The sequence below is a fragment of the Podarcis muralis genome, chromosome 16 (assembly GCF_964188315.1).
Source record: "Podarcis muralis chromosome 16, rPodMur119.hap1.1, whole genome shotgun sequence".
In the NCBI taxonomy this organism is placed as follows: domain Eukaryota; kingdom Metazoa; phylum Chordata; class Lepidosauria; order Squamata; family Lacertidae; genus Podarcis; species Podarcis muralis.
The window spans coordinates 31419277-32572709 of record NC_135670.1 but is presented as its reverse complement, the minus strand read 5'-3'; the positions used below and the strand labels follow the sequence as shown (position 1 = coordinate 32572709).

The window sequence follows — 1153433 nt, the reverse complement described above, 5'->3', positions numbered from 1 at the left end:
TTGGCCTCATTGAGGGGCAGTATTTCAATATGAGTAGGAAAATGAGAGTACCCTTAAACATTTTTTTTAGGGGGAAAAAGCACTGGGTAGATGAGTTTTTGTAATTTGGAGATATCCAAGAGGCACTGTCAAGCTGAGGCAGACATCCTGCCCTCTTCCATCTCTATTACAATATATTTATTTATTATTAGCAGTATACCTACCCTGTCCTTTTGCACAAAAATTATGTCAGAGCAGCCTTCAAAAATCAGTCATTACCATCAGGCACACAGTCTAAAGGGGTCATGGCACAAAAAGAAAAAGGGAACAGGAGGGAGGAGGGAAAAGCAAGCTCAAGCACACAACCTCTTCAAGTTACAGTCAGTGCCAACGATGGCTTTGGCTTTCTTGCCTTGGATAAAGAGCAGCCCCTCCCTGGAAGCTCTCTTCCTCTCCCAAATCAGATCCAGAAGAGGAGCAGGTGACAACATCCAGGCAAGAAAGATCAGGGCAGCTCCTGACACAAAGTTCTTCCTTCTGAATATTGCTAATTATGTAGTACATCAGGCACCATATAGCTCAGTGATACAGCACCATGCTATTCTCTCAACAACCCAGTGAGAAATAGGGATGGTTGGATTAGTCAATTTCCATATCTGTTCTGTTGTGTTGCATTTTGTGCAGGGCTTGGGGGGGGGGGAGGAATCAGAACTACACAAACACATAAATAATCTAATTTAAAGTATGTACACTTCTCCTAGAGTACACATTATATGCATCATTGTACACATAGCCCCTCAAATGCACATTTCGCTATGTGTTTTGGTACGGCATTGCCAAAATTGACAGAGTGGCAACCAAAGGTTCTGTGTTCCAATCCATTTTTCCCCTAAAAAAATGTTTAAGGGTACTCTCATTTTCCTACTCATATTGAAATACTGCCCCTCCATGAGGCCAAACCTAAATTCACAAAATATTTAGGGGTATGTGTACCCCTGCATCCTCCCAGAAAAAGCACTGCCTCTTTGAAAAGTCTGCGAGGTGCAAATTAGGTGAGAACCAAATGAAATTCTCCTCCTTCCCTGGGGAGGAAAGATAAGCTGAGAGCATAAAATAAGATGGGGCAAGGATTGTAGCTCCACGTCAAAACATCTGATTTGCATGCAAAATGCCCAAGGCTCTACCCATGGCATCTTCAGATAGGGCTGGGAGAGACTCTGACTGAAACCCTACACAGACTGCAAGTCAGTGTAGACAACACCGAGACAAATGGGCCAATAGCTCGACTCAGTATAAGACAGCTTCCCATGTCACTAGGGCATGTGTTATCCAAGGTAACCAAAGCGAGTCTCTATAGCCTAGCGAAAATTCAAACCCAAAAAACCTGCTCAAACTCCAACATCCTCACAATGTCCTTTCCTATGTGTTCAGCAAGGCTGGATCGACATTGATCTCCTAAACGTTTTTTGTTTTTGTTTTTGTCTTTTAAAAAAATATATTCTATACAGTGGTACCTCAGGTTACATATGCTTCAGGTTACATACGCTTCAGGTTACAGACTCCGCTAACCCATAAATAGTGCTTCAGGTTAAGAACTTTGCTTCAGGATGAGAACAGAAATCGTGCTCTGGCGGCGAAGCAGCAGCAGGAGGCCCCATTAGCTAAAGTGGTGCTTCAGGTTAAGAACAGTTTCAGGTTAAGAACGGACCTCCAGAACGAATTAAGTACTTAACCCGAGGTACCACTGTAATGCTTAATGGCAGTTTTCCGTTGCCAGTGGCTCACTGCTCTGCAGCGCTCCCCTGCTGTCGCATTTTAATAACGCATTTTTAACGTTATAAGTAACAAGTGTAGATCCACCCCAGCATGTGAAAACTAATGAATGGAAATGACTAAATTTTAATTATTTTGTATGCCACCCTTCATCTGAAGATCTGAGGGCAGTTCACAGCATAAAAACACAAAATAAAAAACAAAATACATAATATATAATACATAATAAAAACAAGAGCAAAACAAACCCATAACCCCCTCTTCCACAAACACATTATGTCCATTAAAAGCAGTGGGTGTGTTCCAAGTAGAACTTAGTTTGAGACTAAGTTGTTGCCCACGATGGCTCTGTTCTATGTCCACAGTATATTTCTGGGTACCAGTTTCTCAGAATCACAGGTGGTGAGAATTTAGTTGCACTACTTTTCTGCTTGCGGGCTTACCATAGGCATCTGTTGGGCTACTGTGTTAACAGGATGCTTGGCTAGATGGACCACTGGCCTAATCCAGGAGCTCATCTAAGGTTCTTATGAATACAATCCTTGGCTTTGTTTGTTTTTCAACTGCTGAAGAAGCAGGGCATCATCAGTGATTCCCTTTTTCACCCATCAGAGTGATGCAAGGTAGGTAACAAATCTAGGTCCCTTTATCAACCCCCTGATCGCGCCTCTCAGGAAAGCATTTGTTAATTACCACTTTCATTTGCTGCATGGCCTACAGCTCCTCTGGAGTGCCCTCAATTAATTCCTTGCACCACTGGTATTGCATTTGCCAACAACGAAGGACACACCAAGTGAATAGTTAAGCAGCATGTGATGGAAAGCAGGCAGCTCCGCAGCTGAGTGACTTCACCCAAGTACACCACAGTAGAGCAAATTAGTCTTTATAGGTGGACAGTGGACGCCAGAGATTGAATTAGAAAGGAAATATTTGATCAGGAAGGGACGGGTAGCGGCTTTTTCTAACGCACGCCAGAATGTTAGGGTAGGATGCTGACTTGGGTTTTATGTTTTCCCACCTTCCCCATTGCCAAATGGTGTTGTCTAGTTGCTACCAACTCTGGTGCTGCCTGGTAGTGAGGCAAAGGAGCTGTCCAGCAGACATGAAGAAAGATTCAGAGTTAGGTTGTTGAAACAGCAGCAGAAGCTGTGCACTCAAGTAGCATTTACTTACTTACTTACTTACTTACTTACTTTTACTTACTTACTTTTTTTTTTACCCACCATTCTTCCAAGTTAGTATTCAAGGTGGCTTACATAGTTTCAAAAACCTAAATTATAAAATACAAACAAATGAAAACAAACCAGTTAAACACAATAATTAAATTACATCAAACACGTTTAAAAGCAGCAATTAAAAGACAGTTTGCCCTGATCGTAGCCCAGTGATCAGCATTGTCTGCAACTCAGTTGTCAAAGACCTGCCTGAATAGGAAGGTCTCCGCCTGCCAGCAGTGGGACAGCAAAGAGAGTGCCAGTCTAACCTCTCTTGGGAGGCAATTCTACAATAAGGGAGCAGTCAATCTGAATCCATTGGTTTGGTTTCTACCCTCTGGAGCATCAGAAAACAGGCTTGCTCCATCTTCCATGTGACAGCCCTTCAGATCTTTGAAGATGGCTATCATAACATCTCTCGGTCGTCTCTTCCCCAGGCTAAACATACCCAACTCCTTCCACCATTTCTGGTTTGCAGCCCTTCTCCACACACATCCCAGCTTCTCATTTTCCTCCTTAAACTGCGGTGGTCTTCTTACAGGCGTAATGCAACATGCTTGTTGGTGAACCAGAGCACACCACAACGTATTGAAAACAGAACAAAGGTGCAAGAAAATTTCACAGCAAACTGTGAATCTGTTGATGGGGGAAGAGGAGAGAGAAGAAAACAAGTCAAAGAGCACAGGATGTTTGCAAAGATCATGCCTGATAGAGCAAGATTACAGTGTCCTTGAGGCCTATTGTGATTTTGGCTTGCAAAAGAAGATTACTGTGTACCTGATCCGCAAGAAGGATTAGCAGAGTTTGAAGCAGGAGGAACTGAAGTGTGATACATCCAAAGGTGAGAATGCAGGTGGAAGGTTACAGCCAATCTCTTACTAATGAGAGCTGAGATGTATGTCAACTAGATATCAGTTCCAGCCAAATGTTCCCGTTTAGAAAGAGCCTCTTTGCAATCTGTGCAAAGAGGCTTCCCATTCCATAAGTATCACACACCCCAAATCGATATCGGTTGTGCAAATGCACATTCCAATTTGGTAATTCAAGCATCTGAAATAATTAGCGGCAGGAGGCCCCATTAGCTAAAGTGGTACCTCAGGTTAAGAACAGTTTCAGGTTAAGAACGAATCTCCATAACAAATTAAGTTCTTAACCTGAGGTACCACTATACAGTGGTACCTCGGATTACATACGTTTCAGGTTACATATGCTTCAGGTTACAGACTCTGCTAACCCAGAAATAGTACCTCAGGTTAAGAACTTTGCTTCAGGATGAGAACAGAAATCCGGCACCGGCGGCACGACAGCAGCGGGAGGCCCCATTAGCTAAAGTGGTGCTTCAGGTTAAGAAGTTTCAGGTTAAGAATGCACCTCCAAAACAAATTAAGTACGTAACCAGAGGTACCACTGTATTTTGAAGAAGAAAAAAGAATGAATTTCTATGCCCCACAAATAACCCAGAGATGCATTTTAAATAAAAGGACACATTCTACTCATGTAAAAACACACTGATTCCTAGACTGTCTGCAGGCCAGATTTAGAAGGTGATTGGGCCAGATCCTGCCCCCTGGGCCTTAGTTTGCCAACCTATGTTATACATCAGTCTTCCCTAACATGGTGTCCTCCAGGTCTTGCTGGAATCCAGTTCCCAACAGCCCCAGTCAACATGATCAATGGACAGGGAGGATGGCAGTTGTAGTCCAAAAGATCTGAAAGGGACTAGGAAAGGGAAGTATGCCATAGGTACATGCATGTATGATGTTGTGATCAAATCCCCATCTCTTTTCCCATCAGTCTATGCTCCCAATTTCTAGTAAACAGCAGGGTAGTCATCCTGAAATGCGCCTGCGACCAGCCTTTGTTGGATTCCTCCCAGCTCTCCTGTAGATCTTGTGCTCCTCATTGTTGATACTCTAATATGCTTCTCATTATGCCTTGTTATAGGAAAATTGAGTTTCCGCTGAAATCTGCAGTACTGGCTTATTAGTGCAAGTAACCATGCTGCAGAAGCCATTGCCGCCGCCCCGCCATTCCACAAATCAGGAAGCACCAGATGGCATTTATCAGGATATTGACCATAAATCTTTGCAGTGGAAACTGAAGAAGAAAAGGGAAAAGGCATAATTGCTCATTAGTATCGTACAGGCCCTTGCTTTGTATTTAGAAATTAGCCCAGCACAGGCTGGCATTTATTTTCATTAACTGTTAATGCTAAAACAAAATAAAAACAAACAAAAAAAATCCCTGCTCATTGTTCTCTGCGGTGTCCTTGTTACTTACCATCCCAAAGCAAGTAAACAGTGGGAGATCACAGCCTCATTTACATTGGGGCAAGGGAAGAGGAGCTGAGGGAGTAATGTTAAAATACGCTATTCTATTTGGGACAGGAGTCACAAGACACTCCAATAGTCCTATTTAACAGGGGTAAGGTAAAGGTAAAGGTACCCCTGCCTGTACGGGCCAGTCTTGACAGACTCTAGGGTTGTGCGCTCATCTCACTCTATAGGCCGGGACCCAGCGCTGTCCGGAGACACTTCCAGGTCACATGGCCAGCGTGACAAGCTGCATCTGGCGAGCCAGAGCCCCACACGGAAACGCCGTTTACCTTCCCGCCAGTAAGCGGTCCCTATTTATCTACTTGCACCCGGGGGTGCTTTCAAACTGCTAGGTTGGCAGGCGCTGGGACCGAGCAGCGGGAGCGCACCCCGCTGCGGGGATTCGAACCGCCGACCTGACGATCGGCAAGTCCTAGGCGCTGAGGTTTTACCCACAGCGCCACCCGTGTCCCTTATTTAATAGGGGTAGTCATTTTTAAAAGCTATGTTCTGTCCCTGGTAAGTGACTGCCCTATTTGCCCCACTTTGTTGCTCCTCCTTTTTAGATCCCTTTCTAATATTTTGTGAAGTGTGACTTCCTAGGTTCTGATCCTAAGGTCCCGATCATAAAACCCATAACACATAAAAAGAACTTTGCTAAATCAGGCCATAGGCCCATCTAGTCCAGATTCCTGTTCTCACAGTGGCCAAACAGATATTTATGGGAAACCTGCAAGCAGAACCTGAATGCAATAGCGGTCTTCTCAATTGCAGTTCCCAGAAACTGGTATTCAGAGACACACTACCACCAACAGTGGGGGAAAGCTATAGCCACTGTGGCTAGTAGCCATTGATAACTTTATCCCCCGTGAATTTGCCCCATCCTCTAGGTTGGTGACCATCAATCCACTTCATCAGTGTGTCCTGAATTTTCCAATATTCACCTTAACTGAGTGTCCCTGAGTTTCAGTATTATGAGAGTATCACAAAAGGAGTTTTGCACAAGTACAGGCCTTGGGCTTAATGGATTTTCTGAATCACGTTAAGGGGCCACCAACATTGGGGTGGGAGGCAGTGTGCACTCATGGAATGTTGAGAAAAGTGCTGTGGTTGGAAGCAACAATATAGATGTTGTTGGTTGGATAGCATAACACTTTCTGCGTAGAAGAGGTTGAACCAATGCAAACATGATTTTACTGTAAAGAGCAGCCTCTTGAGTATTGTAGATTTTTGAAGGGATATTCACTGAGACCTCCTGTGGGCACAAAAGGAGGTACTAGAAGGTCCCCGGGGCACCACATTGTTTACGCTTGCTTAGCAGATGATCCCATCAAGTTCAATAGGGCCTAAAGAAGCATGGTGACCGTGATCTTCATCCACATGGGCTGCACACACAATGTCATGGACTGGTTGAAAGCAGAGGAATGGTGGGAGACACCAGCTGGGGAACCCCCCCCCCCAAGGGAAGAAGGCTCAGGACCTGGGGATTGATGATGGGACAATGATGAGAGATCACAGGGAGTAGTCTGGGAGGAGGTACCAGAAGCTGAAGAAGTAACAGGGTTTAGTGAGCAGGGAAGAGTCTATGGCAGAGAAAAGTCTAGAAGCAGAAGCGGAGGCAAAATCAGGAGACGAGGGAGGCCAAGAGGCAGAGGTGAGTCAGGCTGGTGAAGAAGCCAGGGTGTGACAAGTTCTCCTCTCTTCTGGTCTCCCAGAACCAGGAGAGGCATGAGGAGGGAGGAGCAAAGACAGGTTCATGGGATAGTCTCAAATTGCATGGGGAGGGCCCATGGACAGAGGAAAGGGAGGCTGTGGGAAGACCTTCAGTCTCCTCAACTCTCTCATAAGGGCAAGACCTACTGAGAAGAGTTGCTGTGCTCATTGGGCCTGGCACTCCTGAGCAGACCTTGTTTCTTCTAACAGAGAGTTAACTCCACTTACTCTGTATGATTTATTGCTGGCTCGCTCCTGACACACAAAAGCAATTTTCAGAAGGTGGTGGTCTCTCCTTCACCAGAGGCTTTTAAAGAGATGTTGGATGGCCATCTCTCAGGAATTCTTTAGATGTGATTTCTGCATTGCAAGGGATTGGACTAGATGACCCTTCAGTTCTCTTCCATCCCAATGATTCTATTATTCTACCTCCGAAATCAACCAACTGAACCCATTTAAATAAAATAGTTTTTACTTGGTATTGAAACGGCATCAAAGGAGAGGGCCAGGTGGATTTCCCAGGAAAGGTACTGCTAAAGTTTGGATGTCATTGCAGGAAGACCACTTCCCACCTAGCTACCAACCAGACTTCTGAGAGTGGTGGGACAAAAAGAAGATCTCATCTCCCCAATGACCTAAGAAATACCTCTTATGGAAATGTATCCTTTCCCACTTAGATGTTCCCGTGTTAGATACAGCTTCAGCATTCACTGTCAAACCTCCTTAGAAGCTGGGTGTAGACAGGATAGTGGTGCCTAGCACAGGACTTCTAGTCTGGATGCAGTTGCCAAGGAAACCACTTTCTTTGCCGTTGCATTTCCTGCATGTCAATGTCGCTTTGTGTCTGGCTTTTTCTCAGAAATGCAAAATAATCTGTCTCTCCGCAGAAGTGTTTTTAGAAAATACAACATGTTGGAGACATTTTTCTTTTACTATAAAAAAAATAGAGAAATGGAGGGAGGAGGAGAAAGAAAAGAAAAGAAAGAAAAATGGGTCAATGAATGGGATGATGGAACAGCAGGATTCCTTCTGCAGAAATCACAAGTGTCAAAGCCTTGCTTAAATTCTGTTGATTTAACACGGCAGATTTATGCTTGTTAAATCCAACTTGGAAAGTGAAGTATTAGTAACGTAGAAAGCTGTCTTATAACAGGGCAGAACATTGGTTCATTTAGTTCAGAATTGTCTACATTGACTAGTAGCAGCCCTCTAGCATTCCTAGGCTGGATCTACACTGACCTGTTTAACGTTATTAGAACAATATAAAATACATCGTTCCAAAATGTCACAGGGCATACTTGTAAACTAAAACATTCCTTACCTTTGTTTTTTTCATTAAAACAGTTATATCCCTGGTCGCTGGTGCCCCCTGGTGTCACATTTCAATAACACATTATGAATGTTAAAACTAGAACAAGATGTGTCCATATGGTTATTAAAACCATTCCTTAACCCTTCCTTAATGTTAAAAACCATGAGTGTAGATGCGTCCCTAGACTTCATTCCTAGCCATAACTGGAGATTCTGGGAGCTGAATCTGGGGTGTTATGCATACAAAACAGGTGCTCCACCACAGAGTTACAGCCCTTCCTCTTACCAGCCCAACACTGAGGAATTCGCGTACCAGGTGCTCAAGGCATCCAATGGATTGAACCTGTGACCTGCTGCATACAAAGCCAATTGCTCTAACACTGAGCCACAGCCCTTTCTCCTAATCAACCACAAGGGGCAGCATCCCTAATACTGGCAATCTACCAATCAAGTAGTATATTTATTATGAATTATTTTATCCTTCTCCCAAGAAACGTAAGGTAACATGTATCATTCTTCCCCTACTAAAAAGACAGTCAACCACAGTTTCATCCAGAGTTGGAGTGATCAGCTTCTGAGCATGAACCATCAACATCTGCCAGCTTTAAGTGTCTCATGCATTGAAAACAGTCCACGCAGGTGCAAAATCAGTACACAGTCTCATCACGGTCTCTGTTTCAAAATTCCAAGTCAAGGAAGCAAGCTCTCCTTGGAATCCATCTGGCCATTATGAGCTGGCAAATTGCACCCCAACCATATGTTCAGTATATTTAATCTTAGGAAATCAGAACTATAGCAATAGCTAGAGAGAGAGAGAGAGAGAGAGAGAGAGAGAGAGAGAGAGAGAGAGAGAGAGAACAGCACAAATACAACAGAAGGTGGAGAGAGAGAAAAGAATGTCCCCATGTGTTAACCATAAGACAATAAGAATGTTCCATCAATCCTAATATAAAGAGGTCCATCGATCCACATATAAAGAGGTCTGAATGCCCAAACTGATGTCCAAACAAGATTGATGACTGTAAGATACACATTCCAATGTAGAAAGGGCAGTAAGATCTTCAGACCATTGAGAAATGGATGTGTTTTTCCTTCCAGCCTTGAAGTTTAAGTTTCATTGCAGCCATAAGGGCTTGAAGGATCCACTACAATCCTGAATTTAGGAGGCTGAATTCACACACCCCATTTACCCCTCTAGCCATGTTCCATCTCTGTATTTGTTGTGTCCAATTTCTGATTGTAAAAGTGCTCTTGCATTTCGTAGAGCAGCAAGTGCATTGATAAAGGTTAATGTGAGGGATAGGCTGGTGATCTTCAAATATCTAAAGGAAGATCATGGTTAAAAGGAGAATTGCTTGTCCTACCCACAGAGAATACAGAGAGCAAAAAATAACTGCTGTTAAAGGAAGGGCAGATTTAGGAAATTCCTCCCATTTGTATTGCGATATTTCTATCCTACCTCTCCTCCAGAGAGCTCAAGGTGGCATCCATGGCTCTCCTCCTCTCTATATTATCTCACAACAGCCCTCTGAGATAGGTTAGTCTGAGTGCTGGTGACTGGCCCAAAGCCAGTGAGCATCTTGGCCAAATGGAGATTTGAACCCTGGTCTCCTGGGTCCTTGTCCAGCACTCGGTCTAAACACTGCACCGTGCTGGCAGAGCTCCATTGTGGAGCTACTAGTCAGCTAGAATCCAGACTCCAGCTTGGAGCTTCAAGCTGCTCCCTCCTGGAATGTTTCACAATGTCATTCCTTGCCAGAACGTCCTCCTGCCAAGAGCGCTCCTTTCAAGAAGAGGTGGGGTGGAGAAGCGAGCGAGTGCGATATAACGGATGGAGGAAACTCCTATTTTGCACACTGGAAGGGCGAACAGATTGGAACTCTGTGACAAGTGAGTCATTATCACACAAAGCAAATAGCTGGAGATGCTGAGGGTTTTGCCAACATCACCCACACAAGTTGTCTTCCTTCCCAGGGAGGAGAGACAGCACCAGCACATTTCCCAATGGGCTGTTTCTCATCTCTTCGAAAGCAAGGATGGAGAACATTTTCCAGTCTTGAGGACTGCGTTCTCTTCTGGGCAGCCTTCCAGGGGCCACAAGCCAGTGGTGGGTGGGGCCAGAAGCAAAGGTTGATAGAGAAACAGCTGCAGATGTTACCTTTGTACAGCACAATCGCAAACCCTTCTCTGTCATCCATCCCAGCAGTCAAGAGCTCAAGGACACATTCCAACCAGGCAAAAATACTCAAGGAGGGAGAAGGGTAAGGTTGGTGTAAGGTGCAGCATGGGGAAGTGGCCCCAATGGCCAGAAAGAGAATTTGGCTCCTGAGCCTAAGGTTCCCCATCCCTGCTATAAAACACCCACATTATTTAGGAGGAAAGACACATACAGGGACTGCAGTACTTGTATCCCAGTAGTGGGTGGGGGAAAGAGCTTTCAATGCATAATATGCAGCTGTGCCTCTGATCCTCTAGGGTATAATTACCTCCTCTGAGCCTCCCCACCCCCACCCCCACTTCTTCCCCCTAGAGCTGCCTTTGTAGCTATTATGAAATTTCCAGCTTTTCACATCTCTGTCAATTAATGGGGAGCTATTTATCCTTCAAAAAAAAAACCCCACCATTTGGTCCTTCAGCTCTGGAAAAAAATCACACAGAGTTGTTTGTGATGAGGTCAAAAATTAGTTTAGAAATAAAAAAGAGCATTTGAATGAAGGTGGGGAGTCAAGTCAGTAAGAGCGAATGGATTATGATGTATCATTTGCTTTGGTTTAAGATATTTATCATTCCTTCCTAACACACACACTTTTAAACCAGTTCGCTTGCTCAACCCAGACCTCATCCAATATAACATTGTGTTTTGGAGCTAATTATTACACTTCATCATAATCACCCCAGGAGTGTCTGGGTGTCCAAATGGAGTTTAGGGAATGGCTTATTCACATACTGTGCTCCAGACTTTTTGTGACATGCTGCATCAAATGGTTAATTCAAGAGCTAGGGAAGTCTATGGTTTCTGTGGACTGCAGGGGAGTAGCCATAGAGAGGGTCTTGCATGTGATGGGGCTGGTCCCATGGGACTATTCCATGCCTTTCATCTTTTAAAAACTATATTTACCTTCCCATCCATTTTATTTGCCCCCCATCCTATGCTCAGGTTGTATCTATGTCTAAATAAAACAAAAAAATCCTAGACACCACAATCTCTACTGACCTGAGAAACAAGACAAAGGAAGCAGTACTCCCTGACAGCTCTGAACATGGAGGTTTCATCTATGAACTCTGATCTTCACATCAAGCATCTTGGCTAATTCCAATGGCACCTGCAACTGAAATCGCAGTCTTGGTTGGTAGCAGTGATCATTCTCCATAGGTAAAAAGGTAAAAGGTAAAGGACCCCTGGAAGGTCCAGTCAAAGGCGACTATGGGGTGCGGCGCTCATCTCGCTTTCAGGCTGTTTGTCCACAGACAGCTTTCCGGGTCATGTTGCCAGCAGGACTAAACCTGTTTACCTTCCCACTGCAGCAGTACCTATTTATCTACTTGCACTGCCGTGCGTTCGAACTGCTAGGTTGGCAGGAGCTGGGACAGAGCAACGGGAGCTCACTCCGTCTAGGGGATTTGAACCACTGACCTTCCCAGGAGTATATCCCACTTAACACAACGGAGCTTGCTGCTAGTTAAATGTACACAGGCTTGCATGCCCATTCGTGTTCTATGCATGTGCTGTGGCGAGTATGTTCTGCAAACAGAAAATAGAAATCCTAAGTAGTTAGAAGCCCTGGAAGGATATTCCGAGAAACATATATAATTCATTTTCTGTGACACTTATAGCATTGCTAAATACACATTGTTGCCTTTGGATATGAACATGGCTTTGCATTCAGCAGACTAAAGGAAATCCTTTTCTTTCCCCCACCTCCTTCCCTTCCTCTCTCTCTCTCCCCTCTCTTTTTTAAAAAATTTGCCCGAGGGACACATTCTTTGTTCTAGTTTAACTGAACGCCCATTAATTTTATAATAAAGGGGGCAGAGAGGAACTGGGCGGGGTGTGTGGCAATATACAGAGGGAGGCTAATCTCTCAGCAACTTTATGACCTATGGAAGCACCCTGAAAAGAATTCCCCCCTCAATATAATCACACAGCCTACTGCAAACACAAGGGTAGCTATGGAAGTAATATTCACCAAGAGAATCTGGAATCTGTGTTTGATGAGGGGCTTGTGGGAGTGGATGATGACAAGTTACTTGATTCTAATGTCACTTGTGCCCCCCAATGCTGCAGAGGTGTGACTGGCCTCAACCAGATCATAGAGTTGGAAGGGACCCCAAGGACCATCTAGTCCAACCCCCTGCAATGCAAGGATCTCAGCTAAAGCATCCATGACAGATGGCCACCCAACCTCTCCTTAAAAACCTCCAAGGAAGGAGAGTCCACAACCTCCAGAGGGAGACCATACCACTGTCGAGCAGCCCTTACTGTTAGAACGTTTTTCCATATGTTTAGTCAGAATCACCTTTCTTATGACTTGAACCCATTGGTTCGAGTCCTACCCTCCAAAGCAGAAGAAAACAAGTTTGTTCCCTCTTCATTTTTTTTTATTGATAGAGCAAGAAAACAGAAAACACAAATACCAAATTACACACAGGAATAACAATAGATACTGAATTTTTTAAACAAACAATAAGACACAAATTGGTCTTAACACTAAAGACCCAACCTCCCGTCTATTCCATATTTTGATATCATATACAGTGGTGCCTCGCAAGACAAAATTAATTCATTCCACGAGTTTTGTCATCTTGCGATTTTTTTCGTCTTGTGAAGCACGGTGTCGGAAAAGTTTTGGAAAAGCTTCAAAAATCACCAAAGTCTTCAAAAACCTCATAAAAGGCTACCACACCGCGTGCTATGAGTTGCTCCTCAAAGTCAAGTCACAACTGTATTAAAGGTTTTAAGAAAAAGGAAACAAACTTGCAAGACGTTTCCATCTTGCGAAGCAAGCACTTAAGGAAAATCGTCTTGCGAAGCAGCTCAAAAAACAAAAAACCCTTTCGTCTTGCGAGTTTTCCATCTTGCGAGGCATTCGTCTTGCGAGGTACCACTGTAATTTATTGCCAGTACACACTTTATTATTAAACTTTTTCCTAATATATCTTAATTCTTATATCTGCCTTGCAACTATTGCTGAAGTTCCTCGAATGCTGCAACCGAATTTAAACTACTATATTTATATTTCAAATATTCTTTGAAAACCTCCCATTTTGAAACATATTTTTTTTAAAGTTTGTTCCCTCTTCCATGTGACAGACCTTAAGATATTTGGCTATCATATCTCCTCTCAGTCTCCTCTTTTCCAGGCTAAACAAACCCAGCTCCCATGGGGATTTAGTGCTCCCTTGCTGTGAAACACTCTTCCAGCAGAGATTCATCAGGCATCCTCACATTTGACTTTCAGGCATCTCTTGAATATCATTTTTATGCAGTCAGACATATGCAGCTATTTATATAACTATTTTTGAATAACCCAGTGGTTCCCAACCTTTTTTGGCCATGCGCCACCTAAGCATCTCTAAAACCCTGATCCCTCCCCCCATGTCATATAATTTTATTATTCAAAAAGTGAATTCCTATTCATGTGAAGGAAGCCTAAAAGGCCATTCACTGTTAATAACTCATTCTCAAATTGCCCCCTGTAAGGGGGGCTGCCCCACGTTTGGAACCATGGGAATAACCAGTCATTTCAATCATTCATTTGTCATAGTGTTTTGTGTTCTATAGTATACCTGTGAGGAGTGCCTGGGATTTTTTAGAAACCAAAAAATATTGTGCTTTTTAACATGGACAGTGCAATTTGTGAGTTTGGTCCCATTATGCCAGCAAGTCGGGTGAAGTCATGCTGAAGTTATTTTGGTCAGCCATCTTGAGCCAAAATGACCCTTAGCATTCAAATATCAACAAAGACCCCCACATTGGGAACCTCATGCTGAGGTGATATTCTGAGAGACAGCTGAACCTAGATCCCAAACTGGGTGCTAGACCACCCAATACTTCTCTTCCATCTCACACCTGAGAGGGGCCCAGTTCTATACCAAAACAGGCTTTCGCCTGGGGGTGGTGGGGGTGGTTATAAATCTGCTTCCATCTGCTCCCCCCCCCAACCATGAATTCATTACATCCATCTTCTAGTGGGGTGGAGTTGAGTCCATCCATTTTTATTTTATATATTTTGATTTAAATGATCGAGAAGATGTTTTGTACTTTGAATCTTTGTAAGTTGCTTTGAGTGGGACACGGGTGGCGCTGTGGGTTAAACCACAGAGCCTAGGACTTGCAGATCAGAAGGTTGGCAGTTCAAATCCCGCGACGGGGTGAGCTCCTGTTAATCGGTCCCTCCTCCTGCCAACCTAGCAGTTCAAAAGCACGTCAAAGTGCAAGTAGATAAATAGGTAGTGCTCCGGCGGGAAGGTAAACGGCGTTTCCGTGTGCTGCTTTGGTTCTCCAGAAGCGGCTTAGTCATGCTGGCCACATGACCCAGAAGCTGTACGTTGGCTCCCTCGGCCAATAAAGTGAGATGAGCGCCACAACCCCAGAGTCGTCCGCAACTGGACCTAATGGTCAGGGGTCCCTTTACCTTTAAGTTGCTTTGAAAGTTTTATTGTAAAAAGCTATGAATTAAATGCAATAAATGGTGTGGTGGTGATGATGATAAGGAGGGACCTTCTGTCCACTGACATGGAGGGCACGGGGCGGGGGGAACAGAGGGCCAAGGGCCATTTCATACCTTTGCATGTCTTTTGGAGATGCCACTGCTAATTGAACAGGTGACTATAAGCTGATCATGAAAGAAAGATGTGCAAGTGATGTACTTCTTAAAGGTAAAGGGACCCCTGACCATTAGGTCCAATCATGGCAGACTATGGGGTTACAGCGCTCATTTCGCTTTATTGGCCGAGGGAGCCAGCGTACAGCTTCTGGGTCATGTGGCCAGCATGACTAAGCCACTTCTGGCGAAACCAGAGCAGCGCACGGAAACGCCGTTTACCTTCCCGCCGGAGCGGTACCTATTTATCTACTTGCACTTTGACGTGCTTTCGAACTGCTAGGTTGGCAGGAGCAGGGACCGAACAATGGGAGCTCACCCCGTTGCGGGGATTCGAACTGCCGACCTTCTGATTGGCAAGTCCTAGGCTCTGAGGTTTAACTCACAGTGCCACCCGCGTCCCGATGTTCTTAATAACAACTAAAAAGGGGAGAGGAAATCTGTGCCGCACCAGATGCTATTAGCCTACCACCAACAGTCATCCCCAATCGTTGCCTTTGTTGGCTGGGGCTGATAGAAGTTGGACTCCAACAACATTTGGTGTTGCAATGTCCCACCACCAAAACAACAACAACACGCTCCTGGTTTAAATTTCCTTGCTCAAATAATCTGTGATGCCGAGGATGCGATGTTGTGAAATCCTATCCAAGATAAAGTATTGGATGAAGTGGCACATCAGCCTTGGAGACAGCTTTGGAGCAAGAGTCCAAATGAACAGAAGTTGAATTGTAACGACAGGACCACACTGCAAAGAGAGCCATTCGGAATGCCTTTCCTGACCAAAAAATTAAGGCCAAAACAACCAATGCAACCCATGCCAAATAAAACTCCCAGAACACTTTGCACATGCGAGTGTAACCTGAGATCTGGTTTCACGAGCTCGTTTTCTCTCCCTCTTTTCCTTCTTCTGGGATGACATCACCAGCTTCTGGATGAAGAACTCTCAAGAGGGTAAGCAGTATACGCACTGCAAGTTTTTACGATCTGTCTGCTTTCATTTGTGGAGGAGGGGGAGCCAGCCTCTCTACTCTCTGGAACAACAAGCTGAATTTCTCCTTTGGCGCTACTAAAGCTGAAGACAGAAACTGGAATCCATTTTTTTAAAGATTGCGGAAATAGTACTGGGTGCCACTTTAGTGAAGGTGCCACATGTCTGGTGTGGGCATGATAAACTTACCCTCCTGTGGTGTAGTGGGGCCAGTCTTGATTTCGCCATGCCCAGTCCTACTGAATTCCTACAGCAAAGCATCTATGCATTCAACCGTAAAACAGGCAGGAGTTTTGCATTCCCATCACTTCGGAGAGCTTAGAGGAAAAAGGCTGAAACAGGCACAATTCACAAGTTTTAACAACCTGAATATTGGATTCTTTATTCAAATTTCCATTAGCAACCCTTTGAGAACATTGCATCCAATTAGCTATCGTTTAATTTGCCTTAATTTGATTTGCCTTAATTTAGTGCGAGAACATGTACGGCTCTGCATTTAGGTCAGGTTGGCAGGTTATGCTAAATCCAATTCATTCTTGCTTAATTCAGTTTCTCTCCTTGATATTAAAATAGTGAAAGGGACAAAGAAGTCAAATCCAAGGACAGGCTGGCCCTAGTTAGAGTTGGGTGCACAGGTGCAGAGGTCTTAATATTGTTTGTTTGTTAAGCATTATGGATATTGATATTAACCAGCCACCCTTGGTGATCATTATTTGCTCTTCAGTGAATTAGAATTTACAGATAGAGATAACTATATTTCTGGCACGACATTTTACAGGGCAATTCTATGGATGTTTACTCAGAAATAAGAGCACATAGGACTGAAGCCTTAAGTGAATTACCACTAAAACATATTGACTATAAGAAGAAGAAGAGAAGAGTTTGGATTTTATATCCCGCTTTATCACTACCCTAAGGAGTCTCAAAGCGGCCAACAATCTCCTTTCACTTCTTCCCCCACAACAAACACTCTGTGAGGTGAGTGGGGCTAAGAGACTTCAAAGAAGTGTGACTAGCCCAAGGTCACCCAGCAGCTGCATGTGGAGGAGCAGGGAAGTGAACCCGGTTCACCAGATTACAAGTCCACCGCTCTTAACCACTACACCACACTGGCTCCCAGCATGGACAGAAGAGGAGCGCTGTTGGATCAGGCCAGCATCCTGCTCTCAGAATGGCCAGCCAGATGCCCCAATGAAAAAGCCCAGAAGCAGGAATAGAGACCATTTGTCATTCCTAGCAGCTGGTATTCAGAGGATTGTGATGTGGGTGCCGCTGTGGTCTAAACCCCTGAGCCTCTTGGGTTTGCTGATCAGAATGTTGGCAGTTCGAATCCCCACCGTGGGGTGAGCTCCCATTGCTCTGCCCCAGCTCCTGACAACCTAGCAGTTTGAAAGCACACTAGTGCAAGTAGATAAATAGGTACCGCTGTGGCAGGAAGGGAAACGGTGTTACCTTGCATTCTGGCTTCCATCACGGTGTCCCGTTGCACCAGAAGCAATTTAGTCGTGCTGGCCACATGACCCGGAAAGCTGTCTGTGGACAAACACCAGCTCCCTCGGCCTGAAAGCAAGTTGAGTGCCACAACCCCATAGTTGCCTTTGACTGGACTTAACTGCCCAGGGGTCCTTTACCTTTTACTTTTTTATTCAGAGGGATACCACCTTCCACAGTAGAGGGAGAACCTAGCCATCAGGAATTTATCCTCTCTTGAAGCCATTCAAATCAGTGGTCATCATTGCTTCTTTGTTGTTGTTGTTTAGTCGTTTAGTCGTGTCTGACTCTTTGTGACCCCATGGACCAGAGCACGCCAGGCACTTCTGTCTTCCACTGCCTCCCGCAGTTTGGTCAGACTCATGCTTGTAGCTTCGAGAACACTGTCCAACCATATCGTCCTCTGTCGTCCCCTTCTCCTTGTGCCCTCCATCTTTCCCAACATCAGGGTCTTTTCTAGGAAGTCTTCTCTTCTCATGAGGTGGCCAAAGTATTGGAACCTCAGCTTCACAATCTGTCCTTCCAGTGAGCGCTCAGGGCTGATTTCCTTAAGAATGGATAGGTTTGATCTTCTTGCAGTCCATGGGACTCTCCAGAGTCTCCTCCAGCACCATAATTCAAAAACATCAAATAATTCAAGCACCATAATTCAAAAGCATCATTGCTTCTAGTGGGAGCCAATTCCATTATTTAGCTATGTCATGTATCGATGCTATTATTAACAACGAAAACCACAAAAACTTTCGTTTCCTGCCCATCACCAGCAGGCCCTGGGGTGGGTTACAAAAAATAAATAAATTCAGAATTAGAAATAGTTAAAAGAAATTAAAGTCACGGGAACACATGCATCTCAGGTGTCAAAGGCTGGAGTAAAGGGGTGCATCCTCAGCATTTTCCCAAAGCAGTATAGTGAGAAAGCCAGACATACGCAGGGGCAGAAGGCATTCCACGACTTAGGGGCTGCCACAGGGCCGCCACCACCACCATCCTGAACTTCTGAGGGATGTGGAAGTTTGCTAGATAGGCATATGATAGGAGCAGCTGCTGCTGTAAGTTTGCTAGAGAGAACTCTGAGAGACACTCCCACTGTGTCCTGACAGGGGGAGGGCATTGCTACATACAGTGGTACCTCTGGATGCGAGCGGGATCCGTTCCGGAGCCCCGTTTGCATCCTGAGTAGAACATAACACGCGACTGTGTGTCTGCGCATGTGTAGGTCGCGTTTCGCTGCTTCCGCGCATGCGCGTGATGTCATTTTTGATCATCTGTTCATGCGCGAGCGGCGGAACCCGGAAGTAACACACTCCATTACTTCTGGGTCGCCGCGGAGAGCAACCTGAAAATAATTAACATGAAGCTACTTCAGCCCGAGGTATGACTGTAAAGTGCTTTTTAAAAAAAAGAAACGTTTAGGGGCACTGTCATTTTGACTTAAGAAAATCAGCATTTTATAGTTCAAATTGGGGAAAATAAATACAGTAAATGGACAAAATTACAAAGAACATGCGTTACCTCATATTACAAAGCTGACAGCTCACAGTAACTTCCACATTGGCCTGAGGTTGTATGCACTAACATCTTCCCAATTCCACACATCCACATTCTACACTGCTTCACACATTAAACACTCGCTTTCGTCTGAGACTCAGGAACCACCGGGAAAGGAAAGGAAGCCGCCATCGGAGGTGGTAACAACAAAACTGACCAATCACCTTGTTAGATTCCAACTCCTACTTCACACAGTAAACGCTTGCTTCCATCTGACACTCAGGAAACATCATGACAGAAAATGAGGCCGCCATTGGGGGTAGCAAATGGAACTGACGATTCACCGCGCTAGAGAAGGAACTAAAAATGTTAACATTTTTAGTTTCTTCTTCCGTTAGATTCACAAAATGTTTAGGGGTGTGCGTACCCCTGCATACCCCCAGAAAAGAAAGCACTAGCCATATAGATATTCTCCTTACCTGCCTGGGCACATCCTCTTTTGCCTCTTACCTGTTCATCTCCTCAACAAGCTAGAAATGTGAAAACGATCTGCTAAGTCTGAGCTCAGACTCCATCCTAAAGTAGACTTAAGCCTTTCTTTGTAACCGAATTACCATTTTAAGCCTGCCTGAACAAAGCTGCTGTTTCTGTTACTCTAAAACAGAACACTCTGCATGAGTAAATGTTATTTTTATCTTTTACAAGACTGTTTGCGTGATTCATGTTTTAAGGGGGGTAGAACCCAGTCTGCCTTAAAGCATCCTGGAATACTTAAACTAAATGGTTATAACAAGCCTATCTAAGCTTTCTTTTAGGCTGCAATGGGATGTACTCTGCTGAACTCACAAACGTGAGGAAGGCAGATAATATCTAAGAAATATCTCCTCTCTTAGCATCTATGCACATCCCTACGGAGGGGCCCCTCTCCTGATCATCATACCTGGGATGGTCTGTAGGGATGGAAACTGCCTTTCAGATATTTGGGGCCGAAGTCGGTCAGGGCTTTAAACACTAGTGTGTAGGTAAAGGTAAAGGGACTCCTGACCATTAGGTTCAGTCGTGACCCACTCTGGGGTTGTGGCGCTCATCTCGCTTTATTGGCCGAGGGAGACGGCGTACAGCTTCCAGGTCATGTGGCCAGCATGACTAAGCCGCTTCTGGCGAAACCAGAGCAGTGCACGGAAATGCCGTTTACCTTCCTGCCGGAGCGGTACCTATTTATCTATTTGCACTTTGACGTGCTTTCGAACTGCTAGGTTGGCAGGAGCAGAGACCAAGCAACAGTAGCTCACCCCGTCACAGGGATTCGAACCGCCGACCTTCTGATCAGCAAGTCCTAGGCTCTGTGGTTTAACCCACAGCGCCACCCGCGTCCAAAAACACTAGTGTGAGCACTTACTTTTCTCTGTCCTGAGTCTTCCAACCGTCAGCTTTGCTGGGTAGCCCAGAGTTTGTAGCATTATGAGAGAAGGAGTTCAGCTTAGATTGAGCAACGGACATTTATCACAGGCTTTCTTCAGTACACTCTCTGGTCCTCATGCTGATCCAAACCTCCCACAGCCAGCAGCAGGGTGAAATCAATGATGCTTGTGATTGAAGAACCAGGACACCATTCCCTTCAGCAAACAGGGAGTTAATTAAATTATGGCATCCTTGTCATCAGCTGAGAAATTTCTACCTGCAAATTGTGCCAGCTTTAAGGAACAGCAGACCTTGAGGCCTTGTTATTCATTTGGGGGGAAAGGGAGAAATTTAAGTCTGATTTATATGTGCCAAGGATCTCAATAGGGGACTCTTGGGTCTGGTGTACAGTCACTTTCCTTCAATTAACCTCCTTGGCGTAGAGGGAGAGGAGAATGAGACATCTGTTGAAAGCCCAACCCCAGCTCGAAAAAGACAGCATATTTCAGCTTGAAACCAGCTCTTGTCTCCGTTAACCCTTGGCCAGCAGGACCTGCCAAGTTCTCAGCATGAGATGCCTTGCGAATGACGGAGACAGGCTACAGAAGGAAACTTAATCACAGACAATATGGTGAGTCAAAGGAGCTTTTGTAGACTTCAATCATCGCCTTCATTCTGGGGGGAATTTTGCAGCCAGCTTGCCCAGTGGTTTCTCAAATTGGACATCCTCCCCTCCATCAGTATGCAACAAAACTGGAGGCACAGGAACTCCACCTCTAAGGTTGTTCTATGTGAGGGAGCAAATCTGGTAGCTGCAATGGCAAAATAATATGAATAATGATACAAGATAACTGATGGAGAAATGAATAGATGTTGGAAGTTGAAATAGAAAAGGGCTGTTGAGAAAGACAGGGACCTTCAGGTTCTCAGACTGTCTCTATATCTTTAACTTCTTGAGCTGACCTCTCCAACTCCTCATTGTTTAAACTGATAGGACTCGGCTATACAGCTGCAAATAAAACGTTTTAGGTGTGTTTTAAGTGCAATATACAATGTGACACTAGATGGCGATGGTGAGCCTTATGGAAAATTCAATGTATTTTTAAAAATGCTTTTTTTAAAAAAAAGCATTTTCAGCACGGTTTTTATATGTAACTCTGGATGTCCCTAACTTGTCTTAACCCATGTGAAAACCCTCTTCTGCAAGCTGAGTTGCACCTAAACCAGGCATAGGCAAACTCGGCCTTCCAGATGTTTTGGGACTACAACTCCCATTATCCCTGACCACTGGTCCTGTTAGCTAGGGGTGATGGGAGTTGTAGTCCCAAAACATCTGGAGGGCCGAGTTTGCCTATACCTGATCTAAACATTCCCCTAAGGCCTAGTGCATAAACATACAAATTTGCCTTATGTCAAGACATACCTTTAGTACATCTGCCTCAGCATTGTCTACTTTGACTGACAGTGGCTCTCCAGGATTTTAGACAGGGACATTCCCAGCACCACCCAGAGATGCTGGGGACTGATCCTGAGACCTTCTGCATGGTCTCCTGCTGAGCTACAGTCCTACCACAAATGAGAACAGCATATATGCCATTGTTTTAACAATACACACTATATTATCGACCCGAAAGCTATATTTAAGTTGAAGCAACCCCTCTTGAAAATTAAGACTGCAGATTTATCAAATGTGACCTATTAATTTTTACAATGTGTTAAAAGGATCTTTTATGAGGTCTGGCGAGAACGATCGAAGAGGAATCACCCACTTTGATGACTTTAAATGTCACCAAGGATTAGCAGGGCTGGGTAGGAAACTCTCCCTCAAAATCGCAAATGGGTGAAGAGGCAAGTTCATTTCAGTTACTAATTCTGTAAAGCAACAGCTATAAAACAGTAGTGTGAGGCGGACAGGAGACAGCGGAGGAACTGGCCTCAACATGTTACACAACATGAATGTTACCCATTGATGAAAGCGTTTGGAGAATTATGAAAGGATTTGTAAATGCCACTATCGGCAGGAGTTAATGCATAAAGTTGGTGCTTTTTTAGCATAGGGGAAATAGGGCAACAGACATGGGCATGATAAGTTTATAAGCAAAAAATCTCCCTCTTGCTGATTTATTAATGTTTACACAGGTTACCAAATCTGAGTGGGAGCTCCCACTAAGATTTGGTAAGGTAAAGGTAAAGGGGCCCCTGACCATTAGGTCCAGTCGTGGCCGACTCTGGGGTTCCTGCACTCATCTTGCTTTATTGGCCGAGGGAACCGGCGTACAGCTTCTGGGTCATGTGACCAGCATGACTAAGCCGCTTCTGGTGAACCAGAGCAGCGCACGGAAATGCCGTTTACCTTCCTGCTGGAGTGGTACCTCTTTATCTACTTGCACTTTGACGTGCTTTCGAACTGCTAAGTTGGAAGAAGCAGGGACCGAGCAATGGGAGCTCACGCCGCCGACCTTCTGATCGGCAAGTCCTAGGCTCTGTGGTTTAACCCACAGCGCCACCTGTGTCCCTCTTAAGATTTGGTAGCGATTCCCAAATCTCAGAACTTCCTTGATATTTTCCCATCTGCCTCTTGTTCCTTCTCTGTTTGTCTTTCCTCCCACAAAGCCTAAATACCCCACCCACAACACCCAAAAGATGATCACACAAAATACTTTGTGTTGTAGTGCTTGATCCTGTACTTCAACTAAGGACCTATAAACATATCTAAGGTATTACATAACAGCGTATAAATATTGTATTTTATATTTTAAAATATTATTATTTATCTTAGCTATATTCTGCCCTTCCTCGAAGGAGCTGGAGGTTGCATAGGACGTTCCTCTCCTCCATTTTATCTTCACAACAGCCCTGAGAGGTCGTCAGGCTGAGAAACAGTGACTGGCCCAAGGTCATCCCATGATCTTCATGGCTGAGTGGGGATTTGAACCCTGGTTGCCCAGGTCCTATTCTGACACTAACCACTAGCTATGCAACGTGCAACTTACCTATGTTCTATCCGTGATATATTCTATGCACCAGCCTAATGTCAATAGGGAGTTCCAGAAAATAGAAGCAGCTGCTCTAAAGCCTCGACTCCTCACAAATGCAGAATGGAGATTGTATAGCACTTTGCAAAAATGGAAGTTCTGCAGATTACCGTAAATATCTCTCTCTCTCTCTCTCTCTGTGTGTGTGTGTGTGTGTGTGTGTGTGTGTGTGTGTTCTCATTCATACATTCCAACATCAAACGAAGTGCAACAGAAACATCCTTGCTTCTGTTAAATTTTTTTTTAAAGAAAGAAAGAAAAGAAGAAAGAAAGCAGAACCTATTATCGACACTAATAAGACAGCAGTGAAACTAGCATGTTCTAATTACTCGGGTCAGCAGTGGAAAACTGGAGACAAGGAGGACGTTTTTACAGGGAGACCTTGGCGTTGGAGCGTGTAATCAGCCAGGCATAGCAACATATTTATGTCAAGATAAAAAGAGGAAAGACAGAGCAGACACCAGTCCTGGTACATGATGATAGTGACACAGGTTGTCAGCAGACAAGAGGAGAAAAGGTTCTGTTTGTTTGAAGCGGGACCCACCAGCCAAGATGACACAAAGGCTTTAATGTATTCTGCAGCTACCCCAACCTGCTTTGTCTAATTAAAACTGTGAGCCTTTGGGATATGCGTAGGAAACTGTGTTGCTCAAGCTCTGTTAAGCCTTCTGTTGATATTGAAAGATGCTGTAGTCAACACTGTAAAGTTGAGCTGTAGATAGAGTACAAATCTAAACCATGGAAGAAATACAATCCCCTCCCTTCCTTTGCTCATTCTAAGCCAATTCCATTAAATTCTCACAACATTCCATCATGCCATAGTGTGATGCATAAAGATAAACTAAAATGGGAGTACAGTATTCAGCCTTTCCCAACCTGGTGCCTCCCAGATGTTGTTCGACTCCAATTCTCATCAGCCCTATTCAAGAATGGTGGGAGTTGGTGTCATAGCTGTCAACTTACAGATTTGAAAATAAGGGACCAGCAGCCAAAATAAGGGACCTGCAGCCTCACCTGTTCCAGGCACTCCAGTCTTCCTGTCCTCCTGCAGTCTGGTCAAACTCATGCTGGTAGCTTCGAGAACACTGTCCAACCAACTTTGTAACCGGAGGTTCAACTGAATAGAATCTGAATCACATGCACCACAAGGCCTATGCAGCCTCAACTTAAGATGGCTCCCCGGCCTGGCTTTGCACTGCAAAGTTTGCAGCAGCACGTGCAACAAAATGGCGTCCAGCATTCAAAAGCCCCCTCAGCTTGCATTAACTAGCCACACACAAGGCATGCAAGCTCCACCCCCCAGTCGTTCTTAGACTTCTTATTGGGTGAGCAACACAGCCAAGCAACACAGTTGGAGCCTCCCTCCTCCCTGGCCGGCAGGGAGGGAGGGAGAGGAGCTGCTTCCTTTGAAATTTAAGGGACATCCTTTAAGGGACATCCATCAATAAGGGACAGCAGCGGGACATGGAATAAGAGACTGTCCCTTCAAATAAGGGACACTTGACAGCTATGGTTGGTGTCCAATGACATCTGTAAAAGCAAAGGCTAGCCAGACCCCTCACTGGCCTTGCATCATATCCTCTTTGGGTAGAATGTGTCCTTGAACTCTGATAATACCTCTTTGCTTGCCGGGATGGAAGATGAAAAGCATCCTGCTCACATACTGTGAGCATGTTGTTTTGGAAAGCGTGAATCGGGACCCCCTTTAAATGTTGGCTGAATCAAGTTTCTCCCCCATCCCTAGGAGAAACTAGCCTCCTATACAAAGGCAATATTTACATGAATTGCTCCGCCTACTTTTGCCTCTGGGCCCCACCAATGGAAGGTGGCCCTTCAGAGGTTGCTGGAAGGGAATGTCACCCTTAGTCTGAAAAAGTTTCCCTGTCTGTGTTACAGAGGATGACAACTGTTATGTACTGAAGTTCTCACCCTGGGCCAGCAGGGGGATACTGTAGATAGTTAAGCAAATAAGGGATCGAAAGTGATGTTCAGTGATTGGATAGTTTTAGAAAATTGTTACAGTTATGTTGTACTGGAGCTCTATATAAGCAGGCTGACTTCAGTTCAGTTCTGTTCTGGCCTGTGAATAAACAAGAGCTGTTTGAAGAATCGCTGTGTCGTCTGATATGTTCACCCACAACTTAACAACAGCCAGATTCAGAGAGCCAGTATTCCTGTGCCATAGATGCTCTCCTCTTTCTAAAGGCCATTTAGTTAGACAGCTGACTGACTGAACTCCCAGTAGGAATTGAAGCAGGAGATACTTCAAAAGACCAGTTATTCAGGACCACCTTCATCCCAGGTAACAGTTCAAACTTCATTTATACATGTGATTCATTTAAGCTCTTTATTGCATATAAAAATATAGTTAAAGAAATAATTGATCAGGGTGAATGCAAATGAATCAAAGAGTAGTCCACTGTAGTCCCTCTCTCTTTAACAAAGTTCTCACCTAGTCCATTTGAGTTTATCAGGCAAGCTCTTAGCACTTAGTATCCAAATCTAGCACCTCTCTTAAATTATTCCTCATTCTTCCTCACCACTACCCCACATGAGTCAGTTTGCCCCTGGTCCCTATAGCAACCCCGCTTATCAATCACGATGGAGGGCAGATCCTTGTTAACAGGTCCTCTGTTCCCAAAACAGCTGCTGTTCACAACTGATAAAGAAATAAAACAGATGTGGGGAACTGGAACAGAGGTGGCCCTGGAAACCGCTCTGTCTGGCCCTCAGAACTCTCCTGGCCACATGCCCTGTCCCCAGGCCACAGTCCTCACCAACCCTGTTTTGTACCCTGAGTGTTTTTGTCTGCCTGGAATGTGTCCTTAATATCTGGTAATGCCTTTTGCTTGTCTGCACAGAGGATAGAAAAGGTATTGAGGCTGACTTACAGGGTAAAATTTGCATTAATTTCTCCACCCAGGACAGGGGTGGAGAACCTCAGGCCTGGGGGCCAAATTGGCCCTGCCTGGTCCTTGTAACTCTCTCAAAGCCACATCCTGCTCCTTAAGCCACACCCCTCTTAAGCCACACTCCTCGCTGACCCTCTTTCAGACCTCCAAGTGTTTTCTGGCACGCTGATCATTCCTTTTGCTTGCCTGGATGGAGGATAGAGAGGGCTAGGCAGGTCAAAAGCAGCTGGTGTGTGGCTCCTGGAAAGCCAGCCATGTGGCCCTCAGACAACAAGGGTCTCCTCGCCTATGACACAGATGCAACTAAGTCCAGTGCCACCGAGTGACAAAATGACACGATACTATCCACACCACTGCAGTCAATAGAATAGTCCTCTGAGTAGATTAAAAAATAGGCATGTTTCCTCTCCCCCACAAACATGTATTACAAAAGAAGGGTCTTCACCTGGGTCTCTTTCTGGGACCCTGCTTTCCAAAATTATCTGGACACTATTCTTTGTTTACCCAACAAGGTTTTCGTTCTGTGGGTTTTTTTTTTTTTTGTGTGTGTGTATGTGTGTTTTAAAGAATCAATAGCTGTTTACTCTGTAGATTATCTGGATTGAGCCATTTCAGCTGAATGGATAAATGTAGCAATTTCACATTTTCTGATCCAGCAGGCAATTTTCTGTTGCATTTTACTCCTCCCTAACCCTGCAATCATCGCCAGTGTATTAAAGCTGGGATTGGAGCTGAATTGATCCAGTGTCCTTCAGCAATCAAGCAGCATCTCTGGCATGTGTGACTCTTCCATTAGTGCTCCTCATTACCCAAGCTTTCATGGGGGGAGGGGGGCTATTAAGGAATAAAATAATGCCAATCCCAGCTAACAAAATCTGTGCTTCCCACTTGCAGTGAAATATACCAGCAGGAAAGGATGGGCAGCAAACATTAGTCAGCATTTTCCATCCAACAGGGAAGCTTTGTAAGACTAGAGCTTGTGCCCATCCAATAAGTCCGAATGCAGGACAGACCAAAGGAAAGCTACAGAAGTGGGTTTTGCATGGGGTTAAGGCAGATAGAGTTAGAGACCTCCAGATTCCCAGACCATCCCTGTATCTTTAACCTCTTGATCTGACCTCTCAGCTCCTCGTTGCTTAGACTGAATCGTCTCTCTGGTTGATTCCTGCTTTACAACTTTCACCTCCTCCTCACTCTTCTCTCTCCGACCTCAAAATGAGAGGTCATCTTTTAACTATCCTTGAGAGAACCAGGAGCAAGCATGGCTGCTTTGTTCATCTTTATATTAGTTAGTTCAGTGCCGTAGCTTTGCAGGGGGGGGGGTGCTAACCTGTGGTCTTTTTGCCCTGGGTGATGCTTCCAGAGGAGCACCATTGATGCTCCCAGCCTGTATGTGTGTGCATGCAAATGCACATGGGTGAGGGGGTGGATCTACACTGGTCAGCAAAAACATTTTTAAAAAGGTAATATATGGGTTGAACCACAGAGCCTACGACTTGCCGATCAGATGGTCGGCGGTTCGAATCCCAGCCACGGGGTGAGCTCCTGTTCCTCGGTCCCTGCTCCTGCCCACCTAGCAGTTCGAAAGCATACAGTGCAAGTAGATAAATAGGTACAGCTCCAGCAGGAAGGTAAACGGTGTTTCCGTGTGCTGCTCTGGTTCGCCAGAAGCGGCTTAGTCATGCTGGCCACATGACCCAGAAGCTGTACGCCGGCTCCCTCGGCCAAGATGAGCGTTGCAACCCCAGAGTCGGTCACGACTGGACCTAATGGTCAGGGGTCCTTTTACTTTACCTTATAGCTATCAGTGCAATTGCCCATTGACAACATCACTGCTCTACAGCGCTCTCTGGTGTCACATTTTTATAACATATTTTTAACGTTTTAACTGATCAGTGTAGATTAGTGCTGGGTCTTTGACCTGTGTGAAATAAAGCCTTGTTTTGCCCCTGGTTAGTTAAACTAGAACCAGAAACTCTTCTATCCAAGTTATGCATCTCCTACAATAAACAGCTTTGTTATTTATCCTACAAGCATCTCAGTGTGCATGTGATCACAGCAAGCGAAGTCTGTTCTCTAACCAAGATTCACTAGCTTAACTGCTGATTGCTCTGCATACCAAATGGGATTCAATGGGTGATTGTGACCCCATTAAGGAAATATTTATTCACACAGCACCAACTTAAACTAGGTAACTTACTCCCACAGGGGGCAGTGATGGCCACCAACATGGAAGGCTTTAAAAAGAAAAAAGGATTTGACAAATTCATGAAGGACAATAAAGCTATCAGTGGCTCCTAGCCATGATGGCTATGGTCTGCCTTCTCTGTTGGAGGCAGTTTACTCCTGGGTACCAGTTGCTAGAAACCACAAAAGGGGAATTGCAGTTACACACAGATTCTGCTTGCTGGTTTCCCATAGGCATCTGCTTGGCCACTGGGAGAAAAAGATGCTGAATTCAATGGGACTTTGGCCTGAACTAGCATGGCTCTTCTTACGCTTCAGCAGAGATGCTACATATCACTCAGTGAAAAAAGAGGGGCACTACAGGCAGCAGACATTTCCATTTGTACTTGTTATAAGAAAAAGCTGCTCCTTTTCCCTTATGGGGTACCCAAGAGCCCATATAGAGTCCTTTTGTAGGTTCTCTATTAGTAGGAGAAAATAACAGAGGCCAAGCAGAGAATGTTGAGAAGCAAAGCAGCTAGTAAGCCTGATCTTTATTAACTGTTCCAACAGGGTGCTCACAGCCACAAACAGGAGGCAGGAGAGACCCTGAACAATGGTGTGCAATGCCTTATATAGACGTTTTAAATTGCCACCCTGCAGCCCAAGACCACCCCCCAATACATCATACATATACAACAAAAGAGGCGGTCTACAGCAGAAATATATCACAGAAGAGGCGGTCTACAGCAGAAAACCTGCCTGCCAGGGTACCTGATAATGATCACTGATTGCATTACTTGGGCAGTCCCATTCCTTTGTGACGGTAAATACTCAGTTCCTGAATCCAGGTCACAGGCTCACCCTATTCATAAACAGATACCCCTTAAGACAGGATTTGTCAACAAAGAGACAATGGGGATGCTTTTCCATTTCCTTCCTCCTTGCAGAGAAATATTTGAGGGGACTGAAAGAGTCAAAATGGCTTTAGGACTGTTTTCCTGTACTGTTTCCAGACAGTGTGTGTGTGTGTGTGTGTGTGTGTGTGTGTGTGTGTGTGTGTATACTGTATATATATTCCAGATATATATAGTTATATATGTGTTTGCCTTGTACAGTTATGAACATTTATTTTATATATAAGACCTTAAAATTGCTACAACACACTTAAAAAGATATGCTCAAGTACCACAAATGTTCGAAAGAGAACACACATACCATTTCTACAAGTAGTGCCTAAAATCATTTATTCAGGTATATATTAAAATCTTTTTCTCTCACCATTTCTGACCTGCAACTATTTATGATTTTAAATTATAAAATGCCTCCTCACAAAAAAGGTTTTAAAAACCACATAGTCATACATAAGGCTGTAGCCAACAAATGTTTTCTCACAATAGATGCACTGAAATTAAGAGACTGAAATATTTCCTATTCATTAATTTCAAAATTGATTAATTTTACTTTGAGTAGATCTAACATTGGATACAATCCTGAATCTTTCTTTCACTGAAGAATGACCCAGGAGGGTCTGGAACACATTGGATTATTAAGTATCCATTGCCTACTCTATTGCTTTTTCCAATATATATAAATAAGCCCAATGCTTTGTCAGTATGTGAGAGACAGTACTCACTGGTATGGAGTACCATCACCTCTTTATTTTGTTGCCCATGGCAGCCTACTTGGGTTGGCACCCATGGTACTTTTATCAACACGTGACTAAGAGGAATGCATATTTTACCACCACCACCTCGCCAGATCTGTATGCAGATCTGTGTCCTGTTAAGTCTTTTTGGTGATGCATCTTTTTTTCTCCAAGGAGCTCAATGTGACCTACATGGTTCCTTGCCCGCCTCCTTATTTAATCCCCACAAACAACCCGGTGTGGCAAGTTAGGCTGAGAGGCAGTGACTGGCCTAAGGTGAGCTTGATGACCCAGTGGGGATTTGAACCGTGGTCTGCCAGGTCCCTAGTCCAACACACTAACCACTATCCCACCACTGGCATTCCAGTGACTGGAGCCAATTGGAGGCTAGATGAGCCTGACTCTTGCAGAATGCAGCAGTTTCGCATGTTTCTGTGCCTGCTATTGGCAAAGCAGTCTCTGTGATGGATTCTACAGCATCAACACAGCAATAGCCTCGGGCGAAAGCATCTTCCTTTGACAGCACGGGAATGTTCTCCTCACATCCTGTCAACCCCCCCAACAGCAACAATCTGGCTAGGTAATAACTGCCAGAGTAAAACTGCATGGAACTATATGACCAATGCCTCCAAGGCAGTAGGCGGTTCCAAAGCAGTAGCTCTACAAAAGCAACTTGTAGTTCTTTTTAAAGAGCTGTGCATGTAAAAATTGCCTGGCAAACAGAGCATTGTTTTCCGAAAGAACAACAACAAAAGCCCGGTTAATAATTAACAGCCTGCCAGCTAATTAGCATTCCCTCAGGTAGTTGGCTACAAAATGCCTCTTTCCCCCACCCCTCCAAACTATATCCAAAAAGCAAATGAAGGATGGAATTTGGTTCAGTGTACATTTAACGGGGAATCTACTTATTTCCCACTCCCCGAGAAAATAAGCAAACTGAAACTTCAAAATCTGAGCATCTCTGAATTCTGCAGTGAAGTCCCCCAACCAAATCAAGGATACGAAAATGTGTATTATAGGGGAACTGTGTGCATATATAAATGCATATATTAGTGACAATAGCATACAAAAATGCATTAGGTAAAGGGACCCCTGACCATTAGGTCCAGTCATGGCCGACTCTGGGGTTGCGGCGTTCATCTCGCTTTATTGGCCGAGGGAGCCAGCGTACAGCTTCCGGGTCATGTGGCCAGCATGACTAAGCCGCTTCTGGCGAACCAGAGCAGCACACGGAAACGCCGTTTACCTTGCACTTTGATGTGCTTTCGAACTGCTAGGTTGGCAGGAGCTGGGACCGAACAACGGGAGCTCACCCCGTCGCAGGGATTCAAACCGACCTTCTGATCGACAAGTCCTAGGCTCTGTGGTTTAACCCACAGCGCCACCCGCGTCCCTACAAAAATGCATTATATTAAGGTAAATTGCTTGCATATTAGATTGAACGGCATGCAAACATTGAGAAATACTAAAATGGCTGTGCTTTGACAAAATAAATCACACAAAACAACGAGGAACACTGAACAGGAGAAATAAGAAGCTGAAAATGAGAATGAGAAGCTTAGACTGAGTATTTACATAGCAGCTAGAGGCTCCACCCTGGTTCTCAACAAGACCTTGATCTGGGTAGGTCAGGGATGGAGAACCAGATGTTCTTGGACTCCAACTCCCATCAGCCCCAGCCAGCATGGCCCAAGGTCAGGGATGATGGGAGTTGCATTCTGGCAACATCTGGAGTGGTTCACCATCACTGGAGCAGCTGATTAGATGCATTTCCCCTTACTCCTAAGTAAACTCACACACAGCTATCCAAACACATTGCCCAGGGCCCTGAAGCTGAGCATGGAATGTTGTTTGGTGCAGGGAAATGGAAAAGACTGGCAAGGGCATGGCTGGGAAAGAACCCTGAGCTCAGCAGGAGCAATCCATGCTGCAACATCTTGTTACAGGCCCCCCTTTGTGTGATCTAATAATAATAGTAGTAGTAGTAGTAGTAGTAGTAGTAGTAGTAGTAATTTTTTATTTCTACCCCACTCATCTGGCTGGGTTTCCCCAGCCACTTTGGGTGGCTCTTATACGGCCCCTTCTCAAGTACAAACATGGTTATGTATCTTTGCACCAAAGGGAAACTGTGCACTTGGAGGAAGGGGCTCTTTCGCCCCACCTCTCCTTCAGCCATCACTCATGACAGCAGGCTTTGTCCCTCTTATTGCATCTTCCATCTTTCCTGCTGAGGGCTGCTTATTTGATACTGTGTGCTGCCTTCTCAGGCTGGGGGGGGATCTGTCAGTACTTATTTGCCTCAGCATGGTCTTCTCCATTTCACGAGCGAGTGTAATTTGGTTAGGCTCTCAGGCAACTCTGTGTGTGTGTGAGAGAGAGAGAGAGAGAGAGAGAGAGAGAGAGCATGCATTTTTGGTTCCTATGCAGAGTTGTGGAATGCCCCCTCTGCTTCCTACTATAGGGAAATGCTCAGTGGTAGAGCATTTTTTGCATGAAGTAATTTCCAGCCCCTGTCAACTCCAGGTAGAGGGAAGAGAGACTCCTATTTGAAATCCTGGCGAACCATTGCCAGGAAGCATAGACACAGGTCTCCTACCCCTCTCGTGGTAGGAGATGCCAAGAAGCCAAGAATCCTACCCCTCTCGTGGTGAGATGCCAAGAAGCAGAAAAACGAGTTCTTTCTTGGTACAGTGGTACCTCGGGTTACATACACTTCAGGTAACATACGCTTCAGGTTACAGACTCCCACCCTGCACTCAGTCTCACCTGTGGCTCCTAGAAGCTGTCAACACAGAAGGTGATAGACTTTCCATCACTGGAGGTTTTTAAACAGAGGTTGGGCGGCCATCTGTCAGGGGTTCTTTAGCTGGGATTCCAGCATTTCCTGGGGGTTGGACTAGATGTCCCTTGGGGTCCCTTCCAACTCTGCAATTCTACCATTCTGTGAAGTGGGAGCCCTGGAATCCTCTCTGCTCAGCCAGCCACCTGCACTGCATACAGCCCTGGACAGCTCCAGATAAAGAAGGAAATCCCCTATAATCACAGCCACTTACCCTTGAAATTCAACTTGACTCTACACCTTTTATGTAATCATGTAAGTAGTTCTTCCCACAGAGGCAGCTCCTAGGAGCTTAAATATTTTACAATTGCATGCAAAAGTGCAAATCTGGGGCACACACTCTCCCTTTGAAGTGCACTTTATGCGCAGGTTTCGGCAGCATAATTTGCCGCGCAGTCCAACAGGTCAAAGGCAAGAGGGGGCCGTTTCTCCTCCAGCACAACCATCCCCCCCCCCCCCCACTTTCAAATTATTTACACAGCCGCTCCCAGGTATTACTTTCTAAATTGCACCCCTAACAGCCCATGTTGTGTCCATGGGTACTGTATGTGCTAGTTATGTCCGCCTTTTATGAAAACATAAGAGGGAAATTGCCTTTTAAATGCAGAGACAAAGAAGAAGGTTTTGGTTTTTTGAAAATTTGCCTGGCCAGGAGACCCTAAAATGCAGCTTGAAAAGATTAAACTTATATATCAAAAGCACTTTTTAAATATACAGAAAGCATTTACAGTGATACCTCGGGTTAAGAAATTAATTCGTTCTGGAGGTCCATTCTTAACCTGAAACTGTTCTTAACCTGAAGCACCACTTTAGCTAATGGGGCCTCCCGCTGCTGCCGCGCCACCGGAGCACAATTTCTGTTCTCATCCTGAAGCAAAGTTCTTAACCCGAGGTACTATTTCAGGGTTAGAGGAGTCTGTAACCTGAAGCGTCTGTAACCCGAGGTACCACTGTATTTCAGACCCAAGGTGCTCTAGTGCTTAGTAGGGCTGTGTCCTGTATCTGTCTGAATCCCAGAACCCAAACCAAGGTGGGACAATTCTGGTCACAGAATCACAGAATCGTAGAATTGGAAGGGGCACAAGGGTCATCTAGTCCAACCCCCTGCAATGCAGGAATCAACACTGTACTTGGCTGGATTTGACCAAATCCAGTCTTTTAAATTTTAATTCCAGCAGGCTTTTAATAATTGTTGCTTGCGTTTATGTCTTTAAGTGATTTTTAAAAATTATTATTTGTATTTTATCTTTGTAAACCACTTAGAGGCTGTGGTAATTAAGCATGTTTTTCTTTTTTACATCTTGTATCTTTATGTTGTGAACCACCCTGAGATCTATGGATGAAGGGCAGTATACTAATTTAATAAATAAAATGTTTTTTATTTCTCTCCCTCTTACTAACACAAGCACCCAACTTCTCTCCCCTCCTTTCATTCTCAAGATATCCATTCTCTTTCATTCACTTCCTCCCTCCATCCTGCTCTCTGTGGACTTGAGGGGGGGGCACTGAAGGAAGTGGGAGCCTGCAGGCCACTCCTGAGCCCAGGGCCATAGCTAGGGGGTGGTGAGGAAGGCCCCCGTCAGGGGCGCAGCCAAGGGAGGTGCAAAACCGAGTAAAAAATATGTCCCTAAAAATGTCTATAAATAAAAATATTGATTATTGCCTCATAAGAAAAGATTTTATCGAACTGAATGGGTGGAAGGGTAGGTTGAGGAGAAGAGGAAAGAAGAGCTAATTTGTCTATGGCTAGGGGCCGCAATCTGGGCGGTTCTGCCAGGGGCACAAGATCACCTAGCTACAGCTCTGCCTGTGCCCACCTGTGGCTAAAAGACCCTGAGACCCTACCTACCGGCGGACTGTCTTGCCAGAGTGGTGCATGCTCTAGTTATCTCCCACTTGGACTACTGCAATGGGGCTACCTTTGAAGGTGACCCGGAAACTGCAATTAATCCAGAATGTGGCAGCTAGACTGGTGACTGGGAGTGGCTGCCGGGACCACATAACACTGGTCCTGAGAGATCTGCATTGGCTCCCAGTACGTTTCCCAGCACAATTCAAAGTGTTGGTGCTGACCTTTAAAGCCCTAAACGGCCTCGGTCCTGTATACCTGAAGGAGTGTCTCCACCCTATCGTTTAGCCCAGACACTGAGATCCAGCACCCAGGGCCTTCTGGCAGTTCCCTCATTGTGAGAAGTGAGGTTAAAGGGAACCAGACAGAGGGCCTTCTCGGTAGTGGCACCCACCCTGTGGAACGCCCTCCCTTCAGATGTGAAGGAAATAAGCAGCTATCTTATCTTTAAAAGACATCTGAAGGCAGCCCTGTTTAGCTGGCATCTACATTTCTTCTCCCAGCTGCTACCCACAAGCCAGCCATGTCGCTCCAGAAAACACGTGCATTCCAGGAACATAAACCATCTCGCCCAGAGAGATTAATGTGTCCTCTCCATTTCCAAGAAGGAAGGGAAGAGAGGCGGGGAACTCTCTTCAGGTGCAATGTTCTCAACAGCAGCTCAGACATAAAGCCTTGTAAATTACATGTTTGGAGTTCCTCAGGGGATGCTTCTGCTTTTCAGCGCACCAGGATTTCAAGATTATTCCTAAGATCTCTGTAATCATTTCCAGCTTCTCTTTGCAGCCTCTGACTAGATGAGGAGGGTGGGAAGGGTGCAACGCTCAAAGGCATCACCCTTGGCTCTTGGGATCCAGGCCTTCATTTGTGTGCCTCCCCATTTGTATCATTCCCAGAGCCTGCATCATGGCAACTTCTTGGCTTTCTCTCTGGGAAGCTCAGGTGTAAGCCAGCACCTCAAGATTTGATGGGAAGAACAGTGTATGAAATTAACATATGCAAGTCGAGTGACCACTGAGACCATATAACAGCGGTCCTGAAAGACCTACATTGGCTCCCAGTACATTTCCAAGCACAATTCAAAGTGTTGGTGCTGACCTTTAAAGCCCTGAACAGCCTCAGCCCAGTAGACCTGAAGGAGCATCTCCACCCCCATCGTTCAGCCCGGACACTCAGGTCCAGCTTTGAGGGCCTTCTGGCAGTTCCCTCACAGAAGTAAGGGAACAAGGCAGAGATAGTGGTGCCCGCCCTGTGAAACGCCCTCCCATCTGATGTCAAGGAAAGAAACAAGTACAGTGGTACCTCTGGTTACGATCTTAATTCGTTCCGGAGGTCCATTCTTAACCTGAAACCGTTCTTAACCTGAGGCGCCACTTTAGCTAATGGGGCCTCCCGCTGCCGCCGTGCCGCCGCCACACGATTTCTGTTCTCATCCTGAGGTAAAGTTCTTAACCCGAGGTACTACTTCCGAGTTAGCGGAGTCTGTAACCAGAAGTGTTTGTAACCCGAGGTGTTTGTAACTCGAGGTACCACTGTATCTGACTTTTAGAAGACATCTGAAGGCAACCCTGTTTAGGGAAGTTTTTAATGTTTGGAGGTTTGATTGTGTTTTTAATATTCTGTTGGAAGCTGCCCAGAGTGGCTGGGGAAACCCAGTCAGATGGGCGGGGTATAAATTATTATTATTATTATTATTATTATTATTATTATTATTATTATTAGTCTGTACACACATGTGCAACATGCATATGTCTTGCAGGGCCCCTAGCTCAGTGGGGGAGCTGGGACTGGGCAGGTCTCGGTTTCCATATTCTGCCCGTCCCTTGCAGCAGTCAAGTTAGATTCCATTCCATTTCCGTAATGAGGATTAATACAAACACTCCATAGAGAGCAGGGTGGGGAACCTCAAGCCCAGAGGGGCATAAACAGTCTTCCAGACCTCTTTATCTGGCCCTTGTACTTTCCCCAGGCCATAGCCTGTCTCGCTAGGACATACCTCTCACTAGCACTGCTTTGCATGTTCCTTGGGTGTTTTTGCCTGGCTGGAATGTGTCGGGGAACTCTGATAATGCTTCTTGCTTGCCAGAACAGAGTGAGAGGTGAGCCTAGCCAACTGCACAAAGCTAAGACTGTGAACCACCCCATGATCCTCAAATGTAGGGTGGTATAGAAATTCAATAAATAAAATTTAAAAATAAAGTAAGTAAGATGTACATTAATTGCTGTGCCTGCTTTAGCCCTGCCCACCACTAGAAGCATCCAGGGTAAAGGTGGTTGGATGCCCAAATGGGCAAATTTGAATGGAAATTCAGTTTGGGGACACTTCATTGCGCTCAATGGCATTGAAATGTATGCACCAAGTGTCCATCTCAGTGTTCAGAGGAGGGGTGCCTCTGTGATATTACATATGGCACATATTTTTCTGGGGCCAGCAGGTAGGGTAAGGCAAGTCCAGAAATTCAGCCTAAATAGTGGTCACCAGTCCAGGTAGCACAGGACCTTGGAGAGCTCCCTATGGACAAGCCTGGCATGAACTCTCTCAAAGTGACCCATTACCTCTGCAGCAGCCAGCAGTCTTCTGAAGACTGGCTGGCTTTTTGCTCCTCAGAGGAGGTGGAGCTACTAGAAGGTAGCTGTTATTTAAAGGGCCATTGTCCTGTCACAGGCTCCTACAGAGTGGAGGTAGTGAGGGATGTAGAGGAAGGGGTGTCTTTTGAGGTGGAAGAGTTGGACAAGGCTGTATCCTCTGGCCTGGATGAACCAAGAGTTAAGGATTATGGCTGCCCAGATACTGCTTCCTCTTCTTCTAAGTCTGCCTCTGAGCTGGGTTGGGAATCACGGCCTGGGAACCTGACACAATGTTAGGTTCCACCCTCTGCACCATCCTATACCTATCACTTACAGTCTTTGTCTGAGGCTCAGTGTGGAATCTGACCCAGATACGATGTCCAAAGGAAGCACAAGCCATATAAGAAGTTGCCACATAGAACAACTGTTTCCTTTCTATTTTCTCTTTGTGAGGACTAGAAAGTTGGCAGACAGGCAGGTAGGCAGGAAGATGTCCTCTAAGCAATGCCATCCAAGATTATACAGAATACAGATTCAGTTTGAGTAACTCTATCTTCCTTTGCTTTGGAGCCAGGGTCACATACGCACTTGTTAATTCTTACTGTTTGTCTCTTCTGTTAGACTATTCTTCTGCCACAAGGAACTTGTCTAAACATCTGAGATAGCAGACATAATTTATTACCAACAGATTTTCATGAATTATATATGCCTTACTGGGGGCACTGATGATAGTATACACTATTGGGGGGGGGGGGACAACTATTTGCTCTCCAAACACTTTCATAGTTCCAAGGGAAGTGGAAATTAATGAAGGGCTATCTTATTCCCTCCCCTTTTCAGCTGCAAAGTGTATTTATTTAAGAGAAGGAGGGTCTTAATGCTTTTCAAGCTGTTTAATTGCCACAAGCAAGTCATCTAAAACTTACTTGTGGTTCAAATGATTTGTAATCAATCGGGATTAAGAAGAAACGAGGTGGGATTTTCTTTTATTTTTATGCATGCCACTGCTAAAGGATGGAACCTGGGGAAATGGAAGTGACCGAGTTTCACTTTGGCAGGCCATCCTGCTGGGTGGAAGGCCAATCTAACCCCAAATCTTATTCCCCAGAGTTGGTGTCAGAGGACTGTATCATTGGGCACCCGCTGTAGCCCACTACCCAATCAGGGGACTGTGGCCAATACCTGAAGGAGGATGGACCTGATGGAAAGGGAGACCCTAGCAGCCTTTGTGTCTTCACACAACTGCTGAGACAATACAGTACCTGCCGTAACTCAGCCAACAGGGAGCTGTCCAGGGTCCTGGATGACCTTGTCTCAAGTGGAAGAGGTTCTGGTGATTGTCACCACTTCCCCCATGAGCTCCAAGGCCCAGCAGATCAGGATAAAAATCCAAGGGTGGGAGAACTGTGGAGTAATACAGCATTGGTGTCACCTTGGAAACAAGCTCAGGTAGTTTAGAAGTCTGAACTCCAAGAAAGAAATTCAGAGCAGATGAAATGCTGAAGCAACCCTGTTGCAGATGACAATGCAGGCCAGTGACAATCACATTAAAGTCAAACTCAATGCTTCTTCCATATTCAGTAAGGGACAGCTGAATCAGGGGCATGGAGAGTTGCCATGTGAGCAGGCCCTGAGACAGAAGGCATGTGCTGAGCCATTGCACTTGTAAAGGTTTCTGCCTGAAGAAAGTGCCGTCACTGTTGGCATGTATTGGGGGCTTGCGATGCCATCAACAATTCATTATTGTCTTCCTCTCCTCTGTTCTGATTGTCTTTGTCTCTCCTGGATAACTGCAGGGGCTGAAGTGAGTCATCCAGCCAGGGAAGACAGCCCAGTGTGCTGTAGCCAAGTGACAGTTCAAACCTATGGGAGATCTAGTAGTGCATGGCGGCAAGGGATGCATTTTCCATGACAAATTTCCCGGATGCGCATGCCACTCCAAGCCCATCTCTGCCATCTCTGGCAAAACATTATTGCGTTGACTGGCGGAGCAAAATGTTTTATGTCACTCTGAAAGGAACTGACACGGCTGGAGATTTAATCGCTTTGGATTCATCTTGGCATGACGCCACTTGTGCGTATAAATGGAGCATTTAATGTTTAATGTGATGCTGTGACTGCGCAGTGACCTTCTCGCTGCATTTGCATGTCGGGGATTTCTGATGCTCTGTCACTACAAGCAGCATTGAGAGATACAATATGTAGTGCGGATATCACCAAGACCCTTGCAACTCGGCGCGAGAAGGGGAAGGACTAGCCACTTGGAACTTCCTAATAATGCCCCCCCACACACACACACACACTTTATACCTGGGGGCCATATAAAGACACTCTGTGTGCTCTGCATTTTTAAATGCTCTATGAGCATGAGGAATAGCATAAGGAAACAATGGAACCCTTTAAAGCCCTACATTTTTTGAATGTTTTTCAAGTCCAAATGATGGCTCCATTTTCTGATGGTTTTTCCCACCACCACTCCTCATTAAGAGGTTCATAAGCCTTGCCTGGAACTGCTTTCAGTGACATCATCATGTAGAGAAATCAGATTGGCTATGTGCCGTGTTGGCATTCTCTTCTCCCCCGCACATCTGTTTAGAAGGGATCACCCATGCGACTAATTCAGGAATGAGGAGCAGCAACCAGAGAAATCAATAGCGCTGAGCAGAATCCAAAATACTGGCAAACAACCACACAACTGAAGGGTCAAGCTAGGCATAATGGGGTTGTCATTCATGTGTTGACCCCATTCACATATAAAACAGGCGGTCTTACCATTAAACAAGCACATAGAAGAGGAGGGTTTCTCCCCTACTGCACCTGATGTCCTCTAATTGGTTGCTTTAGCTATTTTTTTCCTCAGTTAGTTCTCTGTTTTGATAGCAGAAGTTAGCCAGTGTCTGGAACATCTGATTTGGGGGCATTAAGGCCCAGGAAGATGAGGGCTTAGCACCCATCTCCCAAATTATGAGGAGTGTTTGTTAGTTGTTGAGTTCACTCACTTTTATATCATCCCAAATGGAATACAGGAAGCTGCCTTAAACTGAGAAGTTGAGAGGAACCAAAATAGATATTCCTAGCTGTCTGGCTTGTGGGTGTGATTCCTAGAAATGGGACAATGGGAGGAGATTTTCTCATGACTGACTTACTCCTATTCTGGCATTCTTGTGTAAAAAAACGTGAATGTTGTTGTTGTTTAGTCGTTTAGTCGTGTCCGACTCTTCGTGACCCCATGGACCAGAGCACGCCAGTCTTCCACTGCCTCCCGCAGTTTGGTCAGACTCATGTTTGTAGCTTTGAGAACACTGTCCAACCATCTTGTCTTCTGTCGTCCCCTTCTCCTTGTGCCCTCCATCTTTCCCAGCATCAGGGTCTTTTCCAGGGAGTCTTCTCTTCTCATGAGGTGGCCAAAGTATTGGAGCCTCAGCTTCACAATCTGTCCTTCCAGTGAGCATTCAGGCCTGATTTCCTTAAGAATGGATACGTTTGATCTTCTTGCAGTCCATGAATACTCGACCTGTAAAGAGAGATGAAATTGTAGGGCTAGACAAGACCTTGAGAAGATCAGATGAGAATGATCAGAAGATCATTGCTAGATCAGGCCAATGACCCATCTAATTCAACATCCTGTTCTCACAGTGACCACCCAGATTTCTCTGGGAGGCACAACAGCACTGTGTCTCCACGCAATTCCCAGAAAATGGCATTCAGAGGCATAATATTTCAGGTTTATTGTTGGTTGTAGAGGATGGATTTAAGTTAACTGCTGGAGGCTCCAGAGGATGTTCCAGAGTTTGCTACTGGAGTGCAAAACAGTTCCTAAATATAATGCATTTTGAGTATGATACTTTCACTAATACAGGGACACTTTACCCCCAATATATGCATTTATGTACAGATTACTTGGCTGGAAAATCTCCATTGCAAAATGTCGGAAATGTGGAAATTGAATTTCAAAGGATAGCTGTATTCCAGTTCTCCTATAGCTTCAGAAAGTGTGAATTAGTAGGTTCACCTTTAAATGCAAACAGAATCAAATTTCTCCCCCCCCCCCACCATCCCCACTGGCAGCACCTCTTTAGTGTGTGACTCATGTTTGCACCTTTTCTGCATGGAAGTCTTGTTAAACACCGGCCTGTGATGAATATTTAAAGTGACAGTAGGACCAACAGAAGTGTTCCTGCAAATAGGAAGGCAGGAGGGAAGATATTTTAACCCTGGGAGTTTTCTGCTGTTCGTGTTAAGCTTGACTAGAAAGATCTCTGTTCAGGGCACGTTCTGTTATGAAGCCTTTGAACTGTGGCACACACGACTTCGGTAAAATCTGTTGCAAGATTTTTCTTTCTGATCAAAGCCCTACATGCTCATATAGTTCTTTGCCTCCAAACGATGCCTACAGGACCTCTGGAGAATAGCTTTGTCCGCTTCTAGTTCAAAACAGGGGCTTATTGATGTGAAAACACATCTTCTGCACATGAAACAGCAACTCCAAGATGTAAGGTGGTACATTTCATAAACCTGCAGGTCCCTAATATTTATCAAGATCTTTCAGGCTGAACTAAGCAAACTTTGGAAGCATGTAAGAGGCAAGTATTTTGCCTAATAATAATTGTATCCTGTGGTTGTTGAGCACTGCATTTGAGCATATGCCTCTCAAGTAGCATGCATGAAACTCACAAAACTAATTCTATTTTGCAACCTGTTTTTCTACCACCTGAGCAAGAGGATCACTGTTCAAAGATCCATGTGCCCTTTTGACATTCAGCCATTTCTGATTCCCCCACTGTACTTGGAATATTGTCAATTGCATCCTTCAGTTAGAGGCACCAAATATAGATAGATGATAGATAGAGATGATAGATAGATAGCTAGATAGATGATAGATAGATAGATAGATAGATAGATAGATAGATAGATATAGATGATAGATGATAGATGATGATAGATAGATAGATAGATAGATAGATGATAGATGATAGATAGATGATAGATTAGATAGATAGATAGATAGATAGATAGATAGATAGATAGATGATAGATAGATAGATAGATAGATAGATAGATAGATGATATAGATAGAGATAGATAGATGATAGATAGATGAGAGAGAGAGAGAGAGGGAGGGAGGGAGGGAGGGAGGGAGGGAGAGAGAGAGAGAGAGAGAGAGAGATGATAGATAGATGATAGATATAGATAGATAGATAGATAGATAGATGATAGATAGATAGATAGATAGATAGATAGATAGATAGATGATAGATAGATAGATAGATAGATGATAGATAGATAGATAGATAGATAGATATAGATAGATAGATATAGATAGATATAGATAGATATAGATAGATAGATAGATAGATAGATGATATAGATGATAGATAGATAGATGATAGATAGATAGATGATAGATAGATAGATAGATGATAGATAGATAGATAGATAGATAGATAGATAGATAGATAGATAGATGATAGATAGATAGATAGATAGATATAGATAGATAGATATAGATAGATATAGATAGATATAGATAGATAGATAGATAGATGATATAGATGATAGATAGATAGATGATAGATAGATAGATGATAGATAGATAGATGATAGATAGATAGATAGATAGATAGATAGATAGATAGATAGATAATCTTTATGCTGCATCATGGGTTTTGTAGTTTCAGGAACACACATGCCCTGGAAGTTATTCCCATTCATGCCTGTTGACAGGAATTGGTTTGATTGTGAACAAGTACAAATGTTGTAAAAACAGAATATGAGAAAACAGAATAATATTTATCCTGTTATTTCATGAAAGATTGGGCATGTTACTGACTCCCCGTTATTCTTGGCAAGTCCTGGGTGATCTCAGCCCTCAGTCAAAACCCTCAATCCCATGTGTAGTTTTGAATCCTAACCAAACTGACAACTTCCCCTTCCCTCACAGAAAGTTAAGCCACTAACTGTTTATTTCCTTAAACAACCAAATATTTGACTCATCGCATCAGCTCAGCCAGTATCAAAAGCAGTATAGATATATTCTGTTTTCATCATGATCACAGGGGCAAAGAATCCAGTATGTCTACAACATTTGGAGAAAGGAAGAGAAGGAGAGTTCATTTTTAACGTGGAAAACTGTAACACTCTGGGATGAGACTGACAGCAATAAAGACTTTATTGGAGCTGAACCACTTGTAAATGTTCGCGTCTGTTCCTCGTGGCAGATGTGCCAGCTTTTAAAGCTGTCTGGCATCTTCACTCACTTCCTCCTAAATGTTTTTCTTCCTCCTTGGCAGCGCTTTCAGGTCGGAGCAGGTGAGTTTTCCTTGCCAGCTGCTCAGATTTTAATACAAGCAGGATGAAGGGAAACAGGTCAATAAAAGCATTTGGCTCAACTTGTAGCATGAAAGTTGGCACTGAATTACACTACAATCTTTCTAGAATAAAGTGATGCCCTGCACAGCTTTCAGGTTCTGTTCCTTGCAGAACACATGTGATTTTTCTAACAGCAGTAATAATACCACCAACACCGCCATCACCATAAATCTCCCCAAACAAAATGGGATAGTTCTGCCCCTAGGATCATACAATCAAATTTTTGACAGCGAAAGTCACATCAGTCAGAACATTTTCCAGTAGGGTAACTATGTTGCAGCAAGACCAACAAAGGGAAGTAAAAAAGAATAATTTCCTACTTGCTGTGGCTGAATTTATGTTATTCCACACCATTCATTTCAATGGTGACACGGGGGATGTCATAAATAACATACTGAAAAAAATGAGGACTGAAAAAATGACAACAGCCCATCCTCTACCAATTACCAATTTTTCTACTGCCATCCCTGCCCCCTGTGATTCCTATTGTTGAAACCTCAATATAAGTAAAATCCATCCTTGTGAGAGAACCACTGAATTCTGAATTCTGGCAGAACTCATCCACTCAGGAGGAGTGGCCATGACTGCAAATTTCCTTCCAGTTCTGGGCAGAAAATGAAAAGGTGATAGATTTTCCCTTTGTTTTAAATATTCCAGCTCATCTGAGTGCTTCGTTTGCTGCCCAGTTGGGAACGTGAATAAACTGAAAGTGTGGAGTGTAAATTAGGGAAATAAATATATTTCTCAAGTGATTTTAGCTCTCTGGGATATACATACCGAGAAGAGAGGGGCAAAACAGGTTGAATTGCCAAGAGGAAAAGGCGCTCTCTGAAGCAAACCACAAGCCAGGCTCCACCTTCAGGCAAATAGACAAAATAATTCTGAAGCAAGCCTCATCTGCCAGCTCCACTGTGGTTTCCATTTATACATCTCATTCCCTCCCACCTCTTCACCTCAAACACGTCCCTTCATTTCTCCCCTCTCTTCCTGATTTCTAGATATATAGAAATCCATATTGCCAAGCCACCCCACATCCCCCCTCTCAGTAATTTAGTTTCTCCGATAAAGAAATTCAGCTGTGATACTTATCCAAACACTCAGAACCTCATCCTGCCTGGCAGGCAGATATAGAAGCCCAGCTGCTCAAAAGGTAGTTCTTAATTCAACAGCTTTGAGTCCCAGCTGTGCTTTATCCAAATAGATAAGAGAGATTGTGGCCACTTCACAATCGCTGCTGCTGAAATACGGGATTGATGGACTCTCTCTGATCTCCCATCCTTCACTGGAAGCTGCCTTATACGGAATCTGCAGTCTGCCCTGACCGGTAGTGGCTCTCCAGGACTTCAGTAGCAGAAGATACTCCCAACCCTACCTGGAGATGCTAAGGAAGATTGAACCTGGCGCCTTCTGCATGCAAAGAAGATGTTCCACCACTGAGCTATAGTCTTCCCCGGCTTTCAAGGTCCGACTGACTGCATGGTTCGGTCCATGTCAGGGGCCGGCTAGACACTGTGGAGTGGTGGCTGGGTGCTGAGGAGTGGGCACTGGAAGAAGGGGGGTTGGAGGCTGACTTGAAAGAAGGGATCAGTCCAGGACCAGATTTAGGTTTGATGAGGCCCTAAGCTACTGAAGGTAATGGGGCCCTTTATATGTCCAGCTGTCCTTTGTCACCAACAAATTGTCGCTGTTTTTTGTGTTGAATACATGTTATATGGTAATTTGTGGACCTAATAGGTATCTAGGGATGCGGGTGGCGCTGTGGGTTAAACCACAGAGCCTAGGGCTTGCCAATCAGAAGGGCGGTGGTTTGAATCCCTGCGACGGGCTGAGCTCCCGTTGCTCGGTCCCAGCTCCTGCCAACCTAGCAGTTCGAAAGCATGAAGTGCAAGTAGATAAATAGGTACTGCTCCGGCAGGAAGGTAAACGGTGTTTCCATGTGCTGCTCTGGTTCTCCAGAAGCGGTTTAGTCATGCTGGCCACATGACCAGCTGTACAGCCAATAAAGCGAGATGAGCACCGCAACCCCAGAGTCGTCCGTGACTGGACCTAACGGTCAGGGGTCCCTTTACCTTTAATAGGTATCTAAAGCCATTTGCACATAACAAATAGGAGCCTACACAACACAAAACACTGTTGCTGTATGTAGGTTTTATTGTATTTGTTTTTTCTCTTATATTTTGGAAATGTACATCCAGGGGTTTTTTCTTTAATTTTTTGGGGGGCCCCCAAGAGAGTGGGGCCCTAAGCTATAGCTTGTTTAGCTTATATGTAAATCTGGTACTGGATCACTGATCTGGATGAGCCTGTAACAGCTGGGAGATGAGAGTCAGAGACAGGAGATGCTCCAGGATGGGAGAGTGAAGAACAGGTACAGAAGGAGTCAGAGGTAGCTCATGCTGGCACAGAGCCGAGGGCTTCCACACCTCCTCCTGGCTCCACCTCTCCTGCCCCACTGTCTCCCAGAACCAGGAGTGAAGTAGGAGGAGCAGAAGCAGGTTACATGAAAGCGGGGTCTGCGCCTGCTTGTACACAGCTAAAATGGGGGAGATAAATAAGCCAAGGTCAGGGGCAATGCCTCTCTGATGACTTAACTGCCTCATCAGGTGCACACCTAGAAGTAGCAGAGAAATATACTGTAGGACTGATGGACATGCCTTTCCCTAACTTGAAAGTGTATTTTGACAATAAATAGTTAATTCCTCACTCTGGACGTTCTTGCCTTACAGTGCTATGACAGTCCACCATCCAGGTGCTTCGAGAAATATTTGGGTTTCATGTCCCTGATACTTCAGACAGGAATTCTGAAGCACGGGAAATGTGTGCCTCAGTTGGACTCTGCCTTAGGGATCCCACAGACCTCAAGCCATCCTGGCATTTAGTCTGAGAAAGAGCAGTCTGCAGAATCCACTGCATAATTTTATCCCAAACCCCAAAGCACAGGAATGGCATAGTGGAGGTAGAAAAGTAGGGAAGCCCAGCTCCAATACATTTTTCATAGCAGGAGCACTATATATTTTTCAACAAAATATGTAAGTAAGATTCATGCTAAGGATCAGTGCTCACTAGCGTTCTGTTGAAAAATATTGGCTGATGAAGACTATTACGAAACAGTAGTATCATTCCAGAGACACTGTCTTTTTGAGGCTTTTGAGATGTCTTCCATTGAAACTTTTGAAAGACTATTGTGAGACTGTCCTTAGACATCTGTTTTGAACACACAGCTTGACGGCCCTCACTACCACTCTGTTATATTGTACATATGAACTTTGATTGGCTTAGTCCTATATTTTGAATGATGTCATTATTCTATTATATATTTTCTACTAACTATTAGCCTACATGTTGTGTTTGTATTGTTGTGATTGGTTCTTATTGCAACACAGAGGTTTGTTTTTGGATTATGGGCTGGGGCTCCATTTTAGAAGTCACATAACCCCTGCTTGGTTGACAGCTGACAGCAGCAATAGTTGACTGTTTCTGGGCTGAGTCAAGGTGCCCACATCAGTGTTTAAGGTCCTGAACATCTGAAGGACCATCTTCTTTCCAACAGACCCTCTCAGATGTCACAATCAACGGAGGTCAGACCCTCTTGGTAGTTCCACCAACCTCAGAACCTCTGAGGCAGTGGCTTGGGGGACAGCATTTTCTGCAGCCCCTAAGCTGCGGAATTCCCTCCCCATACCTTCATAATGTAGTTTCCATCATATGCTGATGGTGGACTTTCATCTTTCGAATTTCAGCAGCACCCTGTGCAAGGCCAAAATTTGGCACCTCCAAACTTCCATTCTCCATGTGCACTACAACATAGTTGTGATGCCTTATGGCGCCCCCCTAGAATTGGTGCCCAGTACAAGGGAACTGGTCAGGTTGTCCTAAATCTCCCTCTGCCTCCTCCTCCTGTTTCTCCTCCTCCTCCTCCTCTCATTGAAGCTGCAACCACTTTGGCATTTCTCTATTGCAAATGAAAATCTATATGGAAATCCTTTAGATAAACACACCTACCCAGTTCTGTTAGCAAAGTGGATCAATTGTGCTTAGAGCAAACCCTATGGGTTCTATACCCATTGTGGTGCTAAGTTAAGAGTCACTTAGTGGTATAATTGTTTTGATAGCAAAATGCTTTGTGGCAGTGAAGCGTTGTGGTGCAAGAGATTGCAGAAGCAGGCTGCTGGTAACCTTTCCACACAAGAGAGTGCTCAATCCGTTGCCCCATGGCTTTCCCCTGGTGCAATTGTTGCACTGGATTCCTCTGTTGCACAACATTCCATCATGCCTTGCACTAACAGAGAATGTGGGATGTAACCCTTTGAAATCAACTACTATCTAAAATCCCCGTGGGTCTCCTCTATGCATGATTAAGACTGGATCCATCCTAGCGAGCCTATGGCAACCCAGGCACAATCTGATTCCTCTCTTTCTTTCTTTTAGTCTGGGCTATCCAGCTTGCAAAATGGAACAAAGAAAAGAGAAGCATCATCTAACAGGAGGCCTGCGGGAGAGAAATGTCTTTCTTACCACATTTGCAAAAGATTTCCATGAACACTTGGCCGCAAGAACAAGTAGGTAAGTTTGGGTGGCTGATGTTGTTTCTTGTAAGTGAGCGAGGAGATATGCACCTTGGCATGAGAGAGAAAAAGAGTGTATGTGCTGGAAGACCAGAGGGGGGTTTACATAACCCTGGGAAGGTGTTTAATCTGACTTGTTGACGTTCAGATCTGGGGAAACAGCTAATGCTTATGACACTCGGGCAGAATAATACCTGGAGTAAGCATAGCAGAAGCTAAAGGGAGGTGACATCATGGGTCTAATTGTATTGGGGAAATGCTAGAAGAAGAATCTCTGCACATATAAAATATTTCAAGTTCATCCCCCTTCCTGGAGTGCCAGGGAATGTATGGTCATCTTTGCAAACACAGTGTCCTTCGGAGAAGAGACTGTCAGAGACTTCCCTGTACAAATTTCTTTATTTACCAGTAGGGATGAATAAAGCATAGAATTACAGAATTGCAGAGTTGGACTTGACCCAGGGGTCATCTCTTCCAACCCCCTGCAACCATCACAGCTAAATAATATCTGGCAGGTGACCATCCAACCTCTGTTTAAAAACCTCCAAGGCAGGCTAATCCATCACTTTCCAAGGTAGCCCGTTTCACTGTTCTAACGTGAGTGTGTGTAGAAACTAGACTGTTCTATATAGGTGAAATTTACATCCGTCCCTCCTCCCACTCTTGCCTCTGTCCCTGACGACACTGGCACTTGAGCCCTGCCAGGTTGTCTAGAAGGAAATCAAAACAACTGGGAAGCTATCCTCCTCAAGCTCCACTGACCAAGAACCTGACCCTTCTAAGAAGAAAAACCTTGAAATGATGTCAGGTTTATTTTTACTTCCTAAGCAGTCAGTGGCTCACTTGCACGGAGTGCTAAGAGGCAGACATTCCCAACTGATGGCTGTGAAATTCTTTCTGTCTGCCCTTCCTGTAACCTCACACAGGGGGTCCCTTTCATTCCCTGCCTGACCTTTAGCCTGCAGGAGCCAGAAGAAGGCTCACAAAACATGCTGAACAACAGCAGCTCGTATTTTGGCAAAAAAAAAAAAAAAAACAACACAACAGAGTACAGAGAATGATGCAGATCCCACCAAAGAAATGGAGCTGTTGTTCTGGGTAGAGAAGGGAAGAAAGCGGTGAGAGATTCTGAAGTTGTAAAGCGGAGCATGAAGAACATAAAGAACTTGTGTGCCCTTTGTCTGAGAAGTGAAGCAAAAACAATGTGCCAGAGATCTGGTAAGACCAGAGTTTAGGAACCTTTTCTAGCCTGAGGGCTGTATTAGGAGTGGTCAGATGCAAAAGCAGGCGGAATGTAAATTTTTATTGTGTGTAGTAGGCTGGTTTCTACACATATCCCCATCCTCCTCTTTTTTATAGACCCATTGGCTGGATAGCTCAGTTGGTTAGAGCGTAGTGCTGACAGTGCCAAGGTTGCAGGTTCAATCCCTGAATGGGACAACTGCATATTCCTGCATTGCAGGGGCTTAGACTAGATGATGTGATTCTATGAGATATCCTCAATCTGGGCAAGCATGAGGCATTATCAGAGTTCAAGGACACATTTCAGCCAGGGAGAAACACTCAAGGAAAACAAGAATCAGGACCAGGAAGGGGTAGAGAAAGCATGTGACCTGACGTGTCCCAAGGGCCAGAGGGAGAGGCCTGGGGGGCTGCTATTGGCCCCTGAGCCTGTTTCCCATTCCCGCGTTAGGCCTCAACTGCAAAACTGCAATACCATTCTGGTTTAGAGGGGAAGGCAGGGAATCCTCCTTTCATCTCCACGCTCTTCCTGTGCAGCTTTCAAGGCTGTTAGAATGGATATACCAGTAAATAGACATGAGCTCATTCCTAATTAGGACACGCTCCCCAGTTCCACACACTTGAACAAGCAGCAGCAGTGAACAAGCAGCAGCAGTGATATTTTGCATCAATCATTTCTTTCAAACCAAGCACCTAGTAAGATGAGGAGGACTCTCCTTTTGGGTAACTGGAAGGAGCGTCTCCACCCCCATCATTCTACCCGGACACTGAGGTCCAGCACTGAGGGCCTTCTGGTGGTTCCCTCACTGCGAGAAGCCAAGTTACAGGGAACCAGGCAGAGGGCCTTCTCGGTAGTGGTGCCTGCCCTGTGGAACACCCTCGCACCAGATGTCAAAGAGAACAACAACTACCAGGCTTTTAGAAGACATCTGAAGGCAGCCCTGTTTCGGGAAGCTTTTAATGTTTGATGTATTACAGTATTTTAATATTCTTTTGGAAGCCGCCCAGAGTGGCTGGGGAAGCCCAGCCAGATGGGTGGGGTATAAATAATAAATTATTATTATTATTATTATTATTATTATTATTATTATTATTATTATTATTATTATCATGGAAGCAGATCAGGAGCTGCTGTGGGGTGATGATGGTGATGATGCATTAGGCTACATCCAGGCCACCATGCATTTAAAGCACCGTGGTGCAACTTGAAACAATCCTGGCTTTCCCCATAGAATTCTGGGAGCTGTAGTTTGAGTGATGATTTTCAGAGTGGTTTTAATATAAGTGGTGAGAGCAATGTTGCACTCAGGTCCTCCTTGCAGACTTTCCTCAGGCATCTATCTGTAGTTGGTCACTGTGAGAAAACAGGATGTTGGACTAGATGAGCCATTGGCCTCATCCAGCAGGGCTTTCCTTATGTTCTTATCAATGCACAGAGGATAGCAGTGGGAAGACGGATTCTCCCACCAACCTTTCTTGATCACCTCTGCATGCCTTAATGATTTCCTGCATGCATCAGAGCATCAGAAGATGGCTCAGCCCAACCTGCCTCTCAGGGTTTCCTTTAGTTATTTACGTAAGGAAAACCTCTGAAGGTCCTCAGAGTAATGGTGGAATACCAAAGCTTATTATTGTTCTTGATGTTTATGTATTTCAGTAGTGAGGAACGTATGTGAGTCAAGTGTATTTGCCTTTAAATGCAAGCTGGATTGAATTTTTTTCCTCCACCCCTAAACTGGAATTGGAGTACGAATTCAAATGTATAGCAAGCATCCGTAAGCCCAGAAATATATTCACCATCAACATTCACAGAAGAGATGTTGTGATCATGTCTGTCAAATTCATCCTGGTCCCATAATCCACTCTTCGCGTGGGCCTTGCCCTCTCTGTTAGAAGTGGGTTCAGTAGGCAGAAAAATAATTCAGATCTATAACCCACCCACCCCCAAAAAAGGAGTCAATCTATCGATCACATCCACTTGGCTCTTTTCTGACACGCTGTTCTCAAGTCTGTTATTTACTTGGTTGAGGAGTTCCCATCATTTCAGCTGAGAGGGTTTTCCAAAAATAATAAAATAAAAAGTAGTTTTTAATGCTTTTTTCCCACAGCATCCTGCCGATTGACGGCTTTCCGTGGAACCGTTAACACCGCAATTGCCTGGTCCCCAGTTACAAGCCATCTCTGCACGTTTACTTTGTCACAAGTAAACTCCCACACATAGCAATAAAGCTTAAGGTAATGACTTGTTCGGTACAAAGCTAGCAATTTCCTGTCAGCTCAGTTTACAAACGGCTACCTCTCGGGTTAATTTTCAACTGTGGCTTTGGTAGGGAAGCTCTTCAGGCACTGCTGTCATTGACGCTTACCCCATGAAGCAAAATCTAAGCCCAAAGTTTCCTATGGGGGAGAACGAGGGTGTCCATGTAACCTACTATACATAGGGCAGCCTTCTATTGGAAGGACCTGTCAACAGGCAGTCCTCTATCCGTAGGCATCCTCTGCGTGCTGGGGCTGTCCATGCAAAGTCCAGCATAAAGATCGAGAACAATGTGAAATTGCACAGACCTGGGCAGCAGACTGAGCAGGCACATTATTAGAGAGTGTAGGAAGGCGTCCATTTCCATTGCAAACCATGTTAATTGCATGCAGTGCTGCTTCTGTTCCATTGCAGTTTGATTTCCAATAAAAACTACATTGTTCATTCAACTGTGGTGGAATTTTACGTAATGTAATTAATGACATTGCTCTGCACCATTCATATCAATGCAAAGGAAATGCACTGCAAATGGGTGCGGTCAATTACTTGCCATTTGCTGACTGAAAACAACAACAGCGAATACCGATTGCTTTCACTGAATTGATTTGTGTTCTGGACGTGGCACAAATATGCAAACGTTGCCAATATCCTCTCCAGCTTTGTCAGGATTCTCTACACCCAAGTTAACTGTTCACAGCCTTTGCCACTACAGTGAGATTTGTGGTGTTTCAATTTAATTGAGAGTAATTATTTCTAAACCTGCATCTACATAAATCAACACAGGCAAATGTTATGCAAATCGGTGTCCTCTTTTTTCTTTAGGCAGATGTGGCCACCCTGGGTCTGAACTGCCTTTAAAGGAATCTAGATGGGCATCGTATGGCAGCTAAGGCCATAGTTTAACCAGTGGAGGCTGGTCCATTATGGCAAAGCTGGTACTGCCCCACCAATTCTCCTTCACTCACCACCCTTGCCCCTGCCCACTCTCAACCAATCAGCTTCCTTCTCCTGAGTCTCAGGGTTGCCCTTGTAGAACTCAACAGGGAGGAGGATGGGAACCAAACGAGAATGTGTTGGCTCTGCTTTGCCTTTGGCTCTGATGTCTGACCCCATCTCCTCTTCGCCTCTTTTTTTTTTTTCATAATTTTTATTGATTTGCATATTAAAAAGATATAAAACATAAAGGTTACATTCTCATTTTCACAGATTGTTTGGTACGACTTCCTTCAACCTTTCCACAAATCATCCATAATATCCTTATAAGAATCCGCATTTCTTAGTTTGTATTGTCATTATCCATCCTGATTCTTCTCTTTCTCTTTGACAGTACCCTTTTTTTTTACAGAGCTCCTTTAAAACCCACTAGTGTTATCTGTCCTTCACTCAAGTTTTCCAGATAATTCGTAAAGTTTTCCCACTCCTTAATGAACCTCTGGTCTTTGGAATATCTAATTTTCCCTGTCATCTTATCCATCTCCACGTAATCTAACAGTTTTGCTCTCCATTCTTTGATTGTCGGCAAATTCTCAGATTTCCAATTTTGAGCTAATAAGATCCTTGCAGCCGATGTTGCATACTGGAAGAACTTATAATCTTTCTTTTTTATCTCCCTTCCTACCAATCCCAACAAAAAAGCCTCAGGTTTTTTAACAAAGGTATATCTTAAAATCTTTTTCATTTCGTTATACACCTCCTCCCAGAACCCTTTAACTTTTTGACACTCCCACCACATGTGAAAAAAGGACCCCTCCCTTTCTCTACACTTCCAACATTTGTTACAGGTCCCGTACATTTTGGCTAATTTTACAGGAGTTAAATACCAACGGTAAAACATTTTCATTAGATTCTCCTTTAGTGTCACACAAGCTGTAAACTTAAGGTGTGTTTTCCAGAGTTTCTCCCACTCTTCGGCATATATATTATGGCCGATGTCTCTCGCCCAATGTATCGCTACCGATTTTACTTCTTCATCTATTAAATTCCAGTCTAGTAGCTGGTTATACATTTTAGACAAAATTCTATAGTTGTTGTTCAATATTTCAGTCTGGAATCTGGAGTCTTTCTCTTCGCCTCTTGGCTTTCTGCCCCACTGGCCCCGAATGAACACCAGAAACCACAGTCTTTAGCTGTGTGCTGTTAGAAAAGGCCCTGTTTTTTTCTGTTCTGAGCTCTCTAACTCGCCCACTGCACATCTGAGGAGGAAGAGCCCTTTGATAGACATAGCAAAGATTTCATCTGTTCGCCTTGGAAATGTGGTGAATTAAAAAGCAGAAGTGAGGGAAGTCTGGCAGGTGTTAACCTTCCCCCGAAAGGATTGGTAGGCCTGCACCACCACCTTACGGAATCAGCGAGTGCCAAATCCTCCAAACAGACTTCCTGTTATTTTTAAGGATGTGTTAGAATTAAATCTTTGTAAAATGTCTGCCACCGCCAGGCAGGAGAGCCCATTAATCAAAAGACTGGGCCTCTCCCCAGTTGTCTAGGCCAGGGCAAGGCAGCAGTTGATAAATTACACCTGGAGGTAACTCATAAATCTGAGGAGTAATTTTCCTTTTATGAACAGGAGCCAGTGAGGAGAAGGGTTCTGGCTGCCGAATGCATTTGGCTTGGAGAAGCATGACTGGACCTGGCTTCCAAGCCAAGGGCGGCCTCCCCAAAGCTCTCCCGTACACATTTCCCAACTGAAGTGCCACGCATTCCAGCAGTGTCACCTGCAAGAAAGACATAATGCATAAATGTGATGAGTGTGTGTGGTGTCAGGCGGTCCATGTGTCCTACTTTAACAGATAAGAGCAGGGCATCCCTCTGCTTGAAGGGTTGTCTTGTCCCAAGTCCAATTAGATAAAGGAAACTAAGAGGAGAAAAGCAGGAAGAGCCTTGAAACTGCCCATTAGCATTTAGCACTGTGATAGGAATTTTATGGTCTTAGATATATGGTAATGTTCATAACTGCACATACATAGATCAACACAGGAAGACCAACCTGGAACCATTTTGATTCCTAAACTGACCAAATCCTTTCTCTGCAAGGTTAAACTGGAAAAGCCTCCCCATTGTCTCTTTCCTCACAAATCCTGTCTCAAGGATATGTCTGTTTGAATAAGGTGTGAGCTTGTGACCTGGCCCAGGAAATAAGTATTTTACCACTACAAAAGAATGGCCAGGCTCCCCAGGAAATCCAATCAAGTAACTTGCCAGACAGGAGATAAACTGTGACAGGAGAAAAACAACATTTAAATTTCTGTGATGTAGGTGGGATGTATCTGAGGGGTGGTCTTAGATTACACCCCTTCTGTGATGTATGCATAATGTTTCTGGGGGTGGTCTTGATCTAGAGAATGGGAATTTCAAAAGTCTTTATAAGGTCCTGCACACCATCTTTCTGGGTCCTCCTCCTCTCCTGCGTGTGAGGGGAGCACCCTGTTGCAACAGATCAATAAAGATCAAGCTTACTAGCTGCTTTGCTTCTCAATATTCTCTGGTTGGCCTCTGTTATTTTCTCCTACCAATAGGGAACCTATGTAAGGACTCTATATGGGCTCTTGGATACCCCATAAGGGAAAAGGGCATATATTTTTTATTTACAACAGCACCTGGGCAGCAGACTGAGCAGAGACGCAGATCAACTGGTACCCGTCTTAAATTAGGGCCGCAGGAACTCAGAGCTATAATTTACAGCACCCTTAATAAGCTACAGTTCTGAAAATTATTTGTGGGGAGCCACGGGCTTCAAAGATGCTTCAAATGTATTGTGTGGGTGTGACCTTCAACTTTTGACTGTGTTTAAAGCCTGCTGGTATCCTCTTTCCTGACTCATGTGTTTGTTCCTGAACCAGGCTGCCTATTAAAGAGAGACAAAGTGGTACTTCCTGGTGCATCTCGTCAAGCGAGGTCAAGCCTAATGAGGTTTTAATTGTCTTGTTATATCTATTAAATCTATATTATGCAAGCACAGGCTCTCTTCAGATTATCTGCATGTTATAATGTGCTTCATAAGAAATATCTCTTAAGAATTCATTAGCAGTGTTTCCGCTTGCAGAACATCTCTGGAAAGAGAGAGCTGCCCATAATCACGGTTAGCAAATCTAGGGGTTTGGATCTAGGATTATCATCTGGCTAGAAAGAAAAGAAAACAGGCACTAGTCTAATGCCTTTGAACATGCAGATCTGCCAAAATCAGTGAGTGAAGTTTTTCATAAGCACAGAGCTAACCAGGATCACTGGCTCATTGCTGCAGATCAAAATAAAAAATACAGTGGTACCTCGGGTTACAGATGCTTCAGGTTACAGACGCTTTAGGTTACAGACTCCGCTAACCCAGAAATAGTCTCTCGGGTTAAGAACTTTGCTTCAGGATGAGAACAGAAATTGCATGGTGGCAGCGCCACAGCAGCAGGAGGCGCCATTAGCTCAAGTGGTACCTCAGGTTAAGAACAGTTTCAGGTTAAGAACGGACTTCCAGAAAGAATTAAGTTCATAAACCAAGGTACCACTGTAGTAGTAAGTAGAAACAGAGATTCAGTAACAACAGGGCCCAACCAAATACAGTGGTACCTTGGGTTACAGACGCTTCAGGTTACAGATGCTTCAGGTTACAGACTCTGCTAACCCAGAAATATTACCTCAGGTTAAGAACTTTGCTTCAGGATGTTCTCAGGATGGGAACAGAAATCGTGCTCCAGCGGCGCGGCGGCAGCAGGAGGCCCCATTAGCTAAAGTGGTGCTTCAGGTTAAGAACAGTTTCAGGTTAAGAACAGACCTCCAGAACGAATTAAGTTCTTAACCCAAGATACCACTGTATAGACTTCCCAACCTATCCTTCACCAATATCCTATTTCCCTTTCTTTGGTTCTCTACATCTCCTTGGTTCTTCCATCCTTTTTCATCCCTTCAATTCACTTATCTTGTCTACTGCTGACCACAGGTTTATCCCCACTTGCAAATTTACCATAATGCTGTCTCTTTCTAAGCATTCTCCAAGACAATCCCACTCGCATCTTGTTTTCATTTCATCCCAGTTCCTTGTTTTGGCCATCATGCTCGCAAAGCTCCACAAATTCTATTAATTTATGCAACCACTGCTCCTTGGTTGGGGTAGCCTTTTCTTTCCAGTTCTTTGCATAAACTATTATTGCGGCCGCTGTTGCATTAACAAATTCTTAACTTTCTTTGCTATCTCCTCTCCTCATACAGAATAGTCTAAGAACATAAGAAGAGCCAGTGGCCCATCTGCAAGCAAAGGAGATGATCTACCGCTGAACTGCACCCCTTCTCCAAACCTGATTCTGACATCTGAACCCACCATTGAATTCCAGAGCCCACCAATACAGTCATACATCTGGTTACAGACGTGGGTATCCGTGTGGGATACACGTGCACAACCCGCAGCATTCGCACGCGTGGGTTGCAAACGTGTATCCCACACGGATCACGTTCGCAACCCAAGCGTCCACTGTATATGGGGGCAAATGGCCACTCTTCAAAGCAAAGGAAGAACAGGTCCCATCTCTTGCCAAGGGCATTTCTCTTTCTCCCTCGTATACAAGCTTCCATGCAATAACCTGTTTTCGACTCTCTCTGTCCTCCGCTTGCAGCCTGCAAAGTGCCATCGCACATCAGTGTGAACCAGCGAGGGAGAGGAGCCCTTTGGCAAGCCACTGTGAGATTTCATGCGGCTTTCAACTCTTGCTCCCGCTGCAGTAAGGAGCCACTCTGGCCTGCGAGCTGCCTCTTTATGCTTTAAAGAGCAGACTGGGGGGAGCTACAGACCTCCGCTGTGACTTCACACAGCGCAGGTAAAAGGAGCAGTCGAAGTGTGCTTTGCTACGAAAAAGCGAAGAACAGGAGAAACAGCCTCCTCTTTTCCCGGGAGTGCAATTAGCATTTTTTAGATTGGAATAGCTGGATAGCCAGTCTGCACCATTTGCTTCTGGTGTTCTGCAGAGTGATTAGCCTAAGCAAAAGGGCTTGGCTCTCAAGGAACTTGCCATTTAAGTTTGGACAGTGGGAGAAGTGGGAGTCAGACGATTGGTCTATCTAGATCAGTATCGTCTACACTGACTGGCAGCAACCCTTCAGCATTTCGGACAGGGAGTCTCTCTCTGAGCCCTGTCTGAAGATGCCATTGGGGGTTGAAAATGGGACCTTCTGCCTCACAGGAACCAAATCCAGAGAACCATGGGTTCTTGGACACCCACAGTAATATAAATGTGGGGGGCAGGCACCCACAAAGTCAATGAGAAAAGGAGAAAAGCCAGCAGGTGGCAGCAGTGCTGCCTCCAAGAGAGAAGCAGTTCAGCTCCACCCACCCCAGCCAGCCAGCAAGGCACCCCCTTTTCCAGGGGGTGGGACCCAGACACGGAGGCAAAGTCTCTCTGCCTCCAAGTCTGAGCTGCTCCCTGCAGAAAAGGGAGAGAAGGAGGAAGAGGGGCTGCTGCCACTGCAACACAGACATGTGATATCACACACACATGCCTGTATGTAGTATGTGTGATGTCACACACACCACGTGCTGTTGTGTGCACACGCCCGCATTGTGGTGGCGGGCACCCACAATCCTGAGGCCGAGATGGCACCCCTGTTCTGCATGCATGGTAGATGCTCTACCAAAGAGCTACGAGCCTTCCCCAAGGAGGAGAGGAAGCTAAGGAAGGGTTGTGCCAGGGTGTTGAGATGAAAGTGAGAAATTACACCTAGGCTTGCCGATCAGAAGGTCGGCAGTTCGAATTTCCACGATGGGCTGAGCTCCCGTTGCTCTGTCCCAGCTCCTGCCAATCTAGCAGTTCGAAAGCACGCCAAAAAGTGCAAGTAGATAAATAGGTACCACTCCGGCGGGAAGGTAAACAGTGTTGCCATGCGCTGCTCTAGTTTTGCCAGAAGCGGCTTAGTCATGCTGGCCACATGACCCAGAAAAACTGTCTGCGGACAAACGTCGGCTCCCTCGGCCAGTAAAGCAAGATGAGCGTCGCAACCCCAGAGTCATTCATGACTGGACTTAACGGTAAGGGGTCCTTTACCTTTTTTATGTTGGTGCTTGTGGGGAGAAGATTATGAAGGGAAGTTATAGCATTCTCCACTGTGGCGCCCATGGGCACCCATGTACCCACAGAGGTCTACCCTGGTGCCTGCAGGTTCCCTGGCCACAGGGCATGCTGTTTGGGGTTAAAGAGGGTTGGAGCTCCACCACATTTGGAGGACTACGAGTTCCCCATCCCTGCTACTAGTGGGTCTTCTGCCCCTTTGGCCTATATGTGGCAGTGTGCAATTTGTGAACAACCTGAACTACTGGTCTGACATGCGGCTCATCCTTTTCCTGTCTCTGTGGGTCTAAGCAGTCAATGTTCTAATTCTTTGTGACTTCTTCCAGAAGCCTTTCATCACACCCCTGCTGGCTCTTTGTTCAGTGCCCACAGAGACACCTACTGGCCATCAAACATGCTGCAAGCAACAACAACAACAAAACTCATTCCGAAACCAACGTATTGGTTGGGAAGCTGGATTCCCAAGATATCTTAGAACGGTTCAGAGCAAATGTTCTGGCTCACTGCAACACTGGTACTTTTAAAAGGGGTGGGGGTGAGAAGAAACCTGTGCCGACTTTGCAGATGCAACTTGGCAGGCCTAGAGATTAAAACAACACCCCAGCAGGGCCTTTTTATGCTACATCAATGCACTTCTGAAAAAGCTCCATAGCTGAAATCTATTACAGCATGAAGTGGATCCTTCATCTACCTGCTCCCTCCAGATGAAAAGACCTGGCAGTTTCTAGGTCCTTTGGAGAGAAGGAGAAAATAATACTGTATCTAAAAAAATAAAAAAATCCAAAACCAGATTAGCGCTATAGTCATGCTGTTAATTACGGGTCATTTAGTTCTGTTAATCAATAGGCAGGCTTCTTTAACCAGCTAATTATGCTGAAGTGCTTCCACGCCAAACAGAGTGCACGGCTGATTATTAACTGAGAAAGGATAACACTTCTCTGTGTAATATAAGCCAAAGTCCCACTGCTTATGCAAATGCTACAGCCCAGGATCAGGGCATCTAGAGATGAGATAATTGCCCACACAACCAACCAAATGGGCAGATTATGTCCTTACGAGCTGAAAGTTCCCAGCATTGCTCAAGAATTCGTAGAAATGGAAAGATGCTGGTATTTATACATGGATATTGCAATTTGATACTTTCTAGGGCTCTGCATGCCCCCCAGTCTTCCGGACAGAGACAAAAACCTCCTGCTCAATCTCAGGAGCCACTATGCCAAATTTGGTGGCAATATCTTCAGAGGTGTCCAAATTAGCACAGTTTGGAACACTTTGGTCCACCATCTTAATCTAAAAATGCATTAGACATTTTCCAAGCATAGGGCAAAACCAAATCCTCCATCTCGGCAGCCACCACTCTCCTTCCTTGGAGATTTTTAAGCAGAGGTTGGATGTCCATATGTCATGGATACTTTAGCTGAGATTCCTGCATTGCAGGGGGTTGGACTGCAGTAGATGACCCTCAAGATCCCTTCCAACTCTACAATTCTATTATTCTAAACTAGGCAACAATTAGGCATACTAATTGACACAGTTTGCAATGGTTTAATCCAGGCATAGGCAAACTCGGCCCTCCAGATGTTTTGGGACTACAACTCCCATCATCCCTAGTTAACAGGACCAGTGGTCAGGGATGGTGGGAGTTGTAGTCCCAGAACATCTGGAGGGCCGAGTTTGCCCATGCCTGGTTTAATCCACCATCTTGGTCCAAGATGGCAACCAACAGTATCTGAACATAGACAAAAACTGGCTCCTCCATCTCAGGCACTCTTGTGCCAAGTTTGCCAATGATATCTCAAGAGGTATTGAAATGCATGCCCATGAGTTTTTATACCACAAATGTAGATGTTTCAAAGTTTTCCATTGCTGGACTATTGAAATCCAAACTGAAGCAAGCAAGCTTTGAAGTTATCAGTCCTTATATTAAGTGATGACAGTTGTGGGGAAGCCTGTACAGGTGATTTAATTGTTTTAGATATTTCTTGATATACCTGTGGTTTGCTAATAAAGCTATCAAAGGTAGTTTGCTAATAAAGCTATCAACACATCCCCTGGCAGCAAATTCCATTCATTCATTAATTACTCACTGTGCACAAAACTAATTCATCTGGTCCAAGGTAAGTCAAGATGGCGTCTTCCGGATGTGGTTGCACTACAACTCTTATGTGCAGACATTATCAGATCTCAAGGACACATTTCAGCCAGGCAATAGCACCTGAGTAGGGTCAATGTGGGGTGTGGCTTCCAGAGTGCTCCAAGGGCCAGATAAAGAAGTGGGGGGGGCTGCACTGGGCCAGAGCTTCCCCACTCCTGCCAGACCCATTGTAGACTTAGACACAATTAGATACATTCCCACCTAAGGATCAGGCTCTGGGATGCTCGCACATCCCACAGATTTGGTACGTTCTACATTTCATCACCATCCTAACCTGTCATGATCACTTGCTTGCATCCCACTGTTAATCATCTAATCTTCTTTAAATGCCTCCAGTACCTGGAGTAAACAGGTGCTAGAAAAGATCCCCTCACAGCCCATTAACCAATTAACGCTAATTGTTGCCATTCCAGTTAAAGACTAATGAGGATGCAGCTTTCCTTTCTTTGTGGGGAGAGGAAGTCCCTGGCAAATGCACGCGCACACATGCACACCCTATGCCTTGCTAAAAAAAAGTCACTGCCTGCAGAGGAGGCTGGGCCATTAGAGCAAATGGGGCACTGCCCCACCAGCCCCCACCTGCCTGCCTGCTTACTTACAAGGAATTTAGGGGTTGGCACTGCCTGTCAGCTTCTTCCTCCTTCGTCTGAGCATTGTCTCTTGTAGGAGGATGAGCACAAGATGAGTTGGCTCAACCTGTGGCTCAGCCGTCCAGGACACAGAATCCCAGTGTTTTTGCCTGCCTGGAATATGTCCTTGAACTCTGATAATGCCTCTTGCTTGTCTGGAGGGAGGCAAATTACTGTGCAAAGGTAATGTTTACATGGATTGCTCCACCCTCTGGCCCTGCCCACCACTGACATGTGGCCCTTGGAAGACTTGCCAGAAAGGAATGTGGCCCTCAGGGTGAAAAATGTTCCCCACCACTGTGACCCAGGAAAATCTGCTGCTACAGCATTCTTGTTGTAAAATGGGAAGAAGCAGGAAAGTGACACTTAAAAAAAAAAATGAATGAGAAAACAATATCCCAATCTACTCTTGATCACTTTTTCAGCTATTCTTAAACTGCTTGCTATGCAACCCAACACCCGGTGGGGAGGCAGTGGGATTTCATTTCACCCAGGGCAGCAAAACAAACAAACAAGCAACCTCAGACTGGCCTGGATAATCACACTTCTGTCAGTTATGATCTGCTTTCCATCATGTTCATCCAGTTCATGTGGCAGGCCTGTACAAATTTAGCTGCGAGCTACTAGCTTCTGTTACTTGTGCATCGAGGCCCTCCATGCTGAACATATTGCTTTTCCACAACAGGAGCAGAGAGATGCACTCAGGGAAATGGAGACGGCGGTTGCCATTTGCACAGACATTCCATCTGAGGATGCAATGAAAAAAGCACTTTCGTGTTTTATTTTGTTTGGGGAATCGATAACGTCAGATGCCCACCCAGGCTGGTTTGATTTCAGCTCTCTTTTTTTCTGCAGAACCCAAAAGGCCTAAGACGGCATGTAGTGAAAATTTCTGCAGTAATATCCTTGCCACGGTTTTCTAACACCATGAAGAGGATAAATCTCTCGTGCCTGTTGAAAGCAATTGACAGCACCTTTTATTACCTTGCCCTGCATCCAAACAACAGCTCTGTTTACATTCTGCCCTCCAGCAATGCTACTCATAGCTCAGGGGCTGTGGTTGTTGTGGGTTCTGTTATGTACTGAAGTTCTCACCCTGGGCCAGCAGGGGGATACTGTAGATAGTTATGCAAATGAAGGATCCAAAGTGACGTTCAGTGATTGGATAGTTTGTATGCAAATGAAGGATCGAAAGTGACGTTCAGTGATTGGCTAGTTACAGAAAATGGTTACTGTTGCATTTGAGTGGAGCTCTATATAAGCAGGCTGACTGAGCTCCTCAGTTCAGTTCTGTTCCAGCTTACAAATAAAGAGCTGCTTTGGAAGAATCGCTGTGTCGTCTGATATATTCGCCCACAACTTAACAGGTTCATTCCTCCCCCTCCATTTTTTAAAATTTTATTTGAAGGAGAGGGGAAGGCAGAACCGATGGCATGGATCTAAGCAGTACTTGACTTTATGAAGCTTTATTTGCACTGCTGTGAACATGCACCATAATTCAACCAATGGTAAATGATGTTTTCCTCTCCAGTGACCACTCCTCCCAAGAGAAACAAAACAGGTTATACTTACATGGATTTTTGCTAATGTTAAAGGTAAAGGTACCCCTGCCCGTACGGGCCAGTCTTGACAGACTCTAGGGTTGTGCGCCCATCTCACTCAAGAGGCCGGGGGCCAGCGCTGTCTGGAGACACTTCCGGGTCACGTGGCCAGCGTGACATCGCTGCTCTGGCGAGCCAGAGCTGCACACGGAAACGCCGTTTACCTTCCCGCCAGTAAGCGGTCCCTATTTATCTACTTGCACCCGGGGGTGCTTTTGAACTGCTAGGTTGGCAGGCACTGGGACCGAGCAGCGGGAGCGCACCCCGCTGCGGGGATTCGAACCGCCGACCTTTCGATCGGCAAGCCCTAGGCGCTGAGGCTTTTACCCACAGCGCCACCCGCGTCCCTTGCTAATGTTAGTCCAGAGGTAAATTCACACCAACAACATGTGTGATTACTTTGCAGCAGGAAGAATGGCTATCAGCTAAAGTGAGTTGGGTTCTAGCTCCCATCAGTCCCAGCCAGCATGACCAATGGCTGGGGATGATTGTAGTCCAACAACATCTGGAGTGCTCCCCATGAGCGACCCCTGGTCTCTAGAGTCTGGTAGGTTGGCCTTTTGGTTCTCTAAGCAGGGAAGCAGAATCTGTTTCCTAGAGATAATTGGTACACTGGTCCATTTCCTCAACCGTGTTGGACACTTGGGTGCAACTCAGCTTGCAGAAGAGGGGTTTCACAGGGAAAACAGGGATTTCCAGGTTTCTTAAACTATCCTGTATCCTTACTGCCTACCAGCGTGCATCATGGCTGCCTTGTTCTACTAGAGACCAGTTAATTAGACAAGAACAAGGAAATTGTCTGCCCAAGCATAGATTTCCTTCAATAAACTGCTTGTGTCATTTTCTTACCTACAAGTATCTGTGGGTGTTATTGGAAAAGCTAAAAGTCTGCCCTCTAACCAATATTCACTCCCTTAATACAGCCATACCCTGCATACCAAAGGAGTTTCAGTAAGTAATTGGAACAAAATAACACAACAAGACTACAATATCCTCTGCCTTCTGCCACAAGCGAAGAAGAAGCATGAGTCACATTTTCCAGCCCTCTCTTAACCCTGAGCCACCAGAAATCTCCAGAAATCTCCCAACCAATAGATGTCAGCACCCATGGCCACCAGTTATTAAGGAGCTTTCAGCAGCCCTTCTGACCCTGTTTAATCTCCTGTCCAGACTCACAAATGCATACCCTTCAACCTTTCTCCAGTGAAAATAGGGACATCCTATTCCATGATGATTATGGTGATTTTATGTATACCCCACCTATCTGACTGGGTTGCCCCAGCCACTCTAGGTGGCTTCCAACATATACAAAAACATAATAAAACACTAAACATTGAAAAACTTCCATAGACAGGACTGCTTTCAGATGTCTTCTAAAGGTTGTCTAGTTACTTATCTCCTTGGCTCGGGGGTGGCATAGCTCCACACCCTCCAACATTTCTTCAATGAAAATAGGGACGTCTGAAGGAAAAGCGGGACATTCTGGGATCAAATCAGAAACTGGGCAGCTTCTGTAAATCCAGGGCTGTCTCTGGAAAATAGGGACACTTGGAGGGTCTGCAAATGTGCATCAGAAGCTGCTCAACATGCTACACAGAATTGTGTCCATACAATTCTGTTTGGTTCACCTTGAAAAGGATATTAAAGGTAAAGGACCCCTGGTGGTTAAGTCCAGTCACAGACGACTCTGGGGTTGCAGTGCTCATCTCGCTCTATAGGCCGAGGGAGCCGACGTTTGTCCACAGACAGTTTTTTTGGGTCATGTAGCCAGCATGACTAAGCCGCTTCTGGCAAAACCAGAGCAGCACAGGGAAACACTGTTTACCTTTCCGCCGGAGTGGTACCTATTTATCTACTTGCACTTTTTGGCATGCTTTTGAACTGCTGGGTTGGCAGGAGCTGGGTCTGAGCAATGGGAGCTCACCCTGTTGCGGGGATTCGAACCGCAGGCCTTCTGACTGGCAAGCCCAAGAGGCTCAGTGGTTTAGACCACAGCACCACCCGCGTCCCCTGAAAAGGGTATTAGAGAGCTGGAAAACATTCAGAAAAGGGCAACCAAAATGATTAAGAGGTTGGAGCAACTTTCTAGTTGAGAAATCTAAAAACATTCAAGGCTTTTTAGTTTAGGGTCATTGGGCTAATCTAGCAGGGTCCTTGTGACGTTGTTATGACGGAGAGTGAGAGAGCAGGATGTCACAGTGACGCTCGCAGCCTGAATGGCAAAAAAAAGAAAAAGGAAGGGAAGATGGTGCTTAGCAGTGTTTACCTGCTCCAATAGTTCTCCATCCCAGGACAGAACGCTGCAAATAAACTCCAGCCTTCATTAGACAGGGATGGAATTACGTGGGTTAACAAAGTAATGCTCCCAGTTTCCTTTTGCATTTTAAAAGTGGCTGGAGACCTATAAAATCCCTCTGAATCTTATTAAAAAGTCTCCTGCAATCATTTTTCATTCTGCAGGCCCAGTTGAGCTGAACTAATAAATTAACATGTTATCTGCATGGGTATCCATTATAGCTTCAAAAGGAATGTTATTAGAGGCAAGAAACTGGCAGTGCAAGTCTCGAGGGCCACGAGAGCAAACACAAGGCAGAGATTGCGGGTTTGGGAAGCTCAGCCTTGACAGGTTAATTTGGATGTGCTTCCATTAGTATGGGAAGTACTTAGGGCTAAGGTCTTCAGCATGATGCTTGTGGGAACCACAGCACACTCAAATGCACCCTTTGGGACCTGATGAGGGCCCTCTGACCTTCCCAATTTGTCATTATTATTTTTTAAAGCTTTTTTTAAAAAGGGGTTGTTTAATGGGGTGCCTGTTTTGAGGAGAGTTTCCTGCTTTTTCCTCATTGTTTCGGGGTGTGTGTGTAAGTGTTTTGCCTGTTTTGAGGGGGTTTCTGAGCATCACAAGTTTTTCTTCCATGAAATGCATATTTTGTGGCACCCACAAAAGTTTCTCAGCTTTCCTTTAAAATATATATACATATGAGAAAATGTGTATTTAAATCTACGTTTTCAAGATAGCTTACAAAAGAGAACCATAAAACAAATATAAAACAGATCAAAAACATCAGAATTAAAAGCAATTATCATAGCTACAATAAAAAAATGCGAAAAGCAATAGATATAAAATCAATTAAAATCCTGGGAGATTTTTTTTTATTAAAAAAATGTCTAAAAAGTGGCTCTCTGGGCAATTCAGGTGGCAGCATATAAATAATAATAATTATTATTATTATTATTATTATTATTATTATTATTACTAAGAAAGCCTACAGAGTGGTAGGGATAATTAGAAAAGGACCTCTGGTGCCAGACTTTTCCAAATGTGCTCCCCTGAAGCACCAAAACACCCAGATGGCATTGACTCATGACAGGGCCTGGTCAGTGGTGGTTCCCCACTTGTAGAATGCCCTCTTTGGTGAGGCATATATGACTTCCTCATTGTTGACTTTCAGGAAAAATTTAAAAACATTCCTGTTTACCCAGGCATTTTAATGTCTGATGGATACTGCCCGCGACAATTGTGATATCAATAAGCATGAGGGTATGCTATTGCCTTTAAATGCTTTTAGATGTTCTAAATATTTCTGCACCCTTTTAAATGGTCTTAAATGGTTTTTTGACATGTTTAAATGAATATGTATTATATAGCCTTCCTTTAAATTGTACTGTTTAAACATTTTTAAATTTTGTTTTTATTAGTTTTCACATTATTATGGAGCCACAAAGACAAGTAAACAATAACAAAAATTCAGCAGTATATCCAGTTAAAGTCAGGGCATACAATATCTAAACATTAAAAACATGTAAAATTGGGACAGCCGTATTTCTCTAGATGGGATGGGGGAAGATACCTGTAAATCTGAAACTAAACCATATGAAATAAAATTCCACCTTACTTTGTAGAAATGATCAGGATCTTCCTGTCCCTTAGACATTTGTAACTCAATTCTTTTTTCCTGCAATTGCAGATATCTTTATAAGGGCATACTCAGATTTTTAAAAATGATGTCCACTGATATGCTATAGAGATCCTGGCAGCTGCCAATGTCTATGTTTTAACATTTTGATGTTTGCCAAACTGGACTCCTTGGGGAGGAAGGGTGGAATACAAACAGGCATTTTGTGGCATCCACAAGTGTTTCTTTATAAAATAGTTTTTAATAAGGTTTGGAACCCCTGACTTAGCAAGCTACATACCGTATTTTTCGCTCCATAAGACGTACTTTTTTCCTCCTAAAAAGTAAGGGGAGATGTGAGTGTGTCTTATGGAGCAATGGCACTGCGCAGAGAGGGAGAGCTGTGCAGCACCCCTTCACCGAAGCAGGAGGAGGAACGGAGCCCCTTCTGTTCCTCCTCCCGCTTCGCAGGAGAGGCGCTGCGCAGAGACAGTGGCCAGCACTGTGACCACACAGTGGCCAGCTTGATGCCTGTGGGAAGCCCACAAGCAGTACATGAGCATCATAGCACCTCTAAGAACTAGGTGCGTCTTATGGTCGAGTGCGTCTTATAGAGCGAAAAATATGGTATATAAACAAGCACTTGCCTAATTTGTCGTTGTGGTTGTGACAGCAGATGAAGCTTGGAGCTCTTGCAGACTAGGTTATTGGGCACCTTCTTTGGGAAATCAAGAACGGAATTGTCAATAGTTCGATGGGGAACCCTAGTCCAACTCAGAGCACTTTCCGTTTCAAAGTTCAAAGGGGCCTGATTTGACATTTTCTGAGTTTCAAAACTGATGTCCTCTTATTCCAACCCACTTCCACTGGGGGAGCAGCAGCTACAGCTGCAAACAGGTCTGTAGGTTCATGGGAGTTTGGGAAAGAATAGAGCTAACACTCAATGGTGGAGGGAGCATTCTTTGCCTCTCATAATTGCTGGCCCTTTTCTGAAGCCTGATGTTATTTGCCCATTGCTAGAAATGTCATGTGCATTTTGCAATTTGGAGTGTTCTTCTCCCCCTCTCCTTCGCAGTGGGAGAGAAGCCCAGTTCTGAGTCTTGGAAGTGTGCCTGGAAAGCCTATGGCATGACCTTGGCAAAGGCAGGAAACAGATAGTCTGGCAGCCTCCTCTAGTGCTGCCTCTGGATAAGCAAGGATGTGTTCTGCCTTCCCCTTCTGTTCATCCATTCATGCATGCCTGCATGCATTCATGCTAAAATGTGTGCCCTGCCTCCTGGCTGTCCTATAGGCTTGGTGCAGAAACATTGACAGGGGTCATACAGTGCCAAACCTCGTGATCTTCCATTGAGCGCATGACAATGAACTGCCAGCCCAGGACACAACAAGAATGGCCAAAGGTTGCCATTCCCAGTCAAACCAACAGACCATCTCATCAGCACTCTCAGCCAACTTTGCCCTGCCAAGATCATTTGAGCAGACAACTTGTGCAGGAGATCAGCTTGTGTTTGCAAGCTCACATCAACAAGAAAGGCAGAAAGTCTGAAGTTAACTTCAGGATTCATTTTGTAAGATAATCTGGAGAAGACAGAAGCATTGTTTTTCTGAGACAAGTACCTCTGCAGGCTCATTCCTACACTACCCACAAAGGTATAGTCTTTGCTGGCTCCACGCTCATGAGCTCCATCCATGCATTGTGTGGAACATCTGCAGGAGGAAGTCTGATCAGGTATCAGCTCTTCCCTTCTGCTGAACGCATGCAGGGTGGCGCAAGCATTCATAGAAAGCTGCCTTATCCCAAGTCAGACCACTGTCCATCCAACTCAGTATTGTCTACTGTATAGTGACTGGCTGTAGCTCTGCAGGTTTTCAGAAAGGGGACATTCCCAGTCCTACCTGGACATGCCAGGGATTGAATCTGGGACCTTCTGTGCGCAAGGCAGATTTTACTACTGAGCCATGTCTCTTCATGCATTTGTGAGTGTATACAGGGAGACTTCTGAATCGAACTAGAGCAGGGGTGTAGCGTGTACTGTGGTGTGTACAGTGGTACCTCTGGTTGCGAACGGGATCCATTCCGGAGGCCCGTTCGCAAAATGAAAAGAACGCAACCCACAGCGACGCATCTGCACACGCACGGGTTGCAATTTGCCGCTTCTGCGCATGCATGTGATGTCATTTTGCGCATCTGCGCATGTGCGCGCAGCGAAACCCGGAAGTAACTCTTTCCAGTACTTCCGGGTCACCGCGGGACGTAACCTGAAAGGACGTAACATGAAGCGGACGTAACATGAGGCAGCGTGCCTATGACACTTCCTCTTGTTTTCAAATGTACCCTTAAGCCTGAAAAAGGTTGGTGACCTGTGAGCTGGAGTGTTTTCTCTCGGAGATCAGGGAAAGAGAGTCTCTTCAAATCTAGATGGGGATAAGTTATTAGTGTGTGTTGGTGGTGTTCCTTTTAAGATCAAACTGCTTTCTAATAGTAATATATAGATATTTGTTGTTTCTTTCTATCATTTGTATCATTTCTGTTAATCACATTTGCTGTGCACTTTGCTTGTCTGTATCGACATGTTTTATCAATAAAGTCATTCTGCTTCATTTCATTATATTGCTATATATTTGACAGTGCCCCGATAAAAAAAATTAATTAAAAACCATTGGGTAGAGTAAAGCATCTATTTGTAGGCCTACAGCTGCAGTGGGGAAGCTGTGGCCCACCAGATGTTGCCAGACTCCAACTCCCATCACAGCTCTGGTGTTATGAAGTGGTTAGAGTGACAGACTAGGACCTGGAAGACCAGAGTTCAAATCCCCATTGAACCACAAAGCTCACTAGGTGACTTTAGGCCACTCAAACTCTCTTAGCCTGGGTGTCAGGCATAGACCAGCACACAAAAAATAAGTCACTAGAGGCCAGGGAAATTAACTCTTTATTCAAGGAAACAATCTGCAGCTCCTGCCTAGTGATCTCAGCAACTCTTTCTAGGTGGTCCTGCCCCGATGAAGCAGCTACAAAAACTGAACTTGCCTAGATTTCCTGTGCCCACTAGTCCTCCTCCCCTCCAGGGTCTTTCCCACACAGTCTCAGGCTGCATCTGCACCCCACCCCACTCTGGGGTTTCATTTCTCTGTGTGTTCTAGGAGGCCAGAGGGAAGGGGAGCTGGTCACATCAGGAGGGTTGGAGACCCTGCTTTCTTCAGCAGCCTGCCTCTCTGTCTTATTTACACTGTTGAATTTATTTTAACGCTGCCATCATTTTAAAGTGTACACAATTCCCCCCCCCCATATATTCAATAAACATTTTCCAATCTTCTCTAAACGTATGTTCTTCTTGTTCTCTTATTCTATATGTTACGTCCGCAATCCGCACATATTCCATCGGCTTAAGTTGCCATTCTTCTTTAGTTGGGACCTCGCTCGTTTTCCATTTAGGGGCTAACAAAACACGAGCCGCAGTAGTGGCATACATAAATAACCTTTTTTGACACCTGGGATTTTCCATCTGAATTATCCCCAACAAAAAGGACTATTGGGGGGAGGGTTTGGAAAAGTACATTTAAACATTATTTTCAATTCATTATGGATTATTTCCCAATATTCTTTTACACTTTTACACGTCCACCACATATGAAAGAACGTTCCCTCAAACTCTTTGCATCTCCAAGGTGTCAAACCTTTAGCGTGGCAGCACCTGTGCTGGCATCAGAACTCCCTGCTTATTGACGCTGGGCTGGCACCTTCACTATCCTGTTTTAGACACCTCCCAGTGAGGAGCCCCCTCCTTCAGGGGAGGCAACTGGAAATAAACTGGGTGCTAAGCCAGCACCAACACTGCCTCTACCTCCAAGGGCACAAAGACACCAATGCCAAAGTGAGTGAGCTTCACAGAGCCAACCCACTCAGGGCAGTGTCTGTTTGCTTGCCCACTCAAAGACTGGCAGCTAGCCATGCTAAGAGCTGTGCCTGCCCCACTCTTTGAAAGGAAGGGGCAGGGGCACATTGTCAGATCAATATCTTAGCTCACGTCTATTCTGCTTATGGGACATGGGTGGCGCTGTGGGTTAAACCACAGAGACTAGGACTTGCCGATCAGAAGGTCGGCCGTTCGAATCCCTGCGGCAGGGTGAGCTCCCATTGCTCAGTCCCTGCTCCTGCCAACCTAGCAGTTCTAAAGCACGTCAAAGTGCAAGTAGATAAATAGGTATCGCTCTGGCGGGAAGGTAAACATGCGCTGCTCTGGCTTGCCAGAAGCGGCTTAGTCATGCTGGCCACAAGACCCAGAAGCTGTACGCCGGCTCCCTCGGCCAATAAAGCGAGATGAGCGCCGCAACCCCAGAGTCGGCCACAACTGGACCTGATGGTCAGGGGTCCCTTTACCTTTATTCTGCTTATGTACCTGCTGCTCTTTAAAACCTCTGCCTTGCCTACGTGCCAATCTGATACACACGTTAAATCCTTGGGCATGAACAGAGGGGTGTTCCTCTGGCAGCAAGGGCCAGGACAAAACCTGCCACTGTGTAATCTATAATAAAAGGCCCAGTTGTGTGGGGAGGGTACCTGTTCTTCTTCCTCAATTCCAGTTCATTTCAATACAGCCTGCGGAGGAGACATTCTCCACGGATGCTGCGCTAAGAGGCCAAATGTGGGCTTATTTGGTAAAAATTGATTAAATTTGTCAGGTGAATAAAACCCTTTATTGAATTTACCTCGTTGAGTACTGGCCTCGTGTGTTCCTGGGTTTTTTCATTAGGGCACCACTGCATTTGTCGGAAGTCATTAAGCATATCATAAGTGAAACATCAGGAACAATTCGGCCAAACCGCAGTGGAGACCCTCCCCTGAGAGCAAGCAAGCGTTGCCTGTGAAGCCAGGGCCAGCTCAGCCTACTTTGGCTGGCTTGGATGAAGATTAATTTGGCCTCTCCCTCTCCTGTTGTGCTGAATGCAAGGGGAGGGTAATTATGTCGCCCGAGGGCAAGTCCTCTTTTGCATTTGCAGCTTTGCAACCCGCTCTCTCTTTTGCTGCACCTGCCTCTGAAAGGGATAGGAGAGGCATTTGATTGAGTTTGCCTTTAAAAACAAACCTACCCAATTCAAGCTATCCAAAAAAAGTACATGCACCAAAATGTAACCAACCTTTCAAAAATTGCACTTCTCTGAATTTTGCGATGCAGCTCTCTAGCCAAATTGATATGGACATAATCATGCATGTTGTTGCATGCCACCCCGATCTCTGAGTGGTGCAAGATTCCAGGAGTCCCAGGCACCAATCCAGGGTTTGTGTTTCATTGGGGAGTGAGGGAAAGCAGAGAATGTAATTTCTTTAGGATACCGTATTTTTTGCACCATAACACTCACTTTTTTCCTCCTAGAAAGTAAGGGGAAATGTCTGTGCGTGTTATGGAGGGAATGCCTACGGGTGGCGGGGGTGGGGAATCTACTGCAGTCGTGAACAGAGGATCCATGGTTCCCCTTCCTTCCCTCCTCCGTGGCTCGCTTTGAAACAGCAAAGCGGGAGAAGAGCTGCTGAGTGGGGAGGAGAGAGGGACAGAGAGCCTGCTTGCTTTAAAGGAGCAAAGCGGGAGAGGAGAGGAGCCTTCTCCCCTTATACCCCTCTTCTTCATTATTAGCAGCACCCTTCTCCACCCACCCCACGCATGCTTTTTCTCCCCTTATACCCCTCTTCTGCATTATTAGCAGCATCCTTCTCCTTGTCCCTTGAGTGCTTTTCCTTCCCTCCCCACTTAAAACGTGGTTACAAAGCACGGATCCACATGGATCCTCAGGATTTTTGCATTGGGCTACTCCAAACTCACTGTCAGATCACAGGTCTGTGGCCACAGCATGAACCACAAAAATCATACATCCACTGTTTCGTTCAGAATTTTTTTTTTCTTGTTTTCCTCCTCTAAAAACTACGTGCGTGTTATGGTCGGGTGTGTGTTATAGAACGAAAAATACGGTATATGGTTTATTTACACATGTATACAACCTGAGCCTACGATGGAGGGGTTCTCAGCATTAACGCACCAGGAGAGTCTTGTTTCTCCTGTAGCCGCAGCCTTGGATTTAAACCAAAATCAACCTCCCTCACTCCCCAGCTTTCTGCTCTGATTCTAACCCACATCGCTGCAACTCTAAACTCAGGCTTGGTCCTTCCAACTATCTATGAGTTGGGAGAAGGACTCTTCCCATTTGCCATCTCACACTTCATTTACTTGCTTACTTACTTACTTACTTACTTACTTACTTGATTACTTATTTATTATACTGCCCTGAAACCGCAGGTCTCAGGGTGGTTCACAGAACCCCTTTCCTTTGTTCTCCTAATGGCCCATCACTCAGGGATTCACCTCATCCGGAAACTAGCCTGGCTTATATTTTAACACTTGCTGGATCCAGGAGTTAGAAGGGTCTAGTCCATGGGTAGGCAAACTAAGGCCCAGGGGCCGGAACCAGCCCAATCGCCTTCTAAATCAGGCCCGCAGACAGTCCAGGAATCAGCATGTTTTTACATGAGTAGAATGTGTCCTTTAATTTAAAATGCATCTCTGGGTTATTTGTGGGGCATAGGAATTCGTTCTTTTTCCCCAAAAAAATATAGTCTGGCCCCCCACAAGATCTGAGGGACAGTGGACCGGCCCCGTGCTGAAAAGGTTTGCTGACACCTGGTCTAGTAATACAGCCTGCTCCCCCAAACTCATAACAATATCTCCATGAAAGCAACATACAAAAATTCATTATTTTAAAGTAAATTGCTTTGCAAAAAGGTGTACCATCAGGCAAAAGTGCATATAGACATGCATATGAGAAATTTGCATTAAAATGTAGATGAACTTTTAGGAGGACTTAAAAAAAAAAACCCAACTACTAACAGATATGAATTTAAGACTGTAAAAAAGAGAAACTGTGAGAAACTGATCTTGACAGATATGCCCATTCCTCACCCAGGTCCACCCACTCTGAAGAGACAGCCATACTCAGATTTTAGTTTGACGTTTAAGAAAGGATCCTCAGCCCTGGTTCCCAAGATTCAGGACAGATAAAATAAAGTGCTTCTTCATGCATCACATAGTTACGGAACTCACTCCCACAAGAGGCGTTGGAGTCACCAGCCAAGATGGCTTTAAAAGAGGATTAGACAAATTCATGAGGAGAGGCCTATGGAAGGTACCATGCTCTGCCTTGGCCTGATCCAGCAAGCCCTTCTTCTATTTCTTCTATTTCTTTTTTTTCTTCTTTTTAATATTTATACCCCACCCATCTGGCTGGGTTTCCACAGCTGGGTGGCTTCCAACAGAACACTAAAATACAATAAAATATTAAACATTAAAAGCTTCCCTAAACAGGGCTACCTTCAAATGTCTTCTAAAAGTTTGGTAGTTGTTGTTCTCTTTGACATCTGGTGGGAGGGCGTCCCACAGGGCAGGTGCCACTACCAAGAAGGCCCTCTGCCTGGTTCCCGGTAGCTTTGCTTCTCGCAGCGAGGGAACCGCCAGAAGGCCCTCAGCGCTGGACCTCAGTGTCCAGGCTGGACAATGGGGGTGGAGATGCTCCTTCAGGTATACTGGACCGAGGCCATTTAGGGCTTTAAAGGTCAGCACCAACACTTTGAATTGTGCTCGGAAACATACTGGGAGCCAATGTAGGTCTTTCAAGACCGGTGTTATATGGTCTTGGCGGCCGCTCCCAGTCACCAGTCTAGCTGCCGCATTCTGGATTAGTTGTAGTTTCCAGGTCCCCTTCAAAGGTAGCCCCACGTAGAGCGCATTGCAGTAGTCCAAGCGAGAGATAACCAGAGCATGCACCACTCTGGCGAGACAGTCTGCAGGCAGGTAGGGTCTCAGCCTGCGTACCAGATGGACTGGTAAACAGCTGCCCTGGACACAGAATTGACCTGCGCCTACATGGACAGCTGGGAGTCCAGAATGACTCCCAAGCTGCGCACCTGGTCCTTTGGGAGCACAGTTACCCCATTCAGGACCAGGGAGTCCTCCACACCCGCCCACCTCCAGTCCCCCAAAAACAGTACGTCTTGTCAGGATTCAATCTCAATCTATTAGCCGCCATCCATCCTCCAACTGCCTCTATCATTTGCCCCAGTATCTTGGACTCTATTGTCCTAAAGTTGCCTGGCCCTGGTGGCTGGGATGCTATCCTTCTCTAGAGGAACTCTCAACTAGCCGAAAGCCCCCAAAATTCTGCTGCTCTAGACAGCCACCTTTGTGGCTCTTTGGCTGGGCTGTTCATGTTCATGCACCTATCTGATTGAAGCGTCTTGAGACAGGAAAGGGAGGAGGAGAGAGAGAGAGAGTCCAAAGAGAAACTGGGCTGCAAAATAATAAGGAATGCAATAAAATAAAAATAAGGAGAAGGGCTGTGAGGGCGGACAACAGCATCAATATTTCAAGCGCAGTCGCGAAGTTGAGCAGCAAATATTTGCATCCGCAACATTTCTCATCATTGCATTCAAAGCAGCTCCCTCTCTAGATATATATTCAGATATAATTTCGCTCTTTTCTTCCATTCCCCTTCTCAGGGCTGAATGCAGCTGACATTTGGTGCTCGGGGAATTCATTTCAGCCGCCCCAGTCTGATTTCTAATTATGATGCAGGAGGCACAATTATGTCGCTCCTATGGGATGCTCATTATATAGCACATATGAATGTACCGCAATCAGGCACGTTTGTTGCTTGGGGCGGGGGCCAGAGCAAGCATGCACAGCCTTATTTGTGACATTTCCCGTGGACTCCCAACACCAGCTTCTTCCATGCATCAGCAAACCGAAGGCAGGGTGGGATTTCAATTGGCACGCAGTAGAATATAGGAGGATGCGGGTGGCGCTGTGGGTTAAACCACAGAGCCTAGGACTTGCCAATCAGAAGGTCGGCGGTTTGAATCCCCGCAACGGGGTGAGCTCCCATTGCTCGGTCGCTGCTCCTGCCAACCTAGCAGTTCCAAAGAACGTCAAAGTGCAAGTAGATAAATAGGTACCACTCTGGCGAAGGTAAACGGCGTTTCTGTGCGCTGCTCTGGTTCACCAGAAGCGGCTTAGTCCTGCTGGCCACATGACCCGGAAGCTGTATGCCGGCTCCCTTGGCCAATAAAGCGAGATGAGCACCGTAACCCCAGAGTCTGCCACAACTGGATCTAACAGTCAGGGGTCCCTTTACCTTTAGAATATAGGAAGCTATCTCAGAGCACTGATCCATCTAGCCCATTTTTGTCTACACTGACCGGCAGGGGCTCTCCAGGCAAGAGTTTTCCCCAGCCCTAGCTGGAGATGTTGTGGATTGACCCTGTGGCCTTCTGCATGCAATGCAGGTGCTCTATGACTGAGCTACAGTCCCTTCCCCACAGAGGGGGGAGAAAGGAGACAAAGAAAAAAGGAGCTTTGTGGATCTTTTGGGTCATAGTGAAAACCAGTTTCCAGAGAAGGAGAAGGACAGAGGCTGAGCAATTGCCTTCCCACTGAGGCCAAATGTGATGCAGACCCTCTCCCACCACCTTCCTCACAATGTACCACTACATCTGCTTGCATCCATCCTTTGTTGCCTTGGCCGCTTTTCCTTATCTACATTTAGGGTCAAGTGTGAACATTATCAGAGGTGCACAACTGCCATGGTCAGGAGCATCGTGTCCTGCTGGAATTCATGTGATCTCGCGAGGAGTGTTTCTGACACCTGAACAGGGAGGACAGGACATATTTATTTATTTTAAAGTATTTACTCATTTAGATGGACGCGGGTGGCGCTGTGGGTTAAACCACAGAGGTTCGAATCCCCGCAACAGGGTGACCTCCCGTTGCTCAGTCCAGCTCCTGCCAACCTAGCAGTTCGAAAGCACCTCAAAGTGCAAGTAGATAAATAGGTATCGCTCTGGCGGGAAGGTAAACGGCGTTTCCGTGTGCTGCTCTGGTTCGCCAGAAGCGGGTTAGTCATGCTGGCCACATGACCCAGAAGCTGTACGCCGGCTCCCTCGGCCAATAAAGTGAGATGAGCGCCGCAACCCCAGAGTCGTCCGCGACTGGACCTAATGGTCAGGGGTCACTTTACCTTTACTATTTACTCATTTAAACAAATCTACTGCTTAACTTCAAAAGCCACTCAGCAGTTTACCAAGATAAAATACAAAAAAAAACCAACTATAACAGGCTTCCTCAAACTCGGCCCTCCAGATGTTTTTGGCCTACAACTCCCATGATCCCTAGCTAGCAGGACCAGTAATCAGGGATAATAGGAATTGTAGTCTCAAAACATCTGGAGGGACGAGTTTGAGGAAGCCTGAACTAAAACATCAAACTTTGGTTTGAATGTCTGCTGGAATTATTATTATTATTATTTAAATCTACTGTAGGTACTGGAAGTTCAGTAAGGAAGGAGGGGGCCTGTCCAACCTCAGCTAGAAGAAATTCCATAAAATTGGTCCTGCAATGCTCCTGGTGTATATAAGGCAAGCCTTGGGGGGCCAAAGACAGTGTCTCCCCTGAAGGTCTCAATGACCAGGCAGGGGAATGAGAAATCAGATGGTTCTTGGGGTATCCTAGACCCAAACTGTTAAGGTGATTTGGGGCTCCCCTTTTAGAAAGGATGCCCAAAGCCGTAAGCCTTGAAGAACACAGGAGAACCCCAAATATTTTCTGAGTGTCAAATGCAAAGCGCTTTTGCATACATGTTCTTGTGCCTGCTGCTGACTACAGGACTTGGCCCAGTGACAGCTGTGTTTGCTGTACCTTTCAGGAGCTTTGAGTCACTCAGGCCCATTGGTTCTTATCTCCGCACTGAAAACTCTGAAGGCAGACATAAATCTGAGTCCTCCTTGGGATGGTTGAGATGCTTTTAAATTGGTTTTGAATTCTGAATTCGTTGTGACTGACAACAGCAGTGTTACGGGAAAGAGATGGAGGGCTGCCTAGACTGGAGTTCAGCTTTCCACAGAGTTTTATGGGGCCTTAAAGATAGGCAGACTGATCGTGGCCTGAGTCAATTTCAACAGATACAGGAGAGGAAGATGAGTGATAACTTGTGGGTGAGCAACTGTGCCTGGGGTTCATGTCTGCTCTGTGCCTTGACTCACCCAAGTGCATGTACATCTTGTCTGACAGGAAGCAGGTAGCTGTTGTTACCTTGGGACAGGATTTTCCATCTTCAGGAGATGAGTCAGATGGGGAACTGCATCTGGGGCCACCCCCCAGAAACATGGGGGAGAGCCGTGGATCAGTAGCATGGCATCTCTTACTTAAAACAATCTCATGCCTTCCGTTTAGCAGTGTGTTGAACAAACTGATCTGGGAAGCCATGGAAGATGTCTTGGAAAAGACTTTGCATGCTTGCTGTGGTCCCAACCCAAGCAAGACATAAGGCAAGGATGGGGAAGTTTTCTGGCCCAGTGGGTCAGATCTTTCGCCTCCCCACCCCCACCCCATAGGCCAACTTTGACACCCCATAGGCCACTCACCTGCCAGTCACCTGGTGTCACTATTAGCTTGTAGGCTGGAGGTTCCCTACTCCTGTCACAAGGGGGCAGCAAGAGTGAATGGAAGTGATCCAAGCATGAGGGGGTAGCAAGGGAGAGTGGGTGGAGTCCTTCAAAAAAGAGCAGAAGAGCGTTGAGCATATCTGGGCAATAGTTCATATTTCAGTTATAAAGTCATTAACCTTTTTCCTCATCTCATGGGTACCTTGTCAATCCTGTGTAAGCCTGCTGCTATTTTCTGGTTATTTCAACATAGTCTACATGCAAATGAATGCAAAAATCTGGTTCACTTATTCTAGAGAGTAGTGAAGAAATGCTAGCGAAAAGCGGGGGGGGGGGGCGTATTAAAAATGAGAGCAACAATCTCCTTTTGTGTCAATTGCAACTTCTTGGCTTCGCTGCTATGGTTACCACTTTGTTAATTTTATCTCTATTTAAAAGAAAACAATAACAAAACACCTTTTGAAATGTTTGAAGTGCTGAAATGTCATCTCGCCTGAATATGAAAAGATGCCTGTCTTTCTCTGAAAATAAAGGACCCATCTAGGAAACCTGCAGCAGAACGGGAGGCGGGGGTATCTCTTTTCTGATGTGCTATTCTTCCCCTCTCTCCCGCCGCCCCAATCACTGCTCTCTACCATGAGATGATCCACAAAACAGGCACAATGTCAAAAACCGGGATGTGAAATCAAATGAGATGCCAATCAATAATGCCACCCTCCCCGCTCTCCAAGGATATATATGTATGTTTTTCTCATTGGATTTTATGTTGTCTTTGCAGCTATTTATGTTGTCTTTGCTATTCTTCCTTAACATTGGTGGTATATAGTTTGCTGCAAATAAAATAAAGAAAGGCAGGGGAGAATCTGGGTTGCATCCAACTAAGTACAGTGGTCCCTCTGGATGTGAACGGGATCTGTTCCGGAGCCAGTAAATTAGACAAATTCATGGAGGATCTGCTCTACCTTCACTGTTGGAGGCAGTATGGTTCTGAATACCAGTCGCTGAGAATCACAAGTTGGGAGAGTACTGTTACACTTAGCTCCTCCTTGTGAACTTTCCATCAGGATCTGTTTGGCCACTGTCAGAACATGATGCTGGACTAGATGGCCCGTTAGCCTGATCCAGTAGGGCCCTTCTTATGTACTTATTCCAACCAGGCACAGAACACTCAAGCAAGACTAGTAATGAGCGTGTTCTGGAAAGATGAGGTGCAGTTGAGGAGGGGGTTGCCCTGGGCCAAATCCCAAGAGCCAGATAGTCTAGAGGGCCTTACTTGCTTCTCAAACTTCAGATTCCATGCTCCTGGCTTTCACAATTGTGTGCCACACACACGCTCACCAACAGCTCACTCCCTAGGGAGCATGATCTGGTTAATTTTGTAATCACATGGTTGCAAATCCTCAGAAAAGCCTAGGGGCTCTCTATGAGTGACGAATTGAAGGTCTCAGAACTCTCCAGGACCTTTGAGCTGCCACTGAGGGTGAGCAATTGGGATCCTGTCAGGATGAATGGGAGTTGTTTCTATACAGGACCATAACCTCCAACATTTCTCTAATGAAAATAGAGACGTCCTATTCAATAATAATAATAATAATAATAATAATAATAATAATAATAATAATAATAATATCCCACCCATCTGATTGGGTTGCCCCAGCCACTGGGGTGGCTTCCAACATATATAAAAACATAATAAAACATTATACTTTAAAAAATAAACTTCCCTATGCAGGGCTGCCTTCAGATGTCTTCTAAAGGATGTATAGACACTTTATCTCCTTGACTCGGTGGGTCACATAGCTCCACACCCTCCAATATTTCTCTGATGAAAATAGGGACATCCTAGGGAAAAGCAGGATATCCCAGGATCAAGTCAGAAACCAGGACGGCTTCTGTATATCTGGGGCTGTCCCTGGAAAATAGGGACCCTTGGAGGGTCTACAGGACTGGGTTTTGAACCAAAAGGCAGGAAGAATTTAGTCCACACAACGATGACCAAGGAGGGGGTCAGGATGGGAGAGCCATTTGCTCACAATTGTTATTCAAGGACACCATCGGCCTCCTCCTCCTCCTCTGTCTACTTTGCATGGAACAGGAGCCACACGTTAGGTCAGAGGCCTAGCAAGAGCCTGGGGCTAAACTAATTATTGTGATTTGCTCGTCTTCCGTAATTAATCGAGGGAAAGCTTAAGGCTGTTAGCAGCTTTAAAGAAAGTAAATCTGAAGGGCCAATTAATTAAAAGCAGCAGTGTTTAATGAGGACCTTTTGCTTCCCTCGTGTTGATTGTTATATTTGTCAAGAAAGTTACCACTTCCCACTGTCTGTCAAGATCTCATCTGAGCTTGTAAAACAGATCTTCTTAATGCCTGGGCGCTTTAACCACTTGACACAGGGAACAAAAGCTTTCGATTACAAAGCAGTTTACAGAGATTATAATGGAATGAACTACGACCACACTCCTTTCCCCCTACCACATAGGCACACGGCACACTTTTTCAACAATCAATTGAAGGTAACAGCTGAGTTCAAATGGGAAGTGTTAAGATCAGAATGTCAGTCCTGCTGGCAGAGATAATGTCCTGCAGCAAATGACCCTGGAGATGGAGTTGCCAGAACTTCAGCATGCAGCTAAAATGACAGAAATGATTTCTTGGAAATAGGAGGCAATTTCCCTTCCTTCCCAAGTCTTACATGCCATGAACACTCGATACAGGGAAAGAGATACACCCTGGAGTCATTTTGGCCCGGTGCATCTCAATCTTTTTAAACAACAGCCATGGCCTTTTGGCAGAACCTAGTACAGTGGTACCTCTGGTTACAAACTTAATTTGTTCCATTCTTAACCTGAAACTGTTCTTAACCTGAGGTACCACTTTAGCTAATGGGGCCTCATGCTGCTGCCACCAGCGCACGATTTCTGTTCTCATCCTGAGGTAAAGTTCTTAACCTGAGGTACTACTTCCAGGTTAGCAGAGTCTGTAACCCAAAGTGTTTGTAACCTAAGGTGTTTGTAACCCGAGGTACCACTGTACCTGCTGGGACCTGCTGTTGAAGGATAGGTAATAAATGTAATAATATTAGCACCATTGATGGAAGCAAGAAGAGTTACCGTTGATTGAAGAATGGAGGATGAAGTTAATGGACTATGCAGAATTAGATAAACTAACAGGAAGGATTCAAAACCGGCGAGACCAGAAATTCACGGAAGATGGACTATTTCAAAAGTAATTGTGAAGAGCAGATGACGTTTGTAGGGTTGCAAGAAGTTTTGTGAGGAGTATTATTAGAAGTATTGTAAAAATAGACAAGGGGGAGGATGATTTGTTAAGAGATGTAAAGGCAATATAAAGTTAAGAAATGCATAAGAAGTGGTTAAAAGGGTGGATCATCAGAGGTGCTGATGGAAGTCCAAAAAGATTGTATAAGTTTTGTAGTACATTTTATAATTTATATGTTAAAATTAATTTTAAAATATTATAAAAAATAATAATATTGGCACCCTTGAGGTACCTGTCACTGCCTCATAGACGACACTGCAGAGGCCCTTGGACCAGCTCCTCCTCTTTGCTGTCACTTTCTGTTTACTTTCTTGGGTGGCTACTTACACATCACCAAAAAGGGAGGGAATGCATCACTGTAAGACAGGGACACAAATTTATGGAGAAAATGCTTGTGCTAATGTGTGTTTGCATGTAAATTAAGAAATAACAGGCTGTATCCAGGCAGAGGGCCTTCTCGGTTGTGGCGCCCGCCCTATGGAACGCCCTCCCATCAGATGTCAAAGAAATACATAGCTATCTGACTTTAGGGAAGTTTTTAATGTTTGATGTTTTATTGTGTTTTTAATATTCTTTTGGGAGCCACCCAGTGTGGCTGGGGAAACCTATCCAGATGGGTGGGGTAAATTATTATTATTATTATTATTATTATTATTATTATTATTATTCCAATATTCTCGGTCTGCTCGCATTAAAGCTCGTCTGTCTGCTAGCACAAAGACTTTTATGCCAGCAGACAGGTGAGCTTTAATGTTGAATGCGCAGCAGAGGAATCCAACACAACTGTTGTGTTATCGCAGGGGTCAGCAAATTTTTTCAGCAGGGTCCCGGTCCACCAACCCTCAGACCTTGTGGGGGGGTTGGACTATAAGCCATCCCCCCCCCCACGACTCTCCCCTACCTTCTCCACAGCACCGGATGAGCCCCGGTGGCTGTTTACCTGTGTCTTGCAAGTGACAGGGGCTGGTGGTGGCAGTGGTGGAGGGACGATGAGAGGCACACGAAAGGACTCCATAGAGGGGCTGCTTAAAATGGCAGCCGCTCAAGCACTGCTGCTGCTGGCACCAACAAAGCCCAGCCCCCTTTCTCCTCTAGGCAGGGCAGGGAGAAGCCAGGAGGAGGGAGGAGGAGGAGGCGGTGCCGTGTGAGTGAGAGGGGGGGGAGGGAAAGAATACGCACGCTGGCGATCCACACGGCGATTCCCGGACAGTCCACGGGCCGGATCCAGAAGGCAATTGGGCCTGATCCAGCCCACGGTCCTTAGTTTGCTGACCCATGTGCTAGTGGAATCTCACTGGTGCTGTTGATTGTGCAACGAAGTTACCAGCATTACTATGCATTCTCTTGCACGACAACCTCTGCTTAGCACAAAACATTTCACCAGCAGAGCAACTATACCACTGAGTGGCTTTGAATATATGCTATACAGTGGTACCTTGGGTTAAGTACTTAATTCGTTCTGGAGGTCCGTACTTAAAAGGATGGAAGAACCAAGGAGATGTAGAGAACCAAAGAAAGGGAAATAGGATATTGGTGAAGGATAGGTTGGGAAGTCTATACAGTGGTACCTTGGGTTAAGAACTTAATTCGTTCCGGAGGTCTGTTCTTAACCTGAAACTGTTCTTAACCTGAAGCACCACTTTAGCTAATGGGACCTCCTGCTGCTGCCACGCCACCGGAGCACGATTTCTGTTCTCATCCTGAAGCAAAGTTCTTAACCTGAAGCACTATTTCTGGGTTAGCAGAGTCTGTAACCTGAAGCGTATGTAACCCGAGGTACCACTGTATTGGATACAACCCAATGATTGTGACTTAAGTCCATTGATTGTAATGGGTATACTCTGCATATGACATAGCTGGAGACAACCCAACAATTTCAACACATAAGCAATGCATCTCACTACAGTGGGGAAGACTGTGGCCAGGTATACCTGCTCAATGTGATGTCCAGGTGCTCACTGTTGCTGGACAAGCTCCCTTCTGCTCTTTATCCTTAAACCAAATTTTGACTGGGCAGCCCTGGGAAGGACTTCTTCCAATAGTGTGCTCTGCCAAGAAGGGTTCTTGCTAAAGAAATATAGTAACATGTCAAACAGCTTCCAAAGGCTGTGTTCCGAGGGAACTTTCCCCACATCATTTCCTGAGCTGTTATTTTGTGTGATCTTTCACACAATATAAAAGACATTTCTGAAAACGTGGAAGTTAAGTGCGCATTTCTGGGTTAACTGTTCCCAGAAAAAAATCAATTTGCAACATTATTAACTCAGGAATTCATAGGTGTTTCATGCTGTAACATCATGTCACAAAATTGGAGGCATTTTTCCAGTATAAAGTTCTTTTCCACAGCTTCAAATTTAGTGTGACTAGGTGGTCTATTGATCAAAACACCCATAACACAACAGGTACTGCAGCGTCAAAGCACTGTTAGAAAGCAGGAAGGAAGCACTGGCATTACAACCAGTAAAACTAACACAATAAACCCCACATCTAAATGAAGCCCAAGTTTTAACAAAGTACCCATTAAGAACAAAGAAATAGAGACTGCCCCTTGTAAACAGGAATACGTTTCAGCTCTCCCTCCCAAACACTGGAATCTCAACAGCCTTGCAGCACAGATCATTTTGTGACATGACATAATCGGCCAGGAATTGACAGGTTAAGGTAAAGGTAAAGATGACCCCTGACCATTAGGTCCAGTCGTGGCCGACTCTGGGGTTGCGGCGCTCTTCTCGCTTTATTGGCCGAGGGAGTCGGCGTACAGCTTCCGGGTCATGTGGCCAGCATTGCTAAGTCGCTTCTGGTGAACCAGAGCAGCACACGGAAAAGCTGTTTACCTTCCCGCCGGAGCGGTACCTGTTTATCTATTTGCACTTTGACGTGCTTTCGAACTGCTAGGTTGGCAGGAGCAGGGACCGAGCAACGGGAGCTCACCCCGTTGCAGGGATTCGAACCGCCGACCTTCTGATCTGCAAGTCCTAGGCTCTGTGGTTTAACCCACAGCACCACCCGCGTCCTGCGTTGACAGGTTAGTTGACCTTATTTTAGCCTTTTGATACTCCAAATTGCTTTAGAGTGCATTTTAATTATGGTGTGTTTTTAATTATGGTATATTTTAATAACAGCATGCAAGTGATTTTTCAAAATGTTTTGTAAACTGCTTAGATGCTTATTTTTGCATTAAGCAGCATATAAATTAATAAATGAAAGCAACAGCAATAACAACTCTGGAAAATGGCAACAACTGAAAAGTTGGCACATCAAAGAAAATGAGTGACCTGACAATCACTTGACATTGCCCAGCAATGATGATGATGATAGTAATAATAGCAACTTGCAGTTTAGCAGTGTAAAAATGAAACATAGCAGTGATACCCTGGCTGTTAATTAAGTTCAGGGATCATCTGTACTATCGTACTAATCAAAATAGGAAGATGCAACCAGGGAGAAGAGTCGGTGGAAGAAGATTGGAAGAAATTTAAAGACTATTTACAGAAATATTGTAAAATTAATGAATGTTAGAATGATGTTGGAATGAAGTTAAGTGGTTTTAGCAGCAATGTTATTAAGGTTTATATAAAAATGGATTGTTAATAGATGGGAATTTGAAGTAATAATATACTAAGATTAAGGATTAAGATAAGAACAAAAAGGGAAAGGATTTGCTGAATTAATTAACTGATTTGGGATGCAAAAAAGGGAGGTGTGAGGAGGTCCGGGAAACAAGTGAATGAAAGACAAGATATGGAAATACTGATTTGTTTTTAATTGTAATTCTATTTTTTCTGTTTTTTGTATTTTATTTTCTCTTTTTTATTTTTGTTTTTTTGTATTATTGTAATTTTGTTTGAAATTTTAATAAATATTATTTTTAAAAAAGAAAATAGGAAGATGCATTATGCTGAGTCAGACTGTTGGTCCATCTAACTTAATATTGCTGACACCAACTAGGACATATTTTCTTATATATATTTAGCAGGGTTTTGAAAATCTTGGAAGCTGGAGCTACCTCACCCACACCCATCATCTGTCTCATTCTAGCACTAGCGTTTTAATTTGTTTTTTAAAGGTAAAACACGTACGAGTCCCAAAGAAAAAAATGTTCCTTACTTACAGTTACTTCATATTCACAAGGTTGGCTTTGGGTTCTGATTCTACATCGTGGGAAGAGGTTTCATGGCTGCTTCATGCAAGAGGGGAGAGGGAGAGCAGAAGGAACAGGCAGAACTTAGTGGGCAACCACAAAGTGTCTTTTCCATGACTAACTGTCTGTCTGAGCCCTGCCCTCTACTAACTAGAAGCATGCAAGGTTGCTTATACCCAACAGATGCTGGAGAATGAACCTAGGCCCATCTGTTTACAAAGCAGATGTTCTACCACTGAGCTACAGCCCTTCCCCCCAAATATTCCTTCTAACATTCAAAATGTATGTGGACCTTAGAAGATGGAGCAGCTGCAACCATGGCATGGCAGTTTTCCTTCTTCTCCAAGCCCCCTCGTAATATGCAGCCCATGTACTCTGTGACCAGCTTGCCCCTCATCTCTGAGCATCTCTTAATGGTCCCAGCATGTTCTCTTTCCATCCACCTGCACTTTGCTGCTTTAACATGAGGCAATCGACATGTAAATCATAACCCTCCATCTGTTCCTAACTTGATCACATGTGGTGGGGGAATTATAATAAAATGGTGCCCCAGGGAGTTCAAGTGCCTGGCCCATGCTCTCTGGCGGAGAGTGGATCTTAATTGCATATCCAAATCCACTGTTTTCTTTGCCAAGGTCCTGTGGTTCAGAAGGGATCAATCCAGCCGTCAGAGTCCAGCAGCAGCTTTCTAATCCAGATTATCTAAGGCCTGGCTGTCTGCTCCTCTCCAGTTTGGAAGCACAATCAATGATGCAATGTTATTCCTTCCTTCCAGGCAGCAACATAAAAAAAACCACCCTCTGATGGATGCAGAACAGATAAACAGAGCTTTCAACCATCATTTTTAAATAATAAAGCAGGCAGACTAAGACTAAACTGTAAAGCAGACTGAATCTCTATACAGCAGAGCAAACCTGAAATGTTGGCCTTGATTTTAACTTTAGTTTCAATATGTGATGGGTGGAGAAAATGTTTTTATTTTATTTTCCAGTGTGTTTAATCCATTATTCAAATACAAACTCGCTCCAGTTGAGAGATGGGGAGAAGTTCAGGGCCTTCCTGAAACATTGAGCAAACCAAAATTGCATATACAATATGTCTGTTAAGAGAAATGTGTGCTCAACTGCTCAAATTTTGCAGAGACTGATTGGTTATTTAAGGGGTGAGGTGATCGTCCAGGTATCCTTGTCCCAAGCTGTTTGGGCTTTAGACACCAGAACCAGCACCTTGAATTTACCCTGGTAGTTAATTGGCACCCAATGCAATTAGGTACAAATATATGAGTTTTGACTCCTGTTTAACTATTAAGGCAACAACTGCTGTCAACAGATCTCTTCTTCTCTATGAATTTGTCTAAGCTGCTATTCAGCCATCTAAGCTAGTGACTATCACTGCATCTTGTGGCAGAGAATTCCATAAATTACCATATTTTCTGCTCTGTAAGACTCACTTTTTCCCTCCTAAAAAGTAAGGGGAAATGTGTGTGCGTCTTATGGAGCGAATGCAGGCTGCACAGCTATCCCAGAAGCCAGAACAGCAAGAGGGATTGCTGCTTTCACTGTGCAGCGATCCCTCTTGCTGTTCTGGCTTCTGAGATTCAGAATATTTTTTTTCTTGTTTTCCTCCTCCAAAAATTAGGTGCGTCTTGTGGTCTGGTGCGTCTTATAGAGCGAAAAATACGGTAACTACTTCTGGGGAAAGCATGGAAGTCATGCTTTCAAATATCAGGTGTATCAGGGCAGGATGTGAATCCTAGGTTCAAGTGTGGGTTGGTTTTCAGAAAGAAAGAAAGAAAGAAAGAAAGGAAGGAAGGAAGGAAGGAAGGAAGGAAGGAAGGAAGGAAGGAAGGAAGGAAGGAAGGAAATGTCTCTGTTAGTGGTCCCCCATGGCTCAACACGGGCCTTATAAGTACTAGAAGGTGTGCATTCAATGCTGTGCTTTCAAGACTCCAGAACTCCCTCTCAAATGAGAATAGATACATGACCTTCCAGGTACATGACTTAATACTTTCTAGTCCCAGCAGACCTGTTAAGATAGGTACTCTTTTGCGTGAAGGAACAGAGAGAATCAAGAGTCATGATTAAATGACAAGACATATTCCAGCCAGGCAAACAGGACAGTGAGTGGGATGTCTAGCATAAGGTTGTGGCCCAGGGAGAATATCAAGGACCAGAAAGAGAGGTTTGCAGGGCCACATGTGGCGCCTCGGGCTTGAGGTTCTCCACCTCACTATAGGTCAAATGGCGTAGGGCACATCCCATTCTTGAGAAGAAGAAACCATGCAACAAGTTAATACCTTTGTGAGTTTTATGAATTGCTTATCAAGAGTGAATGCATTGCATGCATGGAGAATTAGAGGCAAGCATCTCCGTCTCCCCTGCCATAAGGAGATGCTCAGCAGCACGTTTGCAACTGTGTCGACACCGAATTCTTCATTGCTCTGCACGTGAAGATAAGTGCCAGACTCAGGCATCATGTACTCTTTGCTGTACAATAGAGAATACTTTGAGAAGTGCTCCCTGGGGCACTTCAGTCATCACCGTGCAATGAAGCACAATGAGACATGTGAAAAGCCTTGGCAGTTGTTTTATGTCTGATTGGTGCTTTCATGAATAGTGGCATCAGTAATTCTTCCTTTATGTTGATGGCTGAGAAAACTCCAGCGACTCTTAATATGCTCAAGAGGTTAACCCTTAATCTGCTCAGACATCTGGCAGTCTGCTCCAAGTCCCTGAAGAAATTAGGATAGAAGCTGGGCTGAATCCCACACCCCACAGATTTCTGCAAGGCTCTCTCCCACAGGACCCTCCATCTGCTAAAAGATGGGCTTTGCCTCTGCTCGTGAGTTTGCCCTCGTGGTATTTTTAAGTGGGGCAAATCTTTGCAAATCCCCAGGAGTGGGAATTCTGAGAAGGGAAGGGGAAAGGGGGGGGGAGAGATAAAAGGGAAAATAAAGGGAGAAAGATGCGGAAAAGGAGAGTGGGGAGGGAAGGAATGTGGGAAATACACATAATGCACAAAGGCCCCACTATCCGAACACAATACATTCTCAGGAAATGGTTTGTTAGGAAAGTGTTCACATAATAAGCTGGCGATTTCCATTTGTTCCTATGGGAAAATTTCTAATACGTTCCCAACCCAGTGGAATTTTGACCACAAAATGATGAAAAGGTTGTGGAAAACCCAGGAAAACCCTCTGAAACCTTGCAAAAGGCAAACTAGGAGGGGGGAGAGACATATTATTTCTGACCTCTCCCCCGTCTTCCATTCCTCTCTCCCACCATGGTTTCTGGCGAAACGGCTGCCACAGACCAGCAAAGCACAAATAAGTAAAGCTTATTTATGGCTGCTTATTTGTTTACAGTACTACACACAGGGCTAGCTGTTCGGATCTCTGACTCTGTGGTTTGTATTGCAAGGTTTGGGGTACTAATGTTTGGATAAGTGAATTTTCATATAATGAGCATTTGGATAGCGGCACCTGTGTGAACAAGAACTCAGGGACATTCAATAAAACTAAATCTTCAAGAACACTGTCCAACATCTCGTCCTCTGTCGTCCCCTTCTCCTTGTGCCCTCCATCTTTCCCAACATCAGGGTCTTTTCCAAGGAGTCTTCTCTTCTCATGAGGTGGCCAAAGTATTGGAGCCTCAGCTTCAGGATTTGTCCTTCCAGTGAGCACTCAGGGCTGATTTCCTTCAGAATGGATAGGTTTGATCTTCTTGCAGTCCATGGGGCTCTCAAGAGTCTCCTCCAGCACCAATTCTTTGGCGATCAGCCTTCTTTATGGTCCAGCTCTCACTTCCATACATCACTACTGGGAAAACCATAGCTTTTACTATATGGACCTTTGTTGGCAAGGTGATGTCTCTGCTTTTTATGATGCTATCTAGGTTTGTCATCGCTTTTCTCCCAAGAAGCAGGCGTCTTTTAATTTCGTGACTGCTGTCACCATCTGCAGTGATCATGGTGCCCAAGAAAGTAAAATCTTTCACTGCCTCCATTTCTTCCCCTTCTATTTGCCAGGAGGTGATGGGACCAGTGGCCATGATCTTCGATTTTTTGATGTTGAGCTTCAGACCATATTTTGCACTCTCCTCTTTGACCCTCTACAATTCTATTATTCTCCAAGGCTCTTCCTAACAGGCTCTGTTGCAAACCTTTCATCCATGAGTGTGTGTGTGTGTGTGTGTGTGTGTGTGTGTGTGTGTGTGTGTGTTTTAAATCCAGGCCAGAACATTTTGAAATTATTACAGTCCACTTGCTCTGTAATTATAAAAACCTGAAATTACTTTGAAGCTTCAGCTATGCAAGAGGAATGCTGCAATTACTCCACCAAGCCATTTGCAACCTAATTATCTGCGGGTGTCATATGCTTATATTTGCGCATAAATGGGAGCCGTTTAAGGGCGAGCCATGACCAAAAGTATACCTCCAGGCTCCTCCGTTAATATGCTTGGCCTCTTGAAACGATCTCCAATAAACTAAGAAAACAATAATCATACGTTACACACTGCTTTAATGGTTGGCTCTGCGGCAGGGGTGCTTCCAGTTGAAGGAAACCCAAAGAGGGGGAGGAAAGGAGGTTAGTGAGTTATAGCTCAGCAACACTGAAGTTATTAGCACTTGCATTCTGGTTCAGAGAGAGAGTAATATTCTGGCAAGTAGAACAGGCTCAGTGCTCTTGTATCTCCTGAGAGTTAACCTCTAATTATGACTAAGGGCATGTACTTGCAGAAAATTCACATCCAAAGGCAGGTCTTGGATGTGCTTATTTATGCCATCATATCCCTGACAACCCCAAAGGCCCCATGGAAAGATTACATGGATTCTTTGCCTAACCACAGAGCAGGTGTAAGTAACTAGCCATGCCAGAGGAGGGTTTTTGTTGGCATATAATACCCACAGAAACATTGGTTCACCTGTATGGGAAAGTCGCACCCAACCAATTCTAAATGGGGCTACATGCCCCTTAAAACAGAGGTGAGAAACCAGGGCTGGATCTACACTGATCTGTAAAAACACTATTAAAGGCTATATTAAAAAGTTATATAGCTCTCAGAGTAATTTCCCATTGCTGACAGATCGCTGCTCTGCAGCGCCCACTGGCATCACATTTTTATAACACATTTTTAACGTTATAACCAAGCAGTGTAGATTCACTTCAAATCTCTCTACCTAGCTCTCAGAACTTCTTTCAGGCCACACCCTTCAGTCACCCTGCTTTGCACCCCAAAGGCTTTTCCCTGGCCTGATCATGTGTCTTGCTTGCCTGGACGGAGGTCAGAATGTGTGTGTAGAAACTAGCCTTACCATACAAAGGCAAAATTTACATGGATTGCCCCACCTCTGGCCCTGCCCACCACTGACATGCAGCCTTTGGAAGGTTGCCTTGCAGGAAATGTTGTCTTCAAGATGAAAAATGGTTCCTTATCCCTATCTTTAAAGGATTGGGTTCATAGTTTGGGGATGCACATTGCTCCAGCTTTGTCCATTGAGGGACAGATGGCCTCTGAGGCAGAGTGTCTTCCACTAGTTGAGGCCAGTGCACCAGCTGCAACCTTTCCTGAACAGAGATAGTCAAAGTTAAATGAGTCGAATGCATTTAGAACCAGGCACCATCCTCAACACCACACCACCCCTTCCTCAGCATTAAATCTAGGAGAAAGTGCAGACTTTCAAAAAGAAAATCCTATCCATAGTTTTTATATTCTTATACATAGGACTGGTATTTTATGAGACAGCGGTGTACAAATACTTTTGTAAAGTAAATAAGCAAATAACATTTCTTCAAACTTCTTGTGCCATCCTTGAATCATATAACACTAACACCTCAAGGGCAACACGTTGGCTACTCCTGAGACAGGGCAAAAGCAGAGTCATTCGCTACAAAGCAGCATATTGGATGCCCACATAAGATCCCCAGAGAGAATCTCTGCACCCTCAAGGTGCCTCCAATCAATTCTTATCTGCCCATTCATAACAAGGGTTGTCAGTCACCTTTCCCAACTTTGACAGGCATCTCGAAAGACAGAGAGGTCCCCACATATTTCCTAACCATTCAGTCCCATCAGCTGATTTTTCCTACTGGCTGATCATCAACAGGCAGGTTGCTGTTCTATCACCTAGCAATGTGATCAAAGAAAGGAAGGAGATATAGGAATTACTTGTCATTGTGGACACACTCACACGTACACACCTCCTATACTATGTATACAACTTGGAACCAGGAGACCTGAAAGATCATCTTTCTCGTATGTACCAAACTGATCACCTAAGCTCTGCAGGTACCATTTTATCAGAAGGCCTGTTCTGCACAAAGCAGGAATTGGGAACCTACCCTTTGGAATTCTCCCTGGTTAAATATTAGATTGGCACCTTGTTTGTGGTCCTTTTGGCACTGACTGAATACTTTCCTTTCCCAATAAACCTTTCAAGTAGAGCTCTTTCCTAGTCTTCATCAGTATTGACATTTGTTTTTAGATGTGTTACTTGTTTTATCATTTGTATGTCTGCTGCCCTTTGGAACATAGAGTGGAATTTCTATTATTATTATTATTATTATTATTATTATTATTATTATTATTATTATTATTTGACCCCCTTATGAAAGCTGATGGTAAACAGTCTTTGGCAATGCTGTTTTTCTATTACACTTGAACGCTTTGGTTTTCCCAAGGGACAGGAAATGGGTGTGCTGTATTTCTTTAACAATATATGCCACATGAGAAAGAATAAAAGTTAGTAATTGTTCCCACGGTGATACTCCTCTTTTAAAACTTAATTAAAACCCTTTAGTCGGCTTGCCCACCCCTGCCTCCTTCGTCTCTCTCCTCCCATCTCTACTCTGCTCGCCGTAAGAACATGTTCCTTTCAGAGTGGGAAGATTAAATACACTTTCATGTTATCCAGAACAAATTAAAAATTAAACAAAGTCATTTAGCTGCTTTTGAAATACGCCTTTTGTGTTTCCACACTTTCTGTTGCCTGTCATTTGAATTGGAAAGCAAACAGATGTCCCGGCGTGCTTGAAGGCACAATCGGGCGGAGATACTGTTAAAAATAGCTTCAAATAAATCCTCAAATCTAAACAATAATGTTACAGGTAGCAACAAGGAAGGGAAGAACAATCTGGCATCCGGCTTCCCTATCCCAACCCTGTGTGATATTGTTGTGCAAAACTGGAGATGAGAAAGAGGTTTGCACATCAGTTTATCTCAAGTTCATTTCAAAATCCTGTCATTTTGCCTGTTGATGCAACTTTGAACCAGAGAAAGAGGGGGAGATAAAGATAAGAATATCACAACTGACATAAACAGAACTGGGGAGGGTTTGGAGGAGTCTTTGGATAACGTGGCTGTGAAAGACAATGCAAACATGATAGCGTTACTCTTGTTACCTGGTAGAAATTCTCCCAGATTTGCCGGCTCTTTCAGTGGCTGGCAGCACAACCCTATCTATGTGTGTTTACTCAGAAATCGTTTCCAATCAAGTGGAACGCCATACCAATTCAACATAAAGTTCCATATAATAAAAATGTAAGACCGTCATCACGCAGCCCACACTGGAGCATTTGCAGTGGGTTTTTTCTGGGGGGTACTCAAGGGTACCCAATACTAGCACGTCCACACACACACACACACACACACACACACACACACCAATGTTAAGTTATTACTGTAACAACTTCATGGTGACTACCAGCACCTTTTTCTTTTCTTTTTTGTAATACCACATCACAATCCTGGATTTGCATGAGGTCTAGGCGGGATAGGGGACCAAAGTGAAGACACATTCCACAAGAGCAGTGGGCATGGCATGGGATCAAGAAGGGAAGGACACTGAGAGGGGGAAAGTGGCTGATAAAAACAATGACAGAAGTTTGAGCAAAGTACCTTCGTTATTTACCGCACAAAGTGTGGTTAGGATTGCATTTGCAGAGTGGAGAAGCTGCCACAGGCACAACTCAGAGAAACTGCAACCAAGTATGCACTGGATGCAGTGGAAAGCTTTTGTCAAGCCTGCTTTCAGCAGAGGAGAGCCCAGGGAGGAGACCCTCTGGGCACCAGGGAAAGTTTCTATGGGTGCATGTGTGACCGTGGTCAGCACACTGGCAACCCCTGTTTCAGGGTCTGGGTCCAGATAAAAAAGGTAAAGGTAAAGGTAAAGGTACCCCTGCCCGTACGGGCCAGTCTTGACAGACTCTAGGGTTGTGCGCCCATCTCACTCAAGAGGCCGGGGGCCAGGGCTGTCCGCAGACACTTCCGGGTCACGTGGCCAGCGTGACGAAGCTGCTCTGGGGAGCCAGCGCAGCACACGGAACGCCGTTTACCTTCCCACCAGTAAGCGGTCCCTATTTATCTACTTGCACCTGGGGGTGCTTTCGAACTGCTAGGTTGGCAGGCGCTGGGACCGAGCAGCGGGAGCGCACCCCACCGCGGGGATTCGAACCGCCGACCTTTCGATCGGCAAGCCCTAGGTGCTGAGGCTTTTACCCACAGCGCCACCCGTGTCCTCTGGGTCCAGATAGTTTGCTTCAATCCAGACTCTACCTTTCACCAGTCATGTAATAGAAGCAGAAACCATGGTACTCATTATTGGCCTGGCGAGAGAAGATCCAGTGTCAAGTCCAGGATTTTGGGAGAAGGGCCTTGGGCAAGGCACCAGAAACCAGAAGGAGCCAATGTAGTGCCTATCAAATATTGTTTGATACCAACTCCCATCAGCTCTAGTCAGTTTGGCCAACAGTTGGGTTTATAGGAGGTTGAGTCTAAGGTGTCATGCCTAGCCCTGGTTGAGTCCTGACATTGAGTCCTTGGAGGATGAACCAGACACGACACAGGTCATGAAACCTGAGGAGCAGGCATTGGTGTCCTGGAACCAATGGCGAGGATCCCCTTGAGGGGCCTTCCCACTGTGTGGAGGGAGAGTTTTGCTAAAGAACCCTTGGAGCTATCTGAGGAAGGGGTGGAGCCATAACACACATCTATGGACCTAGAATCATTGCACAGCTAATATGTATGGGGTCTTCTTGTGAATAAACAATATCTAGAACTTCTTTGCTCTCCACCTCCTCTCACTTGGCAGAAATACTGGCTCAGGGCCTTCAAAGCATATCTGAAGGTTCCAGGAGGCGTATACAGGCATTCATCCAGGTAACCGACTTCCAAGGCATTCAGCCCTGCCTCAAACTGAGCTTACACATGCGATGAGAAAAATGAAGCAGAGAAGGAGGGGGAATTAAATTAATCTCCTGGGTTTCTCCACCCTCCCTCTCAGCAGTTTCTCCTCATCCCGTCAGGGCCCCCCACACACCCCCGCCCTCCAGCATGCTCACCAGGAGCCCAAAATCCCAGCAGGAGAAATGGAGTCATTGGGCATTAGCTAGCAGCTCTAAACTCATCAAGGGTGGGCGGTAAATAGATTTGATTAATATTTATCATTTGTGTGTTATAAATAAATGATGCTGGTAATGTGAAGCACAGTTCACTCCCTTAAGGCTTGGATGCTCAGAGATTCAGTATGTTTAGAGGAGCTGAGGAAGAGAAAAAGAAAGAGAGAATTTTTTTTGTTAATTCTCTGGCGCCTTATTTGGCCGCTGCTCTGTTAGGTTGTTCATTATGCTGTTGGATTGTTGATTGTGTTGTTGTGTATTTCACCACCAACACCCTGCCTGACCCCCTGACTTCTGCTAAGTAGCCACTTCAGTCGTCTGATGAAGTTCCCAGGGAAAAAAAGACAAAATCATGTTCTGCTTCCAAGCTGTATTCATAGAAAGAAAGATGCATGCCAGCAGGAATGTCCAGCCAGGGACATTATGGGTTTTTCAGGCAAGCGCAGGCACTCAGGAAGGCTGCAGAGTGCAAGCTATGGGTTGTATCTAAGTGATTCATTTAGCAGTGCATTTTTTGCATTGGTGGAAGACGTTTGCTCAGTGGGAACCACCACAAGTACATTACCAAAGATGGTGTGGAATAACCAGCCTCATATAACCAAGATGCTTCAGTCCAACTAATGCATGAAGGGGTTAAGACCATTGAGTAAACTGCCCTGCCAGGTTCACCTCGCCTTGGGAGGAATTGGGTAATCAGGCCTATTATTCCCTCCCAGTCTAACTGAGAAGCTCAGTGTGTGAGGAGGTCTGAACTGGCTGCTTCAAGCCCAGACCGCATGGCTATAACAAGCCACTCTTGAGTTCCTATACCAATTATTTAGGAGCTTTCAGCCAAGTTTTACCGCCTGTGCAAACTTTATGACTGATGTATGGGAAAGCACATAAACCATTGAATAGTTTGTAAGTAAACCATTTTTAACTTACCAAACATGTCGTTTTCCCCATATACTCTGTAGGAGGGAATATATTTTAAAGGTCTAACAGCCTATATTTCCATGTTTTACTTGGCATCCAGGAATTCTCCTTTATACAGCTCTTTTTTCCTTGCCGCCAACAGATGGAAGTGCAATGGATTGCATATCAGCTGTTGCAACTGGAAGCCACTGGAGCCCAAGCCAGGGAGCAGACATACCACCAGCAGCTCCTGACAAAACCACTGATGGTCTGAGATAACTGTTGAGGCAACTTCTCCCCTACCTTCCCTGGGGCTGCTGGAGACCTGCATGCCTTTTGTTTCTCCAAACATCACTCTACAGTGTTGTGTAAATTTATCAGTCAAATCCAAGTACCCTGTCATACCACTTGTGGGTAGTGCATCCTTCTGCATCTTTCCAATGTAACCCCAGCTCCATGTGTGCTGCCTCAAGGAGGTGGTTTATCAGATTCTTGCAAGGGAGATCCTTGCTGTGCCTTCTAAATGAGGAGAGCAGAGCACTTTTGTCACGTGGAGTAGAGAAGCATCAGTAACTATTAAAAAAAAATGTGAAAATGCCATAGCTCACCATCGCCATCTAGTGCCACATTTGTATAATGCACTTTACAACATTCTTAAAATATTTTATTTGCAGCTGTATAGCTGAGTCCCAGGGATCCACTTTAAACTTGGTTCAGTTTCTGGGTTTTATCTGTTGACGAGACCAACAGCCAAACTGTTGTCTACGGGTCTTTAGCTAGCTAAATTTGCTTATCTTCTCTTTGCTGAAGTGCATGATATATTTGACTTTTTTTCCCCCCACTGCTGCCCTCTTCTTCTTATGAAGCCAAGATAATAGCATATTCCCACTGATTAAACTGACATGGATGTCAGGTATGAAAGAGTTGGTTCATCAGATAGCAGCCAGACAGGTGTTTCAAGGATTTCCTATATAAATAATTCAATAGAAGGATTAGTATAAATCCATAATAAGAACATCGCTTGGTGAACCGTAGTTATGGGGATGAGTGTATGAAAGAGAGAAAGGGGGAGAACTCTCCTTTTCACTGATATAACTTTGGTTTCTAGTGACAATAAAAAGCGGCCCCTGGGTGGGTGCATTTGGGGCGCTCCATGGCTCAGTGGTGAGACATCTGCCTTGCATGCAGAAGGTCCCAGGTTCAATCACAGCTCAAGTGGGGCTGGGAGAAAGCCCTGTCCAAAACCCCGGAAATCTGCGACCAGTCAGTGTAGACAATACTGAGCTACTTGAACTAGCAGGTTGCCTTGGTGTAAAGCAGCTTCACTGAAGTGTAGAGTTGGAAGGGACACCAAGGTCATCTAGTCCAACCCCCTGCAATACAGGAATCTCAACTGAAGCATCCATGACAGATGGCCACCCAACGTTTGCATAGAAACCTGAAATGAGACCACAACCTCCTGAGGGAGGTTCCTGTGCTCCATCTTAGTACAGATACGCCATGCATCTTAATCCCTTCTTACACTACTCCGTCAAGGGCCGATGGATTCATATGGCTCAGATCCTCCACCAACAGTAGGTGGAGCCAGAGCCAATAGAAGACATAGCCAGCCCCTGACTGGTTGCGCGGTTGGCTGAGGACAGACTGAGGTTGGTGGGCCATTTCCCCAAACAGACCAGCCTTCACTGTATCTCCCCATGATAACGCTTTGCTTAACTGCTGGTTGTAGTCTGGTATACCACAATGGCAGCAGTGGGGAGAGGGAGAGATGGGGAGGAAGGAAGGAAGGACGGGCGACTTGCAGATATTTGTCTCCCAACCCAATCGTTACTGCATATTGCCATAAACCTTGGCATAATTTATTTTTATTTGACCCATGAAAAGCTTTGGAGAATGCTTTCCTCATAAATGGCTCGTAAAGTCTGACAGGAACTAGGCCTCCCACGGCTTTTTGTGACCAATATATAAACATGAAACCAACTCATTCAAGCCTCCTTCCCCAACTCCTTTAATGCACGCTTTATGAAAGGAGGAAATGCCTGTGCCTCCCTGAGGAAGGAAGGCAGTTTCTGGGCCTAGCCCTGTGTGGACCTGTGTGTGTGTGTTGCTTTCTGATGAAAGCTTTCTCAATAAACCTCTGCTTTCATGGCAAATCCCTTTCAAGTAGCCTGGATTTGTCTCCTGGATTTGCCGCATCCACAACATACATTTAAAACACTATGATACCACTTTAAACAGTTGTGGCTTACCTCAAAGGATCCTGGGAACTGTAGTTTGTTGATGGTGCTGAGAGTTGTTAAAAAGGTAAAGGATCCCTGACAGTTAAGTCCAGTCGCAAACGACTCTGGGATTGCGGCGCTCATCTCACTTTACTGGCCAATGGAGCCGACGTTTGTCCGCAGACAGTTTTTCCAGGTCATGTGACCAGCATGACTAAGCCGCTTCTGGTGAAACCAGAGCAGCACACGGAAACGCCATTTACCGCCCCACCAGAGTGGTACCTATTTATCTACTTGCACTTTTGACATGCTTTTGAACTGCTAGGTTGGCAGGAGCAGGGACCGAACAACGGGAGCTCACCCTGTCACGGGGATTCGAAACACCGACCTTCCAATCGGCAAGCCCTAGGCTCAGTAGTTTAAACCACAGCGCCACCCACGTCCCTGAGAGTTGTTAGGAGACCCCTATTCCCCTCAAAAATTGACAATTACCAGAGTGGCTTAACAGTCAATCCCTCTTCACAGGGAACTCACAGAACTGTAGTTCTCTGCAAAGAATAGGGGTCTCCTAACAACTCTCAGCACCCCTAACAAGCTACAGCTTGCAGGATTCGGGGGGCTGCTAGTTTAAAGTGGTATGGTACTACCTTGAATGTATAGTATAGTTTGGGCCCTAACAACAGGGGTGTAGCATGGGTTGCCAGTGCCCGGGGCTGCACAGAGGGGATGGGTGAGAGAAAGGGAAACATACGGAGTATACATGTGCATTCAACAGCCTAAGGTGCCTGTGTCACCCAGGAGATCGCAACTGCAGAGATAAGAAAAGAAGAGTTGTTCGGTTGTCTGGAGAGGCCACTTCCTCGTTCGCATGGAGAAGCCATTGAGCATGTACCTGTATTCAGGCAGCACGGGGTGTTGACATTTTGTGTCTGTAACAAATTTTGCTTCGGGGCAACTTCCCCTGTGCTCCCCTCCATGATACGCCACTTCCTAATACGCTGTTTCTTTATAATTCCACCTTGCTCAAAAAATGTGCTTCTCATGAAACAGACAGTTACTTTGACATCCTTGAACAAAGGCAGAGTACGGAGTATGGAGAAGAAGAACTTTTGCATTCTCATATGCAAACAGGCAAGCATGGTTATTTTATCCAAGGGACAGCTCAGTTGGTAGAGCATGAGACAATCTCAGGGTCTTGGGTTTGAGCCCTACATTAGGCAAATGATTCCTGCATTGCAAGGGTTGGACTTGTGGTCCCTTCTGACTTTACTAAGTTTCTAAGGATTGCTCATTGTCACATTGAGCGTCAATAGCTGCTGGAGCTGTCATCAGCTGCCCAGTGTGGTCAGCCACTGAACTACAAGTGACTACTGCCCATATCTAAGCCCTGGCACTTGTCTCCTGCCTATATCCAAGCACAGGAGAAGCTTCTAGTATGGTCAGCAAGTCTCAAACAACAGTATTAAGTTGGAGAACATGCTGGAGATTGGTGGCTCTGCTCAGCTGTCTCCCAAGCACAAGGAATCCTTCAGACTATAGTTCTGAGGGTGCCTGGCATACATTCTAAGGATTTGGGCACCCTGGGAAAATCATGTTTCCCATGGTCCCCGATACAAAGAATGCTGCCATTACCAGAGAGGGAGGGAGGTACAGTTTTCTGGAGAAATGCTGTTGCTTCATAATGCAGCCCAAGCATTATAAGTAGGGGAAATGGTTTTTATTCCAGGCCCAATATTCTGAGAATTTCAGTGGTGTTACTAAACAGGTTTTGTGGAACATAGGGGTCTCACTGTTGCAGAGTCGTACTTCCGATATTGCAACAGAAGTGAAGATAAAATAAAATGAAGAAAACAAATAAAACAGTGGTGGTGGTGGTGGTGAAGAAGAAAGAAGAAGCCGGTAGGGACAGTAAAGGTAAAGGGACCCCTGACTATTAGGTCCAGTCGTGACCAACTCTGGGGTTGCGGCGCTCATCTCGCTTTATTGGCAGAGGGAGCCGGCATTTGTCCACAGACAGCTTCCGGGTTATGTGGCCAGCATGACTAAGCCGCTTCTGGCAAACCAGAGCAGTGCACGGAAACGCCATTTACCTTCCCGCCGGAGTGGTACCTGTTTAGCTACTTGCACTTTGATGTGCTTTCAACTGCTGGGCCATAGACAAATATGGGTACAGTGAATGTAAATTTGTGGCAGTAGGCAACTTCCTGTTCATACTCACACACCCCTCTCTGCTCTCCATCCACAAAAGTAAGAGGCATGATCAGAATCCAGGGACAGATTCCAGCCAGGCAGAATCACTCAAGGAGGGCAAGAGGTAGGGCTGGATTATGGCCTGAGCAATGAGGATGTGACAGAGGATGGGGTGGCCTGGGAAGAGTCTAAGGGCCCACAGAGACAGCCCTGGGGTCCACCTTTGACCCACAGGCCCGAGGTTCCTCACCTCTCATTTAAAGCATAGACGGCGTGTGAGTTAACAGCACAGTTTTGACGGCGAACGATTCTTGTTAGCAATGAGTAGTGCTGGTTTCTTTTTCTTTTTTAAAATGATGCTAGCAGGAGTGCCACTAGTTTTTAAATTTTCCAGCGCCCTTGGTTTTGGACAATGTGAGAATATGAGAGAGACGCAGATTTCTCCATCTGTCCCTTAAAAAATATATCCTGTAGAAAAATCCCATCTGAATTTGTTTTCCATTGTAGTGACATATCTCCCCACTATTCACCTGGAAAATGGCCAAGAAAAATTGGTGGGTTTATTTTTAGCTTTACTTTAATCTTGCCCAAGCACAGTGGCAGATTGCAACCCTTCTTCGTTTCCCCCAAACCCGGCTGTGAGTTACGCTACTAAGAAAAACATACATATATATAAGTCAATGGCTTTGGATTGATTGCCACCCCAGAATGATATGGAGATGCTCTTAACAGCTAAGCCATTTCAGCTATAGGAAATTTGATCATATGCATTTCATTCTGGGTGTCGCGTGTAAATGGGAGATACATTTGTCACCGGGTAATACATTCAGAATTAACAATAAGTACTTGTCAAGTTTTGGCTGCAACCGCGAACGCAAAAAGCCTACAGCAAAATAAACTGTCAGATCAGAGTGTTGTTAAAAGGGATTAAACCTATTCGCGAAGGCGGAGCAGCAGCAAAGCTTTTAAGCTTTTTCCTTATACCTGAAAGATTTTAAAGGCAGATCCAGACAAAGGCTGACACCGCAAAACTTTTCTTTTTAAGCCGAGTGTTCCTACCTTGCTCATGGGATGGGTGAGCAACAGATCTGACAAAAATTAATAATAGCCTGGTTTCTTGAAATGCCGCAAGCTGAAAAACCTGTTTGCAATCCCAGGTTAAGAGTTTGGGCATCCAGCCAAGTTAACACACACTGGAGATGGGGGAGAAATACAAACTGAGTTTGCATTTAAAGCAAACCAACCTAATTTGTGCTTTTCGAAACAGTATGCAATCCGAAACATAGCCATCTTTCAACATTCACACTTCTCTGAAATCTGCGAGGGAATTCTCTCCAGCAAAGCAATGTGTACAAAAATGAATGTATTAGGGTAAAGTGTGCATTAAAATGCATTACGTTAGGGGAAATTTACATACAAAAATGTGTTAGATTAGTGGAAAGCGCTTTATGAAAATGTGTTGTTGTTGTTGTTTGGTCATTTAGTCGTGTCCAACTCTTCGTGACCCCATGGACCAGAGCACGCCAGGCACTCCTGTCTTCCAATGCCTCCCGCAGTTTGGTCAAATTAATGTTAGCAGCTTCGATAACCCTGTCCCACCATCTCGTCCTCTGTCGCCCCCTTCTCCTTGTGCCCTCCATCTTTCCCAGCATCAGTGTCTTCTCCAGGGAGTCTTCTCTTCTCATGAGGTGGCCAAATTATTGGAGCCTCAGCTTCACGATCTGTCCTTCCAGTGAGCACTCAGGGCTGATTTCCTTAAGAATGGATAGGTTTGATCTTTAGGCAAAATCGTATGGCGGAAAATGTGTTTAGTAGGAAAAATTCACACCCCAATGCTGATGAATTTTTGTGATGAATTTTTAAAAATAATAATAATCACAAACCAGTGTGGGAATGTAGATAACTGAACTTAAGATCAGAAAAATGAGAAACTGAGTGAAGCCACAATGGACAGATATACTCATTCCTCCAACTGTACAACAAAGTCAACAAATCAGAGTTATGGATTCGAGCACTTGTTGTTGTTTAGTCGTTTAGTCGTGTCCGACTCTTCGTGACCCCATGGACCAGAGCACGCCAGGCACTCCTGCATTACAGGGGATCAGACTAGATGATCCTTGTGGTCCCTTCCAACTCTAAAATTCTATGATTCTTAGTGGTTAATTTGGCTGTTTTATAAAACCTGCAAAGCCAGTTCACTCCTGATTGGGCAAACTTCTCAGATTTAAAAATGGTTCCGCATCCCCCACCTCAAAAAAAAGTAGACAATCTTGATATGTTTCAACATGCATAGTTTCTTCCCATTGACATCAATGTAGAGATGGAGGAAAAATTTAGCTACAACCAGATTTTAAAGTGAGTCGACCTAAAATGCACTTTCCTAAAAAATATATGCAAACTGATGTACAGCTGCCTTTGAAAGTGCACTTCTCTGGATTTTGTGATATAGTTCTGCAACCAAATAATGATTTTATTAGGGAAAAGCAGGTACAGAAATGGATATATTAGAGGGAGGGACATTAAATGCAACATATGAGGGGTAATAGATTGCAAAAAATGTGCACATGGGCCACAACTGCACACAAAGAGAGATGTATATAATAAGCACTAAAACGCTGACAAATTTCCATGGGGACTCGTCTCACAAACTGATGCAGAAATTCAGAGAACAGAACTTAAGAATGGGGGGTTGGAAATGGAGAGAAGCCAAAATTGAGAGGATTTGTCCATCCCTAAATAAATGGAACTTCAGTGTTACTGTATAACGTTGCATTCCTATGTTAAAATAACCAAAAAACATAAAGAGCCTTTTGGATATCTTCCTAGTAAAGGTAAAGGGACCCCTGACCATTAGGTCCAGTCGTAGCCGACTCTGGGGTTGCGGTGCTCATCTCGCTTTATTGGCCGAGGGAGCCGGCATACAGCTTCTGGGTCATGTAGCCAGCATGACTAAGCCGCTTCTGGTGAACCAGAGCAGCGCACAGAAACACCGTTTACCTTCCTGTTTTTAAATTTTCTTTTTATTAGTTTTCACAATTATTATGGAGCCACAAAGACAAGTAAGCAACAATTATTATGGAGCCACAAAGACAAGTAAACGGAAACACCATTTACCTTCCCACCAGAGCGGTACCTATTTATCTACTTGCACTTTGATGTGCTTTCCAACTGCTAGGTTGGCAGGAGCTGGGACCGAGCAACGGGAGCTCACCCCGTTGCGGGGATTCAAACCGCCAACCTTCTGATTGGCAAGTCCTAGGCTCTGTGGTTTAACCGCGTCCCTCGATAGCTTCCTAGAGGGGTCTAATAAATCAATTACTAAGCAGGTGACAGTATATCTGAAATCTCTTAGACCTGCTATGATTGTTTGCTCCTAACTTTTCACTTACGGTTTTTTATCAAATGCTAGTCCTACTCAGAGTAGACCCACTGAAGTTAATAGACATGGCCAGTGCTTTTTTTTCTATAAAAAAATGTTTAGGGGTACTCTCATTTTGACTCAAGAAAATCACCATTTTATAGTTCAAATCGGGAAAAATAAATACAGTAAATGGACAAAAGTACAAAGACTCACAAAATGTTTCGGGGTATGCGTAGCCCTGCATCCCTCCAGAAAAAAAGAACTGGACATGGCTAACTCAGCTCCAACTGATATAACTCTTTGATCTACTGAAGCTGCAGTTGTGTGTGTTTATGTTTGTGTGTGTGCACGCACGCACACATATACGGTAACTTTATTTACTGGGCGGTTGATTAAATTTGGATAGCTAGTCACACTGCTGTCCTTAAAGACCCATTTTTGGTGGGTGGCAAAAAATAAAAAATGAAAAAATGAAACAGGTGGGAGGGAGCTGCATCACTGTGTTTGTGAAAAATAGAATATGAAGCGAGCCCAGCGCCATCCTCGACTTTCACAATGATCCCGAGTTATATCAACAATGGCACAAGAACAAAGGGAGCCACTTCCCCCAGTTCCTGCTCCAATTAGGGATTTGAAGAAATGGAGATTGCACCTCTTTATCTCGTTCTTGTAACATAATCATTGTATTTTACATCTCACGAAAGAAAGGGGAGGGGGGAGAGAGAGAAAGAGGCCTGCCAAAGGACATTATCTGGCTCTGGGGCATACATCAGAGGTGATAACATCGTTATTCATGTCAAGAGGGATGATCAAGGCCTGCCTGTTTTATCAGCGATTAGCCAGGGAAGAAAAGCTGTAGCCAGGCTGCCGTTGGCAAGTGGCCAGGCCTTCTAGAAGTATTACCATCACAATCAAAAGGGGAAAGGCAGCGAATATTTCCTCAGCCGGGTTAGAGAGCTTCACAGGTGCGCCCGAGGGACTCTTGCCTTTTGTTTTACCCAAGATCTGAAGATGGAAGACGGGAGCCCTTTTTTTACCTGAGGAACACAATCCCTTTGGGAGAGCTGCTGGAGGATTGGGGGGGGCAAGCTCATAGAAGGTGGGGCCAGAGACAAAAGTGGACAGAGCAACACGAATCACTTTTTATCTTTGTACAGTAGGCTACTTTATGCTCACACTCATGTCACCCACTCATGGAAAGAAAGAGGCATTCTCAGAGTTCAAGGACACATTCCAGTCAGGCAAAAACACTCAAGGGCTGGTGCAAAGCAGGGCCCGTTAGATGGTGGCCTGGGAATAATTATTATTATTATTATTATTATTATTATTATTATTATTATTATTATTATTACTATTACTATTTAGGTTGGCAGGAGCTGGGACCGAACAACACAGCTGCCTCGTGAGCCTATTGGAGGGAACAATGTTAAGTGTTATTGGTTTTTTTAAGTGGCACAGACAGGAAATATACCGTATTTTTTGCTCTATAAGACTCACTTTTTCCCTCCTAAAAAGTAAGGGGAAATGTGTGTGCGTCTTATGGAGCGAATGCAGGCTGCGCAGCTATCCCAGAAGCCAGAACAGCAAGAGGGATTGCTGCTTTCACTGCGCAGCGATCCCTCTTGCTGTTCTGGCTTCTGAGATCCAGAATATTTTTTTCTTGTTTTCCTCCTCCAAAAACTAGGTGCGTCTTGTGGTCTGGTGCATCTTATAGAGCGAAAAATACGGTACCTGATTCACAAAAAGTAAGTAGATTTTGTCTTGACTTCTATGGGTTGTTTGAATCACAAGATGGGAAACAGCTTCATAGGGTTAAACTTTAGAGAAATCTGGTCCAATTTGCACTTCAAAGCAAACTTACCTATTTTGTACTTACTGAAACAATATGTAAACTGGAGAAAAACAGCCATTCTTCAAAATTCAATTCTGAATTTCCAGTCAGGTAATGTGTACAAAGACTCATGTACTAGGATAACATGGGTAAAATGCATGTATTTCTGAGAGCAATATACAAAAGTGTTATATTAGAGGAAATTGCTTTTCGACAATGTATTTATTAGGCAACATTGCATATAAAGATGAGCATATTAAGGGAAATGCATGGCAAAGTGCTTATGAATTTCCATGAGGAGAGTTTGCAAGCTGATGTGGAAATGTAGAGAACTGAAGATAAGAGGAGAAAAACTAAAAGCTGAGAGGAACCAAAATTGACAGACTCTCCCATCCCTAGTTCTGGGTACAAAAAGGTTTTGCTCCCATGAGAAAAGCAATGCGCTACATGACTCAGCAAGCAGAGTCAGGGAACTCAGCTCCCATCACTGCATTAGTAATTGAGACTACGGTGACAATCTGTGCGAAGGAGCTGAAGTGCACAGCATCATTACCCTTTGGAAGCCAGGAGCCTGTGAATCATCTGAAGGAGGTAGAATCAGAGAAGGAAGCTTCAGGCGGATCATCGTCATTGACCAAAGATCTTTCTTTCTTTTCAAATGGCTACTTCAAAAGAGTGTGTTTCTGTTCTGATGCATCAACCAGGGCAATGGTGACTCACCAAGTAGCCTCCTACAGGAATGAACACTTGCATCTAGTTTTGGTCAAAATCCAACCATTTCATTGGGGTGGATCAGAGGCCACCAACCTGTTGTGGACAGTGGACACATCTGGGATTTTGAGAAGGAGCCATGTTGCGTGTAGGGGTCACATAACACAAAATGGCTGCCATGGAGTCAGTGCAAACAAGAACTAAGCAGGAAGATCAAACACTCTCTCGTTCATCATTGATTTTTGAGGGGGTGTCTAATGAGAACTTTCACAGGTGCTATAGGAGCTACTGGTGGGTGCCACATTGCCGACCCCTGGGCTACATAATGTTCCCCCCTCCTTCAAAATACACATACATAAAATACAAGGATTCATCTGGTTGGATATTGCTTCAATGACACTGATTTTCTTTTCGTGGGCTTCTTCCTTCCATGACAAGTCCCACTAATGATCACATATGCACAACACACACTCGGGAAATGAGAACAATCTCCTACATCTCTCTTTCAGTAATTTTTGGCACTCCTGATTAATGTGTTTGCTTAGTTGTTTAAATGGTAACAATCTGACGCGTCTTTGTTCTCTCTTGCCCTCATTTGCCCTCAGTGATGCCACAAAACCAAATTGGATCAAGGCACATATCATTTCTACAGAATCTTGAAAAACCATTTGAAGAAACTTGGAAGCACATTTTGTGGGTGACAAGAATGGTGGTGTGACTGAAACACAGTAGAAAGGAGATGGATTCCATCCATAGAAAATTTTTGTCCTCAAGTTCTCACGGAGTCAGTCTCTTGTTACGGAAACTGCATCTCCCCTTTCCAGGGCTACACACCTTTAATCATGAGCCTGCTAAGCTAACAAGCAGAAGGAGGAACATGGAGGGCTTCACTCCTCACAGTCCCGTCAAGGCATCTAAAATTGGGCAGTGTCCAACAGTAAGCAGTAGGGTGGACTGAGACTTTCTCAGCCTGGCTTAAGGGTGGGTTGAGGCCCAATTCAAATGAGCCCTCGTTAACTCATTTATGGAGGGGCTAATTTGAATTCGGCCTCATTGCCGCTGCATTGCCTCCCCAGCACCAGCCCACATCGTCAGCCCCGCCACACCTTCCCAGGCTTACCTGCAAGGTAGGACTATAGCAAGGTGAGTGATAAAACAGCAACCCTCAGCCTATGGTTTATGGCAGTGGTGGGGGAACATTATCTGCCCTTCTTAGCAACCTTCCAGAGACCATGTGCTAGTGGTGAATGTAGCCAGAGGAAAAAGTGCACAGAACAATGAATGTCACCTCTGAGGGTCTTCTGGCGGTTCCCTCACTGCAAGAAGTGAAGTTACAGGGAACAAGGCAGAGGGCCTTCTTGGCAGTGGCACCCTCCCTGTGGAACGCCCTCCCATCAGATGCCAAGGAGATACAACTTTTAGAAGACATCTGAAGGCAGCCCTGTATAGGGAAGTTTATAATTTTTGACTTTTTAATGTTTTTATATCCCACAACTTCTCTCAGCTCTTAAAAATTTCAGGCAGGACAGCAGCCCTACCTGCAAAGTGGATGCTCTACCATCGAGCTATTATTCCTTTTATTAATCATTTCATAACACTTATACACTGCTTGATTGTGGGGGGACGGGACGCTCAAAGCAGTTTACAGAAAGGCAAAACAAGAAAATAGAGAGGGGAAATTGCAGCAATACCTTAAAATATGCAAAAGCTAAACTATGAAAACAGATTAAGATTATCTCAGCTTTCTGAACACCTGGATAGGCTTGTCTAAATGAGAATGCATTTTGCAGGCACTGAAAAGAGTACAGCGAAGGCGCCTGCTTGATATCAATAGGCAGGGAGTTCCAAAGTGTAGCTGCTGTCACACTAAAAGACTTACCAATGCAGAACAGGTATTATGTGGCACATGCAACAGTCCCAGTTCCACAGATTGAAGCAGTCGAGGGAGTATATATGGGAGAAGGCGATCTTGTGGGAAAACTTGTCCCAAATTGTTATGGGCCAAATATGCTACCTTGAACTTGGCCCAGTAGCAAATTGGCAGCCCATGCAGATCTCTGAGCCCAGGTGTTGTTTATTATGCCCTCTCCCTGCCCCCTCTCCCTGAAACCCAAATTTACCTTAGCAAGCAAGCCAGCAGGACACCATGCTAGCAGCCAGCATGGTATCAGCAAGCATAACACTCAAGAGTCCACAGAACAAACCCCAGGCAGCTATTATGCTGCAATGAGCCAGGCATAATAACTCTATGGCCCTTTATTTAAAAAGCATACCTAGCTGCCTAGATTAATAAAGACATCCTCCCCTCTTCTCAGTTAATATTATTGATTAGATCTGTGTAATGAGAACGGATAGGATTTCAATTTTGGCATGTTAACCTGATTGCTGGAATAATTCAATGCGGATAAGAAAACATCACCCAGAGTCAATTATGTTATGGCTTGTTAAGAAATGTTGACTTTGAAAATGCTTGAAGGGAATACGGAGCTTTGCATCAAGATGATTTCAAAGACATCCCTGACTTGCCATCAAATGAGGGTTTTTGTGTTTCTTTGTGTGTGTTTCTAATTTAAGCCGACTGGTTGATGCTGTGAAAATAAAATTAACCTCCAGCTTTGCTAATATAAAGACTAGCATAATTCCCTTTACTTCTGCTCCCTGCTGAACAAGGCCCCCGGGTATTCCGATCTGAGCCGGGGTCAGATCTGAATAACTGCTAGATACTCCATTTTCAAAATGTGGGGAACGGGTGTTATTATTTATTGTCGCTCCAGCCTTTGGTACATCCTGAAGCCATACAGAAATATCCTGAAAGGATATTGACAAGCTGGAAGGTATGCAGAGGAGGGCAACCTAGTTGATGAAGGGTCTGGAAACCAAGTCTTTTGAGAAATGGTTGAGGGAGCTGTGTCTGTTTAGTCTGGAGAAGAGAAGACTGCTCCCTGCCTTGCAGGCCTTTATCCACCTGGCCTGGGAGGGCAGGGCCTTGAATGAGTCATGACAAAAGCTGAGGCTGTTGAGGAGGCCAAAGACCATCTTGGCTGTGAGTCCTGGAAGACCTGCTCTCTGCCTTGCAGGCTTTTTCCTACCTGGCCTGGGAGGGCAGGGCCCAGACTGACTCCAGCTACAAAAGCTGAGTCTGCTGAACAGACTCTAGGGTTGGCGTCCTGCTTTGCAGTTCTGGGTGGGGGGTATTGCCTTATCAATATTGATTTTTGTAGCTTTACTATTTCTGCGGAAATTGTTCTATTTGGTTGCTCACTTTTTAATGTTTTATTTACTGCTTAGGACAACATTTGTTGTGCGTTGAATTGTGCAACTTTTCTTTCCCCATGTTGGAAGCTGCCTTGAGTCTGGTTTTAACTGTGGAAAGACAGCATACAAATAAAATGATGCATGCATGTATGTATGCATGTATGTATGTATGTATGCATGCCATTTTCAACTACCTTAACAGCGGCCACAAGGAAGATGGAGCAAGCTTGTTTTCTGCTGCTCCAGAAGGGAGGACCCTAATCAATGGATTCAAACTACAAGAAAGGAAATTCTAGCTAAACATTAGGAAGAACTTCCTGTGTTTTGGTTGGCATATTGTTCCAGAAACTGCATCTCAGATAGCTTCACCTTTAAATGCAAACTGATCAAATTTATTCCCCTAACCCTAAGCTGCATAGCTGGCTTATCACAGTGTGAAGTGATGAATTTCAACATCTCAAGAGTAGGGGCTGCCTCTAAGAACATTAAGGCCAGAATTTAAAATGGCACTGTAACTACACTACTGGTTCCACTTAACACTAGCTAATAATAATAATAACATTAAAGCATTTGGTGAACTCAGAATATTCCTCTCTGTTATGTGGTGTTTTAGCTGGTTGTGATGTTGGTCTTCCAGTATAAGAGAAGCCTTGGGGCGGGGAGGGCTTTGTCAGGGGTCCCCTCAAACACAGAGGTGACTCTTTCTTATCCAGAACTTCGCCATTTCCTCCTTTCTCCTTTTGCTAAAAGGACTGCCGGGAAACAAGAGAGCCTCTCACTTCCAAGAGAATTTGGCAAAAGATGGAGACATAATTTCTTTTTAATAACCGTAGCAAACTTTAGCCAAAAAAGAAAAAAGAAACCGAGTGTGAACAGTCCTATTATGTCAGCAGTGAAGAATGAGGCCTCGTTTCAGTATGTTATTAAATTATTATTGTAGCTGAATCTTTTTACAAATGCCATAAAACCATTTATTCCAAGACCAGAATTGCTGTCTTATTGGGACTGGGCAATGTAGCGAATTCAATTATATATCTCAATGAGGGATTGAACAGACTTGCCTTTTGAAACTATACAGATTAGAAAGTCTTTAAGCCAAATCTATGAAGGAAGAATGCAAAAGCTATAGCGGGAACTGACATTTACTAGGTATCACTATAGTGCTCCTAAATTAAATTAGCTGCATTAAAAATTATGAATTTCTCAAAATGATGGACATTGCTTTCCGTCTTGCCTTACCTCTTTGTTCATCCTTCTTCATATATATGTCCTTCTTTATCCTGACCCTTTTCCAGGAGTCCTCTGTAAAGTAAGATGCTTGAACACGGTACCAATTCACGTATGTGAAAGCAAGTTCTTTGAAGCGGAAGAACTTCCTTGAGGTTTTTTACCTGGCTGGAATGCACCCTAGTGCTCAGGTTCCAGCAGGGCCATCTTAAGCATAGGCGATGCCAGGGTGCAAAGATCCACCCAGTGCCCCCCTCTGGTTGCCCAGAGTTGTCAAGCTTTTTTTAGAGGGGAACCCCAAAGCTGTTGACCTTTTTTTAGGGTGGGTTGGCAAGGCGCGCACAGCAGAGGTGGCCTGGCCAGCCGCTAAAACAGAGGAGCCCATGGAGGAGGTGGCAACAGAACAGGGCCGGTGCAGGGGGCCTGGGGGGGGGGCAAGCAGAGCCCAGCAACAACACTCGAGCCCAAGGTGGTGGCTATGGCAACTGAGCAAAGCTGGGCGCCTCGTGTAAACAGCGTGTATTGGGCGGGCCTCTCGATGGCCCACCAATCCCAGGTGGGCAGGAGGGCGGAGCCAGCCAGCTGCCTCAGCGCATCCCTCACCACATCAGAAGAGCTGTGGTGCTCCAACGGGCTCTGCTCCGCTCGGCAGTGGCTGTCAGCTCTTCCCAATCCCCAGACTCCAAATCTCAGCCCCGGACTCTCGGCCTCGTGCCCCTGAGAGCTCAGCACCCGGGTGCCCCACATCCCTAGCGCCTATGTGTAAGATGGCCCTGGGTTCCAGTTTGAATTAGTAGGATTCATCCAAATCTTTTGGACCAGCAGCACCAGAGGAAAAGGTGCTGGAAACCAATCAGGGTCCGGCATCATGACTAGGCCTGAACCAGAGCCTGAGTACATTAGTTGGACAAGGGCAGTCCCTCAGTGCTAGACCATCTGCTTTGCATGCAGAAGGTCCTGGGTTCAGTTCCTAGCATCTTCAGGTATGCCTGAGATAGCTTTCTATCTAAAATCCTGGAGATCCAGTCAGTGAAGGAAATCCTTTCGGGCTAAGGCAGCTTCCTATATGCCTAAATTAGTGTTTCTCAGTCCAGGGATGCCTGAAGTGCAACCTTACGGAGGAACTTACGGTCTTCAAACAAAAACACCTTGAAGGTCCCAGGCCACAGAGAGGTTAGGCTGGCCTCAACTAGAGCCAGGGCCTTTTCGGCTGCGGCTCCAACCTGGTGGAATGCTCTGTCACAAGAGACAAGGGCCCTGCAGGACTTGACATCTTTCCGTAGGGCCTGCAAGACAGAGCTGTTCCGCCAGGCCTTTGGTTAGGGCGCAGCCTGACTCCCTCCTTTGGCAACCTTTACAAAACTTTATGGCTGCCATCAATCTTGATTTTAATTAATTTTATAATGTTTTTAATGTCGCACTATTTTGGTGTTGTTAGCCGCCCTGAGCCCGGCTTCGGCTGGGGAGGGCGGGATATAAATAAAATTTATTATTATTATTATTATTAACCTTTGGAGTCCATAACCTCAGAGCCTGTGCACCCCGAGGAACCAATCTTTTAATGCCAGGAATCCACACCCCTATATTGGTCCATCAGCATTGGCAATGCTGCTGCAGGGTACCCACAGAGAGGAGCGCTAGGCTCCAGGCCAGAGTTCTGTTCCTTTCAAGTCTTCTACTTCTCAAGGAAGGGATGTGTTCTGAGAGGAGGAGCCAGACTGTGAAGGCTTCGGCCAAGTCTCATTTGGAGCTCCCCTTGGTGCTGAAACTCCTGGCCTTCCTCACCATGGCCTTATTTCCCTAGGGCTCCATGTCAAGAACAGGACAAGACACTTACAGTTTGTAACGGATAGTCTCAATACTTGCAGAGTAAATGGATACAGCAGAACAGTGGCTAGAGACCAAACATGTGTGGTGGTTAGAGCATCAGACTAAGATTGGAGGGACTTGTGTTCAAACCCCACACAGCTATGAACCTCAATTGGTAGCCTCGGGCCACATTTTCTCTCTTATCCTAAACCAGAGGTGGGGAACTTATTTCAGCCCGAGGCCAACATTCCCTCTGGGTAGCTTTCCAAGGGCCACGTGCCGGGGGTGGGAAGGGCCAGCGGCAAAAGCTAACAGAACAATGGATGTAAGTTTTACCTTTGTACTGTAGTCTACCCACTCACATACCTCTCTGTATCCTCCATCAAGGAAGAAAGAGGCATGATGGGAGTTCAAGAGTGCATTCTAGCCAGGCAAAACCACTCACAGAGGGTGTAAAGCAGGGCTAGTGCTGGGTGCAGACTGTCAGCTATGGAGACCTAGATGGCTGTGGCTCCCAGGCTAGAGGTAGCCTAAACTACTTTGCAGTGTTGTTGTGAGAATGCAGTACAGACCTAAAAGCATGCTTACTGCTGCACTGGGCTCATTGGAGGTAGAAATGTAATAAATACATAAATGGTAGTCAAGGAAGGCCTCAGGTACAGCTCCTAGGCATGAGACTAGGGATGTAGCAAATGCACCTTTGTTTTCATCTGTGAAGCTATGGAGAGTAGGGAGGTATATCAAGTTATGTGATAACAACAGAGAAGATCTGACCCATCTTGTTTGCTGAATCCCCTTGAACAAAACATGCTGGCTTTGTATGATTGAAACACCTTTTTAATATTCTACCCCACCACAAACGGAGAGAAAAAGACGTTCTATATACTTTGTGAAATTCCTCCAAAAGTCACTGTTGTTGCCGTTGCTTGAGATTTAAATATATGACCTGTAAGGAGAAGGAAATTTATTTGAAAAAAAGCATATGGCAGATCTGACAAGGTGTTTGTGATAGAGGGGACTATGATAAATGAGGTGCATTTTGCAGCGTGAAAAATTTCTTTAGCAATGTATTGTGAAAGTGGATCTTTAAATGCTACGTGGCTTAGAAACTTCACATTGGTTTTATTCAAGACTCCTTCAACACTGCTCATAGAGCTGGCTTAAGAGCCATTGAGATCTCATGGCACATCAGAACATGAGCTGATGCCTTGTACCAACAGAACATTTCTCCATCTAGCTCATGGGTAGGCAAACTAAGGCCTGGGGGCCGGCCCAATCGCCTTCTAAATCCGGCCCGCGGATGGTCCGGGAATCAGCGTGTTTTTACATGAGTAGAATGTGTCCTTTTATTTAAAATACATCTCTGGGTTATTTGTGGGGCATAGGAATTCATTCAATTATTTATTTTCCAAAATATAGTCCAGCCCCCCACAAAGTCCGAGGGACAGTGGATCGGCCCGCTGCTGAAAAAGTTTGCTGACCCCTGGACTAGCTCAACAACTTTACCCTATGCCTCTCTGCAAGCTCTGTGGCTGCCCTCAGGTTTGGTGGAGAAGACATTCACACGGGTGGGTGTGTCCATCAGTTCTAGTTTCTAATTATTCCAAAGTAAAGTCCTCCACGTCAGTTTTAAAAATAATATTATTATAGAGTCCTCATGAAAACCCAACAGTATTTCAATGTGCATTTCTCCTAATACACATCTTTTTGTATGGGATTTTGCCTAACAGACATGCTTTTGCAAGCATCTTCCTGTACGCCATGCATTTGGGTATGTTGTAAGAACATAGGAAAGTAACAAGAACCTTCTGAATCAGGTTAGCGTCCCATCTAGTCAAACATCACGTTAAAACAGTGGCTAACCAGAGAAGGGATGACCATGGGGAGGAACACAGAGCAGAGAAATAGCATGGAGCATCTGCAGCAGCACAAGCGGACGTCTTCATGTGCCCCAACAAAGCATGGCTCTCCTGTAACCTTCCAACAGTTTGACTTCACCTCTGAAGGTGCACTCCTCCATTGTTTCCCAAGGCAGAGGGATGCCAACCAACCAGATCCCAGTGGGATGCCTTCAAGCACAACAGCACTTTTGCTTCTGGCGGTTTCCCTATGCTTCTCATCCCTGTCTTTGGCATCTCCTGCACATGCTAAACTGAACATAACAAAAAGCCAGGTGTTGTGGGGAGTGGGGTTAAGAGAAAGGGAAACTGAGGATTGCTCATTGGCTACAGAATGCTGACTGACAGTTGAGGGATGAGAGTGGAAAACCTGGTGGGGATGGAACGAAATGGAATGGGTGGAATTCTGAAAAGAAGTCGGCTGCACTGCAACTTGTAAATAACAATCCTGTTTCCCCCAAGAAATAGTTTATGAATACTTCCCACCAATGTGCTGTAAACCGAAGCCTATCCATCATGCTGTGAAGTCTTAAGAGAAAAGGGACAGAAAAAAATGTTTGTACATCTAAGCCAAGCTACCAACAGCACCCAGTCCCACCAGCACCATCAAATCATCAGCATTTTAGATTCGTCATGCTTTCCTAAATGCCAGCATTTTCCTGGATCCATTCCCATTATCATGCAGGGACACGCAACCAAAATCGGTGTAATCTCCAACACAGCATATTGTCTCCCAAACATCCTTCCTTTGCCATGCAAAGGCGTTGCAATGAAGGTTTTTTTTAAAAAAAAAAAAAGTGTCAAGATGCCAAAACGAAGAGGAGGAGACTGAGTGAGCATCTGTAGCTTTTTGAGCTCTGAATACATAGATGCATTCGTGCTTACAGCTGTCTTCAAGTCGTGTTCGGGCAGAGGTTGGCAGATATTTCTTTAAAAACTCTTAAGAATGGTTTAAATAGATCCCTGCAGAAGCAAGTGATAAATCTTTGCTCAGAATGTACTGCTTAAGGCTGCCTAGAGTGCTGTTAGGGACGCGGGTGGCGCTGTGGGTAAAAGCCTCAGCGCCTAGGGCTTGCCGATCGAAAGGTCGGTGGCTCGAATCCCCGCGGCGGGGTGCGCTCCCGTTGTTCTGTCCCAGCGCCTGCCAACCTAGCAGTTTGAAAGCACTCCCGGATGCAAGTAGATAAATAGGGACCGCATACTAGCGGGAAGGTAAACAGCGTTTCTGTGTGCGGCTCTGGCTCGCCAGAGCAGCGATGTCACGCTGGCCACGTGACCCGGAAGTGTCTCCGGACAGCGCTGGCCCCCGGCCTCTTGAGTGAGATGGGCGCACAACCCTAGAGTCTGTCAAGACTGGCCCGTATGGGCAGGGGTACCTTTACCTTTAGAGTGCTGCCAGGGGGAGGGGGGCTGAATGTCTAAATCCAGCATCTAGACATGAGCAGTTCCAGAGGAGAGGACTTTCCTCACCTGCCCACTCCCATTGGTGGACTCCTGCAGACTTGAAGGAAAAAGCACTTTTCACCACTGAGTTTTAGCTGAACCATAAACTACAAATTTATGTAGGGACGTGGGGGGTGCTGTGATCTAAACCACTGAGCCTAGGGCTTGCCAATCGGAAGGTCAGAGGTTCAAATCTCCGCTACGGGGTGAGCTCCCGTTGCTCGGTCCCACCTCCTGCCAACCTAGCAGTTTGAAAGCATGTCAAAGTGCAAGTAGATAAATAGGTACCGCTCTGGCGGGAAAGTAAACGGCATTTCCGTGCGCTGCTCTGGTTCGTCAGAAGTGGCTTAGTCATGCTGGCCACATGACCTGGAAGCTGTACACCGGTTCCCTTGGCCAATAAAGCGAGATGGGGGGGGGGTGAGAGAGGTGCCCACTGAAGTCACCTTGCCCATCCCTGAAGCCACCAGCCCCTGCCTGGCCTAGTGACAAGGCTGTGCTTTTGTCAACTTAAAAAGATCTCAGGAAGGAAAAGATAAACTTGAATGTGCTGGGCCTCCCCATCAGCCTTCCACGATATAAATGCAGATTTGGGAAAAAGAAAGAAAAAAGCAGGACAGAGAAATTTTCTACATCAGAATATTGAAGTGACAGGCTCTCTGTCCCCCCCCCCCAAAAAAAATCCTCCAGTGCAGAGGGCTGCCAGCCACCCCCGCTGGTCAGCTCCAAGGACTTGCTTGGCTTTGCTCACTGCATCAGCTGTCACAGCAAATTTTTCACAGCGAACTTGTTCTTTGGGCAGTCCATTAATTTTGTTTTCTCGCTCTCTTTTTCCAGCTCGGACAAATGCGACGCAACACATCATTTCCCCGAACTCCCAAGCACAGATTTCTCCGTCCCCGCTTGAAATGTATCTCACATGCACCTCCCTCAAGGACCAGCCTATCGGACTACTAAATCTTGTAGAACAGCTTCACTCTCTCTCTCCACCCCCCCCCCTTTCCTTGCTGCAATATTGTTGTTGCAGATCTATGCTCCGAGAGCTGCCACCGCACTCTCCCTAGTGGGCAGCAATGAATAATGTATTCATTACTATTCAATACAAACTCAAAGCAACAGAGGAAGCAAGAGGGAGACCCCACGGGTCACGAAGAAATCATTTGCTTCACTGCCGCTAACCCTCAGGCCCTTTATTACATTTGAAAGCACAGTATTTCCCCCCTCTGAGTGTTAATTCCCTTTGCTCCTGCACAGCTTGCTTGCTTGCTTGGGTTGGTGCGTGTGTTTTTTTAACATTAAAATTGCCTGCACAATAGGCTAGGGAGCCAGTGTGAATGGGGACAAGTCTTGTAATAGTGAGGGCGGGGGAGGGCATTGAATGGCGGAGGGTGAAAGGGAAATGCTGAAATGTAATTCATGGCAGCTGAGGATTTCAAGAAGGAAGGAGCTTCTGGTTTGAAGCAGGGTGTCCACTTAGGCACGAAGAAGAAGAAGATCTGCATAGCATATGCATATGTTAATTTATGTGCATAGGTGGGGAACCTCTGGCCCGTGGGCCAAATGTGGCCAACCATGCCTCTGTATCCATCTCTCAGATTTATAGCTCTGACAATGCCTCTTGCTTGCATAGGAACACAGGAAGTTGCCTCATACTGAGTCAGACTATTGATCCATCTAGCTCAGTATTCACCAGCAGCAGCTCTGCAGGGCTGCAGACAGGGTTTCCTCTCCCAGTCCCACCTGGAGATGCTAGGGGTTGAATTTGGGACCTTCTGCATGCAGAGCAGATGCTCAGCCATGGAGCTATAGCCCTTCCCACAACTCTGTTGCCTAGATAGTGCTGGAGAGCCTCTGCCTTCTGTGTGGCTGGAATATTGTCTACTGTGCAAATATGAGAGTCACAGACATTGTCCCACCCACTTTTCCTTCTTGGGTCTGCAGATCAGAAGGTCGGTGGTTCAAATCCCCACGACGGGGTGAGCTCCCGTTGCTCTGTCCCTGTTTCTGCCAACCTAGCAATTCGAAAACACACCAGTACAAGTAGATAAATAGGTGCTGCTGCAGCAGGAAGGTAAATGGTGTTCCCATGCGCTCTGATTTCCGTCGCGGTGTTCCACTGCATCAGAAGTGGTTTAGTCATGCTGGCCACATGACCTGGAAACTGTTTGTGAACAAACACCAGCTCCCTCAGCCTGAAAGCAAGATGAGCGTAGCAACCCCATAGTCACCTTTGACTGGACTTAACTGTCTGGGGGTCCTTTACCTTTACCTACAGCCTGAGACTGTTAATCTCAGGGCTGTGGGTTTGAGCCCCATATTGGGCAAAAGATTCCTGCATTGCTGGGGGTTGGACTAGATGACGCTGATGATCCCTTCCAACTCAACAATTCTATGATTCTGTGGTTCTATGCTGTCCAGGTAGGTCTGAAAAAGACCCTTGCCTGAAACACTCATTGTAGACAACAGCTTCCTGTGTTTCTATGTGTTTTCATGAAAAGGACCCAAGTTCTAGAATACAAGTGTGGGAGAAAAATGCCTCCCTATCCGCATTCTCCACACGAGTTCCAGAGAACAAGGTCCAACGCCAGCAAACTTTCTGAGCTTAGTAACGTTGGATTTGTGAACTCAGCTCCTCCAAGGTTTCCCTGTAAAAATCAAAAATGCTTTGTCAGGACTAGAGTGCCAAATGTCACACAACCAAGGAAGTCAGAAACCAGTGGTGGGTGGAGAGTGAAGGGGGAAATAAACTATTAAAAAATCCTGGAATCGTTGGTATCATGTAACTCTTCCCGTAGATTTAAATCACCCCAGCAGGGACCGCTTATGCTTTCTCCTTAATGAAATAGCTGCCATCTATTATGCCAAGGAACGAATTTGTCAATGCAACTTACCAAATTACAAGCCCATAATTCTAGAAACATTAAGCACCTAACAGAAGATGCAATAATTTAGCAGGGAAACTCTGGCTCAGAAGAAGTCAGTCGGAGCTTTGCCAGGAATTTCAATGGAGCAGTCCCTCTCTCTCTCTCTCTCTCTCTCTCTCTCTCTCTCTCTCTCTCTCTTGCTCTCGCTCTCTTTTAACTGTCTTGATTGCTCAAGCTCCCATTGCCAAGTGCAGGCGTGCCAGCTCTTTAAATTTAGCACAATTCTCATCTTTGTCAAGGCGTTCCTTAAAGCCCGAGCTCCTGAAATCATAAAAGTTCATGTGGCCTAACTGCCCTGTTCAAGGCTGAATACATCAGCGCTCAGGGTTGGTTGGAGTCACCAGAAAAGAAAAACAAAATTAGAGATAAGAAGTGGAAACTGCAGCAAACTATTGCAGAATGGAGTGCTCCTGTTCAGGATACTCCATTCCATTACACACACACACACACACACACACACACACACACACACACACCAGCATTCCGTGAATGCTGAGCCTGAACCATCTTCATCAGCCTGTTTTGAGGGAGGTTAAAGGTACCCCTGTCCGTACGGGCCAGTCGTGTCCGACTCTAGGGTTGCGCGCTCATCTCGCTCAAGAGGCCAGGAGCCGGCGCCGTCCGAAGACACTTCCGGGTCACGTGGCCAGCGTGACGAAGCTGCAACTGGCGAGCCAGCACCAGCGCAGCACACGGAAACGCCGTTTACCTTCCCGCTATAAAGCGGTACCTATTTATCTACTTGCACTTAAGGGTGCTTTCGAACTGCTAGGTGGGCAGGAGCTGGGACCGAACGATGGGAGCTCACCCCGTCGCGGAGATTCGAACCGCCGACCTTACGATCAGCAAGTCCTAGGCACTGAGGTTTTACCCACAGCGCCACCCGCATCCCTTGAGGGAGGTTAGTACAGATTTATTTTGTACTTCTGCAAACCTTGAGGTTTCCCCAGGTCTGCCAGTATGTCTTTCTTGGGCATGGCTGGTGCAGTCTTGGCTACATCAGCAACAGCACTCACTCCCAGAACATCGGGTCAAAGTTCCACTGAAGCATAAACTTTGTTACAGACTGGCAAAAGATCCCTGGATGCGTTCCAATCTTACCGCTGTAGAGCTTCGTTTCCCCCTACTGCAAGGTGAACTGGACTGGATGTAAATTAGAAGGGAGGCAAGTGAGGGGTGGCTGAGGGCAGACAGGGGCTGGTGGGGCAGTTGCCCATTTGCCCTAACAGACCAGCCACCTCTGCCACATCCTGAATACACAGGTAGATTAAACTAAGGAGCTGAATCATTCGTGCTGGCACAAAGAAAAAGTGACATGCCTAATTCTTTCAGCCAGTGTGGTGTAGTGGTTAAGAGCGGTAGACTCGTAATCTGGTGAACCAGGTTCGCGTCTCCGCTCCTCCACACGCAGCTGCTGGGTGACCTTGGGCTGGTCACACTTCTCTGAAGTCTCTCAGCCCCACTCACCTCACAGAGTGTTTGTTTTGGGGGAGGAAGGGAAAGGAGAATGTTAGCCGCTTTGAGACTCCTTCAGGTAGTGATAAAGTGGGATATCAAATCCAAACTCTCTTCTTCTTCTTCTTCTTCTTCTTCTTCTTCTTCTTCTTCTTCTTCTTTTTCTTCTTCTTCTTTAATGTCAAACACAGTTTTAAATGCACATGAGTAGATTTGGAGGGCAGAGAGAGAAAGAGGAAACCATATATTATATTATTATATTATATTATATTATATTATATTATATTATTATATTATATTATATTATATTATATTATATTATATTATATTATATTATTTTGTGTGTGTGTGTTTGTTGGATTGTGTGACCCAGTGGATACAATCCAATTATATGAGATGGAGATAGACAGAAGAAGAGAAAGATGGAGATGCCAATAGGGCACAGCCTTATTATAGATCTCCCTGTCCCTACATTGGAGTCCAAGCCACGGTCCTTCGGTCAAACACATCGCCTCTTTCGAAGATGGCAGGAAGCTATTAAAGTTTAAAATGCAATCAAGTGCATAGCGGAGAGGTCATTTTTCCCTTCCCCAACTATGCGGGTGCTCGAAGGCAGGGGGGAAGAAACTATTCCGCAGACTGGGGCAAGATGACAAGAGGAGAAAATATCCAGCTAACCAAAGGAAAGGTAAGCAAGAAGCAGTTGGGTTTGGTGGTTAGAGGTAGATTTGCTCCAAATGTCCCTATTTCTCCAGGAAGCAGTCAATTCACCAGTCTCTGGATTGATTAAGTCGCTTTTTAAAACCATTTTTGCCTTTTGGGAATGCCTTGTTAAACTGTTGCTAGCTGGAACAGGAATCTCCAGCCTTTCAGGGTCTTAAATATACCACTAACAGGGTTAAAGAAATAAAGGTAAAGGACCCCTGACAGTTAAGTCCAGTCGCAGACGACTCTGGGGTTGTGGTGCTCAACTCGGTTTGCAGGCCAAGGGAGCCAACGTTTGTCCGCAGACAGTTTTTCTGGGTCATGTGGCCAGCATAAGCCGCTTCTTGCGAAACCAGAGCAGCGCACGGAAATGCCGTTTACCTTCCCACTGGAGCGGTACCTATTTATCCTCTTGCACTTTGACGTGTTTTTGAACTGCTAGGTTGGCAGGAGCTGGGACAGAGCAACAGGAGCTCACCCCATCGCAAGGATTTGAACCGCAGACCTTCTGATCAGCAAGCCCAAGAGGCTCAGTGGTTTAGTTAGTGGTATCACTAACGGGATACCTGGATTTAAATAGCTATGAAGCTCATAGAGGGTACTTGAGCAGGTGACATCCTCTCCCCCCCCCTTTGTCCCCTAACTCCTTCACATGGCTGTTGTGGGACTAAAATGAATAGTGGAGAATAACCATGTACATCCCCTGCCCCCAAGTTCCAGGAAGGACAGGCTGGGTATTTTGTAATTGATATATAGATATATCAATCAGTTAGAGTTGGGATAAAAATGAATGAATAAAAAGAGGAATGGGGGGGGAGAGATACTGCAAGAAAGAAAATGTTGTTCAGTGTGAGTTATGACCTTCTTTCAGCCACTGATTGAATCACTGCAAACTTGGGCACCGATCTTATTTTTCCTGAACTGCAGCCCGTCCGGCTCAGAAGTAAGGTAAACGCAGGATATTGTCGAAAGTTAAAGCTGTTTGTAGGAACAGTGTTTGTCTTGGCACCTTTGAGCCATGCTAGATCAAGTTTGTCTGGCTGCAAGAAAGAAGTCTGGGAGAGAGAGAGAGGGGGGGGTACAATTTGACATAAAGAGTCTCTTTACTGGAATTGCATTTGTCCTGTTCAAAAACTCTGGCAAACTGCCTTCCTTGAAAAGATGTCTCATAAACTAAAAGTATTTAAAGGGCAGAGCTCAAATGACTGTGTGGCTTGATTTTATTTCTTATACCTGTGGTTTTCAACCTTTTTGAGTCCACAGCGCCCTTGACCAACCACATTTTTTCCACAGCTCCCCTGTGGAAGCCACTTACACTGGGGTTCCTATTACAGGCACTGGCGGACAAAGGTGGGGGTGGGGTGGTCCTCCCCTGGTGCCATCCGGGGGTGACATCGTGGCCGCCCCCACCCTCCATGACGCTCGGCACTCGCCACACATCCTTGGGACGCTTGGCGCTTACCACACATCCCTGGGACGCTCGCCACTCGCCGTGCACAGCCCGGGACGTGTGCCGCTTGCCGCGCACCCCCTGATGCACACCATGTTCCCTGGGACGTGCGCCATACCCCTGGATGTACACCACTCCCAGTGCCGGAGCTGGTAGCTTCGATGCTGATTACAGCATCCGTTTAAGTGTGGATTTGCCCCTGCCCCATTCTGCCCCACCTGTATCTGGTGCCAATTTTGTCATGTGTGTAAGTTAGGGTTACCAGACATCCCCAGTTCCCAGGGACAGTCCCCGGATTTGCAAATCTGTCCCCGGTCAAATTCCGTCCCCGGAATGTCCCCCGATTTGCAAATCTGTGCCTGGGAAACATGGCGGTGGCAGCCTCAACCTCAGGAGGGACCAGCCTGGTAGCGCAGTTGGCTCTGGCTGGCTTCAGGAGCTGCTCACTGCCATGGCGCCCACAATTTTTCCTGCGCCACGGCAGCGAGCAGCTCCTGAAGCCAGCCAGAGCCAACTGCACTACCAGGCTGGCCCCTCCTGGGCAACAGCCACCCACCCGTGACTCCCGAGCCTCCCCTGATCTGTCAAAACAAAGGGGGAAGGGGGAAGGAGATCAGGGAAGGCTTGGGAGTCACGGGTGGGTGGCACGCCGTTGCCCAGTTTTTTAAAAAAAAACTCTGTACATTTATGTTTCACAGAATGCAAAAGAAGGGCTTTGCACCTTTATACAATATGCATGTGTGCTTGGGCCCAGGGTCTTTTGCCTCACCATCCCCTCTACTGACTCCCTGTTGCTACTGAGCTTCAAAAAAAAAAAAGTGTCCCCGATTTCATTGAAAAAAATCTGGTAACCATAGAAGTGGGAACGCATGTGTCGATGGGAACCCAATCAACACCACTGCTCTGCAGGGCTGAGCTGATGCACTCCACATGGCAATCCCAGCCTGCCTTTCCCAAAATGAGTGTGCAGAGTTGGTTTGCCAACAGGCCTAGTGCCTGAAGCCAGCTCCCTGTAGAGCCCGTCCTTGGGGATCCTGCCATCTTCCATTCTGTGGACATGACCAAGCCAGCATAAAAGTCGCTGTAAATTCTGTACTTCCAGAGATGCATTTGTGTGAATGAACAGGCTAGCAGCTGCTCTCTGGGGCTTTCCCAGCTCTGCTTGGGATTGAACCTGAGACCTTTGGTGTGTAACAGAGATACTCTACCACTACGTACACCTTGCATGTCCTAGCAGACACCTGGAGGGGGCTATTCAGGCTTTGCCTTCCTTAGCAACTGCAAACGCTTTGAGTCAGAGAAGCAAGCTTCACCAGGGGCCAAGCTGGCGACCAGTTCAAACCCCGGCTCCTGCTTGATATTGAACAGATCTTTCTTTTTAAGGAGCCGGGCTGCCAAGCCAAGCTTAGCCAAGCCTTCTGCTTCCTTGCACAAAGCAGGAGCAGAGGCGAAATGAAGCAGAGTCGTTGAGCGCGCCGGTGTTCCACGCACCAAAGTGGGTCAATGCAAGTGGCACCTCGCCCTTTGAGGAGTATTAAGCCAATAAATTTCTGTAAGCAAGAGCACTTGTAGATAAAATGCTCATCCACCTTCCCTCTCTTGTGCAATAGAAAGCTTATTAGAACTGGGTCACCTTCCAAGTGTAGAAGGGAGCAGATTGCAAATTGGCAGGTAGTGGAATTCTTTCTAAAGGGCAGCTTCCGTGACCAGGCACCTTCTTTCAGAGAAATCCTTTCTCTCCCAGCCTTTCATATGCATACCCCTGCTGTCCGTCTGGCTCAAGGGCAGGGAGCCTTTTTCAGCCAGAGAGCTGCATTCGCTGGAGGGTGATTTCCTGGGGGCCACATACCAGTGGTTGGTAGAGCCAGGGGCAAAAGTGTCTGGGGCAGGCGCAAGGATACAGTTTGCTTTTGTAGAGCAGGCTGGTTTCTAGACACACTCATCCTCAATCTTCCACCTGGGTAAGCATGAAGCAATATCAGAGGTCAAGGACAAATTCCACCATGGCAAAAACATTCAAAGAGGATGCAATGTAGACTAGTGAGATGTGTTGCCTGGGGGGGGGGTCCGAGAGAGAGTTTCACGCCCTCCCATCAGATGTCAAGGAAACAAACAACTATCTGACTTTAGAAAACATCTGAAGGCAGCCCTGTTCAGGGAAGTTTTTAATGTTTGATGTTTTATCGTGTTTTTAATACTCTGTTGAGAGCCGCCCAGAGTGGCTGGGGAAACCCAGCCAGATGGGTGGGGTATAAACAATGAATTATTACTATAAATGATTGTTTCAAGGGCCAGGTAAAGAGCGATAGAGGGCTGCTTTGGGGCCCTGAGACCTTTGAATTCCCACTGCACAGACGTATGCTTGGCACCTTCATTGTAGAGCTTTCATCAAACCCAGAAGACACACTGTTTTATACTGGCTTTTGACACCTGAAATATATATGTCTTTAGGGTCCACCTGTTTCTTTTGATTCTAAGTTGTTTAAACCAATTTAAATGTTTTATTTTTACATTGTTGTAACCTGCTCTGGTACGTTGCAATGAAGGGCGCATAAGGAACATCATCATTATCATCACGAACTTTTAAAGGCATTTATAAACCACTTAATATTTTTACAGTATTGTTATATTTTTGAAAGTAACAGCCAGCCACTCCCCTAAGTGCAAATTCACCGGAATATGCACACATCTCCCCAACATTGCAGATCTGTGTTATTTTAGGAACGACCCAGAAATGACAGAGAACTGTATCAAACACTGTGTTATTGGACTCCTGCAGTACCAGCCACATGGCAATTGGTTATGGGAGAACCGACCACTGTGAAAACAGGATGCTGAGCTAGCTGGTTCACTGGCCTGATCCAGCAGGCTCTCATTCTGTTCTTATGAGTTGTAGCCCAACACCATCCGAAAGACACCACATTTGGCTTCCCTTGCTATATACTAATAGCAAACACATTCCCTGAGTGCACATTCGTTTGCAGCTAAGATGGCACCATCCATGTACAAAAGGAAGATATCAACAGGCTTCCGAAGGTTTGCAGAAGTACAGCAAAAATCCTAAGAAGTGAAACAACCCCGAAACAGCCCTATAAAGACTGAACAAGCTCAGGATGGGGTTGGGGGCAAATGAAAGAGAAGAAATGGAATGGAGTATTTTGGAAAGGGGGCTGTCTGGCTAGCGGGAGCCCTGAAGAGGAGCACTCCGCTCCACAGCATTTTGTTGCAGCTCCCCCTTGTTCTCCCACATTAATTGACAACCTTCCAGTGAACCTGTGGCAGTGTTTAGATTTTGTTTTATTTTTTGCCTTGGGGAGAGGACCTCTGACTTTCTAAAAAAGCAATGTTGGTGCCCAGCAGGGGTCCTGAAATACATTCTCTCTCCCTTATGCATACACACACAGCCTTTCTTGAATGGGAGAAGGGAAAGCAAAAGGGAGAATGTGTGCTGGGTGGGTGAAAGGCTTGCTCCATAAACTGCTAACAGACTGGAACTGGCAGCTGGCAACGGGACACAGCGGGGAGCCCCACTGTCTAACGACATCAGAGGCAAGGTTGCCTGGCGGAGGCAGACAGAAGCCAGATTAGCTATGCAGCTCGGACAGCTAGCTCTCATTGTCTATGCAAGGGAAGCAAAGGAAGGCCGAGGGAAATGGCAGTTCAAAGGTGAAAGGCTTGGCGGTGAGTGGCAGGCCCAGAATAGCAACCTGGCAGGGGAGAAGGAGGGGTGGCGTTGCAAGGCTTTGCAATAAAGACAAGGCCCTCCACAGTTACAGGGGGTGCAAATTCAGCAGGTGGTGACACTTTTAGCTCTAATGCAGACTTGGCAAAGGGATAAGCAGAACCAGTTGAACCTGCCTCCCTCCGAGGGCTGCCAGTGGGGAAAACATTTGATTCAGTTCGCATTTAAAGGCGAGCCTACTTGATTCAGGAAACACAGCAATCCTCTGAATTTTGCAGTGCAGGTACCCAGCCAGGTAATATCTACAAGGAAAAAAGCACCTTCCAGGGTGAAGTGTGCATTAAAATATGCATCAGTTTATGAAAAGAACATACCGAAAGGTGTGCTGCATTAAGGAAAATTGCTTTGCCATCTTTGTTAGGGAAAGTTGCATATTAGACGAAATTTGCACCGAAATGGTGATGAATTTTTCAGGATGGCCTTCGGCAACGTTGTCTCAAGCAATTCTTCTCTCGCATTATCCCGTGTCTTTTCCCTTTGCTTTCCTTATGACACCAAGTCCCTGTGGGGAGAGGATTTGTTGTGCAAGAGCACCAAATCCACTTCCATTGCACAACTTGAATCCTGGGGGAAAGGGGTCCCCAAGCAATTATCAGCATTCTTAGCAAACTACAGTTCTCTGGGAAAATCTGCATCAATGATGCAGATGAGTTTTCAAAAAGACTTTAAGAAAAAAAGATTGCTGCAGAAAAGTGAAGAACTGAATTTAAGACTGAGAAAATAAGAAACAGAGAGAACCAAAACTGACAGATTTATCCGTCTGTAGTCCCATGGCGTTTTGGGCTTTAAAATCAGCATCTGCACTTCAATTTAAGCCTGGAAATACCCTAGCCTGTCCATCTATGAACCCCACACCAAAAATTCACCCCTGCTACAATTAGATATTTTTTAATAAAAAAAAAAAATGATAAAGAAGAACATAGTAAACTCTTCGTGAATTGTTGCTGAACAACTAGAAAGCCTTGCAATCCCTGCAGTCCTGACACTGCCTTCCCAAAGCCAGGTAAGGGGGCACTGGGTTTTGGGAAGGAGGCATGAGGGCTCTAGGCCCCTGCCAGAGCCTTGCACCTCCTTCCCAAAGCCTGGCACCTCACTTAGCCAGCTTTGGGAAGGCAGCGCAAGAGCTGGGGTGTGTGTATCAAATTTGGGGCTCACTCACGCACACACTCAAGTGCATGCATGCACAACAAGCCAGTATGCAGCCTGCGGGTTCCGTGTCAAAGTACTGCTGCAGCCCACTTGGTATGAAATGTTGGACAGCCTTGGGTTAGATGATAACCAGTCTTTATTGAGCATTTGTTCTGAATCATTTTCACGATGGCTATATGACAACATGCATTCAGCTTGATTTGCTTGCATGGGGGCATAGGCCTTCCCATTAACCATTTGTCCACTGCACACTTTTCAATGCATTTCCCCATCACTTTCCTAACTGCAAAAAGTCTGTTTTGTGCCTGTGTGTGTATCTCCGGTACCTGGAAGACAGAGCACTTTAGTCCACTTCAGTTGCACAAACCTAAATTCACATTATATGCTTGAATCCCTCCTGCAAAATAGTGACAGTGTGGGGGGATCCTCCGTCAGAAGTCAGTCTTCCAGTTTAATGCACTTGGAAAAAGCAAGTTAAACCGGCGAATGTGGGAGGTTATGACACCTATTTACTTAGCAGTGGCTTGTTAAGAAATAGGGAGATAGTGGGAGTACCATGCTGTTGTTGAGATCTGAAAAAGCATTACTGAGCCTTTAATACAATCATGCTGGAGGTGGAAAGGGAGAGGCAAATCCCCATGCTTTTTGGCACTGAACACCACTGTGTCCCGCCAAACACTCTGTTAAAACTAAGTAAACGTCTTATGAAAACACCTGCCATTTGCATTATGTGTTAAAGAAGCTGCAGTAAAAGAACAAACACAATTACCAAAAATGCAGCACTCCCTCTCCTTCCCCTGGTCTCCCAAAAAAAGAGGGGGAATAGAAAAAATCCCTTCTTCTGTCAATCATCTCTTCCAGAGTCACACATGCAACATAATTCACAAAATTCACAAGCTGGACCTAAGTACACTGAAATTTCTGTGCTAAGCCGGAGTTGGGGTTGGATTGCCTGAGGATGGGTCGGTTTTATGAACTTGAGAACAGCTTTGGGAGGCATGGAGGGATGGAGGAGAAACTTTCGCTCACATTTACCAAATTCACACTTCCCAAAGCGCAGCCCTCCTTTGAAATTTGCACACCTCTGAATTTTGCATTGCAGTTCTCCAGCCAAGTGATATTTACAACAAAGCCTACACTAGTGTGCATTGAAATGCATATATCTATTATGTTAGGGGGAAATGCTTTGCAAATATATGTGTGCTAGGCGAAACTGCATACATCAATGTGAATATTAGGAGAAATTTGCACCCAAATGCTGATGAATTTTCATGTGGACTTTAAAAAGAAGAAAACCTACAAAGTGATGTGGAAATGTGGAGAAGTGAATTTAAGATTGGAAAAATGAGAAACCCAAATCAACAGATTTGCTCATCCTAACAGCAGGTACAGTGGTAAGAACTTACCACTGTAGAACTTAAGAACTTAATTTGTTCTGGAGGTCTTTTCTTAACCTGAAACTGTTCTTAACCTGAAGGACTACTTTAGCTAATGGGGCCTCCCACTGCTGCTGCGCCGCCGGAGCACGATTTCTGTTCTCATCCTGAAGCAAAGTTCTTAACCCGAGGTAATATTTCTGGGTTAGCGGAATCTGTAACCTGAAGCTTATGTAACCTGAAGCATATGTAACCCGAGGTACCACTGTACATGCATAGCAATGGGGTCACTGAGTTTACTCTTGAGTCCCAACCAACATATTTCCTTTAACAGCCTCTCCTTGCCTTCCTTCATTATCCCCTCTAGCTTCAATGTTCAGACAGTGAGTGCCAATACTAATTTACGCAAAATGGCACCAAACAGACACACAAACATGGAGGAGTCAGGTGGCTTGGGAGACCTGAAGATCTGCAAAGTACCCCCCCAAAAAAAATCTTTAAGGGGGATTAAGGAGGGGGTAACCCAACCAGTCCAATTTGGGGTGTGCTCAGTAGCCACAGCATGCTTAATGACTGACTGGTGGAGGTGAGGCATGAAAAACCAGGTAGGAGGGGATGGGAGTGGCTGGAAGGTTCCACACTACAAAATTTTGTTGCAGATCCCAACAGGCCATGGCCCTGATCCAGCAGGACACCTCTTGTGCTCTTAGATTGGAAGCCAATATATCCCACCCCTCTGTCTCCTGAACACCACACAGATCCTATAGGCTGTGGTTATTTTGACCATCTACTTGACAACACTGATGCATATCAGTATACTTAGCACGAAGATGCCATCTTCTCCAAGGCACAAGGTGTTTTCAGCAACCTATACTGACGTGGGGACGGTGGCAGGAGGAAGGCCGATTGTGTGAATTGGCAAGCGGCCAAGAAGATTTATGTCAAAAGGATCTAACCACAAGTGAATTGATAATCCTGCCTGCGGTTGGAATTGTCATCCTCTTTATCAAGGTGAGGGGGAGAGCTAATACTGTTCTACTCATCCTCTCCCACTCGCCCCCCATTCATCTTTTAATTTCCAGCTTGGCAACTGTAGCTGCTAGATTGAACATAGCCAAAGGAATGGTTTCTCCATCTGAGGCCAGCCTGAAAGCGAGCTATTAAAGGCTTTGCCTGTGTCCATAGCACAGAAGCTCATTGCCCCATTCTCCTTGTGGAAAACCATGCAAGCGTGAGTGAGCACTGCTGCTCTTTGCTATGCAAATGTTGGTGTTAATTGCACCAAAATGAGAAGCATATTACTTAAATCAGGGCACTCTCCTGAAGGGTATTGGTGTGTGTGTGTGTGTGTGTGTGTGTGTGTGTGTGTGTGAGAGAGAGAGATATTTTGCCAGATGTTGCTTTATGACTGTGGTTTAATACCTAGCCATCTGTTTGCTTCCTTATTCCATCTCAGCCTTTGAATTTTCACTGCATCTTATCCACCTCCTCTTCTTCTTTTTAAAATAATAATAATAATAATAATAATAATAATAATAATAATAATGCACAGTCTTTTATCTCTTTTAGGCCTAAAGGGAAATAAAACTTCCAGGAAGCAGAGAGTACTATTGTATTTTAATATTCTGTTGGAAGCCGCCCAGATTGGCTGGGGAAACCCAGACAGATGGGCGGGGTATAAATAATAAATTATTATTAGGTAAAAGTAAAGGGACCCCTGACCATTAGGTCCAGTCATGGCCGACTCTGGGGTTGCGCCGCTCATCTTGCTTTACTGGCCGAGGGAGCCGGCGTACAGCTTCCGGGTCATGTGGCCAGCATGACTAAGCCGCTTCTGGCGAACCAGAGCAGCGCACAGAAATGCCGTTTACCTTCCCGTCAGAGCGGTACCTATTTATCTACTTGCACTTTGATGTGCTTTCGAACTGCTAGGTGGGCAGGAGCTGGGACCAAGCAACAGGAGCTCACCCCATTGCGGGGTTCGAACTGCCGACCTTCTGATCAGCAAGTCCTAGGCTCTGTGCTTTAACCCACAGCGCCACCAGCGTCCCTTTAAATTATTATTATTATTATTATTATTATTATTATTATTATTATTATTATTTGCCGTGAGACAAAAAATGAAAACAGGAAAGAAAGAAAGAAAGAAAGAAAGAAAGAAAGAAAGAAAGAAAGAAAGAAAGAAAGAAAGAAATTCATTTTCTCCCCCACCCCACCCCTCTTTCCCACCCAGAGATGTAGGAGAATTCTGAGAGAAAGAGAAATGGGAGCAGAAATTGCCATTGCCTGGTTATTTGTCCCATGCCCTGAACAGAAATCACCCAGGGCAAGACCCTCCAGGCAAGACCTGAAGTAGATCTCTTGGGCCCAACACCCTGTTTCCCTCTATCAATCCCCCTCTGCTTCCCTGTGAGCATTAGAGCTGTCGGAAGAAGAGCATCTGCTTCAGCTTAGTGTTAATTCACTTAGTTTGCTTGTTTAACTAAGTTGAACTGCTCCTTTGATTAGTTCCATTTTAAGCAAAGTTTAATCAAACATCTGAAAGTAAACAAAATCAAATTGAACTAATTGAAGTAAATGGGAGTCAAATTATGGCCTCGTTAAGCAAGTTAAAGCAAAAGTACGCAAAGCTGGATTTTCCGCAAATGTCGAGCCGCGGCGCAGATTTAAAATTTGGGAACTAAAGAAACCAAAGCTAGAAGCCAAAGCTCAAAGAGAGATGGGTGCATTCATCCCAACCTCTGACTGGCATATAGCACATAGCTGGAAATATCAGCCAAACTGAGCATGGAAGCTTTGGGAAAGAATGGGTTGCTTCTAACTCATTTTTGCTCTGAGTAGACCCACTGAAATTAATGGACCTAAGTAATGTCTGTTGTTTCAATGAATCTAACACTGGAAACAATCCTTTGCATGTAGGGTGATCATATGTACTATTTTACAGAGGGCCATCCTCTGTCTGAAAGGATTCCAGAAGACTACCCTTTATTTGAAAGCATCATATTTAAAGGGCTGTCCAGTCCAAAACCAGCTTAAAATAAAGAAACCTACTCCTGCAATTGCCGGTCAACAGTTAACACCAGACCGAACAGCCATGGAGGTGACTTGACCACAGTCTTCACCAATACAGTGAAATGTATAGTATTACAGTAATTATTTCTAAATCAGGCATCCCCAAACTTGGCCCGCCAGATGTTTTGGGACTCCAACTCCCACCATCCCTAGCTAACAGGACCAGTGGTCAGGGATGATGGGAATTGTAGTCCCAAAACATCTGGCGGGCCGAGTTTGGAGATGCCTAGTCTAAATGGTCAATGGCCCTCCAGGTGCTGCTGGACTCCAACTCCCATCAACCCCAGCAATCATCATCAAGGTTGATGGGGGTTGGAGTCTACCAACATCTGGAGGGTCACAGTTTCCTCATCCTTGCAAATCCTCTTTGGTCTTCTTTGTCTTGGTGATTCACAGGCAGCCACATTGCAACAGGCCCTATAAGATACAATCCCTGGGAAATCAATGCCCTTAATTTGGGGACACCCACTGCCTTGCGAGAAATCTTCAGGAGAAGAAAAGGCTAAGGAGTAAACCCTATACAAATCTGGAGTGGAGTCCCAAATACAGTTGAGTGATGCCTTTTATGCCTCCTTCCAGCAACTCCTTCAACCAAACTGGTGCCAAACGTATTGCTCTGCTTCCTTTGGACCACACCAGCAAGGTTCTCCAGCAGTTTGACTTCACCCCTGGAGGTGCACTCCATTGTCTCTCGAGATGGACGTATGCCAACAACAATTTGGGGGAAGTGGGAGAGATTTGTTAAAAGGTTGCAAGTTTTTGTCGTGCCTCTAGTGCACATCGATCTGTTTCCATGCACATGAAAATTAAGGATGGTGCGTTGAATCCGTGGCCCTCCAAAAGGAAGGAAACACGCAGCCCCCAGTCTCCGATTTTGCACTGTTGCACCTGCAGAGAGATGCTCTGAACTACTGATAGCCTATCATACGACAACTATTATTTAGGAAATCACTTTAACCAAAAGACCCAGCACCCTTTTGGATTTTGAATAACTGAATGATCAGGTTTTTGTAGAGTGGCTGAATGCAGCAGAAACCAGGCTCTAAGGGGTCTGCAACAATTGCTCTATTCAGTTATACAGCATTCGTGAATACGGAGAGTGCGTCGTTCAAAGATTGCAAGCTCAGACACCAATCTGTGTGCATTTGAACTCCTGAATGGAGGGAATGGAGTTCATTGCTTCTGCCTGTTGTTGGTCTCCTGCTTTAAACCCACCAGTTCCAATGGAAACCAGTCACAGCCCCTTCCTACCTGTAGGCAGAGCGAAGGCTAAGCTAAGCATTCTCCTGTGATAAGTTTTGGCTTGCAAATCAAAGGCAATGATTAGGGTCGGGTGAATCTGTCAATTTTAATTTATATCCATTTCTTACTTTTCCAGCCTTACCTTAAGTCTGCCCAATTCTGCATCAGTTTGTGGAGTGAGAGTTTTTGTTTCATTTTTTAAGGTGAAAATTCATTTGCATTACCCTATGCATTTCTCCATGGGACACGGGTGGCGCTATAGGTTAATGGTCTGGACCTAATGGTCAGGGGTCCCTTTACCTTTACCTTTTATGCATTTCTCCTATAATATATTGAAAGCAATCTTCCCTGATATTTGGGTATATTTTCACCCCTCCGTATATATACTTTCTTTTGGGGTACACTTTCCTCTGGTGTGCATAAAGATTTGTATTGCAAAATTTGGAGAAGTGTGGATTTCAAGGGGTTGTTTTGGTTCACGCGTTGGTGTGGGAAGTGCAAGTCAGGTATTAGGCATTAAAATGTCAGCAGGAAAAAAATGATCTCCCCTCCCTTGTGAGGAGTGGATTGGACATCTTCTCCTGCACCTGAAGGCACTAGGCTAGCTTAGGAAGTTCAGAGCTGGTTAGTTTAAGGGGGATCAGGGGAAATGGTGGTGGAACACAGGAAGTTGCCTTATGTGCTGAGTCAAACCAATGGTCCCTCTTAACTCAGTACTGTCTACACTGGCTGGAAGTGGCTTTCCATGATTTCTGGCAGGGATCTCTCTCAAATCAACTTGGAGATGCTGGGGGTTGAATTAGGGACCTTCTGCATGCAAAGCAGATGCTCTACTGAGCCATGGCCCTTCCCAAAGGAGAAGCTGGCTTCTACAGAGTCAACCTGTTGGTCCATCTAACTCAGTATTGTCTCCACTGGCTGGCAGCAGCACTCTTGGATTTCAGGCAGGGGACTCCCCCATCCCTACCTGGAGATTTCAGAGCTAGAACCTCGTACCTTCTACATGCACCTTCTGCCACTTAGTGGCTCGTATTGCCATCGCTTGATCCAGCTGCCTCACTCTGTTTTGTGGGTGAGCTGCTCCTGAGCAAACCCCTCTGCATAGGCAGCGGACGAGCATTTCCAGGTTGCGAAGTGTGTGGGATTCCTAGTTAGAAGAAATAAATTAACCTTCCATTGATTAGGAACCGAAGGCCTGTCAAGGAATCTGCCCCAGCCGCCCCACAGAACGGACACTCAAATTCAATAGCAACAGCTCTCTGCAACCTTTTAAGTGCTGACAACAGCTTTTAACCCTGGCTCACCTATTCATTCCGTGTGTTAATTAAGGGCTCCGCAGCCGGGGAGGAGAGAGAAGTCAATTAATTAATTGCATCCACACTCACTGAAAGGCACACGGCAGAAAGCGAAAGGAACTGGTACCGTAAGAGGTGTGGTGGTGAAGTCTCGCCTAGATGACTTTCAGAGATATCACTATCAGTGGCTGTCTTTCACAGCATCCAGATCTTCTGAGGCAACTGGTCTCCTTTCACCAAATGCTGGGGGAGGAAAGAGGGTGGCTCTCTCTCAATTTGCTTCAGAGGTGCCCAGAACCATACTGCTGGGCAATATGGGAAGCAGAGTTACGGACCAGAATCTTAGCGCGGGAAGGGAGCTTGAATGGCTGCCCAATGTCTGCATTAATACCTTGTGCTAGGTGGCCCAATGAGCTAGGTAGACCTTGAGCTAAGTGGACTAATGGTCCAATCTGGTATAAGGCAGTTTCCTAAATCCCTCTCTGCTTCTCATGGCAGAGTAGCCTATAGTACAAGACACAAGCCCAAAGTCCTATAACACTTGTCCACAGTCAAGGAAAGGGAGAAGCAATCTGTAAAGGCATTACAGAGAACGGAGCCATCCTTTTGCTGTTTTATGTTAATTTTTTGTCCTCACCCCCTTTTTTCCCCCTCCTTTGGTGGTTTCACTTTATTTCTTTATTTATTTTCTCCAGGAAGCTTAAGTAACCTGCTGAAGTGCATTAAAACGCTCTTGCCAAGCCCTCGTTTATTGTAAATATAACAGCAAATCCATTGTAAACAGCAGCAAGAGGCTTGTGGGAACACATTCATCAAAATAAAACAGCTCTTGGAAAGGAGAGAGAGAGAGAGAGAGAGAGAGAGAGAGAGAGAGAGAGAGAGAGAGAAGTCCTCTGCTCTGCTTGTTTAACTAGCATTGCAGCTCCTCACCACGTAGCCGATTTCCAAATACACAATTTATTGCCATGCCCAGATTTGCTTAGGAGCTAGGATGACACTCCTCTGGGGCTACTTTGAACATCCAGTTAATCAAAGCACAATGCCAACCCCGATCATATTGACAATCTGGCAGGCAATTAGTCGATAATAAATAAATAAAAGCGGGGATCAGCGGGGTGAAGACAAATGGCATTGTTGTGCCTGTATCAATGGGCTTATAGATTCCAAAAAGATGTGTCAGTAAGCGCTGCAGAGAATAAATATTTATCAATGGGAAGTGTCATTCATATAATATGAGAAAGTATCTTTAGCCATGGCAGAAAGAAAAATTTTAAAAAACAAACCAACCCAACAGCACACTAGATTAACCACCTAATCATTCCCAGAGATGGGTGGAGTTTGGAGGCAATTTCGTTAGCCCTGCCAAGCTACCGCAGGAACTGAAGGTGAAATAGGTCTCTGCAGTGGTAGGTACAGGAAATCGATAATAAAATGTTTCAGCAGCCCAAAATAAAGGCATGTGGTATAATCTGGATCCACTCAAAACGGACAGGATTTTTTGTCATAAGCTTCAGCGGGTGCAAAGTCACACCCCAGGATCTCCATGGACCCATGGCCATTGTGAGAACAGGATGCGGGACAAGATGGGCTAAGAGTCCTAGGATTGGAAGTGGGACAGTGGTGAATGGTAAGAGGGAGAAGATGGGGAGGGGGAGATGTCAGAAGCAGAAGAGGTAACAGGGCTTAGTGAGCAGGGAGAGTCTGTGACAGAGAGAAGTCCAGAAGCAGAAGCAGAAGCTAAATCAGGAAAGGATGAAGGCCAATAGGCAGAGATGAGTCTAGCTGGTGAAGAGACACGGGTGTCTTCCTCTTCTGCTGCAACAAGCTCCCCTCCCCCTGATCTCCCTAAACCAAGCGAAGCATGAAAAGGACAGAGGAGACATTAGTTTCACACAGGAGCAGTCTCAAATTGCTTGGGGAAAACCCTGGAGAAAAAGGGACTTGGGCAGCTATGGGGAGGTAGGGACCTTCAGTCTCAGCAACTACTTCTTGGGGGTGAGAACTACCTACTAGAGATGTGTTGCTGGGCTCATTTGGCCTGACACTCCTGTGCAGATCCTGTTTTTGCTAATAAAGGGTCAACACCAACTTGCACAGGGTGATTTACTGCTGTCTCACTCCTGTCGGGACCTCTTGATGAGATAGCATCTGCTGGATGCAATGTGCAGTGATCCATCAGTTATATAAGGAATGGGTGATCTTTTAGATAAGGTAAAGGTAAAGGGACCCCTGACCATTAGGTCCAGTCGTGGCCGACTCTGGGGTTGCGGCGCTCATCTCGCTTTATTGGCCGAGGGAGCCAGCGTACAGCTTCCGGGTCATGTGGCAAGCATGACTAAGCCGCTTCTGGTGAACCAGAGCAGCACACGGAAACACCGTTTACCTTCCCACCGGACCGGTACCTATTTATCTACTTGCACTTTGACGTGCTTTCGAACTGCTAGGTTTGCAGGAGCAGGGACCGAGCAATGGGAGCTCACCCCGTCGCAGGGATTCGGACCGCCAACCTTCTGATCAGCAAGTCCTAGGCTCTGTGGTTTAACCCACAGCACCACCCGTATCCTGGTCCTAATCTGTATAGGACTTTGCACATCTGTGCTAGCAACTTAAAGCTTACCCTGGAAGCTACCTGGGAGCCAGTGCAATTCTTTCAGAAGCTGCATAACATGGTGGCAATAGTGTGAGCAGGGTTTTTATTATTATTTACATTTGTATTCCACCTTTCCTGCAAGCTGAAGGTAGCATACATGGCTCTCCTCCTCCCTATGTTATCCTCACAACAACCCTATGAGGTAGGTTAGGCTGAGAGTGAGTGACTAACACAGAGTCACGAAGTGGGGTCCATGGCTGAGTAGGGATCTGAACCCTGGTCTCTCGGGTCCTAGTCTAACAGCCCAGGCACTGCACCACACAAACGCTCTGCGGCTGAATATTTTGCACTAGCTGAAGCATTCAGGCCCACCTCGAGTCTTTAAATGCAAAGCAGATGCTCTACCACCGAACATCTTATAACAGCTCCAAAGCCCACGGTTACACCACGGGGTGGGGGAAGACCCTGGCACTAGGTGAAGGAGGCAGGCAGATGTTCTCATGTTTACAGCGGCAGTCAGACACAGCTCCTCATTGGGCGGGAGCTTTCCTTCCCTCGGGACCTGTGAGTGGGAAGATAGACAAGGAGTCTCCGAAAAGGGATCCTTCCGATGCTTGCACATCGCTACCCTGCTAGTGAGACCTGATGAAAATTTAAATGCTCCCTTGGTGTAGAAACCCGCCACTGTCCTCCCACTTGTTGTTACATGGGCGTTTGGCAACATCCGATGCATCAGCATGCAAATGTGTCGAAGTACCTGGGAGCAGACACTCCCAGCTGCCTTTCAAATTAAACCTCTGCAGGAAAGGCTGTGCCAATTCTTTGCAGTAGCTACGCAGCCAAGGCGTTTGAGAGGAGAGAGAGAGAGAGAGAGAGAGAGAGAGAGAGAGCGCATCTGAGCAGCAAACAGGAAGTCCTCAAATTTCGGTTTCCAGCACTTATTCCCATCACTGGAGCCACCAGGGCAGGACTTTTGGGCACAAGTCCAATGGATTGTGCAACATTGTGCCTTGCATGCAGATGGTCCCTGGTTCATCCCAGGAAGGGCCAGGAGAGATTCCTGTCTGAAACCTTGGAGAGCTGCTGCCAGTCAGTGTAGACAATACTGAGCCAGATGGACCAATGATCTCGCTATTTGTTTTAATCTCATTTTGAGGGGTGCCTCATTTTATTTTATTTTATTTGCACCACATTGCTGCATGCCTGGCGATAGCATCTATAAATATATAGATGGTGAAATAATAATACACATTGCCATCTTAAAAAAAAAAAGCACTCTTTCCTGGCAAATCATTAAAACATTTGAAAGCATTCCTGTTTACCCAGACATTTGGTAGAATGTTTTTAACTGCAACGGTTTTAGTTGTTATTGCTTTTAAAATATTTTAATCAGCTTCAGAACGTTCTTGCTTTGTTTCTAAATTGAGTGCCTGTTTGTCACCCTGGGCTCCTTGGGTAGGAAGTGTGAGATTTAAATAAAATAAACAAATAAATAAGAAGCCCAGCATCTAAATTACCAAGGGACGCGGGTGGCGCTGTGGGTTAAACCACAGAGCCTAGGACTTGCCAATCAGAAGGTCGGCGGTTCGAATCCCCGCGATGGGGTGAGCTCCCGTTGCTCGGTCCCTGCTCCTGCCAACCTAGCAGTTCGAAAGCACGTCAAAGTGCAAATAGATAAATAGGAACCGCTCCGGCAGGAAGGTAAACGGCGTTTCCGTGCGCTGCTCTGGTTCGCCAGAAGCGGCTTAGTCATGCTGGCCACATGACCTGCAAGCTGTAAGCCGGCTCCCTCAGCCAATAAAGCAAGATGAGCACTGCAACTCCAGAGTCGGTCACAACTGGGCCTAATGGTCAGGGGTCCCTTTTTCTTTACCTTACCTAAATTACCTAAATGGCAACACCGATTTCCCCCTTCCACAGACCTGGAGCTGTATCTTGATAACTGGCTGGGCATTGCAAGTGCAGACACCTGCAGGCTTCATCCTGGCTCATCTGGAAAGTTAACCAGGGCCAGGATTGGCTGGTATCTAGACCACAGACCACCCAAAAGGCACAAGTGTTGCTGGTGGCAATTGCAAGTGATCACAGCAAACCAAGCCATGCAAGAATTACAATAGCAACCAGGGATGGAGAGAGAAATCTGGTTCATTTAAAAGTGAACAGACCTACTTCACACTTTCTGAAACAAAAGCCATCCTTCAATATTTGTACTTCTCCAGCCAGATGCAGTTCTCCTGCCATGGAACTTATACAAAAACGTATATGCTAGTGTGCGTTGAAATGCAGATATATAAAACTGAAAATAACATACAAAAAGGGGGAAATCACTTTGCAGAAACGTGTGTATTAAGCATAAATGCATACAAAAATGTGTAAATTCAGAGAAATTCATGCTAAGCAAACAGGAATGTCCTGCACTCTCTTTTAACTTGTAAGTTCAAACAGCAGTGGCACAAGACATTCAACTGGCACCAGTGCAGGTGAATCAGAAAAATAAATGCATCCATTTGAACATGCCCTTCAAAGTACATACGGAGGAGATTTTTAAAAAGCAGAAGAGATAACCTCTGCTGAGGGTGGCAGACAGAAGGCACATCAGCAAACAACTCCAGAGCACTCTGAAGCAGCCAGCCAGACACCTGCCTATCTAGTGTAAATATCAATGGCATATTGTGGTGCATAACCCAGCTGTAAAAAGTCCCCATGTGGCCTGGGAAATCCTGACAAGGTGCAGGTAGAAGTCTCCTTTTGTGAAGTGGCTTTAAGAAACCACAACAAAATAAGAGTGTGCCAAGTATTCCCTGGCTTTAGATGCTAGAAATCTAAGCAGGAAAAACAGATGTCTAACTCCCCCACAAAAAAAGTAAAATTTTGCAAATACCCACTCCTTTGAAAATCCCACTAAGCATCATTTTTACTCTGGTTGTTGCTACTCCCTCGCGCCTGCCCCGCCCCCCAAGCTGTTGCTGCTGCTTCCTTCTTGGATTAGTAACATAAGCCAATCCAACCCAATCAAGGATCACAGAGTGAATGGGGTAACCGTACGATGCTCCATATTAGGGATGGAGGAAAAAATTGGTTTAGTTCACCTTTTAAAGAAAATCCGCCCAAAGCTCACTTCTTGGAACAGTACACAGCTATCCTTTCGATAGTCACACTTCCCCAAATTTTGTGATACAGTTCCCCAACCCCAAAAGCCACAGTTCCTGCTCACCCCCTCCCAACAGGTGGGCGGAGTTTGTGAACCCATGCAGGGGTTACCTGGCTGGGTGCCACCCACCTGGTAACCAGGTGTCAATGGGCTGCAGGCGGGGTTGTGGCCTGGGACAGGTACAGGGGCTGATCCTTCAGCCAATGCTCATTCTTCACCCACCGGACACCCACTAAATAATGAATTTGGCTTTCTTGTCACCTTTTCCTTCTTTTGCAGCCTAACCTTTGCGTTCCAGGTTAGCGGGTGCTGCTATGGTCCTAAGATTGTTGCTGTACTCAGAACTGGGAAGGAATTTTCCCTGCATTGGCAGGTTTTGCCTTCCCCGTAGCAATTCATCACAACTTTGGTGGTTTTTGGGCCTTGTTAGGTATCCTTTAGTCTATCGTTGAGTTTGGGGGGAGCATCTCCTTCACCCCAATGCAGCGGTGTTCGCAGGGCCCATTAAAGGGTGATTGCGGGAGTCACTGGCCCTAGAGCGGCGGCAGGTACATCAAACGCCCAACTTAGGTGCAGTGCATGGGCACGCTGTGTAAGTTCACGCTTTACAGTTCCCTCACAGGCACCTGTCTGACCCTGCACATCCTCAGCCCCAGTGGGTTGAGAGGGATACCTTCCAAGGCCAAGGCCAAGTTTCCTACATCTGAGAGTCAATAAAGTTGTGGCCTAATTTGGACCCATACCTTGGTGTCTAGTCTCTTTCTTGTGGGGGGGGGGAGGCTCCAAGGACAGGGTTTAGCGCGTGACCTGGCAGATTGTGTATTAGAGGAAAGTGTGCATAAAAATGTCTATATTAGCGAAGACACCTTCACCTGCTCTAGCTGCAACAAAACATGTCTCTCCTGTCTCAGTCTCTACGGCCACAGCAGGCGCTGCAACCTTCCAACAGTTTGACTTCACCCCCAAAGGCACACTCCTCCTTTGTCTCCCAAGACAGGTGGATGTGTCACCCAGGAGAATGCAGCTGCGTTGATAAGGAAAGGAGAGCCATCCCGTTGTCTGGAGAGGTCATTTCCTGATTCACATGAAGAAGCTGTTTTCAATGAAGCCCAACGACAGAAGTGCACAGCTGTGTTGAGGAAGCACCGGGTACTGAAATTTTGCACCTCCTAACAATTTTGTGCCCGGGGCAACCGCTCCTATGCCCCCCCCCCCATTCTACGCCACTGCATGGTGCACACTGTCCTGCCACCAGCTCCTTGCTGCTGCTACTTGCCTGGCCCCCCACTCCACAAGCACACACATCAGCTGCCTCTCTGCCTGGTGGTGGAGCTTGCCCTAGGCAGCACTGAGAAAACACAATGTAGCTTAAATTCAGAGGACTCTAAGTAGCCCGGCTCAAGCCTGAGTGCAACTAGACAGAAACACACACACACACAGAGAGAGAGAGAGAGAGAGAGAGAGAGAGAGAGAGAGAGAATCATACACAGTTGAAAAGCAAATGCTCTTATTGAGAAAGGTTATTAGGGTGTTCGGGAAACAGCTGCAGGCCCAGATGTAGAAATGATTACTCAGTTAAAGATTTCTCAGCAGAAGATGGCTGTTGAATAAACCAGTGCGGAGCTTCAGAAGGGCATTTGAAGGAGCTGGATTCCTTAAGGCAGAACACTGCACAGCCAACGTTTCATTTCTAGTAGCGGAACAAAATTGCAAACAGCTGGTGGAAGATTTTTTAACATTTCTTTCAGATGGGATGATATTGCTTTTTATTTTTATTTTTTAACAAACAAACAAAAACCAGGCAGTCATACAAAAGGCATTCTTTTTTTCTCCCCCACCCCTATAAATAGCTAGCACTGATAAACTCACATCCATTATGTGAAAACAACAGTGATCTAGATGCAGTAGTTCTTATTCATTTCTTAAAACTGTACTCTCTCCATGTTCCACAGTCTGCTCTAGGGCAGTGGTTCTCAACCTGTGGGTCCCCAGATGTTGTTGGACTACAACTCCCATCATCCCTGAGCCCTGGACTTGCTAGCTAGGGGTGATGGGAGTTGTAGTTCAACATCTGGGGACCCACAGGTTGAGAAAGGCTGCTCTAGGGCTTAAGAACCTGTTGCCCACCAAATGTTCTTGGATTCCAACTCCCAACAGCCCCAGCCAGCATGGTCAATGGTCAGGGGATGCCAGGAGTTGCAGGCCAACAATATACCGTATTTCACCGCGTAATGGTCACATTTGTAATGCTGGTTTTTCTTTTCAGAAAGCTGAGGCACAACCATTATGCGAGGAAACAATTTTTATTAACAAACATAGTTATGTTTATGTTGCTTATGGCAGCTTTGCCCACCCACCCGCTCCCCTTGCACCTTTGACTGGTACAGAGAGTGCACACTGCGAATGCCCTGAGACTATTGTGTGGTAAATGTTTTGGGACTGATGTTAGGGACCCCAAAAAGGGGGGGGGGGAGCAACTATTATGCTAGTATTGAGGGCTGCAAGTTCTGTGCCCCTGATCTAAATCCATGCAGCTCTCTGGGATTTCAGGCAGGGGTTTCTCCCAGCCCCACGTAGAGATGCCAGGGATAGTTCAAGGCATGCCTGCCCTCCTTAGCAGCTTGCAGAGGCTTCTCTGTTGATTTTACAGTGGGGATGGGACATAGCTCACTGGTAGGACACCTGCTTTACATGCAGAAAGTCCCAGGTTCAATCCCTGGCATCTCTGAAATCCTGGAGTGATGCCTACAGTTGATGTAAGCAGTACTGTATTAGATGGACCAATAGTCTGTCTCTGTATAAAGCAGGTTCCTATGTTCCTTTGGCAAACAGGGATAGGGTCAATGTCTACTCCAGGCTGAGGAGGATCCCAAGTCAAGATACTCTCCATGTCCCTCCTTCCTTCAGTGAGTCATTGCAACAGGTCCAGGATATTCTTGTAAAAGGACCCTTTTTAAGGGGTGGGGTGGCTCCTCAGCAGATGCCTGACATGTCAACTCTTGACCCTGGTCCTGGATGTGGTGGTCTAAGGATCTGGATCCAAATAAATGCTTTCCATTTATTCCATTTCCATGGGAGAGTATACTTTCAGGAAAGGCCTTCCTAGACATTTCCACATAATTTAAAACAACAACAACAACAAAACGATCACAACTGCATTCTCCATTCATGGGTATTCCCTTCCACAGAAGGGAAGCTTCATCGTCCGATTAATTATTCATTGCAAATTAGGCACTCGGCTGTAGCAGTTTAAAATTTTTTGCAACAGACATTTGTTTTACCGACTCGTAGCCTGGATGCAAAATCATTCTACACAGTGGTTGTGTTTGGATGCATAAACACTTGGTAAAGATGAGCGAAAGTGGAACTCTGTCGGCATCTTGCAGACCAGCGGGGGGGTGGGGAATCAATGAGTTGGTCTTTAAAAGCACCATTTGCAACCCGCTCCAATTATAACAACCTACATTCTTCATATCACAAAGATGTAAACCAATGAAGTGTTTAACCAGGCATGTCCAAAGTCCGTTTCGGGGGCCTAATCCAGCCCACCGGCTGATTAAATTTCAATCCGGCCCCTGTGGCAGTATATTTCCTGGGGTAAAATCCAAAAAAAACCCTCTTTAATCCTAAAACTTCAATCCTAAAGAAAAGCTCAACAACTTTGGTCGGCCCTCTTTGAAAAAAGTTTGGGCACCCCTGGTTTATACTATTGTTGTAATATGTTCTTCTATAATAATTTTCTTTGGAATCCTCACCCCGCCCATCCTCTGCTTCATTTCTGCAGAATATCTATTTGTTTTCAGATGGGGGTCATAAAGACCCCCTACAAGTCTATAAATAAGGCAGGAACACATTCCAGATGCATTTCTCCATAGCTCTAGAGATCAATGTGCACATTTATCCCATCTATCAACTGGCGGTGGGGGGGTAGCAGTGCCCCACCAACCCCCACCTGCCTTCTTGCTTGCAGCCATTCAGGGGGTGGCTCTGCCTATCATTGGCTCTGGCTCCTTGTCTTCTGCCCCACGAGTCCCACTGAGCACCAGCCACCACTAAACCTGAACACCAATTCAAAGGCTGCAGAGTCACCAGCTAGGAATCCAGACTGGCTTCCTGACTCTGGGCCTGATGCTGGTGACTATGGGTCCACTAGACCTGAGGCTAGTGGTGGACAGAAGCCCCCTGAACCAGAGCCCATGGTTCCAAGGACCACCAAGTCAGAGCTGGGATACTTGTTGTCACCTTCCCCTAGGCCCAAATGGCTCTCAAACTGCCCCATTACTCCAAAAACACAGGGAGTCTCAAGGTCAAGAGACCATGGAGCACAGGAGAAGTGTCCTTCTTCAGGGCAGAGCATTGGCCTTTTAAGAACTGCAATTTTTTAAAAGAAGTTGGTGCCTAGGAGAGGTTGACTGAAGGCAGGAGCTCAAAAGACCTCAGTTTACTTTTAACCTTTGTGGCAACTATAGGGAACCTCAGGCCCAGGGGCAAAATGAAGCCCTCTATACCACTCTGTCTGGTCCTTTGGATTCTCCCTCTCTCTGGCCTTCCTTCATGAATGTTTCTGCCAGGCTGGAATGCATCCTTGAACTCAGATTATTTCTCTTGCTTGCCTGGAAGAAGGACAGAGAGGGGGAGGTGAGTGTGTGTAGAAACTAGTAGCTTGCTGTACAAAAGTAAAATTTACATTAGTTCCTCCACCCACTTTTGCTTCTGGACTTGCCCATCACTGGCTTGTGGTCCTTGGAAGGTTGCTCAGAAAGGAATGTGGCCCTCGGGGTGGAAAAGGTTCCCCATCCCTGCCCCATAAGAGCAAGTTGCTCATTTGGAGCTCTCCGTGGTGCTGTAGCATCTTACCTGCCTTTGCTCTGTGGGTTCCTCCATGGAACCTCAATAATATTTTTTTTAAAAAAAAAAACACAACACCTTGTATTAAAATCATTCTTTTAAAAAACAGCCTGGTGCACAATGGACTGGATAACTTTTTTAATCTATGAAATGGTGGTTTAATTGACAAATGCAACCCAGGAGTAGACAATGCGATGCCCTGCAGATCTTGCCAGACCTCAACTCCCACCTGCCCCAATGTTCAGCTAAAGAATCCCCAACAGATGACCAACCAACCAACCAACCAACCAACCTTTGTTTAAAAACTTCCAAAGAAGGAAAGTACACCAACCGTCCAAGGTAGTCTGTTCCACTATCAAGCAGCTCTTTCCCCCGGAAAGTTTCTCCTAACATTTCATCGGAATCTCCTTTCTTGTGGTTTGAATCCATTGGTTTGAGTCCTACCTTCTGGAGCAGCAGAAAACAAGTTTGCTCCGTCTTCCATGAAACAGCCCTTAAGAACTCTTGTTAGAAAGGCGAGGATTTACTGCAATGTATTGTTGTGCTTCTTGCCTGTATTTCCTAGAATGCTTGAAAGGAAGGGAGCCTTCGCTTCACCAGCAGCAATTGCATGCTGGAAGCCAAGCAAGACTGCCTTTTTAGAGGGACACTTCAGGCAGAAATGGAAACATATCATATGCTCTGATTGGACATGGTTTGCAGCTGTAATGCAGAAGTAGAGAGAAGCAAATATACCATTTCCTATCTCTCCCACCATTCGCTCCCACCTCAAGCCCCCGCCCTGGGCAAACACACAGGCTTTTCTTGATCTTATCTTTACCTTTCACAAAGCCTTTAAAAGCCATCTGTAGGGATTTGTAAAGGCTGTTTCTTGTTTCAAATAAACTGCAAAAGTGATCTGTATGGAACAGATGGAAACAAATAAAAAAAAAAGCTTATCAGGATGCCAGGGAGGGGAGGGCGTGTGTGTGTGGAGGTAACACTTTCTACATTTGGAAAATATCAGATATGAGTTAGCAGAAATGTTGCCTATGAGATGCACCAAGTTGGAGCTTGGCCAGCAATTTCCTCTCCTTTATAATAAGTCAGAGTGCTCCACAGCCACTTGAGATGGATAAACCCATCAATTTTGGTTTCTCTCTTTCTCATTTCTGCACTCTTCATTTTTCTGCATCATTCGCCATTTCTTTTTAACATCCTCATTAAAACACATCTGCATTCCAGTGCAAACTTTCTCCCAATATATACATCTTTGCAAAGCACTTTCCCATAATACAGTGGTACCTCGGGTTACAGACGCTTCAGGTTACAGACTCTGCCAACTCAGAAGTAGTACCTCGGGTTAAGAACTTTGCTTCAGGATGAGAACAGAAATCGTGCGGTGGTGGAGCAACGGCAGTGGGAGGCCCCATTAGCTAAAGTGGTGCTTCAGGTTAAGAACAGTTTCAAGTTAAGAACGGACCTCCGGAACGAATTAAGTTCTTTTTTTTTTAAAGATATTTATTAAAGTTTCAACATTTTACAAAAATAAGAAAAAAAAACAAAAAAAGAAAATACAAAGTAAAGACAGTTAAAAACAAATCATTTTATCCAAATCTTATCTTTCATTTGCTTGTTTCCCTGACCTCCTCACACCTCCCTTTTTTGTATTCCAGTTCAATTAATTAGTTCAGCAAATCCTTTCCCTCTTTGATTTTATCTTAATCTTTTATCTTAATATATTATAGCTTTATATTATCACCTGTTAACAAACCATTTTATATATTCCTTTATAACATTGCTACTAAAAACCGCTTAACTTCAATCCATGGAACGAATTAAGTTCTTCACCAGAGGTACCACTGTATACTGCACATTGCATATTATTTTTCACTAATATATGTATTTTTATGGTGGCTTCGCCCTACTGTAAGCATTTTTGTACACACTGTTTGCTTGGAGGATTGCCTCTAATAATTGGGAGAAGTGCACATTTCCAAATATAACTTTTTTTAATTTGCAAATAGTTTCAGAGACTGCAAATTAGGTAGGTCATGATTATTGGAAGAGTGTGCCCACTGACCTAATGTATCCAAAGTGTGCAGTGTAATCTGGATACAGAGCAGACTTTACCTCTTGCAATCAGACTCAGAGAGATGCTTGTAGAGTGAGTGAAATAACAAAGTCGTTTATTGTATGAAGCACTTAACTTGGAGGGAAAAGTTTCCATTTCTAACCTAATCTAGAAAAGAACAAGGTAGCCATTGCTTGCTCCTTTGTTCTCAGAGGATAGCTCCAGCTTGACCTGTCATCTTGAGATCCAAGAGAGGAGGAGGAGGAGGTTGTAAACAGGATGCAACCTAACAGGTATCAGTCTAAACAACAAAGAGATAGAGAGGTCAGCTCAAGAGCTTAAAGGTATATCCATAACCAAAATAACTTTCTTGGCTTTTAAATTAGTTTCCAAAAACCAGAGCTGATGGGAATTGCAGCCTCCAACATCAGGCAGGCAACAGATTCCCCATACATATTGGAAGATGCCTTATACAGTGGTACCTCGGGTTACATACGCTTCAGGTTACATACGCTTCAGGTTACAGACTCTGCTAACCCAGAAATAGTACCTTGGATTAAGAACTTTGCTTCAGGATGAGAACAGAAATCGTGCTCCGGCAGTGCAGCGACAGCGGGAGGCCCCATTAGCTAAAGTGGTGCTTGAGGTTAAGAACAGTTTCAGGTTAAGAACGGACCTCCGGAACGAATTAAGTACTTAACCCGAGGTACCACTGTACTGAGTCAGACAATTTGGGCTCCAACTAGTTCTGTATTGCCTGCACTGACTGGCAGCAGCTTTCTGGGGGTTTCAGGCAGTGGAGATGTCCAGGATTGATCCTGGGATCTTCACGCAAAGCAGATGCTTGGCTGCTGAGCGGCATCCCTTCCCACAAGGCAAAGGTGGTGATGACCCATTAGCAAAAGTATACTCCCTAAAAATTAAGCTGAGCCATTTACCAGACTACTTTGGATTGCCTTCGAGAAGTTATTAGGGAGCTAATTAAAACAAAGAGACGTCTTTGGTATTCAGAACTCATAGTGCATTTATTCAGCAACACTCAAGGCAAAAGCTGGAGAAAAGGCCATGGATGACAAAGCACCATTCTTCCTGGGATGGAGGAGGGATGTCCACTCTGCTCCTTGTTACACAAAGGATTCTCCTCTGATCTAAATATACTGGTAAAGATGAAAAGGGTTTGTTCTCTTTCCTTGCCTTATAATGAATGGGAAAGAGAGGGAGGGGACTTGGGAACTGCTCATAAACCAAGACAGCGGGGTGATGGGAGTGTCCTGGGAAATGATAATATAAACTATGAAATCAAAAGAAGCACCCCCCACAAAACACAAAATCTCTTAGGATTTACAGAGCACAAAAGGAAAAGCACACATCCAGCAGAGTTTCAGGGGCTACGTGGGAGCAGGAAAATGTTCTGCCTTTTTTTTTATTTTGTTTAACTAGCCTGAGGCTGCACAAGCACTTTACATTTAAATCACACACACCGAGGATCCTGGGAACTGTAGTTTACCGCTCAAAGTGGTGCAAATCCCACTTTTCGTGATTCTTTGAAAAGGAATATGCTTTGAATGTGTATGCAGCCATAGCCTGAGTGTGTTGGGGAGTGTTATATACTGACTGTGCATCACACCATCAGTCTACTGAATATTTCTTAATTACACCTATACATATTAACTGCATGCAGCTGAATGAAGCGGCAGAGCCAATGTGGTGTAGTGGTTAGAGTGCTGGGATAGGATAGAAAGACCCAGATTCAGTTCCTCTTTCACCCATGAAGCTCACTAGGTGACTTTGGGCTAGACAAAACCGTCAGTCTAACCTACCCCACATGGTTATTGTGAGGATAAACTGAAGGGGGGATGAGAGAGAAGCATGTATGCCACACCTTCAGCTCTTTGGATGAAAGGTTTGTTGTTTAGTCGTGTCCAACTCTTTGTGACTCCATGGACCAGAGCACGCCAGGCACTCCTGTCTTCCACTGCCTCCCGCAGTTTGTCAAACTCATGTTAGTAGCTTCGAGAGCACTGTCCAACCATCTTGTCCTCTGTCGTCCCCTTCTCCTTGTGCCCTCAATCTTTCCCAACATCAGGGTCTTTTCCAGGGAGTCTTCTCTTCTCATGAGGTGGCCAAAGTATAGGAGCCTCAGTTTCAGGATCTGTCCTTCCAGTGAGCACTCAGGGCTGATTTCCTTCAGAATGGAGAGGTTGGATCTTCTTGCAGTCCATGGGACTCTCAAGAGTCTCCTCCAGCATCATAATTCAAAAGCATCAATTCTTTGGCCATCAGCCTTCTTTATGGTCCAGCTCTCATTTCTATACATCACTACTGGGAAAATCATAGCTTTAACTATACAGACCTTTGTAGGCAAGGTGATGTCTCTGCTTTTTAAGATGCTGTGTAGGTTTGCAATTACTTTTCTCCCAAGAAGCAGGCGTCTTTTAATTTCGTGACTGTGTCACCATCTGCAGTGATCATGGAGCCCAAGAAAATAGATATAAATAAATGTTGGCCATCTCTCTCCTAACTTATTCAGAAATATGCAAGACTCCCTCATTCTTTCTCATCTCAATTTCTCTTTATCCCCCAGACAAAACTCACCACCACCCAGTAGGCCAAGCAAATTTGGCCCAGAAGTATATCTGCTCTACAGGTACATGAAAAATGGGCTTAGTTATGGAAATGAGGATCGCAGTGTCCAGGTCCATTCATATGAGGAAAGGCGTTCTTTGAGGTATTCTGGCCTTGAGACATTTAAGGCTTTCTAGGTCAAAGCCTGGCTCTTTGAATTGGGCCTGCAAACTAATTAGCAGTTGTGCCAGGATTGACATTATACTCTTGCTGTCTTGTCCCTGTGAGCAACCTGGCCGCTGAATTCTGCACCAGCTGAAGTTTCCAAACCATCTTCAGAGGCAGCCCTACATTTAACATGTTGCAGTAATCTAGAGCAGGCTTCCTCAACCTCGGCCCTCCAGATGTTTTTGGCCTACAACTCCCATGATCCCTAGCTAGCAGGACCAGAGGTCAGGGATGATGGGAATTGTAGTCTCAAAACATCTGGTTGAGGAAGAGTTTACTAGAGCATAGATGGGCCTTAGTCTGATCCAGCAGGGCTCTTGGGTTTTTAAAAAAATGTTCTTATGGACCTTATTTAAGGTCAGGGCTGTAGCTCAATGATAGAGCAACTGCTTTGCATGCAGAAGGACCCATGTTGAACCCCCAATGGCATCTTCAGGTGGGCTGGGAAACAAGCCCTCTTTGAAGCCTTGAAGAGCTGCTACCAGTCAGTGTTGACTATGTTGGGCTAGATCAGCCAATGGTCTAGAGAAGCTTCCTATGTCCCCACATTTTATGCAGCCCCTAGAGCCCCCCCTGGTGCCCCTGAACTCTCCTGCATCTTTGCTCTGGGCATGATAGAAAGGTCACAAATAAGGATGTAGCAGCAGGCACATCCGTTACGTCCCAATCTTGTTTCTCCCGGAGGCCATCTCAGCCCCCAGCCCATTACTCCAGAGCAACCACCATCGCCCCAACGGCCTTCTTCTTGCCTCTCTACAGCGCACCGTTATGCTTGCATCCCTCAAGGTCATCCGAGTTTGTTTGCAAAAGGCTTCTGCATCGTAAAGTGGCATTTTAAGTACACATGCGGCCGCCTTGCAATCTCGCCAGCACCCAAGGTCACCGTGCGGAGCCTGTCAAGGGGTGAAGAGGGCAAAGTGCCTGATTCCTCTCTGAAATTGAAAACGCTGCCCTTCCCGTTCGTTCCTTGAGGGCTGTCACGAGACATACAATTCAGCTGTTAACTGAGAGGGAGGAAGAGGAGTGTGTCTCGCATATGCACCAGCGGGTGGGTGGATGTCTGGTGGAGGGAGGGAGGTTGTTTAAATAGCTGTGAAAAGCACGGGGTGTGTGTTTTACCCAGAGATGTATTACACTTGATTAGGCGATGCGCTGGAGCGCAAATGGTACAACGGGAGACGGACGTGCTTAACTAGCAGTTCCAGCCCGCTCTCCGGTATCAGGAGGTCAAGGGAAAGATTAACTGTATCTGACTGCCATGTCAAAACGCTCAATTGGAGTGTTTATAAAAATATTAAAAAGCAGCAAACTAGTTGCCATGGACAAGAAGGGTAGATTGATATCCCACGATGCAGCTCCCTCCCCACCGAAAGCAGCAACAAATCCGTGGCGATTAGCAAGGCCTTGATTGCAAGATGCTGCAGCCAAAAGGTCAGAGGGAACCCAGCTTCCCATCAGGATTCTGCAGCAAATGGAACGGAGAGGGAGAAAAGCGATCTCCACTTTCGGTCTCTAACCTGGACGTGGTAGGAAAGAGGCAGGATACCTGCGGCCCTCCAGAGGGTAGGATTCAAATTGCCAATTACAGTGGTACCTCAGGTTGCAGACACTTCAGGTTACAGACTCCACTAACCCAGAAATAGTGCTTCAGGTTAAGAACTTTACTTCTGGATAAGAACAGAAATCGTGCTCCGGCGGCGCGGCGGCAGCAGGAGGCCCCATTAGCTAAAGTGGTGCTTCAGGTTAAGAACAGTTTCAGGTTAAGAACAGACCTCCAGAAAGAATTAAGATCTTAACCTGAGGTACCACTGTACGATTATTTGTTTTGTTGCTGTTGCTTATCTTTGCTAGTGACTTTATACAAAAGTAAAGTCTCAAAGTAACTTTACAATACAGTGGTACCTCGGGTTAAGAACTTAATTTGTTCTGGAGGTCCGTTCTCAACCTGAAACTGTTCTTAACCAGAAGCACCACTTTAGCTAATGGGGCCTCCCACTGTCGCTGCACCGCCGGAGCACGATTTCTGTTCTCATCCTGAAGCAAAGTTCTTAATCCGAGGTACTATTTCTGGGTTAGTGGAGTCTGTAACCTGAAGCATATGTAACCTGAAGAGTATGTAACCCGAGGTACCACTGTACTGGGCCAAAGCCATTTAGGGCTTTAAAGGTCAGCACCAACACTTTGAATTGTGCTCAGAAACGTACTGGGAGCCAATGTAGGTCTTTCAAGAACGGTGTTGTGTGGTCTCGGTGGCCACTCCCAGTCACCAGTCTAGCTGCTGCATTCTGGATTAGTTGTCGTTTCCGGGTCACCTTCATAGGTAGCCCCATGTAGAGCGCATTGCTGGACTACAGCTCCTACCTGCCACAGTCCCCATGGCCAATAGCCAGAGGTTGTGGCAATTGTTGTTCAACAAGATATAGAGGACCACATTCCTGCCATAGTGGCCAGGAGATTGACAGCACAATCCCATACACATTGATTCAGAAGTAAGCCCCACTGAGTTCAGTGGTGCATACTCCCAGGTATGCCACCATATGCTATAGACCGGATCCCTTGCCATTGGAGATGCTGGCTGCGAATTATTGGAGTTGGGGCCCAACAACATCTGGCAGGTCCCACAATGGGAATCCCTGGTTTAGGACTGTGATGCAATAGCACAGAGAGAGAGAGACCAGGATCCCAATTACAGAGTCCTCGGCCTCTGGAGCTAAGACAACCAGCTTTAGAAACAGCATACACATTAACTAGTTTTAGGGAGTTTTACCCAATACACAAGCATTGTTCCAATCACACAAAAATTGGAGAAATTAATTCCCCGCTCCCCCCCCCCCAAGAAAAAGCAAAGAATGTACAAAGAGAGACAGACTATAATTCTGGAATCGACAAGGCCTGACTCACCAGTATTAACTGGCCTATATAATTATGTCATGAGAGTGCTTTAGGGAACAGACAGTCTTAACACAGGAACCAGATTCTTTGAGTAGAACAATAAAAAGAAGGGGGGGAAACCTTGAGGGAGGTGACTTTCATTTTCTTTTTTTAAAAGAGAAAGAGAGAGAGAGGAAAGAAAAGAAGCCAGATTTAGTACTGTTCTAACTTGCAGGCTTCCCTTTCAAAAAGGTAATTGCAATGCATTAGTGTGCCAGAGAATGTTCCAAAGCATTTCGGTGAAATCTCTTTTGCTTTCACGGCCCCGGGACGCAGATGCCAAAACAACAAACAGCTGAAATCCAATTACAGTGGAATATTCCGAAGCCCATTTCCATCTGTAATTTGTTAGTCTGCTTAAACATGCAAAGTGATTTCGCTCTCATGCGTGGGGTGCCCGGCTTCATGCGTGCCGGAGCTCACACGGCAGACCACTTTAAATTTTTAATCTGGTGCCCGCCACAGATCAGGGTGATCCTCTGCGGTTCCTTTAATCAACTGTGATCTGTGTGCTCCAGTTTCAAGCATATGTCCTGAGCGATAAAGCCAAAGGCCCATCATAGTCCAACATCCTGGTCTCTTGGCAGCCAACCAGGTACCTATAGGAAGCCCACAAACAAGACCTGAGCACAACAGCAAATTTTCCCACTTGCAGTTTGCAGCAAGTGGTATTCAGAGAAATATTGCCTCCGACAGAGGAGGGAGAACATATCCATCCCAGCTCCTGAGAACCTTATCCTTCACAAACTTTTCTAATCCTCTATTAAGGCCACCCAAGCTGGTGGCTATCACTACATCAGAGAGCAAACCAAGAGGCAGGACAGTCACGACATAAAGCCAAAAGCAGAATTACACCAGATCTCAGGTAGTAGATGAAGGCAAGCCCAGGAAGGCTGGGGGCATTGCATGAGAACGCGAGAAGACTCCTGCTGGGTCAGGGCAAAGGCCTATCTAGTCCAACATCCTCTTCTCACGGTGGTCAGCCAGATACTGACAGGAAGCTCACCAGCAGGATCCAGGCACAACAACACTCTCCCCATCAGGATCCCCAGGGCATTCAGAGGATTCACACTGTTTATGACTGTCATGGTCGAACATAGTCATCACATACCATCCTGTCCCATTCTGTCCTTTTTGTAGTAGACATTGATAACCTTGTTGTTGTTGTTTAGTCATTTAGTCGTGTCCAACTCTTCGTGACCCCATGGACCAGAGCACACCAGGCATTCCTGTTTTCCACTGTCTCCCGCAGTTTGGTCAAACTCATGCTGGTAGCTTCGAGAACTCTGTCCAACCATCTCGTGCTCTGTCGTCCCCTTCTCCTTGTGCCCTCCATCTTTCCCAACATCAGGGTCTTTTCCAGGGAGTCTTCTCTTCTCATGAGGTGGCCAAAGTACTGGAGCCTCAGCTTCAGGATCTGTCCTTCCAGTGAGCACTCAGGGCTGATTTCCTTCAGAATGGATAGGTTGGATCTTCTTGCAGTCCATGGGACTCTCAAGAGTCTCCTCCAGCACCATAATTCAAAAGCATCAATTCTTCAGCAATCAGCCTTCAGCTCTCACTTCCATACATCACTACTGGGAAAACCATAGCTTTAACTATACGGACCTTTGTCAGCAAGGTGATGTCTCTGCTTTTTAAGATGCTGTCTAGGTTTGTCATTGCTTTTCTCCCAAGAAGCAGGAGTCAATTTGCCCAACCCCCTTAAGAACATAAGAAGAGCTGGCTGGATCATCAGCCCAAAGGCCTATCATAGTCCAGCATCCTGCTTCAAAGTGGACAACCAGATGTCCATGGGAGCCCATCATCAAGAACAGAGTACAAGAGCTTTCTCCCCGCTTCTGATCCCCAGAAGAGCAATCCTCAAAGAAATCCCAAACCCTAAAAGGTGTTTGTTTGTTTTTTGGTCTCCAACTGCACAGTTAATTTCAGCAAACAAGAATCAATCAATTGGGAAATTCCTTAGATGCCACTCAAGGTTGTTGGTTTTTTAAAAAATTATTAGAGTTTATAAATAAAAATGCAAATACTATTGTCAAATACCTTTTTTTTTTAAGACTAAAACATTAATCCAGAGGCAGAAAAAGAGAAAGAATATTTACAAGGAAGGAAGGAAGGAAGGAAGGAAGGAAGGAAGGAAGGAAGGAAGGAAGGAAGGAGAAGCAATCCACTCAAGGTTTTCATTATGGGCCAAGCTGCCACTCGACATCAGCCACAAAGACATCAGAAGCCTAAAAGTGTTCTCTCTCGCTCTCGCTCTCTATTTCAAAATCCTGGTTTATTGATTGAACAGAAACATAACAGAGATGTGTGCCTGCTTCCAGAGACAGGCAGCAATGTAATTCCTTCAGCTCCCTGTCATTCAAAATTGGTCAGACTGAAGGTCACAAGAGTGAGAGGAGCAAATCCTGTTCTTGTCAAGTGCTTTGTTGAAAGGCAAAGTGCTGATGCAGACGCAAAGGAATGATGGGAGGCACCAAAGGGATAAAGGCTCAGAGCTTGGGAATGGTGGTCAACAATGCATGGTCAGAGGAAGATGGGGAAGAGCAGGTGTCAGAATTTGAAGAGGAAGCAGGGCTTGGTAAGAAGGGAGCATCTGTGGCAGAAGGAAGTGCTGAAGCAGAAGCAGGAGAGGAGGGAAGCCAAGAGGCAGAGATGAATCAGGCTGGTGAAGAAGCCAAGGTATCTCTCCCTCCTGCTGCAACAAGCTCCCCTTCCCACTGGTCTCCCAGGACCAGGAGAGATATGAAGTGGGAGGAGCAAAGACAGACAAACTGGTGTAGTCTCAGATTGCTTGAGAAGTACCCAGAAGAGGAGAAGACTTAGGCAGCTATGGGAAGGTGGGAACCTTGCCTCATAGGAGCAAGACCTACCTAGAAGAGTTGCTGTGCTCATTGTGCCTGGTGCTCCTGTTCAGACATTGTTTCTTCCCATAAAGAGTTAACTTTGCATGCTCTGTGTTAGTAGCCCTAACCCTCTGCTGCCCTCAACACACCCTTAAATGCTGCTCTGGTCTGAGGACATGGCTCTCCCATCATCCTCAGAGTCTGAGGAGGAATCTCTCACAGCCTATCCTGCTTCCCAACCATGCAGCTTCATGAGACTTGTTGTTGTTTAGTCGTTTAGTCGTGTCCGACTCTTCGTGACCCCATGGACCAGAGCACGCCAGGCACCTCTGTCCTCCACTACCTCCCGCAGTTTGGTCAAACTCATGCTGGTAACCTCGAAAACACTATCCAACCATCTCGTCCTCTGTCGCCCCCTTCTCCTTGTGCCCTCCATCTTTCCCAGCATCAGTGTCTTCTCCAGGGAGTCTTCTCTTCTCATGAGGTGGCCAAAGTACTGGAGCCTCAGCTTCACGATCTGTCCTCCCAGTGAGCACTCAGGGCTGATTTCCTTAAGAATGGATGCGTTTGATCTTCTTGCAGTCCATGGGACTCTCAAGAGTCTCCTCCAGCACCATAATTCAAAAGAATCAATTCTTCGGCGATCAGCCTTCTTTATGGTCCAGCTCTCACTTCCATACATCACTACTGGGAAAACCATGGCTTTAACTATACGGACCTTTGTTGAGACTACATGAGACTACATCACTTTAAAGATCACAAATTTAACAGCAGGGCAAGAATTCTTCACATACAAGTCTGTGTGTCTCAAAGAGACACTGCTGGAGTTTTTCAGCTTTACTGCATTCAGAGTTCAACTATATGTGAGATATGGAGGCTAATGATGGCTACCAGGCATTATTTATTTATTGCATCTGTTCCCCACCTTTATTCCAAAGAGCTCAAGTTGGAATACATAGTTTTCCTCCTTCCCATTTTATCCTCACAGTAACCCTGGGATGTGGGTTAGGCTGAGAGGTAGTGACTTGCCTAAGGAATTCATGGCCCAGTGGGGATTTTAACCCCTGGTCTCCCAAGCCCTATTCTGACACACAACCGCTACACCACACTGGCTCTGTTCTGCTTCCACTGTTGGATGGAGGGTGTTTCTGAATACCAGTTCCTGGAAATCACAAGCAAGCCGTTGCACTCCGGTCCTGCTTTCAGGATCTGGTCTGCCACTGTGAGAACAGGATGCTGAACTACATTGGTTGTTGGCTTAATCCCGCAGGTCTCTTCTTATGTTTTGATATCCCTGGAGCTGGGGTGTGTGTGTGTGTGTGTGTGTGTGTGTGTGTGTGTGAGAGAGAGAGAGAGAGAGAGAGAGAGAGAATATGCTCACCTTCTTCTCCTCTCCCCGCCCCCTATCAGTCAGCAGGTAAACATTATCCATTTTATAACAAGGCAATTGGGTGCTGCAAGGGAAAGGAAAGACACCAGCATAGACTTCTCTCCAATAAAACCGACAGGGAGGGAGGGAGGGAGGGAAATTGCCATGGTTCACTTCCCAATGTAATCACTCAAGTTCAAACACACAGCTGCGATGAATGGCAAGCATCCAAACCTTAATGCAGCAGAAAGCGGAACCAGTGTTTGAAGAGGCTGTCCCCCGGAGGAAGAGGGTAACAGAGTGCGCGAGGGAGCGTAAACCATGAAGTCAGCAGTCTGAAGGCCCTGACTGGAATGGCTGCTAACTGGCAAGAAGAGAAAAAGAAAGAGAGAGGTCTGGGCAATAAAGATGCACAACTGTGACCACCACATCTTTGGGTGGGGGGAGCTTCCTGTCTCCCCACCAGGCTTGCAATTAAAGGAAGGAGCTCTCTAGCATATGTGCCAAATATTTCACAAGTTCTCCTGCAAGCAAGCAAGGAGCATCTTCTGTGCCCCTCTTCCATGTGTTCAACTTCTTGGAAGATATACTTGTCTCTTCAACTCTTTGTCCGTATGGTTTATCCCTGGCATACAAGACAATGCATCTGCATGTATGGCTCTGATCACAACCATTCATATGTTCACTTTTTGCACTGATGATGGAGATTTTCCTACAGTTTTCTTGAGCAAACAAACAGACATTCATACAAGAGGGGCTGCACTGTGTTGTGTTGTGTTGTGTTGTGTTGTGTTGCCAGCTTTACAAGTGAAGATGGTCTGTTTGTACTAGTTGGTTCAGCTACTGACTCAATAGTTGAGTAGATAATTCATGGCAGGTAAACCTTGAACCCAAGGACTTCCACCCCTAGAACCATCAGGTTGAGTTTGCTGAAGGTATTTTGATAGATAGCCACAAGCCTATGCCCCCAAAATGGGCAAATTCACATGGAAGTGATGTTTCAGTTCACCATCTTGATTCAAAACAGCACCTGGTGTCCAAACAGCAACAAAGTCCTCTACCGCCAACTCCTCAGGCCAAATTGGTGATGATATCTTGAGAGGTGTCTGTCCACATAGCATACAAACAGGCAAACGGGCAAACTATTTCCCAAAATATATAGTACAGTAGATTGCAAACTGCTTCAAGATCTCCGATGATAAGCAGCCTGTAAGTGGAAATCATAATATAAATAATAAGATTTGTTGCAACAGAGCATTTTCAGCCACTTTAATTGGGCAAACCTCAATTTCTGGTGTGTGGTTGGATCATTCCTACATAATACTGACAGCGTGAAAGTCACCTTCCGCAGTTAACCTACCATGTCCAAATACAACATGACTCTGGTACCCTTGTGTGTTCATAAGACCCTCTTCCCACTTTTCCATGGAAGGAGCAAAGACCAAGTTATGACCAGAACAGAAGGAAGGATTCCACTGTCACTGTCCCCAGCCACCCTGCATTGACCTCATGGAGGACTCATGAAGACTGCTTAATCTTAAAACAGCATGAAAACAGCTGAACATAACCAGCAGTTATGGTTCGAAGTCAGTCACACTGAGTCCAGCAGAACTTACCGTACTCCCAAGTATGCATGCCTAAGGGATCACAGCCTTCAGCACCAGTTGTTCACAACATGGATCAGGAACCTAACATTTTTGACTGCTTAAAAAAGTCTCCGTGCACATAAAATGTTTAGAGACTTCAGTATGTAGCTGCCGTTTTTTCTGATAGCCTTATAAAAACTAACTCCCTCCAGGCAAATCTTAGTTTTGACAGACAGGGGCGGGGGGGGGGGGGTTACGGTACTCTCTTCTGTGCTGTTTGTGTTGCAGCAATATGTTGCTGTTTGGGTTTTTTGTTTTTTTTATCTGGAGCTATCAGCTGGAGACAAGCCCCTTTTGTGTTGAAAAGGGAGCAAACGTCAGCCCCAAACGCACAGAGATAAAAGGCAGGGGCTTCATACAATCAAAGACGCTTTGCAAAATCTGGCAGGCAGAAACCTGGCCAAGAGCCCTGGAAAGTCAGTCATGAACTGCTGACAGCCAGACCTAGATTAACTTCGATGCTGAGTGTCAGTGGAGACTGGTCCATTAGGACACATGGGGCACTGCCCCACCAACCTTGGTCTGCCCTCCGCCTGCCAACACCGGCCTGCCTTCCTACTTGCATCCAGTCCTGGGGGAGAGAGTGATTTGAGGTAACTTCCAGGTCCATAGCTCACTTGGCACACAGACAGTTTCAGGTTTGGCTGCTGGCCTCTCCAGTTAGCAGGCAGTGAACAAGCTGAGTTTGAGAGCCTGGAGGGCTGGTGGCAGTTCTAGTAGACAACCCTGGGGTTAGATGCAGTGCTCCATTATGGCAGACAGGGTGTTGCCCTCTCTAATTTCAGCCTGCCTCTTGGAGGGTATCTGGGACGCGGGTGGCGCTGTGGGTTAAACCACAGAGCCTAGGACTTGCCGATCAGAAGGTCAGTGGTTCAAATCCCCGTTATGGGGTGAGCTCCTGTTGCTCGGTCCCTGCTCCTGCCAGCCTAGCAGTTCGAAAGCACGTCAAAGTGCAAGTAGATAAATAGGTACCGCTCGGGTGGGAAGGTAAATGGTGTTTCCGTGCGCTGCTCTGGTTCGCCAGAAGCAGCTTAGTCATGCTGGCCACATGACCCGGAAGCTGTACACCGGCTCCCTCGGCCAATAAAGCGAGATGAGCACAGCAACTCCAGAGTCGGCCACGACTGGACCTAATGGTCAGGGGTCCCTTTACCCTTTACCTTTTACCTTGGAGGGTATAGACAGCAGCGGAGCAAGCCAATCGGGTGCCTGGGGTGGCGTGCATGTCCTGTGCCCAGGGGCAGGGCCAGCCACCCGTGGGGCAGGGCAGGACGCTCCACGGGGCCTCTGAGGAGTCTGCCTGCCTCCTCCCACTCAGCCGCCCTACAGCTGAGGAGGAGAGAGTGGGCAGACCGTTTGGGGCAGCCCGGAGCCTGCGGGCGCCCAAGCCACTGAGTCACTCGCAGGAGAGACGCATGGCTTGGGTGTGCTGCAGGCCCCGTGGTGAGTACCACCCGGCATTTTGTCACCCCCCTCAGTGGTGACACTCGGGGTGACCCACCCCACCACACACACACACCCTTCTTCCGCCCCTGGGTATAGAGTTACCCCACCCCTGAGCCCCCTGAAGGCAGCTCTGTATAGGGAAGCTGTGGTTCCCAGCAACTGGTTAAAAAAAGAGAGATGCATTATTCAAGGGTGGATTCCAGCCAGGCCAGTCGAGGCCAAAGGTGTGTGTGAACTGAGGAGAGTTCTGAGGGCCAGACAGAGAGATTTGGAGAGCCACATGCTGCATGAGGCCTGAGGTTCCCCACTCATGAGTTAGCAGAACATCTAACATCACATTCATCAGATTCAGATCTCTCAAATTCTCACATTCTGAAACAATATGTGCATCGAAACACAATCATCTGAAAATGGAACAGATCACCCCTCAGTTGATGACTTTAGATCCCAAAATGGCACTACTTTCAATATTTGCAGATAAAGCACAAGAACTTAGGGACGGAGACTCAATTATGCATCTTTTAACTGCAACACATCTTGCCGTTCCCAGGCACTGGAGGACATCAAATGCTTAATTAAGTTTGGGACTTAATATTGGTGAGAAAAGGTGGCAGAAAAGTCATGATAAAGAAGACAACATCAGAATCTACAAAACTTTTACAAAACATGATCCACTTTTATTTCATTTGCAACAAAGAAAGAACATGCCAGTCGGTAAATCGTGAGACTCTTAATCTCCAGGCTGTGGGTTTGAGCCCCACGTTAGACAAAAGACTCCTGCATTGCAGGGGGTTGGACTAGATCAGGGGTCTGCAACCCGCGGCTCCGGAGCCGCATGTGGCTCTTTTACGCCTTTGCCGCGGCTCCGGGGCAGATACTAGCGAGGGGAGGAGACGCATTGTGCGCCCCGACACTCCCTGCTGTGGCGGGCGCTGTACTGGCTGTGACGTTGCATGGGGGCAGTGCGTGCATTAGTCACGCACCGTCCCAACGTCACCTTCCCGCCCGCCCGCATGTACACTGGTCACTGCATTGAAAGGGGGCATGTACGCTGGTCACTGTTTTGAAGGGGAGTGAAGAACACACACACAAAAAGGTAACTTGTTAATTTAACGTTTATTTCTATGAGGAGGAGTAATTCTGAGGGGTCAAACAAAGAAATAATAAAAAAGTGACAAAAAAAGTTATTTTTATAATGACGAGTTTTGCAGCTCCCAGTTTTTTTTTTCCTTTGGAAACGGGTCCAAGTGGCTCTTTTTGTCTTAAAGGTTGCAGACCCCTGGACTAGATTATCCTTGCGGTCCTTTACAAATCTACAATCTATGATTCTGTGCCTAATAACAACCAAAGACGCATGGGGACCTGTGGAACAACACTTTTAAAATCAGCAGCAATTGAATGAATGTTTTGATTTATTATTACTAATGCAACTAGACCTAGTTCAGATTGTTATGGGAGGGAAAGGACAAAGAAGAACTATAATTGGTTGTAGGCTTGTTCCTGTATTCAAAATTAATTTTAAAAAAATTAAAAAAGGAAGAAACACAGACATCCTTCAAAATTTGCACTAATCAGAATTTGCAGCACAGTTTTCCAGCTAATATGTATATGATGAGAAAGCATGAATCAAAACAAATATAAAACCAAAACCACCAGAATGCCTGCATCACGCAAATCCAATTGAAAAAAACACATAAATGTAATAGGCCGTATAGTAACAATTGCAAAGTTATTTACTAGAAACTACTTCTCAGAAATTAGATACAGCTTCTTCTAATGTCAAAAATCAACTTTGTGACATAATATATTAAAAAGTAGCTTTTCAGTTGATCACCAGGTCCAGTATGTAGAAAAGAATGTACTACAGCACTGACAAAATAGGATTTGTATTTTGTACATACTGGACTTGGTGATCAACTGAAAAGCTACTTTAATATATTATGTCACGAAGCTGATTTCGGCATTATAAGAAGCTGTATCTAATTTTTGAGACGTAAATAACTTTGCAGTTGTTACTATACGGCCTATTACATTTATGTGTTTTTGAAAAATGAATATACTCATGAAAATAGCTCACAAAGTGCATTATATTAGGAGGAATGTACGTTAGTCAAAATTGCATACCCAAAAAAGTGTTCGTTAGGAGTAATTTGCATTAAAATGCTTAATAAGTTTCCTGAGATCTTTTTTTATGATTATTTAAAAGAAATTGCAAATTGCAGCAAAATTTGGTAGAGAACCAAATTCAAGATGGTCAAAATAAGAAGCTGAGAGCACTGAAATGGACAGATCCTTCCATCCCAATTGACGGATGGGTTGCGCAACTGAGGCATCTTGCAGAGTTTGTCCGCAGATCCCTACGGAGACTGTACTCCATAGCAACCGTGGATTTGCTGCCATGCAATCTGCAGAATCACCCTGAGGGTTCTAAGGTATAAATTTAGGAACAAAAGCTATCCATGCGTAAGTGCAGCTGAAACCAGATCTGTCCTGTAGAAGTTAGCCTGTTGGCATAGCTTACACTTGATATACCCGGGGTAGGTTACAGAGGATATGGACTTGAATTTCCCCAGCTCTGCTCCAGGATGCTGGGGCTGGGGGGGGGGGAGTTTCTAAGCCACCCAGGAAGGGTATTAAATTTCATCCAGCCCAGCCTCATTGTAAAAGCCCATTAAGAACAATTGATCAGCTGCTCTGCGCAACAGGCCCAGTGACAATAGAGAAACAGGGCCGCATTGTTAGGCTAATGGAATAAATAGGTTGGCGCTTCTCCCCTGCTCAGAGAGAGAGAGGGGCCGGGCGTGCACAAGGGAATAGATATAAAACTCCGAGCAGCATAGATCCATAATTGATGTTCGCTGCTATAATAAATACAATTTAATGGCTAAGCTTCAGATGGTTTTAGAATAACAGCGTGCTAAGCTAAATCCTGTCGAGAGGGCAAGGAGGAAGCACTTGATCTCAGTACCGTAGGAGAGAAAGGAAATGCATTCTCTTGTCATTAAGGGCTGGAAATATCTGATTAAAAGGGTTAGAGGGGAAACTCCCACTGGCACTGGCATACCCAGAACAGCGCCCTGAAGTCACCCAGCTGCTTACCAAAAGGAATTTCATTGACAGAATGGACTCTTTCATCAACTACACACCATTATTATTATTATTATTATTATTATTATTATTATTATTATTATTTTATTATTATTTGTACCCCGCCCATCTGGCAGGGTTTCCCCAGCCACTCTGGGTGGCTTCCATAGAAACCAAAAAACACTAAAATATCATACATTAAAAACTTCCCTGAACAAGGCTGCCTTCTGAATGTCTGGTAGTTGTTTATCGTTCTGACATCTGATGGGAGGGCGTTCCACAGGGCGGGCGCCACTACCAAGAAGGCCCTCTGCCTGGTTCCCTGTAGCTTTGCTTCTCGCAATGAGGGAACCGCCAGAAGTTATTATTATTGCTATTATTGCTATTATTGCTATTATTGCTATTATTGCTATTATTGCTATTATTGCTATTATTGCTATTATTGCTATTATTTGGGGGTTTTTAACCTTAAGGTCCCATGGTGGGTTGGAGCAATTTAAAAACAGTAAAATAATTTTAAATACAGGTAAAAGAATATGATGGGATATATACTTGTGTGTGTTACATAAAAGGTAAAGAGACCCCTGACCATTAGGTCCAGTCGTGGCCGACTCTGAGGTTGCAGCGCTCATCTTGCTTTACTGGCTGAGGGAGACAGGGTACAGCTTCCGGGTCATGTGGCCAGCATGACTAAGCCGCTTCTGGCGAACCAGAGCAACACACGGAAACACTGTTTACCTTCCCGCCAGAGCGGTCCCTATTTATCTACTTGCACTTTTATGTGCTTTCGAACTGCTATGTTGGCAGGAGCTGGGACTGAGCAGCGGGAGCTCATCCCGTCACAGGGATTCGAACCACCAACCTTCTGATCGGCAAGTCCTAGGCTCTGTGGTTTAACCCACAGTGCCACTCGCGCCCCGTGTGTGTTTCATATGTGTGTGCATATTTGTGTGTGTGTTTATCAGGTATCAAAGGCAGGGCTGGATTTAGGTTTGGTGAGGCCCTAAGCTGCTAAAGTTAATGGGGCCCTTTATATGTTCAGCTGTCCTTTGTCAACAACAAATTGTCACTGTTTTTACCTATATACAGGTATCACTGTATATAGAAATGAGCAAACCAGTGATATTTTAGTAATGGGCAGGAGGGGCCCATTACTTACATCATAGGAGCCTACACAACACAAAACACTGTTGCTGTATGTAGGTTTTATTTTATTTGTTTTTTATGTTATATTTTGGAAATGTACATCCAGTTTGTTTTTTTCTTTTAAATTTTTTGGGGCCCCCAAGAGAGTGGGGCCCTAAGCTATAGTTTGTTTAGCTTATATGTAAATCCGGCACTTATCAATGGCCACAGTAAAGAGGTACAGTGATACCTTGGGTTAAGAACTTAATTCGTTCTGGAGGTCCATTCTTAACCTGGAACTGTTCTTAACCTGAGGTACCACTTTAGCTAATGGGGCCTCCCACTGCCGCCGTGCCGCTGCAGCACGATTTCTGTTCTCATCCTGAAGCAAAGTTCTTAACCCAAGGTACTATTTCTGGGTTAGCGGAGTCTGTAACCTGAAGTGTCTGTAACCTGAAGCGTCTGTAACCTGAGGTACCACTGTACATCTTCAGCATACAGTGGAAACTACATAATGAACTCGCCAGGTGCACCTTTGTAGGGAGGGAATTACACAACAAAGCAGGCAGTGTGGGCACAACCCAGTACATATCAGTACATAATGTTACATACGAGTAGCAGCCAAAGGGACAGAGTGGGTTGGGGCTGCTTTGCACCCCTGGCTTCTCAGTGTGGAGATCACTGCCAGTAACTGAAGCAGTTTACAATAAAATAGTATAATCTTACACACACACACACACACACACACACACACACTGCATTAACAACCGTATCAAATCATTTACATAAAAAACAAAAAAGCAAATGCACACACAATATCCATCTCCATAAAAACAATACAAAGTCAGAAAGCATTACTAAGTGGCGTGATGCAAAATCCCAACTGACATAAATGCCCTTTTCACCCACCCGCTCACCCAGTCTCACTGTCGCCATCCGTCCCACCCAACCGCTATGATGATAATAATTAATAATTTTATTATTTGTACCCCGCCCATCTGGCTGGGTTGCCCCAACCATTCTGGGCAGCTTCCAACACATAGAAAAACACATAGAAAAGCATCAAGCATTAAAAACCTCCCTATACAGGCATCTTCTAAAAGTCATATATGGCCATTCACTGCTTCCTCCACTCTCTCCCTACCAACCAAGCACTCCTGCAGGAAGCACTCGCACTGAACAATATTGCAACCTGCACACACAGGATGGCTGCCAAGCATGCCTACATAATGTCCTCTCTCCATCTCTGACGCACTAATGGGCTCCTGCCCTGCCCAAATGCTTCTCTCCCATTCCTCACTAAGGAAGGGCCCAGATCTATACCAGAGAAGGCTCTTGCCTTGGCAGAGAGGGAATATAAAAATACTTCTGCCCATGCACTCCCAGCGGGGTGCAATATTTGGAGTGTTGGACTATGAGCTGAGAGACCATGGCCATAAAGCTGACTGGAGTCTCAGCTACCTTTGCAAAGATAAAGCGCTTTATATTTGTTATAACACTGTGACACCAGGTGGCGCTGTGGAGTCCCGTTTTTTGACCAACGGGATTTCCCTGTATGAAGTTTACAATGCGTTTAACTGAATCGTTTCTCTGATGTGTCTCGATCCAGCCTGGGCCAGTGACTGTCTCTCAGCCTAAACTTACCTCACAGGGTTGTTGTGAGGCGGGGAGAAGCATGTGCATTGCCTTGATCTCCTTAGAGGAAGAGGTGGTCTAAAATAAATTAATAAATACAGTGGTACCTCGGGTTACAAACGCTTCAGGTTACAGACTCCGCTAACCCGGAAGTAGTACCTTGGGTTAGGAACTTTACCTCAGGATGAGAACAGAAATCATGCAGCGGCGGCACGGCGGCACCAGCAGGCCCCATTAGCTAAAGTGGTGTCTCAGGTTAAGAACAGTTTCAGGTTAAGAATGGACCTCCAGAACGAATTAAGTTCTTAACCAGAGGTGCCACTGTACCACATAATTGTGAGGTGCACGATAAGATGATGAGTGGGTGACATACCACTTTGTCCTCTAAGCAAATTATTTCATTCATATATATATATATATATATATATATATATATATATATGCTTTCGTAGATTTTCACGGGTACAGGAATGCAGGTTTTGGTGTCCTCGGGTATCTTCCCGTGTAAAAGTTGGGGTGTCTAGGCGACGTTTCGACGAGGTCTCACTCGTCATCTTCAGGCTGGTGCTTTCGGCTTCTTGTTACTGGAACAGAGCAGGATCTCAGTGTTTGAGTTCCTATAAATACTGTTGAGGAGGTGTGGCCTCCTATGTTCTGGGCAGAGAGGAAGTTCCCAGGCTAGTGTGCCTTTTCTTCTTTTGTTCCTTAATTGCTTGAGGGATATCTTGAGTGATTTCTTGAGTGATATCCTGAGTACCACTTAGGTGGGTCATTAGGTGTGGATTAGTTGCTAAAGCCTTTGTGTCTTGACCTCTTGAACTTTGTGAAGAGTTTTTCTGAGAAGATGGGTGTACTACATTTAGTTGTGCTCTGGCTTGGCTTCGTGTATAGGGGCGAGCTGTGGTTTTGTGGCCTGTGCCAGCCAGATCTGTGTAGGGATTGCAGGGGGGTGCAGCATCCGGAGGTGCCACCATGGTTTGGCTACTGGGTGGTGTCTGTAATTTATCTGTGGAGAGGGTCTGGGTTTGGGTCTGGTGTGGTTGATTGGTGATGGCGTTCTGTGTGCCTCTGGATCTGGTGTCAGTTTTTGTGGGGAGGGCTAATTTCCAGATGTCTGGCAAGCGGGATGTGTCGTCACGCTTGTTCATGTTGTGAGGGTGTTTCTCTATCTCGATGGCTTCCATGATTATTCTCTTGTGGTGATGTTCCATGTTAGAGAGCAATTTGGAATCTGCAAAATTAATTTCGTGTCCTGTTTCTTTCATGTGTTGGAAGAGAGAGGAAGTTTTTTCTTCTTTTTTGACGGCATTCTTGTGTTCTGCGATACGTGCATTTATTCGTCTGTTTGTTTGTCCAATGTACGTGGCTGGGCAGACTTTGCAGGGTATTTCATAGACCCCTTGGTTTTCCAACTGGATTTTATCCTTGGGGTTTCTGAGGATATTGGCTATTTTTTGGTTGGCGCAAAAGGCTGTTTTGATATTGTGTTTATGGAGGATTTTGCTAATTTTATCTGTAGTGCCCTTGATATAAGGAAGGAGGGCCATGCCATTGTTTTCTTCTGTGTCTTGGTTTTTGGGGGGTGTTTCTTTTTGGATTAGCTTCGTAACCCTGTTTTGCTGGTATCCATTGGCAATTAACACATTTGAGAGATTCTGTAACTCAGTTGTCAAGTGGTCTTTGTCAGCCAGGCGTTTGGTTCTGGAGATGAGAGTCTTGGCTACGGAGTTTATTTGTGCAGGGTGGTGGTGTGATTGTGCATGTAAGTAGCGGTTGGTGTGTGTTTTTTTCCGGTAGATAGTGTGTCCTAGGGAGCCATCAGGTTTTTTGTAGATTAGGACGTCAAGAAAGGGAAGTTGGTTGTTGGCTTCTATTTCCATAGTGAATTGTATTTTGGGGTGTAGGCTGTTGAGATGTGTGAGGAAGCTGTCCAGTTTTTCCTTCCCGTGTGGCCAAATTACAAAGGTGTCGTCAACATATCTGAGCCAAAGTTTGGGTTTGTGTTCTGACTTGTCTAAAGCATTGGTTTCAAAGTGTTCCATGTACAGGTTTGCGATGACCGGTGAGAGGGGTGATCCCATAGGTGCTCCTTCTATCTGTTTGTATCTTTGTCCATTGTGGATGAAGTACGTGTTGGTTAGGCAGTGGTTGGTCAGGTCCAAGATGTATTCGGGGGGATTGTATTTGTTTTGAATGGCTGTCAAGGCTTCATTAATGGGCACTTGTGTGAAGAGAGATACAACATCGAAGCTCACAAGTAGGTCATTGGGATGTAGGTTTTGCTTCTTTATTGTTTCTATGAACTGGAAGGAGTTTGGAACATGTGAAGAGATGGATTCTGCATAGGGCTGGAGTTGCTTGGCGAGAAATTTAGCGAGATTTTGTAGAGGTGAGCCTATGGAGCTGACTATTGGTCTGAGTGGTGTTCCTTCTTTGTGTATCTTGGGGAGGCCGTAGAGTTTGGGGCATCTGGATGATTTTTCTCTGGGGATGATTCTTAGCTGGATTTCTTCACTGATAGGAGAGGCTTTTATTTTGGATTTGGTGGTTTTTTCCAGGTAGGTGGTGGGATCTGTTTTTATAGGTTGGTAGGTAGGGTCTTGGAGTAGATTTGATAGTTTTGCTTGGTAGTCCGATGTGTTCATCACAACAGTGGCATTACCTTTGTCTGCTGGGAGAATGATTATGTTGTTGTCTTTCCTCAGGTTGGTGAGTGCTTTCTGTTCTTCTTTGTGTAAATTGCTTCTGGGTGGTTTGCTGGAGCAGAGGATGTTGGTGACTTCAAGTCTGATTTTATTGGCTTCATCTGGGTTGATTTTGGTTAGGCTAGCTTCGACTCCGCATATGATGTTTTCCGTGGGGATGCGTCTCGGGGCGACTGCAAAGTTGAAACCTTTGGAGAGTACTTTGGTTTCAGTTGAGGTGAGGATCCTGTCTGATATGTTATGTACTGTTTGTTTCATGGGTTGTTGTGGAGGGTGGCTGGGCTTCTGGCGTTTCTCTAGTTTGTGGAGTTTGTTGGTATGTGTGTCTGTCTTATGTGAGGTCTCCGTTTCAGCTCTCCAGACGGCTAGTTGTTTGCATTTGTCCCAGAGTGCAGGGTGGATTTTGTTACAGAGTTTGAGGTGAAGAGTGAGCAGATCTTTGTTGGTTTGGTTTAGTAGGTATCTTTTCTTGTGTAGTTCGTTTCTGATTAGGGATAGTTCAGTTCGTTTCAGGATCCTTTCGGTAGCTGGGGTTTTAGAGTGGAATTTAAGTTGGAAGCTTGTGGGAATTAAGTTGTTGTCTCGGCAGTTGCGTAGGAACAAGAGATCACATAAGATGGTGGCTCTTCGGATTTCTAGTTTCTCGTAGGTTCTTGTCAGCTGGAAGGTTTCCTCCCCGTAGAGGTGAGATATTTGCTTTCGTAGATTTTCACGGGTACAGGAATGCAGGTTTTGGTGTCCTCGGGTATCTTCCCGTGTAAAAGTTGGGGTGTCTAGGCGACGTTTCGACGAGGTCTCACTCGTCATCTTCAGGCTGGTGCTTTCGGCTTCTTGTTACTGGAACAGAGCAGGATCTCAGTGTTTGAGTTCCTATAAATACTGTTGAGGAGGTGTGGCCTCCTATGTTCTGGGCAGAGAGGAAGTTCCCAGGCTAGTGTGCCTTTTCTTCTTTTGTTCCTTAATTGCTTGAGGGATATCTTGAGTGATTTCTTGAGTGATATCCTGAGTACCACTTAGGTGGGTCATTAGGTGTGGATTAGTTGCTAAAGCCTTTGTGTCTTGACCTCTTGAACTTTGTGAAGAGTTTTTCTGAGAAGATGGGTGTACTACATTTAGTTGTGCTCTGGCTTGGCTTCGTGTATAGGGGCGAGCTGTGGTTTTGTGGCCTGTGCCAGCCAGATCTGTGTAGGGATTGCAGGGGGGTGCAGCATCCGGAGGTGCCACCATGGTTTGGCTACTGGGTGGTGTCTGTAATTTATCTGTGGAGAGGGTCTGGGTTTGGGTCTGGTGTGGTTGATTGGTGATGGCGTTCTGTGTGCCTCTGGATCTGGTGTCAGTTTTTGTGGGGAGGGCTAATTTCCAGATGTCTGGCAAGCGGGATGTGTCGTCACGCTTGTTCATGTTGTGAGGGTGTTTCTCTATCTCGATGGCTTCCATGATTATTCTCTTGTGGTGATGTTCCATGTTAGAGAGCAATTTGGAATCTGCAAAATTAATTTCGTGTCCTGTTTCTTTCATGTGTTGGAAGAGAGAGGAAGTTTTTTCTTCTTTTTTGACGGCATTCTTGTGTTCTGCGATACGTGCATTTATTCGTCTGTTTGTTTGTCCAACAAACATGCTGCACCCCCCTGCAATCCCTACACAGATCTGGCTGGCACAGGCCACAAAACCACAGCTCGCCCCTATACACGAAGCCAAGCCAGAGCACAACTAAATGTAGTACACCCATCTTCTCAGAAAAACTCTTCACAAAGTTCAAGAGGTCAAGACACAAAGGCTTTAGCAACTAATCCACACCTAATGACCCACCTAAGTGGTACTCAGGATATCACTCAAGAAATCACTCAAGATATCCCTCAAGCAATTAAGGAACAAAAGAAGAAAAGGCACACTAGCCTGGGAACTTCCTCTCTGCCCAGAACATAGGAGGCCACACCTCCTCAACAGTATTTATAGGAACTCAAACACTGAGATCCTGCTCTGTTCCAGTAACAAGAAGCCGAAAGCACCAGCCTGAAGATGACGAGTGAGACCTCGTCGAAACGTCGCCTAGACACCCCAACTTTTACACGGGAAGATACCCGAGGACACCAAAACCTGCATATATATATATATATATATATATATATATATATATATATATATAATACAGGGGGACACACAAGATCATGGGCCTTGCAAAAGACCCCTGGGACACCCCTGGGACACTCCCTTACAACCTCCTGCCCTAGGGGGAAAAAATGGCTTTTTGTCTGTTCCACTTCCTGTGTGTGAACCAGCCTGACTTCCTTATTCTGGGCAGTTAGTTATTCTATAAATCTCCCTCTCATTCATGTTGACGTTGCGTTGAAATCCAGGATTGGAAATTGTGGGATCGGGGAGTATTTCCATGCACACTGTGTCATTGTGGCTCTGTTGCATTTTGACACACTTTGCTAGTATAGCATGGGTGTGTGAGTTTGTATGTGAGAGAGACGGTGTGGGGAGGAACAGGAGGAGGACGAAGCGCTGATTGCATCATGCAGAATTACATCATAGCCTTATAGATTGTCTTCTGAGACAGGCTGTAAATCCCATCACAAAAGGGAGAGGACAAGAAAAAGAGAGAGGGTCTCTTCAGCACATGAAATAAAGGCTTTCATGTTCAATGAAAGTACAACCTTGTGGGTTTTCTCCAGCTGCGTTCACCAACAGCAAAGCCAATCAGGGAGCACACAAAAAGCTCATTGTTTGAATCAAGATGAAAAGACGGGTGGCCCTCTGAGCCCGCTGAGGATTTGCAGGACTTAACTTATTTTTTCATGTTTTATAAATAAAAAGCACTTGAGGATTGGCTCAGCATCCTTTTTTTCCTCCCCTCCCTCCCCCAGAAATAAAATAAGCATACGGTGCTGCCGTACACTGAGTCACATCATTGGTCCATCTTACATTGGTCCAAGTTACAGGGAACCAGGCAGAGGGCCTTCTCGGTAGTGGCATCAGTGGCGGAGCTTCATGCTCCGGCACCGGGGGTGGAGCGCAGGCAGAGGCTGGGCTGGCGCGCATCCTGGGGGCAGAGGGCACCATCAGGAGGGGCGTGCTGTGTGTCCTAGGGGCGTGGCAAGCCACCTGCAGGGGTGGGGCACCCAGCGTGGGTGAGGGGGCCACCGCGATGGTACCCTGGGGGTCGTGCTGCCGGGGACGGTGTGCTTCCCCCGCACTCCTCTTCCTCCACCAGTGAGGGGCACCTTCCTTGTGGAACGCCCTCCCACCAGATGTCAAAGAGAAAAACAACTATAGTGGTACCTCAGGTTACATACACTTCAGGTTACATACGCTTCAGGTTACAGACTCTGCTAACCCAGAAATAGTGCTTCAGGTTAAGAACTTTGCTTCAGGATGAGAACAGAAATCGTGCTCTGGCGGAGCGGCGGCAGCAGGAGGCCCCATTAGCTAAAGTGGTGCTTCAGGTTAAGAACAGTTTCAGGTTAAGAACGGACCTCCGGAACGAATTAAGTACTTAACCCGAGGTACCACTGCACCAGACTTTTAGAAGACGTCTGAAGGCAGCCCTGTTTAGGGAAGCTTTTAATATTTGATGGACTATTGTATTATAATATTTTGTTGGAAGCCGCCCAGAGTGGCTGGGGAAACCCAGCCAGATGGGTGGAGTATAAATAAATTATTATTATTATTATTATTATTATTATTATTATTATTATTATTATTCAAGATAGTCCACAAGAAATAAGCAAAATAACTAAACAGGTATTAGAACTGGCCCTATTGAACATTTTCCAAGATAACAATGACCACTCACATTATAAAGAGCTTATAACCCATCTGCTCTCAGCAGCCAGAACCATCATAGCCAGACACTGGAGAGACCTGTCAGGAGTGAACATGGACCTCTGGTACCAAATTGTACAGGAAACAGCCTTATCAGAAAAGCTAACCAATAGACTAAGACTGACACGGGGACAAATAAAATAGGATGCCTTCATCCCAGTATGGTTCCCCTTTATTACATACACACCCCAACAAGATAACAACAAGAACCCACTGACAACATACGAATCAATATGGCTAACCTGACCCAACAATCTCCCCAAAAACACAAACAAATCTCACTGCAGCCAACTAAAGACAACCAACCACACCCTGCCCCCCAAAAAACCTCTCTCACTACCAAAGAAATATAATAAATGCAGTGCTTTTTTCTTTAAAAAATGTTTAGGGGTACTCTCATTTTCCTAAAGGTAAAGGTAAAGGGACCCCTGACCATTAGGTCCAGTCGTGACCGAGTCTGGGGTTACGGCGCTCATCTTGCTTTACTGGCTGAGGGAGCCGGCATTCAGCTTCCGAGCCATGTGGCCAGCATGACTAAGCTGCTTCTGGAGAACCAGAGCAGCGCACGGAAACGCCGTTTACCTTCCTGCCGGAGCAGTACCTATTTATCTACTTGCACTTTGACGTTTTTTCGAACTGCTAGGTTGGCAGGAGCAGGCACCGAGCAACGGGAGCTCACCCCGTCGCAGGGATTCGAACCGCAATCCTTCTGATCAGCAAGTCCTAGGCTCTGCGGTTTAACCCCTTCCATTTTCCTACTCATATTGAAATACTGCCCATCAATGAGGCCAAACTTAGATTCACAAAATGTTTAGGGGTATGCATACCCCTGTGTCCCCCCCAGAAAAAAACACTGAATAAATGAATATAAAGAGAACCTACCCTAGTGATGCTGACATAAAAACCCCACTAAGTATTACCACCCCTCCTCTCCCCCCTCTCCTTCCTCCTTCTTTCCCAGCCTTATTCTGTATACAACACTTATGTCTCACATCAAATGTAAAAAAAACTCTACAACCTGAAAATGGAGCAATGCACATACTTTTGTAAACCAAGAAAATACTTAATAAAAATTATTTTTTAAAAAAAAAGACTGACAGCAGCTCTCTAGAGTTTCAGACAGGATTTCAAGCTCCTGGAGATGCCAAGGATTGAACCGGCGACTTTCTGCATGCAAAGAAGATGCTCTACCCTTCCCTATAAGAGAAGTAGCCAGTGAATTGTCTGTTTATGTCAGCTCAATACGGGAATGGCAGTTGCCCTCATCTTGTTCAGAAGAGCAGTCCTACAGGATCAGGCCAGAGGGCCATTTAGTCCCGGATCCTGTTTCCCACAGTACCTAACCAGATAACTATGGGAAGCCCACAAGCAGGACACAGGGGTAATAGCCCTCTCTCTACAAGTCGATGGCTCCCTTAAGAACTTCTTTGGAGGACCTGCTCCAGGTACCCTCACCAAATGAAGCGAAGCAGGCAACCACCAGGGAGAGGGCCTTTTCAGGGATGGCCCCCCACTTATGGAAAAGCCTTTCCAAAGAGTCTCCCCCGGCACCCTTTGTGTGTGTGTGTTTTCCAGCACCAGGTGAAGACATTTATCTTCACCTCAGGCTTGGAGGCTGAAGGTGACCCACTCCAGGAATACCTAATATGGCTCTCCATGACTCTCTCCAGGCCACAACTTTTCCCTAAGTCATACCCCACACCAGTCATGATTGCTGAATGTTTTTGTTTGGCTAGAACATGTCTTTAAAGTGCATGGATACCTCCTGTTTGCTTGGACATGTGGATGTTGGGAGGGTAGAAACCCCTGACTCTGGCCTAGCTGAAATGCAGCCCACTGTACAGAGGTAGGAGTCACACCCATTGCCCCGCCCACTTTTGCCTCTGGCCCTGCCCACCGCTCTCATGTGACTATGGGAAGGTGCCCACCATGCCTTGTGGTCCTTGGTCTGCAAAAGGTTTCCCAACCCTGCTATAATATATAGGATTCTAGCAAACAATTGCCAAGAAAGAAGAGGGAGGGGAGAGGCCAGTTCTGTGGTCTCGCTGAACCTCGGGAAGTGTTTTATTAGCAGACAAAAATGGACGCATTCCCAAGGAAGACTTCTGCGCCACTTGGAGCCAGAACGCACTGAAGTCTCTGGGCTCGAGCATCTTGTCATCAGCTCTAATGAGCTAGCTGAGAGGCAATATCCCCCCCCCCGAACCGAAAATGCACTGTGACAAATTCTGGATCAAGGACACTGACCATGTGACAGCGATTATCATCAGCCTGCAGAGTTGATTAGGCATGAAAGCCAGCATGCTTTGTGCATGGAAACATCAGGCTACGTCTACACCACAGAAAAAGAAGGGGAGGGGGGCCCATTAGCAGGGCTGATTTCCGTATCACGAGGTGGAGAGGTTCTCCGCACTCCATCATGAATGGGCCAGGGGGAGCGGGGCGGATGGGGGGGTGTATTCTGGATGACCCAGTAATTACAAAGCAGAGTATCAAAGCTATTCACTGAGAAAGACTGAAGAGTCATTCACAAGATCATAGCCTTTTTATCTAAGATTAATTCATCTGCTTTTTCAGCTCACCAGCACAGAAGAGGATCTTGCCACTCCAACTCTTAAAGGGGCATTCTCAAGTTCACTTACAAAAGGCTGAATTCACATGAATAAAGACGGTTTCAGGTACTTCCAGTTATTCAGAAGGTATTGCCTATAGCTACAGAAGAGCACAGCTACAAGTAGAGATGAGGGAGGTATTGGACTCTCTTCATGTTCTGAAACAATGTGTGAAGCAATAGGCAGCCATCCTTCAAAATCCACAATTCTCTGAATGTTGTTGTTGTTGTTGTTGTTGTTGTTATGTGACAGCAGCCATGAAATTAAAAGACGCCTGCTTCTTGGGAGAAAAGCTATGACAAACCTAGACAGCATCTTAAAAAGCAAAGACATCACCTTGCTAACAAAGTTCCGTATAGTTAAAGCTGTGGTTTTCCCAGTAGTGATGTATGGAAGTGAGAGCTGGACCATAAAGAAGGCTGATCGCCGAAGAATTGATGCTTTTGAATTATGGTGCTGGAGGAGACTCTTGAGAGTCCCGTGGAGTGCAAGAAGATCAAACCTCTCCATTCTTAAGGAAATCAGCCCTGAGTGCTCACTGGAAGGACAGATCGTGAAGCTGAGGCTCCAAGACTTTGGCCACCTCATGAGAAGAGAAGACTCCCTGGAAAAGACCCTGATGTTGGGAAAGATGGAGGGCATAAGGAGAAGGGGACCACAGAGGACAAGATGGTTGGATAGTGTTCTCGAAGCTACCAGCATGAGTTTGACCAAACTGCGGGAGGCAGTGGAAGACAGGAGTGCCAGGAATCCTCTGGTCCATCGGGTCACGAAGAGTCGGACACGACTAAACGACTAAACAACAACAAATTATTATTATTATTATTATTATTATTATTATTATTATTATTAACCACCCTTCACAGAGGAGGTTAAATGAGAGTCTGCGCCCACCTGCTGAGAATCCTTGGTAAGATGGTAGATGGTTCAGGGATGCAGACTCAACTCAAAACAAAGAGCGCCCTCTTCACTGTTCTAACTTGCCCGGAGTTGTGAAATACCTTCAAGGCATCCCTGCCTTGTCTGGTGTGGAATGCATCACTCACTAGGAAGTCTTGAGATGCTCAATTATCAGAACCACACCTTGTGCCATCATCTGACAGACAGACATTCATCCTTCCTTCAGCACCTAATTTAATTTAGTCAAGGTGAATCCTGGTCTGCTGCTGAACTCTCTCCTGGGCTAATCTATTAACAATGTGTTACAGTCTGTGCAAATCTGTCTGGCATGTCTCTCAGCACACTTTTTCCTCCTTTTATTCCTTCCCTTCCGTTACCTCCTAATCACCCCTGGAAGGCAAACCAGCTCTCCAGCTATCCCCATAATAAATACCTATTAGGAGGATGTCAGCTCCAACCCACCCACCACCAGCGTCCCCTGGGAGTTCTCTTGCCTTTTGACATGGCAGAAATATAGCAAGTGGAGAGACTGGAGAGATAGAAAACGTGATGCCCTCCAGCTCCAGACATTGCTAGACTCCAACAAACTTACAGGTGTGTGGACTGCAAAGTGCATGCCCAAGATCAGCCTTCCCAAATACGGGGGCCCCCAGGTGTTGTTGGGGGGGATTCCCTTTTGGGTTTAAGTATGGAGGCTCAAATTCCCAGTCGGTCAGATTTTATTCAATAATACATTACAGGACAGAGCCCAGAGAGTCTGCAAATTAGGACACATGTCCTAATTAGGACACATGCTATATTGGTAAAATATGCATCATCTTGGTTGTTTCTTGCTCTCTCCAGTCACCTCCTGCCATCCCCACCATCTCTCACCCAACCACATTCCTTGGAAACACTCAACTCAATTTTTTAAAATTTTATTTATTTATACATTTCAAATTTATACATTTCACTAATTTTATACATTTCACTGATTTTACAATCATTTTGACATTTCAAAACTTGACTTCCTTCCCCCTCTTTCTGCGGTTCCTTAAATTAATTTTTTATATCTTCTGCATATCCAAATTAACTTAATTTTCTCATTTATTCATCTTCTTTAAATATATACTCTTATAAAACTGCAGGTTATTACAATAATCCTGGCAATGTTTTTATCTGTTTATAATATATCTGTAAATATTCAATAAACCATTTCCATTCCTTTATTCAAAATTGTTTTCTTGATTTCTTTTTCTTCCAGTAAGTTTTGCCATTTCTGCATATTCCGTAAGTTTTTGTATCCATTCTTCCTTTGCTGGGACTTCTGCTTCTTTCCATTTTGGGGCAACTCAACTCAGTTATTTTTACTGTACGTGCAAAGCCCTCCTTGTACCTTATCTGGAGCTGGTTTTTCACTATAACATTCAGCTGTTTGGTCACCCCTTAACTGATTCCTACCAGTTTTGTAGTCAATTCATATTCTTTCTTATGTGACGCTGGCCTCACCGATAATAGAAAATCCACCACAGTTTTGCTGGACTAGATCTCCCATCAGCCCCGGTCAACACAGCTAATGGTTAGGGATGATGAAAGCTGTAGTCTAGCAACGTCTGGGGAGATACAGGTTCCACATATCTGCCCTAAAGAATTTTTGAAAAGAGCCAGGTGAGTTTCCTTTTGGATGAAAGGTCTCAGGGTGCAAGTGCACAGAAACTCCCCTCTCTGGTCTACCCATCTAACTCAGTCAGCAAGGACACCCAGAGAAGGACTTCTAAAGAAAGTTTCACTCACTAGCTGGGTTCCTTCAACAGCAAGCACATGATATCTGTGCCTTTACAAAAGCAACTTGGTCCCGGGAAATAGGGAGCGTTGCTAAACTGTGTTTAAAGGAAGAGTTGAAGCTTGGCTTGATATTTACAGTCCAGCATTTCTGGTGAAACAATTAAAAGTGGTGTGCAATAAAATACTTCAGAACAAAAATAAAGCAAGCAAGAAGTCATGAAATGAACAGCAATAAAACAGCAGCTGTTGAAATATTTGGCAGATCAGACTGGCGGTGAGCTGTTCAATCATGGAAGAGGCTTGTGGACTCTCCCTCCTTGGAGGTTTTTAAGCAGAGATTGGGTGGCCATCTGTCAGGGATTCTTTAGCTCTGATTCCTGCATTGCAGGGCGTTGGACTAGATGACCCCTTTGGTCCCCTCCAACTCTCCAGTTCTGTATGATTCTGTCTTCTTAGGCAGCATGCTGTGCTTTTGTCCACACACACATACCAGCCGCTGCTGCTGCCTCAGATCAGCTGATCACAAATACAGCTTCTACATTACCAAAAGAATTCCACTGAGCTCTGGAACTAGCCCTTTGAACCAGACATTGAAATCCCCCACTAAGGCTACTGGGATACATACAGCCGGGTCTTAATTCTACTGGATCTGCAGCAAAGCGCCACAAGCTAAGCTTTCCTTGGAAAACTGAAAGAAATAAGTGCAGGTGGGGAGAAGAAAAGCCCAGGCTTGTGATTTCAAAAGGCAGGAGTTGAAAACACACGCCATCCCGCCAATCCTACCTTTTATCCTTGCTTGATACAAGTTAAACATACTTAAGCCTTCTCCACTTTCCTGCAGTCAAGCTCCCAGCGCAAAGTTCAATTACTCCAGCAGCATAGACCAGCCGGCAGCTAGAGGAAGAGAGGAACAGGAAAGGAGAGAGAGAGAGAGAGAGAGAGAGAGAGCACTAAGCCCAATTGCTCTCAAATAAGCATTTCACCCTTTGCCGACATCCTGCTTCCCCACAGTGCCGAATTAAAATGTAGAAAGCATCCATAAATTGCAAATGTAATTCACCCCTGTCAGAGACGCGGGTTTCCATTCACTCATCTGAGCTATCTTCCGCCAGAAAAAAAATTAATGCAGTTAACTTTTGCTGGATATTTCAGTTCATATAAAATGAGGTCAAAGCAACAGGCCCCACCCTGGCTCAACCCAGCTCTGACAGCAAGCTTGGCACAAAATAACCCTTTGCTGGGGTCCAGGCAGTGTTTCAGGGCTCATCCAGACTTCCCCTTGTCCCACTGCTTCCCCCCTACCTTGGGGAAACCGGTCTTTAGCACTCAATTGGAGCAAACAGCAATTAGTATTTTCTCCAGATTGACGTTTGCTCTGATTTAGCACTAAAGAGTGGGTTTTGCCTGGGAAAGGAGCAGGGCAAAGGGGAAACTGTTTCAGACCCATGTTTTCTAGGCACACGACAAACTGGTGGATGAGGCAGTGTTGTGCAGTCAGTAGACTAAGGCTGGTTCCCGGTAAATTAAAGTATTAAAGCCTGGTGCCTCCTTCCCAAAGCCTGGAAAACATCTGCTTAGGAAGGGCGGTGCAATGCTTTGAAAGGGTCCAAATGCCCTTCTGCCACCTTCTCAAAACCCACCCAGCTTCGGGTATCAGAAGTCCAGGGAGGGGGCTAAATGCTGCTGGGATTTTTCCTCCCAGCTGCTGCTTCTTTTCATTTATTCTGTTATTTAGCTGTATTCTTTTGTCTGTTGTAATGGTCATTAGCCATATTGGATATCGCTGAACTGAAAGGTATGGGGTGAAAATATTACTAATGGCAGCCCTGTTTCCCTCATATTACAACTGTGGGAGTTTGGTGGAGAGGTGAGAGATAGACCAGGATTGCATCCAACTAAGTTTTACTCAGAGAAAACCCACTAATGGGCCCAAGTTAGTTGTGTTTTTTTTAGTTTCAGTGGGCCTACTCTGACTCACACCTGGATACGACCCTTACATGCAGAGCCAACCCAAGGCATTTCTCTGCCAGAGGTGAAAAACAAGATGGCATCTCCTTCTATTCCATGTACAGAACCTGACTAGACTGACAGGGAAAACTTTGACACCTCACTGAACCTGAGAGCAACATGGGTTGCCAGTTAACTACCTAAAATACTGCCTTCCACAATATCAACCATCTTGGGTCCTGCAATTAGGAGGGGAGGCTGGTTTGTAGTGCTATAGCTAGTTGGGTGCTGTCCAGTGGCGCTGATTCACGACAGGGCCTTATTGGGGGTGGGACCCCGCTTGTGGAATGCCCTTCCCAGCGAAGTGCACCTGTCTCCCTCCTTATTTAACATCCAGGAGAATTTCGAAACATTACTGTTCACCCAGACATTTGATGGCTCAATGATACTGTTCCTAGCTCCAGTGAAATATTTGCTGTGAGGGTATTGTTTTCTTCAACTGGATTGCTTTGCTGCTCTATAGTGTGCTGCCAAGGGCTCCCTTGGGAGGAAAGGCAGGCTGAAAATATATATTATTACAGTGGTACCTCTGGTTAAGTACTTAATTCGTTCCGGAGGTCTGTTCTTAACCTGAAACTGTTCTTAACCTGAGGTACCATTTTAGCTAATGGGGCCTCCTGCTGCTGCAGCGCCACCGGAGCACGATTTCTGTTCTCATCTTGAAGCAAAGTTCTTAACCTGAGGTAATATTTCTGGGTTAGCGGAATCTGTAACCTGAAGCGTATGTAACCTGAAGCGTCTGTAACCCGAGGTGCCACTGTATTATTATTATTATTAAAAATAATAATACAGATTATTAAAAATAATAATACAGGGGTCAGCAAACTTTTTCAGCAGGGGGCCTGTCCACTGTCCCTCAGACCTTGGGGGGCAGACTATATTTAGGGGGGGGTGAATTCCTATGCCCCACAAATAACCCAGAGATGCATTTTAAATAAAAGGACACCTTCTACTCATGTAAAAACACACTGATTCCCGGACCATCCATGGGCCAGATTTAGAAGGCAATTGAGCCACATCCGGCCCCTGGGCCATAGCTGTCAACTTTTCCCTTTTCTTGCGAGGAATCCTATTCGGAATAAGGAATTTCCCTTTAAAAAAGGGAAACGTTGACAGCTATGCCCTGGGCCTTAGTTTGCCTACCTATGGATAAGGGGGTGCAGAACAGGCTCTGTGGCACACATTTATGCCTCCCATCATCCTTGCTGCTGTTTCTCACCACCAGCAGCATCTGCTGCCAGAGGCAACCACCTCACTCTGCCTAATGGCAGGATCAGTCCTACTTAAGAAGAGAACCAGTGAACACAAGGGGATTCCCCCCCTCCCCCGGTGGTTTTAAACCCAAATCCCACCTCCAAAATGGGAAATGAGCCCCCATTTGGGGAGAAAACATGTTCCATTCGTAGTGGAGAACTGATGGGTGCAGAAAGGATCATAGGTGCCAACTCCCTGAGACCCTGGGTACCCAAGCACCCACAAAATTCCCCATGAAAGGGCCGTGCACCCACAAATTTCAGGGCCGTGAATGCTGCACGGCACCCATGGCTCTGGGCACCCATGGTGGCGGGGCCAAGTTGGCACTCCTGGAAAGGGTTAAACATCCCATCTTGCCCAACCTTCGCTGCCCCACATGTTCCCATTTTATGGTCCCATTTACAGGATAGGGACCTGTATTCATGGTCCCATTTACAGGATAGGGACCGTGATTTTGCTGGTTGTGAGGTCTAAACCTACTCTCAGGCAGCCGTAGGTTCAAGTCTGGTGTTTTGTGTTTTACAAAGAGAAAAGAAAAAGAAAGAAATTTAAACTACCACCTTTTGGGGAATGGAGGGGAAAGATAGGATTTATTACTTTTTAACAAGTGCTGTAGAAAATCCATTTCGTGAATTTATAAGGGAGGTGGGGAAGGGGAGAGGTGGCGGTGGAAGGGGGGGGTGGAGTTGTCAGTTCAATAAATTCTCCCCGACTGCTCCTTTGAAGCGAGTGGATTTGGGCCTCTGGATGTCATCGCACAGGCTTTTATCCAAACGAGCTATGTGTTTTCAATGGAATGACTTAAAAACACCTCAAGGCAAAAGAAGGGGGGGAGGGAGAGAGAGAGATGGATGGGAGAAGCAGAGCCTGACAAAAAGACAGGCGATCACGTTGACACGTTTTTTTTTAACTCCTCAGCTAAAAGGGTTTAAAATAAATAATTATTTTTTCCATTTTTAAAAATTACATTCCCTCGAAAGCAGGCCCACAATTTTAGTATGCAGCATTTGCTAATTATGACTACACTGATGGCAGACCTAATTATATATGTGGCTAATGTGTCACTTCATCTTGGTCCCTCATAGGGATGGATGGATGGATCTCCATATTCCCATCCTATAATGGTTTCATTTTTATTACTGTTAGTTATTCATTCATTCATTCATTCATTCATTCATTAGCCGCTTACTACAAAAAGTCTCAGAGTGACTTACAGTTTTAAAAGCATGCATGATATAAGTTTTAAAATACATTGTTGTTGTTGTTGTTGTTGTTGTTGTTGTTGTTGTTACACTTACATGCCAAAATGGCTTCTTTAGCCAAAAAAGGCTCTCAAAGTGGCTGACAAAAATGAGTTCTAATGCGACCCCTATTCCCAGGCTCACAATCTAAGAAGCCATGGCACTCGAGGAAAAAACAATAGGTGGGAAGAAGGGAAAGCAAGTTCAAGCACATGTTCTTAAATCTATAGTTCTACAAGTCACAGCCTGTGTCAGTGGTGGTTCTAGCCATCTTGCTTTTGATAAAGAGAAGTCCCTTCCGTAAAGCCCTCTTCCTCCTCCAGATAGATTCAAGAGAAGAGTTGCGGACAGCGTCCAGGCAAGAAGAAGAAGAAGAAGAAGAAGAAGAAGAAGAAGAAGAAGAAGAGGAGGAGGAGTTTGGATTTGATATCCCGCCTTTCACTTCCCTTCAGGAGTCTCAAAGCGGCTAACATTCTCCTTTCCCTTCCTCCCCCACAACAAACACTCTGTGAGGTGAGTGAGGCTGAGAGACTTCAAAGAAGTGTGACTGACCCAAGGTCACCCAGCAGCTGCATGTGGAGGAGCGGAGACGCGAACCCGGTTCCCCAGATTACGAGACTACTGCTCTTCACCACTACACCACACTGGCTAGGAAAAACCAAGGAAGTTCCTGCCATACATTACTTCCCTCAGGCAGCGAACAGCAGGGACAGCCCTGCTTAAAGTGGAGTCTGGCCCCTGAGACACACTGCCCAATGGTAGGGCCAGCACTAATTGCAAAAGATGCAGTAGACACCCAAGCAAGCGCCACCATCTTTTTTCTTTTCTCTTTTTTGCTGCACGGACCATAAGTATCAACTAAACAAAACAGGCATCCATGACAATACCTGATGAAATTACACCGATCTTGCCTTTCTCTCTTTCCCAACTTCTTTTCCTATTTTGTCAGGAGAACAGCCTCCAAAAGCATCCCTCTCAATCACAACACAAATTTCGGAGCAATCAAAATATCAATCAATCACACACTGCATCTTTATCGCAGCTGTTAACGCGAACAATTGGAGAGCAGACTTGAGCAGACAGACTCCTGGAGGAAAAGATTGGAAAAGCAGCGCCTGTTATGTATTCAGTGGTCTGTGTTTGCCTGAGTTTGAGTCTAGATTAAAGATTCTGACCCCTCGTGTTCTGATTCAATACATGATATCCAACCAGAGAACATTTCAGAGTTTGGGCCACTGCCATTGGCCCTTAATCTCTGAGTCATGATTCGCAGCTTGGAAGTTTAGGCAGCCAATCACGTTGGGAGTGGGAGTGGCCCAGGCCTTCAGAAATATACAGTGGTACCTTGGTTTGCATACGTCTTGGTTTGCATACTTTTAGATTACAAACATGTCAAACCCAGAAGTGTGTGTCCCGGTTTACAACCCTTTTTTGGATTACAACCCATTTTTTTGGATTACGAAAAAAAATGGGGGGAGGCCCCATTGGCGAAAGCGCACCTTGGGTTACAACCTGTTTTGGTTTACAAATGGACCTCTGGAACAGATTATGGTTGTAAACCAAGATAAAAGGTAAAGGTAAAGGGACCCCTGACCGTTAAGTCGAGTCGTGGCCGACTCTGGGGTTGCGGCGCTCATCTCGCTTTACTGGCCAAGGGAGCTGGCATTCAGCTTCCAGGTCATGTGGCCAGCATGACTAAGCCACTTCTGGCAAACCAGAGCAGTGCATGGAAACGCCATTTACCTTCCTGCCAGAGCGGTACCTATTTATCTACTTGCACTTTGACGTGCTTTCAAACTGCTAGGTTGGCAGGAGCAGGGACCGAGCAACGGGAGCTCACCCCGTTGTGGGGATTCGAACCGCCGACCTTCTGATCGGCAAGCCCTAGGCTCTGTGGTTTAACCCACAGCGCCACCCGCGTTCCTCGTAAACCAAGGTACCACTGTATATAAGCAGTTGCTTTGCCCCTGCTGTCCAGTTCTGTTAGTTCAATAAAGGTTCTTGCTGTTATCTGTGTCTTGCCTCCTGGGACCCTCCCACACTTCAGCACCCATCTCTGAGATTGTATCTTCCATCTAGTTCAGTATCCTGTGCTCACAGTGGCCGGCCAGATGACTATGGGAAGCCTGCCAAAATAACCTTGCAACACACTTGTGGTTCCTAGCAACTGGTATTCGGAGACATACTGCCTCCAAGAGTGGAGGAAGAACATAACCACCACGACTAGGAGCAACTGGTAGCCAATGTCTGGATATAGCCTGCAGGCTTTCACTACTGCTGGATCATTTTCACAGGAGTAAACCAGGGACCTTCTGCAGGGTATGCATATGCCCTGCAATTGAACTATGACTCCTTCCCAAGCAAACAGCTGAATCCCAAGGCTTGCTGGGGCTCCATGCCAGAGGAGCAGATTTAGCCCTTCCCTGTCCTTGCCAAACAGCTGATTGGAACAACTGCTGGTTGTGTGACAGGGTGACATAGATGCACGTTTGGATTGGGGCCAGCAGCTATAGCAAGTGGCAGATGGGGCTGAGTCTCCCATGTGCATTTACATCACTTGCAGATGGATTCTCTGCATGGTTACTTGGAAGTAGGGATGGACAGGTCAATGTTGGTCCTCTCAGTTCATTATTATTATTTATTGAATTTATATACCGCCCTATGCCCGGGGGTCTCAGGGCGGTTCACAGAATAAAATCAAGACATAAAGCCACAAAATACATAATGAAAATAAATACTACAACCCACTACCCACACACACACAAACCACACATCTTAAAAGGGCATAGGATGTAAATCAGATCAACCCAAGGCCTGGTTAAAAAGGAATGTTTTTGCCTGGCGTCTAAAGGTATATAATGAAGGCGCCACAAAAGAAAGTTTCTTTCTTTCTTTCTCCAGTCTTAAATTCAGTTCTCCACATTTCTGCAGCAAATTGCTAATACAGTGGTACCTCGGGTTAAGTACTTAATTCATTCTGGAGGTCCATTCTTAACCTGAAACTGTTCTTAACCTGAAGCACCACTTTAGCTAATGGGGCGGCCTCCTGCTGCTGCCGCACCACTGGAGCACGATTTCTGTTCACATCCTGAAGCAAAGTTCTTAACCTGAAGCACTATTTCTGGATGAGTCTGTAACCTGAAGCGTATGTAACCTGAAGCGTCTGTAGCCCGAGGTACCACTGTATGTTTATTTTTAAAATCCTCACGAAAATTCGTCCCAAGCCTTATGAGGAACAATTGGAGAGCATGCTTAGCCTAAGAGAAGACTGGAATGTGTTACGATAGTCACCTTCAAAGACCTGGAGGTCTGGCACAGGGAAGATGGGGCAAGCTTGTTTTCTGCTGTTCTAGAGGGCAGGACCCAAGCCAATGGCATCAGACGACAAGAAAGGAGATGCCAACTAAACATTGGACAGAACTTTCTGACAGTAAGAGCTTGTTTGACAGTGAAATAAACGACCACAGAAAGCAGTGGCCCCTCCTTCATCGGAGGCTATAAACAGGGCTGGATGGCCATCTGTCAGAAATTCTTTAGCTGTGATTCCTTCATTGGGGTCCCTTCCAACTCTACAGTTCTTACAGAAATGGGGAATATTTTTGGTCAGAGGGCAACATGCCCTTCTGAGCAACTTTTTGGAGACCATATGCCAGTAGTGGGTTGGGCCAAAGGCAACAGCAGGTGGATCAATAGATATAAATTTTACATTTGTACCCGTAGGCTTGTTTCCACACACACTCTTTCTGTCCCCCACCAAAGCACGAAAAAGGGCAGAGCCAGTGAAGGAGCATGGCCTGTGGAGAGTCCCAAGGTTCAGAGAGAGAAGTCTAGAGGGCCAAATTTGGCTTCTGCTTCTCCACCCCTGACCTTGATGGACAAACAGTTGAACTGGCTTAAAGGCAGTTTTCCAATGTCCTTGCATGCCCAGTTCCATTTTTTTCTACATGCACATTTTGCCTGAGCTGGATTGAGGAGGAGGAGGAGGAGGAGGAGGAGGAGGAGGAGGAGTTTGGATTTGATATCCCGCTTTATCACTACCCTAAGGAGTCTCAAAGCGGCTAACAATCTCTTTTCCCTTCCTTCCTCACAACAAACACTCTGTGAGGTGAGCGAGGCTGAGAGACTTCAGAGAAGTGTGACTAGCCCGAGGTCACCCAGCAGCTGCATGTGGAGGAGCGGGGATGCAAACCAGGTTCACCAGATTACGAGCCCACCGCTCTTAACCACTACACCACACTGGCGAAGAGGTCCCTGAACGAGTTGGCCCTTTGCAGATCTGCTCCTGCCTTTTCAGGCTATTAAAGCTGAAGTTTTCCCCAACTTCCCACCCTCTGCTGAGAAACTCATCTTTGCAAATCCAACTTTCGTCTGCAGAACCAGTTCCGTCAATGGAAATGTGGCTATTTTGTTTTGTTTTGCTTTCACAAAGTAAGCCTACTGCCTGCTACTACCCAGCTTCCTCCCCCCCCCCCTGCACTCCGCCATCCCTCCACCTCCCCACCTCTATTTCCAAGTTTTAACTATCAGGTTGTTTCCATAATTAAATATTTATCTTGGCTTTTGCTGCAGTGTCATGGAAACATTGGCTAACAATCAGCAGGAAAGGCAGAACACCCTAGATTTAACCCTCCCCCTTTCCCTTTTTCTCCTCCTTCTTTTTGTTTTGCTTTAAAAGACTTCTCGGGCACGAGGAGGAAGAGGGTCTCACCGACATGGAACTCGCAGCCTTTCCTGGATTTATGGGGCTCTCTTTGGTATTTAATAAAGGTTTGTGTTTTCTGACAATAAAGAGAAGCAGCTGTCACGCTGTTCACACTTGGCGAGGTGGCAAGACAACTTATCTTTGTTTCCTCCAACGGCTTTCATCCGCTCCCGTCTCTCAGCCTCTACCCTTCAGCCAGGGAACGGAGAAACCAGCACTATGCAACTGGGGGAGGAAAGAAAGCAGAACTCCACAGCCTGTTTCGATTAGTGCAAATTAAGCTGGTTTTGAAACACGCTCCAATGCTTATGGGGATTTTTGTAAGCCCTAGTGAGCCTGGTCCCAGGTGGGCATAGGATTGCAGCATTATTTAAAGGCAACGGCATTAATATTTGTGTTTGATCCACCACACACACATCATATTGGTAATTACTGTGGAATTGTCTCTTCCAATTATGTAGACGTATTTGTTAAACCTCAGCAATATTCTCCTGCAATCACCTTCCATGTCTCTGTTGCTTCCCTTCTGGTATTCTTCTCCCTCTCCTCTCTTTCTTGTTTGCCTTCTGTAGAGAGAAAAAATCATTTTCTTCTAATTTTAAAACTTCTGTAAAAAAGTATATGAAAAAATAAGGATTGCAACATTAGATTTTCTTGCTTCCTCGGAAATGTGAGTGAAAAGCCTTGAACCAAAGGCATTCCACCTGACTTCTGTATCACAGAAAGAGAAAGATTTTCACTATACATTTAAGGCACTCATATCACTTTAACAGTCAACACTACCCTCAAAGAATCTTAGGAACTGTCATTTTTAAAAAAGGTCCCTCCCAGACTTGGGACAATGCAGGTAATTTGACTAGATTTGACCTCTCAGAGTCTATAAAATCCATTCTAAGGCAGGAGGTGTGACAGATTTGGAAGACGGGGTTTTGCAGGGCACCTGTGCGATGCAGGATTGTGTTCTTTGACTTGCCAGAAGAGCAGTTTTGGACCTGTGCTGTTTTCTTCCACAGTCAGCTGGCGGAGCTGGCTTGTTGCTCTCCAGCTGGCACTCGGGACACTTGCCCAGCCACATTCCTGACAGCGCTGCAAATCATAATGCAAATAGAATTTAAGTGCACGAGAAGAGCCGTACGGGATCATATTCAAGCATCCCATTGCCCTCCAGTGGCCCCTTGGATTCCCCCAGAGATGCCCATAAGCAGGGTATGAGGGCTATAGTCCTCACGGGAACATAGAAAGGGCACAACCAAGTCAGACTGCAGGTCCATCTAGCTCAGCTGGCAGCATCTCTCCAGGGTCTCTCTTCAGTGATATATTCGCCCGGCGCATGGAGGTTCCACAGAGCCTCTCGCCAGCTTGTGCTGCATCAACGACGCCAAGCCAAGACTGCTTCCTCGAGGGGAGAAATGAGCAACATGCACTTGTTGTGCTATGAAGCGATCCTGCAAGAAAGCCACAGGAGTCTCAGGGGTCTCCCAAGGGATCTGGAACATTTATACAACCTGCTGCCTAGTAACATCCTCACCTTAGGGGACACACATCACCTTGCCAACCACCAAGCACCAATATCAGTCGGCCTAGTTAGAACATAGAGCACCTCTCGCTCCTGTTTGCACCTCTGTATTACTCTCTCTCTCACACACACACACACCCAAATCCCCAGTGATAGTCTGTAGGCGCATTGCTGAAGTTCAAGTGCGTCTGGGTTTTAATCACTACCTGGATGCAGGGATTTGCCTAGGAATCCCATGTATACCTACTTAAGCTCTGCAGAAGAAAGGTGAGGTATAGGGGGAATAAATACATAAACCACTATTTTGTTTGTGGGTGGGAAAACCTCTTTTTTACAATCAAGGGCTGCATTCCCTCTGGGGTAATCTGCCAGAAGGCATAAATGCAATGGGCTGAAGGCAATGATAGGCAGGGCCTCCCCTTTTCCCTCTCTGCTACCCCCCCTCTCTCTCACACACACATAAGTTCCTTTTGGAAATGCTATCTCTCCCCTTCCTTCCAGTGGGCTCTTGGTAAAAGGTAAAGGGACCCCTGACCATTAGGTCCAGTCGTGTCCGACTCTGAGGTTGCAGCGCTCATCTCGCTTTATTGGAAGAGGGAGCCGGCGTACAACTTCCGGGTCATGTGGCCAGCATGACTAATCCGCTTCTGGCGAAGCAGAGCAGCGCACGGAAACGCCGTTTACCTTCCCACTGGAGGTAAACTTGCACTTATCTACTTGCACTTTGACGTGCTTTCGAACTGCTAGGTTGGCAGGAGCAGGGACTGAGCAACGGGAGCTCACCCGTCGCGGGGATTCAAACCGCCGACCTTCTGATCAGCAAGTCCTAGGCTCTGTGGTTTAACCCACAGTGCCACCCGCGTCCCTTTTCCCAGTGGGCTGTTGGAGGAGGGACAAATTGCTCTTGTCTGAGGTCTGAACTAAATGATTGCAGAGGATCCACCCACTATTCTCCTCCTCCTCCTCCTTCCATTGTCAAGTCCATTGCAGCTTCCCCACCCCATCCGTCCCCCACCCCACCCCTATCTTCTCTCCTTTCAGGTTTGAAAGCTGCAGGTTGCCAACCCAGGCTTTAGAGAATCCTACAAGGCAGCCCCGTAAAAGCCGCAGATTTCCATCCATGGCAATGGCAATCATTCCCGTGTGATCAGGCCAAAGTCAGCAATCAATCTTATAGCTAGACTCTGCAAAACTGGCTTATTAAGCAAATACAAGGGGAGCTGTTGGAGCAAATAATTGAAGGATAATATGATAAAAACCCTCAGTATTAGTGATCAGAGGCTCTACAAATTGGCCCTGTGTAAGAGATTTGGTCGGTGCATGAATCACCTGCTCCATTCTCACATGGCTTTGGAAAGATTTTGGTGATCATCTGTATCATGGGCGGGCAGACTTCAGACATCTCAGATCATTTTTTAGTAGACTTCTTCCCCCACGCCAAGAGGACAACAGGGGCAAGGCAACTGCTTATAGACATTTCTGAAGGCCTGAGCCACTGCCACTCCCAACGTGATTGGCTGTCTAAACTTCCAAGCTGCGAATCATAACTCAGAGTTTAAGGGCCAATGGCAGAGGCCCAAACTCTGAAATGTCCTGTGATTGGATATCATGTATCGAATCAGAACACAGGGGCTCAGAATCCTTAGTCTAGACTCAAGCTCAGGCAAACACGGATCACTGAATATATAACAGAGACAACCCCCTCTCTAAAATCCCAGAGGGCTGGTCAGTAGGCAGTATTGAGCAAGAAGGACCAATTCATTCTTCTCTCTTCTGGGAGACCAGGGAGGAGGGGAGTGACTCATAGCAGGAGGGGGAGATTCCCTGGCTCCTTCAGCAGCCCCTCTGAGTCTGGACTGCTCTCTGTCACAGCCTCTCCCTGCTCACTAAACCCTGTGGCCTCTTCTGCTTCTGACACCTCCTCCTCCCAGTCCGCTCCCTCTTCTCCCTCTGACCACTCCTTGTCATCCCACCACCAATCCCCAGGCTCTGAGCCTTCATCCCAGGGGGTTCCCTTGGGGGGTTCCCCAGCTGGTGCCTCCCACCACTCCTCAGCACCCAGCCAGTCCATGACACCCACCACCTAATGTTGTTAATATGGTTAAAGTGGAAAGACCTCACTCGTGTAGTAAGCATGGTATAACCCAGGCATAGGCAAACTCGGCCCTCCAGATGTTCTGAGACTACAATTCCCATCACCCCTGACCACTGGTCCTGTTAGCTAGGGATGATGGGAGTTGTAGTCCCAAAACATCTGGAGGGCCGAGTTTGCCTATGCCTGGCATAACCTATCCCACGGGATCGTTGTGAGGCTTAAGATAAAGGGGGTCTGCAGGTGCCACCCTGAGCTAATAAGACTGCAGTCCTATATAAGCTTACCTGGGAGCAAGCCCCATTGAATTTCATGGTGCTGTGTACTGAGCAGTCTGAGCTTCAGATTGCACTCTAAAGGAATACATAGGATACGTTCAGCCGGACCTCTCCCTGCTCAGAAACACACGGCCAGAGTTATTGTTAATTCTGACATCTGGCTTTTCAGAAAGATGCATCTCTCGCTGAGCAAACGCATGCTGACAAACCAAGGTTCCTCTGTGTATTTTGGTAAATTGCAATCCATTATGAAATATATATCCTCCAATAATGAAATGCTACTCTCTATCCCCCCCCTCCACCCTCTTTTTTATTATTATTAAGAGTCATGACAGATGCTGTCCAAGCGTCAAGGGAAATGTTTTCCAACTGCATTATTTTTCTGTAGATTACACAGCTACCTTGTTTATGCATTCCTAATGCTATCCTCTGAAGAATGAACACTTTATGAATGTAGACCTAACTGGTATTACTGTGTGCACTCAGTCGTATGGATAACTAAAATAAAATAAACATAGCTGAATAAACCAGGCTGCATGACCCCTGCAGGCAAAAAAAGCTGAATACTTAAACCTGCATAATATATTTTATTATTTTTATTATTACTGCAATTATTATTATTTTCCATTTCCCCGCCCCCACTGCAGCCTTGTAAATAACTACCCACTATGATCAGTAGATAGGGACGCGGGTGGCGCTGTGGGTTAAACCACAGAGCCTAGGACTTGCCGATCAGAAGGTCGGCGGTTCAAATACCTGCGACAGGGTGAGCTCCCGTTGCTTGGTCCCTGCTCCTGCCAACCTAGCAGTTCAAAAGCACATCAAAGTGCAATAGGTACCGCTCCGGCAGGAAGGTAAACAGTGTTTCCGTGCACTGCTCTGGTTCGCCAGAAGCAGCTTAGTCATGCTGGCCACATGACCCAGAAGCTGTACGCCGGCTCCCTCGGCCAATAAAGCGAGATGAGCACCACAACCCCAGAGTCGGCCACGACTGGACCTAACGGTCAGGGGTCCCTTTACCTTTACCTTTATGATCAGTAGATTTCCAAACCTCTGGAGAGGAGCTGGGGGGGGGTGACTGCCAAGGGAGGGGGATATTACGAGGGAGATTTTTTGAGGCTGAGAATTTGTTCATAAAGCAAATCATAAAATAGGCCCTGCTAGGTCAGGTCAAAGGCCCATCTAGTCTGGCATCCTGTTCTCACAGTGGCCAACCTGATGCCTATAGGACGCTCACAAGCAGGACCACTATGGTGGTGATAGTCAGCGACTGATATTCATACTGTCTCCGAGGGAGAACATAGCGATTGTGGCAAGAGCCACTTGATAGCCTTATTCTGCCCCATGAATTTGCCTAATCCTCTTTTGAAGCCATCCATGCTGGTAGCCACCACTCCCTCAAGTGGAATTGAGTTCCATAGTTTAACTATGTGCTGTGTGGAGGAACCCTTCCTTTTGTCTGTCCCGAATCCGTCCAACATGCAGCTTCACACGATGTCTGTGTGTTCCCGGTAAAGGGACCCCTGACCGTTAGGTCCAGTCGTGGCCGACTCTGGGGTTGTGGCGCTCATCTCGCTTTACTGGCCGAGGAAGCCGGCGTACAGCTTCCAGGTCATGTGGCCAGCATGACTAAGCCGCTTCTGGCGAACCAGAGCAGCGCACGGAAATTACCGTCCCACCGCAGCGGTACCTATTTATCTACTTGCACTTTGATGTGCTTTCGAACTGCTAGGTTGGCAGGAGCTGGACTGAGCAACGGGAGCTCACCCCGTCAAGGGGATTCGAACCACCGACCTTCTGATCGGCAAGTCCTTGGCTCTGTGGTTTAACCCACAGCGCCACCCGTGTCCCTTGTGTGTTCCAGAGAGAGGGATAAAAACTTCTAACAGGAATGTACATCCATATTCTCTTATATATTCTGCACGTATTATTACATTAAACATCAGTGCTGCATTTTTATTATTATCATTCCATCTTTTCCCAATAAAAGAGTGGGGAACCAGGAGAAACCAGGAGAAATATCATTTATAGTGCCTGAGAATGTTCAGCATCTATTGCATATATCATCTCAGTAATTATATAGCTGCAAGAATAATTATACAATTTAAGCGCATTAAAATACATTTGCTTATTCTGCATAATGAATGGCAATTCTCCAAGTCAAGAAGAGGGGCAAAGGGTGGGGCAGGGTGTCAGCGCCCTTGCTCTTCTTTCCTAGCTCACTTAGATCCTATGTCATCAGCGGCCAGCATGGCAGAGCATCTGCCGGTGTCCATGTACCAACAGGGGGCCATGCACTGAGGCCCCGCAGACCAACTGTTGGTGCAGGGCTAGCCAGGCCGAGGCAGCAAAGGGCAGCACTCCAGCAATGCAAATCTTGTGCCTGCAGGCTGCCCGCAGTCTCTTCGAGGCAACCTGCTGGGTGCCACAAGCTGGTGGTGGGCAGAGCGGAGGACACACGTGGGCAGAGCAGTACATCTCAGTTTTCCACAGTAGGCTAGTTTCCACACAGATTCAAACACACACACACACACACACACACACACACACACACACACACAGCCTGTCCTCCACCCAGACAAACACAAGGCCTTGTCCAGAGCTCAAGCACACATTCCAGCCAGGCAAAAACACCTAAGAGTATAAAGCAGGGCTGGGGAAGAGTGTGGCTTGGGGAAAGTCTTGAGGGCCAGGGAGAGGGCCACATTTGGCTCCCAGGCCTGAGGTTCTGCACCCCTGCTGTAGCCGGGCACATGAGGGATGGAATGGCATTGCTTTGGAGCCTCCTCTGGGCTCCGTCCTTCACAACAGGCCCTCGGGGGCAGCGGGGGGCAACCACACATTGTGTGGGCTCGGGCTCAATTCCTGGCATCTCCAGGCAAAAAGGGGGGCACACGGGTAAGAGGTACACCAGAGGACCTATGCTGGTAGCTTGCGAGAGTGAATGATGCAGGACTCAATAGACCATGGGTAGGCAAACTAAGGCCCAGGGGGGTGTATCTGGCCCAATCACCTTCTAAATCCGGCCCACGGACAGTCTGGGAATCAGCATGTTTTTACATGAGTAAAAAAAGGTAAAGGGACCCCTGACCATTAGGTCCAGTTGTGACCGACTCTGGGGTTGCGGCACTCATCTCGCTTTATTGGCCGAGGGTGCCGGTGTTCAGCTTCCGGGTCATGTGGCCAGCATGACTGAGCCACTTCTGGCGAACCAGAGCAGCGCACGGAAACGCCATTTACGTTCCCGCTGGAGTGGTACCTATTTATCTACTTGCACTTTGACGTGCTTTTGAACTGCTAGGTCGGCAGGAGCTGGGACCAAACAATGGGAGCTCACCCCGTCGCGGGGATTCGAACCACCGACCTTCTGATCGGCAAATCCTAGGCTCTGTGGTTTAACCCACAGCGAATGTGTCTTTTTATTTAAAATGCATCTCTGGGTTATTTGTGGGGCCTGCCTGGTGTTTTTACACGAGTAGAATGTGTGCTTTTATTTAAAATGCATCTCTGGGTTATTTGTGGGGAATAGGAACTCATTCTTTCTTTCTTTTCTAAATATAATCGGGCTCCTCACAAGGTCTGAGGGACAGTGGACCCCTGCTGAAAAAGTTTGCTGACCCCTGCAATAGACAAATAGTCTGACTCAGTACAAGAAAGTGGTCTGTGTGCCTCCTTGCAGCTGGGCAGCTAATGGCAGAAGTGGCAAGGAAAAGGCATAGGAGATTTGGAAGCTGCCTCACACGGGGTCAAACTGGACATCCATCTAGCCCAGTGGCTCTCAAACTCTTTTCCTCTTGGCCACACTTTCAGAACAAAATTTGCTTGCACCTCACCCAAAAAATGTATAGACAGGAAAAATAAGAGGAAACAAAAAGAAGCATCTCCTAGCAGTGCTTGATTTATAACATAGAAGACTACTACTTTATAATATGATCATCCTGAGAGTATAAGCCAATGCAGCTGCGTAAGAACATAAATCATTCCCAAAATGTAATGATCAATGAGCCTCTTTCATATGTACCTTAAGTATATATAGAAACTCAGTGATAGGTAGGAGATTGCAGTATCCCTTGATGCTCATGCTCTCATTTTGAAAAACTATCCAAATTCTGCAAATAATAATAAAAAGGTGATACTATACGATACTACACTGAAATGTTTAAATGTTTATTTGATTGTCCCTTGCTTTACCTTTGTGCACTGTGCTAGTTTCCATATAGCTCACACACCCTTCTCCAGCCTTCATGCCAGCTAGCAAAAGGCCTTAAAAAGGTAAAGGGACCCCTGACCATTAGGTCCAGTCGTGACCGACTCTGGGGTTGCGGCGCTCATCTCGCTTTACTGGCCGAGGGAGCCGGCGTACAGCTTCCGGGTCATGTGGCCCGCATGACTAAGCCGCTTCTGGCGAACCAGAGCAGTGCATGGAAATACCGTTTACCTTCCCACTGGAGCAGTACCTATTTATCTACTTGCACTTTGATGGGCTTTCAAACTGCTAGCGTCGCAGGGATTCGAACCACCAACCTTCTGATCAGCAAGCCCTAGGCTGTGTGGTTTAACCCACAGCGCCACCCACGTCCCTTGCAAAAGGCTTTATCAGAGTCCAATAATTCATTCCAACCTGCACAGGAAGGAGGGGGTGGGAATACTCAATGAAGGTGTGAAGCCAGGACTGTGAGGGGTGGGGCCTGAGGAGAGTGTCAAGGGCTGAACAGAGAGGCTCAGAGGCCTCAGGTTCCCCAACACACACCCCAAACCCAGCCCATTAGAGCCTGCATTGAGCAGCAGCCCACCTCTGTAACTTTGAGGACTAGCCACTTGCTCACATTTTTTAAAAGTAGAAAGATAAAATGCTCAGAATGCAACGCTCTACCCCCAAGAACAGACTTTTCCCTGACTTTTCCTGACCAAATGGTATGGGTTAGTAAAGTGGGGGGGTCCAGCACCCTTCTCCCTTTATAGTTAAAGACACCATGCACACACACAGCTTAATATATGACCTGGACGGGTAGGGAAAACCTAGCCAACAGCATCGTATCTGGTTGGGCCTCTAGATGACAACTGCTGTTCAGGCTGCAACGTGATAGCAATCTGCCCTCTTGAGAGACTCTTAAGGAGAGGACAGTCCTTGAGGAAGCAAGAGTCCTTGAGTTCCTTCTCCGCTCTCGCCATGCTCACCTTTCAACAGCATCTCTTTCCAGTGAAGCATGCCACTCCTGCATGCTTCAGTTTCCTTTCCCATGTCCCGCTGGCCTAGCTGAAGAGCTGTTGATGGCAACAGATTAGCAGGGAATTCTGCAAGGGGGATCTGGTGTCAGGCAGGTCAGGGCTCAGTCCACTCCTGCGGAAAATGCTGCTCAACCGCTCTGCCCAACAACGGCATCCAAGTGCAATGGTCCTTTACTGAAGCTGGCTGGCTGGATAGGGCCACAAGATGGAAGAGGACAGGTAAGCAGAAAAGGGCACCCCGACTCCTCCCTGTGGCTGGCATGCATGGGAATCCACTTACGTAATGCAAGCCTACAAGGACACCCATTGGAAGCTGCTTCGCACTGAGTCATCTAGCTCAGTATTGCCTACACTGACTGGCAGCAGCTCACCAGGGTTTCAGAGATGGGTCTTCCCCAGCCCTATCTGGAGATGTCCAGGGCTGAACCTTCTACATGCAAAGCAAATGTACTACCTCTGAGCTAAAGCTCTTCCCTGATTTAAGAGGGACACAGAAACCTGTTTTAAACTGAGTCAGGACTTTGGTCCATCAGTGTTGTCTACACTGGTTGGCAGCTTCTCCAGGATTTCTCCAGAGAGCCAGTGTGGTGTAGTGGTTAAGAGTGGTGGACTCGTAATCTGGTGAACCAGGTTCGCGTCTCCGCTCCTCCACATGCAGCTGCTGGGTGACCTTGGGCCAATCACACTTCTCTGAAGTCTCTCAGCCCCACTCACCTCACAGAGTGTTTGTTGTGGGGGAGGAAGGGAAAGGAGAATGTGAGCCGCTTTGAGACTCCTTCGGGTAGTGATAAAGTGGGATATCAAATCCAAACTCCTCCTCCTCCTCCTCTTCTTCTTCTTCTTCTTCTTCTTCTTCTTCTTCTTCAGGCTAGGGATCAAATATGGCACCTTCTGCATGCAAAGCAAATACTCTACCACTGACTTGTTCCCCATTTGAGTCAGCCTTGGAGTAGTGCAAGGAAGAAGTGTGAGGTTGTTGATATCATCCTCACTATTTTTATTGGTACCGCACAGTACCTGGGGATGGAAAAGAAATGTGCTCAACTCACATTTTAATGTGAACCTACCTAAGTCACATTCCCTGAACCAACGAAACTCACGCCTTGAATTTTGTGATACAGTTTTCCAACCAGAAAGCATACACATGCAAAATGCGTATCTTGTTGACAAAAACCGCATTAAGGTAAATTGCTTGCAAAAAAGAAAAAGAAAAGGTGTACATGTGGCAAGATTGCGCACCAAAAATGCATACAGCAGGAGGAACATACCCCCTGCCGAAAAGGCACATGCATTTGCATGCAGACTTTTTAAAAGAAAAGCATTTGCAAAGCGATGCAGGAATGAGGCATCTATAGAACTTTAGGGTGGAAAAACGAGAAACTGAAACGGACAGATTTCCCATTCCCTGACTGTACCCACCGAGAACCGTTAGAGGCTGCCAAGTGTTTCCACCTCCCTCCGCAGGAAATAGACAGAACATTCTCCTACGCACAGGCTCTCACATTGAAAGGCATGGCTTGCCCCTGCCCTGGAACCAGCATGAACGGAGGAGGAGGAGGAGGAGGAGCACATGACTGAACAGCCCACATGCCTTTCCTGCCCATGGCAAACTGTTCTGAGGCCTACTGCGTAACTCTGCCGAAGCACAAAGGAAATGGTTGGATGGATGCATAGGCGCCGACTCCATGGGGCTTGAGGGGGCCCGAGCCCCCTCAAAAATTCGTTTGGGGGGGCTCCGCCCCCCCAATAATCTCCGGCGCCCCTCCAGCAGAGCGCCATCGCCGCCCCTCCCCCAGCCCAAAATGCACAGGGAGGGGCGGGCTGCATGCCTCCTGCCCTCCCTCCCGAGCAAAAGCTCCACCCAATTTCCTTTGGAGCTGATTAATAGGCGCAGCACGCTCTCCCCTATTCGCTCACGAGGAGGCGGCGCCACTTTATTTGCATATTCATGAGCTTATTTATTATTCATGAGCTTTCCCGGGCCCCCCCAATATTTTTTATAAGTCCGCGTCCCTGGATGGATGTGAGGGTATCTGACAAACTTCTTCGGAGAGGGTTAGGCAGACTCATACATTCGTGAAAGTGCAAGTGGGAACTGCAAAAGAATTTCACAATGTTGAGTTGTTGTTTAGAATTCCAGCCAGCCAGCCAGCCTTGCCTTACCTGTCAGAGGCAACTTCCCTATGAAGAATGGTTGCAGCTTTTGGAGCCTTTTAGTTTAGAGGGAAAGCAGGTAGGAGGTGGCATGGTTGAAGTCTCTAAAACTATGCATGGCATAGAGAAAGTGGCTAGAGAAAAACGTTGTTCCTGCTCTCATGATGCTAAAACTCAGGGACATGCAGTGAAAATTCAGGACAGGCAAAAGAACGTACTTCTTCATGCAGTACACTGTTTAACTATGGAACTCACTTCCACAAGAGGCAGTGATTGCTGCCAACCTGGGTGGCTTTCAAAGAGGATTTGACAAATTCGTGGAGGAGAGGGCTGTCAATGGCTGCTGACCCTGATGGCTAAGTTCTACCTCCACAGTCAGAGACAGTATTGTTACAAAAGTTGGGTGCTGCCCCCCACTCTCTGCAAGATCCCAGGGGATTCCAGGCACTCACACAGGGTCTGTGTCCTTTGGAGAATTGAGAAACATAGAGGAGACTGTTGTAGTTTTAAGAAATACAGTTTATTCATCTATTTGCACCTTCAGTCTGCGTGGAGGGGGCTTCAGATCTTACAGCAGTGTCATTTCAAGAGGAGCTTGTACCCCACAGCAGTGCAGCCATGGAGACGAAGACATCTCTCCCAGCCAGCCTTCAGCCAACCTGCCCAAGATGGACCCCAGTCTTTCTTCCTCCTTCTTCTTCCCAGAACACCCTGCTAAAAAAATTCCTTTCCTATCACCTCACACCCAGTTATCCTGGCAACCTTTCAAACCCCCAGTCGCTGTTCACAGGGCAAGGGCAGAGGGCAGTTCTCTTGCATTGCCAATGCGTCTCAATGGCCCTGTATTGATGGCCCAGGATTTTAATTGATTTTATATCTACTGCTTTTTGAGTTTTTACTGTTGCTACTATAATTGCTTTTATTTCTAATGTTTTTGATCTGTTTTATAGTTGTTTTATGGTTCCCTTTTGTAAGCTATCTTGAAAATCTAGATTTAAATACACATTTTCGTGTGTGTGTGTGTGTGTGTGTGTGTGTGTGTGAATGAATGAAATGTCTCAACAACAGTTGTTTTAAATTACGTTCCTTTGCCCCAAGTGCTCAGAAAGAAATCTGTCAAAATCTTCAGTCATTTGAAGACTAGCATTAGCTCCCTGGGATTTCAGACAGGGGTCTCTGCCCAATGCCTCATGATATCAAGAATTTAACCTAAAATCATCCGCATGCAGATTGTGAACTTCCATAAAATGGCCAACAACAAAAGAATTAAGAGGAGAACTTGCTTTTGACAAAATGCATCCCCCAGCTGCCAGGGTCTGCGGCAAAACCCATGGCCTTTGAATGATCCTTGGACAATTTATTTCAAGCAGAAAACCCATTGCCTGTTTTGTTTTTTTGTTCTTGAGAGGTGCGGGGGGAGCTTGAAATCACTTTCAAAACCAAGCTTTTGTAACTTCAAGTGCCTTCTTGTGTATTCTTCAGCGTTTAATGGGAAAGCTCAGGAAAGGAAGCTCTGTTTCCATTCCCACAAGAGTATGAATTATATTTTTCTCCTGTCCTCACTCCAAGGAGCTCAGAGCTGTGTAAATGGAGACTCTCTGACCACCCACCTTTTTATTGTCAAAGCAACCCTCGCTGGGGGCTTAGGCTGAGAGGCAGTGGCTGGCCTTGGGAGGGACGACTCGGTCAATTTCAGCTTCACTCTATTTCTCCTTTTCCCCTGACTTCATTTTGCTTTTCCACATTTCTGCACCAGTTTGTGTTGCTATTGTTTTCCAATTAAAAAAAAACACACACACATGAAAACTCATCAGCATCATAGGACATGTTTCTCATAATAAATGCATTTCTGTATGCAGTTTTGCCTAATATGCACATTTTTGCAAGCAATTTCTTATCACCTAATGCATGTTTAAATATTATCCCTAATAATACGTGCATTGTATTATGCTTTCCATTATCATGTAAATTTTACCTTCCACACAGTAGGCTTGTTTCACCAGCTGGGGGACCCCCAAAGGAAGAAGTCTGAGACCCAGGGCATTGGTGGTGGTGGGACAATGATGAGTGGCCAGAAGGAGAAGAAGGAGCAGACTGGGAGGAGGAGGTGTCAGAAGCTGAAGAAGTAACAGGGCTTAGTGAGCAGGGAGAGTCTGTGGCAGAGAGAAGTGCAGAAGCAGAGGCAGAAGCTGAAGTGGAGAGGATGGAAACTGAGAGGCAATGAGAAGTACAGCTGGTGAAGAAGCACAGGTTTCTCCCCCTCCTGCTGTGACCAACTCTCCTCCCTGTTGGTCTCCCAGAACCAGAAGAGGTATGAAGTGGGTAGGGCAAAGACAGACAAGATGAAGGAGCCTCAGATTGCTGAAGAAGAAGAAGAAGAAGAAGAAGAAGAAGAAGAAGAAGAAGAAGAAGAAGAAGAGTAGTAGTAGTAGTTTGGATTTGATATCCCGCTTTATCACTACCCTAAGGAGTCTCAAAGCGGCTAACATTCTCCTTTCCCTTCCTCCCCCACAACAAACACTCTGTGAGGTGAGTGAGGCTGAGAGACTTCAGAGAAGTGTGACTAGCCCAAGGTCACCCAGCAGCTGCATGTGGAGGAGCAGAGATGCGAACCCAGTTCACCAGATTACGAGTCCACCGCTCTTAACCACTACACCACACTGGCTCCTCAGCAGGGGAGGAGGAGACTTAGAGGGCTGTGGGAAGAAGGGCACCTCCAGTCCTCGCAACTGCATCATTGGGACAAGAACTACTGAGAAGAGTTGCGGTGCTCACTAGGCCTGAGCTGTTTTGTTTCTTTGAATAAAGAGTTAACTTCACTGATGCCTTGTTGGGAATTGCTGAAGGTGCCTGGGTGGGGTGTGGCTGACCATGAGTGGTGCAATCTTGGAGAGAAGACCCAGACCCGGAAAGCTACATTTTAATTTTCCACCGCTGCTGGAGAACCACCCAGCTCTGTGGCACTAACCCTAAACTCATTCCACTTAGATACGTCTGTTCCTGCGCATGCCACTAGATACAAGGATGCAAGACTTTCATTTGTTCACAAGAGGAGATGGCTTTGCCAAGACTTGTGTTCAATATTTGAAATATGTGCTCGAGAGAGAGAAATAATCTGTGTAAATGAAAAGTAACTCTATCAGTGATTCACGTGCTCAACATCTATGCAAGTCCCAAATCTATTTATGACTACTCTGGGGAAACGTTCTCTTTCTTTCTGGGTGGCTTTTCGTCCTGATCAGCCCCTGTGGCACCCTCAGTCCAGATTAGTTTCTCGTTCCGCCTTCCAGCGTGTCTTCTTATCGTGCTGCCTGTAAATATCCCGGCCACCCAGTCTGCAATAATTTCCCTGCTACCAAGAAAACATTTGCCACAGACGGATGTTTATATAATGTTTTGAAATACTGGTGATGGTTCAACGTTAAGATTCACAGTAGCAAGCCCTGGCCTTTTTCAGATCTACAAAGACAGTGTGGTATTTTCTGGAGGGGGAAACTGGGGGGGGGGGTGGAACGGGGGCGGGGAGGAGCATCAATGGGGATATAAATAGCCACAGAGGAGTCTTTAAATCGCTGGGAGGGCAGTGTAGATTTTTAAAAGATAAAAGAATCGAAAGCTCTGAACCATCTTTGCTGCCTCAAGACTTAAAATCCATTCATTTGCTGCGGTCTAATTGCAGCACTTCTTCCCCATATTTTAGTGTGTCAGCTGACCCAGGCTGGCCTAAGATACTCTGCACACCAGGGTAAAGGAGAGGGACACAAACACACGCCCCGTCCATATACAGAAGCCAACCAGATTAGCAGCTGAATCTTCAACATTATTTTCAGTTATTTATTTACAGCATTTATACCCCAGTCATGAGCCAAAAAAAGGCTGTCAGAGCAGCTTGCAAAACAAACAAAAACAAACAAACAAACAAACAAACAAACATGCCAGTATTAAGCCCTTCAGGCTTGTGTTTTTAAAAGACATGGCAGGCAAGGAAAAAGGAATAGGAGGGAAGAGGGACGAAGTGAGCTCAAGTTCTTAAGTAGTAGATCTTATAGCATAGGTAAGAGTAGCAGCTTCTTGCTAGTGGCAGTGGCAGTTCTGATGCTTTCCTCTTAATGAAGAGCACTGTCTGTCCCACCCCAGATCAGAACCCGGAGCACAGGAGACAATAGTGTCCAGGGCTAGGAAGGCAAGGCAGTTCCTACTGCACAGTCTGAGCCTTGAAGGGGGGCCTGGTAGAGTGCTGCCTCTTCCCTTGCCAATGTCAGTGGTGAGTCTCACTGTTTTATTCTCTGCAGATGCACTTTTCAGATCCAGTGGCAGAGGCGGTGACAACACCCAGGTCAGGAGGACCAGGCAGCTTCAACCACATGGGGAGGGATAATGGAGGCTGGTGACCTTTGGGACCAGTGGGGTGGAAGGCAAGGAGCTCACCAGTAGGTGAAGCCCGAGCCAATGACAGGCAGAGCTAACTCATTCTAGTTTTATCCCTATCCTCCTTTCCTGTTGACTTCTACAAGCGCCATGCTGAAACCGGGAAGGTGACCAGGTGGTGTCACCCCTTGGACAGCTTGTAAGTAAGGTGACAGCAGACCCAAATTGGTAGGGCAGTGCCAGTGTTAGAAACTTAAGTATATCAGCTAGGTGCCAAATGGCACCTTAAATCTAAACGGAATGTCACCAGGGGGGCTGGAATAGATGTCATCAGGGGGCTCTTCCAATGCTACAATTCTGTGATCCTATGATCTCAGCTACATGGCTTGACTGCAGCTTGCTCTTACAGCAATCCACTTGTCCCAGTATGCAAGGAGGAGAAGCACACACAGTGGAAATGGAAATGGTATTAACTATGGATGAAGGCGGGACGCGGGTGGCGCTGTGGGTAAAAGCCTCAGCGCCTAGGGCTTGCCGATCGAAAGGTCGGCGGTTCGAATCCCCGCGGCGGGGTGCGCTCCCGTCGCTCGGTCCCAGCGCCTGCCAACCTAGCAGTTCGAAAGCACCTTCAGGTGCAAGTAGATAAATAGGGACCGCTTACTGGCGGGAAGGTAAACGGCGTTCCGTGTGCTGCGCTGGCTCGCCAGATGCAGCTTTGTCACGCTGGCCACGTGACCCGGAAGTGTCTCCGGACAGCGCTGGCCCTCGGCCTCTTAAGTGAGATGGGCGCACAACCCTAGAGTCTGTCAAGACTGGCCCGTACGGGCAGGGGTACCTTTACCTTTACCTTTATGGATGAAGGCAGAGGCTTTTAATCTGTGGTCTGTGAGTTCCATTTGGGTGGCCTGTGGATTGGCTGCAGCACAGTCAAATACCTCTGTCATCAGCCCTGCACTTACTTTACTTGATGTGATGATGGAGGACTAAGTTGCCCAGCAAGGGGTCCATGATTGGCGCAGCAGCACATGACACATGTCTTTTTGCTGTGCACGAGTCAGCTGACCCGACAAAGATGTCAAGCGCCAACCTGATGCCCAGAAATCTCGACGTAGTCGCAATTGGACCCGCACCTAACCCTCTGCATTTCTTGGCAAGCTGGCACACTTACACGGGTAGCGATGTCACCTTGGGCTGCTGGAGGAAAAGGACTAAGGATGATGGAAGCTGCTTCTTTTTAAAATAAAAAAATCAAAAAAATCTTAAGGTCAGTATCATCCATCCACTTTGCAAACAGGCGATCTGACCTTTCAAATTGGTAATGTTTGTCAGTGTCCCCATTGAGAGTTTGACCCAGGTGGTTGTTTAAATGTCACTTATGGCAAAAACTAGGGGGCTGGAAGCTGTATAATTTATAATTCTGTGGGGGGGGGGGACCCGCACTTTTTATTTGACAGGATGATGCACCATTCAGAACTGCTAATGAGACTTTTGGACGCCTTGTTAGAAATGTAAAAACATATCGTATCCGGTCCCCTCATATCGCAGCCCCAGTAGATAATTGTGCAGCAGGAGTCTTTGCGGTATTTAATTCATTTATTTATAAGAAATAACAGGAAGACCATGTTGGTCTCCTAGGCTAAAGGGAAATGTGTCTCGCGGCACCCTGTGGTGAACCTTTAATAAGCTGTTTATTACAAAGTAGTGTGAGAGATTGTGGGCGACAACCTACCGTATTTTTCACTCTATAAGATGCACCTGACCATAAGACGCACCTAGTTTTTAGGGGAGGAAAACAAGAAATAACAAGCCTCCTGAGTGAAGAGGGAGTGCTCCTCCCTCTTCCCTCAGGAGGCTTTGCGGGGCTATCCCTGAAGCCAGGAGAGCAAGCCTCCTGGCTTTCCCCCGACCTCCCGCAAGAGCCACGTGCTCTTTAAAGGGAGCACGGCTCTTGGGGGCTTTTCTGGGAGGTTGGGGAAGGGACAGAGCCACGTGCTCTATCCCTTCCCCCACCTCCCGCAAAAGCCAGGGCTAGCTGAGCGAAGCCTCTGCAGGACAGCGGGATCAAGGCTCCCCGCTGCCCTGCGGAGGCTTCGCGCGGCTAAGCCAGAAGCTAGAACAGCGAGAGGGAGCGCTGTGCAGTGCTTCCTCTTGCTGTTCTAGCTTCTGGCTTAGCCGCGCGAAGCCTGCATTCGCTCCATAAGCCGCACACACATTTCCCCTTTCTATTTAGGAGGGGGAAGTGCGTCTTATAGAGTGAAAAATACGGTACTTCTTTAAATGCTGAGTTGGCATCGAAGAAACCAAGATGGAAAAGCTGATCAAGAGGAAATATCCCTTTCCCCCGTTTTCCTTCTCTGTTTTGCCCCCACCCCTTGCTTCACCGCAGTGAATAAATGCAGTCAGACCTGCACCAGCGGCTGCTACTTGCAGGAGGCTGGGGAAAAGACTAACCACCATTTCCCCCTCAACATTTGCCTTCTGCTGCTGCCAGCCTCCTGTGGAGCAAGAATATGGGAGCCAGCTGTATGTCATCTAGCCTGGAAAGAGGACTCCTTCTCTTTGAACTGCATTTAAGCCAGGCTCCTTGAAGTACAGGAAGACCTATATTGGAAACTTTATTGTCAGCTAACTCTCATTGTACTTAAACCTAGATTTTCTTCCTTTTTTGTAATATCAGATTTATATTGTGTTTGTTAAATTGTTGGTTTTTGTCCTTTTGGAAATTACTGACATGCTCTGCAACTTGCATATTTATATTTGGGTGTTTTGGATGCTTGCTGTATGATGCTCTGGGTACAGCTCATTGTGGAGCCAGTGTGGTGTACTGGTTAAGAGCAGTGGACTCGTAATCTGGTGAACTGGATTCGCTTCCACTCTCTTCCACATGCAGCTGCCGAGTGACCTTGGGCCAGTCACACTTCTCTGAAGTCTCTCAGCCGCACTCACCTCACAGAGGGTTTGTTGTGGGGGAGGAAGGGAAAGGAGAATGTTAGCCACTTTGAGACTCCTTAGGGTAGTGATAAAGCGGGATATCAAATCCAAACTCTTCTCCTTCTCCTCCTCCTCCTCCTCCTCCTCCTCCTTCTTCTTCTTCTTCTTCTTCTTCTTCTTCTTCTTCTTCTTCTTCTTCTTCTATAGAAGTCACCTCAATTGGTCACAGCATTTCTCCTCCCCAATTCTTCATTTCTTCACCTCTGTCGAACCACTAACCCACAGAGTCACACTCAAGTACATCAGGGAGAAGGAGATTCCAGCGAAACACCAAGAAGAACTTTCTGGCCGTAAGAGCTGTTCGACAGCGAAACAGTCTCCCTCAGGAAGTTGTGGACTCTCCTTCCTTGGAAGGTTTTAAGCAGAGGTTGGATCGCCATCTGTCATGGATACTTTAGTTGAGGTTCCTGCATTGTGGGAAGTTGGACTAGATGACCTTCCTAGGACTTGCTGATCAGAAGGTCAGCGGTTCAAATCCCCGCAATGGGGTGAGCTCCCGTTGCTCGGTCCCTGCTCCTGCCAACCTAGCAGTTCGAAAGCACGAAGTGCAAGTAGATAAATAGGTACCGCTCTGGCGGGAAGGTAAACGGCGTTTCTGTGCGCTGCTCTGGTTTGCCAGAAACGGCTTAGTCATGCTGGCCACATGACCCGGAAGCTGTACGCCGGCTCCCTCGGCCAGTAAAGCGAGATGAGCGCCGCAACCCCAGAGTCGGTCCCTTTACCTTTTTATGATACCATGTTGCATGTACAGCTGCCTTGAGACAGGCAGGCTCCCATCTTTGCAAGAGAGCAATGTGAGTCTCCAGGCAGTAAGCCGTGGTGTAAAGGCAACAGAGCGATCAGCTGGCAGAGTGGAAAGAGAGGAAGAGAGGGCAAGATGAGCACTCTGCTGCCGCCACCACAGCACCTTCTCTCCATCCAAAGATACATTTCAGTCAGTTAAAAAAACCTCAAAGGGGTGCAAAGAGAGGAGGGTGGCCTGAGTCCCAACAGAGGGACTCGGAGAGCTGCATTTGGTGCCTGAGCCTGTCTGTGCTCTTCTCTATCTGTGCTCTAACCCAGCACCCTTAACAAAGAACAATTCCCAGGGGATGCATCCCCCCCCCCCCCCGGTCTGCCTCGGGCAGCAAAATGTATTGGGCTGGCCCCAGCATCAAGCTTCCAGGCTCCACAGAAATCTTCAAGCACAGTTCATCCTTCCTTGCAAGTGATGTTGCAGTCACTTTAAGTAGTCTGCATGCTGGAATGAAATGAGAGAAGGCTGGGGGGGGAGGAGGGAGGGAAGAGTAACCAATCTCCCCAAAGAATGAATGCTAAAAGCAAGAAAGCCATATACGCTGGGACGGGAGAATTATGGAGCCTCTTTGCCGCCTCCTCAGAGGATCCAGAGAGCTCAGTTTCAAGCCCAATGTAGCAATCAAGGAGAGGAGAGGGAGCCATTATCGTAATGCACAATAGTATTTGAGAGAGCTTTTGAAGTTTTCGACTGAGATGCTATAATTAAGGGGAAACAATCAAGGCTCGCCAGTTGCCATCTGAAGCAGAGAAAGGAAGACATCACTAGCTAAGCTTTCCTGGGAGATAATGAAGAGAGAGAGAGAGAGAGAGAGAGAGAGAGAGAGAGAGAGAGAGAGAGAGAGATATGCAGACAAAGCACAAGAACCTGGCTACAACATTCTTTATTTTTTTCCTTCCTTGCAAAAAAGTAAAAGAGAATGCCCAGGATCCACAGAAGAAACCTCTGCTTCGTATCCACAGGAGTTTTTCGCATTTGCATTTCCATGCTCTCAAGGCAAATATTTTTAAAATGTAGTATAAGCACTGATAACTGGGAAACACTGGCCTGCAAGGGCATCAGTTGGAGAACAGCCTTTACCAAAGGTGTCATGGACTTTGAAGACACTTGAACTCAGGAGGAAAGGGAGAAACAACCTAAGAGGAAGGCATGCTTGGCAAATCACCACCATGATCAACTCCTGCCCGGAAACCTATGTCCCTACTGTGGAAGGACGTGTTGATCCAGAATTGGCCTCCACAGTCACTTACGGACTCACTGTTAAGACCATGTTCTTGGAAAACAATATTACTCAGCTATGGGTGATTGCCAAAAAAGAAGAAGAATGCCACGCAAGAAACACAGCACTGTATTCTCTATTCACTAACACAGAAGATCTTGCATGAGGCAATGGGTGGGTTTTAATGTTGGGCAACAGTGGAATTCAATGCAACAGTTGCACTGACTAGGGGAAAGCTTGTCGCACCACAAACTTATGAGCAACCTGCTTGTGCATTCTCTTGTGCAACAATGTCCCCCTGGCTCAAAACATTTCACCAGTGGAATGAGTATACCATAGGCTTGTAAAATTCCCAACATGTCCTGGTTTTCAGGTATAAAAATGGTGTCAGTGGGGGGATTTTCCTGAATCAGAAAAATTAAGGGGAAAACCTGGATGTATGGCAATGTGATGGGAAAAGCAGCAGAAATAGCTGCAAAAGCTTAAAATCACTATTTTGGGCTTCCCCCGAAAAAGCTCAACAATCTGTGTTTGTTCTCAAACAAACAATTTTGGTGGTTTCCTAAAAAGGAGCTCAACAATTTTGGGATCTTCCTAAAAACTTTGCAGGTGTCAGGAAATATGGCAAGGCTAGTATACCACTATATTATTCATACACACACTGCAAAGTGACTTTAACTCAGTGCCACATTGGATAGAACCCGTATTTTTGAATTATGCTGTTGTTTTTGGTCATTTGACCAAAAAAAGTGGGTCTGCTGTTCAAATCTGGGAGAGCCAGTGAATTGCATGGAGAAGACAGCAATGTCTGGTACCCATAGCTCTACCCCCCCCCCAAAAAAGGGGAAAAAAACCTCAGCCCTACCTCTCTGCCCCATGGTAAGTCTGGCCCTGTAAATAGATGCCTCTGCAAAGAAGAGTTCCTTGCATTCATGGACGGGACAGAGAGCCCAGTGAGGATCCTACCAGATTCTAGAGGCATTATTTATAACCCCCTCCCTTCTCCCTGTGCTGGAATGGTCTCCTGCTTACACTCTTGGAGAACTTCAAAAACTGTTCATTTCTTTGTGCACAACCAGTGCTCAGCTCTTGCAAAGAGATTTTCCCTAGCACCTCTCCTCTTGAAAAGCTGCTCCCAGTTCTCTCAACAGCCAATAATCCTGCTCAGGTGACCTCTGTAAAAGCAAGACACATTGATAGCTGTTGAAATTAAGCTGTTTTCTCTGCAGGCACATCGCTAACACACTGCTGTATGTTTTATGCTGACAGTCACTGCCTCTGCACCGAGGGATTCTGGGACAGCATGACATTCCCAACAGGCCGACAGAAGTATCACCCCCACAAACACTTTGTGTGCTTATTTTAAAACACTCAAAGGCTATAGCTCCCCGCTGCAGGGAGAAGCCTTGCCCTGAGTCCTTTGTATTGAACTTTTGACCCTAGGCTAAATAAATCTTCATTACAAAGAAACATGCATCACTTTGCTTCCCTCTAGCTAGGAAATTCCTTGATGCTACTGTTTGGTCAACACAGAAACCACAGGGCAAGAGGGCAGGTACACATCTCTTCATTTATTTAATTTACTGCCATATATATATATGAGTTGCCCTACATCCAGAATTTCCCAGACATGACTGGGAATTTAATGGCAAAATTAGTATCTGGGGGAATTTCGAAAAATCAGAATTTGGGGGCGATTTCCCCCCAAAAAACTCAACAACTTTTGTGTCCGGATTTTTACTTCTTGAAATATGGCAACCTTATAGCGCTAGCTCAATGCCCTACCTGGAATATTGTGTCCAGTTCTGGGCTCCACTGTTTGAGAGGAACATTGACTGGCTGGAATGTGTGCAGATGAGGGCAACCGAGATGAGCAAGGGTCTGGGGACGAAGCCTTATGAGGAACAGTTGATGGGGCTGGGTATGTTCAACCTGCAGAAGAGACGACTGAGAGGTGATCTGATAGCTGTCTTCAAAGGGCTGTCACATGGAAGATGGAGCAAGCTTCTTTTCTGCTGCTCCAGAGGGTAGGGCCCAATCCAATGGCTTCAGACGACAAGAAATGAGATTCCAGCCAAACATTGGTAAGAACATAGAACATAGAATCACAGTGTTGGAAGGATCATCTAGTCCAAGCCCCTGCAACGCTGAAATATGCAGTTGTCCCTTACAGGAATCAAACCTATTGTGCTGGGCCCAGGGATAACCCATGAAACGTGGTCCAGGACCAGTCCAGAATCCAAAGGTTCCACTGGGAGTCAGTCCAACAGGGCCAAGGCAGGACACGAAACAGGCAACCAGGCAAGGCAAGGACAGGTACAGGATCTCAGGCAGGATCTAACATACAGCAATGTTACTCCCACAACCTGGGGCAGGGTCCGACAGCCTGTTATCAGCGACTCACCTCCCTGTTTTGCCCGAAGGCGAGCACTCCTCCTGCGAGTACTCAGATCTCTCCTTCTGTCAGACCTTAGTCTCTGCAGCTCGGGAGACGTCGGTGGGTTACTAGACCCAGAGACCGCCTCAGCTTCCCCTGACCAAACCGGTAGTGGAGCAGCTGTAAGTGATGGCCCAGCTGAAGGCAATGAGGTAATCCCCACATCTGGAGCCAGGGCAGGCTCAGGCCCTTGACTTGGCCCAGCTGGTGTTTGTTGCAGGGGAACCTGTGCAGACTGGAACTCTTCAGGATCAGGCCCCAGACTTGGTTCAGATGATGCCTGAGGCAAAGGATCCAGTGCAGACTGAGTCTCCTCTGGTTGCGAATCCAAGCCCAAGTCCCAGGCCATCACACCTGTAACCTTGGCATCATCAGCACCATGCTGTAACCAACAGAGCTATCCAAACAGCAAGAGCTGTTTGACAGTGGAGTGGATTTCCTCGGAAAGTGGTGGACTCTCCTTCACTGGAGGTTTTTAAACAGAGGGTGGGTGCTCATCTGTCAGAGGTTGTTAACTGCAGTGCCTGCATTGCAGGGGGGGGGGTTGGACTTGGGATCCCTTTCAACTCTACAAATCTACAATTCTTTTATCATCAGAATGACTAACTAATCAAGTAAATTTAAGTAGCAAAGGATGCCTGCTGAATCTCTCCTGGTAGATTGATATTCCACAGCATGGGGGAGCCAGTGACACTAAATGCCCAACTTTAGGCTGAAGCCTCTAGAAAAGCCGTGTGGTCATGCTGCAACTGAAGCAACAGATAATTAACCCAGAAGTCTGGCAGCAAGCTGTGGCAAACCACAAGTCACTGGCATCACTTACATCAGCACAAATTGTTGACAGGCAGGCATGGATTGTGAGAAACAGCTGTGTGGGCCGTTAGGAATGACCAGGAGGCGGAACTAATTCAGCCCATAGGTGAGAGTTCCCCCCAATGCTTTATTCAGCTCTTATGGCAAAATGGATCAAACACTGATCTTGAACAGAGATCCTCCCTCCTGTTGGACATTGGCTGCCTCTGCACAGCTGCATTTCAGGAGAGAAAACTGGGTAAGGTGCGACTTCTTCCTGGGCACTATTGGGGCAGGGTCCCATTCAGCAGAATGTTGCAGAGATGGTTTCACCATGTTGGCCAACATAGTTTGTTGTTTAACCAAAGTAATGTGGTGCCTGTCAGATGGTGTCAGACTACAAATCCCCCCAACCCTAGACAGCACGGCCAACAGACAGGGATGGATGGGAGTTGTAGTCCAACAACATGTGGCAGGCACCACATTCCTTTGGTTAAGTAACAAACTACGGGTGGATTAGATCAGTGTTTCCCAACCGGTGTTCCGCGGCACACTAGTGTGCCGCGAGGCGTTGCCTGGTGTGCCGTGGGAGGGAGTCGGGCGGCGAGAGGCGGGGCGGCGGCGGCGAGGATCCGCGTCGAGCCGGGGGCGGCTCCGCGGTGGTGGTGCCGAGGTTTCTCTCTCCATTCTCCCCTCACACACACACACAGGAAATAGCACAGGATCAGCTGACAGGACCCGGCCAATGGGGCGGCGGCGGGGCAGCGCGCGCAAAAGGGAGGAGCGCGAGACAGCGGACGAGGAGGAGGCCGGCATGTCCGGGCAGCAGCAGCAACAACAGCAGCAGCAACTCCCGGCGACGGCTCCTCAAGCCCCGGGCAACCCTACTCCCTCACCGGCCTCGGCCGCCCTCCTGCTCCACCCGCCGCCGCCTCCCCCGCCGGCCACCTCGGCCCCGCCGCCGCCCCCTCCTCCGCCCGCTATCGCCGCCACCACCACAACAGCCGCCGCCGCCTCAGCTGGGCCCATGCCTGCCGGGAGCGGCGGCGGCAGCAGCAGCAGCAGCGCCCCGGCGCCCTTCCCTCCCGGCGTGACGCTGCGCGCTGACGTCACGGGGCTGTAATGGTGGTGTGCCTCAAGATTTTTTTCATCAAACAAGTGTGCCTTTGCCCAAAAAAGGTTGGGAAACACTGGATTAGATGATCCTCAGGGTTTCTTCCAACTCTATGATTCTATGAATTTAAGATTCGGGAAATGACAAACCAAGAAGCACGGATGCAGACGGATTTGCACATCCTTAGAAGTGTTAACTTCAACATCTGTTGCCTGTCCGGTCCTCTTATCTATGTGGGATGCAAGGAGTGGCGCCACCTTGCCCTTTACCTCAGGTAGTAAAATGACTTTGGCTGCCCGGAATAGGCTCCCAGGTTCTGCTGGGATTTTAACACTTCACGAGGGTCACGTGCAGCACACTTCATCCCAGCTCTTTCAGTTTCAGAGGAAACAGTCAACGCCTTCTGCGGGTCAGAGGGATAACATCAATTATATCCTCGCGAAACCGAGTTGTCTGTCTGTGTGAAGCAATCTGACAGTTACCACCATTAACACAAAGCACACTTTCCCCGTAATGCCAGACACCTTGTAACTGACAAAAGACATCATTTTCAGTTTAAGTGCAACAGAGAGTGGGAGAGGGAGAGGGAAACGGAATTAGACCTGTGCAGCTAGCACAGAAGAGAGATTTAGACCACGTATAACAGATCACACACTTTAGCGGCTAGTAACTAGTGAAGGGATGTGGCCCTCCATGCCTGTGTGCCTGGCCCTGGGGACCCTTCCTGGACCAGATCTTTTCCCAGAGGCCTCACCCTACAGTACCTCTGCTTTGGACCTTCCAAAGTCCCATCGAGTCCAACACTCTCTTTCCACAGCAGCCAGTCAGAAGCCCATGGGAATCCTTGCAAGCGGAAATCGTTCGCCCTGAATTCATTCTCTTGTGGGGTGTTTTATACATCTTCTTGATACACTTTCAGTCACATCACATTTTGGAATGCATTTCCCCCATCACTTTTCTGACCTGGAAAAATAGAGTCGATTTATTATTGTTATTATCTTAAGCGGATTTGTTGCACTAGGGCAACAGAGCACTTCAATCCAGTTTAAATTTGAGTACGTTGTTGTCAGCAATCTGCTGATGACACACAGCTCCACTTCTTTGTATCTGCAGGTGTGCTGGACCATCGTCTTGCCTCAGTAATGGACTGGATGAGAGCCAATAAATGGGGGCTCTTCAGCCCTGTAGAGCCTTCAATGTGGGGTTCCTCAGGGTTCAGTTTTACCCCCTTTGCTCTTTAACATCTACAGTTCTACTTCACTTTTTCTTGTCTCTGTAGTGGGCTGGATGAGAGCCAACACACTGAAGCGCAATCCAGATAAGACTGTGAACTGTTAGTGGGAGGCTCCCTAGACCGGATAGATGGGAGGTTGCCTGCGCTTGATGTCACCCTAGACAGGTCAAAGGGAAGGAGCTAGACAAAGAATGATCCAAGAAGTCCTCAACAGCAGAACAAGCAGATGATAACAAGCAGTATGTTACAACGGCCGTGAAGGCGGATGAAGGCTGCAGCAGATAGGGATCTACTAGTTTGTTGTGACTACTTCATGCCATTGGAACAGATCCCTACTTCAAAGACTGTGTGTTGGTAAGCATGCACTGATCTACGCACATAAAACAAATTCATGCACAGGCGTCTTTCAAAAACCCAACCCAAACCCCAAAAGTCCCACGGCAATCGGCAAATGGTAACAGGGGCAGGATCATGAAATCTGGAAGCCCCTAGTCATGGGTGGTGGATACAGATTCAGTCATTCTGACTCAAGGAATGAGGCAGTTGAGCAGCTGTATCCATGACTGAGCAGCCCTTTTTAGGATCCACTCTGCTCACCTCAAAAAGGGGGAAAGGCTAGAAAAGGTGCCCTAACCATAGTCTGCCTCCCTTTTCCCCTGACTGGATTACCACGCCCAGTGGGGTCACCACCTAGCGGTCGTAAAAGACAATTGAACTTTGGAACATGGAATGTACAGACTTCGTCAGATAACACAGACAGTGAACGTCCTGAATGCAGACACTGGCCTGTGAGCGCTCCAGTTGGAGAATAGCCTTTACCAAAGGTGTCATGGGCTTTGAAGACACTCGAACTCAGGATGCAAGGGGAAAATGTGCTAAGAGGAAGGCACGCTTGGCAAACCCTCACCGTGATCAACCCCAGCCCGGAAACCAATGTCCCCACTGTGGAAGGAAGTGTGGATCCAGAATTGGCCTCCACAGTCACTTACGGACTCATTGTTAAAACCGTGTTTATGGAAGACAATCTTACTCAGCTATGAGTGATCACCAAAGAAGAAGAACACCCCTTCTGAAGAAGTGGATACACAGCTTGGGGTCACTTGAGCCGCAGGTGGCTTCAGTGGTGCAGAGTGCCTTTTATCAGCTTTGAGCATATAACACCAATCCAGAAGGTAGCAAGGTGAGAACTAGCCTTTACAGTGGTGGCTCCCTGTTTATGGAATTCTCTCCCCAGGGAGGCTCGCCTGGCACCTTTGTTACATATCTTTAGGTGCCAGGCAAAAAAATCATCGTCTCCCAGGCTTTCCGCTAATGAAGCAATTTGTGGCCTTTTAAAACTGGGAGGGTATTGTTTTTGTTTGTTACTATGTTGTGTATTTTTGTTACAGGTAGGTAGCCGTGTTGGTGTGCCGTAGTCGAAACAAAATTAAAAAATTCCTTCCAGTAGCACCTTAGAGACCAACTAAGTTTGTTATTGGTATGAGCTTTTGTGTGCATGCACACTTCTTCAGATACACTGAAACAGAAGTCACCAGAGCCTTATATACAGTGAGAGGGTGGGGAGGGGTATTACTCAGAAGGGTGGTGGGAATGGGTGATTGGCTGATAGGTGTGGTAAACCTGTAGAAGACTGTTAACGACTGCAATTGGTCTTACAGGAAAAAGCAAGGGGTGAGATAGCTAACTTTATCGTGTATAATGAGATAAGAATCCAATGTCTCTGTTCAGACCAGGTCTCTCCATGGTTTTAGGTTTGGTAGTAAGTTGCAATTCAGTATATTTTTGTGTTTTTATACTGAAATCCCTGTGATCCTCGGATGAAAGGGTGCTGTATTATTATCTTTTTAATAATAATAGTGCAACCTTCTATTTATTGTACCCACTTGATTCCCTCCAACAAAACAGCGACAGTCTGGAGACAACTTGAAAAAATGGGGTGAATGAATGAATAAATAACAGGAAGGTGAATAAGCCCCCTGCAAACAAATTGGGATGAATGCTCAATAAACGGGCCACTTAGAGAAGCCCACCATCCCTGGACAACACATTCACACACCATGGAGGCATGCCCAGTGTTTAAGCCTCGGGATCCTACGACGTTTTAGCTTTATCCACAATGGTTTTAGAGCTGCCTTGGATTTTATCCCAGATTTGTGAACTACAAAAAGCAGTGCCTTGCGGCAAAAGCTGTACTGGTCTCTACACAGTACAACGGTTTTGTTTTGACTGGCAGCTGCGGAGGATGACATCACACTATCATTCTGAACTCTGGCTAGCTGGGGAGCAGAGAGAGGGAGGGAAGGAAGGAAAAAACAGGTTTGTTAAATTGCCCAGGGAAAAGTGGAATGAGGAGGGGGAGGACTGCTATGTTCAGCAGCTAAAAATCAATGCTAACTACAGTTGATTCTCTTTCAAGTATTCCTCAATAGCTTATTTATTCAATGGAGAGAGCTTTTTACAATAAAAAAAAATCGCTTAACAACATGGTCTGAACTATGTCTACTCAGAAGAATGTCCTACTGAATTCAGTTGGAGCTTACTCTTAGGTAAGTGTGATTAGGACTGCAGCCTAACTAAAAAGAAATTAATGCTCTTTGCAGTAGGACTCCCTCCTGCATTGGCAAGGCGTTAGACTAGGTGGCATTTGAGTCAACCTGTGCGGGTGGCGCTGTGGTTTAAACCACTGCGCCACTTGGACTTGCCAATCGGAAGCTTGGTGGTTCGAATCCCCACGACGGGGTGAGTTCCTGTTGCTCTGTACCAGCTCCTGCCAACCTAGCAGTTCGAAAGCATGCAGTGCAAGTAGATAAATAGGTACCACTCCAGCGGGAAGGTGTTTCTGTGCGCTGCTCTGGTTTCACCAGAAGCGGCTTAGTCATGCGGGCCACATGACCTGGAAAAACTGTCTGTGGAAGGGGACAAACGCCAACTCCCTCAGCGTGTAAAGCGAGATAAGCGCCGCAACCCCAGAGTCATTCGTGACTGGACTTAACTGTCAGGGGTACCTTTACCTTTACAACCTTTTATGATTCAAAATGACTTTGCTGGGGTCTCTGGCTGGCCACCACTGAACTAAGCAGAGCCATGGTCTCATACAGCCTAAGCAGTCCTTAACCACGATTCCCCTGTCTATTAATCCTGTTATGTCCCAGCAAGTTGACAGTTATGCCACAGAGTAAGCTGCAGTTATCTAGTCAAATGATCATTTAATGGTCTTTATTTCACAATTTCTTTTTCTGCCTAAAGAAAATTGATTCCTTGGTTTTCATGTTCAGGGTATTTCGTCGGGCTGTGATTATGAAGCAAACGGGATGCCGTTGCATTGATTCACTAGGCTGCACGGTTTATAATCTTTCCAGCGTATAAGAAGCCCTAAAAAAATATCTTGGTGCCAAAGAAGAAGAGGAGGAGGAGGAGGAGGAGGAGGAGAAAAGATGTATGCTTATTTGTTTTCTAAAGCACATTCCACAACACGATCTCTTGCTTGCACAAACTTAGCCTGCATCCAATCAGCTTCGTTATGACTTGAGGAGGTGGTTCAGCGTGTAGAAAATGATCTTCTCCAGCCCATTAAACTTTAGTATTTGCAGATATTCAATGTTTTAATCCGAGGAAAGCTCTTCAAACCTGGTTTTGTGGAAATGATGTTCCTGTCTCAGTCCTGTCTGAACATTTCCAGCTCGTTAAACCCAGGGATTTGAATCCCAAATGCTCAGCATTTTGGTAACTCCTTGTGCCAGTTCGGGGGTGGGGGTTGGGGAACCCTTGGAAAATGTCCTCTCAGTGGGGAGGGCCCACCTTTCTTACCCGTCCCCGTTAGTTTCCTCGTCTCTTTGGACTCAGTCAGTATTATACCACCTTCAACAGAGAGACAGGAGGATGTTATCAGGCATGGACCTGAGCAGGGCCGACCCGCCCATGAGGCTGAGTGAAGCAGTAACCTCAGGTGGCAAACTGGGAGGGGCAGCAGATTCAAAAGGTCCAGGAGCACACTGCCCACTGTCTCCTGCACTTGCTGCCCACCAAAGCTCCTCTCCAGCCTCCTTTTTCTCCCCCGCTGCCTTCAGCATGCCAGGGCTCCCCCAGGCCAACTCCAGCATACCTGCCAAGTGCCCTTGGAAAAAAGCGCATTTTTAAAATACATTTTTACTGCTGCACAAGATCTTGAAAAGTACAGGTGGGGTGAGAGGGAGGTTTTGGAGCACATCCCTGACTACGCCAAGCCCTGAATTTAAGACTGAAAAAATGAGGAATTGAAAGAAACCGAATGAACAGATTTTCCCCTGTCTACATTATGCTACTGAATTTCTTGGTGAAAGGACTACTATTTTTGCAATTTGAATATTTATATATTTTTGTCATTCAGTGGCATGTGGGATGCTAAGCATCTGTGTGCTTGACCAAAGTTTTGCTGATTCAAATTGAGGTATTCACTGTGCATCCTACACAGGTTTACTCAGAAGCAAGCCTGGTGCTTACTCCCAGGGATGGGTGTGGTGAGGCCTTGGCGGCAACAGGCCCATGATCCAAATGTGCGTAGTATTTTCCTATGCTATTTTATATGTATAGAGGGCAAAGTAAGATGCTGAGTGGCTGTGGTCTTACCAGTACAGAGCAAAGTCAGGTCAATAGCTCAGTGACAGAGCACCTGCTTTTCATGCAGAAGGTCCAGGTTCCATCTTTAGCATCTCCAAGCAGGGGTGTCACCAGGGGAGGGGGGTGCAGAGGGTGTGGTCCTCCCCAGGTGTCATGCCTAGGTTGGTGACAAAATCCCCCCGGGCAGATTGGCATGGCGGCACTCGCACCCCCGGCAGGTGGATTTTCACAATTGGCACGATCGTGGTTGTCAAAATCCGCCCACTGATCACGCAAATACACACGGCGATCAGTGTGCAGCGCTCGCATCCCCAGTGGGCGGTTTTATGCGATCGTCAGTCAGATTTTTGCGATCGTCGGGCAGCGCTGGCACCCCTGATGGGCAGTGCGATCAGCAGGCGGATTTTCAAAATGACGCGATCAGTGGGTGGGTTTTCATGGCAATTGCAGCAATTGCAAAATTCTACCGTCCGGGCAAGCGCCACCTGCTAGGGGGTGCAAAAAAGCTCAACAACCCTGGGCAGCCTTCCCAAAAAACAACAGCTCAACAATTTTGGGCAACGTTCTCAAAAATTGCAATGGGGGGGGGGTTTGACCAAAAAAATTACGCACCTGGTACCACCTGACCTTGCTATGGCTCTGTCTCCAAGGAGGACCGAGAGATGCTCCTGTCTGAAATTCTGGAGAGCCACTGCCACTCAATATAGACAGTACTGAGCTAGGTGGACCAATGGTCTGACAAGGTACCTTCTTATTAAGGGAAGCAATCTATGCTCCTAATAATTTTGAAAAGGGGAAGAGAAAAAAAGAAGTGGAGAGCTAAGGCTCATCACAAAAGACCTGGGAGTCCCCACAAATGTCCCTGCACCCAGAAAATTGCACAGAAAGGATTGCAACCTTATCGTCTGTTTGGGAGCTAAAAAGAATCATATTTCTTCCACCAATGATGTCTTATATTTGCTTACTTGTGTGATTTTTTTCTATTTTCATTTTACAAAACGGTACTATTTTTATATCAGTCAGCCGGTCTTATTGCAATGCAAAAAAAACCACAAACCCAGCCAGTACACACCAAATCACAAACAATTGGAAAGTGACAGCCAGCGCTGCTCCTTATGTTTTGTACAAAGTGTTGCAAATAAAATAAGTGGCTCTGCCTTTCCATGCTGATCGCATCAGGAAGCCATGGGGCACCACCAGGATCAACACATTTATCAAGGCCCATAAACATTTGTGGACCAGAGTTCGTGTCGTGAGATGCATGAAATGTTATCCTCAGTTGCAGGTGTGCACCTGAGGGGTGGCAGCGGTGGGACTGTAATCAGAGGGATACAGAATGCGAAAAGGTACCGGCAGTAGCAATTCAATTAGAGCTACACTGTATGCAAGATTAGCACAGTGACCCTTTGCAACAGCAATGATAGGTGATAAAACAATCAGCTTGGTAATGCCGAGTTAATTAACATCTGTCAGAGGCTAGGAATACATTTCCAAGTTGATGCGTCTGCTGACGAAACCCTGCATGTCACAAAGGCTTCTGGGTAGTGGTTGCTTTCCAAAACATTATTGTAATTTATATAGTAGTTTCTCTTCAAATTAAGTATAACAAAAGGAGATAGGAAGTCAAACCTCCCCCCCCCCCTTATTTTTAAAGTTAAACAGTGAATATGTAATCATGCACCTCTTACATTTTGGAAAGTCGTGAAACATGATCCAGCAATTAGTATCAAACCTTTCTGTCGTTTACCTCAATAGAAATAGTAGAATACACAAAGCCCAGGAAAGATTTCCAGTGTGATATCTCAGCCCCATGTTGTTGACAACAATATTGCTTTTTTGTCTCAGATCTGATTTTCTTCTTGTTAACATGTGTGTGTGTGTGTGGGTGTGTGGGTGGGTGTGTGCGCGCGCGCATCTGTGTTCATGACAGTAGTCTGTATGTTCCTTAGATTTCATTATTTTTCTTGTCAAGCTTTGGATGACGAAAAGGTATGTTTTATGGGTTGGATAAATAGACACAGGCAAGTGTCTTGCTGCGCTATGTCTTTGCATCTGGGAATAGAACTTGTTGCATCAGACTTACTTTCTTGTCTGTGCTGTGGGAGAATATTAGCTGGGGCTGTGTGCACCCTTGGCTTAAAAATCTGAACTCAGGACACGAGGGTAACCTGAATTCTCTGACCTGCACAGTTTTGCAAATTAAGTAAATATATATTTGTTTTGCATCGTTTATTATTCTGCAGCTTGTCATCAGGGGAGGCACAAAGATCTCTGCAGATTCTCCTTCTGAGACTTCCCTGGGCATTGCTTACTCTCCAGGCAATCTTCACTCCCTAGAAACGTGGTTTTTTCCCCGTCTTCTTTCTTCACTGTAGATACAGTTACTAGTGGATGCTGAAAGGGACCAAACATGCAATAAAATTAAAAAGAGGGAACTGAAAAGCATTGGGTGTAATCCATGTTAAGGTGGTCACAAGAACAAATCGGGGCCAAATCTTCACCAGAGAAGGAAGCATTATGTCAGGGGTAGGCAACCTAAGGCCCGGGGACCGGATGCGGCCCAATCACCTTCTCAATCCAGCCCGCAGACGGTCCAGGAATCAGCGTGTTTTTACATGAGTAGAATGTGTGCTTTTATTTAAAATGCATCTCTGGGTTATTTGTGGGGCATAGGAATTCATTCATTCCCCCCCCCCCCAAAAAAAAATATAGTCCAGCCCACCACATGATCTGAGGGACGGTGGACCGGCCCACGGCTGAAAAAGGTTGCTGACCCCTGCATTATGTGCTTCTTATAAACTTAATTCTCCCTCTCATGTCTACAACAATGTTTTACAGTGCCATCCTGTACATGTTTACTTGTTCTTAATGGTTGCTTTTTTATATGTGCTTAGTTGTTTCTGTTTTCGTTGTAAGTCATCCAAGAAAAAGGCAGGAAACAACTTCTATCACAGAGGGATTGTTTCCAACTTTGCGGGTGGTGGGTTAGATTGACCTGCTTCTGTCATGCCTGGTCCCAAGATTTTACCCCAGCCCAAGTTTAAATGTTGGTGCAAAATTGCTTGAAGATATTCAGTGGGAAGTGATCTACAAATAAACAGCAGTAATAGCACTAGTAATGGCAAGATATAGGTGTGGATATGGTTACATCATTTTCTTATGTGCAATTGTTTTTGCACATAATAGGGACGCGGGTGGCGCTGTGGGTAAAACCTCAGCGCCTAGGACTTGGCGATCGCATGGTTGGCGGTTCGAATCCCCGCAGCGGGGTGTGCTCCCGTTGTTCGGTCCCAGCGCCTGCCAACCTAGCAGTTCAAAAGCACCCCCGGGTGCAAGTAGATAAATAGGGACCGCTTACCAGCGGGAAGGTAAACAGCGTTCCGTGTGCTGCGCTGGTGCAGGCTCGCCAGAGCAGCGATGTCACGCTGGCCACGTGACCCGGAAGTGTCTGCGGACGGCGCCAGCTCCCGGCCTATAGAGTGAGATGAGTGCACAACCCTAGAGTCTGTCAAGACTGGCCCGTATGGGCAGGGGTACCTTTACCTTTTTAATAGCACTAGTAATGACAAGATATAGGTGTGGATATGGTTACATCATTTTCATATGTGCATTTGTTTTTGACTGTTTTATGTACAGATTTTTATTGTATAGTTTTTATCTATTGTACAGTGTTTAATGCTGGTGCTTTTTCTATGAAGTCACTCCGATATATTTGAAGGGAAGCAATTCATGAATCAGATAAACAATTAGCACTAGTAAATGTAATAATGACCAATCAATGATTGCAATTGTAATAACCATAACTGTAGTTGTTATGAGCAGCATTTGAAATAATAATATATAGTCAACTGTAATTATACTAGATACGGATATTACAAAAAAATAGCAGTCAGCCATTGTGCTGCCATAAACAGGTTCCATCCCCAAGATTTGCACATGGGAGAGAAGATCACTGTTCACCCACCTCTACCCCAACAAAGGACACCCCTTTCCCTTGCGACAGCAGGTTGGGAACAGGTGGCAGAAAATCTCCTGCTTTGCCCAGGCACTGTGCTTCCTTTTCCTCCCATCTCTCATCCCTTCTGTGTGTCAAAGCAAGCACTCCTGCCAAACCTGCTGGCAGCCAAGGAATCTTCTGGAGGCTCTCTCCTGCAGCCAATCGAGTGCCAGGAAACTCTCTGGAACCTATTGCCAGGGGACTGGTTCACGGCTGACCTCAGCTTGAGTATTCGCAAAGCACACTCTTGCTCCATTTAGAGATGATGAAGTGCAATTTCACCTTGATTAACATGTACATAATGTAGTGAGAAATGCGATAACAGAGCACATTTCTCTTAAAAAAAAACCTGGATTGGTTGTTAGGGCTCCAGTGCTTCAAACTACAAAAGCAGAGATCTAAATCGACCTGGCAGATTCTGCTACTCAACAGGCTTGGTGGGAAGACATAAGAGGAAGCTGCCGCACTGAATCAGGCCATTCCTCTGTCTACTCAGTACTGTCTGCACTGACTGGCAGCAGTTCTGCAGGACTTCAGGCAGAGAGTGTTCCTACCAAGAGATGCCAAGCAGTAAACTACTGTGGTACTTCGGGTTACATACGCTTCAGGTTACAGGCGCTTCATGTTACAGACCCTGCTAACCCAGAAATAGTACCTTGGGTTAAGAACTTTGCTTCAGGATGCGAACAGAAATCGTGCAGCGGTGGCGCGGTGGCAGCAGGAGGCCCCATTAGCTAAAGTGGTGCTTCAGGTTAAGAACACTTTCAGGTTAAGAACAGACCTCCAGAACGAATTAAGTTCTTAACCCGAGGTACCACTGTAGTGGCCTTTTGCATGCTTTACCACTGAGTTATGAATAGGGCTGGATGAGTCTGGCAATTTTAGCTGCAAGGAAACTCTGAACAGAGAGAACTAGCACAGAGTGGCAGGACACATCTCAGGGGTTTTAAGAGTGTGCTAAGTTCAATTTCAGATTAAATTGAGTTTTACCATATTGCATCAAAGGTTTTATATAATCATTGTATTTCATGCATTCATTATTCATTTCTACTTTACTGCCAATATATCTGGAATTTTTTGGGGGGGAGTGTATTTGAAAGTTGTCAAGGCTAGTACAATAAATTTGCTGGTGTTTATAATGACTAACAGACACCTTTCCCCCAAGTAATTTCCCCTAATGTAGTACATTTCATACGTTGCTTTCACTAATACGTATTTTGATGTAGATGTTTTCCTATTGCTTGCATTTTGTCCACATTGGTTGAAGAACTGCACCACAGAAATTGGAAGAATGCAAACTTCAAAGGATAGTTATGTTTTGATTCATGTATTGGTTTTGAAAAGTGCAAATTAGGTAGTCTCTCACTAAAAGGCAGTCATAGAGTAGAATTCAACATATGCATGCAGGGAACCAGGTCCTCATCAAAATTCATCAGCTTATTAGCATAAATTTCTCCTAATACACACATTTTAGCATGTAATTTTACCTAATATCCAGTGTTTTGCAGAGCAATTTCCCCTCAATATAATGCACTTAGGTTATTTACACTTTAATGCACACTTATATATGCATTTCTGTAGACATCAATTGGCCGGAGAACTGCATTGCAAAATTCAGAAAAGTGCAAATTCTGGCTGCACAATATTTTGGGAATTGTGAACTGGGTATGTCCGCCTTTAAATGTGAACTGAAACAAGTTGCAAATGCAATCCTTCAGTCTAGAAACTGTTAGAAGTTTGGGTGCAACACAGCTTGCTAAAATGGGTTTGCACGGGTCATGGGAGACGAAGCAGCAGATTCCCAAACTCTTCCTGTAACTTCATCTCTATGCTGACATCTCTCTATCTCTTGGATGTTTAGACTGATGAATCTTGGGTTACGTCCAGTTTGACAACTTTCTGCTTCCAGTTAAGAGTCTTTCTCTAGACCTCACGGCCAAGCATGTCATCTTTGTTTCTCCAAATAGTACTAGATAGTTAGCTACGACTATAGAACTCTTTCCTATCAAGAATATACCTCCTTTAATAAGCATACGCTTTCTTATCTTATACCTAGTCTCGGTCTAATTAACTTTCAACTAAAGGTGTGCTCTGAGTAAGGATTAATTTAATTCAAGTTTACCTCTACTGCTGCAAATAGACTCTGTATCAGGCTTCCTCGAACATGACCCTCCAGATGTTTTGAGACTACAATTCCCATCATCCCTGACCACTGGTCCTGCTAGCTGGGGGTCATGGGAGTTTTAGGCCAAAAACATCTGGATGGCCAAGTTTGAGGAAGCCTGCTCTATATGCTAGCACAGACCACCAGTGGCAAGCTAAGATTGTTGCTCATGAAGTCCAGTTTTACACATGGCGGTGGTTGTTTTTTTCATCTGCCAGCTGCCAGAGTGAGGAGAGGGGTCCTCATTCAGTAATTGAGAACATCTAGCAACCACAGTAGTTCAAAGAAATAAAAATTGTGGTGAATACAGTACAAATGCCTTAGCACCTTTTATCATAAGAAGCTTGACCACTTATGAAATTATTTTCACACTCCATGGTCAAGTTCTCTGGAAATCTGTCTGGGGGGGAAAATGCCTGCTACTAGAATTGCCTACTCTAAATTAATTTTCTTTTTTATTAGCTCTCCTCTTTTTCTCTTTTAAAGCAACATCCACTAATAGAGTGGAAAAAGTTAATGTACAGCAAATACATCATTTTACAGTATATGCTTTCTAGGTCTCTAGAGTCTTGGGTTCTTTTTAAACACACAAGTACTACATACACACACTATTTCAAGCATCCAAGTTTAGCGGAGGAAAGAATATCAAGGTACTTATTTATAGGAGCAAGAATTTTGGGAAAGATTATGGTTGATCATTCAGCGCTTAAGGTGAGCTCCTGCTCCCATGCTGAGTGGGTTTGCTCTTTTTAACTTTCTCGTGCATTGAAGTGACGCAGTGTTGCCATTAATGATATCTCCGAACCCTTCTCTGGATGAAGGGTTTTGCAAGCAGAAATTCACAGCTGGATACAACCCAATTATTATTAATCACAAGATCAAAACTTTATAGTTATAAGGCTGTCCTTCCTCAGAGATGTCTGTAATGTCGACAGTTATGCTTGGGCTTACATTGATTGGGTGCAATATTGGGTTCAAATCCCCATTCAGCCATGAAGCTCACTGGATAACCCTTGGAACAGTTTCTCTCTCTCAGCATTACCTACTTTGAAGGGTTGATGTGGGGACAAAATGGAGGAAGAACCATGCACACCACCCTCAGCTCCTGGGAAGGAGCGTGGGTTATAAAACAGAATAAATACATACTGTACACAATCAAGCCTGGATAGGTCAGTATGGGACAGCTGCAAATTCCTCCATTGAAGGAGGTGGCTGGTGTGGTCCAAAGGGAAGCAGAGCAATATGTTTGGAGCAAGCTTGGCTGCAGGAGTTGCTGGAAGGAGGCATAAAAGGCGCCATCCAAAAGCCTTAGGGACTCTCTCTAGATTTGTGCAGGGTTTACTCCTTAGCCGTTTCTTCTCCTGAAGATACCCTGCAAGGCAGCAGAGGTTTCGGAACAGAGTTTTCCTTCTCCTGGATGAGGTTCGAGCCCCATCTGCTCCCCACTTCTCTCTATGGTGTCACGGTCTGGTTCACGGGCGATCAAAGTCCCGGCAGGGGACATCAGGACCAGGGGCAAGATGGTGGGGTGGGAGCAGGAACGAGGGTCCAGAAGCCAAGAAGCCAAGAGTCTGAGGGTCAGAGAGCCGGGAGTCAAGAAGCCAAGGGTCTGAGGGGCAGGGAACAAGGAGTCACGAAGTCAGGGGTCCGAGGATCAAGAAGCAAGGAGTCAAGAAGCCAAGGGTCCAAGGATCAAGAAGCAGGGAGCCAAGAAGCTGAGGTTCAAGGATCAGGAAGCAAGAAGCCAAAGGCTGGAAGCGTGTTGCTGGGGCAAAGAGCCGAAGGGAAATGCTGACCTTATATCCCTTCCCAGCTCTTGCCACCAGGTGCTTTCAGTTACCAATCAGCCTCACCTGTTAGGCCGCGCCTTGCCTCTTCAGAACAAACTTAGGAAGGCCCCAGTCCTGCAGAGTCACAGGTGAGTATTGGTCACAGGGCCTGGCTCCTGCACGCACACCTGACATATGGCATGTGCAGAAACTGCCTTTTTGACTGCTGGTCTTGTCTGTTCAATCTGCCAGAGCCTGTCTTTGCATGCAGGGGAAATCCCTAACTCCCCAAGGGTTTGAGACCTATCGGCTACCCTCCCCTTGTTTAGCTGGCCAGTTGAAGCCATTCCCAGGGGGTGGCTATTGTTGGATGCCGACAGCTTCTAGGAGCCACAGGTGAGAGCTGAGTGCAGAGTGGGGATCAAAGGTGGACAAACTACCCCAGAAGGAGCACAATATGTCCTCCACCAGAGGTACTACCCCTCCACCTCCCCTACTCTCCATGAAGAGTACTCTCCCACACCTTAATATCTCCTGTATACTGAAAGGTGCTTTATCATCCTTAATACCCTTGAATGGTGTTCAGCTATGCAGGACTGCTCTGCGTTTCCTTGCTTCCTTTTCCTCCTTACTCAGGTTTGCTTTCCTCATTATCTTAATGGTAAGTTTTTTGACAGGGAATTAAACTTTGCTTAAGCTGCTTGTCGGATACCTTGCAAACATTAGCCTTGGCAATAATGTAACAGTAACAAATGAATTGCGCTTTGTTACTATTGTTTAAAGTGGGACGCAGGTGGCGCTGTGGTCTAAACCAGTGCTCTTCAACCTTGGGTCCCCAGATGTTGTTGGACTCCAATACCCATAATCCCCAGTCAGCTTAGCCAATGGTCAGGGAGGATGGGAGTTGTAGTCCACCAACATCTGGGGACCCAAGGTTGAAGAACGCTGGTCTAAACCACTGAGCCTCTTGGGCTTGCTGATCAGAAGGTCGGCGGTTCGAATCCCCGCGACGGGGTGAGCTCCCGTTGCTCGGTCCCTGCTCCTGCCAACCTAGCAGTTTGAAAGCACACCCAAAAGTGCAAGTAGATAAATAGGTATCGCTCCTGCGGGAAGGTAAATGGTGTTTCCGTGCGCTGCTCTGGTTTCGGTCTTCTGTTGCACCAGAAGCGGCTTAGTCATGCTGGCCACATGACCCAGAAAAACTGTCTGCAGACAAACGCCAGCTCCCTCGGCCTGTAAAGCGAGATGAGCGCCGCAACCCCAGAGTCGTCTGTGATTGGACTTAACTGTCAGGGGACCTTTACCTTTACCTTTTTACTGTTGTTTAAATATTAAGCATTAAGGACTAACCAAAAACAATAACACCCCACACCGTTAATTAGTAGCAGGTTCTCCTCCAATCCAATCAATTTTTACTCATTTGGTAGAAGACAAGGATTCTCTCTCCACGAAGCCTTTGTCCATCCATCAAATTGAGTTTTACACAGTGATATCCATCATATTGTAATTCCAGGTGAATGGAAATAGATCAGAGGGAGTGGAAATGGACAAGGGTTTAAAACAGACAATCGCTACCACAAACCTGGACACTCTTGGCTACTGCGAAGGCTGGTCATTCAGTTTCATAATGGCTACATACATTTTGGTAAAAATATAAATATATACATCTGAATTTCACAAAATAAGGAAGCTTTTTAGCCTACAGCTTTTCAAAACCTAGCAGCAGTCTTCTTGAGCAGTGACAATGAATGGGAAGTCTCTCTTTTTTGAGACTGAAAAAGGCTGAAAGATGAGGAGTTCAGCGATGCAAGATAGATAATAATTGCAACTGCAATTTGGCTGGGTCAAAGTCTCCAGGCCTTGTTTGCGCCGTGGAGATTTGCAGTCTTTCCTGTCAGTCTCTAGCACATCTCACTTTCCGTCCAAAGAAAATGTGCAGATTTCTTACTGCAAATGGCCTGGAATATATCCAGGCACGGGTGTGAAGCTGTGGGATTTGGGTCAGGTTGATTCTTTTTGCCATCTGCTTCCGTGGGCCTTGGCACCTACCCTAAATGAGGAGCTTGGTTTAGGGTCAACAGCTAAACTGTGCCCCCAGAATGGAAGGCCAGGGGCAGAGGAGGAGAAGAGACTGACCCCTGGGGGACTTCAGCCATTCAAAACTTGAGTTCATCCAGTGAAGCTGAATGATGGAAGATTATGCACAGACAAAAGAAAGGACTTCACGCAGTGCATAGATTAACTATGGAATTTGCTCCCACAAGAGCTAGTGATCGCTACCAACTTGGATGTCTTTAAAAGAGGATTAGAAAAATTCATGGAGGACAAGGCTGTGAATGACTACTAACCCTGATGACTATGTTCTCCCTCCACTGTGGGATTCAGAAGTGGGGAGTGCCCTCTTGCACTCAGGGACAGCTTATGGACTTCCCATTGGGGCAGCAGTCTTCTTGAGCAGTGCCAGATTTACATATAAGCTAAACAAGCTATAGCTTAGGGCCCCACTCTCTCGAGGGCCCCCCAAAAAATTAATGGGGGAAGAACTGGATGTACATTTCCAAAATATAAGATGAAAAACAAATAAAATATTTTTTTTGTTATTGCCAAATGCCAATGTGTTTGCATTATTATGTTTGTTATGAAAAAATAATTTTAAGTTAGAGCTTAATAATTATTTCACTATTAATATACTACTTCTTAATTGTATTTCACTTTTTTGTTATGCGCAAACGGCTTTAGATACCTATTAGGTCCATAAATTACCATATAGCATATGTTCAAGACAAAAAACAGTGGACATATAAAGGGCCCCATTACCTTCAGTAGCTGAGGGCCTCATCAAACCTAAATCCGGCCCTGGCTGAGAATAGGATGCCGGACTTGATGGGCCTTTGGCCGGATACACATACAGTATTCTGAAGCATTTTGTCTCACTTGGGCTACGTGCTCACCCTACATTTAAAGCACACTACTTCCTGTAAAGAATCCAGGAAACTGTAGTTTGTTACGAGTGCTGGGAATTATAGCACGGTAAATGACCGTTCCCAGAGACCTGGAGAGCCACATTCCTGGGCCTGAGGTTTCCAACCCATTTTAACTGGTGCTTACATCTGGAACCTTCTGCATGCCAAGACCCTGTAATAACCATCTGAGGCCCTTCTTCGTGTGTCCCTTCCATGAGAGGCCCAGAGGGTGGCAACACAAGAATGGGCCTTTTCTGCAGAGGATCTCCATTTGTGGAATTCTCTCCCAAGGAAGACTCACCTGGCACCTTCACTACAAATATTTACGCACCAGACAAAAACTTTCCTCTATAACCAGGCCTGTGGCCTTTAACGAACTATGGACCTTTAGAAGCAGGTGGGATGTTTTTAATATATTCTAATGTTTTTAATGTATTTCTTCCCTTGGTTTTAATGTATCGCAGGGCGGGGGGGTGTTGTTTTGTCACCATGGGTTGCCTTCGGCAAGATAAAGTGGCTAACAGATTTAATTCATAATAATGATTTAATTCATAATAGTGATAATAATTGGCGGGACGCGGGTGGCGCTGTGGGTAAAAGCCTCAGCGCCTAGGGCTTGCCGATCGAAAGGTTGGCGGTTCGAATCCCCGCGGCGGGGTGCGCTCCTGTTGTTCGGTCCCAGCGCCTGCCAACCTAGCAGTTTGAAAGCACCCCCGGGTGCAAGTAGATAAATAGGGACCGCTTACTAGCGGGAAGGTAAACGGCGTTCCGTGTGCTGCGCTGGCTCGCCAGATGCAGCTTGTCACGCTGGCCACGTGACCCGGAAGTGTCTCCGGACAGCGCTGGCCCCCGGCCTCTTGAGTGAGATGGGCGCACAACCCTAGAGTCTGTCAAGACTGGCCCGTACGGGCAGGGGTACCTTTACCTTTTAGTGATAATAATTAAAAGGCCCCAGACTGCTCCATCAGCCTTCCGCTACAACACAAATTAAACAACTCTGTAAATCTGTGATTTATCTCCCTGTATTTCTTGGGCATGGCATTCTACTACAACACAACAGGAGAGACTCTGATCTCACTGTGATGGAGCGCCTCAAATCAGAGGATGGCAATGCTGCCCCTCAAGATCTGCACATTGTGGGGTGTGCATGGCATTGTCTAAACAGCTGATACTCTGCTACCATGGAGACACTGCTTAATTTCTGAACAAGGAAGCAAAACCAGGCCATTAGACATGCCGGAGGATCTGGAACAGGGACCAAATGCGGTCCCCTCTATCTGGCCCTTGCAGCTCTCCCCCAGGCCACACCCCCTCCTAAACCACACCCCTCACCAGCTCTGCTTTGCAGCCTCCTCAAATGTCTTTGCCTGGCTGGAATCTGTCCTTGACACTGGCTGCATTCACTTGGCGGTTTGTTCCATTTTCACGATGCTAGTCACTCATTTCCACATTGCATTTGAGCTTTCACGCAAAGTAAAAGCCACTTCTGGAACCGTAAGTGGAATATGGCACATGTTCCGCTCTCATTTCCGTTTTATTTGCTGACTGATGGGAGCTGGAAGTCCAGCAGCAACCGAGGGCCACAAGTTCCCTGCCTGTGCTTGCAAATGTGCCTTGCGCTGCTAACACATTAAATGCAACACATTTTAAGTGTGTGTCTAAAAATGGGATGTGTGACATGATCCTCATTGGCAAAGGAGAGGTGGAGTGTGTGCCCAGGCTCTTTGCTCTTATTATTTCTCACACCCTCAGGTCTTTGGATGTCAAACAAAATGCACAGCAGCTGGCAATGTGGGAACCAAGGTGAACTGCCAAAATTACTGCAGCAGGAGAGCAGAGCACAGTTTGCGAGGAGAAAGAGGCAGGGGAGAGATGCTTCACCCTTCCCGATTGGTTCTCCCCTGCCAACTGTACCCTGGTCACTGCTGATGTCCCTAGACATTATTTGCAAGGGAGAAACAGTACTTAACTCTCCCTTTCTTAGTAGAAATCACTCTGGTGGAGGGTGTACAGTGGTGCCTCGCAAGGCGAAAAGAATCCGTTTCGCGATTCTCTTCGTCTAGCGGTTTTTTCGTCTTGCGAAGCAACCCTATTAGCGGCTTAGCGGCTTAGCGCTATTAGCGGTTTAGCGGCTATTAAAGGCTTAGCGGCTTAGCTGCTAAAAGGCTATTAGTGGCTTAGCGGCTTAGAAAAAGGGGGGGAGCGGGGGGGAAAATCGCAAGACTTGCAAGAAGTTTTCGTTTTGCGAAGCAAGCCCATAGGGAAAATCGTCTTGCGAAGCAACTCAAAAACGGAAAACCCTTTCGTCTAGTGGGTTTTCCGTCTTGCAGGAGGCATTCGTCTTGCAGGGCACCACTGTAATTTGCAGAGGGGAAAGGTGGCAGCAGGAGGTGAGGGTTTAATCCCATTTCTCAGTTCCAAACTGCATCCTCCTCAATGTTTTGAAATTCAGACAACCTGTTTATTCGGCACTCACCCCAGTAATAATGATAATAATTTTATTATTTATACCCTGCCCATCTGACCGGGTTACCCCAGACACACTTCCAGCACATAATAAAACATCAAACATTAAACGATACAGGGCTACCATCAGATGTCTTCTAAAGTTGAGTAGTTCTTTACCTCCTTGACATTTGATGGGAGGGCATTCCACAGGGAGGGCATCACTACCGAAAAGGTCCTCTGCCTGGTTCCCTGTAACTTCACTTCTTACAGTGAGGGAACTGCCAGAAGGTCCTCAGAGTAGGACCTCGGTGTTCAGGCTGAATAATGGGTGTAGAGGCGCTCTTTCAGGTATACTGGGCCAAGTCCGTTTAGGGTTTTAAAGGTCAGCACCAACACTTTGACTTGTGCTCAGAAAAGTACTGGGAGCCAGCGTCGATCCTTTAGGGCTGGTGTTATATGGTCTTGGCGGCCACTTCCAGTCACCAGTCTAGCTGCCACATTCTGCAGTAGTTGTAGTTTATGCGTCACCTTCAAAGGTAGCCCCACGTAGAGCACATTGCCGTAGTCCAAGTGGGAGATAACCAGAGCATGTGCCACTCTGGCGAGACAGTGTGCAGGCAGATAGGGTCTCAGCTGGTGTACCAGATGGAGCTGGTAGACAGCTGTCCTGGACACAGAATTGACCTGTGCTTCTCAAATGACTCCCAGGCTGCACACCTGGTCCTTCGGAACCAGAGAGTCTCCCACACCCCTGTCCCCCCAAAACAGTACTTCTGTCTTGTCAGGATTTAATCTCAATCCACTAACTGCCATCCATCCTCCAACTGCCTCCGGACGCTCACACAAAATTTGCTTGCACAAAATTCACATGCTGGTTAGAATATGTCTTCATTGAACATTTGTTATGATTGGTTTGCCGTCCTGATTTACCTGCAGGTTGTTTACATGTCTTCCTGTTAATCATTTCTTCATTCTACACTTTGTGCAGTGCTGGAGAAATGCATTGGAAAATGAATCTGGAAGAAATCCCTCTTTTAACAACGACAGCAAAAGTGGATTTGTTGTGACGGAACAACAGAGCACCTTAATCCACTTTGAAGCTGGAAACCTAACTTTCTTGTGTTGCTCTCCTGCAAAATACTGAGTCAGGGGGCACCCTTATACAAACTGTGTTATGCTCTGGCAGTAATGAATGAAGCTTATTTTATGTCTTAAGTGCATGTAAAGATTCCCTACACTTTGGCTTCAAGGTCTAGTTCCTTCACCCTTTTGATGAACCTTCGTAGCCTTTGCAGGTCAAGCATTGCAAACCTCACAGACTTTTCCTTTAAAAAAAAAAAAGCCTTCTGAGCCAAAACACTTCAAAGACACAGGCAGAAATGGTGACTGTGGGGGGGGAGGGGGAGGAGGAAATCCCATCTCATCTGAGAGTCCAGCCAAGCCCATGAGCAGATAAATGGCCAGTTCCTGCTAGCCTGCAATTACCAAAGGAAGTGGTTAGAGAGTCAGTTGTCTTTCTTGCTTAATTGGGCCCGAAATGATTATAGGATTTGTTGCAGGACAGATGACATTGGAGGGCATGTGTGATTTTTGGCTAAGCTGCACACAAAATGCCGATTTGCCCCCTAACAGACTGAGGAGCACAGCTTCTGCCTCCACTTTCAAATTAAAACACTCAACGACACGAGCTTGTCAAGTGGCAAATACAACGAGCCAGGATGGTGCGTTTCTCTAAGAAGGGCCTAGCGTTCAACACTTCAGAATTCCCAGCTTTTAAAAATAATAATAATAAATCTTGAAGCATAGGGGTGAGGAAACCTTAAGGGAAGGGAGGGGGCAATACAGCCTGTCAAGCCTTTCTATGTAGCCCCTGGGGCTGCCGCCAAACCAGCTCCCCAGGCTACATCCTCTACTAGCTCTGCTTGTAACTGGACAATTTAGTCTGGGGAAAATTATTTCCCAGCAGTCTCACATATGTGGTCAGAAGCAGCACAGAGAAGTGAGATTTCCCCCCAGGCGCTGGTTTGGAAAGCAAAACAGCAGTAATATTCTGAGCTTGCAAGTTTTGGTAATTCCAAGTGTATTTGGCCAGCGTAGCATAATTACTACAGCACCAATCAGTGAGTCAGTTGCTCCCAACTTCAGAAATGTACCTCTGCTTTTTTCTTTTTTGTCTCACCAAGTGGAGGGTGCCTTAAAGCAAACTACTGACCCATAGCACACCAACTGCAGTGGGGTGTGGGGTAACAACACACTGTCCTACCTTGCAAAGCTGTTTGGATTCCGAGACATCGCAAGACACTTTGAACACCCTAACATGCTGCACAAAGCTAATTGCTACTATTTTAAAATATCAATCAATCAATCAATCAATTAAAGAGGGTTACTAATTGCCTAAGGCACCGTTGGCAGAAGTGAAATCTGTAAAGGTTTTTGAAACAAAACAAAACAGGAGCTCTTTTGTGTTTTTGAATAAAAATAGTTAAGAGCCTTGCATTCAAGTGGAGAGGGCAAAGGGAACCAACAAGAGATATTAATCGCTATCCCTTGGGTATGTTTTTCCAGATATCATCTTCCCCTGTTCCATTTCTTTTCTATAGATCTGGTTCTAGACATCCTCACCAAATATTATCTAGATTACAGGAGTTACTACAACAACATGGAAAGTCTCAAACCAAAACAGGGGCTATGTGACTGCTCCGGACGACAAATACTGGTGATGGCAGAGCTCTCCAAACATTTCCTGGGGTTAAGATGTACCAAATGCTTACACTCCAAGTGAGTTAATGCAAAATAATTACAGCCCCGGGCATAAATTAGAATTCTAATAAACATGTACTAACATGTACCAACCAGGTATTGGGGGGGCGGGAATATTCACCCTTATTTTAGCTACTTTTGTTATTTGCATGCTGTTTACAAGCAACTTGCCTAACAAGGACTTGAGAACAGCAGCAAAAACCAGCCTACGAACCTTGTGTCTTGAGTAAGGAAAGCCATTTTTAGTTCAAACACAACCATTGATCAAGTTCTCAAAGAGCAAGACTTTGACCTCTAAATAAACAGAAGCCACACACCTCAACTCAATCCAATTATAAGGAGAAATAGTCACCTGTTGGACAGCTTGTCTTTATGCTTCAAGCCCAGCCCTTTTTACCCAGCATTCCTTATGGCTGCCACCCCACCCCTTTAAGCTATATAAAGGAAGAAGAAGAGTGCTTACATCTATAGCCAATGATTTGTTCCTTGCTTATTGGTTTGGAAGGGGAGGATTACTATAGGATGCTACCAAGTCAAAATGGCGAGGTCCATTTAGATCAGCCTTTTCTATACCGACTAGTAGCAGGGAACAGGATTTCAGGTGGATTCTCTCCCAATCCTGGCTGGAGATCCCACAGACTGAACCCGAGACCAACTGTATGCAAAGCAGTTTCTAGGCAATAGAGCCGCATTCCATCCTTGGACTGGTAAGTCGTTACAACTGTATAGGACTCTGAAGTTGATCACAATCTACGGATGGAGCGTTTTTGCAAGCGAGCTATCTGCTATGCAGAAAGCTGCTTCTCTTCCATAATAGCCCCAAGCTTACTTTTTTAAGTCCCTGGGGTTTCAGCGGGGTTTATTTTCAAGGAAATGTGTATGACTCCCATCCACACCAAACATTTAAAGCACTATGATGCCCACTTTTAAGCAGTCATGGCTTCCCCCAAGAATCCTAAAAAGTGTAGTTTAAGAGTGCTGAGAGTTCTTAGGAGGCCCCTATTTTCCTTCCAGAGCTGCGGTTCCCAGTTTCCCCTTGGGACAGCTCTTGGAACTGTAGCTCTGTAAAGACAGCAGGGGTTTCCAAACCACTATCAGCACCGTTAACAAACTACAGCTCCCATTATGTTTTGGGGAAAACCCACGACTGCTTAAAGTGGTACCCTAATGCTTTCAATGCAAAGTGTGGATGTGGTCTTGGGCTTTTATGGGTGCTGGGTACAGGGGGGAGTGGCATTTGCTTCTCCCTAGAAGACGCAGGTGGCGCTGTGGGTTAAACCACAGAGCCTAGGACTTGCTGATCAGAAGGTCGGCAGTTCGAATCCCCATGTCGGGGTGAGCTCCCGTTGCTCGGTCCCTGCTCCTGCCAACCTAGCAGCTTGAAAGCACGTCAAAGTGCAAGTAGATAAATAGGTACCACTCCGGTGGGAAGGTAAACGGCGTTTCCGTGCACTGCTCTGGTTCGCCAGAAGCGGCTTAGTTGTGTTGGCCACATGACCCAGAAGCTGTACGCTGGCTCCCTCGACCAATAAAGTGAGATGAGCGCTGCAACCCCAGAGTCGGCCACGACTGGACCTAATGGTCAGGGGTCCCTTTACCTTTACTAGAAGACGGGCTACAGGACCCAAGGGACAAGGGCTCCACTCCACAGAAGGGTCTTACAAAGGAGAAGTTCTGTCTGAGTACCGTACATGAAGTCCCCCAAAGTGTGAAGGTGTCCTAAGGATAGAAGCAACCATACAAGGCCCCCAGACCCTTAACTCAAACTGCAAAGACAAGTCTCTTCAGCGGTGCCTGGTGCCCATTAGGACTGGTAGAGTGGACAACAGGGAGCCCAACAAGTGTAGCCAATGACAGGCAGAGCCAACTAGTTGTATCCCCATTTTCTCTGCTGAATTCCATAAGGGCAGCACTATTTTAGACTGGGGTGGAAGCTTTTATGTAAACAAAATGAAACAAAACTACCACTCATTGAAGGATCGAGCAAATTGCAAGGTAGTGGTTACCTCCCCATTTGAATACTGACCTTAAATCCTCCTGTTCTTCCCCATGGAGTATTATTAATGACTACAGATGAGCATTAGGTATTTTTTTTACCCCTCACCTGACTGGAGACATCTCCCTTACAAGAAAAATTGCGGAGTCTCCTATGCCCCCTTCCTTGTTGAGGTGGCTGTCAATGGCATATAACAAAGATTTGCAGTGTGTCAGGGTTTGTGTGGTATTATCTGTCCTCCCCAAATGCTTGCTTGCTTTTATTGTAGTTTGTTTTCCCCACCCCACTCCCCCATTTAGTTAGCTCCAGTATCTGCAATGGTTAGCTTGCCGTCTTCTGAAACAAATGTGCCACTCAATACAGTTGGCAAGGCGAGGGGGTTGGTACTTCTCTTCCCCCCACCTCAACATTTTAAATGTCTCATTTATTGCAGAGGAGGGTGGGTGTAATCTTGACCACTCTCCCCATGAGGAAGGGAAGGAAAAGGGTAGCATTTCTCTCCCAGTTTCAGACACCTCTGTTATAGCAAAAATTGCAATGGGTAGCTTGGTGTGGGTATCATCACCTCCATAGGATTTATTTTTTTTGCAAAGAATTAATTCTTCTAAATACCTAGTTATCACCAATATTGTGGGCTGGGGGGTGTTTTGCTTTTACTCTTCTCCCCCTGCTCCCTTTTGTATTTTCCTCAAATTGCATCTAAATAAAAGAGGCAGGCTTCTTCTCATTCTGCAATTCTGTAAGATCTACTTGGCTCCCGCAGCAATAAAACTGGTAGCACATTTGCAAAGCTAAGCAGTGTTGGGTATGGCTTCAAATTGGATGGGGAACGAGTTGAGATTCCTGCATTGCAGGGGGTTGGACTTGATGACCCCTGGGAACCCTTCCAGCTCCACAATTCTGATTCCACTGACAGTGGTGTCCTCAGGGCGAGACATGGTGGGGCAGAAATCCAAGCCCCCTTCCAGGATAGTAAGTAGGAGGGCCTCTCAATGGCCACACACCTATTGAAGCCAGTGAAAAAAGTCCAGGGTCCGCCTCCCCTGTAAAGACCCTCACAAGTGCAAAAGTCTAAAAGGACTTAACTGTCCCTCTGTCCTCTGAGTTCAGTGGGATTAAGTCTCTCCGGTTAAGCGATGGCAGCCTGGGATCCTTCCAGGAATTGCAAGGTGAAGGAAATGATTGCCATGAGGAAGCTACAGAGATTGCAAAGGGGGTTCAAAGTGTGTGCGCGTGTGTAGCTTGACACTTTCCTTAATTCTTTCCCCTTTCCTAACGTGTGTTTTTTTTTGGGGGGGGGGGGTTCAATTTCCAGGAATTGCACGATTTTGCTTCCCCTCATCTTTCGGATACAGAAACGACTGCAACCAGGGAGGCTGCAGAAATGCTAAAGGCAAGAGGGGTGTGTGTGTGTGTGTTTGTGCGTGCGTGTGCTTGCCCTCCCCTCTTTTCATCCTCTTCCCCCAACCTGGGGGGGGGGGGCGACACACACCAATTACCATTTCTCTCTTTTACCTCCCCCCCCCCGGCTTTTGACGCGGGTTCCTCTTAACCTTTCCTCCCCTCCCCTCCTTGGGGAGTTGGTAAGGTCAGCGAGAGAGCGAGAACCCGGGAGATTTGTTGAAGGGGAGTTGGATTGGGGGGGGCGGCGGGTTGGAGAGAGTGCGTGCGTGCGAGTGGGAAGCGAGCGCGCGCGTGAGAGAGAGAGACACAGAGCGAGCGAGGAGAGAGAAGCCGCCGGCTCGGGGCCTGCGCCGGGGAATGACGCGCAGCTGGCAGCCCTGCTCATGCGCGGCCGGCCGGGCGGTGCTTAAAGCCTGAGCCTGCTCGGGAGGTGGGGTGGGGTGGGTGGGGGGAGAAGAAGAGGAGGAGAAAAAAAAAGAGAGGAGCGAGAGGGAGAATGGGGCGGAATGCGAGCAGGAGAAGCTTGAGGGAGAGCAGCAGCAGCAGCCGGCGCCGCGGCGCAGCAGCCTGAGAGAGAAAGAGAAGCGCGAGGGAAGGAGGAGGAGGCGGAGAGGCAGGCGCAGCTTCTCCGGGTGACAAGGCAGGCAGGCAGGCGGGCAGGGCTGCTGCTGCTGCTGGTGGCGGCGGCGGCGGAGGGAGAGGGAGGAGGAGGGTGGCCGGCTTAGGGAGGCGGGCAGGGCGGAGAGGCTCGCCGGCCGCGGGTGGGAAAGTTGGGGAAGGAGGGGAGCAGCCGGGCCCGGCTGCAGGAGGAGGAGGGGGCGGCGAGCTGAAGGGGGGCGGCGGCGGCGGCGGCAGGAGGATCAGCAGCAGCAGCCGCCGAAGAGGAGGAGGAGGAGGCGGAGGCTGCGCCAGGGAATTTCTCTTCGCCTTCCTCGCAACAAAGTTGCGGCGCGCGCGCGGGATCCGGAACCCTCTTGTTGCCATTTTCGTCTCTCGGCAGGATTCGAACCCGGGGCGGGGCGCTGCTTGCCCCGGGGCGGGAGGGAGTTAAAAAAAAAAGAGAGGGGGGAGGAGAAGGGGGGAGGGTTCGTCGCGGAGGAGCAGCCGCCGCCACTACCACCACCACCACCGCTGCTTCTGTTTCTTCACATCGGCTCTGCTGGTGTCCTGGATTTATTATTTTCCTTTTCCCAAGCCTGGATTCGACCTCCTGGATTTGTCTCTTGTGTTTCAGTTTTTTGGGGGGTGATTTTTGTTTTTAAATAATTTTTTTTTGGACGGGGTGTGTGTGAGTGTGGGGGTAAGCTTGGCTCTTTCTCTCTCCCACCAGATCCGAACTGGAGATCAATTGCACTGTTTGGCTGCGTGGCTTGCCTCTCTTTAATTTTTAATTTTATTTTTGCAAGGGAGGGGGAAAAGATTTGTCAAGGTCACTTCGTCTGGATTTACATTTTTCTTTTCTTCTGGATCTCTTTTAATTCCCCCCCACCCACCCCCTTCTTCCTTCTCTGCCCTCCATCGGATCACCCTTTCCTTTCCACAGAGGTCTGCTGGATTACATTTCTCTCTTCTATCCCCCCCCCGCCCCACCTCCCGCCCCCTTCCTTTGGATTTTATAAGCCTGAAGGAGAGAAGAGAAAAAGAGAGAGAGAGAGAGAGAGAGGCTGGATTATATTAGGGTGGTATTTTAGAGAGAAAAGACCCACCGCACTTCGCTCTGAAATACATTTTTGAGGTGGTTTTTTGTGTGTTTGTTTTTGCTTCTTTGAAATGGATGGGAAAATCAGACAGAGCAGGAAATCTCGGTCCCAAAGGGACCGCGTGAGGCGAAGGGATCCAAATGGCAGGGACCGCCCGAACCAGAGCCCTTCCTCGGCATCCGAGAGAGAACACAGCCCGGGCAAGGAGAATACGAGCCAAAATTGCCCGAATCCTAAGAGCCAGGCTTCTGCAGCCAGGAACGCCAGACCTCCGAGGCGGAGGAGGCGAGAATCCAGCTCTCAGGAAGAGGATTTAATTGATGGATTTGCGATCGCCAGCTTCAGCACGATGGAAGCCTTGGAGGTAAGGATCAGAACGGGTTGCTCTCTTTTCATGGGCTTATAGGGATTTGGGGTGGGGGGGGGGAGAACGAGGGAAGAGCTTGGGGTGTATCTGTTGGGTTTGGCTGGATCCAGCCATCCACCCCCTCCCCTTTTTGCTTCCTTGTCAATATCAATTAACTTCTGGCACATGAGCCATGAGTATTCAAGCCTGGAGGAATAAAAGGCAAGAGGCGTTGTTGGGTGTGGAAGCCTGTGCCTTGTTTGGGGTGTGCAGATGTGGTCCTAAGGTGCAGAGCCTCTGGCTGCATCCTCGGTGTACTTGTTGGGGCCGCTTCTCCTGAGTTGATGTGTAGGCCAAGGAATGTGGTCTTGTGCTTTACTTTCCATTTGAGCTGATAAACCAACTTGAGTTTGCTCAGCGCTGGTTTTCAATGTTTGTTTGGAATTCTAATTGGCTGGCGAGTCTGTGGGGAGAAGTACAAAAAGTTCTCGGTTTGTTTGGGTGGTCTTCTCCCTTTTGCATGTTGGAGGCAGGGTGTCACCAGGCGTGTTTCGAATTGCTTTAAATGTGTGTGCACTGCTGCCCAAGTAATTTTCTTTTTTGGAAATTGAAATCTCCCATCTTTTTGGTTTGCTGTTGTCATTTCCCCCAGATGTGTCTCTGGAGAATGTAAGAACCAAATGGTTAATGTTTTTCATTTTGTGTGGATGGGGAACAGTGGTGGAAGGGGAGATGTTCTACGAGACAATATAAATTGGTTTCTGATTTAAAAAAAAAATGTTTTAAAGACTTGCAGATATCAAATAGATTTCTAATCGCTGGTGAACTATATTTTCTTGGTGTTAATCAGTTGGCAAAAAAAGTAATTGCATGTCTGACTTATTGTGAAAAACGTTTGCTGTGCCAGTACTGCTTGTTTTGTCTGAGTGAAGTTAAAGAGAGCAGAGAAAATTTTAATGTGTTCAACGAGACTGTGACAAGCTAGGGGATTTTGGGTGTCTCTTGGTGTTTTGTGTGTGTCCTCTTGATGTGATGGGAAAGTCTGAAGTGATAAGAGGCTTTCTGGTAAGTGTGTTGTTACCCTGTTAAAGTTAGTCATTTTGTCCACTCTTAATATGCTTTTCTAAAAAATTAAAAGTTGGCTGGTATGTTTACTCACGTTGGGTACCTGACTAATTCACAGGAGTGAAGAGTTGGTTTGGATGTCGGCAGGTTTACTGTTCATCAGTGAATATAACATGTTGGCTCCAAACTTTTTCAGCGATGCACTGTGAATATGTGTGGGAGTCCATGGGTTGCATCTTCCATCAGAGTCTTCTGGCTACTGTCTCTCGTTCTCTGGAACACAAGTTTCATTTATTGTAGCAAGTTTTACTTACTTGTGAGGTGTCTCAAAGAAAATGCATATCCTATGGCTTCAGACTCATTTAAGTGTTTCATTTTTTTGTTTTTAAATCCTTGGTTTTGTTTGTTTGTTTGAAATCTGAAATTATTGGAGATTTAATGAATGCAGGAAAAGGCTATACTGTATTGTGAAGTTGATGCATGAGATTATCTGGTAAAAGATTGTTCTTTGAAGAAGCAAGTTTCATTGTACATCATGTGGTCAAGACCTGGAGCCAATACTTTTTTTTGGAGAGCGATTCAGTTGCCTTTCCTTCTTAGTGGTGGCCCCAGGACTCATACCTACCTCTGTCACATTTGCTTCCTTTTGCAATACCTGTTTTCTGCTAAAGTCTCTCACTTTTTCCTGGGCATTGACATGAAACTTGTCAGGCGCTGAAGTTCAAAGCCAATGAGCCTTCAGAATTGTCATTGACGAATAGACAAATATGTTACCTCTTCGGGGGATGAAGTATGTCTTGATGGTTGCTTCATTAAAACCTTTTTTTCTTTACTATGTTACAGTGATGGTAAATATGCCTTTGCTTGCTCCAGAGGAGAAACATACAAATGCAGAAGGAAGCCATGGAAAATAGTTTCCATCTGTCAGTCATGAATAGCTGGAATACTGGTGGCCTTGCTTGTGGGGGTGGGGGACCCAAAACAGGGGGAAAGATTCCCTCTAATGATTCTCTGTGAAGTACAAGGAGAAAAGCCATAAAACAGGCTTCCAAAACTGCTTCGCCATATGGTCATCTGTAGATGCTAGGTAGCTCTTCCAGGTGACTGGATATGGAAGCTCTGGTGGTGGTTGAAAACTGAGAGAGTTGGTTTTTTCTTTCAAAATGGCTAATGCGTATAGATGAACTAGTACCATTTAGGCCTTTCTAGCAAGACTGTCATAAGGTAGTGACCTAGATACAACACCCCACTGTAAAGACAAGCAGCTACAGATTCCTTTTTAGCTAGTGTGATGGAGGGGCTTTGGATTGGGGAGGACAAATTTTGGTGTCTGCACAAGCCACCTTGTCTCTTGGGTGTTCAATCCTTGAATCCTTTCAGTCCACCCCTGTTCTCTCTGCTCCTTCATCAGCCTTCCTTTAACTTGGAGCAAGAGTGAACATCTTCATTTTTGTTGAAGTCTTATTTCATTTTAGACATTCCTTCCCTGGTGGACTGTATTGAGGGCTACTAATTGGTGTCTCATCTGGACCAGATCTGTTCAGTTTAAAGCAAGGCTGTTACAATGCATGTATGCTTTCAGACTTGTCCTGGGACCAAAGTAATGTGTGGGGAAGTTCTGTAGCACCACACAAAGTACGTTAACTATTCATCCTGCGACTTTTGACTAAAGAGTGATGCTCTTGCAATTGGCAAGTAAAATAAAGTTCCTACCCACACAGAATCATTTTGCCCAAAGACATAATCCCTTGGTGGCAGTTTCTCTGTCAGGGGTCAGCAACCTTTTTCAGCTGTGGGCCGGTTCACTGTCCCTCCGACCATGTGGTGGGCTGGACTATAGTAGTTTAGGGAAAGAATGAACGAATTCCTATGCCCCGCAAATAACCCAGAGATGCAGTTTAAATAAAAGGACACATTCTACTCATGTAAAAACTCGCTGATTCCTGGTCCGTCCACAGGCCAGATTGAGAAGGCGATTGGGCCGCATCCGGCCCACGGGCCTTAGGTTGCCTACCCCTGCTCTATGTAGATGCTGCTTCTGGGTAGTGTTTCAACGTTAGGATGGTGGTTATCCCCATTTTAAAGATGAGAGCACTGACTCTTACAGAACAGTTTGCGTAAAGATATCCAGCTGAGTTCAAAGGCCGAAGTTGTGCTAGTGATTCATCTAATGTTATCGTGTGCTAGCACACATAGTCTGCTTCACTTACATGCAGACACACACCTCTGGTGTGGTTATGGGTTCCAACTGGGGCTGGGTGGATGTAGGTTCCAATCTCCCCATGGCCATTTGTTTATGTATTTAACTCACTCACTTCCTGCCATGGAATTCAAGTTGATATGTCAGTGTTCCCAGATAGGTGTCCTTCCAAGCGCAGCCCAGACCTAGACCTCATTCTGTTCCCTGGAGCCACAGGATGACCTTGGACCCAGTCACTTTTTCTCAGCCTGCCCTACCTTGCACGGTTGTGAAGATAAAATGGGACATGGCCTTGTGTGGTTCCCTGACATCTTTGGCAGAACAGTGGGCTAAAAATGCAAGCAGTATAACCTCTTTGCCTTAAAGTCTGCCTCACAATGTATGAACCAACCCAGGCACCTCCTTTGTGTATTCTCTCCAAAAGGAGCTATGGAGGGTGTCAGTTGGGCAGGATACAAATAATAAAGTTGTTGTTGTTGTTGTTGCTGTTGTTAACACGAGAGTGGGTTTCTTCAGTGGTGGCTCCCCATTTGCAATCTCCATCTCTGGTTAGGGATCAGGCAGGAACATTCCCATTTACCTTGGCTCATTGGTTTTTAATTGGGAGGGTTTCTTGATATGTCGGCAGCCCTTAATTGTGCTCAACCTTTGGGTTGTATGGGCTCTTGTCCCTTTTAGTTTTTTAATTTTTGTTTGTTGCTTTAAAAAAAATAAATCTGATTTTAATGCCTTGGTTTCGTTTTTACTGTGCAAGTAGTCTTAGGCACGCTTGAATGCAAAAACGTGACTGATGGATATCATTAATAATAATAAATAAGCAATGTTTGCTAGGTATGATAAGCATGGACACATTTCCCTGCACCGTGGCAGAGTGGGTCATAGGTTGTGCAGGAAGTGGGAAATTTGTGTGGGCAAGTAGCCTGGTGAGTAAATTGACCCTCTGAATCCACACGACAGTGGCTTTGTGAGCACTGTGTGCCTGCAGCTCACCTCTATCAACATTCAAGAGAGCACCTTCACTTGCAGCATCTTGGGTTTTTAATTGGCTCATCAGAATAAATAGGATAAGCAGAATTCGCTTGTTTCCTTTCATGTGTTGAGCGGGGGAAGAGTGGCTGCCGTACTCAAGGTGCTTTCAGAAGCCAAAGTGGCAATCTGTGTTTGTGTAAGATGTGCGTAGGTTTTCTTCTTCTTTTTAAATTCCAGTAACAAAGCAAAGCAAAAATCACCAGGGACACACCAGTGGGTTTTTCCTTACCAAGGAGCGATTGGTGCTTCTGAGTGTGGGACTTGCCAGCCAGGCTTCTGATGTTAACATTTGTAAAGGGGATTACCAAGACCAAAACCTCTTAAGCTAACATATGCCCAATTTACGTCATAGTCCACAATTTTGTTTCTTAAAAAAAGAGAGACTTGGTGGGGCTCATATTGACAATGTAGAGATGCTATCCTGCTATCCCTCTTAGGAAAAAAAAAAGTTAGCCACGTTTTTCTGTTGCAGCAATAAGCAAACCTTGTTCCACCTTTAGAGGCTAGCAAATTTATTGCATTCGCATTATGGGCCATCAGTCCATTTTATATAGGATGCATGATTTATTTTGATGTACAGATCAAAAGCAAATACGTACGTACACAAAAGTTTAGATTCCAAAGAAAGTTGAGAAATGGACCAATGTGTTTGTGTGTGGGGAGGTCCCCGTTTCAATTCTTGGCATCTCCAGCTAAAGTGTCTCCAATCTGCTGGTGATTGAAAAGGCCTCTCACTCCATGCCTGGGACCCATGGAGAGCTGCTGCTGGCCAGAGTAGACAACACTAGCCTAAGTGGATAAAGACCCTCCCTTGGTATAATAAGGCAACTTCCTAAACTCTTGATAATGAATACTTGTAGACAGAGCAGAAAAGCTGAAGTCTCCAGCGCTCCTTTTTAAGTGGGTCTTCCCCAAGTTCGTGAGTTTGTGTCATAATTTTCTTTGGCAGCTGAGCCTTAATGGCTGTGCACATGATAGTCTTTCATGCTGTGTTCTAATCTTGTTGCTGTGCACCACTTTTTTAAAGTTTGCTTATAAGAACCAGCGATTAGGAAAACAGAGGAGCTGTATGGCTTGGGTTTCCCCTCTGTAAGTTCTAAATTGCTCTGCATGCGTGTGTTGAGATGGATATTTGTGGTGGTGTAAGGATGGAAGGTACGTTCTATTTTATCTCCAGTACAGTATTGGGAATTCCCCTTGTCTCTGCAAAGTTACCACAGTAACCTTTAATGTTCTTGAAAGTACAGTGTTGTGTGCATTCCTTTTCACACAGCTATTCACCCTAGCAGATTTGAGAAATCCAGAGTCTTATAATTTTCTTAGGCTTCCTTGGGTGTAGGCTTCCTTGGGAGTTTACAGTATTTATCCTTCCCTCCCGGTGCTTTCAACCAACAGAGGTGACTGGACAATTAGGAACCAGAATCAAAGTGTAATCTCAAGTCTTTGGTTCACTACATTGCGACACAGTTCATCCCACTCAAAACCTTTAATTTGTGTAAGGTCCTGGCAGTTTGGCTGTGCATGTGTGAATGCTTAGACAACTGCTCAGCATACAAGTAATTGGGGAGAGGGGGCCATTCTAGAGACATGGGCATGCATATCACATACATACCTGCAAAGAAGGAGCTTTGAGTGAATGGAGTTTCACGCAGCTAACTTTAACTGGCTTCTGCACACCTGTGTGTGCCTACCTGACATTCATCAGTGATCATCTCTTATAAGAGATGGGAATGGCAAGACCTGAACTTGTTCATTCTAAATATATGTTCCTCACACCATGAAAGTAATTATCCTCCCAAATAACAGCGATCATGTCAGAGCTGGTTGGACAAAATGCAGTTTTATAGTGTTTGGTGCCTTGGGAAAAAGCTATCCTCTGGGATTTCCACTTTGCAGGGAAGATTCTAGGCACTGGGACTAAGAAACTTGTCAAAAACCGAGAGAGAGAGAGAGCTTGCTTGCAGAGTCTGTGGGAAAGGAATTAAATTATAGAGGGGAAACTTGCAGAAAAGAACAGTTAACGGCAGTGGGAGGAGTGAACACTAAGGATTTGCTCCAGGGACTTGCTTTTAAATGAAAAAGTAGCCTCCTGGCTTATGTGTAAACTGAAGTAGCCATTTTGGATTGCTGCATTTGAATGACTAGCAATAGGGTTCTGTGCACCTTAACTAGATCATATGCCAGTTTGCCTTGGGGGCAACATCTTCAACATCTGTATCAGAGATTACCAGGTGAGTGTTGGTATGTAAAATTTAAGAGCTAAAAAAAAACTATTCAGGCAGTACATTTTTGGTACTGCTTTGGGTGATAAGACTTCCTCTAGCTTTACAGCAGAATCCATCAGACTACATGGCCTACGCTTAGCAGGAATACAAAGTTTTCCGCCACACCAACATGACAGACCTCTTTCTGAATTATTGCAACCGGCCTCACAACCATTCTCATAACTTAGGCTAGGTGTAATCGTGGTGGTTCTGCCTCTCCCCTCCAAAAGTGTAAAAATAGCACTAAAAAAAGGAAGCTTGTCAGAATAATTAATTGGATGTTGGAAGGGAAAGCGGTAAGAGAGCTGTGGAACTGGTATAGCTTTGTGTGGTGGTCTCTTGCAGTCAACTCAGCACATTTTAACAAAGCTCTGGATTGTTTTTGTTACAATTAAGTCGGGGAGAGGGTGTGCGTGCGCCTTGTGATTTGACCACAAGCCCTTGTGCAAACAGCTTTCTCCTTCTGACCGAATGTTTCCCGTCTCCTCTGCTTTGTGTGATCGGGTTGTCTGTGGGATCCGCGCAGTGGTGTCTTCGTACAGCCAGGGTGTTTGGCAGAAATGACCACCACATAAATTAAAAATAAAAATGGAACAGGTCACCAGGGTGCCTGCAATGCTGTGGCCTATGATTTGAGGCAGGGGCGGCCATCTGTCTCAAGCAGCAGTGGTTTCCAGTGAAATATCACATGAGTCCTGGGAGATGTTGCCAGCGCTGCGTTGCAGGCATCACCATGCAACCCAGGTAAGGAAGACTTTGGTAGCAGGGCAGGGTGGCCATTTCTCATTTAGTCTCAGGTGGCAAAACAAGACCCACCGCCCCTGAAGCTGTGTGTCGGAGTGGAGGAGAGCCCCAAGAGTCAGAAATGCTGTACTTTTCTCTCCTAGCTTGTAGGTAAGGTTCCAAGATACAGACCTGGGAAATAGAATAGGAAAGAAAAATAACCATGGAAGACGCATTCTCCATTGGAGATAGGTCTAGAATGGTGGTGCCCCCCATTCCCAGTTTTATCCTCACAAAAAACCTGCAAAATTTAGCAGAGAGAAGGAGCAAGCATCATGAAGGTTATATGATCATGGAGCTTTTCAGTCCTCATTCAGCGCTTTAATCCAGGGTTGGCTAACCCACGAGCCATATCTCCTTGCAAGAAATTTAGTTTGGGCCACAAGACACCCTAATATTTGTGTTTGTGTGTGTGTGTGACACTGAACAGTCACCCCCAGGAGTTGAACTTGAGTCAATGCAGCCCTCAGTCCAGAAGAGATTAGCTATCTCGGCTCTGATGCTACTCGCTGCTACTGAATTTGATTTGGAGGGAAGTCTTAAAATCATCATGAACATTTTCTTTTAATTTTTTTATTCATTTTTCATTACCAGACGATGACAGGGGAAAAACAAACAAACAAATAAACAAACAAACAACATAAAAAGAAAGAATGAGGTAACAGTCACATATCAAAAACAAACAAGACCATCAACCAAATCCCAACCAACACACAAACATTACAAACAATTAACAATTGACTTCCCTCCATCTCGGTTTTGGGTTATATGTATATTAAATTCAATCTGCAGTTTTTCATTATAAAATATCTACGCGTCGCAAGAGTTATATTACACCTACTGTGATTTTTATATCTCTAGAATTTGTTTCTATATATGTTATAAATCTAGACCATTCATCAATAAACTTTCTCATCATGAACATTTTCAGTGTGAATTTGCTGCTCCTTCAGTAGCACATGCTGCTGCTGGCTAAACAGGTGTTTGTTGAGCCTCAGTAAAGTGCCTAAATTATAAACGGAATGCCTATTTTATTTTTCTAACCTCTGTGAGTCACTGGGCAGGCATACTCCCTGACTGGAAGATGCACGGAATGAACATTAACTCACTCAGAGATGCAGTGGGTGTGCTCCTCGCTGTATGGGGATGCTGGTTTCAGTATGGCATTTATTCATGGCTTGTGGCCTGCTAGCAGTCGTCTCATGGTACACAACTTGGTTGCTATGACTAGCAGCTTTATCCGCATTGTGGCTTCCCCCAGAGATTTATGGGAGTTGTAGTTTGTTAAGGGTGCTCAGAGTTGTTGGAAGACCCCTATTCCTCCCAGAAAACTTTCTAAGTTCTAAGGTATTCAGAGTGCTTTGATAGACATCTGGGAGTCTTAGCTGTTTGTGAAGGGAACTGGTGTCTTCTGACAGCTGAGCCCCTTCAGCAGACTACAGTTCCCATAATTTTGCGGAGAAGGCCACATTTGCTTAAAGTGGTACAATATTGCTGTGAATGCAGAGCGCAGATGGGGCCTGAGGGTGCTTGGGATGCGATTCAGCGCTAGTGCTAAGTATCTAGAGCTTTTCCTCTTTTTTTATGGCAGCTGGGAAAGATTGAGGACAGCGAAACATGCAGTGGACCTGCATGAGCCCAATTCTAAGGCCCTTTTGTTTATTTCTTCAACTTAGAGTTCGATTATCTTGTGCTTCACTTCCCAAAGAAGAGAAGCTTGTTGGGAAGAAAAAATAATAGAAACATGCTCTTGAAGAGCAGAATTTAACCCAGTTTTAATGGCAAACCCATTGGGTAGGGCAGCATAGGCCTGTAGGTTTTTAAAAACATGTATCCTTCACTCAAGGTGACCTCCAAAGCAGCATGTGCTTTCTTTGTTCTCTTGGAATGTTTGCAGAACCCGTGATCTGTTGAAGCTGCCTCATACCAAGTCCATCTAGCTCAGTATTGACTAAATTTGACTGGCAGTGGCTGCAGTAATCCAGCATCATCTGGAGGGCAGTTGGTTGGCCAGTCCTGCCATCTGTGCCCTTCCCAGCGCTCTCTGCTGATGCCAGGAATTGCCCCTGGTATCTTCTGCATGCAAAACACATGTTCTAGTCCTTGGGGCCACTGGTAACATGGCAACCTGGGAAGCTTTGTGTCACTGGGTTTCAGTTTTCACGGAAATATTTCTGTGCACGTTTCATGCATTCTTCTGTGGCTCTGCTCCTATCCGCTAAGCCAGCTGATCTAGTATTGCCACCCACAATACACTCACCACTCCAGCGCTGCAGCCATTGAGTTAACTCTGTCCCTCATGATTGCTGCTGTTTGCCGTCTCCTGTCAGCCCCGGTGGGCATAAGAAGTTGGAGCAGAGCCTGACCGCAGACCTTTGCAGCAAGCAGCTTCTAAAGGTGGCACAGTGTTCTAAATTAGCCAGGTGCCAGGTGCATTTTGCACCTGGCTATCCACTACTTGCGACCAAGTGAAGATGCCTGGGCGCCAGGAAGGTGCCTGACATCTCCACCATCTGGAGGTGCATGCCTCGAAATCACTGGATCTGGACTGTTTTTGCACGCGAACAACCCATCCTGTAGAATTCTATCGGTTGTATTTTATCTGCACAATCAGAATGAATGTCAGGAACCAAAATGCTTTTTCTGTGCAGCAGGAGCAGTGAACAACCTTATAGTTAATTGTTGTAGCTTGCCTTCATTTACCCTGCCTCACTGCCCTGTTCACAGTTGTGAAGAATATTCTTGCATTATGGGCGGTCCATGTCACCATTAAGAAAAAGAGGTCGGAATAGGCCAATATAAATGTGGACTGTCCCTGGATCAAGTGACTTTTCTACTTTAAGTTCTCAAAGCTCTTAACCTAGCTCAAGGTTGTCATCTGAGCTAGCCAGATGTTTAACTGAGAATCAATCACAGCCAATCCATCCATTTGAAAACTCAGACCTTAGAGCAGTCTTGCCCCAAAATGGCAACTACATATTCTGTTTTGGTGACTGTAAGCTTGATTTAAGGAGGCATTTGGCACACCAAAGGTGGGCAACCCCTTGCTAATGCAAGGCTTCAGCTTAGTGGTAGAACATCTGGTTCACATGCTTGACAGTGCAAGATTCAATCCTTGCCTTCTCCAGCTAGGGCTGGGGAAAAGACTGCATTGCCTGAAACCCTAGAGTCTCTTGTCAGTCAGGGTAGGTGGACCCCATGACTTTGTCGAAGACAACTTCCTGAGGTGACTATGTCAGGACTAGCTGCTGGACCACTGTAAGTCCCAGTGGTGGAAAATGGGCTTAGTGCAAATCTAATTATGCAGGGAGTTAGTAATGAGTAAGGATCAAGGCCGGCTGCCCGTATTGGGAATCTATATCTCATCAGCAAGACCTCCTCTTATGGCCTGAACACAGCAAATATCAATGGACATTGTTACATGAGAGTGAGCCATTGAACAGGAGTCATTTTTTTTTAACGTTGTAATGAAGTGTAACTCTTCCATAGCGAAGAGCCTCTGCGTTACATAGATAGTGCTAGTTGCAGGGCACTGTCAAGATGTATGTTAATTGCTACTTACCCTATAGCTAGAAGGGGAGGTTGCCCAGTGATGTGAGCACTGCCTTTATTCCATTCCTTGAAACATGCGCATCACCCTGGAAAACTCCTGATGCTATCACACATTCCTTTCTAGCTTCCCATCGTGGCAAGCAAGAAGCATTGTGGAGTCCAGTGACACATTCCAGTCATGCAAAGACAGTTGTGGGTGGTGTTGCAAAGAAAGTCCAGTAAGAGTCCACAGAGCTAAAAAGGTCTAGAAGGACACATTTGGCCCCTGGGATTGATGTTCCCTATCCCATCACTAGAAAGGATGCTTTCTCCCATCTTTGAGTGCCTTCAGGATTTTAAAAATTTAACCACCTGAAGCAATTGTGTGTGAAAGATAGGTCGGTTTAGTGATGCTTATTGGAAGATACCACACTGAAGTCTCTGTCTAAAGAGAGTCAGCTTCCAGTACCCTGTCACACTCATAACATGATCAAGGAATGGAGTCCATGCTGGGGCTATGCAGGTGACAAGGGCAAGGCTTTTTAAATGGGGAGCCGTGAGGTCCTAGTGAGGTTTACATGTGCACCTCTTCCCTTCATGCCTTGATGTGGGAGATTAAGAACTTGAACACAGCCTTGTGGGCACTGTTGAAAGTGCAGGTGAACGTTGCCCCATCTTAGCAGTGACACTCCGTGGCTTGGTCCTTACTGACAGGTAATCCGTAGGTGCTATGTGTGCAAAGAAAGGGTGCAAGAGCCCTGGTGGATCTGATGGAAGACTTCTCCAGTCGAGCATCCTGTCTCCCATGGTGGCCAATCAGGTGCCTATGGGAAGTCTGTAGGCAGGGCACAATAGCAATAAGTCTTGTGTTGTTCCCTAGCAACTACTTTTCAGAAGTCTCTGATACTGGAGGTAGGGTACAGTCGTCATGACCTGCAGTGACTGATAGCTTTGTCATTCCCCATGAATTCCTCTAATCTCCTCTGTAAGGACAACTAGGATGATGACCCTCACATCTTGTGGCTCCAGATTCCATAGTTTGGTAACGGTGTGCTTTGTCTGCAAGAATACATAAATGTGCGCACCCTGTTCTTCAAAATGACGGGCTTTTTTGCTAGTTAATTTTTATAAGCCCTCCTTGTTTGTTCTACTGACTGGCTGCTGAAAACTTGATGAGTCTTCCTGGTGTACTACTAAAGAGATATAATTGCGATAATGGCCCCTGCTGAATACTGCAGTATATTGTGGCTTGTTCAGAGAAGCCTACGGAAAAAAAAGGATAAAGTTGGCTCAGTTTTAAATTCAGTCACTTTAACTATTCATAATTAGGATGGTGAAGAATCTGCTTCTGAGTTTCGCTTAGTATTCTTGGCTGTGCTTGCCCAGTTGTGTGCACACTTGAGAGAGAGACAATTCCGTTGGCAACTGGACTGGAAGCAAGTAACAATTGCTTCCTAGTGAGAGGCTTGCCAAGTCTTCTTTGGAGGTTGCACCGATATGTAGATTCATGGGGTAGTGTGGAGAACATAGCATAGGAACATAGCAAGCTGACATTGGTCTATCTAGCTCAGTATTGTCCACCTTGACTGGCAGTGTGGTTCTCCTGTTCTCTTTTTTGAATGTACCAGTGTTTAGGCCAGTGTTTGGTTCTCCAGCTATTTTTGAACCACAATTCCCACCATCCATGACCACTGGTCCTGCTAGCTAGGGGAGTTGTAGTCCAGAAGCAGCTGGAGACCCAAGTTTGGGGAACACTGGTTTAGGCTGTCTGGGACTGCTTCATGACTTTATAAGAGATAAAAATGCAGCGTTCAGGACTTTCTGCTTTAGGCAAAAGGAGAGTAAGAGGTGATGTGAGACAGGTTCCTAAAATTATACATGGCATGGAGAAAGGTGTATGGAAGTTTTTCTCACTCCCAACATGAGAACTTGGCAGACATCCAATGAATCTGCAGGTTGGAAGATTTGGGGCAGATAAAAGAAAGGACTTCTTTGCACAGTGCATAGTTAAAACTATGGAACTTGCTTGCACAGAAAGCAGCAGTGGCCACCAACTTGGATGGCTCCAAAAGAGGATGAAACCATTTCATGGAGGAGAATGCTGTCTGTGGCTGTGAGCCAATGGTTCCTGCAAGGATCTGGTTGTCTGGCGCTGCACTGCATAGGCCATTTGCCTGATCCAACATGCTGCTCTTAATGTTCTTAGATCTTACGCATTTTATGTATTGTCCTATGCACTACATTTAAGTGACAAGTCACAGCATCCTGTAAGCGGCGTTCAAAATTCACCAGGTGCCAGACACATTTTGCACATGGGTATCAGCCAATTGCAACCAAGTGAAAATGCCCAGGTGCCAGGATGGTGCCTGATGTCACTACCATCTGGAGGTGCATGCTTAGGGATCCTAGGATCTTGACTGTTTTCACACACTAACAACACATCCTGTAGAATTCTGTCCGTTATATTTTATCTGCACAATCAAAATGAATTTCAGGAACCAAAAAGTCGTATTGAAAAATAAGAGCTGTGTGGTTCCCAAATGGCAACCAGGTATTCTGCTTTGGCAATTGTAACCCTGGTTTAAGGAGCCATTTGGCACCTAGCTTATCTGAGTTTCTAACATTGCCTGTAAGTGTATGTTGGTTCAGTATTGTATGGTTCTGGGTTTTTTAAGCGCTAAAGTAGCAGGTGCTGGGAAAAGATTTTGGACCACTTTTGTAATGCCCCTATACTACTATCAGTTGCTAACAATTCACTCTAATCTCCTGTGTTCCTTCATTAACAAACCTGTCCAAGGCAGCCTTCCCTTCTGTCATTCCCTGAAGGGAACCTGTTTTGAGTACTGGCCCTCAGCTGCAAGCAAGCATGATTGCATGCGTCCACCCTGTTCCCATTTTGTACTGTGCCCCAATTGTAATAGTGCCAGACTTGGGCACAAATCTTAAGTCACTATAAATTACATTTGAATGCCAATGGCAAAAAAACCCCATTGCTTGTTTCTCAGTTGTCGATTATTCTTTACCATGATCTTTAAGCAGCGTGCTTCCCTCTTTAATCTTCCAAAGGGTCCTGTTCATGATTTGCTACATTGCTTGTGCTGTATAAATGTGTTGGCATATGTTTGTATATTGCTGGTGAGCAATGAAGTCTTACTTAAAAATTCCTTAACACGATAGGCACAGCCCATGCCTCAGTGTTCTGTGGTCAGTAATACCTGTTCCCCCTTGTAATTGCATGTTAATGTTCCTAGTTTATCATAGTCTAATGTATAAATGAGTTTTTTTATCTAGGTGAAATGGTTCTTGTAGTGGAACTGTTTTCTTTCTTTTTCTTTTTCTTTTAGTAGCAGAACATGAGAACATTTTAGCAGTGCCTCTTTGCACAGAATGAGCCAGAACATTGGTTGACTGGGAACAGTCTATCTCTTGGGAGAACACCAGATCATTGTCTTAAACACAAACAAAAAAAATATTCAGTGAGCAGACTTGCAATCCACACTTACAGTTCATTTTTTTTCTCTCTCTCTCTGGCAAAGTTATTCTGTTGTTGTTGTTTAGTCGTTTAGTCGTGTCCGACTCTTCGTGACCCCATGGACCAGAGCACGCCAGGCACCTCTGTCCTCCACTACCTCCCGCAGTTTGGTCAAACTCATGCTGGTAACCTCGAAAACACTATCCAACCATCTCGTCCTCTGTCGCCCCCTTCTCCTTGTGCCCTCCATCTTTCCCAGCATCAGTGTCTTCTCCAGGGAGTCTTCTCTTCTCATGAGGTGGCCAAAGTACTGGAGCCTCAGCTTCATAATCTGTCCTTCCAGTGAGCACTCAGGGCTGATTTCTTTAAGAATGGATGTGTTTGATCTTCTTTCAGTCCATGGGACTCTCAAGAGTCTTCTCCAGCACCATAATTCAAAAGCATCAATTCTTCGGCGATCAGCCTTCTTTATGGTCCAGCTCTCACTTCCATACATCACTACTGGGAAAACCATGGCTTTAACTATACATGAAGCCCCTTCATGGATAACTGCCTTGCCGTGGCGAAGGGGCTTGAAGAACTCAGAGAAGCTATGAACTACGCCAAGCAGGGCACACAAGATGAACAGGTCATAGTGGAGAGTTTTGACCAAACGTGATCCACCTGGAGGAGGAACTGGCAAGCCACTCCAGTATCCTTGCCAAGAAAACTCCATGGACAAAGACAACAGGCATATAAAGTTATTCTAGGCTATTGTTAAAATCAGACTTCTCTCCTGGATGTTTATAAAAGATCTAGATGCTATTTTTGCAACTGTGACCCAGCTTGCATGTAATGCTAAGCCATGGTTTCTCAAGCAAGTGTTTGGAGAGGAGGTCATGGCCATTGTACTTGTTCCCTTGTCCTGCTGCTGCCCACTCTGCCCAGGGCTAAACTGTGGTTTGGCTTGTGTTGCTTCAAACTCTGACTCATGGTTTGCCTTGTTCCAGACAAACTGTGACCTGTGAATCAAAGTGTGTTTTTGGCTCACCAGTCTCTATTTATAGCAGGGATGAGAAACCTGTGGCTTTGCCAGTTTTGTTGGACTCCAGTTCCTATCAACTATAACCAGCATGGCCACTGAGCAGGGATGATTGGAATAGGACAACACTACATTTTAAAGCTTCAAAACGCAAGCTCAGCATCACTGCTTTTTTGGGGGGAGGGCGTGTTTTGAGGAGAGGAAGGAAACATGCAAATTGCAGTGCACTTAAGCAGAGCTTTTTGAACAGTGTGGTTTACCAGGACTTGGTTTGAGACAATCAAATGGAAACGAGCTTGGCTAGAGTAAAAGTTGCATTAGTGAGGTTGCAGCTTTAGAACAGGGGTCAGCAAACTTTTTCAGCAGGGGGCCGGTCCACTGTCCCTCAGATCTTGTGGGAGGGCTGGACTATATTTTGAAAAAAATATATGAACGAATTCCTATGCCCCACACACAACCCAGAAATGCATTTTAAATAAAAGCACACATTCTACTCATGTAAAAACACGCTGATTCCCCGACTGTTCACAGGCCAGATTTAGAAGGCAATTGGGCTGGATCCGGCCCCCGGGCCTTAGTTTGCCTTCCCATGTGTTATGGTGGGGATCGCAATTATTTCCAGAAATGCTGGCTGCGAAACAAAAAATTACGCCACCGTAAAATGCAGCTCGGGGATCTGCTTTACATGCAAAATGTCTCAGTTCAATTTCCAGCATCCGAAGGTGGAGCTAGGAAAGATTCCCTGCCTGAAATCCTGGAGAGCTCTGGCAAGATGAGCTAAATGGACCAATGTGACTCTGTGTAAGCCAGCTTGTTATATTCCTACATGGAATGGTTGGGAGTTCCAAAGGGTAGCTACCATCACACTAACGGTCCACTTCTGACATTGTGCACAATGGTCTTTATTGGAAGTTGGCTCCTGCATGTTTCCCTCTCCTGCAGAACAGTGATTGGCTGGGTATATAAAGGATGAAACTATTTTTTTCAGGAATATTCCCACTTTGCACTGTGTGTGTGTGTGTGTGTGTGTGTGTGTGTGTGTGTGTGTGTATCTATGTATGTATGTATGCATGCATGGGAACAGAGTATTGCAGCCCTGCTTGCACAATAACTGTGCATTTGAGTTGTGAACATTGATCCCATTGGGCTCATGCCCAGTGTTCTGTCCCAAAGCTGGAAGTCTCAAGAGCTTTACTTTACTTAAAAAAAAAATGTAGACAGCCCAGTTCTATCCTTATGCCTATAATCTAATGTTGGCTCCTGAAAATGGAATTGTTATGGCCACTTCTACTGGGCCCTTTCTGATATGGAGACACGGTGGTCTCCTTTCTCCTGATTTGTTAGAGGGCATAGAAGTTCCATTCTCACCCAGCTATTTGTTAAAGCTTGAGTAGTTCTATCTTTGCCCTCCCCCCCCCCTCTTATAAAAATGATGAGCTAAAATAAGACCCTTTACTTTCTTCAGCTGTTGGTGCCTTTGAAGGCAGACAGCTAAGCCTTGGCTAATGTGGTGTCTTTGACTTGGGAATCGACTGTGGCTTTAGTCTGAATGCCTAATAGGGGAAGGCAAACGCCCTTTAAATAGCCACCCCCTCCCCAGCCTTGTCCAAAGCACATGCCCACCACCACGGTAATTGAAGGGGAAGATTGAAAGATGCTACAGAGTCAAAGAGATGGCTTATGGAATCAGTCAGACTTGGTATGAAATAATTATGGTGTTTTGACAGCCTGTTAATAACTCACAGCCATTGGAAGAAATATAATTGCAGCGTTGTGAGTTTCCTGGCGTTTTCTGTCAGATTTGTAAAATTAAATAAAGGCTGTTGAAATCCATTAAAAATAGTTGGGACATTGTGTCTTAGAGATGATGGGCCACTTAATTTCCCCCCCTTTTAACCTTCACATTCCGATTCAGGTTCACGGCATTTCATTCTGGGGCTGTTTTGAACATTTGTTAAAAGCCGTTGGGTCTTTCAGTTCAATCTTTGGAAATCTGTAGCTTCCAGGGGGGGTTGCCTGGAGGTGGCCGAGAAGCTTGTCTAAGGGAATGCAGTGGACGTTAATCCTCTCGCACGTAATGTAAGAGAAGAACCTTGTCACCTGTAATGATTAAAATCCCCTGAAGTGTTGCCAGCATGTACTTTAGGAATTGTATAATTATATGATTATTGAAAGAGACATAAAAGGAAATCATGGCGCAAAGAGGGAGGGGGGACCCAAAGGGGGGGAAAGTTCAAATGTATAAAGAGGAGCTCAGGATTTTGCCTGCGCTTTCCAATTACTTTGTGCAGTGTCTAATAACAAAGAGGAATAAAAGGAGGTTAGTCCAATAATTGCTTTGTATCAACATCCATTTAATAAAAATTGTGGAGGCGGCGGGGGGGGGGGGGGGGGAGGAGGAAATGGTGAGCTGATAACACAAGAGTTCCAGTGGTGACGACTTCTCATCGAACCGAGTGCAGGGTGATGCCTTTCTGGGGCAAAAGTGAGTGGAGGAAAGAATATGAATTTTGCATAGTAGGCTAGTTTCTACACATGCTCAAACATTCTCTTCTCTGTCCTTGGTGCGGGGGCAGGCAGGAGACATTATCAGAGTTTAAGGACCCATTTGAGCCAGAAGGAAACACTTGAGGTGCAAAGCAGGGATACTGGATGTATGTGGCTTGGGGAGACTGCCAAAGGCCTTTGGACCTGCCTCACAGAAGCAAACTTCCTATTAATGCAAATAGCAGGCAATTGAGACAAGTCACAGTGGTGGCAGAGAAATAGTTGCAAATGGAGTAGTATGGTTTCTGATTCTTTTTGAAACCCTCAGGATGCCAGCTGTCAGTGTAGAAAGGTGTTTTAATAACTACTTGGCCATCCTTCTGATGCTCATATTTTGGCTAATGGTTGGTGCCAGGGTGGTGCTCCTTTGTTTTGTGGTTAGTGGCAGAGCATCCTTCCACTCCCTTGGGCAGTGTTGGGGCAAGATGTACGTGAATGGGATAGCAAAAACTTGAGCTGTAGCTTTTTCCGGTCCAAATTGCCCACATCTGCCTTGAGAAAAGGAGAACAGAAAGTTAATTAACACTTTTCTCTTTTGATTCTCTTGTCTGCCTTTCTGCCGTAACCTTGAGCAAGGATTTTTAATTTGCTGTTTGCTTTTATCTAGCTGTGAATAGCATGCCACGATGCATACATACGTGACAGAATGAGAGCATTGCTCCCCACCTCTTTACGGAGCAAAAAATTTGGTTAGTTGTGAGCAGAAACTGACTTCCTGTTCAGCCACATGTGTGTGGTGTTGATTAGAGCACATGGCCACTGGTTTTTTTGTGGTTAGTTCTTCCCAGTTACGATTTAAACATTCAGGGTGCACTTGGACATTAGGAATAGCATTTCAGTTTTCCTGATTTTAACGCTAGCTCTTCTGTCCTGTTTTCTAATGTTCCTTTCACTCTGCAGCAGCTGTTACATTGTGGAACTGTGGCTTTTTGTCTAATGTGCCAGCATGTCACGCTATATTTCATTCACACCAGTGGCTGTGGTGTGACACAGCAGTGAACATCATTGGGCAAGGTTTCTTTCCCCCCACCATTTCTACACATGTGTGTTTCTGTCTCCCATGAAAACTGCAGGAAGAAATTCCACCCAAATTTCATCACTTTACCCCTGCAATTTCCTGGTTGTAAGGGGGCTGCAAGCATTTTTTTTTCCTGGAATCAAGTAACATGGACATGAACCATATTCCACCTGTTTTCCAGAAGTGGCTTCTACATCAGGTGAAAGATAAAATGCAATGCGGGTTTTAATTGACAGGGAAATGGAATGAACTGTGATGTGAATGCAGCCTGGATGGGTCCAGCAAACGGCAACTGGAAGTGGCTCATTGGGTAGGCAGTGTTTGTAATTAGCCAGGCGTGTTTTGTGACTGACGTAGGTCCAGATGTGGCCACGTGGAGATCCTCCCACTTTTGCCTCTGGTGCCACCCAACATTGGAATGTGGACCACAGGAGGTTGCCCAGAATGGAGTGTGAAAAAGGCTCCCTACCTCTGCTCTACACTGACTGGCAGCTTTCCAAGTTTTCAGACATTCTCCCTTCCCAACACTATGTGGCAGCGCATGGAGTGCAAAGCAAACGTGCTCCGCTACTGAGCTTATGGCATCTATGACTTCCCCAAAATGGGAAGTCTGGAAACGGCCAGGAGAAGCTGGCTGCATGTTCTGTTTGTCATTGTGTCCTCGGCTAATGTAATTAGGCACCTGCAATTGGATTATTGGGCTTGTTTAATGGCTTGCGCAGGTATCCCTCAACGGTGCGCGCTCATCGTCTGCTCTTTACCTTGATGTACCCACTGGTGTGTTTACTGTTGCCAATTAGCATAGTTATTTTTAGAGAGTGTTGAGGCAGCTTTTGCAACTGGTATCAGCTAGGGACTGAACGCAACAGTTTTTGTTTTTTTCTTATAATTATTTAGGAGTGCAGAGAAGAGTTTGGTGTTGTTGTTTTTAAAATCGCATGATTGCTGTTGAAGCCTTGAACTTGGAGAAGAGTAATTTTGGTTTGAAGAACTTCCACTTGTCAGCAGTAGGACATACAAGTAAGTCTTTCTAGTTTGTGTTCTTTGGGAGGTCTTGTCCATCTCCTTCCTGACTTCCCTTGTTATAACACTGGTGGTATATTGTGAGGTTATACCATGACTCTGGTGAACTGGGTGGGGAAGAGAGACTTCAGCACATCCTGCTACCGTTTGAGGTGCACCAGCCCCAGGGCACAAGTGGTTTTTCTCCATTGCTGCACCAAGCCTGTAGAACTTGCTGGCGCAGCAGATCTGTTCGGCCACATCTCCACTGCCTCTCAGATATTTGGGTCTCAAGCTGTTTGGGGCTTTAAAGCTCTCATGAGCATCTTGAATTGGGCCAGGATACGAACTGCGCTCTAGGCAGCTGCCTAGTTGTCCCAGTGATAGCACTGGCCCTCATCCCACCCCCAGAATAGCAACAGTTTGGAAGCACACTGAATGAACTTGTATTTGCAGTAGAAGACAACTCCCCCCTCCATTTAACTAGAACTGATCTTGAAGGACCTTTATCTCTTGGAGAAGAGACTGAAATCAGAGAGATTTCTTTTTATGTAAAAATCATATGGGGCTAGGGGGGTTTTTTTGGGTTGTGGTGGTGGGGAGAAACACTGCTAAGGACAAGTAAAACTACCTATCTAGTTGCAGAACCACACACATCCCTTGCCTGTACTTGTACAGCCTCAATTTAGCATGCTCAAGACTCTCGTGACCCACCCAGATCTGTAAATAGTCCTTAATAAATTTAGTTTGAGCCCCAAGTACAGTGTTTTATGATAGGCATCCGGCTGCCAAGAAAAAGATTTGGCCGAGTATTATTAACAACGAAGGTATTTAAACCATCGACAATTCTGATCCTGATGCTCATTACAAATACAAATTGCAAAAATTTCAAATGGAAACTGGCTGTGGTAGGTATTAACCTTGATGCAGACACCAAGGCTGATGCTGAAAATTATTTGGGATTGGCATCTGGGAGCTGTAGCCCTGGCGACTTTCAGTGGCAGTCCTGCCGCTGTTGCAAGTTTCTCCTGAGAAAGATATTTGAGCCAACAGCTTCAGGAGTGAGGAGCCTGGAGGATATGAAATTGTGCTGTGAGATTTCATTCGTGCTGCTGTCGCAACAGGCTCACAGCAACCTGGCTGGAAGCTTTTAAGACTGTGGAGCAGAATTTTAACTGCTCTGAAAGCTATCTGCGCATCTCCAGTGTGTTTTTCAGAGTTCTTGTCTGGCGGGCTTGCAGCATCTTGATGCCTCGTGTTCTCCAGTTCTCTTGTGTTCAGCCACTGAGACGAGCTGGGAAGCCTCAACAGCAGAAGGAAGGAGGAGTGCACTAGTGTCTGCTAGTGCTTAAAAACCGTGTGATCTGTCACCATTGCTGGGTAATTCCCAAAGTTCTCATGAACAGAGGTGTGTTGACAGTCAGGAGCAAGCTGCTTTTAATACAAGAGTAGGTATATATGTGGATCCTTTACTGCTCATGCTGGGGGTGTCTGTCTCTGGTAGAAGGTCCTGTCTTGGGGGACGCTCCACAGGGGCAGGCTTTGCACCCCGAGTGAGGACAAAATTTAGTGTCCTCAAAATGAGTAAGGTAAAGGTAAAGGGACCCCTGACCGTTAGGTCCAGTCATGGCCGACTCTGGGGTTGCAGCGCTCATCTCGCTTTATTGGCTGAGGGAGCCGGTGTACAGCTTCCGGGTCATGTGGCCAGCATGACTAAGCTGCTTCTGGCGAACCAGAGCAGCACACGGAAACACCGTTTACCTTTCTGCCGGAGTGGTACCTGTTTATCTACTTGCACTTTGACGTGCTTTTGAACTGCTAGGTTGGCAGGAGCAGGGACCGAGCAACGGGAGCTCACCCCGTCACGGGGATTTGAACCGCTGACCTTCTGATCGGCAAGTCCTAGGCTCTGTGGTTTAACCCACAGTGCCACCCGCGTCCCTCAAAATGAGTAGGTACCCACATAAATATAGGATTATTGCTATTTTGTGCTCCCTCGGCTTGGTGTCCTGTGCACCACCCTTCAAATCTGGTGTTCCGTTGTGTGTTTTTGACAGCATAACTTGTGCATTTGTGGTGGATTTATTCTGCTTTCTCAGTTGTCCTGCGCCATTTCCCAGTTCTGCCAAATTATTTCTCAGGAAGTGGAAGGGAAAACAACACCCACACCAGAATATTGGTGGTATGAAAAGTTACAGGAAGGATGTGAATTGGTCAGAAATGAAGCTGAGTGACCTTCCCAAAATGCCTGCATGGCCCAAACAGTATTGGGAGCAGTAGGGGGTGGCCCAAGGTGTTTTGGCACTTGAGCCCGGACCCCAAGGAAAAAGGAGTGTGGGAAGAGCTACATCAGGGGGAACGGGGGCAAAGGAAGATTGGGATCTGCTGCCCCAGTGGATCCTGCCGCCTGAGGCAATCGCCTCACCTGGCCTGGAAACCAAGATTGCATATGACTGGCCCAATAGTATCAGGAGTACGAGTAATAAATACACAAAAAAGGATGTATGGAAGAGCCCTTGATGTGCCAAGAAGAGCAGAATTCACCTCCTGCAATTCTTCACGAGAGTTGTAGTAAATTTCTTGGAAAGAGCAAAGTAAAGGACGATTGCAACAGGGAAGGAGACCATTAAAGCAACGGATCTTGAAAGTGGTGATGGTGGTTTTATTACAGCTTTGAGGGAAGGAGATTTCTTGGCCACCTTTGAGCCTAAGACCCACCCCCCCTCCATTTTAACAAGCTTGCTGATGGAATCACTGCAAATTAAAAACAGTGATGTTGGTTTTTCCCTGTACACTTGGCTGCCTGTGGTTGCTTTGAGATTTTTCCAGCCTCCATTTGACAGTATTAGTTGTTTTTGCTCTTGCAGATCACTTGAAGGGGAAGAGTTTCTCCCCCTCCCTCACGCCACATATTCAGTGTGGAATTTCTGCAAGATTTGGGGTGCAGGTTTGCTGCTTTTGTACTCCATGAGATTCAGGGTCCATTTCTGTACAATGAAACAGTTAGGTGAGCTCAAGACAAGTTGACTGTCCAGTTTACCAGGGTGTGTTGGGACCTCCAAGCGGAACACATCCTGAACTGAGATGGGTTGCACTGGTAGAATCCCCAGTGCTTTGAGAGCTAGGGTGTAGGCAGCGGTGTCCAAACTTTTTTCAAAGAGGGCCAGATTTGATGAAATGAAGGGCTGTGAGGGCCGCCCAAAGGGATTGGGCGATTCAAGGATTGAAGTTTGAAGTTCTCAAGGTTTTTTGAAGTGTGTTATTTTTTTTTAAGGATTTTACCCCAGGAAATAAATGGCCGCAGGGGCCGGATTAAACCCACCAGCAGTCTGGATTAGGCCCCTGAAACGGACTTTGGACATGCCTGGTGTAGTGGATAGGAGGTGGGATCAGGACTAGGGAGATCTAGGTTTAAATTCCTCCTCAGGCATGAGACTAGGGGACTTTGGCTCAGTCACAGTCTCTTAGCCTAACCCAGAAGTTTTCAACGTTTTTGAGCCCACGGCTCCCTTGACCAACTACATTCTTTCTGCAGCACCCCTGTGGGGCTCAGGAGCCCAGTTACGTCACCCCTTGCCTGCAGAGCCAGCAGCCCCTCACCCCTTTTCGAACACCCTCGTGGAGTGTTCCCTCAGCCTCCTCTCCTCTCCCCTCTCCTTGGGAGCCCTCTGGGCAGTCACAGCCGCCGCCCCTGGTCTCTGAGCTGCCTTTCCTGCCCCAGAGAGAGGTTCCTCGTCACAACTGCCCCACAGGGGCCTGGGAAGCACCAATTGGCCAGCTACAAAGACACCATTCACCAGGAGAGCTTGTAGCCAGGGCTGCTGCAACAAACAGCTATGCAAGGTTTTGGGAGGCAGAGACGTGAGAGGGCATCAGAGGAGGGAGGGAATGGCCATCAGTCAAGGAACCCCAGGTGCCACGGCACACTGGTTGAAAACAAATGACTTAACCTATGTCACAGGGTTGCTGTGAGGATTGTTGTTGTTGTTGTTTAGTCGTTTAGTCGTGTCCGACTCTTCGTGACCCCATGGACCAGAGCACTGTCCTCCACTACTTCCTGCAGTTTGGTCAAACTCATGCTGGTAACCTCGAAAACACTATCCAACCATCTCGTCCTCTGTCGCCCCCTTCTCCTTGTGCCCTCCATCTTTCCCAGCATCAGTGTCTTCTCCAGGAAGTCTTCTCTTCTCATGAGGTGGCCAAAGTACTGGAGCCTCAGCTTCACGATCTGTCCTTCCAGTGAGTACTCAGGGCTGATTTCCTTCAGAATGGATCGGTTTGATCTTCTTGCAGTCCATGGGACTCTCAAGAGTCTTCTCCAGCACCATAATTCAAAAGCATCAATTCTTCGGCGATCAGCCTTCTTTATGGTCCAGCTCTCATAAAAAAGTCACCAAACCTCTATTATGCCCTTCCCTCTTTTGCCTAACCTAAACAGACCCAAAGTTGTAACCTCCTCCCACTTTTCTTTCTTAAGAACTTGGGTTTTTTTCCCCTATTTCTCCGTTAGGTTTTTAATGAGGAAAGCATGCAGACCTCCAAACAACTGTAATTAAATGCATGCTTGAGATCACTGTTGCAAGCTTTTGTTCCCAATACCTGCCTTGCTCTGCTCTTCACACGCAGGGCGAGAGTGTGAATTGGTACCGCCCACAGACACCTCGGATGCTGACCTTGTCAGCATTTGCTTCTGGGTGTTGTGTGTGCAGTAAAGAGGGCTGCCACAAGAGATTACCACATCTGGGCAGAATGCATTTTTAATCCAAGCGTGTCTGTGCCAAATCCCAGCTCTGGCAACGCAGCTGCATTCATCGAGTGACACAGAAAGGGAAACAGAACAGCTGGAGGCTCGCCAAGGTCTCCGGGAGGGGGGGAAACAAGTAGGAGGCTTGAGCTTTGATGATGCGAGGCAGGGTTTAACCCCAGAGCCTGCTGACTTATTTCCGAGCAAGCTCACTGAAGGTTTACGGTACTCTCCCCAATGCAAGGCCCACTCCAGATTCAGAGATTCAACAGCGCTGGCAGTCTTTGCAGTCCCGGTGCTCAGACTTTGCTAGATGTCAGATGCAGTAGTGCTCTTGAATGTGCGCACCGTGTTTTCCCTGAGCTGTGTTAGCCAGACCTTAATAGGTGGTTGAGCATGGATAACCAGGCATTTCCCCGTAATTGAGGCCTCTGAGAACTTGTACAAAACAGCTTATCATGGGCACAGGGAACCCCAGGAGTCCTAATTCCTAGAAGCTGTTTCTGGAGGATTCCCCCTCCGAGTGGCTGCTGGAGAAAAAGGGAAGCTCTTCCTTTTCGCCTCATTTAAAACCCTTTTTTGAACCTGCATTTTGTATGTTCTTATTTTACGCACCTACAGACTCTTGCTGCCTCGTCTATGCTAATACACTCATGGTAGGGGGAATTAAGGATCTTGGGAAGCTGCCTTTGTACCAAACCATAGCTGTCAACTTACAGATTTGAAAATAAGGGACCAGCAGCCAAAATAAGGGATTTTCGGAGCACAGGTATGTTCAGCTTCTGAGCCCCTCCGAGCCAAAGGCAGAAAGCCCTGCCAGTAGCCAAATGAAGCCTCAAGCGGTGGTTCCCACAGCACAGCAACCCGGCAAAGGGGATGCAGCAAGGGAAACCACCGTCACCTCTCTGCTAGGAAGCGCTGAGCAAAGGCGAGTCCCCAGGCAACACGGCCGATTTGATCGGCACAAGGCATGCAGGCTCCACCCCCCAGTCGTTCTTAGACTCCTTATTGGGTGAGCAACGCAGCCAAGCAACACAGTTGGATCCTCCCTCCTCCCTGGCCAGCAGGGAGGGAGGGAGAGGAGTTCCTTCCTTTGAAACCCGGGAAATTTAAGAGACATCCTCAATAAGGGACAGCAGTGGGACACTGCGCTGGGATAAGGGACTTTCCCGCCAAATAAGGGACGGTTGACAGCTATGTACCAAACCAGACCATTGGTCCATCTAGCTCAGCATTGCCTGCTCTGACTGGCAGAAGCTCTTCAGCAATCAACGGGGTCTCTCCCAGAGCTACCTGGATATGCCAGGGATTGGGCTTGCAGGTAAAGAAGATGCTCTACCACTGAGCTACAGCCCCTTCCCCTTAATAGGGATTCTTGCTATTCAGAGACTAGCAGAATCCCTCTGCATCTTTTCCAGAAGCAGAGCAAAACTAAGGGGGCCTTCCCTTTCTCAGTGGAGCAGTGATGGAGGACATGTGCCCCTCCAGATGCTGTTGGACTGCAGCTCCCCTTAGCCCCAGCCAGCATGGCCAATGGCAGGGGATGATGGGAGGTGTAGTTTGACTGCCTCTGGAGGGCTGCAGGTTCCTTGCCGTAGATGGACAAGACAGTGAGTGCAAGATCTCATCTGGTCTGCCAGAGGCAGGTTCCAGTGTGTGTGTGTCTGTGACAGTGTTAGAAACTCAGATATCTATGCTTAATCGTCAAATGGCACCTTAAACCTAGGTTGTGGTCGTCTCAATGGAATGTCTAGGTGCCATTGATCATTGTTTTTGAGGTTTATTATGATTATGATTACTATTATGATTTATGATTTATTCATTTCTATACCGCTTTATATTTTAAAGAATAAACATGTCAGAGCAGTTTATAATGCGTTAATACATCAAATAAAACAATCCAGAATATAACAAAATCAAGCTTCAAGGGAAACGTTTCAGATCCTCCTCTAAGTGACATTTTGTTTCCCCCCTATTTATTTACCTACTTAGTTTATATAGCTGCCCCATAGCAGACGTAATCTAGGAAGCCATTGTGGTGTTGTGGTTAGAGTGACAGACTAGGACCTGGGAGATCAGGGTTCAAATCCCCACTCAGTCATGAAGCTCATTGGGTGACCTTGGGCCAGTCACAGCCTCTTAACTGACCTCACGGGGTCATTGTAGGAATTAATTGGGGGTGTGTGAAAATGCTGGAAAATGCTGAAAAAGGGGAGGGGGTGAACCATGTACTCCTTGCAGGAAAAGGTGAGCGATAAATGCAGGAAACAAGCCCTTCTGCTAACCTGCTTAAGAAAGCTGGAGGGGCCCGGCAGATGGAGATGTCAGTTGTCAACCTGGCATCCAGAGATCTCCACATGGTCACAGTTGGACCCGCGCCAGTTGCAAAACGTGCATGGGGCCTTGGGAATTTTGAACTCTATATTTAAATTTCTCAACACCAAGTGAGATCTAGTGGTTACAGTGCATGCTATGTAAGCTTTTCAGTGGGGCCACAGTGTGTTCTTCTGTAAGAACAGAGCTGGTCACATTGATCTGGTTTCGTTTTAGGGTTGCCCAGGAGTCTAAGATTTCTTTTCTTGGTTGGCGTTAGCTGTCATAATGAGCTAATTCATTAGTGAACATGGTTAATGAATTAATTGGTTAAACTGTTAAGTTGAATTTTGATCCCAAAACTACTGTGGCTTAGATAAATCAGTGGTAGTTAATGAATTTTACTGGAGTTGTGTATATGGGCTGAGATATGGCTGGCTTTGATTTGTAAGAAATTGTGGTTCAGATGGTCTTAATGAATATTGGGGGTTAGCTGGTATAATCTTCATAATTTAAACAAGTTGAAAATGCAATAAAATATAATATTGTGTTTTATTGGAACCCATGGCCATGAGTGCCAGAAGTATAAAGAGCTAGAAACTAAATATAGCTGAGAGAAGGAATAACACTAAGCTAAAGGAAGTTCAGAATGTTATGGTAACTAAGCTAAACTAATGTAAGAGATGATTAAATCTGTAGTGAGGTAACAGGGAAAACTGCTTAAATGTCCAGCCACTCCAGAGGAGAATGTAGATGTTATGGACAAAGGCTGTTAAAAGTTAATATTAAATTAAAAGCTAGTAGGTTGGTTTCAGTAAAGATGGGCAAATTAAACAAGGAGTTTACTATCAGATTTTGAGTGTGAAGAAGTATAAGTGGTGCCTTGGTTCCCAAATGGCTTAGTTGTCAAACAAATCAGTTCCCGAACAAACCCGGAAGTAAGTGTTGCGGCTTGCAAACGTTTTTCGGAAGCCAAACGTCCAATGCGGCTTCCGATTGCAGGAAGTTCCTGCAGCCAATCAGAAGCTGTGCCTTGGTTTTCGAACGGTTCTGGGAGTTGAATGGATTCCCAGAACAGATTAAGTTCGAGAACCAAGGTACCACTGTAGTTGAGAAAAATCAGTGACAGTTTAGGAGACACATACAATATGAGTAGGAAATACAACACCCACACCAAATTGCAGCCAACTGTGTCATTGTCAAAAGCCTTTTTGGCAATGGCTAGCAAAATTGAGAATGGTGAGTATTTGATGTTCAAATCCAAAGTAAACAGGACACGTTTTTGATGCCCACGAGAGCAGCTATTCTGAGATCCTATTGTTCCTTCCAGAGACTGAACTTACCTTTGGTTTAATTCTTCTTTGCTCCATTGCCATTGCCTGTGATTAATGAATGTTTGAGTGACGGTGTCATAATCAAGCTGTATAGATACGCCATCATAAATGGTCCTTTGTTTGACTTACTCCACCAAACGTAATCTTTAAAAGTTTCCCTTGAGTGGCACTAAGTTCTGTGCACTATTGGCAGGATGAATGTGGAATAGGAATGGGTTGGTGGAGCAATTTGAAGTTGGAATAATGTTTTCTTTTTACTCATGAAGGAAGCTATAGTTGGACGAATTTTCTGAAGGGTTCTGTTTTTCAATAGTGTTAAGTATATGCTGGGAAACATTTTAAGACCTGCATATGGTACGTATTGATATGTCACAAAAAGAGTAACAGATGCTCTTAAAAGAAATGTAAAGCTTAGAAAAACAGGATAAGCAAACAAGATAGAAATAAGGAGGGGGACACAGAGCCCTAGTATGGATAAGCTGAAGATTAGCAGATGCTATGAAAACACATTTTATTGAAATGAAGCTGGGTAGTGGATTGGCAGAAGCAAAATATACCCCAGTACCCCCAAATTAAGGGAGAATATGTCATCACTCCAGATGATGAGAGATCAGAATTTTGTAATTGTACTAGACTTGATGAGAAATCAATTTCAAGTAGACAAAACAAGATGCAGACTAGATGTTCCTGTCCTTTCAGAAGGATTTAAGAAAGTTGTGTTCTAGTCAATGAAGTTTGTAGAAAAAGCAAGGCATCAAATCCAGATAAAAGTATATATATTTTTTAAATAAAGAATTTAAAGATTGGTCTTTTTATTGTTTAAATAGCAAAAAATGGGAAGTGTTGAATAGAGGTTGATAACAATAATAATATTGCTCATCCACCCGTCACCCTAAGGTGGGTTACGGCAAATTAAAAATACAAAACGTATCAAGGATGCATCCTGTCCTCCCTTTGAACCTTGAACATTGCAATAAATGTAATAGATATAGCAAATCATGTGAAGTATTAGGTGATCTGTGACATAGTTTACTAACATCCCTCTTTACCCCAGGCCTTTGTCTGATAAATAATCTATAGCCTGTTAAAAGCAGGAGGGAAGGGGGAATTGTTATTATGATTATTTTTTGGTATGCTATCTATTATTATGCTTTTATTATTATGGTCCTTAATAGGCTTGCCATATGTCAGGGAAATTCCTTACATGTCCTGGGTATGGAGGAATTTTGCTGAATTGGCAAAATGTCATGGGAAACCCGGATGTATGGCAGTGGAAAAGGCAGTGGAAACAGCTCAGAAAGCTTAACAACTTTGCGGGTGTCAGGAATTTAACTCTAGACTCCGTAACATGTGTTCTAAATGTACATCACCCTGGAATCTTCTGATATAGGGTGCTATATAAATCATCATAATAAGATAATAGTAAAGGTAAAGGGACCTCTGACTGTTAGGTCCAGTCGCGGATGACTCTGGGGTTGCGGCGCTCATCTCGCTTTACTGGCCAAGGGAGCCGGCGTACAGCTTCTGGGTCATGTGGCCAGCATGACTAAGCCGCTTCTGGCAAAACCAGAGCAGCGCACGGAAACACTGTTTACCTTCCCGCCGGAGTGGTACCTATTTATCTACTTGCACTTTGATGTGCTTTCGAACTGCTAGGTTGGCAGGAGCAGGCACTGAACAACGGGAGCTCTCCCGTTGCGGGGATTCGAACTGCCCACCTTCTGATCAGCAAGCCGTAGGCTCTGTGGTTTAACCCACAGCGCCACCTGCATCCCTATATTAAGATAATAAATAATTGCAAAAAAAAATCTGTATATGTTTGCATTACTCTGTGGAAGACTAGAAACTGTTAAATTCAGGCATACATATTTTAGCAGAAAGCAGCTAGAAGGGACTTCAAAGATTGTATGGTTATGAAAAATAATACCATTGGATGGAGAATAAAGCTCCCCCCCCCCCCTTCTAAGACATATCCAAGAAAGCTAACAGCAACATTAATGGAATTTGATTTTGTATCCAGCAATTACCCCAGTCAATTCAAATCAGATTATAGGTTTGGGTATAGTTGAGAAAATGAAAGATGTAATTAAGAGGATATTTGTGGCACTGTAGAAGGACAAGGATATAAGACACCTCGGGGTAGAATTATTAAATGATGCTGGTGGGTTTATTAAAGGCAGCATGGATCATTTAGTGGAACAAGGCAGAAATGGATGGTCAATACTGAATTCCTCAAGTTTGGAAAGAATTTTCATGGCAAAAATTGAAGAGACGACGGCACCACCACCAAACCCCTCGGGTATTAGTGTTAAGAAAAGAACCGGGGGAGGGGGGCAGTCTATTCTTCCTTAAACCATTTCATGTGGAATAATAAGGCACCAATAATCAATTCGAAGGTATGTTAGCTGCTCTCGATTATTGGGACTCCCACCAGAACATTGTGGTTTGTCTTCGCTTCCTAACAGGAGTGCTTCAGTTTGGGGTGCCAGACAGCAATGGTCCCCCTGCTCCAGGACACTCCATTACATATCTCTTGCTCCTGCACAGCAGATTTACTTTCTTTTCCTTTCCCCAATGGCGCTTGCCATTTCTTAGAGCAAAAATTTCTATACTGCTGGATTGTAACCTCTAAGTGGTTTACAAAAAAACAAACATTAAAACTTATCATTTAAAAATGATGTTAAAAATAAATATATATATATTTTAAAAAAACCCAGAGTATATTTAAAACCAACGGTTAAGCTTTTAAAAAACAACAACACATGCCAACTTTTACACGGCTTGTCTGAACAAGAATTTTAGCAGGTGCCTAAAACCGCCTGATGTCAATAGGCAGGGATTTCCAAAGTGGGGGTCCTGCCATGCTAAAAGTTTAAATTTTGTACAATTGTGAAATGAATATTTTGTGGCATCTGTAACAGTTTCACAGATCGCAATGGCCGAGTATGCAAATATATGCTGCCATCACTGGTGCTGATTAGGGTACAGTGGTACCTTGGGTTAAATACACTTCAGGTTACATACGCTTCAGGTTACAGACTCCGCTAACCCAGAAATAGTGCTTCAGGTTAAGAACTTTGCTTCAGGATGAGAACAGAAATCATGCTCTGGCGGCGTGGCGGCAGCAGGAGGCCCCATTAGCTAAAGTGGTGCTTCAGGTTAAGAATGGACCTCCGGAACGAATTAAGTACTTAACCCGAGGTACCACTGTATTTTGCCCCAAACATGTGCAAACTTCAGGGGTTCCCCTTGGTACTAAAGCACATCTAGAGCACTGTAGTACCACTTCAGCAATTCCCCTCCCTGAGCTAAAATTCCCCGATTTTGCTGGGGAAAAGGTTTGGTTGTTAAACCACTCTGGAATTTTAGATGTGGAATATAGAGCAGGATATTCCTCAAATAATTTGATTCAGGACCATGAAGGTTTGTAAATCCTCCAATTTAAGAATGCGGGATATAAATGCAAAAGCGATCTGGCAGCAGCACAGCTTCTGGCTTCTTTAATATACTACATAGATTTCTCTCTCTCTTTTTTAGTTGCCAGAGAGAGGTAAGTAATTTACCGACAGGGAAAAAGGCCAATTTAACAAGTTATTGATTTACATATTGTGAGCAGATTTATGACACATTCTGATGTGAGGAACAAAAGGCAATGCTTGTATCCTTTCTTCCTTCAATACTAGCAGACGAGAAATGTGATGCCCACAGGGATTGTGACACACTGAGAGCGGATGGAGTTTGAAGTCCGGTTTGCTAAACTTTTAAATCTTGCAGAGGTCTCTATTTAAAGAGAGAGACAGAAGATTGACTGGTGCTCTGAAATGATAAATACAAGTAAGATGAGAGATTGCAAAAGTATTGTGTTGGTTGATTTATGGAAATACATGTGTAGGAGAGGTACCAGCTGTGTGGAAATAAAACTTTAATAAAATAGTTAAAGGTAAAGGTAAAGGTACCCCTGCCCGTACGGGCCAGTCTTGACAGACTCAAGGGTTGTGCGCTCATCTCACTCTAGAGGCTGGGAGCCAGCGCTGTCCGCAGACACTTCCGGGTCACGTGGCCAGCGTGACAAAGCTGCTCTGGCAAACCGGCACCAGAGCAGCACACGGAAACGCCGTTTATCTACCCGCTATAAAGCGGTACCTATTTATCTACTTGCACTTAAGGGTGCTTTCGAACTGCTAGGTAGGCAGGAGCTGGGACCGAACGACGGGAGCTCACCCCGCCGCGGGGATTCAAACCGCCGACCATGAGATCGGCAAGTCCTAGGCGCTGAGGTTTTACCCACAGCACCACCCGCGTCCCTTAATAAAATAGTATTCAAAGGCAAAAAGGGAAAAAAAGAAAAAAGTAATGCCAGAAGGGCTTATTGGAGATACCAAACAAAAGATACGGATTTTAACACTTGCTGGCGTTGTCAAAACTATAAGAGGTGTTGGATGGAGATATTAAAAGATATATGGGAATAGGATGGGGCAGGGCAGTAGTCTAGTACTTAACCCACAGCTAAGGGGATTGTTGTTGATGATTTATTATCCACCCTTCACAACAGTTTAAAATGCCACATTATATAGGGGAAATATCATGTGTTATGTTCAGTGTATTGCTAAAGTTAAAGGCACATAGCATAGCAGTATACTCGTCTGCTGACAAGATGTTTTGCTCAAATACAGCCGCAACACATGGCTAATAAATATGGTAAATGTATTATTATTAGTAGTTAGAATATAATCCAAAATTTACAAATCATAAACATCATTATATAATGTATAAGTCCATAAACAAGAAAGTCAATGTAATGAATTGCTGTCAGGGAACACCACGACGCAGGCAGAATGCCTTTTAGTAGATAATGTCCCACAGCATTGTATTTGTATTGCAACACAGGGGTTTTGTTTTTGTCACACGATAAGATGTTTTGCAGCAGCAGATCATGGTTGCACAAGAAAATGCACAAGCCGATTGTTGGTGACTCCACTGCATGAGTTTCTGCTAGTGCGGCTGCTAGACTGGATTCCTCTGAACAGATTCCTATGAATCTTTAAAATAAACAATTAAAAATAAAAGTAAGAAATGTGGTTATTGGGGGGGGACACACACGTTAGCAGTAGTCAAAATGGTTAAACGAAACAGGAAAGAAGCAACCCGTAGAATATGTTCAAACTTTTGTTTTGCCTTGTTCATGCATTAGATGGTTGAAGGACCAGATCCTTGAACTTGTTTGAAAGGAAGCTGGTAGCCATTTATTTCCTGTGGAAAAGGAAATAATTCCAAGGAGGAAATATGGGCTCAGTTGTTATGAACAATGCTTCATACCAGGGGTAGGAGTTTCTCTGGTGATCAGACCATCAATCATGCTGGTTGGGGCTGATGGGAGCCTGGAGTAAACTTCCACCTGGAATGCTACAGTTTCCTTGTCCCTAGATGGGTAGATCGTCATGAATTCACACACTTGACGTCTTTGAAAGGGTGGATGGGAAGAAGCAATTGCTTACTTGCATCAGCTGAAAACCACCTTTCTTGCGAAGTAATGTACAGTATATGTAGTTGTTGGAGAGCCTGGAGTAAATCTGACCCATTGAATCTGGCCAGGATCTAACATCTATAAGAGATGCAATGAAGCTTGACTCTGTAGACAGTGGACCAGTGTTCTAAAAGAGCCAGGAATCAGGTGTGTCTTGTGACTGGCATGGGTCTTGTTGTCACTACATGGAGATGCCAGGTGGATGACTGGGGGAAACAATGTCACATAGGATGGGATCTGAAATATTTTCATTGAAGCTTGAATTTGTTGTATTCTGTGTTTTATATGATGTTTTAATGTGTTGTAAACTGCTTTGAAATTTGTTCTTTAAAATATAAAGCAAAATGGAAACAACAACAACAGTAATAATAATAATAATAATAATAATAATAATAATAATAATAATAATATCCCATCCAGGGGGGCCAGGACTGCACATAAAAACTCCATTGTGGTGACTGCAGCCTAGGTTTAAGGTGCCATTTGGTGATTAGATTATATATCTATGAGTTTCTAACACTCTTGTGAACCCAGTGGATTAGCACTTTTCTCTGGTAAAAGTCAAAATCTGCACATAAGGACGTTGATGGTGATGATGATGGTTTATGTTTGTTTATTACTCTCTCTTTGCTCTAAGGTCCCAGGACGAGTTACATCAGTAAAACACAATATAAGAAACAGTTTAGGACAAATTAACAATCATAAAAAATAAGGGTAGTGGTTGTTAAAAACATACACCTCATGTGTCAAAACCCGGAGTAAAGAGGGCAAATCTTCAGCCTTTCTTTGGAAGCTGTACAGTGAAGATGCTGGGTGCACCTCTCTGGGGAGTTCTGCAACTTAGGGGCTGCCACAGAGAAGGCCATGCCCCTTGGGTGGAGGAACTGCCAAGGAAACCTTTGCTGATCTTAGCACTTGAAAAGGTCTGTAGGGAAGGAGGCCAGCTTTCAGATGTTGGGGGCCTGGGTTATTTAGAGCTTTAAACGCCTAACGTGAGCACCTAGAATTGGGGCAGATGTTTTGAAACAGTAGCTATATGAGACCTAAACGGATTCGAAGCCAGGAATCTGGTTGCTGCTTTTTGGACTGACTGAATTTTGCAGCCCCACATAAAGCGCATTGCAGTAATCCAATATGGGAGTTAACAGAGCACGGAGTATGTGGCCGAGTTGTCTCTGTCCAGTTATTGTACCCATAGGTTAGAAGCTCTCAGGCTGAAGCGCTCTCTTTCTCCTCCTTTCTGTGTGGCCTTTTTATTGAAATATATGCAGCCTATACAAATAAATGCCAGCTCTCTAAGCTTTGTCCTGAGCGTTCTCCGGAAGCTAATTTGCTGCCCTTCAGCCAGTTCTTGGCTGTGCCTCTCTCTGGCTCCTAGCTGCCAGCTCCAAGTACTGCAGTGGGCAGACAGACAAGCCACCTCATTGACACAGTGAGGCCACTTGTGTACGTAGTACTATACAGATCTGGAAGTGGATCTGGTGGGAAGATATGGGGCTGCAACTGCAGTCTAGCTTGTTGATGGACTTGGGGTCACAGGGAGCTTACTGCCGCACCTGCACTGGCCATTGGGGACAATTCATGCTGTTTGGTTTTGCTCCAAAAACTCCTGGAAAAAGGATGGGGAGCCCATGGACAGAGAAGATGGGAACTTTAGTCCGTGAACTTCAGGAGGGGCTGCAATTTCCCCTTCTCTAAAAGGTAGTGTTGCAACATAAGATGATAAAAATCCCTGCAGGATCAGACCCCAAAGGTCCATCTAAACTAGAATCCTGCTTTCCAGGGCAAACTTGAATCAAATTTTCCATGACCAGCCTTTAACAAAACCTTTGGGGAGCAGCAGATTGGCCGAGGCTGGTCTTTAATTATCCCCCTTTTAAAGTGTGGCGTCGAGAACAAGATGGAAGTCAATCTTCTATGGCCCACCTGAAAGAGCCTAATATAATCCTGCCATTTTCCTGTGATCTGTGCCTTAGCAGGTAAAATGTAAAGCATTTTTCACGCTCTTAGTAGAGTCCTCATTTTCACCTGGGCATATCCCTCTTATCATGCTGCGAATCTTCACAGCAGTCTGAGATGCTAACTTTCCAAGGGGGGGGGGGGGCTGAGGCTTAAAATATTCCATGCTAGCGGCTGGTCTGCCTTTTTAACTTTACACATTCCGTTGGCTGCCCCCCCCCCCCCCCCGGTTAATTGGAAGCCACATAAATGTATTTCATGGCAATAAAGCAACTATGCAAAGAGATTCTTCACATATGGTGTTGGTTTGAGTAGCTCTGATGGTAGCCTGTCTCTGGCATGGAAAAAGAGCTGAGTGACTTCCTTTATAACATTGCATCAAATGAATATATCAGCAACCAGCAATTTCCTTTTGTTGTAGTGCTCAGTTTAAGCAATACAGTGGTACCTCGGGTTAAGTACTTAATTCGTTCCGGAGGTCCGTACTTAACCTGAAACTGTTCTTAACCTGAAGCACCACTTTAGCTAATGGGACCTCCTGCTGCTGCCACGCCGCCGGAGCACGATTTCTGTTCGCATCCTGAAGCAAAGTTCTTAACCTGAAGCACTATTTCTGGGTTAGCGGAGTCTGTAACCTGAAGCGTATGTAACCTGAAGTGTATGTAACCCGAGGTACCACTGTAGATACTGCAGTTCACTCATACAAAAGGTTCAGAAGTGCATTGTTATTATTTTTAAAAAGCTTGGGTGGCCCTGAATTCCTTTTAGTAAGAATATTCTGACTTTCCTCATTAAGAGCTTCTCCAGGTAGGAACCAGCAACAGAGCAGATAGATGGCTAAATTGCTGCTTACTGCAAATGGTAATCTTTGACTCAAAGACAGGGGGTAGGGAACTTGTGGCTCTCCCAGATGTCATTTGACTCCAACACTCATTGGCCTGGGAGTTGTAGTCCAGTAACACCTGGAGGAGCACACTTTATCCATCACTGCTCATGGAGAAGAAGCATATAAGTACAGTGGTACCTCGGTTTACGAACTTAATCTGTTCCTGAAGTCCATTCTTAAACCAAATCCATTCTTAAACCGAGGCGTGCTTTCCCTAATAAGGCCTCCCGCCACCGGTGGCCTTCCACCGCTCAGCTTCCGTTTGTAGACTGTAGTAAAGTTTGCAAACTGGAACACTACTTCTGGTTTTGCGGAGTTCGTAAACCGAGTAGTTCCTGAACAGGACTGTTCTGAAACTGAGGTACCACTGTAGTTGAATATGGTAGCTAGATGGCTCCAGTGTGCTATGCAGCCAGTGTGGCATAGTGGTTAGAGTGCCAGACCAGGACCTGGGAGACTACAGTTCAAATCCCCACTTAGCCATGAAGCTCACCTTGGGCCGGGCATTCTCATACACTGACCTACCAGTGAGGATTAAATAGGAAGTAGAGTTGTATAAACCTTGAGCTCTTTGGAATAATAGGTAAAGGTAAAGGCACCCCTGACCGTTAGGTCCAGTCGCAAATGACTCTGGCGTTGCGGCGCTCATCTCGCTCTATAGGCCGAGGGAGCCAGCGTTTGTCCGCAGACAGTTTCCGGGTCATGTGGCCAGCATGACTAAGCCGCTTCTGGTGAACCAGAGCAGCTCACGGAAACGCCGTTTACCTTCCCGCCAGAGCGGTACCTATTTATCTACTTGCACCTTTTTGGCGTGCTTTCGAACTGCTAGGTTGGCAGGAGCAGGAACCGAGCAATGGGAGCTCACCCCGTTGTGGGGATTCGAACCGCTGACCTTCTGATTGGCAAGCCCTAGGCTCTGTGGTTTAGACCACAGCGCCACCCGTGCCTACCCCTTTGGAATTAATGGTGGGATATAAATGTAATAAATAACTAGGTAGTGTATTGTTTTGCATATCCTGCTCCTGGAAAAGCAGCAACACACTAGAGCAGCCAGCAACACCCAGAAATACAGCAATAGGAGCAAGACTGAAACCATAATCTAATTTTTTAAAAATTGAGTTCGGAAGATGGGAAAAGGTAGCACAAACAGTGACCAGTACACATGGGGCAGTATAAATGCCAGACATATAGGATTGATTACCATGGCAGACTTGCAGAGTTAGCAACAACCTTCTTTAAACCTTGGAGAGAGATACCTCGGTGAGGAAAGTCTGTAATATTGAGATAACATACCTGTCAGGGCAGGTGTCAGGAGCCGATCGGCACTAACTCGCACAGTGCCCAGTGAAGTTAGCTCTCTTTATTCAGAGAAACAAAAAGGCTCAGGAGGCCAGGCCTAGTGAGCAGAGCAACTCTTCCTGGTAGATCTTTGCTCCAGTGAGGCCGCCGTGAGGACTGAATGTTGCGTTAGTCTGTTTGAATAATAAAATTACTATTATTTATTAAAAGCGCAACTTTTCAAGCCCTATCGTACCAGTTTTGCATAGCTAACAATCACTATAAACGAGAGCTAGATATAAAAACTTATCATGAAATCCATATGGAAGTATAAACCTTAAGGCTGGGCCTTCCACTTTGCTCTGGCAAAGTTAATAAAAGTTCCACTACTCTCTAGCAAAAGTGTCCTTGTGTTCTGTCCATCTTGCCGGCTAACAACTTGCGTGTTAGCTTTACAGTGAGGACTATATGCCACGCTCTTCCATGCAAATATTTTTTCAAATAGTATTTTTATTAGTCCGTCCCCCAAATTACATTAAAGAAAAAGAAACATAAAACGAAACATTTATAACAACTGTATACGCAATCAATATTAAATCCACATTGTGGGATTACTTCCCTCTACTCCTTCCCTTGGTTCCTTTGTATTATCTTCATTCGTGCATGTCAATAAAATCCATGCAAAGACTTTAAAGTTGAGCCTTTTAAGTCCTTTCCAGAAGTTAGCAATGGCCCGAAGTGTTGGGGGAAGAGTGGCAAATCGACTTTAGTTGCACAACCTGAACTGGCTGCTGTGCGTTTGCATCCCATCCGAATATGATGGCACCCTGGAAGCCCTTCTGCTGTGGAGGGCTGGATAAGTTATGCGTGCAGCACATTCACAGGATAAGCAAGTTTCCATTTGCGTAAACAAAAGAGGATGCAAATGCCACCCAAGGAAAGTGGCTGGTGAGTCACCAGCACTTCCTGCAAGCTACCCCTTTCATTTGTGTTTCATGTTAATGAGGTAATTCATTACCTTTATATATAAAGGTTTGTGGCTACAATTGCTGCTTAAGTAGCTCTTCTCTCCAGGTGTTCAGTTGCAAGTGCCAAAGAGGCTCTGCTGATCAACGCTCTCTTGTTTTCCTCCCGAAGCCTCTCTTTCCGTGCCTTCTGTGATCTACTGTCATGCACCAGAATGATTAAAAAACAACAGCAACCCTTCCCTCATTAATTCATCAAGAGGAAAGTGGAGACAGCGGCAGAACAAAGCCAGTGTTTTGCCTTTGACGGGGGCTTGATGTTCTTGTGACAACTTTCTCCCCTTTTGTGTGTATGAAAGCACTTCATATCACATTCCTTCTCCCTGCAAGGAAACTTCCACTCGCTTGTGCATTCAGAATTCGGAAGAGAAGTCGGAGACTTGCACATCGCGCAGCTTACTACCCAAAGCGGTGATTTCTCTTCCTCCTCCCTGGGTTCTGAATCGTGAAGAAGCACCACAATGATGCGCCTTTTCATAGCTTGGGATTTATAGGCCTTTTGCCTTTTAAATCTATGACCTTTTAAACGGGGGTGGGGGTGGTATTGTTTTTGTTTTTTTACCGTGCTATGTGGGTTAAACCACAGAACTAGGACTTGCTGATCAGAAGGTCAGCAGTTCGAATCCCTGCGACGGGGTGAGCTCCCGTTGCTCAGTCCCAGCTCCTGCCAACCTAGCAGTTTGAAAGCACGTCAAAGTGCAAGTAGATAAATAGGTACCACTCTGGCGGGAAGGTAAAAGGCGTTTCCGTGCGCTGCTCTGGTTCGCCAGAAGCGGCTTAGTCATGCTGGCCACATGACCCAGAAGCTGTACGCCAGCTCCCTCGGCCAATAAAGCGAGATGAGCGCCGCAACCCCAGAGTCGGTCACGACTCGACCTAATGGTCAGGGGTCCCTTTACCTTTACCTTTTCTGTATTTTTGTGCTTTTCTATACCAACCTTCATCCAAAGATCACAGGGTGGTTTACAATATAAATTAGTTAATTAAATAAAATACGCATAAAGCTTTTTTCAAAATATTCCCAAGCAAAGAGGGGGGAGATGGGAAGCAGGGCCATTTCATCAGTTCTCTGGAAAGACTAGCATCCTCTGTCACTAAATTGTTTCCATTCCAGCTGGTCTAGCTACTATTGAATTTTAAGGATTGATACCAGAACTTGTTTCCTCCCTCCTCTACCCTCCTCATCCATTCTTCCTTTCGTGCCATGTCTTCTAGATTGTAATCTTGTTGCCAAGAATTTGCCTTGGTTTTTATTTACCATGTGTTGGGAACATTGTGCACTTCTGTAATACTAGGCAGATCTCTGTCTTGGTTTCCTCAGCTTTAACTCATATAGGTGTCTTGACTAAATAACCTGTTGCACTGAACTATGTTTTAAAGGCCTGACCCTGATTTAGAGGAATGCTTATTTATGATTTGATGAGTTCCACCTGAGAAGAGAATTTGCACTGTGATTCAAGATGATGCCATGCATGTGTTTAGAAGGCACGCTTTGCAAAATGCTGCGTATTTTCTGTCTTTGCTGTTGTGGAGAAGTAGTTAAGTGGAACACTTTCCTTATCTGTTAGGCTGCCGATTTGTCAAATGGAGAAGTTACATTCTGGAGATTGTTAACAAAAAGTAGGCGCTATTCCACCTCACAACTCTAAATAGGCGATGTTAGTTTATTTATTTCATTTGAAAAAAAGTCTATGCTACCATTATTCAGGAAAAATAAACTTATATGGTGTTAACAGCATAAAATCAACCATAAATTTAGATCTATAAAACCAAGTTGTAAGGCATTCCCGGAGGTAACCTAAAAGATCATCTCATTCCTTAAATACCCAGTGGATCAGTACACTTTGCAGGAGAGGGCATAATTCAGGTACCATCCTATAAGGAGGTCTGTTCCATATTATGTCAGAACTGAGTCTTTAGTGTACAAAATCCCTTTGGAATTCCCTGCTGTTGCATATCAAGCACCCATTGTGGTTGTGTTTTTGGTGCTTGTTGGAAAGTTTCCACTACCCTAGTTGGTTATCAGCATTGTATTAGTTTGTTTCTGTGTGTAATTTTTAAAACTGTTTTATGCATGCAAGTGTTTTATATGCATGCCTATTGTATTGAGCAATTGCCTCGAGAAACATCGTAGGAAAGGATTCATACATGCTATAAATAACAACCACCTGGTTCCCAAGCTGTTCAGGGCTTTGTATGTAATACCTAATAGCAAATACCTTAAACTTGGCTTGGTAGCAAACCTAGAGTTGCTTCATTTTCAATGACGTTGACAAGAGTTTCAAGCTGAAGCTGTGGAGCGCCACGTAATTGATTTTAATGTATAAAAGGTTTGATAGAGTTTCTGCATTTCCCGGTGTATTTTGGATGCGGTGTTACGGCTTGAAGCAACAATAGCTCTGCAAAACAAGCTAAGGTGTAAGAGATGAAGCGTAAAACATTCAAGTGACACGTCATGGGCATCTTGTGCGATGCTTCCTGTGTGCCACTCTGCTGTTGAGTTGATTTGCGGAAAGAATCTTGTTTCAGAATCCCAATGAGCAATATGGATTAGCTGGTTAGTTACACTCAGCTGAAGCTGAACGTTGGAAGATTTGGGGACAGCCAAAAGAGACTTCGCGCAGCACAGAGTGGAACTTGGAGGTTCACTCCCACAAGATGTAGCCATGGCCATCAACTTCGATGGCTTTAGACAAATGGCTCAAGGATAAGTCTATTAACAGCTACTTGACGCAATGGCTATGTTCCTTCTCCACCATTGGAGACTCTTTGTCTCAGAATACCATTTGCTGGGAATCACAGATGTTGTGCTCAGGTCGTGCTTTCGGGCTTCCTCCAAACATCTGGGTGGCCACTGTGAGAACAGGATGCTGGACTAGATTAATTTGGCTAATTAAAACATCTATGGCCTTATTTTTGTTTGTTACTATTTTATGGGCTTTTAAAAAATTGTAAACCCCTCCGTGATCCTCAGATGAAGGGTGGTATAGAAATTAAATGAATGAATGAATGAATGGGACCTTGGCTTCATCCAGCAGGGCTCTTATGTTCCTAGTTCCACCAGGGCTATGCAACAGTAGAACAGATCGGAGCATCCCAGTAAGAGGATCAGCCACTTCTAAAAGAAATAGCAAAACTAGTCAACCATCTCATGTTGTTCCTAAGTTTTATTCATTTACACATACATAATGCTGACATGCTTTGGGTTGTTTGTAATGTGTGTTAACTGCTTTGGGCCTCTTTATTTTTACATGGAACGGTGGGATAGAAATATTTGCAATAAATAAGTGCGATGCATTTTGAAAACACATATTTCGCCCCTTCAAGGCAAGTCTGAATAAATGCACTTCTTGCCTCAAGGGCATCCCTGAATCAAGCTGGAAAAAAGCACCGTGAAAGGGGTGGGGGTGGGCTTTCTAGGACAGGCACCATCTTAACACTTAATTGGTATACGTTGTGCGGGATGTCATGGCTCCTACCTTGTCTTGCCCCCTGATAATTCCCTCCTCCTTCCGCCTCCCGCCCCTTTCCTTCAAAAGTAATTCTCCATATCGCTCTGCTCATCACGCGGCGTCACAGCACAAGGGAAACTCACAAGCTGCCTTTTCTTGTCACATGAGATTTGAGCCGAAATGACAGCCAGATAGAAGCAGTTCTGACAGCGGGGAGGGGAAGGTGGTGGAATTCTCTTCCCGGCGCTGTAAGGCTTTTTGAGGCATCATGATAACACACAAGTACCTCCTAGTTGCGATCTATAGCAGCAGTGCTTTCAAAGTACAGATTTATCCCTCGCGTCAAGCAAGCTCTGGAAAGGGGGAGAATGAGGCAAGGCAAATTGCAAGCTGCTTTTTATCAGAGAGGGAAGGAGGAGGAATTGATTCTGGCTTTGTTTCTGCTACTGCTTGGGCAAGGAGGGCCAATGACCCCACATTTTCTATCCCCTCCCTTTAATTTCTTCGAAGTGGCATGTGGCCAGTCTCTCCCTACAAGCTGGCTTAATTTACCCAGTGCTGCCTCCTTATCAGCCATCTCCAGCCAGATGTTGCTAGACTGCAGCTGTGGGTTCTCCTGCTTACATGAACCCGGGGACGACTATTTTTTTTATAAAAAAAACCACCATGTTCTTGTACAGTAAGCCCGCAACTTGCACACATTTAACTTGAGTGCATTCAGCTTTACGTGTTTGGCAAATTTAAAAAAAGGGGGGGTGGGATTAAAAGTGGTCTGGATTCTGGGGGGAAATGACTGGCAATCACACCCACCGTGTGTTTTGACTATACATCATTTTGGCCTTATGTGCAGCCCCTGGAACGTAAACTCCACATAAGTTGAGGCTGACTGTGCTAAGGAAGGTAGAGAGTGGCCTGACTGGTTTTTAATTGTGCTGATTTTTGTAGGTGAGACAGTGAGTTATATAGTGATTAGAGTGTTAGTCCTTGGAAAAAGGTAAAGGTAAATGGACCCCTGAGCATTAGGTCCAGTCGTGGCAAACTCTGGGGTTGCAGCACTCATCTTGCTTTAGTGGCCGAGGGAGCCGGCGTACAGCTTCCGGGTCATGTGGCCAGCATGACTAAGCCGCTTCTGGCGAACCAGAGCAGCGCACAAAAACGCTGTTTACCTTCCCGCTGGAGCGGTACCTATTTATCTACTTGCACTTTGACGTGCTTTTGAACTGCTAGGTTGGCAGGAGCAGGGACCGAACAACGGGAGCTCACCCCGTCACGGGGATTCGAACCGCCGACCTTCTGATCAGCAAGCCCTAGGCTCTGTGGTTTAGACCACAGTGCCACCCGCATCCCACTTAGACCTTGGAAACCAGGGCTCAAATCCACACTGGGCCAGCCACTGTCTCTCAGCCCTCTTAGTGAGGATGAAACTCAGAGAGGTGGGTGGCAACCATATATATGCTGTCTTGAACCCCTTGGAGGAAAAGTGTGATATAAATAAATAAAAATGTGCCATAATGATCTCTGATAAAGACTCAAGAGGTGTTGGGAGCTTTGCAGCAAACTCATTTCAGTGCTTTGCTTCCTCTAAAGGGTGCATGAATAATAAAGCTCTGGCGTGCTGACCAAGTAGCGAGCTTTGCACTATCTGCTGCTCAAGCGGGGTAACACTATACCGGCCAAGACTTCTGCGCCAGCCGATCTCCCAACAGGACGTGCTCTGTGCTGAAGCTTACTTGGAACAAGCTGAGAGAATGGGGGGCATTGTTCTTCCAGCCACAAGACTTGCACAGTGTAATGTCAGGCGGAGCCTTTCTGCAAGAGGGTTTGCTCCGTACATAAACCCTCTTCCCACCCACTCCCCCCAAAGTGCCTGGAACAAAAACTGAAATAGCTATTCTCCACTAACGTACGGTATTTTCTTAGGTCTCTAGATGGAGAAGCTTGATAGCAGTGAACCTTCATAAATTTCATCTCTCTATTTTTATTTTTTAAAAACTTTTAAATTAAGTGGAAGTTGTTCAATCCAGGTTCAATCCCCAGCGTCTTCAGGTAGGGCTGGGAGATACCCCTGTCCAGAACCCTGGTGAGCACCTGACCCAATATAAAGCAGCTTCCAATGTTCCTGCCTTGAATAGCTAGATCCATGATTGACAAATGCTAAGCGTGGCTAGAGGCTCAGAAGAGATCGCTCAGGAAGGTGCCGTGAGCCTGAGTTCCACAAAATCTAGATGTCAGCTATAGATGACACCTAGGCAGCATAGAGGGACGCGGGTGGCACTGTGGGTTAAAGCCTCAGTGCCTAGGACTTGCCGATCAAAAGGTCGGCAGTTCGAATCCCCGCGGCGGGGTGCGCTCCCGTTGCTCGGTCCCAGCGCCTGCCAACCTAGCAGTTCGAAAGCACCCCCGGGTGCAAGTAGATAAATAGGGACCGCTTACTAGCGGGAGGGTAAACGGCGTTCCGTGTGCTGCGCTGGCTCGCCAGATGCAGCTTGTCACGCTGGCCACGTGACCTGGAAGTGTCTGCGGACAGCGCTGGCCCCCGGCCTATAGAGGGAGATGGGCGCACAACCCTAGAGTCTGGCAAGACTGGCCCGTACGGGCAGGGGTACCTTTACCTTACCTTTTAGGCAGCATAGAAACGAAAGGCAACCATGGGTGCAGCTGCTGGTTTAAATTAAGGTACTGAGAATTAAAGTTATTCTTCTCTATGCAAGTGGCTGGGAAACATGGGTTTGAAATGCCAGGTGCAGCCATCAAGACCTGTCTATTTAATCCTCAGAACTCTCGTTCACTGCCCTGCTTCACCCTTGGGATGTGTCTTGAACTCTACCAATGCTGCTTGCTCTACCAAGCGAGCCTGTTTTTTCCTGCTCCCGGAGGGTAGGACTCGAACCAGTGGCTTAAAGTTACAGGAGATTCCGACTAAACATCAGGAAGAACTTTCCAACAGTAAGAGCTGTTCGACAGTAAAAACCGTCTCCCTTGGGATTGTGGACTCTCTTCCCTTGGAGGATTTTAAGCAGAGGTTGGAGGGCCATCTGTCATGGATGCTATAGCTGAGATTCCTGCATTGCAAGGGGTTGTACTAGATGACCATCGGGTCCCTTCCGACTCTACTCTTCTATGATTCTTGGTCGCCTGCATGGAGGATAAAAAAGTAAAGAGACCCCTGACCATTAGGTCCAGTCGTGACCGACTCTGGAGTTGCGGTGCTCATCTCGCTTTATTGGCCGAGGGAGCTGGCATACAGCTTCCGGGTCACGTGGCCAGCATGACTAAGCCGCTTCTGGCAAACCAGGGCAGCGCACGGAAACGCCGTTTACCTTCCCGCCAGAGCGGTACCTATTTATCTACTTACACTTTGACGTGCTTTCAGACTGCTAGGTTGGCAGGAGCAGGGACCGAGCAACGGGAGCTCACCCCGTTGTGGGGATTCAAACCGCTGACCTTGGCAAATCCTATGCTCTGTGGTTTAACCCACAGCGCCACCCGCGTCCCATCGGTGTTTATGTGGAAACTAACCCTACTATAGTGAAATTTACATTCATTGCTTGGCACACCACTTCCATGCGGCCCCCTGGACATTTGCCGAGATGGGAAGGTGGCCCTCAGATTGAAAACGGTTCCTCAGCCCTGCTTTCTGAGACTTGTGGTTAGTCACGTTTTCCCCCCAGAATGTTCCAGCTTTTCTAGGAACGACTTGCAGAGTAGAAACCTAAAAAGATAAAAATACTGCCTGTTTTGCAAGCCCTCCTCTTACAGAACCTTCCGTGCTCATTTTTAGATTCCTGCTTTAGTACAGCAGATATCTAATCACTTAACCCGCAATGTCAACACCCTGTTATAAAAAGGGCAAGTTTTATCTCCAGTGAATGGTTATAACAGCTAATAAACTGGTCTACAGGGCTATAAGGAAGCGGAAAGGTTGTGTGTGTGGTAATGTTCATTCAAAGTTTCTTTAAGGTTTTGAAAATGCACATTCATGTGCCCACAAGGTTGGCATCCGTCTGTCTCAGGAGGCAATGGAGGAGTTCTGCTTTGCGAGTGAAGTTCAAACTGTTGGAAGGTTGCATCACCTGCTGTGTCTGTAGAGACCAATATGGGAGAGACACCTTTTGTTGCAGCTGGGGCAGACGAAGGCATCCAGTTGTGCCAATGCAGATGCACCATGGCGTTTTCCCCCTCTCTGTGCTCCTCCCAGCGGTCATTCCTCCTCTGGTCACTACTGTGGATACACGACCTGACGGATTGTCTCCCGGCGCTGTGGTCATCTGCAAGGGATACCCACGCGGTGGGGTTGACATAGCCAGCCATTATGTCATGTTTGCAGACATTTTTGTAGCACAGAGCTGGCCTGCCAACAGGCCCGGGGCCTGTAACTAGCTCCTCACATGCAAACAGATAAGAAAAATACCCCAACTCAAGGTTGCTCAAGGGTTACCCAGGATTGTGTCCTCTGGATATTGTTGAACAGTGACTCCCATCACTCCAGACTGTTGACCGTGACAGCTGGGGCTTATGGGAGCTGGAATCCAACCATGTTTGGAGGGCACCATTTGGCTACTCCTTCTTTAGGTTGATCCCTGGACCTGATGAATCTCACCCGCAGCATAGCCCCCTCTTGAGCATCCTAAGGGACAGATAAGAGAGGCCTTTGGGCCACAGATTCCTCCACTCATGCTCTAAGCCATCTTCAGCAGACTGTTGTTCATTCATTTGGTCATCTCAGATATAAGTTTAATCAATCATCTTGAATTACACACATGCTCAGAATCCCATCATCCTTGGCCACTGGTCCTGCTAGCTAGAGATTATGGGAGTTGTAGTCCAACAACAGCTGGAGATCCAAGTTTGAGAAACACTGCCTCAGATGCTCATCTGGCCTTTAGGTCAAGTCTCGGGAAAACAGGAGGATGTGCACGCTGACCAAGGGAATGAAGCGCTTGTCTGAATGAGTTGGCGGGGCCAATGCGTCTTGAACCTTCCTGCAGTGCAAAATGTGCCCAGCCTTCCACAAACTGAATAAGCAGATAAAGGGGGGGGGGTTAAGTTTTGATACCCAGCAGATGAAGATAATTTTTCTTGCAGAGCTTGGAAACGGGGCAGCAGGGCATTTTGTGCGACTGACCTAGTTGCTCAAAACAGGAGCGGCGGCTTTTGCCGCCTGTGAGTTAAAGAACACCCACAGAATCAGCCTGAACATCTGTCTCCGCTTTCATGGCGTAGTTTTTTTTTTTTTTTGCATTCCTTTCCTTTCCTTTCCTCTCCTCCGCTCTCAGCATCATAAGAAGCCTTAGTGCAAGGAGGGTAATTTAGAGCGCTGGAGGGGAGGAGGCATGGTGAAAAAGCCTATCTAACCACATGCCCCTACTGCCGGGTGTAGCAGGGTGGAAGAAGAATCCATTAGAGTCGTCGTTTCCTTGAGCTAGCTAGTCAGAGCCTCCGTTTCCTCCTTTTTATATGAAAAAAGAAGCAGCGAGTGCAGGTTCGGCTAATATTTATGTCATCTGGGAGGACGAGACAGAAAGCGCTATGAATCTGCAGAACGCTTAACTGTAATGCCTGGAGGGGCAGTAAGGAAACCCAAGCACTAAATCAAAATCCTGCTGCAGCCGTAACCCAATAATGAAAATTTCATAACCACTGTTATGCAGTCTCCCAACTAGGCCGGCTCTGGGGCCTCTCCTAGGCGGCCCGTGGTTTCGTTGTTGTTGTTGACGACAGTCTGTTATATTATATGCTAGTAGTCTGACGCTCACGTTAGCTTCCTGCCAGAAGTGTTTGCGTGTCGATTATTCTGTTAACTTGTAGAGCACCATCTGGGTACGTGGAGCATTGGCCGTGGGCCACAAGTGCCGTAGGAAGTGCGGCGAGGCTCCTAGCCTTTTGGCCAGAGCATGCCGTTATTGGGACTTGTTACCAAGGACAGCATCTTATGCCAGCACTGGTATTGTGCACATGTACATTATTGTTTTTAGCAGGAAGCCACAGCTTCACCCATGGGGAGGGGAAGCTTTTGCAGACCAAGGGTCACATGCCCATCTGGGCAAACATTCCAAGACTTGCATGCCAGCTCAAGGAGAAGACCCTGGCATCCTCAATTAAAAGGATTGGGTGATGAGACAGACCTGTGCCTGGTTCCCCAGAGAGTAGATAACTCTCTGGACAACAGGAGTAGGCGTACAAACAGTCTTACCAGGTACATAAGGCCGTTTCCTTTGGGTTGTCTCTACTCAGAGCAGACCCACTGAAATTAATGGGTCTATGTTGGTTGTTTCAATGGGTCTGCTCTGAGTAGGGCTAACACGGAGGCAGGGATGCGGTTGGCGCTGTGGTCTAAACCACTGAGCCTTTTGGGCTTGCCAATCAGAAGGTTATTGGTTTGAATCCCCACGACGGGGTGAGCTCCCATTGCTCTGTCCCAGCTCCTGCCAACCTAGCAGTTCGAAAGCACGCCGGTGCAAGTAGATAAATAGGTACCGCTGCTGCGGGAAGGTAAACGGCGTTTCCGTGCGCTCTGGTTTCCGTCACGGTGTTCCATTGCGCCAGAAGCAGTTTAGTCATGCTGGCCATGTGACCCTGTGGACAAACACCGGCTCCCTCGGCCTGAAAGCGAGATGAGTGCCACAGCCCCATAGTCTCCTTTGACTGGACTTAACTGTCCAAGGGTCCTTTTCCCTTTCCTTTACCTGACAAGGAGTACAACCCAAGAAGAGTACAATTTGCCATAGAACAGCTGTAAATCTGTGGCATGCTTAAACACACACGTACACGGCACCTCAAGCTGCACACCCTTGCACTTTCACGAGCAGACAGATTTATGTGCCTAGTAAAAGCTCAGTCGAGGGGTGCGATATAAAGCGACCCATTATGGGAGTGTTTTTCCTACGTGCACCCTGATGCGAACTCTTCCAAGAAGCCAACCTGTCCGTGCCAAACGATGCATCTAAACTGGCCCTTGGGGAGTGCTACAGTGGTGCAGAAGTTCCATCCCTTTTAAAATCTTTCTCCCCTCCCCACCCCTTTAGCCTTGAAAGAATTCCTGTTACGGATACCTGGTGCTCCATTGGCTGCCCCCAGTGAAAACTTCATATTGGGAATTTAATGGCTGTGAAACTAAGCTGTAGAGACCCTTGTATAAAGACCATTCCCCCCCCCCCGCCCCCAAGCTCAGGCCTCTTTTGCTTAGCTCTGCTTCATCTACTGACAATAATAATCTAGTCGAGGCTGATTTCTCTTCCTCAACTCAAACAGCAACCACTTTGCACAGGGTATATGATTACCCCTTCACCCACAGAATAAGATGGTGATGAATAGTGATAAGGAGGAGGAAAGAGAGTAAGCGCAAGAAAATAATTATCAGAAAATTAAAATAAAATATGAAATAGCAATTCTTGGCATTTGTATGGAGCTTAATCTTCGTGTTGCATGTATTATATGCGCCATCCTTACTGACTGATTTTATTTTATTTTGCTTGCTATTGTTCAAAGTGGCTTACAGCAGACACCCACCTGCTACCAAATACAAATAATTTTTTTAAAAAAAAATTAGCAGGGGTTGGGGAAGAGAAAGCAGTTTGCAAAAGACGTCGAGGAATTCCAAGAACAATTTTAGCATGTTAGCAAAGACAGAGTAACTTCAACATTGCAAAAGAAATGATATGGACTTGAATATGTAAGCACACGGCAGGAAGAAAGTTAATAGACAATAACGTTCTAGCTGTCTTACGGTAGAGGAGACCCAACAGTCAAGAAGGTAGTTTCTGCATCTGCCTAGGCAAGCGTGAGGGGCAGCTGGGGCTTATTAACCTGGGAAGGTAGCCCAACTAGGGGAAGGAAAACTCTGATCCTAAACCTCTGCTGCCTTGTGGGATATCTTCAGGAGAAGAAAAGGCTGAGGAGTAAACCCTACTCTGGAATGGAGTCCCTGAGACTACCGTCTTGTACGCCGCCTCCTGGCAACTCCTGAAGCGAAGCTGATGCCAAACATATTCCTCTGCCTTCCTTTGGACCGCATGAGCGAGGCTGAGCGGGAGGGTCTTGTCGTTTGGGCAGCTCAGGATCTCTATGACACTGACATGAGAGGCTCAGGGTCACTCCAGGCTAGTGTTTCATTACAAGTCTATTCTGCCACAATAACAGTGATGGAATAATACAAACTTTTAATTGTTCTGCTACCACATTATTACTGTCTGGAAGGACTATAGCACAAGAAAGTGGGGCAAAAAACCGAAACCAGAACTTTTGTTATACAGTATGGGGATTTATGTGGGACGCGGGTGGCGCTGTGGGTAAAACCTCAGCGCCTAGGGCTTGCCGATCGCATGGTCGGCGGTTCGAATCCCCGCGGCGGGGTGCGCTCCCGTCGTTCGGTCCCAGCGCCTGCCAACCTAGCAGTTCGAAAGCACCCTCGGGTGCAAGTAGATAAATAGGGACCGCTTACCAGCGGGAAGGTAAACGGCGTTCCGTGTGCTGCGCTGGCTCGCCAGATGCAGCTTGTCACACTGGCCACATGACCCGGAAGTGTCTGCGGACAGCGCTGGCTCCCGGCCTATAGAGTGAGATGAGCGCACAACCCTAGAGTCTGGCAAGACTGGCTCGTACGGGCAGGGGTACCTTTACCTTTACTTTATGGGGATTTATGAGTTGTCAACAGACTATGCACTGACTGGGATTGAAGTAGTAGTAGTAGTAGTAGTTGTTGGCAGCCATCTGTCTCGAGAGACAATGAAGTGTTCCTCTGGGGGTGAAGTCAGATGACTGCATTAGCAGTGACCTTCCCGGGGCACAAGCCTCGGCAATGTACAGGGAGATGGTTGGCATAGTTTAAAGTGAACCAAGGCTGAAATCTCTCCCCCTGCATCCCCTGCATTATTTAAAATGTGTATCCTCTTCCTTCCCTGTTCTACACCATCCACTGGGCATCTAAATGTCAGCATAAAGGTAAAGGACCCCTGACAGTTAAGTCCAGTCATAAACGACTCTGGGGTTGCAGCGCTCATCTCACTTTACTGGCCGAGGGAGCCAACGTTTGTCCTCAGACAGGTTTTCCGGGTCATGTGGCGAAACCAGAGCAGCTCACGGAAACACCGCTTACCTTCCCGCCAGAGCAGTACCTATTTATCTACCATTTATCGACATGTTTTCGAACTGCTAGGTTGGCAGGAGCTGGGACCAAACAATGGGAGCTCATGCCTGTTGCGCGCGGGGATTCGAACCGCCGACCTTCTGATTGGCAAGCTGAGGGCTCAGTGGTTTAGACCACAGCGCCACCCGCGTCCCAATGTCAGCGTAATACAGATTTAAAAAATAACTGCATTGACAAAATCAGTGAAGAAACAGAGCAAGAGAAATTGGTATTTGGCTGCCATTCCCAACAGCCTCTGAAAGAAGAAATGTTCTTGTCTCCTTATTGTGTGCTCCCCCTTTTCTTGGTCCCCAAACTGGCAGGCAAGCAAGCAAGCAAATAAATAAACAAACAAACAAACAGACAGACAGACAGACAGACAGACAGACAGACAGACAGACAGACAGACAAATAAATAAATAAATAAATAAATAAATAAATAAATAAGAGTTATTTGTCTTAAGAGACAAATAATTAATGGCTTAGAGGCATTAGGTAAAGGTAAAGGTACCCCTGCCCGTACGGGCCAGTCTTGACAGACTCTAGGGTTGTGCGCCCATCTCACTCAAGAGGCCAAGGGCCAGCACTGTCCGGAGACACTTCCGGGTCACGTGGCCAGCGTGACAAAGCTGCATCTGGCGAGCCAGCGCAGCACACGGAAACGCCGTTTACCTTCCCGCCAGTAAGCGGTCCCTATTTATCTACTTGCACCTGGGGGTGCTTTCGAACTGGTAGGTTGGCAGGTGCTGGGACCGAGCAACGGGAGCGCACCCCGCCGCGGGGATTCGAACTGCCGACCTTTCGATCGGCAAGCCCTAGGCGCTGAGGCTTTTACCCACAGCGCCACCCGCGTCCCTTAGAGGCATTAACTCTTAATAAATAGGAGTTAATGCCTCTAAGCCATTAATAGGGGGCAGTCAAGAGTCTTGTGGTAGGGGGCGCCAAAATTTTGGGTGCAACTACCACAAAAGGCCCTGTTGCATGTAGCATATCAGATGGGAGGGAGGAACTCTTTGGCTCACATGGGAGAAAGGGGTGCTTCAGAGATCCTGCTGGCAGGACATTTAAAGCAACCTAAAGTCCTCCAAGTGGTGTTGGGCTGACAGCGTCCATTAGCCCCAACTAGCATGGCTACTGATCAGGGATTATGGGAGTTGCAGTCCAATAAACATCTACAGGAATTCCCTGTCCCTGGGCTAGCAGCTCCCCAGTTTTAAAACCCTCTATGGATATAATAAGTGGCTAACTCATTCAGTGCGTTTGTGCACAAAGTATCTGGACACGCAGAATGCCTCTAGTATATATATATTTTTTCCTGGCTGAATGTGCACAATTTGCTTTGTTCTTAATCCCCTAGGATTCTTGGTTACATTTTTTATTATTATTTGCATTCTTGTTTTAGAAGATTTCTTCCCCCTTTCTCTCCTCTCTCCTCCACTCCACTCCACCCCAACTTGATATGCTAGTTCTGATGCTACTTAACATGCACTGTTTATTTTTAGAGCGAACGGCGTCAGGCAGATTTGTACTCATTGTCTGCAAAGGCACGTTTTGGCTCCTCCAGCACAGTCAGGAAGAAGACAATATTGGGTGATTGTGCCTGTGCAAACCTAAAAATGATTTTAATTAAACCATCGCAGCAGCTTTTGCAATGCCAGAGTTGTGTCCTGAGTGGCATGCTCCATGCACAAGCATTGTATTTCGTGTGTGTGTGTGTGTGTTTTGAAGCAGCCCCCCCAATATTCAAATAACAGTCAATCAAGCCACACACACCCACCCCCTTTGGGGATTGCAGGTGTTCTGCAAGAAATCGAATCTGATGTTGTTTTGCCGCCTTTATTTATGGCCCCTGAAACGAATGAAAAAATGAGACTGAGAACAAAAGTCTTGCTACCTTCATTAAAGTGAAACGTTGTGTCTCCAGCTTCACTCTTTGCTCAGTCTCAATTTGTATGTCAGGATTCCTGTCTCTCCCTTCCTTCCGCCAGACCTCCTTCTCTTCCCTTGTTTGTTTAGGTTTTTGTGTTTTTTAATTTGTTCTGCTTGGTTAATCCGGTTTGTTTGTTGGTGGCACAAGGAGCTGCTTTTTAAAATTTATTTATCCCTGGGGGGGTCGAGGCTTCTGTTCACTCTGGAACACTTAGAAACAACTGGAATGCGGGTGGACGGATTTAACATGAATATTGCAGAGCCTCACTGGTGACAGCCAAATGGGGTATGCCTGTCGTTTTGCATGACTGGTGCAGGTGTATCAGTCTCCAGCTAGGGAAATCTTGTGAATTTAGTAGGTGGATTTTGGTGAAGCTGCCCTCTCACAGTCTTGACCACTGCTCTGGGTTGCATTCACTTGCCTGAGAAGGGTGGGGGTTAGGTTTCCAGAAAGACGATCAATATAAAGTGCTATACAAATGCAAAATGTGGGGTGCATGTGCAAATGCGTCATGCATTTGTTTCATTTATGAATCACTTCCCTTGAGGCCCCCCCCCCGAAGCGATTTACACTACAACAACATATGCAAAACACAGACATATGTAAGGCAGTCAAAACAATTGCATATACAAAAGTGATGGTTAAATAAAACCCCAAGTATATATACAGTATATATAAACGGGTTAGAACAGCAGCAGGATATACATAAAATCATTTCAAATCCAAGACAAATGCCAACTGGGAATAAAGATATTAGACAGCTTATTGACAGAGGAACACCTTGAGCAGGTGCTGAGAAAACCTGTCTGAGGTGCAGTGGCAGGGAGTTCCAAAGGCCCTAACCCAACATTGTGTGGAACAGTCCTTCTGATAGGATGGTATCTGCAGGATACTCTCCTGGCAGAAGGTAGTGATTGGTTGGCTACGGAGGGGATATGGCAATCGTTTGGGTGTCCTGGTCCCGAGCTGAATAGGGTTTCGTACACCAGTGATGACTTCAACCATGCAGCATAGAGGCTTTACACCCAGGGTGACTTATTGGGGGGGGGGGGCAAGGGCCACATTCACACTTGACTAACCTTCTGAGTTTTGCATGCCAGAAGTGCCTGTCACCCACCCACCCCACTCAGGACACACACGGTTCAGCTGATCTATCTTCTGCCGTTTGACATCTCCGTCACGATTTTCTCTAAACTGAAAAGTCCTAAACACAGCAACCTTTCCCCCATTAGGGATTCACTCCATCTTCTTGATCCTTTCAGTGTTGCCCTTTTCTGAACCTTAATATTAGAAGATTAAGGCTGCAATCCTACCTACGATTGCGTAGGCGCAAGCTCTGTTGAACTTAGTGGGATGTTTGAGCAAGCATGCCTACGACGGGGCACAGTCTCTTTGGGAACATAAAAAGCAGCCTTATGCCAGCTTCATATTCTTCGTCCTTCTAAGCGCAGTATCGTCTGTTCTTGGAGGCAGCAGTTCACCATGGTAAAAACTCATCCTGCCCACTAATTGCTTCCTGATCCCTCTAACCATTTATGGTGCCACTTACTGACTTATCCTAGGGCTTTTCCCATGCAAAACTCCACCACTGAGATACAACCCTTTCCCCATGATGGGGCACAATACATTGTTTGCATTTGCTGGTAGGACACGATCCAGTTTATTCTTCAATAATCTGTCTTCCCCTGCCTGCTCCCCCATTATTCCTTGATGGTTCAAAGTCCAGGCATGGCCAAACTTGGCCCTCCAGCTGTTTGGGGACTACAACTCCCATCATCCCTAGCTAACAGGACCAGGGGTCAGGGATGATGGGAATTGTAGTCCCGAAACGGCTGGAGGGCCACGTTTGGCCATGCCTGGTTCAAACGTTGGAGTCTCCTCCTTGCCCAGGTGGGGATTGTTCCATGCCTTAGGCAAGTAGTTGTCTATACTGCTCTCTCCCTTGTTTAAGTCAGAAATAGCGCTTGTAAGTAATGCATCTGACCTCAGGGACTTCTCTTTCCTCATCCACCCTGTTCGTTGCAATCATGTTTGAACGATGAAATATTAATAAGAATTCATTTTCCTCCCCCTCTTCACTTCCTTGGCCTTTCTCGAAATCTCTGGATAACTTAGCTAAAACCTTGACGCAGAGCCCTTGAGCTGCTGAGTTTGAAGGAGTTTCCGTTTGTGGCAAAAATGTGAATAGCAGAACAAGGGAGCCTGGCTGCTGAGGTTTCCCAGGTCTGGGCTTCTCCAAAGTTGAGAGATTTGCTGCAAGTCAAAGGGAGAAGTGCCTGCCTGCAGCTTTGACTTCTGAAATTCGGTACCTATTAATGTCCCTGTTACCTTCAACGAAAAATGCCCAGGTGTTGTTGTTTTTTAACTCAGGCATGCAAGTGCTGATTTGAGCACAAACATTGCAAGATGCTACCTTTAACCAGGTTGTTCATCTAGTCCAGGTTACTGAATCCCCCCCCCCATTCATATAACTCCCATTTAGTGTGGAAGACTATGTTTTGAATGTTTTCCTCTTGCCTCACACTGTGTATTCAGGATTGTCCCACACTAGTACAGTGGTACCTCAGGCTACATACACTTCAGGTTACAGACTCTGCTAACCCAGAAATAGCACCTCGGGTTAAGAACTTTGCTTCAGGATGAGAACAGAAATCGTGCTCCAGCGGCACGGCAGCAGCAGGAGGCCCCATTAGCTAAAGTGGTGCTTCAGGTTAAGAACAGTTTCAGGTTAAGACTGGACCTCCGGATGAATTAAGTACTTAACCCGAGGTACCACTGTACTCAGAACTGAACTCTTGGTGTCTTGGGGTGCCTTTTGTCTGTCTTCAACCCTGCCTGGGTCCAAATCTCTAGAACATTGCAGCCTGAGGACCACATTATGCAAATTTTACCTTTTTGCAGAAGGCTGGTTTCTATGCGCGCGCACACACACTCCTCCATAAAGACAAGAGTTTCAACCACACATTCCATCCGGGCAAAAACCCTTCTTGGGCTGTGAAACAGGACCAGTGAGGGGCATGGCCTGGGGAGACTTCTGAGGGCCACATAGAGAGGCCTAGAGGGCCGCATTCAAAACCCCAAGCCTGAGGATCCACACTCCTGTTCTGCACCTTATTTCCTGAACATTATTGCTTTGCTTCAGCCTTCCCCCAACCCTATGCATCAGTACTGAAGATGAGGGCTTAAGGTATAAAGAAGTGTTGCTGCTTTAAAAATATATATAAATCTGAAGATGCCCACTCTCTCCCCCTTCCCTTTTTCTGCTTTTCAGATATAACCTTTCAAGCCGACAGGGTGTTATTCAAATATAAGCCTCTCCTTTAAACTGTTTGCAAAACTCCACAGGGTCTGCAGGATATTTGTTTAGCAACAATACATGGGAAAGCATATTTCTTTCATTTCTTTTTTTTAAGCTGCTGGGTGAAATTCTCGGGTCATATTACAATAGCTGTTTTGATGTTTGTTTTCTGTCTTACCCTCTTTGCTAGCTAGGTAGAATGCCCTTAACTTGGGGGAATCTGACAGGGCTGTTTGGGCAATGCAGCTGTACCCTGAATTCCAGTAAGGAATGAATGAATGAATGAATGAATGAATGTGTTTGTTCCTTCTTAGGATGATGGACATTGGTGGACTCCAGTTCCCATCAGTCCCAGCTAGCCTGGCCAGTGGTCAGAGATAATTATCCAGCATCTGGAGCTCACCACATTGGCCAACCGTGCTTTAGCATACATTTGCCAATTCTGTGCACAGAAGATCAGAAGGCTTATGTTCAATGTCACAGTGTCAATTCCTGTTACCCAATCTGCATTGTCCTTGCTTTTGGGTCTTTCCCCCCTAAAAGAAAAGAGGCATGCAGGGAGACCAGACCATTTTTTTGAATAATGGCCAAGCATTGCTTGGCAACTGAAGTAAAGCTCTCTCTCTCTCTCTCTCTCTCTCTCTCTCTTTTAATCACATGGATTTCCTGCGATGAAACCAGTGAGATGGAGATAAGGGAGGAGATGTGTGGGGCTAAGGAGCTTGATGCAGGCAGTAACCAGCAGGCTTTAAAAGAAGCACAAGGGAAGGATACCCATTAGCATGGGGAGAGAGGAAGAGAGCCCAGCAAACCACCAGAGATGCAGGCCCTGTTTGTGTTTTGGCAGGAGGAGCTGAATGGAAGCTGTTCCGAGTTAATGTTCTCAACAGCAAGACGCAGCCGAGGTCATGTTACAGTTGAGTCAATCACTGGGTGTAAAGAGCAGCTTTTGCTCTGCCTCTTCTCCCGCCTGCCTCCCCCCACCCCCCCAGGCTTCTTCTTCTTCTGTGCTAGACCTTTGGCAGACTTCTGTTTTGCTCCGTGCCCAAACTTGGGAGGCAGACTCCAGAGATGTGATAGGATTACTAACCATTTTAAAAGGGACTTGGGAGATGCAAGATCTTCGTGTGCCGGTAATATTGCAAGACCTTGGTGAGTACCCACTAAGATTGGCCTGGGAGCTATCAAACTAACTAAACTGTAGTCTTTTTTTGTCAGCAGCATCCTACATCCTAACTCTTAAGCAATGCCGGACAATGTGCCACCATGAGATTGACATGCGCATTTGTCTTCCGTGTATCTGCAGAATCTTTTATCGAACTGGACATCTTGAAGGGTGGTGTACAAATTTAATTGATGAGGAGGGTGAGGATGATAATAATTTAAATATGCACAGTGGTACCTCGGGTTAAGTAATTCATTCATTCTGGAGGTCCGTTCTTAACCCGAAACTGTTCTTAATCTGAAGCACCACTTTAGCTAATGGGGCCTCCTGCTGCTGCTGCACTGCCGGAGCACAACTTCTGTTCTCATCCTGAAACAAAGTTCTTAACCTGAGGTAATATTTCTGGGTTAGTGGAGTCTGTAACCTGAAGCGTATGTAACCCGACGTACCACTGTATAAGACAGTGAGGAGCATGGATGTGACTCTTAACCTTGCATGCCAGCCATGCAAACACCAGCGGTTTCACACATCCAGGCGAAGCAAGATGCATCGCTGGACAGTTCTAAGATGCATTCCAGCTTGTAAAAGGGACCCAAGGAGGGAAGCGAGTGTGTTTGGTGCCAGGGGACGTGGCCTGGAAAAACGTAGTTGTCGCGTTGGGAGAGCTCAGAGGGCTCAAACTCGGAAGAGCCGGGCAGGGGGCTGCATTTGGCCCCTCTGGGCTTGACGCTCCCCATGGCTGAAAAAATGCAAACCAACGGACTGGGAGGCTGTGAGATTGCTCTGCAGGCAAGGATTGTGCTCTTAATAGCCGTGTCACAGCAGCTTGATCAATGTCTGCACTTAGTCTTCTGATCTAGTCTTCTGATTTTCTTCCAGTCTTCTGATCACATGGATCCTGCAACACTGATGGCAGCCTGACTATTGGGTGGGGCTAATTGCCAGGGGGAAGGGTGTAAACTGCTGGCTAGAGGGGAGGGGGATGTGGCTTCCTTCAGCAGGACCACGTGCCCGATCTTCATTTTTAATTGAATGGGGGATGCTCCTATCTGGGAGAGCTTTGGGGAAAGAATTCATTAGCCAACACTGATAAGAAAAGCCCAGACCAAAAGCTTACCTTCAGCCCAAGAGCCACAGTTGCTTTTGGGCAACCTAATGGGGGGGGGGCACACAACAGTGGATGCAGATTTTACCTTTGCACAGGAGGCTAGTTTCTACTCTCAAGCAGACCCTTCTCTATCATTCATGTAAGCGAGAAAGAGGCGTTGTCACAGCTACAAGACGCATGCATTCCTGCCAGGCAAAAACACTCAAGGTGGTGAGGTCAGCGCAGGGTCTGGTCCAGGAAGGAGGGCTTGGTCTGAGGAGATTCCCAAGGACCAGATAAGGTGTTTTGAAGAGCTGCTTTTGGGCCCTGAGCCCAAGGTGTCCTACACCATCTCCCCAGCTTTTACCCGATCTAGGATCTTGTTTCCGGTCAACCAGATAATGAGAAGCCAACAAGCAAGACATGAGTACAGTAGCTCAGTTGATTGGAGTGTGGTGCTGATAACACCAAGGCTGCAGATTCGATCTTCGTATGGGACAGTAGCATAGTCCTGCATTGCAAGGGGTTAGACTTGATGGTCCTCAGGGTCCCTTCCAACTGTACGGATCTACGATTTTATGAATAGCCTCCCACTGCGGTTGTGATTGGCATTCACAGGCATTTAGTTTCTGATCTTGGAAGTAGCACATGGGGATAACAGCTTATTAGCCACTGGCAGCCCCATGCTCTGTAAATTGTCAAATCTTGCTTTAAAGCCATCCAAACTGGTGCCCAGTGTCACATCTTGGGGCAGCAAATTCCATAGTTTAATAATATTGCCTGTTGATTTAGACAGGAAGGTAGTTGGGGATTGCGAGTTCCAATGGGTTGTCATATAATAGGGGTTGAGGAACCTGTTACTGAACTACAACTCCCACCATCCCTTGCAGGTGGCCACAGGCTCCTCACTCCTGATCTGGAAGGCCAAGTTTGGAGTGTGTGGGAGGGAATGGGTAGACATCATACACAGGTTGTCATAAGTCTGTGGGAGCCATTTTTCAAAAGCCACCCTCCAGCAGCAGCAATTTCCTGCCTCCATAAAATGGATGTTGAAGTGTAACTTTTCGCATGTTTTTATGATAGTGTATATTAACATACTTTAATATAGTAATGCCAATAATGGTCAAAATAAGCAGAAGTTAACAAGGAGCTGGGGTTGTGCAGCCCAAAATAATATTTGAAAAACCACTGAAAATATAGCCACAACCCCAGTTGACTGTCCCCTAAAAGGCAGCGTTGAATTGCATCTGGCCCAATGCTTTATTTGGGCACCGGACACGGTGTATGGTGGCTCCTCCGTGCCAGGACACACACAACAGCAAAGGCCAAGTTTTAAACTCAACAGACAAACTCTCTCTGTGTGTGTTTCTGCATGTGCTGATCTGGCCCTATGTCTGTTCTGAGTGCCAGTTCTCTCTCTCTGTCAACCTAGACTACAAAAACACACTCTGTTCCCATAGGAGATTTTGTAAGTGCAAACTGTGGAACAGGGGCAGACAACGTGTTTGGCACTAACTGCCATGTGGGAAATCAATCATGAGCTCGAGGACAGCAGTTAATTGCACCTGTAATTCATGTCACTGTAATTTGCATTTCATTCCCTTTAACCTAGGGAATGCCAAACTAAGGTGGATGAAGTTCTGCACTCTCTGCTTTTAAATAGTTGCCCCTTTTATGAATAGAACATTTAAAAAAGAAAATTGTCAGTGTCCTTGAAGATGGTCGGAGTTGGTGGTGGAGGGTGGAATATTATGGGTTATTGTTTGCACTCAAGTGGGGTGGGAGGGGTCCTTTAAGACTTTTCCGTTCATTGTTTACTTGCAGTTTTCTGGCCTCGTCCCATACTTACCCAATGCATTTAGGTTTAATAACATGAACATGCAATTCCCTGAAATATTATATACAGTGGGTTGCGAACGTGTATCCCGCATGCGCGGGTTGGAATTCGGTACTTCTGCGCATGCGCAAAGTGCAATTTAGCGCTTCTGCGCATGCGAGACCGCCAAAACCTGGAAGTAACCTGTTCCGGTACTTCTGGGTTTCCGCGGTCCGCAACCCAAAAAAATGCAACCTGAATCGGCTGTAACGCGAGGTAGGACTGTACATTGGTATATTAATGTATCTCAGTTAGCGTAGATGCAGCCATTAAATGTCGTTGCAGACAAGAAAGTCTTTAACTGCACTCTCACAAAATGTTCTGTTATCAGAAGTTGCTACTACATGTTTAATTTGGTGTTTACAATAAAAAATATTGGTGCCATCCTTTAGTTTTTAAAACACTCTTCTCTTTATTGTTAAACTCCTTAACATATTGTCAATCCTTAATGTATACTTCGAGGCTTCAAAGCACACACATTTCAGTAATCCTTGAGTGTCAGGCAGGCGCAAAGAAATGGCACTCAGACTTTTTGAGGTGCTCACAAAGAGAACCTTTAGACGCAAAATGTGCCTGGCGTCCTGCTAATTTCGAGCCATGCTAAAGGGTTGTCAGTGTGGAAGATGGAGCAAGCTTGCTTTCTCCTGCTCTAGAGACCAGGACCCAAGCCAATGGATCTGAGTTACGAGAATGGAGATTCCAGCTAAACGCCAGGAAGAACTTTCTGACAGTAAGACTCCCCTGGAAGGTTGTGGACTTTCCTTCGTTGGGAGTTTTAAAGCAGAGGTTGGGTGGCCATTTGTCATGGATTTTCCAGCTGAGATTGCTGCATTGCAGGGGATTGGACTAGATGATCCTCAAATACCCTTCCAATTCTATGACTCTGTAATTCTATGATTGGTAGTAGCTCTCCAGGGATTCAGATGGGCGATACTCCTAGCTCTTCATGTTCTGGGGATTGAACCTGGGACCTGCATGCAAAACAGATGCTCTTCCACTGTTCTTTCTCCCTGTTCACCTGGAAACACGTTTTAGTAGATATGTGGCTTTTGCAAATTGATGTCATCCACTACCAGAATGGGAGAAATGTGCAGGTTTTTCTCTGTTGTGTGTACATGCTACTTTTTAGGATATTTTTCTAAATCTTTTAGGATGACTTAAACCGAAGCCAAACTTCAAAAAACCAAAATTAAAAACATACAAGCCGTACATAGGCAAACAGTAATGACAGATAATTTAAAGAAGAGAAAACATTTACCAGCTTTTTAATTATTATTATTTTTAATAGCCCATTGTGTTGATATTGGGATTTTTTTTTCCTCCAGAGGGCAGATTAAGGACAAACAAGCCACCTATACCTGTGATGTCCTGTTAATTACTGCTTAATTACTTTTTATGCTGCTCATGCTCTCAAAGTCTTGTAAGGAGATTATTGGAATTGACGTCCTGTTGGTTGTGCATCCTTTGCCTGGTTAAAGGTTTCCATGGTGATTGGCATAGTGGTGCTTCCAAATGTTACAGAAACAGGCTTGATAATTTAGGCAGGAGCTGGGGGGTTGTTTGCACAGGGGAGAGGACAAGATTAAAAGCTCAATTAAGGAATCCGATTCCAATATTTTGTGCTGATTTTCTCTTTTGGGGGGGGTGCTTTTTGTTGTTGTTTTTAAAAAAGGAAGCTCACCTGAGCATGCATCCTATTAATAGACAATGGGGAGGGTTTCTTTGAAAGCAGGCCCACAAATGCATAAAAGTATAGGTTTGAACAGACCTGAGAGCATTTGGATGGAGTTTCTCCTGTGTTTGATCTTCATATCTGCGTTCAGGGTTGGAGTGACATGAAAGAAAACGTAACCACTGCCACCTCCTGCCAAATCCTTTCATTATGTGTCTCAGAGAGCAGGGTTTTTGGCTTGCACTGAGGTGCATTTGATTTTCAAAAGTTTTTAGTCAAAGGGGTCCAGGAGTTGGGTGAATGTGCAAGTTGTCGCTGTGTATAGAGCACATGGGTATTGCACTCATCCCTCCTTGTGGTACGAAGGTCCTCGATACACACACACACACCACACACCACACTTTCTGTCACAGTAATAGCTAACTTGCTATCATGCATCTATATGAGTGTGTGGTTTTTTTAATGTTGAAATGCAGGTGCAGAAATAGAATAAAAATTCAAGATGATTAAGTACATCATTGAGAGAGAGAGAAAGATGCAAGGTTGTACCTTATCTGGAAAAGTCCTGCTTCAGAACATTTTTTGCACGAAGTCGTCATTTGATTTGTGTAACTGCTCCTGGGGGGGAAAGAAAGATTTAGTTAATAACTTGGCATCCCAGGTGTTTCTGATCCATTTGAAGTTGATGGTACAGCAGATTTCTCCCAGTACTCAGTGGTGATGCACATTCTGTCGGCTGCTAATGACTTCAGTGCCAAGTCAAAAGTGTCCATCTGAATATCATCCTTTAGAAATTCCTATGATGTTTTTTGGAGGATCGTGCAAGATAGGATAAATGGTCTCCTCATAAAAATCTTGAATTGATATCTCTCCAAATGATTGAATCAAAGGGCACAACCAGATCATGTACAGTGGTACCTCGCAAGACGAATGCCTCGCAAGACAAAAAACTCGCTAGACGAAAGGGTTTTTTGTTTTTTGAGCTGCTTCGCAAGACGATTTTCCCTATGGGCTTGCTTCGCAAGACGGAAACGTCTTGCAAGTTTGTTTCCTTTTTCTTAACACCGTTAATACAGTTGCGACTTGACTTCGAGGAGCAACTCATAGAACGCAGTGTGGTAGCCTTTTTGAGGTTTTTAAAGACTTTGGTGATTTTTGAAGCTTTTCCAAAACTTTCCCAACACCATGCTTCGCAAGACGAAAAAAATCGCAAGACGACAAAACTCACGGAACGAATTAATTTAGTCTTGCGAGGCACCACTGTATTAGAAAGCTGCAATGTGTGATAGCTTACATGCATATATTGTATGAGTTTGATACAAGATAAAATGGTAATTCATGTGTTAGTTATGCTTGGCTCTGCGTGCAGGAGGTTCTAGGTTCAGTTGTCTCCAAGTATGGCTGAACAATATTCCTACGTGAAATGCTGGAGATGCTTGAATGTATGGCCGAAATATTGGGAACTAATAGAAAAAGTAGGTGACAATTGGAGGTTGCGGAGCTTTGAAAATTTAAAAGATAAGGTGCGAGATTGGTTTCATTATGCCCAAATTAACGAGGTGGTTAAGTTGGACAAAAAAACAGGATTCCAGGTGGAAAAATCGAAACTTGAGACAGAATTGTTAGAACCAAAGACCAAGGTTTTATCGAGAATGTATAACTTGCTGCTTAAGTGGAATACGCAGGATGAGACAGTTAAATCAGCCATGATAAAGTGGGCTCAGGACATTGGTTACAATATCATGTTTGAAGACTGGGAAAGGTTATGGACCACCGGTATGAAATTTACGGCATGTAATGCCTTGAAAGAAAACATTATGAAAATGGTATACAGGTGGTACATGACCCCAGTCAAGCTTGCTAAGATATACCATTTGTCTGATAACAAATGTTGGAAGTGCAAAGAGGCTGAAGGAACATTCTTTCACCTTTGGTGGACTTGCCCAAGAGTGAAGGCCTTCTGGGAAATGATCTACAACGAGTTAAAAAAGGTGTTTAAGTACACCTTCCCTAAAAAACCGGAGGCCTTCCTCTTGGGTATTGTCGGCCAAAAGGTTTTAAAGAAGGATAGAACGTTTTTTATGTATGCTACCACTGCAGCAAGAATTTTGATCGCCAAACACTGGAAGACTCAAGATTTACCCACGCTGGAAGAGTGGCAAACGCAACTGATTGACTACATGGAATTGGCCGAAATGACTGCCAGAATCCGAGACCTGGGAGAAGAAGCAATGGAGGAGGACTGGAAAAAATTCAAGAATTACTTGCAAAAATTTTATAAGTTATATGAACTATAAAATGATGCATAATTTGAAATGCTAGCCCCAGCAATGAGAATGCAACATTTACGGAATTGGATAACATTATTGAAAGAATCAATGTTTAAATGTTAAAAATGATAATATATTCTGTTTTTAGAGTAAATGGACAACAAGGGATTTAAACTTAAACTGCAATTGAAAGTATAAAAGAAACACACGAAACAAGGTTATAATTTGCTGATAAATTTATTGTTAAGAATGCATTGTGCGGGAGATGCGGGGAAGCTCGATAGAAATAAGTTGTTGAAAGGTCATGATTCTTTGTATCTGCTTTTTGTTTTTTTTCTTTCCTTTTTTTTTTCTTCTTTTTTTTCTGTCTATGTCTGAAAAAATGCAATAAAAATTATTTAAAAAAAAAAAAAGAGATGCTTGAATGTAAGCCATTGTAGAGACTACTGAGCTACATGAAAGATGGTTCTCACTCGGTGTAAGGCAGGGTCCGTGGGCTGGATTTACGAGCGTGGTGGGCCGCAGTTTGCTGACCTCTGCTCTAGCATCTCAAGGTAGGGCTGGGAAAGGCTATTTGAAATGCTGGAGAGTTGACTTGCATGGACCTGATCCTGTATGAGACAGGTTCCTTTGTAGTTCACTGTGCCCTCCTTGCCAACAAGCCACCCATTGCATCAAAAATCAGGCATGCAAACATTCAGAGCTCATATGAAGTTCTAGTACCAGGTAAGGACTCTCATATGAGATTGTCCAACTTTTTATATTATTTAATGGATTTTCTGTCCCGCTTTTTAGGGTATATATCAGCTGGGGTTTCTTTACTTCTCCCTCCCCTTCATTCCAACGCTGCTGCCGCTCCCGTCTTCCATAAGACCAAGAGCTCACTGCTTGAAAGTTGCAGGCAAAGTGAAGTTATTTGTATGGGTGCTTGTCAAGGAATGTCTGAGCATATTTCATTTTTCTTCTTTCCCCGCAATACAACTTGTTCTTTTTTTTATGATCCTCTTGCCGGAAGCTGCCTGAGAGCTGGAGTATGAAATATAACAACATTTGCATTGCTTCATGAAAGCACCAAATTGAGATGCATTGACGCTTTTGCCAGAAAGCCTGGTAACATTTTTCACATTCCTACTTAGTGAGAGGCAAAAGCGCAGGAGAGAGACAGAAACAGAGGAAATGAGAAAGCGAGAGAGACAGAGACAAAGACAGAAAGTGTAGATGTAGCCTGTTGTAACATCTCAAATATTCACTAAAAATACCAATGGCCTAATCCAAAGCAAATGACTGGAGACGAAAGAGGATTTTTTTAAAATACAAAGGTTGCCAATCTTGGTAAGAAATTACAATTTTGGTAGGGTATAGTGATGGAGAATTAATCCAGAAAACTATGGGGTGCCTGCCTGCTATAGGATTGGCATCTGCCAGAGTCTTGGGCCAAGGGACACGTTGTTGTATTAATGCAGAGATGTTATACTTCCAGCTTTTGGGGAAATTTAATATTTGACTGTGAAGATGGTAGTGTTGCTACTAAGATTTGCATGGCACTTGTGAATGTGTAAACTAGGTTGGCATCCTTCTGTCTCAGAAGATAATGGAGGAGGAACTGTTGGGAATGGATTAGTCTTCATCATATTATGAATGTTAGTAGCATGAGAAGGCAAGTATTTATTATTTGCAAGCTTCCTTGAGCTGGGGTTATTGTTATTATTATTAATCTGGGATCAACAATAGCACTTGACATTTGTGAGTTTACATTTCAACTTGATGAGTGCAGTGTTGAGATGTCCTCTACTTCTCCTGAGCCAGCAGAAGAGCAGGAACTCTCCGTATCAGTGTGTTGAGCCTTGAAGACCTTTGGAAAGTACCAATAATAATTTAATAATTTAATAATAATTTATTATTTATACCCCGCCCATCTGGCTGAGTTTCCCAAGAGCTCCTGCTGCTTCCTGAGCATCTCTGAGGTTTAGCACAGGAGGGGTGAGTCTTCACCTTTCCCAGCAGTCCCCCTCCCCACTCCTGTCTCCCTAGGCCTGGAGCACAGTATGACATTAAAGAAGTCCCTGACCTTCCTATGCAAGGGATGTGGAGGCTGGGTTGTGTTGAGCAAACATCTTGGCTGGTTACCAAGGCCAGCCAAAGTTTGTGGACCTCCTGTTCATTAATAATAATAATAATAGAACATGCACAGCTTGTCAAGACACTGCCAATGAAACTTCCTCCTCCCCCAATCTGAGGAGTGTATGGTGTAGTGAAAGGGGAAATCACATGTGTGTACAAGTCTGTCCCAATTTTTCAAACTCGTGTCCCTGCTTGCTACTGCAAATTCCCCATCCGCCTGCCAGCTCAAGGCTTGTTCAAAATCCCTATAGCTATAGTGTAACTTAACAGGATGTTGCTTTGTGGCTGGTGTTAAGAGGCAGAACACACCCCACAAAAATTCAAGGATGTGGGTACATGCATGAATGTCCCCTTTCCAGATCTCTCTCTCTCTCTCTCCCTCTCTCTTCCTCTCTCTCCATCTACCCACCCAGCCATGTTGGTCAACTTGTATGAGCCAATTTTCAGCTATAAAACCACACTGAAACTCACAACAACAACAACAACAACAACAACAACAACAACAACAACAAAGAGCACCAGCTATTATAGACATTGATTGTTACCTTAATCGCCTGCATAAGCCTGGCAGCAAAAGCATTCATTAGCTGGTATGCTAATACAGTTAGGCACAAAACATACTTTTACTCCCTGATTTACATCTTCAAAGGAAGATGCCTTCTTCCAAGTCAGACTGTTGGTCCATCTAGCCCACTATTGCGTAATTCAACTGGAAGCAGCTCTCCAGAGTTTCAGGCAAGGGTCGTTCCCTGCCTAGGTTGGAAGGGTCCAACCCCTTGCAATGCAGGAAACTTTCGCCCAACATGGGACTTTAACCCACAACCCTGAGATTAAGAGGCTCATGCTGCACTGACTGAGCTATGCTTGGGATTGAACCTCGGATCTTCTGCCTACAAGGCATGTTCTCTACTACTGAGCAATGGCCCTTCCTCTCCTGGCAGCAGTAGTAGTCAGCCGGATGCTGTTGGTTGTTCTACTCCAGTTCCCATCATTCCCATCCAGCATGACTAGTGGTCAGGGATGTTGGGAGTTGCAGTCCAACAACATCTAGAGGATGCCACCTTTGCTACCCATTGATCAGGATGGTGACATTTCTGGCCCAGGCAGCATGATTTTGGCTGGTCAGCAATCCTAGTGAGAGAATCCTCCAATTTATCTGCTCTGCTTTTCTAGAGAGGAAGTAAGTTGTCGACTTGGTAAGCGGAGACCTCCTGTGATTTGCTGGAACTGACCTTTTTCCTGGCAGTGTTAAAAGATCCTGGAGCATGCAGCTAAGATTCAAACCACCACACACACACACACACACACACACACACACACACACACAGTCCATCTCCTTTTATAAAAGTACCTCCTTTATTCTCTTTCACTTTTCTTGATAACGGGTATTAAATTGCATTGGAAGTTGTTAAGCTCCAATAATAACAAGCTCACATGAATGTGGTTTTAGGACACACTGTTCCTTAAAGAATCTCGACGGGTCTTGAGAGCTTATAATGTGTGTTAAACTTCTGCTTGGCCCACTGAAAGGAAGATCAGTTCGGCCTGTCCAGGCGAGATAATACATTCCGAAGTGTGCCTAAATTCCGAAAGTGGCATTTTTAATTGCTCCAAAGTGAGTTAGAGCTGGGAAGTGGTGTGCTGGTTCTTAAACTCTTTCCTGCTCACTGTTTTTTCTCCCCCAAGCTGCTGTTTCAGGTTTTCTGACAGTTTGAATCTACACAGCACCCCAGAAAAGAATGCTGAGAACTATAGCTTACACCTTGCAGAGCTACAGTTCCCGGTACCCTTAACAAATGACACTTCTCAGAATTCTTTGCTTGTGTGCGGGGGCTGGAGAGAAATCTGATTTAAATGTTTGGTCTCTGCTCTACATCTCTACTCTAAATCATAACCTGGAGAGAGTCCTGCTGGATGAGAGCACAGAAGCAACAGCCCATCCTCATCCCCTGGCTGTTCACCTGGTGTTCAGAGGTACATAGCTGTTTAGCCTTTTCCAGGCCCCATCCAATTTGTCCAATCCGCTTTTTACAGCTGCTTAAGCTGGTGCTCATCTCTATACTCTGTGACAGTGGAGCCCCTGCATAGAATCATAGAATTGTAGGGTTGGAGGGACCACGAGAGCCATCTAGTCCAACCCCCCGCAAGGCACGAATCTTTTGCCCAACATGGGGCTCAAACCTTCAACCCTGAGATTACTGACTGGGCTATCCCAGGTATGTTATGCATTATGTCAGGGAGTGGGGAACTTCAGCCCTAGGGGGCAAATGTGGCCCACAAAGCCCAACTTTCTGGCCCTTGGGGCTATTGCTACTCCACATTCCTCAGAGGCCCTGCTTTTCACCCTCCTTGAGTTTTTCTACCTGGGTGGAATGTGTCGCTGAACTCTGATACAGTGGTCACTCAGGTTGCAAACATGATCTGTGCGGGATGCACATTCGCAACCCGCAGCGGCGCGTCTGCGCACGCGCGGGTTGCAATTCGGCGCTTCTGTGCATGCGCAAAGTGCGATTTAGTGCTTCTGCGCATGTGCAACTGCTGAAACCCGGAAGTAACACATTCTGGTACTTCCAGGTTTCGGCGCATCCGTAACCTGAAAAAACGCAACCTGAAGCATATGTAACCTGAGGTATGACTGTAATGCCTTTTGCTTGCCCAGATGGGGGATGCAGAAAAAACTCACACTCTCTCTCTCTCTCTCTCTCTCTCTCTCTCTCTCCCTCTCTCTGCGTGTGTGTGTGTGTGTGTGTGTGTGTGTGTAGAAACTGTACAAAGGAGAAGATGTGCATTGCTGCTGTGTCGATGTTTGCCTTTGGCACCACCCACCACTGGAATTGTGGCCCCCAGAAGGGAATACGGCCCTTTCTTATAAACGCAGCTGTTGTTGACGTTTCAGTGTTTGTGTTAGTAGGAAACAGAGACAGCTTTGCAGGAGTCCTTCAAAAGCCAGCAGTGTCAGCTGCCTCCTTATTCACAAAAGTTCTGAAGTGATTCCTCGCTTCGCGTTCTTGTTAATCTGTCAGAGTGCGGCTCTTGCTTCGAGGCTGCTAATGTAAACCATGTTAATAAGACAAAACAAGGAGTTGTGCTGCGCCGTAGGCAGCGGGGAGGGCTGGTCCTTGCGTTTCCTAGCAACGCCTAGTGTGGAGATCTGTCGCTCCTCCTTTCGGGAGGGGGTGGGGACGGGACACACGCCATGCCTTGTCTAGGCCTCCCTCTCTCTTTTCTGTCGGGCAATTCCTGTGCAAATGGCGTTGGGAGAACTAGTAATTTGCATGGTGTGACCGCCACGAATCAAAAGCGTTTGCAATATGTTTCAGCAAAATCTAAATGCTGGCATGGTTATATTGTGTAAAATGCAAGTCTTTCAGCATGGTAGGGGACTCAGCAACTGGTATTTCAGAAGCATACTGTCTCTGTCTGCAGGTAGAACATACCTTTCTGGTTAGTAGCCATTAATAGCCTCATTTGCCATGCATTTTGCCTAATCCCCATTTAAAGACAACCCAATTGGTGGGCGTTGCTAGCCCTCAGGGAATGAATGAAGTTTCACAGTTGTCTGTCGTCAACCTTCCAACGTTCAGCTTCCTTGGAATCCCACAATTTCTAGTGGTTTGAGACAGGGTGAAAAATGCATGGTTTTTATCCATCGATTCTGCTTGCCTTCTCCTCTCCATCTCTGTTCACAATAGCCTTCTCGTACGCTAGGCCTAGAGAGGGTGACCTTATGGCGATTGATCCAAGGTCACCCAGTAAGCTTTGTGGCTGAGTAGGCATTTGAAACCCCGATCTTCTTCCATGACTACGCTGGACATTCTAATAATAATAATAATAATAATAATAATAATAATAATAATAATAATAATTTATACCCCGCCCATCTGACTGAGTTTCCCCAGCCTCTCTGGGCGGCTCCCAATTTCCTAGAGGATGTTGGACTCCCAACTCCCATCAGCCCCAAGAAGCATGGCCAGTGGTCTGGGATGATGGGAGTTGTAGTCCAGCAACATCATGGAAAAGTAAGCTGGGATGATGGGAATTGTGGTCTGCCAAGTTGGTTCAAAGACACATTCAAGCCAGGCAAAAGCACTCAAGTAAGGTGTGGAACCGGACAGCAGAGGGTCAAGGCTTGAGGAGAGGGAACATGGCATGTCAATTTCCCAAGGACCAAACAAAGAGGTCTCAAGTGATGCATTTGGCCCCTGGGTCTGAAATTCAGTACTTCTGAATTAGAGGGTGGATTCTTTTACAACACACACACACACACACACACACACACACACACACACACACTGTGTCTAGCATTTCTTATGTAGTGCTTTTGAGTGTCCAGCACACTTCCTTGATCCTTACAACAGCCCTGAAAGGCAGGCAGGGGATGGCTGAGGGCAGACTGAGGTTGGTGGGGCAATACCCAAGTTGCCCTAATGGACCAACTCCCAGTGCCAAGCCCAAGGCACACTGGTATTGTCATCATATTGCAGATATATCAGCTTGTCTAAGACTTCTTCTACAGAGTTGTGTGTTAGAGATGCAAATTGAACTGAGGACTTAACTGCCTTTACACTCTTGGTCACTACAGTACCCCAGCCAGCATATCCTGGATTGATATGTCCTTTGTGTTTTGCACCATATGTGTTCAGAAGAGTAGGAATATCTCAATTTGCACTAGGTTCTGTATCTTTGCTTCAACGGCAGATTCCTTTGTGCATGTTTCATTACGTCATAGCTCCACATCTCCCGTTTGGCCAGGTGAACCCCCTTCTTCTTCCAACAGAATTTCAAATACACTTGGAACCAAGGGTGTCCTAATGGGCTGAGCTCTCTTCCTTTTCCCATCCCACCAATCATCTTCAAATATTTCAGCAGCTGTGCTTGGAACTAAACAGTACCTTAGCTTCCCAAGGAATTCAAGATGGATCCCACAGGCTGAAATATTGCTTTGTCCAAGCACTCTGCTGTGTACTACTGGTTTGAAACAGAGTACAGGGAGCTATTTTTCAAATGCTGTGGTTAAAAAAGAGCTTTTATAGTAGCTCAGACCTGCCAATAATTTATCTTTCCCTACCAGCAGCTTCTCAGGAGTATAATCATTAGAGTTTGTATGTGGTACTATCTGGATCCATATATAATATTTCCAACTTCTGTTCCTACCCTGATAAACTCCATGCTTATGATGTGTACCCTCAGTATCAATCTGACGAGGCACCACTTGAGTTATAGCATGCATTGGAGGTTTTTCACCGTCTATGGCAGGCTTCCTCAACCTCATCCCTCCAGATGTTTTTGGCTTACAATTCCCATGATCCCTAGCTAGCAGGACCAGTGGTCAGGGATGATGGGAATTGTAGTCTCAAAACATCTGGAGGGCCAAGGTTGAGGAAGTCTGGTCTATGGCTAGAATGGGTTATTGTTTTTGGAAGTACAACAGTGGGGATCATTCAGTTTGTAAGTGAAAGGTTAATAGAGGAAGCTGACCTTCTGGTTGCTTGAGGACCAACCCTACCATTAGGCAGAGGGAGGGAGGGGACAGGCATGGTAGCTGAGTGATGGTGAATGTGTGCACGGTCTCTCCATAATCCCATAAACTAGCCTGTCCTCTGGTGCCATGAAGGACACTATCTTGTCACCAGTGTTGGAAGTAAGATTCGACTTTAGGTTGTGTAGCACCTTGCAATATTTTACATACAAATATGGTCTATGAATATGTTCATAAACCACCCGTTTCACTTGCTTCTTCTTATTTGCTTCAAGCAGCAAAATGTCTCAGGTTGGCCCTGTAAAACTTCCATCTCCTAAAAAACCCAAACCCATGCAGCAGGCATGGGTAAACCCTTTTCAGCCTAAGGGCCACATTCCCTTCATGGCATCCTTTTGGGGGCCACATGCTAGCAGTGGGCGGGCGCAGTGGCAAAAGTGGGCGGTGCAGCAATTTTTAATTCAACCTTCTTGCGCAATAGGTGAATTTCCACACCCAACCTTCCACACCCCTCACTGTCTTCTATTCAGGCAAGCTAGAAATGTTACCAGAGTTCAGGATCACATCCCAACAGGAAAGAAACACTCAAGGAATGTGCAAAGCACAGTCAGAAATGGGCATTGCCTGGGAAGAAGGGCGGTCTAATGGTAGGGTGCTGTAGCATTTTCTTATGTCAGTCTTGGGACCTTACTGCATGTTGTAAACTTAGCTTCTCAATAAGAGAGCTTTAGGGCCCAATTTGTTGAGAGCTTTGACCCTTTTTCTGCCTCATAACAGTGCCATTTTGAAAATCTGTAATAGTAGCAGTAGTAAAAAGGTAAAGGTACCCCTGCCCGTACGGGCCAGTCGTGTCCGACTCTAGGGTTGTGCACCCATCTCACTTAAGAGGCCGGGGGCCAGCGCTGTCCGGAGACACTTCCAGGTCACGTGGCCAGCGTGACGAAGCTGCTCTGGCGAGCCGGCACCAGCGCAGCACACGGAAACGCCGTTTACCTTCCCACTAGAAAGCGGTACTTATTTATCTACTTGCACTTAGGGGTGCTTTCGAACTGCTAGGTGGGCAGGAGCTGGGACTGAAAGACGGGAGCTCACCCCGCCGCGGGGATTCGAACAGCCGACCATGTGATCGGCAAGCCCTAGGCGCTGAGGTTTTACCCACAGCGCCATCCACTAATAGTAGTAGTAGTAATATAATTTCTTAAGAGCGGTGGCCTGGCCTATGAAACATGCATTGATGGCTGTGCTTTCAGAAATGGCGCACTTGCTTCTTGGTAAGGCTGTTTGAGCTCCAAGCGCTTTCAATTAAATCCCTGTTCTGAAGGTTCCTGAACTCATTCCAAAGCTCATTTCCTACTTCATCAGGAAAATTGTTTTGCTGCCTTATTGCCTGAGCTGCAAAATAATCCAGAGCTGGGGGAAAGGCTGGTGGAATCACTTCTCTGGGGTGTCCTGAGCACTGAAGGTGGGCCTGTAAGATTTGAAGAGATGCTTCTTCTTGTTGCGTAGATACCCCTGTTTCTTGTTTCCAGTGAAAGAGTGAATTATGGATTAGAAATACTGCTATCCAAAGCAGATTTAAGTGCCTGTAGATGCACTCCTTAGAAAGCTTCCTGAGATTAAGTGATCAAATAAAACCATTGAAGCAGGAGAAATGCAATACACATAAGATAAAATCTACTTCACCCCGCCCCCCCGGGCAACTCATGGCTGGTTGAATTCCATTTCAGAAGTCTTGAACAAAACATACAGTGCTTAAAGTTCTCCTAAGTCCAAGCACACTGCTGCTGCTGGATGAGTAGCAAATAGTTTTGCAAAGGAGTAAATTATTAAACCACAGAGCCTAGGACTTGCTGATCAGAAGGTTGGCGGTTCGAATCCCCGTGACGGGGTGAGCTCCCGTTGTTCAGTCCCTGCTCTTGCCAACCTAGCAGTTCGAAAGCACGTCAATGTGCAAGTAGATAAATAGGTACCGCTCCAGCGGGAAGGTAAACGGCGTTTCTGTGTGCTGCTCTGGTTCGCCAGAAGCGGCTTAGTCATGCTGGCTACATGACCCGGAAGCTGTCTGCGGACAAACACCGGCTCCCTCGGCCAATAAAGTGAGATGAGCACCGCAACCCCAGAATCGGTCACGACTGGACCTTATGGTCAGGGGTCCCTTTACCTTTACCTTAAATTATTCAGATTTTAAGTTCAATCACTGGGGAGCAGGGATGGGGGAGAAAGTCTCATTTAAATATGAACCTATGAAATTTGCATTTTATAAAAGAGTTCATGAACCAAAATCCAGCCACCCTTTGAAATTCAGACACCTCCGAATTTCCAATGCAGTGCAAAAATTCATAAACTATGGTATGGTGTGCATAGAAAAATACATATTTCTTAAAAAAAAAACAGAATACAAAAATGCATTATCTTCAGGGAAATTGCTGTGCAAAAATGTGTATGTTAGGTAAAAGTACATTCAAACATGTATTTTGGATAAATTAGCAGTAAAACACTGATTAATTTGCGTGAGGCCTATGTTTTGAAGCCTGAGTGGTGTACTTCCTGGGGTGGAATTACCTAGGAAGACTAGGCTCAAAGCCACATTCAGCCATGAAACTCTCTGATTGTCCTTAGGCCAGCTGCACACTCTTACCCTAGGATACCCCACAAGGCTGCTTCAATAATAAAATGAATGCAGTGGGGAGAAAACTTATGCTCTCTGGGGCCCCCCTTTCTTTGGAGAAAGGTGCAATAAATGACATAACTAGTTGTGCAGACTGAAGAAAATAGCAGTCAATCCCCACAGGTGCTAATAGGTGGAACTGGAAATTTACGGGAAAATAGTTGGAAAATTATTTATTAGTTGGAATTATTATTTACTTTCTGGGACTCTACATTTGGCTGGACTCTACATTTAAATTCTTCCCTGGTCTCCTTGCTGGCCCTAGTAGAACCAGCTTGGCCAGTTAGCCCTGGTGATCATTTGATGTCTACTGACTGGGGTTCCCTCCCCCCAATCACCCCTGAATTTTTGAATTTTATTGATATTGATGCTGCATTTTATGTTGTACTTTATGCTGTTTTAAAGTCGCATTTTAATCAATGCTTTATATTTGCTGTTAGCCAGCCTGAGCCCGGTTTTTAAACTGTGAAGGGCGGGGTATAAATAAATTATTATTATTATTATTATTATTATTATTATTATTATTATTATTTCTTACAAATGCCAAAATAGGCTTCTAAGCAGTTTACAAAATATGAAAAGGAGCTACAGAAACATTAAAATATGACCCTCCATAAATGGACAATAAACCAATGCTATTAAAACACAATCACTTGACTTTGCTGGTCTGAGGGGTTTACTCTACCTAACCTGAAATACCTGCAGCATCTCCCAGGGGTGCCCCAGGTATGGATCCCTCACCTTTACCTCTCGGTTTTAGCCTTCTAAGCACTTGACTTATTGACACATCCACAGCTGGGTGGCAAGTTTATGAATTGTCCGTTCCACGTCTGGAACTGGGGCCTAAGAATATGAGTGCTGCTGAATATTCAGAGGGGGTGTGGTTAGTGGTAGAGCATGTGCTTTGCATGCACAAAGTTCCATGTTCCATTTCCCAGTATATCCAAGTAGAGCTGGGAGAGATCCTTGCCTGAAATCCTGGGCGGCCACTGCTGGACATTACAGTATGCACAATACTAGATGAGTCAGTAGCCTGACTCAAAATTAGGCAGCTTCCCTATGTCCCTGAATTACTTACGCAAAAGTCTCATTCCAGCCGAGCACTTTGCTTTCCACAGTGGGCATCCACGAAGCTCGCAAATAGTGCACGAAGGCAATAAACCTCTCCTGTGGCTGTTCATTGGCTACCCCCTTGACAGGACTGAAGGGGGGGGCGGAAATGGGGAAGAAAGACACATATTTTGCAAGCCATCCTTTGCTAGCTATTGCGTATGCTGTAATTGGACTCTTTCGAGCCAGGCTGTCTAGGCTTGGCTGCATCCGCTGCGAGCAGACAAGTGTCAGCCCTTAATTCTATTCTGTCTGTGTCACTGAGCTACGACATCTCATCTCATCCTGTTATATGGAGACTTAAGAAAAGATAGAGGCATCAGAAAGCTGCCAGGAAGCCACAAGGGCCTGAAACCACTTTGCTACTGATAACCTTCATTTTGGCTTCTTTGAGCAGGATGTGGAGATTTTTCTCTTCTGCATCCAGTTAGAAGGAGGGTGTGTGTGTGTGTGTGTGTGTGTGTGTGTGTGTGTGTGTAAGTGTAAACTAGCCTACTGTGCAAATGTGAAATTTACATTCACTGCTCCACCCACTTTTGCTTCTAGCCCTGCCCCCTACTGGCCTGTGGCCCCCAGAAGGGAATGTGGCCCTTTGGCTGGAAAAAATTCCCCAACCCTGGTTTAAGAACAGAGGTCGTATTGGCCCATCCAGTTCAGTATTGTCTATATTACAGGCATAGGCAAACTCGGCCCTCCAGATGTTTTGGGGCTACAATTCCCATCATCCCTGACCACTGGTCCTGTTAGCTAGGGATCATGGGAGTTGTAGTCCCCAAACATCTGGAGGGCAGAGTAAGTGCAAAACACACAGTCAAGGGATGAGGACTGTTTTAGCCTGGTAGCCTAAGTTTAATCACAGAGCCTCATTCGGAATCTGTGCCCCTTCCAAAAAGTTCACTTAGACTTCAGAGGATGGGGAGGAGGGGATGGTTTTGGCAGCCTATCTAGGTGGTTTTTTCCTTCACTTATTTGTAGAGAAATTGCAGAGAAGACTCCTGGTTTTAAATATCTACTTTGTTTTTAAATCGAACCCTGAGACCCACCAAACAGGGCCAGACGTGAAGTGATGGCTCAGGAGATGGAGCCCCTAAGCTCCTGTACGTTTTGAGCCAAGTACTGAGATGACCTACTTAATCCAATACATTTGGCTTCTTCTTTTTAACAGATCAGAGATTCTAATATTCATACTAGAGTTGAGTTACTGCAGATCAGAGATTCCAGGTCTCTAATTCAGAAGGGAGATAGCCTTTTGTTGCTATTTTTAATACTCTTGCTGACCTACTGCAAATCATGCAGGGATCTTCCTTGAGATCCTAATCTATCTTTTCCCTACCCCCAGTCTGAAAAGATCAGGTGAGAGCTTTAAAGGGCAAAGGATTCATGACTAAAAATTGAAAGGGTGTGAACCCATAGTTTTGGCTTCCCTGTGGCTCGAAACAAGCCAGCAAGTCCCATTAGACTTCATTGGTGTTACATTTGAGTAGACCTGCCTAGCATTGTGCTACAAGAGTTTCCCCAAGTATTACCATGAAGGCGATAAACTCTGTTGTCCAGCAATTGTAAGAAAAGCCTCATGCTGATCTCTTAAAATACAAGCAGTACCTCCGTCTATCACGACCCCCATCCCTTTCCTACGAATGTTGGCATGCATTTTAAAGAATAACAACCAAATTATTGGAAGACCAGTGTGAAACCTGGTGGTTTTGTTTCCCTGCTTCCCACCAGCATTGATAAGTGGTGGGGAGCTCTGTCTAAACTTCATCTGAAGGCTTAGATCAATACTCCGTGGGCTTCTACAGGCATCGGCAGGAAGGAAAGGATACTTAACTTTAATCAGCCAACCAGGCATTTTGCTCTGGCTGATCCCAGTTTCAGTTTTCTCAAAGTAAACACCAGCTAAATTTCTGGGCAAGTAACCACAGAGGCTGGGAGCTCCTAGCAGTGGTCTAATCTAATCTATATTAGGCCCTCTCTGTTTTCATTGTGGTTGGAGTAACTCTTCACATTTGGCACAATGCGCTTCCTTGCTAACACTTGAAAAATTACCCTGTTCTTCCCCCCTGCAAACTCCATCACTTTACAAGAGACACGGTAACTGATCTGGAAGAATATTTGTTCTTTTCTTAAAAAAAAGAAAAGTGTTGAGTGAACCCCCACCCACCCAAAAAGAGAGCAAATACAGCTATGTAACTGAAATATTCCCTAAGCCATTTTTTATCCCTTAGCGTGTCACAAACAATTCATACAGGGAAGGCAGGCAACTTACATGCATGTCAACCTTCATTCACTTTTCTGCTGCGAAAAACCTCGTCTGTGTTTCATAAACATTTCACCGAAAAGGCTTTTGATTTTCTTATCCCAAAGGAACTGTCACTCCTCAAGTTGACTCCACTAGAGGTTGCCATCCAGTATACTGCCTGTAAGCGGTGGTATTTAATCAGAACTCCCCAGTGGTATCCTACACAATTTAAAATAAATACTCTGTTGGCCAACTCGTGCATTTAGCTTCTGCCTCTCCCTGAAGTCTTTCAGAGGGTAGAAATATTTAAGGATTCCAAAAGCATTTTAATTTATCAGAGTCAAATCCAAAAATTCATTTTGGATTTTGTGTAAGATGCCTTTTGTACTTTTATAGAAAGGTGGAGTCATAAATTCAATTGCCGTGCTACTAATAATGGTACTTAAAAATCCCAAACATTGTGCATAGTGATGCTCACCAGAAAGCACCAAGTAAAAAAGTCACACTTACTCGTGAGACACTTCTCCAGGGTTCAAAGTAGGGAACACAAGATGAAACGATAAGGCATTAGCAACAGAAATGAAGCAAAATCATCCAGATGTTTGCCACGAAAACCACTGTAGTTTCTTGTAAACGGCAGCGAGAGATTTTCAAGCTTTTTGTGTCTCTTGAGTGAGGCCATTGGCTCAGTGTTCTCTGCACAGTATTTCAGATGGTGTGCATTCCCAGGCTTACCTGGAGAATGCCAGGGATGGGACACAGGTGCTCTACTGCTGAGCTATGTCCTTTTAAACTGGTGGTTTCCTCTGCTGGGATCCTCAACGAAATTTCCCCCGCTTAGAAGTGGGCTTTTGTTCTTGGGAGCAGAACCTTGTGGCACCGTTGCTTCCTCCGATGTGGGAGGTTGTCCGTATGCCAAGTGGCGCTGCTGCTTTGCTTTATCATTTTTCCCCTTCCTTGGGAAAATGATCTGGTAGAGGGTCTGAGAAAAGCAACCAGGCAAAAAGCCACGGAGTGCAGCTGGTGTCAATTTGCAATAGCATTTTGGGGAGGGGGGCAGGAAGGGGAGAGCGAGGAAGTTAAGAAAGCACTTGGAGTGGTACGTAGATATATGTAGTCTGTGCTGCATGTATTTTTGCACCCAAAGAACACAAGACCGTCCTGTACCCAGCAAGAACTATGCGGTCTCACTTGTCATTCATTCCTTGGGGGAAGAAATATTTCCTAGCAACTGAGCTATTCTCTTTAACAAAGAAACACCAGCAACTAGGATCCGTGTTGCACAAGACTGTAATAATTTAGAAGGGAATCACTGATACAGGCCTTGCATTGATATAATACAGCCATACCTCTGGTTACAGATGCTTCAGGTTGCGTTTTTTCAGGTTACGGACGCTCCGAAACCTGGAAGTACCGGAACGGGTTACTTCTGGGTTTCGGAGGTCGCGCATGCGCAGACGCACCGCTGCGGGTTGTGAACGTGCATCCCGCACGGATCACGTTCGCAACCCGAGCATCCACTGTAATCTGAACAAACACAAACCCCTGTGTTGCAAAATGTAACAATCTACAAAGATGCAAATTCAACATGCTGGCTAATAACTGTTAGTGAATATATAATTGGTTGTAATGCCATTCAAAATATACGAATAAGCCACTTCAAAATGATGTATATATCATACAACACATCTCACAAAATATACTAGTAACTACAAGTAGTTATATATATCAGAGTCAAACAAAGAACCAAACAAATCAATGAATAGCGAGGAACGCCAAGCCGTCTCTCAAAGGAAGACATCTCTCAGAAGTCTCAAAAGGACTGTATATACTCTGCATATACTCTAATCTATATACAGCGGTACCTCGGGTTAAGAACTTAATTTGTTCTGGAGGTCCGTTCTTAACCTGAAACTGTTCTTAACCTGAGGTACCACTTTAGCTAAGGTGGCCTCCCGCTGCTGCCGCACCGCAGAGCACGATTTCTGTTCTCATCCTGAAGCAAAGTTCTTAACTCGAGGTACTATTTCTGGGTTAGCGGAGTCTGTAACCTGAAGCCTCTGTAACTTGAAGCATCTGTAACCCGAGGTACCACTGTAACTACTCTATATAACTACTTGTAGTTACTTGTATATTTTGTGAGATGTGTTGTATGATATATACATCATTATATATTCACTAACAGTTATTAGCCAGCATGTTGTATTTGCTTTTTTGTAGATTCTTGCATTGATATAGGCTAGGGATTGCCTACATGGTGCTCTCCAGAGCTTGCTATACTACAGCTCCCATCATCTCTGATCATTGTCCCTGCTGTTAATGGGCACCATGTTGGCTACCCTTGATAAAGGCAATCCGCTGCTTATTCAGGGTGCAGGCATCTCTCAAACCAGCTTTTTTTCATGTCGAGTAAGGCTGCTTGTCTTGAGCTCTGTGGTCTGTCCTTGTTTTAATTTATTTTATCTTGAATGGTTTTAAAGCCAGTTGGACCAACAGTTAATGATAATTGCCACATGCAAGCAAGGAACATATCTGTTTTTATCTGCATTACTTCTGCGTGGGCTTAACAAACCACATATTTTAAATGGAGGACAGGCGATAGGGGAGCAGCTGTTTTGGCTCAGCTGCTGATGAGAAATGTTTAGACGTCCATCTTGACTGAAGGGTACTCCACAGTTTTCACATGGTTATTACATAAGCACAGGCCTACGGTACTTCAGATAAAGCACCCAGAACTCCTTTGCCAGATTTAGTCTAGAAATTTGTGTTGGACTATTGAGACTTGGCAAGGAAGACGCAGGTATTGGCAAAGGAGTTGTGGGAAGATAAAGTTAATAATGTCTTACATGGACAGCTCTGGAGATGCCTTATCCCAAGTAAGAGGTTTTGCTACATACTCCTTTAATGAAAGCTTAGCTAACCGGTCAGTTGATCTGGACTTGCTAGGAAGAGATATATATGCTCCCAGGCAACCCCAGCTTAATCCATATAACAAAGTGTCATCCATGCACAATGAGTATCTTGACATAAAAGACTTGGCTACAGCAGAGACTGAAAGTTCCTCACTATGGGAACTTTTACATGACCAGTGTCTCCTGTTTAAACAAACAGCAGAGGGTATGTTTAGTAGAATTGACACATTAGAAAAGGAAGATTTGGCTTTGAATGCCATAATTGGTACACTGGTTTGGTTAGTGGAGACAGGAATTCTAACTGTAAGACCCTCCCAAGTAGAAACTGAGTTTATTGATGGTTTGAAGGTACATGAAAGTTGGAGATAGATCTGAGTTCACCAAGCCCCTATCAAATTCAGTAACCAAACAATTAAATTATGCCCATCAAGATTGGAACTTGAACTCAGAAACCTTCTTTTACGCCAGTTCAAGAAGGACACTGACAAACTGGAACGTGTCCAGAGGAGGGCAACCAAAATGGTCAAAGGCCTGGAAACGATGCCTTATGAGGAACGGCTAAGGGAGCTGGGCATGTTTAGCCTGGAGAAGAGGAGGTTAAGGGGTGATATGATAGCCACGTTCAAATATATAAAAGGATGTCATATAGAGGAGGGAGAAAGGTTGTTTTCTGCTGCTCCAGAGAAGCGGACACGGACCAATGGATCCAAACTACAAGAAAGAAGATTCCACCTAAACATTAGGAAGAACTTCCTGACAGTAAGAGCTGTTTGACAGTGGAATTTGCTGCCAAGGAGTGTGGTGGAGTCTCCTTCTTTGGAGGTCTTTAAGCAGAGGCTTGACAACCATATGTCAGGAGTGCTCTGATGGTGTTTCCTGCTTGGCAGGGGGTTGGACTCGATGGCCCTTGTGGTTTATTCCAACTCTATGATTCTATGATTCTATGAATCTTCATGAGACGGACTTGGAGGAGTCCTTTTCCATTCATCTCTTTACTCCTTCAGATACAAGGCTACTGATAGGGGATGAGTATGCTAATAATCCACTTGCTACATTCCAAGGAAATGATCTGGATCTGCCACCTAATCTAATTTGTACAAGCTGGCGTCTTTCAATGGAACCCTGAAGGCTTGGGGCAGCACTGCACATTTCCTGCCCTACAGCACAGATGGGAAGAAAAGGCAGCAAATGATGTCTTAATAAACATACTTTGAAAGCTTGTGAATGAGGGGGGTGGCCATTCATAACTGACCAGTGAAAAAACCCAGCAGAATAATTAAAACAGAATCTGAACTGCAAGCAGGAATTCAGTCCATTGTAGGGGTTTCCCTGGGTTTAGAAAATGGTTTACGTTGTAAATACCTGTCTTAATTTTGGCTACAGAACTAACCTTTCAGGATCCTGTTGTATGGGATAAATTTTGGTCTCTAATTCATATGTTCGCTGACAGAGAGCTGTTTTTCAGATTAAAAGGTGTTCCAAATAACCTGTACTTGCTAGAGAATGGGAATCACAGTCTGGAAAGGAGCAGAAAGTTCTTGAGCTATACGACTCCTGCCTTTGTCACCTATCCAAATAGTATCCAGATACATTCCAATAGACAAGAAAGGAATATCAATTATATTGGCCTGAATGCAGGTATTGGAAGAAACATCTCCAGGTTAAAGGCCTCAAACTCCTACCCTAGCAATCTACTTTCCAGAGATCAAAGGGATTATCTGTTAACAAATGCTCAAGATAAGCCCAGGGACTCTAGGTAATTATAGAAAAGCAAATTATGATACCTTCCGCTCCCCACTAAGGTACAGTAAATGACTAGAAAGCATCTAGAAAGGTCTTAACATTCTTTCTTGAAACCCGGCGGGTTGGGATAATAAGGAGGCAGATAAGAATTTTATTAGGAATCTTTCTTTTCTATGTGATCATCTCTCAAACCTTCCCTTTTGGGGTAAGGTCATCATCATTATTTAAATAGTGATTTAAAATACAACTTTAAAACCAGGTTAAAACAATCTACGATCGAAGTGGTAGATGAACCAGTCAGTGTCTCTTTCATGTGTGTGGTGTTATAGATATTCCCCCCCCCCTCTCTCATGAATCCATTCCATCGCTTGGATTTTTTTAAAAAAAAATATGTTATTTTTAAACCACACATGAAAATTAGCATACTTTAAGATTTCCATATACAGTGGTACCTCGGGTTAAGTACTTCATTCGTTCCGGAGGTCGGTTCTTAACCTGAAACTGTTCTTAACCTGAAGCACCACTTTAGCTAATGGGGCCTCCTGCTGCTGCTGTGCTGCTGGAGCACAATTTCTGTTCTCATCCTGAAGCAAAGTTCTTAACCCAAGGTACTGTTTCTGGGTTAGCGGAGTCTGTAACCTGAAGCGTATGTAACCTGAAGCATATGTAACCCGAGGTACCACTGTAGTATGAACATATAAACAGCAAAAAAGTACATCTATTAGCTACATAAATTAGATAGGATACTTATGTACAATTTTTGTTGCCCAACCTGCAAAGCTGTCTTAGGCCAGGATAACCAGTGCTGGGCGCTGAAAATCTTACAAAATCCCATTTCTGCCTACTTGTGAGCCAAACTGAGATACCTAAAATTAGGAAGTTTTGGTCACCGGGGTTTGGCAGAGAATGACGGGTGTGCCGTGTGTCATTAACAGAACTTCGTTTGGCTAATGATATATTTAACAGAATGATTCACATCAGGGTTGCTAGCATCTGTTTGCAGAAAGTAGAGGGCCCCCATTTCCTAACCGTTTTACAAAAAAATATATTTAAAAAATCCTGCTATTAATGCCTCAGTTTTTGATAACTTTTAAAAGCGTAACTATTAAAACTAATTGGCTGATCACCACTTTGGATGCTGCTGCTAATAGTTTTCTCTTTTTTTATTCTGCTGGAATGCCTGATGGCTGCTACGAAAGGAACGTGCAGAGCTTGTAAAAAGCCCAAGTTACATACGCTGCATTAAAACACACACACACACACACACACACACACACACACACACACACACACAAAAGGGGTAGCCATGTTGCTCTATTAAGAAAACAACCAGCAACAGCTCTAAATTTCACAGTTGGGCAATCTATTACAGTGGTACCTCGGGTTACAAACACCTCAGATTACCAACACTTTGGGTTACAGGCTCTGCTAACCCGGAAGTAGTACAGTGGTACCTTGGGTTAAGAACTTAATTTGTTCCGGAGGTCCGTTCTTAACCTGAAACTGTTCTTAACCTGAGGTACCACTTTAGCTAATGGGGCCTCCCACTGCTGCCACACCACCACCGTGCGATTTCTGTTCGCATCCTGAAGCAAAGTTCTTAACCCGAGGTACTATTTCTGGATTAGTGGAGTCTGTAACCTGAAGCGTCTGTAACCCGAGGTACCACTGTAAGCAAAGGAGAGAGGGGGAGAGACGGGGGCGGGGATTGAAAAAAAAAGGCACCAATTAGGCTGAATGTCGTAGCGATAGGGTCAGTTTTTAGACACTGTTCCAAGATGGTAGGTTGCAGGCTGAATCAGTCTCTGCCGCATGCTACAGGTTACACACCTAGGATTTGGGCATAAAGAAGCAACAACTTCCCTTTCCCCCATTTTTTTAAAACATAAAAATCCATCCTACTCCTTAAGCAAAACAGGGAGGTTCCTGGTTAGGGCAGAGAACAGAAATTAAGAGAAAACTGCAGTCATTGGCCTGGTCTGCACACAATACTGTATCACAGGGGTCAGCAAACGTTTTCTGTGGAGGGGGGGTTCATTGTCCCTCAGAACTTGTGGCAGGTAGGACTGCGCATGAGTGTGCATGTGCACATGCCTATGCCTTCCTTCCCTTGGAGACAGAGCGGCTGAGATACTTCCACTCACCGTGTTCAGATGGAGTGGACTGGGCTGAGCTGGGCTGGGGAGTGGGCGCCCCGCCAGCACTGGATCTCGGCTTGTGCAGAGAGGCTGCAGCCACCCCGCCAGGAAGGGCCCCTACCCCGGGGTGTCCATGACCGTGCTGCTAATGTGTCACCGCCAAGCAGCACAGAAGAGTCCTCCTCCTCCTCCTCCCTCTCCCTCCCTCCTCGTAGGCTCTCTGCTCCCGCTTCTTCCCGCCCCTTCGCTTCTCCTCTTCCCTACTCGGAGCTAGACGTCAACAAGGCGCCCTGCCCTGCGCCTCGCCCCGATTGGAGCAGTGAGTCTTGGGAAGGGTCGCCATTGGCCACCTGCTCGCATCAAACCAGCCAATGGAGAGGAGGCCTGAGGTTGCTAAGGCTTCAGATTGGCCAGCGTCACAGAAGTCTGAGCAACCTCGCAGCATGCTGGGAGATGTAGTCCGGGGGGGGGGGTCGCAAAAAAAGGGTGCCTGGAAAAAAATTGAAAAAGGCGATCTAAGCGGCAATTGCAGAACCGTTCGTGGGCTGGATCCAGAGGGCAATTGGGCCGAATCTGGCCCGCAGACCGTAGTTTGCCAACCCCTGCCTTAGCATGAACTTGCAGACTCTGGAACAGGAGATTGTGCTCCTCCCATGCCACGCTGCGCTGCGCTAAGCCATGTCATGCCTTGTTGTCCAAACCTGAGCTTGTGGTTTAGCTCTCTGTGGGCGGACTACAAACTGCAACCAGAGTTTCTCCTACAGGAGAGCTAAGACACAAGCTCAGTTTTGGATGATGTGCCAAGCACCATGACTTGGCCTAGTTTAGCAGAGCAGCAGAACAGCTGAGATGGAGCAAAGAGGCTAGAATCTCTTTTCCAGGAGCCCACATACATATAACACGCACCTGCTAAACCATGGTTTGGCTTAACGTGACCTGCAAACCAGGCCTACATATTAGCAGAGCCAGAGATTATTTGGGGTTGCGTACTAAATTACAAAGAGTTGATTCAGTATGATTTTTTGTGTGGCTGATGCAATTTTATTGGCTAGCCAACACCTGTCTAAGAAGGAAAGGGGAGCAAGCAGCAGGGAGCTTGTAGGACTGAGGCTCCTTTGACTGGAAAGTTTTATTTGCCCATAATTGTAAGAATACGATTCTGAGTTACTTGTGCAAATTTTCCAATTAGGTGTCTGTTTTAAGCAGATTAGACAAAACCTATGGTGGACAGGTGTATCAGTGACTATTAGCAAGTGGCCCAGCTGGGTCCTTTTAGACCCTAGACATAATGCTTATGCAGAAACACACTCTTTTGGAGTATGTATTACTTCAGCTGAGAAGCACACAGAACATTTCTCTTCCCCCTGCTATGCCATGCTCTAAAACTCTGTCTGCATCTCTCATGTTAAAGCGAAAACGGCAACAATAGTTTGCCAAGCCTGTTTTAAAAACAATAATTACTAGTAATAATAATAATGTGTGTGTGTGCATTCTCTGAAATCATAGAAGCATCATGAAAGCAAGAATAATGTTGGGTTTCCTCCTTCTACCCTGATAAGTACCATTTTGTTGTAGAGAATGATAATTGATTTGTTGCGTCTGTTACCATGTACATGCCTGATTAGGCACCCACTGCCTACAAAATGAATTCAAGAAAGAAAGGGTGACTTCGCTCCTCATGCCCATGCCTGATCAGATGCTTGATGAAGGGACTGTTAGCTGCAGCCCCATCACCTGCTCTTCTCTGGGTGGTGGGCTCTGGATTCCTGAACCAGAGTCCAGCCTACTCCACCTACTGTTAGTAATTGTGACTATGGAAGGGTCACACAACAGTGGTACTACATCTGTTTTGCATGCAGAAGGCCACAGGTTCAATCCCTGGCATCTAGGGAGAGACCCTAGCCCCCAATCTGAAAGCCTGGAGAACTTCTGAGCCAGATGGGCCCAAGAGTTTGACTTGTTGCAAGGCAGCTTCTTATGTTTCCATGATGTCTCCATGTATTTTAACAACATAGCTGTCAGACTGATGTAGAGATGGTGCACAACTGCATTCCTACCTGCTAAAAGTCCAACTTCAGCACCCCCCCCATACATTGCCTTTGCATTCCACACACCACCTTCAAATACAAATTAAAGGGAGTCCCTCTTTCCTTTTCTTCATTCACGTTCGTTCGTTTGATCGCTAGATTTGGGAGAGATGAGCAGAAATCTCAAAGCTATTTAAAAGGATTAGAGCTGGCCTGTGGGGGTTTTAGCAGAAGAATTAGCCAGCGGAAATCATCTTTTAGTGCATGGGTCGAAAAGCAAATGGCTGGTATTTTAGCCTACATTTTGTGGGAAGCCCAAGACGCTGTTTCCTTTGTCAGCGAGTCTGATTTGATGAGGCTCTGCCGCTCTTGAGTTCTGACCTGCTCTTGGGTATGATTGCTGCCAGCTTAGCAGCCTGTGTGTTTGGTGGAAAATGGAGAGAGACACAATATTCTTGGGAGGAGGGTAGATGGAGACTAGGAGGCATAACAAGGTGTTACCGGAAAAATCCGAGGGCTCCCTTGGACAAAACAAAGACACCAACCAGGATAACTTGGAGCAAAACAGCAGCCTGTAGGCTTGGCCTTTATTGAACTGTTGCAACAGGGTGTTCCCCTCACTTGCAGGAGAGAGGAAAGACCCAGAAAGATGGTGTGCAAGACCTTATAAAAACTTTTGAAATTCCCATCCTCTAGGTCAAGCCCACCCCCAGAAACATCATGCATACATTACAGAAAGGAGGGGTTGAGGGAGGAGTTGGTGGTAACCTGAGTGTCCTGTCACCTGGCTGGTTCCTCCTTTCCCCCTCCCCATGAGTCACTTCCAGGAGACAAAGGGGAGTTGGCAGTTTCTTGCCCCCAGAGGGAAGATCTGATAATTGTCCTTTGTTTCAGTCCATGCTGAATCTACTCCCATATGCAAGTTCTTTGTGATCTTGATGCTCTTCTGTCTAGGACCATCAGGGTTGGCATAGCAACTGGGCAGGGCTCCTGTGGATGTGCTGGGATGGCGAAGGGATTATGGCTGGCCTGTATCAAACCTTCCCCATTTTGTAGTCCTTCCTTCATGGAGTCAAATAAAAGTGGAACAGTGCAAATCCGATGTATGGTTGATTTTTTATGAATTTATAACAGAAGTGTAGCGTATGTAGTGTGTGAGTGTGAGTGTGTGTGAAGTTTGTACAAACTGAATGATGGGGGGGGGGTGTTTCCTGCTACAAAGGAAAGGGGACATTGTGCTCAGACTCCCTGTGGTGGGAAGCTCACTGCCTGGAGGATGGTTTTAACATGCCCCAACCCAAGATGGGACAGTCATCCCTGGGACAACAGCAGTTCACAAACCAGTGTGTGTTGAATGAAAGCACCCATATGAAAAACTACACACCTTGTGCTGCAAAGGGTCTTTACACACACACACACACCCCGGGGAGCATATTCTGAATGGGCATCTGTTCGTTGTGTAGACGGCAACAACTGAAGCATGGCCTTAATGTAATGGCATTTCCGTGCAACTTTTGGAGTGCATGTGTGTGTTTGTCCAAAGGTAAAGGTAAAGGGACCCCTGCCCATACGGGCCAGTCTTGACAGACTCTAGGGTTGTGCGCTCATCTCACTCTATAGGCCGGGGGCCAGCGCTGTCCGAAGACACTTCCGGGTCACGTGGCCAGCGTGACAAGCTGCATCTGGCGAGCCAGCACAGCACACGGAACGCCGTTTACCTTCCCGCTAGTAAGCGGTCCCTATTTATCTACTTGCACCCGGGGGTGCTTTCGAACTGCTAGGTTGGCAGGCGCTGGGACTGAGCGACGGGAGCGCACCCCGCCACGGGGATTCGAACCGCCGACCTTTCGATCGGCAAGTCCTAGGCGCTGAGGCTTTTACCCACAGCGCCACCCGCGTCCCGCTGTGTGTTTGTCCAACCCTCCTGCAATTATTTTTTGGTCTGCAGCCAATCTCATATGCTGGCCTCAGACAAGGCAAGGGGGGAACACAAAAGCCCTGCCCATCCCCTGCTCAGAAACTTGGGTGGGGTGGGAGGGGGTGTCACCCATGCACATCTCAGCAGTTGCAGGTATAGCAAGGAACTTGGTTTAGAAGAAAGAAAGCAAAATGAACAACAGGATACCTGGACATGAGACCATGTACTCTGTGGTGTGTGTGTGTGTGTGTGTGTGTGTGTGTGTGTGTGTGTGTGAGAGAGAGAGAGAGAGAGAGAGAGAGAGAATGAGAATACCCACATCCCTGCTTTTGTCTTTCATGACATTAAGTTCATGGGCAGAAGTTGTGCCATATGGAGCTAAATCATTCATCATTCATCAGGACTGGGAGCATTAGTATTCTTAACACAAAGGACCACATCCTCTGCCAAGAGACTGTCCTTTCTGTGTATGTATATTATATACTGTTGTGGTGGAATGCAGGCAGTTCCAGGAGGGGAAGAGCCTGTTTGCATCTGGTCCCAGCCGGGTCCCTGGAAGAGTCCTCACCTTTCGCTCTTGGGAAGTGAGGTAGCTTTTAGCAGCCCATGCCAGGGATTCCATTGCAGTAGCAAACAGCTGAAGAGTGAGAGAGAGATCACCCTTTTGGCCACAGAAATACGATACTGAGAATGTCCCGCAGAGTTTGTTGCTACATGGGAAACTGCACAAAACATCTTGTTTGTTAGATTTATAAACCGCTTGATCGAAAAGCTCTCTGAGCGATGTACAAATAACATTGGATGCAAGACACTGCTAAAATGCACTGTCCAGTTAAAAACAAACGAACTTAAACCATGCATAAAAGCAAATACATGTAGAACCATTGTGACAATATTTAAAAAGAGAAAATCATTAGTACAGCCAAGGTAGCAGGGTGCTGTCCATGAAAGCTAATCCCACAAAGCATTTATTAGCCTTGAGGTGTGCTTTACTTTGGGCATGGCAGGTAAAGACTCACCTGTTCTCTACCTGCAAAGCTGGTTTTAGTTACCCTTCTGACATGGAAACTGCAGTCCCATTATATGACAGTGTACCTGGTGTTTTCCTCCCACCTCTTAATTTCTTTTTCTTTTTCTTTTTTAGAAACCTGACATGTATAACCATCATGTCAGGACTTCACAGCCCAGTAAATGCTTTTTCACATTGCCTAGGAACTTCCTGTGTTTGACTATGCAGTTCACGTTGCGGCTGCAATGGGATCGCCTTACTGTGATGCAGCGGTGTCTGCTGAAGCGGACAAAAGGAGCACGTTGCCTTTCTAAAAATAAAACGCTTTTCCCTGACTACTTCAATTTGGGGGGAGAGAGAGTGAGAAAGAAAGAGAGAGAGAGGAGAGGGGGAAAACTGGCACACTGGCATATTAAGAGACTGCTTTTTACCAGAATCAGAAACTCTTGCCTTAAAAAAAGAAAAAGAAAAAAAGCCAAGGTTTTATTCTCACCTTCTGCCTTGCAAACTATGACTACTTTTTGGTATAACAGCAGTTGCATTTCTTGTTTCTTGTCAAGCTGTAACTTCCACTTGCCTGCTCCCAGCTGCCTCTTGTCTCCAGGTACTTAAGCTGAGAAGTGCTGAGCAATCTGTGGTGATGGAGGCAAAAGAAAACCCCCTGAGAAGCGGAGGAGACAAAGCCTTGAAATAAGCAGTTGTTGGGAAAGGCATTTAAGCCTCACACCAGCCAGTTCTGTTTTATTCTAGGTAGGATTGGCACCTGCCACTCATCTGTCTGGCTGCTCCTTTTTTTTCCAGCTTGCAAATATATCTCAGGGAGCCATCACAGTAAGAGTCATATCTAATGTTTGATGGGGCTGTAGCTCAGTGGTGTAGAACCCCTGCCTTTGCATTGCAGAAGGCTTCAGGTTCAGTCCCTCGCTCTAGGGGCAATCTATCTGGAAGACAATCGTAGTTCAAGGAGTTTAGTGATCTGACATGGTCATTTCTTCCTGCCAGGGATGCGTTTGGCACTGTGGTTCTAAACCACTGAGCCTCTTGGGCTTGCTGACTGGAAGGTTGGTGGTTCGAATCCCCGTGACGGAATGAGCTCCCATTGCTCTGTCCCAGCTCCTGCCAACCTAGCAGTTTGAAGGCATGCCAGCGCAAGTAGATAAATAGGTACCACTGTGGTGGGATGGTAAACAGCGTTTCTGTGCGCTCTGGTTTCCATCACGGTGTCCCGTTGCTCCAGAAGCGGTTTAGTCCTTCTGGCCACATGACATGGAAAGCTGTCTGTGAACAAGCACCGGCTCCCTCGGCCTGAAATCTGAGCTCCACAACCCCATAATTGCCTTTGACTGGACTTAACCGTCCTGGGGTCCTTTACCGTTACCTCTTCCTGCCTCTGTTTACTTCCCCTCTCTCTCTTGTTCTGCTCTTTGATGGCTGAAAGCAGCCTTTAATGTATAATCTGGTGGAAGGAATAAGTGATAATTGCAGGGTACCTTCTGACCTTCTTATGTGTTAGACATTGTTTGGAGGAACGTGGGGTATTGGAAGAGGGGGCTAGCTAATTAATAATCTGCACTAGCTAGTGGCGCTGTGGGTTAAACCACAGAGCCTAAGACTCGCCGATCAGAAGGTCGGCGGTTCGAATCCCCACAACGGGGTGAGCTCTTGTTGCTCGGTCTCTGCTCCTGCCAACCTAGCAGTTCGAAAGCACGTCAAAGTGCAAGTAGATAAATAGGTAGCGCTCTGGCGGGAAGATAAATATTAAAATAAGTTAAAATAAGTATTATTATTTTAAGAAAATCAAAACAAATTAAAATCATCAGATAGCTAAAAACAGAAATTACTTGCAGTGCACTGCAGTTTGTGAAGACTCCGGTTCTCTCTCCCCCCCGCCGCCACACTAGATGCTGAATAGCATTATCTCTTGTTTTTGTATGACATGTTTTCCCTGTGAAAACGACACTTTAACACAAGGAGAGTGTGCCAAGTGCATTACTTTGAACCTCTCATTAAACTTGAACTTGGGGCCATCCAACGAAACCGAATGTTGGAAGTTGCAGGTTCTGTCATACACCTGGGCACCCAAAACCAGCTCTGCTTCTTCTTCCCCTTGTCAAAGAGGTGACTTTCAGCCAGAGAGGTAACATATATGATAATTTGCATTCTCTTCCTGCTCGCTTCCTGCCTCATCTGGCTAATGGAAATTGTATGGAAGGGAAGAACAGAAAGGGTGTTTTAAAAAGGGGAGGCTTAAAGCTGCGAAGGTAACATGCATTAGCTTGAAAGCACAGGTCACTGCCCAGGCTCCTGCAAAAGCAGTAAAACGTTGCAGAGAAATGAAAGTTGACTTAGTGGGGTTAGAACATTTTTAACGCAGCAGTGTTAATTTCCATGTTTAAACCTAAGGGAGCCCTTTTGATCTGAGCAGCCTTTTGACAAGCCCTCTGCCCCTCCTTCCACAATCATATCATATTGCTGTAAATGGATGGATGTGTAATTATCGGAGGTGGCATTTCCTAGTTACTGCAATAAAGTGTTTGCCCTCTCGTGTTAAAACACCTGCATTTTTGCTCCCTGTTCTCAGAATAGCATAGTTTGGCACAGGGCCCTGATTTGAGACTCTCGGGTGACGAGGCGACGGCTTTGTGGTGTCTTTGTTTTATTGTACTCTTAGCTGAGGGATTAAAAGGGGGGAAAAATCTCACACTGGCCTGTTTCACACATTACTGTAAGCCATGGTTAGGAGTATGAGCAGAGCCTGGGGGCTTAGCTGTAGTTCACCCCAAAGCTGAAGAGCTGCAAAAAAAAATGCAAACCACTCTCGAAGCTCATCTGTTCTTCCTGGAGCTTTTAACTATTTGGTAAATTAATAAACCAAAGTTTAAGCAGTTCTCTGCCAGACATTTCAGTGTTAACTATGGTTTGTGTTAACCATGGTTAAGCACTGCGTATGAATGGGATGCGGGTGGCGCTGTGGGTAAAAGCCTCAGCGCCTAGGGCTTGCCGATCGAAAGGTCGGCGGTTCGAATCCCTGCGGCGGGGTGCGCTCCCGTCGTTCGGTCCCAGCGCCTGCCAACCTAGCAGTTTGAAAGCACCCCCGGGTGCAAGTAGATAAATAGGGACCGCTTACAAGTGGGAAGGTAAACGGCATTTCCGTGTGCAGCTCTGGCTCGCCAGAGCAGCGATGTCACACTGGCCACGTGACCTGGAAGTGTCTCCGGACAGCGCTGGCTCCCGGCCTCTTGAGTGAGATGGGCGCACAACCCCAAAGTCTGTCAAGACTGGCCCGTACGGGCAGGGGTACCTTTACCTTTATGAACCACACCACTATCTCCAACCTGACCCCTGAGCCTTTCCCCCTTAGGGGCCTAAGATGAAGAGGAAGTTTGTTTTATATTCTTAAGAATATAAAAGAACTCTCCCTTGGCACTTCTCAGTGTGCAAAGAGAGAAAGGAACATGATATTGGTAAAGGGAAGCATTATTTCACTTCTTGGTCTTAAGGGAGGGGGTGTCCCTTTTTCACATCAAATGAACATTTTAACGATTAATAGCCAAGTCTTCTTTGGAGCTCTTGACCTGAGGCCAGAGAAAATGAGAGGCTAGAATCTAATCTCTCTCTCTCCTTTCCCACTCATCCACTCACCCCATCTGCTTCAAAAGAGGCGAAACTCAAAGCATTAAGGATTTGCTTCAACACCTGTTTGACTACTCAAGAAAAAAACACACCACAGAGCCTTTTCTCCTCCTCCTCTTCCTCCACCTCCACTCCTCCCGATGATTAAGAAGAAACATATGGCAATCCCAGGGAATGGAAACCGATGCCCATTTTGCCTGTCTAATCAATCAGACTTGTTAACAATCAGTGCCGTTGCCTGTGTGCTTGATAAATAATAGTGCCCATCGAATTTGTGTGTGTGCGTGTTTAATGTAATAAGGTGCTCTTGCTTAATTAATGTGTGCGCATTGGCTAGGGTTGACTTTGAGAGCCGGGTGGTGTCGCGGTTAGAGTGTCCAGCCAGGGTGTGACAGACCAGGGTTCAAAAACCCCACCAGGCCATGAAGCTTACTGGGTCACCTTGATATCTCTCAGGCTCTCCGACCGGACACGGTTGCTGTGGGGCATGATAGCGAGCTACATTTGAACCCCTGAGGTAGGTTTTAACACTCCACTGTTGCTCAAAGCTATCCCAGCCTAACACATCTGAAAAGGACTGGTGTCAGGACAAAATTTGGGAAAGGAGCGGTCTGGACCTTTTGCCTGCCAGAAAGCAGTACCAATGTGGGGAATCTGAAGTATGTTCTCTACTTTACTAGTTGTCTGCTGTTAAGAGAAGGGTGAAAAAACCACACGTATCTTAACTCTGAATTCAGTGTTCGTACCCTGCCAACACAACACTGCTTATCAGCTTAAACATATGTTAAGCTTGGCACTAGGTGTATTACCTGGCCGCTCATTTAATTAAAAGTGTTGTCCCTTTGAGGGAGGTGCTGGTGACCTGCTGTATATACATGCAGGTGTGGATGCATAGGCAACACAGAACTTCAGTTTGAATAAAACAGCTTTGTGGAGCGAATGAGGCGGCTCAGAAGCCCATGTTGCCATCATTCTTGGAACTGTGGGCACAGCTGCAAACTGGATAAACTCTCGTTGTCACAACCTGCGCTGCAGCTAAATACACCCTGCAAGCTGTTCTACTGGCTACAATAAAATTCTTCTTCCGAGCCTAATTTCAGAAAGGGGAGAAGGTCTTGTAGGTGCTCCAAGAAGGCCTCTGCAGTCCCACGTGCAGCTGTGCAATCTAAAGGGAAGGGGAGAATGCTGGGCAACTGAAATGGAAAGCAAAGATGAAGCTGCTTCTGTGTCTCGTGGAATTCTCTCAAGTTTGGGCGGGGGTACAAGGAGAAGGAAGGAGGGGGATGCTGTGATAGTGGGTTTTCTGCAGTGGCAAAGGATTGGGCTAGATTGTGAGATACCTTGAAACTCTTAATTGCATGAATGGAGACATGGTCAGACATGGGACAAATGCAAGATCAGAGACCCATCTGTAGGGAGCCTTCTTATACTGAGTTCAGACCGTTGGTTTCTCTAGCTCAGTATTATCTACAAGGGCATGAAGCAGTTCTCCAAGATTTCAGACAGAGTCTCTCCCAGCCCTAGCTGGAGATGTCAGGGATTGAACCTGGGACCTTCAGCATGCAAAGCAGATGCTCTTCCACTGAGCTACTGCCCTTCCCTAATCCATAGTGTACAGGCATCCTGGATGAGGTCCAGCTGCACAATTCTCTGTCGATACTGCTTTTTGCTCCAGTTACAAATGCCTGCTCCCTATTTATTGCCTTTATATTCCCCATACCCAACAGGGCTTAGAACTAAGAACTCAGTCTAGCTCAGGTATGGCCAAACTCAGCTCTTCAGCTGTTTTGGGACTACAACTCCCATCATCGCTGACCACTGGTCCTGTTAGCTAGGGATGATGGGAGTTGTAGTCTCAAAACAGCTGGAGGGCCAAGTCTGGCCATGCCTGGCTCTGTCTGGTTGACTCATTTAAAAAACGCAGCCCAGTTTTGAGCACTGCCTGTGAAGTCCTGTAGTTGAAAACTCCCAGGGCTCAGTCCCTCTTGTCCCCACAAAAAAGATAGCTGAGAAGGATTTCAGTTTGAAGATGCCTCATGTTTGGACTCATGTACCAAGTAGGCACCCCAGTCACAGAGAAAGCTCCCATTATATGGAGGCCATGCCCACATGAAAAACAGCTCCCTTCAAAGCTCTGTTCTTAGGGCACATGACATATTGCTGCAATTTCAGAGTTTCTCTTAGCGGTAGGCATCTCTCATTGATGTGGCCACTTCTTCGCAAGCTTTTCCATAAGTAGCTGGTCAAGTGATTTGACCAAAGCTTGAGGAACAGCCTTGTAGGCTTGTGGAGATTAATTCTCCTCCTTGAAACTAGATTGTCAGGCTATCCCAACAGCACTCAAGCCACTCGTGATTCCCAGCAACTGATAATTAAAAAGCCCAGTGCTTTTTTCAGGGGGTACTCAACAGTGCGCAGTACCAGCACCTCATTTTACTGTTGTTAAAAAGTATGGCACTTACTGTAACAACTTAATGGTGAGTACTGACACCTCTTTTTCTAGAAAAAAAAGCAATGCTATTGCCTGTGACAGCATAAGTAGAAAATAGCCATTGTGCCCAGGATGCACATCTAATCTTTGCTTAAGTGACTTTTAATGAAACCGATTTTTCTTTACAAAAGTGACCTTTCTAAAGGTTCTGCCATAGCCCTTGCTGAAAAGGCAAGCCTTCATTTTGTACTGTAAATCGGCTTGCTTCTTAAGCAGTACTAGCAACTGCGCCAAAAATACCAAGAAACCTCTTGTTCTTCCCCCATGCATTTAAGTTGGTTGCTCAAGGCTATTGCAGCCATGTGTTTCCAGGATAGCAAGAGATTAGTCAAATGCAAAAGTCTGGATAGACAAGGAAGGACCCGGTCAGTGGTAATGCCAAACTGGTATTAATGGAGGGGCCATATTTACAAGCCACGTAGATGAAAGGATAGTCAATACAGAATGGATGGTGATAATTTGGTGCTCCCTATGGGTGCTCCCAGGGACGCGGGTGGCATTGTGGGTAAAACCACAGCGCCTCGGACTTGCCGATCGCATGGTCGGCGGTTCGAATCCCCGCGGCGGGGTGAGCTCCCGTCGTTCGGTCCCAGCTCCTGCCCACCTAGCAGTTCGAAAGCACCCTTAAGTGCAAGTAGATAAATATGTACCGCTTTATAGCGGGAAGGTAGACGCCGTTTCTGTGTGCTGCTCTGGTGCCTGTTCACCGGAGCAGCTTCGTCACGCTGGCCACGTGACCCGGAAGTGTCTGCGGACAGCGCTGGCTCCCGGCCTCTAGAGTGAGATGAGCGCACAACCCTAGAGTCTGTCAAGACTGGCCCGTATGGGCAGGGGTACCTTTACCTTTACCTTTATGGGTGGTGTGAGAACTAGTTGAGCTTTAGCAATGGCACCCTCATTTAGCAACCCCAGTTAAAGAGGATTCCTGTTTGCCAAGTTATAATTACTTTTATCTCTCCATCCTCTGTTTACTGCAGCACAATTAGTCATTTTATTGGTACCGCATAGTGACAATGTTTAGTGAGGAGTATAAAAATTCTGCAATGCTAGGCGCCTTTCTTTATTCACAACATTCTGAAGAGCTGGGGGGTGGTATGCTAGGAAAACGTTTAGATTGAGATGCATTGAAGTGTTTTGGCTGGGTTCTTTAAAATGCATCTTTCTAGGCAGGCTGTATTAGGAGCAAAGTATCCTCCACCCTCCCCTCCCTTGCCATCACTCACTTGCATGCAGCTAAGGATTTGCAGGGAGCAAATGCTGGTATATCGGCAGCCGTGCGTTGACAGTTGCAGAAGCCTCTTCATTTCTCTGAAGAGGAGATTAGTATTAGGCTACACTGGAATAATCCCAGGTACCAACAATTTCAGTGCTGGTACCTAACACAGGCCTGTGGCCCTTCCGGGTGTTACTGGATCACAACTGACATCACCCCTAAATATTGGCTGATGACAGCTGTAGTCAAACAACATCTGGGTCAACGAAAGCTTTAGACAGTTGAGTTTCAGACAATGGCGGATACTACGGCGAAGCAGCATTAGGAACCTGCTGGATCAAGCTGGATCAAGCCCATCTAGTCCAATGTCCTATTTTCACGGTGGCCAACCAGATGCCTATGGGAAGCCCACAAAAAGGAACCGATTACAAGAGTACTCTTCTCCCACTTGTGATTCCCATTGAGTGACATTCAGAGGCGTGCTGCTTCCAACAGAAGATGTAGAACAGAACTATTGTGGCTGTTAGCCCTTGATGGCTTTTTCCTCCTCCGCGAATTTCTCTGATCCTCTTTCAAAGCCTTCCAAGTTGGTTGTCATCTCTACATCTGGTGGGAGCCAACTCCACAGTTTAGCTCTTTGCCGTGTGAAGAAGTACAGTCATACCTTGGAAGTTGAACGGATTCCATTCCAGAAGCCCGTTTGACTTCTAAAATGTTTGGAAACCAGGGCACGGCTTCCGATTGGCTGCAGGAAGCTCCTGCAGCCAATCGGAAGCTGCAGAACCTGCGTCAGATGTTCGGGTTCCAAAGAACGTTCACAAACTTCTGGGGTTGTGGCGTTTGGGAGCCAAAAGTTTCGAGTCGCAAGGCGTTTGACTTCCGAGGTACGACTGTACTTTTAATCCAGAAAGTTCCAGGATGAGGAGGCTTCACTGAGTTTTAGCAATATGAGAGAGGGAGAAAAAAGCATTGTTTCAGCTGCAGCCCCTGCTTTATGCAGTGAGAGTCTGTTTCCACTGGTGGCTGGGTGTTGACCAGGCTTGGGCATTGATATTAAATGACACCGCTGCTAATTTGTCCCTCTCTCTCTCTGCTCCCCCCCCTCCCCAAACCACAAAGCAAAACAACGAAAAAGTGCAACTCCTTCATCTGGCTGATAAATGTTTATGCAACAGGAACAGGCTTCCTGCCAGCGGGGGGAGTTGACAGGCAGGAGAGGCAGACAAATTGGAACAAGTCATTAAAAACATGCCACTCCAAAGCTGTTTAAATCATCATCATGCGAACTGTGAATTTATTACAATGCACGCCTCCTCAGGGGACAGAGATCTGAAAGGGCTGTTTGTAAACATGTAAAACAATAAGCGTTTTTTCTCCTTCAGTGCTGGTGATGGAGATCTTGCATGTCTAAACAAGACAGAGATGTGCACACAGGCTTGCCTCTCACCTGAGGCCAAATGTCTCTCTCGGTGGGTCAGAGAACAGAACATTTAGCAAAGCAAGCTCTTCTTCCTTTGTTCTTCCCCAGCCAGAAAACAACATAAACAACAAACTTGTGCGTCTCGGAAATAGCAAGGTGGATTTTCTTCCTTTCCAGAAGACCTGCCCCTGCCTCTTGTGTGCACACGATAATTGTGCCAACTGGTGGTCTACAGACCACAGGTGGTCCATGAAACCCAGGGCGGTCCGTGACACTATTCACATAACAAAAACTACAATAGTGTAGTGTATGTAACCTTGGGTTACATACTTCAGGCTTCAGGTTACAGACTCCGCTAACCCAGAAATACTACCTCAGGTTAAGAACTTTGCTTCAGGATGAGAACAGAAATCGTGCTCCGGTGGTGTTGCAGCAGCAGGAGGCCCCATTAGCTAAAGTGGTGCTTCAGGTTAAGAACAGTTTCAGGTTAAGAACGGACGTCCGGAACGAATTAAGTACTTAACCCGAGGTATCACTGTACCAAGATTTTCAAAAGCTTAATTGAGAACCACTGGTGTAAGGGAAAACTGGAAAAATCAGGACAATTGCCATTTTGGAACTGGGCAAACCTGGTGCAGTAAGACCTAGTGGTTGGCAACTGAGCCTCTCAGTCTCCGAGAGGAATTGTAATTGCCATACATTATTAAAACGCAACCCCAATGGTTGCCTCGCCCATTAAGGATGCTTTGGAGAAGTATGTGGTTGCAGCTGCCCATTCACTTGCCTTTCCCTCTTGGTCCAATCCACACCATCTCCAGAGGGAGGTAGGAAAACATGCAACAGTTGACACTCCTTCTCAGGTAAGGGCTATCTCAGGTGAATGGGTACCAGCAGCAATATCAAAAGGGAGCATCTTTCCCTTGCTGCTGGTGGGGAACCTCCAGAGCTCTGTGTCCGCCCCTCACAGTCTTCTTGGTCATGCCCTTGGTAGTCTTGCTTTGCACCCCATGTGCTTTCGCCTGGCTGGCATGTGCCCTTGAACTCTGATCATGCCTCTTGCTTGCCTGGATGGAGGACAGAGAGGTATGTGGGTGAAAACTAGCCCTACAACACAAGGTTAACATTTGCATTACCTGTTCCACCAACTTTTACCTCTAGCCCCTCCCACCATGAGCATGTTGCAGTGCTTAGAAGGGAATGTGGCCTTCGGTCTGCAAAAGGTTCCTCACCCCCTGAGCCTTTCCATAAGGTGCTGGGTCAAGCCCAGAAGCCCTCGCAAGCTTTCAGAGTTCATGCGTTCCAAGTAAATTCTTGTTGACGCTTCTGCTGCTGAACAGAACGTCGGGCGAAGGAGCTGGTGACCTACAGATGAGCGGCTTTCATTCCCATTACCCTTCCCTTTTCATGCCTTGCGTGAAATATGAGTGGGGCAGGGCGACGCTTCATGAAACCAGCTGGTCAGCACTCCCTCCATTTTTTCTAGGCCAGGGCGAGGTCACACTTGGCAACAACTTGAGATAAGCATGCTGGAGAAGTCTCTGAAACATACTGCATTAATTGGAAGGGAGGGGAATGATTTATATGAAATGGGAAGTCAAAACAATAGTTCTGTGTGTGCTGATGGCTTGTCCTAAAAAGCCTTCTCATTTAAAACCGCCAGTAATTATTTTTTTTAAAAGGTATGTAATTTTGATAATAAACTTAAAATAATAATCTGTACATGCCTGCAGTTTTTGCTTACAGAAGTAACAGGTAAAGAGCAATGCATTCCATACCAGAACAGCAGCAACAATAATTTATCTTGTGAGCAAATCCAACCAAAAACACATCTGAGAGCCCTGGGGGCCATGGTGCACTGCCACTGCAGTCAAGAACATATGCAGTAACAGGAAACTGTATTTCAGAAGATTTATCCTTTCGCCTGCAGTAATTAATTAATGGGTATCAGAATTTTAAGCATGCAGGAGTTTGGGAAGCTTTGAGAAATACTTCACAGCTCCCTGAGACACAATGAAAGATTTCACTAAGTTTCACATCACCCTTCAATGGATTAGTACAATATCTATACTTTAACCCTGCAGGCATCTCTCTCGACTCCTTTTTCTATACTAGGGAGGAAACTCTGTCTTAGTGGATAGCACCTGCTTTGCATGCAGAAGATCCCAAGTTCAGTTCCTGGTTGTTGTTGGCATCTTGTCTATCTCCAGCTAAACTGATGACATCACTAGTGATAGGAAAGACCTGCCTCTACCTGAAAACATGGAGAGGTACTTCTTGAGTAGACATACTAGCCTACCTGGACAAAGTGTGTGTGTGTGTGTGTGTGTGTGTGTGTGTGTGTGTAGAATCTTCTCTGAGTGCTCTGTCATTCCAAAGTTTGGAAGGTGATTGCCAGGGAATGGTTGGATGCAGAGGAATCGTGGGAGAAACCAGCTGGAGAACCACCAAAGGAAGAAGGTTCAGAGCCCAGAGATTGGCCAAATCTCTTTTCCAATTATTAAAACATTTTTCTCCTCCTGGTATTGGGATACTTTGAAATAAAAACATCATCTTTGGTAATATGTTCATCTTTATTACCAGTATTTTCCCTAATAAGGATCAGAGCCCAGAGATTGGTGGTGGGATGATGATGAGTGGTCAGAAGGAGAGGACTGGGAAGAGGAGAAGTCGGAAGCTGAAGAGGTAACAGGGTTTAGTGAGCAGGGAGAGTCTGTGGCAGAGAGGAGTCCAGAATCAGGGGCAGAAGCTGAAGCAGGGGAGGACGGAGGCCAAGAGGCAGAGAGGAGTCTGGCTGGTGAAGAGTCACAGGTGTCTCCCCCACCTGCTGGAACAATCCCCTCTCCCCCCTGGTCTCCCAGAACCAGAAGAGGCATGAGAAGGGCAGATGAGAGGTTGGTTTCACTCAGGCACAGTCTCCGGTTGCTTTGGGAAAACTCTGAAGAGGGCCTTAAAAGGCTGTGGGGAGGCAGGGACTCTGAGTCTATGGGGTAAGACCGGGGATGAGATGCTGTGCTCAATGGGCCTGACACTCCACCAAGTCTGTGCAGATTGTATTCCTGTTAATAAAGCGTTAACTTCACCTTGAACGGTGTGATTTACTGCTGGCTCGCTCCTGTCAGTGACCATAACAGAGAGGGGCCTTTCAGTGGTGTCCCCTCAAGCAATGAATTGCTCTCTCTATGGGAGCTTCCTGGCAACCATGTTGTCCTTTTGGCATGAAGTGCCTTAAAAAACAAACAAAAAACTGGCAGGCATCTTGAGAGTCTTTTTTTTCAGTTTCTGTGGTGTGGCTGGTGGCTTTAGCTTTCATATTTGCTGCTGGGTTGTTAGCTTCTGCAATTTGGATAGTGCTGTATTTGATCGTGTAGGTCAGAGGTGGGGAAACCCCTTTCAGCCCTGGGGCCACGTTGCCTTCTGGGCAGCATGCCAGTGTGTACGTGTTTGTAGATCATACTAAATATAGCAGAGCACGAAGAGCCCTGCTCCCCCTTGCTTGTGCATAAGGGGAGGGGGCTGCCAAAAGCCCCTCTAGCCTAGCACTGTGTTCTCTAAGGTGGGCAACCAGATACTTCTGGAAAGTTTGCAAGCAGGGCCTTCCTGAGTGCAAGAGCGCTCTCCCCATTTGTGGTTCCCAGTAAATGACATTCAGAGGCATACAGCTGCAGCAGTGGAGATAGAACATAGCCTTTGTGCAAAGCAAGTGTATTGATGGGTCATCACGGACCATTATAAAAATTACATTCATGTTGCTCTTGTCTTGAACCAATTTCCTGGTCGTCACCATTGGCAGCCAGGAATTCCATGCAAGCCAAGTGTGTGAATTTCCCTCCGGGTGAGGGATTGTGCTGTCAAAACAAACACAGAGCGCTGAGCAACTTCCCTGAAGCTGCCATCTGAGTCAGCCCTACCTGAGTCTGCCATATATCTATATCTATATCTATATCATCTATATCTATATCTATATCCCAGAGTACTTCTGGGCCCAAAAGGACTTTGGCAGCACTTTTCTAAAGGGGAGTGCTCTTGTAAATGTTTTAAAGGGAGGCGATGTTTGTTTCAGCTGGAGGGTGCGAGAGAAGAATTAAGTCAGGGGTCAGCAAACTTTTTCAGCAGGGACCGGTCCACTATCCCTCAGACCTTGTGGGGGGACAGACTATTTTTTTGGGGGGGGGATGAACAAATTTCTATGCCCCACAAATATCCCAGAGATGCATTTTAAATAAAAGCACACATTCTACTCATGTAAAAACACACTGATTCCTGGACCGTCCGCAGGCTGGATTTAGAAGGCGATTGGGCCGGATCCAGCCCCTGGGCCTTAGTTTGCCTACACATGAATTAAGTTATTAGGGCAATGAGAGAGGAGTGGAAGCAAGGAACACAGCAGAGCTTATAGCCCGCATATTGTTTTACTCATCTGCTTGATTTTCCTCACCTACTTTGTGTTAAGTGGGTTCTGTCTTATGAATGAAAAAAGTGTGTGAGTAAAAACAAACAAACAGGCTAGCAACTCATGGAGCTTCGTAACAAGGCTGTGTTGATTTCATGCTGATTTGGGGTTGGGGACAGGGACATCCCACTTGGTGCTATCAGTTGACAATGAAGCAAATAAAGAAACAGTCCAGTAGAGTCCATCTTCTTAACCAGTAGAAGAGCATGCCATTTCTCTGTTGAATGTCGGGGTGACCTGGAGCCATCTTGGCCTGACAGTGATGGATAAGCATAATTCCAGCAAGTAAAATATAATTATGGATACAGAAGAACAAAATGCTGTGAGAAAGATATAAAACGATACTGTATGGCCATAAAATGTGTTATCTGCACAAAGGCCTGCCAGGATTTATAGGATAGGTAATAATTCTATCCTGTATGATTTTTTTGCCTAAGTTTTCTGCCCGTGTGTTTAGAAGTGTGTTAACTGGCTTGTCAGCTACAGTTGTACCTTGGAAGTTGAACGGAATCTGTTTCGGAAGTCTGTTCGACTTCCAAAACGTTCGGAAACCAAGGCGCAGCTTCCGATTGGCAGCAGGAAGCTCCTGCAGCCAATCGGAAGCCGCAAAAGCCATGTCGGACATTCAGGTTCCAGAGAACGTTTGCAAACTGGAACAATCACTTCTAGGTTTGCAAAGTTCGGGAGCCAAAACGTTTGAATTGCAAGGTGTTCGTCAACCAAGGTAAGACTGTAATAGGCTGATTAGCAAAATGAAGTTTCTGCCTGAGTCGTTTGGATTCCAGAACGTCCACGGTCTATAATGGTGCAATAGGTATTGCAACAGAAGCAGACAAATATTTTTGCCCAACCCCTAAGCATCACCAATAGCTCTTTGGTGGAGCAGCTGCTTGGCATGCAGAAGGCTGCAGGTTCAGTCCGCAGCATCTCTAGGTAGGGATAAACCCCTGCCTGGTACTGTGGAGAGCCACTGTCAGTCAGTGTGGACTGTGCTGAGCTAGATGTGCCAAGGGTCTGCCTGGGTTATAAGGCAGCTTCCTGTGTTTATAAATACTTAAAATATAAAGTCAAGGTTTAAAAAGTAAAGCCAAAATATTTTTATACCGCAAAGATACAAAAATTAATGCACGTGATAACTTTTTTTGGAATCAATGTACAAATAAAAAGAATGTGTGCCCTAAGGCATTAAAATCAAATATTTCAGTGCACAGAGGGTGTCTAACCTGTAGCCTTCTAGAACTAGTTTGACTTCAGTTCCCATCATCTGTGACCACTGGTCATGTTCTGTGTGGCTGATGAGAGTAGTAGAACATCTGGTTGGTCACAGGTTGGCCGCTCCTGCTTAAAAGTGAGTACAGTGGTACCTCGGGTTACAAACACTTCAGGTTACAGACTTCGCTAACCCAGAAATAGTACCTTGGGTTAAGAACTTTGCTTCAGGATGAGAACAGAAATCATGCTCCAGCAGCGCGGCAGCAGCAAGGAGGCCCCATTAGCTAAAGTGGTGCTTCAGGTTAAGAACAGTTTCAGGTTAAGAATGGACCTCTGGAACGAATTAAGTACTTAACCTGAGGTACCACTGTATTTTACTAAGCTTTGATGGCAGGCCTAAGAATTTAAGAAAAGCCCTGAATCAGAAAAAATCTCTCTCTGATCCAACATCCTGCTCCCACAGTGGCCAACCAGATGCCTATGGGAATCCTGTGGGAAGACTCAAGCGCCCACATTCATGGGCAGACTTGCCTTCAGTGGTGGAAGGAGAACATAGCCATCATGATCAGTAGTCGTTGACAGGCTTACGATCCTCCGTGATGTTGTCTGATCTCCCTTTAAAGCCACCCAACTTGGTGCCCATAAGCTAAACTGCTTCTCCCAAACAAAACACAGGTGGGAAGCCAACAACCAACCTTGGCTTCCAGATATGACTGGAGATGCCAGAGACAGAAGCTGGCTTGAAAAACCTGTGCCCAGCCACTAAACCAGGAAGCTGGCTTCCTCCAGATGATGTTGGACTCCAGTTCCCATTGGCCCCAGCTAGCATAGTCAAGGATAATGGGATGGGAGCAACAGCTGAAGGCCACCATGTTGGCCAATCCAGCCCAAAGCTATAGTCCTCCTCCGTCTGTTCGCTGAGCTATGGTTCCATTTGCTGGATGTGTTTTTTGAACCCTTGGGTCCTCTTCAGTGGTTTAGAAGTGATGGTTGTTAATTTTCCAGGAATGAAGTAAGTTGAACCAGACTCTTTCTATAAATGCATTCATCCACTCTGAGGCTCCGTGAAAGGAAGTCACCACTTTGAAAATGAATAAAGCTTCTTTTATCATATCTGAAGAACATGTGGGAAAAGAAGATCCTATTTCAGTTCTTATGTCAAGAGAGAAAAAGAAAGAAAAAGTGTGCTCTTATCAGTAGCTGGAGCCTAACATCTTAAATCACACTTTCTCTTGTGTTTCTCCTTGTTCTGTTTTGTCAGTCCAGCCCAAGTCTATTTGTCTTGGCTGTGAGCCATTACAAATGTCAGAGTCTACAAAATGCATTAAGCACAAGAAAGGCAACATTTACTGAAATAGAAATTCACTCAAGGAACGACCCAACAATGAAGCAGTTTTCTCAAAAACTCAATTAGCAGAACGCTAAGTGTTGACCTCAGGTGGCAAGTTTTCCATTCCCGTGTGTGGATGTGTAGAGTGTTTTGGTGAGATTTAAACAGCTGCCAAAGCAAAATAGGATAGCAAAATAGCCTCTTTTGTTACTGATTGTCAGGAAACGCTCCAGTTTTGGTGCAATAATCTCATTATGTGTTCCTCTCCCACAGTTTTAGAAATTCAAATATATAATCTAATTGCCAAATGGCACCTGAAACCTAGGCTGCAGTCACCACAATGGCATGTCTAGGTGCCTCCTCCCGATGGGATTTTGTTAGTTGTTGTTGTTGTTGCTGCTGCTATATTTATTTCCTTTTTATACACTGCTTTATATTGTAAAGGACAAACCTCAGAGCGGTTTACAGCATATTAAAACATCAAATGAAACAATCTGGAATTAAACTAACTCAACAGAGAAGGCTCTGAAATATTCCAAGAATTCAGTGATGGCCACCAACTCAGATGGCTTTAAAAGAGGATTAGACAATTGCTCTATCTCCACGTTGGAGGCAGCGATGCTTGTAAATACCAGTTGCTGGAAACCATGGAGGGGAGAGGGCTATGGACTAGGTGGGCCATTTGCCTGATCCAGCTGTCTATTCTTATGTTATTATACTCTGCCACTGAGCTGGAGAACAATCAATTGTGATGCAGTCCCAAAGGCTGGTGAAGCAGAAAGGTCTCTCTCCTGCTCTTCCAAGAGCCAGAAGGTAAAGGTTATGGTAAAGGGACCCCTGACTATTAGGTCCAGTCGTGACCGACTCTGGGGTTGCAGTGCTCATCTCCCTTTATTGGCAGAGGGAGCCGGCGTACAGCTTCCGGGTCATGTGGCCAGAATGACTAAGCCGCTTCTGGCGAACCAGAGCAGCGCACGGAAACGCCGTTTACCTTCCCACCAGAGAGGTACCTATTTATCTGCTTGCACTTTGACATGTTTTCGAACTTCTAGGTTGGCAGGAGCAGGGACCGAGCAATGGGAGCTCACCCCGTCGTGGGGATTCAAACCGCCAACCTTCTGATCGGCAAGTCCTAGGCTCTGTGGTTTAACTCACAGCGCCACCAGCGTCCCAAAGAGCCAGAAGAGAGGGAACCAAATCTCCCATCTGTCCAGGGTGTGGGCCCATCCCAGCCCCCATTCCTGAACTGTGCTGCTGCGCCGCTGAGGGGCATTTTAAGTCACTTGTTGGCGCCAGAGCAAACATGTTCTATGGTTTTGTCTCCTTCCTCTCTCTCCCCCCCCCCCCATTCTCAGCAGCCATAGGATATTACCGCAAGCTGGTTTCCATCTCCTGCTTTAGTCAGCCCGCAGTGCGATTCATTTCTGCACTTGGATTTCAGTTTCTAAAGCACTTCAGGCCGATAAGCGTTCCATTTAATGTGAGAAAGAGATGTTGCTGTGCTGCTAGCCAGCTGTGAAAATACTAAAGAAATGACAGTGTGGCTTTCCAAAAGCGAGGGAATCGGTAGGCAGAAGATGAGAGATTGGGGTTTCTCCCCCAGGGTTTCCAGTGAGAGAGGGAACCAGTTTAAGGCTTTCTAACCCCCAGCCCCATTCCCTTTTGAACACGGGGACAAAAAAGGCCAAGACTCAAAGGGTTAAGCGGAAGGGATTCCTCCTTGAAGGTTGTGACTGCTTATGGTCAGCAGGCCTTCTCTGAGCCAGAGATAGGCGCCTAAGAGGCAGGGTAACCAGCGTAAAGTGCAAGCCGTAAATTATGGAGGCACCGCAATAAATTGGAGAGATTGCAGGTGTGCTTTGGTGCTGAAGTCTATTAAATCCGTATGGCTGAGCATTTTTCCTGTGCCTTCTCCTCTTTCCTCTTCCCTTTCCTTTTGAAACACACACAGAGAGCGAGAAACACAAAGCCTTTTGGCTTGGCTTTCACCTCCCCGAATTCTTCGGAGTCTACATCACAGTGTTTTTAAACAATGTGAGATGTGGCAAGAGGCTGATGGTATTAACAGAGTGCTGGGATTTATTGGCAGATTGACAATCTGATACCTTCTCTCTTCTCCTTTTATTCTTTCTGCCTCCCCAACCCTTTTTTGCCACAATCTGACTCCCCTCCTCCTGTCTTTTTTTTTTTTAATTCATTCATAATAAGGGATAGGGAAAGAAACTCCCAAAGTAACAATAAACCATTCTCAGGAATTTCTTTTGTGTGGAGCACATTATCCGCTGCTAAATATGTTTTTACAGCTGCCATGTTCCACCTCTCCCTCTCTTTAAGTAATAGACTGTGTGTGAACTTCTAATTTTTAAAAAAATACGCAAATGGCTGTGGTAACTAGGTGTAGAAAATGCAGCTGCTTGGGACCCCTGGATCTGTATGTTTACAGTAAGGTAAATGTGCATTATCAAAGACAGTGGGTGCATGTAGACATGGGGTATATTGTGTTAGTATTCCTGTCCTGCTTTCTAACATGCCTTTCACACTGCAATTCCTATCATGCTCTGGAACTGTGACTTTTTGAACAATTTAGCCTGTGGTGCTGAATTTCATTCACACCAGTGAGCGAGGTGTGACACAGCAACCAACATCATTGGACAACATCACTATTCTCCCACCCTTTTGCGCACATGTGTGCACTTCTATTCTCCCATGATTCCCATATGGAAACAGCAGGAAAGAATTGTATGTTGCCGCTTTACATCCATTATTTTCTGGGTTAAGGCGGCTGCAAACCAATTTTATCTGGAGTCAAATAGCACAGAAATAAGTACCAAACACGTACCACTTCCCATTCATTTTCTGGAAGTGGCCTTCCTGTCATGTGAAAGCTCAAATATAATGTGGAAATTAACAGGGAAACATCGAGCAAATGGAATAAACCATCCCGTGAATGCAGCTGTTGACTCCAAAACCATGTGTTTCTGTGTGCCTCTCATAAAACCTTGTGGGAGTCAGAGTCTCCCCAGTGTGGTGTTTCTCAAACTTGGGTCTCCAGCTGTTGTTGGACTACAACTCCCATCGTCCCTAGCTAGCAGGACTTGTAGAGTTACAATCCATCTGGACAGGCAGCATCTCCAAGCAGGTGCGAGAAGGACTCCTGTATGAGATACTGGAGAACTTCTTCCCATCAGTCTGAATACTGAACTAAATGGACAATGGTCCTACTGTTGCATTCATCTTCCAGAATGCTAGCTAGCACTGCTGTCCCAGTTCCTTTAACACTGCATCTACCTGTGGGTTTTTTATGGAGATCCCACCATGCCATGTGAAATATTCACTCAGTGGACATTGTTGGAGATGCTTCCACTCTTCATGCCCATGCATGATTCTGCTCCTCCGTGATTCGCCCATGAAAATGGCAGGAAAGAACTGTATGCCTGGGATACCACTGCAGGTATACTCGGTCCAGTATACCTGAAGGAGCGTCTCTACCCCCATCGTTCTGCCCAGACACTGAGGTCCAGCGCCGAGGGCTTTCTCTCTCGCTATGAGAAGCCAAGTTACAGGGAACCAGGCAGAGGGCCTTCCCGGTAGTGGCACCCGCCCTGTAGAACGCCCTCCCATCAGATGTCAAAGAGAAAAATAACTACCAAACTTTTAGAAGACATCTGAAGGCAGCCCTGTTTAGGGAAGCTTTTAATGTTTAATAGGTTATTGTATTTTAGTGTTCTGTTGGAAGCCGCCCAGAGTGGCTGGGTATAAATAATAAATTATTATTATTATTATTATTACTAATACTACTACTGCCACTACTACTATTACTATTTGTCGCATGGTGTGATCCATGAAAACAGTGGGGAAATTGCAGTGCAAAGCTCTTTGGCATTTTCCAGGTTAGCAGGATTGCAGGAGGATCATCTCTGGAAATAACCAAAACACGGAAATGAGCACCTGAACTTCTGCTTGATTTCCAGAAGCAGCTTTTGCATTGTGTGAAAGATTTGCGTAAAATAAGCAAAGGAGTGTTGGGGAGACAGAATAAAGTGCTGTGTGACTGCACCCTTGGTGGGAGGCAGCTTCCTCCATGAAAGTGTCCCCTGACCCCCACCCCAACCTTAAAAAGGACCTATTGTTTGATTATTGCTGCTCCCTGTCTCCTGAATGTCACGATTCTGCCTGCCCTTGCTCCCTGACTCCTCAGTAGAACGGCTTGTGCCAAGTGATCAGCCCATTAATATTCTTCCCATCACCCCTCCACCCGCTCCAGTTCGTGCAGATTAAATGGTTGTAAGCAAGCTTGCTGCGATGACTGACTCTGCACTCATTCAGATCCCCCCCCCCGACCCCCACGATGAAGTGTGGCACCATCTGGCAAATGGACAAGTTGGGAAAGATTGATTGGTTCATAGAGAGCCCCATTCATTTTCTCCCTCCCGGTTTTGGACAGGAAGCAAATGTTTTTAATCAAATCTATATGTTGCTAAAGCATATTGGATGCTGAAGGCATGCCAACAATTACGATTCTTCGCCGCTGCCGCCACCCCCCCCCCCGCATTTTCTCTGCTTCCTGTGAAATAGAGTTATCTTCTGCCAAAGTCCCATTAGGTGGGCTTCTGGGAAAAACAGTATTGTGGTGGCCATTTCAAACACATGCTTAGATTGGGAATAAGGATCTGTGGGTTATGGGGATGTGTTTGCATGGAAAAGGATGCATGGTTGGGCGTAAGGGGAAGCATCTATTTGCAGGACCAGAATAGCTCTACTTTAGAACATTTGCATCCCCTGCCAAGACACACTCTGAATATTCTGAAGTGATGGTATTTATATAACCTCAGTGTGTGTGTTATTTTGCAAGCACTTGGGGTGGTTTATAGAATCATAGAAATGTTGAGTTGGAAGGGGCCCCTTGTAATACAGGAATCTCAGCTATAGCATCTATAACAGATGACCACCCAAACTCTGTTTAAAAACCTCCAATGAAGGAGAGTCTGCAACTTCCTGATGCAGACCGTTCCAACTGTTGTTTATACTAGGGGTTCTCCAAAGTGTGGTCTGTGGACCACCAGTGGTCCATGAGCTTCATTCAGGTGATCCATGGAAGTTACCAGGAGAGGAACAGGAACATAGGAAGCTGCCTTATACCAAGTCAGACCATCTAGCTCAGTGTTGTCTACACTGACTGGCAGCAGCTGTCCAGAGTTTCAGGCAGGAGTTTCCCCCCACACCTATCTGGAGATGCCTGGGATTTACCCTTAAAGCCTGTTGCATGCAAAGCAGATGCTCTACCATAGAGCTATCTTCTTTGGTGATCACTCGTAGCCAAGTAAGATTGTCTTCCATAAACACAGTTTTAACAATGAGTCCGTAAGTGACTATGGAGGCCAATTCTGGATCCACACGTCCTTCCACAGTGGGGACATTGGTTTCCGGGCAGGAGTTGATCACGGCATGGATTTGCCAGGCGTGCCTTCCTCTTAGCACGTTTCTCCCTTGCATCCTGAGTTCGAGTGTCTTCAAAGCCCATGACACCTTTGGTAAAGGCTGTTCTCCAACTGGAGCGCTCACAGTCCAGTGTTTCTCAGTTGTCAGTGTTTATACTACATTTTTAAAGATTTGCCTTGAGGCAGTCTTTAAACCTCTTTCGTTGACCACCAGCATTACGGTTTCCATTTTTAAGTTCGGAATAGAGTAGTTGCTTTGGAAGACGATCAGGCATCCACACAACATGACCGGTCCAACGAAGTTGATGAGAGCTATAGCACTGAGGGGGCTCTGTTTCAGAGTACTAAAGCCATAGCTGGTGGCAAGACAGGGGGAAGGAGTTGAGGGTGGGGGGAAGAGGCTGACCAGCTGCTGCAACAGCAGCATCATTTTATTTGATTGCTGGCTTCCCATAGCTAAAGCCATGCTCCAAGCAGCTTACAACATGAACCAACTTGTAAAAGTAGCCAGAAACAATAAGCAAAACACGTCAAGAAGTACATTATTTCCACATAGACTCTAATAGGAGCTAAAAAATAAAGATACAAACAACAACAGCAGCAACAACAACAACAACCCACCCAAATGGGGCAATACTCTGTTTCAGCGTACGTCAGCTCCCTGTGGTCTCCCTCCCTCTCCATTCATCTTTCTGCATGCTGACCACTTTAAACTTCAGAAAGCTCTCAGGTATTATCGCCACTTGGTGGATCCATTTCAAACTTGCTGCCTGCCTCTCCCCACCCCATCCCCCAACTTTGTGTTTCAAGCACACTCAACAGCCCTGAGTAGTGCTGTTTCTGCTTCTTGAGTGTCCGATCAGATACTTGTGGTAAGCCACAGAACTTTAGTTGTGTTGTGGGGGTGGGGAGCAGGCTGGGAATGCCTAACAGGGGTTCAAGTGTGAGAGCTGAACATGTTCAAGTATTTGAAGCCGCAAAGAGAGAGGCGGGGGGGGGGGGGGAGGCTCCTCGTACCTTTGCCTTTGAGAGAGAAAAAACAAACACTTCCATACTTGAAGGTCGTCTAGGCTGCGTGGAGAGCTCAAGATGTTAAGTGGTGGCACTGCAACGCTCTTCTCTCCTGCGGTTCTTCTTTTAATCGAAAGAGGTCTCATTGCAAACAGAAATCATCTGGAAAAAAAGCAGAGATGGAAGCTATGATACGATTAATTCAGCGGCTGTTGATTCCCCCCCCCCCCCCGCTGCCTCTCCCGTTCGCTCCTTTTGCATTCTTTCCTTTGACTTTTTTTCCCCACCCAAAAGAGAGTCTGTGCTCTGTGTCACTAGCTTATGTGATTAGAAGCAGCCTGAATCATTTTGAAAAGCCGATAATTAGGCTTATTTTGAATGGGAGACCTGGCCTTGAGGCAGCCTTGGCACGTTGGGCATGAATTTTGAGGCTGTTAAACTTGATAATCCAGAGGGGAAACAGAAGCAAGGTCTTCAGAGGACACACCTGCCTGAACCAAACCTTTTATCAGCCCTGTTTTGCACCCTCCTTCAGCTTAACTAGAATGTGCCTTTGAACTTGGAAAATGCATCTTGCTTGCCTGACTGGAAGGTGAAAATGGGTGTGGAAGCCTGTGTAGAAAGCAGCCACCTTCTTGGCTGCTTCCGGCACCATAAAAGCACAGGGAAAACACCAGACGTTTAAAACTTCCCGATACAGGGCTACCTTCAAATGTTTCCGAAAAGTCATATAATTGTTTATCTCGTTGACATCTGATGGGAGGGCAATCCACAGGGTAGGCACCACTACCGAGAAGGCCCTCAACCAGGTTCCCTGTAACTTCACTTCTTGCAATGAGGGAACCGCCAGAAGGCCCTCGGATCTGGACCTCAGTGTCCAAGCTGGATGATGGGGCTGGAGACGCTCCTCCAGAGGAGGAGCCAGAACCACCACTTTGAATTGTGCTTGCAAACTGGGAGCCAGCGTCAATCAGATTTTATTGGTCAACCAAATGCAGATTATAGCCAAGAACAAAGAAACAAAAGCATAATACAGCACATAGAATTAAAACATTATAAAGCATTTCACAGAAACTGCGGAAAACTCCAGGCACAAGGCAGGACTCTAGGCCTTTCCAGAACCGAGAGGCTTTTAGTGCAAACTTTGCTGTGTTAAACAGAACTGGTTTGTTTGAGCTAGACAGCCAATGTGGATCTTTTAGGGCTGATGTTATCTGGTCCCAGCAGCCCCTCCCAGTCACCAGTCCAGCAGCCGCATTCTGGATTAGTTGTAGTTCCGAGTTTTCCCATCCCTGCAACACACCTTTAACATACCTACACCTTTATTCAGGGTTGCAGAGTTTTGTTAACTGGGGGTGGCAAACTCCGCATTTCCCACCCCATCTCTGAGACTCTGAGCAAAATAAACCAGCCTTGCTTATAATGGTGATGCAGCCACAGACCTCTAGGAACCTTTCTCAGCCGTTAACGTTTTAAGATAAAGGTTTTGGAGGAGAGGACAGGAACTGCTGAAGTTGCTGCTCGCCTGCAGGTAGGCATATTGCCGTTGCAGGGTTCCTCGCTGTTCTTTCTCTGTAATTTGACATGAGCGACGCAGCGTGGAATAGGTTTCAGAATGGTCCCAATGTTGCTTCATCCTGATGGCCCATTAAGTGCTTAGACCTCGGACTAGCTGTTGGAGGAGAGGTCATCTTCCCCCGCCACCCCCTTCCCCAGGGAAACATTCAATGCTTATCTCAAAAGGAACAAAATAAACCAATAAAGATGAGCCAGTGAGGCTCTGTGACAGAGTAGAAGTGGGTTCGAATCCCTGTTCATTCAGCAGATGTGTATTAGGTGACTGAGCCAGCCATTCTCATTCTCTCTCTTTCCTAAGCCTACCTCAAAGGGTTGTTCTGAGGGTAAAAATGGTGGTGGTGGGGAGTTTCTACACCCAGTATTGCCCAGATTGACTCTGGGATCTTCTGTATGCAAACATTCCCTCCACCCCCGTCAACAAGCAACGTTATACTGAGTCAGACCGTTGGTTCGCCCAGCTCAGTACTGTCCACACTGACCGGCAGCGACTCTCCGGGATTTCAGACAAGGTGTTTTCTCCCAGCCTTGCCTTGAGATGCCAGGGAATGAGCCTTGGACCTTCTACATGAACAGAGGGGGTTCTACCACCGAGCTCTACATGCCTTCCTCAAGGGAGAAGGAGAAGTATTTTACAAGTGGGTTGTTTGCAAAGTGGGACTAAAGCAGCCTTGTCTTTAAGCCAGTGTTTATCCAGCTCAGGTCCCCGGCTGCTGCTGGACTACAACTCCCATTATCCCTAGCTAGCAACAGTCAGGGATGATGGGTGTTGTAGTCCAACAACAGCTGGGAACCCAGCTTTGAGAAACACTGATTTAAGCACTAACCTGGTAGCCATGGAAGCTTATAGGCCAGTAGTCAGGTCGGTGGGAGAAGCAAAAAGGACTTTGCCCTCTTTTTTATTCCCAAGTGAGCTTCTCGTAGTGGTGGATGCCCTTCTCCAGGCCCAGCACTGAAATTTAGGGAGATGTTGGTGAAGGGACAGAACTCTCCATCCCACTTCCTCTACCAGCCCTCTTTAAAGTACAGGTACCCCTGACGGTTAGGTCCAGTCGTGGACGACTCTGGGGTTGCACTCTCATCTCGCTCTGTAGGCCGAGGGAGCTGGTGTTTGTCCGCAGACAGCTTCCGGGTCATGTGGCCAGCATGGCTAAGCCGCTTCTGGCGAACCAGAGCAGCGCACAGAAACGCCGTTCACCTTCCCGCCGGAGCAGTAGCTATTTATCTACTTGCACTTTGTCATGCTTTCGAACTGCTAGGTGGGCAGGAGCTGGGACTGAACAACAGGAGTTCACCCTGTCACAGGGATTCAAACTGCTGATCTTCTGATCAGCAAGTTCTAGGCTCAGTGGTTTAGACCACTGCGCCACCCGTGTCCCACCAGCCCTCTTGCAAGGCAGTAATATAACTGTCTACTTGTCTACCGTTGCAGGCTAATAACTTTCATGTGCTTATTTACAAGGCTAGACTAAAGATGGGTCTAGGGATCAAGAGGAAGTTGAAGACCACTATTTAGATGAGTGTCGTATTAGCATGCAATTTATTACCCCTTCCTAGTTTTTACCTTTTTCCTTTTGGGCTGCCTCCACTATTCCAGCCCTACAGAGCCGCATCATTTGAAAGAATGGTTTCCTGATCTTTATTGCTCTCCCATTCTTCACCTGTCTTCCAAGGCAGGCTAGAAAATGAGGATATTCTTTTTTATCCCTCGGCAGAAAGCTGTTATTAAGGTAACTATACCCTTGCCTTGCTCAGAGCCTCTGTGGAATCCCTAATTAGCTCCCACTTCATAATAGGCTCCTGGTGGTGCTGATGACTCACAGGCATAATCTTCCTTGGCTTTGAATGTCTTCCTGAGCCCAGAAGGGAAGCTGCAAAAACGCGAATGTCGCAGGCTTTGGACTGAGCCGCAGCGAGCTGAGTGACAGCCTCCTCTTTCCAATTTCCTCCTAATGTAGTTCCATTGCGCATCCATCATGACATTATTCGCCTCCTTCGGGAGCAGAGTGGCCAACTGCTCACAGGCTCTTTTGTGGTGGTGTTGTTTTTCTTCCTATAGACTTCAGGTGGAATTTCAGAACCAAACCTCACTGTTTCTGTGGAAGGGCCCTAGGTCAGTGGTAGAGCTTTGAAGGCTCAATCCCTGCTATCTCCAGATACGGCTGGGAGCCAGTGTGGTGTAGTGGTTAAGAGCGATAGACTCGTAATCTGGGGAACCGGGTTCACGTCTCCGCTCCTCCACATGCAGCTGCTGGGTGACCTTGGGCCAGTCACACTTCTCTGAAGTCTCTCAGCCTCACTCACCTCACAGAGTGTTTGTTGTGGGGGAGGAAGGAAAAGGAGAATGTTAGCCGCTTTGAGACTCCTTCAGGTAGTGATAAAGCGGGATATCAAATCCAAACTCTTCTTCTTCTTCTTTATTAAATGCTATAAAGTGCTGCTGCCAGTCAGTGCTGACAATATGGAGGAAATGGAACAATGGACTGACGATATATGGGAGCTTCCCATGCCTCCATTTCAGGTTCTGCTGCATGCGTGCCCAGTTCATATTTCATGCATGGCTTGTCTGGCTGTCTACCTTTTTTGAAAAAGCGCTGAATCCTGCTGCTGTTTTTTTGTATAGCTGATTTGAGCATACTGTGCATTCAGAGCTGAAAAAATGAGTGAGTGACTAGCATTGACCCGTCACCGTTCCTCTAGTTCACTGGAAAACTGGATTGGCTTCCTTGACAGCTCATTGACAGGACAGTACATCAGCAGAGAGGCCCTTGTTTTCACGCTCTCGCTATTTTTAGTGCCTCTGCTGAGCTCATTCACAGAAGGGTTGCCTGCTTACATGCACATACCACCTGTGAATGATTTCTCCCTTTACATTCTGTAAAAAAAAAAAGATGATTATAAAATGACACCATTGGGAGGGAGGAGCCATAGAACCGTAGTTGGAAGGGACCCCCAGGGTCACCTATTCCAACCCCTTGCAGTGCAGGGATCATTTTGCCCAATGTGGGGCTTGAACCCACAGCGCTGATATTAAGAACGGCATGCTCTACCAACCAAGCCAATGTGGAACCATTGCTGGACTCCAGCTCCCATCAGCCCTAGGCAACATGGTCGCCACCTGGGGATGATGGGAGCTGCAGTTCAGCATCATCTTTAGGGCCACCGGTCCCTAATCCCTGTGTTACCTTTCTTCTTTGTGGTGTACCTTGAATTGTGTTGTAATGAGCGGCTAGAATGCCCAGGAAATGGACATGAAAAAGGGAGTCCCCCGATTGAGGGCTCATCTAAAGGGAGTTCTGAACAGCCTTAGTTACGATTACAACCTTCACACTTGTTAAGAATCGGCACGTCGCAAAAGAGAATTGATAAGTTGCTGCTGTGCACCGTAAATGGGAATCTTAATTGTTACCTGTAGGAATGGGCAACTTTCGCAGAATGTTCCCAATAGTGACATGCTCTTGTTACGGTGCGTTGATTTGAGTGGAAGCTCTTTAAAGCAGAGGAAACCAGTTGGTGCCTTCCAGATGTTGATATGGAATACAATTCCCATCATCTCTGATGATTGGCTGTGCTGGCCAAGGATGATGGGAGTTGAAGCTCTAAGGATGTGCAGTACCACACTGAGTACCCCTGCTTTAGGGTAATTCTCATTTACACATGTTTGTACAGAAAAACTTGAAGAAACCTAAAGGCTAGTAACCATGGTTTACTTATCGGCACAGATTTCATACTCCTCTGCCCTACTTCTTTCGTGTTTTAATTCTTCCCTTCCCTTTATAACATGCCTCTGGGAATGTCTCATATAAGCATCAAGCCCAGCCTGAAATATGGCACTGCCACTCACCTTAAGAGCTTAAGGGAAGTTCTGCATAGCCTTAACCATGGTTATTGTTCATTCTGGCAAACTGGTAAACCGTGGTTGAGACACTTTTTCCTATAGATTGGGTAGGGGGCATAGGAAAGGATCCCCAACTTGGCTTTTCAATAACCACAGTTAGTAGAGGACCAACACTACAGCTTTACCAGCTGATCAATGACAGGTGGATTTATTTATTTTTTGCAAGAGTTCAAATAGGGACATTGCTAACAACTGGGGATTCTTGAGTTCCCGCAGGGTGGAAAAATGTACACTAATTCAAGACCAGGGAATGCACAAGAGAACTCTGCTATTGCAAAGGAACGAAGTCAGCTTTTTTGATATGTGTTTGTTCCCTTGGCATCCATTTAGCATTGAGCTTGTTAAATAAATCCCTGGAGATCTGAGGGATCCTCTCAGCAGCAACAACAGGAAGAATATGCTATATAAGGATTCTTCCCCTTTTGCTCTCAGTGAGGTTATAATACTGGACTGAAACGGATAGGGAGGAAAGCAAAAACCATTCAGTGGGGTGCAAAGATATACAAATCAAAGTACACAACCAATACAAATATTGTTTAAAACATTCATTTTACCATGGAACTGTTGTCAAGTCAACATCTGACTTGGCTCGTTTGTCAAAGTTCTCGTTCTGTAATACTTTGCTTTTGAACAACTCCTGCTGTTTGCATAAATAGCTTTTCATCTGGGCAAGCAAGGAATTATAGAATCTTAGAAGTGTAGAGTTGGTTGGGACCCCAAGGGTCATTTAGTCCAACCCCCTGAAATGCAGGAATCTCAACTAACGCAAACATGACAGATGGCCATCCAAGCTCTGCTTAAAAACCTCCCAGGCAAGGAGAGTCCATCACCTCCCCAGATAAACTGTTCCACTGCCGAACAGCTCTTACGGTCAGAAAGTCCATCTTGATGTTTAGTTGGGAATGTCTCGTTAACTAGACTGTACTCTTCTGCCTCAGTGGTGCAGATTTGCTACATAATTTTCACACATTTGCCAAAATGCATCCTAATAGCAAAAAAGGGAGTCATTATCTTGCAAAAGGGATGGGGTGGAGAGGCTGTTTCAGCTCAGGTGAACACCAGAGCATTTTTACAGGCTCACTGTGGGATGTGCAGGAACTCTTCAAAGATGTTGTGTTCCTTGTTTTGTTAGCTTGCCATCCCACTCCTTGACTATAATTGAGCAGATGTCTGTTAATCTTTGTGAGACGTTACCTTGCCGGTTTTATCAAGTGCAACGCAGAGGACAGATGTTTGGTTTCTTTGGTTTCCCTCCCCCTTCCCCACTTTTCCTGTCTTGCTCTCACAATCGCTTGTGGTGCTTGTTTCAAGATTTGCATATGCTTAACACAGACAGGTGGCTTCAGACTGAAAATAAACTTGCTGTTTTAACTTTGCTGCTTCGCTCGCATGCGGAAAAGCGAAAGGCGGGCATGAAGGCATCAGGACACAATTTCTTTGCAAATCGGTTTGGCATGCATCTCAGACAAAGTGGGATCCATTAGCATAGCATTTTTTAAAGAGAGCTGGATATGTTTGAATACAGTTTGTACCAGAAATCCCTTCCGTGCTTTTTGAAGCAGATGGTTTTGTGGAAAGGACCAAGGATTTCGGCAATCAAGACAGCAAACACAGCATTGCCTTGGACTTTGAACTGTTGGGCTGGGACCCCCAACTGGGCTGCTAGCTAATTTGCTGGGATGGGGGAGGCACAATTCAGAGGTAAAGGCAAACCATGATTTCATAGAATCATAGAAATGAAAGGGACCCTGACAGTCATCTAGTTATTGTGTTTTTAATATTTTGTTGGGAGCCACCCAGAGTGGCTGGGGCAACCCAGTCAGATAGGCAGATGATGATGGTGGTGGTGGTGGTGATCCAACCCCTGGGAATGCAAGGATCTCAACCAAAGCATCCATGACAGATGGGCATCCAACCTCTGCTTAAAAACCTCCACCGCCTTCCTAGGGAGACTGTTCCACTGTTGAACAGTTCTTAACATCAGAAAGTTCTTCCTGACGTCTAGTCAGAACCACTTTTCTTCTCATTTGGATCCACTGGTCCTACCCTCCAGAACAGGAGAAAACATGTGTGTTCCATCTTCCATGTGTCAGCCCTTTAGATAACTGAAGATGGCTATCACATCTCCTCTTTTCCAGGCTAAACATACCCAGCTCTCTCAACCATTCCTCATAAGGCTTGGTTTCCAGTCAATGTGGGTAATACTAAGGTAGATTGAGCAGTACTGGAGACAAGTTGCCTCTGAATACTAGTTGCTGGGGAGGAAAAGTGGACGAAGCCTATTGCTTTCATGCCCTGTTTGTGGGCTTCCCAGAGACAGTTGAGATGCACATGTTTCTCCTTGTCGCTGGAGTTGGGCTAGGCTGTGCAGGTCTGGGACTGGTGTTTGGATGTAGCAGTGGACTGGACGAGAGCCAATAAACTGAGATTGAATCCCAACACGATAGGAGGAGGGGGTCACAGCTGCAGTTGCAGACTGCAACTTCCATCAGCTCCAACCAAGATGGTGAGCAGTCATGGATGATGATGGGAGTTGGAGTCCAATAGCATATGGAGGTCTGTAGATGGATCTCTGGATATAGCAGCTGTGGTTTGGGCTCATTCGAACCTTCTGAGCATTCTTCAAAGTAGCCCCAAGTACAGTGGTGTTGCTTCGTTACTGGGGCCAGGATATATTTGTCAAGGAGAGGTTACCCTTAAGTGGTGAAAAGGCATTTTGTGCCATTTATGCTGCATATGAGGTAGTAGGGTGGGTGGATGTCCCTGTCTGTTCGGTCATTCCAGATCCTATGATCCTATTTTCCTCTTATTGGGAAATATTTTATGCACTGCAGTGCACTTCAACCAAGCGAGTGGAGTGTGGGGGGGTACCACTTCTAATTGATGCTTAATAAGGATTAATACTTGTAAAGTAATTAAAATGAGCTCTGGAAGCACTTCTGTCCCTTTGGTGCTGCCAGCTTAATGGGCCATTGTTTTCGGTCTGTTAGCTGTGCCCTTCAGCTCTTCTGCAAAGTGTGCTAAAGCCCTTTTTTATTTTTTTGGAATTCTGCTCCGAGATTAGTATTATTAAATACGCACGGATTTAATTTTCTTTAAAGTTTAGTTTTAGACATTATTTTCTCTTTTTCCTCCTCCTCCTCCTCTTCCTCCTGCTTCAGTGTTAACCATTAGACTAGAGGATGTCGGCAGGAATTATTACGGCAAAGGAGTCAGCCTCACAGTTTCCTTTCTTCCTTGATAAGTAGAAAATTACAATGTCTAACTTTTTTTCCTGCCTGGAGATTAAGTGTCCTTTAGGCGAATTAGCCCACATGGGATTTCTCTCACTGCCATGGGAGGGACAAAGACCACTTACTGGCTGGGAGCATCCGTTCAGCTAGTGCAGGGATGGGGAAACTTAGGCTGAATGTGGCCCTCTAGACCTGTTTATCTGGTCCAAGTGGGACTCTCTGAATGCCACACCCTCTGCCAGAGACACACTCCTCATTGGTCCTCCTTTTATGTTTTGGCCTGGCTGAAATATGTCCTTGAACTCTATGAATGCCTCTTATTTACCTGCACGGAGGATAGAGAGATAGGTTTTCAAGTGTGTGTAGAAACTAGCCCAGGGGTGGGCAAGCTTTTTGGGGGGTGGGCTGGTTCACCGCACTATAAACCTGCTGGTGGGCCAGAGTGTGTGTGCACGTATGTGCACATGGCAGAGGGGGCTTCTCTCTCCCCCCCAGCCCCTCCTGCCCCCCTGCCTCCTCGTTCCTCCTCCTCCACTGATGACAGCGGCAGAAGCGGCGGAGGAGGAATGAGCAGTCCTCCGCTGACAAAGGCAGCCTCTGTCGCTCGCAAGGGCAGGCACAGGAGCTGTGCTGGGCAGAGCGGCAGTGGCACGAGCGGCGGGGGCAAACAGCTTGCTCCGGCGAGGGGCTGCTGGAAATGTGCTCGGCCAGCTCAGCCCTGCCCCCTTCCTCCTCTCAGCCACACGCAGCAGCCGCTCACCCATTGACCAGGGCCTCAAACCTTAGCAGGCGATTGGCCGGCGATTTGCTACACCAGGAGCAGGGAGGGAGGAGGTTCCAAAGTGGTGTGTGTGGGGAATGTTGGTGGCAGGGAAATGGCACCCGCGCTGTGAAAAAACCCAACAGATTCCCCTCGCTGATCCACGGATCCAGCCCATGGGCCTTAGGTTGCCGACCCCTGAACTGGCCTATGTGTTTCTCTGTCCTCTTTTGTCTCTGGCCCTGCCCACCACTGGCATTTGACCCCCCCCCCGAAGGGTTTGTGAACTTCAGGCTCTAGTGAGCGGAACCAGTCCTAGACCAAAAGGCACTCCATGCTCCCTCCATATGTCCACATCTTTACATTTTGAGCATCTCGTTGTTTTATTGCATTTTTAGTCTGGGTGTATCGACTGGAAGGGTATTACCTCTGGTGGGGGACATGCTGTGCCCCTTTGGGGTGTAGTTGGCCAACCTTTGCTTCCCACCTTGCACTCAGCTCTCACCTGTTGCTTCCAGACGCGGTCTGTGTGCAGCAGTAGCCACATCACGGGAACAGCTAGCAAGTGGCCGGCTAAACCAGGTGAGGATGGCTGGTGGGTCTCAAACCCTCAGTGAGTTAGGGGCTTGCCCTGCATGTGAAGACAGAGTCCGGCAGATTGAGTTGATGAGACCAATAGTGGGTCCAACCGTCAAGAAGGTGTTTTCTGCACATGCTGTAGAAGGAAGGTGAGGTTTGTCAACCTGGGAAGGTAGCCCGTCTAGCAAAAGGAGAACTGATCCTAAACTTCCTCTGCCTTCTTCTCTTTGAGAGAAGAAAGGGCCAAGGAGTAAACCTTACACAGATCTGGAGCGGAATTCCTAAGACGGTTGAATGGCACCTTCTGGCAACTCCTGCAGCCAAGCTGGTGCCAAATATATTTCTGGGTTTTCCTTTGGACCACATCAGTGAGGTTGAGAGGGGGGTCTTGTCGTCTGAGCAACACAGGACCTCCACACATACTGCCCAGGCTTGTGCCCCAGGAAGGTAACTTCAGTGCTGCTAACACAATAATTTGACTGCACCCCAGGAGGCACCCTTCATTGTCTCTCAAGACAGATGGGTGCCAACAACAACAGTCTGGTTCACAAATCTGATGCACAGTCTGCATGCATGATTTATCCCTGTTCTTATGAAAATGTTGTACATTTTTTCTGAGAAGAACAATGGGCGGGGGGAGAACATAAACACAGCACTGCTTAGGGAGTTGCTGGTACTGCCAGCTTTAAAAATGAAGAGGAGCAGCTTGTGCTGTTTCAACTCTGGAGCAGATAGTTGAGCCGACTGCAAGATTGTTAACCGGAACTGGACATTTTAAGGATCAAGCTGCAGAATAAGGAGCTCATTTGATCTAAATTGAGGAATCTTGGCAAGCTGTGGTTAAGGATGTGTGAACCATGGTTTGGCACAGGTCACATTTTACAAACCGTGGTCTAAGAAGCCAGAAGAGAAAGCATGATTTGAAGTGGGTCTGCACCCCTGGTTTGTTTTAACTTATCATTTCATATGATACCTGAAAGGGTAAATATGGGTTATAGCAGTAACACAGTCTGCAGAGACTATAGCATCATAGGAATTAGAGTGCTGAGCATATGATAAATAATAGCAAACAAATTTAAATCATGCTAAAGAGAGTTCTCAGTCCATGGTGAGTTCTAAACTGTAGTGAATAGAAAACCATGGTTTGATGTTTGTCTGAATTGAGCCTTAGGGTTGTATTCAGCTATGTCATAATCAGAGTGGACCCATTGAAATGAATGGATCCAATTTAGTCATGTGCATTAATTTCGGTGGGTCTGCTTCTATGGGTCACCAGCGAACTGGTGTTGGATACACCCTTAGTGGTGTTTTGTTAGCTCTGTCAACACATCCTTTTTCTGAGCACAGTCTAGGAAAGGCAATAAGAATAAATAAATGTTCTTATTTGTGAATAAAGCTCCATTGCTTGCAATCTGTGCATTTCCTGCTCTTGAAATCCAAAACTCCTGCTGAGTGACATCATTGGGTCAAGGAAGGACAAGGGAGAATTAAAATGTCTCATGCCGAAGAAAACAGTTGATGGAATGGCTGTTTTTGCTTCTGGAAGTAGCTTCTGTGTCCACCTGGGAATGCATATTCTGCTAATGGGAAATCTGCCCCTAGTAGTTAAATGATGAGCAGTAGAGAGGAATCAAGAGTTGCTGTTTCTATCCTATTGCAAATAGAGTTGACTTACAACTTATGCACATTTAATTTGTGCGAATTCAGCTCTATGCATTTGGCTAAAAAACATAAAAATATAAAAATACGGAGCGGGCATCTGGGAGTGGGGGAAAGTCTGCAATCCCACCCACCATTGCACTTGCCTTGGGAGAACATTCAGAGGTGCAGGGAGAATGTGTTCTGACTGTACACGAGCTTGGCTTTATCTGCTATTCCCGGAACATAACTCCAGCCTAAGTTGGGAGTCAGCTGAACACATTTGAAATACACTTGCGTGCACAAAATTGAAACTGGGCTATCAATAAGAAGCTGTTTACCTGGGCACTGGCATAGATCAGAAGAAAAGAAAGGAAGATATAATGGCCAGACACAGAGGTGCCAACTTACAAGGGTGATGTGGGTGAGGGATGTCATGTGTGACGTCAGGACGTTGGGAGGAGCCTGGGGCAGAGCCAAACACAGTGGCCCTGCAACTTTGATGGACAGCATCTCCTCCTCTGCCTCCTCTTGGCCCAGCCACCAGCGAGAGGCTGCTTCCACCCTCCTTCCCCTCCATGGCAGGAAGAGGAGGAGCCAGTCACTGGAACCATGCCATGCTTGGGTCCATGCTCAGCCTCCACCGCCCCATCAACATTGGGGGGGCAGCCCTTCCCGAAATATTTTTGGGGTTCCAAAACAGCCCAGCCCCCAGGATTTGGTGCCCCTGACCAGACAGATCCAAGAGTAACCCTCCCCCTTTTTGCAACGATCCCACCTCTTGCCCTTGTATTAACAAATTTGGGAAAATAGGAAGCTATCTTGCACCAAGTCAGTATTGTCTGCACTAACTAGTAGCAGCCTTCCAGGATTTCAGGAAGGGATCTCTCCCAGCCCTACTTAGGGATGCCAGGGATTGAACCCAAGACCTTCTGCATGCAAAGCAGTTGCTCTACCACTGAGCTGCGGCCCTTGCCTTTCATTAACACAAGGGGTCTTGTAGTGCACTCCTTTAGGAGGGAAGGAGATTTGTGAAGGCTCTCCTTTCTTGGCAGAGTCATCCCAGGCCAGTTTTCCTGGGATCACTGTGGGAGTGCAACAGACATCAGTGCTTGCAAGGAGTTGTATAAGGATAAGGTGAACCAAAGGGGCTTAGCGAACGTGGATGATGGATATCTAAGTTTGACTCACAGCTCAGCTTGCATTTTTGTTTATTTCATCTGTCCGTAGTTGGGTCTTGTGAGGTAAGGAAAGCCGCAAGGTTGACTAGTGGCTAAAGGTAAAGGTAAAGGGACCCCTGACCATTAGGTCCAGTCATGACAACTCTGGGGTTGCAGCGCTCATCTCGCTTTATTGGCAGAGGGAGCCGGCATACAGCTTCCAGGTCATGTGGCCAGCATGACTAAGCCGCTTCTGGTGAACCAGAGCAGCGCACGGAAATGCTGTTTACCTTCCCGCCAGAGTGGTACCTATTTATCTACTTGCACTTTGAAGTGCTTTCGAATTACTAGGTTGGCAGGTGCTGGGACCGAGCAACGAGTGCTCACCCCATCCCGGGGATTCGAACCGCCGACCTTCTGATCGGCAAGTGGCTACAGAACTGCAAACTGCTCCTAGTGAGCATCTTCCTATGGAAAAGCCTGGAGATGAACAGAGGCCTTACTGAGCCTCTGCCTTTGGACCACCCCTCCTATGCTCTGCAAGACTGGAGAGTCTTAAGAGGCCAACTCCCTGGCCTGAAGATGGGCGCTTGACCAGTGATGTGGGGGTAACTTCTGAATTGCAGGTTCTCGTCATGAGACCCTTGCCCATATAACCCCCCCCCCCAAGCTGTGCCTCTTCTAAGACTTCAGTCTCTCATCCCACCTTTCAGGGTTGTTGTGAAGATAAAATGGAGGAAAGGTGTGATATAAGCATATTCATACTAGTAACAAGCACTTGATCACTTTGTTGTGACATTTCGGTTTGGGGATAATAAAAGTGATTCCTGATTGTGCATTTTTGATACACCCTCTCCCCCACCCTAAACACACCCACCCACCCCCCAACCAAACTAGCATTCTAGCCCTCCAGTGTCCATGCTAATGTAATCTCTCCAACTGAGATGGTAATGGGAATCCTATGAAGGACATTTTCGTTTACTTAATTAATACTTGCTTGCACTTTCCACACAAATTGCAATGGCTGGTGGCTGGTGCAAATAAATTATCTACCTTAATTAATAAATAAATAATTAAGGAACAGCAACAGTATTGCAGGTGGAAGTGGTGGGGGGTGGGACCTCAACTTAGCAAGCAACGCAAGGTCGGCTGGATGTTAGGCAGGTGCGGGGAGGTGTTTGTAGGTACACATTCTGTTTCTCTGGTCCTGGCTGTTGTCACAGCGGCTGCCTTGGGTAAGCTTTTTGGAATCCACATTCCAAAAAGCTTTTTAGGTGTGGGGGAAGTGGTGAATAATGGGTTAATGGGTTTCCTGAGGGATTCCTGTGCATGGAAGTTGATCTTATCAGGAGCTGGCCCAATGCATTTTCTGGTCAGGGTCACAGACCACTTGACTCCCCACCCCTGCCAAAAAAAGAAACAGCCCTGTGAAGTATTTCCATAGGGACTAATTTAGAACATCTCCTCCCCCCCCCCCCCACACTCTATCTCTCCCTCGCTCCATCTTCCCCTTTGTTTGGCTTGTTGGATAAGTTTCTCTCTGAGAGAGGCTTATTTATTTGGCATGCACAGGCGTGGGCAAATAGCACTCCAGGAGATGATGTCACCACCCCTGCTGTGAAAAAATGTGTTGGAAAAAATGTTGATGCTTGCTGCTTCCCTCCCTCCCTCCCTCCCTCCCTCCCTGACTGCCTGCCTGCTCTACACCACTGCAAGGAAGTCTCTCCTGGAAGAAGAGACTTCTCTGCACGAAGCTCTCCTGCAAGTCCTGCCTCTGGCTCTCTGTGGGTTCAGGTTCTGCAATCCCTTATTCATCAGCGTTGGCGGGCTGCTGACCAACAACCTCTGGCTTAGGACCAGGAACCCAGTCCAGTTCCCCCCCCAGCCAGTTGCACAGCAGCCCTGGACTTGGCCAGCTCATCCTAGCTTGAGGCTGGGGCGATGACATAATGTGTGTTTTCCAACCCAGTACTGAAAATGCAAAAGTAATTTTAAACGGAAGCTAATTGGGGCAAATTTGCACACTCCGTTTTCGGCTCAGCAGAAGGCACTGTGTAACTGTGTCAATGGAACGGGATAATGCTGATAGTCTGGTAAATAAGATTACCTCCCGTCATTAATATGCTATGCTTGGAGAGCAGGGGTTTTTTTTGGTTTTTTAAAAAGCCACATGGCTGTTTCTCCAGCCCGTTGAGAAAATTCATGTGCTGCCTTGAATTTAAGAGCAGAGCTGCATTTGGATCTCGGGGAATACAAAACTAGTTGAGATATCGGTTCAGGATATAAATCTTATCTGGCCCATGAAATGCGAAGGGATTAGTATCGTTCCGTATGAAGGATGACTTGCTGTGTCGGGGAATTACTTTAAAGCGTTAATTCAAGACTGGAAAATCTCAGTGAGATTTTGAGCTGTGCCAGGCAGACAAGCTAAATCAGCCTCTCCCCCCCCCCCCCTTTGTGCTTCTTTGATTTAATTTAAACAGAAGCAGCCTTGGGCAGGGGCTATGATCCGTCTAAGCTGGTGGTTTCCAACATGGAATACTTGCTACCATTTGGGGGTACTCAAGTCCTCATCAGGGAGTAATTGAGAAGAATAATTGCACGGTGGCCTCCAGCATCACCACAAATAACTCCAGTGTGGCGAGTCTTCTAGCACCGGGTGGAGGACTGCAGGGTGTAAGTTGGAACAGGTGATGAGGAAAACGCAAGTGGAAATAGGTGCCAAAGTACAGGGAAGCTGAGAATGCACTGATCAGGGTAAGGAAGTCCTATGCTTATTTGAGATTGCCCTGACTTATAGCATGTGCTTAGGTTTCCCAGCTAAACAGAAGGGGGAGTCTGAGAATCAATTAAGTCCCAAGGAACCTTGGAAGAAGTAGAGCAAACCTGAAGGTGCAGGTACATAATTTTGGGGTGCTTTTGAACCATCATTGTCACTTAGGAGTGCCTTTTGAAAGCTTCAGTTGTGGCCATTCCTGGGTAGGGAAAACCTGAGCGCTGCAGTTAATGCTAAAAGACTGAATTACTGTAGTGTGTTTTATGCAGGGTTGCCCTTGGGTCTGGTCTGGGAGTTAAAGCTAGCGGAGAATGCTTCACCTAGACTGGTGATGGGACGAGACTACCATCAACATAAGACACTGGTTTTTTAAGACCTGCACTGTCTTGTAAGGTAAAGGTAATGGGACCCCTGACCACTAGGTTCAGTCGTGGCCGACTCTGGGGTTGCAGCGCTCATCTCGCTTTATTGGCCAAGGGAGCTTCCGGGTCATGTGGCCAGCATGACTAAGCCGCTTCTGGCAAACCAGAGCAGCACACGGAAACGCTGTTTACCTGCCCGCCAGAGCGGTACCTATTTATCTACTTGCACTTTGACATGCTTTCGAACTGCTAGGTGGGCGGGAACTGGGATCGAGCAACGGGAGCTCACCCCATCACGGGGATTCGAACCGCCGACCTTCTGATCTGCAAGTCCTAGGCTCTGTGATATAACCCACACCTAGTGTATAAATCCCTGGATTAAAAAGCCTAGAATACCTTAAGGACCGCCTTAACCTGTATGCCCAAAGTGGGGAGCACTTATTAGTGGGGCTCTTAAGGGCAATAAATTAGACAGACACCATCCCTACGGAGTTTCAGGTGCCTATTCAAACCTTGTTTATTTCAGGGGACCTTGGCACCCTTGATGCTTCTCAGATGTTTCACTTTCTTTCTTTTAGATGTGGTATTCTTTAGGTTTTAAGTTTTGCAGGTTTTAGAGTATTGTTGTATGCCACTTAGAGTCCTCCATGGTAAAAAGCAGGGTATAAATTTGTATTTAGTCCAGCATCCTGCTTTCCGTAGTAGCCAATCAGATGCCTGCAGGAAGCCTAAAAGCCGGACACTAGAGCAATAGGCCTTGCAACTGGCATTCGCAGGCATGGGTAGCGATTGACTGGCTTATCCTCCTTGAATTTGGCTAATCCTTGTTTAAAGCTACCTGCACTGGTGCCCATAAACCACATCTCGCAGTAGAGAGATTAATCGTTTAACTATTAACTGCCCCTTTCTATAAAGATTTCCAGGCACCTCCTGTAGATTTATTTATTACTCCTCTTAAAAATATTCTACCTTTCGGTGAGGTGGAGAGGTCAGTATTGTTTGTAGATTTTTATCTACTCCTTTGTATCTCTCTTTGAAGTTCATTTTCCATTGTCTTCTCCTTGTTTTTCACAACCCTCACTTAAAAAGGTAAAGGACCCCTGACAGTTAAGTCCAGTCGTGAAAGACTCTGGGGTTGCAGCGCTCATCTCGCTTTACTGGCCGAGGGAGCCGGTGTTTGTCCGCAGACAGTTTTTCCGGGTCATGTGGCCAGCATGAGTAAGCCGCTTCTGGCAAACCAGAGCAGTGCATGGAAACACCATTTACCTTCCTGCCGGAGCGGTACCTATTTATCTACTTGCACTTTGATGTGCTTTCGAACTGCTAGGTTGGCAGGAGCTGGGACAGAGCAACAGGAGTTCACCCCGTCGTGGGGATTCGAACCGCCGACCTTCTGTTTGGCAAGCCCTAGGCTCAGTGGTTTAGACCACCCTTTTTATAAGCCTCACTTACTAACCCATAATTTACCAGCTGATACCTGAAGGTGATGGTGGTCTTGGTGTGTGTTCTTCTGTAGAGGAGGGGTTTATAAAAAGTGGAGCAGGTGATGGAATCTCCACCTATTTTAATTTTTGTGACTGGCACCAAAGATTGCAAGCCATTGGCTTCTTAATGCAGGTATTTTTCGCTTCACTCTCCCTGCCTCTGCCTCTGCCTCCCCTCACAAATGCTGTAATAGCTGCGGATCAGAGCACCGTCTAGTCCCCTCCGGCAGTTTGATGTAGGAGACGAGGAATAGCTTTCCTGCACTTGAAAGAGAAACGCATGAATCACTCTTAAGAACTATTCTCACTGAATTGTCATTTGAAGACTTTAAATCTTGTTTAATAACGTGGGACTGAAGGGAGAATTTATATGCATACGGAATCTAAACCCTCATCCCGTGGTCTTCTAGAGAATACCCTGATGGATGAACCCATAATTTCAGATGGCTGGGACCGAAGCGGTGTGGGATTATTCCTGCACCAGGTGTCAAGTTGCTTAGAGTATTGCTCATCAGTTGCTCACCTGGGGATTGGCTGTGGACCTCATTTTGGCATTGATTTAGAGGTGAAAGAGCTGTGGACATGTGGCAAACCCTCCTCACAGCTTTTGTCATATGCTGAAGGTGCACCTCTTTACTCCAGTATTTTGACATCAACTGAAGGCTACCATCCTGTTCTGTAAGTGGAACTTAATGCAAAGGGAGCAGCTAATCCATGGGTAGGTAAACTAAGACTCAGGGACTGGATCCGACCCAGTCACCTTCTATATCCGGCCCGCAGACGGTCCGGGAATCAGCTTGTTTTTACACGAGTAGAACGTGTGCTTTTATTTAAAACGCATCTCTGGGTTATTTGTGGGGCATAGGAATTGGTTCTCCCCCCCAAAAAAATATAGTCTGGCCCCCCACAAGGTCTGAGGGACGGTGGACTGGCCCCCTGCTGAAAAAGTTTGCTGACCCCTGATCTAATCAGAACTCGCTTGTCACATTCTACAGAATTTAAAATAATTCCTAAGTTCTGTCCCACTTAGAATGGTTTTACTTGCTTTATCACACTAACGGTTTTGTCTGTTCTTTTGTAATTGTATATTGTATTGTTTTGACCCACCCTGGGACCTTAAGGTGAAGGGCAGGTAGGAAATATTGCAAATAAGTAAATGTGGGCTTGCTATCTGGGGGTAACAAAACAGCAGGCAAGGCAAAATACAAGCTAAAAGCCGAGAAAGTGGGGGGCTGCACCTGTTGAACTGGCTGACCTGACCCAGGAAATTTATATTTTGGGTTCCCAGGCAGTCAGAAAGGGGAAGCTAGTCTAAGTTAAACTTGTATAATACCCCCATCTAATTTGTGGTGGTAATGGAATGTTTTGCACACGTTATTTTTGGGTTCTTTGAAAGCAGAGTACAGTGGCACCTCAGGTTACATATGCTTCAGGTTACATACGCTTCAGGTTACAGACTCCGCTAACCCAGAAATAGTACCTCGGGTTAAGAACCTTGCTTCAGGATGAGAACAGAAATCATGCTCCGGCGGCGCGACGGCCCCATTAGCTAAAGTGGTGCTTCAGGTTAAGAACAGTTTCAGGTTAAGAACGGACCTCCAGAATGAATTAAGTACTTAACCCAAGGTACCACTATATTGCCATATAAATGCAAACATGTTTTGTGAATATATGATTCAGCCTACCTGCCTCAGCACTGTCCAATATTTTGATCAAACATTACTTGACAGTAGATTGTTGGGAGTTTCTTCGACAGCCTCTCAAAAGGTTACTCCTTATGAGCAGCATATGATGTCTCATTACAGCAGGCATAGCCAACATGGTGCCCACAAGATGCTGTCAGAATATAGCGCCCATCAGCCCCGGCCAACATGGCCAAGGGTCAGGAATAATGGGAGCTGTAGTCCAGCAATATCTGGAGAGCATTGTATTGGTTCCCCCTGCATTACAGGAGTAAAAATACTCAAAATCTTTCTTGGCATACAGCTTGCTTTCCCCCTTCAGCAGCCCACAGGCTTTTCCTCTCAAAATGAATTTCATGGTTGCCCCTGGCAACCTTTGAGGCCTAAATTTTCCGCACCATCCTTGGGCGCTAGCGCTGAGTTAGGCTATTGGGCTTTCCCAATCCATTCTTAGTTCATGCCCTCTTATCCTTGCCCGTTTTTCTTTTCTCTTCTGACTGAATCATGAAGTCTTTTTCCTTGGCACGAAACCCGCAATTGATGTCTCTGCAGAATACGAGCTCAGACCAGCCGAGAGACTCCTGTTGTCGGTTCCAATTTGGAGAGAGGAGGTTTTTTTAATTTATTTATTTAGCTTGGTTACTGCAGCAAGGCAAAGGAATAGCTCGCCAGCCTACTGCATACTTGCTGTGTTGTGTTTAGAGTTGTCAAAGCCTGCTTTAATATTAACACAGCATATGTGTTTTGTTTAACCTTTGGTTTCTGAGAATGATCATAAACTGACTGCATTATTGGTGCATTGCCAGATAACCTTGGGAAACGGTCAGAGCCCGTAATTACCTCCCCATTTAACACAAGGCCCTTTCTCTCTCCAGACTTAGGGTGGTTTAGGATGTTTATAGGGAATTTAAACTCTGGTTTGGAAGGGAATTCTTTCTGAATGCAGCCAGTAATTTCATAATTAGCTCTTAAAATTACAGAGTAATAAAAGTCTGAGCATCATTAAAGATCAGAAGCAGCAGAGCATCTGTCTTGCATTCCTTCTTTACTGCTCCGAGTCTTGTTCCTTCTTGCTTCCATCAAAAAGAAAATTATTGGGAAAGCAAAAGAATGTTTTGAATTTATGAAAGGAGCATGCTATTGTTCAGAAATATACTTTAATATTAAGATGGTTGCTAATCCAACCGCAAGAGACTCTTCAGGGCAGTGGTCTTCAACCGGTCCACACCCAAGACCCACTTTTGAATGTCACTTTCGATTTATACTTGATAGTGCTAATAATGTGGATTATTAATGCTAAAATGGAAGCTCTCATAGCAATATACATAGTGTTACCTCAGCATTAATGAATACAGTGGTACCTCGGGTTACAGATGCTTCCGGTTACAGACTCCGCTAACCCGGAAATATGACCTCGGGTTAAGAACTTTGCTTCAGGATGAGAACAGAAATCGCACGGTGGCGGCGTGGCAGCAGCGAAAGGCTCCATTAGCTAAAGTGGTACCTCAGGTTAAGAACAGTTTCAGGTTAAGAACGGACCTCCAGAACGAATTAAGTTCTTAACCCGAGGTACCACTGTACTAGTCTTTCAATGTGGCAGGAGAAAGGCATGAGCAAGCAGTTAATCCACAAATAGTTATTTTATTCAAAAATAAAATAAAAATGGCTTGTGCCTTTTTCCTGCCACATTGCAGACCTCGTGGAAATGGATAAAATGGGATTTGTGCTCATGATCACATGTGATCCTGCTCTCAAATACTGTTTGTGCCTACAAAACCTTTGGTGTGGTCCCACCGCTTCTGATCAATACATACCCCATAACTTCCTGTTGGAATTTACAAACTGTTTATACCCCAAGAGTTCTAGGTTTATTTTTGTCCCGCTTTTGATGTCCCGCTTTGGCCTTTCCAATCAGCAGCACTAATGCACTATAACTGTGTCAGGAACATGTTGCAAAATGCACCAGCAACGAAACACCAGTCTGGATGGGCCCCTAAACAAGCATAGGGACTTTAATTTTGCTGGCAAGGGCAGCCCCTTGTCTTGTGCATTTCGTTTTTCCTCCCCACCCCTGCCCCCATGCCTGGAAAAGAGTTGTGATGTGTTGAGATGAGGTTTGTACTGGGAACGCACCACCCTGCAATTGGAGCTATCATGTTACAAACAAACAGCCCAATTAAATACCGAGAAGCCAAATTAAGTGGAAGCCCCTGCCTTTCTTGGCCAATGGATCATTTACAATGATGATTGATGTATTGTCGGGCTTGGAAATACACAACCGCTTTGTCTGGCTTTCATTTTAAGTGTCACCCGATGATCTTCTGCAAATTTTCTTAAGTACACGTAGTCTAATTCAGATTCACCTATGTGTTTTTATGACAACGTAATGGGAATGTGAGTGGGATGCAGGTGGCACTGTGGGTTAAACCACAGAGCCTAGGGCTTGCCGATCAGAAGGTCGGCGGTTCAAATCCCCACGACGGGGTGAGCTCCCGTTGCTCTGTCCCTGCTCCTGCCAACCTAGCAGTTCGAAAGCACACCAGCGCAAGTAGATAAATAGGTACCACTCCGGCGGGAAGGTAAACAGCATTTCCGTGCGCTGCTCTGGTTCTCCGGAAGCGGCTTAGTCATGCTGGCCACATGACCCGGAAGCTGTACACCGGCTCCCTCTGCCTATAGAGCAAGATGAGCGCTGCAACCCCAGAGTCGACCACGACTGGACCTATCAGTCATGGGTACCTTTACCTAATGGGAATGTGAGATTTGGAGAACGATTCCTGGGCCATAGAATCTGGAGGGTTGTTCACTGCCAAATCTGCAATACAGGATGAGACTCCAGTAACCTTGACAGATGGCTGTCAAGCCTCTGCTAAAATGCTTTCAGAGCCTACCACCTCCTGAGACATGCTGCTCTATTGTCATGAAGCTCTTATCATCAGGCAGTTTCTCCTAGGTGCGGGAGTCCTGTTTGTTGTTTCTCCCCACATAAAAAAACTTCCTGCAACCAGAAAAGTAACAGAGCAGGAGGAAAAGCTTTGTCACAGCCCTTAGCCTACTGTGGTTATTTTTCTAGCCACAAGAGAGTTTTCACGCCAGCAGCCATTAAAAAATGTTATTTTCCGTTCTCCCTCCCATGCCGCCTGAAATGGGCAGTCCAACCTGCCAACCCCGTTCTTCTGCATGTGTGCATCGGGTTTACATTTGGAACTGCAGAGCCAACCCTTTTTGGCAGCAACCTGCCCTTTCCAGGCCAGTATGCCTGAAAGATCCACCCCAACCCTCTGCTCCTGTGCGGTTTCCATTCATTTCAATGGAGCTTGCACACACAGCTGGACTGCATACACTGTAAGCCTCCTGTTTTTGAGGAAGGTGTAAGACAGGGGTGGGGAACTGTGTCTCTCCAGCGGGCTGGATCCTCCTACCCCTCGCCAGCCAAATTTTCCAGGTGGGCAGGGCCTTCCGCCCACCTGTCAATCAGTTAATCTCCAAGTGATGCCAGCTGATGATTGCCAGGATTTCAAAGCACCCATTCTTCCAAAGAGCCCTTCAGGCAATGACTTTGAGCCTGCTTTTTCTGGCTGTGCAATCAAGTTCCCGGTGGGGAACTGGGGTAAGATGGTCATGGGGCTGATCCAGGCGTCTTAAGGTCACTGCCCATCATGTGATTGGGCCAAGTCTTGTGCATGGTCCAGAGTTCGCCCACCCCTGCTGTAGGGAGAGGGTCACAGCTCAATGGTAGCACACATGCTTTTCCTTCAAAAGGTCCTGAGTTCAGTTCGCACCATTCCTAGTCAAAATAGATCAGGTAGCAGAGATCAGTTCTAGTGCTTTATTACAGAAAGGGGTAGACTCACAGCAAATCAGCCTGCCAGGTCTCCCAGCCTTTTCAGACGCAGGGCAGTCACCGCAGCAAGGAGATGGCTTGTCTGCACACAAGTGAGCGTTTATACCTTCTTTGTACACAAACCAGCAAATGTCACTTCACCTGACCAGATGAGGGCATAGGTGGCAAATGCCCAAATCTTGCAGGTAGCTCCCCTTTCTGGGCTCAGAGCCCAGCACCCCAAGCCCCCAGATAAGGATAGCATCAAAGCAAGCCAATTAAACCCACATCAAAGCAAGTGAATACCAACATATATGAGCTCATGGCTACGACAGCTACCAATTATTTGTGGGGTTATCTTGACTACCAAGATGGTGTTTGCTTCTGGAACAGCTCACCTTCGTTTCAACACAGGCGTTGAGAAGGATCTTTCCCAAAGATGCTGCCAGCCAGTGCAATCTGTACTGACCTAGATGTACTGACCTGGAATAAGGCAGTTTCTTAGCTGGTTGATCCATGGATTAAAGTGATTAAAGCTTGCAGCCCTAATACCGCCATAGCTGGATGGTTTTCTTTAGTTCATTTGATCCTGGTTTCACTGAAAATTCACATAAGATGTGCAGTAGCCCAGAAAATTACATCGGGTGACTGTGATTTCACATAATCAGGTCTTCCATGTCTCTCAAAAGCTGTCCCAGTGACATGTTTTTCTGGGGGAAGGGCTGTAGCTCAGTGGAAGAGTACCGTATTTTTCGCCCTATAGGACGCACTTTTTCCCCTCAAAAAATGAAGGGGAAATGTGTGTGCGTCCTATGGGGCGAATGCAGGCTTTCGCTGAAGCCTGGAGAGCGAGAGGCTTCGGTGCGCACCGAACCCTCTCACTCTCCAGGCTTCAGGAAGCTATCCGAAAGCCTTGCAAGCCCGGCCGGAGTTCCCGCGGGCTCGCAAGCCTTGCGGGCAGCAGCCTGCAGCCCAAAGCACGGGGCGCCCTCCGGAGGACGCCCCGTGCTTCGTGCAGGTGTCCACAAGTCTTGCGCGCTCGGGGGGAGTTCCACTGGCTTGCAAGGCTTGCGGGCAGCAGCCTGCAGCCCAAAGCACGGGGCGCCCTCCGGAGGACGCCCCGTGCTTCGCGCAGGTGTCCGCAAGCCTTGCGCGCCCGGGGGGAGTTCCGCTGGCTCGCAAGGCTTGCGGGCAGCAGCCTGTTCTGGGGGCTGGGGTCGGGGGAAGCTCGGGCTTCCCCAGCCCTGTGGCTGGGGGGGGATAGATTTTTTTAATTCATTCCCCCCCCCCCAAAAAAACGAGGTGCGTCCTATGGGCCAGTGCGTCTTATAGGGCGAAAAATACAGTAATTGCTTTGCATGCAGAAGGTCCCTGGTTCGGTCCCTGGCATAGGGCTGGGAGCGACATCTCTCCCAGAAATCCTGCAGAGCTGCTGCCAATCAGTGCAGTGCTGAGCAAGAAGGACCAATGGCCTGACTCAATGTGAGGCAGCTTCCTGTGTCTGCCACTTAGAGCAGGAGTAGACTTGCTATGCCCTGGCTGCTGACATTGTAAAACTTGGCAGGCCCTTGACCTCCTCCCCAAATGAGAAGTGCTCTCCTGGACTTCCTCTCCAAGCAGCAAAAAGAAAGCAGCGACACAGCAGATGTTCTCCATCTTACACTGTGCGGTCTGAGCAGGCCCTGAAAGCCGAGCGGAAACATATATTAGTGTTAATTATTAATGATTATAATCTCACCACGGTTATTAGTGGTATTTATTATTTACTTACAGCTGCTCTGCCTTTCTCTGTCTCTCTCTCTCCCAAGCTCGCCTGGTTCGCCTTGCGGTGCTCTGCAGAGCTTATGCTATAGTAAGCATTATGAATGAAAGGGGCTCTCAAATATAAACAAATGGACAAGCTTCTTTGCAAGGCGAGGAGGAGGAGAGGGAATTTGTGTGTTGGGTAGATAATTCGAGAAACAGGCCGAGACTTGTTCTCGGTCGCCTCTGTTCTCAGCCAACCAATTCTGCTTGCTGGAAGAATGATTTAAAAGCTGGGAGACCAATAATCAGTCTTTTGGCACCTCAAAGTCTTAGAAGTCTTTTGGCTGCCTAGAGTGGCTGGCTGGGGTATGAATAATAAAATTATTATTACTATTATTAAAGACTAACCTATTTTGGGGGGGGGTGTTAGTAAAACATCTGGATGGTAGCAAAGTTAGAAAGGCTGGCATCAGGCATGGTAAAGATTGAATTAAGTTTCCTGAGAGGCTTAACATTCCAGTCTTTGTCTTTATTGGAACTACTGTATTCTAAACTGTGTGTTGTTGTTTTTTAATGGAATTGTTTTTATATATTTGCATTGTTTCGTTGTTATATATAATAATTAACATTGTACTGACACCTCTGGATATTCATTGCTTTTGCTGCACATTCCTGTGTGCTGAGCTGATTCATAAACTATTAAGACAGATTCACTTGTCAGATAATGCAGCATAACTCATTCTTGGCTTTGTTTATTTGGTGGGGCTCCTGTGTGTGTGCTTTCGCAATGTGCATACACTTTCGGATTTTTATAAGCCAGCAATTTGTTAGCTGATCTCTTTGGAGACTCTTAATAATGCTGGTGGGGGTGGAACCTTCAACTTTTTATCAGCCTCATGGCTGGTAGAACTTCATGGTTTATTATAGTTGCGGAGGTTGTGAGAAACTGGAGCTCCTCCCAGTTTCTGTAAGAGCTTAAGCACTGAGAATTCATCAAGAAGAGGAATACTCCTAGGTACATTTTGGTTTGTGATTAAGAGCTACATCAGATGCTTATCATACCTCCAGGTGCAATTTTCTCTAGGCATGTGGAGGCAGATTTCAGGGTTTCACCTGCATTTCCAGAGTGCCAGCCTCTTCTCCAGGATTTTCAGGTTAGAACCCAAATTGAGTGACCAAATCAAGAGAGCAGTCTGCTATTCTTCAGTATTTGTAGCGCGAACTCTGAGATGTCCATCTCTCTTCCTTGACCTACAGAGACTTCTTCTGCTCTGTGCTACTGGGCACTGCTCTAAGGATGGCTGCTGCTTGATAACTGTTGAAAGGGAGGGTATAAATATCTTAAAATAAATTAGAAGAGCTTGCCCCCGTAGCAAATATTACACAGTTGTGGCTCTTTTTGCTCTGTTAATCCTGGATATGCTTTTTAAAAATCGGCTGTGCTTTCTCTTCTTTGCTCTTTGAGGGTCATAGAGCTAGCAGCACACATGGAGGTGTTTTATCTGTGCAAGGTGCCCACCTCAAAGGACAAATGAGGGCATATTTGCATAAATACTGCACATCACATGCTAATGTATAGGTCTAGATGCAAATATAGAAGCCGTTTCCGTAATTTAAATTGCAATACAGTAGTGGGGGAAACTGTGACCAGGTGAGTTGTGTGTACCTGCTCGATCTGCTGTCCAGGTGATGGGCAACTTCAAAGCATCCCCCCTCCCACCGTAGGGTTCTTCATCTTTGAACTGGCCTTGAACTGGCCTTTCAAGCAGAACAGAAGTGGGGAACCTGGTTCCTCCCCTCCCCCCCCCATGTCACTGAAATACAGTTCCCATCAAGAGCTGCAGTAAAACCACTAACACATTTTTGCAAAAGCTAAGCAGGGTCTGGTGTGGTTTCAAATTGGAATGGGGGTTGTGTGTTGAGATTTCTAGATTGCCGGGGTTGGACTAGATGACCCTTGGGAGTCCCTTCCAGCTCTACAATTCTAAAATTCTATGGTCCCTTATCACTGGCCATTTTGACTGGGGCTGGTGTGTCTTGCGAGTCCAGAAACAACTGGAGATTCCCTACCCCTGAAATAAAGAACTGTCCTCTGTTGTTTATGTATGGTATGGCCTCTCACAAAAGCTGCCAAGATGATCAATGGAACAAGGCAGGTTTTCCCAAACTTGAGTCTCCAGCCATTTTTTGGACAACAATTCCTTTCATCCATGACTTCTGGTCCTGCTGGCTAGAGACAATGGGAGTTGTAGTCAAAAAACAGCTGGAGACCAAAGTTTGGGGAACCCCGGAACAAGGGAAGCAGGCAAAGTCTGCCTTACGGGATGTTATTTTTGAGAATCGGGGAATTTTGTTCTTGTTGCTCTGTTTTTGTGTGTGAAACCACTGCACCAACCTCTATTCTCCTTTTTCCCTTCTGCCACGTGGTCCAAATTGTTAAGGGGTTTCACATACCCGAAAGCCTGGCTAGTAGCTAGTTCAGTCCCAGCCAAAGAGATGGAGCAAAGGCTGGCTTGTAGAGGAGTAATGGAATACAGACCTTGTGGCTTATTTCTCTGCTTTCTTCCTGCTCTCTGTTGCCTCATTCCCCTCATTCCCGCAGGCTTCAGCTCCTTTCCCTGGCCTGCTGTGCTGTCTAGACATTAGGAGTTCAAAGTCTCCAGTGCTCCCCTCCTTCAGAGCCGGCTATTAACACGTCCCCTACAGCCTTGCTTTGGGAGGAAACAGTTACGTGTAGTTGCATCTAAGTAGGAGAGAAGTTCTTGGGTTCTACTTCTTCGGTTGTGTTAGACTTGGAACTTCAGAAACGCCTCATTTCTAGTCAATATATGTGCACCGCTTTTTATCACACGTGTCTCTTGTTATGCCTCCTTCATCTCTTTGATTGTGAGAATTGGTCTGCTAGGATTGATTTTAAAAAATTGGGTATTCACAGTCTGAGTTTAAGGGCTGCAATGAAAGTTACAATGGAGTAGAACTTTTATTTTTCGGTGGTGGAGAAATGTACAGTATCTTAAAAGGTGTCCACCCGGAGGAATATTTTATTTTAATTTATCTTAACCCACTAGAATGGCACGAGCATTGCTTTAAGGGCTTCCAGATGAAAGAAAAACCCCTCCCCTGCCGCCCTTCTGAATTGTTCTCCACCATCTGTGAATGGGAGACTCCATTAAATATAAACAAGCTCAGATGGAGTTATCTAAAATAAAATTGCAATTTGATTGATTGCAAATTCTTCCAAAATAACGATGCCTCTAGCATTTGACTTGATAGCCTTTGATTATTCCGTTTCCCATAAATACTTTATATTGTTGCTAGTTGCAACTTTTGCATTTAACATGAATTGACATATCTTTTGATAGAAGGCTCTTCACTCATTCTGTCAGCTATCTATGTTTGTTTCATTTTCCAGTTGAGAGACAGACCCTCACAGCTATCCCACAGCCCGGTTTTGAGTGCCAGGGTACAAAAAGTGAGTCTCGTGCTATTGGCTTCGGCTTATGTTCTGTAAATCAAGACATTTTCCTGACAGAAATAAGACGGGAAAGGAACGGTATGCTTTTCTTTATCAAGTAATCTGCTACACTTAAAAATCTTTTTTACTGAGCACCAGGCCTTGCATCATATGGAGAGCGGTTTCCCAGATGTGGCTCTTGAAATAAGTGTGCAGATATATATACACAGCCTCTAATTAAATATACATCATATAAGTTACTGACAGTTAATTATAATTCTCTGTAGGCCATTTGTCATTTATTTTACCCTCGAGGATACTGTTATTGCTCCAGGGTTTTGGAGACCCAGGAAAGGGAGCATTAGGATACTGTCTGGAGGAGAATTAATTTCCCACCCTGGAACTTTCCTTAAATGACCTGCAGCCATTAGTTGCAAAATTATTGTTTCAAAGAGGTGTGGGAAGAGAATTTTTGAGTTGTAAAATAACCATTTCAAAGAAGTTGCAATCCATGTTAGTTGGTGTGTGTACAAAATGTGGTGATCACTCCTCTTTCATATGTGACTCCTCATATATTTGCATATTCAGATTCAAGAAAACATGGAAAGGCCAATTCTGAACCCTTCTAGTTTAACCACTGGGGAGATACCACACACAAAAAGGGGGTGAGATGCAAACAAATGTTAAAGGTAAAGGGACCCCTGACCATTAGGTCCAGTCGTGACCGACTCTGGGGTTGCGGCGCTCATATCGCTCTATGGGCCGAGGGAGCCGGCGTTCGTCCGCAGACAGCTTCCGGGTCATGTGGCCAGCATGACTAAGCCGCTTCTGGTGAACCAGAGCAGCGCACGGAAACGCCGTTTACCTTCCCGCCGGAGCGGTTCCTATTTATCTACTTGCACTTTGACATGCTTTCGAACTGCTAGGTTGGCAGGAGCAGGGACTGAGCAACGGGACTCACCCCGTCACAGGGATTCGAACCGCCGACCTTCTGATCGGCAAGTCCTAGGCGGTGTGGTTTAACCCACAGCGCCACCTGCGTCCTCACAAACAAATGTTGCACATGCTAATTTATATATTTAGAAATTGCTGTTATTTAAAGAGATAGACCATAAGGTAGCATGCTAGCTGCTAACTGTTGATAGACAGCGTTAATATTTTTGCTATCGCTTTTTATGGTTCTTTATCTTTAAATTGGATTTGAACTGGACAGTCTATCCACTGGATGGCGGAGCCACTTCCTGGCAAGTTGGTCACTGTTGCTTACCAGGAGGAAGAGGGGCAAGCCAGCGGGGAAGTTGGTGTGGTGCAAACACAATCTGAAGCCCCCGCGAGTGTGTCTACACTGTTCCAAACTCCTCGCTGCCTTGCCTCTCCCCTCTCTCTCCCAGTAAGCAACAACGACTCACTTTATGGAAGGTGTTTGCCATGCCATCCAGCAAACCACTTCTCAGCGGGTGTCTCCAAATAATGGCCATGAGCCTAATGGTTAGAACAAAATAATTAAAAAGAAATCTAAAGAGAGTTAAAAAGAAGAGAAAAGGAAGCAGATTGTTATGGTTGATATTAGACCCGTGTAGAGGATGAAGGAAGTTATCAAAGAAAATGGATTTGAAACTTGGTTAAAATATATTGTCCATTAGAGTATTTCTGAGGTATGTTTTTATTTTTGCTGTTCGTTTTGTTAATATTGTTACTTCTTTTCTGTTCTTTTTTATTATTTTCTTTTTCTTTTTTATTTGTTATATAATCTATATCTGTGTGTTATGTTTGTCTGTCAGCACATAAAATAAAATCATTAAAAAAACAAAAATAATGGCCATGAGCTTGAAGACAGGGTAGAGGGGGAGAGAAAGTGCTTCTCTCTCTTTCTCAAAATATTTTATTCTTTTTCCATATTGAAAATTACATTTTTACTCTACAGTTGTATCCCAGTTCAACAAAAATAGTGACTTCGAGCTCGATGTTCATAACCCAAATTGCATGCAATTGGGTTCCGTCTTACCCAACTGCATCCTCTTTAACACGTTTCTTAATATATTCTGCCATTTTCTTACACTTCAAACTTCGCTGAGCTCTTCGCATATGGGGAATACAATTTTAAACAAGCCACAAAGGGTTTCCAATCTTCTTTAAATGATTCTTAATTTGTGTCTCTTATCAGTACCGTCTTATCAGTTTTGCCATATTTGCCTGCTCCAAGATTTTTATCAACTGTTCTTCCTTTGAGGGTGTCCTCCCTCCCTTCCACTTCTGTGCATAGAGAATCCTTGCTGCTGTAGTCACATTCATAAATATGTGAGGGATATAATGAAAATAATAATATTATTATTATATCGACTTTTTCCCAAGAGGCCAGAATTCTTCCTGCTGGGGCTACTAGACAGAGAAATCCCAAATAAACTTTCTCAGTCTCTCTCTCTCTGTTGATTTTTAGTATTCCGTAATCTTTATTTGTGAGCACAACAAGGTGATTAAAGAGTGTTACAGAGCAAATAATCTCTGCTAAGTGATCTTGAGTTGCGGTTTGTTTGAAGGGGACTTGGAACTGGAGGCACACACACACACACACACACACACACACACACACACACACCTATTGAAGCAATGCCCAATGTTGAGAGAAAGGCTCCCCAAAGAAGAAACGTGCAGAAGACGAATGGGGGAAACTTCCCAAACCTGCCCTAGTTAGGAAGAACCAGGAGGGGAAAGGAACTTCCCTTCTGCAGTTGTCTGAAGGCTACAAGCTCTGCATTGTGGCCCAAGTTTTCACCCATCATTGACTCTCCCCCGACAGCTGTCATAATGTTATTCTCCTCAACAGCCTCCTTTGTTTTGTTAGGAAATTATTTCAAACATTTCAGCTCTGATCCTTTGAGGAGGAATTAAAGTTTCGGCAGCTGGGCCGCGTTTCTCCTCTCCTCCTGCCATCGCCTCCCTCTCACCACCCCCCTCCTTTCTCAAATCCTCCACATTAGCTAGGACTTAATTACTTTCTACGTCCTGAGGCCCAGCCAGCCCCGGAGAGGAGCAGGCCAGAGGCTTCCCTTTTCTCTGGCTGCCTGCTGAGTGATGTGCTAAGTAAGTGGAAATGATAATGCCGTGGGACAAAGCAGCTGTAATAGACTTTCTGTGGTGTGAGCGAAGGAGCCTTTAATTAGAACTGAAGGTCATGCTTGCGGAGGGATATGGTTCAAGAGCCCATGCAGTTTGTCTTGAAGGCCTTGGGGGGTGTGTGTGTGTGTGTGTGTGTGTGTGTGCATTTTGTGTGTGTGTGAGTGAGAGAGTGAAAGAAAGAAAGAAAAGCAGTTGGCAACGATACAGAGGAATAATTGCTAATGAGGCGGCGTGGCGGACTGGCCGGGAACAGGATTTTGGCTTGTGGCAATTTGGGGAGGGAGCTTCTATGGGGCGATTCTTCCTGTCCTTTTATTTTTATGAATCGCACGAGCCCTTTGCGGAGGCTCTCCTCTTAGAATTGTAGAGGATCGTCTAGTACAACCGCCTGCAACTCAGAAATCTTTTGCCCGACCCAGAATTCGAACCCAGAACCCTGAGATGAAAAGACCCTTGCTCTGCCAGCTGAGCTATTGCTCAGCTTGTTGTCCTGCTCTCGGGACATTCAGTGAGTGGGGGGTGGTGCACAGTTGCTGCAAAGGATTGCTAGGAACTTAGAAAGCTGCCTTACCCCGAGCGTAAACATTGCCCTATCTCACTCAGTATTGTTTGCACGGACCAGCAATGTTTCTCCAGGGTTTCAGAAAGAGTTCTCTCCCAGTTCCTACCTGGGGATTGAACCAGGCACCTTCCGCATGCAAAGCAGGTACTCTACCCACTTGAGATATGGCCACAACTTTATGTGCATCCGTGAAGAGCTGCTCATAATCTTAAAACACACACACACCGCTTTCCACCAGTGTTTCTTGCTCAAGACCTTTTCCCACTTTCAGTTTTGCTACTGTTGACTCTTCATTGCACCAACCTAAAATTAATTTCCAGCTTTGTGTCCATGTAAGGACTTCCAAACTTTTGTTTTCACTTCAGCTGTCTGGCTTACAAGGGTAATTCTGGTTATTCTGCTAAGCACTGGAGAAGGAGGTACAGTGGTACCTTGGATTAAGAACTTCTTAACCTGAAACTGTTCTTAACCTGAAACTGTTCTTAACCTGAGGTACCACTTTAGCTAATGAGGCCTCCTGCTGCTGCTGCCGCCGTGCTGCTGCTGCGCAATTTCTGTTCTCATCCTGAAGCAAAGTTCTAAACCCGAGGTACTATTTCTGGGTTAGTGGAGTCTGTAACCTGAAGCGTCTGTAACCCGAGGTACCACTGTATACAAAACCACCAGATTTATATTTTCTAAAACATTGAAACTGGGACCCGCTGCTGGGACTGGGATCCACTGCTGAGACATAGCCTGACTTGAGAAGGTTGCAACAGTAATATGACCACCACCGTACAAATAGTGTAAAACTAAAAACTGGATCTTCCAGGTCATGTTTGGGTGTTGGTCTGAAAAGCTTAAGGACTATTATTCTAAAGCACAGTGGTTATAAGGCTCTTTACCCCAGTAGTTCTGGATGTAGCCTAAAATCTGTTTTGCACTCAGCACAATCTAACCTTAATGTTGGGATTCTGTCTGATCCAGACCCCGGTGAGGCCTCTGGGGAGGAAGAGGTTCAGGGCCCTACGGAGAACCCCACTCCAAATGAAGACCTCCTCAGTAGTCCACAGGCAGCTTGAAGAGCCTTATCTCAGGGATGCCCCACCTCCCCAATAACACCTCCAACTACATCCTGGCTCTTGCATCGATCCTGCAGCACCCACCCACCCATGACCTCAGGAGCGAAGGTGGCAGTGGACCCGATGGGAAGCCCAAAGTTTCTGGAGAAGTAATGTTTGGTTGCTAGAAAGCTCTATCACCAGGGTTCTATTGGGGTGGAGGGAGAAGAGCCATCAAGCAATGACTCAGCAGAGGACCAGACAGACTAGATGTTTATTATTGTGCTCAGTCTAGACCAGTGTTTCCCAACCTTGCGCCTCCAGCTGTTTTTGAACTACAATTCCCATCATCCCTGACCACTGGTCTTGCTAGCTAGGGATGATGGGAGTTGTAGTCCAAAAACAGCTGGAGGCCCAAGGTTGGGAAACACTGGTCTAGACACACCACTGCTGCTACAGAACTTCCCAAATTCCGCTCCAGATCTTCCTCGCCTTGGGCTCTACTTTAACCCCCATGCCAGCTGCTGGTCATAGATACTTCTTCACTTCCTGCAGAATCTCGAGTTTTCCCCATCAAGTCAGGTTTTTTGTTGTTGTTCCTCCTCTTTCTTTCTTTCTTTCTTTCTTTCTTTCTTCTTCCTCTTTGCTTAATATCTGGCCTTGATATGTGGCACTCAAAAGCTTGCTCACTACTTTATGCCATTTTTGTTTATCTATTAAAGATATTAATCTTTTAACTCACTCTTACTTGTGCCTCATGTCTGATCTGTGCCTCGTGTCAATTGACCTTTGCGTGCTGGAAACAATTTCAGACCTCTCCATTGTCTAACACAGACCGTGTGTGTACAGAGCCTATCTCGTGGGATAATATTCTGTAAAGGGAGGCTTACTCTGTATAGAACTGTAGTCATTAACGCGTTGTTGAGTTTTCTGTTTGATCTGGAATGGAAGGATGAGGAAAACAGTTAATTTTATATTCATAAACCATGATACGTGTGCGTGCGCATGTGCGTGCATGTTTGTATTGTGCTTCTGCGCACATTTCTTATTTCTGTGTTGAAAAAATAGCAATAAAATGATTTTTTAAATAAATAATAGCAATAAACCCTAGTAGTAAGAACTGAGTAAGCAAATGCAGTATTTCTACATTCACAAATGCGAATAATTACTCTCTAGTGAATTACACCACTGATAGCCCATTGGTTACAGTTACATGTGTTTGTTATGGATCTACATAATCACAGCTGGTACTGTTAACCAAATCCATTCATATTGAGCACTATCCTGCAGCTGCAACTGTTTATTTTAACCCTCTTTTAAGAACCATTGAGGCATATCCTCCAACTGTACTGATTTAATTTAACAGGTGCAGCACCTATTTTCTAAGTTTTCAATTAACACCCCCTCCAAAACAACAACAACAACATTTCAGTTTAAGATATTGTGTTCAAGACTTCACTCAGGGTCCAAAATGCTGGGATATCACAACCGTTAGGGCTAAATCCTTAAGAGACACTTTATTTAAGCAACAGATATAAGGCATCATATTCTATTCTTTACTTCTAGCTTAGCCCAACACCTTGGAGCTGGCTGTGGCAGAATAATGAACTTTAAGTCCCTGATTCGTCTGTTCACTGGAATAGACATGATTAGCATCTTCAGAAGCATCTTCAGAAAAACAAGAAAAACAGCCCAAACAGAGTTTTTAAAACCTATGTTTTTTGTTTTTAAAAAAACCAAAACACACACCCATGGCGGGAGCAGAAGTTATCACTCCATGTTGCAGATATCCTGTTTGCATGTTCTCCAATGTCCAGGTGATCCAAACTGGAACACTCGTTTTTGTGTGTGCTAAGCTCTCATGGGAGCCAGCTGACTCGCGCCAGAACACAAGACCAAAAAACGCATGCTTCTTGACTTGTGCTAGAGTGCCAGATCCCTCCCCCCAAAAGGAACATTCCAGGATCTAATCAGAAGCAGGGCATGGCTTCTGTAAGTTAAGGTAAAGGCTCCCTGGATGGTTAAGTCCAGCCAAAGGTGACTATGGGGTGCAGCGCTCATCTCCACTTTCAGGCCGAGGGAGCTGGCATTTGTCCACAGACAGCTTTTTAGGTCATGTCACCAGCATGACTAAACTGCTTCTGGCACAACGGGACACCGTGATGGAAACCAGAGTGCACGGAAACGCCATTTACCTTTTCGCCACAGCGGTACCTATTTATCTACTTGCACTGGTGTGCTTTCGAACTGCTAGGTTGGCAGAAGCTAGGACAGAGCAGCGGGAGCTCACCCCGTTGCAGGGATTAGAACTCATCAGCCTTCTCATCGGCAAGCCCAAGAGGCTCAGTGGTTTAGACCACAGCGCCATCCGCATCTTGGCTTCTGTAATTCCAGGATGCTCCGCTTAACTCGGGATGTGTGAGCAGTATGCAACTGATAACTAATACCATCTATTCAGAATAACAGAATGCATTTTTCCTGGACGCCCCACTTGTAAAATCTCATTTTAAAACTTAAAGTCCATTCTTTAGCTTGTGTACCCAAAACTGGTTGAAAGGCTGCCTTCAGTGAACACTGCCTCAGCCTCTGTTACGTCTGTGGCAGCCCCTGACCCTTGTGTCTTTAGGTCCACAAAACTGAAAGCCTCCACAGAAAGTTAAGAAACTCCTTCGGCTGTTCTCGCCAGCCCTAATTACGCCACCAACCTCAGAAACCCTTAACATTCAGAGTAATGTGAGAAATCCTGGCAGCTTGACAAAGTAATAAAACTATTAATCCTTGCTTGGAGCTATAGAGGCACCTAACTTTTTTTTTTCTTTTAACGTCATCACTGGTGTTATTAACTTGTGGCACTAAAAGACTGCAAAACGCTCTTCAACATCTGACAGTATTTAAGTTAAGGCAAGGCTCAGTGTTAGAATATATGAAATAATAAAGATGAGTGCGACTTTACAGAGCTGCATGGTATCCTCCCTTCATCACATAAATCGTTATAGGGAGAAAGTTTCTCAATTAAAGGTCAAGGCACTCCGAAAACTGGAAGTCAGATACCCCACATTTTATAAATTAAGTAGTGCTTGCAAAGTATGATGCTTTGAGTTGCTGTTTTCTGGAATGCACATCCCTGGTCAATGGCTACCCTTATTTGGAATCTATTTTTGTTTTATTTTTGCAGGGGTGTGTGTGGGGGGGTGCCTTTTGTTAGTGTGAACTACAAAACTTTCTTTTTTTTCATGCAGCACATTTTGTCTCTAGTGCACATCAGTGAGTGTGCAGGAGCAATAAGGCACCACATAGTGCACAGCCTACCATTCCACCAGTGTTAGAAACTGAGATATGAAAGCTAGGAGCTAAATGGCATCTTAAATCTAGGTTATGGGCGCAACACTGGAATGCCTAGGCATGCTTTTTTTATAACGAGAGTGCAAAGCTGAAAATGAATGAAGGGCAGCTAAAATATTATGTTCATTTTCTACATGATCTAGGCCTTTCCCCTCCCCACCCCCCACCCCTAATACCTTCTCCAGTCTTCAGAGAGTAGCTGGAAGTGGGGAGGCAGAAAAAGGTCCTCCTTTCCGTCCACTCTGCATTTTTAATCTGAAATCTTAGGCGGAGTACTGCGCCCAGAGCTCAGAAACTGCTCGCTTCTTGGCTTTGAAAATGCAGCAGGCCAGGCCACGGCAGAACAAATGAGTGCATGGTGGAGCCGAGCCTTGCACAATGTGCCATCTGTTTATTTCTTTCACAGTGGCTTGCAACAGCGCTCTCTCTCGTGCGCTCTCTCTCTCTGTCTCTCTCATAATAATTAATTGGGGGCACTCATACGTGGAATGTTATTTATTTTTGTTCCTTCAAGGACCTCAGGATGGCATACTTGGTTCTCTCCCCACCCCCATCTGCAATTTTACCCTCACAACAACCCTGTGAGGTAGGCTATGCTGAGAGACAACATACAGTGGTACCTTGGGTTACAGGCGCTTCAGGTTACAGACAGTTGAGGTTACAGACTCTGCTAACCCAGAAATAGTACCTCGGGTTAAGAACTTTGCTTCAGGATGAGAAGAGAAATCTTGCGGCAGCTAAAATGGTACCTCAGGTTAAGAGCAGTTTCAGGTTAAGAACGGACCTCCAGAACGAATTAAGTTTTTAACCTGAGGTACCACTGTATTTTCATCTCCAAAGGCTTGTCTACAGTGCAATTATTGCCAGTTTACTCGGTTGGTAACCAGATTGCCTAAATTTATACTTCATATTGGCTTCTTGACGTCTTCTTCATAGCTTGCTGCATCTCAAGCCTGGGGTTTTGGTGCTTTATCCCACCTCCATGTCTTGATGGTCTACATGTTGCAAAGGAAAATGTCCCTATGGGACAGCTGTCTATTCCTGCATTGCAGGGGGGTTGGACTAGATGACCCGCAGGTTCCCACCCAACTCCATTGTTCTCTGCTGCATGCCCGTTGGATGTCCTCAGCCTTGTGTGCTTTGTGAATAGATGTTTCCATGTGGAGTCGTGATGCTGTGCCTGCTTGCCCCCCCCCCCAACTTAAGATAGAAAGAGACAAAAGTTGGAGGCAGCAGTTATGTGAAGCATTGGTGGTGTGTTTTTTACATAAACCATGCCCAATCCCCTCCTTGGTCAATGTAGTAAAAGGCACAGGGCAGGAATGTTTGAACTGGAACTCCCAAAAGAAAAAAGAAAAAAATGCAGTCATAAGTGATGAAGGCTGGTCTGTTAGGGCAAATGGGGCACTGCCCCACCAATGCCAGTCTGCCCTCAGACAATGCCCATCTTCTTACTTGCATCTGGTCCAAGGCATGGAACTTCCTCCTCCTTCGTCGCCCTGGCAGAACTCAGCTGGGAAGAGGATGGGAACAAGATGAGAATTAGTTGGCTGTGCTTGTTGCTGGCTCTTACTCCTCCTCCTGTTCTTTCTGCCCTCCAGTCCCAACAGGCACCACTGTTCCTATAGTGCCTACATCCCCAGCGGATCTGGGTGGTGCTGTGGTCTAAACCACTGAGCCTCTTGGGCTTGCCGATCAGAAGGTCGGCGGTTCGAATTCCCATGACGGGGTGAGCTCCCGTTGCTCTGCCCCAGCTCCTGCCAACCTACAGTTCGAAAGCACGCCAGTGCAAGTAGATAAATAGGTACTGCACTGGCGGGAAGGTCAATGGCGTTTCCGTGCGCTCTGGTTTCCGTCACGGTGTTCCATTGTGCCAGAAGCAGTTTAGTCCTGCTGGCCACATGACCCAGAAAGCTGTCTGTGGACAAACACCCTCGACCTGAAAGCAAGATGAGTGCCACAACCCCATAGCCGCCTTTGACTAGACTTAACCATCCGGGGTCCTTTACCTTTTTACTTACATCCCCAGCATAAAGTTCATTGACAGGCAGAAAACAGAAGTATTGGAAGCAAGTAGTCCTATGATTGGCAAAGCTGGAGTTTTTGAAGATTCTCTTAAGCAAACCAGCGACCTCCCGGTTGCCATTTTGAACTAGGCCACCTGTGTAATTCATAACCTCATTATTTCTTAGGCTGACATGTGTGTATGTGTGTGTTTGTCAAAGACGAGTTTTCATCTAGCGATATCTTCCTGCAATTCTGCTTTTGATACAGATATCTCCCTCTTTCTTTCTGTCCCTCTCCCTGTCTCTCTCTCTCTCTCCCTTTGTTTCAAATTAGCACCGTAATTAAAGCCTGAGATCCTGCTGACTGCTAACCAGTAATTACTGTACAGTGAAAGGGAGAAACATCTGTCAAAGCTAGGATGAGATAACAGCTGTAATTGATTGCCACCTCACGGAGCCTGACCACCAACAGATGGCCGGGGCCAGTTTTTAATAAGCAAATGCAGCGGCAACTGTTGGGCCCACCGAGTCTCCTCGGAGGTGGCCGTGTGCGAATTACACCTGCTTGGAGGTTTGCTGCGTTAGGACCAGGCGCCTGCTTCCTCTTGCTTTCATTGCATCTTTTCCAAAGCGCTTTCCCTGGACTCCAGCGGTGTGTGTTGTGTTCACTTCGCAGGGAATGAGACAAGAAGGGGAGGTGCGAAGAATAGGACCTCAAGTGGTTTTTCAGTGGGAATGGACTTCGCATCACTGATGGTTGAGCAGGGAAGAGGCCCCTGATAAGGATCTGCTTGGCTTCAGGTCCACAGCAGAGGGAAGAAATTGTCACCAGAAAGGAAAACCCCTTCCTAAGAGGGTGTGCCACACCCCTGTGGCCTCCGTAGCAGAACCTTGTTCCGTGCATTCGTAGAATTGTCCCTGGGACTGAATTTCCTGCTGCATTTGAGAAATTTCTGTTAGGTTGTGGGCGAACATATCAGATGACACAGCGATTCTTCCAAAGCAGCTCTTTATTTGTAAGCTGGAACAGAGCTAACTGAGGAGCTCAGTCAGCCTGCTTATATAGAGCTCCAGAACAATTGTAACTGTTGCAACTTTCTAAAACTATCCAATCACAGAACGTCACTTTTCGATCCTTCATTTGCATACAAACTATCCAATCACTGAACGTTACTTTCGATCCTTCATTTGCATAACTATCTACAGTATCCCCCTGCTGGCCCAGGGTGAGAACATCACTACATAACACTTTCAGTGCTGCGACTCAGTGGCAGAGAACCCATATGTGGCCCTGCAAGAGCCCCAAGGGCCAGATAGAGAGAGGCTGCTTTTGGCCTCCTGAGGCCTGAGATTTCCCATCCCTGCTGTTAGAAACTCCCCGTGTTTCTGCATGGAACGCTTGAACGGTACACTGGTGTGTGTGGGGGGGAGCGGTCAGGTGTTTCTTCATTGTCTCTGGTTTATTGGTTCACCGTACACAGCAACCCCTGTGCCCTGGCCCTGTTGGGAAGAGCTCTCTGCGATGCCACGTAAAACAGCAGCCTGCATTTAAGCTGCGCAATCCGTCATTAATGTGGCTAATAAATCACAGCGTAAGAACAAGAGTCTTGGAAGATTAACATCTACAATCAATTGGGAATTACAACATTGGCTCTCATAGCGCAAGCTGATCGTTAAGTCCTGGGAAATTTATTGCCTTACAAATCTGCTTCTTAAAAAAAAAACCCACAAGAAACGAATTTGATTGTTTTGAAGTCTCTGTAGATCATCTATGTAGCTGTTGCTTTTTTTGGTTTGGGGCAAAGGGTCAAATAATAACAGTTCTCATCCCTGAGACTCTCTCTGCTGCAAGGTACGACATGAGTTTCTGTTGTTTTTGCTGTTGAATCCTACTTAAAGAGATACAGATTTCCTCTGATTCCTTCCTTCCTTCTGACTTTCAAAATCCTTTTAGCCTGTCAAAGGATATGTTAAACTTGTCAGGCGGTTTTACAGGAGGCGGGAGAATCATATCCCTACAGATGGAATAAATTGCCTTTCAGTAGGTTTCGGCAGATAGGTTGTGTCATGGAGTCTCAGGGGTTATTTACTGTCCTCCTTGTGATGCTGTAAGTCAAGGATCTCCAAAAATTCTGCCAGTAGATGCCCAGAGGCTAAGCTTTCTCCCTGTTCCATCCAACTACGGAAAGGAATGGTACCACAACTGTCACGGGGGTAAGCCTGTCATGTTAGAGGGGGCAGGCCTTTTGTTAGTGGGGCAGAACCTCTGCTTGCCATGTATTTGTATTGATTTGGGGTGGGGCAGGTGCCCCTCCTTGCCCCCTCCCCGGTAACGCCCATGACTACTGTGCACTGTCAATCATTTCAGGCAGAGATTCCTGCATTGCAGGGGGTTAGACTAGATGACTCCTGGTGTCCCTCCCAACACTACAGTTCTTTGATTCTGTGATCCTATACTGCTACGGATCCAAACATACCGTCCCCTCTACACGTACTGACACCCCCTGGGTGGCAATGCAAGGCAGTGGGGTGACTTCCCTCGGAGGGGGCAGGATTTGGCCCAGAAAGTGGCAATCACTGACTTGTGTCCAACCTTATAATTGCTGTAAAAATAATATTTCTGCCCCTCATATATAAATGAGACAGAATCAGGGAGGAAGGTCCACCAGGCAGATTGGAAGACTGGGATTTTTTTTTTCTCCTGATGATGCTTTCAGCTTCCCAGAAGGGAAACAAGAAAGCTTATTAAAACCAGGAGGTTTCTCCACCAATCCCCAGTACTGGCAGCTAACATGCAGAGCAGGGGTGGAGAGCCTTTTTTTCTGCCCGAGAGTCACATTTCTTTCTGGGCAACGTTCCAAGGGAATGTTGTGAATGATGGGTGGAGCATTGCCTGTACATTTTACATTTAGCACAAAACCTCTTTGCACAAAACTAGACACGTGTCAGGCTCATTTCTGCACACACTCCTCTCTGTCCTCTGTCTAGGAACCATAATGCGTTGGTCAGAGTCCAAGGACACATTTCTGCCAGGCAAAAAACGCTCAGGGATTTGAAGCAGAGCCAGCGAGGGCAGGGTTTTGAGGACCAGATAGAGGGGGCTGCATTCAGCCACTAGTCTTGAGGATCCTCGCCCCGACACAGAGTGAGTCCAATGCCTTACTGAATTGCAGAAACTGTCTTTCAGCCTTGCATTGCCATTCAGCCTCTCAGCTCTCCTGAGACTAAGCACCTTCCCAGATGATCTGTTGGAATTGCCAGGCAACATGGCCAGCAGCAAGAAATGATGGTCGTTGCAGTTCAGCAGCCCCTGGAATGCCACAGATCCCTTCCATGTTGTAGACCGAGCTGAACGGACTCTGCATAATCATTTTTACCCATTTATTTATTAAACTTGTAGGCCACCCTTGTACAGCACGAAATTTCAGTATTAAAAAACGCAAAATAAAATATAACAACAACAACAACAACAACAACAAGCAAGCCAATAATTCCACCCTCTTCCCACAACACATTTAAAAGGGCATCAGATGTCAATCAAATCAAAGGCCTGGTTGAAGAGGAACTTTTTCATCTGGCACCTAAAGGCATATAATGAAGGTGCCAGCCATAACTCCCTGAGGAGCGCATTCCACAAACGGGGAGCCACCACAGAAAAGGCCCGTTCTCATGTTGCCAACCTCCGGACATCTCTTGGAGGAGGCATACAAAGAAGAGCCTCAGATGATTATCTCAGGGTCTGGGTAGGTTCATATGGAGAGAGGTGCTTCTTGGGATATTGCAGTCCTGAGCTGTTTAAGGCTTTCTAGGACAAAGCCAACACTTTGAATTTAGCCCGGAAACTGATTGGCAGTGCAGTGCAGTTGGGCCAGGATCAGTGTAATATGCCCAAACTGTCTTGCCCTGCCAAATTCTGCACCAGTTGCAGTTTCTGAAACGTCTTCAGAGGCAGCCCTACGTAGAACGCGTTGCAGTAATCTAACCTAGAGGTTACCAGAGCGTAGACGACAGTAGTTAATCCTTCCCTGTCCAGATCGTGCATTAGGCAGATTCCTACGAGAAACACTCACAGTGCTGCACGCCGGGCTGCAGATCTTCCAAGCGAGCAACACCACCTCGGGGTTAATGTTCTGCTCCTTTTGGCATTTATATGCATGCCACAGTGGTGGCGGCAGCAACCGGCAGCACGGTTGACATGGAGAGGGCCCTTTGTGCTCCCAACTCCCGCGTGAGCAGTAGGTCAGTGAGTGAGTGAGGCTTGAATAAGCAGCTCTTGTCGTCTTCTGTCTCTCTGATCCCTAGAACAAAACCGGCATGCGAAAGGCAGCGGGGCAAGGCGAAGGCCTTCTTAAATGTCACAGTAATGTCAGCAGCGGAGGGAGCCAAGCGGCTTCCAACTAGCAGGAAGCCTTTGTAATATTTATAGAAACAGAATTGGTTTAAAAATACATTTGCCTGTTAGGAGGTTTTTTGGGGCCTCTACAGAGCCTCCTCTGCTGTTGCGAGTTGTTGGTTTTTAAAAAAATATTTCTTCCCCTTTTCCAAGTGTGGAAGGAAGGAAGGAAGGAAGGGCAATTTATGAATGCCATGCAACTGTGGTGCATTGATGCAATTGGTGCTGCCCATCTTGACGTAAATTACGGAAAGCGACCTCCCCAAAGTTCTCAACCAGTAGCTTAGCTCGGTTGAATCCTCAGCATCTCCAATTAAAAGAAAGAACGTTAGGAGATGATGAGAAAGGCCCTTTCTGTCTACGTTCCCAGAGAGCTGCTGCCCGTCAGGGTAGACATGATTGGGTCTGGTCAGAGGTAGAGAACCTGATACACCTCAGCTGGAAAAGATCTCTAATGGAAGGTCTGCGAGAGGCAAATCAAAACTCATGAAGCGTTATGCAATTTGGCATCTGTTTATTTTATGTGTGCAGTGAAAAAATTGACACATGATGGCGTTCACAAGATAATCCGGTTCACCTGGCTTTTCTTTTTCCTTTATGTTCGACGTGCTCTTTAATTAGTTGGAGCACCTTCTCATTGCAGCTTTTTAACCTGTAATGGTGATCAAAAAGGGCAGAATCTGTTATGAAACCTGATCTCAATTCTATTGCTTTGTTCCGTTTTTTTGATTGGCTTTTCTTTCAGTACTTCCTGTTGTATATTACCTTTTGCTGTGGCATAGTAATCTGATGATAACCTTTTTTGTTGTTGTTGTTGTTGTTGTTGTTATGGAAAAACCAAACACATTACTAGTTTCAAAAAGGGAGAGAAAGAGACAGGGAACCTGGGGAGCTCCAGATGTTGGGCACTATTGCCCAGCCGGCATGGGCAGTAGTCAGGGGTGATGTGAGCTGAAGTCCAACAACATCTGGAAGCTGGCCTGGCCCAGGACATTTTGTCACTTCGTGCAAAACAGGAAATGACAGGTGCACACATTGCCTCCTCCGTTGCCCCCTCCTCCCACTACCTCTGTGCAGGAGGCAGTGTGCAGTGTGGTCCTCAGAGGGCCAGATCTGCTGCCCCTTCCATCTGCCCCCTGCCTGCTGCCTGAGGCAAATGCCTCACCAAGCCTTATGAGTGGGCCAGCCCTGTCTAGAGGCATCCCTGACTTAGATGGACTCATCGTCTGACCTGGAGTAGAGCATCTGCCTGCACGTCTTCTTCCACCATTTTTTACGCTGCGACCTTAGAGGCCGCTTCCAGTGAGGGGCAGCTTCCCTTGTGACATTTATTTGCCTTAATTTCAGTATTTACGCCCATTTATTCTACAAAATATTCATGATCAGAACCAAGGGTGTTGCGCTAATAACTTGCCCTTTGCATCTGTGTCGTCTGTTTTTAAATTTGTGTTTCCGTCACAGTTTAATTAAGAACTTTGTGATTATAGAAAATAAAGTAAGACAGAGCAGAACAGAGGGTGGTATCCAAAGTAAGTTTAAAAAAGGTAAAGGTACCCCTGCCCGTACGGGCCAGTCTTGACAGACTCTAGGGTTGTGCGCCCATCTCACTTAAGAGGCCGGGGGCCAGCGCTGTCCGAAGACACTTCCGGGTCACGTGGCCAGCGTGACAAGCTGCATCTGGCGAGCCAGAGCCGCACACGGAAACGCCGTTTACCTTCCCGCCAGTAAGCGGTTCCTATTTATCTACTTGCCCCCGGGGGTGCTTTCGAACTGCTAGGTTGGCAGGCGCTGGGACCGAGCAATGGGAGCGCACCCCACCGCGGGGATTCGAACCGCCGACCTTTCGATCGGCAAGCCCTAGGCGCTGAGGCTTTTACCCACAGCGTCACCCACGTCCCGAAAAGTAAGTTTAGTCTGAAATAAATGAACCCAAGCTAGTCAACTGCATTAATTTAGATGTGTTTCCTCTAAGTAGGGGTAACACTGTATGCAACCCCCAAACAATATTTATTTACAGTGGTACCTCTGGTTATGTACTTAATTCGTTCCGGAGGTCCGTTATTAACCTGAAACTGTTCTTAACCTGAGGTACCACTTTAGCTAATGGGGCCTCCTCCTGCTGCTGCTGCCGCCGTGCGATTTCTGTTCTCATCCTGAGGTAAAGTTCTTAACCCGAGGTACTACTTCCAGGTTAGTGGAGTCTGTAAACCAAAGTGTTTGTAACCCGAGGTACCACTGTATTACATTTATATCCTACATTTTCCCCAAGGAGCTCAGTGTGGAGTAGAATTTTTTCCTCTTCCTCATTTTCCCCCTCACAATAACTCTGTGAGGTAAGTTAGGCTGAGATGATGTGACTGGCCCAAGGTCACCCTGTTCACTGAGTTCCTAGTAACAGGGCTCTAATTACCATGCCGCTCTGGCAATCATAAAAAATCAAGTTATCAATAAAACTAACTGCAATCTTAAAAATGTGAAATTCTTTATTTTTTAAAAAAGCAATAGGATCATACATTCATAAGGGATCCCAAATGTCATCTGTTCCAACCGCCTGCGATGCAAAATTACAGCTAAGCAATCCCTTGCAGATGGCCATTGAGTATTTGTTTGTAAACCTCCAAGGAAGGAGAGTCCACCATTTCCCAAGGGAGTCCGTTCCACTGTCAAACAGCTCTCACTATCAGAAAGTTCTTCCTGGTGTTTAGTCAGAATCTCCTTTCTTATCACTTAAATCCATTGGTTTTGGTCCTACCCGCTGGAGCAGCAGATATCAAGCTTGCTGCATTTTCCATGTGACAGCCCTTCAGATTTTTGAAGATGGCTATCATATCACCTCTCAGTCTTCTCAAGACTCCCTCAACTGTTCCTCTTAAGGCTTGTTTTTCAGGCTCTTGGTCTTCTTGGCTGCCTTCCTCTGCACACATTCCAGCTGTCAATATCCTTCTTAAACTGTGGAGCCCAGAACTGGACACAGTACTGGACACAGGTGGTGCCCTGACCAAGGTAGAACAGAGAAGTGCAGTTACTTCCTTTGAATGTTAAAGGAGCATTAAACAATTTGAAAATCATAGCCTACAAAAGATCTCTGAAGTAGAAATAATGTGCAGGTTACCCAAATGCTCACCGTCGCCAACATGTGAAAAGGCTTTCTAGCGGTTTTGCACGCAAGTGTGCTGAGAATCCTGGAATAGCTTAGTGTGTCCAGAGCCAAGCTGCACACTGACATGCAAATACCTTCCTATGTTAACTGTATTTTTTCCAGGTTATTCATCCTGGGGCATGAGGTGCCAACCACTTCAGCTGGCGTAACTTCAACCAGCATTGCTTTCCCTCTGCCAGAAGTTTCCGAGGGTGTCCATCAAGCCCTGGCATCCATCAAATCAGGGGAAAGGCAGAATGGTGCTACATTCTGCTCTGTAATCCCAGCTCATTCTACCTCCTGCACCACATAGTGCCAACTGGCTCCTCTGCCTGCTTGGAGTGCCATAGTTTTCACCCATCAACGGGTGGCTAAAGCCATTAGCCTGAGCAGGCAGGCATAGGAAGCTTAGATACTTAGAATCCTAGAGTGCCTTACACTGGTGAAATGGCACATGGCTATGACTCTTCCCCCCGAAATATAGCTTTAAGGACATAGGAAGCTGCTTTCTACCAATGGTCCATATAATTCAGTGTTGTCTACACTGCCAGTCGGTGTCTCTCCAGGGTTTCAGAGGGGGAACGTTCTCAGCCTTACCTAGAGATGCCGAGGATCAAAGCAGGGATCTTTTGCCACTAAGCTAAGCCCTTGCCGCATTAGCAGGCACTGGGCAAGATTCATACTGCAGTGTCATCACTGAAGTCAGCATGGAATGGCACTTTCCATTTCTGTGTAAGTGAGGGATGTGCATTCATCTCAGCACAAGAAGGGGATTCTTCTAGGAGTTAACCCTCATGGCCCCTTTTGCTCTTTGTTTTTCTGTGTACCCACACTGCTACACCCAGCACTTACAGGTGCATCCAGATGTACAGTATTTCACTGGCAAACCCATGACAGGAGTGCACAGTTGTATTTGGGCTGCGTGTTCCATTTCCTCACCCAGACTGGGAAGGAGGAGACTTTCTTCTGAGAAGAAACCATTGGCTGCCTTGTTGGGTCAATCATGGCACTGTGTTCCCTCCTCCCCTCTCTTCTCCCCTTGCACCTTGTTAATAGGCTGCGCTTGGTGCCAGTCACAAAGCCCCTTCTTGGAACCGATTTGAAAGTATGCAAGTGTCTACATGTGAGATAGAGACAGCAAGAGAGGAAGAGGCTGTATATTTTTGTTGGTGGCAAGGGGTGCCTATCTCCAGCTTCAGCTGGATTGTCAATAATGTCCCTTCCTAATTAAATTGGATCTTCATGTGGTCATTCATGTCTGTCTGACCTCTGGATTAGATTATGGCAGGGGTAGGCAACCTAAGGCCCGCGGGCTGGATGCAGCCCAATCACCTTCTAAATCCGGCCCATGGACGGTCCAGGAATCAGAGTGTTTTTACATGAGTAGAATGTGTGCTTTTATTAAAAATGCATCTCTGGGTTATTTGTGGGGCATAGAGATTCGTTCATCCCCCCCCCAAAAAAAAATATAGTCCGGCCCACCACATGGTCTGAGGGACAGTGGACTGACCCATGGCTGAAAAATGTTGCTGACCCCTAGATTACGGCAACAGGTTCTGCATGGGGTTGCCCTTGAAAAGTGGGTGAAAATTGCAACTCAGCACAAAATACTGTCACTAGAGGCTGCTGTGTGTTCAGCCTTGTGAGGGCCCCTCTGGACATTCTTTTCATTGTACATTCATTATTATTCGTGTACAGGATGCTATTGGGGTGGTCATACAACATCATTGATTTCAGTACTGTTTCCATCCGCAATAGTTTTGGGGCAATCATAGTGCTTTATTCCTAATCCAGGAGCGTCCAATAGCTTCCTGCTAACATCACATTTCCCCCTTTTTTCATTTTGCCAGTGTGTGTGTTTGCAAGGGGGGGGAGGTTTCCCTGCTTTTTGTGCGCTGTAGCCCCTCTGGATAGCAATAATGTGGAAGCACTGGGGAAGCATAGCAGAACGACTAATACTGCAGGTTAATATTATTATATTGTTGTTGTTGCCAAATACACTCACAGTAAAATGCCAGCCAGAGGGTGGGGACTGAATCTCATCAGTCTGGTGCGATCTGCAGTGCCTCCTGGTTTGTTTCATGGGCTAAATCCAGGATACTGGTTTCAACCTTTAAAATGTTTTGTGTGTATGCGTGTGTGTGTGTGTGTGTGTGTGTGCGCGGCTTCAATACCTTGCCACTGCAGGAATCACTCAGGTTTTTGTCAGCCTAGGAGGAGGCGAGACCCCTTTCAAAAGCTGCAGCAGCTGCTGCCAAGGCCTGGACGCTGCGGCTACTAAATCATTTGGAGACGCGCTGCAGCCGAGGGGGTGTCCAGATCAGCCTTTTGTTGCCATCGCTCAGCAGGCTCTGGACGGAAGCCAGGGCTGCAGGCGGCCATTGTGTGAACAGAGACACACATCTGCAATGGAAGGAGAACGCTGCTCTCAGCTGCCTGAATGGAACTTTTGTAGAGGGTGTTTGTTCCGGGTTGGTGTTTTTTTAAAAATAAAATATAAATAAATAAAAAGGGCCGACCAGAAGGGGGTGGGAGGAGTAGAAGGATGGTGAGCTATATTTATGATGCAAACGGGCTATTTAGGTTTCTGTCCGTGTTCTGTGCCTTGGCTTCTCCTGTGTTTAACTCGCCTACAAGCTTGGAAACCTCCAGCACTACCTACCCCCGATTTTAAGGCGGCGAGGGAAGCTTGAGTGGAACCCTTTAAAAAATTTTTTAACAGTCTACATCATGGGTAGGCAAACTAAGGCCCGGGGGCTGGATCCGGCCCGCAGATGGTCTGGGAATCAGCGTGTTTTTACATAAGTAGAATGTGTCCTTTTATTTAAAATGCATCTCTGGGTTATTGGTGGGGCATAGGAATTCGTTCACCCCCCCCCCCCAAAAAATATAGTCTGGCCCCCCACAAGGTCTGAGGGAGAGTGGACCGGCCCTCTGCTGAAAAAGTTTGCTGGCCCCTGGTCTACATAGATGCAGTCCATTTACAGGTCCAATGCAGCGGGTTAGAGCAGAGCCTGGGAGCCACATTCCATTCTGGCCATGACCTGGGGGGCCAGGTGGGTGGGACCTGAGGCAAAAGTGGGCAGAGCAACAGCTATTACCTTTGTACCTTAGGCTTGTTTCTGCACCAGCTCCTGCCTTCTGTGCAGGGAAGCAAGAGGCATAATTCAGCCAGGCACAAACACTTGGGAGTCAGGTTGTGCTTGCAGACTTTCCCAAAGGCCACTTTGAGAACAGGCTCTTTTTATGTTCTTCAGGGAATTGGACAAATTCATAGGGCTTTCATTAGCTTTGTTTAGTCGTTTAGTCGTGTCTGACTCTTTGTGACCCCATGGACCAGAGCATGCCAGGCACTCCTGTCTTCCACTGCCTCCTGCAGTTTGGTCAAACTCATGTTGGTCGCTTTGAGAACACTGTCCAACTATCTCATCCTCTGTCATCCCCTTCTCCTTGTGCCCTCCATCTTTTCCAACATCAGGGTCTTTTCCAGGGAGTCTTCTCTTCTCATGAGGTGGCCAAAGTATTGGAGCCTCAGCTTCACGATCTGTCCTTCCAGTGAGCACTCAGGGCTGATTCCCTTCAGAATGGAGAGGTCTGATCTTGCAGTCCATGGGGCTCTCAAGAGTCTCCTCCAGCACCATAATTCAAAAGCATCAATTCTTTGGCGATCAGCCTTCTATATTGTCCAGCTCTCACTTCCATACATCACTACTGGGAAAACCATAGCTTTAACTATACTAGCTACAATTCTTCCTCCGCTGTTGCAGGCGGTTTGTCTCTGAATCCCCAGAGTTGCCCGGTATCACAGGTGAGGAGAGCAGGTGGTGCTTGTGGGTTTCCCAGAAACATCTGGTTGGCCACGGCAAGAATGGGCTGCTAGTCTTTGGCCTGATCCAATCGCTAGGCTTGCTGGGATAGCTCCATTGGTAGAGCATGAGGCTCTTATTCTCAGGTTTGTGGGTTGAGCCCCACGTTGGGCAAAATATTACTGCATTGCAGGGGGCTAGAGATGGCCCTTGTGGTCCCTTCCAACTTTGCCATTCTACGATTCCGTGATTCTTCTTATGTTACTTAGCCACGTGGCTTTTGGGACCTGCTCCAGGTTGACACTTTTATGTCAACAACTCGTATCTCCCAGGATATCCTCCTTAGGGGTTTTCCCCTTCTGGCCACAATTTGATTCATTCCTACAATTCAGTTTATTTGACTCGGGAGTTCGTCAAAACTGTTTCAGCCTCTCTCTCTCTTCCCCACCCCACCCCGCCTACCAATCATGTTTCTTTTCCTGAGGCCGTTTTGTGGACTTCCAGTGAAGAAGGATGAGACGTTTATGAGTTCTGTGTTATTTTATCAAATGTCTACTTGTTCTAGCCATGGGCTGCTAACAATGATTTTGTCAGAAACAAAGATATATATAAAAAATAGGACTGGGGCCATATACTGTATTAAAAAGTAGCCAGTTCACCAATAAAACAAACAAACAGAAACTACAGTGGTACCTCGGGTTACATACGCTTCAGGTTACAGACTCCGCTTACTCAGAAATAGTACCTCGAGTTAAGAACTTTGCTTCAGGATGAGAACAGAAATCGTGCTCCGGTGGCAGCGGGAGGCCCCATTAGCTGAAGTGGTGCTTCAGGTTAAGAACAGTTTCAGGTTAAGAACGGACCTCCGGAACAAATTAAGTACGTAACCAGAGGTACCGCTGTACATATCTTTAAGCAGCACATGCCACTGGATCACAATAAAGGAAAGGATTACAATAAAGAGTGCAAAAGGATGTGTTTGTGTCTCACTTTGAATCCAAAAACTTACAGGTCACACCAGCCAGAAGGCTAGACAGACTCTTCTAATAAACCCTGTTGCCTTCCAGACATTTCTGGACTCCGGCTCCCATCCCTTCCAGCAGCATGGGACAGTGGGAATTGTAGGATACGTTCAGACACGTTTGACCGATATGCCAGCATGCCATTCTAAATGTCATTCATGCCAGTGGGCGTGGTGTGACGCAACAAAGGTCACTGGACAGCAGTGCTACTCTGGGTCTAGGGATAGCTCAGACAGAAGAACATGAAACTCTTAATTTCAGGGCTGTGGGTTTGAGCCCCATGTTGGGCAAAAGATTCTTGTATTGCGGGGGGTTGGACTAGGAGGCCCTAAAAGTCCCTTCCAACTCCACAGTTCTATGGTAATTATCTCCTTTTCCACACATGCGTGCATCTGTTCTCCTGTGAAAATAGCAGGAAAGAACTGTATGCCAGTATACTGCCCCAAAGTTTGTTGCTTTGCTCCTACAGTCTTCCAGGTTAAGGTAGCTGCAAATGGTTTGTTCCCATCCCACCCCCGGGATGAGGTTGCACAGAAATGAATGCTAACTCATGCACTCCATTCCATTAGTAACCTGAGAGTGGCTTTTACGTCACACGAAAGCTCAAACGTAATGCAGAAATTAAACAGGGAAATGGCTGGGAAGTGGAATAAACTGCTGTGTGGATGCAGCCATTTTCCAGCAGCGTCTGGAGGGCAGTTTGGGGAAGCCTGTTGCAATGGAGCACAAGGTAAAACCATAGACCTTGGCAGTATCACAGGCAAGATGCGTCTGTGTCAGCTTTATAGTATGCCTGTGCACTGAGCTGGTTCTGGGTTTGGAGGGAGGGCAGGTGTTGGGGAAATAGGCCTCCAGTTCTGCCCTGATCTGGCAGGCTTGCAGCAATAGTTGTTGGCCACAGGGTCTAACCACTCTAGATTGGAGTGGGCGGGCATTGTGGATTGTTGAAATGGCGGGTGGGCTCAAACTGAGAAAAACAAAACAAAACTGAACAACCCCCCTCCCCCCGAACAACAATAAAATTATGTTTTTTAAGGGAATGGCAGTGGTATCAATGTCTGTTTACATGTTTTCAAAGAAAGCCGAAGGGACGCGGGTGGCGCTGTGGGTAAAAGCCTCAGCGCCTAGGGCTTGCCGATCGAAAGGTCAGCGGTTTGAATCCCCGTGGTGGGGTGCGCTCCCGTTGCTCGGTCCCAGCGCCTGCCAACCTAGCAGTTCGAAAGCACCCCCGGGTGCAAGTAGATAAATAGGGACCGCTTACTGGCGGGAGGGTAAATGGCGTTTCCGTGTGCTGCGCTGGCTTGCCAGATGCAGCTTTGTCACGCTGGCCACATGACCCGGAAGTGTCTCCAGACAGCGCTGGCCCCTGGCCTCTTGAGTGAGATGGGCGCACAACCCTAGAGTCTGTCAAGACTGGCCCGTACGGGCAGGGGTACCTTTACCTTTAAAGAAAGCCGAAGATCCTATCTCTGTTCAGTGTACTGGTCTAAGTCCATTTCCCCCCAGCCTGGAGGATAAAACTATCAGTTGCCATGTTCCACCTCCTTCCTTTTTCTGAGGCGTTACGCTTCTGAATACCAGTTGGTTGGAAATCGCAAGAGGTTGATTGCTGTCGTGTTCAGGTCCTGCTTCCAGGCTTCCCATGATCTTGTCCCATGGACAAGATGCTGATCTAGATCCCTCAGGCTCTTCTGATGTTATGGTCTATAAAGCCCTCCATGTGTCCTGGACTACATTTCCCATCAGCCCCAGCCAGCACAGGTTTGGGAAGGTTGGTCTAAGTTGACCCCTTCGTCTGCAGACCGTAAATTGGATCGATTATCTAATTTAATCTCCTTGACTAATGGCTCCGCAGGCAGATTCCACTGGCATAAGGCAGCCTGGTTTCCCCCATATTAACTCCGAAAAAACACTCCTGGTTCGCTGCCTTCAATTACCTTTTATCCAGCACACCCTTCCTAATGCTTTTTATTCTCCAGCTTGTCTAGCCCTGCAGTTTTTAAATCATACTTTCATGACCCATACAATATTTCACATAAAATCTATTGCCTGTAACTCAGTTCCTTGGTTTTTATTGGATTCCACCACTACCTGAACCAGAAACGTTTAAGCTTTCATATACCCATTCACGACTTTCTTTTCTTTTTTAAAATGTGTGAAGTTCCTGAGATCAGGTTTCACTAGAGGAGCCCGCTTATTGTTCGTTCACTTGAAGGATTTGGATAATAGCAACCAGGATATGCAGGCGATTCAATTAAGTGTGTAGCACTGCTGTTTTTTTGAGCCTTTGTGAAGACACTTCAACCTGAGACTGAAAGGTGATAGAGCAGTATATCATGGATAGGGAGGGGGGCCATTAAATTCATGATCACCCCTCCCACCACCTGCTCCTTTTAATAAAGGTTGAGTAGTCATGTAGACATGCACTCTAGGACAGGGGTGTCCAAACTTTTTTCAAAGAGGGCCAGATTTGATGAAGTGAGGGCCGACAATTTTGCCTGACGTTCTTTGAACCATTAAAATTAAATCCAAATTAAATGCAAATCAAATTAAATGCAAATTAACTATTTTATGCAAAGTTTATTGCAAACGGCATACTTTTAATTTCGTCACATGGATGACAAATCTAAACAGGTGTTAAATCACTCTGCCTTTCATATCTGAAGGCCAGATTTTTTGGGGGGAGGGGAATCAAGGAAGCTGGAATATATGTCAGGAACATCGTAAAGTACATTACATATTATTAGTAATAAAAGTTGTCTGTCACTTTTAAGTTCAAAAAATACAAACAGGAACATAACACCAAGTTGGCACAAACCTCTTGATGAGGGTAGTAAACAAACCAGCAAAATATTGTTAAAGGAAGTGTGTGTGTGTGTGTGTGTGTGTGTGTGTGTGTTTGTCTCCCCCCTTTTCTTCCCTCTCTCCTAGGAGGTGGGAGAAGGCTGTTCAGCATCCCTAAGAGATGCAATTCCTATGTGATTTAGCTGTGATTCCTGCATTCTAGGGGGTTGGACTACATGACCCTTTTCAAGAATGTTATTTATAATTTTTTAACAAGGAAGCAATTGAACGATGTTTCCAATTTGGCCATCAGTCATTCCAACTACGACTTCCTCTCCCTCCCTTCATGGTCCCCCCCCCTTCCTATTATAGTTACACTTATACCTTCTCCTTATTTCACAACAAAAACAAAAACCCAAAAAGTTCACCTGCACTGCTGTTCGCACTCAAATCCTATTTGCATTCTAACATTTTTACACGGAGTCTTCAAGTATTCCGCAAACATTCTCCGATCTTCTTTAAAAACCAGTCTCTTTCTGTTCTCTTAATTTTTAAACGTCAAACCTGCCAATTCTACCAATTTCAGCTGCCATCCTTCTTTGGTTGGTTCCACCTCATCACACCCTTTTAGTGGGTATAATATTTGTTCTGCCACGTGGGTTAGATGACTTTTGAGGTCCCTTCCAACTCTAAAGTTCTATGATTCTATGAGAAGGGAGAGCATATGGCAAAACTGAGGTTGGAGGAGCCCCTTCTCATTTTCTCCTCTTCACGCAACTGTTCAGGGTAAATCCTGAAGGTTTTATATTTATGTTTTCTGTAGACCTTTGCACGTGTTCTCTGTAAAAGGGCAAAGAACAGCGCTGGAACAAGGAGGGCCTGGGCTGAGCTGAGAGGTGAAACATGAAACCTGTTATCTATTAGTCTAGCTTATCCTAGTGCTTCCCAGTGGTCTAATCCTAGTCTATTAGCCGCTTCCCCTCTGCAGTGTACTGAGTGTACCTTCCCCCTTAGAAGTTGGACTATCTTTGAGCATTCCACGGTTTCACTGCATTTCAGACAAGTGTAGCTCTTGGGACAGGAATAGATTGCTTATGCTAGGGGACACATTGGGTGGCCAGGGAGCTGCCGTACTGAAATAAACACAGTATATTCAAATAAGCAGAGTTTATAGCTTTCTGTCTGCGACGACAGAAGCAGCTTTCGTGTGGCTGAACCTGGAATCCATCTCAAAATGTCTTAACTTGTCTCATTGCCTGAACCAACCTTCCCATTGTCTGATGTCCTCAGGATAGACTCCAGCTCCCACCAGCCCCAATCAGCATGACCAATGGTCGTGGAAGTTGGAATCCGACAATGTCTGGAGGACATTGTGGAAGGTTGGGCTTGAATCACAGTAGGAGCCCCGCCCCCAATCCCACCCTCTGTGCTAGACAATGCACACAAGGATCTAGACAACCTTTTTCTAGATTTCTACACTGAACTGGATGGTTTGCCTTGTTGTGATGTATAGTTAAATCACTGTGAGGGAGAGGGCAGGGTGAGCAGTGGGACCCCCGTCCCCCAAAGGGGTTACTCACACCCTGGCCCTTTACCTCTGTAGCTCCTTGTCCTCTTCCAAACCCAAGAGCTTCCACCGACCTCTCATTTCCACTGCCTTTCCGGCCACATCCGCTTCCTGCCTCACTTGCATTGCGCTTGTAGTGATGTATGGTAGTGATGTACGGAAGTGAGAGCTGGAGCATAAAAAAGGCTGATCGCCGAAGAATTGATGCTTTTGAATTATGGTGCTGGAGGAGACTCTTGAGAGTCCCATGGACTGCAAGAAGAACAAACCAATCCATTCTGAAGGAAATCAGCCCTGAGTGCTCACTGGAAGGACAGATCCTGAAGCTGAGGCTCCAATACTTTGGCCACCTCATGAGAAGAGAAGACTCCCTGGAAAAGATTGGGAAAGATTGAGGGCACAAGGAAAGATTGAGGGCACAAGGAGAAGGGGACGGCAGAAGACGAGATGGTTGGACAGTGTTCTTGAAGCTACTAACATGAGTTTGACCAAACCGCGGGAGGCAGTGGAAGACAGAAGTGCCTGGCGTGCTCTGGTCCATGGGGTCACGAAGAGTCAGACATGACTAAACGACTAAACAACAACAACATAGAACACTGGAAGCTGCCTTCAATGCAGTCAATAGAATAACGGAATCATAGTATTGAAAGGGACTATAAAGGGTCATTCAGTCCAGGAATCTTTTGCTCTATGCGGGGATCGAACCCACAACCCTGAGATTGAGTCTCATGCTCGACTGACTGTGCTATCCCTTCATCTAGCTCAGCTTTGTCCACAGTGACTGGCTGTGACTTTCCAAGATTCCGGGAAGCCCTACCTGGAGATGGTGGGGATTGAAGCTGGGTCCTTCTTCACTGCAAGGCAGATGCCTCTTCGCTGAGGTATGATAGTGCTTCATCCCATATGGCCTGTGGCTTATAAGGAGGCCTCATCCCCGACTTAGACTTCCACCTTCTTCTTCCAGCAGAAGAACATAAGAAGGGCCTGCTGGATGTGGCCAGTGGCCTGTCTAGTCCAGCATCTTGTTCTCACAGTGACTATTCAGGTTCCTGTGGGAAATCTGCAAGCGGGACCTGAATTCAACAGCACTCTGCCCTCCTGCAGCTTCCAGCGACTGGCATTCAGGAGCATAACTGCCTCGGACTGTGGAGTTGAAGCATAGTCCATGGGGTTCATAGCGCCAGAATCCTGTGTCACTGCGGGGCTGTTGCCCCCAGTATCTCCAAATATATCTTTTTCTAAAATGCCCCGTGGCGGAGTGAACTGTTGAAAACATCTTTTACATTTTGACCCCCTTAGTTACAGCTTTACGAGGTGACGGGAGTTGCTGTTTTTTAATAGCGAGTAGCATTGTTCCGTTGCTCCCAAATTGCTAAAGCAATTTAGTGACTGCAAATGGAATAAAACTGCCTGTGTATATATATAAAATGTTTAAAGATCACCCTGACCTTGTAAATCCTGTTGGTTTCCAACCTTCCTTTGCCTCACTGCAAATGTGGAACAATGCAAACAGTGGTATTGGGGGTTTTTTTGGGGGGGGGGTGGCGGTGAGAGATAAATAGCTCTAATTAGCAGCTAGCAGCTATAAGACATGGGGGGAAGTGTTTGCTGCCGATGCCGAATTTGATTTAGCCTCTGTTGGGCATGGTACAGACATTTAGCTGTCTTATCTCGCCGCGTTATGAAGATGACATTAAGTAAAATATCTAAATGTCACGAGGGATCTCTGTGCGAACAGCCGCCGCCATTTGGTTTAAAGTACACGATGCACATTAGGAAGGCAAGCCGCATTTTGGGGGATTATTGCCGGTTGGAGGTTGAATGAATCTTCACATCAGAGGTATTGAATGTCAGAGTTCAGCATGTTGTAACAAGGAGCTCCTGATAAGTTCCTTAAAACTCATGTCAGCTTAAATGACGACAAGAGGAAGGGTAGTTTGACACAGGGCTGGATTTTATTTTTTGTTATTTCTGTACAAAGCCCAAGGAAGGTGGGCATGATGATAATGATTCAAAAGGCCAAAAGGTGTCAGTGGAAAAGCGCTGTTCCTTTCTTGTGCATAATCTAGTAATTAATGTTATTTCTTTCTTGATTTTTTAAAATATTTCTTAATTGCCAATCATCTAAAGATTCCAGGGTGGTGCAGAGAAGTGTGAATTACATTAATTCTAACGGTGTTGCAGGGAGTTAGATGACTCTTGGAGTCCCATCCAACTCCACAATTTCATGTTTCTATAGTTTTACAACTTCAAACCCAGGAATAAACATGCTGGAATGCAACAAGACCCCGATACTGAATAAATGCCCAGGATAGTTAGGAATAGAACATAATTGCAAACATCTAAAATCTCTTAATTTCTGATTGCTAGCTTTAGGTTATTCATGGTATTGCATTATTATTATTTTTGTTCTTTATTATGTATTTTTGTTTTACGTTTTGAAGCAACAGCAGCTGCCCTTTGGGCAGACAGAGTTCCATGAAAAATGTGCCGCAATAACTTTGTGAGTCTTTTAAATGAGAGTAAAGCAACAATGCTTGCAACAAGATACCTGTACAATGGTGCCTCTGGTTACGAACACTACTGGTTATGAACGCTTCAGGTTATGAACTCCGCTAACCCGGAGGTAGCTGCTTCTGGTTGCAAACTTTGCCCCAGGATGCGAACGAAAATCACGTGCCAGAGGCCCCATTAGCGAAAGCGCGCCTCAGGATAAGAACGGTTTCAGCTTAAGAATGGACCTCCGGAACGAATTAAGTTCGTAAGCCAAGGTACCACTGTACAGGGATGGATAGAGAGAAAGATGCAACCAGTTCTTCCCTCACTGATTCCTTCTTGTGTTGATTGTTGATTACACTTTACTTCCTTCCGGCTGCGTCTCTAGCTCAGTTAGACCTTTTCTTAACCTCATGACGCCATTATACCACATGTAAGCTTGTATATGGGGACGCAGGTGGCACTGTGGTCTAAACCACTGAGCCTCTTGGCCTTACTGATCAAAAGGTCAGCGGTTCGAATCCCCGTGACAGGGTGATCTCCCGTTGCTCTGTCCCAGCTCCTGCCCACCTAGCAGTTCGAAAGCACGCCAAAAGTGCAAGTAGATAAATAGGTACTGCTCCGGCGGGAAGGTAAACAGCGTTTCTGTGCGCTGCTCTGGTTTTGCCAGAAATGGCTTAATTGTGCTGGCCACATGACCCGGAAAAACTGTCTGCAGACAAACGCCTGCTCCCTCGGCCTGTAAAGCGAGATGAGCACCGCAACCTCAGAGTCGTCTGTGACTGGACTTAACCGTCACGGATCCTTTACCTTTAACTTTAAGCTTGTATACAGAATGGCTTTGTTTGCTAGGAGTAATAAACCTTATGTTTCTGTATTCTCAAAACCAACAGTTAATCAGACTATTTATTTTTTGCAACCCCCTGCTCCCTCCCTCCCTCTCTCTATCTCCACACACACACACACACACACACACACACACACCAATCCCCAACATTTTAAAGGTGCTGTTAGACTTGTGCCCGGGGGGGGGGGGGTGTCACTTAGGTGCTGCTGATGTAGCGATTTGACTTCACCTCCAGAGGCACACTCCATTGTCTCTCGAGACAAATGGGTGCCAACAACGCATCTTGAAGCAGTGGGAAATTTCAGTAGCACCAGCGCATGGTTTGGTTTCTTTGGTATGAAGGTTACCAGAGACTGTGATGCCTTTGTGATTGACGGCTTTATGTACACATATACACAGGCTGAGCATAAGATGGAGGGGCTCTGAGCAGCAACAGTCCAACAGATCTTGCTCCCCCCATTAATTTTTGTTTTAGCACAGACAGCAAGTCAGGCATTTGCGGTCATTTCCAGATGAGCTGTTTAATGAGCGTTCAGCCTCATTTGTTTGTGGGTAGATTAAGTGACTTTGCATCACAGCCAGTTTTATCCCACACTTCCCTTATTGCAAGAAGGAGGTGGAGGAGGAAGAGGAAGAGGAAGAGGTGGAGGTATGTTGTTCAGGAGCTCCAAATAAGTTTTAATTGTGTAGTCTGAATTTGCTGGGAGGTGATTAAATCCCACCCCAAAATTGTGACAGGTCTGGAAGCACTCAGAGCATCTTCCCAGCTCCAGGTGAGACTAGCTCCTGGCCTGTTTCTCTCCGTACATCAGTGGTTCTTAAAGGGTGTGGCAGGAGAGAAAGGCAAGTGTGGTAGGAAGGTTCAATGAAACATTTAAACATTTCAGTGTAGTATAGTGTGTGTGTGTGTGTGTGTGTGTGTGTGTGTGTAATTTTGTTTGGAAAATATCGATAGATAATATTTTCAAAATGAGAGCATGAGCCTCAAGGGATGCTTGCAAGCTCACACCTCTTATTGAGTTTGTATACATACTCAAGGTACCTATGTAAGAGACTTGTTTAAACAGTGGTACCTCGGGTTGAGAACTTAATTCGTTCTGGAGGTCCGTTCTTAACCTGAAACTGTTCTTAACCTGAGGTACCATTTTAGCTAATGGGGGCCTCCCACTGCTGCCATGCCACCGGAGCACGATTTCTGTTCTCATCCTGAAGCAAAGTTCTTAACCCGAGGTACTATTTCTGGGTTAGCGGAGTCAGTAACCTGAAGTGTCTGTAACCCGAGTTACCACCGTAATTATATTTTGAGAATGATTCAGATTCTTCTGCAGCTGCATTGTTTTATACTTTCTGAATGTCTCGTGATTATGTTATAAAGTGGTTGTGCTTCATGTTATAAATCAAGGTGCTATTTCTTTTCTGTTTCCTGTTGTATTTTTTATCAATGAAAAATCCTGTGTGGTGCGAGCAAATGTTTATTCTGAAAGTGTGGCCCACCATCCTTATCCTATAAGTACAGTGGTACCTCAGGTTACATATGCTTCAGGTTACATACACTTTAGGTTACATACTCCGCTAACCCAGAAATAGTGCTTCAGGTTAAGAACTTTGCTTTAGGTTGAGAACAGAAATCGTGCTCTGCCGGCGCGGCAGCAGCAGGAGGCCCCATTAGCTAAAGTGGTGCTTCAGGTTATGAACAGTTTCAGGTTAAGTACAGATCTCAGGAACGAATTAAGTACTTAACCTGAGGTACCACTGTAGTGCCAAGTTGCTACAACACCAAATGTAACACAGCTACTTCTCTGGAAACAGTTCCTATTGGTAGAAGGCTGGAGTGCCAATAGCAGATAAATGCATTTTATCATTGTAATACACCATCTTGGGCATTGATGACTGTGGAAAGGTGATCAGAAAACTCTACAAAACACAGAGCTCTTGGCCGGCTGTCAGGGTAAAAAGAGAGAGAGATAACAGCAATAACCGGAACTGCTGGCTGGCAGACAGGAAGGCGGGCAACACCGCTAAGGGTTGCTCAGACAAAAGGTTTGCAATTAGTCCTGATAAAAGCGCCACATACGCATTAGCAAGTCGCTTGGCTCTCTCTTGGCTGAGGCATGATTCTATAATCTTTCCCGAGCATCTCAGAAGAACGCCACATCTTTTGTTTTGGTTCCCAGGGTGACTTGTAAATTCCATCTTGCTGAGACCCAAGCAGGCAGCTAAGCGCCCGTGGCTGCAGATTTCATTGCCTGCCCGCCCCCCCCGCCCGGAATTAATTATTTCTGTGGCTTTATTGTGCTTAAGGAAGGGGGGGGAAATCATTATATCTGAGTGGAAACTGTCTATTTTGTGTTCATTGGCGAGAAGAGCTTTTGTGATGCAAGCTGGTGTCTCTCTTTACCCTAGAGAGGAAGCCACCACACCGTGTTTCAGTCCAGCAGGATTGGGACCCTCTTGAGTTTCTGCTTCTACCCTGCTCCCTTAAAATTTATCATAGATTGCTATCCTTATCCTGATGTAGAAAAGCCCTTGTACGTTATGAGAAGTGGTCCGTTAAAAAATAGCATTATTACTCATTCATTGCAGAGGGAAGCGGGGAGGAATCAATTAAGGAATTAGGCAAACCATACAGGAAACTAGGTGGCAATATTTTATTTTTTAAAAAGGTTCTCCCAACTTAATTGGTAATAATTAGGCTTTTGTTCACAAGTAACTAAGGTGTAAGAAATATTAGCATCCTCATTCTTTGAAGCAGAATGGTTTTGCTATTGAGAGCCTCCTATCTTTTTCTCTTTTTTAAGCACGTGTTTCTGGCTCGGATCAGAGGGACAATTATGAGATGCTCCTACCATATTTATTAGGTTTTTAAAGGGCTGTTCAGTGCAACACATTAATCAGATGGGAGCTGGCTGAAAAATACAATGACTTTGGGCACGAGGCTGAGCCAACTGGCTGGGGAATAAACAGAATCTGAGTTGCAGTTTCCACTGCACTGCTTCTCTCCGAATGTGTCAGGGTTGCAGACCCACGAAAAGCCCCGGGCAGTGACCTCCTGGGATGTTAGGAGTCCAGCAATGTGGTCTCTGGGCAAGGCCAGCTCCAGATAAGACAGCATCCCAGGCGAGGAGCGTCCTGTTGTTCACCTTTTTTCATGTCTTTGATGTGCCCTTTCAATGCAGAGTTTATCTCTTCCGTCTAAGACAGGGGTAAGCAAACTTTTTCAGCTGGGGGCCAGTCCACTGTCTCTCAGACCTTGTGGGGGGCCGGACTATATTTTGAAGGGGGGGAAATGAACGAATTCCTATGCCCCACAAATAACCCAGAGATACATTTCAAATAAAAGAACACATTCTACTCATGCGGAAACACACTGATTCCCAGACTGCCCATGGGCCGGATTTAGAAGGCGATTGGGCTGGATCTGGCCCCCGGGACTTAGTTTGCCTACCCATGGTCTAAGAGAACAAATGTGCATGCTAGGATCTGTAGATCTGTATTTATTCACCCCACACGAACTCTTGCTGTTTCTTTCAGCTGTTGAGTGGGTAAATTGAGTAAATACAGCGGGTCTGTCAAGGCAGGACTTTGGGACAGAGGAGAAGGAGGGTCTCCCAAGTTCTGCAGGCATGACTGACCACGTTTTGAACTGGTTCAAGCCTATACACATTGTCAGCTAGAAAGTTGGGAGGTGCGTAAGATGGAAGAATGGGGAAATGATAACTCAGGAGGGGGTTTTCTCCCTTGGAGCACCTCGGTTTGGACACTCTCTTCCCTCGCAGTGCTGCGATTAAACATGAGGAAGAACTTTCTGATTGTAGGAGCTGTTCAACAGTGGAATGGACTACCTTAGAAGGTGGTAAATTCTCCTTTGTTGGAGGTGTTTAAACAGAGGGTAGATGGCCTGTCAGGGATCTGTGATTTCTGTGTTGTAGGGGCTTTCTCTTGATGACCTGTTCAACTCTACAGTCCTATGATTCTGTGATTCAGTGTCAGGGGTCAGCAAACTTTTTCAGCAGGGGGCTAGTTCACTGTCCCTCAGACCTTGTGGGGGGACCGGACTATATTGGGGGGGGGGGTGTGAACAAATTCCTATGCCCCACAAATAACCCAGAGATGCATTTTAAATAAAAGGACACATTCTTCTTATGTAAAAACACCAGGCAGGCCCCACAAATAACCCAGAGATGCATTTTAAATAAAAGGACACATTCTACTCATGTAAAAACACGCTGATTCCCGGACCGTCCGCGGGCCGGATTTAGATGGCGACTGGGCCGGATCCGGTCCCCGGGCCTTAGTTTGCGTACCCATGTTCTATGTCCCCCTACCCCACCCTGAAACCTCTTCCAGTAAGCGGCTTGGCGAATGCAAGGCCTTTAGCCTTTGACTCGATAGCCCCCTTCCACAACATAGCATGTCTGTGACATTCCCCGATGTGCGAAAGGTCAGCCTCTCCTGGCTCCCAGGACAAATCCGCCCCCCCCCCATTACGTTTCAACTTTTGTATGGCTGAACCAGTTCCCTCCTGGATTCCAGCGCTAAGCTAGCAAATTGCTTCTTCTCTTCTCTCTCCTTTTTTGTTTTTCTTTCCCTCATCTCTGGATTAGAAAGAGTATCATGTATTGCTGGCTGAAGTAAGGAATCGGATTACTGACATTTTAACCCCCCTTCCCTCCACCCCAATGTGAGCTCCAGATTGGCTCCAGAGTAAAGCACCTGTTGCAATAAGAATTAGAGAGGATTAAGTGAAAGGAACTTGAGGTTACAGCGGTTCGTTTTCCTTGAAGCCACATCATTCCTTCGCTTTCTGTTCTTTCGGTTCACTACCCAGTGGGTCTTTAACTGCTGTCTTGGCCAGTCTCCTTATCTGCAACTGGGGAGGGGGGGGGGAGTCTGGCTGTTTGATCTGTGCATCATGTGGTTGGCCGCTGTGAGAAACGAATTCTGGACTTAGACAGGTCGGGAATGGGCCTGGGGTGAGCAGATCCAGAGGGGAAAGGAGGGGGTAATGGATGTGATTCATTCCAGCCACACACAAAGCAAAGAGGTTCAATGACACTGCTAGCCTGGCGAAATCTCTGGAGGAAGATGCAAATCTGAGCTGCTAAGGAGTGTGGCCTGGAGGGCAACATTTGGCCCCTGGGCCTGAGGTTCCCCACCCCGACACCTCACAGAGCTACAATTCCCAGAGCTCACTGGGAAGAGGGATTTATTGTTCAGCCGCTCCGAGAATTGCAACCCAGTGAGGGGAATGGGGGGGGGGGGGAGAGACTCTCAGCACCATTAAGAAACCACAGTTCTCAGGATACTTTGGGGGAAAGCCATGCCTGTTACCAACAAGTGATATAATAGTGCAGGTGTAAACCTAAATCTGGACGCAGGTGGCGCTGTGGGTTAAACCACAGAGTCTAGGACTTGCCAATCAGAAGGTCGGTGGTTCAAATCCCCAAGACGGGGTGAGCTCCTGTTGCTCGGTCCCTGATCCTTTCAACCTAGCAGTTCGAAAGCGCGTCAAAGTGCAAGTAGATAAATAGGTACCATTCCAGCGGGAAGGTAAATGGCGTTTCCATGCACTGCTCTGGTTCACCAGAAGCGGCTTAGTCATGCGGGCCACATGACCCGGAAGCTGTACGCCGGCTCCCTGGGCCAGTAAAACGAGATGAGCGCCGCAACCCCAGAGTCGGCCACGACTGGACCTAATGGACAGGGGTCCCTTTACCGTTTTAAACCTAAATCTAAAAGCTGCTCCCCATTTTGCTGCAAGGCCGGCCAGTTGATTTTGCATGTGTCACACCTCTGAACAGGCCTTACAAAAGGGAATTACAAAAGGAAGAACCACGGCTAACATCTCAGCAAGAAGCACTGTCCCGAAATGAGTTACGGCGTTATTGGAACCGTCTTTATCTTCATTCGCTCCCCCCCCCCCCGGCTGCCCTCTGCATATCAGCCAAGCCAACTGTGTGCCATATAATAATTACAACATTGATAATGTTGTCAGGAGCAGCTGTGCCCGTTTTGCCATAGTTTCTAACCCTACATTATTTACTGCTGGGACTTGACACTATACTATGATGCCAAAAAGCGGGGGGGGGGGGGGGGGAGAGTGTGTGAAGAGAAGAAAGTTTTATCACAGCAGCAGAGTGAACATGCAACACACCAGCTGTGTGTTATCAAGACGGTCTCCGAAGTGTGAGTGGAATTCTGAAGGGAAGGCCTTTCATTTGATGGTCTTTATCTCCTGCTCCAGATTTCTGTTTTTCTTGCCTTTTTTTTTAAAAAAAAGCCTCCAGTGCAGAAAAAACAATCATTCTCAGTAATTTAGCACCTTCGGTATCTCACATTGTTTGCTGCCTGATTACAGAAAACTCTCGGTGTGTGAGGTGTAGTTCTTTGGAAGGTCCATCTGCCTTTCTCATTGTTGCGACCAATTTGGTTTTCAGAACATCAGTGCGGAAATAATATATGAAGACTAAGCCAACATACACCTCTCACTCTGAGCATGGCTAGTCAGTTTGTAGGGCATGGCTGTGGAATCTCAGGTCCAGACATAGCTGTCAACGTTTCCCTTTTTTTTAAGGGAAATTCCCTTATTCTGAATAGGATTCCTCACAAGAAAAGGAAAAAGTTGACAGCTATGGGTCCAGGGGCCAAATACGGCCCGCCACATTTTTCTGTTTGGCCCTCACTCTTATCTCTCCAGAGGCTATGCCACTCACCAGGCCTGCTTTGAACCTTCTTCCTGTTTTTGCCAGAAACGAATCTTTGGACTCTGATAATGCTTCTTGCCAGGATAGAGATTTGTGTGAAAACTGTTAAGTTGTGGGTGAACATATCAGACGACACAGCGATTCTTCGAACAGCTCTTGTTTATTCACAGGCCAGAACAGAACTGAACTGAAGGGTTCAGTCAGCCTGCTTATATAGAGCTCCAGTACAACGTTACTGTAGCAACTTTCTAAAACTATCCAATCACTGAACGTCACTTTCGATCCTTCATTTGCATAACTATCTACAGTATCCCCCTGCTGGCCCAGGGTGAGAACTTCAGTACATAACAAAAACTATCCCACTGTATAAAGTTAAAATTCAGATTAATTGCTCCTGGCCCCACACACCACCAGCAGGCAGCCGTTGGAAGTCTTGCAGGGTAAGATGTTTGCGGGCAGACAGATATTGGTGGTGAACAGGGGCCAATTGTCCTACCGGCACCAACCATACTCCCAACTGCTGTTGGCACATTCCCTCTCTCATTCCCAGCAAGGCTTCAGAGCGAGTGGAGGGGGGGAAATATACTTGTTCACAATGCTTTGTTATGAGCCCACTTAATGCTCTCTCTGTGTGTTTTAACCACCATTTTGGGGGGCATATGCTGTGGAGAATTCCGAGGGCCCCCTGGCATGAGGTTCTCTGCCCAAAAAGAAACCATCCCAGAATGACTGTCTGTTCCTAGCTTTTCTGGGCCTCTCGGGGTGAAAACTCACATTTTGTTCAAAGCCAGCTTTCTTCTACAGATTAAACAATATTTAATTTTAATGAAGAGAATGAACTACAGAACCATCTATTGTTTAAAGAGGGAAGGGGGGGGGGAACCCCGACGCTCTGGTTTTTTTGGCTGTTGCAATGTTAATAACTTGCTATTATGGACTGGTCCAGCCAAGCCATTGTTGGGACTTGTTCCAAGCCTTTTAATTTGATCCTGCATTTACTGACAAATCAAAGTGAATTGGCTGTGTGCTTAACGCACTGTTGCCGCCATACAAATGATGATAGGAATCCCAACGATTTTTAATCAGGAAATACTGTTCCTGAATATGTTATTAGAATCTTCAAAACAAAGCCTCCCTAACGTCAATGGACAGGGCATGCAAGTAAGTGGTCAGAATCGCAATCCTAAAACACAGCTACCCATTGAACTGAGTGGAACTGGCTTCTGAGTAGGATCGCACTGCAGACCCCCGTTTCTGACAAAAGGCTCTGTTACCTTTTCATCCAGCTGGCATGGACATAAGGATTTATTTATACTAGCATTTAAACCCCAGTTTTCCCGTACGAAAAAGGAGCCGCTCAAAGCTGCCAACAAAATAGAGAAATAAGCATTAAAAATTATAATCCACCATTAAAACACAACTATATAAGTGTGTCAGTTCGAAAGCACGTCAAAGTGCAAGTAGATCAATAGGTACAGCTCCTGCAGGAAGGTAAACGGCGTTTCCGTGCGCTGCTCTGGTTCGCCAGAAGCGGCTTCGTCATGCTGGCCACATGACCCGGAAGCTGCACGCTGGCTCCCTCGGCCGATAAAGCGAGATGAGCGCCGCAACCCCAGAGTCGGTCACGACTGGACCTAATGGTCAGGGGTCCCTTGAATATGTTCAATACAAGGGGTCCCTTGTATATGTTGAATATATTGGGTGTTGTTTACTCAGAGTAGACCCATTGTAGACCCAGAGTAGACCCATTGAAATTAATACTCGTTGGTGTTGTGTTTCTCTAATGGACAGGCCTAAATATAGAAGGCTTTTAAAAGATATGTGGCCTTGTGGTTTGTAGGCTGCTTAAAATTGAACCCACCCACCCCCGAAAAGCTCATGTTATTTAAGCTAAAAAACAACCACCACCCACAAATTTGGTTAAATGAACCAATGAGTGACTGATAATGGCATCTCTAAATTCCTGTTTAATGGACCTTGATGCATTGGAGTGGAGTGAGTGGGGAATCTCACTCATGGACCAAGGAGGAGCTGCATATTCTTTATTAAGAACATCATAGTGCGCTCTCTCTCTCTCTCTCTCTCTCTCTCTCGCTCTCTCGCTCTCTCTGTGTGTTTTCTCCTTCTGCAAATCATTTCCCAGAAAATTAAGAGAGCTCAAATTGCTGCTAATTTAACCAAGTCAAGATTGCAAATGAACAATCCTTTTTTTGAAAAAAATATTATTATTATTTGACAAAGTGAATGGCTCACGAGTATTGTGCTGTTCAGTTCCCCCTCCGCTCCCCAGCCTTTTTTGCACTGCATTATTATCCCAGTTGACAATAGCTTGTGCACTTCCAGAACAACAAAGGAGGAGAAAATGAAATAGATTTACATAACCAAGTTTACACTTAATCAAAGGCATGCAAAACCCCTTTTGCGCCTAACTTGTTCTCATCATGCAAATTGTTTTTTTTTTATTCCTTCACATTCTTAAGCTGGAAATCAAGCGCCAACATTTTACTAGGCAAATCTAAAATGTATTTTCTTCTGTTTTTGGCCTGTTGGTAGCTGACACACACTCCTGTCCTTGGCCTTCACAATACCCCTGAGATGCAGAGAGTTACTGACTCAAGGTTACCTGGTGACTAAGTCAAGATTTGAACCTGAGTCCAGCACCTTAATCACTGCATAACACTGACTCTAAAAGAACACTTGTTGTTGCAGTGGTGAGGAACCTCCAGACTAACCATGAGCTGTAACCAAGGTTTATCCCATGGTTTTTGACTTGTGGTTTATCCAGAGGGCTAAACTGCAAGCCCAGGTTTGGGTGATGAGCCAAGGCAAACCCTGGCTTAGTTTAATGCAGTGGAGCAACAGAATGGGTGGCGGAGCAGAAAGGTGGCCTCAATCTCCTCTCTGAGAGCCAGCACACTTGTGCTAACACATGTTTTGGCTTTGCATGCAGAGGTTCCCGGATTCAATTCCTGGCATCCCCAGGCAGGGCTGGGAGAGACCCCTGTCTGAAATCCTGGAGAGTCGCTGCCTGCCAGGGCCAGCAGTATTGGTCTAAATGGGCCAGTGATGTGTCTCAGAACACAAGCAAGTGTGTCGTACTAAGAGAAAGCAGCTTGTGTGTGCCGGGGATCCACTTTCAGGCAATATTCTGGTATAACGTTTTTGTACGCGACTGCTGTTTCTAAGTTTTGGAAGCCATCCAACCATCCAAGACACACTCTCTCTCTTAAATCAGCTTTAAGCCTTCTTCCTTACAAATAGGCTTCTTAGTTTTGCTTTTCCTCTGAAGCAAGGGGAGTGCAGAGGCAACACCTTTCCAAAGCCCCTCTTCTCCAAATAGCATGGAGAAAGATTAACAGGCTAATTGCTGCAGGGACATAATGAGCACAGCTCTAAGCCCCCTGCCAACGCTAACCTCCAAGGAGGGGTGGTTGGTTGGTTTTTTTGGTGCCAGGGAATATTCTGGGAATCAAACAGACCAAAATCCCCAATTGCAACTGCTGTATGTATGCACAGTTAACTTGACAATGCAAGTCTGCAGCAGAGCCATTAGCCATTGGCCATAGGAATTAACAGTTGCCTGGAAGTGATGAATCACAGAAACACAGAATTATAGAGTTGGAAGGAACCACAAAGGTCCTGTTGGGATCATTGCTGGAGGGTGTCTTCCCTGGTGAAATACGAGAGGCCCCCCCATCTGTATTGGCATTCCACCGGCTCTTGAAGACACACCTGTTTAGGCAAAACCCTCCCCCCAAACTGAACTCCTTGATCCAACTGTTTTAATTGTCTTTATTGTACAGTATATTTTAATATGAGCATTCTTGAAGTTTTGTTGAAGTTGATAATATTATTTTAATTAAGTAAGGGTTTTACGATTGATTTTATGCTTGTGAAACACTTGGAAACCATTCTAGCGTGTGGGCAGTATATTAATTAATTAATGTCTACAAGGGAATGTGTGAATTGAAGACAAGAGTCTTTTTGAGGGTGCCGCAGAAGTCTATTTCCTTCTCTTGAGTTCACTAAGGGCTTCTTTGTGGCAAAATTCCTTTCTCTTAAGAAATCCACCCAGACCTCTTTGTCAAGAAATCCCATTCCTTAACCATCCATTCATATCCCCCAAATAATCCCTTCAAAAGGGAGTTATTACAAGCCATTCTTTTTCTGCCATCTTGTGTTAATGACTCTCCCTCTCTTGCAAACCATCATCTTAGTTCAAAGTACCTCTTGGAGGGCTTTTGATGAGCTGAACTCAATTTGCTCAGGGTTGGTAATGTTAAATTGGTATTTGGTTTCCATTAACCTGCGCTGTAATATCTTGTCGTTAGCAGGGGCCTTGTATGGGGGGGGGTGTCTCACAATCGTTAATTCATGAAAAGACTGTTTATCCTCTCTTTCCCCAGCTTGCTCTGTCCCCACCCCCCACCCCAACCCGCAAAGGTGGTTTTCTTTCCTGCTTCCCGCATTTTTGCAGTAAGCAACCCAGAGCCCTTGTTCTGTGAGTAATGGGAGGTTTGCTGTCAGCCTGGTAGTACTGAATGGTGAATGCATTTAGCAAGAGTGTCTGTTCTGCTCTGCCTTTAATTAGAGTTAGCTCATTGGCAAGGTGTTTTCATCACTGTAATTGCTTGAGAGAGCAAGGCTCGATAATAGAAGCATAGCTGCAAAGTGGCATTTGAATGCAAACACTGAAATGTAGCAGCAATCAACTTTGCAGTGTGTGGGAAAGTGGGGGCATGGGCTGGAGAACAATACCAATTTCACAGGCTCCCAGCTTAGCCAGGGACCATTTCCTATATTCCAGTACCTGCCCCATATAAATCTCGGCTCCTAGTTAACATTTGTAGTAGAAGGGCTCTCCCAGAAGTCCTGTCTATTGAGCATTCATCCTAATTTGCTTGCACAAAGGTTATACTACACCTAGTCTTTACTGACTATTCGTTCTGATATGTGTGCAGGACGATTACGTGACAGTGAGCATTCATCCTGGTTTGCTGGTGGGGAGTTCCTACGTCTTCCTATTAGTCATTCATTCAGCCCACACTTTTCAGAGCAGTTCCTCGCCGTGTTCCGAACTGCAAAAGGTCTTGTAGGGTTTTTCTAAGTGGATTTGTTGCTCTAAGGTAGCCTTTATCAAACTTGGGTCTCCAGATGGACTACAACTCCCATCACCCCCTAGCTAACAAGGCCAACACTCAGGGATGATGGGAGTTGTAGTCTACAACAGCATCTGGGGACCCAGAGTTGAGATGGGCTGCTCTAGGGTGACAAGAGTGTTTCAATCCACTTTAATTGTGCTATCCTAAATTTTTGGTGTGTGCTTGAATCCCTCCCTGAAACTCATGACAGTCCAGAGGCACCCCATGAGTAGACTTGTTCTTCTGCTCCTTCCCCAAAGAACATAGGAAGCCAGCTTACACAAAGTCAAGCCATCGGTCCATCTAGCTCAGGGCTGCCACTGAGCTACGAGCCTTCCCCATCTTATCTGTTGTGCGCATGCAAATGAATGGATGCGCATGATCATTAAGGCGCCAATATAGGGCCCAGCCTGCCATTTCACATGTGGCAATTATGCCCTCTCCCCCTGATCTGATCTCTTAACTGAAAGGTCACAAACACCTGAGGAAGGTACAAAGCAGGGCTGCTGAGAGGTGTGGCCCGGAAAGGTTTTATGACCCGAGGAATGTTGCAAGGGCCAAATGGTGTTTTTACCTGTGCCTTTTGAGATAGACTTGGTGGCAATTTGTGAGAGACATGAAACTCCCTCAAGTAAGCCCAAGAGTTTCTCTTCCTCTCTGTTTGTGTTCTGCTAGCAGCTGAACACATTTCTCTTTTAAACAAGCCTTTAATTCTCTCACTGCTTAATTTAATTTATTGATTGTTAGTCTTGGCTCCTTGTGGTCTTGCTCTTCGATGGTACTTTTAGTCTGGCAAAAGCTGTGTTTTAATATGTATACACCGACTTGTTATATTCGTGCGAGAGTGAATGTCAGGGACAAAAACAAATTTGTTGAGAGATGGCTGCTTTTTACTTCTTTTTGGAACCAAAAATTTGCGGAAGATGCAATACCATTTTCATTACTGTCTTTCGTTTAACTCTGAAGCATATTTGTTATCTCCCTCCTTTTTCATATGGCAGTGTAAGAATCTTTTTATCCTCAGTTAATTTTCTCTACATATCTAAAGGTTGGTATACAACTACGGTAGGTTTTACTCAGCATAGACCCAATTCATTTCAGTGTGAATCTTGTTGGGAAAAAGATTAGCCTAGAGCAGGCATAGGAAAACTCGGCCCTCTAGATGTTTTGGGACTGCAACGCCCATGATCCCTAGCTAATGGGACCAGTGGTCAGGGATGATGGGAGTTGTAGTCCCAAAAACATCTGGAGGGCCGAGTTTGCCTATGCCTGGCCAAGAGAGGGGGCATCAGCTTTCACTTCAGAAACAAAATTTATTCAGTTGATAAAACGTGAATTAGCCTTCCGTTGAAATATTCCAGGACAATTTACAGTAGGTCATGAATAGTGTTTGAAATTCCCCAGTCACTAGGTGCATTTTTCGACTGGCGCGGGTTCAATTGCAACCACATGGAGATCTCTGGCCCCTCCAACAGGTAAGCCAATGTGCTTATTTGCCGTATTTAAATCCCACCTTTTTCTCCAAGGAAAACATGGTTCACCCCCACTCCTCATCTAACCCCTACAACAACCCTGTGAGGTGGGTTACGAGGCTCTGAATGGCCCAAGTTCACCCAGTGAGTTTCATGGCTGAGTGGGGATTTGAACCCTGGTCTCCCAGGTCCTAGTCTGACACACTAACCACTACACCAGACTGGCTCATTGTTTCACACCCACCCAAACCACCCCTACCCCCAGTCCCCTTCTCAATTTCAGTGGCTTGGGTGGATGTGGCGTGCTCAGACTTCGGGTTAGCTTCTTGCTTAGTGTTCCAACTCGCCACTGCTCTGTCCTCTCAACAATTCAGCTCCTATTTTTTGCTCTGTGGTGGAAACCATGTAAATAACATTCGGAGCCAAGTCGCTGACTCTGTTTCCAGATGACACCCTCCTGAGGGCTTGGTTACGTAAGGCACTTGGCTGTGAAACCGCTTGCCCGTCTCTCTGAAGGAACAGGCATTTGATGACAGCCGAGCTACATTCTTCGTAGCAAATTGTTATTTTCTACACACCAGGTGCTGTGGAAGAGCCATCTATCTATCTGTGCACTTGACTTTTGAACAAGGAGCCTTAAAAAAAATAAAAAATGGGTCCAGAGATTCCTTGCAGAGAAAAACCGGGGGGGGGGGGGGCGACCTGTTCTCAATTTCTGCCTCTTATCAGTTTGTTCCAGTGGACATACAGAGAGTGACTGGAAATGTACCAACAAGGAAGTCAATTGAAAGTTTATTAAAATAAGAGTCAAATAGTGGGAAATGTGTAAATCCTCATTAAGAACCGCAAAGGCACGATGTAATATAAACAGTGAATTATATATATTAAAGGAATTAGTACGCCATAAATTAGGGGGTTGTTAATGCAGCACACACAGGTGCCCACAAAAGGTTTGAGTAAATATCCTCTCAAAATTGCACAGTGCATGAGAGACAGCCAGCTGAGTTCCTGGTTCCATGGGCTCAGTCTCTCCTACATTGAACGTTTTGCATGAAATGCCCACATTTCATTGGAGGTCAGGACCCTTCCTTCCATTCTGAACTGAGGCCAGGTGCAGAAAGTTTATCTCTGAGAGCAAGCACACACATACCCCATACACCCACAGTCAATGGGATGTGCGCCTGCACCATTTTGTTGCCCCATCTCTTTCTGCTCTTTTCGATGTGGCAGCCATTTTGTGGAATGCCATGGGCTTCACAGCAGCCATGTTGTGACTGGCGCTCACGGCACTTTCTCGCAGTTCCAAATGTGTCCACTGGCCTAAAGTGGGTGGGCAAACCCTGCTAAGTTCCCTGTTTGTGTCTCTGGTCTGTGCTTTCCTCTTTTTTTTGCCCTTTGTAGTAGCAGTTTTTCAGGGCGGGGGGACAACAAACATTACTTCTGCACACCTTGAGGTTCACCCTGAGCACGCTGGTATCTCCTTATTTCAGTGTCTCTGCTTTGGATCTAGTCCTTTCAGTGATCAAAACTTGAATTTCCTATTGCAAGGAATGATAAATAAAGGGCCACAGAAGTCAAGGGAGAGAGACTGTGGCCAACCAGAGGTTGCTGAACTCCAACTTACATCACCCCTGCCTATCGGCCATATTGATTGGAGCTGTGGTCCAAAATATCTGGAGATTAGCAGGTTGGGGATGTTTTCTATTCAGGTTCTCTGCCTCGGTGAGGTCCAGAGGCCTGAGGCCAGCACACACTTTTGAATGTGTGTAGTCCAAACAGATGGGAGCCTTTCTCTCAGTGCTATGTGTTAAGTCGTGGGTTGACATAGCAGCCGGCACAGCGATTTCTTCAAGTAGCTCTTTATTCTGGTAAGCTGGAATAGAACTGACTGTGAACAGCTCAGCCGGCCTGTATTTATAGGCAGCCGGCTGTCACATTGTAACCGCAACAGCCCAGAGTTCCCGCCTAAAATAACTGCCGCGGACCTGAGTGAAAACTATCTACAGACCTGAGTGAAAACTATATACAGTATCCCCCTGTTGGCCCAGGGTGAAACTACACTACATAACACCCCTCCCCACCGAGATAAGGCGTTAGTTACAATCGTAATGGTTTCCTTATATACAGCACTACGCGTAATGGTTCAATTAGGCACAAAAGCATATCGGTTACATTTCCCATACTTAGACCAACAGTGATACCTGTCCAACAACATAGTCCTTTAAATGAGTTGGGCGCTTGGAAACTCTGCCAGACCGCCGGGGACTGGTAGCCAAGTCCGGAGGGCCACACAGTTCTCGCTGAGGCTGTGGTGCGACCCTAGGTGGCGTTGGAACCAACTCCCCTGGATCCGCTGCTGTGAGTGGAGCCTCCGCAAGTGGAGTGGTCTGAGTCTGTTCTGAGACGGCTTGGTTCGGCTCCACGCTGGCAGTTTGCGAGGGAGGTGTAGGTGGAGCCTCGCCATCTGTACGTGTCTCTTCTGGAGCCGCAAGCGCAGTTGGGGGCACCTCGGTAGTGTCCAAGTCCCCAACCCTGCGCCTAAGTTGGTCTATGTGCCGTCGCCACAAGCGCCCGTCTTCGAGTGCCACCTGGTACGAGCGAGGTCCAGTGACTCCCACTACTGTGGCTGGCACCCAAGGGATGTCCCCCACATAGTTCCGGGCAAAGACCTGGTTTCCTGGGACAAATGACCGTGGTGCGTTGGCACAGCCTGGGGGTTCAGCCACGGCAAAGTCTGGGTGTAGCCGGTCGAGCGGTGACCTGAGGCGGCGGCCCATAAGCAGTTCCGCAGGACTCCTCCCTGTGGCAGCATGAGGGGTGATGTGTTGCGCGAACAAGTATTCGGCGACCCGCTCATGCCAGTCTCCCCGGTCCAGGCGCGCCAGTGCCTCTTTTGTCGAGCGCACCATTCTTTCCGCTTGCCCGTTGCTGGATGGATGAAAGGGTGCCGTTAGGGCATGGCGGATGCCCAGTCCCAAAAGATACCGCTCAAACGTGCCTGATGTGAACTGCGGTCCGTTGTCAGAGACAAGGACATCAGGACACCCATGCGTTGCAAACAGGCCTCGCAGCACCCGGATGACAGCTTCGGTAGTGGTGGAGGGCATCAGGGCGACCTCCAGCCATTTGGAATAGGCGTCCACCACTACCATAAAGGTCCGGCCGTGAAAGGGGCCAGCCAGATCGATGTGCACCCTCGACCAGGGTGTCTTTGGCGTCTCCCACGTGTATCCCTTAGCTGCCGGTGGTGCAGGCCTCGACTCCTGGCACGCTTGACAGGCGGACACCCAGGCCGTGATGGCATCGTCCATATTAGGCCACCAGACGTAACACCGAGCCAACGCCTTCATTTTGACAATTCCCGGGTGGCCAACGTGCAGAGCCTCCAGGACGCGCTGACGGAGTCCCTGGGGAATCACGACGCGGTCTCCCCACAGCAGACAGCCGCGATGAGCTGAGAGTTCATGTTGTCTGGTTGCGAAGGGCTGGAACTCCGATGCAAAGGGCCCTTGTGGCCACCCCCTCCACACCCAGTTGAGCACCCGGCTGATGGTGCGATCCTGGGCAGATGCGGAGGCCACAGCGGCAGCCGATACAGGCGCTGCCGGAAGATCCTCAATCAGAAGGAGCGATGAAGCTGGAGCCGGGTCTTCCACAAATGCTGGAAGAGGGCAACGGCTGAGGGCGTCGGCATGGCCCATCGATTTCCCCGGGCGATGGATGAGCCGGTAGTGGTAGGCAGCCAGGAAAACAGTCCATCGCAGCATGCGTGGTGAGAGGACCGGTGGAGTTGGACGATCACCGGCGAGGAGGCCCAGGAGTGGCTTGTGGTCAGTGATGAGGTCAAAAGTCCTGCCATAGAGGTATTCATGGAACCTCTTCACTCCAGCCACAAGTGCCAATGCCTCCTTGTCGAGCTGGCTGTAATTCCGTTCCGTCGGAGATAGTGTCCTGGAAAAGTAGGCGAGCGGTGCTTCTCTTCCATCTGGAAAACGGTGACTAAGGACAGCCCCGATGCCAAAAGGTGAGGCGTCGCAGGCAAGGACCAGCGGCCTGGATTCACTGTACTGTACCAGCACACTGTCCGAAGAAAGGAGAGCCTTGACCGCGTTGAAGGCCGCCGTCTCCCGATGACCCCAGGCCCAAGGCGTCTTAGTGCTAAGGAGTCGGTGAAGAGGCTCAGCCACTGTGGCTTTGTGGGGCAGGAACATGTTATAAAAGTTCAGCAGCCCCAGGAACGCCTGCAACTCCGTTTTGTTCTTTGGAGTGGGGGCCTGCTGGATAGCGCGGATCTTGGATGTGGTTGGATGAAGACCGGAGGCATCGATAAGATAGCCCAGGAACTCTACCTGTGGAACGGCGATCTGGCACTTCTCCCTTTTTACCTTGAGCCCGGCCTCCTGGAACCTGGTCAGCACGGCACGGAGGCGCTCGAACAGCTGCTGGTGTGAGTCTGCAGACACCAAGACGTCATCAAAATATGGTACCACGCCCGGAAGCCCTTGCAGGAGACGCTCCATAAGGCCTTGGAAGATGCCAGGAGCCACACTCACCCCGAACTGCAACCGGCGGCAACGGAATGCCCCCCGGTGGGTGACGATCGTCTGGGCTTCAGCAGTGGCATCATCGACTGGCAGTTGTTGATAGGCTTGGGCAAGGTCCAGCTTAGCGAAGACCTTACCCTCACCCAGGGAATGCAGCAGGTGTTGGACAACAGGAACCGGATAAGCGTGCTGCTGAAGTGCCTTGTTGATCGTGCACTTGTAGTCAGCGCAGATTCTCACCGACCCATCTGGCTTGACAGGCGTGACGATGGGGGTTTCCCACTTTGCGTGGTCAACCGGCTCCAAAACTCCTTGGGCGATCAGTTTGTCCAGTTGTTCGTCCACCTTAGCCTTGAGAGCAAAGGGAACCCGGCGTGGCTTTAGCTTGATGGGGGCGACTTGTGGATCCAGGCTAAAGGAGATGGGCGTACCTGTATATTGGCCCAAGGTGCCGTCAAAAACCTCGGCAAAGTCTTTGACCAGACCCTCAGTCTCTGCGTTAGAGATGCAGTTGATGCCGGTGACTTCCAGGCCGAGGGCATCAAACCAGTCTAGCCCTAGGAGGCTTGGCCGCTGACCTTCGACCACCACCAACCGGAGCAGGCCCGAAAAATCCTTGAAGGCGATCCGGAACCGGCCAACGCCTACCACGGGAACGTCGTTTCCCTGGTAGTCTCTCAGGTGTACGCGGTGAGAGTCGAGTTGCCTTTTGGACACTCTGGGTACCAGTCTTTTGATGGTGCTCCATGACACGATGGACAGGGCAGACCCGGTGTCGATCTCCATGTCACATGGAGCTCCTTCAATGAGCACCGTGACGTTCAGCTTGCGTCTCGTAGGCGAGTCGGTTTGGCCAATCGTGGTTCCAGACGGGCAGCGGCAGTTGGTGAGAGCGAAACAACTTTCCTTGGCAGACTGGAGTGAAGACTTGGACTTGCGAGTCGATGAAGGGGGGGTGTCAGACGGAGCCGATCGGCAGACCTTAGCGATGTGGCCCCTTCTGGAACACCTCCTACAGATGGCGTCTCTGAATCGACACTTGGCACGGGAATGGTTGCCTCCGCAGCCAGCACATTCCGGTTGGCCCTTGGACTTCTGTTGGAACTTCCTGCGCTCCCGCTTTGTCTGGTGCACATCATCGTCTTCACTGGAGGATGCCTCCTCACTGCTGGCCTCTTCATGATGCACCGGAACGGGCTCCCTAGCAAGACGCAGGCTGCTGGACTTGCGGATCTCCTGAGCGGAGCGTTCAGCAGCTTCTGAGGCCACAGCCTCCTCAATGGCTTTCTGTAGCGTGAGGTCTGGCTTGGCTAGGAGACGCCGTTGCAGATGGATGTCCCGGACCCCGCAGACGATTCGATCCATCAGGGCATCGTCTAAGTCTCGGAACTCACAGTGCATTGCAGCCTGTCGCAGGGCGGTGGTGTAGTTGTTGATTGACTCCCCCTCTGCCTGGTTCCTGTGGTAGAACGCATGGCGGGCAGCAATCTTGGACGGCTTTGGTGCGTAGTGGTTGCGGAGCTTCTCTTGGATCGTGTCCCATGGTGATGCCTGGACTGCTTCAGGCGCAACCAACGCTCGGGCCGTCTCAAACACCTCAGGCCCACAGAGGCTGAGGAATAGGCCCCGCTTCCGATCCTTTGATGCTGCTGTCAGCTCGTTGGCTTGGAGGTAGCAGTCGAACCGAGCGAGGTAGGAGTCCCATGATTCAGAGGCTGGCGCAAAAGGCGGTAGAGGCACAAGTGAAGCCATGATTCCGATGCCGGCGTGAAGGGCGATGGATGGAACACAGTGCTCTAGCCAGAACAGTCAGCTCTGAATTGGTTCTGCCCAGTGATTTCGCTCAGTGATTTCGCTCTGTGATTCAGCTCAGTGATTCAGCTCAGTTCAGAGGCTGGCCGCATCTGGCTGTGCTCTGATGTCCATCTATCCCACCTTCGTCGCCAGTGTTAAGTCGTGGGTTGACATAGCAGCCGGCACAGCGATTTCTTCAAGTAGCTCTTTATTCTGGTAAGCTGGAATAGAACTGACTGTGAACAGCTCAGCCGGCCTGTATTTATAGGCAGCCGGCTGTCACATTGTAACCGCAACAGCCCAGAGTTCCCGCCTAAAATAACTGCCGCGGACCTGAGTGAAAACTATCTACAGACCTGAGTGAAAACTATATACAGTATCCCCCTGTTGGCCCAGGGTGAAACTACACTACATAACACTATGGATTGATGAACGTGTTGTTGTTGGACTAAAGCTGCCATAACCTCTGGCCGCTCGACATGCTAGCCAGGAGTACTTTTCTGGGAAAGTATTTCCATTTGCTAGCTGCTGGAAGCAATGCTGGAATTAAGACGTTAGCAGCCAGGACCGAATCTTAAGGCACCTGCCCTGCATGACCATGAAAAAAGAACCTTTAGGTACACACGCCAAAACATCCCCCGCCGTTTATTGTCATTTTTGCAAGAACCGTTGAAAGGAAAATAAAAGCAGCACAAGGCTGCAGATCGATACAAAACGCAAGAGGCGACGTTAGCGAAACACAAAAGAACCAATAACAATAATTTTATGAAATTAAAAATTAACCGCTGGGTCATAATTTGCCAACCAAATCAATCCAGTAACAAGCTAATCATGAGCACCTTTGCACAGGCGATAATTGAAAGATAGGTCATTTGTCTAATAACAGCAACAATTGGTTTAAAATTGTCTGTGATCAATAAACACTTTTCAAAGGATCTTCTGGTGGCTTTGTATGGGTGAATCGGACTAATTGCCCGACTTACAAAGCAGGAAAAGATTGCATGAATGCCTACGGCTTAATGATTACTTAATTTAGCAAATCGTTGAAGGGTTAATTTTTATATATATATAAAAAATATGTCTCCAAAACATTAGTTAACCTGCTGTTTTCCAGCTTCCTCTACCCAAAACCTCTCCCCTCCTGCTAAATCCGCCTGTCAATCCTTCTATTAACCTCAGTTCACTGAGTGCTGCTCCATCGTTTACCATCCACACAACACGAGGGAGGTATGAGTCACCTTATGGAGCAGAACCTGTAGAGGAGTGTTTGAGACTGTTAGAAGAGAGGGTAAATGGACATGGAGTATTCCAGAGGAGGTCTTGGCTTCCAGCTAATCAATACTGCATCATCCTGTGGCAGGTACAATTTTGCATTTCATGTTGCACATGCTATTTAGCAGCCATTGGACAGGAAGCGTGCTAAGGCTTTGCGTTCCTTCTCTCTCTCTGTTCTTTCACCTCCCTGAAACAGAGTTCTCACACTATTTATATTTTGTATATGTGTGCTAATTTCCTTTATTCTTTTAATGATGACAGAAGAGCCTTTCACGGCAGTCCAGAGAGTTTGTTCTAAATGATGTATTATTTATCCAGTGGATAATGAGCCCTCTGTCAATATGTCTTCTTTTTAAAGTGTGTGTGTGTGTGTGTGTGTGTGTGTGTGTTTCTAGCTACCATTTAAATTCACACTCCAGGACTGCTTAGAATGTGCAATACAGTGTACATATGTATTTAGGGACTTGTGTGTGTTTTCCTTAATAGGCAATCCATCTTTTTTCTGTGTATTTAGGGACACTTAAATCTGCTGTTGAGTATTCACATTATGTCTGTGGTCTGAGAGCAATATACAATTTTTATTGTGTTTTGGAGGGAATGTGTGATCAGCAAGCTGCTTGTTATAGTGGTAAATCTGAATGATCTTTGTGATGCTGCCAAATACAGCCCCACTGTTTAGAATTCAGCCTGGCCAGGACATCAGTTTATAGCTTGGGAATGGACCAGAGGGAAGGGGGGGGGTCACTCTCCAGTCTGTTTCAAAGCAGCTATGTGACTTCCGGTCAGGGCTTGGGCTGCAGCATAGTGGGATGGGTATCCCCAAACAGGCCATTCCAGAAACAATCTTGTCTTCCCAGCACATACCTCCTCCCATGTGACTGGGCATGGCTGGTCAGTGGTGAACCATCTACAGAGGTACCTCAGGTTAAGAACTTAATTCGTTCTGGAGGTCCGTTCTTAACCTGAAACTGTTCTTAACCTGAGGTACCACTTTAGCTAATGGGGCCTCCCGCTGCCACCGCGCGATTTCTGTTCTCATCCTGAAGCAAAGTTCTTAACCTGAGGTACTATTATTGGGTTAGCGGAGTCTGCAACCTGAAGCGTCTGTAACCCGAGGTACCACTGTATTTTTGCTGCAGGCTAATACAGTTCTGCTGTTTTGGAATTATAGGGGTTCCTGCATATAGTGGTTAGAATGGGGGACCAGGATTCAAATCCTCACGCAGTTATGAAAATCACTGGGTAGTTGTGAAGGTAAGATGGGTGGAAGGAGAGTTATGTAAGCTCTCGGAAGGGAAGGCTGTAGATCAGTGCAATGCAATGCAATGCAATGCAATGCAATGCAATGCAATGCAATGCAATGCATACAGCAAGAACAACAACCACCCAAACCTTGGGATTATGGGTTGTTGTAGTGTGCATATGCAGCTTTTCATTTCATTGTCTTCATAGCTGGGGTGGGTGGAAAACAGTTCTAATATCCACCTCTGGAAAGCAACTGGGCAGCATAATACAGTGGTAGCTTGGTTCTCAAACGCCTTGATACTCAAACAAATTGGAACCCAAATGCTGCAAACCCGGAAGTAAGTGTTCCGGTTTGTGAACGTTTTTTGGAAGCTGAACATGCTCCATTTTGAGTGTTACGCTTCTGATTTGAGTGCCACTCTTCCACCTGAGTGTTACACTGAGGTCTGTCTGCTTTTTCTATTTAATTTGCGTTTTTGCTTTTGCGGCTCTTTTTTCTTTTGTTTTTGCAACTGTGTGGAACCCAGTTCAGCTATTGATTGATTGATTGATTGATTGATTGTGTGACTGCAGTACATTGTTTATTGCTTTCATGGATCAATGGTCTCGTTAGATAGTAAAATTTGTGTTAAACTGCTGTTTTAGGGATTGTTTTTAAAAGTCTGGGATGGATTGATCCATTTTGCATTACTTTCTATGGGAAAGCACGCCTTGGTTTTGGAAAGCTTTGGTTTTGGAACGGACTTCTGGAACGGATCAAGTTTGAGAACCAAGGTACCACTGTCGTGTTCTGGTGTCAGCGCAGCTCTGTTGGAAGATGGCAGGACCAAGATATGTCACTCCATTAAGACTTAATTTTCAGCCTTCTGTCCTGTCACCCTTAGCTTAGAAGAACCACAGTGTCATGTGCTTGGTCTGAATGTGCTTTGGCTTCTATTCTTATTTTTCTGATCTCAAGAACGAAGGCATGTGTTGCTCTTCCTCTCCACTTTAGGAAGGATTGGCTTGCAGAGATTGGCATGCGTTATTTTTCGGCATGTGGAGTGTGTGTGTGTGTGTGTTGTTTTATCCCCAAGGTTACTTAAATGAAAACAAAGCCTCCTCTCTTCTTCTGGGGTTCATGTGTTCTTTACCCTTGCCTGACATGCAGATAACCATCGACTTGCTGCTGCTGAGCAAATTAGAGGCCGCCGTCGAAGGCTTTGGGCTCAGATTCAATCTCGTGTCCTGGGTCATTCTCCTTTCTGCAAACGGGATGTGCATTGTTAAGAAAAGTATAATTGAAATTACTTCTGGGAGGAACGTCAGAAGCCGCCTTTGTCACCCAGGCTTGCACTAGCTGGTTGTTGCTTGCAAAGCACAGTGCTGCAGGGCTTTGCAAGCACCAATAATCAGTGGGCTGGCAGGGCTTGCTAAGTGCTGTGCAGAAGGGCTTTGCAGGCCCCCTTTGGCCCAACCGTGTTTTTACCTGCTAACAGCTGGGCATATATCACATCGGGTGCAGAACAGGTAGACATGGATTGGTTAAAGTGGGCAGAGGGGTTGTGGTTCTTAGCAGCTGGTATTCAGAGATGTTCTGCATCCCAACAGTAGATGTGGAGCAAAAAAAAGGGGGGGGAGAGGAGACTCAGGGAAAGCATCACTGTGGGTTCTGATGGGGCCCTGGCATTCGACCAAGGTTCCCTAGTGCTTATTCTGGCCCTCCTATCTATTAAAACATCTTTCCCCCTTTGCAAGTTGTCATGCTTGATCTTGCTATTTCAAAGAAAGAGAAAAGAAAATAGTGTGCTCCTCCCCTCTGATGTTCTTGCTCCCGTCCCGAGTGCAAGAACCGTACACAAACTGGTTATGGGAGTCTGTCTTTTTATTTATTTGCTTGCTTACAGCATTCATAACTTCCCTTTAGCCAACAAGGTTCTCAGAGCAGCTTACACAAAGAACCACTAAGGTGGTCCCTGCCCCCAGGCTCACAACCTAAAAGGACACGGCATAAGAGGAAGAGGGAAGGGGCGGGAGGAGGAAAAAGCAATCTCAAGCACTAGTTCTTGACAGCTGATGTCATTGGTGGTTCTAGCTATCTTTCCATTGAATAAAGAGCAGTCCTCCCCTTGAAGAGCTCTGCCTACTTCAGATTTAGGTCTAGGATCAGAGCAGGCGATACCCTCCAGACAAGGAGGATCAGGGCAGTTCTTCCAACAGAGTTTCCCCTCATGGATTGCTGCAGCCTAAAATAATGTAAGGGAAGTGACGCGGGTGGCGCTGCGGGTTAAACCACAGAGCCTAGGACTTGCCGATCAGAAGGTCGGCAGTTCGAATCCCCGCGACGGGGTGAGCTCCCGCTAATCGGTCCCTGCTCCTGCCAACCTAGCAGTTCGAAAGCACCTCAAAGTGCAAGTAGAGAAATAGGTACCGCTCTGGCGGGAAGGTAAAGGGCGTTTCTGTGTGATGCTCTGCTTCGCCAGAAGCGGCTTAGTCATGCTGGGCACATGACCTGGAAGCTCCCTCGGCCAGTAAAGCGAGATGAGCGCCGCAACCCCAGAGTCGGCCACGACTGGACCTAATGGTCAGGGGTCCCTTTACCTTTACTTTACTAAAATAATGTAAAAGCCATTTGCCTAGGGGTAGATGTCACAGGGGACAAATATCACACACACTGAGGTTGTCTGAACTGCGAACTGTGCAGTGCCTGCTTTCGACATAACTTAGGGCCGACGGCGACTGCTCTGGGACGCTTTCTAAACAGACAGTTGGCCTGCTCAGAAAGAACTGGATTGCTGCAGAGATTCCAGCCAGCAACAATGCGTGCCAAGTTTTTTTATTTTGCAAAGGAAAGGGAAAGTTGGGAGGTATTGTAGCAGGGGAAACAATAGGCTGCTCCTTGGCTACTCCAATTTGGGTTGAGCTCACAACCTGCATTTAAAAGCAAGGCTTCTTCTGCTGGAGGCCTGAGATAGAAAGTGTTGGCAGTTCTGCAGGGCTGGCCCAAGACATTTTGGCACCTGAGGCAAGCCACAAAATGCCAGGAACAACGGTGGGAACAGACCAGCAGTGCCTCTGATTAGCCAAGAGGCTGCTGTAGAGGTGGCATTGGGTGGTGGGCTGCCAAAGAGATCTGGCCTCCAAGGAGCGCCACAGATGTTGTTGCCACGGTGGCAGCGGGCGATGCATTTCTTGAAGGCTGGATCTGCTGCCCCTATGGATCCTGCCGCCTGAGGCGGTTGCCTAACCTGCCTCATAGTTCGGCCGGTCCTGCAGTTACACCTATTCGCTCAGTTCTGGCAGCAAAGGTTCTTAAGACCAAATGGCTGGGCTGGTGTGGATGGTATGGTATTGCTCACAAACACTCCAGCTGTGCTGCTGACATGCAAGGAGAGTTTGCAGACTTGTGAGCAAGAGAGGGCAGGGCTCCTCCAACCCAGGGCCGTAGCAGGGCTGCCGTGGTTTTTCAGAACAGCAGACATGGTAAATCCTACCAGGTGTGGCTTCCCTGGCAGGGGCATCAAGCCCTAAGCAGTAACGAGCAGGTGAGGGAGCTGAATTGTGACTGTACTGATCTGAGCTAACCAGCCAGTTCTTTGGCCTCAGGCTTCTAGTATATCTTGACTGCTCCACTGGGTACTCAATGGGTTGGGGTGTTTATGCAGAGAGCATGCTGGAGTTCGGAGCAAAGGAAAGTCCAAAAGCTTTTTGCCTGGAGCCGGCAGCTATAAAATGGGAGTTTAATGTTTTCATTTATCACCCCTACTGCTTCACCCAGTGCTTCCTAAATCCCTAGTGCAAGAGTGGAGAACATTTTTTTTGCCGCATTCCACCCTGGGTGGCAGCGGGTGGAGGGCACATACTGGTACTAATGGTGGGTGGGGCTTTCATTCATAGAATCATAGAATCATAGAGTTGGAAGAGACCACAAGGGCCATCGAGTCCAACCCCCTGCCAAGCAGGAAACACCATCAGAGCACTCCTGACATATGGTTGTCAAGCCTCTGCTTAAAGACCTCCAAAGAAGGAGACTCCACCACACTCCTTGGCAGCAAATTCCACTGTCGAACAGCTCTTACTGTCAGGAAGTTCTTCCTAATGTTTAGGTGGAATCTTCCTTCTTGTAGTTTGGATCCATTGCTCCGTGTCCGCTTCTCTGGAGCAGCAGAAAACAACCTTTCTCCCTCCTCTATGTGACTTCCTTTTATATATTTGAACATGGCTATCATATCACCCCTTAACCTCCTCTTCTCCAGGCTAAACATGCCCAGCTCCCTTAGCCGTTCCTCATAAGGCATCGTTTCCAGGCCTTTGACCATTTTGGTTGCCCTCCTCTGGACACGTTCCAGTTTGTCAGTGTCCTTCTTGAACTGTGGTGCCCAGAACTGGACACAGTACTCCAGGTGAGGTCTGACCAGAGCAGAATACAGTGGCACTATTACTTCCCTTGATCTAGATGCTATACTCCTATTGATGCAGCCCAGAATTGCATTGGCTTTTTTAGCTGCCGTGTCACACTGTTGGCTCATGTCATTTTTGCCTGCGCTGCTGCTTATCTGGTTGCCCAGACCTAGGACCGCTGGTTGACTGTCCTGTAGCACTCATCCGGCCTTGTCCTTGCCCAAAACAGGACAACAGATTCCGCATCGCTGCAATACTCAGACCGCTTCCACCACTGAAATCCATTTGTGATGCACAACATGCAACTAAACCTGCTCCGTTACAAATGGCGATAAGAGTAGGGTGGTTTTTTTAAAGGAATGCCAAATAATGCTACCTCTCAGGCTGCAAAGTTCTGCTCCCACAGATGACTAAACACACAGATGAAAAGGGAAACGTAGAAGAAATCATTTGTCCGTCGGTTCATTCCCTCATGGGTTACAGAAAGCCAAGACATGTTAGCTTGCGCTGATATTGGGGGGGGGGGGGGAGTGGAGACTGGTTACCTTACTGATGGCTGAGCGTGTTCTCTTTATTTTTATCCTGACAAGCCTTTTTGTGCTCCAGGGCATGTGTAAGAAGAATTAAATGCAACCCGTCAGAGTCCTCTGCAGGTTAAGAGACAAGAAAGATAGTGCAAAGGGATTAAGGATTAAAAGGTGGCAGGGAAGCAAGCTACAAGCAAGGGTAGAATTGGTCTCTTCCGCCAGCTAAATATTTATGAGGGGCTGCCTTGGATGATTGCAAAGACTTCCTGAGGTTTGTGTGTGGGAAAACATCAGAGGTCTGATTTGCTGGCTTCCAGGGAGTTTGCCCAAAGGTACAGAAGAAGTGATCTCTGCCCAACCCACCACATTTGCAAATAGGCAGTAATAATCTAGGGGAACTTGGGGCCCTAGGAGCCAGATTAACTCCTCCAAGTCTCTCTGTCTGTCCTGCAGGACTTTTCCCCAGGCCACACTCCCTACACACCTGACTGGCCCTGCTTCACACATAACTTGAGTGGTTTTTCCCACTTGGAATGCATCCTTGAACTCCGATAATGCCTCTTCCTTACCTGGATGGAGCCTAGAGGGGTGTGTGTGTGTGTGTGTGTGTGTGTGTGTGTGTGTGTGTAAACTAGCCTACTGTGCAAATGTGAAATTTACATTCATTGCTCTACCCACTTTTGCTTCTAGCCCTGCCCCCTACTGGCATGTGGCCCCCAGAAGGGAATGTGGCCCTTTGGCTGGAAAAAGATTCCCCAGCCCTGATTTAGGAACAGAGGTCATATTGGCCCGTCCAGTTCAGTATTGTCTATATTACAGGCATAGGCAAATTCGGCCCTCCAGATGTTTTGGGGCTACAATTCCCATCATCCCTGACCACTAGTCCTGTTAGCTAGGGATCATGGGACTTGTAGTCCCCAAACATCTGGAGGGCAGAGTTTGCCTATGCCTGGTCTATAACAGAGTTCCCCATTCCTGCCGAATGGTATTCTTTATTAACATAAAATTTTTAAAATGCAGTAGTAGTAATCGAAGTTAGAAAACATAGGAGCAATGCACAGGCTGTGTTTTCCAAACGGAGAGCATATAGTGTAGAAGAAGAAGAAAACAACAAAGCTTATTGTGAATGCACCATTTGTGAATTATTTCCTTCTGCAGTAGTCAGAGACCACGTATTCTTGTACCAGAATGAGCAGTTTTAAGTCCTGTAGTGTCTTCCATTTCTGGGCCAGCATCCACATACAAATTCCCTTAGACCAGAAGCTTACTGTTTGATCACCTCACAAGTTCAAAAGGACAAGTTGTGGGGAAACTTGAAACAGGCATTTCGTTTTTCATTTTCACTTCTGCAAAAAAAGTAATATAAAATAACTTTAAAATAAACAACATATCAAATAAAGTAATATTCAATAATCCATTGGAATATAATAACCCACAATAAAATTCTTAAAATATTTGTTGTTGTTGTTGTTTAGTCGTTTAGTCGTGTCCGACTCTTCGTGACCCCATGGACCAGAGCACGCCAGGCACCTCTGTCCTCCACTACTTCCCGCAGTTTGGTCAGACTCATGCTGGTAACCTCGAAAACACTATCCAACCGTCTCGTCCTCTGTCGCCCCCTTCTCCTTGTGCCCTCCATCTTTCCCAGCATCAGTGTCTTCTCCAGGGAGTCTTCTCTTCTCATGAGGTGGCCAAAGTACTGGAGCCTCAGCTTCACGATCTGTCCTTCCAGTGAGCACTCAGGGCTGATTTCCTTAAGAATGGATACGTTTGATCTTCTTGCAGTCCATGGGACTCTCAAGAGTCTTCTCCAGCACCATAATTCAAAAGCATCAATTCTTCGGCGATCAGCCTTCTTTATGGTCCAGCTCTCACTTCCATACATCACTACTTAAAATATTAGCATATAATAATTAATTTGAAATTCACTCTTTGCAATTGCAATACTATCAATCTATTTATCTATCTATCTTCAGAACCATCAGTCCAAAATGCATATTTAATTGCACAAGTGAAGAACTGGTAGCAGGAGGCAGACTGTAAAACTGTTCCCTTCAGCCCCGGACAAGGCTAACGGCCAAGGATATTGGGAATTGCAGCTCAGCAACATCTGGAGGGTCAAACGTTCTCCCACATCCGATTTACACTGCATAGGGGCCTGGCAAGAGGCTCTTCTGCTCCCAACACACTCCTGTGGGAGCCCTGGAAGTGAATCAGCCCTTGCGAGTAAAGGAGGGGTGGCCGTGCACTTTATATGAAAAGAGCACTTCTCTTTTTAATGCGTTCTTATTTGTTCTGCCACTTAATTTAGCGAGGAAAGCTAGTCCCACCACGCATGGCTTGGCAGGCAGGGTTAGACAGAAGGCTCCCTAACCAAGCAGGATCAATAGAGACAAAGGCTGATTAAGACTATGCAAGTAATGGGGCATGCCTTGCGCGTTCCTTTAAACACTCCTGCCGTTCCCATTTGGCGGACATTGTTCCCTTTGCACTTAGATTATCTTTAATGTTAAAGGAATCCAATTCCGTCATGTTAAGTTTGCCCTGCGGAGCGGAGTGCGAATGCAAGATGCCGACTGCTTCAAAGGCACAGGCACGCTTCAACCTCCTTGTGGCTTTTTTTGTTTTGTTTTGCTTCCAGTGGAGGTTTATTAGAAGGGCTGTTTGGTTTGCAGAGGGTCGAGAACTCCCGAATTAATTTGCAGGAGGATGCTGTTTGCCAGAAACGGAGAGAAGGAATAGGGTGGTGGTAGAGCACATGCCCTGGTTCGACGACCCCTGGAATATTCGGCTAAAAGATCTGCTGCTGGGAAAGGCCTCTGACCCTGCAGAGCCACTGTGTCATGAGCCCCATGGAGGAGCCATGGAAGGGATGGCCCAATCCTGAGGATGGGTGGGAGGAGCTCAGAGAGTTGGGGGTGGGCAACCCGGGAGGAAGATCCTAGTGGGTTGGGGAAGCCAAAGCAAAACCCCAAGAAATGTCTGGGCCTGAGGAGGGGACTGGTGAGGCAGGGTGTAAGGAGCTGGATCCAGAGGGTTGGTAGTGAAGTGTTCTGCTCCTTAGATATTGGATTCCTCTAGCCAGGCATCTGTCCTGGACTGGCTGGATGCCGAGGAGTGGTGGGAGGCACAGGCTGGGGAACCCCCAAGGGAACCCCCGGGGGAAGAAGGCTCAGAGCCAGGGGAGTTGTGAAGGGACGGCGATGATTGGTCAGAGGGAGAAGAGGGAGCAGACTGGGAAGAGGATGTGTTGGAAGGAGAAGAGGTAACAGGGTTTTGTGAGCAGGGAGAGGCTGTGGCAGAGAGCGGTCCAGACTTAGAAGCAGGAGAGGAGGTGGACCAGGAGACAGAGGTGAGGCAGGCTGCTGTGACCAGCTCCCCTCCCTGCAGAGGAATGATGTGGGTGGAGCAAAGAGAGACAAGATGAAAGAGCCTCAGGTTGCTGGGGAAGAAACCAGGGGAGGAGCCTTAGGGAGCAGTGGGAAGGAGGGACCTTCAGTCCTCGCAACTGCCTCATTGGAGCAAAACCTACTGGGAAGAGTTGCTGCTTTGGTTTCTTTGAGTAAAGTGTTAACTTCACCAACCCCGGGTGTTTTATTGCTGATCTGCAGTGGACTCCAGACCTCCTGTCAGTGAAGGGCCTTGCCCTTATTGGAGAGGTCAGTCGGGTACCAGTCAACTCTGACTACACCACTGTCAAACAGGAAATGGTAAGACCAGCATAAACAAACTCCACAGGTTCAACCCACTCGGAGGAATGCCTGTTCACTTGCCCAGTCCCAAGACTCCAGCCAACTCCAAAAGAAGGGCATGTCACTGTGGGATCAGCATCTTTCTTGTGCTCAGCCAGTGCCGTTCACCTGCTGGGCCTTGCAACGCTTGTCTACATATCCATCTGGTTTAACCATTAAAGATTTCGTCAGAAACAGGACTGCAAAATCATGCTGTTTATCTGGCAGTGAGTGCTAGGATGCCCTGCTTAGCAAGAGCAGGTGATATTGGGCTAGTCATGGGGTGCAGAACCTCTGGCCTGTGGGCCAATCTTGAAACATTTCCCAAAGCTTCCAGGCAATAGGGATGCACTGTTAAACCACTCTGAGAATTGTAGTTCTGTGTAGGCAGTGGGGGCCTCCTATCAACTTTCTGGTGCCCTTAATAAACTGCAGTTCCCAGGATGCTTTGTGGGAAGCCATGGCTGTTTAAAGCAGGATAATACTTCTTTAAATGTAAAGCTCAGATGGGGCCACACCACCTGGTTTTCAAATTTTGTATGTTGCATGTTATATATATTTTCCTTTGTAAGCCTCTTTGAGACACCTGTGAAAAGTGAGTATACATTTTTAAATAAATAAAAAGTAGAAGGCAATGTTGTTAGAGGACTGGATGCATCCATAGCAATCGACTTAGCATCCCTTGCAGGCTAACCCTGGGTACTGCTCATCTAGTAGGCCTGCCTTTTATTAATTTCCTTGGAGGGGCTGCTGATTGGCAGTAGACAGGTTGGATTTCCAGTTTACCAGGCAGTTTTGTTGATGCTGGAGCAAGGCCTTCAGCTGGTTATTTTTAGCGCTTTGAGGCTGACTGCCAAGAGGTCATTGCTGCTGCTGCTGCTGCTTAAAATGATTTGGAGTTATTATTATTACTATTATTAATGATTTTATTTTGCAAATTCCATTGCTGGCTGTGGAATTTCAAGTGCCAGCTGTCTGTCTTTGGGCTGGTGGATTGTCTTGACACATACTCCCTGTGATTTGTCACCACCAGCTCCAGCTTTGCCTTGGCTGTGACAGACATGCTTATCAGCATCTGACAGGGAGGGAGCGAGCGAGTGAGCAAAGTGACAGGGAAAGCCTCATTACTGGCAGCCTGGGAAACACTAAATTCACATTGAGATTGCTGGCTTCCTCCTCCCTCAGACCTCCACTCTCCGGTATAGCATATTTCCCCAGTGGCTGCGTCGGCTCTCAACTTCTTCCATCCTTCCTGTTAAAACTCTGACACAACATCCATGGGCACAGTTGTGCCTGCTGCTGCCTCCCATGGTGCTCACAGGAAGGTATCAATAAATATCCCCTCAATAAGTGCATGAGAGACTGTTGGCTCTTCCTGCTTAGCTCCTGTTTGCATTATCTCGGCCTCTCCTGCATGAAATGTAACCCCTTAATCATGCCCACATTTCATTGGGTGCAAGGATTAGACACCCACGCTTCCTCCTGAACAAAAGACAGTTCAAAGAGCTTCACTCTGTGAGCAGACACAGCGGTGGCTGATGTAGGAGCCTTTTCCCTGGGGGGGGGGGCACGACTTTACCCCATTTTGTGGTCCCATCTCTTTTTCTGTTCCTGTAGATGCGGCAGCCATGTTGTGTTGTGCTATGCCCGGCTAGCAGCCATTCTGTGTACTAGGCCCACAGCAATAAAAAAATCTAAATGTGTTCGCTGGTTTTAAAAAGATTGGCAGCTCCTGCTGTCTAGCATTTTTTATCCTTGCCGTCTCTTAAGCCTTGGTGAAAGTTATATGGTTTGGCTGTGCCCATGCAACGCATACCTGCAGTAAAAAGGTATAGGGACCCCTGACCATTAGGTCCAGTCGTGACCGACTCTGGGGTTGCGGCGCTCATCTCGCTTTATTGGCCAAGTACAGCTTCCGGGTCATGTGGCCAGCATGACTAAGCCACTTCTGGCAAACCAGAGCAGCGCACGGAAACGCCGTTTACCTTCCTGCCGGAGCGGTACCTATTTATCTACTTGCACTTTGACGTGCTTTCGAACTGCTAGGTTGGCAGGAGCAGGGACCGAGCAACGGGAGCTCACCCCATCGTGGGGATTCAAACCACCGACCTTCTGATCAGCAAGTCCTAGGCTCTGTGGTTTAACCCACAGTGCCACCTGCGTCCCATACCTGCAGTAGCTTTCCACTAATAAAGGGTCCCTTTATTCCAGATGGAATCTCCCTTGTATAAGTACATAAGCTGGCATGAACCTTGCATGATGCAACCCATGATGTGACAAGTGCACATGCAACTCTCTCCCGCATGCATGCAAAAAATACACCACGGAAATCACCAAGCACCTGTGAGATTCACCCAATTTTCCTACCCTGACGCAGCCTAGTCATTTCCCCAGTGAGTGTCATTTCCAAAAAAATTGGGGGGTGGGGGAACATGGGCAAGGTACTTCCAGTGAGACTCTCCCCCTGAGCGCACCCATTTTCTCCTTGCCACTATCCTTTTGCTTGGCTTTTTCTCTAGGCCCAGGGCAGCTCTAGATATTCCCGTTCATTCAGCATTCTTCCTGGTTTCTTACATAAAGCTTACGGGGAAGTTAGACTTATGTTTGGCATTTGCTGAGGTCTGATTTCTTTCTGAGGTGGTTATGAGCATGGTGTTTACATTCCTTACCGTGAAGCGAAGGGATGATGGCCACCAGTTTAGACAGCTTTAAAAGATTAAATGCATTTGTGGAGGTTGTGTGTGTCAATTGCAAATAATCGTGATGGTTACGTACTCCTGCAAGATTGAAAGCAGCATGCCTCTATGAGTTGCTGGAGAACAACAGCAGGAAAGGGAATATGATTAGCTTGCAGGGCTGGGCTAGAGAGGCCTTTGGTCTGATCTAGCAGGGATTCCTGCAGGCAACCTGTTGGTTGAGCATTCATCCAGATTTGCTTGTACACAAGTTGGACTACATCTGGTTTTTACTGAGCGTTTGTTTGCGGGGTGGTTACCCAACAATGGACCTTCATCCTGATTTGCTTGTGGGGACGTTTACATGTTTTCCTGTTAATCATTCGTTCAGCCCACGCAGTTTCATTATATTTCCCCCCACTTTTCGATTGGATTTGTTCCACGAGGGCAACAAAGTGCTTTTAATCCACTTTCACTGCGCAAACCTAAAATGCTGGTATGCGATTGAATCCCTCCTGCGAAATAATGACAGTCTGGAGGCACCCTGGGTTGGCGCTGCCTCCCAGAGAGCAAGACAGAAAGAAAAGGAGGGGGAGGACAAGGGGTGTGGCGATTGCTGCTCCTACTGATGGGTGAATATATCAATTTCAGCTTCTCATTTTTCCGTTCTTAAGTTCAGTTTCCCACATTTTCACATCAGTGCATCGTTATTATTATTTTAAGACGTCCTCATGAAAATTCATCAGCATTTTAATGTACATTTATATTTTTCTGCATGCACTTTTGCCTCAAATAATACACTTTACATGCTGTTTTCATGAATGCACATTTTTTTTAAAATGCACACTGATATATGCATTTTTGAACAGTGTGATGCAGCAGCAAAAAAAAGGTTACATCAACAGAAGTATGGTGTGCTAAGTGCCAGTACCACTCTGTTCTCCCTTGGTCAGACCCCAGCTGGAGTTCTGGGTCCTGTTCTAGGCTCCACAGTTCAAGAATGATATTACAAGTTGGAATGTGTGCAGAAGTGGACAACCAAGATGGTTATGGGTCTGGAAGCCAAGAATTATGAGGAACGGTTGAGTGAGCTAGGTATGTTTAGCCTGGAAAATAGGAGTCTCAAAGTGGCATGATAGCCATCTTCAAAGATCTGAGGAGATTTCACCCCTCCCATACCCAAGAATCTCCTGATGATCTCCTGATGGTCTCTGCTGACTCTCCAGAGAGGAGGAGGCGTGTCCTGCTGTCTACTTATTCTGCCCAGCACCACATCAATGTGTGTGAGTGAGAGAGTCAGTCAGTCAGTGTATTGGAGAGAGAGAGTGTGTTAGAGATCCTAGAGATAAGGTTGCTGCTAAGTGCAGCTGCAGACTCTCAGTGTAGCATTGATTTATGCTTAGAATATTCAGCTCTGTATATAGTTTTGTATCATAGTTGTAGTTACAGAATAAAAGGAAGATATTCTACAGAGCTGCTCTCGGAGTGGTTTATACTCTGCAAAACTCTGCTGCGCAACGACTGTATTATTGAGACAGTGAATCCGGTGCTCTCAGCTCTAAGCTGTGAGTCCACAGCACTGTGACCTGTTCCTGTGAGAAAGGAGGTCTCTGGTGGTGCTACCCAGCTCGCCTAGCCCAGTCGGGGTTGAGGTGCATGAGTCCAGTTGGTGCACTGGCTCAAGGGCGATGCTGACAATTATCACATGGAATATGGAGTTGGAATCCATCCAAACTGGTGGATTCAAATTGCAAAAAAGGTTGTTGTCGGTGGTGTTTATATTTATTTATACGCCACCTTTTCCCCTGACGGGACGGCTACTTACAGATATAAGAATTGCTAAAAACATAGATTCTGACTAAATATTAGGAAGAACTTTTTGAGGGAAAGAGCTGTTGGGCAGTGGAACAGAACACCTCAAAAGGTGACGGACTCTCCTTCATTGGAGGTTTTTAAACAGAGGTTGGGTGACCATCTGCCAGGGAATAATTTAGCCATGACTCTGGCATTGCAGGGAGTTGGACTAGGTGACGCTTGCAATCTCTTCCAGCTCAAAGGCTCTGTGGTTCTAAGTGCAAATTTGTCAGGACGGCTGGGTTTCAGTTCCTGCACTGTTTTGAAAAGTGCAAACCAATTCAGCTTTCTATCCCCACTCCTAGCTCCTCTTCTCCTTACACTCTTCCACTTGGGTGGGCTTTGGCAGGTGCCTGGTGATGCCTGCTCCCTGCAACCCCACTTCTTATGCAAGGACTTGCTTGTTCAGCGCCCCCCCCCCCCAATGTGAAAAATCATGCCCTGCGACATGTCAAGCTATTTCCCTACTGCTTTTCTTGTAACGTTCAAAGAAGTAAACAATATAACAACGCATCACCATTGAAATACAAATCAGCCCAGAAGACTTCAGAGAGAAGGCAGTCCATGTTCCCAGTGTGTCTCTTTGAATGCACAAATTCGCTCTTAGCCTTGGAAAATAAAATACTTCCCCCACCCCACAATGATAGGTGCTTTATTGTAGCAGTAAACAAACCTATGAAGTCTTACATGGGTTTCTAACACTTTAGTTTGAGGTTGCATGTTGCTTCTGCGATGAATGTTCACAACTGTGCTCTTAATATTGTTATTATTATTATTATTAGTTTAAGTTTTCAATTGAATTGTCACGGGCTGCACTTTTTTTGCGTTTCATTGTCTTTTTAACCCACTGCTGACATTCTCTCTCTCTCTGTATGTATGCACAGACATCTCTCTCTATATATATGCACACACATACACTCTTGCCAGCTGAGGATAATATTTATTACATCTGATGTTTGTTTGTTTGTTTGTATACCGCTTTATTTTTTTAATAAAAATCTCAAAGTGGTTTACAGCATATCAATCAATCAATCAATCAATCAATAAACAATAGCCGGGCGATGTTCCTCCGGCCTCATGAGGAGCCTCTTTTGTAGGGCTGGTGAGTGTGGGCCTCACCCCTAGGCCAGGGGGAAAGGGCCTTGCAGGGAGCGGCCTTCACGCCTTGCAGCCAGGCGATATTCCTCCCGGATTATTATTATTATTATTATTATACCCCACCCGTCTGGCTAGGTTTCCCCAGCCACTCTGGGCGGCTTGCAGCACATAAAAAATTGTAAAACATCAGGCATAAAAAAAATTCCTGATACACTTCAGATGAAGTGAATTCTAGTCAATGAAAGCTTATGCTATAGTAAAGTTGTTGGTCTTTAGGGTGCCACAATGTCCTTTGTTATGTTTGCTGTAACATCCTATTCCCACGGCGACCCCCTCAACAACTTAGTCATGGCATACCATATATGGAAGGCAAGATACATCTGTGTCTGTTATACAGTAGAACCTCTACTGACAACTGCCTCCACTCGTGGACGTTCCAAGTTGCGACCACGGCAAACCTGGAAGTAACTGGCAGGTTTGCTGCCATTCGCGCATGTGCAGAAGCAGGCAATCGCCGCCTGTGCACAGCAGCGCCTCTCCCAGCGACCCATTTCGCCATAAGGACGGGCCTTCGGAACGGATTGTGGTCGTGAGTAGAGGTTCCACTGTATATAGCCCCATACCCGTTGAACCTCTAGGTGCAACCCCATAGCCTTTTCCCCATGTTCATCTGTTGCGGCAAAATGAACAGAGGGGCTTGAAATACCTTGAAAGCTGCAAGATGCTTTGTTGGTTTTCTTGTACGGTTACAGGGATCTGCTTTTTTACCTGCCAAGCTTTACTGCCTGGGACAGCTGCTGTATTGGCCCAAAGGAGCCATTTATCTCTTTCCAAATCAAACCGAAGTTTGCTGTTGCTGAAGATGAGGTTGAACATTTTTCAGCAGGGCATTTAGAAGATGTGCCAGTCGCTGGGAATCACGGGAGAGTGCTGTTGTGCTTGTGTGCTTGTGAAAACAGGGTGCTTCAGTAGATGATGGGCCATTGGATTGATCCAGGAGGGGTCTTTCTAGGTTCTTCCCAAATTGATCCCATTTCACTGGGCAGTGGAAGAATTCTGGCAGGCTGGTAATGCTCAGCTTTAAAAAAAAACCCCAACAACCCACAAACCTTTGTTTTAAAAAAGAAAATCCACACCCAATTCTCAGGGGTTCTCTGCTGTCCCCTAGTATGGAACTGCAACCTGCGCATCCTTATTCTCCACAATTGCCACATGCTTTCCCACTCCTTTCTATCAAACCATCTCTGGCTCTCATGCATTGGAACAGGACCCATGTGTGGTGGGTTTCCTCCTTCCTTTCTGCCAGTAGCAAGCGCTGATGCTAATCTTTTCTCTGCGTGCTGAAGGGGGGTGGGGTGGAAAATAAATAAATAAATAACCGTGCTTTGCATGGCAGGGGGATTTGATTTCAAAAGACAGGCACTGCTCCCTTTCCCTCTCGTTGGGAAAAGTCCAGATTGCTTCATCTTGTGCGGCGTTAATACGAGAGTGCAGCTAATAGGCTTTCCCTTGGGGTGTATGTTACAGGCTGCACAAACGTTCCCTTCAGAGGCTGGCTTAAGAGAAATTCGGTAGCTGCTTCTTGTTAAGTGCATTCCAGCTTCCTTATTTGACTACGCCACAATAGCAGGAGTTTGGATATCAGAGCGACCCTGCCAGAAAGTATTGGCGCCAAGGCTTGCATATGCAACTAAACAACCACAGTGAATAGTTTTATTATGCTCCAGGTGTTAAAGAGACCTGCTCCTCCGTTTCTTCCTCAGCTTTCCCCACCACCATCACCTAACATCTTCTCCCCCTTTTTGCAAAAGGCGGCAGTCCTCAGACCCATTAAGTTACCTCATACAGACGCAGACTCTTTATCTCCTGAGCACAGTACTGCCTGCTCTAACTGGCAGTGACCCCCTTTGGCTGTTCCTCCCCTGAGCATGGAGGGTGGCAATAAAAGGGACAGGGATTGCATATGGCGCTGGTGTTCCCTTGAAGGAATGATCTCCCTGAAGAGTTTGACCTGCCTGGCACCTGCTTGTATACCAGACTCTCCAAGTGTCCCTATTTTCCAGGCACATTCCCAGATTTAAAGAAACCATCCCAGTTTCTGATTTGATCCTGGAATGTCTTGTTTTTTCCTTAGGATGTTCCTATTTTCATCAGAGAAATGTTAGAGGGTATGGAATTATGTGATCCCCCAGGGCAAAGAAATAAGACAACCTTTAGAAGACATCTGAAGGCAGCCCTGTATAGGGAAGCTTTTAATGTTTAATGTTTGGTCATGTTTTTATATATGTTGAAAGCTGTGTGGAGTGACTGGGGCAACCCAGTCAGATGGATGGGGTGTTGTTGTTGTTGTTGTTGTTGTTGTTGTTGTTGTTGTTATTAGAATAGGGTGTCCCTATTTTCATTAGAGAAATGTTGGAGGGTATTGTATACTCCCTACATCTACACGTTTAATGTTATTTTAACATCTCTAATTTTAAACTGTCCGAGACTGATCAGTTTTAGCTTGCATTTAGACTTTTGAGGGGGCTAGCTTTTATATGATAGTGCCGGTGTTGATTCTTATTTGTGTCTTTTGAATTTGCGTGTGTGTGTGTGTGTGTGTGTGTGTGTGTGTGTGTATCATATATATTACATAAATATATATCTATATTGGCACTGGGTGGCGTACCTGGGGTGAAATCACAGTAGCACCTTCTGCAGCTCTGTTATCACCATCCCTGTGTTTGATACCACTTTTCCTCCAAGCATGGTTGGTTGCATTGTCCCACCCCCCCCTTAACAATAATCCTGTGGTGTAAGTTAGGCTGAGAAACACTGACTGGCCCAAGGTCATCCAGTGAGCCCCATGGCTGGGTGGGGATTTGAACCCTGGTCTCCCAAATCCTAACCTAACACACTAACCACTACACCACATGCTCACAAGCTGTGCATCATAGTCGGCCGGCCGACAACAAAACCATAGCTTGGGGTGGGGGGCAGAGGAACCCAAAACCTGGCAGGCCAATGTTGAGAGTTCTGATGGGCAGAACCATGACAGACTACAACAGCAAAAGCCTTTCAAAATCTGGATTTTACTAACTCCCCCCCCCCACCATATTATTTACCCAAAAACCATATTGTTAACCTGAAACCATACTGTTTTCCTAAAACAGACTACATCTCACACACATAGTAAACTTGTTCATTATATGAGCAAAACAATTTACTGGAATCTATTTTACAACGGTCCTTGTCATAATTTGAATACCAGCTGTGACCATGTACTGAGTCCTGGGCTCCGATTCTAGCCACAACATTGTTAATAGCAAGCTTAAATATGTTGGCTGCCTCAACGCTAATGGAGAAATTTGTCCAGAATGCGCCTTCCCTTTCCTGTCACTTATTTTTGGAGTTGCTTTGCGTTTGTGGTGTTTTTTGAGCTTGGATTTGCCCTATGTGTGGCTATCAGTAGAAGGAGTTTGCACCCTCCCGAATCTTGGATAAGGAGAACACTTTGTCCTTTGTTTGCATACTATCCTCCTGAGAACAAGCCAGTTCTGTGTTTTGGCATGCCTTTGTGCTTTAGTATTCATTGCTGCTGTTCCATGCATCAACAGAGAACAGAAACAGAAATTCCCTTTTTCCAGAACACTCGCCTTACAATCCGGAGGAGACATTAACGGGACATAGGAACACAGGAAGCTGCCTTATACCGAGTCAAAACATCGGCTCACATTGCTCTGCATTATTTACGCTGACTGACAGTGACTGTCCAGGATTTCGGACAGTGATCTCTCTCAGCCCTACCTGGAGATGCCGGGGATTGAACCTGGAATCTTCCACACGCAAAAGCTGCAGCCTTTCCCCCAAACATTGAGAGGAAGAAAGTTGCAGTGTTTCCCCCCCTCTTTGTAACTCCTCAGATAGGGGACAAAGAGGGAAATAACCTTCCTCTATGTTAATCAGACAGCAAAACAACAATGTTCTGGGATTGTGGAACTTTTGATCATGTTCCCATTAAGGCAGAAAGCTTGAGTCTGGGCTGCACCAATTTAGACTGCATGTGTCATCTCACATAATGGAATACCCTTCCATAGAAATAATAATCAAAGCACTCACTGTATAGGGAATTATATGTGCATAGGTAACAGTATGGTTTGGAAACAAAATATAAAAAATCCTTCCCGTAGCCCCTTAGAGACCAACTAAGTTTGTTATTGGTATGAACTTTCGTGTGCATGCACACTTCTTCTGAAAAAATCAGATCAGGGGTGCCCAAACTTTTTCCAAAGAGGGCCAAATTTGATGAAGTGAACATGCGTGAGGGCCGACCAATGTTGCTGAGCTTTTTTTAGGATTTAAATTACAATTTTACCCAAAGTTGTTGTTAAGCTTTTTTTAGGATTGAAGTTGTTTAGCTTTATTTTTAAGATTTAACCCCAAAGTTGCTGAACTTTTTAAAGGATTTTACCCCAGGACACGGGGGCCGGAATAAATCGACCCGACTGGCAGGCCGAATTAGGCCCCCGAAACAGACTTTGGACATGCCTGCCTTAAGCCCTAAGTTACTTTCTCATGGTACAGTTCTATATGTCTCTACTCAGAAGCTGAGTTCAATGGGACTTTCTTCCAGGTATACTATTCCACTGTAGCCTAATTTTCCTGAAGTTCACCAGCATAGCTCCCTATCATTGGAGTGCATTTCTTCCGCTCCTTCTGCTGGTGCATCTGATAAAAAAAAGACTTGCCTCTTCACTCTTCCATTTAACTGAGTTCACCTTTGCAGCATACCACTTTCAACTTGCAGATCTGCAAGTCCCAGAGCAGTTTAATATAACCATCAATCCCTCTTCCCGGGGAATGCTGTGAACTGTAACTCTGCGAGAGGTGTCTTCTACCGACTCTGAGCACCCTTAACAAACTACATATCCCAGGATTCTTTGGGTGAAGCCATGACTGTTTACAGTGGCATGACACTGCTTTAAATGTATAGTGCAGTTATAACCTGATTTCCTCTCTCCTCACCTTCCTTTTTGGGCCACAGAGTTTGGTGAGACTTGTTTCTGAACACATATGCATAGGGTTGAGCTGCTCTTTAGCCTGTAAACCTGAGGACAGGGCATGTGCCCCATTTTCCCTTTAGATATACCACCTAGTTCTTTGCAGGCACTCCAATGGGGCTTTCTCAAGATTACCCACTGTATTGCCTGTATCTTAGACTACAGTTCCCTTCCACCCTAGTCATCATGGCCAGGGGCCAAGGATTATGGGAGTTGTAGTCCAATAACCACCTGGAAGGCAACACGTTGGCTGTCTCTGGTCTACCCTGTTGCGTCCCTTCCTAATCTTGCAGTTTCCTTCCTTTGGTCCTCTAACAAGAAGAAGAAGAAGAAGCAGCAGCGATAAAAGCCCACAAACCTCCTCCCCTGTTAAGCAACAGATTAAAGTCTAGTTTGAGGTTCTGTTGGGAAAGGGGAGGGGATGAGAGGAAGGAAATGCCTTTTGATTCATGTATTTATCATGCTGCCTCCAGCCTCTCTCTCCTCTCTGCTTACAAAGAGCAGGCTGGCTTTAAAAAGAAAAGTTGGCCTTGGTGTGTGTGTTTAAGCCTTTAAGAGCATAGTCTCTGGCTGCTGATAAAGCAGAGACGCTCCTTTGAACTTCACAGTGCATGGTGGTATTTGTACTCACAAGCCTTCGTGTTTACATGGCCCCTGGCCAATCGTTCATAGATACCCTCTGATTCTATCCCTGATGCCCCCTATCTCCATTTAAAGCAGCTCTATAAACTTCCCTTGTTCAAAGGGATCCTTTAATCTCTCCATATTTGACCCTGACACAGGCCCGACCCCCCCCCCCTGCTTTTGCAGGGTTTATTTTTTATTGTTTGGAACCGCCGGGCTCCTCTCTCCCCAGCCTTCTCTCTCCTCCCAGTTGTAATCATTGCGCCCCAGTCTCCACTAGGAAGTTGGTGGCTCCTTGTACGTCAAGTGATTAAGATTCACAGAAATTAGAAGCGTTGTCCTGGGGGGAGGGGGGGGAGGAACCTGCACTTGGAAATACTCAAGCCAGCTCTCCTAGCCTGTTAGCAAAGGGAGGGATGCATTTGCCAGATAAGGCCCACTTAGTTGCTTAGCAACAGGCTCAGCCGAGATGGAGATTGGAGAAGGAAGGCCTGCTGGGCCCACTTACGGAGATTCTCCTTGGACTGTCAATCTGGAGAGGCAAACTTGGGCAAGTTTATTATTACTATTATTATTTCCCAATTTCATTTGCCCTCCTTGAGGTGATTTTAAATAATAATAATAATAATAATAATAATAATAATAATAATAATACCTCATCAGGACCAGGCAGGCAGAGAGAGAGAGAGAGAGAGAGCAAGAGAAAAAGCTCGTTATTCACATTTTTAAAAAGGTGTTTAAGAGGGCTAATGCTCTCCGAAGGCAGTTGGTGTGCTGGTGGTTGCGATGTGGGTCCTCCTGAGCACCTGCATTCTGCCCCCCAAGAATGTCAGAATGGGGCAATGAAAAAGCCCTCCGCGGTTTTGTGGTAAGTGGTGTTCCTTGTGTGAAGGGGTTTGGAGGTTTGAGGGGTTTTTTTGGTGTGTGTATGTGGACCTGAGCCACGGACTCCATCCCCCAAATTGTGATGCTTCCCCATCCCTGTTGTTGTTGTTGTTGTTGTTGTTGTTGTTGTTGTTGTTGTTGTTGTTTATATTTAATTATATCCCACCCTTTTCCCTTAGTGGGACTCAAGACAGCTTGCAGATAAAAATAAGAACTACTGAAAAACAACTGGTAGAGTTAGAACTGTGTGTGTGTATCAGCATCCGACTGTCTCGGGAGACAATGCAGAAGTGTGCCTTTGGGGGTGAAGTCAAGCTGTAGGAAGGTTGCAGCGCTGGCTGTAGAGACGGAGACATGTATTGTTGCAGCTAGGGCAGATGAAGTTATGCTGCTGCAGATGCACCATGGCGTTTCTTCTCTCTGCGCTCCTCCCAGCGGCCATTTATTCTCTGGTCCAGTTCTGGGCGCCACAGTTTAAAAAGGATATTGACAAGCTGGAACACGTGCAGAGGAAGAGAACCAAGATGATCAAGGGTCTGGAAACCAAGCCTTACGAGGAACAGATGAGGGAATTGGGTATGTTTAGCCTGGAAAAGAGGAGGCTGAGAATTCATAGGATATTAACCATCTCCAAATATCTAAAGGGCTGTCACATGGAGGATGGGGCAAGCTTGTTTTCTCCTGCTCTGGAGGGTTGGACCTGAACCAATAGATTCAAGTTACATGAAAGGAGATTCTAATTAAACATCGGGCGGGGCGGGGGGGACGACTTTCTGATAATAAGAGCTGTTTGACAATGGAACGAACTCCCTCAGAAGGTGGCCGATTCTCCTTCCTTGGAGGTTTGTAAGCAGAGGTTGGGTGGCCATCTGTCATGGATGCTTTAGCTGAGATTCCTGCATTGCAGGGGGTTGGACTAGATGACCCTTGGGGTACCTTCCAATTCCAATTCTACGGGGTTATGATTCTGTGACAGTGCTCTCCCTACCTGTGATTCCCAGCAAGTGATATTCAGAGGCATACTGCCTGTGAGAAGCTCAGCTTCACTTACCACAGGAATGAGGGACCTCTGGTCCTCTGACTTTTATGGGACTAAAACTCCAATCATCCCTGAACATTGGCCTTGCTGGCTGAGGCTGATGGCGGTTGAAGTTGAACAATACTTTGAGGAAACAAAGTTCCCCATCCCTTCCTAAGTGTTGTTTTTTAAAGGATTTTTTAAAGGATTACATAATTGAGTGATATAATTAACCCCACATTTGCCACCCTGAAGGTAGGGCAGGACACAAATGGGATAGAGAATCAAAAGGAAAGCTGTCGATGATTCTTCTTCTTCTTCTTCTTCATGTATACTGTAAATCATCCTTATATCACATGAGTCTCGAGGCGATTTCCAAATATACCATAAAATAACTAAACATAGTTTCTAAAGCAGTGCAAAAAGACCTAATGGCAGATTTTTAAAGCAATAAAAAATTAACAGCTGAGGCCTTTTCGTCCAGCTGCAAGAGGTTGCCCAAACGAAAATGTCTTCAACTGTTTCCAGAAAGAACAAATAGCAGGTTCCTGCCATTCCGCAAAGGTTTCACCAAACAGGTAGAGCAGCCACACTGAAATCCCTGCTCAGACTCGTTGTGAAATTGTCTTCTGATATTTAGGGACTTCAAGCAGAACCTTGCATGAAGTATGCACTGGTGTTGTCAAAGGCCAGTTTCTCAGTGGTTGCATATTTTGATTATTTAGTACACTTGTATCTTACACTTCCTCAAACAAGTCCGGGAGAGGGTAGGTGGTTTTCTATCTCCTCCTACCCACCCTGCTTTTAGTGGTTGGCTTCCTCAACTTGTTTGAGATGTTTTTGGCCTACAACTCCCATGATCCCTAGGTAGCAGGACCAGTGGTCAAGGATGATGGGAATTGTAGTCTCAAAACATCTGGAGGGCCGAGGTTGAGGAAGTCTGGCCCAGAGTCATCAGGTAACGCATTCTCTGCTCAGTGCATCAGCCCATAATACTGTGCTTTTACATTGGGATTCTAGTGAACTTGACATACAAAGACGTCCTCCTGCTGCCATGGAAAATGTAGCCCGTTGCTAGTGGTTATACCATTTTTCAGGGGCCTTCTGTTGCTACTTCTCAGTGCAATCCTATATCTGGATCTGGTCCATCTTGCATGGCCCTGGGAGTTTGTGTAACACAAGACATTCTCAGGTGGAGAATGGAGTCTTTATACGCAAATGCAAACACACACACACACACACACACAATTTCGTTGGAGATGTCTGGCCAAAATCACAATCTTTAATTCCCTAATTAAAGATTGTGATTTTGGCCAGACATCGCCAACGAAATGTTATGCATCTATGAAACACTTAGGCAAAATTGGGACTGAAAGCTATACATGGCACCAGCTGGCGTGGTGTTAATGAGACACAGTTGTTCTTCTTGAGAGAGACGCTCTTGTAAATCAGTGATTCGAGATGAAGCCTGGCTTGGGGTGGGGCGAGGGAGGGGGGAGAGAGAAGAGAGAGAAACAGCAACTGCATGGCAGCTTTGCCACTTTGAAAAGAATAACCTCCGCTTGCTTTCTCTAAAATTGTCGGTCTCCTTTGGCAAAGAAGATTTTCCCTTAATCCTCCCTGGTGTGCTAATAAACAGTTTTTAGAAGCAGTGTAAGTGTAAATAGAATTTAATAGATGGTTTGGGTTACTGGATGCAGCATGCAAGGCTTTTTAAATGACAGCGGAGTCCTAAAGGAGAGAGCGAGAGCAAGCAGAACCTTGCCCTGTGCCCATCTTTGGATGTCAAGATAACAGCTGGGCGCCTGTGGACACTTACATATCAGTTCTAAAATCACATAGCTTGAAATGGATGTCTGGTAAACAACTGGTAATCTGCTAATGACCCTCAGTGCTTTCCTATTGAATGTGTGCTGTCTTATTAAAAGGCAGTGTGCTAACAACTCTGTAAGAGAATAGCACCTGCAACGGGTAGGCAGGAACTGATATAGCTGCGAAACATTACGTTTCCTTTTCTCTGTCGGAGGTTCTGAGCCAGGGAAGTTCTCAGATGATGCTATCTGCCATCACACCCTGCTTCCAAGTCATAACCTGCTCACACAGCCACTGTGACATCATAATAGGAACTGGATTTGTCCTGTCCATTTAACTTGGTATGGTCTACCCTGGCTGGCAGTGGCTCTTTGAGGTTCAGACAAGGAGTCTCTCCCAGTCCTACTTGGTGATGTCACAGATTGAACCTGGGGCATTCTGTTGGCAAAGCAGATGTTTTACCACTGAGCCATTCCCCTAGTGGCTCTCTGGGGTTTCAGACAGGACCTGTCTCTGTGCTACCTGGATTGAACCTGCTAGGGACTGAACCTGGGGCTTTTTGCATGCAAAGTGTGTGCTCTGCCACTGACCACTTGACACCTAGACAAAATGTAAAATGGGGGAAATTGTCCTGTATGGTATCAGAATTCTCTTGAACCCCTCCACTCCACCCTCTAACCTGAGTTAGTACTGTTAACCTTACTGCTCTTTGCCTACCTTTGGGCCAATAAGAGGGTAGAGAGCTGGAACAGTGCAGAATACACATTAATGGGATTTACAGCAACTTTGTGAAGCCAAGCCAAGGCCAGATCCATTCAAGGGATCCAAAGTCCCTCATCCTCATAAACAATAATAAATATTATTATTAAATTTCTATGCCACCCCTCATCTGAGAATCACAGGGCAGATTGCAATATCAATTTACAAAAAATATATACCATAGTAACAAACAAAAACAATACCCCACACACAGTTTAAAATGCCATAGATTGTTTAATTAGCCCAAGGCCTGGGAGAAGAGGAATGTTTTTGCCTGGCACCTAAAGATCTGTAATGAAGGTGCCAGGTGTGCCTCCCTAGAGAGATCATTCCACAAACAGGGAGTCACCACAGAAAAGGCCTGTATTTGTTTTGCTACCCTCCAGAAATCTCACAGATGAGACACACACAAAAAAGGGGCCTCAGATGAGGAACTCAGGGTCTGGGTCAATTAATATGGGGTCCTTGAGGCATCGCTGTCTACCCTGACTTGCAGTGGCTCTTCAGAGTTTCAGGCAGGAGTCTCTCCTAGCCATACTGCCGTTTAAGGCTTTATAGGTCAAACAAGCACTTTGAATTGGGCCCAGGAACTAATTGGCAGCCAGTGCAGCCAGGCCAGAATTGGCATTATATGCTCAAACCGTCTTGCCCTGGTGAGCAACCTGGATGCTGAATTTTGCACCAGCCGAAGTTTCCAAACTTTGGTCCAGCACATCCACTGCAACAGCTGCAGATGTAAAGGAGAAGTAGAGCTGTGTGTCATCAGCATATTGCCAACGAAGTGAGTTCTCTGGGGGAGGAGAAAAATTGTACTGGATTTTTTTCCTATGCAGATCAGGCTAGTTTGCATATTGGGCAGAAGGGGGGGGGAGAATCAGTTTGCAGCAGAAAATGTTCTGATGTCCTAGAGAGTGATTAAATTTAGCATGTTTGTTTTACTTGTATTTAGTAAACAAAGCTAAAAACTTTGAAACTGCCAAGCATGCCTAATAATTGCCTCTGCAGTTGGCATCCATCCCCTGTTGCTAATGAACTTAGGAAACAGAGCATTTTCCATGGAAAAATAAAGCACTGGAAAATGTTGCATTTTGGAAAATTTTCAAGCCCACATTTCATGTAGGAAGCACATAGAAAAATTTCTAGCTCTAACCTTACTAATCTCGAGAAGACAAGGGCAGTCCTTTGTTCCTTTGTTCTCAGAGGATAGCTCCAGTGTAATCTCTCATCTTGAGGTCCAAGAGAGGAGAAGGAGTTGTAAGCAGGATGCCACCTAAGGTGTATCAGTCTAAACCAGGGGTATGCAAACTAAGGTCTGTGGGCCAGATGCGGCCCAATCGCCTTCTCAATCCGGCCTGCAGATGGTCCGGGAATCAGCGTGTTTTTACATGAGTAGAATGTGTCCTTTTATTTAAAATGCATCTCTGGGTGATTTGTGGGGCCTGCCTGGTGTTTTTACATGAGTAGAATGTGTGCTTTTATTTAAAATGCATCTCTGGATTATTTGTGGGGCATAGGAATTTGTTCATTCTCCCCCCCCAAAAAAAAATATAGTCCAGCCCCCCACAAGGTCTGGGGCACAGTGGACCGGCCCTCTGCTGAAAAAGGTTGCTGACCCCTGGTCTAAACAACAAAATGATAGAGAAGTCCGCATAAAGATGAAGGTACGGGGATGGTTCCTAGCTCTATCTGTCTTAACTTTATGCAGAATTCTCTTCTGCAAGCTGAGTTGTGCCCAAACTTCCAGCTGTAGGTTTGCCTTTAAAAGGGAACTGAATCAAATTTCTCCCGCATCCCTGGCTCTCTACCTGCCTTTTATTCTTTTGCTCCCATCTCATCTCCCAGCTCTTTGTCTTGGCGTGTTCTCTTTGTTTTGCTTTTCCTGCCTCCCCACATAGTTCCATGTAGATAAATGAGCTGCAGCATTACATGAGTGTGTCTGTATGCGTGTTTTATATAATATAATTTGCCGCCCCTTACATCAAGGTGTATGGTCTCTTGTTACAGTCCAGGGAACTGTTGGAGCAATAAAGCAGCCTTCATTGTGAGAGGTTTGACTTTGTGCCCGTATGTGATGCATTCTTCGGGGAATTATTGTATTTCATGGCTGCATTTTAAAAAGGGAAAACTCTAAAAATAAATGGAAGGCAGCAGCCCTCCTGACTGTTTAATGTGGCGAGATAATAAATTGTCGTGCCATTTGTACCTTTTAGTTGAATGACGCAGAGTTGTTTAAAGAGGCACGCAGAGGGACATAATCATAAGTTTCTGAATTCATACTGAATGTAACTTTATGTAATATGTACTTAGCGCTAAAAGTGCTTCAGGAGACGGGTGCGGGAAAGTGTTGCCAAGGCAGGACTCGCTCAGCATACCTCTCCAGGCTCTTCTGTCACAGCTACTGGGCAAAGTTCCAGCTGTGGTGTTTGTGTATAAAACTCCATGCAGCTTGGGACCAGGATACCTAAAAGATAGTCTGACCCCATATATACTCAACCCATCACTGCTCTGTACAGCTGATAACTTCCTGCAGATACCATCTTAACAGGAGGCCCATTCTGTGCAATGTAGGAGTCAGACCTTTAGTGTTGCGGCACTTATCCATTGAAATGCCCCCATTGCATGTCTTTTATCTTTCTGGCACCAACTTTTCTGCTGCTCCAGAGGGCCTAGGACCTGAACCAGTGAATTCAAATCACAAAGAGAAGAGATTCTGACTAAACATTAGAAATAACCTCCTGACAGAGATGTTTTTGACAGTGGAACTGAGAGTCTTGGAAGGGTTTGCCTTCATTGGAAGTTTTTCTACAGAGGTTGGGTGGCCAATTTGTCTGGGATTCTTTAGCTGCAACTCCTGCATTGCAGGGGGCGGGGAACTAGGTAACTCTAGGTAACCAAAACTCCCATCATCCCTAGCAACTGGCTATTCTGGCTGGGGATGATGGGAATTAGAGTCACGAGAACATCTAGAGCTCCACAGCTTTCCCATCTCTACTCTTGAAAACAGAACAGAGGGCTCCATTATTTAGTGAAGCTGGCACCTCCCTTGTGGGACCTCTATTGTTTGGACCAACCTTCTCCTGTACAAATCTGCCCACTTCTTGAGATGTTCAGCAAAAAGCTTACTTTTGCCATAGGTGATAATCCTTTGGTAGTGGAACCTAGGTTCTAGAACTTCTTCTCCCTGGGATCCATCCAGCCCTCATGCTTACAGGCCTTGAGGCACTCTGCAAACTCTTTCATTTTTGTTGGACCTTCAGGTCTTGAATTACATCTTGCTTGCCTGGGTTTACTGCTTCATTTTTTAAGGTAGCTTCATTATATATTCAGATTTTGGGTTTTCTGTTCATCTTAGTTGTGTTGAAGGACTCTTGCGTGGGACAGCACCCTAAAAATGTAATTGCAAATAAATAAATGAAAACATTGAACAAGTGAAGCTCCTTCTGTAATGAGTCCGACCAGATCTTTCTGTCCTAGTAGTGCCTAGTCTGCCTAGCTCTTCTTAAAAGCACCAGGCAAAGATTTTTCCAAGCCTGCTGTATGAGATCCTTTTTAACTGGAGAGGAATAAGGATTGTTCCCAGGACCTTCTCACGTGCAAATCCACGGTGGTGTAGTGATTAGCAGGTTGCAGAGACCTGAATTCAAATTCCCACTTGAACAAGTTATTACCTCTCAGCCTAAGCTACTTCACAGAGTTATTGTGAAGATAAAAAATGACTGGGAAGAACCATGCAATGCCGCCTTGGGCTCGTTGAAAGAAAAACAGGATAGAAATGAAAATAAATAAAACTTGGGCTGCACCATGAGGTTATATGTTCTCATTTCTTGCAAGTAAAGGAGTAAGTGGATGGTATTACAGATTGGAAGCAAGGCTCCTGCTGCTCCTGGATTTATAGATGCATAGAATTGTCGAGTTGGAAGGAACCATGAGGGTCATCTAGTCCAGCCCCCTGCAATGCAGGAATCTTTTGCCCAATGTGTGACTTGAACCCACAACCCTGAGATTAAGAGCCTCATGCTGTACCAACTGAGCTGCCCCAGAGAGAAGCCCCTGCATAAGTGATGCTCTTCACCTCTTCATCTGTTCATTACCAACAAGCTGATGCTGGCTATAGGCCCAAATTTACAGTGGATGAACTCCAGAATTGGGGCGGATGCTGTTTAGCACCATTGTTGACCGTCTCAGAAGAGAGGTCAAGAAGCGACTGAGAGCCTTTTGTTAGCGCCCTTGGAAGTGCACGATGGTGTTAGCATAATTGTAGAGGCAGCAGACAGTGGAGCTTGCTGTTTTGGTGCTGGGGCCCTTCTATCTGGGAGCGCTATGGCATCTATAAGCTGTAGAGCAAGAGTGGAGAACCGTCATCTGTGTTCATTGGCCACGTTGGTCTGGGGTTAATGTGTGCTCAGCCGCATCTCCATCCCTGCTGTAGAAGAACCCTGTGGTGCACACACCTAGGACTCCCAGTTCAGATCTCACCTACTACTAGGTAGCTTTGGACAATGCCGCTGTCTTTCAGCCTCAGTCTGTCCATCCCTCTCTGCCTGTCCACTTGGTCACAAGAGTTAGAAGGCTGGGCATCCACCCATGGATTCTGCGTGTGGGTGCTGGGCCTGGAGGCTGTGGCTGGCTAAGATAAGACCTGTTAGCAAGCCACAGGTTCCCATTCTCTTTTCCCTTCTGCTTCAGGCTGTAGGGAGGTATCAAGCGGAATATAGGAAGCTGCCTTATAGGTCCATCTGCTTCAGTGCTGACTGGCAGCAGCTCTCTAGGGGGGTTCCAGGCAGGGAACATCCCTGAGCCCTACATGGTGATGCCTGGAATTGAATCTGGGACCTTTGGCATGCAAAGCAGATGCTTTGCAGCCCTTCCCAGTTGAACCCAGTGCCAAGCAGCAGCACCGTTGTGAATAACTGCACTGGTTTCTCTTTATACACTCTGCAGAACGGGTCCAGCTGATCTCTGAGCCCCTGCTTTAAAAAGAGCTCCAACCCAAAGCATCCTTTTTTAAAAAAGTGAACATGCTATCAAAAGATAGGCAGGCTTGGCCTTCTGGTGTCTAGTTGAATGAAGATCTCTCTGTCTCTCAGCTTCCGCGCAGACAGCCAAAGCCAGGCAGGTTGGGTCTGGCAATATGCTTCATTTCATCTACCTGCAAAAGGCGCCCTGGCTCGCCTTCAATCATTTAAGCTCCCTTGCTCCCTGACACGCTTTTCCGCTGTCAGTAATTCTGCGAGCGCTCGCCGGGCATTTACTGCCATCACCAGAGGAAATACTGATGGCTTAAAGTGGGATCATTTCCTTTCTGACGGACAGCCGGCACCTGTGGGAGTTTTAATAGCCGTGTGGAGCGCCTGTCAGGAGGCAGTGCAGAAGATGTGAGCAATCGCCCTGCAGTGAGGTGCTTGCAAGCTGTGAGAGCCTATTGGGAGACCTGGGAATGGAAAATGAGCAAGAGAAAAGAGGAAAAAAAGGAGGAGGAGTATATGCAGCTGCTGCAGCAGCAGCAGCAGCGGATTTATAAGAAATCTCTCTCTGGAGAGATCTGGGGAATGTAGCTGGGGAAATGTACCCCCCCTTCTCTTTTAGGCTTCCCCAGAATATATATCTTTTCTTATACACTCATTCAGCATCCCTCCTTAGCTCCTCTCACTTGCCTGTAATTAGTGGAACGAACAAGAAATCCCAATATTCTTATAGATCAGAGATGCCATATGAGCCTTTAGGGCAGCGATGAGGAACCTGCGACCTTCCAGGTGTCTTTGGACTTCAATTCCCATCAGTCCCAGCCAGCATGGCAAAGGGACAGGGATGAGGGAAGTTCCAACAACACAAGGAGAGCCACACGCTCCCCATCTCTGATTTAGTGGTTCTCATTGCAGCCTTGGGTAGTTGTTGGCATCCCCATCAAAGAAATAGCTTGCATGGGATGACAAAATATGGGGAGGGACATTAGGTCATACTCACTATTCCTAGCATTGAAAGCGCAATGACTTAGCTGAATTGTGCAAGGATTGCACTGAGTCGGTTTCCTACAGCTTGAGCTGCAATAGGGGGATTTGGTAGTTATGTGGACCTCCATTTCCAATGGCACTCACCACTTGAGTTTGCTATTGAAAGGAATGATACTCAAGGTGAATTGGAATCAAATGAATAGTTGAACTGCTTTATAGGTTTTTAATGTGAAAGTTTCCATAGCCAGAATTATTATAGCAAAAGCTTACTTGGCAGGGACACTTCCCTTTTAATTATATGTTTATTGAACAAGTTCCCTGAGACTTTAGCAGTGCAGGTGAGGTTTCTACGGGTACATAAGTATATTTTGTGCCGCACAACGGCCCTTTGGGAAATCATATTATTTTGGGGTGAACCTTTTGAGCCAAATGAAAATAGATATGTACCAAGGTACCAAGTTAAAATAGATGTAGCATGAATCTTGTTTTCAGGAGCCTGTGGTGCAATGGGTCAGTGTGTCTGGCTGTTAACCAGAAGGTTGGTGGTTCAAGCCCACCCAGTGACACTTGTGGGCACGATTCATGCATTGCAGGGGGTTGGGCTAGATGACCCTTGGGGTAAAGGTAAAGGGACCCCTGACCATTAGGTCCAGTCATGGCCGACTCTGGGGTTGCGGCACTCATCTTGCTTTATTGGCCGAGGGAACGGGAAGCAGGCGGAGAAGAAAAATACCTGTTCATGGTGCCAGTTCTCAGTTTTTTGCAGCAAAGAGGCCTGGAATTGGGCCCACTGCTGTTGCATGCTGCCAGCAGGGCTGACCCCCCCCCCCCAAGCCCCTGTCCCATTTGGGGGTTTTCTGCTGGCTGCTGCAGAATCCCCAGTGGGGATTCCAATAGCTCCTGCCTGCTGTTTGGGTAGATGTATTGGGTTTTCCCCTGCTGACTTCCCATAATGATGGAGGCTGGTGGACCCAGAGAAGGCTGCTGGAAAACACCTCACCCTCGTCCAAACCACCTCCGGTATTGCTCTGGCCAATACTGGAAGATTTTTCCTGTTAAACATGTAATAATATTATAGCATTACTTTGCTAAGCTGCCTTTTCTTAATAAACTAAACTAAACTAGCAGCAGAACAGTCATGGAGCATCATTTAAACACCAGAGCAGCCAATTAAAAAGCCTTGAGGTCTGTTTGTTTTTTAAGGTTTTAACTTGTCACCAAAAGGTCAGCAGAGAAAGTGCCCCCTGAATCTGTTTGGGGAGGTCATTGCAAAGATGGCTCATCATCAGTGAAAAGGCCTGCTCCTCTCTGACAGCCACCTGCCTTGCCTCACAAGCCTGGGGAGAAGAGCCTCAGAAGATTACTACAAAGGTCAGGCAGGCTTCCACGAGAGGAGACTGTCCTTTACGTAGCTTGCCCTAAGCTTGCTTAGGGCTTTCAAGCAGCTTTGTATTTAAGGACTCACCTGGTCGCCATGGGCGACAAGGAATTCCATGCAGGCGAGTACATGTACATTCCATGCTGGCAAGCTTAATGGGCTGGCGGAGGAGGACCTGAGCACCCATGGCCCACCTCTGGGCCCAGGTAAGAGGTGTCAGAGGAGGGAAGTCCCCTTCCTTCGTGATCAGTGTAGAAATGCAACAGCAGCTGTTGGAGGATATAAAGGGCTCCCAGTTCCCTCCCTTCCCTGATAGGCTTCTGAGAGGCTAGTACATTTTTTGCAAAGTAGTAACACTTTGGGGCTTTTCTCGCAAGGTTGCTTTAAAGGTTCAAACCAGCACTTTGAATTGAACCTAAAACAAACTGGTATAACCAGTGTGCCCTTAGAAAAATTACTGGTGAGGTATGTTCAAACCAGCATGCCTGTGTTAATCTTGCAGTCATGTATTCAACCAGCAGAAAATCCAAACTGTCTTTAAGGGCAGCCCCACAATGAACATGTTACAGTAGGTGAGTGTAGCTGCTACCAGAGCACAGATAGTGGCAGCCAGGATATATATACACACACAAGGGAATCTCTTCTGTTTTTCTTGTTTGTGGGGATTTTTGACTAGTATTTCCTGCTATATATAAATATAATGAGATTAAGAGAGTGGTTTCCATGTGCATAGTTTGTGCTTCTGTTAGTGACTCTGTGTGCTGCTTAACTGTTGCTTTGGGGGGGGGGGTGCGCACGCGATTTCTTAAGGCATTCTCCCCACCCCCTTATGACAGCTGTGTAAAACACAAGCAGATTTTTTTTGATTTAAAGCAAACATGGAGTCGTATCCAAGCAAGTTAGAGTTGACCTCTTCCAAATTAATGGTCCTAAATTGAAATGTGTTAAGCCCAGGGATGAGGAAAAGGTGGCCCTCTGGATGTCACTGGACTCTGACTCCCATCAGCTGCAGCCAGCATGACCAATGGTCAGGGATGATGGGAGTTGTAGTCCAACAACATCTGGATGGCCAGAGCTTCCCCACTGGTGATTTGTACACAACAGTAAATTACTTCATGCCATGGCTCTGTCAGGAACAACTCTGCGTAGAAGAGTTTCTTTGAATCTCTTTTTGTATTTTAGTATTGCACACCTGCAAGCCTGCTTGCGGCTTCAAACATCTTAACCTTCCCAAAGCTGTCAGTTTATCAAGCAGGGCATCTGATTTTGACAGGGTCAGAGAGCAAAAGTCGCACTGTTTTTAAAAGCAAGACATAGGCTGATCTGGAATATGTCAGCTGCTGTTGTGGAAATGTTAAGGCTGGGGTTAAGGAAATGTTGTGGTGTTGCAGGATGGGGAGAGGAGAGACGTGATTTCTTCCAGTGGAACTGTATGGCTAAGATTTAAAAGACCAAAGGTGTGATTTTCCCCATTTAGCTAGTCTCTCTATTTTCACAAACAGATATTCTCTCTCTCTCTCTCTCTCTCTCTCTCTCTCTCTCTCTCTCTCTCAGCTTCTTTCAGTATAATCAACTTTTAAAATTGAGTTTGCCCACCTGAAATTGTGGTTTTGGATAATCACTCCTTAACACTTTAATGACTATATTATACATTGAAGAAATACGTACATCTCTTCTAATTTAAACTTGTTCAGATTCAGACTTTATTGTTCCTTGCCTAACATTGATGGGCACTAGATATGGCTGGACTTCAGCATCCCTGACCATTGGACATACTGGCTGGAGCAAGCTGGAGTCTTAAGAGCGTCTAGAGGTTTCTCACCCCGATTTATAGGGCAGGCTGTAAACCAGCAACTGTTAGCTGCCACTCTGGAATTCCATTTCTCCAATTAACCGTTCTGGAAATGAATATGTGGCTATTCCCACTACAGCATTTGGTCAAATACATGTGGCCTTAATGCTGTGAGCTTCCTCATGTGATGACTGAAGCAGAAAGCGCTGGTCTGCGCACTGTAGTTAGACAGTGAAATCATGATTCTCCCAGCCATGAACTGTGCATTGGGACTGCTAAAGTAGATATAGTCATGGCACACGCTTCTGCAAAGCCCCAAGGATATTACTCCTCCTTCACGCTCTGGAATCTCAATAAGCTGTGTAAACAGAGGAGATTAGGGAAGGGTTTAAACCTGGGCTGAGCAAACAGTGAGATTTCTGACCTGTGAGAAGCTGTTGGTGGGTGGGAGGGTGGTTGTCTCAAAGCCAGGGCCTCCAATTAAAAAAGAACAAAATGATTTCTTACTGATAGATTGCAATAAGCTGCGGTCTTGAGTTATGTCCCTTTACATCTCCCTTTACATCTCATGGAGCCACAGTTTATATATCTGTATAAATGTCGTATTCCTGGAAAGCATAGGACTGCATCCAATGGGAAGCTGCCCAGTTCATTGTATGAGTATCAACAGCCAGAGCTCCCAGGTGAGCATGTAATACATTTTTTTGGTATCATATTTTGTCCTTGCAACAACCCAGCTAGTGTGCATTTGCATAGGTTCTTCTCTGATAGCAGGGCATTCTCATGCACCTCCTATTTGATCCATTCACCTGGGCATTTTCAGCACACTTTGGTCAGTCATGGCAGCGGAGGCTGGTCCTTTAGGGAGAATGAGGCATTGCCTACCAACTTCAGTCAGTCCTGTCTTCTTACATTCATTGGGGGGGGGGGGCAGTGAGTGGCCCTTGCTGTCAGCTTCCTCCTCCTTAGTCTCAGGTTTACCCTTGTAGAACGCATCAGGGAGGAGAAGGGGAACCAAATGCAATTAGTTGCCTGAGCCTGCATTGGCAGAGGGATGGGGTGCCCTGCTCAAGACCCTTGCAATATAGTATCCCAGAGGAGATGTCTCTCTGGAACTATAAACACTTCTTTTAGGAGGAGAGGATATTGCCAGCTGCTGGTTGAGTCTGTTTTCAGTGTTTTTAACATTTTATTGTGTTCTGGTTGCCGTGACATTAATAGAGCTGTTGTTCTAAAATGCCATTAGCTGACGCAAGAGTGTTAAACTGAGAAGCAGGTTGAAAATATTTAAGTAAGCAAATAAATACAGTGGTGCCCCGCAAGACAAATGCCTTGCAAGACGAAAAACTCGCTAGACAAAAGGGTTTTCTGTTTTTCGAGCTGCTTCGCAAGACGAATTTCCCTATGGGCTTGCTTCGCAAGACGAAAAAAATTCTGGGTTTGAATTTCTGTGTGGTGGGTGGCTGGGGGAACAGTTGGGGAGGAGTTTGCAAGAATCTGGAAGCTTGTGTGGTTTTTTTCTGCATTTTTATGATTTTCTGTGACCATCGGGCCACTCTGCTGTTTTTTAAAAAAATTTCTGGGTTTGAATTTTGAAATGCTCTTTACAGTATGTGTGACTTTAAAGAGCACTTAATAAACTCTTGTTGTACCAAATTTGGCTTTGTTTGGACTTTTTTTGACCATAGGAACGCATTAATTGATTTTCAATGCATTCCTATGGGAAACCGTGCTTCGCAAGACGAAAAATTCGCTAGACAAAAAAACTCGCGGAACGAATTAATTTCGTCTTGCGAGGCACCACTGTACATTGATCTTTAACCAGGAAAGCTGCCTGATAGACTCTGTGATCACAGGCTTGCTTTATCTGTCTAAATGCCACTTGACATCTGCCAACCGGAGGCAGCAGGGGCATTGCTGCTGTTGTTGTTTCATTTATTTTATCTCTTTTACATTGTATTCTCACAACAACTCTGTGAGGTCGGTTAGAATGAGCGATAGGTGACCAAGTGGGGATTTGAACATGAGTCCATAGCTGGATGCTCTAAACAGAGCAAACTACAACATACATACATACATACATACATACATACATACATATACATACACACACACACACACACACACACACACACACACACACACACACTAAGCAGCACTGCACTGAGACAGAGCCATAGCCCCTGTTTGCTCTTTTAAGACTAACCAGTGTCTTCTCCAGCCCTCCTGACTCCAGCAGTGGGTTGGAGGAACCCTTTTGCTCCAAATAAGCAGGCGGGGAGTGGGACTTTATCTCCAGCTTGGTGTTGTGGTGCTTAGAGCTGAGATTGGAGATAAGCCCCCTGACTGCTCTTTAAGAGTGAAAGGCAGCATTTCTTCCCACACCACCACTGTGAGGGCTGGTGGGTCACTTCCTACAGCTTGGTGGCCAGATGTGGCTTGCGATCTATAGGTCAGATACAGGGCCGTCTTAAGCATATGCGGTGCCGAGGTGCAAAGATCCACCCGGTGCGCCCCCCCCCAGGTTGCCCAGTCCCAGGCACGTAGGAGGGCGGAGCCGGCCAGCCACCTCAGCATCTTGCTGGCTCAGTCGTCCCCCAACTCGTGGCACAGAGCTGCCCGCAGCAGAAGAGCCCACCGCGGCGCTCTGACCGACGGGTGGGCTCTTCCCCGGACTCAACTTTCAGGCCTCGGACTCTTGGCCTGGCACCCCTGAGAGCCCGGTGCCCGGGTGCCCCGCACCCCTAGCGCCTATGGGTAAGACGGCACTGGTCAGCCACTCATTCTCTAACCACAACACAACACTGACTGGTAGGACCAATGCAACTCATACTGAGAGAGAATTTCTCGCCTAGAGCCATCAAGGGAGCTTCACAGCTCACCCAGGTTTTCGATCTGATGTTCCCCACCATCAATTCAATAAGGAGTAGCTGCAACTGACCAGTTGTCATTTGGTTCTGTTTGCAAAGTTGTCATGCTGCACACAAATACATGGGCAGTCTAAATGATCTATATAGCTTATAGCCATGTTGCACAACAGTTCTTGCCATGCCTTCTATATCTGTGCTTTGCTTGCAGAGGAATGGGGTTTCCCTCGCCAAAAAAATCACTTTGCTATATGACCAGATGCTGCATAAACGAATTAGCTGCTTGCAGCAAAATAAAATGTCATTGTAGGTGATAATGAACCGCTCTAAAATGTCAGTGTGTATATAGCTTTGCTGTGCCTGCCTAAATAAATAAATAAGCCTTCTTTTTTCCTCTTTTTTTTTTTTTTTTTTTGGTGCTGAACCTATGTGGCCCCTTATGCGTGCAACGATCTGTTAATTAAAAACTGGGGGGGGGGGGGGAGAAAATAGCATAGTGCAGCCAGCAGGGCATTTCATCTTAGTTCCCAGTTCTTTGCTTTCAGGTTTCCATGGACTTAAAGAGTGCAAAAGCGAGCACGAAATGAACAAATGAGTTTCTGTTGCAGCCTCCAGTTTGTACAGAGGCTGAATAGAGATGTCGCTGTTGTGTCTGAGACAAAAAGACAATTGCAGAACATTTAATGTACTTTAAAAAATAAAAATAAAAATGTTTGCAACCTTTGGCAGTTCACTATCCTCTCATTGTTCCTGGATAAGGTTGTGGATAATAGCATTACTTCTGTTCCATAGATGAGATATTAAATAGCTTCTTGCGTTTCTGATGATATTTTATTTTATTATGTTTGAAGAGAGCTCATACAATGTGGTGTTGAGTGTTGAGATTGGCTTAGGAAGACTTATGGTGGGGAACCTCAGGCTGAATGTGGCCCTCTAGGGCAGTGTTTCCCAACCTTGGGCCTCCAGCTGTTTTTGAACTACAATTCCCATCATCCCTGACCACTGGTCTTGCTAGCTAGGGATGATGGGAGTTGTAGTCCAAAAACAGCTGGAGGCCCAAGGTTGGGAAACACTGCTCTAGGGTGCTTTGTCTGGCCCTTGGATATTCCCCAGGCCACACCCCTCAATGGGCCTCTTTTTTACCCTCCTCGAGTGCTTTTGCCTCATTAGAATGATCTCTGACCATTCTTCTGGATTGCCCAGGAGGGAGGGAGAGATTTGAGTACAAAGGTAAAATGAACATGGGTTGCTCCCTATATGTTTGCTTCTGGCCCACCACTGGTACTTGGCCCTCTTAAGGTTGCCTAGAAGTGAATGATGCTCTCCAGTTGAAAAGGGTTCCCTACTCCTTCCATATGGTTTTCTGGCTCTGCTCCTGGTTTATCATGGCTTTTTCTTTGTTTGCTGCATGTTGTACAGACAACCAAGGTACTTCACCTTGCAGTGAATAAGGGAATATGGAGGAGGTCCAGGGTGCCATTTTGATTTTCAGTCACATATAGGCATCACTCTGGTCTCTGTCTTTGCTCCTTCCTCTTCTCCAGTGTCTTTCTCAATGCTTCTTCAATGGCAGCAATATTTTATGGCTGAAATTTTGTAGAGTTGGAGTAGTTTTGTAGGCTAAGCAGACTAGCTTTCTACTCCATGCAGGAGACCCAGAACAAGAGCATCCCCAACAGTTGTCCACCGAACAAATTCCATATGAGAAATCATTAGGAAAGGAATTGAAAGTAAAGTTGCCAATATCGTAACACCGTTATGCAAATCTTTGGTACCAACACATTTGGAATACTGTGTTCATTTCTGGTTGCCACAGCTTGAGGCGAATAGTGCAGAGCAAGATATTTAAATGTAAATACATGCTTTAAATGTAATAGGGGGCCAAGTGGTCCAGCTTAAAACAGTGAGAAAGCAAAGTAGCCAGTAGTGTTTTATGAAATACCTTTTTTTCACTTCCTCTTTCTGATTTACTCCTTTTTTTACAGAAGGACATGTCATTGAAGCCACAAGAGAGAAAGGAAAAATGGGAGAGACATCCAGGAAAGAAACCCAGAGAATCTGAACACTGTGTGTCAGCTGAGCCAAGCGAAAATGGCCACAATAACGATGCCATGAGTTCGGGGAGAGAGACGGATCGAGGGAAGGAGAGGGTGAAGAAGAAAATCCCCTTGAAAATCCACACGCAGGTAGGACAAAGGTTATCTCCCACCTTTGGTGAAGGTGGTTACTTGGGGGGAGGCAAGTGTTAATGTTGTTGTTATTTGCTTTGGACTTACTGCTGTTAATATTATTTGGATGTAATATTATTTGCATTGGACTTAAGATTCATACAGATGTTTGTGGGTGTGTCACACTCTGGGAAATTGCGGAGCTTTGGCTTGTTTCGTTTGAGTTGCGTTCCCCAGGTTGGGGTCCCCAGATATTGCTGAACTAGAACTCCCATTATCCCTGACCATTATCCATGCTTACTAGGGCTGATGGGAGTTGAGAGTCCACATCATCTGGAGTGCCATAAGTCCCCCAACCCTGCTTTAGAAAAGTGTTTATTTCAAGAATTAAGTGGGATGGGGTTGGGGTGGGGCAATTTTGGTATTTGCCATTTTGTCTCTCTGCTGGCTTAGTTTCACTGGTGTACCTGAACATATCTGACGCAAATTATCTCAGTTGTTTCTTGTGGCTTACCTTTTAACAAAATTGGTGGTGTTTGTGGCCTGGCTATGGCTTTCAATGTTCCAAATGTGAAATCCACCAAATATTTCTTACTGCCTGTGGAGAACCAGACTGTAGGTAGTTGCCAATGCAATAAAGTGGAGTCAGATTCTAGGAAGGAAACTGAAGCATCTGCACTGTCTCCTGGTTCATTTCAGGACCAATTCAGGCAGCTGGTGCGTATCTTTGTAGCTCTTCACAGTTTGGGACTAGGATATTTGATAGTTTAGCCTGCCTTTGAGTTGAGATTTTTGTCAGTGGCCCTCCTTATGGTAAAGGGCCTTCTTGGTGGTGGTGTTCCAGAGGCTTGCCTTTTATCTTCTCCCATGTCATTTTCTGAGTTATTTTAATTGTCAGTCTCCTGTGTCTAGTTACAAGTTGCCCACACATCTAGTGGTTTTACTGGGGGTTTTTTCTTATGCCTTGATTATGATTGCTTATGGTTGCTCTTTTTTATATTATTACCCCTCTTGAAATTATGGTTTTTTTATTGTTGTAAGCACTCCTGGGAAAATGTTGCTTTTGTTGTGGGGGAAGGAAGAATGGAAGGGCAGGGTATGAATATTTTGTAATACAATAGGTTTGTATCCTACTCAGAACAGTCCTGTTGCAGTTAATAAACATAGCTGACTTACGTTCCTCAATTTCAACAGGTCTACTCTGATCAGAACTTTATTGTTTTTATTTGTTAAATTTATTGGTCACTTTTTTTACCACTGCAACTCAAAGCGACAGGGTATTTTAAGCAAAAAACTAACACATGGACATAAACACACACACATAATGTATATGTACATCTGTGTGTAATGTATGTATATGTACATTTTTCCGGTGCTGTGAAGAAAAATTATTCATCTAAAGTGTAAGTAGAATTCCTAATTCTTTCTGCATTCTGCTTCTTTGGCTGTCCCTCAAATTTTAGAAACATAGGGAACCAGGTCATGGTTAGATTAAGTTTTAAAGATTGTCCTCAGGGCCACCTTAGATGCTTTGAGGGAAATGGCTTGCCTTCTCCCTTGTGGGCATCATCACAAGAAGGGCATCTCCCAATTTTGGAGGGTTCTTTGACAAGATGCCCTCCTCCGTGGGTTCAACTGCATGTTGGATATAACCTGTGGGAACTTGCTGGTAGGGATGTGGGACAAATATGATTCACTTGACATTTAAAGGCAAGCCTAGCTAATCCATACCTTCCAAAACCATACACAAATCAAAACACAGCCACCCCTCAAAATTTGTGTTTCTCTAAATCTTGGAATGCAGTTCTCTAGCCATGCAATGTGTACAAAATGTCTACATTAGTGAAACTAATGTTTAAAAATGCATTTTACAGAGGGGAACCTCTTTGCAAATATGTGATTAGGCAAAATTGCATACAATTATTATCAGGAAAAGTTTGCAGTAAAATGCTGCTGGATTTTCACGTCTTTGTTTTAATTTAAAGAATTCGAATCGGTGTGGAAATGTGGGGAATCCAAACTTAAGAATGGAAAAATAAGAAACAGAGAAACCAAACCTGACTGGTTTGCCCATCCCTACTTAGAAGCGGTTGAGTCCAACAACCTGCTCAAAGCAGTATCTGCACTGCTGGGTGCAACTGCAACGCCCCGACAGATGTGAGCGTGTGTGTGGTGTGGTTTACAAACACAATTTTCGTATGCTTTCTGTGATTTGGCTTTCTCCTGTGTGGTGCCTGGCAGCGAATTTAGAGCTGTAAAGAGAGAGAGAGAGAGGCAAGGAGTGCTGGAGAATGTGAGAGGCATACCGATTTGGGCTGTTCCCCCTCTCCCCTCCCTGCTGGAGGCCTCCAGCCGTTTCCCCCATGCATTCAAAATTTGACAATGCATTTAACAAACTCCTGAGATGGCAGTAGTCTAGCCTGCCAGTCATACACAATGGGGGCTGCCCCAGCAGCCTTTGCTTGAACTAACATGTTTGTTCAAAGCTAAGGAGGTGAAGAGAGAAAAGCACCAGGGGGGTGGCAGGCCATTTATCACTTACAGCTGCTCATCTGGGATGTTTGCAGGGGGAACTTGGTGCTCAGTCATCAGCTTGATAGTTCCATGGCTGCTGCAGCAGCAGCATTTGTATTGCTAACAGCAAAGGTTTCCTCGCTTGCTGTCCCTGATAAGAGAGAAAAGCTGGGCTAAAATAGCCTCCAGAAATTCTCCACCTTATCTGTCCGTATAGAAACTGGTGAGTGGGGGTGGGGGAGATATTTTTACTTTTTTATTTTTAATTAGTATATTTTAAAAAACAATTAATAGGAAGAGGTGGGGAAAGGAGCAAAGGAAGGAAAGAGGTACAGACCTGGACTGCAAATGCCTTTTGTCTCACAGAAATATTTTTACACACATAGCCTGCGGGGGCCACATTCCCTTCTGGGCAACTTTCCAGGGGCCACAAGCTGGTGGTAGGCAGATCTCCCTTTGTTTCAGCATTGCCCTTCTTGAACTCATTGGGGAAGAGGATGGAGACCAAACTAAAATTAATTGGCTCTGCCAACACCACACCATACATTTAAAGTACAGTTAACACACCATTAAAGCACATAGCTTCCTCCAAAGAATCATGGGAACTGTAGTTTACTGCCTCACGGAGCTCCAATTCTCACCATCCCCAACGAACTACAGTTGCCAAGATTCTTTGAGAAAAGCAATGTGGTTTAAATGCCTTTTACATGCACAATTTTACAATTGTGACCTTGTTCTCTTTCCCTTCGGCCCTACCAGTCTCAATGGGAACCAGCCAGCCCTAAACCTAGGCCTCATTCTGGGGCATTGGGCATGTGGAAAATGGTGGTTACAACCGCTGATAAAGAAAGCTGAAGATAAACTGCTCTCTATTTTTACATAAACAGTACTTGACACTGCAACATTTTGTTGCAGATCCCACTTGCTTTATATATACAGCAGAACTTCATCAGGCTTGCCGATGGGGTTTTTCTTACATGTTTTTAAAGCGGGTTTTCCACCTGGTTGGTTTTCACCCAGAAGCACCCTTTAAAAACAGCAAGCAAGCCGGCGGAGGCAAATCTCAGACTAGCTTTCTCCCTCTCAGTTCAGAGATCTGCCTGATTTGAGAAACATGCAGCTGCTGCTGGCACCCTCTCTGCCCTTTTCGCTTCTCCTTGACTGCTCCTCCTGCAGTTAAGCATCCCATATAGAACTGTAAATGCAGCCCGGCAGGAAAGAAAGTCCTGGCTAAGCTAGCGAAGTTCAGCTTAAATGTAAAGGCAAGCGGAATGGAGGAAAGAGGAAGTGGGAAATAGTGTTGTTCCAACTTCCTCCTTCAGCCCTATGTACTTTTCAGTGGAGAAAAAGACAACTTCTGTAAGCACCTCCTGACCAAGGGGGCAGAGACAGGACCTCGGGGACTTTGTGTACTCCAGGGGAAGACTTCCAGGGCCCCATTGCTCCCATAGGCACTCCGTTGGTGACCCCCTGCTTTAAAGACTAGCAAATTGCATCTGATGAAGTGGGGCGAGTAGCCCACAAAAGGTTATGCCATAGCAAATTTGTTAGTCCTGTGAGTTTCATTCAAGAAAATGTATAGTCCTATTTGGTTGCAGTGGTGTCCAAACTTTTTTCAAAGAGGGACAGATTTGATGAAGTGAAGGGCCGTGAGGGCCGAGTAAAGGGCCAACCAAAGTTTTTTTTAGGCTTGAAGTTGTTGAGCTTTTTTATGATTTTACCCCAAAGTTGTTGAGGGTTTTTTTTTAGGATTGAAGTTGTTGTTGAGGGATTTTTAAAAAGGATTTTACCCAGGAAATAAACTCCCACGGGGGCCGGATTAAACCGACTGGCAGGCTGGATTAGGCTCCTAAAACGGACTTTGGACATGTGAGTTCAGAGCTTTCAAAATGGCACCCAGCAATGTGCCTGTTTCAGAGGGGTCGAGGAGGGTGGTGTTCTCCATTGTTAAGTTCTTAGCTCAGCCTGAAAGCCGCTGCCACATGCTCTGAAGTCACAGATGGCTCTCTCCTGTTCGTTCCTAGTAATCTGCAAGGCACAGAGAATTCGCAGCTGCCTAAGAAACCACTGGGGAGCCGCAGCACAAAGTGTTGAAATGGGCAATACAGTATTTAGTCATTAGGGCCGCTCATCTAAAGAACTAAAATAAGGCTCATTTCAATCAATAGCAATCTGTTTGCACTGTCAGGAACTAATTTAAAAATCTGCTTTAAGTCCCGGTTAGGCATTTTGATGCCGAAAGCAGAATACAAAGTGCAGGGGAACTGTTGGGCACGGCGCGGCGGTGGCAGCAGGGAGGGAGTTAGAAAACAACCGAGTAAGGGGGAAACCCTGTCATTTTAACAGAGCTTATCCTGGTGTGTTAAAGCTTCTTACTGCCAGCCCTGAGCACACAGCTCTGCGGCACGTCTATGCGAAAAAAAGAAGCAAGCGATTCCCGGCTTGCTAAATACATGGTTCTTCCTCATTTAAGCATTTGTTTGAAGGGGTGGGACAGCAACATTGGGAGGAATAGCAGCAGGTACAGGTTTTCTAGGGAGAAAGGGGCTGTTTGCATTGGTGTCCATTATGGGGGTGGCTTTCTTTCTTTCTTTTTTAAAAAGAATATTTTCTAGAACTTGAGCTATGAGGCAAAATGTACAGGCTCTATTATTTTCAATTTTTTTCTGAGAAACTATCCTGCCACCTCCCCCCACTTTCATTGTTTTAATTTGTCGTCACCCCCTCTATCTATCTCTGTGAAAACCCATAGCTGTTTGCTTCTGGAGATGGCATTTCAGGGGCTAAGAGTTCTCCCTGCTACACATCTGGGCCTACCACATCCATTTCCCCCATGCTAGAGAGTAGCATGGTTGCTAAGCAACCCCTTCTGGGCCTAGCGCCTCCTGTCAGGTTAGAAGAGGGAGTTGGGAAATTTGAAAGGTAGGGCCCCATCTGTCAGGCATCCTTTCTCATACCTGAGTTCTAGTTCTAGACAGGCCTGAATAATTGCTAGCTTTAAAAAAAATAATCAGAAGGGAGAGCAGCTGTGTTGACTTTACCCCAATAACCTTTGGTGCAATATCAGGTCTCTTTTGTACCCGCCACTGTATAATCCAGTGAACAGCACAATCTTACATATGTTTACTGAGAAGTCCATTTGTGTCCTGTGCTCCCTTATAATGGAGGACCCACAGCCACAGCCCAGACCAGCCCAATACATTTTTCTGCCTGAGGTAAAACAGAAAATGTCCACACAGATTACCCCGCCATGCAACCTGACAAGGACATTGATAGCTGCCACCTCCAATAATCTGAGGCGCACCCTCTTCATCCTTTTTTAATGTATTTGCTCTTTGTTGTTGAACACATGCTGAGCAGCGAATGGGACTGTCTGTTCCAACCCTAAAATGCTTTGATTCCAATTGGAATGAAAGCCCCAGAACTTTGCAAATTAACTACAGTTTGAGGACCTTGCAAATGAGCATTTTTACTTGGGTGAAAAAGGACCTATGATTCAGAGGAGCTTACCCCCAGGAAAGTGTGCATAGGATTTGGTTGTTTGTTTCTGGGGGTTTAAAAGAAAACCTCGACCCGCCCAGTGCCCAAACCCAGACACATGACTTTCTCCAAAGCATCCTTGGGAACTGTAGTTTGTTAAGAGTGCTGAGAATTGTAGCTACAGTTCCCAAAATTCTTTGGGTAAAGTCATGTGCTTTAAATGAATGGTGTGTACACAGCCTGGGACTTCCAAGGCTGCCCAGTGAACTTTGTAGCCACGTGCACACGCTATATACCTTCAGTGCACACTTTTGAAGCACATTGACACTCAAAAAATGTCTGTGCACATTATTTTTTCCCTCAGAGAGTTAAAATTCCCAGCAAACCTTAACAAACTACAATGCCCATAATTCTTTGTGGGTGGTAAATATGCTTCAGATATGCTTTAAAGGTATAGGGTGTGTACAGCCATAGTCCAGTAGTGTTTATGCCAAGGTCTTGGGCAGATACAGGTCTTTCTCATCACCTGTTACCTGACGCTTTTACATGGAGTGGTCAGAGATTGACACTGGGGTGTTATTCATGCAAACCACATGCTGTGCTACTGAGATATGGCCCTTCCAGATTCAATTCAAAATTGTGAGCCATCAATTTTGTGAATAGGAGGAGAGAAGAGTTGTTGAACCTCTGTTACACTGCACAAAAATAAAATAAAATAAAAGCTTCCTTTTGACGAAACCTCTTTTGCAAAACACCTTTAACACCCGTGCCTGCTCATTAGCTGATCAGTAGCAAACTCCAAACAGGCCATGGTTCATCAAATACGGTCCCAGCCCTAGAGCAGTGTCTTGAAGAACAAAGTGCTCTCTCTCCCTCTCATCCTCGGAGCAGCTCTCTGTGTAGACATAAAATGGATCTCATTACAATGACTGCTTTGAAATGAGGAGACAGAAAATTTTGTTGCTAACAACTTTTATGACATCAGGCTCCATAAAAAGGTTGTTGTTGGTCATTGCTTACATTATTATAAAAGAAGAGCTAAATGGTTTGTAATTTAGGGAAGCAGATTTAATTACATGAAGTAATTTACAGAAAGCCGTAATTGTATCTCAGACTCTCTCCTTCCCTTGGATTTAATTGGCAAACTCAGTACACCAGCCTTGCAGTTTCCCCCCACCCTCTTTGTTGTATGCAAAATCTTTTCTTTATTTGGGAGGAAAAGGCAGGCACCTTCTGTTATGTCACGTTGGCCTCAGATAATAAGAAAACACAAAATAAACAAGAAGTTATCATTGAATAGGTCTGGCTTGTTTTGCAGGAAGATGCTGCACCATGATGTTCAGCTGTTCAGTAGTTGACATGGAAGAAATTAGCTTGCTTATAAATGTAGAGGCCCTTTGTGTTCTCTCTAGTAATTACAGTAGTTCTGAGTTAACTGGAAAAGCTTGTACGAAACACACTCAGTCCTTTAAACTTGGCAACAACTGAAGCCTAACAGAATTTTCCTGCTAGGAATGCATCTACTTGATCATTTTTTAAATATCTCCCATCCTGGTCCCCTCCATAAAGTTTGGACCACAACTCCCATCATCCCTGACCACTACTTACACAGATGGGGGATGATGAGAGTTGTAGTTGAAAACATCTGTCAGGCATCAAATTGGACAATTCTTACAGCCTTAAAAACAACAACGAGTTTTACAGTTAGGTACCGTATTTTTTGCTCTATAAGACTCACTTTTCCCCTCCTAAAAAGTAAGGGGAAATGTGTTTGCGTCTTATGGAGCGAATGCAGGCTGCGCAGCTATCCCAGAAGCCAGAACAGCAAGAGGGGTTGCTGCTTTCACTGCGCAGCGATCCCTCTTGCTGTTCTGGCTTCTGAGATTCAGAATATGTTTTTCTTGTTTTCCTCCTCCAAAAACTAGGTGCATCTTGTGGTCTGGTGCGTCTTACAGAGCGAAAAATACGGTATATAGTTCCATATAAGCAGCTGCCTTAGACAAGGTTGGACTATTTGACCATCTAGCCCAGTATGGCCTACTACTCTTGCAGCAGTTCTCTGGGCAGAATGTGTTTTCCATTAATCCCATTCCAACAACAAAACACGGAACCTTCTTCATGAAAGCCATGTGCTGTACCACTGAGTTATGGCTTCTCCCATTAAGGGCATGATCAGTGCCAGTTGACTGTATATGTTATAGAATCATAGCCTTGGAAGGGATCTTGGAGGCCATCTGATTTAACCTGAATTCTCAATGCAGGATTCAGTTGCACTGACCCTAACAGATGGCAGTCCACTTCTGCTTAAATACTTCCAGCAAAGGAGAACCCACCACTTCCTGAGACTATAGTAAGAGACTATTAGGGAGCTTCTCCTAATGCTACAACAAAATCTGCTTCTCTACATTTTTCATCCGTTAGTTCTTTGTCTTGCTTTTTGGAGCGACACAGAACAAGCCTACTCCATCTTCTGCATGACTGCAAGGGGTTGACCCATAGTGATATCACAGTGCATCTGTGCAAACGCCCAGAATTCGTATTGTTAGCAAAGTTCTTCAAATATAATGCAGATGGAACAATAACAGTGTATAATTTGAGAAAGGAACAGCGGCATTCAACTGAAACACTCAGAAAAAAACTCCCTTAAAAGTACGCAGCCAGTCAAAACAGGTACTCCCTCAGTGAAGCTCATGCCACTCTTCTTCGTTGCTAAGCAACACCCCACTTCTTGGAGCATAGATGCAATAAGCGATTAAATAATAAATAGGGTTGTTCTGTGTTCTCTGCTTCCTGGTGAACCTTAAGATACTACGCCAAAAAAAATTAAAATCTAGCTGTGGAGCTGCGATACTGCAGCTGAAAGTGCTCTCTTGAGGACAGGAAGCTATTGGGAACCGTCCAGGACTGTGTGCTGTGGCAGTATTATTAACCTCAAGCATTCAAAAGATCTGTGTCAACTGCAACCACAAATTATAGGATGGGATTAAAAATAATGATAGTGTTTAGGGTGGGGGGGGAGGGAGAATAATAGTCTGAGGTTTCTTTTCTCTGCCTCCCTCTCTCCCTCTCCTCCTGCCTTCTGAACCTTTTCACTTACATTCAGCTGTGCAGCGGCTATAAGCAAAGTGCTGGCAGCAGCATTCTTTAGCCCATTGAACTGTGGTGCATCCATTTGTGGAAACCTTTAAGAAAAGAGAGGCTGCGTTACAATCTACTCTGGTTCACAGTGGATTAAAATGTGCTCTTGAAGGAAGTGGGGGTGGGGGGGCATATGGCCTACAGGTTTCTGAAGTGCCACCTTCCATCCACTCCGATGCCTTGAGTTGCCCTGATGTGTCTTGACCACAGTTGTTAAGAAAGGATTCTTTCTCTAATGATGGAACAGATTCTCAAGTGAGGCTTGACTGGTCGTTCCTTCCCTGCCTTTTATGTTGGCGTTAATCCAACTGATTTTTGTTTTTTATTTTGTTTTTTAATTTAGCCAGTTAGATTTTTAAAGTCATGTTTTTAGTCTGCTGTTAAGGACAGAATTAACACCACCCAGTTAACAATTCTGTGGTGGTGGGGGGTTGCTTACTAATCTTTCTATCTTAGAATCCCAATCACGATATATTTATTTTAAATATTTTTGTTTTATATGCTTGGAATGCCAACTTTGCAATGATTAGTATTTGCTTATGTAAATCTGGTTTTTTATATGCCCTGTTTTCGGGGGGGGTGGGCTATGTTATTATTGCTGAATCAATATTTTTCCTTGAAGAATCGGGGCAACACACAGCATTCAAATATAATGCAGCAAAAGTATAAAGCCTCACTAAAGATTCAATTATTTATTTATTATTATTACATTTGTATTCCACCTTTCCTCCAAGGAACTCAAAGTGGCATGCTCTCTCTCTCTCTCTCTCTTCCATTTTGTCCTCATAACAACCTTGTGAGGTAGGTCAGGTTGAGAGAGATGGTGCTTCTGAATGCAATCCACCCATTTCCTGGAAGTATCAGACAATGTTGCAACAAACACGTTGCAGTGCATTTCCCCACCAATTTCCTTATTGCAAGTAAGTGAGGGCTTGAGACAAATTCATGGAGGATGACACTGACCCGGATGGATCTGTTCCACTCCACAGTTGGAGGTGGTATGCTTTGGAATGGCAATGCTGGAAGCTGCAGGAGGGTGTTGTTGAGCTCAGGCTCCACTTGTGAGCGTCCCGTGAACATATGTGAGATGCTGAACTGGATGGGCCACTGGCCTGTTCTAGCAGTCGTTTCTTAAGTTAAGGAGAGGAGGCAATTTCTGGTCTGACAGAGTAGCCCTACATCCCTTCTCTCCCTCCTCTGTTGCAGCCTGATGCTATAATGACCGCTGGCAGGTGGCAATTGCGGGAGGGAGAAGAACAGCTTTTTAGCAGAGCTAACATTGACCCTGTGTCTCTCTTCCTTCCTTCCTCTTATGCAGCTTGATGCAGTGGCTGCTATTAGCCACCCCTGATCTAAGGCAGGAGCCCTCAACCTTGTCACTCCAGATGTACCTTTAGCCCAAATGTTGTTGTTGTTAAATTTCTATATTGCACTTCATCTGAAGATCCCAGGGCAGTTTACAATATAAAACATGTATTTAAAGAACCGCTTTTAAAGCTTACACTATATATTTTTATGGTGTTCCACATTGTTGATCTTAACCATCTTTTTAATTTTTTCTGTAATATGCCAGACAATTATGAACTATTTTAATAAAATAAACAAGGTTGAGCCATGTAACTAGATATCTATACATACACAAATGAACAAATACTCTCTGTATTTATATGTAATCTTAACCATCTTTTGAATGTTTGTAAATACCTGTTTTTTTAATCGAGAATTTCTAAGTTTTACGGTAATTTATCTTGTTGGGAAATGCTTAGAGGTTTTCTTAAAATTAAACAGCATATACATTATGTTAAGGGACACAGAGCCTAGGAATTGCCGATCAGAAGGTCGGCGGATCGAATCCCCGCGACGGGGTGAGCTCCCGTTGCACGGTCCCTGCTCCTGCCAACCTAGCAGTTCAAAAGCACATCAAAGTGCAAGTAGATAAATAGGTACCACTCTGGCGGGAAGATAAACGGTGTTTCCGTGCACTGCTCTGGTTCGCCAGAAGTGGCTTAGTCATGCTGGCCACATGACCTGGAAGCTGTACGCCAGCTCATTCGGCGGCCAATAAAGCGAGATGAGCGCCGCAACCCCAGAGTCGGTCATGACTGGACCTAATGATCAGGGGTTCCTTTACCTTTACCTTACATTATGTTAAAATAAAACAAACAAATGTGGTGGCAGTGCTGCTGCTGTGACCCACTTTAGGTCATGCCAGGAATCACCAGCAAGATCACCAGTGTGATGGCCTGGGATTCCGATTCTGAGAGTGAACCGGAGGAATCCCAGCCGGCACAGGAGTCCCCGCTTCCAGGGCCGGCTGAACTGGGGCAAGGCCTAGATTCTGAGGAGCCTGCACCTGTGCCAGATCCTCAGGAGCAGGCACCAGGTGAAACCATTCTGGCCCCAGAGGTGCTTGAGGACTCAGTGTCTACAGGTGAACCTTCCCTGGGGCCCAGTAACCCTTCGGCCTCTCCTGAACTGCAGAGGCTTAGGGCAGAGAGGCGAAGGGAACTGGTTTCTCCCAGGAGGAGTGCTCGCCTTAAGGCCAGGAAAGGCGGGGCTCCTGGGGGCCAGGACCGCCCCTGGCCTTAGAGAAGATAAAGGTCAGTCAGCCCGGTCCCAGGTTGCGGGAGCAACGTCGTTGTGGAGTACCTGCTCTTACCCGGACCTAGACCTGCACTTCCAGTCTTCCTGTTCCCGCCCGGCTCCCTGTTTCGGACCTTCCAGTGTTCCTGTTTCCTGCCCGGCTTCCTGCTTCTGATCTTTGAGTGTTCCTGACCCCGCCCGGCTCCCTGTTTCGGACCTCGCGTCTCATCTTGTGAACTTCTACCAGGCTAGTGACTCAGGACTGAACGTTGGCTACGGTAATAGTACCTTCCCCCCCGGGACCAGCACAATCAGAGGCCCTCCAGATGTTGGGCTCCAACTCCCATCAGGCTCGATGGGAGTTGCAGCCCAGCCCTGCAATATCTGGAGGGCCACAGGTTCCCAGCCACTGTGGCAGCGAGTGACCCTCCCATCCTTCCTGCGTAAAGTTATATTTGGGGGAAAGGATATTACCACCATGGTGAGAGTGCCCCTGAGAGAGAATAAATCTCCTTTCTCACTGTGTAAAGAGAACAAACAGTACATCTGTTCCTGACCAGTGATCCCTTTTTCCCCGCGTGTGTGTGCGCGCGCACACACACACACAGTCCTGTGAGGAAAAGCAGTGGTTCCGTACGTCTGAACTGGCACATCATGAGCTAGAGAGGAAGAGAGAGATGGTCCTAGCCAGCTCTTGTTTAAAGCCTTTTAATGATGTGGGTCTGACTCTGCTGGGTTTTCTCACAGAAGCGTACAAAAGAGAGGCTTGTTTTCCAGCGCTCAGTGGTGCTTGCGTTGCAAAATGCAGCTTGAGGCAATACTACTGTATTCCCACTTCCCTCACACCCCACACCCCTCCTCTTTCTCCTCCTCCTCCATGCATTTCCATTTCCAGAACTGTGATTCTTCAGGGAGCCAATTTTCATACTGCTAACTGATGGATGGTTTACATGAACTGTTGAGAATACACACAGCTTGACTAAGCACATCTCTTGATTCCAGGACATCTTTTAGGTTAAAAAAACAACAACCCGCACCCTCTGTTTTTCATGTGCAAGGTTTTCTAGCAAGGTTACTTGTCACCACAAGGGCAGTGGGGAGATGATGCCTCTGGGCTATTTGTTAAGCAAAGTCAGCTCTCCAAACCCTCTTCTGTGTGAAGGAGGAAGGCCTGGAAACCAGCTGAAACCATTGGAGAGAGGGGGAGTCACAACACTCCCCTCCAAGACTCTCAGAACAAGAAGGATTCATGAGGGTGAAGATGCTTGCTTGTTGAGCAAATGTTTAGCTTCGAGTTAGAAACATTCGTGTCAGAACAACAATCTTGTGGCATCAGCAACAAATTTATTATAGTACAGTATAAAGCTTTTAAGGACTAGAGTCTGTTTCATCAGATGCTTGATAAACGTTGAATATTGACATGAGCTTTAATCTAGGGTTCGCGTTATCACTGATTTTGATTACTTTTTGAATATCTTAAATGGTTGTTTTTCTGTTTCATTTTTACTGATAATTTTATTGTTTTATTCGTTTTGTAAACCGCTTTGATCTAGCCTGGTTTTATTACAATCCATTTTGGGAAATAAATAAGTGTTATCTGTCTAAGTTGGCAGGTATATATATATGCACAGGAGGGGGGGGGGAGAGTGGAATAAACTGCAAAAATTACAGACTGTAACAACTGTATTAGAGCATAAATGTATGTAAAACAATTACAGCGACCAATCCCATATCAGTGACTGTGGTAGCACATACATTCTAGTGTTGGTAAGCTATTTAACAACAGTAGTGGGCTAAAAACCCATTACAGTGGTACCTCGGGTTAAGTACTTAATTCGTTCTCATCCTGAAGCAGAGTTCTTAACCCGAGGTCCTATTTCTGGGTTAGCGGAATCTGTAACCTGAAGCGTATGTAACCTGAGGTACCACTGTATCTCAATTCAGGCTGCAAGTAATAGATTAGAACTTGCTGTTCCCAGAGGGGTAGCTATCTTAGGGTGCAAGCTCATTGATATCTCGGTTTATTGCACCAAGCTTTAGGGTTGTGGGAGTTTGGATATGGTGGTCTCCTTTCATCCCACCTAGAAGAGCTCTGCCAGGCTAAAGTCACTCCGCTGGCCCTGAGCTCCCCATTCCGCCTGCTGATAGTAAAAGTGGTAGCAGCCTGCAGAAAATCCAGAAATGGAACATTCTGAGCAGTGTTCGAAATTCCCCAGCTGCCAGGCGCGTTTCTTGTGGGTCCAATTGCGATCATGTGGAGATCTCTGGATGTCAGCTTGGCGACTGACATCTCCATCTGTCTGGCCCCTCCAGCTTTCTTAAGTTGGTAAGCAGAAGAGCTTGTTTCCTGCATTTATATCCCACCTTTTCCTCCAAGTAATACATGGTTCACACACTCCCCCTCAGTTAATCCCTACGATGACCCTGTGAGGTTGGTTAAGAGGTTGTGACTGGCCCAAGGTCACCCAGTGAGCTTCATGACTGAGTGGGGATTTGAACCCTGATCTCCCAGGTCCTAGTCCTGTTACTCTGCAAAAGGGGTTTTAGTTCACCCCAGGTCTCCAGGCCAAATGAAGACATACAGCGCATGGAAGGAACTCATTTTTATTCATGAATCTGCATGAGCGGCCCAGAGGATCGCTCCAAAAAGCTGGGCTGAGAATACAAAATTCAAGACGCTTTTGTAACTTCTGACTAACTCGTGAACGATCTCTTTCAAGCAGTGTAACTGGGTAACAAAACGTGTGGACAGCTCATGCATACATTTTCATTGGTTTGCAGAAACATGTTCTTATCTGCATGTGCAACACCATGGCAACAGGCAGTTTTAAGCAAAGTTTCATTTTCTACTGCCAGTCTTTGAGTTACTCTTTTTCTTCCTTTGAAGTTCTCCTGGTCTTCTTCTGAAGGCACTGCTGTTCTGTGCCAACAGATAAGGAAAGCGAGGAGGACCCTAGACGGCTTCTTTGCTAGCAAAACATCGAATTGCAGCTTCTATTCACAGATGGGGGTGCAGAGAGAGGAAAGCTTAAACTTTCAGGTTTAAAAGCATGAAGTGTTCTCAATCCTTGTTTTACTTAAATGGCAGAAATGATCTGATTGACGCTGAGCATCTCTGGCTTTGGAATTTAACGGGCATAGCATTGTATTAATTCTAGAAAACAAGTGCATTACATTACCTTAGCTAGCCAACACCAGAATTTAGACACTTTAAGGCTATTTGACCACTGCTTGCAGCTCACAGGTCACATGACACTCACAGCCACACGTCGGCCCACAGATTTCTTACCTGGCAACCACAGTGCCTCACACCTGCTTAAATTGGACATGGAATAAGCCTTTTGTAGCCCATAGAAAGCTTTTCTAAAACCTAATTGCAGTGCAGGTGCAATTTCAGGGAGGTTATAATGGAGGGAGGGTAATTGTGGCACTCATGTGGTGCCCATAACCATTCATCTGCTTTGTGCATGTGTCCACAGTCTCCCAAAGGTTGGCAACCCCTGGCTCTAGTTGCTCTCCCAGTGCTTAAAAGGCTGGAAGCAAAGTTTGGTGCCATCTGGGGTGGAAATAAATCAGGTTTTAGGTGTTTAGAGTAAGAAACAAAAGGGAAATCTGAGTTAAGATCGCTAGACTACAGTTTACCTACTCATGTCTGTGGCCTTTCAAGTCAGCAAGACAGAAGGTTAATTAATGCAGACACCATGTTAATTAGATTACACATAGGCCTTGCTGGTGCGGGTTCCAGTTACAAAATGTTCCTCAAGGGACAAAGCAATAAATTAAATCGGTTATCTTTGGAAGTATAAACACTAGGAGTGAAGACATGCCCATATCTCCAGTGCCTTCTGGATAACAGGCATCGTTCTTTTTCACTATAGTTTTTAAAGGGCATAGCAGTGTTTTTAAAAAGAACTTCAAAATGCTGAATGTGAGGTTTGACCCAGCAAACAAGTCACAATAAAAAGCTGGTTTGTGTAACATTGCCAGTCACCTTGAGCTTAAAAGCATAAGAATCAGAAGACTGTGATGTCCTACAAAGGTAAAGAACTATATCTATATTGCAATAATTATTTCTAATTGTTGGGATATTTTGCCCGTGTGCAACTTCCTTTGCAAAATGACACACACACCCCTCCAAAGAATAAAATAAGTTTTTACTCATTTATATGTGTGGAGTATTGGCAGAAGATTAGGAGATAGGAGACCATTATCAACTATGGTGTGGGTTATTTCTTGCATTGATGCTTCAGCCAATTTTCATATGAAAATTGCTGACAGCACAGCAGGCATTAGAAAGGCTAGTGCCTGAGTGCCTTGAATTGTATTGTGTGCTTTTGCATTAATCCTTTGGAGTAAGAGATTTGTTAACTAATTTTGCAGATTGAACTGCAATCCCTTGCAACATATATGTAGATCATACAGCCCAAAGAGTTGGAAAAGAATCAGAATGCCATCTCAACCCCACAATGAAGTGAGCCTCCAAAAATAAACATAGTATTGTAAAGTACACAGATGTTTCCAAGGTATCTCCCATCCAGATATACTGAGGGCATCTGCTGGAACCTAAGATCTGTCAAAGCTGTCAAAGCTGGGTAAAGGTCATAGTCTCAAAATATTGGGGCACAGAATAATTAATTTTGATTTGGGGGTACCAAATAGAAAAAAGAGCATTAACAATGGATGTTCCATGTTGATTAGCATTGTGATAAAAAAAAATCCCAGTTCCTAAAAGTATGTGGACTAATAGGCAGACGTTTTCCTGTTCAAAGATTATAAATCCTTAGTGCATCTTGAAATGTAGGTGCTCAACTTCCAAGCTTCAATTGCTCCAACCTACAAAGCTGAGTAAGATTGTGGTCCTCCAGATCATTAAATCTGTGCCAGTACTAAAGTATACTGAATCAATTCTGGCTGCAAACAGTAGAAGCCTCAGTTCAGCCCTGAGATGGGTAGATGCAGTCCCTGGGGAACGCCCCAGTGTTTGCCTCCTAAAGTTGGGTGACTGGGTATAGTTACTCTCCCCATATACACACAGTTTGACCTAGTGTGTATGTGTGAGTGAGAGTGAGTGTGTGATTGATAACCGGTTTGAGTTTTATTTGATTTATTGCATTTATATTCAGCTTTTCATTCAAACAAATCCCAAAGTGGCTTACAAGCAATAAATAACTATTACATACTAAAACAAAATATAACATCACAAATACACATATAAAACAATTAACAAATCCAACAATTAACCAGACAATTACAATCTATAAAACACTACTAATAAAGCAACAACTAAAAAATGATCTAAGCATCACAATTACCTGCCCTGGCGTCCTTGATAAGGAACTCACCCATATCACTCTCGGTAATCAGGAGGTGCATTCCAAGAAAGTCCAAGACGAGCTTGTCCCTCTGGAACGGCGAGTCACGGCTAAACTCGGTGCGGAAGCCAACCAGGAGGTCCAGCAGCACTTTCACACTCAAGAAATGCTCACTGTGCCATGGCCCATCCACCAACAGCTGCTCCATCTTCTTCAGCTGCCCCTTGGCTAACATGGTGGTGGAGGAAGAGGATGGTGGAAGGAAGCAGTTCTTCACACAACATAGGCAGCTGGAATCCACCACTAGCATAGGCAGGTGAAGAAGAGGACAGGGAGCCTGCCCCTTTCATATAGTTGTGTAAAGGTAAAGGGACCCCTGACCATTAGGTCCAGTCGTGACTGACTCTGGGGTTGCGGCGCTCATCTCGCTTTATTGGCCGAGGGAGCTGGCGTACAGCTTCTGGGTCATGTGGCCAGCATGACTAAGCCGCTTCTGGCGAACCAGAGCAGCGCACAGAAATGCCGTTTACCTTCCCGCTGGAGCGGCACCTATTTATCTACTTGCACTTTGACGTGCTTTCGAACTGCTAGGTTGGCAGGAGCTGGGACCGAGCAACGGGAGCTCACCCCGTCACGGAGATTTGAACCGCCGACCTTCTGATCGGCAAGTCCTAGGCTCTGTGGTTTAACTCACAGCGCCACCAGAGGGTGTTTCAGCAGGTGTTCAGCTATTAAAGGTGCAGGAGCCCTGCTCCCTTTTGTATCTGGCCAACATAGGTGCAAACTCGAGATATGGTGGTGGCTACGAGGTTAGATGGCTTTAACAGAGGACTAGACAAATTCATGGAAGAGGGAGGGGATCTTTCAGCAGCTCTTAGTCACAGTGTCTAAACAGAATCTATAGAAAGACTCCCATACTTTGTGATCTTTTGAGGAGGCCTTTCTCTTGGTCCCATCAGCTTCACAGACACATTTGGTGATAACACCAGACAGGGCCTTCTCTATGACTGCTTCCAGATTGTGGAACTCAGTGGAAAAGCTTGCCTGTCCTCCTCTCTTTTTTCTTTCTTTTTTACATCTTTTTTATTAAAGATTTCTTTGTTTACAAAAGTATGCGCAATGTCTCTTTTTTCAAGTTACGTTTTCTACAGATCAGTTTCATTTGTTGAGACATTAGTGTTACATTAGGAAGAAAAGGGGGAAAGAGGGGGCATGGTGAGTGGGGTGAGGTGGGAATGTTTCTATTCTACTTAATGTATGTGTGGGGTTTTGTGTCAGCATCGTTTATGCGGGTTCTCTTCACTATTCACTTGTGTTCCTTTGGTGGTGAGAGAGGCTGGGGTTGGCCTAGGTTGTGGTTGTTTGTTTGTGACTGGCTGTGGTGAACTTTGTTTTCATGTGTGAGTGGGGTGTGTGTGTGTGTGTTTGAATCAGGTTAGCCATATTGATTCATATGCTGTTGGCGGATTCTTGTCATTGTCATGTTGGGCTGTGTATGTGATAAAGGGGAGCCATACCAGGGTGAAGGCGTCGTCTTCTATTTATCCCTGTGTCAGTTTCAGTTTATTGGTTAGTTTTTCTAATAAGGCTGTTTCCCATAATATTTGATACCATTGGTCCATGCTGACTCCTGACAGGTCTCTCCAGTGTCTGGCTATGATTTTTCTCTCTCTTTTTCCTTTTTGCCAGCAGTCAAATATTTCTTTTTTCATGCCAACCTTTGGCCTCTTACTGCCTGTTGTGGCAGAGTCTACTGAGGGCTGATGTTGTACATTCTCTCTCTGCCTCTCTCTTGCTTTTTAAATATCAATCCCTCATCCCAGGGAATTCTGGGAATTGTAGCTCTGTGAGGGGAGTAGGGGGTCTCCTAAGAACTCTCAGCAACCTTAAAAAACTTCAGCTTCCAGAATACTTTGGGGGAAATCGTGGCAGTTTAAAGTTGCATCAAAGTGCTTTAAATGTAAGCATTTCATTTTCCCAACCATACACCCTTAGTTACTTTGCAAATTGTTTGCGTGTGTGTGCGTGCGTGTGTGAATTCATAATTTCACTTCAAGCAGAGCACCAGTTTCCTCTTTCCCTAAATTGTTCAAAATGCACACAAGAGTAAGGGGTAGGAGTGGGAGACAGAGAACAACAACAACCACCTTAGCAAATGTGCTCCGGCAGCCTATTGTTCAAGCCAAATGGAGAGAATAAAAGATAGTGTTCAGACATAGCCTATCCGCAGCAGCAACCAGGGACCTCTGATAAATTGATCAAGGGACTCATTTGACCCGAGGCTTGCCTGTTAGAGAACATTGTTATAGGCACGTTGTAATCACAAATGTAATAAAGAGTCTGCATTGTCCTAAGGAAAAGAAAAGGAACATGTTGTGTAGTTTGATTTTATTGTGGGAACTCAAATTACTGTCTGCTGACCTGGGGTCATCTGAAATAAGTTTTTAACCCCGAGGCAAAGCCCCAAAGTCAAGGAGCTTTCAGATGGTTCTTACCTGAACCTCTTGACAAAATTACTAGCTCTGATTGTTCGCTGAAAGAAGAGGTCGTGAAAATATGAGGCCATTTTGGCAAATTATTTCAGCTGCAAAAGGGTAAAACCTTTTCCGTTGAGCCTAGGGTTATTGAGTTGTCTTGATGTGGGAGAGAGAAGGGTGGCGATAGGAACATAGGAAGCTATTGAGTCAGAGGACTGGTCCATTCATTGCCGACACTGGTTTGCAGTAGCTTTCCAGGATTTGAGACTGGTGGCATTTACACCTGGAGGTGTCAGGGGTTGAATAGGGCCTTCAGCATGTGAAATAAGTGCTCTACTACTAAAACTAAAATAGGATTCCATTCCTGGTGGTTTGTAATAAAGGACTGCTTTACGGACATAGGAATCTAATTTATACTGACAAAGACCAGAACGCCCACCTCCAGCCAACTGGAAGCCCCGAAAGCCTTGTCGCACGTTCAGGTTTCAAAGAACGTTCGCAAATCAGAATGCTCACTTCCGGGTTTGCGGTGTTCGGGAGCCAGAACGTACGAGTGCCAAGGCATTCAAGAACCAAGGTACAACTGTATAGTCCTTCCCCCAGCTTGTAGATCTTGGGACTTCCAATTCAGCAGGGTTTTTTTTGTCTCCCCCCCCCCCCCCTAAAAAGACAGTTAAGAGACACAGAACACCCACATTAATGGGAATTTACAGTATCTGGGCCTGGGGAAATGGAAGGAGGCTGAGCTCCTTGGAATTGGTGTTCCAGTAAATAAAATTCTCTCGGAGGGTCTAATAATGCTTTTCTTTGCATATAGATTATTTGTTTTTATCCCCTGAAAGTAATTTGCTGTTAAAATAGAGTAGCAAAGATATGGAAATCAGCAACAGACAAAAACTTGAATGCTTATCCAACTATATCTTTTTAAAAGAATAAGTCCTACCTACCCCACTTGAAGAATGAGTAAAACAAAGGCCTCGGACATAATCTATCTATCCTCCCAATTAACAACCACAAGCCTTGGTTACATAAGGATATGTTTGCCTGGCAGCTAAAAAGAGACATCGGTAGCACCAGATGTGCTTTCCTGGAGAAAATATTATACAAGCAAAGGGCCACCACTGAAAAGGTCAACAAACCTCTGCACCTTCTTTGAAGGGGGCACATGAAGAAGGGCCTCAGATGATGAATGCAGCAGTATCCATAATTTAAAAAAAATATTGAAAGAAACTATTGTCGTTTATGTCAAGACCAGAGGCTTCCAGATGGGGAAATGGTTTGGCTGGAAAGACACTTGAGCATATAATTTGTGGTGTTCCTTCTTTAGTAACCTGTTCTCAGGAGGTTGCAGGGAAATGCCAATTCTAACCAGTTGAAGGAAAGCTCAGTTGCCACACAACCTTGAAACTGCTCCACCTGGCCACGCAGCCCTGAATCGTAAAACGGGCCTTAAGCTGATTTGCAGTTTAGGAAGGAGGCTGTCCAAGGGCTGCCTTGCCAAGGGATAACATTTTCAGCAGCTCAGTGGAGAATTAATGCCATCTTCCAGCCCAGCTGTGTTTGGCTCGGTGCTGCCTTTTTAAGTGGGTGCTTCTCTAGCAATAGCTTCCTGAAGAAGATACAGAAAATTGCCAAAGGGGGAAAGGAGCTTCTCTGTGACTAGGGATGGAGGAGAAATTTGATCCCGTTCACGTTTAAAGAAGAAGCTGCCAAATTTCCACTTTCTGAAACATTACATGAACCAAACACAGAACCATCCTTTGAGATTCACACTTCTCTGAATTTTTGTGGTGCAGTTCTCTGCCCACATAACGTGCACAGAAGTGCTTATACTAGGGTAGAGTGTACATAAAAATGCATGAATCTAACATATATGTCAGGAAATTACTTTGCAAAGATGTGTGTATCAGGAAAAAATAGCTGATGTGTTTTTATGAGAACTTTTTAAAAAAATAAATAAATAAATTGCAAACTACTGTGCAAATGAAGGGCTGGATTTAAGATTGGAAAAATAAGAAACTGAGAGAAACCAAGCTGACAGATTCAGCCTTCCATTTCTGTGACCCTTCGCTATAAGTGTGTTAAAAATTTGATCTGCCTCAGCTTCACATCTCAGGACAATAGGGTATCTTTTATTGATGAAGTCATCTTTCATTGGCTGTACCTGAGCTTGAGCTGTCCCACCTGAATGCTTTTCGAGATGATGTTATGGTCACTTTGATTTGGCTAGCTGCCTGTTCTGTGAAATATTTCAGCCTTGCTTTCACAGGAGTTAGTTTTTAAACATCACATCTTTGTTTCCTGACCCAGCTAAGAGCTTGAAAGCAAATTCTAGTCAGTCGTAAAAGAACAAAGATGAAGGTTTTAAAATAAGCTTTAGCGGTCAAAGGATGTTGCTAATACATTTTATATTAAAACGTTTTGTGGTTTATATTTCTGATGCAAGGCTTAAGTAACACCATGTGCTTGGATGTGTGTTGGCTGCAGTAGAGTTTTTCTTTTTAACCCCTTCCATATCGCATTCTCAGTCTGAGTTCAGGGACAGCCAAAGTGACTACTGATTAATGGGGCATTATAGCTTAAGCAGGGTTTTCCAGACTTGGTTCTCCAACTGTTTTTGGACTACAATTCCCATCTTTGACCACTGGTTCTGCTAGCCAGTGATGATGGGAGTTGTAGTCTATCAGCAGCTGGGGACCCAAGTTTCGGAAACCCTTGTCTTTAATATTATGAATGGTTGTAGTAGTAGTAGTAGTAGTAGTAGTAGTAGTAAGCCCTTGTAGCCTTTTGGCAGATGTTAGCTATATTTAAGAATATGGTTAGACAAAATGCCCTTGCCTAGGGATTCCATTGCTTTTGTTGATAGCACCATTTATCTTCTCCATGATGCCAGCATAATCTTACCTGGAGTTTTGATCCCTAGCTGGTTGCGGTCAGCCCTAGCCTTGAGTGTTGGCCACCCCTATTCTGTATGTAAGAGAGCTCCCAAGATACCTCAAGGAAGGGAATAAAGTTTCTGGAAAAGATTCTGCACTATTTCTGACGTTTTGATGGAATTAGAATCTGCTCCCCATATTCCCACACCGCAAAGCATTTGGGTAATCACCTCACTACCAAAAACCTTTAAGGCTACCTAAGACTAATGGCACAAGGAGAAGGGGACGACAGAGGATGAGATGGTTGGATAGTGTTCTCAAAGCTACCAGCATGAGTTTGACCAAACTGCGGGAGGCAGGGGAAGACAGGAGGGCCTGGTGTGCTCTGGTCCATGGGGTCACGAAGAGTCGGACACGACTAAACAACAACAAAGACTAATGGTGCTATAACCTTGATCAAGGTTTTGATGGCAACCTGGTGGTAAAGTTTCCCTTTTCCCTTTTGCCATCCTTTACTCTGTCCAATTCTGTGTGAACCAAGGGTGCAAGTGCTGGGGTTTTTCTTTCTCTCTTTCCAGACAGCTCTCTGCAAATGTTTGACCTTCTAGTTCCTGCATTCATTTTTATCCCGAGACCCTTTGATCAGTTCAGCGAAGCACTACAGACAAAGCTCCCTGAGCTTCCTCTCTTGCAACAACTACATTCAGTCATTTAGATTTGCTTTGTGTTCTTCCTGGCAGTACTCTGTGTTCTACAACTGTGCTGCCTTATCTGCCAATACCGAAACACATATCAATATGCAGACTTATACCTGGCAAAGGAACAAAACCGTTGTGGCTCCATTTGTGTATGCTCTGCTGCTGCCGCCGCCTTGCAAAGTGTTCAGGGTTCTCCATACTGGCTTAAGTGACTATTTGTAGCACGAAATGCAAGCAAGAAGAGGCATTTGAGCTATGACTGGAAGAGTAGGGAAATCAAAACGTTGCTTTGAGAGCTCTAAAATGGAATCGTGTGGGTGCTGTTTGCTGGGTGGGGGTGGGGGTGGGGTGTATGACAATAACATAAGGAATCGCACTGAAAGCAAAACTCTGCCAAGATGCCCCAAGGGGGGGGGGACATCCACTCTATATAAAGAATAATTCCTATGGGACAGAGACCAAAGGAAGAACATGTTCCTTTGGGGAAAGCATTCTGTTAAAGCATCTAAAGAGAAAATGAAAATCACAATTCTCCCTCTCCCTCTCGGCAGTAACAATTCATTGTGGCAAGGTTCAACCAATAAATAAATGCACCCATTCTGGGTGCGTGATAATTCAGGAAGGATGCCAATGTACGCAGAGAGACCTGAGCTAGTGGAGGCTGGTCCATTAGGGCAAATGAGGCACTGCCCCACCAGCCTTACAACCAGTCCAGGGGGTGGCATTGCCTGTCTACTCCCTCTTGCTTAGTCTCAGAGTTGCCTCTTGTAGAGCTCAACAGGGAGGAGGATGGGGACAAAAATGAGAATCAGATGACCCTGCTTGTCATTCGCTCTGTCGCCACCTTACGGTTGGGCTCCTCACATTCCAGCCCGCCACTGACCATAACTCAATGGCAAACGTCCACAGGTTCTGGTGTTATGGGGGATAGAGAAAAGCTTTTCTCTAGCCTCTTTCTCCATGCCATGCATAATTGTGATACACTTCTTCCAGCATGTCATTCCTTGCCCACCTAAGCTGAAAAACCCCCGATATTGTAACTTCTCCTCATAGGGAAGTTTCTCCACACTCTTATTCCCATTGGTTGCCCTTTGCTGAACCTTTTCCAGTTCTACAATATCTTTTTGGAGGTAAGGTGGACCAGAACTGTACATAGTACAGTGGTACCTCAGGTTAAGAACTTAATTCGTTCCGGAGGTCGGTCCTTAACCAGAAACTGTTCTTAACCTGAAGCACCACTTTAGCTAATGGGGCCTCCCGCTGCACGATTTCTGTTCTTATCCTGAAGCAAAGTTCTTAACCTGAGGTACTGTTTCTGGGTTAGCAGAATCTGTAACCTGAAGCGTCTGTAACCCGAGGTACCACTGTATCCCCAAATGCGGTTGTAGTATTCCATAAGAGCATCAGAAGCACCTACTAGATCATGCTAATGTCCCATCTAGTCCAGCATCCTGTTCTCACAGTGGCCAACTAGATCTGCCTGTGGGGGATCTGAGAGCAGGACCCCCAAGCACAAGAACACTCTCTCCTCCTGCAGTTTCCAGCAACAGACGTTCAGAGGCATTGCTGCCTCCAACTGTGGAGGCAGAGAACAACAGCCTTCATGGCTAATAGCCATTGATAGCCTTATCCTCCCAGAATTTGCTTAATCCTCTTTCAAAGGTACCTAAAGACGGGCTATAGAAGTAAGGTGGATGTGTTTTTATCCTAGCACACTGGGTTCTCTGGTTTCTGTTTGCTCCTCTGCCAAAAGCTTTCTGGGTTGTTTTTTAAATGGGTTCTTATTTTTAATTAAAGGAGATTAAATTCTCATTTGGCTGGTTCATTTAGATTGTTTTATTCTAGTTTTATATCCACCTTATTCCAGCATGAGTTACACTAAACCACACTAAACCTCTTTTAATCCATTGGGTTTAACAAATTGGGTTAAAAAGGGTTGTTGTTGTTTTTTAAAACAGTGCCGCTTAATTGTTCTGCTTTTTTTTTGCCTCCTGGAGTCCTCTGTGTTGCATCCATTGTTAGTGCTACTCAGAGTAGGCCCAATGAAAATAATGGGAATGATTAATTTCAGAGTTTGTATTCTAACATTGCTGGATACGGCTTTGTCTTCTTAGAAAACCTTTGTGGACTATAATTTATCAGATGCATGAAGTGTTATTCTAGGGGGGGGGGGTAGGCAGAGATGGATAGATGTATGGATAGATAGATGAGAGGGAGTTGTAAACAGTGAGGTTAAAAGAAACCTCACTGATTAACAGTGGCCATTCATGAAAAAAGTTGTTGGTAATGCATACATCTTCGTATTGGTAAGCCAGTCAACACATGGAGGGCAATAAAACTCAGTTGTCCTAATTCAGTCCACAAGCGATAGCACTGAACCTCTTGATGTGCTGTAATTGAGCAGTTTCACATTGCAGTTTCCCTTTGCAAAGGCCACCTTAAAGTCAGTTCCAGAGAGTCCCAGAAGGTTGAAATGTCCACACACACACACACACACACCATTTTTATTGTTGTTGTTGCCATTTCTGATATCAAATTTTTGTCCTTTTATTATTTTGCACAGAGACTCACCTGCCGGGCCTTATATAGAGTGCAGCGCAGAAAGACATTGCTGGTGGATAATGGCATAAATTAGGCTGAGCAAGTGAATGAATCCCTGGTATTGTGGATGCTGCTGCTAGGTCCTATACTAATGTTGTCAAAGTACAAACAAGGACAGAGATGGTGTCAGTTTCCATTGCTCTCTGTATCTCTGTTATATGGCCATAGCTCAGTAGTAGAACGTCTGCCTTCTATGCAGTAGGTCCCAGGTTTAGTCAGGTAAGACCAGAAGGGATTCCATGTGTGGAATCCTGGACAGCTGCTACCAGTCAGTGTAGACTGTACTGAGCTAGATGGACCGACGGTCTGACTCAGTTTAAGGCAGCTCCCTATTATATTCCTGTGGTCTGTTGATGGTGGCAAGTAGCATTAGGATGGGGAAACTCTCTGTAATCAATTACAGGGCTGCCACCCAAGGCCTCTGAGAGGGAAGAGTCGTTGTCCAAGATCGGTTGTAGGCTATTGATTATTGTTTTAAATGGGATGAATAGCAATTATTAATCCCGGCTAATAATAGGAATGAATTATTGTTTTGAATTTCAGTGCTAATATTAATTCTGATGATGATGATGATGATAATAATATTAATATGGTGCCTATAAGTGTTGCTGTATAGAGTACAAGGGAACAAGATCTCTGCCTCAATGAGCTTACAATATTACAATATAAAATTTGGCATGGTGGGTGAGGAGAGAAATGGGGCACCCCACTCACGCTTGTAGGGATTAACTGTGTGGTTCCTTTCTTTACCAATGTTTATCTTTAAAATTATTACATTTTTAATTACATTTATATTCCACCACCTTGCCCTATATATGCCCACTCAACCACTTTGGTCTGCAGAATATGTTGCTCTTTTCTTGCAAATCTTAATGGAGTGACCTGGGAGCGTCTCCCATGCTCCCTTAGTAATGCATCACAATTTACCACCATTAAGAAGAGGTCCATTGCTGGGAACTTAAAGTGGTAAATACCACAAAAGACATATACTTTTTTAATAGCCAGATGGTTTTCTTCTTAGGGACTCATGCCTGCTTCTCTTGAGGCAGGATCAATTGTTCCTTTCCCCCTCTTTTCTTTCCCTGCCTTTGTGCTCCATTCTACTCATTGCCGTGTTCCTGGAGAAGGGAGGGGGGAATTGGTTAACTGTAATAAAAGCAAGAAACACTTGATTCGCTATGTGCAATAAATTATCCACTCCTTACCCATTGAAACCTCTTTCTGGGGAAACTTGAATCTTCTTGCTGCAGATATATAGATGTTATTTGACTGGATGGGGTTTGGAAAGGAATCCTGGCTATTAAGCAACGTATTGAAAATGATTCCACCTTGCCTATTGTGGAATTGAAGGAAAGGTTCAGACTCAAAAGCTAAGAGGCAATTAGCTCAAGTTCATGAGCTCACAATTTTCTGGCCTTTTATCTAAACTGCCTCCACTTAAAGCCACTGGCAGCACGGGAAGGACGATAGATGGGCCCAGGCAATATAGTGATGCTAGCCCAGAAAGTGTTATAAATTGTAAGGTGCAGATGTGGCAAATTTAACAGTTTCCTATCATGATCATGGGTCCGTGGTGGTGCATGGTGTGTGTTTATTCCTCTCTCAAGTGTACTTTAAGAAGAAGTGGACAGTTTATAGAGACGGTGTGTCCCAGTGCTTATAAGCACAGAGCTATCAGCTGGAGGTCGTCTCTTCCTGCTATCTTATAGCTGTCGCCTTTAATGGAACATCCAAGCAGATTAAAAGCAGCAGCAACCGCCAATCAGAATCCAGCTGAGACAGACAAGGAGGCAGTCTCAAGGAGGGGAAAAGCCAGTGCAGGCTAGCTCTTAAAGGCAAATGGAAAACTGCCCCACCAACCACAGTCTGCCCTCAACCATCCCCATTGGCCTCACTTCTTACTTACAACCATCACTAGCTTCCTTCTCCTCAGTAGAACTCAGCAAGCAGGATGATGGGGGCAAAACCAGAATGCACTGGTTCTGCCTGTCATTAGGTCTGGGCCCACCTATTCTTTGGGCTCCTAGTATTCCGCCCCACTGGTCACAGTGGGCCTCAGCCACCCCTAGGAAGAGCTGGTGGGACATGTGTCTTCCTAAGATTTTGATGGTGGGACATGTGTCTTCCTAAGATCTGCCAGGAGATGGTGAGGAGCCTGGAGACCAAGTCCATTAAGGAAGGCTTGAGGAAATTGGATATGTGACTTGAGAGGCAATAGGAGAGACATCTTCAGATATTTGGAAGGCTGTCACATATATGATGATGTGTTTTCTGTTGCCCCATACAGGAACATAGGAAAGTGCCTTATACTGTGTCAGAACATTGGCCATCTAGCTCAGTATTGTCCACACTGACTGGCAGCAGCTCTCCCGGGTTAAGACAGGGGACATCCCAGTCCTGCATAGAGATGTCAGTGATGAGACCTTCTGCATGCAAAGCAGATGCTGTACCACTCAGCTATGCCCCATTTGGAGAGTGAGATTTGAATGAACGAGTTCACATTAAAAGAGAGTGGAACTTTGATTAAACTTTAGGAAGAACCTCTCCTTTATGAAAGCTTTTAAAAGGAAGGCCATGGCTGAGAGATGCTGTTTCAGTGGACTTGCTCCATTGCCAGGAGTCAGAAGTAGGTGACTGTGTTTCTGTGCTTTATGATTAAGTGTGGGCATCTTCCACAGCTGTTCGGAAAGGGGGACAGTGGTGCTCTCCCTTCTGGCCCAGTGAAGGCCTACATCAAGAAGGAGCTCACATCACCAAAAAGAAGGTCTTCTCTGGCCTTTGAAAATGCCAGTCATATACAGGACACTTCCATTTGACCTTTCTATTGAGCATTCTTTAGATGACTTGGCTACATAAAGGATAGTTGTTCCAGTTTGTTTGCAGGGAAGTTAGATGATGTTGCAGAAAAGGAAGTAACTTTGCTTATTGCAAAAAATCTTGGGGAAGCAGGTTTATTTCATCAGAACTCTCAATCAGCTATAATTTCACAACTTGAATTTGCTGGTATGTGATTGAATCTTACCTGGAAATAATGACAGTCTGGAAGCTCCCCCAGTTTCAGAAAGTATCATTAAATAAATAAAGCTTTCAGTCAGGGTGCTTCTCCTTGGGTGCTTCAGAATTGCCAGATTTGGACCTTCCTACTAAAACTGCGCTAAATGCAAATAGATAGGTATGGATATAGATATAGATATAGATGTGGATAATATTGCATTTATATCCCCCAAGGAAACTCAGATTGGCAATCCTGTGATGTAGGTTAAACTGGCCCAAGGTCACTCAGTCAACTTCATTTGTGGTCCTATAACCTGCGAGGCACTTTCCCCTGCAGGAGAGTTTATGGAGCAGGAGAAAGCTGATCATGGGAGGGCGTGGTGATGACATCGGATAACACCTTACCTATCAGAGCAGGTGCTGCTTTGTTTTTGCATCCTGCATATTGAAGTGATAGCCTCTCCTTTGCTTCTGAAGTGGGCATGTTTGGACTTGCCCACACTGCTAGCAGCCAAATCAGCAGGGGGCTATCCCTGTTCCATCAAGTTAAATATGGAAGGGGTGGGTGGGTGTGTATACCAGAACCCTTACTTAAAATATGTGCAGCCAGGCTTAATGGGCCAGCTCTTTGCCTGCAGGCAACATGTTCAACCCCTCAGTTAACCACCACTTAGCATTCCCAACATGAGCAAGGTTCGTAATCCTTGACTTGTGCTGAAATTCTTGGTACATCATCCACAGCCTTGAGGGCCCCACAGTGTCACCTTTGTACACTTCCACGTTTCTCCTTTGAGCAAAAAAAGCTTTGCAGACTTGTGACAGCAGCAACATGGGAAGTTGCTTTCTGCAGTCAGACCATTAGTTCATCCAGCACAATATTGCCATGGCTGTCCAGGATTTTTCATTCAGGAGTCTCCCCAAGCTGCAGGTTCTGGGAATCGAACCTGTCGGTTCTTTCATTTTCAATTGCAGGGGTTGGGGAGGGGGAATCCAGCCATTCTCACAGAGGACGATGGATGAATTTAATATGCAGGTGGGCTGCGTCTCATGCCCTTTCGTAGGGAGAGGAGACTTAGCGATCTAATAGGAGTTTGTTCTCTCTTAAGCTCTTGCCGCCCTGCTTCCTGCCAGAATAGATTTCTCTCTTTTGATGTTAGTCAAATGTTAACAAATCATTGAAGTCAGAAATAAGGAGGGAGAAGCAGAAGGCAAGGAAGATACCACTGCCGGCCTTAACACTATGCTTTGTGGATATATATATATATATATATATATATATATAAATAAATGCACGTATCGCAGAACACAAGAATGCCGTCAAAAAAGAAGAAAAAACTTCCTCTCTCTTCCAACACATGAAAGAAACAGGACACGAAATTAATTTTGCAGATTCCAAATTGCTCTCTAACATGGAACATCACCACAAGAGAATAATCATGGAAGCCATCGAGATAGAGAAACACCCTCACAACATGAACAAGCGTGACGACACATCCCGCTTGCCAGACATCTGGAAATTAGCCCTCCCCACAAAAACTGACACCAGATCCAGAGGCACACAGAACGCCATCACCAATCAACCACACCAGACCCAAACCCAGACCCTCTCCACAGATAAATTACAGACACCACCCAGTAGCCAAACCATGGTGGCACCTCCGGATGCTGCACCCCCCTGCAATCCCTACACAGATCTGGCTGGCACAGGCCACAAAACCACAGCTCGCCCCTATACACGAAGCCAAGCCAGAGCACAACTAAATGTAGTACACCCATCTTCTCAGAAAAACTCTTCACAAAGTTCAAGAGGTCAAGACACAAAGGCTTTAGCAACTAATCCACACCTAATGACCCACCTAAGTGGTACTCAGGATATCACTCAAGAAATCACTCAAGATATCCCTCAAGCAATTAAGGAACAAAAGAAGAAAAGGCACACTAGCCTGGGAACTTCCTCTCTGCCCAGAACATAGGAGGCCACACCTCCTCAACAGTATTTATAGGAACTCAAACACTGAGATCCTGCTCTGTTCCAGTAACAAGAAGCCGAAAGCACCAGCCTGAAGATGACGAGTGAGACCTCGTCGAAACGTCGCCTAGACACCCCAACTTTTACACGGGAAGATACCCGAGGACACCAAAACCTGCATATATATATATATATATATATATATATATATATATATATATATGACATCAACCCTCCTGCAGGCATGAATTAAAGATGAGAACTTAATAAAACTTGAACAGGGAAAAAGAGGGAGGAGAACCAAAATCTATAACATCTTCATTTCTGAGCAGACAGCACCACCTTTGTTTCAGCACAGTTTCCCTCTCTGTGCTTAAAAAAATCCTCGTGTGGTCTGCGAATCAAAAGTGCCCTCTGCTGGGTAATTCCGGGATGAAGGAATATTTCCAGAAAACATTTTCATTGTTGGCATCTGGAGCTGCCGAGGCTTTTCCCCCCCTGCCCCTCAGTGGAGAGTAGCTGGACTCTGTGCAGAATCCTCTCGTTGGTTTTGCCATTACGTGCCCAGTCGGCGGGTTAATACATAACCTATAAACCAGCATTGCTGTCGTTAGTGAATAAAAACAAAATCCTGGATCAAGCTTGAACACGGAGGCAGTTGCGAAGCAGGGGAGGCTGGAACGAGAGGGCGAATGGAGCAGGTGTCGTAACAAACTGCACCAGCCCCACTTGCCTGCCTTTTACTTTACAGACGGTCCAGGGGGTGTCACTGGCTGTCAAATTCCTCCTCCTTAGTCTCAATGTTGCCTTTGCAAAACTCAGCAGGGAAGGAGAGCGGAGCTGAATCTAGGATCAGTTGCCTCCATCTGCCCTAGGTTCTGACTCCACCTGCCACTGATGATGATGATGATGATGATTTATTACATTTCTATACAGTGGTACCTCAGGTTAAGTACTTAATTTGTTCCGGAAATCTGTACTTAACCTGAAACTGTTCTTAACCTGAAGCACCACTTTAGCTAATGGGGCCTTCTGCTGTTGCCGCGCAGCCGGAGCACGATTTCTGTTCTCATCCTGAAGCAAAGTTCTTAACCTGAAGCACTATTTCTGGGTTAGCGGAGTCTGTAACCTGAAGCGTATGTAACCTGAAGCGTATGTAACCCGAGGTACCACTGTACTGCCCTTCATTCGACGATCACAGGGCGGTTTAAAATATAAAAAGACAAAAATACATACCATGGTAACAAATAATACCCCCCCAAAACACAGTTTAAAAGGCCGTATATTATTTAATTAGCCAAAGGCCTGGGAGACAAGGAATGTTTTTGCCTAGCACCTAAAGATGTGTAATGAAGGTGCCAGGTGCAACTTCCTGGGGAGAGCATTCCACAAGTGGGGAGCTACCGCAGAAAATGCCCATTCTCACGTCACTGCCCTCTAAACCTCTTCTGAAAGAGGCACACAAAGAAAGGCCTGCAAGGATGATCGCAGGGTGCCCCTACTGTTGGTCTCCCTGCCTTCACCAACCACCGCTGCTGAAAAGTGTTCTGAAGAGGAGGTCACACAGAGGTTGCATAATGAAAACGACCTTAATGCAAAACTGTTTGTGGAAGGAAAAACTATGGGGCTAAGCTGCTGCCTTGAACACAGAACAGAAACTATAAAAGCTTGGTGCCTGAGCACTGACTCAGACAGTTCCTGGTTTGGAAAAAACAGGAGGGCTTATACACTACAGTAGCCAAGATTGCAAAGGACTGAACTTTTGCAGAATGGTAGAAATCTTAGGATGATTGAGAGGACCTGTTCATTTTGTAATAGCTAATTACGTATCTCACCAATAATATAAGAACTCTTGAGCCCTGCTTGGGTCTTCTCCATCACCATTTCCTGGTCTGCTGCATCCCTGCTGCCTTTCATGAATTGGATCACAATCAGGAATCTAAAGCAGCCTGCACAGAACATACCTCCCTTTTCAAACCATCAGTGCCTCCAGATCTGGAACTATCTTCCCTTTGATATTAGGAAAGAAACTACCTTTTTTTCTTTTTTCTTTTGGACACTGCCTAAGTTGGTAGTTCTTGGTAGTTCTTGGTCGTTCACTTGATAGTTCTTAAATGGTTTAGTTGCAGCTCTTAGTTCATTCTGCAATTGGGCTAAGTATGATTTTCTTATTGCCATTTTTTATTTTTTAAAAAACATGTTTTAATACGCCTTTGTCGCTCCCTGCCCTGTAACCTGAAGATAAGGAAGAGCTTATAAATACTTTGAAATAAATTATGAAAGACTCCCTAAAGGAAGTATTAGTGAGGCCCCAATATACCGCATGCTCCTTCCTCGGAAGAAGGGGAGGAACGTGTGAACAAGAAGTTTGTGAGCTCCCCATAAGCATCTGGCTGGCCACTGTGAGAGCAGTGGCTGAAATAGCTCAGCTGGCAGAGCATTTGATGGATGATCTAAAGGTCCTTGTTTCGATCTTGGCTTTCAGCAAATCCTTTAAGGGGAGATGTGTAGCTCAGTGGTAGAGCACTTGCTTTGCATGTAGGGAGGTCTCTGCTTCAATCCTTGGCATCTCCAGATAACTCTAGGACTGTCCCCTTGTCTGAAACCCTGGAGAGTCCCCGCCGGTCAGTGTACACAACACTGAACTGGATGGTCTGACTAGGTGTAAGGCAGCTTCCTGCAGTGGCAGACTTTGGACCCTCAAATTTCAGTGGTGCCCTGTGTGATGCTAAAATTCGGCACACTCCCCTCTCTCTCACTCCATTCTACGGCATTGTTGTGGTGCCCTCTGCAGTGCGGCCAAACCAGTTGCACTACCCTAAAACCACCTTTTCTTCCCGTGGTCCTAATGGGAGACTGGGCTCGATGGGCCTCTGACCAGCAGCAATGCTCTTCTTAGGATCCTAAGATGTCTGCATTCTGAGCATGTCCTGAGTATGTGTTCAGTTCAGACAGACAGAATACTGTCTGCCTCCGACACAGAGAGTTCTCTGCTTGGTTCCTCCCTAAGCCTGGAAGCAGTGCAGTCCAGATACGGCTTATTTCCTACCAAACTTTAATCCGTTTAGACCTTCTCCTCCTTTCCAGTGTCTGAATGCCACATTCCTAATGGGTTTTGTACTCTTAGGAACAGGCCTAATCGATTTCAAGTCAAGCTAATATAATTCCACCTCCGTTCCAGGTCTAACAGCAGAGAAGAAGTGCAATCTTGGGGGTTTTTTTGTTTTTTAAAAAAGAGGAAACACCCAAGCCTCTGGTCAGATTGTAAAGGGGGGGGGGGCTTTTTTGAAAAGGCACTTTTCGATGCATTAGCAAGCAAGCATCATCCAGTGGCGGTGGCATTGTTTTCAATGGGATTGGGTTTTAGCTATGAGCTAGGCTAGAATAACAGACTAATATTGTACACAAGGTTTGGTGACTGGGAGTGGCCGCCGAGACCATATAACACCGGTCCTGAAAGACCTACACTGGCTCCCAGTACATTTCCGAGCACAATTCAAAGTGTTGGTGCTGACCTTTAAAGCCCTAAACGGCCTCGGCCCAGTATACCTGAAGGAGCATCTCCACCCCCATCGTTCTGCCTGGATGCTGAGGTCCAACTCCAAGGGTCTTCTGGCGGTTCCCTCGCTGCAAGAAGTGAGGTTACAGGGAACCAGGCACAGGGCCTTCTCAGTAGTGGCACCCGCCCTATGGAACGCCCTCCCATTAGATGTCAAGGCAATAAGCAACTATCTGACTTTCAGAAGACATCTCTGTTTAGGGAAGTTTTTAATGTTTGAGGTTTTATTGTGCTTTTAATATCCTGTTGGAAGCCACCCAGAGTCGCTGAGGATGCCCGGCCAGATGTGTGGGGTATAAGTAATAAATTGTTGTTGTTGTTGTTTGCACCTGCAGCATGTAGAGCTGGGGGTGGGATGCAGCTAGCTAATGACAAGGTTCCAGAGCAAACTTCATCCGCAGTTAAAGCTTTCATCTGCATCCAATATAGGGTGTTAGTTAAAGTCACTTAGAGGTATATGTGTCCTGTTGGCGAAACACTTTGCAGTAACTTTCTACTAGCACAGAATTCCTGTGTTGAATTCCTCTGTCGCGCAGCATTTAGCCATGAGTCTTGCATTGCAGGGGGGTTGGACTGAGTCCCTTCCAACTTCCAAGTCTACAATTCTATGAACATTCAAACTTAGCCATCTAGCACATGAGTGGACGGAGAACATTGGATATAGCACATTGTTTTTCATTATGTTCGCCCCCTCAAAAAGGCAGTTTTCCTTCTCGGTTGAACAAAAATATCAGCAGCACATGAAGTGCTGGAGTGAGGCCACAACTCAGAGGCAGAAGGCCTCAGATTCAGGGCCCAGGCGGGTAGGTGGTAGCAGATCTTATCTGACTTTCTGTCATGGGCATCGTTGTGGCATACTGGGAGGGGGAGCAGGAGGGATGAGGGAGTAACGAGGTCATTGCAGTGTAAACACACTGGGGGAGCCAATCAGATGGCCTGTATGGTTCTCCCCCTCTCCATTTTATCCTTCCAACAGCCCTGCGAGGTAAGTTAGGCAGGGAGACGGTGACTGACCACCTAGCAAGCCTCATGCTGAATGGGGATTTGAACCCTGATGTCCCACATCCTCTTCCAACAATTTCACCTCTACACCATACTGGCTACATGGAAGCAGCAGCTATGATGGAGAAGCTTGGTGGGGCTTTTCCTGCAGTGTGGAAGAGGAGAGTTGGGGGCAGGAGCAGAGAATGGGTGTGATGGTGAGAAGGGGAAAGCAACTGCAGGTGACCGTGCACAGTTATAGACTCTTTTTTTATGCAAAAAGGAAAAGAAATAGAAATAAATATTTTTGGACACACCAAATGATGAAGGATGTGAATATTTGTAGTCGGTTTTGATAGTAACTGCAGCTTTGGCTTTCATGGGCAATGGATTGCTTTCGTATCAAGGCAACACAGCCTGACCTGGGTGGCTCTGTGGGTACCGCAGAGGTGCTGTGGGTTTGGAGCAAAGGTCAAACAAATTACCACTTCCTCTTTTCTTCACTTTCCCAGCAGATGTGTGTGTGTGCATGTGTGCTTGTGCTTCAGCCAGAATTAGTCCAGTGGGAGCAATGGCAACTAGAGACATTTCAGTAGACTGAATAAGACGGAGAAATTTTGAGTAGACAGCAGCTTGTTCACTTACAGCATCTTCCTCTTTTTTGTCACAGCAGTTGCCTTGTTTTAGTCTGCAAATTGTCCTCATATTCCTCAGTGAGGTAATGTTTCATTTTTAGTTAACAGAATGCATTTTTGAAAACTACTTGTTTTTGTTTAGAGAAGTAGAACACAGCCACATACTTTTCATCCATCCCCTCCCTCTTTGGTTTTCAGAAAAGTTCGATTCGTTTTATTCCTCTGTAAGAAGATTCCAGATATAAACAGGAATGTGTGTTCATTTACTAGCATGTTTTACTCAAGGAGGAAAGCATATTGGCTTTCCCCCTCTGTTCTGTTCTTGCCAACAAAGAATACTTGGTCTTTCTGAATGAATTAAACTCTGTGGGACTTAATTAAATTTATCTAAGATTCCTAAAGGAGCTGCATAAACCACTCACTAGGTTCCCATGACCCATTGGCTTATCTTATCCACCATTTCAGCATGGCTATTCCATTGATTGAGGGGTGGTTGTACATTACTACTCCTATGTACTAACATTTTCTTTAATTTGCTTTTTCAGACCTGTATGAAATTCTTTAAATGTATAGTGTCTGCTGACAGGCTTACAGTCTAATAGGCATGATATAAAAGGAAGAAGGGAGGGGGAAAGAAGGGGAGAGGAAAAACAATAACTTTTTTCATAGTGACATCAGTTTTTCTTTGCCCCTGGCAGTAGGTACCTGCCAATCCTAGTGAATTCAGCCATGCAAGACATAGGAGCTCAGCACAGAGCTGCCTTGTATTGAGCTAGACCATTGCTCCATCTAGATCAGTATTTATTGTCTGTACCAATGGTTCTCCAAGCATGTCCTCCTGGAGCAGAAATAGCGTGGAACCCCTGAAGGATGCTCACAGACCACAATTTGGGAATTCATGATCTTTACTGACTGGAAGCTCCTCTTCAGCGTTTCAGACAGAAGTCTTTCCCCAGCCCTACTTAGACATCCCAGGGATTAAACCTTGGGTGTTTTGCATGTAAAGCAGCTGACATACCAGCGAGCTACGATTTCTCTGCTACAGGCAAGTGGAATAGCTGCTAATAGATTACATTAATGGTATTGTTTATCATGGAGGTAGAGAAACTCTGGCCTCTTATATATTGTGGGATTCCATCTCCCATCAGGCCCAGTCAACATGGCTGATGGTCAGAGATGATGAGAGTTGTTGTCCAGCAATAGCTGGAAGACCAGAGGTTCCCACTACTGCCATAAGGAAGATGAAGATCAAATAATATAAGAGAAGATAATGTGGTGTAGTGGACTAAGTTGACCCATGTTCAAATCCATGCAGCTCCCTGGTTTTCCATTCAGCTGTTTTATGTATGCCATCTGGCATTCCATTGACGGAAGGTGAGATGTGATTGGGTGAAGGGGTAGTCCAAAAGATGCCTGAAGTGGTTCAATTCCAGAAACTAAGCAAGTCCAGATCTGGTCAGTATCTGGATGGCAGGTTGACGAGGAAGCTCAGACTGCGAACTCACTCCTGATGTCAGCAGGGCTGCTTTTTAAAAGGAACAACAAATTCTGGGACATTGTTGGAAACAAAAATGGCGATGGGGAGCACCTTCCCCATCTATTATCAAAGTAGGCCCAAGGCCTTGCATTAACCATAACAGGTGGGGCACCAGGTGGCTCTTTGCCAAAGTGCCCTTCATCCTAGGGATGTTCATGTTTGAATTCCTTCAAGATGGGCTTGGAGTCAACTAGGAGAGGTCCCATCAATATTGCCATTCTGCCGTCTCTTGAAGGCATACCTGTTTAGTCAAGCATTCTCCTGATCTTCTGACTTGAACCTCCATCTTTAATTGCTGTTTTAACATTTGTTATGTTTGTGTCGTATTAATCAGCTTTATTGTACATTTTAATTGTGAATGCTTTTTAATGTTTTGTTAAAATTGTTTTATAGAGTCTAGTATAATTGATCACAATTGACAGTACACACACACAAGCATACACACATGTGCAATTGACACAAATATTCCAAATTCTGCCCTCTCCCCCCATGAATTTTGTGCAGCTGGAGTGTCCTTGCCTTAATTTTGAAATACCAGTAGGAACTGATATAATCAAGGATCTAATCTCCTACAGATTGAGCTCCTTGCAGGTTTGAAGATTAGCAGCTTTTGGATTTGCAAAGCGCTGTGCTTCATAAGTGGCAAGCTCTTTTTCCCTGAGACCTGCAGCCTGTTAGTGGAGTGTGTTAAGCACATCTTCAGAGGCAGGATTCTCCTTGTCAAGACTACTTAACGGGCAGTTAAAACAAGTCACTTAAACCCTTCTGTGGCTGCTGTTTATTGAAAAGTGCTTGGCTCTCCAGCAAGCAAAGCTATTAATATGCTAAACCAGACCTGTGACTTAATTCTGATGCAAATAACTTATTTTAAAATCAGCATTGGATGAGACATTCTTCTCCTTCCCCCACCTCGATGAAGATTTTTCTGCTGCTAGAATAGCTTCGTTTCAGATGCCTCTTGTGGCCTCTCTTTTTTCTTGGAAGGCTGCCTCCGCCTCCACAGACACTCTCTTGGTGGTTCGCGCTCTCCTGTTAATAGGTCTGCTGCTCCTTGAAATTGCATCAGGAGGTCGAGCTGCCAAGTGGACACCCACTTATAGTTTAATATGAGGTTAAATACAGGTGGTGGTGCTTGAGAATCCCGGCTGGCAATTCTGCCCAGATGTGATTGTTATAAAGTCATTGCTAGGTGAGTATAGTTTTCGTCCTGCTGTTCTTTTAAAAAGTTAGGAGGACCTGGGCCCCGTTTTCCTTAGGCACTGGGAAGACAGGCAAACTAATGCCAGTATATTGGAAGAAGCAACGATCACTAGTGTGAAAGCATTAATTCTTCAACATCAACTTCGTTGGACTGGTAATGTTGTTCGGATTCCTGATTATTGTCTTCAAAAGCAACTATTCTATTCCGAACTTGAAAATGGAAGGCGTAATCCTGGTCATCAACAAGAGAGGTTTTAAGACTCTTTCAAGGCAAATCTATTTTTTAAAAAATAGTATATGTACCGACAATTGGGAAACACTGGCCTGTGAGCGCTCCAATTGGAGAACAGCCTTTACCAAAGGTGTCATGGACTTTGAAGACGCTCAAACTCAGGACAAAAGGGAGAAATGAGCTAAGAGGAAGGCTCATTTGGCAAACTGTCACCGTGATCAACTCCCACCCAGAAACCTATGTCCCTATTGTGGAAGGACCTGTGGATCCAGAATTGGCCTCCACAGTCACTTATAGATTCACTATTAAGATTGTGTTCATGGAAGACAATCTTACTCAGCTATGAGTGATTGCCAAAGAAGAAAGAAAAAGCCATTTCTGTGTTCCCTTTGCAGTCTCTGTGATCAATGCTTGCAGGGATCAGAATGGAGGCCTAATTCATGAATTAGGAGCTATGGGAAGAGCGAGTGTGGTGCAGTGATTAGAGCAGGGAGAGGAAACCTGTAGCCCTCAGGTTTTGGAATTGTTGGAAGTCTTGTTTTCTTGTTATATTTATGTTGCTTTTGGTTTTATGGTTTTGTTTTGTGTTTACATTGTTTTATCATGTATTTTTGTAAACTATCCATAAGACTTTAGATTAATGGGACAGCATACAAATGATGTTAATAAATTAAATGAAATATATGACAAATATCATACAAAACATTTGTCATTATATGACGTGGCAAATCACAATACTGTAGACTGTGTGCAATGAAATTAAAGGGCATTATTCTGCCTTGGTCAGACTACACCTAGAATACTCTGTCCAGATAAGAATGTTGCCAAGCTGGATCATGTATAGAGAGGTGTAGCCAAGATGATAAAGAGTCTGGATACCAAGCCTTACTTATGAGGAACAATTGAGGGAGTTGAGTATGTTTAGCCTGGGGAAGTCATGTCATGTCATGTCATGACAGCCATCTTCAAAGACCTGAAAGGCTGACGCATGGAAGATGGAGCAAGGTTGATTTCTGCTGCTCCAGAGGGTAGGACTTCAACCAATGGATTCAAATTACAAGAAAGAAGGTTCTGACTAAACATTAGGAAGAACTTCCTGACGGTAAGAGCTGTTCACAGAACAAACTCCTTTGGAAGGTAGTGGACTCCCTTTCCTTGGAGGTTTTTAAACAGAAGTTGGATGGTCATCTGTCAGGGATTCTTTGGCTGTGGTTCCTGCATTGGAGGGAGATGAACTAGATGAACCTAGGGGTACCTTCCTATTCTACAATGTTATGGCTAACTTAGATCTATCAATTTCAATGGGTGTCCTCTGAGTAGAACTTAACTGGATGCAACTCTATGCTTTTAAATGCATTATGAGATATTTGGACCCATGGAAGCCACCAGGTTATTATTGGAAGAGTTGGGAAGTCATAGTGGTGCCCGGGCCAAGGATGCCCTCTTAATCCGTGAAGCATCTTTTGGGCCTAGATTCACACAGGTAGCAGAAGGAGATGGTAGGAGTCCTGACATGCTATCAGGAATGGAACTGGAATCACTGAAGATTGCGGGTGGAAGATCACATTTGTTTAATGGGCCCCCTGTGTTTAAAATCAAACAACCCGCTTTGCATACATAAAATTGATCCTGCAGGGATTGGGACTGGCACTGGAATCTTTATTATGGATATTTTAGTTGTTTACTTGCAGGGAGATGGTGGGGTGTGTCCAAAGGCTCAAACAATTTCTGGGGCTTGGTTCCATAGGTACCTGCTAGTATTCCTACAAGTATTCAAAGCATGGTCTATCCTACTGTGCCTATCTTTCTTATCAATTACTTCCTGCATCCATGTAATTAAAAATTGCACTAGGGTCCGCCCCCCCCCCCCGCTTTGTTTTAAAAAATCTGTACCACTCTCTTCTTTTGTTATAAAACAGGGGGGGAATTGGCCATTAGCAGCTGAGTTTGTTCATTCAGCTGTTGAAGAGTAGCCCATCTATCTATTAATAAAAGGGGTGGGAGGGCAGAGAGAGGGAGAGAGACAAGCACATTTAGACCATCTGTCTCATTTATTGTCTTTTACCAAAAGCTACTTACAAGCCATTATAATAGCTAACTTAAGGGAACATTTTCTCTCCCCCACCACCATTTATGAAAGTCTCCCCCCTTTTTCTAAGTAAGCTTTTAATTTTAATTTTAAAATGGTTTCACGATTGGCTCCAATTATGCATGCTGTTGTTTTTTGTTGTTTTTAAACAGACAGATACAATTACTTGCGTCAAGCTCTTGGTTTGGGGGTTTAGTATCTACTGGATCATTTCCCCTTCCCTGGGTTTCTGAATTTTCAAACGCATTGTGAACTTGCAGTAAAATTGTTCTGGAAATGGATTTCATGTGGAATGATTAATAAATGAGGAACGTATTCGTCCATGGCCATTTAGAGAAATCAGGCCGGCAGCACACATTTAAATGAAAGGTGGTGGTTGGGTCTGACTCTTTTTCTTGAAAGGTACTTGCAGGGAAGGGTCACAGCTCAGCACTAGAGCATGGACCTTTCATGTAGAAGGTCCCAGGTTCAATCCCTGGTATCTCTTGGGAGGGCTTGAGAAATACCTGCTCAGAAGTAAGTCCAGTTCAGTTCATTGGGGCTTACTCCTGGTAAATGGGGTTAGGATTTCAGCTGAAATCCCTGGAGAGCTGTTTCTAGTCAGTGTAGACCAGTGGTTCCCAAACATTTTTGTGCCACCGCGCCCTTGGTTCCACAAACTCATCCCCAGTGCCCCTACCCTATAAAAACTATAAAAATAGTGGTTTTCTCAGCCTACCAAGGAATATAATTGCACAACAAAATTCAAAACAATAACATTTAATGGCACATTTCTTCAAAGTTCATTTAAAACCATTTAATTATTTCAACAAAACTGATGGGTCCTCTATTCGCTCCTCCCTCCTCATCATGCATTCCATTTGTATATATCATTCACTTAGAGCAGTGTTTCCCAACCTTTTTTGGGCAAAGGCACACTTGTTTCATGAAAAAAATCTCGAGGCACACCACCATGCCAGATGGGGAAAGGTGACTTTTTACTTATGTAAAAAAAAAAAAAAAATAGTAACAGCATAGAAGGTAATGGTAGATGACTGTTAGGGTCTCCCCCCAAATGCAGAATTCTATTAATATCTTCCTTAGCAAGCCGCGTTAACCCCTGTAATGCTTTCTATAGAGTAAGCATAGGGGACACTGGGGGATGTGGAACCAAGGGGGCAGTGGGCCAAAAGAGTTCGGGATCTACTGCTTTAAACAGAAATAAGAGCCAGTGGGTTCTTCCTTTTTTAAAGTATCGTTTCAGCGGGGACAGCAGTCCGGATTTCCAAAAAGCGGCGCTTTTTTGCGTCTGAGCAAAGAAGAGAGAGAGGGGGAAAAAGAGAGAGAGATTGATTTGTGGCTGCGCAAAGGGGGGAGGAGCCCAGGAGTAAAAGTAGGAAGGACGAAGGGAGGGGAAAGGAAAGTTAATAGAAGGAAAGGCGGGTGGGAGAGAAAGAGAAAGAAAGAGGGAAGGAAGGGGGGAAGAAAAGTGGAAAGGAGGGAGACCGAGGCGGGGGAGAAGCGTCTGGAGAGTTGCTCCGAAGTTTGGGGGGCCGCGGGGGTGGGCGCGCGTCCCAGCAGGCGGAGGCCAGCCCGGGCTGGGAGCCGCGCCGTGGCCCGGGGGCGGTAGGCGGACCGCGGCTCCTAGGATGTGGAAAGGGGACGGCGGCGCAGGGGGAGGAGACCCGCATGGCTAGGGCAGCGTGCAGGGGGAGGGGAGCGGGCCGGAGGCGGGCGAGGGGGGCTGCGATCCCGCGCGCTGCGAACATGGCCTCCTTCCCCGCGGGCCCCGCCGAGCCCCCCGGCCGGGGAGGGCGGCGCGCCCCCGCCGCCAGAGGAGAGCAGAGGCAGGAGGAGGAGGACGAAGGCGCTGCCGAGGAGGCGCGCCAACTTCTGCCAACTTCGGCGCCCGCCCCGTCGCCGCAGGCTCCTCCCGGCCGAGAGCCAGAGGACAGCGGCGGAGCAGGAGCAGGAGGATCGGGTTTGGCGACGGCTGCTGCGTCCTCTCCAAGCGCGGGGCTGGCCTCCGCCGCGCCCGATCCTCCGCGCTCGCCGCGCTTCTCGGCGGAGCAGGTCTCGTGCGGGTGCGAGGCGCTGCTGCAGGCGGGCGACCCCGGCCGGCTGGGCCGGTTCCTGGGCTCGCTGCCGCCCGACGCCGAGGCACCGTGCCTGGAGGCGCAGGCAGGCGAGAGCCTGGCCAAGGCGCGTGCGCTGCTGGCCTTCCAGCGCGGCGACTTCGCCGAGCTCTACCGCCTGGTGCAGAGCCGGCGATGGGATGTGGGAGGGAGCTCGCTCGCCGCCCCGCGTGTGCCTATGTGGGGCACGTTACAGCCCCGTGACGTCAGCGCCACGCAGGCAGCCAGGCAGGCAGACGGGGAGAGCCCCGCGCTGGGCGGCCTCTCCTCGCCGCCGCCGCCCCGCCTCTCGCCGCCCGACTCGCCCGCCTCCCTCCCACGGCACACCAGGCAACGTCTCGCGGCACACTAGTGTGCCGCGGAACACCGGTTGGGAAACACTGACTTAGAGGTAAGTTATTTAAGAAACCACGTGCAAACACTGAGTTCAGTTTTAGGCATTAGGTGCATTAGACATGTGCATTGTCTTAGCAGATTACTCTAGAGCAGCGGTTCTCAACCTGTGGGTCACCAGATGTTGTTGGACTACAACTCCCATCACCCCTGAGCTCTGGCCTTGCTAGCTAGGGGTGATGGGAGTTGTAGTTCAATAACATCTGGGGACCCACAGGTTGAGAAAGGCTGCTCTAGAGATTGCCATGAGTCAACAGCGATGACCTTGCCCTGTTGGTGTATCTTTTAACGCCTTAAGTTTTTCCACATGTGCCATATTCCAGGTCTTCTTGTATCGTGGCCCAGGTGTTAAATCAGCCGCCGCCTTCCAGGTTAGAGAATACTGAGCTAGATGCAGGAGTAGTCGGTGGGCCTCATCACAGCGTTATCACTGCCACTTACCAGGACAGGGCAGATGCAGGGCAGGACAGGGGCGAGGTGGGTACACTGGTGGAGTCACTCTGGCACTCCTGCCAGTGTGCCTGCACCACCTCAACCTCGGGACCACCCTGTCCTGCATATGCACCAGGAATACCTCTGTTGGGATGCTGGCTCCACAGTGCCACACTGCCAACTGTTCCTGGATAGATCTACGCTGGCTTGCTCACATCCACAGAATGGGAGATGGTAGCTTCCCTGAGGACATGCTCTACAGGGAGCTGGTTTCAGGCACTAGGCCTGTTGGCAAACCAGCTCTGTGTTACAGAGATGTCTGCAGACATGACATATAGGCTGTATGGGATGATCTCAGTGCCTAGAGACAGTGAGGTCTTGTATCTGCAGCAGCGACCAGAGGCGGAAGGACTGCTGGGAGGAGCACACAGAGAAGAAATGCTGTGGTGCACTTGTGGCAGCCTTCATCTACCCCACCTGCAATAAAACATGTCTCACCTCTTGTATCGGTCTCTGCAGCCACAGCAGGCACTGTAATTCTCCAATGGTTTACCCCCGAAAACACCCTTTCTCACTGTCTCCAAGACAGAGGGCTGCCAACAGTCTGCCTCCCCACCCAAAAACATTCTTTCCGGTGAATGCCTAAGCACATTCCTTTTCCAAAAGCTTCTCTACAGGTGCAATGAGCCTCTTTAATGTTGTAGGAGAGTCTTGGGCATGGGTCGGGGAAATTAAGTTCAAGTCCTGACCCTGCTAGGAAGCTAGCTGTGTGATCTTTGACTGGCCCTTTCTTTCATAGCTTCAGAGAGTTGTTGTGAGAATAAAGAGTCTCCATGGATGTCACCTTGGGCTCACCGGAGGACGGAAAACATGCAAACGCAGTGCATAAATAGATTTAACATAAAATTCAGGATAGGATTTCTCCTTGCTTATTTGAGCACTTTAGGAAATATTTGTTTCTGTACTTTGCTTTCCCCCCTTTCTTATTATTTCTATCTGGTTTTTAACTGATTTTTGCTGTGTTTGTGTTTTATGATGTTGTAAGTTTCTGTGATACCTTTCTTTTTAGCAACAAATAAAGCAACAAGTAAAGAATAATATGATAGTAATATAGTTTTCTGCCCAAAGGGGATAGCCAAGGTTAGAATAGTGAGTCAAGTAAGCTCTGAAGACAGTTATTTTTCTCCCAAAGTGCAGAATTTGTTTATTTATTGAGGCAAGTGTTTCATGCTTAAGGAATTAAAAATTAAGGGAAAGCCTCTTGAATGCCAGGTTTAAATTGCCAGAGACACCGCAAAGATTTTCAATTGGCAGTTCTGTGTGAAACATTCTTGGAAGGATACATGGCATTTTTTGTGTGTGTGTTTACCCGTTTCACCCATTCATCTTAATCATGTGGTTTTGGACTCAGCCACTGGAAAAAAAAATGTCCTGTATGAATCAATTCCACATTGATTCTTAAACCATAATCCCAGAACCTTCTGTCAAAATTCAGACTGTGTTTTATTGTGCCCTGATGGTTCCAATCCTGCCTTCATGTGTAAAGAGAACAGGAAGCCACTGCCTTAAACCACACTCTGCCTAGCATACATTCAGTTCATTTACCCATTAAATAGCATGTCCCCCTGCCACAGCTCTTTAGCTGCTTCCAGACACTCATTTTTTTATAATATCCTGAGCATTCATTCAGATTTGTTTGCAGGGGAGATTACCAAGTACAAGACAGCTTCCTGTGTTCCTAAATATACTTGACTGCCTACGTGTCATAAGCAGCCAAGTAGACAAGTCGTATAAATTACCGTTATTCATTCTTCTTGATCTGCTGCCCTAGCCTTGATCAGGGAAGTTTGTGATTGCATCGCTTCTCTGCCCCTACTCATCCCAGTCACATGTGAACTTGGTTATTGCAATGTAAAATCTTTCTTCACCACCATTTTTTTCCTGGGAATTCTCTCTTTCCAAGTTCAGTTGGTCTAGGTTGACTTAAGTCTTGAGATCTAACACAATCAGAAGCTAAAGTGTGTAGCAGCAGGCTTTGATAGCAGGATTTTTTCCAAGTACAATGAGCCTGCAATTTAACACACATTTAACTTGTGCTCATTCAGTTTTATGCGCTTGGCGGGGGGGAAAGGAATTGAGGGGATGCTCATCAAATTTGCAGATGACACCAAACTGGTGGGGTAGCTATTGCCACAGAAAACAGATCCAGAATTCAGAATGACCTTAGCAGTTTGAATAACTGGGCCCTAGGTAACAAAATGAATTTCAATAGGGACAAATATATGGTTCTGCACTTAGGCAGGAAGAACCAGATGCACAAATATAAGGTGGGGGGGGGGGGACTCCTGGCTTACTAGCAGTACATGTGAAAAGGATCTAGGGGTCTTGGTGGACCACATGCTTAGCATGAGTCAACAGTGTGATGCAGCAGCAAAAAAACTAATGGTGTTCTAGGCTGCATCAACAGAAATATAGTGTCCAGATCAAGGGAAGTAATAGTACCACACTATTCTTTCTTAGTCAGACCACACTTAGAATACTGTGTCCAATTCTGGGCACCACAATTTAAGAAGAATGTTGATAAGCTGGAACGTGTGCAGAGGAGGGCAACCAAGATGATCAAGGGTCTGGAAACCAAGCCTTATGGGGAATGGTTGAGGGAACTAGGTGTGTTTAGCCCAGAAAAGAGGAGATTGAGAAGAGTTATGACAGCCTTCTTCAAATATCTCAAGAGCTGTCACATGGAAAAGGCAACAATCTTGTTTTTTTCTTGCTCTGGATGGTAGGACTTGAACCAATGGCTTCAAGTTACAAGAAAGGAGATTCCGACTAAACATTAGAAGGAACTTTCTGACAGTAAGAGCTGTTTGGCAGTGGAACAGTCTCCCTCAGGAGATTGTGGACTCCTTCTTGGGAGGTTTTTAAGTAGAGGTTGGGTGGTCATCTGTCATGGATGCCTTCGTTGTGATTCCTGCATTGCAGGGGATTGAACTAGATGACCCTTGGGGTCTCTTCCAGCTCTACAATTTGACGATTCCTTCCCATGTCCTAATCCTGATCGTTCCCCATTTATTTAGCAGAGGGGAAAAGCACTAAATATTTTAAATACAGTTGTACATTCAGTGGCATGTCTAGTTTGACCTGTAGTAAATTCTTAAAGAGAAGAAGCATGCTTAGTCTGGAGCTGCAATGCACTCCAAATGTAGACATTCGCATGCATTTGATTGTGTCCATAATTTGGGAGGGTATCATTTAAATGCAAAAGATAGAACCTCCACCCAAGATCAGGTGCCTATTTAGAAACGAATAGGAAAACCAACCCTGGTGGATAAACTCACCTTTTTTCGTTGACTCACCTCTCTCTTGAATTGGGATGGGGAATAATGGGATCTGAGGGCTATTATTTTTATTGCAGGAAACAGTCTACTTTGTTGGATGTCAGGCATGTGGTACAGTAAATGTCAGAAATGTGATGAATGTGCTCGTTTATGAGCTACTCCTGGGATTTTTTTAGGTCCAGCAAGAAACGCTAGGAGACATTTGTATTATCAGGGTTGTATTGATATTTACACCTGCAGCACAGTAAATGCCTTTATTGATTGAAATAAAGGGAGGGGAATTTTCTGAAGACAGCTAAGTTGGCTTTGCTGTTTTACAAGTGAAGGTCAGAATTTTCTAACACAAACTTCCATGGCTTTTAAAGTTCTGAATTCTTACCAGTGAGTGCCATTGCGTGCCATAGAAGTAAGCATCAGAAAATACATATTGTGTAATTTGAAAGCTTATATAATCCTCTCTTTTTTTAATCAACGTAAGTTCCAGTAAGAAAATACACTTTACTGTACTACTTTTATGTTTCTTTTCTGTGGGGTTATAATAGCCAAAACACTATACCAGGAATAGCCAGTGTGGCACCCTCCAGATGTTGCTGGACTCCAGATGTTGCCAGAGGGCTGATGAGAGTTAATCAGCCCCAGTCAGCAGAGGAGTGGCCAAGAATGGTGATGGTTTATTAACTTATATACTGCTTACTTGCCAAAATGGCTTCTAAGCAATTTACAAGGGTACAACCAATTATAAAAAATATATCCAGTTTACAGGGGTAAAACCAATTATAAAAAATATATCCACACATAATTAAAAATACACAATAAATCGCTTCCATCAAAACATTAAAACAGTGAAAACATTTTTAAAATATGGGAATTACAGTACATCAGCTTCTGATCTATAGCATGGATGGGGAACCTGTCGCCTTGCAGTGGACTACAAATGCCATCATACAAAACTATTGGTGATAATGGGAGTTGTAGACTATTATTTATTTGCTTATTGCATTTATATCCCACCTTTTTCTCCAAGCAGCTAAAGGCGGCGTACATGGTACCCTCCTCCTCATTTAATCTCCACAACAGCCCTGTGAGGTAGGCTAGGCTGAAAAGCAGTAGCTGGCCCAAGGTGACCCAGTGAGCTTTGTGGCCAAGTAGGGATTTAAACCCGGGTCTTCCAAGTCATAGTCCGACACTCACACCGTGACACCAGTATCTAGAGGGTCACAGCTTCCTCATCTCTAATACTTAAACCCAAGTTAAGCTGAACATTTTCTATGGCCTGCTAGAATGGTGCTTGATCAAAAAGAGAAAGAAAATACTGTGCTATTTAACAGATAAAATTGAACAAAGTCCTGAACATTCGACGTTCCTTAATTGTTCTAGTCCATGGCAAAATCAGGGCTTGCTGGCATCTTATAGGCCTGACTTGTTAATATTCCACCAGAAGTGATAAGATAAGGCAGTGGAAATGACCCTGAATTTGTACCTTTTTAAAAAAAATCAATAAGATTTTCAAATTGAATAAACTGTCATGTCATTAAATTATTATTATTCTTTTTGATGTTTGATATTATGAGTTCAGACTTGATAATTTTCAGCTTTTCACTCACAAAAAGGCAATTGTTGTTTTTTGTGGGTAGATGATCTTATTGCTATCTTTTTTTAAAAAAAAATACTATGCTAGCACTTCTCTTTTAGAAATAAAACAAGAGCTTACAATTCCCAATTTAGGGAAGCACAGATGACGTATAAGATGCTAAAATTATGCATCCTGCCTATTGTAAAGTCTGTCATATTTCAACAAAACCCCAATAAGCTACTTTTGTGTTCTCTGAAACTTTTGATTAAACTTCCATGAGGTTTGGGAGGCGGTTGGGTGTGGGTGCTGAGCTGTGGTTTGTTTTAACCATAGTTTGCTGTACAAGCTACAATCAGTTTTGCAGAACATGGGAAGCTGCCTTAACACCAAGTGAGACTATTGGTCCATCTAGCTCACTATTGTCTACACCAGAGGTTTTCAACCGTTTTGGTTCCACGGCTGCCGTGACCAACTACATTCTTTCTGAAGCACCCCTGTGGGACTCGGGAGCCCAGTTATGTCACCCCTTGCCTGCAGAGCTAGCAGCCCCTCACCCCTTTTTGAACACCCTCCCTCGTGGAGTGTTCCCTCAGCCTCCTCTCTTCTCCCCTCTCCTTGGGCGTCTCTGGGCAGCTTCAGCTGCTTCCCCTGGTCTCTGAGCTCCCCCCCCCCCCCGGCCCCAAAGAGAGATGCCTCCTCACACTGCCCCACAGGGGCCTGGGAAGCACCAACTGGCCAGCTCCAGAGGCATTCGCCAGGGGAGCTTGTAGTCAGGGCTGCTGCAACAAACAGCCATGCAAGTCTTTGGGAGGCAAGGGGGCATCAGAAGAGGGAGGGAAAGAAAGAGGGACAGAGGCCGGTATTGCCCGCAGCACCCCTGACCATCATTCAAGGCACCCCAAGGTGCCACAGCACACTGGTTGAAAACCACTGGTTTACACTGACAATCACTGACGTTCTCTGGGATTATGGCAGGGTGGGAGGCATCTTTCCCAGACTGTCTGGAGTTACTAGAGATTGAACCTGGGACCTTCTGCATGCAAAGCAGATGCTGTACAACTGAGCTACACTCCCAAAGTAACCATGACTTGTTTCACTTAACATTGGCTTGGTTTTCTCCTTGCTCTTCCTTTGTTTTAATTTGTTGGAAGCCTCCCAGGGTGGCTGGGGAAACCCAGCCAGATGTGGGTTACAGATAATATGTTGTTGTTGTTGTTGTTGTTGTTGTTGTTGTTATGTTCTTCTGGCCAGCTGAGAGTCTGGGTATTGAGAACCCCCCCAGGCTTGGGCATAGCATGAGAAACCATGGTTCATGCAAACAGAGATCCATAAGCCAACTTCAAACCATTTTTTTCATATTCTGGTTTGTTAACAACAAACTAACCATAGTTTGTAGACTGTAAAAGCAAACCATGGCTTAATGTTATCTGCAAATCTTGCCCGTGAGTTGATCCGGCTCAATCCTGTCTTCCACCTGGAAATAGCTCTCTAGGATCTTGAGTCTTTCCTAGCTCAGTTGTCAACTGAATATCTGTTAACTGAAGATGGCAAGATCTGAACTTGAGACCTTCTGCATGCTACTACTGAGCAAGGGTGTCCATTCTTAAATTCTGAGTGATTTTTCAAGCACCAGCCCATGGTTGCATTTTTTTTTAAAAAAATATATGTGTTGGCTGCACAGTTGCAGAATAATCATAACAGAATACCTGCTTCATGATGGGATAATTCAGAGCTAATCAGCCATGCGAACGTACCGTTAGTCTCTGTGGGCCTCGTTTCCATATCTGTAAAATGACAATTGTGACAATTGGAGCAATTCTGGTCTCCCAAGAGTGCTGTGACAGGGAACGTGTTAAAAGGCTGTCGCCTCAACTGTGTTTCAGTATCTCATTAACAGCGCAGTAAATCGGCAGTACCGAAATCATCGGATACGTTAGGTTGGCCACTGAATTGAAATGAACTAGTTAACATTCTGTTTCCCCGAGGAAAGATTTAAGCTCTCCACAATGCAGCCATCTCAGCCCTCCTGCAGGAATGAGATGTAAGTCATGGCTCCAGATCTTTTGCCCATTTGGGAATTGCATCCTTACTGACCAAGAAATACTGCCTGATGCAAAATATTAGAGGAAATATGGGTCACCCGTTGTGTGATAATTAGCTGTGGAAGGCTCTATCATTGTGAGACTTTTTAATAGGGCAAACTGTGCCATTTCCTCCTCCCCTTGGGTTCTCACTAGCATAGATGGAATTTATATTTTTCTCCCATAGGAAGCAGGTAGTACAATATGAAATCTGGAATTGAACAAAGGGAGCTCAGACATTGAAGCCAAGCAAGGAGGACTCCATATCTGAGCAATGAGAGAACAAGTGGCAAAGGCCATAGCTTAGTGGTAGAGCATCTGTTTACATGCAGGAGGTCCCAGGTTTGATCCCCAACATTTCCAGGAACAGCTGGGAACGTCCTCTACTAGAATGTCCTCTACCAGAAACCTTGAAGAAGCTGCTGCCAGTCTGCATTTGGTGGGGAGTCCTCCTGCTCATTATGCTGTGTGGAGCTCTGGACTACTTCCCCAAAGTCTTTTCCCCATAGTACCACTGATGAGGAGGAATGAGTGAGAGCCAAACTAGCCAGGACATTGCATGCATCTTTGCTTGGAGTGGCTGCTGTCCATTGGGACTAGTAGGGTGGCAGGCAGGCAGGCAGGGAGAAGTATGCCGATGACAACGTAGTGTGCACACACTCAAAGGATGACCTCCAAACCATCCTACCATAAATATCTTCGCAGAAGCTTACGGAAAGCTTGGCCTGTTGCTCAACATCCAAAAAACCAAAATGCTGCACCAACAAGCACAAAACAACCCCTCTGCAGCACCACAAATACAACTCAATGGTGTAATGTTGGAAAATGTCGACCACTTCTCCTACCTGGACAGTTATCTTTCCACAAGGACCGACATTGATGCCGAAATCCAGCATCGCCTGAGCTCTGCAAGTGCAGCTTTCTCCTGATTGAAGTGCAGAGTGTTTGAGGACTGGGATATTCACAGGTGAACCAAAATGCTTGTTTACAAAGCTATTGTACTACCAACCTTGGACTTAAAAACAGAAAGCGTAATGCTGGCGGACAAAAAAAATGGTTTAAAGACACTCTCGATGCAAATCTTAAAAAATGTAGTATAAACACCAACAACTGGGAAACGTTGGCCTGCGAGCACTCTTACAGACTCCGTGTTCATGGAAGACAATCTTACTCGGCTATGAGTGGAAGAAGAAGAAGAAGAAGAAGAAGAAGAAGAAGAAGAAGAAGAAGAAGAAGAAGAAGACGACCCCTGTTGAGTTATGCTTACTGGTCTGTTTGCAAATAAGGAGGCAGTTCTGCAAGGTGGGGAAGGTTGCTCTGGCTGAGGGCAGACTGAGGTTGGTGGTGCAGTGACCCATTCACTGTAATGGAGCAGCCTCCAACATCCTGAATTTAACTTGCAGGATGTTGTTGTTTTTAAAGAAATGTAAATAGCATCATCTCTTTAAAAAAAAAAAATGATGCTATTTACATTTCTTAAAAAAAACAAAACAACAACAACAACATCCTGCAAGTTAAATTCAGGATGTTGGAGGCTGCTCCATTACATTTTTTAAAGAAATGTAAATAGCATCATCCTCCTTCATGGATCACTGCCTTGCCGTGGCGAAGGGGCTTGAATAACTCAGACAAGCTATGAGCTATGCCGTGCAGGGCCACCCAAGATGGACAGGTCATAGTGGAGAGTTTTGACCAAACGTGATCCACCTGGAGCAGGAACTGGCAAGCCACTCCAGTATCCCTGCCAAGAAAACTCCATGGACAAAGACAACAGGCATATAAAAGTTATGACGCTGGAAGATGAGCCCCTCAGGTCGGAAGGTGTCCAACATGCTACTGGGGAAGAGCGGAGGACAAGTACAAGTAGATCCAGAGCTGATGAAGCGGCTGGGCCAAAGCCGAAAGGACGCTCAGTTGTGGATATGCATGGAAGCGAAAGGAAAGTCCAATGCTGTAAAGAAAAATATTGCATAGGAACCTGGAATGTAAGAACCATGAACCTGGGTAAGTTGGATGTGGTCAAAAATGAGATGGCAAGAATAAACATTGACATCTTGGGCATCAGTGAACTAAAATGGACGGGAATAGGCGAATTCAGTTCGGATGACTATCATATCTACTACTGTGGACAAGAAACCCGTAAAAGAAATGGAGTGGCCCTCATAGTCAACAAAAGAGTGGTGAAAGCTGTACTGGGATGCAATCTCAAAAATGATAGAATGATCTCGATATGAATCCAAGGCAGACCTTTTAACATCACAGTAATCCAAGTTTATGCACCAACTACTGGTGCTGAAGAAACTGAAATTGACCAATTCTATGAAGACTTACAAGACCTTATAGAAATGACACCAAAGAAGGATGTTCTGCTCATAATAGGGGATTGGAATGCTAAAGTAGGGAATCAAGAGATAAAAGGAACAACTGGCAAGTTTGGCCTTGGAGTTCAAAACGAAGCAGGGCAAAGGCTAATAGAGTTCTGTCAAGAGAACAAGCTGGTCATCACAAACACGCTTTTCCAACAACACAAGAGACGACTCTACACATGGACATCACCAGATGGGCAGCATCGAAATCAGATTGATTATATTCTCTGCAGCCAAAGATGGAGAAGCTCTATACAGTCAGCAAAAACAAGACCTGGAGCTGACTGTGGCTCAGATCATCAGCTTCTTATAGCAAAATTCAAGCTTAAACTGAAGAAAGTAGGAAAAACCACTGGGCCGGTAAGATACAATCTAAGTCAAATCCCTTATGAATACACAGTGGAAGTGAGGAACAGGTTTCAGGATTTAGATTTGGTGGACAGAGTGCCTGAAGAACTATGGATGGAGGCTCGTAACATTATACAAGAGGCAGCAACTAAAACCATCCCAATGAAAAGGAAATGCAAGAAAGCAAAGTGGCTGTCCAACGAGGCCTTACAAATAACGGGGGAGAGAAGGCAAGCAAAATGCGAGGGAGATAGTGAAAGATACAGGAAATTGAATGCAGATTTCCAAAAAATAGCAAGGAGAGACAAGAAGGCCTTCTTAAATGAGCAATGCAAAGTAATAGAGGAAAACAATAGAATGGGAAGAACCAGAGATCTGTTCAAGAAAATTGGAGATATGAAAGGAACATTTTGTACAAAGATTTCCATAATAAAAGACAAAAGTGGAAAGGACCTAACAGAAGCAGAAGACATCAAGAAGAGGTGGCAAGAATACACAGAGGAACTATACCAGAAAGAAATTGATGTCTCGTATACCCCAGGTAGTGTGGTTGCTGACCTTGAGCCAGACATCCTGGAAAGTGAAGTCAAATGGGCCTTAGAAAGCATTGCTAATAACAAGGCCAGTGGAAGTGATGATATTCCAGCTGAATTATTTAAAATTTTAAAAGATGATGCTGTTAAGGTGCTACACTCAATATGCCAGCAAATTTGGAAAACTCAGCAGTGGCCAGAAGATTGGAGAAGATCAGTCTACATCCCAATCCCAAAGAAGGGAAGTGCCAAAGAATGCTCCAACTACCGCACAATTGCACTTATTTCACACGCTAGCAAGGTTATGCTTAAAATTCTACAAGGCAGGCTTAAGCAGTATGTGGACCGAGAACTCCCAGAAGTGCAAGCTGGATTTAGAAGAGGCAGAGGAACCAGAGACCAAATTGCAAACATGCGCTGGATTATGGAGAAAGCTAGAGAGTTCCAGAAAGACATCTACTTCTGCTTCATTGACTATGCAAAAGCCTTTGACTGTGTGGACCACAGCAAACTATGGCAAGTTCTTAAAGAAATGGGAGTGCCTGATCACCTCATCTGTCTCCTGAGAAATCTCTATGTGGGACAAGAAGCTACAGTTAGAACTGGATATGGAACAACTGATTGGTTCAAAATTGGGAAAGGAGTACGACAAGGCTGTATATTGTCCCCCTGCTTATTTAACTTATATGCAGAATTCATCATGCGAAAGGCTGGGCTGGATGAATCCCAAGCCGGAATTAAGATCGCCGGAAGAAATAACAACAACCTCAGATATGCAGATGACACAACCTTGATGGCAGAAAGTGAGGAGGAATTAAAGAACCTTTTAATGAGGGTGAAAGAGGTGAGCGCAAAATATGGTCTGAAGCTCAACATCAAAAAAACGAAGATCATGGCCACTGGTCCCATCACCTCCTGGCAAATAGAAGGGGAAGAAATGGAGGCAGTGAGAGATTTTATTTTCTTGGGCTCCATGATCACTGCAGATGGTGACAGCAGTCACGAAATTAAAAGACGCCTGCTCCTTGGGAGAAAGGCGATGGCAAATCTAGACAACATCTTAAAAAGTAGAGACATCACCTTACCAACAAAGGTCCGTATAGTTAAAGCCATGGTTTTCCCAGTAGTGATGTATGGAAGTGAGAGCTGGACCATAAAGAAGGCTGATCGCCGAAGAATTGATGCTTTTGAATTATGGTGCTGGAGGAGACTCTTGAGAGTCCCATGGACTGCAAGAAGATCAAACGCATCCATTCTTAAGGAAATCAGACCTGAGTGCTCACTGGAAGGACAGATCGTGAAGTTGAGGCTCCAATACTTTGGCCACCTCATGAGAAGAGAAGACTCCCTGGAAAAGACCCTGATGTTGGGAAAGATGGAGGGCACAAGGAGAAGGGGACGACAGAGGATGAGATGGTTGGATAGTGTTCTCGAAGCTACAAACATGAGCCTGACCAAACTGCGGGAGGCGGTGGAAGACAGGAGTGCCTGGCGTGCTCTGGTCCATGGGGTCACGAAGAGTCGGACACGACTAAACGACTAAACAACAACAACAAATAGCATCATCAGGGTGTGTGTGGATTTATTGTGACTGCAGCAGGTGAGGGTAGGAGGTTTAATGCTTTGCTCCCCTAGTGCAGGCCTGGGAATGGGGGGAGCAACCTCCTTTAGTAAGAAGGAACTCCCCCTCCCCCTGGAGCTGCTTGAGAGGAGCCATTGCCATCAGGAGAACAGCAACAGAGGGAAATGTTGAACCTTGCCTCCCCACCTGCTGATAACCCTGATCCTTATTGCCCCTTTCCAGCAGATGGTATCTGGACTCATTCACCATTACCTTGTTTGGCCCAACGAAGGAAGGGAACCAGTAGCAGGAGAACAGAGTGCTTGTCTTCCTGGGCTTACAGAGAAATTTAATGTGTGAAGCTCTTCCCTACCAGGAAAACCTTCCCCTGCTAAATTGGCGGGCCAGGCTGCTTTTCTGGGCAGAGAAGAAGGGAAGGAGGGAAGAAATAAGAAAGAAAAAAAGTCAATTTGCTTCAGTTTATCAAAACTTAGAGCAATACACAACACACACACACACACAGAGTTTTTAGCATGCCGTGTTTCCTTTGTGTCAATAAAGGCCAGGTTTTTATTGCTTCATTTTCATGGGAGGTTTGTGTTTATGACTTCACAGCACTACAATTCCTTTTACTCAAGCTAAATTTAACCCTGCCCCGATAACAGCAGCAAACATCGTTAACCCGTGTGCATAAAGATGACACATGCAAAATGTTTGTGTTTAAAAGGAAAATGTGCTCTAAGCCATGTGCTGCAAGTTCCCCTCCTGGTTCTTAGTCTGGCAGAGGTGAAATCTTGAGCCAGAGTGAATCTGTGCCAGTTTGCCAAGAAAGCTTTATTTGGGATAGGCTTGGTGGTTGGGCATTATTATGCGACCCTGCAGTCAGTCAAGAGTAAGAGTGGCTATCAAGCCAGAAGGGGTATTCATTGCTTTGTAGGTTGTGGCTCACTGGTTTGATAGCAGAGGAATGTAGGAAGTCAGATCTTGGTCCACCTAGTTCAGAATTGTCTACACTGATTGGCAGCAGCTGCAGGTTTCAGAGAGGGAGTCTTTCCAAGCCCTACCTGGAGACTCCTGGGGTTGAACCTGAAATCTTCTGCATGCAAAGCAATTTTTTTACCATGAGCTACAGCCCCTTCCCCTATGATCCATCTGGATTGCTTTAAACACTTTCCTGCCATCAGCCATAAAATGCTGCATGCATTTGATCTGGCATCTCTAGATATACTATTTCCGCCCTCCCCCCGCCCTTCTGTGTGTGCACCTCCTCTTTCCTTCACAAGTCAGGAAACTCAGAGGAAGGGGCTTTAGCAGCTTTAAGTGTGCTCTGTGAGCAGCATTAAGCCCTTTGCCCTTGAAATCCCACTTCTGCTTAGGCACTACAGAGAAGGAAGCCACAGCAGTGTGGTGTTGTGCAATTGGTATCCATTACTTCACTTGCATGGGACGCGGGTGGCGCTGTGGGTTAAACCACAGAGCCTAGGACTTGCCGATCAGAAGGTCGGCAGTTTGAATCCCTGCGACGGGGTGAGCTCCCGTTGCTCGGTCCCAGCCCCTGCCAACCTAGCAGTTTGAAAGCACGTCAAAGTGCAAGTAGATAAATAGGTACCGCTCCAGCGGGAAGGTAAACGGCGTTTCCGTGCGCTGCTCTGGTTCGCCAGAAGCGGCTTAGTCATGCTGGCCACATGACCCAGAAAGCTGTCTGCAGACAAACGCCGTCTCCCTTGGCCTATAGAGCGAGATGAGCACGCAACCCCAGAGTCCGTCACGACTGGACCTAATGGTCAGGGGTCCCTTTACCTTTACCTTACTTCACTTACATACTTCCCAAAATCAGCAGCCTTCATAGTAACAGGCAAGCATCTGCTCAGCATTCCCTGCTGCTAATCAAAAAGGCTCCAAGATCCTCTTCCATCCTCCAGGACAGTGGTGGGGAACCTTAGGCCAAATGTTCTCCCCACTCCTGGTTTTTGAGACTCTCTGCAGGCTTGCTCCAACTCTTGAGTGTTTTTGCCTGGTTTGAATGTGTCCTTGAATGCTAAAAACGCCTCGTACTCTCCTCGATGGAAGATAGAGGGATTTGTAAGCATGTGTGGAACTAGTTTACTGTACCAAGGTAACATTTGCATTTGTTGCTCCTCCCACTTTTGCTTCTGGGCCTGGCCCACCACTACCCATGGCCCTTAGAAGGCTGCCCAGCAGGGATTGTGACCCTCAGGCTGAAAAATGTTCCTCATCCCTGATCCAGGAATGTCGGCATTATGTAGTTTGAGCTTCTTCCAGCCCCAACTGGAGATGCTCGCGATTTAACAGGGGGCCTTCTGCATTCAAAGGAGGTGTTCTCCCTGAAAGTCTGGGATTCAGACAGGCTTGTGATCCCCATGGCAGCCTCCTCCCAGAGTGTGCCTGAGCATCGCTCTCCTAGATGTCTAAAGACTGGAACATGACAATTTAGGGGCGAGCCAACTATCAGCACAGCTGGATGCCTTGGAAAAGCAAGGGTACCTCCTCCTGCATTGAGCTGAACAGAGAGAAAATAAAAAATCTGAATTCTTCTCATCCATCCCTCAGACATATTTCCGTAAATCATCCTATCACTTGGGGATCCCATCAGTCTTACTCAATGGTGGCTGGTGCTCATTGGAACTGGCAGAGAGTCTGACAATCGATGGTGCCAGAGTCTTCCCCATCATCTTCCCTGTTGATTTCTTCAAGAGACTAAGGAAAAGGAAGCAGGAAGGCAACACAACCCCCTGAACTGGTTGCATGTAGGCCAGTGAGGACTGACTGAGGGCAGACTGAAGTTGATGGCTCTAATAGACCAGGCTCCACTTACTTAGGTGTGTGTGTATCATTTGCAGCCCAGAATATCATTCACACCACTGCAGTAGGAATGTCCCAGAGTGAGATGAGTATTACATCCCCACTTGTCACAAGGACACAGCAGGTATGAAAACACCCAGACCCAGAAGAGCAGCTTCGAAAGCATTATAACATTCATTGGGGAGACATTTGAAGCAGCCTTCCCCAACCTGGTGCCCTCCACGTATTTTAGATTGCAACTCCCATCGGCCCCAGCCAGCACAGTTGGGCTGATGGGAGCTCCAGTTCAAAATACCTGGAGGGCACCAGGTTGGAGAAATCTGCTTTAAACTAATAATGGCATGATCATGATAATGGCATGACATGATCTTGGGGCTCCCTGAATCACCGCTTTTAATTGAAAGCAGGCAAACCGCAAGTGGTAACAAGACACTGGTAGCAAAAGGCATTATGTATGTTTTCCTAGGCTCCCTGCTAAGCTTTTGACACAATAAGTAGCATTGCTCCATAGGTTGGGCTACAGGGTGCAATTGCCCTGCAATAAATATGTGTTTATGGCCTACCATAAATGTTCACAGTGACAGTTTATGGCACGTAGATTGGGTGCTCTGAACAGCAATTGCCTATATTCTGGATTTTTCCTGTGTTCCTCTAGTGGTAGCCGAAGTACCGTAGACGTTTAAGAGCTCTTTTCCCTTGGTGTGCATTTTGCCAGTCTGAGGTGCTCTGGCACATAGGGGAAAGAGCCGGTGGCCAGGGCCCTTTCCAGACATTTTGAAAGTGAATCCTGCTCCGACTCACATTAACTCATTGGCACTCCCACTGAACATTCGGGGATACATCAGTAGAGTAGTGCCTCACAGGGTATATTATAACAGAATAGAGTACAGTGGTACCTCGCAAGACAAATGCCTCGCAAGACAAAAAACTCGCTAGACGAAAGGGTTTTTTTGTTTTTTGAGCTGCTTCGCAAGACGATTTTCCCTATGGGCTTGCTTTGCAAGACGGAAACGTCTTGCAAGTTTGTTTCCTTTTTCTTAACACCGTTAATACAGTTGCGACTTGACTTCGAGGAGCAACTCATAGAACGCGGTGTGGTAGCCTTTTTTGAGGTTTTTAAAGACTTTGGTGATTTTTGAAGCTTTTCCAAAACTTTCCCGACACCGTGCTTCGCAAGACGAAAAAATCGCAAGATGACAAAACTCGCGGAACGAATTAATTTCGTCTTGCGAGGCACCACTGTATTAGAACTGCACCAAACTGTGTTAGCAGTGGGTACCTTGCTTCCATTATAGGTAATTCCTACTGTTACATGTGTGTACTTCACTCACAGTCACGTTGTATCATAGATTTTTTTGTAGTTGTTTGGTTTTCGTTCATGTGGTTTTTCATCATTGCAGTGAATCGTGGAGCTTGTAGTTGTAAAGTTGCATAAATGGAGTTTTTGTTTTAATGAGTATTGACTCAAAAGAAACAAGAGAACCCATAATTATTAAAAAGAAGCAAAAGATGTGCCTCTGTATCCCATGAGGTGGTGAAATTCATAATATAACCTGTAATTCAAGATTGGTTGAAAGGTAAATTATACGCTTTGGGTTATAAGGAAAAATAGATTTGCTTAGTGGATGTTTATGGAACTTACTATGACGAGTGTTCAGCTGTAAAATCTGATACTTGAGCTGGGTAATCTTTCCTGAAATTCAAGATACATTTTTGTGATTAAAACCATGAAGACATCCTATTATTTTTTATAAGCACATTAACTCTTGTAATTTAAACAGATTAGTTTGCATTTCACATGCCAAGTGCATGCATCATGATTTATTAAGGGAAACAGTTTTCCACATCTGTTTCTGTTTCTTGATTCATTAAATTTTGATTGAAAAAAAAAGTTGTAGGAAAATCCCACAACACTCACCAGCCAGAGTGATTGCTTTTCTGCTGCTTTTGTCTGTTTGGGATTTATCTTTCTCTCCATCTCCCCCCTCCCATCCCCTAAATGAAATGAAACAAAACAAGATTCGGTTGATAGCCTATAAAATCTAGAATTCCATGGCTTCTAAATTTCAAAGTCAGGTTCACACTTGCTGTGTCTAGAGGCTGCTGAGTTATGGCCATTCAGCCTTGAGAAAGATGTGCCTGTTTTGTGTGTGTGTGTGTGTGTGTGTGTGTGTGTGTGTGTGTGTGTTTGGGTTTTTTGATGTGAAAGAATTTGAGGCCGTGCTTTCTTTTAGAATGCATGTCACTTCACGCACGTCACACATCTTTACTCGCAACAATGCAAGATTCTGTATTCTGTGTCTTCCTGTAAAGCATATACTGTCTAATTGTACCTGATTCCTCCAAACCTGCTTTAAGGTCTCAGGCAGAGGCTGGCAGACAGCGCACCAAATGCGCTTTCCCTGTTCCCCTTTGGTAAGGCTGTTGTGATTGTGGTGGTGTACTTAGAGCAGGGGTGGGCAAGGTTTACCTCGCCTGGGCCAGTTCACTCCCATGGAGATCGCTCTGTGGGCTGGATCATGTCTGCGCATGTGCAGACGTGATTTCTGGGGCCGTGGAAGCAAGTCCCCGCTCCGCGCTGTGCCGGTTTAGTGCTGCATGCGGGGACTCACCGAGTGGGTGGCTTGGTTTGGAGGCAGCTCGTGGGCTGTTTGACCCCTGTGGGCTGCTTGTGGCCCATGGGCTGCAGGTTGCAGACCCCTGACTTTGAGGAAGTGATTCACTTAGAGTAAGCATGGACCAGGGAGAGAAAAGTGCCTGTCTATCAGTGGTGGCGAACCGCTAGCTCATGGGCCAAATTTGACTTGTGAGGCCATTTGCTCCAAACCACACCCACCAGCCCCACACTTGCTTTTGTGCAGCATGGTTCTTTTTGACACACTCACCAACTCCTCTCTCTGTCCTCCATCCAGGAAACAAAGAACCAGCACCAGAGCCCATGAAACACTCTAGCTAGGCAACAATGCTCAAGGAAGGTGCAAAGCAGGACTGTGAGCAGGTGTGGCTGGTGATGGGTGTGTCGCTAGGCGTGAATCCCAAAGGCCACATTCAGGGCTTGAGGTTCCCCATCCCTGAAAAAGCTCAAAGGCCGCTCAAAGTGACTCTTGAGTATTGTCCTGCCTTCTTAGGTTATAGCACCTGGCTCTGGTGAAGCAAAAACCACAGTAGTGGACGGGTTGTGCCGACCAAGTGAGGAGGGAGATCACCTTTGAATAATGGCTGGGGATTCTCTTAAGAGCAAAAGAGTCCTAGCAGAGGAAAGAAATCAGCAGCTTGAGAAGAGGAGACTTCACAGGCTGAAAGTGGAAACAATGTGCACTTGGTCTCAGTTGTGGCCTGGTAGAGTTTTAATTGCTGAAATTACCTTGTCGGGAAGCCTTATCAGCTGCTGTTCTACTGATTGTTTGGTTTAGATAAGCGCTGAAAAAACGATAAAGCTCGTGATAAGGTTCTGCCGATTACAGCAACCAGTTGAAAAGTGTTTCCGCTTCCTGGGAGTGGAGTCATTTTGGATCTTGCCTGGATCTTTCTGTTTCTCTCTCTCTTGTGGAATACTTTTCGCTCATTCCCGTAAGTGAGTTTAAATCAACCTCTTCAAATGTATTTTTATAAATCCTCTGAATGCCCCCCTCCGTTTGCATGGTGTGTTTTTTAGGGGCGGGGGAAATTATCTTTGTTGAAACAGATGCTGATAGTGCGGGATTTAATACAAGGTTTATTCTGCTGCTTTTCTCAGTTGCTTACATGGTTTGACTTGCCAGTACAGCATATAGTAGTGACTATAAAGTATTAGAATAAGTTGTTAACTATAGCGATGCCATGGCTGCTTCAGGTCCATGTTTTGGCATCAGAAGTAGGTTGTTTGTGTGATCGACAAATAAATCTCCAGTGCTTGAATCCATATGTTCGAAGTCAGGGTTCCCTGCTTGGGAAAAATTCACTTGCAAGGTGGAGCGTGAGAGTGTTATGATTTGGTCACGATCCCTTGACATTTGCAATGAGGTAGGGAGTTGTTTGTTAGTGTTGCTGTTTGGTGTGTTTTTTTTTTGGGGGGGGGGGTCGGGTCTCTCTCAACTCTGGATCCTGAATCAGAAATGGAGGCAACAGCTGGACAAAGTTTGCTGCTCAGCTCGTACCATTCAGGTCAATACCTAGTTATGCTCTTTTGTCAGGCAAGGAAAAGAGAATAGAATAGGGGGAAAGGAGTATCATTCCTGGTTTTGTTTTTTGTTGTTTAAATAGCTTTGTAATATTCATTTGAGCCAATCTTTGGGCTGTGACAGTACAACAAACTCCCTCTTTACTACTGCTTAATTTTTTTGTTTTTATGAAACAGCTCTGGGACAGAGCCGTCAATAATGATGTTTTAAAATATGGAATTTATGCGTTGATCAAATGCTAGTCCTACCCAAAGCAGGCCAATTGAAATGAATGGACATAGCTAACATAACAAACTTGCATACAACCCTGTATTTTCTAGTTGATTTTCAATTGTAATAATGATTTTAAGAGGAAATTCATTTGTTTGGCTGTTTAACTGTATTTTGCATTGTGAAATTTTCCTTGTATTTTTCAAGCTGGTCTTTATATATAATTTTTATTTTATATTTTATTTTATTTTATTTTATTTATTAAAGCATTCATATACCGCCCTCACAAAATACAGCAACATAAAAAGACACACAGAGCCATTAAAAACAGTACAGAGCAATCATTAAAATGACTGAATTTTCAAGAAATTTTTTTAACAGTCATAGAATTTGGCTTTTTTTTGTCTTTGTGGTTCACTAAGGTAGGGATTTTATAGAGTTGAAATTGAGTCATTTAGAGGGGCAGTATTTGTTTTGTTTTCGTTTTTATTATGTATTTTGCATTTTTATGCTATGAACGGCCTTGAGATATACAAATTTAATAAAATTTAATAAAAACAAACAAAAAAACCAGAGAATTCATAGCTGGGAGCTGGATTTCAACTCCAGTCTTCTAGATCAGGGTGCAGTGTACTACCTCTGAAATGCACCATAGAAAAGTGAAGATAGGAACCATTGGTCCATCTAGATGAATATTGTCTGTGCTGACAGCAGTCATTCTGGGTTGAGGGTAGTCTCTCCTAGCCTTATCAGGAGGAGGTGGAAACTGGAGCTTTCACATGCAAGGGAGTTGCTCTACCCCTAAGCTATGGATGGTACTTCCTCACTGCCACGCTGTATGTCAGGGTTGCTAACATGCTACCCGCCCAGCTACAACCCCCACTATTGCCTAACCTTGCCCATGCGAGTTGGAATCCTATAATTTCCTCCCATTCTTACACAGGCCTGGGCAGCTGCAGCTAACTTCTAGAGCAATCCAATGGATATCTACTCAGAAGTAAGTCCCTTTGAAAACAGGAGACTTGCTTCCAGGTGAAGTGTTCATTGTGTTCAGCCCACCCAGTAGATATGACTGTTTCTTCCTGAATATTACTGTGCTAGTAGCATTTACATGATTCCGTTTGCATTTTTACTGTGGAAGAAGGCTTTGTGTAGAAACCCATTTGACTCATGCCTGCAAGAGGCTTTTTAATAGGTCTTTGGGTTTTGTTGAACCCTCCAGCCTTCTAAATAATCACAGCCATCAAAGGCCTTGCACTTAAATAGCACCTTAATGCAAGGATCGTCAAGGGCTTTGCAGATGTTAAGGAAGGAATGTTTGCCAAAGGCAAAAAGAAAACTCAACAAAATGATGGAGAATGTTTCTCAGACACACTTTTATTCCCTTCCCTGCTTGTCTGTAGAGAGCTACTATGCCTCACTCAGATGTTTCTAATCTTGATTAAAGTTTGACACGAACAGCGCAGCCCAACATTTGGCAGGATTCAGATCCAAGGCCAAATTGTCTTCTTGCAGTTGGGAGAAGAAAACACAGTTGTATAGTAATCTACCCTATGTTCTTGTTTCCATTGACTAAGAACCCTCAAATCTGGTTACCCACAAAACCAATGAAAAAGTTATGTGCTATTTTATGCTACAGAACCTGAGATTAGTGCCACCAGTGCCTACTGTAGCATTAAATTGTTTTGTAGTTAGTGGTCCAAAACCCAACATTGTCCATCTTCTTCAAACCTGTCCCACTGTTGTGTATGCTAGTTTTGTGCCGCAAGCCATGGGTTTGGTGTCGCCACTCACAAGTGTGCAAATGGGACTACCCAGTGGTGAGATTCTAGTGACTACCCTAAAAACAGCATGATCATATGTCCTACAAAATTTTGTTCTGCTCTGTACCTCAAATTTCTAACACCACTTGTGAGCATGCAACAAGCATATCATCCGGTGACCCCTAGTGAATACCCTACATCTTCTGTAAACCTGAGCTGAACCTTTGATTTTTGTTCCATTCGTCTCCAGTTTCTTATGCCCCCCAAGTGTTCCACAGACATACCCTTTAGTGATTGCTAGTGAGCACCCCTAATACAACATTTATGTATCTCTTTTGAACCCGTGCCAATGTTTTGTGGTGTTTTGTGCCACAAACCACGGTTTTATTCGAATGTACAACTAAACGCCTTGGCCTGGTTCACACATCATGCTAAGCTAAACCATGGTTTAGCAGGAGCTTGCGAGCATGCAGGTTCCAGGGGAGGAGATAGTGGTTCCTCCTCTGATTGTATTGCTGCTTTGCTTTACTGAGTTAAGCCATGGTATGTCCTCTTCAACAGTGTTAAATTCCTGCCCCCCCCTTTTTTGTTTCCAGTGAAACCACATAGGCTGGACCCTAAGCATCCCACAGATGAAGAAGCCTTGTATAATACCTCCCCCCCCCCCATCTGCACTCCAGCTTGGGTTTCTTGTGGTGTCGGCTCCATAACAAAGGCTTGGCTCTTAGCAATGTAAACTATGGCTAAAGCCATGTTGGTTTGTTTAGATATGCCAAGGAGTGCTGCTTCTCTCCCGCCTCCCTTTCCACAATGGGGACTAGGCTACCACACACAGCTGGTGTTTCTAATCAAGCACAGATGTGTATTGGGATCTCTCCCATCTCCTGGAACATTTAAATGGAGATGAATGGGGCTTAATCAGCTATAAATAACAGCATGCCTTGCCTGTGGATCACTAACCTTCTGCGGGACTCCCACAGGAGGAGGGTTAGGTTTAATTACTTCAGCTGACTGCAAACAACAAAATAATCAGGCTGTGGATCAAGTGCCAAAAGGAGGGAGAGGGATTAAGAGGTGAAGTAATAAAGAAAGATAAAGATCTAACAGGCTGCCTGGGGTTGTGGGTCCTGCCACCCAAGCAGGGGACCCCTTGGGGAATGGGAAAGCATCCTTCTAAGCACTAGAAGCACATGGAGAGGTTGGCAAAAATGTGTGCACAGCCCCTTACCCCAGTGCTCTCATGCAGTTGCCCATCCTGAACTCTGCTTCCAAGTAGAGTCTTGACTGGGGGAAATCCTGGATTCAGATAAACACATTAAGAATGCAGGAAGCTGCCTTAAGTCAAGTCAGCAAGTTGGTCAATCTAGCTCAGTATTATCTACAGTGAATGGGACACAGGTGGCACTGTGGTCTAAACCACTGAGCCTCTTGGGCTTGCCAATCAGAAGGTTGGTGGTTCGAATCCCCACAATGGGGTGAGCTCCCATTTCTCTGCCCCAGCTCCTGCTAACCCAGCAGTTCAAAAGCACGCCAGTGCAAGTAAATAAATAGGTACCGCTGTGGCGGGAAGGTAAACAGCATTTCCGTGCGCTCTGGCTTCCATCACGGTGTCCCGTTGCGCCAGAAGTGGTTTAGTCATGCTGGCCACCTGACCCAGAAAGCAGTCTGTGAACAAACACCGGTTCTCTTGGCCTAAAAGCGAGATGAGTGCCGCAACTGCATAGTCGCCTTTGACTGGACTTAACCGTCCAGGGGTCCTTTTCCTCTCTCTCTCTCTCTCTCTCTCTCTCTCTCTTAACCTATCTACACTGTTTGGAAGATGCCAGCTTTCAAGAAGCCGACAAATGCTGCAACCTTTCCTCACAGGGGAGTTGCTCCTCCTCCTCGATCATTTTGGTTGCTTGTTTCTGAATCTTTTCCAACTCTACAATGTCCTTTTGGAGGTGGAGTTCTCAGAACTCCAAGTGTAGTCAAACTCCAGATTTGTAGAATGGCATCATGTGATTGGAAGTTTTATTTTCACTTCCTTCCCTATTGAATCTGATGGAACCTGGAGCCCAGCGACCTCTGCAGGGCCACCGGTTCCCCATCCCTGAAGTAGACAGTACCTGCCCTTATGGATATGTGGTTGGATCATGTATTACAGGATATTTTCCATCCTCATAATCATTACTCCTCCTCCCAGCAAAATTCTAACTATAAAAAGTGCACCCCACATCTTTAAAATAAGTGGGTTCAAAGGAAAAGCTGCTGTTCCCGTGTGTGTGAGGGTGAGATATAATCAAAGGGTTGTTCTGGAATAACTTCCCTCCCTCTCGTTGGGCAGTGGCGCAAAATTGCATTAATCGCGTACATGTAAATATTCTTCAGCTCCTTCCATTGATAAGAAATTTCAGAATGGTGACTGGTTCCATCCAAGAGCTACTAGGGTGCTGGGTGAAAAATGGGTGAAAACCTCTTCAGTCTACAATTGCCAAAAAAGAAAGAAAGTATGGGACATAGTTGCTAATTCTGGCTGCTTTATCACTTGCTAAAGAACACAGCCTCTGTCAGAAAGCGTTTAACTTATGTTATGACTGTTCTCGTTCACTGACAGCCAGCGAGGCGCAAAAGAGGCAAAAGGAGACGGAATGCCCATCATGACTCTCCCCCCCCCCCTTACTCACTGTGGTTCGTGGTGCATTGGTGCCACTTAGTGGGGGGAGAACTGAACTGAAGTTTTCTTAAACTGGGTGAAGGCTTCCCCAGCAGGGGCTGAGGGAACACGGCATTCTTTGAGCTTTTTGTCATTCTTATCTAGAAGATCAGGTGACTCCAAAGCATATTCGAAGACATTTCAAGGTGAATGTCCGGTTATTCTTGATGAGATCCTATACTATTGCTGGCCCTCATATGAACATTGTTTTGCTGAAAATTTCTCCTTCTCTTTATCTTCGTAATAAACTTCATTAATAACACCCCCAAAATGCTTTTGGTCCTGTTGCTGTGAATACAAAAGCTTTGTGCACATTAGACCTTAAAGCACATTCAAAGCACCTTCTTTCCCTCAAATAATTCTGGGCACTGTAGTTTTACCCCTTACAGAGTTATAATTCCCAGCAAACCTTAACAAACTACAGTGCCCAGAGTTATTTGAGGGGGGAATGTGCTCTGAATGCACTTTAAATATGTACACAGCCTTGTGGACTGTTTTGTGTTGTTGTTCTTGTTATTATTCATACCTCAATAACAGAGCATCTGCTTTGCATGAAGAAAGTGCCAGATTTAACCCTCTGCATGTCCAGGCAGAGCTGGAATAGATCCCTGCCTGAAATCCTGGAGATCCATCGCCAATCAGTGCAGACAATATGGAGCTAAACGGACCCAATGGTCTGATTCGTATAAGGCAGCCCCATCTTGTTTGCTTTCTTCCTTGGCTGACCTTAATAAAAACCACTAAATCCTGTGTTTACTTTATAAATGGGGAACATATTTACAGATTCTGAACCTTCTGATGGGCAAGGCGATAGTAACAAAGCCCAAATCTTAATTAAGTAATAGGATCTGACAGCCTGTGTATTTCTAGATGTGCACTGCAGCCTCTGGGAGAAGGTCCAGAGGGCGAACACTCATAATAGTCTGAGATGTGTCTTAATTGCTCAGAAAGGAAGTGGATATTTGTCCAGTCACTTTTTCCAAGTAGAATATAGATATTCTAAGAAAGTTACATTCGACATTATTTTATTTTTGTTAAGGCAGCTGCACTGGGCTTAGAAAAAGATTCTCCAAATACAATTAAAGTTAGGTTGGCAAACTCTGTGTGATATCCACCTAAGGCTTCAACCCTAATCCCACTTAACTGGGAGTAAGCCCCACCCAATTTAATCTGATTTACTTTTGGGTGGACGTAAGTTACAGAGCTGTACAGTTGGAAGAGACCCCGAGGGTCATCTAGTCCAACCCCCTGCGATGCAGCGGGTTAGTCATATAACTAACATTGGATTTCCCTTGTTGTTTGCTTGTCTTCCATGTATAAATGGAAAATCAGAATCGCACAAGATTTCTTCCCACTCCACCGTTGCTTATACATACTAGAGCTGGTATAACATGTCAGAATTTGACCTTGGGTTAAGAACTTTGCTTCAGGATGAGAACAGAAATTGTGTGGTGGCAGTGGGAGGCCCCATAAGCTAAAGTGGTACCTCAGGTTAAGTACAGTTTCACGTTAAGAACAGACCTCCAGAACGAATTAAGTTCTTAACCCGAGGTACCACTGTAACAGTCTTGGTGAAGAGGATAATGTTAACCAGTGCCCCACTGAGGCTATTGCCAACATCTTTTAAAGGTTTTTTGTAAAATAGAAGAAGAAAATTCCAACTGTGCAAACTTCAGATCCCTTTTAATTCTCACATGTTAATCCAACCATTTGGGCAAACAAGAGACATTATCACAGTACATTGACACATTCTAGCCTGGCAAAAGCAATCAAAGAGGGTGCTGAGCAGGAATGTGACTCAGGAGAGTGTGTGGCTTGGAGAGGAGCATATAAGAGAGGCCTGTGGAGCTACATTTCTACACACATTAGGCTAGTTTCTCCACCCACCCACATCCACCACCTCTGTGCTAAATCCAGGCAAGCGAGAGAGATTATCAAGAGTTCAAGGGTACATTCTTGACGGACAAAAACACTCAAGCCAGGTAGAAAGGGCTCAATGCCCACATTTGAGTTCACAGGCCAGATATTTCATTCCTCTGCTCTTGGGAAATAAAGAGTTCCATAGATATGGGTCCACCAATGAGATCCCCCATCTCTCATATCCAACATTCTAACTGGCCCTAAACCAACATTAAGTTGAAATCAAACACACCTTATTGCTGGGAAGTCTTGTGGTGCTCTGTTTTAATTCCATGCACTTCTGTTTGCTTCCCAGGATCTGCAAGCGATTCAGTCCCTCGTGCATCTGCCTGCCACAGCTAATGCTTGCAGGTTTGATCAAAACATTTGGTCACCTGTAGACGGTGCAAAAGTCCTAGGGGCTAACTCAATCTTCCTTTTTATCTGTTCTCTTTCTGTGAATCCACTTAAGTTGACAATTGCCCTTGATAAAGACCTTTATTTCAGTGTGCCAAGCGCCCATTCCTTATAAAGGCCACAGAAGAGTTTTGGATGTTGTTGTTGTTTTTAAAGCACACATTTCTGTCTTGCACACACACCAGAGGGCACTGTATGGCATGTTGTAACATAATAAATAACCTCTTAACCTGCTTAGTGCTTTATGCTCAATAGCGTGTTTTACAGCATTACCTGGAGTCCTTGAATACTAGTTCCCATGGCAACCTGATATAGCGTTTTTATTCTTTATTACTATCACTGTTTTATTGCTGCCTTGTTCAAATGTGCTGTCATCTTTATTTTGCTTCAGTGCTATCCTTGTGTGTGCGCCTGAGATTGAGAGAGGGAGGAAGGGAGTGAAAGAGCACTGCAAATCTGTTTCTAGAAATTATTTTAGAAGTAAGAAGGTGATCTGTCATCTCTGTATTAAATCTCAGTTCAAGCGTTGACACAAATTGGGGGTAGGAGAACCCCCACATGTAGAAAGAGACTGACAACCTGAATATAGATTAAGGCAGGTGGTTAAATTATGGCATAAAGCTCCACAGAACCAGTGAAAAATGAATTGGGGGGGTGGGGAGGTGATAGCTATTCTTACAGATGGAAGAGGGGAGAGGATTCCATTTCATATTTGGAGCCTAAATGCTGTGATGTAGATGAGGATTTTTGTAAATTGTATATGGATCTGAATCTCCAAGGAACACGGGAAAAGGACCCTCTACCCAAATCATTTGTTATCAATTAGCAAGAAAGGGGGGAGAAGGAGGGACCCACTCTGATTCCCAGCTTTGCAGTGTGTGCTTCAGTATGGTCAGTTTGCATCCAACACACAATACCTTGTACACACAACTTCTAGGTAGCATCCATCCTGGATTTAAATAGTTTCACCCTGTGGGAGTTCAGGACAAGGGCTGTAGCATAGAGCACATTCCTCAAGTTCAGTACCTGGTATCTCCAGGTAAAGACTCCTGTCTGAAATTCTGGAGAGCTGCTGCTTGTGCGTGTAGACCAGCAGTAGGCAATCTGGTGCCCTCCAGATGTTCTGAACTGCAACTCGCATGATCACCTCCAGCCAATGTGTTCAGTAGTCAGAGATGATAGGAGCACCTGGAGGGCACAACTGGTTCCATTAAGCAGACAAAGTATTTGCCACTCAACCATTTCCATGAGGTCTAGTGTCATGGCACTCCAAAAGCTTTATGGAGGACTATGAATTCAATCATAGCACACATGTTTTACATATAAGCGTTCCAGTTCCAGTCTCTGGAATCTCTATATAGAGTCTGTCAGGTAGCTGGACCGTGAAAGACTTTGGCATGAAATTTGGAGAGCTGCTCTCAGTTAGCATTTAGAGAGGTCTACAGTTGGTGCTTTAAAAGTAAATCAACATTCTGGTGCCAAGGTAAACTTAAGTACTCCAGAAAAGCTGGATGTTGCAGTTAGTTTAAATTTTATGCAAATTTGCCTGATTTCTTTTCCTTTGCTGAATATATTATGCTGCTGTTAGTCATTTTTTATTTTATATTCTTTATTGAAAGATTCTGAAAAATTACAATTGCACACAGTAAGATAAGAAACAAAAACGAAAAGAAAAAGAAAATAAATAGTACCCATGTAGAAAATAAAACAGAACAATGAAAAGGACGTATATGAATGTTTTTCTTGCTCTATCTCCAAAGAGGCAAAGCTGTTAAACAGCACTATGGTATTATTATGATTAACAGATGGGAAACCTGTGACCCTCTGGATGCTGGGCAACACTTCTCATCATCTCTGACCATTGGGCATACTGGCTGGGGCTGATGGGAGTTGGAGTCCAACAGCATCCAGAGGTTCACCACACCTGCTATATGATAAGACCTATAATTATTACCCCAGCTATGCTCCTAATTCATATTAATATATTGTGAACTCATAACCTGTATTTGCACTAACTTCTTCCTCTTGCAATATTCAATGAAATATAGCATGCTTATCTTCTTCTTTTTTAAATTTCTTTCAGTTTTAAACTATACCCAAAAAGAGGAAAGGGGGAATTCCCTCCCCTTAATGAAAAAACACTAAATCCATCACATGCAAGGTTGCACATACAGTCTGAATTGCAAAAACTAATTTCAAAATCCATATCCGAAGAACAATGGAAAATGATTCATTTAAAAATGTATCCAGAAACAAACATACAATAAAACTAAGTATAAATATAAGACTGTGTTTTCAAATTAATATATTGGAAGATAAGGTAAAGGTAAAGGTACCCCTGCCCGTATGGGCCAGTCGTGTCCGACTCTAGGGTTGTGCGCCCATCTCACTTAAGAGGCCGGGGGCCAGCGCTGTCCGCAGACACTTCAGGGTCACGTGGCCAGCGTGACGAAGCTGCTCTGGCGAGCCAGCACTAGCGCAGCACACAGAAACGCCGTTTACCTTCCCGCTATAAAGTGGTACCTATTTATCTACTTGCACTTAAGGGTGCTTTTGAACTGCTAGGTGGGCAGGAGCTGGGACCGAACGGCGGGAGCTCACCCTGCCACGGGGATTCGAACCGCCGACCATGCGATCGGCAATTCCTAGTCGTTGAGGTTTTACCCACAGCGCCACCCGCGTCCCCATATTGCAAGATAATATGGATATTTTGATGTCTACTGGTACAACCAGGATGGGTAAGGTAAGTCAAGAGGGGCCACCATGTGACTTCAAATGAGTCGGACTTGATAAATCATCCACTAAGTCTGCTTTGTTGGACCAGCTTTTATTGTAATCCAAGAGCCCAACTTTACTCCTGTGAAAAACAGAGCCACAATTCCGTTGCTGGGCTATTTCCATTTTCGCCGCTGCCAAAAGGAACATAATCAAACCATTTAAACATGACCCCCACTTTAATAACTCATAAGAATTTGTTTCTGTTATCAATTCATGAAGTTACATTTGGTCCTGATCAGGGTGGATTTGATTTAAATCAACTTGATTTAAATCACGTTTTAAATCACTAGTCAGTAAGACTTGATTTAATTTAATTTAATTTATTTTCTTACAGAAAGACTCATTCTTGCTGGTATAATCTTAATGTTTACAACCAGATGAAGGTGTCATTTTTGGAATAATAAATTTTCAGAGTAGTTTTAACAGTTCTATCAAAAATTACTGATTTGGTTATATTACTAGAAATACATAGACAGATAATTATGAAATTATTGTGAAGTTTAATAAGTTAACTGTTTATATTTGGAAAACTTTTCTGCGATACTTTATTGGAAGGAGAACAATAACCATTTCTTTAATAACAATTTAAACAATTTATTTAACTAAAACAATAACATTATAGCATATGTATCCATGTTTGTTAACGGATATGGTTAAACAATTTTTTTTAAAAAAAACCCTTAGACTGAGTTTTAGCACACATGGAAAACTTAAAACAAATCCTTATTTCCTGATGAATAGCCTTTGGACTATAATGTAACTTCAATAGAAAACTATCTTTAGAAAGATTTTTCCTCCAAAAGCATTTTATTTTAAAAATGCAATTAATTTTTTTTTTTAAAAAATCCAATTTAAATTTTTTTAAATCTGATTTGGGTTTTTTTGTTCTTTTGTTTTAAAAACTCATTGATTTTTATCCACCTTGGGCCTGATGTCTTCAGTGGGCCCAGCTCCTTGACCCAGGGGTCAGCAACCTTTTTCAGCCGTGGGCCAGTCCACCATCCCTCAGACCATGTGGTGGGCCAGACTATTTTGAAGGGGGGGGAAATGAATGGATTCCTATGCCCCACAAATAACCCAGATAATCATTTTAAATAAAATGACACATTCTACTCATGTAAAAACACGCTGATTCCTGGACCGCCCACGGGCCGGATTGAGAAGGCAATTGGGCCGCATCCGGCCCATGGGCCTAAGGTTGCCTACCCCTTTCCTTGACACTTCTGTGCATTTGCTGGCCCTCCGGGTCCAATTCACACCGCTGCTTGAAAGGGGAAGGGGCAAGGCAGGGAGGGAGGGACTGCTGCTCCTTCTGCATGTTTTTGCCACTACTTCCGTGTTGGGGGCAGCAGCAAAGTCTGGGGACTCTGGAGTTCAGCAGTGGGGGCCCTCTTGGGATGTGGCCCTTGAACCCTGAAGCAGACCCTGCACCCATCAGTAATGGCAATAATGTGCAAAGCCCAAGATGCTGGTCAGGGTATTGGAAAGCGGGGCAGGTGACCCTTTGCAACTCAAGAGGGGGCCAGATTCCCCCATGGAGAACCTTCTAGGGGCCTTATGCCAGCGATGGGCGGGGTCAAGGGCAGCAGGGAGTGGCCTAACAGATGTGGCCTTTTGTATAGCATTCCAGCCATGTAAAAAATTGAAGGCTTTATCATGCATATTCACACACCTCTCTTTGCCGCAGTCAAGAGGCACTGCCACAGATGCATTGCTTGGGGGGAAAGCACTTGAGGAGGGTATGAAGGAGGACCCGTGAGGTCTGTAGCCCAAGGGCCATTTAAAAAGGTATGGAGGGCCACATTCCTCCCATGGGCCTGAGGTTGCCCCACGCCTGTTGTAAAGTCAGAAGCAGCACCTCAAATCTGCCTGCATTTAAAACAGATATCCTGAGAAGTGTGTCAGGGGATGCTAAACCTTCCTCCTGTGTGTGAATTCCACATTGCCAGATGGATGCGTATATCTGGGAGAGCTGGCAAGGCTAGATTTTGCTTTGCAGAAGAAAGCGTGGTAGGGAGGCGGGACGGGTGGAGGGAAAACATTAATCTGAAGTTACCCATGTCGAAAACGCTCGCTGTGAAGCCGGGCCTAGACAAGTGACCCCACTGGAAGGGCAGCATTGCCTGGTGTGTCATCCAGCGATAACCAGTTGTGTGTTTTCCTTGCGAAGGGATGTGACATGATTTCCGGAACGAATGCATTTAAAGGCAAGCACTGTGTTCCTGAGAATGATAGAGCCAGTGGAGTGTTAACCGTGGCACTCTGATCTTGGACTTGCAGGAGCTGGCTGGTGAGCCCCAGATAACACATATCTGCTGAGCCACATGTTAGGACTAATATGGATTTTGGTGTGTTTCTCTTGTAGCGAGAATCTGCCTCCCTCCCTCTCTTGCGCACACATTTCCCACACTTCTAGGTTTTCTGGCTGTCAAAATATTTATATTTTCTTGGCTAGTCCCTCCACAAATATATAAATACACATCTGATTGCTACTCTTCACCAAAATACAGTAATAAGTTATAAGTGCTCCTACGGCAGGGGGAGATCTAGGGTCAGGGCTGCCTCCTCCAGGGTGATCTCTCTCCTATTTCGGGGAATTGAGAGGCATCATTTGGAAAGGCATAAATCATTTTGAGAACAGTGGATAGATTTTTTTGGTGTTGTTTTTACGGCCCGCTTTTGAAATCCTTCATTACATCTTGTGCCCAGAGGCAAGGAAGATGCTACGAAAGCAGAGAATTCACTTGAGTGTCTTGAAGAACATTTGTGCCCTTGAAGCAGGATGTGGCAAGTGTTTATGCATCGCCTTCGGTAGGAACATGCCTGCCTTATATTGCACCAGATCATTGGTACATCTATCTCATTATCGTCTGTGCTGACTGGCAGCAGCTCTCCAGGGTTTCAGACAGGGATAATTTTCCAGACGTACCTGGAAATGATGGGGATTGAGCATTGAGCATGCAAAGCGGAAGCTCTGGCCCTGAGTTAGGGTAGGTGCTAATACAGGGGTCAGCAAACTTTTTCCAGCAGGGGGCTGGTCCACTGTCCCCCAGACCTTGTGGGGGGCCGGACTATATTTTGAAGGAAAAAGAATGAACAAATTCCTGTGACCCACAAAGAACCAAGAGATGCATTTTAAATAAAAGGACATACAGTGGTGCCTCGCAAGACGAAATTAATTCGTTCCACGAGTTTTGTCGTCTTGCGATTTTTTTCGTCTTGTGAAGCACGGTGTCGGGAAAGTTTTGGAAAAACTTCAAAAATCACCAAAGTCTTTAAAAACCTCAAAAAAGGCTACCACACCACGTTCTATGAGTTGCTCCTCGAAGTCAAGTCGCAACTGTATTAATGGTGTTAAGAAAAAGGAAACAAACTTGCAAGACGTTTCCGTCTTGCAAAGCAAGCCCATAGGGAAAATCGTCTTGCGAAGCAGCTCAAAAAACAAAAAACCCTTTCGTCTAGCGAGTTTTTTGTCTTGCGAGGCATTCATCTTGCGAGGTACCACTGTATTCTACACATTCATGTAAAAACACACTGATTCCCGGACCATCCGCGGGCCAGATTTAGAAGGCGATTGGGCCGGATCCGGCCCCCGGGCCTTAGTTTGCCTACCCATGTGCTAATTGTCACTGAGTGTTCTTCATAGAAAGGTAGGGATCTAGTTTTCCCCTTCCTGGAAATGTAGGTGGATAGAGGAGTGTTTAAGGTCAGATTTAGAAGCAGAGAATCCAGACAACTCCCCAAGGTGTTGAATGGAGGTGTGGTGGAATGGGGAGGAGTCTGTAGCAGGCCATCTACTCAAATGTCCGCTCAGCACCTGAAACCAAGGATAAAACCAGTTCACCTTTATTTGTAAAGCTGTCAGCACTGACCCACACAGCCAGAGCTTTGTTAGTGTTTGTGAGATGCTTGTGTGTTTTGATTCAGATAAACATGTATAGCACCCTTCTCCAAACTGGTGCCCACCATAAATCTTGGAATACAAGTCCCAACCCTCATTATCAGTGGTCAGTGATGACGGGGTTTCTAGTTCAACGCATTAGAAGGACTGCAGTTGGGGGAAGGTTGATTTATAACATCCGTGTTCCATTTGCCGATTGCTGCATATCTGAGTGATTGTGATGGGATGAATGCATGCAGATTTATCACCCTCCGCAACATGGGTAAACTATGCAGTGCAAACCATGCATCAGAGCCATGGAAAGAGCTTCAAATGCAACTGCTAGGAAGGTGCAGTGAATGGAAGCAGGCGTTGAAGGCCTTTCTCGCCTGGTGCACCATTTGATATAGGGTGCATAAGAGCCCCTCTCTGTAATCTGAAACAATACAATCCAGACAGAGGTTTACAACCAGGTGGGAATTAGACCATGAGTCCTTCATGGTTTGCTTGGAATGCAAAAGGTCTCAGGTTCATTCTGTGGTATCTTCAGATCAGGCTGGAAAGTTTACTTGTCTGAAACCATGGCAAGCCTCTGCCAGTGAGTGTAGACTAGTGGTTCCTAACTCCCTCACTCCCCCGCTTGGACCACTTTTAAATTGCCAATGGTTCTGGCAGACCATGATTTTACTCTTTGTTGTCGCAGTTGCAGTGCGCTGTGCTAAATGTTGTATGGTTTTTAATTGTGTTTGATTGTTCCCTTCCCTTCTTATATTGCATTTGGTTGTATTGCAGAAGAAATCAAGGAAGCAATAAAAATACAATTAAAAATAAAGTTTAATGGGGATGTGTTGTGAGCCACCTGAATGAAGCTCAAGGACCACAGTTTGACAATTCCTGGTGTAGATGATGCTGAACTGAAGTGGTCCAGTTCAGTATAAGGCAGCTTCTTACGTTCCTGCCTTTCCTTTAAGAAATACAGTGGTTTCAGTGGAGCTATTGCCATTCATAGACTTTACTACAGTACAGTCCTTCCACAGATACCATCTCTGGCTTAAACAGCATTGTCACACGTGAGTAGCTCTCAGTGAACTTGGTAATTGTGAAGGGCACGTTGTATGGCAAAGTCTTCAGCCCAGCAGTTGGAAGAAGCATTGATAATTAAGCAGCACCTAAAATAACATTTATCTGGCAGAAGCATCTGGACGGATTCAAATTTAATCTACAACAAAGATGATTCTCAGTCTGGAATGAAATGGAGCTCTTAGAAAAGGTGGTGCATTTGCAGAAAAGCCCCTGGCTTTGAAGGGGAGAATTACAGTGGTACCTCTGGTTAAGAACTTAATTTGTTCTGGAGGTCCATTCTTAACCTGAAACTGTTCTTAACCTGAGGTACCACTTTAGCTAATGGGGCCTCCCGCTGCCGCTGCCACCACGCGATTTCTGTTCTCATCCTGAAGCAAAGTTCTTAACCCGAAGTACTGTTTCTGGGTTAGCGGAGTCTGTAACCTGAAGCATCTGTAACCCGAGGTACCACTGTATATCCAATTTAGTGCTAAGTTAAAGCCACTTAGTGGTACACAGTACTTTCACCGGCAAAACATCATAGCGCAAGGGCATGCAGTCAGCAGATTGCTGGTAACTTTGTTGCGCAATAGATTGTGCAACAAGTTCCTGCTAGTGCAACCATCACATTTGGTTCCTCTGTTGTGCAACATTAAAAGTTGCCTGTCCTCTAAGACAAGAGCCCTTGTGCTAACAGGCAAATAATGCAGGATGCAACCCGCAGTTTATGAAAGAGCATTTGCTGCTACGGTGTTGTTTGAATAAACATAGGTCCCGCTATCCACCCACTTGTTACGGGAAAATGCACTTATCTGAACACAAAGAATTATAACCAAACCTTGCTACACACACGGCTGATTCAGATATGCAAACAGACAGGGTTTGCCCACTTCCTTACTTGTTTATATTTTGCTGGTTGACTGCAGCCATTTTGGGGCAGCAGCTACAGAGAAAGAGATCGGACAAATCAGAGAGCAGGAGAGACCAGACAAATCAGTTTTTCCTTTGTCTGTCTTTGGCTGGCTGGCTGGCTGGCTGCAGCCATTTTAAGAAGAAACCCTGGGGGGAGCAGGGGGCAGGGAAGAGATCACGAATTAGAAACGTTCCCATAGGAGAGTATGAAAATCATCAGCTCGTTATGGGAACGCTTTTCTAACAAACAATTTTCTGGTAACGTATTGGGACGTGCATGCACTCTACTACCAGTCAGCTTCTGGAAATGCAAAGCAACAAGATTAACATTTCTAGGAAGCTGCATTACACCAGATCAGACTATTAGTCTGTCCAGCCCAGTGTGGTCTGTTCTGACTGGCCGCAGCTCTCCAGGGGCAGAGAGACAGGTCTTTCCTTTCTCCTGCTACTCGAACTTTCTAACTGGAGATACCAGGGATTGAACCTGCAAGTGAAGCAGACTCTCTGCGTCTGGTCCCTCCTTGTGACTTTGAAGCCCTCACCCCCCTATTTGGCCCAGGGTGCAAGTAAAGCAAGCAAGCAAGCAAGCAAATGTATGTATGTATGTGTGTTGTGTTTAAAGGCAAAAGATTGAAACACTTAAGACTGGTATTCTTTCAAAGCCATACTGTAGATTTAAGACTATTGTTGTTCTCGTTGGTAAACCTGGGTCTATGCATTAAGGTTCTGCGAGACCACCTTGTAAAATTGCTATGTGTCAGCTCAGGTTTCGCAAAGTGCATCTTAACACGGGGCTCTGCTGTAGTGTTTGCACCCAATCCGAGACCTCCTCCCTTTCTGTAGTTTTATTTCACATTACTGTGCTCAAAGTGTGGGATGGATCTTATTAAGATCGAAAATGAGAATGTCTCCTGAGCTCAGATGTTGACTTTGGCTTGTTCTTTATGTAGCAGTCTGATGGAAACGTAGGTTCAGTGTGACATAAAATTCTGTTCTAGCATTTTGGAAAATGATTTATTTTGAGCAAACATGCTTAAATACCCCGCTCCAGTTTTTCACAAAATGGAGCACAGATGGGGTTAAAAAACAAAACGAAATAACCCCTTCTTTGTCACGCAAAAAGCTCTGGGTATTTAGTTGGAACCACTGCTTTCTAAAATGACTTCATAACTTTTTTAAAAATATCCAGTATAAAGGGAATGGGGTGGCTTAGTCCTGCCACTAAATCACTAAGGAGCTGGTGTTGCCTTGCATGAAAAATGCCTTGGATTGCCTTGGATTCCATAGGAATGCTGTTCTGCTTAGATCTTTGCTTGCTCTCATTTAGCTCTGAGGGCTCTTGAGGGAGCTATCAAAGGAGGCAATGGACAGACAATAAGAATCAAGTTCCTCAGAAGGGGAGAAGGGGAATTGCGAGTGGTGTCTGGGGTGACATCACGCTTTTGGACTCTTTCCTCCTCCAAATTCGGATCAGACTTAAGAAGACAAGAGATGAAATGCCGTCCAGGAGGCTTTCTGAACAGGAAGAGCCTTCAGACATCAGAAGAATCTTTTTTAATTACAGGCAGAGAGTGATTCATTCAGAGGTTTGCATCTGCGTTGCATTAAAATATGAAATCCTTCACATATTGAAGGTATCTCTGTTTTCCATCCTCGCTTGGCACCAGTACAGCTGTGTTTCATGTTGAAGCACTGCAAGGCCTACCTTTCAAGCGTTGTGGGCTGCTTGCTTAACCCCTGCACACGCACCCTGTGTCACTTTTATATCTCGCTCCCCCACCACAACCATTGTCTGAAGGAGTGTCTTGGCAGACGAAGGAGGGAGTAGCTCAGCTGGTAGTGTGTGGGACTCTTAAACTCAGGGGCAAGGATTTCAGCCTCATGTCAGGCAAAAGATTCCAGCATTGCTGGGGTTTGGACTAGATGACCCTCATGCTCCCTTCCAACTCTACAATTCTGTGATTCTTTCACTCTTCTCTGCTGTTTCTTTGCTGATGCCAGGGTGTTGCGGGATAAAGTAAAGGACCCCTGGACAGTTAAGTTCAGTCAAAGGCGGCTATGGGGTTGTGACGCTCATCTCGCTTTCAGGCCGAGGGAGCCGGCGTTTCTCCACAGACTGCTTTCCGGGTCATGCGGCCAGCAGGACTAAACCGCTGCTGGTGCAATGGAACACAGTGGCGGAAACCAGAGCACACAGAAACACCAATTACCTTCCCACCGGAGCGGTACCTATTTATCTACTTGCACTGGCATGCTTTCGAACTGCTAGGTTGGCAGGAGCTGGGACAGAGCAACGGGAGCTCACCCTGTTGTGGGGATTCGAACCGCCAACCTTCTGATTGGCAAGCCCAAGAGGCTCAGTGGTTTAGACCACAGCACCACCCATGTCCCATGTTGGGGGTTATCTAGCCCCCAAATGTATGGCACAAGCTTTCTATATATGTTTACTCGGAAACAAGTTCTACTGAATTGCATGGGGTTTAGTTCCAGGTCACTCTGCATGGGATTTCAGCTTAACAGAGCAATCCTAGCAAGTTGGAGTAGAGCAGCAGTCTTATCACAGCCCCACTGAGCTCAATGGGGCTTGAGACTGCAATCTGGGGAGTAAGTCCTATTGAACTCAGTAGGACTTATTTTTTAGTAGTCACGCATAGGACTGTGCTGCTGTTTCAGTTAGCCCTACCCAGCTAAGGGGGAGTCCAATGTAGCCTTAGTTTAGCAAGACCATCAGTTAGAAAAGCAAGGGCTTCACTGTGTTCCCTGCTAGCCGCCCACACACACATGCACACCACTACGGAAATTTTCTCTTTGGATTTACTTTTTAAAACCTAAGTAAAGCCAGTACAAGGTCATAATCATGAGGAACACTCTATTTGGTGCGTACGCTCGCTCTCTTTTTCTCCTTGTTATACCTTTTTAATTTCTTTTTTTTTAATATTATTTTTAGCAAGAGAGCAAGCCGAATGTTAACAACAAATTAGAGCCAATTAGGTGTTTTCAGTTTTCATACATCAGTTCTGATTAGCTCTGGGGCCTCTTCCTCTCATTGCCGCTTTCCAAGATGCATTAGGCCTGTCAGATGCAAATTGGGGGCATCAAAGAGCATTGGTGCAGGGTTAGTAGCCGGCCCAAAGTACAAATTGCTGTGCCTTTCCCCTCAATGCATTTGGTGCCAAGTGCAAATTATGTTTAAAAGGCTACATTTTATTTGGCCAGCCCATGTTGATCATCAGCTGTGAGGTTAACCTTCCAGCTTTGCCAGCTGGCTTTAAGGCTGGAAAAAGAAACACCAGCAAAGGAGGATTCCAAGCCCTGTAAAAACTTGGAGGTGGTGCACATGGGCAGAATGATGTGTGGGGAAGGAGGTCCTGATGCGTTTGCCAGAATGAAATCTGGAAGGAGCCAGCTATGATGCTGGCGTTGTGTGGAGCTTTTGGTATCGCGGAAATCTTGGGGTTTCTTTTAAAGACAAAACGCTCACGGTTATTTTTTTATTTTATCAAGTCCATATACCACTTTCTCCTCTAGGGAGCTCAAGGTGATACTCATGATTCTCCTGTCTCCACCCAGTAACACTCCGGCCTTTATATTCTAGCCCTTTGGGATGTGGAAATGTTTGGTGACATTTCAGAAGCCAGAGGGGCACCCACCTGGATTAATCAGTAGTGGTTTGTGTTCTGCAGCAACAACCTGGTTTCTTGTAGCACCAGAAGCAAGCAAGAAAGGACTTATGATAGGGGCACAGGAAAGGGGCATTTGGCGTGCTGTCTGCCAGCCTCTGCTTTAGACCTTAGAGTTGCTAGACTACACATCCCATCGTTCTTGACCACTGGCCATCACAACTGGGGCTGATGAGAGTTGGAGTCTGACATGTGAAGGACCACAGGTTGTAGGCCAAAGGCTATTCAAAAGACAAAAGGTATTTGTACTTGCAACAAGGTCTTTGTTGTTGTTGTCCACATTTCCTCCAAGCAGTTGAAAGTGGCATACATACTCCTGCTGCTGCTGTTTTATCCTTGCAACAATCCTGTGAGGTAGGTTAGGTGGGTTTCTCTGTTCCCTTGGAACATCTTATGCATTTCGTAAAACTGCCATAGAGGATAATGCCTGTTATATTACTCTGTACCCACTTTACAAAGTTCCTCGTAGAAAAATAACTACTGGAGTTACAGTGAGTTTGTATGATTTTTCACCATTTGATAATGAGAACGATGTTACTTTTCGTGTTTCTTTACTTGTGGTGGCAGCCAGGAAATTAAGAGCTAAATTTGTGGTTCAGCTGTGTGTGGCTTTTGTTTTCTGTTTGGTTGTGGCTTATAGCTGAACAAATAAATTATTATGTATGTATACCAATGTAGGGTTGTTGCTTTTCAATTCCCCTCTCAGAGCCAGCTCCAAGTTTGAAAAGAGCCTTGGCAATGTGCCCTCAACTGACCCCTACAGTGGGTTTACCTGGTGATGCCACAGGGGGAAGCAGTATCTCGTTCAGTGCTGGTTGGGTGCCGTTCTAATTTCTCACAGTCCCCTGAGTTATTTTAATTTACCTACCCTAACATGGTGATAGGATGGTAAATTTATCTTGTAACCTTGCCTTCAGCTCCTGGAGTAATGTGGAAAAATAAAATGTAACTAAATAATTACCATGTTTTGTTTTGTTTTGTTTTGTTTTGGATGTGTGTGTATGTTTGTAGCTAAAATCTACATGACCAACTAGCATGAGCTCTTAAATCAGATCCAAGTAAAAGGATTGTTTTAGCCAAAGAAAGCAAAAATCAATATCTCTCCCTGACCCACTTAAGCTGATTTGAGTGCCCGCAAAAGTGGTTGAGCTACTAATTGCACCAATTTAGAAAACGATTTAGCTAAGTTAGTTATTAAATCAATTTGTCTTCTGGGTTTAGACTAGAGGCTGTCGTCACTGGTACAACCTTCCGCTCTTAGCTACCCAGCCACTTTCCCTCTACCAACAAGTGTGCCATTCCTAGAGGGAGGTTTAAAGTCATCAGGAACACACCGTATCGCGGAAGTGAGTCTTCAGTCTGAGACAGAGAATGGGTCAGGGACTGTGACAAGACTGGGGAAGCCTCAGGTCTTCCTGGGCCTTTCATAGTGGAGCCCTCTGAGTCAGAGGATGGAATTGACACATCCTTGGGTTGGGGCGCCAGTGGCACCCACAGGTTCCTGTGGTAGCAGCACTACCTGGGACATGCTCTGCATCCATCCCCTCCAGGTGTGAAGTCCTGCCCTCCAGAACTTGGCATTTTATTTATTTACTACAGGTCTTTCTATACAGTTAGCTACCTCTTCCAAAGTGTGTTTAAAAGAAGAAGTCTAAAACACTCTCAGTGCTTCCTAGCAATAGTCTATTTGTTTTTAAATGGTTTTGGGGATAGCCAATCATGTTTTACTCAGAGCAGATCCATAGAAATTAATAGACTTAAGTTAGTCATTCTCCTTCAATTCAGTGGGTCAGCATTGAAATTGATAAATGTTGGGTACATCTTTTTCTTTTGGGGTCTGTTTTCGATTTGGAGGGCATGTATTTCTGCTTCCCCTCCAGCCGCCTCCTTACATCCTTGAGGTACTACTTCTAGATTTTGTTGTTAAGTCATTTAGTCGTGTCCAGTGTGTCCAATCAAAGCAATTTGCCAGTACTATCATTATAGGATTGGGGGTTGGTTTAGATGAGGGTCCCAACCCAGCCTTTGTTTTTGTATCTGCAAGACACTAGTCTGTAGTAGAGGGAACATGCCAGGCTGGTCAGACCAGTTTCTTTGTTAAGTTGATGGCCCTAGCTGGGCCTATAAGCACCATATCTACATGACTAAAGAGTGACCATGTTGCCATGGCGACAATAGGCTGATGAATCTTTTCCAGGATGGGGTAGGCTTCCTTTCTTTTTCTCTTTTTTTGAAGAACAACAGGATATTTTAATACAGGCCCAAACTTGTATTCAGGTGACAAAAATATAGTTCCTGTATTGTCAGTTTGGTATTTGGTAATACCTCCTACTCCTTGTTTGAATTATTTGGATGTTCACATCTCACTGGTATGTTCTCCTCTTCCTCGCTGGTTAATGGCTTGCAGGACACGACTGCAGCTCACTCCTCCAGCCCAAGCAGCATGCTTTGATTAAATACCTGTGGGGTGGGATACATCAGACAAACACTCGCTATCAGCCTCTCCCCCTAGTTCCCCCCAACTGTAAAACAGAAACCACGAAGCCCTTCCTCAGCAGAGTTGTTGTAAAGTGTGAATGCAACAAAGAATGTAAAGCACTTAGCAAATTAAGCATGCTGTGCAAATTATCAGCTGCAGCGTAAATGCATAGGGAGGGGGGAACCTTGAACCCTAAGAGCAGCTTTCCCTGCCCAAAGGCACTGCTTTATTATTAATTAACCAAGGATTAATCAGGCTGGTTAGTACTTAGTAGCTAGGTTTTCACAAATGTAAACATCTCCCCCCCTGCGCGCGCGCGCGCGCACACACACACACACACACACACACGCTCTAAAGAAAGAAACTTAAATACAAAGCTTTCTGTTATCTGTGGGTTTTTAACACCCCTCTGGAGGTTTAAGTGACCTCATTCCCAGGCTGTTTTGAAGACCGCACTTTTCTCTTATACTTTTCTCTTGCCTTTGACACCCGTGGAATTCTCCCGACCCAGCTCCAGCTAACTGCACTCCCCTAACTACAATTAAAATGTTGACACCTGGTTTAGCTTTGTAGATTAGGATTTGATTTTCTGTAATTATATGTTATCGCTCACATTCAGCAGCAATTTTGCCTTCTGTACAGTATGATAACACTTATTAATTCAATAAAAGAAATCAATTCGCAGGCAATTTAAAAAAAACAACCTTAAAAAACCCCCACTGTAGCACCTTGGTAACTTAGCAGCTACCCAATCGGATTAAGCATCTGACTCCGCGTCTTGTCATTTAATCAGTAATGGGTGATTACAAAAGAGGATACACGTCAGATGTTAATTAAGAGTTGCACAGTTTGGGACCAGGAGGTTAACAGTGCCTGTTTTGTTATGATGCCGCGCTGAGTATAGCTGATATTTGACTTTGCACTTAAGGATTATTTACTGTAAAATGGAACGATAAGGACATTTATTCTATCTCTTTGTTCCGACCAGATATACTGAATTCCTCCTTGATGTCATGCCATAGTACACTCTGGCTGATAATGGACCAAAAGCACAATGTTTGATTGTGACGTTGCGTGGAGGCGATGGTGTGTGTATGTGTGTGAATTTGGGAACACAGGGAAGTTTATCATTCAAAATGCCGCCTGGGATGAATTTCCCAGGGTTCCTCACTCCTTTGGCACTTCCCTTTACCACCTTCCTTTAGTGAATTCCTTTAGCACCTTCAATGGGCTTTTGAGAGCCATTGGGATTTAGTGAACTTCAGGCTCCTAGGTAGAAATACAGCTCTCCAGGCCTTGGAACTCTCCTAAGGCCAGGGGTGCCAACTTGAATAAAAAATGGGGGGGCAGGTAAGCCCCACCCCGCATAATCAATCACATGACGCAGTGCACACACACCATTTGAATGGCATATGCCCCCCTCAAATATTGTAGGGGGCACAAAACCCCTCAGACCCTGGGAGTTGGCTTCTATGCCTCAGACCACCTATCTCACCAGCCCTGTTTTGCACCCTCCTTGAATGTTTTTGCCTGGCTGGAACGTTCTTGCTTCTTGCTTGCCTAGACGGAAGACAGAGAGGAGAGTGTGCATGTGTGGGTGGAAACTAGCCTAGTGTACAAAAGTAAGATACACATTTATTACCGCACCCACTTATGCATCTGACCCTGCCCATCACTGGCATGTGGCCCCTGGAAGGTTATCCAGAATGGAATGTGGCCCTCAGGCTGAATATGGTTCCCTGTAGGCTTTTTTCAGACTTACCTAGAAACTCTACCCTTATATATATATATAGGTGTCCAGTGTCAGAGATTGCTGAATATTGACCCAGTGTCTAGCAGCTGTGGAAAAGGTGGCATTCATAGAGGATAAGGCTATCATCAGTTTTTATACCTGATGTTAGCTGCCCGGTCTTGGGCGGGGGTATAAATAAAATTAAAAAGAAGAGGAGGAGGAGGAGGAGTTTGCATGTTAAAACTGATAGAGGAAAATATATACATGCTCCCAGACTATCCCTATACAGTGGTACCTCGGGTTACATACGCTTCAGGTTACAGACTCCGCTAACCCAGAAATAGTACCTCGGATTAAGAACTTTGCTTCAGGATGAGAACAGAAATCGTGCGGTGGAAGCACGGTGGCAGCGGGAGGCCCCATTAGCTAAAGTGGTGCTTCAGGTTAAGAACAGACCTCCGGAATGAATTAAATACTTAACCTGAGGTACCACTGTACTTTTAACCTACTGGCTTACTTCTGTATCTCCTTGTTGCTTAGACTGATTCATCTTAGGCTGCATCCCACTTACAACTTCCTCCTCCTCACATTTCTTTTTCAGACCTCAAGGTAAGAAAGAGGTCATCTTTATTTATTAAAGAACAAGGGAGCAAGTATAGCTGCCTTGTTCTTCTCTGAACTAGTTCGTATGAGTGGAACTACAAACTTTTTAAACCATGCTATGCGTTTCCTGCAATAAGCAACTTTGCTATTTTCTTAATAACAAGCATCTCTGCCTGTGGATGTGATTGCAACAGGTAAAGTCTAATCTCTAACCTAGATCCGCTACCCAAACCCAGCTCACTATACACACTGTAAGTGTTTCAGTAGGTAACTGACCCAGTTATCCAAATGGAATCAATATATCTATCAATAGTTCCCGTCAAAGACGAGTTTCTCCAACTTGCTAAGTGTTGGAACTCCTAAGAAGTTGCGAACGCTTGCTGAGTGTGTTTTAACTGTCAACGAACTATGTATACCGCAGGTCTCAGGACAAACAAACAAAAAAGGAGTAGCAAAACATTAGCATTTGTCATTTGGGTATAAGGAACTGACCATAGCTCCACAGGATGCAGGCAGGGGGGCAGGTTTGACTAAGTGGCAGAGGACAGGCCATAGATAGCAGCAGAGCATCTTTCTTTTGATGCAGAAAGTCCCAGGTTGAAACTCCAAATATGGCAACACTGTTGACAACACTGAGCTGGATGGACCAGTATAAGGCAGCTTTTTATGTTCTGTTCCCAGTTTAGTAAGGGTTGGAAAGGGCGCTCTCTCTCCCTCTTTCCATATTTTTGCTTTGAGGGTGAATATTTAGAAAATTGGTTAAGTGCATTCTCTTCCCTTCCTCCCTCTGTCCCTCAAAACTCACTGGTTAAACGAGAGGAGAGGAGTCGTACCCCCCCTCGCCTCTGCCGCTTGCAGACATTTCACAGCGATAGCGTCATAAATTTGTTTCATTTTGTTGTGTTTTGCTCTCTTAGCAAACAGAACAAAGAGGGAAGTTTTAGCCCCGCTTAGAAATACATATCCATTTAAAGCAGACGATAAAAGAAAATGGTTTAACAAACAGAAATGATCTAAAATGCCGACATTGCCCCTCGTTTGAACAAATCCACTGGCTTTAAGAGACACACGCCTCACGTTCTGAAGCCATTTAATAAGATTTAATGAATATTCTCCCTGCTAAATGAATAGAGTATGCCCTAAAGCTTTCTTGGTTTAGATGTTCCTCTGATGAAAGATTATGAGCAGAGTGACCAATGAACATGCAGATCGGAGCCAGCGCTTCCTAGTTTACAGCTTCACTGGAACTGCTTTGCATCTGTCCTCTTCCCATTTTATTTTGTGCAATTCGGCAGATAGCAGCTTTTGTTCTGCATACTGGCAAACACCATTAGCTTTGTTCATTGCATCCATACGGTTGTTCAGTTGCCCCTCCCAGTCGTGTTTGCCATATAAAGTGTTTTACAATTCTCCACTTTTCCTCCCAACCCCCCCTGTGAGGTAGGTTAGAGCAAGAAAAAATAGAAAGGTTTTCAGTTATTACAATTCTTAGCTTGATTCCTGCATTGCAGGGGGTTGGACTAAATGACCCGTGGGATCCCTTCCAACCTTCCATTTCTATTGTTCTGTTCCATTTTCTCCTCGCAACAAGCCTTGAGGTAGGTTAGAGAGCGGTTACAGAAAGAGAGCCAGAGGGAGAATGTTCAGAGGTCACCCAGAAAAGTGGAACCTGGATCTTTCCAGCTCTAGTCCAATCCCCTCTCAAACAAAATTTCTGAATGAATTTTGCTGACACTCCTTGGAAGCATTTGGAGGATAGGTGAAAAAAGTAACAGGGCTTCTGCATTGTAAAGGGGAGCATGCTTCTAGTCCCTGGGATTTTCATTCTGCTGCACCCACAAAGGACTGTACATGATGGATGGAAAATAGGAAACCTCAGTCCTCTGAGGTTAGCTATATAATCAGGATGGTTTCTAATCCCAAAGTTTTGTGCCCAAGAAATACTAACTCTTTATCCAGGCCTCATGGTGTATACCAGTGAAATATGAATCTGTTTTAGTCTTTAGCCATAGCCCTCAGCCATAGAACAAACGTGAAGCACTGAGCACATCTATCGAAGACTTATTACTATCCCCTGAAGTCTCCATACAGTGCTGTTTTTAAGCCTGATAAACGTATAACCCACTTTTAAAGGAATAAATCTCCACCAACTGTTATATAAAGAACAACCAATACAAATGCAATTTTAAAACGTTAAAACCAACCACAGCTCATAATAATATATTTTTTTTAAAAGAAAAAAACCCATACACCCCAGACAGAAACAATCTGCCCAACATAAACTAAAACCTACTATTAACAATTCACCACGCTGTCTCGGCAGTGCTCTCAAACTTGCCACGACCGCAGAAAACAGAACCAACTCACAAGCGGCTGAGTAAAAAGAAATGGAAAATTGGGGTGAATGGGAGACAGGATGGAATGGTAGCCTGCTGAAGGGCATGGCCGACTGGCTGGCACCCTGAACAGGAGTAGTTGACTGTGCAGCATTGTCTTGCAGGTCCCACTTACAATGGACACCCCCAGCATCTCACTGAGAGGTGTGCATATATTTCATTTGTTTATTTTATTGCATTTCCATTCCACCATTCCCCCGAGGAGCTCAAGGCATTGTTATCCTCCTCCTCCCCATTTTATTCTTGCAACTACCCTGTGAAGTAGGTTTGGGTTAGAGCTCATGACTTGACCAGGGTTACCCAGTGCGCTTCATAACCATGGTTCACACCATGGTTTCTTAGGCCCTAGTCTGACTCTTAACTACTACTCCACACTGGCCCTATGTGTGTGAGAGCAGGGGGTTGGGGGATAAAGAGAGAGAGTTTTTGTGCATGTGCAGACACAAGGAGGTTGGTGTCCATTGTGTCAGCAGACTAGAGCCTGCCCACATTGTCACACCAGGTGTCCGCTGTAGCCGGACTGGCATCCCTCCAATAAAGCAATTCTCTCTGCCGTGTGTAACCCACAGATAACGGCTATCTCTCTGCAGAAATAAATGACACATGGCCATTGACAATAATTCAGACGGACAGACTGTCAAGTTTGCAGTTTGTTATATGGTGATTGGGCTTTTTATAAAAAAATTGTTTTTACTTGTAACAGGATCCTTTGTGTGTGTGTGTGAATGCTTGGTTTGGATGTGGGCAGCTGTTTCTTGAGCCGCAGTCTCTGCTCAAGTTAGCACGGAGCCTTCAGAAAAACAGTGAATAAATACCCATGGAATGCTCCTTGGATCTGGGGGGGATTATTCCTTTTATGCATTTATTCTTTTATCAGGTCTAGAACAGTTTCGTTGCCAAGCTATACACAGCTTTAGCTTGCTGCTATCAGAGAAATAATGCCTATTAGTAAATTCTGTATTCTTGTCGCCTTTATTTCCCGTGGGCCTTATCTGCAGGAGATGGATCTAAGCTCACAAAATACCTTTGTGTTGAGTGAACTGTTGGGGGAATTTGGACAACCAAGCTTAATTCTCTGGTTTCAGCGTAGCATATGGTTGAGTTGCCAAGTTAAGCTCCCAGGAAATGTTTGCCATTGCCTGATCAAGTCGGTGATGAGATAGTCAGAGCTACTCCAACCTGGAACAGAGTCAGACCATTGGTGCATCTTGCTCCATATTGTCAATAGTGACTGAGAGGAGCTCACCAGGGTTTCAGCCAGGGATCTTTCCAAGCCTCACTTGGGAATACCAGGGATTGAATTTGGGTTCTTCTGTGTGCAAAGCAGATACCACTGAGCTGGTTTCAACAGAGAGCAAAAACACTATACAGTGGTACCTCGGGTTACATACGCTTCAGGTTACGTATGCTTCAGGTTACAGACTCCGCTAACCCAGAAATAGGTTAAGAACTTTGCTTCAGGATGAGAACAGAAATTGTGCTCCGGCGGCGCAGCAGCAGCAGGAGGTCCCATTAGCTAAAGTGGTGCTTCAGGTTCAGAACAGTTTCAGGTTAAGTGCGGACCTCCGGAACGAATTAAGTACTTAACCCGAGGTACCACTGTATACCTGCATGTTGCCTTTTTATCACTCCACTCAATCTATTGAGGACTTCCAGAGAGCTCTAGAACTGTTTTCACTGTCAGGCCTCAGCTCTTGAAAGATCTGTATAGTCCTCCTGCCATTGGCTGAGATAGTGTGAGGTCACAGAAGCTCAGATACGCGGGGGCGGGGGCCGAGAAGCACAGGGATGCAGCAAGTGGAGATAGGAGAAAAAGCCGAAAGGAGGCCTAACCGTTTTTAGAGGTGAGGAGAAAAAGGAAAAGAAACAGCAAGGAATCCAGACAGACGTAGTGGAGGAGTTTCTCTGACCATGTGTAGAGTGCATAGGTAACCAGAGCTTGCCCACATACACATCTGGGATTTGGGCCTGCCATACACCAAACCACAACTTCCACAAAAACTCGGAGAGCATTAAGCAACTACAGAATTACATTTTTAAAATAAATATGTCACCCTACTTCCCCACCACCACCCAAAAAAAATAACCATTTTGCAGTAAATGGGGTTTGCTTTCCTGGCCTAGCATCAGAAAGTTTAAGTGACATTCATAATAAGTTCAAAGACATATACAGTTCTGACCTACCATAAGCTCCCCTCTCCTACAAATGACATTTCAAGACTTTCAGCGTTTCTCAAATAGATTTGGAAGGATACAATATAGATTTTAAAATGCACTGTTGATTTAGTTTAAGCTGTGATATTAAAGGTGGATAAAGCTAGAAATCAGCGCTCACCTTCCAAGGTCGTGATTTCTTAGTTCGAGGTCATTTTTATATTCATCAGCAAAGTGAAGAGTGCAGCATTCAGCCAGTGCCTGTCTCACAGGCTACTGGCATCTCTTTAGTTGTGGCTGTAGGTCAGGGCACCTCCAGTTGGACTAAGGCTTACACAAACCCAGTAGGGTTTGTGCCAATATTCCTAGCTTTCCCACCCCTACCCCCTGGTTTTTGTACCCCAGGGTAGCTTTGTTTAAAATGGGGGGGGGGGGAATCAACCATGCTGGGACAGCTTCTACTGTTTCAGGTATTTGCCATTACTCTAGGGTAGAATCATTCACCCTCCCAACCCACAAAAATACAGTGGTACCTTGTTACAGATAGGTAGCCGTGTTGGTCTGCCATAGTCAAAACAAAAAAAATCCTTCCAGTAGCACCTTAAAGACCAACTAAGTTAGTTCTTGGTATGAGCTTTCGTGTGCATGCACACGAAAGCTCATACCAAGAACTAACTTAGTGGTACCTTGGTTTGCATACGTCTGGGATTACAAACATGCCAAACTCGGAAGTGTGTGTCCCAGTTTGCAACCTTTTTTTGGATTACAACCCTTTTTTAAAATTACAATTTTTTTTTTGAGGCCCCATTGGCTAAAGTGCACCTTGGGTTACAACCTGTTTTGGTTTACAAATGTACCTCCGGAACGGATTATGGTTGTAAACCAAGGTAAAGGTAAAGGGGCCCCTGACTATTAGGTCCAGTCGTGGCCGACTCTGGGGTTGCAGTGCTCAAGGGAGCCGGCTTACAGCTTCCGGGTCATGTGGCCAGCATGACTAAGCCGCTTCTGGTGAACCAGAGCAGCGCACGGAAACACTGTTTACCTTCCCGCCAGTGCGGTACCTATTTATCTACTTACACTTTGACGTGCTTTCGAACAAGGTACCACTGTAAAATAAACCAGGTTCTCATTGCAGTGTTGTAGCTGTTTCCATAGACTTTTATCTCACAACACTCATCTGGGTGCTGAGAAGTGAATGATCCATTCCCTTGCCTGGCAGATTTTATTCTCTTACAGCCAGGTCTGTATATCTTTTCAACAATTTAAGGCAGGAGTAGGCGACGTGGTGCCCTCTTGATGCTCTTGGGCTGCTTGCTAGCTCCTGCAGGTGGGGGAACCTGTGTCTGGTTTGCCCCCTGTGAGTTTGAAGGTGTGCGCTGCTATGACGGAATATTATTCTATACACAAAATAAATAAATTGATGCTTGTGGCCACTGCTTGAGGAGAGCACAGCCATTGCTGTTGCCTCTGGCTCTTCTCCTGCCTCCTTTTTTCCTCCCCTGCTTCCTTCAGAGCACCTGTCCTTCTCTGGAATGCCTCCAGTTGCCTCAGACGGTCGTGGCGGCAGTGAGGAGGTGGAGGCAGCAATGATGGGGAACTCCATTTTCTGGTTTGTGACAAAATGTCATGGGCATGTCCTTGGTTTAGAGCAGGTTTCCCAAACTTGGGTCTGCAGCAGCTGTTGAACTACAACTCCCTTCATCCTCAGCTAGGAGGACCAGTGGTCAGGGATGGGATTTGTAGTCCCCAAAAAACCTGGAGACCGAAGTTTGTTAAACCCTGGTTTAGAGCTTGCCCACAACTTAGGTTTCACCCTTTGGGGATGGTCACCCACCCCCGAATCATGTAACTGTTGTATCATCATTGACTCCCATCAACCCTAACCAGATTTTCCCTGTTTTGCCCCAATCATGTTGACTACCCCTAGTGTGTGTGTGTGTGTGTGTGCGCGCACACACACACACACGTCTCTTTTCAATAGTGTGACTTATCTACACAAGTAATAAGTTAAAGCTGCTCCATGACACATTATAACTATGTGAATGCTCTGGTGTGTGTAACCAGAACCCAAAATGGCTCGAGGATATTTTGTCTATGTGCAGTGTAAGTAGATTAGATGGAGGATGCTTTGCTGTATATGGCATAGTATTGCCACAATATTTCAGATACAAACCCAGAATCCTAATACTAAAGGACACGACGGAGTTGTGCTGTCTTCTCTAGTTATATAGAAGTGTACAGTCCTTAAATAAAACATTTGCATACTGTTTTGTTGAGAGCCCATGCTGCCTCACCCGCAAAGTGTTGTGCTTGGGTGTTGAGAGACCCAGTTTCTCATAGCCAAACAACCGAACAGCAGAATCAATCAAGCACTGAAGTCCCTGGTGATTTTAATGTGCTTTGGCATCTAAGCGTGCTTCAGCTACCTGTCCTTCAGTGTTTAACCTGAGTCCATTCAGTCTGCTTCATAAGTCATGGTAGACAAGGGCTTGCTTTGTGTACATGCAGTGTGGGATCTCTTCCTCTGTACACCTCCAGGGCATGTACAAGACTTTTCACCATGTCTTCCTGTCTACATGAAAAAAATAATGCAGTGCAGCTGCCATTTAAATGTACTGAAAACCCAACATATGAAGCAGCCCTGATTTCATTGGCTATTAGCACTTCAGCATGATCCCTGTCACATTTACACAGAAGTAAATTACATTTTGCTCAGTGGTGCATATACCCTCCCACATTTCTCCGATGAAAATAAGGACGCCCCAGTCCATAATGATGATTTTACTATTTATACCCCACAAATCTTACTGTGTTGCCCCAACCACTGTGGGCAGCTTCCAACATGTATAAAAGCATTAAATAAATAAAACATTAAACATTTACAAACATTTACAAACATTTATTAAATAAATAAAACATTAAACATTTACAAAGACTTCCCTATACAAGATTGCCTTTAGAGAGCTTGGGAGTCAAATAGCTCCATGCCCTCCAACATTTCTCCAATGAAAATAGAGACATGCTAACATTGCTAACCCTCTAACATTTTTCCGATGAAAATAGGGACATCCTAAAGAAAAGAGGGGACGCGGGTGGCGCTGTGGGTAAAACCTCAGTGCCTAGGACTTGCCGATCGCATGGTCGGCGGTTCGAATCCCCGCAGCGGGGTGAGCTCCCGTCTTTCGGTCCCAGCTCCTGCCCACCTAGCAGTTCGAAAGCACCCCTAAGTGCAAGTAGATAAATAGGTACCGCTTTATAGCGGGAAGGTAAAAGGCGTTTCTGTGTGCTGCGCTGGTGCTGGCTCGCCAGAGCAGCTTCGTCACGCTGGCCACGTGACCCGGAAGTGTCTGCGGACAGCGCTGGTCCCCGGCCTCTTAAGTGAGATGGGCGCACAACCCTAGAGTCGGACACGACTGGCCCGTATGGGCAGGGGTACCTTTAAGGAAAAGAGGGACATTCCGGGATCAAATCAGAAACCGGGACGGATCAGGCATGTCCCTGCAAAATAGGGTCTGGTGGTGCTTTTCTCCCCAGTAGATCTGTTTTGCACTAACAGCTTTTTGCGGCCTTTCCCAAGCTCGTGGTGTTCCAGATATTTCATTTACTTTTGCCTTTGGCCCCACCCACCAATCGCATGTGGCCCCCAGAAGGCTGCCCAGGAGGGAAAGGTGGCCCTCAGGCTGAAAATGCTTTCTGACCTCACCCAGAAAATCTGCCCTTACATGCGTCTAGCACCAGAGGTTGCAAAAGTGTTCCATAAGCAATGGCCCTTGATCCATTCTAGGGAGGCTGAAAAAGATTGTACAGCATATCCTGTGTTTTCTGACATGACTGCAGCTGCTCTTTGCAAAAAAGAATCCTATTTCATGACAGATCAAGAGCAGAGAGGGATGGAGCTCAACGCTTATTTGAAAGGCAATCCCTAGTAAAACAAGAATTTGCAAATGTGGCGTGTTCCTCATATAAATATAATCGTGTGTTGCATATAACTACAAAAGAGCATAAAGTTTTAATTATGGCCTAAATCTACTTCTTTAGCCATGGGGCTCACATGATTAGCAGTAGGAGGGGGGGAAGAGAGCATCTGGTAAGGTTGCATGGAACAGTTTTCCCACATGTTAAATTTTATACGGAACAAATTATTAAAATGCCAAACCTCGGGAGAAAGATTGTAATGAAAAAATTAGCACTCCTTTATCAAGGCTGTTGGTGATTTGCCTTGTGACTCTGTCTAAAACTTTGGGGAGAGGAAAGCAGAAAGGAGACAATGGAGGTGGCTGAATACACATTATAGTCTGAAGTACATTTAAAGCACATGGTTTCCCCCTAAAGAATTGTGGGGACTGTAGCTTACTCCTCACAGGGCTACAATTCCCCCCTCCGTCAACAAACTACAGCACGATTGCTGGCAGGAGTGAGGCCTTGGCAGCATATAACACCTGTGATCAGAGATCTGCACTGGTTGCTGATCTGCCAAGAACCCTTACTATATTGTCATTTTATCCCACATGTGCCCGCTCAGCCGCTTTGATCAGTGGAATTGGCACTACTTCAGGGGCCACATAATACCCATTCCGCATGTGTAAGGACTTGATCGTTTAGGCAGTGCCTAAACCTTGGACCCTGATGTTGGGAAAGATGGAGGGCACAAGGAGAAGGGGACGGCAGAGGATGAGATGGTTGGATAGTGTTCTCGAATTTCCAACTTGAGCCTGACCAAACTGCGGGAGGCAGTGGAAGACAGGAGTGCCTGGCGTGCTCTGGTCCATGGGGTCACGAAGAGTCAGACACGACTAAACGACTAAACAACAACAAAACCTTGGAACTCCCTGCCACTTGATATCAAGCAGGCGCCTTCATTGTATTCTTTTCGGAGCCTGTTATAAATGTTCTTGCTTAGGCAAGCCTGCCCAGAGGTTTAGAAATGTTGGTGTGCATTTTAATCTGTTCAGTATTTTTGTATGTTTTAAAGTATTGTATTCCCGCCCCCACCCTTGATACAGATCCCTGCCTGGGAAAGAAAAATGCATGTGCCACCCATGACCACCTCGCAGCAATAAAATATGCTGTAGCCCCACACCCACAGAAATTGTAAATTGCCCTGAAAACGGGGTAGTGAAATTGGACCCTCTTCCAAAGGGGAACAAAACTTTCCAGAAATTGGAGACTCTGGTTCAGCACAACACTAACAACCCTATACAAAGTGCCCTAACCACACCAAACTATGAATTAAAGGAAGCTAATGAAAAGATTGGACGCGGGTGGCGCTGTGGGTTAAACCACAGAGCCTAGAACTTGCTGATCAGAAGGTCGGCGGTTCGAATCCCCATGACGGGGTGAGCTCCCGTTGCTCGGTCCCTGCTCCTGCCAACCTCGCAGTTTGAAAGCACGTCAAAGTGCAAGTAGATAAATAGGTATCGCTCTGGCGGGAAGGTAAACGGTGTTTCCGTGTGCTGCTCTGGTTCGCCAGAAGCGACTTAGTCATGCTGGCTACATGACCTGGAAGCTGTACACTGGCTCCCTCGGCGAATAAAGCGAGATGAGCGCCGCAACCCCAGAGTCGGTCATGACTGGACCTAATGGTCAGGGGTCCCTTTACATTTACCTAATGAAAAGATTATATATCTTGAAAAGCCTTCCTTTTCTTCTAGCTCACATCATTCAACTTTTTGCAGAGCCATAGCTGGGGGGGGCTAGCCGTTTTTTGTTTTTCTGTAACCAGGAAGCTAGTTTAGGTATTCCAGAGCCTCCAAGTGTCCCTATTTTCCAGGGACATCCCTGATTTGGAGAAGCTGCCCTGGTTTCTGATTTGATCCCGGAATGTCCCACTTTTCCTTAGGGTGTCCCTATTTTCATTGGAGAAATGTTGGAAAGTATGGAGTTATTTGACTACCAAGCTGTCTGAAGGCAATCCTGTATAGGGAAGTTTTTGTAAATGTTTAATGTTTTATTGTGTTTTTATATATGTTGGAAGCTGCCCAGAGTGTTGGGGCAACCCAATAGGATGTGTGGGGTATAAATAGTAAAATTATCATTATGGAATGGGATGTCCCTATTTTCATTGGAGAAATGTTGGGTATGCTATTCCAAGAACTAAAAAGGGGGGGGGGGGTAGACATTCACCCTAGCCCACCCAAAAGCCATAACAATGTCAAATTAATGTGAGCCTTCAATATGTTTTCTGAAAGCACAGAATGTCCGAATCAGTTGAGTCTCTCTTAGAAAGTAGCTGCACAGTCAGGGGTCAGCAAACTTTTTAAGCAGGGGGCCGGTCCACTGTCCCTCAGACCTTGTGGGGGGCCAGACTATATTTTGAAAAAAAGAAAGAAAAAAAGAATGAATTCCTATGCCCCACAAATAACCCAGAGATGCAGTTTAAATAAAAGGTCACATTCTACTCAGGTAAAAACACACTGATTCCCAGACCGTCCATGGGCTGGATTTGGAAGGTGATTGGGCCAGATCCGGCCCCCGAGCCTTAATTTGCCTACCCATGGTTTAGGGGCCAGTGGAGAAAAGGCCCTGCTTTGAGCCCTCATACATCTCAACCTTCCCCAGGTGGTAGAACAGACCTGCTCTTCTGATCTGTTCCTAATGCTAAGGGGGAAGATACCCTGGTATGCTGGGCACAGTCTGTTATCTGTTAAACATTAGCTTCTGGGTTTGTTTGCTTAAAATACTTGCATCACTTCCTTGGAAAGATTTCACCCACCCCCTCTCTTTCCCTCCCTTTCACAGGTGCTGATTTTAAAGTGTAACTCTGTAGATTTTCCTAGGGACAGATTAAATGGAAAGGTCAACTAAAGTAATACTTACAGGTAGCCCGATGCAAATTGAGGCACTCACAGCATGATTATGTGTGATTAACAGGAGCTGCATTGTGCAAAAGTGGTTATTATAACTAAATTCTTCATTTCCTGCAGAAACTTCTGAAACGGCAATTGTCATCATGGGAAAAGTAAACACTTCTGGTCTTTGCAAAAGAGTGTCAAAGGGCAGTTGCCCTGTATGTTTCTCCACCTGCCCCGCCCATCATTTCCTTCTTCGAGAGAAGAAATACCAGCAGCTCCCCTTGCCAGTTTAAAAACATCCATTTTTGCAATCATGCCTCGTTTTCTCCTGAGTCTACTCTCAAATCCAGATTTAACAGCTGATGACATGTAGCACCAGCAGTGTGCTCTCAGCACCGGCTGTGTGAGGTGCTGATTAATAATTTGAGCTGCAAATCTTCTTAGAAGCACCAGGTGGAACCTAAATTGTCCATCAGAGGCGCCCGCCTTCTTCCTAAGAAACTCCATCGTGATGATCTTTGTAGTGGCTCGTGTTTAATCCCCCACCAAAGAGATAAGTCTGCAAGAGGGGAGAAATCTGAAAGGAACAAGCAGGGCAGATGGTGGAATGTTAATATGTAAAAAGTGTAGAAATTGTGTGCTATGGACCTGCTGCAGAACTATGGAAATGTGCACATCCCCCCAAAAAAAGAATCCTTCTCACAGAACTACGATTCTCAGCACCCTTAACAAACTATAGTGTCCAGGATTCTTTGTGCTTTCAATGTATGGTGTGGATATGGTGTAAGTCAGACCATGGGCTGTTGTGCTCCATGTGTGGTACAACACATGCCAGGGGTTCCAGCTCCATGGAATGCTAATGCTAGAATCGTGACAGAGCTCAGGACATGGTAAAATGTGAAGCAGCTGCACTGAATGCTTCCCAGGTAAGCAATTTATTATTGTTATTATTCTAGCTTGCCTGGCATTGCATTCAAATTGGGCCTGTGAAGAAGCTGGCGAGAGGTGAAAATATATTACTCAATTGGAGGGATTCAGGAATTAGATGTGCTAGTTTGTGTGCAGTTCCCTCGAGTTCACAAATAAAATTAGATGGGCTTTCAAATTAAAACCTATAGGAAGGCAAGCCCGCATCTACTGCATCATTTATCGAAGCATTGCTGTAATATTTTAGGGAAGGGGATGGTGGAAGTGTTGTGTGTGTGTGTGTGTGTGTGTGTGTGTGTGTGTGTGTGTGTGTGTGTGTGTTATGTGTGTGTTATGTGTGTGTTATACCAAGTGCATTCCAAACTTCTGCAGAAGGCTTCAAGTAGTCGAAAGCTTTTAAATACAGATGGTGGAGGAATTCCCAATGGGGAACAGGCTTCTATTTCAAACTTAGGTTCGTTTTCTCTCCCCCACCCTCCCCCTCCTTTTCATGGCAGGCTTTGACAGATCAGAAGAAATTTTCACAGCTTGATGCAGCTGGATTCTTCTTTGGCATGAACGAAAACATCTGGCCCCCAAAACAGTGCCTTTTACCAAAGGGCCGAGAAAACATGCGCACACATCTGTTGTGCTAACATATTTCCCTGTAAACTCAGATGTTAATTGCTTTGTTTTGGGGAGGTAACACAGTTGGCTCTCTGAGGCAGGCTGTTTCCCATCGCCCTGTGCTAATGGTTTCCTTTAACACTGATATTGCTTTGATTTGCAGATTCACAGGTATAATGTGGGCGGTATTTAATCTAAAAAGCGCTAGCAGAAAAGTGCGCTAGGCAAGGCAGATGCATGCCTGCTGTGTGGCAGAGAGATATTCAGCTGAGGTCAAAATATGCAGGATGGAGGGATATCTCTGTATACAACACAGGGCACTGACAATTTGATATTAAGTGGGGAAGATTTCAGTTGCGGGAAGTACAGGTGAGAATGGCCTGAGCTGGGCCCTACCACCTAATATTTGATTGTACTGTAATAGGACAATCTGTTAGGAATTACAGATACGCCTGACTCAGAATCCAAGTCTGGACAGTATGCCCTATGATAAACAGCAATACTATATTTATGATTGTTATTCCCCTGCTGCCATTGAGCAAATATATCTACAGCAGTAAGGCTGTAGATCCCTTGCTACATGGAAGATGAAGGGAAAGATCTGACTTCTGTGGTAGAACATCTACTTCGTGTGCAAAACAGTCCTAAAACACAAGTGAGCTAGCCTGTTGAATTTATTTCAAGGTGAAAACTGGAATGTTCACTTTAAACCGTTGGTTGGATATTTAGCGGCCAGTTTGGTGACTGCCAGATTTTTGAAGGGATTAGAAGGAGCGCTTCCTATGGCATAGCACTAGTGCATTTAGGGTTTTTCTTTCTTTCCTGAAGGTACTCAAGGGTACGCAGTACCAGTATCTTTTTTCCTAGAAGAAAAGCACTCTATAGTACCAAAGGATTTGGCAGATGGCTTTGAATGAAAGCTAAAATGGCAAGGGGAAGAAAGGAAAAGGCCACAGACAAATTCACAGTGGAGTGGAACTGTTTGGTTACGCATATGAACAAGATGGACCACAAGGGATTTCCTACTACAGCATATGTAATCTTTTGGCTGGTTTGGTTCCTGATATTGGGCTATTTTTCTTTTATTGTGCAGAATAACTGGGACTCTTGCTTTCCTTTGCTGTGTAACAGTAACTTGGCTTTATTCTGTGTTGCATCATAGTTACTAAGGGTATCTTTTGCTGTATAAATGTTCTTAAATCTCTAAGAAGAAAAGCATTTTTATTTTTATTTTTTTAAGAAGGTCTCCGGTTTTATCCCTGGCATATCTTGGTAGACCCCTGTCCGAAATCCTGGAGATCTTCTGCCAGTCAGCTAATTGGGGGCCAGTGTTCTGACTCAGTATAAAACAGCTTCTTAATAGACAATCTCTGATCTTTTGTGGAATACACCTGCGAAAACAAAACAAAAAGCCACCAGTCTTGGCGGGCCCTGTGGCGTTAACTTGTTCAGATTTATTGACAACAATCTTGTCAGAAGTCACATCGAAAACCAGCCGAAGCAATGGGCAGTTGTGTACACTGTGGTCCTAAACGCATTTCTTTCTGTCTCTTTCCCCTTTCGATGCTGGCTTGCGGCCTCCGAAAGGTTGCCCCGAAGGGAATGTGGCCCTTGGACTGGAGAAGGTTTCCCAGTTCTGCCTTACGATGACAAAGCTAGCAATTAGTTTCAGACGGTGTGCTGTGCAGCAAGATTTAGTAGTCAGTCCTAGTGGCTGGAGGGCAAAGTCCGATCCCGGCCCCCCAGTTGCACAGTAGCAGGACATGAATGGTTGGTGTCGAATCACAGCATCCCCAGCATCCAGCTTTCCCAGCTTTTGTTTATTTCCTGGCTCTTTGGGCAATTCAGCTGATCCGTTTTCTATATTAAGTGATAAACAACAATTCCACAGGGCCCCCGTGCATGTCCTTATCGCAGGGGGGGGGCGGATGACAAGACGTGTTTCCTATTCCTCAGCCGTGAATGTTAATCACCAAGCAAAACACGACAATAATTAACAGAAACAATTGTCGCCCCCTTTTTAGCTATTCAGGGCAGAAAATTATCAAATGACTTCACCTGAAATACTGGGGCATAAATAATTCATGTGGTTCAGGGTGTCCCTCCCTCCCCAGCAGGGAAAAAACGGGGAAAAAACCAGGATGTGTCCCTGAGGTATTCTGGGGAATTTGTCTATGTGATTCCTAATGGAGCCAGCTTTGTTATGAGAGCCCAAACACCTCAATGGCAAGAGTGACGTACAAAGCATTGCTCCTTACTCCTGTCTCACAGAAAGTATCCACGGCAACTGTCTTTCATAGGGATGGGGAACCTCAGGCCTTGGGGCAGAGTGTGGCCCTCCAGCCCTCTTTGCGGCTCTCCTCCTCAACCACACACCCTCTCCCCAAGTGACACCCCTGACTGGTCCTGCCGGGCACTCTTTTTGAGGGTTATTTTGTTTTTGCCTGGCATGGTTGGACTGTCTTTGAACTCTGGTAACACCTCTTGCTCACCTGGATGGAGGATAGAGAGGTAGGGATGCATGCAATCGGTAGGATAAAATTTACATTTGCTGCCCCACCCAATGCTGGCATGTGGCCCTTGGGACCCTGCCCAAAACAGAACGTGGCCCTTAGTTAGAATACAGTCCTCCACCCCTGGTCTAACAAATCATAGGCCTGTTCCTCACTGAGGTGATAATCTCAGATTGTTAGGTGAGGGCAAGCATGATATAATAGTCCTCCATACAGTAAGAATCCTTCCACACGAGTACATGAAATAACAGTCGTGTGAGGGACAGTTTGAGCTTGTTGCCAAACCCTCCTCTCCCCACATTGGCATTGTCTTGTTTTTTAGCCCTCAGTGAGTCAGAAGACAACTTCATGAAGAAAAGGAAGCTCCTAGCTCCATATGTCTACCTCCCAGCTCGCTGAGAGCTGCAAAAGGAAGATAGTGGCATGCCGGAGAGGGTAGGGGCTTGCTAGCATGCTCCTGTCAGGGCTTGAGTCAGGCATAGGTCTGCAACAAAAAATAAACCACTCAAGGACAGTGAAGTTAAATATTTATTCAAGGAAACAGAACACAGCTGAGGCCTAGTGGTCTCAGCAACTCCTCCTCGGAAGTCTTACCTCCTCTCCCGGGTTTTCCCCATGCAGTCTCAAACAGCATCTGCACACAGCTAATCACTGTTCAGCTCTTTTTATTTATCTCAGGGGTTGGCAAACTTTGTGGCTTGGGCTGGCTCACGGTCCTGCAGACAGCGTGGTGGGCCGGAGTGCGTGCACATGCATGCGCAAACGCTATTTCCAGCTCTTCTTCCAGCACGGAGGAGGCGTGCACAGCTTTCCATTGGCTGCAGGAGTTTCCTGCAGCCAATGGGAAGCCGGCCAGTGTCGCGGAAGGCAGTCCCTCCTCTGCTCTGCGCCGGTTTAACGCGGCACACGGGAGCCAACCGGGCGGGCGGTGAGGGTCTATGGGCCGGTTAAATGACCCTCATGGGCTGCTTGTGGCCCATGGGCCTTAGGTTGCCAACCCCTAATTTATCTGGATTCTTCAGCAGCGTCTTTACCCCTCTCCAGCCTCTGCTTCAGCCTCAGAATCTGAACTGCACTCTGTCGCAGACTCTTCTTGCTCACTCTGTTGCCCCTCCAGCTTCCAACGCCTCCTACCGCCATTCACCGGGACCTGAGCTTTCATCCCCCGGGGGTTCCCTAGGGGGTTCCCCGGCTGGTGCCTCCCACCACTCTTCTGCATCCAAGCCAGTCTACGACAGCTCCTGCTCTTCCTAGCTTATTGTGCTTACAAACAGAATGTCTGCCTTATACCAGATGAGACCACTTGCCCATCTGGCTCAGGGTTGTCTATGCTTCCTGGCTGCAGCTCAGTCAGCATTCAAGCAGGAAACTTTCCCAGCCTTAGCTGGAGGTGCCGAGGATTGAACCTGTGACCCTTTCAATGCAAAGCAGGTATTCTAACCCTGAGGTGCAGATCCTCCCACTCTCCATGTACTACACTCCCTCTTGGTGTGAGTGAAATTATTTTTAAATAGAACAGAGAAAATTGCAGGGAAAATAAAATAAAATTTATTTTCATAGATTTATAGCCCACTTGTCTTCCACCAGGGAAACGAAGGAAGGTGGCAAAGTTTTGCTTCCCAGGAAGTCTCCACAGGGGCGGAGGAAGGGGTGGGTGCGGGCCACCCCAGGTGTCACCACTGAGGGGGCTGACAAAATGCCAGGCGCATTCACCTCGGTGCCTGCAGTGCACCCAAGCCATGCGTCTCTCCTGGGAGAGACATGGTGGCTTGGGCACGCACAGGCTCCGCGCTGCCCAAATGGTCCACCTGCTGCTTCCCCCCCAGTTGTAGGGCGGCCGAGTGGGAGGAGGCAGGCAGACTCTGGAGGCCCCGCGGTGCGCCCGGCCCCTATGGGAGGGTTGCCCCAGGCGCCCGAGTGGCTTCCTCTGCTGCTGAGTCTCCAAGCACTGACCAAACTCTGACCTGCTCAACTTCAGCAAAGTTGTGGTCTCTTGTTCTTTCAGAGCAGACCCAGCAGAACTAGAATCAACTGTGGTTATGAAATGACCCGAGAGAGGCTTGCCTGTGTTCTTCCCCCCCCCCCTTTTTTTTGGCATCAAATCCCTATTTGTCTCACAGAACTACACTACTCAAAATTCCCTGGGAAAAGGCATCAACTGTTAAACCTCTCAGTAGATTGTAGCTCTGTGGGGGGAGTTCCCAGATTTCTTTGTGGACAAGCTATAACTGTTCAAAGCGACACCACTGTGCTTTAAATATAAAGTGCAAATGGGGCCAAAGAGAGACAGCTAGAACTGGGTGAGCATGGCAGCAAAAGGATCGTTCTGTTCAAAATGTCAAGCATTTGTCTGGCATTTTTTTGCTGTATTCGTGATCGGAATATGTTGGACTTCTGTTTAAACAAGAACCCTTTTATATATTAGTCAGTCTGTATAGCAAATAATCCACACCCCACCTGTTTGCACATGCACATACAGACATATTCCACATGGAAGCTTTATAAGCGTGTCCATACATATGTGTGCGTTGGAACTAATAAAATCTTGATAGAATATCAGGAAGGAAACCTGCCATTTATTGCAACAATTTTTACTTCTGTAGACCAGAGCTTTCCAAACTTTTCATCTTGGTGACACGCTTTTTAGACATGCATCATTTCGCGACGCAGTAATTCAGTTTCACTAGCAAACTGGAGGTTAAACTAACCCCTTTCCAGCCCTGGGAGGAACACGGAGAGTGTTTGCACGACACACCTACACACTGCATGTCGTGACACACTTTGGAAAGCTCTGCTGTAGACTCTTGTCAGGGGAACAGCTTGTGTGTTCATAACAAGTTTAAGGTCCCAGAAGCTAACATAAAGCAACGTCAGTTTAGATTCTAGAAAGAATTTTTCTCAGAATATATGAGATTTATGAGTCAGTAACTTGGGTTGATTTCTGTTATTGGTCTCCTATGCCTCAGACATACGAGTATTTATGCACCAGGGGCCGCGTTTTCAGGATTTTCATAATTACAAGAAATATAACAAAAGTTAAGTAGTCATAAACAGTGCATGAAAACATCTCAGTAAATATATTGTTACAGGCTTGGGGGTTGGTCTGGATGATATCTGTGGGCCCCAACCAAGGCTGTGATTGTAGTAGAGGAAACCTGTTGATCTGGTCAACCCAGTTTCTTTGTAAGATAATGACTTAGCACCCTCAAGAGAGGACCCTGGTGGCTTAGAGACAAATGGCTAATGCCGTGAGCCCTTCCATCCTATGCTCAGGATATAAAACCATATATCTTAAAGACACTGCAGTCTCCATTGACGTTCATTCTAAGAAAAGCAAACCCCTGATAAGCGCTTGCGCTCATTGAGTCTCTTGCCACATTTGAGTATGTGCAACAATATATTAAGATTAGACAACAACAGAGATCTAACAACAAAGATACAAAAATACCAATGAGAACAAAAAATTGTCTCCAAAATTAAATATTGACTCCAACAAAATGTCATAAATAATACCTCCACCCTGATAGTCTCTCTCTAGGGATCCTCCTAAGCAGTACATCTTCCACAACTCACAGGTAAGAAGCTAACGCTGCAATCCTAAATGACTCACTCATTGAGAAGCTAAAACTGTGGTCCTAAATACACATAATGGAGAAAAAGTCCGTTGGATGCAGTGGAGCTTTTTTCTGGGTCCATTTGGGCTATAAATGTATAATGAGATGATGTTATAGCGAACCAGCTTGAGAGTAGGGAAAAAGTTTTTGGTATTTGCATATTCTTCTGGCTAGGATTGAATGGTCAGACCTGATGTTCAAGGCTTCTTTTTTTAAAGGCATCAGAGGCTCAGATGATCTAAATGTTGAGCTTATTAGCATTTCAGTATCACAAATACATAAATTATGTTTGAAAATGTTAAATGGTAGAATGATAGAAGTGGTGGATGTCCTTGGAAATACAATTTCCTTATGTTGAACAATTATATTCTACAGCTTTATGTAAATGGTTCCATAAGGCAGCAGCATATTGCCTCTCATTGACCTAGAAGTTTTGAGCTGGATACTTTCTCATTTATATTTCCAATGCTTTGTGACTTTTTTATTATTATTTCAGCATATATTTAAGTAAGCCCCCCCCCCCGATTTTAATGCGGTATCCCTTTTGCAGCCCATGTGCTGAGCTAATTGTATACATAGAAACTGTGGCATTAAGCTATATAGACACTACTGAAATAATAACTAAATAAATCCCTACTGGAGAAGGTGCATGAGCCCCTTCTCAGTGTTCTGCCTCCAGGGGAAATACAGGCCATAGCACAATGGTAGAACATCTGTTTTGCTTGCAGATGGCCCCAGGTTCAATCCACAGGATCTCCAGGTAGGGCTGGAAATTGTCACCCATCTCAAATCCTGAAGAGCCACTGCCAGTCAGTGAAGACATTACTGAGATAGATGGACCAACAGACTGACTTGGAATTAAGGCAGCTTCCTGTGTTCAGAGTTCTCAGCTACAAGCCTAGGAACCTACCAAAGACGTTGAAACTTTGCTTGTGATGTAGCGCTCTGTCAAGATGCAAGCTTCGCTGGAGGCGCATTATTGTTGTGATGGCTGTGAGATGTTTATCCTCTTCCTCCCAAAGGGGGATGGATCCCAGGGCAGCAAATAACAATTAAGAATATATAAATAATGGTTTATTTGTTTATTCCAAATTAAAAACAGTACAGGCAGACTCAGTTGACTTTAGATTTTGCTGGATCAACATCTAGCCTTCTCCAGAAGCTCTAAACTGGAATCTCTCCTTGGTTCTGCAGAGCCTGACTGCTCTGCCTTGGAACCTGCTACCAACTGATGTTGCTGTGTGATATCTGGTGGAGCCCAGGGCCACACCCACACTATATGTTTAAACTATAAATGTATGGTTTAATCATAAATTTTAATCTGGCACTGCTCTCAAAGTAAATCAGACTGAGGCCCCATCTGCACTATGCATTTAAAGCAGTATCATATCACTTAAAATACTAATGGCCCCCCAAATACTCCTGTGAACTGTAATTTGTTAAGGGTGCTGAGAGTTGTATAGAGACCCCATATTACTTTAAAGGAATGGTTTAACAATCAATCCCTCTTCCCAAGGAACTCTGGAAATTGCAGCTCTGTTAAGGGGAAAGGGAGGGGTTCTTCTAGAAATTCTCAGCACCCTTTGCAAACAACAATTTCCAGGATCTTTTGGGGAAAGCCATGACTGACATCATAGTGCTTTAAACTTTTGGTGCAGATGTGACCCAGGTCTGTCTTAGTGGAAAGGGCTTGTAGCCTGGCCAGAATACGGTAAGTCGCTGACTTCTTTGAAGTTCTGGACCTGAAAGAGGAAGGAACAAAATTCCGGCTATTGTGATCAAGAGATAGAAGCTGGATCACCGTCTCTAGTGGAGTTGCTTCCCAAATCCCCTCTTGTTTCAGCTCAGTCTCAATTACTCTTAAGCACGTATTTTATCCATTATGCATTTTGTAATAATCTCCCTGCCAGCTATCACTCCTCAAGTCAGTCTCACTGGACGTTGGCTAGGCTCTGTCTACCTAAATTACCTCCAGCTGTGCTCTGCTCCATTTGGCCCCTAGCCTCCCAGAAGCCCAGAAAAGGAAGCAGGAAGAGCCTGTTTGCCAACCCATCCATCCAAACACGGCTTGTTTCCCAATCTAAGCTCTTGTATGGACTGTGCCTGGGTTCTGCTGTGCAAAGCCCTCTGTGTCCTCTCAAACCTTGGGAGCTGCCCGTGACACTTCTTGATCCAAGTCCAGGATTCCAGATCTTCTTAGTATAGCTCTTTTCCAGATGTCCGTGTATGTTTGTGTGTACACACATGCTGGGTGTTTTTTTATTCACAGCTACTAGCATTTGATGAATGACTATTCATTTGCATCAAGGAAACACATCAGTAAATTGAAGGATAGTTTTTCTTCTTTGGTTCCGTAACATTATGAGACGTCGCATCCTGCATTTGGAAAATTTAATATGTATATTAAATTTACAGTTGCTTTGAAGATCCCAGCTGTTTGATATTAGCCATTAATAGATGGTATCTTTATGTGTAGATGACAGCAACATTAAAGCTGTCGGTTCTCATCGCTTCCCTGTGTGATGTTGGGGGAAAAACACTGTGTAAACCTAGTCTAACTTGCTCTCTGAGTCTCATACTAACACATCATCTTCCGCCTTGCTCAATTCAACCTCAGTCTATCAGTGGCTTGTGTTGTATTTGATAATACTTGCTTCCCAGTAACCAGACTTTTAAACATGGGTGGGCTCAGGCTGTTCAGAAACATGTGGAAGGCCACGGGTTCCCCATCCCTGATTTAAATACTAGCCTGGTATCCATAGGTGAAAAGAAAATCCATTTGGGCAAGTGAGTGGGTTGACAGAGGAGAGATGGAATGTTTTGTTCCACCTCAATGCCTAGCACAGGAGACAAGTGGACTGCCAGAGGAGGGGCGTCCCCTCCTCTGCGCCCAGCTTAGAAAAATGGTGGGATGTTGCAGGAGGGATAAAGCTTTCCTTCCTTCTCCTGTCGGTCCCCAGTAGGGATGTAAGAAGGCATCATTTTCCACTCCAACCTCTATGCATCACTGCTTCCATTCTGCTACAGTTCATCTTCCCTTGAAAACTGCACAAGTCATCTTGCAGTCCACTGTGGTGAAATCATGGAACTTACGTGATTTGCATAATTACGTTGTCATTACGTTACTCCACCCTATCCGTTTCAGTGAAAAGGAAACACAATGCAAATGGGGTGTCTGCAGTAAACGTAATCAACTGCATATTTGTGGACTGAAAGGAAGAACAACGGCAGATACCGATCATATTTGCTGGATTGATTTCTGAACATGGGACACATAAATGAAGTGAATACAGTGGTACTTCAGGTTAAGTACTTAATTTGTTCCGGAGGTCCGTTCTTAACCTGAAACTGTTCTTAACTTGAAGCACCACTTTAACTAATGGGGCCTCCTGCTGCTGCTGCGCCGCCGGAGCCCGATTTCTGTTCTCATCCTGAAGCAAAGTTCATAACCCAAGATACTATTTCTGGGTTAGCGGAGTCTGTAACCTGAAGCGTATGTAACCTGACGCATATGTAACCCGAGGTACCACTGTACAGGCAGTTTCCGTTCCTATTTCCCTAGGACTCTCCCTTAATGTTAAGGACTTGGCAGTTTGAAGACTTACCCTGGATTCACGTGATCCAGACAATTCCTTCGGCCTCAATTTTCAGTTCTAGCAGAGGGTCTTAGAAGCTACTCCAAAGCTTCTTTTTATAAATCTACTCTTCATTCTTGGTGCCTGTTGTTGGACCCAGAAACATTAACACTCAGCAACCAAGTAAAGATTTATACAGAATACCGTAGTAACTTTGGACTTATTTACAAGACCACACTCTTCTGCACAGGCTCCAATCCCTGAGGCAGTATTTGATACCTAGAGCCTTTTCCTATCCCTTTTGTGTTGTGTCTTTTAGATTGTAAGCCTAAGGGCAAAGACTGTCTTGTTGTTGTTTTATTGATCGTAAAGGCACACTGGGAGCCTTTTTAGCTGGAAACACATGGGATAAAGAGGCTTTTTAAAAGTGGTTTCCTGTGGGAAAGTTGGATTGTCTTGTATCATCTATCACAGAAGATCCCAATTCTTTTTGGTCCTAATTTTTCACCCACCTGGGAATTTTCTTAACAAAATGTTTGATGGGTGCATCTTGTGCCTCCGGACTTCCTTAAGCAGCTTAAATGCTGTGTGTTTCACAATATGTTTGACAGATCCGCAGCTATGGGGGTTGGGAGTGGGAGCTAGCCAGTTTTTTTGCTCCAGGTGAAGCCTCCAGAGGGGCACCATTGATGCTCCCACCGTGGGGGTGTGTGTGTGTGTGTGTGTGTGTGTGTGTGTGTGTATGTGTACACAAATGTGCATGGGAGATGCCAAACTAGGTCTTTGACCAGGGTGAAATAAAGGCTAGTTATGGGTTTGAAGCTGTTTAAGGCCTATTTTCAGACACATTTCATCCTGAGGCCCACATTCACTCAGGGGCAACCTTCTAGACTAGCAGTGGGCATGGCCAGAGGTAAAAATGGATGTGAATCTCTTTTTTTGCACAATAGTCTACATTCCATCCACTCAAGTCCATAGATTTCTACACACCTGCCCAAATACCTCTCAGTTTCCCATGCAGTAAAAGCACTCGAGAAGGTGCAGAGCAGGGGTGTATATATATATATATATATATATATATATATATATATATATATATATTTGCTTTCGTAGATTTTCACGGGTACAGGAATGCAGGTTTTGGTGTCCTCGGGTGTCTTCCCGTGTAAAAGATGGGGTGTCTAGGCGACGTTTCGACGAGGTCTCACTCGTCATCTTCAGGCTGGTGTTTTCGGCTTCTTGTTACTGGAACAGAGCAGGGTCTCAGTGTTTGAGTTCCTATAAATACTGTTGAGGTGTGGTGTATAGCCTCCAATGTTCTTGGGCAGAGAGGAAGTTCCCAGAACTTCCTCTCTGCCCAAGAACATTGGAGGCTATACACCACACCTCAACAGTATTTATAGGAACTCAAACACTGAGACCCTGCTCTGTTCCAGTAACAAGAAGCCGAAAACACCAGCCTGAAGATGACGAGTGAGACCTCGTCGAAACGTCGCCTAGACACCCCATCTTTTACACGGGAAGACACCCGAGGACACCAAAACCTGCATATATATATATATATATATATATATATTTGCTTTCGTAGATTTTCACGGGTACAGGAATGCAGGTTTTGGTGTCCTCGGGTGTCTTCCCGTGTAAAAGTTGGGGTGTCTAGGCGACGTTTCGACGAGGTCTCACTCGTCATCTTCAGGCTGGTGCTTTCGGCTTCTTGTTACTGGAACAGAGCAGGATCTCAGTGTTTGAGTTCCTATAAATACTGTTGAGGAGGTGTGGTGTACACCCGAGGACACCAAAACCTGCATATATATATATATATATATATATTCTATACTGCCCTTTATCCTAGGATCACAGGGCAGTTTACAATATAAAAACACAAACAATGCATAATATAGTAACATACATGATCCTAGTTTTTGACTCATGCTCCTAGGTAGTTTGTTTTATTTGTTTGTAAGTGAGCATGGTGTTGATACTTTTGTTTATTTAAAGAATTGGAATTCAAATTCATGGTTTAAATGTCTCTCTTTTTCCCTTTGGAGGTTTAAAAAGTGGTTTCAGTCACCTTGCTATAACTTCATCCAGCCGTGCATGGCATTCTATGGGAATTAAGCAATGTTTACATTGACTTCACACTCAGACAGTGTACTAGGGCTTTAGCTCCATGACCACCTTTTTTTGCAAATTTAACTGTCAGCTGCATTATCCATCAATTTAGAAAGATTAGTCTTGCGTTGCGTGATGCCTATGTCCAATGCAAGTGTTTTGCTACAGTAATTGGGTGTGAGATGTGCTTTGTATGCAAACATGCACAATGCACATCCCTGTTGACTGGTGAGATCAGAAGGCACACACATCTACAGACCTTACTTAGAATTGCAGGGTTTGCCTTTTCCTTGGATTTAAAACAAAACAAACGTCCACGCAAGCATGCGCACACCAGAGTCCTCTTTCAATCATAAAATCTTCAAACCGTAACGTTGCTTTTTCGTGCCACATATCCTTATTGAGAGGGAAAAAGATTGCGCCCTTAATTCAAAGGGAATGTTGCCCTGTGAGCCAGAACTCAATGAAATGTAAGGGGGAGAAATTGTGGAAAAGGGCAAGCAAAGAAAATCAAATTGCAGTGTGTGAAGCGATTTAAGGAGGGACCTGGGGAATACATAATCTCCAAACTGCCAAGTTAGAGCACGTATAAAATATACAAACAAGGCTGATATTTTTCCCAGTTGATCTCATTATGAGGTATGCTTGGGATAGATAAATTCTGTTAGAATGCATTAAGGCTGGATTTTCAAGGAAACAAGTCAGATGCAATATGATTCCATCTTGTTTTGATACATAGGTCCTTTCCCCCCCCTTTTTGTAAGAGTCAAAGAAATGCATTTATAAAGCCAAATGGTTTTGTTTGCTTCAAGCTTTAAAAATGAAGGCAGCTCACTGACTTTTACCACATTCTGGCAAGAACAGGCATTTATAATTCTGGCACCTTCTGTACATCGGCTGAGCATAGTCTGCCACTTAAAGCTCGCTTGCTCAAAATCTTCTGACTCAACTGTGGGTGCAATTCTAATGACTTCACCTGCACAATGGGCTTTCACCTGATTTCCTAGATATTTTAAAGTAGACTGGGCACTCGTAATGACAAGGTGTGTGTATTTAAATCTCCTAATGTTAGAAAAGCATGGAGGCTGCCAGGGCCATCTTACACATAGGCACTAGGGGTGCGGGGCACCCGGGCGCCGGGCTCTCAGAGGCACTAGGCCAAGAGTCGGCGGCCCGAGAGTTGAGTCTGGGGAAGAGCCCACCCTTCGGTTGGAGCGCTGTGGCGGGCTCTTCTGCTGCAGGCAGCTCTGCACCGTGAGTTTGGAGGCGACGGAGCCAGCGAGACGCTGAGGCAGCTGGCCGGCTCTGCCCTCCTGCGTGCCTGGGACTGGGCAACCTGGGGGGCGGGGGCGGGCAGATCTTTGCACCCCACATACGCTTAAGACAGCCCTGGGGGCTGCATTACCCCACAAAAAGGAAAAGTAGACAGGGGAATAATTCCATAATACTGGAATATGGGGTCATCCAATGGAGCTAAAGAGTGAGGGGTTTGGAGGAAGCAAAAGCAAGTGTTTCTTTACACAGTGCATAGTTCAACTATCGAATTTGCTACCACAATCTGCGTTGGTGGTCCCCAGCTCGGATGGCTATTAAACAGCATTTTCATGCGCTCTAGCTTCCATCACAGTGTTCCGTTGTGCCAGAAGCGGTTTAGTCCTGCTGGCCACATGACCCAGAAAGCTGTCTGTGGACAAACACTAGCTCCCTCGACCTGAAGCAAGATGAGCGCTGCACCTCATAGTCACCTTTGACTGGACTTAACCGTCCAGGGGTCTTTTACCCAGTGTTTTTTTTTTCTCCTAAAAAAATGTTTAGGGGTACTCTCACCATTTTATAGTTCAAACTGGGGAAAATAAATACAGTAAATGGACAAAAGTACAAAGATTCACAAAATGTTTAGGGGTATGCGTACCCCTGCGTCCCCCCCAGAAAAAGCACTGCTTTTACCTTTACCTTTTACAAGTCACAGTGGCTATGTTACCCCCAATATCAGAGGCAATATGCCTCTAAATACCAGTTGCCCGTCAGGAGACAACTATCTTGCTGGTTGGTCACTATGGGAGCTGATCAGGAACATTGGAAGCTGCTTATATGGAGTCAGACTGCTGCTCCACCTAGCTCAGTATTGTCTAGACCAGGCATGGGGAACCTATTGTCTGACTCCCAACTCCCATCAGCCCCAGACACCATGGCCAGTGGTCAAGGTTGATGGGAGTTGTAGTCAGGGGCAGCCTGTTCCGTTTCACCACCTGAGGCGAAACAGGAATTGCTGCCTCCTGCCCCCCGCCACCACACCTGCCCTTTTCTGCCGCCATGTTCCTGCTCTCGCTAAACTCAATGGGAGCCAGAACGCTCCTCTAAGTATTACTACTTGGCTTCTCTCCTAGGTGGTAGGAAGCCTGATCAGCAACATGGCTCACAAGAATGCCCCAGTTCTCACCCAACTTGGTGTGCGCTGGGGCTCTTCTCCAAGCATTGCCACTCAGCTTCTCCCCTGGAGGCAGGGAAGACGGGCGGCAACACCATGTGCTGGAACGCCGCCTCCTCACCAGCAGTGGAAGTAGTTGGCCAGGTGGAGCACCACCTCTTGCACTTCTGCTACCTGAGGCGGCTGCTTCACCTCACCTTATGGGAGGTCTGGTTCTGGCTGTAATACAGCAATATCTGGAGGGCCACAGGTTCTTCTTCCCTGGTTTGAACTCACGGGCAGTAGCTCTCTGTCAGGGAGGGGCCTCTCCCAGCCATACCTGGAGAGGCCAGGGACTAAGCTTGGGGCCTTCTGAGTGAAAAGCAAATGCTGTACCCTTCCTTGTTTTGTGTCTGGCATAGATAACATTCAGCAGGGCTCTTCCTATGTTTAGTCCCATTTGTGACTCTTGAGAAATGTTATGCCTATATACGCGAGTCAGCCCCTGCTAGCATGAGCAGTGATCTGAGATGTCAGGAGGTGTCGACTTCCAAACTGGATTACTGTAATGTGCTCTGGGTGGGGCTGCCCTTGGAGATGACTCAGACACTTCAATTGGTCCAAAGTGCAGCAGCCAGATTACTGGCTGGAGTTCCATTTCGATCTCATGAAACAGCTACTCTAGTTTCCAATTTGTTTCTGGGCTCAATTCAGGATGCTCACAGTAGTGATCAAAACCCTGAGAGAGCACCTCCTTCCCTACAGAGCCAGATTGGCAGAGTTCCTCTTGGTAGTCTCTTCTACCTTCACAAGCTTGTGGAGATGGGGCCCCAGGAGAGGGCCTTCTCTGCAGCAGCTCCTAAGTTGTGGAACTCACTCCCTACAGAGGTACCTCTAGCCACCTTCATTATGCAGCTTCTAGGTGAACATGCACCTTCTTTGCCTTGGTTTCTGGCTTGAGGTGTATTTTTTTCGGACCCAGCTTATTTCTGTAACTATTTTTATTTTTTATTTTTTTTACTTTTAAATACTGTGTTGTGTTGTGTAATGTTGAGTTTTAATGCTGCAACCCAACCTGGGATGTTAGGGTGAAGAGCAGGTAATAAATTAAATGATAATTAGTATGATGATAATAATCCAACAACGTTTGCCCCTACAACAATAGTTGGGAGAAAAATGCATCGCCTGGAAGCATCCGGTACACATTTTGTACTCGTCTCCTTTGTAAACTTTGTAAACAGTACAAAGATTCTGCATATGGATTATCTCATGGGGGCAGGCACACAGTTTCCCTCACCTGCTTCTTTTCTCTCTCCTTTCTGCTGCAAAACAAAAAGGAATCTTCCTGAAGTTTTAATTGTGATACTTTTAAAAAAAATAAAATTGTATGCTAAGAATCAAACTTTATAAAGTTCTTTAAAAACCAAGCAAAAACAGATGGATGTGGCTTTAAGAGAGAGATGGAGGGGGGTCAGGGAGGGAGAAATTGGGGTGGGGGAAGAAATCCCACAGCCTGTTGTAGCAGCTGTAGCTTCAGATCGTGTAGAAAATGAAGGCAGATGATTCAATTTGGCCTGTGCCCCAAGTACATTTCCAAATGCTTCTGTGTGTGCGCAAGATAATGAACAAATATATTGAGATGGCACAAGATCAGTTTGAGTTTGCCGCTGTGCAAGCTGCAGAGCTCCCAGTAGGAGTGAACTAGCTTTGGTAGGTTAATGGGGGTGAGGGTCGCTGAGCCCAGCACCTTTCAGAACAACTTAAGAAAAGAATTTGTCTCCTTTTGCCCCAGGGCTCCCCGTAGCACTCGAAAGGGAGCTTTTGATAAATTGAAGTGTATTTATTAATAATGAGCAAAGGGGGTGGGGGAGGGGGAGTGCTTGCAATTTGAAAATAGATGCAACCCTAAATAAAAATAATCTTTCTGATGACCTGGGACCTGGGAGGAGACTCTTGCTTTAACCGGAGAGTCGAGCTGTTTGGATGAAATGGAAGTCACAGGTGGTGGTGGATGCAGAGATACTCATACGTAGTGCTAAGGAAGGGGGACTGGGTTTTCGGGGTGAAAACACTTTCCCATTTCCTGTCCTTTCCTGTCCTTCCCAATCCACTCCAAATAAATAAAAAAAAATAAAAAAAAATTACTGTTCAGGGAAGAACAAAGAGCCATGGCAGGAAAGGGAAAGGAAAGCTAGAATATAACGAGCAGAAGTTATGGCTGGAATGAGTTATGATGTTTAATCACGGGACATGATATCCAGTGGCATGTGGCTCATGATTCTTGGCTGGCACGGTGGCTTGGGATTACTCACAAGCACCTGGAGCCTGTGAGCAGGTTGGAACGGTTCAAGCTTTGCTGGTTTCCCCCTCTGGTTCACATAGGATTTCCTGAATCAGAGATAATAGCGGATGATATTCATTTTATTAACCAGGAAAAATTCAGTCTAGCTACATCTGCTTATATTCACCTGCACGTGAATTCCTGGGCAATCTTTGGCCCTGCAGTTGTTGGACTCCAGTTTCCATCAGCCTCCAATGATCAGCCGTGATGGGAGTTGTGCTCCAGCAACATCTGGGGACATGGGTTCCCATCCATGTCAAAAAGGATTATTTGCTAAACATGGTGCCCTCCAAATATCTTAGACTGCAACCTACATCAGTAAAAAGGTAAAGGTACCCCTGCCCGTACGGGCCAGTCTTGACAGATTCTAGGGTTGTGCGCCCATCTCACTCAAGAGGCCGGGGGCCAGCGTTGTCCGAAGACACTTCCGGGTCACGTGGCCAGTGTGACATCGCTGCTCTGGCGAGCCAGAGCCGCACACGGAAACGCCGTTTACCTTCCCGCTAGTAAGCGGTCCCTATTGATCTACTTGCACCCGGGGGTGCTTTCGAACTGCTAGGTTGGCAGGTGCTGGGACCGAACAACGGGAGCGCACCCCGCCGCGGGGATTCGAACCGCCGACCTTTTGATCGGCAAGCCCTAGGCGCTGAGGCTTTTACCCACAGCGCCACCCGCGTCCCAACCTACATCAGTAGTTGTAGTCTAAAACATTTGGAGGGCACTAGGTTCACAAAGGTTGCATTAAAGCTTTATTTCTCTGATTGTTTTCTATTGGCTTTGTAAGGCGCTTTTGTCCACTGTTTGTTGCATGCATCTTCTTCAGTTTCTAAATCCCGATTCACTTCCCACCACCGTCTCAAATTTTGCTGTGGACAAAATTGAACCTCTAAAATGGTTTTATACAAATATTGTATTAGTCCTTTTGGCATTAAATTTTCTTCACTATTTTTTTCCCCATTTCTATCCTAGGACTTTGTTTAAAAGGACCTTAATTGTTTTTGAACATTTCCCAATTGAATTTGCATCTCATTAATAAAGGGGTTGTCCATCTTTGTGAAAATGTTTCAGGTAGTACAATGGGTTTCTCTTCCACATATTTATATTATAGGCTCTATATTTATTCTTGAAAACCAGGTGGAACCGAAATGGAATAGCAGTTGAGGGGCCTAGGACCAGAACCTATGCCCATTTGGTTCAAATCTTGAAAGACACTATGTAGGTGTTAAGAACATAACTGCCCTCCTGGATCCATCACACTCTAGTATCCTATTCTCACTGTGGTCAACCCAGTGCCTATGGGAGGTCCAAAAGAAGGACTTGCGCACAACAGCAGTCCTTGTGATTTCCAGCAACTGGCACTCAGGTGCATACTGCCTCCGATGGTGGAGGCAGAACACAAACATCAGGGTTAGTAGACACTGATGGCTTCATTCTCCATGAATTTGCTTAATACTATATTGAAGCTTTCCAAGTTGGTGGCCATCACTAAATATTGTGGCAGTGGATGTAAAGAAGTGCTATGTAAAAACATGAGGAGGGAGCTGAACCTGGGAGAATCTGCATGCAAAACAGGTTCTGCCATGGAGCAACTGGTGGAGGAGGGGGGGCGGGGGGAGCGCATCACCCCCAGCAGCGTGATCCCAGTGGGGTGCCATCACTGCTGCCCCCCCACGCTGGGCGCCACGCCCCTGCAGGTGGTGCACCATGCCCCCAGGACACACGCCCCTGCGGGTGGCGTGCCACGGCCCCAGGACGCGTGCCATGCCCCCCCCCCCAGGATGTATGCCAGCCACGCCCCCGCCTGCTCTCCGCCCCCCGGTGTTGGAGCATGAAGCTCTGCCACTGCATGGAGCTACAGCCCTTTCCCTAATAAGAAGCTGCCTTCTGCTGAGTCAGACAAGTGGTCCACCCAGCTAGGTATTTTCTGCACGGACAGGCAGCAGCTCTCCAGGGTTTCAGGCAGGGTTCTCTCGCAGCCCTACTTGGATATGTTGGAGATTGGACCTGGGACCTTCTCCAAATGACATGGAGATCTGTCAAATTTCAAGCGAGCCAGGATCAGCTTTGAAGAAACAGACTTCATTTACAACACCCAGCTGTGCCAAGGGGTACCCCCCGAAACCAGCACATCCCATTTAGCAGAACAAGTTGTCCTCCTAGTTCAGTCCTGCGTGTGTCTCATTAAGATAATTACCAATGAATTAAAGCAGGTTGGCTCAGTGCACTGGCGGCGGGGGTGTGGGCTCCCCTGCTGGCAGGCAGCAGGTGTAAATGAACAAGATCTGTCGAAAAGGCTGATGACCCTCTTAATTCACGGCAGCAAACAGGGGACATAGGTACCGAAGCAAGTTTTCATAATTGATATTTACTCTGAAAGGTTAATGGCAGCAGTGATGCTTCTAATTTGCTTGCCCACGCAAGACCTTGTTAGGTCAGATTCTCTCCATTTACTTCTGTGTGTGAATTGGAAATGCACAGTTGTTTTTCGTATGCAAACTTTGGAAAGAGGAGAGACAGCAAAGAGATGACTGCCCTGCCCCAAAGCACCTTCTCATGTCATCTGATTGAAATAAAACCATAAAAACAGCTGATGAGTTAATGAAGATGGAGGAGAATTCCATCAGGTCCACATTTTTAAAGTCAACTGACCTATAATTTCCCATTCCCAAACATACATAGAGGTAAATCATAATGCAGTTATCGATTGGATGGAGCACCTTTTTTTGTGACGATAGGTTTGCTTGTTTTTTAATGCATGCTTCACAAGGAGAATACATATACAGTGGTACCTTGGGTTAAGTACTTAATTCCTTCCGGAGGTCCGTTCTTAACCTGAAACTGTTCTTAACCTGAAGCACCACTTTAGCTAATGGGGCCTCCTGCTGCTGCCACACCGCCAGAGCACAATTTCTGTTCTCATCCTGAAGCAAAGTTCTTAACCCGAGGTACTATTTCTGGGTTAGCGGAGTCTGTAACCTGAAGCGTCTGTAACCTGAAGCGTATGTAACCCGAGGTACCACTGTATAAATGAATATTTTAGGGAGGATGCGTAGAAAAAATATCCAGAAATATGTAAGGAGGGACATGGGAAATAGAAAATGCTTTTTTTGGAGGAAAGTGCGTATATGATTTAAATGCACCTTTTGTATGACTTATGATTGAATGCATGCAAAACAGTTAGTTAGTTAGTTAGTTAGTTAGTTAGTTAGTTAGTGTGTGTGTGTGTGTGTGTGTGTGTGTGTGTGTGTGCATGGGCATGCATGCGTGTGTAAAGATGTATATAGATATGTATGTGGAGGGAAGGAGAGAGGGAGAGAGAGAGATTAATTAGGTATAGATGGATGAGCCTATTTCTGTCCCATGCCAGTTTTACATGCATAACTTTCTTCCTCTCTTCTGTGGATATATATACATAGGAAGCTGCCATAAACCAAGACAGAGGACAAGTCCATATGATGCTGTTGAGAAGGAAATGTGATATGGAGGCTTCTCAGTTGCAAGCAACTTTGCACTCAGCCATGTTTACCGATAGCTTTGAAGTAATTCAAAGTTCCGTCTTTGCAGAGGAGCTGGTGTGTGGGCGTGTGCATGCGTGGAGCTTGCAGTTTGTGCTCTGGAACCCCATTCATACCTTCAAAGTGTGTAGGCTCTGCGCATGGGATGGGCAGGGCTGAGGTCGCAAGCTGCACACATGACCTGCATGCATACATTTTGAATCTGTGTCTTGAAGCTTTCTTTCTTATATGCCATCTAACACAGCATTACTTATACTGCCTGACAGCAGTTCTCTAGGATTTGAGACAGGGTTGCCTGAGATGGAACCTGGGACCTTCTGCAGACAAAGCATATGCTCTGCCCCAGTTTTCCTATTTCAATTCACACCATGGTGATGAACTTAGTAGGCAAGCCACTGTATTTCAGGCATAGTTCAGTGATGGGGTCCCAGCTTTGCATACAGAAAAACCCAGGTTTGACCCCCAGTTTCTCCAGGTAGGTCTGGGAAAGACTCCCTGCCTGAGACCTTAGAGAGCTGCTGCCAGTTAGTGTAGACAGAACTGAGCCCGGTGGGACTAATGATCTAATTTGGTATAAGGCATCTTCCTTCTAATATTCTAACTCCCACCCCAGCATTTCAGTGCTGAAAATAGCTGTCACTTTTGTAGTGTTGCTGTTGTTCTTCCAGGGATTACTATGTGAGCCCTTCCACATAAATGAAGATTGAGCTTCTCTTTCAGTACCCTGCACTCACTTATTCTGCAACAGCCTGTCCTTCTACTGAATTAAAAGTTGGCAGTGTGTCTGCATCTGCATGTGTCTCAGTTAAAAATAGGCCAGGAATAGCATAATTGCCCTACAACCTGTTATCAGCAGTTGACTACGAGCCTCCCCAGTGTGCAAAGTGTCAGGCTGTGTATGACATGCTATCTTAATGTTCACGCACATGCAGGCGCATTAGAGCCAAAAATGCATCCACACCCACCCACCCCATTCTCAAATATTTAAATACTGGTGGGGGTGGAGCTGAGTTCTGGAGGATAGCAACTCTAGCAACTCACACTAAGAAGGCGTCTCCAAAAGGCAAAGACAGGGTTAAATTAGGGACAGCGATACACCAGGGACTAGAAAATTGGAGAAAGTGCTTAGCTCTGTGGTAGAGGATGCTGTTTGCCTGCAAAGGTCCTGGGTTCATTCTCTGGCCTCTCCCATTACAAGGATCTTAGTTAGCAGGGCATGCAAGAGACTGGCTGCTTGAAATCCACTGCCAGACAAATAGTCTGATTTGGTATAAGGCCGCAGCATCCTGTGTGATAAACAGGGTTTGAATATATGAAAAATGAGGTACTGCTGTTTTAAGTATTGTCTAATCTCAAAGGAGATGTTAGGGTGGTTAGGCTAGCATCACAATCCGTGGGCTAGGAGACCTGATAAAGCAGCAGAGAGCAGTTGGCTTTGTTAAATGAGTCTCCTCCACAAACTTACATGCAGTTGCAAAGCTCTGTAATGCCATGGTCATCAACATGATGCCTGCGAGCACAAGTGTTCCCACCAGTGCCCCCTATGACTCCCACAAAAGGTCTCAGCACATATCCCCTCAGAAATCCAGTGTTTGCTAGTGCTTCTGTTGAGGTCCTTATCCCACTGTGGAGCCAGGAGATGTGTAAGGCCATCAGTATGAGTATCGTCACTGATGCTGTGCTGTACGCAAACCTCCATGGTACTCCAGAGACCTGTGCATGATAAAGAAGGAAGGTCGATGGCAGGAGCACAGTTGGTGCGAATTCCAGTCTGAGTTTGACCCAGCACATTCTTGCACCTATTGATGGTGGTGTGGAAAGCTTACTTTTCTGCTACCATTGCATCCTCTAGTAGCCATCCAGCAATATTATTCTGTATGGCGAGTGAGCTTTCTTTATCTAGCCAGTACAGCAATGCTATTCCATCCTTGAAGACATACTGTAGTAATTCTGCCCACGCAGATCTGGGCAGAATTAGATGCCACAGAGTGAGTTTGGAGAAGGTATCCAGAGCATCATTGGGTCTGGCTGTACTGTATCAGTTTCCATTGTTACGGTGTGAGGATGTGAATACATTTCTTAGAGGGGTTCTGCCCATCTTGACTTACTAGATTTAGGCAAAGGAACTTGACTGAGTGGGTCATTCCAGGTGTGTGTTGGCTACGGTGTTCTCTTCCTGGAAGGAGGTAGAGATGTGTCCCTCATTTAGGGTCCTGGGCGCAGAAGTCCTAAACAACTATCTCCCAGTGGGAAATGGGTTATCTAGACCTGTTTCAATCTGGCTTCAGGCCTGGTTATGGCACCAAAAGTGTCTTGGTCACCCTGGTTGATCACTTTCATCAGGTGAAAGCTGGAGGAGTGATCCCCTGCTCATTCTCCCTCACCCCTCTGTAGATTTTGATACTGCTGCCCATGGCATGCTCCTGGAGGGAGTCTGTGAGGTGGGGACGAAGGATACACAACTGTTTTATGGTGGTTCAGCTTCTAATGGTTGCTTCTCCAGAATAGCAATAGGGGATATTACTTGGAGCCATGGGAACTACCTTGTAGCACTCCACAGGAATCCATCTTGTGTCACATGCCATTTAACACCAATATGAAGCTGTCATGAGATATCTTCAGGAGATTTGGAGTGAGGTGTCACCAACATGCAAATAGTATGCAACTCTCTCTGTAACATCTGAATTAGGAGAGGTGGTTCAGGTGCTAGATGGGTGCCTGGAGGTGGTGATAGGCTGGATTCGGCCAAAAAATTCAAACTGAATCTAGACAAGATGGAGGTGTTATAGGATTTGAGTTATCGGGTCCAGTAATTGAGGAGACAGCTTGCTCTAGATAGAGGACTGTGTCTCCTTGGAAGCAGCAGGTGCCTAGACTGGGGTTACTCCTGGATCCCGTACTGCTACTGAAGGCTTGGACAGCATCTGTGTCCAAGACTGCCTGTTTCCAGCTCTCGCTAGTTTGCCAGCTGTTGATGCTTTTTGGATTAAGATGACTTAGCCACTGGACTCCATCCTCGCATAACCTCCAGATTAGATTGTTGCAGTGGACTATGCTTTGGAAACTGGTTCAGCTAAAGTATCTCTGAAAGATGGCCATCCTACCTCTGTTTTGAAACCTCCAATGAAGCTGTGATTCGTGCACTGCAGGGGGTTTCAATAGATGACCCTTGCCATCCCTTCCAACTCTACAGTTCTGTGATTCTGTTAAGAACCCCAAACACAAATATAAATGCAAAAGACCAAACATATTCTGACCAAAAAATCTTGTTCAGTTTTCATTAATGTATGAATGTCAAAAAACATGTGTGTTTACACATTCATACAGCAATGACAACTGAAAAAAATCTGTTTAGTCTTTTACAGTTAAGTTTTATTTATGAATACATTTGTGTTACAAACCTACATTATTTTACCAGTATCGTTATATTTTTCTGATCCCAATTTATTTGTTCTCATTGTGTATGTTGGGAGACACTTCTTTCTTTTACCCTCCAAAGGGCCTTACAGCATATTAAAAATGAATGTAAGTAAATTACAATACCAAACTGACACAATCCTACAAAAACACATGCAAGTCATTAAAAATATACAGAATATAATATGTTTGCCCAGAGAGACATTTGGCCATGGGTCCCTTTCAGACTGCCCCCTTTTTTCTTCTACGATGGTTGAGAACAAGGATTAGAAAATCTGTGGCCTCGAGGGCAATATGTGTCCCGTGGCCTAATTTCATGCAGCCCTAGGCCTAACTGGGTGCAGGTAGTAAGGAGGAGAGAACTGTGGGGCAGCCAGGAAGAGGGAAAATGTGCTCTTTATGTGCGGGTGGCGCTGTGGGTAAAACCTCAGCGCCTAGGACTTGCCGATCGCATGGTCGGCGGTTTGAATCCCCGCGGCGGGGTGAGCTCCCGTCATTCGGTCCCAGCTCCTGCCCACCTAGCAGTTCGAAAGCACACTTAAGTGCAAGTAGATAAATAGGTACTGCTTAATAGCGGGAAGGTAAACGGCGTTTCCGTGTGCTGCTCTGGTGCCGGTTCGCCGGAGCAGCTTCGTCACGCTGGCCACGTGACCCGGAAGTGTCTGCGGACAGCACTGGCTCCCGGCCTCTAGAGTGAGATGAGCGCACAACCCTAGAGTCTGTCAAGACTGGCCCGTACGGGCAGGGGAACCTTTACCTTTATGCTTCTGGCACTGGTCCTACCCCCCCTTTTTTAGTTTTAGTTCCTCCTACCATTGGTTCCAGCTCATCCCACCATTGGCTCCAGCCACACCCGCTGCTGGCTTTCAGCCCCCAAGAAATTACCCCAAAGAGCATGGGTAGGCAAACTAAGGCCCGGGGGCTGGATCCGGCCCAATCACCTTCTAAATCCAGCCCACAGATGGTCCGGGAATCAGTGTGTTTTTACATGAGTAGAATGTGTCCTTTTATTTAAAATGCATCTCTGGGTTATTTGTGGGGCTGCCTGGTGTTTTTACATGAGTAGAATGTGTGCTTTTATTTAAAATGCATCTCTGGGTTATTTGTGGGGCATAGGAATTCGTTCATTTATTTTTTTCCAAAATATAGTCCGGCCCCCCACAAGGTCTGAGGGACAGTGGACTGGCTCCCTGCTGAAAAAGTTTGCTGACCCCTGCCAAAGAGCATGTAAGCCATTGAGAGAGAAAAAGTTACCCTGCCACTGCTTTAAGAACACGGTGGGGCTGTGCCTTGCGCCCCAGATGAGCTTCAGCGCTGACTGGTGGTGAATGAACTGAGAGGGATTTACTAAAATACCTGTTTCAATGGGATGATGTTTTTTGATCACTGCAGATGAAAGTCCCCATGAAGCGAAGTGGCAGGAACAGCGAGGACGACAGCATCCGGGAGGCCACCAGCTCCCAGCTCAGCAGCTCCAGGGACTGCCTCAGCGATGTGAGTACCACTGAGAAACGGGCAGCGCTGTGTTGTGGCAATTTCATAAATCTCGCTGAACAAACGTTGGCATCCAGAGGTCACTGTGTAATAACTTTCTCTCCCCCCGCCCCCCATGTCATGATTGAGTGTTATGGCATAAGTGGCTGAGCTCCCTTGCAAACACTATAATCATAGCGCAAATAGTATGATAAGTGAAAGATCAGAGGCAGGGAAAACAAAACGGAATTGTGCTTCCTGGGAGCAAAAGATGGCTCAAGATGATTACTTTGAGGGGGGGGGAGTTGGGGGGGCTGGGGTGTACCTGAAATTGTTTGTGTGGTTTTTTGTACTTGAAAAAACAACCAACTGTTGTTCCAATTATTCTGGGCTGCATGGGTGAGCTCACCTCTTTTGATGATTCCTCCTGCTCTGAATTGGGGGCAGGGGTAGATTGTGATTAGTGGGGCAGGGTTAGGGGGTGATTGGAAACGCTGCTTTTGAATGAAATGTTATGATAAACTCAATGCAAAACGACGTCTAAGTGTATAAACACACAAATGGGCTCTTTATTTTATTTTTACTTTTTTTTAAATCACCAAGAAATCAATGGAAGTGCTGGGATAATTTTATGTGAAGGCTTTTTTGTGTTAGCAATTAGCATTTTGCCTTCATTAAAACATGATTTTTTGCTAATTAGGACCTTCCCCCGTTAGGAGAGATTTAAATGACGAACAATAATCAAACACTGGCACGAGTCATGTCTGAAATATTAAATTTAACATTTCAATGGTGAGCCACGGTTACATCCCAGAGAGAGTGGGGTTTTCATGTTCCGTTCTATTAATGTGAAATATGCTTCATAACTAAAACCTGTCACAGGAAAAAGCAGCTCACACCAGCCAAATTCAATTGGACAGTTAATTTAGCTTTAAAATTGAAAACACTACCTCTGCTTCAGGATGCAAAAAAGGAAGGGGGAGGAAGCCTTTGATAAGCATAATGTATTTGCTATTAAGGCTTTCAGAGCTCATTCTCCTGAAGGAGGAGAAGAGGAAGGGAGAGAGGAGGGGGCAAAATGGCTCCCACAAATGTGTTTAAAAGCTGAAAGTATTTATTAAAAATGTCAGCAGAAAAGTGCTTTTGGCAGATTAAAGCGGGATTCAGCTTGACAGCTCTGACAGCAAAATGTGATGGTGTTGGTGTTGTAGGGTGTGCGTGTGGAATTCACTCTACATGTTTTGAGCAGGAATGGGGTGCTATAAACATCCTGTGTCGTGTGGGAAGAAATAAGAGGGGTGGGGTGGGGAAATCCCATCCCTGCACCTCTGATCTGATTCCAGGGAAAATAAAACGTGTGAATCGGAAAGGAAAGTGAGCAGGGGGAAGGGGGAGGTGGATTTGGCATCTTTGGGGTAAATGATTTTGTTTATCCAGCATTGGTTTGGGTTTGGGTAGTTGTTGATGCAGTTGTGTGTCCCCCACCCTTAAAACAACAATTGTTTCCTCTTCACCCACACTATGCATGTAGCAGCGACTGAATGGCTTCTCTCCCTCCCTCCTCCTCTGTCTCTCTCACCCACACCAAAAGGTGTATTTATTCCAACACCCTGTTTACTCTAGGAGGCCCACAGACAATAGCCCTATTCTACTTCTATTCCTCGGCGGCTGGTACTCTGGCATGTGCGAGATACAAATTTTAGAGGAAGTGTGGAGACCATACCACAAGGAACGAACTGCACAAAGAGCCAGGGTGGTGTAGTGGCTGGAGTGTCAGACTAGGACCTGGGAGACCAGGGGTTTAAATCCCCACTTGGCCACAAAGCTCATGGGGTGACCTTGGGCCAGTCATGGTCTCTCAGCCTAACCTACCTCACAGGGTTGTTTGGGGATTAAATGAGGAGGGGGAGAACCATGCATTCCACCCTGAGCTCCTTAGAGGAGAAAGGTGGGATAGAAATGCAATAAATAAATGAATAAACTATTGCATGCATTTGGAGTGAAAAAGCCCACCAGAAAGCTGTATCTTCAACTACCTCAGGGCCTGGTCTCTAGAGGTCCTGGGTTTGGTAGGGCTCCAGACTCTGGTGAACTGGAACACAGACTGGATTCCCCTTAATGTTCCAGCATGCTGCCTCTGATCTTGGATGTGCAGACGTTAATAATAATAATAATAATAATAATAATAATAATAATAATAATAGACTGGATTCCCCTTAATGTTCCAGCATGCTGCCTCTGATCTTGGATGTGCAGACGTGAATAATAATAATAATTATTATTCTGGGCAGCTTCCAACAAAAGATTAAAAATACATTAAAACATCAGTTATTAAAAACTTCCCTAAACAGGGCTTACTTCAGATGTCTTCTAAACATCAGATAGTTGTTTATTTCTTTGACATCTGATGGGAGGGTGTGCTTAATCCTATGTTAAAGCTACCTAAATGCACTCCCCCTCTCCACAAGTTGTTCTGTATGCACATACATGTGTGTGTACACACACACACACACACACACACACACACACACAGAGCTAGCAGATTTGCAAAGCTAAGCAGGGTCCAGTATGGTTCCAAATTGGACCGTGTGCTGAGATTACTCCATTGCAGGGGTTTGGACTGGGTGACCCTTGGGGTCCCTTCCAACCCCACAATTCTATGATTCTATGAGGTAGGGTGAAGCAGCCGCCTCAGGTGGCGGAAGCGCAGGAGGCAGGGACCCCCTGCCCCCCTGCTTCTGCCGCCACTGGAACATGCCCCTCTCAACAATTTCAGCGAGAGGGGGCATTCCAGTGGCAGCAGAAGTGGTGAATCATGGCAACACAGCAGTTTGGCTGTCCCTCTGTCTACTCATATACATATGCTTGTGAGCAGGTGTGCCATCTGCTGGAGGGCTGGGGGACTGAGGGCCCCCAAAAATTTTCAAGGAGGGGGCTGAACCCCCTCAAAATTCCCTGGTGGCTGTGCACACATGCTGCAGGACATGCTCGCGTTATACACAAAATTTCCCTGCTAACATGTTGGCACTGTACTGCACAACATCCATAGAAAAGGCAGATTTTCGCTGTCTGCTTCTCTCTGTGCGTCTCTTTCTCTCTAACAAACACACACACACACACACACTCCTGGGAATACCAATTTTACATTTTTAAGTAGCCTAGTCACCTTTAGTGTGCTCACCCTTCAAGGATTTTTTTTTTTAAATGTTGGCTTTTTTCTTGATTCAGGCCACAAACGCCTATTGATTTATCTTGTTTTATGTTACAGGATTTACATACCACTTAATCACCAAAACATCGACGTGGCTCACGTAAAACAATATAAAACACACATTAAAAAGTACAGTATCAAGAAAAACCAGATGTTCAAAGCAAGTTGGCCTAGAATAGGTAGAACTTGCCCTAAAACGTCCATTTCCGATCTCTTTCCTCCTTTTCAATAATTGGGTCCTCATTAATTTATTTTAGCACCATCTCTTAGGAAAAGCCCTGCTGGATCAGGCGAGAGGCCCATCTAGTCCTGAGTCCTTTTCTCACAGTGGTCAACTAGCTGCTTCTGCAAGGTGTAAAGTAGGACCCGAGTGTAACAGCACTTTCCCCACTTGTGATCCCAAGGATCTGTGGTTAGGGACCATAGACAGTTTTCTCCCCATGAATCTGTCTAATCATTTTTTGGATCCATCCAGTTTGGTGGCCATCACTCTATCTTGTGGTAGTGAGTTCCCCGTGCACTGTATGAATAAGTCCTTTCTTTTGTTTGCGCAGAAAGGAATGTGGCCCCCCAGACTGGAAAAGGTGCCTTGCTCCTCAGTTAAAGTCTTGGGTAACTGAGCCGACCAAAGATGGGGAACTGTTAATAATAATAATAATAAATTTTATTTATATCCCGCCCTCCCCAGCCGAAGCTGGGCTCAGGGCGGCTAACAACAATCAAAATAGTCTGACATTCTAAAAACATTCATTATAAAATTAATTAAATCAAATTGGGCTGTAGCTTCCACCACCTCTGACCATTGTCCATCAGAGCATAAGAAGAGCCTGGTGGATCAAGCCAAAGACCCGCCTAGTCCAACATCCTGTTCTCACAGTGACCAACCAGATTCTTAAGGAAGCTTGCAAGCAAGTTCTGAGTTCAACAGCACTCTGTTTCCAGCAACTGGTATTCAGAAGCCAGAGCCGTAACTACGGGGAGAGGGGCACTAGCCAGGTTTTTTGCCCCGGGTGAAGCCTCCAGAAGCATTGCTGCCTCCAACAGGAGAGGTAGAACAGGATGAGCCTTTGGTCTGATTTAGCACTGCTCTTTCTTCTTTTGCCCTTGTGTTCTTGTCAGCAACTTGCCAGCCCTATGCAAAAATCCCTTTTTAGTCCCTATGACACATGGTTAAAATATTATCCAATGTAACTATTGGTAGAACCACCAGCTACTTTTACGAAAACGTAAAACAACAACAAAAAATCCTCTCCCTCACAGTTAGGCACATGGTATTAAGAGAGAATTAAAAGACAGAATATTCCTGTGCTTTATTTTGATTGAAATTAAATAGAGGGCGGTTTGGGGTGGTCCCGGGAGGGAAAGAGGGTGTTCTGTTTTGCCTCCCACCCCTCCCTCCCTGCTCCTTGTTCCATAATTGTCCTAATCTTTCCTGATGTCCTGAACAGTGTAAAAAATCCACACAGAGCCGTACATAATGGCTTTTAAAAAAGGGTTTATCTTTTTCTTGACCCATCAGCTTAAGAACTGCCTGCGTTTTTTAATGGATTTTCTCCGTCACTAAATTGAATGGATCGTTCCTCATTATCATTTAAATAGGACCCTCATTCCCCACAAACACAGAACATTTGAATGTGGTGGTAGAGCTGCGTTAATTTGAAATGTATGGAAGATGGGGAAGGGGAGGGAAAGGAGGAGAAGGCAGCCGCTGAGTGTGGAATTGCTGGATGTAATTGTCATGGATTCTCAATTTTGTTGCCCCCAAGATGGGAAAATAGACTAATAATTGTCTCCCAGCCCTAGTAGAATAGTTGCCCTAGTTAGCTGAAGCTAACACTCTAATTGTCATGGGGGGCATCTAGATGAATGAGGATGTATGCAGGGCACAGCAAGGGCTAAATTGAGTGATATACTAAGGCAAAGAGCAAATTGGCAATTATGGACCCAGTCGAAAAGGTTGGCAGGTGTGCAGCGTTCTCATGAGCCCTGAGGGGGAAATTGGAAATATAAAATATCAACCATAAATACCAGCTGATTAGGAAATATGTTGCAAGAGGTGTTGGCCACTTTGGATGGATGGATGGAGACATAGATAAGAGTGCCGGGTGTTTATTTAACGTTTTAAAAATTAAAAAAATGTCAGAATTCACAGACTCCATTTTAGGCTCTTTTTCTTTCACTCATTCTAGCTCTCTTCCATCAGGTTGGATGAAGTGACTTTTAAAAATGTTATTGGGGGTAAGGAGAAATCTACCTGGCGGCGAAGGAGTGGAAACCAGAAATTATAAGAAATCATCCTCCACTTTTATGGCTCAGGTTTAAATTCTTATTTAACAATGATGCCTTGATATAGGACCTCTTAGGTTACAGGGGGTTTAGGAGGTGGAGAAGATAGAAGGCGAAATAATTGGGAAAGTGTGAATGGCTGGCTGGCTGTTTGTCTGTGAAAAAGAGAGAGCGATAGTGTGAGGGGCTCTGGACCCCCACCCCATATCTCACTTTACAGAGCAACAATTCCCAGAGTTCCTGAGGAAGAGGGACTGATTGTTAAATAACTATGAGAACTGCAGCTCTGTGAGGGTGTTAAAAAAAGGTCAACAATTATGGTGGTTTCCTAAAAGCTCAATTTTTCAAATATGGCAACCCTATGTGAGGGGAATAGGCACCCCTTATCATACTACAACTCCCAGAATTATTTAGGGGAAGTCATGACTGTTAAAGTGGCACAATAGTGCTTTAGGTGTATGGCATAGGTGTGGCCTGGGCTGGGTCTGAGCCTCAGAAGACTAGGCCTCACCCTACCTGAGCTTCTCCCTCCAGGGATCACTCACAACGCATTAGTAATTTTCTTCTCCCTGACCATCCCCTCCACCTCCTTCTGGTTTTTTGTCCTTCTTTTCTTTTCTTTTCTTTTTCATTTTTAAAAACCAGGAGTCATATACTTCCAAGCGCTTTAAATTCCCTTTCACTTTAGAGTGGCCGAGGAGAAAGGGTTGTATGTTTTGCCAGGGATAGCAACATTGCGTGGCTTCTTTTGTTTGTTCATGCACATGAACCGAAGTAGAGAAATGACATTTCAGAGTTTCCTAAGTGTGAAGACACTAACAGGGGCTGCCCCATCTCTTGTGGTTTCCAAGGTCAGGCCCTGAACTCTGAGCGCAGCTAAGTTTTTGATGCATTCCTGACGCTTGACATGTCAGCCGATATTCCTCTGGAAACATGGGAGAGCGACTGTGTCTGCATGGCCGTGGGGAAAATAAAAGCCCTTCTGTGTAGGGGATCTCATCCTCCTAGCCGCAGATCCTCAATTTAAAGCGGGCATGGTCTGGAGGGAAGACTTGCTGTGTATCTCCATTGCTTAGAAAGCTAAATTCCCAGAGCAGAGACATGACTTGGGCTGGGTAGGCTGACAGGAAGTTTGAACTCTGTCACATATCAGTGCAACAAGATCTTTAAAATGCATAAGCTACCTGCCACCCCTGGAGGGGAAAAAACATGGAATGAATTTTCCTAAATGGAATTTTGCAAAGGTAAGACTATGAAAAAAGCCTCTTCTCCATGGAGCTTGTAGCTTAAAGTTGGATGAGGGAAGAGAAGAGTAAAGAGGAAGAAGCTTAAAATGTATGATGTCCCCTCAACTATATTATTTCTGGCAGGGATAGCCAGCATGGTGCCGTTCAGCTGTTGTAGACTACAGCTCCCATCTGCTCAGTGGCCAGTGGTCACAGATGATGGGAGTTGTAGTCTACAGCAGTGTTTCCCAAACTTTTTTGGGCAACGGCACACCTGTTTACTGAAAAAAAATCTCGCGGCACACCACCATTAAAGCCCCGCCCCGTGACGTCAGCGCGCAGCGTCACGCCGGGAGGGACGCACGAAAGCTATCCTATGTAAATACGGATTTAGCCTCGGTTTGCTCTGGCTTTGAAGCTAAAGGTTAAAGGGGGGGGGCAGAGAGACGTGTAGACCCGTTTGCTTAGAAGTAGGTCCCCAGTGTTTCCCCATGGGGTCCCAAGGAAGAGCGGCGCCACCCGATTGGATTTCCTAAACTCCCGCCCTGAGCGCTGGAGTTCCGCGTAACCCAAATTAAACCCGGTTGCTTACACTCTGTCCAGGAGGACGCACAATCCCCGCTTGACGGATGGGTCTGTTCCAAGGCTGGCTCCGCTGGCAAAGCCGGCTTGCTGGACGCCTCTTGGCAGGGAGAGAAGCGGACGGACGAGTTTTAAGAGGCTCTCCGTCGCTCCAGAAGAAGGCAGGGCGAAGATTTCAAGGGGCATCGCTCCGGCTGCTCCCTCTCCCGGCGCGCAGGAGCGATGCCTCTCTCTGGCTCTCCCTCCGCGCAGGCTGAGGGAGGGAGGGAGGGGCGCGTGTGACCCGTCTCTGCTGGGAGACCAAACCCAGCGAGGCAGAGTCGCGCGGAGGCGCCCAGGCAGCGCTGCCGGCTGCGAGGAGGAGCGCCAGGCAGCAGCAGGAGGCGCGGCCTCTCCTCGCCGCCGCCGCCCCGCCTCTCGCCGCCGACTCGCCCGCCTCCCTCCAGGCATCTCGCGGCACACCCGCCGATGTCTCACGGCACACTCCTGTGCCGCGGAACACCGGTTGGGAAACACTGGTCTACAGCATCTGGAAGGCACTGCATTGACCACCCTTCTTAGGTGCTTTGTCCAACATTTGGTGGAAAGGTAGGATACATAGTTAACAAGAAAATATAAAAGTAAAATAAGGGCCACTTCATTTATTTATGTTCCTAGGCATATACCTAGCGGGTGGGATGTGGTTTGTCATGTAGGGCACTCCTCCGGGATTAGTGCAAATTGGCCATATTGCAAGAATTTTAGGAGGGTGCTTCAGATATAAACAGCCAGTTGTCAAGACTGGGGCAACTTTGTTGGATGCAACTCTCTGCTTCCTACGCAAGGTACTTGATTGAAAGCTGTGTCAACATTTTATTTGGGTATATTTCTTGTTACCTAAGCACAGACTTGAATTTAGTGGAGCTTGCCTTTGCACACTAAATCACATTCCCTTTTGTTTTGCTTTTTTGCTTTCTCCCAGACACACAGTGCAAAAATACCTACATTGCATCTTATTATAAATGAAATAACTTGCCATAGCTGCTTGTAAAACATCAGCTTTGAAACCCCCGCAGTTCAGCTCTGCCTTTACTAGCAAGTTCTTTTCTCTCCCCCCCCCCCCGCCCCCTCCAAATTGCAAGCAGAGAAAGTTGTTGGTTGTAGATTCCCCCCCCCTTTAAGAAATTGAGGGGAGATCTTGTGGGTTGTTGTTTTTTAAAAAAAGACCAAAATTACAGACTGAAGGGATGTCTCAAGAGCCTTGGTAATAGGATAATGAAGCCTTTTAACTCTTAAGTCCTCAGTGGGTCAAATTCAGCCCGGGTTGGTAAAATTACCAAAAGGCATCTAATGGCTCGTCTACATGAAAAGAACTGTTGGTTCCTTTATGGTGAGGTGTCTGCAGTTATGAAGGCGCCAGCACATTACACTTAATGGTAATTGGTACCTTCTCTACAGGAGGGAGGCCAGGAACCCTTTTGGTTAAAGAGGCTGAAGGAACATTTTGCACCTTAACTGCTGATTCTCTGAATCCTGGCAGATTGCAAGTCACTCCTAGGTTTTAGGTTTTATAGGCACTGGGATGAATGAGTGACATGGTTCCTTTCAAGACCAGGGAGAGGAAAATAGGCATTAGACAGAATATTATTCACCCGGGTTGTTTGGTTCCTCTCTAGAGTTGCTATGAGAGTGGTGTGGGGCCTGATCATGAGAAAATGATTCCCATATTGTTTTGGTAATGCATGAATTGCATGGGTAAATCTAAAGAATGAATCAGGTTCCCCTCCCCTAGTCTGTGGCCCCATCTGCACCATATACATTAAAAATACTATTATGCCACTTTAAACAGTAATGGCTTCCCCCAAAGAATTATGGGAACTTTAATTTGTTAAGAGTGCTGAGAGTTGTTAGGAGAACTGCCCCCCCCCATTCCCCTCACAGAGCTACAATTCCCAGAATGGTTTAACACCAGTTCTTCTTGCCAGGGAACTCTGGGAATTGTAGCTCTGTCTGGGGAATAGGGATGCTTTGAGGGAAGCCATGACTGTTTAAAGTGATATGATAGTGCTTTAAATGTATCATACTGTTGGGGCCTGTGTCACTTTCTCATGTGGTCACCAGAGGTCCGTTCTGTCTTGTATGCAACATTGATCTTCAGATCATTTATTTTTAAAAATGCTTTAAAATACATAGGTTGAGCTAACTAACTCAGAGTAGCTCATTGAAATCGATTATTTCTTTTTTTTCTTTTTTAAATAATTTTTATTGCATTTTTTCAGACATAGGCAGAAAAAAACAAAAGAAAAAAAAAAACAAAAAGCAAATACAAAGAATCATAACCTTTCAACAACTTATTTCTATCGAGCTTCCCCGCATCTCCCGCACAATGCATTCTTAACAATAAATTTATCAGCAAATTATAACCTTGTTTCGTGTGTTTCTTTTATACTTTCAATTGCAGTTTAAGTTTAAATCCCTTGTTGTCCATTTACTCTAAAAACAGAATATATTATCATTTTTAACATTTAAACATTGATTCTTTCAATAATGTTATCCAATTCCGTAAATGTTGCATTCTCATTGCTGGGGCTAGCATTTCAAATTATGCATCATTTTATAGTTCATATAACTTATAAAATTTTTGCAAGTAATTCTTAAATTTTTTCCAGTCCTCCTCCATTGCTTCTTCTCCCAGGTCTCGGATTCTGGCAGTCATTTCGGCCAATTCCATATAGTCAATCAGTTGCATTTGCCACTCTTCCAGCGTGGGTAAATCTTGAGTCTTCCAGTGTTTGGCGATCAAAATTCTTGCTGCAGTGGTAGCATACATAAAAAACGTTCTATCCTTCTTTAAAACCTTTTGGCCGACAATACCCAAGAGGAAGGCCTCCGGTTTTTTAGGGAAGGTGTACTTAAACACCTTTTTTAACTCGTTGTAGATCATTTCCCAGAAGGCCTTCACTCTTGGGCAAGTCCACCAAAGGTGAAAGAATGTTCCTTCAGCCTCTTTGCACTTCCAACATTTATTATCAGACAAATGGTATATCTTAGCAAGCTTGACTGGGGTCATGTACCACCTGTATACCATTTTCATAATGTTTTCTTTCAAGGCATTACATGCCGTAAATTTCATACCGGTGGTCCATAACCTTTCCCAGTCTTCAAACATGATATTGTAACCAATGTCCTGAGCCCACTTTATCATGGCTGATTTAACTGTCTCATCCTGGGTGTTCCACTTAAGCAGCAAGTTATACATTCTCGATAAAACCTTGGTCTTTGGTTCTAACAATTCTGTCTCAAGTTTCGATTTTTCCACCTGGAATCCTGTTTTTTTGTCCAACTTAACCACCTCGTTAATTTGGGCATAATGAAACCAATCTCGCACCTTATCTTTTAAATTTTCAAAGCTCCGCAACCTCCAATTGTCACCTACTTTTTCTATTAGTTCCCAATATTTCGGCCAGCCGGTCTCCATATTGGGTTTTTTCCACGCCTTAGCCTCCACTGGTGATAACCACCTCGGAGTCTTACTTTCAAGTAAGTCTTTGTATTTCTGCCAGACCATAAAAATTGCTTTCCTGACAATATGGTTTTTGAACATTCCATGTGTTTTTGCCTTGCCGTACCACAGATAAGCATGCCATCCTAACGAGTTGTTAAAACCTTCCAGGTCTAGGACATCTGTATTCTCTAATAGAATCCAATCTTTCAACCAGCAGAAGGCTGCCGCCTCATAGTATAACCTTAAGTCTGGCAGGGCAAACCCCCCTCTTTCTTTTGCATCAGTTAGTATTTTGAACTTTATTCGGGGCTTTTTGCCCTGCCAGACAAACTTTGAGATATCCCTCTGCCACTTTCCAAAACATTCCACTCTGTCCACGACCTGCAAGGTTTGAAATAAAAACAACATTTTTGGCAAAACATTCATCTTGACAGCAGCAATTCGGCCCAGCAAGGAAAGCTTCAGTCTCGACCAAGTTTCCAAATCTTTCTTAACTTCTGACCAGCATTTCTCATAATTGTCCTTAAACAAATTCAAATTTCTAGGCGTCAAGTTTATTTCGAAGTAAGTTGGATGCAATCCAATGTTTAAATGAATACTTTGTTGCAAATTATGCATTTTTTTAAAAAATGACCTATGCACTGTGTTGGAATATTTGGGGAACTTTAGTTCAGGAATTGTGGATCAGGTCAGTTTGTTCTGGAATACACACAGATTGAATTCCTCAAGCGTCCCTTGGTAGTACTAATGGAAATAATTTTCCAGATCGTTTCTACCCAGCACATGCTTTTTCCTTTTGGATTGGCTTCAGTGTGGACTGCACTTTTTCTTTTTCTTTTTTTTTAAAAAAAGAACTTTATGTAAAGCAAGCACACGTTTGTTTCAAAACTCGTCTGCGGCACTTGATGTGCAAGAAGAAGCATGTATGGGCTTTTCTGGAAGGAATGTTTGCTCTCAGTCAGTCCAACTGCTGGAAAAGGTTTTAAAGAGCTGGATCCACAAGAGTTCACCAGTTTTACTAGCTTTACACAGGCAATAACAAATCCTTTTCTAAAGGAAAGCATCCAGTGTTGAGTTCCAGGAAATGTTAATCTTAAACAGGGAAAATATATTCGTCTTCATAGGGAACTTTTACCTCTGAAAACTCCAAAGAAAAGTTGCATGTGTTGCAAAGTATTGTGCCAATTCTACCTTTTAAAGGGCTCTGCAGGCTGTGTTTAAAATCCCAGCAGGGAATTAGGAATGAAACAGCTGGATTTTGTCCTCCTCCGCTCCCCTCTTTTACTTAAACCTTGTAATTTCAGTCTTATGTGTATTTGCTCAGAAGTAATTTCAACTGATTTAAGAACCACAATAGCCAATGACCCATCTAGTTCAGCATCTGGTTCTTACAGTGGCCAATGGGAAGTCCCGTTCTGTCCCATCTCCACACTATAGCCTGAAAATCAGAGCCATAATTGCCAGTACAGTTAACAAACTACAGTTCCCAGATTCTTTGGGGGAAGCTAAGAGTCGGACACGACTAAACAACAACAACAACAATGTGCTTTAAATGTAGGGTGTGGATTAGGAATGGGCAATAACTGTTTTTCAATATCGCAACATATTACCAGCTAAACATCGCATTGTATCAATATATCACAGTATTCCTTTGTCCTCTCCCACAAAAGATAGTGATAGGCACCAACTTGTATCTCTTTAAAAGATAGTCCATGTAGAATAAAGCTGTGCTTATTAATACGGTATGTCTTTATGAGTATTAACTCTGAATACCACTTCCTGGAAGCCGCAGTGGGGAGAGTGCTTTTGTTCTGAGGTCCTTCTTTCAGGCTTCCCAGAGGCATCTGATTGACCACTGCTGGGCTTTGATGGGTCGCTGGCAGCAGGCTCTTCTTATGTTCTAGGGGTGTCTCATACATATTCAGTGTACATTTCAGTTTTGAGTGGCAGTCTAAAGAAGATTTAAGAACTTGGTTCAGCTTGCTGGCAACTTCATCTCCTTTTCTTAACCCCATCGACTAGTTGACTCCATCTGGTCATTCTTCTTCGCTGCATGACAGAAAAACCATGTCCATTTCGACAACATGAGTGAATATGACAAAATCAATAAAAACATTTTGGAACACTGCCATGTTGTAAAGTAGGTTTGGAAGGGAGGTGATGGGAATCTTGTGTTTTGACTAGACTTGTAAATAGCTGCATAATGGAACCTGTATTGGATATGCGTTAGCCTTGAGTGTTTGCTTTAATATCTTTTAAACAGGTCCAACCAGCAATAAACCAGGCTGACATGCTATTTCCTTTTACTCGCTCTCTGTCCTGTTAACCATTGATAGTTTTAAACTGAAGTGGCTGAAGTAAAGCGGAAATATTGCAAGGAATAAATCTTTAAAAGGGTTACAAATTCTGAATATTCAAAACTGTCAGCTTGGAAGACAAACCAAACCAGGTGTTGAACTCTTACCTAGGCTGTAGCACTTGGGACTGCAAGGGGGGGGGTGTGACCTCAAATATTCTACGTAAAATGGGAGGTTTCTAGCCTCACTTTCTCTTTGGCATGCTAGTTTATATGTTAAAGATTTCCCTCTTTCCCCAATGTGGCAGTATTCAACTATGCAATTATTCTAATTACACCTTAAAGTGGACCAGCCCAGACAATAGTAATCTCCAGGGATTTTCTTTTTCCTCCTGGTGTAGGAGCAGAGTACTCTCAGTATGAGCTTCAATAGCCCCACAATTGTGCCAGTGTTAGTCCAGTTCTTTAGCTGGGTCCCTAAATCTGGATGCTGGACTTGAAAATAGTTTCCTTGGTTCTGTGGTTTATTCAAAAGGTGGTTGTTCCTCACCTGGGTAACAAACAAGGTGGTGTAGAGGTGAATTCTTACCACAACCCCCCTCCCCTTTTCTTCTTAAAAAGATGGTGTTAGGTTAATATGAAATTTCATAGAATTGTAGAGTTGGAAGGCACCCTGATGATCATCTAGTCCAACCCCCTGAATTGCAGCTGTCCTATACAGGGATTGGACCTGCATCCTTGGCATCATCAGCACCACACCCAACTGAGCTATTCAGGCATGTTACTATCTACTTAAGAGCCCTAAAGCAATTTGCAAATAAAAGAAAATATAATACGGTCAAACCTCGGTTCTTGAACGGCTCCATTTTCAAACCTTTCGGCTCCCGAATGCCGAAAACCTGGGAGTAAATGCTCCGGTTTTCGAATGTTTTTTGGAACCCAAACTTCCGACGCAGCTTCCACTTGAGTGCAAGAAGCTCTTGCAACCAATTGGAAGCCGTGGCTCAGTTGTCAAACATTTCGGAAGTTGAACGGTCTTTCAGAACAGATTATGTTCGACAACCGAGATTTGACTGTAATAAGTTAACAGTAGAATAAAATATTGTTGGTATTGCATAAATGCCAAGAAAAATAAATGATTGTGTCCAGTGTTTGTCCTACTCAGAGTTTTTTGTTGTTGGCATCTGTCTGTCTCAAAAGGATTGTGCCTCCTGGGGCAAAGTCAAACTGCTGGAGAATTACAGTGTCCACTGTGACTACAGAGACCAGTAACTTGTAACTGCTGCTTCCCACATTGTTTTAGCTGTGTTACTAGCTCCAGAATGACCTCTCTGGGGCACAAGCCTGGGCAATGTGCATGGAGGACCTGGGCTGGCCATATGACAAGACCCCCCCCCCCCCTCTCAGCCTCGCTGATGTAGTCCAAAGGAAAGTAGAACAATGCATTTGACACCATCTTGGCTGCCGGAAAGAGACATACAAGAAGCCATCCAACTGTCTTAGGGACTCCACTTGAGATTTGTGTAGAGTTTACTCCTAAGCCTTTTCTTCTCCTGAAGATGTCCCACAAGGCAGTCCTAACTAACTTAGGTCTGTGAATTTTAATAGGGCTAGTGAGTAGGCCTTAATTGGATACAACTCATAAATGGGGTTGGTGCCAGATGGGTAGAAGCACCTTTAGCACAAGTTGTACAAGGATTGTAGTAACTGGAAACATGGAAAGGGTTACTATAGGGATTGGGCCTGAACTATAGAAGCGAGTAGGAAGTCCCAAATTAGATCTGTAGTCTATAGAATGCCCCCAATCCAGTATCTGGTTTCACAAATGGGAATGATCTTGGGAGAGCGAGAATGCACGGTACCTGGCTAGAATTAATTCAGTATAAGGCAACCCATTATATGCTAACCAGCTCCCCACAGTGATAGATTTTAAAGGAAGCAGGCTCCTATTGAGTCAGTCCATCACTGTTTTCTGTACCAGGGGTAGGGAACTGTGGCCTTCCAGATTTTGCTAGACTACAACTCCACACAACCTGGCCATTGGCCATGTTTACTGGGGCTGATGGGAGTTAAATGAAATTTTAAGGGGCCATAGATACCCTACTACCTCACCTGCACTCATTGGCAACAGCTCTCCATGGATTCAGATAGGGGTCTATCTCAGTTATCTACCTGGATATTGAACCTGGGACCATCTGAATGTAAAGCATATGCTCTACCACGGAGCCATGAACTTACATCTCCTATTGCCTAGGAAAGGCCTGTAGCTGAGGCTTCATTGCTGTGAACTGTAGAAGATGATCACTTGGCTAGATAAACCAATGACCTTACTATGTAGCTGTCTGCTTTATGAAGCTATGCATGTTCAAGGGCTATTGGGCCTGCTTCCTTGGCAGTCTTGGAGTCTGTCTTCAAATGAGACCTGCATGTAAATCTGCATCTTTTTACAAGTGTGGGGTGATTGGCAGCAGCATTCCTGGATCTTGATAAGAGTTACCTAGGAAATGGCACTTTGCAATTGCATGGAGAGGGAAACTTGCAATTTTTCGTGACATTACGCATAACTCCCTTTGTTACTTACACTGATGTACCTTTTCTTTCCACAGAGTTCTGCTCAATCACTTTCAGGAAAAGGTTATTCGGTAAGTCACCTTATAGCTAATTATTCGATTTCACTTCTATCGCTGTTTGATTGTGGAAGATTACATTACCTGTTACATGTTCATCTACGCTGTGGGAATACAGAGCATGCAAAAGAGGCTTTGAGAAAAGCGCAGCCACATTGCTAAACCGCCTCCCTCTGCATGAGAGAGTATTAAAACAGTTTGTTTTCTGAGCCTCTCCAGTTTTATTGTTCAGCTTTTCCATTCATGCAAACCATGTATCTACAAATCCAAAGATCACAGATTGCCTGCAGCATACCTTTGACTTTCTCAGTGTAAGGCCAAACCAGCCTTTTATTGTCCCATTTTGCCACGTTACATTTTATGTCCAGTTGAACATATGCACATACGTTTGACTGTAATGTTGGCTTCACCAGCTCATATGAATTCTCTCCAACTCCAAAAATGGAGAGGAAAGAATCAGTCAGGTGTGATGGAGTTCCCTTGAATTTGTTTTTGCCTGAAAGTGCTTGTACAAAGATGTTTTCTTTCCTGAAAGTAACAGCACTTACAGCCTACAACCTGGACTTGTTATTTCTGAAACAGGCTTTCTTCAAAACTATTGGCTTATTTCAGACATAATACTATTTGATATTTGATTTTTTAAAAATATATTTTTATGAAAGATTTCTTGGTTTACAAAAGTATGCGCAATGTCTCTTTTTTCAAGTTACATTTTCTACAGATCAGTTTCATTTGTTGAGACATTAGTGTTAAAGTAGGAAGAAAATGGGGAAAGATGTGGAGGGGGGCATGGTGAGTGGGGTGGGATCGGGTGGCAATTCTACCTAATGTCTGTGTGGGGTTTGTGTAAGCATCAATTGTGTGGGTCCTCTTTACTATTCGCTTGTATTCCTTTGGTAGTGAGAGAGGTTGGCGTTGGCCTAGGGTGTGGTTGTTTGTTTGTGATTGGCTGTGGTGAACTTTGTTTTCATGTGTGAGTGGGGTGGGTGTGTTTTTCTGGATCAGGTTAGCCAGATTGATTTACTAAACCATAGTTTGGTGTTAAGTGAACGAGTCTTGGGGTTGTGTACTCACCCCTCTTGCAATCTAGTGTTCTTTGATCCTGAGCTGTTTCAACAATCCACAGTTTCTCTAAATTGCGGGTGGGGAACCTGCGGCTTTCTAGAGATTTTTGTACAACAGCTCCCATCATTCCTGACCATTGGCCATTCTGGCTGAAGTTGATGGGAGCAGGAGTCCCTATTCCAGATTTAAACTAACCAGAGTCCACCCCTCAGTTTGTATGAAACAACAGACACTGGGTAGTTTCAAACAGGAAACAGATACTTCTGTTCTTCTCACAGCCACTGTAGAGCAGGAGGGGAAGTGTATGGGCCTGGGGCAAGCTACTACTCTCGTATGGTCCAGTGTTATGTGCAGAATGGGCCATAAAATCAATCTTTTATTAAGGGCAGAATAAAAATACATTTAGATAAACATTCTGACTTTCAGATTTTGACTTGCCAAATGTGCAATGCCATGTGATAAAACCAAGTTCAAAAATGTTTGCAACAACAACAACATTCATAAATATTTGGCCATCAACTTGATTCTTTTATTTCTTTTTTTTAAAAAAAAAAGTAAAAGAGCACTCTGTATCCAGGTAGATTGCTACTGAACACATACTTACTAAGTAAATAAATAGTGGTGTAAGAACAAGGTGGTATTCTGTAATTCCACCCATACAGCTGGAACTGTATTCGCTTCCACCTGTATTTTGTAAAATTGCTGTGGGTGGTTGCTCATTCAGAGGGAAGGGATGAGATGGTTTGAAATCATAATTGCCAGATAAAGCAAATATTGTCTGGGTTTTTACTTGTGCTTCTGAATCTTAATTTTGATCATAGTAGCTTTCTTAAAAAGAGAAGGAGAAGCGAATAGCACTGAGCGAAGTGAACCAAAGCTGACTGCCAAATAGCATCAGACAAGTCCTGTCTCCTTTTGACTGCTCTCACTGAAGCCTTAAATTAATTCCCTTGCCAGTGTGAAAGAGAAAGAGAGAAGGAAATCTTAATTCCTTTTAGCATCTCTAATTGTCAGTAGTAACTATGGTTGCAAAAGCTGTAACTGGAAAAGGTTTTTTACAATTCGGGGTACATATTTCAGATGGCCAGTGCTTGGAATGATGCCTGGATGGACTATCTTTGTATGGTGAATGGCAGCAGCAAAACCTCTCACAGCGTCACTCATCATTAAGTCTGGTTTTGAATGTTTTTAGAGAATTCATGAGTCTGGCGGGAATTTTGAAATCATTGTGTCTACCAGGGAAACATTCAAGCTTATCTCCTGATTTTTTTTATTTGGGTGGGGGATGGCTTTTTCCCTCAAGCACCAATTGCCAACAGTATGCAAAGCAGAATAATTGTGGTCAGGTTTTCAGTTTATGTTTGAGTGAATGAAGTAAACCTTTTGCCTTGGGCTGGAAGTGAGAAATGTGGGAGGAACAACTCCACTTGTAGAGTCTCTCTCTCTCTCTCTCTCTCTCTCTCTCTCTCTCTCTCTCTCTCTCTCTCTCTCGTGTGTGTGTGTGTGTGTGTGTGTGTGTGTGTGAAAGAGAGAGAGAGAGAGAGAGAGAGAGAGAGAGAGAGAGAGAGAGAGCTTAATGGAAAAAGGTCAGAGGCCTTGCCACCACCCTGTGTTAATAAATCATGGGCAAGCATTTTTATCTCCCTTCATGAGAAGTTCCTTTTGATCTGCTGAACAAACAGGCATGTAGAAGTATAGAGCTGTTTATCTGAAAGCCACTGGAGTTCTGATAAGTTTGTTTCTTGATTGCTGGGCTATAAAGAGATTGAGTAATAAGCACTGATACCTCAAACTGTGGTCTGTTGAGATTCCACACACACACCCCAACGTGGGCTGTGAGCGTTAGGGTCCACCCATCGCCTGAGCATAGTGTGTGTGTGTGTGTGTGTGTACTTCCTTGATGCAAAAAAAGGCATTTCATGGGCCTGAAAATGTTCTGCCAAACCATAAAACATTTCCTTTTTCATACTGGGTCTTTTTTTATTTGTCCTGATTTTTTTTTGATTTTTTTTTGTTTTGTTGCTTTTGTTTTCATTGGTTTTAAGCAGCTGTTTTGGTGATACTTCATTTCAATAAGAGTGTGATCCTTCTTGTTGATTATGCAGTTCAAATGGTCAAGAATCGCATAGCTTAGTATGGTGATGTCACAAAGCCAAGTCAAAGTGAGGGCCCTCACTTGGGAATAGGTGAATATTTTAATACAGTTTTGCAGTCCCTCTCTCCAAAATTTGCAAAAATTGATATTGTTTCCAAGGGGGTAAACAATTTCACATAACAATCCCCTCATCACCGCCACTTCCTTTCCCACAACTTCCATTCCTTGTGAAATTAGAATTCAGCATCAATAAGGAACCTGGTAAGTTTCTGCAAGGTAGGAAGAATTCAGTTTGTGTGTGAGTGTGAGGGAATTAAGATCATAGCTTGCTTCCCTCTCACCACCTGCCAAACACATTCTTTCTTTTATTTTCTACATGAACTAGTGTGTATAAATTTGTTGTTACTAATCTGAGCCATGGGGCTGTTTTGAATAGTGATGAAAAATAATAAAGGGAAATGTGCCCAGTTCATCTTCTGTGAAAAAGTACATCATTTGTCCCGCTGTCTGCTGTGGCAAAATTACATAACTTGCTGAATTTGCATAACTAATCACATAACATACATAAATTAGATTGTTATCACGTTATTCCATGTCATTCATTTCAATGTAAAGGGAATGCAATGCACTTGTGATCCAGAAGCTACTGTTATTGCATCATTATTACTGACAGGCGTGAGACACTTCAGCATGTAACACCTGTGCTCAGAGACTACACTGGTTGCTGATTTGCTACTGGGCCAAGTTCAAGGTGTTACTATTAGTATATAAAGCCCTTAACAACTTTGGACCCGTTCACTTGTGAGATTGCCTTATCTCATATCTGTCTACCCAACTGCTGCAGTCTTTGAACTGGCACTGTTACAGATGCCTCAGAATACATGATCCACGTTTCTCAGAAATCAATATTTTAGTGTGGCAGCACTCACCCTCCCTGCCTGTTTCGTAAAGAGGAGACTGAGAGCAGATGGCCATCTTCAGATATCTAAGGGGCTGTCACATAGAGGATGGAACAAGCTTGTTTCCTTCTGCTCCGGACGCTATATGACCCAAACCAGTGGGTTGAAGTTAGAAGAAAGGAGATTCCAACTAAACATCAGGAAAAACTTTCTGACAGTAAGAGCTGTTCGACACTTCCACGACAGGTGGTGGACTCTTCTTCCTTAGAGATTTTTAAGCAGAGGTTGGATGGCAATCTGTCATGTATGACATAGTTGAGATTCTAGCATTGCAAGGGATAGACTAGATGACCCTCAGAATCCCTTCTAACTCTACAATTATATGATGCCATGACATCTGGCAGGCCTCTTCCATGTGCCCTTTTCATTGCCTGCTATCCCACCTGGGATAGCTCAGTCAGTAGAGCATGAGACTCTTAATCTCAGGTTTGTGGGTTTGAGCTCCGTGTTGGGCAAAACGATATCTGTATTGCTGGGGGTTTGACTATATGAACCTCATGGTCCCTTCCAATTCTACAGTTCTATGATTCTATGAAAAACACATATGTTTAGGCAAGCCTACCCAGATATGTAGAATGTTGGCATGTGTTTTAATTTGATTTTAATTATTATTTGAAAATTTTAATGGTTGTATTGATAATTTTATTGTTTTGTTCTTTTTGTAAATTGCTTTGAGATTTTTATTTCTTTCTTGCAATCAAGCAGTATATATATATTATGCATTGGATAAATGTCCATTATCACAGTCAGCTGGAGGCTCCCAATTGCAGCATTCCTGGTTTAACACATTCAAAGCCAGTCCTATTTATTATATATTGTACCATTGCAATGTACATTGTAACTGTACACTGAAATGTGTAAAGCAATATTTGTTGCTGTTGAAATATGGAGTGGGATAAACAGGACCATTAAGTCCAGAGTCTAAAACTACCCACCTCCACCGTTAGGTCTGAGAGGTTGAGAAACTGCTGGTGTACACAATGTGTTGCTTCTCCATTAAACTACCTTCTGCCTGATCATGGGCCAGCTGTTGAGGAAGCTGTTTACTTCTGGAGTTTGGCACCATTTCTAAATGGATCTGTCATAAGGCAAGAATCCATTATTTCTCTGATGCCGCCAGGTCTAACTACCATTCAATTCCATAAGGAACTCTGAAGATAATACAGGGGGGTTCATTCTTCTGATATTTTGGAGTTAGGTTCATTTTTTTTGTTTTTGTTTGGGTTTTATTTTTATTTTTTTTGTCTCCTTAAGTACCAAGTCACTTTTTAAACAGTGGCATTCTCAAGGTCCCTAAAATATGCTGCTTCTTGCAAGAAACGTAGCATAAAATGTAGAACTTGAGGGTAATCCCAGTTACACATGCAACTTTTGCAGTTCTACATGATGTGGCCTGTCTGCATTTCGCACCGAGCCAGATGAAAAATATCATAATACAAATGTACTTATTTATTTTATATAACTAATTCATATATTGCTTCATAGTTCAACAAAAACCTCTAAGTGGTTTACAAATCACAAGAAAAAGGAATCAGTATAAGAAATTAAAAACAAAAACAAATTACACATTCAAAATCAAACAAATTACTAATAATCATAATTACACACTTTAGTTAACATAATAAATATAGCTAAACAATGTACAGAAAAAACCTTGTTGTTGTTTAGTTGTGTCCGACTCTTTGTGACCCCATGGGCCAAAGCACGCCAGGCACTCCTGTCTTCCACTGCCTCCTGCAGTTTGGTCAAACTCATGCTGGTAGCTTCGAGAACACCATCCAACCATCTCGTCCTCTGTCGTCCCCTTCTCCTTGTGCCCTCCATCTTTCCCAAAGATGGAGAAAAAGTTAAATAAAGCACGTTCGACAAATCTTTCTGGAGAGATCACTCCAGCTGCAGGTAGCCAGGAAGAAAAAGGCAACATGTCAAAATCTGAGCAGATTGTTGTTGTTTAGTCGTTTAGTCGTGTCCGACCCTTCATGACCCCATGGACCAGAGCACGCCAGGCACTTCTGTCCTCCACTGCCTCCCGCAGTTTGGTCAAACTCATGCTGGTAGCTTCGAGAACACCATCCAACCATCTCATCCTCTGTCGTCCCCTTTTCCTTGTGCTCTCCATCTTTCCCAACACCAGGGTCTTTTCCAGGGAGTCTTCTCTTCTCATGAGGTGGCCAAAGTATTGGAGCCTCAGCTTCAGGATCTGTCCTTTCAGTGAGCATTCAGGGCTGATTTCCTTAAGAATGGAGAGGTTTGATCTTCTTGCCGTCTATGGGACTCTCAAGAGTCTCCTCCAGCACCAGAATTCAAAAGCATCAATTCTTCGGCCATCAGCCACCTTTATGGTCCAGCTCTCACTTCCATACATCACTACTGGGAAAACCATAGCTTTAACTATATGGACCTTTGTTGGCAAGGTGATGTCTCTGCTTTTTAAGATGCTGTCTAGGTTTGTCATTGCTTTTCTCCCAAGAAGCAGGCGACTTTTAATTTCGTGACTGCTCCTTCATGGATCACTGCCTTGTCATGGCGAAGGGGCTTGAATAACTCAGAGAAGCTATGAGCTATGCTCTACAGGGCCACCCAAGACAGACAGGTCATAGCCGAGAGTTTAGACTAAATGTGATCCACCTGGAGAAGGAACTAACAAGCCACTCTAGTATCCATGCAAAGAAAACTCCATGGATAAAAACAACAGAAAAAACCTAGGAACCACAAAAACCATCAAAACATGCATCAAAAATTCAGCGTGATTACACTATCATAAAATACAGTATATCATCAAATACATAATTTTTTAAAAAAATATCTAATACAGTCACCAAAACCATTTAGCTTGCACATTCACACTATGCAAAGTACATTCACACGACACAAAACTAATCCAAACACACACAACCCCCACATTCACAAAAAGTTAGTCTCCTTGTACCCACCTCATCACTCCATCCCCTCAATTCTCACTTCAGTGAAACACCTCTTTACACACATTGCGAACTGATATACATAAAGGTGCTTTGTTGATTTCTCTTCCAACTCTGCTTTGTTGCTCCTTCCCAAAATGCAATCTCTGTGCATCCTCAGTGCCTATAGGGATTGCCTTTAGGGGAGCCAAGCAAACAAATGTTAATCCAGAAAAGACTAAAGTAATGTTTGTTTGTTTGTTTGTTTGTTTGTTTTAAATTGTATCACATCTTTCTTTTTAAAAAAAAAACAAAAAATAAACCCAGTTCCTCTAGCAAAAACAGAATCGATAAACAACAGAAACAAAAATAAATAAATAATATAATGCCGCCGCCGCCCCCCCCCCCGGCAATACAATGCCACTCAAATCATGCTTGTCTTAGAAAAGTAACTGCATAACTTAGAAGTATAACTTGATAAGGCCCAGGATGCTCTACCATTGAGCTATGGCCTTCCCCTAGGAAGCAAGGAGCCAGGAAACAAAAGCTATGGGGGAAGAGAACCCAGGTAGCAATATTGGGCATTGGCACTGTACTCCTTGCTCTCAATAGGACGGTCTGGAGTCGCTATACGCTATTAGATACTGCTTGTATAGCCTCTACAGGGGAACCATAAAGACTAGGAGAATTCAAAAATAAAAATAAAAATTAAGCAGAGGCTCTGAGGCTGCTGCTGTGTCCCAGGCCTAGTGCCAGGTGGAGTGTTCTCTGCATTATGCAAGTAGACATGTGGACCCTGCTATGTGTCTCATAAAGTATATTTTTGGTTTATTGGTTGCATTAATTCTCTTTCAAAATAACCTCCCTCTGTTTCCAATTAAACTGTGTTCTGCTTTTAATAATGATCAATTGTCCCATAAATTGTCACTCATCCCCAAAATCACACACACACACACACACACACAGAGAGAGAGAGAGAGAGAGAGAGAGAGAGACTTTCCCCTTCCCCTTCCCCAAAACTGGGTATCTACATCAGTCTCAGCATTTTGAGGCATTGCTAAAAGGCTGTTTTGCTGAGGCAGATGCTTCTGCCGGTAATAGATATACAACACACACACTCCTTTGTTTATTATGCCTGAGCATAATTGGATGATTTTGATTTACATAAACCTACAAGTTTTCATGCAAATGTAGCCTTTCTGACATGGCAATCTTCTTGAAACCCTTCAAGGCGTGGATGGTATGTGACTCCTTTTCTGATTTCTTTTTTTTTTAACCACATCATTTTAAAGGGAGGAAGTTGGGGCAGGGAGAGGGGAACCTCATCTGTAAGCTGTCTATAAAGAAAGCTGCTATGTTAAGACAAGCACATCTTCACAAAGGCTTCCAAAATTCATTGCTGAAGGTTTGCTGTGGAAATAAATAGCTCCATTCTAGACAATGATGGTTGTCTAGTCCAACTTCCAGCAATGTAGGCATATTTTGCCCAAAGTGGGGCTCGAACCCTATGACCCTGAGATTAAGACTCTCATAGCAGAGAATAAAAGCCAAGGCCTGGAAAGGACACCGATTTGCATGTACTAATTTGTATATATAGAGAGTGGTATTCAGCTAAGCTGTACTCAAAGCAGACCCATCAAAATTAATGAGCATGGCTAAGTTAAAGGTAAAGGTAAAGTGACCCCTGACCGCTAGGTCCAGTCGCGGACAACTCTGGGGTTGCGGTGCTCATCTCGCTTTACCAGCCGAGGGAGCCGGCGTACAGTCATGTGGCCAGCATGACTAAGCCACTTCTGGCAAACCAGAGCAGCGCATGGAAACGCCATTTACCTTCCCTATTTATCTGCTTGCACTGCATGCTTTTGAACTCCTAGGTTGGCAGGAGCAGGGACCGAGCAACGGGAGCTCACCCCATCACAGGGATTTGAACCGCCGACCTTCTGATTGGCAAGCCCTAGGCTCTGTGGTTTAACCCACAGCGCCACCTGTGTCCCATGGCTAAGTTAGGTCCATTAATTTCAATGTGTCTGCTCTGAGTAAAACTTAATTGAATACCAGCCATAGATGCAACTTTAGATATACTCACTGCTGTTTAAATAGAAATGCACTACATCTCAGTGATCTCACCAGAGTGGAGGTGACTGAGACCAAGTGAATTTGCATGCCTGCTCAGTCTGCTGATGGGCAGCTTCAAGGCCACCCTTCTTTTCCCTTCTTGTTGTTATTTATCTTAAAGCCAAACTTGGGCCAGACAGCCCTTCAAAATGAGGAATTCTTTAAATAGAGGGTTGTGCTCTGTAAATTAAAATGCATGGGGGTCGGCGCTTATCTGACCTCCTATCACAGGTATTGCCGCAGCTTACCAGGAGGGTAAGTGCAAATAAACTGGTGGGGCCAATCTGTTCCCAATGGTGTGTTTACACCCTGCTGAATGTGCCTCTGCCCATCTCCTCATAAGCTGCAGCAACAACGCTTATAATGGGAGGTTGGTTAAGTGCCACCACTTCGCCCTGCTGGTACTTACTGACGGCCACCTTACCTTTCCTTGACAGTAGGTGGAAAACTTACAAGGATCCTATTCCTCTAGAAGCTCTTACTGCACCTGCCCCCCCCCCCCAGAAAAACACAGAATGGAAAGCCTTGGCAAACATGGCTTTCTTCTTAGGCGGGCTGCATGAAGGGTGGTAGACCTTGAGGGATGTCCATATGAAGAGACAGGTGTTAAGCTTAAATTATTGTAGAAAGCACCCTGTTTTGGAAGGAAGGCCCTCTACATGGACCTAAAGTATGTGTTCATGGGAGTAACAGCAGTAGCCAGCACACTCCTGATTGGAGAGATGTTTATTCACTTCAGCTGTGTCCACTGTAATTTGTTAATCTTTTTTCATATTTGTATTTCATCCCCTATCCATTTGCTGTGCATCTTAGCTGCTCTTTAAGCGAGTGTAACCATAGTTTCTGGCCTTCATTCTCCTTCTTAAGTTTCCTCCTAGCTCAAAAGAAAATAGAAAAGTTGTGGTTAACACAATTTGCAGGAACAAACGTATTTCCACACCCAAACCTTTCCGCTAAGGTAGAAAGGGAAGCCAGCAAACTTGCCCCCATCAAACAGGTACGGTTGGGTCAGTGCTGTTTTTAACACCACTGCGTATATGCCAATTCCCATACACTGTTAGTTCAGGCAGTGCACGTTAATACCTGCCTCAAATCAATGCTGACCTTTGAACAAGTGCTGGTGCAGACACAGACTCTGAGAATGATGTGTCTTACTTGTGTGTGTTGCTTGCCCTCTCTCTTTCTCTCCTAAACAAAAGCATTACAGGAAGCAGAGGAAGCCCTCCTTTCTCAGCAAGCCAGCACTGCTATTTGATGTTGCCTCTAAAGCAGGCTCAGGTGGGGTTAGCTGAGGCTTTGTGTTTCCCCATTTATTTCCTGCTGTCCAAAGTCCATGTTGTCAACGTGAGCTATGACCACCCAGGCAAAGGTTCTTGGTACCTAGCTTCTTTTTCTGCTAATGACGCAAAGGCAGCCGTGGCCTTTTCGTTGTACACATGCTGTGACATACTCATAATAGAAAATTAACATGTGGGGGTGCCATGCTTTGCTAGTTTTTGTTCTGTATTTTGCTTGTCCCCACCACCACCACTTCAGTTTCTCTTCCTGTGTTCATTAAAGTTGGAACAACACTGGACAACAGCAGCTGAGGTTGAGCAGAAAAGGGGTAAATGGTGTGCAGTGTTGGCCTATTTAACTATGAAATGAAAAGGTTGCAAGAACAAGGGAAATACCAGAGGCAGAGGCTCTTAGGGAAGGGCCATAGCTTACTGGTAGAACATTCTCTGTGCACACGGAAGGTCCCAGTTTCCAATCCCTGGCAGAACCCTGTCAGCTTAATTACTGTTCAGTGTAGACAACACTAAGCTAGCTCAACCAACAGTCTGCTTTGTATACATTATCTAGTTGTAATTCTCACACCTGTAGGTGTTTAGCTCATTGGCAGAGCAACTGCTTTGCATGCAAAAGGTACAACGTTCAACCCATGACATCTCTAGGTAGAACTAGGAATGTCTGCTGCCTAAAACCCTGGAGAGCCATTGGAGTGTAGACAATACTAAACTAGATGGACCCATAAAGCAACTTCCTATGTTTCTGTGCACTGGATTTGTACCGCAAAGACCAAAAGGAACATCTAGACTGTTCAGTAAGTGCATGAGCAAAGGATGCCCATCATTTCCATGTGCTAAGATAGTTTCCCCAAATATGAGAATCAGAGTGGAATAATAATACAGTTTCCCTGGGGAAACTACAGGTGTCTTGCTATTCTAGATTACTGCAAGTACAAAAGAAATGATATGAATGAGAAAGGTAGTAGATTTATCACATATATGAAAAGAAGGTTCCTGAGATTTAGGCTGCATGAGCACCATACATTTAAAACACACCCCCCCCCCAAAAAAAAATATCCTGGAAAATGTAGTTTGTTAATAGTATCAGGAGAGCCAGTTACCTGTTGAATCTACGGAGAGCCTCACTAAGATTCGTTTTTACTGAGCTGCGTTTTCAAGCTATACATTGGAACCAGGAGACGATTCTCACCTTATCAAACATCCAGGAAAGATGTCTCTGCATGGCAGAGAAAGTCCCATGGTAAACGGTTCAGTGACTCATAAAGTCACCCTTTTTGCTTTGGCGGCCTAAAAGATCAGAAAGAAGGCATAACAGTGAACTGGACAGGAGACACAGAGATCTAAATAGAGACTTTAATTTGTGGTGCAGCATCCCTTTTGCTTCTATTTCTTTTGGTTTCAGATTTGGCATGGCCAATGGCTAGTACAATAAAGTTATTTGGATTGGATTGGTATCAGGAATTATAGTTTAGAGCAGTGTTTCCCAACCTTTTTTGGGCAAAGACACATGGAGGTAGGCTGGTGTGCCGTGGGAGGGAGGCGGGCGACTCGGGCAGCGAGAGGCGGGGCGGCGGCGGCGAGCACACGCGGGGCGGCGAGCGAGCTCCCTCCCACATCCCATCGCCGCTCGCTTCGGCCGGCCTACTGGGCTGTCGCAGGCGGAAGGCCTGCGCATGCGCGAGGTTTTCGCGCCTTCCTCCAGTAGGCCGGCCGAAGCGAGCGGCGATGGGATGTGGGAGGGAGCTCGCTCGCCGCCCCGCGTGTGCTCGCCGCCACCGCCCCGCCTCTCGCCGCCCGCCTCCCTCCCACGGAACACAAGGCAACGTTCCGCGGCACACTAGTGTGCCGCAGAACACCGGTTGGGAAACACTGGTTTAGAGAGCTGCATTTCCCAGGATTCTTGGGCAAGGGGGTTGCTTAAACGTATGGTGTCCCACATATGCATGATGTGGCTATATTAAATCATTGCGTCATCATCCACATCACATCTATTCAAAAGTGGCCCCCCATCTGTAGTTTGAAGGGCATTTATTCTATCCACCTCATTCCTCTTTATTTTTAGACTCAGACTGAGCTAAGATGGCTGGGTAGAATACACAGTTGAATTTCATGGCAGTAGTACCAAGACTTGGAAAGTCACTAATAGCAGGTTCAGTTAGTTAAACACTGCATATTTTATAATAAAAATGTATACTATTTATGTACACTTGTTTTACATATAAGAAAAAAACCTAATGGAAAAAAAATTCTTAAAGCAATCACAACAGAAGTGTGTATATGGGATATCATAGAATCAAAGAGTTGGAAGGGACCACAGTGGTCCTCTAGTCCAACCTCCAGCAATGCAGGAATATTTTGCCCAACATGGGGCTCAAACTCACGACCCTGAGATTAAGAGTCTCATAGCAGAGTAATTAAAAGCCAAGGCCTGCAAAGGACAAGAGTAAGCCACCAGCATTTTGAATTGTGCTCATAAATGGGTCAGGAACCAGTGGAGCGCTTTAAATTTTGGTGATACAGTAAGCTCGCGACTTACTTGCCTTTAACTTTACGTGTGTGGCAATAAAATAAAATAAAAGGGATAGAAAAGGGGTGGAGTTCCAGGACAAATGACTTTGGCAATCTCACCCACCATTGAACCTAATGTGTTTTGACAAAACATGATTTTGGCTTTAGGTGCAATCTCCAGAACATAACCCCTGCACAAGTTGTGGGCTGACTGTATGTGTTCCCTGTGCTTGATCCCAGTTAGTAGCTCGATAACTGTGCTTTGGACAAACTGCAGTTTCTGGCCAGTCTTCAAAGCAAGTCCAGTGTACAACGCATTGCAGCAGTCTTAAACTGGAGGTTGCCAGAACATGGAGGACTGTAACCAGGCCCTGTGTGTTCAGGGGGCCACACCTAGACACAAGCAGCTTTGGCTGATGAAAGGCAGTACTGTATATGTCACTAAGGCCACTTGACTACTAGCAACAGTGCATTCAGTGCATGGGGTTGAAAGTAGGGATGTGAAACACTATACCATGTTGGGAGTGCAACAGCAGGGCTCATTCAGCTGTAACTTAAGGGTTAATTCTCTTATCAGTCAGCTAACCATGGGTTTGGGTTGAGGTATTGCTTATAGCAACCAGGCAGAGTGGGAGGGTCTTTCTGTTAGGATTTTTATCCACCCAAGCTGCTCAGGCGTTCTTCCAACACTTTCATGGGGTAGCACGTGCTCTGATTGGCTGCGTAGTTCTGTGTTTTCCCTCTCTATGGTTGGTTGAATGTCTCCCTGCTATGTACAAGGCCTGAAGTAAAAAAGACAAAAACTTCTCTGTTTCTTTCTCCTCAAGTTAATACAGTTTCAGTTTGCTCAGTTTCCTCAGGATTTTCACTCAGGTATCCCGTCTGCATTATTTAAGTGACTTTGCTGACATGCCACAATTCATCCCCACTGCATCTTCACTTCCTGCTGCTAACCATCCTATGTTGAAATGGCTCAGATTATTATCAGCTGTGAGGCTCACAAGCATGGCAACCAGGAAGCCGAACAGCTGTTTGGTTACTGTGAACCCCATTGTTTGGAAGAACGAATCTTCTGGAGCTGCCAGGCTGAGTTCATGAGGCAGCTCTTATTGCCAGCTTCAAAAAGCTAGTCTAAGCTTTCCCAGCAACTGCTTGTAGCTGTTGTGCTCACAATTGTCCTCCAATTACAGCTGCTGCCTCATCTTTGCAGCCCATCCCTGGGCAACAGTTAAAAGAGACATTGCGGTTTCATAAAGCTATTTTTTCAACTGGGTTTTTTTTTTTAGCTCTTTGGTAAAAATGTTGTTCATTAACAGAATGGCTTCACAACCAGCCTGCTGGCGTGGAAAAAATCCCCCTGAGCAGTGAAGCCAGGCAAAATGCTGAATGAGACACTGCCCTACCAACCTCAGTCTGCCCTTAATCACTTGCCCACCTGCCTGCCTTCTTCCTTCGAACCAGCCCAGGATGTGGCACTACTTGTCAGCTTCCTCTTCTTTAGTCTTAGTGTTTTCCCCTTATATAAATAAGAGTGGATGATGGAGACAAAATTAGAATTAGTTAGATCTGCTTTCCATTGGCAGGTACCAACAACTGTTGGGCTTCAGTTCCTGCCTTCTTCCACCTTGCCAACCACAATGGGCACCAGCCACCACTGCCCCTGGGCTGCTTTCATTTGCACCCACAACATTTTAGTTTGTACACTTTCTTTTGATAGGAATGTACCTGTAAGGTGTGCCACAAGGGTGCTTGCAGCTCCAGGGTCTCTTTAAAACCCAAACTCATTCATTACCCTGAGAGAACCCCCCCCCCCCAAAAAAAAAAACCTTTAAAACCCAAACTCATTCATTACCCTGAGAGGAAAAAAAACCCCTTAAAACCCAAACTCATTCATTACCCTGAGAGAAAAAGTGGAGGATGGTGGGAGGAGTCCTTGCACATAGCTATATTATTAACCTCATTCTTTAGCATCAAAAACTTTTATCTAGGGAAAGATGCTGAGCTTTGTATTCCTGCTCTGCTTGCATCTCTCGCTCACCTTTCAAGCACATTAGTTTTGTAGGTCTGGAGGCCTTTCCAGAATTTAAATATATGTGTGAACAATTTTACTTAGAACAATCCAATTGTACAAGTCACATCTTTGTTTATTTCTTCCTGCAGCTTCTCCCAATAATTTTTGTGTCCGAGTTTCTGATTTTTTGAAATTGTTGTCTTCCACATTTTCTCTTGCATTTTCCAGCTGGGATTTATGGTGCAAAGGGAAGATGTAATAGTCAAGATGCTACTAAAAACAAGCTGGTCAGGCATGAACAGAAGTGAGGAGTAAGTCACAAGAGAGCTGTTTTGATACTACACATTTTCCTCCTTGTTAAATCACCAGCTTTCCTTCCCTCTAGGTTCTCACAAAGGGCTTGTTGTTCACCCTCAGGAGACATAGCCTACAGTAACAAGTCTGCTACTCAGGATGTATATTTAAGAGTCAAGTTGGATGTAACAATCTCAGTAAGAGTCACGACATGACTCTTCTCATGAAGTATGAATGCAACTTTGCTACTTGCCTTACATGCAAACTTGACCACTGGTGCAACTCTGAGCCTTGTCCCCCAATCGTGCTTCAGGCTGCCTGTTTGCTTTCTTATACCAGGTATGTTGCCTATTTAAGAAGATCCCTGTGGATCAGACCGAAATCTCATTTAGTCCAGCATCTTGTTCTATGGGAGGCTCAAAAGCAGGACCTGAGTGTCACAGCACACCCTGCCCTGCTTGTAGTTGATGTTGAGAAATACCCTTCCTCCAACAATGGAGGTAGAACTAGCCATTGGTAGACTTATCCTCTGTGAAATTGTCTAATCCTTCTTTAAAGCCATGCAAGTTGGTTGCTATTGGCTGAGAACAGTGGGGTTGCTGTTGTTTTCAATAATTGCACACCAAATGTATTTTTAAATAAATAAATAAATAAATAAATAAATAAATAAATAAATAGTTTGTTTAGGCATGGGGAGAGACTTTCCGGAGCAATGGTGTGTTTGGGAAATGAATGCAGAGTTGACAGTGCAATCCTATTTGTGACTACTCAGATGTAAGCCACTGTTGAGTCCAATGGGACTTATTCCCAAGTAAATGTGTGTTGAAAGCTAATTTCACCCAGGTCCTATGGTTCCATTAAAGAGGATAGTACACACACACACACACACCCGCAGCACATGCAGAATGCCACCTCCTCCCTTGTGTATAGTCTCAGCTGCCAGCGTTCACCAACCTGGTGCCCTCTAGATGTTTTGGACTACAACCCCCAGGCTTGCCCTGTTGGGACACTCCAGGCACTTTGAGTACTTGGGTCATGTAAACAATTGGGGGGGGGGCGCCAATACTATCTCCACTAAGATGCTAGTTTCCCCCCTCATCTTATTAGGGACAGTTTACACTGAACTACGTACTCGAAAATAATTAGCAGTGCAAAGTTTACTCACTTTGAATTTTCCCTGTGGATTTTGTTGAGTTAAACTAGATGGATGATTGATGATATATCCAGATTGCTCTGCTTTGAATACAGTTTGCAACATTTCCCAAAGTGTGGTGAACTGCAAGCATTCCAGAGACCACTTAGACCTATGGTCTTCAGCTTTTTAAAAAATTCAGACGTACTTTTAACTGCAACAGTCAACAATGAACCATTTCTTTCTTTCTTTCTTTCTTTCTTTCTTTCTTTCTTTCTTTCTTTCTTTCTTTCTTTCTTTCTTTCTTTCTCTCTCTCTCTCTCTCTCTCTCTCTCTCTCTCTCTCTCTTCCACTTCCTTTTGAAATTTCTGCCATTTCTCTCTTCATGCAGCCCAGTTATGATTTCAACAAAAACATTTGGTTGCATGTGCTTCAGCCTAATTCCAAACTGGACTGCAGCTAGGGATCGAGTCCAAGTGCAGGCTGGTGAGGATCAGAAGGGCAACAGACATGGTCAGAAATGGACTAGGGGTCACACACTGAATCAGGCAGATGAGGATCAAAAGGCCAGAGGCTAGTGTGGAATCGGAGCTAGGGAAAAATTCAAGTTCCAAGACAGCAATAAAAGGTAAAGGGTGGCCAGAGGCAGATGTTAGGTCAAAGCTAGGCAGGCTGGGTTTTACTTTTCACTGTAAGGACTAAATCTGCAACAAATTTTTAAAGGGTTGTTTTGGTGCAAAACAGGGAGTACCCCCCCCCCCAAAAAAAAGTTTATTGAAAGACACTCTGCACACATTTTTGCATTGTTTTGCTCTTGTTTGTTGCCCTTTTCATTTGTCAGTCAGTAGATTTTATTGTTTATAGCCAGTAGCCATCACAATAGCCCCTTTCAGTTGCTTTGACTTCCCCCGCTTTCCGTTATCTGTATGATCCCACTGATCAGAGAACATGTATCTAGCATGATGATGTCACAGCGCCTCCCAGTGGCGTAGGAACCCTGGTGACACCCGGGGGTGGGTACACACGCTATCAAAGCACACAACTCCATAGGGTGGAGCATCCTGGGGGCAGGGCGCACTTCTGGAGCTGCGTCCCTCCCTGGTCCCCTCCACTTGGAGGGCAGTCAGGGGGACATGACGTGCGTGCATGCTGCCTGCAAAAGCAGTGCGGGGCTGAGGTGTTGTGTCCCTCTCAGGCACCCTTCTTCTGGAGGGCAGCTGAGGGGGAGGTGGCATGTTAGGGGCTGGAGGGCCCTGCAACTTGGGGTTTGGTGTGCCACCCCAAGGTAAGTGCCACCCAGTGTTCCCTGCCCTTTTTGTCGCCCCCCCCCCTTTCTCTGCTACTGCTGCTACCTAGCTAATCATGTCCTGTGTATGTGATGAGACATCAGGCCTTGGCCTAACGCAGAGATGCACTGTGGCTGGAGTTCAGCTCAGATGCAAGAGGATCAGAAGAGCAACAGATGTCCAGAGTTCAGGCACCAGCTCAGGAAGATGAGTAGCAAGTGTAAAGTTGAAGCCAGGCAGAATGTCAAGTTTCAAGATCCAGAAGTAGATGTGGAGTGAAATGCAGGCAGGAATTAAAATGTGAGACAGTAGTAAGGAGCAGACAGCAGGAGAGTCTTCCTCAGGACTCTTGGTTGAACTTGGCTTGGCGGCAAGAACTTTTTAGGGCTTGGTGTGCCCTGATTGAGTTGGAGTGTCAGTTGACGCTATCAAGCTGGGAGGGCAGCTGACTCTCCCCAGTTTGAACTGCAGCCTATATTACACATTTCCCCTAAAACCTAATCTGCCTGGCCTCCTGAGGACCCAGAGCACAAGCTGGTACTTCAGAAGGTGAAGCACTGCAGACCACAGTTCAACACACACAAACACACACACACACACACACACACACACACACACACACACACACAGAAGCACCTTACAGTGTGCAAGTATTATTTTGGCATTTTTTCTCTTTCTTTGAACACTCAGTCTTTTCACCTGACAATCAGCAGCTGTGGAAACATGATTAAAAATAGTATAGTATGCATCTCTGGTGCAATTTCCCCACACTTGTATGTGTGTGTGTGTGTGTGTATATATATATATATCCCCACCTTGATTGGCTCTACTCAAATCAATTTGTGCATGTGTATTTCTGGACAGAGAGAGAGGTGTATCATGACACATTTTAAGAGTGTCATCTCTGTCTTGCGGTGAATGATCACTGCTAAAAAATGAACCACAGGGACATGTATCACACTAAGCAGTTGTCTGACCATCTGAAGGCGTTTCTCTTCCTGCTAGTGTTTCCTCTCTGAGGTTGCATGTGACCGTGAGAGCAGTGAAACAGGAAGTTGTAATTTCAAGCCTCTTTGCTATCAGCATGATATCTGCGGTCAGTCCCCTGACACAGCTTGCGGCTGGTTTCTGGTTAGCAGAGAGACACTTTTGTGCTGATCTGGCATCAGTTCCCACCTACTTAATCAGTTAAGCTGTGCAGTTGAGTAGCGTTTCTAGTTGCCTTGTGGATTCTAGTAATGGCAAGGAAGAGATATATTTGAGTGGTTCTGACAGGAATAGCTGGTCACTCCAGAGAGGCTGATAAAATTACATGAGCACTCTCATTTATGTATGGAAGACATTTGCTTTTAACCTCCCACATTGTTTTACAGTGTGGGGTTGGAGATAAAATACTTATCTTATTTCTGCAAGAGTTGCTTGGTTAGTCTGCTTCAGCAGTACTGACCAGAAGCCCTTCATTGGCTTGGCTTGTGTTAAGATGCAAAACTCTTAAACCAACTTCATGGACCAGGTGGATAACCAATGGAGTACCCTCCAAATGTTGCTCAGCTCCCAACTCCCAGCAGCCCCAGCCAGCATGGTCCAATGGTCAGGGATAATGGGAGTTGTAAGCCATCAACATCTGGAGGACACTGTGTTAGCTACCAGTGGTCTACAGCCTATAGTGGCATGGTTAACTTCTCAATTTACAACAAAGATCTGAGACATTGATCTTTTGCAAATAGCACAATTTGAGCCATAGTGCTCAGCACATAGACTTTGAGGATATAAAATTTTGTGACATCTCAGCTCAGTTGTGGATTTTCAGGCCATGAAACAGCTTTGCCAGCCAGTTTCCTTACACTCCTGGAATATTTAGCTTATCCCACTGCTACCTTGCTACCGGTGCAGATCCCAGCAGACTACTGTGAACAGATCTGGTTGCGACATATAAAAAAGGATATTGTAGAGATGGAAAAGTGTGCAGGAATGGACAACCAGATTGAGGGAGGAAGCCTTCTGGTTTATTGAGCCCAAGACAAAAATTTAGCACAGGTTTAGAGGCAGCATCCACCTTTTTGTTGGATGATGGAGTGTCATCTGTATTTGAAAGAAGAGAAATAAAGAGAAGGGACATTTTGTTCAGTAAAATGAAGAGAAGCCCAAGTGACTGGATGGAAAGGAGATTCTGAAAGAGGCCTCCTTTCTAGATTTTCCAGTGAATTTTTAGCACAAATGTCATCCCTGTATGAAACTACTCAACACAGAAATTATGAAATCAATATTCCTGGTTGCATTCAGTATCCTCTAGAGCAGGGGTAGTCAACCTTGTTATACCTACCGCCCACTAATGCATCTTTCTTGATGGTAAAATGTCCTTACTGCCCACCAGTGCTTGATGGAAGGAGGATTCAGCTTGTGCCATAGAACCCCCGACCGCCAACCTAGAATCCTGAAAAGCCCACCAGTGGGCAGTAGGGACCAGGTTGACAACCCCTGCTCTAGAGAGCACCTTCCATTAAACTTGAACTGAATTATTTCTTGCAACTGCTGAGTAAGGCTGCAATCCTATTCTCACCTACCCTACTGAACTCAATGGGGCTCGAGTAGACATAGGGTTGCATCCAAGTAAGTTTTACTCAGATTGAAGTTATCCAGTGCACTGCAGGTTTGCTGATCCCCTGTGATTTTTCCAGATATAGGAAACTTGACTGCATAATTTGTGACTGCCCCCTTTAAATTATATGCCCCATTCAAATTAATAGATGTAAGTTAGTCATGTCCCTAACTTTCAGTGGGTCTTCTCTAAATAAGACTAACAAACCATTTGTTTTGTATTGTATTGTATTGTATTGTATTGTATTGTATTGTATTGTATTGTATTGTATTGTATTGTATTGCAAGTCTGTTTGCTTTAGAGTAAAGCTGGAGGAGACTGAGCTCAATCAGAACATGGGTTTCATAATTCATTTTGAGTGGTTTCCCCTGGCGAGGACATTTGTTTTTGAAACACATTTAGGAAACTGTTTGTTAATGCATCTTTCTTGCAGACATTGGTTTTCCTTCTTAAAAAAAAATACCTGTCTTTCATAACCATACAAAACCACAACTCATTGCCCATTTACTTGTGACCTATTGGCTCTTGATAGCCTCAGCTTTGAACCTCTTATTTATATGCTTTTGCTACCTCTGCCCTGCCAGCTTTCCTAGTCAAATTGTTTACGGCTCAAAGCAATTTCCTTCTGTGGCACAGAGCACGTCTGGGATATACAACATGTGTTAATTTAACAAAGCAGCTCTTTGATGCTGCTTTAATTTTTTAACAACAGCTCAGAGGCAATGATGTACAGATTATATAGTGTCAGTTTCCCAATTAAAGTTTTACAGGAAAATACTCTGTGTTTGCTCTGAGGCGGTTTTGAACGCTTCCTTCCGGCACTCATGCAAATGAAAAGCATACGATTGCAAAGCATCCATTTGAAACCTTGAAATATTTATTGAGGCTTCTCTAGAATACTGAAGCAGGAATCTTCCTGTAGGCTTGTTGATGTCTTTCATTTGCATATATTTTGTAATTAAATGTCTGGAAGCTTCTAGTTTATTGTGTTTTTTTAAAAAAATAAAAACCCCAGTAATAAGGTATTTACCATGCTCATTGTAGAATTCCCTTGGAATTTGAACTTAGGAGGGAGGGGGGCACAAAGAGACTGTGTCTGAAGTGCCTCCTGGTAAATAGAAGGTTCCCATTAATTATGGTACAAAATTATGATGGGATGAATAATAGCCTGCCTGGTCTAATAATGTTGCTTAGATTTACAGACACAGAGGAGACAGTCAGTAAAGCAAGGCACATACCTTGAGGCACAAGGAATTTGGAAGTGAGAAGATGCCAACAAATTATTTATTATATGTTCAGCTTCCAATTCTCCTTGTCCTTGTGAGGGTGGGTCCACCACGCCAGTGTCCAACCATGTGAAGGTGTTCTTTCTATTGCTGGCTACAAGGATGAGGAACAGCTATTGTCTTGCTAGGTCCGTTCCCTTAATGAGCGCTATTCTAGACAGTTGCAGGTTCTCCCCTTCCCCTCTCCAGAGACTGATTTGTTCTTTGGGCCTATGCTCAACTAAGTTATACTTAAAGTAGAAGCATTGGCTTTAATAGACCCAACTCACACAGATCCATTAATTTCAATGGGTCTGCTCAAAGTACGACTAATGTTCAATACAACTCTTCATTTCCACCAGCTGACATCTTGAATGTGATGGAAAATCCACAAATATTTTCCAATGCCAGGGTGCCAAAAAGGCCATCTGCCTCCCCTTCCAGAATGACACACTGTTCCATCTCCTGGCCAACAATCCTTTCGATCGGTTTGAGCCTTACTAAATGTGCATCTTCTCTTTGGAGCCTCATTTCCGCATGTTCACGCAGCTCTGCTGACACCCTTGTGGCGTCTGCTTACTCTACTTGCACTCATTGAAATAGTGGCAACTGTTGTCAGCACATGTGTGTCTGTTTCTGTCAAATATTTCCCTTAAAATAGAAAGCCTTGCCAGACATGGCAAAGTGAGCCCTGCTTTCTCCAGAAATAACATAAACATAAACATAAAACTTCCCTGCTTGCCGAAAAAATGAAATGTGATATTTCAAGAAATTCTGTGTTGTAGAATGGAAGGCGAGAGGTGGGGAGTTCCAAATTTTGGCATCGCACAGGGCGCTGCTGAAATCTGGGACCCCAAGGTCTGCCACTGTTCAAGCAGTATGCACAAAAATAAGGAACCCACTGTATTGGTACATACACAAAAAGAAAGGAAAAAGAAGGGGTTCGGGCTAGCATACAAAGAATATATGGCAAGCAAAGTACAACAAATGTATTCGCCACAATGTACCCACTCTTATAAGGCATAAAGTACATGAAAGCGGTACTCCAGAATCATCAAAATAAGTACAATATTGCAATTGATATTTCCATTATCTTCAATGCAAGGGAATTCTTGGGAGCGGGGGAGCGGCTGTAGCAAACAGGACTGGAGCCCGGTGATCCCAGTTTTGAAGAGAAACTCATTCTTCAGTTGACATTATAAAAGAAAATGGTAGGAACCCAAACCAAACAATATAGTGTAAACTTTTCCAGACCATGAAATTTCCAAATCTCTCTCCTAAGTGTAAGTAAGACCTTTGGCCTCTTTGAGAGCCAGGGTGGCACACTGGGTAAGAGTGTTGGCTGGAGAGACTTAGTTTCAAATCATTCTCCCTCAAAATGACTTAGGTTCATTCTCCCTTGCTGCCCCTTATGTATGAAACTGTTTCCCAGAACACCTATGTGAATGTCACCTCTCATTTCCTTCCAAGCCTGCCTCTCAAAGACCCACCTTTCCCATCAACCGTTTGGCACAGCCTCCTAGTAGTTCCCATGCCCATTATCTCAGCAAGGAGGACGGACCTGTGGCCCTCATCCCAGACTGTTTGCTGTGGGGCTCTTGGGTGCTGCAGTCTAATATCTGGAGGATTGCAGATTCCCTACCATACAGTGTGAATCTATTAAGTTGGCCAAGATCAGTATCTTATAGCAGATAAGGGTGGAACTGGGCAAAGTGGCCTGAGGTTAAGAGAAAGGGGCTTGCAGAAGGCCGCATGCTGAAGTGAAATTAGAATTAGGTTCACAATTTAATTAGCTAACCAATTGGTCTCTTCACCACTGCAGTAGCTTGAAGTACAGCAGTATCTGAACAGACCCCAATATATCTGAAAGAAAGAGAGAGAGAGAGAGAGAGAGAGAGAGAGAGAGAGAGAGAACCCACCAGGAAGGAGATTCACAACACAATAAGGAAATGACTTCTAGGGATTTACAGAAAGGGTAAAGAAAGGAGTCTGCGCTACATATATTTATAAAACTCTCTTTGTGAGGAACTGGAGTGTTGTGATCACAGAAGAAGTTGTGAGAGCAGGAAAATGTGGCTTATGGTTTTCTAAACATTGTAAAAGTCAGGATTATTTTTGGCATTCTATTGATCCCCTTATTACCATTTGTTTTTATTAAACAGACATCTGTGAGCACCGCTGTACTGCAAGCGCTGTCAGTGACTCAATTATGCACCCATGTTTTATAGCTTGGTAGGGAAAAAATGTACTCTGGAGGGCAACTCAGCCTGAGAACAAACATTTTCATTAGCCATTTTGAGTGGGGAGAGGGACAGAATTAGTTCATTGTTTTACAGCATGTGCTTGATATTATTTTAGTCATTTACTGAAAACAAAAAAGTAACATCCTCTGCCTGCTAAAGCTGCAATCTTGGAAGGGTTATTGTTTCCTAATCCTGCATATCAACACAAATCAAAGGAAGGTTTGTGAATAAGATACTGTATTTGGTGTGGGCACTCAGCAGGTTTTCTTGGACTCAACACAATATTATGTACCCCCTGCATAATTGGGGGTTCTATATCACACCCCTTGTTTCCAAGTATTAAAACTGTTCTGCACATCAGGAAATAATGTCTGTTGGTGATGCATTGTTTTGAGCAGTCCTGGATGTCTAGCAACGTCCAGTGTAGAGTTCATTAGAAATTTCCTTCCATTAAGTAGCTGGATACTTTCAGTTTTTCACACTTGAATCCTCAGAACTTAAGTGTTCTTCCTGTTTAAAAATCTTCAGGACCAAAGTGTCCCTTCCTGTTTAAAAATACGTGTCTCAAAGAATCTGCCTCCTAACATTTTGCTCCTCGACATTTTGATCTTCAGCTTTAGTTTAATATTGTTTCCAGGTGTGGAATTAGTGAAGCAAAGAAAGTTAAGCAGGGAGATTGAGCTTTAATTTAGAAATTCTGTTCCTAATAAACTCCACTCTAGCTGGGTATTTTGGCCTATATAAGATTGCCTCCTCTGCCTGGAAAGGGGAGGGGGGGATGCTGAAAAACCTCTCATTGTGTTAAGGTGGATGGCCTTTAAATAAAAATAAAAATCCAAAAAGCGTTTCCCTCTCCTCCCTTGCTGCTTTTCTGCTTTTTCAGTTTCAGTTGGAGCCCTTGTTGCTAGTTCACAGTCATCTTTTGATGGCTTAAAATGATAATAGGCAGTGTCAAACGCCCTTGTAGATGGAGGGGGTTATGCCTCGTCCTTTCTTCCTTTTTTTGCTCTCCCCATAAAATCCTTCCCACAATGCATTTGAGCAGCTTGCAGGTGTTCCTGCCGCTCTGCCCTTGCACATACGCTGCAAATTAGTAACAGAAGCTAATGGCCCAGCATGGGGCCATCAAAGGACTGACAATTCCAGCTTTTCCAAAGGGCCCTTTATGTCAAACCCCCCCATGAGACCTGTCCAGCTGAAAAGACTATTTGTCTGTCCCTGTGTGCGGCCCTGCTGCTGCAGCGAGGCCTGCTGCTGCTGGCCTCATGCTGAGACCCTGACTGTTGCCGCTAGCAACAGATAGAAATCACTGTTAAACACAGCAGGGCCCACAACACATCAATCATGTAGTCTAAGATAAAGGCCTGAGGCCTTTGGCCCTCTAGTTTGGCTATTTCTAAATAATTTCCAGTGGCTGAACTTGCTATGGTGTAAGCTGGGTAATTCAGTCCAGAAAACTTAATTTCAGTAGAAGGGAGTGGGGGGGGGGATGCTTTGATTCTTAAAGAAAGAAAGGGGGGTGGGGAAGAAAGACTGTTTTTGTTCAAATGTTGCTTGTTTCAAAAGGAGGAATTTAACTGATGAAAGAGGCACTGTGAAAATTTCAGGGGAAGAATAATAAATAACTGCTCAGTGGTTAAATGCAAAATACGCCCAGCAGGCCACATTAATGGTCTGAGTTTAGTAAGTTGGTTTGTTGTTGTTTTTAAGGGTGGGGCACTAAATAAACTCCACCTTCCTTCTAGGAAATGTCAACCCTATCAAGTATTTAAATATATCTGGACTTCTATTAATTTAAATAAAAACCTATATCTCATACTTAATATATAAAAATAACATCATCCCGAACCTTGCATTATTAAAAAGATTTATAACCAGATAGTGAATTACAGTTTTTAACATTGGCTGGTTAATATATCTCCTCCCTTCCCCCTTCTTTGGTTCCATCACATCGTATTTGTAAATGAAAAACTAAATAACTTTGACAGTAGCAAATTTTCTCCTTGGCACAGCTAATTCCTCATCCTGTCTTAATGTTCTGCAGCATAGCCATGAGAAATTATGATGCTCAAAGTCTGGTGGTTGTGGATTTTGTTCTTCCAAGTCACTAATCCTTCAGAGGAGAGATGATTGAATGCAATTTAGCTGTATTGCAGATTTGAGTAACATGAAAATGATAAAATCTTTTGATCATTAATATTGACCAACTAGTACATATTCCTCCCAAGGGTAGTTATTTTCTCACTGTTCTAAATTTGGGGCCACTAAATGCATTTCTTAAATATATTCACATACAAAGATTCTGTATTTTATTATTTATTTTAATTCAATTTTACAGTGCTTCTCCACTACAAAAAAGCCTCAAGGTGACTTACAATAGACACTAAAAATAATAACAATAAAATATCCTAGACCTAGCAATAGTAAAATAAAGCTACAAGGCCAGATAATATAGCAATACACAATTAAAGCCACGAAAAATCATTACATGTTAATTAAAAGCTCAGGTAAATAGCACGGAAGTAATCTGGCACCAAAACTGTAATAATGAAGGCACCTCAGGAACAGGGAACTGCCTTATACCGAATCAGCCCATTGGTCCATCTAGCTTAGTATTGGCAGCAGCACTCCAGGGTTTCAGGCAGGGAGTTCCTCTCATGCTACATGAAGTTGTTGGGGATCGAACCTGGGACCTTCTGCATGAAAACCAGACACACTATCACTGACCTATGGGGAAGTTGGTAAAATGTGAGTTGGACAAGGCAACCGTTAGGTGGATTTGTAGCTGGTTAACTGACCTAACCCAAAGAGTACTCATTCATGGTTCCTCATCATCCTGGAAAAAGGTAGGGTGCTGCAGGGTTCTATCCTGGGCCCATTGTTGTTCAACATCTGTATAAATGACTTGGGTAAAGGAATTGAGGGGAGGCTCATCAAATTTGCAGATGCCACCAAACTGGGAGGAGTGGCTAGCACTGCAGAAGACAGACTTGGGATTGAAGATGACCTTAACAACTGGAGAACAGGACCCAAACTAACAATTTCAGTAGGAACAAATGTAAGGTTCTATACCAGTGGTGGCCAAACTTGGCCCTACAGCTGTTTTGGGGCTACAGTTCCCATCATCCCTGACCACTGGTCCTGTTAGCTAGGGATGATGGGAGTTGTAGTCCCAGAACAGCTGGAGGGTCAAGTTTGGCCATCACTGTTCTACACTTAGGCAGGAAGAGCAACTGCACAAATATAAGATGGGGGACACCAGGCTTACTAGTAAAGGGACCCCTGACCATTAGGTCCAGTCATGACCGACTCGGAATGGGGCGCTCATCTCGCTTTATTGGCCGAGCTGGTTTATTGGTACAGCTTCCGGGTCATGTGGCTAGCATGACTAAGCCGCTTCTGGTGAACCAGAGCAGCACACGGAAACGCTGTTTACCTTCCTGCCGGAGCGGTACCTAGTAGTACATGTGAAAAGGATCTAGGGGTCTTAGTAGACCACAAGTTTAGCGTGAGTCATGTGATGCAGCAACAACAAGCTAATGCTGCATCAACAGAAGTATAGTGTCTAGATGAAGAGAGGTAAACGTACCACTCTATTCTGTCTTGGTCAGACCACACCTGGAATACTTTTTCTAGTTCTCTGGAACACAATTTAAGAAGGATATTGACAAGCTGGAACATGTGCAGAGGAGGGCAACCAAGATGATCAAGGGTCTGGAAACCAAGCCTTATGAGGAACAGTTGAGGGAGCTAGGTAGGTTTAGCCCAGAAAAGAGGAGATTGAGAGAAGATATTATAGCCATCTTCAAATATCTAAAGGGCTAATACATGGAAGATGGAGCAAGTGAACCAATGGATTCAAGTTTCAAGAAAGAAGATTCTGACTAAACATCAGGAATAACTTTCTGACAGTAAGAGCTGTTTGACAGTGGAACAGACTCCCTTGAGCAGTTGTAGACTCTGCTTCGTCTGTCATGGATGTTTCAATGGAGATTTGTGCATTTCAGAGAGTTGGACTAGATTACCCCTGGGGACACTTCCAACTCTATAATTCTATGATTCTTAGAATCTCCCTGTACAGCTGAGCCTGCCATACCATTAGGCAATGTGAAGCAGCCGCCGTAGACAGCAAAATGTACTGCACTAGCCCTGCTGGAGAGAGAATTCCAAAGTCAGGTTGTCACCCCAGGAAGGTCTAAAATCATTAAAAAATAAAATTTGCATAAATTTTGTATATGCCAATTTATATGAATAGATATGCATCAGAAATATTCACTATAATTATACAGGTGTGCAATGCATCTCACCATAGTGGGGAAGAATATAACCAGCTGCCTGCTCTGTCTACTGTCCAGGTCCTAACTATTGATGGACAACTTCAAAGCCTGCTACATTTCCTTCTAATGTGTCTTTATTTTTAAACTGGATAACCCTCCACATAGAAAACTTCCTCAAATAGAGAACTGCAAAATAGGGCACAGGGCCACCCTAACTAGAAGCTACCCATCTGAAGGTGGTGTATCTGGAACAGGCCCTTAAAATATTGATTTTTTTTAAGAGCACCTGTGCTCTTCAGCCAAAAAGGCTGCCAGAATGGTATCCTAGAATTGTAGAGATGGATTTAGGGGCATTATTGATCAGCAACAGTACATTGAATTATTCCCATAAACAAATGGATAAGCAATGAGGTTAGTTCAGTACTGGAAAGATGCAATCACTTGTGAGCTCCACTTACCATCTAGCAACCCACATTTTGAACCAGTTGAACTTGCTTAACACTTTTCAGGGTCAACTTCATGTGTAAAAAATTGAGTAATCAACTGAGTAGAGTGTCACATGCATCCAAGGAGAACCTCAGGTGTTAAATATCTTATGACATTTGCAATCAAAGAGCAGTGTTTGCTTGTGCAGAAGTCCCAACCTAATTCTTAGATTGCAATCTGTACTTCATCCTCAATAGAAGCCCCATGAAACAATGAGCTGATTTTTGAATAAAAGTGCATAGGATTAAGCTTTAATTTTTTTTAGTTAGCTGCGTGTATCAAAATTGTTTTAGGTACATCATGATGTAGCAGTATTGAAGGGATAAAAGAAACCAGATACTTTCATGCCAGTTGGTGGCCATTTATTACACATGTTACTATGTCTGGAATGGAGAACACTGTGTAAGTGTACAGTACAGATCTGGACTTGATTGCATACCCTTTGTTAAAGCTATGTTCTTGGGTATCATAACTCCTTTGGGTGAAAAATAGATGGTAAACAAATAGGAGAAGAGATCATACAATAGAATTTGAATAAGAATACTCATACAGCTTCTGATAAGAGGAGGGAGGACATTTACATGTTTTTCTTTATGGATGTTATTGTGTCCATCTATTGTATATTATTGCAAAATCAATAGAATAGTTGGGGAGATGTTTTTGGAACTGGATAGCTTATTTTTGTCTGAAAGGACAGGAGTCCCTTAATTTACATTAGATTTCACAAAATCCCACCATAGGCACTTCACTTACTCTTCTCGCACCAATCGCTCTTCTTGTTGTTGTTTTCACAGCAAGGTCCCTGTGGTTTCTTTTCCTCCACATATTTTCTAAAGAATAATGTAGGGAATGACAGAAGAGGCTGAGTTAAACAACCCAGAGGGGTTCTCATCTTCCTTGGTGCTAACTTTATATCCACACTCATTATGTGAATAGGCTGGTGAAATGTTTCTCGTGATAAATTGGAGCTCTGCATAGGTTATACAGGCTGAGTTCAATTTTCGGTAATGGTATACAATCATCTAGATTGTTATGTTCAATGCATGGAGCAGTCCTTCATTTAGAGATATTTGAATGCATAAAGCTCTCTAAGAAACATTGCCATAACAAATTTTCTTATTTTAAGGCGGTGTCACAGTACACAAGATTATCCACCTTCCTTCCTTCCTTCCTTCCTTCCTTCCTTCCTTCCTTCCTTCCTTCCTTCCTTCCTTCTCTATTTTGTTAATAACATCACAAAACATACCTTTCATCCATGCAGTTGCTTGATGAGAGTTAAAACCACAGCACCAAGAAGGGTGCATACTGATAGGCAAGAGATAGATGGTCACGTTTGGTTTAGGCCATTATCATTCATTGTGAAACAAGGCTGTGTGCTCTTCAGTTGAGCTATGACATTCATATTTCAAGCAAAGTCAATTCTTGTTAATAAAGTGATGAGTAACAGCAGCCCAAGCTTCACGCCTGCTAACCAAATGCATTCCCGATACTTAATAAAGGATATTTTCTGGCATAATTAAAATATAATAATATGCTTTGGTATCGCAGGCTCTTCACCCTCTGAAAGAACATAATTTGATCAGTTTCTACATTACAGGCACAGCTCCCACACCACACTGTTCTAGTAAGGTTAGATCACTTTGACAGTCCCTGTGTAGTGTAATGGTTAAAAGCGGTAGACTCGTAATCTGGTGAACCGGGTTCGCGTCTCCGCTCCTCCACATGCAGCTCTGGGTGACCTTGGGCTAGTCACTCTTCTCTGAAGTCTCTAAGCCCCACTCACCTCACAGAGTGTTTGTTGTGGGGGAGGAAGGGATAGGAGAATGTTAGCCGCTTTGAGACTCCTTAGGGTAGAGATAAAGCGGGATATCAAATCCAAACAACTCTTCTTCTTCTTCCATATTCCTTTTTTTTAGAAGTTGTGACTCCAAATGTTATTGGACTACAATTTTCATCATCCATGACTATTGACCATGCTGGCTGAGGCTGATGGGAGCTGGAGTCCCAAAACATATGGAGGGCACAACCTTGGCTACTCCTGTCCTAAATGGCCTTGGACTTGGGTGCCCTCTTTATGAGTTGGACCACAGAGGAGACCACTTGCCACTCCTGTAATGTAAATAGTGTCTCTTGTCTTCTGCTGTTGGAACAAGCCAGCACAACCACTTCCCACTGATTTCCCATCCAGCCAGCTTGGTGTCAGCTCATATCCATGGCCCACTCCATCTATGTTCGCCAACTACTGTGCATTGGTGATCATTGTCATTTTTGCAGTTTTATAGTTTAGTTTATCTTTAAAGCCTCTCCCCACACTAGCCAAGCTGGACCTTGCATTTGTTATCTAAGCCTTTTCTCTGTGTGCCCCCTCCGAGAGGAGTATAGAGGGTGGAGCATGAGCCTTTTCAGTGGTGGCTGACCACTTGTGGAATCCTCTCCCCAGGAAGGCACACCTGGCACCATCATTATCTATATTTAGGCACGTTTCTTTACACCCAGGCTTTCGGCCTTTAATTTGAAGGGTATACTTGTGGCCTCTTTCTTGCCTATTTTAGTTGTGTGGGTTGTGTTAGTTCATCACACACTCGTGTTTCTAGGCTTTCATTCTGTTTCAGTGTTTACATATTGCTTTACTGTTTGACTTACATTTTTTTTGTTTCATGTGTGAACTGAGTCTGCTCGCGAATGTATGTGACAGAGGGTACACACACTCTTCGCTTTACACATTTGCTGTGCTCAGGTCATCTGAAAAAGGGTTGTGAAGTTAAAAATAAAAACCTGCGCAAGATGTGGGCAGGCAGACCAGGATTGTTAGCATTATCTGCTACAAGATATCCCTCTTCTCTACTGCAGTAGGGTTATGGCCCAAAGCACATCAGAATTCACTCTTTCATGAGGGAGAAAAATGGTGCAACTGATGGAATTTGTCATCTACTAGAGTGGGCTTAACTCCTGAGATCCTCAACTGTGCTTTGCAAAAAAGCTAGGTTTCTGAAACAGCCTGCCAGCCTGCTCTAGCTGGTTTATGAGACTACACTGTTGCAGATGCTTATCCTTCTGAGACTGTCACGTTAACCTTCAATTTAAAATGCAGCTTCTGTGACTGAAAACGGCTTTGAACTTCAGGTTGATCTTGCCATCCAGCATGTTAAAAATTCAGGCTAAATTGCAACGTTTGGAAGCCACAGACCATTGATTAAAGAGTTGCTTCTCATAAAACTGCTCATTAATGTTCTGTGCGCTATTCAGAGTTTGCCAAAAGTTTGTGGTCTTTCACCTCCTTCTCGCTCCCCTCCCCAAATCACCCAGTTCTTTACCACCAGCACTACCAGGATCCTCGCCTGCAAGGAGGAATGAGTGCAGCTCTCCTGTGGCAACCTCAAACTTACACAGCACAGGCTCATCCTTTGATCCCTCCTCACAACTTTATTTCATTATCCCTTAAGTATAAGGAGGAAAGTTAATGACATCATAAAACCCAGAACTCTATAAAAGATGTTTCTGCTGATTTACTGCCAATGTACTAGAAGCATGTCATATAACTGCCCATTAAAGATGGTGAGTTGCTCTCTTGCCTGCAGCTTTTCCTTATCACCAGCCCTTTTATTTATGACCAGATTATAGGGGGTGGGTGTGCACCATAAATCACAGAGCTTAGTTTTTATGGCACATATAATTAACCCTTTAATTATTGCATTAAGGCAGAACTGTGTGACTTTCATATATATATATATATATATATATATATATATATATATTCACAAGGATTAGCATGTTCAGGATACAAAGGTCCTGGATTTATTTTGCTTCAACTTTTTAAACATTAGATCAGTGCATCTAATCTATCTATGCATTGCTAGCAGTTACATGCAGGAAAAAAATGGTACAGTCCTCCACCCTGGAGCCAGGAACCCCATAGCTTTAAAGAAGTAAAAACAGACAAACAAATAGTAAGTGGCAGGACATTCCTACCTTGGGGCATTTTGCTCAGATGTGGAGGAGTAAGGTGAGGGTACCTTGCTGACGTTTGATATTCTAAGGCTAAGTACATACAGTACATTTATAGCACATTATTTCTCCCAAATAATCATAGGAACTGTAGTTTAGCCCCTACCTAGCAATAATTCTCAGCACTCTTAACAAAGTACAGTTCCCACAGTTCTTTGGGGAAAGTCACATGCTTTAAATGTATGGTATGTAAATAGCCTTACTTTAAGTAGAAATGAGCCGCTTCTCAGATGGGAATAGCCAAGCAGGCTAGTCCAGCCTTGATTTCCTGGAGACATTATCAGATTTAAACAGGGTGTAGTAAACTCACAGTTTCTCTTGTAAGGAATATGAAAATGGATTCAGCTCTATAACACAGGGCCCATACCTTACTGTGCATGTGGATTTTGGCTTAACTCTAAAAGTTCATACTTGCTTGTGATGCTGTTCATAATCTTTAAACATGAGGAAGTCATAGTACTATTCACATCAGCTGCAATTGTCCATACTGTATTATCTTTCTTTGCTCCTGGAAAGTCACAATTGTTTAGGATGATCATGTTTCCTGCTATAAACAAGACAGCCCTCTGCTTGAAGAGTCTGCTCTACCATGAGCCATGTTGACTCAGATGGCAGATTGGGAGGGTCTCAGATTTTGAACCCACCACCATCTCATCTGCTGACTTCAGGACCACCCATGAGGCACAACTGATGCTGCTTTCACCTGTGAGTCCTTCCTCAGAGCAAAGATTTGTGGGTGGGTTTGGCCAGAGAATATCTGTACTACCACTGCTTTGAAACAATGGTGGGAAATGACCACTTAAAGTTACCTTGAGGCAACGTGGTGGTGATGCAGACATTCTCTGGGCCTTTTCACCCACAATGCCTCATTCTCAACAAGGACCACTCAAGAGCAAAGCATAGAAGGCCAAGAGCAGGAGGATGAGATGTGGCAGAAGAGGTGGTAGTGGTGAAATGGTCCCCATATCAAGTGGCTCAATATTGTCTACCCTGACGTGCAGCAGTTCTTAATGATTTCAGGTGGGGGTTCTCTCCCAGCCGTACCTGGAGATGCTGGATATTGGACCTGGGACTTCCAGCATGCAAGCCAGGTGCTTTACCATTAAACTACAGTACGGCCATTTCCCCAACCAGGAAAGCAGACAGAGCAGTTCGAAGGCTGGGATTGCTTAGTTGGGAGAGCACGAAACTCTTAATTTCAGGCTTGTGGGTTCGAGCACTACAGGGGATTGGACTAGATGAGCCTTGTGGTCCCTTCTGAATCTACAGTTCTTTGATCTTTGAAACAGGCACATGGGTTACCTGATCACAGTGTTGTGGTGGTTATAGTAATTAATTCTAAATTTATGCCTATACAGTGGACCCTCTAGTTACGTACCGCTCTGGATACGTAACTTTCGGGTTACAAACGCGGCAAACCCGGAAGTGTATAATTCCAGGTTTCACCGCACGAGCATTCGCAGAAGCTCTCGATCACGCCGTGTGTGTGCGCAGAAGCATCGCCTCTGCCTGTGGACTTTTCGGGTTGCGGCCGGACCCCCAGAACAAATTTAATTCGTATCCAGAGAGTCCACTGTACATATAAATTAATGTATGTAAATGTTATGTAAACATCTACCTTGGGGGGGCAATAATACACTCCCTACTGTTTTTGTTTTGAGTGATATTTTTATGATGAATCACTAGGTGAAAATGAAAAGTTACGTTGTATATCTAACAGGTGCCAGTTACTTTTGTGAAGTTAAAATTCCACCTATCAATTACCCAATCTTGGTTTCCCAGATTCAAAATATGGTACTGGGGAAATTTCCTAGTACTGGGTAAAATATGATAGGTAAAGGTAAAGGGACCCCTGACCATTAGGTCCAGTCGTGGCCGACTCTGGGGTTGCGATGCTCATCTCACTTTATTGGCCAAGGGAGCCGGCGTACAGTTTCCAGGTCATGTGGCCAGCATGACTAAGCCGCTTCTGGCAAACCAGACCAGCGCACGGAAACGCCGTTTACCTTCCCGCAGGAGCGGTTCCTATTTATCTACAGTAGTACCTCGCAAGACGAATGCCTCGCAAGACGAAAAACTCGCAAGACGAAAGGGTTTTTGGTTTTTTGAGTTGCTTCGCAAGACGAATTTCCCTATGGGCTTGCTTCGCAAGACGAAAACGTCTTGCAAGTTTGTTTTCAATGCATTCCTATGGGAAACCGTGCTTCGCAAGACGAAAAATTCGCAAGACGAAAAAACTCGCAGAACGAATTAATTTCGTCTTGCGAGGCACCACTGTACTTGCATTTTGACGTGCTTTAGAACTGCTAGGTTGGCAGGAGCAGGGACCGAGCAACGGGAGCTCACCCTGTCGCAGGGTATTCGAACCGCCGACCTTCTGATCGGCAAGTCCTAGGCTCTGTGGTTTAACCCACAGCACCACCTGCATCCCAAAATATGATATCCCTGCAATAAAACTACATCCCCCCAAAAAGTTTGAACTGTGCCCTTCAAGAGGGCATTAATGGCTCTAAAACCTGCTCACTCAACAATTGTTGTGGACAACAGTTGCTCAGCAAAATTAAAAAGAAACCAAAGCCTTCTATTTTCGCCATGGCCAATTTAACTGCCCTGCACAGCATAGTTACCTCTGCATTGATTGCTTTCACTGAGAGTAAAGAGAAGCATTTCATAGCAAGTTCAGCGTTGTAATCCTCACCCATGAATTTAGAATTTCATCATGCAATATTGACAGCAAGCCACGGGAAAGCTTTATCGGAACAAAAGTTGTCATAAATTGATAACAGATCATCTTGCTTTAGTCCAGCCAGGAAAAAGTGGCTCATGGATTTTCAGTTTCTTTCTCTTTTATTTCTTTGGCACATGGACAAAAGGTTGATAGGGGGTGGGGAGGAAAAGCAGCCACATATATTGCCGCTTTTGAGCTCTGTTTTCCCTTTGTGTGTTATGAAACAAGAAAGAGTCCAAGCAGGGAAGTTATAAAGAAAAATAATCGAGGAAGGAAGCTAGGAACGAGCTCCCAGAACTTTGTCGTTGCTGTCATGATTTACGTAGCACACACCTCCCCTCTTGCCAACACTAGGAGAACAGGCTTTGAGAAGAATAGCATTTTTTTAAAAAAGGTAAGGTGGCTTTGCATGCAGACCAGATTGTGAATTACTGGATTCTTTAAACCAGACATAGGACATCTTCCTAAGGATGTCTTCAGAGAACTGTTCTTGGACAAATAGAGGGCTCTCCTATAAGGCAAGATCCATGGGCACCCAGACAGCCCTCCAAAGAGCCTAGGACGTGGCCTTGGTAGAGTTTGACAAAGGCCACCCTACTGCCATGGAGACCCACAGGTGTAGGAGAGGATCTTCCTAGTGGACATTTTGCTGATGGTCACCTGAAACCTGAGGATGGTCCTGGCACCTTTTCCCTGAAAACTAAGGCCCTGCAACCAGCTGAAGTAGTTTTCTCAAAAGCTATTCAGATCATAAAGGTTGTTGAAAGCTGAAGGAAAAAAATTCCTGTTTCCTAACCAAAACTCTCTAAGCCAGAGCTTTCCAAGCTTTTCATGTTGGTGACACACACTGAATTCGTGTCACAGTAATTCAGCTTTACTAGCAAACCAGAGGTTAAACTATAACCCCTTATAAGAGATATGGACACATATTGTGCGACACACCTACACACTGCAGCCGACACACTAACGGGTCACAACACACAGTTTGGAAAGCTCTGGTCTAAGCATTTAACAACGAAACTTCCTCACTGTGAGATGTTTACCTAGCATGAGAGCAAAAGAAAATAAGAAAGCAAAGTAAGAGTGCTGTTCAACAATAATAAAATGCTCTCTATTTGCAATGTAAGAATTCCTCAATTAATTCCATACCTCGAATAATACATACCCCCAAGCTAGCCATCTGCTCAAATTTAAGCTGGAAGATAATAGATTTGGAAGAGAGGACTGTAATTATTTGCTAGGTGATTCTGATTAATTTACGAAGTAAAGTGCTAATACTGATCACATAGTACCCCCTTTGGGCCAAGTGGAAATTGCATTATAGCAAAAGGGGGGAATGTAAATTATAGATGGCAAACCAAATCTTGCAAGCTCATTGGACAGTTTTAATTATGGATGGCACACAATTTTGCAAACTGATTGAACTCTTTCATCATGTTAAGGCACTAATGAATAGCTGAACCATGGTGTGCTTTGTACAACTGACACTAGTGGCCAAAATTGTGGCAAACATTTGGAAAAGATGTATTTCTGAGGTTTCATAGAATCATAGAATTGTAGAGTTGGAAGGGACCCAAGGGTCATCTAATCCAAATCCCCTGCAATGGTTCGTAACATCAGTCTTTTCTAGAATAATACCATAAAATTATATGTAATGAGAAATATAATTTAATGCAGAATTTAATGGAAGAAACTTTATTCTATCAAAGGTTATAGCCAAATAAAAGACCCTATACACAAAATAACCATGATAAGGAGTATTTCATAACTTCCCACCATTTCTTTTGGTACTTAGTGTGAAACCTTTTGCTGCAATTACAGCCCTACAAACATGTCCCATGGAGTAAACCAAGGATTTTAATTTGTCAGGTGTTATAGTGTGAAATGTTGATTGTAAGATTGCTTCTGCCAATTTGTGCTTTATTCCTTGGTTGCTTCTGACTAACAAGTTTTCTTTAATCGGCTCTACATATTTTCTATATATTTCTATATTTTCAATGTAAGGGCTATTGCATTGCTTTCTAGGTGACCAATCAACTCTTTCCTCTCTGTTTGTCATTGGTCAGTTTTGAGTTAAGGAAATCCCCTTCCTGTTATGTAAGGCAAGTTGTGCTTTCATTTTCTGATTATTTGGCTATAACATTTGATAGAATAAATAGAATTTAGCACAGGCTGTTGCATTACATTCTGCATTAAATTATCTTTTAAATTATATATAAGTTTTGAATTACTGCAGAAGTTTTGGACTGTAACTGGATTACAGTTTTTAGCTGTAACTGTTTTTAGAATGGTTTAATTGTTTTAGTATGCTTGTTGCTTTTAAAAAGAAAATCTGGGTGTGCTTTCTACCCTGGGCCCCTTTGGGAGGAAGGTGGGGATATAAATTCAAAAGATTACTAAATGAATTCACACTCAGCTAATGGGCAGGGCTGCTGACTGTGGTCTAAAACCTATGAAGGGCACCAGTTTGGAAAAGGCCAACATATTTTAAATCTGTTTATTTCACCAAGGGTACTTTTTGTCCAACAGTGGAATTCAACAAAAATACCAAATATTATATCATAGTGTGTGGTTGGTTGTTTTTTTTGTACTTGTTTGTTAATTATGGATTCAGAGCAAACCCATTGCAATCAATGAAAGGTTACAAGCTGATACTTGAACTGGTTAATCTCCTGTTAGAGAGAGACAAAGACTTTATGTCTAGCAGGTGGAGGGGAGTTTAATACAAACATCAACCAAATAATCTTGACATGTACCTTGATGTGGTCAATGAACCCTTGATCTTTGCCATCTTCTTCCTCTGAAATTTTGCAAGTACTAAGTTTGCATTAGTTTGCATCTGACCATTTTGCATGTGAATATAGGTTTGCAGAACATCAGTCACCTGATCATTTGTAAGCAGCTTCTAATCCCCTGCAAATTTCTCTTTTTGATGTAGAAATGAGACCTCTGAACCCACAGTAATTTAAATTGCAATTTACCCGATGTAGTTGGATGCATTAGATTTTGAAATTTCCCAAGTTAAAAGTCCTAATGGTTTTTTGCATTAGAAGATTATTACATTTAGATGCAACACCTTAGCAATCTACTTTTGGTAAATAACTGTCCTTGACGCAGCAATAGTGACTCTTTGCATATTCAGTAGGAATAAAATTACCGTGAGGAAGAGTTTACTGCTTTTAGGAATTATCTGCTTTTAAAGTTGTTTGCTAGAGATAAAAGCGAAATTTGTATGCTTTTGTCCTATACATTGTTATCATCCCCCAGTTTTTCAAGGTGATATTAAGGTTGACGGGGAGACCATGTTCACTCACAATTCAGGAATAAGTGGATAGAATTCTTCATACGGTAGGAGAATGCTCACTATAACAACCACATTTTACAATAGTAGACCTTTCTGTTCCCTCATTCAAAGTGCATTAGGGTTGATTCGGCTACATTAATTGTGGCTGCTTCTTTCACCTGTCAGTTCATACATTGCTTTCCAATGTAAAGTGTGTCCTGGGCACACAAATATCATGCCAGGTATATGCAGATATATACATGTGTGGGAGACACTAGACAATATCCAAGTATTTTCTACATTCAAATGGGATTCCTTAATAACAGATTACGTTCAGATTTGTCCCTTAAAGTTGCATTTTAAAAACCACAGCATTTCTGGCCGTGACCTCTGATCTCTGTCTTTGATTTGACCATCCCTTCCCGGTGATTTAGTTAGTTTTTATTCTTAATTTAACTTTTTATCTAGACTCATAAAATTGTAGAGTTGGAAGAAACAAGGGTCATCTAGTCCAACCCCCTACAATGCAGGAATCAAACCTTCCCTAATTGTCATAGCTGAGGGCAGCAAGCAGAGAGTAGATGAGGCTGTCATTTTCCTTTCTCTCAGTTTGTCTTTTCTTCCAATCTTAAATTTGGCTCACCCATTTCCACATACATTTCTCTGTGTGCTTTTCAAGCCAGCGTGGCAATTTGTATGTATGGTTAGAGAACTGCATCACAAAATTTGGAGAAGTGTGAATTTCAAAGGAGAGCTGTGCTCGTATGATAAAAGTGGAATTAGAGCAAATTAGAAGTGTTTGTACTAGCCTAAATGTTCATAAAAGCAATGCATTTATTCTGATATAATATTCTATAATATATTAATGTATTCATTCTCATGATTTGATAAGTCATACTAGTATTTTCCTTGCTATTTGTTTGTAGTTCCTATTCTTTCATGGGTGGGGGAGATGTTAAATAAAATAATAAAAAGCAGAGCTGCATTTGGGTTTGTGTATTGGTTCAAGAAGGGGACGCAGGTGGCGCTGTGGGTAAAAGCCTCAGCGCCTAGGGCTTGCCGATCGAAAGGTCGGCGGTTCGAATCCCCGCGGCGGGGTGCACTCCCGCTGCTCGGTCCCAGCGCCTGCCAACCTAGCAGTTCGAAAGCACCCCCGGGTGCAAGTAGATAAATAGGGACCGCTTACCAGCGGGAAGGTAAACGGCGTTCCGTGTGCTGCACTGGCTCGCCAGATGCAGCTTTGTCACGCTGGCCACATGACCCGGAAGTGTCTCCGGACAGCGCTGGCCCCCGGCCTCTTGAGTGAGATGGGCGCACAACCCCAGAGTCTGTCAAGACTGGCCCGTATGGGCAGGGGTACCTTTACCTTTACCTTTATTGGTTCAAGAAGTGCAAATTTGGTAAGTTCTCATTAAAATACGAACTTTCCCCTTAATATCTGATTTAATAAGACTCTGCATATTGCAGTTTCAGGGTGGGGGAGATTCATTCAATGCATGTTTCGTGAAGCACTGCTACGCCAATGGACTACGCCATAGGATGGGGAATGTTTTTGATGTATATTTTTAAAAAACAGACTCATAGCTGGTATGTTTCTACCAAATTTGATTTTATTTGGTACAGATTACATGTGAATATTCATTTCTATTAGTCCTCTTTGCTTCCGTGAAAATAATATTCCCATTTTCTTTTTTGATCTTGGATTAACGGATCTTGGACTTTCTATGTTGTAAAGTAATATCTAATTGTGCATCGCAGATCTATAATGGCGCCCTTAAGCTCTAGTAATGCCTCTTGCTTGTATGGATGGAGGACAGGGAGGGATGTGGGAGTGTGTGCAGAAACTAGCCTCAGAACTGGTCCACCCTTGTTCCTGATGCAGATCTTCACTCATTCCTTCTTCTCTGGCTGTGTGTGTGTGTGTGTGTGTGTGTGCGTGGGGTGGGGCATTTTGTAGTTTGCTACAGGTGCAAGGGACGCAGGTGGCGCTGTGGGTTTAACCACAGAGCCTAGGACTTGCCGATCAGAAGGTCGGCAGTTTGAATCCCCGCAATGGGGTGAGCTCCCGTTGCTCGGTCCCTGCTCCTGCCAACCTAGCAGTTCGAAAGCACATCAAAATGCAAGTAGATAAATAGGTACCGCTCCGGCGGGAAGGTAAACGGCATTTCTGTGCGCTGCTCTGGTTCACCAGAAGCAGCTTAGTCATGCTGGTCACATGACCCGGAAGCTGTACGCTGGCTCCCTCGGCCAATAAAGCAAGATGAGCGCTGCAACCCCAGAGTCGGCCACGACTGGACCTAATGGTCAGGGGTACCTTTACAAGTGCCAAAATGTATTGGGCCAGCTCTAACTAGCCTACTGTACAAAAATGAATATTGAATTTGTTGCTCTCCCCACCTTTGCCTCTTGCCCTGCCAACCACTACCATGTGGCCCTTGGAGGCTTCCCAGGATGGAATGCGGCCCTTGGGCTGAAAACGGTTTCCCATCTCCAGCCTCTTAAGCTTCCATTGAGCTTCCTCTTAAGTATTCAAGAGTCTAGGAAATCAGCCAGTGGATCCCAACTTCCTTTATCTGCAAAGATGGGCAGAAAGTGCCATGTGCCATCAGGTCGCACATTCATTGCTTGCTGAATGATTACATTGCTGTAAGAGGGCCCAGGCAAAGCACTAAACGTGTTTGGCGTTCAGACCAAAAACCAGCTTTAGCAATGGTTTGGTTAAAGAATTCCCCGGATTTAATTGTTTAGAGACAACTGTCTCCTCCACAGCAATGTTTATACAACTGTCTTCATAGCTAATTAGACATATGTTCTTTGTCATCACCACAGCTTTGCTGGTGACGTTACAGTCGTTTCCTTCCTTGATGCTTCCTATTATTTGTCAGAAGGCAGTTTGGAAAGATACAGTGCACAGACCTACTCACAAAATGGCTGTGTGCGATTCAAGCAGAGCGCTTACCGTGATCCTTGATTAAATGCAGCTAGTCGCTTATAATGTGATTTCTATAGCTTTCTGGAATAGCTTTTTTTTAAAGGGTAAAATATAATTCCCTTTTCAGTCTGTTTAGTTCTTCATTAAGATCACATAGCTCCTCTCAAAGTTTATGAGAAAAGGTGTTGCTTGATTTCGCTTTCATCAGCTAATTTTAATTATTCACACCATTGGCTTCATTAAGTCAAAGCATCCATAGCATTACTTGTGAAATGATGATCTACTGAAGAGGGGCAGGGGCCGGGCCTGGGGGGAGAGAACGGGGGCTTGTAGAGAGCAAAGCCCTGTCCATTTTCGAAGCAGGAATGTGGGAACCCCACTTCAAGTTTATGGTCAGATTTCCTTCGCTGATAGAAATTGGATCCCCCTGTTCATTTTGCTGATTGGCTCTATGCAGTGAGATTTAATACAGCATCTGCACAGCCAACCAGTCCAATCTAATAAATGGACCCGTATGTCTCATTTTGTAAAGGCTATGTAGTAAGGGCACTACTCCGGCACCTAGATTTCCAGGAGATATAAGGAAGTTTTTATTTTCTGTTACAGCGAAGCAGTTCTGACTTGTTATTATTTATTAATTTATCTTGCAGATGCCGTTTGCCTCTTTTAACAACAAAAAATACTGTCAACCCATTAAAAATTATTATTATTTCTTAAAACCCAAAAGTACAGCAGCAGGGATTGCATCACACCAATATTAAATCCTGAGCTAGCATGGATGTTGAATGTTGGGCATTCTCTCCATCACACACAGTCTTCTAGGAGTCACAATATTTCAGCTTTCTTTTTAGGGGCTTTGCATTAGCACATTCAGTGTAAGGAGAATGTGGTGTATGACCTGACACGCCCCTTGAGAAACTCTGCACTCTGCTAGGAATGACTCTACCAGCTCAGATAGGAAATGTAGCCTGCCAAGCTAATTGCGCATTTTGGTAGTTTTAAAAAAGATGTATGTAAACAGTATTGAAAGCCTGTCCAAATTATTCCCAAAGCTTGTGTGTTTTTGAACTTCTGAGTGTTTTACTCTCTCTGAGACTGACAGTTAAAATGTTGCTGTTAAAGCAATAAGCAGAATTTTCTGTTTGCTTGTCAAAACAAAGAGCATTTCTGTCGCAAAAGAGTGCAGAGAAGCACCTAACAATGGAAAACACCTTTCAGAGGAACGTCTTCATTATACAATCAGCTTCATACCTCGTCCAAGAACATGTGTGTTATTTCCCCATAATACTTTATTGCAAGCGGACATTAAATGAATGCTAAATGGCCTGGTATTGATGCCAAAAGTTTTCAATAGTATTTAAGGTGAGGCAGATGAAAGGTAGAGCAATGGGCAGAGGATAACCCATGGCTCGTGAGCTGCACATGACTCTGGAGCAGCTCGAGTGTGTTTTCTAGAGAGCTGGGGGGGGGGGGGGTTGGATCATTCCCTCTATTAGCAAACCCAGGTAGCCAGTGCTGGCAGAAATGAGTCACCGAGAAACAAGAAGGGAGATATGCTCAAGGAAGACTCAAGGTCTGTACTGTAGACATGAAAAAAAGTTTTTGAAACCTGAAGAAGACACCATGGGCATAGCCAGGATTTATGTTAGGGGGGCAGGCTTCAGTTAAGTACAGTGGTACCTCGGGTTAAGTACTTAATTTGTTCCAGAGGTCCATTCTTGACCTGAAACTGTTCTTAACCTGAAGCACCACTTTAGCTAATGGGGCCTCCCGCTGCCGCTGTACCGCCAGAGCACGATTTCTGTTCTCATCCTGAAGCAAAGTTCTTAACCCGAGGTAATATTTCTGGGTTAGCAGAGTCTGTAACCTGAAGCATATGTAACCTGAAGCGTATGTAACCCGAGGTACCATTGTATATTTAATTGATTTACTTGATGGGGGGCAGCTGCTCCCCCCCCCCCGGCTATGCCTATGGAAGACGCATGGCCTTGAGTATCCATCAAATGTGGGTGGGTAGGTAGATAAAGAGAGAGAGAAACAGCTTTAAAGTATCCTGCAGGAGGGCTTGACTGGCTGGCAAGTACCATATATTCTAAATAAGAGTATTCCAATTAGGGGTTGAGAATAGTCCCATTTATACATGTTGCCCCACGTGTAAAAGTTAATAAAGAAATCCCTTTTGCACATGTGAGCTCTAGTGGCTTCATGCCTTTGCCCGGGCGCTCCTGGAGCGTTTTGAATGTTTTGTTGAGGGGCTGTTTTTGTTTTGTTTTGTTGCTGTTTTTGTTTTGTGTATTTATTTTAAATTTTCTTGTGATTTATGTGGAAATTGTTCAGTTCAGTTATGTATTTTTTAAAATGTTTTGTTTATTGTGTTGGACTACCATTGTTATGTTGTTGTTACGTATTTTTTCATCTTGACAGCTGCCTTGAGCATGGTTTGAACTGTGGAAAGGTGGCATACATCTAAAATAATGCATGTATGTATGTATGTATGTATGAGCTCCCCCTGTTAGTTATATGAAGCCATCCTAGCCTTCATGATGTTAGAAATGGACACGTTTTCCTGAAGCCTCATTGTTTCATGATGTTAGAAATGGTCACGTTTTCCTGAAGCCTCATTGTTTCCTGCTTGGCAGGGGGTTGGACTCAATGGCCCTTGTGGTCTCTTCCAACTCTATGATTCTATGAGTCTTACCTAGAACTCCAAGTAGACAGTCCCACTTTGCACAGATGTACACAATTATCCATAAACTAGTGCTTCGTTCCAATTTATGGGAACACATTCAATCCCCCTTTTCTTTTCCTAAACACCTCTCATTTAGAGGACTGCTGCCCACTGTTACAAATTTTAGGCATTGAGAGTAAGGAGCTTGATAAAGGCGCTTTAAGCCTTTAGGTCAAAGATCACATTCCAGAGTCCCTCCACAGTTTTCTGTTACAACAAGGATGGGCAAGCTTCAACCCACAGGACAACCTTGGTCTGCCATGGGTTCCAGTTTGGCCCGTGAAGCCATCTTTTTGAAGCCACAGCCAGCTGTCAATCAAGTGGCATTACCTTGATGGGCAGGTAATATCAGTTGATCCTTGGAGGGACCTGGAAAAAGCAAGGCTGAATGATGTCATTGTGGCATCAGCTGATGGACACCTCAAGCATACCTGTCTGTGTTAGCCCATTGTGGTTGCAGGGGCAGGAAGATAAAAATTTGACCCACTAAGTCAAAAGGGTTTCCTGTCCCTGTGTTACAGGTTTATTTTTTTCTGACGCGAAGCCTTGCTGAGCAAGCGTTACTATCAGAAAAGGTGCAGAGTGTTGTTGTTTTTTTAAAAAAATAGTATGAAAATCTCAGAATCAGCAGTGTGAGTTTTCTATTTTCTCAGTAATAAATACAACACACAACAAAGGCATGAACTAGCAGTTGTTAATACGTATATTTTGAGCAGATGTATGCTGTTTAATCCCACAAAAGGACAGCCTGCATGCACCTGCTTTAGATGGTGTGTCTTTTGGAAAGAAATGTAAGTTCCTTCCTGCTGAGCTTTTCCTCCCTCCCTCCCTCCCTCCCTCGGGCTTAAATTGTAATATCTTCATTGGGCACTCAAACCCTTCAGTAGTATCTCCACTTCTTGCACTGCGCTCCACCCCACACTCCAAGCCTGAACTCGGAAAGATGCACAAGCGTGTGTGATGTGTACAAAGTCAGCCCTGATGTAGTTCCAAACTAAGCTCCAGCTTCGGAGGGAATTTGCCCATATGGTTTGCCATATTTGTTCTCCCACTTCTCTCTCATTGCGGTGTTTGTGCGCTAGATGCAGATTGTTCACAGATTGTGTAGCCATTTGTGCACAAATATTTCTTGGCTTGGCTTTAAATCCTACCACCCCCAACTTCCCTTCCTTTTACTGTTATGATTTTTGATCATTATTTTTTAAGTTCAGCAATGGGTGATAAAAAGGTTTGGGGGTTTTAAAAATGTATTATAGGCTTAAGCGTTCACTTGTCTTATGCCAGCCTAGCATTCTCTACTCCAGGGATTGAGGAGTGGTGTCCCTCCAGACGTGGTTTGCCTACAACTGCCATCATGCCATCATCCCATATAATTTTAAAATTAACTTTCAAATTTTACAATTTCTTTTAAACAACAATCAGAATACATCTCTCATATCCATTGACTTCCCACCCACCCTTCCATTGTGTTTTTTATGATCTTACAGAGCTGCTATCTTACTTATATTTTGCCCATTATATACATTAATTATAAAATTATTAAACTGCAATTCTCATCTGCTGCTATACTTCAAATCCTTGCATACATTTTAACATAACCACATTTTTTTTCAAATATCACACAAAACATTTCCATTATTTAAAAAAAAAACTTCATTCTGTTCTTTAATTCTCACAGTCAGTTTAGCCATCTCATCAAATTCTGTCATCTTCATAAGCCAATCTTCTTTCGTTGGGACTTCTTTCCATTTTTGCACATAAACTATTCTTGCCACCATCGTAGCATACATAAACAAATCAAACAATCCATTTGGAAGCTCTGGTCCAGTTACACCTAACAGAAAGACCTTACTGGCAGCAGTTCAACATTGCTTTGTTGTGTTTTTAAACTGGAGATGCCATCTGTATGCAAAACAGGTGCTCTACCACTGAACAAGTGATCCTCCGCAGCATACAAAGCTGCCTTATACTGAGTCGTTGCTCCATGCCGACCAGCATTGCTGTCTCTGACTGGCAGCAGTAGCAGCTGTCTGAGGTTTCAGATAGGAGACTTTCCCATCATCTTCTACTTGTCATGGTTAGATCCAACATTTCAGGGAATGGATGCAGTTGGCACACTAGCCTTTACCGTGCACTACCCTTTACTGTTCTACCTTACAGGGTTGTTGTAAGGATAAAATAATGGAAGAAGGGAAGCAAATGTGTGCTGCTCTGTGCTCCTTGGAGGAAAAGGAGATTGAAATAAATAATATGGCTGCTTTAGGGGAGCCTTGAGTGCCTTAATGACAGCAGCAGCCAATCCCCACTCATGTCTTAAATCTAGTGACCAAAGGGCAAATACCACCATGCTTAACAGACTTAGAATCAAATGATCAGGAATAAATATGAATTTTCATAGGTGAGCAGCAGCCAGGACTTGCCCAGCCACTCAGGTGCAGCCCATTTTTATAGCCACATTTCCATGCACCTTCATAAGAGTTCATGGAGAGTCTTCTCACAATACATACACATATTAAGCTTTTTCAAGGTTTGAGCTTGGAAGCAGCAGTGAATTTTGTTGGAGGTTTCTTTCTTCTTCACACGTAACCCTAGATGTTTTCAGATGTCTACCATTTGATTTCTTGACCTGTTCAAAACTATTGCACATATTTTAAATGCTGCTTTAATTTTGCCAAGATTTATTCATAGTCAATTTCCAATTATTACTTCTTTCTTTAACGGCTTCATCTGGAGAGCTTGAAGCTTTTCCCTAGCACATCATTTGGTATTCTCTAGCACTATAAAATTAGTTAGAAAGTAATTTTCTTAATTTGGTTTCTTGCAACAAAATAAATGAAAGATCCATCACCAGCCAAACCTAGGGGACTTGGGGTTTTTCCCTTTATTAAAGAGAAATGATAATCTATAAAGTTAGAATGTGGCTGGGGACGAATATTAACTAGAAAAAGGCTTATCTACCCTAACATCATTGAGATGGTTCAGCAAGAAGAATTCCCCCATTGGTAGCAGTTTATGTATTGTGCTTGCAACGGAAGGCACTGAAACACGTGTTTCTCCTTAGAAGGAGGAGATACTATGAGCAGGGAAAAGGCATAGCCAAGTGTGTCCCATTCAACACGAGGTGGGGCCACAGAACACTGGAAGTTTGTCTTTTCCAAGTTTCTAGGCCTCATGCTAATAGACAAAAGCTCAAGAATTGTGTTGGCAATTTAAGTGAAGTCCTCTTTTTGCATCACTTTTATTTTTTCTGTTTTCTTAAGATGCATTGCCGTACCAAACCTTTTCTGATAACACCATCTGCACAGCCAGTGCTTTACTTCCAGTATTTTCCTCTCTCTTCCTGGGCTACAACATTCAACAGGAAGCAGTGATGGGGGGAAAATAAGCCTATTGCGTGACAGTGAAAGCTGCAAATAGAGCCTTGTTTACTGCCTCCATTGCATCCTCAAGTACCTGTCCAGCAGAGTTTTTCTGAATGGTGGGTGGGTTTGACATCTTACTCAGCAGATGAAACTTTATCGCCCCCAGAATCCTGCTGCAACTTGTTTGCTAAGCACTTTGAGCATAAGATTGCTCACCTCCACAACAACTTAGGTGCCCTTGTTTTGACAGGTCCTAATGAAGTGTCCATTGCACTGTCTCGACAGATTTTGTAGAATTATTTTCAGCTCTCAAGGCCCAGGGATGAGGTGAAGGTTCCTGTTACTGTTCAGCCAGCCACTTACCCTCTCAGTTCTTGCCCATCATGGCAGAAGTGGGGTGTAAAGTTTATAGTGAATGCATCGTTAGGGTGGTGCCTGCCACCCTGAATGAAGTGGTAGAGCAGCTGCTCCCTAGAAAACCCCCCACAAACCCCAGGTATTTGAGAACTGCCACTTGGTTGCAAATAAACCCCCTTTTAAGGCAAGGTAATTGAGAGGATGGTGGCAACCCAGCGCCAGACACACCTGATGGAAATGGGCTATCTTGACCCATCACAATCTGTTGAGGAACCTCCTTTTGAGCTTCTGGAAAGCTCCAGAGTTGCCCAGAAGCCACTGGTATAGACTGATCAGAGGGCAAAGAGAGTTTTGGGTTGCTTAAATACACAAAGAAAGCCATTAGTTTACTTTATTGTTAAGAAAGTGAATGGCTAGCTAATCTTATACTAAAATTCGCTCTATCCTCTCCTCTCCTCTCCTCTCCTCTTCTCTCTCTCTCCCCCCACCCAATTTACAACCTGGGCGCCCAAGGCTGTTTCAGTCAGTAACTGGTTTTTGCAGGAGACTGGTAGCCTTTGGCACTCCCAAGATGGCAGCTGTTGCCCACCGGCCAAATACTTCTCCCACTTGAGCGATTGTGTGATTTGTAAATAGCTAATAGGTTGGCAGGGGCTAAATTAACTGCAAATTGACAATTGAATTGTAAATCATACAACAACAAAACAAAAAACAAAACAAAAAATCTGCCATAGTAATTAACAAGATATTTCCATAAAGACATAATTACCATTTTGCTGTATGCCGGCTTCACACTTGCCTTTATTCTATCTAGACAAAGCTCTCTACTTTCCCTTTCTCCTCTCCTCTTCTGGCAGAGCAAATATTCTAGTTTTTAATCCTTACATTTTTTTCAAGCTGCCCTTGTTATATATGGGTTTTGTGTGGAGGGGAAATAAATTAATAGATTCAGTTCCTTTTCCTCCATCCTTTATTTTCTGTCCCTCTCCCACAAGGGGTATGTGACCATTGCTTTTGGTTCTCCCCACCCCACAATTTTTTATCTTTTTTAACTGAAGAGATAGCATCTTACTGTTTTGTTCATGGAAGCTCAAGACCTACCTAGATTTTGTCACTTGCAGTCAGTGGCTGTGCTTTGTTCCCCTCCCTGCATCTCCCTAAGCTTTCTGATCTCAGCTCTCCCCCCTCCACAACTCTCTCTCTCTCCTCTCCTAGCCATGTGAAATAATATCACTGATTAGTTCTTATCTTTTTGTCACACTCCTGCCAGGTATGGGAGACCAATTGATTTATGTACGTGGCATCGTACTCTCGATAGTGTCATAATTTACCACTAAATATTGCTTTGACACAATAGTTTTGTAACAAATACCTAATACATATTGCTCTGCCTTCCCCCTCCGCCTCAAATCAGTTTTTGAATTAATGGAGTGAGACTCCCTCAATTCCGAAGGATCTCCGTGTCAGTCAGCCGTGTGGAGAGTTGCAGAATACCAATCTGCCACTGTCCCCCCCCCCCCCGCTTCTTTTCACAGTGTCACCTTGACACTAAGATGACTCCTTCCCTCCCCACTCCACCCCCCAACTCTCTGTTTCCCCCCACCCACAAACTCTCCACCCTACATCCTTTCACATGTCGTCAAATTAGGGAGTCCTTCACTCATTGACGAAGAACGTCACTTCTGCTCACAAAGGCCTGACTTGATTTATTAGATAAAGGAATATGTTGAAGGGAAAATGTTGAAGCATATACACCCTCTCTCTCACACACACATCCTTAAGCTGAGCCCCAGAGCTTCACAAGAGGAATTCAGTTGTTAATTTAAAGAAATAAATATATAAAGCTGAGTGGCAGCTAATGGGGATATTTTATATATATATATGGGCTTGGGGGATGAACAAAGAGTTCATCACCCTTGAGCCTTGCCTTTAACAAACTCATCCACAGAAACTGAATGCCATTGAAACTGGCTCTGCGCTTTTGCAAAACTCTTGTTTTATTCTGCTTAAGAATGGAGAAACAAAGCTACGGGCCAGGTTCATGGCTTCTGTGTTGATAATACAAATCCCTGAACAACTTGGGTCCAGAGTATTATAAGGACCTCCTGAGCACTTACATCACTGAGATCATCCAGAGGGGCTCTGTTAGTTCTCCCCATGTTATAGAGGCCAGATTGGCTTCAGTCCAAAGTCAGGCATTTAATGTTGTCCATCGCACACCATAGCAGGAACACTCTTCCAGCAGAGATTCAGCAAGCATCCTTGATTTTACGGTAACTTTCATGCCTCTCTTGAAGAATTTTTGATGTATCTAAAGGGGTGTGCCATGGCTTTCCCCAGTGGGAATTGAAGAATTCTTTATTACAGATCCACCTACCTGTCCCTCTCCTCTTCTACAGACCTACAGCTCATAGGGTTCCTTGGGAAGAAGGAATTACTGCTGAGCTATTATTTTAAGTAGTACAGATGTGCCCTTTGAGACTCACAGTTCATTTTGGCAGTCTGGCATTGACCTTTATTTGAAATGCTGCAGAGATATGATGAAATTAAGGAGTGTGCCTCCTATATATCAAACATATATTCTGTACATGTATTCCTTGAATGTAGAGCAGTTTATACATTCTGAAATAAACAAATGAATACTGAATGCATAAGGACTGCAAGACTGGGCTAGGCTGCGCTATGTGTGCATATCTAATCCCCCTCCTCACCAAGAAAGGTCATGTAGACAGAACATTGGTGTGATGAAATGGTTAGAGTGTCAAACCAGGACCTAGAAGACCAGCAGATCTATGGGGAAATAGCAAGGGGGAAAGGGATAGCATAAAGAAAAGAGAGGAGAAGGAGATGGAAGAGAGATAGAGAAGTGGCAGAAAGAGAGTGAAAAGGTGGTGGCCTTACCTGTCTTTCTGACCCTGTCCATTTTTTATTCTGTCTCACCACCACCAGTGGGATTGCAGCCCTCAACAGAAAAAGACTGCACACTCCTCTGCTATTTTAATATCACATGCATGAATCTTAGGTCCATGTGCTTTCCACTTCCTCCTCTGGTGTGGCCGCTATGGGCAGATTGGAAGCTTTTGCTACTTTCAATCAACTGTGGCTTATTGTTACATCCAACCTGGAACTAGGGTTAATATTGACTATGGTTTGGGGAAACAAGCCTGGATTGTAAACCATGATTTGAACCTGGCTTCCTCCCCTACTCCCATATTTAAGAACTAACTACAGTTCATCTGGGTTCAAACAAAACAGGTAACTGTGGTTAGTTTAAATCAGGAACAAATGTTTCTCTTCGCTACCTTGCAGCCAGAGGAAAAGAAAGAAGGTTGCAGCTTGAAGACCTGAGACTTGTCTTTCTAATGCTGAAACACAGTTTAGCATTGCATCTGAATGAGGATTTCACATTGCTTTACAAAATATTTATTGTCTATCTCCCTCCCTGTCCCTGTCCCCACCTCATACAGTACAGTACATACAGTACACCACACCCTGACTGCCTAACACTGCACTGTATCTCACACAGCTTACTAGCATTTTGTCATGTGTAGCCATTTACAATTATTGCAAGCAATTATTTGCATAAATGTCCTCCAGATACACTGTAGTTTGGCACATGGAAGAGAGCAGCACTTTGAACCAATGGGCATATTTTACCTGCCTCTTGCTGTACAAGATGAGGTTCATAACAGTCATAATGATTTAACTACTAGGCCAGCTGGAGTTTTGCATTTCCATATCAGAGTCTCATGGCAAGATGAATGAGTGTAACTGTAAGAAATTCCTTCCATTTTCCCCCCAGAGCTCAATTCACTCCAACACAGAGCTGCTGCCAAGTCCCAAACAGCACCTCTCATTCCTTTCTGTGATGTTATATCTCTATATAAAACATCTCCCCGTGTTCACAAATCCAGGCTAATCAGATCAAGAGACTGGTTTTAAGATATGCCTCAATTCTTTTTGGAAGATAAGTTTCACAAACCTCAGGCTATGTAAGTCTAAAGCAGATTCTCAGCTACTTATTGAAAGGGGTGTCTGGTAGCTCAGATAAAAGAGAGCAGGGTGAGCTGTTGGTCCATTATGGTTGGTGCCCATTTGCATGTGGAAGGTGGGAAGGCAGGGAGACCAACAGTAGGTGGTGCAAGAGCCAATGACAGGCAGAGCTAACTAATTCTAGTTTGATCCCCATCGTCCTCTGTGCTGGGTTCTACAAGGGCAACACTGAGACTGAGAAGGAGGAAGTTAACAAGCAGGGCCACCCCCTGGGTTGGTTGTTAATAAGAAGGCAGCTGGTTGAGGGCCATCTGAGGTTGATGGGTCAGTGCCCTGTTTGCTCCAATGGCCCAGCCTTCATTGCTTGGGGTGTTCCCTGTAGGCAAAGGGTAGCCAACATGATGCATTACAGTTGCTGGATCTGTAGGTAACAGATGAGGGCTAGCTAATGACCAGCTGAGATTGGCAGGTCTGGTGTTAGGGAAATGGTTTTGGTTCCTCTAATGTAGATTGATATAATTATTTTATTTCTCACTCTGGTTAGCAGATGTTCCTTTTATACCAGATTAATTCAGCATTTAACAGCCCCCCGCTAGCTCTGTAGTCACATCGTAAGGAAGAGAAACATATGTCCTGACAGATCAGACCACAAGATTCATCTACTCCAGAGCTTTCCAAACTTTTCATGTTGGTGACACACTTTTTAGACATGCGTCATTTCGCGACACAGTAATTCAGTTTCACTAGCAAACCAGAGGAGCACAGGGAGGAGTTCGTGTGACACGCCAACACACTCTAACGTGTCATGACACACAGTTTGGAAAGCTCTGATCTAGTCCATCAGCCTGCTTCCCACAGTGGCCAACAAAATTACTCAAGTGTAAACCATCAGGCAAAGAGGAATGGTGGAGAGGGGCACATTGTCAAGCACCAACTGATATGGCACATATATGCCCTCAGTTTGAGGACAAAGGACTGACGCAGGGGGGCTCTTCTATTTGTGGACGCTCCCCACATAATTTAGAACCTGATTGCATAGATACAGAAGGCTTCCCACTCCATACTTTTGACCTCAGACTGCGCTGTAAACAGGATGTAGGGGACACATCAGACTGGGGTGGGTCTTAGCGGTGCAATTGTCATGTTCTGTGGTGCAGCAAAGCCCAGACAGGGTGTAAGGCAAGGAAGGCAACACAAGATGGGACACGGTTAAGGTGAGATATGAGACAAGACAGGATTCAGGATGTCGTTTGAGGAACACAGAGCTCTGAAGTTGCTCCAGCAAGGAACACGCTGCAACTGAGCCTTTATACAGCAGGGGCAGCTTAATTGTTATCACTGCCTGCTCTGCAAGGTGCTGCTTAACTCAAAGGAGCCAAGCCTTCTCCCATAATCTCCAGCTGGGAGGGGAGGAAACCTCAGGTCTTCCTGGGTCTTCTACAGGGCAGTCCCTTGATGTAGGGGATGACAGTGCTACATCCTCTGGCCCCTGGAACTGACCTAATAAGCACTTCTTCCCCTTCTGCTTCAGAGTGCTTGTCGTCATCCCCTGAAGAATCTGACTCCACACTCCACTGGCGGAGGAAGCGGGGTGCGGTGGGGGCGACTCGCCCCGGGCATCATCCCTGAGGGGGGTGACAGCGCTGCACTGTCCCCCTGGAATGCTCGTCACAGGCAGCACCCCTCGGGACACTCGCTGGAGGCGGCACCCCCCCCCCCCGGGATGCTCGCCGTGGGCATGTGCGCCCCTCTGGGTGCTGGAGCAGCTAGCTCCACCTCTGCCACTGTCATAACAGTGCTGCCCTCGTTTGTTTACTTGTGAGTAATCTGAGCATCCAAATATGAGTAAGTTGCTAGCCTACTTATTTTGGAACCTGAGGCAGAGAACCCCATAAGCAGTTCTCCCACCCCTCAGCAGTAAAAATACAATAATAAATTAAGTGACTAAGCACTTGCTGCCCTTTCATGCCAACCAAAATCAGTTGCCTGAGACAGTCAACTCACTCTATGGCAGGACTGGCCCGACTGCCACCCACCAATGCTTTTTCTTGCTATCAGCACTCGAGATAGATGAGGCTTTATAACCTCAAATAAATGCAGACATCAAAACCTCCCACTCAAGAGTGTTTTTGCAACTTGTCTGGATTAAGTGGTTTGCGCCTTGCAGGTGAAGTCATCATCACATTATTCAGCCTAGTTTTTTAAAAAAATAATTTGGTCAGACCTGATCTATGCCCACATTGTGTAGCCATTTGGCGGGGGCGGGGGGGTTGCACATGCTATCTTTGCACATCTGATTTTTCTTCATTTTTCTCTTCTTGATGGGGAAGAGATGAGGTTGTCCTTGGCAATATCTTGCTAGGCCTGCTGATAACAGCTTAGGGCTGGACAGAAATAATAAAAGGAAGTGAAACTCGCAGAATGGAATCTGCCCAGAGTTTATGATGCTTCCTCTGTGCTCAAAGGATTGTATAGCTACATTGTGCTAGGACTTGGGTGTCAATCAAAAGGGGGGGGGGAGAAGGAGAGGGTGGTTTGTGTTTTTTTAAAAAAAACCTTTTTCTCCTACGGGGAAAGAGCCTCTGATTCAAACGTGAAGAAAGAGGGATGTATCTTCAAAATAACCAAAGGGCTATCAAAGAAGAGAACAGCATGCCAATCGTTAATAAATCGACGCCATTTCCAACTGCAAAGATCCTTTGTCAAATCTCCAAATGTTTGCAGATAGCGGGCAGAGGTGTTCCTTCCACGGGTCTAAATGAGAGATGAGTGGCCTCTGGGCTGGGAAGGGAAGAAAACACGAATCGTTAGAGCAACGGTGATGTTCCTCAACTGATAAGGGGGACTGAAATAAAGCATTTGCCTCAGGATGTGCTGCTTGCTTATACAGTTTGGTGGCTTAGACAGAAAGTAAAGGCTGTAGTGATTTATCTTTGGATTTGCTAAGGCTAAAAACAGTGGTATAGTGGAATGCAGGAAAGCGGAGCATTGAGACTTTTTTTTTTTAAGAGCAGGAACAATGGGGTCATCTGTTGGAGCACCGGAGTAATCATAAAATTGTAGAATTGGAAGGGACACCAAGGGTCATCTAGTCCAACCCCCGGCAGTGCAGGAATCTCAACTAAAGTACCCAAGACAGTCAGTGGATCTTTCTTTTGTTCTAGTGCGGTGAAAGGTGTTCCATTAGGACAAATGGGCCACTGCCCCACCAACCTCAGCCAGCTCTCACCTGCTTTCCTGATTTCCAGCAGGTTGGCACAGCCTCTCATTGGCTCTGAGCATTTTGCCCCAATGAGCACCAACCACCCGCTGCTCTGGTGCAGGGTTGAGGAACCCTTTTCAGCCCAAGGGCCACATTCCCTTATGGGTAGCCTTCTGAGAGCCATATGCCAGTGGTGGGTGAGGACAGAGCCAAAAGTGGGCGAAGCAACAAACGTGTGCTTTAACTTTGCACAGTAAGGTAGTGTCTACACATGGTCGCAAACACCCCCCCCCCTTTGTGCTCAACACAAGCAGGAGTCATTATTGGGGGTTAAAGGAAGCATTTCAGCCAGGCAAAAATCTGAGGTGCAAAGTGGTCTGGCCAGAGGGTGTGCTGCCTGGGGAGAGTTCCAAGGGCCAGGGAAAGAGGCCAGGGGGCTGCATTTGGACCCCTGAGGTTCCGCACACCTGATCTAGTGAATGAGGTTTCAAGGGTGCTTGTAACAGATGAGCAAGGAGGTATTTTGGAGAAGGGGAAAATAAGCAGATGCTGTATGCTTCTTTCCTTTTCATTGATGTGGTTCATACTTTACAAGATCAGTTGAAATAGTAAGATTGCAAGATGGTTTATGTTTCTAATTAGAAGCCAATGGTTGATTTCAATTGGCGGCAGATATTTTGCTGTAGCTTGCTGTGTTTCATAAGGGGAACCTAGGCAGTGAGTGAGAAGCAAGCACCACTTAGTTCAGTGGAGGTTATGCTATAGGGGCTGACATGAAGAACTCCTGCACTTCAAAATTCACCACTATACCACTGGGCTAGAAACCAAGCAATTGCATCTCATAAAACAGCACCAAGAAGCAGGGGTGTAGCTAGGATTTTTGTTGGGAGGGCAGGCCTTTTGTTGGGGGGGGGGCAGAAACTTGGTTAGCTATGTATTTTTATTGATTTAGGGGGGCAGTTGCCCCTCCCTGTCCCCCCTTGGCTACACCCATGCACAAGGAGTTTGCCACCACAACCCCAAGAGTAGGCAATCATTCTCTCAAAGTAAGTACTGAATGGGAAAACCAAACAGCTACCCTATGGACTTCCGGTGGTGCGCGTCTCCGGTGCGAGAAGGGATTCAGCCGGGTGCGCGAACCCAGTCCGGCAAACAGGGGGAAAAGGGGGTGCTATAGGGCGAGAGCACCCCAGAAACACGTCCGGAGGGTGTCCGGAGGTACAGGGAGCCAGCAGAGACCAGACGCAATCCGCTCCGTTGTCAGGTAACCTTTTTAAGGTGAGGAGAACAGCGGCGCGGGATAGCAGGTCCTGGGCAGCCATTTCCTCCCCTGAAAGCGGACAGCCCAACCCTCGTCGGAGATTAGCGCCCCGCTCCCAAAAATAAAACCCCGGGTACGAACTTAAAGGGAAGGATTAACAACTTCAAACTTTGAAAACTTTGAAAACCAAAAACCTGGGGAAAGAAAGAGTGAGCAATAAGGGGTTCTGCCGTTGCCAGGGATTGGTGAGCACGCAGAGAGACTGCAGGGCAGATTTGAGTGTACGGAGTTGCCGCCAGTGATTACTTCGTTTCCCTGAAGGATATCTATACTAAAATAACTGAACCTCGATAAAAAGAGGTGCCTAAACAGGGAACAGAACAAGAAGTTATTAAATTAAAACCATCTGTAAAGTGAAAGGGACGCCGGAATACGTCGCACACAGGGCGCCACGCCCAGTGGAGAACGGGAGAGAAACGCCAGCGACGCCATTAAGAGAACGGACTAAGATTAAATCGCAATTCCGGCAATACGGGTTAACCTGATCTGAGAGCTCAGCGGGTGCGTACCTGTCTGTTTCCAGGATTTATAGTGACGAGCAGGACGTCTCTGCCTCCTTTAATTTCTAAAGACTGTTAAGTGTTTGGGGAATAATTTGTCATTCTGCACCACCGGACTCTTTAACTTTGTGTGTGGTGAGGTTGTCTCCAGAACGAAACAGTGACTGAGAGAGCCACCTAGTGGACAGAGGGTCTACTGCGACTACTGTATTTGGAATTTTCCTATTACCAGTTTGATTTACTTCGCCTTCTTTTTCACACTTAAAGTTTGGTACCCTCGTGGACCCCCCTCTCCCTCCCTCCTTTGTCCTTTGCCCTCTGTCCCTCCCCTCAAGGCAGAGTGGAGTGGGGTCTTCCAGACGGTGAGACCCTGTATCCACTAATAGCGGAACAAACCCCCCCTGCTGCAACCTTCCTTACTTTCTTCTAAGAAATCATTGTGCTGACCCACGGCGTCGTAAGTGTGGGTATAAAACGCTCAAAACCTTCGACCTCTGATTTTGAGACTTCAGGATATTTACCTAAGACTGCTGGACGTTTATGGACACTCTCAAGGAAGTAACAAGGGGTTAAGAAATAAGTTGGCTCAGACATAACTCAGAGACCTCTAAAAGCAAGCCGGCCTTAGCGCAACTGAAAGACTGCAAAAGAACTTGAAGGCCGGGATAAAATAAGGCAAACAGGAATATACTGAAGTGCTGCAACTGTATCGGTGACCATATTGATTGTTGTATCAAGTATCGCAGACTGTTTAAAATTAAGAATGTCAAACACTGGGAAAAGACCCGAAGGGGGAACACCAGTGGAAAGAAAAGGGTCAAAGCAAGAAGGAGATTTTAGAGCTGAGATATTGAGGATGTTTGCGGAGATAAAAGAGAGTGAGAAAAATGTAGAACGTAAATTAGAACAATTAGACCATAGAATTGGGGAGGTAGATAAGAAGCTAGATGAAACAGTTAATGAATTGAAGATCCAAATGAAAGAGGTGTTTAGGAGGACACAGGCAGTAGAGGAAGGTTTGAAAAAGACAAGAGTAGAACTAAAGGATGTAAGACGTGAGGAAGAAAGAATCAAAGCTGATATTCTAGACTTGAGTAAGAGCCAAGAGGATATGAAAGACTGGATTGCCCTAAATGAACTAAGACAGAGGGAGGCTAACCTTAGATTAAGAGGCATACCTGAAGATCAGAGAGAAAACATAAAAGAAAAACTAATAACAGAATTAGCCCTCTGGCTGGAGATACCAACAGAGGAGGTAGATAAGGCAATACAATCGGCCTTTAGGCTAAAAGCCAAGCCTCCAAGGAACAAAAAACTTATAGAAGATTGTTTAATTATATTTAAAAACAGGGAAATAAGGAATAGGATTCTCTATAAGAATAGAGAGAAAAGATTTAACGTTGGAGGAAACAACATAATTATTTTCAAAGATATACCAGTCAGGTTGCTAAAACGTAGGGACTCCTACAAAGAATTGGTACAGATACTTAGAAGAAACAATATTGAATTCAAGTGGGAGTTTCCGGAAGGTATCTCCTTCACATACAGGTGCAAGAGACAAAAAGTGACAAATCCAGGTGAAATAGAAAAATTTCTTAGGAAATACAAAGAACTAAGACCGCAAAAAGAGAGGGGCAGGGGAGAGGAGGTGGAATCTGGGGAAGCTTCGGGGGGGATGGGGAGTGGGGGGGGGAGGAGGGGGAGGAGGGAGGGACCGAGGAGGAAGTTCCAAAAGTTTGAAAGGTGACAACAGGCGCTACTCATTTTTTGTTTTTCTTTTTTCTTCTTTTTCACTGAAGTAAATTATAATGATGTTAAAGGTGTACAGTTGGAATGTTAATGGGATGAATGATAAGGGAAAAAGGAACCGAATTGAGCATATTTTGAAGAAGGAAAGTCTGGACGTCATTTGCCTCCAAGAGACACACATAGCGAGGAAACATAAAAGGATTTTGATCAACCAAAGATTAGGGAATGAATTCACATCCTCAGATCGGAGTAAAAAAAGGGGGGTGGTCATTTATATAAATAAACAAATTGAAGCGAAACACCTTTTTAAGGATGAAGAAGGAAGGATTTCAGCAGTACAAATACAATGGCAGGGAGAAAAGATAATAATAGTGGGTATATATGCGCCCAATGAGAATAAGTCAGAATTCTATGGGAGGTTGGAAGCAAAACTATTGGAGTACGCTGACCAGAAAATTATACTATTAGGAGATATGAATGGAGTAGTGTCGTTAGAATCGGACAGATTGAGGGATTCAAAAGGTAAAGAAGGGAAGTTACCTAGAACCTTCTTCTCTCTGGTACAAAACTGTAGTCTAGTAGATATCTGGAGATTTAAACATCCCCTAGAAAAGCAATATACCTTCCATCCAGAACCTAATGATTCATCATCGAGACTAGATCAGATGTGGATTTCAAAAGAACTTGTCCCACGATCTGTACGGGTGGAGATCCAGGTTAGAACAATCTCAGATCATAATCCAATTAAAATGGAATTGAGAGGGCAGGAGAGTAGATTAAATAGATGGAGACTGAAGGAATACCTGCTGGATGACCAAGAAGTAGTAGAAAAAGCTCAAATTAGACTAAAAGAGTACTTCGAAGATAATTTAGGTAGCAATATAAAACCAAGGGTGGTATGGGACGCAGGCAAGGCGGTGATGCGGGGATTTTTCATCCAACAGAGCGTAATTAAAAATAAAAAAAGAGAAAAAGGGAAAAAAGAAATTATACAACAACTAGCAGAAAATGAACAGAAATTAACTCAAAATCCAAAAAACAAGAAAGTAAAAGAGAACATAAAAATTCTACAATCCCAATATACAATGCTGATAAACAGAGAGATAGAATGGAAAATCAAAAGATTGAGACAGAGAAATTTTGAATATGCTAACAAAACTGGGAAATTACTAGCTTGGCAACTGAAGAAAAGAAAGGAACAGAATATCATAAATAGGATAGTGGTGGAAGGAGAAGAGATAAATAAACCTAAAGAAATAAGAAGAGCCTTCTTGGATTTCTATGGAGACCTCTTTAGGAACACAGAAAAGAGTAAGACAAGAAAAATAGAGAGATATCTAACATCTAAGAATATCAATAAGATCCCCGCAGAGGATAAAGAAAAATTGAATGCCCCAATTAAGACGGAGGAAATAAAAGCAATCATATCAGACCTAAAAAATGGAAAAGCTCCAGGCCCAGATGGGTTCACCAGCAGATATTATAAAGAGATGGAATCGGTTTTGCTGAATCCACTACAGGAAGTAATGAACAAAATTCTAAAGGAAAGAGAAATACCGGAGTCGTGGAAGGAGGCACTGATCACATTAATCCCAAAGCAAGATTCAGATCTAGATCAAATTAAAAACTACAGGCCGATTTCCTTATTAAACGTAGACTACAAGATTTTTACGGGAGTCCTGGCAAGGAGACTCAAAGTCATTCTTGTAAAAAACATTCATAGAGACCAAGCTGGCTTCTTGCCGGACAGGCAGATTAAAGATAATATAAGGAATATTATAAACATCATAGAATATCTAACAGAAAGATGCGATAAACAAGGTATACTGTTATTTGTAGACGCTGAGAAAGCGTTTGATAACGTAAATTGGGAATTCCTGTTGAAGCACATGGACCACATGGAAGTAGGTACGGAATTTTTTAATGGGATAAAAGCTATTTATACGGAACAAAAAGCAAGACTGATAATAAATGGGGTGGAAACAGAAGAAATAACAGTTTCCAAAGGAACAAGACAGGGATGCCCACTGTCTCCACTGGTATTTATAATGATACTAGAGGTCCTGCTAAATTCTATCAGAGACAACAAAGAAATTAAAGGAATCAGGGTCGGCCAGCATGAACATAAAACTAAAGCTTTTGCAGACGATCTGGTTGTAACAATGGAAGACCCATTGGGCTCATTAAAAGAGGTACTCAGAGAATTTGAACAATTTGGGGAAGTTGCGGGCTTTAAGTTAAACAAAAGGAAAACAAAAATACTAGTTAAGAACATGCAGGTAGATAAGATCGAGGAATTACAGAAAGAAACAGGAATAGAAGTGACAAAGAAGGTGAAATATTTAGGGGTATGGGTAACGCCAAAAAACATAGATCTCTTCAAAAACAATTATGAACCAGTATGGAAAGGAGTTAAGAAAGATATAGAAGTGTGGGGCCGGCTCAAATTATCCTTTTGGGGAAGGATAGATACAATCAAAATGTCAGTGCTACCAAGAATCTTATTTCTCTTCCAAAACATCCCAATTATAAAAGGTACAAAGATATTTAGAACCTGGCATAGAGAGATCTCTAAATTTATCTGGCAGGGGAAGAAGCCGAGAGTTAAGTTTAAACTACTGACAGACACGAAAGAAAGGGGAGGCTTCGCCCTGCCCGACTTGAAACTCTACTATGAGGCATCGTGCCTATGCTGGGTCAGAACTTGGATAAAATTGGAAGACAGGGAAGTGTTAGACTTGGAGGGGCACGACAACCGCTTCGGATGGCATGCCTATCTATGGCATGGGCGAAAGAAGGGGCATAAGGGATTTGAAAATCATATATTTAGGGGTCCTCTGATGGAGGTATGGGAAAGATATAAGGATATGCTAGAACCTAAAACACCCCAATGGCTATCCCCATTAGAGGTTATGGCTGTCAAAAAGACTAATATGAGGGAGAAATGGGCAACTTATGAACATCTGTTAATGAAGGAGGAAGGGAAGTGGAAGATGAGGCCATATGATCAGGTCAAATCCCAAGTATATGATTGGCTACACTACCACCAGATAAACGACATGTTTAGAAAAGACGTCAAAGACAAAGGATATGCCGAAAAAAATTCCAGATTCCAAACTGAGATTCTGGGGGATAACATAAAAATCTTATCTAAAATGTACAAGCAATTACTGGATTGGAACTTAGTTGACGAGGAGGTCAAGGCGGTAATGACGCACTGGGCCAGAGATTTTGGCCGGAATATTTACTTTGAAGAGTGGGAAAAACTCTGGAAACGACATCTTAAATTTACAGCTTGTGTGTTACTTAAAGAGAATTTAATGAAAATGTTTTACCGTTGGTATTTGACCCCGGTCAAATTAGCTAAAATGTATGGATCCTGTAACAAATGTTGGAAATGCAAGGACAGGGAGGGGACTTTTTACCACATGTGGTGGGAATGCCAAAAGATCAAAGGGTTCTGGGAGAGTGTATATAATGAAATGAAGAAAATGCTAAGATACACTTTTGTTAAAAAACCCGAGGCGTTCCTACTAGGTCTGGTAGGAACAGAGATAAAGAAAAAGGATTACAAACTGTTTCAATACGCTACAACGGCAGCAAGGGTCCTGATAGCTAAAAATTGGAAACAAGAGAGTTTACCAACAATGGAGGAATGGAGATCCAAATTGTTAGAATATGTGGAGATGGACAGGATGACAGGCAAAATTAGATATATAAAAGATCAGAGGTTTATCAAAAGTTGGGAAAGTCTTACGAAATATCTGGAAAACTTAACGGATGAAGAGATAACACTGGTGGGTTATAAAGATGCTCTGTAAAAAGTAAGGGTAATGCCAAAGGAAAACAGATGAATGTGAACAACATGTGGCATTACAAAAAAGGAAATGCGGATGTATTATTTAATGTTACTCTGGAAAATTCGTGGAATGACAGAAGGAAGTCTTATCTTTTATTTTTTGTGAACAATATGAATATTGACTCATTTGATTTATGTTCTGTATTCTGAAATTCAATAAAAATTATGCAGAAAAAAAAAAAAAAACAAACAGCTACCCTATGAAGTATTGTCAGATCTTACATTTGAAGACAAAGAGATAATAGCAGATAACTTTCTTGTTTGCAGGTGACTGCTTTGGTCAGATCCAGCTTGTTCATCCAAAATCTGCAAGGTGACTGTAGTACATAGGGGTTACAACAATGTAAGAACACAGAATGACAGAGAACAAGACCGTTAGTGATCCTCGAGCGTCAGGTCCTCAAGGTCTGACAGGCGCTTGCAAGGAGTGGAGAGTCAGTACATGGGAACAAAGGGAACAGTGAGGAAGTGGGGAAGAAGCTAAGAGAAACTGTGTGCAAGAGAAAGGGAGTGGCTCAGAGTAGGAGTTGTCAGTTTATATTGATCCATACTAGTTTTTAATTTTTATTTTATTGCCTATTCTATTCTATTAAAATTGAAATTCCATATTATACAATAATAGTTCCTTTAGCACCCATCATGTCACATTGCTGAAGAAAAGGTAGAAAAATCATTAAGTGGTCTGCCAAGACCCTCAGAAATGTTCAAGTGGTCTTTGGCAGGGAGGAGTTTTTGAGAATCTTAACGATCTATTTATGCTGAGATTAAGCCCTTTCACAAAATGTTTTATTACTACAAATTCGGTTTTTGACTGCCTTTTTATATAGCTAATTTTGAGTTGGTTCCTAATTATATATACAATGTTCAACTGAAAACTGGAACAAAATGCTTCATTGCAGAGTGCTTTGTTCAGCATTTATGCCCGCCATGTCCTTTTCCACAAGAGCCAGTCAGCATGCCATGCCCACTGTCCATGCTCAGTCTTCTATGGGCTGTTTTTAGGGAGTTTCCCCAACTATTGTATGTGGGGATGCAAATCTCTGGGTTTTCCCCAAGCCTTCTTCTTGAGCAAGGATTGTGCCATTGTGGTTAGAGAACTGGGTTTGCTGTTAGTATACTTGGTGCTGCTTTTATTTTGGTTTTGTTTTCAACTAAAGCACAGATTATCACAAAGGGATGAAAAATTATAGTCTTAAACAGGAGCGGCTCCAGAAAGAAAGAAAGGAAAACTAATTTTGAAGAGCGAAGAGGATGGCAAAGACCATTGTTTTGGGAGCAAGGATTTCAATTCATGCTATATAGGACCTTAATATATACTATGATTTATAGCTGTGGAAGCAACCTGCTAAAACTATCTGTTGGATAGTTTTAAAAATTATTCTTGAAGGTCTGCTTACTTCACTCTGACTCCAAGAAGAACGTTGCACTGTTGCAAAGATTATATTTTGAGTGTTCGGTATCCACGTTGACAAGCCTCTGGATGTGGAAATCTAGCACTAGAGAGAAGAGCAGGCTAGATCTTTGTTGTGCTAGCTTTCCCTGTACAGGGAGTTTATTTAAAAAAGCAGGAGTACTCAAAACATGTGGCTTCTTTTCTTTTCTATGTGTTTTGATTGTCCCTCCCCCCCCCCACAAACACACACTTGTGAAATCATAGGATCGGTTGAGTATAAGCTTTGTCTAAGTAACATGCACTGTGCTGACTCCTGACATTGTTGCCTGCACTCTGAAATTGCTCACTAAAATTATAGCATTTAGACAGAAAAGAGAGAGAGAGGAAATAGCCCAAAGTTATCAGTATTATCTCTTCAATCTCAAGAATCCTAGTGTCTTATCACTCAGGGAGCTGTTGAGCAATTCTCCACTTTTTGTCTTTATACAAGGCGAAACAAAACAGCTGGGTGCCTATGTGAGGAGCCTTCATTATAATGCCAAAGTAATTAAGAGGTGCTCTTAAATGATAACTTTGCTGAGCTTTCAGATGTTCCCTAAGCAGAATGCTCGCTTAAGGAGGTAGCGTACTGTAAATGTTATTGTCAGCGTAGGCTAATTGCTACCCTACAAATCATAAAAGTTTAAGGCAGGGGAAAAGGACCACAGGGAAAATTCTGCAATCAATAAGATCAGATTAGTGCTGCAAGCTATCCAAATATTAAGAATGCTGACCGAGCTCTTAGCAGTTTCACCAAATGTTTGAACTGAGACTACTTTGTCGTTATACAATTGAACTTCAGTTTCAATTGTATATGAAGCTATCATGCACCAGACTTCCCATCCTTGCAAAACAACAGCTGGTGAAATGCTGCAGAAATTCTAAAAATGTAAAGGTAAAAGTACCCCTGACCATTAGGTCCAGTTGCGGACGACTCTGGGGTTGTGCGCTCATCTTGCTCTATAGGCCGAGGGAGCCGGCGTTTGTCCGCAGACAGTTTTTCTGGGTCATGTGGCCGGCATGACTAAGCTGCTTCTGGCGAACCAGAGCAGCGCACGGAAACGCCGTAAAACGTAGTAACATCAAATCATGCTTTGGGTGGATATTACTATACAGTACATTTCTAGATAATGCCAGGAGAAGGACCACAAATCAAGAGTAAGGTATCTACTTTGCATTCAGAAGGTCCAAGATTCAGTCCCCTGCATCTCAAGCTAAGCCTGGGAGAGACCCCTGCCAAAAATCCTGGAGATCTGCTGACAGTCCGTGTAGACCAGGGGTCAGCATCCTTTTTCAGCCGTGGACTGGTCCACTGTCCCTCAGACCATGTGGTGGGCCGGACTATATTTTTTTGGGAGAAACAAACGAATTCCTATAACCTAGAGATGCATTTTAAATAAAAGGACACATTCTACTCATGTAAAAACACGCTGATTCATGGACCGTCCGAAGGCTGGATTGAGAAGGCAATTAGCCTGCCTACCCCTGGTGTAGATAATCTGACTCAGTGTATGGCAATTTCCTTTGTTTCCAAAGGAATTGGGTTATGTTTATGCCTCCATCCTCTTAGAAAACTAACTGGTGGTGTAGTTGCACATTCTGAACGTTGGAGCTCACTTTAGGAGAGGGGAGCTAGTGACTTGCTTTTTTTAAAAAAATTGTTTTTTATTATGTATTTGTGCTTTTATGCTATATTTTTATATTGTGACCACTCCTGAAGGGTGGTATATGAGTCCCAAAATTAATGTAGTATTGTATGTACACATGACCAAAGAGCAACAGTACATAGTATAACACACCCATTGTAACAAGATCAGCATGACTGTAATCCTATGCACAGTTCTCTGGGAGGGTAAGCTCCATTGAACTTAGTGATGTGTACTTCTGACTGCATCAGTTCAATTTGTAAAACACATCGCACTTTAGCCAGATTAAATGCAACCTTTCGTTTTTAATTAGAAATGTAATCTTGCAAAGAAGTCTTGCCATTTAAATTGCTAGTGTGAATACCATCAACGTCAAAATAGAAAGAAAGAAGTATCCAGCCTTGTTTTAATTATTTTCCTCATTTTCTGACATTCTGTATGCTAATCTGTAACAAACAAACTTGAAAGCCTCATTATCTCCTCATTCACTTGCTAGAGCAAGGGAGGTATGTCAATTACCCAGGCTGCTTCTGCTCTGAATAAAGTGGCAGAACTGCTCTCTCCTGTCCCTCCTGCATTGCACTACCGAATGCTATATTAAGCTGTGGTTTGATAAAGTCTGGAAAATATGAGCCATTCAATATTTTCTGAATGGCTGAAAGTCTGAAATGTTAGATGTGTGCGATGAATTTGGTGTGGCTAACATTTATATTGAAAAGCAGGTTCACTTTATTTCCCACCTTTCCACTCACTCATATATTACTTTGAAACTCATCTAATATTGATTGATTGATTGATTGATTGATTGATTGAATGTGTTTGCAGCCTAACACCCTTCAACATTCCCAGGGCACAAAGATCTAAAAATCACAATAAAAGCAAATGAAACTGAAATAAAGAATAGAAATAAAGAAATAAAGACTGCCACATAAAAGCAGTCAGTAATAATAAGACAAAGACAGATCAGCCTAAAAAGTGATCAGCAGGTATAAATACATATAATTTATGATTAGAAAGCCTTGAAAAATTAAAAGGTCTTTGCCAGGCACCAAAAGTGTTATTATTTATTAAATTTATATCCTGCCTTTCCTGCTCAGGTTTGTTTTTTTTTTTTGTATCTTGGCTTTATACAGGAATCCCTGTTTCGATAGCATACATTGTTCATCAACAGGTTTTGTGTTCTTAATTGTGAATGAAACCTCTGTGTGGTACAACTTTATATTCTCTCCTATTCTGTTTGTCTGTATTAGAAGTTAATGGAGTAAGTCACAGAGTAATCCAAACCCCAGCTAGTCCAGCCCAGTGGTGGGGCATCTTAGTAGCCACCATCCGACCTACAGCCTCATCATGCATCCTGGCTGAAGCGGAAGGTGGAGGGGAGGCAAAAGCCTGATGTGGGCTGCACCAATGTGGAGTGGCAGTCACGGCCGGTCCTGATCCTGTCAAGTGATAGCAGTGGGGCCACCTTGGGATTCAGCAGATCCCGGATGGCCTGACCATCTCACCTCCCAAACATCTCAATCCAGGGCAGTTCTGGATTTACGTATAATCTAAATAAACTGTAGTTTAGGGCCCCACTCTCTTGGGGGCCCCCAAAAAAATTAAAGGGAAAAAAACTTGGATATACATTTCCAAAATACAGTCATACCTCAGGTTGAAGTAGCTTCAAGTTAAGTATTTTCGGGTTGCGCTCCGCGGCGACCCGGAAGTAACGGAGCGCGTTACTTCCGGGTTTTGCTGCATGTGCAGACGCTCAAAATGCGGTGAAACGCAACCCGTGCATGCGCAGACACGCAGTTGCGTCTTACGTTTACTTCAGGATACGAATGGGGCTCCGGAACTGATCCCGTTTGTATCCAGAGGTACCACTGTATAAGATAAAAAACAAATAAAACAAAACTTTGATACAGCAACAGTGTTTTGTGTTGTGTAGGCTCCTATGATGTAAGTAATGGGCCTCGCCTGCTAGCCTACTTCCTAAAATATCACTAGTTTGCTCATTTCTGTATATAAGGTGCCTACGTTCTGCACGGATTGGTTGCATGGCAACATGTGCAAATGGCTTTAGATACCTATTAGGTCCATAAATTACCATATAGCATATATTCAACACAAAAAAACAGTGACAATTTGTTGTTGACAAAGGACAGCTGGACATATAAAGGGCCCCATTACCTTCAGTAGCTTAGGGCCTCATCAAACCTAAATCCGGCTCTGGTCCAGGGTCTCCCTTTTGGCCTTTGGAAAGAGGAGCAATGTGCTGTCAGAGTGGTGCTGACATCACTCCATGGCTGGAGGTTGGCAGAGATATTCTGGGCTTGGTGGAGGGAGGCTGCCACCCCATCTAACTAACCCTTCTCAGTGTGCTGGACCAGAGGTCTGGACTGCGTCTTCAACCTTCACAACAAAGCGTTTTCCCTTTCTCTCACTCTGTCTGCGACACTAAACAAGTGATCATAAGTTGGCTCACATCAGGGATCCGTCACCACCTCCAGAGCTCAAACATGCGCACAAACAAAAACCTTAAAACATTTATGCCATGGATCTTGGGTACCTCAATATTTTCTTCCAGAGAAACTGACACTTCAAGTGTAATACAGCCAAGTGCACCATCTAATAAGGCTGTATAATTTTGATATAACAGCCCCGCTCTGTTGTACTATTAAAGCTTTAAAATATTAATGCTCGTTAATGGTGTCACTCAGCCATTTTATATGATTAGTTTTAAGCCTCTCTTGGGTAGGCAAGAAAGGGGAATTTTTAATGAAATGTTCCCTGCTCATCTGACCCGCTGTATTACCGCATGAATGCCATTTTTATGAGGCAGGTTTATGGCATTCATTACTCTGCTCCTTGAGCCACTTCATGGCTGCTGTAATTTTTAAAGAAGAGATAAAAATAAGTCAGTTCTTTCCTTGCAGTCAAGAAGGACTGCATTTCTAGCTTTGACCTTTAAGCTGTCATGCATGGATTAATCACATTTCTGCTGGAAATTGTTTTAGACTTAATACTAGCCAAGACCTGATTAGCTTACTTGCATTGCTGGCCATATCTTAACAAGGTTCGTCAGTCAGTGACTCTCCCAAGAATAGTCTCCTTTTCTACTTCCCAGGGATGGATAAATGTCAATTTTGGTTTCTCTTCGATTTCTCATTTGCACACTCTTCAAGTTCACATCAGTTTTCAACTTTAAAAAATCCTTACAAAAATTCATTAGCATTTTACTCTTAATTTTTCCCAGTATATGCATAAAGGTAAAGGTACCCCTGCCTGTACGGGCCAGTCTTGACAGACTCTAGGGTTGTGCGCTCATCTCACTCTAGAGGCCGGGAGCCAGCGCTGTCCGCAGACACTTCCGGGTCACATGGCCAGTGTGACAAAGCTGCTCTGGCGAGCCAGCGCAGCACACACGTAAACACTGTTTACCTTCCCGCTAGTAAGCTGTCCCTATTTATCTACTTGCACCCGGGGGTGCTTTCTAACTGCTAGGTTGGCAGGCGCTGAGACCAAGCAGCGGGAGCACACCCCGCCGCGGGGATTTGAACCGCCGACCATGCAATTGGCAAGTCCTAGGCGCTGAGGTTTTACCCACAGTATATGCATATTTGTGTGCAATTTTGACTTTATGTACACATCTTTGCAAAGCCATTTCCCCTTATGTAATGCATTTTTGTATGCTATTTTCACAAATATATGCATTTTTATGCACACTTCACCCTAGTACATGCATCAGTGTACAAATTACTCAGCCAGGGAACTGTGTTGCAAAATCCAGAGAAGTGCGGATTTTGAAGGACGTCTGCTTTTCGGTTCACGTTTTGTTTTGGAACGTGCAAATTAGGTCACTTCATCTATAAATGCAAACCGAATCTAATTTCTCCCCCATCCCTACTGCTTGTGTGTGAGTGATGCTCTGCCACTGTGCAATGGCCCTTCCCCTCAAGACCACCCTCTAGGCCACACCCAGAAGCTTAGTGGACTAACAGATGAATGTTACTTCAACAGTGCCTATGGAACAGCATGCTGCATTGCTTCTAAGGGCAGCAGCTTAGCTTAGCTTAGCTGGTGCAGGGCATATCTCTGTCCTCAGGCAGGTGGAAACGGCTGGTGTGTGTGTATGACTCAGGAGGAACAGTTGGCAATGCTGCTGAAGCTGAGTGCCCCCCCCCCCCAGCATCTGCTGCCTGAAACAGTTGCCTCCCTCTGCCTAATGGTAGGACCGGCCCTGCTGAAACAAAACCAGTTACAAAACTGGGCCTTTAGAAAAGCAGACACTGGAGCACATATGCAGCCTAATTGTTAACTTAATTCAGAGTTGGCAAGGGCTTTGGCTCCATAGTAGAGCACTTGTCTTGCATGCAGGAGGTCCCAGGTTCAGCCCTCAGTGCCCCCATGCAGTACTGGGAACACCCGGTGCCTATAACCTTGGAGAGCTGCTGCCAGTCAGTGTAGACAGTATTGACCTAGGTGGACCACAATCTGACTTGGTATAGGGCAGCTTCTTAGCTATGAAGTGTCGTTGTTACACGTTATATTTCAAGCACAAAAGGACCATACATGTTGATACTGCCTGCAGTGTCACAGTGAGCTGTTGCTCTTTGGATTTTGTGTGTCAGGCTTAAACCTCTGCATTCCAATGCCACCAACCTGGAGCATGTAAGCATATCCAAGGTATATCCCCCAAAGTAACAGACACTAACTGTGCTGTTCTCCTCTTCAGTCCATCTCATTAATATGATTACCTGGCCGTTTTGACAGCCCGCAATGTGAAGCACAGATTATATAAAGTCATTTTAATAATCAGATTGATAAATGAGTCACTATTTCTCTCCTTTGCCAGCTTTCCTTTGAACTGTGTGACATTTTAGAAGGCACTTTCCTAAAAGGCATTGGGGAGGGGGGAGAGTGTTAATTAGAAATGAGATTGATTTGCTTCTTTGATGGCCTGTTCCAGTGAGCCTCTGCAACTGGGGAACGAATACTTTAGGTTAGGAACAACAACAACAATTTACAGAATGGTATTTCCAACTGAGGCTGCATACACACAATGCATTTAAAGCACACAACATCTCTCAAAGAAGCCTGGGAACTGCAGTTTGTTAAGGGTGCTGGAAATTGTAGCTCTGTGAGTGGTAAACCACAGTTCCCAAGATTCTCTGGGGGAGGGAATGCCTTGTGCTATAAATGTTGGGTGTGCATAAAGCTACTCAGAGCAAACCCTGTGAAACTGATGGAGCCAAGTTAGTCATATACCTTAGTTTCAATGGGTCTACTCTGAGTAGGACTAGTATACAGTCTAGATTATTTAGAGCACTTTGCATATACCATCTCTGTAATCTTTACAACAGCTGAGTCTGTTTTGTTTTTCCTCATGTTGCAAATGTGTGTCTGTGGTGTTCATACATATGTATTCAGGCTGAGATACAGAGACTTGTGGTCCCTAACCACTAAGTGACACCAAGTGTAGAGATGTGCTGTTTTGCTGCTTTACAAGCTAACTAAAGATAATGTCCTGACAGAGTAGGTCAGGCTTTCTTTTTTGGCAATAACTACCATTTACTTAAAGGGACGTGGGTGGCGCTGTGGGTTAAACCACAGAGCCTAGGACTTGCCGATCAGAAGGTCGGCAGTTCAAATCCCCGCGACGGGGTGAGCTCCCATTGCTCGGTCCCTGCTCCTGCCAACCTAGCAGTTCGAAAGCACGTCAAAGTGCAAGTAGATAAATAGGTACCACTCCGGTGGGAAGGTAAACGGCGTTTCCGTGCGCTGCTCTGGTTCGCCAGAAGCGGCTTAGTTATGCTGGCCACATGACCCAGAAGCTGTACACCGGCTCCCTCGGCCAATAAAGCGAGATGAGCGCCGCAACCCCAGAGTTGGCCACGACGGGACCTAATGGTCAGGGGTCTCTTTACCTTTACCTTACCATTTACTTGCCCAGTCCTGAGACGCCATCCACTTGCTACACTAAGAGCTCTTACTACCTGCCAAGCTCTTCAAATGGAAGATGCATCAGGCATATCATTTTTTAGATCAGCATCTTCGCCAGCACTTAGCCAGTTAATTATACCTTTATAAACAATCTAACCAGTGCTTTGGCCTATGTACTATCTGATTTATGGATTGAACACTTCGGCAGAAATGGAACTGGGAGTCCTTTGTCTGGCACTTAAGTTTTTGATGGCCATATTGCAAGCTTAGCAGTTGCAGCATTTTTTAAGACTTGCCTCCTGGATACTGACTTTTCTTGCACTCAAAAATGTTCATGCAGTGACTTCCTTTTCAGTTCAACAGCTCCAGTTTTATCCTGACTCTACCTGCTGCCAAGGTAGCAGTAAAAAGGCTTGTCTGTCAAAAGGTCGCAGAAGCTTGATCTGATTAGTATGGCCTCTGAGCACCTTTCTTTCATGTACAGGGAGGAAGGAAAACCGAGGCAAAGCAAGTTCAACTCACAGAGCATGTCTCTCTATTCACCTGTTCATCTTCCAATCGTGATTTATGCCAAGAGTGCCCTTCTGCATTCTACATTGGACAGACAGGCCAGCCTCTACGCAAAACAATAAATGAACACAAATCTGACACCAGAAATGGCAGAAACCCCAAAACAGTGGGGGAATGTTTCGGCTTTCCAAGGCACTCTGTAACTGATCTTCAGGTGGTCCATTCAGAACAAATGAGATTAAAAGAAAGAACACAATTGAATTGCAATTCATCAAGAAGTTCAGTGTCATCACTTTTGGGTTAAATCAAGACAAAGGATTTTTTTAAATATTAACTTTCATTTGCAAGCCTTCCTCTTCTGTTTTTGAGATTCCATTTCTCAAGGGCCACTCTGAGCGAGGCAACGTATTTTGTGATTAGAAATATAAAATCTTCTGCAGCCTTTTTTGTTGTTCCTTTTCTCCCATCTCCCAATACCTGTTAGTGTAGTTGTCGTGGATCAGTGATGGCCAAACTTGGCCCTCCAGGTGTTTTGGGACTACAATTCCCATCATCCCTGACCACTGGTCCTGTTAGCTAGGGATGATGGGAGTTGTAGTCCCAAAACAGCTGGAGGGCCAAGTTTGACCATCACTGTCATAGATAGACATAACAGAGCAAGGACATGTAGTTTTGTGTGCTTAGTTAAGGATTCACTGGCACTGGTCTGCTGAGTATCCAGCTCAGCAGAGAGGCAGCAGCAGCAACTACGGTGGGTGGTCCTCAGTAGTTCAGGAGCAATTTTAACATCATCTGTAGCTGTCAGTTCACTGCCAACAGGCCAACCTAATGGATCAGCTGGTTGTTGTTGTTTCGTGCAAAGGGACAGTTAGTCTGTTATTGCTTGGAGTTGATTTCTCCCCCCGCCCGTGTATTTACAAGTGTTTGGTGTTAGGCCACATAGAGAAAAGGTGGTGGCAGAAGGTTGAGCCTCCCTTGGGTGAGAGATAGAGAAGAGCACATAGTATTTGCATCTGAGATGAGAATTGGGGTGTGATCCTAATTGATTGTGCCCACTGTATTTTTGTGTTAGCCTCATTAGTAAATGAAGAATGACACCATGTTTGGGGGGCATGGGGTGGAAGGGGTTCAATGCTCCAATGCTGGTGGTAAGAAGGAGGAATTGGGAAAGCAAGAGGTGAGGTACATCAACACCTTTGCTCCTGCTCCCATGCCTCCTCTGACCAGGATTTTGTGAAGCCTGTTAACCTTCCTCCAAACTAGTGGTAAATATCTTTTAATACCTGTCAACCTTTACTTGTCATAGCTTATTAAACCTAACCAAAGGAGATTGACTGGCTAGCTCAGAGAGTGATTAATGGGAGAGAGAGGTGCTGTGAGCCCTTAAAGAAATGAGCTATCTTCCTAACTCATGGTTTGGAGTTGACTCCCCCCCCCCCCCCAAAAAAAAAATTACAACCACAGTTTAGATCATCCTTTCCCAACCTGGTGGCCTCCAGATGTTTTGAACATTGTCCATGCTGGATGGACCTGATGGGCAGAACAGGTTGGAGAAGACTGGCTTAGATGAACCACAGTTCGTCCAACAAGCTGTTCTTAAGGAATCATGGGGACAAAAGCTTCTGTTCTCCTCTGCATGCCTGTGTTGAAGGAAAGACAGAAGGCAGAAGCGTAGGAGCGCAACTTGAGGGGGGGGGCAGGTGGTCTTCTTCCTGTAATGCTAAACTATGGTTTAACATGATATCTGAACCAGCCCTGTGACTTCAGGCAAATCACCGTTCTCCACCCCCACAAACCTCCCTCACTCCCTTGTTGTTAAGGAGAATGATTGTCCGCTGCCTCAAAATCCTTGCAGGAAGACCTAAGAAACAATGTGATAAACAAAACTGGGCGTGATAACCTAGAAATTTAATTGGAATGGCTTTCCTGTGCTTAGAGAATCATGGCACAGTCTCAAGGAAAAACTATAAATTTTGGCACTTTTACACGCCTTAGGTTTCCAAACTCTCTTTTATGTTTCATTGAAAATGACAACACTAAATTACACCGTCTGAACAGATCTCCTTCTCTCCATGTAGCTGTGACAAGAGCTTGCCCTTCATTTCCATGCCACGTGCTGTGCCTTGAGACATACTCATACCTCCACTTGCCTCTCCAATTACATTTTCCCCACACCACCCCAAAAAATCAAATGTGCTTATCAATGGCGAAGTGTTCCCATTGACATGCAGTTCACCATAATTCCTCCTACTTAATGCACATCACCTATTGGAGAGGGACATTTGGGGCAATGCACTCTTCTGTATTGATGTGTGAGTTATTGCTGCTCTTTAGCAATTTACAAACTATTATCACAAGCCCCTAGCAGCCCACTGCTTATACTATGCACTTGGAAGTAGAGGCCTTGGTTGCTTATTTTAAATCAGTATATGCATTCCTTTTATCAAACCTCTTTAAACCAATAGAACACATATCCCATATATACCCAGAGTCTCACAACATCCCAATGGTTTTTCAGGATTAGATGAGTGACCCTTCTCCTTCCTCAGTTAGAATGTCTGTGAATGTTCTTTGACATCACACCCAGCAGGGCAGCATGAACCAGCAGTCACCTCTCTGTAACATTTGTCCCTAATTGATTATTTCACCTGAATTCACACTAAGGCTGTTGAGAACAAGTTCTGAATTTCTCCATGTTAATAATACAGCAGTGAAGCTTCTGGCCCAACAGGGGCCAAGAATTTTTTCCTCCTGATATGACTGACTCTTTCTAGACAGAACTAAACTCTTCATACTTGAAGAGTGAAGATCAATATCAGACATAATTGGTACAATCATCGCTGCTAGACCCAGAAGGGTAATGAATGCGCACCATTAAAAGCCTGCTTTTGTCTAACTAAATGCAGCATCTCATCTGTGGGGCTCTTTGAAGACCTGATATTTCTGCAGTTTCCTTTTAAACCCTAGTTAGAAACTATACCTTGCTGATTGATATGCAGGGATCCATTTAGAGCACACAGAACTGCTTAAAAAACGAGTGCCTGATTTCCCAGTCACGTGACAATAGTGGAATTGAATTGGGACCAGCCAATCAGAAGCTACCCAGCTTCTGCCTTCCCCTTTATTTCCAGTACAACAAGCTTTAGGACTTCCTCCCAAAGCACTTGTTTAATTACAGCTTCAGGAACATAAAGCCTGTTATTATTTTAATGGAAGGAGCTGGGAGTGAAATAAAACCGAGCTGGGCCCACGTCTTTTCCTGGCAACTTGTAATTTGGCGGACGCGGGGGGAGGCGGAGAATGGAGGAGAGATTGGGAGGGGGAACACCTGTTCAGTGGGGGATCTTTATCTTTTCCTTTTTCTTTTTATCCCTCCATTAATTTATTTTACAGTCTTCAAACAGATATCCAGATGGGAAGTAGTGGCACTCAGGGCTTCTCTCTCCTCAGGAAGTAGAGTCAATATATAGGTCTTTTATGGCAGAGAAATGCAAATGTAGTTTCTCTACCCTCCTGGTAAACCATAAAGTGTGTCCATTCCAAACCCCAAACGTCAGCATCTGAAATGAGCCACATATGGCTGCTGGGGGAATATCTGGTCTGAGCATCCACGAAGAAACGTCTGCAATTCTCTCTCCTTCCAGAGCTCTTCTTATCCTCACTCAGCCCCCTAAAGCTATCTTCCAGATACAGCATTACTCTGTCTCCTAGGGAGAAGCCTCAGAGCCAACACTTCCCATCTGGATATCACTTTTTCTAATCATTTTGGCAGCGCTATTCCCTTCCTGTGCTCTGCATAGAATTCGGGACTGCCTATACCGCCTAGATTTTTCTTTATTTCCATGCAAGGACAAACAACCAAGCACCGTACGTCTGTCATTTATTTAGTACAGTTACTCCACCTTTCATTGAGGCCTCACGCCTCCTTGTTCCTACAGATACACAACCTGAGGCATCTTTCTAGGCTACATGACAGCAGCAGGACTGCCAATATTTTTTTTGCTGGATCCTGGTTTAAAGCTGCGAGTGAGACCATGGTGGATCTCGTTGCCTCTACACCAGCTCTGATTGTGTATAACAGATGTCAGATGCATCAGAAGTGGAGCCATTGACAGAAATGCAAAACCCAGGAAAGTTTAGCAGCACCCTGATGGGGTACAGAAAGTACACCAATCAATGCTGCAATCCTATTCCCTATGGCATAGATAGCCAGTGTGGTGCCCTCCATATGGTGCTGGACTCCAACTCCCATCATCCCTGATCATTGACTATGCTGGCAGGGGCTGATGGGGGTTGGAGTCCAAAAAATATCTGGAGGGTACCACGTTGGCTATCTGCACTAAGGAGTAAATATTCTTGATCACAACGGGGCTTACTGTATAGATGTTCTGGCTGGATATTTCCCTCTACCATTGATATAGCCATGCCATGAGTCGCTTCACCTGTTTAATTTCTGCAGGCCAGGCTGCTGTTAAAAGTACAGGAGTGGGGCCAGTTGAAAAAGTGAGGGGAAAGAGCACATCCATGCACCATACCTTTCAAACACTCTTATACTTACTCTAACATGGCTTTCCCTAAAGAATTCTGGGGAATTCATTTTGTTAAGGGTGCTGAGAGTTGTCAAGAGAGCTACGTTTCCCAGAGTTCCCTAGGAAGAGAGATTGTTGTCAGATTACTCTGGGAATTGTAGCTTTGAGGGGAGAATACAGTCGTACCTCCGCTTATGTATCCCTCTGCTTACGTAAACTTCGAGATACATAAGTGGCAAACCTGGAATTATATTTCTGGGTTTTGGCCTCGCACGCATGCGCAGAAGTGCTCTACCACCGCGTGCACAGAAGCTACTGTGTTTGTGTGTCCAAGATTGGTTAAACGTGGATTCTTTTTACTGGACCTCTCTCTTTGTTAAATCTGCAGATTTTGGTTCCAGATGTTTGAGCTATTTTTCATTTGGCTCACAAACAAGCCACCCAAAACATTCCACATAATGGCAGGGGAAACGGCTTTGCAGAGCGCCTCTGTGATGCAGAGAGACAGTCACTCATATTCCTTCAGGGAGGCTCTTTCAAGATGGATATTTGTCTTCCAAATTGTTCTGGGAGTCATGAAAGTGGTGACAAAAAATAATAGGTTTTTCTTCATTAGGCACCAAAGCATCTTCTTTTGACATGGTTTTATTGGTGTATTCATAAGCACTATGGATGCATTATTCTGGTTTGTTTCCGGCCCAGATCAAAATTATGGGTTTGTCTGTTCAAACCCAAGATAGCACTTTTCAAATCTGCTGGATTCATTTGGTTGGGTTGTGGAAGAGGGGCTTCTGAGTGAGTGCACAGTTTTGGCATTTCCTCTTTGGGAGATTCGCTTTGCCCCTTCCTTTGATGGCCATGTGAAAATATTTCTCTTCGAGAAGACGCTCGGCCTGCCTGTAGGGTGGCTGTGTGCCCTGCTTGGCAGCCCTTTGTTTGAAGGAGTTATCTGTTAAAAAGGCTGTCTGGTTTAAGTCTGGTTCAGAGATAAAGAACCTTAAGATGCTGAGTGACTGTGAGAATCTAACACAGGGGTAGGCAACCTAAGGCCCGGGGGCCGGATGCGGCCCATTCGCCTTCTCATTTTTTTTTTATTTTTAATATTTATTAAAGTTTTCCAAAAGAAAAAACAAAAATAAAAAGAAAAAGAAAAAACATACACAGAAAAAAAGAGCGAAAGTAAGAACATCCAAAACCAACCCTTACAACAATAATCATATCCTCTTTTAGACTTCCTTCAACGTTACTGACAATCGTTCATTATTATCCTTTTGATACGCATTTCTTCCTTCTTTCCATATTGCCTTTTATTCATCCCATCCTTACAGTCTCTACTAACAATATTTATTATTTATTTACAGAGCCTCTTTAAAGCATGCTAGCGTTATTTTCGCACCATAATTACTTTCCAGATAACACACAAATTTCTCCCAGTCTTTTATAAATTTTTGATCTTTGGAGTATCTAATTCTCCCTGTTAATCTATCCAATTCAGCGTATTCTGTAAGTTTCACTCTCCACTCTTCTACCATTGGAACCTCCTCTGACTTCCATTTCTGAGCTAGCGTAACTCTGGCAGCTGTTACAGCATACTGGAAAAGTTTATAATCTTTTCTTCTGACATCCTTCCCTATGATTCCTAAAAGAAATGCTTCTGGTCTTTTCACGAAGGTATACTTCAGCATCTTTTTCAGCTCGTTATAGATCTCCTCCCAAAAGCTTTTGACTTTTTTACACTCCCACCACTGATGGAAGAATGTCCCCACCTTATCTTTACACTTCCAGCACTTATCATCTACCTTATACATCCTTGCCAATTTAGAAGGTGACAGATACCATCTGTAAAGCATTTTCATCGTGTTTTCCCTCAATAACGTGCAGGCCGTAAATTTTATGTTCTCTTTCCACAACCTTTCCCAATCCTCCATTTGAACATTATAACCAAAATCCCTTTCCCATTGTACCATCACCGATTTCACCTCTTCGTCTTTTGTGTGCCACTCCAACAGTAGTTTGTACATTTTTGACAGGTTTTTATCTTCAGTATTTATTATCTCTTTTTGAAAAATAGATTCTTTTTCTTCATAGTTCCTTTCCTTCAACTCTTTTTTAAACATTTCATTTATCTGAAAGTAGTTTAGCCAGTCATATGTCAGTGCTTTAACTTGTTCATAGGGCTTTAATTTCCACTTCCCTCCCTCTTTGATAACCATTTCTCCATAGTTTCCCCACTTCCCTCTCATATTAGTTGTCTTAATACACCTCATTTCTAACGGGGATAACCAGTGCGGAATTTTCGGTTCTAATATATTTTTATATCTGTCCCATACCTCTATTAATGCACCTCTAAAAATGTGGTTAGTGAATCCCTTATGCACCCTCTTTTTGTCACTCCATAGGTACCCGTGCCACCCGAATCTGTTGTTAAACCCTTCCAAGTCTAATAATTCTTTATTCTCCAACTTTACCCATTCTTTTAACCAGCACAGGCATGCCGCCTCATAATAGAGTCTCATGTCTGGTAGGGAGAAGCCACCTCTTTCTTTTATATCTGTTAATAACTTAAATTTAATTCTGGGCTTCTTCCCTTCCCAGACATATCTCGAAATCGCCTTTTGCCATTCTTTAAAAATTTTTAAACCTCTTATTATGGGTATCGTTTGGAACAAAAATAACAGCTTAGGGAGCACCATCATCTTTACCATTGAAATTCTGCCCCAGAGTGACAATTTCATTCTAGCCCAAATCTCCAAGTCTTTTTTCACATCTCTCCAAACCGGGATATAATTATATTGATATAAATCTATATTTTTATCAGAAAGCCATATTCCTAAATATTTGATCTTCTTTACCGCCTCAATCTCTGTTCTTTGCTGTAGGAGCTCGATCTTATCTCTATCCAAGTTTTTAACTATCATTTTAGTCTTTTTCTTGTTCAATCTGAATCCTGCTAATTTGCCAAATTGTTCCATTTCATTTAATATCTCCCTTATACTTTCCGTGGGTTCTTCCACCGTCAGGACCACATCATCCGCATAAGCCTTAATTTTATATTCATTTACCCCTAATGTCACCCCTTTAATTTGTTTATTTTGTCTTATAGCATTTAGTAAAACTTCCAAGACCACTATGAACAGTAATGGCGAGAGTGGGCATCCCTGCCTTGTACCTTTACCTATTTTTATTTCTTCCGTGATAACACTATTTACTATTAACCTAGCCTTCTGATCTGTGTAAATTGCTTGGACACCGTTAAGGAAATCTTGTCCCACCTCCATAAACTCCAAATTTTTTAACATAAATTCCCAGATTACATTATCGAAGGCCTTTTCTGCATCCACAAATATTAGGCTTGCTGGTTTGTCATATCTGTCGGACAGAAATTCGATGACGTTAACTATGTTTCGTATATTATTTCTTATCTGTCTGCCCGGCAGAAAGCCCTCTTGGTCTCTATGTATAATCTTTGTCAGTGTCTTTTTTAGTCTCTTAGCTAAAATTCCTGCAAAGATCTTGTAATCTGTATTTAACAACGAGATGGGTCTATAGTTCTTAACCTGTGCAGGGTCCGAATCTTGTTTCAATATTATTGTAATAAAAGCCTCTTTCCACGTTCCTGGGATGTCCTTCTCTTTTAGAATGTTATTCATAACTTTGGTCAGCGGGTCTACCAATGTATCTTTCATTTCTTTATAATAGCTGGCGGTGAACCCATCCGGCCCCGGTGCCTTCCCTCTTTTTAGCTCTTTTATTGCTTCCTCTACCTCTTCTTTATCTATTGGGGTATTCAGCTGTTCTTTTTGATCTATTGGGATCTTCCTCACCATTTTTTCTTTCAAGTATCTTTCTATTTTCTTCTTATTATTTCTTTCTTTATTCTTATACAATAACTTATAAAAGTCCACAAAAGCTCTCCTGATTTCCTTCGGTTCTGTTGTTTCCTCTCCATTTACCTCTATTTTACTAATTGTATTATGTTCTTTTCTTTTCTTGGCCTGCCAAGCAAGCCACTTCCCTGATTTATTAGCAAACTCAAAGTTTTTTTGTCTTAGCCTTTTAATATTCCACTCCACTTCCCTATTCATCAACATCGCAAATTGAGTTTGGAGGGTCTTTATTTCCTGCTTTATCATCTCATTATTTGGTTTTTTAATTAGTTTTTGTTCGCAGTCCATGATCTGTCTAAGGATCTCTTTTGTCCATTTCTCTTTATTATTTCTTTTCCATACATTCTGTTGAATGAGGAGACCCCTCATCACAGCCTTGCTTGTATCCCACACCACACTCATCTTTGTCCCTTTATCCATGTTATTCATAAAGAATTCAGCTAAGTTTTTCCGGGATTTCTCCACAAACTTTTGGTCATCCCATAAGTTGTCGTTCAGTCTCCACCTAAAAGATCGTTCTTCTAAACCTTTTAACTCCATTTCTAATGGGTTGTGGTCTGAGATTACCTTCGCCTGTATTTCTATACTACGGATTCTAGGGGTAAGTTCGTTCGAGACCCATATTTGATCAATTCTTGAGAACGAATGATTTGGTTCAGAATAATATGTGAATTGCTTTCCTAGTGGGTGTTTTAACCTCCATATATCCACCAAATTATAATTCTTAACCATCGTGAAAAAAGTTTTAGGTAATTTCCCTTCTTTATTCCTTATTTGCCTTAATCTATCCATTTCTGTTGAGACCACACCATTTAAATCTCCCATTATTATAATTTTCTGATTCATATATTCAAACAATTTCTCTTCCAATAAACTAAAAAATTCTGTCTTATTCCCATTTGGTGCATATATCCCGACGATTATCATCTTTTCCCCCTGCCAATTAATTTGGACCGCTATGATTCTCCCTTCTTCATCTTTAAATAATTGATGAGATTCAATTTTATTTTTGATATATAAGACCACGCCCCTTTTTTTCTCTTTATCTGAGGATATAAATTCATTCCCTAATCTTTTATTGATCAAAATTTTCCTATGCTTTTTTGCTACGTGCGTTTCTTGTAGGCATATGATGTCTAATTTTTTCTTTTTTAACATCTGTTCAATTCTGTTCCGTTTTTTCTTATCGTTCATTCCATTGATGTTCCAGCTCCATAATTTTAATGACATTCTTTTTTTATTACTATTTGGGTTTTACTTTACTTTATAGTTTTTATAGTCTTTCTGTCCCTTCTCCTTCTTCTTCTTCTTCCTCCTCTTCTGATTCTGATTCTCTCCCGGTCTGTTCCTCTTCTCCTCCTATCTCAGAGTCTTCTCTCAATCTTAATCCTCCTTCTGCTCCTTTAATTTCTTCCTCTCCTTGTTGTAGTTCTTTATATCTTCTTGTGAATTTTCCTATTTCCTCAGGACTTGTCAATCTTCTCTTTACCCCTTTGTAAAAAAAAGAGATTCCTTCCGGAAATTCCCATCTGAAGTCGATCTTATTTTTCTTAAGTAACAGTACCAGTGGTTTATAAACTTCTCTTCGCTTCAATAACCTTATTGGGATGTCTTTAAATATGATTATGTAATTTCCGTCAATGTATAGTCTCTTCTCTCTGTTTCTAAGTAAGATCAAATTCCTCATTTCTCTGTCCTTGAATGTTACTAAACAGTCAGCTGGGAATTTCTTTAATTTATTTGTTTTGGTTTTCATTCTAAATGCATTTTGTATTGTCTTTGCAACTTCTACCTCTGACAATCCCATCCACTGCGCAAATTCCTTTATTAGCCTTGCTTTTATATTCTCATTTTGTATTTCTGGTACTTGTCTCAGTCTCAGATTTACTTCCCTTTGTTTTAATTCATTCATAGCAATAGAATCTTTTAATTCTTCCTGTGTTCTATTTAGATCTGCAATCTCATTTTTCATCTTTTCTTCTTCCCGCTTCATCTCTTTTATTTCCTGTTTTGACTTCTTCAGACCCTCATCCACTCTCCTTGAAACCTCTTTAATTTGTCCTTTTAGTTCGCTGACTGTTTCCTCAATCTTTTTGTCCATCTTCTCAATTTTATTATCTACCTGTTCTAGTTTTGTCTCCAAATTTTTCTCACTTTGTTTTATTTCTGCGAACATCTTTAGTATTTCTGCTTTAAATTCTGCTTCTTGCTTTGAAGCTCTCCTATCGGTCGGTGTCCCCCCCTCCGCCCCTTTTTTCTGAGTGTGCGACATTGCTAACTATCTATACAGTTATGGCCAGGACTATAATAATTGTAACTATAATTAACGTTGAGATAGTTGAAATTATTAAAATGACCACTAATCAGTAGAAAATACAAAAAAATCACCTATACAAAAACAACAGGACCAAGAAGAGACTTATCGCCTTTGGCCCTGCTCCCCAAAGTCTTATCGTTGGTTACTTTTCTGTCCTCCCTCCAGTTATTTGGGGAACCTCTCGGGCCACTTCTGTCTAAAGACCTCTGATTTCTTCTTGCCCCCAATTGGGCTAATCCATCTGGAGCATAAGTCAGGTAGGGACACCTAAATTTCCGGCTTGGGTTCTGCAAATAATAACAAGAGTGTCCAAATAATGGACAAAAATGTCCAAATAATAACGGAAGTGTCTAAATTAAATCCAGCAGGTACTAACAGACAGGTCCAAAGTAAGAACAGGCAGTCAGCTTAATTTCCAATATATCTCCAAATTTTCAGTCCGGAGCCTCAGTGTCCCGAGGTTTATAGTATATCCCAAAAGTTTATGACACTAAGCAATACTAAGCAAGTCCGGAGGTTTGGATCTTTAAAGGAGGGGGGCTCTCCAGCACATAATAGTCCAACAGTTTCCCAAAATTTAAGATAGCACCATTAAATTCAGTGCCTCCATTGCAATATTCCTTTCCTACCACCAGGGAGGAGTCCAACTCTATGTACCGTTAAGAGCAAATTCTTAAATTGCCTTATCTTTTACTCCCTCGGCTATCTTCTTTAATTGTTAATTTAGTGTTCTTATTCCAACAAAAAGACATAAAGGAGGGCAGTTTTCCGGACGAAGGGAGCTCTAATATTCTATATATTTTGTCTTCTCTATCTGAGTATATGTGAGATCCTCGAAATGGCGTCGGAGTCTGAGTCAGAAGTTCTTATAGCTCCATTCCACTTAATATGGCGTCGGAGCTTCCATTTCACAGAGTGTTTTACTGACGGTAGTTGTAACAGACAATAACAGGCAGTTCTTCCTATATTCTAGTCTCCAGAATGGTAACAAATGTAGCGCTCACTGGGGGTTCAGTTCTATTTCCGAACTACTCTGCTCCCCTTTCCTTTGTCTTTTCTATCGGAGCGCAACTTAGTTCCAAAAGTAGCTGGGGAGACGGAAACAGTAACCGCTAGCGTCAACTTACTTTCGTTTTGAAACTCTGCAAACAGTGCTGCGTCTTTCTTTTAAGATGCCGGACAATCGTTGAACTCGGATTCTGCACCTCTTGTTTCGGAGACTTCCTTGCTGTTCCTCACCAATCTCGACAGTTTGCTGTTATGAATCCGAATTCTTTTTTATTTCGAGAGCGGAGCGCTACTCCCTGCAGGCTCGGGGCTTCGCTGATTAGCTTCGCTGGTTAGCTGCTTAACTGCAGCGATGACTGCCCGATTGCCCGCTGCGCGTTCCGTCGCGCTCTTCACCCCCGAATTTCAGGGGCTACCTGGCGACCGGACGAACAGCTTCTGGCACCGCCGGGAGCCTCAAACCTCCAGACACCCTCCGGAAGGTCGTCGGGGGGTTTATCCGCCCTAAAACCCCCCTTTTCTTAGCTAATAAGCTAGGGCTTTCTCTCCCGAAAAAACCCTCGCCTGCGGCAGGTCCGCGCTCCACCGGAAGTCGTCGGCCCATTCGCCTTCTCAATCCGGCCTGCGGACGGTCTGGGAATCAGCATGTTTTTGAGTAGAATGTGCGCTTTTATTTAAATTGCATCTCTGGGTTATTTGTGGGGCCTGCCTGGTGTTTTTACATGAGTAGAATGTGTGCTTTTATTTAAAATGCATCTCTGGGTTATTTGTGGGGCATAGGAATTTGTTCATTATTTTTTTCAAAATATAATCCGGCCCCTCCACAAGGTCTGAGGGACGGTGGACCGGCTCACAGCTGAAAAAGGTTGCAGACCCCTGATCTAACATAAGGCAGCATGTCTCCTGTCTGGTGAGAGTGTGTGTTATCATAGAAACATAAGAAGAGTCCTGCTGAATCAGGCCAGTGGCCCATCTGGTCATAGAATCATAGAATCATAGAGTTGGAAGAGACCACAAGGGCCATTGAGTCCAACCCCCTGCCAAGCAGGAAACACCATCAGAGCACTCCTGACATATGGTTGTCAAGCCTCTGCTTAAAGACCTCCAAAGAAGGAGACTCCACCACACTCCTTGGCAGCAAATTCCACTGTCGAACAGCTCTTACTAAATTTGGTCCAGCATCTTGTTCTCACAGTGGCTGACCAGATGCCATTGAGAAGCCACCAAGCAGGACCTGAACACAACAGCCCTCTCCCCACTTGTGATTCCCAGGAACTGGCATTCAGAAGCATTTACCGGTACTGCTTTCTGTCTGGCCTTTGATACTCTCCCCAGGCCATTCCCTCCTGAGCCACACCCCTCACCAGCCTTCTTTGCACCCTTGAGCGTTCTTGCGTGGTTGGAATTTGTCATTGAACTCTGACACCTTGCTTTCCTGAATGGAGGATAGAGAAGGGTGCCTGAGTATACAGAAACTAGCCTACTATTCAAATATAAAATTCTCATCTCTTGCTCTGCCCACTTTTGCCTCTGGCCCCACCAAACACTGGCATGTCCCGTTGCCCACCCCCCCAAAAGGTTGGCTAGAAGCCCTCTGAGTTTAAAATGTTTTCTCTCCCACATCTATCCTTCATTACTTGAGGCCGCCGATAATTTAGTCTTGCTTTGCATGTCCTAAATTCCTTTCAGGGAGGATTGAATAAAAATGCAATCAATGAATGAATAAACTTAAACAAACTTTAAACAAATAAGGCTAAACACACAGGGACAGAAGAGTTCTTAGTCAGACTTTACTTAGCCTCAATCTATACTCTGTTACTTGAGACTGCTGGTAATTTTGTCTTGTTTTGCAATTTGTCATCCCATTAGACCAAATTAGAGTCAGACCTTTCCACCCTCTCCCCCAGCATCTGGCTTTGTGGTCATGTAAATCTCAAAGAGGGAAATTCCACTTGAAGGTAGTAGTATGAGACTCGGGCAGTATAAGTCATCAGTGATTCAGCCCGCTCAATCTGGTTTCTGAATAATTTTGGAGGCTTCAATGCAACAACAAAACCTGACACCCCTCCTTTTATAAGAAGACAAGGGAATTAACCCTCTGAGCCATGCTTCTTTGTGAATGCCCACTGCCACACAATCTAGAGGTTGCCTGAAAATCACACTCAGAAAACATCATTGCAATTTCACCTGTAAACGTGCACTTGGAAGAGAGATAAAGAAGAAGAGAAAGTGTGTTAAGGGGAAGCCAATCCATGGAAAATCATAATCTGAATCCCAAGTTATGCAGCCGGTTAAGCAGTTTATTGTACTGTACTGTGGAATAAAATTCTTCTATTATTTTCACTGCAATTGATTCACCAGCGGAAATTTTTCTCCATTTTAAATTTCCATCTTTTACTTTCATTGCTGGACCAGAAAATCATGGCTTCTTAAATCCAAACTTAACTTATTAAACCATAGGCCTCCTACGGGTGTATGGATCTTCTATTGGCTTGACCTCAGCTAAAATGATGGAGCCCTCTTAAGCTCTACCACATTGCTGTTCCAATCATGTGTTCTGGCATCCAACCCTATGTATATGCACATTATTATTTAAAGTATTAAAAAAAATATATTCCACTTTTCTGGCCAATGCGTGTCCAAAGTGGCATAGAATCAAAACAAAAGATAAAAATAATACAGTCTAAACGTAATGTAAATTACAGCAATGTAGCTAGAGAACCATCTTCTGCAAGTCGGGCAAAATACATCAAATTAGATTGCCTGGCCAATGAGATTGTTGCAAACCCTTTATTGTTGCTTGTCATAACTGTTAAGTGGGACATGCTGCAAAATATTGTAGTGGTGGGGTGCTCTGTTCAGGCTGCTAGCCAGCCAGCAATGGCATCTTTCAGGATACTCACCCTCATTTTCCATTCCCCGTGAATCCCCATAGAACTCACTCCCAAGTCAACAGGCAAGGCTGCAGATAGACTTAGAATGGTCTGCAGTCTCCCTGCAGATTCTGGTCCATACTGGGGCATCGAGCCCATGCAGCTGTGCTCCAGAGTTTTTGTATTTGTTGCTGTATTGCCATCTTGTTCTGGGACTCGATGTTGGACTTAGTAAATCAAAGTGAAATGTATGATGGTTCCTGTAAAGGTAAATCATGCTGGCTGGGTTGTTACCTAAGTGGCATAAAGCACAATGATTTGTATGCCGTTGTCAGCTGTGCTTTCGGATCCAGTGTTTATCTCTCTCAGCATGGAGTGTGCAGATAGATAAATAAATAAAGCTGACTGTAACACCAGCCAGAGAGCAGAGAGACATGTGCATGACCAAAATTTATACCAGTGGTTGTCAGAGCCAGCTCCTGTGTACTGGAGGGTGGATTGAGGTGAGTGAAGCAAAGGAAGTGATGATATGTAGCAGCAAGCAAGATTGAGCCAGGATTCAGTGTGGCCTATTAGGACGGAGAGGCTTCGTTGACTGTCTTGATTGGTCTCCTTGAAACTCCTTCCTCTGGCCAGATCTGGGTGGTGGCAATGTAGCTTAAATCCCTGCCTATCATCCTGCAGGTTCCTGGTTTGAGATCCACCTTGGGTGTTATTAACACTTTCACTGGATGATATCTAAAATGTTCAATATGCTTAGCCCTCTGAACTGTCCCTATGCCATCTTTCACTAGGCTTGCTTTGCACCCTCCTCAGGTGTTTCTACCTGGCTGGAATGTGTCTTTGAACTCTGATGGTGCCTCTTACTTGCCTGGATGGAAGGTAGAAATGGCTGTGCTGTATGAAGGGGAAAAAATATGTTCGTTGCTTTGCCCACCTTTGCCACCAGCCCCATCCACCACTAGCATGTGGCCCTCAGAAGGTTGCCCAGAGAAGAATGTGGCCCTCAGGCTGAATTTTTTTCCCCACCTTTGATCTGGGGGGGGGGGAGAGAGATTTCTAGTGTTGCTTTTCTTGGTGGAGGCAACATGTGCCTTGGGGAGGTATGTGAGCTCGGGTCACTATGCAGGGGGCACACACACACACCTCACATAAGGCCTTGGGTGTTTTATACACTTCTCAGGAAAAATGTGGAGGAGTCAAGAGGGAATTGTGTTGCTCCCACACTCTTCAAATCACCCTGCCTTTGTACATCTGTCATAAAACGCACCCCAAGGTGGTTGTTATGGAGTTCCCCAGCTGAGAACTGATTAATGCCAGACGAAGCCAGAGACCCTCAAAACACAGTCCCTTTGTTAGAGAAAACAAAGGCTTTTTGGTAATTGGATTCACATTGAGGAAGGCACTTAAAACAGCAAAGTAACATGAAAAATCTGCCAGGTTATGTCATAACTGCAAGAGTGGGTGTTTAGTCATTTTAAAAGAGAATGACTGGTCTCTCTCCCTTTCTTTTTACTAGCTTGCTTTGGTATATTGAAATGGGAATTTTTACTCCCCTCCCCTGTCAAATCCCCACTCATATGCATCAAACAGTGAGTGTTTCTAGGCACTGAAGACATTGGAATAGCAAGCAGGTCACTGGGTTTGTGAACAGTGACAAACTGAAGAGCTGTTTTTACCCATTTACAAAGTTCTGCAGTGCATGAGAAATGGAAGCTGCTTGCCTTAAGGCTTTATATTGGACAAAAGTCAATCTCTGCGTAGCAGTCAATGCTAAACCCTATTTATTGGGGTTGTACATAAAGCTCTCAACTTTTGAGCAGCCCAGCCAGGCATCTTTTATATAACAAGATCCCAAGCAAAGGAAATGGATGTATTTGGGAGAAAGGACCTAATAAATACTGACCTTAAGGAGAGACTTGGGCTAACTCCTAATCTCACTGAAATAGTGCTTTGCTCTGCCTTTGAGATCCCGTTAAAATTGCTCTGAACATTCATAAGCAGCACTTGGTAAGTAGAAAAATATCCAATGGCATATTGGATCATAAGAAATGAGACTGGGTTAAGGTGACCAATTACGCATTGCACCAAAAGAAGAAATGTGTCACTATAAAAGCAGATAAAAGAGGGCACTGGCTTGCATAAAATTTCCATATACGTAGTAATTTGTGTAGATGCAGCTGTAGAAATAGTTACCATATTTAAATGGAGCACAAAGCTTCTCACTATAGTATGGAAGACCAGGTGACCTTTGGGCCTGCATAGTCTCCTGTCAATATAGAACTGTTGATGGGCAACTTCAAGGCCCTTGATGTCCCTTCTTAGGGTATACAAGAGAACAAGAAAGAGGAAAGGCATAATGTAAGCAGGTAAGAAGAGCCCTGCTGGATCAGGCCAATGGCTCCACTACTTCAGCATCCTTTTCTCACAGTAGGCAACTAGATGCCTATGGGAATCTTTCACAGCAGGACCTGAGCGCAACAGTCTCGCTTCCTGTGGTTTCCAGCAACTGCTAAAACCGTAGCTTTGCACTTCAAAATCAGTTTGTGCTGGAGGTGCTGAGGGTAACGGGCAAGTGATGTTAGGGGCATAGGAATCTGACTTATACCAGGTCAGACCAAACTGATCCATCTAGCTCAGTATTGTTGACCCTGATTGGAAGTAGCTCTCCAGAGTTTCAGACAGTAGCCCACCCGGAGTTGCTGGGGATTGAACCTGGAACCTTCTGTTTGCACATCAGATATTCTACTATTGAGCTATGGCCATTCCTTTTAGTGGAAAAACTTGAATAGTCATAGAACTGTAGAATTGGAAGCGAACCCTAGGATCATCTAGTCCACTCTCTCTTATTTGAGTTAACACCAACTTGCATGGTGTGATTTACTGCTGGCTCGCTTCTGACACAAGGCCAGTGAGGAATGTGGCCTGGTGATTGTCTGAAGAGCCTTGGAGGCTCACATTTTGCCCCAATCCCTGTGGTTCCGCATACCTGGAACAGACAAAACTGGGCTAGACAGACAAATAGGCTGACATGGCCTAAGGCATGGGAATAAGGCCATAACATAGATTGGGGAAAGGAGTATAACTCTGTATCAGAGCATCTGCTTTGCATGCTAAAGGTTTCAGGTTCAGTTCCTGGCATCTCCAAGTAGGGCTGGGAGAGATCATTGTCTGAAATCCTAGAGAGCTGCTGTTGGGCAGTGTAGACGGTACTAAGCTCTATATAATATTTTTTATGGCTTTGGAGCCATAGATGGGGCTGTTTCTTGGTAGCACAAGGGGAAGTCTGAGAAAAGTTGCCTCTGTGTTCACTCGAGGATCACCACAGAGCTCCACAGTGAGCTTGCTGACAGCTTTCCATGTTTGACTGCCTCCCTGGCGTTGCATGGTGCCACCAGATGTGCAAAAGATAAGCCCCTCCTGCCCGCGCTGACGACAACAGCGCCTTGTGCTTTGATTGCTTGTCTAAAACTAAAATTCAATTATTCAGCGCAGGCAGGCTTTGCTGTGACACAGAGGGTTAGGAATTAATGTTAACACTGTTTCTGGTTAAGACTTTTTGTGTTGATAAATAATTCATAAGGCAGTTAGCTCCTCTCTTTTTTTCCCCGAGTCCGACAACACAAGAATATATTAATACAGTAGACTCAGCGAAAGGTCAGCCCTGAATGGTGAAGCATCTGAGCCATCTTTTATTCATTTTCTGACACAGACTCATTAATTATTACCACATTTGAAGGTCTGCAACGGGAAGAAGCGCTAATGAGAAAAAGGATATTGGGTTTGATATCTGACACCCGCTCTCTGAAATGACTTGGGGGGGGGGGGGAGAACGTGGACTTGCTCAGCTAGGTATGACGCTGAGCAGTGTGTCTTAACCAACAGGCTGGCTTTGCCGGAGAAGAACGAGGGATGATAGAAGCAAGCACGGATGTGCATTGGGTGTGCGTATGCAGAGGGGCCATAGCTCAGAAGTAGCGCACTTGCTTTGCATGCAGGTCCCAGGTGCAATCCCTGGCATCTCCAGGCAAAAGGATACTGAGCAGGGGAAATATCTTTACCCAAGACCCTGGAAATCTGATGCCCGTACTAGATTAGCTAGACAGACTGTTAGTCTGGCTTGGTGTAAGGCTTCTTCCTCTATTACCTGCAAGCAGCTTTGTACCCAGTGTTGATCAGTATTCTAAGAAACCAAAAGAATCAGTGCAGTTCTTAAAGGTTCAGTCCACCATCTTGATTCCAAATGGCATCAAAATGTATCTAAACATAGATGAAGAATCTGCTCCTAGATTTCAGGAAGCATCATGTGAAATAGGGTTATGATATCTTACGAGGTGTCCAAATGCATAGGAAACAGATGGACAAGATATGTAAAAAAATTAACTGGATTAGTCCAAAAATCTGAACTAGAACAGAAAGTAGTTACTGTTTTTGCTGGGTGAACTGGAATTAGAAATGTTAAGAATTTGAACTAGAACATATTATGCCGTACTGTATTACGAAAGATTACAAAAGTCCACCCCTAATTACCATCAGTCTTCTCCTCAAAGGATCTTTGAGGAGGATTCCCAAGGTTTGAAAGGCACTGGTGTGTAGACATTTACCTAAAGATAAGCTGTCTTCAGACAGATTCTTGACTTTCTAGAGAGACCAAACAATGGACAATGGTGGTAGTCATTCTCCCAGAAGGATGGGCAACCACTGACATACATTTGGATCCTGCCTGCACTCAGCCTAGGACTTTGATGCTGGTGGAAACCAGGAACAGATGGTCCAAATGAGAAATTCCAAGGATTAATGGCAATTTGCTGGTCTCCAGAGCATAAGAACCACTGCACAGCTTTTTTTTCTAAGGCAATGATGAATGATGCACAGCTGCATTAAAACAGCTGGATATTCTGACAGGCCATCCAATATGCCCTTTCTTACTTGTCCACCATCCCTCTTTTTGATGGTCACTTTGCTAAACAAAAACATGCATATTTCCTTTAATCAGACACTGGCTCCTTAAAACAGAAAATTGCCTTCTCTAAAACAGGCGCGACGTTGAAGGGGTGGGCTGGGCTGTGAAAAAAATATTAGCATGTAATGTAACATCTCCGGAAATGTAGTGTTTGCTACAGCTGTGTATAAATTTGTTTAATGGGTGTCTTAACTCACCATCAGACTCATAAAGGCAGCCACTGTAGAGGCTATTAGGCTGCAGTAACTTAATTGCTCGTTAATTGGGTAATTAGTGCTTTGTTTTGCTTTAAAGCCTAAACACTCATAAAAAGTGAATTAGCTGAGTAAACAAGAATGGAATTTTCATGATATGCTGTCCAGGTTATTGCACATAATTAATCAACCTTTTATTATAATTCTTTCTTTTCCTAGCAGTTGCATCAGGTAGGCAGATTGGAGAGGAGAGTTACAGAATAAAATAAAGCCTTAAGAGACCTCAGGAGAATGCACACATTTTTATAGATCTTCTATTTGAATATAAGTAAACATCTTTATATATGACTTGGTCCCATCGTATGGCCCCATATGTGCCAGAGGGTGGAGGAGGAAACTTTCAGGTTTGAGATTGTTGTGTCAGGATGCCAGGTGTTGCAAGGTAGTTTGGTGATACCACACAACAGACTGGGTTGCTACTAGTATGATATGCATGGAGATACAAGACAAAAACTGGAAGCCTCTCCTGATATATCACCACTGTTGGAGGCAGCATGATTCTGAATGTTGGTTTATGGGAATCGCAAGTGGGAAGAGCGCTGTTGCACTCAAACCCTGATTGGGTGCTTCCCAGAGGCATCAGTTTGATCACTGTGGGGAAAGGATTATGGACTAGATGGGGCTTTCGCCTGATCCAGCCAGCTTCTGCTTATGTTCTTAAGGGGATTAGACAAATTCATTGAGGATAAGGCTATCAATGGCTGCTAGCCATGATGGCTATGTTCAGTGCTGGAAGGAGTGTGCCTTTGAATAGCATTTGCTGGAAATCACAAGTGCAGAGAGGACTGGTGCTCAGGTCCTACTTGAGAGCTTCCTGGTGACATCTGTTAGGTCACTGTGAGAACAGAATGCTGAACTAGGTGGGTCTTTGGCCTTATCCAGCAGAGCTCTTATTAAGTTCTTATCTATTGCTATACTGGTCCAGAGCAAAATGCAATAGGGGGATCAAATCGCTGAATGTTTCCTCATTTATTTATTTATTCATTCATTCATTCTTTCCCCCCAACATCCCTGTACATTCTTAACTATGCCAGAGAAGCTTCATTGTGACATAACAGTTTTGGTCTTTCCCTTCACACATATACAGTAAGATGTGTTCGGCCTGGGCATGCATGCCCATGGGTGGAAACATTATTTGTTTGTGTAGGGCCCTTTCAGACTGGTGTCTTATTGCTGGTGTATTTTGCGACATGTTCTTGACACAGTAATAGTATGTTAGTGGTAGATTTATTCTGCTTTAGTTTGTTCTGTGATGTTCCCCTAATGTGACCACATTACTGCTGATTAGAAGGGCTAAAGGACAACGAAAGCAAAACAAAAATAAAGCAGAACATTTGTGGTATAAAAAGTGACATGATTCAGCAAGTAGTTATGGGATAAACACTAATTGGAAATGAGGCAGTGTGCCCACCCCAAACCTTTTACAGTCACAAACAGTATTGAAAGTGGGAATCAGATATGAGCAGCCCAATACCGTCATGGCCACAGATCATCATGAATGTGCAATAAAAGGGTGCCTGGAGGGCCCCTTTTAAAATTGCTTTGCTCCCCCCCCCCCCCCCCGTTTTACAATTGCTGCCTTTGAAATCCACTCATGTTAATTTTTAAAAGAGTGGTTTTTCTTTTACACACCATACATTTAAAACACATAGCTTCCCCTAAAGAATCATGGGAACTGTAGATTACCCATCGTAGGGCTACATTTCCCAAAGCCTGCTGCCCTTCAGCTCTGCAATCCATGGACAACTGTTCTGAATAATATTAAGTCCCTGAGTAAACATTGCATTAAAACGGTTTTGGCTGTAGCTTCTAAAGTGAGAAGAGACCACAGTAAGGTGAGATCTCGATGTATTTGTCTTTGGTATTTGTGGTTGCATGTCAGTGTATATGAAAAAGAAATTGTGATGACATCAGACCGCTGTCACTGGAGCACGCTTTGAGGTTTTACCCAGAATTATGCTTAACCACAGAGACTGTTCAGCTGCAAGCTAATAAGTGGAGTAGACAGTGAATTTTCACACATACAAGACTTGAGAGTTAGAACAATGTTTGTCATATCTTTCATATATTTCACACATACCCACCTCAGAGTCCTACCCATTACTAAGAGGAGTGCATAGGAAGTAGAAAGAACTTATGCTCATTCCCCAGATCAAAAAGATTCCTGGTTTGCAGAGCTAGGGAAAACCTGTAGTCCAGGAGAGCTATTGCCAGTTGGTCCCAGAACCTGTGATTGCTGGACTACAATGGCTCCAGCTATTATCAAGATAGTTGAATCTTCAGTTACATTACCCCCAAAGTACCAGATACTTGTGACAAATAGGAGGTGTCCACATTAGTGGACTTGGTGTGCAATTTCAGTACCCAAACACACATTGCTGCTGTAATGTCTGAAAGAACTGTGAACATTTTATTCCATTGCTCCTTCTCCATTCTGTAGCCTCCTGCCTGGTGTGCTCTCTCCACTGCAGGGCTGAGGTACTGTGGGAGGTATTTGGTTCTTCAGGTTCACAGCAATGTGCCTGTGCGGATTATGATCCTGTCCCTCCAAGCCCTAATTCAATAAGTGGCTGTTCTGGGGGCGCCTGCCTGTTTCACTCAAGACTCGGTGGTTTGCTGATCTCCAGCAGCAGAGCCCTGAACCTGGTCCACCTCCTTAGCTGAAGACTCCACAGCCTCCAGCTGAACCATAATTGCTTCTGGACTCTTGGGGTCATGACAGCGGTAGAGGAAACAGGGATGGGTGTGTCACTCTTTGCTGCCTCTACAAGATCAGGGTTCTAAAACTCAAGAGGAGCCCTATGTGAATAGAGCAATCTCCCTGCTTCAGAAAGCTCCTTCTACTTGTGAAGTGTCCATGCTTCTCCATGCTTCCTCTTCCACAAAATGTTCATTGCATGGTTCGGGTATGAGGACCCCTCTTCAGTCCTAGGGCTGCAGGCCTGTGGTGCATGGGGCCAGAGGCGAAAGTGGATGGAGCAACAACAACTGTGACATTCCCCCTTGTATGGTGGGCCAGACAAAAGTGAGAGGTTTCTTCCCACACTCCCACATCCCTCCCATCCATGCAAACATGCAAGCAAGCAAGAGACACTGCCAGAGTTCAGGGACAGATTCCAGCCAGGCAAAAGTACTTAAGGGAACAGAGCAGGGCCAATGAGGGGCATGACTTGGGGAGAGTCCCGTGGGGTAGATAAAGAGGGTCACATTTGGACCCTAGGCCTGAGGTTCCTCACCTCTGGCATGAATAAGGAAATACCTGAAAAGGAATACAGCTTCAGCATATTGGTAAACTTGCACAGTAGCAATAAAATGTGCATTTCTTGCCTAGGAAGTGGAGGAGGAGGAGGATCTCCAAATTGGCTTTCTTGGGGAATATTGGAAATAGAGAAAAGCTATGTCCTGTTCCTCTGCCAATCCCTGGGCCTTCTCAGTAAGAGACAGTCTGGCAGTCCGATGTTAGTTATGGCTCCAGTTCTCTGGCATACGTAACATAACTGCGATTTTATATGTCTAATAAGTGAAAATAAGTTTTCTGCTTCAGAAGCAGTGGAAATAATTACTTAAATAAATCTGCGATAGTCTCAAAGAGTAACTTGATAGAGCTGCTGCATTTGGGGCTGACCTGGTTTGACCTGTGGCCAGTGACCTTCTCTTGTCCTTCATCCAAACCAAAAAGTTTTTTTTTTTAAAAGAATCCGGCAGCAAACATCCTCAACTCTGTTTGAGTAGCTCTAATTTACATAACTTAGGTAGGCGTAAAAGATGAGGAATGACCTTTTCAACATGACTTCAGATATTAAAACGATCTTACAATCTTATTATCATGAGAACATTTCGCAGAGTATTAAGCTCAATAAATTACCTTTTCCCCAAGCTGATAACCCTCGATCCCTCAGGGGCAGCAGCAGCAATGATGTTGGTTCACGGCCTTCTTATTTTAGCTGAATTGCTTAATTGGTATGTGTTCTACATCCCAGATTGAGTATTTGGAGCGCAAATGAAGGTTAGAACCTTTGTGCTAGTTATCGACGGGAGGAAAATTGATTCATGCTCAGGAGTGTGGTTGGGAGACGGTTCACCATTCTCACTTGGAAGGCAATATCCTTCCAGAGGTAGCTTTTTCCTCTCCTCTAATTCTTTCTTCTTCTTTTTTTGCAAAAGGTTATTGCAGAAGGGAAGTACACTCTGCCAGAGATTAAAGGCCCCTGGGAGGCTGCTTCCCCTGCCTCCCAGGAATAACATCAACAACTCTCGGGAATATGAGAAGGGGTTGTTGCTGCTTGCATGCAGCAGGTCCCAGGTTCCATGCCTGTCATCTCCTGGTAGGGCTGGGATTGGTTGTGAGTCATAGAAGGCAGACAGTTGGCTGACCGCAGACTGAGGTTGGTGGGGCAATGCCCCATCACCCTAATGGAGCAACCTCCACTGTTGCAGTTGTCTTTGTGGCCTTTTGCATGCCTCTCCCAGAATGGGCTGATTCATACAGCCCTTTCATTTTATGATACATTGATGTCAACACCAGGCGACTTCTCTTGCTCTCTCTGCAGGTGATGAGCTGGCTGTGTTTTGACACATCTCCAAGTCACAGATCTGCACCCAACCTGCTTTGCAGGGGCATATTTCCTTGCGTGCTGGAGACATGTTGAAACAATCTCGTGACCATTTCTCCACCTGGGAAAAATGACTGAAGTTGACTTTGATTTCACAAAAATTAGCTCAAGATGGCTGTGTTAATTGGCCTTAAGTAAACGAAACCGAGACATTTTAGTCTCTCCTCCATTCTTGGCCTTCGTGAAGAGCTCTGCAGGTGAAAGGGAAATGGAAATCTACAACTGACACCCCAAAAAGACCACTCCAAGGAATGCCGCCAGCCAGGCCGCTGGGGGCGGCCTTATATTATGTAATCCTTCCACCCGGGGAGGGAAAAAATATTGGAAACAAAAAGAGCTCTGGGCAGGGGAAGAGAGAAATCTGTGAAACTGTGCCAAGTGTCAATGGGACATTAAGTGTTGATTCCAGGTCACAGGCCCATCTTAACTGGTGGTGCCTTATTATGTGCTCTTAAGTAGCTAGCAGTGGGAAGGGATCAGCTGCCTTGCAAAAATAAAATACAAAATAATATTGGCCAAAGCTAGTGTTAATTGGTAGCAATGATGCTTTGGGGGATTATGGTTCAGCATACTAGGCCAGGAAGGGGGGGGGAGTGAGAAGCAGAATCACATTAAATCCCTTTTAACACTAAAGCCAGACAGAAACACTAACGCTTGCGTGTAAAACACTTGTGTTCATTAGTTCTTTTCCATTGCTTTTAAATGTCAACATCTCACATTTTGGGTTGTTAATCTTCTAAACAGAAAACGGAAACCAACATTAAGGATGGGGGAAAGCCATGATGGAATATCCCCACAAGCTCTTAAAATATCTTTCTTTCTGTCTGTCTGTCTATCTGTCTGTCTTTCTTTCACTTGTAGTGAAAAATCTCTGAGCTGGATTGAGCCATAGGCCTTGTCTAGACTAGGAATTGACGTGATATTAGATCTTATTATCTTAGGATAAAGCAATTACAGTATGTATCAACATATGCTAACATTTTATCTATCATCTATCTATCTATCTATCTATCTATCATCTATCTATCTATCTATCTATCTATCTATCTATCTATCTAATCTATCTATCATCTATCTATCTATCTATCTATCTATCTATCTATCTATCATCTATCTATCTATCTATCTATCTATCATCTATCTATCTATCTATCTATCTATCTATCTATCTATCTATCATCTATCACAGATTCAGTGGTATCATTGGGTGTCCCCCCCACCCAGGCCTAGCTTACCACATTTTGAAGAAAGTCATTATTATTATTATTATTATTATTATTATTATTATTATTATTATTATTATTATACCACCTTCACCTGAAGTTCACAGGGCAATTTACTATATAAAAACACAAAATAGAAACACAAAATATTAATATAATAACAAAAAACAGTATACCTCCCCCCAGACACAAGTAAAAGGCCATAAAATGTTTAATAGGTTTATGGCCTGTTTGTGCTTGGTGCCTAAAAACATGGAACATACTTTTGCCTAACTCCTAAAAATAGAGAGCATTCATTCATTCATTTTAACTTGCTAGTCACTTGCCACCTAAAGGGTCTTAAAAACAGCTTACACTGAAAAATAATGATGATGCCAGGTGTGCCGCCCTGGGGCTAGCATTCCATAAATGTGGAGCCACCACTGAGAAGGCCCATCTTGTGGTAACAGCCTTGGCTCCTGCAGTTGGAGCAAATGTGTTCTCTTGCTCCAAAGACCGGGACTAGAACTACTGTACGGCAATTTCAAGGCTAGATGGCTGTTAAGGATGTTGCAGTTGCATCCCACATTTGATTAAGCAGGAGATTGGATTTGATGGGGCTTGCTTCTGAGTAGCCATATATAGGCTTGCACTGTGAACCTGACATTATAATAATATAGATTTACTAGCAGAGGGGGGATACCCAAAATCCACCGCTTCTTACTTCATGTTTCTGGCATAAACTTGGGTAGGAGTGTTCTCCTGCAAATGTCACCAGTCTTTAAGCTATCAGTTAATCAGAATAAAAACTGACATTTGTCAGAACACTTGTTTCCTTTAAAGATAGAACAATATTTTTAAAAGAAAAGGAAAAGCTTGGGAAAAGGCTTTTACTGTCAAAAAAACCCCACCCCATCAACCCTAGCTTGTACTAATCTTGGCAGCCTTCCATTTTGCCAAATCCACAAATAGCAGCTTTGTGAACTGGCCTTTTCATCACCCCCAAATCAAAATACAGAAAAGGAGCACAATATTGAAAGAAAGAATTGTGCTCCTTTTCTTTATTTTGATTTTGGGTTTATCAGTATCAAAAGAGCACCTTAGATATGTTTTTTTTTCGTGGGGAGGAAATGCAATTTAGCTTTCCCCTCTGAGTGAAATATAATATCCATGTAGTCAAAAATTATCCTGTAGCTCCCTTCAAAACCAATGGCCTTATCATAATGCAACTGAGCATGTAATTTGCCCTTTGGATATGAAAACTGACATAAAAGACAACTAAATGTGGTAAGAAAAGGTCAGTGACTGACAAGTTGTCTAGGAATCATGTCTTCATTCAAAAGCAAAATATGCATCTGCCCTTCACCCCCCTTTTCACAACTGGCCATTATCCAAGAGTGTGTGATTCTAGGCAAGACTTGGGAAGCAGGAAGAGGCTATGTTGCCCTTCGAGGGCAAGCTTATGCGGTTCCTTACTTTCATCTTGGGAGCCACAACCATGGGTCTTCGAGTGAGACTAATGGATAATGCAAGAAGGTGCCTTGTACAAAGTCAGGTAATTGGCCCATCTAGCAAATATTGTCTCCTCTGATAGACAGCAGCTTTCCAAGGCCTTTGTTCTCTCCCAGATTTGCCACTGAAGATTCAGTCTAGGACTGTGTGGATGGCAAAGCATGCATAGCTGTCAAGTGTCCCTTATTTGAAGGGACAGTCCCTTATTCCAGTCCCATGTCCTGCTGCTGTCCCTTATTGATGGATGTCCCTTAAATGTCCCTTAAATGATGTCCCTTAAATTTCAAAGGAAGCAGCTCCACTCCCTCCCTCCCTGCTGGCCAGGGAGGAGGGAGGCTCCAACTGTGTTGCTTGGCTGTGTTGCTCACCCAATAAGAAGTCTAAGAACGACTGGGGGGTGGAGCTTGCATGCCTTGTGTGTGGCTAGTTAATGCAAGCTGAGGGGTTTTTTGAATGCTGGACGCCATTTTGTTGCATGTGCTGCTGCAAACTTTGCAGTGCAAAGCCAGGCCAGGGAGCCATCTTAAGTTGAGGCTGCTTAGGCCTTGTGGTGCATGTGATTCAGATTCTATTCAGTTGAACCTCTGGTTACAAGGTTGGTTGGACAGTGTTCTCGAAGCTACCAGCATGAGTTTGACCGGACTGCAGGAGTACAGGAAAACTGGAGTGCCTGGAACAGGTGAGGCTGCAGGTCCCTTATTTTGGCTGCTGGTCCCTTATTTTCAAATTTGTAAGTTGACAGCTATGAAAGCATGTGCTCTACCACTGAGCAGCAGGTCTTCAACTGTGCTTGTAGAGCACCATAGTTGAACTTGGTGCTGTCAACCTACCTCTGGGCTGGCAAAGGAGCCTATGCATTTGACTGTAGGTGTGTGGAAATGACATCACTGGGACCAGCCTTTCCTCAGCCTTGTACCCTCCATGTGTTTTGGGCAACTCCCATCATCCCTGGCCATTGGTCATGCTGACTTGGGCTAATGAAAGGAGTCCCAAAATATCTCAAGGATATATTTAATCCAGTAGTACATCTAATATATTATCATCTCAACATTTGTCAGGAAGGACATTTTTATTCCCATTTCACATACCAGAGAACAGAGCAGTAGCGACTTAACCACCCTAGCAATCCAGGTCCAAACAGGGTTTTGAAACCTATTTGCTCTTCTTATGGATGGGCTCTCTGTAACTCATTGGTAGAGCATCTGCTTGAAATGCAGAAGGTTGCAGGTTCAGTCCCTGGAATCTCCAGGTAGGGCTATGAGAGACACCTGTCTGAAACCCTGGAGAGCTGTTTCCAGTCAGTGCAGGAAAAATACTAAGTTAGATGGACTGACTTGGTATAAGGCAGTTGAATATGTTGTTCCTAAGTCCACATCTACTGACCAAGGCACTGGGCTATGCAGACTCTCGAAAATAAATAAAGTAAACTGTACAACTGCCTTTTAAGCTGGAATGCTGGTCTTCCTTAAGAGCATTTGACATAATGTGTATATGCCCCAGACTTAATTCCTGACTCAAGCCTGTATATCAGTGTTTACATTAAAAGGCTTAAAGTTACTTAGAGGAAAAAATGGAAGCAGTTCACACTTTCAGGAAATAAACTTCAAGATTTATCAACAGCAGAACATTTTCCTCCTACCTTAAAGTTCAAGATGCCAAATCCTGAAAGCCACTCAAAAGCTTCAAAAGGCAGATGTGCTGTGCCACTATGGTATTATTTTCCTATGGATTAATAGGAATCAGATAGCATAAACAGAGGAAGTGGTCTGGTAAGGGAAGAATAGGGAACTGGAATTTGACATACTATAGGTCCAGTTTTGTTTGTACCATTATGACACTATTACAGCTGCTTAGTCTGCTCCCTGTGGCTCATTTTATCCCATCTGCAAAAAGTAAAATAAGAGGCAAAAGTTCATCATACATGCATTACCCTCACCTGATGTCTCAAAGCGGACCAGGACTTTAACTGTGTGAGGAGGAAAACCAATTTGTGGCCAAGGCTATTGGCATGGTCATATTTACTGTATGAGGAAGACTACTATTAAAATAGATTGTGGGTCCTTTTTTTATTTTAAAAGAACAGCTGTAACAACACAGGGAAGATCAGAACCATAGGTTTGTAGTGATGTCTTTAAAAGGGGATTAGATAAATTCACAGACAATAAGGGTGCTAGTCACATTCATGAATACCAGTTGATGGGTTAACATGGACAGGAGAGTGCTGTTGGGCTTGAGTCCTGCTCATGAGCTTCCCAGAAGCATCTGGTTGATCACGACCACCTCCAGTCCTCTCTGCATTTCCCTTGAGACTATCCCCAGGCCATAACCCCCTCCCTAGCTAGCCACTCTCTTGTCTCCCAAGGCTGTGCCACTCACTAACCACACACTTCTTGAGTGTTTTTGTCCACCTAGAATGTGCCCCTGAACAATGCCTCTTGCTTCCCTGGGTGGAGGACAGAGAGTGGTATACAGAAACTAAGCTGCTGTACAAAGATACCCTTGTTCTGCCCACTTTCGCCTTTGGCCCTGCCCACCACTGGTATTTGTCTCATGGAAGGTTGCTCAGAAGAAAAGGAGTCCCTTGGGCTGAGATCGGGTTCTCTGCCGCTGCCTACTCTTAGGGCATCTTCCCCAAAACTTGCTGCTTCCACTGAGCAGCAGTGATCTTTCCCCTGTGTGTCGAATGGAGTGTTATTGCCCTTATATATACCTCTGGAGAAATACATATATGAACTGTGAATGAAAATTACCACAGCTGATAATTACCGCTTTCTGTGGGTGGAATTCGGTTATTTATATGGGGCCTGGGAGAATAATTGAGATCTCTTCACTAACCTGTATGTTTTGCTTTTTATATATAAAAACACACACGCGTATTGGTTAATGGAGCATTTGCATATTATCAATGTGCTTAATCAACACTAAGGCACCTTCTGTAGTTCATGTATAATTTGAAGATATGTGTTTTAATTCTAAGCCCACCTTTGAAACCCTTTTTCTGGCTAATTCCAGCTCGTAATCCCTTTGCATCGATCATATGGAATTTTCCAGCCTAAAATCTGCTTTCCATTTACTTTTCACCTTCAAATTGCAGTTCCCCAAGGTCCTTTATGGAGAACTATAAATTGCAGATAGACCTTCTTTTGATTCTTTTTTTATTCACACTTAATATCTTGCACAGTTAGCGAGCCCTCAGGAATTGCCATGTGCCCCCTCCCCATTATAACCAGGGTGGTAATAAAGTGGGGGATTTACAGAAAACCCTATAAAAGTGTGTGCAAGGGTAAATTGTATTTAGGCTACTACTGGGGAGAGAGGCATGAATGTACAATTATGAGAAGGATGTCCCTAAAGAGAGATTTCAATCCATCGCTATAGTCTAAATCCTCTATCTTGTGCTGCAAGAGGTAATTGAGGCAGAGAGGAGATTTTTTTTCTCTCCTAAAGAGATTATATTACCCGTCTCCTCTGTTGATGGATTTTATTGCTCAGGTTCACTGAGAGTTTTATTATTGCATTACTTAATCTGTTTTTGAGGTTTCTGAAACATTTTAAATATAATAATGAGTTGAGCTGTGTGCCTTCTGCTGTGTCCTTCCTATCTTATGGAGATGGGATCTATGGTGCTTTTAAACCTGCTTGTTATGTAAAACATATATATATATCCTGGCTTTGAAAACCTCAAGGAAGCAAGGGTTAAAAATTCAGCTGCTGTGGTTCACTTCCCTTAAAGGAGCATGAATGGAGAATGAATTTAGTATATACCTTATTGTTCATGTTGGCTACTAACCTTCCTCTACCACTGTCAGTGAATAGCCCATTGTCTGAATTCCATATGGAACTGGCTTGTTCATCTGACACCTATCTTCATCTGTCCTCTTATGAATAATTTGTTCACTGCAAGATTAATCTCATTTTAAATGTCTCACTCCTGAATGAGAATTTATATTTCTAGGCTCCTGGTACAGTAGACTGGCAGCCACACAAAAGTTAGGTGTTCAACAAACACCTCTACCCATCCACCATCCAGGCAAGCAAGAGATTTTATCACAGATCAAGGACCTTTTCAGCCAACCAAAGGACACCTTAAAACCTAGGTTATGGGCACAACAATGGAATGTCTAGGCGCGCTTTTTTATAACAAGAATAAAAAAAGGTAAAGGTACCCCTGCCCGTACGGGCCAGTCTTGACAGACTCTGGGGTTGTGCGCCCATCTCACTCAAGAGGCCGGGGGCCAGCGCTGTCCGCAGACACTTCCGGGTCACGTGGCCAGCGTGACATCGCTGCTCTGGCGAGCCAGAGCCGCACACGGAAACGCCGTTTACCTTCCCGCTAGTAAGCGGTCCCTATTTATCTACTTGCACGTTGGGGGTGCTTTCGAACTGCTAGGTTGGCAGGCACTGGGACCGAACAATGGGAGCGCACCCCGCCGCGGGGATTCGAACCGCCGACCTTTCGATCGGCAAGCCCTAGGCGCTGAGGCTTTTACCCACAGCGCCACCTGCGTCCCTATAACAAGAATACAAATCTGAAAATGAATGAACTGCAGCTAAAATATTGTGTTCATTTTTCACTTGGTCTAGTCCTTCTCCTGCCCACCCCTCTAATATTCTTAAGAAGGTCTCTTCTCCAGTCTTCAGAGAGTAGCTGGGAGTGGGGAGGCAGAAAAAGGTCCTCTTTTCTCTCCACTCTGCAGTTTTAATCCGAAATCTTAGACGCAGTACTGCGCTCAGAACTCAGAAATTGCTCGTGCTAATGAAATTCCCTGTCGCAAAATGTGCCTAGAACAATGGGGGTTTCGAACGCTGGTTGAGATTTGCAAAGGTACTGCTGAAGGAAGGCACAACTAGAGACCTGTTGACTGGCTTTTCTAAAAGAAATTACTGATCAAGTACCGTATGTGAAAGCTGTAACAAAACAAGAGCAAAAGGAGGAAAATGTATAATTGCTAGAGCAGATTCTTTACACACCCACATGTACACACTCACACTTTTCCAGAAAGAGCCTGTGAGTGACCACCTCTTGGTTCCTGGATATTATAAATAGCAGGAGCCTATGACTAAATTTAGACACCATGACTTCTCCCAAGGAATCCTGGGAATTGCAGTGTGTTAATGGTGCTGGGAATTGTAGCAATGTGAGGGGTATTCTGCAATTTCCAGGATAGTTTGGAGGAAGGCATGTGCTTTAAATGTGTGTATGCAATCCATGCATTCAGAAAAGCTGCAGTGCACATTTATGTGGGAAGCAAGCACCAATGAATGAATAAACACAAATAAGGTCAGTACAACAGATGCCAAATCAGTTTGTGGTTTCCATGTAAAGGCAACCTTCTTTATTCTGGAGGCAGTTTGGAAAATGAGCAGCTAACCACAGCAGTCCTTGCTTTTTTAAAAAAAACAATAAAATCCAAATTGATCAAAGCAGGATTCCGAACAAAGCATCCAAATTTAGCAAGCTTATACTGGAAGCAAAGAGTAGTGTGTTGGACATGGAAAAAAACATGTGTTGCTATTTACCTCTGTGCAGTGGCGTAGCGTGGGGGGTGCAGGGGGGGCCGGCCGCACCGGGCGCAACATCTGGGGTTAGGGCAAATCCACAGGTTAGGGGGCGCAAATCCACGGGTTAGGGGGCGCAAATTACTTGCCTTGCCCCGGGTGCTGACAACCCACGCTACGCCACTGCCTCTGTGAAATGTTGCAATGTGATGTCATGGAAACTGGGCAATGGCCATGTTTTCCCCAGTAGATAGTAGCAAGACGATGCTTGGCAATTAGGGGTACGGGGACTGGAGGCTTGGCCACTGGACTGCCTTGTCAAATTTGCAGGTGCTCTGCCTCTTTCGTCTAAGAACAAACTGCCCAAGTTTCAGCATACAGCTGCAATCTGCTCTGCTTTCTCTGGAGCTCTTCCTGTTTGTGGCAAATGTGTGGGAGGCTGGATTTTGGTTCTCATGAAAGTGAGAGAGGGTGAAAGAGCCAGGGCCCATCACACATGCAGCTGCTGAATAAGCCTTCCCACTGTGGTATCATCCTGACACACAACCACAAGAACAGTGTTTTAAGTCTTGGTTTGCCAGCTTTACTCGGGGTGCCAAGTTGTGCAATTGTTTGTGAGTTTGTTGCTGTTTTTGCTTATGTGCACCCTCCAAGGTGCTGAATGGAAATCACAGAACCGTGTAGTCGTTTTTATTAAATCTGTGTACATTATTTGTGTGAGTATCTTAAGGCAGTTTGAACACATTTGTACTAAACTAGCAGTTCCATCACATAAAGTATATTCCTGACCTTTAAATAAATGTTCTTTCACCTCTCTTCAGCCATTTTCTCAAACTCCCAGCAACTTCACTGAACTTTTAACTAAATTGTTACAAGTTTGAATCTTTCATTGTAAGCTCATGGCTTCCCTTATGAAATGTTATTCCTATAAAAATATCATTGTTGTTTTGAATCTCCTTCACTAACAAAAGTAAGTCAGATAACACAGATTAGGCTACCTATTTTGAAATGAAATAAGCGGTAGAAACAAATTATCTATTTTGTGTGGGGTGGGAATCTTTAGTTTTATGTGTGTTTTTTAGAAAGCAGCTAAAAATCTGAAATATTAATTTTCAGTTTATTTATTTATTTGTTATTTAACATTTATATGTTGCTTGATTGTAAAACAAAAAGCCTCAAAGTTAGAGCAAGGGAAGCCAATGTGATTCCACCAAATGATGTTGGACTGCAATTCCCATCATCCCAGAGCGATGTTGGGTAAGGCTGGCGAGAGCTGTAGTTTAACAACATCAGGTTGGCTACCCTGAGCTAAATTTGTAAAGGCTGTTGCCTATCTACTATGCTCTGAAAATGTCAAAGGCAATGGCACGGTCAAAGAGAAGCTGTCTGTCAGATTGCAAAAAGGTTGTGTGGCTGTTCTGTGAGATGAACAACCAAACCTGGAGCAACCTGGACTACTATGTGGCCAATCAGGCACCTGTTAGTTCCTCAGGTCACCTGGTGCAGCTAGGCTGCCAAACAGCAGCACATTCTCTGTGTGTGCTGTCAGGGGATGGTGGGCACCAGATATCCCACCATCGGTTGCAGGTAGGCTTTCTAGCCCCCTGCTTTTCAAGCTGGCATTATAATCTTTTGCTGGCTGTCACGTAGTTTGGCTCTTTGCCCTATTGCTTCCTCCCCAAGTGTTTTCAGCCAGTTATCTCACTGGTTTGGATGCTGCTTGGGGAAGGACCAACATATCAACAGCCAGCCACACAGAGACACAAAAGCACTTTTACCTCCCCCCCCCCACACTTCAAGTGCAATCTGTTTATGAGGTTCTTCTTTTTGCAGCCAAGATAGATCAGCCTGTGGTTCATAAGGGTTGATGGAGAGGAAAGTGAGGATATGCATACATTTCAAATAGTGTGTGATTGCATAAATGCGGATGTCCAGGGAATGCTGCAGCAGTAAAGGACAAGTGGCCAGGAGTGATAGATTTGAGCTTGTTGAAGGCGCAAAGAGTGGAGAATGGTGGTTAAGAAGGCTGTGCTTCATCTCTTAAGTGGCTCAGTATTGCGATGTGAAAGCCTCAAGTGTGTGGTTAGCTGAGAACATTGCAGTGGTTACAGCTGCAGAGAATAGTTTGCTGTGTGTGCTGAAGAGGAACATGTTGAGGTTAAATGCACTTGCTTTTACCTTGTCATTAGCCCAAGATAAGGAGCTGGTGAAACCAGAAGGCCTGTTTACTAGTCTTTTAGTATTTCCACCCCACGGCATTTGAACATGCTTCTTCTACTTCTTCACCTAGGCAAGTATGTTTAAGAATCTAAGACTGTAGTGTAGTAATTACAGCTAACTTGGAAAGGGACGTGAGGAGCACTTGTGGTCTTTTTGACTTCTTTATAATGTGCATAAAAGCCCTTTTTAGCTATTAGGGAGAGAAATCTGCTACTTTTATTTTTTATTTAAAAAGCAACAACTTGAAAAATGGCAGGATTTCTCTCCTTGATTGCTTTGCTTTAATGTTACCACTTTCAGATCATACCTATCAAAGAAAGCAAATTTATTTGCCCCACACCCACAAAAACTGTATCCAGCCACGCTGAACAACCTGCTGCCATAGCCTTTTGGACTTCTTCCCACATGTCATGGCTTGCATTCCAAGATCCTCTTCCATGCCAAAACAACGGTCCCCAAATCCTGCCAACCTAAACAAGTTGTCATTTCCAAATCCTAATCTTGATAGAGGGGAGGAGAACTCCTGGCACACAAGCAGAAATCCTTGCACTGATGGGACTCGATTGTAGAATGCTGCCCTTTGAGCTGACATCTCTTCAGAGCAGCTAAAGGCCAAGTAACTCCTTGCAAGACTTAGGCTCAGGGTGCTTTTACATCAGGAAACTTAACTGTGGTTGAGATGCATTTAGCCAGTGAATAAGTGTTGGCGGTGGGTGTGGGTGGGTGTGATCCGTGTGGCCTTTGCTTCCTGACCCACCTGACAGCTGTCTTTAAGGCTCGGCTCTTACTCTGTTAAGTTCCTCTGGTCCTCTAGAGCTGAACTATTTGACAAGAAAGCCAAAGCATAGCACTAAGGTTTCCCCCTGCTCATCAATTTTTCATTTCTTTGTTTGAAAAATGCTTCTTAGGGGAAAAAAGGGGGGAACCCCCTCTTGTTATCTCTCCTGTAAAGCATAGTAATTAACATTCACTTTGTTGAGGGTGGGGAGAATCTTGTCTTGTTTTTGTTGAAGCTTAATTGCTTTGCTGATTTTTATCGTGTGTGTGTGTGTGTGTGTGTGTGTGTGTGTGAGAGAGAGAGAGAGAGAGAGAGAGAGAGAGAGAGAGAGAGAGAGTTCCCGAATTCATAAGAAGTTGCCTTACACTGAATCTCATCATTGGTCCAGCTAGTTCAGTATTGTCAACACTGACTCACTGACTTGAAGCAGCTCTTCAGGGTTTGGGTTTGGGTACCTTCTTATACCACTGAGCTATGGCCCTTCCCTTAGTTTGAAGCTGCCTTCTACCATTTAGTGCAATATTGTCTGCACTGACTTCCAATGGGTCTCCAGGATTTCAAACAGGATCCTTTCCTAACCGTACATGGAAATGCTGGGGATTGAACCTGAAACTTTCTGCCTGCAGAACAGTGTTCATTTGGATACTTTAGACTCCCTCCACCTACCGACTTCTTTTTCTTTTTCTTTTTAACTTCTGCAAACCTTGGGATTCTCCCAAGCCTGCTGGTACTTTTGTCTTGTGCATGGGTGTTGCCATTTGGGGCTAAATAAGGATCCACATTCAGATAACTCAATTTCATATCACCATATATACCAGGGGTAGTCGTCTTAAGAACATAAGAAGAGGCTGCTGGATCAGGACAATGGCCTGTCTGGTCCAGCATCCTGTTCTCACAGTGACCAATCAGATGCCTGTGGAAAGCCTTCATGCCAGACCCAAACACACAAGCACTATCCCCTTGTGTGGTCTCCAGCAACTAGTATTTGCAAGCATTACTTCTTCCAGCTGTGGAAGCAGAGCAGAACTATCATGGCCAGCAGCCACCGATAGTCTTCTACTCCATAAATTCAGCTTGGTGACCTCAATATGTGTTGGGCTACCATTCTCATCACCCATCACCATGTTGGTTTGGGTGAATGGGAGTTGGGCATCATCTTGGCTACCTGTGGTATGCATGATGCCCCTACAAAAAAACATCCAGGGGTGTCTGAGGTGGGGGAGGAATGTTCATGCTCCCCTCCATGTGTATGGGTTAGATCAGGAAGATGTATTGTTCTTTCTAGCCCGTAAAGTCAAGAGGCACTTTGGGCAAATCCAAACCATGCATTTAAAGCTCATTCAAAGAAGAAGAAGAGTTTGGATTTGATATCCCGCTTTATCACTAGCCGAAGGAGTCTCAAAGCGGCTAACATTCTCCTTTCCCTTCCTCCCGCACAACAAACACTCTGTGAAGTGAGTGGGGCTGAGAGACTTCAAAGAAGTCTGACTAGCCCAAGACTTCAAAGAAGTGTGACTAGCCCAAGCAGCTGCATGTGGAGGAGCGGGGTCACGAACCCAGTTCACCAGATTACAAGACTACTGCTCTTAACCACTACACCACACTGGCTTCAAAGTATGTGACTTCCCCCAATCAAACAATCCTGGGAACTGTCCTTTGTTAAGGGTGCTGGAAATTGTAGCTTTGTGAGGAGAAAACTACAGTTCCCTGGATTCTTTGGAGGGAGCCATGTGCTTTAAATCTGCATTGGGTGTGCTTTAAATGCATGCTGTGGAACTGCTGTAACAGATTTGTTGTGGCATCAGCTTGAAGCGATGAGAGCCAAGGTTCCCACTCCTAAAAGAACCCAGGTCCAAGTCTCCCTTCTGCCAGAGGTCCTGACAGCCTTATAATTATTGACGTGCTCATATAATGAACAATAATTGATCCCACAGCTGCTTTGGTGCCGCTCGGCCTCTTTCTTCCACTTGTCAAGTCGCTCCTCTTTTGGCTAGCAGAGCCTCTTCAGGGAAACCCTGAATTAGAGTCGCTGCAGGGAAACCCTGAATTCAACTGCCTTTTTCAAGCTGCGAGGAAAGGCTGCTGTCCAAACCTTTGCTCTGCCTCCCACTCCTTAGAAAAGTTGGTACTAATTCCATGCTCTGCAGCTGAGCAAGCTTCCACTCTTCCCATGAGGCATTATGCTGTATCTGCAGTAGGTCTCTCTCTCTCTCTCTCTCTCTCTCTCTCTCTCTCTCTCTCTCTCACACACACACACACACACACACACACACACACACACACAAATTTGTAGCCTCGGAATCAATAGTGCAAGTAGCAAAATTGTGATGCCACATCTAAGGAAAAAATACAAAAATACAATTTGGTAACCAGGCTGATGTCCACTGGTTTTGTCTTGGGAAGAAGCCTAATGGGGCCAAAGGATCTAACATAAGAGTAGCCTGCTGGATCACGCCAATGGCCTGTCTAGTTCAGCCTCCTGTTTTCTCACAGTGGCCAACCAGATGCCTGTGGGAAATCCGAAAGCAGGACCAAAACACAAGAGCGCACACACCTTCTGTTGTTTCCAGCAACTGGCACTCAGAAGCATGCTGCCTCCAACAGTAGATGAAGAACATAACCATTATGGTTGGCAGCTAGTTTCTGGGAATGCTAGTTTCTGGGGATCACAGATGGGGAGAACGCTGTTGTGCTTAGCTTTTGCTTGCACATTGGAGCATCTGGTTCTAAATGGGCCCTTGTCTTGATCCAGCAGGGTTCTTCTTATATTTTTATTGAATACTTAGGGAAGTGCAAAAAATAATAATGAAGGCTAACTCTGTTCTGATCTACATATTAGTTAGGGAAATGTATATCAGTTGGATGCTGCATGAGAACAGAAACTTGGTGGGTAACTATTTTCCTTTAAAAAATAATAACAACACCCCCCCACACACACATCTTAGTAACTTTTTTTTCTTTAGCTGCAATAATTAGTTGATTCATCAAAGAATATCAGAGCAGACGTCTTTAATAGCATGCCTTGAACCTAGTCCTTGGTGGAAATGAATATGCTGATTATCTTCATTGCACTAGTCTCTCTGGCAATCCACTAAGGAGGAAGACAATTGGAACTCTGACAAGTCGCTATTAATTTGCTTTAACCAAAAAGGAAAGGAAAAAAAACCCTCACCAAGCAAGCAAACAAACAAAAAAGAAAGGAAGAGATAAAATATACACTAATACTAACAATTAGTGTTAAAAGATTTTGAGGGGGAAATATTAATATATATAAGATATATTGTTTTAGTGGTTTTGAAATATGCTGACAACCATAAAGGGAAGGTACCAGTTCAGTCCTATTCTTTACAGAGCACTAATTTTATTTATTTTTCTTTACTGTTTTTAACTTTTTTAAAAAAAGCTATATATATCTTACCGTCAACATCCTCTTAATTAGTTACACACCTGGTTTGCAGCAAATTCATATGATCCCAGTTTTTGGCCATGGATCTGGGAGTTCTGAATTCAAATTCCTGCTAACCCAGAACCTGATTCCAAGTTCCTCCTACTTGTCCACAAACTCATCCACAAATTCCTGGGTAACCTTGGTCCCTCCTCCAATTCTCTCATTCTCTCTCTGTCCCTCTCTCCATCCACATTCTAGCTACTTATCTGTAGAATGACCTGTAATGACCTGCATCACAGGGTATTGAGAGGATCACTGAGACAAGCATGATAAATCACTTTGGGCCAATGTGAGGGCTATGGTGATGATAATGAATGAAAGTCTGCTGGAATATTTGACTACTAGTGGTTCATATCTGCAGCAGATCCAATCTTTAGTATCTACATTTCCTTGCACTTAGAGCAGGGATTGGGGACCTTTAGCCCTCCAGATGATGTTACGCTATTGTTTATTTATTTAAAGGATTTTATTTGCTGCTTTTCACTACAGTGTGATCCCAAACCTGTTTCCATCCCAAAGAAAACCGACATATCAGGGAAAGCAGAAGCAATGGTTAAAAGCTGCCATAATAATTCACTGCATCTACTCTAACTTAGTTGAATACAACCCATAGCCTTTAAGCACCAAAGTCAACCAAGTCTTCCAAAAAGCTGGGGAAAGAGGTGAATTTTCATTAGGTGATGGAAGTCCATCAAAAACGCAGCACTCGCGACTCCAAGGGGAGGGAGTTCCACCATCCGAGTAAAATTGCCATAAAGTCCCCGTCCCTTTTCTTCACACAGCAAGCAATACTTCCGGTAGGAAAAGAAGAAGGGCCCCCTCTGCCAATCGGAGGAACTCCAGTTTCCATCTATCCTGACTGTTGGCCACTGAGCTGATGGGAACTGGAGTCCAACTACTTTAGCATCTTGATATTCAGGTGGCTATTAAAGGCCTTTTTTGTTTCAGAAAGGCTTTCCCCAGTGTGACCCAGTTATTTTATGAAATACTGTAGAAGATTGGTTTATTGGGATGTGTTCAACTAAGTTTTACTCAGAGTAGACCGAGTGAAATTAATGGACCCAAGTTAGTTGTGTTCATTGATTTCAATGGGTCTACTCTGAGTAGGACTAACATTGGATACAATACATTTTTTCAGCATTTGTATCTTTTGTATTCTATCTCATTTTATTTTATTGGACACGGGTGGCGCTGTGGGTTAAACCACAGAGCCTAGGACTTGCTGATCAGAAGGTCAGCGGTTCGAATCCCCGCGACGGGGTGAGCGCCTGTTGCTCGGTCCCTGCTCCTGCCCACCTAGCAGTTCGAAAGCACGTCAAAGTGCAAGTAGATAAATAGGTACCGCTCCAGCGGGAAGGTAAACGGCGTTTTCGTGCGCTGCTCTGGTTTGCCAGAAGCGGCTTAGTCATGCTGGCCACATGACCCGGAAGCTGTATGCCAGCTCCCTCGGCCAATAAAGCAAGATGAGCACGCAACCCCAGAGTTGGCCACGACTGGACCCAGTGGTCAGGGGTCCCTTTACCTTTACCTTTATCTTTTGTATTCTATCTCATTTTATTTTATTGTGTACCACTTCAATAGTTTTTGGCTGTGAAGTGGTTTATCAATCTATAAAGCAAACAATTAGCTGGAAGGTTCCTCACCTCTGCTTTATAGCATGAGGTCCTTCAGGTGCCAGATTTTGTTCCCTTTGGGTCACTCAAGCAGTTCAGAGGTGAAGCATTGTCTTTATCCCATACGGACTAAAGTCCCATCCCCCCCTTGTGGTGGCATCAGGACCGCCAAAATGGTAGGCAGCATGCCTTGATTGACAGTGGCATCCTGAAGGTCGTTTTGCTCAAAGCATTTGAAGCAAGACAGATGTGTCTTTTCTCTCCCCTCCCCATCCTTACTCTGATTAATTGCCTCATTCAATTTCAACTCTATTGCAGTTAAACATTAATTCAGTAGGACTTAATAATGCATTCATTTATGATCTTGCTTGTGCATTAATGACAATGATTTGCTATTTTTTTAATTATAAGGATTCGTGCAGTGCGCATTTTACATCCACTTACTAGAGAGGGGGGAGGAATACTGTACACTAGGGTTCTTTTATGCCCAACAAAATAAATGCTCCAAGATGCTTTGCAAAATATTTGCAATTAAATAGTTGACATAAAACCCTGTATGCCTGCCAACTTGGAGTTTTAGCACAAAGCAATTGGAAGGAGATATGTCAAATCCTCTCTTCTTTCCACACTTACCTTTGTCCATGTGGGGAACCTAAGGGAGCACATGGCGTTGTTACTGCTGAGCTTAGGTCTGAGTGAGGTTACAGATAAACATCTGTGCACATGACTGCTGTGATTTGAACAACTGCAAAGGCTCACGAAAGAACCATCCTGTTCATCCCAGTGAAGGAGGTTGTGTGTGCAGCCCCCATATGGAGAGCCAGTGTGGCGTAGTGGTTAAGAGCGGTAGTCTCGTAATCTGGGGAACCAGGTTCGCGTCTCCGCTCCTCCACATGCAGCTGCTGGGTGACCTTGGGCTAGTCACACTTCTCTGAAGTCTCTCAGCCCCACTCACCTCACAGAGTGTTTGTTGTGGGGGAGGAAGGGAAAGGAGATTGTGAGCCGCTTTGAGACTCCTTAAAGGGAGTGAAAGGCGGGATATCAAATCCAAACTCTTCTTCTTTCCTTACAGACCCTCTCCGGTGTTAAGGAGTCAGAGGGGTGCCCTCTTCGTAGTTCCACCACCCTCAGGATTTTGGGGGGCAGCAGCCTAGATGAGAGTACTCTGTGGGACAGCCCCTAAGCTGTGGCACTCCCTCCCCACAGAGGTGTGTCTGGCACCTTCATTACATAGCACTCAACTATTTACCTGTTTACTATTTACTATTTACCTGGGCCTGTGGCCTGCCTTATTTGCTAAATTGTAATTTGTTTTAACTTTTTAATCATTGTATTTTTAAATTGTGTAACCCACCCTAGAACCGCAAGGTGAATGGTGGGTAAGATAACAACAACAATAGCAACTGCAACAACAATAATAAGATAAGTGGGTAAGATAACTAATAAACACTGAAGATGCTGACAGGAAATATCCGAAATATAATTATTAATCACAATAAATAAACAAATAATCCAGTTGCCCCAGCCAACCCTGTGGCTGCTTGTTTTCTCTTCAGCCCCTCTGAAAAAGAACTCATTCATTTCCAGTTCAATTCACAAATCTTTCACCTTGGCATGTCCCCCACCCAGGATTCAGAGAGTTACAAGCAGCTGTGCTGAAGCATAAAATATACTTTAGGAGATGATAAGAAAACATCAGAACACACACAGATGCACACACAGTATAATGTCAACAATTGCTTTATTTATTTTTTGCAACCATGATGATCTTTAAGCCTAAACAGCTTCATCACTTTTCAGAAAGGTAAAAATGACAAATGCAATTATCACAATCAAACACAGAGTTAAGTGTGATTAATTCTCTAATTATAGAGATAAATTATTGGATTCAGATTAAAATGGAATTGAGTTAAAAATCACCCAAACTCCCCCACAAAATAACTTAGTTCACCCAGAAATCATAGAAACAACCTTTAGATGTAATTCTGAGATGTTTGAATTAGTTCAGTGAATTAATTAATCTTCATTAGTTCAGTCCAAAAACTGCCTGTGTTGTGTCTGCCTTCTCCCGAAAGTCAGAATTGCCCAACCTTTCAGCACTTGGGCTCCTGTCCCTTATAGCATTGACAGGCGGGGCTTTTCAAAACTTGGTAGTACGGTGACATTGCATTACAAGTTGTGCTTCCTGAAATTTCCATTTCCACAGGGGCATGTACATGTCCATGTTGGGTGTACATGGAACTGGTGGTGTCCTCCTTGAGTGATGGGACAACAAAAATGGTGTCTTAAGTGCTGATTTGGGGGGATGTAACAGAAACTGCCTTATTGCTGCCTTTGCTAAGCAGAGCTACCGAGCAACAATGAGCCTTCACATTTGTGGCTGTCCTGTATTGCCATTAATACTGCTCACGGTTCCTGCTAGCATAATTACTTAGTGTAGCTTGAAAGGTCTGATCACCTACAGCTAAAATGACAGTTTAATGGGGATTACAGTTTTCCAGCTCAAGTGTTCGGCAGCTTTAATTAAGCAGGAAAAGGCCAGATTGGTGGCAGAGACAACATCTCTCTGTTGGATGGCATCCTGCTTCTGTCCTGAACTGTCTGTCTGACAAAAGTGACATGCTACATGCTTTCAGCTGCCTTCTTTCTGAAAACACTAGTTACCTTTATTTTCTTGGTCGTATTCGTGCCAGCTTCTCTCTCACCCCTGCACACATTTGTTGATACATTTCCCTGCTCTTTTAAGGTCTTTCCTCTTTAAATTAGACATGTCCTTCTGATTAAAGGAACCCGGGTCGATTAATTGTGCTAGATTTAATGGATAAGTTGATTGTATCTGCATACATTTGCTAGGGAATAATGCCATAACTTTGAATCAAAGCACATATTTTCTTTATGGGGCTTTTTACGATTTTGTATCAATGTGGTATAGCAGACCACAATATAAAAAGAGGCATTTCTCTACCAGGTGTAAGAGAAGGGGTATAATGCTTATTCTAAGATGGTATCATAATTGGAGGAGACTTTGGCTTAAGTAGTAGATTTCTGCATATTACTAGCCTTGGCTTCTCTGTCTTTCTTTGCTGCTTTCTGACTCCAGTTTCTCTCTTATTAATTTTTATTTATCCTCTTAAAAATTAAAGTGTTTCATAATGCCTCCTGGGTGCCCTAATCTATGGGCCAGCGTGTGTTTAAATCTTGGCACATTTTATTTACTGATTTGGATTGCATTGGGGGCATAAATCGAGCTAATCTAGAAATTCTAATTAGTACTTTACATCTTCAAAGCTCTGTACAAACATTAGCTAATCTTATATTAATCACCCTGAATTTTATACTGACTTGCATATTCTTTGTTGTGTGCTGTGCATTACAACCTTTCACACTGATGACCAGAGCTTTGGAAATACTATGATAGTCCTTAATCAAAGTATTCCTGTTTATTCTCTGTGGTGTTTTGGAATTATGGGGTGTTATTTTGCTTTCTCAGCTGCTAAGGCAAGTGTGGTTCCTAAACAGTCTCCTACTTCCCACTTTCTTCTGCTTCTGAGTAAATATCTTTTAAAGGGCTGTAGTTGGGAGAATGCCCAGGGACTGAGGCCCTTTTTTGAAAAACTTACTTTTTAAATTAAATTTCTTAAGAACTTTGTTTACAGGACAGTTGAGCATGCTGTCCACACACGTAATTTGCTCAGAGGCAATTTAAGCCATGCCAGCAAGAGCCAGAGTTTTCTACTCTGAAAGTCAGTCCAAATTTGTATCATTACACATATAAATTAACATATGCAGATTTATGCAGATTTGGAGTGTGTGCCCCGTTGTTGTTGTTGTTGTTGTTGTTTTCAGTACCTAGCAACATCCCTTCTTTTGCATATTAAAGGTAACAGAAGGGTCAAGGAGGGAACTTGAGCAACTGTCTGTGCCTCCTTATAGACCAACATGGTGCTCTCCAGATATTGTTGAACTACAACACCCATCAGCCCCATCAAACATGGCCAGTCATCAGGGATGATGGGTGTTGGAGTCCACCAATATCAGGAGGGCACCACGTTGTCTATCTCTGTTGTAGAGACATACACCACACATTGCAAACCATTTGTATAAAGGCAATACAGTGGAATCTCAGGTTACATACTGTCCTCCTTACGAACGCTTTAGGTAACAAGCTCCACTAACCCGGAAGTTGGTGTTCCGGGTAGCAAACTTTACCCCGGGATGTGAGCGGCAGTCGCGCGGCGGTAGCAGGAGGCCCCATTAGCGAAAGCGTGCCTCAGGTTAAGAACGGGCCTCCCAAACAAATTAAGTTCGTAAACAGAGGTACCACTGTACAACTAAGCCACAGTCCTGTAGTCCAGGGGTCGGCAAGGTTTACCTCGCCTGGGCCGGTTCACTCCAGCGGAGATCCCTCTGTGGGCTGGATCGCGCATGCACATGGATGTGAGCGGAAGTCGCGCGGCGGTAGCAGGAGGCCCCATTAGCGAAAGCGTGCCTCAGGTTAAGAATGGGCCTCCCAAACGAATTAAATTCATAAACAGAGGTACCACTGTACAACTAAGCCACAGTCCTGTAGTCCAGGGGTCGGCAAGGTTTACCTCGCCTGGGCCGGTTCACTCCAGCGGAGATCCCTCTGTGGGCTGGATCGCGCATGCGCATGAGTGCACACACCTGCGATTTCCAGTGTCTGCACAGACGCAATTTCCAGCGCCGCAGAAGCGAGTCACCACGCTGTGCTGGTTTAGCGCAGCACACAGAGACTCACTGAGCGGGCAGCTCGGTTTGAGGGCAGCTTGTGGGCCAGTTAAATGACCCCCATGGGCCGCTTGTGGCCCATGGGCCTTAGGTTGCCGACCCCTGCTATACTCTTTTACCTGGGATTAAACCCTATTGAACTCAGTGGGACTTACCTTTGAGTAGATATACAGTTGTGTTGCTGGCAGAGTGGCTAATTGATTACAACCATTTTGATCAGAAAGTTGCCCCCAATTAATTTGTTAACAGATGTCTGAGTGATTTTTAATATAACTACTCGTGACAACTGCAGATGGCAAGAGCCACCCTTTTATAATTCATATTGCACTGAAATGCCAGGGTGGCTACTAAGCAGTCTACAATGATAAAGCTATATAGATGGACACACAATTTTTAAAAAACAGAATAAAACAATTTCATCAAAACATTACAACAAACATCCACAATTAAAATATACAATAAAGCAGCACAATTAAAACAGGAGGTTCAAGTCAGGAGATCAGAGAAACATTGGTCTAAACAGGTATGCATGTGTCTTCAATAGCTGGTGGAATGCCAGCACTGATGGCACCTCTCCTATTTCACCAACGAAAACCCCTGCCTTGGTGATACCCAAGTGGATGACCATCAGGCTGTGACAAAACTATCTGAGTGCCATTTGGTGATCTTAATGCACTTACCAGGCAATGGAGGGGAAGGCAATTTGTCTTGTCGCTCCTCAGATGACTCCCTGGCACAACTCCTGATTCCCAGATCATGACCATGCCTATTTCCTGGTCGAGTGCATTAGGTGCAAATCCATAGCAAAGCATGGAAGGGGGAACTCCTTGAGTATTGCAATACAGATCTGAGCACCTCTTCTTCGTACTACCTCAAACTGCAGTCTAGACTTGCTTGGGTGCATCAATCAAAAATGTCCTTAAAGTTAAGAAAAAGTTAACACTGAAGAAATCACATGCAGCTGTACTGGTGCTTCAGAAGAATATTTATTTGCATTTTTTCACCTATGACTTGGAGATGTGTGACATGTATATCAGATTTAGTACACTTACCTAACTATAGTCATTGATTTATGTCCTGACTACAAGCTTTCCCCCAAAGAATCCCAAGAACTGTAGTTTGTTAAGGTTCCCGAGAGTTGTTAAAAAGGTAAAGGAACCCTGACAATTAAGTCCAGTCACAGACGACTCTGGGGCTGTGGTGCTCATCTCACTTTACAGGCCAAGGGAGCAGGCGCTTGTCCGCAGACAGTTTTTCCGGGTCATGTGGCCAGCATGACTAAGCCGCTTCTGGAGCGACGGAACACCGAAACCAGTGCAGTGCACGGAAACACCATTTACCTTTCCATTGGAGCGGTACCTATTTGTCTACTTGCACTTTTTGGCGTGCTTTTGAATCCCCCGTCATGGGGATTCGAACCGCCGACCTTCTGATCGGCAAGCCAAAGAGGCTCAGTGGTTTAGACCACAGCGCCACCCACGTCCCTACTGAGAGTTGTTAGGAGGTCACTAAACCCCTCACAGAGCTACAATTCCCAGATTTCCCTGGGAAGAGGGATTGTTCATTAAACCACTCTGGGAATTGTAACCCTGTGAGGGAGATGGGGGGGGGGGGCTTTACTAACAGTTCCCAGCACCCTTAACAAACTACAGCTCCCAGGATTATTTGGGGAACCCCTGACTGTTTCAAGTGGTATGATGCAGCTTTAAATAGGTACATTGAGGATGGATTATTATAACCCTTTCTACTTGGGGCTGCCTTTGAAGAGTGTCCAGGCATTTCAGTTAGTACATAACACAGCTGCACATCTTTTGACTAGAACCAATTACCAAACTCCTCTGTTACATCATCTGCCGGCTTGTTTCTGGGCCCAATTCAAAGTGCTGATTATAACCTTGTTTGTCCTATATGGCTTTGGACCAGAATACTTAAAGGACAGCATGCTTCCAGGCTAAGTTGCCTGTTCCCTGAAGTAATTGGGAAATACCTTGTTGCATGGCCCCTCAATGTTTGAGCTGCATTTGGCAGGAAAAGGGGAGTAAGCTCTTCTCTGTCACTTGATCCATGGTTTATATATAGAGAGAGAGGTCTCAGGGTGGCTCACAGAACAAAACCAGAACATGAAACCACAAAATATATAATCAAAATAAAAACAACAACCCAATAACACCCCCCCCTAAAAGAGCCACATTTTAAAAGATGTCAATCAAATCAACCAAAGACCTGGTTAAAAAGGAACATTTTTGCCTGGCACCTAAAGGTGCATAGTGAAGACGCTAGGTGAACCTCCCTGGAGAGAGCATTCCACAGACAGGGAGCCACTGCAGAAAAGGCCCATTCTCATGTTGCCACACTCCGGACCTCTCAAGGAGAAGGCACACAAAGAAGGGCCTCAGAAGATGATCTCAGGGTAGTTTCATATGGAAAGAGGTGGTCCTTGAGGTATTGCAGTCCTGAGCTGTTTAAGGCTTTATAGGTCAAAAACAGCACTTTGAGTTGGGCCAGTGCAGTCGAACCAGGATCGGTGTAATATGCTCAAACCATCTTGCTCCGGTGAGCAACCTGGTGGCTGAATTCTGCACTAGCTGAAGTTTCCTAACCGTCTTCAGAGGCAGTCCTATGTATAACACATTGCAGTAATCTAACCTTGAGATTACCAGATCATAGACAACAGTAGTTAGGCTATCCCTCTCCAGACAGAGCCCTAGCTGGGCCAGCACCCAAGGCTGATGGAAGGCATTTCGGGCCACTGAGGCCACCAAGCAATGAATCTGATCCTTCAGAGAAAGTGTAACCCCATCAAGAGCAGGCGATCTCCCATCCATCTGGTCTAGGGTATCACCCACTAACAGTATCTCAGTCTTATCTGGATTGAGTTTCAGTTTGCTGGGTCTCATCCAGTCCATTACCGAGGCAAGACACTGGTTCAGCACTTCCACTGCCTCACTTGCAGATGTAAAGGAGAAATAGAGCGGACTGTCATCAGCATACTGCTGACAATGTACTCCAAACCTCTGAATAACCCCACCCAGCGGTTTCATGTGGATGTTAAGCAACGTGGGGGATAGGATTGAGCCCTGCGGAATCCCACATTGAAGGTTCCACAGGGCTGAAAAGCATTCCCCAAGCAACACCCTCTGGGAACGACCATCCAAGTAGGACTGGAACCACTGCAAATTGATGACACCCACTCCTAGTTCGGAGAGTCGCTCCAGAAGGATACCATGGTTGATAGTATCGAAAGCCGCTGAGAAGTCAAGAAGAATTAACAGGGACATGTTTCCCTTGTCTCTCTCTTGACAGAGGTCATCACATAGGGTGACCAAAGCAGTCTCTGTGCCTAAACCCTGACTGAAATGGATCCAGAAAACCAGTTTATTCCAAAAGTGCCTGGATCTGGTCTGTGACTGCTCGCTTCAGGACCTTGCTCAGGAAAGGGAGATTAGCAACTGGCCAGTACAGTGGTGCCTCGCAAGACGAAATTAATTCGTTCCGCAAGTTTTTTCTTCTTGCGAGTTTTTCGTCTTGCGAAGCACAGTTTCCCATAGGAATGCATTGAAAATCAATCAATGTGTTCCTATGGAAACCGCCTTCAGACCAGGTCCGGGGACAGTCTGTCCCCCGACCTCTTCTGGGGGGGGGGGGACAAGGGCGATTTTAAAATGCTGGCGGGCGGCAGCGAAGCCTTTGTTGCCGCCCGCCAGCATTTTAAAAAACCCCGGGACAGCGGAGGACCTCTTCTGAAGGTCCAGGGCCTCTTCTGAAGGCCAGCGGGGGGCAAAAGTCTTTGCTCCCCCTCCCCCCCGCCTGCCTTCAAAAGCCGTCCGGAATAGCGGGAAGCGCTTCCCTGCTATCCCGGACCGCTTTTAAAATGCTGGCGGTGGGGAGCAAAGCCTTTCGGCCCCCGCCGGTCTTCCTGGACCTCTTCTGAAGGCCGGAGGGGGGGAAAGGCTTTGCTCCCCACCGCCAGCATTTAAAAGAGGTCCCCGGAGATTTCCCTATGGGCTTTCTTCTTGCGAAGCAAGCCCATAGGGAAATTCGTCTTGCGAAGCAACTCGCAAACGGAAAACCCTTTCGTCTTGCGGGTTTTCCGTCTTGCGAGGCATTCGTCTTGCGGGGCACCACTGTAGTTAGTTAGGTTTTCCAAATCCAGGGAAAGTTTCTTAAGGAGTGGTTTTACCACTGCCTTCTTCAAACAGGCAGGGACCACCCCCTCTTGTAAAGAGGCATTGACCACCTCCCTGGCCCAGCCCACTGTTATCTCCCTGCTGGTTTTTATCAGCCAAGAGGGGCAAGGGTCTTGAGCACAAGTGGTGGCTCTGGCTGATCCGGGCACCTTGGCCACATCCTTGAGCCTGACTCTTATAAGAGTGTAGGTGCTTATGAGCTGCCTAGAGTATGTCAGATTGAGGCAGAAAGATGAGCACCTTTAATAAATCAAAGCACCAATAGACTGGAGGTGTCTTTCATCCCCACCCCTCAGGCTCCTCTCTAAATTCAGGGGAAATCAAAACAAATTTGCAGGTTTAAGGAGAACTGCTGATAAGGAATGGCTGAAATTAATTGTGCTTGGCATAGCTCTGGTCAGCACCCCCTCTCAAATTATCTGTATGCACTATGCCTTTACTGCGAAAGTACAGAACCCTTTCTGTAATAGATTTTTTAGCAAATTATCCGGAATGCACAGGAATCAGATTTCACTTTCCCATACCACCTCAGGCATCAGCTACATGCATATATGGTCCCTTAATACAGAGTTCTCTGTCACTGCAGGGTTTTACTTGTGAATCTGCTGCAAACATGCTCTAAGATGTTTTATATGAATAAAACTTCTTGCAGCCCACGGTTTTTAGCAAGAGTTCAGCATAGGATATTCTCATAGTCCCTTAGGCAGCAATAACCACATTCATCTGGCTTATTATTATTATTATTCAGCCCCTGATATTTTGGATGGGTTTTCATTTCAGTTGACAAGGAAAGGAATATCTGTGCCCCTTCCCAGCTTCATAATGTAGGCTCCTCTTCTAATAACATCAAACAGTCTGATTCCACCGTTAAAGGCAAATTAAGTTCTCCTGTATATCAAATTAGCTCTCTGAGGGTGGCATCAGCTTAGTTTCTTTTATGTTTAAGTCCTAGTTCTCTAATCTGTTTCTAATTCATTCTGTTCAGCAATTTTGCATTTCTGTTTTAGTGGGAGCAATGCTGATTAATTCCTTTTCATGACATCTATAGCTGCATCCTAGATTAAACCTGCTCTGATACAGAGGCTATCATTAAGCGTTAAATATTCTTGCAAGGCTACTTTAATTTGATTTAACATCAGTGGATCATTTAATACAGAGTCATTAATTCTCCATCTTGCGGCAAGGCCACATTCTGGCGGTGCTTTTAATCACAAGATTATTGTGGTATGATTTGGGAGGGATATGTTTCATTCATATATATATATATATGAATATATACACACACACACACACAAACAGAAACATCTTTGAAAACATTATGAAAGGCCAAGTTGCCAAGGAAACAAGGCAGAAAAAACCCTATTAATTTCTGGCAATATTATGTATCACTTTACATATACTGTGGTTTTTTTATTTTTTTTGAGAAGATCCTGGTTTAATGAGGCTTATCAAAATAACCCTTAAAATGTTTTCAGAAACCACTTGCAACTTTATTTCATTCATTTCGTATGCACACAGTAGATCCCTTGTTCACCCTTTAATACTCATTTAGTGGAGTGAACACGTCCTTCAGAGATGAGTATATAATGGAAGCCTGTTTGGAAGCTGTCTTTTCTCCTCCTCCTCCTCTTCCTCCTGAGCTCCACTGCCCCCAGACATCAGTCGGCTGAATAAAGGTGCTAGTGAAAGATTAATGTTAATTGACAACTGACGGAATGTGTCAAGAACCACACAGCCGAGCTCCTAAGGATTTGAGGTTGTCCATAGCAACTTCATAGACATAGAGCCTTTCACCTGCCTGCCTGAGTCACATGGTACCAAAAAGGCACTAGGCCATTTCCCAGGCCTGTTTGGTGTAAGGTATGGATGGCTGAATGTACCCTGTCATCCCAAACAGGGCTGCTCCTACAGGAGAGCCAATGTGGTGTAGTAGTTGAGAGTGTCAGACTAGGACCTGTGGGACGAGGGTTCAAATCACTTGGCCATGATGTTCACTGGGTGACCTTGTCACTACTGCCTCTCAGCATGAACTACCTCTCATGGTTGTCGTGGGGATTAAATGAGGAAAGGGGAGAAATTTATGCCATGTTGAGCAGGTTGGAGGAAAAGGTGGGATATAAAGGCAAATAAATGGCTAACCAGATGATTCTGGGAAGCCCCAAAGTTAGAAACAACTCATTTTTGTTGAGGAGCTGATATTAAGAGACCTAACTATTTAAGAAAAGCCACCTAGAAGACGCTGATTTAAAAAAAACAACAACCCAAAAAACTATTTTTAAAAACTCACCAAACAATAAATTATTTACATGAGAACTGGCAGATTGGCTGAGAAGAATAAACTAGAAACACAACTCCCCTAAAATGAGCTCTATAAGTATTTGGGTTATATCCAAAGCTAGTCATTCTTGGAGTAGACCCATTGAAATTAGCAGGCATGGCTATCTTAGGCCCATTGGTTCACTCTTAGTAGGACTTTGTTGTATACATTTCTTTGTTTCTAAAATTACATTATGCGTTATTCTGAAGTAATTGTGTGCATGGGTGGTGGGGAGGATTGCATTGAATACAATAAAGCAGGAGTGGGGAACTGACGGAGCCTCCATATTATATCAAGTGATTCAACTTCAAAGAAAGAATAGGGAGCATACGCATAGGTGTGCTCAGGATTATTCCTTTGCATCTCCTTTGTGAGGGACACATTTGGCCCCCAGGCCTGAGGCTTCCTGCCCCTAGCCTAGGGAGCGCTGTCAACAGTCCTACCGAGAACCATGGGTTGCTGCAACTAGTCCTGAGAGCTCCTGGCCTTAGCAAGCATATTAGTAAAGGGAGTTGTCCATTTTTATGCAGGAGGGGACTCCTAATCCACTGTTCAGTGTGTAGCACATCATTTCATTCCCTAGAAAGTGAGATGCTGGGAACAAAGCAAAGGGTTAAACCCAATCTAGTGCTGAGTTATAGTCACTTAGTAGATTACTCACTGAGATCCACCTCTGAGAGTCTTCTGATGGTTCCCTTGCTGCAAGAAGTGAAGTTACAGGGAACCAGGCAGAGGGCCTTCTCGGCAGTGGCGCCCTCCCATCAGAGAGATCAAGAAGATCAAGAACAACACAACTTTTAAAAGACATTTGAAGACAGCCCTATATCCGGAAGTTCTTAATGTTTGGCATTTTAAATGTTTTTATATCTTGCCGGAAGCTGCCCAGAGTGGCTGGGCAGGGTGGTGGTGTTTCTGCTGGAAACTTTGCTGCACAAGAGATTGCGCAATCTGTTGTGCAACGGGTTTCTGTTGTGTTGGGCTCCTCTGTTGAGCAACATTAAAACTCGCCTTTGCACTAGTGGACAGAGAACATTGAATACACCCATTTGTTCCCAGCATCTCCTCACCTTCCAGGGTGGTGGGCCATATAATTTTGGCCCAGATTTTGATGGCCTCACGTCAGTAACCTTAGCACCTTGTCTTCATGTCCCATATAATGAATACAACCCTGCCAATCAAGACACTCTGTTTTATATCACTTATTACTAAATTGAAAATGGTGTTTTACTACAGTAATAAAGGCCTGGTACAGCGCGAGGTACATTTTTATACAACTCTATGAACTTTGTCATTGAAAACATTATAGCCTTGAATTTGAGAGCACAGTGGAAAGCTATATAATTTGATTACCTATATTAATCAACTAGAGTACAACATATAAAACCAGTAATGCATAAGTCTGACTGGAGCCAGATAACCCTCTTGTGCATCTTAGAAAGATTTATTTTCAGTAATATAATTCATTTGACATGAAAGTATCATAATTGCTGTTGCTAGGAAGAGTTCTTTTTTCTTTCTTTCTTCTTTTGGTTAGGGAAAAATAGTCATGGTATCAAGAGCAGCTTGTTCTTTTAAATCTCTGCATATGAAAAATGGTGTCAAGGAATGGGGAAACAGGCTTCTTGCTATAGTAATTGTGGCAGTTTTTCATTAAGCGGCTGAGCTAACAAAGTGATCCAGCCTGAATTATATTTCTACTGCATGAAAAAGAAAGCAGTGTGGACAGGGGAGAGTTTATAAAAAGTGTCAAAATTCAGTATCGTCTTTCGGTCCCAAGGGTTAGAACCAGACCCTTTAGGGCTGCATGCAGACATATCTGTGACTAGGAACAGTTGGAAAGTTTTTCTGCAGTGATGTGAGCTTGTAAAACTGTTCTGAGCAAGGGGAGGGAGTTTGCTTTTTAACTGACATGTGCAACAGCCATTCAGCACTGAAGCACAGCCCTTTGGGCTGCAAATAGGAAGAGCAGGTTTCCTCTGAGTGATGCATGATGCAAATAGCACACGGTCAGCACTATGGCTGGATTGTGGCCCGAATGTCTAGTTTTAATATATCTATTGATCATTTCCTATATCTCTATAAAATAAAATAAATGCAAGCATTTTTTAAAATGCATTTACCTGCCTTCCTCAAATATACTTTATTTTCAGGTTGTTTCGTCTTACAGGTTATAAGCAAATTATGCACTATATAAAGCTTCATGGACAGCACTGCATTGACGCACCTTGGGCCCTTGTGCTGAAGGGTGGGTAGAAAAACTAAATAAATAAATAAAATGAAGAGGGCTACTGTGTGTGTACATAACAGGCCTCACAGTAGCCATTCAAACAACCACCCAATTCACAGCAGCAGTTCCTTTAAGCTGAGTCTCGTTAAGCGCAGGCCAGGAATAAGTGTGAGATCTGTGTTCCTGTCAGCAGGTTAAAACTCATTAATGCTTAGAGGCAACATGGGTTTTGTTATATATAATGCTGCAGCTATTCATCCTAGAATACATTTAAACTTTTCTTGGCTCTCTCTCACTGCCTGTCATGCAGCTCTGTTTGGGACTTCATTAACATATTTATTCAGCAGAGAACATGCTTAGTTGTTTTTTTTCTCAGCACAAGGCTATTATGAGCTGGCAGGAAACTGCTGTAGGAAATTTCAGCAATACAAAAAAGTGCACTTGAAGCCATTAATATTATCCTTATTAAAAATGACCCTCCTTCCTTTAAGAAAATATGCTAAGTCAGTGGCTGTAGAACAGGCTGAGATACTGTGACTTAATCTTAGGAAAGTTTATTTTATATCATAGGACAAAGAGCTGTATATCCCCCTCTGTTATCATGTTATCAGCTTCTTGCAGGATGCTACTTTTCACTGCCCAGAGAGAGTCATTTTAAAATTATTGGTTTCCCATCTCATCTTCTTTAACCACATTAATTTCTTTTATCTCCATCTGACACATAGAAGGGCTATATAATTTCAATGTTCTCTATCACACCAGGAGTACTAAATAACAACACATCTCAGTAATCCTTACAATCTACTGTATATTTTGGAAAGTTGTTTGTTTGTCTGTTGGTTCCCTATAACAGCTGCTAGTTCCCTTTAATAGCAGGTTGTGCTGATTGCAAGCACACCAGCGGGGGAAGCAAGGCTCTGTTGAGCCCTACAGGAATGCATGTGCGGTCATTGTCACTGTGGGTGGGACCAGATTGTGCCACATTTATACAAATGTCAGCATGAACAAATACTTCCAACAAACTCAAACAAATCCTATTACTGTATGTGCCTAATACGTTGCATTCCAGAAGTACATAAAACAGCCTTCCCCAGCCTGGTGCCCTCCATATGTATTGGATTACTGCTCTCATCATTTGTGACTATTGGCAATGGTTGCTGGGGCTGCAGGACACCAAGTTGGGGAAGATTAGTATAAAAGCTGTATATCGTAAATTATTTTTTGCTTTGCCTATCCTTCACTAACTGCACTCCTTCATTTTGACACTGGTGCACATTCTCACGTTGTGACAAACCATTCAGTTGGGACTTCTAGTTGTTTTTAGTATTTTGCAGACAAGATTCTGTCTGATTTGACTGTAGCCTATGCTAATCTTTGGTGCTTCACTTCCATAGAACATTTTAGTAACTAAAGAAAAAGAGTTGATTTATGAAGCTATAGTACAGGAGAAGGTACCATGGTGCCCTCTAGATTTTGTTGGACTCCTATCAGCCCCAGCCAGCATGACCAATGAGTCTAGGATGATGGGAGTTGTCCAACAACCTCTGAGGAGCACCATGTTGACTGTCTCTAAATAGTTTACTCCATTAGTTTTGCTAAAACAAATTTATGAATGGGTAAGCGTTCATGAACTACAGTCCATGTCATCAGATGTATGAAGTGTTATCTATGCTTGGCAGATATGGAACCTGTGGCACTCCAGATGGTGTTGGTCTGTAACCCCATAATCCCAGGTCATTGGCCATGTTGGCTAGAGCCACTGAGAGTCCAGTAACGCCTGGAGGCCCAAATTCCCTGTCCCTGATGTAGAGGGAGAAGATATAATAGAGTGTAGAGAGAAAATTACTGGTATATTGTAAACTGCCCTATGATCCTTGGATGAAGGGCAATATTAAAATTTAATAATAATAACAAACATTTTTAACAGTGGGATCAGACAATAAAATACAAAATGTGCAGTTTATGACAATTCAACTGAAGTCAAAATCTGTGCAAAATAAACATGTTGACAATGCTATCCATAATAGCATCAGCTGGTGATAACGCAATTACCCAAATATCCTAGCTAAATATTGTTTTTGCTTGTAGGGGTGGGGAGGTGTATAGATGAGGGCAGGACTTGTCCGAATGGTGCAGCAAGAACTTTTAAAATGTTGAGCCCTGTGGTAAGATACCATTTGGACTTTGGTTCAGACCAGGGAAAGCATTTCATCTCTGCTTCAGGCAGCAAAATGTATTGGGCCTGCACTGTTGTCTAATCATTTTATCTCGGGTTAATATTTAATGAGTGAGACTATCCAGTTTCCCATCAATCTTTCCGACCGCACATTAGAATTTTTTCTACAATCTCTTAAACCCATTTAATCTTGCTACACTTCTGTTGTTCAAATTGACACATAATTCTCCCATCCTCTTTTTTTGTGGCCAGATCAGAATCCCTATCCTTAGTCTCAGAGTGTAGCTTGGAAAACGGAAACGGGGGGGGGGGTGTAGGGAGGAAGGCTTAGGTTTTCATTGTGCCTCAAGTGTACACTAAGGATTGCTTCGTTTCATCCTGCTTTTTATTCATTTCCCTAAATTTCCCAGGAGCCCTGTATGGCTCATGAACCACAGTTTGGCCACCTCTACCATATCTCTATTTCTCTATCTATATATCTCTGTTCATCCATCCATTTATTATCAAATCTGCAGACTTCCTAGCATTTTTTAAAGGACTGGCAAAACTGCCTGTCTTTAGTGTGGTTTATGCCATTGATTTTCAGTTGCTTCAGAACCTGATTCCTTATACCCTCTAAAATAATACTAGTAATATTATTTTATTAAAGCTCCCGCAGGTACAAGAGCATCCACCAACATTGCCCTATAGTAAATTAGAAGCTGCCGCTCATTGTCAGGGCTGGCATCGGACTTCAGAGGGCCCTTAGTACAGGGCCACAAATGGGCCCCCAACACACACAGACCCCACACAATGCAGCTGCTGCAGATGGCTCCCATCCAGAAGTGGCGCTCCTACCCACCCAATGCTAAAACAGCCACCTGGGAGCCTGGTGAACAGGGCAGTAAGGGTCTTTCTGAGCTGCTGTAGCCCTTTGCCAGTGGCACCAGCACCCAACCTGGCCTACCACTGGCACCAGGGGCACGCGCGTGCACACACACACACACACACGTAATAGAATCCCCGTATTATATAATTTTTTAAAGTATAAACGATCTGCTTGTTAAATCCCAACAATTACTTTCCAGTTCATTTTCTCTCTCACACACATGCTCGTCTTTTCTTTTCTTTTCTTTTTTGTTCAGCCTCCTAATATTTCTGCCTGAATTCTTTCACGACAGAAGCAAATGAAAATTACACCGTGGTTTTTAGGTCTCTGTTTCCTGATTTTTGCTTGTCATGTCATGAACTTCCTCAGAACAGTGAAATGGCAGCCCATCTCCCAGAGAGCTCCAGACTAGAATTTCGAAAGTTGTCTTGTTAACAGCTTGTCAGGAACCTACATTTCAGTCTCGCTGAGTTTATATCATGCACGCAAACAGACACACATTTGGGGGGGGGGGGAGTTGCTGGAAATTATGATTTTTACAGGTTCTGACATTTTTCTAAAGAACTGGAATGCTCAAGGCTGCTCCCCCCACCCCTGTCTGCCTCCCTTAACAGGCTATGCTGTTTGGGGTAATATTCTGCGTTTGCAGCAACTGAACATCAGAGCAACATTCAGTTTCTTCCCTTTAAACATGTTCTTTGAATTATTTAAGGTGTTTTGATGTAGGCTAGAATTTGTAACAAAGTCCTCCAGCTTTTATCCTAACAAAAAATCAAAAAGGTTGAAGGGTTTTTTTCCCCCTCCTCCCTCCGCTGCTTTTCTCCCCCTCTGCTTTTCCTCCCTTCTCTCTCTGCTTTTAATAGATCCTAGGTTGGAGCATCAGGGGACTTCCTTTTATGTTGTACAGCATGAAATGACTTAGTCAGGGCCTTCCTGATTAATTTATGAAGACTAAGGAAAAGAGAAGAGAAAAGGGGGCTTGGAGGGGGGTAGGGGAATACGGAGGCCCGTTGGGAATCGACCCCTAGCTGTAGCAGATCAACTCACTTTTGTGGAATGAAAAGAGACTTTTAAATAGTGTTTTTTAAACCGTTGGCTCCTTGACCCATGGAAGTAACACAAGGAGGCAGCTTTGGGGGTGCAGAGACAATAATAGAGTCCAAGGAACTGCTTCCTGTGCAAACACTGGGCCTTTCCTTTCTCTCTTTTTCTCTCCTTTTTATTTTTTTATTGTTTTGTGCTAAAACAGTGGTGGATTGGAAGATTAACGTGCTCTGAGGTAAAAGGGGAACGGTAGAAAATCCACCCTAATTTCCCTCATGTAAGACACACGGGTGGGGGGGCGGAGAGAGAGAGAGATTTCCCTTCTCTCAGCTTGCAGGTGACAGCTGTTGGTCACTTAACAAAATGGCCTCCACAGCAACACCCCCACACCCATTCACACACCTTTGGCTCAGCCTGCACCAGCCATGTTGATGCATCGTTGCCTCTCAAAATTAGTTATAGCGCTCAGGGCTATCCTCAGTTGCCAAATTGCCACCACTAAGATTGAAAGAGAGGGGGGGGGGTGAAAGAGAGCTCAGTTTATACATGTATAGTGCTTATGACCTCCCTCTCCCAGCCAAATGGTGAGAAAAGAAAGGGGGGGTAGTGGTGAAGGAAGGAAATTGCTGCCCTGAGGCTCAGTCTGTTTCTTACAGCTCTACCCCTACCCCCCACCTCCGCCCTGCTCCCCCTCAGCATTCGGAAGCCAGAGCTGGTCTAGCCATGGGGAGGCCCTGGACTCATTTCATCAAGCTGTCAAAGAGCTAGTGGAGCTAAGAGGACTCTCTCCTGCCTGGGGCAAGTTCAAGTCAACATTCAATTTCCTCCCCCTTCCTTTCTTCCTTTCTATCTTCTCTCTCCCTCCCCGAGCCCCCCACCCCGCAAAAGCTCTTGGCTAGCTTCTACGCTTCTCCCTGAGCCGCAACAGCTCACAGTTTCTTGCCAGTGGGGAAAGACTCGGGGGACCTTATAAAGGACACAGTGGCAAAATTGCTGCAATAAATCAGTAGCCCTTCGACACTTGGCGGAAGCTTAATGTTTTGGCAGTTTCTTCCTTCTTTTTTTGTTTTTTTGTTTCTGTGCGTAAAGCCTCAAGTCCCATTAGTGGGCTTTTCTGTCAGCTTGGCTCATGATAAAGCTCCTTCTTCCCATCTTCTTAACACCCTGCAGACTTTAATATGGTGCCAAACCTGAGTATGTGGCAGAGGGACCCAACACCCCCTCCCATCCCTTATACACACAGAAACACACACACACACACACACACACACACACACACACATACACACACACACCATGCCACCATTGCTACCACCAAATCATTGTGAGGTACAGAGAGCAGGGGGCTCCATCAGCTAGGCCTCAAAACCATATGAACCCCAGGACCTGTTCAGCTTTAGAAGATGCGAAATAGCAGCAGACTTTTATGAGGAAGTGCAGAATGCCTTTTCCATGCTGTTTTGTAAATGCAACCAGTGCTCACATACTTCTAGAGTTCCAAAAGGAACGGCCTGCAGCTCAAGCCTGCTTGAATTTTAGGGGGAAGACCCATAGCTCAGTGGTTGGAGAATGTGTTTTGCATGTTAAATCACCAACTCAATCCCCTTCATCCCAAGTTAAAAGGTTCAGGTTGCTAGGGATGGGGTAAAACTCTGCCCGAGACTCTGAAGAGTAGTAGCCATAGTTGCTCTGAATGGGCAGATAGGGCAGATAGGTTGAAATGATATAAGGCGGCTTCCTATGTCTTGCCACTAAAGGCTCATCACATAATCCCAGGTTTGGGGTAGCTGGGAGGGAGGAACTGCACTCCACACATGTTCAGAGACACTTGTGTTCATTTAATGGCTGCATTTTGGTACAAATCAAGGCCTATGCACTCACCTCTGGAAATAGCTTCATTGTAAGTTTGAGTCTGATGTTTCTTTTTTCGAAAATTAAGCACTGTGAAATGTTACAAGGGTAGACTGAGGCATGACTCATGAGTCACCTGTGTCCTCTGGGCAGTCCAACTGTCGGTCTTGAATAAAAGGATGTCTAGGTTTTTCTTTCTTTTCTTTCTTTTTTTATGTCTCTTTAGGGGGACGGTAACTACGTAGGACAGCACATGCTTTGTGTTCAAAATCCTGACATTTCCAGTAAAAAGGAGCAGGTAACAGGGCCTGCAAAAGGCCATCTTCATGAACCCTGGAAAGCAGCTTCCAGTCAGAGCAGACAGTATTGGTCTAGAATGATGAATATATAGCCTATCTAATGTAAGGCAGCTTCCTAGAACTTTCCAGTTTGCACATGCAGTGATTGGGTAGAAGTGGGAGCTATATGTAAGCAGATATTGTGTCAGGGAAAGTTGGAGAGTGCTTATGAAACTACGTAACACACTTGAACCTTGGATTCCACAGACTGAAACCTCAATTTAAACCTTGCCCAATGCCAATGCACATTTTGTCCTCTTTTGTCACTGCCATTGAAAGGGGTGGTGTCATGCCTCAGCTCTCAAACACCTTTAGTACTGGTGCAAAGGTAGAGGAGTTTGGCCCCATGTTCTCCAAATCAACCTAAGGGATGTCCTTGCTCTCTGAATTTGCTTCTAAGACTGATCAAACAAAGTGACTTTAACCTTCTTCCACACCAACCACCTAAGGGTGCTTAGCCCTCACGCAACTGCTGCTTCTGACTAGAGCATTGGCCTTCTACAGTTAGGCTACATGACACCTCAGGTGGATTGCGACAATGCCTCCATCACTGCTTCCTTATGCCCTTATAACTTGAAAACTGAGCCTGCATTTTGCTTCCTCTTATTGGCCTAGGCCGTAGGGAGTGCAATTGCACCACACACACAACCGGGGCATGCACTCATGGATTCCAGGTGGGTCCACAGATTAAGAGTCTCATGCTCTACTGACAGAGCTATCCTGGCTAGTTGAAAAACACTGCTCTGGAGGACATTAAGAGACATTGGGCTACAAGGATCCATACCAAATCTGCCTATCTATCTATCATCTATCTATCTATCTATCTATCATCTATCTATCTATCTATCTATCATCTATCTATCTATCATCTATCTATCTATCTATATCTATCTACCTACCTATATCTCCAGTTTGCATATAATCATTGGGCTGTCCTCGGGCTAGTCCAATACTCAAGGGTTTGTTTAATCTCTGATTTGGTGAAGCAGTGTCTGTGCTTTTTTAGGAACAATGCAAAGCCCTGTAGTCGTTTCCGCTGGCTCCTTAATGCCTGTTAGCTACTGCTTGCTGCTGCAGGCAATGCTCCTGGTATATTGCCCCAAAGCCTTGCTCAGTGCCCCCATGGGCCTCAAGCACTGCAGCTATAGCCACCTTTGCCTCCCCCCTCCAGCTGAGAATCCGTGGCACAGTTTGAATGTATCTGCATTAAGTGGCTGTGCAAGTACCTGCCTTCCAGGCAGCCCCAAACCATTTCTGGTTTTAAATATTTAACACTGATTCTAGTAATATATGCGTAAGTGAAGTATATGTCTGCTGTATATTTAAAGCAGCAAACTATATTGTTGTTTTTTACACAGTGATTCTTCCTACATTACTTTTACAATGCTTTTATTTTCTCCCTTGTACCATCTGAGAATCCTCTGTAATCTCAAACCCTGCTATATAAACGGTTTACTTTCATTGTGGTATTATAGGACTGAGGACTAAGGGAATAGATCTGGACCATGAAAGAAGATGAAAAAGAGGAAATGTGGCTTTTAACAAACAAGTCTTGTCCAGTAGGATCAATAGCTATGCAAACTGGCACCAATCCCTCTGTGTAGCTAACTGAAATATTGTAAAAACCCTGATAATGTTCCCCACTACCTGAGATACTTAAGAGGCAGAAGAGGAAATATGTAATTCATTTGGTTTAGATTCCATTCAAATATAGTATTGGAAAATGCCAAGGTCACTTAAATAATGCAAATGGAGTCCAGAAAACAAGGCCACCTGATAACACTTCAGTAATGAAAGTGAATGAAAACTATGTAATTTGAGAAGAAAGGAACAGAGAGGTTTTGTTTTGTTTTCTGGTTCAGGCCTTGTACGTAGCAGGGTGCTATTCAGCTAAACATACAAAGGAAAAACTCCCTTAGAACTACATAGCCAATCCAGACGCTTGCTACTTTTTGTGAATATCATACCACTCTGCTTAGTTGCTATAGACCACCTCAACCCACCCCCCTTCTTGGTTAGTTGACTTTAAGATTAACAGAATAAACACCTACAAACTGATTGATCCCTGCTGTTGTACTTCCAAGATCCATAGAGAGAGAAGATAGTACTGCTATTAATCTGAACAGTACAGAAATGCACCCATTCAGCATTAACCACGATTAAACAAAAAAGGCTGTTTAAAATAAGCACAGGAATGAGTTTATTTGACCATTGACCATAACAGAACATAAAACAGAATACTAAAACATAATGCCACCAGAAATCAGGCTGGAAACAAAGAATTTGTAACCTAGCTTAGATTAACAAGGTTATTTAAATGAACATGAAAATGTATTTAAGAATCATGGTAAAATATGTAAACTTCTGCAAAAGTTGCATATACTGTGCGTAATACAATATTGCTATATGTGTGCAAATATATCTGTATAGGGTTGTGGCCAATGTTAGTCCTACTCAGAAGGCACCCATTGAAAATAATAAGCATGACTAAAGTAGAGCCATTGATTTTAGTGGGTCATCTTTGAGTATAACTGTAGTTGATGGCAACCAATAGAGCCTCTTTCACAGTAGCAGGAGGGCTCACCTGACCACCTAACACTAAGTTATCTGCTCCTTACTCTGATGGTGGGTGGAGTGAAGCAGCAGGGAGTGTGGCATGGTCCAAATGCACCCAACAGGTGTGGCAGATAGGCTCAAGTGGTGCGCTTGCATTGTGGCGACCTTTTTGCCACATCATCCCTCTCCTTCCCAATAAGAAGCCGCGTCTCAGCTGTCCAGAGGTCAGGTGAGTGCTTGCCATGCCTTCAGAGGCTGCCCTTATGATTATCCAGTGACCTCCCAGTATGCCCTATATTATAACCCCCAACAAGAGGCCAGTCTAAGAGACTGTTTTGGATTACTACCATCTCCAGCTTTCTAAACATTTGCTACTAATTCTTGCATTGTTGTAGAACGTTGTTTGCTCCGCACAACTTTGGAAGATGTTTCAGCTATCATGTTTATTGCTCTCTACAGTAAGGAAAAGCTTTTGAGGTCATCTAGATTCAGGCAAAGTTACATTTTTGTCACTTGATAACTGCAGTATTCATATGGCTGCTGAGTATATTATTTTATAATTTCTGTTTTTAAAACTGCTGGTTTTCTTTATATTGGGGGGGGGGATTATGACAGTTCAAGCAGCTTGAAATTGGTTTACTTTTTCCTCTTAGGGAAACAGTACCTTCAGACAGTGTTTTTTTCTGGGGGTATGCATACCCCCAAACATTTTGTGAATCTTAAGTTTGGCCTCATTGAGGGGCAATATTTCAATATGTGTAGGAAAATGAGAGTACCCCTAAACATTATTTTTTAGAAAAAAGCAATGCCTTTAGACATTGTTGCTTATAAATCAAGAAGGTCAGTGAAACTTCTTGAAAATCAGAAACATTTAATAATTAAGGTTTAAATGAGGTCCAAATCAAGGCATTTCTTGATTTTCAAGGACACTTGGGAACTCTAATACGGGAGTCTCTCTTTCTCTGTGTCTCGCCCCTAGAAAGATCAGCCTTGCCTTCACTTCCAGTGCACACTTGGCAACAACCAGCTCGTTGATAGCAGATCAAGCAAACTCCAGAAAGTATTGTTTGTTTGGGATTTCATTTTTTAAAAGCTTACTTGCCACTAGCAAGATTCAGGCTTAAACCTGCCTCTGCCCCCAAACTGTTTTTACAAAAAAAAAGAAGAAGAAAAAAAGTGGGGCAATTAGGATCTCCTTTGCAAACATTCTTGGTGGAATTAAGAGGCAATTGGCACAACTCTGCCAGTAATCCCTTTACAAGCCTTTATGAACACAACACAATAGGCTGTTTACAGATTTACTTATAGACCTGGCGTGTTAACAGGCCTGTAGGAAAATTCAGGTAATTGAGGCTTTTGTCTTTAAATGAGCCCCCATAGCTGTCAGCAGTTGCCATTCCTCACATTTCTTTAACTGTGTGTTTTGACAAGGGCTTTTGTCCCATTGACAACAGCTGCGTGGGAGGTGAAGATGTGGAGAGCTTTCTCTTCTCCCTCCACCCTTTAAATTCCTTCATGGCTCACATTCTGTAAGAAAAGCTTGTTGCATGGCTTAAACCAGCAAACTTTCGCCTTGGTTTTTGTTTCCCCACTCTTCTGAATGTGCTGCTTCTCTGGTTCTCCAGATAATAGTTGCACAGCAGGATGACTCAGAACCAATTTATTTCTGGGGCTTGGGTTCTCATGAATTACACACACTCAGGAGGTATTGGGCACCAGCAATATATTAATATTGTTTATTATTATTATTTATTAAATTTGTATACTTCCCTGTAGCCGCAGGTCTCACCTAGTTTACCCCTTTAATGTGTGTTTTAAAATATTCTCTCCTATTCCACATTCAAAAATTCTTACCATTACTTCAAGGGTTTTTGATGATACAGTGGCAACTTCAGTAGACCCAGCAGATCTACCTGTAAGATACTTGTTTGCACACATCACAATAAGCTAAACTGTAGTTTATTAAAACTATGTCGATGTGCTGGTTCTTGGGGAGTAGTCTGTGCGCACTTTGCTCTTCCCAGTTTCTTCTAGCACAGTGTGGCCTGGCAGCTAAGCAAACACAGTATATATGTATATATATTCCATTCCCTTTCCCCCAGCTGCAAGATGTCTATGACAAAAGTGTCTCTCACCAAATGGAAACAAACTGTGGGAAAGACTATGAATTGAAAGCTGAGAAAATAGATGTACCTTTCCCTGTTTATCTGTTTGCTTTGTAACACAAAAACCTTAATAAAAACTAATTAAGTGTGTGTGTGTGTGTGTGTGTAGGGAGAGAGAGATAAAAAAAGATTAAAAGTTGTGTGTGTGTGTAAATTGAAAGTGCACAGGGTAAAATAAGACATGAAAAGGGGGGAGAAAACGAAAAATACATAATACCCATATGCAATATACACATAAATAATAATATTTATATGATAGAAAATGTTCCTGGGTATCAATAGTTTAGATACATCTTGTTTTAAATGTGTGTCAGAAGTTAAATGGTACATTTGCTGTTGTCCCCAGAATGCATCTAAACTGACACATCCATTTAGAGGGGACTGTTCAAGAAGAGGGAAGAAAAAGGTTCTATTTCCTTGGCAAGCAATGTATGTCCTTAAAAAAAACAACGCAAAAACCCACCTCTTCAAAGGATTATGGGATAGCTTCCCATAGTTCAGTGAGGCGGGAAAACAAATCAAAGGAAATCCAGGACTAATCACTCATGCCCAGAAAATTTAGTCTGCAAACAACACAGAAATTATCTACTTAATCCAGAAGCAGATCAAATCCCTGTTAGTCTTGCATTAAAAACTGTACATGAATGTACTTAGACAGTACCACATGTGTGAACCAGACCACAAATTTCCCTTTTACTCCTGCTGAGGAATGCTCTAGATCTTTTTTCGTTCTTTTTTTAAGGAATATCAATCATAAGAATGGTTAACAAAGAACATGTTAAAGTACTATAACATGTACATTGTTAACCATTCTTCTGATTTGTGTCAATTAAAAAAAGATCTGTAAGGTGAACCTACTTATGCTATTGTAAATATTGCTATTATTAATGTGTGTTCTGTGTTTGTTTGTTCTTCGTTGCATTAAAGAGTTGCAGCAATACGGCATTTTCTGATTATTATTTTTTCCCTTAATATTTTTAGTCTTCTAAATGTCTTACGTCAGGTATGGGGAAACCTTTTCATTCCAGGGGCCACATTTTCTTTTGGGCAACCTTTTGGGAGCCACCTGCAGGTCAATGTGAGGCAAATGTGAGCAGAACAATTAATGTCCATCTTACCTTTGTTTCTACACACACTCATGCGTCCTTCTCTGTCCTCCATCAAGGGAAGCAAGTATTATAGAATCATAGAATTGTAGAGTTGGAAGTGTCATCTAGTCCAGTGTCCTACAAGACAAAGCAAGACCCGTGAGGGGTGTGGCCTGGGGAAAGAGGATGTAGCCTAGAGAGGAAATGTGACCTGAAGAGACTTGAAAATTCACTTATCCAAATGAGAGGAATTAGTACCCAAAACTTGCTATACACATTGCAGATTCAGATATTTGAACAACAAGCAGTTTTTACTTCATTGTTTACTTTTTGCTGGTTGGCTGAGGAATTGAGGGGGAACAATAGGACCAGGGCTATCTTAAGCATAGGCGGCACCAGGGTGCAAAGATCCGCCCGGCGGCCCACCCCCAGATTGCCCAGTCCTAGGTGTGCAGGAGGGCGGAGCCAGCTGGCCACCTCAGGGTCTCGCTGGCTCAGTCACCCCCAAACTCACAGCACAGAGCCACCCACAGCAGAAGAGCCCACTGTGGTGCTCCGACCAATGGGCGGGCTCTTCCCCGGACTCAACTCTCAGGCCCCAGACTCTTGGCCTGGCACCCCTGAGATCCTGGCATCTGGGTGCCCCACACCCCTAGCACCTATGGGTAAGATGGCCCTGAATAGGACAAATCAGAGAGCAGTTTTCCTGGGTTTTCTGGGGGGCGTGATGAACTGGGGGGGGGGGGGTTCCAACATTTTGTGGTCAGGAATGCATTAGAAAATTCCCCATAGGAATCAGTAGAAATGTCCTTTCTGGATACTCAGAATTAGCTGCCTGAGGCAGCTGCCTCACATGCCTTCAGACAAACCGGGAAGTGGAAATGGCATGCAAATAACTGCTCCTAGGTTTTAGAGGTCTTTCTGTCCATTTTGATAGAAGCAGACGTCTAGTATCCCTCAGAGGGAGAACCAGTGTAAGATGCCAAAGATCAAATCTCTTTCCCACTGGTTGCTAGTGCTTTGACCGCAAAATCCAAAGTCAACTAATTCATATCCTCTGTCTAAAATAATGTAACTTGAGAAGCAGCCCTTGGTGGGCAACTGACAAAATGTGCCATAATATATTTTCCAGGGAAGATGAGATTCCCTGTTTTAATGTAGAAACCACCCCCCTGCTGCTTTTGAGGTCATTTTCTGCCCATAGAGAAGGCTGCAATAGCTTCATTTGTACTTTGCAATGGTAATGTTTTCTCATCTCCAGCCAGTGAGATCTATGCATCCCTAAACATTCCAAGGTGTCATTATCCTGCCATATGTACAGCTGAAAATAGAACTATTCCATTTTCAAAGCCAGCAAGTGTGTCCAATGTAAAACGACTGCCACCCCTTCTCCTTCTTGACTTTATGGGTTTTTTCCCATCTAGAAAATGTTTTAAGAACTTTAGTCTCCTAAGATTTTAAGCACAGGAGAGCAACTATACTACAAATTGATAAACTTGAGACCAGGTTACTTAAGGAACTGCATTGCCCCATATATCCTTGCCCAGGGGTGGAGGAAGGTGAGTGCGGTGGGTGCGGGCCGCCCCGGGTGTCACCACTGACACCTGAGCCACGTTTCTCTCCTGGGAGAGAGCACACCTGAGCCACGTTTCTCTCCTGGGAGTAACACGGTGGCTTGGGCGCTCACAGGCTCTGCGCTGCCCCAAATGGTCTGCCCACTGCCTCCCCCCAGCTGTAGGGTGGCTGAGTGGGAGGAGGCAGGCAGACTCTGGCCCTGGGCGTGCCACTTCCTCTGCTGCTGTCCTTGCCAGCAACTGTGCCTCCTTAGCTCTAGGGGACTGCTGAGAGTATTGCATGCCCCACAGTCTTAAGTCTTTTGTATTTTATATCACTTCAACAACTTTTGCCTGCGAAGCAATTTATAAATATGTCAAATAAATGAATGAATAAAGATAGCTCTTTCCCAGTAGAATCACATTGAAGTGGGCAACGCTTTCTTTCTGATGAGGGTTTCATTCCCTCAAAGGCTTTTGAGGGTCACATCCTGGCAATGGATAGAAATCATACAGCCAGCATTTTTAGTAAGCTTTCTACTATGATCCCAACAGAGGCGGATTTATGGAAGTGTGGCCAGTTCGGTCACACTGGGGGGGGGGAGCCTTGGGTGCGCTGCGGGGGGCGCGACAACCACAGTATGTTGTAGAATGGAAGGCAAGAGATGGCGCCATTTTAGCATCACATAGGATGTCATTGAACTTTGAGACCCCAAGGTCGTCCACTGATCCCAAACCTGAACAGTAACAGCCAAATTAGGTTCCCCATGTCCCCAAGTCAATATATATATATTTTGGATTCTGTGTCCCAATGTACCCGTCTAGACATTGAATCAATATAGTAAAGTCCCAAATGGACTGTGAGGAGGATCTGTAGAAGAATCTCTCCAAATTGGCTAACTAGTCAACAGAACAGCAGATAAGAGTCACTGTTTATGTCCCAATTTGCCCTTACAGACATTGAGACACTTCTGCCATTCTGTTGCCCAGGCAGCCAGTTTGGAAAAATTCTTTTTGAGATCCTCACAGTCAACTCAGGAGTTCACTGTCCTTAATAAATTGGGTCATCTGCACAGTTTGCTACTGCAAGCTATGGTATTCATCTCTAAATTCAAATAATTTATGAACAAATTAAATTGTCCTGATCTCAATACAGATTCTTAGGGATGAACCTCACTGGGTGTTAAAGCCTGCTCTCAGAACAGTTTCCAATACATAGGAGGAACATTTGCCTTCATATGCCATGACTGATATGCTAGGAACTTTTAGTGAAGGAATTCATCAAATGGCCTTTTACCCAGCACAAAATATCTCACTTTTCCAAATGCTCAGGGCAGTTAATGCCTATCTACTGGGATGTTTGTGTATTTATCCAATTTAAAATAGCATTATTTGGATATGTTATTTTAGTTCATGTTAACATGCTGAGATTATTTATTTCAATGTTAAAATAGGGAATACATTTTCAAAGGGAAATGATGTGATTTGCCAGGGAAATTCAAAATTCTGGCTCTATTGTCGTAATAAAAATGGAGGGAGTCTGTGACATTTTTTATTGATATTACCTTGTGTTTCTTTCATACAGATAAGTTTATTATTATTATTATTAATTTCATAAAATTTGCACACCTCATTATCTACATGCTTACCAATACTCTCAAAGAATTCTAAAATTCAAATAAATGTGATTATCGCAGTGCGTTCTAATTGTGCTACGTATCTTATGAGGCCCTTAGTGCTAAGAAGGCTTTGAGTTGTATACGTTGATGTGTATAATTTCTGCATCTTTTCATAACAGAGTCTTCTATTTCTTTCTTTTTAATCTACAGTGTGACAGTGAGAGTGACATTGACGATAAGGTAAGTCCAAATGTCCTTTCCTTTTTGTTTTGACTCTACTGCCTTCCTGAAGCTTGGAAACTCTTTTTCCAGGAAAGTAAGAGGAAACTACAAAAAAAAATTCCTATCTGCTTTTATGCCAGATTTTAGAAATAGTGATTGCTAAACCTGAAATACAAGATGTCTTTTCCTTTGGGCTTTACTATGTACATAAAATAGGGTTTGTTGTTGCTAACATGACGACCTTCTTTGATTAATGTGCTCTGATTGGAAGAGCACTCAAGACTGCAATAGCATTCCTATCATGTTATTTTGGAGGAAGACTTCCCTCAGTAACTGCTTGAAAGGCAATATTTTATTTATAATGACTTTTGAATATGTCAGTTTTCGTAATGGGTTTCGAAGATGGACAACCAGTAACCCGTCTTTGCAGATGATGTTGTAACTGTCAAGGTATATTTTGGCTTCATGCATACATATTTATCATGCAGCAAAGATTTTTTTACCCCTGACCCTTTTGCTTGATACTCGCATTAGTCATTGGGAGATTATAGTCAGATGTTTGGGATGGGGAGAGATGAATGTATGGGTTCTTGTTTAAACCCAGTGACCTCCACTGACCTAAAAATGTCCCACCTATAGAAGAGGCAAGTTTAATTAACATCACTAAACTTTGAAGCACTCCCACTGACTGCAGTGAGACCACTATGAGACTATGTTGAATTCCATTGTGAGCTTCAGACTGACATTGTGTTAAAAGAAAAATTTATTGCCTGTAAATAACCTTCAAGTTCATCAGATATTAGTCTCAGGCCATGCTGACATTTACAGCTGCCTTGGTTCTGTCTTTGAGTGGGCTGAAGTTTTTACTGCAATTTTTGAAGAATACAATTAAAGTAACATTCAGACAAAAAGGGAGTGTTAAAATATGGAAGTTGTTTTGGCCATATAAATTAGAAATACAAATATATTGAGCTGTCATAACTCTCAAGAAATGTTGATCAAATGTTTTCATATCTATCTTCTTTGCACTCACATCAATACATTTCCAGTTCAGATAAAGACAGGAACTACAAATTGTTTGTTAAATGCTTTTATTTAATTAAAACTTTTCTCTCCCACTCTTCACTGCAAAAATAATTCCAGGGTGGGTAACAATAACATATATACAAAACAGCATAAGTGACAGCATAATACAGGTTAAAACAAGGCAAATGAATTATAAATGAATCCAGGAAACACCAGATCTGACATAACCAAGTCTTTACCTCGCACCAGAAGTTGAATAGCAACGCCACCCTTTGTATCTTAGAAGGAAGGGAGTTCTAGAGCTGAGATGCTGACACTAAGAAGGTGTTGCACGGAAGGTAACATATTCCCCCTCCAGTGTTGAAGCACTGTACATTTGGCTGGGTGTCATGCATGTATATTTGGTAGTAAATTCTCAAAAAGCAGGAAGATTAACCCCAAGAGGGGCTTGCAGTTGGGCAGCTCCACACCATTTGGCTAAGGTACCCAGTTTCTGCCATGCATCACTAATGTCTTGGGATGGAGATAATTTGCTGTGGAACCCCTTTGGCATCCAAAAAAGTCCAGAACGATATAGTCGTTGAATGAGGCACAGTCTCAGGGTAGTGGAGGACGTTTTCATAAACAAGAGTGCTGTGAACCGCTGCTTGGGTAGAACGGGTCCTACCTTTTACAATAAAGTATCAGCCCCTCACTTGGTCATAGCACAGATACCAATATAATAGAGTGTCATTTGTCAAGTCCCTTCCATAGAAGCTTCAACATTCATCTCTCCAATACACAAAAACAGAGAAGATTCTTGTAGAACAGGGGTCGGCAACCTAAGGCCCATGGGCCGGGAGAGGCCCATGGAGGCCATTTAACCAGCCCACAAGACGCCCCTGAACCGAGCCGCCCATTCGGTGAGTCCCTGCGTGCTGTGCTAAACCGGCGCGGCTTGGCGATTCTTTTCTGCGGCTCGGGAAATCGCTTCTGTGCATACCCAGATGCCAGAAATCGCGTCTGCGCATGTCCGTGGTGCCAGAAATTGCTTCTGCACCTGCCCAGACGCCGAAAATTGCTTTTGAACAGGCGCAATTTTTGGCATCTGGGCATGCGCAGAAGCGATTTCCGGTGCCGCGTACATGCGCAGAAGCGATTTCCGGCGTTGCACTGCATCGGTCCAGCCCACAGATGATCTCTGCAGGAGTGATCCGGCCCATGCCCGGTAAGCCTTGCCGACCCCTGTTGTTGAAGCTTAAATGCTAACAAATTTCATGATCTAGGGCCCACTTTATCAGAGGCAAGAAGTATTATTTGAAAGAGGAGGCTCGAGTCCTCCAAAGTTTACACCACAATAAATATTTTGGTCTCTAATGCAAGATTTAAAGTATTTAAAAGACAGTGGAACCTTGGTTCTTGAACGGCTTAGTTGACAAACAAATCGAAACCCGAACGCTGCAAACCCGGAAATGAATGCGAACTTTTTTCAGAAGCTGAATGTCCAATGCAGCTGCCGGCTATTGTTTCCGGAGTGCCTGCACCAATCGGAAGCCATGGGTTTCTAAACATTTTGGAAATCTAACGGACTTCTGGAATGGATTAAGTTCAAGAACCAAGGTTCCATTGTAAATGAAAAATATTATTTGGAAAAACCCAGCTTTGGTGGTTGGTTTTCAGTTAAACTAGGAATGGGCAAACTGGGATCCATGATTCTGTAAGTCTCAACATCCTTTAGAATTCCACTTTCTCATCTTACAAAGACTGGGTGAATTCCAGAAAAAGTTGGGCTGACTTAAGTCACAGAAAGGTGCTTAAACTCATAGTTAAACCCTTTTGATTTCAAATTTCCTTTGACATGTTCCCCATCTCACTAGCTATCAGTGTTGCAGATATCATTTTGAATGGTGGGATAGTGGAAGCTTTGTGCAACCCTCACTGCTGAACAAGATATCCACCTCAAAATAAAATAATAATAATAAAGTTTTATTTTAAAAATCAAATTATAAAACTAACAGAGAGATGCAGAAAATTTGCACATTTCCAAATTTAGAATTGGGTTGTCATTTGGCTTACAGAGTTATAAAGTGTTTCTGTTTGACCTCTGCTAAAACCACAGGAGGTAAAAAATACCACAAATGCAGGAAGATACCTGGGAAGCCTACACTAATAAAGCAGATTTCCCCCATCTGTTCAAAATCAGGAAAATGTATTTTGCCTTTCATCCTTTCACTGCCTTCTTTTAAAAGTCTTGCTGCATGTTTAAAGTTGCCCCAGATGAAATCACAGATGTGTTTTGACACATAAGCCATAAGAGAGAGGGCTGGATTAAGCAACAACAGCTTGTATTATGGTGTGTGTTGATATTTTTTCGGTTGCCACAGTCAAGTAGCTGAGGCCAAAAGGGGAAGAGGGACTGATGGGGCTGAGTCTACCTGGTGCGAGTGCAACCATTTCACGCCGATGTGAAGAGCTGTAGTGGCCTGGGCTAGCATAAATCCATCACAGTATTGGCACGTCCAGTGTCTGCAATGGGCAGAAAGCACTGCCATCCCCTATTTATCTCCCAGCAGTGGTGCATGAACTCTTCCCTTATTTGGTTTGCATATATGGTATGTTAGCTTTTGTGTTAAAATTTCCTAATCTGTTGGCAGCTAAGCTCCACACAGCTTGGTGCCTGTTCTCACATCAACTGTAGCGGTCGGACGGTGGAATGATGGGTGCTTACCTGTAGTAGAAGTTGCTGCTGCTTACTGAGAAGGAGAGCAAGAGGGCAAGGTGGGGAGAGATCCACTCTGTGCAAATGCACAAGTAGAAGAAGCTCAGCATTGGTTGCCTCTACCATCTGAAGTGAAGTGGGTGTTGGGCAGAGAAAGGGTATCCACAGTGATGGCCCCTTGGGAGCAGAGCGCCTTCTTTCAAAGGGCTGCCCACTTTGTTATACTTCAGGTTTATTTTCCCAGGCTCTCAAATATTTGAGCTGTGGCCGCTTGATCTGCAGCTTTTTACCTGTTTGTTTTGGTGTTTGGATTGCTTGAGCGTTATTGCGTGGCTCTATGGAGTGAGCTGACTCTGGGAGCCTGTGGCTGAAGGAGAGTATAGAAATGTCTAAAATAAATACACAGAAAGTTTCTCATAATTTAATTAAGGAGACATCACGAAAGAACAAATGTACACAGCAGTATCAACAAGCGATGAAGTCTAAATAAACAGACGGATAAAAGCAGCAGCCAGCACCAATCACCCATTAAAAGCCTTGGAGAATGAAAGGATCTTAACCTGTCATCTAAATGATAAGTGTTGGTGCCTGCCAAAATTTGTAGCTGCTGCTTGGTAGAGATGGCCAGGAACTTGCTGTGCCACACAAGTAGCTGTTCTCTGCCAGAGCTAAGTTCTTCTGTGAAATGCATTCTCCCCCCCCCCCCCCCGCCGCCCCTTTTACGTCTCTCCATATTATTCTTTGCCGTGTATATTTTAGGTTTCTGTCTGCCCCGTCTAGATTCCTGATAACAGAGGGTAGTGTTACATGGCTGAACATGGTGAGACTCAATTCCCTCATATTATTTCCGACGCTGAATCACAGTATTTCTCGCATTTCCCCAATCAAAGAAGGCAAAAAAGCAATCATTTAGAAAAACTACTTGAAAGATCTGCCAGTCAATGCTCAGATGAAGTTGTAAGTGACATGTAGTTTTAGTATACAGCTATGCTATTAATGATTATCTAAATTACACTGGGTAGGCCTGGCTAGCAGCATTACATCTGAGACTGACGTTTGTTAGATTAGGTTTGACTTCACCTTGTAGTGAAGAAATTGAAATCTGAACAACATTGATTAGCTTTCAGAATGTGGGATCTGAGGTTACCTTCAGAGGAAGCTGCATTGCGTATGGCTTGTAACCTAACTGTCCTTCTCAGAAAAGGAAGAATATTATATCATTCTGTACAGATGATATTTGAGAGCAGGGTGGGGGGTGGAGATGGCCGTCACGCTTCATTTCAACTTATGGACTAACCAACGAGCCTTTGCACACACAAAAATGAAGAGAGAATGCCTCTGTGTCTTTTCTCTGTATTGCTTTCTTGATCTGTAAAGACAAAAAGCAAGGCATCGGTTTCTTTAACTAGGTCTCTGCCTCTAAACAGGACTATATTCCATGACAGAAAAGACAAATGCATGCATCACATCACTGTAAGTAGAGGTCTGAGCCTTTGCCTAAGTTCCTGGATGCAGCAATGTTTTGGCAGGTGATGCTGGATTGTTGCCTCATGTGCACCTGCCCTAGGCCACATACTGTGGGATGCAGGGGTGCCCATGTGCCCTGGAGACCTTAGAAAATAATGTTCTCTAAAGCCTGGTGTTTACAGAGGCTTGGAGACTGATGTCTCGGGTCCCATTCATGCCTACAGCCCAACCAAACCTTGGTCCTTTTTCCCCCCCTAGAGTGTCCTCTGTCTTTTTCTTAATCTGGTTTAATAAAGGATGGGATGAAAGAGTTCACAGGTACTCATACTACTGCAATACCAGCTGGGATCAGAGAATGGGCCCATAATTGCAGTATTAAAATTTTGTTCCAAATGACTGTCAGTGACAAATCTGCTCGACAGATCTTCTGTCTTGCATTCAGAGTGTGCCCACCTTTTTTTTTGTTTAAAACAAAGGAAAATGTCAGAGAACTGCCATCGGCTCAGAGGCGAGAAACAGAAGGGCAGTTGTGTTACAGGGAGCCTCCGAAAATCTTGTGAAGCAGTTCCTCTTCCGGGGAGGAGGAAAGCCCCACCTCCAGTGGGGAAGAGGTGCAAGGACCAGAGGATGCTGGTGGAATAATAATAATAATAATAAATAATAATAATAAATTTTATTTATATCCCGCCCTCCCCAGCCGAAGCCGGGCTCAGGGCGGCTAACAACACCAAATAGTGCGACATTATAAAAACATTATAAAAATTAATTAAAATCAAGATTGATGGCAGCCATAAAGTTTTGTAAAGGTTGCCAAAGGAGGGAGTCAGGCTGCGCCCTAACCAAATGCCTGGCGGAACAACTCTGTCTTGCAGGCCCTACGGAAAGATGTCAAGTCCTGCAGGGCCCTTGTCTCTTGTGACAGAGCATTCCACCAGGTTGGAGCCGCAGCCGAAAAGGTCCTGGCTCTAGTTGAGGCCAGCCTAACCTCTCTGGGGCCTGGGACCTTCAAGGTGTTTTTGTTTGAAGACCGTAAGTTCCTCTGTGGGGCATACCAGGAGAGGCGGTCCCGTAGGTACGAGGGCCCTAGGCCGTATAGGGCTTTGAAGGTTAAAACCAGCACCTTAAACCTGATCCTGTACTCCACCGGGAGCCAGTGCAACTGGTATAGCACCGGATGAATGTGATCTCTAAGCGAAGACCCCGTAAGGAGTCTCGCTGCGGCATTCTGCACCCGCTGGAGTTTTTGGGTCAGTCTCAAGGGCAGCCCCACGTAGCCTTAACACCGCTCCTGGGCAAGCCGAACAGGAGGGAAACACACCCTTGCCATCACCCATCCTGCGCAGTAGTAGAAGGTGCAAAGAGGGAAGGAGAAGGCTGGGGGTAACAAAACTCTTATGTTGGGGGAGGTCCAAAAGACGACCACTCCTGGATTCTGCTAGCGATTAAGCCAGACATGAGCTTTGGGGCTCTTCACTGTAAATAGTTTCCACCAAAATAAAGCCTGTAAAAGACAGCTTGGAGTCCTGCCTGGTTACTCTCGAGCAACCGCAACACCCATCTGACAGAAAAGAAAGGAGACCTTTATTGATTTTGAGAGAAGATGTTTAGCAGAATCTGGAGGTGCTTTTGTTTTGTTTCCTAGAGCAGAGGTTTTCAGCCTTTTGGAGTCCATGGCTTCCTTAACCAACTACATTATTTCTGCAGCACCCCTCTGAGGCTCAGGAGCCCAGTTTTGTCACCCTTTGCCTGCAGAGCTGGCAGCCTCTAACCCTTGTTTGAACACCCTCCCTTGCGGAGTGTTCCCTCAGCCTCTTCTCTTCTTCCCTCTCTTTGGGAGTCCTCCAGGCAGCTGCTATTGCCATCCCTGGTCTCTGAGCTGCCCCCGCTACACCCCAAAGAGAGGAGCGTCCCAGAGGCACCATTTGCCTACGGAGGTTATAGTCGGGGGTGCTGCAATAAACAGCTGTGCAAATCTTTGGGAGGTAGAGACGGAAGAGGACATCAGAGGAGGGAGGGAAGGAAAGAGGGACAGAGGCCAGTGTTGCCTGCGCCACCCCTAACCATCATTCAAGGCACCCCACGGCACACTGGTTGAAAACCACTATCCTTGAGCATCTAGGACAGCGTTGCATGGGGCTGTAGCTCAGTGGTAGAGCAGCTGCTTTGCATGCAGAAAGGCCAGGGAGTGTTCCCTGCCTGAAACCCTGGAAATCTGCTGCCTCTCAGCGTACACAGCACTGAGATAGATGAACAATAGGAAAGAGCCTCCTATGTCTTCACTCCATCCCTCCCTTGTTTTTGCTTTGCTTTTCATTTGCCTCAGAGGGGAAAAAGACAGGGACTCCCAGTTTGTCCGGAGATCTTCTGCAGCACGTAGCAGTGACGGTGGCATTGCTCTGACGGCCCATAAACATTGCTACTGAAAATATATACTTCCTTTACTAGCTACAACAGCATTAACAGACAGCAATTACCCTTCATTTTCAGGAACTATAAAGTCTCCATTAATTCAAGATTTATGTAGTTATAGCATTTAGCACAGGAATAACACCACAGAGAATTGGTTTATACACATGTAATGAGAGAGCTTATGGCATACTTTAGTGAACATTAACATAATAGAGTAATATAAACCATCAACAGTTCCTCTTATTGTCTCTTACCTGCTTTAGCGTTCAGATGAAAAGAGGCGAGCAGCTTGGTAATGTGCTCCCGCTAAATGGCATTCTGCGAAAAGCCAAAAGTCAAGTTGCGTAAAACAAGGGAATGACTAATTCTTTCTCATCATTATTCCAAAATGTTGCTGAGACTTTTGCTAATAACAATGTTTGGAGCAGTATTAAGTATAAAATGTGGGATGTGGGGCGGTGGGGGGGGGGAGGGAGAACCTATTACCTTCCCTCAAAGTAATTCAACATTCGTGCTCTTTCATTCTTGGGCTCCCAACTGCTGCGAGTGAAATTATGGGTTGTCAGTTTAATTGTATGGACCCAGAGCCTAAGCGAGCTCTACAAATCAAGGGTTAGATATCAGGCATTTCTTCATTTACTAAATAAGACACTGAGGAAGGAGGGGTAGGGGTGCAAATGGCATTGCACTTCTAAGTTAATTAAACGTTCGCTGCATATTTATGCTGTGGTTTGATTTTGTGTTACAATGGTGGCAGGAAAAAGCTTAAAACCTCAAGTAGCTAAGACCTGGAGCTGAAACGAAAAGGGGTGGGGTTCTGTGTGCACCTGCTTCCCACCAAAGGCAGCCCTTAGTTTTCAGTATTAAAGTTTTTATGACATGGCAGCCTCATATCATGGACTTTGGCGTCAGATAATTCAGTGTTTTCTTAGAAGATTCATTCACCCCTGTGTAAGAGAGGCTGAGGAACTGTATTATGTTTAAGGGAGCTCAAAATGGTTGCCCTGTGAGAGGGTAAACTACAGATTTTGGATAAAATACAAGTTGGAAATACAAGTTTCCAGCATAATTAATAGGATCAGAGGCCAGAGCAGGCATGGAGAGAGAATTTAACCCTTTCCTCCCCTGCTGTGGTCCTGAGGCAAATCCCTCTTCCCGTTTGCATTGGGAGGAAATTCCTCCCTGGGGTAATTGCTGAAATGCCTAAACACATGATGGTTTAATTGACATAATGCCTAAACACCATTATGTGGCAGCCTCTCTTCAGTGGCATCTGGTCAAAGTTTGGTACTGGTTGGCTTTCCTGAATAGTTGCCCCATGGTTAGGGACACAGGAAGCTGTTTATACCAGGTGAATTCACAGGTCCATTTGCTCAGCATTGTCTGTACTGACCAGCAGTGGATCCTCAAAGGTTCAGGCAGTGAGGCCTTTCCCAGCCCTCCCTAGCTATACTACTGAGCTACTACGGAGTCTTTAAAAGGTATAGGTCTTTCTTTCTTTCTCTTTCTTTCTTTCTTTCTTTCTTTCTTTCTCAGAATGATTGGGATTTAATGGATGAATCAGGTTAAACTCATATGATTAATTTATTAAGATTTTTCTAATAGGATAACCACCCTACTTTGAAACCATCCTCTGAGCCATGACCTACCTGTGCTCCTTTAGGGTGACATGGAATAATAATAATAATAATAATTTATTATTTATACCCCGCCCATCTGACTGAGTTTCCCCAGCCACTCTGGACGGCTCCCAATCAAGTGTTAAAAACAGTACAGCGTTACATATTAAAAACTTCCCTGAACAGGGCTGCCTTAAGATGTCTTCTGAATGTCAGGTAATTGTTTATCTCTTTGACATCTGATGGGAGGGCGTTCCACAGGGTGGGCTCCACTACCGAGAAGAACCTTTAGAAACATGATGTTTTCCCCAAATGGCACAGCCCTCTGTGCCGGATTCCAGACACAATCTTTCACCCATCAAAAGAAATTTCATGCACCTGTTCCTTTCAGAGCCTTACATTTCTTGTCCTTTTCTCTCTCCCTTTTAATAACTTCTGTTCTGCTGGTTTTGGTGTCCAAGCCTTAGGATACCAGTTTCTATCTGTGGGGAAAGTTTGTGGCTCTGTGGGATATGCTTTAACATGGGAAATGCTTTAAGGATGGAAAGGGTAGTCTGAAACACAGGATAGCTGCTGCCTCTCAGTGCAGGCAGTATGGAGCTAAATGGACCCAGTGGTCCGGTTTTATTTGATATAATGCAGCTCTTCGCGTTTCATGATCAGATGGTTCTCCAAAGACACTGGGCTGCCTCCAGTGTTCCCTGCCCATTAGTGCAAGGACTAGCACTTTTTAATGTGCAACAGAGGAATCCAACACAACAGTTGTGCTAGCAAAGCTCATTACGCAACAGATTGCACCATCTGTTGTGCACCAAAGTTACCAGCAACCTGCTTATTACTATTTCTCCCTCTCACCAGTGGAACAAGTATACCGCTAAGTGAATTTAACTGAGTGCTCATAACTGAGCATCATAAGTATTAGCCTTTTCCTCCTGCTCCCAAAGTGGCTTACAGATATCAGCGAGAAGACAGTCCACACCCTCAGGCTCAGAGCCTAAGAGACGTGAGACAAAAGGGAAAGGGACGGGGGGGGGTGTTCAGGCACTAATTTTTAATTACAGAGATATTTCAGCAAATATCAGGAATGGAAAAATTTGCAGACGGCCAGAAATTGTTGGTATTTCAGCTGAGCAAATGGAGAAGCCCTGCAGTCCCATCTCTCTCCCTCTCTCCCAGCCCAGTGGAGGTCCTTAAGGACAAACCAGTCCCTATCTGCCTGACTTTCTGCTTACAAGCAGTTCAGGGGCTGAATTACTTTTCTCCTCCTTACAGAGGCAGAGCTAGCTGCTCCGGGACCCAGAGCGGCACACATGCTGTGCACCTGGGGGGCGGGGCTAGCTGCACAGGGGGCGGGGCGGTGATGTCACCCCCCCAGGGATGACACCCGGGGCGGACCGCACCCACTGCACCCCTCTTCCTCCGCCAGTGTCTCCTTAGGGCTCATCCAGACTTCCTTTTGCACCACTCATTCTAGGTACAGGTCTGCGCTTTAAAGCTCAGATTGGCATTTGCTCTGATTCAGCAGTAAAACACGGGTTTCCCTGGGGAAAGTGCCGGGACAAAAAACACACATATTCTCGGACACAGAGCCTGTACCTACAGAGGCGGTACAAAAGGAAGTCTGGATGAGCCCTGAGTCAGTGTTAACCCTTGTTGACCTCAGCCGGGAGGGATGGGTTGGAAAAACTAGATTTAGCTGGCTCTGCCTGTCTTTGGCTCCATCTTCACCTACTGTTGGGCTTCCTGCCTTCTGCTTCAGTGGGCACCAGCCATCACTGTCACAGCCTGATGGAATATGTTACTGTTGCCAATAAAATTATTTATATACAAAACTAGGAACTGAAGGATTACCTGCTGAATGTGCTGTTGTGCTCTGAAAGTATACTTATCTACTGTATTTTGGAGGATTTCAGATCACAATTAGCGAACCCTTTTGTGGTTTCTTTGGCAACCCCTCCCTAAGAAGATTTACCAGGCCCCGACACTGTATTGCTATAGCCATCCGTTTGAAACATGACCATTTCAGAAAGCTTTTAGTGAGGTGGAGTAGATTTATATTTTGTTGTAAAGTGCTGCTACTCTCTGGGATTGATTTTTGTAAGTTATTCATATGTATTCCATTTGAAATTTAGATTGTATGTTCTTACATTATGTTATGTTGTTTTTTTATATAAGCCTCGATCATTATATTTATAAAGAAAGGTGAGGTATCAATTGCAGCAGCACATTTTTGCAGCTGACAAATTGTCTATCATTTGTCATACTTCTGTTGGAAGAACAAAGTGAGCACCTTCCTGACTCTGCTTATTCAAGGCACCTCAATGAGCATTTCCTGTTCTCTGATTCCTCTTAGCGCTGCAAGAATGTGTGTTTGGTTTTAGTGTCTTCATAGGCACACAAAAGGGGAAAAATCACACACAGTTAAGGTATGTGATCCTCCTGAATGGAGCAGACTTCCTGGCTCCTAAAGATTAAAAAGTTGAGAACCCAGAGATATTAGCTGAAGGACAAAACAATAAGAGTTAGAAAACTGACATCTGTTTAATGCCTGGATAAAGGTGGCTGGTTTAATAAAGGAGAGCCTTGGTTTCACAGATGCAGCAATGTCTCCATATTGAAAACAGCTGTTTTCTTTATTACATGGTCACAATATTATGTTTAGAGTAGCATTGTAGCCTTTTAGTGACATAATACTGTAAACAAGATGAACATAATAACTATAATCACTCGGGAAGGATTATTCTAATTCAATTTATTTGCAGTGCACTGACCACAAATAAACTTTTAAAAATTGCTGTATGTAAGAAGACCCCTGCTTAATCAGACCAGTGCCATCTAGTTCAGCTTCTTATTGTCATGGCAGCCAACCAGATACCTGTGGTAATCCAGAAAGCAGAACCTGAATGCAACAGCACTGTCTCCACTTGTGATTCCCAGCAACTGGTACAGTGGTACCTCGGGTTACAGATGCTTCAGGTTACAGACTCTGCTAACCCAGAAATAGTACCTCGGGTTAAGAACTTTGCTTCAAGATGAGAACAGAAATCTCACAGCAGTGGTGTAGCGGCAGCGGGAGGCCCAATTAGCTTCAGGTTAAGTGGTGCTTCAGGTTAAGAACGGACCTCCAGAACGAATTAAGTTCTTAACCCAAGGTACCACTGTATTCAGAAACTTACTCAGTATTTAGAAGCTTATCCAGGTCGGGAGGACCAGGAGCCCATTGCACTGAGCTTATACTCTAGTTCTATCCAACAGGTATAGTTGTATATGTGACATTCTCACCAGCTATCCTCACCCCTGCTGGCTTTCTACCAGCATACCAGTTGTTGTTGTTGTTGTTGTTGTTGTTGTTGTTGTTGTTGTTGTTGACTGAGATAATTTATTTGGGCGCTTGTGATTTGTTCAGTCACAAGGGCCTCGGGTGGGGTGAGGAGAGTAGCCTGCTCTGACCTCACCATGCTGTCAAAGTTCCTCAATTGCTCAATTTGCTTTTTACTTCATATATAAAAGTAACTAACTCAATATTAGTTAAAAAGTGAAAAGTTTATTTGCTATCTTGGAGTGGGTTCGGTTGATCTCTGTGACCAAGTGGTCAATTGCAAACTCAGCTATGATGGTCTTGTTGGAAGAGTGGCTGCCGTTCCGGGATATAGCATATGTTTGACATGGATGAGGTCCTGTATTCTATCCTTGGCACTTCTCCAGGTAGTAACTACCAGGATGTATACCTGGGGAAAATACAGAGTTGTGTGCAGACAATGAGCTGGCTCTCCACAAGGCAGCCATTTTTCTGACTGCACAGTGACTTGCATCAATGGAGTTCCTTCGTGAACCCAGGTTTGTCAACAGATTGGCTGCCCTTCTTTGGTCTAATTGTGAAGTGTTGCTGCTCATATGTCGTAATAGCAGCAAAGTGCATGCTTGGTTGCTGGAATGCCTCTGAATACCAGCTGCAAGAGATAAACAATGACAGGGAACTGTTGCCTTTATACCTTTCTTGATTCCCTGGGAGCATCTGCCTGGTCATTTTGAAAAGCCGGGTGCTGTGCAGTAGATGAACCTTTAGTTTGATCCAGTAGGGCTGCTCTTCATTCATAAGTTTGCCACTACAAAATAGTTGCAAAATGCCACTGGCGCTGTTGGTAATGGACATTGGAAGGATATCCAGAGTTAAATATGGGCAAGTGTCTAGTTGGCTTTAAAAGAAGTGGGCATTGGAATGAAGTACTGAAACAGCACAAATGTGAGCTGTTTGCATCAGAAGATTGGAGTCTGCAAGGTATTGGCATTAATGTTGTACTAAGTAGCATTTCTCTATGTTTGCCCACGTCGCTATTACTTTGCTGCTGAGAGAAGAGGAACCTTTGCATCAACTCCCCGATCAATAATCCACTGCTGTTGCTTTTTTAATGCCTCTAAATACATATACGCATGATGAAGAGGAGCTGTCTGCAGAATCAATAAAGCAGATTTAGAAAAAAGAGAGTGGAGGAGGGGAACCTGAAAGCTTATGTTTATGTGACAGGCCCATGTTGAGAAGGGAGGTAACAGTGCTGTTGTTGTTGGCATCCGTCTCTCTCAAGAGGTAATGGAGTGTGCCTCCAGCGGTTAAGTTAAACAGCTGTGTTAGCACTGAACTGACCTCCCCGGGGCGCAAGCCTGGGGAGTGTGCATGGAGGACTGCCCAGATGACAAGACCCCCTCTTGGCCTCACTGATGTGGTCCAAAGAAAAGCTGAGCAATACATTTGGCACCAGCTTGGCTGCAGGCGTCTTGTACAATATGATTTTGTACAGTGGTACCTCTGGATGCAAACAGGATCCGTTCTGGAGCCCTGTTCGCATCATGAGCAGAACGCAACCTGCGTCTTCACGTGTGCAGGTTGCGATTCGCCGTGTCTGTGCATGCGCGTGATGTCATTCTGAACTTCAGCACATGCATGAGAGGCGAAACCCGGAAGTAACCCATTCTGTTACTTTCGGGTCACCGCGGGACACAACCTGAAAAGATTTAACCCGAAGCGTCTTTAACCCGAGGTATGACTGTATAGGGTTTACTCCTATACAATCTGATTTTGTATAGCGTTTACTCCTTAGCCTTTTCTTCTCCCGAAGATATCTCTCAAGGCAGTGGAGGTTTAGGATTAGAGTTTTCCTTCTCCTAGATGTGCTGCCTTCCCAGGTTGATGAGCCCCATCTTCCCCTCACTTCCCTCTATGTCACATGCAGAAACTGCCTTCTTGACCAAGTGGTCTTGTCTTCACATGCAGGGGAAGTCCCTAACTCACCAAGGGTAACAGTTTAAGGCATGGAAAACAGGAGTAAGACAAACAAGCTCAATTTCAACAAGTAATCCCCATCATCCTTGACTAGTGGCCATGCTGGCTGGGGCAAATGAGAGTTGTAGGCCCAAAGATATGGAGGGCACAGGACTGGGGAAGGCTTCCTCAGATGCCTTCTATGTCTCCCACTAAATGAGGTGATGTGGGTGGTTTCTGTGAAGAGGGCCTTTTTGGTGGCAGTGTCCTAGTCATGGAATGCCCTTCCCAGAGAGGCTTGTCTGGCACCTACATTGTAGTATTTCTGGTGAAAGCTCACCCCCTGGCCAGCTTTTCAATTACATGTGCTCAGGGCTTTTTCCCCACAAGGGGAATTCACAGGAACTCTCTTCTGGCAACTCTCAGGTGGAGACCATTGCCATTCTAAGAGAATGAGGGAGGTGTTCATGGTGAGTTTCAGCACCTCTTTTTCTAGAAAAATAGCATTTTGTGTGCTATAGCATTTTGTGTGCTTTGAGCTGTTGGCACTAATTTACATGTAACTGACATTGTCACCTTATTCTGAAGAAACCTTTTGTCTGTGCACATAACCCCTTCTGTCTTTCCTCCATGACATGAGCATACATGTCAGGAAGTCTTCAGTTAATTATAGTTCCTGTTCAAACCAGGAATCCTCCAATTAACCATAGTTCCCCATTTCATCTGAACTTGGAAATGATAGCCACCAGTTTCGGAGCAAGGCAGGATAGAAATTCTAGCTTCTTCCAAAATTGCTAACCATAGTTTCCTGATTTCAGATGAAATAGGATTGGAAAACTATGGTTAGTCCCTACCTGGTTTAATCATAGCTCAAGAGGACAGGGCAGCATGCATGTGGGAAAGGGTTGGTCATATCTCAGGGTATTAATCCGAACCAGATCAGTCACACATCATTCCTTGGTTAACCCTGCCTCCACTTTCCTTCCTTCTGTTGCTGAGTTTTAGATCGCAAGTCCCTCCAGGCAAGAACCCTTGCAATCTTTAGTGGCATGTATACTAGGGTGGCTAGCTATAAGAGAGGTCAGGGCTCCTGCACCTTTTAATAGTTTTGTAGAAGAAAGATGTAGCTTGCCAGGTTTACACTATATTAACAATATAATTATTTCAGTATCAGTGCCCAATTTATAGAATTCCCTTCCCTCTCATGTATAGCTGCTGCCAACTCCCATGGTGTTTTCAGCTCATGTATTTGCCCTGGCAATTGAAGTAGTCTTCGTAGCAAACAGTGCAGTGGTACTACATCACTTACTTGGCCTCCTTCTGGTCAAGCTGTTGCTGTTGACTTTAACTCCTTTTGTATTAATTTTAGTGTCACTTGCCTTAAGATTGCCTTGGCAATGGAAGAGCGGATGCCTAACATTTAAAATAGCATATTTACTATTCAATATGTGTGTACCACTTCAAATTTCAACAGAAATCTCTAAGCAGTTTGTATATCACAACAAAAAAACAGAAAAGTAAAAAAGCATTTAAAAAAATAATACAGTGTAAATTCCACGTTCAGTACTATGCAATGCTACTAATTCCACATTTGAAGTGACCTAGTTAAAGGTAAAGGTAAAGGTACCCCTGCCCGTACGGGCCAGTCTTGACAGACTCTAGGGTTGTGCGCTCATCTCACTCTAGAGGCCAGGAGCCGGCGCCGTCCGCAGACACTTCTAGATCACGTGGCCAGCGTGACGAAGCTGCTCTGGCGAGCCAGCGCAACTCACACGGAAACGCCGTTTACCTTCCCGCTAGTAAGCGGTCCCTATTAATCTACTTGCACCCGGGGGTGCTTTCGAACTGCTAGGTTGGCAGGCGCTGGGACCGAGCAACGAGAGCGCACCCCGCCGCGGGGTTTCGAACCACCGACCATGTGATCGGCAAGTCCTAGGCGCTGAGGTTTAACCCACAGCGCCACCCACGTCCCTGACCCACCCGCGTCATAATAAAATATAATCAAACATCATTAATGCGCTTGGACTCAAATGTGAGCCGCGGACATTAAATAACACAGCTATGGTCAGCAGAAGATAGCCATGATCATTTCTGCCATTAGCAGGCTGTGAAACTAAACCTCAAGTCCCCCCAGCCCATTTTTCTGAAGGGTGCCTCTCCACATTTGCAGGCTGCTTTAAAGGTCTCTCTCCCAAGGCTTCCTGTATACCTGTGTCAAAACTAGTTGAAGGCCTTTTGCCTAAATCTTTGTCAGCAGCTGACTTAATTTGTGGCTTACTGCTCCTGACAGTTTATTGGGGAAGCAAAGCGTGCCTTCATCTCCAATAATAAACAGCCCACCCACAGATACTTTGACAGAGTTAATGGTTTTTATACAAAAATGGACAGACTTAATGTTTCGGCTGTAGCAATCATCAGTTCTGATCTCCTTAATGAAATTAGATTAAGTGCACCTGGGAAAATGCTGAGACGGCACATTGCCTTCATCACCTCCTTTAATTTAAAACCAATTTGTGGGGAAAATATTCTCTGAAGCTGAGGGATGCAGCAGGAGAAGGAGGGAGTGAGGGGCAAAAAAGGAGATTTTAAAATCTATCTGGATAGCTGCTGGCACTTTTAATTCCTTTCCCCAATGACAATGTGAATTATTAAGTCTTAAGAAAGGAGAGTTTAAAGACTCATTCGCTAACCCTTCTTCTGCCTTTCATAGTGAAGGGGGGAAAACACATTTAAAGTCACATCCAAGGACACAGCACTGCTCTATGTGTTTATTTTGTTTGCAAAAAGGGTAGCTGTAAGTTTGCCTGCCATGATCTCCCTCTGCCCAGTAGTGGAAATTGACCTCACTGGGGCCAAACATCACCACCATCTAACAGAAGCAGAGAGGGAAGTGAGGGGCAAGGAAAAACTTTCACTCACACACTTACCTTCCCTCTCTCTCCAGGGAAATAATTACATTTTCGCACGTCCACAGTAGCCCAGTTCACAAACCATAGTAAGCTATATTTAATAGAGGAAACAAATGCTCACAATGGATCCATGTTAACAAGTAGGTTGGTGATTCGAGCCTACCCAGGGATGACTGCAGGGGGTTGGGCTAGATGACCCTTAGCATCCCTTCCAGTTCTAAGGCAGTTCTGCCTTAGTGTTATATTCAAACCAGGGTTTGTGGTATGCTTACTTCCAGTTCAAGTTAGGAGGCGCTAAGGTGTGATTCACTTATGCACTTAAGCATGCTTTATGGCAGGGATCAGCAACCTTTTTCAGCCGTGGGCTGGTCCACCGTCCCTCAGACCATGTGGTGGGCTGGACTATATGGGGGGGGGGGGAGATGAACAAATTCCTATGCCCCACAAATAACCCAGAGCTGCATTTTAAATAAAAGGACACATTCTACTCATGTAAAAACATGCTGATTCCCGGACCGTACACAGGCCTGATTGAGAAGGTGATTGGGCCGCATCCGGCCCCCGGGCCTTAGTTTGCCTACCCCTGCTTTATGGTTTACGGAGACATGCAAATGTGGCAATTGTAATTTGAAATCAGGGAAAAATACATCCTCCCAAAGCAGAAGCACACTCTTGAAGTTCCCACTTTTGATCCCAACACACAAAAAAGCAAAATTTGCACACCTGATGCATTATAAATGGATTGTCTGCTAATATTATCTTATTCTGCTCTTTCATAAGCTTGCTAGAAACATCAGCAGGATGTTTTATGTTTGCTTGTTTGTTTTTGCTTTCAATGAACCACTTGCTAATCTTTATTGGTTCCAAAGTTCCATTCAGAAAGCCCAGCCTTAGCAACCTCTCAAACCTAGGACGAATGGATAGTTTATACATTTTATATTGACTGGGCACTCAGTGATGATGACATGTACGCTCATCCCTGCAGGCCACTTGACAGTGAAGGATTATAAGCATTGCCAATATTCTGTGAACTATAATTGTATCCCTGCTTGCCTTCACCTAGGTCCTTTAGAAAAAAGAGTATTTCCAAAGACAGTTGTACTTAGACTGTTAACATACCATCCTAAAAGGAATATAGCCCTTCGTCCAATCCCCCTACCAGTCACAAATATTTCACTGCAAGCTCATTGATGGTTTCAAGCCTTTGTACAGTTCCACCCTGGCCTGGCACACACACATTTCTCATGCAATGTTAATTAGTCTGCAGATATCAAACACACAGTGAAAGGGCTGCCCTGGCAGCTTTCCTTAACCTGATACCTTCTAGATAATTTGGACATGGATGGAAGCTGTAGTCCAAAACATCCAGTGGGCACTAGTTTGAGCAAGGCTGTCCTAAAGTTTCATTTACTGTCTGCCTATTTCCTTTTGAGTAGCAGTTGGTATCAATACTCCTTTATTTTATGGCCCAGAATAACAGCTCTGTAATTAGCAGAGTGTAATGCAAGTCATAGTGCAAGTAGAGAAAGTCAATGGGGTTTTATTGAAGCAGTAACTCTGTGGCGGACAGGGAGTGTTTGCTCTCCCAGCCAAAAACACTTCTGCTTATTATTTACAGGCCGTGAAGTAATTCAGGCATTACTTGTTCCTCCTCCTCCACATGTCATAAGGACATTTATTGCAATTATTTGCAGTAGCTTGACTGTGTGAACCTCAGCTCTGATAGGCCATTTCTTCTTATCACGCCAAAGAAGACAGTCTACAAGGTGTGAGGCCTCCTGTAGGGTGAGCAGGTTTGTCAGGTTTCCCTTTGGTTCAGGCGTTTCCTATGGGTGCGTTCATATTGCCCACTTAATAGGCAATTAAACTGGTGCTTTTTGGTGCTTTTCACAGCTCTTCCTCCACGCCATTCAGGTCAGCACAGCTTCATTTTGTTTGGGTTCACACCATGGGACAGGCATGGAAGGGGGCATGGCCATAGGAGCCAACTTGTAGGGTCCGAGGGGTCTTTAGCTCCCCTAAATAAAATATCATTCAGTTATTCAGGTTGCTCAGTTAAACCTCATAATGTATACCTATTTTATTTTCAGTGAAGTACATAGCATGTCAGACATGCTTTCACTGACAGCATTCTTAAATTCTTGCATTAGATCAGGGGTCAGCAACCTTTTTCAGCCGTCGGCCGGTCCATCGTCCCTCAGACCATGTGGTGGGCCAGACTACATTTTTTTTGTGGGGGGAGGAATGAATGAATTCCTATGCCCCACAAATAACCCAGAGATGCATTTTAAATAAAAGGACACATTTCTACTCATGTAAAAACACGCTGATTCCTGGACTGTCAGCAGGCTGGATTGAGAAGGCGATTGGGCCGCATCCGGCCCCCTGGCCTTAGGTTGCCTACCCCTGCATTAGATAGTCTTTAGCCCTTCTTGGAACTTGTGCAAAGCTTATGATTTGTCTTTTTGAAAGGGGTGGGGGGCAGCAGTCAGAAAAATAACAGCAGCAAAGAATCTTAATGTCAAAGCAGGTCAGCTCTGAGGCCTAATTAAATTGACAGTGTCATTTATAAAATGAAACCAAAAAGAGAGAGCAGGCATTTAATTTAAATTACCTTTTCAGCATGAAGTTATTCTAAAGTTCCTCTTTAAGAATAACAAGTTTGATTGCCTTTAGTGGGTTATAAAACATCCACAGTCCTGCGTGAGCCACGCTGCATCGCCCAGGTGTTGGAGGAGGCCAAGAAAAATGCTAGGCTAGGTTTGGAGTGAGTTTTGTTTGGAGTCTTGAAGCTTGACATGTTGTTCTACAAAAAGTCGCACACAGAGATCTGTATGTAACAGTTTTTCTACAGATTTTTTTAAACAACAAACTAGTCAGCCAGACTGCAGGGATCAGAAATAGTTGTCAGCCACATCCTGATTTATTTGACAGTCTCTGTAATAAAATAACTATTTGTCTAACTCTTCCTGATTAGTCTGAAGCATTCTGCCAAGACTAAGAGGATTGACTAGTCAGGAAACCATGACTGTTTTGGCTTTTTGAAGGCCTGTGATATTTGTGCGCATGCATATATATATATATATATATATATATATATATATATATATATAATATCATTAAGTTTGGCATTTCAAAAATAATTCACCGCTGTGATGTGGACATTTTCCACACCACCAACAAAGTCTATTAGGGACAGATTTAGCAATTTTTCCCTTTTTTTAAAAAAAAAAAGATCACTCCAGGAAAAAAAATTGCTTGCAGATGTATCCTGTAAAAATAATTGTTTTTCACTGGATTTTAATGTTTCTTCAACTTTGTAAACATAATGCCTAAGTGGTTTTATTCAATAAACGTGACCCGCGCTGTAATTGCTTGCATATTGTTGGCCCTTAAATAAGGAGCAGATTTTGATCAAATGACTGCATAGCGTTGAAGTCGCTTAGGTTACAGCCTTTGGGGTAAGCAGGAGATGGCAAGTAACCCAGCTAAGAAACCATGGCTTCAGAAATTAAGACAAATGAGCTATTTCACTTCAATTAGTAGATTTCCTCCTGTCCTCTCCCCTCTTAGATCTGAAGTTTCAAGAGATATTTTGGTTAGGTAAATTTAAGCGTCTTAATCAGCACTTTTAATCAGAACTAAATCACACTGTATTTGATGGTACTTATTTCCAGGTAAAGAAATAAATTTCCAGGTAAAGGGACGCGGGTGGCGCTGTGGGTAAAACCTCAGTGCCTAGGACTTGCCGATCGCATGGTCGGCAGTTCGAATCCCCGCGGCGGGGTGCGCTCCCGTCGTTCGGTCCCAGTGCCTGCCAACCTAGCAGTTCGAAAGCACCTCCGGGTGCAAGTAGATAAATAGGGACCGCTTACCAGCGGGAAGGTAAACGGCGTTCCGTGTGCTGCACTGGCTCGCCAGATGCAGCTTGTCACGCTGGCCACGTGACCCGGAAGTGTCTCTGGACAGCGCTGGCTCCCGGCCTATAGAGTGAGATGAGCGCACAACCCTAGAGTCTGGCAAGACTGGCCCGTACGGGCAGGGGTACCTTTACCTTTTACCTTTATTTCCAGGTAAATGGGCATGGGGTTGCAGTCTTACACAAGCTAACTTAGAAGCTGGTCCCATTGATGTTTACTCCCAAGTAAACACACAGAAGCTTGCAGCTAAAATGCCTTAGCTATTCTTGAAAAGGCATGTGCAGGAGACTTTCCTTTTCTTTTTGAAATGCCTTTCTGCTAAGCAAAACAAAGCCAGTACGTGCTCATGTTGGGCACAAAGGAATATATGTTTCTTTTACTTACGGTTGTTTTGTTTTTTAAAAACATATTTAAACACCTTAGTATTAGAAAGTACTCAAATGAGGCTAAAATGTAAACAAAACAAAAGCCCACCAAAACTTTTATGGTTCAGAGGAAAATGGGGACGGGAAGAAAGAGCATTAAGCTTAGGCAAAATGTCACATGAGAAAAACAAAAGCTTGAAAGAATAGCAACCTAACACTAATTAGATATTGCATGTCAAGTAAGAAGATGACTTGCAAAGCAAAGCAAAGCAAAAAAAAACAAACCAACAACCCACAACTTATAAAATGGAAGTTCAAAAACAAGCAAACAGAAACCACATGGACACTCTTTCCTGCACGAGATGCATTTGGTGCAGCTCTCAGTAGAAGGATTAAACCCAAACACATTACAGATTTCCTTGGCGGAGCTCTTGTGAGTGCCGTGGGAGGGATAAGTTGCCCACCATTTTCTTTATCCTCTTTGTTCATTGACTGTAAAACACTGAGAGCCATCATCTGTAGTTGGGGCTGGAGGCGTTCAGCATCCCTGCCCGCTAAGACCTTCAATCCCTGAAGGATGATCCTGTGTATGGAGAAAAGGGTCACTGCCAGCCCTTCTTTTCCCATCAAGCCAAAATCATACATGTATTTTTGAAGCACTTAGACCTTTACTTGGGGATCTGTCCCCCACCCCACCTGGTTTCAGTTAATGCACGAACCATCATTCAGAATGCATGTTTCTCTCATTTTAAATGCACCAATGTGACAGCACAAAAGGATGGGGTGAGTTCATTGTTATTTATTTTCTGATAAGACATTACAGAAATATCAGGATGGTATGCAACATTGAAACATAAAACACCATTTAAAAACAATGCAGGTAACCATTAAGAATATCTATCTTAAAATTTTTTTAAATTAAATAGCTGCAAAGGCCTGCTGGCAGGAAAAATTCTCCCAGAAATGTCTCAAAGTTAAAAGTGAGTGTGCCTGTTGAATCTCTGTTGGAAGCGTGTTCCTCAGCATAGGCCCATGACATTAAATGCCAGACTTTAGCTGAGGTATCGCATGCTGTTGGCTGTCTGCCCCCATCAGCAATGTAGTCACAGCATTCTGCACCAGCTGTAGCTGTTAGTTGCTTTATTAATTTACTAGTTAGGGAGCTGAAGTTGAGCAAGTAGTAAACAGCCCAGGACCGCAACAAAAAGTGTGCAGCTGAGTTGGTGTGTTAGACCCTAGTATTCAAGTCCAGTGCTATCTCTGTTGATTGCACCAAACATCAAATATTCATTCTGTCACAAATGTTGCCATCAGGCGTTTTAATACCAACAGCCTTCCGTCCCTGTTTTATAAGCCTCCTCCCACCCCAGAGATCAGTCCCTGTTCCAACATTACAGCTCAAGTGATCCCAACCAAGTAGTGCAGCTGCTTTTACACATCGTTTAAAACATCCACAGAAATACATGCCTTGTACCTTTATTACACATAAGGGGGCTGTCAAGCGCATTGAACTGATTGGATGATTGAGATTCCTGGTCTGATCAGTCGCCTTCCTTTTTATTTTTCCAAGGCTGCTTCAGGGCTTAATTTGAGCCAGGGCCATTCCCCAGAACCTGTTTTCACTGCCAGGATCAGCCATGGGACATGCACTCACAGGCATCTGCATTCTCTTTAGCAGAAGATTCCATCCTGAAGAAGAGATATTATCTCTCTGACCCTACAAGTTTATTCTCTCTCCTCACTCCCCCAACCCCCGCCTTGATGCTGCAAAGTCCTCTTCTGGAAGCATGTCCTAGGATATTACAATAGAAACATATCTTGAAGCATTGCAATAGATCCTAGTTTTCCTCCTGTCAGGCCTCACCAGGGAAACATAACAAATCTCTCAGCTAGATTTATGCAGACAGTTGTAAGGGCAGAATTACACACACTCTGCTTTTGCTTGGGAGTCTTGGGGCTGCTGATCCAAACATTCAGCTACTGAGAGTCTTTTTAATTGCAGAGCACTGGGGTAGAATGCAAGCTTTGCATGAGGACAGTCCTAGGTTTGGTTCCTGGCACCCTCCAGTTAAACAAAAGCAGGGACAGCTAAGATGGCCATGTGTCCAAAGAGATAGCCCTTCTGTCCAAGGACGCCCTGCTTTTTGAAGGGCTGTCTGCTCCATGTTTGGTTTAAAGACTAGGAACCTCTCTGATCCTGACCGCCTCAGAAAGAAACTTTGCAACTACCAAAGATACCCTGGGAATCCTATCCCCTATAAGGTACCTAACAAAATTGTGCAGGTCTTCCTGGAAGGTTTGCAATTACTGTAAAGGAATATTTGTTGTTGTTGTTGTCAGATCTGTTTGTATAGTATGCAGGGCAGTTGAATATGCTGTACAGATTCTACTTCCTGATTTGTACAGGGGCATAATCTAGCAGAGTAAGGAATATCTGCCTCAGAGCATTTTGGAAGGAAACACATTCAGTCTGGCCTTGGTAAAAAGTCTGTGGTAGTTGGCCACTGTCAAGTTCTTTAGATATTCAGCTATATGAAATGTTCTGGCATACTGTAAACTCACAGCTCTTGGTGAAAAGGATGAACAGGCCCACAGGTCACCCTAGGCAATGTCCCTCAGTCTTTGTTTTAGTTGTTAGTGCCCCACTGGTGTTTTCCCCCTCTATCACCTGCAGTGCTGCTGTTTGGGTAGCGCTTTGGGGATAGAAGTCTAGGACCCCACTCAACTGAATGAGCTGGAGGGCCTCCCGACACAGCAGCCCTGACTTATCACATTTGGAAGTAATGAAGCAATACACATTAACATCTAAAAATGGTAAGACCATTAAGTCCGGAGTCTAAAATTGCCTAACAGTGCCGCTGATCACCTGGGAGACCCACAGAGGTAGTATATTAATTCACTACCCAAGTCTGCAGTGAATTAATTCATTCCATCAGCTGTGTGGTGCCCCGACCACCATGAGAAGAGATTTTCAGTGACAAGTGCCCAGATATTTGAATTTGGCCTCTCTGTAAATACAGTTTGAGAATCTCAGTTTTATCACGCCACTGCCTTAGGGCATGAGGTGGATTAAGTCCCTTGTTCCAAATCTATGACCAGTGTTTTAAAAGCACTGCTCTAAAAGGAAAAGGAAAAGTCCAACATTTACATAAGTAGAGCTTTTGAACCTCAGAGAGAACTCTTGTCACAGCTGAGTTTCTGCCTTTGATCCTGAAACTGCCAATCCACAGCAGGAATCCCTGTTGAGCTACCTATCTCAGGTGCTTAGATGCTCTTTATTACCATAATACACGAGGACATCAGTATCATGGCTACATTTATCCTCACAGCATCCTTGTAAATGAGGAAGGAAAAAGCTGGTGACTCGCCTAAAGGCAATCTCAGTGTCAAAATTCCAAAGGCATCTGTCTTGGTGTTAATGTTCTCCAGCCAATACTATCTAAGCATACAGATTAATCCGGCAGAGCCTGACATGATTGGATAAAGCCAGTGAGGTCACTGTCAGTGCTGTTAACCAAGGCCTAAGAGGAATTGTTGTTGTCCGAAAGGTTGGCGGTTCGAATCCCCGCGGCGGGGTGCGCTCCCGTTGCTCGGTCCCAGCGCCTGCCAACCTAGCAGTTCGAAAGCACCTCCGAGTGCAAGTAGATAAATAGGGACCGCTTACTAGCGGGAAGGTAAACGGCGTTTCCGTGTGCGGCTCTGGCTTGCCAGAGCAGCGATGTCACGCTGGCCACGTGACCTGGAAGTGTCTCCGGACAGCGCTGGCCCCCGGCCTCTTGAGTGAGATGGGCGCACAACCCTAGAGTCTGTCAAGACTGGCCCGTACGGGCAGGGGTACCTTTACCTTTTTAGTAGTTTAGTTGTGTCCGACTCTTTGTGACCCCAAGGACCAGAGCATGCCAGGCACCCCTGTCTTCCACTGCCTCCCGCAGCTTGGTCAAACTCATGCTGGTAGCTTTGCAAACACTGTCCAACCATCTCGTCCTCTGTCGCCCCCTTCTCCTTGTGCCCCCCATCTTTCCCAACATCAGGGTCTTTTCCAGGGAGTCTTCTCTTCTCATGAGGTGGCCTAAGTATTGGAGCCTCAGCTTCAGGATCTCTAAGAGGAATATCTGTGGACAAATCCAATAGTGCAAGGAGCTAGCATATTAATTTATACAAAATTAGTTTGACTTGGTCACTCTTTTCCTTCATCTGGATCAAAAAATTGGGATGATTATATTTTGGCATAGAATAAACACTCTGCATAATTTTAGAGATTCTCTTTTTTATTACTTGGCACATTCTAGGACTCAGCATTCAGGTAAGGTTCTGGAACTGACTGTAGGCTAAAGTTTCTTTTACATAGGAGAGCCAATGTGGTTTAGTGGTTATAGCAGCCTTTCCCAATCTTTGGTCCCCAGCTGTTGTTGGACTACCACTCTAGCATCACCAACTGGGAACCCAAGGTTGGGAAAGGCTGGGTTAGAGTGCAAGACTGCGACCTGGGAGGCCAGGGTTCAAATCCTGGCTCAGCCATGGAGCTCACTGGATGACCTTGGACCAGTCACGGCCTCTCAGCTCAACCTACCTCACAGGGTTGTTGTGGGGTTTAAGTGAATGGGAGGGAAATATGTATACCACCTTGAGCTCCTTGGAGAAAAAGCTGGGCTATAAATGTAATAAATAAATATAAATGCATAAATAAATGAATTTCTTGGTGGCCATCACTTGGTAGCAGAACACCTGCATTGCATATAAGAGGCCCCAGGTTCAACCCCCAGCATCTACCATTAAAACAATGACATAGCAGCTGATCTTTCTGCCTGAAACTCTAGAGAGCTGCTACCAGGGTTTGATGCACTTGGTACATTTCTGAGCACAATTCAAAGTGTTGGTGCTGACCTTTAAAGCCCTAAACGGCCTCGGTCCAGTATACCTGAAGGAGTGTCTCCACCCCCATCGTTCAGCCCGGACACTGAGATCCAGCGCCAAGGGCCTTCTGGCGGTTCTCTTCGAGAAGCCAAATTACAGGGACCCAGCCTTCTCCGTAGTGGTGCCCTCCCTGTGGAACACCCTCCCACCAGATGTCAAAGAGAACAACCACTACCAAACTTTTAGAAGACATCTGAAGGCAGCCCTGTTTAGGGAAGCTTTTAATGTTTGATGTATTACTGTATTTTAATATTTGGTTGGAAGCTGCCCAGAGTGGCTGGGGAAGCCCAGCCAGATGGGCGGGGTATAAATAATAAATTATTATTATTATATTATTATTACAAGGCAGCTTTCTTTTTCCCTATGGTGTTAAATGGAATACTTGGTGCAAGGGTTTAAGGGAAAAAACATTTGAGCTGCTGGCTGTGGCATCCGGTGTAATGAAACTGCATAGCGTGCAAATTTGTGTGCCCAGCCCTGTTTAAAACAGCCCACCAAACAGTTGCTAAATGCTTCATGAAGAAGGCAGGAGAGGAAAATAATCATTTTTAGGCGGTAGCTGCAATCTCTGTACAATCTCTGTAAAAGTGCAGGGCTAGAGTTTACAGCAAGGAGTTCCTGTAGGAGAGATGCTTCGGTTGACAGGCTCTCCCTCCAGTTGGAGCAGAGACAGTTGCACAGAATAAGGTCATGCTGGAGTAATTGGATTATCTAATAAATAGCTGGACGGGGGCCTGTGACATGGAGTGAAGGCTTGCAAAGCACAGCGGCTGTTTTTTAATTGGTGCTTTAGCCTACTGCTGGAAAGCAGAGTGATGCTGAGAGAAGATATTTGCAACAGCAGGTTCAGTGGTAGTGCTGTTGTTCACACAGCACTGAAATTTGGGCGATACAAGTACCATTGCAGTGGGGATACAGCTATACCCTTGTGTACTGGGAGAAGTTTGGCTGTCCATAGGTTTATAGCATTTGTATGCCACCCCTAGACATAAAGTTATTTGCTTTGCTTACAATAAATAAGTTAAAGGGGGGGGGATACAATTAAGGCATTAAATAAAAAGCTACATAAATGGAAAAATAAAAACTTTCGCTGCACTCCCAAAGTTAAGAACATAACAACAGCCCTGCTGGATCAGGCCAGTGGCCCATCAAGTCCAGCATTCTGTTCTCACAGTGGCCCACCAGATGCTTTTGGGAAGCCCAGAAGCAAGACCCAAGTATGAGAGCACTCTTCCCTCCTACTGTTTCTAGCCACTGGTATTCAGAAGCATTATGGTCTCCAGCCTTGGAAGCAGAGCATAGTCATAATAGCTAGTAGCTCCTGATAGCCTTCTCCTCCGTGATTTTGTCCATCCCTCTTTTAAAGCCATCCAAGTTGGTGACCATCACTGCCTCTTGTGGGAGCGAATTCCATTGTTTAGCCATGAACTGTGGGGAGAAGTATTTTCTTTTGACTATCCTGAATCTTCCAACATCCAGGCTCATTGGATGTCCCCAAGTACCAGAATTAGCACACAGAGAGATGAACCTATCTCTATCTGCTTTCTCCATGCCTTGCATAGTTTTATATATTTTTGTCCCACCTCCTTTTACTTGCCTTTTCTCTAAAAGTCCCAAACACTGCAGCCTTTCCTCATTCTCTGTCCCCTTGATCATTTGGATTGCCCTTTTCTGAATCTTTTTCCAACTCCACAATATACTTTTTGATGAGTAAAAGGTAAAGGACCCCTGACAGTTAAGTCCAGTCATGACCGGCTCTGGGGTTGCAACACTCATCTCGCTTTACTGGCCGAGAGAGCCGACGTTTGTCCGCAGATAGTTTTTCCAGGTAATGTGGCCAGCATGACTAAGCCACTTCTGGCGAACCAGAGCAGTGCACGGAAACGCCATTTACCTTCCTGCCGGAGTGGTACCTATTTATCTACTTGCACTTTGACATGCTTTCAAACTGCTAGGTTGGCAGGAGCTGGGACCGAACAACGGGAGCTCACCCCATCGCGGGGATTCGAACCGCTAACCTTCCAATCGGCAAGCCCTAGGCTCAGTGGTTTAGACCACAGCGCCACCCATGTCCCTAAAAATTCTGCGCCCAACCGAACCCACGACCCTGAGATTAAGAGTCTCATGCTCTACCGACTGAGCTAGCTGGGCATTTTTTATGTAAGGCGACCAGAATTGTGCACAGTATTTCATGTACAACTGCGCTACAGATTTGTATAATGGCATTATGACCTTGACGTTTTTATTTTCAGTCCCTTTCCTAATGATCCCTAGCATGGCATTTGCCTTTTTCACAGCTGCTGCACACTGGGTCAACACTTTCATCAAGCTATCCATTATGACCCCAAGGTCTCGCCCCTGGTCAGTCACCTGCCCAACCAGTTTATAGCTATCCTTGTCTTTTACTGAGTTTAAGCCGAACTGAAAGCTGAAACCTTCAGCTGAGTCTTTTTTCCAACATACATAAAAAGCCTAACCTTTTTAACCTAGGAAAACTGAGGGTGTTTCTGAAAGGCTAAGGATACCCTTTTAAAATCTAAACTGACCCTTTGGCTAGCTATATCTATATTAGCTGGAGCTATATATATTATTTGAGCTTTCTTTTTCTTTTTACTTGGAGTTAGTGAAACTGAGAAGCCCCACCTGCCTAAGTGTTGTGTTGTTTTTTAAAAGCCTGGGTGAAAGGAAAGATTCTCACTTAGCAGCAAAAAGACCACAGTGATGGTACTAAGCAAGCCTCCCTGGGAAAGGCTGTTCCATAGCTGGGGTGCCACCAAGGAAAGAAGTCCCATCTCCTTGGTCGTGACCTGCTGCACTTCATTTCAGATTCCAAGGTCAGGGAAAACCTAGGCAAAAAAAGATACGATTTCAGAAGACATCTGAAGCAGCTGATGGTTGCTGCTTCACATATGGCAGAGGGAAGAGGATTCCACAGTACAGGGGCAACATCAGAAAATGCTTTCAGGTAACTGCCCTATGATACTCTGCAGGGTGCGGTACCATGAGTAGAATTTCCCCAGATGATCTGGGTGATCTTACAAGTCTATACAGGGGGTGGTCATTCAGGCCATGGATGGAACTCCATGATGGAATTCTATGCACATACATGAGAATCCCCAGTTGGTCTTTGGTCGAAGCACTGAGCAGACTCAGCCCTGATTAAATTCAGCGATCTTGTCTCAGGAAGGGGAGTGCAGTGGCAGACTTTGGGCTTTAAAATGTCAGTGGCGCCCTGTGCAATGCCAAAAAATTTTCCCCCTCCATTGTTCATCATTGTTGCAGCGCCTTCTGCAGCCCTCTCAGCTCAGCGTCCAGTGCAGGCAAACCAGCAGGGGCCAGGTAGATACTCAGCATGCCATCCATAACTCCTTGGAGAATTCAGTGTATCTGAAGAAGTGTGCATGCACACGAAAGCTCATACCAAGAACTAACTTAGTTGGTCTTTAAGGTGCTACTGGAAGGGATTTTTTGTTTTGTTTTTTCCTTGGAATAAGAGTGAGCTAAATGCAGAATCAGTAAATAGATAGCCAAAAGAGTCAAATGAGCTAAAAAGCCCCTGACACTATTATTTATTTATTCATTTATGCATCTTTCCTCCCAAAGGAGCCCAGAGCAGCAAACAACAAGTGATAAAACAATTTTGCAATAGGCACCCAAAAACAACAACAGTGATGTTGCCTGCCTAATATTCAAGGAAGAAGGAATTCCAAAGTTTAGTTGCCACAACACTGAAGGCCGCTCTATTGTGGAACGGACCTCCTGATAAAATGGTTTCTGCTGGAGGCCCTCACCTGCAGAGTGTAGCTGCACCTGCATGTTAGTGGCACTTGATCCACATCTGTTTTTAATCCCATAAAATAATATTGTAAACAGTGGCTGGGTTGATCTCTCTGGAGAATGGATTTCATAGTTCCATAGAGAGAGGTGGTGACCTGAAAATGACCCATGTTCATCCGCAAGAGAGCATTTATGGAAAACTCCTCCAAATGTATTGTTTGGTTAGGCAGCCTTCCCCAACATTATGCCCTTTGGATGTTGTTGGACTACAACCCCCACCAGCTCCAGTAAACATAGGTAATATTCAGGGATAGTGGGAATTGTAGTCCCAACTTTCTAGAGAAAGCTGAGGCAGAGCAACCTGCACAAGGGCAAAATCGATCTGTACATCTTTATATCACTTCACATGTGAACCAGTATTTGCCAATTAATATGATATTTTTTATTATTTCTTAGCCTCCTTGCAGAAAGCAACACTTTTGGCATATTAGCATCGGGAACAGTCTACCTATTAAAATACCTTGGCCTTTCATGCACTGCCCTCGAAGAGGAAATGCACCATAGGAAGAAAGAGGATGCACATTTAGAAAGAGTTACTATAATTTAAGAAGAAACTCAGTGCATCTCAGCATAGTGGAGAAGGCTGCAGCCAGTCAACTTCTGTGCATGCTCAGACTGCTGTCCAGGTGAAATGTAGGTGGCTAGCTTCAAAGCACCTGCTCCCTTCTTTGGGTTCCTCAGCTTTCAGCCACACTTGTACTCGCAACTCTTCAAATAAATAACTTATTCAAATAGAGGAGTCTCCTCTATATATTGGGGCACACGGCCACCCTGTTTTAAATTGCTTAGTTTGCTAGTCAACCCTATTGAAAGTGTTCTTGCCTCATGAATTTGGTCGTAAATTTGGGGTAGGAGGTTTTTTTCCTGCTGTGTAAAAATGGTTGTGGGTGGGGAACCACTTTAAAGGATAAATTAACAATAATCATTTTCAAAGAAGTGCTTTGGGGAAATAGAAGAAAAGCGGTCGTCTCCCTCCCCCCTGTCAAAACACACACACACACACACACACACACACACACACACACACACACACACGTTCTCTGACAAGTGTGGTGTAAATTATTCATATGACGCTTATAAACCATTTGAGGTTTGAGAATAAAACAAAACATTGAGGTGTTAGTAATATGTTCATGGCTCAGTTCATGGCTGTTATTAAATATGTGGCAAAAGGGGGAGGGGGCCTCATTTGCTTTTACTGGGGTGGAGTGGGGGGGAAGTTGGTTACAAGCCCCAAATAGTTCAACTGGTAGAACTGTGAATGTGTTCTGCTCTGTTTTTAAATGACATTCACTAGGTTTGAGATCTTACTATTAACCAAAGCGTTTTCACAAAAGGGCCCAAACACCTGTTGGGGAGAAATAGCAATAGCCTTCGTGAAACAAGACTGATTTCTTTGTACGCTTACAAAAGGCTTTGCTTAGATTTCCACATAGATGAAAACAAATGTTCCATCGTAAATAACACCCCCCCCCCTCTAAATTTGGCTGTTCTCCTTCAGGCCTGAAATGCACTGGAGACCCCATTCAAGTTCCTGGGACAAAGGGTCAGGGTCAGAAGGTCAGGTCACTCTGCTGCATTTGAAATTTGGCACCTAAATGCACATGGCATCCGCAAGACACAGAGGCTTAATTTGCCAAATCAGATGGATGGCCTCTGCTTATTCCACTCCATCATGCCCAGCCCTGCTGTCAGCTATTACAGTTATTGGGTTGGTACCAATCAAATATGCACAAAGGAAGGAGATCAGCAACAGTCTCTCTCTGTGTGTGTATAGTTGCATTCTTCCCACTTCTTTTGAGTAGTGGCAGGTTCCAGGAGCAGTGCTGCAGGCAGCCATATCGCTCCAATAGCATTTTGGGCTGCACACTCAATTTTAGCTAACTCCGACCAAAAGGTCTTAGCTCTCTTGTTTTGTCTGCTTCTGTTACTCTTCCTTTCAACTTCTAAGTGCTGATTCTCACCCACAATTTGCCAAATACTCCTAGGAATATAAAAGGAGCCTGCTGGATCAGGCCAGTGGTCCATCTAGTCCAGCATCCTATTCTCACAGTGCCCAACCAGATGTCTATAGAAAACCCACCAGCAGGAGCTGAGATGCCAAACTTCAATGAAGTCATCTATGTCTCTTGTTCAATATGTGTAGTCTGTTTGTTTGTTTGGATACAGCAATTGTCCATACTATCTGTTTCCAGTGAGATATATGCAGGTTTTCCAGCCCTTTCCAGTTCTGTCCCACCAGAAGAAAAATAGTCAATTCTTTGTAATGGAGATCAGGTTGTACTTCTCTGAAAATGGGGTATATTCCACATGTTGACCCGTACTAAAAATTATTTCCATTACTGCACTTTGCCACACTTTGGGTCTTGCTACTCTTCTTCAGACACAATTGGTTCAAATCAATTTAGAGGAGGATGAAGCAACGTAGACTTCTAGACTGTCTCAGAAGTATATATATGAAAAAATAGCTCTTCTTTGAATTTGATTAATCCTAGTTGTTCCCGGTTAGGAGGCACAAGCCTTTAGATGCCAAATAAAACATTTCTAGTGCACCTTTGGGATATTTTCTCTCACACATTTTCTCTCTTTTGTTGGAGGAGTAGCAGTGGACATGGAGAGCAGAGCCAGGAGGTGCAATCCTGACTCTCCCTCTTCTGCAGGTTAATTCTATACAGGTATGTTTTCTGGACAGATCTGCAGAATAGTTGGGATTAGGCTGACTGAAGGGGCCCAGGCAGCAATGGCCACAGACATATTAAGCCCCTCCTCTGTTGGATAGTTAATGAGTCTGCTGAAAGGTTGGACTGTCTTGCAGACTCAGGACCAGGAGGCACATAGTCTTCTCAGGAAGGCTTTTCAGGATTCATGTTCTTGCCTGTTGCATCCTCACAGCAGTGTCGTTTGTTATGTGTGGATTAATGTGTGGTTTAGACACTTTAAAGTCAGTCCTTGTGCAGTAATTTTTTAGTTCAGAGCAAAAGATTTACGATGAGGTTGTAAACCATTTAGAAAACCAATGAGGGGCTAAGGGTCCCTTGCAGTCCTATAATGTAACAGCACTTACTTTGGCCACTACTGTACCTGGATAATCCATAAAGGTAACACAGCAGTTACAAAGCCCAATGGTGCTAACTAATAAAAATAAACTTAGCTGAAACCCAGGAGCAACTCTGGGACCCTATAATGTGCAGCTTAGGGACCCTAATAGCCAGGTGTGTGTATTTGTACAGTACATTGTTTTGCTTGTGTATAGTTTGGGGTGCTGCAGAAACAGGCAGCTATTGTTTAAGGATGTGGTTGTTGTTTTTTGTCACTTTCTCTCAAACATTCCTTCTTCGTGGGGTTGTACCAGATTTGCCACATGGGGCAAATGTACTGGACGGGAAATGTGCTTCTTGGCCTAGCTCCAGTTATGAAACTCTTTCCTTTCTTAAAAAGCCCCCAAGTTGCAAAACCGGGGCCTTTGGAGTCTATAAAAGAAAGGGCTATTTTGCAGTATGCATGCACCACCACTGCCTAGCAAGCATGGGGCTGAAATAATTCTTAGAGAAAAAGAGAGATAAACGCAATGAATATTGGATCACGGTCAAGTTCACAGTAATCTCCGCACTTCCTTTGTTGGCTGAGCAGCCGCCAAAGGGGGTAGGATGAGAGCTCACAAACAAGTCGCGCAAACCCTATTGTGGGAAGGAACGCCTTCCGGCAACGTAATTGTGATTGGATGGAAACCATTTAAGAACAGACAGTTTTCTTTCCTCCCTTGTAGTAGTCTTACTCCCTAACCACATTAAGAAAGCGAAATGTTGTGGTTGGTAGAGAGCACGATAGAAAGGGGGAGGGTAGAAAGAACGTGCACTCTCAGGGGGTGAGGTTGTATATGGATATTCCGAAATAGCTGAAGGCAACACAGCTTGAAACTTAAGAATTCTGCCCCCACCCAGATTAGCTGCTTGGCCACAGAATCTGTTTCCACATCTCGGTAACATAGTGGGTCCCAGCACAGGAGGACAAAGACAGAGACAATCCTGGCTGATGGGTAGCTTTACTGCCCAGTTAGCCATCCTGCTGGGCCAAAAAGAAAAAGAAAAAACGTTGAGGAGCCAAACTTGATTGTTACCAGCTTTTGCAATGGGCCTATTAGCCGGTTTGTCCTGAGGTTATGGAATATTGTAAAACTGTTTATAGGAAAAGAGTGCAAAAGTCAAGAAGATTTTATATACATGCAGGAATTTTGTAACAGCAAGGGGAGGGGAAACCCTCACACATTTGTAGACTTGTTTTAACAGGCAGATTTGTGTGGCATATATCTGTTGTGCATATCCTTAATTTGCTTTTTCAGTAGGCAGTGCAGACACAGTAAATTATACCCAGTGCTTTTTTTCGGGGGGGGGGGGGACAGGACGCATACCCCTAAACATTTTATGAATCTAGGTTTGGCCTCATTGAGGAGCGGTATTTCAATATACGTAGGAAAATGAGAGTACCCCTAAGCATTTTTAAAGAAAAAAAAGCACTTATTACCCAAAGGCCACAACCTAGAACATGGGTAGGCAAATTAAAGCCTGGGGGCCGGATCCAGTCCATTTGCTTTCTCAATCCGGCCTGCTGACGGTCCGGGTATCAGCGTGTTTTTACATGAGTAGAATGTGTCCTTTTATTTAAAATGCATCTCTGGGTTATTTCTGGTGCATAGGAATTCGTTCTTTCCCTCCAAAAAAAATATAGTCCAGCCCCCCACAAGGTCTGAGGGACAGTGGACCGGCCCCTTGCTGAAAATGTTTGCTGATCCCTGACCTAGAATGACTGTATTGTATCAAAAGTTGGCCATATTCAGAGCAGACCTACTGAAATTGATGAACATGACTAACTTAGGTTGACTAAATTCAGTAGGTTTACTCTGAGGAAAACTTAGTGTGCTTCCGGACTGCCATTGTTTTCCGGTGGGATTCAGCCACATACTGTACTGGTGAATTCGGGGCACATATTTAAAGTAGGTTTGGCGTTCTTGCACAACAAACCCAAAGACCCAACCTCTTGCAATACCAAAAGTAGTGGGGAAACGCCCTGCAAAGTGTGGGATAACACTCACTGACACCACATCATCTAACTTCCTTGCAAGCAAATCAGAATGTTTGCTTGTTAAATAACTAATGTTGCCCAATCTCCTTGCAAACCAATCAGGATGAACACTCAATAAATAGGTCCTCTGGAAGTGCCCTTAGTTGACTACAATCCAATGGGAGTCATGCAACAGTTATTCCGGCTAAATATTCTGTGGCCCCACATAGCATTTTAATTGGCTATATAGAGGGTTTTTAAAGGTATGGCTGGGATTGGTTGTTTTAGATTCTTTCATTGTTACATTTTATATTCTTTATTACCATATGATGGCTTTGTGTTCAGCTTGTTATTGTGGGGGTTTTGCGTTTCAGGATTGAAGGGAAGCCATCTTGGGAGAGTAGGGAGAGGAGAGTTCTGTTGAGCTCAAGCCCATCTCGCAGGCTTCCCACGGGCATTTGGTTGGCCACTGTGAGAACAGGATGCAGGACAAAATGGGTCTTTGGCCTGATCCAGCAGGCCTCTTCTTATATTCTTATTAATCACACTATTTCATAGATGAAGAACTGTAGTGCACAGTGAGCACTCTATCCCTGTGTTGTCTTCTTTGTTGACTCAAACGAACATGGATCTTGAGTTTTACCACTATGAGTGGCCAGTCTTTAGTAGATTTGGAATTTTTTAAAAAGTCTATCATATAAGGAAATGACCTGACTACAACAGGGTTTATTTTTTCAGTGACTCCTACAATAACCAGCCTAGTCATGTTCAGTGCTAAAGGTGGGTGGGTGCATTTATCTTGGCTAAAGTCCTTCAGACATTGTTATCTAAAAGAATGGCAATGTCAAATTGGCAAAACACAGTGTACCATTTTAGCCAGCATTGATGCATGGTAATGACAGAGACCTAATGGATTTTAATATCATAATTTTCTGTTTGCTTCTGTATTTTATTTTTCAGTTTCCCTTGTGGTACCTGTATGCTGTATAAGAACTGTGTTAATACCATGGGGAGAAAGACATGGGTCTCTTTTTGCAGCCTTGTTAGAACTATATGGTGTTGGACATGTCATGTAGTATGAACCTTTCTATGCATGTTTACTCAGAAGTAAGTCCCATTATTGCATGGTGACATACTCCCAGGAAAGTGTGCATATGATGTACACACAAACATATTCATAATGAGAAATTAGAATAATCTTGAAATATGGAACTCATTGGGACACATGAGACTTAATTTGGCCATTTTATTTGAATGCCCCCTAATTTGGCAGTCCCACCTTCATTTCCCCCCCTTCTACACCTGGCAGCTTATTTTTTGGTAAGCAAAGACTAAAATGGCCACATGACCCGGGAAAACTGTCTGCAGACTAACGTCTGCTCCCTCGGCCAGTAAAGCAAGATGAGCACCACAACCCCAGAGTTGTCTGTGACTGGACTTAACTGTCAGGGGTCCTTTACCTTTACCTATGTGTTTTAAAGGTGTGTCAAATGTGATTTAATGCATGTTGCATATGTGACCAATGTCTGACCATTTGTCCATCTAGCTCAGGGTCTCCCTCCACAGGTTCTTTTTTAAAGTCTGTTGAAACCTGGACGTAGGAAAGGAAATGTCACTAAACAGATGAATACCTAAACCCAGAGTTCCCAAACTGAGCTTCACTCAGGTGCTTCTGAATGTCTGTGGATTTGTGGATAAGAGATGGCACATCCATCACATTTCCTATTCACATTGATTTTTAATTACATTTGTATTATTTCTTTTATATTGTATTGTATTATAATTTGAATTCTATGAACTAAAGCAAGTGTGTGTGTGTATCATCCCCCTGGAATGAAAAACTGTGGACCAGCCTTCTCTGAGTATGTTAGGACTGGTTTACATAGCCCCTTTAAATGCTAATTTTCCAAATTCACTTGGGCTTGCCCAAATGTTGCCAGTGGGCTCACATCCTTACAATTAGCTCACTTAAAGTGATGCCGCTGGTGTGCTAAAGACACTTAAAATTAGACCCAGAAGTTAGGCAGTTAATCTGTAAAGCTCAATAAAGTCCCTTGTTTCATCCAAGGGTTGTCAGAAAATTCGTTCCACATCTGTACAGAGAAAAGGAGGGGGGAAGAGAGAGAGAGAAAAGAAAGAAGCGAGGTGTAAACTGCCAAGAACCATTTTAATGATGGCTGGAGAAAAAAGGAGCCAGATGGCAGGCTCTGCTGTGGCTGCGGTTGGTATTTAACTGCTTTTTTATTGGAAAAATATGGGGTGAAAAATTGTGTGGGACTCATTAGGCAGCCTGCTGCGATTCTGATCAGCTTGCCAATCTGTTCTGCATGGCAAAGATCCAAACGTCCATAAATTTTGAGCAGCGGCTTATAATCTATGGCTTGGAGCTTGTTAAATCTTCTCTTGTTCCCCCCGCCTTTCCCCGTTTTGGTTCACTGCTTGAGCTTTCTTTCTTTCTTTCTTTCTTTCTTTCTTTCTTTCAAAGGAGCCTCAAGGCTCAAGCTGTGTTGCAGACACAAAAAAGCAGAGATAGATGGAAAGGACACAGAAGATTCTACTATCACGTTCCACTGCTGCTTCCGCAGATAAAACTTCTGTAACATCTTTTATAGTCCTAACGAATCCATTCTCCAAGCATGGGTCCTTATTCTGCTAGTGTGACACCAACCAGATATAGGAGAGAGGAGGTATCAGCAGGTTCAATGAGATCCGAAGTATTCAAACATATCTCTCCCCCCCCCCAAAAAAAAACCTTTAAGGAGGAAAACATCCTCAAGTGGGATAGTCCATAACAGCCCAATCAGGACTAGGGCATGCTTAATGGGTATGCAACACAGATTTACTATAGAGGGAGCAATGAAATGCAGGAAAAGGGGAAGGACTGCAGCTAAGACTAGTGCATCTGCTTGGCATGCAGAAGGCCCCAGATTCAGTCCCCAGCATCTCCAGGTAAGGCTGGGAGAAAATCCTACCTGAAATGTTGGCAAGCCACTACCAGTAGAACCTACTGAGCTAGATGGACCAGTGGTCTGACTTGGTATAACACAACTTCCTTATATGTCTCTGTCCTGGAAAAGGATATGGTTGGCTTGTTGGAAACCTGAACATGCCCCACTGCAACATTTTGTTGTAGGTCCCACTTGTAGGTGTGATATTTCTCAATGTCTGCATATTGAAAAGTCAGCTCCTACTTTAGGCTTTTGCTTTGCCAGGATGGTTTTTGGAAAGTTTCCCGTGCTTATGCACACATAAAACTCTCATTTGCTAGAATGGGTCATGGCCTCAATTTGTTAAAAGATGATCCTTCCGTGAGACGGAGGCTGGATTGCTATGATCCAGCTTGCAAGATGGTTTTGGAAGCAGCAGATTGAATGGATGACACATTCCCATTGAATGTGTTCACATGTCTGCTCCTGTGGGAATCCTTCCAGGAGCTGTCACAGAGATGCAAAATGTTACATCAGAAATGGCCTCAGAGTGGAATAAGTAGTATCTGAAAAGTGCCTCTTTTGCTCTGGCACATTGCAAACCCCACCTCCCCATCCTCACTTTTCATCTTCAGAAAGAGACAGAGCTCAGATTGTAAGACAAAATGGTTGTTTTGAAAGGGTTCTGACTCTGCTCTGTTTACCTTTTTTTTTTTACATGAAACAATCCCAAAGTGAAAGAGATGCAAATTTTAGAATATCATAGCTGGAAGCAAAGTGTTATGATCACAGAGTGACTGTTGCTCAGGGGAGCCAGCAAACTGCTAGCAGAGTTTTAATTTTCCATCCTAATCGTGTCTGGATTGTGAAGGATCCTAAGAGGAAACATAAAGCTTCCTTTCTCTTAATATTTGCATATTAAAGAAATCAGTTTCAGACAGGGGTACGGGGAGGGGGGCAGGGGGGTAAGAGGGATTTCAAGAAGCCATTGAGACATGTTTCCAAGTAACGCAGACAGAGAACTACTGAGCTGCAACTTCGCAGACACACTCCCCACATGTACTTTAAAAAGAGAGAGGGGGGAAATGGAAAATATGCTGTCCACATTTTTGTCCTGAATGGATACACATTGGTTTTGAAAACTTTATGGAAACCAGAGGCCAGCTCTTTAAAACAATGCAGTTACTCACATATGCACTGCCTGAAAATGCCTTGGCGTTTCTCTTCAATGATTAGAAATTGCAAACTGCCGAGAGTTCACTCTTTATAGCATTAGGTTTTACAGTCATGATTTACAATCTACATACTTGGAAGTAATACGTAGTATATTCTACTTACAGCTATTTCTGTTTTACAGATGACTTACCCACCTACCTCCTCCAAAAAAAATGTTCTGACCTACATAAACATTTGGCCAGCCCTGCCCAACTGCATGTAAAAAAACCCCAATGTTATTCACCTAAAAGGAATGGTTACCATCAGTGGGTAATTTGTTAACAGAACAGCTGAACTGTCCTAGGCATGCACACACACTAAACAAAGGCTGAGCCAAATTTAGCATGGGGAGGAACTTCTTTTCTTTTCTTTTATGCTAAAATTTTCATCCCATTTGAAACAAACCCACTCATTTTGGTGATATTTCATTGTAGGGACTGCAAAATGTGGCCAAAAAGTGTTCATTCAGGGTGAGGGTATAATTTATTGCTACTACTCTGATTTGTCCTTGTGATGTCATCAGATAGCTAACTCTTATTGGCTATGGAGTGCCACAGCATCATCACACTTGCCATGTGATCCCTGATTAGAGATACACAGAAGGACATAGTATTCTCAGAAGACTGTAAGTAAATTGCAAATATGCCTCAGAACTGGAATTTCTCTCTAATAAATAATGTTCATAGCTGCACAACCTAATCTAGGGCATCGTTGTTTAGATTAAAATAACCAACAGACAGCTAGCTTGGATGTTGAGAATGTTGTAAGGATGGCTCATTCATCCTCACACTGGCCTGGATTGTGGGACAGTGTCCAATACCCAGATCTGGGGTTCCTATGGTTAGTACTGCTACTGCCTCTGCTGTCTCCTTTTTATGTCCAAGTCGCTGCTGGTAGTCTGACTCGTTGCAAGATGCATAGAAGGAATCAAAAGGTGTCCCAGATTGTTTATGTGGATTGTTTCAGTGGAACAATAGCATACTGGGGAAAACTTCCAATGGGGAGGGTTTTATAAGCATTCCTAATATTAAGTGAAAGTTGGAGCAGCCACCATTGCTCCAAAAAGAACTAGTGTCAAAGGTTAGGAATCACAGACCAATGTGACTTCTTGATGGGCCCCAAGCAGCCTGTTCTTATTAAAGAAAGGCATCTTTATGTCTTGAGGGAAAGGCTAAATGAGCTGTGCCAGGGCTGCAAGAGCCAAAGATGGAGAGGTCTGTATTATTCCTTGAAGAGTCTGGGTATTTTCTGCGCTCTCCCAGTAGGAATTACTGTCTGAGGAATCATCTACCTTTACAAGGAAACTACCTATTTTCTTGTCAGAATAATAAATAATTTCATGTAGGAATACTGTGTAAATGCACACTGCCATCTCTGTTTTACCCTTCCCAGAAGGGTAAAATGTGGACACACACACCCCTACCTCTTTTTTTAAAAAGGATATAGGAATTTGAATCCTGAGCCACCTAGCCTTTTTATATATTTTTTTAAATCCTGCCTCTGTCTTTCCATCTTGGCCAGAGACAACCAATCCCTCCCCACTTTAATTGTGTGGACCTGGATTTTCTCCACTTGGTGTGTGCATGCGTGCACAGTTTTAATGGAACACACCACAGCCCAACCCCACTCCTGCCCTTTGGCACACTCTGCATTCTTTACAAGTAACAGTGGGACTGTAAACTTTCCCTCCCTCCCGCTTTCCTTTTATAACTCGCCTTTCGTGTGTATAGCCATGAAAACAGCCTTAGCACGGCCTGTCTAGGAATGAGTTCCATGAAAACTCTTGGCTGTTCACCAGGAAAGTGTTAGCATGGCACGCCTGTCACTCAAAAGCAAGCCTGAGCTGAGTAGTGTAGGACAGCCGCCAAGCCCAACTCGGGGGTTTTAAGAGAGGGAACGAAGAAGGCAGAAGCTGGGGTTGTTCTAACTTGTTGGACTTGCTATGCAGGTGGGAAAGTGGGGGTGGAGAGGCAGGGAAGCATTCCAGGTCTTCAAACTGACTTGGCCAGTAGCAAATTGGCTTCTATTTCGTGCACCAAGACTTCCCACACCACCACCTTTCTCCTTTTATATCTATATAGGGAGGCATTATCGTCCCATTTGCCCTAGCAGTGGGAAGTTCAAAAGCAGCCTGTCGAAGGCTAAAATGCACATCACAGTAGCACCCCATTTCTTTGAAAGTGGCTCACAGCTGAAGAGTTATAAAGCAGTAAGGTGGGGACAATTTCAGACCGAGTAGCACAGATGCAGACTCTCCAAGTGTCCCTGTTTTCCAGGGACATCCCTGATTTAGAGAAGCCATCCTGGTTTCTGATTTGATCCTTGAACATCCCACTTTTCCTTAAAGGTAAAGATAAAGGGACCCCTGACCATTAGGTCCAGTCGTGACCGACTCTGGGGTTGCGGCACTCATCTCGCTTTATTGGCTGAGGGAGCCGGCTTACAGCTTCCGGGTCACGTGGCCAGCATGACTAAGCCGGTTCTGGCGAACCAGAGCAGCACACAGAAACACTGTTTACCTTCCCGCTGGAGTGGTACCTATTTATCTACTTGCATTTTGACGTGCTTTCGAACTGCTAGGTTGGCAGGAGCAGGGACCAAGCAATGGGAGCTCACCCCGTCGTGGGGATTCGAACTGCTGACCTTCTGATCGGCAAGTCCTAGGCTCTGTGGTTTAACCCACAGAAATGTTGGAGGGTATGGAGTTATCCGACCCCTGAGCCGTTTGAAGGCAATCCTGTATAGGGAAGTTTATTTTTTAATGTTTAATGTTCAGTTATGTTTTTTATATATGTTGGAAGCTGCCCAGAGTGGCTGGGGCAACCTAGTAAGATGTATGGAGTATAAATAGTAAAATTATCATTATGGAATGGGACGTCCCTATTTTCATTGGAGAAATGTTGGAAGGTATGCAGACGGGTGGGATGCTAAATGCTTCTGCTGACTGCTGCTTTGTCTCTGCAGAGGCCCTCCCCAGGCTGGTTGTCATCATCTTCCTCATCCAGGCTCAATACATGTTTGCAAGTTTTCCACAGTATTCTGGTTGACCACTGTGAGAGCAGAACACTGAATTAGATTAATCTCTTCCTCCTCCTCCTCCTCCCCAGCACCAAGATTCAAATAACCAGAAGAAAAAGAATATGGGGGGGGGAAGGGTGTGGAGGAAGACAGCAGGCAGGGGAAAGTTCAGCGGATGTCTTTTACATCAAGCCCTGGATCTCTTACCTGCTCCACCATCAGAGAGAGAGCTTACACAGTAATTTTCCCTCTAAAACTCAGCTTCAGTTTGCATCTATACATATAAATCAGTACAGGGGTCACCAGCATGGTGCACACAGATGCCCAGGTGCACACAGAGGCAGAAGTGCCAACTTAGGCCTGTGACCGTGGGTGCCGGGTGCCATGCAGCGTGCATGGCCCTGACACCAAAATTTGTGGGTGCCTGGCCCCTTCATGGGGAGTTCTTTGGGTGCTTGGGCACCCAGGATGCCAGGGAATTGGCACCTATGCACAGAGACCTTCCCTTGCACCAGCAAGCTCCCCTCCCTCTGCTGGCATTAGGCCTGAAAGTAGCATTCTGTTGTAGCTCATGGGCCCCAAAAAGATTGTGTAGCCAAATTTGTGCTATGAACGTTTTCTTTTTCTTTTAAGACATAGCAGTGCCCCTTCCTCAGGAGCCAGCTCCCTCTCCAGGGTTTCTAAAAGTTAAGTATCTGATGGAGTGGGGGGAAACTTGTTTCTTCTGTACATACATATAAAATAAATGCACACCCATGAACACAAAGGCGCCGTGTGCCGCTTGCCATGTCACATATTGCAGATGTTGAGGTATATTTTGAATGGTGATAGCATATTATCAGGCCATTATGTTTATCTTTAGTCAGAATAACAAACAGTGCCTTGGCTTTTAAATCAGTGGAAGATGGGCTATAAATACAGCAAATACAAGAGACAGCATAGCCTTCAGTAATGCATAATAAGCAGGGGCTCTGACAATGATCTTTGGTAGGAGAATAGTGGTATTACAGATATGTCCCTATTTTCAACTGTGAAATGATGGAAGGTATGAAATGCTGCAAAATGCATAAATTATTCAAATTAAGCCAATTTCCATGCAATTTATTATTTTGCACAAATTACAATAAGACAATGTATATAATGCACTCCAGAGGATTGTTAATAGTAGTAGTAGCAGCAGTAGTATTTAATATGTCCCTCTCTTACACTCCCCGTTGTATTCTAAGGTGCTTTGTGTAAAAGAGAGCAAAGAAACCTGCTCTCGGCTGTGCATGTAAGGCAGATCTTTTCTGTGGCAAGCCTCTTTGGATCTTTGGGCCATCTCTTAAAACAAGAGGATCCAGCATTAAGCAACTTACTCTGCCGCAAACAATAATCTTCCAGAAGGGCTAGTGCTGGCAAAAGAACAGAGGATGGAGGGGGTGCAGTTTGATTTGTGAACTGAATAAAGAGGATATCTTTGGAAAACAGGAAGCTGTCACATACTGAGTCAGTAACAAAAAGGCAAAGTCACAGGAGTTAAGAATTATATTAATATAAACATGTAGACAGGCTGCTATGTGAGCAACATTGCACTTTCCCAAACAATACAGCATATGTAAACAATAACACAATTCTCCAAATGATCATAGAATCATAGAGTTGGAAGGGACCCCAAGGGTCATCTAGTCTAACCCCCTGCAATGCAGGAATCTCATCTAAAGCATCCATAACAGATGGCCTTCCAACCTCTGTTTAAAAACCTCCAAGGAAGGAGAGGCCACCACTTCTTGTGGGATTCTGTTCCACTGCTGGGCAGCTCTTACTGTCAGAAAGTTTTTCTGAATGTTTAGTCGGAATCTCCTTTCTTGCAACTTGAAGCCATTGGTTCGAGTCCTACCCTCCAGAGCAGGAGAAAACAAGCATGCTCCCTCCTCCATGTGACAGCCCTTAAGATATTTGAAGATAGCTATCACATCTCCTCTCAGACTCCTCTATTCCAGGCTAAACATACCGAGCTCCTTCAAGCGCTCCTCATAAGGCTTAGTTTGCAGACCCTTGATCATCTTGGTTGCTCTCCTCTGCACACGTTCCAGCTTGTCAACATCCTTCTTAAAATGTGGTGCCCAGAATTGGACACAGTATTCCAAGTGTGGTCTGACTAAGGCAGAATAGAATGGTACTATTACTTCCCTTGATCTGGACACTATACTTCTATTGATGCAGCCTAGAATAGCATTACCTTTTTTTTGCTGCTGCATCACACTGTTGACTCATGTTAAGTTTGTGGTCCACTAAAACCCCTAGAACCTTTTCACATGTACTTCTAGTAAGCCAGATGTCTCCCATCCTATATTTGTGCATCTGGTTCTTCCTGCCTGAGTGCAGAACCTTACATTTGTCCCTAATGAAATTCATTTTGTTTGTTTGCACCCAGTTCTCCAATCTGTTATGGTCATTTTGAAGTCCCCCATGATTACTATTTCTCTCCTTTTTGAATATTTGGTAATCTCCTCTTCTCTAGTAAGGCATCATCCAATCTTCAGTCTGGCTTGGTGGTCTATAGCAGACAGCCACAGTAAAGTCACTGTTGTTTCTCTCTCCTACAATTTTTACTCATATACTCTCAATCTGCTTTTCATGTTTCACGTTATGGATTTCTTTACAAGTGTACACATCCTTTATATATAATGCTACTCCTCCTCCCTTCCTGTTTCATCCATTCCTTTTGCACAGGTTATACCCCTCAATTCCTACATTCCAGTCATGAGCCTCTTCCTACCAGGTTTCTGTAATGCCTACCAGGTTGTATTTGCCATCCTGTATTAAAAGCTCCAGTTCATCTTTTTTGTTTCCCATACTCTGTGCATTTGTGTAGAGACAACTGAAACCATGATGCAAGATTGAAACTCACTCTATACTTCTTCAACAACTGGAGAATGTTACTGCCTCAAATTTTCTTAATGGATTTTTCTTTCTTTCAAAGGAATATCCTTGCTGAGAGCCCTGCTGAATTCTATTACATGCTTCTGTGCATCTCAGTGCAACCAAGAAGGTTGCAACGCCAAGCACTGTGGTCCAGAAATGAAGACTTTTCATTCATCAAGCAGGGGTTATAATATATAAAAAGCTGCTGAGTCAGACTTTGGATCCATCTAGCTCGGTATCGACTGGCAGCAGCTCTCCGGGGTTTCAAGCAGGGATCTCTCCCAGTTGGGGATTGATTGAGCTACAGCCTGATTGCAGAGAAATGCAGCTCTCTGCTGACATTTCTACTACTGCATAAGTAAAAATGTGATTCCAGCATCTTCCTCCTTCCTAAAATCAGTTTAAAGTGTTCTTGTCCCTCTTATATTTTTTCTGCCTATGTATTTTTTTTTGTCATTCTCCCACCTACCTACCTGCCCACCCACACATCACAATACCAACCCTTCCTTAAATTCATATTCGTCCTGGTAAACGAAATGGTATGTACTGAGACAGGTGCATGCATGTGCATGTGGCAGAGTAACAGGGATATGGGAGGCGGGGGTAGGAGAGAGAGAGAGAGAGAGAGAGAGAGAGAGAGAGAGAGAGAGAGAGAGAAGCGCAGCATGTTGTGTCATTAAAAAGTGCCGTGTATTACCCGGCAGCCACCCCATCTGCTTTCCATGGGCATCCCAGGAGAACTTGGCGATTATGAAGGAATTCTCGGAGGCCATTACTGGGAAGAGGAAAAAAGGCTTGCTGCAGACAGCTTAATGGACTAATTTGTAACTGCGAGAGCAGGAGAAATGAGTTGTTGGCCGCGTTTTAATTTGACAGCAAGTGGCAGAACGAATGCTAAATGTGATGAGTGAGCAGGCGCGTTTGTTTCCCCACTGCACTTTGCTCAGGCCTCTTGGCTCTCCCAAGGGGCCTGTCACTATTATTTTTCCCTTCTGCACTGACTTGAAGAGGACGGGGGAGGGCAAAGGAGGCAGAATGTGATCAAGCAGACAGGGCTCGGGGTATAATTTCCTACGGATGTTATACAACGAAGAGAGATTAAATGTCTAAGACTTTGATGCGTGGGCACATATTGTGTTTAGGGCGCTGGGCACCTGTACATCGCGTGCGCTGAGACCGGAATGCTCTCCCTAATTTGCAGGGGTTAGCGTGACATTGGCATGGGTTATAAATTGTGCGTGGTTGGGTCCTCACTTTGGGGCTGCTGGACTGTCCCAAAGAAAAGTGTCCTTGCCTTCTTGGAACAGAGGAAGCTGTTTTATACAGAGTAAGAGTCCATTGGTCCATCAAACTCAGTGTCATCTACGCTGATTGGCAGTGTCTCTCTGGGGTTTCAGGCAAGACTCTCTCCCAGCCCTATCCAGGCATTGAACACTCTGCCACTGTAGTCCTCTCCCTAAATCAGTGGTGTCCAAACTTTTTTCAAAGAGGGTCAGATTTGACGAAGTGAAGGGCCATGAGGGCCGAACAAAGGGCCAACCAAAGTTGTTAACCTTTTTTTAGTTGTTGAACTTTTTAAAGGATTTTACCCCAGCAAATAAACTGCTGCAGGGGCCGGATTAAACAGACTGGCGGGCTGGATTAGGCCCCCTGAAATGGACTTTGGACATGGCTGCCCTAAATGAAAGTAGGTTTTCCTATTGCAGCTTTTTTTTCTTTTTCTGATGTAGTGATGTGTGGGTGTATTTAGGAATATCAAAAGCTGCCTTCTACTGAGTCAGACCATTAATCCAGATCAGTATTTTCTACACTGAGTGGCCACAGGGGACATTCCCATCACTACCTGGAGATGCTTGGGATTGAATCTGAGACCTTCTGCATGTGAAGTAAATTGTCTACCAGCAAGCCCTTTTGCCAGGACAAACATTATTGTTGCAAGTGGGACCTACAACAAAAACTTGCCATGTAAAGTGTGGCTTCCCCCGCACAGATACTCCATTGCATTCCCCGTCCTGCCTAGGTTTCTACTTTTCTTCCACTAGTCGTTCATTTTGCGGCCACTGAGAATGTTCAGTCCTTGTTGAGCTGTTTTGAGCACAGCCAGCTTTCCCCTTAAATATACTTTGAACTGCTGCAAATTTTGGGACTGCCCCATGCCTGCTGACGCCTCCATCTTGTTGATTTGGCTATACAAATACTGGCACTCACCTCTGAACTTCAGAATTAGTGAGAGCAATTAGCACTGCCATTGGAGCGTCATATGAGTTTAATTTGATTAATCAGTTAAATTTGCATAAACTTGAATATTTTACTCATATGCAGGTAAATCAGTCATATCCAGTAACACCTGTTTTTAAAGTTGGTTTTATACGTTGTGTTTGTAATAAATATCTTACATTTAAACAAATCATTTTGAAGCAAAAAGAAGCACTTCGCACAAATGTTGCAACAGGTATAATTCTAGAGGAGGCATTCCCTCCTACTTGGGAAAGAAGGAGGAATGCCTCTTTTAGCAAGGTACTTCCCATCTGCAGTATTAATGAATACCTGTGTGGAAATGCTGCTGGATTAATTAGGATGCCTTGATTAATATAATCAATTAAACCTTGCAGCTCTATTATTTGCATTTATTTTTATTCACATAGACATAAAACTGCAAAAAAAAAACCATAGATCTCAACAGAGATGGTGCACTTAAAACACACACACACACACACACACACACACACACACACACCCCTAAGTCACATAAATTATACTTTTAACACACATTCATAATTTAAGGAGCAAGAAATGTTTCTATATTATCTGTACCACTAAAATAATTATTGCTCCATTTCGAATACATCTAACTGTTTTAATTAGAAGATACTCCTTGCTTTATCCAAATGAAATTAGTCAATTTCACCAATTTCCTCAACTAAAAGAGGGTTAACAAATATCCAGGCTTCTGCAATTCCTGTCATTGGTTTTGACAACATATTTATTCCCACCTTGTTGTTTATTGTATTCAGCACATTATCAGAAAAAGGCGGAGCAAAGATACCACTGAATAAAGGAGTGATTCATGCTGTGTCCTTCCATGCATGTATAGCAGGAGGATGTTGATAGTGGAGATCCTTTATTTGTTCCTTTTTCCAGGGGTTTTCATCAGAATCCCCTGCTAAAACTACAAATCCAGATTTGGGGGTGGGATTGGGCAAGGTGCTCTCAGTATGTCCCTCCAGGTGGCCTCATCTTCTTCCCCTCCTTGCTGTACTCCCACTGAACATTTGTTTGCCTCTCCCTCTGGCCCCAAACTATACCACCTCCCAGATGGAGGCTAAGGTGTGCTGCTTTCCTCCTTTCCTCGCTCCTCTTCTTGTTTGTTTGGGGAGGACAGATGAACAGGCAACAGAAGTGAGGAGGTGGAGGCTCCTAGAATTGGCAGGGGGGTCTCAGCAGGTGCCTGATAGTGCCAGTCCCCAACATTGGCCTTGTTGGAAACTTTAAGAAACAGCAACCATTGATCGGCTAGATAGACTCACCCTCCAATCCTGGGGAGATGCTTTGTGCCACAACTGACATGAAGCCAAAAATAGAATTGAAAACTAGATGGTCCAATGCTTATCTGAACAAGGCAAGTCCATCCATCCTCTGCCTTTTATGGCAAATCTCTCTCTCACACAAAAGATTATCACCAAGTATTGGATATTCAGAACTGGTCCAAAGTAGGTGGCTTTCTGGCCAGCATTTCTCCAGGATGCTATGTAGGCAGAATAACCCAAGTCTTACCCAACCCCAGCAAGCTTCCTAGTTCAGAGTTGATTTGCAATTCTTAAAAACTGTGGGTCTTGCCAGCTGTGTGTACAGCGATGTTAATTAGAGAGTAAATGTGTGCAACATTATGATTTTCAGGCAAGTAAAACAAGCAAGCTATTGCTTCCTCACTGTGCAAAAAAATAAATAAATCAGGGGTTTTCAAAGCATATTGACACCCCCTCCACCCCCCAAAAGAAAATCTTTTCCTGATTAAATTGTAAGTGGTTATAAAAAGTGGGGAAAGACTACCTCCTTTTTAGGATGTTGTATATTTTTGGACATCTGTGGAAAGGAAAACAGAAATACTGTTTGATCCTAACTCTCTTTATTGCATGTATCCTGTTCCTGGAACACCCTGATGTTATGAGACACGATTTGATAAGGACATATTTTTATGTTCCTTGTGTTAGCTGGTTGAAACGTATCCCGGAGTTCCTGCCTTTTACAGGGCAGCCACAAGTTATATGCACCATATCAAGCTAATGTTCAAGATAAGGCTATCAAGGAGACTTACAGCAGTTCAGGGAGGAAACAAAAACAAAGCACAAGGTACAACCATCTTGGGACTGTACAATTTCATAACACCCCAGCCCAGCTCTCCTCAAAATAAACTTGTGTTTTCTTAATGTTCTCAGGGGGGAAGGCTCACTGGTGTTTGGTTTGGTTTTCTCAAACTTTTCCCCAAGAAAACTCAGAGAAGCCAAATCCTCCTCACCAATTCCTGCTTCTTTCCAACGACTAAGTTTTGAATTGGGCCTTGAGGCATAAGAAACTACAAGTCTCACCCTGGCTGGAAATAATATTCAAGTTTTAAGGTGTCAGCAGTGCCCACCAACAGCCGTGGGAGGAGGGGATTGTCAGAAAGGGTTGACTGGAATATTTTATACTTCAGCACAGCAGTTTATGATATTCTATTATGTGGGGAGGAGAGGATTGCCGAGAATTATTTGGAGGAACTTGAATTTTGTTGCGAACCCAACTAGTTTGTTTCGTAAATGGACGAATGTGAACGGGAATTAGTTGTGGAATTTTGTGGCAATGTTGAAATTGAACTGGAACTAGGTAAAGGTAAAGGGACCCCTGACCATTAGGTCCAGTCGTGGCCGAGTGGGGTTGTGGTGCTCATCTCACTTTATTGGCCGAGGGAGTACAGCTTCCGGGTCATGTGGCCAGCAGGACTAAGCCGCTTCTGGCGAACCAGAGCAGCACACGGAAATGCCATTTACCTTCCCACCAGAGCGGTACCTATTTATCTACTTGCACTTTGACGTGCTTTTGAACTGCTAGGTTGGCAGGAGCAGGGACCGAACAATGGGAGCTCACCCCGTCGCGGGGATTCGAATCACCAACCTTCTGATCGGCCTAAAAGGGACTTTCCAAGCTCTGGTCATTTTTAAGATGAAAAAGGAGTCATGCCCTTCAAGAAGTAAGCTTAAAAGAAGGATGTACTTATTGGAGTGTTTTAAATGCAAATGAGAAGAAACTAAGAGGTGGTCACAAAATTGTAAAGGAACTTTGTAAATGCATAATAGGGTGGGGGGAGTGGACATGATGAAGGGAGCACTCTATATAAAGCTCTTATGGGAAGAAGAAGCACAGATTCCAGTGTTTCTGGGAGTTTACTGTGTTTCTGCCTCTCATCCAGAATGAAATGTTACTTGGAGGAGCTTCTACCCATAAGTTGACCAACTCTCGCTTACTGAATTTAAATGGTCGCAGCCGTTTATCTCCCCAGTCCTTTCTTTTACAATTGAGGGACTCGTATGAATTTTATGTTTCAGTTTTACTGACAAACTCCAACCCTAAAATTACAGAAAATATGGGTAGGTTCCTTTCCGTAGTCCTAGAACACAATTGTTAAAGGGAGGATCCAAGTAAAAATTGTCTGTATTTTTGATCCTGAATTTTGTTATACCCTTCTTTTAAAAGGCAAAATCTGCATGTTTATGGTCCATAGACCCAATAACCCAAACTGCTTACTCAATCAGAACAGCCACAGCCCTCTAGTAAAATTTTTCTTAAAAAAAAAATCCATTGTCATTTCAGCTTCTTTTTTTAAACACCCCCCCCCACACACACACTGTTTATCAGCTTGCACAGATGAAGCTTTAAAGATGGGTTGCTGGTGACTAAAGATGCTCACAGTTATGCCCTAGCAAGCTAGTTAGCCATGCCCTTGCTTCCCAGGTTGCCGTTGCCTTTAAATCCAGGGTAAGGCGGTGTCTGTTGCTCCCCACATTTCTGCTATTTAAAGCAGTTTCACTTGTCAAGACAGTAGGGCCCCTCCTGCTACTGCTACTGCCTCATTTCTTCCCCTCTCCTTCTCTCTCTCTCTCTCTCCCTCTCTCTCTCTTTACCTTCCAGCTCACTGCCTCTGTTCCTGGGGGCCTCGGGAGGCTTTAACAAGCTCTAGATTGTTAGTGACAGTCAGACACTTTAACACTTAAAGTAGAAGGTTTGATTTAATCGCAAGGCTGTCATTTATTATTTGTCTGCTGTGTTCCGCTGGGGCGCCCGCTGATCAACTGCCTGCTCCCAAGAGTGCTTTCTTTTCCTTTCCTCCCCCCCCCTTTTTTTTGTTATGTCTAAATCCTCAATACAAATTGCAGAGTTTCTGCATCTCCCAGTGGGACCCATTACCGCCTGTGGGGCATTAAGGATCATTAATAGTGCTGTCAGCAAGCTAGCCAGTTGGTTAGCTTCTCATAAATAGGAAATTAATCCATCTACTTCATTAATAATGCCGAGTGTAGCTATTTTGTTGCTCTCAGTGTAACGGAGGCCCCAGTTGCATGTATGTAATGTGATAAGACAGGACTCCAAATTAGCATAGAATTTCTGATTCAAGAGCATAGGCTCAATTACTTAGAGAAATGTTGTTTTAGGTTTTTTGGGTGTTTTTGTTTTTGTTTTTACAAAGAAATATTATTGCAAACAATTTTAGACATCCTTCCTCAACAAGGGGTGCTTCCAGGCGACCTATTTATTGAGCGTCATCCTGATTTGTTTGCAGGGAGATCAGACAATGTTGACTGTTTATTGAGCATTTGTTCCAGTTCGTTTGTGGGGAGGTTAGATGACACTGCATCAAAACAGGCTTTATCCCACACTTTCCAGTGCATTTTCTTGTCACTTTCCTTATCTCAAAAAGTCCAATCTTTTGGGGAAGCAGGTTTTTTAGGAACATAGGAATCTGCCTTATACCAAGTCAGACCATTGGTTCATCTATAGCATTGTCTACTACACTGACTGGCAGGCGCTTTCCAGGATTTCAGGTAGGGAATCTCTCCTAATCATACCTGGAGATGTAGGCTTTTGAACCTAAGACCTTCTGTAATGCAAGGCAAATATTCCCCAAAAGACTTCCCAATCAACTACAATTCTGCAATCTGAATTTGCCAGTATGCAATTGAATCCTACCTAAGCATTATGACTGTCCAAGTGACCAAGTTAAAATTGCCAAAAGGGGGGGGGGGGATAAGGGTCCCAGTTGACTTCATTGTTGTTTGATTAGACAACATGATTTGTTTTAGTGTGTTCTTTTAGTGTGTTGCTATGAAGAAGCAGAGGAGGAAAAGAAGGCTTCCAAAATATGAGGCAACCTTACCCAGGAAGAGTGACAATGCTTTGTAATTAGGCTGAGGCTCAACACATCATATTCCTCCAGCATTTCCTGCCCTGATTTTATAACTGTAGTCCTTGAAGGATAATTAAGACCTTGAAGGAGTTGCATGGAGCTCTTAGTTTTGAAGGAGGTTGGAACACAGATGAAAAGAAATAAATGGAGGGGGGAGCTTGGTCACCAACCCACCCCTGTGGTGCAACACATAGTGCTCAGTCAAACTGAATGTTCCTGACACTGTCAGGAAGCATGTCAGCAAAGGTCACAAGTGCAGTGCAGTTCTACAGAAAACATTTAAATTAGTCCATACTTGTTTACACAAAGACACAGAGCAGTCAGCCCATCCAAATGGCTACTCCCCTGGATTTTAATCAACCCATCCATTAATAAATAGGTTAAATTTAGATTCAGGTACAGATTGCTAACCTCAACGAGTGTGCAATATAAAACAACACAGGATGCCACAAAATGATGCAGTGTGAAATGTTCTTGTTCAGTGTTCCAGCCAGCTAGCCATGCCCTTTTCGGAGATACTCCATTCTACCCCACCCCACGCCAAATGCCCAGTGGCAAGAAAAGTAGGGGCAAGAGGGATGGCAGAAGATGTGGAGCATTTAACCACTGTACAGAGCAGTCTTGCACATGCCTACCCAGAAGTAACAGACCCATTGAATGCAGCAAGACTTATAACCCGGGTAAGCATGTGCAGGATGGCAGCCATAATTTCACAGGAGAGCACAAAAGCTGGTGCCTCTGTCAGAATTTGGACTCTCTCAGCTTTTGAATTGTTTAATTGTATGTTTGTAGCTCTTGTCATTATGTTTAGGTGACGTTTGTTTAAAAACTGTGATACCAGAGAAGAAAACAAGTTGTTCATGCTGCCTGCTAAGTATAGCGCAAGGAACAATGGTTTTCTGCTGTAAAATATGTAGATCAGGACTGGGGACTCCAGCCCCCATCAGCCCCAAGCATCATAGCCAGTGGTCAGGTTCGATGAGACTGGAGGGTCACAGGCTCCCTAGCCCCGATGTAGACATTGGTTATTAGGGGAAACTTTCCAGTTTAAAAAATAAAAAATGCAGCCTAGCAAATAGAATAAGCAGGCTGGGAAAGATCTGGAGCCTTCATTCTTGAAAGTTTTCCAGAAATAATAATAATAATAATAATAATAATAATTTATTATTTATACCCCGCCCATCTGGCTGGGTTTCCCCAGCCACTCTGGGCGGCTTCCAAAAGAATATTAAAATACTGTGATACATCAAACATTAAAAGCTTCCCTAAACAGGGCTGCCTTCAGATGTCTTCTAAAAGTCTGGTAGTTGTTGTTCTCTTTGACATCTGGTGGGAGGGCGTTCCACAGGGAGGGCGCCACTACCGAGAAGGCCCTCTGCCTGGTTCCCTGTAACTTGGCTTCTCGCAGTGAGGGAACCGCCAGAAGGCCCTCGGTGCTGGGCCTCAGTGTCCGGGTAGAACGATGGAGGTGGAGACGCTCCTTCAGGTATACTGGACCGAGGCCGTTTAGGGCTTTAAAGGTCAGCACCAACACTTTGAATTGTGCTCGGAAACGTACTGGGAGCCAATGTAGGTCTTTCAAGACCGGTGTTATATGGTCTCGGCGGCCGTTCCCAGTCACCAGTCTGGCTGCTGCATTCTGGATTAGTTGTAGTTTCCGGGTCACCTTCAAAGGTAGCCCCACGTAGAGCGCATTGCAGTAGTCCAAGCGGGAGATAACCAGAGCATGCACCACTCTGGCGAGGCAGTCCGCGGGCAGATAGGGTCTCAGCCTACGTACCAGATGGAGCTGGTACACAGCTGCCCTGGACACGGATTTAACCTGTGCCTCCATGGACAGCTGTGAGTCCAAAATGACTCCCAGGCTGCGCACCTGGTCCTTCAGGGGCACGGTTACCCCATTCAGAACCAGGGAATCCTCCACACCTGCCCGCCTCCTGTCCCCCAGAAACAGTACTTCTGTCTTGTCAGGATTCAATCTCAATCTGTTTGCCGCCATCCATCCTCCAACCGCCTCCAGACACTCACACAGGACCGTCACCGCCTTCACTGGTTCTGATTTGAAAGAAAGGTAGAGCTGGGTATCATCTGCATACTGATGAACACCCAGCCCAAACCCCCTGATGATCTCTCCCAGCGGCTGCATGTAGATGTTGAAAAGCATAGGGGAGAGGACAGAACCCTGAGGCACCCCACAAGTGAGAGCCCAGGGGTCTGAACACTCATCCCCCACCACCACTTTCTGAACACGGCCCAGGAGGAAGGAGCGGAACCACTGTATGACAGTACCCCCAGCTCCCAGCCCCTCAAGACGGTCCAGAAGGATGTTATGGTCGATGGTATCAAATGCCGCTGAGAGATCCAGCAGAACTAGGAAACAGCTCTCACCTTTGTCCCTAGCCCGCCGGAGATCATCAACCAGTGCGACCAAGGCAGTTTCAGTCCCGTGATGAGGCCTGAATCCCGATTGGAAGGGATCCAAATGGTCCGCTTCTTCCAGGCGTGCCTAGAGTTGTTCAGCAACCACTCGCTCAATCACCTTGCCCAGGAATGGAAGATTTGAGACTGGGCGATAGTTGGCCATCGTGGCCGCATCTAAAGATGGTTTTTTAAGAAGCGGTTTAATAACCGCCTCTTTCAACGGGTCTGGGAAGGTTCCCTCACGGAGGGAAGCATTCACCACCCCACGAAGCCCATCGCCCAGCCCTTCCCGGCTAGCTTTTATAAGCCAGGATGGGCAAGGATCCAGGAGACAGGTGGTTGGTTTCACTCGTCCAAGCAGCCTGTCCACATCCTCGGAGGTAACAGATTGGAATTGATCCCACGCAATTTGACTAGACAGGACTCTAGCACTCTCCCGCCCTGGCCCTGCTCCCACGGTGGCGTCTACCTCTTCCCGAATCTGAGCGACTTTATCTGCAAAAAACTTTGCAAAATCATTGCAGGAGATCATGTGGCCCGTACTGGGCCCCGATGTAGCAGGTGGTTCCGCTAAATTGCGGACCACCTGAAAAAGTCTCCTGCTGCTGTTTTCTGCAGATGCAATAGAGGCAGCGAAGAAGGCCTTCTTCGCCGTCGCTACCGCCACTTGGTAGGCTCGACACTGAGCTCTAACCTGTGTCCGGTCAGCTTCAGAATGGGTCATCCGCCACCGGCGCTCTAGCCGTCTCAACGATTGTTTCATTGCCCTCAGATCCGTGGAAAACCACGGGGCTGTCCGGGCTCCATGCAATCGGAGAGGGCGCTTCGGAGCCAAACAGTCAATAGCCCTGGTTAACTCCACATTCCAGCGGGCCACCAGGGAATCAGCTGAAAGGCCATCAACATGGGATAAAGCATCCCCTACCACTCTCTGGAAGCCATTTGGATCCATTAAGTGGCGGGGGCGGACCATCCGAATCGGTCCCACCTACCTGCAGAGGGGAAGGGTCGCGGAGAAGTCAAGTTGCACCAGGAAGTGGTCTGACCATGGCACTTCTTTTGTTTCGCTTTTATTTAGTGTCAGAACACCAACATCCATGGAGGTAAACACCAGGTCCAAGGCATGTCCGCGGCTATGGGTTGGGCCAAAGTTATTCAGGGACAGCCCCATGGAGGCCATGCTTTCCACGAAGTCCCGAGCGGCCCCTTGTAAGGTCGTGTCGGCATGGATATTAAAATCCCCTAGGACAACCAAACTAGGTGTCTCCAGGAGAACATCCGCCACGACCTGAAGCAGCTCGGGCAGGGAATCCTTGGTGCAGCGGGGAGGTCGGTACACCAAAAGGAATCCTGTACTGCCCCTATTGCCCAACTTCCAGAACATGCACTCAGAGAACTGGGTCTTCCTAACAGGACGCCTGGTGCAAACTAATGACTTCCTAAAAATCACTGCAACCCCCCCTCCCCGCCCACAAGGCCTGGGTTGCTGTGCGTAAGAGAAACCCGGTGGACAAGCAGCGGCAAGAACAGGCCCATCTGCTTCATCCAACCAAGTCTCTGTTACACAAGCCAGGTCAAATCCTCCATCCATGATCAAGTCATGGATGGCAGTGGTCTTATGAATCATTGACCTGGCATTGCACAGCAGCACCTTCAGGCTATGTGGGTATCCCTTGCTGATTCTAGTATCCGTCCGGACAGGACCAGACCCGGAGGCAGGGATAGTCCTCAGACAACGACTAAACCTGCCTCCTCTGTAATGACATGGTCTGGTCTTAGCGTAACTCCTCCTCCTACCCGTGATCACTGAGATCGGTTGTCCCAGCGCATCCCCCTCTGTGGAACATACCCCAGCCATTTTGTTGGCTGGGACCCACTCCCCGGCAGCCCTGACCCTTCCCCTTAAGAACAAAATAAGACCTTAAAACAATAAAAACAAAAACAAACAAACAAACAAACAAAATTCAGAAAACAAAAAGCAATACAAATGAAAAACTATAAAAATTACAAATCCATTAAAATCAAACAAATTCCCAACTAAACATCCATCCCATCCCCGTCCCCACATATACAAAAAAAAAAAAAGGAAAAGGAAAAGGAAAATTTTAAAACATTTTAAAAAGAACTCTGCGCCCCACCGGATCCCCCTGGGCCGCAGCAGCAGTGACAGCAACCGTCCCTGTGAGTCCTGTCAGGCCCTGCCCTGGGCCAGATGGTGAGTGGCAGGAAGGAGCAGGGCCCTCAGACACTCACACAGGAGAGTCCTCCTGGGCAGCAGAACGCAGCAGTCCCTGTGAGTCCTTCAGGCCCCGCCCTGGGCCAGATGGTGAGTGGCAGGAAGGAGCAGGGCCCTCAGACACTCACACAGGAGAGTCCTCCTGGGCAGCAGAACGCAGCAGTCCTTATGAGGCCTCAGGCCCCGCCCTGGGCCAGATGGTGAGTGGCATGCATTCATCAGGAATCCATTAGGGATAGTACACCTCACAATAGGGTAGGTGTGCATGTGTGTATAATACATACAAAAACTGACAATTTGAAGTCATTTAGAAGTCCTGTCCCAAATAATCCCACATTTTGCTGCTAGGAAAGTGGCAACTGTAAGAGAGTAGGCGCTTAAGCATTGCCAAAAAGAAAGAACAGAATGGCATAAAATGGCATAAAAATTTGTGTGTGCTAATTTATATTACATTTGTATATATTTATTACATTTGTGTATATATAAATTTGTATATATTTATTACATTTGTAAATTATATTACAGTTGTAAATTGAGAAACAGTAACTATAATTTAAGTAGAGATTTCATGCATCTTGCCATAAAGTGGAAGAATGTGTCCAGAGGACCTGTGACCTGCATATTGAGCATTCATCCTCATTTGTTTGCAGGGAGATGAGGTGACGTATTTAAATGTGCTGCTCAATAAATATAAATAAATATAATATAAAATATATAAAAATGTACATTCCATTCTTCTGGTGCCTACACACCACTCAGGGATGCTGACAACACTTAAAACCAACCATAAAATGCAATTCGAGTCCTGCCCAAAACCCATGGTGTAATAAAAACAGTACAGCAGATTTAAATAAAAGCACTCAATAATTAAAAAAACCCTGATCTATGGGACAAAGCAAATGCCTGCCTAAACAGAAAGGTTTTTGCCATATGGCAAAACACTGCAAGAGAGGGAACCGGTCGAATGTCCCTGGGCAAAGAGTTCCATAATATATTAATGCATGTACCTATAAAAACTGCAAAGGGCGAATACCAGAGTAAGAGGCATTTCCCTTTTCTCTTATACAGACATGGAATGTGTGCACCATCTGAAGCCAAAAGAAGCATTCTTTCTGCTTCAGAACCATATTTTTATAGTTGCATAAATTTAATCAACATCTTAAGCATATGTGTTTAAGCTCATTACATGACTAAGGTTTTTTTAAAAAAATAATAATAAATAAATAGAGTGACAGCTCTATAAATTACTCTTAGGCCCGTCATAGTAAGTCACAGTTTTCCTTAAACTGTTCTGTTGTGATCTCACTTGCCCCCTGCCATTCAGGTTCTTGCACAGCTTCCATTTCACTCTCCCCCAACCTCGGTGCAGTCGAAACAAGCCATAATATCTCTTGTCGTATCTTCCAAACCCAGACCGTGGTTCAGGGGTGCCAGGGGTGCCAACTTGAATGAAATATTGTGGGGGCCCAGGTAAGCCCCATCCCGCATAATCGATCACATGACATAGTGTACACACACCATCTGAATAGAAATGCCCATCAACTGGGGGGGGGCTCAAGTATTTTATTGTGGGGGCCAAAGCCCCCACGGCCCCTAGGAGATGGCTCTTATGCCATGGTTTGTTTGTAAACCAAGTCAAAAATAAACTTATACACGTTTGCTTGAAACAAATGAACAAATCATGGTCTGGTTTGGATGACACAACAAACCATCACATGGCTTGCTTCAGTCATGCACAGGGAGAATGATTCTTTCACAGGGGAGGGTCAGGAGAGAGGTACATTCACAATTAAACCAAGGTTTAAGACAGGCATCCCCAAACTCAGCCCTCCAGAAGTTTTGGGACTACAACTCCCATCATCCCTAGCTAACAGGTCCAGTGGTCAGGGATGATGGGAATTGTAGTCCCAAAACATCTGGAGGGCCAAGTTTGGGGGTGCCTGGTTTAAGATAATCTGTAGTTTATTGTGACGTGCAAACAAGGCCTTTGACTGAAATCCTCTACCCACTATACCCTGGGAGTTGGGCTGACTCCTGAGTAGGGATGTATGGGGCCATACTGTTACAGAGGTTTGTTTCTGAGCACAGAATACTAGGTTGTAAGACTACAAAGAAAAATTGCTACACTATTGGGACTTTAGCCGGAGATGGTAACCATTCTTATTATTTATTTCTGTCCTGGGATAGAGAGCTTAAGAACGATGAGGATGAAAAGGAAAACCTGGGTTGTGGTTCCCCCTGTAAGGAAATGAGAAACACAGGTTTGGAAAGGATGCCAGCTCTCAGATCGAAAGAGTATTTTTATTCTCAGCATGTCCAAATGGCTTGGGCATGTGATCCAAAGTTTGACTTGCTTTGTTTCATTTTTAAACGGACTAACAGCACAGCCCTGTGCATATGTACTCAGAAGTGAGCCCCACTAAGTTCAGTGGGGCTTACTCCCAAGTTAGTGAATATACGATTGCTGCCTAAGGCTGCAGCCCTATACCCACTTATGGGATTTAATCCTTGAATTCAATTAAACTTAACTTCTGAGTGCCTGTGTATATGATTTATTCATTTATTTATTTTAAAGCATTTATAAACTGCTTAATATATTTTTTTAAAAAATCTCTTAAGTGGCATTCATTGTAAAAGCAATAAATGAAATAATAAAAATTCCAACATGAAAGCAGTAAACCAGTGGTTATATAGAAGCTTACTAAAACCGGAATTCAAACAAATAAAAATACGGTCTGATCTTATCAGTCGGGGAAAGCCTGGGCAAAAAGTCTTTGCACAATGTTTGGAGCAACTGGTACTTAGTTGCGTCATGCGTGAGAAAGGGAAGGGCATTCCATAGCTAGGGGCAATAGTGCCTGTTTTCGGTATTCGTCCTATGGTATTCTCTAGGGTGTAGCACCAGAAGTAGAATATCCCCACCTTATCTAAATGATATGACTGGTCTGTGCAGCAGCAGGCAGCTCTTCGCATAAACTGATCCCAAGTTGCATACATCCTTCCAGAATGCTTCATCCAGCATCATGGCCAATGGTCAGGGATGATGGAAGTTAGCAGCACCAAGAGGGCAGAACATTGGCTACCCCCTGCTGTAAAATACAACAGGGAAGCAGTGCCTGCCTGTATCTTTTTAAAATATCCGTAGGAGTCATTTGCTAGGTGCAGCTTTCTGGTGAAAAGCATGTTTGGGGCCCCCTCAGAAGAATGCCTCTGGCCCTAAGAAAGAATCAAAGTACTGGGATGGGAACATTAAACAAAGCAGGTGATGAGATTTGCAGCGTCGTGACATGCGCAGCCCTTCATTTTATTATCACAACAACCACGACTGGATTAAGCATTAAGCAAAATAAGCATGTGCATAAGGTGTCAAGGGAAGGAGGGCACCACGAAAAATTCCCATTGCCGGATTTACCATATGGTGCAGCTGAGCAAAAAAAATAAACATTATTTATACAAATATACAGGCTTTGTTCCATTTCAAAAAACAAAATTTTATTTTACGGTTTATTATTGTTTGTATTTTGAATTATATCTATATGGGGGCACCAAAATCTTTAAAGTGCTTAAGGCCCCTAAAGGTCTTAATTCAGCCGTGATAATAAGCCTGGAAGAGAGACTAACAGACCCAAGTTCATCCAGTGGACTTATTGACTGAATGGGGATATTGAACTCAAGTCCTCAAGGTCCAACACTGGATTCACGACATTTCCCCCCCCCCTCCAGTATCTTTTTGCCTTTATGTCTTCTTCCCAGAAGCATCTGGCTGGCCACAGATGCTAGACTCAATGGACTTTGGTTCAGATCCAGCCGGATCTTCTTATTCCTACAGTTCACAGATGAGGAACCTGTGGACCTCCAGATGGTGTTTCAGTCCATCTCCCATCAGCCACAGCTGGCATGGCCAATGATCAGGGATGATGGGAATTGCAGTCCAGCAATATCCAGTTGGCACCAAGTTGGTTATCCCTGAGTTAGCCCATTTTTTGTGGCTGCCACCAACACCACCTCTCTTCTACTTAAGAGGCCTCTTTATTTTAGGTGGAGTTGTGCTCTTCTCTCATTTGCACCAGGGTGGGATGAGTAAGACTAAACAGGAGTCTCTTCCACCACTCATATGAGACTAATACGTTTTTCTTCTTTCTCCAAATCACACCCCAACTCAAGAGTTCAAGAATGGGAAGGGATCTGTAAATTATTGGGGAACTGGCCAGCCCGACAGTTGTTCTTGGATTCCTGCTAAGGGCAACTTCCAAATAATCCTTGGCTACCCTGGTTGGGTAACCTTGTCAAAGGGCTGACAAGTCTAGGTTGAGTAATATGCGACGATGAATTCTTTTGGGAGATGGGAATGTGTGTGCGCAAAGCCCGTGGTGAAACAAGCCTTTAGAACTTTCAGTTAAATTAACTTTAATTTAACCTTCTTCTCAATAATAAAATGCTTTGGGACTTTGGCCTTTAGAGACTTTGGCGGGGGGGAAACACATTTTAATTGCAAGCTGCAAGAAGGGACTTCTCCAAATGTGTTGAAATTGTTAGATTAAAGCTTTCCTCTCCTTCGACCTTTCTCCCTCCCCTCCCCACTCCATTAAAGACCAAGCCTGCTGTAAACAATTTATGGCATTCTTAAAGGAAGCCAGATAATCCTGACTGATTTGTAGCCCTTCCTTTATTGCCTTGCCAAACTTTGCTTTGTCATTTCAGGCTGGGGGAGCGAGGTGCTGGTGGTGGAGGGAACAGACATAAGCACATATGTTCAAGATTCTGATTCCTTTTTTTATTATTTGCACACAAGGTTGTGTGTGTTTAAGATATAAATGATGTTTAAAGGCCATTTCACAGAGTACAGTTTACCGACATGGGTTTACGCAGATTAGGTTCCTTTTTCTTAAGTGCACATCAGTGTGTGAAGCCTGTATGCCTGTATCAGTTTTGCCATGTGCCCATACATGCATTGCATTAAACATCCCAGTGCATGTGATGAGTGAAAACTGTTGGTGAACCCATTTCCCCTGCAGCCATATAGGGGAAAAACATTAGCAACCCTACAGTGTGTGTGCGCGCGCGTGTCTGTGGAGTGAGGGTGGGGGTTGGGAACCCAGAGTTGAATAATTTCTCCTTTGGTAAGAAGTGGCTTTTAAAAATGGGGTGTAAAACACACCATTAACGATTTTACAATCGCTCAACAAATCAGGCGACCAAACCTTGAGGAGAGCAACACTCCACATTAGTGTCAAAATTGATGTTTAGTCATGTGCAACCAGGGTGAAATTGGAAGAGGAAAGGAGCCAGGGAAAGGAAAGAAAGGAGGAGGAAGGGGGGGGGGAGAAAATTCTCCTCTTCTGTGTCTCTATCTCCCTCTCTTGTTTTACAAATGTTGTGCTCCCTCCCTAGGGATGATAAAAAGGCTCATTTCCACATCCATCTCCCGTACAGATTCTAGCGCTACACATGTAGCTTGGAAACATAATCCTCCTTGTCTGTGAGGTTGTTTGATGGCTTTCAGATGCAATCTGTGACAATAATGGGAATACTCTCTGCAACATCTTCTCTCACCCACACAGTTTAGCATGTTGGTGAAATCAAAGCAGATCTCACACTGCAGCCCTCGTGACCAAAGTCCCAAGTGACCTAGATAGCAACAGGTGTGATGTTTGCGTGTTGGGGGTTGCGCAAAAGACAGCAGTCCCTCAGGGCATCAGGTGAGTTATTGGAGATGGCTGTCAGTGACCCAGGCTGCATAATATGCCAGCCTGAGGAGCAATTGTGTTGCTTCCCAGTGATGCTGGTATGCAGTTGATGCCAAACAGGAGCCTGTTCTCGCGTGTGTGTGTGTGTGTGTGTGTGTGTGTGTGTAGAACTGCACAGTCTCCCTTCCCAAAGGCAAATGTGTCTGGCTATGGGCCAGCTTGGTGGGATCTCAAAGGTGTATTCATGGAAATTTATGAAAAGATCCTCCAGTACATCTACAATGGACATTTGGTGTTTATTTGCTATGGTTGGGGTAATGCTTCAAATTAAGAGTCAGTATAATATCGGGGCACTCTTAAGACTGGAACTTGGGGTTCACCCAATGATATTTTTTTTGGCAGCAAATCAGTGAATGGGGAACCTGTGACTCTCTGGTTGTGGCTGTAGTGCATCTCCCACCATCCCTGACCATTGGGAATGCTGGCTAGGCTAGTGGGAGTTGAAGTCTAGCAATATCTGGAGAGCTGCAGTTTCCCCACCCTTGTTCTGGAGAGGGATCACTTCTCACTGAAACAAGGGGTAGGGAGAAATTTCCAGGCCATTTTTACATTATTTTGTTGTCATGCTATTATTATTTTTTGCGGGGGTGGCGCGGAGTACATTTCAAGGGTTAGGAACGGAACTCAGTGCTGCCACATTCTCTCTGCTGCTTGCATCTACCATCCCTCCTCTCCCCCGCCCCCAGTTTCTGAAATGCCCCAGAAGAAGTCAACATAGTGTTGTAGTATCTTTCTCGGAAAGTTAGAATGAAACAAATGGCTAAAAGTAGCAAGGGAACCACAGGTGTTCCCCGAACTTGCCTGTTAGTATTACACCCCTGAAATACTGAAGAGGGTATGCAGTTACTCCCACTCACCCCTTTTCCACCTTAACCTCCACCCCAAATTAAAGCCACAGTTTCAGATTATTTTAAAAGATCAGCACATCATTCATTGTATCTGCAGCAAATCTCGCAGACTCTCTCTTCTTTGCTTCCTAAAGTTTGCACCTGCTTCCAGCTGAAAAAATAACAGGAGAGAGTGATGGTGGCACATTCTCCTGGCTCCTGTTTGTTAGCCTCCCCCATAGCATTCTGACCTTTCAGCTGCTCAAAATGCGCTTACAACACAGCAAGTCCCAATTCTTACTCCCCACTGTTCTCCAGCAGTCATCTTTGGTGAAAACCAGATTCAGTTTGCTTTCCTCTCTTGGTCACTGCAGGCCCCCTCTGACTGATTGATGACTTGGTGCTAACAGGTTCCAAAGGGAGGCCTGGTAGTCAGTTGTTCTCTTCCAGAAGATGGTGACTGTGACACAGATCCTCGAGGGCATAGGAAAAGCGAGTGATTAAAGCGCAGAAGCTATGGGAGCTGAAGATGGACAGCTCTATCACAGTGTTTCCCAAACTTTTTTGGGCAACGGCACACCTGTTTACTGAAAAAAAATCTCGCGGCACACCACCATTAAAGCCCCGCCCCGTGACGTCAGCGCGCAGCGTCACGCCGGGAGGGACGCACGAAAGCTATCCTATGTAAATACGGATTTAGCCTCGGTTTGCTCTGGCTTTGAAGCTAAAGGTTAAAGGGGGGGGGGGCAGAGAGACGTGTAGACCCGTTTGCTTAGAAGTAGGTCCCCAGTGTTTCCCCATGGGGTCCCAAGGAAGAGCGGCGCCACCCGATTGGATTTCCTAAACTCCCGCCCTGAGCGCTGGAGTTCCGCGTAACCCAAATTAAACCCGGTTGCTTACACTCTGTCCAGGAGGACGCACAATCCCCGCTTGACGGATGGGTCTGTTCCAAGGCTGGCTCCGCTGGCAAAGCCGGCTTGCTGGACGCCTCTTGGCAGGGAGAGAAGCGGACGGACGAGTTTTAAGAGGCTCTCCGTCGCTCCAGAAGAAGGCAGGGCGAAGATTTCAAGGGGCATCGCTCCGGCTGCTCCCTCTCCCGGCGCGCAGGAGCGATGCCTCTCTCTGGCTCTCCCTCCGCGCAGGCTGAGGGAGGGAGGGAGGGGCGCGTGTGACCCGTCTCTGCTGGGAGACCAAACCCAGCGAGGCAGAGTCGCGCGGAGGCGCCCAGGCAGCGCTGCCGGCTGCGAGGAGGAGCGCCAGGCAGCAGCAGGAGGCGCGGCCTCTCCTCGCCGCCGCCGCCCCGCCTCTCGCCGCCGACTCGCCCGCCTCCCTCCAGGCATCTCGCGGCACACCCGCCGATGTCTCACGGCACACTCCTGTGCCGCGGAACACCGGTTGGGAAACACTGCTCTATCAGCACCACACAGCATCCCTTGGGGCAGGGGGTGGGAGAGGAGGAAACAAATGAGGGAGAAATAAATAAAAGAGAAGTTCCCCAAGGAGCTGCTCTTCCCACTTATAAGCCCCCGGCCCCTACATTGTCAGCTCGGAAACCTACACAGGAATTGATTTGTGTGTCCTGGTTTCCCTCACCAGTGTTTAATGTCTCTCCAGTCGATTAATAATGATTGAACAATGAGATAAGAACTGTGGTCTCAAAAACCTCACTTTTTTCCTTAGCTTTTGTTTCTCGACTATGAATTCATGTTGGGGACGGAAGGGGGAGAACTTGGGTCTTTTTGTTTGAGGCTTGGAAAAGGCTTGAAAGAGTAAACAGAGTGTGTGGTCTGTTGCACTCCACCCCCGCCCCCCACCCTTCCTCCAAACCCAGCTTGGATATTGCTTTATCAATACCCTTCTATCAATAAGCAGTGAACAAACACAGGTCTTTCCAGATTTACTAACTAATCATAGAAAAGTGTTGACAGGGCTTAAAGGATTGAGTGGTCAGCCCCTAGTAACTCATTTTAAGCATCTTTACTTGGTGGATTGGATTTTCTTTGGGAAAACGAAGTTGCTTATGCTCTCCTCCACTCTACCCTCTGACATTTGCTTTTGCATCTACAGCTTTGCATGGTGATTTTTTGTGCCAGGGGATCCAGGATCCAGCCAGAAATCTCATGATCTGGAACCTGGTAAACCATGCAGAACTATATCCATTTACGTCTCAGGTGGACAAATGATCTGAACTTATATAAGCAGGGGTGTAACAGAGGGGAAATATGGGGCACCACAGCCCCAGTACTTTTTTTTTTAAGAGCAGGAGCAATGACTTCATCCAGTGAAGGGGCAGGGTATGTAGTGGGTTCTGCTTTCACTTGCGCATGAATGAGTTGGTGCAACCTTCAAATATGTTTGGGACAAGTTAGCAGAGAGGAAGACAGAGAGTGAGGAAAATAATCAAGCAGAGGATGGGTATTGCTTTCTTTTTCTTTGACAGGGTTCCTACTTCATACTAGCAGCTTAAATGACAATGCTTCCTTGCAAGATTGCTTGCATTTCTGAGTTAAAAATTAAAAGGTTGCATTTGAGCTGGTTGAAGGTATTTTGTTACAGCGCAGTGTGTTTTGCAAGTTGAACCTCTGCAACCATAAGTAGGAACTTTCACCTAGTAAACTATACAAGGCATTTCAGTCACAGTGATCCTAAAAATTGAACGTTATGCTTTTTACTGCTGCTCTTTTGGGGGAGGCATGCATGCATTAAAGTGGATCAATGCAGCTGCCTGCAGTTTGGGACTCTCCTGTGGGGCATGGCTGTAAGGACTGTCAAGATGAGCACCTGCACTTCAAGGTTTACCACAACACAACCAGCTATAAGGCAGCCACCTACGATTGCTCTGGAAGTCATATTCTGCTCCTCCTGTCACTTTCCAAAAAGTGTGAAACCGCAAAGGTTCTTTTCAAACGTGGCCTAGAGACAGGTAGCTTCTCCCTCCTCTCACATACATTAATGTCTCTTTATTGAAGTCAATACCAATTTACACCATCTGGGCCCGTTCTGTTTGTTTGACTGTTTGATGTCTGGTTTTGCCTTAACACTCAAGATAAAATGGATAGGTTTGAAAGGCTCCCCTCCCTGTCTCCCTGGCAATTTCTTGTCACGAAATTCCTCTATTTTCACTCGCTGCTCCCCTGCTGGCAGCTGCCATCTGTAGCAATATTTCTCCTGCCAGAAAGATTGGCAAGCAAGTCCCTCTTGTGCCCACATCAGCTCTCCCTCGCTGACAGGATGGGTGCTTGAAGAGTGGAGCTTTTCAACTCTCTCCCCCCCCCCTTCCCTCACTCCTTCCCTCATATGTTCACACTCTTGCAGACAATATGTTATCTTGGACAAGGCTGCTTGCTACTTGCTCAGAAAATATCAAAGACTGAACCTCTGCCCATCTAACACTCCCTCCCTATGGCCAGGAAGACTGGAGGAGAATTGAACGCCTTGTGTTACATCAGAAGCTGCCATATACTGAGTCAGGCCAATGGTCCATCTAGCTCAGTAGTGTTGGCACTGACTGCCAGCAACTCTCCAGGGTTTCAGACAGGGGTCTTTCTCATCCCTACCTGGAGATGCTGTGGACTTAACCTGGTACCATCTGCATGCAAAGCAAATGTTCTGCTGCTGAGCTACAGCCCTCTTCTGTAAGTGAGGAAAACCAAACAAAATGACACCTGTGGTATCCTTTTGCTTGACAATACTGTGTAGGCTGCAACAGGCTGAATTTCAGATTCAGAGTTCAAAGCCTTTGTAAGGCCCCCAAAGGCAATATCCACAGCCACCAGCTCACCCCCACCTCCCGCTTCCGGGTTGCCCACCTCAGCCCCTCTTTTTCCACCCTGACTCATAGTTTCTTACATATGGTGCAGCACTGTGATCAGTACCTTCTCTGTCCTCATAAAAATACCTAAGCCACAGATAATGTTTAGAAGTCACACCTCTTTACCCTGGCCCTTCTGATTGTAATCTGTTTTCACTGTTGTTAATTCTGAATTTTAAATTGTTGTAGCCTTCCCTGGGACATGCTGGTAAATTCTGGGTAATAATAATATTGTTGGCATCAGTCTGTCTTTAGAGACAATGGAAATCACCTCTGGAGGTAAAGTCAAACCACTGGAGAATCACAGCTCCTGCTGTGGTTGCAGAGACTGGTAACTCCTAACTGCTGCCTCCCAAATAATGCATCACTTCAGCCAAGGATGCATAGGAGGCGGCTTCCTCAATGTACTTTACACCTTTGCCAGAAACTTCTAATTAAAAGACAGAAAAATGGGAAGATCTGATTGCCAGTCACCCATGTCATATCTGCTTTGACCCTTAAATGCCAGTAGAATCGATTGTCCCTTTCCTTACTGCTATTTGAAGGATGATCTGTGAATATCAGCACATGTTTTTAATCCACAAAGAAGTGTTTTATGCTTATGCACATATGAGCAGATGATTGATATGTTTATGCTTAACAAAAAACAGTCATCTGCTCTTTCCTTTTAACTTGAAAGAATCCCATATGGAAAGCAAGCCATTTGGGGGTCTCCAGTAGGACATTGCAAATTTAGGCTTCAGCATAAGGAGTTGTCAGTCCCTTTGAATTTGGTGCTGGCTTACATCACTACTTACATGTTCGCAAGCATAGCCAAAGTTCAGCACTCCCCATACTCAGCAGTGCCTCTGCCCTGCTCCATCTTGAAATTCCTGATTTTGTGGCTAGCTTTGTTCTGTGGTCAGCCTCTTTCCATGCTTATCCTCTGCTGTGTTCTTAATAACAGCCTAAGGCAAGGATGGGGAACCCGTCACCTGCCAAATGTTGTTGGACTGCAACTCCCATCAGCCCCAACCAGCATATTTGATGGGATGATGGGAGTTGTAGTCCAGCAAAATGTGAAGGGTCACAGGTTTCCCCACTTTTGGCATATGGTTTTAAGGGCAGGCATATTATCAATTAAAAATGGGAAGCAGAAGAGAGCCCGTTTTAAAATCAACATACATAGTTGCTGTTGCTGTTGTTGTCATTTCTGTCCTACCTTTTCTCTGAGAAGTTCTGACTAACGTGAAGATTGCTCCCTGTTTTATCTTTAAAACAAACTTGTGAGGCAGGTGGTTGAGCTGCAAGATATCAGGTATTGGCTTAATATCTCCCCAGTCCAACCTAATCTCTAAATCCATTACATCACACAGGAACTACAATCATTTGCAAACATAGAAAGAAGTAAGTCCCATTGAAATTAGAGGGCCTTACATCTAAGTAAACATGGTTAGGATTGCACAGTAAGGCTGCCATCACATGCATATTAACAAGGGAACATGAATACCATTGAGCTCAGTGGAATTCAATTCTTAGTAAATATACTGTACATTGTTAGTCTCCTGCTCGAATTGGTCATTTGCAAGAGAAGGATTCAGATTTACTCCTGTTGCCATAGGTTTGATTCCTGCCACTTCCTGATTCCTTCCCACTGTAGAAGTGGGTGATTTCAGGGCCCGCTTTTCAGGTAACACGTTTGTTGGACAATGTTTATCCTGCCATTTTTCTAATTAAATTCAATATGGCTACTAACATATATGCATATATATATATATATATATATATATATATATATATATATATATAAGAGAATAGATAGAGCCTAAAAACATAGTAAAAAGCCAGTGCCCATTTAACAAACAAACAAAATTCTATATCCAGTGTTCTCTCCTTGGCTAGCACAAGGGTTCTTGCACTATCAAATGGGTGAGTTTTGATACTGTGCAGCAGAGCTATCCAACACAACAGCTGCTCTAGTGGAAACTGTTGTGCAACAGATTGCGCAATCTATTGTGCAACATTGTTACCAGCAACCTGCTTATGCATTCTGTTGTGCAACAACATTCCACTGGCACAAAACATTTCGCCAGAAGTATACCACTAAGTGACTTCAGCTCTACATTGGATATAACCCTATCAAATCAGCCTGTAATCCCAAGCAATAAAAGCTGTCTAGAAAGTCCATTGACATGAAAGGTATCTCAAGGATGCAGCTTTGCTGCAGACTCATCCTGCGTGTCATTCCACCTCCACTGGGAACATGGCTCCTGTGTCCTCTGGTTTTGCAGTAACGTACCACCAAAACCAAAGCTCAGAAAGTTCGTTTTCAAACCCACTTTAAAAGAAGTTGTTGAGCTCTGCTCACTGCAAGTGCCTGACCGAAATGAAGCGTCTCACATTTCACCCAGTACTTAAAGCTTCCTTGTATGAAGCTGCTTAAACGGCTTGACTTGGCCACAAACTCCATTGTTTTTCAGCAAGCGGCTGGTGGTGGGGTCTCTGTAGAGAGAGTCTAAGTCTCTCTCTCTCTCTTACTCCCAGCTGTCAAGGAAACTTGAGGAGGCATTCAAATGAGAGACACATGGATGTTTATAATTCACAGTTTTGCCATTGTTGTCACCAGAGATTTGTGCTTCCTGCTTGGTGACGGGAAAAAGGAAGGATAAAATTGGTACCATAACCCAGCCAGACATAACTCGTTTGAAAGATGGGCCTCCAATTATTTACTTAAGGAAATAGTGGGAGATTTATTAATAACCTCTGGCAACTTAAATAGCTCTAGTGATTTCCATGTGTGACCTGAGGCCTCCTTCTTCCTGGCTGATTAGACACAAAAACCCCGACTAAAAAGAGCTGACCTGGTTGGTTTTCAAGGGCTCTGCTAGTTAGCTCCCAGATCGTGAGGCCTAGGAAAAACAATGTCTGTCGAGGCCGTTATAAGGTTCTCCGCTACAACAGGTTTAATCTTACCCTCATTTCAGAGGAAACGGTTAAGTAGGAGGGCTGGGGGGGGGGGTTGGAATGGCAATGAAGTCAACATAAGAAACTAATAACACAACATACATTTTAAAGTGAGGGGGGGAAAGGGAGAGCATTTATTTTTTAGCCTATCACTGCTTTGCAGATATTAATTTGACACTGTTACCTCTTGGAAATAAATGAAAACATACTACCATTAGAAGTGTTGATCTACTTTTCTGCCACTTACATACTGTATTTACCATCCTCCGATATATTGTTTTGCATTGTTTAGCTACCCCATAGGTGCCCATCCCAGGGGAAAGGTGAGGTCAAAATGCAGCAAATAAACCTGGTCTGTGTGCACATAAAGTCCTTCCTTCCACTGAAATGGAAGATCCATGTGTGCATAAGCCTTAGCCTGCTTCTGTCATCACCATATTCCAATATGAAGTTGTTCCAATGTTTTCTGGTTTTGATAGATCTATAGAATGACATTTCAGTATACTTCGACTTGTTCAGAAATACCTGCTGTAGTTTTACTGGAATTACTTTCAGAAAAGCTTGCAGGGTGAGGATTTGTTGGCCTCTCCCCCTACATCCCACCACCCCAAATTTGGCAAGTTGAGCCTTTGACCGGCACTCTTCCTCCTTCCTCCTTCCCCCATCCCTTGCAAAGATGTGATTCCTTGGAAGGCTGCTGCCATCTTCACTTGCTCTTGACAAAGAGTATTCCTGTGTCTTCCTGTGATTCCCTTTCCGATACAAAATGGCTTTGCCAGATGTAGACTAAATCAGGAAGTTTGATGACCCTGATGCTTTCTTGAGGACCCTACAGCATAATCCTTCATTGCTTTGCATCTCAGTCAGTTTTTGCCTTGCCAACAGTACATGTTTTGGAAAGTCCTTCCATGTCTTTATCAAAGAAAATAAGTTGTATTTATGGAGATAGATTTGATTGCTGTATTATAGTACCAGAGCATGGTGGGGAGGCACTTGATTTCCAAGGCACAGTCGGATAGTATCATAAGCCACACCTGGGAATCAAGCACTGTACAATAGAGGACTCCGAGAAGGGTGAGGCTATGGCTCCATTGCTGGAAAAAGAACTGCCAGACCTTCTTCAGAACTTTTCCAGGTGGAGGACACAGGCCTTTCACTCTCCTCTGATTCAGAAGAGGAATCTCCCACACTACCCCTCCTTAACTCTCCAGCCCCGTGGTAGCTGGACTGCAATATAAGGCAAGGGCTCTTTAGCAACCAGCCAGCTCCTCTAGGGAGGTGGGGCTTAGTCCACGCAACATATATAAAGATTCATGATCCTATAGTAGATGGTTCAAAAGACAACAGTTTGCATGGCTAACTCAGCAGGATTCTGGGAGCTCTCCAAGGTCCTGCAGGTGCTTTCTTGGATTCTGGCTTTGAATTTCTGGCTCCACAAGATCTCGCAGAATAGGACAGAAAGTTCTTGATGCGTCAAGCATGTTGAAGCAAAGCAGGTCTGTACATTTATCACATATACCATATATGGCAGACTTAATAACACCGATCCACCAGACAGTTGTCTTATATTGAGTTCTTCCTTATCATGTACTACCCGGTGGAGACTGGTCCATTAGGACAAATGGGGTACCACTCCCACAACCTCAGCATGCCTAAACCTGCATACCTTCTTATTCAATTCAGAGGGTGGTATTGACTGTCAGCTTCCAACTCCTTACCCTCTGTGTTGCCCTTAGTAGGACTCGGCAGGGAGGAGAGGTGCGACCAGAGTGGAGTTGGTTGGCTCTGCCTGACCCTGGCTCTGACTCCATCCATGGTTGGGCTCCCTGCTTTCCACCCCAACCATTTCCCAAAAGGCACCAGCCACCAATGCCGCTGCCTCACCCTTTTAAACAGGAGATGCTGGGGACTGAATCTGGGAACTTTTGCAGGCAAAGCAGCATGCTCCCACTCTGCTTTGGTCTCTCCCCATAACACTAACACATATCGGCTCCTCTCAGCCCAAAGTGAATATGACAGCAAAGAACAGCAGGCCTCTAGAGTCTGCCTCTCCTCTCCCAGGTTCCCCGAGTGACAATGATGACAGTACTGTGTGCTTTCCATTTTACATTTGCTGGATCTGAATGCCAACTGTGACCTCCTTTCAGGTTGGCTACAGGAATTGGGGCCAAGCTCCTCCACTTAATATGAGTAGCTGCTTCCCCAAATTTTATAGTAGGGAGAAAACAAGAAAAGCCGAGCAGTAATTAATGGCAGAGGGAATAGATATCATTTACACTGTTGTCCTTGTCTTCTTGTTTCTTTTACGCCTACACAGCCATGAAATTTGCATGTTTATACAAAACATTAGATACAATCGTTGGCTGAGGAAGCCTTTCATGAAATATTGCTGAAGAAATGGTGGCATTGTGTCCCTTGGAATGAAATAAATGCCAGAAGTCTCATCTTTGCAAGTGGGGTTACTGGTTCTTAGAAGAGTTTTTTTAGCTTAGTGCGATAAGTGGGTTGTTACGTTTGCTTCTTGTTGCAGAGGCTTCAGTTGCTTAGGTTTTTCTTTGCTCCTTGGGTGGAGCCCAGGGCTCGGTAGTACTCTCAGCACAGGACTTTGGGGTGGAAATCCAGTGCCCCACTGAGCAGAATGAGCAGGAGCCCCCCCCCCCAACAACTAAAATGCAGCAGAACTGGCTTACCACAATTTGAAGAAAGTTAAGTAATAGGCACTACCATGTGAAGAAAGGCTTCCCACCTCATAAGACCACTAAGTCAACTGATAAATGCTATGGGGGAAATGAGTAGACTGTGTTTGTAGATAAAGCTGTCTGTGGCCATGAGCTGCGTTCTACCTCCATTGCCAAAGGCAGTATACCTCCAAATGCCATTTAACTGGGAGTCAGAAGTGCAGAGAGTACTTTTGCACTTGGACATCTGATTGACGACTCTGAGACCAGAATGCTGGACTAGATGAGCAATTGGCTTGATCCAGCAGGCACTTCTTATGTTCTTGGGTGCCCTATTATTAAAATCATTGTCCTGCAACAGAGCCTGGTTAGCCTGGCCCCAGCTAGTCTTTTCTCAGCCAAAATGGCTTTGGTCTCTATTGTGGGGGGGGGGGGACCACAGGCTTTCTGTAGACCACCTGAATGGATCTCACAGACCACAGTTTGAGAACCTCTCTTATTTGGATTTTTAATGAAGTACTGCTGGCTCCATTTAGATGAGCACTGCCCGTAGAAGTTGACAGAAAAGATTCAGTTGGCTTCTGCAAGATTCTGCAAATGAATGTTAGCTATGCAGAAATACACAGCTAATCAACAACAACAGCCTTATACAGAAAGCAAAAGATTCTCATTATGGATGGTTAAAAAAATCTAACTACATTCCTCTTCTTTCTCATTAATATGGCAGTGCTGGCATTATACATTTGTTGCCTTTTTAATGAATATAGGGTTCTCCCCTGGTGTTCCAATTAGCAGATGCCTTTAAATTAGATTTTCTTTTTCCTTTCCTTTTAAAATGAGAAAGAGGGGGTGGCTTTTCTTATTTGGTGTGTAGTTTCCTGCTTTTTCCTAAGCATCAAAGATTTTTTTTTTATAATAGCTTCAGAGACTATTTCAAGATAAGGGAATTCTTTTCTGCGTTGGTCATGTATAAGCTTCCAAAGGCGCAAGATCAGGGGGAGCTGTAACTATGCATGGCACATGAGTATGATTGGCAGGAGTGGCATTCACCAGTGATTATACGAATCCCTGTTTACGTGGAGTGTGAGTCCAATGGAAGGTGAACAGCATTACTAATACTAGCTTGTGCATATTTTAATTGATCGGTAAGATTTCTTATCTACCCTTCACCATAAGGTTCTGGGCCAGGATTGTGTGGTGCTATACTCGTTGCAACAGTAGTATAATAATCTCTTGTATATCTCAAAAGCTATGATGAGAGAGCTATATTGGTTGCCAATCTGCTATCAGACCAAGTTCAGGGTTCTTGTGTTAATTCACAAAGCTGTAAACAACTTGGGCCTAAAGTACTTTGAGGACTGCCCTTTTTGGTTTTTTTAATGCTACACCTCAGTGATTGAGGACTTCTCTTGGTGGTCCCACATAACTGCATACCACCAAACCAAGTCATCATCTATTGTGACCTAAAGGTCACCTCTCTCCTCTTCTCATGAAACCACAAGAACCAATACATAGCCATCCAACATTCACGCTTGTCTGGATTTTGCTATGAAGCTCTCCAACTAACTGATGTTTACAAAAATGCATATGGTAGGTACGAAATATGCCTAAAAATGAAAACATTTTAGAAAATAACATACAAAAAATTGTATTAGGAGAAATTGCTTGCCAAAAACATCGTCAAAACTGCATACAACATTGTGTTTATTAGGAGAAATTCGCACTTAAACCCTGAAGAATTTCCATGAGAGTTTTTAAAAAATAAAATAAAATTGCAAATCGCTGCAGTAATGGAAGACCAGAGTTAAAATTGTAAGAACGAGAAGTGGGGAGGACCAAAACTGGCAGATCCTTCCATCCCTAATGCCAAGGCCCTCAAGTCTGATATTTCCTATCCTTGACACACCCCCACACGCACACCCACACCCACACACATGAATTTTATTCAGTGTGTATCCTGCCCTTCCTCCAAAATAGGAGAAATTACATTCATATTATTAAATAATTAAATAATTAAATAAATAATAATAATAATACATTCTAAAAACTTAAGAATTTTCTCTTCACCTGAGATTTCAGGGTTGCCAAGAACAGTATCTTTCAGCCATTAAATGCCCCCTCCCAATAATGATAGAGACAGCTGCACTTCACCAGGGAGGACATTCCACAAAGCAGGGGACCACCACTGAAAAGGCCTTGCCATGGGTCAATGTCAACTGGGCAGCCTTCTTACATTCAGGTAGCAAGGCTGGTCAAGATACACCAATGGCCTGATTCCGTTTAAGGCAGCTTCATAGGATCAAGAAGTGGAGGGCTGGTTGGCGCATTGAATCCATGTGTGCAAATTGGCCCTGATTAGATATATATTTAAACATTTAGATGATGATGACGATGATAATAGTTACTTGGAATGGAAAATCTAACTCTGCTTACAACATTTCTCTGTCTCTCACTCTCTACCCCAATCCTCTCAAGGCCAACATGACAACCTTGAATAACTGCATTTTTTTTGTCCTGACAGCCTCTCCACTATAGGAATGCATTCCTGCTTTCAATGAGAAAGTCAATTAGTGCCAGACTTAAAGTTGCAGCCTCTGTGTGAAATGGACCAGTAAAGTGAAAGAGGGTGTGAAATTAATCAGGCAAGCCAGAGTCAGGCGAAATGGGTTGGCTAAGTAGCCCAATGACTGTAATTACTGATCGTTGCAATAAACCCCTGTCCCCCCCCCCACTCATTGTATTTTACTTACTTACCTACTGCATCTCATTTATTTATTTGTTTACTGAATTTGCATGCTGCCCAAATAATTCAGTCCTTTCTGGGTGATTTGCAACTTATTAGAAAATACAAAATACAATCAAAACTTCAATAAAACAATAAAACCAATTACAAACAATACAAAGCAGCAGAAGGGGGGAAACCATTTAAAAGCCAGTGTAAACACAAAATCCCTCCCCTCTTGGTTTAAAGCTATAGGTCACTAGGAGAAATGGGGCATTGCCCTCCAACCACAGCCTGCTCTCAGCCAATGTCCACCTTACTAGTTTCTTACAGCCAGTGCAGAGGGTGAATAAAAAGGAATTTGTCCAGCACCTAAAGAATAACAAGTTTGGCACCAGGTGAGCTTGGGGAGGGAAATCCATAGCTGGAGTGCCATAGCTAAAAAGGCCTTCTCTGTTGTCTATCTAGCTCAATATTGCCTACCCTGACTAGCAGTGGCAGTTTTCTTTTGCAGAGTTCTTTCTTAACATCTTCCACAGCCGCAGATCTCATCATTTCTGAACCATTGACCATGCCAGTTGGGGTGATGGGAATTGGGAATCCTAGGTGCACAACAAACTACTGTTCCCAGGATGCTTTGGGGGAAGTCATGGCTGTTTAACATGGCTTTAAATGCATAGTGCAGACAGGCCCTGTGTTGGGCAAGCTGCAGTTAATGGGGAAAAGGGGGAGGGCAACAGGATTTCCCCTGCAACAAGCTTCTTCCTCCTGCAACCCTGGGACTGTTTCCTTCCATTTGATTGACATATTACGGGGCAACATAAACGCTTGCACAAAGGGAGTACCCCCACAGTATCCTTAAAAAAAAGCAACTGTGCACACACAAATATATATGCTAAGGAAGTGATTATAAATGGCTTGATTTATAATCAAGTAGGGGATTTGTCATTGACTTCAGATGTGCTCTCCGTCCATGAATGTTACTGCTTCATCATGGATCTAAAAGAGTGGCAGACAGAAAGGCAGAGAGAGTTTCCCACCCCTAGAAGGATTCTAGAATACAAGTGTGGCGTGTTGTGGACGTGTCCTTCTGACAATATAGCATCTCTCCCCCTGTGTTGACCCTCATGTCTCTGACTTCCAACCCCCTGGCTTAACGATGACAAATGGAGTTATAATATTGGTTGTTGAACCATAAGCAGCAGACAAATGTGCTTCTGAGAACTACCATTAAGTCCCTAAATGGATTACATATATATATTTGGTTTAGAAACCTAATATTTAATATTAGTATATTCTCCAGTGGTTGGCTTTATTTCTCTTGATAATCTATTCCCACTTCATTTCCTTTTTAGTTTTCTAAACTCATTAAATTTTTTTCATATCACAAGTTATATTCTCTTCCAGACAAAATGAAAGATGCCCCTTCTTTTTCTCCCTGTCTTTTGGAATGTGTCTAATTTTTTTTTAAAAAAAAACACCCTCGTTTTTTAATTTTGCTCCCAGACTGCGGAGGGTTGACAGGAGGAAAGGGAAAAACAAGGAGATAAACATTCTTTTAAATGATGAATTTTAAGGTCGCTTTACGAGTCAGGCGGAATTGCTAACCATATTGAGGATTGTAAAAAGCCTGTGAAAGGCAGCATAATAAATGATGCTTGAAATGGCATTTGTTGTATGCAACATCGGATGCCTACAAGGTGTCTTTATGTACATGTTGTTTTGGTCAAAACTGTATGTAGCAGCAGGCCTCTGTTTACAACGAGATCTGCCCCAGTCATGTGCAAAGCATGGCAGGGGCTAGTTTTAAGAACAAAGGGGGTGCAGAGTGAGGAATAGCACAGCTCTCTGCAGTCCATCACTCAGATTCTACCTCCCTCCCCTCAAGCAGGGCTCTGATCATGGAAGTAACCATGGCAGGGAGAAAGGTATATGAGGGAGGGATCACTCTCCCCCTCCCTGCTCTGCTCCAGCAGTGGAGGTTGGTGTCCATGGGGACCAGTAGAGCAGAAGGCAGGGAGCCCAAACAGTAGGTGAAGCCGGGGCCAATGATAGGCAGAGTCAAAGCCAATGACAGGCAGAGCCAACCAATCCTAGTTTTGCCTCCATTCTCCTCCCAGCAACACTGGGACTAAGGAGGAGGAAGGTGACAGTCAGTGCTGCTCACCAGACTGGTTGCAAGTAAGAAGGCATGAAAGCAGAGAATGGCCGAGGGCAGCTCGTGGTTGGTGGGGCAGTGCCCCATTTCCCCTAATAGTCTAACAGGGCTCTAGGACCCTGCCAGAGCCTCACGCCTCCTTCCCAAAGCAAGGGAGGGCATTAAGTGTCCTCCCCTCCCCCGAAAAACCCACTCTTTAGCACTGGATCAGAGCAAACATCAATTTGGTTTTCTGTGAATTGACATTTGCGCCAATTTGGGACTAATGAGTGGGTTTTGCAGGGGAAAGCTGTGGGGCAAACAGAAAACCACTCAGACCTGTTCCTAGAAAGCATGGGACATATGGAAAGCTGCTTGGATCCATGGTTTCTACGCATGGGACAAGCAGAAGTGTGGATGAGGCCATACTCTAAAGGGTTGTTGTGAGTTTAAAATGGGTGAGGAAGAAAGGAATGCCACCTGGAGCTGCTCAGAGGAATGGCAAGATTAAAATGCATTTTTTTATTTATACTGTGCTATCAAAGGATATGATAGTTCACAAAATAGAAGAGGGATTCTCTGCCTCAGGGAGCTTGCAATCTAAAATTTGACACAGTGGAGTCAGAGGACTATGAGTTCATTTCAGCTCTGTGTGATTAATCTTCGTTTCAGTAGGCATGGCCTAGAGGCTAATGGGTTGAAGAAATGAATGAATGAATGAATGAATGAATGAATGAAAATGTAACCCAAGCACATCTACAGGTTTAGCATTTATATTGTACTATAGAGTTTCAAAAGCATCTCAGTCGACATCTAGTAATTCTTACCAGAACCCTATTCAGATAGGTCTGTATTCTTATCCCAAAATTACAGTGGTACCTCGGTTTAAGAACAGTCTGGTTTAAGAACGATTTGGTTTACAAACTGTGCAAAACTGGAAATAGTGTCTTGGTCTGAGAACTTTACCTCGATCTAAGAATGAAATCTGAATGGTGAAAGGGTACCAGCAGCAGGAGGCCTCATTAGGGAAAGCATGCCTTGGTTGAAGAACAGTTTTGGTTTAAGAACCGACTTCCAGAATGGATTAAGTTCGTAAACCGAGGTACCACTGTACAGACTTTGGGATGAAGGACTCAGCCACTTAATAAATCGGTGGCAGAGGTGAGATCTTTGGATACTCAAGCCAGGCTGCAAAGGAAGATCCCTGCCAAAAGCATGTATCAGGAGCACTATGGAGTCGTTCGTGGTTGTCCCCTTGCAAGCTAGGCCTGCTGTCAGTGCCAATCAGCTGATTGGCGCTTATAGCAAGTCCCACTTTGGGCAAGGAACAGCTGTACTACAGAATTCCTGATTGGGAACTCCATAGTGCAGTCAATCCCTGTGGGGCTTGCTGTCACTGCGAAGCAGCTGACTAATGGTGACAGCAAGTCTTGCTTGCTGTGAAACAATCAGGAGCTCACTTTAAGGCACCCAATTGTTCTTTTGCAGCTGTGCCTTTACCTGACCCACACCTGACATCACACGTGACATCAGGTGTGGGTCAGGTGGCCTTGCTGGACAAGTTAGGATTGCATCCATGTTTTCTTCTAGATATTCGTGGCTTCATTGATCTCAGCATTCAAGAAATGCAACTTAGGGACTCCAGTATCTTTTTTTTAAAAAAAAAGTTTTATTATAAGAAACAAGTAAGATTCCAAAATAGCATATACAGTTTAAATACATCTAAACAGTATAGCTGTATATAAAAATGCATAATAAGAGCAAATCCAAAGTGCAAATGTAATGTGATTTCCATATTACATTTTTGTGTTTCTCTCACATTTAGGTCATATTGGAGACCATTCTTAAAAGTAACATATCGCAGCTCTGAACTGCTGTTAAAAATTTGAATGAACAATTTGTGAGTCCCATATTCATGGGTACCAGGTTGAGACTGTGTCTCACCATCTTCCTGAGTAACAAAAACAAAGTCACTCCAAGTTGTTGAGAATCAGCCTTTGGGTTTCTTAATGACTGTGTTGGTTTCTCCATTATTGCCAAGTTCCAGAGTTTGGTGTGCCAGGTCTGAGTATTCAGTCCTAAAACATTTTTTCAGTGGTGTGCAATAATCACTCACATGCTGCCACAAGCATAAACATCATCAAGTCCTTCGAAGGCGCTTCTGCATCATCATCAGATAATATGGGCAACAAGCAAAGGCTTTAACTGTGGAAGAGCAGATAATGAGGATTAGTTCAGTAATGACATCATCCCCAAACACATCTACTGAAGGACATTGCCACCACGGATGAAAAATAGGAGCCTCCAAAGAAACATTCTTTCCAATACTCTGGTGATCCCCCTCCCTGGATGCAGCCCTGGGAGCCAATATCTTTTCACTTTTAATGGTCCACCTTCAGCTGTTTTGAAAGCTTTCATGCACCAACATTGCATGGGATTGTTCCTCAAGTATAAGAGTTCTTTGGAGTTCAAATGCAGTTCTAACAATGCTTGTTACCTTCCTGTTTGGTTGCCTCTCATTCACATATTCGGTGGATGGCTTTTCCATTTCCACTTTGCTTTGCAGCGTTCAACATCATTTTCTTTGATAGGGTACCATTGGTCAGCTTTCAGGACCTGTCATGTCTGTTTAGAAGGGGCCCAGTCTTTGCAGGCCTCCTTCCATTTTCTCCCACTATCCGTAATGTCGTTTTGATGAGGACAGAGTCCTTGAGTGCACTGTGCTGTAAAGAGGATTCATTATTGCAACAAGTCTATTTTAAGCCAATTTCCATCAGGTTTATTACATCCTGTGAATTCATTACACTTCTGTTCACCTGTGTTGGAGGCATGTGACAGAGTTATCACCCTTCCTCGCAGAGGGCAGGGATGGATGGCTGAGTGGCTCTGTTTTAAGACCTAATGGCCTCTTATTTAATACAGTTTTATCTTCATCCTCCCTTAGCAATCATCGCCTTAAAAAATATAATCTCCATTATATCCATTCTGTTCTCTGCTGCAGAACAAATCAATGCTCCTCTCTGGCGGTTTGAGATGGTTTAAGTGTGTTGGAAATCTGAAGGAATCAATTGCACCCAGGTGCATAGAGAGGCATGTAAGTGGAGGGTTCTTTCTCCCCCTAGAGAGAAATGGCTGGCAAGATTGGCTCCTGTTCTCATGACACAGCAGCTTTGTTTCAATTTCGTCCCCTTCAAAAATATAGCTGTGAGTGCTAAATCTTCCATGCCTGACTGCAGAGTGCAGAGACCAATATAAAGTTACATTTCACTTTGGACTGACAGGTGGAAAGCCATAATCATGTCCCTTTCTTCATGATGAATGATGAATTCTCAAGATATAAAGTGGGTCCGGGATGGCCACACTGTCAGTGAAGAGTACATGCTGGTGACTTCAGATAAGAAGCAAGCTTTTCGATAAATGCCCTCCTTTATACAAATCACCGTTGCTGAAGATTCTGGGACACTGTTAAAATAGGTTTATGCCACCAGGAGTGGGGGAAAGGACACAAATTTGTCCTCATTGCAGAATGCTAAATTTACCAGCTCTTTCATTTTTGCAGGATGTGTCCCATGACAGTCACTGATGCAGTTCCCAGCTTATCCAGGGCCTGATTATGGCTCCAGTTTTGTGTTTTGTTATGAATACAGTGGTACTTCTGGATACGCACACCTCTGCTTCCGTATCTTTCAGGATGCAAACGCGGCAAGCCTGGAAGTATTTTTCTGGGTTTCTCCCCGCGCACATGCGCAGAAGCACTAAATTGTGCTGCATGCACAAAAGTGCTAAATTGTGCCGTGTGCATGTGCAGAAGTGGCACCTCTGGTTGTGAATTCCTCGGGATCCGACTGGAGCTCCGTAATGGATCCCGTTCGCAACTGGAGGTACCACTGTATGTCAGTGTTATATGAAAGAGGGATAAATTTTCCAGCAATGTTCTACACAATGACTAGACACTGTCCTCTGAGTGCACCTTTGTGGCAAACTGAGATGCCTGCTGTCAAGTCTACTTGAGAATTTGCAACCCAGACTGCTGTTTCAAATGGCCGGTTCATGTGCCTATCAACAATTAAAAAGCTAGGTGTCCCAGCCTGCTAATTCAGGTAGGGGGTACAGCAACAATTCATGAGAAAATCTGTTTGTATGTAGATGCTACACCTGACATTTATAAAACAACGAGTAGAATCTGCAGCAAAATGTTGCAGTGCGGAATGCTCCTATTCAGTGCTTCATTCAGCCAGCCACGCACATACCCATTTCATTCTCTCTCCTGCCTGGTTTTTGATTAATTTTTTTCCTCCCCCCCCCCCCAAGCATTGTGTGGGTTGTTGTTTCTTGAACATTTGCAAATCTTGAGGTTCCCCCAAACCTGATAATGCCTCCTTCTTGTGCATGAATGGTGCTGTTTTGATTGCATTAGCATCAGCACTCAGCTTTGAAGTTTGGAAAAAGAAGAAAATGATGTTCCAACCCACAAAAATCCTGGTCTCCAACATCCTCTCCTTTACCAAGAAGCAAGTGATCAAAGATATCTGAGCACCATCTTCTCTCCTTAGGTGTGCATTTTTGCTTATTCAAGCTGCAGACTCTCAAAGCAAGACCTCAGAGACGGCATTGTAAGGGGATTGGTCTGTTTCCCTCTTAACCAGAGTTTCCGTCTTGCAAAGCAGCCAGCTCTCTCCTTTCTATGGAGAGGCAGCCAGCATCTAATCAGCTTTCACTCCTTTGTTGTAGCTATTGATCCTCAGCACTGTAAGATGCAAATAGCCAAGCCTGACAGGATTCAGGGTGTTTTATCATCAATGGAGAGTAATTATGCTTGGCTGCACCAATATTGGATTGTTAAGCCCCAGGATAATGCGCAAGGTAAAGACATTTAGAAGGCAGTCCACCTTGGGAATTTGTGTAAATGTGATGGATAGAGTGAGAGAAGGATAGCTGAATTACAGCCCTCAGGGACTGACAGATGCATGAGCAGAGAGGGAGGAGGGTGGATGTAGCCTTGATGATCTTGCAGGTGGGGCACAAGATAGCACTGCTGTTGATGCTCAGTCCCAACATGGACGCAAGGCTATAATTTTCCATTGCTACCTAATCTTAGCAATGTGCCATGCATTTGAGAGGGAAACATGCACTCCAGAAATTGCTGATGGAGTGGTTTGGAAAAGGCTGTGCAGATTGCTGTTTATAACGTGTTTTGTTGAAGTAGTATTTCTTTGGCCTGGGGAGGTGCAGGAGTGGGGTGGGCATTCTGGGGGCAAGAGGGGTTCGTGCCTTCATGGTGATTTAACCCAGCAGATGTGGTAGCACAAAGGAAAAAGGTGTAGAAGAAATGAGTAGTGGTTGAACAAAAATCTTTAGACCAATATTTAGATAAGAAGCAGGCCATAGGTTTTGGGCAACAGAAGGCATCAGGGACCTCTGTGTAGGAAAGGTTGCACGGGTGCATGTCTATGTGCTCAGGTGTGGACACTGTACCTCTGCACATTGTGTATGTCACAGGAATTCAGGAGCCCTTAAGTCCAGTGTCAAGGGATCTCTTGTCTAATCCTCTTTCTAACTCCATACCAAGTAGGAATACAGACTGAGAAACCTTAGTGATGTACAGTAATGTGTTCTTTTATCCATTTGGTGCAAGCAGAAAAACCCAGAACTCACCCTGGGCACTCACAGCACATTCTGAGGAATCTCTCCTGCTCTTGGTTTTGCACAGAAAAGGATGAAGGAACCTGTCACCCACTAGATGCTGATGGGCTGCAACTCCCCTTGTTCCTGACCATTGTTCAGGTTGACCTGCACTGATGGGAGGTACAGTCCAACAACCCCTGTAGGGCCACAGGATTCCCCATCCCCAATATAGAGGTTCCCTTTATATGTATATTAACCGTTTTTTGTCTCTTATACAATTGGAGCTTAATTGTACTCAGTAGGTTAGGCCTCATTCCGATGTCTTCCACCGTGGGAACATAGGAAACTGCCTTATACGAAGTCCTGCCATTAGTCCATCCAGTTCAGTATTGTTCACACTGGCAGGGGTTTTCCAGGGTTTCAGGCAGAGTGGTCTTTCCCAGCCTTACCTGATGGTGCTGAGGATTGAACAGGGGATGTTCTGCATGCAAAGCATATGTTCTGCCACTGCCCTTCCTAAGTGAACAAATCACATTGCTGATCTCGCTCAATGTTCCATTTTCATTTGGGACATACTGAGTCCTTTCGTCTGAGCCCTGTGATGTGTGTGTGAGAGAGAGACAGGTGGCCAGGGAACACCAAAGGACAGCCATGTAAACGTGTGACTAACAAACAGGAGCTTTAAAAAAAAAAAATCAATCTCAAGTGCTCAGCAACTTGCGGTAAAGACCTTCTAAATGGATAAATAGCAGAGTCTTGTATTGACATAAGAATCTGGCTAAACTTTGCAGAGTCTGGTGCATGAACTAGCTAAGCTGCCCTCACTGTGGGGGGAAAATGTATCTCTCTACAAAGATGCTGTGTTAGCTAGCTAATCCCCAGCTCTGATCATTGCAAACCTGTAAGTAGACAGGGAAAATCTTCTTTGCTGGTTGTTATTCATGCCGAGTGAATCTCATACCTGTAAAATAAAATAAAAACGTTGAGCCTTTTTTTTTTCCAGGTATCTATGAAATTTTCAAGATGGGTTGTAGGTAAAAGGGATTTTCTTGTGAGGCAACTGTGACAGGCAATTCCCAGAGAAGGCCCATCTTGACACGATACTTGCCTTCAAAAATGATAATTGTATTGCAAAGCTGTAACACATTGTTGTCAATCAGAAATTTTGATTTTTAGTAGGGACAGGACTCCAATACATCTCCTTGACTGTATTGCAACTTCCCGCAGCCTGGTACCCTTTGGACTAGAGTTCCCATCAACCCCAGGCAGCAGGCCCAATGATCAGGGATGATGTGAGATGTAGTCCAACACATCTGGAGGGAACCACGTTGAGAAAAGGCTTCTCTAATCACTGTGAAAAATATGATATGATTCTGGATCAAATTGAGCTGAATCCTCATATTTCTTTGTGGGCAAGGCTTGCAGCAGTAGCTGATCGGAACATCTTCTAATGGAGAATCACTGTTTGCTGCAAGATTGACAGGTGGTAGCCCCCACCTTTGGTGCTCTGGCTTTTCAGATGCCTAAGCTGCCTCTCCATTGCTTCATTCCGGTGACTACCTAAGTTGCCTTTAGAAATGGAAGAGAGTGAGTGAGTCTATAGTATGCACTCATGTGCTTCTCTCCCACAAATACCTGTCCTTTCATACTTTTTTGGTAGTACCAAAGCAAAGAGGGGAGGTACTTGCAGGAACTCACAAGTGGGGAGAGCTGCTGTTGCATGCAACTCCTGCTTGCAGGCTTCCCATAGGCCAGACCAGATGGGTCTTCAGATGAATAAGGATATAGTTATTTTATTGCTGTTTGTGCAATACAGTACTACATTTGGAAGTTGTGGCAGTTGCCAGTACAATAATGCCAACCTAAATGGTTGCGTCAGCATAGCATTTGCAAGTTGATTTGTAACTCTAGCACAGTGCCCAAAGTTATGACATTGTGCTGGTATATTGCACTCCATCCTGGGACCGCCTTATAAAAGGCATGTAAATGTCTCTAGCCTGATCTGGTGCATGGGGGAAGTGGTGTTTTTTAAAAAAAAAAATATGTAGAAGATACCCCTACGTATAAAGATTTTTTAAAAGTTATTTACCACTCTTGAATTGATGTCCTGAACTGCCCTGGTTAAGGAACATACTGTAGAAAGAATATATTGCAAGTTATAAGAACGTAAGAACGTAATCACGGCCTGCTGGATCAAGCAGTGGCCCACCTGGTTCTGCATCCTGCTCTCACAGTAGCCATCCAGCTATCTGAACCACAAGCAGGTGCCGAGTACATCTCTCCCTTCCTGCAGTTTCCAATGACTGGTATTCAGAAGCTCACTGCCTCCAACAGTGCAAGCAGAACATAGTCAGTAGAGCATAGCCATCAAGGGTTAGTAGCCATCGATAGCCTTATCGTCCGTGAATCTAATCCTCCTTTAAAGCCATCTAAGCTAGTAGGGATCGCTGCTTTTTGTGGGAGAGAATTCCATGTGCGCTGTGTGAAGAACAGTCCTGTAACAAATGCCCTTGGTTATGCCAGAATGTGGAGATGGAAAGATTAAAGCAAAGTCTGCGGAGCAAAATATTAGAATAATGGCAAAATGTTACAGCAGAATTATGTTGAAGAGAATGGCGAAAGTCCTTTATTTATTGGTGGGTTAATCTGAGGAGTTATTGTCCACTTTTGCAAAAGTAAAAAAAAAAAAAAAAGCTGGTGAAAATTAGGCCTAATGCCCTTCACCTTCTTTGATTCAAACCCTCCTGAAGCCGCCCCATTCTTCCATCACATCAGGGTTCCTTCTTTCCTGTTCAGTTTGTCCTCAGTTTTTCCTGGATTTTAAAATGCCCCCGCTTTCTGTGGAACTACAGAATAATTGGAAGGGCCGGGGTTTTGTTTTATTTTTTCTGGGTTGTATGGTTTGAGGGAAATAAAGTTTCTCCCCTCCTCCCAGGCTGTCTGAGAACAAATTGCTAGGCTTCTGACGTGTGAATGCATCGCACAATAAAGCCAGAACCTTAGGAAGATGCAAATCTGTCCAGCCATCTTAAACCCCACATTTTATGCATACAGCATGAGTGTACTGTATACGTGCATATCTATTAAATGTAAAACACATGTGTGTAATTGTATTTGCCATACCCTGCACCAAAGTAGTTATTTCTTTTTATTGGGAAAATTGTTAGATTTGATGGCAGTATGTAATTAGTAGCTTGCCAGCCCTAATTACAGGCCTGTGCTCCAGCAGAACTGATGTAGTGTTTCTGTGTGTATGGTGTACCACGAAATAGGAGTTTGGAAGGGTGCCACATTGCTGGATCATCATATATTTGCCATGGCGAAAGGCTGTTGCTACAATAGTTTATGTGGTGACGGGAGTGGGAAGCAAGCGCTGCGCGTATTGCAAACTAGAAGACTTCCTTTGTTAAACGAACCACAATTGCCAACCACAAATTACAGCTTCGCAAACTGTAGATTTTAAGCCTGGGCTCTTTGTGTAAACAGAAGTTTCTTTGTGTGAGTGAGTGAGTGAGCAGAACTTTGGGGTGGGGGTGGGGAAAGCCTCAGTCTGTTTGGTGCCATTAAACAGAGTTACAGTGTTTGTTTAAAGTGTCAGATCCAGAAGCTCAAGGCTCTAGAAATGACAATGTTTCAACAGAGCAGCTATATTGCAAGCTGCCATCTCAAAAAGCTTTCGCCCTCCAAGTGTTGGTCAGTGGATGTTCAGCAACATATGGGAGAACACCAGGTTGATCTACCCCTGCTTTAGTTTCTTGCGAACCGTTAACACTTAAAACCTTAATTTTTTAAACAAGTATTAACAGTATTAACCATTAACAAGTAACAAAAAGATACAAATAAAACACAAAATCAATAGCTTGGTATACAAAGTTACAAAGCACCAGAACAAATGAAGAGAGAGAAGCTAGTACCAAACTCTCCAGCTCTAAATTAGATGACAACGGCAAACCTGAACTGGCTCACCACCACTGAATCAGAGCAGACTGAGCAGGGATGGTGAGCATTTTAGTGCACTCATCCTGATTCATAAGCATTGGAGTGACCACCATGTTCTAATAAATATCTCAGATTCTATTAACCTTCTGCGGTCTTTGTTGTTGTGTTAATTTTTCCACTAGTGCTAAGTTCAACACCTTATTCCATCAGCCACCCATTGTAAACTGGGGTCTATGGGTGGTATCCAATATGCTTGTTATTTTAGCATAAGGGTTTACACAAGTGCAACAGAACTCTCTCCCCCCCCCCCCCCGGTTCATCCACATCCCCTAAATGTGTTCTGGGATTTCTTCCAGCCCTCTAGAGCAGATCTGGGGAGGGTACCGGGCATGTGTGGGAACAACTTATTTAGCATTAGTGTGATGTAGTGGTTAGAGTGTCAGACTAGGACCTCAGAGACCATGGTTCAAATCCCTGCTCATCCATGAAGATCACTGGGTGACCTTGGACCAGTCACTGCCTTTCAGCCTAGCCTACCTCACAGGCTTGTTGTGAAATGAGGAGGGGGAGAACCATGTACACCATCTTGAATTCATTGGAGAAAAGGGAGGGATATAAATGTAATAAATACATGAAATAAATAGCCTTACATTAGATGTAACCTTATGGTTACAATGATGGGCAAATGCCATTTTACGGAATGGTTTTGTGATAAAGCAAGATCCATTTTAGAACAGTAGTATGCATCCTGCAAGTGATGAAAAAGGCCTTTGCTTACCTTACGACATGAAGAGCTGCTGTCATTTAGAGTGGACACTAATGAGCTTGATGGACAAACAGTCTGACCTGGTATAAGCCAGCTTCCTGTGTTCTTCCTACGCTGGCTGAAGGAACAGAGAGAGGACAAAGCAGTCTCTTCCAGTGACAACAACTTGATCAATTGGAAGGAAGTCAGAGAGCATGCTTGCAGTGGCGTAGCGTGGGTTGTCAGCACCCGGGCCAAGGCAAGTAATTTGTGCCCCCTAACCCGTGGATTTGCGCCCCCTAACCTGTGGATTTGCCCTACCCCCAGATGTTGCGCCCGGTGCGGTCGGCCCCCCCTGCACCCCCCACGCTACGCCACTGCATGCTTGTCTTTAGCCACCCCTCCCCCAGTAGCAGCTGACTGGACCTTCCAGATCAGGAAGATCCAGGCCTGCCCTCAGGATTTCCAGGTCGAATAGCCTACGGTTCTATCCCTTAGCCAGTAGTCCCAGCAGTACAGGGAGCTAGTACCTGATCCACAGGGCTCCCTCTTTAAACCCTTCAGCTCCTGAGCTCATAATGTTGTGTCATCACTACTGATTGACAGAGAACCAAGCAAACAGAGCAGCAGTACCATTGGGCAGATCTGGAAGTGGCTCATATATATGTCGTTAGGAAGACCTTTTTGGCAATCCATAAATAGCTGGCACAAATCGACAACACCCAATATGTTTTGTTTGTTTATTTAACATTTATATACATAAGGTGGTCTCTAAGTGGTTTGCAAAATAGCAGATAGCATGTGTATGTATAACAATGAAACTGAAAGACTACAATGCAACACAATAATAAAATCCGCCCCAAACAAACAGCACATTTTGTAACATCACCTTTATAAGGTTTGGGGTCCCCTTTTCATCCTCCCTCATGCCAAGGCACACCCCGACCCACAAAATACAACACTTCGCCCTACCGGCACATATTAATCACACCCAAATCCTGCCTTACACAAATCATACAATAGCAGCCAGTCATTCAGTATCACTCATCACATTCTGCTCCCACACCTCATGCACATCCATCAGTACAGACAAGCACACCACCCACCTGGGCACTCCATTATCTCCCACTCAATCATCAACCACTGTCACCAGTCACTCCTTCCACTTAACAAAAATGTACCGCTGTAATGTAATGTAAAGTAAATGTAATGTTTTGGTAATTTCTTCTAATGGTCTTATAAGTGGCAGGAGAGTGCAGCAAGGCAGGTGTGCCAAACAGTAGGATACCTAGTAACCTCAGCGCAGCACTGTGGGAAGTGGTGGACTCTCTTTCATTGGAGCTTTTTCAACAGAGGTTGGATGGCCATCTGTCAGGGATTTGTTAGCTGTGATTCCTGCATTGCACTGGGTTGGACTCGATGACCCTTGGGGTCCACGGTCTTGTGAGAATTCACCGTGGCTTAGCATATGGCTGCTAGCCTCTATCTGAAATAAGCAACTGTTGTTGTTGTTGTTTTTAGTAAGCCCATAGGACATAAGTGAAGGGTATTGTGCACTGAAATTATTTCTGGAGAAAATGCAAGCTGGAGCCATAGGGTTCTGCAGAATGAAACATGTCGTTAAAAATCTCTTTATGGTGGGTAGAAGGAAATTGACTGCTTAACATGAGAGGTGCACTGTGGTTGCACCCAAGGACTTTTTCTCTGAGATTGCCTTCTATTACCTTGCAGATCATTAGCGTACCCAGCATGATTTTGAAATACATCATTTTGGCAGCGGCAGCAAGCTGAGGATGGGTTTCTGTTAATATCTTGCCTTTAGTAATACATATTTCCTCATGCAGAGTGCTAACGGGAAATGCAATTTTTATTACACTGGACTTAAAAACAAAGAGGCTTTGATGTTTCACTTTATGTGTGTCGCTCCTGCCTCTCACAGTCACCGTCATCCTATGTTTTAAGAAGCCGAAACGGCTTTGGGCCCAATTATGCAGGCCACTGTAAACACCCACAGGAGGTAGAGCCCTTTATATAGAGAGGTGGGGGGAGGAAAGAGAGAAAGAAAGAATGAAATTTGGATTGAAACAGAAGATGGAGAACCATTTGTGTGCTCTGGGAAGGAGCACTCGCACATATGATCACCAGGCAAAAAGAAATCGCTTACCCCCACGGTGGCTTTCTCCCTGCTGAATTCACCACCTCAACTGGTTGCTTCAGTTTGGATCTCCCATTCTGTTTGATCAATGCAGCTACAAACTCCCAAGCCAAATAAACACCACCAGCAGCCCCCACTCTCTATATGGCCCCCAAACAATTGAGCCTGACGTTTCTTGCACATTTTAAATAAACAAAGAATCTTCCATGCTTGACTTTTCAGCCACCGATAGCACATCCATTGCAATACAGTTTACACAGTCGGATAGGCCGGCGGGTAGCTGGAAGTGCATTAGGCAGGTGGCCAGCTGCTAGAGCCCAAATTAATACAGAGGAGATGGGCAATCTTGACTGGGCTGACTGACTCAGGTGACCACAAATAGCAGGTGGTCCTAAGTACTAGTTTCGCTGCACTAGATAAGGTATCCTGCTGAAATGTCAGCTCCAGCTTCTCCCTCCCTCTCCAGCATTCATCAAGAAGAGCAGGATGTGAACTCCCCCCCCCCCCGCCACCCCGCCGGCCCTAGCTGGCTTGTCAGCTCTATTGATGGAATCAAAACATGGTGAAAACAATATTTTAAAAGGCCGTCTAAGGGTCAATACACACACGGCTGCTGCTTGGAGGCCATTTTAAATCACTTCCCTTTGGTGGCTGCCTCAGCAAGGCGAGCCATTCATACAAAGCTGACTGCTGTGCTGTGAAGCCTCGTGCCACTTACTTCCACCACCACAGAAATGTGGGTCTGTGGTGGCAGTAGACTTCTTTGCATGGCAGGTTGTGCCAGAAAAACAGCTTGCATTGAGGGAGCAGCTGTTGTGGAGCACCGTGTTAGGAACATAGGAAGCTGCCTTATACTGGGTGAAACCAGTGGTCCATCGAGCTTGCTGTTACCTACGCTGACTAGCAGCAACCCTTCCAGCTTTCAAACAAGGGATCTTTCCCATCCCTACTGGGAGATGCCGGGGGATCGAATCTGGGACCTTCTGCATTCAAAGCCGTTTGTTTGTTTGTTTACAATATTTACTAGCTAGCTTTAAGGTAAATGGGACGCGGGTGGCGCTGTGGGTAAAACCTCAGCGCCTAGGACTTGCCGATCGTATGGTCGGCGGTTCGAATCCCCACAGCGGGGTGAGCTCCCGTCTTTCGATCCCAGTTCCTGCCCACCTAGCAGTTCGAAAGCACCCCTAAGTGCAAGTAGATAAATAGGTACCGCTTTATAGCGGGAAGGTAAACGGCGTTTCCGTGTGCTGTGCTGGTGCTGGCTTGCCAGAGCAGCTTCGTCACGCTGGCCACATGACCCGGAAGTGTCTCCGGACAGCGCTGCCCCCCGGCCTCTTAAGCGAGATGGGCGCACAACCCTAGAGTTGGACACGACTGGCCTGTACGGGCAGGGGTACCTTTACCTTTACCTTAAGGTAAATACACTCCCGCGGTGGCTTCCATATGATAACTGATCTAGAAAACAGCATCAAACTGATTTCAGAAGCCACCACACAGTGGTAACCTTTTAAAACACAAACACATGCATATTTATATGTTATAAGAATTGTCCTAACCGACCTGCATAATAAACCAGTTTAGAAGCAGTTAAACCAATTTAAAACTAGCGAAAGGTTTGCAACCAAAGTTTTAAAAAACCAAATTGAGCCACGGTACCATAATGCTACTTATTCTTATGCATCAGCCCCAATGAAGTAGAGTGTCTTTTCCGTGTCTCCCCTTCTTACCTCACTTTTCCACTTGACCTTCCATGGAGACAAGGGGATCTCCCGGAGGAGGATAAAAGGGGAAGCTTATTCTGGGACCGCTCTGCTACCTGGGGTCAATTTACTATATCTTATGGGTAGGGATAGATGGATCAGTCCATTTCATGTCTATGTGTTTCTAATTTTTCCAGTCATAATTTCAGTTCTCCACATTTCTGCAGCATTTCACAATATTTATTTATTTTAACTCATGAAATGTTATGTGCTTTTTAGTTAAAATTTCTACTAATATATACATTTTTATATGCAATTTTGCCCAACAAAACATTTTACAAAGCAATTTCCATGTGTGTTTCACTAATAATGCACGTTTTACCATACCATATGCCTTGTACATATTATTTGACTGGAGAACTGCACTGCAAAATTTGGAGATGGGCAAATTTTGAAGGTTTGCCTTTAAATATGAACTTAATCAAATTTCTCCTGCACCCCTATTTAGTGTGCATTCTGAATTAAGAGTTGCACCCTGGTCTCCCTAACTGCCTGAAGATGGGTCTTGAAGGGCTAAGTTTGGCCCCCTCCACTGGCTGCTCCCTTTCTCTTCAGCTTCCAAGCCAACCAGCACAGCCTGTGCATACAAAGATTGATCCAATGACTTTTTTGTTTTTTTGTGGTAAACAAAGAGAGGCACCTGGAAAGTGGGCTGTGTATTTTCAAGGTTCACAACAGATGCAGAAAAAGAACAAAACATGCAGCGATTGTAGATAGAAATTGCCACTGCAAGAAGAAACAGAAGCAGCTCTAAAGATCTGTAATAATTAGGAGACTATAATCACACCCTGTATATGTTACAATATACATCATTCCAGAGGCTTAAGAGGAAGATAATTTGGGTGGTCATTTGCAGATAGTCCAAAAAGAAGAAATGCTTCACCCCCAAAAATGGGTGAGGAGAGACTAAAACAGATGAATTTGTATAAAATTTGCATATGTATATACATACGTTTAGAAATAATTACATTATACATAAAATTGCAATATATCTTCCTATAGTGGAAAGACTGTGACCAGGGGAACTGTGTGCCTGCTCAGTCTGCTGACCAGGTACTCCCTGTTGATAGACAACTTCACAACCCCTCCTTTCCCTTCTTATTATGGTCCTTTCTTCAAACTGGACTTGGCCCAAATTGGCTTTCAAGTAGAAGAATATCTTCCGCAATGCATAGGGCTGTAAAGCATATGGCCACCCTAAGGCTAGTCCACTAAGTTATTTTAGATCACACAATGGAGTGCTCTTGAAGCTGCTCATCAGATACTTCCCAGCCATACAAAACCAGGGATGAGGAACCTGTAGCCCTCTAGATGTTGCTGAACTGCAGCTCAGCCCCAGCAAGCATGGACAATCACCAGGGATAATGGGAGCTGTAGTTCAGCAACCTCTGGAAGGCCAATGGACCCTCATATCCATTATAAGACATAGATGAGGAACTTGTAGCTCCACAGATGTTGCTGAACCACACAGTGGCACAGGGGTGGCACGTGCAACCTGTAGTCCAGCAATATATAGCGAGGGCAACAATTTCCCCCTTCTCATCTTTTACCTTCTTTTCTTTCCTCCCTTGTCTAAATATTACTTCAAAGCAGAAGGAATAAGCACAGCAGAGAAGAGGAACAGAAGGGAAAATAAAGGAACATGTTCCCACTTCAGCAAAGGGGCGGGGACATATAGAAGAGAAAGAACAACCCTAATGAACATTAAAACAATGAATAGCTAATGAAATCCTAATACATAAATAACAGAATAATAAATATATGTATTATAAATACTTGGTATAAGTCAATAAACAATGACAGAAGCGAAATTAAGCATCATCTGTGGTACGAAGGCTTCATAGCACAGCTGACGAGTGCTTCTGTCATTGTTTAACACATTTTGCCATATGTTCACTTCATTCGTGCTTTATTGAATTTTGCCAAGTATTCATATTACATATATTTATTTTTCCATTTCGTGTTTGTTAGGTTCCATTAGCTATTCATTTAATGCTTATCACGGGGTGCTCCTGTTTAGTTTTCTTCCCCCCAGTATGAATAAACAGCTATAACTATGGGGAGGAACCATCACTCTAGGGCAGAGCATCTGCTTTGCATACAGGAGGCACCAAGTTCATTTCCTTCTCTCTTAAAAGGATCAGGTAGCCTATGGCTGTCTCTGCCTAAGCAGAGAGCCACTGCCACTACAAGTAGGCAATAGATAGGGAACTGCCTTTTACAGAACCAGGCCATTGCTCCAGTGCTCTACTGCAGCATGGTCTACACTGACTGGCCACGGCTTTCCATGGTTTTATACAAGGGGCATTCCCAGCCCTAACTAGAGATGTCAGGGATTGAACCTGAAACCTTCTGCATGCAAAGCAGCTGCTCTAACACCGAGCTCTGGACCTTCACCTGAATCCTGGTCTAGATGCACCATTATTCTTGCCTGTTGTAGGGCAGGTTTCCTTGTTCCTCTTAATGCAGGCCTAGTCTAGTGTGCCACTAAAGGTCTAGTTCTCTAGGCCAAATGAGATATGATGCTATAAACACAGAACAAACTCAGTCACATAGAAATAGTGTTAAGGGCTCCATTTTAGCAATGAAGTGAACATGCAGGTGAGAGGAGCTGGTCCCAGGGCACAGTCTGACCTCAGAATGCAAGACACAACAAACCTCCTGGAATAAGTATTGAAATAATACTAAAGGATGTCCCTCCTTGTATTCTCAATTGCCATTTGAGGCCCTGATATAACCTTGTGAAGTGAGGCTGGCATCAGATGGGCTAAGGCCTTCTCTCATGTGCCTCATGTTCTGTGGAATGCCTTATGGAATGAAGCCAATCCGGTCCCATCACTGTTTCGCTTAAGGTGGCGGGTAAATACCTGGTTCTTTACAAACTCCTTTAGTTAATGAAGTGACCCGCCACTGGCTTAGATTTTTGTTTTATCTTCTGCTGCTGGAAGTGTTCAATCTGCCAAATATTGTTATATAATTATTTTAACCCTGTGATGAGATTTTGTGTGTGTGTGTGTGTGATTGTGCTTTGTTTTACCATTTGTCATTATTGATCTGTTAGCTGCATTAAGGTGGGATAGTAAATGTTAAAATGATGCCTTTGAAATTAAATAGCCAACAGTGCGCTTCTGTGAATGGAATGCAGTCACTTCAGACAGCTGCCTCCATAATGCCCAGTTTCCCACCACAGTAGCAACATTTTCAAAGGAGAAAGCTCTTCAAAGGGTCCTGAAAACAAATGGTTAATTGAGCAGAAGTGAATGGGTGTTTATTCATGAAGCTGAGCTGCCCTAGGCAAAAGCAATCAAGCCACCTCCATATTCTAACACTGCCACTAATGAGAGCCATAGCTTTAGCAGTCCTGAGACTTGAGAACATCTCAGAATGTTCCGAGAAAGATTTCTAGATCATTTGTCTTCCTGAACATTTCCCCACCTTACTCCACCATGTGAAACACAAAGACCCCAAATGACTGACATGAGGCAGTGGTTTTCCACCTTCATCTGCCTCCCTGGTTAAGCATTTTCTTGTTCTCATTTCAACACTCTTAGATATTTTGAAAGCATTCATTCCCCTCAAAATAAGGCTGTGCTGTGGGCCTCCTCCACCCACCTCTCCCCTTCCAAATACTCTTGTGTTCTGCCTTTAAAGGGATTGTTTCAGCTTGAGAAATTCATGCAAATGGGGAGGGTTGGATTGGGTGACCTTGAGCTCCTCATAGGGTTGTTGTTGTGAGGATTGCAGGGGGGATGAAATCTATGTACGCTTGCCATTGGCAGCCCTTTGCAGGAAAGATGCTATTCATGGCTTTGCTACAACCAAAGCTAGGTGTGTGTGTGTGTGTTTCATTGTCTGAATAAATCAGTGCATCAAATTATTTCTGCTTGAACTTAACATATGTTAATTTTAGTTATTTTGATGACTTCATGATTTCAAAATAATAATAATTAAAAATTGCAGTATGGAATATATACTGCTTGGGTTTCCTTTTATTAGGCTTTGGCCTTTCATGCTTATAATCCCGGCCTGGCCGTAGGGCAGTGCTAGAGACTCAATTACATCTTCCATTCCCCTTTTGAAAAAACATGCTGAGTCCTAGAAATGCCCAGGAGGAAGTATGAATAAGACCATCTGGAAGAACAAGCCATCTTCTGAAGAAATGGCACATTTGTCCCATTGCAGCATCCCTTCAAGGACTATTAGAGAACCAAGTGAGTGTCATCCTCCTAAGGAGGGAAGAAGTTTCAGAAGAAGAAACCTTGCAAGTAGGTGGAGGAAACTAAACTGCAGCCTCAAGTGCTTTGGTGTTTTGGATTGCATTTATGTCAGGACAGCTCAGACAGCTAGGGCTCACAATGATGGTCAGCTAATTAGAAAAAGGAGAAGGAAGCAGCCACAGCAATGGAGGTTATGAAGAAGAATGGAAAGTATTTTCATGGCTATATGAAGGCTTTGATATATGGCTTAGGCTGACGACTTCCATCCATCCTGTTCTAAACTACAGTGCTTTCTGCAGTGCCCAACCAGTTCAAGAGTAAAAATAAAAACCTGCTTATTTGATAGCCACTTCAGAGTTGCTCCTCCAGCCTGATGCCTGACCACCCAGTGTGAAGGTGAGAGGTTAAACAAATACCGCCCAATCTTACATCTAGATTTGTACATTCAAAGCTTGGAGAGACCTCTTAGGCTGCAACCTCTGTTGCACTGTTGATTCTTCAATCCCTCCTGTCATAGCTCAATAGCAGAGCATCAGCTTTGCATGCAGAGGGTCCTAGGTTCAATCCCTGGCATCTCTAGGTAGGACTGGGAGAGACTCCTGCCTGAAACCCTGGAAAGCCAGTCAATGTATGCAGACATTACTGAGCAAAATGGGCCAATGGTCTAAGTATAAAGATGGTCAGTGGTCTAACTATGATCCTATGCCTTTGCAGAAGATTGGGATGCTGCCCTTTGGTACCTTCCAATTTTTTGCCCTGACAGTAAATGCAAGAGGCAGGTTCTGTTTAGTTGTAGCCTCGATACATTGCTGTTTCTTCCCTATTGAGATTTCTGCAGCAGAAGTGAGGAACCTGCAGCCCCCCCCCCCAAAAAAAAGAAGCTTTTGGACTGTGGCTTCCATCCTCCCAAATCATTGGCTATGCTGATGTCATGCTGGCTGGGGCTGATGGGAGCTGGGCCACAGGTTCCCCATCGCTGTTCTACAGCAATAGGATTCTTCACAGAATAGAAATGCCTCCGCGTCAAACCAGGACACTCAATCTAACTTTCTCTTTGACCTAACCTTCCTTGAAATGTTTAGAACTACTATTGGGCTTCCCAGGGATAACCCAGCAACTAAATCTCCCAACTAGTTGAATGCAAAGTCAACAGAATCTTGTGGCACCAAACAAATTTTATTATGGCAAAAGCTTTCATGGACTGGAGTCCACCACCTGATGCATGAAGTGTAATGTTCAGTTGCAGAAAGATATTCAGTGATGGTAATGGGAGGGAGAAGTCATATGCAGTGAAGTCAGAGGAGAATGAAATGGAAAACACACAGACACACAGACAGTGACAATTCAATTAGAAGTAGAATGTATGTAAAAACAAAAGCATAGTGACCCTTTGCAACAGCAGTGGTAGGTGATAAAACATTCAACTTGGTAATGCTGAGTTAATTAGCATCTATATTGGGAAAGGAAACCATAGTCTTTATTCAGACCCAAATGAATAGAATTGAACCTCTTGATGATTTAGTGGTTTCCCTTTGAAATTAGTTTCTTCACTGGAGCATTTTCTTAATACTTACATGTAAATGGCTGCTGTGAGACATCTCTTTTAATTTTGTCTCTCATTTGTACTTTTCTTTATCTGTTTATCTGCTTTAGCTGTGTCTTGTGAGTTTCTTTGGTGTTGGGGATGCTGGTTAGGACTTCTGTGCACTCATTAGGAGGTTTAAAGGCTGGAATTATCTGAATATTTTATTTTTTTGTGTTTGTGGTCTTATTGAAAACAATAGAAGATATGTGCATATGTATAAGATAAATGAATTCATTTCTTAAAATCAGTGGCAGTAGCTGTACTTTCCAAGCGTATTAGCTCAGTATTATCTACACTTACTAGCAGTGGTTCCCTAGGGTTGCAGGCAAGTCTTTCTCAGCCCTACCCAAAGATGCCAAGGGTTAAGTCTAGGCCCTTTTGCATGCAAAGTACGGTATGTCTGCTACCATGCCTGAAAGAAATGGCAGACTCCAACTGCAGAACAATCTGGAACAGCTAGACGTGAAAGTAAGGTCCAAATTTAGTAGTAAACCAATCTAGCAAAAGAAATACATTTTAGGTGTTAATTTGCAGAAACTACAGGCCTACATGTGTGTTTGTGACCCTACACAACCTTGGCAATGGTAAGCTCTGAAGTCATCAAGGCTTAATGAACATGGAAGTCATTTTTCATGATCGCATTTCATTTCAAAGTCAGCAATTATACATGAAATAGCACAGCACACCGTGCTATAAATACTTCGTGTGTCTGTGAAACACCGGCTGCATTTACACGTAACACAAAGTTACAGAGTATGGTTTGTTTAACTGTGCTAGCCACAAACTGCATGCTGGTGCACACAGGCCAGCGCTTTCACTCTGCTCCTCTGTTAGTTAAACAGGGAAACAAACCATAGAATGCCTGGCGTAGCATTTTGCCAGAACCAGAGCTTGTGGCTTGTTTCTCTCCAACCAATTGCAACTGGTTGCAAGAACAAATCCAGGACAGCTACTTAGACTGGATTTAAATAAGAAGGCAGGCAGGTGGGACATGGCAGAGGGCAGACTGAGGCTGGTGGGGCAGTGGCTCATTTGCCTTGATAGACCAGTCAACCACTGAGTTGCCATATTGTAATCCAGAGGTGGGGAACCACAGGCCTGGGGGCTGAATGTGACCTTCCAGAGCTCCCTGTCTGGCCCTCAGGACCCTCTCCAGGCCATGCCTTTTCTCCCCAGGCCACTCATCAAATGTCCTGTTTTTTGCATGCACACACAGCTTGAATGTTTTTGCCTGGCTCAATATAACCCTTCTTGTAGCCCCTGGAAGGCTGCCCAGAAAGGAATCTGGCCCTCAAGCTGAAAAAGTTCCCCTACTCCTTTTCTAACCTGTGAGGCTCACAGGGGGATCTCATCATAACCTACCTCACAGGGTTGTTGCAAGGATTTGTGAAGCCTTTGGTCCACTAAAAAGCACTGTATGGTAAAAAGTATGACTAATACTCTTGGCTTATGTTGCTAAAAGCAAAGGTCTATTAATATTACTATTGTTGTTGTTATTATTCTTTCCAAAGCTACTCACCACTCTTTTTCATGAGGTCATTGCATAAGAAGGTGATGTGATCATAACTGTAGGCTTTTGCCTAAAGTCAGTAGGAATGTGTTTGGTACATAGGGGACAGCAAGATCTTCCTTCCTCCTCGAAAGATTTATATTAAAAAATTCCAAACTGAAAGACGTTTCCCCTCTATCCTCCCCAGACGGCGAAGCTTGAGCCTTTTGATGTTTGTATTTACAGTTTGCTCTCATCTGGATGTCATTTGTGACACCAGTTTTCTCCTTCCTGCAATCGCTAGGTCTTCCTGTAAAACTCATTTTGAATTTGTAGGCCCAGGCTGCTTTCTGTGCTATGGCAGGGCAATCTATTTAGCAGATCGCTAGTAGAGCCATAAAGAAGTACTCTAGAGGTCACACTGTGTGCTCTTGTAAATTTATCCCAAATTAACCCTGATTGGCATCCTGCTCTCCCACCGTAAAGAGACAGATGTGGACTCCTTCCAACATCTGCAGTTTCATGAGCAGCCCTGCCAATAAATTCAGGAACCTCAGTGACCTGGACTTGGGTAAAGGGTTTCAGACACTTTTACTGCCCAGCAGTGACTGGGAACCTTACAGTGATTATTAACTACATTGGAACCGTCTTGTTCAAGAAAACTAGATTTGACATCAATATTCCGGTCCAGGGTAATAATTGTGGCATGTGTTTTAATGCATTTGATTTCATCTTTGGTTCTACACGCATATGAACATGCCGTATCTCCTTTGTTTACATAGGCTATGTAGACAAAATATGAGTGGCACAGCAACAATTACTGGAAACCTCAATCTGCCAGGTGTCCATTCTTCATGACTACCTGGGCCAGCATTTCTGATGCAACAGCTACATCAAAACGCCTTTTCCATTGCTGGTTTAATTATTTTTGGGGTTTTTAAAAATTTAATTTCAAGGGTTCTGTGCCACTTTCCAGATAAGTATCAAAAGCAGTGTACAACAGTAAAATTGCTCCAAGATATTTTGTGGGAAGTGATTCATAAGTAAATACATAAATTTAACCATATACTGTACAGATTTCATAAATATGCAATAAAACTGTAAACATGGAATTATTAGACAAGAGGAATTATGGTCCCATAAAATGCTTTGTGTGGACAGAAATGGTGTTAATTGCTGCAAAAATACATCACTGAAGATGCTCACCAGATCAGCATGGTCTACAAAAACATAAACAAATGACCTCAAATAATAAAAATAATATATCAACAAATAAAGCAGGGGGGGAATCAAATTGCAGCAAGCAGCATAAAACAAACTTCAATCAAAAGTTTTTTTTTTTAAAAAAAATGTCACAATGCCAGAATGAACCAAGAATTGGTGCCAGGCAAGCATCTCTCCAGAAGGCATACTAAAGGCAGGGCAATGCTATTTGATGTAAGGGCATGTACAATGAGAGAAAGTGATCTTTCAGATATCTGGGATTCCGATCCTTTTGGGACTGTAAAGGTGAGCACCATCCCTTTGAGCTTGGAAACCAAAGCTTCGCCATTGCACTTGCGGAAGCATTTGCAATTATCCTAGTTAGCAGCCCGACAGCTGTAGTTTTGCAATTTGGGAGCAGCCTTCAAAGGCAGCCCCAGGTAGGATGTATCACCATAGCCTTTAACTGCACAGAGATCAAGGAAACCAGAAGGATACATTGGATGAAGGTTATGGAGACATGTTCCCAAGGGATTTCTTCTGCTCTTTGTCTTTCATCTGAGCCAGATTCTTTCATTTATGATTATCTTGGAAGGTGATGGGAAGCCAAAGATATGCAACCCTCCCTCCAGTTAGTTACAGGGGATCAGGGCCGGCCCACCCATGAGCCAAGGTGAGACATCCGCCTCAGATGGCAGGGTCTAGAGGCAGCAGATCTGGCCTCCAAGGAATGCATTGCCAGCTGCTGCTCCTTGGAGGCCAGACCTGCTGCCTCCCTGACAGCCCCCTCCTCCTTGCCACCTCTACAGCAGCCTCTCTTTCCTGGGGAGGGAGAGAGAGACCATTTTGTGGTTGGCTTCAGCAGCCAAAATGCTTGGGCTGGCTGCCCCCCTTTGACCAAGACCTTAAGGCTGGGCTGCAACGTTGTTGGGTTCATTTGTCCGAATGTTCCCTTCTGACATATCTCCCTTTATTGATTGAGCAGCAGTTCTCCCCCCCCCCCCCCCAGTTAAACTCTGACACAAGGCTGTGCTTGAGTTGCAACACGTCCTCCCCGCCCGCCCCCTTTCCAGCTATAACTGAGATAACAAATCTGGCTCTGCCTCCCAGCCCCCAGAGGGAAGGGGAGGACGCAGCTGGGGTGGGAGCGGGCGAAGGGCAGGGGGGGCCGGTTAGGCGACTGTAGACTAGCTGCTGCTTGCGCCTGCAACAGGGTCCACCCCAGCCTCTGGGCGAGGTGCGGGGACACACACAGAGCGAGGATCTGCTTCTCTTGGCTGGATTACTCTCGCCTGGCTCTCCTCTCTCGCTGCTACATTTTAGTCGCTCGCAATCGCCTGCGCGCAGAGCAGTCGCCGCTCGGAGCGGCTTTGCTTAAGAAGCGCTAGCTGGGAAAAGGGAACCGCGGCGGGAGGAAAGCGAAGGGGATCCTCGCTCGCTCGCTCGCCTGGGCGTGTTGCTCCTGCCGCCGCCGCCTCCTCCTCGGGAGGAGGGGAAGGGAAAAGACAGAAGCAGCTTTTGAGGTTTTCCAAACGTCTCCTCCTCCTTCTTCTTCTTTTTAATTCATTCCTCCGCCGCCTTTATTTTTCCATGGTTGGGAATAATGGCTACCAAGACTTGAACAAGAAGAAAGAGAGGAAGAAAGAGAGAAGAAAAAGCGAGACCTCTCCAAAGCCGGGGGGGGACTTGTCTCTGGCTGTGATGGTGCCTGGGGGGCAGCTGTGACTTGTTTTTGCTTTTTTATTGTTTTTGTTAGTGTTTTTTTTTTTAACACCCCCCCCCCCCAGCTCGTTGCTTTATTGATGCCGATCGGAGCCGCATTTCCTCCTCCTGTTCCTTCTCCGGCTATGATGACCCCGCAGTCTGGGATCGGAGGGGAGAAATGATTCCTGCGTTTGGCTTTTGAGCGGAAGGTTTTGTTACAGTTTTTCTCCGTTGCCTTCGATTGTGGTGGTTTGATCTTCTGGGTCGAGAGCGGGGTGAGAAGGAAGGAAGGAAAAGGAAAGAAAGAGGAAGCGAGACCAGCAAAGCAAGTGGAGAAGCAAAAAAAGGAGGGGAAAACTTTATTTTCTTTTAAAGGCACCTTTAATACCACCCCCCTCCCGCACATATATATATATTTCCCGTACTCTGAAGACCTGCGTTTCTCCCTCCGGCGTCCACCTAGAATCTGCCTGCATTCAAGCAGCGGGGGAGCGACTGGAAGAAAAGCGAGCAAAGATACACATACATGTGTGTATGTCCATATATATATCTCTCTCTTCCTTTTGCAAGAAAAAAAGGAGAGACGAGGGAGGTCTGTCTCCTCCTCCCGCCGCCGCTTGCCTCGGCAAAGGGGATTGTTTAGTCGGCTGGAAAAGAGAGCGAGCTGCCGGGCTCTTTCCGATCCTCTTTCGCTCTCCCGCCTCCGCCTGCAGGGTGCTGTAGTTGCCGTCCTTGTTGTGTGGATGGATGTTCCTTTGTGCCAAAGAAGCTGGCTTTCCCTTGATCGCCCGCCGAAGCCGATCAAACCCATCTCGCCTATGGATTAAAGACTTGATCCGCCAGCCCCCACCTCCCCACCCCCTCCGTCTCTCCCTCGATCCGCGCCTCGCGCGTGTGAGAGTGTGTTGTGTGCGCGCGCCTTTGGGGAGGCTTCCCTTGTTCCCTGCGCTCCTCTCCCCTCTCCGCCTTGTGGATTATCTCTCTTCCCTTCCTCCACCGCCAAGTTGCCAACTGTGCTTTTGATTGCATTTTAAAGACCCGCCTCGCTTGGACAGCAGCGTGGTCGGGGAGGGGGGTAAGTAAAACAATAGTAATATTAATGACGGCGCGAATGAACAAGGAAACAGCAAGCCGTTTGGGTTGCAAGGTGGGCCGGGGAGAGGGGGAGATCCACGTTTAATTCCCCCCTCCCCCGCCAACATCCTTAAAAAAAACAACCAAACAGCCGGGTCGGTGCCTTTTTAGATTTCCCCTCCTTTCTTTCTCTCTATCTCTCTGGTTCTTGGCGAGCGCAGCTGGGATTTGCTCTGGGCCCCAATTGCCAGCCGGACAGGCGCAAAAGGGGAACTGCCGTGTGTCTGTCTGCGCGCACACACACTCTCTGCCGGTGAATTGGTCTTTTTCTTCTCGCCTGCTTTCGGTGGAATTGACGAACTGGTTACATTAGCTACTCCCCACCGTTTGCCGTATTTTCCTCGGCCTTTGGCTTCCTTTCTCTTTCCCCCCACCCAGCCGTCCTTTATTATTAAAATTGCACTCTTTCCACCTCCTACACCCCCCTCCAAAAATGGTATTTGTTGCGTTAAGGCACCAGGACAAACTGAATAATAGCGAGATATTGCTACGGAGGATACTGCCTTCCCAATTGTTGTTTAAGTGAGCGGTAAATATGTGACAGTTCTCAATACAGAATCTTAGCAATTGGGTTAAAAATGTATTCAAAGCAGAGCTTTTAAAGCAGTGGAGGCGTTCTGAAATGATGGGAGGCTAGCCTGCTCTGGGAAAGTGAGCATGTCCTCCCCCCCCCCCCCCAAAAAAATACCCATTATAGATGTCTGCTTTCATTTTGTACACAGCACAGGAGGAAAGGGGAAATATTAAACTGTGAATGGTTGCCTTCATGGGTGGAGGGGAGGGCAGGGGAAATCCAGACTATATTTTCCAGAGCAGAAGACCAACAAAAATTGGATGAATCTGGAACTAACAAGGGGTCTGGTGTAACAACTTGAAACACCACAAAAGGAGGTGATTGGCCCACTCAGTGATGCTTGTCTCTGTTTAAACTAATAATAATAATAATACCAACTTTGAGGCAAGCCTGGAGGTCTTCCAGAACAACTTAATTCCCAAGTGAGTGTTCTTGGAAAAAGCCATTACTGCCATTTTAAACCTGCACACTTGCTAGGAAGGATGTCTGTCCCGCTGGGATCAGTGGGACTTAAATCTGAATAGTTTTGTGAGTGCGATATATGTGACTTCTCCAACCTGGCATGCACATACTTTAAAAACCAAAGCGTCTGGATTTAAGCTGTGTTTAGCCACATTGGAAGTCAATAGGATAAATTTGACTTGAAAAATAATTACCAGGATTTAAATCAGGTTTTGAATGGCGCATTAAGAGTGCTTAGAATTGGAGCAATTGAACTGGATCTTGTGCCAAAGTTATTGGGAGTTTAGCTGAAGGAGCTTTGCTTCTGAGTTAGATGCATATGGGATGAGGTTTCAGCCTTGCAGATGGAATGGAGAGTGTGAAAAGATCAGTCTCTTTGGGATGTCTGGTTTCCTTAGACTTCTGGTATTGGGGTGTATGGAGAATGTTTAGGATTCTGGCAGAGAAAGTTGTAAAACCGAAATGACTACAGCAAAAGGGAATGAGAAAAGAAACCACAGAAGCCGAGACAAATTTTCTCTCACATCCCATTAGCAGATTCTTTGCGTGCTCACACATGCACACAGCCCTGTAATTCACAAAGGTGTGCTTCACCTTCTCAAAGGGAAGATGATAACCTGAGGGCTGATAGTCTGGAGTCCTAAACTAATGAATTAAATTCTTGTTAAGATAAACTGAAGGAACTGACATACATGAGAGGCACTGGATGTGTGAAATGAGGCAGTGGATGTTTTAATATTCCATGCTCGTGAAACGCTTTTTCATTTTTCTGCCTTTTGTTTCTTACCCTTTTCCATGCGGGCGTACACACTTTGCAGTTTCTAAATCTAAGTTGCAGATCTCTTGGGCAATTTCTTTGGCAGATGTGGCATTGTACTGATACGTTTCATGTTTACTCATCCACACAGGTCGGTAACATAAAGCACAAAGGTGAAAGAGGCTTGATTTTGTAAAAGATTAGTATTAACTGAAACACAAAAGTTGAGAGTAAGATCTTTAAGTAAAACAAGATAGTAATTAATTACCACACCGTGTGCAGTTTTGTTTTTACTTTCCTTGTCCAAGGTGGGGGTTTCAGCGTAGGGGGGGGAAATCAGCTCACACCAGGTTAACAAGTTAAAAATGATCTCCAGAGACATTTCCAGTATAACATGGTGTCAGTGGGATCTCAAAAGCATTCCAAAGCTAGGTGAATCACATTAGCATATTAATACTGTACATAAATAATGCTGGTTTTATTAGAAATTCTGGATATCTGTAGTATTTGTGTGTATTTAATTGTTTTTTGCACTGACTTTATTCTGTCAGCTGCCTTTTATTTTATATGAAAGAAGGTCAACAAATGTAAAGTAATAAAATATGCATTCCAGGCTTGCAGGGAAAGCCATGGTTTCATCTCCTGCATTTGCATTTGAAACTATTAGACATTTAAAAGCAGCTCTTTTAAAAGTGCAAATTTTGTAGTGTGAAATGAGCTTTTCCCCATCACTGAGCAAACAGGGCTATAGCTCAGAAGCAGAGCATCTGTTCTGTATGCAGGTCCCATCCCCTGTATCTTCAGGTAGGGTTGGGAGATGCTTCTGCCTGAAATCCAATGGATCTGCTGCCAGTCTGTGTTGACAATATTAATCTAGATGGGCCAATGGTCCTATTCCGTATAAAGCAGCTTTCTATGTTCCTTTGGTTTTTGTGGCTGCAAGAAAAGCAAAAACCTTGGTAGGATTGGGAGGGGGGAAGGATTTTAAGTAAAAAGTAAAAATTGGCCACTTCGCAGGAATGAAACATTTAAAAGGAATGACCAAGTACTGCAGAAGCTGTATGTGTGTGCCTCCGAAATGTATATTTCATTCCTCTGTGCATAAATGGTGCCAAAATCCTATTTTACTTTTTTTGGGGGGGGGGTGATAAACAGTTTCAGTGGGGATGTTTGCAGAGAGATAAAGGGGAAAACATTTGTTGTTCCCATTGATTGCTGGAGGGGTCATGAAAGCTGCCTATTATACAAATCCTGAAGCACTGTTTTCTCTACAATGGGAGCAGGAATTATTTACTGTATTATCTACTCTTGGAAGAATGTCTATCTTAGCTGGAAAAGATTGTTAAGGTATTATATGCTAGCCGAACCTGCCGGCTCTCATTCCTAAGAAGTTAAACCTCTGGTCATCCCTGCTCAGAATTTTACTCCAGGGGTTTATGTTTATGCATTAAATCCGATTTTCTCCGCATACAGACTTAGGTGGCAGAAAAGCTTTGTTAGGACCTTGGTACATTAATGTCTTAAAAATGCTGTGCTCTCCACCACCATATCCGCTTGGCTTTCTAAACACAGCAAGATCAACCACCATAGGATCTCAAACCTGTTCTGTTCACCTTTCTTTGGGGAGAGGGGAAACTAGGCATTTTAATGTCACTGGATAAAAGTAAGTCTTTTATATGGATTTCTGTTTAGGCCTGACACAGATTTGATGGTAAAGGCAGTTTGTGTGCAGCAAGGAATACCAGAAACTTTTGGAGCTGTTTTTCTTAAAATTCACATCCATAAATGTAAACCTACCTTCCCTAAGTATATGCAATTCTATGGTCTGTATCTGGCCACTCTACATGAGAGCAATAAGTTATTTTGAATGAAGACTGCTGAATGTGAAATGAGAGAATAGACATATTTGGTTACCTTTGCAAACAAAACAACCTCAGAGCGGTATTATATTGATTTTTATCAGAATATTGTTGAAGGAGTTTTGCTGGAGAAGACATGAGAGCCTGGAGTTCCTTGTTCAAACCTTGCTTCTGCCGTGAAATAAATATTCTTGACTCTTAGCCATCCATGAATATTATGAACCTCTATAAAAGCCTTTGCAGTCCCCCCCTCTGTGTGTGTGTGTGTGTGTGTGTTAAACACTCCCCAAGCACATTTTTTTTCCTGCTGTAAATTGCATTTGCATCTGTTTTTTTAGCTGTCCGCTCATTGTTACCCTTTGAGACAGGTGTGTGAGAGCAGCACCTTACCTCATCCTTGCCATCACCATGTTTGCATTGCAAATGAGTTTTTCCTTTGTGGGTGTGATGGTAGTGGCGATTGGTCTTCATTAGCTTGTGGTGTCAAATTATTACACAAAAGTAGCCAGTCTTCCTTAACATAGATTTTTCTGTTTCAGCAAGAAACGCAAGTCTTCTTTTTTTAACCAGTACTTGGGAGCTATGTCTTTTTAAGCCACCCTGTGTTGTCTTCCATCATACCACTCACTGCATGCAAATGTTAACATAGATCACCTTTCTGCATACACAGAATTAAATGCACACAAGCTTTTTTTCATGAGCTTTCCAAGGAGAGTTATGTATATAATGCTCTTCATGGAGCATCTCCAGACAGCATAAAACAATGTGTGTGTATATATGTATGTGTGTGTGTATGTATGTGTGTATATACCGGTATATATTCAATGCAAATACAAAATGTAACAGACCTAAAATTTGGCATGTTGTGCGAATCAAGCCTATGGCTGCTTGATGCTGCATTGTGCCAGTGAATAAGCTGGGACCAAGTTGGGTACAAGTCACAATGGTTCTTAGCAGGCATTGCACCAAACCATTATTAAGGAAACTTAATCACTTATCCTCACAACAATCCTGTGAGGTAAGTTAGTCTGAGAGACAAAGGCTGGCCCAAGATGAGGTTTATAGCCAAACAGTGTTAAATCTTTTTTCCCCCCAGACCCTAGTCCAACAAGCACTTAAAGCCACAACCCCCATACTGGTTGTACTGGTCCAACACACACTGTTGCTCCATCTTGCTCAGTGGTGTCTACTTATGCTGGCAGCGGTCCCTCCAAAAGGGAGCTCGTCTGTAGCCCTGCTGTGCAGGGTCTGTACACCTAGTGATATCCAGAACTGAACCATTGTATCTGCCATCCACTTATTTTGCAGCTCCGTTATATGCTTTCTGCCTCACCTCCCAAGAAGTCAAGCGCAGAATCTGCTTGTGGCATCAGTATTCACATGGTGGCTTCCTACATGTCCTCATGTCTAGAAGGCAGCACAGTCTGCTTGCATGTCAAGGATGCAGCCTGCAGAAGCACCATTGTATGTGTTGTCCCCTTGATCACCTGTTTATAAAGATAGTGCAAAGCAGTGAAATTTGATGACTGGCTATAGAAATACAGACTGGCAGTGTACCAAGCGCACAAGGCTACGTTCATTGTGCATATCACATTGTTTATTTAAAACTGCCAATAGATCAAGGGACTCCCAAGGTGGACAGATCATTACTTCTTAAGAGTATTTCACTCTTTGGATGGGACCCTAAGATCAAGCAAATGGATCTATCCAGAAACCATTTCCTAGCTTGATGAGTCAGAGGATGTAATAAGCGATAGAGGAATTGTCCTTACCTAATACTGCTGTATACCTTACCTAATACCTCAGAATTTCTGTGTCATATAAGGAGAAGCATTGTCTTGAAATGTCTATGCACACAAATTTATATCAATAGTGTCCATATGCAGTGGGAGGCGAGGGGACTGGGGAGGGGATGCTGGAGATGGAGGTGTGGAGCCATTAGGGAGAGCTCTGTTAATGTGCAATGATGTGTGTTTTGTCAGAGGTTTGGTAATCATTTTATTTTGTGTATGCACACACATACACACAAATCTCCCAAGATGGCAGAATGACAAAAATCTTAATTCTGTGTGACAGGCTTAATGCTGAAGATACAAAACATTAAAGGCTTATGCTTCTGTCTCAGCTTTCATTTAGTTATTTCAGTTTATCTACTGCAGCTACTGTCAAATGGAAAGAAAATCCCTGTATTACCCGGCAGTAAAACTCGGCCAGTTGTGTCCTTACAGGGGCAAAACTTGCTTTTTTGCATTTATATTTATTGTATTTATAGTCTTTCCCCCCTTGTTAACTATATATTTAAGCCCCCAAGTACTGTTTATGTAACTTGTTGGGTTTAATGAATCATCTAATCTAAACGCTGCTGCCTTACACCTAATCTGCAGAGTCACCCAGTAAAGGGTGCATCAAATTTTGCACGGAAAACAATATAATATTTGATACTGTCTGCCTATTTTTGTAGATATTCAACAATGTTTGCATTAATCAGGCTTAAGTCTTCCACCCCTTATTTCCCCGGCCCACTGATGGCACTTCTGTGTTGCCCTCTAGCAGGGCCTCTTAACCTCTTTAATGGAAGCTGAAAATCCAGGCTATTAAAGTACAGCATTTGCTGTTAAAAGTGGATTTAAATATATTCAGACCAGCAGATGAATAGGAGCTGTAAAAAATTTTCAGGCAGATGAGAAAATACTTCCATCTGAATGCTAATTTAATACTCACAAATTCCTCTCATTCCAGGAGCATCGATAAAGCTTGTTGTCAAAAGAGGAGTAAATGGGTGTTTGTGTTTCTTCGTCCACCACCCTAGAAATAATTTTATTTAAAAATACCATCACCTTTCATTCCTTTTTAGGGGCACAAAAGTAACACAGTGACCTCTGGTGGTGGTTTTGGTCATGATGACCTCCATAGCTGTGCTCCTTTTGATATACAATACTTGCGGTTGACTTACTTAAATTTCCTCATCAAATCACATTTTTAAAAATATTTATTTTTGCAATAATTTGTATGCCATCTTGTGGTTACTTAAGTACATGACAGTATCACAAGTATATATGGTTTGCTGATTATCAGAAGCCAGGCATGTGATGTGAGTTTTTTCTTTTCATGAATTGCCTAGGTGACACAGAGTTCCTGATGCAATATTGAATCATTGTGTCTACAAGCTGGAATTGGTCAGGGTCATGGCTATATTGATTACCTCCACAGAATCGTAGAATTGTAGAGGTGGAAGGGACCCCAAGGATCATCTAGTCCAACCCTCTGCAATGCAGGAATTCTGCCCACATCCGTCCGCTCAAACCACCAAGTTTCTGGTTAACAGCAAGACATAAAGAGTTCCTGTTTAAGAGAAGCAGGCAGGTTTTTGTAGACTATAAACATTAATCCTATGCTGTCCAATTTGATGGCCTTTGAGACCCAGTTTTCCCAGCTCATCTTTTGAATACTCATGCTGTGCTCCTAGTTAGGCTCAATACATGAGAAATAAGAGCGGTGATAGAAGACCCAAAACTTCAGGCCAAATTTGTATCAGAAAAATCATGAAGGCATAGACTTTTCAAGTCCAAGACTGAGCAGTGGTGCCATAATGAACAGAGGAGTGCAGGTCCAAGACATTTTTTTCAGAGCAGGAGTGATGACATCATCTGCCAGACGGTCCAGGTGATTGTGGGAATTTCTTTGCTATGACAAATGAATAAAGTGATAATGAAACTTTCAGGTTTGTGAGCAATAGAGGTCAGAGAATGAGGAAAATAAGAGGATATTTCTTTGGCAGGATTCCTTCTTTGGGCTAGCAGTTCAAATGACAACACACCTGTGGAAGATTGTTTCCATTCTGAATTAAAAAGCTAAGAGTTACAGTTCAGCTTACAAGAACCTTTTGTTTAAAGTTAAGGCTGTTTTGCAAGCTTAAGCCTATATAGTCAGAAGTTGGAGCTTACTTGCAGGATACTATAGATAGGATTGCGGTCCCTGGGTATTATATGTTCTGCTGCTCTTTGATCTATGTATCTCTGCATATGTGTTGCGATAATGTATAATGGATCCACGCAGCTGCCTGCATATTTTGAAGTCTCATTGCAGCTACTGGGGCTCTCATGATGCAATATTCACCACTACAGCACAGTTCCAGACAGCACATTTTAAAAACAATCTGGCTTTCAGAGCAAGAACATTTATGTTCAGACCACTTTCCACAGCACTTTAGAATGTCTGTCTGTCTTCACCCTTAGTGAAGAGCAGAAAGAACCTGATAAAAACAGATCCGTCCTTAGGCAGAGTAATTGGAGCTGTGGTCGGACTATTTCATCACCCAGATCTTACGGCTAGTTTTCTTTGTGTGGTGTACATTGTGGTGTTCAACCAGTTTTATATTATTTTCCCTTCAAATTCTGTAAGTTTTTTTCTTTGAATTTAAGCCAGACTCCTTTTGCTTTCTGCCTTAAAACAGCAAAACAGTATTTCTATAGAAATGAATATTCTCCTGCAGCCTGCTGTAAACTCATTTAAGTCAATTTACTTGCATTTAAGATGCTGAACTAAGAGGATCCAGCTGGTTTAAATCCATGTTTTGTGGTTTAACAGGGTTGGTCATCTAGAAAAGGGACAGCAAACCTATGGCTCTTAGGACTGTAGCCAGCGCTTGCCCTACTCAGAGTAGAACTATTGAAATTAACAGACATGACTGACTTGGGTCCATTAATTCCATTGGGTCCACTCTGAGCAGGACTAACATTTGATACAACCCAATGTATTGTACAGGGACGCGGGTGGCGCTGTGGGTTAAAGCCTCAGCGCCTAGGACTTGCCGATCGAAAGGTCGGCGGTTCGAATCCCCGCGGCGGGGTGCGCTCCCGTCGCTTGGTCCCAGCGCCTGCCAACCTAGCAGTTCGAAAGCACCCCCGGGTGCAAGTAGATAAATAGGGACCGCTTACTAGCGGGAAGGTAAACGGCGTTCCGTGTGCTGCGCTGGCTCGCCAGATGCAGCTTTGTCACGCTGGCCACGTGACCCGGAAGTGTCTGCGGACAGCGCTGGCCCCCGGCCTATAGAGTGAGATGGGCGCACAACCCTAGAGTCTGTCAAGACTGGCCCGTATGGGCAGGGGTACCTTTATCTTTACCTTTTAATGTATTGTAGTTCAGGGTCCACAGCTCAGTTATAACCTTAAGCTTTTCATACAAAAGTTCCTGGGTTGAATCCTTGGTCTCATCTCAGGTTGAGGGTCTGAGAAGGACCTCCCTTGATCTGAGACCTTGGAGAGGTTAGGGTGAGTGACCAAACTATGGGAACTTTGCCATTGGAAAGGACCCAAAATATCATTTGGTCCAACCCCCTTCCAATGCAAGATGTCTGCTACGGCATCCAGCCTCAGCTTAAAAACTTGTCTTCATTCTGAGAGTTGTTGGGTGGGTTTCTTCTTCTTTGTCATTTCCATTAAGAGGAAACAGTCTGGTGTCCTCACAGGAAATGCAATACAGGAGTAGGTCCTGTGTGCATTGCAGAGATTGCAGCTGGCTCTCCTTCCGCAAACCTCCTGCATATTACAGTGGTGCCCCGCAAGACGAATGCCTCGCAAGACGAAAAACTCGCTAGATGAAAGGGTTTTCCGTTTTTTGAGTCGTTCCACAAGACGAATTTCCCTATGGGCTTGCTTCGCAAGTCTTGCGAGTTCTTGCGAGTTTGTTTCCTTTTTCTTAAAGCCGCTAAGCCGTTAATAGCCGCTAAGCCATTAATAGCCGCTAAGCCGCTAATAGCCGTGCTTCGCAAGACGAAAAAACCGCAAGACGAAGAGACTCGCGGAACGGATTAATTTCGTCTTGCGAGGCACCACTGTAATAGCGAACTCATTTTCCAATCTCACATACACACCATACATTTAAAGCACATTTTTAACACTTTAACAGTTCTGGTTTCCCCACAAAGAATCCCTAATTCCCAGCACCCTCCGCAAACTACAGTTCTCCAGATTCTTTCTTGGGTGGGGGAGCTGTCACCGTTAAATTGCTTTAAGAGTACTTCACATATCTAGTGTGGATGTGACCCAGGTGAGGCTCCTTATGTATCCAAAATGGCACCATCCATGCACAAGTGGGTGGTATCGGCCTTGCAGGGAAGCCCAAAGGTTTGCAGAAGTAGAAAAAAGACTTTGAAAAATTCTTTGGGCCGGTGTTGAGAACCCAAAATAGTCCAGTGAAGATTGAGCAGGGTCATTGTGATCAGAAGACGAAATGGAATATCCCAGGAAAAGAAAGTGGCTGGCTGGAATCCTGAACGGGAACATTCCATGCTGGGACATCTTTTTGCCAGTCTGATTTGTTTCTTTGAATTGTGCTCAGCTGGGAGTGGAAGGCTGGGCTAAGCAATAAATAACAGAATGCTAGTCTAACATTGTTTTGTGTGCGTGTGTGTGTGTGTGTGTTTTAAAAAAATCTGTCTGCAGGGAAAAATTAATTTCCTTCTGGTGCTGTTGGAGGCATGTTTTGAACACTTGACAAAACAAACGGCAAGCGAAAGCGGAAACATGTTGTGTGTTTAACCTGCTATTCTCCCTTGAGTTGTTGGCAGGAGAGTGAAAGATTGTTTCTTTTGTGCCACTAAGAGACCTCCAAGTGGCTCCTTAGTCCAGAGTGTGTTGGTCCTAAAGCAGTTGCGTGTGTGTGTGTATATGTGTGTGTGTCTTCAGATGATTAGAAATCCTCCATAAATACCTCTCCAACACATGCCTCCCTTAGAACCGTATGATTGGCTCCCGAAAAGCCTTCCACGAAGGCTGCACTGTAATCCTTTTATGTTACTTCTTCAGTGGAGATTACGCAGCAAGAAATAATTAGGAGATTAATTTTCACCTGTCACTGCCAATAATAGATAACCTTGATACAGTGACAGGGCTAGGATTGTGGGGGAATGGAAAATCATTTAACCCTGCTGTGCTGGTAGCAGAAGGCCAACAAAAAAACAAAAAAAAAAGGTTAGTGAGAGAAGACCATTTTCGCTTGACTCTGTCAAATGTTGTGGATACACTTTTGTAACATGATGGAACCAAGGAGTTCATAGAATCATAGAGTTGGAATTGACCACAAGGGCCATCGAGTCCAACCCCCTGCCAAGCAGGAAACACCATCAGAGCATTCCTGACATATGGTTGTCAAGCCTCTGCTTAAAGACCTCCAAAGAAGGAGACTCCACCACACTCCTTGGCAGCAAATTCCACTGTCGAACAGCTCTTACTGTCAGGAAGTTCTTCCTAATGTTTAGGTGGAATCTTTTTTCTTGTAGTTTGGATCCATTGCTCCGTGTCCGCTTCTCTGGTATGTATGGGAGTCAGCAAATGGTGTGTTACTCATCCCTACATGTATCCGGTAGTTTTAAGTGTCGAGAAAATACAAGACAGGTGTTGCTGAGTTTTACATTTCCATCCCCCTGTCTGGCCAGGGGCTTTTTTGGTCCATCCAACCAAAACAAGTCCTGTTGGTTTCAGTGGGGTTCATGCCCCAAACTCTGGTCCTAGGGTTGTATCCAATATAGTGCAAAGTAAGAGTAACTTTATGCTGTTCTACTAGTGAAATATTTTGCACCAACAGAACATGGCTGCACCGGGGAATACATAAGCAGGTTTCTGGAGCTTTGTTGCACAATAGATTGTGCAATCAGTTGCACAACAAGTTTCACCTAGCACAGCTGTTCTGTTGGATTCCTCTGTTGCACATCATTAAAACTCACCTGCCTTCTAGCACAACAGAATGTTGGATCCAGCCCCTAGGACAGAGATGGGAGATGGAGGAGGGTGTTGGCGGGGAAGACTTGGATATTGATTACCTTCTGCACCCTTTCTTACTGTGTCTGAGTATTTCTCTTTACACACTTTGCCCTCTGTCAGTGAATTAAATTACTATTAAATTTTAATCAGTTGCTGTCATCTCCCTGGGTCTGTTCAGTTCAGTGGAAGAGTTTAAGGATGTTTCCGGATAGTGACTGTGGTGCTTTTGTGGTTGGCAGCTATTGGCACAGCTGAACACCCAGCTGTCTTGTGTACTGATATTAGCAGGATCAGCATGGATGAGCAAGTGGGAAATAGTGATGGTTGATATGACTCAAAATCTAAATCCAGTGGTGGCTGGTGACCATTGGGTCTTTTAGAGTGGAAGGCCAGGAGGTCATCAGTAGCTGGAGCCAGAGACAATGATAAGCACAACCGCAGACCATGAATGTTAGACAGAGCCAGCTAGTTCCAATTTTGTCTCCTTCCTTGTTGAGCAAAGAGGAGCTAAAGATGAAGGAGCTGATAGGGTTGGTTGTAAGTTGAGTTCGTTTTGAGAGCCACTGGTAGTGTAATGGCTAGAGGATTGGACTATGGTCTGGGAGACAAGGGTTTGAATTCCTGCTCACCCATGAAGCTTGCTGGGTGACCTAAATGAGGAAGCATGTGTGCCACTGTGAGCTCTTTGGAGAAAAGGTGGGATATAAATGCAATGAGTAAAACTGTAAGTAGGAAAGCAGGCCGGTGGGGACAGGTTGAGATTGGTGGTGCAGTGCTGCGTGTGTCCTAACCAACCACCTTCCGCTGTCTAAACCTCCATGATAATAGACATTACTTCTCAGCTCCTGGATTATGTGTGCGTGTTATCATCACACTGTAGAGCTTTTCATACACTCCAGTGTACAGAAACATCTTAATATAATCCACAAGCAGGGAGGGATAAGTGTGAGTCATCCCAGGGTATAGCCTGAAGATATATGATGCAGCAAACTGAAGCTAAGCAGGTCTGGACCTGGCCAGTGCTTGAGTAGGACACTACCAGGGAACCTTCATGTACACTGCTTTGAGTTCCATCATGGGAGTGGTGCATTAGCAATTTAAAATAATAGGATTATGACAGAGGAAAACAAATATGGCAGCTGCTGTTAGAAACCACTGTTGTAAGCCAGAGCATGCTGACAACCCCACCACCACCACCACTTATTTACATCACAGCCCTGAGGATGTCATTTCTACTGCGGCAAAGAGTCATCTACCCCTTTAGAAGATATTATTTCTGTAGCAGTTTCCCGCATGGACTTCATTTGGTCTCAGTACAAAAGTAGTTATACAGCAAAGGACGTGCCCAAGTTGACTATACGAAGGTGCCTTACACTTGAGTCAAACCACTGATCCAACTAGCTCAATATTGTCTACACTGACTGGCAGCAGCTCTCTAGGGTTTCAGGCAGGGGACACTTCCAGCAGTGCCAGGTATTGAACCTAGGACTTTCTGCTTTGCAAAGCAGACACTCTGTCACTGAGTTAAAGGCCTTCTCCTTAGTTGTATATTGCAGGGCTAGGTTTGCCAGCTCTGGCTTCCTCATCCAAGTCCATCCATTTACCTGTTGTACCAGTAGGACTTTCTGATCTCTCACTGCAGATGTGGGGAACCTCAGACCATTCCAGACCTCTGGCCGTGGAAAAACTCACCAGGCCACACACCCTCAGGCCACACCCTCTTTTCCGAGGCCACACACCTCACTGGCCCTGCTTCACACAAACCTCCACAGTTTTTGCCTGGCAGGACTGTGTCCTTGAACTCTGACCAGATTAGAAACTAGCCTACTTCTTTGCAAAGGTAAAATTTCCATTAATTACCCCACTGACTTTTGGTCCGACCCCCGCTCGCATGAAACAGGTTACCCATCCCTTCCTTACTGTTGTCACCTTTTTTTTTGTGGCTCTCTCTACACTGCTAACGTACCACATCTAGCAAAATCTGATCAGGTGTGCATTGGTAGCAAGAGATGTATTATTCTGCATCCAGTCTTTGCTTCCTTTTCCATGAGTCCATTGTCCTCTTCTGATTCCAGGCTTGTACACAGCTAGGGGGTGGGGTGGGGTGGGGTGAAGGCTGTCTAATGAAGACAGCTTTATTAGGCCCTGTGTAGCCTTAAAGCCGCCCCCCCCCCCAACCGCCGAATGCAGCAACCCTCTAAAAGTCACAGAACAGCTAGTCCTGGGGATTTTCTGAGAAGCCGAACCTTGTCTTTCTTCTTGTCCCTTTCAAAATTAATTGCCTCCTCAGTTCAGGTAGGCTTAAAATACATCCAGGAATCTGAGGCTGTTGAGCAAAAGGAAGGTAATTTGGCGATGGGGCGGGGAGGAACCTTCTCTTTCTCCTCCTTGCCTCTTTTGTGCTGAAGTTTAAATCTACAATCTGTTGAGAATGTAATGGGAAACCAGCCTACAGAAAATGCCATTATTCATATCATTCGTAGCTCATTTATTTTATCTGCAATAGCAGTGATAAGGCAAGCTGCTTGGCAATGCTGATAAGCAGGGGAAATATCTTAGAGCTATTTGTAAAAGTTAAAGCAGATCTTGGTACAGAGAGATAGTGGGATGGGGGGGGAGGGGACGGGACGGGACTGACAAGCTTTTTGGCAATCCACTGTGCTGGAAGCTAATAAAGATTTTAATGGGGAGGCCTCATTAGGATTAGGCAGAAGATCTGTTATCTCAGATTTACACAACATAAATGGTGAAGCAACACAGAGTTCCATCCCCCACCCCAACCTCCTTTCTGTGCTCGCTAAATAGTGCAGTAGAATGGAAAATCTTTTAAAATTCAATTGGGCTTGCTTGCTGCCAGGAGCCATTGGCAGCTGTTTGCTGGGCGAAGGCAGAGGAAGAGCCTAGGAAGGCATTTGCAAGGAGAGGCTTAGGGGATGTGTGAACTCTTACAAGCTGACATAAACAGCTTGATACATTAATGAACATTACATAGGCTCAAATGGAAATTAAAAACGAAACAATGTGGACTAGTTTGTTTCAGAGCAGCAGCAGTGTATGCTGACGAAATATCAGCAGTATAGACAATTATAACTCAGGAAATATCAAGAGAACCCAAATGCCTTTTGGGTTCTTCTTCCTTGGTGATCTCTGTCCTATGTTTGTAACCACTGTTGAGCATAAAAACAAATTTGCATCTGCAAAATCAGAATTTTATATAAGCAAATCAAAACCAAAGCACCACTTGTAAGGATAGAACATTATTATTATTATTATTATTATCATTATTATTATTATTAGAAGTGTAAAATAAAAAACACGAATCTAAAAAATATTTTTAAAGTATGCCGTATTTTTCGCTCTATAGGACACACTTTTCCCCCTCCAAAAATTAAGGGGAAATGTGTGTGTGTCCTATGGAGCGAATGCAGCAGGAGGTCCCACTGCGCTCCGGAGGCTTCGGGTTCCTTTTGCTGAAGCCAGGAGAGCAATACTCTCCTGGCTTCAGCAGAGAGGGAGAGCTGTGCAGCGCCCCCTCAGCAAAGCGGGAGGAGAAATGGAAGGGGCTCCGTTTCTCCTGCCACTTCGCTGAAGGGGCGCTGAGCAGAGAGGGGAAATTTTTTTCTCTTGTTCTCCCCCTCTAAAACAAGGTGCATCCTACGGTCGGGTGCGTCCTATAGAGCGAAAAAACGGTAATTTAAAAAGAATAGACCAGCTGGGGCTTTAGCAATATTTATTTAATCAGAGATGTGTGACTACTGTATTGTTCAATCAAGTGGGCCCACTATGGCAGTGGTTTTAATTTGCTTTAAACTGTTTTTAATGCACTGTTTTATATTATTGTAACCTGCCCATGGAAGGGCGGGTAACAAACCTAATAATAATAATATGCTTTGCTTGTTAAAAGCCACAGGTACAATCCCCAGCCGTTTTAGGTAGGACTGGGAAATACACTGGTTTGAATTTGTGGAAAGCAGTTCACATAATAATACTGAGCTAAATGGACTCTGTATAAGGCATCTTCAAATGTTCTAACCTTATCCCACTATCTTTTATCAAAAGCTAAATAATCATTTTGCACCCTCTAAGGTACAATGTACCTGCTTCTGCAATAGGGAAATATATGCTTAGACATCTCATTTCACTTAAACACACCATTCCCCCCCCCAATCCCTCATCTTCTTTGATCTGATTCTGCAGCACCCAATAGCACCTCTTTTCAACCCTTTACCATTTCTAAAGCCATTGTAATATTGACTTATCAACCTAACAGTTTCTTGGGTTTCATTCAGAGTGCGCTGAGATAATGGAAAAATATTCACATCCATTGAGTTGCATTGTAATTTCTTTCTTTGTCATCTGTGATTCCTATTTTACTTAACTGGTGTACTGAATATTGTGTTGGGCCACTTTTATCACTGACATTGGATTCTAGTATGCCCTGTGTTAGAGCAGAGTCAAGTTAAGGCAAAGCTGTCAAACTTTTCATTAAAAGTCTTTATGCATAAAGAGGAACTTTTCTCCATGCCTATACTTTTAAAGCAAATACTTGCAGATTCACCTTGAAACGGTGACTCTTTTAAGGCTGTTTAAGCAGAGCCGATTCATTTGTTTTTATCTAGTTGTCAGACCATCACGAAACACATTTTAACAGTAGGAAGATAATGTCAACAGAAGTTACGGTAATTCAGACCCAGATAAACTACAACATAAACTTACAACAGCAAATTTCTATGGCAGATTGCAACATGCCCCCCCTTTTTTTAAAAAACCTCTTTCCCTTGCTTTAATTAATATTAAAATGAAATATTAAAATGAATGGAAAGGCAACTAGACAAACCACGCCTTTTGGTCCTTCCTGGTGACCGGGATGACTGCTGAAGGCCTGAGCAGGGGGCAATAGAAAATGTCCACTCTCTAGGCCAGTGTCCATCATCCCTGACCTTTGGCTAAGCTGGCTGGGGATGGTGGAAGTTGTAGTTCAACAGTATCTGGGGACTCAAGATTGAAGAACATTGCTGTAGGTAAAAGATACTGCTGTTGCTGTTGTGGATTCTCTCAAAATCCCCCCACCCCCATTCTAAGCTACCCATACAATGAGCAGTGGAGAATTTATAACAGCCTAATGCAGGGATTGCCAGAAGCCACTTCTCTGCGCAAAAAGTCAACTACCATGATGTATGGACAGTACAGAGCTAGATGAACCAATGATCTGTGTTCCTAAAGGAAACCTCACTGTGCCAGCAAATGGGACCAGGGCCCTACCACCAACCATGTCCATGGTCATTGGCTGTGCTGGCTGGGGCTGATGGGTGTCAGAGTCCAACAACAGCTGGGGGCACCACATTGGCCAGCCCTTTTCCTACTCAAGAGAATCAATAGACCATTGGTTAGTCCAGTCGACTTCCTTTGTGGTATCTTCACAGAAATCATTGCACTGACTTAATACATCTTGGAAGCCTTTTCAAACCCTGTGTTTGACCTTTCGTATTATTGAAGGCACAGCAACTGTGCTGAATCCAGCCGGTGTATGTCTGGTCGGTGCTTAAATAAGAGAACGCCTGGAAATCCTGTGTATACTTATTTGACCTCTGTGGAAGAAAGGCAGGATAGAAATGTAATAAATGTTAATGATAGGGACCACTCGCTAGCTAGCCAAATTTGCTGCCCATTTTGTTAGTTAGACCCCTACCTGAGGCGGACTCAGATCCATGAAATGACCCCACTTTTGCCTAGGTGAAAAAGAGATTTCTGTTAAAAGTGTTTGATTGTGAACAGAACTTTTTGTTTTGTCTGTAGAACTCAGCGGACCTGGAGCTGCCTCGTATCAGGAGTGGCTTGGTAGCAAGCAAGGTATGAGATCAAGTCTCTCCAAATGGGCATCTGGGGCTGGTTGTGTGTGTGTGTGTGTGTGTGTGTGTGTGTGTGTGTGTGTTTTGCTTTGGGATGCCTGAACTGAGTTGCAGTCTCTTCTTCTGCTTTTGTCTTTTGTTTTCTTTCTCTAGTGCAAAGTTGGGCAACCAAGGCCCACCAAGTGTCGTTCGACTGCAACTTCCATCAGCCCCAGCCAGCATGGAGAATTGTTAGGAATGATGGGAGTTGTAGTCCAACAAACCTAGCAGGCCACAGGTTCCCCCAACCCTGCTCTGGCGCTTCCTTTATTTCTGTTAATAGGCATGTGCTCTTTTGTATGTCCCCATCCCTGCAATTCTGCAGCTCCTCCTTCCCTCCCTTCCCCCAGCTATGCTGCTAAGCTTCCAAATTCCATTGTTTTGGATCCAAAAAGTGCACACGTGTTATAAAATTTCATTTTCCAACTTAATTGTACAATTAGAAGAAGAAAACAAATTAATATTGAATTGTGCTTTATAGACTTCCATGGCTAGGCTATGTGTGTGCATGTGGTTGGGGATCACTTTGTTGTTATTACTGACGGGCTTATTCAGGCCTATCCAAACCATACTATTTGCCTTGTGCTTTACATTTGTTCTGGTTTTGTGTTCTTATTTTCATTCTGTAGTTTTAGGCTGCCTTGAAAAAATGTTCTGGGTTTTTTTTATGAGACAAGGTATAAATATGAACCAAATTTAAATGGCAATTAGATTTTTTTTTAAAAAAAAGAAAACTAGAAGTGATTTGTTTATTTTAAATTTCATATCCCACCATACTTCCATCATGGAATTCAAGGCAGCATATAGAAGATTCACAAGAGGTCTTCCATTCAGGCAGTTACTATAGACTAAGAACTACTTAGTTTTAGCATGTTCATTGCTTTGTGTGCTTACAGACTGTAGCCCTGGCCTTGGTGGATGAGACCTGCAACAAAATGCTGCAGTGTGGAGTGTCCCTGTTCAGGAGTCACAGGAACATAGGAAGATAGCTGGCCATTCAGCTCCGTATTGCCTACACGGACTGGCAGCATCTCTTCAGGGTTTTAGGCAGGGAGTTTCTCCCAGCCCTACATGGAGGTGCTGGGGACTAAACCTGGGGATTTCTGCATGCAATATAGATCCTGTACCACAGAGCTGCTTTCCCTGTCCTTCCCAAAGTCCAGACACCCCATTCCATTCCTGTCGCTACTCAATTTCCCATATCTCCCCGCAACACTCAATCAACATTCTGTGATCACTGAGCATGCTCATTCTGATGTTTAGGGGTCCCCCCAAAAAAGATCTTTTATACTTCTGTAATCCTTGAAGACCCATCAAGCCTGCTGAAGACTCTCTCTTGTGCATGGATAGAGATGTTTTAGTTTCATATCCAGAAGCGGCTCGCTGGGTGGGGCAGAGCTGCTATGCCCATGTGGCAGGGGGGTTGGTGTGGTGCAAACACACTAGCTGAGCCAATGGGACCCCTCTGCCAGTATGTTTGCACCACAGCAACCTCTCTGCTGCCTGACCCGTCTCCCAGTAAGCAACAGTGACCCGCCTGCTGGGAAGTCTAGTGTAATGGCTCCTTCCCCACCTGGAGAGCCTCTGCTGTTCATAACCAACAGCACTCACCTCCAAACATTGGAAATCAAAGGAATAATGCAAACTGTAGATCTGATGTTTTTATTATTTATTTATTTATTTATTTAATTAATTTGTATACTTCTCATGGATCTCAGGTCGGTTCACAACGTAACCATGGAAGACTTGCTTCACACTTTGTGAAGCATGAGTTTAAGGAACTCTCCTCACCCCCATTTTAATTTAATCAAGATGCTGTCATTGAATATAATTTGTGCATTCCCATTTGCCGACGGAGACTGCCAAAACGAATGCTTAACAATGATTAGGTATTTGCTGTAGTCAGTAAAGGAGAGGGGATGTGAAAAGATGAGTGTAAAAGGAGCAAAAGAGGAGGCTAGTTTAGATGGAAGAAAAAAGCAACACACACACAAAAACACAATCTCAGCTGGAGAATTCACTTGCCTGTGTCTTTGATTCAAAGCTGGAGGTACATCTGTTATTGGAGAAGAAGGACCTCCTGATTGCCCAGCCGTTGCAAGAAAATTAAACCCAGCAAAAACAATAAAACAAAAGGATCTTTTGTTCTGCTTTTTTGACAATAATGTAGGAGGGTCACCGTTTCAGCTGACAGCAGCCCTCTCTCTTGTGTTACAGTCACATGTTCCGGGTCAGCAGCAGGGCAAAACCTTGACACTGTTACTGATGACTGGAACTACGTTAAGATAATTATTTCCCTTTATCTCTTTGCTGTAAGCTCATGATAAATGGAATTCTGGGCTGGAAGGAGCATATCCCCCCCCCCCCAGCTGCTTATTAATGCAGGCTTACCCATTCAGACTAGGGCAAGTCTCTCGCCGGCATCTGTGTTGGCTTCAAACCTCATTCTGGGCAAACAGGCATTGGGGCCTAAGGCAGAAGCACAACACTAAACTCTGCCCAGGTGGTGGAATTGTTGTACCCGGGTGATGTTGCTGAATCATGCCCAGGTGACTTGTGGCAAACGCCTGATTCGCGGTTCTGCCTAACAAACCTTCTACATCTCGTTCGTGGCAACCGACTGGATTTCCTTCAGGGAGGAGGAGCATGGGCACATTTAAAAAGCATGCACGCCATATGTGCATTGCATGTGGTCATCCTGCATAAATCCATTTTGCTGGGTTTACACATGGCATTAAGCTGTTCTAGGTTATGGCTTCCCAGTGCACATATGCTGCTTGCACATGCCGCAAAACAGGCACTTTGCACACATCTTCCTATGGAATCCATCATGTTGCAAGTGGCTCTGAACTAGTAGTTGCCAGCATGGTGCCTGTGAGTGCCATGGTGCCCTTAGTGTCTAACACTGATGCCCGCAAAACCCAAAGCACTCCCTCCCTCAACTACCCAGATGTGTGCCCATGGGCCTATGAAGGTTGATGTCCCCTGACCTGAGCAATTCCTTTGCAAGTTAGTTGCTGCACTTAGCCTTGCCTTTACACTGTATATACCCTCCCTTGACCTCTGTCTGTGCTTTCTTGCCCATAACAGGACCCCATAGAACGTGGAATACAGGCAGGTCAGAATATGGTCCTCTAGTCTCATCTTAGTCTAGTGCAGGGGTCGGCAACCCAAGGCCCATGGGCCACAAGCGGCTCATGGGGGTCGTTTAACCGGCCCATAAGCTGCCCCCAAACCGAGCCATCCCCTCGGCGAGTCCCCGCACGCTGCGCTAAACTAGCTTCCGTGACGCTGGAAATCGTGTCTGCGCAGACTCCAAAATCATGTCTGCGCAGATGCTGGAAATCGCGGGCGCGCAATCCAGCCCACGGAGGGATTTCCGCTGGAATGAACCAGCCCAGGCGAGGTAAACCTTGCCGACTCCTGGTCTAGTGGCTAGGAAGGTAAAGTGAAAAAGAATAATCAGGTAAAGGTATAGGCAACCTTTTCTCAGCCAAGGGCCAAATTCCCTTGAGAGTAATCTATGAGGAGGTCACATGGCAAGGAGGGGTGGGCAGGGCCAGAGTAAAAAGTGAGGTAGGGGCACCCTGTTTTCTCTCTCCATGACTCTCTTTTTGACACCCCTTCTCTTTTTCCTTCCCACCCATTGGGCTGGCAAGGGAGGGACAGGTTGCTGTCACCCGAGAGGCCAAACCAATTGCTTGCAGAGGGCTTTTTGATTGACGGGTGCATGGAATTAGACTGAGGTTGACAGGTGGCCAGCCTGCAATCTAGAGATGGTTTACTGGGAAAGATAAACCGAGGATCATTGAGGTCTGCCAGCCCATCTTCCAGCCCCTGCTCATCAAACATTACAACTTTTGGGCGTGTGTTTGTGTGCGTGCACGCATGCTGTACAACACCCCCCCCCCCCGAAATGTAATGTGTAAAAAGGCCCTGAGGTCCTCTCTGAGAATTCTATGTACAGTCAAGAAGGGTGGGGTTCATAGTTTTAGGACACTTTGTTCTTAGCATGAGCAGCTAGTACAGTTTTCATCTCCCTGCTCTCAAAGCATTGCATGTGGATGTTATCCTATATGTGAATCTTGCCTGTGGTAAGATTCTGAGATGAATTCTCGGAAACTACAGATGTGAGGGTGGATAAATTTGTGGGTTGAACTTCATTCTGTCGGTGAGTAAGCAGAAGCACATATGATTCTCATATCCAAAGATAAAAGGTTTCCTATAGAGCAGGGGTGGGAAACCTCAGCACTGGGGACCAAGGGCAGTCCTTGGTCATGCCTCTCTCCAATCCCGCTTTGTACCCCAGGTGTTTTTGCCTGGCTGGAACATGTCATTGAACTCTGGTACTGCCTCTGGCTTGCCTGCATGGATGATGGAGAGGGATGTATCTGAATGTATGTGAATGTAGCCTACTGTGCCAAGGCAAAATTCAGATTTGTTGCTCCAACCACCACTGGAGTGTGGCCCAGAAGGGGATGTGAAAAAGATCCCTGGCGCCTGCCATGGAGAGTTCTGGGCTTTTCCTTACACATTAATTGGGGCCCATTAACTCACAAATTTGGAATAGATTTCCCATAAAACAAAACATTGTACATTGATGAAGATGATTTGAGTGTTTTAGTTTTTTAATTGCATTCTTGCTTTGTTATCTTAAGGCCTTTTTTCAGTATGTGCCTTTACTTTCAATGGACACAGGCTAATAATAATAATAATAATAATAATAATAATAATAATTTATTTATACCCCGCCCATCTGGCTGGATTTCCCTAGCCAATCTGGGCAGCTCCCAATCGAATATTAAAAACGCAATATAGCATTAAACATTATAAACTTCCCTAAACAGGGCTGCCTTCAGATGTCTTTAAAAAGTAGGATAGTTGCTTATTTCCTTGACATCTGATAGGAGTCCTCCACACCAGCCCGCCCCCTGTCCCCCAAGAACAGTACGTCTGTCTTGTAAGGAATAAACCTCAATCCGTTAGCCGCCATCCATCCTCCAACCACCTCCAGGCATTCACATAAGACCTTCACTGCCCTCGCTGGTTCCGATTTAAAAGAGAGGTATAACTGGGTATCGTTATGATGATGATTATACCTTAGGGGTGGGTGTATACTCAACGGTCCCAAGAATTCTCAGTTTGACCATTCTAACTCTTGAGGCAGCCAAACTGGTACACTTTCAGGTATTGTGGGTTACAACTTTTCTGACCGTTGCCCATGCTGGCTGGGGCTGATGGGAGCTGATGGGGGGTTTAGTTCACAACATCTGGAGGTCACTGTTCGACTACTTCTATTCTAACCACTTGAAGTCTTCTTCTGCAATGTTTTTATTTTCGTCACCTGTTCTGTGACAGTCTTGTAAGAGCCTTTCTTTGCATAAATAGGATGCAGCCATTCGATTTCAGCAGTAAACAGGTTTTGCAGACCTGTCCTGCACCATACTGTGGCCTTTTCTTCATGTTTTTAGCTTCAAGCTCCAGCGAAATGTGACTGCCACAACTTCCTTTTATAACAGCTTGGTCATCTCCCAGAAATTATGCCATAATGAGCTTTGGTTTATATGTTTTACCTGTCTCCTCATTAAAGTGCTATCTTTTCAGAAGAGGCGCTTTGTGTGTTGAAATATTGCATGCTTAAAATGAAGGCAGGTTTATAAGAATTTAATGTACTTGGGAGCCAAGGTTTTGCAGCTTTATGGCGTAGATGTTGTAACAAAGGACTTTATGGGTAGGGTGTGCTATATTTTACCCAAGCAGTTGCTCAAGGAAGGGAAAAGAAAAAGAAAAAGAAACCTTAAGCAAAACCCTTCTGGTCACGCAGGACAAACTCTCTGCACTAAACAGCCACACCCATTTGGACTGAGCTGGTATTAAATCCATTGGTCTTAAACAGCTATATATCCTCCCTCATGTTTGAACCCCCTGCTATGGCAGCTTGCTTGTTTGAACATGAGGCTGAGGATGTAGTGAATAATTGAACCACAACCATTACTGGTTTGCTATTGTGAGACACAGCTGACGTGCTGTATATCAGCATTCAATAGGAACAGGGAAGCTGCCTTATATTAGATTGACTGTTCCTCGAGTTCAGTGTTGTCTGCTCTGATTAAGTTCCATTCTCCAGGGTCTTGCCTATCATCCGCTTTCCTGATCTTTTTCTCAAATGGAGATGTCAGGGACAGTAGTGGCCAGCATGGTGGGGTGGGTGGTGCTCCCCTGGCCTCAGTCTGTAGTGTTGCTGCTGCTTACCAGGAGGTGGATAGAGAGGGGACAGAGAAAGTAGGCATGGTGCACTCAACAGTGGGAGTGCTGGATTAGCTCAGTTGGTGCATTTGCAATGAGCCCACCTCGTCCATTCCTCTCCACCTCGCATTAAACAGTGATGCGGCCAACTGAAGGTCATGTTAGCTCTGCTGTCTCACCACACTTGCTGGTTGAAGATTGAACCTGGGACCTTATTCATTCAAGGCCATGTGCTCTACCAAACTACTGCTGAGTTATAGTTCCTCCTTTTAATGTTGCGTGTTAACCATATAACTCTTGAGAGTCCCATGGACTGCAAGAAGATCAAACCTATCCATTCTGAAGGAAATCATCCCTGAGTGCTCACTGGAAGGACAGATCCTGAAGCTGAGGCTCCAATACTTTGGCCACCTCATGAGAAGAGAAGACTCCCTGGAAAAGATCCCGATGTTGGGAAAGATTGAGGGCACAAGGAGAAGGGGACAACAGAGGAAGAGATGGTTGGACAGTGTTCTCAAAGCTACCAGCATGAGTTTGACCAAGCTGCGGGAGGCAGTAGAAGACAGGAGTGCCTGGCGTGCTCTGGTCCATGGGGTCAAAAAGAGTCGGACACGACTAAACGACTAAACAACAACAACCATAGAACACTAATGGAAGACCACTCTCCCGCTCGCCATGCAGGGTTTGTGATTGTTCTTTGTGTGTAAGAGACTCTGACATGTTGGCCTCCTGTCTGCAGTGGTAGATTCCAGACACAGCTTTGCCATCTCAGTGAGAACTAGGTCTAATTGGAAAAGAGAGTGGAAGGGAAACCTCCAGGGTTGATGTTGTCAAATTTTCGACAGAGGCTACAAATGGTAGTGGCAACTGCACAGTTCCTCTCTTAAGAGATATCAAAGGCTTCGCACACACTGTTATCTGACAGCTGTTTTAACACTGTTGACAAACCACCTGCCTTGTTTTAATTAACTCCAATAGGGAGAGTGCACATGACCTGCAGAAATCAGACGCACTTAGGTAGTGGGAAAGATGTTGCACTACTGGAGGAATGGGAGACACCCCTGGTGATTGATGTTCTGTAACAACTGACATTCATACTTGTAAGAGGGACAGTCTACAAATGGTACCATTACTAAGTTCAATGTGCTGAATTTGCTGTATATACAGTTTTGAATCAGAGTACCCTTGAAAGATCATTTTACCCCTCTCAATCAGTCACTGTGCTCTGCAACTGGTGGCCTCTTGCAGGAAGTGTTAGAAACTCAGATATATAAGCTAGGTGCCAAATGGTTCCTTAAACCAGGGTTATAGTCACCAAAAAGGAATGCCTGGTTTCCATTTGGGGGCCAGATAGCTTTAAAGTCATATTTTTCAGTAAGACTTTTTGGTTCCTGAAATTCGTTTTGATTGTGCAGATAAAATGTCACGGATTGAATTCTATAGGATGTATTGCTAGTGGGTGAAAACAGGTACAATCCAAGGATCCCTAGGCATGCATGCACCTCTGGATGGTGGAGACGTCAGGTGCCATCCTGGCACCCGGGCATCTTCACTTGGTCGCAAGTGGTCGATAGCCAGGTGCAAAATGTGCCTGGCAAATTTTGAGTGCTGCTTGTAGATACCATCCTATTATGTGGCCTGTTTCACATATTGTAGGAATTAGGCCTTCAGTGTGAAGGATCTACCCTTTGCAATTCCCTCCTGTTAACAGTTAGGCAAGTGACATCTCTGTTGTCATTTTGGTGCCGACTGAAGACTTCTTCCAAAAAGCCTCTTAATACAGTGGTGCCTCGCAAGACGAAATTAATTCGTTCCGCAAGTTTTTTCTTCTTGCGAGTTTTTCGTCTTGCGAAGCACGGTTTCCCATAGGAATGCATTGAAAATCAATCAATGCGTTCCTATGGAGACCGTCCGGGGACAGAGGGGAAGCGCCGCACGCCTTCCCCTCTGTCCCCGGACCTGTTTTAAAGGAAGGGAAGGGGCAGCGGGGAGAATCGCTTCTCCCCGTTGCCGCTCCTTGGTTCAAAAGGGGTCCGGGGACAGAGGGGAAGGTGCGCGCGCCTTCCCCTCTGTCCCCTCTTTTGAAGCAAGGGGCGGAGGGGAGAAGATCGCTTCTCCCCGTTGCCGCCCCTTGGTTCAAAAGGGGTCCGGGGACAGAGGGGAAGGCGCGCTGCGCTTCCCCGCTATCCTCGGAGCTTGCGGGGCAAGCTTCGTTATGCGAAGCAAGCCCATAGGGAAATGCATCTTGCGAAGCGGCTAAGAAAACGAAAAACTCCTTCGTCTAGCGAGTTTTTCGTCTACCAAGGCGTTCGTCTTGCGGGGTACCACTGTACCTTTCTCGGTCTGTCTCTGTATCGGGATTGTTTTTTTAGAAATTTTAATGGTTTCTCATTTGTGTCTTTGCCACCCTGGGCTCCATTGGGAGGAAGGGCAGGATATAAATTAAATTATATCATTACTCTTACTATTGTTATTGTTATTATCATTAACAACAATTTCTCACCGGTACTTCACTGGTGGAATTGACCATTTTTTATATTAAAAAAAAAGTCCCGCTTGCCATTTGTTGTAGATGCCAGTCTACACACTCTAGTGTAGTGGTTATCATGTTTGTCTCACATGAGAAAGGTGTCCAGTTCCTACTGCTCCATAGTTCTGTGGACTTCAGTGTGAATGGCGCTGCTGGTGGCTGGGGAGGTAGGGTGCATCTCTTGCCACACCCACACTATATATTGGGAACTGTAGTTTGTTAAGGGTGCTGAGAGTTATTAGAAGATTCGTATTCCCCTTACAGAGCTATAATTCCTAGAGCGGTTTAACAATCAATTCCTCTTCCCAGGGAACTTTGGGAATTGTAACTCTGGGAGGGTAATAGTGGTCTCCTAACAACTCTCAGCCACCTTCCCTAATGGACAAACTTTCAGGTGCCTGTAGTGGGTGATGCCAGAGACAAGACTGGGTGGAGCAGTGGCTGTAACTCTTTAACAGTAGGCTACATTTCAGATAACAAAATCCAGAGATTTTTACATCCCTCCTGCCAACATCTGTCTTCCATCCATACAAGCAAGAGGCACTATCACAGTTCAGGGATACATTCCAACCTCACAAAAGTTGAGTTTTGAGGGCAACAGGGAGAGGAGGCTTGGGAGACTGCATTCAGCCCACAAGCCAGAGGTTCTCTATCCTGGTTATACTGATTTAAGATGAGGCGTAAGTTTGGTTATTGAACTGCCCTTATGGAATATTCACACAACCCCTTTGCACAAGTGTATCTAGCAATGGATTGAGTTTCAGGGTTCATCTGATGTACAAACTCATGTGTGATCTGGTGCCAAGCTTCCCTTTCCTTGCACCATGCAAATAATGTTGCTGTTCCTAAAAGAGAGCTCTCTGTATTCATGTAACGCGGGGCATTGCCATTTATGACCCTGGGCCCTCTTTGAAACTCTTTGCCCCAGTCCTAACACTGGTGGATTTCTCCTTCCTTCTTTTTCTGGTCACTTTAATGCCTGAGAGATCTGTCATAAAGACCGCAAGATACCCTCTTTGTAATGTCCAAGGCTTCTGCATTGTTGTTGGTGCACCAGCAGATTCTCATTGTATTTCTCTGCAAAACAAAACACCAACCCTAGCTTCATTATAGGGAGGAAAGCATATGGGCCTCATTAATGAAGAATTACTGTGCTCCATCTCATTTTTGCAGCTCACATGAGGGAAAGGGGAAAAGGAAGGAAGAGGAGATATTTTCTGTTCTTTTGCTTATTCTTTCCCCTCAAAGAGAGGGAGAGAGAGAGAGATGCCTGCCAGCCTCTGGCTCTCTAAATTGGTAATGGTTTCTGGAAGGCATCCAGGCTGTTGTAAATATGAACTTTTGTCAATATTCCCCAAGCTTCCATGGACTCTGGGGTGGGCTTTATTAGCTGAAGGTCACTCCATTATGTTCCTCCCTCTCCTGAGACCTTTGATTCTTTTCTGAAAAGGACAGCCGCCATCCAAGGCCTCAGAAGCCAGCTTTCCCTTTAGCAGTGCTGGAGCTGATAAGCCTAAGGCGCATATTTCATCTATCCTCCACTGCTCTGCAAAGACAAATGGTATTTATAATCCTGGTTTCTTCTGGCTGAACAATGGCAGAGAGTGGTGGGTGGGAGGAGAGAGGGAGAGTATGTAAACACACTCCCCCCCCCCCCAGATACAGACACACTGAAATGACTATCTTTAAGCCCCTTCATCCATTCAGAGGGCCTCAAGGTCTTTGCTTGTGACACCTTTGCAGTCACAAGGGCTGCCCTATTAGGGCAAATGGGGCAGTTCCCCACCTGCTTGCCTTACAAGCAGTCCAGAGGGTGGTCCTCCTGGCTGTCAGCTTTCTCCCCCTTAGTCTCAATGTTGCCTTTGTAAATCTTAACAGAGAGGAGGATGGGGGGGGCTATAATTTATAGGCTCTGCCTGGCAGTGGCAATAGCTCTACCTAGTGCTGGCCTCCCTGCCTTCCACCCCACCAGTTTCAGTGGGAACCAGCCACCACTGATTTAAAGGAGCCAGCCCACCACCAGCGTATGTCCATTCAATGAAAAAGACCCACACAGTTGGGCCCCCACCCATATAGTTGAGTCCTTTAAACGGTGACCCAGCCAGGAGAAGCCACTGCCAGATAACTGGCCCCACCCAGCTAGGGCAATCTCATTAAAGGATTGCCATATTGGCAGAGACCGGGGCCAGATATTAATTTAATGCCAACGTGTGTTTAAAGCAGGGATGGCTCTGTTAGACGGCACCTCCCATCAGCCCTAGTTAGCAACACCAGTGGTCAGGGATGATGGGAGTTGTAGTGCAGTTTACATCTGGAAGGCCTCTCATCCCCGTTCTCTAAGCAAGTACAGGGTTTCCATTCTGTTCAGGGCGGAAAAGATGATTTAAGGGGAGGAGTAACTACTGCATGCAAACAAGTGAAAGTGAACAAGTCTTGGTAGGGTTAGAATTGGATCAGGTTACTGGAGAGGAGGCAGCAGGTGTGAGTGCGGGAAGCTGAGGTGGCAAGGGACTTTTTGCTGCTAAAGAAGGTAGATGTCTTCCTCTCTTTGTAGAATTTCCTAGCTTATCACTGTACACTGAAATTGGGAAATCAATCAGGCTTTGGTGGAGAGGAGGGAATTATATTAAACTTGAAGGAAGGGGGAAACACGGGTGGCCATCAGAGTTTGTGGGAGGCGGGGGGGGGGCAGTTCTTGCTTTTTTCTCTTCTGTAACATTGTGGGTTCTCTTTAGCATGGGATGAAATTCAAAACTTTTGTTTGCTCTGTTGGAAAACTTAAGAGCTGCTTTTCTCAAGCAGCAGAGTAATGGGGATGGGCTGGTGGGTGGGAGAACAGCCTGAAATTGGATGTGTACGTTCATGAAAAGGAGGGTTTTTATTTTTTTTAAACGCTAATACCCTCCATTGTTCTGGTGGCTGCACTCTTTGTATTGCTTTACTTAACACAAACAAAGAACTCATAACCACTGCGGTAAAAATATAATCCAAGCATTTTAAGTCGAAACTTGAAAATCCCACATAAAGGTGTGTCTTTTAAAGAGCAGTTTAAGATTTGCCTAAACAAGCTCAAACAGACTGTGCTAAAGAAAAGGAATACATGGTGGTGTTCTCTAGAGAGGTATTGGGGCATAGGGAAAGGGGTGTGTGTGTGTGTGTGTGTGTGTGTGTGTATGTGTGTGTGTGTGTGTGTGTATTTCATTTATAGCCCACCTTTTTCCAAGAAGCTAAAGGTGGTATACATGGTTCTCCCCCTCCTCATTTCATCCTTAAAACAACCCTGTGAGGTAAGTCAGGCTGAGAGGCTGTGATTGGTCCAGGGTCACCCAGTGAGCTTCATGACTGAGTGGGATTTGAACCCTGGTCTCCCAGGTCCTAGTCTGCCCCTCTAATCACTACAACACACTGGCTTTCTGTCATTCGGTGGCAGCATTTAGAAGCAACAAGGATGACTATTAAGGGGTTGTCGTTGAGGACACATCTGCACAATACATTTAAAGCACCATTACACTACTGTTGTTGTTGTTGTTGTTGTTGTTGTTGTTGTTGTTATTTAGGGAAGTTTTTAATGTGACATTTTAATGTATTTTTAATCTTTGTTGGAAGCCGCCCAGAGTAGCTGGGTAAACCCCGCCAGATGGGCGGGGTACTGTTGTTGTTGTTGTTGTTGTTGTTGTTGCTGTTGCTGCTGCTGCTGCTGCTGCTGCTGCTGCTGCTGTTATTATTCCACTTTAACAGTTATCCTGGGAACTGTAGCTTGTTATCTGTGCTGACAGTTGTTAGGAGACCCCTATTCCCCCCCCCCCCCACCAATAGTGTTACAATTTGCAGAGTTTTCTGGAAAGAAGGCTTGGTTGTTAAGCCAATCTGGAACTGTAGCTCTGGGAGGGGAATAGAGGTCTCCTATTTTTAAACATCAATTTAAACAATTGCATGAAACCAAAAGACAGTGCAGCTTTGAAATCAGTGGTTAAAATCTGCTATTTTGAAATGTTCAGTCCACCATCTTGATTTCAAATGGTATATTCAATTGTATCAAAACAGAGATGTAAACCTGCTCCTTGGTCTCAGGAACCATCATACAAAATTTGGTTAGGATATCTTAAGAGTTGTCAGGTGCCTAGCGAACAGACAAGCAACTTTCCAAAATACATATATTCCTTAGAGACTTTTTTTATTGGTTACAGACAGCCACAGTAAATTGTATATCTTTCTAAGCCAGTTTTACTTGCTATCCAGCATTTTCAGTATCTTGCAAAGCCTAATCTTAATTAACATATCTTGTAGTTGTATAGATTGAAGAAACCTTTAAAAGTAATAAAATTCAACGAAAATGTCACATTCTTTAAAATAATTAGGTCAGTGGGAAGACTTGGCTGTAATAGCCAATGAACAGAGAGCCATTCCTGAAATAAATGCTTCATAACCTAGCAACATTATTTACGTGCTTCTTAGAAGTGTTTGAGAAACCAACGGGTCACTTCTTTTGCCCAGAGTGCATGTTCCTTCTTGCACCTGAACAGGGAAACAGGAAAGCAGGGAGGAGAACTACGCTGAGTGCTTGTGAGTTCCTTTCAAGAGCTTTGCCCTGAGGGCATCCCTTAATGAGCCATCTCATTCTATCCAGCTCCAAAAAGAAGACAATAGTGGCAGGTGCTTTCCATTGTCCTTGGGCAACTTTAATCTTGATCCATTCTTAATCATCTCCAAGGATTAGGAAAACAAAAGGTCTTAGCATTAGTTCTCTTCCACTCCCAAACTTCAGGTAATTCCATTCGCATGTTGAATCTCTGAATCAATTGCTGTGCTTTCCCCTCCCTACACCCCCAGACATATAAACAGAAGGGGGTTAGGGTTATGTTGCACCACACAAGTGTTCCTTCACACTTGTGCTAGGAGTGGATGGAGCTATTGGAGGAAATTGGTCCTTCTCCTTGCGCTGACCCAGGCCTGTCTTGTTATTCAGCCCAGCTGTGTTTTGATCTTGGAGGGTTGTTTGAAGATTAAATTGAGACATCTTTTGTTAGTATTAAGTGCAGTAATTTTGAATCTGCTCAATGTTATTTAAGTGTGGGAAACGTTGACTGCCTGGCCCATCGGCGTCTGAAGTTGCCATTATGCAGCTGTGCTGCTTCCAACATTTGTGATAAATATGTAGGCAAATAAAGAGTGCAAAGGCATGCTCTAAAATCATTTCCATTTCCCCCTCCCAGATCTCCAACTGTGCCTCCTGCCCTCCCCTGTCATTTAACTTTTCATGTGAAAACTTTCTTCAAAATCAGTACAAAGAAAGTATTAGTGCATGGCCAAGCAAAGGGTAACAGCTGAGCTTGTTGGAGGCTCAGGAGTAGGGAGCATGTTCTGCAACATGAGTTGGGAAAGACTCCTCTGTCCGAAACTCTAGAGCTGGCACCACTTAGCTGAGTTAGATAGACCAGGCACGTCCAACTCCCAAGAGACTGCAATCTATTCACAGTATAAAAAGACCAGCTGTGGTCTACTCATTGTCATTGAGTGTTTTGGGGGGGGAGGGTTGGCCAAAATTGTTGAGCTTTTTTGTTTTCCTTTTCTTGGTTGTACTTCATGCCACAATTGACGTGGGACACCCCTACAACCGACTGGTCGATCGCAATCTGTTGGACCAGTCGTATAAGATACCTTCCTGTGCTCACTGCTGGTTGACTATGAGTGCCATTCAGTAGCTATTCCCCACAGACAATGGGAATGCTTTGGGGGCAAAATCACTTGGCTGGCTATTTCTGTGCAGCCCTTGTGGGACAGGCAAATCTCAGAAAAATTAACTTCATGCTATGTTAAGAGTGGGTGCCTCCAGACTGTCACTCATTTTGGTTGAGATTCAATCACATGCCAGCAAACTCAGATTGCACAATTAGAGTTGTCCTGTGCGACAAGCCCACTTCCCCCAAATACCTGACGTTTTGTGCTAAGGAAGGTGACTGGAAAATTCACTGAAAGTGTGGCAGAACATTTGCTTTGATGCAACGGCATCCAACCTCCCCGCAAACAAATAAAAATCTTCATTAAATAGCCAACATCGTCCCATCTTCCTGCAAACAAATCAAGATGTCTCTCTGTGTGTATATGAATTCTAGGTATTTGTATGAGAATGCAAATGTTTTATATGGGTTTTTAATGGTATGGTGTATTTATGATTTTGTTTTTAAATGTAGACCTCAGTTGGGTGTGATTTGGTGGGAGTGGTGGTGCAGGCCAGCTTGGGCCCCGTGGTGGCCTGAGGGCCAGAGGTTCCCTATTGTGTGCTAGGATAATCACGCTAAGAGTTTTCACTGCAGGAGACAAAGGTAGAAGAAGATAGAAGGGCGAGAAGCTGCCCTTTGGAGACATACGTTAAGTGGAGTACAGTGGTACCTTGGTTTACAACCATAATCCGTTCTGGAGGTCTGTTTGTAAACCAAAACAGGTTGTAACCCAAGGTGCTCTTTTGGGGCCTCCCCAAAAAATTTGTTCGTAATCCAAAAAAAATGGGTTGTAATCCAAAAAAAGGTTGCAAACCAGGACACACACTTCCGGGTTTGACGTGTTTGTAATCCAAAATGTATGCAAACCAAGACGTATGCAAACCAAGGTACTACTGTAGATCGGTCATGTAAGGTAGCTATACTGAGCCTGAGTTTTTTTTCCAGCACAGACCCTTCCAGGTCAGGTTTCAGAATGGGCTTCTTGAATCTCCCTCTTCCACCCCCAACGGGCATGCGTGCAAAGCTATGCTTTACCACCAGCTTGTGGTTTAGAAACAATATGAAGTTCAGCAACGCTACCCTTTTTATGTGGGCTAAGCATACAATATATTTGAAGACATAATAGTGCTGCCTGCCAAGAAGGAAGAACAGCCACAATAAATAATGCTCCACCTTAACTGAAAAGCTCCTTGGTTAGTGCGCCTTCTGCTTTGTTGTGTTCAGGCTTCCCATCGGCATTTTAACACTCTCACACTTAGAAGTCACTAGCTAGGCAGTTGGTGATGGTTGCAACACCTACAGTTGTTTTCATTACCATCCTTCCCCTGGAGAAGAAGTGGCACAGAAACCCCAGGTTGATGCTGTGTACGTGTCCCTATTGGGCATTTGTCATGTACACACACGTTCCAATCCACACCCCTTTATTTTTGCAACTCAGTAATTCTAGGCTACCCAACAATGCACCCTCCAGATATTGTGGGCTACAGTTCCCAGGGTTCTCGAACAACAGCCATGCTAGCTGGGGCTGATGGGAAAAGTAGTCCACAACATTTGGAGGGGGCACCATGTTCGAGTACTTGTGTGCTTTTGACTGCAGTTCTGCTAAGGACAGGAGCCACACAGGCAGATGGGTGGGGACAGAGCAAACCACAGCTCTGGCCATATCTGTGTTTTCTTTCTTCTGCCCCCCCCCCATTTAAAATGGTCTTGTGTTAACATGCAAGAGCCGTGCTGCCGATCAGACTAATGGCGCCTGCCACATTGCAAGTATGCAGTCATTAGTTGGTCCAATTCATGCGCACGGAGCTAGGCGGGCAATGTGTAAACGCATGGGGACGCAGGACAGAATAGGAGGCTGGGCTGGGGAAGGAGGGAGGGGGAGCCCAGTAATATAGTGACAATGCAACATAAGGTAGTTGCGCTGGAAAACTTTCTCCTTCATTAGCAGGGATCTGTTGAGTTTCTGCTCACATTAGGGTAATTAACACTAGTACAGATTGTTGAACATCTGTGCAGTTTAACTATATGGCTGGCTCCCAGGCTTTTAACAAGGTTGTATGGAGCCAAAAGCGGAGCAGAATGCAAAGCCCACACAGTATTCATTTTACCAAAATTAGTATTTCTGGATGAAAGCTGATGTTGCAGCATGACAAGGATAATTTTTTCCCCTCTGCTCTGGTCCGTTGCCAAATTGGCTAATGATCTGAGATTAGTGTTAATAAATGTATATTTTTAAAAGGTTTTTTTTGTTTTTTTGTTACTGTTCTGAAGTGGAAGCTTCTTTCCATTTTTAAACATGCTTTTTCTTTTAACCTATGTGGGTGTTTTCTGTTTTAATATGCTTTTAATGATCTACAAGGAAAACCCCTAGAAGAAATTGCTCTTGGAGCCTCTGCAAGGGGTGGTTTTTTACTTTGTTTTTTTGCTTGCTGGGATGTATCTGTTTTATGATCTTGACAGCAAAACTGCTGTTTTAATTTTTCTAGTCTTGTAAATGCCTGTACGACTGCATCTAGCCGTTGCTGTGTACACTGGGAATGGCTTGTTTAAGTAAAGAATATAAACGGCTCTGTGTTGCAGCTGAGTACCTTTGAATTCATATGCAAGATGGCTTAGAATTAACAGCTGAAAGAGATTGAGCAGTTTTGCATCCATGGAGGTCCTGTCAAGCCCCGTGAGGAACTTAAAATAAGCATTACAAGAAATAGAAGGTTGCAGCTGAAAACAGCGGCTCCATGTTGAACAACCACTTCCAGAGTACAGCATTTCCCATGACCTGACACCATTGCAGCAGCCAGTGATGCAAAGCAAGCCACACACACATCAGAAACATAGCATGGTAATGTCCAGCTGTGCAGTGTGTTGTACGAGACATTGCAGTGTGGTGGGAAGCTTGGCACAGGGCTCCCATTTTTTATTGTGGGCCAGCAAATCAGCATTTAGGTTTAAGACTGATATGCCTTGAGGTTTGATCTGAAGTCTCAAGGTTTTAGACTCCTCCTCTGGGTCTCTAGTGAAAGATGTAAAAACTTAGGTTAAGGAGTCAGGAAGAGTTTGTTCTTGACCCTGCACTCTTAAAACATCAGACTTCACCCTTGAGCCACCATTCACAGCCAGGCTTTGCCCCCTGATTCAACCCCCCATATGTTTAGAGATTACAAGGCTACAGTATGCCCCTTCAGCTCTGACTGCAAGGCTCAGCTTCCTGGATCTCCCAGGGATGAAGCTTCAGGAGATCCTACGTAGGAGGAGAGCTGGTCCTTCTGTGCAAACCCCATCAACGCTCCACATACTGCTGTTGTTATATTGGAAACAGGCAGTGTAGTGGAACGCCATTGCGCACAAATGGAAACAGCTGATTTGGGTCAGGGTTGGACACTGTCCTTGCAACACACAAAATGGTGTTTGACCACAGAGAGGTAGTTACTTCACATGTCTCTGAGTATCTGGACTACTATAGAAGATGCAATATAGTAGTAATAATTTAGAACAGGAGTGCAACAGATGGGCAACATAGCAGATCAGATCCATGCCGACGGCAGTCTGCATGCTTGCTGCTTATGAGGTGAATACAAAAAGCACTGCTGTTGTTGGTGTTAAGCTTATTTGGAGGAGAGAGAAGAAAAAATAGCTAGCTATCTCCCACTTCAAGCACATATGGAGCAAATTTGCTAGAAGGATGAAGTAGAAATGTAGATTTATATAGTCACATTTCCCATGAAACTAATTCCCTTAACAGCCTTGGATTTAACAGTGTACACAGAGAGGGTGTGTGTGTGTGTGTGTGTGTGTGTGTGTGTGTGTGTATGAAAGGACCCTGTGTGTCATCTGTTTATGCCATTCGGCTGTCATCATGCCAGAGAGGTGAAAAGCCACGTCTAGAGGGTTTGAGAAAGACAGTGAGGTCCACTCCATGCAATACACGAGTAACTGAGCAAATAAAACCTGACATTACAATTCGTGGACAACAACTATATCTGAACTTGACAGGAGTCAATATCCCTCTGTGAGCCTCCTGAGCTCCAAACCATTTGCGGTTATCTGACTGTTTTCAGAAAATTGTTTTAGCACTGCACTTGCCATATTGATGCCTAGAAATGCCAAAGGTTTTCCATTTTGAATAAAAGCATTCCTTCTGCACTGCATCCCCATGGAATGTAATACATTTTCCATGCGAGCTCAACAATGCGCTATCAACCAGGCATCAAGAGTTCAAACACTGGAATCTACTTTACACTGAGTGAGGCCATTGGTTCATCTAGCTTGGTGTGGTCTACACTGAGTGGCAGCGGCTCTCCAGGGTTTCAGGGGGAGATTTATCCCAGCCTTACCTGGAGATGCTGGGGATTGAAGCTGGGACCTTCTGCATGAAAATCAGATTATCTACTGGGCTATATGGCTTTTACCTTGCTCCATTTACTTTTGAAATGTTGAGCTGGGGATTTTGTTGGAACCTTAGGTTTTGATATTTGGAGCCACCTTTATAAATGAAGCAAATTATATAAGGGATTCCCCACCACCACCAAATATATTTATACACAAGGAAAGAGTTCTTCATTCTTGGGCCTCCAGGCACTGTTGGACTACAACTTTCATCATCCACTATCAGTTTAGCCAGTGGTCAGGGATGATGGGAATTGTAGTCCAACACTTTCATCTAGGGTCTTTCAATGAAACTGAATGTTGGGACATTCAGGCCAGACAAAAGGGAAGTAACAGGATGCATATAAAATTCACTACTGCAAAATGTAGCAATGGCCACCACCTCAGATGACTTTAAAAGAGGAGTAGACAAATTCATGAAGGATAGGGCTATCAATGGCTACTAGTCATAATGATTGTTTAGTATCTGCCTTTGGTTTCTGGGGAGCATAAGTGAGTATGTGGGAGTTGTGCTGTTGTGCACCTGTTCTGATTGTGGGCTTCCCATTGACATCAGGTTGGCCACTGTGAGAAGAGGAAGCTGGACTAGATGGACCCTGGGGATGTTCCAGCAGGGCTTTTCTTACAATGTGGACTGTCTGCTTAAGAAAAGCCTGCATGTAAACTGCTGTTGTGTAGGCTTCCCCTGTACAGTCATAACTCTAGTTGCATTAGGTTCAGGTTGCAGATTTTTGGGTTGCGAACATGGCAAACCCGGAAGTGTATACTTCCAGGTTTCGCCACACGCACAGAAGTGTTCTGCGTGCTTCACGCATGTGAAGGAGTGCTCTGCGCACTTCGTGCGTGCGCAGGAGCACTCTATTGCGTCATGCACAGAAACAGCGCTCTACGGACTTTTTGGGGTGCAAACAGCACCCCGGAACGGATCGCGTCCATAAGTAGAGGTACCACTGTACAGGCAGTCTATGCCCATGGCTTGTGTCCAAGAGTAAAGCCGCTGAAATTAATGAACATCAGTTAGTAATGCCCATTAACTTCAGTGAGTCTACTCTTGAGTAGGACTAGCATTGGATACTACCTGATGTACAGTGAGGACAAGGCCAGCAATGTGTCCATCTAATTTCATGGTGCTTTCCTTCATGTAATTCACTTTTGAAGGCACTCATGGTGTACTGAATACCCACAAAGACTGGAACCAAAAGGTTGCATCCAACTAAGTTCTAGAGTACTATTCAAATTAATGGATCTAAAGTTAGCCATGTCCATGAATTTGAATGGGTGTGCTCAGAGTAGAACTAGCATTAGATAGAACCCAAAGTACAGAAATGTCACAATGACAATACAGAAGTGTTCAGTCGTAGCACCAAGGATTTATGTAAGCAAGTCAAGCCACGAACCCCTTCTTATTCTAAATTAAGTTTAGTCCTTTAAACTCCCCCAGGATTCCTGAAACAAAAACATTAACCGAGTCCAGGGCCACAAATGCAGGTTTTCAGATGGGGAGATGAATCCGTAAGGTGTTTTTTTTAAGTCTCGTGGTTTGACTTCAGTTTTAAAAAACAAGTAAAAGGCAGATATGAAGGAGGGAGAGGTTATATTGTGGGGAGGATTAGGGCTCCGCTCTGTTTGTAGAGGAAGTGAAGAGAGAGTAGTATAGAGGGAGATGTATTGTGCACTTAGGCCGACAAAAGGAAGAAGCTGAGTTGTAAAATGAAACCCGCGGTATTAGCTGCGTCCATCAACTTTGCTTGCCAGAGAGTTCGGTTTACGTTCTCCTGTTGGGGAGTTGGAAGCTGTCATGGAACAGTTTATATTCCAGCCTGCTCTGGCCTTGAATTATGCATGCCCAATTTATCATGCCCCCAGCTGAAAAACTAATTATGTCCCTGGGATATATTTACTAGAAATTGTAGTCTGCTGTGGTGCGGTCCCCAGGGTGTCCAGAAAAGCAGATGAGTCGGAAGTTACTGCTTGGTCCTGCCGCCCACCCTCAAGCAACTTAGCTGTGGGCTTTCTGAATAGGCCTTGGGATTGTTGATAAGACACTTCTTGTTTTGTTTTGTTTTGAACGTTTCCTCACTAAGGACTTCTATCCCTCTCGTTTTCCCATCTCGTTTTCTTACGCTGCATCAGACATCAGCAGCAGGCATGCGGCTCTCAGCAGTTTGAAATATATTAAAACAAAAAATTGCAGGGATACGGCCATGAGAGATTTGCTAGAGGAAAATGGCATGCTGTGTTCTGAAATGTGGAACATTGCCTTCTCTAATGTCTTGTGCTTGGCTTTTGTTGTCATCTAAAATTCTGCCCTCCCTTGAAATTATGAGCCTCTCTTAATCGCCATCATTTGAATGATGAATGGGAGGCAGGATTTATTTCCCCATCGAAAAAGGAATGGTGCTTTGTTTTTTAAGTGCATCATCCCTGCAAGTGCAGTGACTGGCAAAAGGGCACAGAACGCCCCCAACCCCAGTTCTCAAGGAGAGGCTGTCATCAGTCAAAATCTGCCCTTAAACGTAGAACAGAACCCTGGAGATCACCAGGAAGGAGGGGGGATCATACTCTTGATTAACTTAATAATAATTTCAACTCTGATCAGGATGTTAGAAATATAGAAAGCTGCCTTATACTGAGTCAGACCATTGGTCCATCTAACTCAGCATTGTCCACACCGATTAGAGTGGCTCTTAGGAGTTTCAGACAGGATACAGCCTTACCTGGAGATTTCTCGGATTGAAAAGGGGACCTGCTGTGTGAAAAGCAGATGCTGTACCACTGATCTTCAGCCCTTTTTCAACAGCAGGAGGCTTTGGGGCAAGAGCAGGCAACCTGGTACCATCCAGATGCATGTTGTTGGGCTACAATTCACATAGCCCAAGCCAGCATAGCCATGCTGGCAGCAGTTGGTGGGAGTTGCAGTCCATCAACATCCAGAGTGGACCAGGTTGCGTACCCATTTTCTGGCGTTGACTTCAATGACAAAAGCAGTGAGAGCAGGTGGGGGACATTTTACCAAGGCCAATGGAACAACATGGTGGTTCCACAAGTCTCCATCCTATAATAAGCACACTTTCCCCTGATGGTAATAGGAAAGCTCCGTTTAAATGAAACCACAGGAGAGAAAAAAAACACTTCTTGTCAGTGTCAAAATCTCTTAAGACCATTAGTTGCCACTTTCCAAGATGGCAATTTGATCTCTAGATAGCCTGTGACCATCCAAAGAAGCATGTTAATGGAAGAGGACGATTACTCTGGGTTGTCTCCAATGTTGTGCTAAGTTAGTCATTTAGTGTTCTGCTGGATAAACCTTTTGCACCAGCAGAACGTTGTTGTGAAAGAAAATGTATACACAGATTGCTGCTAACTTAGTTGCACAACACATTTCCACTAGTGCAATTGATGTACTGGATTCCTCTGCTGCACAACAAACTCATCTATCCCTAATGCAGGAACCCTTATGCTGGCTGACAATATTTGTAATTTATCTGGTCTCATAAGCTCCTCTAAGCAGCTAAGGGGATGCAGCATCATAGCTGAGGTGAATTAGTGGTGCAATTATGTAATTTTAGACTCTGGACAGTGGTCTTATGGGCCAGTGCAATGTGTGGTAATGCATATTACTTCACTTATGGTAAGCTCACCCTGCTGTGTTTGGGGACCCTCTTGCTGAGTGTCGCCTTGGCTTCCTGCCCCAAACTCCTGCCCTGATGTCACTACCATGGTCAGGCCTTTTATGGAAATTCTTGGGAAACTATTCTAATGACTATATTTCTTTAATGCTGCGAATTATAGCCAGAATTCTATAGAGGGGGAAGGAAACAGAGATTGGAATGAGGGAGAATATGAGCTCTGCAGAGCTATTATGTAATAAAAATAATAATGAATTATTAAGTCTTTTTTTTACAAGTGACACACACTTAACTGAAGGAGAAGACAGCACGGGAGAAAGCTTCAACTTGCATCTTTATAAGTCTTCTGGGATGCTTCCCGGCTCCAATTCATCTGGAGAGGTTCACAAAGTTCCGTATTGTGGTTTTTAATTTGGCATTGCTTGTCTTTATCGATACAGAAGCAATGTTGAAAAGCGGGAGTGTGGGTAGAGAAAGGCTATCTGTCCAAGTAAATTGAAACCAGTGTGTGTGGGTTGGGGATCAATGAGTCTCCATAGAGCAGAACAAAGTTGGAGAACCTCAGGCCTAGAGGCCAAATGCGGCCCCCAAGTCATTTTTGTCTGGCCCTTGGGACTCTTCCACACCCCTCATAGGTCCTGCTCCACCTCCTCCTTGAGTGCTTGCCTGGCTGAAATGTGTCCTCACACTGTGATAATGCTTGCTTGGATGGTGAAAAGTTGTGTTTAGAAACTGTTGGATGCAGTCTACTGTAGCGGAAGTGAAGAGATGCACCTGTTGCGCCACACGTGTTTTTATTTCTGGTCATGCCCACTGCTGGCATGCAGCTCCCAGAAGGGAGCATATTTTATTCTACTCCTGGCCTATATTTCCCCATGGGATATCTTCCAGGAAAAAATGCCAGTGGTAGGCAGGTCCAGAGGCGGAAATGGACAACTCAACTAATGTGTCTCTTACCCTTTGGTACAGTAATGCAAAATTCTGCACAGGTCCATGTGTGTTTGCGCACGCAGACCCCTCCATCCAGGCAAATGGGAGTCATTGTTTTGCAGTTCAACCACACAGTCCAGCCAGGGAAAATCTGGCCTCTGTGCCAGAGTAAGCTGCTTCTATTGCAACTATCTTCAACTTTTTCAGACACAGGACCCACTTTTAACCCAAACGGGCATTGAGGACCCATTTCTTAATCTTTTACCATGTATTTGCTTGGTGGTAGTGCTCGTGTTGCGATGCACCAGTTGAAAACCAGTGGTCTAATGGATAAGATGTCTGCAGTGCATTTATTTATTTCCCCAGGTGAAAGCAACAGAGAAAACTATAAACAGTGTTAGGATCATGATTTTGTATGGAAGAGTTTTGTATGTTAATGATTATTTATTATTGACTCTGTTTTACCATATGCACCTCTCTGGGATCTTGTCTGATGAGGAATGGAATTGAATGAATAAATGCTCTCAAGGAGCATGTGCTAGAGAGGGATGCCGCCTGGGGAGAGGGGTGATATGACCTAGGGATAATCCCAAGGGCCAGATATAGAGTCCCAGGGGCCAGATAGAGTGATCCCTGCCATTGATTTGGAATTTCAAGGGTGCAGATGGGATGGCTCCCCTTTCATGTTGTCATGCATGCATATCCCTTTGCAAGATATGGCTTTAACCATTAGTTTAGAAGGCTCTAAAAGGAGATTAGGCAAACTCATGGAATATAGCTTGATCATGTGGTCAGCTTCAGCAGCCAGCAGGGGGCTGGTGGTCCTGCCTTCATGCTCTGTGGGCTTTGCAGAGGCATCTGGCTGAGCACTGTGGAAAACACAATGCTGGGCTAGATGAACCACTTGGTCTGATGTAGCCAGGCTCTTCTTTTATTCTTATGTGTTTGATTGCAGGAGTCAAGCTATGAATGCAAAATGTCAGCAAGAGAGAGAGAGAGAATATGTGCAATGAAGGCAGAATAAGAAATAGAGTTGAGAATAGCTCTCTTGTATTGTAGCCTTGTGGTAGTCAAGAGGAAAGAGGGAGGCTGGGGAGCAGACTCAAATTGCACTTTCCCCTGTGATAGCAATTTCAGTGGTAGCCAGATAGGCGTCTGTGGATACTTTTGCCCTTTCATTATTCAGGAATGAGACACATTAGCGAGTCTAAGTTAGCACTCCCTTGCTAGTGGCTCTATTAGCTTGCTTAATGATCTTCCTAGGCTTTAAATATCTACAAATGGGTATTCACAAGAGCTTGAATTTGGGAATTGGCCAGACACATTGCAGATGTCCCCGGCAAAGCCACCCAGGCTCTACCTTCAATTTCCTTTTCACATACCAAGGAAATAACCCAGCAATTTCATGCCAAGTGAGAAAAGCACACAACACTTCAGAATGGCAAGCTTTCCTCATGTTTCTGAGAGGCTGCTTTCACCCCCTGGAAAGACCCAGTCGTGCCTCTTGTGGCCCTTGCCATATTTCTTTCATTGTTTGTCCTTCGGGGTTTCCATTAGCTTTGCCTGCCGGCTTATACTCGTCGCTCTGTCTGAAATGAATCCTAAGTGAGCCAAAGACTTTTTCTTTTTTTAAAACATACTGGGCTGAAGGCCTTTGAGCAGCCTTAGATGGGTCCTTGGGCTGAGGATTTGGCTGCAGAATGAAAACATTATTCTATATACTAGTAGTGCCTTGGGTTAAGTACTTAATTTGTTCCAGAGGTCCGTTCTTAACCTGAAACTGTTCTTAACCTGAAGCACCACTTTAGCTAATGGGGCCTCCCGCTGCTGCCGTACCGCCGTCGCGCGATTTCTGTTCTCATCCTGAAGCAAAGTTCTTAACCAGAGGTAATATTTCTGGGTTAGCGGAGTCTGTAACCTGAAGCGTATGTAGCCCAAAGCGTATGTAACTTGAGGTACCACTGTAATTGAAGTTTTAGGAACCTGAGAAGAGCCTTGCTGGATCTGGCCAAAGAGTCCATTGCTAGAAAATCAGATATATAAGCTAACCGCCAAATGGCACCTTAAACCTAGGTCATGGTAGCCACAACAGAATGTTTAGGTGCCATTTTTTACAATTAAAGTTGTTGTTTTCGTTCATTTCATTTCAACACCACTTTGTATTTTGAAGAAAAAACAACTCAGAGCAGTTTACAATGTTTTAATACATCAAATAAAACAATCCAGAATAAAACAAATTCAAGCTTCAAAGAAAATATTTCAGATCCGTCTCTAAGTGACATTTTGCTTTCCCCACATTTATTTACCTACTTAATTTATATAACTGCCCCATAGCAGAAGTACTCAAGGCAGCCAGTGTGGTGCAGTGGTTAGAGTAGGACCTGGGAGATCAGGGTTCAAATCTCCACTCAGTCATGAAGCTCACTGGGTGACCTGTCACAGCCTCTTAACCTACCTCAGAGGGTTGTAGGGATTAACTGAGGGGTGTGTGTGAACCATGTACTACTTGAAGGAAAAGGTGGGATATAAATGCAGGAAATAAGCTCTTCTGCTTACCTGCCTAAAAAAGCTGGAGAGGCCAGCCAGGTGGAGATGTTAGTTGCCATCCAGAGATGGCATCCAGAGATCTCCATGTGGTTGCAGTTGGACCTGCGTCAGTTGCAAAACGCACCTGGCGCCTGGGAGATTTTGAACGCAGCCCAATACCTGTCATAGGTCAACATTCTGTTCTCACAGTGAATATCCCATCAACTGATACTCATGGCTAGTAGCCGTTGCCAGCCTTTAGCTCCATGAATGTGTCTAATCCTCTTTTAAAGCCATCCCTCTTGGTGCCCATCACTGCATCTTGTGGGAGTGAATGCCATAGTTTTAACTATGGACTGTGTGGAGAAACTTGGTTTCCCTTTGGTCTGTCCTGAATGCTAGCCTTCTTGTAGGCAAAGCAACACCATTAATACCCAAGATGGAGAGGTATCAGCAGACTCGGGGGGGGGGGGACAGGACACCAAGGCTTGTGATGGGCAGAGAGATAGAGAGGCGAAAAGCCCTTGGAATGTGGATGAGCAACATTGGAGCAGCACTATGAAGACTGAACACGCTCAGCAGATATGGAATCCTGACTGGTTTTAGGGCTGGGGCAGAAATGGAATGGAGTGTTGGGAATCATGAACAGGGAACATTCTACAGGAAGTATTTAGGAACATAGAAAGGCGCTTTCTACTGAGCATTGGCCCATCTAGTTCAGTGTTGTCTGCACTGGCTGGTAGGAGCTGTCCCGGGTTTCACAATGAGGACATTCCCAGCCAACCTGGAGGTGCTGGGGATTGAACTCAGGCCCTTGCGCACACCAGGCAGATACTGTACCTTTTAACTATGGACCTTCCCGTTTATCAGAGCTGCTTCCAGTGTTTGGCACCCCTACTTGCTTAGTAGAATCATGTGTAAGGAGTGAGCCAGGAAATTGTCTAAAACATGCATATTTGCAGCATCAGTGCAAGCCAACAAAATATCTCTTCTAGCTGGGCTCCCAGAATTTCCCTGAAGTTCATGGATTGGCAGGTTTTCCTCACTTGGTTTAAAAAAAAACATGGCTGAAAGCCTCAAAGCAGTTTCCCAGAGATTTTTTGGTTCTTAAATCTTTTGGTGAGCAAAAGAGAGTTTCTCTAGGCTTTGGCAGAAATGTGTGGATGCTTTCCTCATTCTCTAGGAATTAAGAGATGGATACGATATCTGGTTGGAACAGTGTGGAGGTAGGGGGATGATTTTTTTGCCCTGGCTAAAAAAGGGGGGGATTTGAAGAGTGGCATCCCCTTTTTTAACAGGCTGTGAAGGAATTTAGAACGGAAGGAAGCAAACGTGCGCGATCTTTGGTCCTCCAAAGAGCACCCCTTTAAAAAAATTGACATCCTCACTGCCAAGTATTTCTGAGGCTGCTGAAAGCTTTCCATTTGTGCTGGAGTCTCTTTGTTTCTCTCCATCACAGGCAGCCGAAATCCTAGTGCCCCCAAGCTTCAAACAAGGACTTCACGCTGTCGTCGCAATCTGCCTTTATGCAGCGGAGTGTGGAGGCTTCTAATTACGAGGCCGAGATGCTCTGCGGGTGGGGAGGCGTGCTGAGCCCCACAGCCGCGCACCTGATTATCCATTGCTGAGGTCCTTAGAAGGGTTACTCCTGAGTTTAAGCCTGCTCGGCAAGACCCCTAATTATACGTTTCCCTGCAAGTTGCATTAAAAAAGAGAGAGAGAGAGAAAGAGAAATTGTTGAAAAGACAAAGGACAGAATAACATTTCCTCCTGCGGTCTCTCCCTCTCTCCCCCACCCCACAAACCCATACAACACACACATATACACACTCACAGACGCACACCACCTCTTGCCTGCTGAGCACAGAGCTGCTTTTCACGCTCGACTTGGTGCAAGCTCTGATAAAGCCATTGAAAGATGCAGCAGGGGTACACAGCACTCCCTGGGATGGAGGGAAGCTGAAGGAAAATGACCCCTTCCCAGGTAGACAGAGCCTGGTACTGCTGGCTGGAGGAGCTGCCCCGCAGAGCAGAATTAGAGAAGAGATTAAGTGTTCTTTATTGTTTTGCTTCACCTCCTAGGGAGCAACATAATATAGTTCTGCCACAGCAACTCCCCCTCCCCTCCAAAACACCCTCTCCCCCCCCCCCAAAAAAGAGTTCCATCCACCTTCAGCCAAAGCTCCTGGAAGCCTGAACAACTACAGATAACACATTCAAAGAGCAATAGTCCTTCCCTCATGGCTGCCTGCCTTTCATTTTAATCTCCCCCAGTGTGAAAAAACAACAAATTAAAAATTTAAGCCTTGCAGTTGAATGGCACACAAGTTGTTCCTTGCACAATACAGTTTCCAAATACATCAACAATGTGTATGTTCTGTCTCATTCACATCCAGTTGTTTTTAACTTGCACACTTCTTCGATAATGGCGTGATTTGGGGCACAAGGTTGGAGAAGGTTTGTTTTGTTTTTAAGTTGCTGGATCTGGTCAACTTATTTGTATTGCTCTGTACAATATCCTGTGGAGTGCTATTTTCATGTGTATTTCCTTACTTAACGCTATGGTTATTTGTGATTGTTCCTATTACTTGTTTTGGATTTGTTATATTTATTGCATTTGATTTGTTGTGGCTTTTGGCACAATCTTGTGGGAAAGTGCCTTGCAAATAAATGAATGGTGATGATGAGCAGTGAAAGCTTGTAAAGAGGGGCCTTGTTCCCCAACTGTAGAACTTACTTCCTTTGGAAAGCTGTCAAAACCAGAGCCATGGGTGTTTTCCAGAGGAACATTTTCATTTAAGATGGCAGTTGGCAGTTGGATTGGGTCTAAGGTTATTTTAGTTGTCAGTTGGCTTGTGCTTGTATATTTTTAGACATTTTTAAATGTTTCTTGTGTTGCTGTCATCTGTTTCCATCCTAAGCAGAGGGTAGGGCTTCAGAAGCTGATGTGCCATAGAGGTTCCAAGTGGAGTGAATTTCATTGTTTTTCAATTTGGGTCACATCCATGCTGCACGTTTCAAGCACATTTGAAGTGCATAGCTTCTCTAAAAGAATCCTGGGAACTATAGTTCACCAAGGCTACAGGAATTGTTTCTCTGTCAGGTGTAAACAGGGGCATCTTACCCATAGAGGCTAGTGGCGTGGGGTGCCAGGGCGGCAAGTTCTGGAGGGCGCCAGGGAAGAGGCGGAGGCTGGACGCGGCGCCTCCCGGCATCAGCTCACCACCCTCGCCTACCTCCGCCATGCTGAAGCGGCGCCGCGTCCAGCCTCTTCCCCACCAGAGGATCCGCCCTCCAGCCGCTGCCCGCTTCCTCCAGCCCTGCCAGCAGCACCATCCTCCCTAAAAAAAACTCTGGGAAATTGGAGGGGGGCACCGGAGGGAGCTTTGCACTATGACACCGGATATGCTTGAGACGGCCCTGGGTATAAACTATAAGTTCCTGGCATTCTTTGATCTATAATATGGATGTCATCCAGACCACAGAAGTGGCTTTGGGAAGAAGAAGAAAAACTTTCATGCAGTATGTTTCTTTTTGACACATCTTGCCGCTTGTGCACTTGTCATTCAGAGCTGCATGGAATGGAAAGATGCCCGGATACACAAGGCTGTTTTAAAATACAATGGCAACCTAGCCCTGATCGTACAACCCATACTATAGGTTAATTAGACAAATTGGAGTGGGGTGGGAACAGGCTAGCTATCAGAAGTGGAAAGCAGAGACTCCATAATTGTGGAGGCTCCCTGCATGCTTTTAGACCTTGTCCCCAACCCAGCCTGTTCTCGTGGAGAAATCCCATGGGGTCTGCGAGTAATGATCCTCCAACCTCTGCTTCATTTATTTTCCCCGCTGCCCTCTTCTTCGTAGCGGCATTTCCAGGAGTGCCATGTTATCATGGAGAGGCTGTGCCTATCGGAAAGCATGGCAGTGCACTTGAGCAGATTGGACTTGTGCTTTACCAGCTTTCCTTGGTTGGTGCTTGGTGTACTTAGAAGCACCTGCCGGCAAGGCATTGGAGCATAGACGCTTTTCGTTTTGCTGTTTTGCTTCGTCTACAGCAGGGGTCGGCAACCTAAGGCCCATGGGCCACAAGCGGCCCACGGGGGTCATTTAACCGGCCCACAAGCCGCCCCCGAACCGAGCCGCCTGCTTGGCGAGTCCCCGCACGCTGCACTAAATTGGCACAGTGCGGCATGCACTCACTTCTGTGGTGCCGGAAATCGCTTCTGAGCAGACGCAGATGCTGGAAATCACGCATGCGCAGACACAGATGCCAGAAATCACGGGTGTGCGTGCTCATGCACGTGCACAATCCGGCCCACGGAGGGATCTCCGCTGGAGTGAACCAGCTCAGGCGAGGTAAACCTTGCCGACCCCTGGTCTACAGAGAGGCACATTGCACTTGGGGTTTTCTGGTCTTTCACATTGCACGGCAAATAGGGCTTATTGGTGGAAAGTGGAACATATGGCACTGCAGATAGTTGCTGTGCTTTCTGCCTCCTATTTGCTGATTGTTGTGAGTGCCTTATGAATTGTAGGCCACTTTGAGAAGAGCAACAGGAAAATACATACATACATACATACAACATACATACACACACACATACATAAAACCATTATTATTATTATTATTATTATTATTATTATTATTATTTTAAGGGAGTGGAGGTGCTTGTCTAATTTCTAATTTCCCATAATGTACTTGGACTTTATGTGTTGGATTTTTGAGAAGCTGGTTCTGGAATTTCACAAACGACTGTATTCCCCCCGCCTTTCCTTATCCACTACCTGTACCTGATGTGGACAGTACAATGAGGCAGCACGGCTGCTAGTTCTGGGGGATGACCATCGTGTTTCCCAGATTACGGACTGTGAGGTCGCAGAAGCAGTGGGAAGGGGTTGCAGAAAGTTAATAGAAATGCTGACCTGAGTCACAGTACTTTTTAAGAAGGCCGCAGTGCAGCTGCGTAATCAGCAAGGTCTGTTTTCATTTTGTTGGCCTTCGCTACAGAACCTCGCTGAGAGTGAGGTTGTGGGTAGGGGTTATCTCTGTTGGAGGCATTGCATTTGGGACCTCGACCTTCTTATCCACTTTATTTATTACACACATGCTTTGATCTTCATTTGAAGAGCTCAGAATAGTTAACATGGGGTTCTGCGGTAATCTTCTATGCAGGCAGTTTACAGGGCTTAACTGGTTGGATTGTGTCATGCTCCTTCTGAACATTCACTGAGCCACCAAGGGAGTAGACAGTGTGTAGGTCCAGTCTGTGGTTCTGAATATGTTAGTGATGGTCCTTCTTGCGCTGTTGGATGCCAACTCCCATCAGCCCCAGCCAACATGAGTAATGGACAGGGCTGATGGGAGTTGTAGTCCAACAGCAACTGGAAGACCTCAAGTTCCTTGTCCTCACTTTAGAAGGTAGTCTCCAGAACTAGGATTAACTTAGTATAGCAGAGGTGGCTAGCCTGTGGTTTTTAGGATGGCATTGGATTACTCCTCCTGTCTTCTCTGACCATTGGCCATGCTGGTTGGCAGCTGATGGGATTGAGATTATCTAGAGAGCCACTGGCAGTAGGACTTGGTCCAGCAGGGCAAATGGGGCACTGCCCCAGAAACTTCAATCTGCCCTCAACCAGCCCTCACTTGCCTGCCTTCTTCCTTACAAGCAGTCCGGGGGGGGGGGGGAGTTGTGTCTTGGCAGCTTCCTTCTCCTTAGTCTCACTGCTGCCCTTGTAGAACTCAGCTGGGAGGAGGATGGGGACAAACTAGAATTTGTTGACTCCGTCTGCTGTTGGCTCTGGCTCCATCTACTGCTTAACCTCTCTGCCTTCCTGCCCTGCCAGTCTTAATGGGCACCAGCCATCACTTTATCCACTCCTGCGGTATAGAGTTTATCTGTGGGTACAGAAGTGTTTTCTGATTACACACACACACATGTGCACAGTTAAGCTCTTGTTGGTGAACCACTAGGGAAATTGTCATGAGTCATCCTTCTAGCTCAGTAGACAAGGATATGCTTTGCCTGCAGAAGGTCTTAGATTTGGTCCCCAGCATCAAATCAAACTAAGGGATCAGTTAGCATGTAATAAGGAAGACCCTTCTTTGCTGGAGACCCTGGGGAGCTGCTGCCAGCCAGAGTACCAGAAGATAGTGTGATAGAAAGTCCAGTGGTATGTTTTAGTGAACTGCTACTTTTCAAGTCCATATCCCTGGTTCCTCCTGTTGTTTTCCAGCTCCACACATTTCTGAGGATCAGCTTGCTCCATTCTGTCATCCAATCTCAACTCACATGAAGCAGAGAACAATGTGCACGAACCACTGTTGCATTTTACTGCTTAAATGATCAACTAGTCATGGAGCATGATACCATCATGCCTCTTTAGACAGGCCACCAGGTGGGATTAAGTAGGACTCTCTCCTCAGAGATCATCTGCTGGGCATGGCTCCAAAAAAAGAGGCATTTTGGCCAGTTATAATATGGTGTTCTCCACACGTTGTTGGACTACAACTCCCATCCTCCATCCCCACTGGACATGCTGGCAGGGGCTGATGGGAGTTACATTCCAACAATATCTTGAAGGCAAGACATTGACTACCCCTGCTTTAGAGAATAAAACTATAAAGCAATTCTTTCCTTTCCTTCCAGCACTGATTGATTAGGCCAGATATATTCCCCCTCCACTTTTTTTAACACAAAGGAAGCACTTAATTGAGCTAAATATCTGGTTTAATTGCCTGCGTAACTAGGATTGTATAAAACTGATACCGCAAGATTTCCTTTTGTGTTCCATTGCCTTAGTGACATTCATTCAGATTAAGTAGCAAACACCAAATCAATATAACAGCATAGCTGGTGGGAGTGTAGTCTTTGTGGCCTTTCTAGTCTGTAGTGGGATTCTGCTTTTCTCTCCTTTTTGGCAAATAGGCTTGTTGAGCAGAGATGTAACCTCTAACTGTAAGGGTCGTGGCAGAGTCTTAAAATCCTTTCATTTTTTTGGAAAGAAAGCTTTGGTGGGTGAACTATTGAGAACAGTCTGTTGCCCCCTGCTTCTCTGAGGAATGTCTCTCCCCACCCCACATGCCCCAATACCTCATAGATTTTACTTTATACATGCATATATATGTAAGTAAATAAATATATACAGGAGAGAAAGCTGCACATATGTGTAATGTATGTGTTAATCACACAATCATCAATCATCTTTGTGGGAAGTGAAAGCAAGGAGCCTTATCTTTTATTATTATTTTAACCCAGCTTTCATTCACTTGAGGTCAGGACGGTGTATAGTGAAGGTGGCAATTCATTTTTTCTGTTGATGGATAAATTCCCTCTGATGTCAACTCCTCAGGGCCCCAGTGTGCTGAGAATGAGTGAGGTCAGAGCTGACAATGGGCAGAGCCAAAGACAAAAAAATCTTCTGGATTAACCAACCTGGAATAAATTCTGTCCTGCTTCACTTTCAGCCGTGGTTTAGGGTAAATTTCACAATCATTTGTGGGTCATGCAGAAGTTAGACTTTGTCGGTCTGATGGGGTTACTCTCAAATAAACTATACAAAGGATTGGGGTGGGGTGGGGGTTTTTTAGTACAACAGTCATTGACCCTCTAAAGCTCATTTAAAGCACATGGCATGCTCCAAAGAATCCTGGGAAATGTGGTTTACTCAGTCACAGATCTACAGTTCCCAGTGCTCTTAACAAACAAAAGTTCTTGGGATTCTTGGGGGGGGGGGGAGCAGTGGCAGGGCTGCTCAGTGAGTTTCACAACTGAGTAGGGGTTTGAATTGCACCTCATGCAACGTTCCAGACACTCTGCTGCACTAGTTGTCTGTGCGACTTTGCTTCAGTTTGAGTTTATTAAAGTGACACTGTGCTATCAAAGGAGACGCTAGGTTCCCTCGAGGGAATAAACATCAGCGTAAGGAACAAATAAATAACTTCAAAACATTCTACTTTCTGAAACAAAACCATCTGGCCTTCTGTTGGATTGACTGTGCAAAAAAGGGGGAGGGGGGAATTGCAACCCTCTTAATGTGTGGCGGCTGTTGCATATGGAATAATATATATAAATATTTATAGAGATAAAAGGGAATGTAAACCAACTAAAGGATGCCTGCTTGGTAAAAACCAAGCCATTTCATGCACTTAGCATAGTATGTGCATTGAACAGCGAAGTGAGCGCTGGTTTTCTTTGGTGAGAGAGGGGGCGAAGTGCCTGTTTTCCTCTGTTTCAGCCGCTGTGTGTTCTTGGTGTTGGACTTGGTCCTGACAGATACAGTCAAAATTCAAGCTTGAAATAAAATAGGACAGTGGAGAATCTTAAGGTCAGATGCAGGCTTCTACGACTGTTAACTGGGAATAATTAAAAAGGGCATGCCTTCTAGGATAGCTTTACCCATCCTGGTTTCCTTGAAATGTTTTGGATTGCAGCTCCCATCAGCTTCAGCCAGCAAAGCCAATGGTTAGGGATGATGGGAGTTGTAGTTTAGCAACATCTCAAGGGCACCAGGTTGAGGGAAGGTTGCTCCATGGCAGTGGTGGACAGAAAGGTAAATCATGATCTAAGCATTCAGTGGGTCATGAAGAATCTGAGTAAGCAAAAATGTGGGCCTCTCAAGACTGAAGTCTATCCATCCCTCTGCACTAGAGATTGCAGTAAAACGGGAGGCCAACCTTGTGTGCTCAGGACAGAGAACATAGAAAGTGGCCTTATACCAGGTCAGTCTATTTACATATCTTAAAGGTAAAGGTACCCCTGCCCGTACGGGCCAGTCTTGACAGACTCTAGGGTTGTGCGCTCATCTCACTCTAGAGGCCGGGAGCCAGCGCTGTCCGCAGACACTTCTGGGTCACATGGCCAGCGTGACAAAGCTGCTCTGGTGAGCCAGCACCAGCGCAGCGCACGGAAACGCCGTTTACCTTCCCGCTATAAAGTGGTACCTATTTATCTACTTGCACTTAAGAGTGCTTTCGAACTGCTAGGTGGGCAGGAGCTGGGACCGAACAACAGGAGCTCACCCCACTGCAGGGATTCGAACCGCCGACCATGAGATCGGCAAGTCCTAAGCGCTGATGTTTTACCCACAGCGCCACTCGTGTCTCTTATTTACATATCTTACCTACTATTATTTACTCTGATGAGCAGCAGGGTGGCTTTGATGTCACCTGCTACCTGATGCTTTTAACTGGATGTGCCAGAAAATGAACATGGGCCATTCTGCATGCAAAGCATGTGTTCTACCACTGAGAAAATGGTCCAGGGATGGAGTTCTTGTAGCCCTTCAGATGTTGCTGGTCTCCAACTCCCATCACCCTTGACTATTGGCCATGCTGGTTGCAGCTGATGGTAGTTGGAGTCCAGAAACATCTGGAGGGCCAGAGGTTGCCCATTCCATCTGTAGTGTGTCTCTCCAACGCACATGACTAACCCTGCTAGCTTGGCGATGGGCTTTCAAATATTGCTCATAGTAAAGTAACTCCAGTGCCACTGTTGTAATGTCTAAAAGCCACACTGAGTGCCATGGGTAGAATAGGGCGGAATATACACCAAAACAAATGAACAAACAAATGTTAAAGAGCACATCAATCTCATTTCCCATAATGCATTGCAGTAGTTTTCATGCCAATGGCCATGCTGGCTGGGGCTGCTGGGAATTGTAGTCCAAAATATCTGGAGGGCATCAGCTTGTGGGTGGCTGTGTTACAGAATTTTGCATGGGGGGGGGGGAAATTAATCAGAGGCACAATTTGGATGTAGTGCGTGGTCATTGCAGAAGACGAGTGCAAGTCAGGCACCTCTTTGAAAATAATATTTGTGAGCTTGAGTTTTCCTCCTTCTTACTCCTACATCCGTTTTCGCCCAAATGTGTGTTTTAAGATGCGTGGAAAATAGCTTTGACTTGAGTAGAAATCTGGCTTTGGCTCACTGGGTAGAAAATCGTTCCTGTTCCTACTTCAGCTGCTCTGAAGATGCTGAGATGAGCTTGTTGTAGCTGCTGGAGTGCTTAAGAAGCAATCAGTGAGGGAGGCAGAGGAGCAATGATAGTAACCTAGCAAGCTAGTGACTTTGGAGAAGAGAAATGATGAGCGTACAAGGCCAGTGTGAAAAGGAGAATCCTATTTTCCGCACTCTGCCCCAGCACCGTAGAACAGATGGGTTGACTACGGGGTGCCAGATCCATCAAGGTATAGCTGGCATTATTTTTAAAAGACCAGCGATCAATTTTGACTTTCAGTTGATGATGACTAGGATTCCAGGGGGAGCGTTGAGCGATGGAGGTCGTTAGCTTGGGAAACCAGCTTTCCTTTACTATATAGAGCCATTATTCGCCGTTTTGTATCCTTGTCTTTGCAATTGTTAACCGCAGAGATATTGTGATTGTGTTAGAGTCTCTGTAAATTGTGTCTCTTTGATTCAGTGTACGTAGAGGGAAAACAAAGTTAGACATAAGAGTACAAATACTCCTCCAGTATGTATTATTGAGACCCAGTACTGGCAGGTCTGATGTCAACATGCAGCATACTTAAACAGGGCCCTTGCTGACACTTTCTCTGGGACCCTATTTTATCTTTGCTCCAATCTGAGCAGCAGGTATCTTAAGTCCGGGGAAACTGCCTTTTCAGTTTTCTCACAGTGCCCCGGAGCATCGGGCACTCTGGGAAATTTAAAGGGCGTCTCTTTCAGAGTGCCATCACCAAGTCAGCCCCATGGCCTCAGGGTCCCCACTGATGTAGGAAGAGACTCACCAGGGCGCAGTTTGCAGAAGGCCCCGCCAAATATTGATTCAGTCCTGAGTCATAGGCTTGAAAGCTCTCAATCCAATTCTGAATTTAGCCACAGCCTCCCTGGATGACCTCATGACAGACCACAATGTTTCAGCACCTGTTTTATGACATTAAAATCAGAGCTGTAATGTCAGTGGTGAGGGTGGTTGAGAAATGCATTGTAAAACAGCTTGCATGTAAAATATGCAATAGAGATGGTTATTTATAATGAGAGTAGGTTTGTGCAACTGCTTCACATGTTTCATTTGATTCTTTTAGGGGCACCTTTAAAATGACAATGCTGTAGTTCAGTCAAGAAAATATGTATTTCAACAAATCATAATGGTTAATATTGGGAGTGCAAAAAGCAATGCATGTAAAACTCATATTTACATTCCTTTTACCCTTACCATTATTGAATTTTACCTTTATGCTGTAAAGCTTTGGTGTGGGATCACAGTTTCAGAATAAACTGGTGATGATGAGGAATCTCTGGCCCATTAACTTTGTCTAATGGACATTTTAGACATTAATATATTTTATGTGATAGCTGTTTTGTATGATGCTCACAGAGCAGCCTTGGAATTGAGATGCTTGACGTGTGTTAATAGGGTCACAGCATACATTCAGCTTGTCAGCAAGCTTCCCATCCCCTGACTGCAGGTAGAATGAGAAGGCTATATTCTTCTTGCACCATCAGGTCAGGATACAACTGGCAATACTCCCCCACTCCCCATCCTGTTTTAAGGTTTTATCAGAGCTTGGGGAGTTTATTTTTAAAAGAAACTGATTCCAGCTCACATTCATTGCATTTAAAAACAAACTAATTCCGTTCATGTTCAGTTCACAGTTCGTGTTCATCCAAATTATCATTGGCAAAAAAATGTCAGCATTCAGAATGTTACAAGCTTCTGTGCTGAAGGATAAAATATACTTAAGAAGACTAAGGGAACATCAGCACATACACAGTGAAATGTGAATGGTTAGATTTTGCTTTTCCAACCAACAACCAACAATTAAGCTTATGTAAAAGAATGACCAGGGGTTGTGAAATCTACTCCACCGTTGAAGTTTTTATCCATGTTTATCTGTAAACCCCAGTGCTTGGAATGAGCTTGTTTGATTTAACCCAAGTTCCCCAAATTAGTTAATAGATCTCTGAGTTGCAACTGGAAGAAGTTCCTATAATTTTTAGGTGAACTGAGTGGGAATTAAATTAGTTCTGGGGTAGAACTTTGAAAGATTTCTAGTTCATCTTCAAGGTCATTCTCCAACCTCTGTAGGTGTCCCTTGTTAAAAACAATTTACTTATTTCTTCCTGAATTACCTTCAAAGACACAGTTGCAAGTGGTATCACCCAATTTTTCCAGGAGCCATCAAATCTGGAGTGGAGTCCCTAAGATGGCACCTTGTACACCTCCTTCTGGCTGAGAAGGGTCATCTGGACAACCCAGGATCTCCTTACACACTGCCGAAGCTTGTGCCTTGGGTAGGTCACTTCAGTGCTGCTAACTCAGCGGTTTGACTTCACCCCCAGAGGCACACTCCATTGTCTCTCAGGATAGATGCCAACAGCAACAGCAATTCACTCGAATAGCAAATACATGTTGCTTCAGACTAATATTATTTTGATTCAAATCTGACCCAGCATTTGACAAAGCCACACTTCTCTGTGTACTCTGGACACAATTCAAGTAAGGCTGAAAACTGGAAAATTATTAGCTGCTGACTCACAAGAGCTTGCTGGACTCTGAGATGATGTCAGTATAAAAAGAGAGAAGTAAAGGGTCAAAAGCATGCAAACTACATTTAATAGGGTTCCTGGGCAAATATTGTATACATGTTTCTAGACACTTCACTGTTGGCAATTGGCATTTTTCCTCCGTCAGTGTTGCTATTGAAGTTAGTCATGTATTTATAGTTATATGCCTGCCACCTATCCACAAAATGTTGTCCCCAAGAGCGAAAGACCAGTAATGGAGAATTTAGACTTTCTGAAGCAATTGCTGCTACTAAGATACCTCTGAAATTACTGGGTCTCTCAGGCACCACCTGTGGCATTGTTTAGCACACAAACATCATTAATTTAGCCAGGGTGGGCTATTGGAATTGCATTTACAGTTGCGTTGAAGCTTTGCTTGATAGTACTGTCATGTCAATGCAGTAACAGTGGGAGTGAATCTTATCGGAGGGCATATTTTAACTGGCTTCTGTTGTATTTTCCAGTGCATCCTTTTCTAAGTGTACACAGACCAACTGTTGAATTATCTGTTCTAGAACCTTTTCTGGTATTGATGTCAAGCTGATGGGTTGATAGTACCTTGGTCTTCTCCTTGGGTCTTCTGTTTCCCCCTTTTTGAAGATGGAGACAAAAATTGGCCATTCTCCAAGAATTCTCAAATATTATAGACAGAGGCTCTGAGATTACATCTGCAGTGTCCCAGAGTACAGCTCATCAGGCCCTGGAGATCTGAATTTGTTTAAGGTAGCTAAGTGTTCTTTTCCTAGATTCAGGTAGGTAGCTGTGTTGGTCTGACGCAGTCAAAATAAATAAAATAAATAAATAATTGTCCAGTAGCACCTTAGAGAAGGGACGCGGGTGGTGCTGTGGGTTAAACAACAGAGCCTAGGGCTTGCCAATCAGAAGGTTGGCGGTTCAAATTCCCGTGACGGGGTGAGCTCCCATTGCTTGGTCCCTGCTCCTGCCAACCTAGCAGTTCGAAAGCACAAAGTGCAAGTAGATAAATAGGTACCGCTCCGGTGGGAAGGTAAACAGCGTTTCCGTGCGCTGCTCTGGTTCGCCAGTAAAGCGAGATGAGCGCCGCAACCCCAGAGTTGTCCACGACTAGACCTAATGGTCAGGGGTCCCTTTACCTTTACTTTTTAGCACCTTAGAGACCAACTAAGTTTGTTCTGGGTTTAAGCTTTCATGTGCATGCACACTTCTTCAGATCTGTGCATGCACACAAAAGCTTATACCCAGAACAAACTTAGTTGGTCTCTAAGGTGCTACTGGACAATTTTTTTATTTATTTCGACTTCTTTTCCCGTAATGGGCAGCAGCTCCCTCCTTGCATCATTTATTCTATTATCACCAGGCTGGACACTCCTTTCCTTTTTGGTGAAGACAGAGGCAAAGTAGGTGTTGAGTAGTTCCACCTTCTTTCTGTCCACCTTACTTGATAACTCTGCATCAAAGGGCGAAAATAGTAAAAGCTGTGATGCTGCACCATAAACATGCACACAGCTTTATTGTCTCCATAAGATGATATTCCTGCCCAGAGGGAGTTGCTAGCTGCGTGTGGTAGCATGGGGTGAGCCCTGGGAATATAAAAATAGCAGCTACAAATATAGTTGTATCTTGAGAGTGCTTTATAATAATTATGATTATTTATTATGGTTTCCATTGTTTTCCTTCTCTTGTCTTATAGGTGTTATGTTCACATGCCTGAAAAGGCAATGTTTGCCCATTTTAGGTATCATGACAGCTGCAAGGGAAATAGGATGAAATGAATGATGAAAGGGGAGATTGGATGAGAGATTGAGCCAGGGTTTGGGGGACTGTGAAGGAGACGAGGCTCACCTCTCTGTTCAGTTATTTTTCTAGTATGGTGTCAGCAGAGCATCTGGAGATGAGGATTTATTAAGGGGACCGTTAGTCTGGCTATATAGAGAAAAGTGATTAAAAAAAAAGAATAGGACCAACACCACCTTCCATCCACTGGCTATTTACATATGCAGATTTGTTTTGCTATTGGTGTATGTGTTTGCATCTGTCCGTTACAATAGATTTAATGTAATTAAATCAATTAAACATTGCTCATTTGCAAGCAATGAGGTTGAAAAACAAGCAAGGAAAGAGTAAACAGTGACGACAACAGTGCAAAACAAGCCTGGCAGAATTTTCTATAAAGAAAATGAAATAAGGTTGGCAGTATTATGTTTAAAGTAGTTCTTTGAAGATGGGGAATAAGGGGTTAATTTTTTGGAAATATAAAAATGGTAAGAGAGGACAAGAAGCCCTGTTGTTCTGGAGGCAGTTTTTCTGGATTCTTTTTGCCTGTGCTTTGATGGATGGGATTATACTGTCAGAAATTTCCCACAGGACAGCCATCATATGACTATAAGTCTTTTAGAATGCAGGTGGGGAAATCTCACAATTGAACATATTGAACACAATTGAACATATAGTCCTGCATATACTGTTTAATGTTATCACAAGAAGAAGATAATGACTCCGACCTAACCTCTCCTCACCATGTGTTATGGCTATTTTATATGTTGGCAAGGAGCATTCAAAGATCATCCACCCGCAGGCTTGAAGTTGTACATTTCTTGTACGGTTGTATCAATAATAATTTTTATTTTATTTTATTTATTTTAATTTATACCCTGCCCATTTGGCTGGGTTTCCCCAACCACTCTGGGCAGCTTACAGCATATATAAAACATACTAAAACATCAAACCACTTTAGCTAATGGGGCCTCCCGCTGCCACCGCACCACTGGAGCACGATTTCTGTTCTCATCCTGAAGCAAAGTTCTTAACCTGAAGCACTATTTCTGGGTTAGCGGAGTCTGTAACCTGAAGTGTATGTAACCCGAGGTACCACTGTAGTCAGTGACTAACCAGTGACAGTAAGGGAAAAGAAGGAAGGAGAAGGAGAAGAAGGGGGGAGAGAGAGAGTTGCATGGGTTCAAGAAAAGGCACTTCCAGGGGAAAGAAGGTGGCCAGAGAATAGGGGTGTTAAAAGGAAGGGAAGGAGGGGGGGGGGAGGAAGGAAGGTTCTATTATAAAAAATAATTTAATAAGGAGACTCACACTGCTTTGACTAATATACTAATATACTTTCTAATCCTTGGCTCTGCTCCAGCACCTCCAAAATTCTGCAACTGGATTGGTATGGGGAGCTGGTGTGAACCGCTGCATTGGAAAACCCTGCAGCTGGATTGGCCGGTGTTGTTGTTTAGGTCCACCCTGTCTTTACACCAAACTGCTGAAGGACTCCTAAATGTTAGCAATCAGGAAAAGGGAGGGGGGTGACTGAAGGAGTGGTGCCTCCAGACACCCTGTCTTAAGTTTTCTCAGTGAGGGAAGGAATTGTGGTTTTTGTGGGGCACCCCCCTGGATACAGGGTTGGGACGTAACAGCGCACATTGATTCCTTAGTGGATGTTTGCTTGCTCAGGCTTGCATCTGACTGGTCACCAGAGACTGAAAAGGGATTTCAAAGAGACTGATTTGATTAATGATTATGTGTGTGTCGGGGGGGGGGGGCAAAAGGAGTGTGGGCTCTGGCTGAGGGAATGGCAGGAACAGGGGTGCCCAAGGATGACGTGAAGAGAAATATCCTCTGAGGGGGGAAAAGCCGTGCTCCTATGAATGGCTGAAGCGATCTGTTAAAACTATTGACCATGGTGCACGGCAAGAGGTCCCAGGTTGTTTTTTTTATGAGGGCTTTAGGTTGGCTTCTCTCCTCACCCCGTTAATGCTTTAAACAGCATTATGTGTTTAGCAGCTATTTGTTTAAGCACTCTCCGCTGTATTTGAAAGCCCTGTGTGAAGGAAAATTGAGTGGAGAAGAGGCGAAGAGGCGGCCCCAAGCGTGGAAATGAGGAGAGTCAATATGAGAGCCATGTGGTGGTGTAGGATATTGTCTCTTGGCATGCAAATAAGGCTTGGTGTTATTCAATACACTGTGCTGTACAGGGGCCTGTGAGGACTCCCTCACACCTGGTATTAAATCAGCAGAAAGTCTTCCACCTTCTGTTGCTGGGAGTTATGCTCTTTAGAGCTGGGTTCGACGGTTGTTATTGCAATTTTGTTGTGCTCTTTTGATTTACAGCTGTTTTTACGACCATTGAGACAGCCACAAATCGAGAAAATCTCATAAAACAGAGAGTAAACGTCTCCTTCCAGAGCCCAGGCAGAGATTTTGGCATCCGCACTTATTCCATAGAGCAGGATGTGTAAACAATATTGTGTCCCCTGAGTGGCTGATATCAGTTCAGTTAAGTGGTAACAGCTTGAAAAATGCATTTCTCATATATTAGCGGTAAAACTCGAAATGGGCCCCCGGGCTAAAATAAATTGGTGACATTTTGTAGCAGAAGGGGGAACGCAGAGGGGGGGAGGAGAGGAAAGGGCAGGAATTGGAAATGCACGGAGTCCCAGCTTTGAAAGCAGCGGGACTGGAGCCAAAAGTCAGATTCATTTGCATTATTTCAGTATGAAAGTAAATGGATCCACCACACTTTTGTTGCTGAAGCGTCACTCGTAATTGGTTGACAGATTGCAGGACTGCTTTGGAAGGCAACAAAACAAAACATTTCTTTCAAAAGGATGTAAGTTGAGAGATGCCGTGTACGAGCAAGAGATCAGGAGTGGCCTCTTTATTTCTGTTTTTCTTCTTTTTCTTTTGTAGCTCAGCGACAGAGATTATTTTTGCAGAGCTGATACGCTATATTTTTGTTTTGCCCCTCTAGAGCATATGGCGAGCAGTTTATTTCTGCTCTCCTTTCTGCTGGATTGGGAGGAGCAGCAACCAGGGAGAAAGTTATTTATTTAAATATTTATAAATCACACTTTCATTTTAAAAAATGCATCAAGGTGGTGTACACCATACAAAACGACAATATAAACAGCAGTAGGTACTGATTGGTGAAAATTCACATTGTGAAAGCCTGCTTGAATAACACTGTCTTTAGGAGACATCTAAAAGAAAGTAACTGCCAAGCTTCCACTGGCAGGTAGTTCCACAGGGCACGGCCTGCCACACTAAAGGCTTGGCCCCTGGTGAAGGCCAACCAAACCTCAGGGACTTGATGAGCCACAATGACTGCAGCAAGGACATTGTTGGACTTCAGCTCAGTTGTAGTTTCATCTGAAGGGCGCCATGTTGGCAAGAGCATGTTGGGAGAACCACAACTGTATTTCTAGTGGTTGTCAAACTAGAGTCTTAATTGGCAGCATTTGGCATGGTCCTTTTCATTCTTTGCTGAATGACTATTTATTTCCTCAGGACCACCCAGGAGCAGGGAGCATCTTTGGTGACGATTTCTTGTTTTCTTAAGAGGTTTATAGGCCACCCTTCATCAGTACCCACACCTGTGCAGGCTACAGCATAAGATAAATTATATAAACAAGCAAATAAATAAAACAGTAAACAAATTTGTCAAATCATCAACCAAGAGAAGCAGCAAACAGCAGCAGAGTAGACCAAACCCAGCACCAACTGAAAGCCACTAAAATCCTTGGGTGAACAGTAGTAAACAGATGAGTCTCTTGGGTGGCAGTAGTCCTGAACTGGAAACCAAGACTAATGAACTATTGTGGACTGTGATCTCTCAGGTTACAGAACTCTCTTTGTGTTCAGAGAGAGTGTGGGGAAGGGCTGTAGCTCAGTGGTAGAGGCATCTGCTTTGCACACAGAAGATCCCAGGTTTGATCCCCAGCTTCTCCAGTTAGGGCTGGGAAAGAATTCCTGCCTTAAACTTTGAGTGACTGTTGCCAGTCAATGTAGACCAGGGGTAGCCACATCCCTGACCATTGGCCATACCTGGCTGGGGCTGCTGGGCGTTGTAGTCCAACAACAGCCTGAGGGCACCACATTGACTATCCCTGGTGCAGACACTACTGAGCTAGATGGACCAATGGTCTGACTCCATATATGGCAGCTTCCTATATTCTTATGCTTCAGAAGGAAATGAGGTCTGCATTACAACTTAAAGTAGTGGTTATGTGCCAGTGGTTTCTTGTTACGTGGGCTTCCAGCAAATACGGCCAGTGTTTTTCAGCTGCCATGCAGAATTGTAACCTGGGAAGAGTGCCGCAGCTTCTGGAGATAGTAGAATGGAAGAAAGTTGAAACCTAAATGGCAGGAAAATCTCTTATAATGACTTGAGCCCTGCAGATCCTCGTTCCAGCTACAGCCAAGAACCCAAAAGAGCCAAAAAGGAAACAGCCTGTACTTTCTCCCTGCCAACACCAGTGCACCTATCCAAAGATTTGTTCATTGTTTTGAGCCATGGGTATGAACTGTGTGCACTCTGTGGGACCCATGTGCTCCCAAAATGCATTGTTTATTATTTATTATTAACTGTTACATTTATATACTGCCCTATGTCCGCAGGTCTCAAGGCAGTTCACAGGATAAAATTACAATATAAAAACACAGACAACATAATCAAAATAAAAAACAGAAATAACCAAATAAACACCCCCCCCCCAAAAAAAATACAGAAAAATTGCCCTTCTCCCTTCATTCCAAATCAAACATTCAGAAATAGACCTAAAAGGCAAACACTGCACAGGAGAGAAAAGTTGTTAGTGAAGCTGTCAATATGAGCAGGAAGTTTGGGGATTGTTATTATTGTTATTATTTACTAAATTTCTACACCTTCCTTCATCCGAGGATCACAGGGTGGTTTACAATTAAAACACAAAAGTGCATAACATAATAACAAACAATAACACACGCACACACACACCCCCCCCACAGTTTAAAAGGTCAATGATTGCTTAATTAGCCAAAGGCCTGGGAGAACAGGAAGGTTTTTGCCTGGTGCCTAAAGATATGTAACATCTTTAAAACAGCACAATTAACAGGAGAATAAAATATTATCATAAGCACAGAACATATCTGATGTTGTTGCTAGCAATCCTGCCAATGATGGTTCATGGCGGATGACGACTGTGGAAGCGCAGGCTCGATGACCTGAGTCTGCCCTAAGAGACAGCCAAGATGATCGGTCTCTGGCCTCTTCAGCAGCCTCAGCTTTTGTGGCTGGAGTCAAATGAGAGCCCCACTCTCCCAGGCCAGGTGGGAAAAGGCTTGCAAGGCAGGAGCAGGTCTTCCCAGTCTCACATCCATGATAAGCCAACTGTATCATCACTTGGAACTGCACATTGTCCACAGAGAAGGGAGCCCTAATGTAGATTGTGGCCTAGTTTGTTTTGGAGGCTGCTCATGACAAGTTTTATTGACTCAGAAATATGTGGAAAGTGAGTTGGGGGCTGCTGAGACTTAGTCTGGATTTGGAGGTTTAGGGGTGTGTTACTATGGAAACTTATTTTGGGAAGCTTAGTATGTGGGGGAAATCCTCTCGGAATGCATCGCAACTACAAGAACCCAAACTTCCTTAAGAAATTGGATAGATGGGGGCCTTCCAGAAGCACACTGGCTTATGGGAAAGTGTTGGCAGCTTTGGAGTAGCAAGGAGAGAGTCTGAGCATTTTCTTAGAAACTGTGTCAATGGGTGACACCAATGAATACCTTTTAGAAACTGGAAGGGGTAGGAGCATTGAGCATCCTGTTGATTTCTCAGGTGGGAACTAAGAACACCATGTCTTACTGGTCCTGATCCCAGGCCTTGATTTTTGTAGTAGAAATTAAACAAGCACTGGCTTTTTAAACATGGAGCAGCCTCTAGATCAAACTTGATGGATTCACACTGCTTATCAATAACACTGTGGCATAACAGGTGGATGCAATATGAAAATGCAGGGCTTGTTGAAGGGCAAACTTGGCTGAACCAAAAGGATGTTTCTGCATATACATCTCAGCGTTATCCTCCTTTATATTAAATTGGGCCTCTTTTTAAGCCGCCATGAAAAGAAGTTATTTCACATAAGGGAAAATTGTTCTGTGTATCACAGCAATGTGTTCAACACATTAGAAATTGCCCTCTGGAGCAAGGCTGCTGCAGCCTTGCAGGGGAGACATCTAGAATCATGAGGTCTAGGTTGTTAATTATCTCTTTTTTTTACTGCCATGATGTTCTTGCATTGCCCTCTAGCCCACTGTCCCCTCCCTCTCCCTGTCCCTCAATCCATTAGCTCTGCCATCTACTATCTCTACAAAATCTGCTCCTTTTACTATTCTGCCTCTCTCGCTGTCTCTTTCATTTGTAAGGCATCTCCACCCTCCTGAGAGATTTGTTCCTTCTCTCCAGCAGCCGCTTGCCGTGATAAAGGCCCTCAGACTGCCTCTCTCTGATTAATCAGCCTTTGGGGAGCCTCGATAGGGTGTTAATTTGTAAACTCTGTGGACAGGCAGCCTGTGATAAGCCTCAACAGCTGCTGCACGTCTGCCATGGGGGATGGCACAGATAAGGCTCTAGCCTGGGAGACGGCCAAAAATATTTGGGAGCATTGAAGTAGAAAGGAGCAAATAACTGGTGGGTGGGTGGTGAGCTGACCTCCTCCCGCTGCAAAAAATAAAATCATTTTAGTGGGGCAAGCGGAGAACAAGCAAAAGTTCATTGCTTTGCTTTTTTTAATTCTGCGTCTGGATGAAGGAAGTAACATATACTCCTGGACACAGAGTGAGACTCCAGGGCACTTGCACAGCACTTCAAGAATTACTGGAGCCTTCCTTGAGATCCTCTCTGCTAAGAAGCTAGAGTGTATGGTCACATGATAGGGACTGCTGAGTTATAGAATGCCCCTTTAGTCAGTTTGGATGTTCCCAGCAGAAGGGCAAGCGATTACAGTTTCTGCTGTCATGTGCATTCCAGAGGTCAACCGGGGCTCTCAGATCTCACAGTGGGGGACATCCTCAAGGATTCTCTTTGCATGTTTGACTGGAAGTGAGAACAGTAGAATCAGCCATCCCTCATGCTCCCTCTCCAAGCTTCCCATGCTAGACACACTGCCTCTGAGTCATACTGAGCATTCTTGCTACCAATCTCCGGAGCGGTTTAACAGTCAATCCCTATTCCCTGGGAACTCTGGGAATTGTAACTCTGTGGGGGGAATAGGGTTTGTCTCACACCTCTCACCACTCTTAAACTATAGCTCCCAAGATTCTTTGGCGTAAACCATGGCTGTTTAAAGTGGCATGATACTGCTTTAAACGTGGAGCACAGGTAGGGCTCTGACTGCCAGCTTCTTGAGCTGTTCACACTTCATTTCATTATGCTCTTTATACAACAAAAATCAATTCCAATCATCATCATCAACAACAAACCCAAGCAAAACACATACATATACAAATAAAATGCAGGTTACCCAAAAGTCTGGGTAAAAAGGAAAGGTTTTGCCTGGAGCCTAAAATTAGACAAAGGGTGCTGGGTGCCAAGCTAACTTGATGGGAGATGGTCAAGGAAAACTCTGACCCGTGAGACAGGGAGTTAAGACAGCAGTGCCTTCAGGAGCAGGGAAGGGAGAAGAAGTTTGTGGAACTTGATGTCTGAGTAGGTTGCTACCAGGCCCAGCATTTGCCACCAGGTGAGAGTGGTGCCTTGTTGCTTGGGCTTGGCTTCTATCAGGTAAATTCCACCAGACTCATCCTGTTTGTGCTGCAGCTGCTGACTCACTCCTCTCCCCACCACCACCACCACAAGGAGGGAGAGGAGAGGGTAGGGTCTTTTATTAGGGATGAACCTGGCACTCCCCATCCCAACACCACTCCTGCTTTACCTTGAGATGTTGCCCGCTGCCCTCTCCTTTTAAATTGGCTGCAAGGCTCGCTGCCTCTTCTCTGTTGGTCGCAAGTGGCTCCCCCTCACTCTGCCTGAGTCACAAGGAAGCCTGGGAGTCGCAAACTGCCCTAACTGTGCTTGCTGCTGTACACTCACTTTGCAGTCCTGTACCCCTTACCTGGGACTCAGCTCCATTGACATAAGTGGGACTTGCTTCTGAGTGTATAGGATTATGCTGTTAGCATGCCTATTTTTCACTATCAGATGTTGGGTAATATATCAGGAGAGGAAAACAAAGAATGATCACTTCCATAGAAAAGAGAGGTAGTTAATGCAGGTATAGTACAGGTTTTTACTGATGTTTTTAAAGTACTTCATTGCAAGCTGGAGAACAGAAAACTCTAGTAGAATGGCTTAGAAACATAAAATTCAAAGGGTTAGCCCCTCCTTTTTTCATAATAAAGGTAAAAAGGTAAAGGGACCCCTGACCGTTAGGTCCAGTCGTGGCCGACCCTGGGGTTGCGGGGCTCATCTCGCTTTACTAGATGATGGAGCCGGCGTACAGCTTCCGGGTCATGTGGTCAGCATGACTGAGCCACTTCTGGCGAACCAGAGCAGCGCACGGAAACGCCATTTACCTTCCCGCTGGAGCGGTAACTATTTATCTACTTGCACTTTGATGTGCTTTCGAACTGCTAGGTTGGCAGGAGCAGGGACCGAGCAATGGGAGCTCACCCCGTCGCAGGGGTTCGAACTGCTGACCTTCTGATTGGCAAGCCCTAGGCTCTGTGGTTTAGACCACAGCGCCACTCGCGTCCCTTTCATAATAAAGAATAACTGCAATCCCCCCCCCCCCCAATGCTGGGCATCTAACCTAATGCTACTACTTGCAGATTAAAGGGGGGAGGTTGTTTTCTTTCAAATAAGCTGGCAACCTTTCTCCAGCTTGTACACGCAACCCTGGGAATAATATAGATGGCAAAATTGTCATGGGAATGGTACCGCACAGCTCCTGGAAGGCTCCCAGCAGTCATAGGTGGAATTAACTTAGCTGAACTTGCCAATGCTACTCTGGCATTGGCCATATGAAAAGGACACTGAAAGTGCATAGAACCTGCAAGTCATTGGGCAAGGGCTGAACATTTGGGTAGATGGCAATTGCACCTGCAATTGCACCATACTTAGGCTTAATAACAGGCTGAGTTGCTGTAGGCTTAGGGGATGAGAAGTAAGGAGTTGTGCCAAAGACTTAATGGAAAAGATGGGTTGTAAGGAAGGATTTGAGGGAAGTAAAAAAAACCAATGTTAATACCACCCTTGTTCTGGAAGACTACCCTTACCCAAACATAAGCCCCATTGAACACAGTGGGATTTACTTCTAAGTAAATATGCATAGAATCATGCTGTTAAGCCACTTAATGAGCTGGCTTAGGGGATAATGACGTATTACATGTAAATGTGTGTGACAAAGTGACAAGAACAGCTAGGGGAAAAACAGAGGAGCAGTCGTAGCCGAATTTAGAGTACCGGGTTCTCTGCCCACTTTTTCCCCTTTGCCCCCTTCAAGTGGAATTTTCCACCTGCAGGGTGCCTAATGTGTTTGTCTGGGGCATTGTTCAAAACACATTTGGAACCTTGTGGTGAGTGCAATTTGGAGAGAAAAAAAACACCAAAAAAACACAGACAGTGAAAAGGTTAAGTACCCTCTGTCTGTCACTTTCCCACTTAAAATCCCCCTCTCCGAAAGCCAGTTCATATAAATGGTAGCTGGACCCAGCTGCCTAGTACTAACCAGAGCACTGAGAAGAATTTAACACAGGGCTGAAGGAACCAACCCCTCTCGCATGGGCATTGCACCTGCACAGGCTAAGATTATGCGGAGTGTGTTTTCTGTATTTCAAGACATCAAACTATTCAGTATAAAGAACCCACTCTTAACGTGTCACTTAATTTTGAACTGATGTAGCATCTATTGCATAACAACACACACAACATTTTTGTACAGCAGACAAATAACACTGAGCATATTGAAACTGTAAATAATTTTTTTTGTCCCCTTTCTCTCTCCCTCTCCTACACACACACACACACACACACACACACACACTCCCTCTCTCTCCTTTAAAATACAAAAGAAATAAGATTTACCAGAAATTCAACCTAGGTTTGTCTAGCAGGAAATTTATTTCTTTTTCCAGTTGGCAGTACACATGGAAAATGAAAAATAGATCAGGAACGGCAAGGAGTAATGTTGTGTGAATATCTGTAATGTGCACGCATCTGAAAGCGGTATATATTTATGCAGATCAGTATCCCACATGTCTCTTTTCATGCAGCAAATACATATGAAACAAAACTATGCTTCAATTATATATATTGGCCAACGTTTCAAAACTGAACCATTTGAGCTATTCAAGAGTGAGTCAGGGTACCTGGTGCTCCGATTATTGGGGCTGAAATAGTTAATAAAATCTACAAAGCCACACTCCTCCTGTCCCTCCAATTTTAGCCACATAATCCCGCTGTAGTAGTACTTGCTTTTTTAGTAGGAAGGGAGATAAATGGGGGAGAACCCTCTTAATCTGAGCACTGATTTAGAGCCATTTCGATAGGTGGACTTGATGCTCTATATGCTATTCTTCCATCTGTATATGTTGCACTTGAAACCTTCTGGGATTGCAGAAACACTTTCAAGCCAAGGATGAGAAAGCCATTCAGACATTTTTCACAAGTATCTTGTCTTCCTGGTGCTTGGTGGTGCAGCACTTTCACTAGGGGAAATGATTCTGGACGAGCGGGATTTTGGTGCTCCTATAAATAAGCCGGAAAAGATGAAATGAAATGAAGGTTCCCCTGCAGGTACGGCGATAGCAGGAGGTGCCTAAAATGAATTGCTTGGCAGCATTGCCCTGGCTCTTTTCCTTTCCTCCTCCCCTCCCTCCTCCTCTTCATCTTTTGCCAAGTCCCGTCTGGCAGGCCATTACAATGATAAATGCAGGTACTTGGCAAGGACCACAGTTGGGAGTTTGTTGTAGCATGCCAAGCCCTGTTTGGCATTCTCTGTCAGTGCCAGCGTTTGCACTCTTACTCAGCTTGACAGAAACGAAGATACGAGGTGTGATTTTATGTCCACATCCATCCTGTGCAGAGGGGTTGGGGGGAGAGAGAGATAGAATGAAAGTCGTGATATGATGATATACAAGGTAGCTGTAGCATTCGAAAGACAACCGTCTGCCACCTTTCCTCCCCTCCAGCCCCTGCCCAGCAGTTACCTGCTCCCTTCCTTCCTTCTTTCTCCCTTCCTCAAAGCGTTTAGATTTCCAATACAGTTCATAAAGTTCTGTACTTTCTGTTCCTTCTGCTTTCCCAGCAAATATATAGCAGCCCAGCCAACTAGATAGTTCAGCTGAAGAGCTTCAGCATGAAAGGATAAATATTCAAAATGCTGCAATAATATTTTGCAGATCTTATTCATACAAATGTTGCCTCTGCGCAGAGGTGGGAGCAATGACATAGACTCCTCAGTAAAGAGGCCCTCCTAGTTCTGAATAATTTCTTCATGACAACTTCATTTTACTATATTTATATCCAATCTTTGCTTCAAAGAGCTCAAGAGGACATCCATAGTTCCCTCCTGTCTCTCCTTTTGACCTTGCAACAGCCCTGGGTCTTTCGTGTGGCACAAGTCAAGGATGTACATCTGTAGATCAAGGAGTGCAGCCAGTGTGGGGACAGAAGTAGAGACAGTGTGGGGGCAATTGTGAGAAACCTGTGGCAGCCCTCCAAATGCTGGACTGCAACTCACTCTCCCCCTAGTGATGTTCAAATGTGGTGCAGGTGGCCATGGCTTAGGAAAAACAGCCTCACAGACCCAGTTGCAACCCATGCTGGGTCCAGTTAGCCCTGTGGGCTGGAGGTTCCCCACCTCTGCCCTAGGCCCAGTCTGAGGAATTGCTCAGAGAGAGCCAACAGAGAATGAAGGATGCTGCGCCATCTTTTCACTCTGGTCAGAGTTACACTACGTGTTCAGAGAAGGCATCTGAAGAGGTGACAACATGAAGAAGAAGGAACTGCAAAGCCAAGAGGCTCAGGGGCGGGGCTGGATTTAGGTTTGATGAGGCCCTAAGCTACTGAAGGTAATGGGGCCCTTTATATGTCCAGCTGTCCTTTGTTAACCACAAATTGTCACTGTTTTTCGTGTTGAATATTCTTCTTCTTTGGCGATCGCTCATAGCCGAGTAAGATTGTCTTCCATAAACACGGTTTTTACAATGAGTCCGTAAGTGACTGTGGAGGCCAATTCTGGATCCACACGTCCTTCCACAGTGGGGAGATTAGTTTCCAGATGGGAGTTGATCATGGTGTGGATTTGCCAAGCCTGCCTTCCTCTTAGCATGTTTCTCCCTTGTGTCCTGAGTTCGAGTGTCTTCAAAGCCCATGACACCTTTGGTAAAGGCTGTTCTCCTGTTGCTGTATGTAGGTTTTATTTTATTTGTCTTTTATCTTATATATTGGAAATGTTGTTGTTGTTTAGTCGTGCATCCAGTTTTTTTCTTTAATTTTTTTTGCCCCCTCCCAAGAGAGTGGGGCCCTAAGCTGTAGCTTGTTTAGCTTATACGTAAATCTGGCACTGCTCAGGGGGGTCAGCAGTGCCCCCCCCAAGGATGTGTGGGCCTCAGCAGGTGCCTAATTATGGTGACACATACATACACCCCAATGTTGGCCGTGCCCCTGATTGACCCGCAGTCAGTTGTACACACATGACTGTTAAGGGACAGTGGCTATAACTTTCAGATAGTCTTGATCCAGCTGTCACAATTTAAACTCTTGACCCTGTTGCTTCTGTTCTTTTCCTCGGTGGCTCTGAAGTTCAGCTGTGTTCTTTGCATCTACCCGGCAGCCTCCCTCTCTCTCTCAACATATCCGAGAACTGCTGCTGCTGTGTCCTCCCTTGACTTGGATCCAGCCGAGTTGGGTCACAACCTGACACTCTCAGCAGGGTTATGTGGGAAGGATGTGTGCAGACTCTGGCAGGGGGGAAAGGCAAAATACCTAAAAGGGAAGGATGGTTGGGGAATAACGTGACCTGGCCCATTTATAGCGAGATGTCAATACAGTGTAGGCTAATATTTTAATGGGATAAAATTAACAGCGAAAATTGTACAGGTCTGCCACAGTTGCCAAAGTAAACCTTTATTGGGGCTCCCTCAGTAATTGTAGTCTTTGACATCAGCTTGGCATCCAGCTACAGAGATCTATCCACACAAGAAGAGATCCAAAACCCCGGCTTTCTTTGAAATATTCTCCTTTCAAAAATATTTACACACATGGTAATTGCCTGCTAGAAACAGAGCTGGGTAGGAGAGGGAAAGGAGCAAACCAATCTGTTACACCGCTAAGGCTGCAGGCTTTTCTTCTGATGATCTGTCATATTCTTTGTCAGGGAAAGAGGCAAAGCACAGCAAATGGCGGCCTGATAAATAAAATTAGTGCCAAGCAGAAGAGGGATGTAGCATATTGTGAGCCATTGTGATTCACTTGTACAGAATTTGGGGCATGTACTTGGTTGGTGCTGGTTCAGGGTGGGCTTCTGAAATGGATATAGTTCTTTGCTTCCCATAACATTGTAGGGATAACATTCTGGAAATCTGAATGCCTATGAAAAGTACAGAAACCTCAGCTTGCTCTTCACCCAATGGTAATATTATGGATAGTAGGTCATGTGGCCCTGCTGCTTCTTGCCCCACAGCCATGGTTAACCTAAATACAGCAAAATTGTCTTTGTGGTCCTTTTCTGGTGTATTTGGCTACCACAAATCAAATTTGTGCCGCCGTTTCTGAGGTAATCAAGTCCTCTCTGTAAATGTCCCTAGTCTCATGTGATTGAAGTGTACTTTTGCCATAGTTATCCTGCCTCAAACAGCATCTCTCTCTCTCTCTCTCTCTCTGTGTGTGTGTGTGTGAGAGAGAGAGAGAGAATATAATATTTACATTCTATTACTGTGTGCCTTTGCTCTGTCACATCTTTGCCAATTTCTACCTCTCTTTCACATCCCGTATTTATTTATTTAGTAACATCAATGTGTTCCCTGCCCTCAATGAATTTACAGTCTAAAAATGGTAACTGCTGGCTGAGGTGGGGATATTTAGCTCCATATATTATTGTTGCTGTTTAATTTATTCACCACTTAGTTGATAAAGCGGCAATTAAAATACACAATTAACAGTTCCATCAAAACATTAAAATGAGCATTCACTATTAAAACGTGCAACAAAACAAACCCATTAAAGCCAAACAATACTTAAAATAGTCAAAACATCAGGAAAATGGTTTAAAAGAATGAGAGCAGAGTCCCATGGTAAGAGGTCTTGAATGTTACAGCAGGGAGGAGGAGAAACCACCTCAGGGCAACCTGTCATAAAGGTAGCGCACAAGACGAAGGAAAAGCCAGGCTCTTCAGACTTTTGTTTTGCTGATAGCGATAACCTGGGCAGTTTTCCTGGGGGACAATTTCATGCAAACCTCTCATGTCTGCAAGCACTTGGAAAAGGATGCTGTGGTTATTAAGACCCAGCATGGGTTTTTCAAAAACGAGTCATGCCAGATGAATCTCATTCCTTTTTGTTAAAGTTACAAGCTTGGTGGATTGGGGAAATGCTGTGGACATGGTGTATCTTGATTTCAGTACGGCTTTTGACAAAGTTCTCCATGATATTCTTGCAGAGAAGCTGGTAAACTTTGGGCCAGACAATGTAGCTGTTAGGTGGATTTGTAGCTGGTTGACTGGCCCAACCCAAAGTCTGCTCACTAACGGTTCCTTATCATCTTGGAAAAAAGTGGGGCACTGCAGGGTTGTGTCCTGGGCCTGTTGTTTATAACATTTTTATGAACAACTTGCACGAAGGAATTGAGAGGATGCTCATAAAATTTGCAGGTGACACCAAACTGGGAGGGGTAGCTAATGTTTTAGGTGACAGAATCGGGATTCAAGATGATCTTAACAAATTGGAGAACTGGGCAAAAACTTAACAAAATGAATTTCAATAGGGACAACTATCGCGTTTTCCGCTTAGGCAGGAAGAATTAGCAGCACGGATATAAGATGGGAGACACAGTTTTCACCACTCGTGAAATGAGAGTAACAATGGCCTCTTTCAGAACTGTGTAAGTGGATGAGAAACGAATCACAACCAACTTTGCTTGTTAAAAGGGCCAATAAGGCCGTAAAGGTAGGCAGGAATTGGGGTGTGAAAATATGGTAACCCAAGTGTTTATGTAAGTTGTCGCTAATATAGTAGCTGCTGAGAAATTTCGGGCTGGTATTTTGATTTGAAATAAACAAGGATGCACAAAGTTGTGTTGTAAGGTCTTTTTGGCCGTGTTTAATAGACACAGCTGGGACCGTTCCTCCCTGGATGCTGTCAACAGGACCAAGCTGAAGGGGAGCATTCATAGCTGAAGAGGCCTCCGCTGCCTGTTTAAAAGAAGAAGAAAGAACACATTTTTAATTCACTTGCTGAAGAAGATGGAGGGGAAGGGGAGGAAATGGAAGCAACATCTTCCAAGAGGCCGCAAGCCTCTGAGCAGAAGCTGAATCGTGAAAGCAGGGCTAATGGAAGGAAAGGGTAAGCCAAGCCGTGGGCCTTGTAGGCAGCTCTCTAGGGAAGAGAACGAGAATGCAAAGGGCCTCTGTCGTGAGGCTATGATAACAGCCATGCTTGTAGGTCAGACATCCTGTTGTTCCCCAGGGCACCAGGTCAGGCAGACTGTTGCTTGCGGCTTAAGGGGAGGAGGGGATATCTGGGCGGCTGCCTTAGCTCCAGAATTGCAGGTACTGTTTATCCCAGCAGTGCTCTTGCACTGCATTCTGTAGAGTGGACTCTTTGAGGACGGGGTGAGGGGATTTATGTTGTCTATTTGCGGCACTTAAAATATAAATAGGAAACAAGTTGTTTTCATTGTGCTGAAGAGTGCTTTTAAAGTGTTTGTGGAGGGCTGTTTAACTGCTATATGAAAGCATGGCAAACATACCAGAATTGCTAAAAATTATAATAATAAGTATTCTTCAGTCATCTTTCTTCCTTAATCCCATTTTCTTGTCTTCTTCCCCCCTTTCTTTCCATTTTTATTGTTCCTCTCACATGCTTTTTCTCATTAGTTCTTACAGTCTTTCAAAGCGTTTAGGGTTTTGGGGGGGTATTTGCTATGTAGGGCAGTTTAATTTATTTCCTTTACATACTTGATGCAGCTTTTAAATATGCTGTTTTGGTTGTTCTTACTGTAGTTTTAAACAGGGTTGATAAAAGTTGTCATCATCAGGATGGTTAAATATTGCAGAAAAATGTGGATGTGTTCAAAACCAAGACAGTGTACATAATATACCTTTAAAACACATTTCCTTCCCTTAAATAATTATGTGCAGTGTAGTTTGTTAAGGGTTGCTGGCAATTGGATCTTGATGAGGGGTAAACTACAATGCCCAGAATTCTTTGAGCATAAGAATGTGTTTTGGTATGCTTTAAAGATATAGTGTGTACACCGCTTAAAATTTTATGGTAAGAGGAAATGCTAGGTGTGGGGAGCATCCAGTGTTTTTTCCCTGTACAACCAGAAGGAGCTTCTGCACAACTGTCGTTTTACCAGGGACGCTGAATGCTACTATCCATTGAGTCAAGTCTCTTCTTCCATTAACCTACAGACACAATTCAGATTTTATCCATGCTGTTAGCAGAGAGCAATAAACATGGCAAATGATTCCAGATGACTCAAGTGGGTGAGCCAAGCTGTGCTCCACAGGGAAGATAGGCTCCTAATTAGCCAGTCTGACCTGTGGGAAAACACTGTAAGTTGGCAAGTCCAATCTTGAGTTCGATGCAAAATGTACATGACCTATCTTTGACAGCCTTTGTTCATTCAGGAAAGGCCTGTTCAGGAGAGGACCATTTGCAGTGGGTAAAAGATGGGTGCAGCACTTCTAGCTTATTTCTTCCTTATTCCAAATCACCCTCTTCCAGAGCATCTTTTCTTCAGGGTGTGAGGGATGGAATAAGATAGTTCAGTTACTATTGTAGCCTTGGGAATTGTTCTGGGGTTTCCTGTCTGCCAGCCTCAACTACAGTAGCCTCCTGACTATTTAGCTGCCAACTCAGAGCCTTGAACTCGATCTGGCTCCTTAGCTGTTGCCTCTGCAGCTTCCAGCTCTCTTTCTGGATTGCTGCTGGATCCAGGGGTTGTAACAGGTGCAAAGCATTTGTATAGCAGTAACTCTGAGCAGGGCTTTTAGTGTGGCTGCCCCCGTTCTGTGGAGCAGCATTTGATAAACAAGCACCCACTATCTGCAATTTCCAGAAACAATTGAATATATTTTTGCACAAACTAGCCTTCCTAGCTGAATGATTAGGTCCCTTCCACGGGTGTCTACTTGGTATTGTTTTTTATTTGCTGTTTGTTGGTTTTTAAATCGTTTTATTGCATTTTGCATGTCATCTTGAGATGTATGTAAAGAAACAAACTAAATAATAGCGGCATATGACTGAAGGTCATTCTTATCTGTAGAATGCTTGTTGCTTAAGGAAAGAGGAAAAACATTGTCCTTCATTGCCTCTGGTAGTTGTTTTGGGAGTCTGTAATTGTTAATTTGTCACAAGACTACACTTTTCATCTGCCCGCTGTTAGATTTAATCAAGAGAAATGAGCTAGAAACTCTGGGCTGATTCACACATGGTTTATTCAACTATGGTTTATTCAACCATGGCTTGTTTCATCATCTGAACCCTGCCCAGCAGTTTGTCATCTGATAACAAACACTATCTGAAGCTATTTATGTTGTAACCTTGGTTTATTTGACTATGGCTTAGCCGTATGCTCTAACTCAGCCCCCTTCTATAAACATGATTTTTTGGCCACAACACTTACTAATCTACATAGGCACGAGGCAAGAGCTTTGGAGAAACAAACCATGGTTTGTCTTTGGGACAACATGTGGTTTGTTTAAAAACAAGCAAACATGACTTAGTGTTATGTGCAGACTAGGCTTCTATTATACCCCAGTGTACTTATCCTTATGAAAAAAAGGAGTGTGTTTCCTAGTTCATGGTTTTCTCTATGCTTTATTAAAGCAAACACTATTTCAACTGTGATACTATTTCAGCTGTTAGAGGCAGTTGAAAATCACATACCATAGAGGGTTCAGTTTGTTGTATTTACCTTGGGAAGAGTAGGGTCCCATGAGAGCTTTATATTTCCCAAGAAGGAAAAATGGATAGACACATGGATCTAATTCATAGCATTTCCAGTCCGTTTTGGAGCTGAGTCTTCTATGTAGGTGACTGCTTGCTATGTGGGAAGTAAGAATAGTCAGAAGATGAGGCCACAACATAAAAGCAGTGAATTGAAGTTGTTGGCCCTTCTGGGAAACAAACTTTAAAAAAGATTGGGAATAAGAATATGTGGCAAGCCTCCAAACCTTTTGAAAATAAGCTAGAATGTGGATTTTTGTGTGTGCCTTTTTAAAAGTTCTTCACTATTTGGTGCAGAGCTACCTTGAAGGCTGTCCTTCGTTGCCTTCAAGTGTGTCCCATTCCATCTTGTTTGTTCTTTCTACGAAAAAGAAAATTCAACCCTTTAAAAAAATCCAGGAAAGAAAAGTTTCCCCTCCTGCCCTTTTAACAAACATGACAGCTTTTGTGAAAAATACCTTCCTTTGGATCTGGTGTATAGAGCATGGGGGTGAAAGTAAGGAGCAGTCAAAGGGAAGAAGACAGGCATCAAATGCACCATCAAAATTAGAATTATCTTCCATCCCAAAGCTTTGGGCTGGACTTGTCTGCCTGCATCTACCAGTGGATGGCAGTGACGGTGGGAGCAGGGGGCAGGAATCTCATACAAGCAGCAAAACACTCAAGGGTACATGAAACCATTCCATGCCTTGTGCCCCATTTTATAAGACTGGTAATGGGGGGAGGGTAGGAGGAAAGGGGTCTACAGAGTGGAAGTCAATGAATTATTTAACCTTTCAGCCCAAAGCATCTTAGGATCTGTAGTTTGTTAAGGGCACTGAGAGTTGTTAGGAGATCCCTATCCCTGTCACAGAGCCACAGTTCCCAGAGTGGTTTAATAATTAAGTCCTCTTCCCAGAAGACAAAACCTGAGTAATTGTAGCTCTGTGAGGGGAATAGGGGTCTTCTAACAACTCTCAGCAACCATAACAAACTATTGCCATTATAAGAGAACAAGGGAGGTGTTCGTGGTGAGTTCCAGCACCTTTTTTTCTAGAAAAGTAACACTGGCCTTAGTCCAGTAGAGTGGCCAACACAGGCCTTTTGGTGCCTAAGGCTGAAGATGCCTCCCTTCCTGTGTTGTAAAAATAGGATAATACATTAAATAGCTGACAGATTGGTGCCCTTTGTGGACACCCAAACTACTGCTTGAGGTGCTTCCTTACTCTGTCTACAAGAAGGGCTCAAGTTCTCCAGTGTCTTTGGAATATAACTTCCCTCCTTTCTACAAACAAATGTAAACAGATTGCTTGGGGTAGCAGAAAAGACAGGAGGAGAATTGCTATGGGCTGCAATTTCTTTAAATGGATTTCTCTATTGGATAATAAACACACATTTGTTTCCTATTTTTCTGCATGGTCCACATGTGTATCCCTTCTGTGGAGATACCCCATTACAGGGCATTCCCCAAAGCCCGGTGTTTCAAACCTGGGAAAACACAACTCTTCCCCTAATGTCACATTTGTTGCTATTGTGGTTGTTGTGCAGAATGTGATTATGTGTAGTATGTTGTTTGTGAGGTGCAGTACAAGTCTTCCCTTCCTCATTTGCGCTACCATTTATGAAAAGTCTTTTTTCAGATTTAAAACAAAGGTAAAGGCAGTGGCTGTGTTCATCCATCTCACTAAGCCGTGGTTTAGTGCAACATGCACAGACTAGAACCAAAATAAGTGGGTTGGTGGGGGAGAGAAAAGCTATTGTGAGTGTGTGGCTTGTGTGCTCCTGCTCCCCATCCCCTCTCCTCCTTCTGCGTGGCCATGAGGGAAAATTTAGAAGCTTCTGCTCTTTGTTTTGGTTAACGGTAGTTTGTTATATTATCTGGCGGGATAAACTGTGATTAACTATGGTTAGTTTCAAGGCAGCCAACCACTAACAGTAGCTTATTGAAACTGACTATACTTAATATTAACAATGATTCCTGGTCCTGACAACATGCAAACAGTGGTTAATGTAAAGCAGAAGCAAATGAGGGGGCATGGGGAGTGCAGGCGCCCACGGTCTACTCCAGCTCATTTCTGCTTATTGCACTACCATGGTTTAGCATGATGTGTGAATTCAGCTTCCTGTTTAGGAGTTCGCATCTGGCTCAGTTTCCTTTTTTAAAAAAAGTACAATAGTAAAGCTATTGTCTGCCCCTTCTGCACATGTATTACACGACATAGGGTTTCAGTTTTGGTAAGCGAACAATATTTGGATTTATGTGTAATCATAATGTGATGCTTTCATGTAGGCCTGTTGAAGGCACCACAAAACATATTGCCTACATTAGCAATATCAAAGGCTTACCATGGACACTGTGTATTAAATGTGGTGAAATCAGTATTGTTCTGGGGACAGATTTTTCTGCAGGAGCTTAACTTCATTGTTAGTATATATGTGGGTGAAAATCCTTTGTATTGGACACTGCAGTTATTGACTGAGCCGAGCCTTTAGTTTTTGTATATTCTTCTTCTTTAAATATCCCTCCCCATCTCCCTTTTGGCCCTTTATCCAAGGTTCAGAGGGTAAGGTTTATTGATGTTGTTTCATTCTGCATTCAGCACTGAACAATTGAACAGTTTCAGTAGATGAGTCCATTGATAAATCACACACACACAATCAAGTAACACAATTGGAACTGAAGGCTACCAGTGTTGTGCACAATCATACAAGAACACTGATGCGCATGCACACGCACAGTTGAGTCAGATATGAAAATTCAGTGACACTATGGTATATTGATTATGCAGTTAACTCCATGTTGTTGTCCTTCCACAGAAGGAAGGCAGGACGCTGTGATACAGTGCAATAAAATAATTCATGGTTGCTGCAAATTTGCAAGAGTCCCTTGCATGCAGTGCAAATGGGGAAGGGAACTGGGACATCTGCAAGAACTGAGCTGTTGTGTGACTTGTGTAATGCAGTTCATTATCAAGTTAAGTGAATCTAGATTGCTACTAACAGAGGCAGTAGATCTTGTTGGTTTTTTTAACCGGAATCCTGAGATACACTAACTGGAGACAGGTACAAATATATGCATTTAGGATTAAATAATTCTGATCCCAGGAATTTGTTTTGAGTACCAGGGACGAACTGAGTGCACGTCCCTCCTAGTTGCACACATGCAAACACCACTTCCTTCATTTCAGCAATATAATTTGGGGGTGAAGTCATAATTTGGGGGTAGAACCCAGTCTTCTTTCTGCCCTACCCTGTTCTATCTCTTCTTGCTAGTATTCTGGATGCAGCTGTAAATAATAAGCATGTTCAAGTTTTAAAACAGTCTATACACACACAATGTAAAATTGATATTAAGCTTTTGACCTGGTACTGAATTAGCAGGAGAAGTTGGATTGTCTGTGGGGCAGGTACTGGGGTGATGATGGGTGAGGTTGGCACAGCAAAAAGAGTGTTTGTGATTTGATTGTATTTGGCCCCCTTTAGCCTGGGATTTAAATTCAGCACCAGTCAGTCTAGTGTCTGGAAGGTGTTTGCCTGTACCCCCAAAATAAGGGGCATCTAGAAGATCTAGTGAAAACTCATTGTTTTAAGGATTTAGATGCTGTAGGTTGCTACCGTTGTTAATCCTACTCAGAGTAGACCCATTTAAATTAATGCACATGACTAACTTGGGTCCATTAATTTCAGTGGGACTCAGCTGGACACAACACTAAATGTTTGCTCCTTAGTTTGTTGATAAAGAAATAGGTTGGTTGGGTAGACGGGGGCATTTGAGGTTTTGTTTTTTTACAGGGAATGGGAAAAGTGAATTGTCAGGAGCCTTTTTAATATGCTTGTCAGCATCACAGGGCTGGTCTGCAGTAAATAAATAACCAAAAGCTTGGCTAGGAATGGCGACTGACCTTTGTTTCACTTATGCTGCAAAAGATGATTTAAACATAATAACCCCAAAGCAGAATTGCATCCACAAGAGATGCTCCATCTCCCAAAGGATTTCATGGGTTATTTTGTTCAATGACCAGAGGCAACCTTTGGGGGAAATGTATGGCTAAACAGTTCTTTATCTTCTGGGTTCTGCCTCATCATCCACTGGTTGTTTTTCCTCCTCTCTCTCTCTCTCTCTCAAAGGCAGCTGCATTCAGTAAGATCCTGCCGCTTGTAAGCCCTTGTCACTCAGAAGTAACTCTTGATAGAGAGTATTCTTTTTTTACTGCCTGTAAAAGGCCCAGCCCAAAGGCCATTGAAGCAAGGAAAAATAAGCTCCCATTGATTCCGGTGATCCTTTTGGGTCAGGGCCCAGCGTTCTAGCAAGTCTGGTTATGTTTCTCTGGGTTTTTTAAAATTTTGCTTCCGAAATCGCTGGCTATGAAATATGCAGTGTTGCAGTACAATTCACGAGACACTTAATAATGCAAGCTTTCCAAGGAGTGGCAGAATAAAATCAATGATGTTGGAAAGAAAATCAACTTAGCTCAGCCATGAGCTGAATTTTTAAAAAAAACAGATCTCAACTCTTTCCGGTTAGACACACAGGCTGCAGTCTTTAACACATTAGCACTGCAATCTAAACCCTATCTGGGCCATCTTGGGGAGGAGGGTTTGGATTGCATGGACCTGCCCCTCTCTTCCCAGCCTCTGGCCACCGAGTGATGCCATTGTCACTCAGCCAGTTCAGCCTCATTCCACTTAGCGAACAGGTAGACCACGCATAGGCAACCTTCGGCCCTCCAGATGTTTTGGCCTACAACTCCCATGATGGGAATTGTAATCCAAAACATCTGGAGGGCCGAAGGTTGCCTATGCCTGAGGTAGACAGAAGTGCTGTTCCTGACAGCAGCCTATGGAAGGCCTCAAAACATGGGGCCTTCTGGGGAAAGGGATGAGCCAACCCCACCACTATCATATGACTGCACCAGGTCCAATCTGGCCCTGATTGCTATACCAGCTTCAAGCTGGTTCAGCAATTTGCCTGCCCCCTGACTTAGCAGGGCTGCAGGTATGGACGCTCCATTACTTTGCTAATCTTTTCCAGATGGCGACTTAAGTTTGAATTTCACTCTTACTCGGGAATAAGCCTTGCACATTCTTTTATATAATGGATCTAGTCCACTTGGAATAGTGAAAACTTTTGTCTTGTGAAGGAATTCCACTGCATTAACAACTACATTTGGTAAAAACAGAAGACCCACAGGCTACTCTGTTACCCTCTTTCAGGCTACCCTCAATTATCCTCTTTCAGCAGCACATTTCAGAAAAGTATTGTACAGTGCAATCCTTGAAAATAAGCAGGGCTGTCAAGCAGTTAGGGGTTTTTAAGTCAATTTTTTATATTAGTTTTGATCATCTAATCAACCAATAGGTCAAATTTGCTTTTGAGTGAAAAACTAACAGTTCTAAAGAAATACGCTTTCTTGGCTTTTAGATGGTGGCTTATCATCAAATGGTTTCCCTACTGCCACACGGAACAGGAATGCCTCTTTTAAGATGGCACTTGCCATCTGAAGTTGTTATAAGGGCAACTATTAAAAATAATTTAAATACACCGGCCAGTTAATCTGGGGTCGCTTTTTAGGAAATTAAAATTCAGTTAACTGAGTATGGGACGCGGGTGGCGCTGTGGGTAAAACCTCAGCGCCTAGGACTTGCCGATCGTCAGGTCGGCGGTTCGAATCCCCGTGGTGGGGTGCGCTCCCGTTGCTCGGTCCCAGCGCCTGCCAACCTAGCAGTTCGAAAGCACCCCCGGGTGCAAGTAGATAAATAGGGACCGCTTACTAGCGGGAAGGTAAACGGTGTTTCTGTGTGCTGCGCTGGCTCGCCAGATGCAGCTTGTCACGCTGGCCACGTGACCCGGAAGTGTCTTCGGACAGCGCTGGCCCCCGGCCTCTTAAGCGAGATGGGCGCGCAACCCCAGAGTCGGACACGACTGGCCCGTACAGGCAGGGGTACCTTTACCTTTACTAACTGAGTACAGTAATAGAATAAATATCAGAACCCCAAAATAATGACTATTTAGCCTTTATATTTGCCCCATGAGCTTTTCTTGTTTCATGGAGTGGAAAGAACCCTTGAAAGATTTTACTTAAGAAAACCTTTATGTACATGGATTTCCCCCCCCCCCTTTTTTTTTTTTTTTTTAAACAGTGCGTGTTGCTATTATCCTGGCTGAAACCCAGTGCCCCTGATTACCATGAAGCTGTTTACAAGGTTTAGGTTAATTGGATTTCTTAACTACTTCCCAGGGCAGAAGTTACAGCATGGCTGGAGTTCAAAAAGCAGAATACAGCCTGGATATAAATGGGAGAAAGCAGCTTTGTTAATAAATCTGCTAAGCAGAGTGGTGAGGGAAGAAATGAGAGGGCCTGTGTTTTGGTACAATATAGGCCTCTTTTTTTCTATATCTCTGCCACTCCCAGTTCTGTCCTTCCTTATTCAACAAGAGATAAGGATCCATCTCGATACCTTGTGCTTTCAGTGGGAAGAATAATTGAATATAGCTTATGTGTTGCATGGTTGCCTCAATGGATAGGAAAGATATGAGATCAGGGCCCAGTTTTCACATGCTTCCTCTCCTACCAGCTTCTCCATCCTTTGCTCTTTTTTTAATGGCACAACATTGCACCCTCCAGGTGTGACACATAACTGCAGTCTTCGACCTCAGACTGATTTGTTTTGTTATTGCTGTTGGGAAATCATAAACTCTCATTTAGTTAACCCTCTTTCTTTTGTTCTTTTCAGGCTTCTGAAGGCTCAGAGAAGCTGTTCTCCCCTGCAGCAACTAAAGGTAGGTAATTTTGAAGAAATACTTCCCTGATGTTTTGTTGAGCTGCTTGTTGTTCATCTGAAGACATATTTCCAGGGCATGAAAACTACAAGATGCATTATCCATCCAGGTATAACCAGCAATACTGGGCTTCAGAGGCAGGCTGAGCTTTGGATCGCTCAGCTTGCCCTGGAGAACTCTGCCCGTTGTAAGAAATCTCAAGAGGCAGCGCCCCATTGATTCCTTTTGCCCACTCTTTTCTCCAGGTCAGCCATGATTTTGTTGTTGTTGTTGTTGATGATTACTTCATTGGTGTAAAACTACCTGGTTCCGACCCTCAAGTGGATCATACTTTTCCGGCCTAGGGCCACACAAGTGGAGGCGGCACCCTTCCTTCCATCTTTCTAGGGTTTTCAAGGGAGAAAGAGAGAAGACAGACACATGCACAAGGAGTAGACAGGCATACCTTTTATTTTACTTTATATATATTTATGCAGACATATCTATAAAAAAATTAATGAGCTTTTGGAGGACTTTTCCGGGATCCTGAGTTATCACATATCTGTTGTTGTGTCAGCTTGCTGTGGATTTTGTTGTAAGTTTTTTTTCCTTACAAAGATGGTAGCATTTTATTTTATTATTTATTGCTGCCAATGTGAATCCTACTCTGAACAGACCTGTTGAAAATAGTAGGTCCATTAATTTCAATGGGTCTGCCCCGAATAGAACTTGGTTGGTTACAACCCTATGACTGCAGCCTTAATTCATGCTTAGCTCCGAGTGAACCTACACTGAACACAGCAGGCCTGTGCTCCAAATAAACATGAATAGGATTCAAGTGATTTTGTGGGTCCCAATACCTTTTCTGTTGAGTCTGAAAAGGTTGACAAAAGACTTGTACGTATTTATTATTTTGTATACAAAATGCCTATATTTGAAGGTGGGAAAACAAACTCAAAGCAACAGATAACCATAGGTTTCTAGTAGGCATATCCTGGGACGTGTTTTGTTTTCCAGTATGGCTTTAACTGTCCACAACCATGAAATGGGCTTGGTTCAAATGGCTTTCTGCCAGATTTGGTCCTCTTCCCATCCCCAGCCTTGCTCCCTGCCAGGAAACAATCATTAAACATAAAAGTATAGAGAGGTCCTCATCTGAGGGTGGTGAGCAGCGGCTGTTTCTTTGCTGTTTCTTGGCACGAGGCTGCAGACATTTCTTTCTGGTGCAAAGGGAGTGAACTGTTCACTGTTGAGGCCTTTACAATATATCCTCCCTGTGAATAAATCAATGGACAAATAAGAAAAGGCTGTTTGTTTTGGCACCCAGCTTTCACACACATTGGTCTCTAAGACAGTCTCTCTTTCATATTCTTTTCTCTCTTCTCTCTCTCTTTCCCCCCACCCCCCCTTCCAATTTTCTGTCTGAAAGACAAGCCATTTACTTCAGGCCACATAGGAAAGAAGGTTGCTTGAATTATAGACTCCAAAAGGTTAATAATTCAGGGTACTGAGGCTCTACAGCAGGTGTAGCCAATGTAGTGCCTTCTGAATGTTGTGGGACTGTAACTCCCATCAACCCAGCCAGTGTAACCAATGGCCATGGATGATGGGAGCTGCAGTCCAACAACAACTGGAGGGCGCCATGTTGGCTACCCCATTCTCTATGTGGTACAGCTCCCTCCTTTCCATCAGCACCCAGAACCTTAAGGAACCTTGCCTTCCAGCTACCTATCTCTTTATCTGCTGCTTTCTGTACTTGAAGCTCCAGAAGTATTTCTAAGAGAGGGGTGGGGAATACCATGCTGGAGTCCTGTGTGGACCTGCCACTGCTCCATCAAACCTGGCCCACTTGGTACCACTCCTCGTCTTTAGCCACAGGTGCTGCTTCTGTAAAGGATGTCCAGCAAGGCTTTCCACTTGTCACTGAGTAACTGTCCCAAAATACTTAGGATAAATTCCTTCTGGGCCCTAAGGTGTGATTCCCATGCAGGTCTGAGCCTTGGGGCCTCTCTGTTTAGAAGTTAAATGCTGTCCCCTTGACCGCATTCTGAGGACACCGTCCACAGACTTCTTAAGGGACTTCTCACATTCCACTGCTGAACATCATGATGGTATTGTGCTGTGTGGGGTTTCAGGGCTGAAATCACTCGGCTCTTTCATGTGGTGGTGTTTTGCGGCTGCCACGTGTGTTTGTGGCAGGTTCCTCTTAGCCACCCCATCCCAAATGTCCATTGCCATAATGCTGCATGACCATGAAGCCTTGCTCAGTAGGGTGTTGTGCCATCTAGGGCATTCTGAGCAAGGAATATTTCTTAGAGGGGCATTGAACTGCCAGTTATTTTCTGGACCCAATTCAGAGTACACATGCTTGTAATTAAAGCCCTAAGCAATTTAGGCCCCATATATCTGATAGACCACCTCCTTCCCTACAGACTCCCCTGGGTGTTAAGATCAGCTGAGGGCCCTCTTGGTTGTTCTGGCCTTGGTCAGAAGTTCAGGGTGCTGGCAGCCCAGAAGAGAGCATTCTCTCCAGCAACCCCCAAGTTTGGGAATTTCCTCCCCACAGAGGTGTGTCTGCTACTTTCTTTATATAGCTTTTCGTGAATACTGAAGGGGCACCTCTTTCCCCCAGCACCTGAGATGTGTGTTCGGGACCCACTCTATTCCTGTGACTATAATTTATTTTAACTGTTTTTGATTCTGATTTTAGGTTATTGTAACCTACTCTGGGACTTACTGGTGAAGGACAGATAATAATAATAAATGGGGGGAGGAGATGAGGGGTGCTGTCCCTTTCCCCCAAAGCCCTGTCCACACCGCTAGCATGAGAATTGTGCTATCCCACTGGTGTTAGATATTTGTTTGCATCATCCACTGGGCTTTGCAATTAGAGTAAAAAAAAAATCAAAGATATGTATATAAACAACTAAGCAGGTAAAATTACCAGACTAAATTAAAACATCAGTCATTGCAATTTGTGTGCTGATATAAACATAGAAACACCACTGTGCAGATGAAATTGCCAAACTCAATCAGAATTTAAAAATTACATAGTTTAAAACTCAGGGCACTGCAGTTTTTGCTGCCACCAGCTAGTCTTTATCTCCAAGGAGAAAAGCCATGTAATAAGCGCCTAGACTCCCAGGTTGAGACTCTTAAAAACAAAGTGATTAACTCTTTATGCAAATCTCCACACAAAGAGCCAAACAACAAAATATCAGCCACAGTTTTGACACTGCCATATCCACATGGACATATCCAGTTTTGTAATGGGATTCTCTTATAATGTGTACTGCTGAAGGCAGGCACATTCAGTTGTGCACTCAATAAAGTATATTCAGGTATGTTAGATCTTGTTGATACAATGCTACCGTATCAAGAGGACTAGCTGGGAAACAAGTCGTACAAAGGAGTCAATTTTCTCATTGCAGACAGATTATTTTCAAGCAAACATTGCCTCAGTATGTCCTTTGCTTTGTTCAAACCTAAATGTAATAACTCATGTGGTGATAGGCCAAAGACATAGCCACTGCTGGTGGCTCACCTGGTAAATTGCTGAAATGCCTTTCTTGTTTTTCCACCTGCAAATGGGACAGCAAAATAGGTGGGGGTAGATAACAGCTGGCAGATTTTGGCTCGACACTGTTTTTGTACCTAACTGACCTCACTTTCAGTGCTGAGGTCCAAGTGTTGAAAAATGTTCCTGTCTTGCACTCAAACCAGCCTTGTAGATTTGCATGCTGCAATAATGAATATGTTTGTTGTTGTTTGTTGTTATACTTGTTTAATATTTAAAAATCAATAAATATATATTTAAATGGCCTTGTAGATGAGATCCCCAAATTTACTACATGGAAATCATCATCATCATCCTCTGGACTGATAGAGGAGTGATGGAAAGCTATATTTCTAGGTAGGGTGAGAAGAGGGGGCTTCACTCATCTACTTGCCTGCCTGGTTTCTTAGATCAAGGATTCCACCTCTATCATTCCAGCCCACTCACTTGCATGCAGTTCCTGGCCATTAATGGCTAACAGACTTAAATATAAGGTTGCCTCAAAGTCTGGTGCCCTTCAAGTGAAAAAGCCCTACCAAAGGGCTTTGAGTCGAGTAGCCAGCTGATGCAGTAACTCTAACATCTTTGGTGTTCTACCGTAAAAAGGGCCAATAAATCTCTGAATTTAAAGAGAGCTGTGGCTACTTCTTGTTAACATTTTTTTACTCCTATTGTAGAGAGGATGGACTCTCTGAGCTTTAGACTATCTAAATACAGTTTCCAAATACTATGACTTTCAGAATTTCATGTTGGGAATCTTAGGTGACATACCCATGCAGCAGACATGTTGCCCCCAGTTCCAATCACCACACAGGCAAATTAAGGTCCAAATAGTTTACCGTTGCAAAAGATAAAAGGCTTCAGTAATACAGTTTTTGATATGTATACAGCTTGTAGGCTTTGCGGATACATATAAATACTAATAATTTCTGTTGGTCCAGCAATTTAAGACATAACACAGACTACGACTCCCTTCTCAAGACTCGCTAATGAGTTGACATGCTATAATCACTTGGCCGTTGCCATAGTAACTAGCTTGGCTGACCATGCACCTGTTGGTTTTATTTCATATATAGGGTGATTTATGCCCATGAAGCAAGTTGACTCCTTCCTCTGTGTCCAGTTCCTCAAACATTTCAAACTGGTTTAACTTTCATAAGTGTCCTCCAAGTAGCCCTGCCTAAGCACCATAGATTTGTGATGGAGCAGGGAATCTTTTGTCCCCTTGCAAAACTACGGCCCCTAGAGATCACTGGGGCAAACAGCTGAGTCGGGTTTTGAATTGGTATGTTAGTTTGGATATAAATGAAGCTCTGACTGCAAGTCACAGTAGTTGGTAGCCCTTGCTTCTAACTGCCAAAATTGCATATGGTAGAAGTAGTAGTAGTATTTGATTTTGACACCCCTCCAATGGTTTCCACACACACTTTCCATTCACTGCCTTCACTGGTATTAAAGTCTGATGTGCCATCACTTCTTGAAGACTGTGGACTACCCAACCCCAAAAGAAAAAACCTGTAAGGACTTCACCACCAACTCTTTTAGCATTGGCCACTGGATGTATTAAAAGGACCGTCGTTGTTGTTCCAGAGCATTTTAACTCCATAGAGCTTGATAGACACCCTTTACTAGGGAGAAACCCCAGCTTCTTAGAGCTACTTAAACCCTTCACAGTAATGGGCTTAAAAAAGAATCTGACCAGTCAGCACAGCCTTTGCTGAGCAGAAACCACATTTTCTCAGCAGGTAGCCTCTAATTGTCAATGTGGGATGATCTGCAACTGCCTGCCATGTGGGCTAACAGCTTGCAATCCTTTTGAAGTCTCTGCCTTTTATTTTATTGTCTTTTTTATTTTGTCTTCCTGGCCACAGAATAGTGCCTCAGGCCAGCAAGAGAGATTTCTTGTTAAGAGGACTCTGAGGTTTTGACTAGCATGTCTGATCCAGAAAAGAGACCGTGTTCTTTGGAGATCAGGGCTGCATAATTCTGTTGCCTTAAGGGGACGGAGTGTTTTCCTATGTTCCCCCCACTCCCCTTTCCTTCCCTGCTGTGCTAAACTGTCATAGTAAATCATTTTAAAAACTAGAAATGCAAAACCTCCAGAGATAGGGCATGCTGCTTCAGAATGGATACCTTATTATTTCAAGAAGGACTTGGGGGCGTGGGAGGGTTTGGAAATGGATGGTTACTTCACCTGGCTCCCGGCAGGCTTCCAGTGAAGTGGAAACTAACACAGGCGAAGCTGCTCTCAGCATATACAGTACTCTGCAGCCTTCTGTTTTTGTCTAGGGAAATGAGCTTGGCGGAAAGAGATCCAGGCTATGCCCCCGCTACTGCCTGTGGTCTGACCCTGGGCAAGTTCTTTTGCTTCTGCATTTCCTCTGTTCCTCCCCCACTTGTTTCTCTTGTCTTCCTTAGAGGCATGGAATTCGTCAGCGAGATGAAATATTTTATTGAGGCCAACCAGTAATGGAGATGGCTAATTAGATTTCCTTTTGGCCGGGAGTGGGTGGTTTTTGCTGGATCTCAGTTTACACAAATGAAAAGTAAAATGGAAAAAAAAATTCAAATGAAAATAGTCCATCATAATTAGCAGCTGTTCCAGCACTTCGTCTGAAATCTAAATGTGTGGGAGCCATCCCTTTCAGGCCTGCCTTTTAATGGTCCGAGTACTATATTGCCTGATTAAAGCTTGATAAATCTCTTAGGCAGCTGGCTGACCAAATGCAAGAAGTGGATGCACAGAATCAATGAGTCTCTTTATGTGGAAATTAAGGAGAGCTTGTGTGGTGTCATGAAACAGGACAACCCCGGTTCAGAACTTTGTTCAGGTATATGAAGTGCTTTGACCTTGGGACAGTTACTATTTCTCAGCCTAGCCAACTTTACAGGGTTGTTTTGGGGATAAAATTTGGACGAGGAAAAAATAATAATAAGCAGCCCATACTTTATCTGCCTTCTCCTGATTTTTAAAGTCCAGTTCCATTTCACAGAAATTGTAGGTACATTTCTTTAAATGCTATGTATATGTGTTTTTGCGTTGTATGGTAGCCATCCCCATCGTTTGTATCTGTACATGGTTTCATATTCCTATGGAAGACATTAGGGGACGCGGGTGGCGCTGTGGGTAAAACCTCAGTGCCTAGGACCTGCTGATCGTAAGGTCGGCGGTTCGAATCCCTGTGGCGGGTGAGCTCCCGTCGTTCGGTCCCAGCTCCCGCCCACCTAGCAGTTCAAAAGCACCCCTAAGTACAAGTAGATAAATAGGTACCGCTTTATAGCGGTAAGGTAAACGGCGTTTCCGTGTGCGGCGCTGGTGCTGGCTCGCCAGCTGCTGCTTCGTCACGCTGGCCACGTGACCCGGAAGTGTCTTCGGATGGCGCCGGCTCCCGGCCTCTTGAGCGAGATGAGCGCGCAACCCTAGAGTCGAACACGACTGGCCCGTACGGGCAGGGGTACCTTTACCTTTACCTTATGGAAGACATTAAGGCAAGACAGATAGAGAGGTATGTGTTTCTCATGTTGTAAGAAATGCTGCAGATACATTTGTGGCACAGGTGTTTGTCTGCTCATCTCTAGAAGATGTGAAGCATCCTAGGAATGTGGAATTTCCACTCGGGACATCATCTTATCAGAGTGCCTCCTTGCTGTGTCACACTCACTTGGGTTCCAGTTTGCAGCCAACTGGGTGAGAGACTATCAAGAAGCGAGGCACACCATTCTAAGTGTGTTTGGGACTGATATCTAGGAAAGGCTTATTCATACTGAAAGAATGGACAACCAAAATAGGCCATAAGCATTCATTGCTTTACATCACAATCCCGTGCATGTTTACTCACATACAAGTTCCACTGTGCTCAGTGAGGCTCACTCCCCAGTTGTACAGTTAAATAGCCTGGATTTTTTCATGTTGATCATAGGGCCCGGCTCCTAAAGCTGCAGCTCCATCACTGTTCACTGGTCCATTGTGGAAGCATAAGAAAAGTGCTGCTAGGGCAGACCATAGGTCCATCTAGTCAAGTGTTCTGCTTCCCAAAATGGCCAATAAGATGCCTCTGGGAAGCCCACAGGAAGGTTTTCAACCTCTCTTCCTAATAGTTGCTCACCATCAACTGGAATTCAGAGGCATAGAATCCCAAACATGGAAAGCTCCATGTTGAGAAACATCTCCTCTCTGGATTAGTGTGATCTCGTGGCAGTGAATTCCATAAATCAATTCTTCACCTTCTTCATGTTCTGTGACTGCACAGCCAGTCACATGAGGACCTAAAGCAGAGCAGGGGAACCTGCAGCCCTCCAGATATTGTTGTCCTACAACTCCCATCTTCCCTGACCAGCGGACTCAGTGGCTGTGGCTGATGGGGTCTAACAACATGTGGATGGCCATAGGTCCCCTGTCTCTCTTCTGATGACACTTAGATCTGCAGCTCAATCCTGTACATTAACACCAAGATTTCCTGCACCATTTATTCACCAACTCTCGCAACTCATACCACTCTTCTGTTAAGGCCCAGTGGAAAATTCACAGCCACACACTGAGGTCAGTTTTCAATCGGTGCCGTTTGTCTCATGTCAGGAAAGCTCAACTTACATGGGCAAAAAATGTCATCAGGACCAACAGCTGAGGGAGAGAAGCAATTTATGGTTTTAATATCAACACCAATCTAGTATTGTCTAAGACAAGACAGCAATATCGAGCCTCTCCGCAACTTAACCCAGCCGCCGCCAGCTGAGTATTTTCCACTGTTAAGCTGGTATACAGTGTTCCTTTGTAGTATCAGGGTGAAAAGTTGAGTTGTAAACATTTCTGCACTCTCTGGTGGGTGGCAGGTCTGTTATTTTAAGGTTATTGGGGTACGCTGCTACATTCCTGTCACTGGGGTGAGAATAAATAGAAGCAATACTGCGGGAGATAGAATGTACTTAATTATTTATTTGAGCATTACAGACTGAAATTGCTTTTTGATTTAAAGCGTCCAAGCCACGGCTGCGTTTTTGGAGTTGAGAGAGAAGCTACGTGCTCATCCCATTACCTAGGGTAGCATAAATGTCTCTGTGCAACTGCCATTCCTTGGTAGAATTGGTTCATTTCCTGAAAATATTTCACATTTTAAATGCAGCACAATTAAATATTCTGGAACGTTAACAGCGTGTGAGGGCTTAAAAGGGGGGAGGGAGGGAGGGAGGAAAAGCCCTTAAACAATAAACAATTTCTTCTCACTAGTATAAATGTTATAGAAAGAATGGTTTGTTTTCTTTAATTATAGAGTATATATTGGGAGGGTTCTGAGGGGGTCTTGTAACAAGGAGAGAAAAATAACCAACATGCACGGTTCTGCCTCAGCAGACAAGTTTTACATGTTCGGTTTGTGTGAAAGTCAATTAAAAGAGGCTATCGGGTTATGAGCAAAGGCATTTAATAAATAATTCCAACCTTTGACTAATAACAGTTTATATTACCTTGAGCTAAAAGAATTTTTAAAAAGAAAAACTGAATGGGCTCTTCATCTTTTCCCATGATTGTTTACCTTTCCCTCTCATTCGTTTCAATAAACATTTGCTTCTGGCTAGACTCCCTTTGTGCTCCCGAGTTTAGATTTACAGTTTAGTAAGGGCCGCAGCTCAGTGGCAGAACATCTGCTTTGCATGCAGAAGGCTCCAGGTTCAATACCTGGCATCTCCAAGTAAGGCTGGAAGAGAACCCTGTCTGAAAACCCTGGAGAGCTGCTGCCAGTCAGTGGGGACATAAATCATGTTATTTATGTAGCTCTAGTACTGACCTGCCCATGAATTACACCCAGAGTGTGCAGCCAGGACTCATCTGCAAACACCCCCACCCAGCAAAACTTCCATTTACACTCACTGCTGCTATTGAAAGGCAAATGCATTCTGATGCTTTGTGTATTTGTGACACTCTCTTTTTTTTAATGCCACTGGATTCTCTGTTCCCTGCTTATCTTTTACACTCTTACAGCCGCACACTTAACTTTTGAGAAACAGTTTGACAAGTTATCAATATTAATCTACCTTTAGTTGTATAATAGCCCATTAGGGATTCCTGCAGGCAGGCAGAGTAACCCTGTGCTTGGTGCAGGTCACTGGCGTAATAGAGGCCAGACCAGCAATTGACAAGTAATTTGACAAGTCAGCGGGGTGGGGGGAGCTTTGGGGGTGCCTGGATAAGAAGAAGGGGGTACTGGACTTGCCCCCCACCATCCAGTTCATCTTGTGTTTCCTTCTGCTCAATCAATGAAAGTGGTCAATGCCATCACAGCACACGCTTTAATTGCAGATGGGTCCAGTTTCCCTTTTGTGTGCAACCCTGATGCTGTCTAAAATTCTTGTGAATCAGTGATTTCCTTCTTGTGGAAGTGAGGTCAGCTGGAGCAGAGAGAATACTATTAACAAGCTGCCGTTTCAGCCCCCCTGCAGACTGATGCACAGTTCTTTCCCCTGAAACCTTCCCCCAATCTTGGAATCATGGGGCGTGCGGTTGATGAGCAGGAAGCACTCTCTCCCGATCAATCTGTGCGGCGAGCAGTAATAGTTCATTCTCCACAGCAATCCCAGGGTTGACATGTGGTATGTTTCAGTAATTGATTTTTATATTAGCTTCATTTTGAGATGTGTAAATCCCTATATTGCTCACAGCAGCCTGTCCTGTCCTATCCTGAGTGAATGAGGTTGGATCGTGGGGGCATCCTTCATGCCCTGACAACTCCTGCAATTTCATTTTTGCGTATAATTCATCCTAGAAATGCACACTCATGTGCGCGCACACACCACAGTATAAGCTTCAGCCTCTGTTTATCTGATTGCTCTTCTGCCTGAGATTTACCACACTGTTAAGTTGATGCTGTTAATTGCACACCTTTCTACTGTGAAAGGACAAGTTTTTCAAAATGGGAGACACGGGCAGTTTCGTTGCTGCTGAAAGATGCTCGTTCCTCGCTGCCGCCATGCAAGAGCATTGTTTGTGTGCTGATGCATGTCGTTCCTAACATGGTGTGGTTTCTACTGTACTTCCCTGCAACATCGCCTGAGTAGTATTTGGACAGCATGGATTAAACGGGTGGTTGTTGTAAAACAAATATATAGACCACTTCACAGCATAAAGCCTTCATAGCGGTGTACGTGGTAAAAACAGAATAAAACACAGTGAAACAAGCAACAGAAACAATAAAATAATTACAACAAACTCAAACAACAAAACTGTCCATACAGTCTCTGAAAACAATGAAACAATTTCATCAGATATAAAATTGATCATGTGGAACATTCCTACTGTCAGTGATACACCTTCCTAGATACCAAAGGTGCAGAAATGGAGCATGCAACCTGGATTTGTCCATGGTATGTAATTACGTTCTTGAATCATGATGGCAGGGCAGGCCTTGTTGTTGTTGTTGTTGTTGTTGTTGTTGTTGTTGCTGCTGCTGCTGCTGCTGCTGCTGCTATACTTATATTTATTTATATCCCACCTTTTCCCCTGACAAGAACTCAAAAGTGGCCTACAGCTAAAATAGAAACAGCTAAAAACAGGAAAAAAAAACAATCATTAAAATACAATTAGTCATTACTAGAATGTTCATGTGTGTGTATAAGATCTATTACAACATACAGATCATTACAGTAAAAACAAAAACCTAACAGCACCAGCCCTTTCCTTAAAAATAGTCAGTTCCCCAAAGCCTTTTGGAACAAGGAAGTTTCTACCTGCCAGCGGAGGGACAAGGAGGGAGCCACTCTTAATTTCTCTAGGAAGGGAAATTCTGGGAGCAGCCACTGAGAAGGCCCTCTCAAGAGATGAGGCAAGGTGAGATTTGGGGTGTCATAAAAGGGCTGCAAAGTATTATTTACTTTTGTAATTTTACTTGGAGTTGGAGACATTATTGTGAGATTTTATGCCCCAATTGCCAGAACAAGTTGACTGATCTTGACTTTGGTTGTGTGTGTGTGTGTGTGTGTGTGTGTGTGTGCTTGCTGCTTTGCCTCAAGCAGCAAACAGTCTTGGACAAGCCCTGCCAGCATGACATTGGATCCAAATCCACATTTGGGTGTCTGAGGTTAGAAAAACTGCCCCATCCCAGTAAAATCAATAATAGTAAATTAAATTAGTTCAGTATTTAAACACTGTGTTTTTATTGTTTAAAATTACCTTATGTGCACACAATAAAAGTCAAGCAGGTTTTAGACTTTTTAAATAAATTAAAAGGACAGGAGGTTTTGACTCCTCAGTAGAGTTAGTTCCAGCAGCAATTCTACAATAGTCGTGAACAGTTGTGTACATTGTGTCCTTCTCTTACCATATGTGATATGAGAGCAGCTTTGGCTGTGAAAATTCTGCCTGCCACTTTAGTTCTAACTATGGCTTATAGCCTTTGTGGTTTGTGGTCATATAACTACTAACGATAGTTGCACTGAATGCAGGTGGCATATCAGCCACGGTCCAAACTCTGTTATGTGTGGTGTAGGAATCTTACTGGGTTGGGTCTTGTAGCTTCATGTGCTCACAGGCAGGACTTCCATAGTCAGCTGGGGCAAGTGGAGCTCTGCAAGGGGGCTGGACTAGTAGACCCTTGGGGTTCCTTCCAACGCTATAATTCTGTGGAGTGCAGGAGACACTCGCCTGGTGTCACCAACAGTGGAAGAGCCCTGCTTGCTTGCACAGCTCTCAGTCATTGGGTCACAGACATTCTGTGCTTTTATAATAAGCAAAGCTGTCTTTCTAGTAGACCCATGGACAGATGTTTTCATCTTTTTAAAAAACCCCCACAAACAGACCACCTCTTTGGTTCCAAATGTGTGAATTCGAACGCATTCCTTCTTCAAGCATTTACTTAGCCAAGGAAATGTTCTCCTTTCCTCACCCTGTGGGCCTGTACTGTTAAAGATGCCACCCAGGTGTCTAGCATAGATCAGCAGCTTGCTGAGTCTACTTCTGTTGCTGCTGGCAAGGTTGCCTTTGTGCTTTCCTGCCAGGCTTCCTATGTGTAATTTTAAACAAACAGAGCAGGGTGTTGTCATTTTGGAGGGGTTTCCCATCAAGCGGTGTTAGATGGTATGTCGGCAGGCTGGCAGACTAGGTTGGGGGCTTTATTTTATTTATACCCAGATGCATATTCTGTCTCCCCCGCCTCCCTCTCTTTTGTGAACAAGACCAGTCAGATCTGATTTCTCCGAAGCTTTGACTGGCACCATTGCTGATTGCCCATGAAAATGCTTGAGCTGCCAACAAGGTTGCAGATTTCACCGTCCAGCCATGCCAGAGGAACTGCTGCTCAGAAAAATTCCTGACATCGTTTCATATTCTGGGCGCTGGGCAACAGTAAACATAGAAGCATGCATTCCCTTTGCATCTGAAAAGTGGGGCAGAGAGAAACCGACATTTCTCAAGTTTCCGTTTCAGAGAAATCCATGGTTGGGGCACACCCCCAGACCTCATGCAAGTCTCATTTGCTTTGCCTCGTACTGTGAACTCTGCGGCTACCTAATGGGAAACTGCTTCCCTCTGTCCAGTTTTGGAAACACTCACCTCTTACTATTTCATCCAAGAAGCACAAGATGCCTGCTGGGGACAGATACACTGCTAGACCAGTCTGCGTGTGCGAGAGAGAGAAACGCCTGCTTCCCTCCTCTCCTTCTCCTCCTAGATCACCGCTGAAAATGCACGAGCCAGCTATTAAATAATTAACGGGCCCAATGGGACGAGGGGAATCAAAAGCTGTTGTGTTCCAAAGTTTTCTCTGGCTCTGAAAAGCACAGTTCACTGTGTATTCTGGCACCTTGGAGCGGGATTTCATCCCCCCCCCCCTTCTGCTCCCCTGTTATTATCCCCTATGTGCGCTGGACCGGGAAGTGGCGTTCCCAGCCCAGTGGGGGACGTCTGTTATTTCAGACCAGGAATGGGGGGGGAGGGGCAGCCTGTTGCCTGATTGATGTTTGTTTTTCATGGACAGACACCAAACGTTCATTGGAGCAAGGGAAGGCTTGAGGGACGGAGGGGGAGCGAGCTCTCTTAAGGAGCTATTGTGCTCACATGCCCTCCTCTTTCTTGACTTCTGTGAATGTCTTGGCTGTTCTGCTTGGGCTCTGGTGACTTAAATAAAATATACACACCTTGGAGAGATTTCAGGAAGGGCTTTGTTGGGTAAGGGAGCGAAGGAAGAGGAAAAAGACAATCCAGTTTAATTTTACAGTAATTAATTTCGCATGTGCTCTCTTTCCCACTGGTGCCTTATTGGGTTTCAGAGAGGAACACTGGAGGCAAGCAATGATTTGTGTGGTGGAGCCACACAGTGTAATGTCTAGCCCGTTCTAACTCCTGTGGCTTTTTGAACGCATGGTACACTTCAGCTTTGGTTTAGGAAAAGGGAGTTGCCTGTGACACCAATGTAGAGTGGGAGAGAAGCAGTTTGAGGAAATGCCCCACTCATCAGGCCTGGAATCGGCAATGTGGGAAGAGCATATCAGATTTAACATTCTGCAAGGCCTGCGGATTCCAACTGCATCCTGCCTCTCCGTTGGGTCTGGTGCCTCTTGTGTCCTGTCTGGCAGTAGCCCTCTCAACTCAATTGCGGGTTTCCATAGTCACAGTCCTTGTACCATTGCTTGCATCAGAAGCCAAGCATGATACCATAAGCAGGCTGTTCAAAAATACTAGAGTGCCTAGGCCTTGCTTATTTGCCTCCACCTTAAAACAGGTTCCCTGAATGTGTGAGCCGAAACATCTCTAAGCATTTAGGCATCACTCAATAATGATGAGTTGTAAGAACTTCCTGTCACAGACCTGTAGATATTTTGCATAGTGTTTTAAAGCTATTTTAAGTGTGTCTGTTAAGCCCCCACCATAGATATTTGTTACCCATACCCTGGTGCATATTTCAAATTGTGGATTAATTACAATTTAAGTATCCTTTTCTATTGTCAGTTGAGGTTAAACGATGGCAAAAGGGGTTTCTCCTTCCATCCCTCCCTCTTTTAGTGTGTTTGTGGCAGTTTTAATGAGCATTAGTGATTGTGAATGTAGAACCAGATTGTGGTGAGTATATTGATTAAGTAAAGAAGATTTTTTTTAAAATGTATGCTGTCTTTGCATCCAGAGATGCAAGAGGCCTGTAACAAAGGCAACTGTTCACTTTCAAGTGTTCCTGTAGGACATAAATATTTTAACAGTGCTTGCATATTCAGTTCCCAGGGAAAAGGGGGCCTTGCTATTTATGAAGCTTGGGTATAGTGATGAAGGCTGGCTTTTATATCCTCCCAAAGAGATTGGTTGTAGCCCATGGTATTCAGGGACATTTAGAAAGGACACCTTTTAAATAGGAGTTTTGAACATTCTTTCCCATTCCAACTAAATTCAGGATTGATTGAGGATATTGCAGTTTTCTGTTTGCATTTAGTACTGTAATATTCAACCTGAAGCAAAGAGGAAGCGTCACATCAGAAGGGATTGTGCATACCTGGTTGTGCAAGTGACATGGTAGATGCTGATGTTTGATATTTGTCCTCTGCACTGCTGTGCAGATTAACAGAGGCATAGAAGAATCACTGTCGTATTGGCATCTCCAGAAATCCATTTCAGAACTAATGTACGGAAGTGCCATGCTGTAACTTGCTTTTCTAGAGGAGTAGTCATGTTCGCCTGTAACCAAAACAGTAAATATTCATGTGCCAACTTAAAGACATGTCAATGTATTGTGATATTCCATATGTATCCAGTGGCCTGGACAGTTGGTTGGTTGGTTGGTTGGTTGGTTGGTTGGTTGGTAGATATTTGCATCAACCACTAGCCTTTTCATATTTGGGCATCAAATACAAACAGATACAGATAAATTAAAAGACCAGCAATTGCAATTTGTGTACAAAATATAAACAAAAGATAAACTATTAAGTAGATGAAATTGCCAAGGTCAATTAGAATTTAAAAATTAGGCAATTTAATACTCCAGGGTTGGTAAATATATATTTATAACTTTACAAAAATTTATGTGTGGTCCAATCATTGGAGGTATGCCTCAGTTTCACTGGAACCTAAGATGTCCTTCATATCTACACACACCTAGCTCAGACAAAATTACTTGGCATAATTTATTCAAAATGCTATGGTCTAGCAGCAGCCCGTGGGCTTCCAAAGGCTCTGTACAGTCACTTTGGCTTCAGAGAGGAGAATGCAGGAGTTGTGGTCTTGCTCTGAGTCAGTGCTCTGAAGCACCATTGACATGACTATCTGGCATTTGAGGCTGCGGAGACAGAGGAGGTTGTGAGATGTCTATAGGGGCAAGGGCAGTGTTAGAAACTCAGATATATAAGCTAGGCACAAAATGGCACCTTAAACCTAGGTTGCGGTCGACACAACAGAATGTCTATTCGCCGGGGGGTTGAACTAGATGATCCTTGGGATCACTTCCAGCACTACAATTCTATGATTTCTATGATCTCAGCAACACTTCTTGACTGTAGCTTGACCTTTATCGTGAGAGGGACAAGGGGAAGTGTTAGCCTTCAGACAATCTTTCAGAATACCATTTTGACCAAGGTATCCTCCTGGACCAACTTAGCAAGATGGGTATTGGAGGCACTGTATTACAGTGGTGCCGTTTGTTTCTTTAAGGTCATGTTCATAGAGTAGCACTGGGTGTATGTTCCTCGTCATTTGTGCTATGGGGTTCCATATCGTACTGTTCTCTCCCCAGTGCTATTTAATATTTATATGAAGCTGTTGGGTATGGTCATTAGGAGTTTTGGAGCGAGGCGTCATCAGTATGCTGATGACACAACAGCTCTACTTCGGCATAACATCTGAATCAGGAGAGGCTGTGAAAGGTTTGGACCGGTGTCTGGATGCGATGGTAGACTGGATGAGGGCCAATAAATGGTGTTTGAATTCTGGGAAGACAGAAGCTGTTTGGCAGGTGGCTCCCACGTTCAGGAAATTGGCAAATTGCCTGTTCTGGATGGGGTTGTGCACCCTCTGAAGGTGCAAGTGCGTGGTTTGAAGGTATTCCTGGATACATCTTTGTCACCCAGGTGTACTCTGTGACTCAGAGTGCCTTTTACCAGCTTCATCTAGTCTAACAACTAATGCCATTCCTGGACAGGCATAGCCTTACCACTGTAGTTCATGCATTGGTAACCTCAAGGCTAGATTACTGTAATGCACTCTGTGTGGGGCCATTGGGTCTTGTTTGGAAGCTCCAGCTGGTGCAGAAAACTGCAACCAGATTGCTGATGGGAGCATCTGGTGGAGAACATGTGACACCATTGTCAAAACAGACTGCCCTTCTGCTACTGAGCCAGGTTCAAGGTTCTTCTATTGATTTACACAGCAATGAGCCCTAAGGCTTCACCTGAACCCTTATATTCCACCTAGATCTCTTATATCATCTGTGAGAGCATCCTTGGTCATTCCCAGTAGATGAAGCTCTTTTGACAACAACAATAAATTGGGCTATTAGTGTCATCAGCCCAGTCCTGTAGAACGAAAGAAAGACCATTGTGCCATGGCAACAATTTTTCAAGGCCAATGAGGGGGTAGCTCTTTCAACGCTTTAATGCTCGCCCCACCTTTCATTTCAAAACAACAGCAACAACGTCCAGTTGTTGAATGCTGACACAGTGTAGCTGGTTTGCTGCAGCTGTGCCCTACAGGTGCTGCTCCACAATCTTGATTATAATCACTGCAATTCTGAATACATAGCCTTACCCTTGCTGAGGTTGTTTCCCTCAGCCTGAAAAGTAGGGTGTGGGGTGCAGAAGGGAGATTGGCTTGATTTCTCCCCTCCATTTTCTTTCAGCAGTGAAAACAAACCACAATGAAAGGGTATTTGGAAGCCTCAGGGCTTCTGGTACCACAGGAGAAGCTGGGAACCCAAGTCCTACATTTACCCTTCAGGGAGCCAAGCAGTTAATAAAATTTGACTGTAAATGTGCAAGCAGAGACTTGTCTTTTTCCTTGATGATGCAGGAAAGGTAGCTGTCTTCCTCTTTTCTCAGATCTGCATCATCCAGATGCACTGTGTGGTGATATTCTGAACCCACACACCAAAACAGCAGATGTGCTCAGCATCTAGAGTTACATCTCTGCGTGCTTAAAAAGGCTGTGCAAACAAATAATTTTATTTTCAACATTTCCTTTAAAAATAAAATTATTCTACCTTTCTTAGCCACTTGATAATTTCTTCCTTTCCTTTTTTCTAATCCTATCTTGGTCCTTTCATTATTATTATTATTATTATTATTATTTAAAGGAAAGTAACAAAGGAGGATAGAGCAACAAGAATTCTTGTTTTGGAATTCATGAGGGATGAGCAAGGACAAGAAATACCCAAGGGGAGAGGAGTGTTAAAAGAAGTTGTTTTGTTTCTTTCCTTGTAGAGCATCAAAATGCCCGAGGCGTGAAGATACTCTTCAAATTACATTTTAACATTTGGATGTCTTGTTTCTAGTATTTTATTAAACATGCGGGAGTCAGTCCCAATAGTCAGAGAGGAAGAACATGATGTACAGTGGACTTCAAGCATCCTGATTTGGAAATCAGAGCATGGCTTGTTTCACAAGGAAAAGAGGAAGGGCTTGCTTCTTATCCTGGAAAGAAATAAGCATACAGTATTTTGACCAAAAGGATGAGCACATTCGGTAGAGCCCCCAGGTTCAGTCCTTGGTAAGGTAAAGGTAAAGGTACCCCTGCCCATACGGGCCAGTCTTGACAGACTCTAGGGTTGTGCGCCCATCTCACTTAAGAGGCCAGGAGCCAGTGCTGTCCGCAGACACTTCCGGGTCACGTGGCCAGCGTGACGAAGCTGCTCTGGCGAGCCAGAGCCGCACACAGAAACGCCGTTTACCTTCCCGCTAGTAAGCGGTCCCTATTTATCTACTTGCACCCAAGGGTGCTTTCGAACTGCTAGGTTGGCAGGCACTGGGACCGAGCAGAGGGAGCGCACCCCACCGCGGGGATTCGAACCACTGCCCATGCGATCGGCAAGTCCTAGGCGCTGAGGTTTTACCCACAGCGCCACCCACGTCCTTGGTATCTCCAATTAAAAGGATCAGATAGGAGGCAATGGGAAAGACCTCTGAAGATCTTGGCAAGTTGCTGCTAATCTGTGTTGCTATGTGAATAGCTAGTCCAACCTCATATGAGGCAGCAGGCTCCCTACATTTTCTATGCGAAAGCTGCAATGAGGCTGAGACGGTAATGCTTTGATTCTGTCCCTGCTTTGTCATCTTTGAAAGATAATCACTTGCGTTCTGACCGCTTGCCATCTGTGAAATGGAGGAGCCCTTTCCTTCTCAGTTCAGTTTTTAAAGCACAGGCTTTGGAAAAGCCATTCGTGTTACGAGATTTTGCAGTTCTTCAAATGCAAGGGGGAGAACAACTTTGTGGTGTTATTCACACGACCTGCTCACATGCTTGTTATTGGCACTTCATCATTCTTATTCATTTATTCATGCACAAGAATCCTGTAGCAGCTTAGGTTATGACAGGAGCAGGCAGCCTCCGAGGTGCCCATCTGCCATGTGGAGGGCATTGGGTTTCAGGAATGGTAGAATCACAGAATTGTAGAGTTGGATAGGAACTCTAGTCCAGCCCCCTGCAATGCAGGAATCCTGCCCACAGCCGTCCCTGGGTGGGCTTGAACCACACAGAGCCATTGTGCCACATTGTTATTAAGTGTTTGGGTTAAACTTCCGAATTTGCTTCCAGCTAACTATGGAAAGCACTGTAGGGCTGTAGCAGTGATTAATCTACCCACCCTAGGTGAGGCTAGTGTTTAAGCCTCTCCTAGTAAGGCTCATATTATGACTGCATGCTAAGGAAACATTGGTTTACATGTCAAGAGGACTGCATGTCAAGAAGGTGGTTTGCTTGTCAAGAAATTCTACAGTTTTCAGACCTTTAATGCTTGGGGAACCCTTTGCACATGAACTTACCTGCCAAGTATCAGGTACTTACTCAGCAATACCCAGCTGTTCAATCCCACAGCCTTGCCTCAGAGGGCTTCAGTAGGAGCTGCTTCCAGGGAACTACCAACAAGGGAAGACTGTTTACATTGTGGGCTTTGAAATATCCAGCTGCTACCATTGGCTTGTATGGCAGCAGGGAAGAACAAGATCAGGGGTCAGCAAACTTTTTCAGCAAGGGACCAGTCCACTATCCCTCAGACCTTGTGGGGAGCCGGGCTACATTGGGGGGGGGGGCAGGAAATGAACAAATTCCTATGCCCCACAAGAAACAAATTCCTATTAATTTATACACCACTTAATGCCAGGAAAGGCTTCCAAGTGGTTTACAAAGTATAGAAGCCAGATATATGAATATCAAAATATAAACACCCATCATTAAAATAGGCAGTGAAACAACATAGTATTGTAAATGAAATAAGTGGTTCTTCAAAAGCTGGCTGAATGCCAATGGTCACACCATGAACTTTCTGCTCCTGTGCTGGATTTGAGTGTGATTTTATACCGAGGATCTTTTTCAAGCTTCCTTTAGAGCTTTTGGGGACTTTACAGCAGTATATATGTATTCCAAATAAATACTCAATTCATGGTGCTGGTGATGCATGCTGGGACTTTGAACGGTGAATGTGCTCCAAACCTATCACAGAAGAAGCCTGGACTTGATGAGCAAATTGTCTTGTAGATTATGAATCCTAGGATTAAAAAGCTTTTCATACCCTGGAACGCTGCTTGAAAACCAGTGGGTGACAGGAAATGGAAAGAAGGAGAGCCATGCTATCTGACAGTAGATTTATATATTTCTGCCCACTCTGCCCATGTATGGACTTGCAAAGAGGCAAGGAGGGCAAAGCAATCAGAAAATGAGAGAGTTGTTGCATTCTTCTGCCCAAGAAGCATGATACTCAAGGAACTTGGTTCCCTCTACTGCATGTGATGAGACTGAATGCAGTCAAGGCACACACACAGAGCTGCTTACACTTTTTACCCAACCACCTTACAGGCCTCCCCAATGTAGTCCAAAGAAAGACTATGAAATCTGATTTGTCCAGCAGAGATCAGCTCCCATTGCTAGAAGCTTACTCTGATAAGATAAGAGAGACAGGTTGCATGGATTGTGTAAACTGGATTACCTATATATTTGTAGCGTTAGCAACACAAGGTTCCTCATTCCTGCTCTAGAGCAAGATAGGGTGGTTTCTCCAAGGCCGTTGAGGCCAAACCATAATGTGAAGCTTGGCCTCCCACATTCACCCAATACTCTTATCTGCTCTGCCATATCAGCTCCTTGCATGTTCGTGCAGATCTGTCTCAATAAGAAACACAAATTTAGACAACCATTTTCCCTATACCTGCAATGACCATGTGATAACTGAACCAGAGCATTGTTTGGGATCCCTTTTAGCCTGAGATGTCAAGGACTGAACCTAAGGCCATTCTTCATGCAAAACGTGTGTTCTATCACTGAACTGCTAAACGGCTTTGACTGTCTCAGGACTCCCTTGGAGGCTGTGGACTATTTTTCACTGGAGGTTTTTTAAGCAGAGGTTGGATGGCCGCCTGTCATAGATGCTTTAGTTGGGATTCCTGAATTGCAGGGTGTTGGACGAGATGACCCCCTTAGAGTCCCTTCCGACTCTTCAATTCTATGATTCTTTATTTGGGGCAGGGGGGTCCAAGAAAACCAGGAATCCAGTGCAAAAGAGTCTGCAGACATTGTGGTTCGCTCAGATTAGATTTATGTAGCTTATTCAAAGGACCACATAGTTTAATTCTAGCTGGAATCATTTAGACAACCAAGGTTTCTTGAAAAATCATCTCTCTCCCATAACCTGCAAGGAACATTTTGAGCTACAAATGAGAAATGGTCTTTTGGAAAGTATAGGAACACCCAACGGGCAGGGGCATAGCGGGGGGGGGGGCTGCCAGGGCATTGGCCCCAGGTACATTTTTTTAGGGGGCACTGCACATTTGGCTCCTCACACCATCCTGCCAGCCCTGCACTGCTTTACAAAGCCGGGATCTGATCTGAAGGATTAGCCAGGTGAATCATTCAGATCAGATCCCAGCCTCGCAAGGGAGCTCAGGACTGGCAGGGCAGCGTGTGAAGGACACAACACCTTCTATTCCAGCCTCACCTTTGCTTTTGAGGCTGGGGTCGAAGGGTACATGGCTGTTGCACCCTTCTCATGCCAGCCGTGAGCAACTTTGCAAGGCTGGAATGATCCAAGGGCCATGTCAGCTGGCTGGGCTTCCCACTGCACATGTGGTGCAGCCTAGCCCCACTTGGCTCTGGTGGGGGGAGGAGGTGCTTCGGCAGCAAAGGCTGGGCTGCTGTGGCAGGCTCTGTTCACCCTCCGGGCACTGGCAATCCATACTACGCAGTTGCCAATGGGTGTAGCACAACAGTCACATAGCCTTACATCAGACAACATAGCACAAGATGGGTTGAATTTGCTAATGATGAATGGTAGAAGAATTATCTCAGAACCTCAGGATGTAATGAAAACAAACAGTAGCCTGGGTAAGCAGCCTTTGAAGGGCTACATAATGAGTCCATTTACTCGCAGCTTCTGAGTTCAGCATACTGTTAATTATCTTACCATCCAAGCTTGTCATCCTGTTTTCTCAGAGCTGAATTTTAAAAACACTGGTATTTTCAAATGTTTCAACCAAAATATAATTTGTTAGCTCATGCGGCAAACAGCTGATCCTACTTACAACTTGAACTTAAGAGTGTACCATTCATATTGCACTGAAATTATCATCCTGAGACCACTCTGGGAGCCCAAAACAACTGGTTTTCCAGCATGTTCCTTTCATCCAAAATAAATAAATAGGCATCAATTTACTTGGAAGTGCATTCTGTGATTATACTTTAGCCAGAAACCTTTTATTTACCTTGCACGCTAATGTACTGTTATTTTTCTTGGTTTACCAGTTGGGAACGCAGTCAGCATGGCCAGAGTGCCCACCTACTTATACTTCAGACCCTGTCATTTGGGATGTGAAAGAGATTGTTTGTTGTTGCTGCTGGAACTGCTACTTGCGGATTTGGGGGAGTAGTTTGTGGGAAGCTGTGATCCAGCCCAGGAGCAATCTAGTGGGCTGTGTCAGAAAATAAGATAAAGATAAGCCAAACATACGACAGGCACTCGGCTGTAGAAGACTGGGCACCCAGAGTTAACTATAAGAAAAGGCCCATTTCTTCCAACATCCTCCTGCACACAGTAGCCAGTCTGATGCCTCTGGGAAGCCCACGAGCAACACTTGAAAGTAGTAGCCCCCCTCCTGCCGCTGTTTCCGGACATCTAGTGTTCAGGACATCCTACATCTGAACTTAGAGGTTCCATACAGCCATTGTGAGTGGCAGCCATTGATCGCTTTATGAATGCATCTAACCCTCTTTCAAACCCTCACAAAGAGCTATTTCGAGTTTTCTTGCTTGCAGTTCATGCAGAAGGCATGTGTGGTGAACCTTTAGCCTTTAGCCCTCTGTGTGTTGTGGGACCCTAAGTTACAGCAGCCCCAGCCAGTGGTCAGGGATGATAAGAGGTGGATGCCAATCAGGAGGGCCATAGGTTTTCTAAGTTTCCTATGTACCCTACAGAATAAACATGTCAAGGAGAAGGTTCTAGGCTAGCCTTTTCCTCATTGACATGCTAGTTTTGTTTTGTTTGTGTGTGTGTGTGTGTGTGTGTGCGCGCGCGCGCGCGCGCACGCGTGCACACACACACATTCAAACATTCAGCAGCACAATTGATTCTGAAATGTCAAGTGGCATTTCTGCTCAGGTGTTTGAGAGTTTGCATTACACTAGCATCTCCATCTTCCTGGGAAATGCATTTACAGGGAGAATGCGTTTCTCAGTAGTGAGTTGCCAAAGACATCCTGCATCCTCATTCTGCCATTTTTAAACAAATGTTTCCCAGTTTCCTCTGTTTGTTGATAGCTGCAAGTATATCCTGAACTTGCTAAGTTGAATTGAGGCATCACAGCAAGGAACATTTGTCATGATCTTTCCGGTGCATCCTTTTGGATCGAATATTTGGTTGCCATGGGAACTGACTGCAAGGGGCACATACAATTTGGTGCCTTGTTATGTGTGTAGTTAAGTTCCAGCTTTCCCTTTGAGTGTTTTAAGCATTGCTGTTTTTAAGAGGCTAGTGGATGGCCTTATCCAATCTGCAGGATTCTCAAATATATTAGGACTTAGCTACAGAGCACAAACAGTTAATAGGGAAGACATGAACGCTTCTTTGAACCTTTACACCCAGATTTGGTAGGTATTTTGTTTGGACTGAGAGGTCCTGAGTTGCATGTGTGTACAGTAATAGCTTGGCATACATGTGTTTCTGCAGATTGCAGCTGGAGTAGGACTGGGGCACCTTTGGTCGGCCAGTTGTTGCTGAACTTCATCCCCCATCAAACCCAGCAAGCATAGCCATTCATCAAAGCTGATGGGATTTGTAGTCCGCACCTCTGAGCTAGAGCATCTAAAACAGTGCCTTCCTCTTATTGGTATAGTTTTTGGATATTTCTGTACTCTTGACTAGGCCTCTGAAAGTACAGGGCAACATAATTTTGCTGCCATCCTATTCATGGTGCTGCACATCTGTTGGATCCAAGATCTAGAGGCGGAAATGTAAGTGATGATAGCACTGTGCCTGCATTTTATTGGATTACAAAACAAGCAGCAGAGTTAGGGCTTGATGATGGAAAGGTACTTTTTTAACATTGTAGAGTACAGAACACCTTCAGGTATTTGGCCAAAGAATGCATATTCCTCCTGCAACATGGTGGCCAGGCCTTTTAACAACACTGCCTCAGGCACTTCTTGCTGCTTATTTCAGATTCTTCCATCTTCTGCAGCATGTGGGGGGGGGGGGGAGAGAAAGGTCTATGTTTTGATACACACCAAATCAAGAAATAAACTGCCATGTGAAAGTTTAAAAGCTTGTTTCAATCTAGGCAAACCTCCTGTTTTTAGAAGTCCATGATAAATATGACCAGTGTGAAGAAACAGAAGCTGATAGTGATAGTTTAGAAAAAGAGAATGATTAAAATTCATGAGAGTGTACATTGAGTTTTGTTTCCCTTCCCCTCTTTTTTCCCAGCTGTTTTTTTAAGGAAATGAGTGCTTTATGTCTGCTTAACACTGCGGAGGACTAGAGGAGGCATAATTTTCAGAATAAATAATTATTAGCTCATAAACTGGCAGAGTTGCTGGCTCTATATGGCACCTTGCAGTTCCATTTGTAACAAAAACTTTAAAGAATAAAGTTTGTAGTCATGGTCCGAATAAACTACTTTTAATATACCAGGCATGATATATAAACAAAGCTACGCATAATGTATTTTATGTTCCTAAAGTAACAAAGTTACTCTCTACATATTGAAAGATATATAGTATTGCATTTTTTTCATTCTTTTTTCCAAAATTCCCATTTTCCCCAGGGGTGGTAATTTTTCTCCATGACTTCAAAACTTTTAGAAAATTTCCATCTCTATCTGGACTAGGGGGAAATGTATTCACCTGGCATTAAAAGGACCTCAGATTTGACATCAGGCAAGCCTTCCTAGAGAGGGCATTCCATATGTGAGATGCCGCAATTGAAACTCATAGGTTTCAGGGCTGGGTCGGACAGAGCTTTTGGACAGCTGCTACCAGTCAGAGTAAGATGGACCGAGGGCCAGCCCTACTATTAGGTAGGGTGAAGTGGTTGTCTCAAGTAGCAGGTGCTGATGGAGAGCAATAGCAGTCCTTTCTGAGCCCCCTGGCCACTATCCTCTATGGAAGAAAAAGCTGCATGTGCTCTGTGGCCTATCCTGAACTGCCTTAACTAGCCACTGGCCTCAAGTGGTTTATCTCATATTCAATGTGGAGGTTCATCCTCCAGCCCAGTTGGCTTGTGTACATGGAGTGTCATCTTGCCCTTTGCTTCCGGCAACAACATTTCTTGGACTGGCCCTGACCAGACTAAGGGAGTTCATATGTACCCAAGAGTCAGGATAGAAATTGAAGAAACTAGCACTAGAGAAAGAAAGAAAGAAAAAGAAAGAAAGAAAGAAAGAAAGAAAGAAAGAAAGAAAGAAAGAGAAAGAAAGAAAGAAAGAAAGAAAGAAAGAAAGAAAGAAAGAAAGAAAGAAAGAAAGAAAACATTTCTGCAGGTTGTTTAATAAAGGCCCAGTCTGGGTGCCTTTTTCTTTTTTAAAAATATTAACCATCAAAACTCTGGAGAATTTGAGGGAATAGCATGGTGAAGGGAAGGAGAGTATGATTACACAGAGGCAGCTTTCAGCTCTATATGATGTTACGCAGCTGAGTAAACATGCCTTTCCAATTTTCTCAAAGAAATGTTGAGATCCATAATGAGACCAGAGGTGGTTATTCATTTTCAAAAATTCAAATAAACATCCAACCTACGATGAAACTCAATTTGTCTAAGGTGGCAAGAGATTGTAAAGGGTGCGACCCTGTATTATTTATTTATACAATTCCCACTGCATCAGTGAAAGCTTCAGTAATGGCAATATTTTAAATTCAAGGTCCATTAAACTATCTTGCCTTTCTCCAGCAATTTTTTCCCCATCACTGCTTCCTGGCAGAACAGGTTTCTCTCCAACAAAATCCTTGGCATACCTGCCTGCAGTATCATTGCGCTATCATTAGAGCCTTGTGGTTTCTGACCTTGCCCCAACATAGCTGTTCCCAAGCACTTACTGGTCAGTATATCAGGTTATAGAAACTGGATGCAAATCACTCTAAGCTCTCTTCTTTCTAACATAGTTGGCAGAAGCTTTTTACTTCTCACCTTGCCCCAGGACATTCTTGCTCATCATTTTGCAGAGCTACTAAAACCAGCAAGAAGTCTAAATGCATATGAAGAGCTGCCTGGAAGCAGCTGTCCAGAGTAGCAGCCAGAGGTTTCCCACCACCAACTTACTTGATCCTTTTAATTGGGGGTGCTGGGGATTTCACTTGGCACTCTCCACATACAGAGCATGTGTTCTACCACTGAGCCAAGGCCCATCCCTCTGTAAATCAGAGAATAGTAGTTGAGAAAGCAGAGTCCTGTGGCACAAGACCAGCAGCGTAGGTCTAGTCCATTGACTGATAGATAAGTAGTAGTAGTAGTAGTAGTAGTTGTTGTTGTTGTTGTTACGATTATACCTTAGACTTATGTCTGTCAGAAGAGGGCAACTAAGATGATCAAGGGTCTAGAACCCAAACCTTTTGAGGAACAGTTGAAGGAGCTGGGTATGTTTAGCCTGGAAAAGAGGAGACTGAGAGGAGTTATGATAGCCATCTTCAAATATCTCAAGGGCTCTCACACGGAAGAGGGAACAAGCTTGTTTTATCCTGCCCCGGATGGTAGGACTCAAACCAATGGCTTCAAGTTACAAGAAAGGAGATTCCAACTAAACATCTGGAAAAACTTTCTGACAGTAAGAGCTGTTCGACAGTGGAACAGTCTCCCTCAGGAGGTTGTGGACCTTCCTTGTAGGTTTTTAAGCAGAGGTGGGGTGGCCATCTGTCATTGGTTGCTTTAGTTGAGTTTCCTGTATTGCAGGGGGTTGGACTAGATGACCCTTGGGGTCCCTTCCAACTCTACAATTCTATGATTCTATGGTATGTGTAAGTTAACCATATATCATAAAGGCACCACAGTCTCTGCTGTATCTCACTTCCAAAGGAAACACGAACCCTGGGTAAGTGCCTAGGCCCCGCCGCTCTGAGATTGGTGGTGGCAAGTAACAATATTATCTGCTCCTTGTTGTTTCATGATGAATCCTACCTGGTCCTGGTGGATTAGGGAAGAGATTACTCTCTGCAATCTGTTTGCAAAGACTGATGTTAATGCCTTAGCTTCAACATTTACAAGACATATTGGCCTGCAGGTGGAGCAGAGGATCTTTATGGGGTTTAAGGAGAATAGATACCTTTGCTTCTATTTGAGAGTGAGTGATGATTCCAGTGCCTCTGTATGTATCTCCCAAAGTCTGGGTGCTAGAATCTCAGAATACTGCATATACCATTCTACTAGAAATCCATCAGGCTTTTGTGATTTGGAACTGGACAAATATATAATTACCATTTGAATTTCTTCCAGCTGTAGGGGGTGGGGAAATCCCTTTGTATTTCTGAAATATGAGTTGGTGTGATGCCATCCAGGAAGTTTGCAGTATCAGTGTCACTTGGGTTAATCTCTTTGGGATATTATTTTGAATAAAACTGTAGGAATTGTGTATTTATGTCTGGCGGAGTGACATGAATTTTGTTCTGTGCATCCTTACTGGCTGGAGTAAAATGTCATCTCTTCAGAGGTTCCAGACAATGTGCCAGGAACTTCCTGGCACACTCACCCCTTTAACAGTATTGTTGTTTTATACATGCCAGCATGAATTCCACAGGGGAACAGCATAGTGTCTGTTTAAATCATATTTGGCTTGTGTAGGTCAGCAGTTTGATGTGAGGCATAGTGTGTCAACAGAATTATTACCTGTTTTTCCCTGTTCTTGTCATTGTTTGTTTTGCTATTTATTTTTATGTGGTTGCATATGCTATAATAGAGCCTCATATATATAATACATATATGCTTTACACCAGTCATGGCTAAACTTGTTTTGGAACTACAATTCCCATCATCCCTGACCACTGGTCCTGTTAGCTTGGGATGATGGGAGTTGTAGTCCCAAAACAGTTGGAGGGCCAAGTTTGGCCATGCCTGCTTTACACAATTCTCATGTTGTGGTCTTGGAGAATAGTGAGCCTTCATTTAAAGAAACCTTCAACCTCCCCCCCCAATCTCTTCTCCATTTTCTTTACAAACACCAGTTCACTGAGGAGGTACAGTACATCTTCGGTTTCCATCTGTCTTCAATTCTGGGAAAGTTATCCAATTGGAGATACGTGATCAGATATGGCGATGGTATCAATACAACTAGAAATGGTGAGGATTGGATGTTTGTTAAATCAGCAACTATCTTTTAAAGGAGTTGGATAATGCTTTCATCTGATTCTCCCTTGGAGGTTGAGGGCAGGGAGGCAGGTAACTGGATATTCCTCAGTAGCATTCTTTTTATCAACTTTGGGTGGCATGATAAAGTGATTATTCTCTCGCCAGGGAAACAAAAATAAAGACCAGCAGTTTACCACTTTAAAGGTATGGTAATCCTCTGTCTTTAGAGCTCACAGCAGGGGATATCAGGAGGATGAAGCAAGCAGCATGGAAAGCTGTGGATAGGCAGTCGCTCAGGACACCGGAAGATTCATTTCCCCATATTTCTAATTGGATGTGGATGAGTGACATGATTCACATCACCACTTGAGACAGCCACCTTTCCACCTGCACACCACTTAGCAAAGATTGGCATTGTTCACCCTCCAGGTTGTGATGGCAATGTTGGTCATGATTGATTGTGAATGCAGAATCCAGATACGGTGGTTATTCCAGACTTTTTAGTTTGGGATGAAAATATGTTAATTTGAAGTGAAATCAGGGGAGAGAAGCAGCGGAAGAAGAATGGAGGAAGTTTAAGGACTATTTAAAGAAATATTGTAAAATTAATGAAGTTTAAATTGATGTTGGATTAGTGAAATAAATGGTTGATGGCGGTAATGGTTAAGATAAGGAGAAAAACAAGAGCAAACTAAGTTAAAATATGAGAAGATTTGCTGAATAATCGATTAGAAATTGGATCCAGAAAGGGGTAGCATGAGGAAGTCGGGGAAGTAAGGCTTTAAGAAAATAAGCTTTGAAATTATACTTGTTATTATTTGTTTGTTATGCTTTAATGTATTGTTATGTTTTGTTTTTGTAACTATAAGAAAAAAACCCTTAATAAAAATTTTAATTAAAAAAAAATGAAGTGTTTTACACGAGTTGCACTGTTTTGAACTTTGGGGAGATCTCTCACTCCCCTGTACTAGGGAACTGGATGGAACAGAAAGGAAAGAAAGAGCTTTGAATGCTATGTTAGGAAGCAGACTAATAACCATGTAGTCATGTTGCAGTCAATCAATTAAGAGATAAGTGTTGTGCTGTTAAAGGCTTGAGAGAAATGCTGTCACGGGAGGTTATTATTAGATGTTTATCTGACCAACTCTTGTTAGTAACCAGATAAAAATTAAGCATCCTATGCCTTTTAAAACCTCTAATAAGAAAGGTGGGATATATAATCCTCTGGTTCTGGCCATAAATATATCATATTGTCATTCATGTCATTCAAAATTTGGCTAAGTTTTTTTTTTTTTTGTATGTGGTGGGAACAGGAAATCCAGTTCTGTTACACAATTTGTAACTAAAATCCTTTAAAACTAAACTGTTTGAATATAAGCTTCATGTCCCCAAAAACATAGCAGCATGAACATGGAATTTCATGAATCTTGTCATTTAATCTCCTTCCTCCTAGAGGAAAATAAATAAACCCAGAAGATAAAATTATGGAACAACAACTACAAAACAAACGCTACCAGTTTCACACATTGCCAATTTACACACTGTGGGTTAAAAAGGTAAAGGTACCCCTGCCCGTACGGGCCAGTCTTGACAGACTCTAGGGTTGTGCGCTCATCTCACTCTTGAGGCCGGGAGCCAGCGCTGTCCGGAGACACTTCCGGGTCACGTGGCCAGCGTGACAAAGCTACTCTGGTGAGGCAGAGCCGCACACGGAAACACCATTTACCTTCCCGCTAGTAAGCGGTCCCTATTTAACTACTTGCACCCGGGGGTGCTTTCGAACTGCTAGGTTGGCAGGCGCTGGGACCGAGCAGCGGGAGCGCACCCCACAGCGGGGATTCGAACTGCCAACCATGCGATCGGCAAGTCCTAGGCGCTGAGGTTTTACCCACAGCGCCACCCGCGTCCCATACACTGTGGGTTATATCCAACCAATTTTTATTCAGAGTAGTCTCACTAAAATTAATGGACCCAAGTTAGTCATATGTTTATTAATTTAAATGAGTCTACTCTGAGTAGGACTAGTATTGGATACAACTGTATGCTCTCACAGGATTTGTAACGCATGCTTCATACATTCCTTATTCTTGGGTTTTATTAACTTTTAGTTCACCTGGAATGATACAACACAGAAACTTCAAAATGGTGGGTTAGGATAGTACAGAAACCAGGACTGAGCTTCATACAGATAGCAGAAAGGCACCGCAGAGATAATGCAAAATTAATTAAAATGTCATTCTAATTTTTTTCTGTCTCTAAAACCTCTCCTCACCCTCCTTTATTCCTTCTCTGAAAATTCAGACCTCCTGCGTATTGTGGTAGACAAACCAAGCTCTTTATCCTATTACCTTCCTGTGGTCTGATTTTGTCATCAATGAAATTTGTTAGAATTCAGCAACTCCACTCTAGTTCTTTCCAAATCTGTCTTGACAGACCCAAGGAGAACCCACAAAGGGTAAGAAAAATCAATGTGACACTCCTCATTGCGGTGAGCCAGCCGCCTGCGGCCTGAACTCATCTTGATTAGCTTCATGGCTTACGTCCATCGCTACTTAATTGGCTGCCAATAGCTTTCCTAATGAAGGATGATAGATGGAACACAGAGTTTGCTGAGAAGGATGAACCAATCAGAAGCTGGCAGGAAGGAAAGCCTGCAGCAATGTGACCATCATGAAGATTCCTGGAGGTTAAGCAGCGTGGCAGCAGCTTACATCTTAGGGCAGCTTCACTTGCTATTGAAATTCCTACATGGAAGGCATTTCAATATAGTAAATATCATGCAACCTGTGCATATGTCTTAATGGGTGATAATAATGTATGTGCATTTATCAAGGAACTCCAGTTGGCCCCAACATTTAAGCAGATGATAGAGAGTAAAACAAAACCCACAAAAACACCCACATGTGCAAATGTCATATATTACTATCAGCATGTGGGTTGCATGTTACTAAAGCATTGTGCAGTCCTTGGGCTGCCTATACACGAGCAAGAGTCAAAGCACATGGGGAGGACTTTACACCTTTTGCCAGCCGCTTTCCAGGCCTCCGTGGTGTAAGCACCCCTGATGTAGTCAAAGGAAGGCCATAAAATCCAATTTGCCTAGCAGAGATTAGGTCTCACTGCCAGATGTTTACTCAGATGCACTGAAGAGTCAGGCTGCGTGAATAGGCCTGTCTAGATTACCTGGGGTGGATTTTGGGCGCAGCCAAAGGCACATACGTACAGTATACTCACCAGAATAATGGAAGGATCATCCACTATTATGCTGTGAATGCAGGAGGCCCCAAGTTAAATCCCTGGCATCTCCAATTACAAATAGCATGTGACGAGGAACACACTCAACCTGAGCCCCTGGAGAACTGTTGCCCATCAAAGATAACAATATGTGGCTAAATAGCTAAGTGCATTTGTCAAAAACATTAGAAAGTGGGGAGGGCATGAGGAGACGAACTCAACCCAAAGGATGTAGTGTCTTATTTTAAAGGTATGTCCATATGCTTCCGGAGGTAGCTGGTGCCCATTGGGATTGGTGGGGCAGAAGACAGGGAGCCCAAACAGTAGTTTAAGCCATAGCCAATGACAGGCAGAACCAACTACTTCTTTTTGTTTTGTCCCCATCCTCCACCCTACAAGAGTGACAGCGAGACCAAGGAGGAGGAAGCTGGTTATCAGTATGAAAGCAGGCAGGTGGGGGCTTGCTGAGGACAGATTGAGATTTGTTTAGGCAGTGTATGCGCCTCAAGATGACAAATACAAAAATTCCAATGAGGATGTCTTCTGGTAATGGGAATGCTGCTGTTCTCTGGAGCGCTGAACCTCCTATGTTCCTGATGCCATTAAAGGGGGAGGAAGGGTTGAGTAGGCATCATCAGTTGGAACAGAATTGCTGCTTTAGTCCACACTGGGTTTTAAGGCAGCCTGGCAGATCCGTTCAGTGTAGCAATAAGAAAAGGATTTAGCATTTAACCTCTCGAAATTAAACCAGGTGTTAACATCAGTAGCTCAGTCTTATCGGAGCTTTGCCGGAATAACAAATTGTGATAAATGTACAGTTGTGTCTCCTGATTGACCTTGGGAGACGGATGGTGGTTGTGTGGGGGTTTTCCTCCTCCCACATGCACGAAATTAGCTGAGCTTTGACAGATGCCTGTTTATTTTGAAAAGTGTTTATTTTTTATTCATTCACGTTCCAAACAAGGACAAGTTCACACATTACTTTTTTCAGATGTAAGAGTTACTTGTATTTCTCCTTATATTACCTTTGTGGCGGGGGGGGGGGTGAACCATAGACCCATGCACATCCTTGAACCAATATGAATTCTGTAATATACTGGTCTGACCTTGAAGAACTACCATCTGCTAAATCTGTGGTGGTGGGGGCAGTGAAGAGAGAGAGAGAGAGAGAGAGAACGAACAGCATGCCAATTGAGCAAGCTAACCACTGCCATGCCTCTGACCCTCTCAAAAACTCTTCCTTTACACTGATGTAGTTTTTAAGTGACATTCTGAAACAGCCTTTTCTTTCTCTTCTTTTGGCTCTAGTTACATTATGGGCCGCCACTTCTTCCCCGTTCAACTGTGTCTCTTATGTCTCACTTGGAACCCTCTTTCTGCAAAATAATTCTGAGAGCACTGCCATTTCCCACAATCCCCTTGAGCAGTGCAGCTACGGCATCATGGGAAAAACAGAATGGCAGATGCTGGAAGACTGCTACTCACAGAATATTTGCCCCTCCTTACTGTTAAAAAGATGGGATGCAGGTGGCACTGTGGGTTAAACCACAGAGCCTAGGACTTGCCAATCAGAAGGTCGGTGGTTCGAATCCCCACGACGGGGTGAGCTCCCGTTGCTCGGTCCCTGCTCCTGCCAACCTAGCAGTTCAAAAGCACGTCAAAGTGCAGGTAGATAAATAGGTACTGCTCCGGCGGGAAGATAAACAGTGTTTCCGTGCGCTGCTCTGGTTCTCCAGAAGCGGCTTAGTCATGCTGGCCACATGACCCGGAAGCTGTACGCCGGCTTCCTCGGCCAATAAAGCGAGATGAGTGCCACAACTCCAGAGTCAGCCACGACTGGACCTAATAGTCAGGGGTCCCTTACTGTTAAAAAGTGTGTGTGTTTGTGTGCATACTCCTCTGTTGTGTTACAAGGTCAGCTCACCCACTGAGGATGTTTTGTCAAAGGGCCCCTCAAAACGGCCCTGTCCTTCCATATCCCAACTCTGCAATGGGTTCTGCCAGGGGAAAGTTCGGGGTTAAGAACTGAGGTCACTCAGTGGCTCATTTCCAAGGGAGCATTGCCCCTGCACGCACACGTCTCAGTTTAGTAAAGGATATATCCCTCCCTCCCTGGGTGGTTGTGTGTGCATGCATCTACATCTGCTTAAGAGAACAGATGGCCTAGTTTGTTTGCTATGTGCGTAAAAAGTGGCTTGAGTTTCAGCTGAAGAATGGCTGCCTTCAGGTTTCCCAAAGAACAGTCTGTTCTATTACGATGAGCAGTAATTGCTCTTGGAGGTTTGTGCTATTGATCAAGTGCTGTGGGTTCAATTTTAGAGCAAAGAGTTGTGTTTGGGATTTAATTGGAGTGATTAATAACTCACAGCAGTGGGGCAGGAATCAATATGGATTTCAAACAGCAGAAAGTAGCATATTTTCCTGCTATAATGTGGCAACTGACAGTTTGTTATTTGCACTTACTTGACTAATTAAAAGCACGACATCATTTGATATATAGGAGCGCTGTGTCTTTTTAAAAGGTCCAGACATTGGCCTGAATACTTGAATAAGGTTGGATTTTAAAAATGCTTCAGTTACTTTAAGAGGATCTAAGAACCTCCTCCTCCTCCATGTATTGTTTTGCCTGCACAGCATAAGGCCCTCCTTAGTAAATACAAAAAAGCTTTTGTATCTTTTTGTGGTCAAGGCTATAGATTGCCTCTTACGTCATTGGTCAGGCTTAAGAGCAGGACTGAAGGGATTTAACTCTGCTGTGTTTGATCCAATGTTAGAGCCCAAGATTAAAAGCCTGAATGAAACTTCCAATCTCATTACAGAACCAGCAGCCACAGTAGGTGCCTTGGTTGAAAATCCTGTTTCGGTTTTGCCTTGGACCACTGCCAACAGCCGCCTTGCTATGCAAATGTACCATGACTTACTTTTCTGGGGATTTGAACAGCAATCCTTACCTTTATTTCTTGGCCCCAAACCTTCAGTTCAGGGCCCATTTCCATTCATCTTTTTGTAGCTTTGGCATGTCGTCATGCATGCTTACAGCTAACACTCCTAGATATAGCATGTCAGAATCCAGGAATCAAACCATCTTATTAAAGAACCACAAAAGCAACAAATCACCATCCCGTGGATTCGGTTTTAACACTGTCGGGGTCCTTTTCTGCAAAGAAATTCGCACTCTTTGTGCTGGACATTTTCCCAATCCAATCAAGCTTCTTCTTTTTTTAGGAATAAAGAACTCTGAAATGCTTCAGTTTTCTATAGTGACTTGCCCCAAAGCTGCTTGGTGATGGAGTTGCTGTCCATTTAGGTTTCAAACATATTTAATTGTTCGTTGTTTCAAAGGTAAAGCTTATAAAGAAGTGATAGATATTTGATCGTTGTGACACATAATCCCAGTGGGGTTTAAGATACTTTAGTCTGCTCAAGGCTGCTAATGCAGATGGCTCAGGCTGGGACTACCAAGCACCACCTGCAAAACCCATTGAATAGAACAAAGTTTCAAGGGGGCAGGCAGTAGGAATTTGAGGAAATGGTTTAATGGTGGGCTATTTGTTTGTATATTTATTGGCAATTATTTGTCTGCCCTTCACCATAAGGTCCCAGGGCAGGTGATGACAATGTAATATACAGCTATGAAGCAAATGAATAAATCTATGGCCATGATAAAACAAGTAAAACTGTTCCAAATACATAAATTCAGTACAAGAGGTGAGTCCTGCAAAACAAAATAAGTTGATTGTCTAAGGCCAGGTGCATCTTCACCATATGCCGTAAACTGCAGGGCAAAGATGGTAGTCCAGGAGTAGGCAACCTAAGGCCCAGGGGCTGGATACGGCCCAATCGCCTTCTCAGTCTGGCCCATGGGCAGTCCGGGAATCAGCATGTTTTTACATGAGTAGACTGTGTGCTTTTATTTCAAATGCATCTCTGGGTTATTTGTGGGGCATAGGAATTTGTTCATTCCCCCCCCCCCAAAAAAAAAAATATAGTCCGGCCCACCACATGGTCTGAGGGATGGTGGACCGGCCCACGGCTGAAAAAGGTTGCTGACCCTTGTGGTAGGTACACCTCTGTGACAAAGGAGTTTCAGAATTTAGGAGTTGCCACAGAGAAAACCCTCTCCTGGGCCACCGTTCCCCATGCATCATAAGGTGGCGTAATTCCCTCTGCTGATGTTAACGTCCAATTCCGTTGGCAGCCAAGCTGATGCCAAATGTATTGCTCTGCTTCCTTTCAACCGCAAGCAGTGTGACCGTCTTGTTTGGGTAGCCCAGTCCATACACACTGCCTTTTGCCCCAGATAGGTCACTTCAGTGCTGCTAACACAGCAAAAGCAACACAGGAGGCAGCAGTTATGAGTTACCGGTCTCTGCAGCCACAGCAGCTGCTGTGATTCTCCAGCAGTTTGACTTTGCCCCCAGGGCTGCACTCCATTGTCTTTCTAGACTGATGGATGCCAACAACTTGGAGCAGGACTGGATATAACTCAATAGCATTAATGTGAACACCTTGAACATCTTGAATTGGGCCCAGAAATAAATTGTGAAGCATTCTTTTTCTCTTTGAGTAGATTGTCCACAAGGGAAGCTCTCATTTAACATGAGGCTTTCATCCAGTTAATTAAATAAATGCATTTAATCATAATTTTTGTGACTAAGCCAATAGTTTTGAATAAAAAGCACTATTTGTTTCTAGATGGTGCATGTATATGATGCCATGTTAGAAGATGTTCCTGCCACCTGCAGATTTCATTTAAAAAAATTAAGAAAATAATAATTAAGTTTTTGTTTTTTTAAGGAGGAGGAATTGTCTGAATCAGGTATCCTTTTAGTAAACTTAAAAATTGGTTTAGTTTATCTAATACACCTAAACCTTAAAAGGGTTTTAATTGATTTAGCAATTATTAAAGTAAAGATTGTGGCCTTAATTTAAAATCTGGTGTGTTTCTCCAAAAACCACATGCTCCTACATAGTGTCATTTAAGTGAGTGGGGTAATTCTAAAATACAGTCTTTTGAAGCATGCAGACTCAGGGTCCTAATTCACTTAGGTGATTTTGAAAGCTGTTTTGAAAACCAGTATGGGGTACTGGCTAGAGTGTTGAAAAACTCAACTTTAAATTGTACTCAGCTATTAAGCTCCCTAGGTGGCCTTGGGCAAATCACACTCGCTCATTCTAACCCACCTGAGGTGGTTTTCAGGCTAAAATACTGCTCTGAGCTACTGGGAGGAAGGGGAAGGTGCAGACGTAATAGAGATAAACGGTAGCCACTTTCGCATCACAAAACACTGTGCAGAAGTCTTGAAATTATGTTTTTCAAAACCTGGGTGCCTCCGAAGTGAAAGAAAATGGGTGCACTTGGAAGCAGATTCCAAGGACCAAGCTGCCAGCCCTTTGCCACGGTTCCTTTCCCCAAGAAGCTTGAAGGCTTGTTACAGCCCCAGCGTACAGCAATCTAGCAGGTTAAATGACTTGGGCAACACAGTTTATTAAAACTGGCAAGTGCTCGCTCCAGTTCTTTTCCTGATAGTCAAGGCTGTCGGAGAGAATAATTGACAGTGGCAGCTGTTCTGAGGGTGTTTTAGATTGTTGCAAGACGATTTGACTTGACAGACAGCTCCGTACCAACGAACTGAAGTGAGAGAGGCTGGATCCAAGTCCTTGCGGAAGGAGCTTCCTGTTGAAAAAGAGAGCAAGCAAAAAACAAAACAAAAAATGCTAGGAAAGGCCTAAGTTTGGATCTGGTGACGCTAGGTGTTGCAGAGCGCCCTTTGCTCCAAATTGTGATTCAATGTTTATTTTGTTTTCAAGATGTAAGATGCTGAATGTTGTTTGATACCTAAATGGTTGTGGAGTACATGTAAGCATAGGGCTGTATCCAACTGAGTTCTACTTAGAGTAGACCCATTGAAATGAATGTCCCTAAATTAGTTGTGTGCATCAATTTCAGTGAGTTTACTCTGAGTAGGACTAGCATTGGCTACAGCTCCTATGATCCAACTGTCCATATTTTCTGACCCTTATTTTCCAGAAACAATCCTATTTTCTGGCACCTGTTCCTGGTAAACCACTGTCCATATTTTTGTCTTTGTGGACTGGCTTGCAAAAATGTTTAGTGTGAGTGCTTAATGTTTTCATTCTTCAGGGTTCATCTCCCCTCTGTCCCAGGCTCTCTAGAAGTTAATTTTACACACTGCAGCTTCCGAGGTATATTTTAAATTGCTGATAACATATTGAATGTCTTTCTCAAGTATAGCCAGAAAAAGCAAGCACTTTCTCTTCAGACTTTGATGAACAGTCTGTCGTAGAATGAACAAATACAGCAAACACCAACAAATAAGAGGTTTCAGGAATGTGCAATGGTCTGAGGAGGGGCTTGGGTAGTGTATTAGAATTGGGGTGTTGCAAGTGTTGGAGAATGAAACCACAATTACAGGGGCGAGTTTGACCTTCGTTGGGAGAAATAGGTGTCATTAGCAGAATATTGTACATTTGCCTTTACTGCTGTTCATGCATGCAAAGTTTATAGGACCATAGGAAGTTGCCATATACTGAGTCAGATCATAGGTCCATCAGACTCAGTATTGTTTACAGTGACTGGCAGGATTGCAGACAGGTGTATCTCCCAGCCCTATCTGAAGATGCCAGGGATTATACATGGGACCATCTGCTTCCAGAGCAGATGTTCTGCCATTGATTTACAGCCCTTCCCCTTGACCACCGGTTCTAATGCCTGCTATGAACCAGCCTCTCACATTCAAAATCAGTCTTCCAATCACTGTTTGGAAGATTTACATGAGTTATCCAAAAGCGTCTGATGAGCAGGTTTGCTTGCTTAGTTTGGCTTGGCTCACTTGCTTAATCGTTTTATTAAACTGACCCCTAATTCTTGGACTTAGATAAAGGAATTGAAGGGGTGCTTGTCAAATATGTAGATGACACTAAGCTGGGAGGGGTAGCCAATGTAGCAGAAAGATAGAATCGGGTTTCAAGATGATTTTAACAGATTGAAGAACTGGGCCCAAACGTAACAAAATGAATTTCAATAGGGACAAATGCCAGGTTCTACACTTAGACAGGATGAATCAGCAGCACAAATATAAGATGGGGGACATCTGGCTTTGCCAGTAGTACATGTGAAAAGGAGGTGTTAGTAGACCACAAGGTTAACCTGAGACAACAGCAGCAGCAGCAAAAAAAAAACCTGATGCTATTGTAGACTGCATCAACAGAAGTATAGCGTCCCAATCAAGCCAAGTAATTGTCCTACTCTATTCTGCCTTGGTGAGACTTACACCCGGAGTTCTTTGTCCAGTTCTGTGCACCACAATTTAAGAACGATATTGACAAACTGGAACATGTGCAGTGGAGGACAATCAAGAAGATCAAGGGTCTGGAAACCAAGCTTTATGTAGAATGGTTGCAAGAGCTGGGCATATTTAGCCTGGATTAGAGGAGACTGAGAGGAGATATGATAGCCATCTTCAAATATCTAAAGGACTGTCACATGGAAGAGGGAACAAGCTTGCTTTCTTCTGCTCTGGAGGGCAAGACTTGAACCAATGGCTTCAAATTACAAGCAAGGTGATTCTGACTAAACATACAAAAAAAACAACAACTTTCTGACACTAAGAGCTGTTCAACAGTGGAACAGTCTCCCTCAGGAGGTTGTGGACTCCTTCCTTGAAGGTTTTTAAGCAGAGGTAGGATGGCCATCTGTAATGGATGCTTTAGTTGAGATTCCTGCATTGCAGGAGGTTTGACTAGATAGCCCTCTTTGATTCTATGAAATAACAAAACCATTCAAGGGAAATTAGAACCTTCACATTAATAGTAGTTATTGTTCTGTCTATGACTGGAGTGATACCTAAATAGCGAGATAAAGAATGATTTTCAAAAATTAAGATACTTCTGCAATTCCAGTGTCAGCCTTAGACTTTTTGCACTGGAAGGGAAAAGCCAAAATTACACACACATTTGCCCTTTTCTGCTTTTGAGTGACATTGTTTTTAAAACACAATATAGAGATGGGGGTTGGAGTTAAGGAAAAAGTGGTACCCCCTCCAAAATCTCTCACAAAAGGCAGCTGCTCTCTTTTGCTTCCCAGAAAGATTAGTGTTGTACTTGTCATTTTGCCTAAATGCAAAAGGGTCATGGTACTCCAGATGTTGTATTATTTGGACTTTTCTCAAACATCTCCAATGATTAAAGGAAAGTTTTTTTAAAAAGTCAAGCAGCATAACTTGGGCAATAAAAAGTGACTGCCATGTTTGGTTAATTCCTCAATAAACATTATGAAAAATATGCTACTTTTGGCATTTTGTTATGGAAGAGTGGTCTTAAAGTAAATACATTCTAAAAAGAAAATAATGCAAAGTTTCAGCAAGTCATTAAATAACTAGCATATCCCTTACTCTGAGAGAATATAGGAAGCTGCCTTATACAGTGGTACCTCGGGTTAAGTACTTAATTCGTTCCGAAGGTCCGTTCTTAACCTGAAACTGTTCTTAACCTGAAGCACCACTTTAGCTAATGGGGCCTCCTGCTACCGCCGCGCCACCAGAGCCCGATTTCTGTTCTTATCCTGAAGCAAAGTTCTTAACCTGAAGCACTATTTCTGGGTTAGCGGAGTCTGTAACCTGAAGCGTATGTAACCTGAAGCATATGTAACCTGAGGTATCACTGTACTGTATTTTAGCTTCTCAGTTTATTTTTCTTACACTTGATTTTAGTGTTTGTTTTTACACTGTAAGTTGCTCTGAGTCACTTCTGTAGGGGGAAAGCAAATAAATATTGGCAGCTACAACAACAATCAGACCATTGATCCATCTAGTCCAATATTTGGTATTCTGACTTGCAATAGTTCTCCAAGGTCTCACTCTTTCCCATTTGTCCTACTTGAGATCCCTTTAAATAGGAGATGCTGAGAAGTATGCCTGAAGCATTCTGTGTGCGAGGCATAGCTCCAGTCTTGAGCTATGAGCCCTTCCCTAAAGTTGATCCAGTCTAGCATGTAGCATGGTGGCCCATCTCTGTGAAAAGAAAACCAAGCCAGGCAGATGTAGCTACAGTCTTCATTAACCATCATGCCACTGAGCTTTACTCCTGGCAGACACCATATCAGGGCCAAGACCAAGACGCATTGGGAATTAACCACTCAATTCTCTTCATAGCGCCAGGCTGAAGATACACTGTTTCATCACCATCCATCCTACATGTGCCCACTGCCATTCATCCACATCTGCCCTCTCTACCCTGATAAACTTTGGGAGGCGCCAAAGGGCACCTTGCCTATACCTTCTTCAAAACTGGGCCCATTCTTTGACCAACTGCTAGGGTCTTCCTTATGAGCTCCAGTATTTCTTTATAGTAAGGCACAGTGTGTCAGAAGCTATAAATTTCAAAGTCACCCAGGGCAAAGGGCAGGGAGTCTTCGTATAACATATGACAGTGGTCATGCCACAGCCTGCTTTCTTCTTTGGCTATCTAGTACTAACACCAGTGTAGTCCATTCTTAGATGTGTGCTGCAGCTACAGTAGTTTTAAGGAAGGGGCGAAGGCCACACACATTGCAGAGAGTAAAAGGTAGTGCAATGCAGGGGGATGCAGAGGCACAGCTTTTCCTTTTATCAAGAAACAAGGAAGAAAATATTTGATTCTTTCCAATCATGATTTTTTATGCATTTATAAAGAGATTGCAAAGAACATGCACCTCCCAAGTGAGTGAGAGGGAGAAAGGGCTGCAGGTCTGGAAGTGATTTTGCCCCAAGTGCTGTTTGCATAACTCAGCAACTGCTTATAGGAGTCCTCAAAGAGCAGCTTTTGTGGATTTTAATCTATTGCACTTGAGCAACACTTAATCAGCTTTGAAGCAAATTCCTCTAACAGAACAGGTTTAATTTGTGTCAGGCCCTTTTCTGGGAGGGGCACTGTACTCAGTCTACTGGTGTGTATGACATGTTGGCGCATGTCATTTAAGAGTGGCAGGAGGGGGTACCAGTGGCAGGGAAAGACTTGTGCTTCTCTCTCTCTCTCTCTCTCTCTCTCTCTCTCTCTCTCTCTCTCTCTCAAGTTTAGAGCCAGTTTTAAATACCCCAAGTTGATTTCCCATCAGCTGCACTCAGCAGTTTTCCTTTAGACTTAGCTAAGCCCTTGAAGAATTTGCTTTCTGCTGAGAAGTCAGCATAACAGGCTAGCTAGCGTCCATCCTCCGCTCACAAATCTGTGGAATCTTAAATCAGAGTTACTGAATGTCCTTGAAAGTAATAGCATAATCCGCTTTGTGCACTTCTAAGTTAGGATAATAGTTTTTGTTCATTATTTCTGTTCGGACAAGTCAAGCCAAGGATCTTGACTTCGGGGCATTTTGCAAAAGTGTAAGGCCTACAGTGAGCCAAATGAACCAATAATTTGACTTGATAGAAGACAGCTTCCAGTGTTCAGAGGCATTGCAAAAGGAGGCAGCATATTCTTCATTGCAGCACATATTTATGCACACCCTCTTGGGTTAAGCCATAGGTTGGCTGCAGACCTTATCAGTAGGGATAGTAGACATTTGCTTATTTTATTGTACCCCACTGTTCTTCTGAGGAGCTCAGAGTGGCACACGTGATTCCCATGCACTCTGCTACATAGGCAATTTACAGGACTGAAGCTCCTTAGCTTTGACCACAAAGCTGCATCCCATATGAGCCTCCCCAGCAGCTGAAATCTCTAGGTGCCATCACCTGTGAAAATTAGGTGACAACTAGGGATACAGTGGTACCTCCAGTTATGAACAGGATCCGTTCCGGAGGCCCGGCCGTATTCTGAAAATTCCGTAACTGGAGGACCGCTTCTGTACACGCACGCGCCGCCACAGAGTGCTTCTGTGCACGCGTGGCAAACCCACTTCCGGGTTTGAGGCGTTTGCAACCAGAAAGTTACGTTACCAAAAGGTAACGTAACCTGAGGGTCCACTGTATTACATTTTCTGTGGTGGCACTCTGTTATTGAAACTCCCTCTAGATTCCCTGGTAGGGATGGGAAAGGAATCTGTTTTGAATGACTATATATGGAATTCAGCAGTTACAACCCAGCTGAGCATTGCATATGTATTATACATAAAATTTATTGTATATTATTTACATGTATATACAAAAATTATATCCAAATAATGTTCCTATTTTTAGTGGAGCTGGTTAGAAAACAACCCTCTTCTCATCCAGATCAGGGAGTGAGACATGAATTGGAAAAAGAATTTGTGTGCATAAGCCCAACACTGAGATTTCTAGAAAATCCCATCCCTACCCTCTGGTGCCTTCTCTGTCTTACCTTTTTTGGACTAGGGGAAAATCTGCCCTGTTTACCTGGACTTTTAGTGGCATAATTTAAGTTCTGGCATTGGTTGCCTTTCCCCACCATCTTGTCTCCTCAGTTGCACTTAACGACGTCTTGCAACTGGTTTAAATGCTGCCTTTTTATGCATTATTGTGTTTATGCATTGGCATGCTTTTATCTTAACTGCTGCATTATTTTATTATTGTTCTGGGGGGCGGGGTTGTGAATAGGTGTAAAGCCACTGAGAAACTTACAGGTGTTTTCCCCCCCCTCTGTTGTTTCCTATTGGAACTGGATGCAGGCTCAAGTTCCACAATTTTGGCTTTGTCTTTCATGCGATGCATGGCTGTTACTCAGTGGGACCTGGTCTACAGGGCTATCTTCTTCACGATGGTCCTTCCACTCTTGGCTGTGTACGGCTTGGCTCCTGGTCTTCATATCGTCTCCATCTTTCATTTTCCATGCTGGTGCCCTTATCTAAGGAGTAAAGTACTTAGGAGGAGGAGTGCTGCTGCGGTTTCAGCCTTATTCAGAAAATACAGCAAAGCACGTCCAATAAATTATGATAGCTGGGCATCCGTCTCAAGGCTAGCACCCAGGACTTAGGCCCCATTCATGCAGCGGATGAGATGGCCTTGTATGCCATTGTTCTCCCATGTGTAGAATAAGAATTATAGCCCTTTTATGCCTTACAGGAGTGTCACAAGGACAAATGCATTAATGGTTTGGAAGTGTTCAGATATTGCAATAAAAAGAGGCAGGATCACGTAAGACTGTGTGATGGATACCTCGCGGGCTGTTGTACACAAATGTTTCTATAATGAGAGACTGTTATGCCCTTTGTTAAGGAACGTTTTGCATCCTGGGATTCTAGTTAGAAAACAAGCAAAGTCAGCATGCTAAAAAAAGTGGGAGGGGGACAATGTTGTGTCTGGTTGTGGGGGGAGTGGGAAAGGGCTAATGCGATCTAGCCTTCAGTGTGGCTCGGCAGATACACAAATCATTGTAAATGTCAGATACTCTGTGAAGGAAAGTGCTAAGCTGACGTGAGTTCAGCTTTAATTAAGGTTGAAATATTGGAGCTGACTGTTGAGTCTTAGGCAAATTGGCTCAGCCTGTTATCATGAGGCATGAAAATTAACTACTCTAGAACTTGGTAAAAATAAACACATTTCTATCATTGGAATGTTCCAGTATAGGGTGGTGAATATCATGGTTGTTTATATCAGGGGCCAAAGGTCAACATCTGACGCAGAGTTTGCTAAGTGGTCTGCTGAGGCCCTCAGCCATTTTCAAGGAAAATAGGAAGCTTGAGAACCGCTGGTGCAGCTGATACGAAGTTAGATGGACCAATTCTTTGACTCCGTATAAGGCAGCTTCCTATGCAACAGGATAAGCCTGTGCTTATCAAATCATGAAGGAACATGCCCAGAGGCCCTCTCTTCTTTATGGTAATTTTACTTGTTCTGGGACTCTTGTCACATCAGTGAAAAATAGCTCATCAGGTTTTTCCATGTGGAATGCTTATGCAGATTCATTTGTAGCAAATCTTTACTGATAGCTGCAGTGGTTGTGTGCCATGGCGTTAGCCACGTTGAATCATGCTCAACCTCCACCTTCAGTTCTCAAGTTGGAGCTGTTTGGTTATGAATAGAGAGTGCCAACGACAGGTGGTAACAGTAAGACGCCAGATAGGTGCCCACCAAGATACAGCAGCCTGATAGCTGTGGGTGTGGGTTGCATGATTGGCAAAGTTAAAATAAGCGGGGTGGGAATAAACACTTCCCAAGAGATTGTGTTACTGGTACTTTCAAGGGACCTTCTATTATAGCTGTTGGCATGTTTCTGGGTCCCCCAAAGTATTAAGAGATTATTAAAGCTACATTACTGTACATGGCTACTCTTCTTGTACAGCATCGTTCTCAAACCACCCAAATAGGCATCACTGAATTTTTAATGAATCATTTAAATCTGTTTTTTCCGTCATAGTCTTTGGTCTATTTGTTGCTGAGGTGGGAAAATGGTGTTTGAGCTTTCCCAGTTCAGACAGCAAGTAGGAGATCACATAACTATCTGAATGGTGATCCATACCAGATAAACAATTGCTGTAGGAAGACTGGCACTTACCTTGCCTTCTCCACAACTTGCTCATTTTCTAAGTGTTTTTTGTATGGAGGAAGAATGCTGTGCTTGAACAAAAACCTCACCTTTTAGGGAAGAACATTCTGTCATATTGCACCTATGGTCACCAGGACAGATGGATGGACGAATCTTTCAGATGTGGCTTCTCATTTTTCCAGTCTAAAATTCAGTTCTCTAATTTCCTTATCTGCACCCCCCTACGCAAAAAAATGTTTTAGGTCCATAAATGTTTATATTGTTGTAAACTGCTGATAGATTTTTATGATACAGCAGTATATAAACATTTTTATAAGCATAAATAAATAAATCATACACATTTCTTAGTGCATTTCCCCCTAATACATACTTTTTAAGTTGAAGAAGAACAACACAGGATTTGAGGTGTGGAAATTTCAAATGAGATTCCTGCATTGCAAGGGGTTGGACTAGATGACCCTCAAGGTCCCTTCCAATTTTACAATTCTATTATTTCAGTATGTGAATTGATTCAGGTGGTTAAATTAGGGGATCCCCCATACCCAGCAGGAATTAGGCATAATCTCATTTATCAACACCACAAATTTAAGGAGTGGGTCTTTAAATTCCCATTTTACAGGTTGGGAACCAAGACTGAGTATTCCAAAGCTCCCAACATGTCCTTGGCTAATGTGGGAGTTCAGGCAAGGTCCAATCTTTGGTTCACTGAATAAGTCTGGCTCATTGTGGCCATAGCTGAATGAGTATTTACATCAAGAAAATGTTTGCTGGGAAAATATATTTATGTAGCTGCTAGTTACCATGCCGCTGAAGTTTGATATATTACATACAGATTCTTTTTAAAAATTACAGCTTTTGAAAGGCCAGCCAAACAAAAAGTGTCCTTGGTGCCATTTATATTTATTATCAAGACCAGAACTGTACGTTTTAATAAAATGCACTTTATTGGTGGGTGCAAAAATCCAAGGTAAATGTGAGCATAACTGACACAGTACAATGTTAGCTGTCTAGAAGAGCAGTGGGAATTCCTGATGGAAAGGAGATGTGTGTGTCTTACATTTTGTAACATATACCTGCAAAGTTACCCACTTCCAAGCAGTTCTTGTCTAGTGTTGCTACTTATTTTTACCTAAAATGGAATTTGGTGGTAGACCTGGCGAGGCAGCGGTGTCGCAAGTGAAATCTAAAATAGGTTGTTAGTCTCACTGAAGAGATACTAAAAATCAGTTTTGGAAAATTCAAGCGTGCTGGTATGGGAAAGGGGAACTCTGCAGTTTTATAATGTCTGTAAAAAAAAATTTAAAAACAAACAAATGACAAAACATAGGAAGAGTAACAGAGCTGTTCAATTATTATTATTTATTTTAAAAAAGAATAGCCATCAAATGGGATTCAAAGAACTAGCAATCATCAGAATTCTCTCCTATAATCTGTTTAACATAATCAGCATTATATACCACATTGGGCAAATCTTGACTTACATTTTCAAATAGATTGGTTGTATTCCATTATCTAAGGAATGGTACCAGTTCTCCAGTGAATTTCTTCCTATAAAAGAATCTGGGACAGTTAATATAATGTCATTTTACTTCAATTTTCTGCCACCATTTTTTTCTGCCGTCCTCCTGTTGAAGGCAGAACTTGCTTCTTTCCAGTTGCTTAGAACCACGTGAGCCAGCCATAAGAGGTGCAGCAGGGAGAAGGGTCCCCGGCCCTAACGAGGGAAACTTGAACCAGTCTCTTGTTCTATACCTCAGTTTGAGGGGACAAGGGATGCTGCAATTGGAGAAAAAAATTCTGTGTCAATGGAAAAAACAGCCATGTAAATCCAGAATTCATGCCTGAGCCCTTGAGATGGTCTTGGCGGTAAATAACAACATGCTACTGCTAGACAATACGCTTAAAATCCTTTCCACCTTAGCATGCTGAAATCCAAATGCATCATCAGGATGTTTTACCACATAACTTTTGCCTTGTTCCTTGTTCTTGAAGGTCCAGCCTTGAATGACAAGGCCGAAGCGAAAGCAGGGAGCATCCCCAAGGTGTCCGGGCTGGAGCGCAGCCAGGAACTGAGCACTGACGTGCCCTTTGTGCTGCCAATCCACAGCCCCCCACCGATCACTGTCGTAGTGACTTCCACCTCCTCTGCACCCACGTCGAGTGCTCGGGCAAGCCCGCTGTTGAAGAAAGAGCCATTGATCTCAGCACCAGCACCACCAAGACTCACCCCTCAGCCGCAGCCTCGGCCTCAGTCGCAACCTCAACCTCGACCTCAGTCACAGCCTCAGCTGCTGCCTGAGCTCCGGACCCAACCTCCAAGCCACATCCCCCCTCCTCTCAGTTACCCAGGGCTTCACCAGGTGGCCCACAACGGACTCAATAATATCAGGTGGGTAGACCGTGCTCATTTAGAGCTCTGATCTCTATAATCTTCTAGTGCAGTGATGGGGAATCTCTTGACTCCAAGTCCCATCAACCCCAGCCAGTGTGTTCAGTCCAGCAATATCTGCAGGGCCACATATTGTTGTGATACGGGTCAATTCCCATTTTGTTCATGCTTGCAATTACTTATTTCAGAAGGAGACAGTGAGGAGTGGTTTGCAGTAGTCTTCAACAACAGGAGATTTAGGACATTGTGCCTGAAAAGTGTATTAGAAGACGCTGGGGTGGGCAGGGAATATCTCAAGACATGTTGAAGAGGGAGGAGAAGCCCAATAGCTTATGTGAAAATGAAACTGAATGTCATTCAGGGGTTGCTACCCTAGCTCAGATTGGGAACATCCCTTGGGATCTCTGCTGGATAGTAGATGGGTAAAAATATCTTTGATGGTGTTTTTGCTGGGACACTTTTACAAATGCTTTGGTTATTTTGCAGTTCTGCAGCCTTTCTAATGACACTTTCTCTCCCCACTCCCTTTTTTTTTATTTCCACAGCAGAAGCAGCAGCGCCAGCAGTGCAACAAGTATTAGCCTTCCAAAACACCTCCCCATCTCCCCCCAGATCCCTCCCCATCATTCCTCCGGCCCAGCGTTACCCCTCTCCATCTCTAACCTTGCTGCCTCGCATTTCCCTCTCAGATCGCAGTCCCAACACCAGCACCATCCGGCCATGTTTGCCACCCCTCCTACGCTGCCACCTCCTCCAGCGTTACCCACCAACAGCCTTGTGATCCCTGGTCACCCCGCAGGTAGGTCCTATCATCCCTCATCTGGGTTTTGCACTGAGATTGATTCCCCTTGCCATTGCTTGCAGGGTGTGGTTAAGGTGAGGCAAAATCAAAAGGAAACCACCTGCTCTGGTGGTCTTTTAAAAGCAGCAGGTACATGATTGTAACTGGTAACAGATACTAAACTAGACCCTCAAGACAAGTATTCACTCTGTATGTTGCCCGTGAACTGGAGAACATCTTCTGGAGAATGATAGGAATTCAAGCGGAAGCCATCCCCATAAATCAGGGGGTGCCCTCCCGTTGTTTTGGACTATGACTTCCCACAAGTCCTGACAGATGACCATGTCGTCTGGGGCTGATGGGAGTTGCATTCTACAACATGTGGAGGGCACCATGTTGGCTATCCCTGCTCTAAATGTTACAGAGGGGCAAAAAGAAATGAATGAAAGTAAGCCTTTTCAAATAGAAGTGTTTATCTTTCTGTTGATACTGTTTGTGTGTGTGTGTGTGTGTGTGTGTGTGTGTGTGTGTGTGTGATGGTTATATTAGAAGTGGCTCAAAAATATGGGAGGAAAAAATGAAATGCAGAGCATGCCATCTTGCACCAGGTCAGCCTGGTTGTCATCTAGCCTGGGATTGTCTCCTCCGCTCCCTGATTGTTTTAACTGGAGATGTCAGGTATTGAACCTGAGACCTTCTGCAGGCAAACATGGTCTCTAGCAGCAAGCTATGTCCCTTCCTGAACTGCACATGAATCAAATACTGAAGCCTCCTACACCACCAGGCAGGGCATTTCACAACTGGGAGGCCACCACTGAAAAAGCCCTGTCATGGGTCAGTGCACTGGGCAGCCACCAGCAACAACAAGAAGACCTTATCTTGTGGTTCCACTCTTGGTGTTGGGTGCACAACATTTCTTTGGAAACATCCCCACATTTCCCAAACATAATTCTTATTAATGTCTTTCTTCAAGAGTGTTCATCAGTAATTTTGCTCTTTGCATTCACTTGTTGCTTCACCATCACACAAAAGAGAGCTGCAGTGCTCTTTGCAATACGTTTTCAGTTGCAGAGCAGATTCTGGAAGAAGATCCAGTTAGGGAAAGGAGCAGAGGGTGCATTATCCTGTGAGACATTCCTTCCACTAAGTAGGGAAGAAGGAATTTGCATCTGGGAGAACCCTGAAGTATAGGCACAGCTGAGCAAGCAAAACTCTCCTATTAAAACCCAGGATAGCAGGCAATAATCCTACCAGCAAAAGACAAATAGATCCCATCTTCTATATGTGTGTAGTAATGTCCTGTGCAAATTTTTTCAGATAATCCCGCCCCCTCTACATATCAGGACACTTTCTGGAGGGGACGGGGAGCCTAGCAATCACAGATGGTTAATAACTTTTATTGTTTTCCTAGCTACATTTCAGAAGTTCCCTGTATATCCTTAAATATACATACATTTCTGCTTCAGCCTCTGAAACACACCATTTAGTTTTCTCATTTGCCCACAGCTGTCCTGTGGCAGCTGGAGATTTCTGTGGTGTTTTCACCCCTTTTGATCTGGCATTTGACTCTGTAACTAACCCAACAGGGATTAAAGTGGACACACATTTACACCAACACCCCCTTTCTGTTTCCTACAAAATCCAATTAACAAACAAGAAAGAGGGTAGGGGATTTCTAGCTGTTGAAAGCAGTGGTGCCTTCCATTTTGTCCTGTGTTTCTCTTTTGGAAAGTTCCAAACGTAAAACATGTGAAAAGGGAAAAGGAACTGGCCAAATATTGCTTTAGGCTAAACCATCTGATCAAGGAATTGGCTTCAAGCTGTTGTCCGAGATTCCAGAGATTGAGAAGCTGGAGTAACTTGATTGTATGTTAAAGGCAAAAAAGGCTTAGAAACTTAGTAGAAAAAACTACTAGAGAATGTTATAACTAGGATCACATCCACAGCATACATTTAGAGCAATGCTTCCCCCAAAGAAACCTGAAAACTAGTTTACCACTTACAGCTATTCTTTCAAGCACCCATAACAAACTACAGCCCCCAATGATGAATTGGGGGAAGCCATCTGTTTTAAATGTGATTTAAATGTATGGTGTGGGGCAAAAATGGTAGAAATATCTTCCGCTGTTCGAAGCGGGTTTGCAAGCCAATGTTTGTGCTAACTGAGGTTTGCTGTTATGTCTGAATTCCCAAACCTTTGACCCACCACAGTCAGGGCCGAGGCTCCACCTCTGGGGGCTGCTGCACATCATAGAGACAAAAATGAACTTGAGAAACTGAGCACTGAGCAGATGGCATATAAAAGCAGACAGGCAGCTGTGAACCACGGCTTAGCTGCTCAACACATAGTGTGGTTATAATTCATACCTTGGTTTGGCATGATTTCTGAACCGAGCCTTTATCATGCAGCTGGGCTGGGCCAAAGCCACAAGAGTCATGCTAATATCTATATGCAGGGGGTGAACCAATGTTTGGAGGCAGCAATGGGCTGGATGTGGGCCACTCAATTGAAACTGAATCCAGACAAGACAGAGATGCTCTGGGCTGGCAGTTTTTGGGTCTAGGAATTGGTGGGGCACCCTGTTCTAAATGGGGCTCATTCCTCCTGAAGGAACAGGAACCTTGAGGGTACTTGAATCATCCAGGTCACTTGAAGGCCAGGTAGCTTTTGTGGCTAGAAGTTCCTTTCCTCAGATACAGCTGGTCTGCCAGCTATCTCCATTCCTGGACAGAGATAGTCTAGCCACAGTTATCCATACTCTGCTAACTTCAGTGCTGGGCTACTACTGTAATGAGCTATTGTGAGAAGCATGGGCACAGGCAGGGAGGACAGCTACCCCACCCCCAAATCAAGTAAATCTATTTAAAAATACTTAAGTAACTGAGGTTATAACCCACCCACCCCAACATAAAACCTGCCCTCCCAGCATAAATCTTTGATAACTGTCCTGAAGTTGCAACTTGTTCAGCATATGGTGCCAGGGAGTGAGGGGGCATAACATCAATTCTTGGTTGCCTATTATTTTCCAAGCCTAGTTGAAGGTGCTTATGCTGGCATTTTCAATGCTAGGCCCAAATATCTCTTTCTATTCTGACCTGTTCAAGTTTTAAGATCTGTAAGGGAGATCCAGGCCTCCCCAGGGGACGTGGGGTGGGGGTGGAGTTTACTGGGAATTTGTATGTTTGGGATCAGTGCGGCAGTCCTTTCATTTTGGTTTTTTCATGCTATTTTTAGGACTTTTTTGTTAAGTTTGATTTCTGTGTCCTGGAACTTTCAGGTGAAGGACAGTTTACAACTACTTTTAATTCAATTTAAATAATGCTTTAAAGCTCACCTTTAAAGTGACTTTGAGGTACAAGCTGGATATGTTGTTGCCTGGAGTTCAGCAAGCAGAAGAAACTGCTTTACTGACCAAAATGTCAACAACACAAGTTTCTTCTAATATTTATAACCAGGCCTGACCAATCAAGAGGCTTCATACTGCTGGCCAATCACAGGGGTCAGTGTTGCAAACCCCCATTCCTTTTCTGTTGATGAAGGAGCCCCTGAAGCTCGTATATTTTACAGGGGCTCACTAGGCTTTGTTCCAACCCCAGACCTTGATGTCCCCAGTTCCAGCCCAGAGTCCTGACACCTGTTGTATAAATCAGGAAGTCTCTAGTCTGTAGTTGTGACCAAAAAGTCATGAATGCACTAGGTTTGCTTAGGTATGCCTCTCTCTCTAAACCTCAGACAGTATGTGCAATATGAAGATAGAGATACTAATGTGTTTTACAGAGCTGTTGCAAGGATACAGAAAGAGAATATGTTTAATTAGTGGCCCACTAAGGGTGAATGGGGCTTCCCCACCAACCTCCATTTGCTCTCAGGCAGCTTCCTCCTTCTCCTCAATCTCAGTGTTGCCTGTGTAGCACCTCCCTCACGGGGGAAGAGGTTGGGGATAAAGCTTGAATTGGATCTGGTTGTCATTGGCTCCACCTGCCCTCAGCCTCCCTGCTTTCCACCCTACCAGTCCCAATACTCAGCAACCACTGCTGCATTTAGGGAGAAGTAGAATGCATGCTTTCATTGCATATGGTTCAAGCACTGGCACCATTAGTTAAAAGGATACAGAGCATGTGCTCCAGCACAGACACTGGAAATCAGTTCAGCAGGTGAGGGTAACAGTCTCTGAAGAAGCCACTGTCAGCCGCTTTAGATAACAGATGGGCAGTGTGTGTTCCGCCTGCCATGTTGCATTCCTGTTACAATCCCTTGGTTTAACTGCTTTGCCACTGCAGTTGCTGCTATTTGTGCCCCCCCCCCACTCACTTTTTGTTCTCTTTGCTGATAAAGACGAAGCTGCTGTGTCACACTGAAGTCTGGAGTCAGCTGCAGATCCACCAGGCCAGCTCCAAGTCTTTTAAGGAAACTCGATACCCAGCTGCCCACTTTTAAATCCATTCCTCTCCGGCAATGCCCCACGGGGGGAAAACAAATTGGATTATCTTTAATCTAAACAGAAGTATCCGGTGTCTTAAAACAGGGCAGATCCCCCCCCCCCCCCAAACACACACACACACACACAATTTTATTATAAGTTAATAATCAATACATTGAGAGAAAAATAGAAAAAGTTTGCCCTAGTAACACATAAAAAGGTGGTGAGAGGACCTTAAAAATAAAAGGTTAGGTTATAAATAATACTGTAAGTAAACAGAGCAAAAGCAGAGTATGGGGGGAACTGAACACACTCACCAACTATAACTTATCTTCCCAGAGTGCAGAGAGTGTTCATTTGCCCTCAGCCACTTACCCCTGCTGTATACCGACTTGTGTTAACCCGAGTTAAAGTTAAACAGTCTCTTTGTTGTGACATTTCATTTGGCTCTTGTTTTTCCCTTGTAAACTAGGTTTTATCTATTTATAATGGGGGTTTTTACCCCGGATCTTGAGAATGAATGGTCTTTACCCTCACTATCATAATTTACAGTGATCACTGTTTATTATTAGCGCTAAATACTTCCTTTAGGGGAACACCACTTGTTTTGGGGGGCTCCTGTTCTTGAATTTTACACCTCAGACGCCTACTGAGTACTGTAAGCATTAAAACAGCCTGAGGCCTTCCAGATACTGTTGGACTCCCAACTCCCATCAGCCTCAGGGACAATGGAAGTTATAGTCCAGCAACATTTGCAGGGCCACAGGTTCACCAGCCCTGCTTTAAAGGAATAAATGGTGGCATTCATTTATTTATGATATTTATATCCCACCCTTCCTCCCAAAGGAGCCCAAGGGAAGCTTAAATCATAGGTGTAAATTGGTCTCCCTTACTAATTGAAAGGCTTGGCAGCAAAAGACTTGATATAACATTGACAAATTTAACCTGGAAGACAGGTTAAATATTTTTATGGGCTGCATCCAACTAAGTTCTACTCTGAGTAGACCCATTGAAATTAGTGAACCTATTTGAGTCATGCCAATTAATTTCAGTGGATCTGTTCTAACATTGGATACATCCCTATCAGTGTTAGAAACTGGGATAGAAAAGCTGGGAGCCAAATCGTTTCTGGGACCTGGGTTGTGGGCGCCAAAACAGAATGTCTACTCACCATTTGGGGGGGGGGGGTCGGTAATATTTTCTGTTTATTATTTTGATAAGCATTAACTAATACGCAATTCACATAAGAGACACATTGTTAATATCACATTTTTAGCATAAATTGTTAATACATGTTTAATTTGGTGTTTATAGTAAAAATATTGTCACCGTACTTCAGTTTTCAAAACACTCTACTCTTTATTTTTAAACTCCTTAACATATTGTCTATCCTTAATGTATACAGTGGTACCTCGGTTTACGAACTTAATCCGTTTCTGAAGTCCATTCTTAAACCAAATCTATTCTTAAACTGAGGCGCGCTTTCCCTAATGAGGTTACCCACCGCTGGTGCCCTTCCACCGTTCGGCTTCCGTTCGTAGACCGAGGTAAAATTCGCAAACCGGAACACTACTTCTGGTTTTGCGGAGTCCATAAACCAAATAGTTTGTAAAAAGGACTGTTTGTAAACCAAAGTACCACTGTACTTTGAGGCTTCAAAGCGCATACATTTAAGTACCGTAATCCTTGAGTGTCAGCCAGGTGCAAAAAAAATGGCACCCAGACTTTTTGAGGTGCTTGCAAATGGAGAATCTTTAGGCACAAAATGCACCTGGCGCCCTGCTAATTTCGAATTCTGATCCCTATGTGTTTTATTATATTAATTATAATTTTTAACTTTTTATAAGCTTCCCTGGGAACCTGTTCAATTGTGGGGGACAGGTTTGTGGGTGTTTATATTTTTTTTTTAAAAAAAAGGAGGGTCTACCTTTGAATTCATGTTTTTTTTTTTTTTTTATAAAAAATATTACCTTTCAGCAGTTCCTCCAACCCTTAAATCCACAGTACACAAACTACAGGTCCTTTGCTTCATAAGTGGCAGTGTGCTTGAGAGTTTTGCTATGTGGAGATTATATATGTGTATGGAAAATGTCAGTGTGAAATGCTTCTGAATGTAGAGATAGACATGTTGGTGGGGTGGAAAGGAAGATGGGGAAAGTTGATGACACCCCCACCCCTCACTTAGGGTCTAATAAATCCTATCATGAATGTTTTTTGGGCTGGGAGGAGGGCAGGGGAAGGGACACTTTGTTGATAACGCCCCAGTATGTTTTCTGCTGTGATGACTCATGGTGTTCTCTCTTGTCTTTAGATACCAGCCTGTTGATATCATTCAACCAACCAATCATGTATTGCCAGCCTCATTCGGGGATTCTGATTGGTACTTTGTCACAGGCATCTCTCTTACCTCCACCAATGAGTCCTCACGTAGAAAACCACCACAGCATGACCTGCAGAAACAGGGAATGCCAGGTGAATATCTTGACTCTTTTTCTTCTACGTCTTTTGTGAAACTCACAGGCCCTTGTGCCCTTGTGTCTTTTCCCCGTCCCCTCTCCCTCTCTCTCTCTCCCTCTTCTAGATCACGAGCTGCTCAGGCAAGAGCTGAATAATCGTTTTTTGGTTCAGAGTTCGGACAGGACCGGTGCCTCTCTTGGCCCGGTGCCACTGCTGAGGGCGGAGTTCCACCAGCACCAACACACCCACCAGCACCAACACACCCACCAGCACACATTCAGCCATTTCCCATCCAGCCTGCCCCAGATGCCGCCCACTGCACCTCCCCTGGTGCGTACCCCCTCCCAAAATGTGAGGATAAGTAGAGACACCTCTGGCCAAAACAACCTTGCCAGCACCAGCTCTTTGAGACGGACACTTTTCTGTGAAAAGTGCATCCTCGTAAGGATGCGTTTGTTTAAAGTTGCCGCCTTCAGTTGCACTGCTTTCAAACTAGTATTTAGTACAGTAAGTTTCCGTAGGTTGCAACCTGCTGCTTCTTCTCAATGGGCCCCACCACACGGCTACTTTTCTGCAAACCTTTTGCCAAGCTCTGTTTCTAGAGAAGGGGGTGCAACGTGTAATGTGGGATGGTCATGCAAGTTTTCTCCTCTTAGGCATTTCAGGCAGCTGACATAATAGCATCTGGGCATATGGGAGGGAACATACAGGCATGATTTCATATATCTCACACACTTATTGCAACATGGGCATTGCTATGCATACTCCTGTGTCCCCCCCAGGAAAAAAAGCACTGGATATTCTTATTCTTATATCCAGTGCTTTTTTCGGGGGGGGGGGCAGGAGTATGCATACCCCTAAACATTTTGTGAATCTACGTTTGGCCTCATTGAGGGGCAGTATTACAATATGAGTAGGAAAATGAGAATACCCCTAAACATTTTTTTAGAGAAAAAAACACTGCTTATATCATAAAAGTAAGATGGGAAGGGCACCCCACAGATAAGCATGTCTGACTGTGACAGAAAGGGCAGGGTATAAAAATTTCATCATCACTGTGTATTTGTATGCCAACTTTACATCGTTAAACCATGCTCAAAATGGCTTATGGCATGAAAAGATTTACATAATCAGAAGAACGCAGCAACATTTTCATAGTCACAAACAATAAATGGAAACAGCTCAGTAGGTATACAATAAAATCAAACAATCCCCACATGGTTCATAACAGCACTAATTTTAATATCCAAAATTAAGTATTGACTCCAACTAAAACTCTCAACAATACATACAATGGCATCCTGAGCAGCAGGTCCTGCAGGACTCACAGGTAGGATGGTCTCTGGCCCCTTAAGCAGAAGCAGCAGTTGTTGTAGCTGGTCAGTCATGCCCTACCCTTCCCAGGCCAAGTGGAAATAGGCCAGCAAAGCAAGGAGCATATATTGCAGGACTCGCACCAAAGCGAGAATCTTCTATGAAAGTAAGAGTTGAGAGGGCAGGAAATAGCTTTTATTGCAATAAGTTGATTGTTTTGTTAACACACGAGAGGTCAACATCATTGTGCAATAGACCTGTGGCCACACTGGTTGATCATTCTGACTCCTGCCTTGCCATAATAATTTGCCTGTGCTGCTTGGTTTCAATATTTTTGCACCATTGCCATCTATTGCTATACCACCCACTCACTAACTCAACATTTGACTGGGCAACTCAAGACACAATAAATACATGCCAATTTTTTAACATGGGCTGTGCTTGCTTATGGCAAGGGTGAGGGGCTTCTTCAGGCTTTAAGGTTGTTTTACAGTTTCTTCCCAGACAGGATATCTGGAACATTCAAGTTGCTTTTAAACAATACCATCCACCCATGGCTGAAAGCTCCACCCCTTTACCAACTTCTCAGAGCCTGTCATTGGCTGTTCCAGCAAGGGTTTGTTTGATGGGACAACAAAACTTTAGCAGGGTCCGAATCCTGCAGAAAAGCTAGAGCTTTTCCTGCCTCCTTGGCTCTCAGGTTTTACAGCGATGCCATTTGGTTTTGTTCCTTTTCCACTGCTGCTGTTCTCAGTTTTGTAAATTCTCCAAACAGCCTTTTTTCACACAAGGCAATGTTTATTTTTATTTTTTTGGTACACTGAATAAAGCAAGATTCAATATTTTCTCTCTTTTTGAAGGAACGCACTGCTTTCTTTTGTAGCGAAGCAACAAATGTTCCATTGTGGGGCAAGCTCATAGGAAATGACATTTCTTGCCTTTCTTTACCACACTGGCTGATGGTATGACGACATTGTTTGCTTCTAATCCGCTTAACTGCAGGACAATGAGAGCGATTTCTGCCTCCCCCAATGTCCATCCACAGGTGCAACGTGCAAATACCTCCCTACTCCCCTTCTTTCATAAAGCAATCTCAGAACTTTTCCTTGAAGGCCTGGCATGTTGTTTAAGAATCCTGATATCTGATCTTGCTGGAAAAAGAGTTCCCTTCCTGCCCACCCACGCCCTGTTGATGTCAAGCTGAAGAGTGAAAACAGCTTTGCCGCACCCTCTTTTGTTGTGCTTGAGCTCCCATCTTCTTATATTCCACTAAATGGGTTTATTAATCCTAATGCCAGAGCGGGTGGCGTTGAAACCGCCAGCTGCATGTGTTTTAGTAATTTATAGTATTTACACTGGAGGGTACATGACTCCGGTAATAACTGTAATTAACACAATTGCAAATCTGCTCTCCTGTATGGAGGAGAGCACACAACAGCTGGCTTGCTGAACGAGTGGCATTTCAAAGGGGTCATTGCTCACCATTCTGCGCCTTCCCCCAGCACACCTCCCTTTTGCTTAAGATTGGAATGTGCACATTCTTCACGGGGCATGGAAAGAATACTGATGGGGGCATAGGTCAGGTGCACAGTGCAAGGGGACAAAACGCCAGGACAAAAAACATGAGGGCAGATCCACAGTGGGTGGATCTATCTTGCAATCCTGTCTGATCTTTCTTACGGCTTTTTTCAAGGAGCTGGTTGAGCTAAGTAAGGGCTGTGTGATTTTAAAAAATGAGATGAGTGCTGGTAGATTATCTTAAGTTCTGCTCCAGCTCATACAGCTATATCATAAAATCTAACTTTTAGAAATGATTTAGGGTGTTGACTGGCTTCTTGAGGAAGTTTGTAGGCGATGGTAAAGATTTATGTGCTAGATGCCTGAACTTGCTGCTTCCCCATTGCAAAGGTGCAGGTTTAAGAGGCTGTGAAGTTTGGAAAATATACACGTGCCCTTAAAATAAACTCCCCACTGCTACCTCCCCCCAAAAAACACACCAGCTAAACTGGATCTTATACACCTGGGAGCATGCTTCATTGTGCTTAGATTGCAACCCAGTGCTGAAGAAATATATTCTCATTTGTTTTTGTCTTATTTCTCTTTTTCTTCCAGTTCGACAAGTACGCTCCCAAACTTGATAACCCTTATTTTCGACATTCCAACGTGAGTGCATTTGTGGGTTTGGGTTTTTATTTTTTTATTTGGTTTTGGTTTCTATGTTTGAACTTGCTGGTGGCTTTTCTTGCAGGTATTTGATGTAGCAAGCTTTAGCTCTTGTCTCTGTGTTGTTGTTTTTAAGTGAATTCCCTTCCCTTAAGTTTATTTTTACCTACTGCAATAACACCATAAAATTCCTTTAATTCAATCATTCATCAAATGTTCTTCCTCTAATTCAGTGTTGGTTGCTGCTTTCTGACACCTGTTTCTCAGGCTACAATCCTATACCTATTTGCTTGGGAGTATTGCCCATTGAAACTTGCTTCTGAGTAGGATTGCAAAAGAAATGCTAAGTCTGTACAATACCACTGCTGATTCTGAGCTGGAACTCACATGAACCTCTTCATCCAAAAGCATTCCCCACACATATAAAAACTAACATATCCAGAAGAAGACTATGCTAGAACCCTTCTCATTGACAACTAGTCTTTGATGTGAAGGAGTTCTGAACCATGTGAGCTATAGGCTGAAGTGTTACAGCCCACCACAATGAGAACTAAGCTAGTGTCTTCCAGTCTTCATACATCTTTCTTCAAATTTAGTGACTCAAGCATAACACAGTGGTTCAGTTGTAGACTAGCCAGGGGTTAGGGGCTCACTTTTGTCCTGTGGTTAGAAAGTGTTAGAAACCTAAACAGGCACACACTAGCTCACTGAACAAGCTCAGTACTGAACAAGGCCAGCAGAGTTAAAATTGGATATATTTTAACTCTGCTGGCCTTGTTCAGTACTGCTATTCCCCAGGAATAGATCTGTCACCATTATTCTCCATTTTATGCATTTTTCGTTACTTATTTACTGGACATAGCTCACCTAATTCCAATAACTTGTCTATAAGATTTTTTTGTCACTTTCGGCTCTTTTCTCTCTCCAAATTTAGTGTAGGTGTTCTGAATTATTGATGCTGTCATCCAGAGTGTATGCACCACCTCCTGGCTTTATATCCTCAGCACATTTGATAAAACTATATATGTAAATCTCTAATTATAAGATTGAACAAAAGTGGTCCATGGGCATAATAGACACTTGTGAAATTCCAGTTGATAGCTCTTTCTGAGATGACAGCCATGCATTGTAATTATTTCTTAAGCTGATTCTTTCAGACATTTGTGAATCCATTCCCATAGCCACTGCTGTCTAGTCCAGTTCTGTTCAGTTACCCTAACAGAATGCCACATGGAAATACGTTATCAGCTTTCCCGACATTGTGACAACTCATTATCAAAATCTTCTCTCAAGATGGGAACTAGCTTGTACACCAAAATATCCTGCCAGTCTTAAAAAAGAAAATTTCTCACCTGTAACTTCAAAAACACTCATTGATAAGAAGCCAAAAAATGATGCAAACAGCCACTGGCATTCTAGTGTCAGAGACTACTATGCAAAAGCAATAATGGCATGTCTGGTTGTTGTTTCTTTAATTGGGCCAGTTTTGTCACAGTAAGAATAAATGAGCTTTCACGCTGAACAGGATTCTTCAGCCAGCCATCCTGATATAAAGGACAGTGTCTGAATTCAAGCCTTTCAGCAACACTCTAGAATTGCTTGCCTGTTGGTACACTTACTGCCTGCCCTTGCTCTGGCGTTCCTTTTTATCAGTTGCTGCATCAGAAGCAGCGTTCTGGGACCGCATACTGTGGAAAATTAAAAGTGTGTGCTGATAATAGTGGACTTCATGGTTGGCAACTGTGGTAATTACCTTGTAACTGGGAGGCAGATAAAGATTAAAGATCCCAAGCAGGCTGCTTTCACACTTGCTAAAGTGGCATGTTTTGCAGGAGAGCTATAATAGCAGAATTAAGAATGGTAGCAGAGGCTAATTTTCCCCCTCTGGTAAAAATGGAAGCTTTCCATTCTTCTCAAAAGAGCATCCGTTGTCCCATGGACCTTTTGCTTCTTATAGACATCTATTGAAAATGTCTCCCCCCACCCCCACCCCCGAGGAAAGCATTTAACCCCACCTTAAATATGTATGTAGAAAAGAGGCTTGACAGCTGTTACTACTGTGACATCCTGCTCTGGCAAAAGCAGGACCGTTACAAAAAGTTTCAGGCTGTATAATCGGGTGCATAAGCAGAGCTGTGCAGTTCTGTGCAGTTGGACAGCAATCACAAACACAGGATTGCTCATTCTGAGAATCTCTGCTTTCGTTTGCTAAAAACAACAACCAATTTTCTAACACTTAGTGCTCTGAAGATAAAACTAAAAATATATATGGATAAACTACAGTAGCGGCACACAGCAGGCCTGCTCCCATTGTCTAAGGATGGGAGTGTAGTCTTTAGAACACTGCATCCTTCTCTTTAGGTCTCTCGAGCTGAATAAGGCAATACTCTTGTTCAACAACTAGCTTGCCTTGATGGTGTGATGTCTAGGGCATCGTATAATGCTAATGCAATATGTCCTTCATATCACCCACTGATTGTGGTAGCCCTTCCTGAACACCTCTTGCTGATGCCATGATTCCAATGAAGGATTTTGTAGGTGATCTGTAGCAGAGGTGGGAAACTCTTTTGAGCCCAAGAGCCGCATTTTGTCACAGGGAACCTTCCAGGGGCAATATAACATTGATGGGTGGGGAAAGAGGCAAAGTGGGCAGGTCAATCAATACATGTGACATAGTAGGCCGCATTAAAACTATGTAAAAGTGAGTGGTTTTCTACACACACACATATATACCTCTCCATCCAGGAAATGAAAGGCATTATTATAGTTCAAGGACACATTCCAGCAAGGCAGAAGCACTCAAGGAGGGTGCTTCTATCCATTGATAGGCCATGAGACTCTTAATCTCAGGGTCGTGAGTTTGAGCCCCACGTTGAGCAAAAGATTCCTGCACTGCAGAGGTTGGACTAGATGACCCTTGTGATCCCTTCCACCTCTTCAATTCTGTTATTCTAGGGTGCAGAGGGGTGTGACCTCGGGAGGGGGCAAGGCTTATAGAGATTCCCAACATCCAGCTAGAAAGGCAGATTTAGGCTCCTGATCCACAGTAAGGGTAACATTTGTGTTTCACTAGAAAGGGCGCATTCATTTTAGTGCTGGGAGCTGCTTAACACACTGGGTAAATTCACCCTCGATACAAACCAAGTCTCTCAGAAGAGGCCAAATGCAGAAGACTTGCGAGTTACTCAGAAGTACAAATCTCTTTAGAGATTGGATAGCAGGTCACCAAGCTCGCAAGCAAAATATTTGCAAATGTGATTTGAGTGAGTGCATGAAAATGGAATATTCCTTTAAAATAGTCTCCTCCTTAAACGATACAGCAAATTTAAAGTGGGTGAGTTGTTTGTTTGTTAAAAATGAGCTCTTGAAGGAATCATGAGTTAGGCAAGCTCCCCCAGCGTCTAACCAATAAAGGGCTTGAAATTGATTTGGTAATTTTTGTTGTGGAACAACAAGTTCCTACGATTTGCACCAAACTTGTCTCTCACATCTATTACTTATCTGTAATGTAACCACCTCTCTCCTTTTCTCTCTCTTCCCGCCCCCCTTTCCCCCTTCCTAGTTCTTTCCAAGCTATCCTCCAGCAATGCCTGGGATGCCACCTCTGCTTCCACATTCAGGTCCTTTTGGGTCACTTCAGGGAGCATTTCAGCCGAAGGTACAAATTTATTATGGTTTCATTTTTTCCACAGGCTCATTTTTGTTGTTGTTGCCCATACGAAAGAAAGCATGATTAAAATGTAGCTGCAATATAAACACACGTGTATTTCTTGATCAAATTATTATTTTCACTAGGCACATCTGTTTCCCTTGTGCAATTTGCTTGATAGTTAAAGAAAGTAGCTCCCTAAGGGTCTACCAATATATTTTCAGGGAGGGAGGTGGAACCTGTGCTGCTGCTGACCTAGGTCTCCCTAGTACACAGATAGCCATTGTGGTGCTCTCCAGATATTTTGGACTCCGTCTCTCTCAATGGCCCCAGTGTTTGAGGACTGTGGAAATGGTAGTGCAGCAGCATCTCAAGGGTACCACACTGCCTACTTCTGCCCTAGTCATATTCTTTAAAGCAGGAGCGGGGAACCTTTGGCCCTCCAGATGTTGTTGAACTGCATCTCCCATCACCACCAACAAGCATGGCCAATGCTAGGGGCGATGGGAGTTGTAGTTCAGCAAAATCTGGAGGGCCAAAGGTTCCCCACAACTGCCTTTAAAAAATAAAGGAACGTGTCATTTCACTCAGCCCACCTCTTGCAAGTGGCAAGAGAATTGGGGGTCATTTGGGAGAAGCATTGACTGTGATGACCTAACACAATTATTTTACTAGAAGCTGCATGGGTGATGTTAGTTGGCAGCAAGCAGGTCTCCCCAATCGCTTCTGGATTGGGCTCCACAGCTGCTTTGTGGTACCTTTTTTCTATAGGCAGGTATTTGGGGAATGGAGCTCTTTTTCTTCATGTGAATATTTTATTGTGTGTATACACTGTAAGAATTCTGGATGTGTGCACATGAGGCAAAAATAGCCAAGTGCATGGTGTGGTATATGGGTACACAATTGGGGTGTGCATGAGTTCTGTGTGAGGGTCAAATGATGAGGTGAATCAGGGGTCTCCCCCCCCCCCCCCCGAGTCAAAGTGTGATGTCAATAAACCCCTTTAAGTCTGATCAGAATCCCCACAAACTCTAGTGTTGTCTTAGTTTTCATATATCTCCATGTTTCCCAGGGTCCATGGGCTTTGCAAAAAGTGAGGCTGCCCATAATACTGCCTGTTGAGCACTGAAGAGCTCTGGGTTTGTTCGTTTATTTTGCTAAAGCACATCCATGGAGAATTTTTGTACAAATTAAAAGATTCCTTTCAGGGTTTTTTGTTTTGTTTTGTTTCAAATCCTATGTTGCTTTGCTCTATCCAAAAAACAAAGCAGAACTCTTCAGAACTCTGCAAACATTTCATCCACTTTTATTAAACAGGAAAGTGTCATAGCCATTTTTACATTCCCCATTATAGTGAATGGGGAATGCAAAGCTTCATTTTATACAAAGTGCCTTTGAGTTTGAATTACAGACTGAAATGGAGCCAGTACAGTTGACAGTTTTAAAACACAGAGATGCACATATAAGGCGAATCTTTGGGCCCATGCACACACCTACCATCCAACTCCCCCCCCCTTACACCTCTGCAGCAAAAGATTCTGTGCATACCAAATGGTTCTGAAACTGCAGCCACTCTCAAATCGGTCATCAGACAGCTGCAATGAAACTCACCAGCAGAAACTACACCATCTGTGAAACTGATCAGCTAAGCTGCAGCCTCTGTTTGCAATTAGCCTTTCCCTTACCACTGGGTAACTAGCATCATACAGGGAAGCCAAGTGAAAATAATGTAGGCAGCCCCAACTGTTTTGTAGAAATGTGGCTTGGAGGGGCTGGAGTAGATGCTGGCTGTTTATCAGAAGAGAGTGCTACGCTTCAAATAAGATTTTTTAGAACTTAAGCAAACGCAATATGTGCTTAGTCAGATTAGCCTGTGTGGCTTATCTGTTCCCATCCCTGTTGTCTCTTGCAGACACTCAAATCCTGAAGCAGTTTTGCAGACATGTCAACTGAAACTTAAAATTCTGGATATCATGTTTATATTAACACAAGAATACAGCTCATAATGGACAACTTCTGAAATGGCTGCGCAGAAGAAAAAGGCCACATTATTCTGCAGTAGGGCTCCTAGTGTGTAAAGTGTAAAGAGATAACTACCCTCCATGCTCTGGAGCTGGAAACTGGGCCAGGCCAAAGCAGTGGTATTGCTCCGCTGATACTGAAGAAACCCCTTAACAACCCAACAAACAAAACACAGAGATTTTTGATTTTTTTTTAGGGAGCTGAGATCACCAATAGCATAGTAGCTTTAGGCTTCTGAGGGTGACCCTGTATCCCTTAAACACTGGCAACCACCCCACCCGATGTTAGCAAACAAAGAAACTTGCATATAGCATGGAGGGTGGCCCTAATGGTGTTGTAGTAGTAGGCTCAGCTAGTTTTTACCGTCTCTCTTACTACGTTTGTTGCTTAAAAGCTCTCATGGTGCCAGGCTTGAGATTCCTTTCTTTCCATTTGTAAAGTCTTTATAGAAACATGGGCAATGTGATCCGAGCTGTAAAAAGTAAACCCCACTGAATTCAGTGGGACTTAATCCTGGGTAAGTGGGTATAGAATTGTAGTGTAGGATTGTAGATTTTTAGAAGGGCGAGGAAATGCAACCCCCCCAAAGCTCCAGCGGCTTCTGCAGACATATCTCCATGCAGAGATAAAAGGAAGAGCATTTGCCGAAGAGGCAGCCTTGCTATCTGCATTGCAAATATACATAAAATGTAGTCTGCAGTTCGAACGATAAGCTTAGGGTTCAGGTGGAGCCTTTTTGTGAACTTGCATACATTCTTTTGTGAACTTGCACAAAATTCTTTTGTGAACTTGCATACATGAGTGAGAATTACGACCTTTGTGGAAGACAGTAATATAAGGATCTGTATTTCCAGGCTCCCATCTCTCCTTTTCAAAAGCATTCCTGATCTTAACCTAACTTTCTGTGCATCTATTGCCCAAGGAGCTTGCGGGGCAGTTCCCCCCATAGCAGGCCTGTGAGGGTTGGTTAGACTGAAAGATGGTGAGTGGCTTAAGGTCAACTAATGAGCCTCATGATTAAACAGAGGTTTGTTCATAGGCTTTCCTGGTCCAAATCCAACGCTCTGTTTGCTGTGACACAGTGGGTCTGATTTTGAGCTGTCCCTCACTGGTTGTAACCCTGTTTACCCTCTGCTGGCATGCGGAGGATGCGTGCCCAAAGGGATGATCTTTGTACAGCCATTTCCCCACTCAGTTTTGGCGCAGGATGTGGGTTTGGAGGAAGAGGATGCCTCCAAACAACTGTGGTTGCCACTTCCTTGCAGAACCAACTGGATTGACTCAAATCAGGGGTCTTCATTTCTTGATGGAGTAATGCAGCAGCTTCAAAACCTTTAGGACAACAGCTAATGCACTAGACCGGGGTAGTCAACCTTTTTATACCTTCCGCCCACTAATGCATCTTTCTTGATGGTAAAATTTCCTTACCGTCCACCAGTGCTCGATGGAAGGAGGATTCAGCTTGTGCCATAGAACTCCCTACCGCCCACCTAGAATCCTGAAACACCCACTAGTGGGCGGTAGGGACCAGGTTGACAACCCCTGCACTAGACAATGGTCATCCTTTGGTTTCTGTCTTTATTACCAAGCTGTTTCATGGAAGGAGCTATCTTATGCTAAGTCAGACCAGTTGTTCAGCAAGCCTAGTGCAGTCGTTGGGACTTTGAATCTAGTTTTTTGCTATTTTAAATTTTCTTGTTTATATATTAATTTTGCAAATTTGTGGGCTGCTTCACAGACTGATTGCACGGTTCTTTGCTCCAGATTGCTGTTTTCTGCTTGATTTCATCATTAGATGCACACCAGCAATATAGAGTGGGCCTAGGGATTTCTTGCAATTTCATGTAAGCCACTACTTAGAAGGAAGGAATTTGACCAGAAAAACCACCCTCTTCACACCTCATAAAATTGGTCCAAGACAACCACTGTTTTCCATATTCTTCTGCAACGTGCTCCAGCCGTTGTGAGACTCCATTTTATGAGCACAGTCCAGATTAGATGAGTGGGTCCCCAATCCCCACCCCAGTATTATTGCCAGATTTGAAGGGCCCTGGTCAAGGTGCCGCCCGTGAGGCTACCTTCCCCCCTTGCCACCCTGTCCAGTTCATTTTCTCTTTCCACCCCCCATGCGCCCTTGCATGGATGTAGCCAGGATTTTTGTTGGGGGGCAAGCTTTATGTTTTTTGGGGGGCAGAATCTCAATTAGTTAAGTATTTCTATTCATGTACTTGATTTCGGGTTACGTCCATGCACCCTGGTCTTTCTGCTCCCCTCCCCCATGCCACCTTGGTCACTCCACTCCCCCACTACCTGGGCTGCCCTTATTGCTCTGCTCTTCTCTCATTTCTCTCCCGTGTGGTCAGTCCACCAGAGTGGCTTGTGTTTTCTTGTTTGCCTAAATGTGCATTAAGATGCCTTGGTTGGTTCTGAAATGCTGGGATACAGTGGTGCCTCGCAAGACGAAATTAATTCGTTCCGCGAGTCTCTTCGTCTTGCGGTTTTTTCATCTTGCGAAGCACGGCTATTAGCGGCTTAGCGGCTATTAACGGCTTAGCGGCTTTAAGAAAAAGGAAACAAACTCGCAAGAACTCGCAAGACGTTTCGTCTTGCGAAACAAGCCCATAGGGAAATTCGTCTTGCGGAACGACTCAAAAAACGGAAAACTCTTTCATCTTGCGCGTTTTTTGTCTTGCGATGCATTCGTCTTGCGAGGTACCACTGTACTGATGTTCTTAAATAGATGGAACTCTGACAGCCTTTTAGGGCTTTTATCTAGTCAGTTTGAGTTACCCCACCCCACCCCACTTCCCAACAACCAGGCTCTAATCAACATGAGGCAACTGGTTGTATGAATGTAGACAGTAGATAAATTATTTCTGAATGATTCTGTACCATAGGGATGGGGGATCTTTTATCGGTCTGAGGACCACATTCCCTCATGGGTACCCTTCGGAGTGGGGAGCAAGTATCAACTGTGGGTGGGGCCAGAGGCAAAAGTCAGACAAATAAGAAATGTAACACCAGCCTTTGGGTAGAAGGCTGCATTCTCGGTTCAAAGACATATCCCAACCAGGCAAAAGCACCCAAGGAGGACACAGAGCAGGGCAGTCAGTGACATGGCCTGGGGGAAGTCCCAAAGGCCAGATAGCAAGAGCTGTGTTTGGCCCCAAGGTTGTAGGATCCTCACCCCCTGCTGTACTGTGTGTATAGGAGATGCATAGCAACAAAACTGGCTAGTCTTCTCTAACAGCACATGAACCTTCCCCAAGGGGGAAAGCAGTCCCTCAGATTTACAACATTGTGTTGCTATATTTGACTGAATGGGGAGCATGTGGACGCACCTAAATTATCCACAACTTGCAGCGATAATGATTCATCTCCTTGGAGAAAAGATAAAGCTGAAATCCACACAAATCATCCTAACCTTTTTCTTCTCAAACTTTCCTCTTCCTCCCATGTGGCTGCCTTAAGCCCTAGATCATCATGACAGACGCATTCGGTGGCTGACCGTGGCATAATGAATTCTGTCCTCCTTGCCCTGTGAAGCAAGGAGTTTGTTTTTGTTTCCCTCCCCACTTCTCATGTCACTTCCCCGAGGCCTCATATGTAAATCCCCACCACATGAATCCAACCTGACTGCAAACTTCTTAGCTACTTTCCCAAAGGCCATTTCTCATGAGCTAAGAACTTGAAAAGGTCAAAAGTATTCAATTTACTTTGCCGAAGGAAGCATTTCCATCTGTCTTCAGGGGGACAGAAGGACCAAAGGGCACTCTATCACTCACACTATTAATGTGATGTGACCTTAAAATGCATCATAGCTGTTATTTTTGCCTCCCTACCCATCAGTTCACAAAAGGGGCCTGACAGCCCTTCCGCTCATGGGAGAATCTCCCCCACCCTCTCCTTTGCACACACAACTCAGGATTCTTTCGTTGCGTCCTTTTGTTCTTTTTCTTTCAACTTTTAAAACCATCCTTGACCTCTCATACTTAAGTTACAGAAGTATGTTTGCAGGTTGCTCCTTAAGCCTCCTTGTTTGAAATCTGACAGCAATTTGGCCCGTTTAATCGGTTAACTGCCTAGCTAGGGAATTAGCTAAACTTTCTGCACTCATCTTGAAGAACAACAGGTGCAGTGCCATGGGAAGGAAAAGACTGATTGCTGGCTCAGAGCCCCATTCCCTCCAACAAGCCAAGACAGGGCTCTCCTGGGACCGATCACGCCAGGTTGGAGGTATAACCTCAGGGCTTGGTTAACTACTGTGCAGAATCGCACCCCAGGCAAAAAATTAAAAAAACACCTTTTGGTGTTCTATCCAATCATACGCTATAAGTGTGATTTCTGCTTTTCCTACTTCCTCATAGATTTACAGGCCTTTTTTTAAAAAAAATCTAGTTTCAAAACAACAGCCTTTAAACATGCACAGTTGCATCCATAAACGGCTATTGCTCCTGCTAAAATAATAGAGGAAATTAGCAAGGTTCCAAGGCGAATGGATGTACAAGCTCAGTGGTGCAATTTCACATGTATAAAAGGCAAATGTGTCTTCAGTGAAGGAGGGGCAGCATTGTTGCTAGGAAGAGAAGAATGCACAGGAATATGTGCGCTCATCTCCCTTTAATGAGGCAAAATCTTTTTTGCACAAAGAAGCCAGAAAGTGTAGCACACACCATGACTAAGTTGTAGAATGGGCTCCACCACCCAAAGCTGACAGCTAAAATAAATCATTTAAAAAAACAAATTATATTTATGTCCAAAAGAGCAAAAAAAAGCAAAATGAATGTGGCTGCTTCTAAGGCAGTGTTTCCCAACCTTGGGCCTCCAGCTGTTTTTGAACTACAATTCCCATCATCCCTGACCACTGGTCTTGCTAGCTAGGGGTGATGGGAGTTGTAGTCCAAAAACAGCTGGAGGCCCAAGGTTGGGAAACACTGTTCTAAGGGTCTATAGCAGGGGTGGAGAACTTCTAGTCTGGGGCCAGATGCAGCCTTCCTAGGACTGCACCTCTGTGCAACCCTAGGCCACAAACCCCTCACCCAAACACTCAGGCGATTTTGCCTGGCTGGAGTGTGTCACTGAACAGTGGTAAAGCCTCCTGCCTACCTGGACGAGAGGTGGGGCGGGGCGTAGAAACCCCTAACTTTTGTATACAGTGGTACCTCAGGTTAAGTACTTAATTCATTCCGGAGGTTCATACTTAACCTGAAACTGTTCTTAACCTGAAGCACCACTTTAGCTAATGGGACCTCCCGCTGCTGCCGTGCTGCTCCGAGCACGATTTCTGTTCTCATCCTGAAGCAAAGTTCTTAACCCGAGGTACTATTTCTGGGTTAGCGGAGTCTGTAACCTGAAGCATCTGTAACCTGAAGCGTATGTAACCAGAGGTGCCACTGTAGCTGGAACTGTACAAAGCAAAGATTTGCATTGGTTGCTCAACCTGCTTTTTGCCTCTGCCCCCCCCCCCCCTTAGCATCTGACCCCCAGAAGGTGGCACACGAGGGGAATGTGGTCTGCAGACTAATAAAGGTTCCATATCCCTGGTTTCTAGCCAGTGGATATATGGTAACTGAGGGAAGAGCACTGAATGTTGCACAAATTACCGTGAGGCAACTGCTTGCGGGGTTATGAAAGGGCAGCAAATTGCTATTCACTTTTATTATTGTTCTTGTATTGATACCACCAGGGAGGGGGAAAGGAGCTTGCGAGATGTTCAGCCTCAGCTGCCTTAACTGACCTTGGTTACTGCACTCCTTGACTGTTCTGAGGGTGCTTTTTGCTGTTCCGCCTGAGGCAGCAAATTGCTTCCGTCCAATCCTGCTGAGTATGATGGGTCCCTATTCCGTGATGAACCTATTCAGAAGTCAACTTTCAGAACGTTTGGGACACAGACGCACAAAGCATTTACCATCATACGCTCTGTTTCCACTTTTCTACTACATTTCCAAGATTATCTCTACAGTTGTGAGCACTGAAAGCTTTTACAATTGGGATTCTCAGGATAAAGTCTATGCACCCAATTAAACATGCCAGGGGGTGAGAACGCCTCTCTCATCCCCACCTTGGTCAGAAAAGGATCTGTCCCTAGCTCTGCCACTTACTGAGCAAGTTATATCATTTTTTGTGAGCACCTCATTCCGCAACAAGGGACGCAGGTGGCGCTGTGGTCTAAACCACTGAGCCTCTTGGGCTTGGCCATCAGAAGGTCAGCAGTTCGAATCCCCGCAAGGGGGTGAGCTCCTGTTGCTCGGTCCCTGCTCCTGCCAACCTAGCAATTCAAAAGCACGCCAAAAAGTGCAAGCAGATAAATAGGTACTGCTCCGGCAGGAAGGTAAAAGGTGTTTCCGTGCGCTGCTCTGGTTCTGGTGTTCCGTTGTAACAGAAGCAGCTTAGTCATGCTGGCCACATGACCTGGAAAAACTGTCTGAGGACAAACACTTGGCCTGTAAAGCAAGATGAGCACCGCAACCCCAGAGTCATCTGCGACTGGACTTAACTGTTAGGGGTCCTTTACCTTTACCTTTTACATTCCGCAACTACACAGGGTGAACTTAAAGCAGCACTACATTCACCCAGTTCAGGAGCCACTCACTTATTTATGTAGTGACAGCAACTAGGCAGTCAAACTACAAGAAAGAAGATTCCACCTAAACATTAGGAAGAACTTCCTGACAGTAAGAGCTGTTCGACAGTGGAATTTGCTGCCAAGGAGTGTGGTGGAGTCTCCTTCTTTGGAGGTCTTTAAGCAGAGGCTTGACAACCATATGTCAGGAGTGCTCTGATGGTGTTTCCTGCTTGGCAGGGTTTGGACTCGATGGCCCTTGTGGTCTATTCCAACTCTATGATTCTATGAAAGGAGTTAGTACAACACATGTCCTATATCCCAACCCCATAAGAAGTCTGGCTTCAGAATTCAGAACCAGCTGAAGTTTCCACGTCTCTTCAGAGGCAGTCCCACAGGCTGTTAGCAATAATCTGAACAACAGTCAACTAAAGCGTGAATCACTGTGGCCAGGCTGGGAGGTTCCAGAAAAGGACATAGCCAGCGAACCCATCTTGGTTGTGCAAAGGTGCTCCTGGCTACAACAGAGGCCTAAAAATCCAGGCCTAAGGCACCAAATAGCAAGTATGAGTTATCAGAGAGGCGTTTCACTGAAACCCTTCCTACAAAAACATACTAAGCTACCATACTAAACTAAACTAACTCTGCATATTTACAAGCTTTCTGTTTTAACAGGGTCTCATTAAATCATGGCTGGAGCAGTGGAACTTTTATTTATTGTCTTCTCCTTTCATTGCAGACTTCAAATCCTATTGACGTAGCGAGTAGGCCTGGAGCAGTACACCATACTCTTCTGCAAAAGACGCCAGGGGTATGTAAAGCACGTGAAACTTCTGTCTTTGTCTGATTCCAACTAAAGGTTCAGCCTATAATGTATATTTTTCCTGCAGAAAAAGAGAGGGGAAATGGCACAACCTTTGGCTGTGCTATTGCTTCCCAGACTCAGGTTTTCCTGAGCAGATGACTTAAAAATGGGAAATGTTATTATTATGCAAACAAAAAACCCTTTGTTATATTATTGCTGGTTTGTTTTTTTAAAAAAGCAAGATGGAGAAAGAACTGGATCCTCAGATCCGGTTAGCAGACCCGAATTTTAAGTTAATGGGTAAATAGATGAACCAACTGGACCACATAAACAGATTTATGTTTTGAGTCTTGCTTGTTCTCAAACTGGATAGGGGGTTCACCAAATGTGTTGCACCTGCACTATTCCAGTGCACGCAGTAATGCAAACTGTTGTGCCAGTTTGGATGGCTTCAAGTAGTTGACTTTGAACTTGAAAGAATCCACATTCTTGCTAGCTGCTTTTATAAAGGCATGTTTCCATCAGTGCTAAGACCGCAGGGCACCCTTTGGCACATTCTAACGGTGCAAATTAGTGAAAGGAGGTTTTCCTCTGTGACAATTCTCCTCTGATATATTTTCTCTGTTTATTGTCATCTATTCTCTCGAATTAAATTCCTTTTCCTCTTTATGACTGAATTTCCAAGACTGATCTGTTTTTCCACCTTTTCCTTAGGTGTCTGACCCCTATCGGGCTCCAGTACGAGTAAGTAAGGTTTGTCAGGGATTTTTTTTAATCTACCTTTTCTTAAAATATAATTTGTGTAAATGTAAAAATGTACATGCATGTGACATAAATCTGTCTTAGCACTTCCTTTGAAGTTGATTAAATAATACTCTTGATTCGTACCTCGCATTCACTTTCTGCTTTAACTTTCCAAGTTAGCCCAAATTCTACAGTAGGAAAAGCTAGATTCTGCTACCTGCATAAATTATGTAAATGAAGCATTTGCAGTGCTAAACAAATTTTCATGATTTCAATCACACAGTTTCTTAGAGCCTGCAATCCAAAGGAGGCTTCTCCTTCATGAATTAAGGATGAAAAAATCAATGCATGTGCAATCCTCTGGATTGTGGGGAGAATAAAATATGGTTCTCCCGACTGGAGCTTCTTTATATGTTTGTTTTATATATTTATCAGGCCTATCCATGCTCTTTCCTTTTACTTAATAAAAGGATTTTCCATTGAGAGTGAAGAAGAGATGGTGATTAGTCATCATGGCTGTACCTCTGAACACAAGTTCCAGGGGGGACAACAGTGACAGACAGATTGCCTTCATGTCCTGCTCATGAAAATAAGATGGTGAACTAAATTAACTTTGGCCTGATCCAGGAGGGCACCATGGTTTTTATACTGCCCCCCCCCCTTTAAATTCAACAGATCAGCAACGGTGTGATTGTCCTTCATGAGCAGGAGCCTGTTTTTCAAAGGCCTGAGAATAACAAAATGCTTTACCTGTCTCCTAAGGGAGGCAAATATTGGGGGGGGGGGGTTGTAAATGAAGCCCATAGGGGCACCTAACCTAAAAAGTCCCTGTACCTTGAGGATGCTAATCTTGCATCCAAAACACACATGATATCCTGAGCAGGCTTCACTAACAGATCTTTGAACAGGGTGGGATTGCATCATATGATCTGATGCTCTCCAAGCTCCACAAAGGAGGAATTTGTTACAAGTAATCTTCCCTCACAGGAAAACAATACTGCATATTTCTAAATTATACAAACCAAATCAGTATCCAGCACTGTGAATGACTAGTCATTTTAATTATTATATTCTATTAAATTTCAAAAAAAACCACATATACACTCCAAAACATAATTTTTATTTGATTTTTTTTTTACGTTTTCCGTGGTGTTTTTAATTTCTCCCCCTTGATGCACTCAATCTTCTCTCTCTTATATCGTGACCACCGTACAATCTCATTCCTTCTGTTGCTCATAGTTCAAATCCTGCTCACAAATTTAGCATACTACAATATTTCTTTAAATACTCCAAAAAAAGGCTTCCATTCTTCCACAAAACAATCATGAATGACTAGTCTCTTTTCGCGAGCTGAGTATTGTCAAGGGGGAAAAATGGCTCCAGATTGCTGGTATTTTAAGTTAAACCTCCGTTTTTAAAATCCATTTGCTTGCAGAAGCCTGGCAAGTGGTGTGCTGTTCACGTACAGATTGCCTGGCAGATCTACCACCACCAGCAGAAGATAAAGGTAAATGAGCATATTTATTCAGAGATGATGAGTCTTTCAGCTTACATGATGTGTTCCCACTGCTACTCCCACCTTATAAATAAGTAGCTTCTCACAGTGTAGCTTTTGTTTGTAAGGTGTGAAATTAATTAAGCCTTTCTGTCTTTTAACACCTATCGTAGAGCTGTAATTGGTTGTGCTTGTCTGGTGGGGCAGGGCAGACTGGTAGCAAAACAAGTCAAAGGTATAAATATACCGAAAGGAGATCAGCTGGGAGGCTTGTGGGGACGGTGGGGGCGTTCGAAACACGCGTGTTTAATATCATTTCCCTTCTGCACTAGTACCTCCTGTGGAATATGGAGTGTTATCCTGTTCAGAGTGAAATGAGCGGTACGGTGAAGGACATTTTACAAAACATAGAGCAGGCGAGTAGAATGACAGTCATTGTGTCAGAGGTGCTTGGGGTTTTTTATTTTGCGGTATTGTGTGGAGGGGAGGGATGGGGGGAGACTGGAACTGGAGAGGTGAGAATGTTAGGGATAGATGGTTCACCTTTGCCCAAGCAATTCGTCTAAAGCCCTTAGAATCCGGCACTTGGAAGATTCCAGATGTCAGTTTTCAAGGCACTTAAGTCTTGAGTGATCTCAGTGATGCTAAAGCCACTTCTCACAGGGGTTTTTATTGAGTCAGACGGGAGTTAAATTCCACACGGAGACCCAAAGTGTGCTAGCTAGAACATCTTTTATAATATGCATCAATAAGCTCAATCAAAGCCATAGACATTTCATTACCATGTTGCAGAATTTTGGTGAAGCTCTTGGGAGGCAGTTATGAATATTTTGGGTGATATAGGGGAGGCAGAAGTAGTGTCCATGCAAATGGGGAAGTCCATTAGCAGGAGGATGTTCTTAGCTTCTAACAGAAGAAACTAAACAATAGATCGGCCACAACACTACCTGTGCTTCAAAATCTTGGTTTAGCAACAACCACGGATACAAATGCTTAACACTCTGTGGTGAGTTAATTTCTGCAGAAGTTTTACAAGGCACGTGTATTTGGGAGTTGCAGAACCACAGGATTCTAGATGCCTTGAATAGATGCTTTGATTTAAGAGCCAAATTACTTGTTTTTATGCCCCTCTCTTCATTATCATCACCACAACCACCTTGTGCTTTGCTCATTAATCCATCACAGGTATTTACTGCCGTAGCTAAGTAACTAGTGTCAGGGAAAAAGGCAGAAATGTGGCCAGTCCACAACGTGTTACAGAAGTGGCAAGTATCCCTTCATTTTAATAGAGCTGGACTGCACACGTTAATCCGGTTCAATGAGTATACCGTTATTTTAAGCAGAAACCATTTAAGAGCCACACACTTTGGCAGCAACTAATAAGCCTGGAAATGGCTCAATCTGCTTTTCTAACAACCTTCCATACTTCAATATTACCTGCTTTACAGTCTTGCTGGAGTGGTTAAGGTACACTAGCTTTTATATATTAAGGGAGTGTCGGAACCAATATGTTCAGCAGCCAGAGTCATAACTCAGTGCCCAACCATTTCCTTTGCATGGTTGAGGTGCCACAGCTTGACTTCCTGATAGCTTTAGCTACATGCTGTCAGGTGGCTGGGCTGAGCAAGACCTCCACCTGAGGCTCTTTAATAGTAGATACCTTACTATGCTGATTTTGTGTAAGATAGTTCTTAGTATCAAACATAGTTTTGCTTGACAGTCTGGGTGGAACTAGACATTACAGGCAATGTGCAGCAGATGTCAAAAACAGTGGCCCCGTGGCTCCTTCTCCCTGCCGCCTCCCCAATTAACGTATAATAAAAATTGTATGACAGGATAATCATCGTGCTGGGAGTTTCCCCACCCTTGTAAAGAACAGTCAGTGGAGTGAGGGGGAATCGAAGTGAAATGTCATCAGTTCATGTTTTTCGTTTTCCTACCCCAGGAGTAGCCAGTGTGGTGCCCTCCAGAAGCTGTGAACTGGAGCTCCCACTGTCTCTTTCCATTGGCTTTGCTGTCTGAGGCCGATGGGAGTTGGAGAACAGCAACATCAGGAGGGAACCATATTGATTACCCCTGCGAGAGGAAAAAGAGCGGTTGGACTGCTCCTTTTTGTAGCAGCCTTTCAGCTCCCGCAAAGTTTTGTTTATTATTCCATTACTTATGCTCTCTGCGGTCATGGAATATATGCCATCCTTTCATAGGTCATTTATAGCTGTTATCTCTTATGAGGAAAGTATGAAGCTTCTGCTTAACCTCCAAGGATACACCTGAGTGTCCTCCTAACAAATGGGCACTGTTTTTGCACACTTTGTCCTAGGCTAGTTTTTATCAGCATGCGAAAGAAAGCTCCGTCCTCAAAGCATATTGAAATAAACGGGGCTGTGTAGCACTCTGAATGCAGGGAGCAGATTCTTTCCTCATCCTCTTCCTTTTCCATGAGTCTTTCATGCTGCGCTTTCTTTGCCCCAGGAAAGGGATAGCCTCCACAAGCCTCTGTCTTTTTCCGTCTCTCTCTGTGAACTGAACTGAAGCAACCAAGCATGCGACTCTTGTCATCCAACTCTTGGAGGGTTAGTTCTGTCTGCAGCTTTCAGCCTGTGGAATATGTTTGTGCTGGGCTGAGGCTGCAGACTGATCCGAGGGGCGCACGACTCACTCAGCATATCACATTGCATTCTCCTGCTGAGTTAATGCCATGGGGCTAAGAGCTCATTTCAGAACTTATTCATGGAGGAGGAGGAGGCAGGCAGGCAGCTGAGAAGCTGTGGAGTGAAATGGCCTCATAGAGGCTACTGTCAGAGCATGACTCTCAGTATGAGACCACAGATGCTGCCATCACTCTGGCTAACTCTCCCTGGCGGTGCTAACGCAGGCGTGAAGTATGAGCCCTTTTACTGCTTTCATCCCCCCTCCCCTTTTCTCTGTAGTAAAGGAAAGAAAAATGTATAATGAGATTTTTTTTGTATTCTTTGACAGCAAATGCAACTGGATCCCCACAAGCTAGAGATAGGTGGGAAACTTGACCTGTTCAGCAGACCTCCTGCCCCTGGTGTGTTCCCAGGGTTCCATTATCCTCAAGATCTCGCCCGGCCACTCTTTTCCACCACAGGTGAGGAGGAATGAGTGTTGAATAAGTATGGACACATGTGTTTAATTGTTCTCTTCCCCTCCCTTTTATTCTGTGCAAAATTTAGTAATCATTAATACGTGTGCAGACATGGTCAGAAAGCTTTCGTCCTCTTAAAACCACTAGTTTTATAAACATTGAAGCCTTGGGGCTGAAACGCCCAATCACCCAAATGGCCTGTGCAGACTCAAGTTTGGCTGGATCCTTTCCTACTTCACAAATCAAAGTAATTCTCTCACACACATTGTACCTAAAATAAGAATAATTGGCATACAAACTTAAAACAGACACTGTCTCAATGAATTCTGAATATCGTATGGCATAGATTGTTAATTTCTTCCAGAAGCCTAAATTAGTAAACATATTTTCAGATGGTTATGAGAAGACAATATGGAGGATGCCCATTCATATCTCCAGGGAGAAGGGAGTTACACAATTTGGGGTGCTTTGACGGAGAAATAGATCTATTAAGGCTTCAGCTCTAAGCACACTTCTTAGGAAATAAGCTCCACTGAATACAGTGGGGCTTACATTTGAGTAAACATATATAGGGTTGCAGAGCATAGGCAACAGATTAAAGGAAGCCTTTATTTCAGTCCCAGATAAATGACCCAACCCACCTGTGAGTATATTAATCACAAGAGGGATTGGACTGTAAATCTCAATAAAGTTGGTTATCGGAGGAGAGCAAGATGAACAAACATTGTGACTCATAGAAAGATGAATAAATCTTTTACTTTACAGTATCTAAGGCTTTCTAGTCACTTTATGGAACAAGAGTATAGTTGAGGTGAATCATGGTTTCTGCTGTATTGTCTTGTTACTGCAAAAAGACTTAAGTTATCTTAGGCCCACCTGGCTTTGGGATGAATGTTCAGCTGCCTGGCAGACATTATATTTAATAACTCCCCGACAGCCCACAATATTGTCCCTGGCTTTCTCCAAAGGATTGATTTCTTTTTATTTTTTTTTTAATTCTTATTATTATCAGCCCCATGTAGTCAAGTTTGTAAGCTGTCTCCTTTGAAGAAATCTCCCATCCGTTATACACCTTCTGAAATCCTACAGGATTAGAGAGATGACAGCCTCCATCCGTCTCAAAGCAGTCGAGCAAGTTGCTATGTTTATAGATAACACCGCGTCCCGCTAGCCATGGCAGCTTTTCTCTCTGGAGTTTCCTTAACTCGTTTTCTGGTTGCTTAGAGCCAATTCACTCGATCACTTTTCAGTCATTTCATGGTGAGCCAGTGGTTTCCACATCATGTTCCTAGGAACCCAGAGATTCATCAGAATGCTTATCAAGGGCACATTCCTAACTATCTTCACCTGCAACACACAGCCACTGGAAAAGCTTGCGTGTAGGGCAGGCAGCTTAAATCTGTTTGTACCCAAAACTGGCTCCAATTTGAGGGAACTCTTGGCAACATGCCTTCTCCTTTGTCCAAACCTAGACCAACCTTCTCCTTTTCACTAATGAAACCCACTTGCTCCTGAGCAGACAGTAGAGTCTAGATATCCCAGAATGTCTCACGCCGCTAGAGACTGCCTCTCTAGAATATGAGCTTGGATGCTTGGCCAATAACGGACACCAGCCTTGGTGTGCATCCATTTCAGGCATTGTACTGAATGCACAAAAAATGATATTCACACCTCTGGTGTGCAGACACAGCTGTGCAGAATCTCCTGCAAGAATAACAAAAATGCAAGTTATCAAGTCTGGAGACTTCCTTGAGACAGAGACAGATAGAACAGAACATGTAATCCAATTTCTAAGCGGTAACCTGTAGTCCTGCTTCCACCTGAAAACAAACATGAAACAATCCAAGGTGATTAATCATGGAGTTCAACTTTATGTGTTCTATCTCCATTGATTACCATTGCTAAGCTGTGTTGGCTATCTCTGCCTTTTTAGCTATTGCTTTTCTTCTGCCTTTTAACTCCAAGCTTGGGGGCTGATTCACAGATGCATATACAACACTTGACCATTCAGTAGTGGATTACCCTAAATTAAAAATGTGGTCATAGGAAATTATCCTATACCAAGTTAGACTGTCTAGATCTCCAGGATTTCAGGCTAACATTCTGCATGCAAAGCAAGTGCTGTACTGCTGAACTACAGCTTTCACACATACATGTAATCGCTTGGTGGAGAATCACAAGAGGGGAAGAGTCCTGTTGCACTCAGATCCTGCTTTCGGACTTTCTGTGGGCATATGGTTGGCCACTCCGAGAACAGGATGCTTGGAGTACATTTGCAAGTGGCCCAATCCAGCAGGCTCCAGGCCTATTGTAGTTAAAAGAAACAAACGAAACTGAAATGGTCACCTGATCTTCCTTCCCTTTCCCACTCCAAAATTTAGAATGACAAGTTTCAGAGAAGTCCGTTTTAATCTCACGCCTACTTGAATTGCCCAAGACTACACCGCTTCCATCTTACTGAAATGGCTAGATACATGTTTATAACTAGGTCTGCTCTGCATGTCACCATTGTTTGTAAGAGTCAAAAGGGTTTCATCCAACAAAGTTGTCCCATTCACACAACTTATGCTTTGCACAGTGGAGTTTCCCCTCCTTCTCCTGCCTCCCCCTCAATTCTGTTCAGACCCTCCTGAGATGGGGATTTTTTTTTGGGGGGGGGTGTCCACTGCAGAAGATGAAGTGTCTGTGCAAAGAGACAACTTTGTGGGATGCTACTCCAGTTCTTGCTACTTGTTCACACTTACCTGAACTGCTGCCGACATTTGTTTTAGGAATCTCCAAGAAGAGAAAGAGAAATGGAAATGACCAGAATAAATGCAAAGTACAAGATGGTAGATAAACTTCAAAAAGTTGCAAGGAGGGAGGGGGAGAGAGAGAGCGAGCCAAAAGATTACTGAGCATGATGTACCATTTATCATCTATGCATCCATGCTTTTTAACTTGCATATCAGATTCTGCCTAATGCTGATAAAAGGGTGGTGGTTTGACACTCCTCCTGCTGAGTTGAAATCCTGCTTCACCTCACATAGCAAAGCGCAGTGTTAGAGGAGCCGCAGAAAGGCATGCCATATATATATATATATTCCACCTCCATTTCCCAACAGGAATAAGAGAAAAGTGCTTCCCTCTCCATTTTGAACAGCCTTCCCTTTTCCACTAATGCCTGTGCCCTGATCCTGTTCATTTGAAGTCTCACCATATGATAAATTAAGAATAATAAAACAAAACCCACATATGACCATTCCCAGTGTGAGAGCTGCCCAACTTCTCTTTTGGCCTCCTGTAAACTGCATTTTGCATGACTACACAGTATGTACTGTAGGAATATTGTGTTTGATCTTGGAAGGCATTTCCCCACATCTGCTAGATTTACACGATGGCCTTCTGGCAGCCAGGAGGGGTGTGGAAAGAGCTCCAGCACGCAGCTGACTGTGAATGGAGACAACACACTGCGTGTCGGAAAGCAGATTAATGAGTAAATGATAAGGCTAAATACATACATATACATGGGGTGTGGGTGGGTGTATGCGCGCGCACACACACACACACACACACACCCCATCTCCTTGATGAGGATAGATTGGAGAGAACCCAAAGTTTTTTCAGATTTGTTGGATGTTAGGTGTTGTGGGATTTTTCAAGCCCAGTAAAATTCTGCCTGGCAAACAGGAATTCTCAGCTAGTCGAGCAGGAGGAGGAAATATCACTCAACTGAGGGATGCTTAGTTGCTGGGCCCTCCAAGTCCATGTTTACCCATCCCACGCCAACAGAACCTGTGCTCAGAAATGCCTTACTCTCATGATTTTTGTAACTTCCACAAAATGCTTCTTCCCTGGCCCATGCTACATGAAGCATTAGCAGAAATATCATTTCTCCCAACTATTTCTCTGCAACCAAAATACCAAAAACGAAACCTGGAACCCTACGCCAGCCAGCAACTGGAGCTGATGATACTAGTAGAGTGGCTTAAAAATGGTGCTAGCAGGGAAGGAGTTTCTGCTGATTCAAAGTGGCCATAGGCAAGCCCTAGGGTTATATTCAACATAGCATTAAGGAGATTTCTGCTTGCCTGCTGGAATGATCTCCCTTCTCCTCTCAGCACACTGTTCTGGAGGTTCTCCTGATGCACTGGAACAGATTTGGGGAGCTGCACTGGCTTCCACTCACACAATGGGTTAGCTCAACATGGCCCCAAATCACCTTACCCCAATTTGTCACATGTGGATACTGGTCTACCATTGAATGCTACCGCAATGGTTGCTGTGAAAGCACTTTGAACACACGAAATCATGACATAAATGTGAAGTGTTGTCATGAAAGCTTCACTTCATGACATCGGCCTGGCCCCGTGTCTGTCTGTGTATGTTGCAATGGGTCTTGCGCACGCACACATACAGACACAGAAAGTGATCCAGCCTACCCAGCTAATATGCCAGTTCTTAACTTGATGCAGCCACAATGGTGCCACTCTGCTTTCCTTTGGACCGCATCAGTGAGGCCAAGGAGGAGGTCTTCTTGTCTGGGCAGCACAAGACCTCCATACCTACTGCCCAGGCTTGTGCCCTGAGGAGGTCGCCAACTTCACTCTCAGAGGCACACTCCATTGTCTCTCAAGACAGACGCATGGCAACAGCTGGCTTGGGGTTGTATCCCACGTTAGTAACACTCAAGAGTTGACCCATTAGGTACTTTTTTCTTTCTGTGGGTATTCTGCTGACATTTTTAAAATACAATGGTCCCTTCTTTCTTGCATCCGCAGGTTCTGCCCACCCAACCGCCACTCCTTTCGGCCCTTCGCCTCATCACAGCAGTTTCCTGCCTACTAACCACTTGGCAGGTAGGTGTAAGTAAACTCTTTCACCTTTTATCAATAATGCTGTATATGTGTCTTGGCTTTCTGCGCATTAGCCATGTTTTTTGTTTAAAAAATTGTATAGAAGCAGAGCAGGAGGTTTAACCTTGTAAGGGCAATGCCTAAGCAACATTCCCCACAAGAAATCGGACAGGAGGGGGTGCTGTTTATATAAGAGAATCGGAAGAGGCAGAAGTATCCTCTTAAGCTGCAATGATATTCAGGCTGCCTTCAGTATACATCTGAGAAAAGTTTCAGAAATAGCAGTTTTATGTCAAATCAGATTTATTTACCATTGGAAGATCCACCAGTGTTTCCAAGAAACCCAGAGAGGCAATTTCTGTCCTGCCAAAGCTGGAATACTTGGGTTGTGTGTCCTTTTCAACTGCAGAATCCTCCATAATAGTGTTACCAGTTATTATTTGCCAGGCAGTACAAGAGAGCCATGAGTTTTTTTCTTGGAAAAACTCGAATGTTTAAAGGACAGAAGAGAGAACAAGACGGGCATTGTATCTCCCAACAGGACATGCAGGACTGATAACAGGGATGAATCAGCTCAATTGTGCCATCTTCCAGTTTTTACAGGGTTGGCAAGGAAAAAATGAAAACATTTGAAATCACCAAAGACAAATATTAGCTGGTGCACAAATGGCTTTTTTTGTGCTCCCTAGATTGTCCCCCGGAGGTTTGCTGAAGATCAGGGTGGGCAATGCAGGGACTGTACACAAGCTCCCAGAGCGTGTTCTTCACTACACACCATGAACTAAAAACCAAAGAATTGCCTTGTCAGATTTGACCAAAAGGTCCTTTTAGCCTCTGGCCACTCAGGTATCTCTGAGAATCTCACAAGCAGGACATGACAGGGATAGCCATATATTATTGCTTTGTCTCCAGCATCAGGTTATCAGAGATATATTGCCTCTCAGTTTGGAGCTCCCTGTTTTTAACTCTCCTGGGCAGTAGCCATTGCTGCACCCAGTGCTATTTTTCTAGAAAAAGAGGTGCCGGAACTCACCCTGAACACCTCCCTTGTTCTCTTATAATGGAAGTGGTGCCCACCTGAGAGGTGCCACTGAAAAAAAGCCATGGCTGCACCCATCCTTGTATTAATTTGCCAAGTTAGAATTCTGATAATCTTCATCTTGATTTCTTTAAGACACTTTCTTGCCCTCATACTGGAAGAAGCAGATCTGAGCAAGTGATTTGAAGTTTGCTATAACGTTTTCAGTGCTGAGCAAGTCACCCATCTCTGTTATAGATAGAAACTCACACTTGTAGATGTGTTGACTCATTCTGATTTGAGCTAGTGGCCACTGGTAAAAACTGCTAGCCAACACATGAGCCTTTTCCAGTTGTTACCAGTATGGGGCAGGCAATGGAGTACAGTAATTAACCCACACTGCTAGACCAATTAAACTAATCTGAGTCATCCACAAATCTTCCCGGTCAGTCAGTCAGTGACCAGTCAGTCGGTTGCAGTCTCTCATGGAGTTTGCTGAGATGGTGTGAACTCAACTCCTATATAATCCTTTACACATTATTAGAGCTATCCATTTAGGGTTCTAGGGTTGACCAAGAGGTGCTACTATATTCATGCCCATAGTATGCCATTGTGGGGAGTGGGGGTGGTATTGGGTGTCTGTGACTCTCACTCTTGTCCATGAGTAGCGTTTTATAACTTAAAAGAGCACTTAATCAGGAGTCCAGGTCATGGTGCCATTTTAGCTAGTAACTCATTAAAAGAAGAGGATACAACTCACATATTCTGCCTATTTGTTCTGCTAGAGCAAATAGTATGTTTTTGCCCATGGTTTCCTCTGAGGTCAAGCAGCCCTTTGCAGAGTTTTTTAGCAGCTCTCAGAACATGTGGGTTCCATAGGCAAAGGACAAGGAAAGCAAATAAAATATACAGTTAGATGAAAATAGCTAACGTATTTCCAGGGAATGAGGTGTCAAATTAATGCAGTAACTCTTTGGTGTGGGAGTTCCTAGGTTATGTCAAATTTTAGCTTCATAGTTGGGCCTATATAGTGTAACGAAGGCTGTACTCCTAGACATGCTCACCTGGGAGCAAGTCCCAAGATTTGTTAGCCTACATAATCCAAAGCAGAGGGGTAAAGAGAGAGGATCAGTATATGTATCAAAAAGCCACTTTATGCGTGCCTGAGTTTCTTGCATTGGCATCTCCTCCTACCTGTCTGCCACCTCCCTGCTAAAAAAATAATCACAACCACGTCAGAAATCAGCTTTCAGCTTTTCATTTTGTTGTTGCTATTCCAGGTGGATCGGGTATCAGCTTGGTAGCTGCGCCCATCAATTTTGGCTCCTGGGCTGTTAACTTTCAGCTTCCCTCTCGCTTGGCACGCACAGAGCTTAACTCCAGCACCTGTTTTGCAGAGCAAGTTCTCAAATCCCTTCTCCATTTTTAACACGCTGGGAATTTTCTGTGCAAAGAACCTTGCAGTGAGAAGGATCAGCTTAAAGTCTGGCCTAATCCTACTTGGATTCAGACCATTAAAATATATATATAAAGAGGGGGAGGGGAGAAAGGGGTGCATTTCATTCTCCAACATTCTTGGCTAAATGCCGGCTAAAACCCTGTTTGCCTTTCCAGATCCATTTAGCAGGTCAAGCACCTTCAGCGGCCTTGGGAACTTAGGCAGCAATGCCTTTGGAGGATTAGGCAGTCATACTCTGAGTAAGTACTGGCTGGGTTCTGTAGACAAACCTCCTCTCCAGAAAAACCACATGCTCACATTGAAAGCAGCTGGTGGTAGTTTGTTTAAAATAGAGCAAAACCTTCATTTCCTAACCTCCATTCTCCTTTTGAGAACAAAACAAAACACTGCACCTAAGTGTTCCAGGTCTCTGTGGCAGGAGCTTTCCCATAATTTGTTCCCCCACCCAGTGGCAACCATACTTGGTTGCTTGCACTCTATTTCCAGAGAAAACAGGGGCCAGTAAAACCTTAATCCCTTTAATCTTCTTCGCGTGTCTCAGAGCCCCTTCTCTCACTGTTTGTTAAAGGCATGAAGTCGCCACAAAGAGCCCTGAAAATGCCATTTTGGAGAGAGGACATGCTAACTCTTTACCATACATGTGTCATCTTCTCTTTTTTTAAAGGGTTTATTCAAACACATCAAGCTCAGATCCAACAGGGAAAAAGAGCACAAAATGGGTGCTGTGACACATTTCTCGGAGCTGAACACTTACGAGGAGCACCTTGAATAACACTAGTCATTTTATTTGGAGGCAGAAAAGATAATAGACAGCTAAATTCTCCTCCTCCTCCCAGTAATCAAGGTAGCCAGATGGCTTCTGCACTGGACTTTTCAGTTCTTTGAATCATCCATGTGAAGCACTGATTTTGCATCTGTTTCCCTGTTTCAGATCACAGCTAATGATTGGTGCTCATGCAGTGACTTTTTGTACTGTTTATTTATTTCACAACATTTATATACCATTTGATTGTAATAAAACCTCAAAGTGGTTTTATTCACATGAATAAAAGTACAGGGGGAAAGTACATCAAGATGGGCTATTTATGTAGCTTTTTCAATATACTTCTATGGGAAGCAATCACAGGAACATGGGAATCTGCTTATTGAAGTCCATCTATCTTAGTATTGTCTACACTGACTGACAGCAGCTCTTCAGGATCTCAAGACAGGATTGTTTTTCCAGCCTGACACGGAGATGCCAAAGATTGAACCTGGGACCTTTCGTATGGGAAGCATGTGTCCTGCAACTGAGCTTAGGGCATTTCCATTGGCTAATCCAGTGCAATTTACTGCTTGATGCATTTATGTCCTGCACCAACAAGATAGTCCTTCAGGTGGATGTTTAGCAAAGCAGCAAGGAGAAAGCGAAATCTGCCTTCTTGTTGGCACTATGGGGTCTGCATTTAGTCACAGTCTTAAAATGGATTGTGGGAAATGACTTGTTTACGTACTATTAGGCACTGTGTAGGTTTCGAGGTGTACTTAGGACTGCTGAGACAAAGAAACAAGCAATGGTTGAGTCCCCCATTTTTTTTACACACTAAAACCTAGTGCTACTCAGATTCATCTCCATCCTTAGACAACACTTCTATGTTCCTTGGGAAATGGAACCTACAACTGCTAATTGCATTGAGAGCAACATACAAAGATGGGCAAGGATATTTTAATTTCAGTCTTACATATTTATGGCCTTCAAACTGTCTCTGTGCTCCAAAGAGCAAATCTGCATATTCCAAATTTAGATTGTAGTAGCACCTTGAGATACAAAGGTGATACAAGACGATTCACTAAGCTGAACCAACCTTTCTGGACAGAGAGCCTGCTAGATTGGTATGCATTACACTGGAAGAAGGGAAGTTGGTGGGGTTGGGAAGAGTACTGTAACATGCATTGATTCTCTTGCATAATGTATAAAATTGCTAGAAATTGTTGCTTTGTATTTAGTCAAAGATTCACAATGAAAAAAATGTGAATTTTAAACAATGTTGCATTATCTTGTACGCCTTGAAAATGGCGCTCCATTACTTTTACACACCACAGAACTCAGTGCATTCTGGAGGTTATTTTTAGAATTAAAAAGAGTACCCCCATTTTCTTTTTTTAAAAAAAGATAGCTACACGCGGAACACAGTTGCTGATGGGAGTTTTTGTAGAGGAGCATTGTTGGTGAACTAATCAGATTGACTGATTTCTGCCCAAGGAGATTTGCTACATTCAAGCTCAGCCTGTTCATTCCCTAATCAAAGATCTCAACTCACTGCTTCCCACTGCAGGTGGCTGATCGTTTTTAACTAGCTGCATCCTCTTAGTTAATCTCAGTGGCTGGGGAAACAGTGCCAGTTGAGCCATGGATATCACAGCGGGGGAAACAGGGTGATTTGGGAGTCACCTCTTATCTTCAAAGCAAACAGCCTCATTACTTCCACAAAGTTACTCAGATCTGCAGTTAGCCTTTTTTCTGCAGAGACTTTAAACGGCTACTATTTCATTCCACAGTTAATTACTGTTTTTTCAGTGTCTCTCTCTCTCTCTCCCTCTTTTTATATTATCCAGCCTTGAAAGGATAACTGAGCTCATAATTGGCACTTGTGCAGAACTTATTTGGGACAAAAAGTCTTTTGTTCGAAGAGGGGCATACAAAGAGAACTAACCTAGTCTTTTCCCCTTTCCTCCCGATTCTAGGTCACAATAGCATTTTTGCTCACAAAGAAGGACCCAACGTCCAGAGCTTCAACAACCCCCATGAGCCATGGAACAGGCTCCACCGGACGCCACCATCCTTCCCAACACCTCCGCAGTGGCCAAAGCCCGGCGACTCCGAGCGAAGCTCCTCCGTGACAAATCACGACAGAGACCGGGAGTCAGAGAAGAGAGAGATATCTTCAAGTAAAGAAGACAGAGATAAGGACAGGTGAGGAGGGGAGGCCACCTACTGCAGATCGGACAGAGTGAAACATACCTCTCTGTAAACGGATATGTTCCACTTAGAGTGTTATTAAGCAGAACCACGTCAGAAATCTCATATGGTGTAATTAATAGTCAGGAGCCTGAATCCAACCTTTAAAGTGGTGTGGAAGCATCATGGGGTGTATAGTTCGCATTTGCCAGGGGTGCGAGGCCTTTGAGTATTCCAGTTGCTGCTGGACTTCAACTCCCATCATTCCCCAGGCAGCATGTCCCATGGGCATGGGAGCTGAGAGTCCAGTAACAACTGGAGGACGGCAGGTTCCCTGTCAGTGATATACAGCAACCTTTCCGATTGGCCAGTTCCCCTTGCTATCATATCGATCGAAAAGGAAGCGTTTGGAGAACATAATGAAAATTTGCCCGATCTACACAGTAAGCTGCTGCAGGTAAAAATCAGTCATGTGGTGAGTTATTACAATAGTTTCACTGCCATATGCCGTAAAGGGGGTGTAAAGGGAGGGGAGAAGGCATGAGGATAGGAACTGGTGGAAGAAGAGACAGGTGAGCACAACTCAGCTCCTCCTGAAAGGTTTCTGGTCAGGAGAGTGAAGGTGGCAGTCTCCTGGGTGCTGCTGCAATGTTCTCCTGCCAGGCCCTCCAGGAACTAAGGAGAGAGAGAGCTAGGATATCCTCTTATGCTCCACCTATGAAGGGAGCACCATTGGCCCAAATTGGCCCAAGGTTTATATGCCAGCCAACTTGCTTTTCATCCTTCTGATCAGGTCCTCTCCTGAAAGTCATCTGATCCCTGTGGAGCTGAGATCCCCATGGTTGTGGTGCCTGGGCTCAGCCTCCCCACTGTTCTTGCCTCCATCAACACCTGGTTGCTTCAGCACACCTTGGATACTGATTTGGCATTGCTGATACTATAGCCAACATTCGTCCCATGAGATCCATTAGGAAGCGTATGGTCCGCAGAGCCCAGACTTCCTATATGGCTTCTGAGGACTTAATTAGGCACTGCCCTTTGAGTCAACCTGTTGCAAAATCCTGGTGCTGGAACCCACTTGGCCCTGATTCACAGCATCACATAATTTGTATAGTTACCCAGTATGTGTTTTTAATGTAAATTTTGTGGGTTTCTCTTTTTTTCCTGCAAAATGTTGGGAACTTCTCTGATTTCCTAGAATTGTTAAGAGATGGAAGGGACCCCAAGGGTCATGCAGTCTAACCCACTACAATGTAAGAATCTCTTTGTCTAATGTGGGGCTCGAACCCGCAACCCATGCTTTTAATATCGTCTTAAAAGCATGAGTGTCAGTGATGCGACTGTGCCTTGATCCTTCTCAAAAGGAACCCAGCAAAACACCAAAATATTACTGGCAGAGTAAAGTTAAACAGATTTCATAATAACTCACCTGGCATATTCACTCTGATCACAGCAGTTGGGTTTCCTAAGGAAATTCAACTGCTGTGATCAGAGTGAATGATGAAAGTTAAATGCCAAGTAAGAAAGGGTATTTGAGGATACGTAGGTAAAGTTTTGTGGTTCACCATCTGCTTGTTCGATACAAGATGTTCATGGATTGCTGGCATCACTTGATTAGTTAGAAGGCTTTAAAAAGCTCAAGGGTCTGTAAGAATTGGATAGAAGCAGTAGCCTAAGGGTGATTGGAAAAACTTCCAAGCCCAAATAGACAAACAAATAACTATTAAATCTATCCAGAGTTGCATAAGGGACATTCTTTCCATGTTAATCTTTCTGAAAGCATCTGGCATTCAGCATTTCCAGACAATGTGGCATATTTATTATTACATTTATATCCCACCTGTCCTCCAAGGTGCTCCAGGTGGCATCAGCGGTTCTCCCCACCCCCCTTCTATCCTCACAACAACCCTGTGAAGTAGGTTCAGTTGAGAGGTTGTGACTGGTCCGAGGTTACTTAGTGAGTTTCACGGCTGAGTGGAAATTTGAACCACGGTCTGATGATGAAATGACTGATACTTTTGTTCAATAATGACGGTATTACCAAAGATGCATAAAAATAACACAAAATTGTTAGAAGACAGCAACATATTCACAATATGATATGTTTTCCTGCAGGGACCTTTTGGATAAAAATAGGCATTCAAATAGATCCTCGCCAGCTTCAGCCCCAGTGACTCACCAGATTAGCAACCTCATTCGCAGCAACAGTCAGACCTCCAGTGATCTCACCAGGCAAGTTGGCCTCAGTGAAAGAGAAAGGCCTAAAGAACCGGAGAGAGATATTTCTGACCGGCTGAGGGATCCTCCTCCAATTGTGGAGCACAAGATCAAAGAGAGCCGCTCCCCAGTGAAAGAACCACCAAGCCATGAAAAAAGATCCTCAGAGGACAACACAAAGCCAGTAATCCAGTCCGTATCTCCCTATAGCAAACCTGCACTGAGCGAGAGTTTAAAACTCAGCAATCTAATGAACAAGGATATTGAAAGAAAGCCAGAGCTTCCAGCAGACCTTCAGAAGATCAAGAACGATATCAAGGTCAAAGAGGAGCGCAAGGAGGACAGTGACGTGTTGGTTGTGAGCTCAGAACCGTCACAGCATTCCAGAACTGTGGAGCACCCACCACCACCTTCTTTGCATGGGTTACCATTGCCCCATACAATGGCAGCCACCATGCCCATCTCCATGGGCGCTGTCCATCAGATGAGCAATATGAATGTCCTGGATCGTAGCAGAATGATGACCCCTCTAATGGGCATGAATCCGTTGCCGGGAAGGGAGCGACTGCCCCATCCTGGGTTCTCCTGGGACCCCGTGAGGGACCCGTTGCGAGATGCCTACCGGAGCTTGGACCTGCACCGTCGAATGGACTTCCAGCTCCGCGCTGATCCCATCCATAGGTTCCCCACCGCCGCTGGGTTCTATGACCACGAGCGCTCTTACCGAGACCGAGAACCCCACGACTACAACCACGAGAATCTTCTTGAAGCGCGGCGTGAGCAGGAGCGACTCAGGCAAGCGGAGGAGAGAGAGAGGTTGCACTTACGGGAAGAACTTGAGCGTGCCAGGATGCATCACTTGCACTCGTCCCCTATTGAAAGCCACCTGGCCCATGTGCCATCTTTCATGCCTCATCTCAGTGGGATGCATTATCCCAGACTCAGCCCCTCGGCTGCCATGCACAATGGAATCTTGAATAGGAACCCACCAACAGCCGCTTTGAGTGCCCCGCCCCCTTTGGTACCAGCTAGTAGTACAAGACCGTCCTCCCCCCGCCGGACTACGCCACTCACAAACTCTGAATCGAGAGACTATTCTCCTTCTAGGAACCCCAAAGAAGTAGAGGCACGATAGTCCCTAACAAACAAACAAACAAACAGGATGAATTTTAAAACTCACCTGTAAATATAAAAGAGGGAGGGGGGGAAGAGACCTTTTAAAAATGCACTGCTGTAAACTTTTTTTTAACTGTAAAATTTGTAGAAATTAAGCACAGTTCCATAAAAAATTGGGGAGCGGGAGGGTTATAGGTTACGAACCTTCCAAGCAAATGGTTGCTGAAAATTGAAATTTAATATATAGGTCTTTATTTCTTCGTTTTGTTTTTGCTTCTGTGCTGAGTTAAAATATTACCAGGTTTGTACATTTTTTCCCAAATGTGAGAAGCATTTTTAATGAATTTGTATTTTTTGTTAAATTCTGTGTGCTCTTTATTTACATAAAGAGCTTTTTTTTTTAGTTTAAATTTTAATGGCCTCAGATCCTTAAGTAAATACAAAATACACACCCAGGGTTTCTGAAAGTATTATTTATGGAAATACTGTAGTTTTGTACAGTCCACTGTGAGGTTCCCGAATTGAGGCCACTCACTTTCTCTTGGTACTTTGGAACTGAAGTTACAGATATATATTAAAATAATAATAATAATAATAATAATAATGTACAAAATTGTTTGGTTTTGCCTTATATTATGGAGAAATGAATTTTTTTTTGACTTCTTGTTTTAAACAACAAAAAAGAAAACAATATGTAAATATTCTGTTAATATAAATGTACACCAATATTGAATTCTTAACATAGGTAGACTTTATAAAAAATGGTTTTTAGAACCACTCTCTGGTTATTTGTTAACATTATTCCAACGCATCATTGTCACTGTCTTTAAAAACAAACAAAGAACCCCAACTATGGCACAGAACCTTCAACTATGCAAAATAACTTGGAGGCAGGTCCTGGTTGATGTGAGGGTAGGCAAAAAAGCATTTACAAAACTACACACATATACCCAGAAAAACCACCCCAAACGCATTCAATGTAAGCATGCAGCTTCTTCGTAGGAAAAGGGCGGTCGTTACGGGAAGAGGAAACTTGTTCTACCGCAAAACAAACCCTACAGTGTTTATCTAAATCATAATTTCAATTTTTGTTTTGTGTGCATAACACACGGATGTTCAATAAACGTAAGGAAAAGATCCAGGTTATCTTATTACTGAAGTTTCTGCTACACAGACACAACTGATACAGCAATATGCGACAAATCCCTTTCTCTTGGCCCCACTTCTCTTCCCTGCCAGAGAGTGGAGGAAGTGGGCTGCCTTCCTTTGTCAATGCCAGGCACGTGAGCAAGGAAGCACTCTCTCCTGTGGATCCCTATGGGTTTATAAAAATATGAGGCATTGGGGGAAAGAAGTCCAAAGGGTTAATTTAAGATACTTGACACGTTCACCTGTAGTTTGCAATGACCATAGTCAAATGCTTGTTTCCATGTGAGTTTGGCCTTGGACGTTTGGAGTTGTGTTGCTGCTGCTTTATTTGGCCACCATTTGATTTACAATATTATTTTTCGTATGTGAATTTTGCTATGGCTCAGTTCAACGGAGCATATACAGAGTCCCCCCTTTTTAAAAAAAAGCTGCAGTCCCTCAAATTTTTCATTTGCAGGAAAAACAGAGCAAGGAGATAGAACCCCCAAGTGGAAAACTTTTGACCTTGCTTAGAAGGGCTCTGCACAGATTTGGATCAGAGAAGGAAAGTACATATGCAGCCCCTAGTTGTATTTACACCAGACCAAACCCCCTCATCCTGCTAAGGATATATATGGGCATTGTGCCCCTTCCTTCCTTCCTTCCTTCCTTCCTTCCTTCCTTCCTTCCTTCCTTCCTTCCTTCCTGCCAAAAATATATATATCCAGTATTCACATTTTTATATTCTGGGTTTCTGCTTTCTAGTTAATTCAAACATCTGCTGATGTTTTCTTCTCTTGACTCTGTATTTCCTTTCCTTCCTCCCTACCCCCACCCGGCAAATATCCTTTTCCCTGCCTTGTAATTTTAAACATTTGGTTTCTTTGTAGATCATTGAAGATAAATACAACATTGATTTTGGATGAAAAAGGTAGTTAAGTGTTTGTGTGTCAGATCTAGTCAGAGCGACTGCCAGGAGGGAAAGGGAGAGTAAATGGTTTATTGATGAACGTGCTCAGCCTATTAACGCCACTAAACCTTTGGCGAATTTGGACCGTTAAAGAGTCATGTGGCTCAGCTGAGCATCTGCTGGTTCTTCGCTTGCAGTCTCCCTGGTTCAAAGATGCTCATGGCCCATGTTGCATGTGGGAGAGTCGTGGAATCTTGGCAGAGTTTGATGTGCTACATGATGTACCACGCTACACACAAACTGAATGGGTGGGGAGGCACAAAAACCATGTATCCGTCCCCGTTCACCTAAGCACAAGTTTCCAATGAACAGCTAGTTTGGGGGGGGAGGGGGCAATTAATCTTAAGTCCCACCCACCCAAAAAAATTAGACACAACCAGACTGTATGGACTTCCAGCTGCTGACCCCCTCCTAAAGGACATCTAAGAGTAGCCTCACTTGTTATGCAGTTGTATTCAGATTGGAGTGTGGGGTGAGAGTTAACTTGTCCAACAATTCCATTTGGTCTAATTTGTGAAGTAGATAAAATTGGGAGGAGGTGTGGCAAGAGACAGACATTAACAGCGGTGAACTATAATATACACCATGTCCAGCCACCTTTTCTACAGTTCTTATCATAGGCATTTGCTCTGTGTTTGCATTATTACTCTCTGCAAAGAGACAGACGTGAATTCACAGTGCAGGGTTCTCACAAAAAAAGAGTGGAGGTTTTTTAAAGAGTTGGGGTAGGGTTTTGTTTTTTTTTGCAGGCTGAGCAATTCTGCATCTGGAATCCGCTTAGTTTTTTTGCCCAAGAAAATCCTGAAGGAAATCAGAGAAACTTCAAAGGACATTGCCCCTGCTGAGTTCACAACCCCGTAAAGCTGCCACGATCAATATTTTATCAGCAATACGCCGTTTTCTAGCAACACACTGTGTTACAAGGAAGAGAGGGGCTGCGTGTGTCTGTGTGGAAATGACAAGGTGAAATTACAGACTACCATTTCAGAACATAATGGAAAATCCAAACTGTGGTTTGAGGCCTTAACTGATGCAAGGAGGGGGGGGGGAGTGGGCAGAAGTGAGAGAAAGAGAGCAGGAGGGGCAAACATCCCTGTAAAAAAACAAACCATCAAAGCCACATGCAAGCTTAAGAAAAGGAGTTACCTTCTGTTACTTCTGGCACCTGCTGTTGAAAGAGCACTTAAAAGTAATCTGTGCAGACTGATCCTTTAACATGTGCTGGCAAAGCTACGAGTGAGGTCACCTTACAAGAGCCTCTCCTCCCTCGGGCTTACACAGTTATCCCCTCCTTTGCTGTACTTTAACTAGAACATGTATCACGGGATTCAAGATACATGCAATTTGAGGCCCACTGGTAGACGGTTTGTTTATGTATCTGGGTACAATCTTGTTTTCATTTTGTGTTCATTTACTGGCACTTCCGCGAGGGCCATTTTGACTTTCAAGAGCTGCGGCAAAACTCTCACCAAACAGCCCCTGACTGGAGCCAGCCCCAGAGTAATGAGCACTGGAAGAACTTGTGAAATAGGACACGAATGCCACCTTGCTAATTATTTATCAGTTCGTCTCTGTTAGCAGTGAGGTTGCCAACTGGCTGGGCACAGATTGCCCTGCCTGGCTTTTTCGTTCGCCTGGGTTAGCTACTGAATCCACCTGCCAAAGCCAATTAGCTGAGTCAGCCTGTTTGCTTGTGCTCAGGCAGCACAGATCTCTTTGCCACAAAGGCACCTCCAAGTACTCTTTCCTCTACCAAACAGATAACCAACTCTGTGGTGATGGAGCTGCCCCACCCCAGACCCTGTTGCCTGCTGGAAAACTTGCTGCTAAATCAGAGTTCCTAGCAGGGTCTGCGAATGACCATTTTCCAGCAAAAAGGTGGAAGCGGTGGCTGGCCCCTTTTCCTGGGTAATGGAACGCTGTCACCCAGTGGGATGTGAGTGCCATCCTTTCCTGCAGAAGGTCCACGTGGTCCCTTTCAGTTTTTTTCTGTTGTTCTCGCGTTGCTGGCTGAAACATTTGATCCTTCGGAGCACTTTGCAGGAGATGACAGGGAAAGGTTGGCTTTTCACCAGCTGCGCCCAGGAGCTCTATTACTGTGGTGGCGAGCAGCCGACATCCTGACAAGTGACACAAGGATTACTCCTCCAACAAGAAGCAGCTGGAGCAGCAGCTCCTGGAGAAATCCCGATGCCCAGCTGTCAACACCCTGGCTACACACACACACACACACACACACACACACACACACACACACTGTATCTCCTCCCAAGGGAAGACAAGGAGCAGTCACAGGAGACAACAGCCTATATATATATATATATATATATATATATATATATATATACACACACACACACACACACACAGTGTGCATTTTATTCAGGGAGGGCAGGGCGGGGGGGACATGATGGAGCAATGCATGCTTTGGGGTAGGCAGTTACACTTCACATTTCATTTCAGTCAGGCACATTTTACTACAGGCACATGCTAACTAGATCTCCCGAGTCCCAGACTGTGTTTTACAACAGGAGGAGGGAGATTTGCATGGCACCTAGGCGGCGGCGGCGAGGGGATGATGAAACAAGCTGCCTCCTACCACCACCAGCCCAACCCCACAGGGGAGCCTCAAGGCAGGGGAACTGGGGGGGGGTACTAATCGTAAGGTTGCCATACATCCAGAATGGCCCAGACGTAGCCAGGATTAGGCCATCAGAAATGGTGTCTGGGGCCAAAAATGCTGAAATGTCTGGGTGGGGATGGGAGAGCTCAACAACTTATTTTGTGTCCTGATTTTCATTTTCACTTTTTGAAATACGGCAACCCTAACTGAGTTCCACACGCAGATGAATGTAGTGGTTCAAAGTAGAAGGGTAATGTGAAGAAAAATCCCCAAGAATCCCAGAACTACGATATTAGATTAGATTAGATTAGAACAGAATAGGAATTGGAAGTGACCCTGAGAATCATCTAGTCCAACCCCCTGCAATGTAAGAATTTGCAGCTGTTCCTCACGGAGATCAAACCTGCAACACGTGTGTTAGCACCACCCAATTGAGCTATCCCACTGATACAGAATTGTAGAGTTGGAAGGGACCCTGAGGATCATCTAGTCTGACCTCCTGCAATGCAGGGATATGCAATTGTCCCATACAGGGATTCAACCTGCAACCTAGGTGTTACTAGCACCATGCTCTACTAACCAGCTGAGCTATCCAGGCTCGCCCTTTACATGCTTGCCTTCTACAGTGGTACCCCAGGTTACAGTGTATAAGAAGGGAGACTCTGGATGTGATAAACAAAATTCAAAAGAAACAGGAAACAGCAACTGCTGTTGCTGCTTGTCTGAGTGTTGGGAAGACTGCTCCCTCCTCTGCCAACTCCATCCGGCTTAGGGGGCAGGACCTGCACTCACTGCCAGGGCCTCCATCAAGGCCTCCGGGACACGGCTGCTGTTGCTGCTTGCGTGAGTGTTGGGAGGACCGCTCCCTTTTCTGCCAACTCCATCTGGCCTAGGGGGCGGGGCCTGCACTCACCGCCACAGCATAAGAGGCCTGAGAGAGGCCCCCGGGACACGGCTGCTGTTGCTGCTTGTCTGAGTGTTGGGAAGACTGCTCCCTCCTCTGCCAACTCCATCCGGCCTAGGGGGCAGGACCTGCACTCACTGCCAGGGCCTCCATCAAGGCCTCCGGGACACGGCTGCTGTTGCTGCTTGCGTGAGTGTTGGGAGGACCGCTCCCTTTTCTGCCAACTCCATCTGGCCTAGGGGGCGGGGCCTGCACTCACCGTCACAGCATAAGAGGCCTGAGAGAGGCCCCCGGGACACGGCTGCTGTTGCTGCTTGTCTGAGTGTTGGGAAGACTGCTCCCTCCTCTGCCAACTCCATCCGGCTTAGGGGGCAGGACCTGCACTCACTGCCAGGGCCTCCATCAAGGCCTCCGGGACACGGCTGCTGTTGCTGCTTGCGTGAGTGTTGGGAGGACCGCTCCCTTTTCTGCCAACTCCATCTGGCCTAGGGGGCGGGGCCTGCACTCACCGCCACAGCATAAGAGGCCTGAGCAGCTACCGGCAGCAATGGACAAAATGGTTTTAAATGTTTTAATTGTTTTTAATTTTCAGCACCTTAAATGGTGGTTGTTGTTTTTTATAATATTATATTATTTTATTATTTTATTTTTGCTTGGGGAGGGATAAGCATTTAGTCAGCGCTATTGTTTCTTGCTTTGTTTTGTTCTGTTTTGTTTTATTATTATTATTATTATTATTATTATTATTATTATTATTATTCTGTTAAATTATTATATAGTTTGTATTTTGCTTTTTAAGGGGTGGGGTCAGGGCTGCCTGGGAGTGTGTCCCAGCAAACAAAATGGCTGGGGCATGTTCCACAGGGGGGGATGCACTGGGACAACCGATCTCAGTGATCATGGGTAGGAGGAGGAGTTACGCTAAGACCAGACCATGTCATTACCGAGGAGGCAGGTTTAGTCGTTGTCTGAGGACTATTCCTGCCTCCAGGTCTGGTCCTGACCGGAAGGATACTGGAATCAGCAAGGGAAACCCACATGACCTGAAAGTGTTGCTGTGCAATGCCAGGTCAATGATGAATAAAACCACTGCCATCCACGACCTGATTGTGGATGGAGGATTTGACCTGGCATGTGTGACAGAGACCTGGTTGGATGAAGCAGATGGGCCTGTCCTTGCCGCTGCTTGCCCACCAGGTTTCTCTTACGCACAGCAACCCAGGTCATGTGGGCGGGGAGGGGGGGTTGCAGTGATTTTTAGGAAGTCATTAGTCTGCACCAGGCGTCCTATTGGAAAGACCCAGTTCTCTGAGTGCATGTTCTGGAAGTTGGGCAATAGGGGCAGTACAGGATTCCTACTGGTGTACCGACCTCCCCGCTGCACCAAGGATTCCCTGCCCGAGCTGCTTCAGGTCGTGGCGGATATGCTCCTGGAGACACCTAGCTTGGTTGTCCTGGGGGATTTTAACATCCATGCCGACACGACCTTACAAGGGGCCGCTCGGGACTTCGTGGAAAGCATGGCCTCCATGGGGCTGTCCCTGAATAAGTTTGGCCCAACTCATCGCCATGGACATGCCTTAGACTTGGTGTTCACCTCTATGGATGTTGGTGATCTGACACTAACTAAAAGCGAAACAAAAGAAGTGCCATGGTCAGATCACTTCCTGGTGCAACTGGACTTCTCCACAACCCTTCCCCTCTGCAGGGAGGTGGGACCAATTCGGATGGTCCGCCCCCGCCACTTAATGGATCCAATTGGCTTCCAGAGAGTGGTAGGGGATGCTTTATCCCAAGTTGATGGCCTTTCAGCTGATTCCCTGGTGGCACGCTGGAATGCGGAGTTAACCAGGGCTATTGACTGTCTGGCTCCGAAGCGCCCTCTCCGATTGCATGGAGCCCGGACAGCCCCGTGGTTTTCCCCGGAGCTAAGGGTGATGAAACAATCGTTGAGACGGCTAGAGCGCCGGTGGCGGAAAACTCATTCTGAATCAGACCGGACACGGGCTAGAGCTCAACGTCGAGCCTACCAAGTGGCAATGGCGACGGCGAAGAGGGCCTTCTTCGCCGCCTCCATAGCATCTGCAGAAAACAGCAGCAGGAGACTTTTTCAGGTGGTTCGCAATCTATCGGAACCACCTGTACCACCGGGGCCTGGTAGGGACCCCAAGATCTCCTGCAATGCTTTTGCAAAGTTTTTTGCAGATAAAATCGCTCAGATTCAGAAGGAGGTAGACTCCACCGTGGGAGCAGGGCCAGGGCGGGAGAGTGCTAGAGTTCTGTCTGGTCCTGTTACATGGGATCAATTCCAGTCTGTTACCTCCGAGGATGTGGACAGGCTGCTTGGAAAAGTGAAACCGACCACCTGTCTCCTTGATCCTTGCCCATCCTGGCTGATAAAAGCGAGCCGGGAAGGGCTGGGCGATGGGCTCTGCGGGGTGGTGAATGCTTCCCTCTGTGAGGGAGTCTTCCCAGACCCGCTGAAAGAGGCGGTCATTAAACCGCTTCTTAAAAAAACATCTTTAGACCCGGCCAATTTGGCCAACTATCGCCCAGTCTCAAATCTGCCATTCTTGGGCAAGGTGATTGAGCGGGTGGTTGCTGAACAACTCCAAGCACGCCTGGAGGAAACGGACCATTTGGATCCCTTCCAATCGGGATTCAGGTCTCACCATGGAACTGAAACTGCCTTGGTCGCGCTGGTTGATGATCTCCGGCGGGCTAGGGACAAAGGTGAGAGCTGTTTCCTAGTTCTGCTGGATCTCTCAGCGGCCTTTGACACCATCGACCATAACATCCTTCTGGACCGTCTAGAGGGGCTGGGAGCTGGGGGCACTGTTATACAGTGGTTCCGCTCCTTCCTCCTGGGCCGTGTCCAGAAAGTGGTGGTGGGGGATGAGTGTTCAGACCCCTGGGCTCTCACTTGTGGGGTGCCTCAGGGTTCTGTCCTCTCCCCCATGCTTTTTAATATCTATATGAAGCCGCTGGGAGAGATCATCAGGGGGTTTGGACTGGGTGTTCATCAGTACGCAGATGACACCCAGCTCTACCTCTCCTTTAAATCAGAACCAGTGAAGGCGGTGAAGGTCCTGTGTGAGTGCCTGGAGGCGGTTGGAGGATGGATGGCGGCTAACAGACTGAGGTTGAATCCTGACAAGACAGAAGTACTGTTTTTGGGGGACAGGGAGCGGGTTGGTGTGGGGGATTCCCTGGTCTTGAATGGGGTAACTGTGCCCCTAAAGGACCAGGTGCGTAGCCTGGGAGTCATTTTGGACTCACAGCTGTCCATGGAGGCGCAGGTTAACTCTGTGTCCAGGGCAGCTGTCTACCAGCTCCACCTGGTACGCAGGCTAAGACCCTACCTGCCCGCAAACTGTCTCGCCAGAGTGGTGCATGCTCTAGTTATCTCACGCTTGGACTACTGCAACGCGCTCTACGTGGGGCTACCTTTGAAGGTGACCCGGAAACTGCAATTAATCCAGAACGCGGCAGCTAGACTGGTGACTGGGAGTGGCCGCCAGGACCATATAACACCGGTCCTGAGAGACCTGCATTGGCTCCCAGTACGTTTCCGAGCACGATTCAAAGTGTTGGTGTTGACCTTTAAAGCCCTAAACGGCCTCGGTCCTGTATACCTGAAGGAGCGTCTCCACCCCCATCATAAAGCCCGGACACTGAGGTCCAGCGCCGAGCGCCTTCTGGCGGTTCCCTCATTGCGAGAAGTGAGGCTACAGGGAACCAGACAGAGGGCCTTCTCAGTAGTGGCGCCCGCCCTGTGGAACGCCCTCCCATTAGATGTCAAAGAGATAAATAATCACTTGATATTCAGAAGACATCTTAAGGCAGCCCTGTTCAGGGAAGTTTTTAATATGTAACGCTGTACTGTTTTTAACACTGATTGGGAGCCGCCCAGAGTGGCTGGGGAAACTCAGCCAGATGGGCGGGATATAAATAATAAATTATTATTATTATTATTATTATTATTATTATAGAGTCAGACCACTGGTTTCTCCCTCTTCTTCTCCTTCTCCTCCTCCCCCCCCCCCAAGCTCATTACACTGTCTGGGAGCATCTTTCCAAGGTTTCAGACGAGGGACCATCATGCAGCCCTACCTGGATATGTCAGGGATTGAAGCTGGGACCTTCTGCCTGCAAAGCAGATGCTCTGCCACAGAGCTATATGATCCCTTTCCCCTACAGCCCCTTCACGGGCAGCTTCAAATGGTACAGTCTTGGTCACTCTACAACATGCTCCACCTGCTCAACAGCCAGAGAGGACACATGCACCTAGGCATCTAAAATCCATATCCAAGCTTTGTTTGTGGCCCACACTGTCAAAGACACATGCACAAAAAGCCATTAAGATTATAGCCACCTCACTTGGCAGACCGACAAAAGCTTCCACATTAGCTCATGCAGCCTCTCCCCCCACCCCAAAAAAAGGGCCTGCACCTCCGCACTCGCACTAATAATGAATTGGTTTAATGGGCTGCCAAACCAGAGAGCAGCCAAAACTAACAAAAGTTTATGATCCTGTGGTCTCATTTACAACAGGATAACGCAGCAATAATTTACTCGATACTTGAGTGGAGAGAGAAAAGTTATGGTCATCACATTATTTATATGTATTTTTAAAAATACTTTTAATGGGAAAAACACTGATGAGCCTTTTGGCCCATTAACTTGCACCATTGTTTCAAGCGACACAGCTGTCAGCTCAGCAGGGTGCCCCCCCCCAACGCCTGCGCTGTAGAAACAATGGCTTAGAATATAACACCAGAAAAGCTTTGTGGGGTGGGGGAGGAGAGGAGGGCCGTGTTAAGATTCCACAACCATAGAGAAAAATGGCTGAATATATATGGGAAGCAACATACTTGAAGAGAGACCACCACCACGCATGGGTACTGCACCCAGCAAGACCCACTAAAATAAGCATCCTAATGAACCAGGTGCTGTGAATATGGTGGAAACAAGGGCAGAGCCAGTCCCTAAAAGAGCTACATGGTGGTATTGCATGCAACAACAAAACTGACAGGTAAGTGTGAGGGGATTGCAAATTGCTAACAAAAGCAACAATAAGAGTGCTTCCATGGTGGGTAGGGTAAAAATTCGATCCAGTTCACTTTTTTCATCCAAACCTCCCTAATCCTCAATTTCCGTAACAATTTTGGAACTGTCACACAGCCTTCGTTTGAAATTTGCACTTCTCTGAATTTTGTGATGCAGTTCTCAAGTACCAAATGCATATACTTCCGGTTACGAACGGGATCTGTTCTGGAGGCCTGGCCGTATCCCAAAAATTTGGTAACCGGAGGACCGCTTCTGTGCATGTGCAAGCAGCAAGCCCACTTCCGGGTTTGCCGTGGCTGTAACCCAAAGATTCCGTAACCTGGAGGTTGCACAACACGGGGTACCACTGTATAGGAAAGGTGAAGCATGCACTGAAGTGCATGTATTTGTGAAAATAACATACAAAAACACACTGAGAAATTGCTTCGCAAAAATGTGTACAGTGGTACCTGGGGTTAAGTACTTAATTTGTTCCGGAGGTCCGTTCTTAACCTGAAACTGTTCTTAACCTGAAGCACCACTTTAGCTAATGGGACCTCCTGCTGCCGCCGCGCTGCCGGAGCACGATTTCTGTTCTCATCCTGAAGCAAAGTTCTTAACCTGAAGCACTATTTCTGGGTTAGGGGAGTCTGTAACCTGAAGCGTATGTAACCCGAGGTACCACTGTATGTTGGTCAAATTTGCACACACAAAAATGTGTATGTTAGGAGAAAGTCATGCTAAAAAGCTGGTGAGTTTTCGTAAGGTGTTTTCGAAGAAAAAAATTGTACAAGATGATGTGGAATTGTAGAGAGATTAATTTAAGACTGGGGAAAATGAGGGTCAGAGAATGACAGATTCACCCATCCCTAATAGTGATTGAGATGCACTCCCACACACTCCTTCTTGAATACTGGGAAGCATGATGAGAGGAAGCAGAACGCAAAGCTTCATCATGACATTATTTACACACAGAGAGCGCTATTCCAGCTCTAGAAAGAAAGAGAAATGTGTGTTGCTTTTCTCCCCCTTTTGGAAAGCTGTGCTGGTGTGTCTGCAGATGGTTAGAGCCTACTGGAACAGACAGCAGCTGCCTGAAGCCTCCCTCATCAGATGTTTCCCTTCATTCTGCTGTGGTTTTTTAAAAAAAGAAAAATACAAGGCTGTTGTACTTTTTAAACAAAGGAAAACACTTCTGCACAAGCGCTTTGGAGAACGCTGCTCAGAGGTCATCTCCCAAAGCTGTAAATTCATTAGTCTTGTCTCCTTGCAAGAGAAAATACTCCACCATTCCCCTCCCCTTTTGCCTCTTCTTCTTCCCTAATTAAAATCAAAATTATTTCCTCACCAAAAGGGCCATTCCACATTCATTCATCTCCATTCTTTTTTCTGTTTGGATAAGCCATGCTACGGTATGCCAAGGGTGCCACATAAACTCTTTAAATGGCAAAACAAAAAAAATTCCTTCCAGTAGCACCTTAAAGACCAACTAAGTTAGTTCTTGGTATGAGCTTTCGTGTGCATGCACACTTCTTCAGATACACAGTGTGCATGCACACGAAAGCTCATACCAAGAACTAACTTAGTTGGTCTTTAAGGTGCTACTGGAAGGAATTTTTTTTGTTTTGACTATGGCAGACCAACACGGCTACCCATCTTTAAATGGCCACACTGTGTGTTATCACTAGCTAGGCAAGTCATGCCTAGCTAGTGATGCAGAGGAGTGGTTTGAAGTACCAGCTGGGGAGCCCACCCCCCAAGAGAAGATGGCTCAGAGCCAGGGGATTGGTGGTGGGACAATGATGAGTGGTCAGAGAATGAAGGAGGAGCAAACTGGGAGGAGGAGGTGTCAGAAGGAGAAGAGGCCACAGGGTTTAGTGAGCAGGAAGAGGCAGTGGCAGAAGGCAGTCCAGAATCAGAGGAAGAAGTGGAGGCTGGAGAGGAAGGGGGCCAAGAGGCAAAGATCAGACAGGCTGCTGAAGAAGCCAGGGGGATTAAAATGTTTTAATCTTTTTATTAAAAAAACCTTGTGTTTTCTTAAATGGGGGCAGGTTTGTAGTTTTTTTAATAAATGGGCTTAGGATGTGCCTGGAAAAGAGAGGAGCCGGGTAGAGCAGGGATGACCCAAATCACAGTGGTTCTGGGCAAGGAGAGGGATGGTGCGGAGGGTGCAGCAGGCCAGATAAGGGGCACACGGGACAGGCATTGACTGTGCCATGTGCCAGTCCCTCTTCCAACCTGGGAAATTGTGGTTGTCCCACCAGCCAGCCCTCAGGTCTGCAGCTGCTGTTGCTGAATGCCAGGTTAGCTCTGAGTAAGACCTCTCATATCCATTATCTGATTATGGATGCGGAGAGGCTGATCTGGTCTGTATCACTGAGACTTGGGCAGGTGAGCAGGGTGGAGCTGGTCTCACCCAGCTGTGCCCACCTGGGTACTCGGTGCAGCATCAGGACAGACTTGAGGGTCAGGGAAAGGGAGTTGTGGAATCTAGAGTGTGTGTTCCTGGTTTGGGCAATTGGGACATATTAGGTATTCTGCTGGTTTAGCGCCTGCCTCACTGCTCTGCAGTCTCCCAGCCTGTGCTAACAGAGTTGGTCTCAGAAGCAATGTTAAGGACTCCCAGACTGCTGGTTTGGGGGGACTTCAGTTTGTTGGCTCTGAGCCTGGTTGGAGGTTGCCCATCACACACAGCGCAAAAACTCTGAGGCTTGTTTTGATTTTTAAAAGGGGGCTTATCTTATTCAGAATAGCCAGGACAGGATAAGCAGGTCTTATCTTATCACTGCCTGTATTGATGTCAAGGTTTAAAAAGAGCTTGGGGTTCTGCTACATGGAGCAGAACGCCTACACCGATAAACACTGATAAGGCAGCCCTAAACAGCATATTCCTTCTCTGCTAGATAGACATGACAGAGGGATTCAGAACAGTATCCATCGTGAAATTCTACCAGATTCTCTCTCTCTCTCTCTCTCCCTCTCTCTCTCTCTCTCTCTCTCTCACACACACACACACAAACAAACAAACAAACACACCTACCTCTCCCCCTTCAGCTAATTTGCTTCATCTATTCAGGCTGCTGCAGCTTTGGCCAAGTATTGAGGTGGACTCTGAACACTCGGCAAACAGTCACATATACCAGTCAAGCGACTGAATTTTGCATGGAGTCCGCAAACTAAGTTACGGAAGTGAACTTGCTGCTTTGCCACGTTGACGAAGGTGAGAAAGGAAAGGAAAATCTAAAAATTCTGGATACGAATATTAGAACAATCTGGGAGGCCAGCAAAGCGTGTATTAGAGGTTATTACATATAGCAAAGTGCAAGAAAGAAAAGTATACGTGAGAGGAAGCTAGAAGAAATAAGAAAAGAAATAGCCAATAATGAGAAAATGTTAGCAAGAGAACCAGCAAATAGGAATCCAGTTCAAAAAATCAAATTACTGCAGGCGCAGTTAACAATGATAATTGGGGAAGAAACTGAAACAAATATAAGATGGATGAAACAAAGATCTTTTGAATTTGCGAATAAACCGGGAAAATTGCTGGCATGGCAATTAAAAAAGAGAAAGGAGGAAATGCAAATTGATAAAATAAAGGAAGGCGGGAAAAATATAGATAATCCAGAAGAAATAAACAAATGTTTTATAAAGTACTTCAGTAAATTATATACAGTGGGAAAGGAAACAGAGGAAGATGTTATAAATTATTTACAGGACAAATGGCTACCCAAGATTGGGAAAGAAAAAATAGAGTATTTAAATGCGCCGATATCCTCAAATGAACTGCATGAAGCAATCTCAAAAGCAAAATAAGGCAAAGCACTGGGCCCAGATGGGCTCACGGCAATGCATTACAAAAAAATGGAGGAGGCAATAGCAACCCCTATGAAATCGACATCTTTCCGCAGGGCCTGCAAGACAGAGCTGTTCCACCAGGCCTTTGGTCAGGGCACAGCCTGACTCCCTCCTTTGGCAATCTTCACAGAACTCTAGCCCAATGGTTGCCATCAATTTGATTTGAATTAATTTTATAATGAAATGGTTTTAGAATGTTGTATTATTTTATTGTTGTTAGCCGCCCTGAGCCCGACTTTGGCCGGGGAGGGTGGGATATATATATATATATATATATATATATATATATATATATATGCAGGTTTTGGTGTCCTCGGGTATCTTCCCGTGTAAAAGTTGGGGTGTCTAGGCGACGTTTCGACGAGGTCTCACTCGTCATCTTCAGGCAGGTGCTTTCGGCTTCTTGTTACTGGAACAGAGCAGGATCTCAGTGTTTGAGTTCCTATAAATACTGTAGAGGAGGTATGGTGTATAGCCTCCAATGTTTTGGGCAGAGAGGAAGTTCCCAGGCTAGTGTGCCTTTTCTTCTTTTGTTCCTTAATTGCTTGAGGGATATCTTGAGAAAGAAACACCCCCCAAAAACCAAGACACAGAAGAAAACAATGGCATGGCCCTCCTTCCTTATATCAAGGGCACTACAGATAAAATTAGCAAAATCCTCCATAAACACAATATCAAAACAGCCTTTTGCGCCAACCAAAAAAATAGCCAATATCCTCAGAAACCCCAAGGATAAAATCCAGTTGGAAAACCAAGGGGTCTATGAAATACCCTGCAAAGTCTGCCCAGCCACGTACATTGGACAAACAAACAGACGAATAAATGCACGTATCGCAGAACACAAGAATGCCGTCAAAAAAGAAGAAAAAACTTCCTCTCTCTTCCAACACATGAAAGAAACAGGACACGAAATTAATTTTGCAGATTCCAAATTGCTCTCTAACATGGAACATCACCACAAGAGAATAATCATGGAAGCCATCGAGATAGAGAAACACCCTCACAACATGAACAAGCGTGACGACACATCCCGCTTGCCAGACATCTGGAAATTAGCCCTCCCCACAAAAACTGACACCAGATCCAGAGGCACACAGAACGCCATCACCAATCAACCACACCAGACCCAAACCCAGACCCTCTCCACAGATAAATTACAGACACCATCCAGTAGCCAAACCATGGTGGCACCTCCGGATGCTGCACCCCCCTGCAATCCCTACACAGATCTGGCTGGCACAGGCCACAAAACCACAGCTCGCCCCTATACACGAAGCCAAGCCAGAGCACAACTAAATGTAGTACACCCATCTTCTCAGAAAAACTCTTCACAAAGTTCAAGAGGTCAAGACACAAAGGCTTTAGCAACTAATCCACACCTAATGACCCACCTAAGTGGTACTCAGGATATCACTCAAGAAATCACTCAAGATATCCCTCAAGCAATTAAGGAACAAAAGAAGAAAAGGCACACTAGCCTGGGAACTTCCTCTCTGCCCAGAACATTAGAGGCCACACCTCCTCAACAGTATTTATAGGAACTCAAACACTGAGATCCTGCTCTGTTCCAGTAACAAGAAGCCGAAAGCACCAGCCTGAAGATGACGAGTGAGACCTCGTCGAAACGTCGCCTAGACACCCCAACTTTTACACGGGAAGACACCCGAGGACACCAAAACCTGCATATATATATATATATATATATATATATATATATATATATATAATTATTATTATTATTATTATTATTATTATTATTATTATTATTATAGCAGAAGGGAAAACCCCTGAGTCGTGGAATTTGGCACATATCATCATAATACTAAAGCAAGACAAAAGTAAAAGAAAATATTAATAACTATAGACCTATATCCCTACTCAACAATGTCTACAAAATATATGCCGATATACTGGCCCAAAGATTGAGAATAGTTTTGAACAAATATATTAATCAAGATCAAGTAGGTTTCCTACCAGGGAGGAAGATGTGTGACAATGTAAGACTAGTGGTTGATTCGATCGAATACCTAGACATGAATCCAGGGAAAACAGCAGCTTTTGTATTTATTGATGCTGAGAAAGCTTTTGATAACGTATCCTGGAGATTTCTTGAGAAAATATTGGAAAGATTAGAGCTGTGAATATTAATATTAAATGGAATAAAAGCAATATGCCAAGACCCAAAGGCCAATCTGGTAATTAACGGTGAGATGACAGAATATTTCCCCATACAGAAGGGAACAAGACAGGAGTGCCCACTTTCTCCTCTTTTATTTATATTAACATTGGAAGTATTAAATGAGGTTATAAGAAATGAAGGGGAAATAAAAGGTATAACATTGGGCAGGAATGTGTACAAAAGCAGAGCATTTGCAGATGATATGATAGTAATGGTGGAAAATCCGATAAACAGTATAAATAAATTGTTAGAGAAGATGGAAGAATTTGGAAGGGTAGCAGGATTCAAATTAAATAAAGATAAAACGAAGATAATGGTCAAAAATATGAATGAATAGGAGAAAAAGAATTTAGAATAAACAAGTGGCCTGCAAATTGTAAAAGAGATAAAATATCTGGGGATTTATGTAACAATGAAGAATATTAATTTGTTCAAGCATAATTACATGAAAGCATGGAAGGAAATAAGAAATCAATTAGAAACTTGGCAGAGATTAAAATTATCAATGTGGGGGAGAATTTCAACAATCAAAATGAGTATATTACCAAAAATGCTTTTTTTATTCCAAATGATTCCGGTAATCAGTATATTTGAAAAATGAAAAAAGGACATATCCCGATTTGTATGGCAAGGGGGGAAACCACGTATAAATATAAACTGTTAACAGACATCAAATAGAGGGGTGGATTTGGACTTCCGGATTGGATAATTTACTATCTGGCAGCATGCTTAGGATGGATAAAAGACTGGGTCATGCTAGACAAAACAGAGATTCTAGATTTAGAAGGATGGAACAACTGCTTTGGATGGCATGCCTATTTAATTTATGATAAAGTGGCAGTAAACAGGGACTTCCTGAATCACATAACCAGGAAGTCTCTATATAAAGTATGGGCAAATTACCGATGGTTGTTAGAACCTAAGATACCATGGTGGGTATCCCCATTAGAAGTATTGGCAGTGAAAAGAGTAAATATGGAGAAGTACTGGCCAACATATCAACAGTTATTAATAAAAGAACACGGTGACGTAAATAAGACCTTATGAAGAGGTTAAGAACTACAGTGGTGCCTCGCAAGACGAAATTTATTCGTTCCGCGAGTTTTGTCATCTTGCGATTTTTTTCGTCTTGCGAAGCACGGTGTTGGGAAAGTTTTGGAAAAGCTTCAAAAATCACCAAAGTCTTTAAAAACCTTAAAAAAAGGCTACCACACCGCGTTCTATGAGTTGCTCCTCGAAGTCAAGTCGCAACTGTATTAACGGTGTTAAGAAAAAGGAAACAAACTTGCAAGACGTTTCCGTCTTGCGAAGCAAGCCCATAGGGAAAATCATCTTGCAAAGCAGCTCAAAAAACAAAAAACCCTTTCGTCTAGCGAGTTTTTTGTCTTGCGAGGCATTCGTCTTGCGAGGTACCACTGTATTGTAACAGCTGACTACAATATCACCAGGTATTGCATATCTTCAACCAAGATAAAAAAATAGGATTTGAACAATAACATCAAAATTTCAATGTGAACTTTTGCAACCAAATAGGAAGATAATATCGAAAATATGCGGCTTGCTCCTTGAATGGGAACTGAAAGATGAGGTAATAAAAGAACCAATGATAAAATGGTCACAAGAGCTGGGCCAGACAATTCACCTAGATGGGAAAGGCTATGGAAAACAGATATAAATTTCACAGCATGCTATTTGATTAAGAAAAACATAATGAAGATGTTCTACTGCTGGTACCTCACCCCAGTAAAACTATCAAAGATGTACAAAAAACAGTCAAAGCTCTGTTGGAGATGCAAAACAGAGGTGGTGACGATGTACCATATGTGGTGGGAGTGCAAAGTGGTTAAACAATTCTGGATTATGATACATGAAGAGCTTAAAAAGATATTTAGGAGTTCAATCTCTAAAAAACCAGAGGCATTTTTGTTGGGTTTAGTATCGAGTAACATCCCCAAGGATGAAAGGAACGTATTCCTTTACGCAACCGTGGCAGCCAGAATCGTAATGGCGAAAAATTGGAAAACAGATAAAATACCAGAATTATTAAATTGGAGAACCAAACTTCTCAAATTCACAGAGATGGCAAAATTAACAGCAACCATCAGAGGCTGCTCTAATAAAAAAATTAACAAAGAGTGGGAATGCGTTAAGGAATACATGAAAAAAGTTGGTGCTGGAGCTTAAAAATTAATATGCAAAAGTTTAAAAGGCGCAAGGAGATAGGATAATAATATATTAAGGATGGAATAACAAATAAAGTGAGTAACGCGACAATAACAAAAATAATAGTAGGTAAAGTGGAGGGAAGTACTGGGTTGTGCGGGAGGGAGGTGAAGGTATTAAGTGAAATTGTTAAAGATTGGCATAGGATTTAAGAGACTTAAAATAAGGAATTAAAATAAGGAAGAAGTAGCAAGAAATATCAAGTAAAGGTATCGGAGAGGAGGATCAGTGTAAATGAAAACATGAGACTTATGGTTTTGCTATATATGATTTTATTTTGGATTTGTCTGCTGTAAAGAATGTACATTATGTGAATAAAAAAGAAAGAAAGAAAGAAAGAAAGAAAGAAAGAAAGAAAGAAAGAAAGAAAGATCTCAAAATCTTATAGATTGTCACTATGTTATTTATCTGTCTTGGTGGGACAGCTGCAAGTATTCTTGGGTGACACAAACTATTCTTTTTTTTTAACAAGAATTATATACTGCTTAGTCAGTTTTGGTTGATGAAGCGTAATAAAAATCTTGTTAAATCAAATAAATACATAAAAGCAAAAAGCAACATCATTTTTATTGTCTTGCCCATTAAGGAAGCTCCTCTACTTAGCTAAGTTCAAAGTCAATTTCACCTTGCACTCGCTATTTGCCATGGCACCAAGCAGTGGCGCAGCGTGGGTTGTCAGCACCTGGGGCAAGGCAAGTAATTTGCCCCCCCTAACCCGTGGATTTGTGCCCCCTAACCCGTGGATTTGCGCCCCCTAACCTGTGGATTTGCCCTAACCCCAGATGTTGTGCCCGGTGTGGCCGGCCCCCCCTGCACCCCCCACGCTACACCACTGGCACCAAGTATGACACAGAGGCCCAGACAGTGAAAGACCGATTCAGCCAGGATTTATGCATGCAGCAAAATGAGGAAGGGAATGAGGTGTTTGTCCTGAGAGAGTGGAGTGGAGTGTTCATATCATCCGATATAGCAAGGACCCAGAAGTGCTCTGGTTTGGGGTTGGTATATCACTCCTGATCAGGAGCTTAAGGTACAGTTATGGTTAAAAATGGCAGCTCCTTCCATCTGTCCAGGGCCAGTTTCATCTGGTGCACCAGCTGAGACCCTACCTGCCCATAGACTGTCTCCAGAGTGGAGCATGCTCTGGTTATCTCCCACTTGGACCACTCCAATGCACTCTTTGGGGGGCTACCTTTGAAGCTGACACATAAACTACAACTAATCCAGAATGCGGCAGCTAGACTGGTGACCGGGAGTGGCCACCAGGACCGTATAACAATTCAACGTGTTGGTGCTGACCTTTAAAGCCCTAAATGGCCTCGGCCCAGTATACCTGAAGGAGCGACTACCGTCATTGTTCAGCCCAGAAACTGAGGTCCAGCACCAAGGGCATTCTGGTAGTTCCCTCACTGTGAGAAGTGAAGTTACAGGGAACCAGGCAGAGGGCCTTCTTGTCAGTGGAACCCTCTCCATGGAACGCCCTCCCATCAGATGCCAAGGAGATAAAGAACTACACAACATTTAGAAGACATCTGAAGGCAGCCCTGTGTCGGGAAGTTCTTAATGTTTGACGTTTTACTATTTTTGTTTTTGTCTTTTTATTAAAGATTTTCTTGGTTTACAAAAGTACAAACCTTCTCTCTCTCTTTTTGGGTTGTACAGTCTTTCTTACAAATCAGTTACATCTGTTGTGAGACATTAGTGTTGAGTACTACTATGTTTTTATATGTGCTGTAAGCCGCCTAGAGTGGCTGGGCGGGAAACCCAGACAGACGGGTGGGATCTAAATAATAAAATTATTATTATTATTATTATTATTACTTCTACTACTACTGCTGGCACGAATAACGTATAGCATTTGGCTGCTCCGGGAGAACAAGAGCATCTGATAGACACCCATCCGCAGGGCCATCTTACCCATAGGCACTAGGGCAATAGGCTCTCAGGAGCACCAGGCCGAGAGTCCAGGGTCTGAGAGTTGAGTCTGGGGAAGAGCCCGCCCGTTGGTCGGAGTGCCACAGCGGGTTCTTGTGCTGTGGGTGGCTCTGTACCACGAGTTCAGGGGTGACTGAGCCAGCGAGACGCTGAGGCGGCTAGCGCGCCTGGGACTGGGCAATCTGGGGGAGGCCGCTGAGCGGATCTTTACAGCCCTGCCCATCCATAACAGCTGTGCCACAGACTGGTTGTGCAATGTGCTATGCTGAAGGAACGGTGCGGGGAGACAACCCCAGCCAAATGCTTCTGCTTCCACAGAACACAGCAAACTGCTCCAAAGAAGGAATGGTCCCTTCCTTTTCAACCAGGAATGTTGGGTGGTGCCTTTGACCACACCAGGCAACACAGCACAGTGTTGTCTAGAAGGCTCTCTGTGAAGATGCCACAGCCATCAGCTGCCACTTGATTATTTTTACTAGAGACAGGGATTAAAACGGGTTCCCTTGTGCATGGAAAGCACCTGAGCAGCAGCTTGGCACCAAACAACACAGGAAACTGCTTTATACTGACTCAGACCACTGGGCTCAGTGATGTGCACGCTGACAGTGCCTCTCCAGGGTTTAATGCAGGGAGTCTTTCCCAGGATCACCTAGAGGTAGAATCGCAGAGTTGGAAGGGAGCACGAGGGCCATCTAGTCCAACCCCCTGCAATGCAGGAATCTTTGGCCAACGTGGGGCTCGAACCCACGGCCCTGAGATTAAGAGGCACATGCTCTACTGACTGAGCTATCACAGGTGTCAGGGATTGAACCTAAAACTATGCATAAGAAGCAGAGGCTCCACCGCTGAGCCATGCTCCTTCCTACAAGGGTCAAGCAAGCCGATTTGCTAATTTGCCCCATGCCAAGCTGGACAGGGGAGTTTATAGATGCTGTAGATGATGCAGTAAATACGAGGCATTTTCCCGTGTTGCTGAAGTCTTTAGAAAAAATGGTAACCTTTTACTGGCATAAATAATAAATGTGGCGCATCCCCACCCCGCTTACTTTTCGCCTCCTCGTTATTAAAGCAATAAAGCAATTTCAAAGGTGTGGTTAGCACGAGTTAATAGCATCTCCAGGGGATTCCTGCTACCCTAGGAGATTTCTTAATCTTGTTTTTTTATATATAAAAAAAGGAAGGGGCGCAGAAGAATCCCTTGTCGTGTCATATGCCATTAGTTAATTTCAGAAAGCATCTACAGGGCTCCCCCAATTCATGTGTTACACGGAGCGCAGGGCAAGTTAAAGAGAGATAAAAAGCCATCGTAATCAGGTCAGGAGATGCTTCCAGGAAGAATTTTTCTTTTTCATTTCCTGCAAAAAACACAAATCTGTTTCACTAATACAGTCTTGGAAGCAAAGGCTCTTTCAAGGCAACCTCTGAAACGGAGTTTCCTAACACAGTACTGCTTCCCAAAAAAAGGCTCTGATGCAACACACAGATAGCCCAAATGTCTGAACTTGGCATCCTCAGAATCACAGCTTCCATTCAAAAAACAAGGACTAATCTTTAGGGCTACAAGACTTAGGGCTACATTTCAAAAGGAAACCAGAGGGTCTTGGCTGATCTTATGGAAATGCAATCTTTTAATGATCCTGTGACCAAATAAATCCAATTCAAAACCTGACCTCAGGTAGACAATTGCTGCACATGGAAGTTCTACTTTTGACAAACAATTTGCTTTCACTGGAAGGGATGTTCATTTTTTCCCTTTGGTCATACAGTCATAATACTTCTAAGGATTCCTTTGTATTCAAATGATATACTGCCTACTTTTTATGCCCTTTATGAATAAATGTGTTGAGGGGTGGGCGTTTGTGTGTGTGTGTATGCACTTGTATGCATGCATGCAAACACGCATCGGGAGGAGGTGCCAAACTGGGTCTTTGACCCGGGTGACAGAAAGCCTAATTTCAGCCCTGACAACCCAGCTCACCACCAACAACACCTTTCCCTTTTTACTCCCCTCTACCTCCAAGAAGCAATAACCCGCGTGGAAAAAAGCCAACAAGGGCTATATGTCTGTGTGGCCCCTGGGTTTGAGATCCCCCGGCTCTGCTTTACAGCGACAAGGCAGCAACAAAGGGTTTCTTGCGCTGCTGCAGCTTAATCCTGCAGGATTGGGGCGGCAGGCAACAAGCAGCTCTCCTCCGCCTGATGGAGCGGCAAAGAGACACGGCACATCATTTACAGGGAGAGGAAGGTGACTTTGAGGCAGTCGTCAGCTTGCCTGGGAGTGTCATTGGAGGAGATTCTTAAATTTGTCTTGACAGAGGATCCGGCTGTATGGACAAGTTCGCTGCCTGCCACAAAGAATAACAGGGGAACTTGTCCGTTCCAAACCACCCCCAATTGTACTCTCACAGTTTCCCCACTGCCCCTTCCTGACAATGTCTGTCATTCCAGCATGCCATCACTGGGAATTAATGTCGGCCTGGGGTGGCGAAGCAGGGAGCCACGGAGCACATCAAAAGACACGCCGACATTAGACTCCAACAGGCCTTCATTTAAGGTAATTATGTACCAAAGAGACTCTACCTTATCGCTGATCTCTTGTTTGTTTTGTTATCGCAACAGGCCTCCCAGATTCCTCAACTAATACCTTCCTCCCCTTAACAGAAGACTGATGGATAGGGAAGAAACACCCCACCCCCGGTAATCCACAAACACGTGGGGAATGGGACTATATGCAGATGGAGACCGCTGCATATTTTGGGTTGATGCCTAATCCTCACTGGTATACCTTTGATGCACTACAGAATGCCAGTATGAGGCTAAAGTGATAAAATAGGAGGGAAGCAGGATTCTGCCTTCTACAGAACAAGACAATTGGCCAGTTTGGCTCAGCATTGTCAACACTGATTGGCAGCAGCTCTCCAGCATTTCAGAAATGGGTTGTCGTGTTCCTCCCCCCTGCAGCTTACCTGGACATTTATTTATTTATTTTATTAAATTTCTACACCAGCCTTCATCCGAGGATTGCAGGGCGGCATACAATATAAAACACAAAAAAATACACAGCATAGGAACAAAACAGCAACACACACACACACACAGTATTACTTCTTCATTAAATTGGATGGAGGGTGGTATAGCAATTCTATTATTATCATCATCATCATCAACAACAACAACTGGGATATTCTGCATGCAAACCAGATGCTGTACCACTGAGCTACTACAGCTCCTCTCCTAACAAGAAGCTCCTTTCTACCAAGTCAAACCATAAAGCCTCGTATTGTCTACACTGAGCTACAGCCCTCACTCAAATCTTCCTCTATTTTAAAAATGCAGTATGCTCTCACATGCTGAAGTGCTTCCTATGTAGAAAATTCGTGTACACCTTAGAATTTAATTTGGGGGGCGCTCAGGGCAAATGACTATTCTTAAATGACTTGCAGCATCCACTGCAAGTACAAAACGCCTTTCCCTATTGTTATTTTAAAAGCAGCATTTCGGCACCAAGGGGTAGAGTCAGGAGGCTGATGAAATGTGCAGATTATACTAAAAGGGGAGAAGATTAACACCTTGGCAACTAAGGAAGCTATACATTAGGACAGAAATGAAATTCAAGTTGCAATAGAATGGCAAAAACTACATCTCTGAGGGGGGAGAGGAAGAATAATCTACAATCCAGATGTTCGCTAAGCAGATGAAACCTGGAAACGCTAAAAAGGAGTCCGGAGGTGAAAACAAAAACAAGCTGCACTTGTGAGCAGAGAGATAAAGCTAGTTTACTGCGGGGGTGGGGGGACCCCCACCATGCAGTCAGCTTGGTAAGAATCTTGTTTTTTGTTAAAGATTTTCAACAGCAACAAGGAAGTTATAATACCACATTTCAGAAAAAAAAGGATATCAGTCAGACCCAAACACCATTTTTACTAATTTTAATGTTGTGTTTTTGCATTGCTGTGACCCATCCTTGTGGGGAAGGCAAAATAGATAAGATGATAGATAGATAGATAGATAGATAGATAGATAGATAGATAGATAGACAGATAGAGATAGATAGATAGATAGATAGATAGATAGATAGATAGATAGATACAGATAGACAGATAGATATAGATGATAGACAGCTAGTCCTACGAATCCCAGGTTTCACTTTAATAAAAACCAGTTTCTCTCCTCTACAGTGATGGGACACTCAAAGTGTGCGGACAGCCTAAACCCCTTAAATTAAGAACAGGCTTTTTTTAATTTTTAAAACCAGAATACTTCCCCAACTCTGACCCTGTACACCCTCCTGTGGCAAAAACCTCCAAAAGAAAGAAGCCTCATAAGCATTTAGAACAAAAGATTCTGCTGGACCAGGCCATAGGCCCAAAGAAGTCCATCACTCTGTTCTCAAAATAGTCAACCAGATGCCCACAAGGAGCCCACACGCAGGCAGTGACGCAGCCACTGAGAGCTAAAGAACTTTCCTCCCTTGCAATTCCTTGCAACTGGCATTCAGAGTCAAAGCTGCCTCAAAGGCAGAGGAGAAAAACATAGCCTTATCCTCCTCCTTTGGAGTGCAAAGGCTCTTCTAGCCATACCAGGTGGTCCTGCCAAGTTGGGAAAGCCCTTTCCATCACCTGCTGTACCGCAAGTACCGGCCCTGACAAAATGCTGTGCTAGACAGCCATCAACAGCCCTATTGAGGGTCTTCCTTGAGTCGCTACACGACTAACAGCTCCACAGCAGCCCAAGCAGACATTGCCGGCCCCTTTGTGTGCATCTCCAATGCACCAGGCTCCATTTTATTTTTGCAGCTTGCCATTAATGCATGTCAGTCCAGTTGTCAGTCTGGAGGCTCAAGCTTTATTTTGCAGACAATCGGGGTAAAATCCAATTTGAAAAGAAAGGCAAAAGCTGTAGTTGTTAGAGAGGTATGATAATGAAAGCCGTTGTGGCTTCCTCCCCCCCTTTTCCACATTTTATCTGTAAAACAGCCTGAGGGCTTACAAAGAGTTTACAAGAGCCCGGGAGGGGGACGGCTGGAGATAACAGTGGCAGGCACAAAGCAGCTAAACTGAAATCTCTAAGTTATCTGCCTGTGCCAAATTTTCAGACAGAGAAAATGGGGGGGGGGGGGGAGAGAGAGAGAAAGAGAGAAATAGAAATGCTGTTCCTAAAGACCAACATTGCCATCTAGTGTCAAGGCACTACAGTCAGACTTCGCTCAGTTTTGTAATCTCAGGTTATCACTAGACTGTCACCTTGTGACAGCCAAATTCCATCAGCCCCAGTCAGCACCCATGGCACAATAGATACAGTGGTACCTCGGGTTACAGACGCTGTATAAACTTCATCATGCCCTCCAACATTTCTCCAATGAAAATAGTGATGTCATTTTCAGTAACAACAACAACAACAATTTTGACTGGGTAGCTTCCAATATATATGAAACCATCATTAAACACTGAAAAGCTTCCCTATACAGGACTGTCTTCAGGTGTCTTCTAAAGGTTTTACAGTGGTACCTCGGGTTACATACGCTTCAGGTTACATACACTTCAGGTTACAGACTCCGCTAACCCAGAAATATTGCTTCAGGTTAAGAACTTTGCTTCAGGATGAGAACAGAAATTATGCTCCGGCGGCGTGGAAGCAGCAGGAGGCCCCATTAGCTAAAGTGGTGCTTCAGGTTAAGAACAGTTTCAGGTTAAGAACGGACCTCCGGAACGAATTAAGTACTTAACCCGAGGTACCACTGTATAGTTACTTATCTTCTTGACTCAGGGGTCAGGTAACTCCGTAAAGGTAAAGGACCCCTGAAAGTTAAGTCCAGTCGCAAACGACTCTGATGTTGCGGCACTCATCTCTCCATATCTCCATACCCTCCAACAATTCTCCAATGAAAATAGCAACACCCCAAGGACAAAAGGAAGGCTTCTTTAAATCTGGGACGTTCCCTGGAAAATAAGGAGACTTGGAGGGTCTGCTGGTGCTTGGGGGTGGAGGTGTGGTCCCAGACCCATCCACTCTCAATGGAGTCTTTTGACTGAATAAATAATTGACGTTAGGTCAACTGGAGGGAGAAAGACTGTTTCCCCAAAAGTATGTGCCCACTAACGGCCACAAGAACACCATACATTTAAAATGCCTGGTTTCCCCAAAGGATTCTGGGAACTATGATTTACAGAGCTACAATTCCCACCACACTTGACACACTGCAGTTCTTGGGGCGGGGGAAAGCAATGTGCTTTAAATGTGGATGTGAATCCGGATCTTCTTCAGAAGTTCTTCTCTGAATCCCCTCACCTTTCATGGCGAAGTAGATGGCTTCCAAGGGCCTTTTTCTGCAGCGGCATCTGAATTATAGATGTAATTGACAATACCAGTTGTTGTTGACTCACCGACTGATGTGATGGATATGTTTGCCCTATTTCAGTAGCAGTTGGTGACCAACAGGCAGAACAAGGCAAAAAGCTGGTGGCTCAAAGGAGATTGGGGGTGGGTGGGAGTTACAGCGCAAATTAGCTAACTTTATCTCCATTCAGGCCCAATCAGGGTATCCACAAAAATAACTGAAGGATGTCTCAGAAAGACTGACAACTTCTTGGAAACGTTCTCAAGTCCATATAAGAGCTATGACATTAGATGGTGCCATTGATGGTATTTCCGCCACTTGGGAATAAGGTGTTTGCTATGTCAAATAGCCCTTCCTTTCTCTGTTCAATAGCTACTAATTATTCTATCCTTTTCTTTCCCAACACTACTGGTACCTTTAAAAAACAACAACCAGGAATAATAAAAAAACCCCTAAAACACCAGGCAATAAGAAGTCGCTTATAAAAGTTGTATGTTGCTTGAAGTAACAGAGTTAACAGATGAGCAGAAAATCCGAACAACATTAGTTCACTGGACAAGTTCAATAAAATCCAGCACTAACGACGTCTAGCCCATTCCAGACTGCTTTAGCATAGAAAAATCTATATGAAGGGCCAGAAAACAACCTAACAGCTGCCCCCAAGGCATCTACAATATAATAAAATACTAAGGCTGCAATCCTAACTCCACTTTACCAGGGAGTAAGCCTTACTGAAGTCAATAGGCTTTACTTCTAATAGACATAGTTAGCATTGTGCTGTGGTGCTACAATCCTACAGACACTTACTTTGGAGTAAGTCCCACTGAATCCAGCAGGACCCAAATGCAGGTGTAGAATTCTTGCTCTTGTTTTGCAATTCCTTAATGTGCTCTGGGTGCTGCTCAGCTTTCCTAAACCCTGTTCTATGTATGAGTCAAAATTCATTCCTGAATTTATTATACCACTATGAAAAGCGCAGTTGCCCTTTCCCAAAGTTAGTTTTTAAAACCTTACACCACAAAAGAGAAAGAGAGCTCAATTAAGCAAGTACATTCAAAGATTAACAGTGCAGCCTCCACACAAGCTAAATTAGTAGAAACAACATTACACCTGCTCTTCCCACCCCCAAAAAAACAGCTTTAAAATGTTTCCCCCACGTGCCTCTAGCCATACCGTAGTATACCATCATTCCTACAGAGCTCTATTTACATATTACACACAAGCACACATATATATTAGAGTAATAAACACCAGAAACTCACAGAGCTGAAGTTAGTATCATGCTTCTTTCGCCTGCTGTTTGCAAAAGGAGGTAAAAACCAGCACAGCCTCAAAGAACAGGTGGCAAATGCATGCATCTGATTGGTTGGGGAGGACAGTCATAATCCCAACCAAACCTTCTAGCACCTTCAGTGAGTTCCTGAGGTACTCCTGACTGACTAACCAAGGGAGGAAAGCTAAAGGGGGAATTAAAATGGAGGCACATTCCTGCTAGAAGGGTTTTTAATTTGCTATTTAACATAGCAGGTTTGGTGGCTTTTTTTAACCCTGGAAACAGGGGTGGGAACTTAGTGAGGATTGCAATTGGCTGTGCTGTCCTGAGATCATTGGCCAGCATAGGAGATGGACAGAAATAACTCCCAACTAGTATCTGAAGTGTATCTGAAGAAGTGTGCATGCACACGAAAGCTCATACCAAGAACTAACTTAGTTGGTCTTTAAGGTGCTACTGGAAGGAATTTTTTTTTTGTTTTGACTATGGCAGACCAACACGGCTACCTATCTGTAACTCTCAACTAGACTGGTAAAGAAAAAGTTGTTATGTGTGATATAACATTGTGCCACCAGATGGCGACGTGGAGTCCTGTTTTTCTCTAACTGTTTTCCCTGTTTAAATTTACATCGCTTACTGAAACGCTTCTTTGATATGTCTAGATGCAGCCTAAATGAGATATATAACGCAATGTATATGACCAGAGACTGGGCTATAGCTTTGTGGGATTCAGAAAGATTACTGAGTGAGCAGTGGGCACCCAGACTTATATGAGAGCCCCTCCCTTGCCAAAATTTGTTAGGAGGCCATCGGATACACTTTTGCTAGTTTTGCTGCTGCTATTGTATTGGCTGGTTTTGGCGTTCTTCCGTGTTGTGCTGTACACTTATTTTATTCTTATTTATTATTGCATTTATACCCCACCCTTTCCTCCAAGGAGTTCAAAGAAGCATATACAGTGGTGCCCCGCAAGACAAATGCCTCGCAAGACGAAAAACTTGCAAGATGAAAGAGTTTTCCGTTTTTTGAGTCGTTCCGCAAGACGAATTTCCCTATGGGCTTGCTTCGCAAGACGAAACGTCTTGCGAGTTTGTTTCCTTTTTCTTAAAGCTGCTAAGCCATTAATAGCCGTTAATAGCCGCTAAGCCGCTAATAGCCGTGCTTCGCAAGACGAAAAAACTGCAAGACGAAGAGACTCGCAGAACGGATTAATTTCGTCTTGCGAGGCACCACTGTATGGCTCTCCCGCCTCCATTTTATCCGTACAACGACACTGTGAGGTAGGCTAGGCTGAGAGACTGTGACTGGCACAAGTTCACCCAGCAAGCTTTATAGGCAAGTGAGGAGTTGAACCCTGCTCTCCCAGGTCCTAGGGTGACACTCTAACCACTGCAGCACACTGGAAGTTGAATACAGGGGACAGGAAACCAAAGACCTGACCTTGGAGGGGGGGTGACCCTCCAAGCTTCTCTGTTTTTCCCTCATGCCTCCAGAGTCACACCCTTCACCAGCCCTGGAATGTGTCCCTGAACTCTGGTAATGCTTCTTGCTTGTCTGGATGGAAGACAGGGGAAGGGGGCCACTTGCAAAGAAACTAGCTCACCGTGCAAACACAGAATTCAGATTTATTGCTCTGCCAACTTTAGCCTGCGCCCCAGCCCACATGTGGCCCCTAAAAGGCTGTCTAGGAGAGAATGTGGCCCTCAGGCTGCAAAAAGTCCCCCCTCCTGCAGCTCAACTACATGATGAGGTGTAAATGAGATGAATAAACAAAACCTGCCAATAGCTTCAACCTCAGATCTGAGAGCTCTATCATGTTAAATGTTATAGCAATATCAATTCTGCTTAGAGAGATATACTAGAAGTCTCTTTATTAAAGGCACAGGATCACTGGTCTGCGCCAAACTAGTCTAAACTATCTAAAATAACGCAGGCACCTGTGTAGATGCCTTAACCCTGGTTTGCTTGCTTTGAATGACTGTTAAATACAGTGGTACCTCGGGTTACATACGCTTCAGGTTACAGACTCCGCTAACCCAGAAATAGTACCTCGGGTTAAGAACTTTGCTTCAGGATGAGAACAGAAATCATGCAGCAGTGGCGCAGCAGCAGCAGGAGGCCCCATTAGCTAAAGTGGTGCTTCAGGTTAAGAACAGTTTCAGGTTAAGAACGGACCTCTGGAACAAATTAAGTACGTAACCAGAGGTACCACTGTACTCCGTTTGCTCACCTCTAAAGCAACAGTAGCTTATTCGTATTTCTTTGTATGGGTCCTCTGGAGGCTTAGCATGACATGCTATGCTAAACCATAGTTTTACTGTATCTTTACCCAGGTTAAAGGCAACAAACATGGTTGGTGCTAACCATGGTTTAGCGTTATGTCTACATAACATGGGGAAAGGTTCACCGTTGATTTATACCTGCTTTGCAGTTGTCAAAATACATATAGAAGTGCTGTATATAAAAATAAATTGGCAATCCTAAATGGAAGTGAAAAACTGGAAGCCATTCTGTGGGAAATAAACTACGAGAGCCAGTTTTAGGTGGGCAGGCCGCACTGGAAGCAAAGGCTGGAACATGGAGCCTGCACCAGAGTAGACCAGCTGGTGTGAGAGGAAGTTTGCGCCAACAAGCCAGTTGGCAGGAACTGCCTATCCTGCAAAATCCAAAGGTGAGAAGCATAGCCACTGTTGCCAATCAGCAAATTGCTTGTCAGGCCTTTAAAATTACATGCCTTGCAATTGCTTGGGGAGCCTGAATCAAAAAGGCATAATCTGCTGTTGGTGTTCTCTAATTAGTTGTTTTTAGAGCACCTACTATTGACACAGTGCCTTTAGAGCTTTGTGAATTGCTGTAATGACACCCATTCCCTATCTCTACAGCTTGCAGCCTTATCTTTTATGCCAAACAGGGTGGGTGTTCAGCACATACTTGGCTCAGAAGGCCATTATAGGTGCTTGCGCTGTGTTAAATCATCCCATCAAAGTGCCAAGTAAGAATCAGGGTGTTAATCTTTGTATCTGGATGATTTCCAGATCTACAAATGAAGCTGTGCCAAAAATTTCCAACCACTTGCACAGCGTTTATGGGATAGAATGGGGTGGAGGGGTGGGAATGGTAGCTTTGGGGGCCTTTTACAGTGAAATATCTGGAGTTATTCCTATGGGAACTCTCTCTCTCTCTCTCTCTCTCTCTCTCTCTCTCTCACACACACACACACACACACACACACACACAAGCTCTTTAAAAAAAAAAAAAAGGAGATTTTCCCCCCTACAACAATCCATGCACACAGCTCAGTAGAATCCAGACACCCAGCTATTAAATTCTTTCTAATTTACAGAGGTTGTGAAGTTCTGTCACAAAGTCCAGTGCCTTAGCAGTAGAGCATATCCTTTATATGGAAAAGATGCCATGTTAAGTCACCAGTATCTCCAGTTAAAGGTGTGGAAGCCTCCTGCCTGAAACCCAAAACACTGCTGCCAGTCAGTGTTAGATAAATGAGGAAAAGCTCCCCAATTCTTCCTTGGATGAACACTTTATCCCCAAGAAAGGGACGCTGGATAAACAAAGCATCAGGGCATGACTCCATTTATTAAAGCCTAATCAGCGATGTTCTTTGAAGGGCAAACCTCTGGGCTCATACTTCCAAAAGGTTGCCCCAAACAATATAAATTCTACAGCTTTTATCTTCTTTTGCTACATCAGTACAGACGTGTGAAATATACTCGGAGTCATGTTCTTTATTCAGCTCATAGTGGTGAGGAGGAATGGAAGTTCCCCCAGAATGTCTGCTTTATATACATTATTACACAGTGGGCCCCACGTGATTGGCTAATTCCGGTATTCTCCTGTAGGCCAATCAGGTTGCGGATTCACTTCCACCTGGAGCTGGATTGGGTGGCTCCTGTGGACCAATCAGACTGCTGCATTCTGGATCCTATTGTTCTAGGACCAATCAGACTGCTGCATTCCGAGTCCTATTGTTCTAGGACCAATCAGACTGCTGCATTCCAAATCCTATTGTTCTAGGACCAATCAGACTGCTGCATTCCGAATCCTATTGTTCTAGGACCAATCAGACTGCTGCATTCCGAATCCTATTGTTCTAGGACCAATCAGACTGCTGCATTTTGGATCCTAGTCAGCTCAGTACATAACAACGTGAGTTTGTCGAACATTCTACCTCCAGGACCCATTTGAGATGACTGAGAATTATGGAGGCCAATCAGTCACAAAATGGTGGCGCAAGGGCAAGAGCCAATCACAAAATGGTGGCAACTGGAGGCTTAGTTTGGCATAATGAGCTGACATTGTTTTGCGCTGATATCTAATCCCATCTTTGGGAAATGCTAAATTCTTTTTTGTCGAATTTTCCTTGTCCGTAGCTCAGCTTTCTTCAAGCGAATTACAGACACGTGTTCTGCTGCTATTCAGAAAGCCTCTCTGCTTTAGGCAGTATCTGCTGATCTGGAAAGGGCTTTTTCTTTTATATTTTCCCTTCCCGCCCCTGCATACCACTCAAAGTATTTTTACCCATCTCCTGTAATTTCTCCTTCCATTTTCCTTTCACTCCCACCTCGTACCTCCTGCCTCCCCACCAAACAAACAGAAACTGCTAGTTTATTTCATCCCTCCTCCTTGGTCCTTTTAAATTCACCTCCGTAACAGCTTTCCTCTCTTTCCCCATTCTTCTGTCCCCTTATTGTTTATTGTTTATTATTATTTATTATATACTGACCTTCATCCGTAGATCTCAGGGTGGTTCACAGCACAAAAATACAGGGTAAAAACAATAACAAAACAAAACAATAACCCCACCACCACCCATTTTAAAAGTCTTTGTTCTTTTATTTTTACTATGCCAGTTTCCTTGAGCCTCTTGAGTGCAAATATGTGGCTTATAATCATGGTAAATTTTCCCATAAGATGTTCCTATTTTCATCAGAGAAATGTTGGAGGTTATGGAGATAAGTAACTTTTAGAAGACCTCTGAAGGCAGCCCTGTATAGGGAAGTTTTTTCATGTTTAATATTTTATTATGTTTTTTTAAAATATGTTGGAAGCTGCCCAGAGTGGCTGGAGTGACCCAGTCCGATGGGCAGCGTATAAATAGTAAAATTATTATTAGGGAATAGGGCATCCCTATTTTCACCAGAGAAATGTTGGAGGGTATGGCAGCAGCGAGGGCAACGGTGCAGTTTTGGCAGCGTGGGGAGGGCAGTGGTGCAATGGCAGGGACAGGAAGAGGGCAGGGAGTGGGTTGAATCTGCCCCCTGAGGCAAATGGCTTCAACTTGCCTCATGCACAGGCCGCACCGAATAATAACAGTATCTCCACACCCATCGTTCAGCCCGGACACGGAGGTCCAGCGCCGAGGACCTTCTGGCAGTTCCCTCACTGTGAGAAGTGAGGTTACAGGGAACCAGGCAGAGGGCCTTCTTGGTAGTGGCACCCGCCCTGTAGATGTCAAGGAAATAAACAACTCTGTGACTTTTAGAAGACATCTGAAGGCAGCCCTGTTTAGGGAAGTTTTTAATGTCTGATGTTTTGTTGCATTTTTAATATTCTGTTGGGAACCGCTCAGAGTGGCTGGGGAATTAATAAATAAATTATTATTATTATTCACTGTCTAGTTTCCTTCAGCACCTCCACCCATTTCTTCTCAGAGATGTTCCTTCCATCCTCCTCCTCAGCATGCCAGGTGTTACTGTGCTGGCACCTTTCCAAACTAGCCATGCCATAGCTTTTTTGGTTGGGCAGATTGAGCATGCTGAGTGAAAGGAGAGTGGTTTTTTGTTTTGCCTAAGTTGTTGAGCTTTTGGAGGGAAATCACACAAAAAATGCCATTTTTGAGCTATTTTTATGGAAAATCGGCAAAGACATTTACCTGATTTCTGCCCGGACGCTGCTGCCGACTGCTGTATTCTGGATATGTCTGGGAAAATGCAAACGTATGGCAAGCTTACTCTTGGTAGCTCTACAACCCTCAAAGGTTGTGGGGAGATCATGGGCTGGGAGAGGGCATTCTCTGTGGAATTCCCTCCCCACAGAGGTGTGTCTGGTACCTTCATTATATTATTTCCTCCTATTTGGAAGACGTACCTCTTTATGTTGGCCTTTTGACGCCTGAGATATATATTTTGGGGGCCCACCCTATTCCTGTGACTGTAATTTTTTTTTACACTGTTTTAAACATTGAATTTTAATTTTTTTTCATCTGCCCTGGGACCTTATGGTGAAGGGAGGGTAAGAAATCAAATTACCAGCAACAGTAGTCATAATATTAATCGATAATTTAAAAAACACCGAAGCACATAGCCTGGTTCTCTGAACATAAATATATAGGAAGCTCTCCTTCCAGATGCATCCTTGCCTTGCCGCACCATAAGCAAAGACTGCCCTTAGTAGGGCCTTATCTCTGTTGAACCTATTTACTCTGGTTGTTAGCAGACAAATGCAAGAGATTGAGAGGCCCAGAAAATCCAGGTTAGACTGCTGGAAGAGGGAGGGGTGAAGGATAAATCTGCTCTTAAGTGAAACTGACTTTTTATCTCTCTGTGTCTTCCTGCTGACACTACATTAGGGAGGTTGACATCAAAAATCCCCGGAGGTCCAAATCCAATTTGAAATCAAATGGAAAAGACCGGCCTGGGAAGGACAAGGATGAATTGGTTCTGCCACAAGAAAAATTAGGACAGAAACAGGTTTATCTCCAACCAATCTCTTAAATAAACTGCCTTGAGGTTTTAATAAGGGGGTCATCCTGATCCGATTTTTGAAGCGTAACGGGGACACAGAGCCTGAATTGACCCATCTGTATAAGCGAGTTGCTGGCAACATGGTGCTTTGTGAGTACTGTGCCATATTTAGAATGGAGGCAGGCGATTCCTTGATGCCCGCAATTTGTATTCACGGAGACAGCTGCGGCTCTGATTAACATACCATCACTTACAAGAAGGTGCCTTTCCCTCTATCCATCTGTCAAAAACCGCAGCGATCAAGTACTCTTGTGTTCACCAAAATTCAAAACGATGAACGTCTGGCTGCACATCGCCACCAGATGAAACAAAAATAGGAACTGGAGTCTCTAGGCCTTAATAGACCTGCCTTAATCATAGAACTGGCTGCCATTTATTTTAAATAGGAGCCTCTCTCATGGCAGAACTAAGTAAAGCCCCACTTATTGGCAAGTGAAGTGGCTGCAGAATGCCTGCCAGTTCAGTTAGCTCTGACAAACTTGATTCAAAGGATGAAGAGGAACAGTGCAGTCCAAATCCTGTATATTCAGAAGTAAGTCCTATTGTAAGTGGGGTTAGGATTGTGGCCTTAGTCATAAGGTGGCAGGTTCAAATCCCCAGCATTTCCAAGTAGGGCTAGGAAAGACTGTCTGAAACACAAGAGCCCCTACTGGCGCAATACAGAGCTAGATGGCACAAAGGTCTGACTATGTAAGGCAGTTTCCTATGTAAGCCACAGACTGCAGTCATAGTGCGCACCCAACACATGCCCAATTTGCTTATTCGTAAGAGCAATGTGGCTTGTCTTCTAACCTGCTTGCTATGAACAGTTCAAACTGTTTGTTGTCTTCCCCAAGAGATCCTTAATCCCTTAACATGGAAGCAATTAAATCATTTCCTCCACATTTAGGATATGGTTAGCCACAAACCTAATACTCGTTTGCATAAAGCTGTTTTCAAACTCAATGTTCTAATGTCCTTCTCCACCCCCCAAATCCCCAGAGCTCTACAAAGCTCAAGATTCTTTGTGATTAAATGTGAAAAAGCCCCCCGTCAACCAACATTTTCAGATTTTCAATTTTCTTCTTGGCCTCCTGGGGTTTTAATATGAAATCTTCCAGCACGTGGAAGCCATATAGCATCCTGAATTACGGCCAGTTTTCTTTTTAATGGCCACAGCGGTGTATTTACTAGTTGTGACCACACACACAAAAACCACACACACACACATGCAACCCAGTGCTCAGAACATCACTAAAGGATGATGGGCCCAGCCTCCCAAAAGAGAAAAAATAAAGGACAAGGTGACAGGAAGGGAGCCCTTGGCTCCAGACTAAATGAGCTGATTCTTTCTTGCTCATGAAAGCGACTGACACCCAAATAAGAAGGAACTAGAGACTTAAAAAGGTTTTAGTTTGTATCAAAATAGAAAGAAGGGGCTGAAATAGTCTGTTAGCAGAGGAAACAACAAGCTTTTATTTTTATGCCATTATTAATCCATACGGGACACGGGTGGCGCTGTGGGTAAAAGCCTCAGTGCCTAGGGCTTGCCGATCGAAAGGTCGGCGTTTCGAATCCCCGCGGCGGGGTGCGCTCCCGTTGCTCGGTCCCAGCGCCTGCCAACCTAGCAGTTCGAAAGCACCCCCGGGTGCAAGTAGATAAATAGGGACCCCTTGCTAGCGGGAAGGTAAACGGCGTTTCCGTGTGCAGCTCTGGCTCGCCAGAGCAGCGATGTCACGCTGGCCACGTGACCCGGAAGTGTCTCCGGACAGCGCTGGCCCCCGGCCTCTTGAGTGAGATGGGCGCACAACCCCAGAGTCTGTCAAGACTGGCCCGTACGGGCAGGGGTACCTTTACCTTTACTAATCCATATTGTTTTCTAAAGGTACTAGATTGCTGTTTATTTTCACATTTAATAATATCGTTATCTTCTATCTAAGGCTTTTTAAACGGTTTACAGTTAAAATCTTGAGTCTGTGTGGTCTTTTATCACTGGTTATTATACACTTTCCCTCCTTTCTCACTGGGCTGATAATGAGCAAATACGAACTCTGATTAAATGACAAAAACAACATCTGCCACCAAGGAAGTAACTGTTTTCTAGCAAATCTAAAAGGTTATTTGGTTTCTTGATCTCCCTTGCTATGTCTGTTTTCATTTGCTGGCTGAGTATATAAACTTCGGCTCTCTGCTTTTGTTCTTCTGTTGCATTTTGAATTTTATTAGGGCCTTAGTTTATTTTAATTTTATTTCTAACATTTAAATAGACACAAAAGAACAAGAGTTCTATGGGCAGTTCACCAAGCGACAAAAAATTAAAATACATCGTAAAACAGTAATAAAAACAACCTTGAAATATAATTAAAAACGCTATTTAAAATTGCCTTGGGGGACCATTTGGTGGGCCAAAAGGCAGGATTTTTTTTAAGTACTTAGAATAAAACAAAAACAAAAATTCTGTCAATTGAATAACAATCTACTTGGACCAAGAAGAGACAGGAGCAGTGGGTAAAAAAGAAAGAAAGAAAGAAGTCTTGTCTTTGTAAAAGTTTATAAAAGAAAACCACTCTCAACAGCCTGAATTCAATTACTCTGCAGCCAATGAGAGTGTCGCAAAGCAACAGCAGAAACTCCCCATGGGATTTGGCTTCTTTAACTCCTGTCATATTATTCCCTTGCCCCGCCAATGGAGGAGACTCACAGCAGCTGCATTCGAGAACCGGAAGAGATGTACCGTTTTTGATTTCTAATACTGTACATGCCTCTTTGTGCATGGAGCAGACGTAGAGATAAAAATGAAGAGGGACGTACTAAACCGGCTGGTCTAACCCCATCAAATTCATTGATACTTATTTCTGATTAAACATGGTTCAGATTGTGCTATAAATGTTTTTGTTAAGCCGATTTCTGTAATGCACTCTACATGGGGCTGCCTCTGAAAGTACTCAGGAACTTCAACTGGCTCAAAGAGCTGTTTTTATTGTACTTATTTGTATTTTTAATACAGATTTTCTATATGCATACAGTTTTAATTCTTTTAATGTTTGTTTTCTAATGATTTTCCCCATTTTAAACAATTATTGGTTGTATCTCTAAGCCCCTTCCCCTTCTTGGCTGAAGCCCTGTGGTTTTATCTGTTTCAGGTATGAGGCTAAATGACTCAGCTACTTGCACCTGGCTTGATTGGTACTACCATCACTTGGCTGCAAAGCAATCACCTCACAACTGGGCCATCTCGAAGAATAGGAGTGCAGATGCAAGCACTTAAGTCTGTATTACGTAACTGTGATAAATAACTGGAGGCTTTTTTCATTCTGTATGAGACATTCAGGTGTATATAGCACATAACACAGTTACAGATATTTGCAGAGTTTCCAGAAGGATAGCTGTGTTACATCACAATCATAACCATAGCTACTCAGAAGCAAATCCTATTGAATTCAGTGGGGTTTACTCCCAGGTAGTAGGGCTAAGATTGCAGTATTATGGCACCTTAAATGAAGGGTGGGAAACCTCTGGCCCTCCAGATGTGGTTGGACTAGGGCTCTGTATATATTATACATTTAAAGCACATTCATAATACATTATTTCCTTCAGAGAATTCTGGGCACTTTAGTTTACCCCGCAGAGTTACAATTGCCTTCAACCATTAATAAGGCAGCAACCAGAATCCTTTGAGGGAAGCAAGTGCTTTAAGATTATAGCGTCCACGCAGCCAGCATTGGCTATGCTGGCTGGGACTGGCTAGAGTGGAAGCTGGACCACTTCTGGACTGCCCAAAGCACTGGAGTCCACTTCTCCAGATACCCAATAATCAGCTTTAGCAGTTATGATTAAATTGACAATTGCAGTGGGACAGGAATTGACCTAAATTACTTGCATTGAACATTTTAATGAATTGTAATGCAGCGGTACAAAATTAGAAATTCCTTTGAAATTCCTTTACTCGAGGTCTTGACCTCTTTGTTGGTACAGAAACTAACCTACTGTAGGAGGGTGAAATCTGCATTGATTGCTCTGCCCACCTTTGCCTCTGGCAGTTTTATGTGAATATATACTAAGCATAAATGTCACTAGTAAACATTAACTTATTAGCTTGCCAAATACAGAAATTGGCCCTAGTGTTTCTGCATATTGCAGTTTCCAACTTAAAAAAAAAAGTTTAAAGATACAAGATGCATCTTAATCATAACACTTGGAAGAAGATTCCCCAGACCTATATCATCAACCATGTACTCTTTTTGGTCCCCCAGTTGTGTTTAATTACCCAGTCATATGTACATTGCATTGTTTTAGCAGATTTTAATTTACTTCTCAGATTCAATTGTTGCTGTTGTTTTTAATTGTTTGTATTAATAGTGTGTTTGTGTATTTCACAGCGGCCATCAATCCCACCCAATTATCTGTGGGGGGTGTATAGCTGCAGCTTCTTTCTATTGGCAAAACCTCTATTTAAACCCTAAACTAGCCTTGTGTATCAATCCTACACAGAGGGATGCGTGTATGATTTATAGAAATATAGAGATAGAGATAGAGATAGATAGATAATGATTTTCAAAACAGACTTTTATGGGCCTTGATTGTTTTTTAATAATTATTTCCTGTTTCTAGTAAGCTGCATTGAGCGCCTGTCAGTGAAAAGCGCAAATAAATTAATAATAATAATAATAATAATAATAATAATAATAATAATAATAATAATAATAGGCAAGGACTCTATGGTAAGCACAGCGAGCGACTCTCTAGCTGCCGCCCGTGCCATAGATAGCGCCGCCGCCCTCTTCCTTCCGGTCCCCTTTCTCCTTTCCTCTCTCCCGGCCTCCCCCGCACCCCTCTCTATGGTGACGCTCGAACCTAGACCGGCCAATGGCTGGCCAGAAGAGGCCTGGCGAGCTCCGCCCAGGGCCTGATCAGCTGAGGGCTGGCAATGTCTGTTGACAGCAGCAGCCTCAGCGGCAGGACTCGGGCGTAAGAGGCTGGTGGGGCTGGGGCTGCCGGGGTGGGGGGTGGGGGGTTGGGAGCTCAGCCTGTGGGGCTGGGGCAGGGGGTGGAAGGGGACAGGAAGGAGAGGGGACCGAGTGGGGCTCTCTTCTCCCCATTGCTCTCCCTTCCGGGCTGGGCGGTGGGGGAGCTAAGGGAGGTGGGATCCTGGCGCTGAGAATATGGGGCGCTGTGCAAGAGTTCCTCCAGTCTTGTAAAGCCCCCCCTTCGCCTTGTAAAGGCCCCCCCTTCCCCTCACGGGCTCAGCTCTCCCCCCAGACCTCGCAGAGGCCTTCTGGAGGAGCCTGGATGCCGCCAAGGGGGAGGTATTTGGCACAGGCCCCTATTATTTCTTCTTCCTCTTCCCCGTTTTCCTCCCCACCCTTTTTTTTTAAAAAGCTTTTCTCCCGCTCATACACACAACCCCCTCCCCCAATTTCTAAGCCTAAAGGGAGGTTGTTTTAAAAAGATACTTAGAAACGCAACAGAAGGCGGAGGAGTTGAGCAACTGAGGAAACTGAATAGGAGGAAGAACCACCCACCGCCCAAAGGAGACGCTAGGGAGGAATTTACAGGGTTAAAGCTGAGATTCTAAACAGTTTTTTTTGGGGGGGGGGTTAAGCCCCCATTGACTTTCTGCTCAGAAGGTGGGGAAGCAGCTGGGAGTGAAAATGCACCTCTACAGAGCTGCTCCCTCCCCTCCCCTAAAAAGAATTATTTTATCAGATTTTACTGCAAACCTACAACACGTGCTTCCTCAGGAGTTCGTTTCTTGTTTTGTCTCATTGTAACTCGCATGCTGCTTTTCTCCCCAACCCCGCACCCCCCCCCGAAAAACAACTTAATTGCAAGAAGCTGCCCGTTGGAGCTAAAATGAAACTTCCCCCACCTGGCCGCTTAACTTTTCTTTCCGTCCCAAACTCTACAGATGTGAATCCAGATGGAGCACTCGGAAGTCAGAGGACAAATACAGCAGCAAAGGCAGCGGAAGCCTTGGGGAAAGCTGATCCGCTTGGGGGCGGAGGAAGCCGAGCCTCACCTCTTGTTGCTGAAGAAAGAGTTGACAATTGGGAGGAAAAAAGGTATGGTTCCAGAAATAGTCGTGCAGTGGATGTGTGGGCTATAAGATGGTAGAGAGTTATGCAGAAGCTGTCTGTTCAATCCCTTGTTTATAGTTTTCTACCCAGCCACAGCTGAGGATTTTTGTGTCTCTGTGTTGGTATTCTCTTAGGGTGAGCTGAGAAGGCTTTCTTAGTTTCTTGTTAATAATCAACAATCAACAGACTTACAGCTTTACTTTGAAGGGCCTGTTTTTATCTTGCTTCCTGTTTTGTACACTAAGCTGTTTTGCTTTTTATGTTTTTGAAAATACGCTAGGACTCCATGTTTTACTATCTCAAGAATACTAATTTATGAGTCAAGGAACATGGGTAATACATTTTTTCTAAGTTGACATAATACTCAATTTTTCTTTGATTCACAGCTGCAATATTTGATTGCTTTTGCAAGACACCTACATTTCAGAACATTGTTTTCGTTTCAATTTTTTTATATAAAAAGTTGAAAGATGCTTACCATGCAATCTGATACACGTTGCTTCAGAAGTAGGCCCCATTAGACATAATCCCAGGTAATTGCGTAAAGAATTGCAGCCTAAGTAGTTGTTAGGCACATGTTGTACTAAACCCTCCAGCTTGTATGAGAGAATAGTAAATCATTATATGAACTGTCAAAATTGTTGATGTGGATACAAGTTCTGACTTAATCTTTCCACATGTGCTCTTTCATTGATATAATTAATAAAGTCTTTCTCTGTAAGATGCTGTTAGGAAATGTTTAGGAAATGTTTCCTTTTTTTATAAGCTGCTTTCAATATATGTTAGAGAAGAAACAAATGCAAATACATGAAACCATGAATACAAATATAGAAACTATGATCATGTATTAAACATAAAATCTAGAGTGTTAACTTGTGAACGCATCCAAATAACGTGTACGTTAAAGCACATGGCTCCCTCCCCCCCCCAAAAATTGAATTGTAGTGTGGAAATTGTATTTTACCCCACCATAGCTACTTAACTTCCCAGCACCCTTAATAAAACTACAGTTCTTGGGATTCTTTGGGGGAAGCCATGTGCTTTAAATGTGTGGTGTGCATGTGACCTTTGCATGATGTATGTTCTTTGATGGGAAGATTGCCACCTTTCAGAGCCTGATTGATCACATATTTGCTTGGCATAAGTCCTCAGACATGTAGTGGGACTTACCTCATGGTCAAAAGAGTGTTGTGGTACCTTAGAGCCTGAAACATTTATTATAGAATGAGCTCAGCAGTGACCAGTGAGGTGGCATGGGTGGGACTCCGTTGCTCTCCTGGCTTCTCAATAAAATGGTAAGCTGGCACTTACTGAGACGGAAAAGCATGGCACTGTGCATTGCAGCAGAAGCACTGGATTGGCTTTGCCACACAGCACTGAGCACTCCATGCCTTGACTCTCCCCTCTCAATAATCTCCAGTGGCCTGCTATGTTCAGGAAGTGGGAACCTCACCTGTGCTGCTTCACTTTCATGGACTAGCTCATGCCATAATAAATTTGCTAGCCTTTAACATGCCAGAAGACTTTTCATTGTTTTTGCTGCAACAGCCTTACACACTGCTATCCTTCTGGAAATTATTTCATGGTAAGTACTCTTATGATGACAGACTTAGATATGTAGGGCTGAAGGTTTTTTTTGGGGGGGGGGGAATGGGGTGATGGGATGGGGGATGGGATGTAGTTAGACTACAGTTCCCGTCAGCCCATCCAGCATTGCCAATAAGCCATAGGATGGAGGGTATGTGGCTGGAGAAAGCTGTGATTGGCTATCCTGGAATTCTGGTGATACATGAAAAACTTGTCCTGGTTTTGAAAACGGATGTCACAGATTTGTGGAGGGTGGGCTATCAAATTATTAGTGTCCGTGATAGCAAAATAGAAATTTCATATGCAGAAACCGTATATCCCTGAGGAGCACAAAGTTGTCCCGATAAAAGGGGATGGTCAGCCTTCTCATACCGTGTGTGTGAGCATCGCAGAAATTGTGATGGCCTCAGTAAGGCCGAATTCTTCCAGGAATATCTGCAAATCTAAAGACACTATCCTTTTTGTCACAAAGGTTGCGACCTGTCCTTTCCTGGCAACAAACTGGTGTCTGGAGATCACTGTAAAATAAGGGTGGATGAAGAATCTGGTCAAGTATCACTGGAGGATACCAGGTCAGTTTCGCCTGAACCCTTTCTGCTTTCCCTGCCTGGTTCTGTTGAGTAAAATGTTCTGGTTAAGTGTTCACACGGGAGTGTCCTGGCTGTCCTTATTTGACTACAAGGCAATATGTTGATATTTTCTGCATCCCGCTTCTCTCTTGGGACCTGTCCAGCTTGCACACACTTAAAACCAGATTTTATTTTTTTTATCTGCTTTCCCCCTGGAAACTCTAATTTTGTGAGGTTAGTGATTATTCCATCAACAAATCCTTAAAATGGTTAACTGAGGTTGCATTTCCCAAGGTTCCTTGGATGGTAGATGACTCGATTGCTCCTTAGGTTGCCTCAAGCTTGAGACCCTGTGGTATTAATTCCCGCCCCTTTTGCGATGTCAGAGCTTTTAACTATTTCTAGTGTTCTGTTCCAATAGAAGGGATTTCCATAACTGCCCTGATGTTGATTTTTTGTGTGTGGGTGTGTGTGTCTCTCTGGTTGCATACACTTTCCTGTGTGCACGACTTGTGACATCGCCTCTCTTTGAAGTAATCTGTTCAACTGTTTCGACATCATCTTGCAAAAATGAAAACAGGCCATAAGAGAGTAAGAGGTCTCACAGGCTTTTGTAGCTAGCAAGCTGCCAACATTATTACAGCCAAAGTACAATCTGTTTTGCTGGCAGGACAATAAAAGATTTGATGGGAGAGCATTAGTAATTGGAACACTTACAGGTAGGGTGGCCCAGAAGAATTGGGCATGGAATAGTCACAGTCACATGTGTAATCACTCGGATCTCGATCCAGCTGAAGCCCAGATTTACATGAATGGGCATGGGATCCAGGCTTTGCCCAGATCTGGTACACAGCCCCTACACTTGTCTTTCCATCTTAATGATCCATCAGTACCCTTTAGAACAAGGGTGGGAAACCTGTGACCCTCCCAATGTTGTTTGACCACAGCTCTGACCATTGGCCATGCCTTTCTGTTTGTTGCTAAATGATTAGCTTTCCAGCACTACTAAAACAGGGTCGAGCAGCCTAATTAAAGCTACTATCCCATACACGTTTGCTTGGGAGGAAGTTTCATTAAAGGAGCTGGCGTTTATCTCTGAACAAACATGCATAGGATCAAGCTGTAATGTTAAAAAAAATAAGCAAGAGAAATGTTTCCAAATTTAGCTGAGATACCTGTTCTATATTTCTCTTCCATCTTCCCTCACCCCCAATTCTCTGTTTAGGAAGCAGCTTTAATTTGCATTTTTACTGCAGAAAGTCAACAGTTCGCTAAATGCTTTCTGTAAAAAAAAAAAAGTGCTCGGATTATTTTGCACATGAAATGGGAGTCTCTTATGTTTGAGGGAAGGGGATACAATTTCTTTTAGAAGGCCCATAAAAGTAGCATTGGGAGCCTTATGCAAAAGCAATGCACCTTTTTGCAGTTTCCCAGTTTGGTGAAAAGGTTTCCTGCTTTCTGCATCAGAAAGGCTAGCAAACTGTTTTCCTCACTTGGCAACTCCCTCCCCCACTTTTCCCTTAATCAGCAACTGTAAATGAACAGGGTCTCTCTTGTCTTGCAAAGTTGCTTGCCCTTCTTCACACCCCAGTGAAAAATCCAGTTTGCATCTTGTTAAATTGTGCATTGAGTAAAAAGTGTGTTAACTCGGGTGTTTCCCAGTTCTTGGTATCAGACTCTCTGGGACCCCAGGGGGATGAGGCTTTTTTTGAGATCAAAGCTCTGGAAGAGGAGGGAGCAGAGCAAGGGTGGGGTTTTTTGTTCAGTAATTATATTATCCTCATTAAAATGCCGTCCTATATTTTCCCCAGACTTTAATTTGTATTTACAGTTTCTATTTGTCAGGTTTCTTGCATAAATCTATATTAAATGGGGATGGATATAATACAGGGTGGCATTTTGATGAGGAAGATAACATGTGGATGCTGTTGGGGGGCGAAATTTTATTCGTGAGGTTCCCTCTGTCTCCCCCTTGCTGTTTAGGGGCAGCTCTTCTTACCCAATTCTAGCACATTCCCTTCAGTGTCTTGTAAATACAGGCTTTGTCCACCCGATGGCAGCAATGGCCATTTGTGTTTCTTAAATAGGCTTTATCATCCAGACTTTGATATTAATCACTGTGTGCAAGAGCTGCTGCTGTTCTGAGGACGACGTCCTACCCTTCTTCCCCAAAGAGCCTGGGCGATAGAACATTACAATTTAAACTAAGATTAAAACATTTAAAAGCAATTTAATAATTAAAAACATCTAAATCGTGTAAAACTGTCGCTCTTGCAGTTTAATAATTGTCCAGGCTGCCAGGAACAGTTATCTTTCAACCATCAAAATACCTGGGTGAATAGGAATGTTATAAAATTCCCGCCAAAAGTTAATTGTGACCTGTCAAGTAAAAAAATAAAATGTTAATAATATTAGTTGACTACAGCTAGGGTCCCTTTACCTTTACCTTTACCTTTACCTTTACAGCTAGGGTGGCCAGTTTAGGCATAACTAAAGAAGAGGAGACACATTGTTTAAAAAAAAAAAAGGACTAAAGAGGACGCAGATTTACATATGCTGACTTATACTTTATAGGTGCCAAATTAGAAACAATCACAGTAGTTTATTTTTTAAATTTTATTTATGCTTTTCAGGTTTATACATTTCAATAATTTTACAATCATTTTCAAAACTTGACTTCCTTCCCCCTCTTTCTGCGGTTCCTTAAATTTATTTTTAATATCTTCTGCATATCCAAATTAACTTAATTTGTTCATTTATTCATCTTCTTTAAATATATATTCTTATGAAACTGCAGGTTATTACAATAATATTGCCAATGTTCTTATCTGTTTACAATTTATTTGTAAATATTCAATAAACCATTTCCATTCTTTTATAAAAAGTTTATCTCGATTTCTTATTTTTCCGGTAAGTTTCGCCATTTCTGCATATTCCATAAGTTTTTGTATCCATTCTTCTTTGCTTCTTTTCATTTTTGGGCGAGTAACATTCTTGCCGCTGTAGTAGCATACTTGAATAAGTTTCTGACCAGTTTAGGTAGTTCTGTCCCTATAATTTTTTTTACAAACGTTATTTTAAACATCCTTTTCAATTCATTATATATCATTTCCCAGTATATGATATAACAATCGCAGTAGTTTAAAGTACATCTTGCCATAGTGGGGAGGATTGTGACCTGGTGAGCTCTGGGCCTGCTCAGTCCTCTGTCTGAATGCTAGCTGTGACTAAAGGTAAAGGTAAAGGGACCCCTGACCATTAGGTCCAGTCGTGGCCAACTCTGGGGTTGCGGCGCTCATCTCACTTTATTGGCTGAGGGAGTCGGCGTACAGCTTCCGGGTCATGTGGCCAGCATGACTAAGTCCCTTCTGGTGAACCAGAGCAGCACACAGAAACACCATTTACCTTCCCGCCGGAGTGGTACCTATTTATCTACTTGCACTTTGACGTGCTTTCGAACTGCTAGGTGGGCAGGAGCAGGGACCGAGCAACGGGAGCTCACCCCGTTGCGGGGATTCGAACCGCCAACCTTCTGATCAGCAAGCCCTAGGCTCTGTGGTTTAACCCACAGCGCCACCCACGTCTGGTTTAAAGGAGATTCCTCAGAAGGTGGTGGGTTCTTCCCCACTGGACGTATTTAAGCAGAGGCTTGGTTGACCATCTGGGATGTTGTCGTTGCAAGATTCCTGCAATGAGCAGCAGGGTTGGACTACATGACCCTCAGAGTTCCTTTCAGGTTTCTGGTTAGCCACATATGTAGACCTCCTCTCTCTTGCCCACCCCACTCCTAATCCCTTGTTACTCACCAGAAGGCCTTGTTTGTATTTTATAGCACTAATGGAACGGTTATTAACAAACAGAAGGTGGTGAAGAAGCAGACTTACCCGTTACAGACTGGAGATGTGATCTATGTTATTTACAGGAAAAATGAGCCAGAAAACAGTAAGGGGATTTTGCTGCTGCTTCTTTTTTTAATGGGCTTCTTTGGTGCAGGGGCTGGTGGGTGGGAGATCACTGGCAAGAAGAGGGAACCTGTGCCGATACCACCCTCTGACGTTGCCAGCTTACAATTCCCGGCACCCCTGACCATTGCCCCTGCTGGCTGGGGCTGATGGGAGTTGGAGTCCAACATAATCTGGAGGGCCACGAGTTCCTCACCCCTGGGTTAGTGTGTGCGCGTGTGCGCAGAAATGAATGAAAAATACATTTGGCATTTCTCCAAGTGAAGCTTATATGGGATGCATCTATTTGTACTCTTTTGTCCCGGGCCAAAAGTCTAGCCATTAAGGAAAGCTGTGGGCCACATGGCCAAAAACATGAGGGTTGTCTTGCCATCCTCACCACAACCATGTGAGGTAGATGAGGGAGTGTGTGTGTGTGTGTGTGTGTGTGTAAAAATGGCCTACGGTCATGGAGTGAGCTTCATGGCTGAGCAGGGATTTGCACCTGGGCCTGCCCACTCTTATGCCAGTGCTCTCACCACTAGAACACACTGGCTTTTGATAGATTCCAGCATTAAGGATAAGTGAAGCACAGAGCTGCTGCAATGGCGCTGGTTGGGAGGAAGCAGGGAAACTGGGGTAGCAGACTGCCTCCTGCCTCAGAAATGGTGCACTTTGGAAATGGAAGAGGGAGTGTCAGGGAAGCGTCTGAACTTCCCCAGGCAATTGTCTTTAGGAAGACCCATCTTTGCTTGGAAGATTCAGGACAGGAAAAAAGGAAGCACTTCTTCATACAACCTGTAATTAAACTAGGGAACTCTCACAGGAAGTAGTGATGGCCACCCACTTTGATGGCTTTAAATGGTGCATTAGACAAATTTGTGGAGGATAAAGCTCTCAGTGGCTACTACCCATGATGATTATGTTCTACCTTAGCTGCCGGACACAGTTTGCCTTTGAATGCCAGTTGCTGGCAATCGCAAGCGGCAAGAGTGCTATTACACTCAAGTCCTTTTTGAGGGCTTCCCATAGGCAACTGGTTTAAGAACAGGATGCTGGACTAGATGGGCCACTGGCCTTTTCCAGGTAGCTCAGCTTATCTTCTTACCTGTTGGGAACCATTGGCCTTACTGATGTTCTCTCTCTTCAGATGTTGCATATCTTTATGAATCCTTGAATCCAAAACAGGACCCAGCTAATGAGCCAGTAGGTAAGTAAAAGCGATTAGCTCAAGGCCAGCGGAGGCAGGGGAGAATGAGCAGTGAAGATTAGCTGCATCCCTTTTAAAGCTGCCGGGCTCTGCAGAATCCCGTTAACAGAGATTTCTCTAAGCCTCTCGAGCTGTTGAGGCAGCACCAGAGAACGTTCCCCCTTGCTCCCTTCCCCTCTGCAGAAGCCACTGTCAAAAGCATGTGCCATATGACCAAAGATACCTCAAGTACCAGACAAAGCGAAGATGGGACCTCAGCGGCATTGCCACCGTCGGCTAACCAGGCTAGCTATGACGAACCACAGCCATCCACTTCCACGTCGAACCTCTTTAATGCTGCTTCTACCTCTCTCGCTGAGGCCATATCCACGGAGCAGGATAATCCTTCAACATCTGGTAAAGTCTCAATTCGCTTGGCCCCGTGTGTCTAATGATCATTTCACATAGGCCTTCCTGCTGAAGCCTAAGCTGTTTTAAAATTGGGGGTGGAAATCCAGAAGTGCCATTTTTCAGGTTTTCTGTATACCCCAAGACCAGGGGTTGGCAACTTGCAGCCCACGGGGCAGTTTAACTGGCCCACGAGCTGCCCCCGAACCGAGCTGCCCACTTGGTGAGTCCCCGCCCGCTGCGCTAAACTGGTGCGGTGTGGCAGCGGAAATCGCGTCTGCGCACGCTCAGGCAGTCCAGCCCACAGAGAGATCTCCACGGGACTTGACTGGCCCAGGCAGGTTAAACCTTGCCAACCCCTGCCCAAGACCAAGCAAGTACATCTTTTATAATAGGGGGTGGTTCTACTCCTCTATATTGGCCAAACAAGAAATACCGTAGTTGCCATTGCTTGCCTTGTGTACAGGAACGCTTTGCATTCAATCAGTCAGCAATGCTTTCTGCTGATGTGCTGCACTTCCCTTTCTTTCTTTTTCTTCTTTTGGGGGCAGGGTCGCAATCGTACGCCTTTATTCCTGCACCTTCCCTGCCTGGCTTAGAACCATGTGGTCCAGAAGCGTCACTTAAACACAAGCAGCCAAATGTAAATACTGAAACTTCTGACACTTCTTCAGGGGATAAAGAGAAAACCGTGTCGGCTATGCCCAAGTTGAAAAGCAGGGATGAAGAGGAAGCCCTGGAGCCTGCCAGGAAGAAAATAAAAGCAGGTTAATAAATAACAGTGACTTCCTTTTTTTAAGAGGTCTGTGGTCCAAGATCTGGCTGGTTTCCCATCCTAGTAACTTTGGGCACTCCTTACTGTCCCTTACTTCCCCACAACTTGCCATGCAATTTATCTTCCCTTCCCTGAAACCCCTTCCTGGTGTAACTTCTGCAACCCAGCTGAAAGGTGCCACTGTTTCCCCAGCCTAGCCTGGGAAGATCCCCTGCCCTTCAAAATGGGCAGGGAAGGCTCGGGCAGGGTCTTGTTTGTTGAGCAACAATGTCTTGGGTTCCACTGTGTGTGCCAGCGCTGTGATGTGTGTTCCCCTCCCGCCCCTTGCAGGTGGCGACGCCAGCACGTATCTCCAGGTGATTCCTCCAAACGTATGTGCAATTAAAACAGGGACCGAAGACACAAAGTCACCAAATGTGAAGCCAGACAAAATGGAAGAAACACTCACCTGTATCATCTGCCAAGAGCTGCTGCATGACTGTGTCAGGTAAGGGGGGGCGGGTGTCTGTGGGCCAGACCAGAAGTAATGACAGTAGGCCAGTGTCTTTGAATCAGTTCACTGCTGAGTTCCTGTATAGAGTATGCATGTGGCGGGGGATTGAAAACTCATTGGGGCAGGTGAGAAGGGGAAATGGTGGGGAACTGTTCCCCCCTGCGCACACTTGCTCCCCCCCCCAAACTATTTTTCTCCCAGTGAGAAAATGTTTGCTGGTGGGAGAGTGAGCGCTGAGAAGCACACACAGGCAATCGCAATGGAACTTGGTGTACTCCAGGATGGATTGAGTTCTCTTGCTTCCAATCACCATGGTCCGCAGCTATGTTACCTACCCTTTAAGAGCACGGAGCCCAATATTTGGTGGGTTGGTTCAATTTGTCGTGTGAGATTCATCCCCCCCCCCCACAAACGTTGCTGTTCAGCTCTTGTTACCCCTTTAGGGTTGCCAGGTCACATTGCTGTGGCGACTGTAGAATTCACAGTGGACAGAACTCACTTTGCTGGGGGGGTCTAGATCTAGCAGTTGTTTGTCCCCTTGGGCTTCCTTCCTACCAATAACACACCCCTTTGTTCTTGATTCTGGGCCCTGTCTCTTGTTTTGCCCCAGCCCCTACTTTGTGCTTGGCTCCTCCCTTCTTTTAACTCCGTGATTCCAACATCCGGTTGTTGCCTTGAGTTCCTCCTCTCCCCACATCCCCTTTCCTTTCACAGCCCAGTCTTCTGAGCGGCCTCCCTAGCTCTCCTCTCTTCTCTTCCTGCTCTCCTGCCCCTGAAAGTGCAGCCCCTCTTGGCTCCTTCAGAACACCTTCCCCACATCCATCCCTTGTTGCATCAGTTCTGCAAGCCAATGAGCATTCCGAGCCACTGTACCCGCTCAGCCAACCATATTCCATGGTTCTGCTGCCCTGAGAGCAATGCAGCAGAGCTGTCTGTTTCAGCACCAAACAGAAGGTTGAGGATGGGGAGAGAGACGCCTCCAGCAGCAGAGCGCAGAGAGGCAAGACTGAGTAGGATCCAGCTCCTCTAACCCATGCACGTCATACATTTAAAGCAGTCTTATGTCTTATTAGTCACGGGGAATTCTTGGAACTGAGGTTTGTTACAGGTGCTCTGTGAAGGCAGCAGCTTTGACAAACTACAATTCCCAGGATTCTTTGAGGGAAACCGTGGCTGTTAAAGTGGCACGGGGTGCTTTAAATGTGTGGTGTGGATGTGGCCAAAGCTGTCGCTGATTTCAGGATAGTTGAACTGATTCCTTTTCCATAAGTGTTCAAACGCATTTGGAGCCGACATAAAAGCCCAGAACCTTTGCTGCCACTTGATTATGTGGATAAAAGCCATGGGGTAATGTTATGCATTTTGAAGAAGGTCATGCGAACACAGATTTAAAATGCAGCACTGCGAAATCAGTGAACACACAGTCAGCAGGAGTATAAACAGAGCCTGAGGTGCGGCATTTCTGATCCTGCAGACAACGGTTTGGTGTGCTGGGAAGAAGCCTTGCATTTGCACACTTACTCTTCCCCTTTCCTCCTGCCTGCACATTACCAGCTTAATGAATCATTTTCTAGTTTGGTCAAACCACAGTTTGATGACTTGAGGGAACTCTGGAGCAGGGTTACAAAGTAAGAGGCTTGTTCCTAAGCCCTACAAACCATGGTTTGCATAGAATGAGAAATATCACATTTGATTGTAGGCACATCCTCCTCCTCCTCCTCTCCATATCAAGGTTTCCCCTGTTCTCTCCAGCTTGCAGCCCTGCATGCACACTTTCTGTGCCGCGTGTTACTCAGGATGGATGGAACGCTCCTCTCTCTGTCCAACTTGCCGCTGTCCGGTGGAACGTATCTGTAAAAACCATATTTTGAACAATTTGGTGGAAGCTTACCTCATCCAGCACCCAGGCAAGTGGAAAACTGTCCGCAGATATTTGTTGTTGATGCTGATGATAGATTTATGTGGCTCTTTAGAGAGAGGGGTGGGGGGACAAGTCCCTGCCCAAAGGAGCTCGCAATCTAAAAATTGGTCACACCAGAGACCACAGTTGGAGGTGGAGGCAAACACTGTAGTGCTGCAATCAAGTGCAGGCTAACAAGATGAGCTGCATTCATTCAGAAATAGTGAGTCGACTCCACCTGCACACAGTGAATTTATTCAGTCATTTGGTAGCTGAGGGTACCAAACACATCAAGGGGCTTCCGAGAACACATTTGGCTAGCCCCACCCCCAGACACTGACGTGCATGCAAACCATACCCCTCAGCCAATACAATTGGCATCAATCTGTGCGCATGTGGATGTATTCAAATAGGGCTCCCTTCACTAGACATTGCATCTCCATGAGCCCTTCCCAAGTGCACAGGCACACATGGGTGAGCCTGTTGAAATTTGTGCATTGGCTAGATGGGTGTGTGGATTGGTGGTGGAATGTGAATCAAAAGCTGGAATGCAGGGCCAGCCAGGCGCGTTCTCCGAAACCCCTTCCATGCATTCAGTACCCGCCCATACCAAATGACTGAACAGGGCTTGCACATGCCTGTGCCTCTGTTCCTATGTAAGGGGCAGGTGGTGTAGTGGTTAAGAGTGGTAGTCTCGTAATCTGGGGAACCGGGTTCGCGTCCCCGCTCCTCCAAATGCAGCTGCTGGGTGACCTTGGGCTGGTCGCACTTCTCTGAAGTCTCTCAGCCTCACTCAGCTCACAGAATGTTTGTTGTGGGAGAGGAAGGGAAAGGAGATTGTTAGCCACTTTGAGACTCATTCGGGTAGTGATAAAGCGTGATATCAAATCCAAACTCTTCTTCTTCTGTGCATTTGAACTGAAAGCCACTTTAAGAGCCAGCTTAGAGGACTTCCTGGATTCCTTGAAAGTTCTGTGACTCTGAAATGATCATGGATGCATTTTTGAATGGGAGCCTGTGTAGCTTAGGACCAGCTCCTGGTCAAAAGGCTAGTCGACTTTCCTCTGTTTGTAGATAAGTGTCGCAATGAAGAAGATGTGCGAAGCATGGATGCCCGGAACAAAATCACTCAAGACATGCTTCAGCCAAAGGTGCGGAGGTCCTTTTCGGATGAAGAAGGAAGTTCTGAAGATCTGCTGGAGCTGTCTGACGTAGATAGCGAATCCTCTGATATTAGGTGAGCATGGTTGTGGCAATAGGATTGATTTTGTGGGACTTGCAGCCTTGCTACCAGGACGACATTTTGAATCTGGCCTTTGAGACGCTTCTCAGGCCATGGTGACTCCTTCAGTGTCTTTGCTTGCCTAGAATTTGCCCTTGAATTGTGATATCTATTGTTTGCCTTGACGGAGGAAACTGTGTGTGTGCACGCGCACACACAAGTTTTTTTAATTGTAGCATGGTTGGACTGTACTAAGGTAAGAATTGCATCGTTGGCCTGCTGGTTTTGGGGAAGCTCACAAGAAGGACATGAAGGTAGTATTCTTCTCTCACTACTGTTGCCCATAATGAATGTTCAGGGGCATGTTGGCTTCTCATCCCGGGCATTATATCATAGAATTGTAGAGTTGGAAGGGACTACAAGGGTCATCTAGTACAACTCTCTGCAACGCAGGAATCTTCTGCCCAACATGGCACTTGAAGGAGGCCAGTGCTGTAAAAAATTCCTCTCTTTGGGCTTGTTGCTGCTGCAGGAGCTACTCAGTCTTCTGCTCTTGAAAGGGTCCACAAAAGCCATGAAAGAAATCTCTCTCACACGGCCACATCTCACCTGTGTGCTGCCTATTAAAGAGTACCAGGATTACCTGATGTTTTCATCCCAGTTAGACAGTCATGTACATGCCCCTCTTAAACTTGAGCCTCTTATGATCTTTCGCTATCCTGTAGTTCAGCTTTGCTGTCTTCATGCCCTGCTTGAGTTTCTCAGAAGCCACGGTTGCAAACAAGATGTGGGAATTCCTGGCCCAGTCCAGTGGGGGCTCTTGAATCTGATTGAATTCACTTTGGCTTTCACACGAGTCCCAATAACCTACCTGCACCCGTCTTTTCAGTCAGCCATACATTGTGTGCCGACAGTGTCCGGGGTACCGCCGGCAACCCGTTACGGCCATTGCCTCCCCGGGCCAGGAAGGAGAAACGGAAGCCCGGCAGCCCTTGGGGGATGCACCATCTACCTCTGCCAACTTTCCAACAGGTCAGTGTGGTGAAAGAATGCAGTCAGTGGGTGGCAACGCGAGGCCTTCGTGCTGTGTCTAGCCTGGCAAGTTCTTTGCTCCCACTCCCCATTAGGTTTCCTCTTCCTTCCTTCCCCATTATTACCCCATTGTGATAGGGCAATACTATCAATGGGCTCTCACCCCAGGCCAGATAGGATGTAATCGCCTGTTGACTTGTTCCCCATGGAAAAGTGTATATAGCCAGAGTGTCATGTTTGAGCATCTTGGCATTCTTTGCCAAGGGTGTTATATTGATTTTTCATAGGTCTACCTTTTCAAGCACACAGCTGGATCAGTCTACAGGGAAGGGCCATGACTCGGTCCCAGGTTCAGTCCCCAGCATCTCTAGAACCAACTGGGAGGGATTCCCTATCTGAAATCTGGGTTGCTGCTGGGACTCAGCATAGACAGTACTGAGCTAGATGGACTAATGAATTTATATTAATTGATAATTATATATTAGTAACTTTATATTACCCTAACTTTGTATTTTTGTAATATTTTGTTTAAGCTGACTGTTTTTGCTTCAGCTTTTTGTACACGGCTTAGAGATATTTTTAAAATATTAAGCGAGATAGAAATAAAATAATCTGCAACAAGCAGGGCTTTCGTGCCAGTTGCACAGAGCTGTCGGTTGATGCAGAAAGGATTCCCTAAAAGTCTGACTTACCCTGGATTGGGTGGCCCCTGGTCCTGATCCTGACCATTGAGATCCTATGAAGCTCATTGTCCATGCCCTGTTTTTATTCCAACTCTTTCTGTGTCTCCCTGTCATTTTCTCCCAACCTAGCTGTCCAGGAGTATGTGTGTCCTTCTCAAGGAAGCCACGTGATATGCACTTGCTGTTTCCAGCCGATGCCAGACCGCAGAGCAGAGCGGGAACAGAATCCGCATATCGCCCCCCAGCAATGTGAGCTAGCAGTCGGTTGCCTTCTCTGTTAGGCATTTTTGCTGTTTGTTCCAAACTGCTATCTTTTGGAGGGTTTTGGCATGAGGGCAGAATTAAGGGTTGGGAAGTATTCTGTTTTTTAAAAAATATTAATGATGATGTGTACCTCTGCAACAGGACAGTCTATATCAGGCATCCCCAACCTGCGGCCCTCCAGATGTTTTGGCCTACAACTCCCATGATCCCCAACTAACAGGACCAGTGGTCAGGGATGATGGGAATTGTAGCCAGTGTGGTGTAGTGGTTAAGAGCAGTAGTCTCGTAATCTGGGGAACCAGGTTCGATTCCCTGCTCCTCCACATGCAGCTGCTGGGTGACCTTGGGCTAGTCACACTTCTCTGAAGTCTCACAGCCTCACTCACCTCACAGAGTGTTTGTTGTGGGGGAGGAAGGGAAAGGAGATTGTTAGCCGCTTTGAGACTCCTTCGGGTAGTGATAAAGCGGGATATCAAATCCAAACTCCTCTTCTTCTTCTTCTTAAGGTTGGGAATGCCTGGTGTATATGTTTAAATAGATATCACCACCCAATTCCTTCTCCTCACATGGCAGTGCATGAATTCCTTTGAGATTCAAATAGTGGGTGGCTGCTACTTGTGGATAAATTTATGTAAAGGGAGCTGGGGGAGTGTGCAGTATGAAGAACTGAAGAGGGAGTGTAAGCCCTTCCTTTTTCACCAGTGGGGTGAGTGCAGTTTCGCCTTTTCTTCCCGCTGTAGGAAGAGCACCGCAGAGCACCACTTCCCCATCCCTTAAGGGAGTTACTCCTCCCTTTGTTTCTGGTCCTCTGCCTCCCCTCTTTCCACTTCCAATTATTCTACTTGGCTGATCAGGAAGTGATGTCACTTTGGGGAGGTGCTACCTGTATGCTCACCCCCAACTTCCTAAAAGTAGTGGTTGACTGGCTGAGTGAGAGTGAAGATACTCACTGTATGCAACAGATATAATGGGACTGTGTTCATTAATAGCTAATAGGGAATTTGGGGTCCTTTACTACTTGATATTCTGGATGCCTGGTGCCACAACATGTTCTCTGCTCTCTCTGTTCACAGGCACCATCTGTCTCCAACCCTTCTGTCACTTGTACTGGGGTTGCACTCGAGTGGCATGTTTTGGTTGCTTGGCACCATTCTGTGGTAGGTTGGATCACTGTCTTTTTTGTGTGTGTTTTTTTGCTGTTGGCAAAATTGCTTTTGACGGAATTTTCTCAAAAACTCTTGAGGAATTTGGGAGCACTGACCATTAGAAGCTGAGACAATTTGGCTCCCAGCAATATTAGCAAACACGTGAAATTTCTCTTAAGCTGTTTGATACATACCTTGGTAAATGTAATCAACCATAAAGTGTTTTCTCACAACCCAAGTTGGCCTTGGCATATTCTAAAACACAGTCCTGGTTGAGGCTGTAATATTTTACTAAACTCACCCTACAGAGAGAAGCCTCTGTCCCCCTGTGGAGGTTCCTGGTTCAGACAAATTGTGCAGGAAGAGGTGGCTTACCATTGACAGTGATGCCTTTCTCCACGTAGGAAAGAGCACTGCAAGTGAGAGGGTTGGAAGGAGGTATTCCCATAGCGTACACTAATAAATATTCTTGGAGCTGGCAACTTCTTCAGGCAGGTGGAGGCTTCCAGTCTCTGGGAAATCGAGGCCCCTGAACAAAGCTAAATTGTGCTCCCCAGAAGACCCTGAGCAGGGTAGATTCAAGACTTAGGGTGTAGAGAACCATGAATGAGATCCACGATGGCTTCCATTTGTAATGTTCCAATTTCTGTTCATGCATTCTAAGCTCTGTCTGACTATGCTGCAATGCACAATCCCTAATGTGGACTCCAGTGGCATCCTCTTTGAGAACCTAAGAATGGTCCTGCTGCATCAGGCCAATGGTCTGTCTGGTCCATCTTGTTCTCAGTGTGGCCATCCCAATGCCTATGGGAAGCCCGAAAGCAGGACGTGAGCACAACAGCACTCTCCCACTTGTGACTCCCAGCAACTGGCATTCAGAGGCTTCCTGCTTCCAGTTGTGGAGGGAGACCATAGCCATTGTGGCTAGTAGCAGTTGACAGACACTTTTTAGCCCTTGGTTGAGCATGTTACCTTCTGCAGGAGGGGATTCCCATGCATCCAGCTTCCAGCCCTTGACATGGAAACTAATACTTCTGACTTCAATGAAGCCAATATTCCAGTTCTGTGAGCTTGAAATCATGACCTCTAGGCATTGAAGGTCATCCTTGTGGTGAGAAAAGAGAAGACGCCTCTTGGGTATTTCAGAGCAAAGATAATTTCCCCTCTCTTTTTAATTTCCTTACAGAAATAAATCTTGGTGACAAGTGTTTAGATGGCGTCCTTAATGGCAATAACTATGAATCGGATATTCTAAAGGTATATTCAGTTTTAAAGTATATCAGTTGAGAGAATGCAGCTGCTTAAACTGAGTTTGCAGAATACATTTTTACTACTTTCCATGGGGTGGGTGGGTCAAGTTGTTTAGTGCATCTCTTTTACATGCTGCTGACTACCCTTTTCTCTCATCTGAGGATTACCTGGCATCCAGGGGTTTAACATGGAAAAATATGTTAAACGAAAGTCTCCTAGCTCTTCAAAGAGGAGTTTTTATTTTACCAGGTAAGCCCCATCTTTTCTCTCTGACTTGAGCTTTCCAGAGGCATGTCTTCTGCGTTGTGCGCTTTCAGGGAAGCAAATTACACTACCCCATTTGTACCAACCCAACCTTGATCCTATTCTCTTCAGAAACTCTGCTCCACAACTATTTCCACCAGGTGAAGTAACTGTGGTTAACCTGCCAGAAGAGAAGGCCTTTTCAGTGGTGGCACTCTGGTTATGGGATAGCCTTCCCAGAGATGTTGGCCTGACACCATCTTTGTGGTCCTTTCACCACCTTTCAGTTCACCAAGGCGTTTCAAATAACTTACAGCAAGCATATGTACTCTTGACGAGTTGTTGCCTGTTTAGAATATTTCATGAAATGGCTTTTTTGGCCCCTGACTATCTGCAACTCTGATTCCCCTCTGCCCACCAGATTACCGCATTACTGGAGAAACTGTTCTCTGTTACTGTTGTGGCCTCCGCAGCTTCCGAGAGCTTGCTTATCAGTACAGGCAGAATATTCCTGTTGCTGAATTGCCAGGTATGGAAAAACTGTCATTGCTATTCATTCACTCATTCATTCATTTATTCCCCACCCATTCATTTATTCCCCACCTTTTTTCCTTGGTTTATAACAAAAGCCAACAAACAACACTAGAAATAAATCAGTTTTAAATAAAATTGGAAGCATTGGTTACATAATTCTATCTATATTTCCTGAGTGATTCAGTAGCCAGTCAGTCAGTGTTTTGGGTTGGCAATTAGCTGTGTCAAACCTACATAAAGTTGCTACTGTTCTGAAGTTGGGAAGGGCAGGTAAGAGGCAGCAATACTCTGAGCAGCTTTAGATGGCTGAGGACTGCCTGTCCCTAACCCATGTTCACAATTTTTCCCCTCGCATATGTGAGCTGGAAAGTATGTCATTTGTCCTCGTTTTGGAGAGAATCTTTAAATCTTATACCAAAGGGCAAAAGAGACCTACAGTAATTCTCTCCCATTATTTCTCTTCCACAATACAGTGGTACCTCGCAAGACGAATGCCTCGCAAGACAAAAAACTTGCTAGACGAAAGGGTTTTTTGTTTTTTGAGCTGCTTCGCAAGACGATTTTCCCTATGGGCTTGCTTCGCAAGAAGGAAACGTCTTGCAAGTTTGTTTCCTTTTTCTTAACACCGTTAATACAGTTGCGACTTGACTTCGAGGAGCAACTCATAGAACGCGGTGTGGTAGCCTTTTTTGAGGTTTTTAAAGACTTTGGTGATTTTTGAAGCTTTTCCAAAACTTTCCCGACACCGTGCTTCGCAAGACGAAAAAAATCGCAAGGCGACAAAACTCGCGGAACGAATTAATTTCGTCTTGCGAGGCACCACTGTACAAATGTTTTGGAGGACTATTCATTTTGTTCTGCATTGAGACTATATTTATGGTGTGTGTTAAAATTCCAGGACAAGACTATCCCATGTGCATATGCATCAGTAACAGCTTAGCATGCACTATATGCTAGCATTAAGTTTCAATATTTTAAAATGCATGTTGCTGTTTCTATTATATCTTCTTAAATTTCAATAATTTCCACCTATACATGTTGTTGTTGTTGTTTGGTTTGGTCCCCCAACTGATAATCTATTTACATGGATTTGCACTTGCTACCAAATAATTGTCCGCACCTTATTTTAGAACAACAACAATGATTGACTGATTCGCCCACCCACCCGCCCTCAAATCTCTCTGCTTTTAATTAACGTCAATTGTGCATCAAATGTGTTGGTGTTTTTTCTTACAGTGGCTGTCACGTCACGCCCTGATTGCTATTGGGGGCGCAATTGCCGGACTCAGGTCAAAGCTCACCATGCAATGTGAGTTGCCCCCGCCCCTACCCTCACCCCCTCGATACTTCTCTATAGGAACTTAAATCTGTGTGCATTTCAGGGTCAGGGTAATGGTTCTGCCAGAAAAAAAATGCATGCACAACTTTTTCTATGCTTCTGACGAGAGATCATTTTCCTCCATGATGCTGTAACTCCAGCACTGGAATTATATGCTCTGTGCACCTAAGCCCAGTCAGCACTCTGGCAGCTGCATTCTGGACCAACAGAAGTTTTAGAGTCTAATGTGGGAAGGAAACTTCACAGTGCTAGCTCACTTTGAACATTATAATAACATGAGCTGCCCAGAAATCTGCCCAGGGGCTATAAACAGTTTCAACAGTTCACATGTGGGGTGGGGATGATAGTGTTTTTCTTTAAATTTGACATTAACCACCCTAAAAATGCTAGCCTTCACTTAAAACAAAAGGTGGGGGATAGCACTCAAGATTATAAAATGTTGAGATAGCTGGAATCTGTCCAGGAAAATCCAGAAACCGTAAGGTGAATTTCGTTAAAAGTAGCTCAAAAACTCCCCCCCCCCCCCCAAGAAGCAGCTCAGCAACTTTGCCCAAAAAATCAAATCAACTGTTGTTTGCTTGTTTTCTATTGTTTTTTAAAATTTTAACTCAAGTCTTTTGTTGTTCCAGGAAATTCAATCACATCTGTGAACAAACACGATTCAAAAACTGAAGGTGTTTTTTGAGGCATTTAACTGGCCTGAATACTCGCAGCCTGTAAGAAAGGAGGGGGGAATTAAATCTGCAATACTGACCGTACAGTTATTGTTTCATTGTTCCCTCATAGCAGGGAGTTGGTTACTCTTTTTACATCAGATGCTCTGGTGTATATTTTTGATTTGTAAAATGTTTTTCACAGTTTATGAGCAGGTCAGTGTCTTTTTTTCCTTTCCTTTTCCTTCAATAGACAGTGTGGAACAAGCAGTTCATTCATGATTAGTCTGCCCCTGCTTCATCATGTTTTTGACTTAATGACATCATCATTGGACTGAAGGATTCTAATGGCATTGAATAAAGTAGGGGGAGTCTACACTGTGTGGCAGTAATTGCGCCGTTCAAATATATTGAGAGCTATTGTTTGTGGGGTGAAGTAGGACTACAGGGTGGGTGCAAAAAGTTGCTAGGCAAGCGATAAGCTCCTTCTTGAAAAATAGATGGGCAGCAGTAGTTATCCACTCCACCCAAGTGGTACAGTGGAGGACAGTCTACATGGTCTTGCTAAGGGGATTGGTTGCATGGCCCTTCAATCAACATGGCTGTCAAAAAAAGATCACAGCTGGATTTGGCCTGGCCCATCCAGTTTTCAGGGGCGACTTGTGATACCCTGCCCTTTCTTGCAACATTTGCTCCTGAGTGCTGCAATGCCCAATCAGCGCAGTTGAAATGTACCCTTTTTATTTGTGGTGGTGATGAGATAAATGGGAGCAATCTCTATTTATTTTTGGTCAGGTCTTTTGCTTTCCTGGAATCCCTGGGGCTCTGCTCCCTTCTCCTCCCCTTAGATACGTTTGCTTTTCAGTCTTGGGACCAGAGCGATAGCAAGACAGTCCACCTTCTTGTTTTGATATCCGTTGGACTTTTGAGATCAAAATAATAGTAATCCTGGACCTTGTTTTACGAAGCGAATGTGTTCATGCAAGTCTTTCTTTTCTTTTTTAACAGCCATTGGGAGAGAAGTGGAGGTAATATTTTAGAGCAACCCCACCAATTGTTGACATTTGCTGTCCCCTACTTACAGCTCAGTTACACTGGAGACTTGTTATTCCTTACCTAGACCATAAACGTGGTCTCTAGATAGTTGTATGGAATGGGCACAATCCAAGCAAGGTCAATAACTTTTAGTTGCTGGTGCTGTCAGTAGAACTTAATTTTTTTTAAAATTTTGATTGGACCTCCCCTTATTCTTATATCTCCTGCGTTCTTTTCATTACACATAGAGGAAAGTTGTTGTTTTTGTCTCCGCCTATATGATAGGCACGGTGGTAGAATTGTGCATCTTATTCTAAGCATTTTTAAGCTTTCCTTTTGACTTAGAATTACACACAAAGCAGTACAAATAATAGGAATTGCCTTTGAAATCAGGAATTGCCTTTGAAATTATCTGTGCATGAATACATTTCTACTTTGCAAATTATCCTGCAGATTGTAACAGTTGGATCAAGGCAGACTTGAGCAGGGTAGGATGTAGAAATAAGTTGCTTCCTCAGCCCCCCCCCTCCTTTTCTGGAATTATGTTGCTAAATTAGCAATGCCGCCGTACAGCAATACACTAGATGATGCTTTGCATTGTACATTTTCACAATGTAAGTTTGCTTTTTAAAAACATCAGTGTGCTGGTAGATTTAATAATGCCAAGAGCACGGTCTTCCTTTTTGTAATAATGGGGCATGGTGCAACACATTAACTTCCCATACCCTAAAACAGTAATGTGGGAACTCACCCAAAGAGAAAGCCAACAGGCTAATCCAGGATGTTTGCCTACCCGAGTGTCCTTTAAGGGTGGGTCAAAGGTATTACAAAAGGATTTGTCACTTTTAAGTGTGTAAAAATGTCGTTCTTTCACTCCTGGCTTTAAAAATGTAGAGCTTCCAAAGTGTAATGGTTTACTAACCACATCCAAACCATTTGTAAGAGAAACTTATTCCCCACCCCACCCCAAAACACCAACCTAACATAATGTGCGCCTGCTCACTTGTAGCCATAGGAAAATTTTAAGTGGAGTGCCCTTAAACCTTGATGCAGTCAATTGACTGGATGCTCTAGACTGCATCCTAAACATGGCTTAGTAGGTTTAAATCTGGGTTCATGACCTGGGGACCCTGTCCACACATCCTGTTAGTGGCGCAGGAGCCATTTCCCTGTACAGTCAAACCTTGGTTCTTGAACGCCTTGGAACTCGGATGTTTTGGCTCCCGAACGCCAAAAACCCAGAAGTTTTCGAAAGCTATACGTCCGACACGGCTTCCGATTGAGTGCAGGACGTTTCGAACAGTTTCGGGAGTCGAATGGATTCCTGGAGCGGATTAAGTACGAGAACCAAGGTACAACTGTATCCACTTCCCTGACTTGAAGATGCAGGAGAGTAGGGTGGGAAGAACACATGCTTTGTCTATCCACTGCAGTTTGGCCTGCGACACTATTTTAGGTCCTTTCCACCTCTCCTACATATCTCCAGTCCAACATGGGAAACTGCTACGGGGAAGTGGTCTCTATGTTATCAGTAAGTTTGAAACAGATTCCCAAGCCCAGCCTGATGTCAAGTTGTATTCTTAGAATATATGGTGCTTTCATTTCCCGAAATAATGTTAAGCGTGTGCTGGCATTGGAAAGACCAAAAGGCAATACTGCACAATGTAAAATACATTACCTTTTGGGAAATCAGAATTACTGCAGGATTTCATTCTGAAAGAAAAGGGTGAAGACATATACAGGACAGAAGAATGTTTTTAGTTGATTACTGCTTGTTGTCTTAACTTAAACTCTCCAGATGTTACACTTAAAGAATTGTTGCTGGTGTGCTGGACCACAAATCTGGCAACTATCGTCAATAGAGTGTAAGAAGCAGCTTACTGCCATGGAAATATCATGGTGTTTGAGAAGCGAAATAACAGCTTTTTCTTCATGCATACATTTAAATTTAGAGCAGTCCTTGCTTAAACAGGCTTCCCAACCCATCTGACTTAAAACTTACCCAGGAAAACAATAGACAAATATGCAATATTATAAATTATGTAATAGTACCCAATTACATGTCTGCATATCTGTATTGTTGTACTTGGCAGAGTAGAAGTCAGTCCAGAGCATAAGGACAAGTTTGTCACAATCGGGATGATCCATTTGGGTAATGCTGCTCCAAGCATGTATCATTTCAGGCTGCAATGATGACTTCCATGTCTGAATGCTTCTCCCACAATCACAAATATTAGCATGTCAGAAGTAGGGGTTAATCTTTTCTTCTTTATAAAGAGATTTTTTAAATTTATTTTTTTGTGGGAGAATACTCAAACATGCAGTCAGGAGACTAAAAGTGGAATCATCTTCTGGTTTTAGGTCATCTAGCAGCTTACACTTAAACTCTTCTGTGGTAACAGGATTCACTTAAACTGCAGCCTATAACTTGCCAAGTTGCAAGCTCGCAATCAGTGGGGTAGTTACTAACATTTAGCAATGTGAGTATATGATATTAGGGATGAAGAGGGTGAGTGAAGTGTCTATCTTGAACTTGCATCTTGTAAAGCTTTTGCAGGAAGCATGGGTGGATCTGGCTTTAAGATGCCTGTTTAGTATCTACAAAATAGTATGGAATGGCCTATTTTTAAGGGGAAAGCTGGTCCGGAATAATCCTTGAAGTTGACAAATGGAAAATGTGCATTTAGTTTCAGTTCTGACACTTGAGTTCTGTTGTGTGTGTGTGTTTAAAGCTTTGGAGAAAAAATAGCTTAAAAGTCTGCAGTTACGGAATCCTCTAAGGCTGAGCATTTCCAGCTGCTTGGTCTGTTTCAGCTCAGCATGTGCATGTGAGCACATTTTTTGCATATGTGAAAAAAGGGAGCCCCTTGCACATCTGTCTCCAGGACATGCTTTGCATTCCCTGTTGCTTCTTCCTGTATTCAGAACTGGCTTCCAGCAAAGAGTTTCTTTCGATTGCTGGAAGGGTGGAAAATTATGGGCTCCCCACTCCCCTGAAAAAATAGTGCTTTATACTTGACTTGTAATGGTTCACATTAGGAACATATATTCCTGCTCTGGGCACATCAATACCATGTTATGAGTAAAAAGAAATTGAAGCAATTGGCTGTGCTGCACATCAGAGGGCTGTGAATCTGATGCTACCACACTCCACACACACACACACACACACACACATATACACACTAAATCTACTTTTTCTATGCATTAGGCGATTGAAGTATTGCAATGGAATGAAAAGGGTTTTTTGTGCGTACGCTGTATCTTTTTTAAAAGAATGAAAATAATTAATATTGCCAATGTTGGTGGGGCTGGATTGACCTTTAATCTTTAATATGCTCTTTTAAGTGTTGAAGAGCACCATTGTTCATGGGTATTACATACTCTTACATGTTTTAGTCCTTTTTAAAAAAAACAAAAGCAAAAAAAACAAAACAAAAGCAAATTGTATGGTTTGGCCAGGTGATATTTTTTAGTTAATGTGTTAACTTCTAAAAGTTGATGTTTAAAAACTGTAAATGGTTTGGCATATTTTAACCTCTCTGAAGTACAGGCTTCACCTCCCTTCTGTAAGAGAGAGACAAAACACTGGGAGTTGGGGAATAGTCTGTTCTTAGGATAGATGTGGAAAACAGGGAGGATTGTGTATTGCTAAATAAGGCCTAGTCTCCTTCTCTGGGATATTCTTCTGTAAAGAAGGTGGGCAAATAGTTCTTCCAACTTTTTTGTGGCAATGTCAAGGATTAAAAAGTTTACTCATGAAAACTGCTTCTATTTTCTTGTTTCTTTGTTGAGTTTCTATTTTGGCTTGGTTCCCTCCTTTCTTTTGCCATTAAAGCTCAAATTTTGGACTACTTCATGTGATACCGAACTGTGTATGATGACATCTAATTTCCTTTCTTTCTCTCTCTCTCTCTCTCACACACACATATATATATACTTATACATATACGTACTACATACTGTTACGGCAGGGAGAGGAGTGGGGACAAGGGCTTTTGTGGTGGTGTACATTTTTTTAATGCGGTTATATTCCAATTTTTTCCCCTCCAGGGAGGTGTAGATGGTTCTCCCCCTCCTCATTTAATCCCTGCAGCAGCCATGTGAGGTAGATTAGGCTGAGGCAATGACTAGCTCAAGGACACCCAGTGAGCATTTAGGCTGTGTGTCAATTCGTCTCCCAGGTCCTAGTCCAACATTCTAACCACAATTCCATACAGGCATGTGGCCTCAGATGTAAAATGTATAATAATAATAATAATAATAATTAATAATAATGGAATGATACTGTGACTCTTGCGGGTACCCAAGTGCAGATACCGGCCCTGATTGTTGCTTTCCCTGTCATCTATGGGTGATAATTTTTTGAGGCCCTCTGTTGTGTGGCTCTGAATTTCAGCTCCAAGATCTAACCCAAGCTGAGCCTCTGGCTGCTGCAGGAATTCTCAGGAAAGGTCCAGTATCATAATATCTAAAGGGACCCAAGGGTCATCTAGTCAAAACCCCTGCAATGGAGGAATTACAGCTAAAGCATCCATGACAGATGGCCATCTAACCTCTGCTTAAAAACCTCCAAGGAAGGGGAGTCCACAACTTCCCAAGGGAGACTGTTCCACTGTCAAACAGCTCTTACTGTTGGAAAGTTTTTCTGTGTGTTTAGTCAGAATCGCCTTTCTTGCAACTTGAAGCCATTGGTTTGAGTCCTACCCTCCAGAGCAGGAGAAAGCAGACTTGTTCCCCCTTCCATGTGACAGCCCTTAAGATATTTGAAGATGGCTATCATATCTTCTCTCTTTTCCAGGCTAAACTTACCCAGCTCCTTCAAGCGCTCATTCTAAGGCTTGGTATCCAGACCCTCGGTCATCATAGTTCCCCCTCCTCTGCACATATTCCAGCTTCTTAGCATCCTTCCTAAATTGTGATGCTCAGAACAGGACACAATATTCTAGGTGTGGTCTGACCAAGGCAGAATAGAGTGGTACTGTTACTTCCCTTGATCTGAATAGTGTTAGCTTTTTTTGCTGCTGCATCACACTGCTGACTCATCAAACCACATAGTTTGGTAAAAGGCTAAAAAAGATGGATCTAGAAGCTACTTGCCTTTTCTGCGGTCCAGAATGCGTGTCGGAAGGGAGCAGGGAAAGACCTTTATTGACCAACTTAGTTCACTCATTCAAGTACCCGAGGCAAGCTGATGGGTCGCAACCCCACACTTTTTGCCTCCATTGTCTGAACCCCACTTCCCACCCCACTGTGATCCTAATCTCGAGCCCCACTCTTTCCCATTCCTAATTCCAAGTGACACTGTCCCCCATGCTACTCATAGCTGCCAACCTTAATATACAGTGCAGAAGCAAGACTAAACTGTTTGGAAAGGTCAAGAAGACAGTTTGCCTATAGTTTAGTTACAGCACAGTCATGAAGTAAATGCCACTGAGTTCAGTTGGGCTAAGAACATGTATAGGATTGCATCTTCAGGCTACAAACCTTGGGAGTCTACCCCACTGAACTCAGTGGGAGGTAGTCTGCATATGATTGGCACCAGTTAAGTTTTAGACCTACCTCTCCTACACTGCCTAGTTTCAAATCCATTTGTTGAGCCATTTTCTAAGACACAATACCATTCCCTCCGTCCTCACTGCAACAGTGGAATGTCTTGCCCTTAACATAGGGCTGCAACTGTAATAGACCCCTTGGTATCTCAAACAGTTGTGGGTTTTGTTTTGTTTTTGCAGAGCCATATAATATTAAAAAAGAAAAGGCTAAAGACTGCTTGTTGACTTCTGGATGTTACCCATTCATCATGAAGAAGAGAAATGTATGAAAATTCCAAGTTCAAAGGCACTGTAAATGTGGTTCATACTTGGTCCATAGCCATGGCTAAACTCCACTGCTCATATTTCTATAGAGACCACATGCATGATTAAAACGCACGCACACCAAAAATGCTCCACAACTGCTATCAATACTGATAAGATAAAGCAGATGGAAATTTAAACAGCAGGTGAAACCATAAATTAGTCTGGGCAAAATCAAGGCTAAGTACATTAGGAGGAGCCAGACTTAAGACTCCTTAAGCATAGCAAAAATGAAAAATTGCTCCATTTGATAGGGTGGGTTAGATTTTTCCCATTCCTCCCAGGGCATCTGCTTTGCAATAAATATTTGGAAGCCTTCCTCAGCTGTCTAAACCAGGTACAACCAGAGAGAGCTCCCCAAGATGTGATCCCTTCCATTCGTGTATAGCAAAAGCCCTTTGAAGAAATGCAAGTAATTATACATTTCTTACCAGGTTACCATTGGGAAGCAATTAAAATCCTTAAGGGGCTATTAGGTATAATCAAACTAGCAGGCTTTCCTTTCATTCAGCCTTAAAATACACACTTCATTAGAATCAGAATTGCACAGCTGCTTGAAGCTGAAAAGTCTCTAGACTGCCCTGGTGGTGACAGAAATGCATTATTTAGTAATGGAAACAAAATGGTTGAAGAAGCAAATAGGTGTTTATCAGCAATAACTAGCTAGATTGGATGTTTAAAAAACAACACAGTACAAACAGAATATTCATCACATGCTAAAAATAGCTCCAGGTTGCAACTTATTAAAGCACTTGACAAACATGACCTGCTTTCTCAAGGAATACTGGGGACCTCAAAGCAACTTTTTTTTGTGGCTGTGAGCAAAGCATACCCCAAATATCCTCAAAGACACACTTACTTCCTAGGCGCCCAAGAACCCTTGACAAATGTCTAAGGATGATTTGAAAAAACTAGACCCACCAGACCAAGGACTGCGAAATCTGTATGGATGTTTAACTGAACAGGAAGTTGCACTTGCAATGTCCCTGGTGATTTATTTTTGGGATTGTGAGAATGTGTGCGCAGCAATGTGTTTTTGACAACACTAGTGCATAGCTTGGTTGTAGTTTACTCAGTAATAGCAGATTTATTCATGATTTACCACCCAGCATTTTGCCATGTATATATTTGCAAGAGGTAAAATATTCTGAAATGGAGATGCACGGATGTGCAGCCAGTTAGGATTTCCCCCACCCCCATTCTTAAGTTGCATCTCCACTCTTTATGATCTTTGCAACAATGAACAACAGTGTGTATGGGGCAAAAATGGGTGTCGGAAGAAAGGAGGGGACAACCTTTGGAACTGTGTTTATTGCTGCAGTGAGAACAGGCATATATGAGGCAAGCATATTGGCCCTGGCCACTGTGAATTGCCCTAACAGTAGTTAGCTAGGTTTGATGAGCTTCTAGTTCCTTGCAGCTGGTATTCTTTGAATAATGTGCAATGAGAGAGTGTGTTTTACCAAAGTGTGCATTCATCTCTCCAAAGCTGCCAGGACTTTCCCCAGATGATACTATTAGTGTACTTACTGTATGTTGCATCACATGCAGAGAAAATCCTCCTACCCCAAGTGGCAGAGCCTTCTGCAGGATTTAGGAAAGAAGCAATCCTTTTATAATGCAGTCCTTAAGAATCGCCAGAACTACCATCGCTAATGAGACTCTTGACAATCCTAACTGTCTCACATCTAATGTAGTTTTACACACAAATGCAGTAAAAAAAACCAAGCAAAGGTGCTGTGCATTTTGTTTTGTGCTCATGTAGCTAACCATTTACTTCTTTGTGTGTGTTTCTTCTGCTAAACACAGTTCTAACTGGTACCCACTGCCACTTCCCTGTCCAAGCCACAATCAAACTTCAGTAAGGAATTGTGCGATTTCCTCCAGCTGTGACTAGAATTTGGTTGATCTGTTTCAAAGTATTATGTCCAAAACAGCATGCCTCTTTTCAATGCAAGCCTGACCATTTGCTTTCTGGTATGGTGTGGGAATAGACAGTGCTTCCATATTCATCACAAAAACTTTAAGAAAGCCTGTCTTCTTTGTAAGAAGTACCAGCCAGGTAGTCTTGATAAGCTCTCAATAAGCCAACAAAAAACTAACAGTCATTAGATGCAGCTCAGTGAGAGGTGGCAATGCAATGGGGTATAACTTAACACACAATCTATTCCAACATTTAGAGTCAAGGCTGCCCAAGCACATTCTCCACGTTGTATGTGCAGTGCAGCTTCCATTCCGTCTCAAAAGGAACATGTGTCTTTATTGCTTCCAATTGCACAAACCTACAACCTTCAGTGTCAGTTCTGATACCCAAATTTGGAGGAGTTACTGAACTGAAGTTTGACACAACCGGTGAGAGGCCAAGGAATCAAAATTTGGGTGAGAATTAGTTGTGCCGGTGTCTGAAACAGGGCCATAGTTTTTATCCTTGTAACCACTGCAGCTCTTCAGGGAATCACTGTGTGAATTTGGGTACTCTCCCCAAAGATCAAGGTCTGCTCTGATACTGGTGGACTCAACTGAGCTTTCTTGAAGGGTTAGGTCCACTGGCTGCTCATCTGCAATGGTCATCCCCATATTATTATGGATAACATTTGGCTCAGATAAAGCATCTGCACATTGATTCACATGCTCTGCTAAAACCAAAGGCTGCTGATCATCCCCTTCCTCAGAAATAACAAAAACAGGTTTGGGTTTATCCATTTCCAATGAGAGCTCCTTGGATTTTGAGCCATTGACTATGTTGCTTGTGAACTGGATGGGTCCTTCAAGGAGGTCTTCGGTTCCCTGGCTTGGACTGTTGACTGGAGATCTTGCGCCAACGTGCTTTGCATGATCAGACAGCCTTGGTTGGTTACAGTCGGGAGAACTTGTTAAAAACCCAAAGTAAGGGTTTCTGAAACGGGATCTTTTCAAGTTGCAGCTGTTGCTTAGCTTGCGTTGTTTCTGTGCCGAATACGTCAGTGGGTAAGATGCAGCGCTGGCCGATGAGTCTAAGTAAGCCGGTTCAGAGATGCCGTCTATTTCTGCAGCTGAAGTTACTTTCCGAGTGGCTGCAGTCTGGTCTTTCGTGGATGCAGAAAAGCCCTGGCAGGAGCAATCATAACGTCAACTCTGATAATCAGATCTGAGGGAACTACAAGTGAATATTTCTTAAGAAGTCGTAAAAAAAAGGAGCAAGGGGTCATTTTGCTCTATTTCTTCACTGTCATTTCCTTCTCTGCCTTGTGCATGATTGCCTTTCCCACGACTTAAAGGTCAAAGCAAAAAAGGGGGGAGACACACATGCACATGTGGGAAGGAGTGTTCTGAAGGTAAGAAAACTCCTGTTAATATTTCACAAGGTCTCCACCATTCTTTTCTTTTTTTCCTATTACAGAATCAAAGTCAGGAATGGGGAACCTCTGGCCCACAAGTTGTTGCTGGACTATAACTCCCATCAATCCTGACCATTGGCTATGTAGGGCTTGCTATAAGTGTCACTCAGCTGGTTAGTACTGGTTAGCTGGGCAGGGATTGGTTGCCCTACAGAGTTCTCAAGTGAGGCTTTGCTGTTGGTGCCTATCAGCTGTTGGGTGTTGACAGCAAGCCACATTTGCCAAGGATCAATTGGGAGAGAACTTTTAAGGCTCCTGTAAAGGCTTCCTTTAGGGATGCGGGTGGCGCTGTGGGTTAAACCACAGAGCCTAGGACTTGCTGATCAGAAGGTCGACAGTTCGAATCCCCGCGACGGAGTGAGCTCCCATTGCTCGGTCCCTGCTCCTACCAACCTAGCAGTTCGAAAGCACATCAAAGTGCAAGTAGATAAATAGGTACCACTCCGGCGGGAAGGTAAACGGCATTTCCGTGCGCTGCTCTGGTTCGCCAGAAGCGACTTAGTCATGCTGGCCACATGACCCGGAAGCTGTACGCCAGCTCTCTCGGCCAATAAAGTGAGATGAGCATTGCAACCCCAGAGTCGGCCATGACTGGACCTAATGGTCAGGGGTCCCTTTTCCTTTAAAGGCTTCTTTTGCACCTGTGCCTTTACCTGCCCCACACCTGATGCCATAGATGGCATTACATGTGCGTCAGATGGTTATGGCTCTGTGAAAATGACCACATGGGCCACCCACACTGGGCAGGTGCTAGACTTGCAGGTGCTAGATTCTTATTAGCATGCAAGCACGACAGTACTAGTAGGGGAAACAGGCTAGACCTGAAGCCACTGGATCAAACTTTGACAGCAAATCTGCTGGACACATTCACCTTGCATCCCCAGGGCTTTCTACAAATACTTACACTGCTGTTAACCAGTTTGGTGAAAGGGCTGTTAGTAGCCCAGCTGCACCACTTTTTCTGTAGCTGAGGCAATGGAGCTAGTAAGTCATGAAAAGTACGAGCACGCCATGTTCGCTGACTTGGGCAATGGCTCTCTGTCTGTGCCACCCCTATATTTGTAGCACTGGTGCCAGATTCCGCTGGACCTGCTGTCAGCCAGTCAGAAACTGAGCCTGGACTTGTGATGCTTCTCTTCAGTTTTCTGTCCTAATTGAAAAAAGACAGATAAAACGAAAATACTGCATGTGATACCTTTTATCCAGTTGGCCAGTGAATTTTCTTCTAAAATCCATACTTGAAGCTCTGACCCAATTAAAATCCCATAGCTCAGTCGGGTAGAGCATGAGACTCTTAAACTCAGGGTTTGGGGTTCAAGTCCCACGTTGGGCAAAAGATTCCTGCATTGAAGGGTTGGACTTGATGACTTCATAGTCCCTTCCAACTCTACAATTCTATGGTTCTGTGACTTTTACTTGATTAATCAATTGATTAAATTCACAGTATTTTGCATATGAATGAAGGCAATTGTTCTGACTCAAAAACATATGCTTCTTTTCTGGATCAGCTTTGCCCAGTGTTGTGCCTTCCAGATGTTGGAAGATAGTCCCCATAATCCCTGAACATTGACCATACTGGCTGGGCCCTAGCTGTACCACTGACTCCTCAGACTGGAAACTCCACTCCCAAGTTCACAGGCACCGGTCTCTCTAGTTACCTGCTCCTATAAATAGCATAGAACCAGGGTCCTTCTACATGCCAAGCACATGTACCTTCAGTCCTAAAACAGTTCTTGCAGATTAAAAATTGTAGTACAGTGGTACCTCGAGTTACCGTATTTTTCGCCCTATAGGACGCACTTTCCCCCCTCCAAAAATGAAGGGGAAATCTGTGTGCGTCCTATGGGGCGAATGCAGGCTTTTGCTGAAGCTTGAAGAGCGAGAGGGGTCGGTGCACACCGACCCCTATCGCCCTCCAGGCTTCAGGAAGCTATCAGCAAGCCTGGGGAGCCCGCGGGAGTTCCCGCCGGGCTCCCTAGGCTTCGGATAGCAGCCTGCTGCGCGGGGAGCGCTGAAGCAGAGCGCCCTGTGCTTCGGGCAGACATCAGGCAGCCCCACAAGCTCGGGGGACAGTGGGGAGGCGCAGTGCTGCCATCCCACTGTTCCACGACCTGGTTTGGATTCCCTGACCTGGTTTTGGGGGGGAAATAAAGGGGGGGAAATTTCCTTTATTTCCCCCCCAAAAAACTAGGTGCGTCCTATGGGCCGGTGCGTCCTATGGGACGAAAAATACGGTAATTACTTAATTTGTTCTGGAGGTCCATTCTTAACCTGAAGCACCACTTTAGCTAATGGGGCCTCCTGCTGCTGCCGCGCCGCCGGAGCTCGATTTCCGTTCTCACCCTGAAGCAAAGTTCTTAACCTGAAACACTATTTCTGGGTTAGCGGAGCCTGTAACCTGAAGCGTATGTAACCTGAAGTACCACTATATACACATACACAAGCCCCCCATCGACACTATGCATTTGAATAAGTATTATGCTATTTCAAGCAGTCATGGCTTTCTCTGAAGTTATCCTGGGAACTGTACATTGCTAAGGGTGCTGAGAATTGTTAGGAGACCCCTATTGCCCTCAGGGACCCACATCTCAAAGCTGGTTCCAGTACTGATTCTTGCAGTAACAATGGTCTTAATCACAAACACTTGTGAATTGCTTAAAATAATAAAAAAGGAAAGAAGGCTGAAAATACATCAAATGGCTTGGGCATAGCTCTGGAATCGTATTAACACCTTATAATGCCATGAGAATTAATCTGGAATCGCCGGCTTGGCTCCCCCTATGCCCCAGAAGTGAAACACTACTGGAATAATCTCTAGAAGACAGAATCAGTTTTTACATGGATTTCAAAACTCGTTTCCTGCACAGACACACTCTTGACTCTCAACAGTGGTGGATTAGCTTTCTTGCTGGAAGCATAAACTCCCAACCGCTCCTGTTTAGGGTGACCACGTCTCATGCTTTATAGAGGACATTCCTCTTTGTAGAGATGTCAGAGGACAGGCTTCTGTGCAAAAGTCCTCTGTTTGAAGGGCTGACTAATATAATAATAATAATAATAATAATAATAATAATAATAATAATAATAATAATAATTTATTATTTATACCCCGCCCATCTGGCTGGGCCTCCCCAGCCACTCTGGGCGGCTTCCATAAAAACCAAAAATACAATAAAATATCACATGTTAAAAACTTCCCTGAACAGGGCTGCCTTAAGATGTCTCTTGAATGTCAGGTAGTTATTTATCACTTTGACATCTGCTGGAAGGGCGTTCCACAGGGTGACTAGTCTAAGTCAATAACCATAACAAAGGAGAGCAGGAGGGGATTTGAAGTTCCCACCAACAATTAGCTCCTGGATATGAGGCTGAGCAGCCACATGTACTAGCAAAGGTTATGCAAATATTTTGTCCCCCGTTTTTTGGCAATCCATTAAGCGGCCAAGAATGGGTTGTATCCAATGCTAGTCCTACTCAGGATAGACACATTGAAATTGATGGACATTGCTAACTTGGGTTCAATAATCTCAACAGGTCTGTTCTAAATAGCATTTAGTTAGATCCCACCTTTAGTTACTAGAGACAGCTCTTATTTCCTGTTCCTTAGTAATGGTAAATCATGGACAGCTGTAAAAATAGATGACTGACCTCTATAAAGAAAGACATCCGACCACCCTATGCTCCATTGGTGAGCCCCTTCCTCTGTTAGTGGATACTGCTGTGGTGGTGGTGGGGGGGGTTACCTGGTGTAGACAACAGCATCAGAGAGCAGCAGTGCCCAAGCAATACCATGGGGCTGCCCTAACCACCATTTTTCATTGGAGGCATTGTGGGAAATTAAAATGGCGGCTTCATCCAGCTGCCACTGAATGTTACGCAGAATGGTGGTATGAAAACACAACCCCAAAAAATGTAACAGAAGACAGCTGGGTGCTGACTCTGGCTATGAGCACAGTGGAATTACAAGCATGTCCCTATTTTCATCCATGAAGCGTCGGGCTCCTGCCATGATCAGAGCTCAGACTCACACTCCCTAGGAATCCTGGAGCCACTGTTGACCAACAGTTGCTTCTCAGTAAAAGGATTTAGATAATCTTTTTTTTTCCCTTTCCCAAATCCGCTTACGGGTTCACATTGTCTAGACAGGCATTTCAAGCGAGGGTGATCCTGGGATCTTTTTTTACTGTCAAGGTTCAAAATTTCACACCCCCATAAACATAGGCGTAACATCCAGAAAAGAAAAGAACGACAGCAACTAAGTGGAAAACAAGTACCGTATTTTTCGCTCTATAACACGCACCTGACCATAACACACACATCGTTTTTAGAGGAGGAAAACAAGGAAAAAAATTCTGAATGAAACAGTGGATGTATCATTTTTGTGCTTCATGCTGTGGCCACAGACATGTGATCTGATGGTGAATTTGGGGTAGCTCAATGCAAAGATCCTGAGGATCCATGTGGATCCATGCTTTTTAACCACATTTTTGCACCATTGCAGCCCCAGGCAACAGTGGGTGTGTGATTTTTGGGGGGCAGGCTGCTATGTGATCTGATGGTGAATTTGGGGTGGCCCAATGCAAAGATCCTGAGGATCCATGTGGATCCATGCTTTTTAACGACATTTTTGCACCATTGCAGCCCCAGGCAACAGTGGGTGTGTGATTTTTGGGGGGCAGGCTGCTATGTGATCTGATGGTGAATTTGGGGTGGCCCAATGCAAAGATCCTGAGGATCCATGTGGATCCATGCTTTTTAACCACGTTTTTGCACCATTGCAGCCCCAGGCAACAGTGGGTGTGTGATTTTTGGGGGGCAGGCTGCTATGTGATCTGATGGTGAATTTGGGGTGGCCCAATGCAAAGATCCTGAGGATCCATGTGGATCCATGCTTTGTAACTACATTTTAAGTGGGGAGTGAAGGAAAAACACAGAAGGGACAAGAGAGCGGTGTGCAGAGAAGCAGCTGGCTAAGAAAGCAGGAGAGAGATTTTACGGGAGGGAGGAAAGAAAGGCAAAAGTTTCCACAAACCGAAGCCAGCTTTCTCTCTCCTCCTGCATGTTTTCTGGCTGCCTGCGAGGAGCACGGAGAGGAATTAGAAGGAAAGACCTCTGCTTTCCCCTCTGCTTGCCTGGAGGGGAGGGGCTTTCCCTGCTCTTTGTTCCGTTTGAGCAAACACAGCAACGAAACAGAGGGGGGTGGGCAGTAAGACCCTGAGGCAGAATGCAGGAAAGCAACCACTTCCTCTTTTCAGGTTTCCCTCTCCGACACAACGCACGGTTGATTTTTGCTGATTTTTGTTCCTGCGCTCCCCTAATCGGCTCCAGGGACCCCCCCCCCCCACATTCGCTCCATAACACGCACAGACATTTCCCCTTCCTTTTTAGGAGAAAAAATCTGCGTGTAATAGAGAGAAAAATACGGTACTCATTTGCTAAGTTCTGACTTGATTTAGGATAGGGAGCATATTCCTATCCTAGGCAGCAGACTATAGTCACAATTCTACCACCAGGAAATTTGGAAAATTTATTTCAGTATTTTCCTGTATGACGAAAAGCTCACAGAATTTCATTTAAATCTGTGCCTTTTCTCTTGGTCAATACAAAAAAAATTCCTTCCAGTAGCACCTTAAAGACCAACTAAGTTAGTTCTTGGTATGAGCTTTCGTGTGCATGCACACTTCTTCAGATACGAAAGCTCACGAAAGCTCATACCAAGAACTAACTTAGTTGGTCTTTAAGGTGCTACTGGAAGGAATTTTTTTTGTTTTGACTATGGCAGACCAACACGGCTACCCATCTGCAACTGGAACTCTTGGTCAATGTATTTGTGCAGACATTGCCCGCCAGATGTTTTGTACTACAACCCACATCAATCCTAGCCAGCAAGGCCAATGATCAGGAATAATGGGAATTGTAGTCTACAACATCTGGAGGGCACCAAGATGGCTATACCTATAGTGTGTGTGTGTGTGTGTGTGTGTGTGTGTGTGTGTGTAGGTAGGTAGCTAGCACAGGTTTAAAATATGTGCTGCCTTTTGTTAGAACAAAATAATTTAATGGTGGCTAAGCCTGTGGCCCCAAAAATGTTGCTGGAGTCCCATATCCCATCAGTATGGCAAATGAGTAGGGAAGATGGGAGTTGCAGTCTAACAAAATTTGAAGGTTGCAAGTTGTAGCTAAACATTGTTAAGTGGGTCCCATCTTGTATGTTGAGGTTATAGGTGTGTCCTGGCTTTTGAAACATCTGAGAACTAGTGGTTGAACATGCACATGTGAATCAAACCTTGAGACAACTGGAAGGGAAAAACATGCTTAAAAACACAGCCCAAGATCTCATTCACTGAAAATGTCTCACTGAAAACACACCAAAGGTTCCTCTACCTGTATTCTGTAGGAGGTGAAACTTAAGCCACCAGCTCCAGGGCTGGCTGAAATAATAAACACCTCGTCGCTTCCAGACTCAGTGGTCACTGCTGACACTGAAGAAGGTATATCCTGGTCTGTTTGCCGAGGAGAGCACTCCATGCTGCCATCGTAGGAAGTGACTAAAGAAAACACAAATGTGTTATTATTATTTATAGTTTAATACCATCAGGGTGTTGCTGGTTTTGCAGCAGTACTGTTCTGTACAGAGTACCGTGGCAAACCTTATACATTTGCCTGCTTACCTGCTCCATTTCCGTCAACAGAGTGGTTGTTGTTTTCATTCTCTTGACTCGGCATCACCAGCTGCAGCTCATTGATATCAACAGCGGCATTCTGGATCCCATTCTACAACTCAAAACATTCCCAAGTCAACATCTTCAGGGAGACAGCAACAAGAATCAAAGAGAGGGGAAAAAACCAAGAACCTGCACAAACCAGCAAGACCACAAACTATTAGCACTAACCTCTTGGTCACTGCGTGCATCCAAAGAGCTCCTTTTGGGACACAATTTCTTCCTGAATGGGTTTGGGGGGGGAGCAGGGGAGGGAGGGGGAAAGAGGCAAGAGGAAACGTCACATTTATGCACATTTCAGCAGCCCTTGCAGCTGGAAGTTCAGCATCATCTACTAGACCAGGAGACGGGAACCTTTGACACAGGGGTTCTCTATCTGGCCTTAGAACTCTTCCCAGGCCACAACCCACCACAGGCTCTGCTTTTCGCTGGGCTGGAATATGACCTTGAACTCTGATAATGTCTCTTGTTTGTATGGGTGGAGCATAGAGAGAGTTGTATGTTTGTAGAAGCTAGCCTACTGTACATGGATTGCTGCACCAACTTTTGCATCTGGTCCCGCCCTCCACTGGCATGTGGCTCTCAGAAGACTGTTCAGACAGGAATGTGGCCCTCACACTTGAAAAAGATCCTGCACATCTTTCTAGGAAGAAAGACAGCCAAAAATTCAGGCTACCCACAGTGGTGTTTCCATTTTTGGAGCGGGCAAAAATTGCACATTACATTCCCAGAAGTAAAATACAATGCCCAAATACAGCAACGAATTAATATGTCATGAATAAATATCTGAAAGACCTGCCTCCTTCCCTAGAAACACTCTTGGGTGCTAAGATCAGCAGAGGGTGCTTTCTTGGTAGTTCCTCCAACCTCAGAGGCGCAGAGGGTGGCAGCCCAGGAGAGGGCCTTCTTGGTGGCAGCCCCTAAGCTGTGGAACTCCCTCCCCACAGGGGTGCACCTGGCAGCTTCATTGTACAGCTTCCGGAGAATGCTGAAGATGCATCTCTTTACCCTGGCTTTCAACACATGTCTATTTTTCAGAATACACCTTATTTTTGTAATGGTAACTTGTTTTAAATAGTTCTGAATATTGTGTTTTGATGTTGTAACTCACCCTGGGATCTTAGGGTGAAGGGTGGGTGATTAATAATAACAACACACAGGCAAACAGATATGCTTTAACCTTGCATCAAAAATGTCAGCACTTGGTGTACTTCTGGGGGTAAGGACTTCAGTAATGGTGGTGCTATAACAGAAGTTCCTGTGCCACCCCCTGCTGTGTTTCCCTTGGTGATGCGATTATGAGAAGGGCCTTTCACACTGATCTAAGGAGCTGGGCCGGCTGACACAGTGAGATTTGTTCATTTAGATACCTCTGCTCCAAGTCATTTATGTTAATTTTACTTGTTTTTATTTAACAGAACTTATGTACCACTTTCCTGCCAACCTTGCAGTTCAAAAGCACGTCAAAGTGCAAGTAGATAAATAGGTACAGCTCCGGCGGGAAGGTAAACGGCGTTTCCGTGCGCTGCTCTGGTTCGCCAGAAGCAGCTTAGTCATGCTGGTCACATGACCCAGAAGCTGTACGCCGGCTCCTTCGGCCAATAAAGCAAGATGAGCACCGCAACCCCAGAGTCGGCCACGACTGGACCTAATGGTCAGGGGTCCCTTTACCTTTACCTATGTACCACTTAAATATCAAAACCTCTAAGCAAGTTTAGATACAACATACATTAAAATTACTGATAAAAACCAGCATTAAAAACAAGTTAGGCTAAAATTTTCAGATTAAAATTAACATTAATAAAAAATATACCTACACACACACACATTATGAAATAAAATGACATTTTAAAATGAATGTTATATTTATACATCTGGATATGCTTGCTTAAATAATAATAATAATTTTTAGCAAGCGCTGAGGGTAGTACAGTGCTTAATATCAAGGGGCAGGGAGTTCCAAAGTTTAGGTGCTGTCACACTGAAGGGTCAATTCCTAGCAAGTATGGAACAGTGTTAGGTGACACTGGTAAAAGTGCCAGCTTTGATTTATAGGTCAACACCAGCACATAAAATTCAGCCTGGAAATGAACAGGCAGCTAATGAAGATCTTTCCGAGTCAGTATTAGGGGATTCCTGGTACCTGCTTCGTCTCACAGCTGAATTCTGCACTGTTTGTAGCATCTGGACATATTATAGTTATCGCTGAGAAGTAGTGGTAGTAGAAGAGCTTTTATCTGGAGGGGGGTGCGCAGGGGTACACATACCCCTAAACATTTGGTGAATCTAAGTTTGGCCTCATTGAGGGGCAGAATTTCATTATAAGTAGGAAAATGAGAGTACCCATAAACATTTGGGGGGGGGGGAGCACTGAGGAGGAGGAGTTGTCTTACTCATGGAAATAACTATACACACACACACACACACACACACACACACATTTATTTATTCAATTGATATCCCATCCTTCCTCCCAAAGGAGCCCAAAGCAGCAAACACATGAACGGTGCAATAGCAAAAGCATGCTTAAAACATTATCTCAGACAGGGCTGCCAGGTTCAGCCATCAAAACAGGAATGTTTTAAAATTCCTTCTGAAAGTTAGTAATGAGGGGCAGGTAAGCTCCTCACCATTGACACGGGTGGCGCTGTGGGTTAAACCACAGAGCCTAGGACTTGCCAATCAGAAGGTTGGCGGTTCAAATCCCCGCGACGGGGTGAGCTCCTGTTCCTCGGTCCCTGCTCCTGCCGACCTAGCAGTTCAAAAGCATGTCAAAGTGCAAGTAGATAAATAGGTACCGCTCCAGCAGGAAGGTAAACGGCGTTTCCATGCGCTGCTCTGGTTCATCAGAAGTGGCTTATTCATGCTGGCCACATGACCCAGAAGCTGTACGCCCGCTCCCTCGGCCAATAAGCGAGATGAGCACCGCAACCCCAGAGTCGGCCACAACTGGACCTAATAGTCAGGGGTCCCTTTACCTTTAAGCTCCTCACCAGGGAGGGCATTCCACAAATGGGGAGCCACCACCAAGAAGGCAACCAGTGGTGGCAGCACCAACAAGGCCTCACCTGCTGATCGTAGGGTTCAAGATGGTTGACAATGGTGAAAGGGACTCTTTTTGGTACTTGAGTCCCAAACACAAACACACACACACACACACACACACACGTACGTTCTGGGTACAGGGATACACAAGTTGCCGGCCACCAAAGATAGAGAGAGTCATTGGCTCTTAACTGGTCAAGTGAGCTCCACAACCCCACAGAGTGAGGCCGGCTTGGGATCTAAGAAATACAGCCTCTTCTTTTTTGGGTTAAGTTTAAAAACAGAGGAGGGGTGGCAGCCTTCGGGGTTGCCTGCAAGGAGCCGAGAGGGAATAACAAGCTCATTCTCTTCTGGTAAGGCGGCGGGTAGCACAGAGGTTGCCGTCAGAAATGGCTCCTTGGCAGGTCAGAGCTGCAACAGAGCTTGGTTTCTCTTGCAAGGCCTCTTCATACTTCACAGCCACAGAGTGGGGCAGGGAGGGGGACCCCCAAACCCTCAGGACTCTGCAGGGCACGATTCAAATTAAATAAGGTGGACGAGCCTCTTGTTCTTGGGGGCTTGGGAAAGAAGAGGGGTGAAAAACAGCCTCGCTGCTAACCCAGGCCTGGCCTCATGGCCAAAAGTAATTAGAATTATTGGCCAACCAACAACTGAGGCTTTCATTCCTTTCCCCAACCAGTAAACAAAGACAACAGTGTGGCAAAATCTTGGAGTTTCCCAGAGAGCTGAAGGGAATGAGTGTCTACAGCAGACACACACAGATACACACACACACACACACACACACACACACACACACTCAATTAGAATAGTGCCAGGGTGCTAGATTTGGCCTGCGACTTTTGGGCTGCCTGCAGAGGTGGGGAGCTGCTACTTTTAGCCAGCAACCGGTCGATTAAAAGCAGTATTAATAGGGATGGTAACGATAAAAAAGAATAGGAGAGATGAGGCGAGGGGTAGCCAAGTTCTGGTTCTCCCAAGGACAGGCCACGGTGAGGAGAAGGAGAAAGCAGGGCACGTTCAGAAAACAGGTTATTCGCTTCTTTTGTGCAGGCTTTTACACCAGAAACGGTCGTCAGCTAATTTGGGATGTTGAGCTAGAGAAGAGCCGAGGTTGAACACTGCCGGCCTAGAGTCAGTTTTCAGTAACAGGGACTAATAATTAGTGTTTGTGTTACAGCACTTTCCCCTCCGTGCTCAGACACCCTACAGCAGTGGTCTGGGGCTTGCCGAGTGTTTACTTTGGGTCTTTTTCCCAGGTCCAGCCCAAGACATTTGGCTACCCTGAGGCAAAAAAAAGCAAAATGGCACCTTCCCAATTCCATATACAGTGGTACCTCGGGTTAAGTACTTAATTTATCCCGGAGGTCCATTCTTAACCTGAAACTGTTCTTAACCTGAAGCACCACTTTAGCTAATGGGGCCTCCTGCTGCCACCGTGCCGCTGGAGCACGATTTCTGTTCTCATCCTGAAGCAAAGTTCTTAACCCGAGGTACTATTTCTGGGTTAGCAGAGTCTGTAACCTGAAGCGTATGTAATCCGAGGTACCACCGTACAGTGGACCCTCAGGTTATGTTACCTTCGGGTAACGTAACCTTCAGGCTGCGAACGCAGCAACCCCGAAGTGTATACTTCCGGGGTTCGCCGTGTACGCATGCGCAGAAGCGCACTATCAAACCACGTGCGTGCGCAGAAGCAGCGCCTCTTCTTACGAAATTTTCAGGGTGCACATGGACCCCCGGAATGAATTAAATTCATATCCAGAGGGTCCACTGTACAGTCGTACCTTGGTTCTCGAACAGAATGCGTTCGACTCCCAGAACCGTTCAAAAACCAAGGCGCGGCTTCCAATTGGCTGCAGGAGCGTCCTGCAGCCAATTGGAAGCCACGGAAGCTGTGCCGGATGTTCGGCTTCCGAAAATCGTTTGAAAACCAGAACACTCACTTCCAGGTTTTGATCGTTCGGGAGCCGATTTGTTCAGGAGCCAAGGCATTTGAGATCCAAGGCACGACTGTATAAAAGATGGCCCAAACTGTAGCCATCTCTTTTTTTTTCAACAACAGCCATGGGACAGGGTCCTCCACCGCACCTCAGAGCAGCATGCTAGTTTAGGGGTTGCTGAGCAAGCCACAAGGCTCACATGGTTCTGTCTGCTTCTCCGTCCTTTGGCATTTGCCTCCTGAAGTGGCTAATTCACTTTACCAGCCTTGTACTTTTATTAGAAGAGATTCACCAACTGGAGCCTGGTGCAAAGGACGTAAGGTTGGATCCAGATTAAGATAGCCAGCGTGGCATCGTGGTTACAGTGTTGGACTAGGACCTGGGAGACCAGGGTTCGAATCCTGACTTGACCATGGAGCTCACTGGAAGACCTTGGGCCAGTCACTCGCTCTCAGCCTAACCTATCTCAGAGGGTTTTTGTGAGGATAAAATGGCGAGGGAGAGTAGTATGTATGCCACCTTGAGCTCCTTAGATAAAAGGTAGAATAAAAATGTAGGAAGAATAAATAAATGCTCTATGACATCCATGACTGATATACGGCAAAAATCACTTGGTTGTAAATTATTCTGTGTTTGCAGGCTGTGCAACCAGACACAAAGATGACATTTGGAGCTGTCCCTCAATGAAGGAAAGACTAAATTAATCGTATGAATTTCAGTCAATTTATTCAATCAATAAAATCTGCACAAATTTGCCTACAAGGAAAGAAAAAGGTCTACAGGGGGGAAAGAGAGTATCCTTTTTTCTTTTTTCTTTTTAGACAATAGGCATAGTTCACTATGCATCGTCTCTGAAGAGGTATTCTCTCTTCAATGTCTCTTCAAAGATAGTACGTGCAGGTGGTTTTTGTTTAATATAAGCACTTGTTTTTTAATTAAGAAGAACTCTACTGCCCCATTAGTCTGGGGTACCTTTTAAAGCAATTAAAATGTTTTTAATTTATTAATTTAATGAAGCAATCAGACATGGCTTAATAATATTCTTTTCGGCTGGTATCCCTCATTGGAAGGCTGAGAGCGATAATTCTTAAATGAAAGTTAAGGGTAGGGATCAACGAATCACTCAATTTCAGTTCTCTGTTTCTCATTTTTCCAATCTTAAATTCAGTTCTCCACATTTCTGCAGCAATTTGCATTTTTAAAACATCTTAAAAAAACATTTGTCAGCTTGTTAGTGCAAATGTAGCTCAATAACCACATTTTTGTATCCACGCTGAGTAATATACACAGGTTTACAAGCGATTTCCCTAAATATAATGCACTTTGTATGTTATTACCACTAATATATGCATTTTTATGCACACTTTCCCCTAATATACAGTGGAACCTCGGGTTACGTACCATCCTCCTTATGAACGCTTCGGGTAACGAGCTCCGCTAACCCAGAAGTAGATGCTCCTGGTAGTGAACTTTGGATGTGAGCGGAAGTCGCGTGCCGGTGGCCCAGCGGCAGCGGGAGGCCCCATTAGTGAAAGCGCGCCTCAAGTTAAGAACAGTTTCAGGTTAAGAACGGACCTCTGGAATGAATTAAGTTTGTGACCGGAGGTACCACTGTATATGCAATTTTTGGTACAGATTATTACCTAGCTGGAGAACTGCATCACAAAATTCAGAGCAATGCAAATTTAGGATGGCTGTGCTTTTGTTCAGATACTATTTCAGAAAGTGCAAATGCAGCAGGTAGGTCTTGAAATGTGAACTGAATTGAACTTCTTCCCCATCCCTAGTTAAGGGTTCAAAAACGAGTCAACAAGGGCAGCACCTACCTGCAAGCTATACAGAGCGTGGACAAAAGAACAAGTGCAAAGAAGACTATCCCTGCTATTATCATCAGCATCATAAGATTTTCTATCCCCTCGTTTGAGTCACTCACAGCAACCAGTTCTGTATCATTCTTGTACTCAAAGAGCATCGCAAAGCCTCGCCCGCGATCCGTGGTCGTGATCAGCTCCACAATGACTTCCACCATCTTCAGAGAAGACCCAAAAGTCATGTTCTTGTTCAGCGGTGAATTTGTTCCGCAGAAGCGAGAAGAGAAGGCAGTGAGGTCAGAGACGTACAAGACATCATGGGGGCAAACATCAATTGAGGACGGTGGTGTGGAGGAAGCATCTGTGGGCAAGGCCACCGTTGAAATGGCCATGTCCTCTCCCAAAGTCACATTTCCTAAATGTTGTTTAGGGCCTTCTGAATCCTCGCTTCCTCCCCTGGCAGCAAGGTGAGCAAACAGTATTTTGTCCTTCGGGTTTTGATCCCCTTGTACTCCACCAAAAATTTGTCCTGGCAAAGTGGCACTGGTAGCTCCCATTAAGGGCAGCTCACTAGGCTGAGTAACTGCTAAATCTTTGGGTTCTTGCGTTTGCCAGAATTGCTTAGACTCCTGTTTCTGAGAGGTAGCCTCTGGAAATCTGTCATCATGAAGATTATAAAAATCCTTCGAGTGAGACTCTTCGAAAATTATACCCTTAGTAGGAAAGGTGGTGGGGAAGTCTGCATTTTCCTCAGTGGGGGGAAGCTCCTCGTTTGTGTTTTTTGGAAGAGAAAGGAAACCACCCCAGACATGTGGATTTTCGCTGATGCTTTCAAACACATCGAAGTCAAAAATTTCCAACATGAGGTATGTTCCAGCAGGGATAAAGAATTGCCAAATACAGTGCATGCCTGATGAGTAATTGTTTGGGAAACCAGGTGATAAAATAAGACCTCTTTCCAACAAGTTGAACTGTGCGCCGCAAGAATAGTATACCTGAAATTAAAAGGGAGGAGATTACTTCTTAGTTGCTTTGAATAAAAAAAGTATCAACACTCTGTCACTGGCATTTGTTCCCACCCCTTTGCAAACTTCATCTAGCTGCACACAGGCATCCCATAAACATGTGGTTGGCCACTGTGAGAACAGGGCACTGAACTAAGATGGGCTTTAACTGGCACCATTAGACAGAGTAAGGCTTGTTAGTTTGTGAAGTGGCTGCTCCTGATAAATATATGCCCAGTGGTGGATTTGTCATTGAAATTCTACTCAATACTGATCCAGAGCAGATTCCAATGTACAGTCGTACCTTGGATCTCAAACGCCTTGGCTCCTGAACAAATTGGCTCCCAAACGATCGAAACCCGGAATTGAGTGTTCCAGTTTTTGAACGATTTTGGAAGCCGAACATCCGACGGCATTGGCTTCCTGCAGCCAATCAGAAGCCGTGCTCTGGTTTTCAAACGTTTCGAAAGTCGAATGGACTTCTGGAATGGATTCCGTTTTGACTTCCGAGGTACGACTGTGTAGTTAGCAGAGTAAAAACTTAAACACGTTGTAGGATTCCCAAAAAATAGACCTGAGGCAATTGCATTTCATCCAGCAGAGTTTTACTGCTACTGAAGGCAAACGAGCATAATGGTCTCAAATTCAATACATTCAGGATTGGCACTGTTTGTAAGAAATCCAGTTGCAGCAGACTTAACTTAAACTTACAATAACTTATAATAAAACTAAACCTTAACACTAAGCATATTAAGGAAGGAAGAGCGATAGAAAGAGTGAAACTCAGGCTTCTTCTGGCCTTATTATTATAGTCTGCATGACCTTGACAGAAAGAGATAACAGAACCAGTTTAAACCAGCTGTACTCAGCTTATCTGAAGGAATAACCCAAACATCACAACCCTTCTGCTTGTTTCTTTCACACAGAGAAACTTCTAGAAGCTTCCAGAACCCTCTTGAATTAAGTAGAATAGGAAAGATCTCTACACATCAGATCAATACTTTCTGCACTAAGAAATGTAAACTGACAGAATTATGGGATTTCCCCCTATGGATCAACACACCACCTTTTGCCTTGCGTAGGATTCAACTGTATTGTGAATGGACAGGATATGTTACTTGTTGCCTCGCTCACATTGGAGGCGGCTGGCATGTCCATAGTTTTCTTGATTAAAGGTATAATCAAGCTGGCATGCTTGTTGGGAATGTTTTCGTGTGGAGGAGTGTGCCTTAATTCTGAAAGAAGTAGGACGTGTTGACCTTCAGGTCCACGGTGATGCATGGATCTAGGGGAAATAAATCAATTCAGAAAACATCAATGCAATCCCTGCATTAACTTGAGAGATATAAATCCTGCCGCCTCCCTGCTGCCTTGAAAAGAGGAAAGTTATAAATTAATAAGGCAGTCGCTCTTACGCAGGCACCATTCATTCCCTGGCATTAATTGGGGAGGAAAGGGGATTTATTTTAAAAACAAAACTAAAAAGGATTAAGTCGTTTTTAGTCTGTTTAAACACAAAAAGGATCTTGGCAGGACAACAGACAAATCTTACAGAGTCTGTGTATAGGCACAGATGTCAAAATATTCTAGATTCCTTCTCACTAACAGGCCCTCTTTGGCTCACACTGAAATTAAAGGCTTTGAAATACACCATAAATTAGTTCTTAAAGTCTCTCTTCCTCCCACTCCACTTTTCTCCAGTGGAAAACTTGTAAAATGAGAGATGTAGGTTTAAATTTTAAATTTTTTCTCACATTCCTAGAATCTAAGACAGGGTGGGGAACCTGATCTGGTTAGTGGGCCAGATACTTATCTCTCCTACCCTGGGGTTCGGGTGGGGAGGACAGAATAGGCTCACCTGCCACCATAATAACATCAGGTGATGATCATAGGAACTTCAAAGCACCACATAGGGCTTGCATTGACCCAATGTGGTGCTTTGAAGCACCACCAGACTAGTGGAATTGAAATCACCACCTATCAGCTGATAGGTGGTGACTTCAAGCCTGCTTCCAGCAGCGATCAGCTGTTTTATCAAGTTCCTTATGGGACAGTCATGCAGTTGAACCAATTGCATCTCTAACCACTGTGCACCTGATGTCTTGTGTGATGCCAGCTGCAGGGCAGGTGGGTATGATTTGAGGAAATGGGCCAAACTGGGATCTATGTCGGGCCAAATTTGGCCTGTGGGATCGAGGCTCCCCACCCATATCTGGCAGGCAGGCTGTTTGGCTTTATTTTGAGAAGGAATACTTTTAACTTCTGATATGAAAGGCTGCAAGGGGTGATGGAACAAAAGGAAGCAGGGAGGAAACCAGCCAAACCCAACAATCTGCTCTGTTCACAAAAAGTATATCTGAAAAGGTCACCTCAGCAGTCAATGATTTATTCATTATAGCCAGAAAGGCTGAGCAGACTCATGAATGTATTCCATCAACAAGACAAAGGAGGAGGAAATGCAAGGAAGATCAAAAGACTGCTTTAAAAAAATAAATTTAAAGCCTGAAAGGGGAGTTTCTGGAGGAGAGACAGAAGGAGGGGTCAACTGGTAATATTGAATTGTAAAGTGTTATTAAATATGAGAAAGGAATCTGTCCCACTGAATGTGGACAGTTTATTATAGCGGCTGTTGGCACACCTAGACTGTCACTATTTTCAGAAAGGATTCAATCACATATTGGCTGTTAAGTTGTGGGTGAACATATCAGATGACACAGCGATTCTTCAAACAGCTCTTGTTTATTCACAGGCCAGAACAGAACTGAACTGAAAGGTTTAGTCAGCCTGCTTATATAGAGCTCCAGTACAACGTAACTGTAACAATTTTCTAAAACTATCCAATCACTGAACGTCACTTTTGATCCTTTATTTGCATAACTATCTAAAGTATCCCCCTGCTGGCCCAGGGTGAGAACTTCAGTACATAACATTGGCCAATTGTGTTTGCAAAATTATCACAACAAACGTACTTCCCCAAAAGAACATGCACATCTTGTGATGGGAAAATGCAGTGGAAAGTGTGATATAACACACAGCAGCATATTTATACTGAGTAAGACCATTGGTCCATCCTGCTCAGTGCTGTCTGAATTGACTGGAACAGGTTTTCCAGTTTTTTTCTCCCAGCCTCACCTGACCGATGCCAGATATTTACCTCCTTCCGGGACCTTTTGCATGCAAGGCAGATACTGTGCCAATGAGCTATGACCCTTTCCCATTTGCTCAGTGACCCATGATCATCAAACTTCCCTGTAAACAAATCATCATGCGTCCTCATTCCATAAGCAACATCGTCTCATCTCCCTGCAAACGTATCAGGATGGAGGCTCAATAAAGTGGTCATCTGAAAGCACTCAGATTTACGTAAGTCGAGACACAGATGTGAATAGAACAGGGACCGCAGTGGGATTTTGAGGGAGGAGCTTCGGGCTGAGGCCAGCGTCACATTTCTTGGCTTCCATTTTGAAAACATACGGGGAGAGCCTGAGGCTGCCTGATCGCAATGGCGGAAGCAGATCCAGGAAATCAGCTGGGTGTCCACAAGATGACTGACCTGAGCATGCTTATGGCTTGTTGACTGCAAATGGTGAATTGCATGCTGTGGGGGGCAGAGGAAGCAATAAGCCACGACAAGAGGAGAACATAAGAAGAGTCATACAGGATCAGACCAACAGCCTGCTTCCGGGGGGGCCAGTCAGATGTTTTACTTAAGTCCTTGGATCCGTTTTTTAGACAATCACTGCATAAAGATAAGATAATGCTGGTTTGGGGCTAGCCCTACATTACTGGTGTGTGTGTTTTGGGGGGTTATTGTCTGAAAGGGACCCAATAAATATATTGGGCATTTAAAAATTCAAACCCAATGTATCTTTGGATCAAACACCCACTTCCATTTAACCAGCTGTGTTGTTTTTAATTATGTTTTTATTGATTTTCTCCAAACCACCCAAAAAGGATTGCCACCAAACAATAACAGAAACAACAAAGTCTCAAAAGACACCCCTTCTTCCAATAATAAAAATGTTCTACACGACTGACATGTGTTAGGATAAAAAGAAATGTCCTAGAATCTCTAAAAAAATATCCTAGTGTCCAGAATTAAATGGATCAAAATATTCTGTATGCTACAGGGAGTCCCTTGTTGTTCACATATGCAATAAAGAGATACTGTTCCACTACAGTGGTACCTCACAAGACGAATGCCTCGCAAGACGAAAAACTCGCTAGACGAAAGGGTTTTTTGTTTTTTGAGTTGCTTCGCAAGACGATTTTCCCTATGGGCTTGCTTCGCAAGATGGAAACGTCTTGCAAGTTTGTTTCCTTTTTCTTAAAACCGTTAATACAGTTGCGACTTGACTTCGAGGAGCAACTCATAGCATGCGGTGTGGTAGCCTTTTTTGAGGTTTTTTGAAGACTTTGGTGATTTTTGAAGCTTTTCCAAAACTTTTCCGAAACCGTGCTTCGCAAGACGAAAAAATCGCAAGACGAAAAAACTCGCAGAACGAATTAATTTCGTCTTGCGAGGCGCCACTGTCTGTAGACTTCCCCCCACTGCCATTTTTAACTTATATTTGAGTTTTTCGCTTAGAGCAATCTGCCAGAACTTTTACTACCAAGGCATGACAGACACTCCTCCAAATCATTCCAGTATCTAGTAATCACCAGACTGGCGGCAACCAGCAAATGTCCAATTAAAGGCTTAAAATGTACAGACCATCTACAGAGCAGCTGTAGCCTCTGTGTTAGGAAAAATCTCAGTATAGGGTTGCATTCAATCCAATACATTTCAGAGTAGACCCGTCGAAATTAATGGACCTGACTAGGTCTATTAATTTGAATGGGTCTATTCTGAGTTGGACTTGGCTGGATACATCCCATATTCTAGAATGTTGTCCTGACCTTTGTTTGGCTCTCATTATACTGGCAAGTAAATGTGTATCATAATAATATATACCAAATTACTCATGTGTAGTTGTCATCCTTTGCATTTGCTGATTATAGCATGGGGTGCCATAGGGCTCTGCAGATAATTGCAGAGAAATGGTGCTTTGGTCTGCGAGTCTTCAAAAGCATGAGATTGTTTGCTTGCAAGCTGGAAAAAGTGCTCCTTTCCAAAAAGCACCAAGAACTGTCTTGTGACGTGTATGTGTGTGCATGTTTTTGTCTGTGCAAAATCTGGTGCCTTCTTGGTTCTCCTGGTCTTTGCTTGAGTGCCCATATTTATTTGGTCATTTATTTATTTATTGCTTCAACCCTCATTCCTGCAAGCTACAATTCTGGCCAAAGAAGAGACCATGTGGTGGATGGTGACTTCATGGAGTACTTGTGCAATCTGGTGAAGGCTCCTTATTTCTGACAGTCCACAGCTGTGGTTATCTTAATGAGGCAGCTGGTGCTAGCCTTATCCTCTTACATTCTCCTTGCAGTTGCTTTTCCTTTAAACCCTGAAGAGCATTATCCCCAATTTAAACGGGGGTACGCAAATCAGCAGAGCCTTGTTGTAGAAGCATCCTAGGACCAAACCACTTCTGAATGTGGGGTGAGCTAGCTCTTTTCACGAAGGGAGGCAGCTTCATAAATTAATGGGCCATGCCATACTGCAAGTTTATTCCCTGATGTGCTAAAGCATGGGTAGGCAAACTAAGGCCCAGGGGCTGGATGCGGCCCAATCACCTTCTAAATCTGGCCCGCGGACGGTCCAGGAATCAGCGTGTTTTTACATGAGTAGAATGTGTCCTTTTATTTAAAATGCACCTCTGGGTTATTTGTGGGGCCTGCCTGGTGTTTTTACATGAGTATAATGTGTGTGTGTTTTTTTAAATGCACCTCTGGGTTATTTGTGGTGCATAGGAATTCGTTCCTCCCCCCCCCCCCAAAAAAATATAGTCCGGCCCTCCACAAGGCATGAGGGACAGTGGACTGGCCCCCTGCTGAAAAAGTTTGCTGACCCCTGTGCTAAAGTATCCTAGGTGCAGGTGCTCCCGCCCCGCCCCCCCCCCCCACACAATCTGCATGCAGAAATAATACAGTCTGAGAGAGCTGCACAGAGTGGCTGGGGCAGCCCAGTCAGATGGTTGGGGTACAAATAATAAAATTATTAAAAATTATTATTACAATATTTTGCTGACTACTTGTAGGATCTGCAACACAGTGTTGCAGTATGGAGTGCTTTGGTTGAGGGTTCCAGCCACTTGATTCAATTCCAAGTTGTCTTGTCATAAATCAAGGCTGTGTACACACCATGCACTTAAAGCGTCCCAAAGCATCTGCATTTTACCCCTCACAGAGCTATAACTCCCAGCAACTTCAATTATCATTAATTAATTGATATATTAATATACCACCTATATACCAAAATGGCTTCTAAACAGTTTACAACTGTAAAAATCAATATATAATTAAAATACACGATAACAATCCACTGGGGCGTTAAAACATCCTTAGTTAAGCTATGCCATAAAGCAAACAGTCAAAACAAGAAAACCTGATGTTCATAAGGATGAGAGATAAAAATTGCAAGGTAAATAAGCATATTAAGGAATAAGAAATGGCGTACATTGGTGGAGGGAAGTCACATAGGTGTAGTATTTATTTTTGTATTCTTTGTATTTGTTTGTACTCAGGTTTTTTGAAATAAGTGAGTATATGTTTGGTTGTAAAGGTAAAGGTACCCCTGCCCGTACGGGCCAGTCTTGCCAGACTCTAGGGTTGTGCGCCCATCTCACTCAAGAGGCCGGGGGCCAGCGCTGTCCGGAGACACTTCCGGGTCACGTGGCCAGCGTGACAAGCTGCATCTGGCGAGCCAGAGCCGCACACGGAAACGCCGTTTACCTTCCCGCTGGTAAGCGGTCCCTATTTATCTACTTGCACCCGGGGGTGCTTTCGAACTGCTAGGTTGGCAGGCGCTGGGACCGAATGACGGGAGCGCACCCTGCCGCGGGGATTTGAACCGCCGACCTTTCGATCGGCAAGCCCTAGGCACTGAGGCTTTTACCCACAGCGCCACCCGCGTCCCAGTATGTTTGGTTGTATGTGCATATTAATAATAAATAAATAAATAAATAAACCTGCTGTTCAGGGAAATGCTTGCTTAAAGAGGTGTGTCCTCAGGAGCCAATGGAATGCCATCATCGATGGGGCATTACCAAAAACGGGGGCGACCAATGAAAATGCCAACTACTGTACTATGTTACCACAAGTCAATAATCATCAGGGAATGGCAAAACTACATGGGCTTCCTTAAGAAACTACAGTTCCCAGGATTATTTGGGGGGTGGGGTGGGAGTCATGTACTTTAAATAAATGGTGTATATGCAGCCCAAAATCGGATAGGTCCTAAGGAAACCAGAGCCTTTAATGCTAGCTCATGTTGAAATGTTATACTTTTGCTTGGAACTGATGTTTTATAGTGTGGAAATTGCTAACTCCCATAATCATCTGCATATGGTAAAACTGCTGTTATGTAACTGGATGAGTAATTTGTTTTGGGCTAAAATAAATAAATACATTCCCTCCCTCCCTGTTGACTTAAGGTGTTGTGCTTTTCCACTATGGGAATTTGTTTGTTCATGCCATGGGCAGCTTGTAGAAAGGTGGTTCCAAATACTCTCCAGCCACTGCTCTTCCTCTCTAAGCTGCAAGCAGGACTGCAGCTGACACATGGGGAAATTGTGCATAAAAATGAAAATATTCGTGGAAATAACACACAAAAAAACATCACATCGGGAGAAGTTGCTTGCAAAAAAAATTACATTTGCCATAGGTAAAGGTAAAGGGACCCCCGACCATTAGGTCCAGTCGTGACCGACTCTTGGGTTTCGGCGCTCTTGGGTTTCGGCGTCTCGCTTTATTGGCTGAGGGAGCCGGCGTACAGCTTCCAGGTCATGTGGCCAGCATGACTAAGCCACTTCTGGCCAACCAGAGCAGCACACGGAAATGCTGTTTACCTTCCCGCCGGAGTGGTACCTATTTATCTACTTGCACTTTGACGTGCTTTCAAACTGCTAGGTTGGCTAGATCGGCAAGTCCTAGGCTCTGTGGTTTAACCCACAGCGCCACCCGCATCCCTTACATTTGCCATAACAGCATATAAAATACATTCATTAAGAGAAATGTGCCCTAAGATACTGAAGAATTTTCATTAGGGTTTTTTTAAAATGCAAAATTACTGCAGAAAGGGAGAGAACTGAATTTAAGATTGGAGAAATGGATATGCAGGGTGTCGTTTATGTCCCATTTATGTGTTTTTAAAAAATCAGCCAATCAGGAGGGACTGACAATTAAAAAATTCAGAACTTTATAGTTAAATGGTTAGATTGCCTGTCACTTAGATAGGGGCCTTTTTCAGAGAGAGACTAGGGTTAGCTCGGCAGGTTAACGCTATCTGATCCCCTGAGAGGAAAGTAAAAGTCTTAGAAGGAGCTTTGAGATTGTTGTTGTTGTAGAAACACAAATAGCCATTCTAGGTGGAAATAGTCTATTCGGGGACTAGATTTAAGCAAGAGTGCTGCTTCAGATTATATAGTGCTTCAGGTGAATAGTGTTTGCCTTAAACTAAGTATTTGTGCCTCACATGAGTTGAAAAACCCCACTGAGTGCAAATCAATAAAAAGCCCAGTTTTGCTCCAGAAGTGCCTCCTCATTGCTTTCTGGGATAAGCGGATGCAGGACATCCTTTGCTCAAGCAGAACCCCTGAGTTTAGTTTAATAAAGAAACCTTACCACAAGCAGTCAAAACAGACCACTCCAGCGTTGTTAATGGGAGGAGTCGGAATTTTTTAAACACTCAGAAAATTGGTCATGTTACCCAGCTCCCATCTTCAGTGAGGAGGAGTCTGTCATAACACACGTAAGGATTGGGGTGGTGGTAGTAAAGGTACCCCTGCCCGTACGGCAGACTCTAGGGTTGTGCGCCCATCTCACTCAAGAGGCCGGGGGCCAGCGCTGTCCGGAGACACTTCCGGGTCACGTGGCCAGCGTGACAAAGCTGCATCTGGCGAGCCAGCACAGCACACGGAAACGCCGTTTACCTTCCCGCCAGTAAGCGGTCCCTATTTATCTACTTGCACCCAGGGGTGCTTTCGAACTGCTAGGTTGGCAGGCGCTGGGACCGAGCAACGGGAGCGCACCCCACCGCGGGGATTCGAACCGCCGACCTTTCGATCGGCAAGCCCTAGGCGCTGAGGCTTTTACCCACAGTGCCACCCGCGTCCCCCCCCCCCCACCGGGGGTGGTGGTAGACATTTTCAAAAAAATAAAATAAAATTAATTAATTAAAACACAGAGCCTTTTTGATCACTGGCGGAAGAAGAGGTGGGTGGGGGAGCGCATCGCCCCCCGCACCACAATCCCAGTGGGGTGCCATCATGGCTGCCCCCTGCGCGCCATGCCCCCACAGGCGGTGTGCCACGCCCCCAGGACACGCGCCACGCCCTCCGGGATGTGCGCCAGCCATGCCCACGCCTGATCTCTGCCCCCCAGTGCCAGAGCATGAAGCTCTGCCACTGTTGTTGATCTACCTTGCCAGGCCTGCTCTGAAAACTAAAGGATAGTGTGTCCAATAATATGGGACTATAATGACTATCCCCCATGATAGATTGGGCAAGAGATGTGGGACATAACATAATGTTTGAAGACTGGGAAAGGTTGTGGAGGAAAGGCGTCAAGTTCACTGCATGTACGGTGTTAAAGGAAAATGTTATGAAAATGATGTATAGATGGTACATAAACCCTGTAAAATTAGCAAAGATTTATCCTAATAGTGATAATCTATGCTGGAAATGTAAAGAAAAAGAAGGTACCATTTTTTATATGTGGTGGACCTGCCCCAAGGTGAAAGACTTCTGGGAGAAGATTTATAATGAACTGAAAAAAATGTTGAAATATACATTTATTAAGAAACCAGAAGCCTTTCTTCTTGGAATAATAGGTCTGGAATTTCCCAAGAAAGATGCTAGATTGTTTTTGTATGCCGTAACTGCTGCTAGGATTTTGCTGGCCAAGAATTGGAAAACACAAGAAGTGCCAACAGTGGAGGAATGGCAGATGAAGATGATGGACTTTTGGGAGCTAGCCGACCTGACTGGAAGAGTCTGCGACCAGAAGGAGGAGGTGCACTAGGAGGAATGGATGAAATTTAAAGACTATTTAGCTAAATATGCTAAGATAACTTAAATAGAAATACTTGCAAGTACCAGATTGGCTAAGGATTTAAATATGTGACGTTATAGAATAATACGTTTAAAGTTAAATATGAAAAGAAAGAAAGATGTTAACTGAGTAAGTAACTTTTATGAGAAATTAGTTTTGGAAAACTGTGACAATGATATACACTGAAACTCAGCCAGGGGGATTCGAGGAAGTCACTTAACAATGTTAACAAAAGTGGAACTATTACAATTAGGATTTATGTTTGTTTGTTTGTTTGTTTGTTTGTATTGTTATTAATCTGGAAAATCAATTTAAAAAATTGGGGGAAAATAACATAATGACTATCCCCCTTCATGGATCACTGCCTTGTCTTGGCGAAGGGGCTTGAATAACTCAGAGAAGCTATGAGCTATGCCGTGCAGGGCCACCCAAGACGGACAGGTCATAGCCGAGAGTTTAGACTAAATGTGATCCACCTGGAGAAGGAACTAACAAGCCACTCCAGTATCCCTGCAAAGAAAACTCCATGGACATAAAAAAGGAGAAGCTTTGAGAAGTGAGAGTTTCCAAGGCATGCTCTGGTTCATGAGGTCACGGAGAGTCGAAGACGACAAAAATAACTAAACAACAACAACAACAACAACAACAACAACAACAACGACTATCAGACACAAGTGGCATTTGCCAACTCTGCATTAAATAATTAAAATAATGAAACTAGATACCCATAATTATACTGCGACTGCAGAAAAGCCCTTGACACTGCTGGATTTACCTTGCTTGAGATAATGGCGTGGGAGTGAGATAATCGCTTTGAACAGTTCATTATACGAACGCATCCTAGTATCTCCACCAGGATCATCCTGCCCACACCGTAACATTCAGTGTAAAGGCCCTTAATAACGTAAGAAGAGGCTGCTGGGTCCATCTAGGCCAGAATATTGGACGCATGTACAGCACATTTGAGGTTATCCAATCGGGAGGTTATCAGAGCACAGATTACTGACGTTGGTTTATCCCATTCCAGAAATAATCTTTTCCCCACTTTCTTGATGTTTCAATGGTACATGGGAATGGATATTTGCAGAGGATGAGCAAAGGGGTCAAGAATTTGGGGACAAAAATAAAGCCATTTGATGGGATGTTTTGAGCAAAGTGAGAAAGAGGATTTTGGGGATGGGGTGAAGTGGGTTGTTGACAGCTCCTTCTCCTAAACCAGGGGTCTGCAACCTTTAAGACAAAAAGAGCCACTTGGACCCGTTTCCGAAGAAAAAAAAACTGGGAGCCGCAAAACTCGTCATTATAAAAATAACTTTTTGTCACTTTTTAAAAATTATTTCTTTGTTTGACCCCTCAGAATTACTCCTCCTCATAGAAATAAATGTTAAATTAACAAGTTACCTTTTTGTGTGTGTGTGTTCTTCACTCCCCTTCAAAACAGTGACCAGCGTACATGCCCCCTTTCAATGCAGTGACCAGCGTACGTGCCCCTTACAATGTAGCGGGCGGGCGGGCGGGCGGGAAGGTGACGTCGGGACGGTGCATGACTAACGCACGCACCGCCCCCATACGACGTCACAGCCAGTACAGCACCCACCACAGTGGGGAGTGTCGGGGCGCACAATGCGCCTCCTCCCCTCGCTAGAGCCGCGGCAAAGGTGTAAAAGAGCCACATGCGGCTCTGGAGCCGCGGGTTGCAGACCCCTGTCCTAAACCAAGTAAGAAATCCCAGAATGAGTTCACATCCAAACTTTGGCCTCTGGGAAGTTAAATTCCATGCTCAAAAAATAATCCTATGAGGTTAGGTTGAGCTCTATAGGATAAAGTTTCTTTCTAGCCTTCCTAGCCTGGACAGAATGAGTGGAGTTGGCTAATTTTGCAGAGCCGAATTGGCTTCTCAGTCCTTTTGAAAAAAAGTTATTTGTTTTAAACCCAAAGATGAAAACAGCTTGGAATTTTGTTTTGCAACACTACAAAGCAAATCTTCTTTTATGCAAACTCGTAGGACGTTCCACATGTTGGATGTCTGTGCTGCAGAAAGCCATATGAGGTTGAAAGCAATCCATATGTGGAAGAACAGCATGCAGACAAATCTCTCCCACCACTTACTTCAGTCTGTGGACCTCCCAGAATGCCCCCCAGCCTTGAAGCAGTTCCATATACTCCTCCTCCCTGTCCCATTTATAATGCTAAGTGATTCTCACTTTCCCGAAGTCCAGGGATACTGGCACTAAATTAGTTTGGATGAGACAGTATAATAATAATAATAATAATAATAATAATAATAATAATAATAATAATAATAATAATAATTTATTATTTATACCCTGCCCATCTGGCTGGGCCTCCCCAGCCACTCTGGGCGGCTTCCATAAAAACCAAAAATACAGTAAAATATCACACGTTAAAAACTTCCCTGAACAGGGCTGCCTTAAGATGTCTTCTGAATGTCAGGTAGTTGTTTATCGCTTTGACATCTGCTGGAAGGGCGTTCCACAGGGCGGGCGCCACTACCGAGAAGGCCCTCTGCCTGGTTCCCTGTAGCTTTGCTTCTTGCAATGAGGGAACCGCCAGAATCTCTGTAATACTATGGGTGGAGAGATATTCGATTCACTTTGCATTGAAAGGTGAACCTACCTAATTTGTGCTTTCTAAAACAATAGGAGAACTGAAATGCACCCATCCTTCAAAGCTTGCACTCCTCTGAATTTTGCAATGCAGTTCTCCAGCCAAGTAAATGTGTACAAAAATGTAGACAGGGCAAAACCAGCACTTTGACTAGGGCCCAGAAACTAATTGGCAGCCCAGGGGTGTCTTGCCCATAGAGGTAAGTGGCCTGGGGCGCCGGGGCGCCAAGTTCTGGAGGGCACCAGGGAAGAGGCAGAGGCTGGACGCGGCACCTCCTAGCATCAGCTCACTGCCCTCACCTGCCTCCGCCATGCCGTGCCGAAGCAGCGCCGCGCCCAGAGCCTCCGCCTCTTCCCCACCAGAGGAGCTGTCCTCCAGCCACTGCCTGCCTCCGCCAGCCCCGCAAAGCTGTCGGCAGCGCCACAAAAAGAAGAAGAGTTTGGATTTGATATCCCCCTTTATCACTACCCGAAGGAGTCTCAAAGCAGCTAACATTCTCCTTTCCCTTCCTCCCCCACAACAAACACTCTGTGAGGCGAGTGGGGTTGAGAGACTTCAAAGAAGTGTGACTAGCCCAAGGTCACCCAGCAGCTACATGTGGAGGAGCAGGGAAGCGAACACAGTTCACCAAATTACGTGTCTACCGCTCTTAACCACCACACTGGCTTGGCCTTGGATGTCTGTGCTGCAGAAAGGTCGGCAACTCTGGGAAACTGGGGGCGCGGAGGGATCTTTGCAGCACGGCGCCAGATGTACTTAAGACGGCCCTGTGCGAGCCAGTACAATCAGGACCAGAATCAATGTAATATCTTCAAACCATCTTGGCCCCGAAATCTGCCAACTGCTTCTAGCCTCTCACTTGCTGAAGGGTGTCCTGTTCCAAAGAGTAGGCAGAGATTGCAGGTCATTAAGGAAAATATCCCGTTCTTTTGTCAAAAGAATCTGGTAACACTTTGAGCAAAACCATGCTGGGCTCTTCCAGACACACTTTTTTTATATATAAAAAAAGTGCATTCATGGTTATTTGTGGTTACGATGATATCAAGGCAGCTATACACAACGCGGGAGGCGTTGTGGTCTAAACCACTGAGCCTCTTGGGCTTGCTGATCAGAAGGTTGGTTGGTTCGAATCCCCACGACGGGGTGAGCTCCCGTTGTCCTGTCCCAGTTCCTGCCAACCTAGCAGTTCGAAAGCACGCCAGTGCAAGTAGATAAATAGGTACCATGCGATGGGAAGGTAAATGGCGTTTCCGTGCGCTCTGGCTTCCGTCACGGTGTACCATTGCACCAGAAGCTGTTTAGTCCTGCTGGCCACATGACCCAGAAAGCTGTCTGTGGACAAAGGCCGGCTCCCTTGGCCTGAAAGCGAGATGAGCACCACAACCCCATAGTCGCCTTTGACTGGACTTAACCGTCCACTTTCAATACTTTTTACAGTATGATGTGTGGATGGTCCAGAATAAATCCTCCTCTAATTCACTATTATCAATGACATGTTACAGAATCTCTCTCTCTCTCTCTCTCTCTCTCTCTCTCTCTCTCTTTCTCATACACACAAACACACACACATAAGAGTCTGGATGAGCTCAGTGACAAATTGCTTACCTCTCCACTCTTATATCCCAATCATAGCTGTCAACTTTCAGATTTGAAAATAAGGGACCAGCAGCCTTGAAAATAAGGGATCAGCAGCCTCACCAGTCCTGGGGACAGTCTACGGGATATCTAACAATCCGGGATAGCAGCAGGAAACAGCACTGGAATAAGGGAATTTCCCATTAAAAAAGGGTCCAACAAGAGGGAATGGCTACCCATGCATGATACCAAAGCAACACCCTACGCAGATACTTTAAAAACAAAACTAAAAACCTACACCAAAAAGCTGAATTGGCGATTTGAAAATGATGCAAATTAGACTGTCATCTGGCTTGTTCACACAATTGAGTCACCACCTGGATCTCGCACTCATGAAGTAGAGAATATGCAAATCAGTCTGTCATTGCTAAAAATTGTGACTACTGCCCTCAAAATCTAACTTATCCAAAGGAGAAAATCGTAAAGGGGGATTGGGGGGTGGGGGAAGATGAGGAGATTCTGGGACTATTGCTTTAATCTGGACTTCAGGGGGCAGGAGGCTTGTAAATTTCACTTCATTGCCTGTGCATCACTGCAAAGCGTGGAGACCCAGCAGGGATGGGAATGAGAAAAGGGACCTGGTTCATCAGTCACAGGAAAGACCAATCAGGAGAGTTGTTGTTGCAGAGTGCTCACCAGCAAGCAGTTTATTTTTCCCTAATTGTTCTGCTGTGCCAGATCCAAAGTATATTGGTCAACCGTGTATCTAAAAATACAAGAACATCACACAAATAGAGAATCATCTCTCAAGGGTAGCTCTTAACCCTGCTACCCTCATAATCATAATTTTCTTACATCTAACTGGTAAAGAATATGGGATAAATATAAAAATATATTCTTTAGTCTCTCTTCTGAAACTAGTGCTTGGTGCCCTAAGAATTGGAACTGACTTCTGTTTGTTTTTAACATCTGGAGGAAAAACAACTTCCTTAGATATAGAGATTTGGTTATTCAGGATAAGAAGCCTGATTATTAAAGAATCAAGAGCAGACTAAACCAGGAAAACCCTTTAAGCACATCCAGGTTTTCATAAACATCAAAAAGCCCATGATTAATGATAATTCAAGAAGGTTAATGGATTATGAAAAATTAATTACCAAAATGACTGTTTATTGTCAAAATCATACCATTTAGTATTGAAATATGATACAGAATTCAAGCAAGTAAAGGATTTTATGGTTAAACGGATGCAGAAAATAAAGGAAAGAATACCCCAATGGAAGTATGGGAAAGCTTATGGAAAAGATCGCCTTATGGGGAGATTGTAACAAAGTTGTGATGTGGTTTTATCTAACCCTAGTAACAATACAGAGAAAATACCCAGGTTTATCCTGGAAATGTCAAAAAGAAAAGGGGGGTTATTACTGTATACGGTGGGAGAGTCAGCTAGCAAAAAATAACACTTTTGGAAATATAAAAGGTTTTAGAACAGAAATATTGCTAGACGACAACTCCAGTTTTCCATGGCCATTCATTATACAGTTGGAAGTTAGCAACATCATGGATCAGGGATTGCTTAAATTGCAGGAAGCAAAGTGTAGGAATAAATGGACAGTTCTCTAAATGGAGAGTAGAAAGTGGAGGCTTCAAGGATCAGTACTGGGACTCGTGCTTTTTAACCTGTTCATAAATGATCTAGAGCAGTGGTTCCCAGTCGGTGGTCTGCGGATCCGAGGGGTTCCATGGCACCATTCACCTAACAAAAACTACCATAGAGATAATAAAATTTTCAACAGTAGGAGGTCCATGGCTTGGCTTTTGAAAAACAAGGGGTCCATGGTACTTAGCTAATTGGGAACCACTGTTAGAGTTAAACATGAGGTGGCCAAGCTTGCTGATGACACTGAATTGTTCACAGTTGTTAAAACAAAAAGAGGTTGCAAAGAGCTCCAAGAGGACCTCTCCAAATGAAGTGAAAGGGTGGTAAAATGGCAAATGCAATTCAATGTAAGCAAGTGTAGAGCGATGCATTTTGGAGCAAAAATCATTAGTTTCATACATGCTCATGGGGTATGAACTGGAGGTGACAGATCAGTAGCAAGACTTGGGGGACACAGTAGATGTTGACCCAATGTGCAGGGATTGTTTTTTCTTTTTTAAAAAAAAAGGCAAATTCCATGCTAGGGATTATTTGGAAAGGAATTGAAAATAAAATGGCCAGTATTGTAATGCTATCATACAAGTATATGTTATGACCACATCTGGAGTACTGTGGACAGTTCTGGCTGCCTCACCTCAAAAAGGATATTGTCGAGTTGGGAAAGGTTCAGAAAAAGGCCACCCAAATGATCAAGGGGATGGATCAACTGCCCTATAAAGGAAGGTTGCAGTGCTGGCAGGGTTGCCATATTTCAAAAAGTGAAAATCCAGACACAAAAGTTGTTGAGGAGTTGTTGTTTTTGCAAATTTTTGAGGAAATTCACCAAAATCTACACTTCCGACATTTTCCTGGACATTAAAGAGATTTCCAACAGCCAAATCCTGGCAACGTCTGGGAACCTCCGGATGTATGGCAACCCTAAGTGTTAGAGACTTTTTAGTTTAGAGAAAAGATGAGTTAGAAGTTTATACAGTGGTACCTCGGGTTAAGTACTTAATTCGTTCCGGAGGTCCATTCTTAACCTGAAACTGTTCTTAACCTGAAGCACCACTTTAGTTAATGGGGCCTCCTGCTGCTGCTGCGCTGCCGGAGCACGATTTCTGTTCTCATCCTGAAGCAAAGTTCTTAACCCGAGGTACTATTTCTGGGTTAGCAGAATCTGTAACCTGAAGCGTATGTAACCCGAGGTACCATTGTAAAATTATGTAGAGCTTTTCTCCCTCTCCCACAAGAACTCTTGGAGCTCCAATGAAGCTGAATGTTGCAAGATTCAGGACAGTAGACTATTCTTACGTTTTATATAACACCTGAAGGACTGCAGATTCCCCATTAACCCTGCTGTAAGTAGGGATATCGGAGAATTAGGATGGAAATGGAAACATAATTTGCCAACGCCTGCAGTATTTGTCCCATGGTCTGGAAAGGAATACAAATGGTATTTGCTGCTGTTGTTTTCAGCCTGCAAATGATATGTAATTTATTATGCCACCCCACCCCCCACATTTGCATTGTGTTTCCTTCAAATTGAAATGAGTGGCATGGAATAACTTAATAACAATGTAATTACTTACATTAAATTCCGCCACTGCAGACAGCAAGACGAATAATGTGGATTTTGCCAGAAACTGAACTGCAGCAGAACGGAAACAGCACTGCACAGTTGGAACATAGTTGGAATGGAAACCGATGCCTTCTTACATCCCTAGTTCTAAGTGATGGTTCCCAGCTCTGAAACTCACTGAGCTGTATCCAACTAAATAGATTTGCTACTGCAAGTAAGAAATTCCATAATGAGTTCACATCCAAACTTTGGCCTCTGGGAAGTTAAATTCCACACTCAGAAAATAATCCTATGAGGTGGGGTTGAGCTCTATAAGAGAAAGTTCATTCTAGCCTTCCTAGCCTGGACAGAATGAGTGTTGGCTAATTTTGCAGAGCCGAATTGGCTTCTCAGTCCTTTTGAAAAAAAGTTATTTGTTTTAAACCCAAAGATGAAAACAGCTTGGAATTTTGTTTCCCAACACTACAAAGCAAATCTTTTATGCAAACTGTGCCCTTCCCAAGGGTTTGTGGGGACCCTCAGAACAGATTGGGGGGGGCATGGGAAAGGAGGGAATATTTCTTCATGCTGCCTGAAGTCCTTGTGCTAGCAGATCTATTTAGTAGGATACTGACTATTATCGCTGGCTAGAGCCATGCCAACACGTGCTTTACTGAATGGTGTTCAACTTCACACTATAAATTTTTCCAATTTGTATTTTTTCAGTCTTAAAAAGAAACTGCTGCAGAGTTTTTGATGCTGCTCTTTTCTCCAAAGTTGTTTTAGCTGTTTTGAATTCTCTCTCTCTCTCCCGCCCCCCTGACACACACACACCGGCTACCCTTTCTGAGGTAAAAAGGCAATTAGCATGTTATAACAATACACAGACACGTCAGTAGTTGCAATTTTAAAAATTCTCCTTTCCCGTCGTCATTAGAGAGTATTGCTATGCTTCATGCACTCAAATCATTAGGCACCAAAACAGAGACATGAATACCCCAAACACTGCGTTCCCTAAAGCAGCTGTCATGGCAAATCAGCATCAGGCATCTATACATAGGGAAGTTATGCTTAGGCACTTATCAAGGGAAGGGTTGTAGCTCAGTGGTAGAGAGTCTGCTTTGCATGCCAGAGGTCCCAGGTTCAATCACCGGCGTCTCCAGCTGGCAAAGACTTCCTGACTAAACCCTGGAGTGCTGCTGCAGCTCAGTGTAGATGATACTGAGGTAGGTGGCGGTCTGACTCTGTACAAAGCAGCTTCCCATGAACAAGCTTTGATAGAGAACCCAAAACATAAATCCGCATTCTAAAAAAGTGAACACCGACAGTTCCATTCTCAAACCAGAGTATGGAATTTGGTATAACCAGAGAGGAGCCAAACGTTGATCAGCTTCAGGTGGCCACTTTTATTATTATCAACAGTCATATCTAGAAACTGGAATTTTCAATGGGCATTGCTGTCCACTAAACATGCAAGTGTCATAGCTGGTGGGAGATGACCATTTTCTGTGTTGGAGGCAACCTTGAATGGTCAACATCATGCCTATATGCCAGTTGTAAGATTGCTATATAGTCAATTACATCGCCAGCAGAATTCTAATTGAGTTTGGTACCTTTCTCTGTGAAGTGGTGTTTTTATTTGTACACAGATTGTAACAGCTGGTGTTTTTAGTTTGATAATTTTATTTCCTTAATTGTTTATACATGATGGCCCTTGTGGTCCCTTCCAACTCTACAATATCAGGAAGTCTTTAATGTTTGGTCTTTCATTATGTTTTTATAAGTGCTAGAAGCCACCCAGAGTTGCCAGGGGAAACCAGCAGCTTTTGAATTATGGTGCTGGAGGAGACTCTTGAGAGTAACTACAAGAAAGAAGATTCCACCTAAACATTAGGAAGAACTTCCTGACAGTAAGAGCTGTTCGACAGTGGAATTTGCTGCCAAGGAGTGTGGTGGAGTCTCCTTCTTTGGAGGTCTTTAAGCAGAGGCTTGACAACCATATGTCAGGAGTGCTCTGATGGTGTTTCCTGCTTGGCAGGGGGTTGGACTCGATGGCCCTTGTGGTCTCTTCCAACTCTATGATTCTATGATTCTATGATTCTATGATTCTATGATTCTATGATTCTATGATTCTATGAGTCCCATGGACTGCAAGAAGATCAGACCTCTCCATTCTGAATGAAATCAGCCCTGAGTGCTCATGGAAGGACAGATCCTGAAGCTGAGGCTCCAATACTTTGGCCACCTCATGAGAAGAGAAGACTCCCCGGAAAAGACCCTGATGTTGGGAAAGATGGAGGGCACAAGGAGAAGGGGACGACAGAGGACGAGATGGTTGGACAGTGTTCTCGAAGCTACGAACATGAGTTTGACCAAGCTGCGGGAGGCAGTGGAAGACAGGAGTGCCTGGCTTGCTGTGGTCCATAGGGTCACGAAGAGTTGGACACAACTAAACAACTAAACAACAACAATCAATCATCACCATCATCATTACAGTTCTATGATTCTATGTTTGTATTTCATATTTAAATGATACAGGCCAGTGGTTGATGCAAAAATCTATCTATCTAGAACTGTCAACCAGAAGGAGGCAGAATATGTTTCTTCTTTAAATCTGTCCTGCACAAAGCACCCCCAGTGTCTCCATTTCCCAGCTCCCAGTTGTGGGTCTCCCTATTGCAGCCTCAGATTTGAAATACTCCCTTTCTGTGTTTTTTCCTCCTCAGATCATGTACCTTAGTGAACATCATTGGTATTTGCTCCTTATCATTCCTTACAATAACAAATTCAGGTGAGGAGCACTGACAGGATTGCAGCCAAAACAAGGCCATGGGGGGGGAGAGAGGGAGGTATCAACATATCTGGTGTAACCCCAAGGTTTTTGTTTTATAAGTCTTCTGCTTTTGGGGAGGGGAAGGAGTTACACTTCCATTCTACACCATGCTTATGTTGGTCCTTTGGCTTGATGATTGTGTTATTACAATTTTGGGGCCATATCAAATGGAACCCAGTTAGTTTTGCCACAGATTGACAATTATTGGCTTGTGGTAACAGAGTCAGACTTCTTAACTGGTGGTGAATGCCCTTCCTGCTTAAATATGAGAGGTCACATCAGTATTGGCATTTTGCCGGCTCCTGAAGACATGCCCATTTAGGCAAGCATTTCATTGAATTTGAACTTGTGATCTAATTGTTTTAATTGCCTTTTACACCGTTTTCCTTACTATGCTTCTTAACTGGCTTGTTTTATTGCATTTTAAAATTATGGATTCTTTTAACACTTTGACTGATTTTTTTAATTGTGAATTTTAATTACGCCTGGATTTTATACTTGTTTTGCATGCAGAAGGCAATGCTTGACTTAGGTCTTTTTTGTCCTTCCCCTCTTTACTAAAAAATGTGGTACGCCAGTCCTGCTGTAATTGGGGACTCTCCAGCTCTAACACCAACGCCAGTGGAATTGGGACTGGCAGGGCAGAAAGGCAGGAAGACCAACCACTAGGTGGAGCCAAAGCGAATGATAAGCAGAGCCACCCCCTGCACCAGGGGTGCCAACTTGAATAAAATATTGGGGTGGGCAGGTAAGCCCTGCCCCACATAATCGATCACAAGACACAGTGCGCACAGACAATTTGAATGGCAATGTCTATCAACTTGGGGGGCCCTGGCCCCCTCGAATCTTTTATTGGGGGTGCGAAGACTCCTCAGCCCCTAGGAGCTGGCTCTTATTTCCTGCAATGGTTGCAAGAAGGCAAGTGTTGACAGCGGCTGGCTCCCGGCAGACAAACATTGCTGGGGCAATGTCCTATTTGCCCTGTTGTAATATCCTCCACTCTCCTTCCTTCTTTCATTCTTTCATATGTGGTGGACCTGCTCCAAGGTGAAAGACTTCTGGGAAAAGATTTATAATGAATTGAAAAAAATGTTGAAATATACATTTATAAAGAAACCAGAGGCCTTTCTTCTTGGAATAACAGGTTCGGAATTGCCCAAGAAAGATGTTAATCTATTTTTGTATGCCACAACTGCGGCTCGTATTTTGTTAGCTAAAAAGTGGAAAACTCAAGAATTACCAACAGTAGAAGAATGGCAGATGAAGATGTTGGATTGTATGGAGCTAGCCGATCTAACCGGAAGAGTCCGTGACCAGGAGGAGGAGGAACATCACGAAGAATGGAAGAAATTTAATGATTATTTAGTTAAATTTGTTAAGGTAAAATAACTGGAAATAGCGTCCAGATACTTAAAGGGCTTAGGATTGTATCTATGTTAACTGATAAAATAATATGTTTAATACAAGAAGGAGAAGATTTAAAGATGTTAATGTTTAATTTAAAGGGTATTAAAATTGGGATTTGGGAAACCGTAATAAGGATATGCAATGAAATTCAACTAAGGGGAAACGAGGAAGTCGTTTTACAAAGTAAATAACTGTTATTTTCAATAAGGTTATGATTTATGTTTGTTATGTTTTGTTTGTTTTATGTTTTTGTTTGTCATTGATATTGTAAAAACTAATAATTTTTTTGCAAAAAAAAAAAAAAAAAAAAGTAATATCCTCCACTCTCAGAGACCCCGGAGAGTCACTGCCAGTCAATATAGAGATAGATGTACAAAAGGCTGTATCCAATGTCCATTTGTTGCGCCAGCAGATGGCAACATTTAAAGGTTGTGCAACAAGGGAATCCAACACAACAGTTGTGTAATCTGCTTAACAGTAAACTTTGGTAATGCACTTGTATTTTCCCTTGTGCAACAATGTTCTGTTAGCACAACTATACCCCTAAGTGATTTCAAGGTAGTGGTACATTGCACACAACCCCAAACCGTATGACTTGGTATAGTTCACTAGTGTAGCAGAAGATACTGGAAGAGAAGCGTCCATTCCTCCCCTGCCCACCCCCCAGTTTTTCTAATTGTGGTAGTGTTTCCTGGCTATAAACAGTGCTTCAGCAGTTGCATGCCAAGGCACCAGTTTTGTTGCCCCGGCTGCATCATTTACTGTACGGATTCAACTTGCATTATTTGGTCGGTTGATCTGGCAGGAGACCTCGGTACGGCAAGCTGTGATTCTGGCTCCACTGCCAGTTGCTTTTACAGACTTAATAGCTGAAATGTCATAGACTTTATTAATCAGACTGCATTCTTTGCTAATTGATGGACATAGTTTCGGAGTTGAAATTTTTTAATACTTCACTGAGCTCGGGAGTGATCCGTCATGGAAAAAATACACAGCGGACTTTCTCTCTTGTTTCAAGCGCAACCAGCCCTAGACTGCTTGTGACATTCTCTCTCCTTCTTCTGCTTCGTGTTATTTACATTATTATCCCATCCTTTGCCTTAGGCCGGGATATGGAACCTGTGTCGTGCCCTATGTTTTGGACTACAACTCCCATCAACCCTGACCATTGTTTTCATATACAGTAGTATCTCAGGTTACATACGCTTCAGGGTTACATACGCTTCAGGTTACAGACTCCGCTAACCCAGAAATAATACCTCAGGCTAAGAACTTTGCTTCAGGATAAGAACAGAAATTGTGCTCCAGTGGCGCGGCAGCAACAGGAGGCCTCATTAGCTGAAGTGGTGCTTCAGGTTAAGAACAGTTTCAGGTTAAGAACAGACCTCCGGAACGAATTAAGTACTTAACCTGAGGTACCACTGTACCTCATCTTGACCAGCAGCCATCAATAGCCCTCTCCGCCATTAATTTGTCTAAACCCATCTAAGCTGGTGGTCATCACTGTCTCCTGTGGGAGCAACTGCCATACTTTAACTGTGCTGCATGACGTTCTTCCAACATTCAGCTTCTTTGAATGTCCATGAGTTCTAGTGCTTTGAGAAAGAGGGGAAAAAACATCTCTCTCATGTCACCCCTTACTCCAATTGAACTTTGTTGTTGTTGTTTAGTTGTTTAGTTGTGTCCGACTCTTCATGACCCCATGGACCAGAGCACGCCAGGCACTTGTCTTCCACTGCCTCCCGCAGTTTGGTCAAACTCATGCTGGTAGCTTCCAGAACACTGTCCAACCATCTCGTCCTCTGTCGTCCCCTTCTCCTTGTGCCCTCCATCTTTCCCAACATCAGGGTCTTTTCCAGGGAGTCTTCTCTTCTCATGAGGTGGCCAAAGTATTGGAGCCTCAGCTTCAGGATCTGTATTTCCAGTGAGTACTCAGGGCTGATTTCCTTCAAAATGCATAGGTTTGTTCTTCTTGCAGTCCATGGGACTCTCAAGAGTCTCCTTCAGCACCATAATTCAAAAGCATCCATTCTTCGGAGATCAGCCTTCTTTATGGTCCAGCTCTCACTTCCATACATCACTACTGGGAAAATCATAGCTTTTACTATACTTTAATTTACCAATTGAACTTACTCCCTAGCATATATATTTAGTTCTGCAATCTTATTTATCGTGACTATTACATTCACAATAGCAGGAGAAAGAGGTACAGACTCCTTTAAGAAGCCATTGTATGTGGTCTGAAAGAAAGGAGGCGGAGGGGAGACTGCATTTCCTGCCCTACCTAAGTGGTGTCCCTGGGGGGATTTGAATTCAGGCTTCTTAAAAGCCTGCACTCTAGATAACACACTGCCCCACACTTAGGAGCTAGCAGGAAGCATTTAATTTCAACTATGCATATGTGCTTCCTCCTCCTGGAATCAACATATTGTGGTTTTATTTTTATTTTATTTTTCTTAATAAAAAAACAGAATTCCCCCAAAATAAATTGGACCCAGTTTTCAAATCAGCCATTCAGTGGGGCAGAGAAGGGAAGAATGAACCTTGAGGCATGATCATAAAAAGAGAGTGTTATGCTCCACAATCATGGCACTGCTTCTGCTAATTAAGGCAGCATGGTATATGGAAAGCAAGACGTATAGATAGAGAAATCTGGTTTCAAATTCCTTCTCAGTTGTCAACCTCACTGGGTGTCCTTAGGATCACCCACCTCTCGACCTAACCCACATCATATGGCTACTGTGAGCATGAAAAACCACACCAGACCATCTAAACCAGGGGTTCCCAAACTGTGGTCTGTGGACCAGTGGCGGTCCGTGCTGTTTTTGTGGATTTGTGGTTGGAGACAGGAGACAGCCCATCCATCACATCAAATATTCTCACATAATATAGATTTGCAGTTGTTCATCCATTGCCTCCTCCACTTCTCACATAATGTTCTGCTGTGTTACAACCTGAACGCTACAGAATTCAATTTGAAATATAGCAAAGTAACAGGCAAGAAACAAAACAAGCAATAAAATACAAGTTGCAGAGTATTGCAATTGCTACGATAGGCGGAGGTTAGTATGCAACTACATATGTACTGAAATTAATGAACACAGCTAAGTTGGGCCCATTACTTTCAATGGGTCTACTCTGAGTAAACCTTAGTTGAATTCCACCCAGAAAAACCATCAAGTGGTCCACCAAAACCCTCACAATTTTCGTGTGGTCTGTGGGAAGAAAAGTTTGGGAACCACAGATCTAAACAAATTGTGAGGATATTTTCACTTTTATAAAGATGCAACTACATACATATGCTAGTGGATAGCCTGACTGGATCTCTGTGGGACTTACTTGTTTCTCCTGGGGTGTGGAGGGACTCCCTTAATAGACTAGGGGCACTGGCCAAGTCTGCATATACTATGTGGCATGTGTATAGCCACAAATTTAACCTGACATTTTTTTGGTAAGGAGGGGGTTGAAATAAACTCTGACTCTTGCTGTCAGGGTTTACACCGAGTATGTGGTGTCAACAGGATTTTCTGGGTCTGGTACACAGTGGTCTGGTTTGCACATAACCCAAAACTATGGTTTAGCATTATGCCTGAATGCTGCCAGTGGCTTAACTATAGTGTGTTTACTTTCAACAAACCACAAGCTGAAGCAATGGTTTGTTGTTGGTTGTCCAGGGACTCAGGCAGGAATATTCCCTGGTCCTACCTGGAGATGCAAAGACATGGACCTGGGACTTCCTGAACATAGAGCAGATACCCTAACTCTGAGCTACAGCCGATCAAATACAGTACAATCTATTGGCCAAATTTATTTTCACAATGACCTGGGATGAATGTGGTAAGTTCTTTGAAACTGGTTTCTCTGATGATGTCTCCAAGTACATCTTTCATTAGGACCCACCTAGCTCATGTAGCAAAGATTATTTGGAAAGATATACAAGCAACAATATTCAGAGCCAAAATTAGGTGATATAACTAGGGTTGCACTCCTATGCACCTGGGAATAGGCTCAATTGAGTTTACTGCCAAGTACACATATATAAGATTGGGGTCTACAGTGTTATCATATATGACAGTCTCCACCAGTGAGGAGTTACAGTCCAAAATATTTGGAGGGCATCAACTTGGGGAAGGATGCTATACAGACTTGCACAAACTAGTGGGTGGGCATCCAGCACAACAGTTGTCCTAGCAGAAACTTGTTGTGTAGAAGATTCTACAATCTATTTGCAATCTATTTGCAACAGCCAGAAACCTGCTTATGTATTCTCTTGTGCAATAACAGGCAGATCCATGCCATATTTATAGCCAATGACTTTTCCAAAGAATCATGGGAACCATAGTCTGCTAAGGGAACTGCAAATTCTAGCCCCGTGAGGGGGGAAACTACAGTTTTCCTAGATATGCCGATGAGGGCTCTTATAAATGAAAGTTCCGTTATATAAAACTCCATGCATGCAAAACAGTAGCCTTTCAGGGGGGAAGTTTCTGACCATGTCTTCTCCCTGATCTGCTAGCTTTCTGTGCACACAAAGGATTTTTATTTTTACACGGAGGCACATTCTATCGTACACCCTTGACTGAAGAACAGTAGGCTCCTACTGTGTGGTGTAGTGGTTAAGAGCGGTAGTCTCGTAATCTGGGGAACCGGGTTCGCGTCTCCGCTCCTCCACATGCAGCTGCTGGGTGACCTTGGGCCAGTCACACTTCTTTGAAGTCTCTCAGCCCCACTCACCTCACAGAGTGTTTGTTGTGGGGAGGAAGGGAAAGGAGATTGTTAGCCGCTTTGAGACTCCTTAAGGGGAGTGAAAGGCGGGATATCAAGTCCAAACTCTTCTTCTTCTTCTATCTGGGATGGTCTTCATCTTCCACCGAGCACGCAGTTTGGGGAGGGACGCACAAGGAGCAGGGAGGGAGGGAGGGGACACCCGCCTAGCCAAACCAACGCTGGCGATCAATGGGGTGACAGATGTCACAGCCAGATCACCCTCACATCCTATCATATGCATCCCCGCCTGCAACTGAAAGTAGTAAAGTCCAGTCACAGGTTTACCACCTCTGTGGGAAGAAGGCCTAGCCAATAAATCTTTTAAAAATAAATTTGCAGGCTTAGTGGTTTGTCCAATCAAAGCTCCAAGGCAGGAAATTATACTTTTTATTTGTCTGAATGGGGATAGGGAGGTCTATCAGAAGGCTCTGACAGAAACTAATTTTTTAGCTCTCAGAGCCATGCTTAGATGTGCTCCAAAGCTGTGCAATGGTCTTTAAACAGACCAATGTTGAAATCATATTCATGACTCAAAATGATTGTGTTTCCAACAAAGAAAAAGAAAAAGAAAGAAAACTTCACAGCCACAAGATTAATGGCTTGTGAAGTCTTAAAAGGAAAAAGCCAATGTTATTTCTTGTCAAAACCATGAAGGCCAAAAAAAAAGACCCCAGACTGCTTACTTTCTCCTCTTCAAAAGCCATCTGTCCAGTCATATGACCGCTTGATAGAGTGCAATGCACATTCAAAGCCAATGAGTTCCCTGGAAAAAATCCTGGGAACTGTGGCTTCTTTAAGTGACTGCGAATTGTAGCTCTGTGAAGGGGAATACAATGTTCTCTTAAACAGAAAAAGTAAAAAATAAAAAATCAAATATGAAAACACAGCACAAACTCCATTCGTGGGTAAACAAAATAACTGAGGTAGGAGCCGCACCCACACGTCACCCACCCACAAAAACATCTCCCAAATACATCATTGGCAGTCCTTTGCACACAAACCTCACCCTCAACTATTCCCAACTACCACAGTATCCATAATACAGCTAGCACGCAGCCAGCTATTTGTTGCAAAGCTAACATCTGGCACACACAAAAAACCTAGGCAGCATTAAATACAACCAGTTAATTCACCCACCTCTATCTAGGGCAATACAGCATCATAAAGACAGCAATATAAATGTTCCCTTCTCATCTCCCACCCGGTTGAACATAGTTGGTTGTTGTTAATCTGTTCTTCACCCTAAGGTCCTGGGGCAGGTTACTGGGACAGATCACAACTATTTAAACACAATATTGAAAAAACAGTTTGAAACAACGTACAATCAAAAAAACTGGGTGGGCCCTAAAAATCCTCTCACGGTAAACTGATTCAGTCTCTCACACTGAGTCGTATTAGTAAACCTTACAACCCTTCAGAAAATATAATCCAGACTCTGACCCTTGGCAGCAAAAAACCACAACTTCAGTTACCACCCAATAATACATCACTCACTTTCTCCTCTGGGATAATAAATTCAACTCTAGAAACTTAAAGCAGGTTGTGCCCTTGAGGCAGACCCAATGAGTTCCTATGCATACATGGTCAAAATCAAGGAACTTTAGGTCAATGGAGACAAGGTGTTACTTGTGCTAATGCAATTGACATGTGTGCTTGTTAATATCAACAGCAGCAGAGGGGGAAGCCTGAACAGGGATATTTCTTCGGCCTGGGGAGTGGAGTTTAACTCTTTCTTTCCAAATCCTGACAAAATTGGCTCTCAGAAGCTGCTTCTACCATGTCATCTGAACGGGGCCAATGGACACTTCAAATGCAAATAGAAATTTTGGAGTGAAGATTTTTGTCAGGAGCATGTCAGGGATAGAAAAGAGTTAAAATTTTACTCCTCACAGTCCCCAAGTTGTTAAGGCTTCCCTGAGGTTACTGTTTACATTTTTTAAAAAATAAATAAATATGCAGATTAATTCATGTAATCAACATCATTTATAATTTGGACCATTAGGTTGTATCCAAGGTAGAGCTAAGTTAAATTCACTTAGCGGTACACTTGTTCTGTTGACAAAATGATATGCACCAATGGAACGTAGGCCGATCCACACCATGCATTTTATAGCACACCCAAAACACCTTCAAAGCACACGGCTTCCCCCAAAGAATCCTGGGAACTGTAGTTCTTCCTGTTAATCATGCTGCTTTAAACGTGGATCTTTATTGTATTTTGTTTTTTATTTGTAATGTTTTATTTTCTGTTGCCTCTGAAAGCCTTATTGGAAATGTAACATGGTATAAAAATTAAACACACACACACTCACGAACCCTGCCATTTTCACTGCCAAATTTCAGCGATGGAACAAATGCTTAGCCTATGACACTTGCCTCTTACAATCTCTTTCAAGACAGAAATCGAGAACCAGTGGCCCTTCAGATGCTATTCAAATCCTCAATTCGCTGGTCCAGTGCCAGATTTTGGGCGGTGCAGGCTGTTCCTCTGCAAAGGGCACCAAGCCAAGGGGTGCAAACTTGGGGGGGGGACCATTTCGGGGTGCCAAAATTTGGCCTTGCACAGGGCGCATATTACAAAAGATGACCCATGTCCGCCCCTGATTAGCCTCATAAAGCATGACTTACAGTCAGGGATAATGGAAACTGTCACCCAAAATACCTGGAGGGCGACAGACTTCGCCCCACGTTGGCAGCAACAGTGTGAGGACAGCAGTCAAACAGATCACACAGGTTTTTGAAACTGTACAAAAGCCTGAAGTACCTGTTTGCCTAAAAAGGGAAAGTAGGAGGAAGGCAGAACCGTAGCAGGTACAGTTTCAGACCTCCGAGTCCCTGAAAACAAAGCAAAAGCCATCCTCTGTTATCTATGGCCAGAGGACCAAATTAATTAGCTCAACAGGCTCGTCTGAGCAGCTCTGCCTCGCCCCCCTCACCCGTTTTAATCGGGATTTCCATCTAAGGCACCGATTCCAGAGCGTGAAAAGCCTTTTAGATATGAGGTGGTCAGGTCCTTCCTTGCAACTTAATTAAAAGGAGAGCGGGGCGGGCGGGGGAGGGAAGGAGGGAGAAAGAGGAGGGGTACACGTGACAGATCAAAGAGGAAAACACACTCGTGTGTCCTTGCTCTATAGCCCCCCCCCCCGTCTCCAAATTTTCCGCGTAGCATAGTTTTAAAAACCAAAAAACAGAAAAAGACCAGAGTCAACGGGGTGAGAATAAAAGGCGACCGTGTACGCTGCTCTCCACTCTCGGGCAGAGAAAATCATAAACATCTCCCCTCGCTGACTTGAAAGGCGGTAGCCGCCTCCCGCTCTCCACCCACCTTTTTTTTTTATTTTTCACACATGGGCACAATTTGCAAATCAAAGCGTTTCCTTCTCTTCCAGATCCCCCCAGCACAACCACACCACTCGCTGGAAAAACAAAAACATCCTGGCATGTCTGGACAAGCCAACCCACCAACCAACCCCCCCCCCCCCAATCCCCGTCCCCCCCCCGTCCCCGGTGGAAGAGAAAACGCAATTACGCACCAACCCCACACTTTGTGGCTCGGCGTTCTGAGCCCCCCACGCATCACCTACCGCTGGAGTTGGGAGTTTTAAGGGTGCCCCGCCACCCCTCACTAAGAGGGAGAAATCTACCCAGAAGGAAGGAAGGAAGGGGACCCGAAAGAGAGCACCCCCTCCCCTCCCCGCCCGCCCACCACGTAAACATCCCCACGGGGTTACCTTGGCTTCTGACCCCCAGATGCAGAACGCCGCCGCTGTCAACAGATGGAGCCAGCCTGATCTCCGGGGTAAAGGGGGACTTTTGCCCATGCTTGTTGGCTCCTGGAGCTGCTTTTGGCAGCGGGTTTGTGCGTTGGGAAAGGGAGCGGGAGCGAGAGCAGCTGTTCCTAATACCTTTCCCTCCCAAGATTGGTCCTCCTTCTGCGCCCTCTCTCTCTCTCTCATTCCCCCTTTCCTCCTCCTCCACTCACTCTCTCCTCCTGTTCTCCCTCCCCTCATCTCCTTTCTCTTCGCTCTAAACTCCCCCCACCCCACCAAAAAAACACAACACACCCTCAGGGTGTGTATCACCTGCAGCAGGGATGGGTGGAAGACGATGGGGAAAGTTGAGTCTTTTCCTCCCTTTGCTCAAACACCATTTAGGTCCCAGGAAGATTTCTGGGCATGGGAGCTGCACACAGCCAGCAGCCTTGATTTCGTGGGAGAAACTCATGGATGGTTGTTGTTGTTGTGTGGTGTCGTCAAAACCCCACCACCACACAAAAAGAGGTCTATAAAGGGTTCTCTTTCTTCCCTCCCCATCCCATCCAACCCCCAAAGCCAGTTTTCCACAACTGAACCAGTCCACTTTGGAGAAGAAGAAAAAGTTCAGATCAGAGGAGGAGATTTATTTATTTTTGCAATTGCCCCTATAAGTCCAGCAGCTGTTACAGTCTTAATTACCAAGTTGAGGATCTCCCTGCCCTATTGAAGAACTGTCCAAAATGATCTACCTTACCCAATACTTGCCTTGTCTTACAGGGACAAACAAAACAGGTATCTATTAGACTTCCACTTTCAGCTCTGATAAATATTTGTCAAAGGAACATGGGGGTCCAGGTTTAGTCCTCAGCATCTCCAGGTAGAGCTAAGAGAGATTACCTTCCTGAAATGTTGGAGACCCACTGCCAGTCAGTGTAGGCAATGTTGACCTACTGTGGCTTGGTATCAGGGGCGCCAACTTGACTAAAATATGGGGGGGGCCCTCAGGTAACCAACACCCTGAATAATAGATCACATGACGTGGCATGCACACACCATTCAAATGGCAATGGCCTTGAACTTGCGGGGAGCTGGCCCCCTCAAATATTGGCTCCTATGCTTGGTATATGCTGGGACGCAGGTGGCACTGTGTGTTAAACCACTGAGCCTAGGACTTGCCAATCAGAATGTCGGCGGTTCAAATCCCTGCGGCGGGGTGCGCTCCCATTGCTCGGTCCCTGCTCCTGCCAACCTAGCAGTTCGAAAGCACGTCAAAGTGCAAGTAGATAAATAGGTACCGCTCCGGCGGGAAGGTAAACCGCGTTTCCGTGTGCTGCTCTGGTTCGCCAGAAGCGGCTTAGTCATGCTGGCCACATGACCTGGAAGCTGTACGCTGGCTCCCTCAGCCAATAAAGCGAGATGAGCGTCACAACCCCAGAGTTAGTCACGACTGGACCTAATGGTCAGGGGTCCCTTTATGCTTGGTATAAGGCAGTTTCCTATGTTCCTAAATTACAGGAGGAAGCAGCTTTCAAACTTCTATGTGTGCATGTCCATGGACCACTTAAAAATTGCTAAAAGCCGCAGTAGTCTACTTAATAAAACTATTGTTTTATTTATTCTGTGAATAAAAGCACATAATTGATATTTTAATAATTGTATTCTTGCCTTTCTAATACAATGGATAAAAAAAATCCTAAAGTATTTTTTTCCCCTTCAGCGCCACATCACTGTCAGAACTAGCACCATATAATGAAAAACAGAGGCCTGGTGCATTATTAGCCTGTTTGATGCTTTGAGCATATACAAAACGGCTTTGATCTCCAGTGTGGAGGGGAGGGGAAAATTAATAAAATTTATGTTTGGATTAACTGGGCTAATAAAGTTTACGTACTAATTGGTCAACTATTGTGGAGGCAAAATCCTTTGCAGACCTGCAGCAAGTCATTTGATGATACACCAATAGATTTTAATCAACCTCTGCCCACCCCAAGTCAGATTATTTGTCTGTTTAGCCCAATCATGTTGACTCTGATTGGCAGAAAATCTCCACAGTCTCAGGCGAAATATTCCCCATCATCTGCTAGCTGATCATGGCTGTGTACACATTACCACTCGCTCTGGCTTCAGCATGCTTCCACTGCTGATGTCTGAAACTGAGTACACTGGATGTTAGCCATGGTCAATAGGTACCCTGTAGCTTCTTGAGAAATGCTCATAGGTTCATAGAATTGTAGAGCCGAAAGGGACTTATGAAGGTCATTTAGTCCAACCCCCTGCAATGCAGGAATCTTTTGCCCAACTTGGGACTCAAACCCACAACCCTGAGATTAAGAGTCTCATGTTCTATCACATGGGTAGGCAAACTAAGGCCTGGGGGCCAGATCTGGCCCAATCACCTTCTAAATCCGGCCTGTGGACGGTCCAGGAATCAGCGTGTTACATGAGTAGAATGTGTCATTTTATTTAAAATGCATCTCTGGGTTATTTGTGGGGCGTAGGGATTCGTTCATTCCCCCCCCCAAAAAAATATAGTCCTGCCCCCCACAAGTTCTGAGGGACAGTGGACCGGCCCCCTGCTGAAAAAGGTTGCTGACCTCTGTATAATCATCTGAGTTATGTACTCCCACCCCACTCACATGAAAAGAAAGTTAATCACAGCCAATCACAAACAAACAACCACACCCTAGGCCAACCCTAACCTCTCTCACCACTAAAGGAACACAAACCTATAGTGAAGAGAACCCGCACAAGCGATGCTGACAAAGCCCCCACACATACATTAAGTAGAATAGAAGCATTGCCACCCGACCCGACCCCACTCACTATGCCCCCTCAACCTCTTCCCCCCTTTTCTTCCTAATGTAACACTAATGTCTCAACAAACGAAACTGACCTGTAGAAAATGTAACTTGAAAAAAGAGACATTGCACATACTTTTGTAAACCAAGAAATCTTTAATAAAAATATGTTAAAAACAAAAAACCCAAAAAAACTATGTACTTTCCCTCAAACCAGCTTCCATCCAATCTGAAAATGGAAGCGGCAGTTAAGATGAGGTGAGGTGTGTACATTTCAGATAACCATTGCACATGCTCAGATGACAGCTTCAGTGAATTGGATTTCAGCACAGGGAAACAAATCAGGAAATGGGCATTGTGTGAAGAAGACATCCCTGCCCTCTCTCTGGTCTGTATAGCATATGACTTGAAATGGAGGGGCGCAGGAATGGCCTTGCTGTGTTTCAAACTTCTATACCTACCCAGTTTCAACTAGAGTTGCCTGCCAGCTAGAGATTGAATCTTCTGCTTTAAATATATGGTGCAGATGTAGATGTCCCTTCCCTCAGGCTCTTCCCTCAGGCTCTTAATCTCAAAATAACTTAATCTCTCCCCACATCTTTCTCCCCCACAACTCCTAAGTACTTTCACACAATGCCTATGATAGCAGTGTGTCACACCAAACATAACTGTCTTGTAGATAGGACTCTATGAACTGAAAACGGAGGTGCTATATGTGCCTTTGTTAGCCATGAAAATCAACAAAAACAATAATAAGAAAAGACATGGCATACAAGGAAAAAGAAACGGGAGGGAGGAGGAAAACACAAGATCAAAATGAGTTCTTAAAACTTACAATTATTTAACTTTCTCTCCCCATTGTCTGTTGATGGTGTGTAACCAGCAACACAGTTTCAGACTTTCACCTACTGTGTATTTCTCTAAGGGCTATCGTTCAAAATGCACTTTATTTTGTTTTGGCTACCAAACTGCTGTCATCTGACAATGGCATTTTATGAAACATAGCCCTTCTTCCCAAGCCCTTAATCTGAATTTTGAAAGAAAAGTTGAGTTGTGATGTTTCTCAGCTCTCACAGCTAAATCCCCCTGTGATTGTCAATGTTAATACAAGCTGAATGTGTGTGTTTTTGGTGGGGGGAAATCTGTCTGACAAGGAATTCAAAAGGATTTAGAAAAGAAAGAAAAACCCACAAGAACGCACAAAGTTCTGAACAAGAGCCTTAATCTGACAGTAGCAAAGATTCTGATTAGTGCTCTTACATCTTTAGGATGTAAGCCTGCAGAGAGTCTCAGACAAGCACATAATGTGCTTGGAATAACCTGTCAAGCACATAGCGCGAGCGGACGAGGGGAGTCTGCAGGTTTAAAATTGCCGTTCTTTTTAGGAACTTATGACTCCCCGTTAGCTGAATTCCTTTGTAGAGGTCATCTGAGTACAGTCACCCGTAATCCCTTCAAGAAAATGCCAATTCTGCTGCTGTACTAAAATTGAGCTACACACTGATATAACACATGCTGTTTCCCCCTCTTTGCTTAAGCTGCCAAAGACCCAGTTTCACCTCTCCAGTAATTCCTCCCTGTAACCAGGTTCGACTTCCACCTGCCACCCAGTTTCACTTTGGCCATTCCTAAGGATTAAAAAAGCAATAAGTCACGGTATTCACAAGCCATTATTTCAGTTCCTTAAGTCTCTTGGCACATAGGAGTACCCAAGGGACTTAGGCCCCATCTGAACTATACATTTAAAGCAGTATCATCCCACTTCAAACATCCATGGCTTTCCTCAGAGAATCCTGGGAAATGTAGTTTGTTGATAGTTGATAGGAGTCACCTGTTGGGCTCACAGAACTACAATTCCCAGAGTGGTTTAAAGTCAATCTCTTTTCCCAGGAGACTCTGGGAATTCTCTCTTTCTCTTTCTCTCTCTCCCTTCCCCCCCCCTCTCTCCACCCCTCCCCCAAGCTTCTGGAATGGCTCACATTGCTCCCTTTCAACAGAATCTTGAGTGTCAGAGCATGTGCAGAGTTTTTTTTTTTTTTTTTCCAGAAGAGAGGTTCTGAGGGAGCATCGCTGAGCTCCTGAGCAAATGTTCCCACAAAGATCTTCCTTCAAAGAGCAACATATATGGGGTTGTCCTCTGGTATCTTCACAGCACACAAATTCCCAGGTTTCTGGGTGCTTTAAATGCATAATATGGATGCAGCCAAGCTTCCACTGGAGTTCATGTTTCAAAGCCTCCTTAATGTGGGGAGGGGATATTTATTTAAGCTTGAAGCTGGGGATTTAAGGGCAAACTCTTCTCTGTGTGCTGTAACGCTCGGAGGACAAATTCCGTCCTCCCCCACCACAGCACCAGAGTGTTGGACTAGGTAGGACCTGGGAGAATAGGGTTCAAATCCCCCCCCCCCACAGCCATGAAGCTCACTGAGGGACCTTGGACTAGCCTGTATCTCTCAGCCTAAGCTGCTGCTGTGAGGACAAAGTGTGGAGAGGGAGAACCATTTTCACCACATTGAGCTTCTTGGAAGAAAGGTTGTATATAAATGTAATCATAATAATAAATTAATAAATAAAAATTGGACTTGGGGAGGTAAAAATCTCACTGGCTCCAATAGGAGTCTACTTTCAAGCCTAATTGTTTTTGGAGACTATTTTCAGGGGGGTTTCAGCTGAGGAGGGAGGCCTGGCACCTAGGGAGATAAGCCCTCTATTAAGTAGTGGGTGGACATAGCAGACGACGACAGAGATTTCTCCAAGTAGTTCTTTATAAGTAAGCTGGAACTGAACTGGACAGCAAACAGCTCAGCCGGCCTGCTTTTATAGGCAGCCAGCTGTCAACACTGTAACAACAACAGCCCAGGGTATCCCGCCTAAATTAACTTACGTGGACCTGAGTGAAAACTAATATACACAATACCCCTGGTGGCTAGGGTGAGAACTTCAATACATAACACCCTCCCCTCTCACCTTACTGCCACCTGGGCTAAGTACAGAGGCACTGGAAAATAATCTTCTGTTTATTTAACACAGCTCAGAACTGTGAATATGTCCACCTTCTCATAAAAACATAAGCAGAACCTGCTGGGTCAGACCAAAGTTGTCCCCCTCCCCATCCAGCACCCTGGGCCGTCCCAAGACATTTTGGCACCTTAGGAGGACCACAAAATGGTACCTGCCTCCCGCCAGGGAAGAGCTGGTGAGTGAAGATCTACATCAGACACAAGGGGGAATAAAGATCTACATCAGTGCCTCCTATTCGCCAAGTGACCACTGTAGAGTGGCAGCAGCAACGGGCAATGCATTTCTTGGGAGGATGGATCTGTTGGCCCTGTGAATCCTGCTGCCCAAGGTGGCCGCCTCACCTTGCCTCATGGGTGGGCTTGTTCTGCTCAGAGTGGACTTTGAAGACGCTCAAACTCAGGACGAAAGGGAGAAACGTGCTAGGAGGAAGGCACGTTTGGCAAACCCTCACCGTGACCAACTCCTGCCCAGAAACCTATGTCCCCACTGTGGAAGGATGTGTGGATCCAGAATTGGCCTCCACAGTCACTTACGGAGTCACTGTTAAGACCGTGTTTGTGGAAGACAATCTTAGTTGGCTACAAGTGGTCGCCAAAGAAGAAGAAGGTCAAACAGATGCACTGGACACTTAGAGCAACTCATGCATTTTTTAGGAGGTCTTCTCAGATAAACACTTGGTAGAGGGAGAATCAACCATTACAGCACAGAAGAACACGTTCAGCCTATATTATTGCTCCAGCTCCACACAGACACAGCTGTTCATTAACCAGGGTCTTATTGAATCATCCACTTAAGTGTGCCAAAGGCAGCACATTACTTACCTGGAAGGGGAGATACCTTGATCGTGGAAGGTTTTCCCAGGCTCACCCATTGCATTTCCCCGTTTGTTATTTTCCAGCAATTGTCATTCGGTAGCATGCTGCCTCCTAGCAGCAGAGGTAGGACATTGGCAGCCTTTACCTCTATAAAATTGTCTAGCCCTCTCTTAAAGTTATCCATGTTGGTGGCCATCATTGCCTCCTGTGGGAATGAGTTCCATAGTTTAATAATAATAATAATAATAATAATAATAATAATAATAATAATAATAATAATAATATATTTATACCCCGCCCATCTGGCTGGGCTTCCCCAGCCACTCTGGGCGGCTTCCAAAAAAATATTAAAATACTATAATACATCAAACATTAAAAGCTTCCCTGAACAGGGCTGCCTTCAGATGACTTCTAAAAGTCTGGTAGTTGTTGTTCTCTTTGACATCTGGTGGGAGGGCGTTCCACAGGGTGAGTGCCACTACCGAGAAGGCCCTCTGCCTGGTTCCCTGTAACTTGACTTCTTGCAGTGAGGGAACCGCCAGAAGGCCCTCGGAGCTGGACCTCAGTGTCCAGGTAGAACGATGGGGGTGGAGACGCTCCTTCAGGTATACTGGACCGAGGCCATTTAGGGCTTTAAAGGTCAGCACCAACACTTTGAATTGTGCTCGGAAACGTACCCCTGCCTTAGTGCTGTATGCAGAAGTACTCTTTCCCATCTGTCCTGAGTCTTCCAGTATTCAGCTTCATTGAATGTCAACATGTTCTCATGTGTTCTCATAAGCCATCCATGCTTCCTCTTACTCATATTTTATCTAAACTAAAAGAGCCTCAAATGTTGTAGGCTTTCCTCTCTTTTTCACCTTTGA

At 44.8% G+C, this 1153433-nt stretch overlaps 3 protein-coding genes and 3 long non-coding RNA genes across 37 annotated transcripts; 2 read left to right on the top strand and 4 right to left on the bottom strand.

Annotated features, from left to right (window-relative positions):
* Positions 1–238506: 238506 nt before the first annotated feature.
* FBRSL1 (fibrosin like 1) lies at positions 238507–1031440 on the top strand. Of its 28 annotated transcripts, none has more exons than XM_077920111.1 (22): positions 238507–239729; positions 380271–380330; positions 470984–471184; positions 595634–595735; positions 611406–611441; positions 753153–753182; positions 874435–874488; positions 939635–939680; positions 986802–987198; positions 987888–987997; positions 994982–995208; positions 998284–998334; positions 1001897–1001992; positions 1011307–1011378; positions 1012087–1012125; positions 1013552–1013623; positions 1013944–1014027; positions 1016591–1016723; positions 1021481–1021564; positions 1024188–1024271; positions 1026757–1026985; positions 1029086–1031440. In XM_077920111.1, the coding sequence occupies exons 1-22, from the start codon at positions 239436–239438 to the stop codon at positions 1030320–1030322; spliced, it is 3738 nt and encodes a 1245-aa protein (XP_077776237.1). In that variant the 5' UTR covers positions 238507–239435; the 3' UTR covers positions 1030323–1031440. The 28 variants fall into 28 exon arrangements, with proteins under 28 accessions (XP_077776237.1, XP_077776218.1, XP_077776221.1 ...); XM_077920092.1 differs by having other exon boundaries at positions 238508–239729; positions 987747–987997; XM_077920095.1 differs by having other exon boundaries at positions 238509–239729; positions 987744–987997; positions 994982–995187.
* On the bottom strand, positions 322164–325083 carry LOC114586718 (uncharacterized). The gene is made up of 3 exons (XR_003704170.2): positions 324997–325083; positions 322500–322626; positions 322164–322266 (listed from the first exon to the last, which is right to left on the bottom strand). It is a non-coding gene; the product is annotated as an uncharacterized LOC114586718 (long non-coding RNA).
* On the bottom strand, positions 948129–953018 carry LOC114586720 (uncharacterized). Its single transcript, XR_003704171.2, has 2 exons — positions 952751–953018; positions 948129–950747 (listed from the first exon to the last, which is right to left on the bottom strand). It is a non-coding gene; the product is annotated as an uncharacterized LOC114586720 (long non-coding RNA).
* Positions 982960–986805, bottom strand: LOC114586717 (uncharacterized). The gene is made up of 3 exons (XR_013390968.1): positions 986291–986805; positions 984899–985030; positions 982960–983163 (listed from the first exon to the last, which is right to left on the bottom strand). It is a non-coding gene; the product is annotated as an uncharacterized LOC114586717 (long non-coding RNA).
* A 12619-nt stretch (positions 1031441–1044059) lies between the features above and the next one.
* Positions 1044060–1095624, top strand: CHFR (checkpoint with forkhead and ring finger domains). Of its 4 annotated transcripts, XM_077920593.1 has the most exons (19): positions 1044060–1044197; positions 1053618–1053723; positions 1071428–1071581; positions 1073656–1073755; positions 1077585–1077694; positions 1078844–1078903; positions 1079087–1079299; positions 1079842–1080057; positions 1080396–1080552; positions 1082311–1082465; positions 1083533–1083695; positions 1084570–1084712; positions 1085525–1085644; positions 1086733–1086816; positions 1087991–1088061; positions 1088217–1088304; positions 1088720–1088827; positions 1090069–1090141; positions 1090801–1095624. In XM_077920593.1, the coding sequence occupies exons 3-19, from the start codon at positions 1071440–1071442 to the stop codon at positions 1090841–1090843; spliced, it is 2046 nt and encodes a 681-aa protein (XP_077776719.1). In that variant the 5' UTR covers positions 1044060–1044197; positions 1053618–1053723; positions 1071428–1071439; the 3' UTR covers positions 1090844–1095624. The 4 variants fall into 4 exon arrangements, with proteins under 4 accessions (XP_077776719.1, XP_028565344.1, XP_028565342.2 ...); XM_028709511.2 differs by lacking the exons at positions 1044060–1044197; positions 1053618–1053723 and adding an exon at positions 1070332–1070487 and having other exon boundaries at positions 1079965–1080057; XM_028709509.2 differs by lacking the exons at positions 1044060–1044197; positions 1053618–1053723 and adding an exon at positions 1070332–1070487.
* Positions 1095625–1098343: 2719 nt separating this feature from the next.
* On the bottom strand, positions 1098344–1146144 carry LOC114586617 (uncharacterized). 2 transcript variants are annotated; one of them, XM_028710270.2, is made up of 7 exons: positions 1145910–1146144; positions 1114631–1115610; positions 1107988–1108039; positions 1107766–1107868; positions 1107479–1107642; positions 1101999–1102244; positions 1098344–1100804 (listed from the first exon to the last, which is right to left on the bottom strand). In XM_028710270.2, the coding sequence occupies exons 1-7, from the start codon at positions 1146132–1146134 to the stop codon at positions 1100043–1100045; spliced, it is 2532 nt and encodes an 843-aa protein (XP_028566103.2). In that variant the 5' UTR covers positions 1146135–1146144; the 3' UTR covers positions 1098344–1100042. The 2 variants fall into 2 exon arrangements, with proteins under 2 accessions (XP_028566103.2, XP_028566104.2); XM_028710271.2 differs by lacking the exon at positions 1145910–1146144 and adding an exon at positions 1145763–1145836.
* Positions 1146145–1153433: the final 7289 nt, after the last annotated feature.

Coding starts and splice junctions, on each gene's coding strand:
- LOC114586617 (XM_028710270.2), bottom strand. CDS start 1,146,134: ATGAGAGAGAGAGAGAGGGCGCAGAAGGAGGACCAATCTTGGGAGGGA. Junction 1,108,040..1,114,630: donor ACGCTCTGTATAGCTTGCAG/GTAGGTGCTGCC, acceptor AAACCCATTCAG/GAAGAAATTGTGTCCCAAAA. Junction 1,107,643..1,107,765: donor TGTTGACGGAAATGGAGCAG/GTAAGCAGGCAA, acceptor TGTTTTCTTTAG/TCACTTCCTACGATGGCAGC.
- FBRSL1 (XM_077920090.1), top strand. CDS start 239,436: ATGGATGGGAAAATCAGACAGAGCAGGAAATCTCGGTCCCAAAGGGAC. Junction 1,016,724..1,021,480: donor GCCACTCTTTTCCACCACAG/GTGAGGAGGAAT, acceptor TTGCATCCGCAG/GTTCTGCCCACCCAACCGCC. Junction 1,021,565..1,024,187: donor TAACCACTTGGCAGGTAGGT/GTAAGTAAACTC, acceptor TTGCCTTTCCAG/ATCCATTTAGCAGGTCAAGC.
- CHFR (XM_077920593.1), top strand. CDS start 1,071,440: ATGGAGCACTCGGAAGTCAGAGGACAAATACAGCAGCAAAGGCAGCGG. Junction 1,080,553..1,082,310: donor CTGCTGCATGACTGTGTCAG/GTAAGGGGGGGC, acceptor TGTTCTCTCCAG/CTTGCAGCCCTGCATGCACA. Junction 1,082,466..1,083,532: donor TTACCTCATCCAGCACCCAG/GCAAGTGGAAAA, acceptor CTCTGTTTGTAG/ATAAGTGTCGCAATGAAGAA.